Here is a 1,153,433-nt window from a genome sequence, read left to right as displayed (position 1 = left end):
CGCCAGCATAAAGTCAAATACAGCTAGATTTGCAGCCTTTGATTTTCTCAGCCGGGTTGAAGCTGACATTTTCTTTTTGCAAGAGACCAGGCTGCCAAACATGGCAGATGTGTTTAAAGCTAAGAGGGAGTGGAGACTCAGGCCCTCCTATTGGTCTCTTGCGGCCGAGCCGTATAGCGGAGTGGCGGTCCTTTTTACCCCACCGGTGGAATGCCGACGGGTTATTGAGTTAGAAATGGGGAGGTGCCTGATCTTAGATGTCCTCATGAAGGGACAAGAGCTCCGGCTCATTAACATCTATGGTCCACAATCTAAGTGGGACCGGAAGTTTCTCTTTATGAGGATCAAGCCCTACCTTTTTACAAGTCGGCAGGTTGTCTTTGGAGGAGACTTCAATGCTGTCACGAGGCCCCGAGATATAGGAGGTTCCAGAGACAAGCTGACTTATGATAGCGTCGCCCTTAATAGTATAGCTAGTGAGGCTCGCCTGGTGGATGTCCACATTCGGCACACCCCAGGCCACGAGGGGTTCACCTATCGTAGAGGTAACTGTAGGTCCAGAATAGATAGGTTTTATTTAAAGGAGGAAGCTGTATCTTCAGCAGTGTCTGTTGTTGAGGTGGATTTCTCCGACCACTGTTTAATTTTGTTTTCTCTGAATGTTACAGAGACCCTCCGGATGGGAAGAGGCTTTTGGAGGCTCAATTCGTCTCTCTTGGAAGAAGCGGAGATAAGACAGTCCTTTGAGGATTTTCTTCAGAGCCAGGTACCCTTACTGGATCTTTGTAGTAGTAGGTCAGAGTGGTGGGAGATGTTCAAGGAAAGGGTGGCGAGATTCTTCCGCCAGCTCTCGAGCCTCAGGAGTCTGAGCAGGTACCGCCTGTATCAGGGTCTGAGGAGGAAACTCGAGCATCTTGTCTCAACTGGAGGTAGCCGCGAGGAGATCTCCAGAGTGAAATCTTTGCTTATGAGGTGTCAGTACGATAAACACGCATTTTTGGTTTTTGAGAGGGATTACGGGAAGTACCGCTCGCCCGACCCTTACAGAAACTGCAAGATGTCAGTGAATAGTAAAGTGGTTACAGGACTGGTCGACACTACGGGGTCCCTGAGGCGATCCAGATCAGGGATCCTGGAGGTTGTCAGATCCTTCTACTCGCACCTCTTGGGGAAGAGGGATCTTGATTGGGATGAGATGTCGGCTTTCCTGGCAGAAGCTGTCCCCGAACCAGGGGTAGACCCCTCTCTTGACGTTTTGACAGAAATGATCAGGGAAGAGGAAGTTCAGTTGGCGATTGAAGGGCTTGCCCCCCAAAAATCGCCTGGTCCAGGTGGCTTAACATCTGAATTCTATAAGACCTTTAAGGACGTTTTGGTTCCCCTCTTAACTGAGGTATTCAATGAGTGTCTTTCCTCGGGCACTCTGCCAAAGTCAATGAGGAGGTCTGCTCTGATCATCTTGTCAAAGGGTAAGGACCCGTCTTGCATTGAGAATTGGCGTCCCATAGCGCTTCTCAATGCAGACAGGAAGGTTCTGGCAAAGGTGCTGTTTAATCGGCTGGTGAAATTTGCACCCCGACTCGGGGGCCCAGCATTGCTCTGTTCCAGGCCGCAGCACATTTAGTGCTGTGCTCTGTGTCCGAGAGGCAGTGTAGCAGGGTAGGGCTGGTCACTGGAAGGGGTACATGCTGTCACTGGACCAGGCAAAAGCGTTTGATCGGGTTAATCACGAGTACCTCTGGTCCGTCCTTCTGAGATATGGCCTGCCGGGGGGGTTTGTTGATTGGCTTAAGACCTTGTACAGTGGGACAGAGAGTTTCCCGATTATGAATGGTTGGATTGGTAGCTCTTTTGAGGTTGGGTCCGGTGTTCGCCAGGGTTGTCCCTTGAGCCCGCTGCTGTACGTGTTTGCGATTGAACCTCTTCTTAGGAGGGTGGAGCGTGGACCGTTGGCCGGGATCGGGATGGATCAGGCAGCACCGGAAGCCACTCTGAGGGTGGTGGCATATGCTGATGATGTCACTGTGTTTGCTTCCTCTCACGAGGAGGCAGGGTGGCTGATGTCAGAGGTAGATCGCTACTCGGAGGCATCCAGGTCCAAGATCAACCGGGATAAGTGTGAGAGTCTCTGGCTGGGAGGAGGAGATCCTGGTTTTGATCTCCCGGACACCCTTCCAGGACCCAAAGTCTCTGGAAAAGTCCTTGGCATCGAATTTGGCCAGGGGGATTACCCCAAACAAAATTGGGACAGCAGGCTAGAGATCGCCACTCAGAAGGTGAACCAATGGAAGGGTTGGTCTTTGACCCTAAGGGAAAGGGTAAACCTGATCAAAACTTACCTGCTCCCTTTACTGATTTATCTGGGCAGTGTGTGCATCTTGCCGGAATCTCTCTGGACTCGGGTCTACAGTTTGTTCTTCCAACTGTTATGGGGGAATAGACTGAACCTGGTCAAGAGGGAGGTTACTTACCGTACGAGGAGACTAGGAGGGTTGGGTATGGTCAACCCTGTGGTATTCCTTGTGGATACCTTCATTAAGATCAATATCGCAAACCTCTGGAAAGAGAGGGCTCCTCCGTGGGTATTCTCCTGTAGGAGATGGTTTCAGCCTTTCTTCCAGGAATGGGAGACAGGAGGGCAAGTGAAGGATCCTTGCACACTGCATGGACATCTTCCGGCTTACGCTACCTTGTTTCTGAAGGTAATTCGTCGGTGGGGTCTGGGAATGTGGGAGATCAGGACTCTGCCAAGGAAACTACTTGACAGTAGGATTCTGTTGACCCATTTCCAGAGGCCTCTGGCACTCAGGGACTGCCCAAGTGGTGATCTTGGGTTTGGTTTGCATCTTTTGAATTCTATCAGGATCCCCTCGAAGTTTTGGGATTTGGCTTGGCACTGCTTCCATGGGAAACTGTGTGTGAGGGACAATCTAAAGTTTAGGAGCTCTGAGGACAGGAATTGTCCTCGGGAGCATTGTGGTACCTTGCTGGAAAGCATGGACCACTTCCTGCTTCATTGTCCCTTCAACACAGCGGTGTACAACAGGGTGGGCGCCTTCTTTGGCTGGTCTCGGCTGGCCGGTCTCTCCTATGCGGAATGGGCCTATGGAGCATTCGGAGACCTGGGTGGTCGGGACCGCTGCACCTTATTTCTAGTTAGCGCAGTGGTTAGGTATCACACGTGGAACGCACGGTGCTTAGTATCGACGCAACGAAAAATCCTCCCAGTGGACGATGTGTTTAGGACCATACTCGGTGACCTGGTGAAGGTGCGCTCTCTGGAGTATGGGAGACTGGGCGCACGGAGGGCTGCGCTCCTCTGGAGGGGCTTTTCTTTTAGTGTGCCCTAGTCTGGTCATCTCCTTTCCTGGTGGTGGGCTGCTGCTGACACTGTAGATTTTTGTTTTGTTTGATTATACAGTGATGTAGGGCTGCAGACGCCGAACTTGGGCTTCGTGTTTTGCAATTATTGTGGTGTGTGCTGCTGTATATAATGTATATATTGTATATAGGGATATAGAATTGGGTGTAGGTCTTAGGTTGGGTGGTGGGAAAAGGGGGGAGGTGGGATTATCTTGTGGGACTATGGGACACTGGGTTGTTTGGGAGAAAAACTGGCACTGCCTGATCTGGCCTATGGTCGTTGGACATGGACTGAGGCATGAGATGCAGGACCCAGCTCTCAGGTCAGTGCGGGGGGTTGGGAATGGAGGATAGCTTGTAGTATTGTATATATTTGTTTAATTTGTAGTTATTTTATTTAAAACTAAAAAAATAAATAAAGTTCATGTATATAGTCTTTGTTTGCCATTGTTTATTTTATTTGTTATTAATATTTTGTTTGGTGACCGGACCAGAAGGTCAAAGTAGTTATTATTCTGTATATACTGTATAATATGTGTGAGAGGAGAGAATGAGCGGCTGGACCAGTGTTCAGTATACTGATTATTTTCTGGCTAATATTTTTGTTATGTTTTCTGCTATTATTGTTGTTATGTTTTTCATTTTTATAATACAAGATCTACAGGATGTAACTCAGGATCAGTAATGTATGTACACAGTGACTGCACCAGCAGAACAGTAAGTGCAGCTCTGGAGTATAATACAGGATGTAACTAAGGATCAGTAATGTAATGTATGTACTCAGTGACTGCACCAGCAGAATAGTGAGTGCAGCTCTGGGGTATAATACAGGATGTAACTCAGGATCAGTAATGTAATGTATGTACACAGTGACTGCACCAGCAGAATAGTGAGTGCAGCTCTGGGGTATAATACAGGATGTAACTCAGGATCAGTAATGTAATGTATGTACACAGTGACTGTGACCTATAGATAAAACTCCAAAGTAAAAAAAACACACAAACTAAAGTCTAACTAGAGTTACTTTTTAACTCACTTATACATGAATCTAATAAGTTTGTCTTTCACCAATTTAACCACTTTAAAATTGCCTGCTGTGAAGAAATTACTTAATCACATGTCAGTAGTTAGTTGAAGAACCTCATTTTATGGTTATTGTTAGGCAAAACTGCTATGTCATGTATAAACATGTTCGTGAGACAGAGTTCACAAGGTGTGGTCTCTACAAGGTTTACAGATTACATGGGATTATTCATAACACTCTCTCCTTGAGGAGTGTATTACATAAGATAGTGAGCTGGCTGTGTCCACTGCATGGTAAGCACTAGTCCTACTAAAATCTGTATACAATGGCATTAAATGATTCAACAACATAAGAGACAATATAAAAATTAAAGTTTAGGTTGAAATATGTCAATATTTTACATAAAAGGAATATACAAATTTACTGTATAATACTGTAGCAGAGTTATGGAGGGTGCAAAGTTTGTAGGGGAAGAGGCAGTGGCAATGTAAAGTAAATTGATTCTTGTTTTAGACATCTTTTAGTTTTGTAGCATTATGATTATAGCTTTTCTGCTATTTTTTTTTTAAAAAAATTTCAAATATTTGTCAGTTTTTACTTTTCCTCAACATTGTGAGCATGGTTTTAATTATCCTGATACTTCCACTAATTCATCATTTATTTTTTTATATGTTGCCAAGCTGATAGATTTTGCACTCCATTAAAGTTATCATTATTATTATAGCGCCATTCATTCCATGGTACATTACATGTGAGAAGGAGGAAAATATTGTAAAAAAAATGTACAAATTCTCTTTGCATAGGGGAGGACTAACGAGAGATATTTGAAAGCTTACTGAAAGAATTGTGCAACACAAATAGGTGCAAATAAAGAAAAAGAACAAAAATAAAATAATTTTTGATTTTGTATCAAATTTATTAAACATTGTGAGTATTTTAGTGAAATTTGGACGAAAACCACAAGTACAAGAAGAAAGACAACATATAAAATAACTTAATGAATCAGGAACTATTCAATGGTGATGGCCTCACTAGGAAAGGGGCATGGCACAAATATTACTCTGTTTTGCCAAAAATCACTTCTGGACTGCCCCCAGCACTTTAAACATCCGAGCAGTCTGGCTCCTAGTCTGCAGTGATGTTTTAAAATGTCGCTGCATAGAACACAGGCACATATTATTATACAGCTGAGGGAGAGGGGATGCAGCTGTCAGACGCAGCCACAGTTCCCATAGAGAAGGCAGAGATGGTTTATTACTGTCTGAGCTTTCTACATCTCTGTATTTAAAGACCAAGCAATCGCTGTGTATGCAGTCATAGGGAGCACTGATGGCCATTTCTCCTCTATAAAAAGATATCATGTGATATGAGACCAAGACAGCTCTGCTTTGAATCCAGTTAGGAGGAATTTCCACTGTAACTTGCGCTAAAATACCTGCCCCAGTTACAAGGAGATAAGATAAAGGAAATAAAAATATTTAAATATTGATGTGCCCCCTCCCCCCAAAAAAGTATTTTTATGATTTATGGGGGGCACAATAGTTTAAAGAAATGAAAAATAAAATGAAAAAAACAAATAGCAGCTAAAAAATGAAAAATAAAAAATGCAGGTAAAAATGAAAAATAAAAAATGCTATTGTCAAATTGCCATCACCCCTTGAACATATATCTATATATATAATTGTCTAAGGGTTTTTCCGTCTGTCTGTCTGTCTGTCCTGGAAATCCCGCGTCTGATTGGTCGAGGCCGCCAGGCCTCGACCAATCAGCGACGGGCACAGCATGGCGACGATGATGTCATAAAGGTTGCCTCGACCAATCAGCGACGGGCACAGTCTGCCGCGAATTCTGGAATCATCATTGTCCATATACTACGGGGACATGCATATTCTAGAATACCCGATGCATTAGAATCGGGCCACAATCTAGTATATATATATATATATATATATATATATATATATATATATATATACAGTGCTTTAATGGACGAAAATGCTAGCACCCTTTAAAGTGGTCTAAAAATGAAGTACTTCTCCCAGAAAATTATTGCAAGTACACGTTTATTTCCTTTGTGTGAATTGGAACAACACAAAAATAGCAGTCAAATAAAAGGCTAATTGGACATAATTTCACACAAAACAACAAAAATGAGTGGCCAAGAATTGTTGGCATCTCTCCAAAATTGTTGGTAAACAACTTTGTTACATGCATGTTATACTCATTCAAACTCACCTGTGGCAAGTAACAGATGTGGGTAATATGAAAATCACACCCATAAAAAGTTAAAAAGGGGAGAAGTTGACACAATGTTTGATATGCGTGTCTGCGTGTGCCATACTAAGCAAGGAGAATTAGAAAGAGGAGAAGAGAACTGTCTGAGGACTTCAGAACAAAAATTGTTGAACAATATCAACAATCACAAGGTTACAAGTCAATCTCCAGAGAACTTGATGCTCCTTTGTCTACAGAGTGCAACCTGTTCAAGAAGTTTACAACTTATGGCACTGTAGCTAATTCCCTGGACGTGTATGGCAGGGAAAAATTGATGAAAGCTTCAACGCAGGATAGTCTGGATGGTGGATAAGCAGCCTCAATCAAGTTCCAAAGAAATTCAAGCCATTCTGCAGGCTCAGGGTGCATCAGTGTCAACGTGAACTATTCATCAACTCTTGAATGAATTGAAACACCATGGCAGGAGACTAAGGATGACCCTCTGATGACACAGAGACATAAAAAAGCTAGAACGCAGTTTGTCAAAATGTGTGCGAGTATGCAAAAAACATTTTAGAGACTCTAAAAACAGACACTGATTTCCCTTTTTTCCCCACTAATGTTGCCCAATATCGGCAAAAAAAAGGCTATGACAGTGACAAAACATTGAAGCCTCGTGTCTCACTAAATGAAGACACAAAAATTACTTGAATATCCCGGCTATTTAAACTTCTTAGAAGAAAAATTCTGAAAATGTGCCTGGTCAAGAACGGAGGTAAATGACGTGATCATGAACCAGTAAAGGCTGTCTATTTTCAGTTTGCAATGTTTAAAATTTAGAACATAGTGCTAAATATGCCACATTTGTTTTTAAAGCAATGTCTTTGATCACTTAGAAAACTGGCGTGGCTGTTCAATTAGGGTCACACAATCCTCTGTCTATGTTTAACACAGCCTGTTAAACACCTGACCCAAAAAAACATAAAAAAACCCAAACAGAATAACACAAGGGAGCACTGAGCACTAAGCCCTAATCTTGTCACTACTGTAGTCACGTCACGGCTAGTGTTGAGCGATACTTTCCGATATCGGAAAGTATCGGTATCGGAAAGTATCGGCCGATACCGTCACAGTATCGGAATCCAATCCGATACCGATACCCGATCCCAATGCAAGTCAATGGGACGAAAATATCGGAATTAAAATAAACCCTTTATACACTTGTAGGTTCATTCTACATGAAGGAAAACAACTAAGAATATTGTAGGATGTATTGGGGGAGGTGGCGGAGATATTAAAGGGACAGAGGTTTAGCCCAATGTAATAGAATAGCAGGATTTTTTATTTTTTTTTATGAAGTTCGGCGTTAGAAAGAATTTGACTATGTTTTTTTTTTTTTTTTTATGTCAGATATTGATGTTTCACTACTTCCACGCCCTTCACCTTCTTTTTTACTTCTCCCACGCTTTCTTCTTAATTATCCTCATCATCAGCTTCTTTGACATCAACTTCTTCACCTTATTCATCTTCTTCTTCATCTTCTACCTATTATTTTTTGGGTTACATTGTTCATATTCTTTTTATTTTACTATTATCTTCATCATATTCAACTTCTTCATCATATTCTTATTTGTGACAGGCATTCCCGTAGTTGTTATCTATAAAAGTTTGAAGATTACACCTTCCGTTCTGCCTGTCACAAAACAGTTACATTTGTCCGCGTTCAGTTTGGCCTGCAGCATCAGGCTTTATCCAGGGGCACCACGAGGAGGAACGGACTCACCCCCATACACTGCTTAGTCTTCTTCTGCTTATAATTTACATAATATTTTTTGCTCTGATATTTTGTGTTATGCTTAATGTCCTTCTGCTCTTTGTTCTGCAGCCTCTTGTTCTTCTGCTTCTCGGTCTTCCAGGTCGTCGTCGTCTCCAGGGTCGTCGTCTCCGGGGTCGTCGTCATCGGGGTGGTCTTCAGGGTCGTCGTCTCCGGGGTCGTCGTCATCGGGGTGGTCTTCGGGGTCATCGTCTCCAGGGTCGTCGTCATCACGGTGGTTGTCGTCTCTGGTGTCGTCGTCATCTTAGGGGTGGTCTTCTGGGTCATTGTGTTTAGTCTCTTGAACTTGGAAATGTAGCAGAAGGTACAAGAAGGCTGAGAAAATGCCGAGAACCAGCTGATGGAACTGGAACTCGGATGGCTACCCGAAGGTCCAAGAGCCAATGGAACTACCGAGGACCAGCTGACGTTACTGGAACCCGGTTACTAAGCAGGAGGTACCTGTGCTGAAAGCACTACCAAGGACCACCTGACGTTGGTGGAACTCGGATACCCAGAGGGAGGCACCTAAGCCAAAGGCTCTGCCCGGAACCAGCTGACGGTACTGGAACCAGGATGGGGAGCAGAAGGTACAAGAGCAAAAGACACTGCCGAGAACCAGCTGACGGTGCTGGAACCCGGATGGGTAGCCGAAGGTCCAAGAGCCAATGGAACTACCGAGGACCAGCTGACGTTACTGGAACCCGGTTACTAAGCAGGAGGTACCCGTGCCTGAAAGCACTACCAAGGACCACCTGACGTTGGTGGAACTCGGATACCAAAGGGAGGCACCTAAGCCAAAGGCTCTGCCCGGAACCAGCTGACGGTACTGGAACCAGGATGGGGAGCAGAAGGTACAAGAGCAAGTGTCTGCGTGGCTTTTGCAGGACACGATGCCGGCTGCACAGCAGGGGAACAGCTGGCGGTGCTGGACCCCACTGACACATTGGCGAGGTGTTTTTCTCTGTGCAGCTAGCACATCTGGGCCCCAACTGGCGGTTTGTTAGAGCCCAGGGTCAGCAGGAGGAGGAGCAGGAGGAGGAGGAGCAGGGGGAGGGGAGTGTAGGCCGAAGCCTGCACTGGCGGCAGCTTTGGGTCTGTTGTGTCTGCGTGGCTTTTGCAGGACACGTTGCCGGCTACACAGCAGGGGAACAGCTGGCGGTGCTGGACCCCACTGACACATTGGCGAGGTGTTTGGCTCTGTGCAGCCAGCACTTCCGGACAGCAACTAGCGTTGTTGGAGCCCGGGCTCTGCAGGTGGAGCAGAGTGTAGGCCGAAGCCTAATTGAACCGATTTCAAAAGTCACCTTTAACCCCCCCTCAGGGGTTACAAAGTAGAAGAGCCACAGCTTATGCAGCAGCAGTGCTGCGCAAGTCAAAGGTTGCTCTTGTAATTTTTCTCCTTGCACACGCTGAATGGAACACGTATAACATTCAGCCCTTTATACAGTCAAACTGTGTAATGGAGGCGAGAGTTCCCTTTGTAATGAGACGCAGCACAGGTGTCAAGAATCCCACCTTGGTGCTGGGTGCAGCCTCCCGAGCGTTGTTATTTGCTGTACAGGAGTCTGCGCTGTCGTGTTATCCCCTGGCCTAGCGCCGTTAGCGCTGCCCATCTTCTGGCATCATGTAATGTCGGCCGGTGCGGTTCGCGATGCCCATGAATCCCAGCCCCGCAGTGTCTTAACATTGTTAAAACACTGCGGGGCTGGGATTCAGGGCCTGGCGCAGCACATATGTTGGCCTCTCACACTCGGGTCCTTACACCCGCTTCAGACTGTGCGGCGTCATCTGATCCCTTATCGCATGCCACGGCCATGAAGCCGCACAGTCCGAAGAAGGCGGAAGGAGAGGAGGGACAGGCGAACTGATGCACTGATCCTGCCCATGAATCACACCCTCGCAGTCCCAATAAATAAGACACCGAGGGGCGTTGTGTGGGTCAGGGCGGCCGCAGAGGCGCAGGCAGCCAAACAATGATGCCAGAAGACGGGCAGCGCTACCAAGGGGGTTGCAGCGTGTCATTACAAAGGAAAGTCACACCACCGGGACGGTTAAATGGTCACACAGAGGACACATTTCAGACGTGTTTTCAGTTCCACATGTGCGAGGAGAATACGTTTCTGAGCCACCTTGCACACATGCAGCATTACCGCTGTACAAGGTGGCTGGATAACGTAAAAACGCCTGGGGGAGGGGGGACAGGTTCCCTTCAATTTCAGTTCTTGTGTCTGCGTGGCTTTTGCAGGACACGTTGCCGGCTGCACAGCAGGGGAACAGCTGGCGGTGCTGGACCCCACTGACACATTGGCTGGTGTTTTTCTCTGTGCAGCTAGCACATCTGGGCCCCAACTGGTGGTGTGTTAGAGCCCAGGGTCAGCAGGAGGAGGAGCAGGAGGAGGAGGAGCAGGGGGAGGGGAGTGTAGGCCGAAGCCTGCACTGGCGGCAGCTTTGGGTCTGTTGTGTCTGCGTGGCTTTTGCAGGACACGTTGCCGGCTACACAGCAGGGGAACAGCTGGCGGTGCTGGACCCCACTGACACATTGGCGAGGTGTTTGGCTCTGTGCAGCCAGCACTTCCGGACAGCAACTAGCGTTGTTGGAGCCCGGGCTCTGCAGGTGGAGCAGAGTGTAGGCCGAAGCCTAATTGAACCGATTTCAAAAGTCACCTTTAACCCCCCCTCAGGGGTTACAAAGTAGAAGAGCCACAGCTTATGCAGCAGCAGTGCTGCGCAAGTCAAAGGTTGCTCTTGTAATTTTTCTCCTTGCACACGCTGAATGGAACACGTATAACATTCAGCCCTTTATACAGTCAAACTGTGTAATGGAGGCGAGAGTTCCCTTTGTAATGAGACGCAGCACAGGTGTCAAGAATCCCACCTTGGTGCTGGGTGCAGCCTCCCGAGCGTTGTTATTTGCTGTACAGGAGTCTGCGCTGTCGTGTTATCCCCTGGCCTAGCGCCGTTAGCGCTGCCCATCTTCTGGCATCATGTAATGTCGGCCGGTGCGGTTCGCGATGCCCATGAATCCCAGCCCCGCAGTGTCTTAACATTGTTAAAACACTGCGGGGCTGGGATTCAGGGCCTGGCGCAGCACATATGTTGGCCTCTCACACTCGGGTCCTTACACCCGCTTCAGACTGTGCGGCGTCATCTGATCCCTTATCGCATGCCACGGCCATGAAGCCGCACAGTCCGAAGAAGGCGGAAGGAGAGGAGGGACAGGCGAACTGATGCACTGATCCTGCCCATGAATCACACCCTCGCAGTCCCAATAAATAAGACACCGAGGGGCGTTGTGTGGGTCAGGGCGGCCGCAGAGGCGCAGGCAGCCAAACAATGATGCCAGAAGACGGGCAGCGCTACCAAGGGGGTTGCAGCGTGTCATTACAAAGGAAAGTCACACCACCAGGACGGTTAAATGGTCACACAGAGGACACATTTCAGACGTGTTTTCAGTTCCACATGTGCGAGGAGAATACGTTTCTGAGCCACCTTGCACACATGCAGCATTACCGCTGTACAAGGTGGCTGGATAACGTAAAAACGCCTGGGGGAGGGGGGACAGGTTCCCTTCAATTTCAGTTCTTGTGTCTGCGTGGCTTTTGCAGGACACGTTGCCGGCTGCACAGCAGGGGAACAGCTGGCGGTGCTGGACCCCACTGACACATTGGCTGGTGTTTTTCTCTGTGCAGCTAGCACATCTGGGCCCCAACTGGCGGTGTGTTAGAGCCCAGGGTCAGCAGGAGGAGGAGCAGGAGGAGGAGGAGCAGGGGGAGGGGAGTGTAGGCCGAAGCCTGCACTGGCGGCAGCTTTGGGTCTGTTGTGTCTGCGTGGCTTTTGCAGGACACGTTGCCGGCTACACAGCAGGGGAACAGCTGGCGGTGCTGGACCCCACTGACACATTGGCGAGGTGTTTGGCTCTGTGCAGCCAGCACTTCCGGACAGCAACTAGCGTTGTTGGAGCCCGGGCTCTGCAGGTGGAGCAGAGTGTAGGCCGAAGCCTAATTGAACCGATTTCAAAAGTCACCTTTAACCCCCCCTCAGGGGTTACAAAGTAGAAGAGCCACAGCTTATGCAGCAGCAGTGCTGCGCAAGTCAAAGGTTGCTCTTGTAATTTTTCTCCTTGCACACGCTGAATGGAACACGTATAACATTCAGCCCTTTATACAGTCAAACTGTGTAATGGAGGCGAGAGTTCCCTTTGTAATGAGACGCAGCACAGGTGTCAAGAATCCCACCTTGGTGCTGGGTGCAGCCTCCCGAGCGTTGTTATTTGCTGTACAGGAGTCTGCGCTGTCGTGTTATCCCCTGGCCTAGCGCCGTTAGCGCTGCCCATCTTCTGGCATCATGTAATGTCGGCCGGTGCGGTTCGCGATGCCCATGAATCCCAGCCCCGCAGTGTCTTAACATTGTTAAAACACTGCGGGGCTGGGATTCAGGGCCTGGCGCAGCACATATGTTGGCCTCTCACACTCGGGTCCTTACACCCGCTTCAGACTGTGCGGCGTCATCTGATCCCTTATCGCATGCCACGGCCATGAAGCCGCACAGTCCGAAGAAGGCGGAAGGAGAGGAGGGACAGGCGAACTGATGCACTGATCCTGCCCATGAATCACACCCTCGCAGTCCCAATAAATAAGACACCGAGGGGCGTTGTGTGGGTCAGGGCGGCCGCAGAGGCGCAGGCAGCCAAACAATGATGCCAGAAGACGGGCAGCGCTACCAAGGGGGTTGCAGCGTGTCATTACAAAGGAAAGTCACACCACCGGGACGGTTAAATGGTCACACAGAGGACACATTTCAGACGTGTTTTCAGTTCCACATGTGCGAGGAGAATACGTTTCTGAGCCACCTTGCACACATGCAGCATTACCGCTGTACAAGGTGGCTGGATAACGTAAAAACGCCTGGGGGAGGGGGGACAGGTTCCCTTCAATTTCAGTTCTTGTGTCTGCGTGGCTTTTGCAGGACACGTTGCCGGCTGCACAGCAGGGGAACAGCTGGCGGTGCTGGACCCCACTGACACATTGGCTGGTGTTTTTCTCTGTGCAGCTAGCACATCTGGGCCCCAACTGGCGGTGTGTTAGAGCCCAGGGTCAGCAGGAGGAGGAGCAGGAGGAGGAGGAGCAGGGGGAGGGGAGTGTAGGCCGAAGCCTGCACTGGCGGCAGCTTTGGGTCTGTTGTGTCTGCGTGGCTTTTGCAGGACACGTTGCCGGCTACACAGCAGGGGAACAGCTGGCGGTGCTGGACCCCACTGACACATTGGCGAGGTGTTTGGCTCTGTGCAGCCAGCACTTCCGGACAGCAACTAGCGTTGTTGGAGCCCGGGCTCTGCAGGTGGAGCAGAGTGTAGGCCGAAGCCTAATTGAACCGATTTCAAAAGTCACCTTTAACCCCCCCTCAGGGGTTACAAAGTAGAAGAGCCACAGCTTATGCAGCAGCAGTGCTGCGCAAGTCAAAGGTTGCTCTTGTAATTTTTCTCCTTGCACACGCTGAATGGAACACGTATAACATTCAGCCCTTTATACAGTCAAACTGTGTAATGGAGGCGAGAGTTCCCTTTGTAATGAGACGCAGCACAGGTGTCAAGAATCCCACCTTGGTGCTGGGTGCAGCCTCCCGAGCGTTGTTATTTGCTGTACAGGAGTCTGCGCTGTCGTGTTATCCCCTGGCCTAGCGCCGTTAGCGCTGCCCATCTTCTGGCATCATGTAATGTCGGCCGGTGCGGTTCGCGATGCCCATGAATCCCAGCCCCGCAGTGTCTTAACATTGTTAAAACACTGCGGGGCTGGGATTCAGGGCCTGGCGCAGCACATATGTTGGCCTCTCACACTCGGGTCCTTACACCCGCTTCAGACTGTGCGGCGTCATCTGATCCCTTATCGCATGCCACGGCCATGAAGCCGCACAGTCCGAAGAAGGCGGAAGGAGAGGAGGGACAGGCGAACTGATGCACTGATCCTGCCCATGAATCACACCCTCGCAGTCCCAATAAATAAGACACCGAGGGGCGTTGTGTGGGTCAGGGCGGCCGCAGAGGCGCAGGCAGCCAAACAATGATGCCAGAAGACGGGCAGCGCTACCAAGGGGGTTGCAGCGTGTCATTACAAATGAAAGTCACACCACCGGGACGGTTAAATGGTCACACAGAGGACACATTTCAGACGTGTTTTCAGTTCCACATGTGCGAGGAGAATACGTTTCTGAGCCACCTTGCACACATGCAGCATTACCGCTGTACAAGGTGGCTGGATAACGTAAAAACGCCTGGGGGAGGGGGGACAGGTTCCCTTCAATTTCAGTTCTTGTGTCTGCGTGGCTTTTGCAGGACACGTTGCCGGCTGCACAGCAGGGGAACAGCTGGCGGTGCTGGACCCCACTGACACATTGGCTGGTGTTTTTCTCTGTGCAGCTAGCACATCTGGGCCCCAACTGGCGGTGTGTTAGAGCCCAGGGTCAGCAGGAGGAGGAGCAGGAGGAGGAGGAGCAGGGGGAGGGGAGTGTAGGCCGAAGCCTGCACTGGCGGCAGCTTTGGGTCTGTTGTGTCTGCGTGGCTTTTGCAGGACACGTTGCCGGCTACACAGCAGGGGAACAGCTGGCGGTGCTGGACCCCACTGACACATTGGCGAGGTGTTTGGCTCTGTGCAGCCAGCACTTCCGGACAGCAACTAGCGTTGTTGGAGCCCGGGCTCTGCAGGTGGAGCAGAGTGTAGGCCGAAGCCTAATTGAACCGATTTCAAAAGTCACCTTTAACCCCCCCTCAGGGGTTACAAAGTAGAAGAGCCACAGCTTATGCAGCAGCAGTGCTGCGCAAGTCAAAGGTTGCTCTTGTAATTTTTCTCCTTGCACACGCTGAATGGAACACGTATAACATTCAGCCCTTTATACAGTCAAACTGTGTAATGGAGGCGAGAGTTCCCTTTGTAATGAGACGCAGCACAGGTGTCAAGAATCCCACCTTGGTGCTGGGTGCAGCCTCCCGAGCGTTGTTATTTGCTGTACAGGAGTCTGCGCTGTCGTGTTATCCCCTGGCCTAGCGCCGTTAGCGCTGCCCATCTTCTGGCATCATGTAATGTCGGCCGGTGCGGTTCGCGATGCCCATGAATCCCAGCCCCGCAGTGTCTTAACATTGTTAAAACACTGCGGGGCTGGGATTCAGGGCCTGGCGCAGCACATATGTTGGCCTCTCACACTCGGGTCCTTACACCCGCTTCAGACTGTGCGGCGTCATCTGATCCCTTATCGCATGCCACGGCCATGAAGCCGCACAGTCCGAAGAAGGCGGAAGGAGAGGAGGGACAGGCGAACTGATGCACTGATCCTGCCCATGAATCACACCCTCGCAGTCCCAATAAATAAGACACCGAGGGGCGTTGTGTGGGTCAGGGCGGCCGCAGAGGCGCAGGCAGCCAAACAATGATGCCAGAAGACGGGCAGCGCTACCAAGGGGGTTGCAGCGTGTCATTACAAAGGAAAGTCACACCACCGGGACGGTTAAATGGTCACACAGAGGACACATTTCAGACGTGTTTTCAGTTCCACATGTGCGAGGAGAATACGTTTCTGAGCCACCTTGCACACATGCAGCATTACCGCTGTACAAGGTGGCTGGATAACGTAAAAACGCCTGGGGGAGGGGGGACAGGTTCCCTTCAATTTCAGTTCTTGTGTCTGCGTGGCTTTTGCAGGACACGTTGCCGGCTGCACAGCAGGGGAACAGCTGGCGGTGCTGGACCCCACTGACACATTGGCTGGTGTTTTTCTCTGTGCAGCTAGCACATCTGGGCCCCAACTGGCGGTGTGTTAGAGCCCAGGGTCAGCAGGAGGAGGAGCAGGAGGAGGAGGAGCAGGGGGAGGGGAGTGTAGGCCGAAGCCTGCACTGGCGGCAGCTTTGGGTCTGTTGTGTCTGCGTGGCTTTTGCAGGACACGTTGCCGGCTACACAGCAGGGGAACAGCTGGCGGTGCTGGACCCCACTGACACATTGGCGAGGTGTTTGGCTCTGTGCAGCCAGCACTTCCGGACAGCAACTAGCGTTGTTGGAGCCCGGGCTCTGCAGGTGGAGCAGAGTGTAGGCCGAAGCCTAATTGAACCGATTTCAAAAGTCACCTTTAACCCCCCCTCAGGGGTTACAAAGTAGAAGAGCCACAGCTTATGCAGCAGCAGTGCTGCGCAAGTCAAAGGTTGCTCTTGTAATTTTTCTCCTTGCACACGCTGAATGGAACACGTATAACATTCAGCCCTTTATACAGTCAAACTGTGTAATGGAGGCGAGAGTTCCCTTTGTAATGAGACGCAGCACAGGTGTCAAGAATCCCACCTTGGTGCTGGGTGCAGCCTCCCGAGCGTTGTTATTTGCTGTACAGGAGTCTGCGCTGTCGTGTTATCCCCTGGCCTAGCGCCGTTAGCGCTGCCCATCTTCTGGCATCATGTAATGTCGGCCGGTGCGGTTCGCGATGCCCATGAATCCCAGCCCCGCAGTGTCTTAACATTGTTAAAACACTGCGGGGCTGGGATTCAGGGCCTGGCGCAGCACATATGTTGGCCTCTCACACTCGGGTCCTTACACCCGCTTCAGACTGTGCGGCGTCATCTGATCCCTTATCGCATGCCACGGCCATGAAGCCGCACAGTCCGAAGAAGGCGGAAGGAGAGGAGGGACAGGCGAACTGATGCACTGATCCTGCCCATCAATCACACCCTCGCAGTCCCATTAAATAAGACAACGAGGGGCGTTGTGTGGGTCAGGGCGGCCGCAGAGGCGCAGCCAGCCAAACAATGATGCCAGAAGACGGGCAGCGTTACCAAGGAGCTTGTTGCGTGTGTCAATACAAAGTCAAATCACACCTGAGGGACGTTTTAATGGTCACAGAGGACACATTTTAGACGTGTTCACTTCAACATGGGCAAGGAGAATAAGTTTCTGAGCCACCTTGAACACATGCAGCATTACTGCTGTTCAAGGTAGCTGTAAAACATAGAAACACCTGGGGGAGGGGGGACAGGTTCCCTTCAATTTCAGTTCTTGTGTCTGCGTGGCGGTCGCAGGACACGTTGCCGGCTACACAGCAGGGGAACAGCTGGCGGTGCTGAACCCCACTGACACATTGGCTGGTGTTTTTCTCTGTGCAGCTAGCACATCTGGGCAAAAACTGGCGGTGTTAGAGCCCAGGGTCAGCAGGAGGAGCAGGGGGAGCGGAGTGTAGGCCGAAGCCTGCACTCGAGCAAGTTGAAAGGAAACCTTTAACCCCCCCCCCCCCCCAGGCGTTTGTAGCTGAAAGAGCCATTGTGTACAGCACTAATGCTGGAAAAGGTAAACTTAGCTCTTTTAATTATGGTCCTTGTACATGCGGAACCTAACATTTATGAAATGTGTCTCCTCACAGCGTTAAACCGTCCGGTAGGTGGAACTTTCCTTTGTCGTGTGACGCAGCACAGCCATCATTTTTACCCCCTTGGCGCCGTGCGCCGCCTCCTCAGCGTTGTTTGAATCTGTCCCGGAGCCTGCGCTGTTAGGTTAGCCCTTGGCCATGCACACATGTTGCGCTGCCCGTCTTCTGACCTCATTTGGTGTCAGGCTGGCTGCGCCTGTGCGGGTGCGCTGGCCGAGATCCTGCCTCGCAGTGTCGTCTAATGTAATCCCACCGCGGGCCTGTGATCCGTGCCCGTGCGCAGTGCATATCCTCTCCTCTCACTCCCCTCCCTACGGCTTTTTCAGACTGTGCGGTGTCACGGCCGTGGCATGCTATTAGGGACCAGCTGACATCGCACAGTCTGAAGAAGCCGTAGGGAGGGGAGTGAGAGGAGAGGATATGCACTGCGCACGGGCACGGATCACAGGCCCGCGGTGGGATTACATTAGACGACACTGCGAGGCGGGATCTCGGCCAGCGCACCCGCACAGGCGCAGCCAGCCTGACACCAAATGAGGTCAGAAGACGGGCAGCGCAACATGTGTGCATGGCCAAGGGCTAACCTAACAGCGCAGGCTCCGGGACAGATTCAAACAACGCTGAGGAGGGGGCGCACGGCGCCAAGGGGGTAAAGATGATGGCTGTGCTGCGTCACACGACAAAGGAAAGTTCCACCTACCGGACGGTTTAACGCTGTGTGGGGACACATTTCATAAGTGTTAGGTTCAGCATGTGCAAGGAGCATCACGAAAAGAGGCACTTTTTCCCTTTGCATCATTACTGCTGCACAAGGTGGCTCCTTCAGTAACAAACGCCTGGGGGGGGGGGGGGTCAGGTTCCCTTACATTTAACTTGTTGTGTCTGCGTGGCGGTCGCAGTACACGTTGCCGTATACACAGCAGGGGAACAGCTGGCGGTGCTGAACCCCACTAACACATTGGCGAGGTGTTTGGCTCTGTGCGTACAGCACTTCTGGACGGCAACTAGCGGTGTTGGAGCCCAGGGACAGGTGGAGGAGGAGGAGGTTGGAGGAGGTTGGAGGAGGTAGGAGGGATTGCCACACACACAGCAGGGGAACAGCTGACGTTACTGAACCCCAATAACAGAGGAGGGACTGTTGACTGTGCGTACAGCACTTCTGGACGGCAACTGGCGGTGTTGGAGCCCAGGGACAGGTGGAGGAGGAGGAGGTTGGAGGAGGTTGGAGGAGGTAGGAGGGATTGCCACACACACAGCAGGGGAACAGCTGACGTTACTGAACCCCAATAACAGAGGAGGGACTGTTGACTGTGCGTACAGCACTTCTGGACGGCAACTGGCGGTGTTGGAGCCCAGGGACAGGTGGAGGAGGAGGAGGTTGGAGGAGGTTGGAGGAGGTAGGAGGGATTGCCACACACACAGCAGGGGAACAGCTGACGTTACTGAACCCCAATAACAGAGGAGGGACTGTTGACTGTGCGTACAGCACTTCTGGACGGCAACTGGCGGTGTTGGAGCCCAGGGACAGGTGGAGGAGGAGGAGGTTGGAGGAGGTTGGAGGGATTGCCACACACACAGCAGGGGAACAGCTGACGTTACTGAACCCCAATAACAGAGGAGGGACTGTTGACTGTGCGTACAGCACTTCTGGACGGCAACTGGCGGTGTTGGAGCCCAGGGACAGGTGGAGGAGGAGGAGGTTGGAGGAGGTAGGAGGGATTGCCACACACACAGCAGGGGAACAGCTGACGTTACTGAACCCCAATAACAGAGGAGCGACTGTTGACTGTGCGTACAGCACTTCTGGACGGCAACTGGCGGTGTTGGAGCCCAGGGACAGGTGGAGGAGGAGGAGGTTGGAGGAGGTTGGAGGAGGTAGGAGGGATTGCCACACACACAGCAGGGGAACAGCTGACGTTACTGAACCCCAATAACAGAGGAGGGACTGTTGACTGTGCGTACAGCACTTCTGGACGGCAACTGGCGGTGTTGGAGCCCAGGGACAGGTGGAGGAGGAGGAGGTTGGAGGAGGTTGGAGGAGGTAGGAGGGATTGCCACACACACAGCAGGGGAACAGCTGACGTTACTGAACCCCAATAACAGAGGAGGGACTGTTGACTGTGCGTACAGCACTTCTGGACGGCAACTGGCGGTGTTGGAGCCCAGGGACAGGTGGAGGAGGAGGAGGTTGGAGGAGGTAGGAGGGATTGCCACACACACAGCAGGGGAACAGCTGACGTTACTGAACCCCAATAACAGAGGAGGGACTGTTGACTGTGCGTACAGCACTTCTGGACGGCAACTGGCGGTGTTGGAGCCCAGGGACAGGTGGAGGAGGAGGAGGTTGGAGGAGGTAGGAGGGATTGCCACACACACAGCAGGGGAACAGCTGACGTTACTGAACCCCAATAACAGAGGAGGGACTGTTGACTGTGCGTACAGCACTTCTGGACGGCAACTGGCGGTGTTGGAGCCCAGGGACAGGTGGAGGAGGAGGAGGTTGGAGGAGGTAGGAGGGATTGCCACACACACAGCAGGGGAACAGCTGACGTTACTGAACCCCAATAACAGAGGAGGGACTGTTGACTGTGCGTACAGCACTTCTGGACGGCAACTGGCGGTGTTGGAGCCCAGGGACAGGTGGAGGAGGAGGAGGTTGGAGGAGGTAGGAGGGATTGCCACACACACAGCAGGGGAACAGCTGACGTTACTGAACCCCAATAACAGAGGAGGGACTGTTGACTGTGCGTACAGCACTTCTGGACGGCAACTGGCGGTGTTGGAGCCCAGGGACAGGTGGAGGAGGAGGAGGTTGGAGGAGGTAGGAGGGATTGCCACACACACAGCAGGGGAACAGCTGACGTTACTGAACCCCAATAACAGAGGAGCGACTGTTGACTGTGCGTACAGCACTTCTGGACGGCAACTGGCGGTGTTGGAGCCCAGGGACAGGTGGAGGAGGAGGAGGTTGGAGGAGGTTGGAGGAGGTAGGAGGGATTGCCACACACACAGCAGGGGAACAGCTGACGTTACTGAACCCCAATAACAGAGGAGCGACTGTTGACTGTGCGTACAGCACTTCTGGACGGCAACTGGCGGTGTTGGAGCCCAGGGACAGGTGGAGGAGGAGGAGGTTGGAGGAGGTTGGAGGAGGTAGGAGGGATTGCCACACACACAGCAGGGGAACAGCTGACGTTACTGAACCCCAATAACAGAGGAGGGACTGTTGACTGTGCGTACAGCACTTCTGGACGGCAACTGGCGGTGTTGGAGCCCAGGGACAGGTGGAGGAGGAGGAGGTTGGAGGAGGTAGGAGGGATTGCCACACACACAGCAGGGGAACAGCTGACGTTACTGAACCCCAATAACAGAGGAGCGACTGTTGACTGTGCGTACAGCACTTCTGGACGGCAACTGGCGGTGTTGGAGCCCAGGGACAGGTGGAGGAGGAGGAGGTTGGAGGAGGTAGGAGGGATTGCCACACACACAGCAGGGGAACAGCTGACGTTACTGAACCCCAATAACAGAGGAGGGACTGTTGACTGTGCGTACAGCACTTCTGGACGGCAACTGGCGGTGTTGGAGCCCAGGGACAGGTGGAGGAGGAGGAGGTTGGAGGAGGTAGGAGGGATTGCCACACACACAGCAGGGGAACAGCTGACGTTACTGAACCCCAATAACAGAGGAGCGACTGTTGACTGTGCGTACAGCACTTCTGGACGGCAACTAGCGGTGTTGGAGCCCAGGGGCAGGTGGAAAAGCAGAGGAACACAATGTAGGCCGAAGCCTGAGAAAGTCGAAAGGGAACCTTTAACCCCCCCCCCAAGGCGTTTGTAGCTGAAAGAGCCAGCTTGTGCAGCACAAAAGATGCAAAAGGAAAAGGTGGCTCTTTTCATCATGCTCCTTGCAAACACAGAACTAAACACTTATAAAATGTGTCCCCTGAAGCCGTGAAACCGTCCCGGAGGTGGGACTTTCCTTCGTAATATGACGCAGCACAGCCATCATTACTACCCCCCCGCCGCCGTGCCGCCGTGCCTCCGTTGTTTGATTCCGTCCCGGAGCCTGCGCTGTTATGTTATCCCGTGGCCAGGCACACTTAGCGCTGCCCGTCTTCTGGCATCATTTGGTGTCAGGCTGGCTGCGCCTGTGCGGCCGCGCTGGCCGAGAGCCCGCCTCGCAGTGTCTTCTGATGTAATCCCACTGGGGGCCTGGGATCCATGGCCATGCGCAGTGCATATCCTCGCCTCTCACTCCCCTCCCTACGGCTTCTTTTCCAGACTGTGCGGTGTCACGGCCGTGGCATGCTATTAGGGACCAGCTGACACCGAACAGTCTGAAGAAGCCATAGGGAGATGAGTGAGAGGTGGAGGTTCAGATATGCACTGCGCATGTCCATAGATCCCAGGCCCCCAGTGGGATTAAATCAGAAGACACTGCGAGGCGGGCTCTCGGCCAGCGTGGCCACACAGGCGCAGCCAGCCTGACACCAAATGATGCCAGAAGACGGGCAGCGCTAAGTGTGCCTGGCCACGGGATAACATAACAGCGCAGGCTCCGGGACGGAATCAAACAACGCTGAGGAGCCTGGGCGCGGCGCCGGGGGGGTAGGAATGACGGCTGTGCTGCGTCATATTACGAAGGAAAGTCCCACCTCCGGGACGGTTTTACGGTATCAGTGGACACATTTTATAAGTGTTTTTCAAGCAGGCAGATAAGGGGGACAGTCATTCTGACTAGTGCATCATCTGCACTCGCCATCCGCGTGGAATAATCAAAGGGACGCAAAACCTGGCAGACATCCTTCATAGTGGCCCACTCTGTGGTTGTGAAGTCTGTACGGCGCTGACTGCGACTTTTTTGTGCCTGATACAGCTGGTACTCCATTACAGCTTGCTGCTGCTCACACAACCGCTCCAACATATGTAACGTGGAATTCCACCTGGTAGGTAGGTCACATATGATGCGATGTTCCGGCAGGCGGTGTCGGCGCTGCAGAGCCGCAATGCGCGCTTTTGCCGTGCTGGAACGCCGCAAGTGAGCACACTCTAGGCGGACCTTGTGCAGCAGTGCATCAAGATCCGGATAGTCCCTCAAAAAACTCTGCACGACCAAATTGAGCACATGTGCCAGACATGGGATGTGAGTGAGGTTGCCGAGGCCCAGGGCTGCCACCAGATTTCGGCCATTATCACACACTACCATGCCTGGCTGGAGATTCGCTGGCTCAAACCACACATCGCTCTCCTGCTTGATGGCATTCCAGAGCTCCTGCGCTGTGTGGCTACGATTCCCCCAAAAAATTAATTTCAAGACGGCCTGTTGACGTTTGGCCACGGCTGTGCTCATGTCGGTCGTAACAGGTACACGTTCATCACGGGTCCATGTGGAGGTGGACTGTGACGTCTCCTGCAGCGATGATTCTGAGGAACTGGTGTAAGAGGAGGAGTCAATGCGTACAGAATGGATTCCTGCAATCCTTGGAGTGGGCAGGACACGTCCTGCGCCACTCGCACGGTCTGTACCCGGCTCAACTACATTAACCCAATGGGCAGTGAGGGAAAGGTATCGCCCCTGTCCATGTTGACTGGTCCACGCATCGGTGGTGAGGTGGACCTTGCTACTGACGGCGTTCAGTAGCGCGTGTTTTATGTGTCCCTCAACATGCTTGTGCAGGGCAGGGACGGCTTGCCTGCTGAAGTAAAAGCGGCTGGGCACACTGTACTGTGGGACTGCCAATGACATCAAGTCACGGAAGCTGTCAGTCTCCACCAGCCTGAATGACAGCATTTCCAGTGACAGAAGTTTGGCAATGCCTGCAGTCAGAGCCTGTGCTCGTGGGTGGTTTGACGAGAAAGGCCGCCTTTTCTCCCATGCCTGTACTACCGATGGCTGTAGACTGGGCTGGGAGTGTGTGGTTGACTGGGAAAGTGGTGCTGCGGGTGGAATGACAGCGGGTCTCTGGACAACAGGGCCAGAGGTTCTTCCACGGCGATCCTGGGAGGAAGCCGAACCAGCTGCGTGTGAGCTAGAGGAAGAGGCAACACGAGCTGAAGAGGTGGTAGCTGCCGCTGTTGGTTGGCCTAGCTCTTCAGTGTGTTTGTCTAACTCCGCCGGGTGCCTGTTGCGCACATGTTTCCACATGTTGGAGGTATTGAGGTTGGCGACTTTTTGACCTCTTTTGATTTTTTGATGACACACCTTGCATCTGACATAGCAAATGTCATCTGCAACTGTGTCAAAAAAGGACCAGGCACTGCAAGTCTTGGGAGCCCCCCTTTTGACTTTTGGAAGAGACATGCTCCTTACGGGTGCCAAAGCGGAGGCTGCAGGATCCGCAGTCTTCCCCCTCCCTCTCCCTCTTTGGGCCGTACGGGGAATCTCTTCCTCAGAGCTGCTCCCACCACCTTCCTGTCCCTGACGCCAAGATGGGTCAAGGACCTCATCATCTACACTACCCTCTGCCCCCAACTGCTCCTCCTGGGTAGTCTCAGCAGCAGAGCACGCACCAGTAAGTGGCACCTGAGTGTCATCATCAGCTGATGCGGCCTGCGAGGTGGTGACCGGAGCCACTGGCCCACCCGCCTCTTCAGAGGAAGACAGAAAAAGCGGTTGGGCATCACTGCACCCTGCCTCTTCTTCCATTTCTCCAATGCTGCTTGGCTGGCCCCCTGTTTCCAAGCCAAGAGATGATTCAGAGAACAGAAGTAGAGACTGCTCCTGTCCTGAGATCTCTGTCTGCCTGGGCAATTTTGCAGGTGGTGAAGAGACAGATGGCTGCTCTCCAGTGCTCTGTGTCTGAGAGGATGTGGCACTAATGGAAGTTGATGCATTAGCTGCCATCCATCCCACAACGGCTTCAATTTGGTCTTGACGCAGCAGCGGTGTACGGCGCTCGGCGACAAAGCTGCGCATGAACGACTGTTCCCTTGTGAAAGTGGGTGCTGATGACTCACCGGTGCCCGCAGCAGGCACAGAATCCCCACGTCCCCTCCCTGCTCCGCGCCCACGCCCACGCCCACGTGCCTTACTCACTGCCTTCTTCATCTTGGTTGACTGATAAAGATAAGCAGAAAAGTACTAACGGCTTCGTGTGCTTATTCCTGAGCAACTCCTCCTAACAGGTATAAGACACACTAATTTTCTAAAGTGTGGACTAGACTTGAATATGAGCTAATGTGGCCTACACAAATGTAAAGTGGTGTAACTGGTGTGTTTGGTGAACTTTATTATTTATTTATTTTTTTGGGGCTGAACTGACAACGGATAGAGCTGCAGTCACACGGAGACCGTGCAGACAGACGTAAACGGCGCTGCAAGGCCCAAAAACCCTCCTCTACTTTATCCTATGTAGTGTTTTTCCACAAATTAGCTGGAGACGGGTGGAAAGACACTAATAGGATTTTTTTAAATTAATTAGCAGCAGACTACACTACTTGAAAACAAAATGAAAATTGATTTGGCGGTATGACGCAGTGAACAACCCTGAGCTGGAGACAACCAAGCTACGGCTGCTCACAGACTACAGGGCGAGCTGCAGTCACACGGAGACCGTGCAGACAGCCGTAAACGGCGCTGCAAGGCCCAAAAACCCTCCTCTACTTTATCCTATGTAGTGTTTTTCCACAAATTAGCTGGAGACGGGTGGAAAGACACTAATAGGATTTTTTTAAATTAATTAGCAGCAGACTACACTACTTGAAAACAAAATGAAAATTGATTTGGCGGTATGACGCAGTGAACAACCCTGAGCTGGAGACAACCAAGCTACGGCTGCTCACAGACTACAGGGCGAGCTGCAGTCACACGGAGACCGTGCAGACAGCCGTAAACGGCGCTGCAAGGCCCAAAAACCCTCCTCTACTTTATCCTATGTAGTGTTTTTCCACAAATTAGCTGGAGACGGGTGGAAAGACACTAATAGGAATTTTTGGAAAAAATGTGCAGCAGCCTGCACTACTTCAAAAAAAAAAAAAAAAAGGACAGTATGAGGCAATGAACCACCCTCCCTGAACTGAATACAACCAGCTATGGATGGCCTATGTGGCTGCACTCAGACTAGAGAGTGGGCTGCACTCACACACACACACAGAGAGACCTTGCAGATCGCTGTGAAAACAGCGCTACAAGGCAAAAGGAAGGTGATTAGTAGGTGAACACAGCGGTTGCTAAATTAGCCTTTGGAAAGCACAAAGAAGCAAATCGCTATCTCTAAACTGTCCCTCAGTCAGCAAACAGCGTCCTGTCACTAACTGAATTCACAGCAGAGTGATCGCAAAATGGCGCCAGCGACTTTTAAACTGCATCATGACATCATTTAAGCAGCCAATCACAGCCTTGCCAGTAGTTTCATGCCCTCCATGCTAAACAGGATGTGCCCACACTTGGAATCTTTCTCATTGGCTGAATTTCTGAATTTTGAATCATGGAACTTCCGATTCCGGTATCCGATACGCGCCAAGTATCGGAATCCCGGTATCGGAATTCCGATACCGCAAGTATCGGCCGATACCCGATACTTGCGGTATCGGAATGCTCAACACTAGTCACGGCTTGTGATTGGTTGCGTGCCGCCCATGTGGCCGTGACGCGACCAATCACAGCAAGCCGTGACGTAATTTTCAGGTCCTGAATGCCTAGAATTATGAATTAGGCATTCAGGACCTGAAAATTACGTCACGGCTTGCTGTGATTGGTCGCGTCGCGGTCACATGGGTGGCACGCAACCAATCACAAGCCGTGACGTAATTTTAAAATGCGCGCGTTTCCTGCCTCCCGTGACGTCACGCCTTGTGATTGGTCGCGTCGCGGTCACAAGCTGTAACGTAATTTTCAAATCCTGAATGCCTAGAATTAGGCATTCAGGACCTGAAAATTACGTCACGGCTTGCTGTGATTGGTCGCGTCGCGGCCACATGGGCGGCACGCAACCAATCACAAGCCGTGACGTCACGGAAGGCAGGAAACGCGCGCATTTTAAGCAAAGAAGGCTCCCGGTTCCCTCGGTAAGGTCCAGGCTGCGTCGGAGAGGTGAGTATAGCAATATTTTTTTATTTTAATTCTTTCTTTTACACATTAATATGGATCCCAGGGCCTGAAGGAGAGTTTCCTCTCCTTCAGACCCTGGGAACCATCAGGGATACCGTCCGATACTTGGTGTCCCATTGACTTGTATTGGTATCGGGTATCGGTATCGGATTAGATCCGATACTTTGCCGGTATCGGCCGATACTTTCTGATACCGATGCTTTAAAGTATCGGACGGTATCGCTCAACACTATTAGTGACCCCATTTTGTAAACTAGACCCCTTAGGAAACGTATCTAGATGTGTATTGAACACCTTTAACCCACAGGTACTTCACAAAAGATTATAGCGTTAAGTTGTGAAAATAAGAAAAACACATTTTTCCAAGATAAATCTTTTTTAGCTCCAAATTTTGCATTTTCATAAGGGTAACAGGTGAAATTGCTCCATACAGTTTGTTGTGCAATTTCTCCTAAGTACACCCATCCCCCATATGTGGGGAAATACTATTGTCTGGGTGCATGGCAGGGCTTGGAAGGGAAGCAGCACCATTTGACTTTTTGAATGTAAAATTTAATGGAATAATTAGCGGATGCCATGTTGTGTTTGGAGAGCCCTTGATGTCCCTAAACAGTGGAAACCCCCCTCAAGTGACCCCACTTTGGAATTTATAACCCTTTGGGAATTTATCTACAGATATAGTGATGATTTTGACTCCATGGGTGTTTTCCAGAAACAGGCAGCAGTGGATGCTGCTGAGTGAAAATTGCAAACTGCCGCTGTAATGACCAGTATGTTGTAGTGACCAGTACGTTGCAGTCACCAGTACATTATACCCAGCTCATGCTTCTGGAGACATGACCTGTAAATTAGGCGGGCTCTCATCACTACATAAATGCCAAACATGTGGGAGCTAAATGTGGTTTAGGCACACTGAGGCTCAGAAGGGAGGAGGGCATCTGGATTTGGGAGCACAGAATTTGCTGAATTTCTTTTGGGGAACGTGAAGCCATTTCGTTTTTCCAGAGCCTTTGTACTACCAGTAAAGTGGAAACCCCCTATATTTCCATTAACAGATGAAAAATTAGAGTGAGGACTTGCTTTTTTGTGGATTGAAATGAAGCTTTTCTTGGGAGCAATTAACATAATGTTTGGGATCACATTTATTTGGCTATCTACACTGAGCACTTACTTTGGGGTTTCCATCTAAATCTCTGAGTGACGTGATAGATTAAACTTCCAGTGGATCCATTCACTATAATGAGGCAGCAAATTTACTCTGGACTCCGTCTGGCCTATGTTGCGTGGTGTCCTTTACAGAAGTGCACAAAACTGTGGCTGACAACACTTTTATGCAATCCTAAAAAAAGGACACCGCCAGAACACAGGTCAGACGGTGTCCACAGTGCCTCCATCTGCCTCATTTTAGGGATTCTTCTGATGGGGGTTCTGTCTGAATCACATGTTTTAGAGATTTACACAGAAATCCCGCTGCAAGCACTCAGCGCAGAGCGCAAGATAAATGTGCGCCAAGCCTTACTGCGATCTTTGGGAGGCAGAATGAAAAAATCAACAGCATGTGAAGAATTAGTTTTATTTATTTTTTATGCTGTTCCTCATGTGGTATAAGTGATTAGGTGGCTTTATTCTTCAGATTACAGCAATATCAGATTTATATTGGGTTTTCATGTTTGACTGCTGTCACACACTAAAAGATGCTATTTATTGCGAAAACTCCTTTTTGCATAAATATTTTGAGAGCTATAATTTTTTCATATTTTGGCCAACAGAGTCATGTTACGGCTTGTTTTTTGCAGGACGAGCAGACATTTACATTGATACAATTTTCAGGCACATGACTTTATTTATTTATTTCTATTCTGATTTTTGAGAGACAGAATGAACAAAAACCAGTAACTCTGGAATTGCTTTATGTTTTTATTTTTTTATATTGTTCTGTGTGTGGTACAATTTATAAGACCGCTTTATTCTTTGGGGCAGTAAGATTACAATGATACTACAGTTATTTTTTTTATGTGTTGGCGCTTTAACACAGTAAAAACTATTTTATAGAAAAAATAATTATTTTTGCATTGCTTTATTCTGAGAGCAGTAACTTTTTTACTTTTCTACTGATGGAGCTGTATGGCGGCTTGTTTTTTGCGGGACAAGATGTTGTTTTCGGCTGTACCATTTTTATTTACATCCGTCTTTTAAATCGCATTTTATTGCACTTTTTGTTTGGCAGTATGATGATAAAGCACCAGGGAGTGGAGGATAGGGTTAAACCAAATTAGGAAAAAGAAGGGAATTATCATAAACTTAGTAACAATCACAGATAAATGCACCAAACACCTTCTCCAATAGCAACCAATAACAACTTACAGCTATACAGAATAATCTATCTCTGACAATGAGCGCTAGCTAGGGTCTTGGCTAACAGCGGAGAGCCTTAAAGCAGAAAAGCTTCCAGGAGCTCTCAACTGAGCAGATTAACCCCTAATCTGCTAAAAGAAATTTACATAATTTAATATGAAGGTGAAATGATTCTAATCAGTGCCGGAGTAGGAGAAATTAGATGCTGCGGTCTTCTGACTCCTCTCTGTTGTGGTAAACCCATGACATTAACTCACTAGGTACCAAGGCCGCTCTGCAGCCACAATTGCATTGTGCTCCTAGTTCAGAAAAAAAAATAGTAAATTTGGTGGAAGGTTTAATTTAAATCTTATTTTTACATCCATTTTTCACAAGTGGAACAGAAGATTTGATAAATTCTTCTCAAAACATTTTTCTTTTAAACATGCTTGGTGAATGAGGCTCATTGGCTTAATTTAATTTATTTATCTGAATGCGCTGCCTTTTTCTTCAAGGTGGACACTTCTTTAAGATAATAATGTGGCGCCCCTAGGGGTATTTGCCACAAAAATAGTTATTGACACCAAATACAAGTATTAAAATAGCAAGACTGCACTACCATCTCCGGCCAGAAGGGGGAGCTCCAGACACTCCCCTTGATCTATTCTGGTCTGAGAAAAGGACTGGCAGTTGGGTTGAGGAGCTGAAAGTGAGAGGTCGTATAACTGAACTCCTAACAGCCCTATCACGGATTATAGGCCTGTGATACCCATAGTAGGAAAAGAGGAATAGAGAAAAAGGACATTGTGAGAACTGGGTAGCAATAACCTCTACCCAGAATAGGCGCAGAGACGGATACCGGATCCGTGGCTATATTTATTATATATAATACAGCAACCGGAAGGAAGTGAGGTGATATCAGCTTCACCAGGGTAAGACGCAGCAACAGACACAGAGTTCAGCGGTACTCCCAGAGGGGGTAAGCCGACAAAAAAGGACTCGGGTTATCCATCAAACCAGAGCACAGAAGAGACAGATTGGGTCGGCAGCCAGTTCACAAACAGCAGCAGGGCCATACAGAAACTGCGCATAATAAGAGGTGGAAATCCTGACAGGGTCAAAGTAATTCAGAGTTCTTAAACAGACTCCGGTGACAGTATTGGTTGCAAATCCCTCTTTGTTGAAGTAAACTGGTTAAACGTTTCAGCGCCTCAGTCTTTCATTTGGACAATAGCCATCGATCCAGGATCGGGGTCATCACAGCTGGGAGGACCTGCTGCTGATCAAGTAAGTGTCTGTTCCTTCATGATACCCCTTACACTGTGCATCGCCTGAGGCCACAGCACCGGGTCAAGCCACTAGTGACATCCCCCTCAAGAGACGGACCTCATTGATCTGGTGCTGGGTACCTCGGTCTCCCGGGTGTCAAAACCTCTAGTCATTGCTTGTAACTTTTTGCTCCTTTCCTTATATTTGTCTCACATTTCAGCAGGTGTTACCGAGAAGACTTTCGCAATGGAGCTCATCTCACTCCTTATATCACTTGCTGTCATCCTGTTTTTGGCCAATGTGTTTAAGAATCATAAAAAGTATGCCAACTTTCCTCCTGGACCTAAATCATTGCCGCTTATTGGAAACATGCACATTATCAACACAATGAAACCTCAAAAGTCTTTTATGGAGGTAACAATGGTTTGCTTTACAACTGTGGCTGGTCAACAACTGTCACTTTAAGATTCCAACTCTTGGGCTAATGTTTAAGATTGTCTTTGGCTGCATGGCATATACAGAGGTTGGTGTAGTTAGAAAATGCCAAATTTTCTGTGTCCTCGTCATTTACTGAGACCTACACCATCACCATCTACTCATCAAGGGAAGCCCTGGGGACATACTTCACCTGTGGGAAGTTATACCATCTAGCTGCCATCCCATCACCCCAGTGGACCCCTAGCAGCGTTGGTCACCCTGACCGAATACCACAGGTGGTGTCACTAACACTTGACAAACTCTCACCTACACCTTTATTTGGGCGCCCCTTAGCAGGGCCACGGACCGGGTCAGGCCACCGTGACACCTCTAGAACCGAGACCGAGGGACCCGGTACCGAGTACCCCGCTGCCCTGCGTTTGGGGGCCGCTCCATATACAAGTACTATAATAGCAATTAATCCCTGCCTATATGCCTGCTCTAATCTAGGCTCTGATCAACTCTCCCTGAAATGCTTCCAGAGGATAGTGTGCTGAGCATTGCATCACCGTGTCTCATATAAGACCTGATGACACAATATGGCCGGCAAATCACAGTAATGTCATTAACCAACATGACCTTTATTGCCTGACAGCCATGATACATGAAGGGCTACACCTACAGTACTCGATCAAGTAATGGGTATACCCGAGCACCCTGATGCTTGATGGAGTATCGAGCAGTGGCAATCATGTTCATTCATCACTATCCCAGACTTCTCAACCCCACCGAATGACAGCAGTGGAACATAAAGCCAATTCAAATGTTATTTTTTTGTTTATTCCCATGTACCCCTTCTCACCCCCCAAAAAAAGGAATCTGGTTCATCGTTTCTTCTTTTTCTTGTCCTTGTCCTCCACCATATCAACAGGGTTATCCTGCTGGCCTCACTCATAATTTTTAGGGGGTCATCAGACAGCCCCCACTCTTAATTTTTACAGGGTATGTATGATGCCGTTCTTCATAATTTTTATAGGATGTGTATGAAACCAACTTCTACAATTAAAACTGTGAAAGACATGTTTTCTGAGGCCCTCCTCTAAGTGTCTTCCAGGGGGTATTGCAGTCCCTCCTTCTAATTTTTGGCAGCTCTTTCAGTGCATAGGCTTTATTAATCTAGGAGTCCGACTACCTAACAATTTTTTTTTTTTTTTTAATTCTTTATTTAAGTTTTCACATTACAAAGACAAATATCAGAACATAAATGTTCACAGGTAGATCTCAAGTATATATTGATTCAGGAGAGACTGGAGATGCACTAGAAGATACAGGAAATCAATGCAAATATAACAAGACAAGTGAGCATAAAACATGAGCAAACTGGTTCAGGCCTAAAGAAAGTAGCCTAAAAACGAAATCATAAGCTTGTAAAATGAATAAAGGCCACAGGGTGTGACGGTAGGAATTAACTTTAAGCAATTTATTAGTTTCTGGGAGTGAGGAAGGACAAAAAGGCTCATTTAGAAGATAGGTGAGATGAAGTGGCAAGGCAACCAAGATGGTGGGCACGGTCACGGCATCGCATCATAAAACCCTGGAAGGAGGAGAGGGGGAAAAACAAAAGTCGTACATAGCACAACGTATCTTAGGTAGAGATGGAATTCAGGTGGAGGGGCGGCTAAGACCATCAGAGTGGGATGAAAATTTAATTCAGGGAAGCCAAGAGTTTTGGAATTTCTTGTGGGAGCGAGTTTCCCAGCTAGAAAGTTCCTCCAAGCGAAATAGGTCCTGAACCTTTGAAGTCCATTCTTTCAGCGTTGGGGGAGTTACTTGCCTCCAATGTGTAGAAATCAGATGTTTGGCGGCAGCAACTAGGATGGAAAGCAGCCCATGCTTCCCTGGTTTAAAAGTTGTGGAAGGGAGAGAGAATATTACATCCTGGGGAGTCAGATCGCGCATCATTAGGCCCATACTTTGTAAAGATTTATTTATGCCGGACCAGAAATGTGATAGTCCCGGGCATAGCCAAAAGATATGTAGAAGAGTCCCCATAGATTGGGAACATCTCCAGCACAGCGGAGAGTCCGTTAGCCCTAGGTGAAAAAGTCGCTCTGGGGTTCTGTACCACCTAGAAAGAATTTTAAACGCATTCTCTTGAAGTAAAATACATCTAGAGAAACCGTGGGAGTTAGCAAGTACCTGTTGAGTTTCCCAGGGGGAAAGTGTGATTTTTAATTTTGTCTCCCAGGAAGAGAGATAAAGAGGTTTAAATAGGTTCGGGGTCTTAAAGAGGTTTGCATATAGTTTAGAAACTAATCTGGTAATTGGTAGTGTTGAGCATTCCGATACTGCAAATATCGGGTATTGGCCGATATTTGCTGTATCGGAATTCTGATACCGAGTTCCGATATTTTTGTGATATCGGAAATCGGAATCGGAAGTGTGCGGTGCATATGGTTCCCAGGGTCTGGAGGAGAGGAGACTCTACTTCAGGCCCTGGGATCCATATTCATGTAAAAAATAAATAATAAAAATAAAAAATATTGATATACTCACCCCTCTGGCGGACCCTGGCTCTTAGCGATGCCTCCGTTCCTAAGAATGCAGGGAGTGAAGGACCTTCGATGACGTCTCGGTCACGTGATCGGTCACATGAGCGGTCACGCGACCAATCACAAGACCGCGATGTCATCGCAGGTCCTTCACTCCCTCCATTCTTAGGAACGGAGGCAGACGCTTGGACCGGTGAGAGCCGGGGCCGTCGGAGGGGTGAGTATATCAATATTTTTTTTGTATTCTTTATTTTATACATGAATATAGATCCCAGGGACTGAAGGAGAGTTTCCTCTCCTTCAGACCCTGGGAACCATTCCGATATTTTGTGTCCCATTGATATGCATTGGTATCGGGTATCGGTATCGGCGATATCCGATATTTTTTGGATATCGGTCGATCCAATCCGATACCGATACCTTTGCATAACGGAAGGTATCGCTCAACACTAGTAATTGGCGATTTCAACCTAACCAGGAATTCAAGCCATAACCAGTCAGGGGGTTGACTCTCGATTGACTTGAGTTTCGACATGATATGGCGAATATGGTATTTTTGAAGGAGGTTGGAGGGTTGTTTTGACGCGTTTGATGGCCAATTGTCAGTGCATGGAACCTTGTTAGACAAAAATTGGGAGATTGTAACATTAGGTAGGGAGTCCCAAAGTCCAAAGGCATCTTTATAGTTGGGGTCCGTTAGCCAGGGAGCAACTTTGAGCGGGATATTGTCAAGAAAAAGGCAAAACGGAGCACGGTTTGGGATAAGGGTGCGTCTAATGGATAAGGTGTTGAGAATTATGTCATCCAGTTTTTGTTTTGGGGGAATAGTAGATGTCCAGAGATAAGGATCTGCCTCCTTCCCCAACAGGGACAGTTCGAGTTGCATGTTTAAGTTATCTGGGTTAGGTTTTACTAAGTTTATCCATCTAGCAAGATGGATTGCTTTATGATAGGTGCGAAAATCTGGCAAGCCGAGGCCGCCCTCGCCTCTGGGTAGAGAAAGGATTTTTAGAGGGAGTCTAGCTTTTTTATACTTCCACAAAAATTGAGAGACCAATTGGTTAATCGAGAGGAAGAAAGAGTTAGGGAGATTTATAGGTACCATATTCATGGTGTAAAAATTTTTTGGGAAGATATAAGATTTTATGACGTTTATCCTACCTATCCAGGATAGGTATGGTAGGTCGTACTTTTTTCAGTCTAGTTGCAAGTTATCTAGAAGGGGAATGTAATTATATTTATAAAGGGAGGAAGGGTCAGCCGTTAGATAAATTCCGAGGTATTTTAATTTTTCTGCAGGCCAGTTAAAAGGGGTGTCCTTTTTTATTATTGAGATATCTGACGTATTAGCCGAGATATTTAGTGCTTCTGACTTATTCATATTTATTTTGAAATTAGAAAGCTCTCCAAATTCTGCAAATAATGACATAAGTCTGGGAAAAGATGATCTTGGGTTAGTGGTTAAAAGTAGGAGATCATCAGCGAAGGCAGCCACCTTGACCTCTGACCCGCCCACTTTAAGGCCTTTAATGTTCGTGTCTCTCTTATCCTCTTCATCAAAGTCCCCATTACCATGACAAAGAGAGCGGGGGAAAGAGGACAGCCTTGTCTGGTGCCATTTCGTATTTTAAAGGGCTCCGAGAAGATCCCGTTCACCCCGACCCTAGCAGATAGGTCCACATAGAGGGACATAATGGCTTGTATGAAAGGGGGTGGGAAGGCAAATTTTTGTAATGTACAGACCATGTATTGCCAACTAATCCTGTCAAATGCTTTTTCAGCGTCCGTTGACAGGATGGCTAGTGGCATTCTGGTAGTCTTCGCGTAGGAAATAGCGTGTAAGACTTTTACAGAGTTATCTTTGCCCTCACAGCCTCTCACAAACCCCACCTGATTGGGACGAATAATCTGATCTAGTACTTTATTGATTCTTGAGGCCAATATCTTAGCCCACAGTTTAAGATCGGTGTTAAGTAGCGAAATGGGACGGTAATTACTGCAAAGGCTGTCATCTATCTCCTCTTTTGGTATAATGGCAATGTAGGCTTCCAGCGCCTGACGGGGTGGGGTCTTCCCTTCAAAGAAGGAGTTGAAGAGATTTACTAGATGGGGGAGAAGGATGTCCGAGAATTTTTTTAAAATATCCCACCGGGAACCCATCAGGGCAAGGAGATTTACCATTGGGGGTAACTTTTAAAATGTCTTCCACCTCTTTTAGTGTGACTTCGGCAAGAAGTGTATTACAATCCTTAGGGGAAATTGTCGGAAGGGAGAGAGGGGCCAAGAAATTTAGAATTTTGGTTATTGCCGTTGAGCAGTCTGTCATGTCGTCAGAGGGAGGCAGATTATAAAGAGATTCATAATATTGGCGAAAGGTCTCTGCAATTTCCCTGGAGTCCACAACTCTCTTGTTTGTCTTAGTGAAAATATGTTTAATGAATTTCTTTTCTTTTTGCTGTTTAAGCAACTGGGTAGTAAGTTTGCTGCTTCTGTTACCATGCATTTAGAAGCGATGTCTGCAATCTACCTAACAATTTTAACAGAATGGAGGGCTAATAAATAAATGTATTTATTTTATATTATTACAGCTGAATAATAAACTCATGATAGTAAAAGAAAAGTAATTATTTCACAATGAACATCCACCTTTATTATCATAAAACATACATAGAAGGCAATATGTAAGAAAAGAAAGCATGACAAATATCCCTAACAACCAGCTACATGGGTACCGAGGTAGTAGTCTCATATGTATTCCCGATACCTATGGAGAGCTTGATAGCTTCTATTCCACCTCCAAAAAAAGCAAAAAAAAAAATTTAAATATATAAAAAAAATATATATATAAAAGTTCAAATCACCCCCCCTTTGCCCCATTCAAAATAAAACAATTAAAGAAAAATCAAACATACACATATTTGGTATCATTGCATACAGAATTGCCTGATCTATCAACAGAAAAAAATAATTAACTCAATTGCTAAACGGCGTAATGAGTAAAAAAGTAAAAACCCCAGAATAACTTTTTTTGGTCAAAATTACTTTGCAATAACAGACTATTAAAAGATTGCATCTACAACAAAATTGTATTAATAAAAACGTCAGCCCAGCATGCAAAAAATAATCCCTCACCCAGTTCCAGATCACAAAAATTGAAGATGCTACAGGTCTCGGAAAATGGCAGCATTTTTTTTTGCAAAAGTATGAGGTCTCACATGAGCCTTGACCAGGGCTATAATCAGATCAATTCATGATGGCTCATATAGACTGGTGAAGAACAGGTCAAGTAGCAGCGAATGAACATTATGGACATTCAAGATGAAGACATAACTATGGAGAACGTGCAATAAAGCTTTGTGGATCTATTATAATTATGGTGGAAAGGGACCTGGATTTACCTGGAGAATACAGACTGAAGACCAGAAGATCTTTATCCTTGGGGTGTTTTTTATTGACCTTGACTCAGAAGTAGAAGAGCTACCTATTGGAAAGTTTGTGAAAGTATGAGGTCTCACATGAGCCTTGACTAGTGCTATTATCAGATCAATGCATGATGGCTCATATAGACCAGTAAAGAACAGGTCTCAAACTACAATTATTTTTTTCCTATGAATTGACGTATCCATGAAATTGGGACTGAAGGTCGCAAAAAGACTAAAAAAAATCACAGCAATATCCAGTAAGTATACCTGTGTCCAGTCCTATTCAGTAAAATGCTCATTGGGAAATTATATGAGGGCTCACATGAGTCTTGACTAGTGCTATTATCAGATCAATTCATCATGGCTCATGTAGACCAGTAAGGAACAGGTCAAGCAGCAGCAAATGGACATTATGGATATTCAAGACGAAGACATAACTATGGAGCAGGTGCAATAAAGTATTGTGGGTCTATCATAATTATGGTAGAAAGGGACATGCAAAAAGATCAAACAAAATCACAGCAACTTCTTCTGTCCATCACAGGTCCATGTTCCTGATATTCTGGTAGATTTCAAAGCGTAGTTCCCAAACTGCAATTATTTTTTTCCTATGAATTGACGTATCCATCACATTAGGACTGAAGGTGATCACTGATCATAGTCTATCTGCGAGATACAGCACAGATTTCATAAGGGAGGGGGGCATTTGTTGACCCCATGGCAGGAGTGAGGTCCAGTTTGGCTCCAGGTGGGGGATGGAATGTGAAGCTTTGCAACAATGATGTAAAGAAGATAAATATCTCCATTTTAGCCAAGGTCTCCCCAGCACAACTTCTTTTACCTAGAAAAGAACACAAACACAAATACATGAATGAATTCAGATGAAAATCATCTTTTTATTTGCTCAAGTGGATTGAAGCTACCACGACATCTATTTGGTGAGACGACAGGAAGGTGCTCCCTCTTCCAACCCAATGACTCCACTGCAGGGTACCAATTGCATAATTACTAAGATACCAACATTTCCTTCACCACCAGTGGGAATTCCTTAAAGGGACTCTGTCACCTGAATTTGGTGGGCCCTCTGTCCGGTCCGATGGGCGGTGTTTCCTCAGCTTTTATTCACCCCTTCCTTTCTCGCTGGGCGCAATATTTTCTGGAATTTCCGTTGGTTTCCTCCGTAGTTCACGCGTGCGCAAAGCAATCTTGCCTTGCGCACGCGCAGTATGCTTTGCCCAACTGCAGGCAAAGCCGAAAAGCATTAGTGCGCATGCGCCGGCACACTATGTCCTGGAACACAGCAAAATACTTCCAGGACATTGTGCGCCGGCACATGCGCACTAATGCTTTTTGGCTTTGCCAGCAATTGGGCAAAGCATACTGTGCGTGCGCAAGGCAAGATTGCTTTGCGCACGCGTGAACTACAGAGGAAACCGACGGAAATTCCAAAAAATATTGCGCCCAGCGGAAAAGGAAGGGGTGAATAAAAGCTGAGTAAACACCGCCCATCGGACCGAAAAAAGCACCCGCCAAATTCAGGAGATAGGTTCCCTTTAAGAATTCTGGACATCACCCACTTTTGGGATATGTTTCAATAAACTCCGATTTTCCAGTGCTTTACATGATTGTCTTGGCAAAATCAACACTTTTGGCAAGTAGGCAAAAGGTCTCCAACTGCCATTGCAATCTATAAATGGTCTGTGGCTCTGCAATTTATGGAACCTATTAAAGGGGTTTCCATTTATCGGGGAAAGCCTTCTAAGTTGCTTTATGTTGCTGTGAAAAACAAAAATTGATTTGAAAAAAAAAAACAACTAAACAAAAAAAACTGAGAAAACTTAGTGGTGCAGTAGAAATAAAATAAGAGCAAAGCAAGACACTTGACTTCGTGAGTTAAAGGGCCACTGTCACCCCCCCCCAGGCATTATTAACTAAAAGAGCCACCTTGTGCAGCAGTAATGCTGCAGTCTAACAAGGTGGCTCTTTTAGTTTTTGATTAAGTTATTACCGCAATAAAACTTTTTAAAAATTGGCCAAACGTACCAGCGATTGTACCGGGAGGCGGTCCGAAGCGTCCTCTATGAATCTTCAAACTGCCGTCACTCTTCTCTTCAGGGCCGATGGTACCCGCCCCCTTCGCGTTGTTGCTTCAAATCCGGCGCCTGCGCTGTGCGTGCCTGCCTGGGGCCTGCGCAGTCTTCTTTGGCCGTCATCACTCACACGCAGGGTGCCTGACTGCGTCTGTGCGGGCAGTGCGGCCGCCCTGTTACTGAATCCCCGCCCCGCACTGTGTTATTCATTATGCACACTGCGGGGCTGGCATTCCTGGGCATGCGCACTGCACTGCGCTGTTCAGGCCCTCCCCCAGCTCGGACGTTCTCCCTTGTCTGACGTTGCCCCTGCTCCCCCGCCTTCCGGCATTATTTTCGGCTGCCAGATTCCAAAATCTGGTGAGGATTAGTGTATATGGCGGCAAGCTGCTGTGTGCTTTGTCTCTCTCTATGTGTTTGTATGTTTTAATGCAAATGCATATTTACACCAGCAGCAATGTAAATTAGGTACTTGTGTGGGTGGCCATAAATTACAAAGCACTGATGATCAATACTGTTTTTTGGGGAGCATTATAGGTTTACATTGCGTTCGGGCAATACGTTTTGCGAATATAGCTAGCGTATTGCACCAGCGCAATGTCTTTAGCGGGATTGCTTTTGCCGATCCCGCTATCGCAGATCCACAATCTGCGCTAGCGAGGAACGGAGCTGGGTCGCTGAAAGCAGCATCTGAGGTCAGACTGAAAATAACGGCACATCGCAAGGGCGTGCCTAAAAAATGGCATGCGCTAGCGATGCGATCCAGATCCTAAACACATTGCCGTCAATGGGTGCGCTAACGGACCCGTTGCATGGCGTAACTTGCGACAATCACGCCATGCAGCGTACTCCTTTAGCGTTAACCCATTAACGCTTAGTGAACCTATTCGTAACGCATTGAACATCAGTAAAGGAGGAGGGGTCTGCATTATACCACATCAAAGAACAATAAACGTTGAGGGGTGACCATTATTACACCGTACTGCAGATCAATGCACGGTCAGGGGTCTGCATTATTATACCGCACTGATCATCAATAAACGGTGAGGGGGATCATTATTCCGCACTATAGATCTATAAACGGTCATGGTGGAGCATTGAGTGGAGCACTTAAATACGTGGCACTGAAATACGTGGCACTGAAATACGTGACACGTGGCACTGAAATACGTGGCACTGAAATACGTGGCACGTGGCACTGAAATACGTGGCACTGAAATACGTGGCACTGAAATACGTGGCACGTGGCACTGAAATACGTGGCACGTGGCACTGAAATACGTGGCACGTGGCACTGAAATACGTGACACATGGCACTGAAATACGTGGCACTGAAATACGTGGCACGTGGCACTGAAATACGTGGCACTGAAATACGTGGCACGTGGCACTGACGTGGCACGTGGCACTCAGTGCCACGTATTTCAGTGCCACGTGTCACGTATTTCAGTGCCACGTATTTCAGTGCCACGTGCCACGTATTTCAGTGCCACGTGCCACGTATTTCAGTGCCACGTATTTCAGTGCCATGTGTCACGTATTTCAGTGCCATGTGTCACGTATTTCAGTGCCACGTGCCACGTATTTCAGTGCCACGTGTCACGTATTTCAGTGCCACGTATTTCAGTGCCATGTGTCACGTATTTCAGTGCCATGTGTCACGTATTTCAGTGCCACGTGCCACGTATTTCAGTGCCACGTGTCACGTATTTCAGTGCCACGTATTTCAGTGCCACGTATTTCAGTGCCACGTGCCACGTATTTCAGTGCCACGTATTTCAGTGCCACGTGCCACGTATTTCAGTGCCACGTGCCACGTATTTCAGTGCCACGTATTTCAGTGCCACGTGCCACGTATTTCAGTGCCACGTGTCACGTATTTCAGTGCCACGTATTTCAGTGCCACGTATTTCAGTGCCACGTGCCACGTATTTCAGTGCCACGTATTTCAGTGCCACGTATTTCAGTGCCACGTGCCACGTATTTCAGTGCCACGTGTCACGTATTTCAGTGCCACGTATTTCAGTGCCACGTATTTAAGTGCTCCACTCAATGCTCCACCATGACCGTTTATAGATCTATAGTGCGGAATAATGATCCCCCTCACCGTTTATTGATGATCAGTGCGGTATAATAATGCAGACCCCTGACCGTGCATTGATCTGCAGTACGGTGTAATAATGGTCACCCCTCAACGTTTATTGTTCTTTGATGTGGTATAATGCAGACCCCTCCTCCTTTAGTGATGTTCAGTGCGTTACGAATAGGTTCACTAAGCGTTAATGGGTTAACGCTAAAGGAGTACGCTGCATGGCGTGATTGTCGCAAGTTACGCCATGCAACGGGTCCGTTAGCGCACCCATTGGCGGCAATGTGTTTAGGATCTGGATCGCATCGCTAGCGCATGCCATTTTTTAGGCACGCCCTTGCGATGTGCCGTTATTTTCAGTCGGACCTCAGATGCTGCTTTCAGCGTCCCAGCTCCGTTCCTCGCTAGCGCAGATTGTGGATCTGCGATAGCGGGATCGGCAAAAGCAATCCCGCTAAAGACATTGCGCTGGTGCAATACGCTAGCTATATTCGCAAAACGTAGTGCCCGAACGCAATGTAAACCTATAATGCTCCCCAAAAAAACAGTATTGATCATCAGTGCTTTGTAATTTATGGCCACCCACACAAGTACCTAATTTTCATTGCTGCTGGTGTAAATATGCATTTGCATTAAAACATACAAACACATAGAGAGAGACAAAGCACACAGCAGCTTGCCGCCATATACACTAATCCTCACCAGATTTTGGAATCTGGCAGCCGAAAATAACAATGCTGGAAGGCGGGGGAGCAGGGGCAACGTCAGACAAGGGAGAACGTCCGAGCTGGGGGAGGGCCTGAACAGCGCAGTGCAGTGCGCATGCCCAGGAATGCCAGCCCCGCAGTGTGCATAATGAATAACACAGTGCGGGGCGGGGATTCAGTAACAGGGCGGCCGCACTGCCCGCACAGACGCAGTCAGGCACCCTGCGTGTGAGTGATGACGGCCAAAGAAGACTGCGCAGGCCCCAGGCAGGCACGCACAGCGCAGGCGCCGGATTTGAAGCAACAACGCGAAGGGGGCGGGTACCATCGGCCCTGAAGAGAAGAGTGACGGCAGTTTGAAGATTCATAGAGGACGCTTCGGACCGCCTCCCGGTACAATCGCTGGTACGTTTGGCCAATTTTTAAAACGTTTTATTGCGGTAATAACTTAATCAAAAACTAAAAGAGCCACCTTGTTAGACTGCAGCATTACTGCTGCACAAGGTGGCTCTTTTAGTTTATAACGCCTGGGGGGGGGTGACAGTGGCCCTTTAAAGCGCCACTGAAGCATTTTTTTTCCATTGCTGCCAATGGCTGTGTCTTAACATGCACAGATCCTAGTCTGACCATGCCTAATAATATTGTAAAAATATATATTTATAAAAGACCTTTTACCAGGTCAAAAGTGACTACATTTTGCTCTTATTGTTTTCCCACAATGATCTTTATCAAGGATGCAGTGACAACAGGCTAAATAGGCAAAACAATCTAAAGACACGCCCCTGAGGAACACTGTGAGTGCTGCCTTTTCGTAAATTTCTTAAAAAATAGCTCTAAATAATAAGGTCCTTGTCTATGGAACCGTATAGAAAATCTTAGAAAAGAAACATAACATTAGTGGTGGTAGTGGAAATAAAATAAATGAAAGAACTGAAGACTTTTGATCTGTTGACAGATTTTCATTAAAAAAAATTATAGGAAAAAGCAAACATAAATATCTATATGGAAGTGGTAATGTCTCATTTATAGGGAGTGTTGTTTTGAAAAAAAAGGTGAATCAAGTTAATGTATACATTCAGTTTTAGGTTTAGTGTCCTTGTTACCTATGGAGAATGGTATAAAGGCCTCGTTCTTCTTAAAGTTCCCAGCAGAGTCAAGAAAATGTCCTGGATAAAATTCTTCTGGTTTTTCAAAGTAATCCTTATCTCTGAGAGCTGAATGGATCAGTGCGATTACAGTTGCTCCCTGGAAGAAAAAAAAATGACATAGTAGGATATAATATGGAATAATAAAATGGGTCATAGTAAATAAAATACTAAATAGGTTCCAATGGGAAAGAACTGTATTTCATTATTTTTCCATAAATCAGTTATACAAATGAAACAAGAAACTCTGTAATATATCTTATCAAAGAAATCTGCTTCTTTCTCCTACTGGACTGATCTCTCAGTCTCAATTTATGGGTAAAATTTGTAAAACAGATTTATCCATTACTGAAATAGGAGATGACAGTTGGTGCCTCTAAAATCCTATGCCGAGGGGAGGGGCTAGAGGCAGACACAAACATAGAACCTTATGAGCTCCAACTGTCATCTCCTGTCTTAGCAAATGGAAAATCTCTATTCACTGAATGCACACTTTACCTATGAATTGGAGAGTTTTAAGAGTAAAAGATCAGTCCAGAAGGAGAAAGAAGCAGTTTTCTCTAATATGATATTACAAAGTTTTTTTATTTTCTCATGTACTAATAATTTATGTTGAAAAAAAGTTAAAACAATGGTTACTCTTTATAGGGTTAGTACATTCTGACTGCAAAGTTTTGGTGAATAAACTATTCAGTTATGGCTGGACGCCAGTTATTGGCTATGTCTGGTTATGTTGTCCTTTCCACTTTCGGCCTCATTCAGAATTCTGGGTTTTTTTCACATCGGTGGAAAAAACGGGGAGATGTTCATCAATATTTGGACCATATGTCTGTTTTTACCATCAGAGTTTAATAAATAATTTTCTTATATACAAAAAAAATAAAATGTAAGAAATAAAAATTGAAAAGCTTCTCCTACCCATTACAAAATTCATTATGGACAAAACATGGATGACTCGTGACTTCACTCATGTTCTCAGGCTCATAAACGTTATATGGCTGACAATGATTCATGATTCAAATAAAAATTTGCTGTTTTCTTGATTTATTTTTTTGCCAACACATGGTCTGCAAAAAAACATGGATGTATGAACATGAATGTCCGAACATAAGTATGGATACTATCCATAAAAATAAAATGGATTTCTAAGCTGTAGGGCTTGTAGTCCTTTGGACTAAGCCTATGGTATGGTTTACCCTCTTCTTACAGGAGATAATCAATGGTAGGAGCCAGTGTCGGACTGGGGTACCAAGGGCCAACCAGTAACTAACACCAGGGCCCCACTTTTCAGGAACATGTCAATATAACTTTATCCTCATTCACAACTTTCTATTGCAATAAAATGGGTTGATTGCTGAATAAAAAAGATGCCGCCTTTGTCTATATGCAATAATTTAAGTACATTGTGCCAAGTACTGCTCATCTAAGAGGGTAGTGGCCCACCAGAGGATTCTCCTGTTCTCCTGTAGGCCAGTCCGAGCCTGGTAGGAGCAGATGATACAGTCTTACCTTAAAGAGGCTGTCCATTCTCTCATCAATTGAACCTTTGTACAGAAGTAATTTTGTAAACACCTCTTGTCCTCTCTGCCTGCGGGCGGCGCTATTGCTGTCAGCTCATCTGGCCTCACGTGACCCCAGATGAAGCTACAGTTAGGCAATGCTGTGTCCGCCTCTGCTTAACTTCTGAGATTGAATGTATAGCTATATTCATCTTACCCTTTTACGCCCTACATTTTTATACTAAGGAGAACTTATTTTCCATTTATCTCTTACCCTCATCATAGGGGATTCTTTACCTGGGATTTTCTGTTCTGTAAGAGCAGTGAGACTAAAGAGCTATCGACCACATGATATCATGATGATTAACTAAACAAATTCAAGGAGGGTCTAGAATCAGATGTTTTTCATTAAAAATATAATATCACTATGGGTACTACTGTATATTTCCAAAGTTGCAAATAGATGGCTTTATTTTGATCGTAACTTCAGGAGTTAGGAAGGACATTTTTTATATATATAGGTTGGACTTGCTAAACTTTTTTTTCAACATTATCAAATACTATCGTTTGTAAATAAGAATTTTGAAGGGTCACAACTATTACAGAAAGATACTGTATCTGATACACTGTGCTTTATGTGTTGTTATGATTAGCCCTAAAGATAGGGATTAGGTCAATGGCAGGTTCTCACATCACCATTTAATAAAATGGTCCAACAAGAGAAAATAGATGACAGCACTACAGTACCTTTGGAATAAAATAGCCTCTGAAGGTGACATCTTGAGAAGTTGCATGTGGAACAGCAGCCGGTGTGATGTCTCCAAACCTCTGGATCTCATGAATGACGGCGTCTGTGAACGGCATCTCTTTCCGATGCTCCATTTGAGGTTGGGCGGATCCGATCACTCGTTCAATTTCATTTTGCACTTTCTCTGTCACGGTAGAGATTTACACATATATATATATATATATATATATATATATATATACATTTTGTAGTAGTTACCAGTTTGCACAATAATCTGGATGTATTTAATAGTATGCACAAGATGAAGAGACATGTCAGGACCTAAGAAGGACCTGCAGACACAATTGTATTTTATAACTGCTGGCCTCTTAGTCTCCACCATTCACACTAGTTAGAACCTTTATTGTATATTTCTATAACATTTGTTAAATATATTATTATTGTTTGTCCAAACTTTGAGTTTCTATTTTCTTTAATACTATCGTCTGATAATCCAGAACAAGGAAATCAGCAACTCTGCCAAATTTCTAATTCAGCAGCTTCACTTTTATTTGGCTGCGAAATTTGATTTCGGAAAAAATCAAATTATCGAAAAGAGTTTAAAAAAAACTCTTGTAACCAACTCTGTTTGGCTCTCCCCAACCTCTGATGTTTTGGTTATCTCCCATGTCTTCTTTCTTCTGTCATCTTTCCTATATCTTCTTCTCTTTCCCGGCCTCTGATGCTGCAGCTCTTTATTAGGCTCCGAGCCATCCATGACCGGCATTACACTCCACATGACCATGTACAGTACATCACATGTGACAGCATAGCGCCCATTTAAGATCGTCAGCATTGGAGGCTTGGAAAAAGGAAGATATATAACAGAAAACAGAGAGGATGATTGGTGGAGCAGTATCAGAGGTGTGTGGAACTTAGTAAAAAAAAATCTTTTACCTATTGTGAAAAATTCAAACACATTTGAGTTGCTATCAATGAATTTGTTCATCAATAATCTTGTCCCAAGCAAGTTCTGCTACTGTCAATCTAAAAGATTTACAGTATGTCATCTTGGACATCTTTAGTATAACCACAGAATATGGTCTAAATGTCCGAGGGGACCTACACAAACCTTAAGAATGGGGTTTAGCCTTCGAAATGGAATTTCAGCACTCATGTTCATGCGCTCAGCTCTCTTGTAAGGGTGCTCAGAAATTTTCCAAGCAAGTTTGCATCATAAATGTCCAAGAAGGGCTTGCTCCTAATGAATTTTACAAAACTTTTTTTCAAAATGTTCCTTTTCCATGTAGAGCTCTGAAACACTTCTTGTTTTTGTGACACTTAAACCATGTAATGCGGCATCACATGGTCACATCCTCCCATAAAAGAAGAGAATATCCAGCTTCACCGAATCCGTAAAAAAGAGTTTTCTTTATTTACAAACTTTAAACATAGAGGATACAGACTTCAGCACGAATCATATGGGTAAGAATCTCTTTGAGATTCTTACCCATATGGTTCGTGATGAAGTCTGTATCCTCTATGTTTAAAGTTTGTGAATAAAGAAAACTCTTTTTTACGGATTCGGTGAAGCTGGATCTTCTCTTCTTTTTTGGACTTTATATGCCTGGACACAGCGGGACCGTGTTCCCGAAGTTTGGTTTATGCATCACGGGTGAGCTGGCTAATATTTCCACATCCTCCCATACCAAAACCTCAAAATGTTTTTGTCCATGAGGATGTTACTTCCATGACCACTATTTTAATAAAGAAAAGGTTGAAAATTTATCATGGAGCAAAGGAGACCGGAGGAGGGGAGGAGAGGAAGACTTCAGAAGGTCGGTATATTGCAATTTTTAAAACAATAGGAAGTTCTACCTAATGCATTTCCACATTTCTGTTTAGCTTCATGTCATTGAAAGGATCACCACCGACTGTCAGAACTAAGTGTCCTACAATACACTGCTTTGCCTCAGTTTTTAACTTGGAGATCATCATATATACAAATTTTGTGAACATTTACGTTCCAGTGACACAAAGCTAACATCAGCAATCGGAACTGTATCTACCAAAACCTGGAACCTAGAGTGTCCCAAAGGCCTCATTGCCATAAAGAACACCCTAGGGAAGAATTTTTATAGATTTTATATTGGCGACTAGGAGTATGTTTTGCATTTGCATCTACTTTTATTTATTTTGTTCTGGACAACTTTGGAAAAATCACTGAAAGTCAACTTTTGTGATAGGCAAATTGGAAAACCAAAAATTTACCATGCAGATGATATGACATATGTCCATAACCTCATCAAACAAATATGCAGTAAACATCACTTACACATCTGAGACAAGCTCCTTTGGCTTCAAAAATAATCAGAAACCCATCCATATAACTAATGGCATTGGTCAAAGTTCCTTATTTTTACAAATAGAATTTCCCAAAAGATGTGAAAACAGTTGCTGAAACAGACTTCTCTAGCAAAATGTGGGCCTACTTGTCCTAGCAAATGTTCCCGAGACAAATGAGCTCTATCTCACTTGTGCCTTCTTCTACATATCTTAATAACATGCTAAAAAAATATATAAATTTACAGTTAAAATATCTACATGATTGAAATGATTGATCTTACTTTGAATTTCTGGATATTTCATCATGAGCAGAATCCCCCATCTCAATGTGGTTGATGTGGTCTCCATTCCAGCTCCAAACAAGTCTCCCACCAGAGAAGCTAAATTATCATTGTGGAAATATTTTATGTTTTCTCCTTTTCCCTGTAAAAAAATGTTTAAACATTTCCCCAAATGTTCATATATACAAAAGAAATTAGTCTGAGAAACTGCTGTCATGCCACACTAGGAAAAGTGAGTCCTCCCCAACCCTTGTCTTGAAAATCTCGTTTGGATTAATAAAAGAAGCAGTGAAGATTGGCGAGTGCTTTGTTTATTTTCATCTTTGTATAAAGATGATTTAGGCTTCTCTGCCTGGTGCTTATCATTTGATCCTCTTCTTTCCTCTTAGCACCCTACATCTCCGGCCTCTGCACTGTAGGCCAGGATGTCCATCTGCAATCAAGTTTGGAGGTCTCTGCAAGAGGTAAGAATGTGACATCATGACACTTTGATGTCATGATGTGCGATGTGATCTTACAATACGCAGTGACTGGGCCAGAGGTACTTGCTAATAGAGAAGAGGATGGTGATGTGGAGTGCAATTCTAGAAAGAACAATACCAGAAAGCTGGCACTGAGCAGCGAGAAGTGGGGTAGCTGGAGAGTAAGTGATGAAATGAGTATTCAGTTTTTTTTGTTTTTTTTTTACACCTCGCATTTATTATGCTCTGTATCTGGAAAGATACCTGGTAACACGTTGATCATACCTCTTGTTGCTTGGCCAAGTAGGCATCGATTAGGTTCCTCTGGTCATTTACATCCAACTCTTTCTTCTGTTTGGTAAATGTTCTTCTTATAAAGGTATCAAACTCTTTAGTATTTTCAAAAATTGTTTTGTGAGCTCCGGGAAGCAATTTTGCAAGTAATGGAAAACAGTTGTACAGCTACAGCATACATGTAATAAAAAAGGAAAGAATATATATTTACACGTTGAACTTGAAGAATGATAAAATGTGCTTTAAGTCCTTATTCACATCTTACAAATATAACATGTTATTTTACTACATAGACAGAAGGACGAAAACAACAAACAGACCATTCAGGTGGTCAATGGAAGTCATATGAAAGACCACTAAATAAACCCAGGGGCTGCTTAGAAGTTTCACACTTTCATTGATTAAGCCCATAAGCCTCAGTATGGTCGGATCTTCATAGTCAAATCTTTTACTCAGGAGAATGGACACGATTATATTGGTTACAGCAGCATAAATACTGGTAACATTATCAAAGGGCTTGCCTGAATGAAAGCAAACAATTGTTTTTATATTATTTTAGAATTTTTTAATAATTCTTGGACAAAATATTGATGTAATGATAACAAGATGTTAGGGTGAAGAATTGCTAATGAAAGGATAAACTAATTTCTCACCTTCATAGGACTTTAACTTCTGAATTAAGTATTCCGATTCCTCAGTGATCTTGTCTTCTATGGTTCTTCTCCCCATTCCATAATCTCGTAGGGTTGAGAGTGTAAATCTTCTCATTGCTTTCCAACTTTCACCAGTGGAAAAGACGATACCTGAGTGGAGTGAATACACTTTAAGTGATGGGTGTTGTCTATACATTGGCTTTACAAAGGCAAATCTTGTTTACTTAGAGGTCCCGAAAAACATCAGAAGTCTACTGGATGAGCGTATCCAATATGTCATGAAATTCGACTTGCATAAAATTTATTTGATGGAAAGTAAAAATGGAAAACAAAGGTGTGTTAACACCAAGCTTCAGCACCATAAAAAGAGAAAACTAACACAATGTTCAGTGTGAATTTTAAAAACATTGATATAAAGGTAAAAAAAAAAGTTAAAAATATAAAGATCCATAAGCTGACACATTTCGGGTTAAGAATTCTTAATTATAGCTGTCAGCTACAGTCGATTGTTATGATTTAGAGTTGAAACCTTAACCTCATAGGTCCTTATCTTTTTAACATCTTTTGTACCTTTACACCATGTTTTTAAAAATGTTTTAATTTTCTGTTTACCTGATGCTGAAGTTCTGTACTAACTGACCACCTCTGTACTCATTTTGTCCTGGAAGCCAATATGGTGAGTGCACATTCCCTGCACCAAATCCAAGACAAAAAATGTATTTTCTAGGGCTTGTTATGTAGAATTTGTATGGATCTCCTTTTTGCCACTGAAACTCTCAGAGAGAGAGAGAGAGATCTGAATATAGCACATATTGCAAATCTAAAGTACATTCTAAGTCCAAATAAAACACACTGTAGGTGAAATATAGATATAATTGTCTAAGGGGTACTTCCGTCTGTCTGTCTGTAACTAACTTCCATAACGGAAATCCCACATCGCTGATTGGTCATGGCAGGCTTAGTCCAGCCGCAAATTGGCCCCTCCCTACTCTCCTCAAGTCAGTGCCCCCTCCCTACTCCCCTCCAGTCAGTGACAGTGTGTCGCCCCATCCCGGACCAACTTTTTACTTTTGATGCTGCCTATGCAGCATCAATAGTAAAAAGATATAGTGTTAAAAATAATAATAATAATAAAAAAATTATGCTATTCTCACGTTCTGCCGTCCACCGATGCGCGCGATGCTGCCGCCAGCTTCCGTTCCCAGTAATGCATTGCGAAATTACCCAACTAGGAACAGAAGCTGGCGGCAGCATCGCGCACATTGGGACAGCTTTAGTGGATGCCGGAGGGTGAGTATATAACTTTTTTATTTAAATTTTTTTTTAACAGGGATAAGGTGCCCACACTGCTATATACTATGTGGGCTGTGTTATATACTGCGTGGGCTGTGTTATATACTATGTGGGCTGTACTATATATTATGTGGGCTGTGTTATATATTACGTGGGCTGTGTTATATACTGCCTGGCTTCTATATACTACATGGGCAGTGTTATATACTGCGTGGGCTGTGTTATATACTATGTGACCTGTGTTATATACTGCGTGGGCTGTGCTATATATTACGTTGGCTGTGCTACATATTACATGGGCTGTGTTATATACTATGTGGCTGCTATATACTACATGGCAGCTATATGCTATGTGGCAGTGCTATATACTACGTGGCTGTCGGTGTTACGTGGGCTGTGCTATATACTATGTGGCTGATATATACTATGTGGCTGCTGTATACTACGTGGCTGTCCTATATACTATGTGGCTGTGTTATATACTACGTGGCTGTCTGTGTTATATACTACGTGGCTGTGTTATATACTACGTGGCTGTGCTAAGCACGACGTACATACATACATATTCTAGAATACCAGATGTGTTAGAATCGGGCCACCATCTAGTATATATATATTTGTTTTGATCTGGTCATCCTCTTTACTCTGGCACAATTTGCTTCTTTGAGATCAGGCACCATTTTCACTTCTATCACTTGGACTAGCCTTTGCAATGTAATAAAGTCATGGAGCGAGGCACATCATAACATCGTGTGAGGCCTCATGCAATGCTATGACATGAAATCATAGAGGAAGTCTAGTGAGTGTCGGATGCACCGAAGATACCAGGTGATGGAGTAAGAGACCACTTCAGAATAAAGAAAAGCACACCCAACTCAAAAAGGAAAATCAAACTGAAGAAGATGACCGTACGGAAAAGAAGTTGCAACAAACTGAATGGACTGAAAAAGACAACTGGAATGGACCAACAAGACAAGGAAGGGCTGCATGAAACCCAAAGAGATACATAAACATTTCGGATTTGGGCAAGTCCTAATTTTATGTAACATTCCGTGAAAAATTCACCTTGAAACAATTCTCTCATTTCTAATGATGGCATTGTTTGGGAATTCGCTGACGGTTTTATTAAAAAACTACATGGTGGTGTAATATAGGTTCTTCCAGGTAATATTATTTGGATACTGTTCACTATATAGTGATAATATGTGAGCTTTTTTACAGGAGTATTATCTTGTTTCTCTATGTTGAAAATACAAATACAAAGGGTTTGAGTCTTATGTCATATTTCCAGAAACCCTGATTTATTGAGCAGGCATAGAAGACTATAAAACTTCAAACTTTCTTGTAAAGAAAGAAGACTCAAATAAAGATAGTTTTGGATAAATCTTTTAATTAGTTGAGTTTCTTAATTGCCCCTTATGTTCTGAATGTGATCCGACATTTAGAGATGCAGGCACGAGAATTTTCGAGGTAGTAATGAGTTCAAAACCCTTGATGCTTCAGGGGACCAATAGATCTCTCTGCCACCTAATAAATGACTACATGACAGATAGATATATATATATATATATATATATATATATATATATATATATATATATATATATACTGTATATATATATACATAACATTGGGAAATTTCATGCTACATTTCTCGTAAAGTCAAAGATCACTTATCAATAACATCCAGTTTACAAAGGCTCTCTAGATGTTATGCAAGGACCTGGCTGGTCCACCATACCCGAGACATTGTTTATTATAGCCATTCTCTCCTGCTGATTGATGACAGCCTTGAACAGGAGACTCGTCCTGTAACAGAGGTTCTCCTTTTATATATAAGAAAAACGTTACAGCCAATACAAAGACTCACCATGGCCTTTAGATGTTTCTGAAAACAATGGTATACTTGGCCTTTCTGAAAATAATTCCGCGTGGTTAATTAGAGCATCTTTAATGGTCTCATAGCCACAGAGGATGATGGATTTTGACATTCCAATACGAAAACTGAAGACCGTGCCGTACTTCTTGGCCAACTATAAATATAAGAGGGATCATAAAAATTGCAAAATGTCCTAGAATTTCCTTAACACCCGCTCCATAAACATCTAGCCAGTTATGACTATAGCAATTAAGTAGTTCTTTAATTTTAATACATTTCAACCTGCAATATCCTGTGTTTCCAAATCTATCATAAAATGGATTCCACTTGGATCCTGCATACGAGAAGGTCTGTCAAAGGTTGTGCAGAAAATATAGGACAAGGTGTTAGGTGTCGAGTTCCCGCTGATGTACAGGGGGAATCTCGAACCATGTCCTCTGCGGTCTCCTATTCTTCCTCAGCCGCACTGGAGTCTGCTCAGCAGACACGTCGGTCCCAGCATCTGGCTCAAGCTGATACTATGTGTCTGGTTACTGCTCCATCCCAGGTTCAGCCATTGTAACCAACATTGATCAGTGGCGAGCAGATGTTCCAGTGACTAAGTCCTGCTTTTCATCTACTGAGCATGCCCGTGGGATGACCTCTGATTGGAGGCTGGAGGTCACATGCTCAGGTCCTGTAGCGCTTCTGATTGGACCACTGAGAAGGTCCCGGAAGGCTGCATTTATAAAAGGTTTGCATGGGCGCTTGGCCATGCGCTAGTATAAACCTAATGTCATGTGTGGGGAAGCGTGTATGGTTTCTGGTGAAAGCTCCTAATCACAATCATGCTGAGGATTTGTATATTCTCCTATGAAAAGTTTTTACCTGGGACCACAACCAGGGATGAGACTTGTCACTCCAGATATAGTGAAAGACCTGTCAATGAAGAGCCGGCCTGAGTTGGTGCCGGAAAAATATATCTGTCTGCAGTCGTGAAGGCAGGCTCTGATTCATGCCGCCCCCAGTATGACAGGTTATTGAATGGATGAATTCCACTATTACTGCACATATGAAAAAAATTTGATCCAAGTTGCGTAAAGAGATCTCACTGGATGGAGCCCAACTCTACTGAGCCATCTCTTTATTCGCCTAGTACCTACTCACACTGAGATAATAAAATTAAATCATTATGATACTACAATGAAATAATTTATAGACCCCTTGTATTGACTTTTCCATTGATTGTAAACCATCTATGGCCTGTATTCACAATGGAAATAACCCTCTCTTCCGGATATTCCCTCCTTCATTTTCTTTATACATAACACACCAGACACAAAGTGGTTAATCAGTGTTACCTGCATAAATGTGACATGAGGTTTTCTTATGTCCATTATGTGGATGTTTCCAATGATCGGTAAAGGTTTAGGTCCAGGTGGGAAATTTTTGTCATTTCCTTGTTTTTGGTTCCTAAATGTGTTCACCAAAAATAAGATGACAACGACAGAGAGGAGAACAGTGACCAGGTCCATGGTGAAATGGAGTTCTGCCAAAGTTTAAAGTGAGATAGAAAGATAAGAGTTCGATTGAAAATTATACAGGTTCACAAAGATTATTTCATTACTGGAGAAAAATAGACAATAAATCTACTTATGACTTGTAAGAGTAACTACAAGAAAAACAAAACTGACCACGGTGAGTCTATCTGCAAAACCTTCTGCATGATATGAATTATTCTAGAGAAAACATCCAAAAAAGGTATAAAGAGATAGATATGAAATTAATTGTAAACTGCATTATTGTCATAGGACTATTCTTATGAAATTGAGGTAATTAGGCTTCTTTCACACTTCAGTTGTTTGGCGTCAGTCTGCTCCGACATAGTGACGGATCGACGGATCTGTCACAATTGTTGAGAAAACGGTTCTAATGGATCCGTTTTTTGACGGATCCGTTACTTGGGGTTTGTCTGGGAAAAGTATCTACTTTTTGGAGCATGCGCAATTGAAAAAGCGGATTGGGGCGTTCTATGGAATGGCGGACGCGACGGATCCGTCACGAACCACCATTTTGGAGCAGACAAAAAACGTTATAATGTACGTCTATGTCTAGATGATGTTCGCGAAATCTCGATGGATCTATCACATGGCGGATGGAACGGACAACCATCCGCCACAATCCGTCGCTCATGTATGTCTATGGGAAAATAGCGGATCCACCAAAACAAATGGCGGTTTCAGACTGGTGCCAAAAGACTGAAGTGTGAAAGAGGCCTTAGAGCATAAATTTGTTGATTTGTGTGTACCCACCAGCCAAGGCTAGTTGTACCTTTCTTTTATGGAACCCTAATTCTATCAGACTAACTTATTATAGACAGACATGGGAGAAATTTTCAGCCCAATAAGGAGGCAGTCATCAAATACCCTGAAAATGTTTAGCCTTTATACAGATATGTGTTGTGAATTCTGCTCTTGGGCTCCCTCCGGTGGTTATAAGTGGTAGTGCTGCTGTCTTTGGATCACAGCATTCATCAGATGTGTCCACTTATTGCAATTCTGACTGGGCTATTTAGTCTTGCTGATCCTTTAGTCAGTGCCAGTTGTCCATTGTTTTTGGAGGATTCACATCTCTGCCTGGTTTCTCCTGATATGCTGTCCAAATCAACAAAGATAAGTTCTGGCCTTGTTTTTTGCAGTCCACATGCTGTGGGCCTTATAGTTCAGTGTATTTCTATGTTTTTTCTTGTCCAGCTTTGTCTGTGTAAGGATTTATTCAGCCAAGCTGGAATCTCTGGAGATGCAGAAATACCCTCCAAATCTTTAGTTAGATGTGAAGATTTTGTATTTTCTGTGGTGGATATTTTCTAGTGTTTTAATACTGACCGCATAGTACTCTGTCCTGTCCTTTCTATTTAGCTAGAGTGGCCTCCTTTGCTAAATCCTGTTTTCAGTCTGCATATGTTATTTCCCTATACTCTCACAGTCAATATTCATGGGGGGCTGTCTATCCTTTGGGGATTTTCTCTGAGGCAAGATAGTTTTCCCGTTTCTATCTTTAGGGGTATTTATTCCTCCGGCTGTGTTGAGATGTCTAGGCTGTGTCAGGTACATCCCACGGCTACTTCTAGTTGCGGTGTTAAGTTCAGGGTCCGCGGTCAGTACAGGTACCACCTTCTCCAGAGTACGTCTCATGCTGCTCCTAGGCCACCAGTTCATAGCAGTACAACTGGCCAACAATGAGTTAAACGCATCTCAGAAGAAGGGAAGAAAAGTGCTGAGCCATTTTTTTTTCTGTAGTCTGTTTTGTCTTTCCTTCCCTCTTTTCCTCTGGGTGGCTCAGGAGTTTGGCGCTGGCATGGATGTTCAGGGATTGGCTTCTCGTGTGGACCAACTTGCTGCTAGAGTACAGGGTATTTCCGATTATATTGTTCAGACTCCGGTTTTAGAGCCTAGACTTCCAACTCCTGATTTGTTTTTTGGGGACAGGTCCAAATTTTTGAGCTTTAAAAATAACTGTAAACTATTTTTTGCTCTGAAACCCCGTTCCTCTGGTGATCCCATTCAGAAGGTTAAAATTGTCATCTCCCTGCTGCGTGGTTATCCTCAGGATTGGGCATTTTCCCTGGAATCTGGGAATCCGGCTTTGCTTAATGTAGACACCTTTTTTCAGGCGCTAGGGTTATTGTATGATGAACCTAATTCAGTGGATCATGCAGAGAAGACTTTGTTGGCCCTGTGTCAGGGTCAAGAAGCGGCAGAATCGTATTGCCAGAAATTTAGAAAATGGTTTGTGCTGACTAAATGGAATGAGGATGCTTTGGCAGCAATTTTCAGAAAGGGTCTTTCTGAAGCCATTAAAGATGTTATGGTGGGGTTCCCCACGCCTGCTGGTCTGAGTGATTCTATGTCTCTGGCCATTTAGATTGATCGGCGCTTGCGCGAGCGCAGAGTTGTGCACACTATGGTGTTGTCCTCCGAGCAGAGTCCTGAGCCTATGCAGTGTGTTAGGATTTTGTCTAGAGCTGAACGACAAGGATTCAGATGTCAGAATAGGTTGTGTTTTTACTGTGGCAATTCTGCTCATGTTATTTCTGATTGCCCTAAGGGTACAAAGAGAATCGCTAGTTCAGTTACCATCAGTACTGTACAACCTAAATTTCTGTTATCTGTGACCTTGATCTGCTCATTATCGTCATTTTCTGTCATGGCATTTGTGGATTCAGGTGCCGCTTTGAACTTAATGGACATTGAATTTGCCAGGCGTTGTGATTTCCCCTTGCAGCCTTTGCAGAACCCTATTCCTTTAAGGGGCATTGATACTACACCTTTGGCTAAAAATGAACCTCAGTTTTGGACACAGCTGACCATGTACATGGCGCCAGCCCATCAGGAAGATTGTCGTTTTCTGGTGTTGCATAATTTGCATGATGCTATTGTGCTGGGTTTTCCATGGTTACAGGTACATAATCCGGTGTTAGATTGGAAATTTATGTCTGTGACTAGTTGGGGTTGTCAGGGGGTTCATAATGACGTTCCTTTGATGTCAATTTCCTCTTCTGAAATTCCTGAGTTTTTGTCAGATTTCCAGGATGTATTCAATGAGCCCAAATCCAGTTCCCTTCCACCGCATAGGGACTGTGATTGTGCTATTGACTTTATTCCAGGCTGTAAGTTTCCTAAGGGCCGACTTTTAAACCTGTCGGTGCCAGAACATACCGCCATGCGGAGTTATGTTAAGGAGTCTTTGGAGAAAGGGCATATTCGGCCATCTTCTTCACCATTGGGAGCGGGGTTTTTTTTTGTTGCCAAGAAGGATGGCTCCTTGAGACCCTGTATTGATTACCACCTCTTGAATAAGATCACGGTCAAATTTCAATACCTTTTGCCTTTGCTTTCTGATTTGTTTGCTAGGATTAAGGGGGCTAGTTGGTTTACTAAGATTGACCTTCGAGGGGCATATAATCTTGTTCGTATTAAGCAGGGTGACAAATGGAAATCTGCGTTTAATATGCCCGAAGGCCATTTTGAATACCTTGTGATGCCATTCGGGCTCTCTAATGCTCCATCTGTGTTTCAGTCCTTCATGCATGATATCGTCCGGAATTATCTTGATAAATTCATGATTGTATATTTGGATGATATTTTGATTTTTTCTGATGATTGGGAGTCTCATGTGAAACAGGTCAGGATGGTATTTCAGATCCTTCATGATAATGCGTTATTTGTTAAGGGGTCTAAGTGCCTCTTTGGAGTGCAGAAGGTTTCTTTTTGGGCTTCATTTTTTCTCCCTCATCTATAGAAATGGATCCGGTTAACCCCTCCGAAAATGTTACCAATAAAAACGTCAACTCGTCCTGCAAAAAACAAGACCTCACATGACTCTGTGGACCAAAATATGGAAAAATTATAGCTCTCAAAATGTGGTGATGCAAAAACTATTTTTTGCAATAAAAAGCGTCTTTTAGTGTGTGATGGCTGCCAACCATAAAAATCCGCCCAAAAAACGCTATATAAGTAAATCAAATCCCCCTTCATCACCCCCTTAGTTAGGGAAAAATAATAAAATTTTAAAAAATTATATTTATTTCCATTTTCCCGTTAGGCTACTTTCACACTAGCGTCAGTACGGGGCCGTCGCGCTGCGTCGGCCCGACATACCGATGCATACTGTGCAAGCTCCGCACAACGTGGGCAGCGGATGCTGTTTTTCCACACATCCGCTGCCACATTGTGAGGTGCGGGGAGGTGGGGGCGGAGTTCCAGCCGCGCATGCGCGGTCGGAAATGGTGGACCGTCAGCACAAAAAAAGTTACATGTAATGTTTTTTGCTGCCGGCGGTCCGCCACAACAAGACGCAACCATCGCACGACGCTTGCGACGTGTGTCAATACGTCGCTAATGTTAGTCTATGGGGAAAAAATGCATCCTGCAGATGACTTTGCAGGATGCGTTTTTTCGCCAAAACGACGCATTGCGACGTATGCAAAAAAACGCTAGTGTGAAAGTAGCGCTAGGGTTAGGACTAGGGTTGGGGTTAGGGTTTCAGTTAGAATTGGGGAGTTTTCACTGTTTAGGCACATCAGGGGCTCTCCAAACGCGACATGGCGTCCGATCTCAACGCGTTTGCGTTAAAAACACATGCGTTTTTATAGAAAAAAACCAGAACACACACTGAAAAGTCACCCACCACCTAACCGTTTAATGAACATTTTCTGACAGTCATAGTGCCACGTATTTCAGTGCCACGTATTTCAGTGCCACGTATTTCAGTGCCACGTATTTCAATGCCACGTATTTCAGTGCCACGTATTTCAGTGCCACGTCTTTCAGTGCCACGATATTTCAGTGCCACGTATTTAAGTGCCACGATATTTCAGTGAAATACGTGGCACTGAAATATCATGGCATTTACGTGAAATACGTGGCACTTAAATACGTGGCACTTAAATACGTGGCACTTAAATATGTGGCACTTAAATACGTGGCACTTAAATACGTGGCACTTATATACGTGGCACTTATATACGTGGCACTTAAATATCTTGGCATGTACATGAAATACGTGGCACTTATATACGTGGCACTTATATACGTGGCACTTATATACGTGGCACTTATATACGTGGCCACTGAAATATCGTGGCACTTATATACGTATATACTTATATACGTATATAAACGTATTTCAGTGCCACGTATTTCAGTGCCACGTATTTCAGGTTAGGGGTAGGGTTAGGGTTTTTTGGTTTTTTCTTGTTTTCTTGTGTTTTTCTATAAAAACGCATGCATCTAAAAAACGCATGCGTTTTACCGCGATTACATGCGTTTTTTCACACATGCGTTTTTTTAAAAAACGCATGCAGATAAAAACGCAAGTGTGAAACCAGCCTTACCCTTGGGAAAATAAAAACATGGGGGCTAAAATATAATTTTCGTGGAAAAAATATATATTTTTTATTTTCGCGGCTCTGCGTTATAAACTGTAGTGAAGCACTTGGGGGTTCAAAGTTCTCACAACACATCTAGATAAGTTCCGTGGGGGGTCTAGTTTCCAATATGGGGTCACTTGTGGGGGGTTTCTACTGTTTAGGTACATCAGGGGCTCTGCAAATGCAACATGACACCTGCAGACCAATCCATCTAAGTCTGCATTTCAAACGACGCTCCTTCCCTTCCGAGCTCTGCCGTGCGCCCAAACAGTGGTTCCCCCCCATATATGGGGTATCAGCGTACTCAGGACAAATTGGACAACAACTTTTGTTGTCCAATTTCTCCTGTTACCCTTGGGAAAATAAAAATGTGGGGGCTAAAATATAATTTTCGTGGAAAAAAAAATATTTTTTATTTTCACGGCTCTGCGTGATAAACTGTAGTGAAACACTTGTTGGTTCAAAGTTCTCACAACACATCTAGATAAGTTCCGTGGGGGGTCTAGTTTCCAATATGGGGTCATTTGTGGGGGGTTTCTACTGTTTAGGTACATCAGGGGCTCTGCAAATGCAACATGACACCTGCAGACCAATCCATCTAAGTCTGTATTTCAAACGGCGCTCCTTCCCTTCCGAGCTCTACCGTGCGCCCAAACAGTGGTTCCCCCCAATGTATGGGGTATCAGCGTACTCAGGACAAATTGGACAATAACTTTTGTGGTCCAATTTCTCCTGTTACCCTTGGGGGAAAAAAAATTGCGGGCTAAAAGATCATTTTGTGGAAAGAAAAAATGATTTTTTGATTTTCACAGCGCTACATTCTAAACTTTAGTGAAACAACTGGGGGTTAAAAGTGCTCACCACACATCTAAATAAGTTCCTTAGGGGGTCTTCTTTCCAAAATGGTGTCACTTGTGGGGGTTTCCACTGTTTAGGCACGTCAGGGGCTCTCCAAACACGACATGGGTTCCGATCTCAATTCCAGCCAATTTTGCATTGAAAAGTCAAATGGCGCTCCTTCCCTTCCGAGCTCTGCCATGCGCCCAAACAGTGGTTTATCCCCATATATGAAGTATCAGCGTACTCAGGACAAATTGCACAACAACTGTTGGGGTCCAATTTATCCTGCTACCCTTGGGAAAATAAAAAATTTGGGGCAAAAAGATCATTTTTTGTGAAAATTAATATTAATTTTTTTTTACGGCTCCACATTATAAACTTATGTGAAGCACTTGGAGGTTCAAAGTGCTCACCACACATCTAGATTAGTTCCTTAGAGGGTCTACTTTCCAAAATGGTGTCACTTGTGGGGGTTTCCACTGTTTAGGCACGTCAGGGGCTCTCCAAACACGACATGGGTTCCGATCTCAATTCCAGCCAATTTTGCATTGAAAAGTCAAATGGCGCTCCTTCCCTTCCGAGCTCTGCCATGTGCCCAATCAATGGTTTACCCCAACATGTGGGGTATCGGCGTACTCAGGACAAATTGTACAACAACTTTTTTGGTCCAATTTCTCCTGTTACCCTTGGTAAAATAAAGCAAATTGGATCTGAAGTAAAAATTTTGTGAAAAAAAAGTTAAATGTTCAATTTTTTTTAAACATTCCAAAAATTCCTGTGAAGCACCTGAAGGGTTAATAAACTTTTTGAATGTGGTTTAGAGTACCTTTAGGGGTGCAGTTTTTATAATGGTGTCACTTTTGGACATTTTCTGTCATGTAGACCCCTCAAAGTCACTTCAAGTGTGAGGTGGTCCGTAAAAAAAATGGTTTTGCAAATTTTGTTGCAAAAATGAGAAATCGCTGGTCAACTTTTAACCCTTATAACTCCCTAACAAAAAAAAATTATGTTTCCAAAATTGTGCTGATGTAAAGCAGACATGTGGGAAATGTTGTTTATTAACTATATTATGTGATATAACTCTCTAATTTAAGGGCATAAAAACGAAAAATTTGAAAATTGCTAAATTTTCATAATTTTCGACAAATTTCTGTTTTTTTCACAAATAAATGCAAGACATATCGAAGAAGTTTTACCACTATCATAAAGTACAATATGTCACGAGAAAACAATCTCAGAATCACCAGGATCCGTTGAAGCATTTCAGAGTTATGACCTCATAAAATGACAGTGGTCAGAATTGTAAAAATTGGCCGTGTCACTTAGGTGAAAACAGGCTTTGGGGTGAAGGGGTTAAGGTTCAGGCCATTCATGATTGGATTCAGCCCACATCCATGAAGAGCCTTCAGAAATTTTTGGGCTTTGCTAATTTTTATCGCCGTTTCATTGCCAACTTCTCCAGTGTGGTTAAACGCCTGACCGATTTGACGAAGAAAGGCGCTGATGTGACAAATTGGTTCTCTGCGGCTGTTTCTGCCTTTCAGGAGCTTAAACGCCGATTTACTTCTGCCCCTGTGTTGCGTCAGCCGGATGTTTCTCTTCCATCTCAGGTTGAGGTTGACACTTCTGAGATTGGGGCAGGGGACGTTTTGTCTCAGAGGAATTCTGATGGTTCCTTGATGAAACCGTGTGCCTTCTTTTCTCGAAAGTTTTCGCCTGCGGAACGCAATTATGATGTCGGCAATCGGGAGTTGTTGGCTATGAAGTGGGCATTTGAGGAGTGGTGACATTGGCTTGAGGGGGCCAAGCTCGTATTGTGGTCTTGACCGATCATAAGAATCTGATTTACCTCGAGTCTGCCAAACGGCTGAATCCTAGACAGGCTCGATGGTCCCTGTTTTTCTCCCGTTTTGATTTTGTGGTATCTTCCGGGTTCTAAGAATGTTAAGGCTGATGCCCTCTCTAGGAGCTTTTTGCCTGATTCTCCTGGGGTTCTTGAGCCGGTCGGCATTCTGAAGGAAGGGGTGATTCTTTCTGCCATCTCCCCTGATTTACGACGGGTTCTTCAGGAATTTCAGGCTGATAAACCTGACCGCTGTCCAGTGGGGAAACTGTTTGTTCCTGATAGATGGACTAGTAAAGTGATTTCTGAGGTTCATTGTTCTGTGTTGTCTGGCCATCCTGGGATTTTTGGTACCAGAGATTTGGTTGGTAGGTCCTTTTGGTGGCCTTCTTTGTCACGGGATGTGCGTTCTTTTGTGCAGTCCTGTGCGACTTGTGCGCGGGCCAAGCCTTGCTGTTCCTGCGCTAGTGGGTTGCATTTGTCTTTGCCGGTCCCTGAGAGGCCTTGGATGCATATTTCTATGGATTTTATTTCAGATCTTCCGGTTTCCCAGAGGATGTCGGTTATCTGGGTGGTTTGTGATCGGTTTTCTAAGATGGTTCATTTGGTACCTTTGCCTAAATTGCCTTCCTCTTCTGATTTGGTTCCGTTGTTTTTTCAGCATGTTGTTCATTTGCATGGCATTCAGGAGAATATTGTGTCCGACAGAGGTTCCCAGTTTGTTTCTAGGTTTTGGCGGGCCTTTTGTGCTAGGCTGGGCATTGATTTGTCTTTTTCTTCCGCATTTCATCCTCAGACAAATGGCCAAACCGAGCGAACTAATCAGACTTTGGAAACTTATTTGAGATGCTTTGTGTCTGCTGATCAGGACGATTGGGTGGCTTTCTTGCCATTGGCCAAGTTTGCCCTTAATAATCGGGCTTGTTCTGCTACCTTGGTTTCGCCCTTCTTTTGTAATTTTGGTTTTCATCCTCATTTTTCTTCAGGGCAGGTTGAGCCTTCTGATTGTCCTGGTGTGGATTCTGTGGTTGACAGGTTGCAGCAAATTTGGGCTCATGTGGTGGATAATTTGGTGTTGTCTCAGGAGGAGGCTCAGCGTTTTGCTAACCGTCGTCGGTGTGTTGGTTCCCGGCTTCGGGTTGGGGATTTGGTCTGGTTGTCTTCCCGTCATGTTCCTATGAAGGTTTCTTCCCCTAAGTTCAAGCCTCGGTTTATTGGTCCTTATAGGATTTCTGAGATTGTCAATCCAGTGTCTTTTTGTTTGGCCCTTCCAGCCTCTTTTTCCATCCATAATGTGTTCCATAGATCTTTGTTGCGGAAATATGTGGTGCCCGTTGTTCCCTCTGTTGATCCTCCTGCCCCGGTGTTGGTTGATGGGGAGTTGGATTATGTGGTTGAGATTTTGGATTCTCGTTTTTCGAGGCGGAAGCTTCATTATCTTGTCAAATGGAAGGGTTATGGCCAGGAGGATAATTCTTGGGTTGTTGCCTCCGATGTTCATGCTGACGATTTGGTTCGTGCTTTTCATTTGGCTCGTCCTGATCGGCCTGGGGGCTCTGGTGAGGGTTCGGTGACCCCTCCTCAAGGGGGGGGGGTACTGTTGTGAATCCTGCTCTTGGTTTCCCTCCGGTGGTTATAAGGGGTAGTGCTGCTGTCTTTGGATCGCAGCATTCATCAGATGTGTCCACTTATTGCAATTCTGACTGGGCTATTTAGTCTTGCTGAATCCTTTAGTCAGTGCCAGTTGTCCATTGTTTTTGGAGGATTCACATCTCTGCCTGGTTTCTCCTGATATGCTGTCCAAATCAACAAAGATAAGTTCTGGCCTTGTTTTTGCAGTCCACATGCTGTGGGCCTTATAGTTCAGTGCATTTCTATGTTTTTTCTTGTCCAGCTTTGTCTGTGTAAGGATTTATTCAGCCAAGCTGGAATCTCTGGAGATGCAGAAATACCCTCCATATCTTTAGTTAGATGTGGAGATTTTGTATTTTCTGTGGTGGATATTTTCTAGTGTTTTAATACTGACCGCATAGTACTCTGTCCTGTCCTTTCTATTTAGCTAGAGTGGCCTCCTTTGCTAAATCCTGTTTTCAGTCTGCGTATGTTATTTCCCTCTCCTCTCACAGTCAATATTCGTGGGGGGCTGTCTATCCTTTGGGGATTTTCTCTGAGGCAAGATAGTTTTCCCGTTTCTATCTTTAGGGGTATTTAGTCCTCCTGCTGTGTGGAGATGTCTAGGCCGTGTCAGGTACATCCCACGGCTACTTCTAGTTGCGGTGTTAAGTTCAGGGTCCGCGGTCAGTACAGGTACCACCTTCTCCAGAGTACGTCTCATGCTGCTCCTAGGCCACCAGATCATAACAGATATGGCTGATAGAGTAGGTTAAGATCAAACCTAAAAAGGTAGCCTAGACATGGCTGGTGGGCACACATGACTTTGCCAATTTCTAAGTATATTCTATATAGCAGTAATGCAATCACAATTTCATATACTCTATTTGCTAATATCTGGTTGCACACAGTGTGCTGCTGCACTCTTTGGTAGATAGTTATAATAGATAGATGAATAGATGATGGATAGATAGATAGATAGATAGATAGATAGATAGATAGATAGATAGATAGATAGATGATGGATAGATAATAGATAGATAGATAGATAGATAGATAGATAGATAGATAGATAGATAGATATAAAATTAATTGTAAACTCGATTATTGTCATGTAGACTATGCTTATAAAATTGAGGTACTTAGAACACAAATTTAATTTGTGAGTGCACACCAGACCTGACAAGGAATACATTTCTTTCAAGGAACCCTAATTCTATCAGACTTACCTCTTATAGGCTGAGGCATGGGGAGGAATATGGTCAGCTTTTGACCAGGGATAGGTAAGTCTGATAGAAAAAGAAAGGGTCTCAATAAAGAAAGTTCACTGTATAATGGCTGATGAGCACATTCAATAAATTGGCCAATTAATGCGCTAAGTACCTTCATTTTATAAGTATATTCTATATAAAATGCACAATTAACTGAAATAAAGGTCTGACTTTGGCACCCCCCTGAACCGGACCGTCGAGGGTTGTACAGTGCCTGTAGTGCATAGACAGAAAGAATGCCAAGAGGACAGAGGACAGGTGAGAAGAATTTTTATTCTTTTATGTGCATGTGAGGAACGGCATAAGAGGGAATACTACTATAATATGGAGACCTGGATGAGGACTTTACTACAAGATGAAGATGAGGATGGGCATATTATTACAAGAAGAAGACCAGGATGGGGACATTACTACAAGAAGGAAACAAGGTTGGGGACATTACTACAAGAAGTAGACCAGGATAGAGTTTCTATAAGATGGGGCATCTTACTACAAGATGTTTGCCAGAATGAGTATATGGTATTTGATGCTAATTGTACGACAATATTACTGCATGTGGCCAATTAGGGGAAACAAAATTGTAAAAATGTAAAAACAAAATTCAAAATAAAAGCATGAAAAAATATTTTGTCACTAAAAATGTTGTTTTATATATAAACTAAAGTGAACAAAAAAGGTGCATGTAACCGTAACCCATACGATGAATGCCTTTTCAAAATATAAAATAAACACGGCAAAAATGTACAAAAAAAATGATCAGAATGTGCATAGAAAATAAAATAGTTTCACTAAAAAGGTCCCTTTATCCTGCAAAGATTGCAGCCCCCCAAATTCAGTTTTTTTTCTTTGTGAGGCCCATATACCCAGATAAGTTTGAGACCCCTGATCTAGACTGAGCACAGTCGTAGCCACTTCTTTGCTAAGAGCAGGACAAGCAATGGACAGGGTATAAAACATGTGAATGCAAATAGTGGTGTCATTCATTACAGTAATGTATCATCTTGAAAAAAGTGAAGAAAGAAACACAAGAGTTGTATTCATCAAGTATTTTCACCAATTTTCTGGCATCAATATGTAACAAATTTTATCCCTGGTAGTGACAACGAAGCCTCAAGGAAAACTTATTTAAAAATCTCATTAATGCCAAATTCTATATGCAAGAGGTAAGAAATCATGAAAAGTGTAGGACAATATTGAGACTGTGTCGTCTTACCTGTCCTGTGGTGAGGCGCACAGTCTTCTCTCTTCTGCCTTCTATAGTCAGAAAACTTTTATATCAGTGTTGGACTTTCGAAACAACTCCACCCCGTACTTAACCCATAGGGCGCTGTGAGAAAAAGAGTCAGCAGTTTTCATTAACCTGTCTATATTTCAAATACACCGGAGTTCCCTGCATAACATATTAAAGGGAACCTGTCAGTGCGTTTTTATATATGGAAGTATTGGTATGGCTAAATACCTTACTGTCCCCCAATGATAATGATACCTTTTTTGTAGAGCTTTGATGTACCAGTCAAGAGAAACGGAAAAAGCAAATGAATGTGTCATAGGAGATCCTTACAGTTATCACTGATGTCAAATTTATTATATCATTCTGACATTTTATGAATTTGAGTTTTTGCTGAACTTTTAATGATCTTTCCATTAAATCACCATCGTCAGCCCTCCTGACACTTCTCTGAAGGAGAAAGAACTTGCTTCACCCCTTGACTTGTTACTCGTAAAGTTATCTAATCAGTCTACAATCTTCTTTCTCTTTCCAGGATTCCTGCTGATCTCTCACTTTTACACCTCATAAAAAAAGCAAAATCCAGCACAAACATCACATGACAAAATAAAAAGTAGAAATAAATTATGTAGTGACAAGTAACAATACTTCAGAAAATTAGCTGATTTTGTCGCTTGGTGACTTTCGACGGTATATATTGATTATTATATTGACTGGCTCGCTCTTCTTATCTGCATCTCAAAAACATTTCCAGAATTCGCCCTTTTCTTACTTTCGACTCTGCAAAAACTCTTACTGTCTCACTTATTCATTCTCGTCTGGACTATTGTAACTCTCTACTAATTGGCCTACCTTTTACCAGACTCTCCCCGCTCCAATCTGTCCTGAATGCTGCTGCCAGGATCATATTCCTCGCCAACCGTTACACCGATGCCTCTACCTTGTGCCAGTCATTACACTGGCTACCCATCCAATCCAGAATCCAGTACAAAACTACTACCCTCATCCACAAAGCACTCCATGGCTCAGCACCACCCTACATCTCCTCTCTGGTCTCAGTCTACCAACCTACCCGTGCCCTCCGCTCTGCTAATGACCTCAGGTTAGCATCCTCAATAATCAGAACCTCCCACTCCCGTCTCCAAGACTTTACACGTGCGGCGCCGATTCTTTGGAATGCACTACCTAGGTTAATACAATTAATCCCCAATCCCCACAGTTTTAAGCGTGCACTAAAAACTCATTTGTTCAGATTGGCCTACCGCCTCAACGCATTAACCTAATTATCCCTGTGTGGCCTATTAATAAAAAACAACAACATAATCACGTTCCTCCATCATGTTCTCATACACTTTATGCAGTTAATAGCCTCTGTGTCTGTACTGTTACATACTTAGGCAGTTAACTGGTTCATGCAGCTTTACATGAACACCCGAGCCTTACACTATGGCTGGTCCAAATAACTAAAGCAATTGTTACCATCCACCTCTTGTGTCTCCCCTTTTCCTCATAGATTGTAAGCTTGCGAGCAGCAGGGCCCTCTTTCCTCCTGGTATCTGTTTTGAACTGTGATTTCTGTTATGCTGTAATGTCTGTTGTCTGTATAAGTCCCCTCTATAAGTTGTAAAGCGCTGCGGAATATGTTGGCGCTATATAAATAAAATTATTATTGTTATTATTATTATTATTATTATTATCCTCTTAGCATTTGTTTCAGGTTTATTCTTCATCTTCACATTTCCAAAGTCAGAACATTCTATTATTCCATCAACTTACTAATATGAGTGCTTTATACCATCATTTTAATAGAGGGAGTCGAAGTAGCCCTTGTGCGCGAGGAAGCCCAAAATCCCCACTGCCACATAAGAAGACACCAGTATGAAGAATGACGCACACTAGGTGCGAGCTATCGGGTAGATTTTACGTTGACTCAGATGTTGCATAACTTTATTAATCCCCTCTCCATGGGTCCCATAGTAGCAGCATATTGGCTGCCTCTATATTATAAGGCCATTGACTGTATTTAGGTATATTGATAGCAAAATAGCTTTTACGGTAATATAATATCATATTTTCACTACTGTTATTAACAATCCCTGCATACATTTTACTCAGAGTGTTCCTTTAAGACTACAAGTTTTGTGTTTCAAGCAGAGAAAAACTCATTTCACCTTTTTCTCTGTTTATATCCTGCTTATCTACTATGCTCTTTGGCAACTCTCCAAGTTGGCCCTACCCGCACATACTGTAGTTGAATAATAGGGTTGTTCCATGAGCAAAGTAAATCTTAAATAATAAGTCTTGGAAAAATAAGTTCCACAATTGGATGCATTGAAAAATAAATGTTCCTGTGCTGAAATAATCTTTTAAATGTGACCCTGCTATACAATGTGTTATTTCCTGTGTCCCACCATGTGGAGCTGCTCCAGTTGATAGTTGGGACATAGCACAGATCTTGACCAGGGAAAGCATGAGTTTCTTATCATAATTCAGTATACAGACAACACAGCAGGTAACACATTTTCCTGCCTGTTTTATCACAGGAGCGAGTGTTTCTGCAACGTCACTAGTCTTGTGAGCTCATCATAAATCAAGTTAGTGGTGTAGTAGCTTAAATGGACACTGGCTTTACAAAAAATTAAGAACCTTATTTATCACAACAATACGACTAGATGTTGAAGAAAATTAATTACCATATATGCACCTGACAAACAGTATAGCAATCTGGTTAAGGTTTTTGGTCAGGGAGATAATATTATTGTAAAAAACAAAAATGTGAATTTGAAAATATTATACACACAGTTAACTTTTGCATGCCTGCTTGACTATTCCGATTTGGCAACCATACATTCCCTGAAGGTAATATGCAGCATAATTTGATGGAGAAGTAAAATAGTAAGTAGGAGGATGATGCGTAGCAGTAGGTGTACAAGAATGGGGACATAGAGTTCATACAGGTAAGGGTCAAAGCTGACAGGTTGACATTCAAAGTGAAAACAATGGTGATGACGATGCTGGCCGTGGGAACCAACCATGGCAACAGGTGATGAAAATGATCCAATGGGTCAGATCCATTAGTTGTGCAGGCTAGCAGAGCAAGCTACAGGCTTGTTGGATGGCAGTCATGTTGTTACCATTAAGTAAAGGGTTGACTGTTGGATAGCCTTGCTTTTCATTCCTTGCTACAAAATCAAAATGGTGAAAGTTCTCCTACTTTTGAAAGGGAGTCCACATTTTTTCACAACTAGTTTAGAAGTCGTTACTTCTTCACTTTTAAAATTTCTAAGCACACCTGTTTTTGTTCCCTAAATAAAGGGCAAAAGCTTAGAACAAGGATGAACTCACATCGCCATACAATAAGAGAAAAAAGAATGGATCTACCTGTGGCAATACATTTTTGCCTCCCTGATCACAGTATTATGGACATGAAATTAAAAGGTAACTGTCATGTCGGACGCCGTTCAGACCAGGTCGTCCGACAGACAGCGGTAGTTCCGCTTTTGACCACTATTTGCTCATTGGCGTCGGCTAGATTTTGTCTAGCTGTTCCGGGGTTAATTTACCTGATCCTCGGATTGGAAGCTGGGCCATGCCCATTGCCTTTAAATAGCTTTCCTGATCATTGGGCGTTGCCGATTATAGCTTCTGTCTTGCGTTGTTTGCATTGTTATCTCAGTCTGGAGTGGAGAGCTGGTTGTTGGAGAATCGTTGCTGGTGGTGTATTTTATTTGTCTTATTTACTCCTTCCTATATTTGTGTTTATTTTGCCCTGCACATTTACAGTGTATTCCTGAGTGACTGCGGCGTGGTGTATATTTTCCTTTATCCTTGTCTGTGCTAACTGTGGGTATTGGTGTATTGCATTCACTGGGTGGAGGGCGAAGGTTTTCAGCGTAGGGTTGTAACAGGAGGCAGGGTGAGGTTCGAGGCCTGAACATGCACACCATCAGTGTAAACTTCAGGTAGAGGGTCAGTCAGCATTTCCCTAGTCTGAGGGAAATTGCAGGGGCCCAGGTTATTAGCTCTCGCCCATCTAGTCTCCTCGTGACATTATAATCGGCCCAACAACAAAAAACAAAAAAAAAATGGGGTTTCTTTTTTTTTTGTGTTTTGTCATAGATCCCATGACTTCCATAACCCGCCAGTTGGAGGCGCTGTCCCTACAGGTCACGGAGTTGAGGGGGGCAGTACAGCAACAGGGACTAGCAGTATCTAATGTGCAAGCTAGAGCAACAGAAAGAGTTGCTGAGCATAAATTTCCTTTGCCTGAAAAATTTGCTGGGGAACGCAGTAAATTTGTTTCTTTTCATGAAGCTTGCAAACTATATTTCCGTATGCGCCCGATCTCCTTGGGTAATGAGGCTCAGCGTGTGGGCCTGGTGTTGTCATTGTTAAGCAGGGATCCCCAAGCATGGGCGTTTTCTTTGCCATCTGATTCTGCTGCATTTGACTCTGTGGAGAGTTTTTTTTCTTCTCTTGGGAAAATCTACGATGAACCTGACAGAATGGCTCTGGCAGAATCTAAGATACGCTCCATTCGCCAGGGGGAGCGAGTAGCAGAGGATTACTGTTCTGAATTCCGCCGCTGGGCGATCGATACCCAATGGAATGATCCAGCATTGCGGAGTCAGTTTATTCATGGGGTTTCTGGAAGGGTTAAAAAAGCCCTTCTGATGTACGAGACTCCTGCTTCTCTAGATTCCGCTATGAGTCTGGTTGTCCGCATTGATCGCCGTCTGCATCAGGGGGAGCATGAGACACCGCCTGTGGGTGAAGGTTTAGGTTCACGTGAGGTTGCTGCAGGTGAGCCCACGGAGCCTATGCAAATTGTAGGGGTGTCACATGCATCGAGCCCCAGAGATCAGGAAGCAGGGAGCCTGTTTTTACTGTGGTAAAATTGGTCATTTTATTAACATCTATCCTCTGCTGACTAAGAAAAATGCAACGAAGGAAAACTTTTAAGCTCAGAGGGTGTGGAGGAGACCAATCTGAGCTTATGTATATCCTCCATGGTGGTTTCTCAATGCATGCTACCTGCTAAGGTTTTTATCGCTGGCAGTGAGCTGCCAATTACTGTTTTTGTGGATAGTGGTTCAGCCACAAATCTCATTGATGAGGAGTTTGCGTGCACAGCGGGTTTAGGATTGAAAAACTGTCTCATCCTATCCGCGTGGTCACCATCAATGCAGCTCCTCTCTCTCAGGGGGAGATTACTGAATTTGTGGCTGAGGTGAAACTCCACATTGGGGTTCTACATTCCGAGCGGGTTACTTGTAAGGTGCTCAGGAATCTTCCTGCTCAGGTGGTTTTGGGTTTTCCTTGGTTGTCTATGCACAACCCGGTAATTGACTGGAAAACTCAGGACATAATTCAGTGGAGCGAGTTCTGCCAGGAGAATTGCCTGGCCACATGTGTGGCTGTGGTGACTTCAAGCGTTCCGGAGTCACTTCTGGATTTTGTGGATGTGTTCTCTGAGAAGGGTTCTTCAGAGTTGCCGCCACATCGTCCCTATGACTGTTCTATCAGGTTTAAACCAGGGGCCAAATTGCCTAAAGCAAGGATGTTCAACGTCTCCGGTCCGGAGAGACAAGCGTTAAAAGATTATATTGCTGAAAGCTTGAGCAAAGGGCACATCAGGCCGTCATCCTCGCCGGTGGCAGCAGGGTTCTTCGTGAAGAAGAAAGATGGTGGATTACGCCCGTGTTTGGATTTCAGGGAGTTGAACCAGATTACGGTTCGTGATCCATAGCCTATGCCACTGATACCAGATTTGTTCAACCAGGTGGCAGGTGCTAAGTGGTTTACCAAGCTTGACCTCATGGGGGCATACAACCTCATAAGAGTCCGTCAAGGTGATGAGTGGAAGACGGCTTTTAATACCCCTGATGGTCATTTTGAAAATTTGGTGATGCCATTTGGGTTGACTAAAGCACCTGCAGTGTTCCAACATTTCATCAATGATGTGTTCTCGCATGTTTTGGGGAAATTCGTTATCGCGTACCTAGATGACATTCTCATATATTCTTGCGACCGTGATGCTCATGTAGATCATGTCAGGCAGGTGTTACAGCTTCTCAGAGAGAATAAGCTGTATGCTAAACTTGAGAAATGTGTATTTTTTGTTCAAGAGTTGCCGTTCTTGGGTTATATTGTGTCTGCTTCTGGTTTTAAAATGGACACCGCTAAGGTGCAAGCGGTGCTGCATTGGGAACGTCCTGATAACCTGAAAGCACTTCAGCGGTTCCTTGGGTTTCATAACTACTATAGGAAATTTATCAAGGATTTTTCCATCATTGCTAAACTGCTAACTGACATGACTAGTGTTGAGCGATACCGTCCGATACTTGAAAGTATCGGTATCGGAAAGTATCGGCCGATACTGGCAAAGTATCGTATCTAATCCGATACCGATACCCGATACCCATACAAGTCAATGGGACACCAAGTATCGGAAGGTATCCTGATGGTTCCCAGGGTCTGAAGGAGAGGAAACTCTCCTTCAGGCCCTGGGATCCATATCAATGTGTAAAAGAAAGAATTAAAATAAAAAATAGGGATATACTCACCTCTCCGGCGGCCCCTGGACTTAACCGCCGTAACCAGGAGCCGTTGTACCTAAGAATGCGCGCTTGAAGGGCCTTAGATGACGTCACGGCGCTCTGATTGGTCGCGTAGCAGTCGTGTGACCGCTACGCGACCAATCACAAAGCCGTGACGTCACCTAAGGTATTCAAGCGCTTGAAAGACCTTAGGTGACGTCACGGCTTTGTCATTGGTCACGTAGCGGTCACGCGACCGCTACGCGACCAATCAGAGCGCCGTGACGTCATCTAAGGCCCTTCAAGCGCGCATTCTTAGGTACAACGGCTCCCGGTTACGGCGGTAATGTCCAGGGGCCGCCGGAGAGGTGAGTATATCCCTATTTTTTATTTTAATTATTTCTTTTACACATTGATATTAATCCCTATACCGATTCCTGATACCACAAAAGTATCGGATCTCGGTATCGGAATTCCGATACCGCAAGTATCGGCCGATACCCGATACTTGCGGTATCGGAAAGCTCAACATTAGACATGATTAAAAAGGGTACCAATTTCTCCGTTTGGCCAGAGGCTGCTGTGCACGCATTTGAATTTCTTAAGAACAGTTTTGCTTCAGCCCCCATTCTTGTAAACGTATCGAAACCCTTTGTTGTGGAAGTCGATGCGTCTGAGGTTGGTGTGGGGGCGGTACTATCTCAAGGCTCATCTTTGAGTGGTTTGCATCCGTCCGCCGAACGTAACTACGATATCGTCAACAGGGAGTTGTTGGCTATTAAGTTGGCCTTTGAGGAATGGGGACACTTCTTGGAGGGGTCGGTACATCAGGTTACGGTTATTACCGATCATAAGAATCTGCTGTATTTGGAGTCAGCCAAGCGTCTGTCCCCCAGGCAGGCTCGCTGGGCATTGTTTTTCACGCGGTTCAATTTTGTTGTCACTTACAGACCGGGGTCTAAAAACACTAAGGCGGATGCTCTGTCCAGGTGTTATCCGGGGGGAGAACCTAGGGAGGATCCAGTACCCATCCTTCAAAAGGGTGTTGTTGTTTCGGCTCTCACTACCGAGGTTGAGGCTGAGATTGCCGAGGCTCAGGAGGAGGTACCATCTGAGCTTCCCATCAACAAATCTTTTGTACCGCTTCATCCCTGCTTAATGGTTTTGGCGGAGCATCATGATGCTGTCCTGGCTGGCCACCCAGGGGTTAGAGGTACCTTGGAATTGGTGTCACGTCGGTTTTGGTGGCCCAAGATCCGACAGGACGTGGTCTCATACGTGTCAGCTTGTACCACGTGCGCTAGGGCTAAGACGCCCCGCTCCCATCCTGTTGGCACACTCCTTCCTCTTGAGGTAACTAGTAAGCCATGGACGGAAATCTCCATGGATTTCATCACTGATTTGCCCTCCTCAGCTGGGAACACGGTCATCTTGGTGATTGTTGATCGGTTTTCAAAAATGTCGCACTTTGTGTCTTTGCCTTCATTGCCTAACGCTAAGACTCTGGCTCAGGTATTTGTGCAAGAGGTGGTCAGACTTCATGGGGTTCCGTCTGACATCGTGTCTGATAGGGGGTCTCAGTTTGTGGCAAAATTTTGGAAAGCATTTTGCTCACGGCTGGGGATCAAGTTGTCTCATTCTTCGGCGTTTCATCCTCAGTCAAATGGTCAGACTGAGCGTATGAACCAAAATTTGGAACAGTACCTACGCTGTTTTGTCTCTGATAACCAGGAGGAGTGGTCTACCTTTCTTCCTTTGGCTGAGTTTGCCATCAATAATCACTGCCAGGAGTCATCTGGGGAGTCTCCTTTTTTGTGTTTATGGGCTACTGTTGTGAATTCCGTTCTTGGGCTCGCTCCTGTGGTTATGAATGGTACTTTTGTGAGTTCTGCCCTTGGGCTCCCTCTGGTGGTTTCGAGTGGAACTTAGCAGCTGCTTTCACTAATCAGCTCCCCTGGCCTTGCTATTTAACTTGGCTCTGGTCTGTAATCCATGCCAGCTGTCAATGTTCTCTGGGTTGGATTCAGACCTCTCCTTGGATTTCTCTGATGGCCTGTCCGTTTCAGCATAAGATAAGTCCTTGCTAGTTCTTTGGTTGTTCCTTGCTTGGACTTACTGCTTGGTTTAAAGTTATGTTTCTTTTTGTCCAGCTTGTCATTATGAACTATTCAGGCTAGCTGGAAGCTCTGGGGAAGCAGATTTGCCCCTCCACACCGTGAGTCGGTGTGGAGACCATTTTTTGTAAACTCTGCGTGGATTTTTAGTTTTTAATACTGACCGCACAGTATCCTTTTCTATTTCTGTCTATCTAGATTAGAATTTGGCCTCCTTTGCTAAAATCTGTTTTCATTTCTGTGTGTGTCATTTCCCTCTCCACTCACAGTCAATATTTGTGGGGGGCTATCTTTCCTTTTGGGAATTTCTCTGAGGCAAGATAGTTTTCTGTTTCCTTCTTTAGGGGTAGTTAGTTCTTAGGCTGTGACGAGGTGTCTAGGGAGAGTCAGGAACACTCCATGGCTTTTTCTAGTGTTGGTGTTAGGAGTAGGAACTGCGGTCAGTAAAGCTACCACCTCCTCAGAGCTTGTCCCATGATTCAGTTTACCCACCAGGTCATATCAGTGCTGCTCCGTAACCACCAGGTCATAACAGTACAGCTGGCCCACAATGTGTTAAATGCATCTCAAAAGAGGGAAAAGAAAGTTCTGAGTCATTTTTTTTTCTTTGTAGCTTGTTTTGTCTTTTTTTCCCCCTTAATCTTTGGGTGGTTCAGGATTCTGGTGCTGATATGGAGGTTCAGGGTCTTTCTTCACTTGTCGATCATCTCGCTGCAAGGGTACAGAGTATCCAAGATTATGTTGTTCAGACTCCGGTTTCTGAGCTTAGAATTCCTATTCCTGATTTGTTTTCTGGGGATAGATCTAAGTTTTTGAATTTTAAAAATAATTGCAGATTGTTTTTTGCTCTGAGACCCTTTTCCTCTGGTGACTCCATTCAGCAGGTGAAGATTGTTATTTCTCGGCTACGTGGAGACCCGCAGGCCTGGGCATTCTCCCTTGAGCCTGGGAATCCTGCATTGCTCAATGTAGATGCATTTTCTCAAGCACTCGGACTGCTTTATGACGAACCTAATTCTGTGGATCAGGCAGAAAAAATCTTGCTGGCTCTGTGTCAGGGTCAGGAAGCAGCAGAAATATACTGCCAGAAATTTAGAAAGTGGTCTGTGCTTACAAAATGGAATGAGGATGCCCTGGCAGCTATTTTCAGAAACGGTCTTTCTGAAGCCCTTAAAGATGTTATGGTGGGGTTTCCCACGCCTGCTGGTTTGAACGAATCAATGTCTCTGGCCATTCAGATTGATCGGCGCCTGCGGGAGCGTAAGGTGGTGCACCATATGGTGGTGTCCTCTGGGCAGAGTCCTGAGCCTATGCAATGTGACAGGATTTTGACTAGAGCAGAACGGCAGGAATTCAGACGTCAGAATGGGCTGTGTTTTTACTGTGGTGACGCTACTCATGCTATCTCTGATTGCCCGAAGAGTACTAAGAGGGTCGCTAGGTCTGTTACCATTAGTACTGTACAGCCTAAATTTCTCTTGTCTGTTACCCTGAATTGCTCATTGTCATCCTTTTCTGTAATGGCATTTGTGGATTCTGGCGCTGCCCTGAACTTAATGGACTTAGAATTTGCCAAACGTTGTGGTTTTTCCTTGGAGCCTTTGCAGAGCCCTATTCCCTTGAGGGGGATTGATGCTACGCCATTGGCCAAGAATAAACCTCAGTACTGGACACATTTGACCATGTACATGGCTCCAGCACATCAGGAAAATATTCCCTTTTTGGTGTTGCATAATTTGCATGATGTTGTTGTGCTGGGTTTTCCATGGTTACAGGTACATAATCCAGTGCTGGATTGGAAATCTATGTCTGTGACTAGTTGGGGTTGTCAGGGGATTCATAGTGATATTCCTGTGATGTCAATTTCTTCGTCCCCTTCTTCTGAAGTTCCTTAGTTTTTGTCGGATTTCCAGGATATATTTGATGAGCCCAAGTCCAGTTCCCTGCCTCTTCATAGGGACTGTAATTGCGCTATTAATTTGATTCCTGGCTGTAAGTTCCCTAAGGGCCGACTTTTCAATCTGTCTGTGCCAGAGCATGCTGCTATGTGGAGTTATGTAAAGGAGTCCTTGGAGAAGGGGCATCTTCGCCCGTCTTCGTCACCGTTGGGAGCGGGGTTCTTTTTTGTTGCCAAGAAGGATGGCTCCTTGAGGGCCTGTATAGATTATCACCTTCTCAATAAGATCACGGTCAAATTCCAGTACCCTTTGCCTTTGCTTTCTGATTTGTTTGCTCGGATTAAAGGGGCTAGCTGGTTTACCAAGATCGACCTTCGAGGGGCGTATAATCTTGTTCGTATTAAACAGGGTGATGAATTGGAAAAAAGCATTTAATACGCCCAAAGGCCATTTTGAATATCTTGTGATGCCTTTCGGGCTCTCTAATGCTCCATCTGTGTTTCAGTCCTTTATGCATGATATTTTCCGGGAGTATCTGGATAAATTCATGATTGTATATTTGGATGATATTTTGTTTTTTTCCGATGATTGGGAGTCTCATGTGAAGCAGGTCAGGATGGTATTTCAGATCCTTCGTGCTAATGCATTGTTTGTGAAGGTTTGTGGGTCTTTCTCCACTCAGAGGTCGTCCAATTGTGGCAGGGATAGACTCTCTGTCTCAGAATGTTGGCGTATATATAGATCATATTCTGAGACCCTTTGTACTCTCATTACCATCATATGTGAGGGATACGTCCCATCTATTGGGTATGTTGGAAGATATTGTGGTGGAATCTCATGTAAAACTGGCCTCCATCGATGTCGAGGCGCTGTATAGCAGCATTCCCCACGATGGAGGCATAAGAGCGGTGGACCATTTTTTAAAAACAAGAGCCATCGAATGTAGAAACCATAACATTTTTGTCAAAGATCTCCTTCAGTTTGTACTCACCCAGAACTATTTCATTTTTAATGGGAAGTACTTCCACCAGCTCAGGGGCACGGCGATGGGGAGCCCTTGTGCCCCCACGTATGCTAATTTGTTCCTGGGCTGGTGGGAGGAAACCCATATTTTTCCTGGTGAGGATAGATGGTGGTATCCTTTTATCTGCCTCTGCGCCAGATACATCGACGACATTTTGGTTTTTTGGTCTGGCTCAGAGGCGGATTTTGAGAGGTTTATGGAGGAGATTAATGTCAATGACATTGGAATGAGATTCACATCTGATTTTCAGGAACAGAGTATCGCCTTTCTGGATCTTACCATCACAAAAAATGCAAAAGGGGGCATTAGTACACATACTTACCGTAAACCAACGGCAACGAATAGTTTGTTGCAGTGGCAGAGTCATCACCCAACCCCCCTTAAACTTGGTATACCTAAAGGCCAATTTCTTCGAATTAGAAGAAATTGTTCTGATGTGGCCACGTTCAAACACCAAGCTAGTGATCTACATTGTAGATTCAAAGAGAGGGGATACCCTACGGGCGTCCTGGTGAGATCTTATAATGACACACTTGTCAGGGATAGATCCCTTCTTTTAAGAGCAAATGAGGAATCTAGAGCTGCCTCAGGTCCAGTCAGACTGATAGGGACTTTTGATAATCAGTCTGAAAGATTATATATCAGATCATGAAAAAACACTGGTGGGTACTCCAGGCCGATCCGGGCCTAAGAGACATTATCCCACATACACCCAGTATCACCTACGGGAGGGGGAGGTCCATCGGGGATAGGTTAGTACTAGCCTATACCAGAGACCACAGCCTAAGGGTACGTGGCTTGATAGAAAACCGTTGGGCTTCTTTAAATGTGGAAATTGTACCAAATGCCAATATGTAAAACCATCAAGGCAATTTACCAGTGCTACAAACGGGAGGTGCTTCGATATAAGGGATTTTGGTAATTGTAGGTCAGTGGGAGTGGTATACAAGATCACCTGCCCCTGCCCCCTGGACTATATAGGCAAGACTACCAGGGAGATAAAAACAAGATTTGGTGAACACCTCGGGGATATAAAGCATGGTAGAGATACCGCTTTGGCCCAACATATTAACCAGGTACATGGGGGTAGTCTGGAGGGGATTACATTCTGCATGGTTGAGTTGTTGAAACCAAGGATTAGAGGAGGGGACTTTGATAAAGCCCTGTTAACACGCGAGGCAGAGTGGATATTCCGCATGCAATCTGTGTCGCCGAGAGGACTTAATGAGTCTTTGACCTATACTTGTTTTCTGTGATATTTAATTGTCCATCTATAGAATTTTCGTCTGTGTCCTGTGCTACTATATATTTGAAGGGGACAAACTGTTTCAGGGACTGTCATAAAAACTGCACTTTATATGCTGCAGCAGTCTATTGTTTTGACTAATATTTAAATAATTTTTTGTATCCCTCATCTTTAGCATTGTACCGGTTTATCTTTACTTTAATTTGGGGGCATATTGTATAACTGTTATTCCTCTTGTCTATCTGGATTGAGGAGGGTATTGCTATCATTTCTATAATGCCTCACTAAAACAGTAATGTCACCGCTTTTATCTAGTGCCATTACTCCGCTCTGGGATTGACATGTTTTTTAGTTGTGATACCAGGAGCTATTACTGTGGCCCCTTATATTATCATTTTTTGCTCCAGATTTAATCCAATGGAATTTAGTATGGTATCTCTATATTTAGCGGCGGAGAGGTATTTCCTTTATTGCACACAATGCGCCTGCGCACCGGAGATTGTAAACTGGCGACTTCTGTCATGCGCCGTACATCTCCGGGTGATCTGTTCTTTAACCACCGTGCGCATGCGCAATTACGTCATCTTAGCGCGTGCGCAGACCGAATAGTGAACATGGCGCCGTCCACAACATATGGCGTTCATGAATTCCAGGACGCTACTCAGTATAGATATTCCCGGTATGTTATGCATTATTGATATGCTTATTAATGATCTGCTTCGAGATGTGGGGGAGGGACCCACATACAGTTATAGACATATGTATATCGGCTTAGTCCATATCTTTGGACTTTTGAACTATTACACCTGGTGCTACTCCGGAAATAGCTGGGGGTTGGTCGTCTCACTGGTTGGTGATTACTGGCCAGTGTTAGTTTATCCATTGGTATAAAGACCGCCCCTCCCCTTGGATCTTCAGGTCTGCTGAACATCACGGCACCTGCATCTGTGTATCAATGGTTCATATCCTGACTGGCTCCTGATGAACCGTAGTTCGGGGAAACGCGTCGAGGCGACTGCTGAGAAGCTGGGAAGCTAAGAGTTCTAATTTGGGGACATGACCCCCTGTTTGCTATCTGCAATAGCTTCCTATTAATATCAGACTGTACACTATTGGTTGTTTGCTATTGCTAATCACCTATCGTTGGTAGCTAACAACCGAAAGCCATTTGCCAGATGGTTAAAAGACTGCACTTAGTTTGCTATTGAGGCTAATACCACTTTTACCTTGCCCGTGGCTGAGATAGGCTATGTTTGTACAGTTCTGGTTTATATCTTTTTCTTGAACCATTTTTTATATTGGATTATCATTCCCCTTGTCATTATTGTCCTATATTCATCAAATTGTATTTCTCTGAGATACTAATATATATTTTTGAAATTCAGTGGGCATTATGCCAAGAGGGGACATGGATATGTATTCAGAACAATGCTCGCTCATAATATCCATATGATTACAGCTGGATAATTGGACAATACTGGGGCCATACTTTTGTGCACCTATTTATTGCTGTTGTTTTCTTCATACTATACTTCATCTCTTTTTATAGCTCATTGTTTTCCCACCTTTAGTGTTATAGGTGGTTAATAGGGTGAGCAGTGTATAGCCGCCGTCGAGTGGGGGCGCCAGAATCGAGTCTATCAGGGTGCCAACCTCCACTGTCAGGCAGGGAGAGCAGTGAAGTGTAGGGACAGTGTTAGGGTAGGTGCACTTTTTTGATCCTGTTTCGTTTTATGTCACTGGGTTTTTTGTATTTTTAGATATATTTAACAAAAGTATTTTAAGGGATTATATGTTCACACACTCAAAATTTTTTCCCTAAAAAATTGGATATTGTTACTACTTCAGAATTTCATTGTTTGTGAAGGGGTCTAAGTGCCTTTTTGGAGTTCAGAAGGTTTCTTTTTTGGGTTTCATTTTTTCTCCCTCGGCTATTGAAATGGACCCTGTTAAGGTCCAGGCTATTCATGATTGGACTCAACCCACATCTGTGAAGAGCCTTCAGAAATTTTTGGGCTTTGCTAATTTTTATCGCCGCTTCATTGCTAATTTCTCTACTGTGGTTAAACCTCTGACCGATTTGACAAAGAAAGGTGCTGATGTGGTGAATTGGTCCTCTGCGGCTGTGGAGGCCTTTCAGGAGCTTAAGCGTCATTTTACTTCTGCCCCTGTGTTGCGTCAGCCAGATGTTTCTCTCCCTTTTCAGGTTGAGGTTGACACTTCTGAGATTGGGGCAGGAGTCGTTTTGTCTCAGAGAAGTTCTGATGGCTCTTTGTTGAAACCATGTGCTTTCTTCTCCAGAAAGTTTTCGCCTGCTGAGCGTGATTATGATGTCGGCAATCGGGAGTTGTTGGCTATGAAGTGAGCATTTGAGGAGTGGCGACATTGGCTTGAGGGAGCTAAGCATCATGTTGTGGTCTTGATCGATCATAAGAATCTGATTTACCTCGAGTCTGCCAAGCGGTTGAATCCCAGACAGGCTCGATGGTCTTTCTTTTTCTCCCGTTTTGATTTTGTGTTGTCTTATCTTCCGGGATCTAAGAATGTGAAGGCTGATGCCCTGTCTAGGAGTTTTTTGCCTGATTCTCCGGGAGTCCTTGAGCCGGCTGGTATTCTCAAGGAGGGGGTGATTCTTTTTGCTATCTCCCCTGATTTGCGGCGGGTGCTTCAGGAGTTTCAGGCTGATAAGCCTGACCGCTGTCCAGTGGGAAGACTGTTTGTTCCTGATAGATGGATTAGTAAGGTAATTTCTGAGATTCATTGTTCTGTATTGGCTGGCCATCCTGGGATTTTTGGTACCAGAGATTTGGTTGCCAGGTCCTTTTGGTTGCCTTCCTTGTCACGGGATGTGCGTTCTTTCGTGCAGTCCTGTGGGACCTGTGCCCGAGCCAAGCCCTGCTGTTCCCATGCTAGTGGGTTGCTTGTGCCTTTGCCGGTCCCTGGGAGGCACTGGACGCTTATTTCCATGGATTTTATTTCTGATCTTCCTGTCTCTCAGAAGAGGTCTGTCATCTGGGTGGTTTGTGACCGGTTTTCAAAGATGGTCCATTTGGTACCTTTGCCTAAGTTGCCTTCCTCTTCTGATTTGGTTCCATTATTTTTTCAGCATGTGGTTCGTTTGCATGGCATTCCGGAGAATATTGTGTCTGAAAGAGGTTCCCAGTTTGTTTCTAGGTTTTGGCGGTCCTTTTGTGCTAGAATGGGCATTAATTTGTCTTTTTCTTCAGCATTTCATCCTCAGACAAATGGCCAGATGGAGCGAACCAATCAGACCTTGGAAACCTATTTGAGATGCTTTGTGTCTGCTGATCAGGATGATTGGGTGACCTTCTTGCCATTGGCCGAGTTTGCCCTTAATAATCGGGCTGGTTCGGCTACCTTGGTTTCGCCTTTTTTTTGTAACTTCGGTTTTCATCCTCGTTTTTCTTCGGGGCAGGTTGAGCCTTCGGACTGTCCTGGTGTGGATTCTGTGGTGGACAGGTTGCAGCGGATTTGGACTCATGTGGTGGACAATTTAACGTTGTCTCAGGAAAAGGCTCAACGTTTTGCTAACCGGCTTCGTGTTGGGGATTTGGTCTGGTTGTCTTCTCGTCATGTTCCTATGAAGGTTTCTTCTCCTAAGTTCAAGCCTCGCTTTATTGGTCCTTATAAGATTTCTGAAATTATCAATCCGCTGTCTTTTCGTTTGGCCCTTCCAGCTTCTTTTTCCATTCATAATGTGTTCCATAGATCTTTGTTGCGGAGATACAGTATGTGGTGCCCATGGTCCCCTCCGTTGACCCTCCTGCTCCGGTGTTGGTTGAGGGGGAGTTGGAATATGTGGTGGAGAAGATTTCGGATTCTCATCTTTCGAGGTGGAAACTTCAGTATCTGGTCAAGTGGAAGGGTTATGGCCAGGAGGATAATTCTTGGGTTTTTGCCTCCGATGTCCATGCTGCCGATTTGGTTCGTGCTTTTCATCTGGCTCGTCCTGATCGGCCTGAGGGCTCTGGTGAGGGTTCGGTGACCCCTCCTCAAGGTGGGGGTATTGTTGTGAATTCCGTTCTTGGGCTCGCTCCTGTGGTTATGAATCGTACTTTTGTGAGTTCTGCCCTTGGGCTCTCTCTGGTGGTTTCGAGTGGAACTTAGCAGCTGCTTTCACTAATCAGCTCCCCTGGCCTTGCTATTTAACTTGGCTCTGGTCTGTAATCCATGCCAGCTGTCAATGTTCTCTCGGTTGGATTCAGACCTCTCCTTGGATTTCTCTGATGGCCTGTCTGTTTCAGCATAAGATAAGTCCTTGCTAGTTCTTTGGTTGTTCCTTGCTTGGACTTACTGCTTGGTTTAAAGTTATGTTTCTTTTTGTCCAGCTTGTCATTATGAACTATTCAGGCTAGCTGGAAGCTCTGGGGAAGCAGATTTGCCCCTCCACACCGTGAGTCGGTGTGGAGACCATTTTTTGTAAACTCTGCGTGGATTTTTAGTTTTTAATACTGACCGCACAGTATCCTTTTCTATTTCTGTCTATCTAGATTAGAATTTGGCCTCCTTTGCTAAAATCTGTTTTCATTTCTGTGTGTGTCATTTCCCTCTCCACTCACAGTCAATATTTGTGGGGGGCTATCTTTCCTTTTGGGAATTTCTCTGAGGCAAGATAGTTTTCTGTTTCCTTCTTTAGGGGTAGTTAGTTCTTAGGCTGTGACGAGGTGTCTAGGGAGAGTCAGGAACACTTCACGGCTATTTCTAGTGTTGGCTTTAGGAGTAGGAACTGCGGTCAGTAAAGCTACCACCTCCTCAGAGCTTGTCCCATGATTCAGTTTACCCACCAGGTCATATCAGTGCTGCTCCGTAACCACCAGGTCATAACAGGCTACATCCTCAATTTTGTACTTTGAGTCAGAGGGGCTCTTCCGGCGTTCCGGAGTAGGACCAGTTAGGAGCACAATTGTCGTCAGTTTGGAGGAGAGCTGTTTGAGAGTTAAACAGCGCCTGTTGAGTGTGGGTGCTAGGTACAAATGTGTGGCTGACAGTAGGCATGTGCCAGGTCCGGACCTGAGTGTGGATGACTGGGTGTGGTTATCCACAAAAAACATAAGACTCAAGATACCATCCCTTAAATTGGGTCCACGGTTTATTGGTCCATTTAGGGTCACCGCCGTCATTAACCCAGTAGCATACCGACTGGAGCTCCCTACGGTGTATAAGATACACAACGTGTTCCACAGGTCTCTTCTGAAGAAGGTGGTGGGTTCTTTGGACGCGGCGCCCATGCCAGCTCCAGTCTTGGTGGATGGTAACCTGGAATTTGAAGTCTCCAAGGTGGTTGACTCTCATGTGGTGTGCCGCACTTTACAGTACTTGGTACACTGGCGTGGTTATGGGTCTGAGGAGAGGTCCTGGGTACCAGCCTCGGATGTTCATGCGGATCGGCTGGTCAGGTTTATTCATCGTCGCCATCCGGACAAGCCGGGTCCTATAAGCCGTGAGGGCCCTGGGGTCCCTCGTAGAAGGCGGGGTACTGTCATGTTGGACGCCGTTCAGACCAGGTCGTCCGACAGACAGCGGTAGTTCCGCTTTTGACCACTATTTGCTCATTGGCGTTGGCTAGATTTTGTCTAGCTGTTCCGGGGTTAATTTACCTGATCCTCGGATTGGAAGCTGGGCTATGCCCATTGCCTTTAAATAGCTTTCCTGATCATTGGGCATTGCCGATTATAGCTTCTGTCTTGCGTTGTTATCTCGGTCTGGAGTGGAGAGCTGGTTGTTGGAGAATTGTTGCTGGTGGTGTATTTTCCTTTGTCTTATTTACTCCTTCCTATATTTGTGTTTATTTTGCCCTGCACATTTATAGTGTATTCCTGAGTGACTGCGGCATGGTGTATATTTTCCTTTATCCTTGTCTGTGCTAACTGTGGGTATTGGTATATTGCATTCACTGGGTGGAGGGCGGAGGTTTTCAGCTTAGGGTTGTAACAGGAGGCAGGGTGAGGTTCGAGGCCTGAACATGCACACCATCAGTGTAAACTTCAGGTAGAGGGTCAGTCAGCATTTCCCTAGTCTGAGGGAAATTGCAGGGGCCTGGGTTATTAGCTCTCGCCCACCTAGTCTCCTCGTGACAGTAACTTCAAATCTCAAAGAGACAGAAGAGTCTTGGAATATAAACTGATGAGGACCTTTGACACACTCAGTGCAGGAATGAATGTGTTGCATGGATTTATGTCTTTTTACATCAATTAAGGAATTTGCTCCTCAGACCCTGTGGGATCATCATAGCATAGAACCAGACCCCAATCAGAGGACAACAAAACATTCACACTCCTTATCTATAAACTGTTCCAATATTTATGGACATAACTGTTTATCACTCACATAATGGTAGTTCTGCTTAACGTCACCTGTCTTATCTATGGAATTTTTCTGTGCATAAATATGTGATTCTTCAGAATATCTATTAGTCTGTGCCTGATGAAGGGACCTGAGTAGTCTTTAAAACTTGCAATTTGTTTTCATCTTTTCAGTTAGCCATTAAAAGTTATCAACCACTGAGGAATTTCAATTCTAAATATTTTTGAATAATTTTAGACACCTTGCATTAATGCTTTCTGTATAAGGAGCAGCACCCATATTTCTAACTTCCCAACTCACGGTCTGTGAAGTCTCAGAGGGAATATTAATGCCAAACGTAAGAATCACAAAAGGCAGCAACAGGTGAGTCGAGTTCTTGAGTGAAGAAGTGGCTGTTGTGTCCTCCTGAGAGGGAAAAGTGAGCCAAGTTTAGAGGTAAAACCAGTTAATCTGGTGTAGGCGGGTAAACTGATTACGAGCACGCGAGTTTATAGAGTGCAAGTGAGTTTCTAAATGGAATGGTTTACAATGAAAGTGACTTTTTCTAAACAATCAATGATAAAGTTACACCCATAAACTCATTTGCCTTAGCTCGCTACTATATCAGCTTATCAAAAGCCATAGCTTAGGACGGTCACTGAACTATCGGTCAAAATCCCGCAGAGCATGAATTGACCCTAAAAGAGTTTACACAGCTTTAAGTTATCCTTGTTTCCAATGTCCTTTCTAATAATGTATTACCTTGACAGCAAAGCTAATTCTCTCCCTACATTCCCAATAATGTTATAACAAACACAGTAATATAAAAATGTGTATAGTCAGTATAACTATATAGCACATTTGGGGACCCGATCTAAGGTCAATTACTATTATTTTTTGTTATGTGTGAATTAATTTGGGGGTTTCATCTTGACTCTAAATTAATGTTAGAAAATGAAAATGAATTCTGCATAAAGGAATAACACAACAAAAATAGGCACAAAAAAAGTAATATTTTTTAAATGTTTTTTCCCTTTTATCCCCCATAGACAAAAACCTACAATGTGAGGTGAAGCAAAACAGTGTATCAGGTAAAGTACACGTCATCAGGCCAGTGGTAGAAAAATCAGAGGATGTTGGGGAGCGTTCCCTAAGTCCACTCCTCAAGAGCCACCAAAAAATCAGGATTTCAGGATTTCCTTAGTATTGCCCAGGTGATAATTCAATCAACTGTGCAATATTAACCCCTTAACCCCCAAGGGTGGTTTGCACATTAATGACCGGGCCAATTTTTACAATTCTGACCACTGTCCCTTTATGAGGTTATAACTCTGGAAAGCTTGCATGAATCGCGGTGATTCTGATAATGTCTTCTCGTGACATATTGTACTTTATGTTAGTGGTAAAATTTCCTTGACATTACTTGCATGTATTTGTGAAAAAAATGGAAATTTGACGAAAATTTTGAAAATTTAACAATTTTCCAACTTTAAATTTTCATGCCCTTAAATCACAGAGATATGTCTCACAAAATACTTAATAAGTAACATTTCCCACATGTCTACTTTATATCAGCACAATTTTGGAACCACATTTTTTTTTCGATAGGGAGTTGTAAGGGTTAAAACTTAACCAGCAATTTCTCATTTTTACAAAACCATTTTTTTTTCAGGGACCACATCTCATTTGAAGTCATTTTGAAGGGTCTATATGATAGAAAATAACCAAGTGTGACACCATTCTAAAAACTGCACCCCTCAAGGTGTTCAAAACCACATTCAATAACTTTATTAACCCTTCAGGTGTTTCACAGGAATTTTTGGAATGTTTTTAAAAAACATTTAACTTTTTTTTCACAAAAAATGTACTTCAGATCCAATTTGTTTTATTTCAGCAAGGGTAACAGGAGAAATTGGACCGGGGGGCATGGCCAACAGCTGAAGGAGCAAGAAGTGCTTTTCCTGAGCTCTTCCATCAGCTACAGGAATCTATATAATCCAAAGCCCTATAAACCCCATCAATACCTCTATAAGGAGGCATTCATCTCCCCTAAGACTTCATCTCCCCTAAGACTTGGGGGTCATCATCTGCCCTTTTTGGACTCCAGCACGAGTCCCGGACACGGCGTGGTACAGAGGCCTACAAACAGGTCTGAAGCCTACCAAAGGTACTCTTTTCCCGCCTGCAATTTGAGACATCCCGCACATCTCCTCTAACCAGAGGTCTTCAACGGGTGAAGCGGTGAGGTTAGACACCCTCTGTATAACTGAAAACCCGAGCGGGCTCTGGTGTCTGGAGGCGGGAGGAGAGCTCAAGGTGGGAGAAGGGCCGCGGACTCCAGGCACTTCACCCTCATGACTGAGACCTCGCTTCACCAGAAGCGATACCAGCACGCCACTGAGAGGTACCCCTCGCCACTCACCTGATAGGTGGTTGTTCCGGAGCTATCTAATTGCTGCGACACCCTCCTCCTTACCGCGCTCTCTCGCTCCTAGATTCCCAACACGACTGCAGGCTGAGGACTGCTTGTGAAGAGAGACACACCAGCCTAACATAGGCCGCGAGGAGAGATCAGACTCGACCGCTGTTACCCCGAAATCAGTGAGGATAAACCCTGCAGTGAGTGGACATTGTGAGCGTTTCTCTGCTATATTCCACCCCCGAAGCAGGGGAGCTTGCTCAGATCTATCCAGCGAGATGTGATTATAAAATAGTGATTTGGGGCTGTAAGGGACCCCATCTCCCCTGATCTGAACTACCTAAGGGGATTCACTATTTTGACTTGATAAAGGACAACTATACTTTAGTAAAAGGTGATTGCGGTGAGAGTGGAAGCACTAGTGGTTTTTCCCGCCAAAACGAGAGATACACGTATTTCACCCTCTGCTTGAAGGGTTCATCCACATAACAACCCTCACTGACGTTTAATCCTGTGGCCAAAACCTTGATTTCTGGGATCACATAAACTCTTCCGAAACTGGTATCCCCAGGAAAACTCAGATAACAGGGGATCTGTTATTCCCTGTAGGCAATTGTATGGTTTTAAGCTGACACCTAGTGGCTAAATTAAGAACAGGTGCGCTCTGATACTCATAGCTGTGCTTGCAGCATCTGAATTATCCAGCTGCATTGCTAGCACTTGAGTAATATGGAACTATAACTACCTTATCTGCCGAATAGAGGAGGAATCAAAAGTTTTTCTTTTTGTATTTCATCACACTACAAAATGGTTAAATCAGGCACTAAAACACCCAGATCAGCCAAAACAAATTTTTTAGCTACTCAATCAGATCTTGATAAATATTAAAAAAAACGACTCACTAATCCCAGTACTACTAAAACAAACTACCCATCACATTTACCTCCAGAGAGGGAAACAGATACAGACATGGAAAGTGACTCTGACATAGGTTCAGGCTCTAAAGACCAGCCGGTGACACACTCTTTTATCAAACGAAACTTATCTAAGGCACTGGAGCCTATTGGAAAAGAATTAACTGATATCAAACTGGAAATCTCCCAACAAGGCCATAGACTGGAATCTTTGGAAAATGCACAAAGTAGTGGAACAGAATATTGTAATGCTATCTTATCTTGCATCAAAGCCCAAGATGAACAATTACAAATTGTCCACTTCACCCTGGAGGACCATGAAAACCGAGAGCGCAGGAACAACATCCGGATAAAAGGCCTACCGGAATCTGTCGCCTCCGAAGCTCTAAATAAAGCAGCTATCGAAATCTTCCGATCCCTACTTTTGGAGCAAGACCCCCAAAACATTGAAATTGTAAGAATACATAGGGCGCTCCGCCCTAAGCCTAAACAAGGAGATCCCCCGCGAGATGTATTATGGAGATTTTTAGACTTTCGCACCAAAGTCCTAATACTAAAACGTGCACGGGAGACACGAGACATCGAATTTGAAGGATCACACCTCAAACTATTTCAGGATTTATCAGCAACTACGCTGAAAAAACGCTATCTGCTCAAACCGTTCACTGAGGCGGTTTTACAGAAAAAATACCATCACCGCTGGCTTTACCCATTTGGGATGCAAATTATCACTGAAGATAAAGGACTACAAGCAAGATCTTCGGCTGACATCCGAAAAGTCTGCAAAGAATTGGATATCACCCTAGAACAATACCCTGACATTGAGACCTTCCATGCAGCTTCAGTACTACAACCTCTTCCTATTCCCACCCCATGGCAGTCTGTTTCCACGCCTAAATCTCAGAAAACAAGACGCAAAGTCTCCAGGATGACTCCTACTAAGGACACGGAAACCTGAAGACATTAAATCGGATACAATAGCTGTTTTGATAGCACTGGACATTTCTTCAATATGATTTTTCTTAATATTGTGCTTTGATTAACTAACCAATTGTGTGAATTTTCCGAATATTTAGAATTATTGTTCATTAGTTTTGCAATGTAACTGTAGTCACAGGTTAATCTGCCTCCTTACTAGCTGGCAGTACTTATTGCTCTAAGCTTTATCTCTTAATATGTTGTACTCAGTTGAGTACTGTGTTACGCTATGTCAGTTTCTAATGTCCCATCTTCACAAATCTGCTACGCCTCCTCTCTCTTCTCTCTTCCCCCCCCCTCCTGACTCCCTCCCTCAGGCACCTTGGGATGTCCATTGTCGTTTTGTGATAAGTCCAGATGGCTGACAACCAGAAGGTATTCAAATTAATCACTTTCAACACTAACGGGTTCAACTCTCCGACTTCCAGAGGCCAAACCCTTTCACACTTCAAGAAACAAGGTATTGACATATTACTACTCCAAGAAACCCACTTCACTAATAACAAAGTTCCCTCATTTGGGAAGTCGTACTATGACAGATGGTTTCATGCCACTTCACCCCAAGTAAAAACCAAAAGGAGTATCAATCAGTATCCCATAGAGTGTAAGTCCGCAAGGACAGGGTCCTCTCCCCTCTGTACCAGTCTGTCACTGTAAACCTGTTTACTGTAAACGATATCTACAACCGTGTATGTAACTCCTTTCTCATGTACAGCACCATGGAATTAATGGTGCTATATAAATAAATAATAATAATAACAATAGCCATAGCTAAAAATATTCCATTCTTGCTCCATGATCAAAAAGCTGACGCAAATGGCCGCTACTTACTGATAAAGGGAATCTTAGCGGGGGTGGCTGTTACTATTTGCAATGTGTACGCCCCAAACAGGAAATAATTAAAATGGCTTTTGTCCATATTTAAAAAAAATAAGAGACTTCAGAGAAGGCACCCTCATAATGGGAGGAGACTTTAATCTAGCCCTTGAACCATCCATTGATACAACAAAGAAACGAAGTGCAATCTCTTTGAGAGATTTGGCAAGATTAAAACAAGCCCTTCTTCCCTTAAACCTGGTAGATATCTGGCGTTACATGCATCCGGCTAAACGGGATTCCACCTTTTACTCTCACTGGTTCTTATCAAAGAATTGATTACCTGTTTGCACCAAGATCCATGCTACCCAATATCCAACAAGCAGATATAGTCCCCTCACTATTTTCTGATCACTCATATGTAATAGTGGAATTAATCCTGTCCAAACAATTTTCCCCAAACAGATCCTGACAATTAAACGATTCTCTATTGGATAATCCCTCTACTAAGAATTGTATTTACAAGGCCATAAAAAGGTATTTTGAACTAAACCATACGGCCAAGATATCTCCCTTAGTGCTGTGGGAAGCGCATAAATCAGTAATAAGAGGAGAACTTATTTCTACTGCGTCCTATCTAAATAAAACAAAAAGTAAAGAATTAGATTCCCTTTATGGACAGATAATACGCCTAGAATCCCAACATAAGAAATCATTGCAATTGCAAACTTTATTAGAACTCACCGAAAAAAGGCAAATATTAAAAGATATCCTTAGGGAACAATCAGCTAAGCTTTTCACGTCTTGGAAAAATCGCATTTTTGTACATGGAGACAAAGCTTCTAAATTAACCATGTCACTAATAAAAAAGAGACCGGCTCGCACGTTCATTCAATCCATTAAAACTAGTGCTGGCCCCACAACCCAAAATTATTCCCAGATAGAAAAAGAATTTTTAAACTATTATAAATCCTTATAACAAAAATGCCCAAACGAAGGGGAAAAAGAGAAAAATCAGAGAAAGCAAGATATTCAAATCTTCTTGAAAACTACATTTCTTTATTTTATTATTTTTCCCTAACTAAGGCGGTGATAATGGGTGGTTCAATTTACTATTTATAGCGGGTTTTTATAGCGGGTTTTTATGCTTGGCTGTCACACACTAAAAGACACATTTTATTGCAAAAAATATTTTTTTGCATTACCAAATTCTGAGAGCTATCATTTTTCCAGATTTTGGTGCTTTTTGCAGGATGAGTTGACGCTTTTATTGGTACCAATTTTGGGCACATGACGTTTTTTGATCTCTTTTTATTCCTATTTTTGTTAGACAGAATGAACAAAAACCAGAAATTCTTGAATTTCTTTTTTTTTTTTTTGGGGGGGGGGGGCGTTTATACCATTCCGTGTTTCGTAAAATTGATAAAGCAGTTTTATTCTTCTGGTCAGAACGATTACAGCGATACCTCATTTATATTTTTTTATGTTTTGGCGCTTCCATACAATAAAAACTATTTTCTAGAAAAAATTGTTTTTGCATATCTTTATTCTGAGGTCTATAACTTTTTTTATTTTTTTGCTGATGATGCTGTATGGCAGCTCGTTTTTTGCGGGACAAGATGACGTTTTCGGTGGTATTATGTTTATTTATATCCATCTTTTTGATTGCGTGTTATTCCCCTTTTTGCTCAGCGGTATGATGATAAAGCATTGTTTTTCGCATTTTTTTTACGGTGTTCACTGAAGGGGTTAACTAGTGGGACAGTTTTATAGGTCAGGTCGTTATGGACGTGGCAATACTAAATATGTGTACTTTTATTTTTTTTTTTTATTTACATAAAGAAATGTATTTATTGGAACTATATATATATATATATATATATATATATATATATATATATATACACACTCACTGGCCACTTTATTAGGTACACCTGTCCAACTTCTTGTTAACACTTAATTTCTAATCAGCCAATCACATGGCGGCAACTCAGTGCATTTAGGCATGTAGACATGGTCAAGACAACCTCCTGCAGTTCAAACCGAGCATCAGTATGGGGAAGAAAGGTGATTTGAGTGCCTTTGAACGTGGCATGGTTGTTGGTGCCAGAAGGGCTGGTCTGAGTATTTCAGAAACTGCTGATCTACTGGGATTTTCACGCACAACCATCTCTAGGGTTTACAGAGAATGGTCCGAAAAAGAAAAAAAATCCAGTGAGCAGCAGTTCTGTGGGCGGAAATGCCTTGTTGATGCCAGAGGTCAGAGGAGAATGGGCAGACTGGTTCGAGCTGATAGAAAGGCAACAGTGACTCAAATCGCCACCCGTTACAACCAAGGTAGGCCTAAGAGCATCTCTGAACGCACAGTGCGTCGAACTTTGAGGCAGATGGGCTACAGCAGCAGAAGACCACACCGGGTACCACTCCTTTCAGCTAAGAACAGGAAACTGAGGCTACAATTTGCACAAGCTCATCGAAATTGGACAGTAGAAGATTGGAAAAACGTTGCTTGGTCTGATGAGTCTCGATTTCTGCTGCGACATTCGGATGGTAGGGTCAGAATTTGGCGTAAACAAGATGAAATCTTTGGGATGTGGTGGAACGGGAGATTCGCATCAGGGATGTACAGCCGACAAATCTGCGGCAACTGTGTGATGCCATCATGTCAATATGGACCAAAATCTCTGAGGAATGCTTCCAGCACCTTGTTGAATCTATGCCACGAAGAATTGAGGCAGTTCTGAAGGCAAAAGGGGTCCAACCTGTTACTAGCATGGTGTACCTAATAAAGTGGCAAGTGAGTGTATATATATATATATATATATATATATATATATATACAGTATATATATTTTATTTATTTATTTATTTATTTTTTACACATGTAAATATTACTATTACTTCTTTTTTGGCCCAGGGTGGGACGTCATGGTATAGTGTCAGATAGCTGAGCTGACACTTTGCACAGCACTGTCAGGCAGTGCTGCAGGCTTGCCCGGGCCTGCTCTCAGCAGCCGCTTGCAACCCACCTCTCTGCAGGACCTGGAAGGCCCCCCCGCGGCCATCTTGGATCCGGGACTGCAGAGACAATGATGGAGGAGACGCTTCACACTGCAGCCACCAGGGGGAGGAAAGGGCCTCCAAACAGGACAGATCGTTACGGAGCCGTGCCTGCTCTTCATTGCGGCGGCATCTTAAGAAAAGACACGAAGCGAAGTGTATTGTGGAGAAGTGAGAAACGAGATCACAGCACAAAGGCGATAGAACCAGTAGGAGTTGTGTGCCCCTAGATCGGCAACATCATCCTACTGAGGCACGCAGCCGGTGGCCGGAACGCCGAGAAAGTATTAGGCTCTACGCATTACTTCAAACTAGGGTTGAGCAAAACGGATCGTTCATTTTCATAAGTCGCCGACTTTTGGCTAAGTCGGCGTCTCATGAAACCCGATCCGATCCCTGTGTGGGGTCGGCCATGCGGTACGCGACTTTTGCGCCAAAGTCGCGTTTCAATGATGCTAAAAGCGCCATTTCTCAGCCAATGAAGGTGGACGCAGAGTGTGGGCAGCGTGATGACATAGATCTCAGTCCCCACCATCTTAGAGAAGGGCATTGCAGTGATTGGCTTGCTTTCTGCGGCGTCACAGGGGCTATAAAGGGGCGTTCCCGCCGACCGCCATCTTACTGCTGCTGATGTGAGCATAGGGAGAGGTTGCTGCCGCTTCTTCAGAAGCAGGGATAGTGATAGGCAGGGTACATAAAGCTACAAACCGCTTGTGCTGTAGCGATTTCCACTGTCCAACACCACCTTTTGTTTGCAGGGACAGTGGAAGCTACATTTTTTTTCCTCAGCGCTGTCGCTCATTGGGCTGCCCTAGAAGGCTCCCTGACCCTGATAGCTGCGTTGCTGTGCCTGTGTGTGTACGACGCTGTGCAAACCAACTGCTTTTTTCAAAGCACAAATCCCGTATTTCCTTCCTTTCTGCACAGCTATCTTGTGTGTTTGTCCACACTTTTGTGTGCAGCAGTCCTTTTTCTAGCTGCCTGCCATACTTTTCTGAGATAACTGCAGGGAGATAAATATTGGCAAGTCTGCCTCCGTGCCAGTCCTGTGGGCGGCATCTCTCTCTCATTGTGTGGCACCAAAAACGAAAACCACTGTGTGATACTTGGCCATTTTTTTTTTTTGGCTACATTCTCCCTTTTCCAAAAAAATAAATTAGTGGGAGATAAATATTGGCAAGTCTGCCTCCGTGCCAGTCCTGTGTGTGGCATCTGTCTCTCATTGTGTCCCACTGAAAAGCAGTGTGTAATACTGAGCCTTTTTTTTTGGGGGGGGTAAATTCTCCCTTTTCAAAAAAAAATAGTTAGTGGGAGATAAATATTGGCAAGTCTGCCTCCGTGCCAGTCCTGTGTGTGGCATCTGTCTCTCATTGTGTCCCACCGAAAAGCAGTGTGTAATACTGGGCCTTTTTTTTGGGGGGGGGTAAATTCTCCCTTTTCAAAAAAAAATAGTTAGTGGGAGATAAATATTGGCAAGTCTGCCTCCGTGCCAGTCCTCTGTGTGGCATCTGTCTCTCATTGTGTCCCACCGAAAAGCAGTGTGTAATACTGGGCCTTTTTTTTTGGGGGGGGGTAAATTCTCCCTTTTCAAAAAAAAATAGTGAGAGATAAATATTGGCAAGTCTGCCTCCGTGCCAGTCCTGTGTGTGGCATCTGTCTCTCATTGTGTCCCACCGAAAAGCAGTGTGTAATACTGGGCCTTTTTTTGGGGGGGGTAAATTCTCCCTTTTCAAAAAAAAATAGTTAGTGGGAGATAAATAATGGCAAGTCTGCCTCCGTGCCAGTCCTGTGTGTGGCATCAGTCTCTCATTGTGTGCCACGGAAAAGCACTGTGTAATACTGGGCCTTTTTGGTTTTTTGGGGTAAATTCTCCCTTTTTAAAAAAAAATAGTTAGTGGGAGATAAATATTGGCAAGTCTGCCTCCGAGCCAGTCCTGTGTGTGGCATCTGTCTCTCATTGTGTGCCACGGAAAAGCAGTGTGTAATACTGGGCCTTTTTGGTTTTTTTGGGTAAATTCTCCCTTTTCAAAAAAAAAAAGTTAGTGGGAGATAAATATTGGCAAGTCTGCTTCCGTGCCAGTCCTGTGTGTGGCATCTGTCTCTCATTGTGTCCCACCGAAAAGCAGTGTGTAATACTGGGCCTTTTTTTTGGGGGGGGGTAAATTCTCCCTTTTCAAAAAAAAATAGTTAGTGGGAGATAAATATTGGCAAGTCTGCCTCCGTGCCAGTCCTCTGTGTGGCATCTGTCTCTCATTGTGTCCCACCGAAAAGCAGTGTGTAATACTGGGCCTTTTTTTTGGGGGGGGGTAAATTCTCCCTTTTCAAAAAAAAATAGTTAGTGGGAGATAAATATTGGCAAGTCTGCCTCCGTGCCAGTCCTGTGTGTGGCATCTGTCTCTCATTGTGTCCCACCGAAAAGCAGTGTGTAATACTGGGCCTTTTTTTGGGGGGGGGGTAAATTCTCACTTTTCAAAAAAAAATAGTTAGTGGGAGATAAATATTGGCAAGTCTGCCTCCGTGCCAGTCCTGTGTGTGGCATCTGTCTCTCATTGTGTCCCACCGAAAAGCAGTGTGTAATACTGGGCCTTTTTTTGGGGGGGGGGTAAATTCTCCCTTTTCAAAAAAAAATAGTTAGTGGGAGATAAATATTGGCAAGTCTGCCTCCGTGCCAGGCCTGTGTGTGGCATCTGTCTCTCATTGTGTCCCACCGAAAAGCAGTGTGTAATACTGGGCTTTTTTTTTGGGGGGGGGTAAATTCTCCCTTTTCAAAAAAAAAATAGTTAGTGGGAGATAAATATTGGCAAGTTTGCCTCCGTGCCAGTCCTGTGTGTAGCATCTGCCTCTCATTGTGTGCCACAGAAAAGCAGTGTGTAATACTGGGCCTTTTTGGTTTTTTTGGGTAAATTCTCCCTTTTCAAAAAAAAATAGTTAGTGGGAGATAAATATTGGGAAGTCTGCCTCCGTGCCAGTCCTCTGTGTGGCATCTGTCTCTCATTGTGTCCCACCGAAAAGCAGTGTGTAATACTGGGCCTTTTTTTTTGGGGGGGGTGGTAAATTCTCCCTTTTCAAAAAAAAAATAGTTAGTGGGAGATAAATATTGGCAAGTCTGCCTCCGTGCCAGTCCTGTGTGTGGCATCTGTCTCTCATTGTGTGCCACCGAAAAGCAGTGTGTAATACTGGGCTTTTTTTTTGGGGAGGGGTAAATTCTCCCTTTTCAAAAAAAAAATAGTTAGTGGGAGATAAATATTGGCAAGTTTGACTCCGTGCCAGTCCTGTGTGTGGCATCTGTCTCTCATTGTGTGCCACGGAAAAGCAGTGTGTAATACTGGGCCTTTTTGGGTTTTTTGGGTAAATTCTCCCTTTTCAAAAAAAAATAGTTAGTGGGAGATAAATATTGGCAAGTCTGCCTCCGTGCCAGTCCTGTGTGTGGCATCTGTCTCTCATTGTGTCCCACCGAAAAGCAGTGTGTAATACTGGGCCTTTTTTTTGGGGGGGGGGGTAAATTCTCCCTTTTCAAAAAAAAATAGTTAGTGAGAGATACATATTGGCAAGTCTGCCTCCGTGCCAGTCCTGTGTGTGGCATCTGTCTCTCATTGTGTCCCACCGAAAAGCAGTGTGTAATACTGGGCCTTTTTTTGGGGGGGGGTAAATTCTCCCTTTTCAAAAAAAAATAGTTAGTGGGAGATAAATATTGGCAAGTCTGCCTCTGTGCCAGTCCTGTGTGTGGCATCTGTCTCTCATTGTGTCCCACCGAAAAGCAGTGTGTAATACTGGGCCTTTTTTTTTTGGGGGGGGTAAATTCTCCCTTTTAAAAAAAAAATAGTTAGTGGGAGATAAATATTGGCAAGTCTGCCTCCGTGCCAGTCCTGTGTGTGGCATCTGTCTCTCATTGTGTCCCACCGAAAAGCAGTGTGTAATACTGGGCCTTTTTGTTTTTTTTGGGTAAACTCTCCCTTTTCAAAAAAAAATAGTTAGTGGGAGATAAATATTGGCAAGTCTGCCTCCGTGCCAGTCCTGTGTGTGGCATCTGCCTCTCATTGTGTCCCACCGAAAAGCAGTGTGTAATACTGGGCCTTTTTTTTTGGGGGGGGGGGGTAAATTCTCCCTTTTCAAAAAAAAATAGTTAGTGGGATATAAATATTGGCAAGTTTGCCTCCGTGCCAGTCCTGTGTGTGGCATCTGTCTCTCATTGTGTGCCACGGAAAAGCACTGTGTAATACTGTGCCTTTTTGTTTTTTTGGGGTAAATTCTCCCTTTTCAAAAAAAAATAGTTAGTGGGAGATAAATATTGGCAAGTCTGCCTCCGTGCCAGTCCTGTGTGTGGCATCTGTCTCTCATTGTGTCCCACCGAAAAGCAGTGTGTAATACTGGGCCTTTTTTTTTGGGGGGGGGGGTAAATTCTCCCTTTTAAAAAAAAAATAGTTAGTGGGAGATAAATATTGGCAAGTCTGCCTCCGTGCCAGTCCTGTGTGTGGCATCTGTCTCTCATTGTGTCCCACCGAAAAGCAGTGTGTAATACTGGGCCTTTTTGTTTTTTTTGGGTAATCTCTCCCTTTTCAAAAAAAAATAGTTAGTGGGAGATAAATATTGGCAAGTCTGCCTCCGTGCCAGTCCTGTGTGTGGCATCTGCCTCTCATTGTGTCCCACCGAAAAGCAGTGTGTAATACTGGGCCTTTTTTTGGGGGGGGGGTAAATTCTCCCTTTTCAAAAAAAAATAGTTAGTGGGAGATAAATATTGGCAAGTTTGCCTCCATGCCAGTCCTGTGTGTGGCATCTGTCTCTCATTGTGTGCCACGGAAAAGCACTGTGTAATACTGTGCCTTTTTGTTTTTTTGGGGTAAATTCTCCCTTTTCAAAAAAAAATAGTTAGTGGGAGATAAATATTGGCAAGTCTGCCTCCGTGCCAGTCCGGTGTGTGGCATCTGTCTCTCATTGTGTCCCACCAAAAAGCAGTGTGTAATACTGGGCCTTTTTGTTTTTTTTGGGTAAATTCTCCCTTTTCAAAAAAAATACTTAGTGGGAGATAAATATTGGCAAGTCTGCCTCCGTGCCAGTCCTGTGTGTGGCATCTGTCTCTCATTGTGTGCCACGGAAAAGCACTGTGTAATACTGGGCCTTTTTGGTTTTTTGGGGTAAATTCTCCCTTTTCAAAAAAAAAATAGTTAGTGGGAGATAAATATTGGCAAGTCTGCCTCCGTGCCAGTCCTGTGTGTGGCATCTGTCTCTCATTGTGTCCCACCGAAAAGCAGTGTGTAATACTGGGCCTTTTTGTTTTTTTGGGGTAAATTCTCCCTTTTCAAAAAAAAATAGTTAGTGGGAGATAAATATTGGCAAGTCTGCCTCCGTGCCAGTCATGTGTGTGGCATCTGTCTCTCATTGTGTCCCACCGAAAAGCAGTGTGTAATACTGGGCCTTTTTTTTGGGGGGGGTAAATTCTCCATTTTAAAAAAAAAATAGTTAGTGGGAGATAAATATTTGCAAGTCTGCCTCCGTGCCAGTCGTGTGTGTGGCATCTGTCTCTCATTGTGTCCCACCGAAAAGCAGTGTGTAATACTGGGCCTTTTTTTTGGGGGGGGGTAAATTCTCCCTTTTAAAAAAAAATAGTTAGTGGGAGATAAATATTGGCAAGTCTGCTTGAGTGCTGCTCCTGTGTGTGCCATCTGTCTCAAATTATTGGGGCACAGAAAACCTAGTGTGTAACATTGGGCCTGATTTTCCTTTCAGTGTCAGGCACCTATAAAGGTATATATAAATCCTACAGAAGTTTGAGTTCAAGTTATAAGTTGTTTTACAGTAACAAATAGCGTTACTTTAATTACGTTTTGCAAACAATGAGGAAGTCTAGTGGAAGAGGTCGTGGCCGTGGGCGGTCATTGTCAGCTGGTAATGATGGTAGTGGTGGTGGTGGAGCATCAGGTGGTCGTGGTAAAAGCAGTACAGCACCTAAGTCTCGAGTTGTTGAGCCAAAAACATCATCTGCCTACACAAGGCCTCGAAAGCTCTCTTTTCTGGGAGTAGGAAAACCACTTTTGAAGCCGGAGCAGGAGGAGCAAGTATTGGCTTTCATTGCTCACTCTGCCTCTAGCTCTTTTGCCTCCTCCTCGGAAAGTGCCAAATGTCAGAGCAGTGCATCATCAGTGGATGCTCCCGGTCAGGAACAAGTCGCTTCCTTGTGTCCTTCACCCAGAACAACAGTGAAGGATGCGTCAGTCGACACAACAGGTTACTCCATGGAGCTCTTTACACATACCGTTCCTGGGTTAGACAGTGAAACAGTTAACAGGCCATGCCCATTAGAAGTTGAATCGGACATGGAGGGCACAGATGCACAGCCACAGCCAGATTACTATGCTGTTCCTTTGACTCAGACCAGAACATTGCCCTCGCAGTGTACTGAGGCAGAATCAAACCCAGCGGAGACTATGGTGCCCCGTAACGAACGCTATACCACCGGCTTACACGGTTACACAGACGAAGTTGCACACGACATAGAAGAGGAGGTCATAGATGACCCAGTTGTTGACCCCGATTGGCAGCCATTGGGGGAACAGGGTGCAGGTGGCAGTAGTTCAGAAGCGGAGGAGGAGGAGCCGCAGCAGGCATCAACATCACAACAGGTTCCATCTGCCGGGCCCGTATCTGGCCAAAAACGCGTGGCAAAAACAAAACCAGTTGGAGGACAGCGTGGCCATCCGGTTAAAGAAGCTCAGTCTGCAATGCCTGAAAAGGTATCCGATAGTAGAAAGAGTGCAGTCTGGCATTTTTTTAAACAACATCCAAATGATCAGCGCAAAGTCATCTGTCAAAAATGTTCAACTACCTTAAGCAGAGGTCAGAATCTTAAAAGTCTAAATACAAGTTGCATGCATAGACATTTATCCACCATGCATTTGCAAGCCTGGACTAACTACCAAACGTCCCTAAAGGTTGCAGCACCCTCGGCCAATGAAGCTAGTCAGCAACGCTACATCCCTTCCCTCACTGTAAACCCACCATTTCCCGCACCACCTGCAGTATCTGTGCAGCTTTCGTCGCCAGGCCAAAGAAGTCAGGGAATCGCCAGGTTTGCAGTAGGAAACACTGCATGTAGGGCACCGGCAAGAATACCATCTCCAACCCTCTCTCAGTCTGCCATGTCCACCGGCACCACCGCTAGTTCCACGATCTCCAGCTCTCCAGTCCAGCTCACCCTACATGAGACTCTTGTTAGGAAAAGGAAGTACTCATCCTCGCATCCGCGTACACAGGGTTTGAACGACCACATTGCTAGACTAATCTCATTAGAGATGATGCCCTACCGGTTAGTTGAAAGCGAAGCTTTCAAAGCGCTGATGGACTACGCTGTACCACGCTACGAGCTACCCAGTCGGCACTTCTTTTCTAGAAAAGCCATCCCAGCCCTCCAACAGCATGTTAAAGACCGCATCGTCCATGCACTCAGGCAGTCTGTGACTACAAAGGTGCACCTGACAACAGATGCATGGACCAGTAGGCATGGCCAGGGACGTTACGTGTCCATCACGGCACACTGGGTGAATGTGGTGGATGCAGGGTCCATAGGGGACAGCAATATTGGGACAGTTTTGCCTAGTCCACGGTCAAGGAAAGAGTTGGCTGTAGGCGTTAGCCCCCCCTCCTCCTCTTCCTCCTCCTCATGCAGAAGCGAGAGCTCATCCACACACCGCAGTCGCACATCCACTCCATCCGCAGCTGCCACTGTTGCACACCAGGTTTGCCATTATGGGACAGCTAGTGGCAAGCGTCAGCAGGCTGTATTGGCAATGAAGTGTTTGGGTGACAACAGACACACCGCGGAAGTTCTGTCCGAGTTCTTGCAGAATGAAACTCAGTCATGGCTGGGCACTGTACATCTTGAGGCAGGCAAGGTTGTGAGTGATAACGGAAGGAATTTCATGGCTGCCATAGCCCTTTCCCAACTGAAACACATTCCTTGCCTGGCTCACACCTTAAACCTGGTGGTGCAGTGCTTCCTGAAAAGTTACCCGGGGTTACCCGACCTGCTCCTCAAAGTGCGCAGACTTTGCTCGCATATCCGCCGTTCGCCCGTACACTCCAGCCGTATGCAGAACTATCAGCGGTCTTTGAACCTTCCCCAGCATCGCCTAATCATCGACATTTCAACAAGGTGGAACTCCACACTGCACATGCTTCAGAGACTGTGCGAACAGAGGCGTGCTGTTATGTTTTTGTGGGAGGATACACATACACGGGCAGGCAGTTGGATGGCAGACATGGAGTTGTCAGGTGTGCAGTGGTCGAAGCTACAAGACCTGTGTCAAGTCCTTCAGTGTTTTGAGGAATGCACACGGCTGGTTAGTGCAGACAACGCCATAATAAGCATGAGCATCCCCCTAATGCGTCTGCTGATGCAAAGTTTGACGCACATAAAGGAGCAGGCGTCTGCAGCCGAGGAAGAGGAAAGCCTTGATGACAGTCAGCCATTGTCTGGTCAGGGCCGTGTAGAGGACACGGTAGCGGGCGAAGAGGAGGAGGAGGACGAAGAGGATGATGGGGATGAGTACTTTTTGAATGAGGAAGCTTCTCCTGGGCCAACAGAAATTAGTGGCATTGCAAGGCAGGGTTCTGTTTTTTTAAGGGAGACAAGTGACGTAGATTTGCCTGTAACAGCCCCTCCAACCAGCACAACCGCAGATTTGACAACTGGAACTTTGGCCCACATGGCGGATTATGCCTTACGTATCCTCAAAAGGGACACACGCATTATTAAAATGATGAGCGATGACGATTACTGGTTGGCCTGCATCCTTGACCCTTGCTATAAAGGCAAATTGCAAAATATTATGCCACATGAGAACCTCGAACAAATATTAGCAACCAAACAAGCTACTCTTGTAGACCGTTTGATTCAGGCATTCCCAGCACACAGCGCCGGTGATGGTTCTCACACAAGCTGCAGGGGGCTACAGGGCAGAGGTGTTAGAGGTGCACAGATCAGAAGTGGCGTTGGACAGAGGGGTTTTCTGACCAGGTTGTGGAGTGATTTCGCAATGACCGCAGACAGGACAGGTACTGCAGCATCTATTCAAAGTGACAGGAGACATTTGTCCAGTATGGTTACAAACTATTTTTCAGCCCTTATCGATGTTCTCCCTCAACCGTCATTCCCATTTGATTACTGGGCATCCAAATTAGACACCTGGCCTGAATTGGCAGAATATGCGTTGCAGGAGCTTGCTTGCCCAGCAGCTAGTGTGCTATCAGAAAGAGTATTCAGTGCTGCTGGTTCAATATTAACCGAAAAAAGGACTCGTCTGGCTACCCAAAATGTGGATGATCTCACCTTCATTAAAATGAACCACTCCTGGATTTCAAATTATTTTGCCCCACTTTTCCCGGCTGACACCTAGCTTTCCTATAAAAAGGTCTTGCTTGTGGACTGGTCTTACTGAGTGTTCCTATCTCTTAATTTGCAGCAGCCGTTTGTCCAGCATACGACATGTTTACACCTCCCCCAATGTGAAAAGTCCCCCCATGGGGCCGTTGTCTCGCCACTTGGCGCAAGCACCCGTTACAGTGCTGTTTGTCTGAAGAGGTGGGTGTGCCCGCTTTTGGTCGACGGCACTGCCACTGGGTCCCTCATAGTACAATGTAGTGTCTCTGGCGGTGGTGGTGCGCACCCAACGTCAGACACACCGTTGTAACATGAGGGGCTCTGGGGCGGTACCGCCGGCCACAAGAGAGTTCCCCCCCCCAGCTCAAACTGTGCTCTACCACGTGCAAAATTATCTCGCACAGCTAAACCAATGTTTAGTCTATGCACTGACATCATTCAATGCCTGGCACTGACAAACAATACCAATTTGTTGACATCTATGATGCTAGTTAAAGTAGTCTGGGTCAGTGTCCTATATTGACACCAGTAAATACTAATTTACTGCCAAATTACTTTGTCATAAACTCTGCAGATGAGCCCACCCCTGTACCTAAGCATGCCACCCTTTTTTTACTTATAGTTGTTTTGCGAGACATTAACATTTTTTTTTTTGGAGTACTAACTGACTGTGTCAGACACTCCTTGCAATCCTCCTCCACTGACCACAATGCTGCCTGCCTGTGTATCCATGTAACCGATGTAAAACTGCCATGAGCCTATTGTTTGTTATTTTAGGCCTTTGTTAGCCTGTCTGCGGTCCCTACTTGCATTACTCCTCCACTGACCACAATGCTGCCTGTGTATTCATGTAACCGATGTAAAACTGCCATGAGCCTATGGTTTGTTATTTTAGGCCTTTGATAGCCTGTCTGCGGTCCCTACTTGCATTACTCCTCCACTGACCACAATGCTGCCTGTGTATTCATGTAACCGATGTAAAACTGCCATGAGCCTATGGTTTGTTATTTTAGGCCTTTGATAGCCTGTCTGCGGTCCCTACTTCCATTACTCCTCCTCCACTGACCACAATGCTGCCTGCCTGTGTATCCATGTAACCGATGTAAAACTGCCATGAGCCTATTGTTTGTTATTTTAGGCCTTTGTTAGCCTGTCTGCGGTCCCTACTTCCATTACTCCTCCACTGACCACAATGCTGCCTGCCTGTGTATTCATGTAACCGATGTAAAACTGCCATGAGCCTATTGTTTGTTATTTTAGGCCTTTGATAGCCTGTCTGCGGTCCCTACTTGCATTACTCCTCCACTGACCACAATGCTGCCTGTGTATTCATGTAACCGATGTAAAACTGCCATGAGCCTATGGTTTGTTATTTTAGGCCTTTGATAGCCTGTCTGCGGTCCCTACTTCCATTACTCCTCCTCCACTGACCACAATGCTGCCTGCCTGTGTATCCATGTAACCAATGTAAAACTGCCATGAGCCTATTGTTTGTTATTTTAGGCCTTTAATAGCCTGTCTGCGGTCCCTACTTCCATTACTCCTCCTCCACTGACCACAATGCTGCCTGTGCATCCATGTAACTGATTTAAAACTGCCATGAGCCTATTGTTTGTTATTTTAGGCCTTTGTTAGCCTGTCTGCGGTCCCTACTTCCATTACTCCTCCACTGACCACAATGTTGCCTGCCTGTGTATCCATGTAACCAATGTAAAACTGCCATGAGCCTATTGTTTGTTATTTTAGGCCTTTGATAGCCTGTCTGCGGTCCCTACTTCCATTACTCATCCTCCACTGACCACAATGCTGCCTGTGCATCCATGTAACCGATGTAAAACTGCCATGAGCCTATTGTTTGTTATTTTAGGCCTTTGATAGCCTGTCTGCGGTCCCTACTTCCATTACTCCTCCTCCACTGACCACAATGCTGCCTGTGCATCCATGTAACCGATTTAAAACTGCCATGAGCCTATTGTTTGTTATTTTACTCCTTTGATAGCCTTTCTGCGGTCCCTACTTGCATTACTCCTCCACTGACCACACCAATGCTGCCCGTTTACCCCTGGAACCTATTTTACAGTGCATAGAGCCTATCTTTTTATTTTATTTAATATTAATAAAGCCATGATGGACTACGCTGTACCACGCTATGAGCTACCCAGTTGACAATTCTTTTGCGAGAAAAGCCATCCCACCCCTCCACCAGCATGTAAAAGACCGCATTGTCCATGCACTCTGTCAATCTGTGAGTCCAAAGGTACACCTGACAACAGACACATGGACCTGTAGGCATGGCCACGGAAGGTTACGTGTCCTTTGTGGCGCAATGGGTTAATGTATTGGATGCATGGTCCACACAGGGGACAGCCTGGTAAGTCTGTCTGCAGTCCCTAATTCAGGTTGTCCTCTAATGACTAAATCTGAGCTTCAACCTTCTGGCTCTCATTAAGTGCTGTTTTTTAAAAACTTGGTGTTTAGGGCCTACTATCGGTGTCTGCCCCTCCCTGGTGTTGCCCTCAACTGAATACAGCTGAGTTTCAACCTTCTGGCTTTCGGCCTATAGTATCAGATATTAAACTGCATTTGGCCTTCAACTTAGGTTACGGCCTACTAACGGTGTCTGCCCCTCCCTGGTGTTGACCTCAACTGAATACAGCTGAGCTTCTACCTTATGGCTTTCGGCCTATAGTATCAGATATTAAACTGCATTTGGCCTTCAACTTTGGTTACGGCCTACTAACGGTGTCTGCCCCTGCCTGGTGTTTGTCCTTAACTGAATACAGCTGTGCTTCAACCTTCTGGCTCTCATTAAGTGCTGTGTTTTTAAAAATTGGTGGTTAGGGCCTACTAACGGTGTCTGCCCCTCCCTGGTGTTGACCTCAACTGAATACAGCTGAGCTTCTACCTTCTGGCTTTCGGCCTATAGTATCAGATATTAAACTGCATTTGGCCTTCAACTTTGGTTACGGCCTACTAACGGTGTCTGCCCCTCCCTGGTGTTGACCTCAACTGAATACAGCTGAGCTTCTACCTTCTGGCTTTCGGCCTATAGTATCAGATATTAAACTGCATTTGGCCTTCAACTTTGGTTACGGCCTACTAACGGTGTCTGCCCCTCCCTGGTGTTGACCTCAACTGAATACAGCTGAGCTTCTACCTTCTGGCTTTCGGCCTATAGTATCAGATATTAAACTGCATTTGGCCTTCAATTTTGGTTACGGCCTACTAACGGTGTCTGCCCCTGCCTGGTGTTTGTCCTCAACTGAATACAGCTGTGCTTCAACCTTCTGGCTCTCATTAAGTGCTGTGTTTTTAAAAATTGGTGGTTAGGGCCTACTAACGGTGTCTGCCCCTCCCTAGTGTTGACCTCAACTGAATACAGCTGAGCTTCTATCTTCTGGCTCTCATTAAGTGCTGTTTTTAAATAAAAAAATGGTGTTTAGGGCCTACTAACGGTGTCTGCCCCTGCCTGGTGTTTGTCCTCAACTGAATACAGCTGTGCTTCAACCTTCTGGCTCTCATTAAGTGCTGTGTTTTTAAAAATTGGTGGTTAGGGCCTACTAACGGTGTCTGCCCCTCCCTAGTGTTGCCCTCAACTGAATACAGCTGAGCTTCTACCTTCTGGCTCTCATTAAGTGCTGTGTTTTTAAAAATTGGTGGTTAGGGCCTACTAACGGTGTCTGCCCCTCCCTGGTGTTGACCTCAATTGAATACAGCTGAGCTTCTACCTTCTGGCTTTCGGCCTATAGTATCAGATATTAAACTGCATTTGGCCTTCAACTTTGGTTACGGCCTACTAACGGTGCATGCCCCTCCCTGGTGTTGACCTCAACTGAATACAGCTGAGCTTCTACCTTCTGGCTTTCGGCCTATAGTATCAGATATTAAACTGCATTTGGCCTTCAACTTTGGTTACGGCCTACTAACGGTGTCTGCCCCTCCCTGGTGTTGACCTCAACTGAATACAGCTGAGCTTCTACCTTCTGGCTTTCGGCCTATAGTATCAGATATTAAACTGCATTTGGCCTTCAACTTTGGTTACGGCCTACTAACGGTGTCTGCCCCTCCCTGGTGTTGCCCTCAACTGAATACAGCTGAGCTTCAACCTTCTGGCTCTCATTAAGTGCTGTGTTTTTAAAAATTGTTGGTTAGGGCCTACTAACGGTGTCTGCCCCTCCCTGGTGTTGACCTCAACTGAATACAGCTGAGCTTCTACCTTCTGGCTCTCATTAAGTGCTGTTTTTAAATAAAAAAATGGTGTTTAGGGCCTACTAACAGTGTCTGCCCCTGCCTGGTGTTTGTCCTCAACTGAATACAGCTGTGCTTCAACCTTCTGGCTCTCATTAAGTGCTGTGTTTTTAAAAATTGGTGGTTAGGGCCTACTAACGGTGTCTGCCCCTCCCTGGTGTTGACCTCAACTGAATACAGCTGAGCTTCTACCTTCTGGCTTTCGGCCTATAGTATCAGATATTAAACTGCATTTGGCCTTCAACTTTGGTTACGGCCTACTAACGGTGTCTGCCCCTCCCTGGTGTTGACCTCAACTGAATACAGCTGAGCTTCTACCTTCTGGCTTTCGGCCTATAGTATCAGATATTAAACTGCATTTGGCCTTCAACTTTGGTTACGGCCTACTAACGGTGTCTGCCCCTGCCTGGTGTTTGTCCTCAACTGAATACAGCTGTGCTTCAACCTTCTGGCTCTCATTAAGTGCTGTGTTTTTAAAAATTGGTGGTTAGGGCCTACTAACGGTGTCTGCCCCTCCCTGGTGTTGACCTCAACTGAATACAGCTGAGCTTCTACCTTCTGGCTCTCATTAAGTGCTGTTTTTAAATAAAAAAATGGTGTTTAGGGCCTACTAACGGTGTCTGCCCCTGCCTGGTGTTTGTCCTCAACTGAATACAGCTGTGCTTCAACCTTCTGGCTCTCATTAAGTGCTGTGTTTTTAAAAATTGGTGGTTAGGGCCTACTAACGGTGTCTGCCCCTCCCTAGTGTTGCCCTCAACTGAATACAGCTGAGCTTCTACCTTCTGGCTCTCATTAAGTGCTGTGTTTTTAAAAATTGGTGGTTAGGGCCTACAAACGGTGTCTGCCCCTCCCTGGTGTTGACCTCAATTGAATACAGCTGAGCTTCTACCTTCTGGCTTTCGGCCTATAGTATCAGATTTTAAACTGCATTTGGCCTTCAACTTTGGTTACGGCCTACTAACGGTGTCTGCCCCTCCCTGGTGTTGCCCTCAACTGAATACAGCTGAGCTTCTACCTTCTGGCTCTCATTAAGTGCTGTGTTTTTAAAAATTGTTGGTTAGGGCCTACTAACGGTGTCTGCCCCTCCCTGGTGTTGACATCAACTGAATACAGCTGAGCTTCTACCTTCTGCCTCTCATTAAGTGCTGTTTTTAAAAAAAAAAATGGTGTTTAGGGCCTACTAACAGTGTCTGCCCCTGCCTGGTGTTTGTCCTCAACTGAATACAGCTGTGCTTCAACCTTCTGGCTCTCATTAAGTGCTGTGTTTTTAAAAATTGGTGGTTAGGGCCTACTAACAGTGTCTGCCCCTCCCTTGTGTTGCCCTCAACTGAATACAGCTGAGCTTCTACCTTCTGGCTCTCATTAAGTGCTGTTTTTAAATAAAAAAATGGTGTTTAGGGCCTACTAATGGTGTCTGCCCCTGCCTGGTGTTTGTCCTCAACTGAATACAGCTGTGCTTCAACTTCTGGCTCTCATTAAGTGCTGTATTTTTAAAAATTGGTGGTTAGGGCCTACTAACGGTGTCTGCCCCTCCCTGGTGTTGCCCTCAACTGAATACAGCTGAGCTTCTACCTTCTGGCTCTCATTAAGTGCTGTTTTTAAATAAAAAAATGGTGTTTAGGGCCTACTAATGGTGTCTGCCCCTGCCTGGTGTTTGTCCTCAACTGAATACAGCTGTGCTTCAACCTTCTGGCTCTCATTAAGTGCTGTGTTTTTAAAAACTTGGTGTTTAGGGCCTACTAACGGTGTCTGCCCCTCCCTGGTGTTGCCCTCAACTGAATACAGCTGAGCTTCAACCTTCTGGCTTTCGGCCTATAGTATCAGATATTAAACTGCATTTGGCCTTCAACTTTGGTTACGGCCTACTAACGGTGTCTGCCCCTCCCTGGTGTTGACCTCAACTGAATACAGCTGAGCTTCTACCTTCTGGCTTTCGGCCTATAGTATCAGATATTAAACTGCATTTGGCCTTCAACTTTGGTTACGGCCTACTAACGGTGTCTGCCCCTCCCTGGTGTTGACCTCAACTGAATACAGCTGAGCTTCTACCTTCTGGCTTTCGGCCTATATTATCAGATATTAAACTGCATTTGGCCTTCAACTTTGGTTACGGCCTACTAACGGTGTCTGCCCCTCCCTGGTGTTGACCTCAACTGAATACAGCTGAGCTTCTACCTTCTGGCTTTCGGCCTATAGTATCAGATATTAAACTGCATTTGGCCTTCAACTTTGGTTACGGCCTACTAACGGTGTCTGCCCCTCCCTGGTGTTGACCTCAACTGAATACAGCTGAGCTTCTACCTTCTGGCTTTCGGCCTATAGTATCAGATATTAAACTGCATTTGGCCTTCAACTTTGGTTACGGCCTACTAACGGTGTCTGCCCCTCCCTGGTGTTGACCTCAACTGAATACAGCTGAGCTTCTACCTTCTGGCTTTCGGCCTATAGTATCAGATATTAAACTGCATTTGGCCTTCAACTTTGGTTACGGCCTACTAACGGTGTCTGCCCCTGCCTGGTGTTTGTCCTCAACTGAATACAGCTGTGCTTCAACCTTCTGGCTCTCATTAAGTGCTGTGTTTTTAAAAATTGGTGGTTAGGGCCTACTAACGGTGTCTGCCCTCCCTGGTGTTGACCTCAACTGAATACAGCTGAGCTTCTACCTTCTGGCTCTCATTAAGTGCTGTTTTTAAATAAAAAAATGGTGTTTAGGGCCTACTAACGGTGTCTGCCCCTGCCTGGTGTTTGTCCTCAACTGAATACAGCTGTGCTTCAACCTTCTGGCTCTCATTAAGTGCTGTGTTTTTAAAAACTGGTGGTTAGGGCCTACTAACGGTGTCTGCCCCTCCCTAGTGTTGCCCTCAACTGAATACAGCTGAGCTTCTACCTTCTGGCTCTCATTAAGTGCTGTGTTTTTAAAAATTGGTGGTTAGGGCCTACTAACGGTGTCTGCCCCTCCCTGGTGTTGACCTCAATTGAATACAGCTGAGCTTCTACCTTCTGGCTTTCGGCCTATAGTATCAGATATTAAACTGCATTTGGCCTTCAACTTTGGTTACGGCCTACTAACGGTGTCTGCCCCTCCCTGGTGTTGCCCTCAACTGAATACAGCTGAGCTTCAACCTTCTGGCTCTCATTAAGTGCTGTGTTCTTAAAAATTGTTGGTTAGGGCCTACTAACGGTGTCTGCCCCTCCCTGGTGTTGACCTCAACTGAATACAGCTGAGCTTCTACCTTCTGGCTCTCATTAAGTGCTGTTTTTAAATAAAAAAAATGGTGTTTAGGGCTTACTAACAGTGTCTGCCCCTGCCTGGTGTTTGTCCTCAACTGAATACAGCTGTGCTTCAACCTTCTGGCTCTCATTAAGTGCTGTGTTTTTAAAAATTGGTGGTTAGGGCCTACTAACGGTGTCTGCCCCTCCCTGGTGTTGCCCTCAACTGAATACAGCTGAGCTTCTACCTTCTGGCTTTCAGCCTATAAAATCAGATATTAAACTGCATTTGGCCTACTAGTGTGGTTGGGCCCTTAAAACAGTGTCTGCTGCTCTTGGGTTTGCTACTCCACTGAACAAAGCAGTGCCGCCTGTTTAGTCCTGTTACCAATTTTGAACTGCATTTAGCCTACTTTATTCTTTGGCCCTATATCTGTTTCCTTCTCATCCTGCCCATTGCCCAGCCACTGCTAGATGAGTCTGCTGGTACATAGACCCAGACCACTACATTCCCCTTGCACTCTACACAGCCAGAATCTGACCCTGCTGAAAGTAAGGTTCCCCTTCCCGCATGTTATACCACCTTACACAGGGACAAAGAGGAAGGTGCAGATGAAAGTGCAGGTTCCTTCATCAGGTGGGGGGGGCATACTCGTTGGTGACGTCACTGGCACAGGGCCCCTCAGAATACGCAAAAGTGTCGCTGCTGGTGGGAGGCGCCCCCGCCATGCAAACACACCGCTGTACTTTGAGGGGCCCTGTGCCAGTGCCAATGCGAACGAGTGGGCCCCCCCTGCTTGCTCAGGATCACAGCACTTGCAACGTTGAAATACTTACCTCTCCCTGCTCCACCGCCGTGACGTAGTCCACGTTTCCTGGGCCCACTAAAACCTTGAACCAGCCCTATCCCCCACAACTTTTGCCAAATGACCCCCAAGTTCCAATACCCAACTATTATTATAAAGTTAATTAAGATTGACAAGCTTCAGAAACAAGAATGGATGTTTTTGGCATTAAAATGGGCACTGTAGGTGTTTTCCTGGCCTCCACTCACTGCCGACTATGCTTCCCCATTGACTTGCATTGGGTTTCGTGTTTCGGTCGATCCCCGACTTTTAGCGATAATCGGCCGACTGCACTCGACTCGACTCTGGACAAAGTCGGGTTTCACAAAACCCGACTCGATCTTAAAAAAATGAAAGTCGCTCAACCCTACTTCAAACCAATGGCAGGGCAGTTAACTTTAGGTTGGCTGCCTCACCTTAATCACCTAATGAAGACAACGGAGGCAATTGTGGTAGAGGGGCGTCTCTAGGGTCCCTATAAAATAACTACAGGCCTACCCCGTCATATGGGTGCATTTTATCCATATCATCTGGGGGACGGAGAGAAAGAACAGAAACAAACACGACAGTTGTGAGGACTATCCCGTGGTGCTTAGCAGGGAAGTACTACAACACCAAGGCGCTAGTAGGTAGGCAACTGATTTCCACCTGCAAAGGGAACTCTGGATGTGCCTTCGGACTGGCCGGTCTCAGACAGCCCTGTTAGCAGTGCTCTGGATTGTGGATGACAAAGCCTTCAGTAAAGAGGTAAAGAGACTGCAACCTTGTGTCCTCGTCATTTACTGCGACCTACATCTACACCTACATCTTTAATTGGGTGCCCCTTAGCAGGGCCATGGACCGGGTCAGGCAACCGTGACATCCCCAGAACCGAGAGCGAGAGACCCGGTACCGAGTACCCCGCTGCCCTGCGTTTGGGGGCCGCTCCAACTTGGTGTCACAAACAGGATCTACTTAAGCCTGAGAATCATGTCATGTGTGCCTTGGAACTGTGACTGAATTGTGCTCGAACCGTGATTTATTGCAAAGACTGTGTATTGCTATTTGCCGCCAAAAATTCCCACCAAAGTCGCCGCCATTACAGCGCAACACGGAGTGCAGGAGAAGAAGAAGGGCGTGCCATGGGAGGAGACTATCGAAGCGGCACCAAAAGTGGCGACCGCCCCCTCCGACTACTGCGGCATGATGACGACCTGCCCAGAAGCAGAGGAGAACCGCCCCCTGATTTGCAACGGCGGGAACCCAGACAAGAAGGAGTCCCTCCCTCAGAAAATGGCAGAATCTTGTGCATGTGCAGCTGCCGACTGCAAAACAGCGAGGGTGATCAGCGAGTACCTGAACGACGATGAAGTGATCACGGACTATCCCCACCGACCGGAGGCAGATCCGAACCCACCGCGGCTGGAGGATCCGGACCTCTTGGAGCCGCAGGCGGGGGAGCCGAGTCAACCTATCCTGAACACGGAGCCAGCAGACGTGAAGCAATGGAAGTCGGAACCGTGCCGGAGTGACGCCTTGAAAGAACCACGGTCCCGGCCGCTGCTGACTCCAGTGTCCTCGTCAGTGGAACAGACCGGCATCGATGGAACCACATCAGACGCAGGTATGGAAAGCGCCCCTGCTCTCCCGACTGATCCTGCTCCCACGACCGCTCCCCGTCCCGACAGTGACCGATTCCTCTCCACTGAGCTTGTAGTGGTAACCCCCGATACTATGGAGAAGCTAGTGCCTCCATTACCGACAACTATGGGAGAACCACTAGATGTGAGCACAGAGGGGGTGGTTTTCCAATGGGATACCCCGAGGATTGGGCCAGACGGGGCCAGACAGGAGGGCCTCAGCATTGCTGTACTCACCTGGGAACAATATAAACAGTGCTTAATCCTACACTGGAAAAAACGAAAAGAGACAGAACAAAGTGACCCACCGAAAGTACAAAACTCAAAGACTGAACGTGGCAAGAGGAATTTGGTAAAACAGGGGACTGTACTAGCCTTTCACGTGAAACGGGGTTGGGGCTCTATACAAGAATCAGGACTGCCGACTGAAGTCTTCTTTACCAGCTACAACGTGAAGGCCCTGTTCCGCAACAGATGTGACAATCCACTACTATGTAAGGGAGACCAGGTGACCTACACTCGCCATCGGAGTGCGCAAGGATGGTGCGCTCGGAACGTCCAACGATGCGAGCCTTCAGTGGCGCCACCTGCTGCCCTGACTATGACTAACTCTGACCTGACAAATTGTACTATCACTACTGTGTGCATAATTGCTGCTACTGAACTTGCAACCAAAGCTGATATTCGAATCCAGACACCGGGTGACCTGACCGCACCTGAGAGACGAACCACTGATACTGACACCGCATCGGCCGAGAACAAGGGACTGGAGCATCTCCGGTCAGGAAGTGTTCGCTACCGGCTGGTGTCTTGCAACCTACTGTGAGAAAGAACCTCAGAATCAGAACAACTGTAAATAGTTAACTGTGTGTTTTCCCTGCTGCTTTAAAACCCGACCAGGGTTAGTCCTTAAAGGGATCCCTTCGTTTACCCAGGATCCCTATTGTTTTAAGTTTTGCACAAAGTTCATCACTGTGTTAACAAGACTGCCGAGTCATGGACGGTGAATGATTCACAAACTGTTGCTGTAAATAGTTGCACCTTCTTAAAGGTGCCCCCTACTGATTTTACAAAGAAAAGAGCTTTTTGAAGAGAATGTTCCTGGATACAGCGCAGAAGTTCTTGTTTCCCGCAGGCTTGCAGCTTGAGAGTTGCACTACCTCAAAGAGACTTGAGATGTCCCTCTTAAAGGGAATGTTCAGTGTTGCAATTAGCCAAGATATAATGTTGTCTTAAGAAAGCTAGATAGTAATAATGTTTTACATAGTAGTATGTAGATAGAAAGATAGTGATAAGGAATAGAAATGTTGATAATGATATGTGAATAAAATTGAAGTTACAGTGATTATCAGAACTCGTGATAGAGAGCTAAGGAAAGATGCAGTAGGCCCTTGGGGGTAGACAAGAGAGCCCTGCATACGAGAAAGAGAGCTCAGGAAAATGTTGATTTGCACTTTTAGTCTTGTAGTATGCCTTTAGTGGGTACCTGCTTTACGCCCTTAAAGGAAAAGTTAAATTATTGTTCAGAATTTGCACTTAGTAGATAGAATGCCCGGCTGGGTAATGATGGTTATTTATAGTCAGTTATTTAATAAATGTTATTTAAAATCTTAAGCACTATGTAAATATGTTTTTGTTTGTAACGTTCTAGTGTCCTCACCTCCCATAAAGGGAAGCACTGTTAAATTTACTTGTTTATTGCATTTCAAAATTTTGTATGTCTTTTGCTAATGTGTATTGTTGTTCTTTCCCAGTCCGGGAGTACTGGATTTAACCGGGGGTAGTGCAGTGCCCCAGAGTCCTGGTCATTGCAGTACTGTCGCTCCGCCGCTATGGGGAGTGATGTTACGTCTGATGGCACTAAAGGAGTTCACCTGACCAGGTATCACGGTCACACATTACACTTCACACTCCGGCCACCAGGGGGAGCAAAGGGTTCTATGTATTAGGCCACTCCTCACACTCTGGTAAAACTGGGGGTTGGATAGGAAGTTAAGGAGAAGCTGACTGGGTTTTGCCCAGGTAACATCTAGTGAGAGGTGTTATGACCTAGTGGTTAAGGAGCAACACTGTTATGACCTGGTGGTTAAGGAGCCACATGGGACGAGCTCTGAGGAGGTGGTATCTGTACTGAACGCAGTTCCTAATCCTAACACCAACACTAGAAATAGCCGTGGGGTGTTCCTGTCACTCCCTAGACACCTCATCACAGCCTGAGAACTAACTACCCCTAAAGATGGAAACAGAAAGCTATCTTGCCTCAGAGAAAACCCCAAAAGGAAAGATAGCCCCCCACAAATATTGACTGAGTGGAGAGGGAAATGACATACACAGAAATGAAAACAGATTTTAGCAAATGAGGCCAATACTAATCTAGATAGACAGAATAGAAAAGGATACTGTGCAGTCAGTATTAAAAACTAAAGTCCATGCAGAGTTTACAAAAATAATCTCCACACCGACTCACAGTGTGGAGGGCAAATCTGCTTCCCCAGAGCTTCCAGCTAGACTGAATATATCATGCTGACAAGCTGGACAAGAAAACACCTAACATGAGCTGAGCAATAAAGTCCAAAGCAAATGGACAACAAAAGAACTAGCAAAAACTTATCTTTTGCTGAAACGGACAGGCCATCAGAGAAATCCAAGGAGAGATCTGAATCCAACCCAGAAACATTGACAGCTGGCATTGACTAAAGACCAGAGCCAGGTTAAATAGCAAGCCAGGAGAGACGATTAGTGAAGGCAGCTGCTAACGCTAAACCCAAGGAGCAGCAGTTCCACTTGAAACCACCAGAGGGAGCCCAAAGGCAGAATTCACAAAAGTACCATTCACAACCACCTGAGGGAGCCCAAGAACGGTATTCACAACAGTACCCCCCCCCCCTTGAGGAGGGGTCAACGAACTCTCACCAGAGCCCCCAGGCCGATCAGGACGAGCCAAGTGAAAAGAAAGAACCAAATCGGCAGCATGAACATCGGAGGCAACAACCCAAGAATTATCCTCCTGGCCATAACCCTTCCACTTGACCAGATACTGAAGCTTCCGCCTCGAAAAACGAGAATCCAAAATCTTCTCCACCACATATTCCAACTCCCCCTCAACCAACACCGGAGCAGGAGGATCAACAGAGGGAACAATGGGCACCACATATCTCCACAACAAAGATCTATGGAAAACATTATGGATGGAAAAAGAAGCTGGAAGGGTTAAACGAAAAGATACCGGATTGATAATTTCAGAAATCTTATAAGGACCAATAAAGCGAGGCTTGAACTTAGGGGAAGAAACCTTCATAGGAACATGACGAGAAAATAACCAGACTAAATCCCCAACACAAAGCAGGGGACCAACACACCGACGACGGTTAGCAAAACGTTGAGCCTTTTCCTGAGACAACGTCAAATTGTCCACCACATGAGTCCAAATTTGCTGTAACCTGTCCACCACAGAATCTACACCAGGACAGTCAGAAGGCTCAACCTGCCCTGAAGAAAAATGAGGATGAAAACCAAAGTTACAAAAAAAAGGCGAAACCAAGGTAGCCGAACTAGCCCGATTATTAAGGGCAAACTCGGCCAACGGCAAGAAGGTCACCCAATCATCCTGATCAGCAGACACAAAGCATCTCAAATAGATTTCCAAGGTCTGATTGGTTCGCTCAGTTTGGCCAGTTGTCTGAGGATGAAATGCTGAAGAAAAAGACAAATCAATGCCCATTCTACCACAAAAGGACCGCCAAAACCTAGAAACAAACTGGGAACCTCTGTCAGACACAATATTCTCTGGAATGCCATGCAAACGAACCACATGCTGAAAAAATAATGGAACCAAATCAGAGGAGGAAGGCAACTTAGGCAAAGGTACCAAATGGACCATCTTAGAAAACCGATCACAAACCACCCAGATGACAGACATCTTCTGGGAAACAGGAAGATCCGAAATAAAATCCATGGAAATATGCGTCCAGGGCCTCTCAGGGACCGGCAAAGGCAAAAGCAACCCACTAGCACGGGAACAGCAAGGCTTAGCCCGGGCACAAGTCCCACAGGACTGCACAAAAGAACGCACATCCCGCGACAAGGAAGGCCACCAAAAGGACCTAGCAACCAAATCTCTGGTACCAAAAATCCCAGGATGACCAGCCAATACTGAACAATGAACCTCAGAAATTACCTTACTAGTCCATCTATCAGGAACAAACAGTTTCCCCACTGGACAGCGGTCAGGTTTATCAGCCTGAAACTCCCAAAGCACCCGCCGTAAATCAGGGGAGATGGCCAGCTGTACTGTTATGACCTGTGTTGTGAATTCCGTTCTCGGGCTCCCTCCTGTGGTCATGAGTGGTACTTCGTTGCGTTCTGTTCGTGGGCTCCCTCTGGTGGCTTTGAGTGATACTGCTGCTCTTTAGCTGGACTCCAGCTGCCTCGTTTTCTGCTATGCTGGCTGCCTATTTAACTCCACCTAGGTCTTTACTTGTTGCCAGCTGTCGTTGTATTCAGTATTGGTTCAGATCTCTCTGGGACTTCCCTTGTGACCTGTCTCCTCCAGGAGAAGCTAAGTTCATGCTAGTTGATTTTTGCTCATTGCTTTTTGAAAATGTTTCTCAGTATATGATGAGTTCAGTCCAGCTTGCTTATATGCTATTTTCTTGCTAGCTGGAAGCTCTGGGGTGCAGAGTTGCGCCCCTCACATCGTGAGTCAGTGTGGGGGTCTTTTTGTATTCTCTGCGTGGATAATTTTTGTAGTATTTTATACTGACTGCACAGATCCCTTGCTATCTTCTGACTATTTAGTTATTAGCGGGCCTCATTTGCTAAAACCTGTTTTCATTTCTATGTTTGTGTTTTCCCCTTAACTCACCATTATTATTTGTGAAGGGCTGCCTATACTTTGGGGAAATTTCTCTGAGGCAAGTGAGGCTTTGTTTCTCTCTAGGGGTAGCTAGCTCTCAGGCTGTGAAGAGGCATCTAGGCAAAGTCAGGAACGCTCCACGGCTGCCTATAGTGTGTGTTGGTAGGATCAGTGTTGCAGTTAGTAAAGTTCCCACATTCCCAGAGCTTGTCCGATATTTCTGGTTTACCTATCAGGTCATTTCAAGTGTTCCTAACCACCAGGTCCATAACAGTACAGCTGGCCCAAAAGTGTTAATGCATCGCAAAAGAGGGATAAGAGAAGTTCTGAGCTCATTTTTTTTTCTCTGCAGTGTGTTTAGCCTCTCTCCTCCCCTTAATCTCTGGGTGGTTCAGGACTCAGCTGCAGATATGGACATCCAAAGCCTGTCCTCTAGTGTGGATCATCTCACTGTAAGGGTACAAAGCATTCAGGATTATGTAGTTCACAGTCCTATGTTAGAGCCTAAAATACCAATTCCTGATTGGTTCTCTGGAGATAGATCTAAGTTTTTGAATTTCAAAAATAATTGCAAATTGTTTCTTGGTCTGAGACCCCGCTCCTCTGGTGATCCTACTCAGCAAGTTAAAATTATTATTTCTTTGTTGCGTGGTGACCCTCAAGATTGGGCATTCTCCCTGGCGCCAGGAGATCCTGCATTGCTAAATGTGGATGCGTTTTTTCTGGCGCTTGAATTGGTTTATGAGGAACCTAATTTAGTAGACCAGGCAGAAAAGATCATGCTGGCTCTGTCTCAGGGTCAGGATGAAGCGTAGGTTTACTGTCAGAGGTTTAGGAAGTGGTCTGTGCTCACTCAATGGAATGAGTGTGCCCTGGCAGCGATTTTCAGAAAGGGTCTTTCTGAAGCCCTTAAGGATGTTATGGTTCCCCACGCCTGCGGGTCTGAATGAGTCTATGTCTTTGGCCATTCAGATTGATCGGCATTTGCGGGAGCGCAAACCTGTGCACCATCTGGCGGTGTTTTCCAAGCAGAAGCCTGAGTCTATGCAATGTGACAGGATTCTGACCAGAATTGAACGGCAAAATCACAGACGTCAGAATGGGTTGTGTTTTTACTGTGGTGACTCCACTCATGTTATCTCTGATTGTTCTAAGCGCACAAAAAGGTTCGCTAGGTCTGTCACCATTGGTACTGTACAGCCTAAATTTATTTTGTCTGTTACTTTGATTTGCTCTCTGTCATCCTACTCAGTTATGGCTTTTGTGGATTCAGGCACTGCCCTGAATTTGATGGATTTGGCATTTGCCAGGCGCTGTGGTTTTATCTTGGAGCCTTTGCAATTCCCTATTCCACTAAAGTGAATTGATGCTACGCCATTGGCCAAGAATAAACCTCAGTACTGGACTCAAGTGACCATGTGCATGACTCCTGCACATCAGGATGTTATTCACTTTCTGATGTTACATAATTTGCATGACGTTGTCGTGTTGGGTCTGCCATGGCTGCAGGTTCATAATCCAGTCCTGGATTGGAAAGCAATGTCTATATCTAGTTGGGGTTGTCAAGGGGTACATGGCGATGTTCCTTTGGTGTCAATTGCTTCTTCTACTCCTTCTGAAGTCCCTGAATTTTTGTCGGATTACCAGGATGTATTTGATGAGCCCAAATCCAGTGCCCTACCTCCTCATATGGATTGTGATTGTGCAATAAATTTGATTCCTGGTAGTAAGTTCCCTAAGGGTTGACTTTTTAATTTATCTGTACCAAAACATGCCGCTATGCGGAGTTATATAAAGGAGTCTTTGGAGAAAGGGCATATTTGCCCGTCCTCGTCACCCTTGGGTGCAGGGTTCTTTTTTGTGGCCAAGAAAGATGGTTCTCTGAGACCCTGTATAGATTATCGCCTTCTTAATAAAATCACGGTCAAATTTCAGTACCCTTTTCTGTTTGCTCGGATTAAGGGGGCTAGTTGGTTCACCAAGATAGATCTTCGAGGAGCTTATAATCTTGTGCGTATAAAACAGGGCGATGAATGAAAACAGGTTTTAGCAAATGAGGCCCGCTAATAACTAAATAGTCAGAAGATAGCAAGGGATCTGTGCGGTCAGTATAAAATACTACAAAAATTATCCACGCAGAGAATACAAAAAGACCCCCACACTGACTCACGATGCGAGGGGCGCAAATCTGCACCCCAGAGCTTCCAGCTAGCAAGAAAATAGCATATAAGCAAGCTGGACTGAATTCATCATATACTGAGAAACATTTTCAAAAAGCAATGAGCAAAAATCAACTAGCATGAACTTAGCTTCTCCTGGAGGAGACAGGTCACAAGGGAAGTCCCAGAGAGATCTGAACCAATACTGAATACAACGACAGCTGGCAACAAGTAAAGACCTAGGTGGAGTTAAATAGGCAGCCAGCATAGCAGAAAACAAGGCAGCTGGAGTCCAGCTAAAGAGCAGCAGTTTCACTCAAAGCCACCAGAGGGAGTCCACGAACAGAACGCAACGAAGTACCACTCACGACCACAGGAGGGAGCCCGAGAACGGAATTCACAACAGACCTGATGGTTAAGGAGCAACAATGTTATGACCTGGTGGTTAAAGAGCCACATGGGATGAGCTCTGAGGAGGTGGTATCTGTACTGACCGCAGTTCCTAATCCTAACACCAACACTAGAAATAGCCGTGGGATGTTCCTGTCACTCCCTAGACACCTCGTCACAGCCTGAGAACTAACTACCCCTAAAGATGGAAACAGAAAGCTATCTTGCCTCAGAGAAAACCCCAAAAGGAATGATAGCCCCCACAAATATTGACTGTGAGTGGAGAGGGAAATGACATACACAGAAATGAAAACAGATTTTAGCAAATGAGGCCAATACTAATCTAGATAGACAGAATAGAAAAGGATACTGTGCGGTCAGTATTAAAAACTAAAAGTCCACGCAGAGTTTACAAAAATAATCTCCACACCGACTCATGGTGTGGAGGGCAAATCTGCTTCCCCAGAGCTTCCAGCTAGACTGAATATATCATGCTGACAAGCTGGACAAGAAAAAACCTAACATGAGCTGAGCAATAAAGTCCACAGCAAATGGACAACAAAAGAACTAGCAAAATTTTATCTTTTGCTGAAATGGACAGGCCATCAGGGAAATCCAAGGAGAGATCTGAATCCAACCCAGAAACATTGACAGCTGGCATTGACTAAAGACCAGAGCCAGGTTAAATAGCAAGCCAGGAGAGACGATCAGTGAAGGCAGCTGCTAACGCTAAACCCAAGGAGCAGCAGTTCCACTTGAAACCACCAGAGGGAGCCCAAGGGCAGAATTCACAAAAGTACCATTCACAACCACCGGAGGGAGCCCAAGAACGGAATTCACAACAGAGAGGAGAGCGTTTTTTGTGAAGATTCAGGGGGGTCCCTGTCAGTGGTGGTATCCTGACAGTGGCCTAGCGAACAGGACAGATCGTTACGGAGCCGCGCCTGCACTTCATTGCGGCGGCATCTTAAGAAAGGACATGAAGCGAAGTATATTGTGGAGAAGTGAGAAACGAGATCACAGCACAAAGGCGATAGAACCAATAGGAGTCTTGCCCCGAGATCGGCAACATCCTACTGAGGCGCGCAGCCGGTGGCCGGAACGCCGAGGAAGTATTAGGCTCTATGCATTACTTCAAACCAACGGCAGGGCAGTTATCTTTAGGTTGGCTGCCTTACCTTAATCACCTAATGAAGACAACGGAGGCAATTGTGGGAGAGGGGCGTCTCTAGGGTCCCTATAAAATAACTCCAGGCCTACCCCGTCATACGGGTGCGTCCTATCCATATCATCTGGGGGACAGGGAGAAAGAACAGAAACAAACACGACAGTTGTGAGGACTATCCCGTGGTGCTCAGCAGGGAAGTACTACAACACCCAGGCGCTAGTAGGTAGGCAACTGATTTCCACCTGCAAAGGGAACTCTGGATGTGCCTTCGGACCGGCCGGTCTCAGACAGCCCTGTTAGCAGTGCTCTGGATTGTGGATGCCGAAGCCTTCAGTAAAGAGGTAAAGAGACTGCAAACTTGTGTCTTCGTCATTTACTGCGACCTACATCTACACCTACATCTTTAATTGAGCGCCCCTTAGCAGGGCCACGGACCGGGTCAGGCCACCGTGACATCCCCAGAACTGAGAGCGAGAGACCCGGTACCGAGTACCCCACTGCCCTGCGTTTGGGGTCCACTCCACATCTAATGTCAGACATGAGTTAAGTAAATCCTAAAAGCAAGCACTGTTGGTGGCCTTGAGGACTGAAGTTGGGGAACACTGATGTATAAAAATGCATAAAAAAAATTTTTTTGTGCCTATTATTGGTGTTCTGCTCCTTTATACACTATTATTTTTCTGACGAATTAGGAAGCAATGTGTTTGATATAAGTGAAACAAAAACCCAGGCTGTTCTTTGACACCTAAATTGGAAGTTGATCAACTCATCTTTTGACTATTGGAAATTAATTCTGATATGTTGGCACTATCTGAATTATGTTTGGGACTTTTCTGGAATCCTGAATTATTTTAAGGTCTCATCTGGGCTAAGATTTGTGGCCATTAAATTTAGGATTTCAATTAACTTGGATGTGGAGACTTGGATCCGAATTCATTTATGGCCAACACATAAAGTAACACTCTGTAGCACTGTAGCATACACACATGAAATATATAAAATTTGATCTGCATTACTGCACTAGAAAATATGAAAAATTTAGAATATTTAGCACATAAATTGGCCTGTTCATGTGTGCCAGGAAGCCACGATAAGTCACTTTTCTTTGCTGGGAACCTATCTATTGTGGATCCTCTCTTAGACTGAAATCTACATTTATATGGGAAGGTACAATCGTCCTGTAATTAAAAACACCTAAGGCTGAGGGGTGGAGTGCTCAGTCATAAAGCCTATGTAATGTATACAAATATCACATTATATTTACAATAGATAGGTTCCCAGCAACGAGATTTGCCTTATCGTGGAGGTGTTCTGTGGTTTTCTGCAGTAAGTGTGTGTTTATCTTCTGCTCCCTGTTCCTGTTCAGTTTATTCCTCCCTGTCCCTTTCCTTCTCACTATTGTCGGCTAGTGATTTTGTATGATAGATGATGATTTTCTGTTATCCTACTTTTGTCTTTTATGTACTGTTTACATAAAATTTCTGTCCCTGGCTCCTTGGTTTGAGGGAAGACCAGGAATTATGTGGAGCATAGTAAGGTTGAAATCTCGGGCCTCTCTACTATCAAGAGCACCAAGTCTGATTCTATGCCCACTGGGTGTGGCATCTTTTTGAAAGGAGGCACCTCCATGTGCTTTCTTTTGCTGTAAATAACAGACCCTGTATGTGTATGTGTATAGACTGTCCTGAGGAAGTGGTGTGACCACCACGAAATGCGCAGAAATAAAGTCTATTCTCTATTACATCTACTTGGACTTCTCTAGTACATTATCCTGACAGGTGAGCAGCGCAGTCTGATGCCCCATTCTCTTCACCTAGCAAAAGATCAAGAGCACCCCTGGGACAGGGATAGTTGGGATACAAGTTCCAGGGACAGTTTGAGGGTCTCCTCCCCTACCTAAGACCTTCATAGCGTGCCAGTCGAAATACAGCAAGATTTACCATGTGAATAAATAAAGTTAATTACCAGAAAATTGGAAGAAGCACTTGTGAGATCATTACCTGTTTCTACGCAAATTGTCTCTTCAGAGAGGAAGAGGACTAGAACTCTAGTGCCACCTATTGGAAATAGCAATCCTAACAGTCAATGTCGACCCTTTAACGAGCCTTGTCACATGACTTAGGATAATAGCCAAACCAGAATCTCAATTTGCAGACACTGTGTTTCGGGGTACTGCCCCTCGTCAGTGCAAAGTGGAGATCTGGTTTGACTGGTTGAGAGGCGTCTGACCGGGATCCAAGAAATATTGTTTCTCCTTGCGGAGAGTGTCATGTTAAGGTGAGGAGACTTAAAGCTGCAATGCTCCTCTGGGAAATATGCAAATTGTCTCTTCAGAGAGGAAGATGACTAGAACTCTAGTGCCACCTACTGGAAGTAGCAATCCTAACAGTCAATGTCGACCCTTTAACGAGCCTTGTCACATGACTTAGGATAATAGCCAAACCAGAATCTCAATTTGCAGACACTGTGTTTTGGGGTACTGCCCCTCGTTAGTGCAAAGTGGACACACTGTGTTGTTTCTAGTGTCATCCGGCATCATTACATACAAATATTCATATTCTTAATGTTCTGATTATATGTGTAGTCATCCTAGATGTTATACCTTGACATGGCTTTAGCTTTTTTATGGATCTAAAGAATATTGGGTGAAAAGTGGGACATTTACTCATTTTCTATGTGAAGCAAAACTTTCTAATTACACCACATTGGATTTGATCACATTGTGATGTGCCTCAAACATTAGAAAGTCCACCAAACTGTAGATCTAGATCTAACTGAAAACTTTAAGCTTGGAACCAATGTACTGAGATGTTTTCCTCATGGCCTGTTAGATGAGTTTTCTCAATGTCTAAAAAAAAAAATAGAACCCAAACTAAAACAAATTGTATAAAGTTTATTTTATTATTATTGTTTTTATTATTCTTATTATTATTATTCATTCATTTTTCATTATTATTTTATTTAAAACTATTACAATACAAAAATGGATGCTGAAAAATTTCCTGATAGATGACAAAATTGTTGAATTATTTACAATAATTTTTTTTCTATGACGTAAAGTATCCTTCACATTAGGATTGTAGGTGATCACAGTCTATCTGCGAGACACGGCACACATTTTATAAGGTTGTGGGGCACTTGTAACCCCCAGGGCAGGAGTAAGGTCTAGTTTCGCTCCAGGTGGTGGATGGAATGTGAAATTTTGCAGCAATGATGTAAAGAAGAGAAATATCTCCATTTTAGCCAAGGTCTCTCCAGCACAACTTCTTTTCCCTGTAAAGCAGTCCAAAATTATAAATACATGAAGGTGTTAATAGATTTAAATATCTTTTTATCTGTGTTTTTCCTAATATCTCCTTCAAAGTTGGTTCCATGGAAACATTATCCACTTGGAGACTAGGCCAATTTTGGCCTTGAGGGCATGCTCATTTTTTGTCAATGTAGCTGTAGGAGATTTTGTTTTCTGAATTAGTAAGTACTGTATTATTAGTAATAATTCTATTATTAATGCACTGATCTTATCCCTACAAAGAATAAGTCATGTATTATTAACATTACCTATTGAAAATGCTATGAAGGCCTCATTCTTCTTGAAATTTCCATTGGAGTCTAGAAAATGTTCTGGGTAAAACTCATATGGTTTCTCAAAGTAATCTTTATCTCTGAGAGCCGAATGGAAAAGAGCAATCACGCATGTTCCCTGAAAGAAAAGGTTACATAAAATTTATGGTAAGGAATATACATGTTGTAAAAAAAAACCACAAAAGCAATACTATTTAAAAAACTGGAATGCAATTAATTTAGGCAGTACCATTTAAAGGGGATCCTTTAATGGATAAGTTCTATAGATGAGCTAATTTTTTTGAGTGTAATTTAATAATACAAGAATCTAATATATAATTGCCTAGAATACTACTTCCTGCAATTTGTGCCAACTTCCGTGGCTTTGTCCGGAGCTATTGTCCGGAGCTATTGTCCGGAGCTATTGTTCGGAGCTATTGTCCGGAGCTAATGTCCGGAGCTAATGTCCGGAGATAAGTGACGTCACCAGTGTCCTACACCCAGGCAGAGCACAGGGGCCCCAGGCAGCATATGGGGCCCCAGGCAGAGCACAGTGGCCCCAGGCAGAGCACAGGGGCCCCAGGCAGCATATGGGGCCCCAGGCAGAGCACAGTGGCCCCAGGCAGAGCACAGGGGCCCCAGGCAGCATATTGGGCCCCAGGCAGAGCACAGGGGCCCCAGGCAGCATATGGGGCCCCAGGCAGAGCACAGTGGCCCCAGGCAGAGCACAGGGGCCCCAGGCAGAACATGGGGCCCCAGGCAGAGCACAGGGGCCCCAGGCAGAGCACGGGGGCCTCAGGCAGAGTACAGGGGCCCCAGGCAGCATATGGGGCCCCAGGCAGAGCACAGGGGCCCCAGGCAGCATATGGGGCCCCAGGCAGAGCACAGTGGCCCCAGGCAGAGCACAGGGGCCCCAGGCAGAACATGGGGCCCCAGGCAGAGCACAGGGGCCCCAGGCAGAGAACAGGGGCCCCAGGCAGAGCACAGAAGCCCCAGGCAGAGCACAGGGGCCCCAGGCAGCATATGGGGCCCCAGGCAGAGTACAGTGGCCCCAGGCAGCATATGGGGCCCCAGGCAGAGCACAGTGGCCCCAGGCAGAGCACAGGGGCCCCAGACAGCATATGGGGCCCCAGGCAGAGCACAGTGGTCCCAGGCAGAGCACAGGGGCCCCACGCAGCTTATGGGGCCTCAGGCAGAGCACAGTGGCCCCAGGCAGAACATGGGGCCCCAGGCAGAGCACAGTGGCCCCAGGCAGAGCACAGGAGCCCCAGGCAGAACATGGGGCCCCAGGCAGAGCACAGGGGCCCCAGGCAGAGCACAGGGGCCCCAGGCAGCATATGGGGCCCCAGGCAGAGCACAGGGGCCCCAGGCAGCATATGGGGCCCCAGGCAGAGCACAGTGGCCCCAGCAGAGCACAGGGGCCCCAGGCAGAGCACAGTGGTCCCAGGCAGAGCACAGGGGCCCCAGACAGCCTATGGGGACCCAGGCAGAGCACAGTGGCCCCAGGCAGAACATGGGGCCCCAGGCAGAGCACAGGGGCCCCAGGAGAGCACAGGGGCCCCAGGCAGCATATGGGGCCCCAGGCAGAGCACAGGGGCCCCAGGCAGCATATGGGGCCCCAGGCAGAGCACAGTGGCCCCAGGCAGCATATGGGGCCCCAGGCAGAGCACAGTGGCCCCAGGCAGAGCACAGGGGCCCCAGGCAGCATATGGGGCCCCAGGCAGAGCACAGTGGTCCCAGGCAGAGCACAGGGGCCCCAGGCAGCTTATGGGGCCCCAGGCAGAGCACAGTGGCCCCAGGCAGAACATGGGGCCCCAGGCAGAGCACAGTGGCCCCAGGCAGAGCACAGGGGCCCCAGGCAGAACATGGGGCCCCAGGCAGAGCACAGGGGCCCCAGGCAGAGCACAGTGGCTCCAGGCAGCATATGGGGCCCCAGGCAGAGCACAGGGGCCCCAGGCAGCATATGGGGCCCCAGGCAGAGCACAGTGGCCCCAGGCAGAGCACAGGGGCCCCAGGCAGAACATGGGGCCCCAGGCAGAGCACAGTGGCCCCAGGCAGAGCACAGGGGCCCCAGGCAGCATATGGGGCCCCAGGCAGAGCACAGTGGTCCCAGGCAGAGCACAGGGGCCCCAGGCAGCTTATGGGGCCCCAGGCAGAGCACAGTGGCCCCAGGCAGAACATGGGGCCCCAGGCAGAGCACAGTGGCCCCAGGCAGAGCACAGGGGCCCCAGGCAGAACATGGGGCCCCAGGCAGAGCACAGGGGCCCCAGGCAGAGCACAGTGGCCCCAGGCAGCATATGGGGCCCCAGGCAGAGCACAGGGGCCCCAGGCAGCATATGGGGCCCCAGGCAGAGCACAGTGGCCCCAGGCAGAGCACACACCAAATCGGAGGCTGAGGGTCCCCGCCCACCAAATCGGAGGCCGAGGGTCCCCGCCCACCAAATCGGAGGCCGAGGGTCCCCGCCCACCAAATCGGAGGCCGAGGGTCCCCGCCCACCAAATCGGAGGCCGAGGGTCCCCGCCCACCAAATCGGAGGCCGAGGGTCCCCGCCCACCAAATCGGAGGCCGAGGGGCCCCACCTACCAAATCGGAGGCCGAGGGTCCCCGCCCACCAAATCGGAGGCCGAGGGTCCCCGCCCACCAAGCGAGGGGCCCCGCCCATGAAAGCGGAGGCAGAGGGTCCCCGCACACCAAATCGGAGGCAGAGGGACCCCGCCCACCAAATCGGAGGCCGAGGGGCCCCGCCCACCAAAGCGGAGGCCGAGGGTCCCCGACCACCAAATCGGAGGCCGAGGGTCCCTGCCCACCAAATCGGAGGCCGAGGGTCCCCGCCCACCAAATCGGAGGCCGAGGGGCCCCGCCCACCAAATCGGAGGCCGAGGGGCCCCGCCCACCAAAGCGGAGGCCGAGGGTCCCCGACCACCAAATCGGAGGCCGAGGGTCCCTGCCCACCAAATCGGAGGCCGAGGGTCCCCGCCCACCAAATCGGAGGCCGAGGGTCCCCGCCCACCAAATCGGAGGCCAAAGGGCCCCGCCCACCAAATAGGAGGCCGGGGGTCCCCGCCCTCCAAATCGGAGGCCGAGGGGCCCCGCCCACCACATCGGAGGCCGAGGGGCCCCGCCCACCACATCGGAGGCCGAGGGTCCCCGCCCACCAAATCGGAGGCCGAGGGTCCACACCATCCAAATCGGAGGCCGAGGGGCCCCGCCCACCAAATCGGAGGCCGACGGGCCCCACCCACCAAAGCGGAGGCCGAGGGTCCCCGCCCACCAAATCGGAGGTCGAGGGTCCCCGCCCACCAAATTGGAGGCCGAGGGTCCCCGCCCACCAAATTGGAGGCCGAGGGGCCCCACCAACCAAATCGGAGGCCGAGGAGCCCCGCCCACCAAATCGAAGGTCGAGGGGCCCCGCCCACGAAAGCGGAGGCCGAGGGTCCCCGCACACCAAATCGAAGGCAGAGGGACCCCGCCCACCAAATCGGAGGCCGAGGGGCCCCGCCCACCAAAGCGGAGGCCGAGGGTCCCCGACCACCAAATCGGAGGCCGAGGGTCCCTGCCCACCAAATCGGAGGCCGAGGGTCCCCGCCCACCAAATCGGAGGCCGAGGGTCCCCGCCCACCAAATCAGAGGCCAAGAGTCCCCGCCCACCAAATCGGAGGCCGAGGGGCCCCACCAACCAAATCGGAGGCCGAGGGGCTTCGCCAACCAAATCGGAGGCCGAGGAGCCCCACCCACCAAATCGAAGGCCGAGCGGCCCAGCCCACCAAAGCGGAGGCTGAGGGAGCTGGCCCCGCCCACCAAAGCAGAGGCCGAGGGGCCCCGCCCACCACATCGGAGGCCGAGGGGCCCCGCCCACCAAATCGGAGGCCGAGGGTCCCCGCCCACCAAATCGGAGGCCGAGGGTCCCCGCCCACCAAATCGGAGGCCGAGGGTCCCCGCCCACCAAATCGGAGGCCGAGGGTCCCCACCCACCAAATCGGAGGCCGAGGGTCCCCGCCCACCAAATCGGAGGCCGAGGGTCCCCGCCCACCAAATTGGAGGCCGAGGGGCCCCACCAACCAAATCGGAGGCCGAGGAGACCCGCCCACCAAATCGAAGGTCGAGGGGCCCCGCCCACGAAAGCGGAGGCCGAGGGTCCCCGCACACCAAATCGGAGGCAGAGGGACCCCGCCCACCAAATCGGAGGCCGAGGGGCTCCGCCCACCAAAGCAGAGGCCGAGGGTCCCCGACCACCAAATCGGAGGCCGAGGGTCCCTGCCCACCAAATCGGAGGCCGAGGGTCCCCGCCCACCAAAGCGGAGGCCGAGGGTCCCCGCCCACCAAATCGGAGGCCGAGGGTCCCCGCCCACCAAAGCGGAGGCCGAGGGGCCTGGCCCCGCCCACCAAAGCGGAGGCCGAGGGGCCCCGCCCACCACATCGGAGGCCGAGGGGCCCCGCCCACCAAATCGGAGGCCGAGGGGCCCCGCCCACCACATCGGAGGCCGATGGTCCCCGCCCACCAAATCGGAGGCCGAGGGTCCCCGCCCACCAAATCAGAGGCCGAGGGTCCCCACCCACCAAATCGGAGGCCGAGGGTCCCCGCCCACCAAATCGGAGGCCGAGGGTCCCCGCCCACCAAATCGGAGGCCGAGGGTCCCCGCCCACCAAATTGGAGGCCGAGGGGCCCCACCAACCAAATCAGAGGCCGAGGAGCCCCGCCCACCAAATCGAAGGTCGAGGGGCCCCGCCCACGAAAGCGGAGGCCGAGGGTCCCCGCACACCAAATCGGAGGCAGAGGGACCCCGCCCACCAAATCGGAGGCCGAGGGGCTCCGCCCACCAAAGCAGAGGCCGAGGGTCCCCGACCACCAAATCGGAGGCCGAGGGTCCCTGCCCACCAAATCGGAGGCCGAGGGTCCCCGCCCACCAAATCGGAGGCCGAGGGTCCCCGCCCACCAAATCGGAGGCCAAGAGTCCCCGCCCACCAAATCGGAGGCTGAGGGGCCCCGCCAACCAAATCGGAGGCTGAGGGGCTTCGCCAACCAAATCGGAGGCCGAGGAGCCCCGCCCACCAAATCGAAGGCCGAGCGGCCCCGCCCACCAAAGCGGAGACCGAGGGGCCTGGCACCGCCCACCAATGCAGAGGCCGAGGGGCCCCGCCCACCACATCGGAGGCCGAGGGGCCCCGCCCACCAAATCGGAGGCCGAGGGGCCCCGCCCACCAAATCGGAGGCCGAGGGGCCCCGCCCACCAAATCGGAGGCCGAGGGTCCCCGCCCACCAAATCGGAGGCCGAGGGTCCCCGCCCACCAAATCGGAGGCCGAGGGTCCCCGCCCACCAAATCGGAGGCCGAGGGGCCCCGCCCACCAAATCGGAGGCCGAGGTGCCCCACCAACCAAATCGGAGGTCGAGGGGCCCCGCCCACCAAATCGGAGGCCGAGGGTCCCCGCCCACCAAATCGGAGGCCGAGGGGCCCCGCCCACCAAATCGGAGGCCGAGGGGCCCCGCCCACCAAATCGGAGGCCGAGGGTCCCTGCCCACCAAATCGGAGGCCGAGAGTCCCCGCCCACCAAATCGGAGGATAAGGGGCCCCGCCAACCAAATCAGAGGCCGAGGGGCCCCGCCAACCAAATCGGAGGCCGAGGAGCCCCGCCCAACAAATCGAAGGCCGAGCGGCCCCGCACACCAAAGCGGAGGCCGAGGGGCCCCGACCACCACATCGGAGGCCGAGGGGCCCCGCCCACCAAATCGGAGGCCGAGGGTCCCTGCCCACCAAATCGGAGGCCGAGAGTCCCCGCCCACCAAATCGGAGGATAAGGGGCCCCGCCAACCAAATCAGAGGCCGAGGGGCCCCGCCAACCAAATCGGAGGCCGAGGAGCCCCGCCCAACAAATCGAAGGCCGAGCGGCCCCGCACACCAAAGCGGAGGCCGAGGGGCCCCGACCACCACATCGGAGGCCGAGGGGCCCCGCCCACCAAATCGGAGGCCGAGGGGCCTCGCCCACCAAATCGGAGGCCGAGGGTCCCCGCCCACCAAATCGAAGGCCGAGGGTCCCCGTCCACCAAATCGGAGGCCGAGGGTCCCCGCCCACCAAATCGGAGGCCGAGGGTCCCCGCCCACCAAATCAGAGGCCGAGGGTCCCCGCCCACCAAATCGGAGGCCGAGGGGCCCCACCAACCAAATCGGAGGCCGAGGGGCCCCGCCCACCAAATCAGAGGCCGAGGGTCCCCGCCCACCAAATCAGAGGCCGAGGGGCCCCGCCCACCAAATCGGAGGCCGAGGGGCCCCGCCCACCAAATCGGAGGCCGAGGGGCCCCGCCCACCAAATCGGAGGCCGAGAGTCCCCGCCCACCAAATCGGAGGATAAGGGGCCCCGCCAACCAAATCGGAGGCCGAGGGGCCCCGCCAACCAAATCGGAGGCCGAGGAGCCCCGCCCAACAAATCAAAGGCCGAGCGGCCCCGCCCACCAAAGCGGAGGCCGAGGGGCCCAGCCCCGCCCACCAAAGCGGAGGCCGAGGGGCCCCGACCACCACATCGGAGGCCGAGGGGCCCCGCCCACCAAATCGGAGGCCGAGGGGCCCCGCCCACCAAATCGGAGGCCGAAGGTCCCCGCCCACCAAATCGGAGGCCGAGGGTCCCCGCCCACCAAATCGGAGGCCGAGGGTCCCCGCCCACCAAATTGGAGGCCGAGGGTCCCCGCCCACCAAATTGGAGGCCGAGGGTCCCCGCCCACCAAATCGGAGGCCGAGGGTCCCCGCCCACCAAATCGGAGGTCGAGGGGCTCGCCCACCAAATAGGAGGCCGGGGTCCCCGCCCACCAAATCGGAGGCCGATGGGCCCCGCCCACCAAATCGAAGGCTGAGCGGCCCCGCCCACCAAAGCGGAGGCCGTGGGGCCCCGCCAACCAAAGCGGAGGCCGAGGGTCCCCGCCCACCAAATCGGAGGCCCAGGGGCCCCGCCCACCACATCGGAGGCCAATGGGCCCCGCCCACCACATCGGAGGCCGAGGGTCCCCGCCCACCAAATCGGAGGCCGAGGGTCCCCGCCCACCAAATCGGAGGCCGAGGGTCCCCGCCCACAAAATCGGAGGCCGAGGGTCCACACCAACCAAATCGGAGGCCGAGGGGCCCCGCCCACCAAATCGAAGGCCGAGGGGCCCCGCCCACCACATCGGAGGCCGAGGGGCCCCGCCCACCACATCGGAGGCCAAGGGGCCCCGCCCACCAAATCGGAGGCCGAGGGTCCCCGCCCACCAAATCAGAGGCCGAGGGTCCCCACCCACCAAATCGGAGGCCGAGGGTCCCCGCCCACCAAATCGGAGGCCGAGGGTCCCCGCCCACAAAATCGGAGGCCGAGGGTCCACACCAACCAAATCGGAGGCCGAGGGGCCCCGCCCACCACATCGGAGGCCGAGGGGCCCCGCCCACCAAATCGGAGGCCGAGGGTCCCCGCCCACCAAATCGGAGGCCGATGGTCCCCGCCCACCAAATCGGAGGCCGAGGGTCCCCGCCCACCAAATCAGAGGCCGAGGGTCCCCACCCACCAAATCGGAGGCCGAGGGTCCCCGCCCACCAAATCGGAGGCCGAGGGTCCCCGCCCACCAAATTGGAGGCCGAGGGGCCCCACCAACCAAATCAGAGGCCGAGGAGCCCCGCCCACCAAATCGAAGGTCGAGGGGCCCCGCCCACGAAAGCGGAGGCCGAGGGTCCCCGCACACCAAATCGGAGGCAGAGGGACCCCGCCCACCAAATCGGAGGCCGAGGGGCTCCGCCCACCAAAGCAGAGGCCGAGGGTCCCCGACCACCAAATCGGAGGCCGAGGGTCCCTGCCCACCAAATCGGAGGCCGAGGGTCCCCGCCCACCAAATCGGAGGCCGAGGGTCCCCGCCCACCAAATCGGAGGCCAAGAGTCCCCGCCCACCAAATCGGAGGCTGAGGGGCCCCGCCAACCAAATCGGAGGCTGAGGGGCTTCGCCAACCAAATCGGAGGCCGAGGAGCCCCGCCCACCAAATCGAAGGCCGAGCGGCCCCGCCCACCAAAGCGGAGACCGAGGGGCCTGGCACCGCCCACCAATGCAGAGGCCGAGGGGCCCCGCCCACCACATCGGAGGCCGAGGGGCCCCGCCCACCAAATCGGAGGCCGAGGGGCCCCGCCCACCAAATCGGAGGCCGAGGGGCCCCGCCCACCAAATCGGAGGCCGAGGGGCCCCGCCCACCAAACCGGAGGCCGAGGGTCCCCGCCCACCAAATCGGAGGCCGAGGGTCCCCGCCCACCAAATCGGAGGCCGAGGGGCCCCGCCCACCAAATCGGAGGCCGAGGGGCCCCACCAACAAAATCGGAGGTCGAGGGGCCCCACCCACCAAATCGGAGGCCGAGGGTCCCCGCCCACCAAATCGGAGGCAGAGGGACCCCGCCCACCAAATCGGAGGCCGAGGGGCTCCGCCCACCAAAGCAGAGGCCGAGGGTCCCCGACCACCAAATCGGAGGCCGAGGGTCCCTGCCCACCAAATCGGAGGCCGAGGGTCCCCGCCCACCAAATCGGAGGCCGAGGGTCCCCGCCCACCAAATCGGAGGCCAAGAGTCCCCGCCCACCAAATCGGAGGCTGAGGGGCCCCGCCAACCAAATCGGAGGCTGAGGGGCTTCGCCAACCAAATCGGAGGCCGAGGAGCCCCGCCCACCAAATCGAAGGCCGAGCGGCCCCGCCCACCAAAGCGGAGACCGAGGGGCCTGGCACCGCCCACCAATGCAGAGGCCGAGGGTCCCCGCCCACCAAATCGGAGGCCGAGGGTCCCCGCCCACCAAATCGGAGGCCAAGAGTCCCCGCCCACCAAATCGGAGGCTGAGGGGCCCCGCCAACCAAATCGGAGGCTGAGGGGCTTCGCCAACCAAATCGGAGGCCGAGGAGCCCCGCCCACCAAATCGGAGGCCGAGGGGCCCCGCCCACCAAATCGGAGGCCGAGGGGCCCCGCCCACCAAACCGGAGGCCGAGGGTCCCCGCCCACCAAATCGGAGGCCGAGGGTCCCCGCCCACCAAATCGGAGGCCGAGGTGCCCCGCCCACCAAATCGGAGGCCGAGGGGCCCCACCAACCAAATCGGAGGTCGAGGGGCCCCACCCACCAAATCGGAGGCCGAGGGTCCCCGCCCACCAAATCGGAGGCCGAGGGGCCCCGCCAACCAAATCGGAGGCCGAGGGGCCCCGCCCACCAAATCGGAGGCCGAGGGTCCCTGCCCACCAAATCGGAGGCCGAGAGTCCCCGCCCACCAAATCGGAGGATAAGGGGCCCCGCCAACCAAATCAGAGGCCGAGGGGCCCCGCCAACCAAATCGGAGGCCGAGGAGCCCCGCCCAACAAATCGAAGGCCGAGCGGCCCCGCACACCAAAGCGGAGGCCGAGGGGCCCCGACCACCACATCGGAGGCCGAGGGGCCCCGCCCACCAAATCGGAGGCCGAGGGTCCCTGCCCACCAAATCGGAGGCCGAGAGTCCCCGCCCACCAAATCGGAGGATAAGGGGCCCCGCCAACCAAATCAGAGGCCGAGGGGCCCCGCCAACCAAATCGGAGGCCGAGGAGCCCCGCCCAACAAATCGAAGGCCGAGCGGCCCCGCACACCAAAGCGGAGGCCGAGGGGCCCCGACCACCACATCGGAGGCCGAGGGGCCCCGCCCACCAAATCGGAGGCCGAGGGGCCTCGCCCACCAAATCGGAGGCCGAGGGTCCCCGCCCACCAAATCGAAGGCCGAGGGTCCCCGCCCACCAAATCGGAGGCCGAGGGTCCCCGCCCACCAAATCGGAGGCCGAGGGTCCCCGCCCACCAAATCAGAGGCCGAGGGTCCCCGCCCACCAAATCGGAGGCCGAGGGGCCCCACCAACCAAATCGGAGGCCGAGGGGCCCCGCCCACCAAATCAGAGGCCGAGGGTCCCCGCCCACCAAATCAGAGGCCGAGGGGCCCCGCCCACCAAATCGGAGGCCGAGGGGCCCCGCCCACCAAATCGGAGGCCGAGGGTCCCCGCCCACCAAATCGGAGGCCGAGAGTCCCCGCCCACCAAATCGGAGGATAAGGGGCCCCGCCAACCAAATCGGAGGCCGAGGGGCCCCGCCAACCAAATCGGAGGCCGAGGAGCCCCGCCCAACAAATCAAAGGCCGAGCGGCCCCGCCCACCAAAGCGGAGGCCGAGGGGCCCGGCCCCGCCCACCAAAGCGGAGGCCGAGGGGCCCCGACCACCACATCGGAGGCCGAGGGGCCCCGCCCACCAAATCGGAGGCCGAGGGGCCCCGCCCACCAAATCGGAGGCCGAAGGTCCCCGCCCACCAAATCGGAGGCCGAGGGTCCCCGCCCACCAAATCGGAGGCCGAGGGTCCCCGCCCACCAAATTGGAGGCCGAGGGTCCCCGCCCACCAAATTGGAGGCCGAGGGTCCCCGCCCACCAAATCGGAGGCCGAGGGTCCCCGCCCACCAAATCGGAGGTCGAGGGGCTCGCCCACCAAATAGGAGGCCGGGGTCCCCGCCCACCAAATCGGAGGCCGATGGGCCCCGCCCACCAAATCGAAGGCTGAGCGGCCCCGCCCACCAAAGCGGAGGCCGTGGGGCCCCGCCAACCAAAGCGGAGGCCGAGGGTCCCCGCCCACCAAATCGGAGGCCCAGGGGCCCCGCCCACCACATCGGAGGCCAATGGGCCCCGCCCACCACATCGGAGGCCGAGGGTCCCCGCCCACCAAATCGGAGGCCGAGGGTCCCCGCCCACCAAATCGGAGGCCGAGGGTCCCCGCCCACAAAATCGGAGGCCGAGAGTCCACACCAACCAAATCGGAGGCCGAGGGGCCCCGCCCACCAAATCGAAGGCCGAGGGGCCCCACCCACCACATCGGAGGCCAAGGGGCCCCGCCCACCAAATCGGAGGCCGAGGGTCCCCACCCACCAAATCGGAGGCCGAGGGTCCCCGCCCACCAAATTGGAGGCCGAGGGTCCCCGCCCACCAAATTGGAGGCCGAGGGTCCCCGCCCACCAAATCGGAGGCCGAGGGTCCCCGCCCACCAAATCGGAGCATGAGGGGCCCCACCTGTGAAAATTTTACTGTGAAAATACCTGATGGGCACACAAGTATGCGCCAGTATGGGTACTAAGAGCTTTTCCACATAATAATGAAATATTTTAAAATGTCATAGAACATACCAATATACATAGTTATTGATACATATTATTTATTATTTACATTATTGTTCTTAAGCAAAGAACCGTTGTTGTGGCATTTGCCACAACACGCAAAGTTGTTGTCTGATATCTTTCATCACTCCCCTCATAAGCATGTTCATGGATCCTGTGTAACTGTACCTTAAATAACAAGAATTGTCAAGAGCTGGTGAGTGCAGCCATTTTTTGTTCTTTCTTACTATTATTTATTAATTGTATTATTCTTACATTTGAATAAATAAAGTATATATGGATTCTAGACTCCCGATTCTTTAGAATCGGGCTGCCATCTAGTTTTACATAATTACATAGCCTCCAGAATACAGATTTTCATGTAAATATGCCAGCTAGCTGCCAAGCAAAGTTGAAAAAAACCTCACTAATATTAAAGCTCACCTTTACCCCTTTCCTCACTGCTTGGCATCCCGTTCTCAGTGGCTCTTCTCTCCACCATCATGTCACATGCCCGGTCTCTTCATTCTAGAATGGGACTTCAGGCAGCGATCAGACCTTGGAGGTTACTATGAGCCATAAAATTGTGATGGACCATGATGTCACAACTTATGCCACTTCGGCATGGTGCACAGTGACTTCAGAGGCCTGATTATTCCTGAAAGTCACGTCTTTGAGCGAAAAGGCCGAAGATGCAGAATTTTGTCAGATCTCATCACTAGCCAGTTGTAATCATCACTAGATTTTATAAGGGAATACATTCTAACTTCATGGGCTGGGAGAAAGGAAAAGTTTTGTCCACCTCCTGTTTCTTGAGATGTGCTATGGTGAATATTTCTACTTTTACAATAAAAAAATAAGAGTGGTGTATGTGCTTTTTAGAAGAATTGGAAGGTTTACCTTAAGAAAGGCGATTTGTGATTTAGCTTCTGTCCTTTCAGTGAAACATAATCTCATTGATAACGCACAACTTCTTGAGACCATTCTCCTTTTTAGTCCTATGTCTACCTAATGTTGTCCTAATGTTGCTCTCTGCCATAGTTGTATCTTGTAAATGTTTGGCTTCCACTTAATCTTTCTGTTCCATAGCCTTCATAAACTGATGGGACAACACTATACCCTATCAAATTTGAGAATTTTCTTGATGACCTTCCACCTGTTCACCTTTATTTCCTTCTTTACTTTCCCATTTAAGACATATTACTTAAGTCTTGTGTCTAGTTCTCGAAGTTGAGTTCTCATCCTCTAGTCTACTGTATGTCACCATCCAGTAATGGATCTGCTTTCTATCTATATAATCTTATTAGTCTTTTATCCTCTGGACTTTGCTGCTTTGTTCACAGATTACCTTCTTCTTTTCCATCATCCTTTTCTCTACGTCCATGTTTGCCCAGGTAATGTAGCTCATGGCTATGTCTGAAATCACAATACCATTCAATTTGTAATAGTCCAAAAGAATACAGAAATAAATGGTGGCACTACCTTTGGAATAAAATAACCATGAAAAGTGACATCTTGAGAGGTAGAATGCGTCACAATCGGTACAATATCCCCAAACCTAAGGATTTCATGGATGACGGCGTCAGTGTACGGCATTTGTTTCCTGTGTTCTGTCTGAGGTTGTGCCGACCCGATGACTCGTTCAATTTCATTGTGCACTTTTACTGTCAAAACAGATATGCACAAATATGTACACATTACATTCTATCTTAAAACACTTACAGAATGCAACAAAAAATAATTTCTAGGGGGTTGATTGATATATCTTAAAAAATAGTTGCAACCTGCTAAGAAAAAATCATCAATATATTTTGCAATATCTAATGAAATTCAAACAATATTCTAGAAATTGTGATAATGCAGAGCTTGTTTCCCATACCGACCTCCTTGGAATCATGGAATTTTCCAGTAGACAAAAAACAACTTTGAGACTTTTTTAATTGAATGGGGTTGAGCTGCAGCACGAAGAGCAGCCACATCAAGAGACTGTCACTATGTCTAGCATAGAACAGACCATAATCTCCAGTGAGCACCACAGACTTCTGGTTCTATTAAAGTCACTGACCTCTGGGACCCCCACAACTCAAACATTTATGTCCTTTTCTAAGGCTAGGCTATCAATTTGTAATTCCAGAAACACCTTTAATACATTATTCTTTGATAACCAATCTAAGTTTACCTTCAAGGTCTTTCCTATAGATGCTATAATCTGGTACATTACCCATATATTAGTGTTGAATTCATACATTTTTATGGAAGCTTCCTCCTATCACCACAGACATCTTGAGCATCTGCTCAATATCTATAACTCTTGATCCATGTGACATCACATCATTTGACCATGTCTATCACTAGTCCCCCGCGGTAATCATTATTTTTTCTATTGGGATGTGTTAGGGCTGGCAGAACGCACCAAATAATATAAAGGAAGAAATATGGTGCGTTCGCAGCCCGGGGTCCACTGTGCAGAGATGACACCTGCTGCTGGGTAATGGCAGACTATATGGCGGTATAATGTGAACACACACGGATTAACTTCTCCCGGTAAGTAAGGAGGCAGACCCTGTTGCTTCACAGGGCCGCAATACCACTGAGTGAATGTTAGTGTTAGGTCACAGGACTCTGCCCCAAGCACACAGGGTTAGAGTCCCTATAGACCCACTAGTGCTCGGTGCCGCAACTGCAGTGACAGGGAGAAACCTAAATAATAAAGATTTAGTGCACTGAGTGTGCGCAGCACCGCTCTGGCGGACGCCACTAACCGCCCTAGCTAGGGACCGGATCGCGCACTAGATGCACATGTGGCCACACTGGCAGATGCTGCTGAGACAACGCAGTACAGTCATGCCTTGTGCAGGATGGCACAGACTGGCGCTAGTCAGCTCCAATACCCAAACCATATATAACAACGCTAAGGAGGGGAATGAGTAGGAGATTTCACCAGATATCCACACACACACGGTATACATTTTGTACTAGCGCATGGCTGAGTTGCCATGCAATCCTTTTATAGCGGGTCCTTCCAGGACCTTCCCAGTCATCCAATCAGGGCTGCTTCAGGACCTGAGCATGTGACCCCGACCTCCAATGGGAGGTTGTCCCACGGGCATGCACAGTTGAGAAAAAGCTGGACTTAGTCCCAGGAACGTCTGCTCGCCGCTGACCACTGTTGGTTATAATTAGTGTTGAGCATTCCGATACTGCAAGTATCGGGTATCGGCCGATACTTGCGGGTATCGGAATTCCGATACCGAGATCCGATACTTTTGTGGTATCGGGTATCGGTATCGAAACAACATTAATGTAAAAATGTGTAAAAGAGAGAATTAAAATAAAAAATATTGCTATACTCACCTCTCCGACGCAGCCTGCACCTTACCGAGGGAAGCGGCAGCGTTCTTTGTTTAAAATTTGCGCTTTTCTTTCCTTTACGTGAAGTCCCGGCTTGTGATTGGTTGCGTCGCAGTCACATGGGCGACGCAACCAATCACAGCAAGCCGTGACGTAATTTCAGGTCCTTAAGGATTTTAAAATTACGTCCCGGCTTTGTGATTGGTTGCGTCGCAGTCACATGGGCGACGCAACCAATCACAGCAAGCCGTGACGTAATTTCAGGCCCTTAAGGATTTTAAAATTACGTCCCGGCTTTGTGATTGGTTGCGTCGCAGTCACATGGGCGACGCAACCAATCACAAGCCGTGACGTCACGGGAGGCTGGACACGCGCGCATTTTAAAATGCGCGCTTGTCCAGCCTCCCGTGACGTCCCGGCTTGTGATTGGTTGCGTCGCGGTCAACCAATCACAAGCCGGGAGGCTGGACACGCGCGCATTTTAAAATGCGCGCTTGTCCAGCCTCCCGTGACGTCCCGGCCTGTGATTGGTTGCGTCGCGGTCAACCAATCACAAGCCGGGAGGCTGGACACGCGCGCATTTTACGCAAGACTGAAAATTGTTCCCTCCAAATTCAGGTGACAGAGTCCCTTTAAGGCTGACAGAATGCACCACATAAATATAAAGGCAGTAATAAGGTGTGCTGGCAACCCCGGGTCCCCCATGCAGAGATGTAAGCTGCTTCTCAGTAATGGCAGAAATTAAATACCGAACACACATGGATTAACTGTCACCTGGTGTGTATTGCAGCGATCCCTGTTACTTCACAGAACCGCTAATTATATTTAGCGCACGAGGTGCGTCTGGAGCTGCACTGGCGATCACCTCTAACACACGCTAACTAGTCACACAGACAAATGCCAAACTGATTCTAGCTACTGTGGAGTGTGGACTGAGTGCACAGTGGCGTACAGACAATGCCAATACTAGGCGCTCTCTCTGACTCCAAACACCCAATTCACATACACAACCAGATGGAAGGGGATCATTAGGAGCTTTCATTTGAGCCATACATGCTTGCATATACACCACAATTATAGGATATACTAGCGCACGGCATTGAAATCCTTTTATAGCCACACCCTTCCGAGACCTTACTGATGGTCCAATCCGAGCTGCTTGAGGATCTGAGCATGTGACCTCCGACCACCAATGAGTGGTCATCTCATGGGCATGCTCAGATGTAGAAAAGCAGGACTTAGTCCCAGGAGCATCTGCTGTCTGCAAACTAATTCTGGTTCATCCAGATAGACTATGACCAAGGTGGATAGCATATCCCAGAAGATATCGTTCACAAAGCGTGGAAAACGGCAGAGGCATTACAGAGACCGAAGGGCATCACCAGGTATTCATAGTGGACGTCCCTGGTGTTAAATGTCGTTTTTCCACTCGTCCCCCTCACGGATGCGTATCAAGTTATAGGCGCCCCGCAGATCTAATTTTGTAAATACCCTTGCTCCCCGCAACCTATCAAAGAGTTCAGAGATTAGAGGCAGAGGATACTTTTTTATGGTAATAGAATTAAGACCCCTGTAGTCAATGTATGGATGTAATTCCCCACTCTTCTTCTGCACGAAGAAGAAACCAGCCCCTGCTGGTGATGCTGACTTCCTAATGAATCCTCTTGCCAGATTCTCCTTGATGTACTGAGAAATTGCCTCAGTCTCCAGGAGAGATAACAGGTAGACTTGACCCGGGGAGGCTCAGCACCAGGCAAGAGGTCAATAGGACAGTGATGCGGCGGTGAGGTGGAAGGGTATCCGCAGCTCTCTTGGAGAACACGTCCGCATATGCCCATAGAGTTTGGGGAGAGAAGAAAGATCTGTGGGCACTGCTGTAGAAGCCACCTGAAGTCACTCCCTCTGACATCTATCCACACACGACTCACTCCATCCCAATATTCTCCAAGAGGACCACTCTATATGAGAAGAATGGTGGCATAACCAGGGTACCCTTAATAAGACCTCATCAATACCCTCGGGTATTACCAACAAGGAGATTATCTCCTGATTAGCTGGAAACATGGTGAGAGTGAGTGGGATGGTCTGGTGTGTGATCTGTGAGGGTAGTGTCGACCCATTTACCACTCGAATGGTGACTGGCTTGGTGAGCATCACCAGATGTATTGGTATTGCATGCATTTGGGCAAAGGCCACATACATGAAATTGCCCTCCGCCTCGGAATCCACACAAACTTCCACCCCGTGAGTGGATGGGCCTATTGTAAGTATCCCCTTGAAAGACAATTTGGAAGAAAACGCCACTGTGTATAGAGAGCCTCCTCCTATAGCCACTAGATGGGGATCTTTTCCTTACCACTGAGGACATCTGGAGGAAAAATGTCCTGACTTCCGGCAGACATGGCAGATCATGAGTGCATGAGCGGTCCAGGACTTAGATCCCGCTCGTGACAATGTATAAAACCAAGGAGTATGGAGCACAAAATGCATATTGTGAAGGGGATTTTCATGGGCACATCCACTATGTGGGTTCCAAGGACTAATGGGGTGCATATGACTCACCATGCAGCAGGGCTCGCCTTCCTGCCAATGTATAAAACCAAGGAGTATGGAGCACAAAATGCATATTGTGAAGTGGATTTTCCCATCCACTGTGTGGGTTCCAAGGCTTATTGGGGTGCATATGAATTGGTAGCAGGGCAGGCCTTGCATTCAATGCAACATTTTTTCAGGAGGCCCTCCCCTTATGAAAGGGGTATTGTGGTGCGTCGTAATTATTGGCAGCCCATCCACTCACAGCATAGGCAACAACAGCTTAGGAGACCCACTGTTTCACAATGGCCCTTTAAGAAGATTAATGCCACCTGATGCACCAGTAAAGATAGGCCCTGTGACTTTAAGAGTCCCTCGTTCGTACATGAAACAAGATGGGACTGCTTATGTGTCACACCCCACATGGCCAGCTAGGGGTGTTAAATGTTACAATGACATTTCCCAGTGAATGCATTTGTAGTGGTTGAAAGCAATGTTAAAGGTGAAAAACGCTTCAAAAACGCTGCGTCTGAACTAAGCCTAAGTGGGAGAGGAAATTTTCGGTCTGGGGTTAAATATTTGGCCTTACAGGCAAGTAAAGGATGTACCTTGACATATTTCAAAGCAAAACCCGTTTTGTATTATATGGTTCAGCAATCAATACAATAAATAGTGTAAAGTGCTAAGAAATGTGGGAACTGAGGATAAAAAGGATAAGATTCTGAGGAAAATGAAGATATTAAGAACTGGGAACTGTTAGATTAGTCAGGTAATAGACCTGCCCAAAGAGATGTGTTTTTAGGCCGCACTTAAAACTGTGAACACTGGGAACTTATCAGATGGGGTAGTTCATTCCAGAGAACTGATCAAACACAAGAAAAGTCCTCAATGTATGAGTGGGTGCTTTAAATTATATAGGATGTTCATCTTAGATCATTAGCAGAATGGCGAGCACAAGTAGGGTGGTGCACTGAGATGAGGAGGAGATGTAAGGTGGTGAAGGGCCGAGGGCATGTGTTGTGTGTTAGATATAGATAAAGGAACAGACGTAGGGTGCTGCAGCACTGTGGATGGAGATGACAGTTAGGGTGGTATACAGAGACAAGAGTGTTCAGCTCAATGTAGAAAGCTTTGATGGTGAATGTGATAAGTTTATGTTGTATTCTATAGTGCATGGGTAACCAGTGCAATGACTGGCACAGAGAAGAGGCGTCAGTGAAGTGGATGTACAGAAATATGATTGTGACTACTGTATTAAGGACAAATAGGATAGTCTAGAGAGAAGAAGAACGATAAGTAGTAAATTGCAGTTGTCAAGAATAGAATCAGAGCAACGGTAAGAGTTTTTGCAGTTTTAAAGGTGAGAAATGGTTGAATTCTGAAGAATTTTTTGAGGGGCAGGTGATTTGGGCATGTTAGTGATTGGATATAGGGAGTGAAGTAAAGATCTGACAATATTATATCCACCATGTGTATCCTATATTTTTATACTTTGTTTATAAATATGTGGATGTGCGATTGCATTGAACATGTTACAATGGCTGAGCTAAGTGACAAAAGTGCATTTCTTACTTCAATTCTTTGAGAAGCTATTTGTAAGGCCGGCCCGTGTGGACTCACTCGTGGTCTCTTCCACTGTGCTCAATGATATGATAATGATTAGTGATGAGCGAGTGTACCCGCTGTTTTGGGTTTTCCCGAGCACACTCGGGTGATCTCCGAGTATTTGTTAGTGTTGTAGATTTAATTTTTGTCGCCTCAACTGCATGATTTACGGCTGCTGGACAGCCTGAATACATGTGGGAATTCCCTAACAAACAGGCATTCCTCCCATGTAGAGTTGAGCGACTTTTACTTTTTTCGGATCGAGTCGGGTTTCACCAAAGTCAGCAGTAAGTGAAGGACAGGAAACACCTACAGTGCCCATTTTAATGCCAAAAACATCAATTCTTATTACTTAAGCTTGTCAATCTTAATTTACTTTATAATAATAGTTAGGCATTGAAAACTGGGGGTCATTTGGCTAAAGTTGTGGGGGGGTAGGGCTGGCTCAAGATTTTCGTGGGCACAGGAAACGTGGAATATGTCACGGCGGTGGAGCAGGTAGAGGTAAGTATTTCAACTTTGCAAGTGCTATGATCCTGAGCAAGCAGGGGGGGCCCACTCGTTGGCACTGGCACAGGGCCCCTCATAGTACGGCGGTGTGTTTGATGGTGGGTGGCGCCTCCCACTGGCAGAGACACTTTTGCGTACTATGAGGGGCCCTGTTCCAGTGATGTCACCAATGAGTATGCCCCCCCCACCTGATGAAGGAACCTGCACTTTCATCTGCACCTTCCTCTTTGTCCCCGTTTAAGGTGGTATAGTATGCGGGAAGGGGAACCTGACTTTCAGCAGGGTCAGATTCTGGCTGTGTAGAGTGCAAGGGGAATGTAGTGGTCTGGGTCAATGTACCAGCAGACTCATCTAGCAGTGGCTGGGTAATAGGCAGGATGAGGAGGAAACACAGATATAGGCCCAAATAATAAAGTAGGCTAAATGCAGTTCAAATGTGGTAACAGGACTAAACAAGCGGCATTACTTTGTTCAGTGGAGGAAAACTAATGAGTGGCAGACACAGTTAGTAGGCCCAAATAATAAAGTGGGCTAAATGTCTGCCAACAAATTGTTCATAAATAAACAGGTGGCATAGCTAGGTACAGGGGTTGGCTCCTCTGCTGAGTAGCAGACCGTGGTAGTAGGCACAAAGTATTAACTGGTCTAAATGGAGGCCAGGGCCCCTGTATATTTTAAATATCATCTATCATTTCAACAAATTTGTATTGGCAGTGCCATTGAAGGATTTAACAGCACAGACTACACAGTGGTGGAGCAGGGAGTGGTAAGTATTGCAAGTGGTAGAGCACTGTTCGAGCTGGGGGGAACACTCTCTTGTGGGCGGCGGTACTGGCACAGGGTCCCTCATATTACGACGGTGTGTCTGATGTTCGTTGTGCACCCCCACCGTCAGAGACACTTCATTGTACTATGAGGGACCCTGTGCCAGTGCCGTCACCCAAGAATGGGCACACCCACCTGTCCAGGCAAACGGCACTCGCACGGGTGCTTGCGCCAGTTGGTGACCACGGCCCTGTGGGGGAGTCAGCCCATTTAGGGAGGTATAAAAATGGCCTATGGTGGACATACAGCAGCTGCAAATGGAGGAATTGGAGATGTCAGTAAGAGGAAGCCAAAAGCAAGACATTTTTCAGGCAAGCTACGTGTTAGCAGGGGAAGGTGGGGCAAAATAATTTGAAATCCACGATTGGTTCATTTTAATGAAGGTTAGATCATCAACATTTTGGGTAGCCAGACTGTGCATAAAACAACACAATGTAAGTGGCAGAAAGTGGCTGGCTGATATTCGTCAAACTAACAGGACTGAAGTATATCCACTTTGTGAGAATTTGAATCTCACTTTTTTTTGGAGACTGAACCAAACCTCAGGCCCAGTGTATAAAACAACACAATGTAAGTGGCAGAAAGTGGCTGGAAGATATATGAAAAAATACAAGGACTGTAGTACAATTTCAATCTCCCTACAATGATCTCAGGACACGTATGGCAGCAATAAAAAGGACTGCTGCACACAAAAGTGTGGAGAAATAAACAAGATAACTGTGCAGAAGGATTTTTGCTTTTAAAAAAGCAGTTGGTTTGCACAGCAGCTTGCAAACAGCAATGCAGCTATCAGGGAGCCTTGTAAGCTACAGAGCTGATGCACAGAAATCTAGCCTCCACTGTCCCTGCAAAAAAAAGGTGGTGTTGGACAGCGGAAATTGCTACAGCACAAGCAGTTTGAGGGTTAATCTTCCCTCCTTAACTATATCACTTCTTCTGATGAAGCTGTAGCAACCTCTCCCTATGCTAAGATCGGCAGAAGTAAGATGGCGGTCGGCGTGCACGCCCCTTTATAGCCCCTGTGACGTAGCAGAAAGCAAGCCAATCACTGTCATGCCCTTTTCTAAGATGGTGGGGACCAAGACCTATGTCATCACGCTGCCCACACTCTGCACCCTCCATCATTGTCTGAAAAAAGGCGCTGAAAGCGTCATACGAAACGCGACTTTTGCACGCAGATCGGCGACCTCATGGCCGATGCCACATGGCCGATCGGGTCAGGTTTCATGAATTTGTCCGATCCATTTTGCTCAACCTTACTCCCATGTAATCAGCCTGTCTAGCAGCCAGCAAGCATGCAACTGCGGTATGGAAAATGAAATCTCGGAGCACTAACAAATACTTGGAGACCACCCGAGCAATGAGTATACTCGCTCATCACTAATAATTAGTGTTGAGCATTCCGATACCGCAAGTATCGGGTATCGGCCGATATTTGCTGTATCGGAATTCCGATACCGAGATCCGATACTTTTGTGGTATCGGGTATCGGTATCGAAACAACATTAATGTGTAAAATAAAGAATTAAAATAATAAATATTGCTATACTCACCTCTCCGACGCAGCCTGCACCTTACCGAGGGAACCGGCAGCGTTGTTTGCTTAAAATTCGCGCTTTAACTTCCTTACGCGAAGTCCCGGCTTGTGATTGGTCGCGCGCCGCCCATGTGGCCGGGACGCAACCAATCACAGCAAGCCGTGACATAATTTCAGGCCCTTCAGGATTTAAAAATTACGTTCCGGCGTTGTGATTGGTTGTGTCGCGGTCACATGGGCGAGGCGACCAATCACAAGCCGTGACGTCACGGGTGGCAGGAGACGCGCGCATTTTAAAATGCGCGCGTGTCCAGCCTCCCGTGACGTCACGGCTTGTGATTGGTCGCCTCGCCCATGTGACCGCGACGCAACCAATCACAACGCCGGAACGTAATTTTAAAATCCTGAAGGACCTGAAATTAAGTCACGGCTTGCTGTGATTGGTTGCGTCCCGGCCACATGGGCGGCACGCGACCAATCACAAGCCGTGACGTCACGGAATGAAGAAAACGCGCGCATTTGAAGCAAAGAAGGCTCCCGGTTACGGCGGTGAAGTCCAGGGCGCGTCAGAGGGTGAGTATATCCCTATTTTTTTATTTTAATTCTTTATTTTACACATTTATATGGATCCCAGGGCCTGAAGGAGAGTTTCCTCTCCTTCAGACCCTGGGAACCATCAGGGATACCGTCCGATACATGAGTCCCATTGACTTGTATTGGTATCGGGTATCGGTATCGGATTGGATCCGATATTTTGCCGGTATCGGCCGATACTTTCCGATACCGATACTTTCAAGTATCGGACGGTATCGCTCAACACTACTAATAATATGTGAAAAAATAAATAATACTGGTGAAGGACCTTATGTGATCTTAAGTTGCATACTCAGTATATTTTTAATCTTTTAAAATCCTTTTCATTCATTTCTTACATTGAATTTCTGGATATTTCATCATCAGAAGGATCCCCCAACTCAATGTGGATGATGCGGTCTCCATTCCAGCCCCAAACAAATCTGCCACCAGAGTAGTTAAATTCTCATTGTGATAAAACTGTGTGGATTCTGGTTTTCCCTGGAGAAAAAAGTAATATGAAATGATGAATATTGTCTTTTATCTATTTTCTTCTAGAGTACTCATTTAAATATTTAAATACTATACTAGAGAATAATCTAGAGTATTATTACTGGAAGTAGCCATCTTCTGTCATTCCTAGGACATAGACCCAATTTCTAGTTAATAAACCCAACCTTAAGACAAAGTATCACTGATCCTGAAATTGTCCGACAACTTACATCATTGAGACAAGAAACCCCAGTAGCACGTATTCGAAATTCACAAGTTCCACCATCACCTTTCTCTAATAACTTTGTACAAATCCACCTTCCGTGTCCACAGTTCATGGGCTTGGTAACCTGAGCCACCATCGGTGGACCTTTAACATTTTTCTGGCCTATTCTCTAGGTCAAACCGTATTTCTAATATAATGGAAACTGTGTTATCCTCGCTTTAATTTCTTTATTCTGACTAAGTCATGGATTAGCTTCAGAGGTTATGTATGTTCCCATCAGGAGGTCAAGAAAACAGCAGGAAACTTGACCAGCAATATGGAAACGTAATGATCGACAACTCCTTTAAGCTTGTTCCAAGGCTATGGCACAGTATCCTGAGTAAGCAAAGTAAACCTAGATTATCAAAGTAAATCTTCAAAGAAGGAAGTCAACACCCTGAACCTTATTTAAATGACTTTCCAGGTTTAGGATTAAAGTATTTATGTCATCCAATAGGCCACTGTCCGTTCTCTATTTGTAAAACTAAATCTCCTCCATGGCTCTTTGAACTGTGGAAGCAGCACATTTCGACTCACAACCATTCTGACTTAAACACAATTTTCACTAGGATAGCTACATATTCACACAGAATTTATTTTTATTCTTCATTTTGCTTCCTGATGGAGTGGTGCACAACATTCTACAACGTGTGTAATTTTCTGTAAACATATTGCAGCATTTTTCTCTGGTAGATTATCACTTTCCTAGCTGATTGATCTGCAAAAATGTTACAGATCTTCTGCTTCTGATTGATATTTCTGCTCTTCCTTCTCTTTTTTCAAATAAGAGAAATCAGCAGGGAGAGGAGGTAGTTGTAGCATGTGCATTGTCAGGTAGGGCAGATAAAGCATGCTACAGAAAAGGTGATAAGCACTAGAGTTGAGCAAATTTTTCAAAATTTGTTTCCGATTATGATCGACGGCGAATATTGTTTTTGCAATATTTGCCGAACGTCAATGGGAGTAGAAATGACCGAATCTGTTTAGAACCAATCATCAAACATAAATTCGGCACAAATAGGGTACCGATATGGCACAAATATGGCAAATTCAGATTAGGCGACCATTCCGAACATATTCGCTTATCACACCCATAACAGAAAAACCTGAAACTTGAAGCAACCTGTATATTGGGGATCTTAAAATGAATGAAAGAGATTTCAGACTGAAACTTGCTTCAATTTAACCACTAACACATGTCAAAGATGTTCATAGCCTTTAATGTGAAATGAACCACTTCTTGAATTGTACATGATCATTGATCTGATATCATGTTCAATAACATTGCTGCAATGTTAGACTAAAGATTATTTTCCTACTGTGCTTTAAAAAATTATTTATTCTTCTGGTTTCAGATAAGGCACTACTGTAGCATTTGTAACCTAATGTTTCTCAGGATCATGAATTGAATGAGTGCAACCTGTTTCAACCAATGGTTAATAAAATTTACATGACATATTTCTATTAATTTCCTTTTGCCTGGCAGATGCATTTTGTAATATCCTGTACATTTTCCCAAGACCTCTGAAGGTCCGGCCATTTATTCAAGATCTTGTTCTCAGCTATAGGCAGTGGCAACAGTGATATCAATGACAAAAAGAAAAAGAAGCATTCAATTTCCCAACATGACTTACCACTCTCTTTGAAGTCCTCCAAGCTCTAACCACTTCCTAAGAAGTAATTGCTTTGATCAACAAGTAACCTTTGGGGGCTAATCTAACACGTTTATTACAAGTAGTTTGTTGTGCAAGATAAATAATTTTCCAGACAATGGAAAATCGGCTAAAAAACGATCTTAAATTACCACTTCCCCAGTCCGGTGAGGAGTGGTATTTCCATACTATGGACCACTGGAGGCCTCATTGAGGGTGAGCTGGTTCATATATTTTGCAGAGTATTGTGAAACATGATTCTTACTTGATTATGTTGTTTGCATAATGAATTCACCATGTTGTGTCAAGTTTTTGTTAAAATGTTCTACTTTTGTCTTTTTGTACATTATTTTTTTTGAGGCTTGAGGCTTGAGAAAGGCTCATTTGGACTCGAAACGTTGCCCAGACATGTGGGTCTAAAAAATCCTGCACAGTTTTTAAAGGAGATGGAGTGCTGCCTGCTTTTTTGAAGTTCATTATTTTTTTTAATAATATTACATTTTATTAACACGTAAAATGTTCACTGTACCTCTTGCTGCTTGGCCAAGAAGGCATCGATGAGGTTCCTTTGGTCATTCACATCCAGCTCTTTCTTCTGTTTCGTAAATGTTTTTGTTACAAAGTTATTAAGTTCTTTAATATTTTTGAAATACATTTTGTGAGCTCCAGGCAGCCATTTCACAAAAAATGGAAAACTGTTGTACAGCTTCAGTATACATGAAAAGAAAAGAAAAAAAATCTTGAAGAATATGTTCTAATGAAATTATGAACATTAGATAACAAAACAAATAAATATAAGATAAACAAAAAAACAGTTGTCCCACTCTAAATGTGTCGTGTCTCGTCTCCCACTCTAAATGTGTGGTGTCTCGTCTCCCACTCTAAATGTGTGGTGTCTCGGCTCTCTTGAATGTGGTCACCCGAATTAAGCTCTCAGGAAGCTGTTAGTTGCTCACTAGTAGACTTCATTCTCCTCTGCATATGAGCAACTCTCTTGATTTATTGAGTCCAGAACAATTTTCTAGGCACTTTGCTTCATTTTCAAAAGGCACTCTCTACATCGGGTGAGCAATGGTTCCTCCTCCTCAGATGTAACCTTCAACCAGTGTTCCAATTGGCAAATATGCCCAATCCTCACTTGACTTTGTAATATACACAGGCATCCTGAGGCTCCAATACACTCACATGCCCTCTGTAACTGACTCCGGATGACTGAACACTGATTCTTAAATAACCGTGGCCACGCTCATGGTTACATGCCAACATTGGCCGCCACAAAAAATGCTCCTCCCAGTCTACCATGAAAGCTTTCTTAGCACATTAACCTCGGAGAAATGTAAAATCAATTAGGCATTGTCCCTACTGATTGAACCTTCATACATCCCTGAATAATTACTTACCATAACCCAGGGGCTGGTTAAAAGTTTTACATTCTGATTGATTAAATCCATAAGCCGCAGTATTGTTGGATCCTCAAAATCAAATCTTTTGCTCAAAAGTATGGACACAATTATATTAGTTACAGCAGCATAAATACCGGTGATGTTATCAAAGGGCTTTCCTGAAAGTAAGGGGATAAAATATAATTTTTTTTATATTTTTTGTTTTATTGATGCGTTGAATATTTGAATAAATGCTTTATTACATGATCTTGAATTTACACTTGAGATGTCACCTCAACCCGTAGAGGTGCTTTCTTCTGTATCACTATATTTGCAGGCTATATTGTAAATACTTAATAGGCAATCCCAATTTGCAATACATGGCAGAAGTAAAAAATGAATTGGAAGCCAAAGGTGACTGTTATCAATCCCTTAAGTCATTTCAGCTTCAAGTTAGCAAAAGATGGTAACTGATAACCGGCCGTGTGCGACAGTGGTCCATGTTCTTCCAATTGATGTTTTTCCCAGAAGTATATATACCATGTACATACAGTGGTGTGAAAAATTGTTTGCCCCTTTTTTATTTCTTATTCTTTTGCACGTTTGTCACATTTAAATGTTTCAGATCACCAAGAAATGTAAATTTTAGACAAAGATAACACAAGTAAACAAAAAAGCAGTTTTTAAATGACGGTCTTTATTATTAGTGGAAAAATAAATCCAAACTTACAAGGCCCAGTGTGAAAAAGTGATTGCCCCCTAAAACTGGTTGGGCCACCCTTAGCAGCAACAACTGCAATCAATCATTTGCGATAACTGGCAACTAATTTTTTACAATGATCTGGAGGAATTTTGACCGACTCCTCTTAGCAGAATTGTTTTGATTGGCTCACATTGGAGGCTTTCAGAGTGTAAACCACCTTTCTAAAGGTCATGTCACAGCATCTAAATTGGATAAAGGTCAGGACTTTGACTAGGTCACTCCAAAGTCTTATTTTTTTTGTTTAGCCATTCAGAAGTGGACTTGCCAGTGTGTTTTATACCATTTTCTTGCAGCATAACCCAAGTGTGCTTTACCTTGAGATCACCAACTGATGGCCAGACATCCTCCTTCTGGATTTTTTGGTAGACAGCATAATTAATCTTTCCATTTACCACAGCAAGTCTTCCAGGTCCTGAAACAGCAAAACAGTCCCAGACCATGACATTACCACCATCATATTTACTGTTGGTATGATGTTCCTTTTCTGAAATGATGTGTTACTTCTACATCAGAAGTTATGGGACATACACCTTCAAAAAAATTCAACTTTTGTCTCTTTAGTCCACAGAGTATTCTCCCAAAAGTCATGGGGACCATCATTATATTTTCTGGCAAAACTAAGATAAGCCTTTATGTTCTTACTGCTCAACAGTGGTTTTTGGCTTGGAATTTTGCCATGCACGCAATTTTTGCCCAGTCTCTTTCTTATGGTGGAGTCATGAACACTAACCTTAACTGATGTAAGTGAAGACCTACAGTTCTTTGGATGTTGCTGTTGCATCTTTTGTGACCTCTTGGATGAGTCTTCACAGTGCTCTTGGTGTAATTTCAGTCTACTGGCCACTCCTGGGAAGGTACACCACCGTTCCATGTTTTCACCATTTGGGGATAATGGCTCTCACTGTGGTTCGCTGGAGTCCCAAAACTTTTGAAATGGCTTAATAGCCTTTTCCAGAGTGATAGATCTCAATTGTTTGTTTCTCAATTTCTTTGGATCGCTGCATGATGTCTAGCTTTTGAGGATCCTTTTGGTCTCCTTCACTTTCTCATGCAGGTATAATATTTAAATTTGTTTGTGATCTGAATCATTTAAGGGTATGTGCACACGTTGCAGATTTGCCTGCTTATTTTTCTGCACTAAATCCACAGCTCTTGGCAGAAAACACAGGTGCGTTTTTGATGCGTTTTTGCACGTTTTTGATGCGGTTTTTATGTGTTTTTTGATGCATTTTTGAAAGCTAAATAAAGATGTATTATTGAACAAAAAAAAGATTTGTGATTTCATGTCTTGTCCAACCTCCTCTTTTACATTTGTCCCACCCACACTCTGTTACACACATAGATAGATAGATAGATAGATAGAAGGAATTAGATAGATGTAGATAGATATATCTATGGATAGATGTAGATAGATATATCTATGGATAGATGTAGATAGATATATGGATAGTTAGGCTACTTTCACACATCAGTTTTTTTCCGTCAGGCAGGATCCGGCAAAATTTTGACAAAACGGATCCGTTGCAAATAGTGAAAAACTGATGCAACTGATCCTTTTTTGAGAGAGCGTGAGAACGGAAAATGTGCATGATTTGAACGGAAACATGCATGAAAAACTGGATTCGGAGGCCAGATTCATCATTTCACATCTCAGTTTCATACATTTTTTGCCGAATCCTTTCTTCTAAACGTTTTCTCCGTTCGCCGGAAACAGCTTTTCTGATGGATCCAGCAAAAAATGGATGAAACGTGTGGCTATCAGGAGCAATCCAGTGCTAATACAACTCTATGAGAAAAAAACAATGTTATGGCTATCAGAACGCACCAAATAATAAGAGAGATGGTATAAGGTGCGTTCACAGCCCGGGGTCCAACGTGCAGAGATGAAACCTGCTGCTGAGTAATGACAGACTATATGGCAGTACAATGAGGATACACACACGGGTTAGCTTCACCCTGTATGAAAGAAGCGAACCCTGTTGCATCACAGGGCCACGGTACCGCACCAAGAGCGCAAGCAAAGAGTCTCAGGACTCTATCCCAAGACTTGGGATTAGAGTTCGTCTAGACCACTTGCGCTCGACACACTACTGGGTGTCAGAGTAAACTAAAATAGTAATTTTATGCACAAGAGTGCGAGCAGTGCCGCACTGGCAGACGCCACTAACCACCCAGACTTGGGTTAGGGAAGTGCTCTAATAGCGCACGGTGCCGCACTGTTGGTCACAGCAATAGAGGCTGTATCATGTGTTCAGTACTGATGGCTCTGTCAGGCGCTGGCTAGCAAACATCCACCTTATGTGAGCAGTCATACACAAGGGAGGGGATGATTAATGAGCGACTTTCACACATCAACACACACAAGTTTTCAAGTATACACTAGCGCATGGCAGAGCGGCCATGCGAACCTTTTATAGCGGCAGTGCAACAAGACCTTCCAGATGGACCAAAAGGAGCCGCAACAGGATCTGAGCATGTGACCCCCGACCTCCAATGGGAGGTCGTCCCATGGGTATGCTCAGTATGTGAAAAGCAGGACTTAGTCCCAGAAAGACCTGCTCGCTGCTGAGCATTGCTGGCTACAAGGACAGAGCCTGGAAAGGCAGTAGTAACCAGTCATCCGGTATCAGACTGACGTCACCGCTGAGCAAACTCCACTGCGGCTGGAGAAGAATGGGAGACCGCAGCGGAGATGGTTTGAGATTCCCCCTGTGCAGAGGCGGGAACTCAACACTTAACAACCGGATCCGGTGGAAAAAAAAACAGATCTGTTGTTTTCAAAACTTGCCAGATTGTGCCTGACGGCAAAAACCTGATGTGTGAAAGTAGCCGGATAGATGTATCTGTAGATATAACTATCGATAGATAGATAGATAGATAGATATAGCATAGTTATATCTATAGAGATATCCATCTATAGATATATCCATAGATATATAATAGCAAGGCCTATGTTTCTTAATGAACGTTTAATTAAAAAAACAACAAAAAACGGAAAAAAATGTCTTGGGCTCCCGCGCAATCTTCTGCACCAGAGGGGGAAAGCCGACAGCCGGGGGCTAATATTTGCAGCCTGGGAAGGGGTTAATACCAATGGCCCCTCCCAGGCTATGAATATCAGCCCGCAGCTGTCTGCACAGCCTTTACTGGCTATTAAAATAGGGCAACCCCCTAAAAAATGAAGTGAGGTCCCCCTATATTTTATGGCCAGAAAGGCTACGCAGACAGCTGTGGGCTGATATTCACAGCCTAGAGAGGGGCCATGGATATTAGTCCCCCAGCTACAAGTACCAGCCCACAGCCGCCCCAGAAATGGAGCATCTGTAAGATGCACCAATTCCGGCACTTAGCCCCCCTCTTCCCACTCCTGTGTAGCTGTGGGATATGGGGTAATAAGGGGTTAATGTCACCTTGCTAATGTAAGGTGACATTAATAAAGGAGAGGCGTCAATAAGATGCCTATCCATTATTAATCCTATAGCAGTGAAAGGGTTAAAAAAATAAAGACACAGCCAGAAAAAAGTATTTTAATATTCTTAATTTAACTATACTTAACATACTCGCTCGCCTTCAAAAAATTTAAAATAATAAACTTTATACTCCCTCTCCGACACAGTCCAATTAATGACGAGTGTCCCACGACGATCTCCCCTATAGAACAGTGACATCGGGTGATGTCACTACTCTACAGACCTGCAGTGACACACTGACAGGAGACAATGGCTCCTGCAGTGCATCACTGAGATTACCTTAGTTCAGGGTCTCACTTTATGGCAAATCTGCGTGGAAATTTTCCCACACAGCAGTGCCACAGGTGAGACTAGGGACTATTTTTTACAGTGGCGGAGGAATACATTGTGGAAGGATACCTTCCGTCATTGTATTCCTGGAGCCCCTGGAGAGCGGTCGCATCTGATGTGGCTGCTCTCCACGGGAGATTGTCGTGGGTCACTCGTTTTAATTGGATATCTTGGATATGGGAGTATACTGTTTGTTATTTTTATATTTTTTAAAGGTGACTATGGCTTCAGGGATCAAGGTGACAAGATGATGGTGAGTATGTGCTCTATGTTGTATGTACTGTATGTCTATAGGTATGTATTGTATGTAATGTATGAATTTACTGTATGTATGTATTGTATGCTATATGTTGTATGTACTGTATGTTGTATGTACTGTTATATGTTGTATGTTGTATGTACTGCTGTATGTTGTATGTACTGTTGTATGTACTGTTGTATGTTGTATGTTGCATGCACTCATGTATGTTGTATGTTGCATGTACTGTTGTATGTTGTATGTTGTATGTGTTATGTACTGTTGTATGTTGTATGTTATGCTATATGCTGTATGTTGTATGTACTGTTATATGTTGTATGCACTGTTGTATGTTGTATGTTGTATGTTGTATGTACTGTTGTATGTTGCATGTTCTGTTATATGTTGTATGGTGTATGTACTGCTGTATGTTTGTGTTTTTTTTACATTCAACACATTAGCCGGATGATGGGACTACTACTGTCCCATCATTGGCTAATGTGTCAATCACTGTCACTGTAGCAGGCATAGCCCGATGGGACTTGTAGTCCCATCAGATGATGCCTGCACACACACACACCCCCGACAGACACGGCAGACCCCCGACAGCCCCACACAGACCCCAAACAGCCCCACACAGACCCCTGACAGCCCACACAAACCCCCGACAGCCACGGCAGACCCACGAAAGACCCCTGACAGCCCGCACAGACGCCTGACAGCCCTGGCTGACCCCCGACAGCCCCAGAAGATGCCCCGGCAGCCCCACACAGATCCCCGACAGCCCTGCACAGACCTCCAACAGCCCGCACAGAACACCAACAGCCCTGGCAGACCTCCGACAGCCCCAGCAGACCCCCAGCAGCCCACACAGACCCTGACAGCCCTGCAAGTCCCCCAACAGCCCCGCAGACCAACACACACGCACAGACCCCGCCACACACACATCTGCAGTTTTGCTGCGGATGTTCCCGACTCAATGCAAGTCAATGGGTGCAGAAATGCTGCAGATCCGCACAAAGAATAGACATGCTGCAGAAAAAACAACGCTCCGTTTATGTGCGTTTTTTTCCGCAGCATGTGCACAGTGGATTGGGTTTTCCATAGGTTTACATGGCACTGTAAACCGCATGGAAATCTGCTGCAGATCCACAGTGTCAAAAACGCAGCAGATCCGAGGTAAAATCGCAATGTGTCAACATGGCCTAAGTGTGACACTGTTGTGAATTCTGCTCTTGGGTTCCCTCCGGTGGTTGTTGGTGGTAATGCAGTTGTCTCTGGGTTGCAATCCTGGGCAGGTGTTTCTGCTGATTGCAGCTCTGACTGGGCTATTTAGGTGTGCAGGATTCATTAGTCATTGCCAGTTGCCCATTGTTCTTGGAGGGTTTGCATCTCTGTCTGGTTCCTCCTGCCCTGCTGCCAAAATCAGCAAAGATAAGTGTTTGGTTTTGTTTCTGCAGCACACATGCCATGTGCTTTACAATTCAGTTCTATTCATTGTTTTTCTTAGTCCAGCTTTGACTGTGTTTGGATTTATTCAGTCTAGTTGGATTCTCTGGAGATGCAGATATACATTCCATGTCTTTAGTTAGATGTGGAATTTTGTATTATCTGCTGTGGATATTTTTAGGGTTTTAATACTGACCGCTTAGTATTCTGTCCTATCCTTTTCTATTTAGCTAGAGTGGCCTCTTTTGCTAAATCCTGTTTTTCTGCCTGTGTGCGTCTTTCCTCTTATACTCACCATCAATATTTGTGGGGGGCTGCCTATCCTTTGGGGGTCTGCTCTGAGGCAAGATAGAATTCCCTTTTCCATCTATAGGGGTATTTAGTCCTCCGGCTGTGTCGAGGTGTCTAGGATGTGTTAGGTACACCCCACGGCTACTTCTAGTTGCGGTGTCAGTTTAGGGATTGCGGTCAGTATAGGTTCCACCTACTCCAGAGAAAGTCCATGCGGCTCCAAGGTCACCAGATCATAACAGACACACATGGAAAATAATAGGAAATCAGGAAGGATGCAAACATTTTTTCACACCACTGTATTTGGCTTTAATGTATAATTGATCAACCTTAGACGCAGTATTTTCCCAGGTGACATACTACATTACTCACCTTCATATGATTTCAGCTTTTGTATTAAATACTCAGTCTCCTCAATGATCTTGTCCTCTATGGTCTTCCTTCCCACTCCATAATCTCGTAGTGTGGAGAGTGTGAATCTTCTCATCACTTTCCAGTTCTCTCCATTGGAAAATACAATACCTAAAGATGATGGGATGGACAAGTGATATGTACTAAAATTGATATTTAAGGCTTGACAGGTCCATCACAAAACCAAGAAATTATCTGGTGGACCACAAACCAAATTAAAACCCCAAATAAAACTGCTTATTAGTCAGTCAGAGAAAATAACAACTCACCTGTAAAGAAGAGAGCCCAAAAATATATATTTTTATAATAATTTTAATTAGTTGAGTTTTCTAGTTATCCTTTAGATTCCAAATTCAGTCAAATATTTAAGTTCAGATGTAGATATAGGAGGAGTAGAACTAGTATTAGACTTCAAAGACCTCTCTCCTCTGGTCCAGAACATTTGCAGATTTATTCTAACCCCACCACATATGATTTCTCCATGGACTTACACTACTCTCTGTGCCAATAAAAAGCATTAACATAATAGCCAAACAGCAGCCACTCATCTCATCTTCAGTGCTACCACAAGAGAAAAGAGGCATTACACAAAGCCCTATGAAATCAAGATCATCTTGATGTAATACATGAACATGACTGGTTCTCCATGAAGGTTATACTCTGTATAGCAGGTTTTTTCAGTTAATAGATGAGTATTTAAGACAGAGAATGTTGTTAATAACAAGCTAAAAAAATGTTATAAATAAAACAAAGACTTACCATAGCCTTTTAGAGCCTCTAAAAACAATGGTGTATCTGGCCTTTCTGCAAAATAGTCTGCATTTTTGACGAAAGCATCTTTAATGGTATCATAACCACATAAGACGATGGATTTTGACATTCCTATCTGGACACTAAAGACTGGGCCATACTCCTTAGCCAACTGTGAATACAAGAATGATCACCAATTTCCTGAAATAGCTTTAACCTTTTTTATGTTCACTCCTTATAGGAGGTGGACATTACAGTAGACGTTATAGATCACGGGAGACTAACACCTATTTTTGGAATCTTAAAATGGTTAACTAACATTTAGAGGATTTAGTCATAGGAATATAGATGCGAGCGCTTATGCCCATTTTTCTGATCTAAAGTTAAATGTAATCACTTCTAAACACCCAATAAGAGTTCATTCACATCTAGATTTTGGTGTATGTTCATAATAGAAAACCACAGCACAGTGCCAGTTCTAGCATAAGATGGTTACTAGAGTTGTGTGAATCGATTTGAGCTGGATAAATTTCTTTTGAATTTCACAAAATGTTTGAATTCACCTGAACCCTCAGTTTTTCATAGTTTTATAGTTTTTAAGATTGAAGGTAGACTTAAGTCCATCAAGTTCAACCTATAGGCTAACATGTTGATCCAAAAGAAGGCAATAACCCAATGGGGCAGTTACTAATAGCTGCACATAAAGGAACAATTCTTTACCAACTCCACATCAAGACTAGTTCCCCGGACATCCCATCACAGAATCTAGTACCCGTAACCTGAAATATTTTTTAATCAGGACAAAATAGTGACATGTTGGCTGCAGTTTTGTTTGATTCTGTCTAGGGTAGTGTTTCCCAAACTCCACTCCTCGAGACCCCCAACAGATCATGACTTGATGATTTCCTTAGTATTGCACAGGTAATGCAATTATTATCAAGGCAACAGAAATTGCCACAGGTTCTCTCATCTAAGAAAATTCTGAAAACATGTTCTCTTAGGGGCCGCAAGGAATGGAGATTGGAAAACAGTGATCTAGGGTCTGGATAGAAAACAAAAATTATTAAAAGATTATACTCAACATGCATTTCAACTTTCTTGATTCACCAGCTAACTATCTGGTCCTCCGTATGCTTGCTTTTTACCTCCGTATCCAGTCTTCTCTACGATCTTCACTCAATGCCACCTCTGGTGCTGGCAAGAACTCCAGTGAGATCATGATGTCATGGAGAAACACATCCAAACTGAAGAAAAGGACAGCGCCACACCGGATAGTGAAAAGCAGCTCACATATTTATTCTGCCTCCTAAATATATGTGAGCTGCTTTTCACTATCCGGTGTGGCGCTGTCCTTTTCTTCAGTTTGGATTTGGATGTTCTATCTGGGATGGACCCCTGGTGAGGACGTGCGCCCCGATGTCCATAGAGACTATATAATTATAGGGTACGGCTTTACTGCTTTCATGGAGAAACACATGGCATAATGTCATGTGATGCAACGAAGAGTGAAGAATAGTGTTGAGCGATACCTTCCGATATGCAAAGGTATCAGTATCGGATTGGATTGGCCGATATCCAAAAAATATCGGATATCGCCGATACCGATACCCGATACCAATGCATATCAATGGGACACAAAATATCGGAATGGTTCCCAGGGTCTGAAGGAGAGGAAACTCTCCTTCAGGCCCTGGGATCCATATTCATGTATAAAATAAAGAATAAAAATAAAAAATATTGATATACTCACCCCTCTGACGGCCCCGGCTCTCACCGGTCTAAGCGTCTGCCTCCGTTCCTAAGGATGCAGAGTCAAGGACCTTCGATGACGTCGCGGCTTGTGATTGGTCGCGTGACCGCTCATGTGACCGCTCACGCGACCAATCACAAGCCACGACGTCATCGAAGGTCCTTCACTCCCTGCATTCTTTGGAACGGAGGCACCACTAAGAGCCACGGTCCGCCGGAGGGGTGAGTATATCAATATTTTTTATTTTTATTATTTATTTTTTACATGAATATGGATCCCAGGGCCTGAAGGAGAGTGTTCTCTCCTCCAGACCCTGGGAACCATACGCAAAGCACACTTCCGATTCCAATTTCCGATATTGCAAAAATATCGGAACTCGGTATCGGAATTCTGATACAGCAATAATATTGGCCGATACCTGACATTTGCAGTATCGGAATGCTCAACACTAGTGAAGAAGACTACAAAAGGAAGAGAAGTCTGGAACCGTATGGAGGAAGTGAGGAAGTGAGCCAGAGGAAGAATGGAGGCTCCGATGTCAGGACATGTGAGGTTTCAAGTTGGATAATGTATTTCTTACCTCTCTGCTTGTTATGCTCTTGTATCTGGAAATCACATTTGCCAACCGAATTAAAGATAATCTGTCTATTTGCAGTATACTCATCTCTAATGGATACAAAAGATGACCAGTGGATAATCTTGGTTTTTAAAGCGGTTCACCAAGATTTGTTGTTGTGTCCATCATCTTAAAAGGAAATTTAGTGCTCCATGCTGTTCTGCTTGTTGAATCTAAACCTGAGATTTAGGAGCCTTACCCCTTCATGGTCTTACAGTGCTATCTATGCCATTAATAAGAACCTACATTTGAACAGTCATAAGTAACGAATAGTTGTAAGAAAGGGCAGTAGAGAAGACTGTTTGACAGAAACCATCAATGATTGCTATGGATGTGCGTACGGTACTGAGTTGTAGGAGATGACAGAGTCTGTCTGGTGTCTTCCCCCTGTGGAAAATGTACACATATATTACGTGCTGCACCTTGACGTTTACTAATGTTAATGTATTGATGCTGTATTATTTATGTACTATAATGTGATGTGTGTTATGTAAAGAAGTAGGGATATCATAAGTCAATAGTGGGATTAGAATAGTGGGGCACATTAAAGATAGGGAATAGGCATATTAGTTTAGGAAAAGACAGCATAGAGGTTATCCAGAGGATATAGTGAGGCACTTACTGGTTCAGCTCAGTCAGGATGCAGCAGTGAAGAGTGACAGTCTGCCAGCCATGGGGTTAAAGCTATTATGGCAGGAAGGGGTCCCAGGCTGACAAATGTGCTGGCAGTCACCACCTTCAACGGTAACCCACCCCAAGAGGATCCAGCGCCTGAGGCCAGGATTAGGTCAGCTGAGATGGCCAGCCTTCTACCTTCTATTATTGAGTCCGGATGAGTTGAACGGGAGGAATCTGGGGAACCTAGAACCACAGGAGTCACAGAAGGGACAGAGATTGTCTGGGATAGAGACAGAGATGCCAGGAAGAGCCAGAGATTGCCCAGTGGGACAGAGATTGTCCAAGGGGCCAGAGCTGATCAACAGGAAGAACAGAGATTTTCAGGGAAAGCCTCAGGATTGACACTGCAAATGAACTGCATGGCATCAGTGACAAAAAACCCTATGTTTAAGTAAAGTTGTACTGTTGAGAACATGGAGTCCGCAGTGATTTGTTGGATCTGTGGGTCTGAAGCTGGAGAGACAGAGCATGAGGGGACTTCAGCAACTGATGTGAGTGTTCTGCTGTGCATGCTGCACGTGCAGCAGAAGGGACATTACATTGCATTGGTGAGGCACCAGGGTGTGGCAACACTACAGCCCAGTTGCCACGACTACTACCCTGGTCGCTTTACAGAGTCACAAAATATAAGTGATCATCTGACTCTTCCCGATACAAAGATGTATAGAGCCATGGCTGCTGAGAATGATCCTCAGAAAAGCCATCAGTTAATAACTAGAAGCCGCAGGGACAATAGAACACGAGAACAGTCAGGAGCAGGATTGGAGATGAATCACCTGCCTGCAGGGCTGCCACTAGGAATTTCAGGGTCCCCTTGAAACTCCATCCAGGATCCAACCCAGTTCCGCCTCCACCCCTCGAACCTTCCACAGTTCCTCCACCCTCTCTTTGAAAAGCTCCACTTCTTGTGAATATCAGTCTGCACTTGGACCGCTGTGAATGGACTGGCCACGGGTCTCCTGACCTGAACTCAGCAGCCTCACAGCATGTATGAGGATGCTGGTAAGGGGATCGACACCCAGTCCATGCACTGCTGTGCGAGCACAGACCAATAGCTCCATTTCAAAAATTACACTGCCATAATAATAAAGAGGTTTCCCGATCATATATACCCACTTGCATCTGTGGTGACTAAGGGTACTGGTCGTCTTAGTGGCATTGCTTTCCTCACGGGGAGAGAGACATTACACTTGGAGGCAAGAAGGGATAACTGTCACCAGTTAAACACAAACATGCAACATGTTCATACTCCAGGCCACCAGGGGGAGCTTTTGATCCTATTTACTAGGTGACTCCCCATACATATGGTAGTTTGTAGGGAAAGTGAGTTAGTTCTTGCCAGGGAACAAACTGGGGCAATGTGTAGCAGAAGAAGGTGTACTGAGCTGTTTAGCCGCAGTGCTGCAGCTCCTGGAAAGAGATTATACGAAAGCTGAATATATTGCAGCGAGCGTGCAGAAGAGAGAAGCACAGGAGAGGTGTTATGAACTGGTGGTTTAGGAGCAACATGGGACGTGCTCTGGAGGAGGTGGTACCTTTACTGACCGCAGACTCTGAACTTAACACAACACTAGAAGTAGCCGTGGGATGTTCCTGTCACTCCCTAGACACCTCGTCACAGCCGGAGGACTAAATACCCCTAAAGATAGAATCAGGAAAGCTATCTTGCCACAGAGAAAATCCCCAAAGGATAGGCAGCCCCCCACAAATATTGACTGTAAGTGGAGAGGGAAATGACATACACAGAATAAAACCAGGATATAGCAAAAGGAGGCCAATCTAGCTAGATAGATAGGACAGGACAGAATACTGTGCGGTCAGTATTAAAATACTAGAAAAATCCACCACAGAGTTTACAAAAATCTCCACACCTGACTAAAGGTGTGGAGGGTAAATCTGCTTCCCAGAGCTTCCAGCTTAACTGAATAAATCCATACTGACAAGCTGGACTAAAAAAAAACATAGAATGTGCTGAACGATTAAGTCCACAACAAATGGACTGCAAAAGAACAAAGCAAGGACATATCTTTGCTGAACTGGTCAGAATATCAGGGAAATCCAAGAGAGATGTGAATCCAACCATGAACCATTGACAACTGGCATTGGCTGAAGGATAGAGCCAGGATAAATTGCCGAGCCAGAATAGATGATCAGTGGAAGCAGATACAAGGAGCAGCAGTTCCACTTAATACCACCGGAGGGAGCCCAAGAGCAGAACTCACAAAAGTGCCACTTACAACCACTGGAGGGAACCCAAGAGCGGAATTCACAACAGAGAGGATACCAGTGGGAAACAAGCCACGAGCAGGCTGCCTCCTTCTGAGGCGCAGAGACCGGTAGCCAGAACACCGAGGTTGTAAGGGCACCTACGACTTACATTAGAGACCACCAGGACAGCTGAACTGCAAGTTACCTGTCCGCCCTAATACCCAGGAGGCATGGTGACACCTATAGAGCCCGGGGTGTGCTAGAGTGCATGTAAAATGGCTCAAGTCCCCAGTCATACGGGTTATGTCCTATCCTATACGGGGGACAGAGACAGGACATCTGTGAGGACCTTATATGAAGCCATAGGCAGTAAGGAACTACAACACCATGACGCTAGAGGAAGGCTTTAATCTTCAACTGGATAAGGGGACTCCTAACTTGCCTCCAAGCCGGCCAGACTCTGCCTGCCCTGTGGTCTGGTGCCCTGGACTGTGGCTGCCTGAAGTCTTCAGTAAACAAGGTAAAGAGACTGCAACCCTGTGTCCTTGTTCTTTACTGTGCCACTGACCATCTTCCATCTACACACCGGGAGCCCTGGGGATACCCTTCACCTTTGGGAAGTTATACCATCTAGCTGCTATAACATCACCCCAGAGGACCCCTTAAAGCAGCGTCGGTCCCCACTGACAGAATACCACAGGTGGCGTCTCGAACATAAACTTTATTCCCTTTAACCCCTTCCCGACCTGTGACACAGTGTATGCGTCATGAAAGTCGGTGCCAATCCAACCTGTGACACATATGCTGTGTCACAGAATGATCGCGTCCCTGCAGATCGGGTGAAAGGGTTAACTCCCATATCACCTGATCTGCAGTGACAGGGGGAGTGGTGCTTTAGCCCAGGGGGGGTGGATTTAACCCCCCCATGGCTACGATCGCTCTGATTGGCTGTTGAAAGTGCAACAGCCAATCAGAGCGATTTGTAATATTTTACTATGAAAAGTGGTGAAATATTACAATCCAGCCATGGCCTATGCTGCGATATCAACGGCCATGGCTGGAAAACCTGATCTGCCCCTGATCTGCCCCCCCCCACACCCACCGATCTCATCTCCAGTCCTCCGTTATGTGGTCCGGTCCTCTCCATCTGCCTGCCCACTCCCCCGTCCTCCTGTCCGCTCCCTCCTTGCTCGGATCCACCACCCCCTGTGCTCCGATCACCCCCCCTGTGCTCCGATCCACCCCCCCACCACCCCTTCATACTTACCGATCCTCCCGGTGTCCATACGTCTCCTCGCTGGGCGCCGCCATCTTCCAAAATGGCGGGCGCATGAGCAGTGCGCCCGCCGAATCTGCCAGCCGGCAGATTCATTCCATGTACATTTTGATCACTGTGATAAAACCTCACAGTGATCAAAATAAAAAAAATAGTAAATGACCCCCCCTTTATCACCCCCATAGGTAGGGACAATAATAAAAAAAAGAAATATTTTTTTTTCTTTTTCCACTAGGGTTAGGGTTAGAACTAGGGTTAGAACTAGGGTTAGGGGTAGGGTTAGGGTTAGAGTTAGGGTTAGGGGTAGGGTTAGGGTTAGTGCATGTGCACACAGTGCGGATTTGGCTGCGGATCCACAGCGGATTGGCCGCGGATCCGCAGCGGATTGGCCGCGGATCCGCAGCGGATTGGCTGCTGCGAATTCGTAGCAGTTTTCCATCAGGTTTACAGTACCATGTACACCTATGGAAAACCAAATCCGCTGTGCCCATGGTGCGGAAAATTCCGTGCGGAACCGCTACGTTGTATTTTCCGCAGCATGTCAATTCTTTGTGCGGTTTCCGCAGCGTTTTACACCAGTTCCTCAATAGGAATCCGCAGGTGAAATTCGCACAAAAAAACACTGCAAATCCGCTGTAAATCTGCAGGTAAAATGCAGTGCCTTTTACCTGCAGATTTTTCAAAAATCGTGCGTAAAAATCTCACACGAATCCGCAACATGGGCACATAGCCTTAGGGTTAGGGTTGGAATTAGAGTTAGGGTTGGAATTAGGGCTAGGGTTGGAAATAGGGTTAAGATTAGGCTTGTGGTTAGGGTTACGGATAGGGTTAGGAGTGTGCTGGGGTTACAATTGTGTTTAGGGTTGGGATTAGGGTTAGGGTTGGGATTAGGGTTAGGCTTGGGATTAGGGTTAGGGTTGGGATTAGGGTTACGGGTGTGTTGGGGCTAGGGTTGTGATTAGGGTTAGGGCTACAGTTGGGATTAGGGTTAGGGGTGTGTTGGGGTTAGTGTTGAAGTTAGAATTGAGGGGTTTCCACTGTTTGGGCACATCAGGGGTCTCCAAACGCAACATGGCACCACCATTGATTCTAGCCAATCTTGCATTCAAAAAGTCAAATGGTGCTCCCTCCCTTCCAAGCCCCGACGTGCGCCCAAAAAGTGGTTTACCCCCACATATGAGGTACCAGCGTACTCAGAACAAACTGGTCAACAAATGTTGGGGTCCAATTTCTCCTATTACCCTTGAAAAAATAAAAAATACTTGCTAAAACATAATTTTTGAGGAAAGAACAATTGTTTTTTATTTTCACGGCTCTGTGTTATAAACTTCTGAGAAGCACTTGGGGGTTCAAAGTGCTCACCACACATCTAGATAAGTTCCTTGGGGGGTATAGTTTCCAAAATGGGGTCACTTGTGGGGTGTTTCTACTGTTTAGGCACATCAGGGGCTCTGCAAATGCAACGTGACACCCGCAGACCATTCCATCAAAGTCTGCATTTCAAATGTCACTACTTCCCTTCCAAGCCCTGACGTGCGCCCAAACAGTGGTTTACCCCCACATATGGGGTACCAGCGTACTCACAACAAACTGGGCAACAAATATTGGGGTCCAATTTCTCCTGCTACCCTTGTGAAAATAAAAAATTGCTTGCTAAAACATCTTTTTTGAGGACAGAAAAATGATTTTTTATTTTCACGGCTCTGCGTTGTAAACTTCTGTGAAGCACTTGGGGGTTAAACGTGCTCACCACACATCTAGATAAGTTCCTTGGGGGGTCTAGTTTCCAAAATGGGGTCACTTGTGGGGGGTTTCTACTTTTTAGGCACATCAGGGGCTCTGCAAACGTAACATGATGCCCGCAGACCATTCCATCAAAGTCTGCATTCCAAATCGTCACTACTTCCCATCCGAGCCCCGGCATGTGCCCAAACAGTGGTTTACCCCCACATATGGGGTATCACCGTACTCAGGAGAAACTGGACAACAACTTTTGTGGTCAAATTTCTCCTGTTGCCCTTGGGAAAATTAAAAAATTCTGGGCTAAAAAAATATTTTTGAGGAAAGAAAACACATTAATTATTTTCATGGCTCTGCGTTATAAACTTCTGTGAAGCACTTGGGGGTTCAAAGTGCTCACCACACATCTAGATAAGTTCCCTTGGGGGTCTAGTTTCCAAAGTTGGGTCACTTGTGGGGAGTTCCTACTGTTTAGGCACATCAGGGACTCTTCAAACGCAACGTGATGCCCGCAGAGCATTCCATCAAAGTCTGCATTTCAAAACGTCACTACTTCCCTTCCAAACCCCGACGTGTGCCAAAACAGTGGTTTACCCCCACATATGGGGTATCAGCGTACTCAGGAGAAACTGGACAACAACTTTTGGGGTCCAATTTCTCCTGTAACCCTTGGGAAAATAAAAAATTGTGGGCTAAAAAATCATTTTTGAGAAAAGAAAAAATATTTTTTATTTTCATGGCTCTGCGTTATAAACTTCTGTGAAGCACTTGGGGGTTCAAAGTGCTCACTATGAATCTAGATTAGTTCCTTGGGAGGTCTAGTTTCCAAAATGGGGTCACTTGTGCGGGAGCTCCAATGTTTAGGCACAAAGGGGCTCTCCAAACGCGACATGGTGTCCGCTAATGATTGAAGCTAATTTTCCATTCAAAAAGCCAAATGGCGTGCCTTCCCTTCCGAGCCCTGCCGTGCGCCCAAACAGTGGTTTACCCCCACATATGGGGTATCATCATACTCAGGACAAACTGGACAACAACATTTGGGGTCCAATTTCTCCTATTACCCTTGGGAAAATAAAAACATTGTTGCGAAAATATCATTTTTGAGGAAAGAAAAATATTTTTTTATTTTCATGGCTCTGCGTTATAAACTTCTGTGAAGCACCTGGGGGTTTTAAGTGCTCATTATGCATCTAGATAAGTTCCTTGGGGGGTCTAGTTTCCAAAATGGGGTCACTTGTAGGGGAGCTCCAATGTTTAGGCACACAGGGGCTCTCCAAACGCGACATGGTGTCCGCTAACGATTGGAGCTAATTTTCCATTCAAAAAGTCAAATGGCGCGCCTTCCCTTCCGAGCCTGGCCGTGCACCCAAACAGTGGTTTACCCCCACATGTGAGGTATCAGTGTACTCAGGAGAAATTGTCCAACAAATTTTAGGATCCATTTTATCCTGTTACCCATGTGAAAATGAAAAAATTGAGGCTAAAATAATTTTTTTGTGAAAAAAAAAGTACTTTTTTCATTTTTATGGATTAATTTGTGAAGTACCTGAGGGTTTAAAGTGCTCACTATGCTTCTAGATAAGTTCCTTGGGGGGTCTAGTTTCCAAAATGCGGTCACTTGTTGGGGTGCTCCAATGTTTAGGCACACGGGGGCTCTCCAAACGCGACATGGTGTCCTCTAAAGATTGGAGCCAATTTTTCATTCAAAAAGTCAAATGGCGCTCCTTCCCTTCTGAGCCCTGCCGTGCGCCCAAACAGTGGTTTACCCCCACATATGAGGTATCAGCGTACTCAGGACAAATTGGACAACAAAGTTCATAGTCCAGTTTCTCCTTTTACCCTTGGAAAAATAAAAAAATTGTTGCGAAAAATCATTTTTGTGACTAAAAAGTTAAATGTTAATTTATTCCTTCCATGTTGCTTCTGCTGCTGTGAAACACCTGAAGGGTTAATAAACTTATTGAATGTGGTTTTGAGCACCTTGAGGGGTGCAGTTTTTAGAATGGTGTCATTTTTGGGTATTTTCAGCCATATAGAACCCTCAAACTGACTTCAAATGTGAGGTGGTCCCTAAAAAAAATGGTTTTGTAAATTTTGTTGTAAAAATGAAAAATCACTGGTCAAATGTTAACCCTTATAACTTCCTAGCAAAAAAAAATTTGTTTCCAAAATTATGCTGATGTAAAGTAGACATGTGGGAAATGTTATTTATTAACTATTTTGTGTCACATAACTCTCTGGTTTAACAGAATAAAAATTCAAAATGTGAAAATTGCAAAATTTTCAAAATTTTCGCCAAATTTCTGTTTTTTTCACAAATAAACTCAGAAATTATCGACCTAAATTTACCACTAACATGAAGCCTAATATGTCACGAAAAAACAATCTCAGAACTGCTAGGATCCGTTGAAGCGTTCCTGAGTTATTACCTCATAAAGGGACACTGGTCAGAATTGCAAAAAACGGCAAGGTCATTAAGGCCAAAATAGGCTGGGTCATGAAGGGGTTAAAGACCTTTCCCTTTTACATGGGCGCCCAGGGCCACGGACTGGGTCGCCACCGTGACATCACCCTGTGAACACCGGACTCAGTACCGGGTACCCCACGGCCCTGGCAGGGTAACTCACATCAATAATTCCCCACCTCCCTTCCAAACCCCAACCAAAACTTTCAAGTTACTGGATGATCCTGAGCACTGCTGCCTGTTTTTATAATTGGGCATTTGGTTTTGCAGCAGGTCAGGATCATCCAGTAGCTTATACATTCCACTAGCCTCCCCCTGGGCCCTGTTGGATGCAGCCCCCAGTCACCACTAGACTTCCCTCATTAGCCATATGATACCAGTCCAGCCACAGCCACAGTGAGCCACCTGAAGCCTCTTCTCACTCGAGAGACTCCCCCTGCTTGTCCACCTGCCACCTCACCCTGCTCGTCCGCCCACCGCCTCACCTTTCTCATCCGCCCGCTGCCTTCCGCCTGCTCATCCGTCACCCCTAGTCAGAAGAAGAGAACGGAAAAAGCGACGACCTCCAAGACTACCCGCAACCTGCCACAACAAGAAGGGGTTGTACCACAGTGCCCACCGGATGGAGTCACACAGGGGAGAATGAGATACAGCTCAGCAGATAGCATAACACAGGAGAGAAGTGGATACACAGCTCAGCAAACAGTATCACACAGGAGAGGATTAGATAAATGGCTCAGCAGTCAGTATCACACAGATGTTTAGATACACGGCTCAGCAGACATGATCACACAGGAAAGGATTAGATACACAGCTCAGCAGTCAGTATCACACAGGAGAGGATTAGATACACAGCTCAGCAGTATCATACAGGAGGGGATTAGATACACGGCTCAGCAGTCAGTATCACACAGGAGAGGATTAGATACACGGCTCAGCAGTCAGTATCACACAGGAGAGGATTAGATACACAGCTCAGCAGTATCATACAGGAGAGGATTAGATACATGGCTCAGCAGTCAGTATCACATGGAGATGATAAGATACATGGCTCATCAGACAGTATCACACAGGATAGAATTAGATACACAGCTCAGCAGTCAGTATCACATCAGAGATAATTAGATTTACGGCTCATCAGACAGTATCACACAGAGCAGGATTAGATATACGGCTCAGCAGACAGTATCATACAGATAGGATTAGATACACAGCTCAGCAGATGGGATCACACAGGATAGGATTAGATACAGCTCAGCAGACGGGATCACCGAAGAGAGTGAGACTCACCCTGCTCCCCGCCCACCGCCTCCACCTGCTCTCATCCGCCGTCCATCCCTGAGTGACACACCGCACACTGCTCTGCTACAGAATGAGGAAGTGGAGAAGCATCTGATGTCAGAAAGGACCATGATGCACCCGGGCCGGCTGCAGCTTAAAGGTACAGTGCAAATTTACGTTTGCCGGATGCATTAACAACACTGTAGGTGTATTTTTAAAACTCCACAGTGTTGCTATGCATCAGGCATTCAGAAGCCTTTAACAAAATGTCCAGGGGCCCGATGAGGAGAAGCAAAGAGAGGAGGGCCCGAGCGGACCGGGCTGCCAGGGTGCTCGGGCCACCCTTTCTGCGTCTAATCACCGGGTCCCATACAGTAGTAAGGGCAGTAATGCCCTGATGGCGGCCCTGCCTGCCTGGAGCTTCCACAGATAGAACTGTGGAACTGTGTCTAAATCAACTGAGACAGCTTTTTGTATCCTTCCCCTGAACAACTATGTTGAATAATCTTTGTTTTCAGATCATTTGACAGTTGTTTTGAGGAGCCCATGATGCCACTCTTCAGAGGGAGGAGATTCAAACAGGAGAACAACTTGCAAGTGGCCACTTTAAGTAGCTTTTCTCATGATTGCATACACCTAGCTATGAAGTTCAAAGCTCAATGAGGTTTCAAAACCAAAAAAAGTGCTTTAGTAAGTCAGTAAAAAGTAGGTAGGAGTATTTAAAACAAGAAAATTATAAGGGTGCCAATACTTATGCACCTGTCAAATTTTGTTTGAATGCAGATTGCACATTTTCTGTTAGTACAATAAACCTCATTTCAAGGCAGAAACATTACTGTGTCCAACAGTTATTAGATATATGAAACTGAAATAGCTGTTGCAAAAAAAAAACATTTTATAAAACATTAAGCTTAAGATTAATAGGGGTCATCACTTTTTCATATGACTGTATGATTTGCACACTTGCCATCAATTCTGACTAGACATGCTCTCATTAAAAGTGTACTGAGCACTTCTAGTCGTTATGTGACTGCAAGTATGAAAATCACTCTAAGGCTGGGGTCACACTTGTGAGTGTGATGCGAGAAACTCGAGGGAGTCTCCTGTCTCAATACCCAGCATAGAAATACATGCAGTCGCACACTTCAGTGCTGGTGGCAGTTCTGGGTATTAATGCGAGAGACTCACACAAATATGACCCCGGGCCTCATGGACATTGGAGAATCCTGACAGCGAGCACACTACCAGGAGGTGAGTTATTGTACTTAGTGTCCACCTGGATTAGTTACATCATGTTGCAGTGGAATGTTTTTTTAATTAAAAAATGGCAAAGTTTTACCTGCATAAATGTGTGATGGGGTCTTCCTGTGTCCATCATGAGGACATTCCCAATGATTGGCAAAGGCCTTGGTCCAGGCGGAAAATTTTTGTAAGTTCCTTGTTTTCGATTCTTAAAAACTGTGGCCAAAAATAGGATGACAACCACTGAGAGGAGAACAATGACCAGGTCCATGGTGAACGCGAGAGCTGTAAAATGTGAAAATACATGAAAAGCATTAGAAAATAATGAATAATGGGTTGTGTGAATTAAACATTATTACAGATAAAGCAACATTTACCTTGAAATGAGCATTAGAAGATTAACACAAGAAAAACAAGTTATTACTTATTCTTATTGTCCTAGCAGCAACACAGAAATAAGGCAATCAACTCTTCTATTGCTAGGTTTTCATGTATATCATCTCTGAACACTTCAGTTTTCATAATGAAAGGAATGCCAGTTAGATTCAAGAAATATTTACTGGATGTACTGAAAAGCCTGTGCAAAAAAAAGGCGATATAGCAAAAAAGGCTTGATAACAAAACAAAAAAACTGAGCAACCAAAGACTGATTTATCTGAAGATCCAATTTTCAACTTATACAAGTGATTCTCACTAAATTAGAATATCATCAAAAAATTTATTTATTTTAGTTCTTCAATACAAAAAGTGAAACTCATATATTATATAGAGTCACTACAAACAAACTGATCTATTTCAAGGGCTTATTTCTGTTAATGCTGATGATTATGGCTTACAGCCAATGAAAACCCAAAACTCATTATGTCAGAAAATTAAAATATTTAACAATAAACACATGCAAAGGCTTCTTAAGCACTTAAAAGGTCCTTTAGTCTGTTTCAATGGTCACCACAATCATGGGGAAGACTTCTGGCTTGACAGATGTCCAGAAGGCAGTCATTGACACACTCCACAAGGAGGGTAAGCTATAAAATGTAATTGCTAAAGAAGCTGGAATTTCACAAAATGCTGTATCCAAGTGTATTAATGGAAAGTTGAGTGGAAGGAAAAAGTGTGGTAGAAAAAAGTGCACAAGCAACTGGGATAGCCGCTGCCTTGAAAGGATTGTTAAGAAAAGGCCATTCAAAACTTTGGAGGAGATTTACACGGAATGGACTGCTGCTGGAGTCATTGCTAGGGTTGAGCGAAACGGATCGTTCATTTTCATTTGCCAAAAGTCGGCGTCTCATGAAACCGAGCCGATCCCAGCGTTGCATCGGCCATGCGGTACGCGACTTTCGCGCCAAAGTCGCGTTTCGATGACGCTAAACGCGCCATTTCTCAGCCAATGAAGGTGGACACAGAGTGTGGGCAGCGTGATGACATAGATCTCAGTCCCCACCATCTTAGAGAAGGGCATTGCAGTGATTGGCTTGCTTTCTGCCGCGTCACAGGGGCTATAAAGGGGCGTTCCCGCCGACCGCCATCTTACTGCTGCTGATGTGAGCGTAGGGAGAGGTTGCTGCCGCTTCGTCAGAAGCAGGGATAGTGATAGACAGGGTACATAAAGCTACAAACCGCTTGTGCTGTAGAGATTTCCACTGTCCAACACCACCTTTTGTTTGCAGGGACAGTGGAAGCTACATTTTTTTTTCCTCAGCGCTGTCGCTCATTGGGCTGCCTTAGAAGGCTCCCTGACCCTGATAGCTGCGTTGCTGTGCCTGTGTGTGTACGCCGCTGTGCAAACCAACTGCTTTTTTCAAAGCACAAATCCTGTATTTCCTTCCTTTCTGCACAGCTATCTTGTGTGTTTGTCCACACTTTTGTGTGCAGCAGTCCTTTTTCTAGCTGCCTGCCATACTTTTCTGAGATAACTGCAGGGAGATAAATATTGGCAACTCTGCCTCCGTGCCAGTCCTGTGGGTGGCATCTCTCTCTCATTGTGTGGCACCGAAAACGAAAACCACTGTGTGATACTTGGCCATTTTTTTTTTTGGCTACATTCTCCCTTTTCCAAAAAAATAAATTAGTGGGAGATAAATATTTGCAAGTCTGCCTCCGTGCCATTGCTGTGGGTGGCATCTCTCTCTCACTGTGTGGCACCGAAAAGCAGTGTGTAATACTGGGCCTTTTTTTTTGGGGGGGGGAAATTCTCCCTTTTCAAAAAAAAAAAAAAATAGTGGGAGATAAATATTGGCAAGTCTGCCTCCGTGCCATTGCTGTGGGTGGCATCTCTCATTGTGTGGCACCGAAAAAACCACTGTGTGATACTTGGCCATTTTTTTTTATTGGCTAAATTCTCCCTTTTCAAAAAAAATAAAAATTAGTGGGAGATAAATATTGGCAAGTCTGCCTCCGTGCCATTGCTGTGTGTGGCATCTGTCTCGCATTGTGTGCCACCGAAAAGCACTATGTAATACTGGGCCTTTTTGTTTTTTTTGGTAAATTCTCCCTTAAAAAAAAAATAGTTAGTGGGAGATAAATATTGGCAAGTCTGCCTCCGTGCCAGTCCTGTGTGTGGCATCTGTCTCTCATTGTGTGCCACCGAAAAGCAGTGTGTAATACTGGGCCTTTTTGGTTTTTTTGGGTAAATTCTCCCTTTTCAAAAAAAAATAGTTAGTGGGAGATAAATATTGGCAAGTTTGCCTCCGTGCCAGTCCTGTGTGTGGCATCTGTCTCTCATTGTGTGCCACCGAAAAGCACTGTGTAATACTGGGCCTTTTTGGGTTTTTTGGGTAAATTCTCCCTTTTCAAAAAAAAATAGTTAGTGGGAGATACATATTGGCAAGTCTGCCTCTGTGCCAGTCCTGTGTGTGGCATCTGTCTCTCATTGTGTCCCACCGAAAAGCAGTGTGTAATACTGGGCCTTTTTTTTTGGGGGGGGGGGTAAATTCTCCCTTTTCAAAAAAAAATAGTTAGTGGGAGATAAATATTGGCAAGTTTGCCTCCATGCCAGTCCTGTGTGGCATCTGTCTCTCATTGTGTGCCACGGAAAAGCAGTGTGTAATACTGGGCCTTTTTGTTTTTTTGGGGTAAACTCTCCCTTTTCAAAAAAAAAAAAAGTTAGTGGGAGATAAATATTGGCAAGTCTGCCTCCGTGCCAGTCCTGTGTGTGGCATCTGTCTCTCATTGTGTCCCACCGAAAAGCAGTGTGTAATACTGGGCCTTTTTTTTGGGGGGGGGTAAATTCTCCCTTTTAAAAAAAAATAGTTAGTGGGAGATAAATATTGGCAAGTTTGCCTCCGTGCCAGTCCTGTGTGTGGCATCTGTCTCTCATTGTGTGCCACCGAAAAGCACTGTGTAATACTGGGCCTTTTTGTTTTTTTGGGTAAATTCTCCCTTTTCAAAAAAAAATAGTTAGTGGGAGATAAATATTGGCAAGTCTGCCTCCGTGCCAGTCCTGTGTGTGGCATCTGTCTCTCATTGTGTCCCACCGAAAAGCAGTGTGTAATACTGGGCCTTTTTTTTTTTTTGGGTAAATTCTCCCTTTTCAAAAAAAAAAATAGTGGGAGATAAATATTGGCAAGTTTGCCTCCGTGCCAGTCCTGTGTGTGGTATCTGTCTCTCATTGTGTGCCACTGAAAGGCACTGTGTAATAATGGGCCTTTTTTTGGGGGGGGGTAAATTCTCCCTTTTCAAAAAAAAAATAGTGGGAGATAAATATTGGCAAGTTTGCCTCCGTGCCAGTCCTGTGTGTGGCATCTGTCTCTCATTGTGTGCCACTGAAAAGCACTGTGTAATACTGGGCTTTTTTGTTTTTTTTTGGGTAAATTCTCCCTTTTAAAAAAAAAATTAGGTAGTGGGAGATAAATATTGGCAAGCCTGCTTGAGTGCTGCTCCTGTGTGTGCCATCTGTCTCAAATTATTGGGGCACAGAAAACCTAGTGTGTAACATTGGGCCTGATTTTCTTTTCAGTGTCAGGCACCTATAAAGGTATATATAAATCCTACAGAAGTTTGAGTTCAAGTTATAAGTTGTTTTACAGTAACAAATAGCGTTACTTTAGTTACGTTTTGCAAACAATGAGGAAGTCTAGTGGAAGAGGTCGTGGCCGTGGGCGGTCATTGTCAGCTGGTAATGATGGTAGTGGTGGTGGTGGAGCATCAGGTGGTCGTGGTAAAAGCAGTACAGCACCTAAGTCTCGAGTTGTTGAGCCAAAAACGTCATCTGCCTACACAAGGCGTCGAACGCTCTCTTTTCTGGGAGTAGGAAAACCACTTTTGAAGCCGGAGCAGGAGGAACAAGTATTGGCTTTCATTGCTCACTCGGCCTCTAGCTCTTTCGCCTCCTCCTCGGAAAGTGCCAAATGTCAGAGCAGTGCATCATCAGTGGATGCTCCCGGTCAGGAACAAGTCGCTTCCTTGTGTCCTTCACCCAGAACAACAGTGAAGGATGCATCAGTCGACACAACAGGTTACTCCATGGAGCTCTTTACACATACCGTTCCTGGGTTAGACAGTGAAACAGTTAACAGGCCATGCCCATTAGAAGTTGAATCGGACGTGGAGTGCACAGATGCACAGCCACAGACAGATTACTATGCTGTTCCTTTGACTCAGACCAGAACATTGCCCTCGCAGTGTACTGAGGCAGAATCAAACCCAGCGGAGACTATAGTGCCCCGTCACGAACGCTATACCACCGGCTTACACGATGACACAGACGAAGTTGCACACAACATAGAAGAGGATGTCATAGATGACCCAGTTGTTGACCCCGATTGGCAGCCATTGGGGGAACAGGGTGCAGGTGGCAGTAGTTCAGAAGCGGAGGAGGAGGAGCCGCAGCAGGCATCAACATCACAACAGGTTCCATCTGCCGGGCCCGTATCTGGCCAAAAATGCGTGGCAAAACCAAAACCAGTTGGAGGACAGCGTGGCCAATCCGGTTAAAGAAGCTCAGTCTGCAATGCCTGAAAAGGTATCCGATAGTAGAAAGAGTGCAGTCTGGCATTTTTTTAAACAACATCCAAATGATCAGCGCAAAGTCATCTGTCAAAAATGTTCAACTACCTTAAGCAGAGGTCAGAATCTTAAAAGTCTAAATACAAGTTGCATGCATAGACATTTATCCACCATGCATTTGCAAGCCTGGACTAACTACCAAACGTCCCTAAAGGTTGCAGCACCCTCGGCCAATGAAGCTAGTCAGCAACGCTACATCCCTTCCCTCACTGTAAACCCACCATTTCCCGCACCACCTGCAGTATCTGTGCAGCTTTCGTCACCAGGCCAAAGAAGTCAGGGAATCGCCAGGTTTGCAGTAGGAAACACTGCATGTAGGGCACCGGCAAGAATACCATCTCCAACCCTCTCTCACTCACCCATGTCCACCAGCACCACCGCTAGTTCCACGATCTCCAGCTCTCCAGTCCAACTCACCCTACATGAGACTCTTGTTAGGAAAAGGAAGTACTCATCCTCACATCCGCATACACAGGGTTTGAACGCACACATTGCTAGACTAATCTCATTAGAGATAATGCCCTACCGGTTAGTTGAAAGCGAAGCTTTCAAAGTGCTGATGGACTACGCTGTACCACGCTACGAGCTACCCAGTCGGCACTTCTTTTCTAGAAAAGCCATCCTAGCACTCCAACAGCATGTTAAAGACCGCATCATCCATGCACTCAGGCAGTCTGTGACTGCAAAGGTGCACCTGACAACAGATGCATGGACCAGTAGGCATGGCCAGGGACGTTACGTGTCCATCACGGCACACTGGGTGAATGTGGTGGATGCAGGGTCCACAGATACATAAAAAAGTACAGGCAGGCACCACCGCCAGGGATCACCTCTCGCATACTACAGTACAGCACAATGGAATGAACAAAGAAAAGAGTAGTATGCAAACAAAAGGGATCACCAAGAGTATTTACCAAAGTATAACAACTTTATTAAACCACACTTTTTGAACACTACACACAGAGATTAAAAACACTTAAAATTTGCAACACACATGGCAAAAAAAATCAGAAAAACCAGACCTCTGATAAGGTCAAACCACAGTGCCACCCTAAAGGCTACCTAAAGGATCAGAATGCAAGTTCCCATCATGACTAAATGAAAGTCAGACCCTAAGGCGTCCTATACTACCTGACAAAGTATACCAGGTCTCACAGGTAGCCTCCCCAAAAGATGTGTCCGGGCAAAATAGGAGATGTGAAATATAGTGGGTGGCACCGGGCACAAATGCAGGGTCCACAGGGGACAGCAATATTGGGACAGTTTTGCCTAGCCCACGGTCAAGGAAAGAGTTGGCTGTAGGCGTTTGCCCCCCCTCCTCCTCTTCCTCCTCCTCATGCAGAAGCGAGAGCTCGTCCACACACCGCAGTCGCACATCCACTCCATCTGCAGCTGCCACTGTTGCACACCAGGTGTGCCATTATGGGACAGCTAGTGGCAAGCGTCAGCAGGCTGTATTGGCAATGAAGTGTTTGGGTGACAACAGACACACCGCGGAAGTTCTGTCCGAGTTCTTGCAGAATGAAACTCAGTCATGGCTGGGCACTGTACATCTTGAGGCAGGCAAGGTTGTGAGTGATAACGGAAGGAATTTCATGGCTGCCATAGCCCTTTCCCAACTGAAACACATTCCTTGCCTGGCTCACACCTTAAACCTGGTGGTGCAGTGCTTCCTGAAAAGTTACCCGGGGTTACCCGACCTGCTCCTCACAGTGCGCAGACTTTGCTCGCATATCCGCCGTTCGCCCGTACACTCCAGCCGTATGCAGAACTATCAGCGGTCTTTGAACCTTCCCCAGCATCGCCTAATCATCGACATTGCAACAAGGTGGAACTCCACACTGCACATGCTTCAGAGACTGTGCGAACAGAGGCGTACTGTTATGTTTTTGTGGGAGGATACACATACACGGGCAGGCAGTTGGATGGCAGACATGGAGTTGTCAGGTGTGCAGTGGTCGAAGCTACAAGACCTGTGTCAAGTCCTTCAGTGTTTTCAGGAATGCACACGGCTGGTTTGTGCAGACAACGCCATAATAAGCATGAGCATCCCCCTAATGCGTCTGCTGATGCAAAGTTTGACGCACATAAAGGAGCAGGCGTCTGCAGCCGAGGAAGAGGAAAGCCTTGATGACAGTCAGCCATTGTCTGGTCAGGGACATGTTGTGGATGCGGTAGCGGGCAAAGAGGTGGAGGAGGATGAGGAGGATGATGGGGATGAGTACTTTTTGAATGAGGAAGCTTCTCCTGGGCCAACAGAAATTAGTGGCGCTGCAAGGCCGGGTTCTGTTTTTTTAAGGGAGACAAGTGACGTAGATTTGCCTGTAACTGCCCCTCCAACCAGCACAACCGCAGATTTGACAACTGGAACTTTGGCCCACATGGCAGATTATGCCTTACGTATCCTCAAAAGGGACACACGCATTATTAAAATGATGAGCGATGATGATTACTGGTTGGCCTGCATCCTTGACCCTCGCTATAAAGGCAAATTGCAAAATATTATGCCACATGAGAACCTCGAACAAATATTAGCAACCAAACAAGCTACTCTTGTAGACCGTTTGATTCAGGCATTCCCAGCACACAGCGCCGGTGATGGTTCTCAGTCTCACACAAGCTGCAGGGGGCTACATGGCAGAGGTGTTCGAGGTGCACAGATCAGAAGTGGCGTTGGACAGAGGGGTTTTCTGACCAGGTTGTGGAGTGATTTCGCAATGACCGCAGACAGGAAAGGTACTGCAGCATCCATTCAAAGTGACAGGAGACAACATTTGTCCAGTATGGTTACGAACTATTTTTCAGCCCTTATCGATGTTCTCCCTCAACCGTCATTCCCATTTGATTACTGGGCATCCAAATTAGACACCTGGCCTGAATTGGCAGAATATGCATTGCAGGAGCTTGCTTGCCCAGCAGCTAGTGTGCTATCAGAAAGAGTATTCAGTGCTGCTGGTTCAATATTAACCGAAAAAAGGACTCGTCTGGCTACCCAAAATGTGGATGATCTCACCTTCATTAAAATGAACCACTCCTGGATTTCAAATTATTTTGCCCCACCTTTCCCGGCTGACACCTAGCTTTCCTATAAAAAGTGCTTGCTTGTGGACTGGTCTTACTGAGTGTTCCAATCTGTTAATTTGCAGCAGCTTTGTCCAGCATACGACAGGTTTACACCTCCCGCAATGTGAAAACTCCCCCCACGGGGCCGTGGTCTCGCCACTTGGCTCAAGCACCCGTTACAGTGCTGTTTGTCTGAAGAGGTGGGTGTGCCCGCTTTTGGTCGACGGCACTGCCACTGGGTCCCTCATAGTACAATGTAGTGTCTCTGGAGGTGGTGGTGCGCACCCAAAGTCAGACACACCGTTGTAACATGAGGGGCCCTGATGCGGTACCGCCGGCCACAAGAGAGTTCCCTCCCCAGCTCAAACTGTGCTCTACCACGTGCAAAATTATCTCGCACAGCTCCACCAATGTTTAGTCTATTCGCTGACATCATTCAATGTCTGGCACCGACAATACCAATTTGTAGACATCTATGATGCTACTTAAAGTAGTCTGGGTCAGTGTCCTATATTGGCACCATTAAATATTTACTGCCAAATTACTATGTCAGAAACTCAGCAGATGAGCCCACCCCTGTACCTAAGTATGCCACCCTTTTTATTTTTTTTGTTTGTTTTGCGAGACATTGACATCTATTTATATTTTGGGAGTACTGGGTCAGACACTCCTTGCAATACTCCTCCACTGACCACAATGCTGCCTGCCTGTGTATCCATGTAACCGATGTAAAACTGCCATGAGCCTATTGTTTGTTATTTTAGGCCTTTGATAGCCTGTCTGCGGCCCCTACTTGCATTACTCCTCCACTGACCACAATGCTGCCTGCCTGTGTATCCATGTAACCGATGTAAAACTGCAATGAGCCTATTGTTTGTTATTTTAGGCCTTTGATAGCCTGTCTGCGGCCCCTACTTGCATTACTCCTCCACTGACCACAATGCTGCCTGCCTGTGTATCCATGTAACCGATGTAAAACTGCCATGAGCCTATTGTTTGTTATTTTAGGCCTTTGATAGCCTGTCTGCGGCCCCTACTTGCAATACTCTTCCTCCGCTGACCACAAAGCTGCCTGTGTATCCATGTAACCTATTTTAAACTGCCTTGAGCCTATTTTTAGGTATTTTAGGCCTAGTAAGCCTGTCTGCGGTGCCTCCTTGCAATCCTCCTCCACTGACCACAACAATGCTGCCCGTTTACCCCTTGAACCTATTTTACAGTGCATAGAGCCTATTTTTTTATTTTATTTAATATTAATAAAACCATGAAGGACTACGCTGTACCACGCTATGAGCTACCCAGTTGACAATTCTTTTGCGAGAAAAGCCATCCCACCCCTCCAACAGCATGTAAAAGACCGCATTGTCCATGCACTCTGTCAATCTGTGAGTCCAAAGGTACACCTGACAACAGACACATGGACCTGTAGGCATGGCCACGGAAGGTTACGTGTCCATTACGGCGCAATGGGTTAATGTGGTGGATGCATGGTCCACAGGGGACAGCCTACTAAGTCTGTCTGCAGTCCCTAATTCAAATTGTCCTCCACTGTCTAAATCTTACCTTCTACCTTCGGGCTCTCATTAAGTGCTGTTTTTAAATAAAAAAAAATGGTGTTTAGGGCCTTCTAATGGTGTCTGCCCCTGCCTGGTGTTTGTCCTCAACTGAATACAGCTGAGCTTCTACCTTCTGGCTCTCATTAAGTGCTGTTTTTAAATTAAAAAAAATGGTGTTTAGGGCCTACTAACGGTGTCTGCCCCTGCCTGGTGTTTGTCCTCAACTGAATACAGCTGAGCTTCAACCTTCTGGCTCTCATTAAGTGCTGCTGTGTTTTTAAAAATTGGTGGTTAGGGCCTACTAACGGTGTCTGCCCCTCCCTGGTGTTTGTCCTCAGCTGAATACAGCTGAGCTTCAACCTTCTGGCTCTCATTAAGTGCTGTGTTTTTAAAAATTGGTGGTTAGGGCCTACTAATGGTGTCTGCCCCTCCCTGGTGTTGTCCTCAACTGAATAAAGCTGAGCTTCTACCTTCTGGCTCTTATTAAGCTTTTTTTTTTTTTTTAAATTGCTGGATGGGGCCTAATACGTCTGTTTGCTGCTCCCTGGTGTTTGTCCTCAACTGAATAAAGCTGAGCTTCTACCTTCTGGGTCTCATTAAGTGCTGTTTTTTTTTTTAAAAAAAATTGGTGTTTAGGGCCTACTAACGGTGTCTGCCCCTCCCTGGTGTTGCCCTCAACTGAATACAGCTGAGCTTCTACCTTCTGGCTTTCGGCCTATAGTATCAGATATTAAACTGCATTTGGCCTTCAACTTTGGTTACGGCCTACTAACGGTGTCTGCCCCTCCCTGGTGTTGCCCTCAACTGAATACAGCTGAGCTTCAACCTTCTGGCTTTCGGCCGATAGTATCAGATATTAAACTGCATTTGGCCTTCAACTTTGGTTACGGCCTACTAACGGTGTCTGTTGTGAAATTGGATTTTGGGCTCCCCCGGTGGCCACTGGTGGAATTGAACTTGTGTGCATCATCCCCTCTGTTCACCTGTTCCCATCAGGATGTGGGAGTCGCTATTTAACCTTGCTCCTCTGTCACTTCCATGCCGGTCAACATTGTAATCAGAAGCCTTTCTGTGCATGTTCCTGCTACCAGACAACTTCCAGCTAAGTCGGACTTTTGTCCTTGTTTGTTTTTTGCATTTTGTTCCAGTTCACAGCTGCAGTTTCGTTTCTGTGTCTGGAAAGCTCTTGTGATCTGAAATTGCCACTCTGATGTTATGAGTTAATACTAGAGTCTTAAAGTAATTTCAGGATGGTGTATTGATAGGGTTTTCAGCTGACCATGAAAGTACCCTTTCTGTCTTCCTGCTATCTAGTAAGCGGACCTCGATTTTGCTAAACCTATTTTCATACTACGTTTGTCATTTTCATCTTAAATCACCGCCAATATATGTGGGGGCCTCTGTCTGCCTTTCGGGGAAATTTCTCTAGAGGTGAGCCAGGACTATATTTTCCTCTGCCAGGATTAGTTAGTCCTCCGGCCGGCGCTGGGCGTCTAGGGATAAAACGCAGGCTACGCTACCCGGCTACTGATAGTTGTGCGGCAGGTTTAGTTCATGGTCAGTTTAAGTTTCCATCCTTCCAAGAGCTAGTTCCTATGTATGCTGGGCTATGTTCTCTTGCCATTGAGAACCATAACAGTTTGACCGGCCATAAAGGGTTAAATTAATTGGCAGAGAAAGGAGAGAAAAAAGAAGTCTGCTGAAATTTTTTTTTTTTTTTTTTCCTTCAGTTCTGAGTGTGCTTTCAATTGAATCACTTGCAAGTCTGCCTATATTGCAGCCTTCCTCTCTCTCTCTCCTTCTTATCCTGGAATGGCTCTGTGTTCACCTGTTTAAAATGGATATTCAGAGTTTAGCTGCAGGTTTGAATAATCTCACCACGAAAGTTCAAAATTTACAAGATTTTGTTGTTCATGTTCCTATATCTGAACCTAGAATTCCTTTGCCTGAATTTTTCTCGGGGAATAGATCTTGCTTTCAAAATTTCAAAAATAATTGCAAGTTGTTTTTGTCCCTGAAATCTCGCTCTGCTGGAGATCCTGCTCAGCAGGTCAGGATTGTGATTTCCTTGCTCCGGGGCGACCCTCAAGATTGGGCTTTTGCATTGGCTCCAGGGGATCCTGCGTTGCTCAATGTGGATGCGTTTTTTCTGGCCTTGGGGTTGCTTTATGAGGAACCTCATTTAGAGCTGCAGGCGGAAAAAGCCTTGATGTCCCTATCTCAGGGGCAAGATGAAGTTGAAATATACTGCCAAAAATTCCGTAAATGGTCTGTGCTTACTCAGTGGAATGAGTGCGCCCTGGCGGCGAATTTCAGAGAGGGTCTCTCTGATGCCGTTAAGGATGTTATGGTGGGGTTCCCTGTGCCTGCGGGTCTGAATGAGTCCATGACAATGGCTATCCAGATCGATAGACGTCTGCGGGAGCGCAAACCTGTGCACCATTTGGCGGTGTCTACTGAGAAGACGCCAGAGAATATGCAATGTGATAGAATTCTGTCCAGAAGCGAACGGCAGAATTTTAGACGAAAAAATGGGTTGTGCTTTTATTGTGGTGATTCAACTCATGTTATATCAGCATGCTCTAAGCGTACTAAGAAGCTTGATAAGTCAGTTTCAATTGGCACTTTTCAGTCTAAGTTTATTCTATCTGTGACCCTGATTTGTTCTTTATCATCTATTACCGCGGATGCCTATGTCGACTCTGGCGCCGCTTTGAGTCTTATGGATTGGTCCTTTGCCAAACGCTGTGGGTATGATTTAGAGCCTCTTGAAACTCCTATACCTCTGAAGGGGATTGACTCCACCCCATTGGCTAGTAATAAACCACAATACTGGACACAAGTAACTATGCGAATTAATCCGGATCATCAGGAGATTATTCGCTTTCTTGTGCTGTATAATCTACATGATGTGTTGGTGCTTGGATTGCCATGGCTGCAATCTCATAACCCAGTCCTCGACTGGAACGCTATGTCTGTGTTAAGCTGGGGATGTAAGGGGATGCATGGGGACGTACCTTTGGTTTCCATTTCGTCATCTATTCCCTCTGAGATTCCTGAATTCTTGTCTGACTATCGTGACGTTTTTGAAGAACCTAAGCTTGGTTCATTACCTCCGCACCGGGAGTGCGATTGTGCCATAGATTTGATTCCGGGTAGTAGATACCCTAAGGGTCGTTTATTTAATCTGTCTGTGCCTGAACATGCTGCTATGCGAGAATATATAAAGGAGTCCTTGGAAAAGGGACATATTCGTCCTTCGTCATCTCCCTTAGGAGCCGGTTTTTTCTTTGTGTCTAAGAAAGATGGCTCTTTGAGGCCGTGTATTGATTATCGGCTTTTGAATAAAATCACGGTTAAATATCAATATCCGTTGCCACTGCTGACTGATTTGTTTGCTCGCATAAAGGGGGCCAAGTGGTTCTCTAAGATAGATCTCCGTGGGGCGTATAATTTGGTGCGAATTAAGCAGGGGGATGAGTGGAAAACCGCATTTAATACGCCCGAGGGCCACTTTGAGTATTTGGTGATGCCTTTTGGCCTTTCAAATGCCCCTTCAGTCTTTCAGTCCTTTATGCATGACATTTTCCGTGATTATTTGGATAAATTTATGATCGTGTATCTGGATGATATTCTGATTTTTTCGGATGACTGGGACTCTCATGTCCAGCAGGTCAGGAGGGTTTTTCAGGTTTTGCGGTCTAATTCCTTGTGTGTGAAGGGTTCTAAGTGCGTTTTTGGGGTTCAAAAGATTTCCTTCTTGGGATACATTTTTTCCCCCTCTTCCATCGAGATGGATCCTGTCAAGGTTCGGGCTATTTGTGATTGGACGCAACCCTCTTCTCTTAAGAGTCTTCAGAAATTTTTGGGCTTTGCTAACTTTTATCGTCGATTTATTGCTGGTTTTTCTGATGTTGTTAAACCATTGACTGATTTGACTAAGAAGGGTGCTGATGTTGCTGATTGGTCCCCTGCTGCTGTGGAGGCCTTTCGGGAGCTTAAGCGCCGCTTTTCTTCCGCCCCTGTGTTGCGTCAGCCTGATGTTGCTCTTCCTTTTCAGGTTGAGGTCGACGCTTCTGAAATCGGAGGTGGGGCGGTTTTGTCGCAAAGAAGTTCCGACTGCTCCGTGATGAAACCTTGTGCTTTTTTTTCTCGTAAATTTTCGCCCGCCGAGCGGAATTATGATATTGGGAATCGGGAGCTTTTGGCCATGAAGTGGGCTTTTGAGGAGTGGCGTCATTGGCTTGAGGGGGCTAGACATCAGGTGGTGGTATTGACCGACCACAAAAATTTAATTTATCTTGAGTCCGCCAGACGCCTGAATCCTAGACAGGCGCGCTGGTCGTTGTTTTTCTCTCGGTTTAATTTTGTGGTGTCATACCTACCGGGTTCTAAGAATGTTAAGGCGGATGCCCTTTCTAGGAGTTTTGAGCCTGACTCCCCTGGTAATTCTGAACCTACAGGTATCCTTAAGGATGGAGTGATATTGTCTGCCGTTTCTCCAGACCTGCGGCGGGCCTTGCAGGATTTTCAGGCGGATAGACCTGATCGTTGCCCACCTGGTAGACTGTTTGTTCCTGATGATTGGACCAGTAAAGTCATTTCTGAGGTTCATTCTTCTGCGTTGGCAGGTCATCCTGGAATCTTTGGTACCAGGGATTTGGTGGCAAGGTCCTTCTGGTGGCCTTCCCTGTCACGAGATGTACGAGGCTTTGTGCAGTCTTGTGACGTTTGTGCTCGGGCCAAGCCTTGTTGTTCTCGGGCTAGTGGATTGTTGTTGCCCTTGCCTATCCCGAAGAGGCCTTGGACGCACATCTCGATGGATTTTATTTCGGATCTTCCTGTTTCTCAGAAGATGTCTGTCATCTGGGTGGTGTGTGACCGTTTCTCTAAGATGGTCCATTTGGTTCCCCTGCCTAAGTTGCCTTCTTCTTCCGAGTTGGTTCCTCTGTTTTTTCAAAATGTGGTTCGTTTGCATGGTATTCCGGAGAATATCGTTTCTGACAGAGGAACCCAATTCGTGTCTAGATTTTGGCGGGCATTCTGTGCTAGGATGGGCATAGATTTGTCTTTCTCGTCTGCTTTCCATCCTCAGACTAATGGCCAGACCGAGCGGACGAATCAGACTTTGGAGACATATTTGAGGTGTTTTGTGTCTGCAGATCAGGATGATTGGGTTGCTTTTTTGCCTTTAGCGGAGTTTGCCCTCAATAATCGGGCCAGCTCTGCCACCTTGGTGTCTCCTTTTTTCTGTAATTCGGGGTTTCATCCTCGATTTTCCTCCGGTCAGGTGGAATCTTCGGATTGTCATGGAGTGGATGCTGTGGTGGAGAGGTTGCATCAGATTTGGGGGCAGGTGGTGGACAATTTGAAGTTGTCCCAGGAGAAGACTCAGCTTTTTGCCAACCGCCGGCGTCGGGTTGGTCCTCGGCTTTGTGTCGGGGACTTGGTGTGGTTGTCTTCTCGTTTTGTCCCTATGAGTGTTTCTTCTCCTAAGTTTAAGCCTCGGTTCATCGGCCCGTACAAGATATTGGAGATTCTTAACCCTGTGTCCTTCCGTTTGGACCTCCCTGCATCTTTTTCTATTCATAATGTTTTTCATCGGTCATTGTTGCGCAGGTATGAGGTACCGGTTGTGCCTTCCGTTGAGCCTCCTGCTCCGGTGTTGGTTGAGGGCGAGTTGGAGTACGTTGTGGAAAAAATCTTGGACTCTCGTATTTCCAGACGGAAACTCCAGTATCTGGTCAAATGGAAGGGATACGGTCAGGAGGATAATTCTTGGGTGACTGCCTCTGATGTTCATGCCTCCGATCTGGTCCGTGCCTTTCATAGGGCTCATCCTGATCGCCCTGGTGGTTCTGGTGAGGGTTCAGTGCCCCCTCCTTGAGGGGGGGGTACTGTTGTGAAATTGGATTTTGGGCTCCCCCGGTGGCCACTGGTGGAATTGAACTTGTGTGCATCATCCCCTCTGTTCACCTGTTCCCATCAGGATGTGGGAGTCGCTATTTAACCTTGCTCCTCTGTCACTTCCATGCCGGTCAACATTGTAATCAGAAGCCTTTCTGTGCATGTTCCTGCTACCAGACAACTTCCAGCTAAGTCGGACTTTTGTCCTTGTTTGTTTTTTGCATTTTGTTCCAGTTCACAGCTGCAGTTTCGTTTCTGTGTCTGGAAAGCTCTTGTGATCTGAAATTGCCACTCTGATGTTATGAGTTAATACTAGAGTCTTAAAGTAATTTCAGGATGGTGTATTGATAGGGTTTTCAGCTGACCATGAAAGTACCCTTTCTGTCTTCCTGCTATCTAGTAAGCGGACCTCGATTTTGCTAAACCTATTTTCATACTACGTTTGTCATTTTCATCTTAAATCACCGCCAATATATGTGGGGGCCTCTGTCTGCCTTTCGGGGAAATTTCTCTAGAGGTGAGCCAGGACTATATTTTCCTCTGCCAGGATTAGTTAGTCCTCCGGCCGGCGCTGGGCGTCTAGGGATAAAACGCAGGCTACGCTACCCGGCTACTGTTAGTTGTGCGGCAGGTTTAGTTCATGGTCAGTTTAAGTTTCCATCCTTCCAAGAGCTAGTTCCTATGTATGCTGGGCTATGTTCTCTTGCCATTGAGAACCATAACAGGTGTCTGCCCCTATCTGGTGTTGCCCTCAACTGAATACAGCTGAGCTTCAACCTTCTGGCTTTCGGCCTATAGTATCAGATATTAAACTGCATTTGGCCTTCAACTTTGGTTACGGCCTACTAACGGTGTCTGCCCCTCCCTGGTGTTGCCCTCAACTGAATACAGCTGAGCTTCAACCTTCTGGCTTTCGGCCTATAGTATCAGATATTAAACTGCATTTGGCCTACTAGTGTGGTTGGGCCCTTGAAACACTGTCTGCTGCTCTTGGGTTTGCTACTCCACTGAACAAAGCAATGCCGCCTGTTTAGTCCTGTTACCAATTTTGAACTGCATTTAGCCTACTTTATTTTTTGGCCCTATATCTGTTTCCTCCTCATCCTGCCCATTGCCCAGCCACTGCTAGATGAGTCTGCTGGTACATTGACCTAGACCACTACATTCCCCTTGCACTCTACACAGCCAGAATCTGACCCTGCTGAAAGTAAGGTTCCCCTTCCCGCATGTTATACCACCTTACACAGGGACAAAGAGGAAGGTGCAGATGAAAGTGCAGGTTCCTTCATCAGGTGGGGGGGCATACTCGTTGGCGACGTCACTGGCACAGGGCCCCGCAGAGTACGCAAAAGTGTCGCTGCTGGTGGGAGGCGCCCCCGCCATGCAAACACACCGCCGTACTTTGAGGGGCCCTGTGCCAGTGCCAATGCGAACGAGTGGGCCCCCCTGCTTGCTCAGGATCACAGCACTTGCAACATTGAAATACTTACCTCTCCCTGCTCCACCGCCGTGACGTAGTCCACGTTTCCTGAGCACACTAAAGGCTTGAACCAGCCCTACCCCCCACAACTTTTGCCAAATGACCCCCAATTTCATATGCCCAACTATTATTATAAAGTTAATTAAGATTGACAAGCTTCAGAAACAAGAATGGATGTTTTTGGCATTAAAATGGGCACTGTAGGTGTTTTCCTGGCCTCCACTCACTGCCGACTATGCTTCCGCATTGACTTGCATTGGGTTTCGTGTTTCGGTCGATCCCCGAATTTTAGCGATAATCGGCCGACTGCACTCGACTCGACTCTGGACATAGTCGGGTTTCACAAAACCCGACTCGATCTTAAAAAAATGAAAGTCGCTCAACCCTAGCCATTGCTTCAAGAGCCACCACACACAGACATATCCAGGACATAGGCTGCAAGTGTCACATTCCTTGTGTCAAGCCACTCATGACCAATAGACAAAGCCAGATGCTTCTTCCTGGCCCAAGGAGAAAGAAAAATTGACTGCTGCTCAGTGGTCTAAGGTGTTGTTTTCAGTTGAAAATAAATTTTGCATTTCATTTACAATTCAAGGTTCCAGAGTCTGGAGGAAGAGTGGAGAGGCCACAATCCAAGCTGATGGAGGTCTATTGTGAAGTTTCCACAATCAGTGATGGTTTGGGGAGCCTTATCATCTGCTGGTGTAGGTTCACTGTGTTTTTATCAAGACCAAAGTCAGTCATCTACCAGGAAATTTTAAAGCACTTCACGCTTCCCTCTGCCGACAAGCTTTTTGGACATGGAAATTTCGCTCTTCAGCAGGACTTGGCCCCTGTCCACACTGTCAAAAGTATGAATACCTGGTTTACATACAACAGTATCACTGGGCTTGATTGGCCAGCAAACTCGCCTGATCTTAACCCCATAGAGAACCAATGGTATCGCCAAAAGGAAGTTGAGAAACACCAGATCCAACAATGCAGACAAGCTGAAGGCTGCTATCTGTTAAATATTAATTAATTGACTTATTCTTGGTCTCGATGCAGTACAGAGCATATCGCTTCTTGCTGACAGTACAAAGAGCTATTTTTGTGTATGTATAAGTCAATTCCATATACAGGGAACACGTGATCCGTAGAAAAGATATATAAGCGTCTCTTAGGAGGGTGTGGGGGCCTTTTGTCACGTGGGACTGTCACCTCCCGCCTTCACATCATTCTCCATCTATTTTTATGTCTTACTGCAATGTGGTTATTCTGTGGACAATTCAATAAACCACTACCTTTTTCATGAGAATATCATGACATTTTTCTTTAAGAGTAATACACCTGGTGAATAGTCTTGATTAAATAAATGTGCAAAATAAGCATATTTAACATTGCCGAAGCCAGCCAGTTTTGATTTTTGTGCTATTTTTGCGTTGATTTCCTTCACCTTCCACAGGGGGGAACATAGAAGAAGCTAGATTTTGTGCAAGTTTTCAGGAATTCCACTTCAAAACTTCAAGTCACAAAGATCTCACAAGAAGAACCTATGAATTACAGAAACTAATGGGTGTCAGATGAATTGACAAGTAGTAGGAGTACTACAAGTGCCGGACGTGCTGAAAATAGATGTGCTGAAAATAGCCGTGGTGAAGTGAAGTCCGGAGCCCAGCAAAAGAACTACAAGCTGAGATTTCAAGGTAAGACAAATGGATTTCATTAATTCTTATGCTAAATCAAGTCAGATAGAATTTGTAAGTTTGTACAGATCTAGTGTAGAAATGTTTTGGCTTTCTTTATATGCAGAATGCAGAATCGCAAATTTAAAGTTAGATTCTAAGCTAGTATCTAGGAAAACAGAAAAAGAGCAACTGAAAAATATATTACATATGGTTAATGTATTTCATGAGTTTGTTACAGAGAAGTCCAAAAAAGACAGTGTAGAAAGAATTTCTAAGGAAATGGAAATTAATGATGTTCCCAAGATTGATTGTGATGTGAAGAGTGAGGAAGAGGTGACGCACGTGTCTTTAATGGCGGCCACACAAGGTGACCTTGACTTTGTTCCTCATGATGAAAAACAAGATGGAGGACACGTAGGAGACATGACAACTGACAAAGATGATGTACGAGGGACAGATGTACAAGGGCCACTAAAAATAGAAGATGGCTCAGAGGCCCAATTCCAAACTAAATCTAGGAAGACTTTGTTAAAATTATGTAAAATCATTCCTGCATATGATGACAAAATCGATGTGTGCAGAAATTCAGAGATTTTTGAAAGTTTTGCCGATAAGTTTAATTTAACTAATATTGAGAAAATTGGTTGTTTAAAATTTGGCTTCCAGTAACTTTTATCAGGAAATTCTCACTAAAAATGCAGGATGAAAAATTCCATGAAGAAATGACTGATGTAGAAAGATTAAAAATTTTGATATTTTGTGGACTAAAAGAAAATTATCCAGATCTTGATATTCTTCTAAAATTGAGGATTGGCCGGAATGAATGCACTTTTACATTCATGTCCATTTTTGAAAGGGTTTACAGACTGGTCAGTACAAATTTGAATAAAAAAATCAATGATAAATTGTTTTGTAAACAAATTTAGATTCCTAAATCCTGTATCTCGTGTTATTGCGTCACAGAAAGATTCTTTATATGAATGTGCGCAATCCCTTGAATTTTCTAGAAAACATGAGAATCTTGAAAGGAAAACAAATCATACTAAGTTTTTTAAATCAGACAGAATTATATCTCATGAGAAGCCAAGATCAAAATCTCCAAAACTGACCCAAAATCAAATCTATGAAGTACGAAGAAAATGACATATTTGCTACAAACCCTATGAGTCTTCCACTGTAGCTGCACTGAAAGGGTTAAAAGCTGGAGGTTCAGATCTCCCTGTAAAAATGGCGGAAACTGACAAATGGAAAAAAGTGGTGAGTATCCCAGGGGCTGCTCAACTGAACACTCCATTATCTCAGCTAAGTTTAAAGATGATCTTGCCAACGGATTATTGACAGAGAGGTAAATTTTGGGTTAGGAATTGGCTAAAAAAATGTAATAAATTATATGATGTGTAGGGGAGTTATACAATGTATTATTTCTTAATATGTAATTATTTTATACAATATATTTCTGCAGATATATATATATATATATATATTAACCCCTTCGCGACATGCGCCGTACTAGTACTGCGCTGCCGGCACTGCATTAGTGCCAGCAGCAGTACTAGTACGGCGCCCCGATCACCGCGGTCTCGCGCTGAGCGCCGCGGTGATCGGGTGCGGGTGTCAGCTGTATATGACAGCTGACACCCCACAGCAATGCCCACGATCGGCGCTGTCGCCGATCGCGGGCATTTAACCCCTCTGATGCCGCTGTCAATAGTGACAGCGGCATAGAGGGGGATCGCGCAGGGACGGGGGCTCCCTGCGCTCTCCCACCGGAGCAGCGCGATGAGATCGCGCTGCTCCGGTGACCTGGAAGGAGTCCCCTGATCCAAGATGGCCGCAGGACTCCTTCCGGGTCATGAGATGACCCTGCTTGCCGGCGTCTGCTGAGAATTCCTCATAGCAGGCGCCGGCAAGCCTCTGCAATGTGCCTCTAAGCTCGGTGATCTGACAGAGTGCTGTGCACACTGTCAGATCACCGATCTGTGATGTCCCCCCCTGGGACAAAGTAAAAAAGTTAAAAAAAATTTTTTCCACATGTGTAAAAAAAAATATTAAAAAAAAAAAATTCCTAAATAAATAATAAAAAAAAAATATTCCCATAAATACATTTCTTTATCTAAATTTAAAAATAATCACACAATAAAAGTACACATATTTGGTATCGCCGCGTCCTTAACGACCCCACCTATAAAACTATATCACTAGTTAACCCCTTCAGTGAACACCGTAAAAAAAAAAAAAAAAAACCGAGGCAAAAAACAACGCTTTATTCTCATACCGCCAAACAAAAAGTGGAATAACACGCGATCAAAAAGACGGATATAAATAATCATGTTACCGCTGAAAACGTCATCTTGTCCCACAAAAAAAAAGCCACCATACAGCATCATCAGCAGAAAAATAAAAAAGTTATAGCTCTCAGAATAAAGCGATGCAAAAACAATTATTTTTTTATATAAAATAGTTTTTATTGTGTAAAAGCGCCAAAACATAAAAAAATTACATAAATGAGATATTGCTGTAATCGTACTGACCCGAAGAATAAAACTGCTTTATCCTTTTTACCAAACGCGGAATGGTATAAACGCCCCCCCTAAAAGAATTTCAGGAATTGCTGGTTTTTGTTCATTCCGCCTCCCAAAAATCGGAATAAAAAGCGATCAAAAAATGTCATGTACCCGAAAATGGTACCAGTAAAAACGTCAACTCGTCCTGCAAAAAACAAGACCTCACATGACTCTGTGGACCAAAATATGGAAAAATTATAGCTCTCAAAATGTGGTGATGCAAAAACTATTTTTTGCAATAAAAAGCGTCTTTTAGTGTGTGACAGCTGCCAACCATAAAAATCCGCCCAAAAAACGCTATAAAAGTAAATCAAATCCCCCTTCATCACCCCCTTAGTTAGGGAAAAATAATAAAATTTAAAAAAATATATTTATTTCCATTTTCCCGTTAGGCTACTTTCACACTAGCGTCGGTACGGGGCCGTCGCGCTGCGTCAGCCCGACATACCGATGCATACTGTACAAGCGCTGCACAACGGGGGCAGTGGATGCTGTTTTTCCACGCATCCGCTGCCCCATTGTGAGGTGCGGGGAGGTGGGGCTGGAGTTCCAGCCGCGCATGCGCGGTCGGAAATGGTGGACCGTCGGCACAAAAAAAGTTACATGTAACGTTTTTTGCTGCTGGCGGTCCGCCACAACACGACGCAACCGTCGCACGACGCTTGCGACGTGTGTCAATACGTCGCTAATGTTAGTCTATGGGGAAAAAACGCATCCTGCAGATTACTTTGCAGGATGCGTTTTTTTTCCAAAACGACGCATTGCGACGTATGCAAAAAAACGCTAGTGTGAAAGTAGCGCTAGGGTTAGGACTAGGGTTAGGGTTGGGGTTAGGGCTAGGGTTGGGGTTAGGGTTGGGGTTTCAGTTAGACTTGGGGAGTTTTCACTGTTTAGGCACATCAGGGGCTCTCCAAACGCAACATGGCATTCGATCTCAACGCGTTTGTTTGCGTAAAAAACGCATGCATTTTTATAGAAAAAAAACAGAACACACACTGAAAAGTCACCCACCACCATCAAGGTGATAAAGGGATCCAAACCCTAACCCTAACCCTACCCCTAAACTCACCCCTAACCGTTTAATGAACATTTTCTGACAGTCATAGTGCCACGTATTTCAGTGCCACGTATTTCAGTGCCACGTATTTCAGTACCACGATATTTCAGTGCCACGTCTTTCAGTGCCACGTCTTTCAGTGCCACATCTTTCAGTGCCACGATATGTCAGTGCCACGATATGTCAGTGCCACGTCTTTCAGTGCCACGTCTTTCAGTGCCACGTATTTCAGTGCCACGATATTTCAGTGCCACGATATTTCAGTGCCACGTATTTCAGTGCCACGATATTTCAGTGCCACGATATTTCAGTGCCACGATATTTCAGTGCCACGTCTTTCAGTGCCACGTTTTTCAGTGCCACATATTTCAGTGCTACGTCTTTCAGTGCCACGTCTTTGAAATATAATGGCACTTAAATACGTAGCACTGAAATACGTGGCACTGATATATCGTGGCATTTACGTGAAATACGTGGCACTTAAATACGTGGCACTTAAATACGTGGCACTTAAATGCGTGGCACTTAAATACGTGGCCACTGAAATATCGTGGCATTTACGTGAAATACGTGGCACTTATATACGTGGCACTTATATACGTGGCACTTATATACGTGGCACTTATATACGTGGCCACTGAAATATTGTGGCACTTATATACGTATATACGTATATAAACGTATTTCAGTGCCACGTATTTCAGTGCCACGTATTTCAGGTTAGGGTTAGTGGTAGGGTTAGGTGTAGGGTTAGGGTTAGATTTTTTAGGTTTTTTCTTGTTTTCTTGTGTTTTTCTATAAAAACGCATGCGTCTAAAAAACACATGCGTTTTACCGCTTTTACATGCGTTTTTTCACACATGCGTTTTTTTTTAAAACGCATGCAGATAAAAATGCAAGTGTGAAACCAGCCTTACCCTTGGGAAAATAAAAACATTGGGGCTAAAATATAATTTTCGTGGAAAAAAATATATTTTTTATTTTCGCGGCTCTGCGTGATAAACTGTAGTGAAACACTTGTTGGTTCAAAGTTCTCACAGCACATCTAGATAAGTTCCGTGGGGGGTCTAGTTTCCAATATGGGGTCACTTGTGGGGGGTTTCTACTGTTTAGGTACATCAGGGGCTCTGAAAATGCAACATGACACCTGCAGACCAATCCATCTAAGTCTGCATTTCAAACGGCGCTCCTTCCATTCCGAGCTCTGCCGTGCGCACAAACAGTGGTTCCCCCCCCATATATGGGGTATCAGCGTACTCAGGACAAATTGGACAATAACTTTTGTGGTCCAATTTCTCCTGTTACCCTTGAGAAAATAAAAACGTGGGGGCTAAAATATAATTTTCGTGGAGAAAAAAAATTATTTTTTATTTTCACGGCTCTGCGTGATAAACTGTAGTGAAACACTTGTTGGTTCAAAGTTCTCACAACACATCTAGATAAGTTCCGTGGGGGGTCTAGTTTCCAATATGGGGTCACTTGTGGGGGGTTTCTACTGTTTAGGTGCATCAGGGGCTCTGCAAATGCAACATGACACCTGCAGACCAATCCATCTAAGTCTGCATTTCAAACGGCGCTCCTTCCCTTCCGAGCTCTGCCGTGTGCCCAAACAGTGGTTCCCCTCAATGTATGGGGTATCAGCGTACTCAGGACAAATTGGACAATAACTTTTGTGGTCCAATTTCTCCTGTTACCCTTGGGGAAAAAAAATTGCGGGCTAAAACTTCATTTTGTGGAAAGAAAAAATGATTTTTTAATTTTCACAGTGCTACATTCTAAACTTTAGTGAAACAACTGGGGGTTAAAAGTGCTCACCACACATCTAGATAAGTTCCTTAGGGGGTCTTCTTTCCAAAATGGTGTCACTTGTGGGGGTTTCCACTGTTTAGGCACGTCAGGGGCTCTCCAAACACGACATGGGTTCCGATCTCAATTCCAGCCAATTTTGCATTGAAAAGTCAAATGGCGCTCCTTCCCTTCCGAGCTCTGCCATGCGACCAAACAGTGGTTTATCCCCATATATGAAGTATCAGCGTACTCAGGACAAATTGCACAACAACTTTTGGGGTCCAATTTATCCTGCTACCCTTGGGAAAATAAAAAATTTGGGGCAAAAAGATTATTTTTTTTGAAAATTAATATTAATTTTTTTTTACGGCTCTACATTATAAACTTCTGTGAAGCACTTGGAGGTTCAAAGTGCTCACCACACATCTAGATTAGTTCCATAGAGGGTCTACTTTCCAAAATGGTGTCACTTGTGGGGGTTTCCACTGTTTAGGCACGTTAGGGGCTCTCCAAACACGACATGGGTTCCGATCTCAATTCCAGCCAACTTTGCATTGAAAAGTCAAATGGCACTCCTTCCCTTCTGAGCTCTGCCATGCGCCCAAACAGTGGTTTATCCCCATATATGAAGTATCAGCGTACTCAGGACAAATTTCACAACAACTTTTGGGGTCCAATTTATCCTGCTACCCTTGGGAAAATAAAAAATTTGGGGCAAAAAATCATTTTTTGTGAAAATTAATATTAATTTTTTTTTACGGCTCTACATTATAAACTTCTGTGAAGCACTTGGAGGTTCAAAGTGCTCACCACACATCTAGATTAGTTCCTTAGAGGGTCTACTTTCCAAAATGGTGTCACTTGTGGGGGTTTCCACTGTTTAGGCACGTTTAGGGCTCTCCAAACACGACATGGGTTCCGATCTCAATTCCAGCCAATTTTGCATTGAAAAGTCAAATGGCGCTCCTTCCCTTCCGAGCTCTGCCATGCACCCAAACAGTGTTTTATCCCCATATATAAAGTATCAGCGTACTCAGGACAAATTGCACAACAACTTTTGGGGTCCAATTTATCCTGCTACCCTTGGGAAAATAAAAAATTTGGGGCAAAAAGATCATTTTTTGTGAAAATTAATATTAATTTTTTTTACGGCTCTACATTATAAACTTCTGTGAAGCACTTGGAGGTTCAAAGTGCTCACCACACATCTAGATAAGTTCCTTAGGTGGTCTTCTTTCCAAAATGGTGTCACTTGTGGGGGTTTCCACTGTTTAGGCACGTCAGGGGCTTTCCAAACACGACATGGGTTCCGATCTCAATTCCAGCCAATTTTGCATTGAAAAGTCAAATGGCGCTCCTTCCCTTCCGAGCTCTGCCATGTGCCCAATCAATGGTTTACCCCAACATGTGGGGTATCAGCGTACTCAGGACAAATTGTACAACAACTTTTTTGGTCCAATTTCTCCTGTTACCCTTGGTAAAGTAAAACAAATTGGATCTGAAGTAAACATTTTGTGAAAAAAAAGTTGAATGTTCAATTTTTTTTAAACATTCCAAAAATTCCTGTGAAGCACCTGAAGGGTTAATAAACTTTTTGAATGTGGTTTTGAGTACCTTGAGGGGTGCAGTTTTTAGAATGGTGTCACTTTTGGGCATTTTCTGTCATATAGACCCCTCAAAGTCACTTCAAGTGTGAGGTGGTCCATAAAAAAAATGTTTTTGCAAATTTTGTTGCAAAAATGAGAAATCGCTGGTCAACTTTTAACCCTTATAACTCCCTAACAAAAAAAAAATATGTTTCCAAAATTGTGCTGATGTAAAGCAGACATGTGGGAAATGTTGTTTATTAACTATATTATGTGATATAACTCTCTAATTTAAGGGCATAAAAAAGAAAAATTTGAAAATTGCTAAATTTTCATAATTTTCGACAAATTTCTGTTTTTTTCACAAACAAATGCAAGTCATATCGAAGAAGTTTTACCACTATCATAAAGTACAATATGTCACGAGAAAACAATCTCAGAATCACCAGGATCCGTTGAAGCGTTTCAGAGTTATGACCTCATAAAGTGACAGTGGTCAGAATTGTAAAAATTGGCCGTGTCACTTAGGTGAAAACAGGCTTTGGGGTGAAGAGGTTAATATAGTATACAGTAAGTACTGTAGCATATTTGTATAAGTAGAGATTATATTAACTGTATTTTTATATGTATAGAGAAATAATTAAAATTTATTCAAGTAATAATACTTAGAATTACATTAGTTACATATTTTAAATATATACATATGTATAAGATATTTAAATTATTTTGTTTCTGAATAAATATGAAATTAACCTTTATCTTTTATTTTTCCTTAGAGCTTTCATTTCAAAACAGGAATTGAACAAAAAACCTTTGTACATAAATGTATGTCTTTATTCACAGGAAGTTATAATAACTGCATGGTATATATATACACTCACCGACCACTTTATTAGGTACACCATGCTAGTAACGGGTTGGACCCCCTTTTGCCTTCAGAACTGCCTCAATTCTTCGTGGCATAGATTCAACAAGGTGCTGGAAGCATTCCTCAGAGATTTTGGTCCATATTGACATGATGGCATCACACAGTTGCCGCAGATTTGTCGGCTGCACATCCCAAAGATGCTCCATACAAGGCAGGATGGATCCATGCTTTCATGTTGTTTATGCCAAATTCTGACCCTACCATCCGAATGTCGCAGCAGAAATCGAGACTCATCAGACCAAGCAACGTTTTTCCAATCTTCTACTGTCCAATTTCGATGAGCTTGTACAAATTGTAGCCTCAGTTTCCTGTTCTTAGCTGAAAGGAGTGGTACCCGGTGTGGTCTTCTGCTGCTGTAGCCCATCTGCCTCAAAGTTCGACGCACTGTGCGTTCAGAGATGCTCTTAGGCCTACCTTGGTTGTAACGGGTGGCGATTTGAGTCACTGTTGCCTTTCTATCAGCTCGAACCAGTCTGCCCATTCTCCTCTGACCTCTGGCATCAACAAGGCATTTCCGCCCACAGAACTGCCGCTCACTGGATTTTTTTTCTTTTTCGGACCATTCTCTGTAAACCCTAGAGATGGTTGTGCGTGAAAATCCCAGTAGATCAGCAGTTTCTGAAATACTCAGACCAGCCCTTCTGGCACCAACAACCATGCCACGTCCAAAGGCACTCAAATCACCTTTCTTCCCCATACTGATGCTCAGTTTGAACTGCAGGAGATTGTCTTGACCATGTCTACATGCCTAAATGCACTGAGTTGCCGCCATGTGATTGGCTGATTAGAAATTAAGTGTTAACAAGAAGTTGGACAGGTGTACCTAATAAAGTGGCCAGTGAGTGTATATTTAACACTTAATTAAAAAATAATACATAACTAATAAACTAAAAAAAATTATTTTTCCTTCACTGCATGGCGTGACATGTTACACTTTCTTGTTTTAACTTAGAGCTGTAAGAAGAAACTTTAGAAGTTCCAGGCCTGTACCAGAAATAGCTGTGGAACAGATACCCTTGTTTCTTATAGATGAGACCTATCCATAGGTTAGAACATAGCGTTACTGTAGATAATAATATTTGGGGAATATTCAAATAAATATTAGTATACTAAATTTAATAGTATCCAATGCGCATTGATTGTTAATTAGGACACAATATTTTGGGTTAATATACATGTTCTTTGTATGAAATATATGTAGTGTCAACTTCTATGTGAATCACAGTTTGAATGACAGATGACAGATGAGCAGCTGCTAAGTGCATTTAACGTAAGAGTGAAGTTAACGAAGGAGTGTGGAATGTGGAACGTGTGGTATGTGAGAGGCCTCATGACTTATGGTATGTTGAGAAAAAAAACAAACTTGTGTGTATGAGAAAATAGAAAATAATATTCAGTTAAATTACAATGTTAAGATATATTTAACCCCTTAAGCCCCGAGGGTGGTTTGCACGTTAATGACCGGGCCAATTTTTACAATTCTGACCACTGTCCCTTTATGAGGTTATAACTCTGGAACGCTTCAAAGGATCTTGGTGATTCTGACACTGTTTTCTCGTGACATATTGTACTTCATGATAGTGGTAACATTTCTTCGATATAACTTGCGTTTATGTGTGAAAAAAACGAATATTTGGTGAAAATTTTGAAAATTTCGCAATTTTCCAAATTTGAATTTTTATGCCCTTAAATCACAGACATATATCACGCAAAACACTTAATACGTAACATTTCCCACATATATTCTTTACATCAGCGCAATATTGGAACCAACATTTTTTTGTGACGGAGTTATAAGGGTTAAAAGTTGACCAGCAATTTCTCATTTTTACAACACCATTTTTTTTAAGGGACCACATCTCATTTGAAGTCATTTTGAGGGGTCTATATGACAGAAAATACCCAAGTGTGACATCATTCTAAAAACTGCACCCCTCAAGGTACTCAAAACCACTTTCAAGAAGTTTATTAACCCTTCAGGTGTTTCACAGGAATTTTTGGAATGTTTAAATAAAAATAAACATTTAACTTTTTTTCACACAAAATTTATTTCAGCTCCAATTTGTTTTATTTTACCAAGGGTAACAGGAGAAAATAGACCCCAAAATTTGTTGTCCAACTTGTCCTGAGTACGCTGATACCCCATATGTGGGGGTAAACTACTGTTTGGGCGCATGGCAGAGCTCGGAAGGAAAGGAGCGCCATTTGACTTTTCAATGCAAAATTGACTGGAATTGAGATGGGACGCCATGTTGCATTTGGATAGCCCCTGATGTGCCTAAACATTGAAACCCCCCACAAGTGACACTATTTTGGAAAGTAGACCCCCTAAGGATCTTATCTAGATGTGTGGTGAGCACTTTGACCCAACAAGTGATTCACAGAAGTTTATAATGCAGAGCCGTAAAAATAAAAAATCATATTTTTTCACAAAAATGATTGTTTCGCCCCCAATTTTTTATTTTCCCAAGGGTAAGAGAAGAAATTGGACCGCAAAAATTGTTGTGCAATTTGTCCTGAGTATGCTGATACCCCATATGTGGGTGTAAACTATTGTTTGGGCGCAGGGCAGAGCTCGGAAGGGAAGGAGCGCCATTTGACTTTTCAATGCAAAATTGACTGGAATTGAGATGGGACGCCATGTTGCATTTGGAGAGCCCCTGATGTGCCTAAACATTGAAACCCCCCACAAGTGACACCATTTTGGAAAGTAGACCCCCTAAGGAACTTATCTAGATGTGTGGTGAGCACTTTGACCCAACAAGTGCTTCACAGAAGTTTATAATGCAGAGCCGTAAAAATAAAAAATCATATTTTTTCACAAAAATGATCTTTTTGCCCCCAATTTTTTATTTTCCCAAGGGTAAGAGAAGAAATTGGACCCCAATAATTGTTGTGCAATTTGTCCTGAGTACGCTGATACCCCATATGTGGGTGTAAACCATTGTTTGGGCGCAGGGCAGAGCTCGGAAGGGAAGGAGCGCCATTTGACTTTTCAATGCAAAATTGACTGGAATTGAGATGGGACGCCATGTTGCGTTTGGAGAGCCCCTGATGTGCCTAAACATTGAAACCCCCCACAAGTGACACCATTTTGGAAAGTAGACCCCTTAAGGAACTTATCTAGATGTGTGGTGAGCACTTTGACCCAACAAGTGCTTCACAGAAGTTTATAATGCAGAGCCGTAAAAATAAAAAATCATATTTTTTCACAAAAATGATCTTTTCACCCCCATTTTTTTATTTCCCCAAGGGTAAGAGAAGAAATTAGACCACAAAAATTGTTGTGCAATTTGTCCTGAGTACGACGATACCCCATATGTGGGGGTAAACCACTGTTTGGGCGCATAGCAGAGCTCGGAATGGAAGGAGCGCTATTTTACTTTTCAATGCAAAATTGACTGGAATTAAGATGGGACGCCATGTTGCGTTTGGAGAGCCCCTGATGTGCCTAAACATTAAACCCCCCCACAAGTGACACCATTTTGGAAAGTAGACCCCCTAAGGAACTTATCTAGATGTGTTTTGAGAGCTTTGAACCCCCAAGTGTTTCACTACAGTTTATAACGCAGAGCCGTGAAAATAAAAATTCTTTTTTTTTCACAAAAATGATTTTTTAGCCCCCAGTTTTGTATTTTCACAAGGGTATCAGGATAAATTGGACCCCAAATGTTGTTGTCCAATTTGTCCTGAGTATGCTAATACCCCATATGTGGGGGGGAACCACTGTTTGGGTGCATGACAGAGCTCGGAAGGGAAGGAGCGCCATTTGGAATGCAGACTTAAATGGATTGGTCTGCAGGCGTCACGTTGCATTTGCAGAGCCCCTGATGTACCCAAACAGTACAAACCCCCCACAAGTGACCCCATATTGGAAACTAGACCCCCCAAGGAACTTATCTAGATGTGTTGTGAGAACTTTGAACCCCCAAGTGTTTCACTACAGTTTACAACGCAAAGCTGTGAAAATAAAAAATCTTTTTTTTCCCACAAAACTTATTTTTTGGCCCCCAGTTTTGTATTTTTCCAAGGGTAGCAGGATAAATTGGACCCCAAAAGTTGTTGTCCAATTTGTCCTGAGTACGCTGATACCCCATATGTGGGGGGGAACCACTGTTTGGGCGCATGACAGAGCTCGGAAGGGAAGGAGCGCCATTTGGAATGCAGACTTAAATGGATTGGTCTGCAGGCGTCACGTTGCATTTGCAGAGCCCCTGTTGTACCCAAACAGTACAAACCCCCCACAAGTGACCCCATATTGGAAACTAGACCCCCCAAGGAACTTATCTAGATGTGTTGTGAGAACTTTGAAACCCCAAGTGTTTCACTACAGTTTACAACGCAGAGCCGTGAAAATAAAAAATCTTTTTTTCCCACAAAACTTATTTTTTGGCCCCCAGTTTTGTATTTTCCCAAGGGTAGCAGGAGAAATTGGACCCAAAAAGATGATGTCTAATTTGTCCTGAGTACGCTGATACCCCATTTGTTGGGGTAAACCCCTGTTTGGGCACACGGGAGAGCTCTGAAGGGAAGGAGCACTGTTTTCCTTTTTCAACGCAGAATTGGCTGGAATTCAGATCGGATGCCATGTCCCGTTTGGAGAGCCCCTGATGTGCCTAAACAGTGGAAACCCCCCAATTATAACTGAAACCCTAATCCAAACACACCCCTTAACCTAATCCCAACCGTAACCCTAACCACTCCTCTAACCCAGACACACCCAACCCTATTCCCAACCGTAAATGTAATCCAAACCCTAACCCTATCTTTAGCCCCAACCGTAACTGTAGCCCCAACCCTAGCCCCAACCCTAGCACCAACCCTAGCAATAACACTAGCCCTATCACTAGCCCTAACACTAGCCGTAACACTAGCCCTAACCCTAGCCCTAACCCTAGCCCCAACCCTAGCCCCAACCCTAGCCCTAACCCTAGCCCTAACCCTAGCCCCAACCCTAGCCCTAACCCTAGCCCTAACCCTAACCCTAGCCCCATCCCTAACCCTAGCCCTAACCCTAGCCCTAACCCTTGCCTTAACCCTAACCCTAACCCTTGCCCTAACTCTAGTCCTAACTCTAGCCCTAACTCTAGCCCTAACCCTAATGGGAAAATGGAAATAAATACATTTTTTTTTTTCCCCTAACTAAGGGGGTGATGAAGGGGGATTTGATTTACTTTTATAGCGGGTTTTTTAGCGGATTTTTATGATTGGCAGCCGTCACACACTGAAAGACGCTTTTCATTGCAAAAAATATTTTTTGCGTTACCACATTTTGAGAGCTGTAATTTTTCCATATTTGAGTCCACAGAGTCATGTGAGATCTTGTTTTTTGCGGGACGAGTTGACGTTTTTATTGGTAACATTTTCGGACACGTGACATTTTTTGATCGCTTTTTATTCCGATTTTTGTGAGGCAGAGTGATCAAAAACCAGCTATTCATGAATTTCTTTTGGGGGAGGTGTTTATACCGTTCCGCGTTTGGTAAAATTGATAAAGCAGTTTTATTCGTCGGGTTAGTACGATTACAGTGATATCTCATTTATATCATTTTTTTATGTTTTGGCGCTTTTATACGATAAAAACTATTTTATAGAAAAAATAATTATTTTGGTATCGCTTTATTCTCAGGACTATAACTTTTTTATTTTTTTGCTTATGATGCTTTGTGGCAGCTCATATTTTGCGGGACAAGATGACGTTTTCAGCGGTACCATGGTTATTTATATCCGTCTTTTTGATCACGTGTTATTCCACTTTTTGTTTGGCGGTATGATAATAAAGCGTTGTTTTTGGCTCGTTTTTTTTTTTTTTTTCCTACGGTGTTCACTGAAGGGGTTAACTAGTGGGGCAGTTTTATAGGTTAGGTCTTTACGGACGCGGCGATACTAAATATGTGTACTTTTATTGTTTTTGTTTGTTTTTTTTAGATAAAGAAATGTATTTATGGGAATAATATTTATTTTTTTTTCCTTTTTTTAGGAATTTTGTTTTTTTTTTGTTTTTTTTTACACATGGGGAAATTTTTTTTTTTACTTTTTTACTTTGTCCCGGGGGGGACATCACAGATCGCCGATTTGACAGTGTGCACAGCACTCTGTCAAATCGGCGATCATACTTTCATCGGAGCAGGCTGCAGCTTTCATCTGCAGCCTGCTCCTGACCCGGAAGTCCTCCCTGCAGGACCCGGATGCAGCCCCATGGCCATTTTGGATCCGGGCCCTGCAGGGAGAAGACGCTCGGTACAAGGTGAGTACATCACCTTGTACCGATCGTCTCAGGGAAGCCCGCAGGGAGCCCCCTCCCTGCGCGACGCTTCCCTGTACCGCCGGCACACCGCAATCATGTTTGATCGCGGTGTGCCGGGGGTTAATGTGCCGGGGGCGGTCCGTGACCGCTCCTGGCACATAGTGCCGGATGTCAGCTGCGATAGGCAGCTGACACCCGGCCGCGATCGGCCGCGCTCCCCCCGTGAGCGCGGCCGATCGCTATGACGTACTATCCTGTCGGTGGGAATTAAGGCCCACCCCACCTCGACGGGATAGTACGTCAGATGAGATTAAGGGGTTAAATTTTACTCAATATATATATTTCTTTAGTAATTATTTCTTGAATTAGTTAATAGTGAATAAGTGCAATCACACATCAATATGATTTATCAAGAAATCTACATTCAGAACATTTTACAAATTATAATTTTTTAATATATTTAGTGTATTTTTTATTGATTATATAAATGGATACCCATTTTCAAACAAATATATGGCACAAGCTGATCTGACAGTTATAAAATTAATTATTTTTAATTTTGGTTTTTACAAATTAATTTTTTCATAAAATAATATTTTTTGATATTAAGGGGGAAATGTGTTTTTGATCCAGATTACATCATCACATTTCATCAATACCTCTTTTTCACACATTTTAATAAAAAAGAAATATTAATAAGGTATTATTGGGTACAATACAATAAGTATTATAAAAGTCATTTTTTTCTCTAATGAAGGTTATTATATGCAAAGCTGCATAATTTCAATATTTTGGTAATCCAAGGTTATGACAACATTTAGATAATGGAAATATTAAAGGGAATGTGTTATTGAGACATAACCTTTGCATTTATCATCAACATATAAAGGCCTCATTTTTGTTTTTATTTTTATTTTCATTTTTATTTTCCACTTTTCACTTTTCACTTTTTCTTCAATTTTTATTCTCAATTTTTATTTTTCATTTTTCACTTTTTCTTCAATTTTTATTCTCAATTTTCATTTTTTATCTCAAAAAGAAAAATCAATATTTAATAAAGTAATGTCTAATACAAGTATATTGCTTTATCAAATATAGTGATCATATGGTTTCATTATATAAGAAATGTTTCAATTCTGAGTTAAATACAACAATTATTTCACTTATTCATTTATTCATATATATATATATTCTTATTTTGGTTCATGGCTACACATTCTTACATATTATTGGTTATAGTTTATTAATAAAGTTTTAGTAATATCAACACTTGTTACATAAAAGACACACTGACATCTATGGGTTCAAAAAGAAATTACACCCATGACATAAAAATGTCCTATCACACGAAGAATATGGTTAATAATATATTATCATTATTATTATTATTTTTCCAAATATGAATTCCATATTAATATAATTTAATAATTATATGGATATTATTGATTGCTATGGTAAGCTATGATATTATAGGTTAGGAAAATTACCAGATTTGGTATAGAATAGGGAATGAAGACTTCAATCAAGACACTGAAAGTTACGTTAATAAAGACTTTGTATATTTTTATATTCAATTGATTCTTAAAAGTTACAAGAAGAAAAAGCCGCTGTCCAGAAGTTTCACAAGGTAACAATGCTATGTTTTCTGAATAATAATAGACTGTGTCAAATACAATTCATGTCACCACTCACAACTACAGCATCCATCACTGACAAATATGAGTACAATATCCTACCTGCCAACCACAAAGGGGACGATGATCCTATGACGCTAAGATGAACTGTGTTATTACATTCCAGTGGTTTCCTATCACCTATAAGACTTCCATGAAAGCTGGTGAACAATCAGGTAAGTGTCAGGACGCTACAACCCTGACATGTGTCCTGTTTACTAAAGACTGGTTATGGTGCTATGTTTAGCAGGGAAGAGTCAATGTATACCTTGCTGTGCGACCACAGATGTCACACCTGTTCCAAGACCAGTGCGGATGATATAGAAGGATTCCAGAAATATCCAAGGCGAGCCAATGTAAGTCCAGGTTTTTAAAGGTGACACTGCACAGATATTAAAGCTACATCTCATCTATGAACTTTGTTTTCTTATCAACATTTGAATTTATGGACTTTGATTGACACATGACACACAGTCTCTACAATATCTACATGCCATCATCTATTTCAAAAGAATTATAATAAAGATTGTTTTAAAAGAACCAAAAAGAAGACATCAAGAGGAAGATCAGATGACATCAGACCTGAGATGCTTCAAGTAGATATAGGGAAGTATAATCATATATTTCACGGCTTACCATAACATGAATTTACATATCGTTATATTATTGAGTACGTAGAACAATATTATTATTATTATTATTATTATTATTATTATTATTAATATTATGAACACTAAATTATTTTGCCAAAGAAGAAAAGAAGAAAGAAGATCTTATTAATATATTTAATTTGAGGGTTCCAATCAATGAATGACTGTCACCCTCAAAAGGGGAATTGTTAAATATTAATTAATTGACTTATTCTTGGTCTCAATGCAGTACAGAGCATATCGCTTCTTGCTGACAGTACAAAGAGCTATTTTTGTGTATGTATAAGTCAACTCCATATACAGGGAACACGTGATCCGTAGAAAAGATAAATAAGCGTCTCTTAGGAGAATGTGGGGGCCTTTTGTCACGTGGGACTGTCACCTCCCGCCTTCACATCATTCTCCATGGATATCTGACAAGTCACAAGGAAGGACAGCTGGCAGCAGTAGCCATGAAGACCTTCAAACTTCAGACTTCACACAGACAGACTGCTTTTACCATTCAAACTACGAGAAAGCTGAGTATCAAATGCTGATATCTACACGTGGACAATCTGTTCGTAACTATTTTGTCTATTTTTATGTCTTACTGCAATGTGGTTATTCTGTGGACAATTCAATAAACTACTACCTTTTTCATGAGAATATCATGACATTTTTCTTTAAGAGTAATACACCTGGTGAATAGTCTTGATTAAATAAATGTGCAAAATAAGCATATTTAACACTATCAAAGTAACCTGGGCTTCCATAACATCTCTGTAGTGCCACAGGCTGATCGCCTCCAGGCGACACCGCATTTATACAGTAATTGATGCAAAAGGAGCCCCGAACAAGTATTGAGTGCATTTACTGAACATACATTTCAGATTTTAAAATCATTTTTCAAGCTGGTGTTATAAAGTATTCTAATTTACTGAGATAATGACTTTTGGGTTTTCATTGACTGTAAGCCATTATCATCAACAATAACAGAAATTAACATTTGAAATAGATCACTCTGTGTAATGACTCTATGTAATATATGAGTTTCTCTTTCTGTATTGAAGAACTGAAATAAATTTACTTTTTGATGATATTCTAAATTAGTGAGAAGCATTTGTAGTTCCTGATAAATAAATCAGGAGACTCCCACAAAGTTGGCTTTTACATCTACTTCAACTGTGCCACCAGTTTTTCGGAAGATACATTTGTTTCCCATCTTTAACAGTACAAAACAGTTTCTCTCTACCACCTTACGAAAGTTGGTTTCCATCCCTTGTATTTTGGGGAAATATGCAGTTTCTCTCCAGATAGACCAACAAACATCACCCTGAGTTCAAAGACTTTTAATCTCTTAGAATTTCATCCTATGATCTACCCTAAAGACTTTCACTTCTGGTTCACATTATACACCGGAAATACTTTTTGCAGGAAAAAAGGAAAGGTTTTCACTACCACTTATTTTTGGAAAAGCAAAGTACACAATTTGCTTTTGCTGTCAGGTGTTGTATATCAATGAGATTTTTGCTGTTAGGTAGACCACTTTATTTGTCAGCTACTTTGTCATACTGTTTACTATGCTCAAATGGTTACTCAGAAAGTTTTTGTAAGAACAGTGGCAGAGTAAATTTGAGAGATTTCCTTATGATCAAAACCTTATCCTTTGTATAGTTGTGAAAAATCAGAAGAAAAATAGCTTTCAAGTAGATATGAGCAGAGTGGATAGAGTTGAATTTACTGAAGCTTGCAATTCATGCAAAATCAAACATTTTAATATTCGATTCATGATTTGAAAAAAAATCACAATTTTCTCAGCACCATTTCCTACATTACTGAAGCATCAGAGAGTGAGCAAACATATATTGTTTTGCAGTGGGCCTCCCAATAATGCCCTGAAGCTATGACATCTAGCAGACTATCATACCTTGTACAGTGCTGAACACTATCTGAGCCATCACAGATCAGAAGTTCACAGTGGTACACAGTGTATGGCAGAGTTATTTTCCATCTCCAGAGTCAATGGGTAAGTCTCTCTTCAGTAAACTGTAAGCTCTTATGGTCAGTAGGGTCCTTACTCTCTATTGCCTGTAGAGCGTAACCTCTTAGGGTCAGTAGGGTCCTTACTTTCTCTCGCTTCTGTAGAGTGTAAGTTGTTATTGTCAGTGGGGTCATTACTCTCTCCTACCTATAGAGTGTTGGCTCTTATGGTCAACAGGGTCCCTTTTCTATCTCTCCTGTAGAGAGTAAGCTCCTAAGGTCAGCAGTCTTCTCTCTCCTCTCCTCCATGTGTATTTTACGACAAATTACAAGCATTTTAGCTTTAAAATATATGAGAATCTATTCACCGCAAATTAAATTTTTGAGAAAAATTTGTTGAAGTTGGCAAATTCAAATTTCTAAATATTTACTCATCTCTATTTTCAACATCTTGACAAGTCAGGGCTTCCTGGGTGAATATATTGAGGATTAGTCTTTTACCCATTACCCAAGAGAAAACTGAGCTGGAAGATAGACTATTAGGCCCAAAATGATGTGATGATTTTCACTTATGTCTCTTCCCTACTGATCCTCATCAGGAGCATTAATATTAGTGGGAAAGGCCAGGAAAACATCTCAATGAATTAAAAAAAGCACCCATGAGGTCTGTTGTGATGAATACCAAAGCATTCAAGACTGACTTCCAAAGAACCAGCTAATGGTGCTGGAACTCAGATAGGCAGCAGAAGGTCCACATGAAAAAAAAATTGCAAGGCCGCGAGCCGGCCTTAGTTACCGAAAACCCATAGTCCTACAGGGGGAGCTTGTCCTATTGGCACTACGGAACCAGCCTTGATTGCCAGATCCCGCAGCCCACATAGGAAGCACCTAAACTGCAGGCACCATAGAGTAGGCTAACCCGACTGCAACCCGACAGGACAATGTATTGGCGGCAAAGTGACCTTGACACTACCCGGAAACAGCTGGCGTGCTGGAACCAGGCTGGGCAGGAGGGAGTACCCGTGCCAAATACAGTGCCGAGAACCAGCTGATGGCACTGGAACCCGGATGGGTAGCAGAAGGTACAAGAGCCAATGGAACTACCGAGGACCAGCTGATGGTACTGGAACCCGGTTACTAAGCAGGAGGTAACCATGCCAGAAAGCACTACCAAGGACCACCAGACGTTGGTGGAACTTGGATACCGAGAAGGAGGCACCTAAGCCAAATCTCTACCTGGAACCAGCTGACGGTACTGGAACCCAGGGGGACCTATTTAAGATTGACTTCCAAAGAACCAGCTAATGGTGCTGGAACTCAGATAGGCAGCAGAAGGTCCACATGAAAAAAAAATTGCAAGGCCGCCAGCCGGCCGGAGTTTCCAGAAACCCACAGTCCTACAGGGGGAGCTTGTCCTATTGGCACTACGGAACCAGCCTTGATTGCCAGATCCCGCAGCCCACATAGGAATCACCTAAACTGCAGGCACCATAGAGTCGGCTAACCTGACTGCAATCCGACAGGACAATGTATTGGAGGCAAAGTGACCTTGACACTACTCGGAAACAGCTGGCGTGCTGGAACCAGGCTGGGCAGGAGGGAGTACCCATGCCAAAGACAGTTCTGAGCAGCAACTGGCGGTGTTGGAGCCCAGGGATTACAGGATAAACACAGTGTAGGAAGAGGCCTAATTTGAGCAAGCTTCATATCTATTGTAGTTTGAGTGTGGACGGAGCAGGAGAAATTGCTGGATACACAGCAGGGGATCAGATGACGTTACTGAACCCCAATAACACAGGAGCAAGTGTTGACTGTGCAGACGGCACTTCTGAGCAGCAACTGGTGGTGTTGGAGCTCAGATTCAATGCTAGAAACAGAGTGTAGCCAGAGTCCTAATTGGAGCAAGTTTAATATCTGTAGTAGTGTGAGTGTGGACAGAGCAGGAGAAATTACCGGATACACAGCAGTGGATCAGCTGACATTACTGAACCCCAATAACACGGCAGCAAGTGTTGACTGTGCAGACGGCACTTCTGAGCAGCAACTGGCGGTGTTGAAGCCCAGGGTCAATGCTAGAAACAGAGTGTAGCCAGAGGCCTAATTGGAGCAAGTTTAATATCTGTTGTAGTGTGAGTGTGGCGGGAGCAGGAGAAATTGCCTGATACACAGCAGGGGATCAGCTGACGTTACTGAACCCCAATAACACTGGGTCATATGTTAACTGTGCAGACGGCACTTCTGAGCTGCAACTGACGGTGTTGGAGCCCAGGGATTCCAGTTCAGGTGGTAGAAACATGAACACAACAGGAGACCAGGATACTGTTGCCAACCAATTATTTATTCTGGAAGAGGAGTGGCAAAATCCTGTGAGATCCGGGCCTTTTTAATTTTCATAAAAGTAAGCTGGTCAACGTTATCGGAGGATAGTCGCATGCGACAGTCTGTTAGTACACCACCTGTGGCACTAAAGACACATTCTGGTAATACACTAGCAGCAGGGCAAGCCAGCACCTCCAATGCCTACTGGCTAAGCTCTGGCCATGTATCCAGCTAAGAGACCCAAAAGTTGAAGGGGGAAGAGCCGTGTGGGAGAACAGTGAGAGGGCAAGACATGTAGTCTTTCACCATCTGACGAAAACGTTGCCTCCTGCTGACTGGAGCCGTCTGTGATGGTGTAGACATTTGTGGCGGGGACACAAAACTTTGCCACATTTGGGCCATACTGGTCTTGCCTTGTGCTGAGGTGCTGCTTCTGCTCCCTCTTTGTGCAGAGCTTCCTCCACTGCCTCGACACACTGAGCTGCTTTGTAAAGCACTAGCAACACTGCTCTCTGTTGGAATGGAGAACATGATGGAATGCACCAGTGTGTCTTGGTACTCCTGCATTTTATGCTCCCGGTTCAACGGTGTCATGAGGCTTTGTAAATTGTCCAGGTAGTGAGGATCTAGGAGGGTGTACACCCAATAATCAGCCGTGTTGAGAATGTGTGCGATGCGGCAGACGTTTCTCAGGCACTGCAGCATGAAATCAATCTTGTGCTGCAGACTGCCAACTGGCCAAGAAACGCTGTCCCCTGTTTGAGGCATCATCTCTGCCTGCTCTGCATCACCCCACCCTCGCTCTTCCTACTGACTACTAGAGCATTGTGCTACTCCCTCCTCTGGACAGATGTCTTCCTCATCCATTGACTCCTCCTCATCCTCCTCACAAAGTGTCCCCTGCCTAGGCCTTTGTGAGGAACCACGCTGCGCAGACTGTCCAGAAGCAGATGGCATTTTTGACTCCTCATCCTCCACCTCTTCCACAACCTCCTCCCTTAGCGCTTGCAGTGTTTTTTCAAGCAGGCAGATTAGGGGGATAGTCATGCTGACTAGTGCATCATCTGCACTCACCATCCATGTGGAATCATCGAAGGCACGCAAAATGTGGCAGATGTCCTTCATAGAGGCCCACTCAGTGGTGGTGAAGTCTGAACGGCGCGCAGTGCAAATTTTTTGCGCCTGATGCAGCTGGTACTCCATTACTGCTGCCTGCTGCTCACACAGCCTCTCCAACATATGTAACGTTGAATTCCATCTGGTGGGTAGGTCACATATGATGCGATGTTCAAGAAGGCGGAATCGGTGCTGCAGAGCTGCAATGCGTGATTTTGCCATGCTGGAACGCCGCAAGTCAACACACTCCATGCGACCTTGTGCAGCAGTGCATCAATATCCGGATAGTCCCTTAAAAAACTCTGCACGACCAAGTTGAGTACATGTGCCAGACATGGGATGTGAGTGAGGTTGCCTAGGCCAAGAGCTGCCACCAGATTTTGGCCATTGTCACACACTACCATGCCTGGCTGGAGATTCGCTGGCTCAAATCACACATCGCTCTCCTGCTTTATGGCATTCCAGAGCTCCTGCTCTGTGTGGTTTCGATTCCCCAAAGAAACTAATTTCAATACGGCCTGTTGACGTTTGGCCACGGCTGTGCTCATATCGGTCATAACAGGTAAGCGTTCACCGGTCCATGTGGAGGTAGACTGTGACGGCTCCTGCAGCACTGATTCAGAGGAACTGGAGTATGAGGAGGAGTCAATGTGTACAGACTGGATTCCTGCAATCCTTGGAGTTGGTTGTTGCAGTACTGACGCTCCGCCGCTAAGGGGAGTGATGGTACGTCTGATGGCACTTAAGGAGTTCACCTGACCAGGTATCACAGTCACACATTACACTTCACACTCTGGCCACCAGGGGGAGCAAAGGGTTCTATGATTAGGCCACTCCTCACAATCTGTTAAAATTGGGGGCTGGACAGAAAGTTAGTCAGAAGCTGACTGGGTTTGATTCAGGCAACATCCTGTGGCAGAGGGTGTTGAAGGGGAGAATTCAGGGGGGTCCCTGTCAGGGGTGGGATCATGACAGAGGCCTAGTGAACAGAACAGATCGTTACGGAACCACGCCTGCACTTCATTGCGGCGGTATCTTAAGAAAGGATAAGAAGCGAGGTTTTTTGTGGAGAAGTGAGAAACGAGATCGCAGCACAAAGGAGATAAAGCCGGTGGCCGGAACGCTGAGGAAGTATTGGGCTCCACGCATTACTTCAAACAGCGGCAGGGCAGTTTACTTTAGGTTGGCTGTCTCACCTAAATCACCTAAACAGACATAGGAGGCAATTGTGGGAGAGGGGAGACGCTAGGGTCCCGGAAGAACTCCAGGCCTACCCGTCATACGGGTGCGTCCTAGCCATATCATCTGGGGCACGGAGAAGAACATCAGAACAGATACGAGTTGTGAGGAAGAACATCAGAAACAGACACAACAGTTGTGAGGACTATCCCGTGGTGCTCAGCAGGGAGGTACTACAACACACAGGCGCTAGAAGGTAGGCACTGATTTCCACCTGTAAAGGGAACTCTGGATGTGCCTTCGGACCGGCCGGTCTCAGCCAGCCCTGTTAGCAGTGCTCTGGATTGCGGATACTGAAGCCTTCAGTAAAGAGGTAAAGAGACTGCAACCCTGTGTCCTCGTTATTCATCGTGACTTGCACCACCCACCACCACACCTTTCATTGGACGCCCCTTAGCAGGGTCACGGACCGGGTCTAGCCACCGTGACAACCCCAGGACCGAGACTGAGAGCCCCGGTAACGAGTACCCCACGGCCCTGCGTCTGGTGGCGCTCCATACAGCGCCACTCAAGATCTGTACCCGGCTCCACAACATTTACCCAATGGGCAGTGAGGGAAAGGTGTCGTCCCTGTCCATGGTTACTGGTCCACGCATCGGTGGTCAGGTGGACCTTGCTACTGACGGCGTTTAGTTGCGCATGTTTAATTTTTCCCTCCACATGCTTTTGCAGGGCAAGGACAGCTTGCTGCTTAAATAAAAGCGGCTGGGCATGTTGTATTGTGGGACTGCCAATTCCATGAAGTTACGGAAGGTGTCAATCTCCACCAGCCTGAATGAGAGCATTTCAAGAGACAGTAGTTTTGCAATGCCAGCATTCAGAGCCTGTGCTCGGGGGTGGTTTGCCGAGTATGGGGGCCTTTTCTCCCATGCCTGTGCTACAGATGGCTGTAGACTGGTCTGGGAGTGTGAGGATGACAGGGAACATGGTGCTGTGGGTGGAATTACATTGTGTCTCTGTACAGCAGTGCCAGAGGTTCTTCCATGGCAATCCTGTGAGGAAGCCAAACCAGCTGTGTGTGAGCTGGAGGAAGAGGCTACAACACGAGCTGAAAAGGTGGTAGGTGGCGCTGTAGGTTGGCCTAGGACTTCAGTGTGTCTTTGTTTCTCCACCACGTGCTTGGTCCACACATGTTTCCACATATTTGTGGTATTGAGGTTGCTGACACTTATCCCTCTTTTCACTTTCTTATGACACAGCTTGCATTTGACAAAGCAAATGTCATCTGCAACTGTGTAAAAAAAGGACCAGGCACTGCAAGTCTTGGGAGCGCCCATTTTGGGTTTTGGAAGAGGCATGCTCCTAATTGGTGCCGAAGTGGAGGCTACAGGAACCCAGTCTGCCCCCTCCCTCTCCCTACATTTTGTGCCGCTCAGGGAATCTCTTCCTCAGAGCTGCTCCCACCACCTTCTTGTACCTCACGCCACGATGGGTCAAGAACCTCATCATCTACACTACCCTCTGCCACCAACTGCTTCTCCTGGGTATTCTAGGCAGCACAATATGCACCAGAAAGTGGCACCTGAGTCTCATCATCAGATGTGTACTCAGGTGTGCTAACCGTAGGCACTGGCCCACTCACCTCTTCAGATTCAGAGAGACAAAGCAGTTGTGCATCACTGCATACTGTCTCTTCTTCAATTTCTCGAATGCTGCTTGGCTGGCCCCCTCTTTCCTAGCCAAGAGATTCAGAGAACAGAAGTAGAGATGGTGCCTGTCCAGGGTTCTCTGATAGCCTGGGCAATTTGGCAGGTGGTGAAGAGACAGATGGGTGCTCTTCAGTGCTCTGGACCTGGGAGTATGTGACATTAATTGAAGTTGATATGTTAGCTGCTATCCATCCGACAACGGCTTCAATTTGTTTGTCCCTCAGCAGTGCGGTATGGCGAGCTCCTACAAAGCAGCGCATAAAGGACTGTTCCCTGGTAAAACTGGGGGATGCTGAGTCACTGGTGCCCATGGCAGGCACAGAGTCCCCACGTCCTCTCCCTGCAGAAACTCCATGCTCACGACCATGTGCCTTACTCCCTGCCTTCTTCATCTTGGTAGACTGATAAAGATAGGCAGAAAAGTACTAAGGGCTTAGTGTGCTTATTCCTGAACAGCTGCTAACAGGTATAAGAAACACTAATTTTATAAAGTGTGGACTAGACTTTAATATGAGCTAATGTGGCCTACAAATCTGTATTGTGGAGTGTTTGGTGAACTTTATTAACTTTTTGTTTTTCCACAAAAAGACACTGGATTTGCCCAAAGATGTAAAACCGATAGTATCACAAACTGTTTGTAGCTATTAAGATGCAGGAAGGTAACCTACAATACAATAGATGAGGCTCCAAAAAAATAGGCTAATACTAATCTGGCTGGGGCTGCAGGGCACAAGGCTGCAGAAAGGCTCTTCTATCTACTCGTATGTAGTGTTTGCATGCAATCTAGCTGGATACGGATGGAAACACTCTAATAGGAGAAATCAAGAAAAATGGGCAGCAGCACTAATGCAAAAAGGACAATGTAACAGTATGAGGCAGTGACACACGCTGAGTGGACTACAACCAGATGTGGCTGCAGAACACACTACCGCGTGAGCTGCACTCACACACACAGACCTCGAAGACAGCCCTGAACAGCACTGCAAGGCTGCAGAAAAGCTCCTCTATCTACTCCTATATAGCATTTGCAAGCAATCTAGCTGGATACGGATGGATCCACACTAATAGGAGAAATCAGGAAAAACGAGCAGCACTAATGCAAAAAAGGACAATGTATGAGGCAGTGACGCACGCTGAGTGGTCTACAACCGAAGGTGGCTGCAGAACACACTACAGCGTGAGCTACACTTACACACAGAGACCTCTCAGACAGCCGTGAACAGCGCTGCAAGGCTGCAGAAAAGCTCCTCTATCTACTCCTATATAGTGTTTGCAAGCAATCTAGCTGGATACGGATGGAAACACACTTATATTAGAAATCAGGAAAAATGGGCAGCAGCACTAATGCAAAAAAGAACAATGTAACAGTATGAGGCAGTGACACACGCTGAGCGGAGTGCAACCACATGTGGCTGCAGAACACACTGCAGCGTGCGTTGCACTCACACACAGACCTTGCAGACAGCCGTGAACAGCAGTGCAAGGCAAAAAAAGCTTCTCACGCAGCGGTTTCTAAAGTAGCCTGGGTAAAGCACAATGAAGCAAATCACAATCTCAAACTGTCCCTCAGTCAGAACAGCTGCATCCTGTCCCTAACTGAATTCACAGCAGAGTGAACCAAAAATGGTGGCGGCGGCTTTTATAGTGCATCATGACATCATTTCAGCAGCCAATCACAGCCATGCCATTAGTTACATGCCTAACATGCATAACAGGATGTGCCCACACTTCTTAGTATTCCTCATTGGCTGAATTAAATCAAACTGGCTCATTGCATTATGGGAACTTCCAATTCCGGTGTTCGATATTGTAAAAGTATCGGAACTCAGTATTGGAACTCCAATACCGCGAATATCGGCCGATACCCGATATTGCAGTATCGGAATGCTCAACACTATTAATGAAAGAAGAGTAGTTTTAATGAGGTACTACCCCTTTCCTTTGCTGAACACAAATTATATGGTAGCTAAGTTTGATAAACTTTTAAAGCTCGTGTTTCATTCTGTTGGTGTCAAACTTTTAAAGCTGCAACAGAAGTCACTGCTACACAAAATTATTAAGAAGAAGAAAATAATCATATTGGTTCCAAAATTCTGCTCAGGAGTTTTAATGCAATTTTTGACGCTATTCACTACTCATAGACAAGTCGTGAGGCTGGCCAGTCAAACGTACCGGGGTCAGATACTAAGAGCATGTTGAAAACTAAAGGGAAAAGACAAATGCATAGTCACATCATGATTCAAGGTCAGAATACCAGTAAGATAGCAGACTAAAGCAATGGGGCTAGACTAATGAATGATCAGATTAAGGTCCATGGACAGGCAGCAATAATATCAACAAACAGAGCATTGAAATACAAGGCAAAGATACCACTGAGCACATGCTATGACTGGCAGAGATCTGGGATTCAAAGCTTGGCTAAGTAGCTGGGTAACGACTTAGAACAGGGAACACCAGTAAGAAGCTCAGCACCTCCCAGTCTCAGATTGGATGACTGAGCTATCATTCAAAATAGTGACAGCTCATCCTGCCCCTGCACTAGACTGGTCGATTAAGCTTTCTATCAAATGCTGACAGTTTAGTACACCTCTGCACTAGATTGGTCAACTGAGCTGTCACTCACCCTGGTTCCATAGGGCAGTAAAACTGTCACTCACTGCGTCCAAGATGCAGTAGGTGATGCTATTATTGTGGAGAACTAGGTAAGATGTATATGAGATAGATTGAGACATGTAAATAAATGTAAGTCCGCAAGGACTGCATCCTCCCCCCTCTGTACCAGTCTGTCATTGTAAATTTGTTTACTGTAAACGACATCTATAACCCTGTACGTACACCATGGAATTAATGGTGCTATATAAATAAATAATAATAACAAAAGAATTCAAGAAAAATGTAAGAAAAGTAATCAATAATCATACCTGTGGTGCCGACTGTAAACAGGACACAACACACTGCACTGATCCAGTCTTCTCTCTTCTGTCTTCTGTACTTGGAGGATTTACACAAGTGAAAACTTAACAAGTAACTCCACCCTGTATTTAGCCCTAGGAAGCTGTGATGAATTGTGCCAGTTCTCTGCCAATGGATCTTTGTGCAAAGTAAAATAAACAAACTTTTTATAGATCTCCAACATGAAAACACTAAGAGTTCGTCAGCATAGTCGACGAGCAATTCTGTTGGCACAGCTTTGCATTAGAGATTATTGAATCTTTTGAAATTCAAGTTTGCCAGCTTTTTCCAAAAGTTTGCCTCACAGCAAATTAATTTGCCACTAATATCAATTGCTGCAAAGTTTCCAGTCACGCTATAATGACATGTATCGCATTCTGAGGACTGTATCCAACTGCTTTCAAAGTCATTAATGCAAGCACAGCCTTTTGGAACGTCAGCAGGTCCTCAACATATATGGGTAGACCGTGGGAAACAAAGAGGCTGTTTGACAATGCCCTGTACTGTTGCACATTTTGGGGTATTTTTAGAAGGTAAAAATGGTCCAAACATGATCCTTTTTGGGGCAAAAATGCCTACTCACTGTATTAGTGTCCATCCTCTTGAGATGTATACGGAAAAAAACCCCATAACTTTTGACAAGTGGGGGTTCAAAAACTATCCCTATATGGAGAGTAACAATTGTTTTGATATTAAGGGGTTTTTTTTCCCCTTCTTTCGAGAGCCATCATCTTTTTATATTTCTGTCAATATAGCAAGGGCTTATTTTTGTGGGATGAGTTGTACTTTTAAATGGCACCATTGATATTACTATTTAGTCTATTGGAAAACAAGAATAAAGATTCCGAGTGCGTGAAATTTAAAAAAAAAAAAGTGCAATTCCACAATTATTTTGGGGGTCTTCCAGTTACCATGTTCACTATGTGGTAAAACTGAGCTACTAATATGATTTCTCAGGTCAGTATAAGTATGCAGATACCAAACATGTAGAGTTTATTTTTTATTTACGTGGTAAAAAAAAAATAATTCAGAGATTTGTAGGAAAAAAAAAACCTTTGTGTTTGTTGCAATTTTTCAAGACCCACAGAGTCTGCAAGTCTACATTTTTTGAGATCTGGGTGTGATGTGGCTGCAGTGCAGTTTAGCGCAACCTCCATCAGGGAGTGCTGGTGAGGGAAGAGAGGTTGCACACTTTCAGCATAGCAACACTGAGCAGCCACACAGGTGTCACAGGTAACGAAAGAGTGGCCAGATGAGCAGAGTCAGAAACTGTCAGGAGCAGAGGTACCAGAGGTCATAGCATGCACAAAGTCTGAGACAAGCCAGAAGTCAGAGTCAAATGGGAGCGCGGTAGCCAAAACGTGAGATGTAATATGAAGTCAAGGTACAAGCCAGAAGTAGTGTTGAGCGATACCTTCCGATATGCAAAGGTATCGGTATCGGATTGGATCGGCCAATATCCAAAAAATATCGGATATCGCCGATACCGATACCCGATACCAATGCATATCAATGGGACACAAAATATCGGAATGGTTCCCAGGGTCTGAAGGAGAGGAAACTCTCCTTCAGGCCCTGGGATCCATATTCATGTATAAAATAAAGAATAAAAATAAAAAATATTGATATACTCACCCCTCCGACGGCCCCGACTCTCACCGGTCCAAGCGTCTGCCTCCGTTCCTAAGAATGCAGGGAGTGAAGGACCTGCAATGACATCGCAGTCTTGTGATTGGTAGAGTGACCACTTATGTGATCGCTCACGTGACCGCGACGTCATCGAAGGTCCTTCACTCCCTGCATTCTTAGGAACGGAGGCACCGCTTAGAGCCAGGGTCCGCCGGAGGGGTGAGTATATCAATATTTTTTATTTTTATTATTTATTTTCTACATGAATATGGATCCCAGGGCCTGAAGGAGAGTCTCCTCTCCTCCAGACCCTGGGAACCATATGCACCGCACACTTCCGATTCCGATTTCCGATATCGCAAAAATATCAGAACTCGGTATCGGAATTCCGATACAGCAAATATCGACCGATACCTGATATTTGCAGTATCGGAATGCTCAACACTAGCTAGAAGTCAAAGCCAGTGAAGGAACGAAGCATCAGAGACATAAAGCAAGAGGTGGGGTTCAGAGATCAGACCGAGTCATACACTGCAAGGAAAACCACCAACACTACATCAGGGATAGGGAATGGGTCTTACACAAATATGGGAAGTCAGAGGCAGAAGGATCACCAGGGTTTATGGGTCAGCTGCTCTAGCCTGGAAGCATGAACTATCACAGACATTGGCCAGCAGACTGCAGAGGACTGAAATAGCCAAGACAGCTCCAAAACAAGGCAGAGGATGTTAACCTCCACATGACCAGTACAGAGAAGGAATAACAGAAAACAAACTCCGGACTGGATCATAACACTGGGGCTGGTGAGGGCTTATTTTTTGCTCCATATCATTTTAGGGTAGATACAATGTTTTGATTGTCCATTATTGCATTTTATTGCAATGTTGCAGCAACCAAAAAAAATAACTCTGTTTTTTCCATTTTTTATCTTGATATGCTGTTGAATGATCTATATTTAATAGTTGGGATGTTTCTGAAAGAAGCAATACCAAATATGTAATTATTTTTTTTAATTGTTTTATTTTTAATGAGGCAAAATGGGAGGTGATTTGAACTTTTCTGTTTTTTTTAAATGTTTTCATGTATTTAAAAACTAGTGATGAGCGAATGTGCTTGCCACTGCTCGTAACTCACCCGAGTATCTCTATGCTCGGTGTACTCGGTGAGCACTAAGCATTTCCGGGATTATTCGGCGGCAACTGGTGTCTCCACCCAGCATTTTTGTTGGACTTTAGAGACCCAATCATGGTGCAGGGATTGTCTGCCAGGCCATGAAACACCGCAGCCATCTTTGTTGTGGTCGTGCAGTAATTGGCTTGGCTGCACAGCATCATCCCGAGTATTAGAGACCTGGCGCCGCTCCTGATTCAGCGAGGATTCAGAGTAGGAAGAGCTGGTGCCCAGATAGGGTCAGAATCGTGGTTTTTAGAGTTAGTGTAGGTCTTCTCTTAAATCCACAACTCCTCCAAAAGTCCTTTTTAGGGCAAATTTGTGGGTCTCGATATTGCAGCACTAGGTAGGCAGGGCACAGCATATCCACATCAGTGCAAGACCTGCAGGCATTGTATGTGCATACATTGCTCCCACTGCATCCCGCCCAAAGCTCCATAACTGTTTGCTGCTGCTGCTTCTTTACTATATACTTAGTTGCATTTTTTTTTTAAAAGATTCACCCCGAAAAAAACAAAAATATACAGTCTGTTCTGTCAGACTGAGGCCTGTTGAAAAATCATAGTTTGTCAGGCATACGTAGCATATTTGTTTGTGCTAGCCTTGTGCCACTTTTTTTGTGTGTGTGTTTTAAATTCACCGAAAAAGGCCTTAAATATCTGCGTGCTCCAAGTTTTTACATTAAAGGCCGTTTTGCCACAGTTTTGCTGTCTGTTACTCTAATTATATACAGCACTAATTAGCATTTAAAAAAAAACCACAGGCCATATATTTGCCAGTGTGGTATTTCCGTGACAGCCCTCATATATCTGCGTGGTCCAAGTTTGGTCATTGTAGGCCGGTGTACCCCTTTTTTTGTGGTCTGATACTCTACTTCTATACAGCACTATTTTGCATAAATTTACTTCACAAAAGAGCCACCAAAAATTGAATACAGTCTGTTATATCAGGCTGAGGCTTGCCTGGTGTTTGGGTTTTAAAAATCGTAGATTTGCAGGCATATCGATCAGATATTACTTCGCTACTAATAAATATATTTGTGTTGAGCATTTGAAATAGTGAAGTAGCCCATTTAAAATGGGCAAGTCAAGGGACAAGGGACAGGGAATTGGACGTGATGATGATGGCGCATGCAGAGGACGAGGCTGTGGCCAAGGTGAAAGTGGGCAACAACAAAGATCCACATCTTCTCACTGGACCTTCCTATCCCAGTTTCTAGGGGACCGCAGCACACCACTATTGAAGCCAGAGCAGTGTGAAACGGTTATTGGTTGGATAGCGGATAATGCTTCCAGTCACTTACCCACAACCACCACCACCATGTCTTCCACACGGTCAAGTCTGAGTAGCCGTGAATGTGGCCCGCATATTCCTCACCCTGACACTCCTTCCTCCCACCATGCCAAGTGTCCTGAGACAACTGATCCCACACTTGGACATTCTGAAGAGCTGTTCAGTTTTCCATTTCAAGATTCTGAACTCTCGGCCAGTCAACTTGAAGTGGGGACAGATGAGATCGCATGTTCAGATGCCCAAAGCTTTGACCAGCCCCGGTCATGCAAAGGCGATGTTGGGAAAGTGTCAGAAGAGGTGGATGATGATGAGACACAATTGATAGAAAGTCAGTAGGAGGAGCAGGGTGCTGATGTGGAATTCGAGATGATGGATGACAAAGTGACTGACCAAACCTGGCAGGAGGACATGCAGAGCGAGAGCAGCACACATGGGGAAGAAGGCATATCCTCATCCTCATCATCCAGAACCACTAGATGACCAAGGTGAGCGTGCTCTGTACTGTTATAGGCCGGTGAATTTTGGTCACGGAGGCTGTGAAGGCACTATTTTATTTAATAAAAACAGGACCCCACTTTGGGGAATTGGACATTACATTAAATTGGGCCTACTTCATAAGTCTGTCTCCTGCAATGTGTCCTTTAACTGCCACCAAATGACCAGGGTGAATGTGCTCAGTACTGTTATAGGCTGGTGAATTTTGGGCAAGAGGCCTACAATGGCACTAGGCTATTTTTAAAAAAGGTACCCCATTGAGGAATTGTTTGGCAGCTCACGCACTCCATTTTAAGTCTCAGAGACCCACACCACTACATTGGGCTTACTTCTTAACTCTGTCACCTGCAATGTCTCTTGTTTAACTGCCACTAGAGCACCAGGGTGAACGTGCTTTGTACTGTTATTGGCCGGTGAAGTTTGGGCAAGGGGCCTGTGATGGCATTAGTGTAGTTTTAAAAAGTTGCCCCATTGGGGAATTGTTTGGCAGCTCATGTGTTGTGAACTATACTTTTTGGCTCCCTCTTGTGGTCACTAGCGGTATGGCACTTGGATATTCTTTCCCCAGGTTTGTAGTCACCTGGTTCGTTAGACCCTGGGTGTTCCTATTTAAACTTCCTGGATTCTTAGTCCAGTGCCTGGCATCAATGTAATCAGTCCTTGTCTGGTTGCTCCTGTCTACTGGTCCTGATTTTTGCAAGATAAGCTAAGTCCTGCTTTCTTATTTTTGTTCATCTGTATTGTTCAGTTTTTTGTCCAGCTTGTTCATTATTTGATTCCTGTTTTTGCTGGAAGCTCTTAGGGGGCTGATATTCTCCCCCCACACCGTTAGTCGGTGCGGGGGTTCTTGGATATTCAGCGTGGATATTTTTGTAGGGTTTTTCGCTGACCGCATAAGTCCGCTTTCTATATTTCTGCTATTATATAGTGGGCCTCTCTTTGCTGAATCTAGTTCATACTTACGTTTGTCCTTTCTTCTTACCTCACCGTTATTATTTGTTGGGGGCCTGTATCTACTTTGGGGTACCTTTCTCTTGAGGCAAGTGAGGTCTGATTTTCTCTGAAAGGGTTAGTTAGTTCTCCGGCTGGCGCGAGACGTCTAGAACCAACGTAGGTACGTTCCCCGGCCGCTATTAGTTGTGGGCTAGGATCAGGTATGCGGTCAGCTCAGTTACCACCTCCCTATGAGCTGGTTTTTTATGTTTGCAGACTTTGCTGAAAACCCTGAGATCCTCTACCATTGGGATCATAACAGAATGCCAGGCCGAGTGAATAGTTAATGCATTGCAGAAGTGGGATTAAAAGAAAAGAAGTTCTGATTTTTTTTTTTCTTCCTCCCCTTTACCTCTGAGTGGCTTGAAGCTCTGCTGCAGACATGAATGTTCAGACTCTGATTACTAGTGTGGATCAGCTTGCTGCACGTGTGCAGGGCATTCAGGATTTTGTTATTAGCAGTCCTATGTCAGAGCCGAAGATACCTATTCCTGAGCTGTTCTCTGGAGATCGATTTAAATTTAGGAATTTTAGGAATAATTGTAAATTGTTTCTATCTTTGAGACCTCGTTCGTCTGGAGACTCAGCTCAGCAAGTTAAAATTGTTATCTCTTTCTTGCGGGGCGACCCTCAGGATTGGGCTTTCTCATTGGCGCCAGGAGATCCGGCATTGGCAAATATTGATGCATTTTTTCTGGCGCTCGGATTGCTTTATGAGGAGCCCAATCTTGAAATTCAGGCAGAGAAGGCTTTGCTGGCTATCTCTCAGGGCCAGGATGAAGCTGAAGTGTATTGCCAAAAATTTCGGAAATGGTCCGTGCTTACTCAGTGGAATGAGTGTGCTCTGGCCGCAAATTTCAGAAATGGCCTTTCTGAAACCATTAAGAATGTGATGGTGGGCTTCCCCATTCCTACAAGTCTGAATGATTCTATGACGCTGGCCATTCAAATTGATCGGCGTTTGCGGGAGCGCAAATCCGCTAATCCTCTGGCGGTGTTGTCTGAACAGACACCTGACTTAATGCAATGTGATAGAATTCAGACTAGAACTGAACGGCAAAATCATAGACGTCAGAATGGGTTGTGTTTTTACTGTGGTGATTCTACACATGTTATATCAGCATGCTCTAAACGCCTAACAAAGTTTGTTAGTCCTGTCGCCATTGGTAACTTGCAGCCTAAATTTATTTTGTCTGTGACTTTAATTTGCTCATTGTCTTCCTACCCTGTTATGGCGTTTGTGGATTCAGGTGCTGCCCTGAGTCTTATGGACTTGTCGTTTGCCAAGCGCTGTGGTTTTGTCCTGGAGCCTTTAGAAAATCCTATTCCTCTTAGAGGGATTGATACTACGCCATTGGCGGAGAATAAACCGCAGTATTGGACACAAGTGACCATGTGCATGACTCCTGAACATCGGGAGGTGATTCGTTTTCTTGTTCTGCATAAGATGCATGATTTGGTCGTTTTGGGTCTGCCATGGTTACAGGCCCATAATCCAGTTTTGGATTGGAGGGCTATGTCTGTGTCAAGTTGGGGTTGTCAGGGTATTCATTGTGATTCCCCGTCAGTGTCTATTGCTTCCTCCACTCCTTCAGAAGTTCCTGAGTATTTGTTGGACTATCAGGATGTATTCAGTGAGTCCAGGTCCAGTGCTCTTCCTCCTCATAGGGACTGTGACTGCGCTATAGATTTGATTCCTGGTAGTAAGTTTCCTAAGGGACGATTATTTAATCTGTCGGTACCTGAGCATGCCGCGATGCGTTCTTATATAAAGGAGTCTTTGGAGAAAGGACATATTCGTCCATCCTCTTCCCCTCTTGGTGCGGGATTCTTTTTTGTGGCCAAGAAAGACGGATCTTTGAGACCTTGTATAGACTATCGGCTTCTGAATAAAATCACAGTTAAATTTCAATATCCTTTGCCACTATTGTCGGACTTGTTTGCCCGGATTAAGGGTGCCAAGTGGTTCACCAAGATAGATCTTCGTGGTGCGTACAACCTTGTGCGCATTAAGCAGGGAGATGAATGGAAAACTGCATTTAATACGCCCGAAGGTCATTTTGAGTACTTGGTGATGCCTTTTGGGCTCTCTAATGCTCCTTCAGTGTTTCAGTCCTTTATGCATGACATCTTCCGGAAGTATCTAGATAAATTTGTGATTGTTTATCTGGATGACATTTTAGTTTTTTCTGATGATTGGGATTCTCATGTAAAGCAGGTCAGGATGGTGTTTCAGGTTTTGCGCGATAATGCTTTGTTTGTGAAGGGCTCAAAGTGTCTCTTTGGAGTGCAGAAGGTTTCCTTTTGGGGTTTTATTTTTTCCCCTTCTGCTGTGGAGATGGACCCAGTCAAGGTCCGAGCTATTCATGATTGGACTCAACCCACGTCTGTTAAGAGTCTTCAGAAGTTTTTGGGTTTTGCTAATTTCTACCGTCGTTTTATTGCTAACTTTTCTAGCGTTGTTAAACCTCTGACGGATATGACCAAGAAAGGTTCTGATGTTGCTAATTGGGCTCCTGCGGCCGTGGAGGCCTTCCGGGAGCTGAAGCGTCGGTTTACTTCGGCGCCTGTTTTGTGCCAGCCTGATGTCTCACTTCCCTTTCAGGTTGAAGTTGATGCTTCTGAGATCGGCGCAGGGGCTGTTTTGTCGCAGAGAGGCTCTGGTTGCTCTGTGATGAGACCATGTGCTTTCTTTTCCAGGAAGTTTTCGCCTGCTGAGTGGAACTATGATGTTGGTAATCGGGAGTTGTTGGCCATGAAGTGGGCATTTGAGGAGTGGCGTCATTGGCTCGAGGGAGCTAAGCATCGTGTGGTGGTCTTGACTGATCACAAAAATCTGATGTATCTCGAGTCTGCTAAACGCCTGAATCCTAGACAGGCTCGTTGGTCATTGTTTTTCTCCCGTTTTGACTTTGTGGTCTCATACCTGCCTGGTTCGAAAAATGTGAAGGCTGATGCTCTCTCTAGGAGCTTTGTGCCTGACTCTCCTGGAGTCTCAGAGCCGGCTGGTATTCTTAAAGAGGGAGTAATCTTGTCGGCCATTTCTCCTGATTTGCGACGTGTGTTGCAGAGATTTCAGGCTGGTAGACCTGACCCTTGTCCACCTGACAGACTGTTTGTTCCTGATCAATGGACCAGCAGAGTTATTTCCGAGGTTCATTCCTCGGTGTTGGCAGGGCATCCTGGGATTTTTGGTACCAGAGATTTGGTGGCTAGGTCCTTTTGGTGGCCTTCCTTGTCACGGGATGTGCGTTCTTTTGTGCAGTCCTGTGGGACTTGTGCTCGGGCTAAGCCTTGCTGTTCTCGTGCCAGTGGGTTGCTTTTGCCCTTGCCCGTCCCGAAGAGGCCTTGGACACACATTTCCATGGATTTCATTTCAGATCTTCTGGTGTCTCAGGGAATGTCTGTTATCTGGGTGGTGTGTGATCGGTTTTCCAAGATGGTCCATTTGGTGCCCTTGCCTAAGTTGCCTTCCTCTTCCGATCTGGTTCCTTTGTTTTTTCAGAATGTGGTTCGTTTGCACGGCATTCCTGAGAATATCGTGTCTGACAGAGGATCCCAGTTTGTGTCCAGATTCTGGCGATCTTTTTGTGCTAAGATGGGCATTGATCTGTCATTCTCGTCTGCCTTTCATCCTCAGACTAATGGCCAAACGGAGCGAACTAATCAGACGCTGGAGGCTTATTTGAGATGTTTTGTTTCTGCGGATCAGGATGATTGGGTGACCTTCTTGCCATTAGCTGAGTTTGCCCTCAATAATCGGGCTAGTTCCGCTACTTTAGTTTCGCCATTTTTCTGCAACTCTGGTTTTCATCCTCGTTTCTCCTCAGGTCATGTTGAGCCTTCTGACTGTCCTGGGGTGGATTCCGTGGTTGATAGGTTGCAGCGGACTTGGAATCATGTGGTGGACAACTTGAAGTTGTCACAGGAGAAGGCTCAGCGTTTTGCCAACCGCCGCCGCGGTGTGGGTCCCCGACTTCGTGTTGGGGATTTGGTTTGGTTGTCTTCTCGGTATGTCCCTCTGAAGGTTTCCTCTCCTAAGTTTAAGCCTCGCTTTATTGGTCCTTATAGAATTTTGGAGATCCTTAATCCGGTGTCTTTTCGTTTGGATCTTCCTGTGTCGTTTGCCATTCACAATGTGTTCCATAGGTCTTTGTTGCGGCGGTACATTGTGCCTGTGGTTCCTGCTGTTGACCCTCCTGCTCCGGTCTTGGTTGAGGGCGAGTTGGAGTACGTGGTGGAGAAGATCTTAGATTCTCGTCTCTCTAGACGGAGGCTTCAGTATCTGGTCAAATGGAAGGGCTATGGTCAGGAGGATAATTCCTGGGTGGTCGCTTCTGATGTTCATGCGGCCGATTTGGTTCGTGCCTTTCACGCTGCCCATCCTGATCGCCCTGGTGGTCGTAGTGAGGGTTCGGTGACCCCTCCTTAAAGGGGGGTACTGTTGTGAACTATACTTTTTGGCTCCCTCTTGTGGTCACTAGCGGTATGGCACTTGGATATTCTTTCCCCAGGTTTGTAGTCACCTGGTTCGTTAGACCCTGGGTGTTCCTATTTAAACTTCCTGGATTCTTAGTCCAGTGCCTGGCATCAATGTAATCAGTCCTTGTCTGGTTGCTCCTGTCTACTGGTCCTGATTTTTGCAAGATAAGCTAAGTCCTGCTTTCTTACTTTTGTTCATTTGTATTGTTCAGTTTTTTGTCCAGCTTGTTCATTATGTGATTCCTGTTTTTGCTGGAAGCTCTTAGGGGGCTGATATTCTCCTCCCACACCGTTAGTCGGTGCGGGGGTTCTTGGATATTCAGCGTGGATATTTTTGTAGGGTTTTTCGCTGACCGCATAAGTCCGCTTTCTATATTTCTGCTATTATATAGTGGGCCTCCCTTTGCTGAATCTAGTTCATACTTACGTTTGTCCTTTCTTCTTACCTCACCGTTATTATTTGTTGGGGGCCTGTATCTACTTTGGGGTACCTTTCTCTTGAGGCAAGTGAGGTCTGATTTTCTCTTAAAGGGTTAGTTAGTTCTCCGGCTGGCGCGAGACGTCTAGAACCAACGTAGGTACGTTCCCCGGCTGCTATTAGTTGTGGGCTAGGATCAGGTATGCGGTCAGCTCAGTTACCACCTCCCTATGAGCTGGTTTTTTATGTTTGCAGACTTTGCTGAAAACCCTGAGATCCTCTACCATTGGGATCATAACACTCATGCACTGCATTGCAAGTCTCAGTGACCCACATCACTACATTGGGCCTACCTCTTAACTCTGTCTCCTGCAATGTGTCCTTTAACTGCCACTAGATGACCAGGGTGAAGGTGCTTTGTACTGTTATAGGCCGGTGAAGATTGGGCAAGGGGCTGCGATAGCACTAGTCTATTTTTTAAGAAGGTACCCCCATTGGGGAATTGTTTGGCAGATCATGCACTGCATTGCAAGTCTCAGAGACACACTACTACATTGGGCCTAATTCTTAACTCTGTCTCCTGCAATGTCTCTTCTTTAACTGCCGCTAGATCACCAGGGTGAACGTGCTTTGTACTGTTATAGGCCGGTGAAGTTTGGGCAAGGGGGGCTGTGATGGCACTAGTATATTTTTAAAAAATGTACCCCACATTGATGAAGCCTCATCCTTGTTGGCAAAGACTTCAGAACATTTGTGTACCTTAGAGAGCTGCATTAAAATGCTCATTTTTGTGTTGCCTGGTTGCTCACATTTGACACAATACACTTCATATAAATTTGATACAGCAATGCTGTTAGTTTGGCTCAGAAGTTCATTACAAATAGTTCTTTGCCCACTATATTAGTTTCTCTGCTTGAGAGCCAAAACTTGGCTGCCTCAAATGTACAAATGGCGAATATACAAATGGCGATTTGTAAACAAGATTAAAATACTGTATATCGAATGCATGCAGACAATTACATAGCTGCATTTCTTGTAAAACATTTACAGATGTGACAGACAATGCTCATAGTAACACAATCTTGATAAATTTTTGTTTATTCACTTCACAAACAGTTCTAAGCCTCTATATGTTTGCTGTTTGTTATTGTAAAACATTAAGGTTTGCTGAAACTATGCCTGTGGTGGTTTGATCTTAATCCTTGTGGCTTTTATTTTCTAGGGGTTTATGGCCCCTCGTCTGATGGCTCCATGATATCTCAGTTTCATCCAACCTTGAAAAGTGGCCACTTGAAGGTCTGGGTGAAACTAAAGTTACTACATAGTGTAAATCACTATGTAAGACCAGAGAACTATGACTAAGACAGATGCCAAAACTGGGGTACCTGTACATGTACAGTGTGCTAATACCTGCATAATTACCTACACTGCACCCATGCAGTGTAGGTAATCTCCCAGGGGTTCTCTGTCTTGGTGTTGCTTCTCTGATATTCCAGACGGATGGTGTTGTTCAGCCTTTTGGTGATGATCTAAGTTTACTGTATGTAGTTAATCTTTATATATACGTGATCACTATATTTATTTAAACCTTTTATGTACTTATTAACCTGTGTATGTTAACATATACAAAGGTGTACGCACTCACATTATTCAATCATACTATTCATTGAACTTTGCAGCTTGCAATAAAATTGCGTTGTATTTCAAGTATTAGCCTTTTTTAGAGCCATATCTGAACCTTAGTGTTAAAAATATGGCAAATAAAATTTTCAAATTGTCCTGTAAATAATTGTGCAAAGAGGGAACCATTATACCATTAAAAAATATGAGTGGATTTTTATGGGTCCATCCAGTATGTGGGTTCCAAGGTGTAATGGGGTGCATATGACTGACTATGCAGCAGGACTGGCCTTGCTGCCAATGTGTAAAACAAAGGAGTACAGGAGTACAGAATGCACATTGCGAAGTGGATTTTTTGGGGCCCATCCACTATGTGGGTTCAAAGGCTTATTGGGGGGCATAAGAATTGGTAGCAGGGCAGGCCTTGAATTCAATGCAACACTTTTTCAGGAGTCCCCCCCCCTGCACATCTTATGAAAGGGGTACTGTGGTGCATCGTAATTCTTGGCAGCCCATCCACTTACAGCATCGGCTACAACACCTTAGGAGACCCACTGTTTAATAATTGTCCTTCGTAAATGAAACAAGATGGGTCTGCTTATGTGTCATACACCATATGGCCAGCTAGGGGTGTTAAATTTTACAATGACATTTTCCATTGAATGCATTTGGAGTGGTTGAAAGCAATGTTAAATTTGAAAAATGCTCTAAAAGCGCTATGTCTGAACTAAGCCTAAGTGGGGGAGGAAATTTTCAGTCTTGGGTTAAATATTTGGCCTTACAGGCAAGTCATTAACCTGCAAAGGATGTACCTTGACATGTTTCCCAGCAAAATCCATTTTGGTTTCGTTTTAATGTGTTATTCGTGGCACCGGGAAAAATGGCATGAATCTCAGAAAAAAATGATTAAAGCTGTGAACTAGGAGTCAGGAATGCTTCCAGGGGTGATCCCCATGATGTCCGTGTGTCATTTGAGCAGTGTTTCAATCATTTTCAGACTTTTTTGTAGTGATGAGCGAGTGTCCTCGTTGCTCTGGTTTTCCTGAGCACGCTCGGGTGTCCTCCGAGTATTTGTTAGTGTTGAGAGGTTAAGTTTTCATCGCCTCAGTTGAATGATTTACAGCTATTAGCCAGGCTTAGTACATGTGGGGATTGCCTGGTTGCTAGGGAATCCTCACATGTAATCAAGCTGGGTAGTAGCTGTAAATCATTCAGCTGCGGCGATGAAGACGTAATCTCTGAACACTAACAAATACTTGGAGATCACCCGAGCGTGCTCGGGAAAACCCAAGCAACGAGTACACTCACTCATCAATAGTTTTCAGACCTTAAAAGAACCCAGGGGGATCACGGTAAAAATACTCGGGTCTCCCATAGATTTACATTGGGCTCGTTGTCCTGGCCGAGGACCTGAGTATTCCAATCTGCTTGACCAGAGCAACGAGCACATGAGCATTTTAGTGCTCGCTCATCACTATTAAAAAACTTTTTTTTCTCACTTTTACTGTTTGGAATAGTCCCTTTAGCAGACTTGAAGCTGCCATTGTCCGATTGCCTGTGCTATACATACCAGTACTGTAATGACAACCCATTGGTGCCTCCTGATCATGTAACAGGGGAAGCGATGGGTGGAATTTGTGACTTGCTTCTGTCTGGTTAAATCCCACTTTCAGAAACTGATGATGGTATTTAGCTGGTTAACAGCCATATATGGAGCACCGATCCACCCACAGCTGTTACACTCAAATGACAATTAATTGAATTACCTGCCAATGTGAGGAGAAAGATGTGGGATTAGCACCGGAGCCAGCACCAAATTTGGGGACATGACACATGATGTGAACATATTTCATATGTCATGAGGGGATTAACAAGCTGTTCGAAAATTATCCCTTTTTTGGGATCATGGCTGGTGCATAGGAGCAGTAATATCTATAATATAACGCTGGGAGCGTCACTCTGTCCGAAGCCTTTATAGACTGCGCAAGCGCAAGCGCCGGCGCAGTCTGGACCCCACAGAGTGATGCTCCCAGGAGATCGCGGTATGCGTTAGCACTGAACGCACACCGCAATCTCCAACGGAGAAGCAGGGACGAGCCAGGAGGTGGAGGGTGAGTATATTTACCTGTCCCGTTCCACTGCTGCATGCTGCTCCATCCTCCACCTGCGACGTTCAGTTCAGAGGGCACGATGACGCGTTTAATGCACGCCGCCCTCTGACTGAACAGTCACAGGCAGAGGACCCCGGAAGACAGAGAGGCGCGCAGCAGTGGAATGCCGGGATAGGTAAATATAGCAAGTGCCGGGGGCCTGAGCTAGCGGCGACTCCGGCACCTGACCCCCACAGCGCGCCGGTGTCCCCGCCTGCTCAGGCCCCCAGCACTCGGCGCCCAGCACAGCTGCCCACACTCTCAGCACCACCCCGCACAGCTGCCCACACTCACCACCGCCACGCACAGCCGCCCGCACTCACCACCGCCACGCACAGCCGCCCGCACTCTCAGCACCACCCCGCACAGCCGCCTGCACTCACCACCGCCACGCACAGCCGCCCGCACTCTCAGCACCACCCCGCACAGTCGCCCGCACTCACCACCGCCACGCACAGCCGCCCGCACTGACCACCGCCATGCACAGCTGCCCGCACTGACCACCGCCACGCACAGCCGCCCGCACTCAGCACCGCCATGCACAGCCGCCCGCACACTCACCACCGCCACGCACAGCTGCCCGCACTCAGCACCGCCACGCACAGCCGCCTGCACTCAGCACAGCCGCCCGCACTCAGCACAGCCGCCTGTACTCGGCACCGCCACGCACAGCTGCCCGCACTCAGCACCGCCACGCACAGCCGCCCGCACTCAGCACCGCCATGCACAACCGCCTGCACTCAGCACTGCCACGCACAGCCACCCGCACTCAGCACCGCCACGCACTGCTGCCCGCACTCAGCACCGCCACGCACAGCCGCCCGCACTCAGCACAGCCGCCCGCACTCAGCACCACCACGCACAGCCGCCCGCACTCAGCACTGCCACGCACAGCCGCCCACACTCAGCACAGCCGCCCACACTCAGCACAGCCACCGGCACTCAGCACCGCCACGCACAGCCGCCTGCACTCAGCACAGCCGCCCGCACTCAGCACAGCCGCCTGTACTCGGCACCGCCACGCACAGCCGCCTGCACTCGGCACCGCCACGCACAGCCGCCCACACTTGGCACCGCCACGCACAGCCACCCGCACTCAGCACAGCCGCCGGCACTCAGCACAGCCACGCACAGCCGCTGGCACTCAGCACGGCCGCCGGCACTCAGCACAGCCACCGGCACTCAGCACAGCCGCCCGCACTCAGCACAGCCGCCCGCACTCAGCACAGCCACGCACAGCCGCCCACACTCAGCACAGCTGCCCACACTCAGCACAGCCGCCTGCACTCAGCACAGCCGCACTCGGGCAGTAGAGCCGGAGAGAGAAAGATGAGAGAAACATATGGCAGAATGGAAACAGGAACAGGCAGAATGGGTGCAGCACATTACAACAGAATGGGGGCACAGGATGGGAGCAGCACATGACAGAATGGGGGCGCAGGATGGGAGCACCACATGACAGAATGGGGGCGCAGGATGGGAGCAGCACATGACAGAATGATTGCGCACGATGGCAGCAGCACATGACAGAATGGGGGTGCAGGATGGGATCACATGACAGAATGGGAGCAGCATATTACAGGATGGGGTCACAGGATGGGAGCAGCACATGACAGAATGGGGGCACAGGATGGGAGCAGCACATGACAGAATGGGGGCGCACACACATGACAGGATGGGGGTGTAGGATGGAGCAGCATATCACAGGATGGGGGTGCAGGATGGGAGCACATGACAGGATGGAGACGCAGGATGGAGCAGCACATAATAGGATGGGGGCGCAGGATGGGAGCACATGACATGATGGGGATGCAGGATGGAGCACCACATGACAGGATGGGGGCGCAGGATGGAGCAGCACATGACAGGATGGGAGAGCAAGATGGGAGCAGCACATACCAGGATGGAGACCATATACCAATATAAATGCTCGCCACCCGGGCGTAGAACGGGTTCAATAGCTAGTAGTAGTTATATTTTTGTACACAGGGGCAGTATTGTAGTAGTTATATTCTTGTACATAGGGGCAGTATTATAGTAGTTATATTCTTGTACATAGGAGCAGTATTATAGTAGTTATATTCTTGTACATAGGGGCAGTATTATAGTAGTTATATTCTTATACATAGGAGCAGTATTATAGTAGTTATATTCTTGTACATAGGAGCAGTATTATAGTAGTTATATTCTTGTACATAGGGGCAGTATTATAGTAGTTATATTCTTGTATATAGGGGCAGTATTATAGTAGTTATATTCTTGTACATAGGGGCAGTATTATAGTAGTTAGATTCTTGTACATAGGGGTAGTATTATAGTAGTTATATTCTTGTACATAGGGACAGTATTCTAGTAGTTATATTCATGGACATAGGGGCAGTATTATAGTAGTTACATTCATGTACATAGGGGCAGTATTATAATAGTTATATTCTTGTACATAGGGACAGTATTATAGTAGTTATATCCTTGTACATAGGGGCAGTATTATAGTAGTTATGTTCTTGTACATAGGGGCAGTATTATAGTAGTTCTACCAATATTAGTTATATCCTTGAACATAGGGTGCAGTATTGTGGTAGTTATATTCTTGTACATAGGGGCAGTATTATAGTAGTTATATTCTTGTACATAGGAGCAGTATTATAGTAATATTCTTGTACATAGGAGCAGTATTATAATAGTTATATTCTTGTACATAGGGACAGTAGTATATTAGGTACCGTATATTCCTGTACATAGGGGCAGTATTATAGTATTATAGTAGTTCTATTCTTGTACACAGGGGGCAGTATTATAGTAGTTATATTCTTGTACACAGGGGGCAGTATTATAGTAGTTATATTCTTGTACACAGGGGGCAGTATTATAGTAGTTATATTCTTGTACACAGGGGGCAGTATTATAGTAGTTATATTCTTGTACACAGGGGGCAGTATTATAGTAGTTATATTCTGAATACAAATAAATACACACTGGCGCTTCACCTAAGAAGAAGGAAGGGAATACTTTGAAGTGGCAAAAGCAGATGGTGATGTGATAGGGTCTGTGTACCACCCTGTCTATAAATGTAATAATAAGTAGTATAAAGAAGTGATCACCTGCGCTAAAGAATAAACCTTAGTTCTGGGAATATGGAGAAACTGACTAACCAGGACCTACTGTGTAGATGTATGTGGTGTCAGGTGCTACAAGCAAATATTTGCAATTGTACAGAAGTTGTGCTGGAGGGTGCCTAACTCTTCTAATAATAAAAGCAGAATGAATAAAGGAATGATGCTGTTAATTAGCTTATAGACTTACTTAGTTTGTTGGTAGCGGTGAGATGCTTTCATGATGACAAGTGCAGAGTCCATTTATAGGACTAGAGAACCGTCAGCTTCAGGCGTGCCCCAGCAGGAAGCAACGCCGAGGCTGTGGCGGAGTGCGGAGGGGGGTTGTCAAAAAGATTTGTGACGTCACACAGCTGATAGACGGGCGCGTGCAGGGGCCAGATTAGTCCAATGTGTTTCGAAGGACATGTTCCTTCTTCATAAGGGCTATCCGCTGTGTGATGTCACAAATCTTTTTAAAACGTCCCCTCCACACTCCGCCACAGCCTCGGCGTTGCTTCCAGCCGGGGCACGCCTGAAGCCGGCGGTTCTCTGTGGCCAGCCAGGAGGACCTTTTTGGAGGAGAGGATGCTTCCGCATCACTCCCTGGTTGTTACGGCACTCCATGCCATGCTGAACCGGAATGTCTGTTATCTACAACCCTGCAGTGCATTAACATTTTGTCTTAAAAACGGACTCGGCACTTGTCATCGTGAAAGCATCTCACCGCTACCAACAAACTAAGTAAGTCTATAAGCTAATTACCAGCAACATTCCACTGTTCATTCTGCTTGTATTATTTGAAGAGTTAGACACCCTCCAGCACAACTTCTGTACAATTGCAAATATTTGCTTGTAGCACCTGACACCACATACATCTACATAGTAGGTCCTGGTTAGTCAGTTTCTTCATATTCCCCAAACTAAGGTTTATTCTTTAGCGCAGATGATCACTTCTTTATAGCAGTTATATTCTTATATATAGGAGCAGTATTATAGCAGTTATATTCTTGTACATAGGAGGCAGTATTATAGTAGTTATATTCTTATACATAGGAGCAGTATTATAGTAGTTATATTCTTGTACATAGGAGCAGTATTATAGTAGTTATATTCTTGTACATAGGGGCAGTATTATAGTAGTTATATTCCTGCACATAGGAGCAGTATTATAGTAGTTATATTCTTATACATAGGAGCAGTATTATAGTAGTTATATTCTTGTACATAGGAGCAGTATTATAGTAGTTATATTCTTGTACATAGGGGCAGTATTATAGTAGTTATATTCCTGCACATAGGAGCAGTATTATAGTAGTTATATTCTTATACATAGGAGCAGTATTATAGTAGTTATATTCTTGTACATAGGAGCAGTATTATAGTAGTTATATTCTTGTACATAGGAGCAGTATTATAGTAGTTATATTCTTGTACATAAGAGCAGTATTATAGTAGTTATATTCTTGTACATAGGGGGCGTTATTATAGTAGTTATATTCTTATACATAGGAGCAGTATTATAGTAGTTATATTCCTGTATATAGGGGCAGTATTATAGTAGTTATATTCTTGTACATAGGGGCAGTATTATAGTAGTTATATTCTTGTACATAGGAGCAGTATTATAGTAGTTATATTCTTGTACATAGGGGCAGTACTATAGTAGTTGTATTCCTGCACATAGGAGCAGTATTATAGTAGTTATATTCTTATACATAGGAGCAGTATTATAGTAGTTATATTCTTGTACATAGGAGCAGTATTATTGTAGTTATATTCTTGTACATAGGAGCAGTATTATAGTAGTTATATTCTTGTACATAAGAGCAGTATTATAGTAGTTATATTCTTGTACATAGGGGGCGTTATTATAGTAGTTATATTCTTATACATAGGAGCAGTATTATAGTAGTTATATTCCTGTATATAGGGGCAGTATTATAGTAGTTATATTCTTGTACATAGGGGCAGTATTATAGTAGTTATATTCTTGTACATAGGGGCAGTATTATGGTAGTTATATTCTTGTACATAAGAGCAGTATTGTAGTAGTTATATTCTTGTACATAGGAGCAGTATTATAGTAGTTATATTCTTGTACATAGGGGCAGTATTATAGTAGTTATATTCTTATACATAGGAGCAGTATTATAGTAGTTATATTCTTGTACATAGGAGCAGTATTATAGTAGTTATATTCTTGTACATAGGGGCAGTATTATAGTAGTTATATTCCTGCACATAGGAGCAGTATTATAGTAGTTATATTCTTATACATAGGAGCAGTATTATAGTAGTTATATTCTTGTACATAGGAGCAGTATTATAGTAGTTATATTCTTGTACATAGGAGCAGTATTATAGTAGTTATATTCTTGTACATAAGAGCAGTATTATAGTAGTTATATTCTTGTACATAGGGGGCGTTATTATAGTAGTTATATTCTTATACATAGGAGCAGTATTATAGTAGTTATATTCCTGTATATAGGGGCAGTATTATAGTAGTTATATTCTTGTACATAGGGGCAGTATTATAGTAGTTATATTCTTGTACATAGGGACAGTATTATGGTAGTTATATTCTTGTACATAAGAGCAGTATTATAGTAGTTATATTCTTGTACATAGGAGCAGTATTATGGTAGTAATATTCTTTTACATAGGAGCAGTATTATAGTAGTTATATTCTTGTACATAGGAGCAGTATTATAGTAGTTATATTCTTGTATATAGGGGGCGTTATTATAGTAGTTATATTCTTGTACATAGGGGCAGTATTATAGTAGTTATATTCTTGTACATAGGAGCAGTATTATAGTAATATTCTTGTACATAGGAGCAGTATTATAATAGTTATATTCTTGTACATAGGGACAGTAGTATATTAGGTACCGTATATTCCTGTACATAGGGGCAGTATTATAGTATTATAGTAGTTCTATTCTTGTACACAGGGGGCAGTATTATAGTAGTTATATTCTTGTACACAGGGGGCAGTATTATAGTAGTTATATTCTTGTACACAGGGGGCAGTATTATAGTAGTTATATTCTTGTACACAGGGGGCAGTATTATAGTAGTTATATTCTTGTACACAGGGGGCAGTATTATAGTAGTTATATTCTGAATACAAATAAATACACACTGGCGCTTCACCTAAGAAGAAGGAAGGGAATACTTCGAAGTGGCAAAAGCAGATGGTGATGTGATAGGGTCTGTGTACCACCCTGTCTATAAATGTAATAATAAGTAGTATAAAGAAGTGATCACCTGCGCTAAAGAATAAACCTTAGTTCTGGGAATATGGAGAAACTGACTAACCAGGACCTACTGTGTAGATGTATGTGGTGTCAGGTGCTACAAGCAAATATTTGCAATTGTACAGAAGTTGTGCTGGAGGGTGCCTAACTCTTCTAATAATAAAAGCAGAATGAATAAAGGAATGATGCTGTTAATTAGCTTATAGACTTACTTAGTTTGTTGGTAGCGGTGAGATGCTTTCATGATGACAAGTGCAGAGTCCATTTATAGGACTAGAGAACCGTCAGCTTCAGGCGTGCCCCAGCAGGAAGCAACGCCGAGGCTGTGGCGGAGTGCGGAGGGGGGTTGTCAAAAAGATTTGTGACGTCACACAGCTGATAGACGGGCGCGTGCAGGGGCCAGATTAGTCCAATGTGTTTCGAAGGACATGTTCCTTCTTCATAAGGGCTATCCGCTGTGTGATGTCACAAATCTTTTTAAAACGTCCCCTCCACACTCCGCCACAGCCTCGGCGTTGCTTCCAGCCGGGGCACGCCTGAAGCCGGCGGTTCTCTGTGGCCAGCCAGGAGGACCTTTTTGGAGGAGAGGATGCTTCCGCATCACTCCCTGGTTGTTACGGCACTCCATGCCATGCTGAACCGGAATGTCTGTTATCTACAACCCTGCAGTGCATTAACATTTTGTCTTAAAAACGGACTCGGCACTTGTCATCGTGAAAGCATCTCACCGCTACCAACAAACTAAGTAAGTCTATAAGCTAATTACCAGCAACATTCCACTGTTCATTCTGCTTGTATTATTTGAAGAGTTAGACACCCTCCAGCACAACTTCTGTACAATTGCAAATATTTGCTTGTAGCACCTGACACCACATACATCTACATAGTAGGTCCTGGTTAGTCAGTTTCTTCATATTCCCCAAACTAAGGTTTATTCTTTAGCGCAGATGATCACTTCTTTATAGCAGTTATATTCTTATATATAGGAGCAGTATTATAGCAGTTATATTCTTGTACATAGGAGGCAGTATTATAGTAGTTATATTCTTATACATAGGAGCAGTATTATAGTAGTTATATTCTTGTACATAGGAGCAGTATTATAGTAGTTATATTCTTGTACATAGGGGCAGTATTATAGTAGTTATATTCCTGCACATAGGAGCAGTATTATAGTAGTTATATTCTTATACATAGGAGCAGTATTATAGTAGTTATATTCTTGTACATAGGAGCAGTATTATAGTAGTTATATTCTTGTACATAGGGGCAGTATTATAGTAGTTATATTCCTGCACATAGGAGCAGTATTATAGTAGTTATATTCTTATACATAGGAGCAGTATTATAGTAGTTATATTCTTGTACATAGGAGCAGTATTATAGTAGTTATATTCTTGTACATAGGAGCAGTATTATAGTAGTTATATTCTTGTACATAAGAGCAGTATTATAGTAGTTATATTCTTGTACATAGGGGGCGTTATTATAGTAGTTATATTCTTATACATAGGAGCAGTATTATAGTAGTTATATTCCTGTATATAGGGGCAGTATTATAGTAGTTATATTCTTGTACATAGGGGCAGTATTATAGTAGTTATATTCTTGTACATAGGAGCAGTATTATAGTAGTTATATTCTTGTACATAGGGGCAGTACTATAGTAGTTGTATTCCTGCACATAGGAGCAGTATTATAGTAGTTATATTCTTATACATAGGAGCAGTATTATAGTAGTTATATTCTTGTACATAGGAGCAGTATTATTGTAGTTATATTCTTGTACATAGGAGCAGTATTATAGTAGTTATATTCTTGTACATAAGAGCAGTATTATAGTAGTTATATTCTTGTACATAGGGGGCGTTATTATAGTAGTTATATTCTTATACATAGGAGCAGTATTATAGTAGTTATATTCCTGTATATAGGGGCAGTATTATAGTAGTTATATTCTTGTACATAGGGGCAGTATTATAGTAGTTATATTCTTGTACATAGGGGCAGTATTATGGTAGTTATATTCTTGTACATAAGAGCAGTATTGTAGTAGTTATATTCTTGTACATAGGAGCAGTATTATAGTAGTTATATTCTTGTACATAGGGGCAGTATTATAGTAGTTATATTCTTATACATAGGAGCAGTATTATAGTAGTTATATTCTTGTACATAGGAGCAGTATTATAGTAGTTATATTCTTGTACATAGGGGCAGTATTATAGTAGTTATATTCCTGCACATAGGAGCAGTATTATAGTAGTTATATTCTTATACATAGGAGCAGTATTATAGTAGTTATATTCTTGTACATAGGAGCAGTATTATAGTAGTTATATTCTTGTACATAGGAGCAGTATTATAGTAGTTATATTCTTGTACATAAGAGCAGTATTATAGTAGTTATATTCTTGTACATAGGGGGCGTTATTATAGTAGTTATATTCTTATACATAGGAGCAGTATTATAGTAGTTATATTCCTGTATATAGGGGCAGTATTATAGTAGTTATATTCTTGTACATAGGGGCAGTATTATAGTAGTTATATTCTTGTACATAGGGGCAGTATTATGGTAGTTATATTCTTGTACATAAGAGCAGTATTATAGTAGTTATATTCTTGTACATAGGAGCAGTATTATGGTAGTAATATTCTTTTACATAGGAGCAGTATTATAGTAGTTATATTCTTGTACATAGGAGCAGTATTATAGTAGTTATATTGTTGTACATAGGAGCAGTACTATAGTAGTTATATTCTTGTACATAAGAGCAGTATTATAGTAGTTATATTCTTGTATATAGGGGGCGTTATTATAGTAGTTATATTCTTGTACATTGGAGCAGTATTATAGTAAAATAAAAAAAAAAGGAGAAGCCAGCACTGCTAATGGTCAGAACGCAATAATAATGGTGCACATGCACCTACTGAATTCTAACTGTAGTTCAAATATGAGACATTTAGCAAATAATTGATCAATTCTTTGAGCTACACCGCAACTTCACGGCAATCTCATAATGGGGCAGTCCTACTCTACGTGTTTTATTAACATTGTGCCATTACGGCCTCCTAGATGTATAAAGAGTATAAAAAGAAAGACACCATTACTAACTATAACATGCAAACTGTACCTGGAGCATTTTCAGAGTCACTCCCTTGATGCCAGGAAGGATAAGCATAGGTGAAGGCCGATCAGGTCCTGTGCGGACATATCAGATCTGGCTTCCACACCTCCAAACCAGCACCAAAGTTAAAGAGTGAGACAGGCTGAGACACAGGTGCACAATTAACTAGAGCCTGAGGCAGGGCAGGGCTGCTGTGTGTGTGAACAGCAGCCTATCAATCACAGAGAACACAGAAAGAATGGCGTACGTAACCCAGCATGCGCGGCAACATTGGTGGTCAGCCACTTACCAATGTAAAAGAAAAAAAAAGGAGAAGCCAGCACTGCTTATGGTCAGAACGCAATACAAATGGTGCACATGCACCTACTGAATTCTAACTGTAGTTCAAATATGAGACATTTAGCAAATAATTGATCAATTCATTGAGCTACCCCGCCACTTTACGGAAATCTCATAATGGGGCAGTCCTACTCTACATGTTTTATTAACATTGTGCTTGCATGTCATAGTAAAGTAATGGTGTCTTTCCTTTTATACTCTTTTTATAAATCTAGGAGGCCGTAATGGCACAAAGTTAATAAAATACGTAGCGTAGGACTGCCCCATTATGAGATTGCCGTGAAGTGGCGGGGTAGCTCAAAGAATTGATCAATTATTTGCTAAATGTCTCATATTTGAACTACAGTTAGAATTCAGTAGGTGCATGTGCACCATTTGTATTGCGTTCTGACCATAAGCAGTGCTGGCTTCTCCTTTTTTTTTTCTTCAGTATTATAGTAGTTATATTCTTGTACACAGTGGCAGTATTATAGTAGTTATATTCTTGTACATAGGGGGCAGTATTATAGTAGTTATATTCTTGTACATACGATTATTATTATAGTAGTTATATTCTTGTACATAGAGGGCAGTACTATAGTTATATTCTTCTTATTCATGTAGTAGACACGTTTAGAATTTAATATAGAGGAAAAAACACTTCATAGGGTTTAATAAGTAGTAATAAGGTTCGGTGATTAAGGCTAAGTTCACACTAGGTGTTTTTTGCTGCTATTTTTATTGCTTTTTTATGCAAATTTTCAACTGCTTTCAACAATACCAGCAAAGCTTATGATATTTCAGAAATCTCATGCACACACATTGATTGTTTTATCATCAGTATTTTGTGCATTGCATGTGTTTTTGGACATAGAGAATGTCATTTATTTCAGCGTTTTTCCACCCATTGACTTAACCCCTTAACCCCCAAGGGTGGTTTGCATGTTAACGGCCAGGCAAATTTTTGCAATTCTGGCCACTGTCCCGTTATGAGGTTATAACTAGAGATGAGCCACCTCCCTAGTGTTCGGGTTCGGTTCGTCAAACAGGTACGTGTTCGACAAACTGTTCGTCGAACGTTTGACGAACACTGTCGAACCCCATTGAAACCAATAGCAGGCAAACACAAATACATACAAACACATGGAAATCACATAGAAAACACCTTAAAAGGTGTCCAAAAGCTGACAAACTGCTCAGAAGACACAACAAACACATGGAAAAGCCACAACTACACAGTCATGCGAAAAGAAAAGAGGTGGAGGAGTAAAAGGAGGAGGAGACACAGATATAGGCATGTCATGCCCTTCTAAAATCAAGAAAGGCTTAAGTAAAAATCTAAACTCACTCTACCAACACCCAGATATCTTGGAAAAAAAAATAAAAAAATAAATATCTTTAGGTAGAATGGCGGCGCGTCAATTCAGAACACTTTCCTTAGAAGACATTGTGGTACCCCCGTTGGGAGTTGTGCCAAAAAATGAACCCAATACATTCAGACTAATCCACCATTTGTCATATCCAAGGGGCAGGTCAGTAAACGACAACATCGACGCGGAACCAAGTACAGTACTATGTACTGTACCTCCTTTGAAGAGGCAATCAGGCGGGTCAAGAAGTTGGTAAGGGGCACCCTAATGGCCAAAACAGTCATTGAGGGGGCATTCCGGTTACTACCTGGGCCTCCGAATAGTGTCCTCCCATTGGGCTTCTTCTGTGAAGGAGCATACTACATAGATCGCTGTTTGCCCATGGGGTGCTCCATATCCTACTCACTATTTGAGGCGTTTAGTTGCTTCCTCGAATGTGTCGTCATGGAACTTTGTAAGGCGGCACATATTATCCATTACCTCGACGACTTCTTATGCCTGGGCCCATAAGATTCGCCACAGTGTGATAACACGCGGTAGTTCACCTGTGAGAAGGAGAGAGCTGGAGGGAGAGTGGACACCCCAGAGCCGAGGGGTTAGATTGAGAAAGAAAGAAGGCGGTGTAGCTTGCTTCATGGGTGGGGTACTCTGCTGAGTAGCAGAAATTGCTACTAGGCCCAGAAGGATTTCCTGGGCCAGATGCTGTTACAAAATAGTACTTAGGTAAACAGGCGGTGTAGCTTGCTTCATGGGTGGGGTACGCTGCTGAGTAGCAGAAATTGCTACTAGGCCCAAAAGGATTTCCTGGGCCAGATGCCATTACAAAATAATACTTAGGTAAACAGGTGGTGTAGCTTGCTTCATGGGTGGGGTACTGTGCTGAGTAGCACAAAATGCTATTAGGTACAAAATGATTTCCTTGGCTAGATGCAGTTAAAAATTAGTAATTAGATCAACAGGCGGTGCAGCTTGCTTCATGGGTGGGGTATGCTGTTGAGTAGCACTAAATTCTACTAGACCCAAAAGGATTTCCCAGGCTAGATGCCGTTACAAAATAGTAGTTAGGTAAACAGGCGGTGTAGCTTGCTTCATGGGTGAAGTACGCTGCTGAGTAGCACCAAATTCTATTAGGCCCAAAAGGATTTCCTGGGCTAGATGCCTTTACAAAATAGTACTTAGGTAAACAGGCGGTGTAGCTTGCTTCATGGGTGGGGTACGCTGCTGAGTAGCACCAAATTCTACTAGGCCCAAATGGATTTCCTGGGTTAGATGCTGTTACAAAATAGTACTTAGGTAAACAGGCGGTGTAGCTTGCTTCATGGGTGGGGTACGCTGCTGAGTAGCAAAAATTGCTACTAGGCCCAAAAGGATTTCCTGGGCCAGATGCCATTACAAAATAATACTTAGGTAAACAGGCGGTGTAGCTTGCTTCATGGGTGGGGTACTGTGCTGAGTAGCACAAAATGCTATTAGGTACAAAACGATTTCCTTGGCTAGATGCAGTTAAAAATTAGTAATTAGATCAACAGGCGGTGTAGCTTGCTCCATGGGTGGGGTATGCTGCTGAGTAGCACTAAATTCTACTAGGCCCAAAAGGATTTCCTGGGCTAGATGCCGCCACAAAATAGTACTTAGGTAAACAGGCGGTGGGTGGCTGGGCTACTCTGCTGACTAGCAAACACTGAAGCTTTGGAGCAGACCTCTGAATCCCAGGCCATAGTATGAGTAAACAACTCTGCAGACGACCCCACCCACCTGGAATTGACAATGGCAACATCATGTAAAACTCAGCAAGGGGACTAAATAATAGAGTCTCCATTTTTTCAAAAAATCCGGCCACAGACACCACTTAAGTGGCATCAATTTTGCCACAGTTTTTTAAAACGGTTGGTGAGGTGATTTTCACAAATCATCAAGCTTTTAGTCTCCCCAAGATGACACAGGGGTAGAAAGTCCTTGCAGATCCAGGATTTGTTCATCTTGACGAACTATAATCTGTCTACATTGTCAATGGACAGACGCGTGCGCTTATCTGTCAGCACACCACCAGCAGCGTTGAACACACGTTCAGAGAGAACGCTGGCTGCGGGGCACGACAAGATCTCCAAAGCGTGAGTGGCGAGCTCAGGACATATTTTAAGATTGGGAGCCCAAAATGAGCAAGGGTCCAGTTCCACAGTCATGGCATTGATGTTAACTTGGAGATACTCTTGTACCATCCTCTCTAGACGTTGGCTGTGCGTCAGACTTCTTGTCTCCTGTGGCCATGCAAATGATGGTCTAAAAAAATCTTGAAATGATTGGAAAAAATTGCTGTTACCACCAGATATAATGTTATTGTTACGGTTAGAGTGATGACTCGATAGTCCCACAGTCTCTGCTTATAATCCTGCATGCGTGAATCCCTTTCTATGGCAGGAATTATTTCGCCAAATTTGCTTTTGTACCAGGGATCTAAGAGTGTGGCAACCCAGTAGTCGGCATTACTTTGGATTCTGACAATCCGAGGGTCATGTTGCAGGTAGTGCAGCAAGAAGGCACTCATGTGTCTTGCGCATCCAGGAGGACCAAGTACTTGTTGTCTTGGTGGTGGCGAGGTGAGAATCATGCTTCCTTCGTCTGCCCTCTGCCCCCAACCTCGCACAACCTCGCCAGTTCGTCCTCCACTTCTTCCTCGCCTTCTGCACCTTCCTCAACAGTTTGGCTGCTACCATGTGCCCTCAGTAATCCCTCTCCTCCAGCCTCCAATGCCAGCCGCCTTGGTGCTGCCAACCTTCTTGACCTTGGTGATATGATCCCTTCCGTATATGACTCCTCCTGTTCCTCCTCCTCCTCTTGTTCCACCACCTGACTCCGACCACTGTGTAAGGTGTGCTCCAGCACGTAAATCACCAGGTCCTGCTGATATTGGCATCGTCAGCACTAAACATCTTTGTTGCTATTTCAAAACTGTGCAGAATGGTGCATAGGTCCCTGATCTGAGACCACTCCTGCAGCGTGATTTGCCCCACCTCTTGAGCTCGTTGGCCCAGGCTATACGTCATAGCGTATTGCAACAGGGCTCGTCGGACAGTGCAGGCACTGCTCCTAGGCCCAAAACTATAAACTGGATTAGATGCAGTAAAAATAGAGATACACAGGCGGCATAGTTAGTTTCAGAGGCGGGCTACTCTGCTGACGTGCAGACACTGCTCCTAGGCCCTAAACTATTAACTGGATTAGATGCAGTGAAAATAGAGATACACAGGCGGCATAGTTAGTTTCAGAGGCGGGCTACTCTGCTGACGTGCAGACACTGCTCCTAGGCCCTAAACTATTAACTGGATTAGATGCAGTGAAAATAGAGATACACAGGTGGTGTAGTTAGTTTCACAGGCGGGCTACTCTGATGACGTGCAGACACTGCTACTAAGCCCAAAACCCCAAAACAATTTACTGGGTTAGATGCAGTAAAAATTGAGATACACAGGTGGTGTAGCTAGCTTCACAGGCGGGCTACTCAGATGACTATCAGACAATGCTACTAGCCCAAAAGGATTGGCTGAGCTAGATTACACCAAATGCTGTGACAAACACTTGCACAGCACTGGCTCAGACCTGCCTGGCAAATAGTGCTATGAACTGCTGTAGCCTACTGTGAAAAGGGCTGATATTACAACTAGTACCAACGCCTCCCGACTCCCTAAACCTATCTCTCTGACAATTTGCTCCAAAAAAACACTCTTAGTCTGTATAGCAGCAGTAGTGGTGTCGTCTAACACTAAGCTGCAGCAGTGAGGAAATAGTGGCGACGGGGCAAATGGCTGGTTCTTATAGGGCAAGGACATGTGACATACACAGCCAATGATACATGCCCTTGCTTGTGTGCATCACATGCACATTGCTGTGTGTGTGTGCACTGCTGATAGGCTGAGAGACTGCACCGCCCCTCTGTAAATGCGGGAAAGAAAAGAAAATGGAGATCGGCATCATTTCAGCACAGATCTATCCCCCGCCCCCCCCCCCTCTGCCCACTCTACTCTGAAACAGTCCATTAACAATGATAAGCAGTTTTAATGTGCAAATCAAGCTAGGCTTTTGGTGAATAAACAGTTATCGAACAGAAACTCGAACACCAGAATTTTAAGCAAATTGTTCGGGTTCGTCGAACGACTCGAACACCGCCCAAAACAGCTCGAATTTGAAATTGGCGAACAGTTCGACTCGAACACCGCTCCTCTCTAGTTATAACTCTGGAACGCTTCAACCAATCCCGGTGATTCTGACATTAAAAATAAAAATTGGAAAAAATTTCGCAATTTGACAACTTTTAATTTTCATGACCTTAAATCAAAGAGATATGTGACACAAAATACTTGATAAGTAACAATTCCCACATGTCTACTTTACATCATCACAATTTTGGAACCAACATTTTTGTTAGGAAGTTATAAGTGCTAATTAGAGTTGAGCGACTTTTACTTGTTCTGGATCGAGTCGGGTTTCGCGAAACCCGACTTTGGCAAAAGTCGGGTCGGGTGAAATCGGCCGATTATTGCGTAAAGTCGGGGGCCGACTGAAACACGAAACCCAATGCAAGTCAATGGGGAATCAAAGTCGGCAGTGAGTGGAGGACAGGAAAACACCTACAGCGCCCATTTTAATGCCAAAAACATCAATTCTTATTACTGAAGCTTGTCAATCCTTATTTACTTTATAATAATAGTTAAGCATTGAAAACTGGGGGTCATTTGGCTAAAGTTGTGTGGGGTAGGGCTGGCTCAAGATTTTCGTGGGCCCAGGAAACGCGAAATACGTCAAGGCAGTGGAGCAGGGAGAGGTAAGTATTTCAACTTTGCAAGTGCTGTGATCCCGAGCAAGCAGGGGGGCACTCGTGTTGGCATTGGCACAGGGCCCCTCATAGTACGGCGGTGTGTTTGACAGCGGGTGGTGCCTCCCACCGGCAGAGACACTTTTGTGTACTATGAGGGGCCCTGTGCCAGTGACGTCGCCAACGAGTATGCTCCCCCACCTGATGAAGGAACCTGCACTTTCATCTGCACCTTCCTCTTTGTCCCCATGTAAGGTGGTATAGTATGCGGGAAGGGGAACCTGACTTTCAGCAGGGTCAGATTCTGGCTGTGTAGAGTGCAAGGGGAATGTATTGGTCTGGGTCAATGTACCAGCAGTCTCATCCAGCAGTAGCTGGGCAATGGGCAGGATGAGGAGGAAGCACAAATATAGGCCCAAATAATAAAGTGGGCTAAATGCAGTTCAAAATTGTTAACAGGACTAAAGAGCGGAGGACAATTGTAATGAGGGGCAGACACAGTTAGTAGGCCCAAATAATTAAGTAGGCTAAATGCAGTTCAAAATTGGTAACAGGATTAAACTGGCGGCATTGCTTTGTTCAGCGGAGGACAACTGTAAGGAGTGGCAGACACAGTAGTAGGCCCAAATAATTAAGCAGGCTAAATGCAGTTCAAAATTGGTAACAGGACTAAACAGGTGGCATTGCTTCGTTGAGTGGAGGACAACTGTAATGAGTGGCTGACACAGTTAGTAGGCCCAAATAGTTAAGTAGGCTAAATGCAGTTCAAAACTGGTAACAGGACTAAACTAGTGGCATTGCTTTCTTCAGCGGAGGACAACTGTAAGGAATGGCAGACACAGTTAGTAGGCCCAAATAATAAAGTGGGCTAAATGTCTGCCAAAAAATTGTTCATAAATAAACAGGTGGCATAGCTAGGTACAGGGGTGGGCTCCTCTGCTGAGTAGCAGACAGTGGTAGTAGGCGCAAAGTATTAACTGGTCTAAATGGAGGCCAGGGCCCCTGTATATTTTAACTATCATCTATAATTTCAACAAATTTGTATTGGCAGTGCCATTAAAGGATTTACCAGCCCAGATTCCACAGTGGTGGAGCAGGGAGAGGTAAGTATTGCAAGTTGTAGAGCACTGTTTGAGCTGGGGGAAACACTCTCTCATGGGTGGCTGTACTGGCACAGGGCCCCTCATATTACGATGGTGTGTCTGACATTGGTTGTGCACCACCACCGTCAGAGACACTTCATTGTACTATGAGGGACCCTGTGCCAGTGCCGTCGCCCAAGAGTGGGCACACCCACCTGTCCAGGCAAACGCCACTCGCAAAGGTGCTTGCGCCAGGTGGTGACCACGGCCCTGCGGGGGGAGTCAACCCATTTAGGGAGGTATAAAAATGGCCCAAGGTGGACATTCAGCAGCTGCAAATGGAGAAATTGGAGCAGTCAGTAAGAGGAGGCCAAAAGCAAGACATTTTTCAGGCAAGCTACGTGTCAGCAGGGGAAGGTGAGGCCAAATATTTTGAAATCCATGATTGGTTCATTTTAATGAAGGTTAGATCGTCAACATTTCGGGTAGCAACACGTGTCCTTTTTTCAGTCAGTATTGAACCAGCAGCACTGAAGACTCTTTCTGATAGCACACTAGCAGCAGGGCAAGCGAGCTCCTGTAATGCATATTCTGCCAACTCAGGCCAGGTGTCTATTTTAGATGCCCACTTGCCCAGTAATCAAAGGGAAATGACGTGTGAGGGAGAACATCGATAATGGAGGAAAAATAGTTTGTAACCATACTGGACAAATGTTGTCTCTTGTCACTTTGAATTGATGCAGCAGTACCTGCCGTGTCAGCGGTCATTGCAAAATCACTCCACAACCTGGTCATAAAACCCCTCTGTCCAACGCCACTTCGGATTTGTGCACCTCTAACACCTCTGCCATGTTGCCCACTATGGCTCGTGTGAGAACCATCACCGCCGCTGTGTGCTGGAAATGCCTGAACCAAACGGTCTACAAGAGTTGCTTGTTTGCCAGCCAATATTTGCTCAAGGTTCTCATGTGGCATGATATTTTGTAATTTTCCTTTATATCATGGATCCAGGAGGCAGGCCAAACAGTAATCATCATCGGTCATTATTTTGATAATGCGGGGGTCCCTTTTTAGGATACACAAGGCATACTCAGCCTTGTGGGCCAATGTTCCAGGTGTCAATTCACTGCTTGTGCTGGGTTGATGAGCACCTTCTTGCAAATCAACATCACTTGTGTCCCGCAAAAACCCTGTACCTGACCTTGCAACGCCACCAGTTTCTATTGCCCTCTGAGAAGCATCCTCCTCCCATAAATATTCATCCCCATCATCCTCCTCCATCTCGTCTTCATCCGCCACCTCGTCCAGGAGAGTTCCCTGAGCAGACAATGGCTGACTGTCATCAAGGCTTCCCTCCTCCTCGGCTGCAGATGCCTGCTCCTCACTGTGTGTCAAACTTTGCATCAGCAGATGCATTAGTGGGATGCTCTTGCTTATGATGGCATTGTCTGCACTTACCAGCCATGTGCATTCCTCAAAACATTGAAGGACTTGACAGAGGTCTTGTAGCTTTGACCACTGCGCACCAGACAACTCCATGTCTGCCATCCAAGTGCCTGCCCGTGTATGTGTATCCTCCCACAAATTAATTACAGCATGCCTCTGTTCGCACAGCCTCTGAACCATGTGCAGTGTGGAGTTCCACCTTATTGCAACGTCTATTATTAGGCGGTGCTGGAAAGCTTCAGCGATCGCTGATGGTTCTGCATACGGCTGGAGTGTAAGGGCGACCGGCGGATATGCGAGCAAAGTCTTCGCACCTTCAGGAGCAGGGCTGGTAACTCCGGATAATTTTTGAGGAAGCACTGCACCACCAGGTTCATGGTGTGAGCCAGGCAAGATATGTGTTTCAATTCTGAAAGGGCTATGGCAGCCATAAAATTCCTTCCGTTATCACTGACTACCTTGCCTGCCTCAAGATGTACACTGCCCAGCCATGACTGTGTTTGTTGCTGCAAGTACTTGGCCAGTACTTCCGCGGTGTGTCTGTTGTCACCCAAACTCTTCATTTGTAACACAGCCTGCTGACGCTTATCACTAGCTGTTCGATAATGGAACACCTCGTGTGCAATACTGGCAGCTGCAGAATGAGTGGTCATGCTACTGCGCTCTGTGGATGAGCTTTCGCTTCTGTAGAAGGAAGAAGAGGAGGAGAAGGGGTGGCAAACGCCTGCAGCCAACTGTTTCCAAGACCTTGGGCTAGGCAGAACTGTCCCACTAAGGCTGTCCCCTGTGGACCCTGCATCCACCACATTAACCCAGTGCGCCGTGATGGACATGTAACTTCCCTGGCCATGCATACCGGTCCATGCATCTGTTGTGAGGTGCACCTTTCCACTGACTGCCTCAGTGCATGGACATTGCGGTCTTTGACATGCTGGTGGCTTTTCTTGCAAAGAAGTGCCGACTGGGTAGGTCATAGCGTGGTACTGCGTAGGCCAGCAGGTCTTTGAAAGCTTCGCTTTCAACCAACCGGTAGGGCATCATCTCTAACGAGATTAGTCTACGCGGATAAGGTACTTTCTTTTCCTAACGAGAGTCTCTTCTAGGGTGAGCTGGACTGGAGAGCTGCATATGGTGGAACTAGCGGTGGTGGTGGTGGACATGGGGGATTGAAAGAGGGTTGGTGATGGTATTCTTGATGTTGGCCTACATACAGTGTTTCCTACCAATAAACTTGTGATTCCCTGACTGCTTTGGCCTTGCGACGATACCTCCACATTTGCTGCTGGTGGTGTCCTAACCAGTGGGCTTACAGTGAGGGAAGGAATGTAGCGTTGCTGACTACTTTCATTCTGAGCAGGTGCACCAACGGTACGTGTCATTTGGTAGTTAGTCCAGGCTTGCAAGTGCATGCTGGTTAAATGTCTACCCATGCACGTTGTATTTAAATTTTGAAGATTCTTCCCTCTGCTAAAGGTCTTTGAGCATTTCTTACAGATAACTTTTGACTTGTCATTCGGATCTTGGTTAAAAAATTGCCACACTGCACTCTTCCTACTATCGAATAACTTTTCAGGCATTGCACGCTGTGCTACTTTCACTGGATAGCCACGCTGTCCTAAAACTGTTTTGTTTTTGACACAAGCTTTTGGCCTGATACGGGCCTGCCCCTGCCAGATAACAGCTGTTGTGATGTAGATGGCTGCTGCGGATCATCCACCTCCGCTTCTGAGCTACTGGCAGTGGCACCGTCTTCCCCCAATGGCTGCCAATCTAGGTCAACAACTGGGTCATCTATCACCTCCTCTTCAATGTCATGTGCACCTTCCTCTGTGTCACCGTGTAAGGTGCTATAGCGTTTGGGATGAGGCACCATAGTCTCATCAGGGTCAGATACTGGCTGAGTACACTGCGAGGGCAATGTAGTGATCTGAGTCAATGGAACAGCATAATAATCTAGCTGTGGCTGTGCATCAGTGCACTCCATGTCCGATTCATCTTGTAATGGGTAGTTAACAATTTCCCTTTCTAACCCAGTCACGGTATGTGTAACGAGCTCCATGGAGTAACCTGTAGTGTCGCCTGACGCATCTTTCACTTTTGGTTTGGGTGAAGGACACAAGGAAACATCTTGTTCCTGACTGGGAGCATCCACTGACGACTTGCTGCTTTTATATTTGGAACTTTCTGAAAAGGAGGCGAAAGAGCTAGAGGCTGAGTCAGCAAGGAAAGCCAAAACTTTTTCCTGCTGCTCCGGCTTCAAAAGCGGTTTTCCTACTCCCAGAAAAGGGAGCCTTCGAGGCCTTGTGTAGTCAGACGATGATGCTGGCTCATCACCTCCAGCCTTAGCTGCTATTTTGCTTTTCCCACTACTACGAGATGCTCCACCACCACCACCACCATCAGTACCAGCTGGCAACGACCGCCCACAGCCTCTTCCACAAGACGTCCTCATTTTTGGGAAAATCTAACCAAAATAACAAGTGTTATATGGTACTGTAAAACAAGGTAGAAGGTGTATATAAACTTGTTGAGAATTTAAATCTCTCATTTTTTGGGGGGAGACTGCACCAAAACTCAGGCCCAGTGTATAACACAACACAATGTAAGTGGCAGAACGTGGCTGGCTGATATACGACAAACCAACAGAATTGACGTATATACACCTTGTGACAATTTGAATCTCCCTTTTTTTGGGGGGAGACTGCACGAAAAATCAGGCCCAGTGTATAAAACAACAAAATGTAACTGTCAGAAAGTGGCTGGAAGATATATGAAAAAATACAAGGACTGTAGTACAATTTCAATCTCCGTACAATGGTCTCAGGACAAGTATGGCAGCAATAAAAAGGACTGCTGCACACAAAAGTGTGGACAAACAAACACGATAACTGTGCAGAAAGGAGCAACAGGATTTTTGATTTTAAAAAAGCAATTGGTTTGCACAGCAGCGTGCAAACAGCAATGCAGCTATCAGGGAGCCTTATAAGCTATAGAGCTGATGCGCAAAACTATACCCTCCACTGTCCCTGCAAAAAAAAGGTGGTGTTTCACAGTGGAAATTGCTACAGCACAAGTGGTTTGGGGGTTAATCATCCCTCCCTAGCTATATCCCTTCTTCTGATGATGCTGCAGCAACCTCTCCCTATGCTAAGATCGGCAGAAGTAAGATGGCGGTCGGCATGCACGGCCCTTTATACCCCCTGTGATGCCGCAGAAAGCAAGCCAATCACTGTCATGCCCTTCTCTAAGATGGTGGGGACCGAGACCTATGTCATCACGCTGCCCACACTCTGCGTGCTCCTTCATTGGCTGAAAAAAGGGCTGAACGCATCATACGAAACGCGACTTTGGCGTGAAGATCGCCAACCGCATGGCCGATCCCACACTAGGATCGGGTCGGGTTTCATGAAACCCGACTTTGCCGAAAGTCAGCGATTTTTTAATTTGTCCGATCCGTTTCGATCAACCCTAGTGTTAATAGTTGATCACCAATTTCTCATTTTTACAATACCATTTTTGTAGGGACCATATCACATTTAATGTCACTTTGAGGGGTCTATATGATAAAACATACCCAAGTGTGACACCATTCTAAAAACTGCACCCCTCAAGGTGCTCAGCACCACATTCAAGAAGTTTAGAAACCCTTCAGGTGCTTCACAGGAAATTTTGGAATGTTTAAAAAAATGAACGTTTAACTTTTTTTCACCCAAAAATAATTCAGATCCAATTTGTTTTATTTCACCAAGGGTAACAGGAGAAATTGGACCCCAAAAGTTATCCAATTGACTGGAATTGAGATTGGACGCCATGTCACGTTTGGAGAGCCACTGATGTGCCTAAACAGTGGAAACCCCCCACAAGTGACACCACTTAGGAGAGTAGACTTCCTAAGGAACATATCTAGATATGTGGTGAGTACTTTGAACCCCCAAGTGCTTCACAGAAGTTTATAATGTAGAGCTGAAAAAATAAAAAAAATCATATTTTTTCAGAAAAAATATTTTTGCCCTCAATCTTTTATTTTCCCAAGGGTATCAGGAGAAATTGTACCATGTACCACAAAAGTTGTTATCCAATTTGTCCTGTGTATGCTGATACCCCATATGTGGGGGTATACCACTGTTTGGGCGCATAGCAGAGCTCGGAAGCGAAGGAGCGCCATTTGACTTTTCAATGCAAAATTGACTGGAATTGAGATTGGATGCCATGTCGCATTTGGAGAGCCCCTAAAAAGTGGAAACCCCCTATAAGTGACCCCATATTGGAAAATAGACCCCCCAAGGAACTTATCTGGATGTGTTGTGAGAACTTTAAACCCCCAAGTGTTTCACTACAGTTTATAACACAGAGCCGTGAAAATAAAAAATCTTTTTTTTTTCACAAAAATGATTTTTTAGCCTCCAGTTTTGTATTTTCTCAAGGGTAACAGGAGAAATTGGACCAAAAGAAACTTGTTGTCCAAATTGTCCTAAGTACGCTGACACCCTATATGTGGGGGTAACCACCATTTGGGTGCATGGCAGAGCTCGGAAGGGAAGGAGCGCTGTTTGAAATGCAGACTTAGGCTGGCCTCACACAGCGTATAAAAATACGGTCCGTATTTTACGGCCATAATACGCCACAAAATTCTCAAAATGGTGATCCGTAAGTACTTCGTAGGCAAGGTGTGGTCGCGTATTTTGCGCATGTAATGTTGCGTATGTAATCCGTATGCCCACCGTAATGCGTATTTTTCACGCAACCTGACAAAATGGACATTTAACGGTTTTGGAGGCTGAAATTAATTCAAATCAACATCATCAACCCTATCTAAAGGCCTCTACAACAGGTGGCACACTCCCATATGGCCATTTCGTGGGTTTGCATCTGTTGGAGTGTTGTGTTAACGTTTGCACCATGTCTGACCTCCTGCAGTTCACCCCAATGCAGCGGGTTTTGTTTAACTGGGTCTTGTCGCGTGGGTTTGGCCAGCCATATCCTGTGATTGTGGATCCGCGAAGGAGGAGCAGAAGAATGTGGGTGCATCCTCTTTTGACTAAATGCCTCACTAAAGGCCATTTTCATAGGCTATATACAGCTCTGCGGGAACATCCTGACAAATTCTATCTCTACTGTCGCATGACAATCCAAACATTTGATAGATTGTTGGAGATCTTACGGCCAGGAATCACATATCAGGACACAAGGATGCGCAAAGCAATATCCGCAGAGGAGCGGCTTCTCCTTACCTTACGGTATGTATTAAACATCCTCACATACTGTATGTTGATGATATTTTGTATTTATGTGTTTGTTTCTATCATGTATTTTCATGTATATGTGGACATTAGGTCACAAGCAGATCTTTAACAGTTGGGGAAATGTTAGAGTTAACAACCCTAAGGACATTTTTCATTTTACAGCGTTAAGCATGTTTGTGAAGATATAAAATATGATTGTGCTTCTTCATGTTTTGTGTGAACTCTTTAAACAGAACTAATATTTTCTTTTGGTCACTTTCAGATTCCTGTCCACTGGATTGTCGTTTGTGGGACTCCACTTGGAGTTTTTGATTGGCCGATCAACAATTTCTGGCATTGTGCGGTTAACCTGTAGGCAAATCTGGAATAGACTCAAGGACCTTGTGATGCCTGAGCCCAAACAGGATGACTGGCTCAAAATAGCCCGTGCCTTCCAGGACAATTGTGACTTTCCAAACTGCATTGGAGCGGTGGATGGGAAACATATCAAGGTACGTAAGCCGCCGAACTCTGGCTCCCAATTCTACAACTATAAGCAGTTTTTCTCTGTAGTTCTGTTAGCTGTAGTTGACAGTAACTACAGGTTTATAATTGTAGACATTGGGGCCTATGGCCGAACTGGAGACTCTAGGGTCTTCAATTCGTCCATTATGGGTCGGCAGCTACGTGACAACCAGTTAGATCTCCCACCACCACAACAACTCCCAGGCTCCACTGCAGAAGCAGTGCCTTTTGTTTTTGTTGGAGATGAGGCGTTCCAACTGACCAGACACATCATGAGGCCTTATCCCTGGCGCAACCTCGACCACCGTCGGAGGATCTTTAATTTGTGCCTTTCTTGGGTGCGGAGACTGGTGGAGTGCGCCTTTGGTATTCTGGTGGCTAAATGGCATGTCCTCCAGACTGCCCTACAGCTCAGTCAGGCTACAGTCAATGAAGTAATCAAAGCCTCAGTAATGTTGCATAATTATACCCGGATACATGATTGCTTGTCAGATGGTAATAATGAGCACATGTTGAGTCCTGGAATTAGGCCTACACCACATGGCCCTCCTCCGCGCCGTCCCCTTTCTGGCATAAAAGTTAGGTATGTTTTCACCAATTTTTTTGTTTTTCCTCAGGGTTCTACTCCCTGGCAATATTATGCTGTTTCTCAGTTGTAATTTACTTATTTTCTTTATCTATTTGTCAAATATAATTTAGAAATACAATGAAACAGTATTGTTGACTTTCCTTAGTGACCATATGTTTCTGTTTCTAGCATATGTGTGTGATGTAATAATGAAAGGTCCACAAACATAATTTGGCTTTTGTAAAAAATGTTTACTACCAGCAAAAGCCTTTTTTATTAAACTTGTAACCATATTTTACTCATATATTTTGGATTAAAAGGCATTTTTTTCCTTTTTCAAACAAGTAAACACAACAACGTCAAATAATGCACAAAATAAACACAAACATGGTTGACACAAAAACAAACATAAAAAAAAAACATTACAGATCCCTGTAAGTTGGCGGGGGGAGATGGCGGCAGATCAGGGTCCTCTTCAGGGGGCCTTTGTTGGGCCAATTGCCCTTTACCCTGTGAGGATGCTGTGGCTTGTTGCGCAGAATACTGGCCTTGACCATATTGGCCACTTGTGTGTTGGCCATAAGAGAATTGTCTATGTCCCTCATGCTGATGGCCATATTGTATGGCCTCATACCCAAACCCAAAATGGCCATGTTGTCCAAACCCAGGTTGGGACAAGCCTACATCACTGGGTCTGGAAAAGTGGCCATATTGGGAATGTGGGTTGTAGGATTGCATTTGGAACAGTGCTGGCCTTTGTAGATTTTGGTGTGGGAGGGGTTGAGGTGTAGGCATACGTGGAGTAGGTGCTGCAAATCCTGATTGATCCTGCACCTGTTGAGAGAATTGAAGGCGCAAGAGGTTTGTTTGGGAAAGCTGCCTACGCTCCCGAAATTCAAACACCTCATAGGGGTTATTTGGAGGGGTGCTTAAATCAATCAGGATTTGTATACACCCTCTCACACATAGCCTCACTTCACAGGGAAGGGGTCTAAAGGTACCTTCACACGAAACGACTTTGTAACGATATCGCTAGCGATCTGTGACGTTGCAGCGTCCTGGCTAGCGATATTGTTTAGTTTGACAGGCAGCAGCGATCAGGATCCTGCTGTGATGTCGCTGGTCGCTGAATAAAGTTCAAAAGTTTATTTGGTCGTCCGATCGCCGTGTATCGTTGTGTTTGACAGCAAAAGCAACGATACCAGCGATGTTTTACACTGGTAACCAGGGTAAACATCGGGTTACTAAGTGCAGGGCCGCGCTTAGTAACCCGATGTTTACCCTGATTACCAGCGTAAAAGTAAAAAAAACAAACAGTACATAATCACCTGCGCGTCCCCCAGCGTCTGCTTCCTGACACTTACTGAGCGCTGGCCCTAAAGTGAAAGTAAAAGCACAGCGGTGACGTCACCGCTGTGCTGTTAGGGCCGGAGCTCAGTCAGTGTCAGGAAGCGGACGGCAGGGGACGCGCAGGTGAGTATGTAGTGTTTGGTTTTTTTTTACTTTTACGCTGGTAACCAGGGTAAACATTGGGTTACTAAGCGCGGCCCTGCGCTTAGCAACCCGATGTTTACCCTGGTTACCCGAGGACCTCGGCATCGTTGGTCGCTGGAGAGCGGTCTGTGTGACAGCTCTCCAGCGATCAAACAGCGACGCTGCAGCGATCGGCATCGTTGTCGCTATCGCTGCAGCGTCGCTTCGTGTGAAGGTACCTTAAGGTAGTGGGCAAGGCTGTAGGCAAAGGCCTCCTCTCCATCATCCGTGGCTGCCCTGGCCAAATAATTGAGGACCCCAGCGTCCACATCACTCCTTGTGGCTTGCATCTCTCTCCTTCTTCTTCCTCTTCGTAAAGCCCCAGCTGCCTGCGGGGAGGACACCAGTGGGCCTGTAGGGCTGCTGCTCTTGGCATGTTCCTCATGCCTTCCCTGATCATGTGCTGATGAGGGTGGTGGTGCTGCATCTTCCTCATTTGCTGATGGCTGCAGTGATGACGAAGCTGATGGGCTCTCAAGGATGGATGTCAAAGATTCCATAGATGGGCCTGCCACCTCTTCGTCCAGACTTACGGGATCTATCACAGCCTGTGATTCAGACCCAGTCTCCCTCTCTGTGAGGTTCGACTGTGTTCTGTTAGTAAACAAGAAATACAAGAAACAAAAAATAAAAGGTTATTTATTTGTGTGCATTATTTTAATACACATCTGTGAGCACTTATCCCAAAAATTACCTACACACAACCTCCGAACATCACAAGATATCCATTTCTACTGCCCTCTTATCTCCTCTTCCCACAATGGTAGGCAAGATTTATCTTGTGTATCACCCCTACTGTTGAAACCACTACCACAACACATCATACTGTCGCCTACCATTGAAAGATACACAAACAGCATGAAGACCCACCTCTTCAAACAATCAGATAACCTGCAGTAACCACCCATCGACCAAACCACTGCATGAAGATCTCTAACCTCGCCTACTAGATTCTAACCCATCCCTTGTTGGAGCTTGTGAGGCTTTGCGGGCAGGGTCCTCTCTCCTCCAGGACCCTTTTGAAAATTTTTGTTGTCACCATTATTTTTGGGACTAGATTTACCCATCCTTACATGTAATTCGCCATGGACTAACCATAAGAAATAAGGATACCAAGATTTTTGGAAACGAAAAATGTGTTGTTTGGTTATTACTTACTGTCTAAGATCCATACTGCCATCCTAAAAGGAAAGACGGTCGTAATAAATATATTTTTTCTTCTTCAGTGGGGCTGCTGACCCACTTCTTGCACGCTGCTGCCTTGCCTGCCGGTACTGGTCCCTGATGCTGCGCCATCGTGTCATTACATCATCCACTGCAATGACATGGTAACAAATATTGTTTAAGCTCATTATGCACATAGCTTAATCCAGTTGTCAGTGATATATTATTATTATTATTCTTTATTTATCTAGCACCATCATTCCCATGGGGCTGTACATGAGAAAGGGGTTACATACAGAGTTCAAGATATCGTTGACAGTAAACAACTTTACATTGCCAGACTGGTACAGAGGGGAGAGGACCCTGTCCTTTAAAGACATACATTATCTAATATTTGACCGAGTATAACAAAATGCCTTATTAAATAATTATCATAAATTTAAAATTTATGGTTAAAAAAAAACAGGGTCAACACCCCTCTGGATGATTTTTGAGGAAAAAAACAAAGAGTTAACAACGCAATATCAATATTACCTATGTACCTAAACACTTTATCAGATTAATCAGCTTTGTTTTTTGGGCAAAAGGCAAAAAAAAAAAAATAGGAAGAGCAAAAAGATTAGGCCAGGAATCATGTAGGGAAAGCATCTTTCAAAGTAATTTATTGAGAAAACATTAGTGTACTTACAAAGTGTGGTCTGCTCCGCAAGTGGCCGTTGGGCATAATCTGGGAATAGAAGCCCACAGATGGTCCTCCAAGCTGCCTCTTTCCTAGCCAAGTTAGAATAATTAAGATCCCGCTGGTCCCAGATTTCTGGTCTTTCTTGGACCAGGATGAGGAGCATATCGACATTGATTATGCTGGCCATGCTGCTTGGAACTCCGTGGAGGTGAGCACCAGACTTCCGGGCTGTCTGGCTGTCTTTTTGAGCTTATTAGCATGTCTGAGTTTCCTGATTGAGGGCTTGGCACAATTCCTTGCACCTGGCGATGTCTGGAGATGTCTGGCGTATTTCTCGCAAGTCACACTGTTGGTCCGTGTGTAATCCGTATTTTTCTGGCCCCATAGACTTTCATTGGCGTATTTTTTGAGCAATATGGTGACAAACGCAGCATGCTGCAATTTTCTACGGCCGTAGAGGACCGTATATTGCGGATGCGTAATATACGGCAGATAGGAGCTGGGACATAGAGATTCATTGGGCCGTGTGCAATGCGTATTTTACGGACGTAGTTTATGTGCTTATACGTCCGTAAAACTCGCTAATGTGACGCCGGCCTTAGATGGAATGGTATGCGGGTGTGACATTGCTTTTGCAGAGCCCCTGATGTATCTAAACAGTAGAAACCCCCCATAAGTGACCCCATATTGGAACTAGACCCCCAAATGAATTTATCTAGATGTGTTGTGAGAACTTTGAACCCCCAAGTGTTTCACTACAGTTTATAACGCAGAGCCATGAAAATAAAAAATATTTTTTTCTTCACAAAAATGATACTTTAGCCTCCAGTTTTGTATTTTCCTAAGGGTAACAGGTGAAATTGGACCCCAAAAGTTGTTGTCCAATTTGTCGTGAGTACGCTGATACCCCATATGTGGGGGGAACCACCGTTTGGGCACATGGCAGAGCTCGGAAGGGAAGGAGCGCCGTTTGGAATGCAGACTTAGGTGGATTGGTCTGCAGGTGTCACATTGCGTTTGCAGAGCCCCTGATGTACCTAAGCAATAGAAACCCCCCATAATTGACCCCATATTGGAAACTAGACCCTCTAAGGAACTTATCTTGATGTGTTATGAGAACTTTGAACCCCCAAGTGTTTCACTATAGTTTAAAACGCAGAACCGTGAAAATAAAAAATCATTTATTTGCCACAAAAATGATTTTTTTAGCCCCAAAATTTTTATTTTCCCAAAGGAAACAGGAGAAATAGGACCAAAAATGTTGTTGTCTAATTTTTCCCTGGGGGGTTTGATTTACTATTTATAGCGGGTTTTTATGCTTGGCTGTCACACACTAAAAGACGCTTTTTATTGCAAAAAATAGTTTTTGCATCACCACATTTTGAGAGCTATTACTTTTCCATATTTTGGCCCACAGAGTCATGTGGTCTTGTTTTTTGCGGGACGAGTTGATGTTTTTATTGGTACAATTTCAGACACATGACTTTTTTTATTCCGATTTTTCTGAAGCAGAATCAACAAAAACCAGCAATTCATGAAATTCTTTTGGGGGAGGCTTTTATACCGTTCCGCCTTTGGTAAAATTGATAAAGCAGTTTTATTCTTTGGGTCAGTGCGATTACAGCGATACCTCATTGATATCATTTTTTTTTATATTTTGGCACTATTATACAATAAAAACCATTTCATATAAAAAAAATAATTATTTTTGCATCGCTTTATTCTGAGGGCTATAACTTTTTTATTTTTTTGCTGATGATGCTGTATAGTGGCTCTTTTTTTGCGGGACAAGATGACGTTTTCAGTGGTACTGTGTTTATTTATATCCGTCTTTTTGATCGCGTGTTATTCCACTTTTTGTTCGGTGGTATGATGACAAACTTGTTTTTTGCCTCGTTTTTTATTTTTTATGGTGTTCACTGAAGGGGTTAAGTAGTGGGACATTTTTATAGGTCGGGTCGTTACGGGCGCGGCGATACTAAATATGTGTACTTTTATTGTATTTTTTTTACACAAAGGAATGTATTTATTGGAACAATATTTTTTTTTCTTTATTTAGGAATTTAAAAAAATATATTTTTACACATGTTAACTTTATTTTTTTACTTTTTTACATTGCCCAGGGTGGGACATCACTATGTAGTGTCAGATCGCGGTGATCAGCAATCTGACAGGCAGTGCTGCAGGCTTGCCGGCGCCTGCTCTCAGCAGGCACTGACAAGCCACCTCCCTGCAGGATCCGGAAGGACCCCGCGGCCATCTTGGATCTGGGCCCTTTAGGGAGGAGAACTGAGGAGACCCTCGGAACAACGTGATCACATCGCGCTGCTCTAAGAGTCTCAGGGAAGCATGCGGAGAGCCCCCTCCCTGTGCGATGCTTCCCTATACCGCTGGAACACTGCGATCTTGTTAGATCACAATGTTCTGAGGGTTAATGAGCCGGGAGTTGTCCATGACCACTCCTGGCACATAGTGCCAGATGTCAGCTGTGATAATCAGGTGACACCCGATCGCGATCGGCTGCTCTCCCCATGAGCGTGGCTGATCGCGCTGGACATACTATCCCATCTATGGGAATTAAGTCCCAGGTCACATGGGTGGGATAGTACTTCAAATGGCAGAAAGGTGTTAAATGGGTGGTGAATAAACGCATAAAAAATGCAGGTATCAGGTTTTGCTCCTTTTTTTGGGTTAAAACGTGGTTCTATTGAATAGGTCTTTCTTTTAATTCTAAACTTTATCAGCATGCACAAGAGACAAATCAAGCATGCCAAAACTGCAGCAGAAAACGCATCAAAAATGCTCCAAAAACTCAAGGAAAACATGCTTTTTCTGCAGCTTCTTTCCTGTCAGGAGATCAGGTTTTGCTGCATTACAAAAATGATGAAAATATGCCTAGTGTGAACTTACCCTAATACTCTCTTTTTCTGAAGGGAACACGAGTCCACTCAGTATTTCCACGACAAGAATCTGATTGCATTGGTAGATAATTTGTTTGTTGCTGGAATGGAGACTACCTCAACTACAATCCGATGGGGTCTTTTGCTCATGATGAAATATCCAGAAATTCAAGGTATAACTTTTTTATAATGTGGCGCCCCTAGGGGTATTTGCCACAAAAAAATAGTTATTGACACCAAATACAAATATTAAAATAGCAAGACTGCACTACCATCTCCGGCCAGAAGGGGGATCTCCAGAGACTCCCCTTGATCTATTCTGGTCTGAGAAAAAGATTGGCAGTTGGGTTGAGGAGCTGAAAGTGAGAGGTCATATAACTGAACTCCTAACAGCCCTATGACGGATTATAGGCCCGTAATACCGATAGTAGGAAAAGAGGAATAGAGAAAAAGGACATTGTGAGAACCGGGTAGCAATAACCTTTACCCAGAATAGGCGCAGAGACGGATACCGGATCCGTGGCTATATTCATTATATATAATACAGCAACCGGAAGGAAGTGAGGTGATATCAGCTTCACCAGGGTAAGACGCAGCAACAGACACAGAGTTCAGCGGTACTCCCAGAGGGGGTAAGCCGACAAAAAGGACTCAGGTTGTCCGTCGAACCAGAGCACAGAAGAGACAGATTGGGTCAGCAGCCAGTTCACAAACAGCAGCAGGGCCATACAGAAACTGCGCATAATAAGAGGTGGAAATCCTGACAGGGTCAAAGTAATTCAGAGTTCTTATACAGACTCTGGTGACAGTATTGGTGGCAAATCCCTTTTTGTTGAAGTAAATTGGTTAAACGTTTCAGCGCCTCAGTCTTTCATTTGGACAATAGCCGTCGATCCAGGATCGGGGTCATCACAGCTGAGAGGACCTGCTGCTGATCAAGTAAGTGTCTGTTCCTTCCTGATATCCCTTACACTGTGCATCGCCTGAGACCACAGCACCGGGTCAAGCCACTAGGGACATCCCTCTCAAGAGACAGACCTCATTGATCTGGTGCTGGGTACTTCGGTCTCCCGGGCGTCACTACTGGCGTCAAGATTGGGCCAGCCCGTACACCGGGTATTGTGTGCCGTAATTGGAGTCTGAAACTGTGAAAATTTGGATGAAAAATCTTGGAAATTGACTTTGTTAAAGAAAATCCCGTTCCCCATTGAAAACTATTGAAAGTGACTTTTCTCCATTGGTTATAATGGGGTAAAAATGGCCGCCATCCCCTGATGTAATCATCTCATAACCGTTAGGCACAAAACTGTTAATCGAGCTAGGTCATTACCCAAGCCCCAGTCTAACTGAAAAACTTCAAAATCCACCATCACAGAGCGTGCGGCAGTTAGAGGCAGCAGGGGGCGTGTCATTGTCATCCTGCTGCACAGAGGAACGAATCTACATTATCTAGATGGAAGCTGGGACCGGAGGGGTCTGGATTAACTAAGGGGGTACAGTATGTCGCAGCATGGAGACGCCGCAGCACCTGGCGACGCTAATGCAGCTGAAAGGCAGAGTGTCGATAGAGAGCCTGGCAGCGCAGCAGTGCAAGGAGTGGTGCCCATCATGCCGGTGTTAATGCCATTTACCCTGGGTGGCCCGTGGCTTCCAATGTATGAAGGTGAACCTAATACCCTTGACAGTTTCAGGGAAAAGATGCTGGCTCATTTTGTTATGTTCCCCGTGGGTGAAGCTCAGCGTGTTAGTCTCCTGATGATGCAGTTAAGTGGCCATGCTAAGCGAGAAGTCACGGCATTGGCAACTGATCTAAAAGGTACTGTTGAACGCATATTTGCTGGATTAAAAGCTACATTTGAAACCACTGCCAGCAGCAAAGCTAAAGTACGATTCTTTAATTGCAAACAAAAAGCTAATGAGGTCGTGAGAGATTTTGCCTTAAACCTGCAGGAAGCCCTTAAATCACTTACACTGGCTGAACCCATTTTTAACACAGGAGCTGATAATCTGCTAAGAGATCAATTTATTGAGGGACTCTACACCCCTTCTCACCGGGGGCATGTGAGCATGCTTGTTTTTAAGAACCCTGAATTGACATTTGCCCAATTAAATGAGAGCGCTATACGTCTCCAGCTGGCAGAGGCACCTCGGGATTAGGATCTCACACAACCCATGGCAGATGCACTTCAGCAACGGGGAATGCCAGTGACATCAGCTACGTCCGGTGCCAGTGCTAAGTCCCTGGGGTCCATTACTAATGAGGCTCTTCAGCAAAAGCTTGACTCTTTAACTGATGTTGTTGCTTCAATGGCTAAAACCATGCAGGAGATGAGAGAACCCAAGATGGAGTTGTCAAACCGTAGAGAGGATGTTCCATGGATGAGGTCCCGGAGATACCCGACATGGAGAGGACGACCCCGTGACCGCTACCAACCGGATGGACAGCCCATTTGCCGCCGTTGCCAGCAGCCAGGCCACTTCGCACGAAATTGTGATTTAAACGGGAATCCCCTGGGAATGCGGGCCGCTTCGCAGGAATGAATTTTCAAGGCCCAACACCCTGGCACGACAGGTACATCGGAGGACGACCCATCATCCCTATCGTGCTGGACGGAATTCCCCTCAACGCTTTGCTGGATACAGGTTCCCAGATTTCATCTATACCATATATCCTTTATAAGAGGTACTGGGCTGAGGTAGATAATGATAAAGGACCCTCTGATGTTGAACTAGATATATGGGCCAGTAATGGTAAGTTGGTACCGAAACTAGGATTCAGGGAGATGACCATAAAGATTGGTAGAGCAGAATTGAAGAAACAGGGTATAATTGTCTTTGATGTTGACCGACAGAACTGTGAACCAACAGTATTGATAGGAATGAATGTGTTAGAAAACTGCTTTTCCGAAGTTATTTCTGTCTTAAAACAAATTGCTGAAACCGCCCGATCCTGCCAGCAGAGAGTTCTACGGAGGGAAATAAAAGTATTAATGTTAAGGCAACAGATAGAAGTTGCAGGTGGAGAAATCGGCAGTGTGAGGGTGAGTGATCCAACGTCTATTGTAATCCCACCAAAAACAGAAATGCTGGTATGGTGTAGAGCGGCCATTGGTACTAAAGGACGAGACTATCAAGCCTTAATAGAACCAGCGTACACCGACAGCAGACCCACTATACTCACGGCACGAGGGGTGGTTGAGGTACACCGGGGACGGGTGCCGGTACGACTTTTGAACTGTGGAGAGGAAGAGGTCACTTTGCCAAGGTACGCTACAGTGGCAAAGTTATATACTGTTGACAACAATGCCATCACAACCGTTGAGCCCTTAGAATCGACCTGTCAGGTGGAAAATAACGGCTCAGATGGAGAATCGGAGGATTGGTGTCAACAGCTAGACGTGGGTGTAGATTCAACACCTACCCATCAAAGACAAGGGGTGTATAGATTACTGATGGAATATGAACGGGTCTTCAGTAAACACCCATTGGACTTCGGACGGATAGAAGGGGTGGAACATACAATCCCCACAGGTGACCATCCCCCGATAAAAGAAAGATATAGACCCATACCGCCCGCTCACTATCAATGCGCGAAGGACATGCTGAGAGAGATGAAACAGGCCGGGGTAATAAGAGATAGTTGTAGCCCTTGGGCGGCCCCTCTGGTGATTGTCAAAAAAAAGGACGGAACCATGAGAATGTGCGTAGACTACCGGCGGATTAATAACATCACCCATAAAGACGCCTATCCCTTGCCTAGGATAGAAGAGTCCTTGACTGCTTTGAAATCTGCTAATTATTTTGCCACCTTAGACTTAACAAGCGGGTATTGGCAAGTCCCTGTGGCTGAGAGAGATAAAGAAAAAACGGCATTCACCACACCAATGGGTCTAAGCGAATTTAATCGCATGCCGTCCGGACTCTGCAACGCATCCGGTACTTTCCAGCGACTGATGGAATGTTGCCTCGGACACAAGAACTTTGAGACCGTCCTCCTGTACCTAGATGATGTGATTGTCTACTCAAAGACTTACGAACAGCACTTAACAGACCTGGCAGAGGTGTTCGAAGCCTTACCAAGTATGGTATGAAAATCAAGCCATCCAAATGTCACCTTCTCAAGCCAAAGGTACAATACTTAGGGCACATCGTGAGTTCGGAGGGAGTAGCACCGGATCCCGAGAAAATAACTGCCATAAGGGATTGGCCAAGACCTACCAACGCAAAAGAAGTGAGGCAATTCTTGGGCTTAGTGGGTTACTATCGTAGATTTATAAAAGGATTTACCAAATTGGCAGCGCCCTTGCAAGATACTTTGATAGGGCAGACGAAGAAACCTTCAAACCGAAACCCTCCTTTTCAGTGGAACGACGAAAGAGAAGACTCCTTTGAACAACTAAAGAAGGCACTAACCAGAGAAAAAGTTCTGGCGTACCCAGATTACCATCAACCTTTCATCCTCTACACCGATGCCAGTAATGTGGGATTGGGAGCGGTGCTGTCACAAAAGCAAGAAGGTCGGGAGAAAGTCATCGCCTTTGCAAGTAGAAAACTCCGGCCTACTGAAAGAAATTTTGAAAATTATAGTTCCTTCAAATTGGAGCTACTGGCAGTAGTTTGGGCTGTGACTGAACGTTTCAAACACTATTTGACCAGTGCAGAATTTATTGTCTATACTGACAACAATCCATTGACCCACCTAGACACGGCTAAACTAGGTGCGTTAGAACAGCGATGGATAGCCCGGTTATCTAATTACAACTTCGTGATCAAGTATCGAGCAGGTCGCAAGAATGGAAATGCCGATGCCCTATCCCGGATGCCACACTTGAGAGATGTAGAAGAAGAAACGGGGGAGCTTGAAGAAATTGAACTACCAGCCTTTCATCAGCCCAAGGCAAAACATCGTCAGTCAAATACCTATCAGAAACAACAAGAAGTGAATTTTAATCCGTTAGCACACCATAGATGGGCTGACACCCAAGATAGCAATCCGGCTGTGAAGATAGTGAAGGAACTATTGACTGAGCAAAGTGCATATCCCGATGAGGATGCCCCAGAAGAGACGCATCAACTCTGGAAAGAGAGAGGCAAAATGTTCCTGTATCAAGGGAAACTCTGTAGAAGATACACCAATCCGAAAACACATGAATTGGTTCGGCAGATTATCGTGCCTAAACAAGATGTGAGGATGGTCCTCGAGGCTTACCACAATGGTGCTGGTCACTTTGGTTGGAAAAAGCTAGAAGTACTTCTGAGAGAAAGATTTTATTGGGTCGGGATGAGAAAATCAATCGAACAGTGGTGTATAAACTGTGGCCCGTGCAACCTCAGAAGGAACGATCAAAAGAGCCAAAGAGCACCACTGCAGCCCATAATCACCAAACAACCACTTGAACTGGTAGCCGTGGACCACGTGAAGTTGACACCGAGCCGGTCCGGTTATGTCTATGCCTTGACCATCGTGGACCATTATTTGCGCTTCTTGGTAGTAGTACCTGTAAAAGATCTGACTGCAAAAACAGCAGCCAAAGCGTTCCAAACGTACTTTTGTAGACCCCATGGATATCCGGAACAGGTTCTCACTGACCAGGGTACAGCCTTTGAATCAGAGATCTTCAGAGAATTCTGTAATATGTATGGTTGCAAAAAGATCCGGACGACGGCCTATCATCCGCAAACAAACGGCTTATGTGAGAAGATGAACCATATTGTGATAGACCTACTAAAGACTTTACCTGAAACAGAAAGGAATCAATGGCCAGAGAAATTGCCTGACTTGGTGGATCTGTATAATCATGTCCCGGTGAGCTCTACCAACTGCACCCCAGCTTATCTTATGCGTGCAAGACCCGGCCAATTACCAATCAATCTAGAAATGGGAATTCTGAAACCAGACGCAGAAGTTCAAGACTCCAATTGGGATGTCGTACGACAAAAGCAGTATCGCCAAGTGCAAGAGAGTGTGGAAAGAAGCCTCAAGCAAACCAGAGAAAGACAAGAGCGAACTTTCAACCAGAATGCTCTAGCAACTCCATTAAGACCGGGTGACCAAGTACTCAAGAGGAATCGTCGAACCAATAAACTGGATAATCAATGGGAAGCCGTACCCTACACAGTTTTACCAACAAGAATTGATAATCCTAAAATGTGTCTCATTAGCAAAAACGGAGGTTTAACATCTGTACTAGTGTCAAGAGACAATCTTAAATTATGTCCGGAAACGTTGAAAGAGCCAGAAGTTGTCCAGCCAGAATCAGAAGTTATTCAACCTATACAGGTTCAACCAGTAAAGGAAAAAGAGGAGGAAATGTATCACACCTGTATAGGAGACTTTCCCAAAACCCTACTAACATACCATGGTGCAGTAGTGGTTCCCATGGTGGCCTTTTATCCAACACTGAACCCAATATTAGAAGTCCCAAGACAGGAAGAGGCTGACCCCGTACTACAAGAGGTTCCAGGTCAGGAAGAACAGATTTCTGATCAGAATGATCCCATTCACGGTGGACTTGCCAACCCCATAGTGGTGGAATTATCTTTAGCAGAGAGGGCAGATACTATATCCGCAGTAGACAGTAGTACACCACATAAAGAGACACCGCTATTACGTAGATCCCAGCGTAGTACCCAGGGTCAATTACCGGCCAGGTATGCGGAATACCAACTATAAGACTACAGTCATTGTTATCGTTCTGTAACGTTTAAGCCCAGTACCTACAGAGACTTGCCTGTATGAACTTCTTGCATATTCTTGAACTTTTTATCAGCCCGGAAACACTAAATCAAAGCACCGGAAAGACTGCTTTGTGAACTTTGTTTCCTAGTACCTTCAAGTATAGAACTGTATTAATGGACGCTATTTGAAGTGACTTTTTACAGAATTCCATTTTTTTTGTGTTTCTTTGAGTGGTTTTTGTAACTTTTCATTTTTAAGAATCTGTATATATCAATTGTTATTTCAAAATGTTATCGTCCCACAGTCCCGGAGTACTGTTCTTAACTAAGGGGGAATGTGGCTCCCCTAGGGGTATTTGCCACAAAAAAATAGTTATTGACACCAAATACAAATATTAAAATAGCAAGACTGCACTACCATCTCCGGCCAGAAGGGGGAGCTCCAGAGACTCCCCTTGATCTATTCTGGTCTGAGAAAAAGATTGGCAGTTGGGTTGAGGAGCTGAAAGTGTGAGGTCGTATAACTGAACTCCTAACAGCCCTATGACGGATTATAGGCCCGTAATACCGATAGTAGGAAAAGAGGAATAGAGAAAAAGGACATTGTGAGAACCGGGTAGCAATAACCTCTACCCAGAATAGGCGCAGAGACGGATACCGGATCCGTGGATATATTCATTATATATAATACAGCAACCGGAAGGAAGTGAGGTGATATCAGCTTCACCAGGGTAAAACGCAGCAACAGACACAGAGTTCAGCGGTACTCCCAGAGGGGGTAAGCCGGTAAGCCGACAAAAAGGACTCAGGTTGTCTGTCGAACCAGAGCACAGAAGAGACAGATTGGGTCGGCAGCCAGTTCACAAACAGCAGCAGGGCCATACAGAAACTGCGCATAATAAGAGGTGGAAATCCTGACAGGGTCAAAGTAATTCAGGGTTCTTATACAGACTCCGGTGACAGTATTGGTGGCAAATCCCTTTTTGTTGAAGTAAATTGGTTAAACGTTTCAGTGCCTCAGTCTTTCATTTGGACAATAGCCGTCGATCCAGGATCGGGGTCATCACAGCTGAGAGGACCTGCTGCTGATCAAGTAAGTGTCTGTTCCTTCATGATATCCCTTACACTGTGCATCGCCTGAGACCACAGCACCGGGTCAAGCCACTAGTGACATCCTTCTCAAGAGACGGACCTCATTGATCTGGTGCTGGGTACCTCGGTCTCCCGGGCGTCACTATTGCATTTTAGTATCTTAATATATACTTACCTTGTAATGTCTTCACATCCTGCTCCATCTAGATGTGTTTGGATCCCAGAATACCAAGTGGCGGAAGTTCACCGACCGCCATATTGGGACACCCAAGTGATGGGTGTCTCAATATGGAAACTGCTGGTGGTACCAGCCTCTTGCACGGTACCAACAGCGGAACACCGTCGCAACACACACCAACACACATACTGTACACGCTGTACGCACCACACATACACAAACACTGTATACGCCTTACGCACCATACACATAAACACACTGTATACGCCGTACACAGCCTCTTGTGCGGTACCACCACCGGGATCAGCCAAATGATTCACTGACTGCCGCCATCTTTGTACAGGAAGAGCGCACGCGCAGATATAATGTGACCGCCGCTATCTGTCTGCACAAAGATGGCAGCTGTCTGATTTACTGTGCCTGCGCAAATTCCGCACAGGCGCAGTGAATCATTGGGCTGATCCCGGTGGCAGATGTGCGACGTGTCTACAGGCAGAGGATGCCGGTGACATTAAAGGGGTTTTCCCACGAGCGAAAGTTCATTTAAAAAATTGTCTGTGTCTGACTGTGTACAGAGCACACCACATCTCCTGGGCAGGAGAGGAAGCAAAAGACAATACTGACATTACAGCAGGGGATCACAGCGGATTCATTTTGTCAGGTAAAATATTTTACTGACTGTTTTTAAACAATATTTTACCTCACAAAATGTATCCTCTGCGATCTCCTGCTGTAATGTCAGGATTGTCTTTTGCTTTCTCCACTGCCCAGGAGTATGTTGTGTACACGGTCAGACACAGACAATTCGTAAAATGAACTATTGTTTGTGTGAAAACCCCTTTAAAAAGCAAATATCAATGCCAACATGGCTCCTCCTGAGAAGTATGCCAATAACAATGAAAGGAAAGCAGCAAAGGATCCACATGGGGGGAGAGATTCTCAACGCTGCAAGGCCTGCCCCTATCGTGACATTACCGCCCTCCCAATAGCATCGGGCCTCCATCTAGTTGATTATACATTTCTCTTAGGGTATGTGCACACGCTGCGGATTTTGCTGCGGATCGGCAGCATTTCCGCATCTGTGGGTCTGCAACGGTTTCCCATGAGTTGACAGTACAATGTAAATCTATGGGAAATGAAATCCGCAGTGCACATGCTGCGGAAAAAAACACACGCAAACGCAGCGGTTTATATTCCGCAGCATGTCAATTCTTTGTGCAGATTCCGCAGCAGGTTTACACCTGCTCCAATAGGAAACTGCAGGTGTAAACCCGCAGAGGAAACCGCAATAGAAACCGTGATAAATCCGCAGTAAAAACCGCAGCGTGGGCACATACCCTTAAAGTGTCCCTGCTCTTTTGCTCACCTGTCTGGTTTTATATGGATAGAGAAAGACATAAGTTGGACTTTTCTTTTGTGCAGTAAGCTCAGCAGGAATTTTATCGAACACCTGACCATCATGGCTAAAGCCGTGCCCTGGTCATCACCAATCGGAGTTTCTCGAAAGTTACCCTCAGCCTCTCAGAGAGCCATTACAAGGCAGGCTGACGCTTATGGTCTTGCTCAGTTGTCTTTTTTTTCACATATGTGTTCCAGTTTTTTATGGATACAATATATAGTATTATGGTCTATATGGGTTTCACATGTTTTTTCTCGTATTAATTTCATTCTTTTCTCTGACAGAAAAAGTCCAGAATGAAATTGAAGCCGTGATCGGATCGTCTCAGCCTCAAATAGAACATAGGACAAAAATGCCGTATACAAACGCCGTCATACACGAAGTTCAGAGGTTCGGTGACATCGCCCCGTCTAGTGTATCACATGTAGCGTCTCATGATGTCACATTCAGGGGATATTTTCTGCCAAAGGTAAGGAAAATGTTTTTCGTGTGCTATATTTTAGATGAAATATTGACATGGACATCTGTTCAGAAAAGACACCTTTTTCTTTTTTTTTTAAAGCTTCAATCAATTCAAAACTTGGAAAGTCTCATAGAAGAATGTACTAAACTGAAACATAATTTCGACCACTAGGGGGCGATTGAATGCTATGTATTATCCACAAGTAAATATCACACACAGTTCTGCTTAACAGCACACCATGTGGTCAGACTTGGTATTGTAAGTAAACCAGTGTTCTGTTTTAACACATTTTCAGACTTCTCCATTATTGTACAGCATGGGCATCAACGCATGAGAGTGGTAACACAGTATGTGTAAAATATATTAATAGATACTGTAGATAGATTATATCTATTATCTATCAATTTCAGAGGTAAGGAATGGATGTAAATTTGCTGACTCTACCTCTTTCTTTCTCAGGGCACTATAGTTATGCCATTGCTTCACTCCGTATTGAAAGGTAAAGCTTACTTCAAGAAGCCTGAAGAGTTTTATCCTGAACACTTTCTTGACTCTGATGGAAATTTGAAGAAAAGTGAGGCCTTCATACCATTCTCAATAGGTAAAGCTGGACCATGGGTCAGTAGAAAAAAAAGTCAATGCGGGGTCATAAATGGAAGCTGTCTATAATAAAGCCCTCCACCTACCATGTGGTGCTTAAAATAAAAGTTTTCTTATGCCAAATTTATACCTGTTTCAGATTTAGTTAATATTTTACATTAATATTTTAAAGCCAGAATCTGTAGTGGATGCAAATATAGGACAGGTCGTCAACATGTTAGTCTTTGTTCAGACCTCAAACCATATTCCAAAATGTATTCAGACTCCAAACTCCCCAGACCTTTTTTACTAATAAAACCTAGAACCTAGATCAAAACTGGGAATATATTCATACCTTAGACCAGTGTTCCCCAACTCCAGTCCTCAAGAGCCACCAACAAGTAGTGTTTTCAGGATATCTTTAGTATTGTCCAGGTGATGGAATTATCACCTCTTCAATACTCGGGAAATCCTGAAATCACGACCTCTCGGTGGCTCTTGAGGACTGGAGTTTGGGAATACTGCCTTAGACCAAACCCTTACATTTCTTTAGACCCCAGACCAAACCCCTAAACTTAGTCATTTTACTTGTGTATATAGCACCAACATATTCCGCAGCGCTTTACATAATCATCACTGTCCCCATTGGGGACATTCCCTATCAGTATGTATTTAGAGTGTGGAAGGAAACCGGAGAACCCAGAGTAAACCTACGCAACCACGGGGAGAACATACAAAATCCTTACAGATGTTGTCCTTGGTGGGATTTGAACCCAGGACCCCAGTGCTGCAAGTGATAACCACTGACCCACCGTACATGTATGCATCAAACCCAATAACACAAATGATTCCAAAAACAAAACATGCTTATAGTCTTCCAATACCCCCGATCACTTGGGCTTCACATGAGTTCTGGATGCCGGAACACATAGATACGTGAAGCCGATAGCATCAGGACGCTGATTTTGCCATGGCACATTTCATTATGAGGCTATACTAGTCCATCACCCAGTACAATGACTCCTGGATCTAAAGATAGGATCGGGAGCAAAGAATATAAGTATTCACGGCCATTATATATTGGAATAAGCTAATAGACATCAAACAATAAAAAAAATGCTAATCAAAAAGTGCCACACTTGCTTAGGGTTGGTCTTGTCACTTTCCCTCAGACCAAGGATGGATTTGTACTCACTGCACCAACGACTAACAACGACGATCAACTATAAAAAAAAATCAAACTCTTGAAAAGGTGAAGCAGTAAAACAAACTGCTGGTCCAATATAAAAGCAACATTTTTGGGGGATCACACATATCTCGGGATGAGGTTTAGATGAGAACAATAGACGATGGCATTTGACAAGGTTTGAAGACTCATCTCATTAACCCATCTCTAGTTAAAGGAATAATACAGTTTCATAATTCCAAATTCAAGGGGTTATCCGATACTCTGATGACTCCTCCTTAAACACTTCTTAAATACTACGCTTCTCAATGTAAAATAATAATACCCTGCACTCAACTTGTGTAACGGCACTGTTCTGGCAATGTCTCCTGAGACTCCCATGCAATCGTTATGCTAGGTGAGCGCCGCAACAAATCTGCAGCCATTATTGGGCTTAAATGCTCACACGTTCCCCCGATATCCAAAGTTCATCGAAAGGAAGTGGAAGCGCGGTAGGTCAAATTTGGCTGCTGATTGGCAGCAGGGCACGCGCGGCTTAACAGTATCATGTAATCCTCTGGAGATTTGGAACAGTGTCGATACAGGAGTGGAATATTGTGTGTTTGTATTTTACAAGCGGATTTCAGTATTTATGAAAGAGTTGAGAAAGTAGTGGACAACCCCTTAAATTAATATAAATGCATTATTTGTCAGTACTCAGCAATCAATGAATACATTGACACAAGCAAAAAAATCTGAGATATGTAGTTAACATTTTTTGTGCAAAAAACATGTGATCCTCCAGCGATACGGAGACCTCAAATGGAGGGACACTAACTTTTATAACTCATTTCTTCTCGTACCCAATTAAGCCTCAAATAAGCTGAGGAGGAAATAGGATCTGGCTTAATTATAATAAAACACCTGTCTGGGAAAGATAGGTGAATAAGGGTAGACCGCCTGGCCTGCACAATGGAGAAGAAGAGGAGGAATTCATGAGAAAAATGGATTGAAAAATTAGTTCACTTTTGAAATGTTTTATTTTTTTAGCATCACCATTTTTTTTTTTTTTATGGAACGCTTCACGAATTTGCGTGTCATCCTTGCGCAGGGGCCATGCTAATCTTCTCTGTATCGTTCCAATTTTAGTATATGTGCTGCCGAAGCAAGCACAGCATCACCATTTTGAACCCTTTCAAATATTATGGTTCTAATATTTTTCCATTTGTACTTTTAGGTAAGAGAAGCTGTGCTGGTGAGACCTTGGCTAAAATGGAGCTGTTTATATTCTTCACAACATTGCTACAAAATTTCACATTTGAAGCCCCATCTGGGGCTAAACTGGATCTTATCCCTGGAGTTGGGTCTACAAATTCCCCCAAACCATATGCAATTTGTTCGATTCCACGTAGATAAAGTTGATTTTTTGGTTGAAGGAACTTATACGCTGTGTTATGGCGTAGAGTCTGTGGGGCAGAGCATGACACAGGGAATCTCTCTTTGGTGTTCTTTGAATTTTGTGTCAGGTTCCTCCCCTCATCAATGAGTGTATTACTTATGTCTCATGTAATAAATGATGGATTTTCAAAGCAATAATTTAATTGGACACCTGTAGTGCCAATGATGTCATAGAATTAATGAAATGTGGTCTTGTTTCACTTGCAAGCATCAAACACATCCCTTCCTACCAGTGTCAGACAGATGATACTTTTTATAGTGCCCTTCAAATAATAAAACTAAAAGAAGCTACATTGACCTCTCTTGGCAGCAGCACCTACCAATTTAAAATTCTAAACCATATGCTGTCTTGACAACTAATTCCAAGTATTTTGGGCGTGCTCGTAGATTATATTTGAGTCCACGTAGCTGCATGATTTGCGGCTGCTGGACAGCCTGATTACATGTGAGGATTGCCTAGTTGCTAGGGAATCCCCACATGTATTCACGCTGTCTACCAGCCGCAAATCATACAGCTGCAGGAACTCAAACATAATCTAAGAGCACGCCCAAGATACTCGGAGAACACCCAAGCATGCTCGGAAAACTCGCGTAACGAGCACACTCGCTCATCACTTTTGCCTACAAGACATTAGTCACCCATATAAAAATGGTGGCAGCTTAGAATGCAGGGTATCATTTTCATCCCTGTAATGACCTTGAAAATAAACATAGCATAAAGGAAGTAACCTTGTAATTCTACCCTGACCCGTATATGCCCAAGGATGTACGGCATTCACTTACAGTACATGAAAAGGCTATAGTTATACAAATGCAAAGATAGCTTTTGGAACAAGGTCCTGGAATCAAAGGAGGAATAATGACCCCTCTGCCAAACAACATTGTAGGTGAAGCCATGTAACAGATGTCACATTTAGGTCCGGAACAGAATTTTGAGTGACTTGCAAGTTTACATTTCGATATCCTGGAGTAGCTGTGACTGACAACATTTGAAAGAGATGGAATAAATGCCTTATGAGTAGGTCAAAAGGATCCCATGCACGTTAAACTAATGTTGGCCGAGCTGGCGGAAATCAATGACATTATTATTATTTATTTATATAGCACCATTAATTCCATGGTGCTGTACATTAGACGGGGTTACATCAAAATACAAATATCATTACAGCAAACAAAACTAACAATGACAGACTGATACAGGGGTAAGAGGCCCCTACCCTTGTGGGCTTACATTCTACAGGATTGTGGGGAAGGAGACAGCAGGTGAAGGGTTGCAGTAGCAGTCTGAGTTAGTTCAGATTAGTCCACATTGAGATAAGGAAGCAATAGAAGAAGGAGGGTATGGCTAATAGATACTCTGGGATTCTGGAGAGCAGAGAGGTGACATCTGGGCCAGAGAGGTAGATCTGAGTGCCATCAGCATATGGATGGTACTGGAAGCCATATGACTTTATGAGTTGTCCCATGCAAAGGGTATAGATTGGGAAGAAAAGGGGTCCTAGGACAGAGCCTTGGTGAGATGAAGAGGTAGTATGGGAGTAGGAAACGCTAAATGTGCGGTTGGTAAAGTATGAGGAGATCCAGGATAGGGCAAGGTCTTTGACATCAAAGGAAGAGAGGATCTGTAGTAGGTGGCAGTGGTCAACTGTGTCGAAGGCAGAGGACAGGTCTAGAAGGAGGAGTATAGAGAATTTTGTGTTAGCTTTGGCTGTAAGTCATTCGTAAGTTTAGCCAGGGCAGTCTCAGTGGACTGGTGGGGACGGAAGCCAGATTGTAGGTTGTCAAAGAGAGAGTTAGATGCAAGGTGAGAGGAAAGTTCAGCATGGACGTGCTGCTCAGGGAGTTTGGAAGCAAATGGAAGCAAAGATATGGGGCGATAGCTGGACATAGCAGGTCATGGATGCCTTTTTGAGGATAGGTGTGATTGTGGCATGTTTGAAAGCAAAGGGGAAGTTACAAGAAGTTAGTGATAGATTGAAGAGATGGGTTAGGGATGGGATTAGTGTAGTGGTGAGACATTCTAACGTATATGGGATTCTTATGAAGGAAGACGGATGTCGGGGGATGGAAGGATTCAGTATGTCTAATTTCAGTCCGCTGATCCTTTGTTATCTAGAGATAAGTCACCCCCAGTGACTGTCAGTGGCTTTCACATAAATAATACATGAGAACCTGCATATGGGATAGTCGAGGAAGATAGGCGTTGGCCGACAGCTATCTAAAGTGTATGGGGAGGCTTAAGAAGGTTTACCTGTAACTTATGGGTTAGCTATCACTCATCTATATATATAATTGTCTAAGGGTTTTTCCGTCTGTCTGTCTGTCTGTCTGTCTTTCTGTCTGTCTGTCTGTCTTTCTGTCTGTCTGTCTGTCCTGGAAATCTCGCGTCTCTGATTGGTCGAGGCCGCCAGGCCTCGACCACTCAGCGACGGGCACAGTATCAACGTAGGTCATAATGGTTGCCATGGCGACGATGATGTCCTAAAGGTTGCCTCGACCAATCAGCGACGGGCACAGTCTGCCGCGAATTCTGGAATCATCATTATCCATATACTACGGAGACATGCATATTCTAGAATACCCGATGCGTTAGAATCGGGCCACAATCTAGTTATCTATAAAAGAAGATTTTCTGAGCATTTCACTTTATCCCTATAGACTTTCAAATATGGATGCTCAAGACCAGTAGCACAGCTACTGAAGGGAACATATGGTCATTAGCCCTGGGCTCCTGACTGCATTGGCGTGTACAGCACACCCGTACAGTTATGCTCTATGGTAGAAGAGGGAGAAATGGTATCCCTACCACTACCAATCCCCACTCTGTAGTCTGCAGGTCACTATGGTATGCAGAATGAGAGTTACACACTGGATGAGTCCTGGGTGAAGCGACGTGATAACATCATTGTGCCGAAAATCTGATGACCTGTGCATTCAGCATGGGGGCTATTGTAGAGGCATAATACAGTGTGGGAGCTACATTAGGGACCTCATACAGTGTTAGAGCTACAGTGGGGACATCATACAGCGTGGGACCGCTGTGGGACCATTATACAAAGCTAGGTCATTATTCTGTGTATAGGAAGCTGTAGTGGGCATAATTCTGTTTATAGGGGGCTGAGGGTCCTTCATACTATGTACAAAGGAACTGTGGGCCCATCATACTGCATATAGGGGAACTGTGGGCAGAATATACTGTACATAGTGGAGCTGTTGAACTATCATGCTGTGTATAGATGAGCTGTGGGCGCATCATACTCTGTATAGAGCAGAGGTCACCAATAGAGATGGGTAAACCCGAACAGCAAAGTTCGGGTCCTGAACACAACATCTAGTGTTTTGGCATGGATTTCCCGAAGAAGTCCGTGTTACTGTTCCTGGTCAGCACCGTGAACATCAGGAGTGTCCCACATTGTCACCTGCATGACAGCGTGAGATATACTGGTGGCTCTAATCGACGGTAACACAGGCACAGTATTATGGTTTCTTATTATTTTTTATTTTTTCTATAGATAACATGGGTATCAATGGATTAGGTGTAAAGGTAACTTTAACTGTGCCTTTTTATTTCTAATAATGGAGTCTGTGTCATTATTTTAATTAAAGTATTTTTATTCCGGCTATGGAGTTAGTAATGGGGATGTCTTATAGATGCCTCTCCATTAATAACCTGTGGGATTGATGTCAGTGGCCATAAAACAGCTGACATCAACCCCACAAACAATACCCCACTTGCCACCACACCAGAGTAAGTGAGAAGAGCTGGGTAAAGCATCAGATCTGGTGCACATAATACATGCACATTTTCTGGGGCAGTTGCAGGCTGCTATTTTTAGGCTGGGGGGGGCAATATCCATAGCTGTTGGGGGGATCCCACATCTCTTCTTATATTTATTTATTTAAATAATTAAAAAAACAGCAAGGGACCACTATATTCATAATAACCAGCCATGGTTTAGTTAAATAATAACAAACCAGATAATGATAAAGGGGGCCCATCATAATGTGTTTGGAGAGCTGTAGGCCAATCATCCTTTATATAGAGGAACTATGGGTCAATCACACTATATATAGTGGAGCTGTGTGCCCATCATACTTTGTGCAAGGCAGCATCGAGGGGTATCATACTATATATGATTATATGATACCTCCCAATATATCATACTGTGGGCTCATCATACGGTACATAATGGAACTTTGGGAAGGGGACAGTGCTACAAATGTTGGAAATCAAATGTATGTTTGTTATATATTCTGCAGATTAATCATTGCTAGAATAGGTTTTCATGGAGGTTTGTGACAGTTGGAAAAACATTAATGATTTCATCAGTAAGAAGGTCAGCTGCAAGTCACCTTCTATAATTGTACAATAATCTCTTATAGGCAGGACTAGTTCCCCTATAGCCACAATTAGGGTACACCTTTGTAGTTGTAGCAACCTGGTTAGGGGTCCTCTCAGATATTTCACCTCTGCCCAAGACAATAATTACTGCCAAACCCTTCTATGGTCCAAAAGACAACAGAACCTGGACTAAGAGGAAATCTCTGTACAAAAATTGTATTCCAAATCACAGCTGACCTCTGGGCTTCCCTGAAGGAGGACAGTTTCTGGTCACCTCCTTGTCAATGGGGTCTAACAAATAGGTCATCATGTCTAAATCAAAGACCTCATTAAATTGGTGATTTTTTTTTCTTAATATCTTATAATATTCTCAATAATAGAATCCCCTTTAAGAGCTAACAGCTTATCTATGGCTTACAGGACGGCAAGTTGTTTTTCTTGTGAAGACCAAATACATCAGTATAAATTGCATAATCCAGCAGGTAAAAGGTGAGCGACATCTACTTGTAGAGAAAAGGTGAGACAACATTAGATGTCGGAAGTCCGTTGGGATTAGTTCTGGTAGAGTAAAGGTGAAACTTGTGGGTTATAGCTACACGGAATGTAAACAGATAATTCTATAACTTAGGTAAAAAGGACAATAAAACTCATGTGTCACTTTCATTTGCCTACTTTAAATGTGATAATAGTCACTACAAAATAATAAGAATTATAGGCATAACTTTCCCTATAAAAGCACACAACAAACATACAGCATCTACAACAACTAGGCAGGCTAACATTAGTCAAGCACACATGATGCTACATATTTACTGACATAAGCATATTTACTAATCTGTATATATGCAAATACAGCTATAAATATATCCAATAATCCTACTTTTGATATAGCGAGACAGATCAAACAATTGGTGACATATTATCAGCAACTGGTAACCATTGACCAACAACTGGGAGATTTTTTGATTAATACACAACCGGTCATTCTGTTTTTTTATTCAATCCCGAAAATTCATAAAAACTTGTCTAGACCTCGTGGGAGACCAGTAGTTGCTTCCACCAATTCAATCCTGCCACCTTTAGCAATGAGATTAGACAAAATTCTATCTCCAATTGTCCCTAACATGAAATCTTATTTAAAGGACACTACACATTTTTTTGCGAATACTTAAAGATATGGGCCCCCTCCCCACAGAGTGTCTATTGGTAACCATGAATGTTACAAGTTTACATGCCAACATTGGTCACTAAGAAGGTATTTAATCGGTGATCAGATTCATTACAACATATGCTTACTTTACAGACAACCAATTACAATTTTGTAAAGACCTGCTTAAATTGATTCTTACTAAAAATTTACTTTTGTTTGAGGACCAGTACTATATGCAAAGGAAAGGTACAGCAATGGGGTCCAATGTTGCGCCCTCGTATGCAAATATATTCAAGGATTTTTTTGAGACAACCTTTACGTACTGTCATCCTCAGTTTTTATCTAATGTGATATTTTGGAAATGTTTTATTGACGATGTGTTCCTAATTTGGACTGGTAGTGTTGAGACCCTACTTCACTTTCATGGGGATTTGAATTCTAGTACACCTGGCATCACCTTTTCTATTCAACACAGTAATCATTCCATTAACTTTTTGGATACACTAGTTATTATACAGACAGTGGGTATGGTGGAAACTGACTTATGTGTCAAACCTACTGACATAAACAGTCTACTTCTATATACAAGTAGCCATCCCCAACATATCAAAAGAGCATTACCAAAATCTCAGCCTGACAGAATAAATAGAATTGTTTCAAATCCAGCTAACCGCTGCCTGAGACATAGTGAGATGGACAGGAAATTTCAAGACAGGGGCTATCCATCCATAACCCGCAGCAAAAAAGAGGGGACAATTCCTTCTCCGCTGGAATGTACAGCTCCTAGGATTGCTTTTGTAAACATGCTTCATCCCTTTAAACAACGTATTCACCAGTGTATATTGAAACATCGTAATATTTAACAAAACTCTTATCCCAATATTCTGGAGTTTAACACGAGACCCATTATTTGTAATAAAAGGTCAGACAACATAAGAAATCATCTTGTAAGGGCAGATGTTGGCCCCTCAAATACCACACTAAAACAAAGAGTTTTCGGTACTCCACGCAATGGGACCTTCCTGTGTCTGGGATGCTTGCAGTGCTCTAATATTTCCAAAGGTGACTCATTCACACATCCACGTTCGGGTCGCAGATTCCCAATTAAAAGACATTTTACTTGTGAGTCTTCATATGTAGTGTATCTAATCAAGTACCCATGCGGTCTCGTATATGTTGGTGAAACCACTCAACATATCCGGGACCGCATATCTCAGCACAAATCAACATTTAAGTGTGGACGTATTTTGTTGCCAAACCCTGCCCACTTTTCCCCAAATAATCATACCATTGCTCAACTTAAATATCAAGTTATAGATTGGGTTCCTTTAAACAGAGTAGAGGGTGATAGGGTTAATAAACTAAAGGTACGTGAAGCTTATTGGATACATACACTGCAGACACTTTTTCCACTAGGTCTAAATAGGGAATACGAAGTTATGTACTGAGTCAAAATAGAGCAGTAATACACTAATGTATAGACCCTTAACTATGTGTTTCGACATAATACTTTCACAAAATTGTCTATAGGTATTGTTATCTTAATATATAATATGGATGTTACATTTATATCATCATTTATATAAGATTTATTCCTTATTTATATGCTGTCCTACAGGTTCGTTCATTTGCATACTTCTTAAATGATGATTGACATGTATAGTTCGGTGTTGAGTCTTGTGATGGATGTGACACCAGTGTAAATATATATGTGTGTGTATATATTTGCTGGTAATCTAGATTATGTTTATTTTGTCATGGATTTTTATCCATATACAGTATATCTACTTTTTCTTTGTATATGATGTAAGACTTAAGATTGAGAGATTTTAATCAATTTGCTCATGTCGTTACAGATATAGGTATTTCTTGATAAAAGCTTAAACAAGCCGAAACATTGATTTATAGACCTTATTCACCTACACTGTTTGGCTACCGAGTGTTGGACACGTAATGAAGTACCGTATATACTTGAGTATAAGCCGAGATTTTCAGCTTACTTTTTTGGGCTGAAGGTCCCCTTCTCGGCTTATACTCGAGTCATACCCAGGGGTCAGCAGGGGAGGGGGAGCGGGGGCTGTCTAATAATACTCACCTACTCCTGGCGCGGTAACTGCAGGTCCCTGCTTCCCAGGACTGCAGTTTCTTCCTGTAGTGAGTGGTCACATGGTACCACTCATTACAGTAATGAATATGCAGCCCCACCTCCCATAGGGGTGGAGCCGCATATTCATTACTGTAATGAGCGGTAACAGTGACCGCTCACTACAGGAAGAAAATGCAGCACCGGGGAACAGACGTGAAGTGACCTCACCGGGAGCAGGTGAGTATGACGGGGGGCAGTGCGCGATATTCACCTGGTCCTCATTCCACCGTCGGCGCAGCTGTGTCTTCCGCAGTGACGCTCTGGTCAGAGGACATGGTGACGCGATTAGTGTGCGCCACCCTCTTCCTGAATGTCAGTGCAGAGGATGGGAAGACAGAGGGGCGGTCAGCGGTGGAACGGGGAGCAGGTGACTATAGCAAGTGCCGGGGGCCGGAGAGGTAAGTATGTAATTTTTTTATTTTTTTAATCGCAGCAACAGCATATGGGGCAAATATCTGTATGGAGCATCTTATGTGGCCATGTGCAGCATGATATGGGGGCAAATATCTGTATGGGGCATCTTATGTGGCCATGTGCAGCATGATATGGGGGCAAATATCTGTATGGGGCATCTGTATGGGGTCATGTGCAGCATTATATGGGGGCAAATATCTGTATGGGGCATCTGTATGGGGCCATGTGCAGCATTATATGGGGACAAATATCTGTATGGGGCATCTTATGTGGCCATGTGCAGCATGATATGGGGGCAAATATCTGTATGGGGCATCTGTATGTGGCCATGTGCAGCATTATATGGGGGCAAATATCTGTATGGGGCATCTGTATGGGGCCATGTGCAGTATTATATGTGGCCATGTGCAGCATGATATGGGGGCAAATATCTGTATGGGGCATCTGTATGGGGCCATGTGCAGCATTATAAGGGACCATGTGCAGCATGATATGGTGACCAATATCTGTATGGGGCCATGTGCAGCATTTTATGGGGGCAAATATCTGTATGGAGCATCTTATGGGGTCATAATCAGCATTTGTGCAGCATTATATGGGGCATATTTTAATATGGGGCATCTTATGGGGGCCATCATAAACTGTATGGAGCATTATATGGGGCTCTTGATTCAATATGGATATTCAAAACACTTAACCTACTGATGTCTCAATTAATTTTACTTTTATTGGTATCTATTTTTATTTTTGAAATTTACCGGTAGCTGCTGCATTTTCCACCCTAGGCTTATACTCGAGTCATTAAGTTTTCCCAGATTTTTGTGGCTAAATTAGGGGGGTCGGCTTATACTCGGGTCGGCTTATACTCGAGTATATACGGTACATCATCTTTTTTGGAAAATGCATAATAAATTATACCATTGATTTGGAACTTTAACTGTGCTGGAGTTATTTTTCGATATCTATATACTATTTTTCCCTTTAGCAGTGAGCACCCCTTATACTCTCTGATTTTGAGCTTAGCTATAGCTTACAGGATGGCAAGTTGTTTTTCTTGTGAAGAGCAAATACATCAGTAATATTGTCAGCCAAGCAATGAGGAGATGTCGTTCAGGTAAATTGCATAATCCAGCAGGTAAAAGGTGAGCGACATCTACTTGTAGAGAAAAGGTGAGACAACATTAGATGTCGGAAGTCCGTTGGGATTAGTTCAGGTAGAGTAAAGGTGAAGCGTGTGGGTTATAGCTACACGGAATGTAAACAGATAATTATTCAACTTAGGTAACAAGGACAATAAAACTCATGTGTCACTTTCATTTGCCTACTTTAAATGTGAAAATAGTCACTACAAAATAATAAAAATTAAGTCGGCATAACTCTCCCTATAAATGCACACAACACACATACAGTATCTACAACTAGGCAGGCTAACATTAGTCAAGGGCATTCACTAAATATTTGCTGACATAAGCATATTTACTAATCTGTATATATGCAAATACAGCTATAAATATATTAAAAATGTCCTCTAAATTTTGTTTCCATAGGCCTACAGCAAATCGTATGCTTATGTGTGAATCCCCCAAGGGGGACAACAAGAAGGTTAGTCCAAGGCAGAGTATTTCCATTCAATCTGGACAAGATTTAGTCCACCTTTTTATACACAGTGCAATATAGTATGGGCCACTAACCATACAATACAGTTATCCTAGCTGTGAGTGGTTAAACTACTATCAAGTATCTCAAAACAGCATAAGATAAAAACAAAGGACTAATCAGTAACACAACCCTTAAATTAGTAGGGATATTGCAGGATAGAGGTAGTATAAAATAGTAAGAAAGATGCCTATTGTGACGCTGAGTCACATGTCACAGACAAACCGTGAGTCAGGGAAGTTAAGGAGTCCGAGGTAAAGAGCCAGGAAGGTACATCATAAACAGAGGGAAGAGACAGAGGTGTAGTCTGGTCACAGTCCGGAGTCAGAATTCCAAGGTCAGAGTGCATCAAGGCAAAAGGGTTAATACAAACAGGTAGTCAAAATGCAAATCCAAGGTCCAGGACCAAAATCAAAATATCAAAGTTCAGAGCGTGGTGCAGTGCCGGTCATTGCCGTGTGAGACTCATCCGAGTTTCTCAGAAGTGAGTATGAGCCCTATGATGAAAGCTATGATTGGCAGTGATCTGGGACTGACCGCTTAGTTAAGTAGATGGATAATCATTCAGAACAGGAAGCACCTGAAGGCAGCTCAAAACTGTCACTCACTGCATCCAGGACACACTAAGCGGAGGAATTGTGACACCTATCACAGCTCCATCCATTGTGTAGGAAGTCAGGTTCTCTTGATATTTAAATGCGATCAAGTGCACTGGTTGGATGTATGAGGGCACTTGCAGTCTGTAGATCCTCTTTGCTTCATCTCACCAGCAGTTATTATTATAAGTGGGGCCCTGGGAAAAAGTTAAACGTTGAGCCCAAAAGTTGAGCCCCATCACAAACAAACATTTAGGTTTTAGGTTCCATTTACCTGAGATCAGTTCAGGCCGCTAGATGAGTGCGATTTACAATATTCAAAGTGTTTGATGTGTGTTTCTCAGCCTCTTTCACAGGATCATGAAGAATGATGGCCACTGAATGATCACTAGTAGATCAATCTGTCCCCATACAGTATGAATAGTGAGTTAGTGAGTGCAGCTCTGGAGTATAATACAGGATGCAAATCTTGATCAATAGTGTAATTTATGTACACCGTGACTGCACCAGCGGAATAGTGAGTGCAGCTCTGGGGTTCAAAAAAAAAGGATGTAACTCAGGATCAGTACAGGATCAGTAATGTAATGTATGTACACAGTGACTGCACCAGCAGAATAGTGAGTGCAGCTCTGGAGTATAATACAGGAGGTAACTCAGGATCAGTAATGCAATGTATGTACACAGTGACTGCACCAGCAGAATAGTGAGTGCAGCTCTGGAGTATAACACAGGATGTAACTCAGGATCAGTAATGTAATGTATGTACACAGTGACTCCACCAGCAGAATAGTGAGTGCAGCTCTGGAGTATAATACAGGAGGTAACTCAGGATCAGTAATGCAATGTATGTACACAGTGACTGCACCAGCAGAATAGTGAGTGCAGCTCTGGAGTATAATACAGGATGTAACTCAGGATCAGTAATGTAATGTATGTACACAGTGACTGCACCAGAAGAATAGTGAGTGCAGCTCTGGAGTATAATACAGGATGTAACTCAGGATCAGTAATGTAATGTATGTACACAGTGACTGCACCAGCAGAATAGTGAGTGCAGCTCTGGGGTATAATACAGGATGTAACTCAGGATCAGTAATGTAATGTATGTACACAGTGACTCCACCAGCAGAATAGTGAGTGCAGCTCTGGAGTATAATACAGGAGGTAACTCAGGATCAGTAATGCAATGTATGTACACAGTGACTGCACCAGCAGAATAGTGAGTGCAGCTCTGGAGTATAATACAGGATGTAACTCAGGATCAGTAATGTAATGTATGTACACAGTGACTGCACCAGCAGAATAGTGAATGCAGCTCTGGGGTATAATACAGGATGTAACTCAGGATCAGTAATATAATGTATGTACAAAGTGACTGCACCAGCAGAATAGTAAGTGCAGCTCTGGAGTATAATACAGGATGTAACTCAGGATCTGTAATGTAATGTATGAACACAGTGACTGCACCAGCAGAATAGTGAGTGCAGCTCTGGGGTATAATACACGATGTAACTCAGGATCATTAATTTAATGTATGTACACAGTGACTGCACCAGCAGAATAGTGAGTGCAGCTCTGGGGTATAATACACGATGTAACTCAGGATCATTAATGTAATGTATGTACACAGTGACTGCACCAGCAGAATAGTGAGTGCAGCTCTGGGGTATAATACAGGATGTAACTTAGGATCATTAATGTAATGTATGTACACAGTGACTGCACCAGCAGAATAGTGAGTGCAGCTCTGGGGTATAATACAGGATGTAACTCAGGATCAGTAATATAATGTATGTACACAGTGACTGCACCAGCAGAATAGTGAGTGCAGCTCTGGAGTATAATACAGGATATGATCAGTACTGTAATGTATGTACACAGTGACTACACCAGCAGAATAGTGAGTGCAGCTCTGGAGTATAATACAGAATGTAACTCAGTATCAGTAATGTAATGTATGTACACAGTGACTGCACCAGCAGAATAGTGAGTGCAGCTCTGGAGTATAATACAGGATGTAACTCAGGATCTGTAATGTAATGTATGAACACAGTGACTGCACCAGCAGAATAGTGAGTGCAGCTCTGGGGTATAATACACGATGTAACTCAGGATCATTAATGTAATGTATGTACACAGTGACTGCACCAGCAGAATAGTGAGTGCAGCTCTGGGGTATAATACAGGATGTAACTTAGGATCATTAATGTAATGTATGTACACAGTGACTGCACCAGCAGAATAGTGAGTGCAGCTCTGGGGTATAATACAGGATGTAACTCAGGATCAGTAATATAATGTATGTACACAGTGACTGCACCAGCAGAATAGTGAGTGCAGCTCTGGAGTATAATACAGGATATGATCAGTACTGTAATGTATGTACACAGTGACTACACCAGCAGAATAGTGAGTGCAGCTCTGGAGTATAATACAGAATGTAACTCAGTATCAGTAATGTAATGTATGTACACAGTGACTGCACCAGCAGAATAGTGAGTGCAGCTCTGGAGTATAATACAGGATGTAACTCAGGATCTGTAATGTAATGTATGAACACAGTGACTGCACCAGCAGAATAGTGAGTGCAGCTCTGGGGTATAATACACGATGTAACTCAGGATCATTAATGTAATGTATGTACACAGTGACTGCACCAGCAGAATAGTGAGTGCAGCTCTGGGGTATAATACAGGATGTAACTTAGGATCATTAATGTAATGTATGTACACAGTGACTGCACCAGCAGAATAGTGAGTGCAGCTCTGGGGTATAATACAGGATGTAACTCAGGATCAGTAATATAATGTATGTACACAGTGACTGCACCAGCAGAATAGTGAGTGCAGCTCTGGGGTATAATACAGGATGTAACTTAGGATCATTAATGTAATGTATGTACACAGTGACTGCACCAGCAGAATAGTGAGTGCAGCTCTGGAGTATAATACAGGATATGATCAGTAATGTAATGTATGTACACAGTGACTGCACCAGCAGAATAGTGAGTGCAGCTCTGGAGTATAATACAGGATGTAACTCAGGATCTGTAATGTAATGTATGAACACAGTGACTGCACCAGCAGAATAGTGAGTGCAGCTCTGGGGTATAATACAGGATGTAACTCAGGATCAGTAATGTAATGTATGTACACAGTGACTGCACCAGAAGAATAGTGAGTGCAGCTCTGGGGTATAATACAGGATGTAACTCAGGATCATTAATGTAATGTATGTACACAGTGACTGTGACCTATAGGTAAAACTCCAAAGTAAAAAAACACACAAACTAAAGTCTAACAAGAGTTACTTTTTAACTCCCTTATACATGAATGTAATAAGTTTGTCTTTCACCAATTTAACCACTTTAAAATTGCCTGCTGTGAAGAAATTACTTAATCACAGGTCAGTAGTTAGTTGAAGAACCTCTACTTTATGGTTATTGTTAGGCAAAACTGCTATGTCATGTATATACATGTTCGTGAGACAGAGTTCACAAGGTGTGGTCTCTACAAGGTTTACAGATTTTCTCTGCATCTGGGATTATTCATTACACTCTCTCGTTGAGGAGTGTATTACATAAGATAGTGAGCCGGCTGCATCCACTGCATGGTAAGCGCTAATCCTACTAAAATCTGTATACAATGTCATTAAATGATTCAACAACATGAGAGACAATATAAGACAAAGTTTAGGTTGAAATATGTCTAAATTTTACATAAAAGTTTACTGTATAATACTGTAGCAGAGTTATGGAGGGTGCAAAGGTTGCAGGGAAAGAGGCCGTGGCAATGTAAAGTAAATAGATTCTTATTTTAGACTTTTTTACATTTTGTAGCACGTTCATTATAGCTTTTCTGCCATTTTTAAGGTTTTTTTCCAAAGTGTCTTTGTTTTTTGCAGTTTCTCGACAATGTGAGCTTGGTTTTACTTATCCTGATGCTTCCACTAATTCATTATTTATTATTTGATATGTTGCCAAGCTGACAGATTTTGCATTCCATTAAAATATTGTAAAAAATTCGTACAAAGTCTCTTTGCATAGGAGAGGACTAATGAGCGATATTTGAAAGCTTACTGAAAGAATTGTGCAACACAAAAATTTGCAAATAAAGAAAAAGAACAAAAATAAAAGCTTTTTTGAATTTGTACTAAATTTATTAAACATTCTGGGCCATTAAGTGAAATTTGGACAAAAACCACCAGTGCAAGAAGAAAGACAACATATAAAATAACTTAATGAATCAGGAACTATTCACTGGTGATGGCCTCACTAGGAAAGGGGCATGGCACAAATATTACTCTGTTTTGCCAAAAATCACTTCTGGACTGCCCCCAGCACTTTAAACATCCGAGCAGTCTGGCTCCTAGTCTGCAGTGATGTTTTAAAATGTCACTGCATAGAACACAGGTACACATTATTATACAGCTGAGGGAGAGGGGATGCAGCTGTCAGATGCAGCCACAGTTCCCATAGAGGAGGCAGATATGGTTTATTACTGTCTGTACTTTCTACATCTCTGTATATAAAGAACCAAACAATCGCTGTGTATGCAGTCATAGGGAGCACTGATGGCCATTTCACCTCCATAAAAAAATATCATGTGATATGAGACCAAGACAGCTCTGCTTTGACACCAGCTAGGAGGAATTTCAACTGTAACTTGCGCTAAAATACCTGCTCCAGTTACAAGGAGATAAGATAAAGGAAATAAAAATATTTAAATATTGATGTGCCCCCTCCCCCAAAAAAAGTATTTTTATGATTTATGGGGGGCACAATAGTTTAAAGAAATGAAAAATAACATGAAAAAAAAAAATAGCAGCTAAAAAATGAAAAATAAAAAATGCAGGTAAAAATAGCAGGTAAAAATGAAAAATAAAAAATGCTATTGTCAAATTGCCATTGCCCCTTGAACATATATATATATATATATATATATATATATATATATATATATATATATATATATATATGCAGTGCTTTAATGGACAAAATGCTAGCACCCTTTAAAGTGTTCTAAAAATGAAGTACTTCTCCCAGAAAATTATTGCAAGTACACGTTTATTTCCTTTGTGTGAATTGGAACAACACAAAAATAGCAGTCAAATAAAAGGCAAATTGGACATAATTTCACACAAAACAACAAAAATGAGTGGCCAAGAATTGTTGGCATCTCCCCAAAATTGTCGGTAAACAACTTTGTTACATGCATGTGATACTCGTTCAAACGCACCTGTGGCAAGTAACAGATGTGGGTAATATGAAAATCACACCCATAAAAAGTTAAAAAGGGGAGAAGTTGACACAATGTTTGATTTGCGTGTCTATGTGTGCCATACTAAGCATGGAGAATAGAAAGAGGAGAAGAGAACTGTCTGAGGACTTCAGAACAAAAATTGTTGAACAATATCAACAATCGCAAGGTTACAAGTCAATCTCCAGAGAACTTGATGCTCCTTTGTCTACAGAGTGCAACCTGTTCAGGAAGTTTACAACTCATGGCACTGTAGCTAATTCCCTGGACGTGTATGGCAGGGAAAAATTGATGAAAGCTTCAACGCAGGATAGTCCGGATGGTGGATAAGCAGCCCCAATCAAGTTCCAAAGAAATTCAAGCCATTCTGCAGGCTCAGGGTGCATCAGTGTCAGCGTGAACTATTCATCAACACTTGAATGAATTGAAACACCGTGGCAGGAAAACAAGGAAGACCCTCTGATGACACAGAGACATAAAAAAGCTAGAACGCAGTTTGTCAAAATGTATGCGAGTATGCAAAAAAACATTTTAGAGACTCTAAAAACAGACACCGATTTCCCTTTTTTCCCCACTAATGTTGCCCAATATCGGCTAAAAAAAAGGCTATGACAGTGCCAAAAAATTGAAGCCTCGTGTCTCACTAAAAGAAGACACAGAAATTACTTGAATATTCCGGCTATTTAAACTTCTTAGAAGAAAAATTCTGAAAATGTGCCTGGTCAAGAACGGAGGTAAATTACGTGATCATGAACAGGTAAAGGCTGTATAATTTCAGTTTGCAATGTTTAAAATTTAGAACATAGAGCTAAATATGCCATATTTGTTTTTAAAGCAATGTCTTTGATCACTTAGAAAACTGGTGTGGCTGTTCAGTTAGGGTCACACAATCATCTGTTTATGTTTAACACAGCCTGTTAAACACCTGACCCAAAAAAACATAAAAAAACCCCAAACAGAATAACACAAGGGAGCACTGAACACTAAGCCCCAATCCCATCAGTACTGTAGATGATGAGAGTAGTAGGCATTAACCCTTCTAATACCCTAAAGGAAAGCTCGCGATAACTCCTTTATAAAAGTTAACCAGTGATTTATTATTTTTACAACCAAATTTGCAACTATTTTTTAGGGACCGTCTCACATTTGAAGTGACTTTGAAGGATATATATGACAGAAAAAAAATGACACCATTCAAAAACTGCACCCCTCAATGTACTCAAAACCACAGTCAAAAAGTTTATTAACCCTTCATGTGCTCTAAAGGAATTTTGGAATGTGGAAGAAAAAAATAAACATTTACTTTTCTTTCACAAAAATTTTCTTTTAGACTATTTACTTTTGTAAGGGTAACAGGAGAAAATGAACCATACATTTTGTTGTGCAATTTCTCCAGAGCATGCCGATATCTGATATGTGGGGGAAATCTACTATTTGGGAACATGGCAGGGCTCAGAAGGGAAAGAGTTCCATTTCACTTTTTGAATGTAAAATTTGATGGAATAATTAGAGGTTGCCATGTCGCGTTTAGAGAGCCCCTGATGTGTTAGTGACCCCATTTTGTAAACTAGACCCCTTAGGAAACGTATCTAGATGTGTATTGAACACCTTTAACCCACAGGTACTTCACAAAAGATTATAATGTTAAGTTGTGAAAATAAGAAAAACACATTTTTCCAAGATAAATCTTTTTTAGCTCCAAATTTTGCATTTTCATAAGGGTAACAGGTGAAATTGCTCCATACAGTTTTGTTGTGCAATTTCTCCTAAGTACACCCATCCCCCATATGTGGGGGAATACTATTGTCTGGGTGCATGGCAGGGCTTGGAAGGGAAGCAGCACCATTTGACTTTTTGAATGTAACATTTAATGGAATAATTAGCGGATGCCATGTTGTGTTTGGAGAGCCCTTGATGTCCCTAAACAGTGGAACCCCCCCTCAAGTGACCCCACTTTGGAAATTATAACCCTTTGGGAATTTATCTACAGATATAGTGATGATTTTGACTCCATGGGTGTTTTCCAGAAATAGGCAGCAGTGGATGCTGCTGAGTGAAAATTGCAAACTGCCGCTGTAATGACCAGTATGTTGTAGTGACCAGTACGTTGCAGTCACCAGTACATTATACCCAGCTTATGCTTCTGGAGACATGACCTGTAAATTAGGCGGGCTCTCATCACTACATAAATGCCAAACATGTGGGAGCTAAATGTGGTTTAGGCACACTGAGGTTCAGAAGGGAGGAGGGCATCTGGATTTTGGAGCACAGAATTTGCTGAATTTCTTTTGGGGAACATGAAGCCATTTCGCTTTTCCAGAGCTTTTGTACTACCAGTAAAGTGGAAGCCCCCTATATTTCCATTAACAGATGAAAAATTAGAGTGAGGACTTGCTTTTTTGTGGATTGAAATGAAGCTTTTCTTGGGAGCAATTAACATAATGTTTGGGATCACATTTATTTGGCTATCTACACTGAGCACTTACTTTGGGGTTTCCATCTAAATCTCTGAGTGACGTGATAGATTAAACTTCCAATGGATCCATTCACTATAATGAGGCAGCAAATTTACTCTGGACTCCGTCTGGCCTATGTTGCGTGGTGTCCTTTACAGAAGTGCACAAAACTGTGGCTGACAACACTTTTATGCAATCCTAAAAAAAGGACACCGCCAGAACACAGGTCAGACGGTGTCCACAGTGCCTCCATCTGCCTCATTTTAGGGATTCTTCTGATGGGGGTTCTGTCTGAATCACATGTTTTAGAGATTTACACAGAAATCCCGCTGCAAGCACTCAGCGCAGAGCGCAAGATAAATGTGCGCCAAGCCTTACTGCGATCTTTGGGAGGCAGAATGAAAAAATCAACAGCATGTGAAGAATTAGTTTTATTTATTTTTTATGCTGTTCCTCATGTGGTATAAGTGATTAGGTGGCTTTATTCTTCAGATTACAGCAATATCAGATTTATATTGGGTTTTCATGTTTGACTGCTGTCACACACTAAAAGATGCTATTTATTGCGAAAACTCCTTTTTGCATCAATATATTTTGAGAGCTATAATTTTTTCATATTTTGGCCAACAGAGTCATGTTACGGCTTGTTTTTTGCAGGACGAGCAGACATTTACATTGATACAATTTTCAGGCACATGACTTTATTTATTTATTTATTTCTATTCTGATTTTTGAGAGACAGAATGAACAAAAACCAGTAACTCTGGAATTGCTTTATGTTTTTATTTTTTTATATTGTTCTGTGTGTGGTACAATTGATAAGACCGCTTTATTCTTTGGGGCAGTAAGATTACAATGATACTACAGTTATTTTTTTATGTGTTGGCGCTTTAACACAGTAAAAACTATTTTATAGAGAAAATAATTATTTTTGCATTGCTTTATTCTGAGAGCAGTAACTTTTTTACTTTTCTACTGATGGAGCTGTATGGCGGCTTGTTTTTGCGGGACAATCCGTCTTTTAAATCGCATTTTATTGCACTTTTTGTTCGGCAGTATGATGATAAAGCACCAGGGAGTGGAGGATAGGGTTAAACCAAATTAGGAAAAAGAAGGGAATTATCATAAACTTAGTAACAATCACAGATAAATGCACCAAACACCTTCTCCAATAGCAACCAATAACAACTTACAGCTATACAGAATAATCTAGCTCTGACAATGAGCGCTAGCTAGGGTCTTGGCTAACAGCGGAGAGCCTTAAAGCAGAAAAGCTTCCAGGAGCTCTCAACTGAGCAGATTAACCCCTAATCTGCTAAAAGAAATTTACATAATTTAATATGAAGGTGAAATGATTCTAATCAGTGCCGGAGTAGGAGAAATTAGATGCTGCGGTCTTCTGACTCCTCTCTGTTGTGGTAAACCCATGACATTAACTCACTAGGTACCAAGGCCGCTCTGCAGCCACAATTGCATTGTGTTCCTAGTTCAGAAAAAAAAAATAGTAAATTTGGTGGAAGGTTTAATTTAAATCTAATTTTTACATCCATTTTTCACAAGTGGAACAGAAGATTTGATAAATTCTTCTCAAAACATTTTTCTTTTAGACATGCTTGGTGAATGAGGCTCATTGGCTTAATTTAATTTATTTATCTGAATGCGCTGCCTTTTTCTTCAAGGTGGACACTTCTTTAAGATAATAATGTGGCGCCCCTAGGGGTATTTGCCACAAAAATAGTTATTGACACCAAATACAATTATTAAAATAGCAAGACTACACTACCATCTCCGGCCAGAAGGGGGAGCTCCAGACACTCCCCTTGATCTATTCTGGTCTGAGAAAAGGACTGGCAGTTGGGTTGAGGAGCTGAAAGTGAGAGGTCGTATAACTGAACTCCTAACAGCCCTATGACGGATTATAGGCCCGTGATACCCATAGTAGGAAAAGAGGAATAGAGAAAAAGGACATTGTGAGAACCGGGTAGCAATAACCTCTACCCAGAATAGGCTCAGAGACGGATACCGGATCCGTGGCTATATTTATTATATATAATACAGGAAGTGAGGTGATATCAGCTTCACCAGGGTAAGACGCAGCAACAGACACAGAGTTCAGTGGTACTCCCAGAGGGGGTAAGCCGACAAAAAAGGACTCGGGTTATCCGTCAAACCAGAGCACAGAAGAGACAGATTGTGTCGGCAGCCAGTTCACAAACAGCAGCAGGGCCATACAGAAACTGCGCATAATAAGAGGTGGAAATCCTGACAGGGTCAAAGTAATTCAGGGTTCTTAAACAGACTCCGGCGACAGTATTGGTTGCAAATCCCTCTTTGTTGAAGTAAACTGGTGAAACGTTTCAGCGCCTCAGTCTTTCATTTGGACAATAGCCATCGATCCAGGATCGGGGTCATCACAGCTGAGAGGACCTGCTGCTGATCAAGTAAGTGTCTGTTCCTTCATGATACCCCTTACACTGTGCATCGCCTGAGGCCACAGCACCGGGTCAAGCCACTAGTGACATCCCCCTCAAGAGACGGACCTCATTGATCTGGTGCTGGGTACCTCGGTCTCCCGGGCGTCAAAACCTCTAGTCATTGCTTGTAACTTTTTGCTCCTTTCCTTATATTTGTCTCACATTTCAGCAGGTGTTACCGAGAAGACTTTCGCAATGGAGCTCATCTCACTCCTAATATCACTTGCTGTCATCCTGTTTTTGGCCAATGTGTTTAAGAATCATAAAAAGTATGCCAACTTTCCTCCTGGACCTAAATCATTGCCGCTTATTGGAAACATGCACATTATCAACACAATGAAACCTCAAAAGTCTTTTATGGAGGTAAAAATGGTTTGCTTTAAAACTGTGGCTGGTCAACAACTGTCACTTTAAGATTCCAACTCTTGGGCTAATGTTTAAGATTGTCTTTGGCTGCATGGCATATACAGAGGTTGGTGTAGTTAGAAAATGCCAAATGGTGCCCAACAATGATGGTTCACATTGCTGCACGACCCTTTCACTGAACAAAGGGTTCTTTGGGTTTAAAATAAGCCCAGAACTGATTGTTATTTAGGCTTTCCTACATCTTGGCCAAATATTTAGTTTTCAACCCTAAATCTAATTACCCTGTCAATAGTACTGATGAAGTGGCTTGTTGCCCTGGCACCTCGCACCTTCAGCTCATGCCTCATTAAACCGTTGATAAAGACAATGCACACGGCACTCGAGGATCCTGTTATGGTGCCCAAGTCAGGTTTCCAGCCCGTCAGCAAGATAATAACAAATCACTTGGCACTCAGTTTCTTTGCAAGATGAGAATGAGTATTCCGTTTATTTGTGCATCCAGTTGAAAGATTTAAACGTTTTCAGAAATATCTTTAACAAAACTGGAAGAAATAAACAAGGGGGGTGTGCAAAGGCCGAACGGCCTGAGCTGGGTGAACCCGGCCTTTACACACCCCCCTTGTTTATTGCTTCCAGTTTTGTTAAAGATATTTCTGATGAAGGTCTTGTGTATGGACCGAAAACGTTTAAATCTTTCAACTGGATGCACAAATAAACGGAATACTCATTCTCATCTTGCAAAGAAACTGAGTGCCAAGTGATTTGTTATTATCTGATTTAACTGTTGAACAGACTTTGACAAGATAAATTAAAGTTGGAATCCAACATAGCATGATCATGTCACCATCTGTTTCTCAAAATTCTTGGCCTTATCTCAGTCTCTCCACTTAAAACCAAGGCCCAGCCACACACGGCTTTACTTTCTGTTTTATCCCCTTTTTATAGTTTGAACATTGCAAGTGTAAATACAATACATAAAAGTATATTCAATGTAAACATACAAAATCTAAGGATGAAAACTTTAGAAATGGGCAATTGGGTCCCTTAGGCCGGGGTCACACTTGTGAGTGTAATGCGAGAAACTCGCACGAGTTTCATGCATCAATATCCGATGCTGCCGCCGGCACTCAGGACCGGAGCGTTCAGCTGCATAGAAATACATGCAGCCGCATGCTCCAGTTCCGAGTGCTAGATACTCGCTCAAGTTTCTCGCATTACACTCGCAAGTGTGACCCCGGCCTTACTGTGCACCTCTTTGGATATGCTTGGATTTCGGTCAGGCGACATAATGCAGGTTAAAAATATTGTCACCTAGATTATGTTGCTGAGTGGCTACAACTCATTGATTCCGGACATTTATATACAAAATGTGCAGAAATTAAACCACTTAATTTTCTAAATTCTGCACCAGATAAAACATAATGCCAAATGTAAACCAGAAGCCAAAACAATTGAGCCAGAGCATGTGATGGCATAAGTGCAATGCATAGGAACGCATTCACACTGTGGCCATTTAACAGACAAAATCTAAGATAAAGACAAAATGAGCAAATACCCTATAGTAAGTAAGTAAACCGTAATAGTGCATGTAAATATCATAGGGAACTTGGTTAACATTGTTTTGATTAAAAAAAAAATGTAAAAACCATGCCACCACGACAAGGTGTACCCAAATTTAGACTGTTCATTTTGTTAATATAGCTCTCCACGGTTGGGTGTATGAACAGTCAGGTGTGGGTTTTGCTCTGCCCTTATCTATTTTTATGTCTGCTGGCACATAGTGAGGTGAACTGTAATAGTCAGGTACTGTCCCAACTGGGGTACACCTTGTCGTAGTGGAATGGCTTTATGTTTTTCTGATTAAAACAATATTAACTAAGTCCCTTATGATATTTATACTTACCATTACTATATTTTTTACTTACTACAGAGTGTCACTGTGGTAATTCGCATGTGTTTCCGCCACCTTGCTATTCACTGTGTCCATCACTCTGCTTATCCTCATGTTTGGCGCCCACTCTGAATCTTCTCAACAGTACCAATTCTGCTGCATATCTCTGATGTCTCCACATGGCTGGCTTCAGGGGGGCACGGCATGATCCTGCAAAAATTTAACCCTGCTGTGCCCTGTAGGGTTTGGAATCTCCAAGCAATCATCAGCCAACAGGGGCTACATCAGACAGCGCCACCCTCCAAAACTTGCGTGAGCTAAGGTTCCAATCCTCTTTGCCCTATCTGTTCTCTCTGCTCCTGACCTCGGCTGCGTATCCTGAATCTGTGCTGCCTGTCCAAACCCCGGACCATCTGACTAGGCTTCTGTCTCGCCCCTCAGTACTTCACATACCTGCTCTGACCCATGGGTCAGCTGCTACAGTTCCAGACACTGCCCTGGAGTGGAAACTGGTGGCTATCTTGCGGCCCAAGCCTATCCACACCATCTGAGGTGCTAGTGAAGACCAGGTAGGCCCTTAGTTACGCCCCTCCAGGGTAAGTCTGTCCAGTGGCACAGTGGGTCCACACCCACCAGCGTTACTCAGGGTAATTGCTCATTTTGTCTTTATCTTAGATTTTGTTTTACAATACCAAAAGCAGCAGTCACTGGTAGTGGTGTAGTGATGAATATCCTGCGGACAATTTCCTTTGCAGACAATATATCATGAAATGGAACAAAATATGGACCTATAAGTGACATAATATTATAACGGGGTCATCACGTGAATTCTGATTTCAGATTTCAAAGACGTATGGCTCAGTGTTCAGCGTCCACTTGGGCACGGAAAGGTTTGTTATCCTGTGTGGATATGACGCAGTGAAAGATGCCCTTATCAACCACGCGGAGGAATTTGCCGGAAGGCCGGTTACAGCAATGGGTTCCAGAACATCACAGGGATATGGTAAGTGATATTGATACATTAATTTAAAACTGATAAAAAATTTAATTTATGATAGATGGATTTAAAATTTTATTCAGCCCTGTAACTTTGCAATTAAGGAGTTATGGTCACAGTTGGTCTCTGGAGCATTGGATAACCCAAATGATTCCTGAGGATGCAACAAAGAGTCTACATAAAGAGACCAATAATATTACATAGTACAGGGATTGGTTAGAACATTGATCACTCCCGTGTAATCCCTTAGTTCCCACCACTATTAGTAACCGCAGCATCTTAAGTGGTCAGACATAGAAGTCTCCATCTGTCATCACATTGGCCCCTTTGCAACCCAATTGCTGTAGTCCTGATGGTCATGGCAGCTGGAGGCATAGCAATGGCCCCCTTGGCTGCCAACTTAGTCCTTCTATTAGATCCTGTCAGAGGCTAGATGTATTAGATTAACTGTTAACACGCTGCAATACAGAAGTATTGCTATGAAATATATAAGCAATAATGCTTACTGATGTTCAGGTCCCCTAATAAGACAAAAATGAAAAATAAACAGTTATAAAAAATATAAAAGGGAACTTTTTTGCCCACATAAGTGAAATCTCCAACGTATTTCAACAATTAATTTGCTGAATGTTGCAAATACATAAAAAATAAAGAATAAAACAATGATCATAGAATTTCTGTTTTCATCCATTTGCCTCACAAAAATTGTATAAACAGTAACAAGCTACAGTACATTATAAAAAAGTAGAAAAATCATATACCTCAAATTGGGATAATACAAAATGTTAGCTTGTATCACAATTAGTGTTGAGCGATACCTTCCGATATTTGAAAGTATCGGTATCGGATTGGATCGGCCGATATCCCAAAAATATCGGATATCGCCGATACCGATACCCGATACCAATACAAGTCAATGGGACACAAATATTGGAAGGTATCCTGGATGGTTCCCAGAGTCTGAAGGAGAGGAAACTCTCCTTCAGGCCCTGGGATCCATATTCATGTAAAAAATAAAGAATAAAAATAAAAAATATGGATATACTCACCCCTCCAGCGGCCCCTGGACCTCACCGCTGCAAGCGTCTGCCTCCATTCCTAAGAATGCAGAGTGAAGGACCTTTGATGATGTCGCGGCTTGTGATTGGTCGCGTGACCGCTCATGTGACCGCTCACGCGACCAATCACAAGCCGCGACGTCATCGCAGGTCCTACACTCCCTGCATTCTTTGGAACGGAGGCTGCCGGTTGCACCGCTGAGGTCCAGGGTCCGTCCAAAGGGTGAGTATATCCATATTTTTTATTTTTATTCTTTATTTTTTAAATGAATATGGATCCCAGGGCCTGAAGGAGAGTCTCCTCTCCTCCAGACCCTGGGAACCATATGCACCGCACACGCCTGGGAACTTATAGGAACTTCCGATTCCGATTTCCGATATCACAAAAATATCAGAACTCATATCAGAATTCCGATACAGTGAATATCGGCCGATACCCGATATTTGCAGTATCGGAATGCTCAACACTAATCACAAATACAAAACCCACATTTTCGTAGTTCCATCAACAGAAAATAAAAAATGTATCGAACAGTAGTACTGAAGTCTACTAAACATTATAATTTATTTTATTTATGAAGGATTTACATTACAGCATAAGAATTAAGCATGCATAAAATGATTTCTAGCAGTGAGTTGCGCAGTTGCAAGGGCATTAACTTTGAATAGACCAGCAGTAGTCCACCATCATGTGAGTATCCCAGTGTCCTCAGTATCTGTTAGGGCTAGCGGAACGCACCAAATAATTAGGAAGATGGTATAAGGTATGTTTGCAACCTGGGGTCCACCGTGCACATATGGAACCTGCTGCTGAGTAATGACGGACTATATGGTGGTATAATGTGGATACACACCCGGGTTAACTTCACCCTGTATGAAGGAAGCAACCCCTGTTGCGTCACAGGGCCATGGTACCGCACAAAGAGCACAAGCAAGGAGTCACAGAACTCTATCTCAAGACTCAGGGAAAGAGTTCCTCTAGACCTCTTGCACTCGACACTGCTACTGGGGTGTCAGAGTTAAACAGAAATAATAATTTAATGCACAAGAGTGCATGCTGTGCCGCTCTGGTGGATGCCACTAACCACCCAGACTTGGATCAGGAAAGCGCTCTACTAGCGCACGGCGCCGCACTGGAGGTCACTGCAATCAGACGCTGTATCGTGTGCTAGGTGTGCAGGTAGCACAGTTGGGCACTAGATAGCAAGCATCCACCATTCGCGAGCAGTCAACAACACTAGGAAGGGGGATGATTAAAGAGTGACAGTCACACATCTACACCCACATGTTTTCAAGTATACATTAGCGCATGGCCGAGCAGCCATGCAAACCTTTTATAGAAGCAGTGCTACGGGACCTTCCAGATGGTCCAATAGGAGCTGCAGGACCAGAGCATGTGACCCCCGACCTCCAATGAGAGGTTGTCCCGTGGGCATGCTCAGTATGGGAAAAGCAGGACTTAGTCCCAGAAAGGCCTGCTTGCCGCTGATCAGTGCTGGCTACAAAGGCAGAGCCTGGAGGGGCAGCAGTAACCAGTCGCACAGTATCAGCTTGAGCCAGATGCTGGGACTGATGTCTCCGCTGAGAAGGTTCTACTGCGGCTGGAGAAGAATGGGAGACCGCAGCGGAGATGGTTCGAGATTCCCCCTGTGCTGAGGTGGGAACTCAACACCTAACAGTAACTTACTTGTATACTTCTTAAATATTGGTCGAATTGTTCATCCTGCTCTTCACTTAGGTCACCAAGGTTTTCTGAGAAATGATCCAAGTGGCCTTGGAGATAAAGCACCTTTATACTCATTGTACATTCAAAGTGATGGAAAGAAGATGTCATTCATTCTATTAGTTCATTGCAATTTTCTGCTGTATAGTTCCAAAGAAAATTCTGTACAACCATAGTGAAAGAAGACCACACATCTTCCTTCTTTGAAGTGTGTTTCTTTTATGAGACCTCTGATTTGAGGACCATCAAAAACATCCAACTTTAGCTTCTCTATGGTCAGTGCTGGAAATTTTCTGCAGTTGTAGTCAAAGTATCTTCAACCTTTGTTTAGCCCCTTCACAACATGTGCGGTATACATACAGGACATTTTGTGTCTTCCCCCTTTGATGTGGACACCGGTGCTGAGACCACTCTTTTCTGGCACAGTGGTAGTCTAGACCTCAACAATTCTGCTGATTTCTTTGGGACATTTAGCTCTCTAACAGGGTCATTGAGCTGCAGCTGAATTAAAAACTTATGGAACTGATCAGGTTACCTCAAAATCACTGTCATCATGATTACTGTTTTTATGTGAATAACAACACACTGACTCAGCTTTAGTGAAAAGATGTCATTGAGGTTGCCAAATGCTCTACTGCGTTTCTACACAGTTCTGTAGAGCACACCTCCGACAGTGTCGTTATAAGAACACAGATGGTCCATTATGTATTTAACTGATACATTAATACTTATGTAAATGCACACTACAAACCATCTTTGATTGAATGCTTAACAACCCTGTTGAGGAAAAAAAATCAAAAATTAATGTGTGGGCAACTGCACATTTTCTCAAAAATTAGAGCGGCTAGAAAAAAAAATGAATGATATACTGTATTCTGGTTCAGAGGACTGAGTATACCTAAAATCAAGCCTAATACCTGAGGCACTAAAAACATTTGTTTTAATTTGTTTTATAAAAAGTAGGAATTTATCAATTGTGCATCTTCTCAGTTATACTGACCTGTAACATAAAGTTAACATTTTACCTACAGTGTACAGTAATGCCTGGAAAAAAATGCCTTGCTTCTAAAACAGTAGTTTTCAAAACATTATCTGTATTCCAAAATGATTCCATTAAAAATACAAATTATCATCTGTGTCAATCTTGGAGATTTGAGGGTCTATATATGTTAGAAAACTTTCTGATCTTTGTAAAAAATATATATATTGAAATTAATCATCCACTGCATAGGTGGAAGTTAACCTGGACAATACATTTTAAAATTAAAAAAATGTTCCGTTCTTGAGAATGCAAAGTATTAACAAGAAGTAAATTGCAAAGTTGCTTGCTTTTACAATCACTTTTCAGTTTTAACCACTGACAAACATGCAATGATCCTCTTTTAGAAAACAAAATGTCCGAGGGTGGATATTAATTCAAAACAAACGGATGGCGAATCAGGACTGGATGATGGTATGATGAGTAAAAGCTGTGATTTTGGTGTCATACTCACCAGAAAAACATTATAAAAAGATAATTTCAATGGTCTAATCCCCTCTTGTTTTTGCAGGCATTCTATTTGCAAATGGAGAGAACTGGAAAGTGATGAGAAGATTCACTCTGTCCACATTACGAGATTATGGAATGGGGAAGGATCGTATAGAGGACAAAATTATTGAGGAGTGTGAATGCTTAATGCAAAAATTTAGATCTTATGGAGGTAATCACCAAATGTCCTTGTTTTGCAACCATAAGTAAATTGCCAAAGATTAACTCCTTAAAGAAACCAGTCATGTGAGTCATTTTCTGCTTAATTGACAGTCCTCTACCTATGTGCATATAGGTAAGACCTGTCATTCTGGCTGAGTGGGGCGAAAATAAGCTGGGGAGGGATCTTTCTCTGTGATTAGCCCTAGTATTCCTAGTCTCCTTTTCTCGGGTCACCCTTTCAATTACATTATGTTTTTATTGATTCCATTAGCATATCAGAGTAAGACACAGACATTTGAAGTGAGGGAACCAATTTCTGATACTTGTATCCCATAGTTAGAGCAGCATAAATCACATGAAATGTTCCCTTAAATCCCTAAAAAATGGCCGCAATTCTCATTAAGATGACTGGATGGTCACATTTTCAACACATGACGTAAACATCTCCCGAAAGAGTATCACAAAATACTTGTTGCTTTACATAACATGGCAAATGATGATCATTTGGCATTTGTAAACATTAGGCTAAAAGTAAGCTCATATCGGCGGGATGAGCAGAGAGAATAATGTGTTTGGGGGTCATCTGACATTAAATCAACATTATGTTGCGAAAGTGAAAGGTCCAGCCTATTGCATTTCAATAACCAATCTGGCAGTGTCTCTCTCATAGAAAAAAAACAGGAGCACTCACCCCAGCTGTGGGTTCCTGTCTATGGGAGAGTCAGAAAAGATTGAAGGTGGCCGAATCATGATTTGGTCAACATCTATCGAGTGTGTATGGGGGCTTAGGATTAGAAGTAAGCAAGACTTGTTATCATTACTGATTGGGTTTTGGATAAAGTAACACAATCACGTCATTTTTACAACTTTAATCCTAATAAAGACTCTAGAACTGCCTGAGTCTTATGGCCAAAATTAATTGGTCCTTGAGGGATAAATGGACCTTTAGGTGACCAGTTTATCATACTCTGCACTCAAGGGTTATAGATGTTGGCTCACTGCAAATATTAGTGATATATTAGGATTTGCTACCACCGTCAGATAGTTAGAGGTGAGGTGGGTCTGGTACTAGCCATCCACAAAGTCACACTGAAAAGTAAAACATAGCCAACAAGAGACAATATGGCGCAAATCTTTCAATTGCACTTTAATAATAATAATAATAATAATAATAATTGTATTTATATAGCGCCAACATATTGCGCAGCGCTTTACAATTATAGAGGGGCTTTGTACAGACAATAAACATTACAGCATAACAAAAAACACAGATCAAAACAGATACCAAGAGGAGTGAGGGCCCTGCTCACAAGCTTACAAGCTATGGGGAAAAAAAGGGAGACATGAGAGGTGGATGGTAACAATTGCTTTTGTTGTTCGGACCAACCATAGTGTAAGGATCGGGTGTTCATGAAAAGCTGCATGAACCAGTTAACTGCCTAAATATGTAACAATACAGACACAGAGGCTATTAAATGCATAAAGCGTATGAGAACATGATGCAAGGAACCTGACTATTGTTGGTTTTTTGAATGGGCCACACAGGGATAGCTAGGATAATACATTGAGGCGGTAGGCCGGTCTGAAGAAATGCATTTTCAGGGCATGCTTAAAACTGTGGGGATTGGGGATTAATTGTATTAACCTGGGTAGTGCATGCCAAAGAATTGGTGCAGCACATGAAAAGTCTTGGAGACGGGAGTGGGAGGTTCTGATTATTGAGGATGTTAACCTCAAGTCATTAGCAGAATGGAGGGCATGGGTAGGATGGTAAACTGAGACCAGGGAGGCGATGTAGTGTGGTGCTGAGCCATGGAGAGCTTTGTGGATGAGGGTAATAGTTCTTTACTGGATTCTGGAGTGGATGGGTAGCCAGTGTAATTACTTGCACAAGGTAGAGGCATCGGTATAATGATTTGTGAGGAATATGATCCTGGCTGCAGCATTCAGGACAGATTGGAGAGGGGAGGGTTTTGTAAGAGGGAGGCCGATTAGTAGAGAGTTACAATAGTCAAGACAAGAATGAATAAGCAAAACAGTAAGAAAAGGGCAAATTCTAGAAATGTTTTTGAGGTGCAGATAACAAGAGAGCCAATGATCGGATGTGGGGAGTGAATAAAAGCACGGAATCAAGTATGACCCCAAGGCAGCGTGCATGTTGCTTGGGAGTAATGGTGGAACCACACACAGAGATGGCCATGTCAGGCAAAGGTAGTTTAGTAGAGGGAGAGAACACGAGGAGTTCAGTTTTTGACAGGTTCCGTTTCAGATAGAGGGAGAACATGATGTTAGAGACAGCGGTAAGACAATCACTGGTGTTTTCTAGAAAGGCAGGCGTGATATCAGGAGAAGAGGTGTATAGATGGGTGTCATCAGCATAGAGATGGTACTGGAACACAAATCTGATTTTTTGTCCAATAGGGCCAGTATAAAAAGAGAAGAGGAGTGGGCTTAGGACTGATCCCTGAGGAACCCCAACAGTAAGGGGAAGGTGAGAGGAGGAGGAAAGAGCAAAAGATACAGTGAAGGAGCGGTCACAGAGATAGGAGGAGAACCAGGAGAGAATGGTGTCCTTGAGTATTGTGAATTCAATTCTTGGGCTCCCTCCTGTGGTCGTGAATGGTACTTTGGTGAGTTCTGTCCTTGGACACCCTCTGGTGGCTTTGAGTGGAACTGCTGATCTTTGAGGTTGGCTTTCTCAGCTGCCCTCACTTATTGTTCTGCTGGCTTTCCTATTTAACTCTGCTCTGGTCCTTAGTTCATGCCAGCTGTCAATGTCTTAGTACTGGTTCAGATCTCTCTTGGATTTCTCAGATGGCCTGTCTACTCCAGCAGAAGCTAAGTTCCTGCTTGTTCATTTGTTGTCCATTTGTTTTTGAGTATATTTCTCAGCACATGCTAAGTTTCTTGTCCAGCTTGCTATTATGATATTTCCTTGCTAGCTGGAAGCTCTGGGGGTGCAGAGTTGCTCCTCCACACCGTGAGTTGGTGTGGAGGTCTTTTTGCACACTCTGCGTGGATTTTGTAGTTTTTAGTACTGACCGCACAGTTCCCTTTCCTATCTTCTGTCTATCTAGAGAAGATTCGGCCTCCTTTGCTAAAATCTGTTTTCATTCCTGTGTTTGTCACTTCCCTCTTAACTCACAGTCAATATTAGTGGGGGGCTACCTTTCCTTTGGGGAATTTCTGTGAGGCAAGGTAGGCTTCTATTTCTATCTTCAGGGGTAGTTAGTTCTTAGGCTGTGAAGAGGCGTCTAGGGAGAGTTAGGAACGCTCCACGGCTATTTCTAGTGTGTGTGATAGGATTAGGGATTGCGGTCAGTAGAGTTACCACCTCCTCAGAGCTTGTCTCTGGTTTCCGTTTTAACCATCAGGTCATTCCGGGTGCTCCTAACCACCAGGTCATAACACTTGAGGCCTATGGAGTGTAACATAGCGAGTAGGAGCTGATGGTCAAGAGATCCAAGAGAATTAGCATTGAGTAGTGACCATTAGGTTTAGCTATTAGTAAATCATTAGAGACTTTAGTGAGGGCAGTTTCAGTAGAGTGTAAAAAGTGGAAATCAGATTGAAGAGGGTCGAGAAGAGAGTTATCTGAGAGATGGCAGATAAAACGGGAGTTGACCAGGTGTCTATAGATGAAGGGGAGATTAGAGACAGGTCTATAGATAGCGGCACCGTTTTGGTCAAGGGATGTTTTTTAAGTAATGGATGTATGATGGCATGCTTAAATGAGGAGGGAAAGATACCGGAAGAGAGAGAGAGGTTGAATATTTTTGTTAGGTGAGAGGTGACAGCAGAGGAAAGGGACTGAAGGAGATGTGACGGAATGGGGTCACTGGTGCAAGTGGTCGGGCGAGAAGATGCAAGGAGCCTGATTACTTCTTCTGTGACCGGTTCAAAATCAGATAGTGAGCTAGAAGCAGTGGGGGAGGGAGGAGTGCATGGTCTGAGGGGATTGGGAGACAATTTCCTGTAGGATGTGGTCAATTTTTTCTTTGAAGTAATTGGCCAGATCGTCAGCGCCAAGATCCATAGTTGGGGCCTGCACTCTTGGGTTGAGTAGGGAATCAAAAGTGTCAAAGAGACGTTTAGGGTTGCTGGACAGTGAGGTGATGAGGGTGTTGAAATAGGTTTGTTTGGAGAGATGAAGGGCAGTGTTGTTTGTTTTAAGCATGAACTTATAATGTGTGAAATTTTCGGGTAGATTAGATTTTCTCCACAGACGTTCGGCGCACCTGGAGCACCGCTGCAGGAAACGTGTTTGCAGAATGTGCCACGATTATTGCCATCTGTGCCCAGTTGTTCTATGTATAGGAGGTGAATTTTCATCCAGGGCACTTTGCAGGGATTCAGAGCAGATTCAGGACCTGAGATGGAGGAGATAGGGGCCAATGAGGACTGCAAGTTCTTCATAAGTTTCTGGGTGTTATTAGCCTGTATGTTTCTATAAGTGTGGAAAGTTGGGTGACCTGAGCAGGATGGCAGTTCTTGATAGAGAATGAAAGAAGGTTGTGGTCAGAGAGCGGGGGAGGGGAGTTTTTGAAATCATCCACTGAGCAAAGCAGGGAGAAGACCAAGTCGAGGGCGTTACTGTCTTCATACATTGGAGAGTCGTTATGCTGCAAGAGGCCAAAAGAGGAGGTTAGAGATAAAAGGTGAGAAGCAGATGGGGAGAGGGGAAATGCAATGGGGATGTTGAAATCACTCATGGTGAGGGTGGGGATGTCACAGGAGAGAAAGTGTGGAAGCCAGGTGGCAAAATGATCCAGGAACTGATGAGAGGGGCCTTGTTGTGAACTCTGTTTTTGGGCTCCCTCTTGTGGTCACAAGTGGTACTGTGTGAGTGCTATCTTTGGGCTCCCTCTGGTGGCTCTTTTTGTCATTCTGCGGGTCTGTGGCTGGGATCAGCTGTCTCGTTATCTGCTAGTTGGTTTCCTATTTAGCTCACCTGGACTTTCAGTTGTTGCCTGCTGTCGATGTATTCAGTGTTATTTTGATCGCTCCTGATTACCTTCGTTATCAGTCTCTCCAAGAGTAGCTAAGTTTCTGTTTGTTCATTTTTTGCTCATCAGTGTTCATTATGTTTCTTGGTTTATTATTAGTCTTTGTCCAGCTTGCTAGTATGTGATTTCCTCGCTTGCTGGTAGCTCTAGGGGGCTGAGTTTCTCCCCTCATACCGTTAGTTGGTTTGGGGGTTCTTGAATTCTCAGCGTGGATATTTTGTATAGGGTTTTCTACTGACCGCACAGTTTCCTATCTATCTTCTGCTATCTAGTATTAGCGGGCCTCATTTGCTGAATCTGTTTCTTTTCTATGTTTGTATTTTCCCCTTACCTCACCGTTATTATTTGTTGGGGGCTTTCTATATCTTTGGGGTTATTTCTCTGAGGCAAGTGAGGTCTTGCTTTCTCTCTAGGGGTAGCTAGTTTCTCAGGCTGCGTAGAGACGTCTAGGAATTTAGGCACGTTCACCGGCTACCTTTAGTGTGTGCGGTTAGGATCAGGATTGCGGTCAGTCCAGTTACCACCTCCCTAGAGCTCGTCCTATGTTCAGTTACTTAGCTAGTCAGTTCTGTGATCCTCAGCCACTAAGGATCATAACAGTACAGCAGGCCATAAAGTGTTTAATGCATCGCAGAAGTGGGATAAGAGAAGTCCTGAGTGCAATTTTTTTTTTCCTTTGCTGCAGTCTGTCCAGCTTCTCTCCTCCCCTTAATCTCTGGGTGGCTTTGAGTTCAGCTGCAGACATGGATATTCAGAGTCTGACTTCTAGTATGGATCATCTTGCTGCAAGGTTACAAAGCATTCAGGATTTTGTTGTTCACAGTCCTATGTCAGAGCCAAAAATACCTATTCCTGAGTTGTTTTCTAGAGATAGATCTAGGTTTCTGAATTTTAAGAATAATTGTAAATTATTTCTTTCTTTGAGACCTCGTTCCTCTGGTGATTCCGCTCAGCAAGTTAAAATTGTTATCTCCTTGTTACGTGGCGACCCTCAAGATTGGGCTTTCTCCCTGGCGCCAGGAGATCCTGCATTGCTGAATGTGGATGCATTTTTTCTGGCACTTGGACTGCTTTATGAGGAACCTAATCTTGAGAACCAGGCAGAAAAGGCTTTGCTGGCCCTCTCTCAGGGTCAGGATGAAGCAGAGGTGTATTGTCAAAAATTTAGGAAATGGTCGGTGCATACTCAATGGAATGAGTGTGCCCTGGCTGCAAATTTCAGAGAAGGTCTTTCTGAAGCCATTAAGAATGTTATGGTGGGGTTCCCCACGCCTGCAAGTCTGAATGACTCAATGGCTTTGGCCATTCAGATTGATCGGCGTTTGCGGGAGCGCAAACCTGCGCACCATTTGGCGGTGTTTTCTGAACAGAAATCTGTCTATGCAATGTGACAGAATTCTGACCAGAATTGAGCGGCAAAGTCATAGACGTCAAAATGGGTTGTGCTTTTACTGTGTTGATTCTGCTCATGTTATCTCAGCATGCTCTAAGCGCTTAAAAAAAATCGCTAAATCTGTCACCGTTGGTACTATACAGCCTAAATTCATTTTGTCTGTTACTTTAATTTGTTCTCTGTCATCCTACTCGGTTATGGCTTTTGTGGATTCAGGTGCTGCCCTGAATCTGATGGATTTGTCATTTGCCAGGCGCTGTGGTTTGGTCCTGGAGCCTTTAAAATTCCATATTCCACTGAGGGGAATTGATGCTACACCATTGGCTGAGAATAAGCCTCAGTATTGGACTCAAGTGACCATGTGCATGACTCCTGTACATCAGGAGGTGATTCGCTTTCTTGTGCTGCATAATTTGCATGATGTTGTCGTGTTGGGTCTGCCATGGCTGCAGGCCCATAATCCAGTCCTGGATTGGAAAGCTATGTCTGTGTCAAGTTGGGGTTGCCAGGGGATTCATGGCGATGCTCCTTTGGTGTCAATTGCTTCTTCCACTCCTTCTGGGGTCCCTGAGTTTTTGTCGGACTACCAGGATGTATTTGATGAGCCCAGATCCGGTGCCCTGCCTCCTCATAGGGATTGTGATTGTGCTATAAATTTGATTCCTGGTAGTAAGTTCCCTAAGGGACGACTTTTTTATTTTGTCTGTACCAGAATATGCCATTATGCGGAGTTATATAAAGAAGTCTTTGGAGAAGGGACATATTCGCCCGTCCTCCTCCCCTCTTGGTGCAGGATTCTTTTTTGTGGCCAAGAAGGATGGTTCTCTGAGACCTTGTATAGATTATCATCTTCTAAATAAAATCACGGTCAAATTTCAGTATCCTTTGCCATTATTGTCTGATCTGTTTGCTCGGATTAAGGGGTCCAGTTGGTTCACCAAGATAGATCTTCGTGGTGCGTATAACCTTGTGCGTATTAAGCATGGTGATGAATGGAAAACAGCATTTAATAGGCCCAAAGGCCATTTTGAGTACTTGGTGATGCCTTTTGGACTTTCTAATGCTCCTTCTGTGTTTCAGTCCTTCATGCATGACATCTTCCGAGAATATCTGGATAAATTTATGATTGTGTATCTGGATGACATTTTGGTCTTTTCTGATGATTGGGAGTCCCATGTGAAGCAGGTCAGGATGGTATTTCAGGTCCTGCGTGCCAATGCCTTATTTGTGAAGGGCTCAAAATGTCTCTTCGGAGTACAGAAGGTTTCCTTTTTGGGTTTTATTTTTTCTCCTTCTACTATTGAGATGGACTGTTATGATCCTAGTGGCAAGGATCGCAGGTCGGACTAGCTAAGTAACTGAACAGACTACTAGCTCTGGGGAAGTGGTAACTAGATTGCCGCAACCTGATCCTATCCGCAAACAACTATAGGCAGCCGTGGAACGTTACCTAAAAAATCCTAGACGTCTCTTCACGGCCTGAGAAACTGACTATTCCTGGAGGGAAAGAAAGTCCTCTCTTGCCTCAGTGGAATGACCCCAAAGATATAGAATAGCCCCCCACAAATATTAACGGTGAGTTAAGGGGAAAGCACAAACGCAGAGATGAAATCAGATTTAGCAAATGAGGCCCGCTAATACTAGATAGCAGAAAATAGGAAGGGAACTGTGCGGTCAATAAAAAACCCTATTCAAAATATCCACGCAGAGATTGTTTGAGCCCCCGCACCAACTAACGGTGCGGGGGAAGCAACTCCGTACCCCAGAGCTTACCAGCAAAAAGAAATCACATATCAGCAAGCTGGACTAGACTCATCATACACAGAAATCATATTGCAGGCAGATGAGCAAAAAATATTCAAACAGAACTTAGCTTATCCTGAAGAGGCAGAAAACGAGATAATCAGGAGTAATCAGAATAGCACTGAATACATTGACAGCCGGCAACAAGTGGAAGTGAAGCAGAGCTAAATAGGAGCCTCCCTGGTGAATAACGAGGCAGCTGATCCAGCCAGACCCGCAGGATAATAAACCAAACCACCAGGGGGAGCCAAAAAACCAAAGTCACACAATACCATCTGTGACCACAAGAGGGAGCCCAAAAACGGAGTTCACAACAATGGACCCAGTCAAGGTCCAGGCTATTCATGAATGGACTCGGCCTACATCTGTTAAGAGTAGGGTTGAGCGAAACGGGTCGGCAATTTTCAGAAGTCGCCGACTTTTGGCAAAGTCGGGTTTCATGAAACCCGACGCGACCCCTGTGTGGGGTCGGCCATGAAGTCGGCGATCTTCTGAATCTGGAATCGGAATTCCGATACCGATTCCCGATATGTTTAAGATATCGGGAATTGGTATCGGAATTCAGATTTAAGTGTAAAATAAAGAATTAAAATAAAAAATATCGCTATACTTACCATCTGATGCGCCCTGGTACTAAGCGGGAACCTTCCTTCCTTAGAATCAGCCTTCCAGGACCTTGTGGTGACATCGCGGTGACGTCGCGGCTTGTGATTGGTCACGCGGCCGCCCATGTGACCGCTCGCGCGACCAATCACAAGCCGCGATGTCACCGTGACGTCACCGAGGGTCCTGGAAGGGCTGATTCTTAGGAAGGAAGGCTGCCGGTAAGAAGCAGGGCGCGTCCGAGGGTGAGTATATACCTAATAGGAATATACTCACCCTCGGCTTCTTCCCGGCAGCCTTCCTTCCTAAGAATCAGCCCTTCCAGGACCCTCGGTGATGTCACGGTGACGTCGCAGCTTGTGATTGGTCGCGCGAGCGGTCACATGGGCGGCCGCGCGACCAATCACAAGCCGCGACGTCACCGCAAGGTCCTGGAAGGCTGATTCTAAGGAAGGAAGGTTCCCGCTTAGTACCAGGGCGCATCAGATGGTAAGTATGGCGATATTTTTTATTTTAATTCTTTATTTTACACTTAAATATGGATCCCAGGGCCTGAAGGAGAGTTTCCGCTCCTTCAGACCCTGGGAACCATTGGAAACCCAATGCACTGCATTGGGTTTCGAGTTTCGGCCGACCCCGACTTTTTTATAGGATCGGCCGATTTCACTCGACCCGACTTTTGAAAAAGTCGGGTTTCGTGAAACCCGACCCGATCCTATAAATGTAAAGGTCGCTCAACCCTAGTTAAGAGTCTTCAGAAGTTCTTGGGTTTTGCTAATTTTTACCGTCGCTTCATTGCTAATTTTTCTGGCGTGGTTAAGCCCTTGACGGATTTGACCAAGAAGGGTTCTGATGTGACTAATTGGTCTCCTGCAGCCGTGGAAGCCTTTCGGGAGATTAAGTGCCGGTTTTCTTCGGCTCCAGTCTTATGTCAGCCTGATATCTCTCTTCCTTTTCAGGTCGAGGTTGATGCTTCTGAGATTGGAGCAGGGGCTGTTTTGTCGCAGAGAAGCTCTGATTGCTTTGTGATGAAGCCTTGTGCTTTCTTTTCAAGAAAGTTTTCGCCTGCTGAGCGGAATTATGATGTTGGTTATCGGGAGTTGTTGGCTATGAAGTGGGCATTTGAGGAGTGGCGACATTGGCTCGAGGGAGCTAAGCATCGTGTGGTTGTCTTGACTGATCTCAAAAATCTGATTTATCTCGAGTCTGCCAAGCGGCTGAATCCTAGACAGGCTCTTAGGTCGTTGTTTTTCTCCCGTTTCGATTTTGTGGTCTCGTACCTGCCTGGTTCGAAGAACGTGAAGGCTGATGCTCTTTCTAGGAGTTTTGTGCCTGACTGTCATGATGCCCAATGGCAGGGACTTAGGCAAAAACGGACTAGCTCTAGGAAGATGGTAACTCAGATGACCGCGATACTGAACCTAACACACAACTAATAATAGCCGGGGGGCGTGCCTACGTTTTTATCCCTAGACGTCTCGCACCAGCCGGAGATCTAGCTACCCCTAGTAGAGGAATACACAGACCTGACTTGCCTCCAGGGAAACCCCAAAAGTGATAGTAGCCCCCCACATATAATAACGGTTAGGTAAGAGGAAAACACGTACGCAGTATGAATATAGGTTCAGCAAAGAGAGGCCCTCTGACTAGATAGCAGAAAATACAAAAGAGGACTTCGCGGTCACCTCAAAACCCTAATCAGCCATCCTGAAATTACTTTAACTCCGATATCAACTCATGACACCGGAGTAGTAATTTCAGATCACTAGAGCTTCCAGCAGCAAGAGTGTATAAATGCGTGCTGGACAAAACAAACACAAAAATACAAAAGATCCAACTTAGCTGAATTGCAGACTTGGAGCAGGTAGCAAGCAACAGAGGTGCTCTGATAACATTGATTGCCGGCACTAGAATGACTAAGAAGCCAAACTAAATAGGAAACTCCCAAACCCTGATGGGAACAGGTGCACTGGAAACAAAAGACAAAAGTAAGCCAGTACCACCAGTAGCCACCAGAGGGAGCCAAAAACAGAATTCACAACAGTACCCCCCCCCTTAAGGAGGGGGCACCGAACCCTCATGAGAACCACCAGGGCGATCTGGATGCGCCCTATGAAAGGCGCGAACCAAATCAGAGGCATGAACATCAGAGGCAGTCACCCAAGAATTATCTTCCTGCCCGTATCTCTTCCATTTAACCAAATATTGAAGTCTCTGTCTGGAAACGCGAGAGTCCAAAATCTTTTCCACAACATACTCCAATTCACCCTCCACCAGCACAGGAGCAGGAGGTTCAACAGAAGGAACAACCGGTACCTCGTACCTCCGCAACAACGACCGATGGAAGACATTATGAATGGCGAAAGATGCTGGTAGGTCCAAATGAAACGATACAGGATTAAGAATCTCCAAAATCTTATAAGGACCTATGAACCGGGGTTTAAACTTAGGAGAAGAGACCTTCATAGGGACAAAACGAGAAGATAACCACACCAAGTCCCCAACACGAAGACGATGACCCACATGACAATGACGATTAGCAAACTGCTGAGTCTTCTCCTGAGACAACTTCAAATTGTCCAACACATGACTCCAAATCCGGGGCAGTCTATCCACCACAGTGTCCACTCCAGGGCAATCCGAAGATTCCACCTGACCAGATGAAAAACGAGGGTGAAACCCTGAATTGCAAAAGAAAGGAGAAACCAGAGTGGCAGAACTGGCCCGATTATTAAGGGCAAACTCTGCCAACGGCAAAAAGGCGACCCAATCATCCTGATCAGCAAACACAAAACACCTCAAATAAGTCTCCAAGGTCTGATTAGTTCGCTCCGTCTGGCCATTAGTCTGAGGATGGAAAGCAGACGAGAAAGATAAATCAATGCCCATCCTGGCACAGAACGCCCGCCAGAACCTAGACACAAATTGAGATCCCCTGTCAGAAACGATGTTTTCCGGGATACCATGTAAACGAACCACATTTTGAAAAAACAAAGGAACCAACTCCGCTGAAGAAGGCAATTTGGGCAAGGGTACCAAATGAACCATCTTAGAAAAACGGTCACACACCACCCAAATGACGGACATTTTCTGAGAAACCGGGAGGTCCGAGATAAAGTCCATAGAGATGTGTGTCCACGGCCTCTTCGGAATAGGCAAGGACAACAACAATCCACTAGCCCGAGAGCAGCAAGGCTTGGCCCGAGCACAAACATCACAAGACTGCACAAAAGTACGCACATCCCGAGACAGAGAAGGCCACCAGAAGGACCTGGCCACCAAATCTCTGGTACCAAAGATTCCAGAGTGGCCTGCCAACACAGGAGAATGAACCTCCGAGATGACTCTACTGGTCCACTCATCTGGAACAAACAGTCTCCCAGGCGGACAACGATCAGGTCTATCAGTCTGAAACTCCTGCAAAGCACGTCGCAAGTCTGGGGAGACAGCAGACAAAATCACCCCATCCTTAAGGATACCCGTAGACTCAGAATCACCAGAGGAGTCAGGCTCAAAACTCCTAGAAAGGGCATCTGCCTTCACATTTTTCGAACCCGGCAAGTATGAAACCACAAAATTAAACCGGGAGAAAAACAGCGACCAGCGCGCCTGTCTAGGTTTCAGACGCCTGGCAGACTCAAGGTAAATCAGATTCTTGTGATCAGTCAAGACCACAACCTGATGTCTAGCACCCTCAAGCCAATGACGCCACTCCTCAAATGCCCACTTCATAGCCAAGAGCTCCCGATTACCGACATCATAACTTCGCTCGGCGGGCGAAAACTTTCGAGAGAAGAATGCACATGGTCTCATCACTGAGCAATCGGGACTTCTCTGCGACAAAACCGCCCCCGCTCCAATCTCGGAAGCATCAACCTCGACCTGAAAAGGGAGCGAAACATCAGGCTGGCGCAACACAGGGGCAGAAGAAAAACGGCGCTTAAGCTCCCGAAAGGCCTCCACAGCCGCAGAGGACCAATTGGCAACATCAGCACCCTTCTTAGTCAAATCAGTCAGAGGCTTAGCAACACTTGAAAACCCAGTTATAAATCGACGATAGAAATTAGCAAAGCCCAAGAATTTCTGAAGACTCTTCAGGGAAGTAGGCTGCGTCCAATCACAAATGGCCCGAACCTTGACAGGATCCATCTCAATAGAAGAAGGGGAAAAAATGTACCCCAAAAAAGAGATCTTCTGAACCCCAAAAATACACTTCGAACCCTTTACAAACAAAGAATTGGCCTGCAAAACCTGAAAAACCTTCCTAACCTGTTGAACATGCGACTCCCAGTCATCCGAAAAAATCTAAATATCATCCAAATACACAATCATAAATTTATCCAGATATTCACGGAAAATATCGTGCATAAAGGACTGAAAGACTGAAGGGGCATTAGAAAGACCAAAAGGCATTACCAAATACTCAAAATGGCCCTCTGGCGTATTAAATGCAGTTTTCCACTCATCTCCCTGCTTAATCCGCACCAAATTATACGCACCCCGAAGATCAATCTTAGAGAACCACTTTGCCCCTTTAATACGAGCAAATAAATCAGTCAATAGTGGCAAAGGATACTGGTATTTGACTGTAATCTTATTCAACAGGCGATAATCAATACAGGGCCTCAGGGAGCCATCTTTTTTACCCACGAAAAAAAAACTCCTAAAGGAGATGAGGATGGACGGATATGTCCCTTTTCCAAGGACTCCTTAATATACTCTCACATAGCAGCATGCTCAGGCACAGACAGATTGAACAAACGACCCTTAGGAAACTTGCTGCCAGGAATTAAGTCTATAGCACAATCGCAATCCCTGTGAGGGGGGAGAGAACTAAGTTTAGGCTCCTCAAAAACATCACAATAGTCAGACAAAAATGCCGGAACTTCAGAGGGAGTAGACGAAGCAATGGAAACCAAAGGTACTTCCCCATGAGCCCCCTGACATCCCCAGCTTAACACAGACATTGTTTTCCAGTCAAGGGCTGGATTATGAGTTTGCAACCATGGCAATCCAAGAACTAAAACATAATGCAAGTTATGCAACACAAGGAAGCGAATCACCTCCCGATGGTCAGGAGTCATACACATAGTCACTTGTGTCCAGTATTGTGGTTTATTCCTAGCCAATGGTGTGGAGTCGATACCCTTCAGAGGGATAGGAACTTCCAAAGGCTCTAGGCTAAACCCACAGCGTCTGGCAAAGGACCAATCCATAAGACTCAAGGAAGCACCAGAATCCACATAGGCATCCACGGTAATAGATGATAATGAACAAATCAAAGTTACAGACAAAATAAACTTAGACTGTAAAGTGCCAATTGCAAACGACTTATCACCCTTTTTTGTGCGTTTAGAGCATGCTGATATAACATGAGCAGAATCACCACAGTAGAAGCACAACCCATTTTTACGTCTATAATTCTGCCGTTCATTTCTGGACAGAATTCTATCACATTACATATTCTCCAGTGCCTGCTCAGAAGACACCGCCAAATGGTGCACAGGTTTGCGCTCCCGTAAACGCCGATCAATATGAATAGCCATAGTCATGGATTCATTCAGACCTGTGGGCGTAGGAAACCCCACCATGACATCTTTAACGGCGTCAGAGAGACCTTCTCTGAAATTCGCCGCCAGGGCGCACTCATTCCACTGAGTAAGCACAGACCATTTTCGAAATTTTTGACAATATATTTCAGCTTCATCATGCCCCTGAGAGAGGGCCATCAAGGCTTTTTCAGCCTGAATCTCCAAAATAGGTTCCTCATAGAGCAACCCCAGTGCCAGAAAAAACGCATCCACATTGAGCAGCGCAGGATCCCCTGGTGCCAATGCAAATGCCCAATTCTGGGGGTCACCCCGTAACAAGGAAATAACAATTTTAACCTGCTGAGCGGGGTCTCCAGCGGAGCGAGATCTCAGAGAAAGATATAATTTACAATTGTGCTTAAAATTCAAAAAACAAGATCTATCTCCAGAAAAAAACTCAGGTATAGGAATCTTGGGTTCAGACATAGGAGCATATATAACAAAGTCTTGGATATTTTGAACCTTAGAGGCAAGAGTATTCAGGTTTGAAGCTAAACTCTGGATATCCATTTCTCAACAGCTGAGATCTGAGCCATTCAGGGATTAAGAGGGGAGAAAAAAAAAAACAGCAGATTGAAATTATGGCTAGACAGAACTTCTGAGTAAAAAAAAAAAAAAAAGTGTCAGAAACTTCTTTTTTCTCTCTTTCTTCAGCCAATACCTTTAATACATTTAGGCCGGCAATACTGTCATGATGCCCAATGGCAGGGACTTAGGCAAAAACGGACTAGCTCTAGGAAGATGGTAACTCAGATGACCGCGATACTGAACCTAACACACAACTAATAAAAGCCGGGGGGCGTGCCTACGTTTTTATCCCTAGACGTCTCGCACCAGCCGGAGATCTAGCTACCCCTAGTAGAGGAATACACAGACCTGACTTGCCTCCAGGGAAACCCCAAAAGTGATAGTAGCCCCCCACATATAATAACGGTTAGGTAAGAGGAAAACACGTACGCAGTATGAATATAGGTTCAGCAAAGAGAGGCCCTCTGACTAGATAGCAGAAAATACAAAAGAGGACTTCGCGGTCATCTCAAAACCCTAATCAGCCATCCTGAAATTACTTTAACTCCGATATCAACTCATGACACCGGAGTAGTAATTTCAGATCACTAGAGCTTCCAGCAGCAAGAGTGTATAAATGCGTGCTGGACAAAACAAACACAAAAATACAAAAGATCCAACTTAGCTGAATTGCAGACTTGGAGCAGGTAGCAAGCAACAGAGGTGCTCTGATAACATTGAATGCCGGCACTAGAATGACTAAGAAGCCAAACTAAATAGGAAACTCCCAAACCCTGATGGGAACAGGTGCACTGGAAACAAAAGACAAAAGTAAGCCAGTACCACCAGTAGCCACCAGAGGGAGCCAAAAACAGAATTCACAACACCTGACTCTCCGGGAGTTTCAGAGCCGGCTGGTATCCTCAGAGAGGGAGTGATTTTGTCTGCCATTTCCCCAGATTTGCGACGAGTGTTGCAGGAATTTCAGGCGGATAGACCTGACCGTTGTCAACCAGAGAGACTGTTTGTCCCAGATAGATGGACCAGCAGAGTTATTTCCGAGGTTCATTCTTCGGTGTTGGCAGGTCATCCTGGGATTTTTGGTACCAGAGATTTGGTGGCTAGGTCCTTCTGGTGGCCTTCCTTGTCGCGGGATGTGCGTTCCTTTGTGCAGTCCTGTGGGATTTGTGCTCGGGCTAAGCCTTGCTGTTCTCATGCCAGTGGTTTGCTTTTGCCTTTGCCTGTCCCGAAGAGGCCTTGGACGCACATTTCCATGGATTTTATTTTGGATCTTCCAGTCTCTCAGAGAATGTCTGTCATCTGGGTGGTGTGTGATCGTTTTTCTAAAATAGTCCATTTGGTGCCCTTGCCTAAGTTGCCTTCCTCCTCCGATTTGGTTCCTCTATTTTTTCAGAATGTGGTTCGTTTGCACGGCATTCCTGAAAATATTGTGTCTGACAGAGGATCCCAGTTTGTGTCCAGATTTTGGCGGATCTTTTGTGCTAAGATGGGCATTGATTTGTCTTTTTCGTCGGCCTTCCATCTTCAGACGAATGGCCAAACCGAGCGAACTAATCAGACCTTGGAAACTTATGTAAGATGTTTTGTTTCTGCTGATCAGGATGATTGGGTTACTTTCTTGCCATTGGCCGAGTTTTCCCTTAATAATCGGGCTAGTTCTGCTACTTTGGTTTCGCCTTTTTTTTGTAATTCTGGTTTTCATCCTCGTTTTTCCTTGGGTCAGGTGGAGCCTTCTGACTGTCCTGGGGTGGATTCTGTGGTGGATAGGTTGCAGCAGATTTGGAACCATGTGGTGGACAATTTGAAGTTGTCACAGGAGAAGGCTCAGCGCTTTGCCAACCGCCGTCGCGGTGTGGGTCCCCGACTTCGTGTTGGGGATTTGGTATGGCTGTCTTCTCGTTATGTTCCTATGAAGGTCTCCTCTCCTAAGTTCAAGCCTCGCTTCATCGGTCCTTATAAGATTTTGGAAATCCTTAACCCTGTGTCATTTCGTTTGGACCTCCCAGCGTCGTTTGCCATTCATAATGTGTTCCATAGGTCTTTGTTGCGGAGGTATGTGGTGCCTGTGGTTCCTTCTGTTGAGCCCCCTGCTCCGGTGCTGGTTGAGGGCGAATTGGAGTACGTGGTGGAGAAGATCTTGGATTCTCGTATTTCTAGATGGAGGCTTCAGTATTTGGTTAAGTGGAAGGGCTATGGTCAGGAGGATAATTCCTGGGTTGTCGCCTCTGATGTTCATGTGGCCGATTTGGTTCATGCCTTCCATGTGGCTCATCCTGATCACCCTGGGGGTTTTGATGAGGGTTCGGTGACCCCTCCTCAAGGGGGGGTACTGTTGTGAACTCTGTTTTTGGGCTCCCTCTTGTGGTCACAAGTGGTACTGTGTGAGTGCTATCTTTGGGCTCCCTCTGGTGGCTCTTTTTTGTCATTCTGCGGGTCTGTGGCTGGGATCAGCTGTCTCGTTATCTGCTAGTTGGTTTCCTATTTAGCTCACCTGGACTTTCAGTTGTTGCCTGCTGTCGATGTATTCAGTGTTATTTTGATCGCTCCTGATTACCTTCGTTATCAGTCTCTCCAAGAGAAGCTAAGTTTCTGTTTGTTCATTTTTTGCTCATCAGTGTTCATTATGTTTCTTGGTTTATTATTAGTCTTTGTCCAGCTTGCTAGTATGTGATTTCCTCGCTTGCTGGTAGCTCTAGGGGGCTGAGTTTCTCCCCTCACACCGTTAGTTGGTGTGGGGGTTCTTGAATTCTCAGCGTGGATATTTTGTATAGGGTTTTCTACTGACCGCACAGTTTCCTATCTATCTTCTGCTATCTAGTATTAGCGGGCCTCATTTGCTGAATCTGTTTCATTTCTACGTTTGTATTTTCCCCTTACCTCACCGTTATTATTTGTTGGGGGCTTTCTATATCTTTGGGGTTATTTCTCTGAGGCAAGTGAGGTCTTGCTTTCTCTCTAGGGGTAGCTAGTTCCTCAGGCTGCGTCGAGACGTCTAGGAATTTAGGCACGTTCACCGGCTACCTTTAGTGTGTGCGGTTAGGATCAGGATTGCGGTCAGTCCAGTTACCACCTCCCTAGAGCTCGTCCTATGTTCAGTTACTTAGCTAGTCAGTTCTGTGATCCTCAGCCACTAAGGATCATAACAGGGCCTGGAGGACGATACACCATTAATTGTCTTACCTGTTTCCTGCCCTGTCTAACTGCCATGTTATATCTGCCAATACTTTGATGAAATGTGCACGAATGCATCCCTGCATGAATGCTTCCATAGGCTATGTCTAAATTTATAGGAGGCAAGCTCTTAGATTTTTTTTTCCAAACTCTTTAGCAATCAAATTAACTTGAGACAGCAGGACACAATAAATGTAGTGAACAGATAAACAAATGTCCAGGCCTACATAGATCATAAACCACTTTGAAGACAGTTATATGCCTCTCTGCATAAGGGACAAGCAGAAGTAAGTTCAATAGCTTTATAACAAAATATAACAAAATAAATGCTTGCTAAGATGGCTAACAAATCTAAATACACGCAGGGTTCAATGGCAGAGATAGAATGATATGATTACCATTCAGGTTGCTTGCTGAAATAGAATGGAGTGAAAAAGACTTGGAAGATTCTCATCTATATGTTGTGAGGCACAGATGACATTGTGCAAGCCCCAAAAGAGTCTCAAACTGTGCAGGGGAGGAAGGATGGTAAGACATTTTGCTGGTCTCCCGTCTAGTTGCCAGGTACCCCTGACCTGCACTTGAGTTCCTTGAATCGATCTGCTCATCTCTAATAGAAAGGATATAATTAAGTTAGGAAATTGAATTGGTTATTCATGCAAATTGAACCACTCATCTTTATTTATTATGTATTTTTCGATTTCCAGGAAAACCTTTTGATAATTTGAGTATTATAAATGCTGCCGTGGCTAACATAATTGTGTTCATACTGCTGGATCATAGATATGAATATGATGACCCCACAATTCTGAAACTCATGAGGTTAACCAATGAAAATGTCAGAATTGTAGGAAGTGTTATGATGAGGGTAAGTATTCTTCTACTACTGATATCCATATGCAGATGGGCAAGTGCCAAAGAAAATGTGATGGTGGATCTGTCACATTTAAGAACAGTTCCATATAGAGGAAGATACAGTGACAATTTTATTTACTTAATTTTTTTTTTTTACATTTTGGCATCATTCTGTTATTGACCCGATCTATGCGGTGCTGATAGCGCCATCATATTGACATGGGAAATGATAATACTTAATTGCCTTTTTATTCTTACATTATCAAGAGAAACATCAGAGGAATAAGACCTTTATTACCTTAATTTATGAGTTATGTGCATTAAAATTACATGAATGTAATCTAATATATCTATAACCCTAACCTCTAAAAAGCAATCTCACCACAACAAGATGTACCCAATTGGGAATCTGTAACCATATCTATATTTTTTATGTATACCCACTTTGAATGAACAATGTTGCTGCTCCTTTATTAAGCTGTACAACAGTTTTCCTTCGCTGATCGGCTGGCTACCGGGGAAACATAATACGATTTTTAAAAACCACAATAAGATGCAGAACTTTGTACAAGACACATTCACAAGAAAGGAAAAAGAATTGGATATAAACAATCAGAGGAACCTCATTGATGCCTTCCTTGCTAAACAACAAGAGGTACAGTAGTTCCAATTTGTAAAGGATGTAACAAAAACTACAATTTATTCAATTTTTTATTATGAGAAATCTAATTTTTGTCAAAAGGATTTTAAATTGCTAAAAATATTTGCACAAATAACAGTAGGAAATGTTCACAAAAGTTACTGAAACTAGGAGCATTTTCTTGACCTCTGCAAATGTAGGTAATGAAAAATTATCTTATTTTTTAAATTATTTTACATTTATTTCATGAAGGGAAAGCCAGAATCTAAGTTATATTATCATAATAAAAACTTGGGCATGCTAGTCAGCAATTTGTTTGCTGCTGGAATGGAGACTACATCAACCACTCTGAGATGGGGTTTACTGTTAATGATGAAATATCCCGAAATCCAAAGTAAGCAATTCACTTTTATTGAAATATTTACAGTTTTACATTAATATGTATAAGTTTTATAATAATAATAATATATCATTATTATAACACAGTAAATATGTTTTATTTGAGAGATCAAAAAAGGAAGATAAAATTATTTGGTACCGTCAAAAAAAACATTTTATATTTTATACAATGAGTGAAGTAAAGTTATTATTTCTACTGTAGGTTAGCATGAGTATATGGATTACTAAATTTATACTAAAATTAAAGAGAAAAACATATTTTATACTAAATAATTTGGGGTACAGTAATGGGCTCCATATGCACCCCATAATAATACAGCACAGTCTAAATGCAAATCTTTTTTCTGAGTGCATTTTAAGTAACATTCTCTCTTTAGTTTTTATAATCACAACTGTATTTACTTCTACTGCAAATATTGCTACTTTACTGAATTATAACTGCCAATACTTACCATTTTCCCTGACAGAAAAAGTGCAATGTGAAATTGAAAATGTAATTGGATCTGCTCAACCTCAAGTGGAACATAGAAAGGAAATGCCATATACTGATGCTGTCATTCATGAAATTCAAAGATTTGGGGACATTGTACCTGGAAGCCTCCCACATTCAACAACTAAAGACATAACTTTCAGGGGCTATTTTCTGCCAAAGGTGAAATGACCTTTTTTTCTTTTGTTAATTGGAATGTGCATTGGTCAAGTAGAAATCTGGAACCTGGTTAAAATTTGGCAGTTAATTATTGATTGCATGCCTTCTTTTACAGTACATTGTAAAGTTTTTGTACTTATTGTTTTTGGACTTATTTCTTTAAAGCATCTATCATATGGAAATGAGCATTTCCTAAAGTAATCAGTTGGCAGATGTTTACAGTAATCTTCCAAGTTCTAAGGGATTGTCCATTACTTGTGTAGCTATAGTTTTAACTCTTGCAGTTGTACCTAAGTACTGGAGCCCCTCTTTCCAATATGAGTAGAGAGTAGAATAACACTACAATATCAGTGTGATAATTAGAGGGGCTATGGCCCTTTTAAGGTTTTTGTATTTGAGTCTAGAAGCTTTAAAGGGAAACTCTCACATTGGAAAATGCTATTAACTTGTAGATTTATTGACAATCTGCAGATTAATGGTGTTAGAAAGAGGCTGTAATGAAAGTCCAGCTTCCAAGAGAAAATTAACTTTATTCCTCTCGGGAGCTGCTGGTTTTCAGTCATAGAGGCTTACTAGCAATGGCGACAGTCACCAATCGGTATATCGCGAGCAGAGGCTTTAAGCATGCCACTGCACTTTGTAAGACAGCTGGCTCTGCATGAAGTGTATACTCAGTATGAATGACTCCATGAAATCAAATTGTATGATGGCATCATATGGTAGCAAACAGAGTGAGTTTAATCCTATAACACAGTGAACAAGAATTGCTTGTTAATACATTCTTCATGTACATAGCTCTACAATATATCTTGTTTTCCCCAGGGCACAACTGTCATCCCATTACTGCACTCTGTGCTGAAAGATAAAGCCTACTTTGAGAAGCCTGAAGAGTTTTATCCAGAACACTTTCTGGACTCAGATGGAAAGTTCAAAAGAAATGAAGCCTTTGTCCCATTTTCATTAGGTAACAATCATGTTCTTTGAATTATCATAAAGGGGATATTAAATACAAGTATGGTTTACTTACATATTTAGTAATCATGATAAAATGTTTTGAAAGATACCACTTCATAAAACTGCTTCCAATTTTGCAAAATTATGGAAAATGTACTGTTATAACTGGCTACAAGCTGGTATATTAAATATATTTAATGATAGATAAAGCAGATTTAGCTTGAGCCATTTTCTCAGATGAGAACTTTATTATGACATATACTAGAGCCGATAAAGATGGCAGCAGTTTCTTTACTGACTCCAAGATCTATTGTGATAGACACAATAAATATACAGTGGTTCTTGAAATTTTGTGAACCCATATTTCTACATATATTCCATCTAATGCTACATCAGATTTTCACTCAAATCCTGAAAGCAAATAAAGAAAACCAAATAAGAAAAAAGTTTAAAATATTAGATTGTGGCATTTTTTTAAATTAGGAGAATTATCCAAATATTACCTGTCTGTGATTGGCAAAAGTACGTGAACCTTTAGGATTAGGATACAATTTGAAGGTGAAATTAGAGTACGGTGCTTTTAATCAATGAGATCACAATCAAGTATGAGTGGACAGCCTTTATTTATTTATTTTATTTTTTGTATACAGAACAGGGACCTAACAGCTTTTGATCTACACAACATGTTTATGGAAGGGAATCTTGGCATGAACAAAGGAGCTTTCTGAGAACCTCAGAAGAATTGTTGATACTCATCAAGCTAGGAAAGGTTACAAAACCATACGTAAAGAGTTTGGATTCCAACCAGTCACACTCTAGCAATTTGTGTACAAAAGAGGATATTCGGGACCAGTTTTACCCTCTCCAGAGGAGTGGGCAACCAACAATTTTAAAAGCAGTACCAGTGCTGACTTTGACCTATTTTATGAAGTGCTGAAGTCTGGAAGAACATGTAAATGATCAGCGAGATAGTTTTGGTTCTGGCAACTCTTGCTTTGGCCAAGTCAGCAATGTCAATCAGAGTCAGAAAAACTGCTCAGTATGCAAATACAGGGGGTGTAAAGGTGCGCCAAGCTCATGGTCACATCAAGGGTGCACCAAAGCCCCTTTTTTGCATATAGGAAAACCCGTGTTTTAATAGTAATTCTAACAATGAAATACAGTGTATACTACCTATATAATTTTTATAGGGGCTAACTCCTCTATATGACTGTTTAGTTATTTAGTTTGCATTTTGGCATGACAAATTCCCTTCAAGGTCTTCTAAAAGACAGGAGTGGCACTGTTCCTGGGAAATAAACAGCTATGTTCTTTCTAATTCTTATCTCCTTCTTATATATCATCCAGGTAAGAGAAGTTGTGCTGGAGAGAATTTGGCAAAAATGGAAATGTTCCTGTTCTTCACAACCCTGCTCCAGAACTTCACATTCCAGGCTCCACCAGGAGCAAAACTGGATCTTAACCCGGCTCCAGGATTAACTAATGCCCCATTACCCCATGAAATCTGTGCAATCCCTCGGAGATGAGACATAGTTGCCACCAAGGTCCCCACCAGAAAGATTTATTAGAAATTGATTCCCAGCTGGTTGTACACAACACACTGCTACTTGAATTGTTTGACACTGTGTTTACAGCCCTTCATTTCAGTAAGATCTATTGTACCAATACAGAGGAAAACTTACTGATCATTTGGAGTTCAACGTCTGGGACCCCCCATCAGTCCCGAGAGAAGAGTAAAAACAGTGCATGTTCACCACCATTTTACATATTCTGTATGGGACTGCCAGAGATAGCCTGTCCCTGTTCTCAGATGTTTCTGGCAGGAAGTTTCACATAGCTGTTAAAAGAGTGAGGCAGACTATCAGTGAGGCAGACATAGTGAAATCATGTTTTTTTGTTTCTTTTTTTCAAAGTTTGTTTTCTTGAATAAAAAATGACTGTAATCCTAATTATATAAAAAGCAAATGAAAGTTCAACAAAAAAGATAATAAAGATGTAGTGTCACTGACTTCCCTGGTGTTATTTTTCATTCTGTAATTTCATTGTATTGCATTGAAAAGGCCGGTGTGAGCAAGGCAACCTAAAAACCTGGATCAGTTACACCAGTTTTGTGAGGAGGAATGTGCCCAAATTCCGACCAACTACTTTGAGAAGTTTGTGGAAAGATTCCAAACGTTGACCCAAGTCATTCAGTTTCAGGACAATGGTACGAAATCTCACATCTTCTATATCTTCTCCAGTTCTCCTTTGAGGCCCTGATATTTCTCTAGCTTCTCATATTCCTTCTTTCTCATGTTGCTGTCACTTGGCACTATAATCACTTCTGTCTTCTGATCCTTGTATATATATATATATATATATACATATATATATATATATATATATATATACTAGATGGTAGCCCAATTCTAATGCATTGGGTATTCTAGAATATGTATGTAGTTTATTTATGAAGATTTTAGAATAATACATTGAATACACAGGATTAGGCCGGCCGCGACCAATTAGCGAAGCGTGGTTAAAATCCTGCGCCAATTCGCGACCGGACTGCACCTGTCACTGATTGTTCGCAGCCGGCCACATAGTATATAGCACAGCCACGTAGTATATAACAGCCCACGCAGTAAATAGCACAGCCACATAGTACATAGCACAGCCACGTAGTATATAGCACAGCGGAGTATATAACACAGCCCACGGAGTATACAGCACAGCCATGTAGTATGTAGCACAGCCCACGGAGTGTATAACAGCCTACATAGCATAAAACACAGCCACGTAGTTTATAACAACCCACATAGTATATAACACAGCTCACGTAGTATATAACAGCCCATGCACGCAGTATATAACACAGCCCATGTAGTGTATAACAGCCATATAGTATATAGCACAGCCCATGTAGTATATAGCACAGCCACATAGTATATTGCACAGCCACATAGTATATTGCACAGCCCACGTAGTATATAGCACAGCCCACATACTATATTGCACAGCCCACGTAGTATATTGCTCAGCCCACGCAGTATCTAACACAGCCCACGTAGTATATAGCAATGTGGGCATCATATCCCTGTTAAAAAAAAGAAATAAAATAAAAAATAGTTATATACTCACCTTCCGTTGGTCCCTGGATCCAGGCGAAGCATTTACCGATGCTCCTCGCGGGCTCCGGTCCCAAGAGTGCTTTGCGGTCTCACGAGATGATGACGTAGCGGTCTCATGAGACCGCTACGTCATCATCTCGCGAGATCGCAATGCATGGAGCGGTCACCGGAGCTTTGCGAGCAGAGGGAAAGGCCTGTTCTGGATCTGAGGGGCCGACGGACGGTGAGTATATAACAATTTTTTTTATTATTATTATTTTTAACATTAGATCTTTTTAGTATCGATGCTGCATAGGCAGAGTCAATAGTAAAAAAGCTGGTGACACATGGTTAATAGCAGCGTTTATGGACTGTGTTACACTGTGGCACAACACGCTTCATTAATGCTGCCATTAACCCTGTGTGAGCGCAGACTGGAGGGGAGTATGGAGCGGGCACTGACTGCGGGGAGTAAGGAGCAGACATTTTGCTGCCGGACTGTGCCCATCGCTGATTGGTCGTGGCTGTTTTGCCGTGACCAATCAGCGAATTGGAATTTCCGTGACAGACAGAAGGACAGACAGAAAGACGGAAGTGACCCTTAGACAATTATATAGTATATATATATATATATATATATATATATATATATATATATATATATATATATTCGAGGATAAGCCGAGATATTCAGCAAATTTCTTTAGGCTGAAAGTGCCCATCTCGGGACCGCAGTAGCGCGAAACGGCCGTCATCTGTCACAATTTACATTCTCCCCTGCTGATCATACTTTGAGGATGCTTTTCTGCAAAAGGGACAGGATGACAGCACTGCATTGAATGGATGATGGATGGGGTCATGTGTCAAGAGATTTGAGCCAACAACCTCCTTCCCTCAGTAAGAGCATTGAAGATGGGTGGTGGCTGGGTCTTCCAGCATGACAATTACCTGAAACACACAGCCAGGGCAACTAAGGACTGGCTCCGTAAGAAGCATTTCAAAACCTTGGAGTGGCCTAGCTGGTCACGAGACCTGAGCCAAATAGAAAATCTTTGGAGGGAGTAGAAACTCAATGTTGCAGCAACATCCCTGAAACCTGAAAAATCTGGAGAAGATCTGCATGAGGAGGTGGCCAAAATAACTGCTACAGTGTGTTAGGTGGCGAGTTCCCGCCGCTGCACAAAGGGAATCTCAAACCACCTCAGCTCCGGTCTCTCATTCTCTTCCAGCCGCAGTGGAGCCTGCTCAGCAGGGATGTCGGTCCCAGCCCCTGGCTCAGGCAGATACTGTGCGTTTGGTTACTGCTGCCCTTCCAGGTTCAGCCACTATAACCAGCACTGATCAGCGGCCAGCAGGCACTCCTGGGACTAAGTCCTGCTTTTCTTCTTCTGAGCATGCCCAAGGGAAGACCTCTCATTGGAGGTCGGGGGTCACATGCTCAGTCCTGTGGCAGCTCCTATTGTGCCACTAGGAAGGTCCTGGAGAGCTACAGCTATAAAAGGTTTGCATGGCCGCACAGGCATCCGTTAGTATAAACTTGTTATCGTGTGTGTGTGTGTGTGCCTGTTCTGGTGATTGCTCCTTAATCATTCCCATTCCTATTGATGTTGAATACTCACGAATGTTGGAGCTACCTGGCACCTGACAGTGCTAACCTATACACAAGAGCCCGATCCTTACTGTGTCTAACCAGCAGTGACCACCAGTGCGGCGCTGTACGCACTCTGTCAGGTAATCTTTAATTACTCCTGACAACCGGTCAGTGTAGGGTTGGAACTCCCACTTGATCTCAGTGTCTGAGTCAGGGGGTCCTCAGGCGCGGGCTCAAAAGCCACTGAGGGTCAGAGCGAGATCAATCTGCAGCATAGTGGGGGTGAATTGCAGGGATCCCTCTAGCGTTCATCTGCTGCACCCTGTGACTGCTAACAGGGCACAGCATTTCCTTTGTTTCCCTGCGACTCTGTGAAGTAGCAGAGTTTGCATCTGTTCATAACGGGTGACGGAACCCGTGTTTATTTTGGCATAGTACCGCCATATAGTGCAGCCATTACCTAGCAGCAGGTTCCATCTCTGCACGGTGGACCCCGGGCTGCGAACGCACCTTTTACTATCTTTATATTTATTTGGTGCATTCCGCCAGCCCTAACACAGTGTGTGCAAACTCATTCAAGAACTACAGGAAACATCAGACCTTTCTGTACTAAATACTATTTTTCTATTGTACCGCATACTTATTTCATGCAATAAAATGCAAACTAATTATGTAAAAATCATACAACAGGATTTTCTGGATTTTTTTAAGCTGGATTTTTTCAAGATCCTGCCTCTCAAAGTTGAAGTGTACCTATGATAAGATAAAATTTCAGACCTCTACATTCTTTGTAGGTGGGAAAGCTGGCAAAATTGACAGTATATCAAAAACTTATTTTTCCCACTGAGCATGTAAATATATATATATATATATATATATATATATATATATATATATATATATATATATATATATATATACATATGTGTGTACATATATATATATATATATATATATATATATATATATATATATATGTATATATATACAGTACAGACCAAAAGTTTGGACACACCTTCTAATTTAAAGATTTTTCTGTATTTTTATGACTATGACAATTGTAAATTCACACTGAAGGCATCAAAACTATGAATTAACACACGTGGAATTATATACTTAACAAAAAAGTGTGAAACAACTGAAAATATGTGGCTACCACAGCATCTTGCAGCGACATGTTATTCAATCCGGTTTGCGTTTAGTTGGACCATCATTTATTTTTCAACGGGAATGTGACCCCAAACATACCTCCAGGCTGTGTAAGGGCTATAAGGGCTATTTGACCAAGGAGAGTGATGGTGTGCTACGCCAGATGACCTGGCCTCCACAGTCACCAGACCTGAACCCAATTGAGATGGTTTGGGGTGAGCTGGAACGCAGAGTGAAGGCAAAAGGGCCAACAAATGCTAAGCATCTCTGAGAACTCCTTCAATATTGTTGGAAGACCATTCCCAGTGACTACCTCTTGAAGCTCATCAAGAGAATGCCAAGAGTGTGCAAAGCAGTCATTAAAGCAAAAGGTGGCTACTTTGAAGAACCTAGAATATAAGACATATTTTCAGTTGTTTCACACTTTTTTGTTATGTATATAATTCCACATGTGTTAATTCATAGTTTTGATGCTTTCAGTGTGAATTTACAATTTTCATAATCATGAAAATACAGAAAAATCTTTAAATGAGGTGTGTCCAAACTTTTGGTCTGTACTGTATATACAGTGCCTTGGAAAAGTATTCTGCTCCCTGGAACTTTTCAACCTTTTCCCACATATCATGCATCAATCATAAAGATACCAAATTTTAATTTTTGGTGAAGAATCAGCAACAAGTGGAACACAATTGTGAAGTTGATTGAAATTTATTGGTTATTTTAAATGTTTGTGGAAATTCAAAAACTGAAAAGTGGGGCGTGCAATATTATTCGCCCCTTAACTTTCAGTGCAGCAAACTCACTCCAGAAGTTCATTGTGGATCTCTGAATGATCCAATGTTGTCCTAAATGCCTAATGATGATAAATATAATCCACCTGTGTGTAATCAAGTCTCCGTATAAATGCACCTGCTTTGTGATAGTCTCAGGGTTCTGTTTGAAGCACAGCGAGCATCATGAAGGCCAAGGAACACAGCAGGCAGGTCCGTGATACTGTTGTGGAGAAGTTTAAAGCCGAATTTGGATACAAAATTATTTCCAAAACTTTAAACATCCCAAGGAGCACTGTGCAAGCGATCATATTGAAATGGAAGGAGTATCATACCACTGCAATTTTACCAAGACCCGGCCGTCCCTCTAAACTTTCATCTCAAACAAGGAGAAGACTGATCAGAGATGCAGCCAAGAAGCCCATGTTCAGGAATCGTTTCATTGTAGCGATTGCCTTAAAAGGTTGTGCAACAAAATACTAAGTTAAGGGTACCATCATTTCTGTCCAGACCTATTTCATGAGTTTTATTTATTTTTTTTAATTCTGTGGAAGCATGGTTGAAAAGCAATGTCTGACTTTCATTTGTTCATTTTCATAGATCTTTTATTTATTATTACTTTTGTCAGATTCAAGTTATTTCTGTGACCATTATGGGTTTTTCTGTCATTAAACGAGGGGGACCAACAATTTTGATGATGTGTGAAGCTTTAAACTGGAATAGGATCAATTATGCTTCTGAAATGTACACCAAAAACTGCACAGGATGGTTGTATAGCCATGTATTTTTTTAACCTCTTGTACAGGACATAAGGGGGGCGCCAAAGGTCTTTATTGTCAAATAATAACCTTTTCCTTCCTGATTAGTCTTAGACCTACGCAAACAAATGTTTAGGCACCCATGTAGTTCAATTACATCATTGGCTGCTAAACTCCTATTACGTTTGGCATTCGGTGCGCACATTTCACCTACAAGCAAAGCAGAGTAGAAAGTAAGAGAAATGGTAGCGGCAAAAGAACTGACTTCAAATGAACTACTAGGTACCACTGCAAGTTAATAACGAGTTAATAATGCAAAGGGCACGGATGTCTAATACCTTGAATCGTCTCTATTTCTACCTATTGTATAAAATCTACCTAACTACGAAATCTTTCGTTGCATCATGCATACCCCACAACGTTAACATGAAATCTATACTTGCGAGCCCTCTTTTATACCATAATAACACAAATCCTAAAGTCATATCAGCAGTCTGGCTAAAAACACATATGTGTTATATATCTCTAGACAAATTATATCCGCTCCATACAGTACACATGAAAACAGGAGAACCCGGAGCATATAGTAAAGGTATATACAAACATAATCTTTATTGATATAAACGTTAAAAACAAGCATCAGTAATACAATAGGTACACGTATTCCAATCAATAACAAAAGGGGGAATACCACCTGTTGTGAATTCCATTCTGGGTCTCCCTCCTGTGGTTGTGAATGGTACTTTTTTGAGTTCTGCCTTTGGGCTCCCTCTGGTGGTTTCGAGTGGAACTGCTGCTCCTTGAGTTTGGCTGCAGCAGCTGCTTTCACTTATCGTCTCCCCTGGCCTTGCTATTTAACCTGGCTCTGGTCTTTAGTTCTTGCCAGCTGTCAATGTTCTGGGTTGGATTTAGATCTCTCCTTGGATTTCTCTGATGGCCTGTCCATTTCAGCAAAAGATAAGTTCTTGCTAGTTCTTTGGTTGTCCATTTGCTTTGGACTTTATTGCTCAGCTCCTGTTATGTTTCTTTTTGTCCAGCTTGTCATTATGATATATTCAGGCTAGCTGGAAGCTCTGGGGAAGCAGATTTGCCCCTCCACACCGTGAGTCGGTGTGGAGATCATTGTTGTAAACTCTGCGTGGATTTTTAGTTTTTAATACTGACCGCACAGTATCCTTTTCTATTCTGTCTATCTAGTTTAGTATTGGCCTCCTTTGCTAAAATCTGATTTCATTTCTGTGTACGTCATTTCCCTCTCCACTCACAGTCAATATTTGTGGGGGGCTATCTTTCCTTTTGGGGTTTTCTCTGAGGCAAGATAGCTTTCTATTTCCATCTTTAGGGGTAGCTAGTTCTTAGGCTGTGACAAGGTGTCTAGGGAGAGTCAGGAACATCCTACGGCTATTACTAGTGTTGGTGTTAGGATTAGGAACTGCGGTCAGTAAAGATACCACCTCCTCAGAGCTCGTCCCATGTTGCCTTTTAACCACCAGGTCATATCAGTGTTGCTCCTTTAACCACCAGGTCATAACAGTACAGCTGGCCCACAATGTGTTGAATGCATCTCAAAAGAGGGAAAAGAAAGTTCTGAGTCATTTTTTTTTCCTTTGTAGTCTGTTTTGTCTTTTTTTCCCCTTAATATCTGGGTGGTTCAGGATTCTGGTGCTGACATGGAGGTTCAGGGTCTGTCCTTGCGTGTGGATCAACTCGCTGCAAGGGTACAGAGTATTCAAGATTATGTTGTCCAGACTCCGGTTTTAGAGCCTAGAATTCCTATTCCTGATTTGTTTTCTGGGGATAGATCTAAATTTTTGAACTTTAAAAATAACTGCAGATTGTTTTTTGCTCTGAGACCCCGTTCCTCTGGCGACCCCATTCAGCAGGTGAAGATTGTCATTTTTTTGCTGCGTGGCGACCCGCAGGACTGGGCATTCTCCCTTGAGCCAGGAAATCCTGCATTGCTCAATGTAGACGCATTTTTTCAAGCGCTCGGATTGCTGTATGACGAGCCTAATTCTGTGGATCAGGCAGAAAAAACCTTGCAGGCTCTGTGTCAGGGTCAGGAAGCAGAAGAAGTATACTGCCAGAAATTTAGAAAGTGGTCTGTGCTCACAAAATGGAATGAGTATGCCCTGGCAGCGATTTTCAGAAGGGTCTTTCTGAAGCCCTGAAAGACGTTATGGTGGGGTTCCCCACGCCTGCTGGTTTGAAAGAATCAATATATTTGGCCATTCAGATTGATTGGCGCCTGCGCGAGCGCAACGTGGTGCACCATATGGCGGTGTCTTCTGAGCGGAGTCCTGAGCCTATGCAATGTGATAGGATTTTGACTAGAGCAGAACGGCAGGAATTCAGACATCAGAATGGGCTGTGCTTTTACTGTGGTGACTCTACTCATGCTATTTCTGATTGTCCGAAGCATACTAAGAGGGTCGCTAGGTCTGTTACCATTAGTACTGTACAGCCTAAATTTCTCTTGTCTGTTACCCTGATTTGCTCATTGTCGTCCTTTTCTGTTATGGCATTTGTGGATTCTGTCGCTGCCCTGAACTTAATGGACTTAGAATTTGCCAAACGCTGTGGTTTTTCCTTGGAGCCTTTGCAGAGCCCTATTTTCTTAAGGGGGATTGATGCTACGCCATTATCCAAGAATAAACCTCAGTACTGGACACAGTTGACCATGTACATGGCTCCAGCACATCAGGAAAATATTCGCTTTTTGGTGTTGCTTAATTTGCATGATGTTGTTGTGCTGGGTTTTCCATGGTTACAGGTACATAATCCAGTGCTGGATTGGAAATCTATGTCTGTGACTAGTTGGGGTTGTCAAGGGATACATAGTGATATTCCTTTGATGTCAATTTCCTCTTCCCCTTCTTCTGAAGTTCCTGAGTTTTTGTCGGATTTCCAGGATATATTTGATGAGCCCAAGTCCAGTTCCCTACCTCCTCATAGGGACTGTGATTGCGCTATTAATTTGATTCCTGGCTGTAAGTTCCCTAAGGGCCGACTTTTCAATCTGTTTGTGCCAGAACATGCGCTATGCGGAGTTATGTAAAGGAGTCTTTGGAGAAGGGGCATATTCGCCCGTCTTCATCACCGTTGGGAGCGGGGTTCTTTTTTGTTGCCAAGAAGGATGGCTCCTTGCGGCCTTGTATAGATTATCGCCTTCTCAATAAGATCACGGTCAAATTCCAGTACCCTTTACCTTTGCTTTCTGATTTGTTTGCTCGGATTAAGGGGGCTAGTTGGTTTACCAAGATCGACCTTCGAGGGGCGTATAATCTTGTTCGTATTAAACAGGGTGATGAATGGAAAACAGCATTTAATACGCCCAAAGGCCATTTTGAATACCTTGTGATGCCATTCAGGCTCTCTAATGCTCCATCTGTGTTTCAGTCCTTTATGCATGATATCTTCCGGAATTATCTGGATAAATTCATGATTGTATATTTGGATGATATTTTGTTTTTTTCCGATGATTGGGAGTCTCATGTGAAGCAGGTCTGGATGGTATTTCAGGTCCTTCGTGCTAATGCGTTGTTTGTGAAGGGGTCTAAGTGCCTCTTTGGAGTTCAGAAGGTTTCCTTTTTGGGTTTCATTTTTTCTCCCTCGGCTATTGAAATGGACCCTGTTAAAGTCCAGGCCATTCATGATTGGACTCAACCCACATCTGTGAAGAGCCTTCGGAAATTTTTGGGCTTTGCTAATTTTTATCGCCGCTTCATTGCTAATTTTTCCAGTGTGGTTAAGCCTCTGACCGATTTGACGAAGAAAGGCACTGATGTGATGAATTGGTCCTCTTCGGCTGTTGAGGCCTTTCAGGAGCTTAAATGTTGTTTTACTTCTGCCCCTGTGTTGCGTCAGCCAGATGTTTCTCTCCCTTTTCAGGTTGAGGTTGACGCTTCTGAGATTGGGGCAGGGGCAGTTTTGTCTCAGAGAAGTTCTGATGGCTCTTTGATGAAACCGTGTGCTTTCTTCTCCAGAAAGTTTTCGCCTGCTGAGCATAATTATGATGTCGGCAATCGGGAGTTGTTGGCCATGAAGTGGGCATTTGAGGAGTGGTGACATTGGCTTGAGGGAGCCAAGCATCGCGTTGTGGCCTTGACTGATCATAAGAATCTGATTTACCTTGAGTCTGCTAAGCGGTTGAATCCTAGACAAGCTCGATGGTCTCTGTTTTTCTCCCATTTTGATTTTGTGGTCTCGTATATTCCGGGATCTAAGAATGAGAAGGCTGATGCCCTTTCTAGGAGTTTTTTGCCTGATTCTCCGGGAGTCCTTGAGCCGGCTGGTATTCTCGAGGAGGGGGTGCTTCTTTCTGCCATCTCCCCTGATTTGCGGCAGGTGCTTCAGGAGTTTCAGGCTGATAAACCTGACCGCTGTCCAGTGGGGAAACTGTTTGTTCCTGATAGATGGACTAGCAAGGTAATTTCTGAGGTTCATTGTTCAGTTTTGGCTGGTCATCCTGGGATTTTTGGTACCAGAGATTTGGTTGCTAGGTCCTTTTGGTGGACTTCCTTGTCACGGGATGTGCGTTCTTTTGTGCAGTCCTGTGGGACTTGTGCTCGGGCCAAGCCTTGCTGTTCCTGTGCTAGTGGGTTGCTTTTGCCTTTGCCGATCCCTGAGAGGCCCTGGACGCATATTTCCATGGATTTTATTTCTGATCTTCCTGTTTCTCAGAAGATGTCTGTCATCTGGGTGGTTTGTGACTGGTTTTCTAAGATGGTCCATTTGCCTAAGTTGCCTTCCTCCTCTGATTTGGTTCCATTATTTTTTCAGCATGTGGTTCGTTTGCACGGTATTCCGGAGAATATTGTGTCTGACAGAGGTTCCCAGTTTGTTTCTAGGTTTTGGCGGTCTTTTTGTGCTAGAATGGGCATTGATTTGTCTTTTTCTTCAGCATTTCATCCTCAGACAAATGGCCAAACGGAGCGGACCAATCAGACCTTGGAAACCTATTTGAGATGCTTCGTGTCTGCTGATCAGGATGATTGGGTGACCTTCTTGCCGTTGGCTGAGTTTGCCCTTAATAATCGGGCTAGTTCGGCTACCTTGGTTTCGCCTTTCTTTTGTAACTTTGGTTTTCATCCTCGTTTTTCTTCGGGGCAGGTTGAGCCTTCTGACTGTCCTGGTGTGGATTCTGTGGTGGACAGGTTGCAGCAAATTTGGACTCATGTGGTGGACAATTTAACGTTGTCTCAGGAAAAGGCTCAACGTTTTGCTAACTGTCGTCGGTGTGTTGGTCCCCGGCTTCGTGTTGGGGATTTGGTCTGGTTGTCTTCTTGTCATGTTCCTATGAAGGTTTCTTCCCCTATGTTCAAGCCTCACTTTATTGGTCCTTATTAGGGTTGAGCGACTTTCATTTTTTTAAGATCGAGTAGGGTTTTGGGAAACCCGATTTTGTCCAGAGTCGAGTCGAGTGCAGTCGGCCGATTATCGCTAAAAGTCGGGGATCGACCGAAACACGAAACCCAATGCAAGTCAATGGGGAAGCATAGTCGGCAGTGAGTGGAGGCCAGGAAAACACCTACAGTGCCCATTTTAATGCCAAAAACATCCATTCTTGTTTCTGAAGCTTGCCAATCTTAATTAACTGTATAATAATAGTTGGGCATAGGGAATTGGGGGAAAGTTGTGGGGGGAGTAGGGCTGGCTCAAGTTTTTCGTGGGCCCAGGAAATGCGGACTACGTCACGGCGGTGTTGCAGGGAAAGGTAAGTATTTAAACGTTGCAAGTGCTGTGATCCTGAGCAAGCAGGGGGGGGCCCACTCGTTCGCATTGGCACTGGCACAGGGCCCCTCAAAGTACGGCGGTGTGTTTGCATGGCGGGGGCGCCTCCCACCAGCAGCGACACTTTTGCGTACTCTGAGGGGCCCTGTGCCAGTGACGTCGCCAACGAGTATGCCCCCCCACCTGATGAAGGAACCTGCACTTTCATCTGCACCTTCCTCTTTGTCCCTGTGTAAGGTGGTATAACATGCGGGAAGGGGAACCTTACTTTCAGCAGGGTCAGATTCTGGCTGTGTAGAGTACAAGGGGAATGTAGTGGTCTAGGTCAATGTACCAGCAGACTCATTTAGCAGTGGCTGGGCAATGGGCAGGATGAGGAGGAAACAGATATAGGGCCAAAGAATAAAGTAGGCTAAATGCAGTTCAAAATTGGTAACAGGACTAAACAGGCGGCATTGCTTTGTTCAGTGGAGTAGCAAACCCAAGAGCAGCAGACACTGTTTCAAGGGCCTAACCACACTAGTAGGCCAAATGCAGTTTAATATCTGATAGTATAGGGCGAAAGCCAGAATGTGGAAGCTCAGCTTTGTTCAGTTGAGGACAACACCAGGGAGGGGCAGACACCTTTAGTAGGCCGGAAAAGCCTATTGCATTTTTTAAAATGGTAATTTGGAGCAGAAGGTTGAAGCTCAGCTTTATTTAGTTGAGGACAACACCAGGCAGGGGCACACAGACAGACACCTTTAGTAGGCCGGAAAAGCCTACTGCATTTTTTAAAATGGTAATTTGGAGCAGAAGGTTGAAGCTCAGCTTTATTTAGTTGAGGACAACACCAGGCAGGGGCACACAGACAGACACCTTTAGTAGGCCGGAAAAGCCTATTGCATTTTTTAAAATGGTAATTTGGAGCAGAAGGTTGAAGCTCAGCTTTATTTAGTTGAGGACAACACCAGGCAGGGGAACACAGACAGACACCTTTAGTAGGCCGGAAAAGCCTATTGCATTTTTTAAAATGGTAATTTGGAGCAGAAGGTTGAAGCTCAGCTTTATTTAGTTGAGGACAACACCAGGCAGGGGAACACAGACAGACACCTTTAGTAGGCCGGAAAAGCCTATTGCATTTTTTAAAATGGTAATTTGGAGCAGAAGGTTGAAGCTCAGCTTTATTTAGTTGAGGACAACACCAGGCAGGGGGAAAACAGACAGACACCTTTAGTAGGCCGGAAAAGCCTATTGCATTTTTTAAAATGGTAATTTGGAGCAGAAGGTTGAAGCTCAGCTTTATTTAGTTGAGGACAACACCAGGCAGGGGCACACAGACAGACACCTTTAGTAGGCCGGAAAAGCCTATTGCATTTTTTAAAATGGTAATTTGGAGCAGAAGGTTGAAGCTCAGCTTTATTTAGTTGAGGACAACACCAGGCAGGGGCACACAGACAGACACCTTTAGTAGGCCGGAAAAGCCTATTGCATTTTTTAAAATGGTAATTTGGAGCAGAAGGTTGAAGCTCAGCTTTATTTAGTTGAGGGCAACACCAGGCAGGGGCACACAGACAGACACCTTTAGTAGGCCGGAAAAGCCTATTGCATTTTTTAAAATGGTAATTTGGAGCAGAAGGTTGAAGCTCAGCTTTATTTAGTTGAGGGCAACACCAGGGAGGGGCAGAAGCCGTTAGTAGGCCCTAACCACCATTTTTTTTTAAAAAAACCACTTAATGAGAGCCGGAAGGTTGAAGCTCAGCTTTATTTAGTTGAGGACAACACCAGGCAGGGGCACACAGACAGACACCTTTAGTAGGCCGGAAAAGCCTATTGCATTTTTTAAAATGGTAATTTGGAGCAGAAGGTTGAAGCTCAGCTTTATTTAGTTGAGGGCAACACCAGGCAGGGGCACACAGACAGACACCTTTAGTAGGCCGGAAAAGCCTATTGCATTTTTTAAAATGGTAATTTGGAGCAGAAGGTTGAAGCTCAGCTTTATTTAGTTGAGGACAACACCAGGCAGGGGCACACAGACAGACACCTTTAGTAGGCCGGAAAAGCCTATTGCATTTTTTAAAATGGTAATTTGGAGCAGAAGGTTGAAGCTCAGCTTTATTTAGTTGAGGGCAACACCAGGCAGGGGCACACAGACAGACACCTTTAGTAGGCCGGAAAAGCCTATTGCATTTTTTAAAATGGTAATTTGGAGCAGAAGGTTGAAGCTCAGCTTTATTTAGTTGAGGACAACACCAGGCAGGGGAACACAGACAGACACCTTTAGTAGGCCGGAAAAGCCTATTGCATTTTTTAAAATGGTAATTTGGAGCAGAAGGTTGAAGCTCAGCTTTATTTAGTTGAGGACAACACCAGGCAGGGGAACACAGACAGACACCTTTAGTAGGCCGGAAAAGCCTATTGCATTTTTTAAAATGGTAATTTGGAGCAGAAGGTTGAAGCTCAGCTTTATTTAGTTGAGGACAACACCAGGCAGGGGCACACAGACAGACACCTTTAGTAGGCCGGAAAAGCCTATTGCATTTTTTAAAATGGTAATTTGGAGCAGAAGGTTGAAGCTCAGCTTTATTTAGTTGAGGACAACACCAGGCAGGGGCACACAGACAGACACCTTTAGTAGGCCGGAAAAGCCTATTGCATTTTTTAAAATGGTAATTTGGAGCAGAAGGTTGAAGCTCAGCTTTAGTTAGTTGAGGACAACACCAGGCAGGGGCACACAGACAGACACCTTTAGTAGGCCGGAAAAGCCTATTGCATTTTTTAAAATGGTAATTTGGAGCAGAAGGTTGAAGCTCAGCTTTATTTAGTTGAGGGCAACACCAGGCAGGGGCACACAGACAGACACCTTTAGTAGGCCGGAAAAGCCTATTGCATTTTTTAAAATGGTAATTTGGAGCAGAAGGTTGAAGCTCAGCTTTATTTAGTTGAGGACAACACCAGGCAGGGGAACACAGACAGACACCTTTAGTAGGCCGGAAAAGCCTATTGCATTTTTTAAAATGGTAATTTGGAGCAGAAGGTTGAAGCTCAGCTTTATTTAGTTGAGGACAACACCAGGCAGGGGCACACAGACAGACACCTTTAGTAGGCCGGAAAAGCCTATTGCATTTTTTAAAATGGTAATTTGGAGCAGAAGGTTGAAGCTCAGCTTTATTTAGTTGAGGACAACACCAGGCAGGGGCACACAGACAGACACCTTTAGTAGGCCGGAAAAGCCTATTGCATTTTTTAAAATGGTAATTTGGAGCAGAAGGTTGAAGCTCAGCTTTATTTAGTTGAGGGCAACACCAGGGAGGGGCAGAAGCCGTTAGTAGGCCCTAACCACCATTTTTTTTTTAAAAAACCACTTAATGAGAGCCGGAAGGTTGAAGCTCAGCTTTATTTAGTTGAGGACAACACCAGGCAGGGGCACACAGACAGACACCTTTAGTAGGCCGGAAAAGCCTATTGCATTTTTTAAAATGGTAATTTGGAGCAGAAGGTTGAAGCTCAGCTTTATTTAGTTGAGGGCAACACCAGGCAGGGGAACACAGACAGACACCTTTAGTAGGCCGGAAAAGCCTATTGCATTTTTTAAAATGGTAATTTGGAGCAGAAGGTTGAAGCTCAGCTTTATTTAGTTGAGGACAACACCAGGCAGGGGCACACAGACAGACACCTTTAGTAGGCCGGAAAAGCCTATTGCATTTTTTAAAATGGTAATTTGGAGCAGAAGGTTGAAGCTCAGCTTTATTTAGTTGAGGGCAACACCAGGGAGGGGCAGAAGCCGTTAGTAGGCCCAAACCACCATTTTTTTTTTTAAAAACCACTTAATGAGAGCCGGAAGGTTGAAGCTCAGCTTTATTTAGTTGAGGGCAACACAAGGGAGGGGCAGAAGCCGTTAGTAGGCCCTAACCACCATTTTTTTTTTTAAAAACCACTTAATGAGAGCCGGAAGGTTGAAGCTCAGCTTTATTTAGTTGAGGACAACACCAGGCAGGGGCACACAGACAGACACCTTTAGTAGGCCGGAAAAGCCTATTGCATTTTTTAAAATGGTAATTTGGAGCAGAAGGTTGAAGCTCAGCTTTATTTAGTTGAGGACAACACCAGGCAGGGGCACACAGACAGACACCTTTAGTAGGCCGGAAAAGCCTATTGCATTTTTTAAAATGGTAATTTGGAGCAGAAGGTTGAAGCTAAGCTTTATTTAGTTGAGGACAACACCAGGCAGGGGCACACAGACAGACACCTTTAGTAGGCCGGAAAAGCCTATTGCATTTTTTAAAATGGTAATTTGGAGCAGAAGGTTGAAGCTCAGCTTTATTTAGTTGAGGACAACACCAGGCAGGGGCACACAGACAGACACCTTTAGTAGGCCGGAAAAGCCTATTGCATTTTTTAAAATGGTAATTTGGAGCAGAAGGTTGAAGCTCAGCTTTATTTAGTTGAGGGCAACACCAGGGAGGGGCAGAAGCCGTTAGTAGGCCCTAACCACCATTTTTTTTTTAAAAAACCACTTAATGAGAGCCGGAAGGTTGAAGCTCAGCTTTATTTAGTTGAGGACAACACCAGGCAGGGGCACACAGACAGACACCTTTAGTAGGCCGGAAAAGCCTATTGCATTTTTTAAAATGGTAATTTGGAGCAGAAGGTTGAAGCTCAGCTTTATTTAGTTGAGGGCAACACCAGGCAGGGGCACACAGACAGACACCTTTAGTAGGCCGGAAAAGCCTATTGCATTTTTTAAAATGGTAATTTGGAGCAGAAGGTTGAAGCTCAGCTTTATTTAGTTGAGGACAACACCAGGCAGGGGAACACAGACAGACACCTTTAGTAGGCCGGAAAAGCCTATTGCATTTTTTAAAATGGTAATTTGGAGCACAAGGTTGAAGCTCAGCTTTATTTAGTTGAGTACAACACCAGGCAGGGGAACACAGACAGACACCTTTAGTAGGCCGGAAAAGCCTATTGCATTTTTTAAAATGGTAATTTGGTGCAGAAGGTTGAAGCTCAGCTTTATTTAGTTGAGGACAACACCAGGCAGGGGCACACAGACAGACACCTTTAGTAGGCCGGAAAAGCCTATTGCATTTTTTAAAATGGTAATTTGGAGCAGAAGGTTGAAGCTCAGCTTTATTTAGTTGAGGACAACACCAGGCAGGGGCACACAGACAGACACCTTTAGTAGGCCGGAAAAGCCTATTGCATTTTTTAAAATGGTAATTTGGAGCAGAAGGTTGAAGCTCAGCTTTATTTAGTTGAGGACAACACCAGGCAGGGGCACACAGACAGACACCTTTAGTAGGCCGGAAAAGCCTATTGCATTTTTTAAAATGGTAATTTGGAGCAGAAGGTTGAAGCTCAGCTTTATTTAGTTGAGGGCAACACCAGGCAGGGGCACACAGACAGACACCTTTAGTAGGCCGGAAAAGCCTATTGCATTTTTTAAAATGGTAATTTGGAGCAGAAGGTTGAAGCTCAGCTTTATTTAGTTGAGGACAACACCAGGCAGGGGAACACAGACAGACACCTTTAGTAGGCCGGAAAAGCCTATTGCATTTTTTAAAATGGTAATTTGGAGCAGAAGGTTGAAGCTCAGCTTTATTTAGTTGAGGACAACACCAGGCAGGGGCACACAGACAGACACCTTTAGTAGGCCGGAAAAGCCTATTGCATTTTTTAAAATGGTAATTTGGAGCAGAAGGTTGAAGCTCAGCTTTATTTAGTTGAGGGCAACACCAGGCAGGGGCACACAGACAGACACCTTTAGTAGGCCGGAAAAGCCTATTGCATTTTTTAAAATGGTAATTTGGAGCAGAAGGTTGAAGCTCAGCTTTATTTAGTTGAGGACAACACCAGGCAGGGGCACACAGACAGACACCTTTAGTAGGCCGGAAAAGCCTATTGCATTTTTTAAAATGGTAATTTGGAGCAGAAGGTTGAAGCTCAGCTTTATTTAGTTGAGGACAACACCAGGCAGGGGAACACAGACAGACACCTTTAGTAGGCCGGAAAAGCCTATTGCATTTTTTAAAATGGTAATTTGGAGCAGAAGGTTGAAGCTCAGCTTTATTTAGTTGAGGACAACACCAGGCAGGGGCACACAGACAGACACCTTTAGTAGGCCGGAAAAGCCTATTGCATTTTTTAAAATGGTAATTTGGAGCAGAAGGTTGAAGCTCAGCTTTATTTAGTTGAGGGCAACACCAGGCAGGGGCACACAGACAGACACCTTTAGTAGGCCGGAAAAGCCTATTGCATTTTTTAAAATGGTAATTTGGAGCAGAAGGTTGAAGCTCAGCTTTATTTAGTTGAGGGCAACACCAGGCAGGGGCACACAGACAGACACCTTTAGTAGGCCGGAAAAGCCTATTGCATTTTTTAAAATGGTAATTTGGAGCAGAAGGTTGAAGCTCAGCTTTATTTAGTTGAGGACAACACCAGGCAGGGGCACACAGACAGACACCTTTAGTAGGCCGGAAAAGCCTATTGCATTTTTTAAAATGGTAATTTGGAGCAGAAGGTTGAAGCTCAGCTTTATTTAGTTGAGGGCAACACCAGGGAGGGGCAGAAGCCGTTAGTAGGCCCTAACCACCATTTTTTTTTTTAAAAACCACTTAATGAGAGCCGGAAGGTTGAAGCTCAGCTTTATTTAGTTGAGGGCAACACCAGGGAGGGGCAGAAGCCGTTAGTAGGCCCTAACCAAAGTTGAAGGCCAAATGCAGTTTAATTTCTGATACTATAGGCCGAAAGCCAGAAGGTGGAAGCTCCAATTTAGACAGTGGAGGACAATTTGAATTAGGGACTGCAGACAGACTTAGTAGGCTGTCCCCTGTGGACCATGCATCCACCACATTAACCCATTGCGCCGTAATGGACACGTAATCTTCCGTGGCCATGCCTACAGGTCCATGCGTCTGTTGTCAGGTGCACCTTTGTACTCACAGATTGCCAGAGTGCATGGACAATGCGGTCTTCTACATGCTGGTGGAGGGTTGGGATGGCTTTTCTCGCAAAAGAAGTGTCGACTGGTTAGCTTGTAGCGTGGTACAGCGTAGTCCATCATGGCCTTATTAATAGTAAATAAAATATATAACTAGGCTCTATGAACTTTTAAATAGGTTCCAGGGGTACACGGGCAGCATTGGTGTGGTCAGTGGAGGAGTATTGCAAGTAGGGGCTGCAGACAGGCTATCAAAGGCCTAAAATACCAAACAGTAGGCACTCATGGCAGTTTTACATCGGTTACATGGATACACAGGCAGGCACTCCAGGCAGCATTGTGGTCAGTGGAGGAGTATTGCAAGTAGGGGCCGCAGACAGGCTATCAAAGGCCTAAAATAACAAACAGTAGGCAGTCATGGCAGTTTTACATCGGTTACATGGATACACAGGCAGGCACTCCAGGCAGCATTGTGGTCAGTGGAGGAGTATTGCAAGTAGGGGCCGCAGACAGGCTATCAAAGGCCTAAAATAACAAACAGTAGGCAGTCATGGCAGTTTTACATCGGTTACATGGATACACAGGCAGGCACTCCAGGCAGCATTGTGGTCAGTGGAGGAGTATTGCAAGTAGGGGCCGCAGACAGGCTATCAAAGGCCTAAAATAACAAACAGTAGGCAGTCATGGCAGTTTTACATCGGTTACATGGATACACAGGCAGCTAGGTGGTGAGTGGAGGAGTAATTAAAGTAAGGACCGCAGACAGGCTATCAAAGGCCTAACATAACAAACAATAGGCTCATGGCAGTTTTACAGCGGTTACATGGATAGATGGGCAGGCAAGCTTGGTGGTGAGTGGAGGAGTATTTAAAGTAGGGACCGCAGACAGGCTATCAAAGGCCTAACATAACAAACAATAGGCTCATGGCAGTTTTACAGCGGTTACATGGATACACGGGCAGCTTGGTGGTGAGTGGAGGAGTAGTGCAAGGAGTGTCTGTCCCAGTACTCCCAAAATATAAATAGATGTTAATGTCTCGCAAAACAACCAAAACAAAAAAAAAGGTGGCATACTTAGGTACAGGGGTGGGCTCATCTGCTGAGTTTCTGACATAGTAATTTGGCAGTAACTATTTAATGGTGCCAATATAGGACACAGACACAGACTACTTTAAGTTGCATCATAGATGTCTACAAATTTGTATTGTCAGTGCCAGACATTGAATGATGTCAGCGAATAGACTAAAGATTGGTGGAGCTGTGCGACATAATTTTGCACGTGGTAGAGCACATTTTGAGCTGGGGTAGGGGGGAACTCTCTTGAGGCCGGCGGGACCGCCCCAGGGCCCCTCATGTTACAACGGTGTGTCTGACGTTGGGTGCGCACCACCACCGCCAGAGACACTACATTGTACTATGAGGGACCCAGTAGCAATGCCGTCAACCAAAAGCGAGCACACCCACCTCTTCAGACAAACAGCAGTCTCACGGGTGCTTGCGCCAAGTCGCGATACCACGGCCCCGTGTGGGGAGTTTTGCCATTTAGGGAGGTGTAAACATGTCGTATGCTGTACAATCAGCTGCAGCAAATTAGACATTAGAAAAGTAATTCACAGGCAAGAGCTTTTCATAGGAAAGCTAGGTGTCGGCCGGGCAAGGTGGGGCAAAAGATTTCGAAATCCAGTTGTGGTTCATTTTAATGAATGTTAGATCGTCAACATTTTGGGTAGCCAGACGAGTCCTTTTTTCGGTTAAAATTGAACCTGCAGCACTGAATACTCTTTCTGATAGGACACTTGCTGCCGGGCAAGCAAGCTCCTGCAATGCATATTCTGCCAATTCTGGCCAGGTGTCTAATTTGGAGGCCCAGTAATCAAATGGGAATGACGGTTGAGGGAGAACATCGATAAGGGATGAAAAATAGTTAGTAACCATACTGGACAAATGTTGTCTCCTGTCACTTTCAATTGATGCAGCAGTACCTGTCCTGTCTGCGGTCATAGCAAAATCACTCCACAACCTGGTCAGAAAACCCCTCTGTCCAACGCCACTTCTGATGTGTGCACCCCTAACACTCCTAGTCTGCTGCCCCCTGGAGCTCGTGTGAGAACGATCACGTGCGCTGTGTGCTGGGAATGCCTGAAGCAAACGGTCAACAAGAGTTGATTGTTTGGTTGCTAATATTAGTTCCAAGTTCTCATGTGGCATAATATTTTGCAATTTGCCTTTATAGCGTGGATCAAGGAGGCAGGCCAACCAGTAATCGTCATCGTTCATCATTTTCGTAATGCGTGTGTCCCTTTTTAGGATACGTAAGGCATAATCCGCCATGTGGGCCAAAGTTCCAGTTGTCAAATCTCCGGTTGTGATTGGTTGAGGGGCAGTTGCAGGCAAATCTACGTCACTTGTGTCCCTCAAAAAACCAGAACCCGGCCGTGACACGCAACCAATTTCCTGTGCCCCCGGGAAAGGTTCGGCATTAAAAATATACTCATCCCCATCATCCTCCTCGTCCTCCACCTCCTCTTCGCCCGCTACCTCGTCCTGTACACTGCCCTGACCAGACAATGGCTGACTGTCATCAAGGCTTTCCTCTTCCTCTGGTGCAGACGCCTGCTCCTTTATGTGCGTCAAACTTTGCATCAGCAGACGCATTAGGGGGATGCTCATGCTTATTATGGCGTTGTCTGCACTAACCAGCCGTGTGCATTCCTCAAAACACTGAAGGACTTGACACATGTCTTGTATCTTAGACCACTGCACACCTGACAACTCCATGTCTGCCATCCTACTGCCTGCCCGTGTATCCTCCCACAAATAAATAACAGCACGCCTCTGTTCGCACAGTCTCTGAAGCATGTGCAGTGTTGAGTTCCACCTTGTTGCAACGTCTATGATTAGGCGATGCTGGGGAAGGTTCAAAGACCGCTGATAGGTCTGCATACGGCTGGCGTGTACAGGCGAACGTCGGATATGTGAGCAAAGTGCACGCACTTTGAGGAGCAGGTCGGAGAACCCAGGATAAGTTTTCAATAAGCACTGCACCACCAGGTTTAAGGTGTGAGCCAGGCAAGGAATGTGTTTCAGTTGGGAAAGGGAGATGGCAGCCATGAAATTCCTTCCGTTATCACTCACTACCTTGCCTGCCTCAAGATCTACTGTGCCCAGCCACGACTGCGTTTCTTGTTGCAAGAACTCGGACAGAACTTCCGCGGTGTGTCTGTTGTCGCCCAAGCACTTCATAGCCAATACAGCCTGCTGACGCTTGGCAGTAGCTGGCCCATAATGGGACAACTGGTGTGCAACAGTGTCATCTGCCGATTGAGTGGTTGGCAGACTGCGTTCTGTGGAAGAGCTGTAGCTTCTGCAGGAGGACGAGGAGGAGGAGGAGGAGGGGGTGCGAACGCCTACAGCCAACTGTTTCCTAGACCGTGGGCTAGGCACAACTGTCCCTAAATTGATGTCGCCTGTGGACCCTGCATCCACCACATTCACCCAGTGTGCCGTGATGGACACATAACGTCCCTGGCCATGCCTACTGGTCCATGCATCTGTAGTCAGGTGCACCTTTGTACTCACAGATTGCCTGAGTGCATGGACGATGCGCTGTTTAACATGCTGGTGCAGGGCTGGGATGGCTTTTCTGGAAAAAAAGTGTCGACTGGGTAGCTCGTATCGTGGTTCAGCGTACTCCATCAGGGCTTTGAAAGCTTCGCTTTCAACTAACCGGTAGGGCATCATCTCTAACGAGATTAGTCTAACTATGTGGGCGTTAAAACACTGTGTACGCGGATGCGAGGATAAGTACTTCCTTTTTCTAACCAGAGTCTCATGTAGGGTGAGCTGGACTGGAGAGCTGGAGATCGTGGAACTTTCGGGTGTGCCGGTGTACATGGCAGACTGAGAGACGGTTGGAGACGGTATTGTTTCCGCCGGTGCCCTAGATGCAATATTTCCTCCTACAAAACTGGTGATTCCCTGACCCTGACTGCTTTTGGCTGGCAAAGAAACCTGCACAGATACTGCCGGTGGTGCGGAAAATGGTGGCCTTACAGTGACGGAAGGGATGTTGCGTTGCTGACTAGCTTCATTGGCCGAGGGTGCTACAACCTTGAGGGACGTTTGGTAGTTAGTCCAGGCTTGAAAATGCATGGTGGTTAAGTGTCTATGCATGCAACTAGTATTTAGACTTTTCAGATTCTGACCTCTGCTTAAGCTAGTTGAACATTTTTGACAGATGACTTTGCGCTGATCAGTTGGATGTTGTTTAAAAAAATGCCAGACTGCACTCTTCCTAGACTCGGATCCCTTTTCAGGGATTGCAGACTGAGCTTTAACCGGATGGCAACGCTGTGCTCCAACAGGTTTTGGCTTTGACACGCGTTTTGGGCCAGATACGGGCCCGGCAGATGGAACCTGTTGCGATGTTGATGCCTGCTGCGGCCCCTCCTCCACCTCCGCTTCTGAACTACTGCCGCCTGCACCCTGTTCCCCCAATGGCTGCCAATCGGGGTCAATAACTGGGTCATCTATTACCTCCTCTTCGAGCTCGTGTGCAACTTCGTCTGTGTCACTGTGTCGGTCGGTGGTATAGCGTTCGTGGCGGGGCAACATAGTCTCATCAGGGTCTGATTGTGGATCTGTACCCTGAGAGGGCAATGTGGTGGTCTGAGTCAAAGGAGCAGCATAGTACTCTGGCTGTGGCTGTGCATCAGTGCACTCCATGTCAGAATATACTTGTAATGGGCATGGCCTGTTAAGTGTTTCACTTTGTAAGCCAGGGACGGTATGTGTAAAGAGCTCCATGGAGTAACCCGTTGTGTCGCCTGCTGCATCCTTCTCTCTTGTTGTAGTTTTTGCTGAGGAGGACAAGGAAGCGACTTGTCCCTGACCGTGAACATCCACAAGCGACGCGCTGCTTTTACATTTACCAGTTTCGGAAGAGGAGGCAAAAGAGCTAGAGGCTGAGTCTGCAATGTAAGCCAAAACTTGCTGTTGCTGCTCCGCCTTTAAAAGCGGTTTTCCTACTCCCAGAAAAGAGAGCGTTCGAGGCCTTGTGTAGCCTGACGACGAAACTGGCTCCACAGCTCCAGACTTAGGTGGAATATTTTTATCCCCACGACCACCTGATGCTCCACTACCACTACCATCATTACCAGCTGACAATGAACGCCCACGACGACCTCTTGCACCAGACTTCCTCATTGTTTTAAAATCTTAACCAAAGTAACTTTATTTGTTGCTGTCAAACAACTTACACGGTGAGCTATAACTTCAGTATGATTTCAATATCCCTTAACAGGTTGGTGAGACCACAAGGAAAATCAGGCACAATGGTACACACTCTGTTTTCTGTGGCACAAAATCACAGAGATGACACACACGCAGGACTGTCACTCAAGCACTAATGTCAATATTAATCTCCCACCTAATTTATTTATTTTTTTTCTCAGGGAGACTTTAGAAACCAAATAATATTAAAAAAAAAAAAAAAAAAAAGGCTTTCTATGGCCCACAATTAGAGAGAGAGAGGTGGCACACCCAGGAGTCAAGACTGGCGCACAAGCTGAAAGGGCAATATTACTCTCCCACTGTTTTTTTAAGTTTTTTTTTTATTTCAGGGAGACTTTAGAAACCAAATAATATTAAAAAAACAAAAAAAAAAATAGCCTTTCTATGGCCCACTGAATGAGAGAGAGAGGTGGCACATCCAGGAGTCAAGACTGGCACACAAGCTGAAAGGGCAATATTACTCTCCCACTGTTTTTTTATGTATTTTTTGTTTTTTAAGGGAGAGTTTAGAAACCCAATAATATTTAAAAAAAAACAAAATAAATAGGCTTTCTATGGCCCACTGAATGAGAGGGAGAGAGGTGGCACACCCAGGAGTCAAGACTGGCACACAAGCTGAAAGGGCAATATTACTCTCCCACTGTTTTTTTATGTTTTTTTTTTTTTTTTCAGGGAGACTTTAGAAACCAAATAATAAGAAAATAAATAAATAAATAAATAGTCTTTCTATAGCCCACTGAATGAGAGATAGCACACACAGCAGTGGCACACAAGCCCTGACTGAGGCCAATATTTTTCTCCCACTGATTGATGTAGTGTTTTTGTGTTGAGGTAGATTTTAGAACACAAATCAAGGAAAAAAAAAAAATGCTTTCTATGGCCCACTGAATGAGAGAGAGGTGGCACACCCAGGAGTCAAGACTGGCACACAAGCTGAAAGGGCAATATTACTCTCCCACTGTTTTTTTATGTATTTTTTGTTTTTTAAGGGAGACTTTAGAAACCCAATAATATTTAAAAAAAAAAATAAATAGGCTTTCTATGGCCCACTGAATGAGAGGGAGAGAGGTGGCACACCCAGGAGTCAAGACTGGCACACAAGCTGAAAGGGCAATATTACTCTCCCACTGTTTTTTTATGTTTTTTTTTTTTTAAGGGAGACTTTAGAAACCCAATAATATTTAAAAAAAAAAATAAATAGGCTTTCTATGGCCCACTGAATGAGAGGGAGAGAGGTGGCACACCCAGGAGTCAAGACTGGCACACAAGCTGAAAGGGCAATATTACTCTCCCACTGTTTTTTTATGTTTTTTTTTTTTTTTTTCAGGGAGACTTTAGAAACCAAATAATATTAAAAAAACCAAAAAAAAAAATAGCCTTTCTATGGCCCACTGAATGAGAGAGAGAGGTGGCACACCCAGGAGTCAAGACTGGCACACAAGCTGAAAGGGCAATATTACTCTCCCACTGTTTTTTTATGTATTTTTTGTTTTTTAAGGGAGACTTTAGAAACCCAATAATATTTTAAAAAAATAAATAAATAGGCTTTCTATGGCCCACTGAATGAGAGGGAGAGAGGTGGCACACCCAGGAGTCAAGACTGGCACACAAGCTGAAAGGGCAATATTACTCTCCCACTGTTTTTTATGTTTTTTTTTTTTTTTCAGGGAGACTTTAGAAACCAAATAATAAGAAAATAAATAAATAAATAAATAGTCTTTCTATAGCCCACTGAATGAGAGATAGCACACACAGCAGTGGCACACAAGCCCTGACTGAGGCCAATATTTTTCTCCCACTGATTGATGTAGTGTTTTTGTGTTGAGGTAGAATTTAGAACACAAATCATGGAAAAAATAAATAGGCTTTCTATGGCCCACAATTAGAGAGAGGTGGCACACCCAGGAGTCAAGACTGGCACACAAGCTGAAAGGGCAATATTACTCTCCCACTGTTTTTTTAGGTTTTTTTTTTTTTTCAGGGAGACTTTAGAAACCAAATAATATTAAAAAAAATAAATAAATAAATAGGCTTTCTATAGCCCACTGAATGAGAGATAGCACACACAGCAGTGGCACACAAGCCCTGACTGAGGCCAATATTTTTCTCCCACTGATTGATGTAGTGTTTTTGTGTTGAGGTAGATTTTAGAACACAAATCAAGGAAAAAAAAAATGCTTTTTTATGGCCCACTGAATGAGAGAGAGGTGGCACACCCAGGAGTCAAGACTGGCACACAAGCTGAAAGGGCAATATTACTCTCCCACTGTTTTTTTATGTATTTTTTGTTTTTTAAGGGAGACTTTAGAAACCCAATAATATTTTTTTTTTTAAAAAAATAGGCTTTCTATGGCCCACTGAATGAGAGGGAGAGAGGTGGCACACCCAGGAGTCAAGACTGGCACACAAGCTGAAAGGGCAATATTACTCTCCCACTGTTTTTTTATGTTTTTTTTTCTTTTTCAGGGAGACTTTAGAAACCAAATAATATTAAAAAAAACAAAAAAAAAAAAAATAGCCTTTCTATGGCCCACTGAATGAGAGAGAGGTGGCACACCCAGGAGTCAAGACTGGCACACAAGCTGAAAGGGCAATATTACTCTCCCACTGTTTTTTTATGTATTTTTTGTTTTTTAAGGGAGACTTTAGAAACCCAATAATATTTTTTTTTTTTAAAAAATAGGCTTTCTATGGCCCACTGAATGAGAGGGAGAGAGGTGGCACACCCAGGAGTCAAGACTGGCACACAAGCTGAAAGGGCAATATTACTCTCCCACTGTTTTTTTATGTTTTTTTTTTTAAGGGAGACTTTAGAAACCCAATAATATTTAAAAAAAAAAATAAATAGGCTTTCTATGGCCCACTGAATGAGAGGGAGAGAGGTGGCACACCCAGGAGTCAAGACTGGCACACAAGCTGAAAGGGCAATATTACTCTCCCACTGTTTTTTTATGTTTTTTTTTTTTTGTCAGGGAGACTTTAGAAACCAAATAATATTAAAAAAAACAAAAAAAAAAATAGCCTTTCTATGGCCCACTGAATGAGAGAGAGAGGTGGCACACCCAGGAGTCAAGACTGGCACACAAGCTGAAAGGGCAATATTACTCTCCCACTGTTTTTTTTATGTATTTTTTGTTTTTTAAGGGAGACTTTAGAAACCCAATAATATTAAAAAAAAAAAATAAATAGGCTTTCTATGGCCCACTGAATGAGAGGGAGAGAGGTGGCACACCCAGGAGTCAAGACTGGCACACAAGCTGAAAGGGCAATATTACTCTCCCACTGTTTTTTTATGTTTTTTTTTTTTTTTCAGGGAGACTTTAGAAACCAAATAATAAGAAAATAAATAAATAAATAAATAGTCTTTCTATAGCCCACTGAATGAGAGATAGCACACACAGCAGTGGCACACAAGCCCTGACTGAGGCCAATATTTTTCTCCCACTGATTGATGTAGTGTTTTTGTGTTGAGGTAGATTTTAGAACACAAATCAAGGAAAAAAAAAAAAATGCATTCTATGGCCCACTGAATGAGAGAGAGGTGGCACACCCAGGAGTCAAGACTGGCACACAAGCTGAAAGGGCAATATTACTCTCCCACTGTTTTTTTAGGTATTTTTTTTTTTTCAGGGAGACTTTAGAAACCAAATAATATTAAAAAAAAAATAAAAATAAATAGTCTTTCTATAGCCCACTGAATGAGAGATAGCACACACAGCAGTGGCACACAAGCCCTGACTGAGGCCAATATTTTTCTCCCACTGATTGATGTAGTGTTTTTGTGTTGAGGTAGAATTTAGAACACAAATCACGGAAAAAATAAATAGGCTTTCTATGGCCCACAATTAGAGAGAGGTGGCACACCCAGGAGTCAAGACTGGCACACAAGCTGAAAGGGCAATATTACTCTCCCACTGTTTTTTAGGTTTTTTTTTTTTTTTTCAGGGAGACTTTAGAAACCAAATAATATTAAAAAAAAAAAAATAAATAAATAGGCTTTCTATAGCCCACTGAATGAGAGATAGCACACACAGCAGTGGCACACAAGCCCTGACTGAGGCCAATATTTTTCTCCCACTGATTGATGTAGTGTTTTTGTGTTGAGGTAGATTTTAGAACACAAATCAAGGAAAAAAAAAATGCTTTTTTATGGCCCACTGAATGAGAGAGAGGTGGCACACCCAGGAGTCAAGACTGGCACACAAGCTGAAAGGGCAATATTACTCTCCCACAGTTTTTTTATGTATTTTTTGTTTTTTAAGGGAGACTTTAGAAACCCAATAATATTTAAAAAAAAAAAAAATAGGCTTTCTATGGCCCACTGAATGAGAGGGAGAGAGGTGGCACACCCAGGAGTCAAGACTGGCACACAAGCTGAAAGGGCAATATTACTCTCCCACTGTTTTTTTATGTTTTTTTTTTTTTTAAGGGAGACTTTAGAAACCCAATAATATTTAAAAAAAAAAATAAATAGGCTTTCTATGGCCCACTGAATGAGAGGGAGAGAGGTGGCACACCCAGGAGTCAAGACTGGCACACAAGCTGAAAGGGCAATATTACTCTCCCACTGTTTTTTTATGTTTTTTTTTTTTTTTTCAGGGAGACTTTAGAAACCAAATAATATTAAAAAAAACAAAAAAAAAATAGCCTTTCTATGGCCCACTGAATGAGAGAGAGAGGTGGCACACCCAGGAGTCAAGACTGGCACACAAGCTGAAAGGGCAATATTACTCTCCCACTGTTTTTTTTATGTATTTTTTGTTTTTTAAGGGAGACTTTAGAAACCCAATAATATTTAAAAAAAAAAATAAATAGGCTTTCTATGGCCCACTGAATGAGAGGGAGAGAGGTGGCACACCCAGGAGTCAAGACTGGCACACAAGCTGAAAGGGCAATATTACTCTCCCACTGTTTTTTTATGTTTTTTTTTTTTTTAAGGGAGACTTTAGAAACCCAATAATATTTAAAAAAAAAATAAATAGGCTTTCTATGGCCCACTGAATGAGAGGGAGAGAGGTGGCACACCCAGGAGTAAAGACTGGCACACAAGCTGAAAGGGCAATATTACTCTCCCACTGTTTTTTTATGTTTTTTTTTTTTTTAAGGGAGACTTTAGAAACCCAATAATATTTAAAAAAAAAAATAAATAGGCTTTCTATGGCCCACTGAATGAGAGGGAGAGAGGTGGCACACCCAGGAGTCAAGACTGGCACACAAGCTGAAAGGGCAATATTACTCTCCCACTGTTTTTTTATGTTTTTTTTTTTTTTTTCAGGGAGACTTTAGAAACCAAATAATATTAAAAAAAACAAAAAAAAAATAGCCTTTCTATGGCCCACTGAATGAGAGAGAGAGGTGGCACACCCAGGAGTCAAGACTGGCACACAAGCTGAAAGGGCAATATTACTCTCCCACTGTTTTTTTTATGTATTTTTTGTTTTTTAAGGGAGACTTTAGAAACCCAATAATATTTAAAAAAATAAATAAATAGGCTTTCTATGGCCCACTGAATGAGAGGGAGAGAGGTGGCACACCCAGGAGTCAAGACTGGCACACAAGCTGAAAGTGCAATATTACTCTCCCACTGTTTTTTTATGTTTTTTTTTTTTTAAGGGAGACTTTAGAAACCCAATAATATTTAAAAAAAAAAATAAATAGGCTTTCTATGGCCCACTGAATGAGAGGGAGAGAGGTGGCACACCCAGGAGTCAAGACTGGCACACAAGCTGAAAGTGCAATATTACTCTCCCACTGTTTTTTTATGTTTTTTTTTTTTTAAGGGAGACTTTAGAAACCCAATAATATTAAAAAAAAAATATAAATAGGCTTTCTATGGCCCACTGAATGAGAGGGAGAGAGGTGGCACACCCAGGAGTCAAGACTGGCACACAAGCTGAAAGGGCAATATTACTCTCCCACTGTTTTTTTATGTTTTTTTTTTTTTTTTCAGGGAGACTTAAAAACCAAATAATATTAAAAAAACCAAAAACAAAAATAGCCTTTCTATGGCCCACTGAATGAGAGAGAGAGGTGGCACACCCAGGAGTCAAGACTGGCACACAAGCTGAAAGGGCAATATTACTCTCCCACTGTTTTTTTATGTATTTTTTGTTTTTTAAGGGAGACTTTAGAAACCCAATAATATTTAAAAAAAAAAATAAATAGGCTTTCTATGGCCCACTGAATGAGAGGGAGAGAGGTGGCACACCCAGGAGTCAAGACTGGCACACAAGCTGAAAGGGCAATATTACTCTCCCACTGTTTTTTATGTTTTTTTTTTTTTTTCAGGGAGACTTTAGAAACCAAATAATAAGAAAATAAATAAATAAATAAATAAATAGTCTTTCTATAGCCCACTGAATGAGAGATAGCACACACAGCAGTGGCACACAAGCCCTGACTGAGGCCAATATTTTTCTCCCACTGATTGATGTAGTGTTTTTGTGTTGAGGTAGATTTTAGAACACAAATCAAGGAAAAAAAAAAAATGCTTTTTTATGGCCCACTGAATGAGAGAGAGGTGGCACACCCAGGAGTCAAGACTGGCACACAAGCTGAAAGGGCAATATTACTCTCCCACTGTTTTTTTATGTTTTTTTTTTTTTTTCAGGGAGACTTTAGAAACCAAATAATATTAAAAAAACCAAAAAAAAAAAATAGCCTTTCTATGGCCCACTGAATGAGAGAGAGAGGTGGCACACCCAGGAGTCAAGACTGGCACACAAGCTGAAAGGGCAATATTACTCTCCCACTGTTTTTTTATGTTTTTTTTTTTTCAGGGAGACTTTAGAAACCAAATAATATTAAAAAAAACAAAAAAAAAATAGCCTTTCTATGGCCCACTGAATGAGAGAGAGAGGTGGCACACCCAGGAGTCAAGACTGGCACACAAGCTGAAAGGGCAATATTACTCTCCCACTGTTTTTTTAGGTATTTTTTTTTTCAGGGAGACTTTAGAAACCAAATAATATTAAAAAAAAAATAAAAATAAATAGTCTTTCTATAGCCCACTGAATGAGAGATAGCACACACAGCAGTGGCACACAAGCCCTGACTGAGGCCAATATTTTTCTCCCACTGATTGATGTAGTGTTTTTGTGTTGAGGTAGATTTTAGAACACAAATCAAGGAAAAAAAAAATGCTTTCTATGGCCCACTGAATGAGAGAGAGGTGGCACACCCAGGAGTCAAGACTGGCACACAAGCTGAAAGGGCAATATTACTCTCCCACTGTTTTTTTATGTATTTTTTGTTTTTTAAGGGAGACTTTAGAAACCCAATAATATTTAAAAAAAAAATAAATAGGCTTTCTATGGCCCACTGAATGAGAGGGAGAGAGGTGGCACACCCAGGAGTCAAGACTGGCACACAAGCTGAAAGGGCAATATTACTCTCCCACTGTTTTTTTATGTTTTTTTTTTTTTTAAGGGAGACTTTAGAAACCCAATAATATTTTTTTAAAAAAATAAATAGGCTTTCTATGGCCCACTGAATGAGAGGGAGAGAGGTGGCACACCCAGGAGTCAAGACTGGCACACAAGCTGAAAGGGCAATATTACTCTCCCACTGTTTTTTTATGTTTTTTTTTTTTTTTAAGGGAGACTTTAGAAACCCAATAATATTTTTTTAAAAAAATAAATAGGCTTTCTATGGCCCACTGAATGAGAGGGAGAGAGGTGGCACACCCAGGAGTCAAGACTGGCACACAAGCTGAAAGGGCAATATTACTCTCCCACTGTTTTTTATGTTTTTTTTTTTTTTTCAGGGAGACTTTAGAAACCAAATAATAAGAAAATAAATAAATAAATAAATAGTCTTTCTATAGCCCACTGAATGAGAGATAGCACACACAGCAGTGGCACACAAGCCCTGACTGAGGCCAATATTTTTCTCCCACTGATTGATGTAGTGTTTTTGTGTTGAGGTAGATTTTAGAACACAAATCAAGGAAAAAAAAAAAATGCTTTTTTATGGCCCACTGAATGAGAGAGAGGTGGCACACCCAGGAGTCAAGACTGGCACACAAGCTGAAAGGGCAATATTACTCTCCCACTGTTTTTTTATGTTTTTTTTTTTTAAGGGAGACTTTAGAAACCCAATAATATTTAAAAAAAAAAATAAATAGGCTTTCTATGGCCCACTGAATGAGAGGGAGAGAGGTGGCACACCCAGGAGTCAAGACTGGCACACAAGCTGAAAGGGCAATATTACTCTCCCACTGTTTTTTTATGTTTTTTTTTTTTTGTCAGGGAGACTTTAGAAACCAAATAATATTAAAAAAAACAAAAAAAAAAATAGCCTTTCTATGGCCCACTGAATGAGAGAGAGAGGTGGCACACCCAGGAGTCAAGACTGGCACACAAGCTGAAAGGGCAATATTACTCTCCCACTGTTTTTTTTATGTATTTTTTGTTTTTTAAGGGAGACTTTAGAAACCCAATAATATTAAAAAAAAAAAATAAATAGGCTTTCTATGGCCCACTGAATGAGAGGGAGAGAGGTGGCACACCCAGGAGTCAAGACTGGCACACAAGCTGAAAGGGCAATATTACTCTCCCACTGTTTTTTTATGTTTTTTTTTTTTTTTCAGGGAGACTTTAGAAACCAAATAATAAGAAAATAAATAAATAAATAAATAGTCTTTCTATAGCCCACTGAATGAGAGATAGCACACACAGCAGTGGCACACAAGCCCTGACTGAGGCCAATATTTTTCTCCCACTGATTGATGTAGTGTTTTTGTGTTGAGGTAGATTTTAGAACACAAATCAAGGAAAAAAAAAAAAAATGCATTCTATGGCCCACTGAATGAGAGAGAGGTGGCACACCCAGGAGTCAAGACTGGCACACAAGCTGAAAGGGCAATATTACTCTCCCACTGTTTTTTTAGGTATTTTTTTTTTTTCAGGGAGACTTTAGAAACCAAATAATATTAAAAAAAAAATAAAAATAAATAGTCTTTCTATAGCCCACTGAATGAGAGATAGCACACACAGCAGTGGCACACAAGCCCTGACTGAGGCCAATATTTTTCTCCCACTGATTGATGTAGTGTTTTTGTGTTGAGGTAGAATTTAGAACACAAATCACGGAAAAAATAAATAGGCTTTCTATGGCCCACAATTAGAGAGAGGTGGCACACCCAGGAGTCAAGACTGGCACACAAGCTGAAAGGGCAATATTACTCTCCCACTGTTTTTTAGGTTTTTTTTTTTTTTTTCAGGGAGACTTTAGAAACCAAATAATATTAAAAAAAAAAAAATAAATAAATAGGCTTTCTATAGCCCACTGAATGAGAGATAGCACACACAGCAGTGGCACACAAGCCCTGACTGAGGCCAATATTTTTCTCCCACTGATTGATGTAGTGTTTTTGTGTTGAGGTAGATTTTAGAACACAAATCAAGGAAAAAAAAAATGCTTTTTTATGGCCCACTGAATGAGAGAGAGGTGGCACACCCAGGAGTCAAGACTGGCACACAAGCTGAAAGGGCAATATTACTCTCCCACAGTTTTTTTATGTATTTTTTGTTTTTTAAGGGAGACTTTAGAAACCCAATAATATTTAAAAAAAAAAAAAATAGGCTTTCTATGGCCCACTGAATGAGAGGGAGAGAGGTGGCACACCCAGGAGTCAAGACTGGCACACAAGCTGAAAGGGCAATATTACTCTCCCACTGTTTTTTTATGTTTTTTTTTTTTTTAAGGGAGACTTTAGAAACCCAATAATATTTAAAAAAAAAAATAAATAGGCTTTCTATGGCCCACTGAATGAGAGGGAGAGAGGTGGCACACCCAGGAGTCAAGACTGGCACACAAGCTGAAAGGGCAATATTACTCTCCCACTGTTTTTTTATGTTTTTTTTTTTTTTTTCAGGGAGACTTTAGAAACCAAATAATATTAAAAAAAACAAAAAAAAAATAGCCTTTCTATGGCCCACTGAATGAGAGAGAGAGGTGGCACACCCAGGAGTCAAGACTGGCACACAAGCTGAAAGGGCAATATTACTCTCCCACTGTTTTTTTTATGTATTTTTTGTTTTTTAAGGGAGACTTTAGAAACCCAATAATATTTAAAAAAAAAAATAAATAGGCTTTCTATGGCCCACTGAATGAGAGGGAGAGAGGTGGCACACCCAGGAGTCAAGACTGGCACACAAGCTGAAAGGGCAATATTACTCTCCCACTGTTTTTTTATGTTTTTTTTTTTTTTTCAGGGAGACTTTAGAAACCAAATAATAAGAAAATAAATAAATAAATAAATAGTCTTTCTATAGCCCACTGAATGAGAGATAGCACACACAGCAGTGGCACACAAGCCCTGACTGAGGCCAATATTTTTCTCCCACTGATTGATGTAGTGTTTTTGTGTTGAGGTAGATTTTAGAACACAAATCAAGGAAAAAAAAAATAAATGCTTTCTATGGCCCACTGAATGAGAGAGAGGTGGCACACCCAGGAGTCAAGACTGGCACACAAGCTGAAAGGGCAATATTACTCTCCCACTGTTTTTTTATGTATTTTTTGTTTTTTAAGGGAGACTTTAGAAACCCAATAATATTTTAAAAAAAAAATAAATAGGCTTTCTATGGCCCACTGAATGAGAGGGAGAGAGGTGGCACACCCAGGAGTCAAGACTGGCACACAAGCTGAAAGGGCAATATTACTCTCCCACTGTTTTTTTATGTTTTTTTTTTTTTAAGGGAGACTTTAGAAACCCAATAATATTAAAAAAAAAAAATAAATAGGCTTTCTATGGCCCACTGAATGAGAGGGAGAGAGGTGGCACACCCAGGAGTCAAGACTGGCACACAAGCTGAAAGGGCAATATTACTCTCCCACTGTTTTTTTATGTTTTTTTTTTTTTTTCAGGGAGACTTTAGAAACCAAATAATATTAAAAAAACCAAAAACAAAAATAGCCTTTCTATGGCCCACTGAATGAGAGAGAGAGGTGGCACACCCAGGAGTCAAGACTGGCACACAAGCTGAAAGGGCAATATTACTCTCCCACTGTTTTTTTTATGTATTTTTTGTTTTTTAAGGGAGACTTTAGAAACCCAATAATATTTAAAAAAAAAAATAAATAGGCTTTCTATGGCCCACTGAATGAGAGGGAGAGAGGTGGCACACCCAGGAGTCAAGACTGGCACACAAGCTGAAAGGGCAATATTACTCTCCCACTGTTTTTTTATGTTTTTTTTTTTTTTAAGGGAGACTTTAGAAACCCAATAATATTTAAAAAAAAAAATAAATAGGCTTTCTATGGCCCACTGAATGAGAGGGAGAGAGGTGGCACACCCAGGAGTAAAGACTGGCACACAAGCTGAAAGGGCAATATTACTCTCCCACTGTTTTTTTATGTTTTTTTTTTTTTTAAGGGAGACTTTAGAAACCCAATAATATTTAAAAAAAAAAATAAATAGGCTTTCTATGGCCCACTGAATGAGAGGGAGAGAGGTGGCACACCCAGGAGTCAAGACTGGCACACAAGCTGAAAGGGCAATATTACTCTCCCACTGTTTTTTTATGTTTTTTTTTTTTTTTTCAGGGAGACTTTAGAAACCAAATAATATTAAAAAAAACAAAAAAAAAATAGCCTTTCTATGGCCCACTGAATGAGAGAGAGAGGTGGCACACCCAGGAGTCAAGACTGGCACACAAGCTGAAAGGGCAATATTACTCTCCCACTGTTTTTTTTATGTATTTTTTGTTTTTTAAGGGAGACTTTAGAAACCCAATAATATTTAAAAAAATAAATAAATAGGCTTTCTATGGCCCACTGAATGAGAGGGAGAGAGGTGGCACACCCAGGAGTCAAGACTGGCACACAAGCTGAAAGTGCAATATTACTCTCCCACTGTTTTTTTATGTTTTTTTTTTTTTAAGGGAGACTTTAGAAACCCAATAATATTTAAAAAAAAAAATAAATAGGCTTTCTATGGCCCACTGAATGAGAGGGAGAGAGGTGGCACACCCAGGAGTCAAGACTGGCACACAAGCTGAAAGTGCAATATTACTCTCCCACTGTTTTTTTATGTTTTTTTTTTTTTAAGGGAGACTTTAGAAACCCAATAATATTAAAAAAAAAATATAAATAGGCTTTCTATGGCCCACTGAATGAGAGGGAGAGAGGTGGCACACCCAGGAGTCAAGACTGGCACACAAGCTGAAAGGGCAATATTACTCTCCCACTGTTTTTTTATGTTTTTTTTTTTTTTTTCAGGGAGACTTAAAAACCAAATAATATTAAAAAAACCAAAAACAAAAATAGCCTTTCTATGGCCCACTGAATGAGAGAGAGAGGTGGCACACCCAGGAGTCAAGACTGGCACACAAGCTGAAAGGGCAATATTACTCTCCCACTGTTTTTTTATGTATTTTTTGTTTTTTAAGGGAGACTTTAGAAACCCAATAATATTTAAAAAAAAAAATAAATAGGCTTTCTATGGCCCACTGAATGAGAGGGAGAGAGGTGGCACACCCAGGAGTCAAGACTGGCACACAAGCTGAAAGGGCAATATTACTCTCCCACTGTTTTTTATGTTTTTTTTTTTTTTTCAGGGAGACTTTAGAAACCAAATAATAAGAAAATAAATAAATAAATAAATAAATAGTCTTTCTATAGCCCACTGAATGAGAGATAGCACACACAGCAGTGGCACACAAGCCCTGACTGAGGCCAATATTTTTCTCCCACTGATTGATGTAGTGTTTTTGTGTTGAGGTAGATTTTAGAACACAAATCAAGGAAAAAAAAAAAATGCTTTTTTATGGCCCACTGAATGAGAGAGAGGTGGCACACCCAGGAGTCAAGACTGGCACACAAGCTGAAAGGGCAATATTACTCTCCCACTGTTTTTTTATGTTTTTTTTTTTTTTTCAGGGAGACTTTAGAAACCAAATAATATTAAAAAAACCAAAAAAAAAAAATAGCCTTTCTATGGCCCACTGAATGAGAGAGAGAGGTGGCACACCCAGGAGTCAAGACTGGCACACAAGCTGAAAGGGCAATATTACTCTCCCACTGTTTTTTTATGTTTTTTTTTTTTCAGGGAGACTTTAGAAACCAAATAATATTAAAAAAAACAAAAAAAAAATAGCCTTTCTATGGCCCACTGAATGAGAGAGAGAGGTGGCACACCCAGGAGTCAAGACTGGCACACAAGCTGAAAGGGCAATATTACTCTCCCACTGTTTTTTTAGGTATTTTTTTTTTCAGGGAGACTTTAGAAACCAAATAATATTAAAAAAAAAATAAAAATAAATAGTCTTTCTATAGCCCACTGAATGAGAGATAGCACACACAGCAGTGGCACACAAGCCCTGACTGAGGCCAATATTTTTCTCCCACTGATTGATGTAGTGTTTTTGTGTTGAGGTAGATTTTAGAACACAAATCAAGGAAAAAAAAAATGCTTTCTATGGCCCACTGAATGAGAGAGAGGTGGCACACCCAGGAGTCAAGACTGGCACACAAGCTGAAAGGGCAATATTACTCTCCCACTGTTTTTTTATGTATTTTTTGTTTTTTAAGGGAGACTTTAGAAACCCAATAATATTTAAAAAAAAAATAAATAGGCTTTCTATGGCCCACTGAATGAGAGGGAGAGAGGTGGCACACCCAGGAGTCAAGACTGGCACACAAGCTGAAAGGGCAATATTACTCTCCCACTGTTTTTTTATGTTTTTTTTTTTTTTAAGGGAGACTTTAGAAACCCAATAATATTTTTTTAAAAAAATAAATAGGCTTTCTATGGCCCACTGAATGAGAGGGAGAGAGGTGGCACACCCAGGAGTCAAGACTGGCACACAAGCTGAAAGGGCAATATTACTCTCCCACTGTTTTTTTATGTTTTTTTTTTTTTTTAAGGGAGACTTTAGAAACCCAATAATATTTTTTTAAAAAAATAAATAGGCTTTCTATGGCCCACTGAATGAGAGGGAGAGAGGTGGCACACCCAGGAGTCAAGACTGGCACACAAGCTGAAAGGGCAATATTACTCTCCCACTGTTTTTTATGTTTTTTTTTTTTTTTCAGGGAGACTTTAGAAACCAAATAATAAGAAAATAAATAAATAAATAAATAGTCTTTCTATAGCCCACTGAATGAGAGATAGCACACACAGCAGTGGCACACAAGCCCTGACTGAGGCCAATATTTTTCTCCCACTGATTGATGTAGTGTTTTTGTGTTGAGGTAGATTTTAGAACACAAATCAAGGAAAAAAAAAAAATGCTTTTTTATGGCCCACTGAATGAGAGAGAGGTGGCACACCCAGGAGTCAAGACTGGCACACAAGCTGAAAGGGCAATATTACTCTCCCACTGTTTTTTTATGTTTTTTTTTCTTTTTCAGGGAGACTTTAGAAACCAAATAATATTAAAAAAAACAAAAAAAAAAAAAATAGCCTTTCTATGGCCCACTGAATGAGAGAGAGAGGTGGCACACCCAGGAGTCAAGACTGGCACACAAGCTGAAAGGGAAATATTACTCTCCCACTGTTTTTTTAGGTTTTTTTTTTTTTTTCAGGGAGACTTTAGAAACCAAATAATATTAAAAAAAAAATAAAAATAAATAGTCTTTCTATAGCCCACTGAATGAGAGATAGCACACACAGCAGTGGCACACAAGCCCTGACTGAGGCCAATATTTTTCTCCCACTGATTGATGTAGTGTTTTTGTGTTGAGGTAGAATTTAGAACACAAATCACGGAAAAAATAAATAGGCTTTCTATGGCCCACAATTAGAGAGAGGTGGCACACCCAGGAGTCAAGACTGGCACACAAGCTGAATGGGCAATATTACTCTCCCACTGTTTTTTTAGGTATTTTTTTTTTTTCAGGGAGACTTTAGAAACCAAATAATATTAAAAAAAAAAAAAAATAAATAAATAGGCTTTCTATAGCCCACTGAATGAGAGATAGCACACACAGCAGTGGCACACAAGCCCTGACTGAGGCCAATATTTTTCTCCCACTGATTGATGTAGTGTTTTTGTGTTGAGGTAGATTTTAGAACACAAATCAAGGAAAAAAAAAAAAAATGCTTTCTATGGCCCACTGAATGAGAGAGAGGTGGCTCACCCAGGAGTCAAGACTGGCACACAAGCTGAAAGGGCAATATTACTCTCCCACTGTTTTTTTATGTATTTTTTGTTTTTTAAGGGAGACTTTAGAAACCCAATAATATTTAAAAAAAAAATAAATAGGCTTTCTATGGCCCACTGAATGAGAGGGAGAGAGGTGGCACACCCAGGAGTCAAGACTGGCACACAAGCTGAAAGGGCAATATTACTCTCCCACTGTTTTTTTATGTTTTTTTTTTTTTTAAGGGAGACTTTAGAAACCCAATAATATTTTTTTAAAAAAATAAATAGGCTTTCTATGGCCCACTGAATGAGAGGGAGAGAGGTGGCACACCCAGGAGTCAAGACTGGCACACAAGCTGAAAGGGCAATATTACTCTCCCACTGTTTTTTTATGTTTTTTTTTTTTTTTAAGGGAGACTTTAGAAACCCAATAATATTTTTTTAAAAAAATAAATAGGCTTTCTATGGCCCACTGAATGAGAGGGAGAGAGGTGGCACACCCAGGAGTCAAGACTGGCACACAAGCTGAAAGGGCAATATTACTCTCCCACTGTTTTTTATGTTTTTTTTTTTTTTTCAGGGAGACTTTAGAAACCAAATAATAAGAAAATAAATAAATAAATAAATAGTCTTTCTATAGCCCACTGAATGAGAGATAGCACACACAGCAGTGGCACACAAGCCCTGACTGAGGCCAATATTTTTCTCCCACTGATTGATGTAGTGTTTTTGTGTTGAGGTAGATTTTAGAACACAAATCAAGGAAAAAAAAAAAAATGCTTTTTTATGGCCCACTGAATGAGAGAGAGGTGGCACACCCAGGAGTCAAGACTGGCACACAAGCTGAAAGGGCAATATTACTCTCCCACTGTTTTTTTATGTTTTTTTTTTTTTTTCAGGGAGACTTTAGAAACCAAATAATATTAAAAAAAACAAAAAAAAAAAATAGCCTTTCTATGGCCCACTGAATGAGAGAGAGAGGTGGCACACCCAGGAGTCAAGACTGGCACACAAGCTGAAAGGGCAATATTACTCTCCCACTGTTTTTTTAGGTATTTTTTTTTTTTTCAGGGAGACTTTAGAAACCAAATAATATTAAAAAAATAAATAAAAATAAATAGTCTTTCTATAGCCCACTGAATGAGAGATAGCACACACAGCAGTGGCACACAAGCCCTGACTGAGGCCAATATTTTTCTCCCACTGATTGATGTAGTGTTTTTGTGTTGAGGTAGAATTTAGAACACAAATCACGGAAAAAATAAATAGGCTTTCTATGGCCCACAATTAGAGAGAGGTGGCACACCCAGGAGTCAAGACTGGCACACAAGCTGAATGGGCAATATTACTCTCCCACTGTTTTTTTAGGTATTTTTTTTTTTTCAGGGAGACTTTAGAAACCAAATAATATTAAAAAAAAAAATAAATAAATAAATAGGCTTTCTATAGCCCACTGAATGAGAGATAGCACACACAGCAGTGGCACACAAGCCCTGACTGAGGCCAATATTTTTCTCCCACTGATTGATGTAGTGTTTTTGTGTTGAGGTAGATTTTAGAACACAAATCAAGGAAAAAAAAAAAATGCTTTTTTATGGCCCACTGAATGAGAGAGAGGTGGCACACCCAGGAGTCAAGACTGGCACACAAGTTGAAAGGGCAATATTACTCTCCCACTGTTTTTTTATGTATTTTTTGTTTTTTAAGGGAGACTTTAGAAACCCAATAATATTTAAAAAAAAAAAATAAATAGGCTTTCTATGGCCCACTGAATGAGAGGGAGAGAGGTGGCACACCCAGGAGTCAAGACTGGCACACAAGCTGAAAGGGCAATATTACTCTCCCACTGTTTTTTTATGTTTTTTTTTTTTTTTTCAGGGAGACTTAAGAAACCAAATAATATTTAAAAAAACAAAAAAAAAATAGCCTTTCTATGGCCCACTGAATGAGAGAGAGAGGTGGCACACCCAGGAGTCAAGACTGGCACACAAGCTGAAAGGGCAATATTACTCTCCCACTGTTTTTTTATGTATTTTTTGTTTTTTAAGGGAGACTTTAGAAACCCAATAATATTTAAAAAAAATAAATAAATAGGCTTTCTATGGCCCACTGAATGAGAGGGAGAGAGGTGGCACACCCAGGAGTCAAGACTGGCACACAAGCTGAAAGGGCAATATTACTCTCCCACTGTTTTTTTATGTTTTTTTTTTTTTTTTCAGGGAGACTTTAGAAACCAAATAATAAGAAAATAAATAAATAAATAAATAAATAGTCTTTCTATAGCCCACTGAATGAGAGATAGCACACACAGCAGTGGCACACAAGCCCTGACTGAGGCCAATATTTTTCTCCCACTGATTGATGTAGTGTTTTTGTGTTGAGGTAGATTTTAGAACACAAATCAAGGAAAAAAAAAAAATGCTTTTTTATGGCCCACTGAATGAGAGAGAGGTGGCACACCCAGGAGTCAAGACTGGCACACAAGTTGAAAGGGCAATATTACTCTCCCACTGTTTTTTTATGTATTTTTTGTTTTTTAAGGGAGACTTTAGAAACCCAATAATATTTAAAAAAAAAAAATAAATAGGCTTTCTATGGCCCACTGAATGAGAGGGAGAGAGGTGGCACACCCAGGAGTCAAGACTGGCACACAAGCTGAAAGGGCAATATTACTCTCCCACTGTTTTTTTATGTTTTTTTTTTTTTTCAGGGAGACTTTAGAAACCAAATAATATTAAAAAAACCAAAAAAAAAAATAGCCTTTCTATGGCCCACTGAATGAGAGAGAGAGGTGGCACACCCAGGAGTCAAGACTGGCACACAAGCTGAAAGGGCAATATTACTCTCCCACTGTTTTTTTATGTATTTTTTTTTTTTTAAGGGAGACTTTAGAAACCCAATAATATTTAAAAAAAAAAAAAAAAAGGCTTTCTATGGCCCACTGAATGAGAGGGAGAGAGGTGGCACACCCAGGAGTCAAGACTGGCACACAAGCTGAAAGGGCAATATTACTCTCCCACTGTTTTTATATGGTTTTTTTTTTTTTTCAGGGAGACTTTAGAAACCAAATAATATTAAAAAAAACCAAAAAAAAAAATAGCCTTTCTATGGCCCACTGAATGAGAGAGAGAGGTGGCACACCCAGGAGTCAAGACTGGCACACAAGCTGAAAGGGCAATATTACTCTCCCACTGTTTTTTTATGTTTTTTTTTTTTTTCAGGGAGACTTTAGAAACCAAATAATATTAAAAAAACCAAAAAAAAAAATAGCCTTTCTATGGCCCACTGAATGAGAGAGAGAGGTGGCACACCCAGGAGTCAAGACTGGCACACAAGCTGAAAGGGCAATATTACTCTCCCACTGTTTTTTTAGGTATTTTTTTTTTTTCAGGGAGACTTTAGAAACCAAATAATATTAAAAAAAACAAAAAAAAAATAGCCTTTCTATGGCCCACTGAATGAGAGAGAGAGGTGGCACACCCAGGAGTCAAGACTGGCACACAAGCTGAAAGGGCAATATTACTCTCCCACTGTTTTTTTAGGTATTTTTTTTTTCAGGGAGACTTTAGAAACCAAATAATATTAAAAAAAAAATAAAAATAAATAGTCTTTCTATAGCCCACTGAATGAGAGATAGCACACACAGCAGTGGCACACAAGCCCTGACTGAGGCCAATATTTTTCTCCCACTGATTGATGTAGTGTTTTTGTGTTGAGGTAGATTTTAGAACACAAATCAAGGAAAAAAAAAATGCTTTCTATGGCCCACTGAATGAGAGAGAGGTGGCACACCCAGGAGTCAAGACTGGCACACAAGCTGAAAGGGCAATATTACTCTCCCACTGTTTTTTTATGTATTTTTTGTTTTTTAAGGGAGACTTTAGAAACCCAATAATATTTAAAAAAAAAATAAATAGGCTTTCTATGGCCCACTGAATGAGAGGGAGAGAGGTGGCACACCCAGGAGTCAAGACTGGCACACAAGCTGAAAGGGCAATATTACTCTCCCACTGTTTTTTTATGTTTTTTTTTTTTTTAAGGGAGACTTTAGAAACCCAATAATATTTTTTTTAAAAAATAAATAGGCTTTCTATGGCCCACTGAATGAGAGGGAGAGAGGTGGCACACCCAGGAGTCAAGACTGGCACACAAGCTGAAAGGGCAATATTACTCTCCCACTGTTTTTTTATGTTTTTTTTTTTTTTTAAGGGAGACTTTAGAAACCCAATAATATTTTTTTAAAAAAATAAATAGGCTTTCTATGGCCCACTGAATGAGAGGGAGAGAGGTGGCACACCCAGGAGTCAAGACTGGCACACAAGCTGAAAGGGCAATATTACTCTCCCACTGTTTTTTATGTTTTTTTTTTTTTTTCAGGGAGACTTTAGAAACCAAATAATAAGAAAATAAATAAATAAATAAATAGTCTTTCTATAGCCCACTGAATGAGAGATAGCACACACAGCAGTGGCACACAAGCCCTGACTGAGGCCAATATTTTTCTCCCACTGATTGATGTAGTGTTTTTGTGTTGAGGTAGATTTTAGAACACAAATCAAGGAAAAAAAAAAAATGCTTTTTTATGGCCCACTGAATGAGAGAGAGGTGGCACACCCAGGAGTCAAGACTGGCACACAAGCTGAAAGGGCAATATTACTCTCCCACTGTTTTTTTATGTTTTTTTTTCTTTTTCAGGGAGACTTTAGAAACCAAATAATATTAAAAAAAACAAAAAAAAAAAAAATAGCCTTTCTATGGCCCACTGAATGAGAGAGAGAGGTGGCACACCCAGGAGTCAAGACTGGCACACAAGCTGAAAGGGAAATATTACTCTCCCACTGTTTTTTTAGGTATTTTTTTTTTTTTCAGGGAGACTTTAGAAACCAAATAATATTAAAAAAAAAATAAAAATAAATAGTCTTTCTATAGCCCACTGAATGAGAGATAGCACACACAGCAGTGGCACACAAGCCCTGACTGAGGCCAATATTTTTCTCCCACTGATTGATGTAGTGTTTTTGTGTTGAGGTAGAATTTAGAACACAAATCACGGAAAAAATAAATAGGCTTTCTATGGCCCACAATTAGAGAGAGGTGGCACACCCAGGAGTCAAGACTGGCACACAAGCTGAATGGGCAATATTACTCTCCCACTGTTTTTTTAGGTATTTTTTTTTTTTCAGGGAGACTTTAGAAACCAAATAATATTAAAAAAAAAAAAAAATAAATAAATAGGCTTTCTATAGCCCACTGAATGAGAGATAGCACACACAGCAGTGGCACACAAGCCCTGACTGAGGCCAATATTTTTCTCCCACTGATTGATGTAGTGTTTTTGTGTTGAGGTAGATTTTAGAACACAAATCAAGGAAAAAAAAAAAAAATGCTTTCTATGGCCCACTGAATGAGAGAGAGGTGGCACACCCAGGAGTCAAGACTGGCACACAAGCTGAAAGGGCAATATTACTCTCCCACTGTTTTTTTATGTATTTTTTGTTTTTTAAGGGAGACTTTAGAAACCCAATAATATTTAAAAAAAAAATAAATAGGCTTTCTATGGCCCACTGAATGAGAGGGAGAGAGGTGGCACACCCAGGAGTCAAGACTGGCACACAAGCTGAAAGGGCAATATTACTCTCCCACTGTTTTTTTATGTTTTTTTTTTTTTTAAGGGAGACTTTAGAAACCCAATAATATTTTTTTAAAAAAATAAATAGGCTTTCTATGGCCCACTGAATGAGAGGGAGAGAGGTGGCACACCCAGGAGTCAAGACTGGCACACAAGCTGAAAGGGCAATATTACTCTCCCACTGTTTTTTTATGTTTTTTTTTTTTTTTAAGGGAGACTTTAGAAACCCAATAATATTTTTTTAAAAAAATAAATAGGCTTTCTATGGCCCACTGAATGAGAGGGAGAGAGGTGGCACACCCAGGAGTCAAGACTGGCACACAAGCTGAAAGGGCAATATTACTCTCCCACTGTTTTTTATGTTTTTTTTTTTTTTCAGGGAGACTTTAGAAACCAAATAATAAGAAAATAAATAAATAAATAAATAGTCTTTCTATAGCCCACTGAATGAGAGATAGCACACACAGCAGTGGCACACAAGCCCTGACTGAGGCCAATATTTTTCTCCCACTGATTGATGTAGTGTTTTTGTGTTGAGGTAGATTTTAGAACACAAATCAAGGAAAAAAAAAAAAATGCTTTTTTATGGCCCACTGAATGAGAGAGAGGTGGCACACCCAGGAGTCAAGACTGGCACACAAGCTGAAAGGGCAATATTACTCTCCCACTGTTTTTTTATGTTTTTTTTTTTTTTTCAGGGAGACTTTAGAAACCAAATAATATTAAAAAAAACAAAAAAAAAAAATAGCCTTTCTATGGCCCACTGAATGAGAGAGAGAGGTGGCACACCCAGGAGTCAAGACTGGCACACAAGCTGAAAGGGCAATATTACTCTCCCACTGTTTTTTTAGGTATTTTTTTTTTTTTCAGGGAGACTTTAGAAACCAAATAATATTAAAAAAATAAATAAAAATAAATAGTCTTTCTATAGCCCACTGAATGAGAGATAGCACACACAGCAGTGGCACACAAGCCCTGACTGAGGCCAATATTTTTCTCCCACTGATTGATGTAGTGTTTTTGTGTTGAGGTAGAATTTAGAACACAAATCACGGAAAAAATAAATAGGCTTTCTATGGCCCACAATTAGAGAGAGGTGGCACACCCAGGAGTCAAGACTGGCACACAAGCTGAATGGGCAATATTACTCTCCCACTGTTTTTTTAGGTATTTTTTTTTTTTCAGGGAGACTTTAGAAACCAAATAATATTAAAAAAAAAAAAAAATAAATAAATAGGCTTTCTATAGCCCACTGAATGAGAGATAGCACACACAGCAGTGGCACACAAGCCCTGACTGAGGCCAATATTTTTCTCCCACTGATTGATGTAGTGTTTTTGTGTTGAGGTAGATTTTAGAACACAAATCAAGGAAAAAAAAAAAATGCTTTTTTATGGCCCACTGAATGAGAGAGAGGTGGCACACCCAGGAGTCAAGACTGGCACACAAGTTGAAAGGGCAATATTACTCTCCCACTGTTTTTTTATGTATTTTTTGTTTTTTAAGGGAGACTTTAGAAACCCAATAATATTTAAAAAAAAAAAATAAATAGGCTTTCTATGGCCCACTGAATGAGAGGGAGAGAGGTGGCACACCCAGGAGTCAAGACTGGCACACAAGCTGAAAGGGCAATATTACTCTCCCACTGTTTTTTTATGTTTTTTTTTTTTTTTTCAGGGAGACTTAAGAAACCAAATAATATTTAAAAAAACAAAAAAAAAATAGCCTTTCTATGGCCCACTGAATGAGAGAGAGAGGTGGCACACCCAGGAGTCAAGACTGGCACACAAGCTGAAAGGGCAATATTACTCTCCCACTGTTTTTTTATGTATTTTTTGTTTTTTAAGGGAGACTTTAGAAACCCAATAATATTTAAAAAAAATAAATAAATAGGCTTTCTATGGCCCACTGAATGAGAGGGAGAGAGGTGGCACACCCAGGAGTCAAGACTGGCACACAAGCTGAAAGGGCAATATTACTCTCCCACTGTTTTTTTATGTTTTTTTTTTTTTTTCAGGGAGACTTTAGAAACCAAATAATAAGAAAATAAATAAATAAATAAATAAATAGTCTTTCTATAGCCCACTGAATGAGAGATAGCACACACAGCAGTGGCACACAAGCCCTGACTGAGGCCAATATTTTTCTCCCACTGATTGATGTAGTGTTTTTGTGTTGAGGTAGATTTTAGAACACAAATCAAGGAAAAAAAAAAATGCTTTTTTATGGCCCACTGAATGAGAGAGAGGTGGCACACCCAGGAGTCAAGACTGGCACACAAGTTGAAAGGGCAATATTACTCTCCCACTGTTTTTTTATGTATTTTTTGTTTTTTAAGGGAGACTTTAGAAACCCAATAATATTTAAAAAAAAAAATAAATAGGCTTTCTATGGCCCACTGAATGAGAGGGAGAGAGGTGGCACACCCAGGAGTCAAGACTGGCACACAAGCTGAAAGGGCAATATTACTCTCCCACTGTTTTTTTATGTTTTTTTTTTTTTTCAGGGAGACTTTAGAAACCAAATAATATTAAAAAAACCAAAAAAAAAAATAGCCTTTCTATGGCCCACTGAATGAGAGAGAGAGGTGGCACACCCAGGAGTCAAGACTGGCACACAAGCTGAAAGGGCAATATTACTCTCCCACTGTTTTTTTATGTATTTTTTTTTTTTTAAGGGAGACTTTAGAAACCCAATAATATTTAAAAAAAAAAAAAAAAAGGCTTTCTATGGCCCACTGAATGAGAGGGAGAGAGGTGGCACACCCAGGAGTCAAGACTGGCACACAAGCTGAAAGGGCAATATTACTCTCCCACTGTTTTTATATGGTTTTTTTTTTTTTTCAGGGAGACTTTAGAAACCAAATAATATTAAAAAAAACCAAAAAAAAAAATAGCCTTTCTATGGCCCACTGAATGAGAGAGAGAGGTGGCACACCCAGGAGTCAAGACTGGCACACAAGCTGAAAGGGCAATATTACTCTCCCACTGTTTTTTTATGTTTTTTTTTTTTTTCAGGGAGACTTTAGAAACCAAATAATATTAAAAAAACCAAAAAAAAAAATAGCCTTTCTATGGCCCACTGAATGAGAGAGAGAGGTGGCACACCCAGGAGTCAAGACTGGCACACAAGCTGAAAGGGCAATATTACTCTCCCACTGTTTTTTTAGGTTTTTTTTTTTTTTTCAGGGAGACTTTAGAAACCAAATAATATTAAAAAAAAAATAAAAATAAATAGGCTTTCTATAGCCCACTGAATGAGAGATAGCACACACAGCAGTGGCACACAAGCCCTGACTGAGGCCAATATTTTTCTCCCACTGATTGATGTAGTGTTTTTGTGTTGAGGTAGAATTTAGAACACAAATCACGGAAAAAATAAATAGGCTTTCTATGGCCCACAATTAGAGAGAGGTGGCACACCCAGGAGTCAAGACTGGCACACAAGCTGAAAGGGCAATATTACTCTCCCACTGTTTTTTTAGGTTTTTTTTTTTTTTTTCAGGGAGACTTTAGAAACCAAATAATATTAAAAAAAAAATAAAAATAAATAGGCTTTCTATAGCCCACTGAATGAGAGATAGCACACACAGCAGTGGCACACAAGCCCTGACTGAGGCCAATATTTTTCTCCCACTGATTGATGTAGTGTTTTTGTGTTGAGGTAGAATTTAGAACACAAATCACGGAAAAAATAAATAGGCTTTCTATGGCCCACTCAGTGAGAGATGGCACACACAGGGATGGCACTGTAGCAGAAATGCCAATCTTAATCTCCCACAAAAAAAACAAAAAAAAAACAGGGACTGTCCTACAATTACTATCTCCCTGCAGTAATCTAAGCCAGGTATGGCAGGCAGCAATAGGAGTGGACTGATGCACAAATTAAATAAAAAGTGTGGACAAACAAAAAAGATAGCTGTGCAGAAAGGAAGGAACAAGAGGATATGTGCTTTGAAAAAAGCAGTTGGTTTCCACAGTGGCGTACACACAGCAATACAGCTATCACGGAGCCTTCTAGGGCAGCCCAATGAGCTACAGCGCTGAGGGGAAAAAAAAAAAAAAAATAGCTTCCACAGTCCCTGCACACCGAAGGTGGTGTTGGACAGTGGAAATCGCTGCAGCACAAGCGGTTTGGTGGTTAGTGGACCCTGCCTAACGCTCTCCCTGCTTCTGACGAAGCGGCAGCAACTAGGGTTGAGCGAAACGGGTCGATCATTTTCAAAAGTCGCCGACTTTTGGCTAAGTCGGCGTCTCATGAAACCCGATCCGACCCCTGTGCTTGTCGGCCATGCGGTACGCGACTTTCGCGCCAAAGTCGCGTTTCAATGACGCGAAAAGCGCCATTTCTCAGCCAATGAAGGTGAACGCAGAGTGTGGGCAGCGTGATGACATAGATCCTGGTCCCCACCATCTTAGAGAAGGGCATTGCAGTGATTGGCTTGCTGTCTGCGGCGTCACAGGGGCTATAAAGGGGCGTTCCCGCCGACCGCCATCTTACTGCTGCTGATCTGAGCTTAGGGACAGGTTGCTGCCGCTTCGTCAGAAGCAGGGAGAGCGTTAGGCAGGGTCCACTAACCACCAAACCGCTTGTGCTGCAGCGATTTCCACTGTCCAACACCACCTTCGGTGTGCAGGAACAGTGGAAGCTATTTTTTTTTTTTTTTCCCCTCAGCGCTGTAGCTCATTGGGCTGCCCTAGAAGGCTCCGTGATAGCTGTATTGCTGTGTGTACGCCACTGTGGAAACCAACTGCTTTTTTCAAAGCACATATCCTCTTGTTCCTTCCTTTCTGCACAGCTATCTTTTTTGTTTGTCCACACTTTTTATTTAATTTGTGCATCAGTCCACTCCTATTGCTGCCTGCCATACCTGGCTTACATTACTGCAGGGAGATAGTAATTGTAGGACAGTTTTTTTTTTGTTTTGTTTTTTTTTTGTGGGAGATTAAGATTGGCATTTCTGCTACAGTGCCATCCCTGTGTGTGCCATCTCTCACTGAGTGGGCCATAGAAAGCCTATTTATTTTTTCCGTGATTTGTGTTCTAAAATCTACCTCAACACAGAAACACTACATCAATCAGTGGGAGAAAAATATTGGCCTCAGTCAGGGCTTGTGTGCCACTGCTGTGTGTGCGCTATCATTCAGTGGGCTATAGCAAGCCTATATTTTTTTTTTTTTTTTTTTTTTAATATTATTTGGTTTCAAAAGTCTCCCTGAAAAAAAAAAAAAACCTAAAAAAACAGTGGGAGAGTAATATTGCCCTTTCAGCTTGTGTGCCAGTCTTGACTCCTGGGTGTGCCACCTCTCTCCCTCTCATTCAGTGGGCCATAGAAAGCCTATTTATTTTTTTTTTTAAATATTATTGGGTTTCTAAAGTCTCCCTGAAAAAAACAAAAAATACATAAAAAAACAGTGGGAGAGTAATATTGCCCTTTCAGCTTGTGTGCCAGTCTTGACTCCTGGGTGTGCCACCTCTCTCCCTTTCATTCAGTGGGCCATAGAAAGCCTATTTTTTTTTTTTTAATATTATTTGGTTTCTAATTCTCCCTGAAAAAAAAAAAAAAACCTAAAAAAACAGTGGGAGAGTAATATTGCCCTTTCAGCTTGTGTGCCAGTCTTGACTCCTGGGTGTGCCACCTCTCTCCCTCTCATTCAGTGGGCCATAGAAAGCCTATTTATTTTTTTTTTTAAATATTATTGGGTTTCTAAAGTCTCCCTGAAAAAACAAAAAATACATAAAAAAACAGTGGGAGAGTAATATTGCCCTTTCAGCTTGTGTGCCAGTCTTGACTCCTGGGTGTGCCACCTCTCTCCCTTTCATTCAGTGGGCCATAGAAAGCCTATTTATTTTTTCCGTGATTTGTGTTCTAAATTCTACCTCAACACAAAAACACTACATCAATCAGTGGGAGAAAAATATTGGCCTCAGTAAGGGCTTGTGTGCCACTGCTGTGTGTGCTATCTCTCATTCAGTGGGCTATAGCAAGCCTATTTTTTTTTTTTTTTTTTTTTTTTTTAATATTATTTGGTTTCTAAAGTCTCCCTGAAAAAAAAAAAAAACCTAAAAAAACAGTGGGAGAGTAATATTGCCCTTTCAGCTTGTGTGCCAGTCTTGACTCCTGGGTGTGCCACCTCTCTCCCTCTCATTCAGTGGGCCATAGAAAGCCTATTTATTTTTTTTTTTAAATATTATTGGGTTTCTAAAGTCTCCCTGAAAAAAACAAAAAATACATAAAAAAACAGTGGGAGAGTAATATTGCCCTTTCAGCTTGTGTGCCAGTCTTGACTCCTGGGTGTGCCACCTCTCTCCCTCTCATTCAGTGGGCCATAGAAAGCCTATTTATTTTTTTTTTTAAATATTATTGGGTTTCTAAAGTCTCCCTGAAAAAAACAAAAAATACATAAAAAAACAGTGGGAGAGTAATATTGCCCTTTCAGCTTGTGTGCCAGTCTTGACTCCTGGGTGTGCCACCTCTCTCCCTTTCATTCAGTGGGCCATAGAAAGCCTATTTTTTTTTTTTTAATATTATTTGGTTTCTAATTCTCCCTGAAAAAAAAAAAAAAACCTAAAAAAACAGTGGGAGAGTAATATTGCCCTTTCAGCTTGTGTGCCAGTCTTGACTCCTGGGTGTGCCACCTCTCTCCCTCTCATTCAGTGGGCCATAGAAAGCCTATTTATTTTTTTTTTAAAATATTATTGGGTTTCTAAAGTCTCCCTGAAAAAACAAAAAATACATAAAAAAACAGTGGGAGAGTAATATTGCCCTTTCAGCTTGTGTGCCAGTCTTGACTCCTGGGTGTGCCACCTCTCTCCCTTTCATTCAGTGGGCCATAGAAAGCCTATTTATTTTTTCCGTGATTTGTGTTCTAAATTCTACCTCAACACAAAAACACTACATCAATCAGTGGGAGAAAAATATTGGCCTCAGTAAGGGCTTGTGTGCCACTGCTGTGTGTGCTATCTCTCATTCAGTGGGCTATAGCAAGCCTATTTTTTTTTTTTTTTTTTTTTTTTTTTAATATTATTTGGTTTCTAAAGTCTCCCTGAAAAAAAAAAAAAACCTAAAAAAACAGTGGGAGAGTAATATTGCCCTTTCAGCTTGTGTGCCAGTCTTGACTCCTGGGTGTGCCACCTCTCTCCCTCTCATTCAGTGGGCCATAGAAAGCCTATTTATTTTTTTTTTTAAATATTATTGGGTTTCTAAAGTCTCCCTGAAAAAAACAAAAAATACATAAAAAAACAGTGGGAGAGTAATATTGCCCTTTCAGCTTGTGTGCCAGTCTTGACTCCTGGGTGTGCCACCTCTCTCCCTCTCATTCAGTGGGCCATAGAAAGCCTATTTATTTTTTTTTTTAAATATTATTGGGTTTCTAAAGTCTCCCTGAAAAAAACAAAAAATACATAAAAAAACAGTGGGAGAGTAATATTGCCCTTTCAGCTTGTGTGCCAGTCTTGACTCCTGGGTGTGCCACCTCTCTCCCTTTCATTCAGTGGGCCATAGAAAGCCTATTTTTTTTTTTTTAATATTATTTGGTTTCTAATTCTCCCTGAAAAAAAAAAAAAAACCTAAAAAAACAGTGGGAGAGTAATATTGCCCTTTCAGCTTGTGTGCCAGTCTTGACTCCTGGGTGTGCCACCTCTCTCCCTCTCATTCAGTGGGCCATAGAAAGCCTATTTATTTTTTTTTTTAAATATTATTGGGTTTCTAAAGTCTCCCTGAAAAAACAAAAAATACATAAAAAAACAGTGGGAGAGTAATATTGCCCTTTCAGCTTGTGTGCCAGTCTTGACTCCTGGGTGTGCCACCTCTCTCCCTTTCATTCAGTGGGCCATAGAAAGCCTATTTATTTTTTCCGTGATTTGTGTTCTAAATTCTACCTCAACACAAAAACACTACATCAATCAGTGGGAGAAAAATATTGGCCTCAGTAAGGGCTTGTGTGCCACTGCTGTGTGTGCTATCTCTCATTCAGTGGGCTATAGCAAGCCTATTTTTTTTTTTTTTTTTTTTTTTTTTAATATTATTTGGTTTCTAATTCTCCCTGAAAAAAAAAAAAAAACCTAAAAAAACAGTGGGAGAGTAATATTGCCCTTTCAGCTTGTGTGCCAGTCTTGACTCCTGGGTGTGCCACCTCTCTCCCTCTCATTCAGTGGGCCATAGAAAGCCTATTTATTTTTTTTTTAAAATATTATTGGGTTTCTAAAGTCTCCCTGAAAAAACAAAAAATACATAAAAAAACAGTGGGAGAGTAATATTGCCCTTTCAGCTTGTGTGCCAGTCTTGACTCCTGGGTGTGCCACCTCTCTCCCTTTCATTCAGTGGGCCATAGAAAGCCTATTTTTTTTTTTTTTAATATTATTTGGTTTCTAATTCTCCCTGAAAAAAAAAAAAAAACCTAAAAAAACAGTGGGAGAGTAATATTGCCCTTTCAGCTTGTGTGCCAGTCTTGACTCCTGGGTGTGCCACCTCTCTCCCTTTCATTCAGTGGGCCATAGAAAGCCTATTTTTTTTTTTTTTAATATTATTTGGTTTCTAATTCTCCCTGAAAAAAAAAAAAAAACCTAAAAAAACAGTGGGAGAGTAATATTGCCCTTTCAGCTTGTGTGCCAGTCTTGACTCCTGGTTGTGCCACCTCTCTCTCTCTAATTGTGGGCCATAGAAAGCCTTTTTTTTTTTTTTTTAATATTATTTGGTTTCTAAAGTCTCCCTGAGAAAAAAAAATAAATAAATTAGGTGGGAGATTAATATTGACATTAGTGCTTGAGTGACAGTCCTGCGTGTGTGTCATCTCTGTGATTTTGTGCCACAGAAAACAGAGTGTGTAACATTGTGCCTGATTTTCCTTGTGGTCTCACCAACCTGTTAAGGGATATTGAAATCATACTGAAGTTATAGCTCACCGTGTAAGTTGTTTGATAGCAACAAATAAAGTTACTTTGGTTAAGATTTTAAAACAATGAGGAAGTCTGGTGCAAGAGGTCGTCGTGGGCGTTCATTGTCAGCTGGTAATGATGGTAGTGGTAGTGGAGCATCAGGTGGTCGTGGGGATAAAAATATTCCACCTAAGTCTGGAGCTGTGGAGCCAGTTTCGTCGTCAGGCTACACAAGGCCTCGAACGCTCTCTTTTCTGGGAGTAGGAAAACCGCTTTTAAAGGCGGAGCAGCAACAGCAAGTTTTGGCTTACATTGCAGACTCAGCCTCTAGCTCTTTTGCCTCCTCTTCCGAAACTGGTAAATGTAAAAGCAGCGCGTCGCTTGTGGATGTTCACGGTCAGGGACAAGTCGCTTCCTTGTCCTCCTCAGCAAAAACTACAACAAGAGAGAAGGATGCAGCAGGCGACACAACGGGTCACTCCATGGAGCTCTTTACACATACCGTCCCTGGCTTAGAAAGTGAAACATTTAACAGGCCATGGCCATTACAAGTATATTCTGACATGGAGTGCACTGATGCACAGCCACAGCCAGAGTACTATGCTGCTCCTTTGACTCAGACCACCACATTGCCCTCTCAGGGTACAGATCCACAATCAGACCCTGATGAGACTATGTTGCCCCGCCACGAACGCTATACCACCGACCGACACAGTGACACAGACGAAGTTGCACACGAGCTCGAAGAGGAGGTAATAGATGACCCAGTTATTGACCCCGATTGGCAGCCATTGGGGGAACAGGGTGCAGGCGGCAGTAGTTCAGAAGCGGAGGTGGAGGAGGGGCCGCAGCAGGCATCAACATCGCAACAGGTTCCATCTGCCGGGCCCGTATCTGGACCAAAACGCGTGTCAAAGCCAAAACCTGTTGGAGCACAGCGTTGCCATCCGGTTAAAGCTCAGTCTGCAATCCCTGAAAAGGGATCAGAGTCTAGGAAGAGTGCAGTCTGGCATTTTTTTAAACAACATCCAACTGATCAGCGCAAAGTCATCTGTCAAAAATGTTCAACTAGCTTAAGCAGAGGTCAGAATCTGAAAAGTCTAAATACTAGTTGCATGCATAGACACTTAACCACCATGCATTCTCAAGCCTGGACTAACTACCAAACGTCCCTCAAGGTTGTAGCACCCTCGGCCAATGAAGCTAGTCAGCAACGCAACATCCCTTCCGTCACTGTAAGGCCACCATTTTCCGCACCACCGGCAGTATCTGTGCAGGTTTCTTTGCCAGCCAAAAGCAGTCAGGGTCAGGGAATCACCAGTTTTGTAGGAGGAAATATTGCATGTAGGGCACCGGCGGAAACAATACCGTCTCCAACCGTCTCTCAGTCTGCCATGTCCACCGGCACACCCGAAAGTTCCACGATCTACAGCTCTCCAGTCCAGCTCACCCTACATGAGACTCTGGTTAGAAAAAGGAAGTACTTATCCTCGCATCCGCGTACACAGGGTTTTAACGCCCACATAGCTAGACTAATCTCGTTAGAGATGATGCCCTACCGGTTAGTTGAAAGCGAAGCTTTCAAAGCCCTGATGGAGTACGCTGAACCACGATACGAGCTACCCAGTCGACACTTTTTTTCCAGAAAAGCCATCCCAGCCCTGCACCAGCATGTTAAACAGCGCATCGTCCATGCACTCAGGCAATCTGTGAGTACAAAGGTGCACCTGACTACAGATGCATGGACCAGTAGGCATGGCCAGGGACGTTATGTGTCCATCACGGCACACTGGGTGAATGTGGTGGATGCAGGGTCCACAGGCGACATCAATTTAGGGACAGTTGTGCCTAGCCCACGGTCTAGGAAACAGTTGGCTGTAGGCGTTCGCACCCCCTCCTCCTCCTCCTCGTCCTCCTGCAGAAGCTACAGCTCTTCCACAGAACGCAGTCGGCCAACCACTCCATCGGCAGATGACACTGTTGCACACCAGTTGTCCCATTATGGGCCAGCTACTGCCAAGCGTCAGCAGGCTGTATTGGCTATGAAGTGTTTGGGCGACAACAGACACACCGCGGAAGTTCTGTCCGAGTTCTTGCAACAAGAAACGCAGTCGTGGCTGGGCACAGTAGATCTTGAGGCAGGCAAGGTAGTGAGTGATAACGGAAGGAATTTCATGGCTGCCATCTCCCTTTCCCAACTGAAACACATTCCTTGCCTGGCTCACACCTTAAACCTGGTGGTGCAGTGCTTATTGAAAACTTATCCTGGGTTCTCCGACCTGCTCCTCAAAGTGCGTGCACTTTGCTCACATATCCGACGTTCGCCTGTACACGCCAGCCGTATGCAGACCTATCAGCGGTCTTTGAACCTTCCCCAGCATCGCCTAATCATAGACGTTGCAACAAGGTGGAACTCAACACTGCACATGCTTCAGAGACTGTGCGAACAGAGGCGTGCTGTTATTTATTTGTGGGAGGATACACGGGCAGGCAGTAGGATGGCAGACATGGAGTTGTCAGGTGTGCAGTGGTCGAAGATACAAGACATGTGTCAAGTCCTTCAGTGTTTTGAGGAATGCACACGGCTGGTTAGTGCAGACAACGCCGTAATAAGCATGAGCATCCCCCTAATGCGTCTGCTGATGCAAAGTTTGACGCACATAAAGGAGCAGGCGTCTGCACCAGAGGAAGAGGGAAGCCTTGATGACAGTCAGCCATTGTCTGGTCAGGGCAGTGTACAGGACGAGGTAGCGGGCGAAGAGGAGGTGGAGGACGAGGAGGATGATGGGGATGAGTATATTTTTAATGCGGAAACTTTCACGGGGGCACAGGAAATTGGTTGCGTGTCACGGCCGGGTTCTGGTTTTTTGAGGGACACAAGTGACGTAGATTTGCCTGCAACTGCCCCTCAACCAATCACAACCGGAGATTTGACAAGTGGAACTTTGGCCCACATGGCGGATTATGCCTTACGTATCCTACAAAGGGACACACGCATTACGAAAATGATGAACGATGACGATTACTGGTTGGCCTGCCTCCTTGATCCACGCTATAAAGGCAAATTGCAAAATGTTATGCCACATGAGAACTTGGAACTAATATTAGCAACCAAACAATCAACTCTTGTTGACCGTTTGCTTCAGGCATTCCCAGCACACAGCGCACGTGATCGTTCTCACACGAGCTCCAGGGGGCAGCAGACTAGGAGTGTTAGGGGTGCACACATCAGAAGTGGCGTTGGACAGAGGGGTTTTCTGACCAGGTTGTGGAGTGATTTTGCTATGACCGCAGACAGGACAGGTACTGCTGCATCAATTGAAAGTGACAGGAGACAACATTTGTCCAGTATGGTTACTAACTATTTTTCATCCCTTATCGATGTTCTCCCTCAACCGTCATTCCCATTTGATTACTGGGCCTCCAAATTAGACACCTGGCCAGAATTGGCAGAATATGCATTGCAGGAGCTTGCTTGCCCGGCAGCAAGTGTCCTATCAGAAAGAGTATTCAGTGCTGCAGGGTCAATATTAACCGAAAAAAGGACTCGTCTGGCTACCCAAAATGTTGACGATCTAACATTCATTAAAATGAACCACAACTGGATTTCAAAATCTTTTGCCCCACCTTGCCCGGCCGACACCTAGCTTTCCTATGAAAAGCTCTTGCCTGTGAATTACTTTTCTAATGTCTAATTTGCTGCTGCAGATTGTACAGCATACGACATGTTTACACCTCCCTAAATGGCCAAACTCCCCACACGGGGCCGTGGTATCGCGACTTGGCGCAAGCACCCGTGAGACTGCTGTTTGTCTGAAGAGGTGGGTGTGCTCGCTTTTGGTTGACGGCATTGCTACTGGGTCCCTCATAGTACAATGTAGTGTCTCTGGCGGTGGTGGTGCGCACCCAACGTCAGACACACCGTTGTAACATGAGTGGCCCTGGGGCGGTCCCGCCGGCCTCAAGAGAGTTCCCCCCTACCCCAGCTCAAACTGGGCTGTACTACGTGCAAAATTATGTCGCACAGCTCCACCAATCTTTAGTCTATTCGCTGACATCATTCAATGTCTGGCACTGACAATACAAATTTGTAGACATCTATGATGCAACTTAAAGTAGTCTGTGTCTGTGTCCTATATTGGCACCATTAAATAGTTACTGCCAAATTACTATGTCAGAAACACAGCAGATGAGCCCACCCCTGTACCTAAGTATGCCATCTTTTTTTTTGTTTTGGTTGTTTTGCGAGACATTAACATCTATTTATATTTTGGGAGTACTGGGACAGACACTCCTTGCACTACTCCTCCACTCAGCACCAAGCTGCCTGCCCGTGTATCCATGTAACCGCTGTAAAACTGCCATGAGCCTATTGTTTGTTATTTTAGGCCTTTGATAGCCTGTCTGCGGTCCCTACTCCTCCACTGACCACCAAGCTGCCTGCCCGTGTATCCATGTAACCGCTGTAAAACTGCCATGAGCCTATTGTTTGTTATTTTAGGCCTTTGAAGCCTTTCTGCGCTCCCTCCTTCCACTAGTCCTCCACTGACCAGACCACTGCTGCCCGTGTACCCCTGGAACCAATTTTAAAGTGCCTACAGCCAGCCCATTTTATTGTGTTAGGCCTTCGAAGCCTGTCTGCGGTCCATACTTCCACTAGGCCTCCACTGACCAGACCACTGCTGCCCGTGTACCCCTGGAACCAATTTTAAAGTGCCTACAGCCAGCCCATTTTATTGTGTTAGGCCTTCGAAGCCTGTCTGCGGTCCCTCCTTCCACTAGGCCTCCACTGACCAGACCACTGCTGCCCGTGTACCCCTGGAACCAATTTTAAAGTGCCTACAGCCAGCCCATTTTATTGTGTTAGGCCTTCGAAGCCTGTCTGCGGTCCCTCCTTCCACTAGGCCTCCACTGACCAGACCACTGCTGCCCGTGTACCCCTGGAACCAATTTTAAAGTGCCTACAGCCAGCCCATTTTATTGTGTTAGGCCTTCGAAGCCTGTCTGCGGTCCCTCCTTCCACTAGGCCTCCACTGACCAGACCACTGCTGCCCGTGTACCCCTGGAACCAATTTTAAAGTGCCTACAGCCAGCCCATTTTATTGTGTTAGGCCTTCGAAGCCTGTCTGCGGTCCCTCCTTCCACTAGGCCTCCACTGACCAGACCACTGCTGCCCGTGTACCCCTGGAACCAATTTTAAAGTGCCTACAGCCAGCCCATTTTATTGTGTTAGGCCTTCGAAGCCTGTCTGCGGTCCATACTTCCACTAGGCCTCCACTGACCAGACCACTGCTGCCCGTGTACCCCTGGAACCAATTTTAAAGTGCCTACAGCCAGCCCATTTTATTGTGTTAGGCCTTCGAAGCCTGTCTGCGGTCCCTCCTTCCACTAGGCCTCCACTGACCAGACCACTGCTGCCCGTGTACCCCTGGAACCAATTTTAAAGTGCCTACAGCCAGCCCATTTTATTGTGTTAGGCCTTCGAAGCCTGTCTGCGGTCCCTCCTTCCACTAGGCCTCCACTGACCAGACCACTGCTGCCCGTGTACCCCTGGAACCAATTTTAAAGTGCCTACAGCCAGCCCATTTTATTGTGTTAGGCCTTCGAAGCCTGTCTGCGGTCCATACTTCCACTAGGCCTCCACTGACCAGACCACTGCTGCCCGTGTACCCCTGGAACCAATTTTAAAGTGCCTACAGCCAGCCCATTTTATTGTGTTAGGCCTTCGAAGCCTGTCTGCGGTCCCTCCTTCCACTAGGCCTCCACTGACCAGACCACTGCTGCCCGTGTACCCCTGGAACCAATTTTAAAGTGCCTACAGCCAGCCCATTTTATTGTGTTAGGCCTTCGAAGCCTGTCTGCGGTCCCTCCTTCCACTAGGCCTCCACTGACCAGACCACTGCTGCCCGTGTACCCCTGGAACCAATTTTAAAGTGCCTACAGCCAGCCCATTTTATTGTGTTAGGCCTTCGAAGCCTGTCTGCGGTCCATACTTCCACTAGGCCTCCACTGACCAGACCACTGCTGCCCGTGTACCCCTGGAACCAATTTTAAAGTGCCTACAGCCAGCCCATTTTATTGTGTTAGGCCTTCGAAGCCTGTCTGCGGTCCATACTTCCACTAGTCCTCCACTGACCAGACCACTGCTGCCCGTGTACCCCTGGAACCAATTTTAAAGTGCCTACAGCCAGCCCATTTTATTGTGTTAGGCCTTCGAAGCCTGTCTGCGGTCCATACTTTAAATACTCCTCCACTCACCACCAAGCTGCCTGCCCGTGTATCCATGTAACCGCTGTAAAACTGCCATGAGCCTATTGTTTGTTATGTTAGGCCTTTGATAGCCTGTCTGCGGTCCTTACTTTAAATACTCCTCCACTCACCACCTAGCTGCCTGTGTATCCATGTAACCGATGTAAAACTGCCATGACTGCCTACTGTTTGTTATTTTAGGCCTTTGATAGCCTGTCTGCGGCCCCTACTTGCAATACTCCTCCACTGACCACAATGCTGCCTGGAGTGCCTGCCTGTGTATCCATGTAACCGATGTAAAACTGCCATGACTGCCTACTGTTTGTTATTTTAGGCCTTTGATAGCCTGTCTGCGGCCCCTACTTGCAATACTCCTCCACTGAGCACAATGCTGCCTGGAGTGCCTGCCTGTGTATCCATGTAACCGATGTAAAACTGCCATGACTGCCTACTGTTTGTTATTTTAGGCCTTTGATAGCCTGTCTGCAGCCCCTACTTGCAATACTCCTCCACTGACCACACCAATGCTGCCCGTGTACCCCTGGAACCTATTTAAAAGTTCATAGAGCCTAGTTATATATTTTATTTACTATTAATAAGGCCATGATGGACTACGCTGTACCACGCTACAAGCTAACCAGTCGACACTTCTTTTGCGAGAAAAGCCATCCCAACCCTCCACCAGCATGTAGAAGACCGCATTGTCCATGCACTCTGGCAATCTGTGAGTACAAAGGTGCACCTGACAACAGACGCATGGACCTGTAGGCATGGCCACGGAAGATTACGTGTCCATTACGGCGCAATGGGTTAATGTGGTGGATGCATGGTCCACAGGGGACAGCCTACTAAGTCTGTCTGCAGTCCCTAATTCAAATTGTCCTCCACTGTCTAAATCGGAACTTCCACCTTCTGGCTTTCGGCCTATAGTATCAGAAATTAAACTGCATTTGGCCTTCAACTTTGGTTAGGGCCTACTAACGGCTTCTGCCCCTCCCTGGTGTTGTCCTCAACTAAATAAAGCTGAGCTTCAACCTTCCGGCTCTCATTAAGTGGTTTTTAAAAAAAAAAAATTGGTGGTTAGGGCCTACTAACGGCTTCTGCCCCTCCCTGGTGTTGTCCTCAACTAAATAAAGCTGAGCTTCAACCTTCCGGCTCTCATTATGTGGTTTAAAAAAAAAAAATGGTGGTTAGGGCCTACTAACGGCTTCTGCCCCTCCCTGGTGTTGTCCTCAACTAAATAAAGCTGAGCTTCAACCTTCCGGCTCTCATTAAGTGGTTTTAAAAAAAAAATGGTGGTTAGGGCCTACTAACGGCTTCTGCCCCTCCCTGGTGTTGTCCTCAACTAAATAAAGCTGAGCTTCAACCTTCCGGCTCTCATTAAGTGGTTTTTAAAAAAAAATGGTGGTTAGGGCCTACTAACGGCTTCTGCCCCTCCCTGGTGTTGTCCTCAACTAAATAAAGCTGAGCTTCAACCTTCCGGCTCTCATTAAGTGGTTTTAAAAAAAAAAAAATTGGTGGTTAGGGCCTACTAACGGCTTCTGCCCCTCCCTGGTGTTGTCCTCAACTAAATAAAGCTGAGCTTCAACCTTCCGGCTCTCATTATGTGGTTTAAAAAAAAAAAATGGTGGTTAGGGCCTACTAACGGCTTCTGCCCCTCCCTGGTGTTGTCCTCAACTAAATAAAGCTGAGCTTCAACCTTCCGGCTCTCATTAAGTGGTTTTAAAAAAAAAATGGTGGTTAGGGCCTACTAACGGCTTCTGCCCCTCCCTGGTGTTGTCCTCAACTAAATAAAGCTGAGCTTCAACCTTCCGGCTCTCATTATGTGGTTTTAAAAAAAAAAAAAATGGTGGTTAGGGCCTACTAACGGCTTCTGCCCCTCCCTGGTGTTGTCCTCAACTAAATAAAGCTGAGCTTCAACCTTCCGGCTCTCATTAAGTGGTTTTAAAAAAAAAATGGTGGTTAGGGCCTACTAACGGCTTCTGCCCCTCCCTGGTGTTGTCCTCAACTAAATAAAGCTGAGCTTCAACCTTCCGGCTCTCATTATGTGGTTTTAAAAAAAAAATGGTGGTTAGGGCCTACTAACGGCTTCTGCCCCTCCCTGGTGTTGTCCTCAACTAAATAAAGCTGAGCTTCAACCTTCCGGCTCTCATTAAGTGGTTTTAAAAAAAAAAAAAATGGTGGTTAGGGCCTACTAACGGCTTCTGCCCCTCCCTGGTGTTGCCCTCAACTAAATAAAGCTGAGCTTCAACCTTCTGCTCCAAATTACCATTTTAAAAAATGCAATAGGCTTTTCCGGCCTACTAAAGGTGTCTGCCCCTCCCTGGTGTTGTCCTCAACTGAACAAAGCTGAGCTTCCACATTCTGGCTTTCGCCCTATACTATCAGATATTAAACTGCATTTGGCCTACTAGTGTGGTTAGGCCCTTGAAACAGTGTCTGCTGCTCTTGGGTTTGCTACTCCACTGAACAAAGCAATGCCGCCTGTTTAGTCCTGTTACCAATTTTGAACTGCATGTAGCCTACTTTATTCTTTGGCCCTATATCTGTTTCCTCCTCATCCTGCCCATTGCCCAGCCACTGCTAAATGAGTCTGCTGGTACATTGACCTAGACCACTACATTCCCCTTGTACTCTACACAGCCAGAATCTGACCCTGCTGAAAGTAAGGTTCCCCTTCCCGCATGTTATACCACCTTACACAGGGACAAAGAGGAAGGTGCAGATGAAAGTGCAGGTTCCTTCATCAGGTGGGGGGGCATACTCGTTGGCGACGTCACTGGCACAGGGCCCCTCAGAGTACGCAAAAGTGTCGCTGCTGGTGGGAGGCGCCCCCGCCATGCAAACACACCGCCGTACTTTGAGGGGCCCTGTGCCAGTGGCAATGCGAACGAGTGGGCCCCCCCTGCTTGCTCAGGATCACAGCACTTGCAACTTTTAAATACTTACCTTTCCCTGCAACACCGCCGTGACGTAGTCCGCATTTCCTGGGCCCACGAAAAACTTGAGCCAGCCCTACTCCCCCCACAACTTTCCCCCAATTCCTTATGCCCAACTATTATTATACAGTTAATTAAGATTGGCAAGCTTCAGAAACAAGAATGGATGTTTTTGGCATTAAAATGGGCACTGTAGGTGTTTTCCTGGCCTCCACTCACTGCCGACTATGCTTCCCCATTGACTTGCATTGGGTTTCGTGTTTCGGTCGATCCCCGACTTTTAGCGATAATCGGCCGACTGCACTCGACTCGACTCTGGACAAAATCGGGTTTCCCAAAACCCTACTCGATCTTAAAAAAATGAAAGTCGCTCAACCCTAGCAGCAACCTCTCCCTAAGCTCAGATCAGCAGCAGTAAGATGGCGGTCGGCGGGAACGCCCCTTTATAGCCCCTGTGACGCCGCAGACAGCAAGCCAATCACTGCAATGCCCTTCTCTAAGATGGTGGGGACCAGGATCTATGTCATCACGCTGCCCACACTCTGCGTTCACCTTCATTGGCTGAGAAATGGCGCTTTTCGCTTCATTGAAACGCGACTTTGGCGCGAAAGTCGCGTACCGCATGGCCGACAAGCACAGGGGTCGGATCGGGTTTCATGAGACGCCGACTTAGCCAAAAGTCGGCGACTTTTGAAAATGATCGACCCGTTTCGCTCAACCCTAGTCCTTATAAGATTTCTGAAATTATCAATCCGGTGTCTTTTCGTTTGGCCCTTCCAGCTTCTTTTTCCATTCATAATGTGTTCCATAGATCTTTGTTGTGGAGATATGTGGCACCCATGGTTCCCTCCATTGATCCTCCTGCTCCGGTGTTGGTTGAGGGGAATTGGAATAAGTGGTGGAGAAGATTTTGGATTCTCGTTTTTCGAGGCGGAAGCTTCAGTATCTGGTCAAGTGGAAGGGTTATGGCCAGGAGGATAATTCTTGGGTTGTTGCCTCCGATGTCCATGCTGCCGATTTGGTTTGTGCTTTTCACTTGGCTCGTCCTGATCGGCCTGGGGGCTCTGGTGAGGGTTCGGTGACCCCTCCTCAAGGGGGGGGTACTGTTGTGAATTCCATTCTGGGTCTCCCTCCTGTGGTTGTGAATGGTACTTTTTTGAGTTCTGCCTTTGGGCTCCCTCTGGTGGTTTCGAGTGGAACTGCTGCTCCTTGAGTTTGGCTGCAGCAGCTGCTTTCACTTATCGTCTCCCCTGGCCTTGCTATTTAACCTGGCTCTGGTCTTTAGTTCTTGCCAGCTGTCAATGTTCTGGGTTGGATTTAGATCTCTCCTTGGATTTCTCTGATGGCCTGTCCATTTCAGCAAAAGATAAGTTCTTGCTAGTTCTTTGGTTGTCCATTTGCTTTGGACTTTATTGCTCAGCTCCTGTTATGTTTCTTTTTGTCCAGCTTGTCATTATGATATATTCAGGCTAGCTGGAAGCTCTGGGGAAGCAGATTTGCCCCTCCACACCGTGAGTCGGTGTGGAGATCATTGTTGTAAACTCTGCATGGATTTTTAGTTTTTAATACTGACCGCACAGTATCCTTTTCTATTCTGTCTATCTAGTTTAGTATTGGCCTCCTTTGCTAAAATCTGATTTCATTTCTGTGTACGTCATTTCCCTCTCCACTCACAGTCAATATTTGTGGGGGGCTATCTTTCCTTTTGGGGTTTTCTCTAAGGCAAGATAGCTTTCTATTTCCATCTTTAGGGGTAGCTAGTTCTTAGGCTTTGACAAGGTGTCTAGGGAGAGTCAGGAACATCCTACGGCTATTACTAGTGTTGGTGTTAGGATTAGGAACTGCGGTCAGTAAAGATACCACCTCCTCAGAGCTCGTCCCATGTTGCCTTTTAACCACCAGGTCATATCAGTGTTGCTCCTTTAACCACCAGGTCATAACAGTACAGCTGGCCCACAATGTGTTGAATGCATCTCAAAAGAGGGAAAAGAAAGTTCTGAGTCATTTTTTTTTCCTTTGTAGTCTGTTTTGTCTTTTTTTCCCCTTAATCTCTGGGTGGTTCAGGATTCTGGTGCTGACATGGAGGTTCAGGGTCTGTCCTTGCGTGTGGATCAACTCGCTGCAAGGGTACAGAGTATTCAAGATTATGTTGTCCAGACTCCGGTTTTAGAGCCTAGAATTCCTATTCCTGATTTGTTTTCTGGGGATAGATCTAAATTTTTGAACTTTAAAAATAACTGCAGATTGTTTTTTGCTCTGAGACCCCGTTCCTCTGGCGACCCCATTCAGCAGGTGAAGATTGTCATTTTTTTGCTGCGTGGCGACCCGCAGGACTGGGCATTCTCCCTTGAGCCAGGAAATCCTGCATTGCTCAATGTAGACGCATTTTTTCAAGCGCTCGGATTGCTGTATGACGAGCCTAATTCTGTGGATCAGGCAGAAAAAACCTTGCAGGCTCTGTGTCAGGGTCAGGAAGCAGAAGAAGTATACTGCCAGAAATTTAGAAAGTGGTCTGTGCTCACAAAATGGAATGAGTATGCCCTGGCAGCGATTTTCAGAAAGGGTCTTTCTGAAGCCCTGAAAGACGTTATGGTGGGGTTCCCCACGCCTGCTGGTTTGAAAGAATCAATATATTTGGCCATTCAGATTGATTGGCGCCTGCGCGAGCGCAACGTGGTGCACCATATGGCGGTGTCTTCTGAGCGGAGTCCTGAGCCTATGCAATGTGATAGGATTTTGACTAGAGCAGAACGGCAGGAATTCAGACATCAGAATGGGCTGTGCTTTTACTGTGGTGACTCTACTCATGCTATTTCTGATTGTCCGAAGCATACTAAGAGGGTCGCTAGGTCTGTTACCATTAGTACTGTACAGCCTAAATTTCTCTTGTCTGTTACCCTGATTTGCTCATTGTCGTCCTTTTCTGTTATGGCATTTGTGGATTCTGTCGCTGCCCTGAACTTAATGGACTTAGAATTTGCCAAACGCTGTGGTTTTTCCTTGGAGCCTTTGCAGAGCCCTATTTTCTTAAGGGGGATTGATGCTACGCCATTATCCAAGAATAAACCTCAGTACTGGACACAGTTGACCATGTACATGGCTCCAGCACATCAGGAAAATATTCGCTTTTTGGTGTTGCTTAATTTGCATGATGTTGTTGTGCTGGGTTTTCCATGGTTACAGGTACATAATCCAGTGCTGGATTGGAAATCTATGTCTGTGACTAGTTGGGGTTGTCAAGGGATACATAGTGATATTCCTTTGATGTCAATTTCCTCTTCCCCTTCTTCTGAAGTTCCTGAGTTTTTGTCGGATTTCCAGGATATATTTGATGAGCCCAAGTCCAGTTCCCTACCTCCTCATAGGGACTGTGATTGCGCTATTAATTTGATTCCTGGCTGTAAGTTCCCTAAGGGCCGACTTTTCAATCTGTTTGTGCCAGAACATGCGGAGTTATGTAAAGGAGTCTTTGGAGAAGGGGCATATTCGCCCGTCTTCATCACCGTTGGGAGCGGGGTTTTTGTTGCCAAGAAGGATGGCTCCTTGCGGCCTTGTATAGATTATCGCCTTCTCAATAAGATCACGGTCAAATTCCAGTACCCTTTACCTTTGCTTTCTGATTTGTTTGCTTGGATTAAGGGGGCTAGTTGGTTTACCAAGATCGACCTTCGAGGGGCGTATTATCTTGTTCGTATTAAACAGGGTGATGAATGGAAAACAGCATTTAATACGCCCAAAGGCCATTTTGAATACCTTGTGATGCCATTCGGGCTCTCTAATGCTCCATCTGTGTTTCAGTCCTTTATGCATGATATCTTCCGGAATTATCTGGATAAATTCATGATTGTATATTTGGATGATATTTTGGTTTTTTCCGATGATTGGGAGTCTCATGTGAAGCAGGTCTGGATGGTATTTCAGGTCCTTCGTGCTAATGCGTTGTTTGTGAAGGGGTCTAAGTGCCTCTTTGGAGTTCAGAAGGTTTCCTTTTTGGGTTTCATTTTTTCTCCCTCGGCTATTGAAATGGACCCTGTTAAAGTCCAGGCCATTCATGATTGGACTCAACCCACATCTGTGAAGAGCCTTCGGAAATTTTTGGGCTTTGCTAATTTTTATCGCCGCTTCATTGCTAATTTTTCCAGTGTGGTTAAGCCTCTGACCGATTTGACGAAGAAAGGCACTGATGTGATGAATTGGTCCTCTTCGGCTGTTGAGGCCTTTCAGGAGCTTAAATGTTGTTTTACTTCTGCCCCTGTGTTGCGTCAGCCAGATGTTTCTCTCCCTTTTCAGGTTGAGGTTGACGCTTCTGAGATTGGGGCAGGGGCAGTTTTATCTCAGAGAAGTTCTGATGGCTCTTTGATGAAACCGTGTGCTTTCTTCTCCAGAAAGTTTTCGCCTGCTGAGCGTAATTATGATGTCGGCAATCGGGAGTTGTTGGCCATGAAGTGGGCATTTGAGGAGTGGTGACATTGGCTTGAGGGAGCCAAGCATCGCGTTGTGGTCTTGACTGATCATAAGAATCTGATTTACCTCGAGTCTGCTAAGCGGTTGAATCCTAGACAAGCTCGATGGTCTCTGTTTTTCTCCCATTTTGATTTTGTGGTCTCGTATATTCCGGGATCTAAGAATGAGAAGGCTGATGCCCTTTCTAGGAGTTTTTTGCCTGATTCTCCGGGAGTCCTTGAGCCGGCTGGTATTCTCGAGGAGGGGGTGCTTCTTTCTGCCATCTCCCCTGATTTGCGGCAGGTGCTTCAGGAGTTTCAGGCTGATAAACCTGACCGCTGTCCAGTGGGGAAACTGTTTGTTCCTGATAGATGGACTAGCAAGGTAATTTCTGAGGTTCATTGTTCAGTTTTGGCTGGTCATCCTGGGATTTTTGGTACCAGAGATTTGGTTGCTAGGTCCTTTTGGTGGACTTCCTTGTCACGGGATGTGCGTTCTTTTGTGCAGTCCTGTGGGACTTGTGCTCGGGCCAAGCCTTGCTGTTCCTGTGCTAGTGGGTTGCTTTTGCCTTTGCCGATCCCTGAGAGGCCCTGGACGCATATTTCCATGGATTTTATTTCTGATCTTCCTGTTTCTCAGAAGATGTCTGTCATCTGGGTGGTTTGTGACTGGTTTTCTAAGATGGTCCATTTGCCTAAGTTGCCTTCCTCCTCTGATTTGGTTCCATTATTTTTTCAGCATGTGGTTCGATTGCACGGTATTCCGGAGAATATTGTGTCTGACAGAGGTTCCCAGTTTGTTTCTAGGTTTTGGCGGTCTTTTTGTGCTAGAATGGGCATTGATTTGTCTTTTTCTTCAGCATTTCATCCTCAGACAAATGGCCAAACGGAGCGGACCAATCAGACCTTGGAAACCTATTTGAGATGCTTCGTGTCTGCTGATCAGGATGATTGGGTGACCTTCTTGCCGTTGGCTGAGTTTGCCCTTAATAATCGGGCTAGTTCGGCTACCTTGGTTTCGCCTTTCTTTTGTAACTTTGGTTTTCATCCTCGTTTTTCTTCGGGGCAGGTTGAGCCTTCTGACTGTCCTGGTGTGGATTCTGTGGTGGACAGGTTGCAGCAAATTTGGACTCATGTGGTGGACAATTTAACGTTGTCTCAGGAAAAGGCTCAACGTTTTGCTAACTGTCGTCGGTGTGTTGGTCCCCGGCTTCGTGTTGGGGATTTGGTCTGGTTGTCTTCTTGTCATGTTCCTATGAAGGTTTCTTCCCCTATGTTCAAGCCTCACTTTATTGGTCCTTATAAGATTTCTGAAATTATCAATCCGGTGTCTTTTCGTTTGGCCCTTCCAGCTTCTTTTTCCATTCATAATGTGTTCCATAGATCTTTGTTGTGGAGATATGTGGCACCCATGGTTCCCTCCATTGATCCTCCTGCTCCCGTGTTGGTTGAGGGGAATTGGAATAAGTGGTGGAGAAGATTTTGGATTCTCGTTTTTCGAGGCGGAAGCTTCAGTATCTGGTCAAGTGGAAGGGTTATGGCCAGGAGGATAATTCTTGGGTTGTTGCCTCCGATGTCCATGCTGCCGATTTGGTTTGTGCTTTTCACTTGGCTCGTCCTGATCGGCCTGGGGGCTCTGGTGAGGGTTCGGTGACCCCTCCTCAAGGGGGGGGTACTGTTGTGAATTCCATTCTGGGTCTCCCTCCTGTGGTTGTGAATGGTAATTTTTTGAGTTCTGCCTTTGGGCTCCCTCTGGTGGTTTCGAGTGGAACTGCTGCTCCTTGAGTTTGGCTGCAGCAGCTGCTTTCACTTATCGTCTCCCCTGGCCTTGCTATTTAACCTGGCTCTGGTCTTTAGTTCTTGCCAGCTGTCAATGTTCTGGGTTGGATTTAGATCTCTCCTTGGATTTCTCTGATGGCCTGTCCATTTCAGCAAAAGATAAGTTCTTGCTAGTTCTTTGGTTGTCCATTTGCTTTGGACTTTATTGCTCAGCTCATGTTATGTTTCTTTTTGTCCAGCTTGTCATTATGATATATTCAGGCTAGCTGGAAACTCTGGGGAAGCAGATTTGCCCCTCCACACCGTGAGTCGGTGTGGAGATCATTGTTGTACATTTTGCGTGGATTTTTAGTTTTTAATACTGACCGCACAGTATCCTTTTCTATTCTGTCTATCTAGATTAGTATTGGCCTCCTTTGCTAAAATCTGATTTCATTTCTGTGTACATCATTTCCCTCTCCACTCACAGTCAATATTTGTGGGGGGCTATCTTTCCTTTTGGGGTTTTCTCTGAGGCAAGATAGCTTTCTATTTCCATCTTTAGGGGTAGTTAGTTCTTAGGCTGTGACGAGGTGTCTAGGGAGAGTCAGGAACATCCTACGGCTATTACTAGTGTTGGTGTTAGGGTTAGGAACTGCGGTCAGTAAAGATACCACCTCCTCAGAGCTCGTCCCATGTTGCCTTTTAACCAGCAGGTCATATCAGTGTTGCTCCTTAACCACCAGGTCATAACAACCACCACTCTATGGCCCCCATATTTAAGCAATTGCTACACAAAGGGAGTAAAGAAGGACCCCATGTGCTGAATAATTGTAACAAGGTGAGCCAATCTGTAAACAATGTGTCCAAAGATTCAGTCAAACTAACTGGACTCAAGTAACAATAATGAATGATCCCTACAGCTGAAACATTTGTGAAGGGTCGGCTTACCAATAGAAGGGGGAGACAGAGGAGGGAAATCCCGCCGTAAAAAATGGCCCCGACGCGCGTTTTGTGGCACTGCCACGCCACTTCCTCAAGGGGAACTGGACTCCTCCTACTCTACAGTTGTTCAATCATCCTAGCACTAAACATGGCTGATTAACCCCTCTCATCAATCAGTGTGCTGGATTATTTTTTGTAGGTTTATCTAACTGAAGCTAACAACCTCAGTGATACATCTCCTCTCTAGTACTTTGCCAGTGGCTTTGTCACCCCACACATATGTTGCCTTGGCAGCCCATCTTATCGATGGAGACAAAGCCAACCAAAGATGGAATTCCGAGTCATAACGCCACCAAATTGCACCTCCTTGCAGTTTTTGACCTCCGTGAATAGTATCCAAATAAACTAAAAGTTCCCCCTCTCTTTCTCTGGAATAAGGTGACAGAAAATATAAGCTAAAAATTTGGATCCAATTATCAAATGTCCTAACATCTTTGGCTTTCCAAGCTGAACCACATTACAATGTTTACTCTTTGTCTATTGTCATGTGATACGGTATATGGGGTAAAAGAGACCGAATGTCTACGAATTCATAGTTTCAAAATTTTTCTTTTGATACTAAGGGCACATGAGTACCTAATGGAGCGAAACTACAAAATATAGTATCACAAAAATTCATGGCATTCATGGCCTTGCGCAGTCAATATGTTCGCCTCTCACTCGGGTCCTTACACCTGCTTCAGACTGAGCGGCGTCAGCTGATCCCTTATCGCATGCCACGGCCATGAAGCCCCACAGTCTGAAGAAGGCGGAAGGAGCTGAGTGACAGCCTGGCGAAGATATACACTGCTCATGCACGTCAATCACACCCTCGCAGTCAAAATAAATAAGACACCGAGGGGCGTTGTGTCGTGCAGGGCGGCAGCAGAGGGGCAGCCAGCCAACCAATGATGCCAGAAGACGGGCAGCGCTAACAAGGGGGTTGTTGTGTGTCATTACAAAGGAAAGTCACACCTCAGGGACGTTTTAATGGTCTCAGGGGACACATTTTTTACGTGTTGAGTTCGACGTGTGCGAGCAGAATAACCTAATGAGCCACCTTGTACAAAAGCAGCATTACTGCTGTACAAGGTGGCTGTTATACATCCAAACACCTGGGGTGGGGGACAGGTTCCCTTCAATTTCAGTTCTTGTGTCTGCGTGGCTGTTGCAGGACACGATGCCGGCTACACAGCAGGGGAACAGCTGGCGTTGCTGAACCCCACTGACACATTGGCGGGTGTTTTTCTCTGTGCAGCCAGCACTTCGGGGCACCAACTGGTGGTGTTAGAGCCCGGAGTCAGCAGGAGGAGCAGAGGGAGCAGAGTGTAGGCCGAAGCCTGCACTGGAGGCAGCTTCATGTCTGCGTGGCTGTTGCAGGACACGTTGCCCGCTACACAGCAGGGGAACAGCTGGCGGTGCTGAACCCCACTGACAGAGTGGCGGGTGTTTTGCTCTGTGCAGCCAGCACTTCCGGGCACCAACTGGCGGTGTTAGAGCCCAGGCTCTGCAGGAGTAGCAGAGTGTAGGCCGAAGCCTAATTGAACCAATTTTAAAGGTAACCTTTAACCCCCCCTCAGGGGTTACAAACTAGAAGAGCCACACCTTGGGCAGCAGTAATGCAGCCCAAGTCAAAGGTTGCTCTTTTAAATTTTGTTCCTTGCACACGCTGAATGGAACACGTATGACATTTAGCCCCTTATACAGTCAAAACTGTCTTGGAGGCGGGAGTTTCCTTCTTAATGAGACGCAGCCCAGCTGTCAAAAATCCCACCTTGGTGCTGGGCGCAGCCTCCTGAGCATCGTTATTTGCTGTACAGGAGTCTGCGCTGTCGTGTTATCCCTTGGCCTTGCGCTGTTAGCGCTGCCCGTCTTCTGACATCATTTAATGTCGGCCGGTGCGGTTCGCGATGACCATGAATCCCAGCCCCGCAGTGTCTTTACATTGTTTCACACTGCGGGGCTGGGATTCATGGCCTCGCGCAGTACATATGTTCACCTCTCACTCGGGTCATTACACCTGCTTCAGACTGAGCGGCGTCAGCTGATCCCTTATCGCATGCCACGGCCATGAAGCCGCACAGTCTGAAGAAGGCGGAAGGAGATGAGGGACAGGCGAAGATATGCACTGCTCATGCTCATCAATCACACCCTTGCAGTCTACATAAATAAGACACCAAGGGGCGTTGTGTCGGGCAGGGCGGCAGCAGAGGAGAAGCCAGCCAACCAATGATGCCAGAAGACAGGTAGTGCTACCAAGGGGGTTGCTGCGTGTCATTACAAAGGAAAGTCACACCTCAGGGATGTTTTAATGGACTCAGGGGACACATTTTATACGTGTTGACTTCGACGTGTACAAGGAGAGTAACTTAATGAGCCACCTTGTACAAATGATGATATTATAAGTCCCAAAGTCATATTAGTGGTCCGGGACAGACACATGTATGTAATGTGCAACCGGACACATCAATTCACTCCAAAACATCTAAATACAAATAGGAGGACCCGGAGCATAATATAAAAGCTACTTTATTGAATGCAAAAGTTTAAAAACAGACATATATCAGTAATAATTAGAGGTACATAATTATTCCCATGATTCACATATATAGGGGGAAACCCACCCCTCTAATGTCCCCATACGCACGTACAAATGCAGCATTACTGCTGTACAAGGTGGCTGTTATACATCCAAACGCCTGGGGGAGGGGGGACAGGTTCCCTTCAATTTCAGTCCTTGTGTCTGCGTGTGGTTTGCAGGACACAATGCCAGCTACACAGCAGGGGAATAGCTGGCGGTGCTGAACCTCACTGACACATTGGCTGGTGTTTTTCTCTGTGCAGCTAGCACTTCCGGGCGCCAACTGGCTGTGTTAGAGCCCAGGATCAACAGGAGGAGCAGGGGGAGCAGAGTGTAGGCCAAAGCCTGCACTGGCGGCAGCTTTGTGTCTGCGTGGCGTTTGCAGGACACAATGCCGGCTACACAGCAGGGGAACAGCTGGCGGTGCTGAACCCCACTGACACATTGGCTGGTGTTTTTCTCTGTGAAGCTAGCACTTCCGGGCACCAACTGGCGGTGTTAGAGCCCAGGGTCAGCAGGAGGAGTAGAGTGTAGGCCGAAGCCTGCACTGGAGCAAGTTGAAAGGGAACCTTTAACCCCCCCCCCAGGCGTTTGTAGCTGAAAGAGCCATCTTGTACAGCACTAATGCTGAAAAAGGTAAACTTAGCTCTTTTAATTATGGTCCTTGCAAACGCTGAACTTCACACTTATGAAATATGTCCCCTCACACCGTTAAACCGTCTGGTCGGAGGGACTTTCCTTTGTCATGTGACGCAGCACAGCCGTCATTCTTACCCCCTTGGTGATGTGCACCGCCTCCTCAGCGTTGTTTGAATCTGTCCTGGAGCCTGCGCTGTTATGTTAGCCCTTGGCCATGCACACATCTTGCGCTGCCCGTCTTCTGACATCATTTGGTGTCAAGCTGGCTGCACTTGTGCGGCCGCGCTGGCCAAGATCCCACCTCGCAGTGTCATCCAATGTAATCCCACTGCGGGCCTGGGATCCATGGGCATGCACAGTGCATATCCTCGCCTCTCACGCCCCTCCTTCCAGCTTCTTCAGACTGTGCGGCGTCACGTCCGTGGCATGCTATTAGGGATCAGCTGACGGCGTACAGTCTGAAGAAGGCGTAGGGAGATGAGTGAGAGGCGGAGGTTGTTAAGATATGCACTGTGCATGTCCATGGATCACAGGCCCGCAGTGGGATTAAATAAGAAGACACTACGAGGCGGGATCTCGTCCAGCGCGGCCGCACAGGCGCAGCCAGCCTGACACCAAATGATGTCAGAAGACGGGCAGCGCAAAATGTGTGCATGGCCAAGGGCTAACATAACAGCGCAGGCTCCGGGACAGATTCAAACAACGCTGAGAAGGCGGCGCACATCGTCAAGGGGGTAAGAATGACGGCTGTGCTGCATCACATGACAAAGGAAAGTCCCTCCGACCGGACGGTTTAAAGGTGTGAGGGGACACATTTCATAAGTGTTAGGTTCAGCGTGTGAAAGGAGCACCACAAAAAGAGGCACTTTTTCCTTTTGCATCATTACTGCTGCACAAGGTGGCTCTTTCAGTATCAAACGCCTGGGGGGGGCTTACAGGTTCCCTTAAATTTAAGTTGTTGTGCCTGCGTGGCGGTCGCATGACACGTTGCCGTATACACAGCAGGGGAGCAGCAGGCATTACTGAACCCCACTAACACTTTGGCGAGGTGTTTGGCTCTGTGCGGACAGCACTTCCGGACAACACTAGCGGTGTTGGAGCCCAGGGACAGCAGGAGGGAGGAGGAGGTGGAGGAGATAGGAGGGATTGCCACACACACAGCTGGGGAACAGCAGACGTTTCTGAACCCCAATAACAGAGGAGGGACTGGTGAGAATGTTGTTGACAGCACTTCCGGACAACAACTAACGGTGTTGGAGCCCAGGGACAGCAGGAGGAGGAGGAGGAGGAGATAGGAGGGATTGCCACACACACAGCTGGGGAACAGCTGACATTACTGAACCCCAATAACAGAGGAGGGACTGGTGAGACTGTGTGGACAGCACTTCCGGACAACATCTAGCAGTGTTGGAGCCCAGGGACAGCAGGAGGAGGAGGTGAGGGAGATAGGAGGGATTGCCACACACACAGCTGGGGAACAGCAGACGTTATTGAATTCCAATAACAGAGGAGCGACTGGTGACTGAGCGGACAGCACTTCTGGACAACAACTAATGGTGTTGGAGCCCAGGGACAGCAGGAGGAGGAGGAGGTGGAGGAGATAGGAGGGATTGCCACACACACAGCTGGGGAACAGCTGACGTTACTGAACCCCAATAACAGAGGAGGGACTGGTGAGACTGTGCGGACAGCACTTCCGGACAACAAGTAGCGGTGTTGGAGCCCAGGGACAGCAGGAGGAGGAGGTGGGGGAGATAGGAGGGATTGCCACACACACAGCTGGGGAACAGCTGACGTTACTGAACCCCAATAACAGAGGAGCGACTGGTGACTGTGTGGACAGCACTTCCGGACAACAACTAGCGGTGTTGGAGCCCAGGGACAGCAGGAGGAGGAGGAGGAGGAGATAGGAGGGATTGCCACACACACAGCTGGGGAACAGCTGACGTTACTGAACCCCAATAACAGAGGAGGGACTGGTGAGACTGTGCGGACAGCACTTCCAGACAACAACCAGCGGTGTTGGAGCCCAGGGACAGCAGGAGGTGGAGGTGGAGGAGAAAGGAGGGATTGCCACACACACAGCTGGGGAACAGCTGACGTTACTGAACCCCAATAACAGAGGAGGGACTGGTGAGACTGTGCAGACAGCACTTCCGGACAACAACTAGCGGTGTTGGATCCCAGGGACAGCAGGAGGAGGAGGTGGAGGAGATAGGAGGGATTGCCACACACACAGCTGGGGAACAGCAGACGTTACTGAACCCCAATAACAGAGGAGTGACTGGTGACTGTGCGGACAGCACTTCCGGACAACAACTACCGGTGTTGGAGCCCAGGGACAGCAGGAGGAGCAGAGGAATACAGTGTGTGCCGAAGCCAGATTGCAGCAAGTCGAAAGGGAACCTTTAACCCCCCCCAAGGCTTTTGTAGCTGAAAGAGCCATCTTGTGCTGCACTAAGGATGCAAAAGGAAAAGGTGGCTCTTTTAATTATGCTCCTTGCAAACACAGAACTAAACACTTATAAAATGTGTCCCCTGATACCGTGAGACCATCCCGAAGGTGGGACTTTCCTTCGTAATGGGACGCAGCACAGCCGTCATTCCTACCCCCTTGGTGCCGTGCGCCGCCTCCTCAGCGTTGTTTGATTCTGTCCCGGAGCCTGCACTGGCCATGCACACTTAGCACTGCCCATCTTCTGACATCATATCGGTGTCAGGCTGGAAGCGCCTGTGCAGCCACGCTGGCCGAGATCCCACCTCACAGTGTCGTCCAATGTAATCCCACTGCGGGCCTGGGATCCATGGGCATGCACAGTGCATATCCTCGCCTCTCCCTCCTCTCCTTCCAGCTTCTTCAGTTTGTGCGGCGTCACGGCCGTGGCATGCTATTAGGGATCAGCTGACGCTGCACAGTCTGAAGAAGGTGGAGGGAGAAGAGTGAGAGCCTGAGTTGAAGATATGCACTGTGCATGCCCATGGATCCCAGGCACGCAGTGTGATTAAATCAGAAGACACTGCGAGGCGGGATCTGTTGTGATCCTAATGGCAGAGGATCTCAGAGTCTTCAGCAAAGTCTGCAAACATAAAAACTAGCTCTTAGGGAGGTGGTAACTGAGCTGACCACATACCTGATCCTAGCCCACAAATAATAGCAGCCGGGGAACGTGCCTACGTTGGTTCTAGACGTCTCGCGCCAGCCGGAGATCTAACTAACCCTTTCAGAGAAAATACAGACCTCACTTGCCTCCAGAGAAAGATACCCCAAAGTAGATACAGGCCCCCAACAAATAATAACGGTGAGGTAAGAGGAAAGGACAAACGTAAGTATGAACTAGATTCAGCAAAGAGAGGCCCACTAAATAATAGCAGAAATATAGAAAGCGGACTTATGTGGTCAGCGAAAAACCCTACTAAAATATCCACGCTGAATATCCAAGAACCCCCGCACCGACTAACGGTATGGGGGGAGAATATCAGCCCCCTAAGAGCTTCCAGCAAAATCAGGAATCACATTATGAACAAGCTGGACAAAAAAACAGAATAATACAAATAAACAATAAACAAGAAAGCAGGACTTAGCTTATGTTGCAAAAATCAGGACCAGTAGACAAGAGCAACCAAACAAGGACTGATTACATGGATGCCAGGCACTGGACTAAGACTCCAGGAAGTTTAAATAGAAACACCTAGAGTCTTAACGAAGCAGGTGACTACCAACCTGGGGAAAGAGATCCAAGAGCCATACCGCAAGTGACCACAAGAGGGAGCCCAAAAGTATAGTTCATAACAGTACCGCCCCTTTAAGGAGGGGTCACCGAACCCTCACCACGACCACCAGGGCGATCAGGATGGGCAGCGTGAAAGGCACGAACCAAATCGGCCGCATGAACATCAGAGGCGACCACCCACGAATTATCCTCCTGACCATAGCCCTTCCATTTGACCAGATACTGAAGCCTCCGTCTAGAGAGACGAGAATCTAAGATCTTCTCCACCACATACTCCAACTCACCCTCAACCAAGACCGGAGCAGGAGGGTACAGCAGGAACCACAGGCACAATGTACCGCCACAACAAAGACCTATGGAACACATTGTGAATGGCAAATGACACAGGAAGATCCAAACGAAAAGACACCGGATTAAGGACCTCCAAAATTCTATAAGGACCAATAAAGCGAGGCTTAAACTTAGGAGAGGAAACCTTCAGAGGGACAAACCGAGAAGATAACCAAATGAAATCCCCAACACGAAGTCGGGGACCCACACCGCGGCGGCGGTTGGCAAAACGCTGAGCCTTCTCCTGTGACAACTTCAAGTTGTCCACCACATGATTCCAAGTCCGCTGCAACCTATCAACCACAGAATCCACCCCAGGACAGTCAGAAGGCTCAACATGACCCGAGGAGAAACGAGGATGAAAACCAGAGTTGCAGAAAAATGGCGAAACCAAAGTAGCGGAACTAGCCCGATTATTGAGGGCAAACTCAGCCAATGGCAAGAAAGTCACCCAATCATCCTGATCCGCAGAAACAAAACATCTCAAATAAGCCTCTAGCGTCTGATTAGTTCGCTCCGTTTGGCCATTAGTCTGAGGATGAAAGGCAGACGAGAACGACAGATCAATGCCCATCTTAGCACAAAAAGATCGCCAGAATCTGGAAACAAACTGGGATCCTCTGTCAGACACGATATTCTCAGGAATGCCGTGCAAACAAACCACATTCTGAAAAAACAAAGAAACCAGATCGGAAGAGGAAGGCAACTTAGGCAAGGGCACCAAATGGACCATCTTGGAAAAACGATCACACACCACCCAGATGACAGACATTCCCTGAGACACCGGAAGATCTGAAATGAAATCCATGGAAATGTGTGTCCAAGACCTCTTCGGGACGGGCAAGGGCAAAAGCAACCCGCTGGCACGAGAACAGCAAGGCTTAGCCCGAGCACAAGTCCCACAGGACTGCACAAAAGCACGCACATCCCGTGACAAGGAAGGCCACCAAAAGGACCTAGCCACCAAATCTCTGGTACCAAAAATCCCAGGATGCCCTGCCAACACTGAGGAATGAACCTCGGAAATAACTCTGCTGGTCCATTTATCAGGAACAAACAGTCTATCAGGTGGGCAAGAGTCAGGTCTACCAGCCTGAAATCTCTGCAACACACGTCGCAAATCAGGAGAAATGGCCGACAAAATCACTCCCTCTTTAAGAATACCAGCCGGCGCTGAGACTCCAGGAGAATCAGGCACAAAGCTCCTAGAGAGAGCATCAGCCTTCACATTTTTCGAACCAGGCAGGTATGAGACCACAAAGTCAAAACGGGAGAAAAACAATGACCAACGAGCCTGTCTAGGAATCAGGCGTTTAGCAGACTCGAGATACATCAGATTTTTGTGATCAGTCAAGACCACCACACGATGCTTAGCTCCCTCGAGCCAATGACGCCACTCCTCAAATGACCACTTCATGGCCAACAACTCCCGATTACCAACATCATAGTTCCGCTCAGCCGGCGAAAACTTCCTGGAAAAGAAGGCACATGGTTTCATCATAGAGCAACCAGAGCCTCTCTGCGACAAAACAGCTCCTGCACCAATCTCAGAAGCATCCACTTCAACCTGAAAGGGAAGTGAGACATCAGGCTGGCACAAAACAGGCGCCGAAGTAAACTGGCGCTTCAGCTCCCGGAAGGCCTCAATGGCTGCAGGAGCCCAATTAGTGACATCAGAACCTTTCTTGGTCATATCCGTCAGAGGTTTAACAACGCTAGAAAAGTTAGCAATAAAACAACGGTAGAAATTAGCAAAACCCAAAAACTTCTGAAGACTCTTAACAGACGTGGGTTGAGTCCAATCATGAATAGCTCGGACCTTGACTGGGTCCATCTCCACAGCAGAAGGGGAAAAGATAAAACCCAAAAAGGAAACCTTCTGCACTCCAAAGAGACACTTTGAGCCCTTCACAAACAAAGCATTATCACGCAAAACCTGAAACACCATCCTGACCTGCTTTACATGAGAATCCCAATCATCAGAAAAAACTAAAATGTCATCCAGATAAACAATCACAAATTTATCTAGATACTTCCGGAAGATGTCATGCATAAAGGATTGAAACACTGAAGGGGCATTAGAGAGCCCAAAAGGCATCACCAAGTACTCAAAATGACCTTCGGGCGTATTAAATGCAGTTTTCCATTCATCTCCCTGCCTAATGCGCACAAGGTTGTACGCACCACGAAGATCTATCTTGGTGAACCAACAGGCACCCTTAATCCGAGCAAACAAGTCCGACAATAGTGGCAGAGGGTACTGAAATTTAACCGTGATTTTATTCCGAAGCCGATAGTCTATACAAGGTCTCAAAGATCCGTCTTTCTTGGCCACAAAAAAGAATCCCGCACCAAGAGGGGAAGAGGATGGACGAATATGTCCTTTCTCCAAAGACTCCTTTATATAAGAACGCATCGCAGCATGCTCAGGTACCGACAGATTAAATAATCGTCCCTTAGGAAACTTGCTACCAGGAATCAAATCTATAGCGCAGTCACAGTCCATATGAGGAGGAAGAGCACTGGACCTGGACTCACTGAACACATCCTGATAGTCAAGCAAAAACTCAGGAACTTCTGAAGGAGTGGAGGAAGCAATAGACACCGACGGGGAATCGCAATGAATTCCCTGACAACCCCAACTTGACACAGACATAGCCCTCCAATCCAGAACAGGATTATGAGCCTGTAACCATGGCAGACCCAAAACGACCAAATCATGCATTTTATGCAGAACAAGAAAACGAATCACCTCCCGATGTTCAGGAGTCATGCACATGGTCACTTGTGTCCAATACTGCGGTTAATTCTCTGCCAATGGCGTAGCATCAATTCCTCTAAGAGGAATAGGATTTTCTAAAGGCTCCAGGACAAAACCACAGCGCCTGGCAAACGACAAGTCCATAAGACTCAGGGCAGCACCTGAATCCACAAACGCCACAACAGGGTAGGAAGACAATGAGCAAATTAAAGTCACAGACAAAATAAATTTAGGCTGCAAGTTACCAACGGCGACAGGACTAACAAACTTTGTTAGGCGTTTAGAGCATGCTGATATAACATGTGTAGAATCACCACAGTAAAAACACAACCCATTCTGACGTCTATGATTTTGCCGTTCAGTTCTAGTCTGAATTCTATCACATTGCATTAAATCAGGCGTCTGTTCAGACAACACCGCCAAAGGTTTAGCGGATTTGCGCTCCCGCAAACGCCGATCAATCTGAATGGCCAGCGTCATAGAATCATTCAGACTTGTAGGAATGGGAAAGCCCACCATCACATTCTTAATGGTTTCAGAAAGGCCATTTCTGAAATTTGCGGCCAGAGCACACTCATTCCACTGAGTAAGCATGGACCATTTCCGAAATTTTTGGCAATACACTTCGGCTTCATCCTGGCCCTGAGAAATAGCCAGCAAAGCCTTCTCTGCCTGAATTTCAAGATTGGGCTCCTCATAAAGCAATCCGAGCGCCAGAAAAAACGCATCAATATTCGCCAATGCCGGATCTCCTGGCGCCAATGAGAAAGCCCAATCCTGAGGGTCGCCCCGCAAGAAGGAGATAACAATTTTAACTTGCTGAGCTGAGTCTCCAGACGAACGAGGTCTCAAAGATAGAAACAACTAACAATTATTCCTAAAATTCCTAAATTTAAATCGATCTCCAGAGAACAGCTCAGGAATAGGAATCTTAGGCTCTGACATAGGACTGCCAATTACAAAATCCTGAATGTCCTGCACACGAGCAGCAAGCTGATCCACACTAGTAATCAGAGTTTGCACATTCATGTCTGCAGCAGAGTTTCAAGCCATTCAGAGGTAAAGGGGAAGGAAGAAAAAAAAAAAAAATCAGAACTTCTTTTTTTTTCTTTTAATCCCACTTCTGCAATGCATTAACTATTCAGTGGCCTGGCATACTGTTGTGATCCTAATGGCAGAGGATCTCAGAGTCTTCAGCAAAGTCTGCAAACATAAAAACTAGCTCTTAGGGAGGTGGTAACTGAGCTGACCACATACCTGATCCTAGCCCACAAATAATAGCAGCCGGGGAACGTGCCTACGTTGGTTCTAGACGTCTCGCGCCAGCCGGAGATCTAACTAACCCTTTCAGAGAAAATACAGACCTCACTTGCCTCCAGAGAAAGATACCCCAAAGTAGATACAGGCCCCCAACAAATAATAACGGTGAGGTAAGAGGAAAGGACAAACGTAAGTATGAACTAGATTCAGCAAAGAGAGGCCCACTAAATAATAGCAGAAATATAGAAAGCGGACTTATGTGGTCAGCGAAAAACCCTACTAAAATATCCACACTGAATATCCAAGAACCCTCGCACCGACTAACGGTATGGGGGGAGAATATCAGCCCCCTAAGAGCTTCCAGCAAAATCAGGAATCACATTATGAACAAGCTGGACAAAAAAACTGAATAATACAAATAAACAAAAAACAAGAAAGCAGGACTAAGCTTATGTTGCAAAAATCAGGACCAGTAGACAAGAGCAACCAGACAAGGACTGATTACATGGATGCCAGGCACTGGACTAAGACTCCAGGAAGTTTAAATAGAAACACCCAGAGTCTTAACGAAGCAGGTGACTACCAACCTGGGGAAAGAGATCCAAGAGCCATACCGCGAGTGACCACAAGAGGGAGCCCAAAAGTATAGTTCATAACAGGGATCTTGGCCAGCACGGACGCACGGGCACAGCCAGCCTGACTCCAAATAATGTCAGAAGACGGGCAGTGCTAATTGTGCATGGCCAAGGGATAACATAACAGCGCAGGCTCTGGGACAGATTCAAACAACGCTGAGGAGGCGGCGCACGGCACCAAGGGGGTAGGAATGACGGCTGCGCTGCGTCCCATTACGAAGGAAAGTCCCACCTCCGGGAAGGTCTCACGGTATCAGTGGACACATTTTAGAATAAGTGTTAAGTTCTGCATGTGCAAGGAGCAAAAGTAAAAGAGCTACATTTTCCTTGTGCAGCATTACTGCTGCACAAGGTGGCTCTTTCACTAACAAACGCCTTGGGGGGGGGACAGGTTCCCTTACATTTAAGTTGTTGTGTCAGCGTGGCGGTCGCAGGACACATTGCCGGCTACACAGCTGGGGATCAGCTGACGTTACTGAAACCCAATAACACTGGGTCGTATGTTTTGACTGTGCAGGCGGCACTTCTGAGCCTCAACTGGCGGTGTTGGAGCCCAGGAATTACAGTTCAGGGTGTAGAAATATGAACACAACAGGAGGCCTGGATACTGTAGACAGTCACCCAATTATTTAATCAGGAAGAGGAGTGGCAAATTCCTGCGAGATTCAGGCCTTGTTCATTTTCAGGAAAGTAAGCCGGTCAACGTTATCGGAGGATAGTCGCATGCGACGGTCAGTTAGTACACCACCTGCAGCACTAAAGACACGTTCCGATAATACACTGGCCGCAAGGCAAGACAGCACCTCCAATGCATACTGGCTTAGCTCTGGCCATGTATCCAGCTTTGAGACCCAAAACTTGAAAGGGGAAGAGCCGTCTGGGAGTACAGCAAGAGGGTAGGACATGTAGTGTGTCACCATCTGACGGAACCGTTGCCTCCTGCTGACCGGAGCCGCCTGTGATGGTGTAGACATTTGTGGCGGGCACAAAAAAAACTGTGCCACAGTTGGGCCATACCGGTCTTGCCTTGGGCAGAGGCACTGCTTCTGCTCCCTCTTTGTACAGAGCCTCCTCCACTGCCTGGACGCACTGAGCTGCTTTGTAAAGCACTAGCAGCACTGCTCTCAGTTGGACTGGAGAAGATGATGGAATTCACCAGTGTGTCTTGGTACTCCCGCATTTTACGATCCCGGTTCAACGGTGTGATGAGGCTTTGTACGTTGTCCCGGTAGCGAGGATCGAGGAGGGTGTACACCCAGTAGTCACCCATGTTGAGAATGTGGGAGATGCGGCGTTCGTTTCTCAGGCACTGCAGCATGTAATCCACCATGTGCTGCAGACTGCCAACTGGCCAAGAAACGCTGTCTGTTGTGAACTCTGTTCTCGGGCTCCCTCTTGTGGTCACAAGTGGTATTGTGTGAGTTGTATCTTTGGGCTCCCTCTGGTGGCTCTTTTGTCATTCTGCGGGTCTGTGGCTGGGATCAGCTGCCTCATCACCTGCTAGTTAGGTTTCCTATTTAACTCATCTGGACCTTCATTTGTTGCCTGCTGTCGATGTATTCAGTGCTATTCTGATCTCTCCTGACTTCATTCATTACCAGTCTCTCCAAGAGAAGCTAAGTTTTTGTTTGTTCATTTTCTGCTCATCAGTGTTCAATATGTTTCTTAGAATATGATGAGTTCTGTCCAGCTTGCTAATATGTGATTTCCTTGCTTGCTGGTAGCTCTGGGGCACAGAGTTTCTCCCCTCACATCGTTAGTTGGTGTGGGGGTTCTTGCATTCTCTGCGTGGATATTTTTGTATAGGGTTTTGTACTGACTGCACAGTTTCCTCGCTATCTTCTGCTATCTAGTGTTAGCGGGCCTCATTTTGCTAAACCTGTTTCATTTCTGCGTTTGTATTTTCCCCTTACCTCACCATTATTATTTGTGGGGGGCTTTCTATATATTTGGGGTTATTTCTCTTGAGGCAAGTGAGGTCTTTGCTTTCTCTCTAGGGGTAGCTAGTTTCTCAGGCTGTGAAGAGACGTCTAGGATTTTTCTAGGCACGTTCCACGGCTACCTTTAGTGTGTGTTGGATAGGATCAGGATTGCGGTCAGTCCAGTTACCACATCCCCAGAGCTCGTCCTATGTTCGTCTACTGAGCTGGTCAGATTTGTGATCCTAAGCCACTAAGGATCATAACAGCTGTCCCCTGCTTGAGGCGTGATCTCTGCCCGCTCTTCATCACCCCACCCTCGCTGTACACACTGAGTACTGGACAATTGTGTAACTCCCTCCTCTGGATGGATGTCTTCCTCCTCCATTGACTCCTCCTCATCCTCCTCACAAAGTGTCCCCTGCCTATGGCTTTGTGAGGAACCACGTGGCGCAGACTGTCCAGAAGCAAATGGAATTGGTGACTCCTCATCCTCCACCTCTTCCACAACATCATCCCTTAGCACTTGCAGTGATTTTTCAAGCAGGCAGATAAGGGGGACAGTCATGCTGACTAGTGCATCATTCTGCACTCACCATCCGCGTGGAATAATCGAAGGGAAGCAAAACCTGGCAGACGTCCTTCATAGTGGCCCACTCTGTGGTTGTGAAGCCTGAACGGCGCGGAGTGCGACTTCTTTGCGCCTGATGCAGCTGGTACTCCATTACTGCTTGCTGCTGCTCACACAACCGCTCCAACATATGTAACGTGGAATTCCACCTGGTAGGTAGGTCACATATGATGCAATGTTCTGAAAGGCGTAATCGGCGCTGCAGAGCCGCAATGCGTGATTTTGCCGTGCTGGAACACTCTAGGCGGACCTTGTGCAGCAGTGCATCAAGATCCGGATAGTCCCTCAAAAAACTCTGCACGACCAAGTTGAGCACATGTGCCAGACATGGGATGTGAGTGAGGTTGCCGAGGCCCAGAGCTGCCACCAGATTTCGGCCATTGTCACACACTACCATGCCTTGCTGGAGATTCGCTGGCACAAACCACACATCGCTCTCCTGCTTGATGGCATTCCAGAGCTCCTGCGCTGTGTGGCTTCGATTCCCCAAAGAAACTAATTTCAAGACGGACTGTTGACGTTTGGCCACGGCTGTGCTCATGTCGGTCATAACAGGTAAACGTTCATGGGTCCATGTGGAGGTGGCCTGTGACGGCTCCTGCAGCAATGATTCTGAGGAACTTGTGTAAGAGGAGGAGTCAATGCGTACAGACTGGATTCCTGCAATCCCTGGAGTGGGCAGGACACGTCCTGCGCCACTCGCACGATCTCTACCCGGCTCAACAACATTAACCCAATGGGCAGTGAGGGAAAGGTATCACCCATGTCCATGTTGACTGGTCCACGCATCGGTGGTGAGGTGGACCTTGCTACTGACGGCGTTCAGTAGCGCCTGTTTTATGTGTCCTCCACATGTTTGTGCAGGGCAGGGACGGCTTTCCTGCTGAAATAATAGCGGCTGGGCACATTATACTGTGGGACTGCCAATGACATCAAGTCACGGAAGCTGTCAGTCTCCACCAGCCTGAATGACAGCATTTCCAGTGACAGAAGTTTGGCAATGCCTGCAGTCAGAGCCTGTGCTCGTGGGTGGTTCACCGAGAAAGGCCGCCTTTTCTCCCATGCCTGTACTACCGATGGCTGTAGACTGGGCTGGGAGTGTGAGGATGACTGGGAACGTGGTGTTGCAGGTGGAATTACAGTGGGTCTCTGGAAATCAGTGCCAGAGGTTCTTCCATGTCGATCCTGTGAGGAAGCCGAACCAGCTGCGTGTTAGCTGGAGGAAGTGGCAACACGAGCTGAAGAGGTGGTAGCTGCTGCTGTTGGTTGGCCTAGCTCTTCAGTGTGTTTTTGTAACTCCACCGCGTGCCTGGTCCGCACATGTTTCCACATGTTGGAGGTATTGAGGAAGCTGACAATTCTCCCTCTTTTGAATTTCTGATGACACACCTTGCATTTGACATAGCAAATGTCATCTGCAACTGTGTCAAAAAAGGCCCAGGCACTGTAAGTCTTGGGAGCGCCCTTTTTGGCTGTAGGAAGAGGCATGCTCCTAACGGGCGACAAAGTGGAGGCTACAGGCTGCGCAGTCTTCCCCCTCCCTCTACCTCTTTGGCCCGTTCTGGGAATCTCTTCCTCGGAGCTGCTCCCACCACCTTCCTGTCCCTCATGCCACGATGGGTCAAGGACCTCATCATCTACACTACCCTCTGCCACCAACTGCTCCTCCTGGGTAGTCTCAGCAGCAGAGCACGCACCAGAAAGTGGCACCTGAGTGTCATCAGCGGATGCGTTCTGCGGTGTGGTGACCGGAGGCACTGGCCCACCCGCCTCTTCAGACTCAGAGAGAAAAAGCTGTTGGGCATCACTGCACACTGCCTCTTCTTCCATTTCTCCAATGCTGCTTGGCTGGCCCCCTGTTTCCAAGCCAAGAGATTCAGAGAACAGAAGTAGAGACGGCTCCTGTCCTGGGCTCTCTGTCTGCCTGGGCAATTTGGCAGGTGGTGAAGAGACAGATGGGTGCTCTCCAGTGCTCTGTGTCTGAAAGGATGTGGCACTAATTGAAGTCAATGCGTTAGCTGCCATCCATCCGACAACAGCTTCAATTTGGTCTTCACGCAGCAGCGGTGTACGGCGCTCTTTGACAAAGCTGCGCATGAAGGACTGTTCCCTGCTGAAACTGGGTGCTGATGAGTCACCGGTGCCCGCAGCAGGCACAGAATCCCCACGTCCTCTCCCTTCTCCGCGCCCACGCCCACGTGCCTTACTCCCTGCCTTCTTCATCTTGGTTGACTGATAAAGATAAGCAGAAAAGTACTAACAGCTTTGTGTGCTTATTCCTGAACAGCTCCTAACAGGTATAAGAAACACTAATTTTCTAAAGTGTGGACTAGACTTTAATATGAGCTAATGTGGCCTACACAACTGTAAAGTGGTGTGTTTGGGGAACTTTATTATTTATTTATTTTTTGGGGGCTGAACTGACAACAGGGAGAGCTGCACTCACACGGAGACCCTGCAGACAGCCGTAAACGGCGCTGCAAGACCCCAAAAACCTCCTCTGCGTTATCCTATGTAGTGTTTTTCCACAATTTAGCTGCATACGGGTGGAAAGACACTAATAGGAATTTTTTTAAAAAAAAATGTGCAGCAGCCTGCACTACTTAAAAAAAAGGAAAATGGATTTTACGGTATGACGCACTGACGCACCCTGAGCTGGATACAACCGGCTATGGCTGCACACAGACTACAGGGTGAGCTGCAGTCACACGGAGTCCGTGCAGACAGCCGTAAACGGCGCTGCAAGGCCCAAAAACACTCCTCTACGTTATCCTATCTAGTGTTTTTCCACAATTTAGCTGGATACTGGTGGAAAGTCACTAATAGGAATTATTAGAAAAAATGTGCAGCAGCCTGCACTACTTGAAAAAAAACAAAAATTGGATAGAACAGTATAAGGCAGTGAACCACCCTCCCTGAACTGAATACAACCAGCTATGGCCTATGGCTGCACACAGACTAGAGAGTGGGCTGCACTCACACACACACACACACACACAGACACAGACCTTTCAGATCGCTGTGAAAACAGCGCTGCAAGGCAAAAGCAAGTTGATTAGTAGGTGAACACAGCGGTTGCTAAATTAGCCTTGGAAAAGAACAATGAAGCAAATCGCTATCTCAACTGGCCCTCAGTCAGCACACAGCGTCCTGTCACTAACTGAATTCACAGCAGAGTGAGCGCAAAATGGCGCCAGCGACTTTTAAACTGCAGCATGACATCATTGCAGCAGCCAATCACAGCCTTGCCAGTAGTTTCATGCCCTCCATGCTGAACAGGATGTGCCCACACTTGGAATCATTCCTCATTGGCTGAATTTGTGCAGTTTGAATCCTGGGAACTTCCGATTCCCGTATCCGATATGCGGCAAGTATCGGATCTCGGTATCGGAATTCCGATACCGCATGTATCGTCTGATACCCGATACTTGTGGTATCGGAATGCTCAACACTAGTGATCACACTTCAAAAGTTTGGCAATTTCTAGACTGCTGCATCCCTCTGAAAGACATCTCACAATTTTGGACTTTTCAGAGCCCGTCAAATCGCTCTTCTGACTTATTTTGCCAAAGGAAACAAAGTTGCCTAATAATTAAGCACACCTTATATAGGGTTTTGATGTCATTAGACAACATCCCTCCTCATTACAGAGATGCACATCTCCTGATTTACTTAATTGGTAGTTGGCTCTCAAGCCTGAACAGCTTGGAGTAGGACAACATGTATTAAAAGTATCATGTTAACAAAATACAACGTGCCTAATAATTCTGCACATAGTGTAGGTTCCCTGTAGGCGCAAACTCCATAGTTATAGTTTTTAATTTTCAGGACGCCAAGATGTTTTTCTTGTGAAGAGCACATGCAGCAGTAATATTGTACTGACAGCCAAATAGTGAGGAGGTGAAGCTCAGGTATGTTACATAATACAGCAGGTAAAAGGTGAGAACCTTCTGCTTGTAGAGAAAAGGTGAAGTAATATTAGATGTTGGAATTTCATAAGGATTAGTTCTTGGTAGAGTAAAGGTGAAGCATGTAGGTTATGGTTGTATCTACAAGGAATATAAACAGTTAATAAAATACATAGGTAGGGCTCTTTCTGGGTTTTCATTGGCCCCTGGTGAAAGAGACTCAGTGGGCCCCTGTAACACATACTACAATTCATGATGCACAGATACAGCAGAGAAATATAGATATAGTACAATGCTAAATATTTCACTTACTTCTTACATTCCATGAGTGATATCAATAGCTCAGAAACCGGACAGCATAGTCCTCCATACAGCATTATTGGCACCATTTAGTGCTCCATACAGAATAATGAGCCCCATATATTGCTCCATGCAGTATTATGAGCTCCATTTAATGCTCCATTCAAAATAATGAGCTCCATATATTGCTCCATACAGAATAACGAATCCCATATATTGCTCCATACAGTATTATAAGCCACATATATTGCTTCATACAGTATAATACGCCCCATATAATGCTCCATACAGTATTATGAGCCACATATATTGCTCCATACAGTATAATGAGCCCCATATAATGCTCCAAACAGTATAATGAGCCCCATATAATGCTCCATACAGTATAATGAGCACCATATATTGCTCCTTTCATAATGGGCCCCATGTAATGCTCCATACAGTATATGATGGCCCCCATATAGTGCTCCAGTTTATGATTGGACCCATATATTGCTCCATATAATGGGCCCCATATTTCGCTTCATACAGTAGATCATGGGCTCCATATATTGCTCCTTACAGAATGGACCCCATATAATGCACCATACAGTATATGATGGTCCCAATATTTTGCTCCAAACAAAATTTGCCCCATATAAGGCATAATATACAATTGGCCCCATAAGATGTTTCATACATATTTGTCCCCATATACTGCTCCATATTTAATTGCCCCATAAGATGCTCCATATGTAATTGGCCCCATATACTGCTCCATATGTAATTGGCCCCATATACTGCTCCATATGTAATTGGCCCCATAAGATGCTCTGTAAGTAATTGGCCCCATATACTATTCCATATTTAATTGGCCCCACACAGTCACTGGGCCCTCATAGCGCACAGGTGACCAGGATCAGTACAAACTCAGTAATTTAATGAATCTACACAGTGACTGCACCAGCAGAATAGTGAGTGCAGCTCTGGGGTATAATATAGGATGTAACTCAGGATCAGTAATGTAATGTATGTACACAGTGACTGCACCAGCAGAATAGTGAGTGCAACTCTGGAGTATAATACAGGAGGTAACTCAGGATCAGTAATGTAATGTGTGTACACAGTGACTGCACCAGCAGAATAGTGAGTGCAGCTCTGGAGTATAATACAGGATGTAACTCAGGATTAGTAATATATGTACACAGTGACTGCACCAGCAGAATAGTGAGTGCAGCTCTGGAGTATAATACAGGATGTAACTCAGGATCAGTAATGTAATGTATGTACACAGTGACTGCACCAGCAGAATAGTGAGTGCAGCTCTGGGGTATAATACAGGATGTAACTCAGGATCAGTAATGTAATGTATGTACACAGTGACTGCACCAGCAGAATAGTGAGTGCAGCTCTGGAGTATAATACAGGATGTAACTCAGGATCAGTAATGTAATGTATGTACACAGTGACTGCACCAGCAGAATAGTGAGTGCAGCTCTGGGGTATAATACAGGAGGTAACTCAGGATCAGTAATGTAATGTATGTACACAGTGACTGCACCAGCAGAATAGTGAGTGCCGCTCTGGAGTTTAATACAGGATATGATCAGTACTGTAATGTATGTACACAGTGAATGCACCAGCAGAATAATATGTTCAGTTGAGCTGGATACTGGATAAGATGGCGGTAGGTGAATATACTAAAACACACTACACTAAATCAATATACTGTACATAGTTTTAAGTCCCATTCACGTGTCTGGGTTTCTGGTACATGTGTCATCTGTTTTCTTCATGGATACCATATGTACCAATTATAACATATGGGATTACTCACGTATCCCTGTTTTTTCCAAGTACCATGTGTCCCATGAAACCACATGGAGACATGCCAATTTTTTCTGGCAGAACGGATGACAAGGGACAATAAAAGTCTACAGGTCTGTGAAAAACAAGTGCGGCCCATGGATTACATCTTTAGGCCATCCGTGTGCCATCCGTGTTCTGTACAGTATGTGTTTAACATTACAAAGCTTTGAACTTTTCTTTCTTTCTTTATCCATATCAGACCAGAAAAACATGGCTGACACACTGATCCAAAACCCTGGTGACTCTGGCGCAGTTTCTTTTACTTGCGGTTTTATACGGACATGAAGAGGGGGCCTCAGGGGGAGAAAATGTTCATGGGAGGCTTGTAGAATAACTGCCCAGTGGTTGCTCAGACGGCTTCAGCTTTATGTTGATTGTTATGTAATGTTTGCAGATGTACATGGGTCAGATGTCACTGAGTGATGTCAGTACAAGGTGTACACATTCTCTGTGAGGTTGAGTATATAATGTTCTTAAAGCGTGAAGTTCATTATAGAGATACCGAGCAGAGAAGTGAGCCGACCGTATCCACCACACCGTATGGTAAGCACAACTCCTACTAACATCTATAATAAATTACGGTAAATGTTTCCAAAATATGCCAACTATCATAAAAATAAATGTTTAGGTTAGAGTTTTATTACTTTTACACATTTTACCTAAAAGAAAATTCTGAGGTTACTGTATGATACTGTAGCAGATGTATGGAGGGTGCAAAGTTTGAGATCCCTGGCAGGGGAAAGGGACAGTTATGTAAATAGCTTTGTTAGATAAGTTGTACTGTATATATATTTTTAGTTTTGCACAAAGTTCATTCTAGCTTATACACTATGTTTACACCATTTTTTCAGACCGCATAATTTTTTAGGTTTGCTTGATAACATGACTGTTGTTTTGTTCCATTTTGCTTTCTGAGATTTTTTTTCATGTTTTATCCACAATTGCACTAAAGTAGCTTACTGGAGTCCAAAATCTGTCAATTTTTTTTTGTTGTAGTTGAATGTTATTGTTAACCCCTTCACCCCGAAGTGACAGGGCCAATTTTTACAATCCTGACCACTGTCACTTTATGAGGTCATAACTCTGAAACGCTTCAACGGATCCTGGTGATTCTGACATTGTTTTCTCGTGACATATTGTACTTCATGATAGTCATAAAACTTCTTCGATATGACTTGCATTTATTTGTGAAAAAAACAAAAATTTGTCAAAAATTATGAAAATTTAGCAATTTTCAAACTTTTAGTTTTTATGCCCTTAAATTAGAGAGTTATATCTCATAATATAGTTAATAAACAACATGTCCCACATGTCTGCTTTATATCAGCACAATTTTGGAAACATAATTTTTTTTGTTAGGGAGTTATAAGGGTTAAAAGTTGACCAGCGATTTCTCATTTTTGCAACAAAATTTGCAAAACCATTTTTTTTACGGACCACCTCACACTTGAAGTGACTTTGAGGGGTCTATATGACAGAAAATACCCAAAAGTGACACCATTCTAAAAACTGCACCCCTCAAGGTACTCAAAACCACATTCAAAAATTTTATTAACCCTTCAGGTGCTTCACAGGAATTTTGGGAATGTTTAAAAAAATTAAACATTTAACTTTTTTTTTTACAAAATTTTAACTTCAGATCCAATTTGTTTTATGTTATGAAGGGTAACAGGAGAAATTGGATGACAAAAGTTGTTGTACAATTTGTCCTGAGTATGCCGATACCCCACATGTTGGGGTAAACCAATGTTTGGGCACATGGCAGAGCTCGGAAGGGAAGGGGCGCCTTTTGACTTTTCAATGCAAGATTTGCTGGAATTGAGATTGGAACCCATGTCCTGATTGGAGAGCCCCTGACATGCCTAAACAGTGGAAACCCCCACAAGTGACACCATTTTGGTACGTAGACCCCCTAAGGAACTTATCTAGATGTGTGGTGAGCACTTTGAACCTCCAAGTGCTTCACAGAAGTTTACAATGTAGAGCCGTAAAAAAATTTCACATTAATTTTCACAAAAAATGATCTTTTCGCCACAAATTTTTTATTTTCCCAAGGGTAACAGGATAAATTGGACCACAAACGTTGTTGTGCAATTTGTCCTGAGTACGCTGATACTTCATATGTGGGGATAAACCACTGTTTGAGCGCATGGCAGAGCTCGGAAGGGAAGGAGCGCCGTTTGACTTTTCAATGCAAAATTGGCTGGAATTGAGATCGGAACCCATTTCGCGTTTGGAGAGCCCCTGATGTGCCTAAACAGTAGAAACCCCCCACAAGTAACCCCATTTTGGAAAGAAGACCCCCAAGGGAACTTATCTAGATGTGTGGTGAGCACTTTTAACCCCCAATTGTTTCACTAAAGTTTAGAATGTAGCGCCGTGAAAATTAAAAAATCATTTTTTCTTTCCACAAAATGATGTTTTAGCCCGCAATTTTTTTTCCCAAGGGTAACAGGAGAAATTGGACCACGAAAATTATTGTCCAATTTGTCCTGAGTATGCTGATACCCCATACATGGGGGGAAACCACTGTTTGGGCGCACGACAGAGCTCAGAAGGGAAAGAGCGCCGTTTGAAATGCAGACATAGATGGATTGGTCTGCAGGCGTCATGTTGCATTTGCAGAGTCCCTGATGTACCTAAACAGTAGAAACCCCCCACAAGTGACCCCATATTGGAAACTAGACCCCCAAGGAACTTATCTACATGTGTTGTGAGAACTTTGAACCAACAAGTGTTTCACTACAGTTTATAATGCAGAGCCGTGAAAATAAAAAATATTTTTTTTCCACGAAAATGATATTTTAGCCCCCACATTTTTTTTCTCAAGGGTAACAGGAGAAATTGGACCACAAAAATTGTTGTCCAACTTGTCCTGAGTATGCTGATACCCCATATAAGGGGGGAACCACTGTTTGGCGCACGGCAGAGCTCGGAAGGGAAGGAGCACTGTTTTACTTGTTCAAAGCAGAATTGGCTGGAATTGAGATCGGACGCTATGTCGCGTTTGGAGAGCCCCTGATGTGCCTAAACAGTGGAAACCCCCCAATTCTAACTAAAACCCCAACCCTAACCCTAGCCCTAACCCCAGCCCTAACCCTAGCCCTAACCCCAACCCTAACCCTAACCCCAACCCTTACCCTAGCCCTAACCCTAGCCCTAACCCTAACCCTAATGGGAAAATGGAAATAAATACATTTTTTAAAATTTTATTATTTTTCCCTAACTAAGGGGGTGATGAAGGGGGGTTTGATTTACTTTTATAGCTTTTTTTTGGCAGATTTTTATGATTGGCAGCCGTCACACACTAAAAGATGCTTTTTATTGGAAAAAATAGTTTTTGCATCACCACATTTTGAGAGCTATAATTTTTCCATATTTTGGTCCACAGAGTCATGTGAGATCTTGTTTTTTGCGGGAAAAGTTGACGTTTTTATTGGTACCATTTTCGGGCACATGACATTTTTTGATCGCTTTTTATTCCAATTTTTGGGAGGCGGAATGAACAAAAACCAGCAATTCCTGAAATTCTTTTAGGGTGGAGCGTTTATAGCGTTCCACGTGTGGTAGAATTGATAAAGCAGCCTTATTCTTCAGGTCAGTACGGTTACAGTGATACCTCATTTATATAATTTTTTAATGTTTTGGCGCTTTTACACAATAAAAACTATTTTATATAAAAAAATTATTGTTTTTGCATCGCTTTATTCTGAGAGCTATAACTTTTTTTATTTTTCTGCTGATTATGCTGTATGGTGGCTTTTTTTTTTTGCGGGACAAGATGTCATTTTCAGCAGTACCATGGTCATTTATATGCGTCTTTTTGATCGCATGTATGATAATAAAGCGTTGTTTTTTGCCTTGTTTTTTTTTTTGCGGTTTTCACTGAAGGGGTTAACTAGTGGTATAGTTTTATAGAGCGGGTCGTTACGGACGCGACAATACCAAATATGTGTACTTTTATGGTTTTTTTAATTTACATAAATAAATGGATTTACTGGGAAATGTTTATTTTTCCTTTATTTGGGGATTTTTTTTTTTTTAATACATTCTATTTTTTTTTTAACTTTCTACTATTTTCTCAGGGTGCGACATCACTATATTACATCAGATCGTTGATCTGACAGTGTGCATAGCACTCTTGTCAGATCAACGATCTGACAGGCAAGCTTAGGAGGCTTTCCGGCGCCTGCTCTCATCAGCTCTTGCAGGCGCCGGCAAGCCAGGTCATTTTATGACCCGGAAGGAGTCCCTCGACCATCTTAGATCCGGGAACTCCTTCCGGATCACCGGAGCAACGCGATCTCATTGAGTTGCTCCGGTGGGAGAGTGCAGGGAGCCCCCGGGAGCTGACAGCAGCATCAGAGGGGTTAAATGCCCGCGATCGGCGCTAGCGCCGATCGTGGGCATTGCTGCGGGGTGTCAGCTGTCATATACAGCTGACACCTGCACCCGATCACCGCGGCGCTCAGCGTGAGACCGCGGTGATCGGCGCGCCGTACTAGTACTGCTGCTGGCACAAATGCAGTGCCGGCAGCGCAGTACTAGTACGGCGCGTGGCGCGAAGGGGTTAACATTGTTCTACGTATTTTCAAAAGTTGTCTGGTTCAATAGTTAAATCAGCTAATTCTTAATGATCTTCACATCCTGAATTCAAATGTGAAAATGAAAAATTTTAGTTGGCTCTTGTTTCTATGATATCAAAAAGTTTTCAGATTACTGCTGCATATAATTAATGCATAATAGTTTCAGTACTTTGAAACATTATTATTTTTGCAAATATAAAGATGTAGAATATTTTGTTATTCCAATTTTCTCAAATTTATTTAGAAGAAACTTAGCAACATTTTAAATTACTCACACATGTCTAAACACTATTGCAAATTATAAGCAGTTACAGAAATTTCACCACCAAATTAGGTCCTTCCTCATTCAGTGACCATACTTTTTTGCTTGTCTCTTGTACTGCATTGGATCATCTTTGACAATTGGCCAATAGTTGTCATGTCGGACGCTATTCACACTAGGGCGTCTGACAGACAGCGGTAATTCCACATTCGTCCACTATACGCTCAGTGGCGCCGGCTAGATTTTTGTCCAGGTTGTCCGGGGTTAATCTAGCTGGTACTCGGGTTGGAGGCTGGGTCACGCCCACGGCCTTTAAATTAGGGTTGAGTGACCTTTAGTTTTTTAGGGTCGAGTCGGGTTTTGTGAAACCCGACTGTCTTAAAAGTCGAGTCGAGTGAAATCGGCCGACCACCGTTCAAATTCGGAGATCGGCCGAAACACGAAACCCAATGAAGAAATTATTATTTTTTTTATTTTTTTTTTATTTTTTCTCTCTCTCTCTCTCTCTCTCTCTCTCTCCCCTGAACGCCAGAATGCTGATTTTGCACATCGCTCCCAGAACGCTCATTTTACACTTTGCACATCGCTGTAATGCACGCGCAAAAAATGCCGTTAGTTGTGTACGCCCCCTAACACCTATGTCATCACTCTACCGCTCCTTCATTGGCTGCAAAAATGGCGCTAAACGCATCATACGAAACGCGACTTTCGCGCCAAGTTCGCGTACCGCGTGGCCGACCCCACACAGGGATCGGGTCGGGTTTCATGAGACGCCGACTTTGCCAAAAGTCGGCGACTTATGAAAATGAAAGATCCGTTTCACTCAACCCTACTTTAAATAGTTCTGCTGGACTTTGGAAGTCACCGATTATAGCTTGTGACTCGCGCCTAGTGATCCCGGTCTGGAGTGGTGGTCTTGGAGAAAAAATATCATATCTGGTGGTGTATTATCTTTTGTCATATTTCTCCTTCCTATAATTTTATTTGTTTTGCCCTGTGCACATTATTGTGTTTTCCTGAGTGTCTGCTGCGTGGTGTGTTTTTCATTTTCCCTGTCTGTGCTTTCTGTGAGGGTTGGTGTGTGGTCTATTCACTGGGTGGCGGGTAGTGTTTTCAGCATAGGGTTGAAACAGGAGTCAGGGCCAGGCCTGGTGGCCCAGACAAGCACACCATTAGTGTAAACTCTGGGAGAGGGACAGACAGGTTATTCCCTAGTTTGAGGGATATCGCAGGGGCCCGGGTAACCAGCCTTAGCCTACCCAGGTCCCCCTGTGACATTATAATCGGCCTAAAAAATTTTGTATTCCATGGATCCCATGACTTCCATAACCCGCCAGTTGGAGGCGCTGTCCTTACAGGTCACCGAGCTGAAGGGGGCGGTTCAGCAACAGGGTCTGGTAGTATTTAATGTGCAAGCTGAAACTGCAGGTAGAGTTGCAGAGCCAAAGATTCCTTTACCTGAGAAGTTTGCTGGGGATCGCAGTAAATTTGTTGTTTTTCGTGAAGCTTGCAAATTATATTTTCATATGCGCCCTATTTCCTCAGGTAATGAGGCTCAGCGTGTGGGCCTGGTATTGTCATTACTGAACGGGGACCCCCAAGCATGGGCATTTTCTTTACCATCTGATTCAGCTGCATTTAACTCAGTGGAGAGTTGTTTTTCTGCTCTTGGGCTCATTTATGATGATCCTGACAGAATGGCTCTAGCAGAATCTAAAATACGCACTCTCTGCCAAGTGGAGCGAATGGCAGAGGATTACTGTTCTGAATTTTGCTGCTGGGCGGTGGACACACAATGGAATGACCCCGCACTGAAACTGTTCATGGGGTTTCGAGAAGGGTTAAACAAGCCCTCCTGATGTATGAGACTCCTGCTTCTCCAGAGTCTGCTATGAATTTTGTTGTCCGCATTGATCACCGTTTGCGTCAGGGGGCACAAGAGACGCCGCCTATGGGGAAGGGCGTAGGTGCACGTGAGGTTGCTGCAGGTGAGCCCAAGGAGCCTATGCAAATCGCAGGGGTGTCACATCATCGAGCCCCCTCGCTCAGGAAGCAGGGAGCCTGTTTTTGCTGTGGTAAAAATGGGTATTATGTAAATGCTTGTCCTCTGTTTTCTAAGAAAAGCGCAATGGCAGAAAACTACTAAGCTCAGAGGGTGTGGAAGAGGCCATTCTGAGCTTATGCATATCTTCCATAGTGGTCTCTCAATGTATGCTCCCTGCCAGAGTTATGGTCGCTGGCAGAGATCTGCCAATCACTGTTTTTGTGGATAGTGGTTCTGCCACTAATCTCATTGATGAGGAGTTTGCACGCACAGCCGGGTTCACGATCAAAAAACTGCCTCATCCTATCCGGGTGGTCACCAACAATGCCGCTCATCTCCCACAGGGAGAGATTACTGAGTTTGTGGCTAAGGTGAAACTCCATATTGGGGTCCTACATTTCGAGCAGGTTACATGTAGAGTACTCAGTAATCTTCCTGCACAAATGGTTCTGGGTTTTCCATGGTTATCTATGCACAACCCGGTGATTGACTGGAAAACCCAGGACTAGGGTTGAGCGACTTTTATTTTTATAGGATCGGGTCGGGTTTCACGAAACCCGACTTTCTCAAAAGTTGGGTCGAGTGAAATCGGCCGATCCTATAAAAAAGTCGGGGTCGGCCGAAACCTGAAACCCAATGCAGTGCAATGGGATACTATGGTTCCCAGGGTCTGAAGGAGAGGAAACTTTCCTTCAGGCCCTGGGATCCATATTTAAGTGTAAAATAAAGAATTAAAATAAAAAATATTGATATACTCACCCTCTGACGCGCCCTGGTAGTAATCGGCATCTTCCGTTCCTAAGAATGGCGCTTGAAAGACCTTTCGATGACGTCACGGCTTGTGATTGGTCGCTGAGCGGTTGCGTGGGCGGCCGCGACCAATCACAAGCCGTGACGTCATCTAAGGCCCTTCACGCGCTCATTCTTAGGAAGGAAGGCTGCCGGAAAGAAGCCGAGGGTGAGTATATTCCTATTAGGTATATACTCACCCTCGGACGCGCCCTGCTTCTTTCCGGCAGCCTTCCTTCTTAAGAATGAGCGCGTGAAGGGCCTTAGATGACGTCATGGCTTGTGATTGGTCGCGGCCGCCCATGTGACCGCTCACACGACCAATCACAAGCCGTGACGTAATTCTCATGTCCTAAATTCCTAGAATGAGGAATTTAGGACCTGAGAATTACGTCACGGCTTGTGATTGGTCGCGTGGCAGTCACATGAGCGGCACACGACCAATCAGAAGCCGTGACGTCATGGAAGGCCCTAAACGCGCTCATTTTAAGCAAAGAAGGCTGCTGGTTACCAGCGGCGATGTCCAGGGGCCTCCGGAGAGGTGAGTATATCAATATTTTTTATTTAAATTCTTTATTTTACACTTAAATGTGGATTCCGATACCGATTTCCGATATCGCAAACATATCGGAACTCAGTATCGGAATTCCGATACCAGATTCAGAAGATCGCCGACCTCATGGCTGACCCCACACAGGGGTCGGGTCGGGTTTCATGAAACCCGACTTTGCCAAAAGTCGGCGACTTCTGAAAATGGCCGACCCATTTCGCTCAACCCTACCCAGGACATAATCCAGTGGAGCGGATTCTGCCAGGAAAATTGCCTGGCCACATGTGTGTCCGCTGTGACTCCTAGCATTCCTGAGTCACTGCTGGACTTCACGGATGTGTTCTCAGAGAAGGGTTGCTCAGAATTGCCACCTCATCGACCCTATGACTGTACTATTAGGTTAAAACCATAGGCCAAATTGCCGAAAGCAAGGATGTTTAACATTTCTGGTCCTGAGAGGCAAGCTTTAAAAGACTACATTGCTGAGAGTCTGAGCAAAGGGCACATCAGGCCTTCATCCTCGCCTGTGGCAGCGGGGTTCTTCTTCATTAAGAAGAAAGATGGAAGATCACGCCCGTGTCAGGATTTCAGGGAGTTAAACCAGATTACGGTTCATGATTAGTGTTGAGCATTTGGATACTGCAAATATCGGGTATCGGCCGATATTTGCTGTATCGGAATTCCGATACCGAGTTCTGATATTTTTGCGATATCGGAAATCGGAATCGGAAGTGTGCGGTGCGTATGGTTCCTAGGGTCTGGAGGAGAGGAGACTCTCCTTCAGGCCCTGGGATCCATATTCATATAAAAAATAAATAATAAAAATAAAAAATATTGATATACTCACCCCTCCGGCGGACTCTGGCTCTTAGCGGTGCCTCCGTTCCTAAGAATGCAGGCAGTAAAGGACCTTCAATAACGTCGCGGCTTGTGATTGGTCGCATGAGCAGTCACATGAGCGGTCACGCGACCAATCTCAAGCCGCGACGTCATCTAAGGTCCTTCACTCCCTGCATTCTTAGGAACGGAGGCAGATGCTTGGACCGGTGAGAGCCTCTCCCTCAGACCCTGGGAACCATTCCGATATTTTGTGTCCCATTGATATGCATTGGTATCGGGTATCGGTTTCGGCGAGATCCGATATTTTGCCGGTATCGGCTGATCCAATCCGATACCGATACCTTTGCATATCGGAAGGTATCGCTCAACACTATTCGTGATCCATACCCTATGCCACTTATACCTGATTTGTTCAACCAGGTGGCTGGTGCTAAGTGGTTCTCCAAGCTTGACCTCAGGGGGGCGTACAACCTCATAAGAGTCCGTCAAGGGGATGAGTGGAAGATGGCTTTTAATACTCCTGAGGGTCATTTTGAAAATTTGGTGATGCCATTTGGTTTGACAAAAGCGCCTGCTGTATTTCAACATTTCATAAATGATGTATTCTCTCATGTCCTGGGGAAATTCGTTATTGTGTACCTAGAAGACATTCTCATTTATTCATGCGACCGTGATACTCATTTAGAGCATGTTAGGCAGGTGTTACAGCTACTCAGAGAGAATAAGCTCTATGCTAAACTTGAGAAATGGTTCAGGAGTTGCCTTTCTTGGGTTATATTGTGTCCGCTTCAAGGTTTAAAATGGACGCCACTAAGGTGCAAGTGGTGCTGCGTTGGGAACGGCCTGATAACCTTAAAGTGCTCCAGCGGTTCCTTGGATTTTCTAACTATTATAGAAAGTTTATCAAGAATTTCTCTATCATTGCTAATCCGCTCACTGACATGACAAAAAAAGGTACCAAATATCCACCTGGTCTGAGGCTGCTGTGTGCGCATTCGAGTTCCTGAAGAACAGTTTAGCTTTGGCCCCCATTCTGGTGCAACCAGACATTTCGAAACCATTTACCATGGAAGTCAATGCGTCTGAGGTTGGAGTGGGGGCGGTGCTGTAACAAGGCTCATCCTCGGGCGAGTTGCGTCCATGCGCATACTTTTCCAAGAAGCTGTCGCCCGTCGAACGTAACTAGGATATCGGCAACAGGGAGTTGTTGGCTATCAAGTTGGCTTTTGAGGAATGGCGACACTTTTTGGAGGGGTCTGTCCTCCATGTTACAGTTGTCACCGACCATAAAAATCTGCTTTATTTAGAGGCAGCCAAGCGTCTGTCCCCCAGGCAGGCTCGCTGGGCATTGTTTTTCACGCGTTTCAACTTTTTTGTTACTTACCGACCGGGGTCTAAGAACACTAAGGCAGATGCTTTATCCAGGTGTTTTCCAGGGGGAGAACCTCGGGAAGATCCGGTACCCATCCTCCAAAAGGGTGTAGTGGTCTCGGCTCTCACGACCGAGGTTGAGGCTGAGATTGCCGAGGCTGAGGAGGAGGTACCACCAGAGCTTCCCATTAACAAATTGTTTGTTCCGCTCCATCTTCGCCTAAAGGTGCTGGGTGAGCATCATGATGCTGTCCTGGCTGGCCACCCAGGGGTTAGGGGTACCTTGGAGTTGGTGTCAAATCGGTTTTGGTGGCCGAAAATCCGACAGGACGTGGTCTCGTACATGTCAGCATGTACACGTGCGCTAGGGCTAAGACGCCCCGCTCCCATCCTGCTGGCACACTTTATCCTCTCGGGGTACCCAGTGGGCCATTGATGGAGATTTCCATGGATTTTATTACATACTTGCCCTCCTCAGCTGGGAACACGGTCATCTTGGGGGTTGTTGATCGGTTCTCAAAGATGTCGCACTTTGTGTTCTTGCCTTTGTTGCCTAATGCGAAGACTCTGGCTCAGGTACTTGTGCAGAAGGTGGTCAGACTTCACGGGGTCCCATCTGACATCGTGTCTGATAGGGGTACTCAGTTTGTGGCAAAATTTTGGAAAGCATTTTGCTCACAGCTGGAGATAAAGTTATCGCATCGTGTTTCATCCTCAGTCAAATGGTCAGACCGAGCGTATGAACCAGAATTTGAAGTAGTATTTACGCTGCTTTGTTTCTGACAATCAGGAGGAGTGGTCGTTGTTCCTTCCTTTGGCGGAGTTTGCCATAAATAATCACCACCAGGAATTGTCTGGGGAGTCCCCGCTCTTTTGTGTTTACGGGCACCATCCTCAATTTTGTACTCTGCATCAGGGGGACTCTGCTGGTGTCCCAGAGGAGAACCAGCTAGGAGCACAACTGTCATCTGTCTGGAGGAGAGTGAAACAGCGCTTGCTGAGCGTAGGTGCTAGGTACAAACGTGTGGCTGACAGTAGACGTGTGCCAGGTCTGGACCTGAGTGTGGGTGACTGGGTGTGGTTGTCCACAAAAAACATAAAACTCAAAATACCATCCCTGAAATTAGGTCCAAGATTTATTGGTCCATTTAGGGTCGCCGCCATCATTAACCCGGTAGCCTACCGATTGGAGCTTCCTACGGTATATAAGATACACAACGTGTTCCACAGATCTTTATTAAAAAAGGTGGTGGGTTCCATGGACGTGGCGCCGATGCCACCTCCAGTCTTGGTAGATGGCAATTTGGAATTTGAAGTCTCCAAGGTGGTTGACTCTCGAGTAGTGCGCCGCACTTTACAGTACCTGGAACACTGGAGTGGGTATGGGCCGGAGGAGAGGTCTTGGGTACCAGCCTCGGACATACATGCGGACCGGCTGGTCAGTATGTTTCACCACCGTCATCCGGACAAGCTGGGTCCTTTAAGTAGTGAGGGCCCTGGGGTTCTTCGTAGAGTGCGGGGTACTTTCATGTCGTATGCTATTCACACTAGGGCATCTGACAGACAGCGGTAATTCCACATTCATGCACTATACGCTCAGTGGCGCTGGCTAGATTTTTGTCCAGGTTGTCCAGGGGTTAATCTAGCTGGTACTCGGGTTGGAAGCTGGGTCACGCCCACGGCCTTTAAATAGTTCTGCTGGACTTTGGAAGTCGCCGATTATAGCTTGTGCCTCGTGCCTAGTGATCCCGGTCTGGAGTGGTGGTCTTGGAGAAGAAATATCATATCTGGTGGTGTATTATCCTTTGTCATATTTCTCCTTCCTATATTTGTAATTGCTTTGCCCTGTGCACATTATTGTGTTTTCCTGAATGTCTGCGGCGTGGAGCGTTTTTAGTTTTCCCTGTCTGTGCTTTCTGTGAGGGTTGGTGTGTGGTCTATTCACTGGGTGGTGGGTGGTGGTTTCAGCATAGGGCTGAAACAGGAGTCAGGGCCAGGCTTGGTGGTCCAGACAAGCACACCATTAGTGTAAACTCTGGGAGAGGGACAGACAGGGTATTCCCTAGTCTGAGGGATATCACAGAGGCCCGGGTAACCAGCCTTAGCCTACCCAGTACCCCCGTGACAATAGTATTCTGCAAGCATTCTGCAAGCATTGATGGATTCCATTCCATTTTCTTTCCATTTTCCATAAATCTGCAGTTATCTGCTTCGAGTTTCCCCAAAAATTAGTTACCACTAATCCAAATGCTACCCATGCAGCCTTTTCCTTGCCCTGGAATAAACCAAAAACTTATCATCTTGATGAAGCTTATGAATCTGAGGTCCAATCAAGATTCTTTTTTTTTCTTTTTGCTTCGCTCATCTTTGGAAATTTATCAATGAGATACTTGAATGCTTTTACATTTTTATCCATTGCCTTTAAAAAGTTCTTCAAAATCTTATGTGGGTCAACAAGTGCTGGATGCTGGACATTTTTGGCTGAAGTGAATGTCGGAGATGAGTCTCGTATTGCAGTGTTATTTTTTTACATGACTATCCCACTCACACAGAAAGCAGAATTACTTTGTGTATTCTGCCTAGAAACCAATTAAGAGGGCAATCACCTTTAAGTCACCACTGGGGAGCCACAAAAGTTGCACGTAGTTCAGGTTCAACAGCTGTTCCACGTTGTCATAGGTTTCTTTCGAGTGAACTACATATCCAACTTGATTATGCAGCAAAAAGGGCTTTTAGGCTTGCTTTGGATGAATTGATGAAGGTCCTCAATTCCTCAGGATTGTGGCTTTTCTTTAGTGCTTACAATCAACTGTTTATGTTGTTGCATGCCTCAAGATCGCCCTCTGTAATGAAGTATTGGACAAGTTCTTTATCACTGTTGCGGGACACAGAAATCTAAATACTGCCCCCTAGGAGATTCCACTGCTGTAACCTGGAACCTAAGAGGTCAGCCTTACTCTTTTACTGCCTCTCCACTACTAATTGTGAGTTTGAACTCACCTGACAATACAAAGGTCACATCAACCCAACAAAAATTACTACACTTGCCCCTGCCACAGGGAAAGTGGTAAGAGCCGGGCAGAGCACCAGAATTTGCTCATCTAATAGTTTTTCTTGTGAAATTCTCAATAAGTTTGATGTGTCACATGACCCTCTTCCCACTGAAAAATAGAAAGTTGGATCTAAAATGTCCGACTTCAAAATGACCGCCATAGTCACCACCCATCTCGAAAAGTTTCCCACTCCCATATACTAATGGGAGACAAGTAGGAAGTTGATATTACCTACCATTCCCATTGTATTTAGGTGTATCCATATACTGTAAATGGCTCACCCTGTAGATTAGTTTTGGCTTACTAACTTGCATTACCCCACAAAACAATGATGTTGTGAGTCCTTGTAAGTACCAGAGGCACCAAAGATGCTAGAAGACCGAGTTGAACTGTCTAACCAGATTGGAACTGATTATATGTATATTATTTTGTAACAAAGTTTTATTATGTTCTAGGGTCTCAAAAATTTCCCATTCAAAAGCAAATTTGTCGATTTTGAATTTTGAAAGAAAAAATGGGAAAAATCTGCTCATCTGCATGGCAAAAATGAACATGTAGGAAAAACAGTCCAAAGAAAGACAGCAGAAATGATTCACACAATGGCAGTAAAAACTAAAGGGCAGGAGTAAAACACATATCATGTCTCGAGGCAATTTCAAATTTTCTTATCACTAAGTGGCACAAGATAATCAGCTTTAAAAAATTACAAATAATAGATTGCAGTATGCTGTTTATGGTATATGTGTCTATATGAGGCCTTCCAGTGATGGTTATGTAAGTTGCAGCCTGTCGAGTGGTTTGCCAGTATGTGGTGATATCGTATTGAAATTGTTTTGTGAGAACGTGGAGCCCAAAACAAGCACAAGGTGAGAGAGAACATATAGGATATGCGTATGGAACGTTTCTTAACTACATTTAAAGGGACATGACCTCATCGCTCAGTCATGGTTAAAATCTGAAACCCATTACTAAAATATGGATGATTGCCTGGACAACAATCCTCAGGAAGGATCATCAATGTCAGATCAGAGGGGTCCAATATCCAACCTGCTGCCCACCCGTTGTTTTCCCTTCTAATGGCAGCCAGAGGTAAACAACGTCCAAAGCCTGACAGCACAGCTACATTCAATGTGCAATGGTTGTTTCCAGGTACTGCAGCTTCACTCCCATTTACTTCAATAGGAGCTGATCTGCCGAATAGAAACCGCTCAATGTATGGAGCTGGGATGTTCTGGGTTTATGCACTGTTTACTTATGGCCACCATCAAAAACTGAAAACAGATGATTGATGGATGTAGCAGGTGTCAATATTAATAGGGTTAGGTCATCAATATCCAAAGTCTGGAAACCTTTTAAACAAAGAACCTTTTTTTTTGCAAGGGCAGCCATGAAGCTTTGTAAAGTTTATCTGCTTGTACACTTTTGATAACAGTTTGGAGAGCTAATGGACAAATGAAACATTTTTTTCCAACTCCACCATTAACATGCCACTGCTAGATCCCTCAATACTTCTTTGTCATTACCTTTACAGACAGGGGAAAGTTAGAATATCCCATTACATCATAGATTTGTGTCAGGTTCAGTAAGTAAGGTGGATCTTCGAAGCCTAAGGTCTGGTTGGTACATGGGCATTAGTGCAGCAGGCAGATGAAGCCTGTGGGAAACACTTAGTAGAAGCACTGGAAGCTGCAAGCAGACAGGAGACATCCTGGAGACTGTAGACAGGCATCAGAGATACTGGAAACCGCAGAAGCATAGCAGATAAACAAAAAGTCTCAATACGAAGACATAAGTGTTGGTCTTAATAGGCCATATGTAAGCCTAGGTGATCACATGGGGGCACGCCTAACTACTTGCAAAGCCCAACTTGGATCACAAGAAAGTTTAGCAGAGTGGGATGAAGGAAGCAAAGCACAGAAAGATGTGTATCAATTTGGCAATATGTTGAAAAGTCTAAATTTACTATTGTGGTCTAAATCATATTTGGACAACAAACCACAACCACTTTCACAACACTTTTCAACAATTCTGAGCAGTTTTGATGCCCAAAAATTGTCCTCTAGACCACATTGGTAAATGAGATTCATTGACTCTATATTTCTTGTTTAACTGTCTTTTTCTTCTAGAGGGACACATTCTTAGGATGATCAATAGTCGTAACTTGTGATTGTTGGTTTCTTTCCTTATTTTTGTCTCACATTTTAGGTTTGACATACAAGATTTTCACAATGGAGCTCATCTCACTCCTTATAGCACTTGCTGTCATCCTGTTTTTGGCCATTGTGTTTAAGAATCATAAAAAGTATGCCAACTTTCCTCCTGGACCTAAATCAATACCAATTATTGGAAACATGAACTTAATCAACACAAGGAAACCTCAGAAGTCATTTATGGAGGTAAAACGATGTACAAGCATAGCTTTTATAGCACAGTCTTGTTGGCTCTCACTGTTATTTTCCTTTATTGTAAGATACGTTTTCCAGTCTCAAACTTTGATTGTTTCCTTGCTTCTACAATTTGCTGTTTTTCAGGAATGCAGAATTCCCAAAACATGCCTGATAGCCTCAGCCACACACTGCTTTACTTCTTTCTCTAGTCTCTTTTTATCGTATGATGGTCTGCAGTGCTATCTTTTGGCAGCAGATAACATTGCAGGTGTATATAGAACACAATGTACTTAGAACTATATTCAATCAATGCAAATGTAAGGGACAAAACAATGTATAAAAAGGAGACAAGTGTGTCCCCTTTTATATGCTCGAATTTTGGACATGCTTGAGAAATTGTACTTTCCTCCATGATGGCTATCAAACCATGTAAAGTGTGATTCAATTTGCCTTGATTCTTCTGCTAAGTGACTCTGAATCCTTGATTCTGAAAAGGTATATTTATGTACAGACAATGCAGCAATTAAACCACTGAGAAGGTAATTCATTAAGACTGGCATAGCTCTCGTAGATCTTAAGGAAGTGTTCGCTGGAGTACGGTGATCCAATTAATAAAGCGTCATGAGCCGCCTTATAGACTAGGAGAATCTGTCCCTCAATGTGTCGCCACTAGAAATTTACATAAGCCGGAGACTGGCATACATGTCTGGAGTAATTTACTCCACTTTAGTGGTGCATGTTATTGTGAATTTGACAGGCAGGCGTGACCATGCGGCATCCCACCCAGGTCCCACCCATGCTACATCCATATTGGCATAGCCGGTCAGGACTGGCGTGTAAACACTAAAAGTAGCAATAGTTTTGCGCAACTTCTGACTTACTAATGTGTTTACACCAGAATGTCTCGCATAGGCACCTTAATGAGTCACCCCCTTAACTTTCAAAATTCTGCTTAAATATTATAGCTGTGGAAAAAACGCTTGAAACGGAATTTTTTTGTTTTTTACAAAGTTTGCTGCTTCAGTGTTTTTAAATCTTCTATTCACGTTTCTCTTATTACTAAACTACAATTATAAACATTTCATAAGTTTTAAACTTTAATTGAAAATTACATCAAGTTTATGCAAAGGCTCAATATTTACAGTGTTGCTTCCTATTTTTCAAGACTTCTGATTTTCACCCTAGCAGCTGGATATAAATCCTAACTTATTTTGTCTATAAGGACTTGGAGTTTATCACACTTGCTGTGTTTTTATTTGTCCACTCTCTTATTTTGGATTGATAACAGGCTTCTTATGGGATTGAGATTTGGAAAGTTCCCTTGCAATATTTTGCTCATCAATCCAATGGTCTCAGGATGTTGTACTGTATCTACGTATGATACAAGACTCTGGACAATCATTCTTCCAGATGTCCAAAACTAATCAAGGACAGACTAATATTCTGCAGGAAGTACAGGGATTGGACTTCAGAAGACTGGGCTACCATGAGTCCCGCGACATGCCAACAGTAAAGCATCCTGACTCCATACTTGTCTAGGATTGTTAGCTTTCTCTTGAAGTCTCAAATATGTCAGTGCGCAATGAAGACCACTTCATAAAAATACTGCTCATGTCCAGGGAAGAACATCAAGATGTACTGTCAAGCCATTGCTTCAGTACTCACTTTCTTGCCACTGGTCTCCGGCTCCCCCATTTTTGACATTTTGCCTAAGAACACTGCCAAGAATAAAGAATGGGATCTACACTCCAAGAGAAACTTCTCCCAACAATCATGGAGAGGGTTGGAGATAAACATGCCTATTCCAACGTGATGGGAACCATGCCATGAACAAAAGTGATAATTAAGTGGCTCCGTTAATAAAATATTGAAATTTTGGGACAAAAATACCAGTAAACTATCCTGATCTCAAAACCTTGGAGAACCTGTGGTCAATCTTCAAAGAGAGGGTTATCAAATAAAGACGCAGGCATGTGAATAACCTCCAAGCAAAGATTAGGTCAGAATAGGTTGTCATCAGTCAAGATTTGGCCCAAAATCTGATATCCAGCTGCCAGGATGAAGGCATGAAAAGTAAGGGTTAGCCCTGCAAATATTGAGTCTTACAGAAACTTGATGTATTTGAAAATGAAAGAGGAAAAGCTTATATGAAATGTTTATAATTGTACTTCAGTACTAATTACACAGGTCAACAAAAAAAATTTTTTTTTCTGGTGTCCAAAATATTTTAATGAATTTGGGGTATTTTTGGGGTGCTGATTCTGAATATGCTATCAGTTTTGCCAGATTGGCTCAAGTTTTTGACATTTTTGGTATCTTATTTATAGCACTTGTTGGTAAATGCGACGCATCATCTCATTAATTTCTTTGGATTAGTACTTGAACTGAGCAGTTCTCAATATAGTTTTGTGTTAATTAGTGTTCTAAAAGTTTGTTCATAGCTTGATTTTTGCACTAACTTTATGTTGTTGTCTGTTTTCCAGTGAAAAGCATGAACTCATCAAGAAGAAGTTGTCTTAACGATCCAGACTCATTCTGTTACATTTGTGGTGAATACACACTGCCAAAACATAGAAGAAACATAACAGACTTCGTAAAAAAAGTGTATTTTGCCTATTTTGGGGTTATGCTTGGGGACCAAGACAAGTTTTGGGCACCACACATAGTGTGCAAAGCATGTATCGAATTATTACGAAAATGGAGCAAAGGACAAAGAAAAAGCTTCAAATTTGGTGTTCCAATGGTGTGGAGAGAGCCAAAAAATCATCATGATGACTGTTATTTCTGTGCAGTGCAAGTGCAAGGATTCAATAAGCATAAAAAACGAAAATGGGAGTAACATGGAATCTGCAAGAAGGCCTGTCCCTCATTGTGAAGATGTGCCTGTACCTGTGTTTACCATAAATAACAGTCATCATGATGATTTTTTGGCTCTCTCCACACCATTGGAACACCAAATTTGAAGCTTTTTCTTTGTCCTTTGCTCCATTTTCGTAATAATTCGATACATGCTTTGCACACTATGTGTGGTGCCCAAAACTTGTCTTGGTCCCCAAGCATAACCCCAAAATAGGCAAAATACACTTTTTTTACGAAGTCTGTTATGTTTATTCTATGTTTTGGCAGTGTGTATTCACCACAAATGTAACAGAATGAGTCTGGATCGTTAAGACAACTTCTTCTTGATGAGTTCATGCTTTTCACTGGAAAACAGACAACAACATAAAGTTAGTGCAAAAATCAAGCTATGAACAAACTTTTAGAACACTAATTAACACAAAACTATATTGAGAACTGCTCAGTTCAAGTACTAATCCAAAGAAATTAATGAGATGATGCGTCGCATTTACCAACAAGTGCTATAAATAAGATACCAAAAATCTCAAAAACTTGAGCCAATCTGGCAAAACTGATGACATATTCAGAATCAGCACCCCAAAAATACCCTAAATTCGATGAAATATCTTTGGCACCAAAAATGCTGTTGACCAGTGTTATAAAAGCACCTGACTAAAAGATAAAAAAAAAATTTTGAAGTAAGCTTTCTGAAAAACTAAATTTATGTCTTTCTCAAAACGTTTGACCACGATTGTACATACATGGAAAACTTGGTAAAACAAAATACCAAAAGTAGCAACTACTGATTAGATCTTCATAGTAGATTTTCTGCATGTAAAAACTGTATGAAATGAATCTGGGATATAAAGCAACATAATATTATAATGGAGGTCGCAATATGGATTCTGATTGCAGATATCAAAGACGTATGGCTCAGTGTTCAGCGTCCAAATGGGCACGGAAAGGTTTGTTATCCTGTGTGGATATGATGCAGTGAAAGATGCTCTTATCAACCATGCGGAGGAATTTGCAGGAAGGCCGCTTACAGCTATTACTCGTAGAACATCAAAGCAACATGGTAAGTAAAAGCGATTTAGGAAATTACTTTACAGTAGATGGATTTAGAGTTCTACCATGTGAATGTGCTAAAATGAGGTTCTGGGTGCAATTGGACTCTGGATCCTGTGACTGCCTAAAAGATCTATTAGAAGACAAATAACATGTCCCAGCTTAGAAGGACGTCATTCCACTATCCTATTGGTGTGCTTGTGACATGATCATGGGCACTGATGGGTTGTCATTAGTGTTGAGCATTCCAATACCGCAAGTATCGGGTATCGGCCGATACTTGCGGTATCGGAATTCCGATACCGAGTTCCGATACTTTTGTGGTATCGGGAATCGGTATCGGATCCATATTAATGTGTAAAATAAAGAATTAAAATAAAAAATATTGATATGCTCACCTCTCTGACGCAGCCTGGACCTTACAGATGTAACCGGCATCTTCCGTTCCTAAGAATGAGCGCTTGAAAGACCTTAGATGACGTCACGGCTTGTGATTGGTTGCTGAGCGGTCACATGACCGCCACGCGACCAATCACAAGCTGCGACGTCATTTTAACGTCTTTCAAGCGCTTGAAAGACCTTAGATGACATCACGGCTTGTGATTGGTCGCGTGGTGGTCACGTGACCGCTCAGCGACCAATCACAAGCCGCGACGTCATCTAAAGGTCTTTCAAGCGCTCATTCTTAGGAACGGAAGATGCCGGTTGCTACCAGGGCGCGTCAGAGGGTGAGTATATCAATATTTTTTATTTTAATTCTTTATTTTACACATTAATATGGATAACAGGGCCTGAAGGGGAGTTTCCTCTCCTTCAGACCCTGGGAACCATCAGGATACCTTCCGATACTTGGTGTCTAGTGTTGAGCGATACCGTCCAATACTTGAAAGTATCGGTATCGGATAGTATCGGCCGATACCCGAAAAGTATCGGATATCGCTGATACCGATACCCGATACCAATACAAGTCAATGGGACACCAAGTATTGGAAGGTATCCTGATGGTTCCCAGGGTCTGAAGGAGAGGAAACTCCCCTTCAGGCCCTGGGATCCATATTAATGTGTAAAATAAAGAATTAAAATAAAAAATATTGATATACTCACCCTCTGACGCGCCCTGGTAGTAACCAGCATCTTCCGTTCGTAAGAATGAGCGCTTTAAAGACCTTTAGATGACGTCGCGGCTTGTGATTGGTTGCTGATCGGTCACGTGACCGCTCAGCGACCAATCACAAGCCGCGACGTCATCTAAAGGTCTTTCTTTCAAGCGCTCATTCTTAGGAACGGAAGATGCCGGTTACATCGGTAAGGTCCAGGCTGCATCGGAGAGGTGAGTATATCAATATTTTTTATTTTAATTCTTTATTTTACACATTAATATGGATCTGATACCGATTCCCGATACCACAAAAGTATCGGAACTCGGTATCGGAATTCCAATACCGCAAGTATCGGCCGATACCCGATACTTGCGGTATCGGAATGCTCAACACTATTGGTGTCCCATTGACTTGTATTGGTATCGGGTATCGGTATCGGCGATATGCGATACTTTTCGGGTATCGGTTGATACTATCCGATACCGATACTTTCAAGTATCGGACGGTATCGCTCACACTAGTTGTCATGACAGCTGGGATTCTGCTGATTACCCCGTGCCTGTTAATATGTTCCTTCTGTGAATGCTAGAAGTATATCAGCATGATTCCAGCTTTAAGTCTCCTAATGGGACTATTTAACACACTAAAAAGTAAGGAAAAAAGTTTAAAAAATATGAACAAAATGTAAAATCGCCCCCTTTTTGCCCCATTAAAAAGGAAACAATTAAAAAAATAAGACACATAAAAAATACCAGTTTCAAGATAGCAATGTACCCATCTAGTTATTGACTTTTGTAACATGCTAATAAGTCATAATATGTAAAATTATGAGGATTTTATGTTTACAAAAAGATTACAACAAATATACATGAACAATATTAAATTAATATGGGTTTGATCCGTAGGTAAAGGAATAACAGAGGCCAGAGACTTGGTCAGAATATTGTGACGGAAATGCGGACAGCCAATCAATTTTTCCAAAAACTTCACAAGAAACAACAGCATTAGCGTTCAATTCTTCCATTATTAATCTATATAGGTAGTGGAAAGAGGGCAATCTAATAGAGAAACTGTGATGCGGAATTTGCTGCAAAGCATCAAGCAAGTTTCCGGTCCACGCTATACATATACAATAGAACAATGCAGTCAGTAAGACGATTAATTACACATTTTGTAAGGGATCTTGCAAAGACTACGGCCACGTACCTCAACACCCATTTTGCGTTAATGTCACTTTCTCAGGAGGCGTGGTCTCAGTGGAGCAGCTGCCAATATAAATATCATGCCGTTCCAGTCACATGACCGGACCGCGGCCAGTAGAATGTTTTGTTTGCATCCTGGGTTCCAATCTCCTGCAATTTCCTCCCCCACTCTCATCACAGTCACGAGAGGTGGCCAGCGCCAGGTTGTGCATCAAGTAGACTCAGACTAGGCAGTGAGAAGAATGCAGGGGAACCCGAGACGCGGTGCATGCACACCAAGAGGCTGAAGAAAGGAAAAAATGTATATATATATATATATATATATATATATATATATATATATACATTCATATCATTCAGCGAAAAAAATTGGAGAGTTTTTGTAAATTCATATATATTCAATAATTAATACAATCTTCGCTCTCTACACTTCCTGCGAGTAATCTCATCAAGTGCCTCAAGATGTCCACCAGATCATCCTCCTCCCATGGACATACCAAAACCACATACAGCCAGAAAAATTCCAGCTGAACAAAACAAAATATTACAATCAAATTAAAGGACAAACATGTAATTAAATTAACCTAAACAGGGGATGGGTAGGACAGGAAAAGAAAATATTATAATAACAAACAGAATCCTGTTATTGTATTGAGGACTCTATAGGAAGGAGGAAAAGCCCAAGGCTTCGTTGATGCCATTAGCTGTCATTGTGCTCAGAATGATGATCCACCTACATTCTTTCTGGGCAAGGAGGCATTTGTTATCACCTCCCCTGAAGCCACATTGGACATGTTCAATGCCTCTAACCAAGAGGAACTTGGGATTACACTTTTGGAAAAATTTAAAATGACGGGGTATTGTTTTTAATTGCGTGGTCTGTCTCTGTCCTGCAGCTATGATGTCATGCACATGTTCTCGCGTGCGAGTTCCCAGATGTGTTGATGTCAGGCCGATGTTTATTTTGGGGCAACTACATTTAGCATGGTAGATATTATGTTTTACACATAATGTGCTGTCTGATGGAAAAAGTCTTCTTTCCATCGGCTGAATCAAAGAAAGAACTACGGCTGATGTTTTTGGCCAAAATGCAGGTTCCACATGGAAAACAACCAGGATTAGGTCCCTTTGATTCAAAGAAGTTTTTATTTGATGACAAGGACATAGTAGCTATTCATCAAAATGTCCCCTAGGTTCTTACTTCTCCTTGATGACATGAGGGGGTAGTCAGTTAGGTGCTTTGTGGGCGTGGAATCAGTTTTGAGGATACCCCGATGTTTCTCGAGACACGACCTCAAGAGGCCCTTTCCGCATTGTAAATAGAGATGAATCTAATTGTATCATCCTTGTTCTTCTTTTTTGTTTGGGGATGCAGTAATGTGTCACGGGTACATTGTTTTGCTTGGGAGTACCCTTCCTTTATGCACCTATTACTGTATATTCTTGCTTTGAATCTATTACTGAGATCCATTAACCCCTCTGTGACCTTAGACGTACTATCCCGTCGAGGTGACCTGGGCCTATCTGACCCTCGACGGGATAGTACGTCATAGCCGATCGGCCGCGCTCACGGGAAGAGCGCGGCCGATCGCGGCCGGGTGTCAGCTGACTATCCGGGCACTATGTGCCAGGAGCGGTCACGGACCGCCCCCGGCACATTAACCCCCGGCACACCGCGATCAAACATGATCGCGGTGTGCCAGCGGTATAGGGAAGCATCGCGCAGGGAGTGGGCTCCCTGCGGGCTTCCCTGAGACCCCCGCAGCAACGCGATGTGATCACGTTGCTCCGAGGGTCTCCTACGTCCTTCCTCACTGCAGGTCCCAGATCCAAGATGGCCGCGGCATCCGGGTCCTGCAGGGAGGGAGGTGGCTTACCGAGTGCCTGCTCAGAGCAGGCGCTTAGTAAGCCTGCAGTGCTCTAAGTCAGATCGGTGATCTGACAGAGTGCTGTGCACACTGTCAGATCACCGATCTGTGATGTTCCCCCCCCCCTGGGACAAAGTAAAAAAGTAAAAAAAAAATTTCCACTTGTGTTAAAAAAAAAAAAAAAATCCTAAATAAAGAAAAAAAAATATACAGTATATATATTATTCCCATAAATACATTTCTTTAAATTTAAAAAAAAACAATAAAAGTACACATGTTTAGTATCGCTGCGTCCGTAACGACCCGACCTATAAAACTGTCCCACTAGTTAACCCCTTCAGTAAACACCATAAGAAAAAAAAACGAGGCAAAAAACAACGCTTTATTACCATACCGCGGAACAAAAAGTGGAATAACACGCGATCAAAAAGACAGATATAAATAACCATGGTACCGCTGAAAACATCATCTTGTCCCGCAAAAAAAAAGCTGCCATATAGCATCATCAGCAAAGAAATTAAAAAGTTATACTCCTGAGAATAAAGCGATACCAAAATAATTATTTTTTCTATAAAATAGTTTTTATCGTATAAAAGCGCCCAAACATTAAAAAATGATATAAATGAGATATCGCTGTAATCGTACTGACCTGACGAATAAAATTGCTTTATCAATTTTACCAAACGCAGAACGGTATAAACGCCTCCCCCAAAAGAAATTCATGAATAGCTGGTTTTTGATCATTCTGCCTCACAAAAATCAGAATAAAATGCGATCAAAAAATGTCACATGCCCAAAAATGTTACCAATAAAAACGTCAACTCGTCCTGCAAAAAACAAGACCTCATATAACTCTGTGGACTCAAATATGGAAAAATTATAGCTCTCAAAATGTGGTAATGCAAAATATATTTTTTGCAATTAAAAGCGTCTTTCAGTGTGTGACGGCTGCCAATCATAAAAATCCGCCAAATAACCCACTATGAAAGTAAATCAAACCCCTTTTCATCACCCCCTTAGTTAGGGAAAAATAAAAAAATAAAAAAAATGTATTTATTTCCATTTTCCCATTAGGGTGAGGGCTAGGGTTAGGGTTAGGGCTAGGGTTAGGGTTAGGGTTAGGGCTAAGGTTAGGGCTAGGGTCAGGGCTAGGGCTAGGGTTAGGGCTAGGGTTAGGTCTAGGGTTATTGCTAGGGTTAGGGCTAGGGTTAGGGCTATGGTTGGGGCTAGGGTTAGGGTTAGGGCTAGGGTTAGGGCTAGGATTAGGGCTAGGGTTATTGCTAGCGTTAGGGTTAGGGCTAGGTTTGGGGTTAGGGTTAAGGCTACAGTTAGGGTTGGGGCTAAAGTTAGGGTTAGGGTTTGGATTACATTTACGGTTGGGATTAGGGTTGGGATTAGAATTAGGGGTGTGTCAGGGTTAGGGGTGTGGTTAGGGTTACTGTTGGGATTAGGGTAAGGGGTGTGTTTGGATTAGGGTATCAGTTATAATTGGGGGGTTTCCACTGTTTAGGCACATCAGGGGCTCTCCAAACGGGACATGGCATCCGATCTCAATTCCAGCCAATTCTGCGTTGAAAAAGTAAAACAGTGCTCCTTCCCTTCAGAGCTCTCCCGTGTGCCCAAACAGGGGTTTACCCCAACATATGGGGTATCAGCGTACTCAGGACAAATTGTACAACAACTCTTGGGGTCTAATTTCTCCTTTTACCCTTGGGAAAATACAAAACTGGGGGCTAAAAAATAAGTTTTGTGGGAAAAAAGATTTTTTATCTTCACGGATCTGCGTTGTAAACTGTAGTGAAACACTTGGGGGTTCAAAGTTCTCACAACACATCTAGATAAGTTCCTTGGGAGGTCTAGTTTCCAATATGGGGTCACTTGTTGGGGGTTTGTACTGTTTGGGTACATCAGGGGCTCCGCAAATGCAACGTGACGCCTGCAGACCAATCCATTTAAGTCTGCATTCCAAATAGCGCTCCTTCCCTTCCGAGCTCAGCCATGCGCCCAAACAGTGGTTTACGCCCACATATGGGGTATCGTCGTACTCAGGACAAATTGCACAACAACTTTTGTGGTCTAATTTCTTCTCTTACCCTTGGGGAAATATAAAAATGGGGGCGTAAAATCATTTTTGTGAAAAAATATGATTTTTTATTTTTACGGCTCTGCATTATAAACTTCTGTGAAGCACTTGTTGGGTCAAAGTGCTCAACACACATCTAGATAAGTTCCTTAAGGGGTATACTTTCCAAAATGGTGTCACTTGTGGGGGGTTTCAATGTTTAGGCACATTAGTGGCTCTCCAAACGCAACATGTCGTCCCATCTCAATTCCAGTCAATTTTGCATTGAAAAGTCAAATGGCGCTCCTTCCCTTCCGAGCTCTGCCCTGCGCCCAAACAATGGTTTACACCCACATATGGCATATCATCGTACTCAGGACAAATTGCACAACAATTTTTAGGGTCCAATTTCTTCTCTTACCCTTGGGAAAATAAAAAATTGGGGGTGAAAATATCATTTTTGTGAAAAAATATGATTTTTTATTTTTACGGCTCTGCATTATAAACTTCTGTGAAGCACTTGTTGGATCAAAGTGCTCACCACACATCTAGATAAGTTCCTTAGGGGGTCTACTTTCCAAAATGGTGTCACTTGTGGGGGATTTCAATGTTTAGGCACATCAGGGGCTCTCCAAATGCAACATGGCGTCCCATCTCAATTCCAGTCAATTTTGCATTGAAAAGTCAAATGGCGCTCCTTTCCTTCCGAGCTCTGCCATGCGTCCAAACAGTGGTTTACCCCCACATATCAGGTATCATCGTACTCAGGACAATTTGTACAGCAACTTTTGGGGTCCATTTTCTCCTGTTACCCTTGGTAAAATAAAACAAATTGGAGCTGAAATAAATTTTGTGTGAAAAAAAGTTAAATGTTCATTTTTATTTAAACATTCTAAAAATTCCTGTGAAACACCTGAAGGGTTAATAAACTTCTTGAAAGTGTTTTTGAGTACCTTGAGGGGTTCAGTTTTTAGAATGGTGTCACACTTGGGTATTTTGTATCATATAGACCCCTCAAAAGGACTTCAAATGAGATGTGGTCCCTAAAAAAAAATGGTGTTGTAAAAATTAGAAATTTCTGGTCAACTTTTAACCCTTATAACTCCCTAACAAAAAAAAATTTTGGTTCCAAAATTGTGCTGATGTAAAGTAGACATGTGGGAAATGTTCCTTATTAAGTATTTTCCATGACATATGTCTGTGATTTAAGGGCATAAAAATTCAAAGTTGGAAAATTGCGACATTTTCTAAATTTTCACCAAATATTTGTTTTTTTCACAAATAAACGCAAGATATATTGAAGAAATTTTACCACTAAGGCCGGAGACACACTGGTGCGAGAGACGGCCGAGTCTCGCTGGTTAAAAGCAAGCTGTGGCACCTGCACTCCGGAGCGGAGCGTGCGGCTCCATAGCAATACATGGAGCTGCACGCTCAGCTCCGGAATGCAGGTGCCACAGCTTGCTTTTAACCAGCGAGACTCGGCCGTCTCTCGCACCAGTGTGTCTCCGGCCTAACATGAAGTATAATATGTCACGAGAAAACTGTGTCAGAATCGCCAAGATCTGTTGAAGCGTTCCAGAGTTATAACCTCATAAAGGGACAGTGGTCAGAATTGTAAAAATTGGCCTGGTCATTAACGTGCAAACCACCCTTGGGGGTGAAGGGGTTAATATAATAAAAAAATATACATATTTGGTATATGCGTACTGACCTAGAGAATCATGTTTCCAGGTCCATTTTAGTAAATAGTGAACATGGTAAATTAAGTTAAAAAATCTTTGTGGAATGGCATTTTTTTTCAATTTCCACACTGCTTAAATTTTTTTTATTTCCAGCACATTATGTGGTAGAATGAATGGTGTCATTCAAAACTACAATTCGTTTCGCAAAAAAAAAATTCCTTATGCACCTTTATTAATGGAAAAATAAAAAAGTTATGCCTCTTGGATGAAGATGGAGGAGTAAAACAAAAATGAAAAAAAAAAAAAAAAAAAAATCACCATGTTATGAAGTGGTTAAGAAAACTAAAATATTAAAAACCCCACACATTGGTATCGCTAAATATAGCAATTCAAACTGTAAAACTGTTGACTCTCAGATGGTGAATACTGAAAAAAAATATTTTTTTAATTTTTCTTTATTACCAAAAATGATACAAAAAGTTAACAAAAATCACATGAACTTCAAAATGGTGCAAATGAAAATGTCAACTCATCCCATAACAAACCCTCATACAGCTTGATCGATAGTGTAAGGGGATGGAATATTATTACTGTTTCACCCTTCTTCCCTCATTAGTCAATGCATAGCTCGTTATCCCTATACTGGTGTGCATGGCCCCATTATATCTATCCAGTATGCATGGCCCTCATCCCCATCCTGGTATGCATGGTCCCCCTTATCCCCATCCTGGTATGCATGCCTTCTCATCCCTATCATTGTATGCAGGGCCCCATCATTAACCTGATATAATTTGCCTCCATCCCTGTCCTGGTATAATTGGCCACACCCTCATCCTGGTATATATGGCCACATCAGAAAACATTAAAAAAACAAGCCATTAGACTTACCGTCCCGATACTCCCTCGCAGTGTCCTTCTCTATTGTCAGCAGCTGCTTTATGCTTGCAAGCAGTGCATGGGAGTGGAAAGTGGTGAATATTCATTTCACTTAAGTAGTGGAACATGTGACTGCCCACCAGCAGTTGCAGGAGTGCTCCGGCTGACACTATACGTGCTACTGAAGACCAATTAATACTCACTGCTCTCTGCATACACAGTCCCAGCTTGCAGAGCAGTGAGTATTCCGGCAGCTGCCCTTCACCTTGCAAGCAGTGCATGACATCCCTGCCATGCGCTTCATACAAGCATAAAGCAGCTGCTAGCAATGGAGCAGGACACTGCGAGGGAGCGCCAGAAAGGTAAGTGTAATGGTTTGCTTTTTTAATGTTTCCTAATGGGGATATGCATACCAGTATGTGGGTGGGGGCCATGCCTGCCAGAATGGGGGCCAATCCTCCCAGTACGGGGATGGAGGCCAATCATACCAGGATGCAAAAGAGAAATTAGTATTCACTGCCCTCCAGGCCAATGGGCGTGGAATGCTGTGAATATTAATTTCTCCTTAGCAGCAGGCATAGGGATTAGCCGCAGCATCTGGTTACTGCCTCTGTGACTCGCTGCTCGACCAATACCACTCCCCCACCTCCTCACCACAGCTAGAGCCTTTACATCTGGACTATAAGACGCACCCCCATTTACTTCCAGATTTTTGGAGGAAAAAGTGCGTCTTATTGTCTGAAAAATATGGTACTTAAAAAAAGTGCACATTTTAATAATCAATCAGACCCTATAAGTATACCAAAATTGTTCCATTTAAAAATACAAATTTCTTGTTAAAAAGGAAACCCTCACACAGCTAGCTTACTGGAAACTATCATTATTTTGGGTGACTTCAATTGTAAAAACAGTCCAAAAATTGTCCTTTTTTGACGGCCAGATGCCTGCCTTATTGGTGATTATTAGCGATGAGAGAACTTGCTCGCCACTGCTGGTTACTCACCCGAGTATCACTATGCTCCGTCTACTCGGCAAGCATCGAGCATTTCTGGGATTATTTGGCGGGAAGTGAGGTCTCCACCCAGCATTTTTGGCAGACTTTAGAGACCCAATCACACTGCAGGGATTGTCTGCCAGGCCATGAAACGCTGCAGCCATCATTGCTGTGGTCAAGCAGTGATTGGCTTGGCCGCACAGCATCATCCCGAGTATAAGAGACCTGTCATCGCCCTGCTTCAGCTCCGATTCAGCAAGAGTAGGGAGAGCTGCTGCCGAGATAGGGTCAGAATCTTGGGTTTTAGGGTTAGAGTAGGTCTGCAACTGATCAATCCACAACTCCTGAGAAACCAACAGTCCTTTTTAGTGCTAATTCGTGGGTCCCGATATTGCAGTGCTAGGTAGGCAGGGCACAGCATATCCACATCAATGCAAGGCCTGCAGGCACTGTATGTGCGTCCATTGCTCCCACTGCATTCCTCCCAAAGCTCCATAATTGCCTGCTGCTGAAGCTTCTTTGATATATACTGTACCTAGTTGCATTTTTTCCCCAAAAATTCATTCCCCCCAAAAAAATATGCAGTCTGTTCTGTCAGACAGAGGCCTGTTTAAAAATCATAGTTTGTCACGCATACGTAGCATAGTTGTGTGTGCTAGCCTTGTGCCACTGTTTTTTTTTGGGGGGGGTTAAATTTACCAAGAAAGGCCTCATATATCTGCGTTCTCACTGTTTTGACACTGTTTGTGCTGTCTGTTACTCTACTTATATACAGCACTATTTTGCATAAAAAAGCCACATATTTGTCAGTGTGGTATTTCCATGACAGGCCTCATATATATGCGTGCTCCAAGTTTGGGCATTTTAGGCCGTTTTGCCACTGTTTGTGCTGTCTGTTGCTCTAATTATATACAGCACTATTTAGTATATAAAAAAAAAACAGGCCACATATTTGGCAGTGTGGTATTTCCGTGACAGGCCTCACATATCTGTGTGCTCCAAGTTTGGGCATTTTAGGCTGCTTTGCCACTGTTTTTGCTGTCTGTTACTCTATTGATATACAGCACTATTTTGCATTAGGAAAATACAGGCCACATGTTTGGCAGTGTGATATTTCCGTGACAGGCCTCATATATCTGCGTGCTCCAAGTTTGGGCATTTTAGGCCATTTTTCCTCTGTTTTTGCTGTCTGTTGCTTAAATTATATACAGCACTATTTTGCATTGAAAAAAAACAGGCCACACAATTGGCAGTGTGGTATTTCCATGACAGGCCTCATATATCTGCTCCAAGTTTGGGCATTTTAGGCCGTTTTGCCACTGTTTTTGCTTTCTGTTACTCTACTGATTTACAGCTCTATTTTGCATTAGGAAAATACAGGCCACATATTTGGCAGTGTGATATTCCGTGACAGGCCTCATATATGTGCGTGCTCCAAGTTCGGGCATTTTAGGCCGTTTTGGCACTGTTTTTACTGTCTGTTACTCTACTTATATACAGCACTGTTTTGCATAAATTAAATTCGCAAAAAAGCCCCCAAAGTTGAATACAGTTTATGTCAGGCTGAGGCCTGGTGTTTGTGTTTGCAGGCGTACTGATCAGATATAATTTAGCTGCAAATAAATACATTTGTGTTGAGCTTTAGAAACAGTGCAGTAGTCGATTTAAAATGATCAAGGCAAGGAGTAAGGGACAGGGAAGTGGACGTGATGCTGATGGTGCATGCAGAGAATGAGGCCGTGGTCAAGGTGAAAGTGGGCCAGAACAAATAATCACATCTTCTCGCTCAACCTTCCTGTCCCAGTTTCAAGAGGACCGCAGCACACCACTATTGAAGCCAGAGCAGTGTGAAACGGTTGTTGATTGGATAGCGGATAATGCTTCAAGTCACTTAGCGACCACCACCATGTCTTCTACACAGTCAAGTCTGAGTAGCCGTGAGTGGTCCCGGATATTCCTCACCCTAATCCTCCATCCTCCCACCATGCTGAGTGCCCTGAGACAACTGATCCCACACTTGGACACTCTGAAGAGCTGTTTAGTTTTCCATTTCAAGATTCAGAAATCTCTGCCAGTCAACTTGAAGTGGGGACAGATGAGATCGCATGTAGAGATGCCCAATGCTTTGACCAGCCCTGATCACACGAAGGCGATGGTGGGAAAGTGTCAGAAGAGGTGGACGATGATGAGACACAATTGCCAGAAAGACAGAAGAAGAAGCAGGGTGCGGATGTGGAAGACGAGATGGTAGATGACTATGTGACTGACTCAAAATGGCAGTAGGACATGCAGAGCGAGGGCAGCAGCACACATGGGGAAGAAGGCATATCACCCCAACTGGCAGGAAGAAGCAGTGTGGTGGCCACATACAGAAGGTGTGCATCTGTTCCCCGTAACACCAGCATGAGTGAAGTTGCCATTCTAACTGTTAGATCTTCCCCAGTCTGGTTATTTTTTAAAGACTGCCGATAACCCCAAACAGGTCAAACAACCAGACTGACCACCACCAGCATGATCAGGCACATTGCAGAAATGCACCTGACTTTGTGGGCCGAATCCCAGACTCCAGGACCACTGTCTACAGGTGATGCCACTGCTTCATCCACTGTTTTACGTAGAAGTCAATCCTCAGTATATCGTGCATGTGAAGATGCCTGTAGCCCTGCACCTGTTGTTGCCCACAGTCAAGCATCACCATCATCAAGCTTGTCCACATCCTTGTCTCAGCACAACCTTCAGTTGTCTATACCACAGTCTTTGGAACGCAAGCGGAAAAGCCTAGCCAACACCCAAAAGGCCACAATCCTAAATTCTAATATTTCTCTTCTGCTTGTGCTAGAAATTTTGCATTTAAGGCTCGTTGAAATGGAAGCTTTCTGCAAACTGATGGCGGCGGCCGTCCCAAGGTACTCGGTCCCCAGTCACCACTATTTTTTCCAGTGTTCCATACCGGCATTACACTAGCATGTGTCCCACAACATTACCAGTGCCCTCAACAATGCTGTTATAGGCAAAGTCCACCTAACCACGGACACATGGACAAGTGCTTGTGGGCAGGGATGGTACATCTCAGTGAAGGCAGACTGGGTTAACATAGTGGAAGCCGGGACCCAGTCGGACCTTGGGATGGAACACATCCTCCCCATGCCGAGGATTGCTGGCCCTATGTCAATCAGGGTTGCCCCCACAGTCTTCAGCTCCTGCAGCTCCTCCTCTTCATCCTCCATCTCTGAAATCATCACATCAGTCAGAAGCTTGAAGCACTGCAGCACTGCCGCAGCCAAGCAGCAACAGGCTGTGCTGAAGCTATGGCTGGTCCAAATAACTAAAGCAATTGTTACCATCCACCTCTTGTGTCTCCCCTTTTCCTCATAGATTGTAAGCTTGCGAGCAGCAGGGCCCTCATTCCTCCTGGTATCTGTTTTGAACTGTGATTTCTGTTATGCTGTAATGTCTGTTGTCTGTATAAGTCCCCTCTATAAGTTGTAAAGCGCTGCGGAATATGTTGGCGCTATATAAATAAAATTATTATTATTATTATTAAGCTTCTCTGGATAGGTACCAAACTGTACAATGCAGATGAGTTGTGAACAGCACTGAAAGAGCAGTCAGATATTTGGATGACACCCCTGATCCTACAGCCAGGCATGGTCATGTGTGACCATGGCCGTAACCTGGTGGCAGCTCTGAGGCAAAGTGAGCTCACCCATGTACCTTGCTTGGCCCATGTGCTTAAGCTCGTGGTTCAACGTTTTCTGAAAAGCTACCTGGAGCTGCCGGATCTGCTAGTGAAAGTACCCCGTCTGTCTCCCCATTTTAGAAAGTCAGCTACAGATTCAGTCACCCTTGCTGTGCTTCAGCAGCATTTGCAGCTTCCAGCTCACTGGCTGGTGTGTGATGTCCCGACGAACTGGAACTCTATGCTGCATATGTTGGAAAGGATTTGTGAGCAGAAGAGGGCAGTTGTTGACTACCAAAATCAACAAGGCCATCGACATTCAGTTCAGACTCCACACATAAGACCTCAGGAGTGGATATCAATGTCAGACATATGTACCATCCTCCAAAACTTTGAGGACTGCACCAAGATGGTGAGTGGCGATGACTAGTGTTGAGCGATACCGTCCGATACTTGAAAGTATCGGTATCGGAAAGTATCGGCTGATACCGGCAAAGTATCGGATCCAATCCGATACCGATACCCGATACCAATACAAGTCAATGGGACTCAGGTATCGGACGGTATTCCTGATGGTTCCCAGGGTCTGAAGGAGAGGAAACTCTCATTCAGGCCCTGGGAACCATATTAATGTGTAAAAGAAAGAATTAAAATAAAAAATATTGCTATACTCACCTGTCCGACGCAGCCGGGACCTCAGCGAGGGAACCGGCAGCGTTGTTTGTTTAAAATTCGCGCTTTTACTTGGTTACGTGAGGTCCCGGCTTGTGATTGGTCAGGGCGGCCATGTTGCCGGGACGCGGACCAATCACAGCAAGCCGTGACGAAATTACGTCACGGCTTGCTGTGATTGGTCCGCGTCCCGGCAACATGGCCGCCATTAACCAATCACAAGCCGTGACGTCACGGGAGGCTGGACATGCGCGTATTTTGAAAAGCGCGCGTGTCCAGCCTCCAGTGACGTCCCGGCTTATGATTGGTCACGGCGCCATGTTGCCGGGACGCGGACCAATCACAGCAAGCCGTGACGAAATTACGTCACGGCTTGCTGTGATTGGTCCGCGTCCCGGCAACATGGCCGCCATTAACCAATCACAAGCCGTGACGTCACGGGAGGCTGGACACGCGCACTTTTCAAAATACGCGCATGTCCAGCCTCCCGTGACGTCCCGGCTTGTGATTGGTTAATGGCGGCCATGTTGCCGGGACGTCACTGGAGGCTGGACACGCGCGCTTTTCAAAATACGCGCATGTCCAGCCTCCCGTGACGTCCCGGCTTGTGATTGGTTAATGGCGGCCATGTTGCCGGGACGTCACTGGAGGCTGGACACGCGCACTTTTCAAAATACGCGCATGTCCAGCCTCCCGTGACGTCCCGGCTTGTGATTGGTTAATGGCGGCCATGTTGCCGGGACGTCACTGGAGGCTGGACACGCGCACTTTTCAAAATACGCGCATGTCCAGCCTCCCGTGACGTCCCGGCTTGTGATTGGTTAATGGCGGCCATGTTGCCGGGACGTCACTGGAGGCTGGACACGCGCGCTTTTCAAAATACGCGCATGTCCAGCCTCCCGTGACGTCACGGCTTGTGATTGGTTAATGGTGGCCATGTTGCCGGGACGTCACTGGAGGCTGGACACGCGCGCTTTTCAAAATACGCGCATGTCCAGCCTCCCGTGACGTCCCGGCTTGTGATTGGTTAATGGCGGCCATGTTGCCGGGACGTCACTGGAGGCTGGACACGCGCGCTTTTCAAAATACGCGCATGTCCAGCCTCCCGTGACGTCACGGCTTGTGATTGGTTAATGGCGGCCATGTTGCCGGGACGCGGACCAATCACAGCAAGCCGTGACGTAATTTCGTCACGGCTTGCTGTGATTGGTCCGCGTCCCGGCAACATGGCCGCCCTGACCAATCACAAGCCGGGACTTCACGTAACCAAGTAAAAGCGCGAAATTTAAACAAACAACGCTGCCGGTTCCCTCGCTGAGGTCCCGGCTGCGTCGGACAGGTGAGTATAGCGATATTTTTTATTTTAATTCTCTTTTTTACACATTATTACATTAATGTTGTTGCGATACCCGATACCCGATACCACAAAAGTATCGGATCTCGGTATCGGAAATTCCGATACAGCAAGTATCGGCCGATACCCGATACTTGCAGTATCGGAATGCTCAACACTAGCGATGACGCCATAAATAGCATCACCATCTCGCTTCTCAGCATTCTGAAAACCTCTCTGCTCACAATTAAAGTGGATGCATTGCAGGCAGAGCACGAGGACATGGAGCAAGGAACCATACAGGAGGATTACACTCAGCCCAGCCTCATGTCTTCTTAACGTGGATTGGTAGTCAATGAGGAGGAGGATGAAAAGGAGCTACTTTCATGCGCTATAGACTGTACTACAAACACAGCTGTCATACTGTCTGTTCAGCTGGGATGGCCTGAGGACAGGGAGGAGGTGACACTTCTAGACACACATTACAAGGAGAACTTTCAATGTCTTCTGCCAGAGGCAGAGAGGTGTACTAAAATGTTGCAGTACCAGAGGGCCCTTGTAGCGGAATTACTTAGAAAATTTCCATGTGAGAACGCTGGCAGCCGACGTCAGAGTTTGTTGTACAACCAAGGAGTCCAAGCAAGAGAGACAGGAGTACAAGCCATCTCAGGCAGGGCAACATCGTGACAACACAGAGGCAAGGGGTGCTGTCACAAGAAGTGTAATGTTTGGGAAGATGCTGAGGGAGTACCTTGCAAATCGTACAAATGTCATCCGGGATTCCTCTGTGCCTTTTAATTATTGGGTATCCAAGCTGGGCACGTGGCATGAACTGGCTCTGTACGCCTTGGCGATCCTGGCCTGCCCTGCTGCTAGCGTTCTGTCAGAGTGGGTTTTTAGTGCCACTGGTGGAATTACAACAGATAAGCGCATCAGCCTGTCAACTGAAAATGCTGACAGGCTGACTCTTATAAAAATAAACAAGGGCTGGATTGGGAAAAGCTTCTGTACACCGTCAAGTGAAAACAGCGAAACATAACCTCAAATACATTCCAGATTTGGTCTGTTTGTTGTTATCCTCCTCCTTATCCTCATCTTCATCAACCACAACCTGTAGAGCAACAGAGTGAATGGATTCCGTAATGACAAATTCACGATTTTTTTTTTGGCAAGGGTGTAACTGTTATGCCCGTAACTAATAGGAAACCAAAACAAATGTTACTCACAAAGGGGAAAATGTCATAAAAAGAGATGTAAGTGTACTATTCCCATTTATTCTTATATTTTCCATTTTTCAAATCTCTGGACAGTCCTGTTATGAGGTAGTTTATACCTCAACAATAGAAAATTATTCAAAGACTTTTAAATTATATTTTTATTTATAGCCCTGTCTCTGAGCTGTTGCTAGGGGCAAACATATCTCGTTGGACACATTCAGGCTTCAAATCTATGACCCTGTGTTCGCCTCTCCCTTTTGTTATTTACTTTCATTGGTGAATTCACATTTTTATTTATTTGTTTTATTTCATTATGATTTAACTTTATGTCTCCTCATTCTCCACCACTAGATCACCAGGCTTTTCGGCTTGTGTGCCACTACAGGCAGTAAATTTTTTTGCAAGGGTGTCTAGGATGCCCATAGTATGTTTTCAATAAATGTATCCCTCTTGGGGAAATGTTTGTCTGCCTATACACTTAGTGTATGGGCATTACAAGTGTAGGAGAAATGCTCCTTTCAATTGGGCCTAGGTTTTAATAAGGCCTTCCTCCACCTCTCATCATTTTCCACCAATAGATCACTAGATCTGCTGCTACAGAGAGTCGATTTTTTGCCAAGGATATCTATTTTCCCCATGAAATATTTTTTAAAAATTTGCCCCCCAAGCCGTGCACTCCATTATAAGTCTCAGAGACCCACACCCCTACATTGGGCCTACTTCTTAACTCTGCCTCCTGCAATGTCTCTTCTTTACCTGCCACTAGATGACCAGAGTGAACGTGCTCTGTACTGTTGTAGACCAGCAAATTTTGGCAAAGGGGCTGTGATGGCACTATTTTATTTAATTAAAAAGGATCCCTGATTGGCCAATTGTTTGTCAGCTCATGCATTCCATTACAAGTCACAGAGACCCACACCCTTACATTGGGCTACTTCTTAACTCTGTTTCCTGCAATGTCTCTTCCTTATCTCCAACTCCAAGACCTAGGTGAACGTGTTCTGTACTGTTATAGGCCACAGAATTTTGAGCAAGGGGGGCTGTGATGGCAATAGTATATGTTTAAAAAAGGTACCCCACATTGGTGAAACCACATCCTTGTTAGCAAAGACTTCATAACTAGTGTTGAGCGATACCGTCCGATACTTGAAAGTATCGGTATCGGATAGTATCGGCCGATACCCGAAAAGTATCGGATATCGCCGATACCGATACCCGATACCAATACAAGTCAATGGGACACCAAGTATCGGAAGGTATCCTGATGGTTCCCAGGGTCTGAAGGAGAGGAAACTCTCCTTCAGGCCCTGGGATCCATATTAATGTGTAAAGTAAAGAATTAAAATAAAAAATATTGATATACTCAACTCTCCGGAGGCCCCTGCACCTTACCGCTGTTAACCGGCAGCCTCCTTTGCTTAAAATGAGCGCGTTTAGGGCCTTCCATGATGTCACGGCTTCTGATTGGTCGCGTGCCGCTCATGGGACCGCCACGCGACCAATCACAAGCCGCGACATCATTCTCAGGTCCTAAATTCCAGCTGTCCTCCTTGTCTGGCCCTCCCTTTTTGATATAGTTTAATTTGTTAATACAGTGAATATTATCCAAGTAATTGTTTTATATTAGTTGTTTATATGATGTATTAAGAGTAGTCTTATTTGATAATCCGCTGATAGGGAGAGTGAGGCTGTGTTTCTGCAGTATTATCTGCTAGTGGTATTCTCATTTATATGTGATTTATAATGGGGCGCATTATGTATGCGGCCATATTACAACACCCGCAAGTATGCCTGTGATTATTATCACAGTAAGTGTTTTTTATATTAGATCTTTCGTTTACTGGTTTGGGATTATTGAGTCTGATACTATATTTGATAGATTATCCCAGCTCGCTGTCTATTCTGAATGAGTCTGTGTACAGGATGCAGGGATGCAGTCAGAAAAAATGTGTGAGTCTCCTCTATTCCTTAAATAAACACAAAACAGGTGTCTGTCTGCATGACATACATTCAAGGCAGTGTTTCTGAGTTTAACAAGATATAGTATCACTGATTTTACAAGTGTTTTATAAAAAAAGCAAAAGACACGGTATTGTAAAAATGTAAAGATTTTTTTTATTGTAAACACACTTCTTACAAAATAAATAGTATCGCTTGAATATACAGCAACAAACTTCTTACAAAATAATATGTTGTTACAAGTCATTTATCCACTATAAGATGTGCTTCATTATCACTGAACACATTCTAATTGCAGAAACGACAAGCAGGGACTGGCTCCTACATAATCACATTAGCAGATGTGATCGTGCTGCTTGGGATATGTCTGAGAGTGAGGCTGTGTTTCTACAGTATTATTCTGCTGTGAGCTTGAATGAGTCTGATACTACAATTGCTAGATTATCAAAATTGTTATCAAAGTGACAGCAGAAGAGTTTCTGTGATGGAGATACAAACATTCCACTTGCTAGCAGCTGTTAAAATGTATCTGTACTGACCACTAACTAGACAGCCAGACTTTCTGTGATGGGGATACAAACATTCCACACAAGCACTCCTTAAACCACACAGAAATAATTTGATGTTGTGATTATTATCATAGTGTTAGTTTGTTTTATATTCTATTAGATTTTTATATTAAATGCAACTGCTATGAGTTGAATGAGTCTGATACTAAATCAAATTAACTTTTAATATGTTGGTATAGTGTTCAAACACTTAATCTAACGAACGACTAATACCTAAAAATACTTTATTAGAAACATTAGTTATAATAGTAATAGACAAAAAACCCGCAAACCGACACTTAATATAGAAAAATGGGCTTCTAGTTATCCCTATATTTCCCTATTACACCCTTCCTAGCAGCGGAGGTTGGCACCCTAGCTTGTTCGCAAATTGGCGCCCCCACTCAACGTCGGCTGGTCCTGATATACTCTATAATGCCCTACTGTACAGTTAAAACATAATTAAAATAAAGAATAATGACCTAGCTGGTTGTTTGGGTGATATTGTAATCCAGTATTGTAGACTGGATAGAAATGTAACAAAGCTTTAAAAGTATACATAAGTTAGATTTCTTTGAATAAAAATAATTTGTCTTATATTATTCACTGAAAGGAAGCAAAATTTACGGTATACATAGAACGACAAAGAACTGAAACAAACTATAACTGAAAGTCAAATTATAAAGAAATTAAGATTTATTATCTGCAAAAAGTGGAGAAACAAACTTTGAATGTTTTGTAATTGTAATATTCAGTAGTCTGGGGACTCTAAAACCCTATCTTGGGAGCAGAAATAATTGTAATGACTAACAAAATCCAAGGGAAAAAATAAAAAATAAAAAAATAAATAAATAAATAAATAAATAAAAATAACTGAGTGTAACAATTGCCAAGTAGTAGAAACAGTAAATGATTTTACAATATCACCCAAACAACCAGCTAGGTCATTATTCTTTATTTTAATTATGTTTTAACTTTGTACACGTTTTTTTTGTTTTTGTTTTTGTTTTTTTTTCTTTTTTTCCATGACGGAAAAATCTACAAACATTGAATTCAAGAAGGCTGTGTGCAAATAGCCCGCACAGACAACTGTGAAATTAATATGTGATAAAATAATGTAGAATTAAAGAAAGATGGAGATGAAGCTCAACTCTTCAGAAAATGCAGAACCATGACCCCATGTTAGAGTGTATTAGTAACATTAACCAGTTACATACAGGTTAAAAGCATGAATCATTAGCTGTATGTTATAAAATATGCCAAACGTTATTATATTCACTAATCCAACAAGTTCTAGAACCAAATTTCTACACATGGTGTTTATTGTAGAGATCCATAAACCCACTGCATAAGCCTTTTTCACATTATCATCAAGGATATTTTTCATCATTTTTGTTTTATAACTGGAGCGGCCAATTCTGTAGCATTATTCTTTCCATAACTATTATGTGGAAAAGCTTGATAGAATCCCCTTAGACCCCATTAAAATCAATGGTGTATGTCCGGATTTGAAAGTAGCTATTTGGCTCTATTTTAAGCTACAGATATTACAATAGTCTGAACAGAGCCTAAGATGTAACTTCATATGAAACTACTGTGATACATTATAAATTACAAAATAGTTTTGAAGCTTTGTGTAGAAATATATCAGACAAAGAATATAAAACTACTAGACACTCTAAAAGGATAGTTAAACACAACCCCTGGCCACGCTGAAAAATTATGCTGGCACTGGACAATTCATTTGCCCATATTTATATAGAAAAGGTAAGAATCACAACTGAAGAAGATGCCGATAATACACGAACAAAAGTAGCATCAGGAAAATAAAAAAAAAATAAATAAAAAATAATAAATAAAAATAAAACTGCAACATATGTAAAACATTATATTCAATAATATTCATATTTTTAACGGAAAATTGGCCGTGGCTGTGAATTATTGCACTATTTATATAGAAAGGTGAGAATGAAATGTCTCTGAGATGTGTTTATTTTACAATAAAAATCTTTTACATTTTTACATTACCGTGTCTTTGCTTTTTTTTTTTTTATAAAACACTTGTAAAATCAGTGATACTATATCTTGTTAAACTCAGAAACTCTGTCTTGAATGTATGTCATGCAGACACACATCTGTTTTGTGTTTATTTAAGGAATAGAGGAGACTCACACATTTTGTTTTTTTTTTCTGACTGCATCCCTGCATCCTGTACACAGACTCATTCAGAATAGACAGCGAGCTGGGATAATCTATCAAATATAGTATCAGACTCAACAATCCCAAACCAGTAAACGAAAAATCTAATTTTTGGTGTGTTATCTATTTAATATGCTTTGCTGTCACTTTGATAACAATTTATTATCAATTTGTTGGAATCGTATCAGTAATCAATTTAATACATTTTATACTCACTACGGTATCCGTATGATGTCTATTTAATACACTTTATGCAATTTTAATTAATTATCTGCTGGTCAAATAAATATTATTCGGACTATAGGTTTATGAAAATGTCAATAAAAGAGAATAAATATTATTGGGACTATAAATAAAATAATGCACTTTGATACACTATGATTTCGGTGTGTTATCTATTTAATATGCTTTGCTGTCACTTTGATAACAATTTCGATAATCTAGCAATTGTAGTATCAGACTCATTCAACTCATAGCAGTTGCATTTAATATAAAAATCTAATAGAATATAAAACAAACCAACACTATGATAATAATCACAACATCAAATTATTTCTGTGTGGTTTAAGGAGTGCTTGTGTGGAATGTTTGTATCACCAACACAGAAAGTCTGGCTGTCTAGTTAGTGGTCAGTACAGATACATTTTAACAGCTGCTAGCAAGTGGAATGTTTGTATCTCCATCACAGAAACTCTTCTGCTGTCACTTTGATAACAATTTCGATAATCTAGCAATTGTAGTATCAGACTCATTCAAGCTCACAGCAGAATAATAATGTAGAAACACAGCCTCACTCTCGGACATATCCCAAGCAGCACGATCACATCTGCTAATGTGATTATGTAGGAGCCAGTCCCTGCTTGTCGTTTCTGCAATTAGAATGTGTTCAGTGATAATGAAGCACATCTTATAGTGGATAAATGACTTGTAACAACATATTATTTTGTAAGAAGTTTGTTGCTGTATATTCAAGCGATACTATTTATTTTGTAAGAAGTGTGTTTACAATAAAAAATCTTTTACATTTTTACAATACCGTGTCTTTTGCTTTTTTTAGAAAACACTTGTAAAATCAGTGATACTATATCTTGTTAAACTCAGAAACTCTGTCTTGAATGTATGTCATGCAGACACACACCTGTTTTGTGTTTATTTAAGGAATAGAGGAGACTCACACATTTTTTCTGACTGCATCCCTGCATCCTGTACACAGACTCATTCAGAATAGACAGCGAGCTGGGATAATCTATCAAATATAGTATCAGACTCAATAATCCCAAACCAGTAAACGAAAGATCTAATATAAAAAACACTTACTGTGATAATAATCACAGGCATACTTGCGGGTGTTGTAATATGGCCGCATACATAATGCGCCCCATTATAAAACACATATAAATGAGAATACCACTAGCCGATAATACTGCAGAAACACAGCCTCACTCTCCCTATCAGCGGATTATCAAATAAGACTACTCTTAATACATCATATAAACAACTAATATAAAACAATTACTGGGATAATATTCACTGTATTAACAAATTAAACTATATCAAAAAGGGAGGGCCAGACAAGGAGGACAGCTGGCTGACAGGGAGGGGTTACACACTTTGATACACTTTGATAGGGGCGTGTCCACCTGTCAAATTGAGTTTGACGAAACCACCCGACGCTCTACTACTCATAGTGTAAATCACTATATAAGACCAGAGAAACATGACTAATACAGTACTAGCCGGCGCATGTAAGGAACGGGTTAAGGGCTTGTTATACTGAATAAAGCATTATATGGGGCCAATTATGGTATGCTGTATGGAGCTCTAAATGTGGTACATAATAGTGGTGACTAGGATTGAGCGAAACGGATCGGACAAATTAAAAAATTGCCAACTTTCGGCAAAGTCAGGTTTCATGAAACCCGACCCGATCCTGGTGTGGGTTCGGCCATGCGGTCACCGATCTGCGCTTCAAAGTCGCATTTTGTATGATGCTTTCAGCGCCATTTTTCAGCCAATGAAGGAGGACACAGAGTGTGGGCAGCGTGATGACATAGGTCTCGGTCCCCACCATCTTAGAGAAGGGCATGACAGTGATTGGCTTGCTTTCTGCAGCGTCACAGGGGCTATAAAGGGGCGTGCACGCTGACCGCCATCTTACTTCTGCCGATCTTAGCATAGGGAGAGGTTGCTGCAGCTTCATCCGAAGGGATATAGTTAGGGAGGGAAGATTAACCCCCAAACTGCTTATGCTGTAGTGATTTCCACTGTCCAACACCACCTTTTTTTTGCAGGGACAGAGGAGGCTATATTTTTGTTCATCAGCTCTGTAGCTTATTAGGCTGCCTTATAAGGCTCCCTGATAGCTGCATTGCTGTTTGCACGCTGCTGTGCAAACCAACTGCTTTTTTTAAACCAAAAATCCTGTTGCTCCTTTCTGCACAGTTATCTTGTTTATTTGTTCACACTTTTGTGTGCAGAAGTTCTTTTTATTGCTGCCATACTTATCCTGAGATCATTGTAGGGAGATTGAAATTGTACTACAGTCCTTGTATTTTTTCATATATCTTCCAGCCACTTTCTGCACTTACATTGTGTTGTTTTATGCACTGGCCCTGAGTTTTGGTTCAGTCTCCAAAAAAAAGGGAGATTCAAATTCTCACAAAGTGGATATATTTCAGTCCTGTTAGTTTGTCGTATATCAGCCAGCCACTTTCTGCCACTTACCTTGCGTTGTTTTATACACTGGGCCTGAGTTTTGGTTCAGTCTCCAAAAACAAAAAGGGAGATTCAAATTCTCACAAAGTGGATATATTTCAGTCCTGTTAGTTTGTTGTATATCAGCCAGCTACTTTCTGCCACTTTCATTGTGTTGTTTTATACACTGAGACTGAGTTTTGGTTCAGTCTCCAAAAAAAAGGGAGATTCAAATTCTCACAAAGTGGATATATTTCAGTCCTGTTAGTTAGGCATGAATCAGCCAGCCACTTTCTGCCACTTACATTGCATTGTTTTATACACTGGGCCTGAGTTTTGGTTCAGTCTCCAAAAAAAAGGGAGATGTAAATTCTCAACAAGCTTATATACACCTTCTACCTTGTTTTACAGTACCATATAATGGTTGTTATTTTGGTTATATTTTCCAAAAAATGAGGAAGTCTGGTGGAAGAGCCCGTGGTCGTACGTTGCCATCTGGTACTGATGATGGTGGTGGTGCATCTGGTGGTAGTGGCAAAAGCACAATAGCACCTAAGGCATGAGGTGTTGAGCCAGCATCATCGTCTGGCTACACAAGGCCTCGAAGGCTCCCTTATCTGGGAGTAGGAAAACAGCTTTTTAAAGCTGGAGCAGCAGGAAAAAGTTTTGGCTTTCCTTGCTGACTCAGCCTTAGCTCTTTCTCTTCAGAAAGTTCAAAATATAAAAGCAGCAAGTCGTCAGTGGATGCTCTTGGTCAGGAACAAGACTTCCTTGTGTCCTTCACCCAAATCAAAAGTGAAGGATGCATCAGGCGACACTACAGGTTACTCCATGAAGCTCTTTACACATACTGTGCCTGGGTTAGAAAGGGAAATTGTTAACTGCCCATTACAAGATTAATCGGACATGGAATGCACTGATGCACAGCCTCAGCTAGATTATTATGCTGTTCCATTGACTCAGATCACTACATTGCCCTGACAGTGTACTGAGCCAGAATCTGACCCTGATGAGACTATGGTGCTCCGTCCCGAACGCTATAGCACCTTACACGGTGACACAGAGGAAGGTGCACATGACATTGAAGAGGAGGTGATAGATGACCCAGTTGTTGACCCAGATTGGCAGCCATTGAAGGAAGAGTGTGCCACTGCCAGTAGCTCATAAGCGGAGGAGGATGATGAGCAGCAGCCACCTACATTGCAACAGCTGTCATCTGGCAGGCCCGTATCAGGCCAAAAACGTTTGTCAAAAACAAAAACAGTTTTAGGACAGCATGGCCATCTGGTGAAAGTAGCAGAGCGTGCAATACCTGAAAAAGTATTCTATTGTAGGAAGAGTGTAGTGTGGCAATTTTTTAATCAAGATCCGAATGATCAGTGCAAAGTTATCTGTAAAAAATGCTCAAAGACCTTTAGCAGATTGAAGAATCTTCAAAATTTAAATACAACGTGCATGCTGAGACATTTAACCAGCATGCACTTGCAAGCCTGGACTAACTACCAAATGTCCCGTACCATTGGTGCACCTGCTCAGAATGAAGGTAGTCAGCAATGCTACATTGCTTTCCTCACTGTAAGCCCACCGATTAGCACACAGCCAGCAGCAAATGTAAAAGTATCGTCACAAGGCCAAAGCAGTCAGGGAATCCCAAGGTTCTTGGAAGGAAACACTGTATGTAGGCCAACAATAAGAATACCATCACAAACCCTCTCTCAATCCGCCATGTCCACCACCACCACCACCGCTAGTACCACCATATGCAGCTCTCCAGTCCAGCTCACCCTACAGGAGACTCTCATTAGGAAAAGAAAGTACTCATCCACTCATCTGCGTACACAGGGTTTGAACGCACACATTGCTATACTAATCTCGTTAGAGATGATGCTCTACCAGTTGGTTGAAAGTGAAGCTTTCAAAGACCTGATGGCCTACGCAGTACTACGCTATGACCTACCCAGTCGGCACTTCTTTGCGAGAAAAGCCATCCCAGCCCTCCACTAGCATGTCAAAGACCGCATTGTCCATGCACTGAGGCAATCAGTCAGTGGAAAGGTGCACCTCACAACAGATGCATGGACCAGTAGGCATGGCCAGGGACGTTACGTGTTCATAAGGGTGCACTGGGTTAATGTGGTGGATGCAGGGTCCACAGGGGACAGCCATAGTGGGACAGTTCTGCCTAGCCCACGGTCTAGGAAACAGTTGGCTGTAGGCATTCGCCACCCCTCCTCCTCCTCCAGAAGTGAAGACTCATCCACAGAGCGCCATCGCACGACCACTCCAGCCTCAGCTGCCAGTGTTGCACATGAGGTGTCCCATTATCGAACAGCTAGTGGTAAGCGTCAGCAGGCTGTGTTACAAATGAAGTGTTTGGGCAACAACAGACACACCGCAGAAGTACTGGCTGAGTACTTGCAGCAAGAAACTCAGTCATGGCTGGGCAGTGTACATCATGAGGCAGGCAAGGTAGTCAGTGATAATGGAAGGAATTTTATGGCTGCCATAGCCCTTTCAGAACTGAAACACATACCTTGCCTGGCTCACACCTTGAACCTGGTGGTGTAGTGCTTCCTGAAAAATTATCCGGGGCTAACAGCCCTGCTCCTGAAGGTGCGAAGACTTTGCTTGCACATCCGCCGGTCGCCCGTACACTCCAGGCGTATGCTGAACCATCAGGGATAGCTGAATCTTCCCCTGCACCGCCTGATAATTGATGTTGCAACAAGGTGGAACTCCACACTGCCCATGGTTCAGAGGCTGTGTGAACAGAGGCATGCTGTAATTAATTTGTGGGAGGATACACAAACACGGGCAGGCACTTGTATGGCAGACATGGAGTTGTCTGGTGTGCAGTGGTTGAAGCTACAAGACATATGTCAAGTCCTTCAGTGTTTTGAGGAATGCACATGGCTGGTAAGTGCAGACGATGCCATCATAAGCATGAGCATCCCACTAATGCGTCTGCTGATGCAAAGTTTGATGCACATTAAGGAGCAGGAGTCTGCAGCCAAGGAGGAGGGAAGCCTTGATGACAGTCAGCCATTGTCTGCTCAGGAAACTCTCCTGGACGAGGTGGCGGATGAAGAGGAGGAGGAGGAGGATGATGGGGATGAATATTTATGGGAGGAGGATGCTTCTCAGGGGGCAATAGAAACTGGTGGCTTTGCAAGGTCAGGTACAGGGTTTTTGCGGGACACAAGTGATGTTGATTTGCAAGAAAGTACTCCTCAACCCAGCACAAGCAGTGAAATGACACCTGGAACATTGGCCCACATGGCTGAGTATGCCTTGTGTATCCTAAAAAGGGACCCCTGCATTATCAAAATGATGACCGATGACAATTACTGGTTGACACGACAGGTACTGCTGCATCGATTCAAAGTGACAGAAGACAGCATTTGTCCAGTATTGTTTTGAACTACTTTTCCTCCCTTATCGATGTACTCCCTCACAGGTCATTCCCCTTTGATTACTGGGCATCTAAAATAGACACCTGGCCTGAATTGGCAGAATATGCATTACAGGAGCTTGCTTGCCCTGCTGCTAGTGTGCTATCAGAAAGAGTCTTCAGTGCTGCTGGCTCAATACTGACCGAAAAAAGGGCACGTCTGGCTACCCAAAATGTTGATGATCTAACCTTCAATAAAATGAACCAATCATGGATTTCAAATTAATTTACCCCACCTTCCCCTGCTGACACGTAGCTTGCCTGAAAAATGTCTTGCTTTTGGCCTTCTCTTACTGACTTCTCCAATTCCTCCATTTGCAGCTGCTGAATGTCCACTATAGGCCAATTTTATACCTCCCTAAATGGGCTGACTCCCCCCACAGGGCATTGGTCACCACCTGACGCAAGCACCCGTGCGAGTGCCGTTTGCCTGGACAGGTGGGTGTGCCCACTCTTAGGCGACGGCACTGGCACAGGGTCCCTCATAGTACAATGAAGTGTCTCTGACGGTGGTCATGCACAACCGTCAGACACACTATCGTAATATGTCAGTACCGCCGCCCACGAGAGTGTTCCCCCCAGCTCGAACAGTGCTCTACCACTTGCAATACTTACCTCTCCCTGCTCCACCACTGTGCAGTTTGTGCTGTTAAATCCTTCAATGGCACTGCCAATACAAATTTGTTGAAATGATAGACGATAGTTAAAATATACAGGGGCCCTGGCCTCCATTTAGACCAGTTAATACTTTGCGTCTACTACCACTGTCTGCTACTCAGCAGAGGAGCCCACCCCTGTACCTAGCTGTGCCACCTGTTTATTTTTGAAAAAAATTTTGGCAGACATTTAGCCCACTTTATTATTTGGGCCTACTAACTGTGTCTGCCACTCATTACAGTTGTCCTCCGCTGAACAAAGCAATGCCGCCTGTTTAGTCCTGTTACCAATTTTGAACTGCATTTAGGCTACTTTATTATTTGGGCCTACTAACAGTGTCTGCCACCCATTACAGTTGTCCTCCACTGAACAAAGTAATGCCGCCTGTTTAGTCCTGTTACCAATTTTTAACTGCTTTTAACCTACTTTATTATTTGGGCCTACTAACTGTGTCTGCCACACATTACAGTTGTCCTCCACTGAACAAAGCAATGCCGCCTGTTTAGTCCTGTTACCAATTTTGAACTGCATTTAGGCTACTTTATTATTTGGGTCTACTAACTGTGTCTGCCACTCATTACAGTTGTCCTCCACTGAACAAAGCAATGCCGCCTGTTTAGTCCTGTTACCAATTTTGAACTGCATTTAGCCTACTTTATTATTTGGGCCTACTAACAGTGTCTGCCACTCATTACTGTTGTTCTCCACTGAACAAAGCAATGCCACCTGTTTAGTCTTGTTACCAATTTTGAACTGCATTTAGCCTGCTTTATTATTTGGGCCTACTAAGTGTGTCTGCCACTCATTACAGTTGTCCTCCACTGAACAAAGCAATGCCGCCTGTTTAGTCCTGTTACCACATTTGAACTGCATTTAGCCCACTTTATTATTTGGGCCTATATCTGTGTTTCCTCCTCATCCTGCCCATTGCCCAGCCACTGCTAGATGAGTCTGCTGGTACATTGACCCAGACCACTACATTCCCATTGCACTCTACATAGCCAGAATCTGACCCTGCTGAAAGTCAGGTTCCCCTTCCCACATACTATACCACTTTACACAGGGACAAAGAGGAAGGTGCAGATGAAAGTGCAGGTTCCTTCATCAGGTGGGGGGCATACTCGTTGGCGACGTCACTGGCACAGGGCCCCTCATAGTATGCAAAAGTGTCTCTGCCAGTGGGAGGCGCCACCCACTGTCAAACACACCGCCATACTATGAGGGGCCCTGTGCCAGTGCCAATGCCAACGAGTGGGCCCCCCCTGCTTGCTCAGGATCACAGCACTTGCAAAGTTGAAATACTTACCTCTCACTGCTCCACTGCCGTGACGTATTCTGCGTTTCCTGGGCCCACGAAAATCTTGAGCCAGCCTTACCCCCCCACAACTTTAGCCAAATGACCCCCAGTTTTCAATGCCTAACTATTATTATAAAGTAAATTAAGATTGACAAGCCTCAGTAATAAGAATTGATGTTTTTGGCATTAAAATGGGCACTGTAGGTGTTTTCCTGTCCTCCACTCACTGCCGACTTTGATTCCCCATTGACTTGCATTGGTTTTCGTGTTTCAGTCGGCCCCCGACTTTTTGCAATAATCGGCCGATTTCACCCGACCCGACTTTTGACAAAGTCGGGTTTCGCGAAACACGACTCGATCCGAATAAAGTAAAAGTCGCTCAACTCTAGTGGTGACCATTATAATATATGCAAGACTATGTAGTGAACGTAATACCGTATGAAGAACTATGTTATGCCCACAATACTGCATGGAGGACTGTGGTGTGCATAATACTGTATGGAGCAATATATATGGCCCATAATGCTGTATGGGGGACTATATAAGAGGAAAATGACTTTTGTAAAGTGTACACTGCTGAAGACATTTTGTATTAATAGGGTACTTTTTTCAATATCCCCTTCACCTCTAATACTACAGGTACTAAAACCCTGAATCCTGTGCACCGTAGATCACCTAAATCCCCTCTGCTGTATGGTATTGTAGAATTTACAATAGATGTCACTCATGTAAGAGGTACACTAAATCTTTGGCATTGTACTATGCCTATATTTCTCTGCCGTATCTGTACATCATGAATTGTGGGATGTTTTAAAGGGGCCCACTGAGACTCTTTTGCCCGGGGCCCACGAAAACTTGGAGCCGTCCCTTACTATAAAACACAATGTACAGCAAGAAGATGATTGGCTTTTAAGATTTTGCAGTGGCAGTGGCAATGGCTGTGGCAGGGAGGCACAGAAGAGGAATAGGAAGTGTCAGGCAAAGAGATATATGGAATTGTAAAGCCAACACTGCAGTAAAAACTACATGAATTACATGATGGACAGGGAATAGATGCCTGGCTAAGCATGGACCACTAGCACAGATGACAGCAGTTGTATTGGACAGTAAGGAACATTCAGGTCAGCAGATTCAATAATTGGCATCAGTTGTAGGTGAATAAAAGTCAGTACTTATCCATGCCTAATTCATGTTGACACATGCAAGTTTTTCCCACTTGCTGTGCATAACTTAGTCCACTTGGGCGTTACAAAGTCATCGGCAATGCTGAGAACCCATTTAAACTTTATACTGGATGCTGGACATTACAGTATGCCCATGGGACACCAGAGAAGTCCTTGCCTAATCTGCTAACCCAAACGTCCATGAGATCAGAGATCATGGTATCTATCTGAGAAAAGACAAAAGCTAGGTATGATTGAACTTGGCTGTTCTGCCAGTGTGTCCCTGTTTGCTGAAACGCGTCAGATTGTTGCAATGGCAGGAAAAACTTTGGGTTCATGATGTCAAATATACTGTAGGCATTGCAGGCAGGGGAGCATTGTGTCTGCAGGGTTTGCTCAATTTTCTGATTGTCAGTGGTAGGGTTGGCAGGTGTGTTAATGTGGCCAAAATCCACTCTGTAAAATATTAACTAAGCAGGTAACACAGTTTTTCCTGTTAATAAGTCAAGTTCGATTGAAAAAAAATTCCTGATTTTTCTTTTACAGCAAGTATGTAAACACAAGATGTTCCAATAGTAAGAGAAGGCTTCAAAAGCCTAAAATGGCTCTGCTTAGCCAGCCCTTATCTGTTTACTTCCTGTCATGGTATCACTTGAGTGGCTTGGCTAAACTGTGAAAGCCATGAGGCATTATGGAAAGCCCATACAACGGCACATAACATCATTAACACATTGTTTGAGTGTTCAACATTGTGTGAAATTATGGCAGGACTTCTCTCTTTTTTGTTTTTACGATTCTCAAATCGAATCACAAAGTGTTTGAATTCTCGGTGACCTGCAAATTGAGGAAATTCGACTCTGAGTCTATCTCTGGCTTATCAATGTGCTCATTTCAATATTAATACTTCTAAAACAATTTAAAAATATATACTCGCCATTTTGCTTTCCACCATTCCAGCACCATGTCTGAAATATTAGCGCCTTGTCTTCTAGTTAGCTGCTAGTTGTGTGAAAGCTGTTATTTCGGTAACTTACTCACCAGAGGAACATCATAAAAACAACACTTCGGTGCGGTAACCTGTTACTTTTCTTTTGCAGGCCTTGTATTTTCAAATGGGGAGAACTGGAAAGTGATGAGAAGATTCACTGTGTCCACACTACGAGATTATGGAATGGGGAAGAAGAGCATCGAAGAAAAGATCAATGAGGAGTGTGAATGTTTAATGGAAATAATTAGGTCTTATGGAGGTAATTACAGTATGTCCATGTTCTGCAACCATAAGGCCACGGTCACACTTTGTGGTTTTTACCGCGGATCCGCGGCGATTTTGATGCTGCGGGTCCGCAGCAGTTTCCATTGCGTTTACATTAACATGTAAACCCTATGGAAACCGCAAACCGCAGTGCACATGCTGCGGGAAAAAACACGCAGAAACGCAGCGGTTTACAACCCGCAGCATGTCACTTCTTTGTGCAGAATCGCAGCGATTCTGCACCCATAGGAATGCATTGAACCGCTTACTTCCCGCATGGGGCTGTGCCCACGTTGCGGGAAGTAAGCGGATAATGTGCAGCTGCTACCCGGGGTGGAGGAGAGGAGACTGTCCTCCAGGCCCTGGGAAGCATAAATAGTGTAAAAAAAAGAATAAAAATAAAAAATCATGTTATACTCACCTCTCAGCGCTGCACGCGGCCGCCCCCGGTCTCAGTTGCTGTGCGAGCAGGACCTGCGGTGACGTCGCGGTCACATGACCGTGATGACGCCCGGGTCACATGACCGTGATGTCACGAAGGTCCTTCTCGGCACAGCATCTTTGGAACCGGAACGCCGCGTGCAGCGCCGAGGAGATCGGGACGTCAGAAGGTGAGTATAACCAATTTTTATTATTTTTAACATTACGATTGATGCTGCATATTGCTGCATATGCAGCATCAATAGTATAGGCGGAAACCCGCAGCAGAAACCGCGGAACAAACCGCAATAAATCTGCAGGGATAACCGCAGCGATTTTGCCCTGCAGATTTATCAAATCCGCTGCGGGAGAACCCGCAGAGCACACCGCAAAGTGAGAACATTGCCTAAAGAAATGTATTGAAAAATATTAACTCCTTAATTCCAAAATATGAATATATATATAGGACATAAGCGGCAACCTTGTGCCGTCCGTGAGCTGCACGTGTTTAACATTGCAAAATACAAGGGAACCTTTGCAATTTCTTTTTCTTTAGCCATGACTTTATCCATACCAGAAAAACATTGGTGGCATGATGATCCATAACGCTGATGACACCAGTACGCTTTTTTCCGGTACTGTTTTTTTGAGGCCTAACATTGCAAATAATAGGAGAAACTTTGCAACTCATTTTTTTTTTTTTTTCCTCTGTGAAAGTCACTGAAGAAACACTGACCACATACTGATGAAACTGAATCCTGTGGGCAAGCTGCCACTACCTAATATCACGATACGGTCAGAACACAACTTTCCTTTGCACAGCGACATCTAAGCACTGTAGCATTCTGATTCAAGCTTTTTGGCTGGCAGGATGTAACAAAGGATTTGTTTGTGGTGCAGACTTTACACGGTTAGGAAAATGAGATGGCTAGACGTGAAGCTTGTCACCCAGTTTCATTTGCTCTTCTCGTCTGTTTAATTAATGTGCTGCAGTCAATGTATTCTATTCTGTATAAAGTATATTTATTTCAGGTAGCAATCTTGTTAGGATTTTTTGGGACTTTCAAATTTTAGAGCTCATTCCTACTCCACCTCCCAAGTTGCATTAATACAGGCAAATTGTCCATCAGCTATGTAGTTTCATCATATTCTTGACTTTGGCCTCATATTCAAGATTCGAAGAGAAGGCTTTTTGGCTGCGGTTATTGGTAGGCAACTTGTGGCTAATTGCAGCAATCCAATCCTTGCTGTCTTTTTGTGAATTTAGACATTGAGTGGGTTTCAAATTGTGACAATTATTAAACTTGTTTTGCAGTATTTGGATCTTCCATTCCACTAATTTTGTACTCTTTGCGTATAGGCACAGAAACAATAAGTAGCAATTTGTGCCTTTGGGATGATGCAGTGATTAGTGTTGAGCGATACCTTCCGATATCTGAAAGTATCGGTATCAGATTGGATCGGCCGATATCCAAAAAATATCGGATATCGCCAATACCGATACCCGATACCAATACATGTCAATGGGACACAAATATTGGAATGTAATAGGGAGCGATTCTGGATGGTTCACAGGGTCTGAAGGAGAGGAAACTCTCCTTCAGGCCCTGGGATCCATATTCATGTAAAAAATAAAGAATAAAAATAAAAAGTATGGATATACTCACCCTCGGACGGCCCCTGGCTGTCACCGCTGCAAGCGTCTGCCTCCGTTCCTAAGAATGCAGAGAGTGAAGGACCTTCGATGACGTCGCGGTAACGTGAGCGGTCACGTGAGCGGTCACATGAGCGGTCACGCGACCAATCACAAGACCGCGACGTCATCGCAGGTCCTACACTCACTGCATTCTTAGGAACGGAAGCAGACGCTTGCAGCGGTGACAGCCAGGGTTCGTCGGAGGGGTGAGTATATCCATATTTTTTATTTTTATTCTTTATTTTTTACATGAATATGGATCCCGATTCCAATTTCCGATAATGCACAAATATCGGAACTCGGTATCGGAATTCCGATACAGCTAATATCAGCCGATACCCGATATTTGCAGTATCGGAATGCTCAACACTAGCAGTGATATATTTAAGCATTTAGGTCATTTGTGAATCTCATGTTTTGCATGCAATATTTAATCTAATCAGCCTACTAATTATTCTTTTCTTTTTGTTTCTGTCCATTCATTTGGTTCATTAGCCATCCGTATTTTCCCTGGGTCATAGGACGATGTGACATTTCCTCCAGAACCTATTCTTGTGACATCTGCTTCTTTAACCCAGCACTATCATATTGATCCTATGGGTTATGCTAGTGATGGAGAAGACGTTTGGACAAGAAGGTCTGAGTAGGTCATGCTGTGTCCAGCCAATGAGATTAGGATGGCTAGAACTTGTAGTGCCATCCAGTCTGACAGTATACATGTGTGGGTGTTCTGTCCAGCTGGAGTAATGAACCTTCTGCTTTGGCCAATTGGAAACACAACACCCTAGTAATGCTGTCCTCTTACTGCTGGCAACTGACATGATCCAGTCTGGAGTTTGTTTTCTGCTATCCTCTCTCTGGACTGGTCTTGAGGGGGTTAACCCCCTCTGCCTCGTTTTGGAGCTGGCTGGGCTTTTTCAGTCCTCTGCAGTCTGCTTGGCCAGCTTCAGTGATAGTTCATGCTTCCAGTTTAGAGCAGTTGGCCCGTATATCCTGGTGATCCTTCTGCCTCTGACTTTCCATATTTGTGTGAGACCCGTTCCCTATCCCTGACACAGTGTTTGTTTGGTGGTTTTCCTTACAATGTATGACTCGGCCTGAACTTTGAACCCTGCCTCTTGTTTTCCATCTCTGATACCTTGTTCCCCAAACAGCTTTGAGTTCTGGCTTGTACCACGACTTTGTCGTACGTATCACATTTTGGATACCGCATTTCTGCTTGGCTCTGACATCTGGCTTGTCTCTGACTTCGTGCATTGCTGTAACTTCTGGTACTTTTGCTGCTGACAGTTTCTTACCCTGCTCGTCTGACCACTCTTTTGTTACCTGTGACACCTGTGCGGATGCTCATTGTTGCTATGCTGTGAGCGTGCAACCTCTTTCCCCTCACTAGCACCCCCTGGTGGAGGTTGCGCTAAACTGCACTGCAGCCACATCACATTATCACTGATCACACATTTAAAAGGGGACTTTGCATTTGTTTTCCTATGGTCATGGACCCACTTGGTAACTTGGCAGATCAAGTGTCCAGTTTGATACAGATTATGCAGGATTTTTCACTTGAATATCGGACCCTTGCCATGTCTCTTACTCTCTTAAGAAAAAGCTGACTGAGACTGTTAAGACTGTGCAGGGAACCACCCCTCATCCTGATAGTTGACCTGGTGATTCAGTAGATTTTTTTGCACTCTCCCAAAACCCTAAATTAAGCATCCTGACATCTTTTCTGGCGAAAAATATACATTTTGTATGTTCAGGGAGAATTGTAAATTATTGTTTTCTCTTAGACCCCGATTGTCTGGTAATGAGACTCAGTGGGTAGGGATTATTATCTCCTTACTTAGAAAGGGTCCCCAATCTTGGGCTTTCTCACTGCCCCCTACTGCTCCTGAAAGGATGTAGGTAGATTATTTGAGGTCCTAGGACTTATTCATGATGAACTGGACCATGTAAGGTTGGCAGAGGACACTTATGGGCCTGGTTCAGGGAAAGTGATCAGCCGAGTGGTACAGCTCCAAGTTCTGTCAATGGTCCACTGAGGTGTCCTGAGATGACTCTGCGATGAGATGTCAGTTCAGGAGTGGACTGTCAGATTACCTGAAGGATGCTCTGGCTCTACATTTACCTCCCTGCTCTTTGGAGGAAGCTATGACTCAGGCTATCGGTGTGGATTGGAGGCTGCGGGAGAGAGGTGATACACAGTGAGAGGTTCCTTTGCTCCCTGTGGGTTCTGTTGTTTTGCCTCCATCTGAACCTCTGGAGGTGGGGGCTGCCAACCTTGAGGAGAAGGAGAGGAGACGGCGATGTGAAGGAAAGCTGTGTTTTTACTGCGGAGATCCCAGACATTGGAAAAAGGACTGCCCTCCTGTCTACCGTCTAACAAGTGGCTAAGTCTTGTTGATGGTCGTGGAAGTCACCCAGACTCTCAGGTACCTTTTTCTGCATTAGCAAAAATTTTATTGGAAGTGTAACTTTGTTGTATGTGTGGCTCTGCTTCTACTTCTGCCTTCATGGATTGCAGGTCGTCCATGAACTTTATGGGCTCTGACTTGGTATCCTAGTGTAGGTTAGGGACAGTTAGGCTGGAGACTCCTATTCATGTTGTTGCCATTGACAAAACACCACTGGCTAAGAATGTCATCAAATGTGTTTCTGAGGAGTTTCTCCTTAAAGTGAGTTCACTACTACACCAGGAACATATTTCATGTTTTGTTATGGACAATCTGCCTGCGGGATTGGTGTTGGAGTTCCCCTGGCTAAAATTACATAATCCTTTGATTGACTGGAAATCTTGGGACATTGTTAAATGGGGTCCTAATTGTAGTAAAAAATGCCTCACTACTAGTGTTGAGCATTCCGATACCGCAAAGTATCGGGTGTCGGCCGATACTTGCGGTATCGGAATTCCGATACCGAGTTCCGATACTTTTGTGGTATCAGGAATCGGTATCGGGATTGATATCTATGTGTAAAATAAAGAATTAAAATAAAAAATAGGGATATACTCACCTCTCCGGCGGCCCCTGGACTTTACCGCCGTAACCGTCATCTAAGGTCTTTCAAGCACGCATTCTTAGGAACAACGGCTCCCGGTTACGGCGGTAAAGTCCAGGGGCCGCCGGAGAGGTGAGTATATCCCTATTTTTTTATTTTAATTCTTTATTTTACACATTGATATGGATCCCAGGGCCTGAAGGAGAGTTTCCTCTCCTTCAGACCCTGGGAACCATCAGGATTCCTTCCGATACTTGGTGTCCCATTGACTTGTATGGGTATCGGGTATCGGTATTGGCGATATCCGATACTTTTTGGGTATCGGACGATACTATCCGATACCAATACTTTCAAGTATCGGATGGTATCGCTCAACACTACTCACTACTGTTCTTGTGTCATCTGTCAGTCTGGAGGGTATTCTGGATTGATGAAGGACTTTGGGGATGTGTTCTCTGAAAAGGAGGCTGAGGTTCTCCCACCACACCACACATTCGATTGTGCTGTTGATCTTGTTCCCAGTGCCAAATTGCCCAAAGCCCATATGTACAACCTTTCTGGCCCTGAGCAGGCCGCTATAAAGGATTACATCTCTGATAACCTCCTAAAAGGGCACATTCGGACATCTGTCTCTCCCATGGCGGTGGGGTTCTTTTTTGTGAAGAAAAAGCATGATGGTTTACACCCATGTCTCAAATTTCGAGAACTGAATAAAATCACTATTAGAAACACTTATCTCCTCCCACTTATACCCGATTTGTACAATCAATTGTCGGGGGCCAGGTGGTTTTCTAAAGTTGGACCTCAGGGAAGCATACAATCTCATCCATGTGCGTGAGGGGGGATGAGTGGAAAACTTCATTTCTCACTTCTGAGGGTTTCTTTGAAAATGTTGTTATGCTCTTTGGCCTGACTAACGCACAGCAGTGTAACAGAATTTCATGAATCATGTTTTCTCAGATTATATTGGGCGTTTCATGGTAGTTTATTTGGATGACATCCTCATATATTCTTCTGACAAACAGAGTCACATGGGCCACCTCCGGGCAGTTCTTCAGAGGCTTAGGGAGAACTCAATATTTGCTAAACCAGAGAAGTGTTAATTTTTTGCTCAATAGTTGTCCTTTCTTCGAGTAATTTTCTCAAAATAATCCTGTATAGACTTTATATATCAGACAGCAAAAAAATAAGTACCCCGGCCTAGAATGACCAAACTTGGAGCACACAGATATACACTCACTGGCCACTTTATTAGGTACACCTGTCCAACTTCTTGTTAACACTTAATTATTAAACAGCCAATCACATGGCGGCAACTCAGTGCATTTAGGCATGTAGACATGGTCAAGACAATCTCCTGCAGTTCAAACCGAGCATCAGTATGGGGAAGAAAGGTGATTTGAGTGCCTTTGAACGTGGCATGGTTGTTGGTGCCAGAAGGGCTGGTCTGAGTATTTCAGAAACTGCTGATCTACTGGGATTTTCACGCACAACCATCTCTAGGGTTTACAGAGAATGGTCCGAAAAAGAAAAAAAATCCAGTGAGCGGCAGTTCTGTGGGCGGAAATGCCTTGTTGATGCCAGAGGTCAGAGGAGAATGGGCAGACTGGTTCGAGCTGATAGAAAGGCAACAGTGACTCAAATCGCCACCCGTTACAACCAAGGTAGGCCTAAGAGCATCTCTGAACGCACAGTGCGTCGAACTTTGAGGCAGATGGGCTACAGCAGCAGAAGACCACACCGGGTACCACTCCTTTCAGCTAAGAACAGGAAACTGAGGCTACAATTTGTACAAGCTCATCGAAATTGGACAGTAGAAGATTGGAAAAACGTTGCTTGGTCTGATGAGTCTCGATTTCTGCTGCGACATTCGGATGGTAGGGTCAGAATTTGGCGTAAACAACATGAAAGCATGGATCCATCCTGCCTTGTATGGAGCATCTTTGGGATGTGCAGCCGACAAATCTGCGGCAACTGTGTGATGCCATCATGTCAATATGGACCAAAATCTCTGAGGAATGCTTCCAGCACCTTGTTGAATCTATGCCACGAAGAATTGAGGCAGTTCTGAAGGCAAAATGGGGTCCAACCCGTTACTAGCATGGTGTACCTAATAAAGTGGCCGGTGAGTGTATGAGGGCTGTCACGGAAATACCACACTGGCAAATATGTGGCCTTTTTTGGGGGGGTTTGATATGCAAAATAGTGCTGTATATAATTTGAGTATCAGACAGCAAAAAAAATAAGTACACCGGCCTACAATGACCAAACTTGGAGCACGTAGATATATGATGGCTGTCACGGAAATAGCACACTGGCCAATATGTGGCCTTTTTTTTTGTTTGATATGCAAAATAGTGCTGTATATAATGTGAGCATCAGACAGCAAAAAAAATAAGTACACCAGCCTACTATGACTAAGCTTGGAGCATGCAGATATATGACGGCTGTCACGGAAATACCACACTGGCAAGTATGTGGCTTTTTTTTGTTTGATATGCAAAATAGTGGTGTAGATAATTTGAGTATGAAACAGCAAAAAATTAAGTACACCAGCCTACAATGACCAAACTTGGAGCACACAGATATATGAAGCCTTTTTCGGTGAATTTAAAACACATGAAAAAAAATGTGACACAAGGCTAGCACACACAACTATGCTACGTATCCTTGACAAACTATAATTTTTCAACAGGCCTCAGTCTGACAGAACAGACTGTATATTTTTTTTTGGGGGGTGGAAAAAAATCCAACTAGGTATATAGTAAATAAGCTGCAGCAGACAGTTGTGCAGCTTTGGGAGGGATGCAGTGAGAGCAATGGATGTGCATACAGTGCCTGCAGGCCTTGAACTGATGTGGATATGCTGTGCCCTGCCTACATAGTGCTGCAATATCAGGACCAACGAATTAGCCCTAAAAAGGACTGTTGGTTTCTCAGGAGTTGTGGATTTAACAGTTGCAGACCTACACTAACTATAAAAACCATGATTCTGACCTTATCTCGGCAGCAGCTCTCCCTACTCTCACTGAATCCGGAGCAGAATGAGGCGTGCAGGGAGACGCCATGTCTCTTATACTCGGGATGATGCTGTGTGGCCAAGCCAATCACTGCACGACCACAACAAAGATGGCTGTGGCGTTTCATGGCCTGGCAGACAATCCCTGCAGCGTGATTGGGTCTCTAAAGTCCACCAGAAATGCTGGGTGAAGACACCAGTTACCGCCGAATAATCCCGGAAATGCTCGGTACTCTTGAGTACACCGAGCATAGTGATACTCGAGCGAGTAACGAGTAGTGGTGAGCACGTTCACTTATCACTAGTGTTCAGCGTTTTTTGTGTTTCACTAATTATCATTGAAAATTCATCAAGGGGTTTTCTCAGGTGGTCAAACCCCTCACGGATTTAACTTGCGAGGGGGCTGATCTCATGAACTGGTCAGCTCCAGCTGTGGCAGTGTTTTCTTCCTTGAAGAACTGTTTCATGACTGTCCCTTTATTGGTTCAACTGGATTTGTCTAATTTATTTATTGTAGAGGTGGATGCCTTGTAGCGGGGAGTGGGGGCTGTGTTGTCTCAGGGGCCCACTACATTGACTAACTTAAGACACTGTGCCTTCTTTTTGAAAAAAATTTCCTCTGCTGAGACAAATTATGATGTGGGTAACCGGGAGCTATTGGCCATTAAATTGGCATTTGAAGAATGTTAAGACTGATGCTTTATCTCATTCCCCGACTGGCTTTGACTTCTGGCTTGTACCCCTACTTCATCTTGCCTCTCACAGTTTGGATACCATGCTCCCATTTGGCTCTGACCTCTGGCTTGTCTCTGACTTCGCGCATTGCTGTAATCTCTGGTACTTCTGCTCCTGACAGTTTCTGACTCTGCTCGTCTGACCACTCTTTTGTTACTTGTGACACCTTTGCAGCTGCTCAGTGTTGCTAAACTTTGAGTGTGCAGCCTCTGTTCCCTCACCACCCCCTGGTGGAGGTTGCACTAAACTGCACTGCAGCTGCATCACAACTGCCAGACATAGTCTGCTCTTACTCTCATTTTCTGTTGCTTCTCATCTCCAGTTTTCTCTATTGGTGTCCTGTTCTGACCTCAGCTCATTTACTGGCTACTCTTAAGCCTTCTGATTTTACAATCCTCCTGGTTCTCACCCAGTGACTTTACCACTCCTGCACCATCGGCCAACAACCTTTTTAGTGGCCCCAGCCCTGTGATATGTGCACACTTTCAGGATTTCTTGCAAAAATTTCCTGAAGAAAACCAGACATTTCTGCATGAAATCTGCATGCGTTTTTTTTCACGTTTTTTTCCGGAGCTTTACCAATGCATTATATAGTGGGAAGAATGCAAAAAAACCCCGCAAAATTAATGAACATGCTACATTTTTTACCGCGATGCGTTTTTTTCTGTGAAAAAAACGCAACATGTGCACAAAAAGTGCAGAATGCATTATAAATGATGGGATGCATATGTATGCATTTTTTGCACGTTGTTATCGTGTTTTTATAGCGAAAAAAACGCGAAAAATCCTGAACGTGTGCACACAGCCTTAGTCCAGATAACTGTACAGATTTTAAAAAGTGAAGGCCCGGGCAACCCCATGGGGTCTGATAAATGGAGTGACTAGTGCTAAACCTGTTTTTAATAGCCATTTTTACAGTTTTTAGGTCGACCACTGATAGAGTCCCATAATAGAGAATGAAAGATCTTTTGAGATGTCTTTGGGATTTATATCTGATGGTATACTGGTATCAGTGGACAATATGTCAGGTCCAGAGTTATGGTTTTGCTTGTGTGGGGCAATGACCATTTCCTTATGTATTATTTGCCAAACTTATTGCCCTAATCAAGTCTGATATAATCTGGTTTATTACATTTTTTGACAATGCCATGCTTGTGCGGTCTCAAATGATATCAAATTAGGCCTGCAATGTACCTTTGATAGCGAGGCCAAGGCATCAAATCAATAACACAGTATATACTATATGTTTGGTCTCAAAGAAGTGTGCGTGTTCTCCATAGAAAATTTGAGTGTGATTATTACTGCACAATGGAATGCATCTTAATGATTAACCAAAAATATACTTGGCACTCAGGAGAAATTCGTTGCAAGATTCAAACATAGATTTTTATTTTTCGGTGCATCCAGCTCAACATATATAAACGTTTTCGGTCTCTACAACTGAGACCTTCATCAGATACAGTTGTCAAAGCTGAAATGTACATACAAAAGAGACAAGAGAAATGCTTTTTAAACAAAGAAAATACTGATGCACAATAACATAGAAAAAATACATAAAGATGAAAGGTGCGATCCATACTATACTATTAAAACAGTCTGCATGGAGGCATAAGTAATGGCATACAGCACGGGTGGCAGAATAGGTGAATCCGTCCTAGAACTGCGTGCGGCGTGAATCCTGTACAAAAGGTGCTGGAGAGTGTACACGTGTTAAGGTTATACTAGGTAGAAGAAAGAACGACAAGCAACATGAGAACTTTAAATTCTATGACCACGTGGTGGATCTAAAATTACATCGAATGCACTGTCCTAGGTAGAGGATACGGGAAGTGGAATACCCTCCACTGATGAGTGTGGGGATATGCGACTAAAGTGCACAGTGAGCTACCTGTAAAAAAGGGAGAATAAGCATCAGAGTAATGAGACCAATGAGCTACACAGGTGATGGGGCACAAGTGCCCTGTATGAAACATGCCAGATAGTCTACGGGGTGACCACCAGAATACCCAAAAGCTAATGTATAGTATTGGGCTAAACGCGGCCCAAGGAGGAATACCTGGAGACCAAAGGTGGTGTGCGTGAGTCACACACTGGGTGTAATGCTAGCCAGGGAGCGGGAGCGCAAGGCGCCTGCAGGGTAGAATGAAATACATATGAGCGCTGCAGGGCTGTCAAGAAAGGATCCAGTCTAATGGGTGTCCTGAGCCTAAATGTCATACCTGAGAGAATGCAGGACAGAATGAAGCGCTCTTGGCAGGGCGAGATATTCGCAGGGTGAGGAGCGCTGTGGGAGACAGATATAGGCAGAGGGTTAAACTGGACTGGAGCCAGGCTGGAGACTTGACAGAGCCAGCGCTGGGCTAGGACCGGCTGTGGGTTTACCTGAAAGTCACCGATGCCAGGGGCGGTGTGGACGCTGCGCTGAGAAGTAGGGAAGTGCTCCCGGGGCTGCTAGGAGGAACGCAGCACTTCCGGGTTTAAGAGCGCGCTGGGGAGCGTCACCTGACGCCTGACATCATCGGGTCATGTGACCGGAGAAACCGGCGCATGCGCAGACGATCCGATATGGATAGCAGAGGGGATAAGCGCTGCAGGAGCTGGTGCATGCGCAGTGGGCCCCAGGGAGTAAAGTGAATGGCTATAGGGCTGCATAGTAGTACACCAGAGTGTCCAGGCTAGATAAGGAGGACTGGGGAATCTGGCTGATGTGGGGTTGAACACCCCAAGGATATCTGGGCAAGGGTCACCCCGGGTATATAGAGAACTGATTAACCCTCTATATAGGCATGTGGTGAATACTATACCGTGTGCGGTGCTCAGTGTGATGAGTACGTTTAACGGTTCTGTAAAGAGAGACAGAAATGAGTAAAGATTAAAAATTAATGAAACAGGTATCATGTTACATTACAGTGTGCATCCAAAAGGTGCTACAAAGCATGCAATCAAAACAATTTACATGTACAATATTACAAATAAGCCGAGACGTCGTAGTCTCTGTTGAGTCCCTTTGGTTCTAAGGTTTGCAAGGAATAAATCCAGTAGGCCTCCCTTTTGAGGAGTAAACTAACATGGCTTTGGCCCCTTCTCGGAGTATCTACTTGTTCCAGGACCTGAAAACGGAGCTGAGAAATATTGTGGTTTTGTTTGGAGTAATGGTAAGGGAGAGGTAGATGTGTTTTATTGCAACGGATTGTGGATTTATGTTGGGCCACTCTATCTCTTATTGGCTGTGTGGTTTCCTCCACATATGCCAGCCCGCAGGGGCATTTGATGACGTAAATAACATGTGTAGACTCGCAGGTGAAGAAACCTTTTATGGGGATTGCTTTGTTTCTACAGACCCAGAGACAAGGCACATTCCCTTGTCTGAATTGCCTACAGTGCAGCAATGTCCAGAAGGGTCCCTCAGTCTCCCACCCCCAAACGGGCAAAGCAATCCCCATAAAAGGTTTCTTCACCTGCGAGTCTACACATGTTATTTACGTCATCAAATGCCCCTGCGGGCTGGCATATGTGGGGGAAACCACACAGCCAATAAGAGATAGAGTGGCCCAACATAAATCCACAATCCGTTGCAATAAAACACATCTACCTCTCCCTTACCATTACTCCAAACAAAACCACAATATTTCTCAGCTCCGTTTTCAGGTCCTGGAACAAGTAGATACTCCGAGAAGGGGCCAAAGCCGTGTTAGTTTACTCCTCAAAAGGGAGGCCTACTGGATTTATTCCTTGCAAACCTTAGAACCAAAGGGACTCAACAGAGACTACGACGTCTCGGCTTATTTGTAATATTGTACATGTAAATTGTTTTGATTGCATGCTTTGTAGCACCTTTTGGATGCACACTGTAATGTAACATGATACCTGTTTCATTAATTTTTAATCTTTACTCATTTCTGTCTCTCTTTACAGAACCGTTAAATCTACTCATCGCACTGAGCACCGCACACGGTATAGTATTCACCACATGCCTATATAGAGGGTTAATCAGTTCTCTATATACCCGGGGTGACCCTTGCCCAGATATCCTTGGGGTGTTCAACCCCACATCAGCCAGATTCCCCAGTCCTCCTTATCTAGCCTGGACACTCTGGTGTACTACTATGCAGCCCTATAGCCATTCACTTTACTCCCTGGGGCCCACTGCGCATGCACCAGCTCCTGCAGCGCTTATCCCCTCTGCTATCCATATCGGATCGTCTGCGCATGCGCCGGTTTCTCCGGTCACATGACCCGATGACGTCAGGCGTCAGGTGACGCTCCCCAGCGCGCTCTTAAACCCGGAAGTGCTGCGTTCCTCCTAGCAGCCCCGGGAGCACTTCCCTACTTCTCAGCGCAGCGTCCACACCGCCCCTGGCATCGGTGACTTTCAGGTAAACCCACAGCCGGTCCTAGCCCAGCGCTGGCTCTGTCAAGTCTCCAGCCTGGCTCCAGTCCAGTTTAACCCTCTGCCTATATCTGTCTCCCACAGCGCTCCTCACCCTGCGAATATCTCGCCCTGCCAAGAGCGCTTCATTCTGACCTGCATTCTCTCAGGTATGACATTTAGGCTCAGGACACCCATTAGACTGGATCCTTTCTTGACAGCCCTGCAGCGCTCATATGTATTTCATTCTACCCTGCAGGCGCCTTGCGCTCCCGCTCCCTGGCTAGCATTACACCCAGTGTGTGACTCACGCACACCACCTTTGGTCTCCAGGTATTCCTCCTTGGGCCGCGTTTAGCCCAATACTATACATTAGCTTTTGGGTATTCTGGTGGTCACCCCGTAGACTATCTGGCATGTTTCATACAGGGCACTTGTGCCCCATCACCTGTGTAGCTCATTGGTCTCATTACTCTGATGCTTATTCTCCCTTTTTTAAAGGTAGCTCACTGTGCACTTTAGTCGCATATCCCCACACTCATCAGTGGAGGGTATTCCACTTCCCGTATCCTCTACCTAGGACAGTGCATTCGATGTAATTTTAGATCCACCACGTGGTCATAGAATTTAAAGTTCTCATGTTGCTTGTCTTTCTTTCTTCTACCTAGTATAACCTTAACACGTGTACACTCTCCAGCACCTTTTGTACAGGATTCACACCGCACGCAGTTCTAGGACGGATTCACCTATTCTGCCACCCGTGCTGTATGCCATTACTTATGCCTCCATGCAGACTGTTTTAATAGTATAGTATGGATCGCACCTTTCATCTTTATGTATTTTTTCTATGTTATTGTGCATCAGTATTTTCTTTGTTTAAAAAGCATTTCTCTTGTCTCTTTTGTATGTACATTTCAGCTTTGACAACTGTATCTGATGAAGGTCTCAGTTGTAGAGACCGAAAACGTTTATATATGTTGAGCTGGATGCACCGAAAAATAAAAATCTATGTTTGAATCTTGCAACGAATTTCTACTGAGTGCCAAGTATATTTTTGGTTATATATACGGGTTGGATCCCTAACTTGAGCACCTCCCAAGAATCCCTGAGTGCCGTGGTCACTTCTCTCCGCATCTTAATGATTAGATATGAGCGAACCTGAAAATTAAAGTTAAGGATCCGTACCGAACGCCTACTGTTCAGGCATGAAGTTTGAACACAAATTTCTCCAGGAAGTCCAGGTTACTGATTTGTTTTGGCAGCCTGGACGTCGGGCATTTCTTACTTTTTCATCTCCATGACTGCGCGAGAAACACTGGTGGCTCTGATCCGCAGTAAGACCATAACCACTGGTCAGAGAGTACTACTCCCATCAGCCTCAGCCAGTTGTCACTGATAACAATGAGAGCAGGCTTCGACTGATGGGAGTATACATCAGCCGATATGTCGGACAAATAAAATGTATTCAATTATTTGTTTTACCAGAGACAAGGGCTACAATGAACTGGGGATTAGGTGAGTATTATTGCTGTTTATTATTTCCTGTTTTTTAAGAGGTGATAAGGCCTTCAATGGAATGGGCAAAAGGTGAGTATAACTTACTTGAAAATAAAAAAGTAAAATGGTGTATATTTTTATTTCAAATAAAGGACTTAAATTCTGAGAGTGAGTATTTTTACAATATGACTGTGGGTTAGTAAAGGAGGGGCATCTTATAGACACTTCTCGATTACTAATCCACGGGCTTGATATCACCTGACAATACAAAGGTGACATCAACTCCACAAATATTACCAAACTTGCTACTGCAACAGGCTAAGTGAGAAGAGCAGGGTAAGGCTCCAGAATTGGTGCATCTAATAGATGGCTAGAGTATCCTGTAATAATTATAGAGGATAACTCAGAAGACTCTTTGCGTGGAATAAGACAACTACAGGACACAGTTTTATAAGTGGTAAAGTCTATATTATCACACGGTGATTCAAACAGGTGCAGAGAGAAACTCAAGTCCACAACACTTGGTGTAAATATAAAATGCAGCTTAGTAGTCTATAGGAAACTTCAGAGAAAAATGCAATCACGCAGAAAGTCTATGAAGCACAGTTATTCTTGAGGATACTTGACACGAATAAGTCCTTGTCTTAGTCCCAACACAGATAGATATGCTTATAAGGCAGTTCAAATAATATCTTAGCTCAACCAGGGAGGCCTGGTTAATAGTCTCAGGTTATTGCAGAGCAGCAGCACCTTACAGCAAATGCAGATGGAAGTAAACACGAGCAGCAGATGAAGGAGGATTACTGGAAACTGGTGTATACAGCAGGAACTCAGAGCAGAGCAGCAGGATCTCCACACAGGTTCACAGGAGCATGTATATAGCCAGGGACTCAACAAAGTCAGGAGCTGGATGCAAGGCAGAATACTCTAGCACAGAATGAAGGCTGGGGTGGAGTTTTATAGCAGGAAGACACAGTGCACATGAGACCAAAGATGCCATCTTGGAAAAAGGCAGTAATGCACAAAAGGTAAAAAATGTTCAGAGTCCTGACTAGGGTTGAGCGACCTTTACTTTTATAGGATCGGGTCGGGTTTCACGAGTGAAATCGGCCGATCCTATAAAAAAGTCGGGGTCGGGGTTGGCCGAAACTCGAAACCCAATGCAGTGCATTGGGTTTCCAATGGTTCCCAGGGTCTGAAGGAGCAGAAACTCTCCTTCAGGCCCTGGGATCCATATTTAAGTGCAACATAAAGAATTAAAATAAAAAATATCGCTATACTTACCTTCTGACGGGCCCTGGTACTAACCGGGAACCTTCCTTCCTTAGAATCAGCCTTCCAGGACCTTGCGGTGACGTCGCGGTGACGTCGCGGCTTGTGATTGGTCGCGCGGCCGCCCATGTGACCGCTCGCGCGACCAATCACAAGCCGCGACGTCACCGTGACATCACCGAAGGTCCTGGAAGGGCTGATTCTTAGGAAGGAAGGCTGCCGGAAAGAAACAGGGCGTGTCCGAGGGTGAGTATATACCTAATAGGAATATACTCACCCTCGGCTTCGTTCCGGCAGCTTTCCTTCCTAAGAATCAGCCCTTCCAGGACCTTCGGTGACGTCACGGTGACGTCGCAGCTTGTGATTGGTCGCGCGAGCGGTCACATGGGCGGCCGCACGACCAATCACAAGCCGTGACGTCACCGCGACGTCACCGCAAGGTCATGGAAGGCTGATTCTAAGGAAGGAAGGTTCCCGGTTAGTACCAGGGCCTGTCAGAGGGTAAGTATAGCGATATTTTTTATTTTAATTCTTTATTTTACACTTAAATCTGAATTCCGATACCAATTCCCGATATCTTAAACATATCGGGAATCGGTATCGGAATTCCGATTCCAGATTCAGAAGATCGCCGACTTCATGGCCGACCCCACACAGGGGTCGGGTCGAGTTTCATGAAACCCGACTTTGCCAAAAGTCGGCGACTTCTGAAAATTGCCGACCTGTTTCGCTGAACCCTAGTCCTGACACATTCCTTGGTTGCGTTCTTAGAACCCAATTATCAACTGGGAGACCAAAGAGATTATCTTTCCAACAAGGAGCAACTCAGCATTAACAGAAGCTGTCCCTGAGTCCACGGCTACGGAACCACATGTACAGGTATTTTCTTTACCTCCAGCATATAAAGAGTTCTCTGACATCTGTGACAAGAAGAATGCAGATCAGCTTCCTCCAGACAGGCAGTATGACTGTCCCATTGAGCTGCTTCATGGGGCAGCTATTCCTTTTGGTAATGTATACCCTTTGGCGACACCTGAGCTTCAAGCCTTAAAGGAGTATATTGATGAAAATCTGGCCAAAGGCTTCATACGTCCTTCCTCACCAGCAGGGGAACCTATATTTTTTGTAAAAAAGAAGGATGGGACCCTGAGACCCTGTGATGACTATCGGGAACTCAATAAGGTAACCGTACGAAACCGTTACCCTTTGCCTCTGATTCCCGAATTACTGGAAAGAGTCTGCCATGCTAAGGTGTTCTCTAAGCTGGCTCTTTGTGGGGCTTATAATTTGGTGCATATTCATCCAGGGGATGAGTGAAAGACAGCATTCAGATGCCGGTATGGACACTTTTAATATCTTGTGATGCCCTTCAGGCTTTGTAATGCCCCTGCAACGTTTCAACACCTTGCTAATGACATTTTCAGACATTTGTTGGACCAGTTTGTGGTGATCTATTTGGACGCTATACTAATCTTTTCTGACTCTTTACAGAAACATAAAGAACATGTCAAAACTGTTTTAAGACGTCTGAAAGAGAACCATCTGTATATTAAGCCGGAGAAATGCGAGTTCCATCGTTCTGAGATACAGTTCTTAGGTTATATCATCTCTCCCCAGGGGCTGAACATGGAATCTGGTAAGATTCAGGCTATCCTTGACTGGCCGGTACCCAAGAACGTTAAGGAGGTCCAACGTTTTATTGGTTTTGCAATTTTCTACAGACACTTCATTCGAAATTTTTCTGATATTGTCCATCCCATTACTTCCATGACAAAGAAGGAAAAGCCCTTTAAGTGGTCATCACAGGCTCAAGAAGCTTTTGATCGGCTTAAGATCTGTTTCACATCAGCACCGCTGTTGATACACCCGGATCCAACACTTTCTTTCATTGTGGAAGTGGATGCTTCTGATAATGCTTTGTGGGCTATTCTCTCTCAAAGAACTGGAGACAAGGGTCTTCTACATCCTTGTGCTTTCTTTTCCCATAGACTAACCTCAGCAGAGAAGAATTACGACGTGGGAGACAAGGAATTGGTGGCTATTATTGCGGCTTTCAAAGAATGGAGGCATCATCTACAAGGAGCTGCACAACAGATCACAGTGCTAACTCACCATCGCAATTTAGAGTTCCATAGATCGGCTAGATGTCTTTCTCCTCGTCAGGCTCATTGGAACTTATTTTTAAATCAATTTAACTTTGTTATCTCGTACCGCCCAGGTTCTTGTAATGGGAAGGCTGATGCTTTATCCCGAATCCATGCTGCGGATTCTGTACCTGGAGCCCCATCCAAGACCATTCTATCTGAGCCAATTTCATCAGAGTTATCCACGATCAGGACTTGTGGAAGGAGTGCAGGGAGGCCTATGACGGTGATGTATTTCTGGCCAACCCACCTGTGGATATTAATCTTGTCTTTAAGGGTGGCATGTGGTTCAGAGATTGACGTATCTACATCCCTGAGGTCGTCCGTCTGCAGATCCTCAAGTTGGTACATGACTACAAGTTGGCTGGTGACAGGGGGTACAGAAGACACAAGAGTTCCTGAGCCAATTCTTCTGGTGGCCAACTTGCCTGAAGGATACTAAGGACTATGTTCTCTCTTGCAAGGTATGTGCTCGTTACAAGACTCCTCATGTGGCACCTACGGGTCTTCTACAACCATTACCTGTTCCGTCCCGCCCTTGGGGGTCTATATCAATGGACTTTATTGTGGAGCTGCCTACATCGGGGGGCATGAATACAATCATGGTGGTAGTTGATCGCCTGACTAAAGCTGCTCATTTTGTTCTGTGCACCGGCCTCCCCTCAGCTTAAGATACAGTGAACTTGGTTATACAGAATGTCTTTCGGTTGCATGGGGTCCCGGATGAGATCATCTCTGACCATGGAGTACAGTTTACTTCAAGATCCTGGAAGGGGATTTGCTCTGAACTCAATATTAATGTGTGTCTCTCTTCCACTTATCATCCCCAGACAAATGGTCAGACTGAGCATACCAACCAGATGCTGGAACAATATCTAAGATGCTATGTCAGCCATCTCCAGGATGATTGGTTGGAGTTTCTGCCGTTAGCCGAATTTTCATATAACAATTCTCAGCGCGCATCCACTAAATTTACACCTTTCTTTGCCAATCTGGGTTATCATCTGTGTATCTTACCTAGGTCTCCAATTAATTATCCGGTTCCGGCAGTGGAGGAAAGGCTGACTGCGATGAGGCAAAATCTGGAGGTTCTGAAGGAATCCCTGACCACAACTCAAGAACGTTATAAAAGACTGGCTGATAGATTCCGTAAACCTGCACCCATGTTCAAGGTAGGAGATTCTGTGTGGTTAGCAACTAAGAATCTGAAGTTATACTTTCCTTCACAAAAACTTGGACAGAAATTCATTGGTCCTTTCAAGATCAATGGTATTGTGAGCTCTGTGGCCTGCCGGCTGAAGCTGCCTAAGACTATGAAGGTACCTCCAGTTTTTCATGTATCTTTACTAAAGCCTGTATCTCCTAATACCTTCCAGGGATGTGTTGTGCCACCTCCACAGCCTGTGGTTATTGATGGGCAAGAACAATTTGTGGTGGAGGAAATTGTTGATTCCACGATTCGCAGGAATCGGCTCCAATATCTGATAAGATGGCAGGGATATCCCCCCTGAGGAAGACTCTTGGGAGCCTGTGGAAAACATCAATGCTAGGGTTGAGCGACTTTTATTTTTATAGAATCGGGTCGGGTTTCACGAAAAACGACTTTCTCAAAAGTCGGGTCGAGTGAAATCGGCCGATCCTATAAAAAAGTCGGGGTCGGGGTCAGCCGAAACACGAAACCCAATGCAGTGCAATAGGATACTATGGTTCCCAGGGTCTGAAGGAGAGGAAACTCTCCTTCAGGCCCTGGGATCCGTATTAATGTGTAAAATAAAGAATCAAAATAAAAAATATTGATATACTCACCCTCGGACGCGCCCTGGTACTAACTGGCAGCCTTCCTTCCTAAGAATGAGCGCGTGAATGACCTGCGGTGACGTCACGGCTTGTGATTGGTCGCGTGAGCGGTCACATGGGCGGTCGCGACCAATCACAAGCCGTGACGTCATCTAAGGCCCTTCACGCGCTCATTCTTACATTCTTAGGAAGGAAGGCTGCCGGAAAGAAGAAGGGCGCATCCGAGGGTGAGAATATTCCTATTAGGTATATACTCACCCTTGGATGTGCCCTGCTTCTTTCCGGCAGCCTTCCTTCCTAAGAATGAGCACGTGAAGGGCCTTAGATGACGTCGCGGCTTGTGATTGGTCGCGACCGCCCATGTGACCGCTCACGCGACCAATCACAAGCCGTGACGTCACCGCAGGTCATTCATGCGCTCATTCTTAGGAAGGAAGGCTGCCAGTTAGTACCAGGGCGTGTCCGAGGGTGAGTATATCAATATTTTTTATTTTGATTCTTTATTTTACACTCAAATATGGATTTTGATACCGATTACCGATATCGCAAACATATTGGAACTCGGTATCGGAATTCCGATACCAGATTCAGAAGATCACCGACCTCATGGCCGACTCCACACAGGGGTCGGGTTTCATGAAACCCGACTTTGCCAAAAGTCGGTGACTTCTGAAAATGGCCGACCCGTTTCGCTCAACCCTAATCAATGCCCAACAGAAGATTTCTCATTTTCATCAGAGATTCCCTGAGAAACCAGGTCAAGGATCGTCCTGAGGCCACTTCTAAGGAGGGAGTAATGTCAGGACTCTGAACATTTTTTATTACCTTTTGTGCATTATTGCCCTTTTCCAAGATGGCATCTTTGGTCTCATGTGCACTGTGTCTTCCTGCTATAAAACTCCACCCCAGCCTTCAGTCTGTGCTAGAGTATTCTGCCTTGCATCCAGCTCCTGACTCTGATGACTCCCTGGCTATATACCTGCTCCTGTGAACCTGTGTGGTGATCCTGCTACTCTGCTCTGAGTTCCTGCTGCATATACGAGTTTCCAGTAATCCTCCTTCATCTGCTGCTCGTGTTTACTTCCATCTGCATTTGCTGGACATTTAAGCTGTTGCTGCTCTGCAAAAACCTGAGACTATTACCCAGGCCTCCCTGGTTGAGCTAAGATATTATTTGAACTGCCTTATAAGCATATCTATCTGTGTTTGGACTAAAACAAGGACTTATTCATGTCAAGTATCCTGAAGAATAATTGTGCTTCATAGACTTTCTGCATGATTGCATTTTCCTCTGAAGCTTCCTATAGTCATCAGAGATTCCCTGAGAAACCAGGTCCAGGATCGTCCTGAGGCCGCTTCTAAGGAGGGAGTAATGTCAGGACTCTGAACATTTTTTCTTACCTTTTGTGCATTATTGCCCTTTTCCAAGATGGCATCTTTGGTCTCATGTGCACTGTCTTTCTGCTATAAAACTCCACCCCAGCCTTCACTCTGTGCTAGAGTATTCTGCCTTGCATCCAGCTCCTGACTCTGATGACTCCCTAGCTATATACCTGCTCCTGTGAACCTGTGTGGTGATCCTGCTACTCTGCTCTGAGTTCCTGCTGTATATACGATTTTCCAGTAATCCTCCTTCATCTGCTGCTCGTGTTTACTTCCATCTGCATTTTCCTGACATGTAAGCTGTTGCTGCGCTGCAAAAACCTGAGACTATTACCCAGGCCTGCCTGGTTGAGCTAAGATATTATTTGAACTGCCTTATAAGCATATCTATCTGTGTTTGGACTAAAACAAGGACTTATTCGTGTCAAGTATCCTGAAGAATAATTGTGCTTCATAGACTTTCTGCGTGATTGCATTTTCCTCTAAAGTTTCCTATAGACTGCTAAGCTGTGTTTTATATTTACACCAAGTGTTGTGGACTTGAGTTTCTCTCTGCACCTGTTTGAATCATGGTGTGATAATATAGACTTTGCCACTTATAAAACTGTGTCCTGTAGTTGTCTTGTTCCATGCAAAGAGTCTCCTGAGTTATACCCTATAATTTTTACATGCTGGTTCATTCTGTCATCTGACAACATGGGAACCACAGATCTCTGACTGGTGGTAATGATCATACCACTGATGATGATAGGATAGTATTCGCTGTGCAGTCATGCAGATGAGAGCATTGAAAACAATGAATATTTGGGCCCCCTCTCAAATGAATGGGGTCTGGGTTCAGGTTCAGGTACTGTTCTGGTACACAAATCAAACTCTTTTTTAACTGTTCAGCCGAACCCACCGGATCCGAACATCCAGAGGTTCACTCATCACTATTTATGATATCAGCATGGACATTTTCATATCAAGGATGTAGAGTGGAATTAAAAGGGCTTACTTTCTTTCTGTACAGCAAAAGGAATACCATATAGGCTAACATGAACTCCTTGTGGCAAAAAATGATTCTGATTGGTGAGAAGCACATGAATTCAGTGAAGACTAGTGTTGAGCATTCCGATACCGCAAGTATCGGGTATCGGCCGATACTTGCGGGTATCGGAATTCCGATACCGAGATCCGATACTTTTGTGGTATCGGGTATCGGTATCGAAACAACATTAATGTAAAAATGTGTAAAAGAGAGAATTAAAATAAAAAATATTGCTATACTCACCTCTCCGACGCAGCCTGCACCTTACCGAGGGAAGCGGCAGCGTTCTTTGCTTAAAATTCGCGCTTTTCTTTCCTTTACGTGAAGTCCCGGCTTGTGATTGGTTGCGTCGCAGTCACATGGGCGACGCAACCAATCACAGCAAACCGTGACGTAATTTCAGGTCCTTAAGGATTTTAAAATTACGTCCCGGCTTTGTGATTGGTTGCGTCGCAGTCACATGGGCGACGCAACCAATCACAAGCCGGGACGTCACGGGAGGCTGGACAAGCGCGCATTTTAAAATGCGCGCGTGTCCAGCCTCCCGGCTTGTGATTGGTTGACCGCCACGCAACCAATCACAAGCCGGGACGTCACGGGAGGCTGGACAAGCGCGCATTTTAAAATGCGCGCGTGTCCAGCCTCCCGTGACGTCACGGCTTGTGATTGGTTGCGTCGCCCATGTGACTGCGACGCAACCAATCACAAAGCCGGGACGTAATTTTAAAATCCTTAAGGGCCTGAAATTACGTCACGGCTTGCTGTGATTGGTTGCGTCGCCCATGTGACTGCGACGCAACCAATCACAAAGCCGGGACGTAATTTTTAAATCCTTAAGGACCTGAAATTACGTCACGGCTTGCTGTGATTGGTTGCGTCGCCCATGTGACAGCGACGCAACCAATCACAAAGCCGGGACTTCACGTAAGGAAAGAAAAGCACAAATTTTAAGCAAACAACGCTGCCGGTTCCCTCGGAGAGGTGAGTATAGCAATATTTTTTATTTTAATTCTTTCTTTTACACATTAATATGGTTCCCAGGGCCTGAAGGAGAGTTTCCTCTCCTTCAGACCCTGGGAACCATCAGGAATACCGTCCGATACTTGAGTCCCATTGACTTGTATTGGTATCGGGTATCGGTATCGGATTGGATCCGATACTTTGCCGGTATCGGCCGATACTTTCCGATACCGATACTTTCAAGTATCGGACGGTATCGCTCAACACTAGTGAAGACCACAGCAGGCATTAGGACCCCATAGATTGGACATTTGTAGAATATTTAAAGCCCATGATGAGCCCTTTTAGGAATAGACAATTTATTTTCATGACTTAATATTCTTGCTATATATTTTTTATATTTTCAGGAAAACCCTTTAATAATCTAACCATTATAAATGCTGCCGTCGCAAATATAATTGTGTCCTTACTGCTGGATCATAGATTTGAATATGATGATCCCACAATCCTGAAGCTCATGAGATTAATCAACGAAAATGTCCAGATTGCAGAAAGTGCTATGGTCAAAGTAAGTTTTTTTTCTACCACTGTTAGATGCAAAACTTAGGATAAAAACAAATGAGCAAATACACTATCATAAGTAAATAAACAGTAATAGTACATGAATATAACATAGGAAACTTCATTGACACTATTTTGATCAGAAGAGCATACATGCCATCCCATCGCTACAAGATGTACTCAATCAGGATGATCCCCACAAGCAATCCCATCGCAACAAGATCTACCCAATCCGGATGGTCCCTACAAGTCATCCCATCGCGACAAGCTCTATCCAATCAGAATAGTCCCTACAAACCATTTCATCACGACAAGATGTACCAAGTCACGATGACCCCTTTAAGCCATCCCATCGCCACAAGATGTGCCCAATCAGGATGGCCCCTAACTCTTCTAGTTCACCTCACTATGTCTCAGCAGGGCTCAAAATAGATTGGGGCAGAACAAGACCCAGACATGACTGTTTCACACCATGGGAACTTTGTAGACAAAAAGCACAGCCCCAAAAGGGAGGACACGCCCTTTATGTAAAAAGTGCTAGAAACTAAAGCATAACTAAAAATATTAGCTGGAACACAAGATTTATCTGCACATTCACACTGTCGCCCCTTGAATGTGACAAATGGGCAATAATCTGCAGTAAGTAAATAGTAAATGAACCTGCTCCGGACCTAAGATGATGAGAGAGACCGGAAGCCAGGGTGCAGCAGCTTTATAAGAAGGAGGAGGGTCACATACTGGAAAGAGAGAGCACACAAGGCAGACACACACACGTCACTGCAATGAGTTAACCCTAGCATGACAAGAACGGGCCTTCGGTTAGGGGTGCATCGGCAGATATAGCCGAAGTGCCCCACATGACAGAAAAATGGAAAAAGTTACGGATATCAGAAAAGCCTGCCATTCGCCAATCTTTTTTAACAAAGTCCTCAGTTTTTTATGTAGTAAGATATAAAAAAAAGCCTTACAAGTTTGGAATGGCTGTAATTAGAGATCAGCTGATCAGACAAAATTGGAGATCACTTGTTTGCTCGTATTTTCCCAAAAAATTCAATAAATGGAAAAGTCATTCTCCACAAATTTAAATGTCTCTTATTATGTTCTGGGATCTTTTCAGACCCATAGCATAACAAAAGACGTAAAAAAATGCAAAACAAATCCTTATTCTCACCACTTACCTCTCTATCCCCTCCACACTGCCACCTGTCCAGTCCTTGTCGCTTCTGCAGATCTCTCCCACTTGGCGTCATAATATACAAATAACCTAGCACACGCTTGCACAGGACTCTCCCAGACATAATCAAACCCCAAAAGTCCTGGCCCAGTGTCAGAGGCCTTAGAATTTTAGCTTCAGCGGTGTCAATCTGAAGGTTTGGCGAGCACCAGACCAGTGACTGTAAGCTGCAGAGGGGCCAAAGAAGAGAGTGTTACGGTAAGTTTAAATAGATATTTTTATTAATATTCTGAAGTCCACTTTGCTGAACCGACATGGAAGGGAATTAAAAAAATAATCTGCTTTTTGACGAATGCAGAATTTTTGTAAAATTGGAATAGAATTCAATTCCACTCAAATTTTTTCGTTCGTCTCTTCAACATTTTTTCCAACTTTCGCTGCATTGCATGATGAAATGAATGATCAAAACTATAAGTCAGCGCTCAAATAAGCTGGCTGTCATAAAGCTATAATAATGGAAAATATAAAAAGGTCGGACCCCTGAAGAAGGGAGAGAAAAAAAACGAAGGGACAGAAAACAAAAAAACATACCTTTAAGGGTTAAAATTCAAATTATAGTTACCTCATACATGTAGAATTATATATACATTGCTAACATATAGCAATGTTGAATTGAAAATGTTTTTGCTCTTTTATCAAGCTGTACAACAGTTTTCCTTCACTGATTCGCTGGCTTCCAGGGGAACACAATAAGATATTTGAAAACCACAATCTTATGCAGAGTTTTATAACGGAGACATTTACAAGAAAGGAGAAAGAACTGGACATAAACAATCAGAGAAACCTCATCGATGCCTTCCTTGCTAAACAACAAGAGGTATATTCACCTTGAGTTATATATGTTAATGTTACCAATAGTGTTGAGCGATAGCTTCCGATATTGGGAAATATCGGATAGGATTGGATCGGACCGATACCCAAAAAATATCGGATATCGCCGATTCTGATACCGGAAACCAATGCAAGTCAATGGGACACAAATATCGGAATTAAAATAAACCCTTTCTTTCCTTGTAGGTTAATTCTACATGAAGGAAAACAACTAAGAATAATGTAGAATGTATTGGGGGAGGTGGAGGAGACATTAAAGGCATAGAGGTTTAGCCTAATCAAATGAAAGAGCAGGAATTAATTTTTTTTACAACGTTTGGAGTTACAAAGATACTGACTATGTTAAGATTTTTTATATCTTGTCAGATATTTATGTTTGACTATGCTCTTCACCTTCTTTTTTACTTCTCCCACACTTTCTCCTTCATCATCCTCAGCAGCAGCACCTTTTTCATCAACTTTTTCTTCACCTTATTCATCTTTTTCTTCACCTTCTTCCTATTGTTCGTTTTTTTACATTCTTCATATTTTTCTTATTCAACTATTATTCTTCTTCATCTTCTACTTCTTCATCTTCTTCATATTCTTCTTCTTCATAATATTCTTATTTGTGACAGGCATTCCTGTAGTTGTTATCTATAAAAGTTTGAAGATTACACCTTCCGATCTGCCGGCTGTCACAAAAGATTTACAACAGGATTTGTCCGCGATCAGTTTGTCCTGCAGCAGCAGGTATTTTCCAGGGGCACCACGAAGAGGAACAGACTCACTCCCATACACTGCTTAGTCTTCTTCTGCTTATAATTTAGATAATATCTTTTGCTCCCATTTTTAGTCTTATGCTTAATGTTCTGCTTTTTGTTCTGCAGCGTCTTGTTCTTCTGCTTCTTGGTCTTCTGTCTCTTGTTCTTCTGTATCTTGGTGGTTGTCTTCTTGTTCTTTGTCCCCTTGGTCATCTTTTTCAGGGTCATCTTCTTGGTCTTCTTTGGCATGGTCTTCAGGGTCGTCGTCATCAGGGTCGTCATCTTCGGGGTCTTTGTCTCCAGGGTCGTCGTTTCCAGGGTCGTCATCTTCTTTGGGGTGGTTTTTGGGGTGGTCTTCAGGGTCGTCGTCTTCAGGGTCACGTCAGGGACAGAGTGATTACTAAAAAACATTTCAAAAAGCTTGAGCTTGGAAATGTAGTAGAAGGTATAAGAAGGCTGAGGAACTGCCCTGAGCCAGCTGACGGTACTGAAACCCGGATGGGTAGCTGAAGCTACAAGAGCCAATGGAACTACCGAGGACCAGCTGACGGTACTTGAACCCGGTTACTAAGCAGGAGGTACCTGTGCCAGAAAGCACTACCAAGGACAAGCAGACGTTGCTGGAGCTCAGATACCGAGAAGTAGGCACCTAATCCAAAGGCACTGCCTGGAACCAGCTGATGTTACTGGAACTCAGGGGGACATAATCAAGATTGAGTTCCAAAAAACCAGCTGACAGTACTGGAATCGGGATGGTTAGCAGAAGGTACAAGAGCCAATGGAACTACCAAGGACCAGCTGACAGTACTGGAACCCGGTTACTAAGCAGGAGGTACCTGTGCCAGAAAGCACTAAGAAAGGACCAGCAGACATTACTGGAACTCGGATACCGAGAAGGAGGCACCTAATCCAAAGGCATTGCCTGGAACAAGCTGACATTACTGGAACTCAGGGGGACATACTCAAGATTGACTTCCAAAGAACCAGCTGACGGTACTGGAACACGGATGTTAGCAGAAGGTACTAGAACCAATGGAACTTCTAAGGACCAGCTGACGGTATTGGAACCCGGTCCTAAGCAGGAGGTACCTGTGCCAGAAAGCCCTACCAAGGACCAGCAGATGTTGCTGGAACTCAGATACCGAGAAAGAGGCACCAAATCCAAAGGCACTGCCTGGAATCAGCTGACGTTAATGGAACTCAGAGGGACATATTCACGATTGACTTCCAAAGAACCAGCTGATGGTACTGGAACCCGGATGGTAGCTGAAGGTACAAGAGCCAATGGAACTACCGAGGACGAGCTGATGGTACTGGAACCCAGTTACTAAGCAGGAGGTACCTGTGCCAGAAAGCACTACCAAGGACCAGCAGACGTTGCTGGAACTGCTGGAACTCAGATAGCGAGAAGGAGGCACCTAATCCAAAGGCACTGCCTGGAACCAGCTGATGGTACTGGAACCCGGATGGCTAGCAGAAGGTACACATGAAAAAAAAAACAGTTACAAGGCCACGATCTGGCCTGAGTTACTGAAACCCACAGTCCTACAGGAGGTGCTTGTCCTATTGGCACTACAGAACCAGCCTTCATTGCCAGATCCCGCAGCCCACATAGGAAGCACCTAAACTGCAAGCACCATACAGTTGGCTAACCCGGCCGCAACCCAACAGGACAATGTACTGGAGGCACAGTAACGTTGACACTTCCCGGAAACAGCTGACGATACTGGAACCAGGCTGTGCAGAAGGGAGTATCCATGCCAAATACACTTCTGAGCAGCAACTGGCGGTGTTTGAGCCCAGGGTACATAATAGAAACAGAGCGTGGCCAGAGGCCTAATTGGAGCAAGTTTAAAATCTGTAGAAGTGTGAATGTGGACAGAGCAGGAGAAATTGCTGGACACACAGCAGGGAATCAACAGATGATAATGAACCCCAATAACACAGTAGCATTTGTTGACTGTGTAGACGGCACTTCTGAGCAGCAACTGAAGGTGTTGAAACCCAGGGTAAATACTAGAAACTGAGTGTAGGCAGAGGCCTAATCGGAGCAAGTTTAAAATCTGTGGTAGTGTGAATGTGGACAGAGCAGGAGAAATTGCCGGTCACACAGCTGGGGATCAGCTGACGTTACTGAACCCCAGAAACACTGGAGCATGTGTTGACTGTGCAGACGGCACTTTCGAGCAGCAACTGGCGGTGTTGAAGCCCAGGGTTAATACTAGAAACTGAGTGTAGGCAGAGGCCTAATCGGAGCAAGTTTAATGTCAGTTGTAGTGTGAATGTGGACAGAGAGGTAGACATTGCCGGACACATAGCAGGGGATCAGCTGATATTACTGAACCCCAATAACACTGGAGCATGTGTTGACTGTGCAGACGGCACTTTCGAGCAGCAACTGACGGTGTTGAAGCCCAGGGTTAATACTAGAAACTGAGTGTAGGCAGAGGCCTAATCGGAGCAAGTTTAATATCATTTGTAGTGTGAATGTGGACAGAGAGGTAGACATTGCCGGACACTCAGCAGGGGATCAGCTGACATTACTGAACCCCAATAACACTGGAGCATGTGTTGACTGTGCAGACGGCACTTTCGAGCAGCAACTGGCGGTGTTGAAGCCCAGGGTAAATACTAGAAACTGAGTGTACGCAGAGGCCTAATCGGAGAAAGTTTATTGTCAGTTGTAGTGTGAATGTGGACAGAGAGGTAGACATTGCCGGACACACAGCAGGGGATCAGCTGACGTTACTGAACCCCAATAACACTGGAGCATGTATTGACAGTGCAGATGGCACTTTTGAGCAGCAACTGGTGGTGTTGAAGCCCAGGGTTAATACTAGAAGCTGAGTGTAGGCAGAGGCCTTATCAGAGCAAGTTTAATATCAGTTGTAGTGTGAATGTGGATAGAGAGGGAGACATTGCCGGACACACTGCAGGGGATCAGCTGACATTACTGAACCCCAATAACACTGGAGCATGTGTTTACTGTGCAGATGGCACTTCCGAGCAGCAACTGACAGTGTTGAAGCCCAGGTTAAATACTAGAAACTGAGTGTAGGCAGAGGCCTAATCGGATCAAGTTTAATATCATTACTGGGGATTAGTGTTGAGCATTCCGATACCGCAAGTATCGGGTATCGGCCGATACTTGCGGGTATCGGAATTCCGATACCGAGATCCGATACTTTTGTGGTATCGGGTATCGGTATCGAAACAACATTAATGTGTAAAATAAAGAATTAAAATAAAAAATATTGCTATACTCACCTCTCCGACGCAGCCTGGACCTCACCGAGGGAACCGGCAGCGTTCTTTGCTTAAAATGTGCGCGTTTCCTTCCTTCCGTGATGTCACGGCTTGTGATTGGTCGCGTGCCGCCCATGTGGCCGCGACGTGACCAATCACAGCAAGCCGTGACGTAATTTTCAGGTCCTTCTAGGCATTCAGTATTTTAAAATTACGTTCCGGCTTTGTGATTGGTCGCGTCGCGGTCACATGGGCGACGCGATCAATCACAAGCCGTGACGTCACGGGAGGCAGGAAACGCGCGCATTTTTAAAATTACGTCGCGGCTTGTGATTGGTTGCGTGCCGCCCATGTGACCGCGACGCGACCAATCACAGCAAGCCGTGACATAATTTCAGGTCCTGAATGCAGAAATAGGCACGGCTTGCTGTGATTGGTCGCGTCGCGGCCACATGGGCGGCACGCGACCAATCACAAGCCGTGACGTCACGGAAGGAAGGAAACGCGCGCATTTTAAGCAAAGAACGCTGCCGGTTCCCTTGGTGAGGTCCAGGCTGCGTCGGAGAGGTGAGTATAGCAATATTTTTTATTTTAATTCTTTATTTTACACATTAATATGGTTCCCAGGGCCTGAAGGAGAGTTTCCTCTCCTTCAGACCCTGGGAACCATCAGGGATACCGTCCGATACTTGAGTCCCATTGACTTGTATTGGTATCGGGTATCGGTATCGGATTAGATCCGATACTTTGCCGGTATTGGCCGATACTTTCCGATACCGATACTTTCAAGTATCGGACGGTATCGCTCAACACTACTGGGGATATATCCCCAAATCCTGGCCCTCCCCAACACATCCCCACACTCATTTCTAACCCCCTACCTCGATCCTCCGTATATTTTCCAAACTATGACAACCTCATACCCATTCAAACAGCCCCCACTCCCCCGGTCCCATTACCTGGAGCACTATGGAATGCTCCGTCTGCAACAAACTGCCATTTATCCATGACCTCTTCATCACCAACAAACTCTCCTTCCTTGGCATCACAGAAACCTGGCTCACCCCCTCTGACTCGGCCTCTCCAGCTGCGCTTTCATACGGTGGTCTCCACCTCTCTCACACCTCTCGCTCCACCAACAAACATGGTGGAGGGTTTGGCTTGCTCCTGTCCAACAACTGCTCCTTCACTCCAATCCCGCTACCACTCTCCGCTACTCTTCCCTCATTTAAGGTGCACTCCATCCGCATCTATTCCCCTCCAACCTCCAGCTGGCTGTCATCTACTGCCCCCCAGAACTAGCCATCTCCACTTTTCTCAACCACTTCACCACATGGCTACTTCATTTCCTCTCTGTTGACATCCCCACTATCATCATGGGTGATTTCAATATCCCCATTGACACTTCCACCTCAGCTGCCTCTAAACTTCTATCACTGAATGCCTCCTTTGGCCTCACTTAATGGTCCTCTGAGGCCACTCACAAAGATGGTCACACGCTGGACCTCATCTTCACCCGCCTCTGCTCCCTTACTAATCTTACTAATTCACCCCTCCCCCTGTCTGATCACAACCTACTGACATTCTTTTCCCTCTCCTCTCCTAGTGTGCAACCCCCACTCCACAAACTCCCTCGCAGAAATCTCAAACATCTCAACTTACAATCACTCTCTGAGTCCCTTCTCCCTCTTACCGACATAGCCTCCCTTCATGACACAGATGCTGTTGCTTTTTATAACACCACAATAACAGCAACACTCAATTCGACTGCCCCGCTCATGCATAGCAAAATTCGTACAATCAACAGGCAGCCTTGGCTGACCAGCCTGACCAAAGAATTGAGATGGGCTTCTAGGATCGCTGAGCAGAGATGGAAGCGATCCCGCTCTGCCGAGCACTTCACTGCATACAAGCAGTCCCTCGCCAGTTTCAAGTCCGTGCTCACTGCCGCAAAACAAACTTACTTCTCATCTCTCATATCCTTCCTGTCTCACAACCCTAAACAGCTTTTCAACACTTTCAATTCTCCAATTCTCTACTCCGTCCCCCTGCACCTCCTCCCTCCCCTCTCATTTCTGCTGAAGACTTTGCCTCTTTCTTTAAACAGAAGATCGATACGATCAGAGAAAGCTTTGGCCCACAGCGCCCACTGCCCCTCTTAGCTGCTCACCCCTGCTCCTCCAAAACCAGCTTCTCCACCATGACAAAAGATCAGCTCTCCACCCCCCTGTCAATATCAAACCTCACCACATGCACGCTCGACCCGCTCCCATCCCACCTTATCCCTAACCTTTTCACGGTCTTCATCCCAACCCTAACGCACCTCTTCAACCTCTCACTCACAAAAGGTGTCTTCCCCTCATCCTTCAAACATGCCAAGATCACACGCATCCTCAAAAAGCCCTCCCTCGACCCATCCTCTGTGTCTAGCTATCGCCCGATATCTCTTCTCCATTATGCCTCCAAATTGCTGGAGCAACATGTCCATCTTGATCTGTCCTCCCACCTCTCCTCCTGCTCCCTCTTTGATTGGTTACAATCTGGCTTCTGTTCCCATCACTCAACTGAAACTGCCCTAACAAAAGTCACCAATGACCTACTAACTGCCAGAAGCAAGCGACACTACTCTGTCCTCCTTCTCCTGGACCTGTCTTCTGCCTTTGACACTGTGGACCACTCCCTTCTGCTACAAATCCTCTCATCTCTTGGCATCACAGACTTGGCCCTCTCCTGGATCTTGTCATATCTGACAGACCGGACATTCAGTGTCTCCCTCAGCCACACCACCTCCTCACCTCGCCTCTTGTCAGTCGGTGTTCCTCAAGGCTCTGTTCTAGGACCCCTATTCTTCTCCATCTACACCTTCGGTCTGGGACAGCTCATAGAATCCCACGGTATGCAGTACCATCTCTATGCTCTCTATGCTGACGACACGCAGATATACCTATCCGGACCTGACCTCACCTCCTTACTCACCAAAATCCCACACTATCTGTCTGCTATTTCAGCCTTCTTTTCTGTTCGCTTTCTACAACTGAACATGGACAAAACAGAATTCATCATCTTTCCCCCATCTCACTCTACCCCTCCACAAGACCTATCCATCAATGTCAATGGCTGCTCACTTTCCCCAGTCCCACATGCCCGGTGCCTCGGGGTGATTCTCGACTCTGCCCTCTCTTTCAAGTCACATATCCAAGCCCTTGCCTCCTCCTGCCGCCTCAAACTCAAAAACATTTCCCGGATCCGCGCATTCCTTGACCGCGACACCACAAAAACACTAGTGCATGCCCTTATCATCTCCCGCCTTGACTACTGCAACCTCCTACTCTCTGGACTCCCCTCTAGCACTCTGGCACCACTCCAATCCATCCTACACTCTGCTGCCAGACTAATCTACCTGTCTCCCCGCTATTCCCCAGCCTCTCCCCTATGCCAAGCCCTTCACTGGCTTCCTATCGCCCAGAGACTCCAGTTCAAAACCCTTCCAATGACCTACAAAGCCATCCACAACCTATCTCCTCCATACATCTGTGACATTATCTCCTGGTACCTACCAACACGCAACCTCCGACCCTCTCAATACTTTTCTACTCCCCTCTCATCTCTTCTTCCCACAACCGCATTCAAGACTTCTCCCGTTCTTCCCCCATACTCTGGAACTCTCTACCCCAGCACATCAGACTCTTGCCTACCATAGAAACCTTCAAAAAGAACCTGAAGACTCACCTCTATCGACAAGCATACAGCCTGCAGTGATCCTGAACCTACTGAGCCGCCGCACAATCAGCTCTATCCTCTCCTAGTGTATCATCACCCGTCCCCTGCAGACTGTGAGCCCTCGCGGGCAGGGTCCTCCCTCCTTATGTTCCCATATGTCATGTTTAATGTATTTGTCTATATTTGCCCCGTATTTCACATGTAAAATGCCGTGGAATAAATGGCGCTATTAAAATGTATAATAATAATAAGAATAATATCAGTTGTAGTGTGAATGTGGACAGACAGGGAGACATTGCCGGACACACAGCTGGGGATCAGCTGACGTTACTGAACCCCAATAACACTGGAGCATGTGTTGACTGTTGCCAAACAATTATTTAATCTGGAAGAGGACTGGCAAATTCCTATGAGATCCAGGCCTTGCTCATTTTCAGAAAAGTAAGCCGGTCAACGTTATCGGAGGATAGTCGCATGCGACTGTCTGTTAGTACACCACTTGCGGCACTAAAGATGCTTTCCGATAATACACTAGCAGCAGTGCAAGCCATCACCTCCAATGCATAATGGCTAAGCTCTGGCCATGTATCCAGCTTAGAGACCCTAAACTTGAAGGGGGAAGAGCCGTGTGGGAGAACACTGAGAGGGCAAGACATGTAGTCTGTTACCATCTGAGGGAAACGTTGCCTCCTGCTGACTGGAGCCATCTGTGATGGTGTAGACATTTGTGGCGGGGACACAAATCTTTGCCACAGTTAGGTCTTGCCTTGTGCCGAGGCGCTGCTTCTGCTCCCTCTTTGTGCAGAGCTTCCTCCACTGCCTCAACGCACTGAGCTTCTTTGTAAAGCACTAGCAGCACTGCTCTCAGGTGGAATGGAAAACATGATGGAATATGTTATGATCCGGTGACTTTGGAGCCGCATGAAACTTTCTCTGGAGTAGGTGGAAACTGTACTGACCGCAAAACCTGAACTAACACCACAACTAGAAGTAGCCGTGGGGTGTGCCTAACAAACCCTAGACACCTCGACACAGCCGGAGGACTAAATACCCCTATAGATGGAAATAGGAATGCCTCTCAGGGACCGGCAATGGCAAAAGCAACCCACTAGCACGGGAACAACAAGGCTTGGCCAGCGCACAAGTCCCACAGGACTGCACAAAAGAACGCACATCATGTGATAAAGAAGGCCACCAAAAGGACCTACCAACCAAGTCTCTGGTACCAAAAATACCAGGATGACCAGCCAACACAGAACAGTGAACCTCAGAAATCACTCTACTAGTCCATCTGTCAGGAACAAACAGTTTCCCCACTGGACAGCAGTCAGGTCTGTCAGCCTGAAATTCCTGAAGAACCCGTTGTAAATCAGGGGAAATGGCAGAAAGAAGCACCCCTTCTTTCAGAATGCCGACCGGTTCAAGGACCTCAGGAGAATCAGGCAAAAAACTCCTAGAAAGGGCATCAGCCTTAATATTCTTAGAACACGGAAGATACGAGACCACAAAATCAAAACGGGAAAAAAACAAGGACCATCGAGCCTGTCTAGGATTCAGCCGTTTGGCAGACTCGAGGTAAATCAGATTCTTATGATCGGTCAAGACCACAATACGGTGCTTAGCTCCCTCAAGCCAATGTCGCCACTCCTCAAATGCCCACTTCATAGCCAACAACTCAGGATTGCCGACATCATAATTGCGTTCAGCAGGCGAAAATTTATGGGAAAAGAAGGCACACGGTTTCATCAAGGAACCAACAGGATCCCTCTGAGACAAAACGGCCCCTGCCCCAATCTCAGAAGTGTCAATCTCAACCTGAAACGGAAGAGAAACATCCGGTTGGCGCAACACCGGAGCAGAAGTAAATTGACGTTTAAGCTCCTGAAAGGCAGAAACAGCCGCAGAGGACCAATTCGCCACATCAGCGCCTTTCTTCGTCAAATCGGTCAAGGGTTTAACCATGATGGAAAAGTTAGCAATGAAACGGCGATAAAAATTTGCAAAACCCAAAAATTTCTGAAGGCTCTTTACGGACGTGGGTTGAATCCAATCATGAATGTGGCCGCGACGTGACCAATCACAGCAAGCCGTGACGTAATTTTCAGGTCCTTCTAGGCATTCAGTATTTTAAAATTACGTTCCGGCTTTGTGATTGGTCGCGTCGCGGTCACATGGGCGACGCGATCAATCACAAGCCGTGACGTCACGGGAGGCAGGAAATGCGCGCATTTTTAAAATTACGTCGCGGCTTGTGATTGGTTGCGTGCCGCCCATGTGACCGCGACGCGACCAATCACAGCAAGCCGTGACATAATTTCAGGTCCTGAATGCAGAAATAGGCACGGCTTGCTGTGATTGGTCGCGTCGCGGCCACATGGGCGGCACGCGACCAATCACAAGCCGTGACGTCACGGAAGGAAGGAAACGCGCGCATTTTAAGCAAAGAACGCTGCCGGTTCCCTTGGTGAGGTCCAGGCTGCGTCGGAGAGGTGAGTATAGCAATATTTTTTATTTTAATTCTTTATTTTACACATTAATATGGTTCCCAGGGCCTGAAGGAGAGTTTCCTCTCCTTCAGACCCTGGGAACCATCAGGGATACCGTCCGATACTTGAGTCCCATTGACTTGTATTGGTATCGGGTATCGGTATCGGATTAGATCCGATACTTTGCCGGTATTGGCCGATACTTTCCGATACCGATACTTTCAAGTATCGGACGGTATCGCTCAACACTACTGGGGATATATCCCCAAATCCTGGCCCTCCCCAACACATCCCCACACTCATTTCTAACCCCCTACCTCGATCCTCCGTATATTTTCCAAACTATGACAACCTCATACCCATTCAAACAGCCCCCACTCCCCCGGTCCCATTACCTGGAGCACTATGGAATGCTCCGTCTGCAACAAACTGCCATTTATCCATGACCTCTTCATCACCAACAAACTCTCCTTCCTTGGCATCACAGAAACCTGGCTCACCCCCTCTGACTCGGCCTCTCCAGCTGCGCTTTCATACGGTGGTCTCCACCTCTCTCACACCTCTCGCTCCACCAACAAACATGGTGGAGGGTTTGGCTTGCTCCTGTCCAACAACTGCTCCTTCACTCCAATCCCGCTACCACTCTCCGCTACTCTTCCCTCATTTAAGGTGCACTCCATCCGCATCTATTCCCCTCCAACCTCCAGCTGGCTGTCATCTACTGCCCCCCAGAACTAGCCATCTCCACTTTTCTCAACCACTTCACCACATGGCTACTTCATTTCCTCTCTGTTGACATCCCCACTATCATCATGGGTGATTTCAATATCCCCATTGACACTTCCACCTCAGCTGCCTCTAAACTTCTATCACTGAATGCCTCCTTTGGCCTCACTTAATGGTCCTCTGAGGCCACTCACAAAGATGGTCACACGCTGGACCTCATCTTCACCCGCCTCTGCTCCCTTACTAATCTTACTAATTCACCCCTCCCCCTGTCTGATCACAACCTACTGACATTCTTTTCCCTCTCCTCTCCTAGTGTGCAACCCCCACTCCACAAACTCCCTCGCAGAAATCTCAAACATCTCAACTTACAATCACTCTCTGAGTCCCTTCTCCCTCTTACCGACATAGCCTCCCTTCATGACACAGATGCTGTTGCTTTTTATAACACCACAATAACAGCAACACTCAATTCGACTGCCCCGCTCATGCATAGCAAAATTCGTACAATCAACAGGCAGCCTTGGCTGACCAGCCTGACCAAAGAATTGAGATGGGCTTCTAGGATCGCTGAGCAGAGATGGAAGCGATCCCGCTCTGCCGAGCACTTCACTGCATACAAGCAGTCCCTCGCCAGTTTCAAGTCCGTGCTCACTGCCGCAAAACAAACTTACTTCTCATCTCTCATATCCTTCCTGTCTCACAACCCTAAACAGCTTTTCAACACTTTCAATTCTCCAATTCTCTACTCCGTCCCCCTGCACCTCCTCCCTCCCCTCTCATTTCTGCTGAAGACTTTGCCTCTTTCTTTAAACAGAAGATCGATACGATCAGAGAAAGCTTTGGCCCACAGCGCCCACTGCCCCTCTTAGCTGCTCACCCCTGCTCCTCCAAAACCAGCTTCTCCACCATGACAAAAGATCAGCTCTCCACCCCCCTGTCAATATCAAACCTCACCACATGCACGCTCGACCCGCTCCCATCCCACCTTATCCCTAACCTTTTCACGGTCTTCATCCCAACCCTAACGCACCTCTTCAACCTCTCACTCACAAAAGGTGTCTTCCCCTCATCCTTCAAACATGCCAAGATCACACGCATCCTCAAAAAGCCCTCCCTCGACCCATCCTCTGTGTCTAGCTATCGCCCGATATCTCTTCTCCATTATGCCTCCAAATTGCTGGAGCAACATGTCCATCTTGATCTGTCCTCCCACCTCTCCTCCTGCTCCCTCTTTGATTGGTTACAATCTGGCTTCTGTTCCCATCACTCAACTGAAACTGCCCTAACAAAAGTCACCAATGACCTACTAACTGCCAGAAGCAAGCGACACTACTCTGTCCTCCTTCTCCTGGACCTGTCTTCTGCCTTTGACACTGTGGACCACTCCCTTCTGCTACAAATCCTCTCATCTCTTGGCATCACAGACTTGGCCCTCTCCTGGATCTTGTCATATCTGACAGACCGGACATTCAGTGTCTCCCTCAGCCACACCACCTCCTCACCTCGCCTCTTGTCAGTCGGTGTTCCTCAAGGCTCTGTTCTAGGACCCCTATTCTTCTCCATCTACACCTTCGGTCTGGGACAGCTCATAGAATCCCACGGTATGCAGTACCATCTCTATGCTCTCTATGCTGACGACACGCAGATATACCTATCCGGACCTGACCTCACCTCCTTACTCACCAAAATCCCACACTATCTGTCTGCTATTTCAGCCTTCTTTTCTGTTCGCTTTCTACAACTGAACATGGACAAAACAGAATTCATCATCTTTCCCCCATCTCACTCTACCCCTCCACAAGACCTATCCATCAATGTCAATGGCTGCTCACTTTCCCCAGTCCCACATGCCCGGTGCCTCGGGGTGATTCTCGACTCTGCCCTCTCTTTCAAGTCACATATCCAAGCCCTTGCCTCCTCCTGCCGCCTCAAACTCAAAAACATTTCCCGGATCCGCGCATTCCTTGACCGCGACACCACAAAAACACTAGTGCATGCCCTTATCATCTCCCGCCTTGACTACTGCAACCTCCTACTCTCTGGACTCCCCTCTAGCACTCTGGCACCACTCCAATCCATCCTACACTCTGCTGCCAGACTAATCTACCTGTCTCCCCGCTATTCCCCAGCCTCTCCCCTATGCCAAGCCCTTCACTGGCTTCCTATCGCCCAGAGACTCCAGTTCAAAACCCTTCCAATGACCTACAAAGCCATCCACAACCTATCTCCTCCATACATCTGTGACATTATCTCCTGGTACCTACCAACACGCAACCTCCGACCCTCTCAATACTTTTCTACTCCCCTCTCATCTCTTCTTCCCACAACCGCATTCAAGACTTCTCCCGTTCTTCCCCCATACTCTGGAACTCTCTACCCCAGCACATCAGACTCTTGCCTACCATAGAAACCTTCAAAAAGAACCTGAAGACTCACCTCTATCGACAAGCATACAGCCTGCAGTGATCCTGAACCTACTGAGCCGCCGCACAATCAGCTCTATCCTCTCCTAGTGTATCATCACCCGTCCCCTGCAGACTGTGAGCCCTCGCGGGCAGGGTCCTCCCTCCTTATGTTCCCATATGTCATGTTTAATGTATTTGTCTATATTTGCCCCGTATTTCACATGTAAAATGCCGTGGAATAAATGGCGCTATTAAAATGTATAATAATAATAAGAATAATATCAGTTGTAGTGTGAATGTGGACAGACAGGGAGACATTGCCGGACACACAGCTGGGGATCAGCTGACGTTACTGAACCCCAATAACACTGGAGCATGTGTTGACTGTTGCCAAACAATTATTTAATCTGGAAGAGGACTGGCAAATTCCTATGAGATCCAGGCCTTGCTCATTTTCAGAAAAGTAAGCCGGTCAACGTTATCGGAGGATAGTCGCATGCGACTGTCTGTTAGTACACCACTTGCGGCACTAAAGATGCTTTCCGATAATACACTAGCAGCAGTGCAAGCCATCACCTCCAATGCATAATGGCTAAGCTCTGGCCATGTATCCAGCTTAGAGACCCTAAACTTGAAGGGGGAAGAGCCGTGTGGGAGAACACTGAGAGGGCAAGACATGTAGTCTGTTACCATCTGAGGGAAACGTTGCCTCCTGCTGACTGGAGCCATCTGTGATGGTGTAGACATTTGTGGCGGGGACACAAATCTTTGCCACAGTTAGGTCTTGCCTTGTGCCGAGGCGCTGCTTCTGCTCCCTCTTTGTGCAGAGCTTCCTCCACTGCCTCAACGCACTGAGCTTCTTTGTAAAGCACTAGCAGCACTGCTCTCAGGTGGAATGGAAAACATGATGGAATATGTTATGATCCGGTGACTTTGGAGCCGCATGAAACTTTCTCTGGAGTAGGTGGAAACTGTACTGACCGCAAAACCTGAACTAACACCACAACTAGAAGTAGCCGTGGGGTGTGCCTAACAAACCCTAGACACCTCGACACAGCCGGAGGACTAAATACCCCTATAGATGGAAATAGGAATGCCTCTCAGGGACCGGCAATGGCAAAAGCAACCCACTAGCACGGGAACAACAAGGCTTGGCCAGCGCACAAGTCCCACAGGACTGCACAAAAGAACGCACATCATGTGATAAAGAAGGCCACCAAAAGGACCTACCAACCAAGTCTCTGGTACCAAAAATACCAGGATGACCAGCCAACACAGAACAGTGAACCTCAGAAATCACTCTACTAGTCCATCTGTCAGGAACAAACAGTTTCCCCACTGGACAGCAGTCAGGTCTGTCAGCCTGAAATTCCTGAAGAACCCGTTGTAAATCAGGGGAAATGGCAGAAAGAAGCACCCCTTCTTTCAGAATGCCGACCGGTTCAAGGACCTCAGGAGAATCAGGCAAAAAACTCCTAGAAAGGGCATCAGCCTTAATATTCTTAGAACACGGAAGATACGAGACCACAAAATCAAAACGGGAAAAAAACAAGGACCATCGAGCCTGTCTAGGATTCAGCCGTTTGGCAGACTCGAGGTAAATCAGATTCTTATGATCGGTCAAGACCACAATACGGTGCTTAGCTCCCTCAAGCCAATGTCGCCACTCCTCAAATGCCCACTTCATAGCCAACAACTCAGGATTGCCGACATCATAATTGCGTTCAGCAGGCGAAAATTTATGGGAAAAGAAGGCACACGGTTTCATCAAGGAACCAACAGGATCCCTCTGAGACAAAACGGCCCCTGCCCCAATCTCAGAAGTGTCAATCTCAACCTGAAACGGAAGAGAAACATCCGGTTGGCGCAACACCGGAGCAGAAGTAAATTGACGTTTAAGCTCCTGAAAGGCAGAAACAGCCGCAGAGGACCAATTCGCCACATCAGCGCCTTTCTTCGTCAAATCGGTCAAGGGTTTAACCATGATGGAAAAGTTAGCAATGAAACGGCGATAAAAATTTGCAAAACCCAAAAATTTCTGAAGGCTCTTTACGGACGTGGGTTGAATCCAATCATGAATGTGGCCGCGACGTGACCAATCACAGCAAGCCGTGACGTAATTTTCAGGTCCTTCTAGGCATTCAGTATTTTAAAATTACGTTCCGGCTTTGTGATTGGTCGCGTCGCGGTCACATGGGCGACGCGATCAATCACAAGCCGTGACGTCACGGGAGGCAGGAAATGCGCGCATTTTTAAAATTACGTCGCGGCTTGTGATTGGTTGCGTGCCGCCCATGTGACCGCGACGCGACCAATCACAGCAAGCCGTGACATAATTTCAGGTCCTGAATGCAGAAATAGGCACGGCTTGCTGTGATTGGTCGCGTCGCGGCCACATGGGCGGCACGCGACCAATCACAAGCCGTGACGTCACGGAAGGAAGGAAACGCGCGCATTTTAAGCAAAGAACGCTGCCGGTTCCCTTGGTGAGGTCCAGGCTGCGTCGGAGAGGTGAGTATAGCAATATTTTTTATTTTAATTCTTTATTTTACACATTAATATGGTTCCCAGGGCCTGAAGGAGAGTTTCCTCTCCTTCAGACCCTGGGAACCATCAGGGATACCGTCCGATACTTGAGTCCCATTGACTTGTATTGGTATCGGGTATCGGTATCGGATTAGATCCGATACTTTGCCGGTATTGGCCGATACTTTCCGATACCGATACTTTCAAGTATCGGACGGTATCGCTCAACACTACTGGGGATATATCCCCAAATCCTGGCCCTCCCCAACACATCCCCACACTCATTTCTAACCCCCTACCTCGATCCTCCGTATATTTTCCAAACTATGACAACCTCATACCCATTCAAACAGCCCCCACTCCCCCGGTCCCATTACCTGGAGCACTATGGAATGCTCCGTCTGCAACAAACTGCCATTTATCCATGACCTCTTCATCACCAACAAACTCTCCTTCCTTGGCATCACAGAAACCTGGCTCACCCCCTCTGACTCGGCCTCTCCAGCTGCGCTTTCATACGGTGGTCTCCACCTCTCTCACACCTCTCGCTCCACCAACAAACATGGTGGAGGGTTTGGCTTGCTCCTGTCCAACAACTGCTCCTTCACTCCAATCCCGCTACCACTCTCCGCTACTCTTCCCTCATTTAAGGTGCACTCCATCCGCATCTATTCCCCTCCAACCTCCAGCTGGCTGTCATCTACTGCCCCCCAGAACTAGCCATCTCCACTTTTCTCAACCACTTCACCACATGGCTACTTCATTTCCTCTCTGTTGACATCCCCACTATCATCATGGGTGATTTCAATATCCCCATTGACACTTCCACCTCAGCTGCCTCTAAACTTCTATCACTGAATGCCTCCTTTGGCCTCACTTAATGGTCCTCTGAGGCCACTCACAAAGATGGTCACACGCTGGACCTCATCTTCACCCGCCTCTGCTCCCTTACTAATCTTACTAATTCACCCCTCCCCCTGTCTGATCACAACCTACTGACATTCTTTTCCCTCTCCTCTCCTAGTGTGCAACCCCCACTCCACAAACTCCCTCGCAGAAATCTCAAACATCTCAACTTACAATCACTCTCTGAGTCCCTTCTCCCTCTTACCGACATAGCCTCCCTTCATGACACAGATGCTGTTGCTTTTTATAACACCACAATAACAGCAACACTCAATTCGACTGCCCCGCTCATGCATAGCAAAATTCGTACAATCAACAGGCAGCCTTGGCTGACCAGCCTGACCAAAGAATTGAGATGGGCTTCTAGGATCGCTGAGCAGAGATGGAAGCGATCCCGCTCTGCCGAGCACTTCACTGCATACAAGCAGTCCCTCGCCAGTTTCAAGTCCGTGCTCACTGCCGCAAAACAAACTTACTTCTCATCTCTCATATCCTTCCTGTCTCACAACCCTAAACAGCTTTTCAACACTTTCAATTCTCCAATTCTCTACTCCGTCCCCCTGCACCTCCTCCCTCCCCTCTCATTTCTGCTGAAGACTTTGCCTCTTTCTTTAAACAGAAGATCGATACGATCAGAGAAAGCTTTGGCCCACAGCGCCCACTGCCCCTCTTAGCTGCTCACCCCTGCTCCTCCAAAACCAGCTTCTCCATTATGACAAAAGATCAGCTCTCCACCCCCCTGTCAATATCAAACCTCACCACATGCACGCTCGACCCGCTCCCATCCCACCTTATCCCTAACCTTTTCACGGTCTTCATCCCAACCCTAACGCACCTCTTCAACCTCTCACTCACAAAAGGTGTCTTCCCCTCATCCTTCAAACATGCCAAGATCACACGCATCCTCAAAAAGCCCTCCCTCGACCCATCCTCTGTGTCTAGCTATCGCCCGATATCTCTTCTCCATTATGCCTCCAAATTGCTGGAGCAACATGTCCATCTTGATCTGTCCTCCCACCTCTCCTCCTGCTCCCTCTTTGATTGGTTACAATCTGGCTTCTGTTCCCATCACTCAACTGAAACTGCCCTAACAAAAGTCACCAATGACCTACTAACTGCCAGAAGCAAGCGACACTACTCTGTCCTCCTTCTCCTGGACCTGTCTTCTGCCTTTGACACTGTGGACCACTCCCTTCTGCTACAAATCCTCTCATCTCTTGGCATCACAGACTTGGCCCTCTCCTGGATCTTGTCATATCTGACAGACCGGACATTCAGTGTCTCCCTCAGCCACACCACCTCCTCACCTCGCCTCTTGTCAGTCGGTGTTCCTCAAGGCTCTGTTCTAGGACCCCTATTCTTCTCCATCTACACCTTCGGTCTGGGACAGCTCATAGAATCCCACGGTATGCAGTACCATCTCTATGCTCTCTATGCTGACGACACGCAGATATACCTATCCGGACCTGACCTCACCTCCTTACTCACCAAAATCCCACACTATCTGTCTGCTATTTCAGCCTTCTTTTCTGTTCGCTTTCTACAACTGAACATGGACAAAACAGAATTCATCATCTTTCCCCCATCTCACTCTACCCCTCCACAAGACCTATCCATCAATGTCAATGGCTGCTCACTTTCCCCAGTCCCACATGCCCGGTGCCTCGGGGTGATTCTCGACTCTGCCCTCTCTTTCAAGTCACATATCCAAGCCCTTGCCTCCTCCTGCCGCCTCAAACTCAAAAACATTTCCCGGATCCGCGCATTCCTTGACCGCGACACCACAAAAACACTAGTGCATGCCCTTATCATCTCCCGCCTTGACTACTGCAACCTCCTACTCTCTGGACTCCCCTCTAGCACTCTGGCACCACTCCAATCCATCCTACACTCTGCTGCCAGACTAATCTACCTGTCTCCCCGCTATTCCCCAGCCTCTCCCCTATGCCAAGCCCTTCACTGGCTTCCTATCGCCCAGAGACTCCAGTTCAAAACCCTTCCAATGACCTACAAAGCCATCCACAACCTATCTCCTCCATACATCTGTGACATTATCTCCTGGTACCTACCAACACGCAACCTCCGACCCTCTCAATACTTTTCTACTCCCCTCTCATCTCTTCTTCCCACAACCGCATTCAAGACTTCTCCCGTTCTTCCCCCATACTCTGGAACTCTCTACCCCAGCACATCAGACTCTTGCCTACCATAGAAACCTTCAAAAAGAACCTGAAGACTCACCTCTATCGACAAGCATACAGCCTGCAGTGATCCTGAACCTACTGAGCCGCCGCACAATCAGCTCTATCCTCTCCTAGTGTATCATCACCCGTCCCCTGCAGACTGTGAGCCCTCGCGGGCAGGGTCCTCCCTCCTTATGTTCCCATATGTCATGTTTAATGTATTTGTCTATATTTGCCCCGTATTTCACATGTAAAATGCCGTGGAATAAATGGCGCTATTAAAATGTATAATAATAATAAGAATAATATCAGTTGTAGTGTGAATGTGGACAGACAGGGAGACATTGCCGGACACACAGCTGGGGATCAGCTGACGTTACTGAACCCCAATAACACTGGAGCATGTGTTGACTGTTGCCAAACAATTATTTAATCTGGAAGAGGACTGGCAAATTCCTATGAGATCCAGGCCTTGCTCATTTTCAGAAAAGTAAGCCGGTCAACGTTATCGGAGGATAGTCGCATGCGACTGTCTGTTAGTACACCACTTGCGGCACTAAAGATGCTTTCCGATAATACACTAGCAGCAGTGCAAGCCATCACCTCCAATGCATAATGGCTAAGCTCTGGCCATGTATCCAGCTTAGAGACCCTAAACTTGAAGGGGGAAGAGCCGTGTGGGAGAACACTGAGAGGGCAAGACATGTAGTCTGTTACCGTCTGAGGGAAACGTTGCCTCCTGCTGACTGGAGCCATCTGTGATGGTGTAGACATTTGTGGCGGGGACACAAATCTTTGCCACAGTTAGGTCTTGCCTTGTGCCGAGGCGCTGCTTCTGCTCCCTCTTTGTGCAGAGCTTCCTCCACTGCCTCAACGCACTGAGCTTCTTTGTAAAGCACTAGCAGCACTGCTCTCAGGTGGAATGGAAAACATGATGGAATATGTTATGATCCGGTGACTTTGGAGCCGCATGAAACTTTCTCTGGAGTAGGTGGAAACTGTACTGACCGCAAAACCTGAACTAACACCACAACTAGAAGTAGCCGTGGGGTGTGCCTAACAAACCCTAGACACCTCGACACAGCCGGAGGACTAAATACCCCTATAGATGGAAATAGGAATGCCTCTCAGGGACCGGCAATGGCAAAAGCAACCCACTAGCACGGGAACAACAAGGCTTGGCCAGCGCACAAGTCCCACAGGACTGCACAAAAGAACGCACATCATGTGATAAAGAAGGCCACCAAAAGGACCTACCAACCAAGTCTCTGGTACCAAAAATACCAGGATGACCAGCCAACACAGAACAGTGAACCTCAGAAATCACTCTACTAGTCCATCTGTCAGGAACAAACAGTTTCCCCACTGGACAGCAGTCAGGTCTGTCAGCCTGAAATTCCTGAAGAACCCGTTGTAAATCAGGGGAAATGGCAGAAAGAAGCACCCCTTCTTTCAGAATGCCGACCGGTTCAAGGACCTCAGGAGAATCAGGCAAAAAACTCCTAGAAAGGGCATCAGCCTTAATATTCTTAGAACACGGAAGATACGAGACCACAAAATCAAAACGGGAAAAAAACAAGGACCATCGAGCCTGTCTAGGATTCAGCCGTTTGGCAGACTCGAGGTAAATCAGATTCTTATGATCGGTCAAGACCACAATACGGTGCTTAGCTCCCTCAAGCCAATGTCGCCACTCCTCAAATGCCCACTTCATAGCCAACAACTCAGGATTGCCGACATCATAATTGCGTTCAGCAGGTGAAAATTTATGGGAAAAGAAGGCACACGGTTTCATCAAGGAACCAACAGGATCCCTCTGAGACAAAACGGCCCCTGCCCCAATCTCAGAAGTGTCAATCTCAACCTGAAACGGAAGAGAAACATCCGGTTGGCGCAACACCGGAGCAGAAGTAAATTGACGTTTAAGCTCCTGAAAGGCAGAAACAGCCGCAGAGGACCAATTCGCCACATCAGCGCCTTTCTTCGTCAAATCGGTCAAGGGTTTAACCATGATGGAAAAGTTAGCAATGAAACGGCGATAAAAATTTGCAAAACCCAAAAATTTCTGAAGGCTCTTTACGGACGTGGGTTGAATCCAATCATGAATGGCCTGAACCTTAACCGGATCCATCTCAATAGATGAAGGAGAAAAAATAAAACCCAAAAAAGAAACCTTCTGTACCCCAAAGAGACACTTAGACCCCTTCACAAACAAAGCATTTTCACGAAGGACCTGAAATACCATCCTGACCTGTTCCACATGAGACTCCCAATCATCAGAAAAAATCAAAATATCGTCCAGATATACAATCAAGAATTTATCAATATAAGTCCGGAAGATATCATGCATGAAAGATTGAAAAACAGATGGAGCATTAGTGAGCCCCAACGGCATCACAAGGTATTCAAAATGGCCTTCGGGCATATTGAACGCAGTTTTCCATTCATCACCCTGCTTAATACGAACAAGATTATATGCCCCCCTGAAGGTCAATCTTCGTAAACCATTTAGCCCCCTTAATCCTAGCAAACAAATCGGAAAGCAAAGGAAAAGTGTATTGAAACTTGACCGTGATCTTATTCAAGAGGCGATAATCAATACAGGGTCTCAAGGAGCCATCCTTCTTAGCAACAAAAAAAATTCCTGCTCCCATCGGTGAAGAAGATGGCCGAATATGCCCTTTCTCCAAAGACTCCTTAACATAACTCCACATAGCGGTATGTTCAGGCACAGACAGGTTGAAGAGTCGGCCCTTAGGAAACTTACAGCCTGGAATCAAATCAATCGCACAATCACAGTCCCTGTGCGGTGGAAGAGAACTGGACTTGGGCTCATCGAATACATCCTGAAAATCAGACAAAAACTCTGGAATTTCGGAAGAGGAAGAAGAGGAGATGGACATTAAAGGAACATCATTATGAACCCCCTGACAACCCCAACTAATCACAGATATAGACTTCCAATCCAACACAGGATTATGTACCTGCAACCATGGAAAACCCAGCACGATAGCATCATGTAAATTATGCAACACCAGAAATCGACAATCTTCCTGATGGGCTGGCGCCATGCGCATGGTCACCTGTGTCCAAAACTGGGGCTTATTTTTAGCAAGAGGTGTAGCATCAATGCCCCTTAAAGGAATAAGGTTCTGCAAAGGCTGCAAGGGAAAACCACAACGCCTGGCAGACTCAAAGTCCATTAAGTTCAAAGCGGCACCTGAATCCACAAACGCCATGACAGAAAATGATGACAATGAGCAGATCAAGGACACAGATAACAAAAATTTAGGTTGTACAGTACTGATGGTAAATGAACTAGCGATCCTTTTTGTCCGCTTAGGGCAGACTGAAATGACATGAGAAGCGTCGCCACATTAATAGCACAACCTATTCTGACATCTGAATCCTTGTTGTTCTGTTCTAGACAGAATCCTATCACACTGCATTGGCTCAGGACTCTGCTCTGAGGACAACGCCACAGTGCGCACTGTTCTTCGCTCCCGCAAGCGCCGATCAATCTGAATGGCCAGAGACATAGAATCACTCAGACCGACAGGCGTGGGAAACCACACCATAACATCTTTAACGGATTCAGAAAGACCCTTTCTGAAAATTGCCGCCAAAGCATCATCATTCCATTTAGTCAACACAGACCATTTTCTAAATTTCTGACAATACAATTCTGCCGCCTCTTGACCCTGAGACAGGGCCAACAAGGTCTTTTCCGCTTGATCCACAGAATTAGGTTCATCACATAATAGTCCTAAAGCCTGAAAAAAGGAATCTACATTAAGCAAAGCCGGATTCCCAGATTCCAGGGAAAATGCCCAATCCTGTGGATCGCCACGCAGCAGGGAAATAACGATTTTAACCTGCTGAATGGAATCACCAGAAGATCTAGGTCTCAAAGCAAAAAACAGTTTACAGTTGTTTTTAAAACTCAAAAATTTTGACCTGTCACCAAAAAACAAATCAGGAGTAGGAATCTTCGGCTCTAAAACAGGAGTCTGAACAATATAATCAGAAATTCCCTGTACCCTAGCAGCAAGCTGGTCTACACGAGAAGCTAATTCCTGAACATCCATGCTAACACAAGACTCCTCAGCCACCCAGAGAAAAAGAGGGAAGAAAAGGCAAAGCAAACTTCAGAAAAAAAACAATGACTCAACACCTTTCTTCCCTTCTTCTGAGATGCATTTAACTCATTTGCGGCCAGTTGTACTGTTGTGATCCGGTGACTTTGGAGCCGCATGAAACTTTCTCTGGTGTAGGTGGAAACTGTACTGACCGCAAAACCTGAACTAACACCGCAACTAGAAGTAGCCGTGGGGTGTGCCTAACAAACCCTAGACACCTCGACACAGCCGGAGGACTAAATACCCATATAGATGGAAATAGGAATACTACCTTGCCTCAGAGCAGAACCCCAAAGGTTGGGCAGCCGCCAACGAATAATGACTGTGAGTAGGGTTGAGCGACTTTCATTTTTTTAAGATCGAGTAGGGTTTTGGGAAACCCGATTTTGTCCAGAGTCGAGTCGAGTGCAGTCGGCCGATTATCGGTAAAAGTCGGGGATCGACCGAAACACGAAACCCAATGCAAGTCAATGGGGAAGCATAGTCGGCAGTGAGTGGAGGCCAGGAAAACACCTACAGTGCCCATTTTAATGCCAAAAACATCCATTCTTGTTTCTGAAGCTTGCCAATCTTAATTAACTGTATAATAATAGTTGGGCATAGGGAATTGGGGGAAAGTTGTGGGGGGAGTAGGGCTGGCTCAAGTTTTTCGTGGGCCCAGGAAATGCGGACTACGTCACGGCGGTGTTGCAGGGAAAGGTAAGTATTTAAACGTTGCAAGTGCTGTGATCCTGAGCAAGCAGGGGGGGGCCCACTCGTTCGCATTGGCACTGGCACAGGGCCCCTCAAAGTACGGCGGTGTGTTTGCATGGCGGGGGTGCCTCCCACCAGCAGCGACACTTTTGCGTACTCTGAGGGGCCCTGTGCCAGTGACGTCGCCAACGAGTATGCCCCCCCACCTGATGAAGGAACCTGCACTTTCATCTGCACCTTCCTCTTTGTCCCTGTGTAAGGTGGTATAACATGCGGGAAGGGGAACCTTACTTTCAGCAGGGTCAGATTCTGGCTGTGTAGAGTACAAGGGGAATGTAGTGGTCTAGGTCAATGTACCAGCAGACTCATTTAGCAGTGGCTGGGCAATGGGCAAGATGAGGAGGAAACAGATATAGGGCCAAAGAATAAAGTAGGCTAAATGCAGTTCAAAATTGGTAACAGGACTAAACAGGCGGCATTGCTTTGTTCAGTGGAGTAGCAAACCCAAGAGCAGCAGACACTGTTTCAAGGGCCTAACCACACTAGTAGGCCAAATGCAGTTTAATATCTGATAGTATAGGGCGAAAGCCAGAATGTGGAAGCTCAGCTTTGTTCAGTTGAGGACAACACCAGGGAGGGGCAGACACCTTTAGTAGGCCGGAAAAGCCTATTGCATTTTTTAAAATGGTAATTTGGAGCAGAAGGTTGAAGCTCAGCTTTATTTAGTTGAGGGCAACACCAGGGAGGGGCAGAAGCCGTTAGTAGGCCCTAACCACCATTTTGTTTTTTAAAAACCACTTAATGAGAGCCGGAAGGTTGAAGCTCAGCTTTATTCAGTTGAGGACAACACCAAGCAGGGGCACACAGACAGACACCTTTAGTAGGCCGGAAAAGCCTATTGCATTTTTTAAAATGGTAATTTGGAGCAGAAGGTTGAAGCTCAGCTTTATTTAGTTGAGGACAACACCAGGCAGGGGCACACAGACAGACACCTTTAGTAGGCCGGAAAAGCCTATTGCATTTTTTAAAATGGTAATTTGGAGCAGAAGGTTGAAGCTCAGCTTTATTTAGTTGAGGGCAACACCAGGGAGGGGCAGAAGCCGTTAGTAGGCCCTAACCACCATTTTGTTTTTTAACAACCACTTAATGAGAGCCGGAAGGTTGAAGCTCAGCTTTATTCAGTTGAGGACAACACCAGGCAGGGGCACACAGACAGACACCTTTAGTAGGCCGGAAAAGCCTATTGCATTTTTTAAAATGGTAATTTGGAGCAGAAGGTTGAAGCTCAGCTTTATTCAGTTGAGGACAACACCAGGCAGGGGCACACAGACAGACACCTTTAGTAGGCCGGAAAAGCCTATTGCATTTTTTAAAATGGTAATTTGGAGCAGAAGGTTGAAGCTCAGCTTTATTCAGTTGAGGACAACACCAGGCAGGGGCACACAGACAGACACCTTTAGTAGGCCGGAAAAGCCTATTGCATTTTTTAAAATGGTAATTTGGAGCAGAAGGTTGAAGCTCAGCTTTATTTAGTTGAGTGTTGTGAATTTGGATTCTGGGCTCCCCCGGTGGCTACTGGTGGAATTGAACTTGTGACATCATCTTCCCTGTTCACCTGTTCTGATTAGATCTGGGTGTCGCTATATAACCTGGCTTCTCTGTTAGATGCTTGCCGGTCAACAATGTTATCAGAAGCCTCTCTGTGCTTGTTCCTGCTCCCAGACATCTACTAGATAAGTTGGACATTCGTCCATGTTTTGTTTTTGTATTTTGGTTCCAGTTCACAGCTGCAGTTTCGTTACTGTGTCTGGAAAGCTCTTGTTGATCAGGAATTGCCACTCTGGTATTATGAGTTAATGCCAGAGTCCTAAAGTAATTTCTGGATGTGTTTTGTTAGGGTTTTCTACTGACCATGAAAGTATGCTTTCTGTCTTCTGCTATCTAGAAAGCGGACCTCAAATTTGCTAAAACTATTTTCCTGCTGCGTTTGTTGTTTCATCTCATATCACCGCCAATATATGTGGGGGGCTTCTGTCTCCTTTTGGGCATTTCTCTAGAGGTGAGTCAGGTCTTATATTTCCCTCTGCTAGCATTATTTAGTTCTCCGGCCGGCGCTGGGCATATAGGGATAAAAAGTAGGACATGCTACCTGGCTACTTCTAGATGATGCGGTAGGTTTAGTTCATGGTCAGTACAGTTACATCTTCCAAGAGCTTGTTCCTATAGAGGCTTATGCTAGTTCTCTGGCCATGGCGCTCATGACAGTTGAGGACAACACCAGGCAGGGGCACACAGACAGACACCTTTAGTAGGCCGGAAAGCCTATTGCATTTTTTAAAATGGTAATTTGGAGCAGAAGGTTGAAGCTCAGCTTTATTCAGTTGAGGACAACACCAGGCAGGGGCACACAGACAGACACCTTTAGTAGGCCGGAAAAGCCTATTGCATTTTTTAAAATGGTAATTTGGAGCAGAAGGTTGAAGCTCAGCTTTATTTAGTTGAGGACAACACCAGGCAGGGGCACACAGACAGACACCTTTAGTAGGCCGGAAAAGCCTATTGCATTTTTTAAAATGGTAATTTGGAGCAGAAGGTTGAAGCTCAGCTTTATTCAGTTGAGGACAACACCAGGCAGGGGCACACAGACAGACACCTTTAGTAGGCCGGAAAAGCCTATTGCATTTTTTAAAATGGTAATTTGGAGCAGAAGGTTGAAGCTCAGCTTTATTTAGTTGAGGGCAACACCAGGGAGGGGCAGAAGCCGTTAGTAGGCCCTAACCACCATTTTGTTTTTTAAAAACCTCTTAATGAGAGCCGGAAGGTTGAAGCTCAGCTTTATTCAGTTGAGGACAACACCAGGCAGGGGCACACAGACAGACACCTTTAGTAGGCCGGAAAAGCCTATTGCATTTTTTAAAATGGTAATTTGGAGCAGAAGGTTGAAGCTCAGCTTTATTTAGTTGAGGACAACACCAGGCAGGGGCACACAGACAGACACCTTTAGTAGGCCGGAAAAGCCTATTGCATTTTTTAAAATGGTAATTTGGAGCAGAAGGTTGAAGCTCAGCTTTATTTAGTTGAGGACAACACCAGGCAGGGGCACACAGACAGACACCTTTAGTAGGCCGGAAAAGCCTATTGCATTTTTTAAAATGGTAATTTGGAGCAGAAGGTTGAAGCTCAGCTTTATTTAGTTGAGGACAACACCAGGCAGGGGCACACAGACAGACACCTTTAGTAGGCCGGAAATGCCTATTGCATTTTTTAAAATGGTAATTTGGAGCAGAAGGTTGAAGCTCAGCTTTATTCAGTTGAGGACAACACCAGGCAGGGGCACACAGACAGACACCTTTAGTAGGCCGGAAAAGCCTATTGCATTTTTTAAAATGGTAATTTGGAGCAGAAGGTTGAAGCTCAGCTTTATTTAGTTGAGGGCAACACCAGGGAGGGGCAGAAGCCGTTAGTAGGCCCTAACCACCATTTTGTTTTTTAAAAACCACTTAATGAGAGCCGGAAGGTTGAAGCTCAGCTTTATTCAGTTGAGGACAACACCAGGCAGGGGCACACAGACAGACACCTTTAGTAGGCCGGAAAAGCCTATTGCATTTTTTAAAATGGTAATTTGGAGCAGAAGGTTGAAGCTCAGCTTTATTTAGTTGAGGACAACACCAGGCAGGGGCACACAGACAGACACCTTTAGTAGGCCGGAAAAGCCTATTGCATTTTTTAAAATGGTAATTTGGAGCAGAAGGTTGAAGCTCAGCTTTATTTAGTTGAGGGCAACACCAGGGAGGGGCAGAAGCCGTTAGTAGGCCCTAACCAAAGTTGAAGGCCAAATGCAATTTAATTTCTGATACTATAGGCCGAAAGCCAGAAGGTGGAAGCTCCGATTTAGACAGTGGAGGACAATTTGAATTAGGGACTGCAGACAGACTTAGTAGGCTGTCCCCTGTGGACCATGCATCCAACACATTAACCCATTGCGCCGTAATGGACACGTAATCTTCCGTGGCCATGCCTACAGGTCCATGCGTCTGTTGTCAGGTGCACTTTTGTACTCACAGATTGCCAGAGTGCATGGACAATGCGGTCTTCTACATGCTGGTGGAGGGTTGGGATGGCTTTTCTCGCAAAAGAAGTGTCGACTGGTTAGCTTGTAGCGTGGTACAGCGTAGTCCATCATGGCCTTATTAATAGTAAATAAAATATATAACTAGGCTCTATGAACTTTTAAATAGGTTCCAGGGGTACACGGGCAGCATTGGTGTGGTCAGTGGAGGAGTATTGCAAGTAGGGGCTGCAGACAGGCTATCAAAGGCCTAAAATACCAAACAGTAGGCACTCATGGCAGTTTTACATCGGTTACATGGATACACAGGCAGGCACTCCAGGCAGCATTGTGGTCAGTGGAGGAGTATTGCAAGTAGGGGCCGCAGACAGGCTATCAAAGGCCTAAAATAACAAACAGTAGGCAGTCATGGCAGTTTTACATCGGTTACATGGATACACAGGCAGGCACTCCAGGCAGCATTGTGGTCAGTGGAGGAGTATTGCAAGTAGGGGCCGCAGACAGGCTATCAAAGGCCTAAAATAACAAACAGTAGGCAGTCATGGCAGTTTTACATCGGTTACATGGATACACAGGCAGGCACTCCAGGCAGCATTGTGGTCAGTGGAGGAGTATTGCAAGTAGGGGCCGCAGACAGGCTATCAAAGGCCTAAAATAACAAACAGTAGGCAGTCATGGCAGTTTTACATCGGTTACATGGATACACAGGCAGGCACTCCAGGCAGCATTGTGGTCAGTGGAGGAGTATTGCAAGTAGGGGCCGCAGACAGGCTATCAAAGGCCTAAAATAACAAACAATAGGCTCATTGCAGTTTTACAGCGGTTACATGGATACACAGGCAGCTAGGTGGTGAGTGGAGGAGTATTTAAAGTAAGGACCGCAGACAGGCTATCAAAGGCCTAACATAGCAAACAATAGGCTCATGGCAGTTTTACAGCGGTTACATGGATAGACGGGCAGGCAGCTTGGTGGTGAGTGGAGGAGTATTTAAAGTAGGGACCGCAGACAGGCTATCAAAGGCCTAACATAACAAACAATAGGCTCATGGCAGTTTTACAGCGGTTACATGGATACACGGGCAGGCAGCTTGGTGGTGAGTGGAGGAGTATTTAAAGTAGGGACCGCAGACAGGCTTCAAAGGCCTAACATAAGAAAATGGGCTGGCTGTAGGCACTTTATAATTGGTTCCAGGGGTACACGGGCAGCAGTGGTCTGGCCAGTGGAGGACTAGTGGAAGGAGGGACCGCAGACAGGCTTCAAAGGCCTAACATAAAAAAATGGGCTGGCTGTAGGCACTTTATAATTGGTTCCAGGGGTACACGGGCAGCAGTGGTCTGGTCAGTGGAGGACTAGTGGAAGGAGGGACCGCAGACAGGCTTCAAAGGCCTAACATAAAAAAATGGGCTGGCTGTAGGCACTTTATAATTGGTTCCAGGGGTACACGGGCAGCAGTGGTCTGGCCAGTGGAGGACTAGTGGAAGGAGGGACCGCAGACAGGCTTCAAAGGCCTAACATAAAAAAATGGGCTGGCTGTAGGCACTTTATAATTGGTTCCAGGGGTACACGGGCAGCAGTGGTCTGGCCAGTGGAGGACTAGTGGAAGGAGGGACCGCAGACAGGCTTCAAAGGCCTAACATAAAAAAATGGGCTGGCTGTAGGCACTTTATAATTGGTTCCAGGGGTACACAGGCAGCAGTGGTCTGGTCAGTGGAGGACTAGTTGAAGGAGGGACCGCAGACAGGCTTCAAAGGCCTAACATAAAAAAATGGGCTGGCTGTAGGCACTTTATAATTGGTTCCAGGGGTACACGGGCAGCAGTGGTCTGGTCAGTGGAGGACTAGTGGAAGGAGGGACCGCAGACAGGCTTCAAAGGCCTAACATAAAAAAATGGGCTGGCTGTAGGCACTTTATAATTGGTTCCAGGGGTACACGGGCAGCAGTGGTCTGGCCAGTGGAGGACTAGTGGAAGGAGGGACCGCAGACAGGCTTCAAAGGCCTAACATAAAAAAATGGGCTGGCTGTAGGCACTTTATAATTGGTTCCAGGGGTACACGGGCAGCAGTGGTCTGGCCAGTGGAGGACTAGTGGAAGGAGGGACCGCAGACAGGCTTCAAAGGCCTAACATAAAAAAATGGGCTGGCTGTAGGCACTTTATAATTGGTTCCAGGGGTACACGGGCAGCAGTGGTCTGGCCAGTGGAGGACTAGTGGAAGGAGGGACCGCAGACAGGCTTCAAAGGCCTAACATAAAAAAATGGGCTGGCTGTAGGCACTTTATAATTGGTTCCAGGGGTACACGGGCAGCAGTGGTCTGGTCAGTGGAGGACTAGTGGAAGGAGGGACCGCAGACAGGCTTCAAAGGCCTAACATAAAAAAATGGGCTGGCTGTAGGCACTTTATAATTGGTTCCAGGGGTACATGGGCAGCAGTGGTCTGGTCAGTGAAGGACTAGTGGAAGGAGGGACCGCAGACAGGCTTCAAAGGCCTAAAATAACAAACAATAGGCTCATGGCAGTTTTACAGCGGTTACATGGATACACGGGCAGGCAGCTTGGTGGTGAGTGGAGGAGTATTTAAAGTAGGGACCGCAGACAGGCTATCAAAGGCCTAAAATAACAAACAATAGGCTCATGGCAGTTTTACAGCGGTTACATGGATACACGGGCAGCTTGGTGGTGAGTGGAGGAGTAGTGCAAGGAGTGTCTGTCCCAGTACTCCCAAAATATAAATAGATGTTAATGTCTCGCAAAACAACCAAAACAAAAAAAAAGGTGGCATACTTAGGTACAGGGGTGGGCTCATCTGCTGAGTTTCTGACATAGTAATTTGGCAGTAACTATTTAATGGTGCCAATATAGGACACAGACACAGACTACTTTAAGTTGCATCATAGATGTCTACAAATTTGTATTGTCAGTGCCAGACATTGAATGATGTCAGCGAATAGCCTAAAGATTGGTGGAGCTGTGCGACATAATTTTGCATGTGGTAGAGCACATTTTGAGCTGGGGTAGGGGGGAACTCTCTAGAGGCCGGCGGGACCGCCCCAGGGCCCCTCATGTTACAACGGTGTGTCTGACGTTGGGTGCGCACCACCACCGCCAGAGACACTACATTGTACTATGAGGGACCCAGTAGCAATGCCGTCAACCAAAAGCGAGCACACCCACCTCTTCAGACAAACAGCAGTCTCACGGGTGCTTGCGCCAAGTCGCGATACCACGGCCCCGTGTGGGGAGTTTGGCCATTTAGGGAGGTGTAAACATGTCGTATGCTGTACAATCAGCTGCAGCAAATTAGACATTAGAAAAGTAATTCACAGGCAACAGCCTTTCATAGGAAAGCTAGGTGTCGGCCGGGCAAGGTGGGGCAAAAGATTTCGAAATCCAGTTGTGGTTCATTTTAATGAATGTTAGATCGTCAACATTTTGGGTAGCCAGACGAGTCCTTTTTTCGGTTAATATTGAACCTGCAGCACTGAATACTCTTTCTGATAGGACACTTGCTGCCGGGCAAGCAAGCTCCTGCAATGCATATTCTGCCAATTCTGGCCAGGTGTCTAATTTGGAGGCCCAGTAATCAAATGGGAATGACGGTTGAGGGAGAACATCGATAAGGGATGAAAAATAGTTAGTAACCATACTGGACAAATGTTGTCTCCTGTCACTTTCAATTGATGCAGCAGTACCTGTCCTGTCTGCGGTCATAGCAAAATCACTCCACAACCTGGTCAGAAAACCCCTCTGTCCAACGCCACTTCTGATGTGTGCACCCCTAACACTCCTAGTCTGCTGCCCCCTGGAGCTCGTGTGAGAACGATCACGTGCGCTGTGTGCTGGGAATGCCTGAAGCAAACGGTCAACAAGAGTTGATTGTTTGGTTGCTAATATTAGTTCCAAGTTCTCATGTGGCATAATATTTTGCAATTTGCCTTTATAGCGTGGATCAAGGAGGCAGGCCAACCAGTAATCGTCATCGTTCATCATTTTCGTAATGCGTGTGTCCCTTTTTAGGATACGTAAGGCATAATCCGCCATGTGGGCCAAAGTTCCAGTTGTCAAATCTCCGGTTGTGATTGGTTGAGGGGCAGTTGCAGGCAAATCTACGTCACTTGTGTCCCTCAAAAAACCAGAACCCGGCCGTGACACGCAACCAATTTCCTGTGCCCCCGGGAAAGGTTCGGCATTAAAAATATACTCATCCCCATCATCCTCCTCGTCCTCCACCTCCTCTTCGCCCGCTACCTCGTCCTGTACACTGCCCTGACCAGACAATGGCTGACTGTCATCAAGGCTTTCCTCTTCCTCTGGTGCAGACGCCTGCTCCTTTATGTGCGTCAAACTTTGCATCAGCAGACGCATTAGGGGGATGCTCATGCTTATTACGGCGTTGTCTGCACTAACCAGCCGTGTGCATTCCTCAAAACACTGAAGGACTTGACACATGTCTTGTATCTTAGACCACTGCACACCTGACAACTCCATGTCTGCCATCCTACTGCCTGCCCGTGTATCCTCCCACAAATAAATAACAGCACGCCTCTGTTCGCACAGTCTCTGAAGCATGTGCAGTGTTGAGTTCCACCTTGTTGCAACGTCTATGATTAGGCGATGCTGGGGAAGGTTCAAAGACCGCTGATAGGTCTGCATACGGCTGGCGTGTACAGGCGAACGTCGGATATGTGAGCAAAGTGCACGCACTTTGAGGAGCAGATCGGAGAACCCAGGATAAGTTTTCAATAAGCACTGCACCACCAGGTTTAAGGTGTGAGCCAGGCAAGGAATGTGTTTCAGTTGGGAAAGGGAGATGGCAGCCATGAAATTCCTTCCGTTATCACTCACTACCTTGCCTGCCTCAAGATCTACTGTGCCCAGCCACGACTGCGTTTCTTGTTGCAAGAACTCGGACAGAACTTCCGCGGTGTGTCTGTTGTCGCCCAAGCACTTCATAGCCAATACAGCCTGCTGACGCTTGGCAGTAGCTGGCCCATAATGGGACAACTGGTGTGCAACAGTGTCATCTGCCGATGGAGTGGTTGGCAGACTGCGTTCTGTGGAAGAGCTGTAGCTTCTGCAGGAGGACGAGGAGGAGGAGGAGGAGGGGGTGCGAACGCCTACAGCCAACTGTTTCCTAGACCGTGGGCTAGGCACAACTGTCCCTAAATTGATGTCGCCTGTGGACCCTGCATCCACCACATTCACCCAGTGTGCCGTGATGGACACATAACGTCCCTGGCCATGCCTACTGGTCCATGCATCTGTAGTCAGGTGCACCTTTGTACTCACAGATTGCCTGAGTGCATGGACGATGCGCTGTTTAACATGCTGGTGCAGGGCTGGGATGGCTTTTCTGGAAAAAAAGTGTCGACTGGGTAGCTCGTATCGTGGTTCAGCGTACTCCATCAGGGCTTTGAAAGCTTCGCTTTCAACTAACCGGTAGGGCATCATCTCTAACGAGATTAGTCTAGCTATGTGGGCGTTAAAACACTGTGTACGCGGATGCGAGGATAAGTACTTCCTTTTTCTAACCAGAGTCTCATGTAGGGTGAGCTGGACTGGAGAGCTGGAGATCGTGGAACTTTCGGGTGTGCCGGTGTACATGGCAGACTGAGAGACGGTTGGAGACGGTATTGTTTCCGCCGGTGCCCTAGATGCAATATTTCCTCCTACAAAACTGGTGATTCCCTGACCCTGACTGCTTTTGGCTGGCAAAGAAACCTGCACAGATACTGCCGGTGGTGCGGAAAATGGTGGCCTTACAGTGACGGAAGGGATGTTGCGTTGCTGACTAGCTTCATTGGCCGAGGGTGCTACAACCTTGAGGGACGTTTGGTAGTTAGTCCAGGCTTGAAAATGCATGGTGGTTAAGTGTCTATGCATGCAACTAGTATTTAGACTTTTCAGATTCTGACCTCTGCTTAAGCTAGTTGAACATTTTTGACAGATGACTTTGCGCTGATCAGTTGGATGTTGTTTAAAAAAATGCCAGACTGCACTCTTCCTAGACTCGGATCCCTTTTCAGGGATTGCAGACTGAGCTTTAACCGGATGGCAACGCTGTGCTCCAACAGGTTTTGGCTTTGACACGCGTTTTGGGCCAGATACGGGCCCGGCAGATGGAACCTGTTGCGATGTTGATGCCTGCTGCGGCCCCTCCTCCACCTCCGCTTCTGAACTACTGCCGCCTGCACCCTGTTCCCCCAATGGCTGCCAATCGGGGTCAATAACTGGGTCATCTATTACCTCCTCTTCGAGCTCGTGTGCAACTTCGTCTGTGTCACTGTGTCGGTCGGTGGTATAGCGTTCGTGGCGGGGCAACATAGTCTCATCAGGGTCTGATTGTGGATCTGTACCCTGAGAGGGCAATGTGGTGGTCTGAGTCAAAGGAGCAGCATAGTACTCTGGCTGTGGCTGTGCATCAGTGCACTCCATGTCAGAATATACTTGTAATGGGCATGGCCTGTTAAATGTTTCACTTTCTAAGCCAGGGACGGTATGTGTAAAGAGCTCCATGGAGTGACCCGTTGTGTCGCCTGCTGCATCCTTCTCTCTTGTTGTAGTTTTTGCTGAGGAGGACAAGGAAGCGACTTGTCCCTGACCGTGAACATCCACAAGCGACGCGCTGCTTTTACATTTACCAGTTTCGGAAGAGGAGGCAAAAGAGCTAGAGGCTGAGTCTGCAATGTAAGCCAAAACTTGCTGTTGCTGCTCCGCCTTTAAAAGCGGTTTTCCTACTCCCAGAAAAGAGAGCGTTCGAGGCCTTGTGTAGCCTGACGACGAAACTGGCTCCACAGCTCCAGACTTAGGTGGAATATTTTTATCCCCACGACCACCTGATGCTCCACTACCACTACCATCATTACCAGCTGACAATGAACGCCCACGACGACCTCTTGCACCAGACTTCCTCATTGTTTTAAAATCTTAACCAAAGTAACTTTATTTGTTGCTGTCAAACAACTTACACGGTGAGCTATAACTTCAGTATGATTTCAATATCCCTTAACAGGTTGGTGAGACCACAAGGAAAATCAGGCACAATGTTACACACTCTGTTTTCTGTGGCACAAAATCACAGAGATGACACACACGCAGGACTGTCACTCAAGCACTAATGTCAATATTAATCTCCCACCTAATTTATTTTTTTTTTTTTTCTCAGGGAGACTTTAGAAACCAAATAATATTAAAAAAAAAAAAAAAAAAAAGGCTTTCTATGGCCCACAATTAGAGAGAGAGAGAGGTGGCACACCCAGGAGTCAAGACTGGCGCACAAGCTGAAAGGGCAATATTACTCTCCCACTGTTTTTTTAAGTTTTTTTTTTATTTCAGGGAGACTTTAGAAACCAAATAATATTAAAAAAACAAAAAAAAAAATAGCCTTTCTATGGCCCACTGAATGAGAGAGAGAGGTGGCACACCCAGGAGTCAAGACTGGCACACAAGCTGAAAGGGCAATATTACTCTCCCACTGTTTTTTTATGTATTTTTTGTTTTTTAAGGGAGACTTTAGAAACCCAATAATATTTAAAAAAAAAAAAAAAAAAAAGGCTTTCTATGGCCCACTGAATGAGAGGGAGAGAGGTGGCACACCCAGGAGTCAAGACTGGCACACAAGCTGAAAGGGCAATATTACTCTCCCACTGTTTTTTTATTTTATTTTTTTTTTTTTCAGGGAGACTTTAGAAACCAAATAATAAGAAAAAAATAAATAAATAAATAGGCTTTCTATAGCCCACTGAATGAGAGATAGCACACACAGCAGTGGCACACAAGCCCTGACTGAGGCCAATATTTTTCTCCCACTGATTGATGTAGTGTTTTTGTGTTGAGGTAGATTTTAGAACACAAATCAAGGAAAAAAAAAAAATGCTTTCTATGGCCCACTGAATGAGAGAGAGGTGGCACACCCAGGAGTCAAGACTGGCACACAAGCTGAAAGGGCAATATTACTCTCCCACTGTTTTTTTATGTATTTTTTGTTTTTTAAGGGAGACTTTAGAAACCCAATAATATTTAAAAAAAAAAATAAATAGGCTTTCTATGGCCCACTGAATGAGAGGGAGAGAGGTGGCACACCCAGGAGTCAAGACTGGCACACAAGCTGAAAGGGCAATATTACTCTCCCACTGTTTTTTTATGTTTTTTTTTTTTTTTTCAGGGAGACTTTAGAAACCAAATAATATTAAAAAAACCAAAAAAAAAAAATAGCCTTTCTATGGCCCACTGAATGAGAGAGAGAGGTGGCACACCCAGGAGTCAAGACTGGCACACAAGCTGAAAGGGCAATATTACTCTCCCACTGTTTTTTTATGTATTTTTTGTTTTTTAAGGGAGACTTTAGAAACCAAATAATATTAAAAAAACCAAAAAAAAAATAGCCTTTCTATGGCCCACTGAATGAGAGAGAGAGGTGGCACACCCAGGAGTCAAGACTGGCACACAAGCTGAAAGGGCAATATTACTCTCCCACTGTTTTTTTATGTTTTTTTTTTTTTTTCAGGGAGACTTTAGAAACCAAATAATATTAAAAAAACAAAAAAAAAAAAAATAGCCTTTCTATGGCCCACTGAATGAGAGAGAGAGGTGGCACACCCAGGAGTCAAGACTGGCACACAAGCTGAAAGGGCAATATTACTCTCCCACTGTTTTTTTATGTATTTTTTGTTTTTTAAGGGAGACTTTAGAAACCCAATAATATTAAAAAAAAAAAATAAATAGGCTTTCTATGGCCCACTGAATGAGAGGGAGAGAGGTGGCACACCCAGGAGTCAAGACTGGCACACAAGCTGAAAGGGCAATATTACTCTCCCACTGTTTTTTTATGTTTTTTTTTTTTTTTTCAGGGAGACTTTAGAAACCAAATAATATTAAAAAAACCAAAAAAAAAAATAGCCTTTCTATGGCCCACTGAATGAGAGAGAGAGGTGGCACACCCAGGAGTCAAGACTGGCACACAAGCTGAAAGGGCAATATTACTCTCCCACTGTTTTTTTATGTATTTTTTTTTTTTCAGGGAGACTTTAGAAACCAAATAATATTAAAAAAAACAAAAAAAAAATAGCCTTTCTATGGCCCACTGAATGAGAGAGAGAGGTGGCACACCCAGGAGTCAAGACTGGCACACAAGCTGAAAGGGCAATATTACTCTCCCACTGTTTTTTTATGTATTTTTTGTTTTTTAAGGGAGACTTTAGAAACCCAATAATATTTAAAAAAAAAAATAAATAGGCTTTCTATGGCCCACTGAATGAGAGAGAGGTGGCACACCCAGGAGTCAAGACTGGCACACAAGCTGAAAGGGCAATATTACTCTCCCACTGTTTTTTTATGTTTTTTTTTTTTTTTTCAGGGAGACTTTAGAAACCAAATAATATTAAAAAAACAAAAAAAAAAATAGCCTTTCTATGGCCCACTGAATGAGAGAGAGAGGTGGCACACCCAGGAGTCAAGACTGGCACACAAGCTGAAAGGGCAATATTACTCTCCCACTGTTTTTTTATGTATTTTTTTTTTTTAAGGGAGACTTTAGAAACCCAATAATATTTAAAAAAAAAAAAAAAAAAAGGCTTTCTATGGCCCACTGAATGAGAGGGAGAGAGGTGGCACACCCAGGAGTCAAGACTGGCACACAAGCTGAAAGGGCAATATTACTCTCCCACTGTTTTTTTATTTATTTTTTTTTTTTTTCAGGGAGACTTTAGAAACCAAATAATAAGAAAAAAAATAAATAAATAAATAGGCTTTCTATAGCCCACTGAATGAGAGATAGCACACACAGCAGTGGCACACAAGCCCTGACTGAGGCCAATATTTTTCTCCCACTGATTGATGTAGTGTTTTTGTGTTGAGGTAGAATTTAGAACACAAATCACGGAAAAAATAAATAGGCTTTCTATGGCCCACTCAGTGAGAGATGGCACACACAGGGATGGCACTGTAGCAGAAATGCCAATCTTAATCTCCCACAAAAAAAACAAAAAAAAAACAGGGACTGTCCTACAATTACTATCTCCCTGCAGTAATCTAAGCCAGGTATGGCAGGCAGCAATAGGAGTGGACTGATGCACAAATTAAATAAAAAGTGTGGACAAACAAAAAAGATAGCTGTGCAGAAAGGAAGGAACAAGAGGATATGTGCTTTGAAAAAAGCAGTTGGTTTCCACAGTGGCGTACACACAGCAATACAGCTATCACGGAGCCTTCTAGGGCAGCCCAATGAGCTACAGCGCTGAGGGGAAAAAAAAAAAAAATAGCTTCCACAGTCCCTGCACACCGAAGGTGGTGTTGGACAGTGGAAATCGCTGCAGCACAAGCGGTTTGGTGGTTAGTGGACCCTGCCTAACGCTCTCCCTGCTTCTGACGAAGCGGCAGCAACCTCTCCCTAAGCTCAGATCAGCAGCAGTAAGATGGCGGTCGGCGGGAACGCCCCTTTATAGCCCCTGTGACGCCGCAGACAGCAAGCCAATCACTGCAATGCCCTTCTCTAAGATGGTGGGGACCAGGATCTATGTCATCACGCTGCCCACACTCTGCGTTCACCTTCATTGGCTGAGAAATGGCGCTTTTCGCGTCATTGAAACGCGACTTTGGCGCGAAAGTCGCGTACCGCATGGCCGACAAGCACAGGGGTCGGATCGGGTTTCATGAGACGCCGACTTAGCCAAAAGTCGGCGACTTTTGAAAATGATCGACCCGTTTCGCTCAACCCTAACTGTGAGTAGGAGAGGAAAGACACATGCAGGCAGAAAACAGAATTCAGCAAAAGAGGCCACTCTAGCTAAATAGGGAAAGATAGGACAGAATACTAAGCGGTCAGTATTAAAACCCTTCCAAAAATATCCACAGCAGATAATACAAAAAGTTCCACAATCTAACTAAAGACATGGAATGTATATCTGCAACTCCTGAGAATCCAACAAGACTGAGAAAATACTGACACAATCTAAGCTGGACAAAAAAACAATGAACAGCACTGAATTATTAAGCACACAGCATGTGTGCCACAAAAACAAAACCAGACACTTATCTTTGCTGATTTGGCAGCAAGGCAGAAGGAACCAGGGACAACTGCATTACCACCTACAACCACCGGAAGGAGCCCAAAAGCAGAATTCACAACAGGAATGCACGAGTGTGTCTTGGTACTTCCGCATTTTACACTCCCGGTTCAATGGTGTTATGAGGCTTTGTAAGTTGTCCCGGTAGTGAGGATCTAGGAGGGTGTACACCCAATAATCAGCCGTGTTGAGAATGTGGGCAATGCGGCGGTCGTTTCTCAGGCACTGAAGCATGAAATCAACCATGTGCTGCAGACTGCCAACTGGCCAAGAAACGCTTTCCCCTGCTTGAGGCGTCATCTCTGCCTGCTCTGCATCACCCCACCCTTGCTCTACATACTGACTACTAGAGCATTGTGTACCTCCCTCCTCTGGACAGATGTCTTCCTCCTCCATTCACTCTTCCTCATCCTCCTCACAAAGTGTTCCCTGCCTAGGCCTTTGTGAGAAACCATGTTGCGCAGACTGTCCAGAAACAGATGGCATTTGTGACTCCTCATCCTCGACCTCTTCCACAACCTCCTCTGTTAGTGCTTGCAGTGTTTTTTCAAGCAGGCAGATAAGGGGGATAGTCCTGCTGACTAGTGCATCATCTGCACTCGCCATCCGTGTGGAATCATTGAAGGCACGCAAAACATTGCAGATGTCCTTCATAGAGGCCCACTCAGTGATGGTGAAGTGTGAACGGCGCGCTGTGCGACTTGTGTGCGCCTGATGCAGCTGGAACTCCATTACTGCTGCCTGCTGCTCACACAACCTCTCCAACATATGTAACGTTAAATTCCACCTGGTGGGTAGGTCACATATGATGCGATGTTCCGGAAGGCAGAATCGGCGCTGCAGAGCTGCAATGCGCGATCTTGCCATGCTGGAACGCCGCAAGTGAGCGCACTCTGTGCGGACCTTGTGCAGCAGTTCATCAAGATCCGGATAGTCCCTCAAAAAACTCTGCACGACCAAGTTGAGCACATGAGCCAGACATGGAATGTGAGTGAGGTTGCCTAGGCCCAGAGCTACCACCAGATTTCGGCCATTGTCACACACTACCATGCCTGGCTGGAGATTCGCTGGCACAAACCACACATCGCTCTCCTGCTTGATGGCATTCCAGAGCTCCTGCGCTGTGTGGCTTCGATTCCCCAAAGAAATTAAATTCAATATGGCCTGTTGACGTTTGGCCATGGCTGTGCTCATATCGGTAGTAACAGGCAAACCTTCACGGGTCCATGTGGAGGTAGACTGTGACGGCTCCTGCAGTGATGATTCAAATGAACTGGAGTATGAGAAGGAGTCAATGTGTACAAACTGGATTCCTGCAATCCTTGGAGTTGGCAGAACACGTACAGCGCCACTCTCAAGATCTGTGCCCGGCTCCACAACATTTACCCAATGGGCAGTGAGGGAAAGGTATCGTCCCTGTCCACGGTTACTGGTCCATGCATCGGTGGTCAGGTGGACCTTGCTACTGACGGCGTCTAGAAGCGCATGTTTATTTTTTCCCTCCACATGCTTTTGCAGGGCAGGCACGGCTTGCCTGCTGAAATAAAAGCGGATGGGCATGTTTTATTGTGGGACTGCCAATGCCATGAAGTTACGGAAGGTGTCAGTCTCCACCAGCCTGAATGAGAGCATTTGAAGGGACAGTAGTTATGCAATGCTAGCATTCAGAGCCTGTGCTCGGGGTGGTTTGCCGCGTATGGGCTTCTTTTCTCCCATGCCTGTGCTACCGATGGCTGTAGACTGGCCTGGGAGTGTGAGGATGACAGGGAACATGGTGCTGTGGGTGGAGTGACACTGTGTCTCTGTACAACTGTGCCAGAGGTTCTTCCATGGCGATCTTGTGAGGAAGCCGAACCAGCTGTGTGTGAGCTGGAGGAAGAGGCTACAATACCAGCTGAAGAGGTGGTAGGTGACGCTGTAGGTTGGCCTAGGTCTTCAGGGTGACTTTGTAACTCCACCACGTGCTTGGTCCCCACGTTTCCACATATTTGTGGTATTGAGGTTGCTGACACTTTTCCCTCTTTTGACTTTCTGATTACACACCTTGCATTTAACAAAGCAAATGTCATCTGCAACTGTGTCAAAAAAGGACCAGGCACTGCAAGCCTTGGGAGCACTCATTTTGGGTTTTAGAACATGCATGCTCCTAATTGGTGCCGAAGTGGAGGCTACAGGCAACCAAGTCTGCCCCCTCCCTCTCCCTCCTTTTTGGGCCGTTCAGGGAATCTCTTCCTCAAAGCTGCTCCCACCACCTTCCTGTACCTCACGCTATGATGGGTCAAGGACCTCATCATCTACACCATCCTCTTCAAACAACTGCTTCTTCTGGGTAGTCTCTACAGCACAGTACGCACCAGAAAGAGGCAACTGAGTCTCATCATCAGATGCGTACTGAGGTGTGCTGACCTTAGGCACTGGCCCACCTGCCTCTTCAGATTCAGAGAGACAAAGCTGTTGTACATCACTGCATGGTGTCTCTTCTTCAGATTCTAGAATGCTGCTTGGCTGGTCCCCTCTTTCCAAGCAAAGAGATTCAGAGAACAGAAGTAGAGATGGCTCCTGTCCAGGGCTCTCTGACTGCCTGGACAATTTGACAGGTGGTGAAGAGACAGATGGGTGCTCTTCAGTGCTCTGGACCTGAGAGGATGTGGAACTAATTGAAGTTGATGCATTAGCTGCCATCCATCCGACAACGGCTTCAATTTGTTCATCCCGCAGCAGTGGGATACGGCGAGCTCCCACAAAGCTGCGCATAAAGGACTGTTCCCTGGTAAAACTGGGGGATGCTGAGTCACTGGTGCCTGCAGCAGGCACATAATCCACACATTCTCTCCCTATAGAAACTCTATGCCCACGACCACATGCCTTACTCCCTGCCTTCTTCATCTTGGTAGACTGATAAAGATAGGCAGAAAAGTACTAAGGGCTTAGTGTGCTTATTCCTGAACACCTGCTAACAGGTATAAGAAACACTAATTTTATGTAATTTTAAGTGTGGACTAGACTTTAGTATGAGCTAATGTGGCCTACACAACTGTAAAGTGGAGTGTTTGGTGAACTTTATTAACTTTCTATTTTTTGACTAAAAGACACTGGATGTGCCCAAAGATGTAAAACTGATAGCTACAAAAAGTTTGTGATACTATTATAATGCAGGAAGGTACCCTACAATGCAATAGATGAGGCTCCCAAAAATAGGGTATTACTAATCTGGCTGGGGCTGCACGGCACAAGGCTGCAGAAAGGCTCCTCTATCTACTCCTATATAGTGCTTGTAATCTAGCTGGATACAGATGGAAACACACTAATAGGAGAAATCAGGACAAATGAGCAGCTCTAATGAACAAAAAGGACAATGTATGAGGCAGTGACGCACGCTGAGTGGACTACAACCGGAGGTGGCTGGCTGCAGAATACACTACAGCGTGAGCTGCACTCACACAAAGAGACCAAGCAGACGGCTGTGAACAGCGCTGCAAGGCAAAAAAAGCTACAGCGGTTGATAAAGCCAGTGACACTGCTACCATTAGGTGATTTGAGCTCTTTGGCTCAGGCGGCAGAAGAGAGGGAGCGGCAGATTCTGTAGTTCTCGGCCCCTAGGGGCCCCCAGCCAGGAGCGGACATACCGCCAATGCCACTGCTCTGGGGCCGAGAGGTGGAGGGTGGCCCCTGCAGGCAGGCCCCGTATCATGTAGCATCAGGCCCCTGTCACTCCCTCCTCTAATTCTGCCAACAACCTCAGTCAGCTGGGGAGAGAGCGGCGTGCGAAGTGCAGGACTTCAAAAAGGGGGTGTGTCATGCAGGGAGAGACGCTGGCCAATGAACGCTTTCCTCACCAGACTGAGGAGAGCGCTCACTGGCTGCTGTCTCTGTCCTCCTGCATGGCGCGTCCCAATGGTGACTGGTGAGTACTCAGTCAGGGGCCCCGCAGCACAGCACGCAGGAACATCAGTGGAGGGAGAGCAGGACTTACAGTGTGTCTTCTCCCTCCACTGCTCTGTTCCCAGCAGGCTGCAGCATCTCCGTCCTCACTGTGAAGAGATGGGGGAGGAGCTCACCGCACTGGACAGCAAAGCAGCACCAGGGGGCTGATATCAGTCTGCTCTGTGCCCCATCCCCCACAGTGGGGTCTGCAGCCCTCTCCAGCTGAACTGCCCTCCTCCAAGGCTCCTCTGATCACCTATACAAGATTAGTATGTGTGTATGTATATGTATGTATGTATGTATGTGTGCATCTGTGTATGTACAGTATGTGTGTATCTATGTGTATGCTTCTGTGTGTATCTGTGTATGCATGTACAGTATATGTGTATGTCTGTGTGTATAATATGTGTGTATATATTTGCGATATATTTGTATGTATATACGGTATGTATGTTTATGTGCATGTATGTACAGTATATGTGTATGTCTGTGTGTACGGTATGTGTATACTTTGTATATATAACTGTATATGTATGTGTATCTATGTGTATGTACGGTATATGTATGTGTATCTATGTGTATGTATGGTATATGCGTGTATGTATGACGGTACGTGTATCTGTGTGTATGTACAGTATACTGTATGTATGTACGTTATATGTATGTATGGTATGTGTGTGTATGTACGGTATATGCATGTGTGTATGTATAGTACATGTATGCATGACAGTATACATATGTTTATCTGTGTGTATGTACGGCATATGTGAGTGTTTGCATATACAGTATATGTATGTGTATCTGTGTGTATGTATGTACGGTATATGTATGTGTATCTGTATGTATGTACACTGCAGTATGTGTGTTTGCATATAAGGTATATGTACGTGTATCTATGTGTAACATATATATTTATTACAAACACACACACTATTTATATATATATATATATATATATATATATATATATATATATATATATATATATATATATATATATATATCCAACTCAGTGAAAAAATATAAATATATATATTTTTTAGAGGTGTGGGGCCCAAATAGAACTTTTGCTATGGGGGCCCTGTGATTGCTATGTACGCCCCTGCTTGCAGGGCAGTGATAATGAGGACAATCTGACTTGTTTCTCAGAGCCCGAGGCTCCAGGGTGCCATTGCCAGATTGCCATCATCATAAGCAGTGTATCAAGCAGGAAGGGGGGCCCAGACACATTTCTTGAACAGGGGCAACAAGCTATTAGAGTCCGCCCCTGCCCCCAGCCAGTGGCGTGTCGCTAATAGCAGCACAACATGTAGCTGCTATGGGGCCCGTGAGTCAAAGGGGCTCGCCCAGTGCCAGTGGAGAAGGAGCAGTGGGTGACAGGAGGCAGGAGTCGGCTGCTACGCCTAAAGCCTGTGCCCACTGCTAAAGAGAAATTCATAGTCACTGCTCCCCACACCCATAGTCGCTCCCACCACTATACACTGAAGCCGGTGCTGAGAGATGGGAGGGACTATAGGAGTGGAGAGCAGTGAATATTCATTTCACTTTAATAGCGGTCACAGTAGCCGCAGCTGCAGGCTTCCTGCTGCTACGCGATCACATGTGCCCGCTACTAAAGGGAATGAATATTCACTGCTCTCCACACCCATGAATACAATATATATCAGTACATGGTGGCCATAATGCTGTAGGACTGCATTATATTCTGTTGGGGACTGCATTATGTTCTATGGGGGGGCTGCATTATATTCTATGGGGGGTTGCGTTATACTATATGTCAGTATTATATTCTATATGGGGACTGCATTATACTCTGGAGGACTATGGGAGTGTATTATACTCTATGGAGAACTATGGGGAGTGTATTATACTCTATGGAGGACTATGGGGAGTGCGTTATACTATATGGAGGATTAGAGGGAATATATTATACTATATGGAGGACTATGGGGAGTCTATTATACTATGGAGGACTATGGGGAGTCTATTATACTTATATCTTATGGGGCCATAGCACTTGTGCAGCACTATAAAGGGCAAATATCTCAATGGAGCATCTTATGGGGCCCTTATTACCCTTTATGCAGGATTATATGGGGCATATTTTAATATGGAGCATCTAATGGGGCCCATCAAACTTTATGGAGCATTATATGAGGCTCCTGATTCAATATGGATATTCAAAAACACTTAACCTTCTGATGTCTCAATTAATTTTACTTTTATTGGTATCTATTTTTACTTTTGAAATTTACCGGTAGCTGCTGCATTTTCTACCCTAGGCTTATACTCTAGTCATTAACTTTTCCCATTTTTTTGTGGCAAAATTAGGGGGGTGGGCTTATACTCGGGTCAGCTTATACGCGAGTATATACGGTAACTGGATTTGCGCTGCTAGTTTTTTTTTTATAAAACTCCGGGGTCAAGTGCCCGCCCCCCCTCCTCCCTCCCTCCTTAAGCAGGGACTGTGGTGGGGGGGCGCCATTTTTCCGTTCGCCTCAGGCAGCAGAGAGGCTAGGTTCACCCCTGGATAAAGTAGCCTGGGTAAAGCACAATATAGCAAATCGCTAGGTCACACTGTCCCTTAGAACAGCAGCATCCTATCCCTAACTGAATTCACAGCAGAGTGAACCCAAAATGGCGGCGGTGGCTTTCATAGTGCATCATGACGTCATTTCAGCAGCCAATCATAGCCATGCCAGTAGTTAACATGCCTAACATGCTCTAACAGGATGTGCCCACACTTCTTTGGATCCTCATTGGCTGAATAAACTCAAACTGGGTCAATGCATTATGGGAACTTCCGATTCCGGTATTCGATATCCTAAAAGTATCGGAACTCCGTATGGAACTCCAATACTGCGAATATCGGCCGGTATCTGATATTGCAGTATCGGAATGCCCAACACTAGTTACCATCTTCAATGCATTGTCACAAAAATTACTGATATTTGTGTCATTATTACCTTAACTTAGAAAGTTCTGTGTAAAAATAAAAATTATCTTATCCTTTCTTTTATTTTCCATTTTATTTCATGAAGGGAAAACCGGAATCTTCATTATACTACCATAACAAAAACTTAGGCATATTGGTCAACAATCTTTTTGCCGCTGGAATGGAGACCACGTCAACCACTTTACGATGGGGCTTATTGTTAATGATGAAATATCCAGATATCCAAAGTAAGAAATTATTTTTCTTTAAATATATACAGTTGTATATTTATATTTCTTATTGTTCTCATAACAATATATTATTCTTTTAGTATATATAGTAAGTATTTTACAATTTTCTGAGCCTACAAATGGAACAATTATAATGTTTGGGAACACCATTAAAGTGGAATATCCCTTGTTTGTCATATCTTCCATTTTATATTATGAGTCAACAAAAACTAATTCATGTATTATAGTTTAGCAAGTATACAAGAATTGCTGATAGGATAATAAAATAAAATATATTTTCTGCTTAATAACTTTAGGTACAGTAATGGGCACCGTAACTGCCTCATAATAATACAGCACAGTATAAAAGCAAATCTGTTTTCTAAATGGATGGTAGGCAAAGTTTCCATAGCCAAGAACCGATCCCAAAATGTAGTAAGTGTAATAACATTAATAATTTTAACAAATGCCTAGAGTTAGAAATGTAACATAGTTCTCCTGATTCACTATACTGATTTCCCCATGTGCAGGGCATTCCAGTAGCTTAGGTTTCCATGGTTTTGACCACTCATATAGTGACAGTTAGTTTATAAGTTATTAATGTACATAACCATGGAAACCTAAGCTAATGCAGTGCCCTGCACACGGGGAAAGCTTATCAGAATGACTATACTTCATTTCTTACTGGAGGTATTTGCTAATATTGTTATTATAATACCTACTACATATTTTGATAGAATCTTGGAGATATGATTGTATTAACATAAAGGGGTATTTCCAACTGTTTTACTACTACCACCACCAATGTCGGACTGGGGTGAACAGGGCTCACCAGTAACCAATTTCAGGGCCCAAATATGACATTATCCTCAATCACAAATTTATATAACAATGAACTGGGTAGATTGTGAAATGAATAAGATGCCACCTTTGGCTGCGCATAGTGATTCGAGTATATTGTGCCAAGAACTGCTCATATAAGATGGTGATGGCCCACCGGATGATTCTCCTGTGGGCCAGTTAAAACCTGACCACCACTACAATTGCAACTCTATTGAATTCCAACTCCCAATATGTCTCATTTTAACTGATAGAAAAAGTGCAATGTGAAATTGAAAATGTTATTGGATCTGCTCAACCTCAAGTAGAACATAGAAAGGAAATGCCATATACTGATGCTGTCATTCATGAAATTCAAAGATTTGGGGACATCGTACCTGGAAGCGTTCCACATGCCACAACTACGGACATCACATTCAGGGGCTATTTTCTGCCAAAGGTACAGTGACCAATGTTTTTTATTGTTCATTAGTCAAGTATTGTGCTTTAGGGATTTGGGCCTGGTAAAAAAAAATTGCAAGTTAAATTATTGGTTGTATGTCTTCTATTTTTCCTTGTAAATGTTTTATGGACATGGCTTCTCTGTTGCTGTATGGTTTTTGCATGAGAACAGTGAATTTTATATCTAGAATGCATCTGTCATATAATTTCCTAAAGTCATCAGATGTAGGTGTAGGGCTGAACCGGAGTCACAGATGAAGCATCTTTCATTCTTGGGGGGTCACCATACTTTGCCGGTGGGTACTGTTGGGTCATCATACTGTGCAAATGGATGTTGTTGTGCAGCAATTCACTGTGTTTTGGGGCACTTTTGTTGGCATCATACTTTACGGGGGCAATAAAAGAGGAATCTAGGGCTTCAATAGGAACAAAATTGACCTGTAAGGACTGCAAGGTTGTGAGATATGTTCTTCAGTGCCCCACAGAATATTTTTCTTTCTTTTGGTGGGTGGAATGAGGGCGCCAATTAGACCATTTATTATGGAGTCCTATGATTTCTGTGTAGCCCCTTACTCCTGCTGTGTAATTTACTCCACACAGTAATACTTTGGAGTATATTTGCCCCCCAAAAATACTTTATTAACATGATACATTCATAGAAAAAAGACTAAAAAATAGACGCTGCTAGGCACACATGCAGGGAAACATAAGCATATGCAGGAGGTGAAAAAATACATGAACAGTGTAGCATCAATGTAACATACACCCCTATAAATGCTGAGATTAAATGGTTAAAGTTGTCCAACACATGTATACAGCATAAGGGGGAGCGCAAAAAACAACTTATATGTAGATGTCACCAGCTGCCTTCCAACAGGTGGCGCTATAGAGTTCAGGTCCTCTTTTTCTCTGAAGAGGCAATTTGCATACCAGCTGCCTGCAACATTCCCAAAGCCCCGGCGCACGTTTAGTTAACTCTTCATCATAATTTGACCCAGAGCTTCACACGGTCTCCATGACAGTGGTTCTACATTATCTGTTCTTTTCCCCCTCAGGGTACAACTGTCATCCCATTGTTGCACTCTGCGCTGAAAGATAAAGCCTACTTTGAGAAGCCTGAAGAGTTTTATCCGGAACACTTTTTAGACTCAGATGGAAAGTTCAAGAAGAATGAAGCCTTCATTCCCTTTTCATTAGGTAACGATCATGCAATTTAAATGACTGTAAAGGAGACGATATGTAGGAATATACCAAAACCATGTACATTTTATATAATAATGCTAAAATGCTATAAAAGATGTATCTGCAAATATCTGCTTTTCAATTTTAACCTGGAATAAAAACAATGTGCAGTAAATTAAATAGTAAAGCATGTAAAATAATATAGGGTACTTGGTTGACATTTTGTTTATTAATAAAATGCATAAAATTCACTATGATAGTCCCTTCTGATCAGCTTTGGTATACCAAGTGGGTCTTCTCTGGTTGAAGCAATCTTTTGCATTGTGTAAATTGGTGGAGGGCATTTTTCATCTATTTAAGTAAATTGAGGGACATTTTTTTCAAATTTGCCAGATCCAGCGAAACACAAATTCTATTTGAATCGAGTGCTACCCCTGCTTTGTAGTTTTCCGAATCTTGTGTTGTACATGCTTCTATTAGATTGCATAAGACTACTGTCAACCAATGACCTTTGAACTTCAATGCACCATGACATGCATGCTGCTGGACAGCCACACACTACAGCCTCTCGAGTGCCTTAGGGTACCGTCACACAGTGGCATTTTTATCGCTACGACGGCACGATTCGTGACGTTGTAGCGATATCGTTACGATCTCGCAGTGTCTGACACGCTACTGCGATCAGGCACCCAGCTGAGAATCGTACGTCGTAGCAGATCGTTTGAAACTTTCTTTCGTCGCTGGATCTCCCGCTGTCATCGCTGGATCGTTGTGTGTGACAGCGATCCAGCGATGCGTTCGCTGGTAACCAGGGTAAACATCGGGTTACTAATCGCAGGGCCGCGCTTAGTAACCCGATGTTTACCGTGGTTACCAGCGTAAAAGTAAAAAAAAACAAACAGTACATACTCACCATCTGATGTCCGTCAGGTCCCTTGCCGTCTGCTTTCCGCTCTTACTGTCTGCCGGCTGGAAAGTGAGAGCAGATCACAGCGGTGACGTCGCGGCTGCGCTCTGCTCTCACTGTACGGCGGTGCTCAGTCAGAGCAGGAAGCAGACGGCAAGGGACCTGACGGACATCAGATGGTGAGTATGTACGGTTTGTTTTTTTTTACTTTTACGCTGGTAACCACGGTAAACATCGGGTTACTAAGCGCGGCCCTACGCTTAGTAACCCGATGTTTACTGTGGTTACCCGGGGACTTCGGCATCGCTCCAGCGCCGTGATTGCAACGTGTGACCGCAGTCTACGACGCTGGAGCAATACTCATATGACGCTGCGACGTCACGAATCGTGCCATCGTAGCGATGTAAATGGTACTGTGTGACGGTACCCTTAGACCTACATTTGTTACTCCATTTTACTGCTCACAATTTAGAAGGAGCTATAAAACTATAGCGCCCGGTCATTGTCATCTGGTTGCTCCTTCTTAAGCAGTGCTAAGGCAGTACGGCACATATAGTTGCAAGAGTTACAGCCCGCTTCCATTAGTCTCTTCTACATTGCAAATTAGAGATGGTGTCTCGTATTACAATTCAGATCCTTTGAAGCAAATTGGACTGAGCTGCCATAGCACACAAAACCTGAGGACAAGAGTGGTAGTTAAGCTGAAAGAAAACACCCATCAAATTCTACTCCTATATAATTCCTCTAGTACTTAATACTCTTATCATCTATTTATGTTTTATCCAGGTAAAAGAAGTTGTGCTGGAGAAAACTTGGCAAAAATGGAATTGTTTCTGTTCTTCACAACCCTGCTCCAGAACTTCACATTCCAGGCTCCACCAGGTGCTGAGCTGGACCTTAACCCGGCACCAGGGTTTACCAATTCCCCATTACCCCATGAAATATGTGCAATCCCTCGCCGATAAGATAAGAAAGAATCCTTAGATTGTCCACAGACAGCACACTGCTAGAAGAACAGTTTCACAATCAATGAAGCTGCATCTTCAAGGATAAAAACCAAGGATATAAATTATCTCCCATATCAGAAGCAGGAAGTCTCACCTAGCTGTTAGAAGAGTGAGACAGATTCTCATCAGTGCCTTGTGAAATCATGGTTTGGTTTTTGCTTTTTCAAAATTGGTTTTCCTGAATAAAAAATATCCTGTGTAATCCTACTGATATAAAGAGTAAATGAAATTAAAGCAAATAAAGATAGTGAAGATGTAGCGTCACTGACGTCCCTGGTGTAATTTTGTATATGGTAATTTCATCATTTCTAATTGTTAATTCCTATTGTATTATACGTGTAAACCACATTACTATATTGTAATACAATTTCAAATAGAAAACTAAAATTATACATCTTCTATGGGTCTGATGATGGGTATTTAGTATGATTAAGTTTATAAATTACAAAAGAGAAATAAAAGCATTAACAAAGTCTTCTTGTCCCACATAACATAGAAAAAGCCACAAACTTACCTCTCAAACCTAAACCGTTCTTTCAGCCAATCAATGGCCGCTAATCGGCTTCAGCATTCCATTCCCCATCTGAGCAGCTCCATCTGCATTGCGGCTTATATAAGTGGTTGCTGATTGGCTGCAGCAGTCATGTGACAACAATGTCTTGTGAATGCTTAAAATAGCAGTGTGTACATTGCTATTGTGGGGTCGATCCGGGAGGTAAGTATACGAGTGTTGTTTTTTATGATGTGTGGGGAGCTCAAAGAGTGACTGTTCTTATTTATTTATTCTCATAGATCAATAGTACGTTGTTGAGATAGGAAATGACAGTTGCTACTGACAAGATTCTACATAAAGGGGAGATGTGAGGAAGGAGGAGCTCTGCCTCTAGCTCCACCTCCTCCCGCTACTCTCTAGCTTTACTATTTCACTATTTTCTATTACTATTCCCAATTCTAGCATTTTATTGTTACTTCCATCATCGTTATGGCGTAAGTCAGTAGCAGGTGTATGAAGCGGGCTCACGGGGTAAGCTTGCCCCATACCCGGCAGGTAATGTGTATGTAATACTGCCAGAACCACCCTCTAACAATCACAAGTGGCATGAAGGGCCGCCAACGATTGTTAACCTGTTAAATGCCACTGTCAAACTTTGAAAGTGGCATTCTCTGCGCCACCATGGGGGTGTGTCATTCCACGCGCCAATTGTCACAACCATGATGTGACTGTGGGGTGCTAATAGGTTGTCGAAGACTTCCATGCTGGTCACTATGGAGCTCCCTTCAAACCCTGCCTGTGGCCAGGCTTCAGAGGAGACTGTGATTTTCACTATATACAGCAGTACTGTGGTAGTGCTGTATATAGCACAATTAATCAGAATATCAAAGCTTCAACTTTGAGAGACAGAATCTAACATTGTATGATTTTTAAATAACTAAATAAGTGTTTGATTGCCTATCAACCAACAACAATTCTGACTTTCACAGACCTTTCTGTTATTCTTTAACCCCTTTCAGCCATCAGATGTACTATTCCGTTCATGTGACCTGGGACTTAATCCCCATGGTCACATTGGGACCCTTAGTGCCAGGAGCGGTCACGGACTACTCCCGGAACTTTAGCCCCCAGAACACTGCAATTATTTATGATTGCAGCATTCCGGAGCCGGCAAAGGGGCAGACAGCCCCTCTGCCTTTGGATCGGAGACCTTGAGACATGATGCGGGGTCCCAATTGCTCTCATGGTAACCCGATGCTGTGATGATGACATCCAGGGTACCAGAGCTGAGAGACGTCCTGTCATGCACATGAAGTCTCTGAGGTCAGTGTGCACAGAGTGCAGTGCTCACAGCTTATGTGGCATTGAGATCTGCATACCATATAAGTGGCCAGCCTGCACAAATGAGTGTCCCATAGTGGGACACAGTGTAAAAGTTAGAATGAATGTAACAAAATGTTTTTAATAATTGTACAAATATTTAAAAAAATAAGAAAATATAATTATTAAAAAATCAATATTTATTCTATCATTAAATAAATATTTGAATTACAAAAAAATCTAAGCAATAAAAGTACAAATATTTAGTATCGCCACATCCGTAATGACCCGACCTATAAAACTGTCCCACTAGTTAACCCCTTTAGTGAACACCATTAAAAAAAGGCAAAAAAACAATGCTTTATCATCATACCGCCAAACAAAAAGTGGAATAAAACGTGATCAAAAAGACTGATATAAATAAAAGTGGTACCGCTGAAAACAGCATCTTGTTCCGCAAAAAAACAAGCTGCCATACAGCTCAGTCAGCGAAAAATTAAAAAAGTTATATCTCTCAGAATAAAGTAATGCAAAATAATTATTTTTTATATAAAACATTTTTTGTATAAAAGTACCAAAACATAAAAAAAGATATAAATGAGGTAACGCTGTAATAGTACTGAAACGAAGAATAAAACTGCTTTATCAATTTTACCACACACAGAATGGTATAAATACCCCACCCCAAAAGAAATTCATGATTTGCTTGTTTTTGTTCATTCTGCCTTCCAAATATCCGAATAAAAAGTGATCAAAAAATGTCATGTGACTGAAAATGGTACCAATAAAAATGTCAACTTCTCCCGCAAAAAACACATGACTCTGTGGGCCAAAATATGTAAAAAAATATAGCTCTCAAAATGTGGTAATGCAAAAACTATTTTTGCAGTAAAAACCATCTCTTAATGTGCGACAGCAGCCAAACATAAAAGCCTGCTTTAACACCTCTTTCACACATCCTGATATTTCCGCTACCAGAGATGTCCATGTGTGTAATACTTGCAGCACAGTTGCAGCATGCTTGTGCCGCATCAGTACCACAAGGACGAGCACCAAGGAGGAAGCATTACAGTAAGCGCTGTTCCCTGGCGTCGGGTGCTGAACACAGCTCTCATCTTTCTCCCTTGCTTATGCCGATCGCAGACAGAGCAGGGCAGAATGATGGGAGACATGTTCAGCACCCGGCACCAGGGAACAGCGCTTACTGTAACGCTTCTTCCCCGGCGCAGATGCGTGTCACATGGATGACATCCATGTGTGTTATGCGTATGCAACAGTGCTGGACATTTTGTGGCCCGTGCTGACATTAACAAAACTGACATGTCAGCGTGTTTTTACCATAGACTCGTGGTCTGTGGAAAAAACACTGACATGTGCACAGACCCATTCACTTGAATAGACAAAAAAATGTTCTGTCTCTCCACATGGCTGCTCAATGGTCTAAAATTCTGTCTGCCAGTGGGTCATGACACCTGCAAATCATAACTCTTCCCTTCTGAGCTCTGCCATGTGCCCAAACAGTGGATTACCCAGACATATGAGGTATCAGCGTACTCAAGAAAAATTACACAAAAACTCTTGGGGTCCAATTTATTCTGTTACCCTTGAGAAAAGAAAAAAATGGGAGCAAAAAGATCAAAGCTCATTTTTGTGGAAAAAATATGATTTTCTATTTTTACGACTCTTCGTTATAAGCTTCTGTGAAGTACTTGGGGGTTAAAAGTGATCACCACACATCTGGATTAGTTAATTGGGGGTCTAGTTTCCAAAATGGGGTCACTTGAGGGGGGTTTCAACTGTTTATGTACATCAAGAGCTCTCCAAATGCGACATGACGCCTGCAGACCATTCCATCAAATTCTGCATTCCATAATGTCACTACTTACCTTCCGAGCCCCGAAGTGTGCCCATACAGTAGTTTTTTCCAACATATAGGGTATCAGCGTTCTCAGGACAGATTGAACAACAAATTTTGGGGTCCAATTTCTCCTGATACCCTTGGTAATATAAATATATTGAGGACTAAAGATCATGTTTGTGGAAAAATATGATTTTTTTTATTTTCACGCCCGGGCGTTATAAACTTTAGTGAAACACCTGGGTATTCAATGTTCTCACCACACATCTATATAAGCTTCTTGGGGGGTCTAGTTTCCAAAATAGGGTCACTTCTGGGTGGTTTTCACTGTTTAGGCACATCAGAGGCTCTCCAAAAGCGACATAGCGTCCGATCTCAGTTCCAGCCAATTTTGTGTTGAAAAAAGTCTAACGGCGCTCCTTCCCTTCCGAGCTCTACCGTGCACCCAAACAGTAGTTTACCTCCACAACTGGAGTATCAGCATTCTCAGGACAAATTGCCCAATAATATTTGGGGTCCAATTTCTCCTGTTACCCATGATAAAATAAAAAATTGGGGGCAAAAAATTATTTTTATGATTTTTTATTTTTATGGCTCTACGTTATAAACATCTGTGAAGCACTTGGGGGTTCAAAGTGCTCACCACAAATCGAGATAAGTTCCTTAGGGGGTCTAGTTTCCAAAATGTTGTTACTTGTGGAGGGTTTCTACTGTTTAGGCACATCAGGGGCTCTCCGAATGCGACATGGCATCCAATCTTATTTCCAGCGAATTTTGCGTTGAAAAAGTCAAATCGCACTCCTTCCCAAACAGTGGTTTACCTGCATATATGGGGTATCAGCGTACTTAGGACAAATTGCACAACAATTTTGGGGTCCAATTTCTCCTATTACTCTAGATAAAAAAAATTTTAAAAAAAGGATCTGAATTAAATTTTTTGTGAAAAAATTTAAATGTTCATTTTTTTAAGCATTCCAAAAATTCCTGTGAAGCACCTGAAGGGTTAATAAACTTCTTGAATGTGGCTTTGAGCACCTTGAGGGGTGCAGTTTTTAGAATGGTGTCACTTTTGGGTATTTTCTGTCATATAGACCACTCAAAGTGACTTCAACGGTGATGTGGTCCCTGAAAAAAATGGTGTTGTAAAAATGAGAAATCGCTGGTCAACTTCTAACCCTTATAAAAAATATTTTGGTTCCAAAGTTGTGCTGATGTAAAGTAAACATGTGGGAAATGTTACTTAATAAGTATTTTGTGTGACATAGGCATAGGTCTAATTGTACCAGGTATTATGCGCATAGAGTTATTAAGCTGAGTGTCGATTGCATTCACATGACTACTATTCGACCATACTGGAGCAAAATATTCTGTGGCGGAATACACCAAGGCAAAGGTAGACATTCTCAAGACAGATGTTGAAGAACCCCAAGAGGATCCACAGAGTTTCTGAATAATATTATTGCGTGCTTTCAGTTTCTGTGCTGTCTTATCCAAGTAAGATTTGAAGGTTAACCCTTATCCGGCTGAATAGGTACAATTGTAACTATTCCGTTTTAAAATTGCAATAACTTTTTTTTGAAAAGACGTAGAGGGCTGAAATTTCGTGACATCTCTACATTTTTGGTCCAGAATATATTGGCCAAATTTCAATAAAATATCTCCACCCGCTTCCGAGATAAGGGGTCGAGATCTTTTTGCATCCATAACAAGCTGCATAGGTACAAATGTACCTCATATATTTTGAATGAAGATAATGCAAGGGAAAAAGCATAAATTTTTTTTTAATGATAATGCTATTTAACTATTATAAACAAGTAAAAAACTGTTCATTTACATTATAAAAGAAAATGTAAGAAACTTTTTTTTATTGATTTTCTTTGCAAGTAATGCATGTTGGCTTTGCTACAGAGTGTTCATCGCAAATGGGTTTCACACAAACCACACAAGACTTTCTAGTCTTGCGTTGTTTTCGCCTCAGGTCTCTGCAGACATAGCAACTACCAACAACAGGGGAGGGTCCACGACTACCATGAGGTATGTTGGGGCCAGCTGCTGGCTGCGATGCTACCACAATGCATCGTCCAAGCACCATTTCTACTGCACCTCGAAGAAAATGGTTTCTCATTATCATTTTGTTTGTACTACGATCTTCAATTGCAATCATACACAGCTGATTTGCGAGATCTTTCAGGAACTTTCTTCGTTGATCCTTTGCCCTGAAGCTTGGATTGTGTTCTCTGTAGATGATGTAGGATGCTAACCCACTGACATCAATCATATTGTAGAAAAATGCCAAAGTCCAACGTGATGTTCTTCGTTTCACAGTGTACTCTCCCAACATTTTATCCATAACATCAACGCCACCTTTTGTTATGTTGTAGTATTTTATTATCTCTGGCTTGGCTGCTAGTGTCTCTTCAACTTCTCCCGTCATGTGCATAGATGATAGAAGCACGACTGATTTGTTCTTCTTTAGTACATATGAACAGACTGTTGCATCATGATTGTAGGCAAAATTTGTCGAGTTTACAGGCCTTTCTTTGGCAGGCTGCATGTTGCTAGGTAGGAACCTTTTGTTTTTTCTTACTGTACCAACTAGTGTCATGTTCCAGGAGTTCAATACCTTAGCTAGTTCCATGGTTGTAAAGAAGTTATCGGTGGTGACATTTCTTCCAGAGCCTTTATACGAGCTCACTAGGTCCAATACTGTTCGTTCTCCAATGTTTACTTGTCGAGGACCATCAGTTGGTTTCCCAGTGTAGAGCTGACCTTGTAAAGGGTAGGCATTTGATGAGTCACAAGCCCAGAAAATCTTTATGCCATATTTAGCTGGTTTTGAAGGTATATACTGGGTAAATTTAGTATGACCTCTAAATGGAAATAATTGCTCGTCGACGGTGATACAATGATATGGCTTGTAGGCTCTCTCCAGATTACTGTTCAGCATTGTCCAGATGTCCCGTATTGGTGCAGCTTTATCTGTTTGCACACGTTCTGCACGTGTATTTTCGTTGTCAAACCTGATAAATCTGAGTATCATCTTGAAGCGGTCACGAGACATGGCTGCACGTATAAGAGGCAGAGCAGCAACATTCCACATTTCCTCCAGATTCTCTTTGTTGGCTCTGTGCACACCAGCAGCAATCAGTATGCCCAAAAATGCATGAAGTTCAGTTTCAGTAAATTGCTTGAATGTTTTTCGTGGTGGCCGTTTGGAAGAATCAGGAAAACGTTGTACCAGTTCGTTGTTGTAAGCATCACAAACTCTCTTGGCCTTTCGATTCGTTTCCCGTAATATGATGTCACACATCTCGGGAGTCATGATGGACTTGAATAGCTCTTTTGCTGTATATAGGTTGCTGATAGCTGCAGGGCCACCTCTTTGTCGTAGGACATTACGAGATTTTGTTTGTGCATTTGGCAGTGGATTACTGCACCATTGAGTTTCATCCTTAGCAGTCCAAATGTCGCCTGCACTTTGAGGCACAGAATCATCCTCAACACTTTCGTCTGATTCGTATTCATTTTCATGCTCTATGACCATTTCTTGTTCAATGTCTGAATCTTCTTCAGTAACATCCACTTGTGGTACATAGTTTTCATCATCAGATGCAACATATGGTTCATCCTCATGCTCAGAATCAGATTCTTCTAGCATTCGCATTATTTCGTCAGACGTAAATCTGTAAATATGAAAAAATGTAAAATAAATAATTTTCCGAAATACTACATTATTGGCTTTTCACAAAATTATACTAACCTGCAAACACGTTTTCTTGGATTATGGCGGAAACTAGATCCAGCATTACTATCACTCATGATGACTTGCTAGATGAATTTTGGCTTCGTATTTTGTGCTGAATATAAATAAAACATCGTAAAACAATATGTAGATACTAATTATTATCCATTTTTCGTATAAAAATTATACCTATAGTGATAAGTTTCATACAAAATATATGTAAGCCAAGTCCAGGCTGAAAGACAATTTGACTGTTCTGTCCCCACATAATGAGAATAAAGGTATAACTGGCTGTTAGATGCTGTGAGACTTTCCTACCTTCGTTTCCAAGAAATTGAAGACTTCACAAGCCTAGAAATGTGTGCTCACAGCAATGAGATGAACAGCAAAATGGCTAATGAGAGGAGGGAGGCAGGAAGACAAGTAGAAGCCACTCCCAGTTTGAATTAACTTAATTGACAGCAACATAAGTGACCAGTAACAACACTGAACAATAGATATCAGCATAACATTTGTAGCTGAATGAACTTTAGTTTCTGAAACCAAGTAAAGTCTTCCCACAGTGGAGGTATATGTGAAGGTACAATTGTACCTATGCAGCCTGTTAAGGTTGTAAAATTATGCAGCCTGACAAGGGTTAAGCTTCTAGCAAGGATTACACCTAAATACTTAGGATTGAAAATGTGTTTGAAAAGTTGACCTTCAAAATATACTTTAAGTTGAGACTCAGCACTTGCATTGTGTGAATGAAAGCAACATACAGTACCTTTGTTTTTGATGGATTGGGGTTTAGCCTCCATTGTCGAAAATACTTTCTCATTACATAAAGATCTTCTGTTAAAACCTCCTCTGCTTCCGCCATGGTTTTGCTCACTGTAGCAAGCGCCCAGTCATTGGCATATCCAAATTTCCCTGATATTGTACCAGGAATGTCAATTAAGTACAAAGCAAACAGGAGAGGTGCCTGCACTGACCCCTGGGCCAAACCACTGTTTAAGGTTTTCTTACAACTGGTTGAATCACCCATGATAAGTTGAAAGGTTCGATTTGCAATCATATAATTCAAGAGGTACATCATTTTTTTGCATGGAATCACCTTCGGAACTTGTATAGAAGTACTTCCCTCAACACAATGTCGTATGCAGCAGAAAGATCAATGAACGCCACTGAAACCTTCTTGTTCTTTTGAAATTCAGCTCCAATTAGAGGACTAGGCTAAAACTTGGTCACTGCAGTTTCAAACAGGTCTAAAGCTGGCTTACTCTATGGGTACTGAGTCAAAAATCTTTGAATTGGTCTTGTTATAGATTAAGCATTCTAGTAGCTTAGATAGGCAACTCAGTAAAACAATGGGTCTATAGCTTGATGGATTTTCTTCAGGCTTCCCAGTTTTTAACAATGCAATGATCTTGGCGGGTTTTAATTTACTGCGAACGTGAGCATACTCCATGTTATCTGAGAATAATTTTTTCCGCATAAGGTCCACCATTTGTAAGAAATTCGGGATGAATCCTATCAAATCTAGGAGCTTTGTTACTTTTAGTATCAACAAGGGCAATTTCACAAGTTGTAAAAGGGCAGGAGTATTCTTCAGTTAGTGCCAAAAAGACTCATAAATATCAAAGCTTAATATTTTTGGAAGTTGAGTGGGTTTTTATTAGATTTAGCTGTCTTAGGAGGATATCTGTTGCAGAATTATTAGGCAACTTAATAAAAACCAAATATATTCCCATCTCACTTGTTTATTTTCACCAGGTAAACCAATATCACTGCACAAAATAGAGAAATAAACATTTCTGACATGCAAAAACAAACCGCCCCCAAAATTAGTGACCAATATAGCCACCTTTCTTTATGATGACACTCAACAGCCTCCATCCATAGATTCTGTCAGTTGCTTAATCTGTTTACGATCAACACTGCATGCAGCAGCCACCACAGCCTCCCAGACACTGTTCCGAGAGGTGTACTGTTTTCCCTCCCTGTAGATCTCACATTTTATGAGGGACCACAGGTTCTCTATGGGATTCAGATCACGTGAACAAAGGGGCCATGTCATTATTTTTTCTTCTTTGAGACCTTTACTGGCCAGCCACGCTGTGGAGTAGTTGGAGGCATGTGATGGAGCATTGCCCTGCATGAAAATCATGTTTTTCTTGAACGATACCGACTTCGTCCTTTACCACTGCTTGAAGAAGTTGTCTTCCAGAAACTGGCAGTAGGTCTGGGAGTTGAACTTCATTCCATCCTCAGCCCGAAAAGGTCTCACAAGTTCATCTTTGATGATACCAGCCCATACCGGTACCCCACCTCCACCTTGCTGGCATCTGAGTCGGAGTGGAGCTCTCTGCCCTTTACTGATCCAGCCTCTGACCCATCAAGAGTCACTCTCATTTCATCAGTCCATAAAACCTTTGAAAAGTCAGTCTTAAGATATTTCTTGGCCCAGTCTTGACATTTTAGCTTATGTTTCTTGCTCAAAGGTGGTCATTTTTCAGCCTTCCTTACCTTAGCTATATCCCTGAGTATCGCACACCTTGTGCTTTTTGCTACTCCAGTAACGTTGCAGCTCTGAAATATGGCAAAACTGGTGGCAAATGGCATCTTGGCAGCTTCACGCTTGATTTTCCTCATTTCATTGGCAGTTATTGTGCACCTTTTTTGCTCAACATGCTTCTTGCGACCCTGTTGGCTATTTCCCATGAAATGCTTTACTCTTTGGAGATCACACTTCAAAAGTTTGGCAATTTCAAGACTGTTGCATCCCTCTGCAAGACATCTTACAATTTTGGACTTTTCAGAGCCCATCAAATCTCTCTTCTGACCCATTTTGCCAAAGGAAAGAAAGTTGCCTAATAATTAGGCACACCTTATACATGGTTTTGATGTCATTAGACCGCACCCCTCCTCATTACAGAGATGCACATCACCTGATTTACTTCACTGGTAGTTGGCTCTCAAGCCTGAATTGCTTGGAGTAGAACAACATGTATAAAAAGTATCGTGATCAAAATACAACTTGCCTCGTTTTCGTTTTGCATTACAGTTTCCTTCTAGATTTCTTAAAAGAGACCATGCTTTTCTACTGGACCTTTTAAAGTCCAAGTTCACAACTGTTTCCATTCATTTGACACAACGTGCTGCATTCAGTTTGTTCAACCACTCATCATCACCAATTTCACCATCTTCACTCTCAAGAAATTGTCTGTACAGTAGTTCACATCAGTCCAGCCAGGAATATATTCTTTGCAAATCCCACATGGTTTTGATTTCTTTGCAGCTTTGATAACAGCTTTACAGAACCACTCATAGTTTTTACTGATTGAAGGTATCCAGCCAATACACTTATCGAGATGATCTGCGAACTTTTTCCAGTTGGCTTTAACAAAATTCCATCGAGGACATGGGTACAAAGTTACAAGAGAAATGGATACTTCAACAGTGATGATAACAGAGCGACGCTGACTGTGAGGGAAATGTTTGACAACACACCAAGATGTAGATAAAGGTTGATTGTTTCTATTGCATGATACGAAACATAGATCAGAGTTGTATCCTCTCTGCCAAGCTGCTGATTGGAAGGTTGGAAAATCCTTTGCATCAAAAACCAGGAATTTATTATACATGTCAGACCTGTTTACCAGGTGCTCACCATTGTTGTAAATACTAGCATATTGCCAGAGTTCATGGTGACTTTTGAAATCTCCTATGTACACTGTAGGATGTGGATGGGCATGGCTAACTTCAGTGTGCCATTGTACTGCAGGAGGCTTGTAGATATTAACAATTGAGATATCACCAATAGTGTTGAGCGATACCGTCCGATACTTGAAAGTATCGGTATCGGATAGTATCGGCCGATACCCAAAAAGTATCGGATATCGCCGATACCGATACCCGATACCAATACAAGTCAATGGGACACCAAGTATCGGAAGGTATCCTGGTGGTTCCCAGGGTCTGAAGGAGAGGAAACTCTCCTTCAGGCCCTGGGATCCATATTAATGTGTAAAATAAAGAATTAAAATAAAAAATAGGGATATTCTCACCCTCTGACGCGCCCTGGTTGTAACTGCCAGCCTCCGTTTCTAAGAATGAGCGCTTGAAAGACCTTAGATGACGTGACGTCAAGTGACTGCCCAGCGACCAATCACAAGCCGCGACGTTATCTAAGGTCTTTCAAGCGCTCATTCTTAGAAACGGAAGCTGCCGGTTACATCGGTAAGGTCCAGGCTGCGTCGGAGAGGTGAGTATATCTCGATTTTGTATTTTAATTCTTTATTTTACACATTAATATGGTTCCGATACCGATTCCCGATACCACAAAAGTATCGGATCTCGGTATCGGAATTCCGATACCGCAAATATCGGCCGATACCCGATACTTGCGGTATCGGAATGCTCAACACTAATCACCAACTTAACCCCTTTCTGACATTAGATGTACTATCCAGTCGAGGTGACATGGGCACGTATGACCATCGATGGTTTAGTACATCATATGCAATCAGCCACGCTCACTGGGGGAGCGTGGCTGATCGTGGCCGTGTGTCAGCTGATTATCACAACTGACATCTGGCACCATGTACTAGGAGTGGTCACGGACTGCTCCCGGTATTTTAGCCCCCAGAACACTGCAATCAAACAAGATTGCAGCGTTCCAGTGGCATAGGGAAGCATCGCACAGGAAGTGCTTCCCCAAGACCCTCAGAACAACACAATGTGATCACGTTGTTCTGAGGGTCTCCTCCGTCCACCTCCCTGCAGGCCCCCAGATCCAAGATGGCCACAGGGTCCTTCCAGGTCCTGCAGGGAGGTGGCTTGCCAACGCCAGCTGAGAGCAGGCACCGGCAAGTCTCATGCCCTACTTGTCAGATCAGCGATCTGACACTATGTAGTGATATCCCACTCTGGGACAAAGTAAAATGTAAAAAAAAATAACACTGTGTAAAAATATTTTTTTTAAATTCCTAAATAAAGAAAAAAAAATATTGTTCCAATAAATGCATTTCTTTATGTAAATAAAAAAGTAAAAGAACACATATTTAGTATCTTTGTGTCCTTAACAACCCAACCTATAAAACTGTCCTACTAGATAACCCCTTCAGTGAACACTGTAAAAAATAAAAATGAAAAACGAGGCAAAAAACAATGCTTTATCATCATACCGCTGAACAAAAAGTGGAATAAAACGTGATCAAAAAGATGGATATAAATAAACATGGCAAAGCTGAAACCGTCATCTTGTTCCGCAATAAACGAACCACCATACAGCGCCATCAGCAAAAAAATAAAAAAGTTATAGCTCTCAGAATAAAGTGATGCAAAAACAATTATTTTTTTATACAAAATAGTTTTTACTGTATAAAAGTGCCAAAACATTAAAAAAAAAAGATATAAGTGAGGTATTGTACTGACCCGAAGAATAAAACTGCTTCATCAATTTTACCAAATGCGGAACGGTATAAATGAAAAATAAAAGAAATTCAAGAATTGCTGGTTTTTGATCATTCTGCCTAACAAAAATCAGAATAAAAAACAATCAAAAAATGGAATCTATCCAAAAATGGTACCAAAAAATTGTCAACTCGTCCCTCAAAAAACAAGACCTCACATGACTCTGTTGAGCAAAATATGGAAAAATTATAGCTCTCAAAATGTGATGACACAAAAGCTATTTTTTTCAATAAAAAGCGTCTTTTAGTGTCAAACAAAAACCTGATTTAAAAACCCGCCATGAACAGTAAATGAAACCCCCCTTTCTCATCCCTTTAGGGAAAAATAATAAAATAAAAAAGGTTTGGGGTTAAAGTTAGGGTTAGGGTTGGTGCTAAAGTTAGGGTTGGGGTTAGGGTTTGGGCTACGTTTACAGTTGGGTTATGGGTATGTCAGAGTTAGGGGTATGGTTAGGATTATGATTAGGGTTGGGATTAGGGTTAGGGGTATGTTGGGGTTAGGGGTGTGTTGGGATTGGGATTAAGTTTGGGGTTGTGTTTGGGTTACGGGTGTGGTTAGGGTTGAGATTAGGGTTAGGGGTGTGTTGAGTTAGGGTTGGAGTTAGAATTGGGGGTGCAAACGCAATATGACATCCGATCTCAATTCTATCCAATTCTGCATTGAAAAAGTTAAATGGTGCTCCTTCCCTTCCGAGCTCTGCCGTGCACTCAAACAGTGGTTTACCCCCCACATATGGAGTATAAGCGTGCTCATGACAAATTGGACAACACCTTTTGGTGTCCAATTTCTCCTGTTACTCTTGGGAAAATAAAACAAATTGGATCTGAATTAATTTTTTTGTGAAAAAAAGTTAAATGTTCATTTTTTTAAACATTCCAAAAATTCCTGTGAAGCACCTGAATGGTTAATAAACTTATTGAAATTGGTTTTCAGTACCTTGAGGGGTGCAGTTTTTAAAATAGTGTTACTTTTGGGTATTTTCTATTATATAGACCCCTCAAAGTGACTTCAAATGTGACGTGGTCCCTAAAAAAATGGTGTTGTAAAATTGAGAAATTGCTCGTCAAATTTCCACCCTTATAGCTCCCTAACAAAAAAAAATAATTGGTTCCAAAATTGTGCTGATGTAAAGTAGACATGTGGGAAATGTTTCTTATTAAGTAGTTTTTGTAACATATCTCTGTGATTTAAGGGCATTAACCCCTTCCCGACCCATGACGCCTATGCGGCGTCATGGAATGATCGCATCCCTGCAGATCGGGTGAAAGGGTTAATTCCTATTTTACCCAATCTGCAGGGAGAGGGGGAGTTGTACTTCAGCCTAGGGGGGGGTGGCTTTGCCCCCACGTGGCTACGATTGCTCTGATTGGCTGTTGAAAGTGCAACAGCCAATCAGAGCAATTTGCAATATTTCACCTATGAAAATGGTGAAATATTGCAATCCAGCCATGGCCGATGCTGCAATAGCATCTGCCATGGCTGGAAATCATGTTCTGGCCCCCCCCACCACCCCCGATCTCCTCCCCAGTCCTCCGTTCTGTCCGGTACCCCCCTCCGTCCCCCTGTTCGCTCCCCCGTGCTCCTGTCCGCTCCCCCGTGCTCCTGTCCGCTCCCCCCGTCCTCCGATCCCCCCCCCTGTGCTCCGATCCACCCCCCCACCACCCCCTCATACTTACCGATCCTCCCGAAGTCGGTCCGTCTTCTCCCTGGGCGCCGCCATCTTCCAAGATGGCGGGCGCATGCTCAGTACGCCCGCCGAATCTGCAGGCTGGCAGATTCGTTACAAGTACATTTTGATCGCTGTGGTAGGTTCTACCACAGCGATCAAAATAAAAAAATAATAATTAACCCCCCCCCCCTTTATCACCCCCATAGGTAGGGACTAGGGTTGAGCGAAACGGGTCGATCATTTTCAAAAGTCGCCGACTTTTGGCTAAGTCGGCGTCTCATGAAACCCGATCCGACCCCTGTGCTTGTCGGCCATGCGGTACGCGACTTTCGCGCCAAAGTCGCGTTTCAATGACGCGAAAAGCGCCATTTCTCAGCCAATGAAGGTGAACGCAGAGTGTGGGCAGCGTGATGACATAGATCCTGGTCCCCACCATCTTAGAGAAGGGCATTGCAGTGATTGGCTTGCTGTCTGCGGCGTCACAGGGGCTATAAAGGGGCGTTCCCGCCGACCGCCATCTTACTGCTGCTGATCTGAGCTTAGGGAGAGGTTGCTGCCGCTTCGTCAGAAGCAGGGAGAGCGTTAGGCAGGGTCCACTAACCACCAAACCGCTTGTGCTGTAGCGATTTCCACTGTCCAACACCACCTTCGGTGTGCAGGAACAGTGGAAGCTATTTTTTTTTTTTTTTCCTCAGCGTTGTAGCTCATTGGGCTGCCCTAGAAGGCTCCGTGATAGCTGTATTGCTGTGTGTACGCCACTGTGCAAACCAACTGCTTTTTTCAAAGCACATATCCTCTTGTTCCTTTCTGCACAGCTATCTTTTTTGTTTGTCCACACTTTTTATTTAATTTGTGCATCAGTCCACTCCTATTGCTGCCTGCCATACCTGGCTTAGATTACTGCAGGGAGATAGTTTTTTTGTTTTTTTTGTGGGAGATTAAGATTGGCATTTCTGCTACAGTGCCATCCCTGTGTGTGCCATCTCTCACTGAGTGGGCCATAGAAAGCCTATTTATTTTTTCCGTGATTTGTGTTCTAAATTCTACCTCAACACAAAAACACTACATCAATCAGTGGTAGAAAAATATTGGCCTCAGTCAGGGCTTGTGTGCCACTGCTGTGTGTGCTATCTCTCATTCAGTGGGCTATAGAAAGCCTATTTATTTATTTTTTTTTTTTCTTATTATTTGGTTTCTAAAGTCTCCCTGAAAAAAAAAAAAAAAAAAAAACAGTGGGAGAGTAATATTGCCCTTTCAGCTTGTGTGCCAGTCTTGACTCCTGGGTGTGCCACCTCTCTCTCATTCAGTGGGCCATAGAAAGCCTATTTATTTTTTTGGTTTTTTTAATATTATTTGGTTTCTAAAGTCTCCCTGAAAATAAAAAAAAAAAACTTAAAAAAACAGTGGGAGAGTAATATTGCCCTTTCAGCTTGTGTGCCAGTCTTGACTCCTGGGTGTGCCACCTCTCTCATTCAGTGGGCCATAGAAAGCCTATTTATTTTTTTTTTAAATATTATTGGGTTTCTAAAGTCTCTCTTAAAAAACAAAAAATACATAAAAAAACAGTGGGAGAGTAATATTGCCCTTTCAGCTTGTGTGCCAGTCTTGACTCCTGGGTGTGCCACCTCTCTCATTCAGTGGGCCATAGAAAGCATTTTTTTTTTCCTTGATTTGTGTTCTAAAATCTACCTCAACACAAAAACACTACATCAATCAGTGGGAGAAAAATATTGGCCTCAGTCAGGGCTTGTGTGCCACTGCTGTGTGTGCTATCTCTCATTCAGTGGGCTATAGAAAGCCTATTTATTTATTTATTTTTTTTCTTATTATTTGGTTTCTAAAGTCTCCCTGAAAAAAAAAAAAAAAAAAAAAACAGTGGGAGAGTAATATTGCCCTTTCAGCTTGTGTGCCAGTCTTGACTCCTGGGTGTGCCACCTCTCTCATTCAGTGGGCCATAGAAAGCCTATTTATTTTTTTTAAAAAATATTATTGGGATTCTAAAGTCTCCCTTAAAAAACAAAAAATACATAAAAAAACAGTGGGAGAGTAATATTGCCCTTTCAGCTTGTGTGCCAGTCTTGACTCCTGGGTGTGCCACCTCTCTCATTCAGTGGGCCATAGAAAGCATTTTTTTTTTCCTTGATTTGTGTTCTAAAATCTACCTCAACACAAAAACACTACATCAATCAGTGGGAGAAAAATATTGGCCTCAGTCAGGGCTTGTGTGCCACTGCTGTGTGTGCTATCTCTCATTCAGTGGGCTATAGAAAGCCTATTTATTTATTTATTTTTTTCTTATTATTTGGTTTCTAAAGTCTCCCTGAAAAAACAAAACAAAAAAAAAACAGTGGGAGAGTAATATTGCCCTTTCAGCTTGTGTGCCAGTCTTGACTCCTGGGTGTGCCACCTCTCTCTCATTCAGTGGGCCATAGAAAGCCTATTTATTTTTTTGGTTTTTTTAATATTATTTGGTTTCTAAAGTCTCCCTGAAAATAAAAAAAAAACAACTTAAAAAAACAGTGGGAGAGTAATATTGCCCTTTCAGCTTGTGTGCCAGTCTTGACTCCTGGGTGTGCCACCTCTCTCATTCAGTGGGCCATAGAAAGCCTATTTATTTTTTTGGTTTTTTTAATATTATTTGGTTTCTAAAGTCTCCCTGAAAATAAAAAAAAAAAACTTAAAAAAACAGTGGGAGAGTAATATTGCCCTTTCAGCTTGTGTGCCAGTCTTGACTCCTGGGTGTGCCACCTCTCTCATTCAGTGGGCCATAGAAAGCCTATTTATTTTTTTTAAAAATATTATTGGGTTTCTAAAGTCTCCCTTAAAAAACAAAAAATACATAAAAAAACTGTGGGAGAGTAATATTGCCCTTTCAGCTTGTGTGCCAGTCTTGACTCCTGGGTGTGCCACCTCTCTCATTCAGTGGGCCATAGAAAGTCTATTTATTTATTTTTTTAAATATTATTGGGATTCTAAAGTCTCCCTTAAAAAACAAAAAATACATAAAAAAACAGTGGGAGAGTAATATTGCCCTTTCAGCTTGTGTGCCAGTCTTGACTCCTGGGTGTGCCACCTCTCTCATTCAGTGGGCCATAGAAAGCATTTTTTTTTTTCCTTGATTTGTGTTCTAAAATCTACCTCAACACAAAAACACTACATCAATCAGTGGGAGAAAAATATTGGCCTCAGTCAGGGCTTGTGTGCCACTGCTGTGTGTGCTATCTCTCATTCAGTGGGCTATAGAAAGCCTATTTATTTATTTATTTTTTTTCTTATTATTTGGTTTCTAAAGTCTCCCTGAAAAAAAAAAAAAAAAAAAAAAACAGTGGGAGAGTAATATTGCCCTTTCAGCTTGTGTGCCAGTCTTGACTCCTGGGTGTGCCACCTCTCTCTCATTCAGTGGGCCATAGAAAGCCTATTTATTTTTTTGGTTTTTTTAATATTATTTGGTTTCTAAAGTCTCCCTGAAAATAAAAAAATAAAAACTTAAAAAAACAGTGGGAGAGTAATATTGCCCTTTCAGCTTGTGTGCCAGTCTTGACTCCTGGGTGTGCCACCTCTCTCATTCAGTGGGCCATAGAAAGGCTATTTATTTTTTTGGTTTTTTTAATATTATTTGGTTTCTAAAGTCTCCCTAAAAAAAAAAAAAAATAAATTAGGTGGGAGATTAATATTGACATTAGTGCTTGAGTGACAGTCCTGCGTGTGTGTCATCTCTGTGATTTTGTGCCACAGAAAACAGAGTGTGTAACATTGTGCCTGATTTTCCTTGTGGTCTCACCAACCTGTTAAGGGATATTGAAATCATACTGAAGTTATAGCTCACCGTGTAAGTTGTTTGACAGCAACAAATAAAGTTACTTTGGTTAAGATTTTAAAACAATGAGGAAGTCTGGTGCAAGAGGTCGTCGTGGGCGTTCATTGTCAGCTGGTAATGATGGTAGTGGTAGTGGAGCATCAGGTGGTCGTGGGGATAAAAATATTCCACCTAAGTCTGGAGCTGTGGAGCCAGTTTCGTCGTCAGGCTACACAAGGCCTCGAACGCTCTCTTTTCTGGGAGTAGGAAAACCGCTTTTAAAGGCGGAGCAGCAACAGCAAGTTTTGGCTTACATTGCAGACTCAGCCTCTAGCTCTTTTGCCTCCTCTTCCGAAACTGGTAAATGTAAAAGCAGTGCGTCGCTTGTGGATGTTCACGGTCAGGGACAAGTCGCTTCCTTGTCCTCCTCAGCAAAAACTACAACAAGAGAGAAGGATGCAGCAGGCGACACAACGGGTCACTCCATGGAGCTCTTTACACATACCGTCCCTGGCTTAGAAAGTGAAACATTTAACAGGCCATGCCCATTACAAGTATATTCTGACATGGAGTGCACTGATGCACAGCCACAGCCAGAGTACTATGCTGCTCCTTTGACTCAGACCACCACATTGCCCTCTCAGGGTACAGATCCACAATCAGACCCTGATGAGACTATGTTGCCCCGCCACGAACGCTATACCACCGACCGACACAGTGACACAGACGAAGTTGCACACGAGCTCGAAGAGGAGGTAATAGATGACCCAGTTATTGACCCCGATTGGCAGCCATTGGGGGAACAGGGTGCAGGCGGCAGTAGTTCAGAAGCGGAGGTGGAGGAGGGGCCGCAGCAGGCATCAACATCGCAACAGGTTCCATCTGCCGGGCCCGTATCTGGCCCAAAACGCGTGTCAAAGCCAAAACCTGTTGGAGGACAGCGTGGCCATCCGGTTAAAGCTCAGTCTGCAATCCCTGAAAAGGGATCCGAGTCTAGGAAGAGTGCAGTCTGGCATTTTTTTAAACAACATCCAACTGATCAGCGCAAAGTCATCTGTCAAAAATGTTCAACTAGCTTAAGCAGAGGTCAGAATCTGAAAAGTCTAAATACTAGTTGCATGCATAGACACTTAACCACCATGCATTTTCAAGCCTGGACTAACTACCAAACGTCCCTTAAGGTTGTAGCACCCTCGGCCAATGAAGCTAGTCAGCAACGCAACATCCCTTCCGTCACTGTAAGGCCACCATTTTCCGCACCACCGGCAGTATCTGTGCAGGTTTCTTTGCCAGCCAAAAGCAGTCAGGGTCAGGGAACCACCAGTTTTGTAGGAGGAAATATTGCATCTAGGGCACCGGCGGAAACAATACCGTCTCCAACCGTCTCTCAGTCTGCCATGTACACCGGCACACCCGAAAGTTCCACGATCTCCAGCTCTCCAGTCCAGCTCACCCTACATGAGACTCTGGTTAGAAAAAGGAAGTACTTATCCTCGCATCCGCGTACACAGGGTTTTAACGCCCACATAGCTAGACTAATCTCGTTAGAGATGATGCCCTACCGGTTAGTTGAAAGCGAAGCTTTCAAAGCCCTGATGGAGTACGCTGAACCACGATACGAGCTACCCAGTCGACACTTTTTTTCCAGAAAAGCCATCCCAGCCCTGCACCAGCATGTTAAACAGCGCATCGTCCATGCACTCAGGCAATCTGTGAGTACAAAGGTGCACCTGACTACAGATGCATGGACCAGTAGGCATGGCCAGGGACGTTATGTGTCCATCACGGCACACTGGGTGAATGTGGTGGATGCAGGGTCCACAGGCGACATCAATTTAGGGACAGTTGTGCCTAGCCCACGGTCTAGGAAACAGTTGGCTGTAGGCGTTCGCACCCCCTCCTCCTCCTCCTCGTCCTCCTGCAGAAGCTACAGCTCTTCCACAGAGCGCAGTCTGCCAACCACTCCATCGGCAGATGACACTGTTGCACACCAGTTGTCCCATTATGGGCCAGCTACTGCCAAGCGTCAGCAGGCTGTATTGGCTATGAAGTGTTTGGGCGACAACAGACACACCGCGGAAGTTCTATCCGAGTTCTTGCAACAAGAAACGCAGTCGTGGCTGGGCACAGTAGATCTTGAGGCAGGCAAGGTAGTGAGTGATAACGGAAGGAATTTCATGGCTGCCATCTCCCTTTCCCAACTGAAACACATTCCTTGCCTGGCTCACACCTTAAACCTGGTGGTGCAGTGCTTATTGAAAACTTATCCTGGGTTCTCCGACCTGCTCCTCAAAGTGCGTGCACTTTGCTCACATATCCGACGTTCGCCTGTACACGCCAGCCGTATGCAGACCTATCAGCGGTCTTTGAACCTTCCCCAGCATCGCCTAATCATAGACGTTGCAACAAGGTGGAACTCAACACTGCACATGCTTCAGAGACTGTGCGAACAGAGGCGTGCTGTTATTTATTTGTGGGAGGATACACGGGCAGGCAGTAGGATGGCAGACATGGAGTTGTCAGGTGTGCAGTGGTCTAAGATACAAGACATGTGTCAAGTCCTTCAGTGTTTTGAGGAATGCACACGGCTGGTTAGTGCAGACAACGCCGTAATAAGCATGAGCATCCCCCTAATGCGTCTGCTGATGCAAAGTTTGACGCACATAAAGGAGCAGGCGTCTGCACCAGAGGAAGAGGAAAGCCTTGATGACAGTCAGCCATTGTCTGGTCAGGGCAGTGTACAGGACGAGGTAGCGGGCGAAGAGGAGGTGGAGGACGAGGAGGATGATGGGGATGAGTATATTTTTAATGCCGAACCTTTCCCGGGGGCACAGGAAATTGGTTGCGTGTCACGGCCGGGTTCTGGTTTTTTGAGGGACACAAGTGACGTAGATTTGCCTGCAACTGCCCCTCAACCAATCACAACCGGAGATTTGACAACTGGAACTTTGGCCCACATGGCGGATTATGCCTTACGTATCCTAAAAAGGGACACACGCATTACGAAAATGATGAACGATGACGATTACTGGTTGGCCTGCCTCCTTGATCCACGCTATAAAGGCAAATTGCAAAATATTATGCCACATGAGAACTTGGAACTAATATTAGCAACCAAACAATCAACTCTTGTTGACCGTTTGCTTCAGGCATTCCCAGCACACAGCGCACGTGATCGTTCTCACACGAGCTCCAGGGGGCAGCAGACTAGGAGTGTTAGGGGTGCACACATCAGAAGTGGCGTTGGACAGAGGGGTTTTCTGACCAGGTTGTGGAGTGATTTTGCTATGACCGCAGACAGGACAGGTACTGCTGCATCAATTGAAAGTGACAGGAGACAACATTTGTCCAGTATGGTTACTAACTATTTTTCATCCCTTATCGATGTTCTCCCTCAACCGTCATTCCCATTTGATTACTGGGCCTCCAAATTAGACACCTGGCCAGAATTGGCAGAATATGCATTGCAGGAGCTTGCTTGCCCGGCAGCAAGTGTCCTATCAGAAAGAGTATTCAGTGCTGCAGGTTCAATATTAACCGAAAAAAGGACTCGTCTGGCTACCCAAAATGTTGACGATCTAACATTCATTAAAATGAACCACAACTGGATTTCGAAATCTTTTGCCCCACCTTGCCCGGCCGACACCTAGCTTTCCTATGAAAAGCTCTTGCCTGTGAATTACTTTTCTAATGTCTAATTTGCTGCAGCTGATTGTACAGCATACGACATGTTTACACCTCCCTAAATGGCAAAACTCCCCACATGGGGCCGTGGTATCGCGACTTGGCGCAAGCACCCGTGAGACTGCTGTTTGTCTGAAGAGGTGGGTGTGCTCGCTTTTGGTTGACGGCATTGCTACTGGGTCCCTCATAGTACAATGTAGTGTCTCTGGCGGTGGTGGTGCGCACCCAACGTCAGACACACCGTTGTAACATGAGGGGCCCTGGGGCGGTCCCGCCGGCCTCAAGAGAGTTCCCCCCTACCCCAGCTCAAAATGTGCTCTACCACGTGCAAAATTATGTCGCACAGCTCCACCAATCTTTAGTCTATTCGCTGACATCATTCAATGTCTGGCACTGACAATACAAATTTGTAGACATCTATGATGCAACTTAAAGTAGTCTGTGTCTGTGTCCTATATTGGCACCATTAAATAGTTACTGCCAAATTACTATGTCAGAAACTCAGTAGATGAGCCCACCCCTGTACCTAAGTATGCCACCTTTTTTTTTGTTTTGGTTGTTTTGCGAGACATTAACATCTATTTATATTTTGGGAGTACTGGGACAGACACTCCTTGCACTACTCCTCCACTCACCACCAAGCTGCCTGTGTATCCATGTAACCGCTGTAAAGCTGCCATGAGCCTAATGTTTGTTATTTTAGGCCTTTGATAGCCTGTCTGCGGTCCCTACTTTAAATACTCCTCCACTCATCACCAGCTGCCTGCCCGTGTATCCATGTAACCGCTGTAAAGCTGCCATGAGCCTATTGTTTGTTATTTTAGGCCTTTGATAGCCTGTCTGCGGTCCCTACTTTAAATACTCCTCCACTCACCACCAAGCTGCCTGTGTATCCATGTAACCGCTGTAAAGCTGCCATGAGCCTATTGTTTGTTATTTTAGGCCTTTGATAGCCTGTCTGCGGTCCCTACTTTAAATACTCCTCCACTCACCACCAAGCTGCCTGTGTATCCATGTAACCGCTGTAAAGCTGCCATGAGCCTATTGTTTGTTATTTTAGGCCTTTGATAGCCTGTCTGCGGTCCCTACTTTAAATACTCCTCCACTCACCACCAAGCTGCCTGTGTATCCATGTAACCGCTGTAAAGCTGCCATGAGCCTATTGTTTGTTATTTTAGGCCTTTGATAGCCTGTCTGCGGTCCCTACTTTAAATACTCCTCCACTGACCACCAAGCTGCCTGTGTATCCATGTAACCGCTGTAAAGCTGCCATGAGCCTATTGTTTGTTATTTTAGGCCTTTGATAGCCTGTCTGCGGTCCCTACTTTAAATACTCCTCCACTGACCACCAAGCTGCCTGCCCGTGTATCCATGTAACCGCTGTAAAGCTGCCATGAGCCTATTGTTTGTTATTTTAGGCCTTTGATAGCCTGTCTGCGGTCCCTACTTTAAATACTCCTCCACTCACCACCAAGCTGCCTGTGTATCCATGTAACCGCTGTAAAGCTGCCATGAGCCTATTGTTTGTTATTTTAGGCCTTTGATAGCCTGTCTGCGGTCCCTACTTTAAATACTCCTCCACTCACCACCAAGCTGCCTGTGTATCCATATAACCGCTGTAAAGCTGCCATGAGCCTATTGTTTGTTATTTTAGGCCTTTGATAGCCTGTCTGCGGTCCCTACTTTAAATACTCCTCCACTCACCACCAAGCTGCCTGTGTATCCATGTAACCGCTGTAAAGCTGCCATGAGCCTATTGTTTGTTATTTTAGGCCTTTGATAGCCTGTCTGCGGTCCCTACTTTAAATACTCCTCCACTGACCACCAAGCTGCCTGTGTATCCATGTAACCGCTGTAAAGCTGCCATGAGCCTATTGTTTGTTATTTTAGGCCTTTGATAGCCTGTCTGCGGTCCCTACTTTAAATACTCCTCCACTGACCACCAAGCTGCCTGCCCGTGTATCCATGTAACCGCTGTAAAACTGCCATAAGCCTATTGTTTGTTATTTTAGGCCTTTGATAGCCTGTCTGCGGTCCCTACTTTAAATACTCCTCCACTGACCACCAAGCTGCCTGCCCGTGTATCCATGTAACCGCTGTAAAACTGCCATGAGCCTATTGTTTGTTATTTTAGGCCTTTGATAGCCTGTCTGCGGTCCCTACTTTAAATACTCCTCCACTCACCACCAAGCTGCCTGTGTATCCATGTAACCGCTGTAAAGCTGCCATGAGCCTATTGTTTGTTATTTTAGGCCTTTGATAGCCTGTCTGCGGTCCCTACTTTAAATACTCCTCCACTCACCACCAAGCTGCCCGTGTATCCATGTAACCGCTGTAAAGCTGCCATGAGCCTATTGTTTGTTATTTTAGGCCTTTGATAGCCTGTCTGCGGTCCCTACTTTAAATACTCCTCCACTGACCACCAAGCTGCCTGCCCGTGTATCCATGTAACCGCTGTAAAACTGCCATGAGCCTATTGTTTGTTATTTTAGGCCTTTGATAGCCTGTCTGCGGTCCCTACTTTAAATACTCCTCCACTCACCACCAAGCTGCCTGTGTATCCATGTAACCGCTGTAAAGCTGCCATGAGCCTATTGTTTGTTATTTTAGGCCTTTGATAGCCTGTCTGCGGTCCCTACTTTAAATACTCCTCCACTCATCACCAGCTGCCTGCCCGTGTATCCATGTAACCGCTGTAAAGCTGCCATGAGCCTATTGTTTGTTATTTTAGGCCTTTGATAGCCTGTCTGCGGTCCCTACTTTAAATACTCCTCCACTCACCACCAAGCTGCCTGTGTATCCATGTAACCGCTGTAAAGCTGCCATGAGCCTATTGTTTGTTATTTTAGGCCTTTGATAGCCTGTCTGCGGTCCCTACTTTAAATACTCCTCCACTCACCACCAAGCTGCCTGTGTATCCATGTAACCGCTGTAAAGCTGCCATGAGCCTATTGTTTGTTATTTTAGGCCTTTGATAGCCTGTCTGCGGTCCCTACTTTAAATACTCCTCCACTCACCACCAAGCTGCCTGTGTATCCATGTAACCGCTGTAAAGCTGCCATGAGCCTATTGTTTGTTATTTTAGGCCTTTGATAGCCTGTCTGCGGTCCCTACTTTAAATACTCCTCCACTGACCACCAAGCTGCCTGCCCGTGTATCCATGTAACCGCTGTAAAACTGCCATGAGCCTATTGTTTGTTATTTTAGGCCTTTGATAGCCTGTCTGCGGTCCCTACTTTAAATACTCCTCCACTCACCACCAAGCTGCCTGTGTATCCATGTAACCGCTGTAAAGCTGCCATGAGCCTATTGTTTGTTATTTTAGGCCTTTGATAGCCTGTCTGCGGTCCCTACTTTAAATACTCCTCCACTGACCACCAAGCTGCCTGTGTATCCATGTAACCGCTGTAAAGCTGCCATGAGCCTATTGTTTGTTATTTTAGGCCTTTGATAGCCTGTCTGCGGTCCCTACTTTAAATACTCCTCCACTCACCACCAAGCTGCCTGTGTATCCATGTAACCGCTGTAAAACTGCCATGAGCCTATTGTTTGTTATTTTAGGCCTTCGAAGCCTGTCTGCGGTCCCTCCTTCCACTAGGCCTCCACTGACCAGACCACTGCTGCCCGTGTACCCCTGGAACCAATTTTAAAGTGCCTACAGCCAGCCCATTTTATTGTGTTAGGCCTTCGAAGCCTGTCTGCGGTCCCTCCTTCCACTAGGCCTCCACTGACCAGACCACTGCTGCCCGTGTACCCCTGGAACCAATTTTAAAGTGCCTACAGCCAGCCCATTTTATTGTGTTAGGCCTTCGAAGCCTGTCTGCGGTCCCTCCTTCCACTAGGCCTCCACTCACCTGACCACTGCTGCCCGTGTACCCCTGGAACCAATAATAAAGTGCCTACAGCCAGCCCATTTTATTATGTTAGGCCTTTGAAGCCTGTCTGCGGTCCCTCCTTCCACTAGGCCTCCACTGACCAGACCACTGCTGCCCGTGTACCCCTGGAACCAATAATAAAGTGCCTACCGCCAGCCCATTTTATTATGTTAGGCCTTCGAAGCCTGTCTAAGGTCCCTCCTTCCACTAGGCCTCCACTCACCTGACCACTGCTGCCCGTGTACCCCTGGAACCAATAATAAAGTGCCTAGAGCCTATTTTTTTATTTAATTTAATATTAATAAAGCCAGGATGAACTACGATATACCACGCTATGAGCTACCCAGTTGACAATTCTTTTGCGAGAAAAGCCATCCCACCCCTCCACCTGCATGTTAAAGACCGCATTGTCCTTGCATTCTGTCAATTTGTCAGTCCAAAGGTATACCTGACAACAGACACATGGACCTGTAGGCCTGGCCACGGAAGGTTACGTGTCCTTTGTGGCTAAATGAGTTAATGTATTGGATGCATGGTCCACACAGGGGACAGCCTGCAAAGTCTGTCTGCAGTCCCTAGTTCAAGTTGTCCTCAACTGAATAAAGCTGAGCTTCTACCTTCTGGCTCTGATTAACTGCTGTTTTTAAAAAAATTGGCTGTTCCGTCCTTCTAAAGGTGTCTGCCCCTGCCTGGTGTTGTCCTCAACTGAATAAAGCTGAGCTTCAACCTTCAGTTCCAAACATACAACAGAAAACTGGTACAATACAAAAAGTGGCCTCCAGCTACAAAAACTTTCTCCTACAAGTAGTTAACTGACAGTTTTTTTTCCAGTGAAAACACAGATATGGCATCCAACGAGTGTTGTCCTGTCTCGTCTTCTTTATATTATTGCCAAGAAGCTGCAACTGAATAAAGCTGAGCTTCAACCTTCAGTTCCAAATTACCATTTTTAAAAATGCAATTGGCTGTTCCGGCCTACTAAAGGTGTCTGTCTGCCCCTGCCTGGTGTTGTCCTCAACTGAATAAAGCTGAGCTTCTACCTTCTGCCTCTTACTAACTGCTGTTTTTTTTAAAAATTGGCTGTTCCGGCCTACTAAAGGTGTCTGTCTGCCCCTGCCTGGTGTTGTCCTCAACTGAATAAAGCTGAGCTTCAACCTTCTGTTCCAAATTACCATTTTTAAAAATGCAATTGGCTGTTCCGGCCTACTAAAGGTGAATGTCTGCCCCTGCCTGGTGTTGTCCTCAACTGAATAAAGCAGAGCTTCAACCTTCAGTTCCAAATTACCATTTTTAAAAATGCCATTGGCTGTTCCGGCCTACTAAAGGTGTCTGTCTGCCCCTGCCTGGTGTTGTCCTCAACTGAATAAAGCTGAGCTTCTACCTTCTGCCTCTTACTAACTGCTGTTTTTTTTAAAAATTGGCTGTTCCGGCCTACTAAAGGTGTCTGTCTGCCCCTGCCTGGTGTTGTCCTCAACTGAATAAAGCTGAGCTTCAACCTTCTGTTCCAAATTACCATTTTTAAAAATGCAATTGGCTGTTCCGGCCTACTAAAGGTGTCTGTCTGCCCCTGCCTGGTGTTGTCCTCAACTGAATAAAGCTGAGCCTCAACCTTCTGTTCCAAATTACCATTTTTAAAAATGCAATTGGCTGTTCCGGCCTACTAAAGGTGAATGTCTGCCCCTGCCTGGTGTTGTCCTCAACTGAATAAAGCTGAGCTTCAACCTTCAGTTCCAAATTACCATTTTTAAAAATGCCATTGGCTGTTCCGGCCTACTAAAGGTGTCTGTCTGCCCCTGCCTGGTGTTGTCCTCAACTGAATAAAGCTGAGCTTCTACCTTCTGCCTCTTACTAACTGCTGTTTTTTTTAAAAATTGGCTGTTCCGGCCTACTAAAGGTGTCTGTCTGCCCCTGCCTGGTGTTGTCCTCAACTGAATAAAGCTGAGCTTCAACCTTCTGTTCCAAATTACCATTTTTAAAAATGCAATTGGCTGTTCCGGCCTACTAAAGGTGTCTGTCTGCCCCTGCCTGGTGTTGTCCTCAACTGAATAAAGCTGAGCCTCAACCTTCTGTTCCAAATTACCATTTTTAAAAATGCAATTGGCTGTTCCGGCCTACTAAAGGTGAATGTCTGCCCCTGCCTGGTGTTGTCCTCAACTGAATAAAGCTGAGCTTCAACCTTCAGTTCCAAATTACCATTTTTAAAAATGCCATTGGCTGTTCCGGCCTACTAAAGGTGTCTGTCTGCCCCTGCCTGGTGTTGTCCTCAACTGAATAAAGCTGAGCTTCAACCTTCTGTTCCAAATTACCATTTTTAAAAATGCAATTGGCTGTTCCGGCCTACTAAAGGTGAATGTCTGCCCCTGCCTGGTGTTGTCCTCAACTGAATAAAGCAGAGCTTCAACCTTCAGTTCCAAATTACCATTTTTAAAAATGCCATTGGCTGTTCCGGCCTACTAAAGGTGTCTGTCTGCCCCTGCCTGGTGTTGTCCTCAACTGAATAAAGCTGAGCTTCTACCTTCTGCCTCTTACTAACTGCTGTTTTTTTAAAAAATTGGCTGTTCCGGCCTACTAAAGGTGTCTGTCTGCCCCTGCCTGGTGTTGTCCTCAACTGAATAAAGCTGAGCTTCAACCTTCAGTTCCAAATTACCATTTTTAAAAATGCCATTGGCTGTTCCGGCCTACTAAAGGTGTCTGTCTGCCCCTGCCTGGTGTTGTCCTCAACTGAATAAAGCTGAGCTTCAACCTTCTGTTCCAAATTACCATTTTTAAAAATGCAATTGGCTGTTCCGGCCTACTAAAGGTGTCTGTCTGCCCCTGCCTGGTGTTGTCCTCAACTGAATAAAGCTGAGCTTCTACCTTCTGCCTCTTACTAACTGCTGTTTTTTTAAAAAATTGGCTGTTCCGGCCTACTAAAGGTGTCTGTCTGCCCCTGCCTGGTGTTGTCCTCAACTGAATAAAGCTGAGCTTCAACCTTCAGTTCCAAATTACCATTTTTAAAAATGCCATTGGCTGTTCCGGCCTACTAAAGGTGTCTGTCTGCCCCTGCCTGGTGTTGTCCTCAACTGAATAAAGCTGAGCTTCAACCTTCTGTTCCAAATTACCATTTTTAAAAATGCAATTGGCTGTTCCGGCCTACTAAAGGTGTCTGTCTGCCCCTGCCTGGTGTTGTCCTCAACTGAATAAAGCTGAGCTTCTACCTTCTGCCTCTTACTAACTGCTGTTTTTTTAAAAAATTGGCTGTTCCGGCCTACTAAAGGTGTCTGTCTGCCCCTGCCTGGTGTTGTCCTCAACTGAATAAAGCTGAGCTTCAACCTTCTGTTCCAAATTACCATTTTTAAAAATGCAATTGGCTGTTCCGGCCTACTAAAGGTGAATGTCTGCCCCTGCCTGGTGTTGTCCTCAACTGAATAAAGCTGAGCTTCAACCTTCAGTTCCAAATTACCATTTTTAAAAATGCCATTGGCTGTTCCGGCCTACTAAAGGTGTCTGTCTGCCCCTGCCTGGTGTTGTCCTCAACTGAATAAAGCTGAGCTTCAACCTTCAGTTCCAAATTACCATTTTTAAAAATGCAATTGGCTGTTCCGGCCTACTAAAGGTGTCTGTCTGCCCCTGCCTGGTGTTGTCCTCAACTGAACAAAGCTGAGCTTCCACATTCTGGCTTTTGCCCTATACTATCAGATATTAAACTGCATTTGGCCTACTAGTGTGGTTATGCCCTTGAAACAGTGTCTGCTGCTCTTGGGTTTGCTACTCCACTGAACAAAGCAATGCCGCCTGTTTAGTCCTGTTACCAATTTTGAACTGCATTTAGCCTACTTTATTCTTTGGCCCTATATCTGTTTCCTCCTCATCCTGCCCATTGCCCAGCCACTGCTAGATGAGTCTGCTGGTACATTGACCTAGACCACTACATTCCCCTTATACTCTACACAGCCAGAATCTGACCCTGCTGAAAGTAAGGTTCCCCTTCCCGCATGTTATACCACCTTACACAGGGACAGAGAGGAAGGTGCAGATGAAAGTGCAGGTTCCTTCATCAGGTGGGGGGGCATACTCGTTGGCGACGTCACTGGCACAGGGCCCCTCAGAGTACGCAAAAGTGTCGCTGCTGGTGGGAGGCGCCCCCGCCATGCAAACACACATCGCTGTACTTTGAGGGGCCCTGTGCCAGTGCCAATGCGAACGAGTGGGCCCCCCCTGCTTGCTCAGGATCACAGCACTTGCAACGTTGAAATACTTACCTTTCCCTGCAACACCGCCGTGACGTAGTCCGCATTTCCTGGGCCCACGAAAAACTTGAGCCGGCCCTACTCCCCCCACAACTTTTGCCAAATGACCCCCAATTCCCTATGCCCAACTATTATTATAAAGTTAATTAAGATTGACAAGCTTCAGAAACAAGAATGGATGTTTTTGGCATTAAAATGGGCACTGTAGGTGTTTTCCTGGCCTCCACTCACTGCCGACTATGCTTCCCCATTGACTTGCATTGGGTTTCGTGTTTCGGTCGATCCCCGACTTTTAGCGATAATCGGCCGACTGCACTCGACTCGACTCTGGACAAAATCGGGTTTCACAAAACCCGACTCGATCTTAAAAAAATGAAAGTCGCTCAACTCTAGTAGGGACAATAATAAAATAAAGAAAATATTTCTTTTTCTTTTTCCACTAGGGATAGGGTTAGAACTAGGGTTAGAACTAGGGGTAGGGTTAGGGGTAGGGTTAGGGTTACGGGTAGGGTTAGGGTTAGGGGTAGGGTTATGGCATGTGCACACAGAGCGGATCGGCCGCGGATCCGCAGCAGATCCGCAGCGGATTGGCCGCGGATCGGCCGCGGATCCGCAGCGGATAGGCCGCGGATCCGCAGCGGATCGGCCGCGGATCCGCAGCGGATCGGCAGTGGATCCGCAGCGGATTGGCCGCGGATCTGCAGCGGATGGGCAGCGGATTGGCCACGGATCGGCAGCGGATCCGCAGCGGATTGGCCGCGGATCTGCAGCGGATTGGCAGCGGATTGGCCGCGGATCCGCAGCGGATTGGCAGCGGATTGGCCGCGGATCCGCAGCGGATTGGCCGCTGCGAATTCGAAGCAGTTTTACATCAGGTTTACAGTACCATGTACACCTAAGGAAAACCAAATCCGCTGTGCCCATGGTGCGGAAAATTCCGTGCAGAAACGCTGCATTGTATTTTCCGCAGCATGTCAATTCTTTGTGCGGATTCCGCAGCGTTTTACACCTGTTCCTCAATAGGAATCCGCAGGTGAAATCCGCACAAAAAAACACTGGAAATCTGCTGTAAATCCGCAGGCAAAACGCAGTGCCTTTTACCTGCAGATTTTTCAAAAATCGTGCGGAAAAATCTCACACGAATCCGCAACGTGGGCACATAGCCTTAGGGTTAGGGTTGGAATTAGAGTTAGGGTTGGAATTAGGGCTAGGGTTTGAAATAGGGTTAAGATTAGGCTTGTGGTTAGGGTTACGGATAGGGTTAGGGGTGTGTTGGGGTTACAGTTGTGGTTAGGGTTGGGATTAGGGTTACGGTTGGGATTAGGGTTAGGATTAGGGTTGGAATTAGGGTTACGGTTGTGTTGCGGTTAGGGTTGTGGTTAGGGGTGTGTTGGGGTTAGGGTTGTGATTAGGGTTATGGCTACAGTTGGGATTAGGATTAGGGGTGTGTTGGGGTTAGTGTTGAAGTTAGAATTGAGGGGTTTCCACTGTTTAGGCACATCAGGGGTCTCCAAACGCAACATGGCGCCACCATTGATTCCAGCCAATCTTGCGTTCAAAAAGTCAAATGGTGCTCCCGCCCTTCCAAGCCCCGTCGTGCGCCCAAACAGTGGTTTACCCCCACATTTGGGGTACCAGCGTACTCAGGACAAACTGGGCAACAACTGTTGGGGTCCAATTTCTCCTGTTACCCTTGCAAAAATAAAAAATTACTTGCTAAAACATAATTTTTGAGGAAAGAACAATTATTTTTTATTTTCACGGCTCTGCGTTATAAACTTCTGTGAAGCACTTGGGGGTTGAAAGTGCTCACCACACATCTAGATAAGTTCCTTCGGGGGTCTAGTTTCCAAAATGGGGTCACTTGTGGGGTGTTTCTACTGTTTAGGCACATCAGGGGCTCTGCAAATGCAATGTGACGCCCGCAGACCATTCCATCAAAGTCTGCATTTCAAATGTCACTACTTCCCTTCCGAGCCCTGACGTGTGCCCAAACAGTGGTTTACCCCCACATATGGGGTATCAGCGTACTCACAACAAACTGGGCAACAAATATTGGGGTCCAAGTTCTCCTGTTACCCTTGTGAAAATAAAAAATTGCTTGCTAAAACATCTTTTTTGAGGAAAGAAAAATGATTTTTTATTTTCACGGCTCTGCGTTGTAAACTTCTGTGAAGCACTTGGGGGTTAAACGTGCTCACCACACATCTAGATAAGTTCCTTGGGGGGTCTAGTTTCCAAAATGGTGTCACTAATGGGGGGTTTCTACTGTTTAGGCATATCAGGGGCTCTGCAAACGTAACATGATGCCCGCAGACCATTCCATCAAAGTCTGCATTCCAAAACGTCACTACTTCCCTTCCGAGCCCCGGCATGTACCCAAACAGTGGTTTACCCCCACATATGGGGTATCAGCGTACTCAGAAGAAACTGGTCAACAATTTTGGGGTCCAATTTCTCCTGTTACTCTTGCAAAAATAAAAAAATTCTGGGCTAAAAAAATATTTTTGAGGAAAGGAAACACATTTTTTATTTTCACGGCTCTGCGTTATAAACTTCTGTGAAGCACTTGGGGGTTCAAAGTGCTCACTACACATCTAGATAAGTTCCCTTGGGGGTCTAGTTTCCAAAATGGAGTCAATTGTGGGGAGTTCCTACTGTTTAGGCACATCAGGGGCTCTGCAAACGCAACCTGACGCCCGCAGAGCATTCCATCAAAGTCTGCATTTCAAAACGTCACTACTTCCCTTCCGAACCCCGACGTGTGCCAAAACAGTGGTTTACCCCCACATATGGGGTATCATCGTACTCAGGAGAAACTGGAAAACAACTTTTGGGGTCCAATTTCTCCTATTACCCTTGGGAAAAAAAAAAATTGTGGGCTAAAAAATCATTTTTGAGAAAAGAAAAATTATTTTTTATTTTCATGGCTCTGCGTTATAAACTTCTGTGAAGCACTTGGGGGTTCAAAGTGCTCACCACACATCTAGATTAGTTCCTTGGGAGGTTTAGTTTCCAAAATGGGGTCACTTGTGCGGGAGCTCCAATGTTTAGGCACACAGGAGCTCTCCAAACGCGACATGGTGTCCGCTAATGATTGGAGCTAATTTTCCATTCAAAAAGCCAAATGGCGTGCCTTCCCTCCCGAGCCCTGCCGTGCGCCCAAACAGTGGTTTACCCCCACATATGGGGTATCATCGTACTCAGGACAAACTGGACAACAACATTTGGGGTCCAATTTCTCCTATTACCCTTGGGAAAATAAAAAATTCTGGGCTAAAAATCATTTTTGAGGAAAGAAAAATTATTTTTTTATTTTCACGGCTCTGCGTTATAAACTTCTGTGAAGCACCTGGGGGTTATAAGTGCTCACTATGCATCTAGATAAGTTCCTTGGGGGGTCTAGTTTCCAAAATGGGGTCACTTGTAGGGGAGCTCCAATGTTTAGGCACACAGGGGCTCTCCAAACGCGACATGGTGTCCGCTAACGATTGGAGCTAATTTTCCATTCAAAAAGTCAAATGGCACGCCTCCCCTTCCGAGCCTTGCCGTGCACCCAAACAGTGGTTTACCCCCACATATGAGGTATCGGCATACTCAGGAGAAATTGCCCAACAAATTTTAGGATCCATTTTATCCTGTTGCCCATGTGAAAATGAAAGAATTGAGGCTAAAAGAAATTTTGTGTGAAAAAAAAGTACTTTTTCATTTTTGCGGATCAATTTGTGAAGCACCTGGGGGTTTAAAGTGCTCACTATGCCTCTAGATGAGTTCCTTGGGGGGTCTAGTTTCCAAAATGGGGTCACTTGTGGAGGAGCTCCAATGTTTAGGCACACAGGGGCTTTCCAAACGCGACATGGTGTCCGCTAACGATGGAGATAATTTTTCATTCAAAAAGTCAAATGGCGCTCCTTCCCTTCCGAGCCTTACCATGTGCCCAAACAGTGGTTTACCCCCACATGTGAGGTATTGGTGTACTCAGGAGAAATTGCCCAACAAAAGTTAGGATCCATTTTATCCTGTTGCCCATGTGAAAATGAAAAAATTGAGGCTAAAATAATTTTTTTGTGAAAAAAAAGTACTTTTTCATTTTTATGGATCAATTTGTGAAGCACCTGGGGGTTTAAAGTGCTCACTATGCTTCTAGATAAGTTCCTTGGGGGGTCTAGTTTCCAAAATGGGGTCACTTGTGGGGGAGCTCCAATGTTTAGGCACACGGGGGCTCTCCAAACGCGACATGAAAATTGTGCTGATATAAAGTAGACATGGGGGAAATGTTATTTATTAACTATTTTGTGTCACATAACTCTCTGGTTTAACAGAATAAAAATTCAAAATGTGAAAATTGCGAAATTTTCAAAATTTTTGCCAAATTTCCGTTTTTTTCACAAATAAACTCAGAAATTATCGACCTAAATTTACCACTAACATGAAGCCCAATATGTCACGAAAAAACAATCTCAGAATCGCTAGGATCCGTTGAAGCGTTCCTGAGTTATTACCTCATAAAGGGACACTGGTCAGAATTGCAAAAAACGTCAAGGTCATGAAGGGGTTAAAATTCAAATTTGGAAAAATGCAACATTTTCAAACTTTTTGCCAAATTTCCATTTTTTCACAAGTAAACTCAAGTAATATCAAATAAATATTACCACTGTCATGAAGTACAGTATGTCTCGAGAAAACTTTGTCAGAATCCCCAGGATCCGTTGAAGTGTTCCAAAGCTATAGCCTCATAAAGGGACAGTGGTCAGAATTGTAAAAATTGGCCCGGCCATTAATGTGCAAACCACCCTTGGGGGAAAAGGGGTTAATCACAGCTTCATGGATGTCATTTTCTACAGATGTAGATACAAGCATTACATTTTCAATGTTGCCTTTCACATAGGTAGCTACTCCGTAGTGCAGGTCATATATAGAACCAATTAAATCAAAACCAGAAATGGAACCACACGCTTGAAGTTGGTCTTCATTTTCAATATGTTTCCTCAAGAATAGAGTTGAGCATTCCAATACCGTAAGTATCGGATATCGGCCGATATTTGCGGTATCGGAATTCCGATACAGAGTTCCGATATTTTTGCGATATCGGGAATCGGTATCGGGATGCATATTCATGTGTAAAATAAAGAATAAAAATTAAAAATAGGGATATACTCACCCTCTGACGCGCCCTGGTTGTAACTACTGCAACCGGCAGCCTCCGTTCCTAAGAATGAGCGCTCACGTGACCAATCACAAGCCGCGACATCATCAAAGGTCCTTCACGCGCTCATTCTTAGGAACGCAGGCTGCTGGTTACATCGGTAAGGTCCAGAGTCTGTCGGAGGGGTGGGAATATCCATATTTTTTATTTTAATTCTTTATTTTACACTTAAATATGGATCCCAGGGCCTGAAGGAGAGTTTCCTCTCCTTCAGACCCTGGGAGCCATCCAGGATACCTTCCGATACTTGTGTCCCATTGACTTGCATTGGTGTCGGGTATCGGTATCGCGATATCCGATATTTTTTGGATATCGGCCAATACCATCCGATACCGATACCTTTGAGTATCGGAAGGTATCGCTCAACACTACTGAAGAATAAGAACGTCTATTTTGGTATCAGTGAGAAACTTGTGAAGGAAATCACATACCTTCAATATTGATTTGGCAGCTTTTCACAGTGGGCCCAAGATATTTCATTTGAGGACTGTCATTTGTGATGGTACCATCATTATTTGTAGACATTATCTAATTTGACCCTTTGTTAATTAATAATAATATAATAATAATAATAATAATCTTTATTTATATTTCACCAACATATTCAGCAGTGCTTTACAGTTAAACAGTTTCAAACACAGCAGTCATAATCATCAAATATGATGTAAAATGTATTGACCAGGAGATCTAGATGCAGTTTGTTTGGTCATCAAGATTGTTAGTCCTTTAGCGTTACCCAGGGTGCATCACATGGAGGCGGACTAACGTTGCACCCCATTAGAATAAAATATTGGAATAATATAATATGATATGTAAGAGCAGTAAAAAGCATATGGCCCAATGGCCTAATTTAAATATGTAATAATAAAGGATAAAAAAAACTTGCTTAATAAAGATAATACAGTATGATGCCAACAAAATGGGATGCAAACAAAGTATAATGTCCCCCAACCACAGTAAGATACTTTCACAGTGAATTCCTCCAGAGTACCTTCCACACACACAGTATGATGACCGTACTGTACCCCCTCCCTCAATCCCACCAACAAGAATAATAACCCCATCACAGTATAATTCTCCAATAGTAATCCCCGCATAGCCCTCCATACAGTATAATGCCCACAAAAAGACTCAATGCAGTATAATGGACTTCAGTTTTCCATACAGTATAACGGCTCATCATTGCTTTTCATACAGTATAATGGACCTACATAGTGCTCCATACAGTATAATGGCCCTACATATTGCTCCATACAATATAATGGTCCCACATAGCCCTACATACAGTATAATGGCCCCACATAGTGCTCCACACAGTATAATGGGCACCACGTAATGCTCCATACAGCATAGTAGCCTCACATAATGCTATATACTGTATAAAGGGCTCCACATAGTGCTCCATGCAGTATAATGGCCCCACATACTGCTCACACAGTATAATTGCCCCACATAATGCTACTACAGAATACTGGCCTTACATATTGCTCCATACAGTATAAAAGGCCCCACATAGTGTTCCATACAGTATAATGGCAGGAGCAGCTTAGTGTCTCTGCTGACTGCCAGGATGAATGATCATATCGTGCCAATGTTCAACATGGCATCTAGCTGTAGAAGAGCTAGATTCATCGTGAGATAACTGAAGTATCTTCTCGTTGGACAGGTGAGGAATATGGTTGTTGATTATTTATGATCTTTTACAGGGGACATGGGAATGGAGGATTTTCTTTACGTTGGGCAGATGAGCATCATGGTTGTTTACTATTTTTGGTCTTTTACAGGGGACATGGGACTTTTACAGTGGAACATGGGCAACAAAGGATTATCTTCACATTAAACAAGTGAGGAATATGGTAGTTTATTTTCTTTATTTTACAGGGGACATGGACATCAGTGGATTAGGTGAAAAGGTGAGAAATGTCCAGGAAGAATGGGAGATTTTGCTAAATTAAATTCTCACAGCATAATCTGTTACAACCCCAAAAAGAAGGAAGAATTGGAAGCATCTAAAGAAACCAGGGCGGACAAATACAGAACTCAACCACTTGTTAAAAAGGAAAAATAAATCTGTATTAAATGGAAAGATGGGGCATATGTAAAAAATAATAAAATGCTGTTTACAGGGAAAGGGTTGAAAAAGCTAAAGCCAGTTATGAAGTAAGGCTTGCAAGGGAGACAAAAAGCAGCAAAAAATAATTTTGGGGGTATGTCAAAAGCAAAAGAAAAGTCAAAAATGCTATAGGATTTTTCCAGGATGAAAAGGGTGAATTGGTAAAAAATGATGTTGAGAAGGCAAAACTTTTACATTCCTATTTTGCTGCATCTGTGTTCTTCGAGAAAGCAAATGTTACATCAACTGATCTTTGTGGTGCCATTGAGGGAATAAAATAATCCACTCTATACATAAACAGAGAAATGGTGAGGGAACACAGCTAATTATAATGAATTTAAATTTTCTGGTCCAGTTAAATTACATCCTAGGATACTGGGATCCAAGAAGTAACATTTCTCCTAGCGGAGAATGACATGTTAAGCATGTCAAGGTGAGGAGAGTTAAAGCCGCAATGCTCCTCTGGGAAATATGCAAATTGTCTCTTCAGAGAGGAAGAGGACTAGGATACTGAAAGACTTAAAGAGCAAATTGCAGAACCACTAGCCAGAATCTTTGAAAAATCCTGGAAAACAGGAGTAGTTCCAGGAGATTGGAGAATGGCCCTATCTTCAAAAAAGGAAAGCATGGAAATTACAGGCCAGTGTTCCTTACTTCTATACCAGGAAATATATTTGAACAAATTATTAAACAGCATGCATGTAAGTACTTGGATAAAAATACAGTAATTATCCAGAGTCAGCATAGGTTTGTAGCACATAAGTCATGCCAGACTGATCTAATTTCCTTACATGATGAAATCACTGACTGAGTGGATCAGGGAAATGTGGTATATATAGTATATCTCGACTTCAACAAACCATTTGATAAAGTATCTCATACTATCTTCATTGAAAAAATGACCAAGTACGGGATTGATAAAGCCGTGGTTAGGTGGATTCATAACTGGCTCAGTGATTGTACTCAAAGTGTGGTAGTAAATAGTTGCACATCCAATTGGAAAAGTGTTTCAAGTGGGGTACAACAAGGCTCTGTCCTGGCCCCAGTGTTGTTCAACATTTTTATAAATGATCTACCAAATGGAACTGAAGGTAAACTAATCAAATTTTCAGATCAGTCAAAGCCAGGAGGGATAACTAACACTAGAAAAGTCAGAAGGGATTCATAAGGATGTAGATAATCTTGAATAATGGGCAGTGATTAATAGAATGGTATTCAACAGGGAGAAATGCAAAATTCTACATATGGGCAAGAAAAACAAAAATTAGATCTATAGAATGGGAGTAATAGAACAAAGCAACAGCGCGTGTGAAAAAGACTGAGGTATACTAATAGATCACAGACTGCACTTGAGTCAACAGTGTGATGCAGCAGCAAAAAGGGCAAACACAGTACTAGAATGTATTAAGAGAAGCACAGTGTTTAGATCAAGTTAAGTAATTATCCCCCTCTACTCCTCCTTGGTCAGATATCTTCTGGAATACTGTGTCCAGTTCTGGGCACAACATTTTAAAATAAACATTGAAAAACTGGAGCAAATCCAGAGAACAACTATCAGGATGTTGATCGTACTGCAAACTATGTCCAAGGAATGGTTACAGGATCTTGGAATGTTTAGCTTGCAAAAAAGAAGGCTAAGTGGAGACTCAATAGCTGTCTACAAATATCTGAAGGGCTGTCACAGTGTAGAGGGATCATCATTATTCTCATTTGCACATGGAAACATGAGAAGCAATGTAATGCAACTGAAATGGAGATGATACAGATTAGATATTAGACATAGATATTAAATACCTTTTATTAAAAAAATGGTATTGTTTAACTTTCAGCAGAATATTTTGTTCAACGGTTTAAAACTATTTTTGGTTTTGATTTTTTTTACAATATGTGTCAGTCTCATAAGGGAACTTTTATATGTGATCACTCACATTGATAATATCCATTACTACTTGCATGGCATTATTTATGCTGTCAGTGATAGGCTCTGTGCACATGTTGCATTTTTGCTGCATTTCATCAGCGCAGATTTGCCACAAACCCTGGAAGGTTTGCTCATGCCTGCCAATCGTATGAGGATCCTGAAGTCTAATGCACATATTGCTTCTTCTTTCTTTGAAGATTTGGTGCAGATTTACATCTACAACATGTCAATTCTTTCAGCGTACTTGCTGCAGATTTCACCAATATTAACAAGTGGAGAAGAAAGAGAAAAATTCAGCCCCAAAAATGCAAGTACAAAATGTAGCAAAAATGTGCATTTTCTCTCCTGCAAAAAGATACAGAAATGTTCTACAAATATCTGCACCAAATACTTTAAGGTGTTCAAAAACCCTTAGGGCGCATTCAGATTTCCATACACATTGATCTGATCTCAGACTGCATTGCACGGACTGGCCACGGGTCTCCCAACTGGGGCATGACAGCTTCATATATTTCTATGAGACTTTGACGCTCGGGTCAGCAGGGACGTGGCATGCCTGCGCATTCCAGTCCATGATCAGATCTTTGTGCACAGTCATCTGAGTCCTTATGATGACAGGCAACCAAAAAGACCATGCTTCTAGCATAATGTATTAGGCTTTCATCTACGGCAGACCTAGAGACAAATGTTAGGCCTCCAGTTGCCTAGCATCATTGGCACCCCACGATCATGCTGCAGAAAGTCAATGGAGTGACAGAGGGAGACATCTTCCTCTGTCGCACAGTTCTCATGCAACAGTTGATAGTAACCAAGGCATGTAAAGAGCCAGTAGAGTCTCTGCAAGCACTAACAGCACTCAAATCCTTCCATTATTTATTTGTTTGCAAATGAAATTTAATACTGTTGGACAATGGTAGCAGTCGGATAAAGATTCATTGGCCTTTCACAACCTAATTGAGAAGATGCATGTCCATTTGGATGTGAAAAGTCATTGTTGTGATAGGAAATGGTTAAGAAACGTGGCATGATAAAGTAGCTAATCATTGCAAAAATATGGCATTTTTCCACTCGAAAACTTAAGAGCAACCAACAAAATGTTCCTTCCTAAGAGATTTTTAAATCGTATTCAAACAAGTTTTATTTCAGGATTAAGAAAATATACATGGTAATAAATTAATTAAAGAACAAATCGTATCTACTTTAATGTGAATAGGCAACAAGATAAAAGAATAAATCTGTTGCATTTAATACCATAGACACAGTACAAAATGGTAATGAATAACATAAAGAGGGAGCAATGTGCAAGTAAACAATGTGCGGAGTCTATGGTAAGTTACGTGTCAATATTTACTATTTGATCTCCGTGTTTCGTAGAATTAGAGATACCTCGGTGCGAGTCCATTAATCGGTTAGTGATGCATTCACATAAATTTGCAACTGAGGATGAGTCAGCATCTGGTCACGGATTTAGCTGTGAGCAATCAACTTCCTTACTTGAAAAAATAAATAAATTTCAGTTAAGGAGGCAGAAAATATAGCAAAGAGATTTGGCACTTCCATCAAAGTTTTGATCCTCTCAATATATTGCTATCATATTATATAGCACTGTGTACTTACAATTGCTTCTTTTGCCTTTCTACTTAGCTAATTCTTCTCTTGTCTATTTTCCTTTGTCTATATTGAAGCTACAGTATACAACATGTGAAATGCATGTTGGGATATTTTTATCCATCTTCTATCATGGGTAAGGGCGCAATATTTGTTACAGCCATTTAACATTACACTGGGATAGGACTGATGCATATGTTAGGTGTCCATTGTTGACAATTATGTGTTATATCTTGATACACACCATTGGCCAGTGCTCTATTATTTCGAGGTTCCCCATCCCTTCTTGATAGAATGTAATGTTATGCACTTGCACTTTTCGCTTTACACTTATCATTTGTCACCAGGGAATGTTGGTTCTTTCCCATACTTGTTCTAATGTTACTTATATAAAGTTGTACATTATTTTTAGTCTTCAGTATTAAAATGTAACTATAATTTTGCTTCAAAAACTTCATTGTCTCTAATTGCTTCACATGCCTCTTGACTTGTGGTTTTGGCCGCTAGGTGGCTTCACCCCTGTTTGCTTGATAGCATCATTTCTGTTCCATACCTGTAACTTGTGGCTCTGGTGAGTCCAGAAGCGAGGGGTTTAATCTTATTAATTTGGTTTCTGTCTGCTCTTAGCACTAAATGGGGCTTTTCTATATAAACTCTGAAAGCCAGCTCCTACTGCCAGTCAATAGTTCTGCTCTCCTGGTTCAAGCTTCTATGTTGTGTTCCTGTGTTTGTCCTGATTATTCAGTTCATTGACCATGGATTGAGGTCTGACTATACGCTTGTTTTATGATTTTCTTCCTGGCCTCTCGGCTATGGCCCGGCATGGCGACCATTTCCACCTTTGGTTTGCACTTCCAGATGGCAACCCTCTCGTGGAAGCAATCCACTGGACCCTGTTGTAAAACCTGATCCCTGTATAGGAGTTAAAGGGTTTTGGGGTTGGTAAGTCTGTCTGCTGAGGCCTTTGTGAGCTGGTGACTTCAGACAGACGTGACACAAACTTTGAATAAATCAATGGTGCAAGTGCATATAAAAAGTGTTTATGTAAATTGTCTCGTCAGAGAGGAAGAGGACTTGAACTATATTGCCACCAACTAGAAGTAGTATAAAAAGTTTTGTTATATATCTTTTAAGAGAAATCATCTTTTTTCTCCACTTATGAGCCACTTCTTTTAAAAAAATGGGATGAAGGATTGAGGCGCCTTCATTACAGTAAGACACCAGCAATACACAGGCACTTTATAGCAAATGTATTTCACTTTAGTTCTGGATTCACAGCTACACAGTTTAGTAATGCATCAAAATATCCTCCATTCTGCTGCTACATCTGTTTGTGTGCTACAGAGAAAGAGCAGGAATCCATATCTCTGTGTACTGTATATGGGAGACATACACTACAGTTCAAATGTTTAGGGTCACCCAGACAATTTTGTGTTTTCCAAGAAAACTCATTTTTTTATTAATCAAATACATTGCCAAATGAGTAGAAAATCTAGTCCAGAAATTGACAAGGTTCGATAAAAATATTTTAATTTGAAATAATAATTTTCTCCTTCAAACTTTGCTTTCGTCTAAGAATGCTCCTTTTGCAGCAATTCCAGCATTGCAGACCTTTGGCATTCTAGCAGTTAATTTGCTAAGGAAATCTGGAGAAATTTTACCCCATGCTTCCAGAAGCCCCTCCCACAAGTTGGTTTGGCTTGATGGGCACTTTTTGCACCATACGGTCAAGCTGCTCCCACCACAGCCCAATGGGGTTGCGATCTGGTGACTGCGCTGGCCACTCCAATACAGATAGAATACCAGCTGCCTGCTTCTTCCCTAAATAGTTTTTGCATAATTTGGAGGTGTGCTTTGGGTCATTGTCTGTCCACTTGGTAAGGTGTTATGACCTGGTGGTTAAGGAGCAACATGGGACGAGCTCTGGAGGAGGTGGTATCTGTACTGACCGCAGTTCCTGATCCTAACACAACACTAGAAGTAGCTGTGGAATGTTCCTGTCACTCCCTAGACATCTCGTCACAGCCGGAGAACTAACTACCCCTAAAGATGGAAACAGAAAGCTATCTTGCCTCAGAGAATATTCCCAAAGGATAGACAGCCCCCCACAAATATTGACTGTGAGTGGAGAGGGAAATGACATACACAGAATGAAATCAGGATTTAGCAAAGGAGGCCACTTCTAACTAGATAGACAGAACAGGAAAGAATACTGTGCGGTCAGTATTAAAACTAGAAAAATCCACCGCAGAGTTTACAAAAAATCTCCACACCTGACTAAAGGTGTGGAGCGCAAATCTGCTTCCCCAGAGCTTCCAGCTAAACTGAATATATCATACTGACAAGCTGGACTAGAGAAAACATAAAATGAGCTGAACAATTAAGTCCACAGCAAGTGGACAACAAATGAACAAGCAAGGACTTATCTTTGCTGAACTGGACAGACTATCAGAAAAACGAGGATGAAAACCAAAATTACAAAAGAAAGGTGAAACCAAAGTAGCTGAACTAGCCCGATTATTAAGGGCAAACTCGGCCAACGGCAAGAAGGCCACCCAATCATCCTGATCAGCAGACACAAAGCATCTCAAATAGGTTTCCAAGGTCTGATTGGTTCACTCAGTTTGGCCATTTGTCTGAGGATGAAACGCTGAAGAAAAAGACAAATCAATGCCCATCCTAGCACAAAAGGACCGGCAAAACCTAGAAACAAACTGGGAACCTCTGTCAGACACAATACTCTCCGGAATGCCATGCAAACGAACCACATGCAGAAAAAACAATGGAACCAAATCAGAGGAGGAAGGCAACTTAGGCAAAGGTACCAAATGGACCATCTTAGAAAACTGGTCACAAACCACCCAGATAACAGACATCTTCTGGGAAACAGGAAGATCCGAAATAAAATTCATGGAAATATGCGTCCAGGGCCTCTCAGGGACCGGCAAAGGCAAAAGCAACCCACTAGCGCGGGAACAGCAAGGCTTGGTCCGGGCACAAGTCCCACAGGACTGCACAAAAGAACGCACATCCCACGACAAGGAAGGCCACCAAAAGGGCCTAGCAATCTCTGGTACCAAAAATCCCAGGATGACCAGCCAACACCGAACAATGAACCTCAGAAATTACCTTATTAGTCCATCTCTCAGAAACAAACAGTTTCCCCACTGGACAGCGGTCAGGTTTATCAGCCTGAAATTCCCGAAGCACCCGCCGTAAATCAGGGGAGATGGCAGAAAGAATCACCCCCTCCTTGAGAATACCAACCGGCTCAAGGACTCCCGGAGAATCAGGCAAAAAACTCCTAGAGAGGGCATCAGCCTTCACATTCTTAGATCCCGGAAGATACGAGACCACAAAATCGAAACGGGAGAAAAACAGGGACCATCGAGCCTGTCTAGGATTCAACCGCTTGGCAGACTCGAGGTAAATCAGATTCTTATGATCGGTCAAGACCACAACGCGGTGCTTGGCTCCCTCAAGCCAATGTTGCCACTCCTCAAATGCCCACTTCATAGCCAACAACTCCTGATTGCCGACATCATAATTACGCTCTGCAGGTGAAAACTTTCTGGAGAAGAAGGCACACGGTTTCATCAAAGAACCATCAGAACTTCTCTGAGACAAAACGGCCCCTGCCCCAATCTCAGAAGCATGAACCTCAATCTGAAAAGGAAGAGAAACATCCGGCTGACGCAACACAGGGGCAGAAGTAAATCGACGTTTAAGCTCCTTAAAGGCCTCAACAGCCGCAGAGGACCAATTCATCACATCAGCGCCGTTCTTCGTCAAATCGGTCAGGGGCTTAACCACACTGGAAAAGTTAGCAATGAAACGGCGATAAAAATTAGCAATGCCCAAAAATTTCTGAAGGCTCTTCATAGATGTGGGCTGAAACCAATCATGAATGGCCTGGACCTTAGCAGGATCCATTTCTAAAGCCGAGGGAGAAAAAATGAAACCCAAAAAAGAAACCTTCTGAACTCCAAAAAGGCACTTAGACTCCTTCACAAATAAAGCATTAGCACGAAGGATCTGAAATACCATCCTGACCTGTTTCACATGAGACTCCCAATCATCGGAAAAAATCAGAATATCATCCAAATATACAATCATGAATTTATCAAGATAATTCTGGAAGATATCATGCATGAAGGACTGAAACACAGATGGAGCATTAGAGAGCCCGAATGGCATCACAAGGTATTCAAAATGGCCTTCGGGCGTATTAAATGCTGTTTTCCATTCGTCACCCTGTTTAATGCGAACAAGATTATACGCCCTCGAAGGTCAATCTTAGTAAACCAACTAGCCCCCTTAATCCGAGCAAACAAATCAGAAAGCAAAGGTAAAGGGTATTGGAATTTGACCGTGATCTTATTAAGAAGGCGATAATCAATACAGGGTTTCAGGGAGCCATCCTTCTTGGCAACAAAAAAGAATCCCGCTCCCAACGGTGATGAAGACGGCTGAATATGCCCCTTCTCCAAAGACTCCTTAACATAACTCCGCATGGCGGCATGCTCTGGCACAGACAGATTGAAAAGTCGGCCCTTAGGGAACTTACAGCCAGGAATCAAGTTAATAGCACAATCGCAGTCCCTATGAGGAGGAAGGGAACTGGACTTGGGCTCATCAAATACATCCTGGAAACCTGATAAAAACTCAGGAACTTCAGAAGAGGGGGAAGAGGAAATTGACATTAAAGGAACATCACTATGTACCCCTTGACAACCCCAACTAGTCACAGACATAGTTTTCCAATCCAGCACCGGATTATGTACCTGTAACTATGGAAAACCCAGCACAACAACATCATGCAAATTATGCAACACCAGAAAACGACAATCTTCCCGAAGTGCTGGAGCCATGTACATGGTCAACTGTGTCCAGTACTGAGGTTTATTCTTGGCCAATGGTGTAGCATCAATGGAATAGGGCTCTGCAAAGGCTGCAAGGAAAAACCACAGCGTCTGGTGAACTCTAAGTCCATTAAGTTCAGGGCAGCGTCTGAATCCACAAATGCCATGACAGAAAAGGACGATAATGAGCAAATCAGGGTAACAGACAAGAGAAATTTAGGCTGTACAGTACTAATGGCAACAGACCTAGCGACCCTCTCAGTACGCTTAGGGCAATCAGAAATAACATGAGCAGAATCACCACAGTAAAAACACAGCCTATTCTGACGTCTGAATCCCTGCCGTTCTGCTCTAGTCAAAATCCTATCACATTGCATAGGCTCAGGACTCTGCTCAAAGGACACTGCCATATGGTGCACAACCTTGCGCTCACGCAGGCGCCGATCAATCTGAATGGCTAGAGACATTGATTCGCTCAAACCAGCAGGCGTGGGGAACCCCACCATAACATCTTTAAGGGCTTCAGAAAGACCCTTTCTGAAAATTGCTGCCAGGGCATACTCATTCCATTTAGTGAGCACAGACCACTTTCTAAATTTCTGGCAGTATACTTCTGCCGCTTCCTGACCCTGACACAGAGCCAGCAAGGTTTTTTCTGCCTGATCCACAGAATTAGGTTTGTCATACAGCAATCCGAGCGCTTGAAAAAATGCATCTACATTAAGCAATGCCGGATCCCCAGACTCAAGGGAGAATGCCCAATCCTGAGGGTCTCCACGCAGCAGAGAGATGACAATTTTCACCTGCTGAATGGGGTCACCAGAGGAACGGGGTCTCAAAGCAAAAAACAATCTGCAGTTATTTTTAAAGTTCAAAAACTTAGATCTGTCCCCAAAAAACAAATCAGGAGTAGGAATTCTAGGCTCTAAAGCTGGAGTCTGCACAACATAATCTTGGATACTCTGTACTCTTGCAGCAAGTTGATCCACATGAGAGAACAAACCCTGAACATCTATGTCAGAGCCAAAATCCTGAACTACCCAGAGATTAAGGGGAAAAAAAGACAAAACAGGCTGCAGAAAAAAAAATGGCTCAGAGCTTTTTTTTTTCCCTCTTTTGAGATGCGTTCAACACATTGCGGGCCAGCTGTACTGTTATGACCTGGTGGTTAAGGAGCAACATGGGACGAGCTCTGGAGGAGGTGGTATCTGTACTGACCGCAGTTCCTGATCCTAACACAACACTAGAAGTAGCCGTGGAATGTTCCTGTCACTCCCTAGACATCTCGTCACAGCCGGAGAACTAACTACCCCTAAAGATGGAAACAGAAAGCTATCTTGCCTCAGAGAATATTCCCAAAGGATAGACAGCCCCCCACAAATATTGACTGTGAGTGGAGAGGGAAATGACATACACAGAATGAAATCAGGATTTAGCAAAGGAGGCCACTTCTAACTAGATAGACAGAACAGGAAAGAACACTGTGCGGTCAGCATTAAAAGCTAGAAAAATTCACCGCAGAGTTTACAAAAAATCTCCACACCTGACTAAAGGTGTGGAGGGCAAATCTGCTTCCCCAGAGCTTCCAACTAAACTGAATATATCATACTGACAAGCTGGACTAGAGAAAACATAAAATGAGCTGAACAATTAAGCCACAGCAAGTGGACAACAAATGAACAAGCAAGGACTTATCTTTGCTGAACTGGACAGACTATCAGGGAAATCCAAGGAGAGATCTGAATCCAACCAAGAAACATTGATAGCTGGCACTGGCTGAAGACTAGAGCCAGGCTAAATAGCAGAGCCAGGAGAGACGATCAGTGGAAGCAGCTGCTAATGCTAAATCCAAGGAGCAGCAGTTCCACTAAAAACCACCGGAGGGAGCCCAAGGGCAGAATTCACAAAAGTGCCATTTACAACCACCGGAGGGAGACCAAGAACGGAATTCACAACAGTAAGGCATGGCATTGCAAAATGGAGAGATAGCCTTCCTTATTCAAAATCCCTTTTACCTTGTACTAATCTCCCACTTTACCAGCATCAAAGCAACCCCAGACCATCAAATTACCTTCACCATGCTTGACAGATGGCGCCAGGCTCTCTTCCAGCATCTTTTCAGTTCTGTGTCTCACAAATGTTCTTCTGTGTGATCCAAATCCCTCAATCTTGGATTTGTCTGTCCACAACACGTTTTTCTAATCTTCGCTGTCCAATGTCTGTGTTCCTTTGCCCATATTATTTTTTTCCTTTTATTAGCCAGTCTCAGATATGGCTTTTTCTTTCAACTCTGCCCTGAAGGCCAGCATCCCGCAGTCGCCCCTTCACTGTAGACGTTGACACTGGCATTTTGTGTGTACTATTTAATGAATCTGCCTGTTGGGGACCTGTGAGGCGTCGATTTATCAAACTACAGACTCTAATGCACTTGTATTATTGCTCAGTTGCACAACGTGGCCTCCCACTTCTCTTTCTACTCTGGTTAGAGCCTGTTTGTGCTCTCCTCTGAAGGGAGTAGTACACACCGTTGCAGGAAATCTCAAGTTTCTTAGCAATTTCTCGCATGGCATAGCCTTCAATTCTAAGAACAAGAAATTCACATGAAAGTTCACATGAAAGTTTCACATGAAAGTTCTTTTTTTCTGGCCATTTTGAGAGTTTAATGGAACCAACAAATGTAATGCTCCAGACTCTCAACTAGCTCAAAGGAAGGTCAGGTTTATAGGTTCTCTAATCAGCCAAACTGTTTTCAGCTTTGCTAACATACTTGCACAAGGGTTTTTAATGGTATTCTAACCATCCATTAGCCTTCCTACACAGTTAACAAACACAAAGTACCATAAGAACACTGGAGAGGTGGTTGTTGGAAATGGGCCTCTATACACCTATGAAGATATTTCATTACAAACCAGATGTTTGCAGCTTGAATAGTCATTTCCCACATTAACAATGTATAGAGTGTATTTCTGAATCATTTAATGTTAGCTTCATTGGAAAAACTGTGCTTTTCATTGAAAAATAAGGAAATTTCTAAGTGACCCTAAACTTTTGAACAGTAGTGTACATAACATATAGTAGCTAGTTATACTGACAGGCTCAGAGTTGTTGTAATTAGTGTTGAGCATTCCGATACCGCAAGTATCGGGTATCGGCCGATACTTGCGGGTATCGGAATTCCGATACCGAGATCCGATACTTTTGTGGTATCGGGTATCGGTATCGAAACAACATTAATGTGTAAAATACAGAATTAAAATAAAAAATATTGCTATACTCACCTCTCCGACGCAGCCTGGACCTCACCGAGGGAACCGGCAGCTTTCTTTGCTTAAAATGCGCACATTTACTGCTTTCCGTGACGTCACGGCTTGTGATTGGTCGCGTGCCACCCATGTGGCTGCGACGCGACCAATCACAGCAAGCCGTGACGTAATTTTCAGGTCCTTAATGCCTAATTCTGCATTCATAGAATTAGGCATTCAGGACCTGAAAATTACGTCACGGCTTGCTGTGATTGGTCGCGTCGCGGCCACATGGGCGGCACGCGACCAATCACAAGCCGTGACATCACGGAAAGCAGTAAACGCGCGCATTTTAAGCAAAGAACGCTGCCAGTTCCCTCGGTGAGGTCCAGGCTGCGTCGGAGAGGTGAGTATAGCAATATTTTTTATTTTAATTCTTTATTTTACACATTGATATGGATCCCAGGGCCTGAAGGAGAGTTTCCTCTCCTTCAGACCCTGGGAACCATCAGGGATACCGTCCGATACTTGAGTCTCATTGACTTGTATTGGTATCGGGTATCGGTATCGGATTAGATCCGATACTTTGCCGGTATCGGCCGATACTTTCCGATACCGATACTTTCAAGTATCGGATGGTATCGCTCAACACTAGTTGTAATGTCTCCCATAAATACCATACAGACGGTTGGATTTCTACTCTCTCTGTGTAATAAACCTAAAAAATTAGCACATTATTTGTACCAAATGACCAACAGTGTAAGTTTTATAAAATAAAGTAATATCTGAATTGGGGTTTTTTTTAGCACTCACAGTGGGAGATAAAAGATAAAAACCATGGTTCAATTTCCTTATGGCATTTCCGCCAGTTTTGGGGCGTGAAAACCTCTCAAATGGTGACTTTTAAAATTTGTGGGAAATCCATTAAACAAGTTGCACCTATTTTAGATTGTCTTTTGCTGTTTAGGTAATGGTATAAAAATTAGAAAACTCTCTTTTCCAGATTTTTTAGAGAGGTTTATCAAATGAGAGTTATTAAAAAGTATTAACATTTGGCACAAATGTACTCTTGTTCCACTCATGTATAGTTTTCTGTACAACAAAACGTTTGGTGCAATTTTTGCACTAATTTGCAAAATGCGTGACTTTTGTCACGAAAAAGACACAAAACAGGGCCAAAAAATGAAATTTTTGATTTTTCACAAAATTCATTGAAGAACTTTTTGCCGCAAAAATGGCCATGAACAAAATTAAACAAATAAAGAAAAGTGGGTTAAAAAAACGCAAATGATGAATCAGGACCTCTGTTTATTTGTCCAGGTCTTATAATAAAACATCTCGTGGGATTTTTCCTGGCAGGTTCAGGAGTCAGGACTGTAAGTGAAAGGTTGAATATTTGTGGTGTCTGCACATGGAGGAGGGAGTATTGTGCAAGTGCATTGGAATAAAGGTGAGCGATGTCCTGGCTCGTGACTAAAGGTGATGAAAGAATCATTGGAGTAATCCAAATATTTGTCATTGTGCAGAGTGAAGCTGAAATGTAGTATATAATGTGTGGTGGTCTTCCAACACATTGAGAACCCTTTACGTGAATTATGAGCTGGCATATTTTGGCCAAGATATTAACTAACACTTCTTGTATGTTTTCATCTTTGCTGGATGCAGCCAAGCCCTGTAGTGCTGAAATAGGCTATTGGTACTTTGTGGGGTGTAATTTTGTATTGCTGGACAGATGATCTAATCTAATGTCACTGATGATAACAAACGGACACATGGATGACATACTTATGGTAAAAAAACAGACACACGGATGAAACACTGATTGTGATGATAACAAATGGACACATAGATGACATACCAATGGTTAAAATGGACACACGGATGACATACCGATGGTTAAAACGGACATATGGATGACACACAGATCGTAAAAAACGGACACATGGTATGTCATCCATGTGTCCGTTTGTTATCATCAGTGTATCATCCATGTGTCCGTTTTTTACCATTGGTGTGTCATCCTTGTGTCCGTTTTTACAATCGGTATGTCATCCATGTGTCCATTTGTTATCATCAGTGTATCATCCGATTGTAAAAACGGACACAAGGATGACACACCGATGGTAAAAAACGGACACATGGATGATACACTGATGATAACAAACGGACACATGGATGACTTATGGATGGTAAAAAATGGACACACGGATGATACAGTGATGGTAAAAAGTGGACACACGAATGATACACTAATTGTAAAAACGGACATATGGATGACATACTGATGGAAAGAACTGACAAACGGATGATACACTGACGGTAAAAGCGAACACACAGATGACACACTGATTTTAAAAGTGAACACACAAATGACACACTGGCGGCAAAAACGGACTTGAATGACATACCGATGGTAAGAAACGGATTAATGGATAACACACCGATCGTAAAAAACGGACACATGGATGATACACTGATGATAACAAACGGACACATGGATGACTTACGGATGGTAAAAAACAGACACATGGATGACACACTGATCGTAAAAAATGGACACAGTTGACACACTAACTGTAAAAATGGACACAAGGATGACAAACTGATGGTAAAAAGTGGACACACGAATGATACACTGATGGTAAAAAATGGACACATGGATGACACACTAATTGTAAAAGCGGACATATGGATGACACACTGATGGTAAGAACTGAAAAACGGATGATACACTGATGGTAAAAGCGAACACACAGATGACGCACTGATTTTAAAAGTGGACACACAAATGACACACTGATGGCAAAAATGGACACAGATGAAACACTGATGGTAAGAATGGACACGGCGATGCACAACACTGATTACACCATTGTTTCTCATACGTGTTTAAACATGTGAATGAGCTCTTAGAAGAGGGTCTTTGCAATTACTTTACTGCAAGAAAAACTGCAGCCAGATGGTTGTAGTTTAATAGGGAATTATAATTTTTTGTAGTGTTTTTTATCCCCAGTTTTAGTGTGTCCTCTGGTGCATCCTTTTTGGAGAAAACTACCATAATCTACTGAGCTTCATGCAGCTTTTGAGCCAGAGACAAACATGGCTCCAGTAGTAGGAAGTACAGAGTATTACCTTCCTTTTATACCTCTTATTCTATTTGAATCCATTCTAACATTGGCTCAAAAAAACTGCATTAAATTGTGACATTTTTCCCCAAATCTGTCCCATGTGAATCCACTCTAAGGGGTTAAGTAAGGCAACACTGGAATGTATGGGATGGACTTCAATCACATTTTAACAGATGCGGCCCAGTAGAGGGCTTAAATATTCACTTCAACAACACTCAGACAACACAATTCAGAGATAATACAGAGCTGGCTGGATGATTGACACTGCACGGTGAGAACTCGCTCTGCTGATATTTACACCTTCTATGTCATTGATTATAATATAAGCATGTAATATAAATGTAGGAAACATTTTTAGGTGCACTGAGTGTATCACATTGCTGTTAGTAAAATCTGAAATCTATAATGGGTCTTGTGGATTTGCAAGCTAATTTCTGACAATTATTTATTCATTCACTGATTCATTTTGCACCTCGGCAGGCTGCCATGGATTGTAGCCTTCCCGTAAAATCACTGACAAGTGACATGAAGAACATTGACAATCAAGTAACTTTGGTACTTGACTGTTTAGATATATTAGGTATAAAAATAAACTGACAAATTTATTGCAGGAAAGAAGGACAAGTGCAAGAATCTGAGAGATCAAGACAGTGACATGGTTCAGTATAGGGATTTGTTCCACTATTGTGTTGCTCTGTTGCTATTGTTTTTTCCTCCCTGTCCAAATGCTGATGGTTCCAATTTTCTTTGTTCTCGTATCTTGGCTTGCTCCTCTCCAGGTGTTTTCCATTTTTCAGTTTTGGTCTGCCCCATCACATTCTAGGCTTGGTTTTATATGTCCACACTTCACTGCACTTCTTTGCTGGCTATACCGCTAATTGGTCTTGGTTTTAGGAGTTCCTGCCCTTGAGCAAAAGGGGTTTGCCTTGCATGAATTCCTCCAGTGAGTCTGTTTATTTTCCTTCTCATTTGTTCTTCCTTTTACCTCTTTAGGTCTCTGGGAGGTTACACTTGTTATTTTTACTTATGGCTCTCCTTAGCTTTTCTCGCCCTGGGTTTTTGTATCTTCCTGCACATTTTCCTCTACTCTTGATGACAGAGTGTTGCGGCCTCCTCTCCTCTAGGTCCAAGGTGGTGTTTTTGAGTTGCGCAGCTAGAGTCTTTATAGTTTGTGCAGGGACCAGTTGGGTGCGATGCGTTGTCTCTATGTAGTATGTCTTCCCTTTTTCCTTTACCCGTGAGTGAGCGTGTGTTACCTTCATGACAGACAGAATCCCATCTTTTGTCCTTCGATATTAGAAACTTTTAAATAAAGAGATCTGAAAATTGTTTGAAATTCTAATTCACAGGTATCGTTAAATTTTTCCCCAAAATTTAAATTATCTTGCTAATAAAGTTGTGTAATCTCAATATTGAGGCTAGGAGAAATGGTAGGTGGTGGGGACCAATCAAAAGAATAATCCATCATGGCCCTTATTTATCAAGGTTGATATCTATCTTGCCAAACTAAAAGAGGGGCATGCCTCAAAGAATTAGTAGCAATTGAGCATCCCATCAGAAATCTTACTCGAGTGTCTGGCTGAAGTGAGATGTCTGACATTGAGAACACCACAGCTCGCCATGAATTAGACAAGCTGACATGTCTGGCTTCAGCTCTGCCCATTTTGGTGAAGCTGACTGAGACTGTAGTGAAAACGCCAAAAGTTGCAAAGTTTTTGCTCACTTTTGCATTGTGCATAAAGTTTGCAACTTTTCAAAGCAAATTATGACAGAGTTCTGCTGAAATTGCGGAGGTGAATTGGCCCCTTAGTTTTAGTATGATCTGTAACTCTCCTAGTTTTTCTTCCCTTAGAATATATGATTCCCAACTGCATAACTATGTTTTTCCACATTGAACCTCATCTGCCAAGCGCATGTCCTTTCACTTTTTGCCCAAGTCAGCCTGTAACTTGTGAACCACCCCCGTAGACTGCAACATGCTACATTGCTTGATGCCATCTGAAAAAGTAGAAAGCACAGAATTAATCATGTCTGCTATATCATTAATAATAAAATTGAATAATAACGGACCAGTACTGAATCTTGGGGTACATCACTTTTACACCTTACTATTCGGAGTAGCAGTTTTTCACCATAACTCATTGGAAGCGCTCTTGGAGACAGTTTTTCTTCCAATTACAAACTTTACTTTTTAATTATATTGACTAAAAGTGGATTCTGTCATCACAAAATGACTGTTCAAACCCAGCATTGGTGCATGGTGCAACCTTAGTGTGGCCAAACAATTCAGTGCACCTTTCCTACAACTTGTTTTCCATTTTTTGAAAATTTTATAGTTAACGTGGAGAAGCTAACAAACAAATGGTGTGATTTTTACTCTAAGGCTGGGGTCACACTGGCGACTAAAACGGACGCGACTAAATCATATTACTCTTGGACCAATATTAAACTATGGGGCCCCTCCCAGCAGCCAATTTTTTGTCGGCCATTTTCCTCAGTCCAAGACAATCGCAGCATGCTGCGATTGTCACAGACACTCGGCCGACTCTTGGCTCACTCGCACCCATATAAGCCTATGGGTGAGAGTGAGACAACACACATCAGCCCATGCCGCAAAATGTCCTGCACAAGTGCACATGGAGAACACATATGGATGTCATCCCAATGACATGCACCGGCGCCAGGGAAGAAGCGCTACAGTAAGCGTGTTCCCCAGCTCAGGGTGCTGAATATGACTCTCATTACTTTCCCCTGTTCTGCTGGCGTTCAGCACGAGCAGGGCAAAATGATGAGAGTTGTATTCAAGTGTTGACAATGACAGCAGGCGGCAGCTGATGGGACTATTACTCCCATCAGCTTACGCCTGCTGCCGCTAATAACAGTGACAGCAGGAGCGGCTGATGGGAGTATTCATCGGTCACAGCTTGCGCTCTTCCTACTTGCCCTGTAGAGGTGGCAAGTGGGGTTCATATTTGTGGGGTTGATGTCACTTTTGTATTATCTGGTGACATCAAACCAATGGATTACTAATGGAGAGACATCTATAAAAAAACACTTGATTACTAATCTTATAGTTACAAGTTAAATAAAGACACAACCAGAATAAAGTATTTTATTAGAAGTAAAGCAAAACAAAGTTTTCCAGTTTTATTTAAAAATAAAAAACACGGTTATACTCACCTAATGACTATTCCACCGAAGCCCTTGTCCCCTGTAATAAAATTAAAGTAAAAAACAACAATATCCCTCACCTGTCCATCTTTCTGCCCATGCCGTAATCCATGTGTGGGGGATAAATAGTTTTCAACCTGGACCATGCCAAGATGTGACCATCCAGGCTGAGAACAACTGGTAAATGAGCAGCTGTGAGCACAGCATCATTGACCAGCAGTGACATCATCGTTGTTACAGCCGGTCAATGAGGCTTCGTTCCTAGCAGGGTTGAACTGCGGTGACCTCAGCACCATGGGAAAAAGCCAGTGATTAGATTTTATCTACTTACATTGCTCACCTGTTTTGTCAATATCTTACCAGTCCTCTACTTACTTCTTTTGGTTTTGTCAATGATGTGCTTCATACCTCAACTTGTCCTCGTCAGCCCTATTCGGCACCTGAAGACCTCCCCAACTTAGGCCTGTCCCACATGTCCAGATAATTCCGGTACCGGAAACAATCGGTACCGGAATTATCCGTGTCCGTGTGCCCCTACATTTCTGGTGTACATCAGTGTGGCACACTTGCGGCACACGTGTGCCGCCCGTGTGCCCATTGGGTACCACACGCACCGTGCTGGGTACCACACGTACCAGCATCTGGTGCTGAATCCGTGATTCATATCTTCTGTGCAGCAGCGTTTGCTGCATAGAAGATATGAATAATAGTGTTTAAAAGAAAGATCTATCTGTCCGCTGCCCTCCCACCCCCTGTGCGCCCCCCCGCTGTTCTGAAAATACTCACCCGCTTCCCTCGTTGGCTGTCACTGCTTCCTGCCCTGACCGCACCTTCTACTGTATGCGGTCAATTCACTTGAGCACGGAGACGCGGTCTGGAGCTGCCTGCACTTACTATAAGGTTTATTTTATGTGAACCAAAAGAACTGATTTTCTAAAATATACATTTTATTTCTCATTAACTTTAGGCATGAGAGAAAATATAATTTATTATGGAAGTTTTGTGACTTTCAGATTTTATCACCACTGGTGGACGCCATGCCCTGTGAGCCGGGACTAGGGAAAGTGATTTTTTCAGGGAACCTTCAGGGCAGAGTTGATGGTTTTATTGCCTATTAGTAGATTTGAGGAAGGGTACAGGAAACAGGTGGACACAGGTTTGATTTTCATTGTGTCATGGTCCACTCTTTCAGTCCAATACTGGGATTTGTGAGTATCAGTTGCCTGGATAGTTCCTTTAAAGGGTCCACCCTCCCAGGATATTTTTGTGTCATTGCTCCAGTGTAGTGTTGAGCGAGAGCTAAATTGCTCGGGTGCTCGTGGCTCGGGTCGAGCAGATTGGACTATTCGGGTACTCGACCCGAGCAACGAGCCCAATGTAAGTCTATGGGAAACCCGAGCATTTTTACAATCCCGAGCAATCCCCCCCGGCGGTCCTTTTAAGGTCTAAAAACGTCTGAAAATGATGGAAACACTGCTCAAATGACAGAGGAACATCATAAGGATTACCCCTGGAAGCATTTCTGACTCTTAGGTCACAGCTGTAAGCAATGCTGTCAGAGTTTCAAGCCATTTTTACAGGTGCACCAAAAAACATACAAAAACAAACCAAAATGAATTTTGCTGGGAAATATGTTAAGGTACATACTTTCCAGGGAAAAGAATTGTATATATGGCAAAATAATTAACCCCAGACCAAAATGTTCCTCCACCACTTGGGCTATGTTCACACGCAGCGTTTTTGATGCGCATTTCAACTTTAACATTGCTTTCAACCAATACAAATGCATTCACTGGGAAATGTCATTGTAAAATTTAACACCCCTAGCTGGCCATGTGTTGAGTGACACATAAGGAGACACATCTTGCTTCATTTATGAAGGAGGAACTCTTAAAGTCACACAGCCTATTTTTGGAGGGGCATCAGGCAACATTAATATTCTTTAAAGGGCCATTATTAAACAGTGGGTCTCCTATGCTGTTATTGCCTATGCAGTGAGTGGATAGTCTGCCAAGAATTACGATGCACCCCAATACCCCTTTCATGAGAGGTACAGGAGGGCTTCCTGAAAAAATGTTGAATAGAATGCAAGGCCTGCCCTGCTGCCAAGTCATATGCACCCAAAGAATCCTTTGAACCCAGGTACTGGATGGCCACAGGAAAATACACTTCACATTATTCATTTTGTAATTCCATACTGTTTTCTTATGTATTACCTGCAAGACCTGCCCTGCTACCAAGTCATGTGCACTCCAATAGGCCTTTGAACCCAGGTACTGGATGGCCAGAGGAAAACCCACTTCACATTATTCAGCTGGTCCTGCCATACTGTTTCCTTATGCATTGCATGCAAGGGCCACCTTGACCCAAATTTTCAAGCAACACAATCCCACCTTGGAAGAAACATGGAGGAGGGCCTCATAAAAAAAATGTCCAATTTCAAAGGAGCCGGTCTCCTACACTTGTAATGCCCATACACTAAGTGCATGGGCTGACAAACATTATCCCCATGTGTGGTACATTTAAAAAAAATATTTTATAGGGATCATAGACACCCGTGCCCACAAATTCACTGGCTGCAGCAGCACGGAACACGTTAACCCTGGCGATCTAGTGGCTGCCTGCAATGATTTATCTTTAATTGTGAGCAGAGAGGTTTTCAGAATGCAGAGAGGCAGGATGGTGATGCTAATTATGGCGTCCTCACCGCTCACCATCTTGGTGCAGTCCTCAAAGTTTTTGAGGATGGTACATATGTCTGACATCCATGTCCACTTCTGAGGTCTTATGTGTGGAGTCTGAACTGAATAACGACAGCCTTGTTGATGCTGGTAGTCAACAACTGCTCTCTTCTGCTCACAAATCCTTTCCAGCATATGCAGTGTGTAGTTTCAACGCGTGGGGACTAGTGTTGAGCATTCCGATACCGCAAGTATCGGGTATCGGCCGATACTTGCGGGTATCGGAATTCTGATACCGAGATCCGATACTTTTGTGGTATCGGGTATCGGTATCGAAACAACATTAATGTGTAAAATAAAGAATTAAAATAAAAAATATTGCTATACTCACCTCTCCGACGCAGCCTGGACCTCACCGAGGGAACCGGCAGCGTTCTTTGCTTAAAATGCGCGCGTTTCCTTCCTCCCGTGACGTCACGGCTTGTGATTGGTCGCGTGCCGCCCATGTGACCGCGACGCGACCAATCACAAGCCGTGACGTCACAGGAGGCAGACAATGCGCGCATTTTAAAATTACGTTCCGGCTTGTGATTGGTCGCGTGCCGCCCATGTGGCCGCGACGCGACCAATCACAAGCCGTGACGTCACGGGAGGCAGGAAACGCGCGCATTTTAAAATTACGTTCCGGCTTGTGATTGGTCGCGTGCCGCCCATGTGGCCGCGACGCGACCAATCACAAGCCGTGACGTCACGGGAGGCAGGAAACGCGTGCATTTTAAAATTACGTTCTGGCTTGTGATTGGTCGCGTGCCGCCCATGTGGCCGCGACGCGACCAATCACAGCAAGCCGTGACGTAATTTAAGGTCCTTAATGCCTAATTCTAGGCATTCAGGATTTTAAAATTACGTTCCGGATTGTGATTGGTCGCGTCGCGGTCACATGGGCGACGCGACCAATCACAAGCCGTGACGTCACGGGAGGCAGGAAACGCGCGCATTTTAAAATTACATCACGGCTTGTGATTGGTTGCGTGCCGCCCTTGTGACCGCGACGCGACCAATCACAGCAAGCCGTGATGTAATTTAAGGTCCTTAATGCCTAATTCTAGGCATTCAGGATTTAAAAATTACGTTCCGGCTTGTGATTGGTCGCGTCGCGGTCACGTCGCGGTCACACGACCAATCACAAGCCGGAACGCAATTTTGGTCTTCAGGTGGATTACCAGTATAATAAAATATTACAACAACCTGTGTCTTTATTTCATTAAAATACTTTGCAATAATGTGTGTTTTTTTTTAACTGTTTCATACAATTGGATTAATAATGGATAGGTGTCATAATTGACGCCTCTCCATTATTAATCTGGCTTAATGTCACCTTACAATAGCAAGGTGACATTAACCCTTCATTACCCCATATCTCACCGCTACACGGGAGTGGGAAGAGAGTGGCCAAGTGCCAGAATAGGCGCATCTTCCAGATGTGCCTTTTTTGAGGTGGCTGGGGGCAGATGTTTGTAGCCGGGGGGGGGCAATAACCATGGACCCTCTCTAGGCTAATAATATCTGCCCTCAGTCACTGGCTTTACCACTCTGGTGGAGAAAATTGCGCGGGAGCCCATGCCAATTTTTTCCGCGATTTAACCCTTAAATTTAATAGCTACAGCGCCGAAATTTTGCACATACACACTACTAACATATCGCGCTGAAGTAAATATAAAAATATATAGATTTTCCAGTAACTTGCATTGGGTTTCGTGTTTTGGCCGATCCCCGACCCCGACTTTTCAAGAAGATCGGCTGATTTCACTCGACTCGACTTTTGAGAAAGTCGGGTTTCATGAAACCCGACTCGACCTCAAAAAAGGAAAAGTCGCTCAACCCTAATTATGTCGATTTTTTGGTGTGCTGGTTGTGTCAAGTAGTTCACCCACCTGTGAGTCAGAATCCTTCACAGCATACAGGGCTCCAATCCGTCGCAGACACACACAAATGTTATCAAAGTCCAGATTAATTTTCAATAAAAATGTACTCAATTCATGCATCTTCATAGCAGACTTAATCCAACAATCTTCAAAAGACCTAAGAACTTCTCCTCCTGCACTTTCCCTGGTCTTTTCCTTCAGCTTATCTTCTAGCACCACGGCTTCCAGACTCGCAGTCCCCCGGGAATTCCAGCTTTCTGATACTAGGTGCCCCCCGTCCACTTTCTTCATCCTGGGTGAAAAATCAGGTTCCCTCTGCAATTCCTGTTCGGACCATAAGTCCCTGATGTCACGGGAGGTAACCCACAGACAAGCCACCAACCCTTCCAGACTGCCTCGCATTTCACATGCTTTAAGATCTAACATCTCCAGACCTGCTTCCCTCAGCGCTTCTTCTGTCTCAGTCAACTGTAACTCACCACACAACTACTACCACTCCTTATAGAACAATTCCTCTCACTCTGCTCTATCTCCTCCCACTACCTGGAAATTACCTCAGAAAGGCACTCTCCCTGCCACCACACTGGCTCCGCCCCCTTTCTCAACTGTCACTACTCTGACTGAAACTAGTTCTCAACACAATCTAATCTCCTACTCTACAGTGCCCCCTTAACACTAAGGCTACTTTCACATTTCCGACGGTAGTGAGCCATCACAAAGCGTTGGCGCGACTTACTGACGGACGTTTGTGAAATAGTGTACATCATGAGCAGCGGATGCAGTTTTTCAACGGGTCCGCTGTCCAGTCTAAAGTCCCGGGGAGGAAAGAGAGAGAGAGAAAGATTTCCTGCCGGGCATGCGCAGTCGGAAACACAGTAAACAGCGTACAGAAAAATGTTCCCTTGAATGGAAAATGCAGGATCCTGTATTTTCAAAAATCGACATATTGCGACAGTAGCAGAAAGACAAAAATGTGAAAGTAGCCTAAGCCACAACTACACTGCCATAACCCTTACCAATGCTAACCTACCACTGCCACTGACTGTCCCTATTCCTGTCCCTAACACACAGATATCAGAGCAGTGTCAGCCATTATCATATTAAACAGTGCCAACTATCATAAACTACATGGGGCATACAGCAAACACAAAACATACCCAATTTCATTAGGTAGGCATGCACAGGAATGCAGGGCTCAAACCAGCTGCCGGCACACCCCCTTACACAGTCGCACTGCATTACGATGTAAATCAAATGCTAGTTGTGAAAAATCAGATTGTACTCGCATGTCACTCGCATTACACTCGTGCAACTCTCGACAGGGAGACTTGGACCAATTTTCAATACATGTAGTGTGACTCCGGCCTTGTTGTTACAATACTGAATATTGAATGATCTATATTTTATTCCCTGTTTTTTAGGTTTTTGCAGACATGGTCACAGTGGATCCCATCTCTGTTCTTGTGTCCTTTGTGGTCATTTTATTTCTGATCAATGTTTTTAAGAACCAGAAAAAATCCATCAATTTCCCTCCTGGTCCTATGCCTTTACCGATCATAGGAAACATGCATGTGATCAACACATTAAAACCCCAAAAGTCCTTCACAGAGGTAAGAGACCCTCCGCTATATGTACAGATAGAGTATGGATTAAATTGGGATTCTTATTCTTGGTGGAATGTTACGTTTGCGTATGGCTTTACTTGTCAATACTTTTGGATGGTATTGACTTCTTACCTTGAATTAATGTGCCTCAAATTTTAGTCCAATACAATTAGATTGGAAAATTTTCAAAACGTCTTGATGGTAGGTCATCAATGTCTGATCTGCAGGGGTGCAATCAGCTTTTACTGGTGCAGGGGTCAGAAATTATCAGTAAGCTACCAGCCCGAGTGAGGAAACACATTAGGTTAGGTTCCCAGCAAAGAAGATTACCTTGTCGTGGCTGCTAGGCATACATGAATTTGCCAATTTATGCCCTAATTATGCTCGTTTTTTTATTATTTTCTGGATGAATGATGCAATTCCAATTTTATAAATGCCAATATGAGGCAATTTATGCAGTGCCATGCTGCAATTTGATGATCCTGTTGCTGTAATCGTCTGGAACTGAGCAGTTATGGACGATGATAGCAATAGGAACAGCTGATATGTGGGAGAGCCGAGTGCCGCACCCTAAGGATCAGACATTAATAACCTCTGCTAAGGGTCGGCCACCAATGTTGATGTCCCGGACAAATCCTTTAATTTATAAATATGATCATTTTGTGTATTCAGCTCTTTCATGTCCTAATAAAGCGAATAACAAAAATATCCTGTGTGGATTCTGCAGTCATGGGTTACTCTAGTCCCTATGCTCTCAATCAGTATTATTCCCAGTTTTCAGGCAGTAGAATACAGGGCAGATAAGTAAAAATAGCACCTGACTGCAGGATCAGACTACATTGTTGTTTGTAGTCTGTTACCATGGAAACAACTAGGTCTGCAAAAAATGTTAGGAGATTTATAAATTTGCAAATGTTGTTTACACTTTTTTTAAAATTAGTTTTCTATTATTTAAACAAAATTTCCCACAAGGAACAAATGGTATTTAATAATACCCCAATTGTCTCCCAATAGTCTATACTTGCTTCTTGCAGGGATGATGACCTCACTGGTGGGGACAGTAATTGGCTGTGGTGTTCATGTGTGCATGAATAATACACCATTGCCACAAAATGTAACCAGAGAGTGAAGACCACCACCGGCACGGCAGTGCTGAAGGCCTGAAGCCAAGAATGTGTCAGATAGTGGACAATGGGTTGCTTCCTTATTTTATATCACATTTTTCCTTACCCATTTTTAAAAAATATGTATCAGAAAACACTTTTTAGGAAATATATAGATATTAGGGCATATCAGCACTGAAGAGAACAGAATTCGACATGTAGACTAGCTGCGGGAAAAAATGATCAAATTGAGGCTTTTAATGATAATGATAAGCAGTGAAATCATTTTAATATATATTCCTATTATCTTATGTTTATCCAGATGTCAAAGAAATACGGACCAATATTCACCGTCTATCTAGGTGCCCAAAGGCTAGTTGTACTGTGTGGTTATGACATGGTGAAAGATGCTCTCGTCAACCATGCCGAGGAATTTGCTGGCAGGCCGTACACGGCAATAGGCTCTAAAGTATCAGATAAGCATGGTAAGTAATAAACAAATTGAAATGGCATCTGATTCAAAATACTCTGCTACATAGGTGAAAAAAAAAAGACTTGGGTCCATTAAGTTCAGCCTTTCTCCACTAGTTCTGCATTCTCTTTTGCTAGATTTTTTTTAACCAACGACAATGCAATTGGATGTGAGAAAAGTATCCAGCTCTCCTATAATTGCTGTTAAAATGTTGGCCATTACAACATCTTGAGGTCGGCATTCCACAGTCTGACTACTCTAACTGTAAAGATCCCTTTCCTATTTACCTACCAGAAGTCTTTCCTCCACATGTAATGAATGTTCTTTGTAAGGTCTTTGGAAGCAATAAGTCATGTGCCATCCTTTGTACTAACAACACATGTATTATACAAATAAGGGTATGGGCACACGTTCAGGATTTTTCAAGTTTTTTCGCTATAAAAACGAGATAAAAATGCATAAAAAATGCATACATATGCATCCTATCATTTAGAATGCATTCCGCAATTTTTGTGCACACGCGTTTTTTTTCGAGAAAAAAACGCATTGCGGTAAAAAAAGGAGCATGTTCATTCATTTTGCGGATTTTTCATGTTTTTCCCGCTACTTAATGCATTGGGAAAGCTCAGGAAAAGAACGCAAAAAAACAGCAAAAAAAACCGCACAAAAAACAAAAAAAACGCATGCGGATTTCTGGCAGACATGTCCGTTTTTTGTCAGGAAATTTCTGCAAGAAATCCTGAACGTGTGCACATACCCTAAATGAGATTTTTTCTAAGCTACTTAATTTCAAATATCCTATAACAACATTTTATATGAGGTTTTGTGGGACTTGGATATTGATTACCGGTCATTGAGAGTCCAACTCCTGACACCCCAGCAGATCAGTTGTTTGCAGATCCATGGTGTGCAGGCCCACCATTGTACTCTACCCTGTACGTTTACAGTACATACTACCTTTATGTACCGTATAAACTCGAGTATAAGCCGAGACTTTCAGCCCATTTTTTTTTAGGATGAAATTGCCCTTCTCGGCTTATACTTGAGTCATTGTCCCAGGGGGTCAACAGGGCAGGGGAAGCAGCAGGAGTTGCGGCTGTCGCATCGTATTCCCTTCCTCCCGAGGTAGTCTCTGCAAGTCCCTGCTTCTCAGATGGTCTCCAGAGCCCGCAGCTATTCCTGTGTTCAGCGGTCACATGGTACCGCTTATTAAAGTAATGAATATGGACGCGCCTCCACTCCCATAGGAGTGGAGCGCATATTCATTAATTTAATGAGGGGTACCATGTGACTACTGAACACAGGAACAAGCTGCCGGTGCGCGCCAGAGACCATCAGAAAAGCAGGGACTTGCAGACTGTGCCAGGAGGGGGGTGAGTATGACGGGGGAGGGTGAGCCAAGCGATATTCACCTGTCCTCGTTCCACCACCAGGCTCTGTCTCCGCGTCCTCTGGCTGTGATGTTCAGGTCAGAGGGTGCGATGACTTGTTTAATGCGTGCCCTCTGCTTGAGCAGTCACATTTGAGACCCGGAAGACACAGCGGCGCACGGTGGTGGAACAGGGACAGGTGAATATCGGATGTGCTGGGGGCTTTAGCCAGCGGCAACTCCTGCACCTGGCGCCCAGTGACGAGAGGTGAGTATGTCACTCTTTTTTTATTTAATCGCAGCAGCATCATATGGGGCATATTATTCTATGGAGCATCTTATGGGACCATCAATAACCTTTTATGCAGCATTATATGGGGCATATTTTAATACAGAGCATCTTATGGGGCCATTATTAACCTTTGTGCAGCATTATATGGGGCATATTTTAATATGGAGCATCTTATGGGGCCCATCATGAACTGTATGGATCATTATATGGGGTCCTGAATCAATATGGACATTCAAAAACACTTAACCTACTGATGTCTCAATTAATTTTACTTTTATTGGTATCTATTTTTATTTTTGAAATTTACCAGTAGCTGCTGCATTTCCCACCCTAGACTTATACTCGAGTCATTAATTTTCCCAGTTTTTTGTGGCAAAATTAGGGGTCTCGGCTTATACTCTGGTCGGCTTATACTTGAGAATATACGGTAAGTACTTTACTTGTATTTTCTTCATGGCTAAAACTATTTAGCAATATTCATAGCATTGGTCTTTGACTGGGGTGGATTTTACTTAGGGAACCTCATTTTGTGATGTTCTTGCAATATATTTAAAAATATTTTTGCTAGATTAATGCACATCTGTGCTGGCACCATCTTTTTTCAGGAAAGCTCTGTTTGTGTATGTATACGTGTATGTATCTTTAACTCATGTTTTAATATGTTGAAATAAAATGTAATTTTTATGAGATTTACTTTGCACTCTGTGTCCTAACAGCAGTAATCTGTCCTCAATCCATGCAGGTATCCTCTTCTCCAATGGAGAGAACTGGAGAGTGATGAGAAGATTCACACTGTCCACATTACGAGACTATGGCATGGGGAGAAAGGACATAGAAAATAAGATCACTGAAGAGTGTGACTGCTTATTACAGACAGTCAGATCTTATGGAGGTAATTCAGTTCATATAATGTCTTCATGTGTTTGCATTGAAGCCGGATAGACAAAACAAAAGGGTGATTTTTCTTTTTTTTTATCAAGACTGTTGCAAAGTTGCTTAATTTTTATTTTAGATGGATTGGAGTAATGCAAACCTTAATTGGAGCAATCCCACATACCGGTAATGACATACAAAGTGGCAAATAAATGAGTTTAATTTTGTGTTGTTTTTGACCCCAAAAACTTTATTTTCATTCCTTGAACTAAAAACTTCCCCACATTGTATTTTTAGGGAAACCATTCAATAATCAAACCATCATAAATGCTGCTGTGGCCAACATAATCGTGTCCATCCTGCTGGGTCATAGATATGAATATGATGATCCTACAATCCTAAAACTCATGAATCTAGTGAATGACACTGTCAAGATCATGGAGAGTAAGATGGTTCGGGTATGTATACTTTTGTGGTATCCCAGTACCCGTTCTACCGCTGCTGATTGAGGCAGTTGTCATGTGGCAGTAGATTTGTTCCAGCGTGTCATAATTAGTTTGGAAACTGTGAGTTAAAAAATGCAATACATTGCATTGTATACCATCAATTCATAAATGTGCATTGCAGCCATGTACTGGCAAATGTGTATATGAAGCTAAGTGATTATTCTCTTCACAACAAGCTGCCATGTAAATGGCTGGGAGGAGCCTCCCAGCTCAGGGCTCACACAGATTTCCTGAGGTAACTCCCAGCTCTGGACTCTCACACTTCCTGAGGTAACTTCGAGTTCTGGGCGGTTCAAGCGGCCTGAGCAAGTAAACACTACTGCTCCCATCATAGTTTTCCATGCGAGCTCATGTTGAGGGGAAATTTTTCCCCACTTAATCTCCTCCATACAGGAGTGAAGTCTTCTAGTCAGGAGAGATAATGCTGCACATGTGCTCTTCTGAATGCTGGTTATCCTGTTTGCATCTCAGAGACCAGCGGGGGATACCGTGTCTGGACACCAGCACACACCAGCTATATGAGTCCACTCTAATTGCCAAATTATTTGCTGCGCAGTAACAGACGCAGATCACGGTGTGCCCTCTGACAACAGTGTCACCACTTCCAATAATCTTACTACTAGTACGTAGCTGATGAAGGTCCTGACATAGGACCGAAACGTTTTGGGTACTACAATTAAAAATTCTCACGAGCATTAAGATGAGTGCCAGGTTCTTTCTTTTGAGTTTCACATGGTGTGGGAACCTAACCTTGGCACCATTAATAGTAGTGCACACGCCTCTACCTTCTACAAATCACTTATAAGGGCTGGAATAAAAAACAAAAAAATCAATATATATACATAAGGTCATTATGAAAATGCAAACCAGATGGAGATCTAGTGTTTAAAGTTATGATCCATTGAGCATCATTCTACAAAATAATTTTCCTCCAATTACCCTCATGTTTGGGTTCGTTATCTCTAAGAAGCCAATCTCTAAAAACACTTGAAAAATCCTGTTTGAGACAACCATCATGTTTTTTTATTGCAAATAGATTAACTTTTGTAAAGGCTAGTGATGATGAATGTCTCAAAGATTTCCCTCTTCAAGCTGAGAAAGTGCATCCCTGTTTTAAAATATAAGGCCACGTTCACACATGCAGCTTTTGGTCAGTATTCTACATTAGTATTTGTAAGACAAAGTCAGTCAGCAAAACTTCACTGAGATGTATTAAATAAATCTTCATTGTTCAAAAAGAAAGTCCAAAAAATCACATTGGTAGCCAAATTGAAGTTACAGGTGCACCTCACAAAATTAGAATACCATTACAAAGTTAATTTATATCAGTTCTTCAATGCAAAAAGTGAAACTCATATATTAAATAAAGTCATTACAAACAGATTGATGTATATCAAGTGTTTATTTCTGTTAATGTTGATGATTATGGCTTACAGCCAATGAAAACCCAAATGTCACGATTCCTCCGTTCATTGAATGATTGCTATGCTGTTCTGTGGAAACTGTCTTGCAGAGCTGTCTGTGGCTTGATTGACAGCTTGACTGTCCAATTCTGTGATGGGATTGCTGGGCTCTTGGTGCCTTGATTAACAGCTCTTCTGTCCAATCTGTGACTGGAGCATGCGGGACTTTCTTCAGGGATTCAGTGTTCTGATAATCGCATAGCTACTTAACTGAGCTGTCTGCCACTGATCCCTGCCAGACCTAGTTTGTGCTTCTAAGTGAGTGTCAGTCTGATTCTGTTGCTCTGAGCTCTGATCTTCTGCTGCCTGACCCTTTGGACCATGTTTTGACTACCCCTTTGTCTTGTCCTTTGGCGTTTGTTCCGCTATCTCTTGTTATTGACCCTGGACTGTGACCTGACTTATGCCTTTGTCTTTTTCCTTGGTTATCTATGTATCTCTCGATATTGACCTCAGAACGTCTGACTCTTCTGCCTCACGGCCTGTCCGTTAGCAGTGACTAGCATCACATTACATCTGGCAATACACTCTTTTTTCCTGAACAGTGGACCCAGTTTGTGCAGATGACGAATCTGACCCAGATGTTTCAGGATTGGCCAGGGATCACCAGAGGCTAGAATCATCACAGTCCCAGCTACATGATCAGTTTAGAACTCTGGGTGGCTCCCAAATCGCTCCGCTTTTGACAGCAGGCATGTCTCCTGGACCCTCTGATGTACATGTGACCTCCCCCAAACCAGTTGTGGCACTTCTGGACAGATTTTCAGGGGAGAAGGATCAATTAAGCATATTTAAGGAGAGCTGTAAATTATTTTTTACTTGACGACCCCTGTCTTCTGGGGATGAGTCCCAGCAGGTGGGTATAATCATGTCCCTATTGCATGGGGTCCTCAGACTTGGGCATTCTTTTTGTCCCCACTAGCCCCAGAATGCTCATCTGTTGACACCTTTTTTGATGCTTTGGGATGATTTATGACAAACTTGATAGGGTCCAGCTCGCAGAGGCTAAGATCATGAACCTGACGCAGAGGGGCCGCACCTCTGAAGATTGTAGTTCAGAGTTCCGTCAATTGTCATCTGGCTTGTTGCACAGGGAAACATGATGTGCTCTAAAACTTCCTGGTAGATGGCTGCTCTGACTTTGGTCTTGATAAAACAGTGGACCTACACCAGCAGATGACATGGCTCCCAAAACCATCATTGACTGTAGATACTTCACGCTAGACATCGGAAATCAAGGTCCCAGAGTCTGGAAGAATAGTGGGGAGGCACACAGTCCAAGCAGCTTAAGGACTAGTGTGAGGTTTGCATAGATGGTTTTAGGAGCCATGCCATCTACTGGTAAATGTACACTGAGTTTTATCAAGATGAAAGTCAGCGCATCTACCAGGAAATTTTCGAGCAATTGATGCTTCCCTCTGCCGACAATCTTTTTGGAATTGGAAATGTCATTCTCTAGCAGGACTTGGCACCTGTCCACACTGCCAAAAGTACCAATACCTTTTTTAAAAACAGTATCACAGTGCTTGATTGGCCAGCAAACTCACCTGACCTTAACCCCATAGAGAATCTATCGGGTATTGTAAACAGGAAGATGAGAGACACCAGACCCCACAATGCAGATGAGCTGAATGCTGCTATTAAAGCAACCTGGGCTTCCATAACACCTCAGCAGTGCCACAGGCTGATCGCCTCCATGCCATGCCTCATTGATGCAGTATCTGATGCCAAAGGAGTCCTGACCAAGTATTGAGTGCATTTACTGAACATACATTTCAGTAGGCCAACATTTCGGATTTTAAAATCATTTTTTCAAGCTGGTGTTATAAAGTATTCTAGTTTACTGAGATAATGACTTTTGAGTTTTCATTGGCTGTAAGCCATAATCATCAACATTAACAGAAATAAACAGGTGAAATAGATCAATCTGTTTACAATGACTCTATCTAATATATGAGTTTCACTTTTTCTATTGAACACCTGAAATAAATTAACTTTATGATGATATTCTAATTTTCTGAGATGCACCTTTATATTCATAGACCTTAAAGGGGTTATCCACTACTAGGACAACTCTTTCTTGATCAAAATGTTTGGTCTCTCATGCTGGCACTGTTCCAGGGGTGTCGGCATTATCACCGGGGCTCTCGTTTGGTGTTGTGACATGTGACACTGGCTTCCAATCAGTGCTGACGTCACTGACTATTCCTTCTGATAAATCGAACATGAAGAGGAAGTGTGAGCTGCAACTGCAGCCCAGACTTCCTCCTCATGTTTGATTTGTCCGAAGGTGGGGACAGTGACTCCAGCACTGATTGGGCTCCGGCGTCACGTGTCACAACAACAGTACAGAAGCTTTGGGAGAACTAGTGCTGACACCCCACAAACGGGAGGTGAGTATAAGCTTTATTATTTTATCGGGGCTAAGCAAGGGGTAAGAGAAGAAGTTGTCCAAGTAGTGGACAATGTGTTTAATCTCAGTAACTGATTGAGAGTTTTTTGTGTTTCCACGACCATATACAGCTTAGCCAAACTATTTTTTTCTTTTAAGGTTGCGTGCACACGTTCCGGATTTTTCGAGTTGCTTTCACGTTTTTTCGCTATAAAAATGTGATAAAACCGCAAAAAAAAATGTTCACATTAAGCATTCTATATAGAGTGCAATCTGAATTTTGTATGCACATGCTGCGTTTTTTTCCTGAGCGGAAACGCATTCCGGAAAAAAATACAGCATGTTCATTAATTTGCGGAATCGCAGGGATTCTGGACACATAGGAATGCATTGATCCGCTTACTTCCCGCATAGGGCTATGCCCACCATGCGGGAAGTAAGCGGATTATGTGCGTTTGGTACCCAGGGTGGAGGAGAGGAGACTCTCCTCCACGGATTGGGCACCATATAATTGTTAAAAAAAAACAATTAAAATTAAAAATAGTGATATACTCACCTTCCGATGGCCCCCGGAGTCCTCCTGCCTCTCAGCGGTGCACGCAATGCCTTCAGTTCCCCGGGATGCTATGTGCGAAGGACCTGCGATGACGTCGCGGTCACGTGAAATTTCCACGGCATTTCTGCAACCTGTGCACTTAGCCTAAATGTTAAAACGTTATAAAGGTGATTCTTATAACATGTTAAATTTGCTTAAACTGGATAATTCAGACAATTTGATTCAATTCACATATATTGTCCAAAAATTTCTTCCTGACATTTTTGACAAAGCATAAGATTAAAAGAGCAAGAGAAAGCTCATATGACCTCAAGTGTGACCCTTCAAGTTTCCTCAAGATGCCCTGAAGCTGACAGATCAAAAGATATAGCACAGCCAATCAGGTCTTTATAAAAGCAGCACCTGGTCTGTCCAGTGCAAAGACCTGTCTCACTCGGTCTCCTCGTCCTCAGGTCAGTTTGCTGATTCATCTCACCTTGATCACGCTGTAACTCTGTCAACTCTTTCATTCTCTTCTGGCTTTCAGAATCTCACTATCCTATGCTTTGATCTCTTCTCTTAGCTATGGTAGACCCACGAACTGCAGCACACAATGGACCTTAGGTCCTTCTCTGTCACTCGCTGGACCTTAACTAAATTTAAAAAAAGAAACTGTATCTGTCCCCTGCATTAGCCATTCCCACTATGGGCTAGTTCCAACACTTAACTCTTACTCTTCTCACTGTCTGTTGCTGGGCAGAACTCAGCTTTCTAATAGTACAGTGTAGAACACTACAATGCATCACAACTAGTGTTGAGCGATACCGTCCGATACTTGAAAGTATCGGTATCGGAAAGTATCGGCCGATACCGGCAAAGTATCGGATCCAATCCGATACCGATACCCGATACCAATACAAGTCAATGGGACTCATGTATCGGACGGTATCCCTGATGGTTCCCAGGGTCTGAAGGAGAGAAAACTCTCCTTCAGGCCCTGGGATCCATATAAATGTGTAAAATAAAGAATTAAAATAAAAAAAATAGGGATATACTCACCCTCTGACGCACCCTGGACTTTACCGCCGTAACCGGGAGCCTTCTTTGCTTCAAATGCGCGCGTTTTCTTCATTCCGTGACGTCACGGCTTGTGGCGGCGACGCGACCAATCACAGCAAGCCGTGACGTAATTTTAGGTCCTTCAGTATTTTAAAATTACGTTCCGGCTTTGTGATTGGTCGCGTCGTGGTCACATGGGCGACGCGACCAATCACAAGCCGTGACGTCACGGGAGGCTGGACACACGCGCATTTTAAAATGCGCGCTTGTCCTGCCTCCCGTGACGTCACGGCTTGTGATTGGTCGCATCGCGTCGCGACCAATCACAAAGCCGGAATGTAATTTTAAAATACTGAAGGACCTAAAATTACGTCACGGCTTGCTGTGATTGGTCGCGTCGCGATGCGACCAATCACAAGCCGTGACGTCACAGGAGGCTGGACACGCGCGCATTTTAAAATGCGCGCTTGTCCTGCCTCCCGTGACGTCACGGCTTGTGATTGGTCGCATCGCCTCGCGACCAATCACAAAGCCGGAACGTAATTTTAAAATACTGAAGGACCTAAAATTACGTCACGGCTTGCTGTGATTGGTCGCGTCGCCGCCACATGGGTGGCACGCGACCAATCACAAGCCGTGACGTCACGGAATGAAGAAAACGCGCGCATTTGAAGCAAAGAAGGCTCCCGGTTACGGCGGTAAAGTCCACGGCGCGTCAGAGGGTGAGTATATCCCTATTTTTTTATTTTAATTCTTTATTTTACACATTTTTACATTAATGTTGTTTCGATACCGATACCCGATACCACAAAAGTATCGGATCTCGGTATCGGAATTCCGATACCCGCAAGTATCGGCCGATACCCGATACTTGCGGTATCGGAATGCTCAACACTAATCACAACACATTTCACATTACACCTCACCCTCACAATAGCATGAGATGTCTGAGTTTCATTGGTAAAAAAAGTTATTTCTCAAATATCTAAGCTTTGATCGTTGAATAACTCAAGGTTTCTGTGACATTTTAAACTTTTTTTTAATATATATTTGATGTAATAATGTGACTTTTTGTATTTAAAGCTATACAACAGTTATCCCTCACTTGTTGGCTGGCTGCCAGGGAATCATAGAAAACTGAACAAAAACCACACTGAGATGCAAAACTTTGTAAGGGAGACCTTCACAAGAAAGCAGAGAGAACTGGATGTGAACAATCAGAGGAACTTTGTTGATGCCTTCCTTGTAAAGCAACAAGAGGTATAGTATTCCAATATTTAAAAGGGATGTGTTAGCAAATTTTGATCCTGCAAACTGCTGACCATTCAGAATAGGAGAGCAGTAAAGGTGCTAAAAGGGTATTTCCATCTCCTAGATCGTATCCAAATATGTAATAGGTGTAGTCATAGTAATAATAATAATAATAATAATAATAATAATAATAATATTATCAAATGCCTCCAATTAGAAATGTAGTATATTCCTTCTGATAAGCTATGTTGCTTACCCCATGTGCAGGGCATTACAGTAACTTAGGTATCCATGGTTACAACCAGTAACAATTAATTGACACTATATGAGTAGTCGTAGTTAGTGATGAGCGAGCACTAAAATGCCCGAGTACACATTACTTGTATCAAACACGTTGTATTGCTCAAGAGCTCATTCCAATTAACGAGTATAATAGAAGTCAATGGGAAACTCAAGCTTTTTTCCAGCGGACCCTCCCGTGATGTCCAGGGGGCAGTAAAATTATTGAAATAGATGGAAACAGTTCTCAAATGGAATGAGAACAGCATGAGGAAGATGCCTTGATGTCAGGATATTACTCCACTTCTGACAAAAAAAACTTACAAAAGATACAGAACATAAAATGGATTTTACAGGAAAAAATGTTAACAAACATTATTTCCTGTATAATGACTTGTAAAAATTAAAAAGAGAAAAAAATAACTCACTTCCTCCACCTCTTAGACTAAGCATTTACTCCATCTTTAATAAAGCATACACACACATACATTCATTCTTAGCTATCTAGTAGGATGACGCCAGCTGTCCAGACCTGCATCCCACCACAAGAAACGCTCTGGAGATTACAATGAAATCATCCTCAGTGACAAATTGAGGGGCTATGCGCCCCATGTGGTCTCGGTGTATTGACTCTTCTAAGATTTCTGCTCAAACTGTTTGAATGCAGCTGTGGGACCCCATTTTAAGAGCTGATGTCCCTCAACTCTTATAAAGCTGAAAAGGTCTTCAGTAGATATGGGTAGTCGAGCTGGGCTGATAGACAGTCGCCTCTGTAGCTGTTGTGTCATCCTTCCAATGGCTAATAATTTTTATAGGGCCATTAAAGGCAGTGGGGTGGCTAGAAGGAGAAGACGGGCAACTGTTCCGTAGAGAAACCACATGTGGAAATTTCCCTCGTCAAGGTTTAAGTGTTCCTGTTTTTGCTGCTGTATTCCTATTCCCAGGCACCCCTTCGAACATAAAAAAATGGTTTACTGTTCATGTTATTTTGCCCTCCTCCTCCACCATATCCACAGCATCATGCGGCCCTTACTTAATTTTTAGAGGGCCATCAGAGGTATTGGGGTGTCTAGAGGAAGAAGGTGGCCAACTCTTGGGACATTTCTGAAAATCAGCTGCAGGTGTGGCTTGCCTGGCAGTGCTGCAGAGGTGCTTGCAAGTGCCAGCTCCCTGGCTGGTTTGTGACCTGTCCACTCTCTGGGACTCAACATTAAATATGTACTTGACAGGACATTGTGAACTGTAGTGGGCAGTATGTGAACACCAGCGTCAACATCCCCATCGATATTCCACTCAGCCTCCACACATACAAGTAATGAGTAGCTATGGATGTATGACATCTGTGAGGAATGAACCAAAATTGTGAACGGCGAATAAAAATGTCACCATAATCAGTGCAAATATCCCTTTAAAATATCTACTCAGGATCCAAGGGGTAATGTTTCTTCTTGCATAGAATAACATGTCAAGCATTCCGAGGTGTGGAGAATTTTAAGCTGCAATGCTCGGCTAGATAACAGGCCAAGGGTGCATTGTTCCCCTGTATGGCAATTTTTTTCTGAAAGTCCTTCAGACAAAACAACTGTAATTTGCAGCATATGCCATACCAAGCTAAGAAGTGGCAAAAACACTGCCAACCTGAGCACCACCAGCATGCAAACGCACATGGCAGCCAAGCACCCCAGTAGGTGGGCAGAATGCTTCAGTACAAAATCTGTGTCTGAGGGTGAAACTACCCCTGTGTTACAGCCATCCCAATCTGCTGTCCAGGAAGCAGATTCTTCCAGAGTGCTCTTGACCTCAGAATTGGCTGAGAAGTTCACCTTCCAACAAGACAAAGACCCTAAGCACACAACTAAAATAACAAAGGAGTGGCTTCAGAACAACTCTGTGACCATTCTTGACTGGCCCAGCCAGAGCCCTGACTTAAACCCAATTGAGCATCCCTGGAGAAACCGTACAATGGCTGTCCACCAACGTTCACCATCCAACCTGATGGAACTGGAGAGGATCTGCAAGGAAGAATGGCAGAGGTTCCCCAAATCAAGGTGCTAAAAACTTGTGGCATCATTCCCAAGAAGAATCATGGCTGTACTAGCTCAAAAGGTGCTTCTACTCAATAATGAGCAAAGGGCCTGAATACTTATGACCATGTGATATTTCAGTTTCTCTTTTTTAATAAATTTGCAAAAATTACTACGTTTCTGGGGGTTTTTCAGTCAAGATGGGGTGCAGACTGTACATTAAAGAGAAAAAAAAATAACTTTTTTGAATTTACCAAATGGCTGCAATGAAACAAAATGTGAAAAATATAAATGGGGTCAGAACACTTTCCATACCCACTGTATGTCTGTTCACAAATTGTTAGTTAGATAGGGCATACATATTCGTTACCAGTTTATATTGTCCGGTGCTGGACAAAGACCATTGCTGGCTTTTCCAGGCTCCTAAATAAGACTTGTGTCTCTTTATTAAACTGTTGCTTCCCTTAAATCATCTAAATTTAGATAAAACAAAATGGTAGTGGGTATTGCACAGTATCTGTACATTTTAAGCAAGTCTAAGTGACTGGGTTAAAATGCTTCACAGACCTATTCAGACCACAGTTTTACACATATTGGGCACATATTGGAACATGGCCATTGCCAACACTGTTCGGGACATATCCTGTAAATACTCCGTTGTTGCTCAAAATCATGCAGAAGAGAAATTCTGCCTGGTTGTGTAGTTGGAAGTGGAAGTAGTAGTGGCGGGTGAAGCCCAAAATTCAAATGGGCAAGTTTTAGCTGACATTGTAAAGTGATGGGGAATATGTATTCCACTATCTAGCTAACAATTTAAATGAGGGAGGGCCCTTCCAAATATAGGACTGAGACCTCTCTCAATTGCATGACACAGGGAGACCTGAGGGCCCTTCCCAACTCAGGTTTCACAGCTCCTGCTGGCCCTTTGAAAATGTCAAGCAAGGGCTGCATAATGACATGGCTGTTGACGTGTTGGTGGTGGCAGGCGAAGCCCAAAATTCAAATGGGCATGTTTTAGCTGGCATTGTAAAGTGATGGGGATATGAATTCCACTATCTAGCTGACAATTTGGAATGAGAGGAGGGTCCTCCCAAATATAGGAGTGAGAGCCCTCAAAATTGTATGATACAGGAGCACCTGAGGGCCCTTCCCAACTCAGGTTTCACAGCACCTGCTGGCCTTCTGAGAATGTCAAGTGAGGGCCGCATAATGACATGGCGGTGGACATGGTGGTGGTGACAGGCATAGCCCAAAATTCAAATGGACATGTTTTAGCTGGCATTGTAAAGTGATGGGGATATGAATTCCACTATCTAGCTAACAATTTGGAATGAGAGAGGGCCCTCCGAAATGTAAAAGTGAGAGTCTTTACAAATGTTAAAGGTAAAAATAGAGCCAAAACACTCCTTGTGAACATATGCTAAAGGGGAGGTATAACTTTTTATTTATTTTTATTTTGCATTATGTACATTTAATTATGAAGGAAAAAATCTTTCTTAGCATTTTTCACTTTAAAAAAAGGTTTGCTTTGGTAGGTCCTTTTTTGTAAATCCGTAAAACTGCCGCAATTGTCTGACAACATTATTCCCAGATACCATATTTGAGTCAGGCATCTTGTTGGGTGCAGCAGAAAAATATTCAACTTTACCATTGACTTGCATATGATTTGATATTCGGTACGAATACCTGAATATTAGAAATTATTTGTGCTGATTTTCCTGAAACAGAATATTTCAGTATTCTCTCATCTCTAGTCACAACTGCTGGCAGACTGTCTTTACACAAGCATTCCTTTAAAAGTATTTGTTTCTCTTGATATAACACTAACTAGCAATATTTCAGCAGCATTTTTTATTTTATACCATCCCATTGCATTGATATATTATAAAACTTTTAAAATGGACATTATGTGGGATTTCCTGTATGACCGCTAGACCAGTACCTGCTCTAATATGTAGGCAGAAAGTCACAATTTGATTTGCTGTGACCTACTGAATGTCCCAATCACATATCAAATTCCTTATAGGGACCCTCAGACTCTTCCCTACCCAACACCACTGTCACAACACAACTGTCAGGTGACCTGGGACCAGGGGCTCCCTTTCTGGCCCTAACACTAGGGCTAGCCCCAGCTTGCCCTGTTCCCCAGGATACTTCAGATGGCAAAGACACCGGGGCCTCCGCCCTTGCCTTATATCCTAAATTAGCCCTCTGTCTATTCTCTTCTCCCATCCAGGGAGAAGGGGGCGCTCATGTGCACCAACCCAATAAATATTCACTCATATGTAATAGAGGAATCCACCAGGGTCTGCAGGAAGGGGAAGAAACCAAAGTAGGAAAGGATAAGGAATTACCAAGCGTACAAATCAACAGTCGCTTACAACTCCTCCAGCACTCCTCATACCAACTTCTCTCCCTCCTTTAGCCATGCAGCAATAAGCTAACTCTGATGAGGATTAGTAATAGAGCCCAGACTATATAGGGAAAAGGAGTGGCTAACCGAGCACAGCTGAGCACAGGGATTTATATAGTGACCGATTAACCCCTATTCTGCTAGAAGAAATAAACATGTTTAATAAGCTGGAGAAGAGCTTTTTCTCAGCACTGGAGTGGGGGCAATCAGACGCTGAAGTCCTCTGGCTCTGCTTTGTCGCAGTAACCCCATGCAATCACCTTCCATGTATCTTTTTTATAATAATAATCTTTATTTTTATATAGCGCTAACATATTCCGCAACGCATTCTGCGCACATTATCATCCCTGTCCCCAATGGGGCTCGCAATCTAAATTCCCTATCAGTATGTCTTTGGAATGCATACTACACCTTCTATTTTGATTCTGCTGATGTGTTGTGCACAGAAACTTCAGTGTATCCTAGAAGATGCAGTTTTAGATTGCTCTCCCTATTTTTATGCCTTATGATGAACAAGTTTTTATATGATGCTTGAAAGTTGATGTTTTGAAAACCCATACCTATGTCAATAAAGCTCTTATTATGGTGCACTCAGATACTCACCTTGCTTCCCGGGTCCCACCTACTCTTCCGAGTCCTCAGCTGCGCTGGGGATCCCGTTCCCCGCACATGAACGCTAGGCTGCTTAGGTCGCGGTAGCGCACACTCCCAGCTTCTTTATGATGCTTGGTTGTACTGACCTGGATGCGCTGTCCTGCCTGGGCAGCGGCCTCTGGGTATATCAGGTCGCTTCCTGCTAGAGGAAGCATCTGATTGTTATTGTGCTTTCCTTGCTCCCTCCAGTTCCACTTAGTTTTCCGTACGTCAGGTCCCTGTATGCCTCCAGTGTGTGCGTGCTCTGCTCCATCCCTATACTCCTTCAGTGCGTGCTCTGCTCCGTCCAGGATCCATTACTCTCTGCGTGTACCCTGCCGTGTTCTGTTTTACAGGATTTCTCTGTGGCTGCACCACCCATCTGGTGCTCGGTGAGTACCCTGAGTCTCCTCGTTGTCCTTGAGCCGTCCCTCTGGCACAAGCTATCGCACTGTATCTCCCTCCTAGGCTTGCCCCTAACCGTCCCTGTATAGGGGTCGGATCCACCTGGTCAGCTCGTCTGGGAGCGGTCGTCACCGCGATCCAGTGGGTCCACTCCAGGAATTACAACAGCCCCAATGATAAGTTAACGTTGTAAGTCTTCTATTTTATTGGCATAGCTTGTGATAGAGGTGCTGGATCCTACAGACAGAATTGCTCTTTGTAGTGTTGGCACCCTTGAAATTGTTCCAGAAAATGAAGTATTTCTCCAACAAAATGAACACAATTACACGTGTTTTGTTATACATGTTTATTTCCTTTGTTTGTATTCTAACAACACAAAACATGGAAAAAAAAGGTAATTTGACATAATTTTACACACAATCCTAAAAATTGTCTGGACAAAATTATTGACACCGTTCCAAAATTAACCAAAGATGGAAGCATAATGATTAAATACCCTGAAGTAAATAAAACTAATATATTGTACTTAGTAAACATGTTTTTTGATTTTAAAAAATGCGAAAGCCATCCCACTTCTTCACGGTGACCGTAAGTGTGACAGCACTGTCTCTAATATTAAAAACCTTACCTTTTGTCAAGTGAGATGCATGTGGATAAGAACTGAGAAGGACTGGGCCCCAAATAGTGGAAACAAACAGCCAAGGGAGACCACAGCAATATAATGCTAAGCTCAAAGAAAAGCTGGTCACACTTTTATATGCACATGATGCAAACAAAGTGAAAAAGAGCCCAATGGTATGAACGGGGATATAAACTGGTGTGCATGCAGTGTGTAAGCGCATGTTCACTCTAGCCATTTAACAGAAAAAAAGACAGAACATAAACATAATGACTAAATACCCTGCAGTAAATAAATAAATAAATAGCATAGTGCATGAAACTAATGTACTGTACTTTGTAAGACACACAGCTATGGGAGACCACATCAATATAATGCCCAGCTGAAAGAAAGGCAGGCCACACCTTTCATATGCCAGAAAAAAATATTGACACTTTTCCAAAATTGTGAGTAAACAACTCTGTTTCAGGCATGTGATGCTTGTTGAAATTTGCCTTTAGCAAGTAACAGGTGTGGGCAATAGGAAAACCACACCTGAACCAGATAAATGGGGGAGAAGTTGACTTTGCATTGTGTGTCTGTGTGCAACACACTATGCTTGGATAACAGAAAGAGAAGAGAGCTGTCTGACGACTTGAGAATCAAAATTATTGAACAATCTCAATAATCTCAAGAATAAAATCCATCTCCAGATATATGGATGTAAGCTGTTATGTGAATAGTCTATAGGGGATTTAATGTTTTGAATATAAACAATATTTGCATTTATTGACGGTAAAAAAAATAAAAAATAAGAGTCTCCTTAGTCTATTATGATCAAACACCATATCCCACCAATTGCTGAACTTTCTCTTCCCCTTTGTCACTCAATCTTTGAGGAAACAATCAGATAAACTGAAACTATATATCCATGCTTACTGTCTGCTATTTATAGGGAGTGAGCAGCAAACTGGTGAATGCAAGCTGCTGGTCGTGGGGTACAGACAATAGAACTTTTCATATTATATGTTACAAAGTTATAATAGTGTTAATACTTAGTATTGTGCTGCAGATCATCTTAAGCTTTAAGTTGCATAATTCAATTCAGAAAATAAAATAATTACTCAAACTGTATATTTATATCTTACAAAGGATAAGCCAGAATCTACGTTATACTTTAATGATAAAAACTTGGGCAAACTGGTGGTCAACCTCTTTTCTGCTGGAATGGAGACCACATCGACCACTTTGCGATGGGGCCTTTTGCTAATGGTGAAATATCCTGAAATCCAAAGTACGTAAGTAATATGAAATTGTGACTGAATAATGAGTTGAAACAGATACAAATTTAGATTTCTGTACTACATCATTGTAATAATTTATGGTACCGCAATGGGAACTAAATCTACCTCAGTTTATTGATTTCATTGTATTACCTGAATGAAATTGTAAGTATTGTGTACGTGTCATGAAGAGGACATGGTCATGATACCTGGCAATCAAGCATGTGACCAAGAAGTACAGTATCTGTAGAGGGATGCCACCAGTGCCTTTCATCTCAAGATATGAAAGTAAATAGTGCCAAATTTTAATTTGATATAATAATATAAAATAAATTTTACAAATCATCCAATGATTAGTGTATGTATACCATATATTTGTAGAATACTTGCAATAGCTTTAAATATTTTGGAAATGAAAGTAAAATTTGTGGAGCTGCCATGATTTCAATGTTGCTCTATTGCAGTGGTAGTTAAAGGGAACCTGTCACCCCCTTGGTGTTTTTAAGTAAAATAGCCACCTTCTGCAGCACTAAGGCTGCATTCTGTGAAGGTGGCTCTTTTTTTGCTCCCTACTAACGCTGCAATATTCAGTTTTATAATTTTCGCACCATACCATTTCCTGTCTGGGGGCATATCTTTTCCCCAGAACTCAACCGCCTCCCAGCCGTTGGTCGGCCCCTCAGTACGCCGGGCGCTGCCTCCTCTATTTGTGTGCGCGTACCCGGCGCCTGAACTGTGCTCGCTTATGTTGCTGTCAAGCACCATGTGCACTTCCCTGCAAGTCCCATCAGCTGATCTAGTCATCCCGCCCCGCAGTGTGTTCTGATGTATTCACACTGCGGGGCTGGGATTCTGGCGCATGCGCAGTTAGTATGTGCGGCTGTAGCCATCTCCCTCCGCCTCTTTCCTCCAGCGTTATACGACTCATCTGCACTGCAGCATCAGCTTGTGTTCACTCTGACACCGGAGTGCAGACGAGTAGTATCAAGCTGGAGGAAAGAGGCGGAGGGAGCAGAAAAAGAAGAGCCACCTTCACAGAATGAAGCCTTTGTGCTGCAGAAGGTGGCTCTTTTACTTAAAAAACGCCCTGGGGGTGACAGGTTCCCTTTAAAGGTATGTAAATCCAAAAACAAAATATGCACACCACACCTAAAAAATGGAAGGGGTGTCAGGGTATGTATGATAGGGTTCAGTGCCAATAGAGTATGAACCAATGAGAAAAAGAGCACCAAGAGAACCAAGGTAAAACATAATAACAACTTTATTGAATACAAGATAATAGACATAAAAAACAGAAAAAACACAGGACAGATGATAGGGAACACACCATGGAGGTGGCACCACAGAAACCAGCAGGCAAAACTAATTACAAAAGTATTACAATGAGCCTAAATAATCTGCACCCGAGTAGTGTAACAATATGTTTGGACAAATGCCAATAATAAAGGGCATCAATAAAGAATGGCTAAATCCAAAAAAGGACATATGAAGATGCGACAAAGTAACAAAAGAAAGAATATTACCTGCGGGACCGTGATGCCACCCACCCTAACGCCGCGTTTCGGCCTCGTGCCTTCATACCCCCGGAAGAAGTGGTGCCACCTCCATGGTGTGTTCCCTGTCATCTGTCCTGTGTTTTTTCTGTTTTTTATGTCTATTATCTTGTATTCAATAAAGTTGTTATTATGTTTTACCTTGGTTCTGTTGGTGCTCTTTTTCTCATTGGTTCCCTTTAAAGGTAGTTGTTACCTCTCTTCTGTGCGCGACATATCCTGAGAAGAGAGGAATGAGATTATGAGCCTTGAAAGGGGAAACAAGCAAACAAAAACAAAGTGAAACATAATTTTCTGATATTTCTTTGGGATAAATTTATGCTAGAGAGAATCAAATTAATTGATCCTTTGAAAATTGGCTATTAGTCGAATTTAATAATAGTCACAGATACCCACAAATTTGAACAGTTTGCGATTTGATTAATGCTTATTGGTCAAAATAAAATGTTCTGCACCATTTCACACACTGCTGAAGAGTAAAATATATGACATGATGGACCAGAAAGTTTTTCTGCTGGTGCATCAACCCTTTGCCTCCCTGCCAAGCACATGACAGCGCGACAAACACCCTGTGTTTGGGCAAGCTGAACCTGGACAGTAACACACACTTCCTTGAGAAGTCCGTGCCCAAACAGTAGGTGTTTGGTACAGATCCCGAACTTTACTGTTCTGGTTTGCCCATCTCTATTGGAAAGAAGTGACACAGGTTGCTATGAGTGAGACTGAGCATGGCCAGACTCTTTCACAGCCAAGTAGACCAGGCCATGTAGCATAACGTATTTTATTTTTCGGACTATAAGACGCACCAGACCATAAGATGCACCCAGGTTTTAGAAGAGGAAATTATATAAAAAAATTGAACCAAAAATGTGGTCAATTCTGTACTTAACATTTCCTAGCCTGGTATTTATGGCCCCATAACCCCTATCCTGGTATGCATGGCCCCTCTCATCCACATCCTGGAGTGCATGGTCCCCTCATCCCTATCTGACATGCATGTGGATCACCCGTTAGGACCCTGGGGTACTCGGGCTGGGTCCGGTGGTCATTAAAGGGGTAGTCACGGTGGCAGTGACCCGGTCCATGGCCCTGGGTGTCCAAGTTAAAGGGAAGGTCTTTAAAGGGGTTGTTTTGAATAAAGAATGTTCATGATGCCACTTATGGTATTCAGTCAGGGGTGATCGATGTTGCTTGAAGGGGTCCACTGGGATGATGGCACTGCAGCAGCAGGGATGGTGTGGCTTCCCACAGGTGAAGCTTAGTCCCCAGGGCTCCAAGTATACCGGGTAACGATTACAGATGGTGTAGCGCCGGAAAGAATTGGAGGACACAAGGTTGCAGTCTCTTTACCTTTAACTGGTTGTATGCAGCCACAGTCCACGGTACGAATCACAGGTGATGGAGAGGTCCGGGCAGCCTGGAAGCGATTTGGAGCTCCCTTAACCAGGTGAGTTTGGAAGCCTTCCTTACTGCGGTGCAATATGCGTCCCTTGCTGCCTAAGGCATCACACAAGGTCCTCTATCCCTCTGTCCTATATGTAGGACAGTACCCACATGGCAGGCAAAGTGAGCCTTTTTACAGGTATCCCTTGTTGCGGCGACTCCGGGCTCTATATGCTGCTGTGCCTTTGAGTGTAGTTTTGGACAGGCAACTTGAAATCTCCTACCCTCCAGTTTCTGCTGTGGGGCATACAGTCCCACACAGACTTGGACTCCTGGTGTCCAGTTCCTGTGCTGATTCTGGAGGGAGCCCACTCGCAGCTCCCCTCCCAGAATCTTTCCTCTCCTTTGCTTCTTCTTCCTTCACAGTATCTTACAATCTGACTGAATCCTGTCAAGAGCTGCAGAACCTCATGTCTGCATGGCTCCAGCTCTCCTCTTGACTCTCTTCCTCCACCCCTCACTCCTCAGACTCACTTACTAACTCCTCCTCCAGCCAGAATATATAGGGAAGCTCCCATGAAACTGAGTGTAGAGCTCCCCTTTCTGGCCTGGTGTCAGAACAGTGTTGTGTGTACATGTTACCTTTAAAGGGATCCCTGTCACTTCCAGGCATGGCATCACCCTCCACGTGAGGAAGACAATACCACTGTAACAACCGGCTTCCAGGGGTATTACTCATAGTCTCCTCATCCCCATCCTGGTGTGCATGGGCCCCTTCATCCTTATCCTGGTATGCATGGCCTCCTCATCCCTTTCTTGGTATGCATGACTCCCTCATCCCTATCCTGGTGTGCATGGCCCCCTCATCTCCATCCTGGTGTGCATTCCCTCCTTATCCCTATCCTGGTATTCATGGCCTCCTCATCTCCATCCTGGTATGCATGGTCCCCTCATCCCCATCCTAGTATGAGTGGTCCCCCTCACTCCTACCCTGTTAGGAATGGCCCCTTTCTTTTCTATCCTGGTATGCATGGCCCCCATCTCTGTCCTAATATGCATGGCCCCCATCTCTGTCCTAGTATGATTGGCCCCATCCCCATCCTGGTATGCAGGGTCCCCTTCTCAGTCCTAGTCTGCTAGTCTGTATGGCCCCCATCTCTGTCCTGGTATGCATGACCCCCATCTCTGTCCTAGTATGATTGGCCCCCATCCCCATTCTGGTATGCATGGCCCCATCAGAAAACATTAAAAAACCAAACCATTACTATATATAATATAATATATTATTTATATTGCCATGGAAAACTTGGTAAGTTTATTGACTTGAGTATAAGCCCAGTATGCATTGTCCCCTCATCCCTGTCCTGGGATGTGTGGCTCCCCCCATTGTTGTCCTGCTATGTGGCTCCCCTGTGCTGTCCTAGTATGTGGCTCCCATGTTTTGCCAGGTATGTTGCTCCTCTGTCATGTCCTCGTATGTGTGGCTTCCCCATTTTGTCCTGGTATGTGTGGCTCCCCAGTCCTGTTCTGGTATGTGTGGCTCCCCAGTCCTGTCCTGCTATGTGTGGCTCCCCCCATTCTGTCCTGGTATGTGTGGCTCCCCCTGCAGTATGCATGTGTCCCCAGGTCCCACATGGCTCACCCCCTGTCCCATCGTTGTATGCATGGCTCACACCCCCCATCCTACTCACCCTCCTCGCAACATCGCTACATCTTTATTGTCCTGGCGAGGCAGCTCTCCTCTGCTGAGCGGTCACGTGGTACCGCTCATTAAGGTAATGAATATGCACTCCACACCTATGGGTGTGGAGATGCTTGCATATTCATTACCTTAATGAGCAGTACCATGTGACCGCTCAGCACAGGCAGAGCTGCCGGTGCCGGGACAGAGATGCAGGGACAGAGATGCAGCAACGGTGCAAGAGAGGTGAGTATGATGTTTTCTGTTAGCCGGCTCCTGCCACTGCTCCACCGTTCCCCCTCCCTTCCAGCGTTCTGGACAATGACTCATGTGTAAGCCGAGGGGGGCATTTTCAGCACCAAAAAATATGCTGAAAATCTCGACTTATACATGAGTACATACGGTACCTTCCTGCGCTCCGTCGCAGCATCTTGTTCTGGTGCGAGCATCTGCTTTATGCTTGTAAGTAGTGCATGGCAGGGACATCATGTGCTGCTTACAAGCCAAAGGACAGATGCCGGAATACTCACTGCTCTGCACGCTAGGACTATGTGCATGGAGGGCAGTGAGTATTCATTGCTCTTTAGCAGCGAAAATAGTGTCAGCCGCCGGCTTCCTGCTGCTGCCGGCATTCATGTGTCTACTAAAAGGAATGCGTATTCACCGCATTCCACGCCCATGGGAGAATAGAGGAGTGAGTATTAATTTCTATTAAGTAGCGGGCACACGTAACCGCCCGACTGCTGTAGGAAGCCGACGGCTGCGGGTGACACTGTGTGCTCTACTAAAAAGCAATGAATACTCATTGCCCTCCACGCACATAGTCCCAGTGTGCAGAGCAGGGATATTCTGGAAGATGTCCTTCAGTTTGTAATCAGCGCATGAAGTCCCTGCCATGCACTGCTTACAAGCATAAAGCAGCTGCTGGCATTGGAACAAACACTGCAAGGGAGTGCATGGAGGTAAGTGTAATTTTTTTTTAATGTTTTTCTGATGGGGCCATGCATACAAGGATGGGGATGGGGCCAATCATACCAGGATAAGGATGAGGCCATGCATACAAGGATGGGGATGGGGCCAATCATACTAGAATAAAGATGGGGCCATGCATACCAGCCACATGAGCATGGAATGCAGTGAATATTCATTTCTCTTTAGCAGAGGGCACAAGAGATAGCAGCAGCAGCCTGCTCATGCCTCCTGTGACCCGCTGCTCCGCCGCTGCCGTTCCCCACCACAGCCATCCCCCATTTTCCTCTGTGTTTTGGGAAGAAAAAAGTGTCTTTTAGTCCAAAAAATATGGTAAGTCATAATTACCTCCCCGCTTCACTAAAAAAAAAAAAAAAAAAAAAAAAAAATTGGAAGAGTAGGCATGGTCAAGGTGCACAGTCACCGAAGGGTGAATTCACCACTTTTATACAAAAGGATCCTTGTGAAAAGCTTTCACGTCTTCATTTAGCAAAGCAAAACGCAATTGAGACTCCCCTAACAGAGATGATTTTTGCATCACTCCATGAGAAAAGGCCCTGGCTTCTTTTGTTTTTGCCACCAGTGTATGAACAGCAAGGCAAAGATTTTCCCTCCAAAAATGGATAACGTTCAGATAATTTTTTACAATTTAAGTGGCCTATAATGTCTCACACCGCAGTGAGCTGTTTGGCTTTTTACCAAATAGTAGTATTCATTTGTTCCTTTCCATATAGGTTGAGGTCAATTGTACATTACTAAAGGTCTGCATACATGGACCGACCGGCAACATGTTACAACTGCCGATCGGCAAGCTTTTACCGATGAGCAGTCAATGAAATGCCTCTTTACACAGGCAGACCAAAAATAAATAACATGCACTGATCAACCTATACTAAATCGCTCTGTGTGCATAGGCTGCCATGATTCTGGGTATTGCGAGTCCCGATTACAGGACAATCAATTGTCGAGAACGACTTCTTTTGTGCTGCACAACAGATTATTTCACCTGATGAACGAGCACTTTGCTCCCTGCAGCCTGTTTATGCAGCGCCCCAGAGTCCTGGTCGTTGCAGTACTGTCGCTGCGCCACTAAGGGGAGTGATGGTACGTCTGATGGCACTTAAGGAGTTCACCTGACCAGATATCACAGTCACACATTACACTTCACACTCTGGCCACCAGGGGGAGCAAAGGGTTCTATGTATTAGGCCACTCCTCACACTCTGGTAAAACTGGGGGTTGGATAGGAAGTTAGGGAGAAGCTGACTGGGTTTTGCCCAGGTAACACCTAGTGAGACAAGAGCGTTGCTTGGTAAGATTCAGGGGGGTCCCTGTCAGGGGTGGGATCCTGACAGAGGCCTAGCAAAAAGGACAGATCGTTACGGAACCGCGCCTGCACTTCATTGCGGCGGTATCTTAAGAAAGGATAAGAAGTGAGGTTTATTGTGGAGAAGTGAGAAACGAGATCACAGCACAAAGGAGATAGAACCAGAAGGAGTCATGCCCCGAGATCGGCAACATCCTGCGAGGAGGCGTGTAGCCGGTGGCCGGAACGCCGAGGAAGTATTGGGCTCCACGCATTACTTCAAACCAATGGCAGGGCAGTTAATTTTAGGTTGGCTGTCTCACCTTCTACACCTAATGAAGACAACGGAGGCAATTGTGGGAGAGGGGCGTCTCTAGCGTCCCTATAAAATAACTCCAGGCCTACCCCGTCATACGGGTGCATCTTATCCAAACCATCTGGGGGACGGAGAGAAAGAACAGAAACATACACGACAGTTGTGAGGACTATCCCGTGGTGCTCAGCAGGGGAGTACTACAACACCCAGGTGCTAGTAGGTAGGCACTGATTTCTACCTGCAAAGGGAACTCTGGATGTGCCTTCGGACCGGCCGGTCTCAGCCAGCCCTGTTAGCAGTGCTCTGGATTGCGGATGCCGAAGCCTTCAGTAAAGAGGTAAAGAGACTGCAACCCTGTGTCCTCGTTATTTACTGTGACCTACACCACCACCTACACCTTTTATTGGGCGCCCCTTAGCAGGACCACAGACCGGGTCAGGCCACCGTGACATCTGAACCGATAGACCCGGTACTGAGTACCCCGCCGTCCTGCGTCTGGGGGCCGCTCCAACTACACAGCAAAATAGTTGTTAAAAAAGCATTTTCAACAACATTCGATCATGATTATCTTGCAGTGTAAGTGCTCTTTATGGCTGTGCATGCATTAAAAAGCTCAAAAGGGATTTAATACAATTTTAGGAAATCTCCAAGGGGCAAACACGGATTTTCACGCAATTACAGGTTTTAACTTATAATTTGCCGTCGGCAAAAGTTTTTAAGAGTTACTCTTCTCTCCCACCAAAAAAAAAAGTTATTTCCTATCCAAAGAGAAAGGTGATAGATTGCTGATTGCTTGGTGTCTGACCTTTAGAACTCCCAGCGATCTTGAGATTGGGGATCCATAACAGAGTACAGGGGTCTGCAGCCCCATTCTGAATAAAGTGGACGTATGTAGCTACGTTGGGTACAGTTGTTAGGCAATTAGTTTGTTTGTAATGTAAAAAAAAAATAAAGTAGTCTAACAAATATGATTTTACTTTGAAAAATGACACACAATATATATATATATATATATATATATATATATATATATATATATATATATATATATATATATATTACCATCACAAAAAAACAAACCCTCGTGCAGCTCTGTAAACAGAGAAATTAAGGTTCTGACTCATATGTACAGTTGAAGCCATACGTTTGCATCCGCTATATAAAAAGATACATATGCAGGTTTTTCTCAATATCCGACATGAGATCAGAATAAACCTTTCCCGTTTTAGGTCAATTAGAATTACCATCATTATTAATAATTGCCAAATGCCAGAATAATGAGAGAGGGAGAATTGCTCCTTTTTTTGGTCACCTCATCACAATATGATCAAAGTATATTCTGCCGACAAGTCCCCAAAAAGTCCCCCAAAATGGTGCCAATGGCAAATACAACTAATTCCAGAATAAAGCACTCATACAGTTACATGAACAAAAAATAAAGCAAATTATGACTCCCGGAATGCGACAATTGAAAATTAATGGAACAGATGTAATTCGTCCTTAATGACAAAATGTTCCTTAAGAGGATTACATGGCACGCTGTAAATCTTGTCAGTTTGTTACAAAGAAACTCATCATAATAATCTAAAATTCGAAATGTAGTATAGTTCTTATGATAACCTATGTGGCTTACCTCATGTGCAGGGCATTGAAGTAGCTTAGGTATCCATGGCTACGACCAGTAACAGTTAACTAACTACATGAATTGTTGTAGCCATGGATACCTAACCTACTGTAATGCCCTGCACAAGGGGTAAGCGACACAGCTAATCAGGAGAACTACACTACAATTCGATTGGAGGTTTTTACTAATATTTTATCTACTACTTATTGGGATAGGATCTTGGAGATGGCAACACCCATTTAACGAAAGTGAAAATGAAGAATTTGTTTTACGGGTCTAACTTTTATTGAACTTGTACTTTATTTTATAATTTGCTTTGTAACTCAGAATACATACTATTTTCACCTTTTAGAAAAAGTGCAAAATGAAATTGAAAATGTAATTGGATCTGCTCAACCTCAAGTAGAACATAGAAAGGAAATGCCATATACTGATGCTGTCATTCATGAAATTCAACGATTTGGGGACATCGTACCTGGAAGCCTCCCACATGCCACAACTACGGACATCACATTCAGGGGTTATAATCTTCCAAAGGTTAGGAGACTTCTTTTGCAACTTAAGTCTGGACTTTGTGTGTGTGTTTTCCATTGAATATTTTAATAATTTCTATATATTTATATATTGTATTTTCATGGTAATTTATTACCTTTTGCTTCCCCAGGGCACAACTGTCATTCCATTACTTCACTCTGCTCTTAGAGATAAAGCTTATTTTGAGAAGCCAGAAGAGTTTTATCCTGGGCACTTTCTCGACTCAGAAGGAAAATTTAAGAAGAACGAAGCCTTCATTCCCTTCTCATTAGGTAAATCTTTTTCTTTTATTCCCTTTTAGTGGCATCATACATTTATGTAACGTAAAGCGAACTGTAGAACCTGTGCCACAAAATTTACCTTGGTTTAAACATAATTTTGCGTGCTGATTCTGTACTGAATTTCTGATTTACATCTTCATGTTAGTCCTGTGATCACAGCAGCATCAGCGGTTTCAATCAAACAGTCTCTAAAGTATATACGAAAACCAAAAACAGGCATATACCTCTGTGCTGTGCATAATCCCAGAGACAAAATAAACACAAGAGCCCCTGCAAGAAAGTGCTGACACACAGAGGACAAGGAAAATGGGCCACAATATCTAACTTTAGAAGAAAAGTCTAATAACAGTGGATGGAAAGCATTATAATGCCAAAAATAACAAATATTAAAATATATAAGCATTATGAGCTGTTTTTGATATCTTGGGATATGTACCCAATCAAGTTGTAAAATGGATAGGCATCTAGGCCATAGAATAAATATGGTCTAGAAAAAATATTTAGATGTACTGATAAACAATAGAGGTCAACCTGATTCAATCCACCCTTACACTGTAACAAATGCAGCAAATGCTGGATAAAATATCTCTTACATACATAGAGAGGATTAATAAGAAGCAATAGCAGAGTAGATGATTAGACCATTCACCCCTATGAAGTCCAGCAAGATATCTAGTCATCGTCATCAAAAAATTTCCTGCAAGGCGACTCCCATATAGGCAATGAATAAGATGTTCTGGAGGAAGTAGTTATTAAGTTATTAAGGTTGAAGGAAGACTTTAAGTTCATCTAGTTCAACCCATATCCTAACCTAACATGCCCTAACATGTTGATCCAGAGGAAGGCAAAAAAAACCCATGTGGCAAAGAGTAAGCTCCACATTGGGGAAAAAAATTATTTCCCGACTCCACATACGGCAATCAGACTAGTTCCCTGGATCAACGCCCTATCAAGGAATCTAATATATATAACCTGTAACATTATACTTTTCCAGAAAGGCATCCAGTCCCCTCTTAAATTTTAGTAATGAATCACTCATTACAACATCATAAGGCAGAGAGTTCCATAGTCTCACTGCTCTTACAGTAAAGAATCCGCGTCTGTTGTTATGCTTAAACCTTCTTTCCTCCAGACGTAGAGGATGCCCCCTTGTTCCTGTCTCAGGTCTATGATCAAAAAGATCATCAGAAAGGTCTTTGTACTGTCCCCTCATATATTTAGACATTAAAATAAGATCACCCCTTAGTCTTTGTTTTTTCAAATTAATAGCCCCAAGTGTAATAACCTATCTTGGTATTGCAGACCCCCCAGTCCTCTAATAACCTTGGTCGCTCTTCTCCGCACCTTCTCCAGTTCAGCTATGTCTTTCTTATACACCGGAGACCAGAACTGTGCACAGTATTCTAAGTAGAAGAAACGTGGAGCTGCAGGTAGAGCTATCAGGGAGCCCAGGCCGGTGGTGTCCACAATTCCTGGTCCTTACGCTTTTGGGAAATCTTGATTTCCTTCATCAGAGACTGCTATCACTCTGTTCATGCACAGATTGAGATCTCGTAACCCGAAATCCCAGTAGCCAAGATCTCAATCTGAGCATGTGCTGCCTCCTGCAACCATTTTACCGAAGTTTATCGCAGTGAAACAGATGAGCAGTGTGGGGACATTTTCTGGAAGCCCGATAGTCTTCAAAGCCTTGCACCGCTAAACATACACTCCTCCCAGCTTGGGGCTCATAGCATCAAACCACGCCTGCTGCAGCTGCCAGCTTCCTGCAGCAGCGGCCTTACCTCCTTGGACCCTCCACCCGAGTCATCTTCTATTACCCTGGGTTATCTACTGTAAAAATGGATTATAAAATGCACCACCAATTTATTAAACATTCTTTTCTATTTCCCCCACTTCCCCAAAATTTTGGGTGAGTCTTATACTCCGCAAAATGCGGTATATACAGTGGAAGACTGAAGTTTACATACACTAAATAAAAAGACACATCAATATCTGACATGAAATCAGAATAAACCTTTCCCCTTTTAGGTCAATTAAAATTATCATAATTATTAATATTTGCCAAATGCCAGAATAATGAGAGAGAGAGAGAATGTTTTAAGGCATTTTTAATACTTACTGCAAAGTCAAGAGAATATATATACTAAGATTACTATGCCTTTAAACAATTCTGGACTGCCCATATGATGATGTCAAGTGTTTGGAAGCTTCCGACTAGAGACACACCTGTGGATGTATTATAATGCGCATCTGAAACACATTGCTTCTTTGTGTATCATCATGGTAAATTCTTAAGAAATCAGCCAAGAGATCAGAAGGAGAATTGTGGACTTGCACAACTTTGTCTAATCCTTGGGTACAATTGCAAAATACCTGAGGGTGCCCCGTTCATCTGTACAAACAATTATATGCAACTACAAACAAGATGGGAATGTCCATTCATCATACCGGTCAGGAAGGAGATGGGTTCTGTGTCCCAGAGATGAACGTGCTTTGGTCCGATATGTTCATATCAATCCAAAGACAAAAGCAAAAGACATTGTGAAGATGATGGTGGATGCTGGTAAGATTGTGTCAATATCCACAGTGAAATGAGTACTGTATCAACATGGGCTGAAAGGCCACTCTGCCGGGAAGAAGCCATTACCCCAAAAGAAACATAAAAAAACAGATTAATGTTTGCAAATGCACACTGGAACAAAAAACTTAATTTTTTAAAACATGCCCTATGTGTTGTGAATTCGGTTTGTGGGCTCCCCCGGTGGTCTGTTATGGTAGTGTCTCTTATGTGCCTTCCTCCATCTCTGATTACCTGTCGCCACCCTCTAGGGGAGTTTCCTATTTAAGGCTGCTTGGCTGTTAGTCACATGCCGGCCAACAATGTGCTAGTAGCATTCTGTTGCATTCACCTGCTTCAAGTCCCAGTTCAGCTAAGTTGAATTTTGTTTCTTGTTTTGCTATTTTTGTCCAGCTATCTGCAATGTGACCTTTCTGTGCTGGAAGCTCTTGTGGACAGAAAATTACTACTCCAGTGGCATGAGTTGTCACTGGAGTTTAAAGTAGTTTCTGGATGGTGTTTTTGAATAGTGTTTTTTAGGTTGACCGTGAAGTAACTCTTTCCTGTCCTTCTGCTATCTAGTAAGCGGACCTCACTGTGCTAAATCTGCTGTTCATCCTACGTATGTCATTTCCTCTGAACTCACCGTCAATATCTGTGGGGGCCTACTATCATCTTTTGGGGTTCCTCACTGGAGGTAAGGCAGGCCTGTATATTCCTCTTATAGGGGTAGTTAGATCTCCGGCTGGCGCGTGGTGTCTAGGGCATCGTAGGTACATCCCCCGGCTACTGTAAGTGTTGGGTCAGGTTCAGGTCACGGTCGACCTTAGTTTCCATCACCCGAGAGCTAGTCTGTTTTGTATTTTTATTCCCCTGGTCATTGGGGTAACCATAACAGTTTGGCCGGCCAGTAAAAAATCTATGTGTTAAAATATGCACTAAAGCAGGAAGGAGGAGAAAAGGTTTTTTTTTTTCTGTGTTTGAAAGTGCACCTTAGTTTGCTCATTTGTATTCCTTGCTTAAACTGCAGTCTTCAGCCTTTTTTTTTTCTCCTCTCCTCTTAACCTCTGAATGCTTGGGTTACACCCATTTGAATCATGGATTCACAGAGTTTAGTTGCAGGTTTGAATAACCTTGCGACAAAAGTACAGAACCTACAAGATTTTGTTATACGTGCTCCAATGTCTGAACCTAAGATTCCTCTGCCTGAATACTTTACCGGAGACAGATCCCGGTTTTTGAGTTTCAGGGAAAATTGCAAATTGTTTTTGTCTCTGAGATCTCACTCTGCTGGTGATCATACTCAACAAGTTAAAATTGTTATCTCTCTACTGCGCGGCGACCCACAAAGTTGGGCATTTGCATTATCGCCAGGGGATCCTGCGTTGTTAAATGTAGATGCGTTTTTTCAGGCTTTGGGGTTGCTTTATGAAGAGCCTAATTTGGAGATTTTGGCTGAGAAAGCCTTGATAGCTCTTTCCCAAGGGCAAGATGAAGCTGAGATATACTGCCAGAAATTCCGTAAATGGTCGGTGCTTACTAGATGGAATGAGTGCGCTTTAGCAGCTAATTTCAGAGAAGGTCTCTCTGATGCCGTGAAGGATGTCATGGTGGGGTTCCCTGTGCCTACAGGTCTGAATGATGCCATGAAATTGGCTATCCAGATTGATCGGCGTTTGCGGGAGCGCAAATCTGTGCACCATATGGCGGGGTCTTCTGAGGAAAAATCTGTGCACCATATGGCGGTATCTTCTGAGCAAAAACCTGTGCACCATATGGCGGTGTCTTCTGAGCAAAGACCTGTGCACCATTTGGCGGTGACCTCTGAAAAGGCATTAGAGCATATGCAATGCGATCGTGTTTTGTCTAGAGGCGAACGTCAAAATTACAGGCGCAAAAATGGATTGTGCTTCTACTGTGGAGATCCAGCTCATGTTATATCAGCATGCTCTAAACGTATAAATAAGGTTGATAAAAAGGTTGATAAATCTTTTTCTACAGGTACCTTGCAGTCAAAATTTCTTTTGTCCGTGACATTGATTTGTACCTTATCATCTGTTACTGTGAATGCTTATGTGGATTCTGGCGCCGCTCTGAGTCTCATGGATTGGTCCTTTGCCAAGCGTTGTGGGTTTGATTTGGAGCCGTTGGAAGTTTCTATTCCCCTGAAGGGTATTGATTCTACACCTTTGGCTAGCAATAAACCACAATATTGGACACAAGTGACTATGCGTCTTACCCCAGACCATCAGGAGATTATTCGTTTCCTTGTATTATACAACCTACATGATGTCTTAGTGCTTGGATTACCATGGTTACAGATTCATAATCCCGTCTTGGACTGGAAATCTATGTCTGTGTTGAGCTGGGGATGTCGGGGTATTCATGGGGATGCACCTTTGGTTCCTATTTCTTCATCTACTCCCTCTGAGATCCCAGCATTTCTGTCAGATTTTTATGATGTCTTTCAAGAGCCTAAAGTTGATTCTCTCCCTCCCCACAGAGAGTGTGACTGCGCTATTGAATTGATCCCCGGTAGTAAGTTTCCTAAGGGTCGCTTGTTTAATTTGTCTGTGCCCGAACATACTGCTATGCGGGAGTATATCAGAGAATCCTTGGAAAAGGGTCATATTCGCCCCTCGTTGTCTCCACTAGGGGCAGGATTTTTCTTTGTAGGTAAAAAGGATGGTTCATTGAGACCTTGTATCGACTATCGACTTTTGAATAAGATTACAGTTAAATACCAGTACCCGTTACCTTTACTGACTGATCTGTTTGCTCGCATAAAGGGGGCTAAGTGGTTCACTAAGATCGATCTACGTGGTGCGTATAATTTGGTGCGGATTAAGCAGGGGGATGAGTGGAAGACCGCATTTAATACGCCTGAAGGCCATTTTGAGTATTTGGTAATGCCTTTCGGTCTCGCAAATGCCCCTTCCGTTTTTCAGTCCTTTATGCACGATATTTTCCGTGAATATCTGGATAAGTTTATGATTGTGTATTTGGATGATATTCTTGTTTTTTCGGAGGACTGGGAATCTCACGTTCAACAGGTCAGGAGAGTTTTTCAGGTTTTGCGAGCTAATTCTCTTTTTGTAAAGGGCTCAAAGTGTAGTTTTGGAGTTCAGAGAATTTCCTTTTTGGGATATATTTTTTCTCCTTCATCTATGGAGATGGACCCTGTCAAGGTCCAGGCTATTTGTGATTGGATGCAACCTACTTCTTTGAAGAGTCTGCAAAAGTTCTTGGGTTTTGCTAATTTCTATCGCCGATTTATAGCGGGTTTTTCTGCCATTGCTAAACCTTTGACTGATTTGACCAAAAAGGGTGCTGATGTTGCTAATTGGTCCTCTGCGGCTGTGGAGGCCTTTCAAGAGCTTAAGCGCCGCTTTTCTTCCGCTCCTGTGTTGCGCCAACCTGATGTGTTACTTCCGTTCCAGGTTGAGGTGGATGCTTCGGAGATCGGAGCAGGTGCAGTTTTGTCGCAGAAAGATCCTGACTGCTCAGTAATGAGACCATGTGCGTTTTTCTCCCGAAAGTTTTCGCCCGCTGAGCGAAATTATGATGTGGGAAATCGGGAACTTCTGGCCATGAAGTGGGCGTTTGAGGAGTGGCGTCATTGGCTTGAGGGTGCTAGACACCAGGTGGTGGTCCTCACTGACCACAAGAATCTAATTTATCTTGAGTCGGCCAGGCGTCTGAATCCTAGACAGGCGCGCTGGTCGTTGTTTTTCTCCCGATTTAACTTTGTGGTGTCATATCTGCCTGGGTCCAAGAATGTGAAGGCGGATGCCCTCTCTAGGAGTTTTGAGCCTGACTCGCCTGGTGATTCCGAACCTACCGGCATCCTGAAGGATGGGGTGATATTGTCAGCTGTCTCCCCAGACCTGCGGCGTTCTTTGCAGGAGTTTCAGGTGGATAGGCCTGATCGCTGTCCGCCTGGTAGACTGTTTGTCCCTGATGATTGGACCAGTAGAGTTATCTCGGAGGTTCATTCTTCCGCGTTGACAGGTCATCCTGGAATTTTTGGCACCAGGGATTTGGTGTCTAGGTCCTTCTGGTGGCCTTCTTTGTCTCGAGATGTGCGCATGTTTGTGCAGTCTTGTGATGTTTGTGCTCGGGCCAAGCCCTGCTGTTCTAGGGCCAGTGGGTTGTTGTTGCCCTTGCCTATTCCTAAGAGGCCTTGGACGCACATCTCTATGGACTTTATTTCTGACCTTCCGGTTTCTCGTAGGATGTCTGTCATCTGGGTGATTTGTGACCGTTTTTCTAAGATGGTTCATTTGGTACCTTTACCCAAATTGCCCTCCTCCTCTGAGTTGGTTCCTCTATTTTTTCAGAATGTGGTGCGTTTGCATGGTATTCCTGAGAATATAGTGTCTGACAGGGGTACTCAGTTTGTGTCTAGATTTTGGCGGACGTTCTGTGCCAGGATGGGTATCGATTTGTCTTTTTCGTCTGCATTCCATCCTCAGACTAATGGCCAGACTGAGCGTACTAATCAGACCTTGGAGACTTACTTGAGGTGTTTTGTGTCCGCTGATCAGGATGATTGGCTTGACTTTTTGCCGTTGGCAGAGTTTGCCCTTAACAATCGGGCCAGTTCTGCCACTTTGGTTTCTCCATTTTTTTGTAATTCAGGGTTTCACCCTCGGTTTTCGTCCGGTCAATTGGAGTCTTCGGATTGTCCTGGAGTGGATGCTGTGGTTGATAGGATGCATCGGATTTGGGGACAGGTTGTGGACAATCTGAAGTTGTCCCAGGAGAAGACTCAACAGTTCACTAATCGTCATCGGCGTATTGGTCCTCGTCTTTGTGTTGGGGACCTGGTGTGGCTGTCTTCTCGATTTGTTCCTATGAAGGTCTCGTCTCCTAAGTTTAAGCCTCGGTTTATCGGCCCTTATAGGATTCTGGAGGTTCTTAATCCTGTGTCCTTTCGTTTGGACCTCCCAGCATCTTTTAATATCCATAATGTTTTCCATCGGTCATTATTGCGGAGGTATGAGGTACCGGTTGTTCCTTCTGCTGATCCACCTGCTCCTGTGTTGGTTGAGGGTGAATTGGAGTATGTGGTGGAAAAGATCTTGGACTCCCGTGTTTCCAGACGGAAACTTCAGTATCTGGTTAAGTGGAAAGGTTATGGCCAGGAGGATAATTCTTGGGTGACAGCATCCGATGTTCATGCTCCCGATTTGGTTCGTGCATTTCATAGTGCTCATCCAGATCGCCCTGGTGGTTCTGGTGAGGGTTCGGTGCCCCCTCCTTAAGGGGGGGGTACTGTTGTGAATTCGGTTTGTGGGCTCCCCCGGTGGTCTGTTATGGTAGTGTCTCTTATGTGCCTTCCTCCATCTCTGATTACCTGTCGCCACCCTCTAGGGGAGTTTCCTATTTAAGGCTGCTTGGCTGTTAGTCATATGCCGGCCAACAATGTGCTAGTAGCATTCTGTTGCATTCACCTGCTTCAAGTCCCAGTTCAGCTAAGTTGAATTTTGTTTCTTGTTTTGCTATTTTTGTCCAGCTATCTGCAATGTGACCTTTCTGTGCTGGAAGCTCTTGTGGACAGAAAATTACTACTCCAGTGGCATGAGTTGTCACTGGAGTTTAAAGTAGTTTCTGGATGGTGTTTTTGAATAGTGTTTTTTAGGTTGACCGTGAAGTAACTCTTTCCTGTCCTTCTGCTATCTAGTAAGCGGACCTCACTGTGCTAAATCTGCTGTTCATCCTACGTATGTCATTTCCTCTGAACTCACCGTCAATATCTGTGGGGGCCTACTATCATCTTTTGGGGTTCCTCACTGGAGGTAAGGCAGGCCTGTATATTCCTCTTATAGGGGTAGTTAGATCTCCGGCTGGCGCGTGGTGTCTAGGGCATCGTAGGTACATCCCCCGGCTACTGTAAGTGTTGGGTCAGGTTCAGGTCACGGTCGACCTTAGTTTCCATCACCCGAGAGCTAGTCTGTTTTGTATTTTTATTCCCCTGGTCATTGGGGTAACCATAACACCTATGGTCTGATGAAACAAAAATTTTAATTTTTGGGCATAATGACCATCTTTATATTTGGAGGAAAAAAGGAGAAGCTTGTAATCCTAAGAACACCATCCCAACTGTGAAACACGGGGGTAACAGCATCATGTTGTGGGGTTGTTTTGCTGCAGGTTGGACTGATGCACTTCATAAAATAGATGGCATCATGAGAAAAGAGGATTATGTGGCAATACTGAAGCAACATTTCAAGATATCAGCCAGGAAGTTAAAGCTTGGGTGGAAAAAGGTCTTCCAAATGGACAATGACCCGAAGCATACTGCAAATTGATAACAAAGTGGCTTATGGATAACAAAGTCAATGTTTTGGAGTGGCCATTACAAAGCTCTGATCGCAATCCTATTGAAAATGTATGGGCGAAGCTGAAAAGGCAGGTGTGAGCAAGGTGACCTACAAACCTGGATCAGTTACGCCAGTTTTGTCAGGAGGAACGGACCAAATTCCAACCAACCATTGTGAGAAGGTTGTGGAAGGATGTCCCAAACGTTTCACCCAGGTCATTCAGTTTAAGGGCAACGGTACCAAATACTAATGAAATGTATATAAACTTTTGACTTTGCAATAAGTAATAAAAATGCCTTAAAACATTCTCTCTCTCTCATTATTCTGGCATTTGGAAAAAAATTATAATTATGGTAATCCTAATTGACCTAAAATGGGAAAGGTTTATTCTGATTTCATGTCAGGAATTGAGAAACACATGCAGATGTGTATTTTTACATTGGATATGTAAACTTCTGGTTTCAACTGTATTACTATTGTTATAATATTTCAGGCTCTTTAGTTTCAAGTCGACACATGAGAGCTGTGGATTGGGAGACAGAAGCATTCAACTATTGCCTGAGTGCACACACCACAGTGGCGTATAGATGCCGTAGGAAGTATAAGCTTTCTACTGCATCCATGCTCCACTATTTAGAGGATACAAGCTCCTGACTCCTGAGCTGTGGCCCTTGACCGAACTTCCCAGAGTTAAAAGTCCTAATATACATATACACTCACCGGCCACTTTATTAGGTACACCATGCTAGTAACGGGTTGGACCCCCTTTTGCCTTCAGAACTGCCTCAATTCTTCGTGGCATAGATTCAACAAGGTGCTGGAAGCATTCCTCAGAGATTTTGGTCCATATTGACATGATGGCATCACACAGTTGCCACAGATTTGTCGGCTGCACATCCCAAAGATGCTCCATACAAGGCAGGATGGATCCATGCTTTCATGTTGTTTACGCCAAATTCTGACCCTACCATCCGAATGTCGCAGCAGAAATCGAGACTCATCAGACCAAGCAACGTTTTTCCAATCTTCTACTGTCCAATTTCGATGAGCTTGTGCAAATTGTAGCCTCAGTTTCCTGTTCTTAGCTGAAAGGAGTGGTACCCGGTGTGGTCTTCTGCTGCTGTAGCCCATCTGCCTCAAAGTTCGACGCACTGTGCGTTCAGAGATGCTCTTAGGCCTACCTTGGTTGTAACGGGTGGCGATTTGAGTCACTGTTGCCTTTCTATCAGCTCGAACCAGTCTGCCCATTCTCCTCTGACCTCTGGCATCAACAAGGCATTTCTGCCCACAGAACTGCCGCTCACTGGATTTTTTTTCTTTTTCGGGCCATTCTCTGTAAACCCTAGAGATGGTTGTGTGTGAAAATCCCAGTAGATCAGCAGTTTCTGAAATACTCAGACCAGCCCTTCTGGCACCAACAACCATGCCACGTTCAAAGGCACTCAAATCACCTTTCTTCCCCATACTGATGCTCGGTTTGAACTGCAGGAGATTGTCTTGACCATGTCTACATGCCTAAATGCACTGAGTTGCCGCCATGTGATTGGCTGATTAGAAATTAAGTGTTAACAAGAAGTTGGACAGGTGTACCTAATAAAGTGGCCAGTGAGTGTATATAGTCTTCCAAAAGCCTAGTTTTCAGAGAACAGTGAGTGTCTCAAGATTAGAGATGGTGTAGATCGATTTGCATCAATAATCCTTTGCATGTTCCCTGTTGACAACCTCTTACCTGACGGCATCTCTGGCTTATTTCTTGATTAGCTGGCTGCAGTATCTTGTGACATTGCACTAGGCCGGCTACTCAATAGCTGCAGATGGAGGCATGTAGGAGGAAGTTTAAATGTCTCCTGTCCCCTCACCACAAATTACCCTGCTAATTTATTTGCATCACCAATAACCAGGTTCTCAAACTACAACGTATCTGCTCAGAATTAAAAGTTCTAAAAAATCTTCCAAAATATTAGTAGCTCTTTCAATTACATTGTAAACCATTTTGATTTATGGTTTTCTGGAAAAAAAATAAAGCTAGTTTTTCCTGCTATATTACATGCATGATCAATATGGCTGATCACTGGAACTGTGTTTTTTTTTCTATCTTTTTTGTTCTTATACAGGTAAAAGAAGTTGTGCCGGAGAGAACTTAGCAAAAATGGAAATGTTCCTGTTCTTCACAACCCTGCTCCAGAACTTCACATTCAAGGTTCCATCAGGGGCAAAGCTAGACCTTTCACCTGCAGTGGGAATTATTAATTCTCCATTACCCTATGAAATCTGTGCAATCCCTCGCAGATAAGACATAGTGTGCATCTATAGCCAATTTGTATTTGCCCTTCAACTTGAAGACTCTTTCTATAAAATATTAGGAATGAAAATAAGCAAGTCTAAAATAAATCATTCGCTAATTGTTAAAGGACAATGGAGGCTTAAATTCTTAAATGTTGATCCTCCCTTCAGTCTTAACCCTCTTTCATAAGAGGAAAATCCAACTGCATAGTAGGCAGTCATGTCATGATATGGGTGAATGTGTAATTTAGGGTTAGCCTTATGAACAGTTAACTACAGCACTAGAGGGGAAATTCAGATTCGGCAGATTTGCATGATTTTTGTGAACTTTGATTCATGTCAAATATATTTCATGCAAATCGAATTTGAAATTTTAAAGACATTTATTTTACTCCGGAGATCTTGGCAGACAACAAAGTATAATAAATGCAAGGTTATAAAAAATAGCTTTTTCACCTGTTCAACTCCCTCTGGCACTAGTCGTTCTTCAGTGCCTCGGTTGTGGATTAGGCCTCATAATATCATGATGTCTCAGGGTACTGAGTAGGCTTGATGTTGCATCAGGACATGCTTCATCACCTGATGCCGTGATGTTGTGAGGCTTAGTCAGCACCAGAGGCCGCCCGGTGGAGACACTGGAGCCAGAGTGAGCTGTACGGATCGACAGTTGAAGGCTGCTGAGGTGAGCATTATCTATGCACTTTATATATCTTTTTTTCTTCACTCATTCCATGTTTTAAAATTAATCCAGCAAATTGACAGTTAACATTTGTCCCATTGCAGAGAATAGAATTCCCAAATATTCGAAATTCAAATTTTGGGTAAAAATTCCAAGCAAATTTGATTTGCTTCAAATCGATCTGCTGATCTCTAATAAATAGTGACATGCTAAATTGCTCCCACTGGAGGTGAATCTGGATGCCGAGAAGATATTAGAAATGCTTAAAACATTGTTGCAATAAAATTATTAAACTCCATTATTTCCACTGAATGTCATGTATTCTGACTCTATAACTCGGATGAAAGTATGTGGCTCTTGAGACCGTATTTCTATGAATGTCTGTATTGAACTATAGATGAAGCTTAAACTCGACTGCAGAGGCTTGTATAAAAATTTCAGAAGGTTTCATTTCAAGCTGATTTCTTGTAGATATGCACAATTGCAGTAGATAAAAAGACTATTCCGAACCAGAGATATAAAGAGATGAGCCTCAAACAAATATGGCTGACATACACTAACACAGGAGTATATACTCGTGTATAAGCCAAGTTTTTCAGCACATATTTTGTGCTGAAAACACCCCCCTCGGCTTATACACAAATCAATTGTCCAAGAAAGCCTGCGGAGGAGGGGGAGTGGCGGGGGACAGAGGCAGAAGCCGGCAGCTGTGGCTAAAGCCTGTGCAGCTGCTAAAGAGAAATGAATATTCATTTCTCTTACAACATGCAGAGTGACACCCGCAACTGCCAGATTCCAGAAGACATCCTACTCACCCTCCTGCACGCCCTAGCAGCATCTCATAGGTCCTAGCGCCCTCGCAGCATCTCATTTGTCCCGGTGACGGCAGCTCTTCTTGTGCCTAGCGATCACATGGCCCCGCTCATTAAGGTAATGAATATGCACACCTCTCCACTCTCATAGGTGTGGAGGGAATATTCATTACCTTAATGAGTTGGGCAATGTGATTGCTTGGCACAGGAAGAGCAGCCGGCGCAAGGACCAACGAGATGCTGCGAGGGAGTGTGAAAGGTGAGTAGGATGTTTTTTTGTTTTTTTAAATAGGAACCATTCATACAAGGATAGGGGATAAGTAGCCAAGCATACCAGGACATGATGGGGGAGCAATGCATACCAGGACAGGACGAGGGAGCCATGCATACTAGGACATGATGGGAGAGCCATGCATACCAGGACAGGATGGGAGAGCCATGCATACCAGGACAGTGATGACAGGACAATGCAGACCCGGCTTATACTCGAGTCAATAAGCTTACCCAGTTTCTCATGGCAAAATTAGGTGCCTCGGCTTATACTCGAGTATATAGAGTACATTAGAGCTGGGCTACAGGGAGAGAGACAGGACAAACTTGTAAACGGCAAACCTGATTTCATATTATTGTAACAGCAACAATACAATCACAATACAATACAGTATGATTCCCAAGTCGTGGGACATGACAGGTTGTAATAAGCCTGTTTATCCCACAAAAAAATATAGCGAACCTTTGACATTTTGACTTTGGAAGTTTTTCTCTGGTGCCAATACTTAAAGGGGTTGTCCACTACTTTCAATTATCCCCCCAATGTATCCCCCCGGGGCCCCTGACGAATGTTGTAAATACCTTGCGTTGCCTTTTTCACCTGTGAGCGGCGCTATGCTGGTGGCTGAGTCTGGGTCACGTGACCCCGAGGCTGCAGCCACCGCTAATTTCCGCCGACGTCATGTCAATTTCCAGACTCTGGAAATTGACATGACGTCAGTAACAGGCGTGTCCCAGCCGCACAGTCAGCAGTCACTCAAGAGTGACTGGGCTGTGGATGGGACTGTGGGCTGCCTGTGCTGTGCTGGGGGCGGGCGGGGCTTTGCTGGGGGTGGGCGGGGCTGTGCACTGCAGGTGTCTGGTGCTGGGATCTGCTTGTCGAGATGTGCGGCGGCTGGTCCCTTGGCGGCAGCGGCCGGTGTACTGTACTGTACCAGCGGCGGCCGGTGTGTGGGCGGCCGGACCCGCGGTGGCGGCCGGTGCCGTGGCGGCGGTGGCCGGTGCGTCGGCGGCCGGTCCCGCGGCGGCGGCCGGTGCCATGGCGGCGGCGGCCGGTGCCGTGGTGGCGGCAGCCGGTGCGACGGCGGGGGTCTGCCTGGTGCTGAAGGTGGCTGTGCGGTGGTGGTGGCGGCGGCGTTGTCTCTGTGTGCAGGCATCTCCGATGGGACTACAAGTCACATCAGGCTCTGCCTGCTACAGTGACAGTGAGTGACACATTAGCCAATGATGGGACAGTAGTAGTCCCATCATCCGGCTAATGTGTTGAATGTAAAAAAAACCAAAGGAAAAAAAAACACATATACAGTACATACATACATAGAACACATACAGAACATGCGCCATGCGACGACATGTGGCATGCGTCGACATGCGCCGACATGCGCCATGCGACAACATGCGCCATGCGTCGACATGCAGCATGCGACGACATGCAGCATGCAACGACATGCGCCATGCGTGACATGCGCCATGCGACAACATGCACCATGCAATAACATGCGCCATGCGTCTTCATGCAGCATGCGACGACATGCACCATGCGACGACATGCGCCATGCGACGATATGTGACTATATGCAGCATGCGACGACATGTGCCATGCGACGACATGCAGCATGCGACGACATGCGCCATGCGACGACATGCGACGATATGCGGCATGCGACATGCGCCATGCGACGACATGCGGCATGCAATGGCATGCGACGACATGCGTCATGCGTCGACATGCAGCATGCGACGACATGCAGCATGCGACGGCATGCAGTATGCGACGACATGCGACGACATGCGCCATGCGACGACATGCGACGACATGCGGCATGCGACGACATGCGGCATGCCGCATACCGTACATACATACAGTACATACATACATACAGTACATACATACATACAGTACATATAACATAGAGTATATACTCACCATCACTTGTCACTTTGATCCCCGAAGCCATTGTCATCTGTAAAATATATTAAAATAATAAACAAACACTATACTCCCTGATCCGCAGAAATCCAATTAAAATGAGTGTCCCTCGACGATCTCCCATGGAGAGCTGGAGCATCTGCTGATGCAACCACTCTCCAGGGGCTCCAGGAACACAATGAGGGGAGGAAGGTATCCTTCCACAATGTATTACCCACAATGTATTCCTACGCCCCTGTGAGAAAATAGTCCCTAGTCTCACTTTATGGCATTGCTGTGTGAGGAAGTTCCCACGCAGCTTTTTGCCATAAAGTGAGACCAGTGAACTTTAGTAACCTCAGTGATGCACTGCAGGAGCCATTGTCTCCTGTCAGTGTGTCACTGAGGGTCCTATAGAGCAGTGACATCACCCGATGTCACTGTTCTATAGGGGGATCGTCATGGGACCCTCGTTATTAATTTGACTACGGCGGACAGGTAGTATGCGGTTTATTATTTTACATTTTTTGCAGGCGCTGAAGTATGGTAACTATGGTTAAATGAAGAATATTAAAATACTTTTTCCTAATGTGTGCGTGTTTTATTAACCCATTTTTAGTATTGGATTAATAACGGATAGGCATCTTATTGACGCCTCTCCGTTATTAACCCGGCTTAATGTCACCTTACAATAGCAAGGTGACATTAACCCCTTATTACCCCATATCCCACCACTACACGGGAGTGGGAAGAGAGGGGCTAAGTGCTGGAATTCGCACATCTTACAGATGCGCCATTTCTGGGGCAGCTGCGGACTGGTATTTGTAGCCGGGGGGGACCAATATCCATGGCCCCTCTCTAGGCTATGAATATCAGCCCGCAGCTGTCTGCGTAGCCTTTCTGGCTATAAAATATAGGGGGACTCCACGTCATTTTTTTTTTGGGGGGTCCCCCTATTTTAATAGCCAGTAAAGGCTACGCTGACAGCTGCGGGCTGATATTCATAGCAGGCTACAAATATTGGCCCCCAGCCATCGGCTTTCCCCCTCTGGCGCAGAAAATTGCGCGGGAGCCCACTTCATTTTTTTCGTTTTTTTATTAAATTAAATGCTCATTAAGGCCTCTTTCACCCTTGCGTCGGTACGGATCCATCGCTATGCGTCGTGCCGACATACCGACGCACGTTGTGAAATTTGTGCACGTCGTGGGCAGCGGATGCAGTTTTTCAATGCATCTGCTGCCCATTCTGAAGTCCGGGGAGGAGGGGGCGGAGTTTTGGCCGCGCATGTGCGGTAGAAAATGGCAGACGCGAGGGACGTGCCAACGGTCTGCCAAAACACGCATCCGTTTCACGACGGACGCGATGTGTGGCCATCCGTCGCGATCCTTCACTAATACATGTCTATGGGTAAAAAACGCATCCTGCGAGCACATTTGCAGGATCCGTTTTTTTCCCAAAAAGACGGATTGCTAAAAACGCAAGTGTGAAAGTAGCCTTAGGCTGCTTTCACACTAGCATCGGTAAGGGTCCGTCGCGCTGCGTCGCTAATAAAAGTCTATGGAGAAAAAACGCATCCTGCAGACAACTTTGCAGGGCGAGTTTTTTCTCCACAACGATGCATTGCGACGTGCAGTGCACGACGCTAGTGTGAAAGAGGCCTAATTAGAAACATTGGCCTTTCTATTATATATCTATGGATATATCTATCCATAGATATATTTATAGATAGATATATCTATAGATACATAGATGTATCTATCTATATATTTGGCTGCTTTCACACATCAGGTTATTGCCGTGAGGCACAATCCGGCGAGTTTTGAAAAAAACGGATCCATTTTTTTCCGCCGGATCCGTTTTTTTCTCATAGAGTTGTATTAGCACCGGATTGCGCCTGATGGCCACACGTTTCATCTGTTTTTTGCCGGATCCGTCAAAAAAGCTGTTTCCAACGGATGGAAAACACATACAGAGGAACGTTTTTTCTGTTCGGCGAAAAAACGCACAGCGACGGATCCGGCAAAAAACGTATGAAACTGAGCTGTGAAATGATTAATCCGGCCTTGGAATCCGTTTTTTCAGGCATGTTTCCATTCAAATCATGCACATTTTCCGTTTATTTACTTATTTCCAAAAACGGCATTAAAACCGCGCATAAACCGCTCCAAAAAAAGCATCAAAACTGCACCAAAAACTGCATCAAAACTGCACCAAAAACTGCATCAAAACCTGGTGCAGTTTTGCAGTTTTGGTGCGGTTTTGATGCAGTTTTTGGTGCGGTTTTGATGCAGTTCTTGGTGTGGTTTTGGTGCGGCTTTTTCCGCAGCATGTGCACAACAAGTCTGTGGCTCCCATAGACTTACATTGGTTGTGCACTACACTGCGGATTTGATGCAATTCAGTGCGGCAAAAAACGCTGCGGATCTGCAATCAGATCCACAACGTGTGCACACAGCCTTAGCATTTAATGAACCTAGCAAAAAAGCCAAGCAAAAAACAAGTGTGGGATTGCACTTTTTTTGCCATTTCATTGCACTTTGAAATTTTTTCACATTTTCTGTTACACGACATGGTAAAACCAATGATGTCATTCAAAAGTAGAACTTGTCCCGCAAAAGATAAGCCCCCACATGGCCATATTGACGGAAAAATTATGGCTCTGGAAAGAAGGGGAGCGATAAACGAAAACAAAAAAGCTCCAGGGGTGAAGGGGTTTAGAAACATGGATATGGACATATCTATGGAAATAGACATAGATATATCTGTATCTATCTATCTATCTATCTATCTATCTATCTATCTATCTATCTATCTATGATATGGAAATATTTGGGTTGGATAAATTTATCCCTCTGTGTGTGCTGCGGCCGCTCCCAATTAGACTGAGTATTTTGAGCGCTCATCAAGAATGGACTGTACACAACTGTGACAGAACAACATTCCATCAATACTGAAACTTTATTGTACATACATAGTTTTATATTTTCACATAGAAAGGAGTGGTTAGGGGTTGTCAGGGGTGGTTAGTTAATTACCATATTGTCTAGCTCCTCTGTCATTGGTTATCTAAACATATATGGAATATTGTGATCAATGCTCATATGACAGCAGATTAAGCAACTAAACTTGAGCTCTGTATCTAGGACAAAGTGGAGACATCTGATCAGGAGTTAAAACATCTGACACTGTTCCGCTTTTTGGGATGGAAAACCCCATATGATCTGTCTGGGTTATATCAGTTCGTGTCAGCCATTTTAAACCATTTATTTTAATGTATATATTAGCTGTGAGCATATGAGTATATATGATTATAGAGGGGTATACATGCAAGTGAGATCTACATGATATACATATTTCTATCACAAGCCCCCCTTAGATATCACTTGCCCTAATCCTAGCCTCCTGTCCCAAAGCGCTGCAACTCTTTTGTGCTGTCGGTGAACTGACACAAGCCTAACGCCTGTGCCCCACTCCGTACTGACTTTTCGCAAATGGGCGGTCAGGAGATCTGTCCCTAACGGGGGTTCGTTGCAATCAGTCTCTTAGTCAATAGCATGTGTAGTGAGCGATGTGTAGTCATTATCAGGTAGGTCATCTGTTCGGTCAGGCAGGGCATCCACAACATCATTCTGGCTTGGGTGTCATCTTCTGATAGGGGAGCTTTCTTGCAATGCGATGAGTGGATCCAAGTGGGTCTTCCCTCCAGTATAACAGAGTTTGGTGTCATCAGCAGCACTTGAACAGGACCATCAAATCTGGGATCGAGTGGTGTTCTCCTTACAAACTTTTTCACCAACACCCAGTCTCCTGGCTTCAAGGAGTGCGTACCGGACACTGTATCTGGATCTGTCAATGAAGAAAAAAACTCGAGAATGGATGTTAGCAAGTTTCTTGGTGAGTTCAATTACATAAGCAGACAAAGTATCATATTGCATAATCAGCTGCAGAGGGAAAGGATACCCCTAACCTGGGACTAGACACAAACAAAATGTCATATGGTAACAGCTTTTCTGGGCCTCTGGGAGTGTGCCTAACACTGAGTAGTGTAATTGGGAGTGTGTAGGCCTAAGTCTGACCCTACTGCTGACTAGATCTCTCTTGTGAGATTTGCTGTGAATGCGGGTCCCTGGTCACTCTCTATCACTTCTGGGACCCCATAGCTGCATATCTTGTCTCTGAGAGTAGCTTCTTTGCAGTAGTCTTTGCTGACTGGTTCCTCACTGGGAAAGCTTCTGGCCATCCTGAGAACATGTCCATGACCACAAGGGCATATTTGAAACCTCCACTTGGTGGAATTTGGATGTGTCTATCTGGATCCTCTGGAAGGGTTACAGTGGTCTGGCAAGATGATGTGTGGGAACTTTCTCCATTCTTCCAGGGTTGCATTTGCCACAGGTCAGACAGCTGCTAGTGAACTTGGCTGTTAGGGTGGGGATCCCTGGAGCGAACCAGTAAGCACCAATCGGATCATTCATCTGTGTCTTTAATCTGTGTGTGGGCCCATGTGCCCACTGGACCACCATAGGGTACATGCTTCGGGGTAAACAGGGTTTGTAGTCCATTGAGTATACCCTTCCTTCTTCATGTGTTGCTCACTTCTGCATCCAGCCTTCCTTCTTGTCCTTTGGGGCTTGCTCTTGCAGCTTTTTGAGCAGATCACAGGACGTCATTTGGTCAGGTTTCTTGTCTTCAGTTGTCATGTAGTAGCCGTCCGGCTCTACGACCTCTCCCACTTTTCCATATTGTCTTCCCTTGACTGCTCCTTTTGGCTGCCATATCCACCATGTTGTTGCCTCGTGCCTCTACTGTGTTTAGTTTTCCATGCGCTTTGACTTTTAGTACTGTCACCACTTTTGGAAGTTGAAGTGCGTTCAGCAGGTCCTTAATGGCTCCATGATGCTTCACGGTTGTTCCGCTTGCTGTGATGAAGTCCCTTGCAGCCCAGATGGGTCTGAAGTCATGTGCTATGCCATGCAAGTACCTTGAATCGGTATACATTTTCTCAGTCTTGTTTTCTGCCATCTGGTAGGCCTTCATCAGCACTATTAGTTCTGCTTCCTGGGCTGACAGACTGGGTGGCAGACTTCTGGACCACAGGATCTCTTGATTGCTGGTCACTGCACATCCCGTGTGGAATCTTCCTTCATCATCTGCGAATCTGGAGCCATCCACATAGAGGATCAACTCTGGGTTGGTCAGTGGCTCTTCTGCCACCTTGGGTAGTCCTGCTGTTTCCTGTTGCATGATGCTGAAGCAATCATGGTCATCCGTCCGGAGCAAATTCATTTCAGATTTTGATCAGACTTTTTATCTGAAGGTACATATCTGTATCCCCCTTGGGAGTGGGAGTAGAGTGGATGGGTTGAGGACTGTGCATCTGGAGATGGTGACATTGTTGGGCAGGAGTAGAGAGCACTGGAGGCGAAGATGCCTGGCGGTGGAGAGATGTTTTAGCTGGGTTTGGTTGAGGATTGCTGAGATGCCATGCAGAGCCAGGATTTCCAATGGTTTTTCCACTGATGTCAGTAGTCCTGTCCAGAAGGGCGTGTGCTGCAACTACTGCTCTCATGCGGGAGGAAGAGGCTCCCCTTGCATCTGGATCCAGGCGAGCTGAAAAGTAGTCTGAAAGTCTCTGCTTTCCCCCCTGAAGCTGCATCAGGACTCCAGTAGCAAGGCCTTTTTTTTTTCTCATCAAGTAGAGATGGAATGGCTTCTCGTAGTCAGATAGGCCTAGTGCTAGCGCTGAGACTACAGAGCTTTTTAACTTCTTGAACGAACTGAAGGCCACATCTGTCTGGGGGAACGGGGTCACGCTGACATATTCACACAGAGGCTGCATTAGGACGGAAGCATCAGGGATCCAGGCTCTGCAATACGAAACTAGACCAAGGAAGGCCTGTAGCACCTTTGGAGTTGTCGGAGGGACCATCTTCTCCACTGTGGTCTTCCGGACATCTGTCAGGCGTTTCGCCTGGTGAGCAATACAGTGTCTCTGGAATGTAACTTGCTTCAGACACCACTGGACTTTGTTCTTTGAGATCTTGCAGTGCTGCTCCGCCAGGTAGAGTAGGAGATACACGGAAATGGGCTTTATACGTGTCAAAGTCAATTGCACAAAGGAGTAGATCGTCCATGTATTGTAGCAGGGTTACTTCTGCATGTTCTGCGACCCAGTTGGTGAGGACTGTGGACATTGCTTTGGTGAACTGTGAAAGGCTGTTCTGGGCCCACTGTGGCATCACTGTCCATGTGTGGTGTCCCCCCTGGTGCATTAAGGCAAACAGGAACTGGTCTTCCAGATGAAGGGGAACACTGGAGAAAACATTAGCCAGGTTGTTCACTGTGAACACTTTTGCTGTGGCAGGCACATTTGAGAGCAAAGTGTGCGGATTCGGCACAATTGCAGTTTCAAACACCGTGGCGTCATTCACAGCTCTCAGGTCATGTACCATTCTGAACTTTGCTGGCTCTCCTTTTACAGTCTTTTTCTTGACCGGGAAAAGCGGGGGATTGCAAGGTGATGTGCAAGGAACAATGATTCCTATTTCTAGGTAGACCTTCAGTTGGTCAGAGACAGCTTGACTCTAGGCATGGCCGGGGCCTTACGAGGGTACGGGGTACATGGCTTGAGTGACACCCCTACTGGGGCAACTTGAGGTTTTCTCACGTGCTGGGGTCCCTTAGACCATAGACTTTCTGGTACTACATCCAGTACCTCCTTGGGTAGGCCTCATCGATTGTTTAATGTTCTTGTAGGGCCGCCAGCATGACTCTTCTCGGGTCAGGGATGAAGAAAGTGTCACTGTCCCACCTTCCTGGAACACTGTGGTTGCCTTCAGCTTCTGCAGTAGGTTCGCTCCGAGCAGGTTGAGTGGCAGGTCCTTTATACCACAAACTGGGACAGGATAGAGTGTCCTGGCTGAGTGCACCCGCTCAGTGTCTTTGTAAGCTGAGAATGTCTGACTTGACCACCAATGCCCATGCGAGACACAGAGGATTCTGATAGGCAGGTGCGATCAGCGAGTTCCACAGGTGTCATCACACTTCTGGCTGTACCACTTTGGATCTGACAACGCCATCCACTTTAAGGGTAATTTACGGTATTGGTCTTGCAGATGAAGTTTTACATGTCAGGAGTAGAGTTGAGCGACTTTCATTTTTTTAAGATCGAGTCGGGTTTTGTGAAACCCGATTTTGTCCAGAGTCGAGTCGAGTGCAGTCGGCCGATTATCGCTAAAAGTCGGGGATCGACCGAAACACGAAACCCAATGCAAGTCAATGGGGAAGCATAGTCGGCAGTGTGGAGGCCAGGAAAACACCTACAGTGCCCATTTTAATGCCAAAAACATCCATTCTTGTTTCTGAAGCTTGTCAATCTTAATTAACTTTATAATAATAGTTGGGCATAGGGAATTGGGGGTCATTTGGCAAAAGTTGTGGGGGGAGTAGGGCTGGCTCAAGTTTTTCGTGGGCCCAGGAAATGCGGACTACGTCACGGCGGTGTTGCAGGGAAAGGTAAGTATTTCAACGTTGCAAGTGCTGTGATCCTGAGCAAGCAGGGGGGGCCCACTCGTTTGCATTGGCACTGGCACAGGGCCCCTCAAAGTACGGCGGTGTGTTTGCATGGCGGGGGAGCCTCCCACCAGCAGCGACACTTTTGCGTACTCTGAGGGGCCCTGTGCCAGTGACGTCGCCAACGAGTATGCCCCCGCCCACCTGATGAAGGAACCTGCACTTTCATCTGCACCTTCCTCTTTGTCCCTGTGTAAGGTGGTATAACATGCGTGAAGGGGAACCTTACTTTCAGCAGGGTCAGATTCTGGCTGTGTAGAGTGCAAGGGGAATGTAGTGGTCTAGGTCAATGTACCAGCAGACTCATCTAGCAGTGGCTGGGCAATGGGCAGGATGAAGAGGAAACAGATATAGGGCCAAAGAATAAAGTAGGCTAAATGCAGTTCAAAATTGGTAACAGGACTAAACAGGCAGCATTGCTTTGTTCAGTGGAGTAGCAAACCCAAGAGCAGCAGACACTGTTTCAAGGGCCCAACCACACTAGTAAGCCAAATGCAGTTTAATATCTGATAGTATAGGCCGAAAGCCAGAAGGTAGAAGCTCAGCTTTATTCAGTTGAGGACAACACCAGGCAGGGGCAGACACCGTTAGTAGGCCGGAACCACCAATTTTTTAAAAAACAGCAGTTAATCAGAGCCAGAAGGTAGAAGCTCAGCTTTATTCAGTTGAGGACAACACCAGGCAGGGGCAGACACCGTTAGTAGGCAGGAACCACCAATTTTTTAAAAAACAGCAGTTAATCAGAGCCAGAAGGTAGAAGCTCAGCTTTATTCAGTTGAGGACAACACCAGGCAGGGGCAGACACCGTTAGTAGGCCGGAACCACCAATTTTTAAAAAAACAGCAGTTAATCAGAGCCAGAAGGTAGAAGCTCAGCTTTATTCAGTTGAGGGCAACACCAGGGAGGGGCAGACACCGTTAGTAGGCCGGAACCACCAATTTTTAAAAAAACAGCAGTTAATCAGAGCCAGAAGGTAGAGGCTCAGCTTTATTCAGTTGAGGACAAACACCAGGGAGCAGCAAACAGAGGTATTAGGCCCCATCCAGCAATTAAAAAAAAAAAAACTTAATCAGAGCCAGAAGGTAGAAGCTCAGCTTTATTCAGTTGAGGACAACACCAGGCAGGGGCAGACACCGTTAGTAGGCCGGAACCACCAATTTTTTAAAAAACAGCAGTTAATCAGAGCCAGAAGGTAGAAGCTCAGCTTTATTCAGTTGAGGGCAACACCGGGGAGGGGCAGACACCGTTAGTAGGCCGGAACCACCAATTTTTAAAAAAACAGCAGTTAATCAGAGCCAGAAGGTAGAAGCTCAGCTTTATTCAGTTGAGGGCAACACCAGGGAGGGGCAGACACCGTTAGTAGGCCGGAACCACCAATTTTTTAAAAAACAGCAGTTAATCAGAGCCAGAAGGTAGAAGCTCAGCTTTATTCAGTTGAGGGCAACACCAGGGAGGGGCAGACACCGTTAGTAGGCCGGAACCACCAATTTTTAAAAAAACAGCAGTTAATCAGAGCCAGAAGGTAGAAGCTCAGCTTTATTCAGTTGAGGACAAACACCAGGGAGCAGCAAACAGAGGTATTAGGCCCCATCCAGCAATTAAAAAAAAAAAACTTAATCAGAGCCAGAAGGTAGAAGCTCAGCTTTATTCAGTTGAGGACAACACCAGGCAGGGGCAGACACCGTTAGTAGGCCGGAACCACCAATTTTTTTAAAAAACAGCAGTTAATCAGAGCCAGAAGGTAGAAGCTCAGCTTTATTCAGTTGAGGGCAACACCAGGGAGGGGCAGACACCGTTAGTAGGCCGGAACCACCAATTTTTTAAAAAACAGCAGTTAATCAGAGCCAGAAGGTAGAAGCTCAGCTTTATTCAGTTGAGGGCAACACCAGGGAGGGGCAGACACCGTTAGTAGGCCGGAACCACCAATTTTTAAAAAAACAGCAGTTAATCAGAGCCAGAAGGTAGAGGCTCAGCTTTATTCAGTTGAGGACAAACACCAGGGAGCAGCAAACAGAGGTATTAGGCCCCATCCAGCAATTAAAAAAAAAAAAACTTAATCAGAGCCAGAAGGTAGAAGCTCAGCTTTATTCAGTTGAGGACAACACCAGGCAGGGGCAGACACCGTTAGTAGGCCGGAACCACCAATTTTTTAAAAAACAGCAGTTAATCAGAGCCAGAAGGTAGAAGCTCAGCTTTATTCAGTTGAGGGCAACACCAGGGAGGGGCAGACACCGTTAGTAGGCCGGAACCACCAATTATTAAAAAAACAGCAGTTAATCAGAGCCAGAAGGTAGAAGCTCAGCTTTATTCAGTTGAGGACAATCAACAGGGAGCAGCAAACAGAGGTATTAGGCCCCATCCAGCAATTAAAAAAAACAAAAAAAAAAAAAAAAACAACTTAATCAGAGCCAGAAGGTAGAAGCTCAGCTTTATTCAGTTGAGGACAACACCAGGCAGGGGCAGACACCGTTAGTAGGCCGGAACCACCAATTTTTTAAAAAACAGCAGTTAATCTGAGCCAGAAGGTAGAAGCTCAGCTTTATTCAGTTGAGGACAACACCAGGCAGGGGCAGACAGACACCTTTAGTAGGCCGGAACAGCCAATTGCATTTTTAAAAATGGTAATTTGGAACAGAAGGTAGAAGCTCAGCTTTATTCAGTTGAGGACAACACCAGGCAGGGGCAGACATTCACCTTTAGTAGGCCGGAACAGCCAATTGCATTTTTAAAAATGGTAATTTGGAACTGAAGGTTGAAGCTCAGCTTTATTCAGTTGAGGACAACACCAGGCAGGGGCAGACAGACACCTTTAGTAGGCCGGAACAGCCAATGGCATTTTTAAAAATGGTAATTTGGAACTGAAGGTTGAAGCTCAGCTTTATTCAGTTGAGGACAACACCAGGCAGGGGCAGACAGTCACCTTTAGTAGGCCGGAACAGCCAATTGCATTTTTAAAAATGGTAATTTGGAACAGAAGGTTGAAGCTCAGCTTTATTCAGTTGAGGACAACACCAGGCAGGGGCAGACAGACACCTTTAGTAGGCCGGAACAGCCAATGGCATTTTTAAAAATGGTAATTTGGAACAGAAGGTTGAAGCACAGCTTTGTTCAGTTGAGGACAACACCAGGCAGGGGCAGACAGACACCTTTAGTAGGCCGGAACAGCCAATTTTTTTAAAAAAAACAGCAGTTAGTAAGAGGCAGAAGGTAGAAGCTCAGATTTATTCAGTTGAGGACAACACCAGGCAGGGGCAGACAGACACCTTTAGTAGGCCGGAACAGCCAATTGCATTTTTAAAAATGGTAATTTGGAACTGAAGGTTGAAGCTCAGCTTTATTCAGTTGAGGACAACACCAGGCAGGGGCAGACAGACACCTTTAGTAGGCCGGAACAGCCAATGGCATTTTTAAAAATGGTAATTTGGAACTGAAGGTTGAAGCACAGCTTTATTCAGTTGCAGCTTCTTGGCAATAATATAAAGAAGACGAGACAGGACAACACTCGTTGGATGCCATATCTGTGTTTTCACTGGAAAAAAAACTGTCATTTAACTACTTGTAGGAGAAAGTTTTTGTAGCTGGAGGCCACTTTTTGTATTGTACCAGTTTTTGTTTGTATGTTTGGAACTGAAGGTTGAAGCTCAGCTTTATTCAGTTGAGGACAACACCAGGCAGGGGCAGACAGACACCTTTAGTAGGCCGGAACAGCCAATGGCATGTTAAAAAATGGTAATTTGGAACTGAAGGTTGAAGCTCAGCTTTATTCAGTTGAGGACAACACCAGGCAGGGGCAGACAGTCACCTTTAGTAGGCCGGAACAGCCAATGGCATTTTTAAAAATGGTAATTTGGAACTGAAGGTTGAAGCTCAGCTTTATTCAGTTGAGGACAACACCAGGCAGGGGCAGACACCTTTAGTAGGCCGGAACAGCCAATTTCATTTTTAAAATTCGTAATTTGGAACAGAAGGTTGAAGCACAGCTTTATTCAGTTGCAGCTTCTTGGCAATAATATAAAGAAGACGCGACAGGACAACACTCGTTGGATGCCATATCTGTGTTTTCACTGGAAAAAAAACTGTCATTTAACTACTTGTAGGAGAAAGTTTTTGTAGCTGGAGGCCACTTTTTGTATTGTACCAGTTTTTGGTTGTATGTTTGGAACTGAAGGTTGAAGCTCAGCTTTATTCAGTTGAGGACAACACCAGGCAGGGGCAGACAGTCACCTTTAGTAGGCCGGAACAGCCAATGGCATTTTTAAAAATGGTAATTTGGAACTGAAGGTTGAAGCTCAGCTTTATTCAGTTGAGGACAACACCAGGCAGGGGCAGACACCTTTAGTAGGCCGGAACAGCCAATTTCATTTTTAAAATTCGTAATTTGGAACAGAAGGTTGAAGCACAGCTTTATTCAGTTGCAGCTTCTTGGCAATAATATAAAGAAGACGCGACAGGACAACACTCGGTGGATGCCATATCTGTGTTTTCAATGGAAAAAAACCTTTCAGTTAACTACTTGCAGGAGAAAGTTTTTGTAGCTGGTGGACAATTTTTGTACTGTACCAGTTTTTTGTTGTATGTGTTTTTGTTTTTAATGTTAAAATGTCTGCATTTGATATCTCTCTAGTATTTTCTTTTTTATAAGCAAAATACTGCAGTTTTACATCGGTTACATGGATACACGGGCAGGCAGCTTGGTGGTCAGTGGAGGAGTATTTAAAGTAGGGACCGCAGACAGGCTATCAAAGGCCTAAAATAACAAACAATAGGCTCATGGCAGTTTTACATCGGTTACATGGATACACAGGCAGCTTGGTGGTCAGTGGAGGAGTATTTAAAGTAGGGACCGCAGACAGGCTATCAAAGGCCTAAAATAACAAACAATAGGCTCATGGCTGTTTTACATCGGTTACATGGATACACGGGCAGGCAGCTTGGTGGTCAGTGGAGGAGTATTTAAAGTAGGGACCGCAGACAGGCTATCAAAGGCCTAAAATAACAAACAATAGGCTCATGGCAGTTTTACATTGGTTACATGGATACACAGGCAGCTTGGTGGTCAGTGGAGGAGTATTTAAAGTAGGGACCGCAGACAGGCTATCAAAGGCCTAAAATAACAAACAATAGGCTCATGGCTGTTTTACATCGGTTACATGGATACACGGGCAGGCAGCTTGGTGGTCAGTGGAGGAGTATTGCAAGGAGTGTCTGTCCCAGTACTCCCAAAATATAAATAGATGTTAATGTCTCGCAAAACAACCAAAAAAAAAAAAAAGGTGGCATACTTAGGTACAGGGGTGGGCTCATCTGCTGAGTTTCTGACATAGTAATTTGGCAGTAACTATTTAATGGTGCCAATATAGGACACAGACACAGACTACTTTAAGTTGCATCATAGATGTCTACAAATTTGTATTGTCAGTGCCAGACATTGAATGATGTCAGCGAATAGACTAAAGATTGGTGGAGCTGTGCGACATAATTTTGCACGTGGTAGAGCACAGTTTGAGCTGGGGGAGGGGGGAACTCTCTTGAGGCCGGCGGGACCGTCCCAGGGCCCCTCATGTTACAACGGTGTGTCTGACGTTGGGTGCGCACCACCACCGCCAGAGACACTACATTGTACTATGAGGGACCCAATAGCAATGCCGTCAACCAAAAGCGAGCACACCCACCTCTTCAGACAAACAGCAGTCTCACGGGTGCTTGCGCCAAGTCGCGATACCACGGCCCCGTGTGGGGAGTTTGGCCATTTAGGGAGGTGTAAACATGTCGTATGCTGTACAATCAGCTGCAGCAAATTAGACATTAGAAAAGTAATTCACAGGCAAGAGCTTTTCATAGGAAAGCTAGGTGTCGGCCGGGCAAGGTGGGGCAAAAGATTTCGAAATCCAGTTGTGGTTCATTTTAATGAATGTTAGATCGTCAACATTTTGGGTAGCCAGACGAGTCCTTTTTTCGGTTAATATTGAACCTGCAGCACTGAATACTCTTTCTGATAGGACACTTGCTGCCGGGCAAGCAAGCTCCTGCAATGCATATTCTGCCAATTCTGGCCAGGTGTCTAATTTTGATGCCCAGTAATCAAATGGGAATGACGGTTGAGGGAGAACATCGATAAGGGATGAAAAATAGTTAGTAACCATACTGGACAAATGTTGTCTCCTGTCACTTTCAATTGATGCAGCAGTACCTGTCCTGTCTGCGGTCATAGCAAAATCACTCCACAACCTGGTCAGAAAACCCCTCTGTCCAACGCCACTTCTGTTGTGTGCACCCCTAACACTCCTAGTCTGTTGCCCCCTTGAGCTTGTGTGAGAACCATCACGTGCGCTGTGTGCTGGGAATGCCTGAAGCAAACGGTCAACAAGAGTTGATTGTTTGGTTGCTAATATTAGTTCCAAGTTCTCATGTGGCATAATATTTTGCAATTTGCCTTTATAGCGTGGATCAAGGAGGCAGGCCAACCAGTAATCGTCATCGTTCATCATTTTCGTTATGCGTGTGTCCCTTTTTAGGATACGTAAGGCATAATCCGCCATGTGGGCCAAAGTTCCAGTTGTCAAATCTCCGGTTGTGATTGGGTGAGGGGCAGTTGCAGGCAAATCTACGTCACTTGTGTCCCTCAAAAAACCAGAACCCGGCCTTGACACGCAACCAATTTCCAGTGCCCCCGGGAAAGGTTCCGCATTAAAAATATACTCATCCCCATCATCCTCCTCGTCCTCCACCTCCTCTTCGCCCGCTACCTCGTCCTGTACACTGCCCTGACCAGACAATGGCTGACTGTCATCAAGGCTTTGCTCTTCCTCTGGTGCAGACGCCTGCTCCTTTATGTGCGTCAAACTTTGCACCAGCAGACGCATTAGGGGGATGCTCATGCTTATTACGTCGTTGTCTGCACTAACCAGCCGTGTGCATTCCTCAAAACACTGAAGGACTTGATACATGTCTTGTATCTTCGACCACTGCACACCTGACAACTCCATGTCTGCCATCCTACTGCCTGCCCGTGTATGTGTATCCTCCCACAAAAACATAACAGCCCGCCTCTGTTTGCACAGTCTCTGAAGCATGTGCAGTGTTGAGTTCCACCTTGTTGCAACGTCTATGATTAGGCGATGCTGGGGAAGGTTCAAAGACCGCTGATAGGTCTGCATACGGCTGGCGTGTACAGGCGAACGTCGGATATGTGAGCAAAGTCCACGCACTTTGAGGAGCAGGTTGGAGAACCCAGGATAAGTTTTCAATAAGCACTGCACCACCAGGTTTAAGGTGTGAGCCAGGCAAGGAATGTGTTTCAGTTGGGAAAGGGAGATGGCAGCCATGAAATTCCTTCCGTTATCACTAACTACCTTGCCTGCCTCAAGATCTACTGTGCCCAGCCACGACTGCGTTTCTTGTTGCAAGAACTCGGACAGAACTTCCGCGGTGTGTCTGTTGTCGCCCAAACACTTCATAGCCAATACAGCCTGCTGACGCTTGCCAGTAGCTGGCCCATAATGGGACAACTGGTGTGCAACAGTGTCATCTGCCGATGGAGTGGTTGGCCGACTGCGGTCTGTGGAAGAGCTGTAGCTTCTGCAGGAGGACGAGGAGGAGGAGGAGGAGGAGGGGGTGCGAACGCCTACAGCCAACTGTTTCCTAGACCGTGGGCTAGGCACAACTGTCCCGAAATTGATGTCCCCTGAGGACCCTGCATCCACCACATTCACCCAGTGTGCCGTGATGGACACATAACGTCCCTGGCCATGCCTACTGGTCCATGCATCTGTAGTCAGGTGCACCTTTGTACTCACAGATTGCCTGAGTGCATGGACGATGCGCTGTTTAACATGCTGGTGCAGGGCCGGGATGGCTTTTCTGGAAAAAAAGTGTCGACTGGGTAGCTCGTATCGTGGTTCAGCGTACTCCATCAGGGCTTTGAAAGCTTCGCTTTCATTCGCTTTCAACTAACCGGTAGGGCATCATCTCTAACGATATTACTCTAGCTATGTGGGCGTTAAAACCCTGTGTACGCGGATGCGAGGATAAGTACTTCCTTTTTCTAACCAGAGTCTCATGTAGTATGAGCTGAACTGGAGAGATGGAGATCGTGGAACTTGCGGGTGTGCCGGTGGACATGGCAGACTGCGAGATGGTTGGAGATGGTATTGTTTCCGCCGGTGACCTAGATGCAATATTTCCTCCTACAAAACTGGTGATTCCCTGACCCTGAGTGCTTTTGGCTGGCAAAGAAACCTGCACAGATACTGCCGGTGGTGCGGAAAATGGTGGCCTTACAGTGACGGAAGGGATGTTGCGTTGCTGACTAGCTTCATTGGCCGAGGGTGCTACAACCTTAAGGGACGTTTGGTAGTTAGTCCAGGCTTGAAAATGCATGGTGGTTAAGTGTCTATGCATGCAACTAGTATTGAGACTTTTCAGATTCTGACCTCTGCTTAAGCTAGTTGAACATTTTTGACAGATGACTTTGCGCTGATCAATTGGATGTTGTTTAAAAAAATGCCAGACTGCACTCTTCCTAGCATCGGATCCCTTTTCAGGGATTGCAGACTGAGCTTTAACCGGATGGCCACGCTGTCCTCCAACAGGTTTTGGCTTTGACACGCGTTTTGGGCCAGATACGGACCCGGCAGATGGAACCTGTTGCGATGTTGATGCCTGCTGTGGCCCCTCCTCCACCTCCGCTTCTGAACTACTGCCGCCTGCACCCTGTTCCCCTAATGGCTGCCAATCGGGGTCAATAACTGGGTCATCTATTAACTCCTCTTCGAGCTCGTGTGCAACTTCGTCTGTGTCACTGTGTCGGTTGGTGGTATAGCGTTCGTGGCGGGGCAACATAGTCTCATCAGGGTCTGATTGTGGATCAGTACCCTGAGAGGGCAATGTGGTGGTCTGAGTCAAAGGAGCAGCATAGTACTCTGGCTGTGGCTGTGCATCAGTTCACTCCATGTCAGAATCAACTTGTAATGGGCATGGCCTGTTAAGTGTTTCACTTTGTAAGCCAGGGACGGTATGTGTAAAGAGCTCCATGGAGTAACCCGTTGTGTCGCCTGCTGCATCCTTCTCTCTTGTTGTAGTTTTTGCTGAAGAGGACAAGGAAGCGACTTGTCCCTGACCGTGGACATCCACAAGTGACGCGCTGCTTTTACATTTACCAGTTTCAGAAGAGGAGGCAAAAGAGCTAGAGGCTGAGTCTGCAATGTAAGCCAAAACTTGCTGTTGCTGCTCCGCCTTTAAAAGCGGTTTTCCTACCCCCAGAAAAGAGAGCGTTCGAGGCCTTGTGTAGCCAGACGACGAAACTGGCTCCACAGCTCCAGACTTACGTGGAATATTTTTATCCCCACGACCACCTGATGCTCCACTACCACTACCATCATTACCAGCTGACAATGAATGCCCACGACGACCTCTTGCACCAGACTTCCTCATTGTTTTAAAAACTTAACCAAAGTAACTTTATTTGTTGCTGTCAAACAACTTACACGGTGCGCTATAACTTCAGTATGATTTCAATATCCCTTAACAGGTTGGTGAGACGACAAGGAAAATCAGGCACAATGTTACACACTCTGTTTTCTGTGGCACCAAATCACAGAGATGCCACACACGCAGGAATGTCACTCAAACACAAATGTCAATATTAATCTCCCACCTATTTTTTTTTTTTTCCCTCAGGGAGACTTTAGAAACCAAATAAGATAAATTGTTTTTTTCAGGGACAATTTAGAAACCAAATAATAATAATAATAATAAAAAAGCTTTCTATGGCCCAGTGCCCACTGAGTGAGAGATGGCACACACAGGAGTCAGGATAAGGAGTGGCACACAAGCCCTGAGGACAGTATTAATCTCCCACTGATGGATGTAGTGTTTTTTTTTCAGGTAGATTTTAGAACCCAAATCAAGCAAAAAAATAAATAGGCTTTCTATGGCCCACTGATTGAGAGATGGCGCGCACAGGAGTCAGGATCAGGAGTGGCACACAAGCCCCGAGGACAATATTAATCTCCCACTGATGGATGTAGTGTTTTTTTTTCAGGTAGATTTTAGAACCCAAATCAAGCAAAAAAATAAATAGGCTTTCTATGGCCCACTGAGTGAGAGATGGCGCGCACAGGAGTCAGGATCAGGAGTGGCACACAAGCCCCGAGGACAATATTAATCTCCCACTGATGGATGTAGTGTTTTTTTTTCAGGTAGATTTTAGAACCCAAATCAAGCAAAAAAATAAATAGGCTTTCTATGGCCCACTGAGTGAGAGATGGCGCGCACAGGAGTCAGGATCAGGAGTGGCACACAAGCCCCGAGGACAATATTAATCTCCCACTGATTGATGTAGTGTTTTTTTTTCAGGTAGATTTTAGAACCCAAATCAAGCAAAACAATAAATAGGCTTTCTATGGCCCACTGAGTGAGAGATGGCGCTCACAGGAGTCAGGATCAGGAGTGGCACACAAGCCCTGAGGACAGTATTAATCTCCCACTGATGGATGTAGTGATTTTTTTTTCAGTTAGATTTTAGAACCCAAATCAAGCAAAAAAATTAATAGGCTTTCTATGGCCCATTGAGTGAGAGATGGCGCGCACAGGAGTCAGGATCAGGAGTGGCACACAAGCCCTGAGGACAGTATTAATCTCCCACTGATGGATGTAGTGTTTTTTTTTTCAGGTAGATTTTAGAACCCAAATCAAGCAAAAAAATAAATAGGCTTTCTATGGCCCACTGGGTGAGAGATGGCGCTCACAGGAGTCAGGATCAGGAGTGGCACACAAGCCCTGAGGACAGTATTAATCTCCCACTGATGGATGTAGTGATTTTTTTTTCAGTTAGATTTTAGAACCCAAATCAAGCAAAAAAATAAATAGGCTTTCTATGGCCCACTGAGTGAGAGATGGCGCGCACAGCAGTCAGGATCAGGAGTGGCACACAAGCCCTGAGGACAGTATTAATCTCCCACTGATGGATGTAGTGTTTTTTTTTCAGGTAGATTTTAGAACCCAAATCAAGCAAAAAAATAAATAGGCTTTCTGTGGCCCACTGAGTGAGAGATGGCGCTCACAGGAGTCAGGATCAGGAGTGGCACACAAGCCCTGAGGACAGTATTAATCTCCCACTGATGGATGTAGTGTTTTTTTTTTCAGGTAGATTTTAGAACGCAAATCAAGCAAAAAAATAAATAGGCTTTCTATGGCCCACTGAGTGAGAGATGGCGCGCACAGGAGTCAGGATCAGGAGTGGCACACAAGCCCCGAGGACAATATTAATCTCCCACTGATGGATGTAGTGTTTTTTTTTCAGGTAGATTTTAGAACCCAAATCAAGCAAAAAAATAAATAGGCTTTCTATGGCCCACTGAGTGAGAGATGGCGCGCACAGGAGTCAGGATCAGGAGTGGCACACAAGCCCCGAGGACAATATTAATCTCCCACTGATTGATGTAGTGTTTTTTTTTCAGGTAGATTTTAGAACCCAAATCAAGCAAAAAAATAAATAGGCTTTCTATGGCCCACTGAGTGAGAGATGGCGCGCACAGGAGTCAGGATCAGGAGTGGCACACAAGCCCCGAGGACAATATTAATCTCCCACTGATGGATGTAGTGTTTTTTTTTCAGGTAGATTTTAGAACCCAAATCAAGCAAAAAAATAAATAGGCTTTCTATGGCCCACTGAGTGAGAGATGGCGCTCACAGGAGTCAGGATCAGGAGTGGCACACAAGCCCTGAGGACAGTATTAATCTCCCACTGATGGATGTAGTGATTTTTTTTTCAGTTAGATTTTAGAACCCAAATCAAGCAAAAAAATAAATAGGCTTTCTATGGCCCACTGAGTGAGAGATGGCGTGCACAGCAGTCAGGATCAGGAGTGGCACACAAGCCCTGAGGACAGTATTAATCTCCCACTGATGGATGTAGTGTTTTTTTTTCCGTTAGATTTTAGAACCCAAATCAAGCAAAAAAATAAATAGGCTTTCTATGGCCCACTGAGTGAGAGATGGCGCTCACAGGAGTCAGGATCAGGAGTGGCACACAAGCCCTGAGGACAGTATTAATCTCCCACTGATGGATGTAGTGTTTTTTTTTTCAGGTAGATTTTAGAACCCAAATCAAGCAAAAAAATAAATAGGCTTTCTATGGCCCACTGAGTGAGAGATGGCGCGCACAGGAGTCAGGATCAGGAGTGGCACACAAGCCCCGAGGACAATATTAATCTCCCACTGATGGATGTAGTGTTTTTTTTTCAGGTAGATTTTAGAACCCAAATCAAGCAAAAAAATAAATAGGCTTTCTATGGCCCACTGAGTGAGAGATGGCGCGCACAGGAGTCAGGATCAGGAGTGGCACACAAGCCCCGAGGACAATATTAATCTCCCACTGATTGATGTAGTGTTTTTTTTTCAGGTAGATTTTAGAACCCAAATCAAGCAGAAAAATAAATAGGCTTTCTATGGCCCACTGAGTGAGAGATGGCGCGCACAGGAGTCAGGATCAGGAGTGGCACACAAGCCCCGAGGACAATATTAATCTCCCACTGATGGATGTAGTGTTTTTTTTTCAGGTAGATTTTAGAACCCAAATCAAGCAAAAAAATAAATAGGCTTTCTATGGCCCACTGAGTGAGAGATGGCGCACACAGGAGTCAGGATCAGGAGTGGCACACAAGCCCCGAGGACAATATTAATCTCCCACTGATTGATGTAGTGTTTTTTTTTCAGGTAGATTTTAGAACCCAAATCAAGCAAAAAAATAAATAGGCTTTCTATGGCCCACTGAGTGAGAGATGGCGCTCACAGGAGTCAGGATCAGGAGTGGCACACAAGCCCTGAGGACAGTATTAATCTCCCACTGATGGATGTAGTGATTTTTTTTTCAGTTAGATTTTAGAACCCAAATCAAGCAAAAAAATAAATAGGCTTTCTATGGCCCACTGAGTGAGAGATGGCGCGCACAGGAGTCAGGATCAGGAGTGGCACACAAGCCCTGAGGACAGTATTAATCTCCCACTGATGGATGTAGTGTTTTTTTTTTTCAGGTAGATTTTAGAACCCAAATCAAGCAAAAAAATAAATAGGCTTTCTATGGCCCACTGAGTGAGAGATGGCGCTCACAGGAGTCAGGATCAGGAGTGGCACACAAGCCCTGAGGACAGTATTAATCTCCCACTGATGGATGTAGTGATTTTTTTTTCAGTTAGATTTTAGAACCCAAATCAAGCAAAAAAATAAATAGGCTTTCTATGGCCCACTGAGTGAGAGATGGCGCGCACAGCAGTCAGGATCAGGAGTGGCACACAAGCCCTGAGGACAGTATTAATCTCCCACTGATGGATGTAGTGTTTTTTTTTCAGGTAGATTTTAGAACCCAAATCAAGCAAAAAAATAAATAGGCTTTCTATGGCCCATTGAGTGAGAGATGGCGCTCACAGGAGTCAGGATCAGGAGTGGCACACAAGCCCTGAGGACAGTATTAATCTCCCACTGATGGATGTAGTGTTTTTTTTTTTCAGGTAGATTTTAGAACCCAAATCAAGCAAAAAAATAAATAGGCTTTCTATGGCCCACTGAGTGAGAGATGGCGCGCACAGGAGTCAGGATCAGGAGTGGCACACAAGCCCCGAGGACAATATTAATCTCCCACTGATGGATGTAGTGTTTTTTTTTCAGTTAGATTTTAGAACCCAAATCAAGCAAAAAAATAAATAGGCTTTCTATGGCCCACTGAGTGAGAGATGGCGCGCACAGGAGTCAGGATCAGGAGTGGCACACAAGCCCCGAGGACAATATTAATCTCCCACTGATTGATGTAGTGTTTTTTTTTCAGGTAGATTTTAGAACCCAAATCAAGCAAAAAAATAAATAGGCTTTCTATGGCCCACTGAGTGAGAGATGGCGCGCACAGGAGTCAGGATCAGGAGTGGCACACAAGCCCCGAGGACAATATTAATCTCCCACTGATGGATGTAGTGTTTTTTTTTCAGGTAGATTTTAGAACCCAAATCAAGCAAAAAAATAAATAGGCTTTCTATGGCCCACTGAGTGAGAGATGGCGCACACAGGAGTCAGGACCACTAGTGGCACACAAGCCCCGAGGACAATATTAATCTCCCACTGATTGATGTAGTGTTTTTTTTTTTCAGGTAGATTTTAGAACCCAAATCAAGCAAAAAAATAAATAGGCTTTCTATGGCCCACTGAGTGAGAGATGGCGCTCACAGGAGTCAGGATCAGGAGTGGCACACAAGCCCTGAGGACAGTATTAATCTCCCACTGATGGATGTAGTGATTTTTTTTTTCAGTTAGATTTTAGAACCCAAATCAAGCAAAAAAATAAATAGGCTTTCTATGGCCCACTGAGTGAGAGATGGCGCGCACAGGAGTCAGGATCAGGAGTGGCACACAAGCCCTGAGGACAGTATTAATCTCCCACTGATGGATGTAGTGTTTTTTTTTTCAGGTAGATTTTAGAACCCAAATCAAGCAAAAAAATAAATAGGCTTTCTATGGCCCACTGAGTGAGAGATGGCGCTCACAGGAGTCAGGATCAGGAGTGGCACACAAGCCCTGAGGACAGTATTAATCTCCCACTGATGGATGTAGTGATTTTTTTTTCAGTTAGATTTTAGAACCCAAATCAAGCAAAAAAATAAATAGGCTTTCTATGGCCCACTGAGTGAGAGATGGCGCGCACAGCAGTCAGGATCAGGGGTGGCACACAAGCCCTGAGGACAGTATTAATCTCCCACTGATGGATGTAGTGTTTTTTTTTCAGGTAGATTTTAGAACCCAAATCAAGCAAAAAAATAAATAGGCTTTCTATGGCCCACAATTAGAGAGAGAGAGGTGGCACACCCAGGAGTCAAGACTGGCACACAAGCTGAAAGGGCAATATTACTCTCCCACTGTTTTTTTATGTATTTTTTTTTTTCAGGGAGACTTTAGAAACCAAATAATATTAAAAAAAGCAAAAAAATAAATAGGCTTTCTATGGCCCACAATTAGAGAGAGAGAGAGGTGGCACACCCAGGAGTCAAGACTGGCACACAAGCTGAAAGGGCAATATTACTCTCCCACTGTTTTTTAATGTATTTTTTTTTCACGGAGACTTTAGAAACCCAATAATATTAAAAAAAAACAAAAAAATAAATAGGCTTTGTATGGCCCACTGAATGAGAGATGGCACACACAGGAGTGGCACACAAGCCCTGACTGAGGCCAATATTTTTCTCCCACTGATTGATGTAGTGTTTTTGTGTTGAGGTAGATTTTAGAACACAAATCAAGGAAAAAAATAAATAGGCTTTCTATGGCCCACTCAGTGAGAGATGGCACACACAGGGATGGCACTGTAGCAGAAATGCCAATCTTAATCTTCCACAAAAAAAAAAAAAACACAGGGACTGTCCTACAATTACTATCTCCCTGCAGTAATGTAAGCCAGGTATGGCAGGCAGCAATAGGAGTGGACTGATGCACAAATTAAATAAAAAGTGTGGACAAACAAAAAAGATAGCTGTGCAGAAAGGAAGGAACAAGAGGATATGTGCTTTGAAAAAAGCAGTTGGTTTCCACAGTGGCGTACACACAGCAATACAGCTATCACGGAGCCTTCTAGGGCAGCCCAATGAGCTACAGCGCTGAGGGAAAAAAAAAAAATAGCTTCCACTGTCCCTGCACACCGAAGGTGGTGTTGGACAGTGGAAATCGCTACAGCACAAGCGGTTTGGTGGTTAGTGGACCCTGCCTAACGCTATCCCTGCTTCTGACGAAGCGGCAGCAACCTCTCCCTAAGCTCAGATCAGCAGCAGTAAGATGGCGGTCGGCGGGAACGCCCCTTTATAGCCCCTGTGACGCCGCAGACAGCAAGCCAATCACTGCAATGCCCTTCTCTAAGATGGTGGGGACCAGGACCTATGTCATCACGCTGCCCACACTCTGCGTTCACCTTCATTGGCTGAGAAATGGCGCTTTTCGCATCATTGAAACGCGACTTTGGCGCGAAAGTCGCGTACCGCATGGCCGACAAGCACAGGGGTCGGATCGGGTTTCATGAGACGCTGACTTAGCCAAAAGTCGGCGACTTTTGAAAATGAACGACCCGTTTCGCTCAACCCTAGTCAGGAGCGTAGTGTCTTGCGGACCTGGCTTGCTTGCCTCTGTCCTATGGACGGGGTACTTCACTGCTTTCTGCACTTCCTCCTTGACCTGTTTCTCTGGACCAACTCTTGGGTTGCATGGGTCCAGTCTCTTCGGTGGCGTGGGTGCCCTGCACTGGTTCTGGTTATGGCCAAACTTGCCACAGATGTAACACTTGACACTTCTGTCTTTGTAGGGTGGTTGCGCTTCCAGGTTAGTAGTCACCATGAGAGGGGCCGTCCTATGCACTCCTGGTTGGGACTCGGTCCCTTTGGCTACTGTGGACAACATGACGGGTACTGTAGCGGCAGCGGGGTCCGGCCTGCTGATTGAATCTGCGGTGGTAAGATGGGGCCTGCAGGTGCATTCGTGGCGAGGCCCGGGGCTGCCATGAGACCGGCGGCTGCATCCAACCCAAGGTCTTGGGGCATTACAGGGGCTGTGGCTGCATCTGCCATCACTTCTTCCCCCTGCTCCGACATAGCTTCTCCCCTTTGCTAACCTTATTGAGGTCGGTGTCTCCTCTCTGGAGTCTGCAGCGGTTCTTCCGGTGTGTCAATCGGCACTTTGCAGCGTCTTCAGCTCTGGCTCCCCTTCTGGCGTTCTCAGCAGCACGGCACCCGTTTCCTTCTTCGCGCTCTTTCTGGTGCTATAATGGTGGCAGTTTTTGGTGACAGTCGGCAATAAACAGTCTCCTAGGCGCGCATAAAACATTTTGCTGGGTCAGCCACTGCTATTGACCTGTTCTCAGGCCTAGCCACTATCAGTGGCTTCCTAATTGGCTGTCTCAGTCCATGCACAAAGGCCTGTGCCAACATTTGCCTGTGTATCTGGTCAAGAATGGTGAAGCCAAGGTCCAGGAAGACCTGCATTACTCTGCCATGAAACTTCTTTACAGACTCTGTCTTATCTTGGCTCATGTCATGGCTTGTCATGCCCATCTGCCTTTGGCCCACTCTCTGAGCTGTTCAATTAGCTGTGGCCCTGACTCCCAAGCGTGTACATCTAATTCTGCTGGAAGTTTGAATTGTTCCTTCATGATTGGCCAGAGTTCATCACCTGCTTCTATTTCCATTCATGGCCCAGAGATCATTCCAGGTGGCTGCATATGTTTGCTGCTTCTGCTACATTCTTCGGTAAAATGGCATGGGATGCATCCCTGGGTCTGGAAAATCATCACCTGACTTGAAGTGCAGTGCACATAGTGTAATGGTGGTGCCTCTATCTTCCCCTGCATTCTTGGTGCCTGTGGGTTTCTTTTTCCTAGTACTGAACAGCATGTACTGGGGTCATACACTGACTGATTTTGGACTTAGAAGTTGCTGTTTTATGTGAGGATGTCTCCCCCCTTGCTGAAGCTATGATGGATTAGGCTTATAGTTCTATGTTGGTGTGAATGTAGGCAGCTCTGACCGGTGCTGAAGTTGTACATTATCAATACATGGTGATATCAAAGTTCATGTAAAACCTTAAGGGTTACAATATTGTTGACTGTGAAATGAGGTAACAGAGGATCTGTCAGTGAGCTCGTTCTGATATCATTCCTCCCCCCTCTGCACCCAGGGCTGAGCTGTCTGCTGCCTGATACGTCTGGGGGTTGCCTACTGCATTGTGTGTAGTGGGATTTTCACTGGCAATGGCTGGACTATGCCAGGGACATGGAAGGGGAACCTTGTGCTGTAAGCACCATATTGTTTGAATTGGGCGTTGGCCCAGCCGGCAACGAAGAGGAAAAAAAGAGGAAGAAGAAGGATGAGGGGTTGATGAGTGAGACAAAGGAAGAGAGAGAGAGAGAGTGGAGACGGGTGTGGAGAAGGAAAAGAAGGAGGAGATCAGGTGTGGTGGGGGAGTGGAGAAGGAGGAGGAGAGAGAGAGAGAAGAGGGAGGAGAAAAGGTGTGGAGAAGAGAGATAGAGAGGAGAATAGAGGAGTGGAGAGAGAGAAAAGTGTGGAGAAAGAGGAGAGCGGGGGTGAGGAGAAGAGGGAGGAGAAGATGGAAGGTGTGAAGGAGAGAGATAGAGAGGGGGAGAGAGAGAAGAGAAAAGTGTGGAGGAAGAGGAGAGGAAAAAAGAGTGAGAGAGAAGAACGCGGAGAGAAAAGACTGACAACAGAATGAGAATAGAGTGGAGTAAATGATGCCTTCTACCTGTAGGGAGAGACGGGGCGCGCCACATACTGTGCAAAAATAACTACCTATACCATGGATTCTGCTAAAAGCAGACTGCGCAGATCCAATATTTCCCATCTTATACATACAAAAATCACTTCCTGTTTTGCTCACATATCATTCTGTACCACCTAAACGATGTAAGCTCTGCTGCCACTTCATACCATGTATTAGTATTCAGCAATCTAACATCAGCTAACTTCCCTTATTTTCCTTTCTACGTCATGCCAATCCGCAGCTTAAAATCTGCCATTCTAATGAATTTCACGTACTTTATACCTTCCAAAATCTTCACATACTTAACACCTTCGTGTTCTGCCACTATCTAGGAGCTGTTTTCTCATTAGGAAATAAAAAGACTCTCCTGTTGCTCGGCCACTTTATTCCCCATGGCAAGAGCAAAAAAATGAAAAACACAAAAAAATGAAAAAAAGAAAACAGTACTAAAAAAAACTTCTAAAAATGAGTATATAAAACTCTAAGGGCTTGTTCACACGATCCTTTTTTCACTGCGGATTTTTCAGGTCCTTTTTTGGGAAAATCCGCAGTGAAAACCCGCGGTGCTTTTCACCACGGATTTGTGTCCTTTTTCTACTGCGGATTCCACTGCGGGTTTCCAACTGCAGTTTCCTATTGGTGCTGTTGGAAACCCGCAGCGGAATCCGCAGAAAGAATTGACATGGTACTTCTTTTTTTCTGCAGGCAAATCCGCGCAGATTTGCCTGCGAAAAAAAGGATCGTCGGCACAGCGGATTTTGTTTTCCATAGGGTAACATTGTACTGTACCCTGCATGGAAAACTGCTGCGGATCCGCAGCTGCAAATCCGCTGCGGATCCGCAGCAAAAACCGCATCGTGTGAACATAGCCTAAGAAAAACCCAAAACGATAAGAAAAACCGTCAAAAACTTAGTTCACAACCAAAAACTCAAAATTTTGATACAAAAGGAAGGAAAAAAAACTTTTTCCCAAAAAAAAGTAAAAAAGGTAAAGAGATTGAAGATTGAGGAAAACTTTAATTAAAAAATTTTAAAATGCCGCAAAAAGAAAAAGACCCTTTAAGAGAGTAAAAAAAAATTAAAAATTAAAACGGCTTTTCTCTTCTCCTTTTTTCTTTTAGAATCTCTGCGCTCAAATACAGTCAGAGACACACTTCCCCTTTTATATGCTGCTGTATCCGATGTCACTAAAATAACGTATCTGAAAACACGTATGTCGCACCAAAAATGATAGATACAATTTAATTTCACTTCTTCTCTTTCTGCCAGCTGACAGAATAGTACGTCAGCTGGCAGATCCCCTGCTTTAAGGTGGGCTCCGGCGCTGAGCCCACCTTAAAGCCACGACATGTCAGCTGTTTTGTACAGCTGACATGTGCGCGCAATGAGCGCGAGTGGAATCGCGATCCGCCCGCGCCCATTAACTAGTTAAATGCCGCCGTCAAGCGCTGACAGCGGCATTTAACTAGCGCTCCCGGCCGCGTGGCCGGAGATGCTCGCACTGCTGACCCCCGTCACATGATCGGGGGTCAGCAGTACATCGCCATAACAACCAGAGGTCTCCTTGAGACCTCTATGGTTGTTGATGGCCGAATGCTCTGAGCGCCACCCTGTGGTCGGCGCTCAAAGTACACCTGCCTTTCTGCTACATAGAGGTGATCTGTATTTCACCTCTATGTAGCAGAGCCGATCGAGTTGTGCATGCTTCTAGCCTCCTATGGAGGCTATTGAAGCATGCCAAAATTAAGAAAAAAAAAGTGTTTAAAAATATTAAAAAAATAAAAAAAATATAAAAGTTCAAATCACCCCCCTTTCGCCCCAATCAAAATAAAATAATAAAAAAAAAATCAAACCTACAGATATTTGGTATCGCCGCGTTCAGAATCGCCCGATCTATCAATAAAAACAAAGGATTAACCTGACCGCTAAATGGCGTAGTGAGAAAAAAAATCAAAACGCCAAAATTACATTTTTTGGTCGCCGCGACATTGCATTAAAATGTAATAACGGGCGATCAAAAGAACGTATCTACACCAAAATGGTATCATTAAAAATGCCAGCTCGGCACGCAAAAAATAAGCCCTCACCTGACCCTAGATCATGAAAATTGGAGACGCTACGGGTATCGGAAAATCGCGCAATTTTTTTTTTTTAGCAAACTTTGGATTTTTTTTTCACCACTCAGATAAAAAATAACCTAGACATGTTAGGTGTCTATGAACTCGTACCGACCTGGAGAATCATAATGGCATGTCAGTTTTAGCATTTGGTGAACCTAGCAAAATAGCCAATCAAAAAACAAGTGTGAGATTGCACTTTTTTTGCAGTTTCATCACACTTGGAATTTTTTTCCCGTTTTCTGTTACACGTCATGGTAAAACCAATGGTATAGTTCAAAAGTACATCTCGTCCCGCAAAAAATAAGCCCTCACATGGCCATATTGACAGAAAAATAAAAAAGTTATGGCTCTGGGAAGGAGGGGAGCGAAAAACGAAAACGAAAAAACGGAAAAAGCTCCGGGGGTGAAGGGGTTAAATAAATGCTATACCATAGCCAGATTCCAAAAGAAAACAGCCAGAAAAAAAACAGATGTGACAGTGTGATTTACAATGCATCTCTGCTCGCAGCTGAAAAAGAGGAAGTTCGAGAGAGGAAAAAAAACCCAAAACTTTCTTTTACTATTTCATGTTTCTTAAAGAAGCAACACTTGACAGACAGAAACAGATAGACAATCCGAGAGATGCCCTTTTAAATTCTGTGACACGTGCAGGTTGCGCTGGGAACAGACTACTGCCAATCGCACTGGACGCACCTGTGCCCAGGCCACCTGAGGGCCTGAGTGAGAAGCACAACAAGCGGGAAATCTACCACCCCGGTCCGGTCGTCCTAACTGGATCGCCGGCACTACGAGAATCTGCAGTAGCCCTCTAAGTTATCACTACCCGTGCCTGGAACATGGGACTACCTGCCCCAGGACTACCTGTCCTTCCTATGCATGGGAATCCTGCAATAACTTATCGAGCGATTTGACCTCCTGCAGTCTGTTACCCAGCCACCAAAAACAAAAGTCACTTTTTCCTTCCTCTCCCGGATTTTACACAAACACAGAACACATACACGGCACACAGCAGACACCTCCCAGGGTTAGGATTCAGGCTTCGGACTTTTTACACTACCTGGGAATTGGTGACCACACCTGACCGGCAAGAGGTATAGACCCGGACTGGGCACAGGGGACTTTCAGGTAAGATGATAACATTTTCTTACCTTACTTATGGAGCTGCGCAGTCTCCATCCCTTGAACCAAGGCCATGGCTAACACCTCCATGTCTCCGGTCAGAAGGATCATGTGCGTTTTGTCCTATTGCCCCACGTTGGGTGCCATTTGATATGGAAATATTTGGGTTGGATAAATTTATCCCTCTGTGTGTGCTGCGCCCGCTCCCAATTAGACTGAGTATTTTGAGCGCTCATCAAGAATGGACTGTGTTGTGAATTGACCTTTTGGCTCCCTCTTGTGGTCACTAGTGATATTACACTTTGATATTCCTTCCCTTGCTTGGTACCCACCTGGCCTCGTTAGTCCAGGGGTGTCGCTATTTGAACTTCCTGGATTTTCAGTCTGGTGCCTGGCATCGTTGTAATCAGATCCTTCTGTTTGCTCCTATCTGCTGGTCCTGGTTCTATGCAAAATTAAGCTAAGTCCTGCTTTCTTGTTTTTGGTTATTTTCTGTGCTCTTATTTTTGTCCAGCTTGTACTAAATGTGATTCCTGATATTGCTGGAAGCTCTAGGGTGCGGATGTTCTCCCCCCGTGCCGTTAGACGGTTCGGGGGTTCTTGAATATTCCGCGTGGAGTTTTTTGTGAGGGTTAAGAGTCTTCAGAAGTTCTTGGGTTTTGCTAACTTCTACCGTCGTTTTATCGCTAATTTTTCTAGCGTTGTTAAACCTTTGACGGATATGACCAAGAAAGGTTCTGATGTTGCTAACTGGGCTCCTGCAGCCGTGGAAGCTTTTCAGGAGCTGAAGCGCCGGTTTACTTCGGCGCCTGTTTTGTGTCAGCCTGATGTCTTGCTTCCCTTTCAGGTTGAAGTGGATGCTTCTGAGATCGGTGCAGGGGCCGTTTTGTCGCAGAGAAGCCCTGGTTGCTCAGTAATGAGACCATGTGCTTTTTTTTCTAGGAAATTTTCGCCTGCTGAGCGGAATTATGATGTTGGCAATCGGGAGTTGTTGGCCATGAAGTGGGCATTTGAGGAGTGGCGTCATTGGCTCGAGGGTGCTAAGCATCGTGTGGTGGTTTTGACTGTTCACAAAAATCTGATGTATCTCGAGTCTGCTAAACGCCTGAATCCTAGACAGGCCCGTTGGTCATTATTTTTCTCCCGTTTTGACTTCGTGGTCTCGTACCTGCCTGGTTCGAAGAATGTTAAGGCTGATGCTCTTTCTAGGAGCTTTGTGCCTGACTCTCCTGGTGCCTCAGAGCCAGTTGGTATTCTTAAAGAGGGAGTAATCTTGTCGGCCATTTCTCCGGATTTGCGACGTGTGTTGCAGAGATTTCAGGCTTATAGACCTGACTCTTGTCCACCTGACAGACTGTTTGTTCCTGATAAATGGACCAGTAGAGTCATTTCCGAGGTTCACTCCTCGGTGTTGTCAGGGCATCCGGGTATTTTTGGCACCAGAGATTTGATGGCTAGGTCCTTTTGGTGGCCTTCCTTGTCACGGGATGTGCGGTCATTTGTGCAGTCCTGTGGGACTTGTGCTCGGGCTAAGCCTTGCTGTTCTCATGCCAGCGGGTTGCTTTTGCCCATGCCTGTCCCGAAGAGGCCTTGGACACACATTTCCATGGATTTCATTTCGGATCTTCCAGTGTCTCGGGGCATGTCTGTCATCTGGGTGGTATGTGATCGCTTTTCCAAGATGGTCCATTTGGTGCCCTTGCCTAAGCTGCCTTCCTCTTCTGATCTGGTTCCGTTATTCTTTCAGAATGTGGTTCGTTTGCACGGCATTCCTGAGAATATCGTGTCTGACAGAGGATCCCAGTTTGTTTCCAGGTTCTGGCGATCCTTTTGTGCTAGGATGGGCATTGATTTGTCGTTTTCATCTGCCTTTCATCCTCAGACTAATGGCCAAACTGAGCGAACAAATCAGACTCTAGAGGCTTATTTGAGATGTTTTGTTTCTGCGGATCAGGATGATTGGGTGACCTTCCTGCCATTGGCTGAGTTTGTCCTTAATAATCGGGCTAGTTCCGCTACCTTGGTTTCGCCATTTTTCTGCAACTCTGGTTTCCATCCTCGTTTTTCCTCGGGACATGTGGAGCCGTCTGACTGTCCTGGGGTGGATTCTGTGGTGGATAGGTTGCAGCGGATTTGGGATCATGTGGTGGACAACTTGAAGTTGTCACAGGAGAAGGCTCAGCGTTTTGCCAACTGCCGCCGCGGTGTGGGTCCCCGACTTCGCGTTGGGGATTTGGTGTGGCTGTCTTCTCGCTTTGTTCCTATGAAGGTCTCCTCTCCTAAATTTAAGCCTCGCTTCATCGGTCCTTATAAGATTTTGGAAATTCTTAATCCAGTGTCCTTTCGTTTGGAACTTCCTGTGTCGTTTGCCATTCACAACGTTTTCCATAGGTCCTTGTTGCGGCGGTACGTTGTGCCTGTGGTTCCTTCTGTTGAGCCTCCTGCTCTGGTGTTGGTTGGGGGCGAGTTGGAGTACGTGGTGGAAAAGATCTTGGATTCTCGTCTCTCCAGGCGGAGGCTTCAGTATCTGGTCAAGTGGAAGGGCTATGGTCAGGAGGATAATTCCTGGGTGGTCGCCTCTGATGTGCATGCGGCCGATTTGGTTCGTGCCTTTCACGCTGCTCATCCTGATCGCCCTGGTGGTCCTGGTGAGGGTTCGGTGACCCCTCCTTAAGGGGGGGTACTGTTGTGAATTGACCTTTTGGCTCCCTCTTGTGGTCACTAGTGATATTACACTTTGATATTCCTTCCCTTGCTTGGTACCCACCTGGCCTCGTTAGTCCAGGGGTGTCGCTATTTGAACCTAAGCTTCAGCTTCATTATTCTCTTCATTGGGCATTTCCAGCTCGGTTCTAGGATGTTTCACCCCCAGCAGTTCACCCCCAGCAGTTCGCCCCTGGGTACATTTCGCCTCCGCACATTTCGTCCAAAGCCTTTGGCCCCAGGATGTCTTGCCCCTGCACATTTCACCCCCGCATATTTCGCCCCCAGCAGTTCACCCCCAGCAGTTCGCCGCCAGCAGTTCGCCCCCAGCAGTTCCTCCCTGGGTACTAGGGTTGAGTGAAATGACAAATTCAAAAATCGCCGACTTTCGGCAAAGTTGGGTTTCATGAAACCTGACCCGATCCCAGTGTGTGATCGGCCATGTGGTCGGTGATCTTTGCGCCAAAGTTGCATTTCGTATGACGCGTTCAGTGCCATTTCTCAGCCAATGAAGGAGGACGCAGAGTGTGGGCAGCGTGATGACATAGGTCTCGGTCCCCACCATCTTAGAGAAGGGCATGACAGTGATTGGCTTGCTTTCTGCGGCGTCACAGGGGGTATAAAGGGGCGTGCACGCCGACCACCATCTTACTTCTGCCGATCTTAGCATAGGGAGAGGTTGCTGCAGCTTCGTCAGAAGATGGGCTATAGTTAGGGAGGGAAGATTATCTCCCAAACCGCTTGTGCTGTAGCAATTTCCACTGTCCAACACCACCTTTTTTTTGCAGGGACAGTGGAGGCTATATCTTTGTGCATCAGCTCTGTAGCTTATTAGGCTGCCTTATAAGGCTCCCTGATAGCTGCATTGCTGTTTGCACGCTGCTGTGCAAACCAACTGCTTTTTTAAAAGCAAAAATCCTGTTGCTCCTTTCTGTAGTTATCTTGTTTATTTGTCCACACTTTTCTGTGCAGCAGTGCTTTTTGTTGCTGCCATACTTGTCCTGAGATCATTGTAGGGAGATTGAAATTGTACTACAGTCCTTGGATTTTTTCAGATATCTTCCAGCCACTTTCTCCCACTTACATTGTGTTGTGTTACACACTGGGCCTGAGTTGTTGTGCTGTCTCCCCCCCAAAAAAGGGATATTCAAATTGTCACAAAGTGGATATATATCAGTTCTGTTAGTTTGTCGTATATCAGCCAGCCACGTTCTGCCACTTACATTGTGTTGTAAAATACACTGGGCCTGAGTTTGGGTTCAGTTTCCCCCCCAAAAAAGTGAGATTAAAATTCTCACAAAGTGGATATACCTCAGTCCTCTTAGTTTGTGGTGTATCAGCCAGCCACTTGCTGCCACTCACATTGCGTTGTAAAATACACTGGGCCTAAGTTTGGGTTCTGTGTCAAAAAAAAAAGTGAGATTGAAATTCTCACAAAGTGGATATATACCTCAGTCCTCTTAGTTTGTGGTGTATCAGCCAGCCACTTGCTGCCACTCACATTGCGTTGTAAAATACACTGGGCCTGAGTTTGGGTTCTGTGTCCAAAACAAAAAGTGACATTGAAATTCTCACAAAGTGGATATACCTCAGTCCTCTTAGTTTGTGGTGTATCAGCCAGCCACTTGCTGCCACTCACATTGCGTTGTAAAATACACTGGGCCTGAGTTTGGGTTCTGTGTCCCAAAAAAAAAGTGAGATTGAAATTGTCACAAAGTGGATATACCTCAGTCCTCTTAGTTTGTCGTGTATCAGCCCGCCACTTGCTACCACTTACATTGTGTTGTGTTATACACTGGGCCTGAGTTGTGGTGCAGTCTCCCCCCAAAAAAGGGAGAATTAAATTCTCAACAAGTTTATATACACCTTCTACCTTGTTTTACAGTACCATATAACGGTTGTTATTTTGGTTAGTTTTTCCCAAAAATGAGGAAGTCTGGTGGAAGAGGCCGTGGGCGGTCGTTGCCAGCTGGTACTGATGGTGGTGGTGGTGGAGCATCTGGTGGTAGTGGGAAAAGCAAAATAGCAGCTAAGGCTGGAGGTGTTGAGCCAGCGTCATCATCTGGCTACACAAGGCCTCGAAGGCTCCCTTATCTGGGAGTAGGAAAACCGCTTTTAAAGCCGGAGCAGCAGGAAAAAATTTTGGCTTTCCTTGCTGACTCAGGCTCTAGCTCTTTCGCCTCCTCTTCACAAAGTTCCAAATTTAAAAGCAGCGAGTCATCAGTGGATGCTCCCGGTCAGGAACAAGTCGCTTCCTTGTGTCCTTCACTCAAAACAACAGTGAAGGATGCGTCAGGCGACACAACAGGTTACTCCATGGAGCTCTTTACACATACCGTGCCTGGGTTAGAAAGGGAACTTGTTAACAGCCCATTACATGATGAATCGGACATGCAGTGCACTGATGCACAGCCACAGCTAGACTATTATGCTGTTCCATTGACTCAGATCACTACATTGCCCTTGCAGTGTACTGAGCCAGAAACTGACCCTGATGAGAATATGGTGCCCTGTCCCGAACGCTATAGCACCTTACACGGTGACACAGAGAAAGGTGCACATGACATTGAAGAGGAGGTGATAGATGACCCAGTTGTTGACCCAGATTGGCAGCCATTGGGGAAGAGGGTGCCACTGACAGTAGCTCAGAAGCGGAGGAGGATGATCCGCAGCAGCCATCTACATTGCAACAGCTTTCATCTGGCAAGCCCGTCTCAGGCCAAAAACGTTTGTCAACCAAAAAAACAGTTTTAGGACAGCGTGGCCATCCGGTGAAAGTAGCACAGCGTGCAATGCCTGAAAAGTTATTCCATAGTAGGAATAGTGGAGTGTGGCAATTTTTTAACCAAGATCCAAATGATCAGTGCAAAGTTATCTGTAGGAAATGCTCAAAAACCTTTAGCAGAGGGAAGAATCTCCAAAATTTAAATACAACGTGCATGCGTAGACATTAAACCAGCATGCCCTTGCAAGCCTGGACTAACTACCAAACATCCCGTACCGTTGGTGCACCTGCTCAGAATGAAGATAGTCAGCAAAGCTACATTGCTTCCCTGACTGTAAGCCCACCGGTTAGGACACCACCATCAGCAAATGTGGAGGTATCGTCGCAAGGCCAAAGCAGTCAGGGAATCAAAAGGTTTTTGGTAGGAAACACTGTATATAGGTCAACATCAAGAATACCATCACCAACCCTCTCTCAATCCACAATGTCCACCACCAACACTGCTAGTCCCACCATATGCAGCTCTCCAGTCCAGCTCACCCTACTAAAGACTCTCGTTAGGACAAGAAAGTACTCATCCTCTCATCCGCGTACACAGCGTTTGAACGGCCTCATTGCTAGACTAATCTCGTTAGAGATGATGCCCTACCAGTTGGTTGAAAGCGAAGCTTTCAAAGACCTGATGGCCTACGCAGTACCATGCTATGACCTACCCAGTCGGCACTTCTTTGCGAGAACCGCCATCCCTTCCCTCCACCAGCATGTCAAAGACTGCATTGTCCATGCACTGAGGCAATCAGTCAGTGGAAAGGTGCACCTCACAACAGATGCATGGAACAGTAGGCATGGCCAGGGACATTACATGTCCATCACGGTGCACTGGGTTAATGTGGTGGATGCAGGGTCCACAGGGGACAGCCAGAGTGGGACAGTTCTGCCTAGCCCACTGTCTAGGAAACAGTTGGCTGTAGGCATTCGCCACCCCTCCTCCTCCTCCCCCTCCTCCTCCAGAAGCCAAAGCTCGTCCACAGAGCACAGTCACACAACCACTCCATCGGCAGCTGCCAGTGTTGCACACGAGGTATCCCATTATCGAACAGCTAGTGGTAAGCGTCAGCAGGCTGTGTTGCAAATGAAGTGGCGACAACAGACATACCGCAGAAGTTCTGGCCGAGTTCTTGCAGCAAGAAACTCAGTCATGGCTGGGCAGTGTACATCTTGAGGCAGGCAAGGTAGTCAGTGATAACAGAAGGAATTTTATGGCTGCCATAGCCCTTTCAGAACAGAAACACATACATTGCATGGCTCACACCTTGAACCTGGTGGTGCAGTGCTTCCTGAAAAATTATACGGGGTTACCAGCCCTGCTCCTGAAGGTGCAACGACTTTGCTCGCACATCTGCCGGTTGCCCGTACACTCCAGCTGTATGCTAAACCATCAGCGATCACTGAATCTTCCCCAGCACCGCCTAATAATCGATGTTGCAACAAGGTGGAACTCCACACTGCACATGCTTCAGAGGCTGTGCGAACAGAGGCGGGCTGTAATGTATTTGTGGGAGGATACACATACACGGGCAGGCAGTTGGATGGCAGACATGGAGCTGTCTGGTGTGCAGTGGTCGAAGCTAAAAGACCTCTGTCAAGTCCTTCAGTGTTTTGAGGAATGCACACGGCTGGTAAGTGCAGATGATGCCATCATATGCATGAGCATCCCACTAATGTGTCTGCTTATGCAAAGTTTGACGCACATTAAGGAGCAGGCTTCTGCAGCCTAGGATGAGGGAAGCCTTGATGACAGTCAGCCATTGTCTGCTCAGGGAACTCTCCTGGACGAGGTGGCGGACGAAGAGGAGGAGGAGGAGGATGATGGGGATGAATATTTATGGGAGGAGGATTCTTCTCAGGGGGCAATAGAAACTGGTGGCGTTGCAAGGTCAGGTACAGGGTTTTTGTGGGACACAAGCAATGTTGATTTGCAAGAAAGTGCTCCTCAACCCAGCACAAGCAGTGAATTGACACCTGGAACATTGGCCCACATGGCTGTGTATGCCTTGCGTATCCTAAAAAAGGGACTGGTTGGCCTGCCTCCTGGATTTACGATATAAAGGAAAATTACAAAATATCATGCCACATGAGAACCTTGAGCAAATATTGGAGACCAAACAAGCAACTCTTGTAGACCGTTTGGTTCAGGCATTCCCAGCACACAGCGGCGGTGATGGTTCTAAAACGAGGCGTAGTGGGCAACATGGCAGAGGTGTTAGAGGTGCACAAATTCGAAGTGGCGTTGGACAGAGGGGTTTTATGACCAGGTTGTGGAGTGATTTCGCAATGACCGCTGACACGACAGGTACTACTGCATCGATTCAAAGTGACAGGAGACAGCATTTGTCCAGTATGGTTACAAACTACTTTTCCACCCTTATCGATGTTCTCCCTCACAGGTCATTCCCCTTTGATTACTGGGCATCTAAAATAGACACCTGGCCTGAATTGGCAGATTTTGCATTACAGGAGCTAGCTCGCTTGTTCTGCTGCTAGTGTGCTATCCGAAAGAGTCTTCCGTGCTGCTGGTTCAATACTGACCGAAAAAAGGACACGTCTGGCTACCCGAAATGTCAATGACCTAACCTTCATTAAAAGAACCAATCATGGATTTCAAAGTATTTGGCCCCACCTTCCCCTGCTGACACGTAGCTTGCCTCAAAAATGTCTTGCTTTTGGTCTCCTCTTACTGACTGCTCCAATTCCTCCATTTGCAGCTGGTGAATGTCCATCATAGGCCATTTTTATACCTCCCTAAATGGGCTGACTCCCCCCACAGGGCCGTGGTCACCACCTGGTGCAAGAACCCGTGCGAGTGCAGTTTGTCTGGACAGGTGGGTGTGCCCACTCTTGGGCGACAGCACTGGCACAGGGTCCCTCATAGTACAATGAAGTGTCTCTGATGGTGGTGGTGCACAACCAACGTCAGACACACCGTCGTAATATGAGGGGCCCTGTGCCAGTACCGCCACCCACGAGAGAGTGTCCCCCCAGCTCGAACAGTGCTCTACCACTTGCAATACTTACCTTTCCCTGCTCCACCACTGTGTAGTCTGTGCTGTTAAATCCTTCAATGGCACTGCCAATACAAATTTGTTGAAATGATAGATGATAGTTAAAATATACAGGGGCCCTGGCCTCCATTTAGACCAGTTAAAACGTTGCGCATACTACCACTGTCTGCTACTGAGCAGAGAAGCCCACCCCTGTACCTAGCTATGCCACCTAGTTCTTTCTGAAAAAAATTTTGGCAGACATTTAGCCTACTTTATTATTAGGGCCTACTCACTGTGCCAGCCACTCCTTGCAATTGTCCTCCGCTGAACCAAGCAATGCCGCCTGGTTATTGCTGTTACAATTTTGAACTGCATTTAGCCTACTTACTTTTTGGGCCTACTAAGTGTGTCAGCCACTCCTCAAAATTGTCCTCCACTGAACCAAGCAACGCCACCAGTTTAGTCCTGTTACCAATTTTGAACTGCTTTTAGCCTACTTATTTGGGCCTACTAACTTTTTCTACCTCCCATTACAGTTGTCCTCCACTGAACAAAGCTATGCCACCTGTTTAGTCCTTTTACCAGTTTTGAACTGCATTTAGCCTACTTATTTGGGCCTACTAAATGTGTCTGCCTCCCATTACAGTTGTCATCCACTGAACAAAGCTATGCTGCCTGTTTAGTCCTTTTACCAGTTTTGAACTGCATTTAGCCTACTTACTTTTTAGGGCCTACTAAGTGTGTCAGCCACTCCTTACAATTGTCCTCCGCTGAACAAAGCAACGCCAACAGTTTAGCCCTGTTACCAATTTTGAACTGCTTTTAGCCTACTTACTTATTTGGGCCTACTAACTGTTTCTACCTCCCATTACAGTTGTCCTCCACTGAACAAAGCTATGCCACCTGTTTAGTCCTTTTACCAGTTTTGAACTGCATTTAGCCTACTTATTTGGGCCTACTAACTGTGTCTGCCTCCCATTACAGTTGTCCTCCACTGAACAAAGCTATGCCACCTGTATACTCCTGTTACAAATTTTGAACTGCATTCATCCTACTTTTTTATTTTAGGCCTACTACCTGTGTCTGTCTGTGCCACTCCTTACAGTTGTCCTCCACTGAACAAAGCTATGCCGCCTGTGTATTCCTGTTACAAATTTTGAACTGCATTTAGCCTAATTTTTTTTATTTTAGGCCTACTACGTGGATCTGTCTGCACCACTCTTTACAGTTGTCTTCCACTGAACAAAGCTATGCCGCCTGTTTAGTCCATTTACCTGTTTTGAACTGCATTTAGCCTACTTACTTATTTAGGCCTACTAACTGTGTCTACCTCCCATTACAGTTGTCCTCCACTGAACAAAGCTATGCCACCTGTATACTCCTGTTACAAATTTTGAACTGCATTCATCCTACTTTTTTATTTTAGGCCTACTACCTGTGTCTGTCTGCGCCACTCCTTACAGTTGTCCTCCACTGAACAAAGCTATGCCACCTGTGTACTCCTGTTACAAATTTTGAACTGCATTTATCCTGTTTTTTTTATTTTAGGACTACTACCTGGGTCTGTCTGCACCACTCCTTACAGTTGTCCTCCACTGAAAAAAGCAATGCCGCCTGTTTAGTCCTTTTACCTGTTTTGAACTGCATTTAGCCTACTTACTTATTTAGGCCTACTGTGTCTACCTTCAATTACAGTTGTCCTCCACTGAACAAAGCTATGCCGCCTGTTTAGTCCTTTTACCAGTTTTGAACTGCATTTAGCCTACTTATTTGGGCCTACTAACTGTGTCTGCCTCCCATTACAGTTTTCCTCCACTGAACAAAGCTATGCCGCGTGTTTAGTCCTTTTACCAGTTTTGAACTGCATTTAGCCTACTTATTTGGGCCTACTAACTGTGTCTGCCTCCCATTACAGTTGTACTCCACTGAACAAAGCTATGACGCCTGTTTAGTCCTTTTACCAGTTTTGAACTGCATTTAGCCTACTTACTTATTTAGGCCTACTAACTTTGTCTACCTACCATTACAGTTGTCCTCCACTGAACAAAGCTATGCCACCTGTTTAGTCCTTTTACCAGTTTTGAACTGCATTTAGCCTACTTATTTGGGCCTACTAACTGTGTCTGCCTCCCATTACAGTTGTCCTCCACTGAACAAAGCTATGCCCCCTGTGTACTCCTGTTACAAATTTTGAACTGCATTTAGCCTACTTTTTTATTTTAGGCCTACTACTGTGTCTGTCTGCGCCACTCCTTACAGTTGTCCTCCACTGAACAAAGCTATGCCGCCTGTGTACTCCTGTTACAAATTTTGAACAGCATTTAGCCTACTTTTTTATTTTAGGTCTACTACCTGTGTCTGTCTGCGCCACTCCTTACAGTTGTCCTCCACTGAACAAGCTATGCCGCCTGTGTACTCCTGTTACAAATTTTGAACTGCATTTAGCCTACTTACTTATTTGGGCCTAGTAACTGTGTCAGCCAGTCCTTACAGTTGTCCTCCACTGAACAAAGCTATGCCGCCTGTGTACTTCTGTTACCAATTTTGAACTGCATTTAGCCTACTTACTAATTTGGGCCTAGTAACTGTGTCAGCCAGTCCTTACAGTTGTCCTCCACTGAACAAAGCTATGCTGCCTGTATACTCCTGTTACCAATTTTGAACTGCATTTAGCCTACTTACTTATTTGGGCCTAGTAACTGTGTCAGCCAGTCCTTACAGTTGTCCTCCACTGAACAAAGCTATGCCGCCTGTGCACTCCTGTTACCAATTTTTAACTGATTTTAGCCTATTTTTTTATTTTGGGCATATATCTGTGTTTCCTCCTCATCCTGCTCATTGCCCAGCCACTGCTAGATGAGTCTGCTGGTACATTGACCCAGACCACTACATTTGCCTTGCACTCTTCACAGCCAGAATCTGACCCTGCTGAAAGTCAGGTTCCCCTTTCCGCATACTATACCACCTTACACAGGGACAAAGAGGAAGGTGCAGATGAAAGTGCAGGTTCCTTCATCAGGTGGGGGGGCATACTCGTTGGCACTGGCACAGGGCCCCTCATAGTACGCAAAAGTGTCTCTGGCACTGGGAGGCGCCACCCGCCGTGAAACACACCGCCGTACTATGAGGGGCCCTGTGCCAGTGCCAACTAGTGGGCCCCCCCTGCTTGCTCAGGATTACAGCACGTGCAAAGTTGAAATACTTACCTCTCCCTGCTCCACCGCCGTGACATATTCTGCGTTTCCTGGGCCCAAGAAAATCTTGAGCCAGCCCTAACCCCCCACAACTTTAGCCAAATGACCCCCTGTTTTCAATGCGTAACTATTATTATAAAGTAAATTAAGATTGACAAGCTTAAGTAATTAGAATTGATGTTTTTGGCATTAAAATGGGCACTGTAGGTGTTTTCCTGTCCACCACTCACTGCCGACTTTGATTCCCCATTGACTTGCATTGGGTTTCATGTTTCAGTCGGCCCCCGACTTTTCTCAATAATCGGCCGATTTCACCCGACCTGACTTTTGAGAAAGTCGGGTTTTGCGAAACCCGACTCGATCCTAAAAAAGTAAAAGTCGCTCAACTCTACTGGGTACATTTTGCCCCTGCACATTTCGTCCCCAGCATTTGGCCCCTGGATGTTTTGCCCCCGGCAGTTCACCCCTGGATGTTTTGCCCCCGGCAGTTTGCCCCAGATGTTTTCACCCTTGTGGTTCATGAATTCCCGTCCGTCATCAATGTTTCCCCAGCATTTGGCCCCTGGATGTTTTGCACCCAGCAGTTCACCCCCTGATGTTTGTACCCTTGTGTTTCATGAATTCCCGTCCATCATCAATATTTTGCCTCCAACCGTTCGCCCCCGGCAGTTCACCCCCAGATGTTTGTACCCTTGTGGTTCATGAATTCCTTTCCATCATCAATGTTTCACCCCCAGAAATTTGCCCACGGCAGTTCGCCCCAGATGTTTGTACCCTTGTGGTTCATGAATTTCTGTCTGTCATCAGTTTCGCCCCCCAGCAGTTTGCCCCAAGCAGTTCGCCCCCAGATGTTTGTCCCCTTGTGGTTCATGAATTCCCATCCGTCATCAATGTTTCACCCCCAGCAGTTTGGCCCCAGCAGTTCGCCCCCGGATGTTTCACCCCCGAATGTTTCTCCTACAGCATTTTGTCCCTGGATGTGTCACCATCTGATGCTTCGCACCTAACATTTTGACCCCAGATGTTTCACCCTCAACTTTTGAGGTCAATATGCAGGGATCAAAACATCTAGGGCTGAACATACCTGGGGGTAAAATATACAGGACCCCAGTTGCTGGGGATTCCTGTGGCTGCCTTTTCAACAGCTCACCCAGTGTCTCTTCTGGCTGGCCTTAAAGGAGTAGTATCACCCTAGAACAAAAAAAATGGACATACTTACCTGTCGCAGCTGCAGCTCCTTGGGTCACGGAGTGCAGTCTAGCAGTTCCCTGTGATGTCTTCTCCTGCTTCTGGCTGTCTTTTCATCTTCCCTGGATCACTGATCCATGAAGCATGATGAATGCTGTGGCAGTGAGTCCGAATGTCTCCAGGCCGCTCACTGACATGACGTCACTCCTGCCCCATTCATCAGTCAATCCAGGGGGCAGGGTGCCTCTCCTGTCACCAAGGAATTGTATATAAAGATCAATAGTTGGTGGTTTGTAAGTAGAGCACTGGCAGTAGTCCCAGGAAGGGGACGGTAGACAGCCGAGTCCCCGCAGCTCCAGCCGGGCACCCCCAATAGAGGATATAATAATAAAAGGTTATAGAAGAAAAAGCCAGTCCTAGGAACACAGAAAAAAGGACTCTGACACCAGGTTGAGTTGAGCCACAACGCGTTTCAATGGCATACACCGTCTTCTTCAGGTGGGGAACCTGAAGAAGATGGTGTATGCCATTGAAAAGCGTTGTGGCTCAACTCAACCTGGTGTCAGAGTCCTTTTTTCTGCGCTACTAGGACCAGCCTTTTCTTCTATCTCCTGTCACCAAGACTCATGATGGCCTACAGATCCAGCATGGCCATCGCCAGCCCACACAGCCAGGGGAAGATTAGGCAAAGATGAGCAGAAGACCTCTAGGTAAGTACCAGGAGGGGAAGATCAGCAGCATGCTTACTGCAACATGGTTGCTGAAGCATACTGCCTTATTTTGATTTTGCTGTTCGGCATGAGAATACCCCTTAAATGCAGGCTATGTAGGGAAGTAGGGGGATTGTTAACTGACTACAGGGTTAAACCCACCAACCATCTCTGCAGAATTGAAATATTGGCTTTGCTGAACTAAAGTGGTGGTTAACCAGCTTCTACAGAACCTCTTTATCAGTTTTTCAGATGGGGGATTTGAGATTAGCCCTCACAGAACACTCTGCCAGTATACAAAAGAATGGAGCAGCAGATGAAAGTGGTATTCTCACTTCAGGATCCATTTTTCTATAGATATCTATTCCTCAGATTAGGCCAAGAATAGGATCCAGTTGTATTCTGCAGTGAACCAGCTGTTTTTCAGCAACTTTCAGCACCAACAACAATGACAAGTGACTGGAAGCTGCAGCCACAGCTCTCCATGATTTCAGTGAGATCCGGGGAAGATGTGACAGTGCCTGGCAAAGATCTGATCCACCGTGCCATGACTTATACAGGCGCATGCAATGCTCTGGGCAGAGAAATGCATGTTCTGGACAGGACTCAGTTGTGTGCATTCGGTCTTTCAGCAACAAATGGCCCTTTAGGGACAACCATTAAATTGGTGTGGCCCTTGGTGAATATGAGTTTGACACCCCTGATCTAAGACAAGTGACCATCATTTACTGTCATGTACTAGTGGTGCTACACTTAGTGGCTTCTTTTTGTCATCCATTATATATCATACTGTATCTAGTGATGAGCAAACCCGATCTGGAAAGTTCAGGCTTTGTATCGAACATTGCCTGCTCGGGTTCAACCACACCAACCCCAAACAGGCAATGTTCGGAGTTTGCTCATCAGAAAATAAAAATTACTTCTCTCCCTTTTGCTGAGGTCCCGACCTGTGTGGAGAGTCTTCTTGACCAAGGGAATCCCTAGCTAGAAATCCTGAAAGGGATTCCCTCGGGTAGGATGACCTATTCACACAATGTGGAAGTGCATGGAAGAGGACCCTCCGCATCTGCCAGTACCTCAGCAAAGGGGTAAGTAGCAATATATATATTTTTTTTTCTTTTTACTATCTGGTTAGTGATGAGGATGTGGTGGACAGATCCTCCACTCCTCTGAGTCTCCATACCCATTGAGTTCAATGGAGATGATAGTTTGGGGGTGCTGAATCTGGCAGGTTCATTTCTCACTAATCATATTTTGGTTCTAAGATGTATAAATGTGATCAAGTTACAGTTTTTTTTTAATTCCAAAACTTTGAGTTTTCTAGATAAGTAACTTTACAAACAGACAGAAAAATATTAACAATTGGTCAAACCAACCAACATTGCAGAACAATATATTTAAAGCGTAACTCTAAAAAAAGCCCCAAAACTTTTGATATGTTACAGTACCTGGGTCACTGATAGTGTTGAGCGATACCTTCCGACATCCAAAAGTATCGATATCGGATTGGATCGGCCGATATTCAAAAAATATCGGATATCGCCGATACCGATACCAGATACCAATGCAAGTCAATGGGACCAAAATATCGGAATTAAAATAAACCCTTTCTTTCCTTGTAGGTTCATTCTACATGAAGGAAAACAACTATGGCTAGGTTCACATTGCGTTCTTGGCGTCCGTTGGACGGACTACATTACACCGCAGCATAACGCGGTGTAACGTAGTCCGTTAACGCCGCCATTAAATGTAATGTCTGACGCATCGCTAGCGCACGCCCACAATGGGCATGCGCTAGCCATGTGCCGTCATTGAGTGACAGACCCTGAGAAGCGGGCTGCAGCGTTTCCGGGTCGGTCACTGCTAGCACAGATAGAGCTAGCAGATGCTCTATCTGCGCTAGCGCGATGTAACGTCGGCACTTGCGTTAACAGCAGCCCGTTAGCGTATGTGCTGAACGGGCTGCTGCTAACGCAGTGTGAACCTAGCCTAAGAATAATGTAGGATGTATTGGGGGAGGTGGCGGAGACATTAAAGGCATAGAGGTTTAGCCCAATCAAATAGAATAGCAGGAATTTTAATTTTTTTTTAAGACGTTCAGAGTTACAAAGATATTGACTATGTTAAGATTTTTTTTATTTTGTCAGATATTGATGTTTCACTACTTCCATGCCCTTCACCTTCTTTTTTACTTCTCCAACACTTTCTTCTTCATCATCCTCAGCAGGAGCATCTTTGACATCAACTTCTTCTTCACCTTATTCATCTACTTCTTCACCTTCTTCCTATTATTTTTTTTGTTACATTCTTCATATTATTTGTATTAAACTTTTATTCTTCCTCATATTCTACCTTTTCATCATATTCTTATTTGTGACTGGCATTCCTGTAGTTGTTATTTATTAAAGTTTGAAGATTACACCTTCCATTCTGCCTGTCACAAAAGAGTTACAACAGGATTTGTCCGCGTTCAGTTAGGCCTGCAGCAGCAGGCTTTTTCCAGGGGCACCACGAGGAGGAACGGACTCACCCCATACACTGCTTAGTCTTTTTGTGCTTATAATTTAGATAATATCTTTTTCTCTGATGTTTAGTCTTATGCTTAATGTTCTTCTGCTCTTTGTTCTGTAGCTTCTTGTTCTTCTGCTTCTCGGTCTTCCGGGTCGTCGTCTCCAGGGTCGTCATCTCCGGGGTCGTCGTCGTCGTCATCGGGGTGGTCTTCAGGGTCGTCGTCTCCAGGGTCGTCATCTCAGGGGTTGACGTCTCTGGTGTCGTCGTCATCTTAGGGGTGGTCTTCAGGGTCGTCGTCTTTAGGGTCTTGAACTTGGAAATGTAGCAGAAGGTACAAGAAGGCTGAGAAAATGCTGAGAACCAGCTGATGGAACTAGAACCCAGATGGCTACCCGAAGGTCCAAGAGCCAATGGAACTACCGAGGACCAACTGACGTTACTGGAACCCGGTTACTAAGCAGGAGGTACCCGTGCCAGAAAGCACTACCAAGGACCACCTGATGTTGGTGGAACTCGGATTCCCAAAAGGAGGCACCTAAGCCAAAGGCTCTGCCCGGAACCAGCTAACGGTACTGGAACCAGGATGGGGAGCAGAAGGTACAAGAGCAAAAGACACTGCCGAGAACCAGCTGATGGTACTGGAACCCGGATGGGTAGCCGAAGGTACAAGAGCCAATGGAACTACCGAGGACCAGCTGACGTTACTGGGACCCGGTTACTAAGTAGGAGGTACCCGTGCCAGAAAGCACTACCAAGGACCACATGACGTTGGTGGAACTCGGATACCCGGAAGGAGGCACCGAAGCCAAAGGCTCTGCCCGGAACCAGCTGACGGTACTGGAACCAGGGGGACCTATTCAAGATTGTCTTCCTACAGCCCCAACTAGTGGTGTTGGAGCCCAGGGTCAGCAGGGGGAGCAGAGTGTAGGCCGAAGCCTGCAGTCGAGGCAGTTTAGCATCTGTTGGAGTGTCAGCGTGGCGGTCGCAGGACACATTGCTGGATACGCAGCTGGGGATCAGCTGACGTTACTGAAACCCAATAACAGAGGAGCAAGTGTTGACTGTGCAAACAGCACTTCGGAGCAGCAACTAGCAGTGTTGGAGCTCAGGGACAGCAAGAGGAGAAGAGTGTAGGCCGAAGCCTGCACTCGAGGCAGTTTAATATCTGATGGAGTGTCAGCGTGGTGGTCGCAGGACACATTGCTGGATACACAGCTGGGGATCAGCTGACGTTACTGAAACCCAATAACAGAGGAGCAAGTGTTGACTGTGCAAACAGCACTTCCGAGCAGCAACTAGCGGTGTTGGAGCCCAGGGACAGCAGGAGGAGCAGAATATAGGCCGAAGCCTGCACTCGAGGCAGTTTAATATCTGTTGTTGTGTCTGCGTGGTGGTCGCAGGACACATTGCCGGCTACACAGCTGGGGAACAACTGGCGTTACTGAACCCCACTGACACAGTGGCAAGTGTTTTTCTCTGTGCAGCCAGCACTTCCTGGGCTCCAACTCGCGGTGTTGGAGCCCAGGGTCAGCAGGGGGAGCAGAGTGTAGGCCAAAGCCTGCACTCAAGGCAGTTTTAATATCTGTTGTTGTGTCAGCATGGCAGTCACAGGACACATTGCCGGATACACAGCTGAGGATCAGCTGACGTTACTGAAACCCAATAACAGAGGAGCAAGTGTTGACTGTGCAAACCGCACTTCTGAGCACCAACTAGCGGTGTTGGAGCAAAGGGACAGCAGGAGGAGCAGAGTGTAGGCCGAAGCCTGCCCTCGAGGCAGTTTAATATCTGATGGGATATCAGCGTGGCGGTCGCAGGACACATTGCCGGATACACAGCGAGGGGGCAGCTGACATTACTGAACCCCACTAACACAGGAGCAAGTGTTTTTCTCTGTGCAAACAGCACTTCTGGGAAGCAACTGGCGGTGTTGGAACCCAGGGTCAGCAGGAGAAGCAAAGTGTAGGCTGAGGCCTAATTGGAGCAAATTGAAAGTGAACCTTTAAACCCCCCCAGGCGTTAGTAACTAGAAGAGCCACATTGTGCAGCAGTAATGCTGGAAAAGGAAAAGGTGGCTCTTTTAATTATGCTCCTTGCACACGCTGAACGAAAGAAACACTTATAAAATTGTGCCACTCATACCGGAAGCGGGACTTTCCTTCTTAATGAGACGCAGCACAGCTGTTAAAAATACTCCCTTGGTGCTGGGCGCAGCCTCCTGAGCGTTGCTTTTTTGTGTACCGGAGTCTGCGCTGTTATGTTATCCCTTGGCCATGTGCTGCTAGCGCTGCCCGTCTTCTGACATCATTTGATGTCAGCCTGTGCGGTCGCGTGCTGCCCATGAATCCCAGCCCTGCAGTGTCTTGTGATTTATTCACACTGTGGGGCTGAGATTCATGGCCTTGCGCAGTAAATATCTTCGCCTCTCACTCATGTCCTTACGCCTGCTTCAGACTGTGCGACGTCAGCTGATCCCTAATCACTTTCCACGGCCGTGAAGCCACACAGTCTAAAGAAGGAGGAAGGAGATGAGTGATAGGCAAAGATATGCACCGTGCATGCCCATGAATCCCAGCCCCGAAGTGTCTTCTGATTTATTCACACTGCGGGGCTAGGATTAATGGCCTTGCGCAGTAAATATCTTCGCCTCTCACTCATGTCCTTATGCCTGCTTCAGACTCTGTGGCGTCAGCTGATCCCTAATCACATGCCACGGCCGTGAAGCCGCACAGTCTGAAGAAGGCGGAAGGAGATGAGTGAGAGGCGAAGATATGCACCGCGCATGCCCATGAATCACAGCCCTGAAGTGCAAATAAATAAGACACTATGGGGTGTTATCTCGGGCAGGGCAGCCACACAGGTGCAGCCAGCCTGACACCAAATGATGTCAGAAGACGGGCAGCGCTAACTGCGCATGGGCAAGGGATAACATAACAGCGCAGGCTCCGGGACAGATTCAAACAACGCAGAGGAGGCGGCGCACAGTGCCAAGTGGGTTGCTGCGTGTCATTACAAAGAAAAGTCACACCTCAGGGACGGTTTAACGGTATCAGGGGGCACATTTTATATGTGTTTAGTTCTGCGTGTGCGAGGAGAATAACTAAATGAGCCACTTGTAAAAATGCAGCATTAGTGATGCACATGGTGGCTCTTCTAGTTACAAATGCCTGGGGGGGAAAGGTTCCCTTTAATTTGTGTTGTAGTGCCATCGTTGAGTTCACAGGACACATTGCCGGATACACAGCTGGGGATCAGCTGACATTACTGAAACTCCAAAACACGGCAGCAAGTGTTGACTGTGCAAACAGCACTTCCGGGCAGCAACTGGCGGTGTTGGAGCCCAGGGTCAGCAGGATGCGCAGAGTGTAGGCCGAAGCCTGCACTGGAGGCAGTTTAATATCTGTTGTGTCTGCGTGGCGTTTGCAGGATCATTGCCTTCTACACAGCAGGGGAACAGCTGGCATTACTGAACCCCACTGACACAATGGCGAGTGTTTTTCTCTGTGCAGCCAGCACTTCCGAGCACCAACTGGCGGTGTTAGAGCCCAGGGTCAGCAGGAGGAGCAGAGTGTAGGCCGAAGCCTGCATTCGAGGCAGTTTAATATCTGATGGAGTGTCAGCGTGGCGTTTGCAGGACACATTGCCGGCTACACAGCAGGGGAACAGCTGGCGTTACTGAAACCCACTGACAGAGTGGCGAGTGCTTTTCTCTGTGCAGCCTGCACTTTCGAGCACCAACTGGCGGTGTTAGAGCCCAGGGTCAGCAGGAAGAGTGAGTGTAGGCCGAAGCCTACATTGGAGGCCGAAGCCTACATTGGAGGCAGTTTAATATCTGTTGTGTCTGCGTGGCGTTTGCAGCACACATTGCCGGCTACACAGAAGGGGAACAGCTGGCATTACTGAACCCCACTGACACAGTGGTGAGTGTTTTTCTCTGTGCAGCCAGCACTTCCGAGCACCAACTGGTGGGGTTAGAGCCCAGGGACAGCAGGAGGAGCAGGCTAGAGTTATTGCCGCACACACAGCAGGGGAACAGCTGGCGTTACTGAACCCCAATAACACGGCAGCAAGTGTTGACTGTGCAGACAGCACTTCCGAGCAGCAACTGGTGGTGTTGGAGCCCAGGGAATGCAGGAGAAGCAGAGTGTAGGCCGAGGCCTAATTGGAGCAAGTTGAAAGGGATCCTTTAACCCCCCCAGGCGTTTGTTGCTGAAAGAGCCACCTTGTGCAGCACTAATGCTGCAAAAGGAAAAGGCGGCTCTTATAATTATGCTCCTTGCAAACGCAGACCTAAACACTTATAAAATGTGTCCCCTGATACTGTGAAACCGTCCCGGAGGTGGGACTTTCCTTCGTAATGGAACGCAGCACAGCCGTCATTCCTACCCCCTTGGCGCCGTGCGCCGCCTCCTCAGCATTGTTTGAATCTGTCCCGGAGCCTGCGCTGTTATGTTCAACCTTGGCCATGCACAGTTAGTGCTGCCCGTCTTCTGACATCATTTGGTGTCAGGCTGGCTGCGCCTGTGTGGCCGCGCTACCCGAGATCCCGCCTCGCAGTGTCATCTAATGTAATCACACTGCGGGCCTGGGATCCATGGGCATGCGCAGTGCATATCTTCGCCTCTCACTCACCTCCTTTCTGCTTCTTCAGACTGTGCGGCGTCACGGCCGTGGCATGCTATTATGGATCAGCTGATGGCGCACCATCTGAAGAAGGCGGAGGGAGATGAGTGAGAGCCTGAGGTGAAGATATGCACTGCGCATGCCCATGGATCCCAGGCCCGCAGTGTTATTAGATCATTAGAGACTCTAGTGAGGGCAGTTTCAGTGGAGTGTAAAGAGCGGAAACCAGATTGTAAGGGGTTGAAAAGAGAATTATCCGAGAGATAGCGGATTAGACGGGAGTGGACCAAGCGTTCCAGGAGTTTAGAGATGAAGGAAAGGTTAGAGACAGGTCTGTAGTTAGCCGTGCAGTTCTGGTCCAGGGATGGCTTTTTAAGTAAAGGGGTAATGATGGCATGTTTAAATGAGGAGAGAAAGATACCTGAAGAAAGAGAGAGGTTAAATTTTTTAATCAGGTGAGTGGTGGCCACTGGTCAGAGAGACTGCAGGAGAGGTGAAGGAATGGAGTCACTATTGTAGGTTGTAGGCCGAGCAGAAGTGAGGAGCTTGGAAACTTGTTCTTCTGAAACAGGCTCAAAGATGTCTAATGAGATTGAGGTGCAGCAGGGAAGGGGATCCAGGCACTGAGGAGATTGGGCTGAGATATCCTGATGGATGTGTTTGATTTTTTCTAGGAAATAAGTGGCCAGATCCTCACCACTGAGATTGGAGATGGGGGCCTGTACTTTAGGTTTCAGGAGGTAGTTTAAGGTTTCAAAAAGTCGTTTTGGGTTGTTAGATAGTGAGGTGATGAGGGTAGTGAAGTAGGATTGTTTGGCCAGAGAAAGGGCAGAGTTATAGGTTTTGAGCATGAACTTATAGTGGATGAAGTCTTCTGCTAAGAGAGATTTTCTCCACTGCCGCTCTGCACACCTTGAGCAACGCTGAAGAAAGCGGGTTTGTATAGTGTGCCAGGGCTGCCGTTGTCTGTGTCGGGTCTTTCTGCATGTAGAAGGTGCTGCTTCATCCAAGGCATTCTTCAGTGTAATATTGAAGTGTGAAAATGCTAAGTCTGGACATGAGAGGGAGGAGATGGGGGCTGAAGATGTGTGGAGGTTGTCCATAAGCTACTAGGTATTAATGGTACCTGTATTCCGATCAGTGTGGTAAGTGGGGGTGTCCTGGGTGAGGAGACAATTCTTGACAGAGAAGGAAAGAAGGTTGTGGTCCGAGATCGGGAGAGGGGAGTTAGTAAAGTCATGCAGCAATCCGGGACGGAGAGAACCAGGTCCAGAGTATTCCCATCCTCATGCGTAGGAGAATTAGTAAACTGTGAGAGGTTGAATGAAGAAGTTAGAGAGAGAGGATGAAAGGCAGATTGGGAGAGGGGATCATTGATGGGGATGTTAAAGTCTCCCATGATGAGGGTGGGGATGTCACAGGATAGAAAGTGAGTAAGCCAGGTGGCAAAGTGGTCTATAAACAGGCGGGAGGAGCCTGGAGGGCGATAAACAACTGCCACCTGCAAGGAGAAGGGCTTAAAGAGTCTGACGGCATGGACTTCAAAGGAATTAGAGAGGAAAAGATTGTGAATGTGAGTTAGTTTGTTACACACAGACCGTGCATTCCAGAGAGCACAGTGGAAAGCAATAGGAGAAGGCAAGCACTGAATGTTAATAAGATTAGCAGGGTTTCTATATGTAGCTGGAGAAGAGTAATGTATGCTGGTGGAGGGAGGTCCAGGGTTTGGGGAGATGTCACCTGAAACTAGTAGAAGGAGGAAAAACAGAAAGAGCAGGTGGAGGGATGATTTGTATGAATGTTTTGAGTGCTTCATGGCGGTAGTGGATGGTTTGGAGTGGGTAAGAAATGTCACTAGAGCCTCAGAGTTATACATGGTAGAGGGGAGAAGGGAGGGGTGGATATAGAGAGAGTGCCCAGAATGTGTTAAAGGGCGGGCAAGTTGTGAGAAAGCAGAAGTTAAAACAAATAAGAAGCAGATTGATATGATCAATGCATAATGTAGCATGACTGACAAAGAAGCCTGATTGTTTGGAAAACTTATGCACCTTACCTGTCTCCTGCCCTGTCCAACTGGCATTGTTTAACTGCAAAGCACTTTAAACTGTTGCACACGCGAACCCGCACGCGTCCTATCCCAGCCAGACTAAATATATATGAAATGAAATGACTGCTTGTTTCAGGAACCAAATGGCCACAATCAGCAATTAACCAATTAGCATAAGGCTCTAGCAGGCGTTACTATGCAGGGTAACCAACCAATGCTGAGCAAGGTCATAAAACAGTGGGAAAGAGGAAGAAAGAAAAAAAAAAAAAAAAAACATTGAACACTATAAATCAGAAACCAAAAACAGAGGGGGAAAAAAAGCAACACAGGAGTGATGGATTAAAATACCCTGAGCAAAGCTTGCTAGATATGATTCTGTTCACACTTGCAGTCAGCACACAAATGGATGATGGATTAAAATACCCTGAGCAAAGCTTGCTAGATATGATTCTGTTCACACTTGCAGTCAGCACACAAATGGATGATGGATTAAACTACCTGTGTGATGAAGAGAAGATAGGAACATCAGCTTCAATGCCATTGTCTAACTGCAAAGCACTTTAAACTGTTGCACTTAAAATCTGTTGCACACGCGAACCCGCACGCACCAAATGATGTCAGAAGACGGGCAACGCAAACTGCGCATGGCCAAGGTTGAACATAACAGCGCAGGCCACGGGACAGATTCAAACAATGCTAAGGAGGCGGCGCATGGTGCCAAGGGGGTAGGGATGACGGCTGTGCTGCATCCCATTACGAAGGAATGACCCACCTCCGGGACGGTTTTGCAGTATCAGGGGACACATTTTATAAGTGTTAAGTTCAGCGTGTGCAAGGAGCAAAACTAAAAGAGCTACCTTTTCCTTGTGCAGCTTTACTGCTGCACAAGGTGGCTCTTTCAGTAACAAACACCTGGGGGGGACAGGTTCCCTTAAATTTCAGTTGTGGTGTCAGCATCGCGGTTGCAGGACACATTGGCGGCTACACAGCAGGGGAGCAGTTAGCGTTACTGAACCCCAATAACAGAGGAGCAAGTGTTAACTGTGCAGACAGCACTTCCGGGCAACAACTAGCGGTGTTGAAGCCCAGGGAAAGCAGGAGGAGCAGAGTGTAGGCTGAGGCCTAATTGGAGCAAGTTGAAAGGGAGCCTTTAAACCCCCCCAGGTGTTTGTAGCTGAAAGAGCCACTTTGTGCAGCACTAATGCTGCAAAAGGAAAAGATGGCTCTTTTAATTATGCTCCTTGCAAATGCAGAACTAAACACTTATAAAATGTGTCCCCTAATACCGTGAAACCGACCCGGAGGTGGGACTATCCTTCGTAATGGAACGCAGCACAGCCGTCATTCCTACCCCCTTGGCGCCGTGCGCCACCTCCTCAGCGTTGCTTGAATCTGTCCTGGAGCCTGCGCTGTTATGTTCAACCTTGGCCATGCGCAGATAGCGCTGCCCGTCTTCTGACATCATTTGGTGTCAGGCTGGCTGCGCCTGTGCGGCGGTGCTGCCCGAGATCCTGCCTCGCAGTGTCGTCTAATGTAATCACACTGCGGGTCTGGGATCCATGGGCATGCGCAGTGCATATCTTCGCCTCTCACTCACCTCCTTTCGGCTTCTTCAGAGTGTGCGGCGTCACGGCCGTGGCATGCTATTATGTATCAGCTGACGGCGCACCGTCTGCAGAAGGCGGAGGGAGATGAGTGAGAGCCAGAGGTGAAAATACGCACTGCGCATGCCCATGGATCCCAGGCCCGCAGTATGATTAAATCAGAAGAGATTGCGAGGCGGGATCTCGGGCAGCGCGGCCGCACAGGCCCAGACTGCCTGACGCCAAATGATGTCAGAAGACGGGCAGCGCAAACTGCGCATGGCCAAGGTTGAACATAACAGCGCCGGCTACGGGACATATTCAAACAACGCTAAGGAGGCGGCGCATGGTGCCAAGGGGGTAGGGATGACGGCTGTGCTGCGTCCCATTACGAAGGAAAGTTCCACCTCTGTTACAGTTTTACGGTACCAGGGAACACATTTTATGAGTGTTAAGTTCAGCGTGTGCAAGGAGCAAAACTAAAAGAGCTACCTTTTCCTTGTGCAGCATTACTGCTGCACAAGGTGGCTCTTTCAGTAACAAATGCCTGGGGGGGACAGGTTCCCTTAAATTTCAGTTGTTGTGTCAGCGTGGCGGTCGCAGGACATATTGCCGGATACACAGCTGGAGATCAGCTAATGTTACTGAAACCCAATAATACTGAGTCATGTGTTTGACTGTGCAGACGGCACTTCTGAGCATCAACTGGAGGTGTTGGAGCCCAGGGATTACAGTTCAGGTGGTAGAAACATGGACGCAACAGGAGACCTGGATACTGTAGCCAACCAATTATTTAATCTGGAAGAAGAGTGGCAAATTCCTGCAAGATCCAGGCGTTGTTCATTTTCAGAAAACTAAGCCGGTCAACGTTATCGGAGGATAGTCGCATGCGACGGTCTGTTAGTACACCACCTGCGGCACTAAAGACGCGTTCCGATAATACACTAGCAGCAGGGCAAGCCAGCACCTCCAATGCATACTGGCTTAGGTCTGGCCATGTATCCAGCTTAGAGACCCAAAACTTGAAGGGGGAAGAGCCGTCTGGGAGTACAGTAAGAGGGCAAGACATGTAGTCTGTCACCATCTGACGGAAAAATTGCCTCCTGCTGACTGGAGCCACCTGTGATGGTGTTGACATTTGTGGCGGGCACACAAAACTGTGCCACAGTTGGGCCATACTGGTCTTGCCTTGTGCTGAGGCACTGCTTCTGCTCCCTCTTTGTGACAAGCTTCCTCCACTGCCTCGACTCACTGAGCTGCTTTGTAAAGCACTAGCAGCACTGCTCTCAGTTGGACTGGAGAAGATGATGGAATTCACCAGTGTGTCTTGGTACTCCCTCATTTTATGCTCCCGGTTCAATGGTGTTATGAGGCTTTGTAAGTTGTCCCAGTAGCGAGGATCTAGGAGGGTGTACACCCAATAATCAGCTGTGTTTAAAATGTGGGCGATGCGGCGGTCGATTCTCAGGCACTGCAGCATGTAATCAACCATGTGCTGCGGACTGCCAACTGGCCAAGAAATGCTGTCCCCTCCTTGAGGCGTGATCTCTGCCTGCTCTGCATCACCCCACCCTCGCTCTACACACTGACTGCTGGAGAATTGTGTAACTCCCTCCACTGGACCGATGTCTTCCTCCTCCATTGACTCCTCCTCATCCTCCTCACAAAGTGTCCCCTGCCTAGGCCTTTGTGAGGAACCACGTGGCGCTGACTGTCCGGAAGCTGATGGAATTGGTGACTCCTCATCCTCCACCTCTTCCACAACATCATCCCTTAGCGCTTGCAGTGTTTGTTGAAGCAGGCAGATAAGGGGGACAACCATGCTGACTAGTGCATCATCTGCACTCGACATCCGCGTGGAATCATCGAAGGAACGCAAAACCTGGCAGATGTCCTTCATAGTGGCCCACTCTGTGGCTGTGAAGTCTAAACGGCGCGCAGTGCGACTTCTTTGCGCCTGATGCAGCTGGTACTCCATTACTGCTGGCTGCTGCTCACACAACCGCTCCAACATATGTAACGTGGAATTCCACCTGGTTGGTAGGTCACATATGATGCGATGTTCCAGAAGGCAGAATCAGTGCTGCAGAGCTGCAATGCGCGATCTTCCATGCTGGAACGCCGCAAGTGAGCACACTCTAGGCGGACCTTGTGCAGCAGTGCATCAAGATCCGGATAGTCCCTCAAAAAACTCTGCACGACCAAGTTGAGCACATGTGCCAGACATGGGATGTGAGTGAGGTTGCCTAAGCCCGATGCTGCCACCAGATTTCGGCCATTGTCACACACTACCATGCCTGGCTGGAGATTCGCTGGCACAAACCACACATCGCACTCCTGCTTGATGGAATTCCAGAGCTCCTGCGCTGTGTGGCTTCGATTCCCCAAAGAAATTAATTTCAAGATGGCCTGTTGAGGTTTGGCCACAGCTGTACTCATGTCGGTCGTAACAGGTAAACGTTCACGGGTCCATGTGGAGGTGGACTGTGACAGCTTCTGCAGCAATGATTCTGTGGAACTTGTGTATGAGGAGGAGTCAATGCGTACTGGCTGGATTCCTGCAATCCTTGGAGTTGGCAGAACACGTCACGCCACTCGCACGATCTGTACCCGGCTCAACAACATTAACCCAATGGGCAGTGAGGGAAAGGTATCACCCCTGTCCATGGTGACTGTTCCACGCATCGGTGGTGAGGTGGACCTTGCTACTGACGGCGTTCAGTAGCGCGTGCTTTATGTGTCCCTCCACATGCTTGTGCAGGGCAGGGACGGCTTGCCTGCTGAAATAAAAGCGGCTGGGCACATTGTATTGTGGGACTGCCAATGCCATCAAGTTACGGAAGCTGTCAGTCTCCACCAGCCTGAATGACAGCATTTCAAGGGACAGTAGTTTTGCAATGCCAGCATTCAGAGTCTGTGCTCGGGGGTGGTTTGCCAAGAATGGCCACCTTTTCTCCCATGCCTGTGCTACTGATGGCTGTAGACTGGGCTGGGAGTGTGAGTATGACTGGGAACGTGGTGCTGTGGGTGGAATTACAGTGGGTCTCTGGACAACAGTGCCAGAGGTTCTTCCATGGCGATCCTGTGAGGAAGCCGAACCAGCTGTGTGTGAGCTGGAGGAAGAGGCAACAACACGAGCTGAAGAGGTGGTAGGTGCCGCTGTTGGTTGGCCTAGGTCTTTAGTGTGGTTTTGTAACTCCACTGCGTGCTTGGTCTGCACATGTTTCCACATATTTGTGGTATTGAGGTTGCTGACATTTTTCCCTCTTTTGACTTTCTGATGACACACCTTGCATTTGACAAAGCAAATGTCATATGCAACTGTGTCAAAAAAGGACCAGGCACTGCAAGTCTTGGGAGCGCCCGTTTTGGCTTTTGGAAGAGGCATGTTCCTAACAGGTGCCAAAGTGGAGGCTACACGAACCGCAGTCTTCCCCCTCCCTCTCCCTCTTTGGCCCGTTTGGGGAATCTCTTCCTCAGAGCTGCTCCTACCACCTTCCTGTACGTCACGCCACGATAGGTCAAGGACATCATCATCTACACTACCCTCTGCCACCAACTGCTTCTCCTGGGTAGTCTTGGCAGCACAGTATGCACCAGAAAGTGGCACCTGAGTCTCATCATCAGATGCGTACTGCGGTGTGATGACCGGAGGCACTGGCCCACCCGCCTCTTCAGAGTCAGAGAGACAAAGCTGTTGGGCATCACTGCATACTGCCTCTTCTTCCATTTCTCCAATGCTGCTTGGCTGGCCCCCTGTTTCCAAGCCAAGAGATTGAGAGAACAGAAGTAGAGATGGCTCTTGTCCTGGGCTCTCTGCCTGGGCAATTTGGCAGGTGTTGAAGAGACAGATGGGTGCTCTTCAGTGCTCTGTGCCTGAGAGGATGTGGCACTAATTGAAGTCGATGTGTTAACTGCCATACATCCAAAAACAGCTTCAATTTGTTTTTCACACAGCAGCGGTGTATGGCGAACTCCTACAAAGCTGCACATGAAGGACTGTTCCCTGCTGAAACTGGGTGATGATGAGTCACCGCTGCCCACAGCAGGCACAGAATCCCCATGTCCTCTCCCTTCTCCATGCCCACGCCCACGTGCCTTACTCCCTGCCTTCTTCATCTTGGTTGACTGATAAAGATAAGCAGAAAAGTACTAAGGGCTTAGTGTGCTTATTCCTGAACAGCTCCTAACAGGTATAAGAAACACTAATTTTATAAAGTGTGGACTAGACTTTAATATGAGCTAATGTGACCTACACAACTGTAAAGTGGTGTGTTGGTGAACTTTATTATTATTTTTTTTTTGCAGAACTGACTACAGAGTGAGCTGCACTCACACACAGACCATGAAGACAGCCGTGAACGGTGCTGCAAGGCCAAAACAAGCTGCTCTATGTAATCCTATATAGTGTTTTTCCACAATCTAGCAGGATACGGAGGGAAAGCCACTAATAGGAAACATTTAAAAAAATGTGTAGCAGGCTGGTCTAATTGAGAAACAGACAATGGAACGGTATGAGGCAGTGACGCACCCTGAGCTGACTACAACCGGCTGTGGCTACGGACAGAATACAGAGCGATGTGCACTCACACAGAGACCGTGCAGACAGCCGTAAACGGCGCTGCAAGGCCAAAAAAAACCTCCTCTATGTTATCCTATGTAGTGATTTTTCCACAATTTAGATGGATACGGATGGAAAGCCACTAATAGGAAATATTTGAAAAAATGTGCAGCAGGCTGCACTAATTGCAAAAAAGGACAATGGATTGAACAGTATGAGGCAGTGACGCACCCTGAGCTGACTACAACCGGCTGTGGCTGCAGACAGACTACAGAGCGATGTGCACTCACACAGAGACCGTGCAGACAGCTGTAAACAGTGCTGCAAGGCCAAAAAGAACTCCTCTATGTTATCCTATGTAGTGTTTTTCCACAATTTAGCTGGATACGGATGGAAAGCCACTAATAGGAAATATTTGAAAAAATGTGCAGCAGGCTGCACTAATTGCAAAAAAGCACAATGGATAGAACAGTATGAGGCAGTGACGCACCCTGAGCTGACTACAACCGGCTGTGGCTGCAGACAGACTACAGAGCGATGTGCACTCACACACACAGAGACCTTGCAGACAGCTGTGAACAGCGCTGCAAGGCAAAAGCAAGGTTCTCACACAGCAGTTGCTAAATTAGCCTGGGTAAAGCACAATGAAGCAAATCACAATCTCTAAACTGGCCCTCAGTCAGAACACAGAGTCCTGTTCCTAACTGAATTCACAGCAGAGTGAGCCCAAAATGGCAGCAGCGACTTTTATAATGCATCATGACATCATTTCAGCAGCCAATCACAGCCATGCCAGTAAATCACAAGAAGAAGGAAGCGGCAGCACTCACCGATCTTCAGAGCAGGTAAATCTTTATTGCATGACAATCTTCATGGCTCGGGGGTGTATAAACAAGGAGTGTGCAAGCTCAAACGACGGCTGTTTTGTGCCGCTCCGGCGCTTCAACGGTGTTCAGCGCTCTGTGTGGAATTCCGATACCGCAAATATCAGCCGATACCCGATACTTGCGGTATCGGAATGCTCAACACTAGTCACTGATCTTTTCCGATGGAGAACCCCTTCCAGCAGCTTTAGTTTATTTTTTAAATATAATATTTTGTAAATTTTATTTAGTTTTGTGTGAAAAGTCGCATCCGAGTTACAGCAGCAGACTCTATGTACTGCAGGATTTCAGTGGTTACTAAGGAAGTTGGGCCCCCTTGGTAGCAGAAATTGTGGGCGGATTCAGGTTTCCTGTGATACATTCAGGCCATGTGCACACGTTCAGGATTTTTAGCGTTTTTTTCGCGTTTTTTCGCTATAAAAACGTGATAAAAACGCGAAAAAACCGCTAACATATGCCTCCTATTATTTACAAGGTATTCCGCATTTTTTGTGCAAATGTTGCGATTTTTTCCGCGAAAAAATCGCATAGCGGAAAAAAAAGCAACATGTTCATTAAAAATGCGGAATTGCAGGGATTCCGCACACCTAGGGGTCCATTGATCTGCTTACTTCCCGCACGGAGCTGTGCACACCATGCGGGAAGTAAGCAGATTATGTGCGGTTGGTACCCAGGGTGGAGGAGAGGAGACTCTCCTCCACGCACTGGGCACCATATAAGTGGTCAAAAAATAAGAAATAAAATAAAAAATAGTCCTATACTCACCCTCGATGTCCCGCGCAGTGTTCCCGCCTCACCGCTGCACGCTGCCGTTCGGTTCCTGTAGCTGATGTGCGGCGAAGGACCTTGCCGATGACGTCACTGTCCTGTGATTGGTCGTGAGCGGTCATGTGACCGCTCACGTGACCGCTCACGTGACCGTGACGTCACGCTAGGTCCTGTGCGCACAGACCAGCTATAGGAAGACGAACGGACGCCGCTGATGAGATGTCTGGGTGAGTATAAGCATTTTTTTATTTTTTTTATTATTTTTAAACATTCTATCTTTTACTATAGATGCTGCATAAGCTGCATCTATAGTAAAAAGTTGGTCACACTTGTCAAACAGTATGTTTGACAAGTGTGACCAACTTGTCAGTCAGTTTTCCAAGCGATGCTACAGATCGCTTGGAAAACTTTAGCATTCTGCAAGCTAATTACGCTTGCAGAATGCTAAAAAAACGCGAAAAAAACGGAAAAAAAACGCAAAAAAAAAATGCGGATTTCTTGCAGAAAATTTCCGGTTTTCTTCAGGAAATTTCTGCAAGAAATCCGCAACGTGTGCACATACCCTCAGGGCTATTCAATCACACCCCTCTGGAAAGTTACCCTTCCCCCTCCCCTCATGTGCTAGGTCCTGGACAAGAGGAGGGCTTTCCCCCTGTGTAAAGCCAGTAAAGGACTGAGCACATGGGGCGTTGGGGTGCTTTGCAGGGGGCTGTGAACCAGCAGCCCTGTATACATCATAGGGAGCATGTTGATGCCTTTTTCAGACTTGCTGTTTTCCTGGCGATTACCGCTGTGGTTTAAAACCATGGTGGTAATCGCCAGGAAGATAGAACATTATTTAAAATGGAAAACCGCTAGGCTTTTGCTGCACAGTTTTCCCGCCATTTGAGCCCATTGACTTGCATTGGGCAAATCGAGTGCTATGTAGTGGTTTTGCTGGCGACTACCGCCGCGGTTTTAAACTGCTGCGATAATCGCCAGCAAAACCGCTAGTCTGAAAGAGGCCTTACAGTTGCACGTCCCATGTAGCCATAACCCCCTAGAGTCCATCCACAAGTTCTCCTACTAAGGCAAAACGACCTCCTTATTAGCCACTGAAATCCTGCACAACACATCGAGCTGCTGCTGAAACTTGGATGGGACTTTTCACACAGAAGTGAAGTTGCTAGAAAGGGTTCTCCATTTGAAAAGAAGATTAGTGCCACAGGTACTATAACATAGCAAAGCTTGTTGCTTTTTTTTGAGTTACGCTTTAACTGTATAAATTAAAACTGTTAAACAAGAAACATAAACGGTATAGAGGGGGAAGGGTTAGAGAAAAAGAGGAAAGAAAAGAAAAATTGCAGGTGTTAATGTTTTAATTATTTTACAGCTAAATATGTGACCATCAACTAAAATTCAAAGCTGCAGAAGATGCCTCTCAGATAATCTATCAAGCTGAAATCTTGCACAAAACGTTTAACCCTTGCTGAAATTGCAGCGTATTTTTTGTTTCTTGCAGTGGTGGGATTTCCTGCTACAATCTAAATAATTTCTAAACTGTGGAGCTCTTGCTGATGTTTCAGACAGTTAATGAACCGGTATATATTTGGAAAAAGAGAACCACGTTTCTTGAAAGCTACGGTGCCATCCTTCAACATTATTATTTGTTTGCTGTTGATCATTTAATGTTCGTTCAAACATATTCCAAAGTTCAACTGGAAACAAAGGTGCCTGACGTCCTCTGCGAGTCATTTGACCAATATAGGTATCTTCAAAATAGTTGGCAATGGGTATGGTTTCTTGTGCACATTCAGAATTTTCAACTAACTCTTCAAATGAAGGCACAACATTCTGTGTTGGTAGAAAGGCAAGGGCAGGTATCATGCGTATCCAACGAGCAAATTCATGGTCACCTTGATATTGCACCTTGAGTCCTTCATTTTGAACTTTACGCCAAACTGACTGTGATAGGTGGAAGAAGCAACCGGTCTTCTTGAGGTTGATGAATTCATTCTCAAATGCCTGGATTGCAGCTAGTTCAAAATCCTACATCAAGTTGTGTGGCTGCAGTCCAGGTTGCATGTTCTTCAGCTCTTGTAGCAATCTCTGGTATGTTGAACGGCTTTTGTCCGTCAGTAAGGCATACACTACAGGAACAACAAGGCCGCTGTGGACTACATGATTTGTATAAAGTTGCTTGAACAGGGATAGTGTAGAGGAAAAAATGTCATCAGCAAACCACTCTTTACTTTGGGCCAGTAGATGGAGATTGTACTGCAGTGCGCAGGCGCTGGGCCTCTCTGACCTTTCCAAGTGCCTGCGCACTGCAGTACTTTGCTCTGTAATAAATACAGCCCAAAATGAACAAAATCAATAGCGATCTCTCACACATGCCTTAGTGTGAAAAAAGTAAAAGATAAACGGTTCGGGCCCTGTTTGATGCTGCAATATGGGTAAGGAGTACAGGACTGAGATGGAGGGTATTTGTAGATGATTTGAATCTGGACCCTGAGTTGGACCTATGTATAACTTATATTGACTACCCAGCCCTATAAATCCTTGCATGATATGCACATTAGCACTTTACTAGTAATTTGATGCAGTTATCAATTGGGGTTCTCACTGTTTTTCAGTGCTATCTTCAGTTTCCCTTGCTGTACAACTGATTATCTCTTTGTCTTTTTGATATTAATGTGTCTATGTATTTTATTGGATTTATTGTTGAATAAAATGTGTATTCTTTTACTTTGGACCTGAACTCTGTTTTTTCTGGTAATTTTTGAGTACTTTGCTCTGCCCTCAACAGGGCAGGAAAAGTACGCCTGCGCTGGAGCCGCAGCATAAAGACAAGAAGAGGACGTCATCGTAAGAAGATGGGAGGCCCTGGACCGGACACCCATCGGACCTCTTTTTCTCATCTTTCAGGATACATTGGGGGCTTATCTACAGCATTACAGAATGCTGTAGGTAAGCCCCTGATGCCGGTGGCCAAAGCTTATAGGTGAAAAATTGGGTGGCAGGTTCCCTTTAAGGTCCATTCACATGCACTAAGTAGTTGCAGCAGACAATCTGCAGCTAATTTTTTTTGCAGAAAATTCTACACTAAAATTAACATCTAGTGATGCGGGTTTGAAGCGACAACCTTGTCCTCTGGCTGTGATTGAAATGGCTGGATACCTGCAAATCATGGTTAGTGGACAAGGTTACCACTCTGCTTATGAACATGGCAGACCACTGTATCTTAAAGGCAGGACTTCTACTTTGAAGCTGAGCAGAGAATTAAACTGCAACTAAAAAAGTGAGGCATAGTGGGAATCAGTAGGTCTCATCCTACATTATATTATCCTCAAAGTTTCCCTTTAAGGCAAAAAAATCACATAGTATTCTATATCAGCTCTTTGTAATATATAATTTTTCACATTTGTGCAACATAAACTTTGCAATAATTCTGCATAATGGAAATATTAAATGCTTACCAGAGTCATGCAGAAGGAACTGCTGCTGAATGCCATCAATATTGATCCCCTGGAACTCCTGGGGAATAACATGTTGATCAAGGGTTTGGGGCAACCTTGGAATATTGCCAAGTTGCCTTAATAATCGTTTTGTTCTCTTTAGTGATGCTTTCTTTGGGAGAAGTGCTACAACATTAGAATGGGCTCCTGAAATGACTTCTGTGAGAATCTGTTGTGGTGTCTCCTGTGTTGTCCTTGCCCTGGTGACCGCCTCATTGACAAGTAGGATTGCTTCAGGTCTTGCTGCTTGTGCTGAGTGGTTGTGGTGATTGGTTACTTTCACCGCTTCATTGGTCCAAACACGTCCCTTGCAAGTCGACCATTTTTCACACACCCAGATGGAATGGACATCGTCAGCCGTTCATTTGGAAAATATCTAAATGTGATTCTCGCAGACCAACTTCTTCCCATGTTTGGATAGAACTGAATTCATACTTGTAGAAAGTGAATTGCTGTGGAAGCTGACTTATTTTTTTGTGCAAGTACACCTCCTTCTTTATAGAGATTTTAGACACTGCTATATTCTGAAGTAAAGATGGAATAAGAGCTAGTCTAAGGTAACTTGCAGGAGGAAACCTGACATGAAAATTGTTACATCTGCAACAAAACTTGCAAACAAGCTGGTCAGTGCTGGGTCAGGTAAAAATTCACAAAATGTTTTGATTTTAGAGTGGTTTACATTTCCCACGCAAATCAGGCCTTGTTCACACTACATTTTTTTAATCCGTTTATTTTTTTCGTGTTATGTTTTTGTAACACAAAAACGTTTTAGAAAAGTTTTGGAAAATGTCTTGTTAAATTTGCTGGCAAAATGCTCTGACACTATAATGCAATCAGTTGTGAGGTTAACAGATGGAAACAGTTGATTTAACATGTCACAAAAGTGCAGCACTCTGTACAGTACTTTTGTGGCATGTGGATTGATGACGGACGGGAATTCATGAACCACAAGGACAAACTAGCAAAACATCCAAACACAAAATTCTGGGGGCAAAACAGGGTACAAACATCCGGGTGCGAACTGCTGGGGGCGAAACATTGATGACGGACGGGAATTCATGAACCACAAGGGTACAAACATCCAGGGGCAAACTGCGGGGGGGGGGGGCGAATTGCTGGGGGCAAAACATTGATGACGGACAGGAATTTTAGAACCATAAGGGTACAAACATCTGGGGGCGAACTGCCGGGGGTGTTCTGCTGGGGGGAAACATTGATGATGGACAGGAATTCAAGAACCAAAAGGGTACAAACATCCGGGGGCGAATTGCTGGGGGCAAAACATTGATGATGGATGGGAATTCATGAATCTCAAGGGTACAAACATCCGGGGGCGAACTGCCGGGGGCAAACTGCTGGGGGCGAAAAATTGATGATGGACAGGAATTCATGAACAACAAGGGTACAAACATCTGGGGGCGAACTGCGGGGTGCAAAACATTGATGACGGACAGAAATTCATGAACCACAAGAGTACAAACATGCGAGGGCAAACTGCCTGGGGTGAACTGCTGGGGCGAACTGCTGGGGGTGAAACATTGATGACGGACAGGAATTCATGAACCACAAGGGTACAAACATCTGCGGCCGAACAGCCTGGGGCGAATTGCTAGGGACAAAACATTGATGATGGACGGAAATTCATGAGTCACAAGGGTACAAACATCCGGGGGCGAACTGCAGGGGACGAACTGCTGGGGATGAAAAATTGATGCTGGACAGGAATTCATGAAACACAAGGGTATAAACATCCGGGGGAGAGTTGCTGGGGGCGAAATATTGATGACGAACGGGAATTCATGAATCACAAGGGTACAAACATCCAGGGGCGAATTGCTGGGGGCGAAACATTGATGACGGACAGGAATTCAAGAATCACAAGGGTACAAATATCTGGGGGCAAACTGGGGGGAGCGAAACATTGATGACGGACGGGAATTCATGAACAACAAGGGAACAAATATCAAGGGGCGAACTGCCGTGGGCAAATTGCTGGGGGCGAAACATTGATGACGGATGGGAATGCATGAATCACAAGGATACAAACATCCGGGGCGGACTGCCATGGGCAAATTGCTGGGGGCGAAACATTGATGACGGATGGGAATTCATGAATCACAAGGGTACAAACATCCGGGGGCAAACTGCTGGGGTGAAACATTGATGACGGACAGGAATTCAAGAATCACAAGGGTACAAATATCCGGGGGTGAACTGGGGTGGCGAACTGCTGGGGGCGAAACATTGATGATGGACGGGAATTCAAGAACCACAAGGGTACGAATATCCAGGGGCGAACTGCCGGGAGTGAACTGCTGGGGGCAAAACATTGATGTCGGACAGGAATTCATGAACCACAAGGGTACAAACATCCGGGGCGGACTGCCGGGGGCGAATTGCTGGGGGAGAAACATTGATAATGGATGGGAATTCATGAATCACAAGGGTATAAACATCCGGGGGTGAACTGCCGGGGCAAACTGCTGGGTGTGAAAAATTGATGATGGACAGGAATTCATGAACCACAAGGGTACAAATATCTGGGGGGGAACTGCAGGGGGCAAACTGCTGGGGGTGAAAAATTGATGATGGACAGGAATTCATGAAACACAAGGGTACAAACATCTGGGGGAGAATTGCTGGGGGCAAAACATTGATGACAGACGGGAATTCATGAGTCACAAGGGTACAAACATCCAGGGGCGAACTGCCAGGGGAAAACTGCTGGGGGCGAAAAATTGATGATGGACAGGAATTCATGAACCACAAGGGTACAAACATCTGGGGACGAACTGCCAGGGGCGAAACATTGATGACGGACAGGAATTCAAGAATCACAAGGGTACAAGCAACCGGGGTCGAACTGCGGGGCGCGAACTGCTGGGGGCGAAACATTGATGATGGACGGGAATTCATAGACCACAAGGGGGAACAAATATCCAGGGGCGAACTGCCGGGGGTGAACTGCTGGGGCAAAACATTGATGATAAACAGGAATTCATGAACCACAAGGGTATAAACATCCGTGGCGAACTGCCGGGGCAAATTGCTGGGGGTGAAACATTGATAACGGACGGGAATTCATGAATCACAAGGGTACAAACATCTGGGGGCGAACTGCCGGGGGCGAACTGCTGGGGGTGAACAATTGATGATGGACAGGAATTCATGAACCACAAGGGTACAAACATCCGGGGGCAAACTGCCGGGGGCAAACTGCTGGGGGCGAACAATTGATGATGGACAGGAATTCATGAACCTCAAGGGTACAAACATCTGGGGGCGAACTGCGGGGGGCAAAACATTGATGACGGACAGGAATTCAAGATCCACAAGGGTACAAACATCCAGGGGTGAACTGCCGGGGGCGTTCTGCTGGGGGGGAACATTTATGACGGACAGGAATTCAAGAACCACAAGGGTACAAACATCCGGGGGCGAATTGCTGGGGTATGTAGTATATAAAATGTTGTATGTATGTAGTATGTATGCATTTTGTATGTATGTAGTATGTATGTTGTATGTATGTGGTATGTTGTATGTATGTTGTATGCATGTAGTATGTATGCAGTATGTTGTATGTATGTTGTATGTATGTATGTAGTATGTATGTATGTATGCTGTATGTATGTATGTTGTATGTATGTAGTATGTATGTTCGTGTTTTTTTTTTACATTCAACACATTAGCCGGATGATGGGACTACTACTGTCCCATCATTGGCTAATGTGTCAATCACCGTCATTGTAGCAGGCATAGCTCGATAGGACTTGTAGTGCCATCGAGAGGCCTGCACAGACCCCCGAGAGGCCCCTACAGACCCCCGGCAGGCCCGCACAGACCCCCAAGAGGCCCGAACAGACCACCAGTAGGCCCCCACAGACCCCCGAGAGGCCCGTACAGGCCCCCGGCAGGCCCGCACAGACCCTCAAGAGGCCCATACAGGCCCCAGCAGGCTCGCACAGACCCCCGAGAGGCCCGTACAGTCCCCGGCAGGCCCGCACCCCCCCCGAGAGGCCTGCACAGGCCCCGGCAGGCCTGCACAGACCCCCGAGAGACCCACACAGACACCGCCCGCACACACAGGCACGCTCAGTCTCCACCCACACTCTTCCCCCCTCCTGAACTGGATGTGCAAGGAAAGAAAGGGTTTATTTTCATTCCGATATTTGTATCCCATTGACTTGCATTGGTTTCTGGTATCGGAATCGGCGATACCCGATATTTTTGGGGTATCGGTCCGATCCAATCCGAACCGATATTTCCCGATATCGGAACGTATCACTCAACACTAGTAGTGACCAATTACTGGCCCATTCAATCTGCAGTTTTGCACATAGCACTTTGTTTTTTACACAGCATTGAGAATTTATATCTTTTACACCAATTGCTCTATTTTATTTTTTGCACGGTCATCTTTATGGTTTATGAATTTGTGTATTTATTCTGTTTTGCACAACTGAGGAATATATGTAATTTTATTAGTCCCGATACGTGCACTGATATTGTTTTTATTTTTTGCCACTAATATTGAATAAAGGCATTTTATAATCTACCTCATGCGTGGTGCTTTTCTGGTAATCCATATCTCTGGTTGTTTGGGCTTTTCCTTTAAAATATCTGGCCTGGTTTTTTTTTTTTTACAGCAAAATAATGTCAATAACTAGGCTGACAGACAACAAAAAAAATCTATGGAGGTCTGAAATGACACTATTTTTTAGCACAATGATAGGTGTTCCGTGTGGCAGACAAAACACAGGGTAAAATCTCTGCCCTGTAGGTAAATATTTTTTTTAAGCAAATTGGTGCCAAGAACTTGTATAAGACACTCCAATAAATTTTACACTACCATAAAAATGCCAGAATTTTATGCGCATTCCGATATGATCAATGTGCCGGCAAACCCCTGTTTAAAAAAAGCTGCATTTTAACGCTGTACTATAGAGAAGATCTGGTTGTATTCAAAAGTGCCAGCAAGCAAAAAGAAAAAAAGTGTGCTCTGGATTGCTTTGAAATGCAAAAAAACAGGATTAAGATGCAAAAACAAATTATTCCTGGCCATTGATACCTGGGGCTATATATATACAGTCAATATCTGTAATAGGCATCAGCAGCAGAGAGTAATGGAATGGCCCCTCTTGCTGTATGCAATGAAGTATGCCACATACAATGCCAGCCTACCTAGCACTAGTATCTGTATACACACAAACACAGCCTTCCTAGCACTGATATATACATTATATACCCCATAAATAGTCCTTGGAAGGACTGTTGGTTTAGCTGGATATGTGGATTCAACAATGGTATACTGGATCGCCCCCACGCAAGGGCAATGGGGTACTTGGTACCGGGTCCTTCGGTTCAGTAGGGATGTCATGGTGGCTGACCCGGTCCGTGGTTCTTAGAGGGGCGTCCAATGAAAGGGAGAGTTTGTATAAAGTTTGTGACGCCACCTGTGGTATTCGGTCAGGATGACCGACGCTGCTTAGGGGTCCGCTGGGGTGATGTGATGGCAGCTAGATGGTATACCTTCCCACAGGTGAAGTGTATCCCCTGGGCTTCCCAGAAGTGTAGATGGTGATGGTGGGTGACGTAAGGCCCAGAGAATAACGATAACACAAGGTTGCAGTCTCTTTACCTTTTACTGGAGGCTTCAGCATCCACAGTCCAGGGTACAGACCACAGGGTAGGCAGAGTCCGGCCGGTCCGAAGGCAAATCCAGAGTCCCCTTATCCAGGTGGAGATCAGTAGCCTTCCTACTAGCGCCTGTGTGTTGTAGTACCTCCCTGCTGAGCTTCCCGGTAAGGTCCTCACAACTCTTGTAAATGTTCTAGATGTTAATTCTTCCTCTCTGTCCCCCAGATGGTGTGGATAGGACTATCCCGTATGACTGATGGCCTGAGGCTTGTTTATAGGGACTCTAGAGACGCCCCGACCCCCATAAGTTGCCACTGTATCTTCTTAGGTATTAAGGTCGGGCAGCCAACTTGGAATTGACTGTCCAGCCAGTCTCTGAAGAAAAGCATAGAGTCAATCACTCCCTTGGTGTTCCGGCCACCAGCTACGTGCCTCAGAAGGAGGCAGCCTATTTAAGGGCAGAACTCCTCCTGGTGTTTTCTCCTTGTGCTATGACTTCATGTCTCACCCTCTACAACAAAATTCTCTTTGTGTCCTTTCTTAGGATGCTGCCGCACATGGGGCAGGCACAGCTCCGTAGCTTTCTGTCTTGCTAGGCCTCTGTCAGGATCCCACCCCTGACAGGGACCCTCTGTCTGCAGCTCCGATGTTCCTCCTTTCCCCCTGTCTGCCTGACAGGTGTTGCCTGGGCAAAGCCCAGTCATCTTCTCCCTAACTTTCTATACAGGCCACCAGTTTTACCCTTCTGTGAGGAGTGCCCTAGTAGATAGGAGCAAGGCTCCCCCTGGTGGTCTGGAGTGTGAAGTGTGGTGTATGGTTTGTGATACCTGGTAGGAAGATCTCCTTTATTGCCATCAGATGTAATATCACTCCCCCTGGTGGAAGAATGACATTACTGCAACGACCAGGACTCTGGGGCGCTGCACTACCACCACTAACTAGTAAAATCACAAATCTCTCCGTATCTCATCAGCAACTCTCCCTACACTGCCTGAGTCTGGAGCTGACTGTGCCAAGCAGGAAGGAGCCAGGTTGGATATAGACCCGATGACACTCTGCAGACAGCCAATCACTGTAATGCCACAACCAACATGGCTGCGGCATTACAGTGCGTGACAGACAATCCCTGCTTGCTGATTGGTGCTCTAAAGAGTGCCAAAACAAGCAGGGCAAAGACTTGAACTCCTGCCAAACAATCCCAGAAATGCTCAGTGCTCGCCGAGCATCACAATGCTTGGGAGAGCACCGAGCATTACCAAGCATGCTCGCTCATCACCGGTGACAAGCTTTGTAAAAATATCTCTGGCCGGACATAGCTCCAGTGATGTAAGTTTGGTAGTTTTTGAAAAAAGGTGGTGTGGTATAGCACTGATGTCTTGGGGTATATTTTCGTCTTCCAATGACTTGGTATTGGTTGGAACCAACACACATAGATAAATCCACCCATGAATGCTGCCTCTTTACTTCAATCACCATCCGTTTTGTGCACATGTGCTGCTTGCCACTGCCCCCAAACACTTCTGGGAGCGCTCGGCTCTGACTCACATGCGTTTCTGCATGTGTTCCTGCCAGTGCATCCCTGGAAGTGCACCTTCACTAGGGGCAGGATAGGCGCTTCATGCGTCAACACATATGGAGGGTGATTCAGTGTCATCCATCTACATAAGCCCTCTTTCTGATTGAGTCATTAGTTGAGCCATAGTTATAAGTCCAACCCTCCTCACCCAGAGATGCCCCCAAAAGGAGCTCTGGGCGGAAAGGCACTTCGGGGTGGAGGGGGGGGGAGTCCTGACCCATGACTCCTTATCTTGTGGCCTGCTGATCACTCTAATAAGGTATACTGCTATGTTTTTCTTACAAACGCTTTCTGCAGCTTACCTCTCAGTGCTGCTGTATGCTCATTATTTTACACTATACCTGTATATATTTCATTAATGTTATGATACACCATTAGGTCTTAATTAAAGTTGAAATTAGGCTTTCATTATACATAGGTACATTTTACCTTTGCACCATACCTGTGCATTATGTTATGCGACCACTTTAATGATTTTAAAATATAACATTGGGGATTGCAGAAGTATTTTACTTCATTTATCGACTCTATTTCAGTAATATTCATGATCATTATGCAGATGATAGAGACTACTATCATGTTATCCTTGCTTTACACTTTATCATTTTTTATAAATTCTGATGTGAACTTATAAATTAACTGCTGGAGTGTAGTGTGATAGGGTTGCCCCCCCCTGCTGGATACTTTGCTAATAAAGCTAATGAAGTTTTATACATTGGTTTAACAATAAATGGTTCTCTTCTGTCAGCCATATGGTACGTAAGTGCATATTTGGTTGCATTTAAATAGGTAGGGTAGGTACAGTAAGATCCTGCTGTGATTGAATCCACCGTGGGCTTAGAGTTATGTATCGAGATTTTATACATACCAATAGGAGGCAACTTAGGCAGCACCCAGCTGCATTTGCTATACATTTGTAGAAAATGCTCCTGCAATTGTCCGGAACTGAGCAGTTCTGGACAATGACAGCAGCAGGAACAGCAAAACTGTGGGAGTGCCGGATGCAGCACCCCAAGGATCAGACACTGATGACCTCTCCTAAGTATAGGCCACCAATGTTGAAGTCCTAGACCATCCCTTTAATTTATAAATCTTATCATTTTGTGTATTCAGCTCCATCATGTCCTGATAAAGAGAACAAACAAACCCTATGTGGATTCTGCAGTCATGGGTTACTCCATTCCTTATGCTCAACATCAATATTATTCTTATTTTCAGGCAGTAGACTACAGGACAGATAAATAAGAATAACACATGACTGCAGGATCAGACTACATAGTCGCTTGTAAATTTTGTTCTAAAATTTGCAAATGTTTTATATTTTTAAAGCATTAAATTCGTTGTCTAGTATTTTAACAAAATTGCCCACAAGGAACAAATGGTACTTAATAATCTCCCGATAGTTTCTACTTGCTTCCTGCCAGGATGATGACCTCACTGGCGGGGACAGTAATTGGCTGCAGCGGTCATGTGTGCATGAATAATACACAGGAAGTAACCAGAGACCAAAGACCACCACCAGCACGGCAGAGCTGAAGCCAAGAGTGAGTCAGATATGGGCTACATCCTTATTTTATTTTTTTTTTCCTTGTGGACCAATTTTTAAAAAAAATATCAGAAACCACTTTTTAGGAAATAGATACTTGGGCTTCAGATTTTCTGTCAGCATTGAAGAGAACAGAATTCGACATGTAGACTAGCTGCGGCAAAATGCATCAAATGGAGGCTTTTAAAGATAAGCTGTAAAATCATTTTAATATACAGTATATTCTTACTATCTTACTGTATGTTTATCCAGATGTCAAAGAAATATGAACCAAAATTCATTGTCTATCTAGGAGCCCAAAGGCTGGTTGTACTGTGTGGTTATGACATGGTGATAGATTCTCTTGTCAACCTTGATGAGAAATTTTCTGGCAGGCCGTATACGGCGATGGGTTCTAAAGTATCAGATAAGCATGGTAAGTAATAAACAGGATTGAACCTGCATCTGATTCAGAATACTATATGTTACATAAGAGAAAAAAATGACAGGTTCATAAAGTTCAACCTTTCTCCACTAGTTCTACATTCTTTTTCGCTCAATTTTTTATCACCCATTGGATGTGAGAAAATCATCCAGCTCACCTATAATTACCGTTATAGCATTGTCCTTTACTACCTCCTGTGGATGGCATTCCACATTCTGACTACTCTAACTGTAAAGATCCCTTTCCTACTTAGCTGCCAAAAGTCTTTCCTCCACATGTAATGAAAATTTTTTGTAAGGTATTTGGAAGCAATAAGTCATGTGCCATCCTTAGTACTGACCTGACCACACATGTACTATACATATAAATAAGGTCTCCTCTAAAGCATCTTTTTTTTCTAAGCTACTTAATTTCAAATATCCTATTACAACATTTTACAGGGGGTTTGTGGGACTTGGATATTGATTACTGATCACTGGGAGTCCAACCCCAGGCACCCCAACTGATCAGCTGTTTGCAGATCCATGACAGCCAGCTCAGCTCCTATTAAGGTGAGTTACATCACTGAAAGTTGGTGGTTATGGGTGTCAGACCCCTAACCTATCTTATATGGATGACCAGTAAAGTATTTCACTGAAGATTGTGGAAATAGAATGATCCACCATATCTGAAAGTTAGTGAGTGAATTTTCCTTAATGGCAAATACCAATCATGTCAAAAGAATAAATAATAATGCAATGAGTTTTGCTAGTAACTTCTGCTACTGCCGTATTTATAGGCAACGCAACTTCCATTTAGGCTGGAGTCACACTAGCGAGTTTTACTGACGTAAGAGCGCAGAAAATACGTCCGTAAAACTCGCCAAACAAACGGCACAATTATTCTCAATGGGTCTGGTCCTATCAGCCGTATATTACGGTTCAGTATTATACGGCTTTCTACGGCCGTACAAAATCGCAGCATGCTGCGTTTGTCAGCGTATTGCGCAAAAAAACGCCAATGAAAGTCTATGGGTGCAAGAAAAATACGGATTCCACACGGACCAGCAGTGTGACTTGCGAGAAATACGCAGTGGTGTTAGTGAAAAGCCGGTAATTCAATTGCCGGCTTCTCATTTCTCCTTCCCAAACCCGACATGATATGAGACGTGGTTTACATACAGTAAACCATCTCATATCCCCTTTTTTTTTGCATATTCCACACTACTAAATGTTAGTAGTGTGTATGTGCAAAATTTGGGCGCTGTAGCTGCTAAAATAAAGGGTTAAATCGCGGAAAAAATTGGCGTGGGCTCCCACACAATTTTCTCTGCCAGAGTGGTAAAGCCAGAAATAAACACACCGGTTGTTTTAGTATTTTATTGCTCTCTCAATCCATCTGAAGACCCTCGCTTGAGGAAAGGAAAGCTGAGTGATCTGTACTTACATTGAGTTGCGGTGAGGTGCCCTCTGCTGGATGTTCTCATGAACTGCAGCCTTGGAAAAGTTCCCACGCTCGAGTTCATATGAGTTCATCCACCAGAGGGCGCCTCAACGCAACTCAATGTAAGTACAGATCACTCAGCTTTCCTTTCATCACCCGGGGATTACAGACAAAAGCGAGTGCATTAGCACAGCTCCTGCCTGTAAAAATGATTTAACCCCTTCAGATGGATTTACTTCGTGGGACGTGACAGGTCATCAGAGGGTATGTATATTGTGGGTTTATTATTTTGTCAAGCGAGGGTCTTCAGATGGATTGAGAGAGCAATAAAATACTAAAACAACCTGTGTGTTTATTTCATTAAAATAATTTTTAATAATGTGTGTGTGTTTTTTAACCCTTTCAGACAATTTGATTAATAATGGATAGGTGTCATAATTGACGCCTCTCCATTATTAATCTGGCTTAATGTCACCTTACAATAGCAAGGTGGCATTAACCCTTCATTACCCCATATCCCACCGCTACACGGGAGTGGGAAGAGAGAGGCCAAGTGCCAGAATTGGCGCATCTTCCAGATGTGCCTTTTCTGGGGTGGCTGGGGGCAGATGTTTGTAGCCAGGGGGGGGCCAATAACCATGGACCCCCTCTAGGCTATTAATATCTGCCCTCAGTCACTGGCTTTACCACTCTGGCGGAGAAAATTGCGCGGGAGCCCACGCCAATTTTTTCCGCCATTTAACCCTTTATTTTAGCAGCTACAGCGCCCAAATTTTGCAAATACACACTACTAACATTAGTAGTGTGGAATATGCAAAAAAAAAGAGGATATGAGATGGTTTACTGTATGTAAACCATGTCTCATATCCTGTCGGGTGTGTGAAGGAGAAATGAAAAGCCTGCAACTGAATTACCGGCTTTTCACATATCTCGCGCTGAATTAAACATAAATACAGAATATATATATGTGTCTCAATGACATATTTATATATATACTGTATATATGTTTTCCCGAACATTTAAGCACATAAATCCATTAGATGTCGGTTTTGCAAGCCTGCGAGAAAATATCGCAGTACGGATGCCATACGGATTACATACGGAGGATGCCATGCGCAAAATACGCTGACACACCCTGCCTACGGATCACTATTTTGGGAACATTTCTCCATATTACGGCCGTATTACGGCCGTAAAAAACGGACCGTATTGTCTTACGCTGAGTGTGACTCCAGCCTTAGAGGTTATTAGCATTTTAGCAATCAGTAAAACCTCAAAGATTATGTATCTACACTTAATCAGGACGTTTTCTTTTCTTAGTAAAGCAAAAGCCAACAATTTTAGAAATATGATGAGAGGCACCTTGTCAAAACGAAGCCACCACAAAATTATCCCAAAGATAAACAAGATGAATTCTGTACCCAGAACATTCATTATACAACCATTAACAACCACATTGAATGGAGCCAAGGATGTAAGTATGTGTTTTTCTGTGCATGGTGCTCATAATGACATTTTTCCAAACATCTCAATCAATTTTATAGATTTTTTAATGTGCATGTACCGTAATTATCATGGCTATTGATCCTGTGATTTCCATAAGTCCATGACTTTTCCTTTTTGTTGTTGCATTTTGAATAAATATTAAGGAGTAGAATACTATCACATATTTCAAAATGTGGCTACAGGATGATCAACCGGTCACACCAGGTTCTTCTTAATTTTTTGCAGCAAAAAAATGGATGGTAGCAGCGAAAGTGAGACCAGCCAGACATCTCTTGTTCAGCACCCAATAAGATGAGTGATGTACAGAGAACTTCTAGTTGGGAAGAATAGATAGGGTTGCCTTCATAGGACTGTCAAAAATGCATATGCATAGAGCTCCTGAGCCACATACTGCACCATACAAAACTCCTCAAGGCTTGAGAACCTGAAGAACAAGCTTGGGTTTATCCCTTAGCATCAATTTTTTGCCATTATTATAATAGTAGTTACCTGTGCTTATTCCATGCAGGTATCCTCTTCTCCAATGGAGAGAACTGGAAAGTGATGAGAAGATTCATGCTGTCCACATTACGAGAGTATGGCATTTGGAGAAAGGACATAGAAAACAAGATCACCGAAGAATGTGACTGCTTATTACAGACAATCACATCTTATGGAGGTAATTCAGTTCATATAATGTCTTCATGTGTCTGCAAAGAAGCCTGATAGACAAAACGAAAGGGTGATTTTTAGTGTTGAGCATTCCGATACCGCAAGTATCGGGTATCGGCCGATATTTGCTGTATCGGAATTCCGATACCGAGATCCGATACTTTTGTGGTATCGGGTATCGGTATCGAAACAACATTAATGTGTAAAATAAAGAATTAAAATAAAAAATATTGCTATACTCACCTCTCCGACGCAGCCTGGACCTCACCGAGGGAACCGGCAGCGTTGTTTGCTTAAAATGCGCGCTTTTCCTTCCTTCCGTGACGTCACGGCTTCTGATTGGTAGCGTGCCGCCCATGTGGCCGCGACGCGACCAATCACAGCAAGCCGTGACGTAATTTTCAGGTCCTTCTAGGCATTCAGTATTTTAAAATTACGTTCCGGCTTTGTGATTGGTCGCGTCGCGGTCACATGGGCGATGCGACCAATCACAAGCCGTGACGTCATGGGAGGCTGGACACGCGCGCATTTTAAAATGCGCGCGTCTCCTGCCTGCCGTGAGGTCACGGCTTGTGATTGGTCGCGTCGCCCATGTGACCGCGACGAGACCAATCACAAAGCCGGAACGTAATTTTAAAATACTGAATGCCTAGAAGGACCTGAAAATTACGTCACGGCTTGCTGTGATTGGTCGCGTCGCGGCCACATGGGTGGCACGCGACCAATCAGAAGCCGTGACGTCACGGAAGGAAGGAAAAGCGCGCATTTTAAGCAAACAACGCTGCTGGTTCCCTCAGTGAGGTCCAGGCTGCGTCGGAGAGGTGAGTATAGCAATATTTTTTATTTTAATTCTTTATTTTACACATTAATATGGTTCCCAGGGCCTGAAGGAGAGTTTCCTCTCCTTCAGACCCTGGGAACCATCAGGGATACCGTCCGATACTTGAGTCCCATTGACTTGTATTGGTATCGGGTATCGGTATCGGATTGGATCCGATACTTTGCCGGTATCGGCCGATACTTTCCGATACCGATACTTTCAAATATCGGACGGTATCGCTCAACACTAGTGATTTTTTCTTTTTTATGAAGAGTGTTTGCAAAGTTGCTCAAGTTAAATTTTCGATGGATTGGAGTAATAAAAACCTGAAGCAATTTCACATACCGGTCATGACGTACAAAGTGGCAAATAAATGAGTTTAATTTGTGTTGTTTTGGCCCAACAAACTTTATTTTCATTCCTTGAACTAAGAACTTCCTAACATTGTATTTTCAGGGAAAACATTCAATAACCAAAACTTAATAAATTCTGCCAACATAATCGTATCCATCCTGCTGGGTCATAGATATGAATATGATGATCCTACAATCCTAAAACTCGTGAATCTAGTGAATGAAATTTTCAGGATCATGGAAAGTAAGATGGTTCGGGTATGTATACTTTTTTAACTGTGCCAGAAGAAATGGGTTATTGGCAGTGGTGTTAATAGAGTCGCATGGGCCCGGTGCAAAATTTGGACATAGGACCTCCCAGTATGTTGGTCAGATGTACAAGCCAGGGCTGGCTCCAGGTTTTCATGGGCCCTGGGTGAAAGAGTTCCGGTGGGCCCCTTTAACACATACCACAATTCATAATGCACAGATACGGCAGAGAAATATAGGTATAGTACAATGCCAAAGATTTCACTTACTTCTTACATTACATGAGTGATATCTATTGTATATTCTGCATTAGCTCAGAAACTGGACAGTATAGTATAGTCCTCTATACAGAATAATGAGCCCCATATATTGCGTCAAACAGAATAATGAGCAAAATATATTGCCCCATACAGTATAATGGCCCCATATAGTGCTCCATAGAGTATAATTGGCACCACATAGTCCTCTATTCAGAATAATGAGTCCTATACATTGCTCCAAATAGAATAATGAGCTCCATATTATACTCCAAACAGAATGAGTCCCTTACATAGCTCCATACAGTATAATGGGCAGCACGTAGTACTCCATACAGAATAATGAGCCCCATATAATGCTCCATACAGTATAATGGGCACCACAGTGTGCTCCATACAGAATGAGCCGCATATATTGCTCCATACTGAATTGATCCCATATAATGCTCCATACAGTATAGTGAGCCACATATAATTCTTCATACAGTATTTGATGGCGCCCATCTATTGCTCCATATGTAATGGGCCTCATATAATGCTCCATACAGTATATGATCGGCCCCATACAGTATATTGAGTCCCATATGTTGCTCCATATAGAATGGGCCCATATGATGCTCCATACAGAATGGGCCCTATATAATGCTCCTTACAGAATGAGTCCATATAATGCTCCTTACAGTATATGATTGGCCCCATATAATGCTCCAAAAATAATTGGCCCCATAAGATGCTCCATGTGTAATGTGCCTCATTTAATGCTCCATATAAAATTGGCCATATACTGTAAAATGCTCCATATATAATTAGTCCCATAAGATGCTTCATATATTATTGTCACAGGGAGACTAGGTGGGCAAGAGCTAATAACCCAGGCCCCTGCAATTTCCCTCAGACTAGGGAAATCCTGACTGACTCTCTACCTAGAGTTTACACTGATGGTGTGCATGTCTAGGCCTCGACCCTCACCCTGTCTCCTGTTTCAACCCTAGGCTGAAACCACCGCCCACCACCCAGTGAAGAGATAATACACCAATACCCACAGTAAGCACAGACAAGGATAACGGAAAATATACACCACGCCGCAGTCACTCAGGAATACACTATAAATGCGCAGGGCAAAATAAATACAAATATAGGAAGGAGTAAATAAGACAAAGGGAAATACACCACCAGCAACGATACTCCAACTACTAGCTCACCACTCCAGACCGAGATAACAACGCACAAGACAGAAGCTATAATCGGCGACGCCCAATGTTCAGGAGAACTATTTAAAGGCAATGGGCATGGCCCAGCTTCCAATCCGATCATCAGGTAAATTAACCCCGGACCAGCTAGATAAAATCTAGCCGACGCCAATGAGCACATAGTGGTCAAAAGCGGAATTACCGCTGTCTGTCGAACGACCTGGTCTGAACAGCGTTCGACATGACAGTACCCCGCCTTCTATGAGGGACCCCAGGGCCCTCACGGCTTATAGGACCCGGCTTGTCCGGATGGCGGCGGTGAAAAAACCTGACCAGCATATCCGCATGAATGTCCGAGGCTGGTACCCAGGACCTCTCCTCAGGCCCATAACCACGCCAGTGTACCAAGTACTGTAAGTGCGGCGCACTAAACGAGAGTCAACCACCATGGAGACTTCAAATTCCAAATTACCATCCACCAAGACTGGAGGTGGCATAGGCGCCGCGTCCACAGAACCCACCACCTTCTTTAAAAGAGACCTGTGGAACACGTTGTGTATCTTATACACCGTAGGAAGCTCCAATCGGTACGCTACTGGGTTAATGACAGCGGCGACCCTAAATGGACCAATAAACCGTGGACCCAATTTAAGGGATGGTATTTTGAGTCTTATGTTCTTTGTGGATAACCACACCCAGTCATCCACACTCAGGTCCGGACCTGGCACATGCCTACTGTCAGCCACACGTTTGTACCTAGCACCCACACTCAACAGGCACTGTTTAACTCTCCTCCAGACTGATGATAATTGTGCTCCTAACTGGTCTTCCTCCCGATTGCCAGAAGAGCCAGTCTGACTCAAAGTACAAAATTGAGGATGTAGCCCGTAAACACAAAATAACAGAGACTCCCCAGACGACTCCTGGTGGTGATTATTGATGGCAAACTCAGCCAAAGGAAGAAAGGAAGACCACTCCTCCTTGTTATCAGAGACAAAGCAGCGTAAGTACTGTTCCAAATTTTGGTTCATATGCTCAGTCTGACCATTTGACTGAGGATGAAACGCCGAAGAATGAGACAACTTGATCCCCAGCCGTGAGCAAAATGCTTTCCAAAATTTTGCCACAAACTGAGTACCCCTATCAGACACGATGTCAGACGGAACCCCATGAAGTCTGACCACCTCCTGCACAAATACCTGAGCCAGAGTCTTAGCGTTAGGCAACGAAGGCAAAGACACAAAGTGCGACATTTTTGAAAACCGATCAACAATCACCAAGATGACCATGTTCCCAGCTGAGGAGGGCAAATCAGTGATGAAATCCATGGAGATTTCTGTCCATGGCTTACTAGGTACCTCAAGAGGAAGTAGTGTGCCAACAAGATGGGAGCGAGGCGTCTTAGCCCTAGTGCACGTGGTACAAGCTGACACGTATAAGACCATGTCCTGTTGGATCTTGGGCCACCAAAACCGACATGACACCAACTCCAAGGTACCTCTAACCACTGGGTGGCCAGCCAGGACAGCATCATGATGCTCCACCAAAACCTTTAAGCGGAGATGAAGTGGTACAAATGATTTGTTGATGGGAAGCTCAGATGGTACCTCCTCCTGAGCCTCGGCAATCTCAGCCTCAACCTCGGTAGTGAGAGCCGAAACCACAACACCCTTTTGGAGGATGGGTACTGGATCTTCCCGAGGTTCTCCCCCCAGAAAACACCTGGACAGATCATCCGCTTTAGTGTTTTTAGACCCCGGTCTGTAAGTGACAACAAAATTGAACCTCGTGAAAAACAATGCCCAGCGAGCCTGCCTGGGGGACAGACGCTTGGCTGACTCCAAATACAGCAGATTCTTATGATCGGTAATAACAGTAACCTGATGTACTGACCCCTCCAAGAAGTGTCGCCATTCCTCAAAGGCCAACTTGATTGCCAACAACTATATGCAAACAGAGAAAAAAAAAAAAATGGCTAAAAAGCCAAGGCCAGCTCACCAATCTCAGCAGGTGCACGGAGCTTCATCTTGGATCCAGATGGGAGAATATAGCAGCAAAGAAAGGAAGGCGCTCCAGCTCCATAAAAAAGTGAATTTTTATTAGTTCATTAAAATCTTCAAAACACTAAGAATCCTTGCCTCCGTACAAAAGCCCAGGTGTGGAGCACATGCGACGCGTTTCGATCGCTGACGATCTTAATCAATGCATGAACTTTCTAGTACTACAATAAATCCTATATAATGTCAGTGGACCAATGATATAACTGACTAGGGTCACATGACCATTGTCTCAGGTCCTACACATAGGAAATCCATTACTTAATTCACATCTGATTCTATTTAAAACAACTAGAAACAACAACATAACAGAAAAAAAAAACCCAAGAAAGTTTTTCTACATATACATCATAAAAATAACATGTAATTCATGCAAACAAAAGAGCTATTGATAATGGTACATTATTTCATTTTTTCTATTAAGACCACCGGGGTATCTCGTTTGTAGATTGTATATCCAGAAGGCTTCTCTAGTGAGAAGCCGTCTTCTGACATCTCCCCCCCGTTGTGGTAAATTAACTTTTTCTATGCCCTGAATGGTCATCATAGATATGTCTCCCATATGGTGCGTAAGAAAATGTTTAGCCACAGCTGATATATTTCTATTTGGTGTATTCCCGCTAGTGAGATCCCTCAAATGTTCCGTTACTCTAGTTTTTAACTTCCTTGTAGTGCATCCTATGTAAGATAAGTTACATGTTGTGCATTCAATTTTATAAACTACATTAATTGTGTGACAATTAATAAAATCTTTGATATGATATGTTTTAGTTTTTTCTTTATTCTGGAAGTTATTTTTTGTCAGTGCATTGCGGCACGTACTACATGCAGTAACACCACATTTGAAGAAACCCCTGCATTCTAACCAGGTTTTAGACATTGACTTGGAGGAAAAAAAGCTTGGAGATAAAGAGCTACCAATAGTTGGCGCTCTTCTTGCTACCACATTTAATCCATTTTTTAAAATTTCTGAGAGCGTGTCATCTTCCCACAAAATGGGTAACCTATTATGTATGATGTTTTTTATTTCTTTAAACTGAGTACTAAATTGAAAACAAATATACGGTTTTTTTCCTTTCCCCTCTTTTTTTCTTTTATTTTCTGAATTTGCCACTAAAAGACTATCCCTAGGTCTATTTTCTACTATTTTTTGTGCTCTTTGTAGAGTCCAATTCGGGTATTCTCTTTCTTTTAGTTTGGTTTTTAAACAATTGAATTCATTTACCCTCATTTCCTCCTCACTACAATTTCTCTTGAGTCTAATATATTCTCCTACTGGAATAGATTTTGTGGTGTGTTTCGAATAATATCAGGCAAAACTGCTTCAAAAGCTAAAAATATTACAGGGAGAGAAGCAGTATATGGTGCCAATAATTGTCATGTCAGACGCTGTTCAGACCAGGTCGTTCAACAGACAGCGGTAATTCCGCTTTTGACCACTATGTGCTCATTGGCGTCGGCTAGATTTTATCTAGCTGGTCCGGGGTTAATTTACCTGATGCTCGGATTGGAAGCTGGGCCATGCCCATTGCCTTTAAATAGTTCTCCTGAACATTGGGTGTCGTCGATTATAGCTTCTGTCTTGTGCGTTGTTATCTCGGTCTGGAGTGGTGAGCTAGTAGTTGGAGTATCGTTGCTGGTGGTGTATTTCCCTTTGTCTTATTTACACCTTCCTATATTTGTATGTATTTTGCCCTACACATTTATAGTGTATTCCTGAGTGACTGCGGCATGGTGTATATTTTCCGTTATCCTTGTCTGTGAAGCGAAGATTTTGCCACCACAGATGCACCAGATATCTGACGAAGATAACAGACTGTATAAATTTAAAAAAATGTTTTTTGGTAATTTTTGAAAATACTGAGTAGACCAAGACAGAACAATGCAATGTATTCCTGTGAAGCGAATAGTTTGACACCACAGATACACCAGACGTCTGACGGTGATAACAGACTGTACACATTGTTAATTTTTTTTATTTTGGAAAACACTAAATACTGAGTTGACCAATGCCTGCGAAAATACAATTTTTCAAACACAGAAACATCAGGCCTCAACCTGACATAATAGACTGCATTATTTTTTTTTTTTGGCTTTTGGTGAATTTTTTTAAAAAAAGCAGTAAAACAAGGATAGCACACATAACTATGCCACGTGTGCCTGTGAAACTACGATTTTTTCTACCACAGATGCACCATGACTCATCCTGACATAACAGACTTTATAAACTTTTGGGGGGGGTTTTGGTGAAGAAAAAAAAAGGCCACAGAAAACTACAGCTAGGTACAGTGCCTTGCAAAAGTATTCGGAACTTTTCAACTTTTCAACCTTTTCCCACATATTATGCTTCAAACATAAAGATACCCAATGTAAATTTTTTTGTGAAGGATCAACTACAAGTGGAACATAATTGTGAAGTTGAACAAAATTTATTGGTTATTTTAAATTTTTGTGGAAAATCAAAAACTGAAAAGTGGGGCGTGCAATATTATTCGGCCCCTTTACTTTTAGTGCAGCAAACTCACTCCAGAAGTTCATTGTGGATCTCGGAATGATCCAATGTTGTCCTAAATGCCTAATGATGATAAATATAATCCACCAGTGTGTAATCAAGTCTCCGTATAAATGCACCTGCTCTGTGATAGTCTCAGGGTTCTCTTTGAAGCACAGAGAGCATAATGAAGACCAAGAAACACAACTTGCAGGTCCATGATACTGTTGTGGAGAAGTTTAAAGCTGTTTTTTTTTATGCAAAAAACTTTAGACATTCCAAGGAGCACTGTGCAAGTGATCATATTGAAATGAAAGGAGTATCATACCACTGCAAATCTACCAAGACCCGGCCGTCCCTTTAAACTTTCATCTCAAACAAGATCAGAGATGCAGCCAAGAGACTCATGATCACTCTGGATGAACTGCAGAGATCTGCAGCTGAGGTGGGACAGTCTGTCCATAGGACAACAATCAGTCGCACACTGCACAAATCTGGCCTTTATGGAAGAGTGGCAAGAAGAAAGCAATTTCTCAAAGTTATTAAAAAAAGTGTTGTTTAAAGTTTGCAACAAACCACCTGGGAGACACATCAAACATGTGGAACAAGGTGCTCTGGATAGATGAAACCAAAATCGAACTTATTGGCAACAATGCCAAACAATATGTTTGGCGTAAAGGCAACACAGCTCATCACCCTGAACACACCACCCCCACTGTCAAACATGGTGGTGACAGCATCATGGTTTGGGCCTGCTTTTCTTCAGCAGGGACAGGGAAGATAGTTAAAATTGATGGGAAGATGGATGGAGCCAAATACAGGACCATTGTTGAAGAAAACCTGTTGGAGTCTGCAAAAGACCTGAGACTGGGATGGAGAGTTGACTTCCAACAAGACAATGATCCCAAACATAAAGAAAAATCTACAATGGAATGGTTCACAAATAAACATATCCAGGTGTTAGAACGGCCAAGTAACTCCTGACCTCAATCCATTCGAGAATCTGTGGAAAGAGCTGAAAACAGCTGTTTACAAAGGATCTCCATCAAACCTCACTGAGCTCGAGCTGTTTGCCAAGGAAGAATGGGCAAGAATTTCAGTCTTTTGATGTACAAAACTGATAGTGTCATACCCCAAGCAACTTGCAGCTGTAATCGCAGCAAAAGGTGGCTCAACAAAGTATTACGTTAAAGGGGCCGAATAATATTGCACGGCCCACTTTTCAGTTTTTGAATTTCCACAAAAATGTAAAATAACCAATACATTTTTTTCAACTTCACAATTGTGTTTCACTTGTTGTTGATTCTAATCGTCACCAAAAATTTACATTTGGTATCTTTATGTTTGAAGCATGATATGAACTATATATATATATATATATATATATATATATATATATATATATATATATATATATATATATATATATATATATACAGTACAGATCAAAAGTTTGGACACATCTTCTCATTTAAAGATTTTTCTGTATTTTCATGACTATGAAAATTGTACATTCACATTGAAGACATCAAAACTAGGAATTAACACATGTGGAATTATATACTTAACAAAAAAGTGTGAAAAAACTGAAATTATGTCTTATATTCTAGGTTCTTCAAAGTAGCCACCTTTTGCTTTGATGACTGCTTTGCACACTTTTGATGAGCTTCAAGAGATAGTCACCGGGAATAGTCTTCCAACAATCTTGAAGGAGTTCCCAGAGATGCTTAGCACTTATTGCACTTTTGCCTTCACTCTGCGGTCCAGCTCACCCCAAACCATCTCAATTGGGTTCAGGTCTGGTGACTGTGGAGGCCAGGTCATCTGGCGCAGCACCCCATCACTCTCCTTCTTGTTCAAATAGCCCTTACACAGCCTAGAGGTGTGTTTGGGGTCATTGTCCTGTTGAAAAATAAATGATAGTCCAACTAAACGCAAACCGAATGGAATAGCATGCAGCTGCAAGATGCTGTGGTAGCCGTGCTGGTTCAGTATGCTTTCAATTTTGAAAATATCCCCAACAGCGTCACCAGCAAAACACCCCCACTCCATCACACCTCGTCCTCTATGCTTCATGGTGGGAACCAGGCATGTAGATTCCATCCGTTCACCTTTTCTGCGTTGCACAAAGACACGGTAGTTGGAACCAAACATCTCAAATTTGGACTCATCAGTAGTGTTGAGCGATACAGTCCGATACTTGAAAGTATCGGTATCGGAGAGTATCGGCCGATACCCGAAAAGTATCGGATATCGCCGATACTGATATCCGATACCAATACAAGTCAATGGGACACCAAGTATCGGAAGGTATCCTGTATGGTTCCCAGGGTCTGAAGGAGAGGAAACTTTCCTTCAGGCCCTGGGATCGATATTAATGTGTAAAATAAAGAATAAAAATAAAAAATATTGATATACTCACCTCTCCGACGCAGCCTGGACCTTACCGATGTAACCGGCAGCTTCCGTTCCTAAGAATGAGCGCTTGAAAGACCTTAGATGACGTCGCGGCTTGTGATTGGTTGCGTGGCGGTCACGTGACCGCTCACGCGACCAATCACAAGCCGCGACGTCATCTAAGGTCTTTCAAGCGCTCATTCTTAGGAACAGAAGCTGCCGGTTACATCGGTAAGGTCCAGGCTGCGTCGGAGAGGTGAGTATATCAATATTTTTTATTTTTATTCTTTATTTTACACATTAATATCGATCCCGATACCGATTCCCGATATCACAAAAGTATCGGATCTCGGTATCGGAATTCTGATACCGCAAATATCGGCCGATACCCGATACTTGCGGTATCGGAATGCTCGACACTACTCATCAGACCAAAGCACAGATTTCCACTGGTCTAATGTCCATTCCTTGTGTTCTTTAGCCCAAACAAGTTTATTCAGTCCCTACACAGGCCAGACTTCCCTTTGTCCAGTTTCCCTGGGGCGACCGCCCACCAATATCAAGTCTCTGCTCACGCCATGCACATCACGCTATCCTCCGGATTGCAGCCTGGCAACACAAGACAGCCCGGAATGCAGGGTGTCAGTTTTTTTGCCCCTGTGTTGCTCCACATGCAAAGAGCTCTGCAGACAACTGCTCTGTCTGCTTCCAAACCAACACTGACACTCCTTCCCCTTTACTACAGGGCTTTTGATCAGTCACTGCTTCACTTTTCTAATTACAGCCACAGCTGTGTCTGCAGTATGCACTCATGGCCTTACTATGCTTCCATGCTCATTCTGGAGAGCACATACAGAGCCCCCTAGCTGTAACAGGGTTCACTGCCTCACATATCCTCCCTTCCTGTTCATACCTGTGGGGTTGACCATTTGTTACCCCATAAAGGTGCGAGACTTAGCATCGGTATGCCCCTGTGACATCCCCGCTCGACACTACACTAAGAAACCAAAGTAGGGACTTGAACCATCGATTAGCGCATGCATCCCTCCCCTTGCGTTTCTCCTCCACACTTGATTATGGGACCACCCCCTTGTTCTCCATTACAGAAGCCAAGCCCTCTTTTCTGTTCAACCATAGATTTGGGCCAGTTTTGGGTGGTCTCGACCTTGTTTATTTTGGGCACATTAACCCCACAGGTCATCCTTTCACCTAAGTATCTGCTTTCAGGCCCCTGGTACCATTTACTCTTACCCGTGCCTCAGTGACTATGTCATGCTGAAACGCCACAGACCGCGCTGGCAACTCCGAGCATGTATCTGTACTACACCACACCCGAACCTGAGCCTCCCAACACTGCTGTCTAGTGAGCGCTCTATCTAATTTACCCTTACCCCCGACCCCACCTTTGACCAGTGCCAGAGGGTTCCTCGTGCGCACGTCCCCAGTCGCCTCTGCAACCATACACTCAGGGCTCTTCTCATATCTGTGTCTTTTATATCTGCGTCTCCATGTGGGACCCTGGATCTGAGCATTCCCGACCTTACCAGGGAAAACCTCCAGCTCAGGGTTCAATGGGGTCCCCGCAACCTCAAGACCGAGCCTATCGGGATTACACTCTAACCCTAAATTTGTGACCCTTGTGGCATACATCTTAAGATCTTTGGGTTCTATGCCCGAAACAACATCTTTAGTTTCTCCTGCCATTACCTCTAGGGGGAGCCTATTGTGATTACACTCTGTCCCTAGGTTGGCGCCCCTATGGCAGGTATCTCAATATCTTTGGGCTCTGCACCCGGTAAAACACTTTCCTTGAGAGGGTTGACACTTGTCTCCCTCAGGGACCAAAACAGGGGCAAATCTCTCCCCAACACAGCCCGATATGGAAGGGTCTTTGCCACTCCCACCACATGCCTAATGTCCCCATATAGTGTGGAAAAATTAACCTCCACGGTCGGGTACTCCCTGATTTCCCTGTGTATACCCATCACCTCCACTTTTGGTCCTTTGGGGTTGTCCCCGGCAACAAGGGACCAATGGTCCAGAGTCACTTTACTCTCCTTGTCCAGGAGACCCTCTGTTTGGCACCCATTCACAAGTACCTGGCACAATTCTGGTTCGCTGCTGGCTGTGCCCGTAGTGGTGATACAGACAGGTTGGGCACACATAGACTCCTGACCAGTGTTCCCACAGTCCATGGGCTTAGATATCACCGAACAGTTACTTGCCCCATTCCCGGGCTCTGGTGCAATGTCGTGAGTGGAATTATACCACTCAATCAATTCTATCAGCAGTTCCAGGTGGCCAAGGTCCCTCAGCCCGACCCAACGCTGCATGGCGGCCGGCAGAGCCCTCGCCATCCGGCCAGCCATGATTCTCTCCATCTTCTCATATGGAGAACAGAACTCAGGCTGGAACCACTCCTCCACCAATTGCAATAAGTCATTTGCTTGAGACCTGGCAGACCGAGTCTCTATATAGGACCACTGGTACACCCAATGATCACCTCTTACCCTTGGGGTCTCTTCAGGACTCTGCTGTTCACCCCTCACTTTAGGGGTCTCTATTTTAACATGCTGAAGCTCTGCTAGCTTCCACTGTAGCACCTTTTGCTGTTGCTGCCACTGCAGCTCCTGCTGCCTCAGAACTTCTTGCTGCGAATGCTGAAACTGCAGCGTCTTTTGCTGAAGCCTTTGCTGATTGAACACAACCTGCTCCAAAAGTTCCTCCATTTCTGCATCAGACTTGAACAACAATCTGCAGCACTCTTTGGGTATGCCTCAGTTCACATGGCCCGCATTCTTTCCACCATATGTGAAGGACCATACACAGTGAAATGGCAGTGACCCAAGCAAGTTCAAACAAAACGTTCCTTTATTGTGTTACTTCACACAGTCTATTAGCAATACATAGTAAAAGGCTTCTTCATCCAGGCCAAAGGAAAATATACAGTACACGATTTCTTCACATAGTCTATCAGAAATACACAGTAACTGGCCTTACCTTTGCAGTCCCTACACAGGCCAGACTTCCCTTTGTCCAGTTTCCCTGGGGCAACCGCCCACTGATACCAAGTCTCTACTCGTGCTGTTGTGAATTTGGATTTTGGGCTCCCCCGGTGGCCACTGGTGGAATTGAACTGGTGTGCATCATCCCCTCTGTTCACCTGTTTCCATCAGGATGTGGGAGTCGCTATTTAACCTTGCTCCTCTGTCACTTCCATGCCGGTCAACATTGTAATCAGAAGCCTTTCTGTGCATGTTCCTGCTGCTAGACAACTCCCAGCTAAGTTGGACTTTAGTCCTCGTTTGTTTTTGCATTTTGTTCCAGTTCACAGCTGTAGTTTCGTTTCTGTGTCTGGAAAGCTCTTGTGATCTGAAATTGCCACTCTGATGTTATGAGTTAATACTAGAGTCTTAAAGTAATTTCAGGATGGTATTTTGATAGGGTTTTCTGCTGACCATGAAAGTGCCCTTTCTGTCTTCCTGCTATCTAGTAAGCGGACCTCAATTTTGCTAAACCTATTTTCATACTACGTTTGTCATTTCATCTAAAATCACCGCCAATATATGTGGGGGCCTCTGTCTGCCTATCGGGGAAATTTCTCTAGAGGTGAGCCAGGACTATATTTTCCTCTGCCAGGATTAGTTAGTCCTCCGGCCGGCGCTGGGCGTCTAGGGATAAAAACGTAGGCAACGCTACCCGGCTACTGTTAGTTGTGCGGCAGGTTTAGTTCATGGTCAGTTTAGTTTCCATCCTTCCAAGAGCTAGTACTTATGTTTGCTGGGCTATGTTCTCTTGCCATTGAGAACCATAACAGTTTGACCGGCCAAAAAGGGTTAAATTAATTGACAGAGAAAGGAGAGAAAAGAGAAGTCTGCTGAAGATTTTTTTTTTTTTCCCTTCCCTTCAGTTCTGAGTGTGCTTGTAATTGAATCTCTTGCAAGTCTGCCTATATTGCAGCCTTTCTCTCTCTCTCTCTCCTTCTAATCCTGGAATGGCTCTGTGTTCACCTGTTTAAAATGGATATTCAGAGTTTAGCTGCAGGTTTGAATAATCTCACCACGAAAGTTCAAAATTTACAAGATTTTGTTGTTCATGTTCCTATATCTGAACCTAGAATTCCTTTGCCTGAATTTTTCTCGGGGAATAGATCTTGCTTTCAAAATTTCAAAAATAATTGCAAGTTGTTTTTGTCCCTGAAATCTCGCTCTGCTGGAGATCCTGCTCAGCAGGTCAGGATTGTGATTTCCTTGCTCCGGGGCGACCCTCAGGATTGGGCTTTTGCATTGGCTCCAGGGGATCCTGCGTTGCTCAATGTGGATGCGTTTTTTCTGGCCTTGGGGTTGCTTTATGAGGAACCTCAGTTAGAGCTTCAGGCGGAAAAGGCCTTGATGTCCCTATCTCAGGGGCAAGACGAAGCTGAAATATACTGCCAGAAATTCCGTAAATGGGCTGTGCTTACTCAGTGGAATGAGTGCGCCCTGGCGGCGAATTTCAGAGAGGGTCTCTCTGATGCCATTAAGGATGTTATGGTGGGGTTCCCTGTGCCTGCGGGTCTGAATGAGTCCATGACAATGGCTATCCAGATCGATAAGCGTCTGCGGGAGCGCAAACCTGTGCACCATTTGGCGGTGTCTACTGAGAAGACGCCAGAGAATATGCAATGTGATAGAATTCTGTCCAGAAGTGAACGGCAGAATTTAAGACGAAAAAATGGGTTGTGCTTCTATTGCGGTGATTCAACTCATGTTATATCAGCATGCTCTAAGCGTACTAAGAAGCTTGATAAGTCTGTTTCAATTGGCACTTTACAGTCTAAGTTTATTCTATCTGTGACCCTGATTTGTTCTTTATCATCTATTACCGCGGATGCCTATGTCGACTCTGGTGCCGCTTTGAGTCTTATGGATTGGTCCTTTGCCAAACGCTGTGGGTATGATTTGGAGCCTCTTGAAACTCCTATACCCCTGAAGGGGATTGACTCCACCCCATTGGCTAGTAATAAACCACAATACTGGACACAAGTAACTATGCGGATTAATCCGGATCATCAGGAGATTATTCACTTTCTTGTGCTGTATAACCTACATGATGTGTTGGTGCTTGGATTGCCATGGCTGCAATCTCATAACCCAGTCCTTGACTGGAAAGCTATGTCTGTGTTAAGCTGGGGATGTAAGGGGACGCATGGGGACGTACCTGTGGTTTCCATTTCATCATCTATTCCCTCTGAGATTCCTGAATTCTTGACTGAATATCGTGACGTTTTTGAAGAACCTAAGCTTGGTTCATTACCTCCGCACCGGGAGTGCGATTGTGCCATAGATTTGATTCCGGGTAGTAAATACCCTAAGGGTCGTTTATTTAATCTGTCTGTGCCTGAACATGCTGCTATGCGAGAATATATAAAGGAGTCCTTGGAAAAGGGACATATTCGTCCTTCGTCATCTCCCTTAGGAGCCGGTTTTTTCTTTGTGGCTAAGAAAGATGGCTCTTTGAGACCGTGTATTGATTATCGGCTTTTGAATAAAATCACGGTTAAATATCAATATCCATTGCCACTGCTGACTGATTTGTTTGCTCGCATAAAGGGGGCCAAGTGGTTCTCTAAGATAGATCTCCGTGGGGCGTATAATTTGGTGCGAATTAAGCAGGGGGATGAGTGGAAGACCGCATTTAATACGCCCGAGGGCCACTTTGAGTATTTGGTGATGCCTTTTGGTCTTTCAAATGCCCCTTCAGTCTTTCAGTCCTTTATGCATGACATTTTCCGTGATTATTTGGATAAATTTATGATTGTGTATCTGGATGATATTTTGATTTTTTCGGATGACTGGGACTCTCATGTCCAGCAGGTCAGGAGGGTTTTTCAGGTTTTGCGGTCTAATTCCTTGTGTGTGAAGGGTTCTAAGTGCGTTTTTGGGGTTCAAAAGATTTCCTTTTTGGGATATATTTTTTCCCCCTCTTCCATCGAGATGGATCCTGTCAAGGTTCAGGCTATTTGTGATTGGACGCAACCCTCTTCTCTTAAGAGTCTTCAGAAATTTTTGGGCTTTGCTAACTTTTATCGTCGATTTATTGCTGGTTTTTCTGATGTTGTTAAACCATTGACTGATTTGACTAAGAAGGGTGCTGATGTTGCTGATTGGTCCCCTGCTGCTGTGGAGGCCTTTCGGGAGCTTAAGCGCCGCTTTTCTTCCGCCCCTGTGTTGCGTCAGCCTGATGTTGCTCTTCCTTTTCAGGTTGAGGTCGACGCTTCTGAAATCGGAGCTGGGGCAGTTTTGTCGCAGAGAAGTTCCGATTGTTCCGTGATGAGACCTTGTGCCTTTTTCTCGCGTAAATTTTCGCCCGCCGAGCGGAATTATGATGTTGGGAATCGGGAGCTTTTGGCCATGAAGTGGGCTTTTGAGGAGTGGCGTCATTGGCTTGAGGGGGCTAGACATCAGGTGGTGGTATTGACTGACCACAAAAATCTAATTTATCTTGAGTCCGCCAGACGCCTGAATCCTAGACAGGCGCGCTGGTCGTTGTTTTTCTCTCGGTTTAATTTTGTGGTGTCCTACCTGCCGGGTTCTAAGAATGTTAAGGCGGATGCCCTTTCTAGGAGTTTTGAGCCTGACTCCCCTGGTAACTCTGAACCTACAGGTATCCTTAAGGATGGAGTGATATTGTCTGCCGTTTCTCCAGACCTGCGGCGGGCCTTGCAGGAGTTTCAGGCGGATAGACCTGATCGTTGCCCACCTGGTAGACTGTTTGTTCCTGATGATTGGACCAGTAAAGTCATTTCTGAGGTTCATTCTTCTGCGTTGACAGGTCATCCTGGAATCTTTGGTACCAGGGATTTGGTGGCAAGGTCCTTCTGGTGGCCTTCCCTGTCTCGAGATGTGCGAGGCTTTGTGCAGTCTTGTGACGTTTGTGCTCGGGCCAAGCCTTGTTGTTCTCGGGCTAGTGGATTGTTGTTGCCCTTGCCTATCCCGAAGAGGCCCTGGACGCACATCTCGATGGATTTTATTTCGGATCTTCCTGTTTCTCAGAAGATGTCTGTCATCTGGGTGGTGTGTGACCGTTTCTCTAAGATGGTCCATTTGGTTCCCCTGCCTAAGTTGCCTTCTTCTTCCGAGTTGGTTCCTCTGTTTTTTCAAAATGTGGTCCGTTTGCATGGTATTCCGGAGAATATCGTTTCTGACAGAGGAACCCAATTCGTGTCTAGATTTTGGCGAGCATTCTGTGCTAGGATGGGCATAGATTTGTCTTTCTCGTCTGCTTTCCATCCTCAGACAAATGGCCAGACCGAGCGGACGAATCAGACCTTGGAGACATATTTGAGGTGTTTTGTGTCTGCAGATCAGGATGATTGGGTTGCTTTTTTGCCTTTAGCGGAGTTTGCCCTCAATAATCGGGCCAGCTCTGCCACCTTGGTGTCTCCTTTTTTCTGTAATTCGGGGTTTCATCCTCGATTTTCTTCTGGTCAGGTGGAATCTTCGGATTGTCCTGGAGTGGATGCTGTGGTGGAGAGGTTGCATCAGATTTGGGGGCAGGTAGTGGACAATTTGAAGTTGTCCCAGGAGAAGACTCAGCTTTTTGCCAACCGCCGGCGTCGGGTTGGTCCTCGGCTTTGTGTTGGGGACTTGGTGTGGTTGTCTTCTCGTTTTGTCCCTATGAGGGTTTCTTCTCCTAAGTTTAAGCCTCGGTTCATCGGCCCGTACAAGATATTGGAGATTCTTAACCCTGTGTCCTTCCGTTTGGACCTCCCTGCATCTTTTTCTATTCATAATGTTTTTCATCGGTCATTGTTGCGCAGGTATGAGGTACCGGTTGTGCCTTCCATTGAGCCTCCTGCTCCGGTGTTGGTTGAGGGCGAGTTGGAGTACGTTGTGGAAAAATCTTGGACTCCCGTGTTTCCAGACGGAAACTCCAGTATCTGGTCAAATGGAAGGGATACGGTCAGGAGGATAATTCTTGGGTGACTGCCTCTGATGTTCATGCCTCCGATCTGGTCCGTGCCTTTCATAGGGCTCATCCTGATCGCCCTGGTGGTTCTGGTGAGGGTTCGGTGCCCCCTCCTTGAGGGGGGGTACTGTTGTGAATTTGGATTTTGGGCTCCCCCGGTGGCCACTGGTGGAATTGAACTGGTGTGCATCATCCCCTCTGTTCACCTGTTTCCATCAGGATGTGGGAGTCGCTATTTAACCTTGCTCCTCTGTCACTTCCATGCCGGTCAACATTGTAATCAGAAGCCTTTCTGTGCATGTTCCTGCTGCTAGACAACTCCCAGCTAAGTTGGACTTTAGTCCTCGTTTGTTTTTGCATTTTGTTCCAGTTCACAGCTGTAGTTTCGTTTCTGTGTCTGGAAAGCTCTTGTGATCTGAAATTGCCACTCTGATGTTATGAGTTAATACTAGAGTCTTAAAGTAATTTCAGGATGGTATTTTGATAGGGTTTTCTGCTGACCATGAAAGTGCCCTTTCTGTCTTCCTGCTATCTAGTAAGCGGACCTCAATTTTGCTAAACCTATTTTCATACTACGTTTGTCATTTCATCTAAAATCACCGCCAATATATGTGGGGGCCTCTGTCTGCCTATCGGGGAAATTTCTCTAGAGGTGAGCCAGGACTATATTTTCCTCTGCCAGGATTAGTTAGTCCTCCGGCCGGCGCTGGGCGTCTAGGGATAAAAACGTAGGCAACGCTACCCGGCTACTGTTAGTTGTGCGGCAGGTTTAGTTCATGGTCAGTTTAGTTTCCATCCTTCCAAGAGCTAGTACTTATGTTTGCTGGGCTATGTTCTCTTGCCATTGAGAACCATAACATCGTGCCTTCCACATCACGCTATCCTCCGGATTGCAGCCTGGCAACGCAAGACAGCCCGGAACGCAGAGTGTCAGTTCCTTTTTGCCCTGTGTTGCTCCACACACAAAGAGCTCTGCAGACAACTGCTCTGTCTGCTTCTAAACCAACACTGACCCTCCTCTCCCTCTACTACAGGGCTTTTAATCAGTCACTGCTTCACTATTCTAATTACAGCCACACCTGTGTCTGCAGTATGCTCTCATGGCCTCACTATGCTTCCATGCACATTCTGGAAAGCACATACCGCACTCCCTAGCTGTTTCAGGGGTCACTGCCTCACTATATATATATACACCTTCTCATTTAAAGATTTGTTTGTATTTTCGTGACTATGAAAATTGTACATTCACACTAAAGGCATCAACACTATGAATTAACACATGTGGAATTATATACGTAACAAAAAGTGTGAAACAACTGAAATTATGTCTTATATTCTAGGTTCTTCAAAGTAGCCACCTTTTGCTTTGATGACTGCTTTGCACACTTTTGATGAGCTTCAAGAGGTAGTCACCAGGAATGGTCTTCGAACAATCTTGAAGGAGTTCCCAGAGATGGTTAGCACTTGTCGGCCTTTTTGCCTTCACTCTGTGGTCCAACTCACCCCAAACCATATCGATTGGGTTCAGGTCTGGTGACTGAGGAGGCCAGGTCATCTGGCATAGCACCCCATCACTCTCCTTCTTGGTCAAATAGCCCTTACACAGCCTGGAGGTGTGTTTGGGGTCATTGTCCTGTTGAAAAATAAATGATAGTCCAACTAAACGCAAACCGGATGGAATAGCATGCCGCTGCAAGATACTGTGGTAGCCATGCTGGCTCAGTATACCTTCAATTTTGAATAAATCCCCAACAGTGTCACCAGCAAAGCACCCCCACACCATCACACCTCCTCCATGCTTCATGGTGGGAACCAGGCATATAGAGTCCATCTGTTCACCTTTTCTGCCTCGTACAAGGACACTGTGGTTGGAACCAAATATCTCAAATTTGGACTCATCAGACCAAAGTACAGATTTCCACTGGTCTAATGTCCATTCCTTGTGTTCTTTAGCCCAAACAAGTCTCTTCTGCTTGTTGCCTGTTCTTAGAAGTGGTTTCCCAGCAGCTATTTTACCATGAAGGCCTGCTGCACAAAGTCTCCTCTTAACACTTGCTGTAGAGATGTGTCTGCTGCTGGAACTCTGTGTGGCATTGACCTGGCCTCTAATCTGACATGCTGTTAACCTTTGATTTCTGAGGCTGGTGACTCGGATAAATTTATCCTCAGAAGCAGAGGTGACTCTTGGTCTTCCTTTCCTGGGGCGGTCCTCATGTGAGCCAGATTCTTTGTAGCGCTTGATGGTTTTTGCCACTTCACTTGTGGACACTTTCAAAGTTTTCCCAATTTTTAGGACTGACTGACCTTCATTTCTTAAAGTAATTATGGCCACTCGTTTTTCTTTACTTAGCTGCTTTTTTCTTGCCATAATACAAACTCTAACAGCCTATTCAGTAGGACTATCAGCTGTGTATCCACCAGACTTCTGCACAATGCAACTGATGGTCCCAACCCCATTTATAAGGCAAGAAGTCCCACTTATTAAACCTGACAGGGCACATCCGTGAAGTGAAAACCATTCCTGGTAACTACCTCTTGAAGCTCATCAAGAGAATGCCAAGAGTGTGCAAAGCAGTCATCAAAGCAAAAGAAGGCTACTTTGATGAATCTAGAATATAAGACATAATTTCAGTTGTTTCACACTTTTTTGTTAAGTATATAATTCCACATGTGTTAATTCATAGTTTTGATACCTTCAGTGTGAAAGTACAATTTTCATATTCATGAAAATACAGAAAAATCTTTAAATGAAAAGGTGTGTCCAAACTTTTGGTCTGTACTGTATGTAGTTTATTTATGAACATTTAAGAATAATGCAATGAGTACACAGGATTTTCCGGGTGAAATATATACATTATCATTAAATTTTATTGCTCAATTAACTTAATACAACTGAACAAAATTATTAAACAAATCATCAAAATATATAAACCATTACATGAATATCTAACTATTTAAATAAATCATCAGAAGAAAGAAGTACATCAACACTATAATATATTTGTTAACAATATCAACCCAAAATATTTTTGTACACCATATTGACTGACTGAACGTGTTCAGTAAACGTTAATGAACTATGTCGCACTGTGACTGACAGAACGTGTTCAGTAAACGTGACTGAATTACGTGGCACTGTGACTTACGGAACTTGTTCAGTAAACATTAGTGAACTACATCACACTGTGACTGACAGAACTTGTTCACTAAACATGACTGAACTACGTGGCACTGTGACTGACAGAACTTGTTCAGTAAACATGACTAAAATGCATGGCACTGTGACTGACAGAACTTGTTCAGTAAACGTGAGTGAACTATGTGGCGACTAATCAGCGACGCGGGATTTCCGTTACAGACAAACAGACAGAATTAGACAATTATATAGTAGATATATATGTTTTGAGCTGTTTTATATATCTTGGGATAGGTACCCAATCAAGCTGTAAAATGGATATGGCATTTAGGCCATACAATAAATATGACGTAGAAAAAATATTAAGATGTACTGATAAAAAAAATAGGAGTCAACCTGATTCAATCCATACATACACTGTAACATACAGAGAATGCACAGTAGACAAAATATATCTTACATACATAGAGATGAATAAGGTGCAATAGCAGAGTAGATGATTAGCCCACTCGCCCCTTGTGAAGTCCTGCAAGATCCATTGTCACTAGTGTTGAGCGATACCGTCCGATACTTGAAAGTATCGGTATCGGAAAGTATCGGCCGATACCGGCAAAGTATCGGATCCAATCCGATACCGATACCCGATACCAATACAAGTCAATGGGACTCAAGTATCGGACGGTATTCCTGATGGTTCCCAGGGTCTGAAGGAGAGGAAACTCTCCTTCAGACCCTGGGATCCATATAAATGTGTAAAATAAAGAATTAAAATAAAAAATATTGCTATACTCACCTGTCCGACGCAGCCTGGACCTCAGCGAGGGAACCGGCAGCGTTGTTTGTTTAAAATTCGCGCTTTTACTTGGTTATGTGAAGTCCCGGCTTGTGATTGGTCAGGGCGGCCATGTTGCGGGGCGCGGACCAATCACAGGAAGCCGTGACGAAATTACGTCACGGCTTGCTGTGATTGGTCCGCGTCCCGGCAACATGGCCGCCATTAACCAATCACAAGCCGTGACGTCACGGGAGGCTGGACACGCGCGCTTTTTAAAATGCGCGCATGTCCAGCCTCCCGTGACGTCACGGCTTGTGATTGGTTAATGGCGGCCATGTTGCCGGGACGCGGACCAATCACAGCAAGCCGTGACGTAATTTCGTCACGGCTTGCTGTGATTGGTCCGCGTCCCGGCAACATGGCGCCGTGACCAATCATAAGCCGGGACGTCACTGGAGGCTGGACATGCGCGCTTTTTAAAATACACGCATGTCCAGCCTCCCGTGACGTCACGGCTTGTGATTGGTTAATGGCGGCCATGTTGCCGGGACGCGGACCAATCACAGCAAGCCGTGACGTAATTTCGTCACGGCTTGCTGTGATTGGTCCGCGTCCCGGCAACATGGCCGCCCTGACCAATCACAAGCCGGGACTTCACGTAACCAAGTAAAAGCGCAAAATTTAAACAAACAACGCTGCCGGTTCCCTCGGTAAGGTGCAGGCTGCGTCGGAGAGGTGAGTATAGCAATATTTTTTATTTTAATTCTCTCTTTTACACATTATTACATTAATGTTGTTGCGATACCCGATACCCGATACCACAAAAGTATCGGATCTCGGTATCGGAAATTCCGATACAGCAAATATCGGCCGATACCCGATACTTGCAGTATCGGAATGCTCAACACTAATTGTCACAGTCACCAAATATTTTCCAGCAAGGCGACCCCCATATAGGCAATGCATGAGATATTCTAGGGGAAGTAGAAGAAACATCGATCTGCAAGTAGAGTGATCAGGGAGCCCAGGCCGGTGGTGTTCACAAATCCTGGTCCTTACGGAAGTGGGGCCCGCAGCATCAACCTATTCCTGCCCCCACTGCTAGCTTGCAGCAGCAGTGACCCTGCCTCCTTGGACACTCCACCTGAGCCATCTACCCCAACCCCCAGGTATGCTAGTGTAAAAATGGATTCTAAAATGCACCACCATATTATTAAACATTTTTCCTGTTTTCCTCCCCAAAATTTGGGTTGCATCTTATAGTCCACAACATAGGGTATCTACAGTGGAAACCAGAATTTTACATACACAATCTAAAAAGACACATCTGAATGTTTTTCTCAATATCTGACATGAAATCAGAATAAACCTTTCCAGTTTTAGGTCAATTTGGATTACCATAATTATTATTTGCCAAATGCCAGAATAATGAGCGAGAGAGAATGTTTAAGGCATTTTTATTGCTTACTGGAAAGTCAAAAATGTACATACACTAAGATTACTATGCCTTTAAACAATTCTGGACTGCCCATATAATGATGTTATGTGTTTGGAAGCTTCTGATAGGTTTTTTTTTGCAACATATGAGATAATTGGAGACACACCTGTGGATATATTTTAACTACTGTAACCTCCTGCTCTGTGGCCTCCCCTCTAACACTCTCGCACCCATCCAATCTATTCTAAACTCAGCTGCCCGACTAATCTACCTGTCCCCCAGCTATTCCCCGGCCTCTCCCCTCTGTCAATCCATTCACTGGCTCCCCATTACCCAGAGACTCCATTACAAAAGCCTAACCATGACATACAAAGCCATCCACAACCTGTCTGGGGTCAATTTTGTATGGAGCAATATATGCGACTCATTCTGTATGGAGCACTCTGTGGTGCCCATTATACTGTACGGAGCATTATATGAGGCTCATTATTCTGTTTGGAGCAATATATGGGGCTCATTATTCTGTATAGAGGACTATATGGTGCAAATTATATTGTATGGTGCACTATATGGGGCCATTATACTGTATGGGGCAATACATGGGGCTCATTTTTCTGTTTGGAGCAATATATGGGGCTCATTATTCTGAATAGAGGACTATACTGTCCGGTTTCTGATCTAATGTAGAATGTACAATAGATATCACTTATGTAATGTAAGAAGTAAGTGAAATCTTGGGCATTGTACTATACCTTTATTTCTCTGCCGTATCGGTGCATTATGAATTGTGGTATGTATTAATGGGGCCCACTGGGACTCTTTCGCCCAGGGCCCATGAAAACCTGGAGCCGGCCTCGACGTAATGATCAGTCCATAATGTCATTGCGATGGGCCACGCTCACGGGGGGTTTGCGGTCGATCGCGGCCGGATGTCAGCTTATTCTGACAGACCGCTCCCAGCACTTAAACCCAAAATATTGTGATCGAACATGGCACAGGGCTGACACCCCTTCTGCCTTTGGATCGGAGACCCCATGGAGTGACACAGGCTCCTGATCATTGCCATGGTGACCCATTGTAGTCATGACGACATCCGGGTCATCAGAGCTAGGAAACTTGCATGATCACCAAGTCTCCCCGTAGGTGACAGCCTCAATGGCTTGCAGATGCTGCTTCATCTGCAAACTATAGAAGCAATCAGCCAGCAAAAAATTGTTGTCTCATATTGGAACAAAGTAAAAAAGCTAAACATTTTTCTTAAATAATTGTAAAAATATTCAAAAAAAAATAATTATAAAAAATCAATATATATTCTATCTCTAAAAAATATTTTAATAAAAGAAAGTAAGCAATAAAAGTACACATATTTGGTATCGCCGCGTCCGCAGCAACCCGATCTATAAAACTGTATAATGCTCCATATATAATTGGCGATATAAAATGCTCCATATATAATTAGTCCCATAAGATGCTTCATAAGTTATTGGCTCCATATACTGCTCCATATGTAATTGGCCTCATATACTACTCCATATTGAATTGGCTCCATATACTGCTCCATATTAAATTGGCCCCATAAGATGCTCCCTATAGAATTGGCCCCTTTAATAAGCTCCATATAGAATTGGCCCCATTAAGAAGTTCCATATAGAACTGGCCCCATAAGAAGCTCCATATAGAATTGGCCCCATAAGATGCTCCCTATAGAATTGGCCCCATAAGATGCTCCCTAGAGAATTGGCCCCATAAGATGCTCCATATAGAATTGGCCCCATAAGATGCTCCCTATAGAATTGGCCCCATAAGAAGCTCCCTACAGAATTGGCCCCTTTAATAAGCTCCATATAGAATTGGCCCCATTAAGAAGTTCCATATAGAACTGGCCCCATAAGAAGCTCCCTAGAGAATTGGCCCCATAAGATGCTCCATATAGAATTGGCCCCATAAGATGCTCCCTACAGAATTGGCCCCTTTAATAAGCTCCATATAGAATTGGCCCCATAAGATGCTCCCTATAGAATTGGCCCCATAAGATGCTCCCTAGAGAATTGGCCCCATAAGATGCTCCATATAGAATTGGCCCCATAAGATGCTCCCTATAGAATTGGCCCCATAAGATGCTCCCTACAGAATTGGCCCCATAAGATGCTCCATATAGAATTGGCCCCATAAGATGCTCCACATTAAATTGGCCCCATAAGATGCTTCATATTAAATTGGCCCCATAAGATGCTCCCTATATTATTGGCCCCATAAGATACTCCGTATAGAAATAGCCCCATATAATGCTCCACATATGGGCCCCTTCTGATAGTCCCCATATATTGCTCCAAATATAAAAAAAAAATGAAATTCTCACCTGTCGTTGCTTGTCGCTGCTCTGCTCTGGACTCCACAGTATTGCGTCTTCCTGCTCTCTGTGTTGTGACTGCTCAGGCAGAGGGTGCACACTGGTGAAGTCATCGCACCTTCTGACCTGAACGTCACAGTCAGAGGATGGAAGATGCTGCAGCACTGGAACCGGGAGAGGTAAGTATCACAATTGTCTGGGCCCGGAGCGGTGGGGTGGGGTGTCCACTCATGGGGGCCGGCACCAAGATCCCATAGCACGCCATCCCTGATGGCGAGTTGGCCCCCTGCCTGCTCAGGGCCCTGGCACTTGCCCGGGTGCTGACTCCGGCCCTGCCTTACATATAAGGTCAATTGGGACATTCCCTCTCTCAACCCAGGAGGATGCTCTACTTTCACGCCCTGCGGCGGGTTCTCCCCTTTTGCCGAGTATGCCAGAAAAATCGCCTCTCTGATCCATCGAGAAAGCATGGCCTTTGTGATTCCAGACCCCTTCCTTTGACCCTGAAAGGACATAAACAGAGCCCTGCTCTGCCTCCAGGATCTAGTCCTATCTAAATAGGCTAAGACAGTGCTCTTCACGTCTAATGTGACATTTTTCCTCCTCCGGTGTTGTCGGGTGTCAAAAAAGGAGAGAAGATACATCTCCTGGGATCTACAGAATTTAGTAGACACCTTAGGGAGGTAGGAAGGGTCTGTTTTTAAAATTATCCTATCATGGAATATTGACAGAAAGGGAGGATCTATTGACAGGGCCTGGATATCACTTACTCTTCTTGTTGATACTAAGGCCTGTTTTTAAAACTATCCTATTGTGGAATATTAACAGAAAGGGAGGATCTATTGACAGGGCCTGGAAATCACTTACTCTTCTTGCTGATATTAAGGCTGCTAATAAAACTGTCTTTAATTAAATGTATTTTAATGAGGCTGAGGGTAAGGCTCAAATGGACCCACTGTCAATGCATCTAGAACAAGGTTGAGATCCCAAGGTGGTATATGAGAAATATGCACTGCGTCCTCTCACTGACATGCTGAAACGAACCTAGCTACCCATCTGTCTCCAGCAACATTTTAACTATATAAGGCTCCTAGAGGCGATATTTGGACCTTCAAGGTGTTTACTGATAGACCCAACTCCCGACCTCTCTGCAGGAATTCTAATATAGCAGGGATAGGAATCTCATTAGAAGTGTCCTCCGAATGGAAACTAAGAATTTTTTTCCAAATTCTAGCTTAAAGTTTGGCTGTGGCTTCCTTCCTACAATTCAGGAGGGTATGTATTAAATTGTTTGAGAATCCTTTTAGTCTCAGCAACTGCCTCTCAAGTTCCATGCTGTCAGGCGTAGGCGCCTCACCTGTGGATGATAGAAGGGTCCTTGAGAAAGCAGGTGCCGAACCCAAGGGAGGATCCAAGGGTCAGAGACTGATATGGCTCTGAGCCATGAAAACCACGGCCTCTTGAGACAAAACTGGACTATCAAGATCACTTTCACTCTTTCCTCCTTTATTTTTCTGATGACTATCGGTAGAATTATCATCAGGGAAAAGGCATAAGCCTGATGAAAGGTCCATGGGGACTGAAGGGATTCGAGTATATCTGGATGGTCCTCTCTGTACAGCAAAGCAAACCTTTCAACCTGCTGGTTGTTTCTTGTAACAAAGATGTCTATCTCCGGCATGCCCCACATGTCCATTATCTTCTTGAAAATGCAATGGTTGAGCAGCCAATCCTTGATGCAGGGTATGGCAAATTAGGAAGTCTGCTGCAGAGTTGTCTACACCCCTGATATGCAGGGCTGACAGGGACAAGAGATGTTCTTCGGCCAGATTAAGTATCCTGTCCGCGGTAGACATCAGAGTTCCTGATCGTGTTCCTCCTTGATGATTAAAATTTGCTACTGTGGTGGTGTTTTCTGATAAAACTCTTGTATGAGTTCCTTGCAACTGTGGAAGAAAATTACGTATGGTATGATAAATCGCTTTTAACTTTCTTAAATTTGAAGAGTTGTGTTCTTCCATTGGAGGCCACTGTCTCTGAATGCCCCTAAATGTGCACCCCATGCAAAGGGGCTAGCATCTGTGGAAATTGTTTTTGAGGGTTTTACTACACACAGAACTGCTCTCGAGAGGTGTCTTAGGTCTACCCACCATTCCAGGGATCTAACTACCTCGTTTGAAAGTGACATTACTCCCTCCAACTGTCCCTGCAGTCTTTCCTCTTCCTGCAGGATGCCCGCTGTAGCTGCCTGGTATGGTACTGGGCCCACTGCACTGCAGGGATACATGATGTAAGAGAGACAAGCAGAGACATACTCTCCCTCAGGGACATTCTAGGGTTGTCAATTGCTGAACATGCTTTATCAACTATTGTTAATTTCTTCGCTTTCGGAAGGAGGCATTTCTGACTTACGGAGTCTAGATGAAGGCCCAGGAATGTCTGGCAGGTTATCAGGAGCAACCTGGATTTTTTTAGTTGATCAGCCAATCCAAATCCTGCAAAGATGAAATTACATCAGCTAGCCGCCGCTCACATTGGAAGGCTGAGTTTCCTACCACTAGATGATCGTCCAGGTGCGGGACTATTAAAGTGTGCTTTAACTGTAAATACGACATCACCTCTAGCATTAACTTGTTGAAGACCCGGGGCACCATGGACAATCTGAAAGGCATTGCCATGAACTGGAGATGATGGATCTGACCTTCTAACACGACCGCCACCCGGAGGTATTGTTGATGCAACATGACATGACATGTATTGGGAGATGGTAATTTGCATCTTTGAGATCCAGGACTGCCATGAAGCACCTGGGAAATACAATTTTTATGGCTGATAGAATGGACTCCACTTTGAAGGTCCGAGATCTTAAAAGGGTGTTCAACCTTCTTAAATTAACCTTCTTAAACCTTATTAAATTATTATAAGAGCCATCTGGTTTAGAGACCAGAAATAAGGGGGAGTAAAATCCCTTCCCTCTTTGGTCTGCTGGAACCTCTTTAAGAACATGTTTAGCTAACAGACCCTTAATTTCCAACTACAAAGCCTCCTGCTGAGCCTGAGACTAGAGAAGTCAATAGGAAGGAGTCTAGAGGGACCCTAGCAAACTCTAATCTTAAGCCAGATGTCACGAGGCTAATGGCCCAGGAGTTAGATGTTATTGCCCTCCATTGAAGTGTAATAACCTGCCACCCACCGGCAGGCCGGGGCTACCAGGATTCATCTCCACTCCTGAAGGCACATCTGCCAAACAGGGTACCTTCTGCTTAGAATCTCTGTTGCCCCAGTGGTCTTGCTTCATATAGTCATTTTTCCTGTCGAATGACTGTCCAAAGCCTCCCTTCCTGAAAGCTTTCCCTGGCATGGTATGGCACAGAGTTTCGATTTCGTCTGGGCATCATCTCTCAAGCCCTTTAACCATAAGGCCTGAAGGGCTGCATTAGATAATCCTGCTGATTTTGCCGCTAGACACAAAGAATCGGCCGAGGCGTCTGCCAAGAATGCTGCTGCACCTCTGATTAGAGGGATAGAGGCACATAATTTGTCCCTAGATAAACTGGCTTTTATATTCTAAAATTGATCCAACCAAACTAGGATGGATCTTGTGGTGTAGGTGCCTGATATTGCTGGTTTGAAGGCTCCCATACATGCCTCCCAGGATACTATCCACTTTACGATCTAGGGGTCGGAAAGCATTCCTGAGTCCTCCACTGTTAATGTCATGTCGGACGCTATTCACACTAGGGCGTCCGACAGACAGCGGTAATTCCGCATTCGTCCACTATATGCTCAGTGGCGCCTACTAGATTTTATCTAGGTTGTCTGGGGTTAATTTAGCTGGTTCTCGGGTTGGAGGCTGGGTCACGCCCACTGCCTTTAAATAGTTCTGCTGGACTTTGGGCGTCGCCAATTATAGCTTGTGCCTCGTGCCTAGTGATTCTGGTCTGGAGTAGTTGTCTTGGAGTAGAAATATCGTATCTGGTGGTGTATTATCCTTTGTCATATTTCTCCTTCCTATATTTGTATTTGTTTTGCCCAGTGCACGTTATAGTGTTTTCCTGTGTGTCTGCGGTGTGGTGCATTTTTAGTTTTCCCTGTCTCTGCTTTCTGTTGAGGTTGGTGTGTGGTCTAATCACTGGGTGGCGGGTGGAGGTTTCAGCATAGGGCTGAAACAGGAGTCAGGGTCAGGCCTGGTGGCTCAGACAAGCACACCATTAGTGTAAATTCTGGGAGAGGGACAGACAGGGTTTTCCCTAGTCTGAGGGATATCGCAGGGGCCCGGGTATCCAGCCTTAGTCTACCCAGTACCCCCGTGACATTATAATCGGCCCCAAAATTTTGTATTCCATGGATCCCTTGACTTCCATAACCCGCCAGTTGGAGGCGCTGTCCTTACAGGTCACTGAGTTGAAGGGGGCGGTTTAGCAACAGGGTCTAGTAGTTTCTAATGTGCAAGCTGAAACTGCAGGTAGAATTGCAGAGCCAAAGATCCCTTTACCTGAGAGGTTTTCTGGGGAACGCAGTAAATTTGTTGTTTTTCGTGAAGCTTGCAAATTATATTTTCGTATGCGCCTGATCTCCTCAGGTAATGAGGCTCAGCGTGTGTTGGCCTGGTATTGTCCTTACTGAACGGATACCCCCAAGCTTGGGCATTTTCTTTACCATCTGATTCAGCTGCATTTAACTCAGTGGAGAGTTTTTTTCTGCTCTTGGGCTCATTTATGATGATCCTGACAGAATGGCTCTAGCAGAATCTAAAATTTGCGCTCTCCGCCAAGGGGAGTTAATAGCGGAGTATTACAGTTCAGAATTTTGCCTCTGGGCGGTGGACACACAATGGAATGACCTGGCGCTGCGGAGTCAGTTTGTTCATGGGGTTTCAAGAAGGGTTAAACAAGCCCTCCTGATGTATGAGACTCCTGCTTCTCTAGAGTCTGCTATAAGTCTTGCTGTCCGCATTGATCGCCGATTGCGTCAGGGGGTGCAAGAGACGCCGCCTATGGGGGAGGGCGTAGGTGCTCGTGAGGTTGCTGCAGGTGAGCCCATGGAGCCTATGCAAATCGCAGGGGTGTCACATCATCGAGCACCCTCACTCAGGAAGCAGGGAGCCTGTTTTTGCTGTGGTAAAAATGGGCATTATGTAAATGCTTGTCCTTTGTTATCTAAGAAAAGCGCAATACTAAGCTCAGAGGGTGTGGAAGAGGCTAATCTGAGCTTATGCATATTTTCCATTGTGGTCTCTCAATGTATGCTTCCTGCCAAAGTTAAGGTACCGTCACATTAAGCGACGCTGCAGCGATAGCGACAGCGATGCCGATCGCTGCAGCGTCGCTGTTTGGTCGCTGGAGAGCTGTCACACAGACCGCTCTCCAGCGACCAACGATGCCGAGGTCCCCGGGTAACCAGGGTAAGCATCGGGTTGCTAAGCGCAGAGCCGTGCTTAGTAACCCGATGTTTACCCTGGTTACCAGCGTAAAAGTTAAAAAAACAAACAGTACATACTCACCAGCGCGTCCCCCAGCCTCTGCTTCCTGACACTGACTGAGCTCCGGCCCTAACAGCACAGCGGTGACGTCACCGCTGTGCTTTCACTTTCAGTTTAGGGCCGGCGCTCAGTCAGTGTCAGGAAGCAGAGGCTGGGGGACGCGCTGGTGAGTATGTGCTGTTTGTTTTTTTAACTTTTACGCTGGTAACCAGGGTAAACATCGGGTTACTAAGCGCGGCCCTGCGCTTAGTAACCCGATGTTTACCCTGGTTACCAGTGTAAAATATCGCTGGTATGGTTGCTTTTGCTGTCAAACACGGCGATACACGGCGACCTAGCGACCAAATAATGTGCAGACCTTCTAGCAGCGACCAGCAATTTCACAGCGGGATTCTGATTGCTGCTGCGTGTCAAATACAGCGATATCGCTCCCTAGGACGCTGCAACGTCACAGATCGCTGGCGACGTTGCTTAGTGTGACGGTACCCTTATGGTCGCTGGCAGAGAGCTGCCAATCACTGTTTTTGTGGATAGTGGTTCGAACACTAATCTCATTGATGAGGAGTTTGCGCACACGGCCGGGTTCACGGTCGAAAAACTGCCTCATCCTATCCGGGTGGTCACCATCAATTCTGCTCCTCTCCCACAGGTGGAGATTACTGAGTTTCTGGCTGAGGTGAAACTCCATTTTGGGGTCCTACATTTCGAGCAGGTTACATGTAGGGTACTCAGTAATCTTCCTGCACAAATGTTTTTGGGTTTTCCAAGGTTATCTATGCACAACCCAGTGATTGACTGGAAAACTCAGGACATAATCCAGTGGAGCGGATTCTGCCAGGAAAATTGCCTGGCCACATGTGTGTCCGCTGTGACTCCTAGCATTCTTGAGTCACTGCTGGATTTCGCGGATGTGTTCTCAGAGAAGGGTTGCTCAGAATTGCCACCACATCGCCCCTATGACTGTACTATTAGGCTTAAACCAAGGGCCAAATTGCCGAAAGCAAGGATGTTTAACATCTCTGGACCTGAGAGGCAAGCTTTAAAAGACTACATTGCTGAGAGTCTGAGCAAAGGGCACATCAGGCCTTCGTCCTCGCCTGTGGCAGCGGGGTTCTTCTTCGTTAAGAAGAAAGATGGCGGACTATGCCCGTGTCTGGATTTCAGGGAGTTAAACCAGATTACGGTTCATGATCCATACCCTATGCCACTGATACCTGACTTGTTCAACCAGGTGGCTGGTGCTAAGTGGTTCTCCAAGCTTGACCTCAGGGGGCGTACAACCTCATAAGAGTCCGTCAAGGTGATGAGTGGAAGACGGCTTTTAATACTCCTGAGGGTCATTTTGAAAATTCGGTGATGCCATTTGGGTTTACAAACGCGCCTGCAGTATTCCAACATTTCATAAATGATGTGTTCTCGCATGTCCTGGGGAAATTCGTTATTGTGTACCTAGATGACATTCTCATTTATTCATGTGACCGTGATACTCATTTAGAGCATGTGAGGCAGGTGTTACAGCTACTCAGAGAGAATACGCTCTATGCAAAACTTGAGAAATGTGTATTTTCGGTTCAGGAGTTGCCTTTCTTGGGTTATATTGTGTCTGCTTCAGGGTTTAAAATGGACGCCGCTAAGGTGCAAGCGGTGCTGCGTTAGGAACAGCCTGATAACCTAAAAGCGCTTTAGCGGTTCCTGGGCTTTTCTAACTATTATAGAAAGTTTATCAAAGTTTTTTCTACCATTGCTAAACCGCTTACTGACATGACGAAAAAGGGTACCAATTTCTCCGCCTGGTCTGAGGCTGCTGTGCGCGCATTCGAATTTCTGGAGAACAGTTTTGCTTCGGCCCCCATTCTGGTGCAACCGGACGTATCAAAACCATTTACCGTGGAAGTCGATACATCTGCGGTTGGAGTGGGGGCGGTGCTGTCACAAGGCTCATCCTTGGGCGAGTTGCGTCCATGCGCCTACTTTTCCAAGAGGCTATCGCCCGCCGAACGTAACTACAATATCGGCAACAGGGAGTTGTTGGCTACCAAGCTGGCTTTTGAGGAATGGCAACACTTCTTGGAGGGGTCGGTCCACCAGGTTATCACCGACCATAAAAATCTGCTTTATTTAGAGTCATCCAAGCGTCTGTCCCCCAGGCAGGATCGCTGGGCGTTGTTTTTCACAAGATTCAACTTTTTTTTACTTACCGACCGGGGTCTAAGAACACTAAGGCAGATGCTTTATCCAGGTGTTTTCCGGGGGGAGAACCTCGGGAAGATCCGGTACCCATCCTCCAAAATGGTGTAATGGTCTCGGCTCTCACGACAGAGGTTGAGGCTGAGATTGCTGAGGCTCAGGAGGAAGTACCACCAGAGTTTCCCATTAACAAATCGTTTGTACCTCTCCATCTTTGCCTAAAGGTGTTGGGTGAGCATCATGATACTGTTCTGGCTGGCCATCCAGGGGTTAGGGGTACCTTGGAGTTGGTGTCGCGTCGGTTTTGGTGGCCCAAAATCCGACAGGATGTGGTCTCGTACGTATCAGCATGTACCACGTGTGTTAGGGCTAAGATGTCTCGCTCCCGTCCTGCTGGCACATTACATCCTCTAGGAGTACCAAGTAGGCCATGGACAGAGATCTCCATGGATTTTATTACAGACCTGCCCTCCTCAGCTGGGAACACGGTCATCTTGGTGGTTGTTGATCGGTTCTCAAAGATGTTGCACTTTGTGTCCTTGCCTTCGTTGCCTAACGCAAAGACTCTGGCTCAGGTATTTGTGCAGGAGGAGGTCAGACTTCATGGGGTTCCATCTGACATCATGTCTGACAGAGGTACTCAGTTTGTGGCAAAATTTTGGAAAGCATTTTGCTCACGGCTGGGGATCAAGTTATCGCATTCTTCGGCATTTCATCCTCAGTCAAATGGTCAGACCCAGCGTATGAACCAGAATTTGGAGCAGTATTTATGCTGCTTTGTTTCTGACAATCAGGAGGAGTGGTCGACGTTCCTTCCTTTGGCGGAGTTTGCCATAAATAATCACCACCAGGAATCGTCTGGGGAGCCCCCGTTCTTTTGTGCTTGCGGGCATCATCCTCAATTTTGTACTCTGCGTCAGAGGGGCTCTGCTGGCGTCCCAGAGGAGGACCAGTTAGGAGCACAACTGTCATCTGTCTGGAGGAGAGTGAAACAGCGCTTGCTGAGTGTGGGTGCTAGGTACAAACGTGTAGCTGACAGTAGACGGGTGCCAGGTCCGGACCTGAGTGTGGGTGACTGGGTGTGGTTGTCCACAAAAACCATAAAACTCAAAATACCATACCTGAAATTTGGTCCAAGGTTTATTGGTCCATTTAGGGTCACCACCATCATTAACCCGGTAGCCTACCGATTGGAGCTTCCTACGGTTTATAAGATACACAACATGTTCCACAGATCGTTATTAAAAAAGGTGGTGGGTTCCGTGGACGTGACACCGACGCCATCTCCAGTTATGCTGGATGGCAATTTGGAATTTGAAGTCTCCAAGGTGGTTGACTATCGTGTAGTGCTCCGCACATTACAGTACCTGGTACAATGGCGTGGTTATGGGCCGGAGGAGAGGTCTTGGGTACCAGCCTTAGACATTCATGCGGACTGGCTGTCAGTATGTTTCACCGCCGCCATCCGGACAAGCCAGGTCCTATAAGTTGTGAGGGCCCTGGGGTCCCTCGTAGAAGGAGGAGTACTGTCATGTCGGACGCTATTCACACTAGGGCGTCCGACAGACAGCGTTAATTCCGCATTCGTCCACTATATGCTCAGTGGCGCCTACTAGATTTTATCTCGGTTGTCCGGGGTTAATTTAGCTGGTTCTCGGGTTGGAGGCTGGGTCACGCCCACTGCCTTTAAATAGTTTTGCTGGACTTTGGGCGTTGCCGATTATAGCTTATGCCTCGTGCCTAGTGATTCCAGTCTGGAGTGGTTGTCTTGGAGTAGAAATATCGTATCTGGTGGTGTATTATCCTTTGTCATATTTCTCCTTCCTATATTTGTATTTGTTTTGCCCAGTGCACGTTATAGTGTTTTCCTGTGTGTCTGTGGCATGGTGCATTTTTAGTTTTCCCTGTCTGTGCTTTCTGTTGAGGTTGGTGTGTGGTCTAATCACTGGGTGGCGGGTGGAAGTTTCAGCATAGGGCTGAAACAGGAGTCAGGGTCAGGCCTGGTGGCCCAGACAAGCACACCATTAGTGTAAATTCTGGGAGAGGGACAGACAGGGTTTTCCCTAGTCTGAGGGATATCGCAGGGGCCCGAGTAACCAGCCTTAGTCTACCCAGTACCCCCGTGACAGTTAAAGATGAACAATGGGAGGTAGAGGCTATGGCAACATCTACCTTTGGAGCTCTCACCCAAGAGGCTAGCTCAATATCATCAAAGGGATACCTTTGCTTAGATGTTAAGGGAAGAAAACTGCTCTGACCTTGCTTTCCCCATTCTTTTTTCACTAGTTCTTTGACCGCTGGTATTAGCGGAAAAGCTTGCCTCTTCACATGAGAAAGACATGCAAACATAATATCCTGAGGCATTTTGGGGTCTTTGGTATCCGTCAACCCCATAATCTTCCGAACTGATCTGACAAGTTTAATAATACTGTCAGTTGGAAAGTAATTATGCTCCTCCTCTTCTGAAGATAATATCTCCGGGGAGGAATCTGAGCCGAGCTCACCACTGTCTGAAGATAACCTAATCATAAGGGAGGTATATTCCTTGCTGGGCCTCTGCCCTTTGGTTCCACCAGAGCCCCCCAGGGCTTGTGCCTCTTCCCTGTTCATAAGTCTAATGTCCTCCATTTTTACTGAGGACTCCTCCTGCAGAGTATGCCCAAATGCAGATCTGACATAGCCTTTTGGTATAACTATCCGGAAGCGGCTGGGAACACAGGGAACATTCCTTATTCTTAGATTTTCCGGTCTTTTTAGCCTGAAGGGATATAAGGAAAGAAGGGGCTGTCATCTTAATAGATGTAATTAGTAACACTCACCCAGTGAAGCTTGTTAATATGGTACCAGTTGCGGAGGTGAAGGCATAGGCTGAGATGTAGAATGGCTCGATTTTCTGCCTTTACCACTTTTATCTGTGGAAAAGCTCTGTCCTGAGCTTCCACTGACACTTTTTCTTCTGCTGTGCATAGGCACCACCACTTCCTCCAGTGGGTGCATAGCGGGGTCATTTGGGGATGACATTGCTGCACACCAGTAGGAATGTAGTCTGTGTTTTCATGCAGCATGCTCCAATAGCGATGAAATCCTCAAAAAACATTTTTTCTTCACCCGGAAGTGTTACCATCACTTCCGGGTCGCGAGCCCCCGCTCTGTGCGCCTGCACAGCCTAGCTGCTCTGTACAGGCGCACAGTGTCTTCTATCTCCCTGCTACCCCCAGAAGCTAAAGCCAGCACTTCTGAGGGAGAGCGCTCTCATGAGTAACTGCGCATGCGCCCGACGAAATACCCCAAAATACTACGATCGAACATGGCACAGAGCTGACAGCCCCTCTGCATTTGGATTGGAGACCCCACGGCGTGACACAGGCTCCTGATCATTGCCATGGTGACCCAATGTAGTCATGATTACATCCGGGTCACCAGAGCTAGGAAACTTGCATGACCACCAAGTCTCCCTGTCAGTGCAGCACTGACAGCCTCTATGGCTTGCAGATGCTGCTTCATCTGCAAACTATAGAAGCGATCAGCCAGCAAAACATTGTTGTCTCATAGTGGAACAAAGTAAAAAAGTAAACTTTTTTAAAAATAATTGTTAAAATATTAAAAACAAATAAAAATAAAAAAATCAATATATTCTATCACTAAAAAAATATTTGAATGTAAACAATAAAAGTACACATATTTGGTATCGCCACTTCCACAAAGACCCGACCTATAAAACTGTCTCACCAGTTAACCCCTTTAGTGAACACCATAAAAAATAAAAAAAACAGCAAAAAACAATGCTTTATCTTTGTACTGCCAAACAAAAAGTGGAATAACACGACGGATAAAAATAAACATGGTACCGCTAAAAAAAAAAGTCATCTTGTCCTGCAAGGAAAAGAAGCTGCGACTCAGCTCCATTAGCAGAAATATAAAAATGTTATATTTCTCAGCATAAAGTGATGCAAAAATAATTATTTTTTCTATAAAATAGTTTTTATTGCATTAAAGCGCCAAAACATAAAAACACAATATAAATGAGGTATCGCTGTAAAACTGCTTTATCAATTTCACCACAAACGAATGGTATAAACGCCCCCCTCAAAAAGAAATTCATGAATTGCTGGTTTTTGTTCTTTCTGCCTTCCAAAAATCGGAATAGAAAGCGATCAAAAAAGGCCATGTGCCAGAAAAATGGCACCAATAACAACTTCAACTCGGCTCTCAAAAAGCAAGACCTCACTTGACTCTGGGGGCAAAAATATGGAAAAATTATAGCTCTCAAAATGTGGTGATGCAAAAACTAATTTTTGCAATAAAAAGCATCTCTTAGCGTGTGACAGCAGCCAAACATAAAAATCCGCTATAAGGTCTCTTTCACATATCCTATTTCCGGTACTAGAGATGTCAGTGTCCATGTGTGTAATACATGTGGCATCTGTGCGCCGCATCAATACGGACGGGCCGGGCGCCAAGGAAGAAGCGTTACAGAAGTGCTGTTCCCCGGCTCCGGGTGCTGAACACAGCTCTCATCATTTTTCCCTGCTTTGCCGGAGATCGGCGCGAGCAGGGGAGAATGATTAGGCCACGTTCACACGCTGCGGGTTCCTCTGCGGGTTAATCCCACAGCGGAATTGATAAATCTGCAGGGCAAACCCGCTGCGGTTATCCCTGCAGATTTATCGCGGTTTGTTCCGCGGTTTCCGCTGCGGGATTACTCCTGTACTATTGATGCTGCATATGCAGCAATATGCAGCATCAATAGTAACGTAAAAAATAATACAAATTGGCTATACTCACCCTCTGACGTCGCGATCTCCCCGGCGCTGCAAGCGGCTGTGCCGACAAGGACCTTCGTGACGTCACGGTCATGTGACCGCGGCGTCATCACGGTCATGTGACCGCGACGTCACCACAGGTCCTGTTCGGCACAGCAACTGAGACCGGACGCCGCGGGCAGCGCTGAGAGGTGAGTATAGCATGATTTTTTATTTTAATTCTTTTTTTTACACCCAAATATGGTTCCCAGGGCCTGGAGGAGAGTCTCCTCTCCTCCACCCCGGGTACCACCCGCACATTAACCGCTTACTTCCCGCAACGTGGGCACAGCCCCATGCGGGAAGTAAGCGGTTCAATGCATTCCTATGGGTGCAGAATCGCAGCGATTCTGCACAAAGAAGTGACATGCTGCGGGTTGTAAACCGCTGCGTTTCTGCGCGGTTTTTCCCGCAGCATGTGCACAGCGGTTTGCGGTTTCCATAGGGTTTACATGTTAATGTAAACGCTATGGAAACTGCTGCGGACCCGCAGCATCAAAATCGCCACGGTTCCGCGGTAAAAACCGCAAAGTGTGAACATGGCCTTAGAGTTACATTTAAGATAAATAAAGATAGATAAAAGAGACAGCAGGCAGTTGATTATGGGACTATTACTCCCTTCAGCCTATCCCTGCTTCTGCTACTAACAGCGACAGCAGGAGCGGCTGATGGGGGTATTCATGAGCCACCGCCTGCGCTATAAATAAATAAATTAATGAAAAAAAAGGCGTGGGTTTCCTTGTATTTTCCATAGCCAGCCAGGCAAAACTCACAGCCCGGGGATGCAATCCTCAGCTGTCAGCTTCAGCAAGGTTGGATATAAAGAATAGAGGGGTCCACACGCTGTTTTTTTTATTAAATACATAATTTTTTAAAAAATGGCATGGTGTTCCCTCCATTTTTGACCATCAGCCTTGCTAAAGCTCAAAGCTGCGGGCTGGTATTCTCAGGCTGGTAATGTGCTATGGATATTGACCCTCCCAACCAAAAAATAGCAGCTGGCAACTGCCCAGAAAAGGTACATCTATTAAATGTGAAAATTCTGGTACTTTCAAATTTGTGGAGTTTATCACCTTTGTATTGTCAGGTGACATCAAACCCATGGCTTAGTAATGGAGAAGTGTCTATAAGATACCTATCCATTACTAATCCTACAGTTATATTGTAAATAAAGACACAGCCAGAATAAAGTCCTTTAATTGTAAAAATGACACAGACTCCTTTTTTTAATCTCAATTAAGCCATACTTACTGCATTGCCTAATTCCACCAAAGCCCTCAATCTCCTGTAATTAAAGTAACATTAAAAAAAACAATATACCATACCAGTCCATTGTTCTCTCTCATGTTGTAATACTTGTCTGGGGATAATTAATTTGCAACCTGGATGGTGCCAAGATGTGACCGTCCCATCTGAAAACCACTGGTGAATGAACTGCTGGGAATGCAGCATCAGTGACATCATAGGGATTACCTCAGGTGACTGGGCTCTGTTCTCCTACATAAGGGGTATCTGCATACTCAATTTCTCATGATACTCTTGGAAAAACAAAAAAAGGAGCAAAAAGATAATTTTTGTATAAAAAATATGATTTTTTATCTTCACGGCTCTACGTTACAAACGTCTGTGAAGCACTTGGGTTTCAAAGTGCTCAAAACACATCTATATATGTTCCTTGAGTGGTCTAGTTTCCAAAATGGTGTCACTGGTCATGTTATCCAATGTTTAGGCACATCAGGGGCTCTCCAAACGTGACATGGCGTCCGATCTCAATTCCAGCCAATTTAACATTGATAAAGTCAAACGGCGCTCCTTCCCTTCCGAGCTCTGTCATGAGCCCAAACAGTGGTTTACCTGCATATATGGGGTATCAGTGTACTCAGGTCCAGTTACAAAATAACTATTGCTGTCCAATTTCTCCTATTACCCTTGGGAAAAAAATTGGGGGTGAAAAAATCATTTTTGTGGAAAAAATATAATTTTTTATTCTTCTGGCTCTTTGTTCTAAACTTCTATGAAACACTTGGGGGTTCCAAGTGCTTACCACACATCTAAATAAGTTCCTTGTGTGATGTAGTTTCTAAAATGGTGTCACTTGTGGGGGGTTTCCACTGTTTAGGCACATCAAGGGCTCTCCAAATGCGACATGGTGTCCGATCTCAATTCCAGGGAATTTTGCATTGAAAAGTCAAAACGGCGCTCCTTCCCTTCCGAGCTCTGCCATGCACCCAAGCAGTGGTGTACCTGCACATATCAGCGTACTCAGGACAAATTACAAAACAACTTTTGTGGTCCAATTTCTCCTGTTACCCTTAGTAAAATAAAAAAAAATTGGATCTGAAGTAAATTTTTTTGTGAAAAAAAGTTAAATGTTCTTTTTTTTTTAAATATTCCAAAAATTCCTGGGAAGCACCTGAAGGGTTAATAAATGCATTTACTGTGGTTTTGTGCACCTTGAGGGGTGCAGTTTTTAGAATGGTGTCACTTTTGAGTATTTTCTATCATATAGGCCCCTCAAAGTGACTTCAATTGTGAGATGGTCCGTAAAAAAAAATTGGTGTTGTAAAAATGAGAAATCGCTGTTTAAATTTTAACCTTTATAACATCCTAACAAAAAAAATTGGTTCCAAAAATTGTACTGATGCAAAGTAGACATGTGCAATATGTTACTTAAGTGTTTTATGTGACATATCTTTGTGATTTAAGGGCATGGAAATTCAAAGTTGGAAAATTGCTAAATTTTCGCAAAATTTCTATTTTTTTTCACAAATAAACACAAGTCATGTCAAAGAAATTTTACTACTATCATGACGTACCATATGTCTTGAAAAAGTAGTCTCATAATCATCTGGATCCATTGAAGAATTCTAGAGTTATTACCTCATAATTTGACAGCGGTCAGAATCGTAAAAATTGACCTGGGCAATAACATGCGCCCACCCTTGGGGGTAAAGGGGTTAATGCATACCTGAAACACACTGCTTCTCTGTGTAGCATCATGGGAAAGTCTCAAGAACTCAGCCAAGATATCAAGAAGAAAATTGTGGGCTTGCACAAGTCTGGCTCATCCTTGAGCACAATTTCAAGATACCTGAAGGTGCCTCGTTCATCTGTACATACAACTATGCACAAGTACAAACAGGATGGGAATGTCCAGCCACCAAACCACTCAGCTAGCAGACAGTTTTGTGTCCCAGAGATGAACGTGCTTTGGTCCGACATGTGCCTATCATCCCAAGACCAAAAGCAAAAGATCCTGTGAAGATGATAGCAGAAGCTGGTAAGATTGTGTCAGTATCCACAGTGAAATGATTACTGTATGAATATGGGCTGAAAGGCCACTCTGCCAGGAAGAAGCCATTATTACAAAAGAAAATAAAAAAGCCAGACTAATGTTTGCAAATGCACACCAGAACAAAGAACATAATTTTTGAAGACATGTCTAATGGGCTCATGAAACTAAAATTGAACGTTTTGGGCATATTGACCATTGTTACGTTTAGAGGAAAAAGGGAGAAGCTTGGAAGCCTAAGAACACCATCCCAACTGTGAAACACAGGGGAAGCAGCATCAAGTTGTTGGGTTGTTTTGCTGCAGGAGGGATTGGTGCCTTTCACAAAATAGATGGCATCATCAGAAAAGAAGATTATGTGGCAACACTGAAGCAACATCTCAAGACACTAGCCAGGAAGTTACAGCTTGGGCATGCTGCCAAAATGGTAACAAAGTGGCTTAAGTATAACAAAGTCATTGTTTTGCTCTATAATATGCATGATCAATATGGCTGATCACCGGAAATGTGTTTTTTTTTAATCTATTTTTTCTTATACAGGTAAAAGAAGTTGTGCTGGAGAGAACATGAGAAAAATGGAAATGTTCCTGTTCTTCACAAACCTGCTACAGAACTTCACATTCAAGGCTCCATCAGCGGCAAAGCTAGACCTTTCACCTGAGTTGGGATTTATTAATTCTCCATTACCCTATGAAATGTATGCAATCCCTCGCAGATAAGACATAGTGTGCATCTATAGCCAATTTTCTAGTTCCCGTTCAAGTTGAAGACTTTCTATAAAATATTAGGGATAAAAATGAGCAAGTCTAAGAAAAACGCTTTGCTAATTGTTTAAGTACAATGGAGGCTTAAATGCTGATCCTAACTTCAGCCTTTGCTGCCTTTCGTAAGAGGAAAATTCAAGTTGCATAGTAGACAGTCATGGAGTGTGCACATTTTTGTTCTGCATGTAAGGAATTGAGATAAATGTCCTTATGATTATTGGTGCATATATTGTACAACAGTTGAAACAGTTAACCCTTTTTATTAACATCATAAGCAGGTCTGTCTGGACCGTGGTCTGTCTCTATAAGGATGGCTCTAAAAGGATGACAGCAGAAATATGCCAGAAAAATAACCCCCTGCTATAGATGCTACATTATTATTATTATTATTATTATTATTATTAATACTATGCTTTGTTATCATTAGTGCTATCAATCTGAAAATCGATCTGCTTCATCCTCGGGCATGTCCTCTGGCTGCAATTCCAATCCCATCACCATCACCCAACTTTCCTGATCCTCCTCACCCTGTATCCGTCTCCTATTCCTGGTATATCCTCTGGCTGCTATTACTGTTTTTGTTTGTTTGTTTACTTCCTACATGTTTTCCCATCATAATTATTTGATGCTAACACACAGTTGGCTTTATCTTTCCATTTGATTCTGACTATTTACTTTTTTCCCTTCTGACTTCTTATCCTCTCCTGTGTCTGTGATCAGTCTCCCTACTGCTCCTCCCTCATCATTGTCCTCCACACCTGTCACCCATGTCCAGCAACATGCACCCCCCCCCAGGAACCTAGCACATCTAGACCCTTGCACACTCTCTGACTCTACTCAGTCACAGTCATCCATAGCTTCACTCCACAAACCAGACACTGCCACTAGTTTCTACAATGCCACTCTGGCATCAGCCATCAACTCGGTCGCCCCTGTCATGCATAGCAGAGTGCGACAAATCAATAGACAGCCCTGGCACAATAACATCACCAAAAAGCTTTGGCAAGTATCCAGAATTGGAAGAAACACATTCACAAGATGATTTCACTGCACTTAAACAAGCAACACTCGCATTCAAATTAGCTCTCACCTCTACTAAACAGGCCTATTTCACACCCCTCGTATCTTCTTTATCCTACAACTCCAAACAGTTGTTCAACACCTTTAACTCCCTCCTCCGCCAACCACTGCCCCCTCCAACTTCCTTAGTCTCTGCTGAGGACTGTGCCATGCACTTCAAAAATAAGATAGACCAAACAAGGCAAGTCTCTGTTGTCCGACCACCACAACCCCTTTGTATGCAAGACCAGTGCCCTAACCCCATAACTTCCCTCTCCAAAATTACTGAAGGACAGCTTGCTCATCTTCTATCCAAATCACACCTCACCACTTGTGCACTTGACCCCATCTTATACCACCTCCTCTCCGATCTCACCATTATCTAATCCCATCCCTAACCCATCTATACAATCTATCACTAACTTCTGGTACCTTCTCCTTTGCTTTCAAACATGCCACAATCACATCGGTCCTCAAAAAGCCTTCCTTGACCTGAGCGCTATGTCCAGTTACCGCCCCATATCTTTGCTTCCATTTGCTTCCAAACTCATTGAGCAGCACGTCCACGCTGAACTTTCCTCTCACTTTGCATCTAACTCTCTCTTCAACAGCCTACAATCTGGATTCCGTCCTTACCATTCCACTGAGACTGTCTCTTTCCCCACAATCCTATAGAATGTAAGCCCGCAAGGGTGGGGTCATCTCCCCTCTGTAATCAGTCTGTCATTGTTAGTTTTGTTTACTGTAGGTGATATTTGTATTTTGATGTAACCCCGTTTCATGTACAGCACCATGGAAATAATAATAATAATAATAATAATAATAATAATAATAATAATAATAATAACAACATCATATGTTTTTGTATATGTGTCAACTAATTGTTCTATTTTTCTAGTTTTGCTAAGGGCAACATTTGATAGAACAATATTGGTTTTCCGCATGTTTCTAATTCTGCTTTCTCAAGACTCAGATTCGAAGGTTGATTCCACCATATAATGCTTGGTCCATTTCTTTTGTAATTGTTTTCACATGAGGGATTGGGTTTGTGTATGTGTCATAAATAGTGTTGAGCGATACCGTCCGATACTTGAAAGTATCGGTATCGGAAAGTAGCGGCCGATACCGGCAAAGTATCGGATCTAATCCGATACCGATACCCGATACCAATACAAGTCAATGGGACTCAAGTATCGGACGGTATTCCTGATGGTTCCCAGGGTCTGAAGGAGAGGAAACTCTCCTTCAGGCCCTGGGAACCATATTAATGTGTAAAATAAAGAATTAAAATAAAAAATATTGCTATACTCACCTCACCGAGGGAACCGGCAGCGTTGTTTGCTTAAAATGCACGCTTTTCCTTCCTTCCGTGACGTCACGGCTTCTGATTGGTCGCGTGCCGCCCATGTGGCCGCGACGCGACCAATCACAGCAAGCCGTGACGTAATTTTCAGGTCCTTCTAGGCATTCAGTATTTTAAAATTACGTTCCGGCTTTGTGATTGGTCGCGTCGCGGTCACATGGGCGACGCGACCAATCACAAGCCGTGACGTCACGGGAGGCAGGAGACGCGTGCATCTTAAAATGCATGCGTGTCCAGCCTCCCGTGACGTCACGGCTTGTGATTGGTCGCGTCGCCCATGTGACCGTGACGCGACCAATCACAAGCCAGAACGTAATTTTAAAATCCTGAAGGACCTGAAATTACGTCACGGCTTGCTGTGATTGGTTGCGTCGCGGCCACATGGGCGACGCGACCAATCACAAGCCGTGACGTCACGGGAGGCTGGACACGCGCGCATTTTAAAATCTGCGCGTCTCCTGCCTCCCGTGACGTCACGGCTTGTGATTGGTCGCGTCGCCCATGTGACCGCGACGCGACCAATCACAAAGCCGGAACGTAATTTTAAAATACTGAATGCCTAGAAGGACCTGAAAATTACGTCACGGCTTGCTGTGATTGGTCGCGTCGCGGCCACATGGGCGGCACGCGACCAATCAGAAGCCGTGACGTCACGGAAGGAAGGAAAAGCGCGCATTTTAAGCAAACAACGCTGCCGGTTCCCTCGGTGAGGTGAGTATAGCAATATTTTTTATTTTAATTCTTTCTTTTACACATTAATGTTGTTTCGATACCGATACCCGATACCACAAAAGTATCGGATCTCGGTATCGGAATTCCGATACAGCAAATATCGGCCGATACCCGATACTTGCGGTATCGGAATGCTCAACACTAGTCATAAACCTTGTGTCACACAAGTTGTGTGTTCATTGTAATTTTAGATGCCTATGAATAAGGACATAAAGTTCAAAATGCATCAGGCGTGCGGGAGATCTTTGCCCCTTGAGACGCTATGATATACATGTTTTTAACTTTTTACAAACAATGGATTGAATAAAAAATGAAACTTGAATTTTTATAGAAATCACCTGGTGCTGTTTTTTCCTTTTTTGCCTGCATTTACAAGTGGAGTCCAGTCACATTAATCCTGGCACCCGTGGTCCTGTGATACTCTGGTGAGCACTGTGAAAATCCTTTTTCCCCTCTCCCATGTTGATTTATGACCAACGTATATTGAACTTGTACTTTATTTTATATCTTTCAGAATTTTCTTTGTAACTCATGTAGGGATGTCACTCAGTCAGGTGCGATGGCTGACACACAGGAGGCACGTTCCTTTAAAGTTCAGAGGGTTTATTGCATCATAAACCACATGGAAAAATAACAGCAAACAAAATAGCCTTAAGTTCAGGAAAAGGAAAACAAAGCGTCCAGTCCACCAGGCTCACTCTTGTAGCCTTAACACACTCAGGAGGGCTTCACCTCCACACATATCTCCTGTGTAGAGCATTTGCCTGTCTTAAATAGAGCTAGCCACACCCAGTAACCCATCACATGATTAGCCATGTGGTCTGACATCACCACAGGTCCTGAAGCAGATACAGTGGGGCAAAAAAGTATTTAGTCAGTCAGCAATAGTGCAAGTTCCACCACTTAAAAAGATGAGAGGCGTCTGTAATTTACATCATAGGTAGACCTCAACTATGGGAGACAAACTGAGAAAAAAAATCCAGAAAATCACATTGTCTGTTTTTTTATCATTTTATTTGCATTTTATGGTGAAAAATAAGTATTTGGTCAGAAACAAACAATCAAGATTTCTGGCTCTCACAGACCTGTAACTTCTTCTTTAAGAGTCTCCTCTTTCCTCCACTCATTACCTGTAGTAATGGCACCTGTTTAAACTTGTTATCAGTATAAAAAGACACCTGTGCACACCCTCAAACAGTCTGACTCCAAACTCCACTATGGTGAAGACCAAAGAGCTGTCAAAGGACACCAGAAACAAAATTGTAGCCCTGCACCAGGCTGGGAAGACTGAATCTGCAATAGCCAACCAGCTTGGAGTGAAGAAATCAACAGTGGGAGCAATAATTAGAAAATGGAAGACATACAAGACCACTGATAATCTCCCTCGATCTGGGGCTCCACGCAAAATCCCACCCCGTGGGGTCAGAATGATCACAAGAACGGTGAGCAAAAATCCCAGAACCACGCGGGGGGACCTAGTGAATGAACTGCAGAGAGCTGGGACCAATGTAACAAGGCCTACCATAAGTAACACACTACGCCACCATGGACTCAGATCCTGCAGTGCCAGACGTGTCCCACTGCTTAAGCCAGTACATGTCCGGGCCCGTCTGAAGTTTGCTAGAGAGCATTTGGATGATCCAGAGGAGTTTTGGGAGAATGTCCTATTGTCTAATGAAACCAAACTGGAACTGTTTGGTAGAAACACAACTTGTCGTGTTTGGAGGAAAAAGAATACTGAGTTGCATCCATCAAACACCATACCTACTGTAAAGCATGGTGGTGGAAACATCATGCTTTGGGGCTGTTTCTCTGCAAAGGGGCCAGGACGACTGATCCGGGTACATGAAAGAATGAATGGGGCCATGTATCGTGAGATTTTGAGTGCAAACCTCCTTCCATCAGCAAGGGCATTGAAGATGAAACGTGGCTGGGTCTTTCAACATGACAATGATCCAAAGCACACCGCCAGGGCAACGAAGGAGTGGCTTCGTAAGAAGCATTTCAAGGTCCTGGAGTGGCCTAGCCAGTCTCCAGATCTCAACCCTATAGAAAACCTTTGGAGGGAGTTGAAAGTCCGTGTTGCCAAGCGAAAAGCCAAAAACATCACTGCTCTAGAGGAGATCTGCATGGAGGAATGGGCCAACATACCAACAACAGTGTGTGGCAACCTTGTGAAGACTTACAGAAAACGTTTGACCTCTGTCATTGCCAACAAAGGATATATTACAAAGTATTGAGATGAAATTTTGTTTCTGACCAAATACTTATTTTCCACCATAAAATGCAAATAAAATGATAAAAAAACAGACAATGTGATTTTCTGGATTTTTTTTCTCAGTTTGTCTCCCATAGTTGAGGTCTACCTATGATGTAAATTACAGACGCCTCTCATCTTTTTAAGTGGTGGAACTTGCACTATTGCTGACTGACTAAATACTTTTTTGCCCCACTGTATATATACATGATTATATACAATACAGAAATACACTGGGCTACATTACAGCAACAAGGCACTTATGTGGCACATACCTCCCATCGACTACACACCCTTTAGCCATGCTACACTCACAACACATAACATTTTTACCTTTTAGAAAAAGTGCAAAATGAAATTGAAAATGTTATAGGATCTGCTCAACGAGTCAACCTCAAGTAGAAAATAGAAAGGAAATGCCATATTCTGATGCTGTCATTCATGAAATTCAAAGATTTGGGGACGTCGTACCTGGAAGCCTCGCACATGCCACAACTGCGGACATCACATTCAGGGGTTATAATCTTCCAAAGGTTAGGAGACTTCTCTTCTATCATAAGTCTGGACTTTGTGTGTGTGTTTTTCATTGAATAATTTAATACATTATTTATATTTATAATTGTTTCGTTATATTGTATATTTTTATGGTAATTTATTACCTTTTGTTTCCCCAGGGCACAACTGTCATTCCGTTTCTTCACTCTGTTCTTAGCGATAAAGATTATTTTGAGAAGCCAGAAGAGTTTTATTCTGGGCACTTGCTCAACTCATAAGGAAAATTTAAGAAGAACGAAGCCTTGATTGCCTTCTTATTAGGTAACTCTTTTTATTTAATTCCCTTTTAATTGCATCATACATTTATGTAACATAATGCTAACTGTATAAACTGTACCACAAGATTTACCTTGGTTTATACATAATTTTGTTTGCTGATCCTGTACTGCATTTTTAATTTAAATCTTGATGTTAGTCCTGTGATCACAGCAGCATCAGCGGTTTCAATCAAACAGTCTCTAAAGTATATATGAAAACCAAAAACAAGCATATACCTCTGTGTTATGCATAATCCCAGAGACAAAATAAACACAAGAACGCCTGCAAGAAAGTACTTATACACAGAGGACAAAGAAATGGGCCACAATATATAACTTTGGAATAAAAATCTAATAGCACTGATGAAATATATATACAGCTACGTCCATATATATTTGGACAGAGACAACATTTTTCTAATTTTGGTTATAGACATTACCACAATGAATTTTAAACAAAACAATTCAGATGCAGTTGAAGTTCAGACTTTCAGCTTTGATTTGAGGGTATCCACATTAAAATTGGATGAAGGGTTTAGAAGTTTCAGCTCCTTAACATGTGCCACCCTGTTTTCAAAGGGACCAAAAGTAATTGGACAATTGACTCCAAGGCTATTTCATGGACAGGTGTGGGCAATCCCTTCGTTATGTCTTTCTCAATTAAGCAGATAAAAGGCCTGGAGTTGATTTGAGGTGTGGTGCTTGCATTTGGAAGGTTTTGCTCTGAAGTAAACATGCAGTCAAAGGAGCTCTCCATGCATGTGAAACAAGCCATCCTTAAGTTGCAAAAACAGAAAAAAACCCATCCGAGAAATTGCTACAATATTAGGAGTGCAAAATCTACAGTTTGGTACATCCTGAGAAAGAAAGAAAGCATTGGTGAACTCATCAATGCAAAAAGACCTGGGCGCCCACGGAAGACAACAGTGGTGGATGATCGCAGAATAATCTCCATGGTGAAGAGAAACCCCTTCACAACAGCCAACCAAGTGACCAACACTCTCCAGGAGGTCGGCGTATCAATATCCAAATCTACCATAAAGAGAAGACTGCATGAAAGTAAATACAGAGGGTTCACTGCACGGTGCAAGCCACTCACAAGCATCAAGAATAAAAAGGCTAGACTGGCCTTTGCTAAAAAACATCTAAAAAAGCCAGCACAGTTCAGGAAGAACATTCTTTGGACAGATGAAACCAAGATCAACCTCTACCAGAATGATGGAAAGAGAAAAGTATGGCGAAGGCGTGGTACAGCTCATGATCCAAAGCATACCACATCATCTGTAACACACGGCAGAGGCAGTGTGATGGCTTGGGCATGCATGGCTGCCAGTGGCACTGGGTCACTAGGATTTATTGATGATGTGACACAGGACAGCAGCCGAATGAATTCTGAGGTATTCAGAGCCGCCATACTGTGTGCTCAGATCCAGCCAAATGCAGCCAACTGATTGGTCGTCGTTTCATACTACAGATGGACAATGACCCAAAACATAAAGCCAAAGCAACCCAGGAGTTTATTAAAGCAAAGAAGTGGAATATTCTTGAATGGCCAAGTCAGTCACCTGATGTCAACCCAATTGAGCATGCATTTCACTTGTTAAATACTAAACTTCAGACAGAAAGGCCCATAAACAAGCAGCAGCTGAAAACCACTGCAGTGAAGGCCTGGCAGAGCATCAAAAAGGAGGAAACACAGCGTCTGGTGATGTCCGTAAGTTCAAGACTTCAGGCAGTCATTGCCAACAAAGGGTTTTCAACCAAGTACTAAAAATGAACATTTTATTTAAAATTATTTAATCTGTCCAATTACCTTTGGTCCCTTTAAAAACAGGGTGGCACATGTTAAGGAGCGGAAACTCCTAAACCCTTCACCCAATTTTAATGTGGATCCCCTCAAATGAAAGCTGAAAGTCTGAACTTCAACTGCATCTGAATTGTTTTGTTTAAAATTCATTGCAGTAATGTCTATAACCAAAACTAGAAAAATGTTGTCTCTGTTCAAATATATATGGACCTAACTGTATATGCATTATGAGCTGTTTTATATATCTTGGGATAGGTACCCAATCAAGCTGTAAAATGGATAGGCATCTAGGCCATAGAATACATATGACGTAGAAAAAATATTAAGATGTACTGATAAAAAATAGGAGTCAATCTGATTCAATCCATCCTTACACTGTAACATACAGCGAATGCTAGATAAGATATCTCTTACATATATAGAGATGAATAAGGTGCAATAGAAGAGTAGATGATTAACCCACTCGCCCATTGTGAAGTCCTGCAAGATCCAGGGTCAAAGTCAGAAGAAGAAATGTGGAGCTTCAAGTAGAGCAAACAGGGAGCCCAGGTCGGTGATGTCTGCAAATCCCGTTCCTTACGCTTTTTGGAAATCTTGATTTCTTTCATCAGAGGAGACTGCTAAAATGCTGTGCATGCACAGATTGAGATCTCATCTCCTGAAATCTCAGGAGCCAATATCTTAATCTGTGCATGTGTCGCATCCTCCAGCCATTTTCCTAAAGTCCAACACAGTGAAAATGATGAGCAGCGCGTGGACTCCGCAAACATTTTCTGGAAGTCCAGGCCCGCTGCAGCCTTGCACCGTCAAACACCCCCTCCTCACAGCCTGGGGCCACAGCATCACCCCACTCCTGCCTCTTCTCCCAGCTTCCTGCAGCAGTGACCCTGCCTCCTTGGACACTCCACCTGAGCCATCTACCCCAACCCCCGGGTATGCTACTGTAAAAATGGATTCTAAAATGCTCCACCTTATTATTAAACATTTTTCCTGTTTTCCTCCCCAAAATTTGGGTTGCATCTTATAGTCCACATCATAGGGTTTCTACAGTGGAGACCAGAAGTTTACATACACAATCTAAAAAGACGCATCTGAATGTTTTTCTCAATCGCTGACATGAAATCAGAATAAACCTTTCCAGTTTTAGGTCAATTTGGATTACCATAATTATTATTTGCCAAATGCCAGAATAATGAGAGAGAGAGAATGTTTAAGGCATTTTTATTGCTTACTGGAAAGACAAAAGTTTAAATACTGTCAGATCTTTTGGAACTCCTAAAGTGAACCCGAAGAACCACGACAACGAACCTCCCAAGGGTGAGCTGGCCTGGTGGACCACCCCCAATGCAGGGAGTGTTAGGGGCAGGCCCGAGGGAGACTATTGCCGCAGAAGCTGATACCCGGGGTCAGGAAGTAGGAGCGGAAAAGATGCAGAACTGGCTATAACGGAGACACGGGACTGACTGGCAATGACTGAGACTAAGAATAGGCTGGATATGGCGGATGCCCAGGACAGACTGGATATGGCGGAAACCCAGGACAGGCAGGTTATGGCGGAAACACAGGACAGGCAGGGTGTGGTGGGAACACAGGACAGGCAGGGTATGATGGATGCACAGGACAGAGCAAGTTATGGCGGACACACAGGACATAGCAAGGTATGGCGCACGCACAGGACAGAGCAAGGTACAGAGGGACCTGGGTCAAATGAAGAAAAATGACAATCAGGCATGGAGCAGAGGAAGGAGTTACCTTAAATAGACCGAGTGCTGCAAAACTTCCCGGTCAAGATCCTCCAGAATCATAGAGTAGAGGAACGGAGCGTCTGCAGACCAGAGAGAACAAATGCGCGTGCGCAGTAAGAGGCGCGCATCCGATGAGAGTCAGGGACCGGCGGCGAGTCAGGAGAAGAAACCGGAAGGTGCACGCACACCGCTGGAGCACGCCGGGGCGGGTAAGTATGTCGGCACGCAGTGAGAGTGACAGGCGCGGTGGCAGGAGTGGCGGCAGGTGGCGCCGTGACACATACACTTAGAATACTATGCCTTTAAACAATTCTGGGTTGCCCATATAATGATGCTATGTGATTGGAAGCTTCTGACAGTTTTTTTGGCAACATCTGAGTTAATTGGAGACACACCTGTGGATATATTTTAACCCCTTTCTGATATCGGACGTAATGATCTGTTCATGTGACCTGGGCCTATTTGACCATGGACGGATCATAATGTTATTGCGATGGGCCGCACTCTCGGGGGGTGCGCGGCCCATCGCCGCCGGATGTCAGCTAATTCTGACAGCTGGCACTTTAACCCCAAAATACTGCGATCAAACATGGCACAGGGCTAACAGCCCCTCTGCCTTTGGATCAGATACCCCACGGCATGACGCAGGTTCCTGATCATTGCCGTGGTGACCCAATGTAGTCATGACGACATCTGGGTCACCATAGCTAGGAAACTTGCATGATCACCAAGTCTCCCTGTCAGTGCAGCGCTGACAGCCTCTATGACTTGCAGATGCTGCTTCATCTGCAAACTATAGAAGCGATCGGCCAGCAAAAAAATTGTTGTCTCATAGTGGAACAAAATAAAAAAAAAAAACACATTTTTTAAAATAACTGGAAAAATATTTTTAAAAATAATAATTTTTATTATTATTTTTAAAAATATTTTTACAGTTATTTTAAAAAATGTGTTTTTCAATATACTGTATATTCTATCTCTAAAAAATTATTTTAATGAAAAAAAATGTAAACAATAAAAGTACACATATTTGGTATCGCCGCGTCCGCAACCACCCGACCTTTAAAACTGTCTCACTAGTTAACCCCTTTAGTGAACACCACAAAAAAATAAAAAACATCGCAAAATACAATGCTTTATCTTCATACCCCCAAACAAAAAGTGGAATAACATGTGATCAAAAAGACGAACATAAATAAACATGGTACCGCTGAAAACGTCATGTTGTCCTGCAAAAAAAAAACAAGCTGCCACTCAGCTCCATCAGCAGAAAAATAAAAAAGTTATAGCTCTCGGAATAAAGTGATACAAAAATAATTATTTTTCTATAAAATAGTTTTTTTTGTATAAAAGCGTCAAAACATAAAAACACAAGATAAATGAGGTATCGCTGTAATCGTACTGACCCGAAGAATAAAATTGCTTTATCAATTTTACCTCAAACGGAACGGTATAAACACCCCCCAAAAAGAAATTCATGAATTGCTGATTCTTGCTCTTTCGGCCTTCCAAAAAATCGGAATAGAAAGTGAGCCACAAAGGCCATGTGCCCAAAAATGGAACCAATAACACTTTCAACTCGTCTAGCAAAAAGCAAGACCTCACTTGACCCTGTGGACAAAAATATGGAAAAATAGCTCTCAAAATGCGGTGATGCAAAAACTATTTTTTGCAATAAAAAGAGTCTTTTAGTGTGTGACAGCAGCCAAACATAAAAATCCGCTATAAGGTCTCTTTCACATATCCTATTTCCGGTACTAGAGATGTTAGTGTCCGTGTGTGTAATACTAGCGGCACACATGTGGCACCTGTGCGCTGCATCAGTACCACACGGATGGGCGCCAGGGAAGAAACGTTACAGTAAGTGCTATTCCCCAACCCTGGGTGCTGAACACGGCTCTCATCATTCTTCCCTGCTTTGCCGGCGATCGTCACGAGCAAGGGAGAATGTTGAGAATTACATTTAAGTGATAAAAGAGACAGCAGGCAATGGCTTATGGGACTATTACTCCCATCAGCCTATCTCTGCTTCTGCTACTAACAGCGACAGCAGGAGCGGCTGATGGGGGTATTAATGAGCCGCTACCTACGCTATAAATAAATAAATGAATGAAAAAATTGGCGTGGGTTCCCTTGTATTTTCCATAGCCAGCCAGGCAAAATTCACAGCTGGGGGCTGCAATCCTCAGCTGTCAGCTTCAGCAAGGTTGGTTATCAAGAATAGAGGGGTCCACATGCTGTTTTTTTAAATTAAATACATAATTTTTAAAATAATGGCATGGTGTTCCCTCCATTTTTGACAACCAGCCTTGCTAAAGCTCACTGCTGGGGGCTGGTATTCTCAGGCTGGTAATGGGCCATGAATATTGCCCCCCAGCCTAAAAATGGCAGTCGGCAACTGCCCAGAAAAGCCACATCTATTAGATGCGCCAATTCTGGCACTTTGCCCAGTTCTTCCCACTTGCCCTGTAGCGATGGCAAGTGAGTTTCAAATTTGTCGAGTTTGTCATTTAGTAATGGAGAAGTGTCTATAAGATACCTATCCATTAATAATCCTACAGTTATATGGTGAATAAAGACACAGCCAGAATAAAGTCCTTTACTCTCAATTAAACCATACTTACTGCATTGCCTAATTCCACCAAAGCCCTCGACCTCCTGTAATAAAGTAAAATAAAAAAATATACCATACCAGTCCGTCGTTCTGTCCCACGTCGTAATCCATGTCTTGGGGATAATTAGTTTGCAACCTGGATGGTGCCAAGATACGACCGTCCTGTCTGAAAACCAATGGTGAATGAACTGCTGGGAACGCAGCGTCAGTGACCGGGGGTGATATCATAGGGGTTACCTCAGGTGACTGGCTCCGTTCTCCTACATATGGGTATCTGCATACTCATGAAAAATTGCACAAAATCTTTTGGGGTCCAATTTCTCCTGATACACTTGGAAAAATTAAAAAAGGGGTAAAAAGATAATTTTTGTGGAAAAAATATGATTTTTTATTTTCACTGCTCTACGTTATAAACTTCTGTGAAGCACTTGGGGTTCAAAGTGCTCAAAACACATCTATATATGTTCCTTGCATGGTCTTGTGTCAAAAATGGTGTCACTGGTGGTGTTTTCCACTATTTAGGCACATCAGGTGCTCTCCAAACGCGACATGGCGTCCAATCTCAATTCCAGCCAATTTTACATTGATAAAGTAAAACGGCGCTCCTTTGCTTTCAAGCTCTGCCATGAGCCCAAACAGTTTACCTGCACATATGAGGTATCAGTGTACTCAGGGCCAGTTACAAAATAACTATTTCTGTCTAATTTCTCCAGTTACTCTTGGTAAAATAAAAAATATGGGGGTGAAAAAATCAGTTTTGTGGAAAAAATATAATTTGTTTATTTTTATGGCTCTACGTTCTAAACTTCTGTGAAGCAATTAGGGATTCAAGGTGCTCAACACACACCTAGATAAGTTCCTTATGTGATCTAGTTTCCAAAATGGTGTCACTTGTGGGGATTTTTTACTGTTTAGGCACATCAGGGGCACTCGTCCTGTGTCTCACCCTACCATTTAGTCTATGCCGAAAACCTGATGCATAGGACACATAGCAGTCACCTCCCGACGGAGGGGCGCTTTTTTTGAATATAATATGCCACAATTCTATATTTCCCCTGATGAGTCTCACTGATGTGAGAGGAAACGCGTAGGGAAGTCTAACTTTTCTTTTTTGTGTGGTGGGTACAAATATTTAGCCTGACTTGGGTACTGCCCTTGTCAGGGCAGGAGCAATACAGGGGCACGACTGGGGTAGTACAGCGATTACTCTTCTTCCCCCTCCCCCTTCAAGCATCAATAGGCTCCTGCCAGGAACCAACAATTAATTTGGTGAGACAAAACCATTTTTTTACTGAGCACTGGTATGCACTGTTTGCACTTTATCACGTTTATTGTCCATAAAATGTTTTTATAATAGTAACAATTAAAGGTTATGCTTTAGTTTACTTTATAAAGGATTCTCTTGGCTATTTACATATATTCTTTACTAGGGATTGCTTGGAAGTGTCTTGACTTGATACATCTTGCTTATTATAATTGTCTATATTTCTCTGTTATGGCCGGGTTCCTATCAGCAGGACCTGACACTAACCTTTGGCTTACTGAGGCGAAAGAGATTTTCTCTGAGAAAACCTTTGCTCAGAAGAAGTATACTCCCACATATGCAGCAGCTTTTAAAGATTTGAATAAATTATATAAGGAACATACAAGCTCATGGTGGGAAATCCAGAGCTTAGATACATATATTAAAAATAACATAGTACCCAGGGGACTACGTATTACCCTCTTGCCAGCACCCCGGTGTCGAAATCCAGAATTATTGAGCCGTTGGGAGAAAGAAGCAACCAATAGCTCTTTAAGATTTATGAACTTGTTAGTCACGGAGGAAAAAAATAATTTTGAAAAATTAAATATCAAACTGAAGGAACAGATTGAGATAGTAACAAAATTTAAAGGAGAAAGTGACTTCAGTATTAAGGAAACTCAATTACAAAACTCAATTGAAAAATTTCAATATAAACTGAAACAAAGGAAACACAAACAGTATCTGAGGGACCTCCAGGACTTTAAGGAGAATAAAATCTATCAGGTCCTAGGAGATCGTTCGGAAAGGGTGGAAAGAGAAACAGACCTTTCCTCTACTGACACCGACTTTTCAGACACAGAAATAAGGCAGAGACAAACACGCGGTCGCCAAAGGGGTAGAAATAGAGGCTACTCTAGGGGAGGTAACTTTCACTCCTATACCAGGCCCGGTTTTTTAGACAACACATACTCCCTGAGGAGCAGAAATCCTTTCAACAAGGACTAGAATTACAAGTGGTTAATCTCTCTGACAGAATAGTCAGTGAGCCAGAGATGACTGTGTTGAGTAAGGGGCTGTCGTTTATCCCCACCACCGATTTTTCCTCCTTTGACTGCATCAAAGATATCAATTTATTCGTCAGAAAACTAAGATGGCATAAATATTTTAAACAACAGAACAGGAAGACGTGTGCGGGCCTTGATATTCCAGTCGATATGCTCTATGAAGTACAACTTCTGGCTGACCTGGACCAATCTCCATCGTTTGTAACTGGTCAGGGTCCGTTCACATCACTGAAAAAACCAGCACTAAGATGCCACCGCCTGGGGGTGATATTTCCGCGATAGATGTGTTCCTTAATTTGACTACCAATGAGATCAAACAGAAAGAGGAAGTGCGTACCAGACACAACTTAACAAAGGAACAAATGGAAGCACTCCATACTCTGGAAAGGGACACATCTATAGTGGTTAAACCCTCCGATAAGGGGGGTAATATAGTGATAATGAATACTGATGGGTACAAAGAGATGTGCTTATCCCTGTTAAGTGACCCAACAACATACGCCAGAGTTCCAAACAATCCAGTAGAGAGAACGAGGAATGAATTAAAAAATATCCTTGATGAGGCCAAGACTGATCAACTGATCAGTCAGGCAGAATATGATTTTCTTCTCCCCAAACATCCGGTGGCGGCCACTTTTTATGCACTCCCAAAGTTGCATAAAGGGGTTTGCCCCCTTAAGGGTAGACCTATTGTATCAGGTATAGGGAGCATAAGCCATAATGTAGGTACATACCTTGATGAGATACTTAGACCCTTCGTGAGCTCCCTACCGTCATACGTGAGAGATACGGCTGACCTATTGAGTAGACTCGAGAACATCAATGTGGAACCAGGCGTGTTCCTTGCCAGCATTGATATTGAGGCACTTTATTCCTCTATCCCACACAAATTTGGCATGAGAGGTGTTGAACATTTTCTGGTAACAAGAGGTCTTCAGTGTATCCCCCACAATAGGTTGGTCATTTCCCTTCTTGATTTTGTCCTGCATCAGAATTACTTTTCCTTTGATGGTAAAGTCCTTCACCAGCTCAGGGGCACTGCTATGGGCAATCCATGTGTGCCTAGTTATGCCAATTTGTTCCTGGGCTGGTGGGAGGACACCATCGTTTTTTCTGAGAAGTCTATGAATCTTACTAGTAATGTGGACCTTTGGGTCAGGTTCATAGATTATGTTTTTATTCTATGGCGGGGTACTGTGGCTGAATTTGAGGAGCTTATTGACCTCTTGAACCACAATGAGATAGGCCTTAGGTTCACGTATGAAATTGATTCAAAAAAATTGGCCTTTTGGACGTCCTAATTACAAAATCAGAAAATGGGGATGCTTTGGAGACTACCATCTTTCGTAACCCGACCTCCACAAATTCTTTATTAAAATGGGACAGTCATCACCCTTATTCCTTGAAAAAAGGTATACCTAAGGGTCAGTACCTTAGGCTAAAAAGGAATTGTTCAAATGAAAAAGATTTTAAAATCAAGGCGGATGACTTGCGTCAAAGGTTCCATATCAAAGGCTACCCCGACTGTGTACTCAGAGAAGCATTTAGATATGCTAATAATCAAGACAGGAGAGGACTTTTGGTCCCCAAAAAAAGAATTGAGAATTCGGCAGGGAAGGCTCGACTCATTTGTACCTTTGATAATGGGGCTTATATGGTTAGAGAGGTAATCCAGAAATACTGGGGTATCCTCCAGATGGATGAGGACATTAAAGATTTTGTAGGCGAGAGACCACAGATTACCTATAAAAAGAGCCGGACGATAGGAAATCGATTGGTACATAGCCACTTTGTTACACCTACAGCTAGGGGAACATGGTTGCCGGTCAGAACTAAGGGATGCTACCGCTGTGGGGAATGCATTGCCTGTGAGCACATCTTGGTAGGTAAGAACTTTGAAAGTGCTGGTGAGTCTTTTGAGATCAGAGACTTCATCAATTGTAAAACTAAGGGCGTAATTTATCGTATCATTTGCAGATGTGGCAAGGCCTATGTGGGTAAAACCATAAGAGAGTTTAGGAGGAGGATAGGAGAACATCTGGGCGATATCTGCAATAAAAGAGATACATCTGTGGCAAGACACGTTAATGGTTTACATACTGGGGATGTGAGGGCCATACAGTTTATGGGCATCGAGAAAGTGACGCCACCGAGAAGGGGTGGAGACTATGACAGGATTCTGCTCCAAAGGGAATCAAGGTGGATATTTCGCCTCAATACGTGTCATCCACATGGCTTAAACGAGCAATTGAGCTATAGTTGTTTCCTTTGAACATGAACTTATGATTTATGTAAAAAAAAATGTGTTTGGTTTTGCTGCTGTATATTTATAGGTTGGTGTTTTGGATCTTGTCCTTTAGGAATGTTGAGCCAATGAAACAGATCCCATGTCGTCTATCAAGACGGAACCAGTAAGATATTAGCCACTGCTATATTTTACATATCCGCATCTCTGGCCCCGACATATGTGGCATAAATTGAGAACTGTGTGTTTTTTATGGACAGTTTTATCAGGACTGTTTCTTTCCCTCTTCTCTATATGGTTTCTTTACATGGTTTCCTCGTATATATTGAATATCTGCCGTGTGTCCCTTGAATATTTATTGCCTTTTAAACCGTTATCCCATACAATTGGTACCAAGGATTACAGTGTAAGACAAATCTAGAAATCTAGAGTTGTCCCGTGGGGTTGAGGTAGCTGTTTCATATAGGACTACCGTGTTCCTACCCATCATGGTTCAAATTCTCGTTGTGTGGAATATTTTACCATTATTTTTAACCTGAAATGGTATTCATATGGACATCGGGATGCTGCCATATTTAGAGCATTGTTTATGAGTAAAATTGAGGCCATAGATTATATCACTTTACTATGAAGTATAAGAACATGTCTTCTGGATACAGTAATAATAAGCACTAATGTAATGATATTTTGATAAGATGACTAGGAAAATATATGGGTTTTCATATTTACACCAGGTATCTTTTTGTCCATATGTGCAGTGCAATAACAGCAGAAGCTCCCTCCCCTCCCTTTGCTTTTTTTCTGATACAGTACGTATTTTACACAGGCAAAATAATTTATGAATAACAAGGACACCCCTAAAGGTGATGAACGCTTACATTACATGCTTTCATATATTGCTGATAATGAGTTCATGTGTAAATGCGGGCGCGATGGTTTTAACCGCTATAACACGCGCGTTACTAAGGAGACGGGGACTCCGTTATACAGGAAGTCTTTTTTCTTTTCTCCTTTCTCTTAATTCGAATGGCGCATGCGCATTAAGCTTAGGTCCGGGGAGCGCAAACCGAGAGTGACGGCGGTATGTTTTCCTGAATGCACGCACTGCGGGGGAGAACGCAGGTATGATTGATATAGCAGCTCCGGCACCGGAGATGTATATTGATAGTAATGGCGACACAACGCCATGGAATACCACGTGGCCCTATGGAAACAAAGGTAGGATGCCACATAACTACATTTTTTTAAAAAGAGGAAACTATTTAAGGGGGAATACTTCCGTCCTGTGTCTCACCCTACCATTTATTCTATGCCGAAAACCTGATGCATAGGACACATAGCAGTCACCTCCCGACAGAGGGGCGCTTTTTTTGAATATAATATCCCACAATTCTATATTTCCCCTGATGAGTCTCACTGATGTGAGAGGAAACGCGTAGGGAAGTCTAACTTTTCTTTTTTGTGTGGTGGGTACAAATATTTAGCCTGACTTGGGTACTGCCCTTGTCAGGGCAGGAGCAATACAGGGGCACGACTGGGGTAGTACAGCGATTACTCTTCTTCCCCCTCCCCCTTCAAGCATCAATAGGCTCCTGCCAGGAACCAACAATTAATTTGGTGAGACAAAACCATTTTTTTACTGAGCACTGGTATGCACTGTTTGCACTTTATCACGTTTATTGTCCATAAAATGTTTTTATAATAGTAACAATTAAAGGTTATGTTTTAGTTTACTTTATAAAGGATTCTCTTGGCTATTTACATATATTCTTTACTAGAGATTGCTTGGAAGTGTCTTGACTTGATACACCTTGCTTATTATAAACATCAGGGGCACTCCAAACGTGACATGGCGTCCGATCTCAATTCCACAATTCCAGGATACTTTGCATAGAAAAGTCAAAAGGCGCTCCTTCCCTTCCGAGCTCTACCATGTGACCAAATGGTTTACCTGCACATATGGGGTATCAACGTACTCAGGACAAATTGCACAACAACTTGTGAGGTCCAGTTTCTTCTGTTACCTTTAGTAAAATAAAAAAAATTGGATCTGAAGTAATTTTTTGGTGAAAAAAGTTAAATGTTCATTTTTTTTACATTCCAAAAATTCCTGAGAAGCACCGGAAGAGTTAATAAACATATTGAATGTGGTTTTGAGCACCATGTGGAGGGCAGTTTTTAGAATGGTGTCACTTTTGGGTATTTTCTATCATGTAGACCCCTCAAGGTGACTTCAATTGTTAGGTGGTCCCTAAAAATAAATTGGTGTTGTAAAAATGAGAAATTGCTCGTCAACTTTTAACCCCTATAGCATCCTAACAAAAAAAAAATTTGGTTCCAAAATTGTGCTGATGCAAAGTAGACATGTGCAAAATGTTATTTACGTATTTTATGTGACATATCTCTGTAATTTAATGGCATGAAAATGCAAAGTTGGAAAATTTCTAAATTTTCCAAATTTCCGCCAAATTTCCATTTTCTTCACAAATAAACGCATGTCATATCAAAGAAATTTTACCACTACCATGAAGTACCATATGTTGCAAAAAAACATTCTCATAATCACTGGGATCCATTAAAGCATTCTAGAGTTTTTACCTCTTAATATGACAGTGGTCAGAATTGTAAAAATTGACCCGGCCAATAACATGCAACCACCCTCACTGGTAAAGGGGTTAATGCACATCTGAAACACACTGCTTCTTTGTGTAGCATCATTGGAAAGTCTCAAGAAATTATCCAAGAAATCAAGAAGAAAATTGTGGACTTGCACAAGTCTGGCTCATCCTTGAGTACAATTTCAAGATACCTGAAGGTGCCTCGTTCATTTGTACATACAACTATACGCAAGTACAAACAAGATAGGAATGTCCAGCCACCAAACCACTCAGCTAGGAGACGGTTCAGTGTCCCAGATATAAATATTCTTTGGACCGACATGTGCCTATTAACCCAAGGACAAAAGCAAAAGACCTTGTGAAGATCATAGCAGAAGCTGGTAAAATTGTATCAGTATCTGCAGTGCAATGATTACTGTGTGAATATGGGCTGAAAGGCCACTCTGCCAGGAAGAAGCCATTGCTCCAAAAGAAAATAAAAAAGCCAGACTAATGTTTGCAAATGCACACAAGAACAAAGAACATAATTTTTGAAGACATGTCTTATGGGCTCATGAAACTAAAATTGAACTTTTTGGGCATACTGACCATCGTTACATTTAGAGGAAAAAGGGAGAAGCTTGGAATCCTAAGAACACCATCCCAACTGTGAAACACAGGGGAAGCAGCATCACGTTGTGGGGTTGTTTTGCTCCAGGAGGGATTGGTGCCTTCCACAAAATAGATGGCATCATGAGAAAAAAAGATTGTTGCAACACTGAAGAAACATCTCAAGACATCAACCAGGAAGTTAAAGCTTGGGTGGAAATGGATATTCCTAAAGGACAATGACCCGAAGCATGCTGCCAAAATGGTAACAAAGTGGCTTAAGTATAACAAAGTCATTGTTTTGCTCTATAACATGCATGATTAATATGTGTTAGGTTTCGAGTTTCCTCCACTGCACAGGGGCAATCTCAAACCATGTCCGCTGAGTTCTCCCATTCTCCTCCAGCCTCAGTGGAGACGTAGATCCCAGCCTCTGGCTCAAGCTGATACTGTGCGCTTGGTTACTGCTGCCTTTCCAGGCTCTGCCTTTGTAGCCAGCACTGATCAGCAGCGAGCAGGCGTTTTCCCATACTGAACATGCCAACGGGACGACCTCCCATTGGAGGTCGGGGGTCACATACTCAGGTCCTATTGAGAGTCCTTTTGGACCATCAGGAAGGTCCCGGAGCGCTACTACTATAAAAGGTTCACATGGCCACTCAGCCATGCGCTAGTGTAAACCTGTTAACACGTGTGTGTGGATGTATGCCTGTCAATGTATGAAAGCTCCTAATCACTCCCCTTCCTAGAGTTGTTGTCTGCTCGCGAATGGTGGAGCTACCTAACGCCTGACAGTGCAATACCACACATGTAGCACAAGATACTGCATCTATTCGCAACGACCGCCAGTGCAAATAGTGCGCTTTCTTGGCCCAAGTTAGGGTGGTTAGTGGCGTTTGCCAGAGCGGCGCTGCACGCACTCTTGTGTGGTAGATCTTTAGTTAGTTTATTCCCTGACACCACTATAGCGGTGTTGAGCGCAAGAAGTCTAGAGGGACTCTTACCCTGAGTCTTTGGGCAGAGTTCTGTGACTCCTTGCTTGCGTTTTTTGTGTGGTATTGTGGCTCTGTGACGCAACAGGGTTCATTTCCTTCATACCGGGTGAAGCTAACCCATGTGTTTCCTCTTAATACCGCCATATAGTCCACCATTACCGAGCAGCAGGTGTCTTTTCTGCACGGTGGACCCCGGACTGCAAATGCATCTTATATGACCTCTAATTAATATTTGGTGCATTCTGCCAGTCCTAACATTACACTAGCACCAGGGTCTGGCTTGTAATGGCAGGCAAAGTGTCTACACCAGTACATCCAGCAGCTGGAGGGTAGGTTAGCAGCTCTTGAGCATACAACCTCGGCTGACGATGTTACCACAGTTGCTGTTCAGGCTGCTAGCGCAGCTGCAGCCAGTTTGTCCACTTCCACCCCTGCTCCGACCTTATCCCATCTGCCGCTACCTGATAAGTTTACTCATGACAGTAAGCTGTGTTGGGGATTCATGAGTCAGTGTGCCATACACCTTGAGCTCCTGGCTGCATGTTTTCCTATGGAGCGGGCGAAGGTGGGATTTATAGTATCCCTGTTGTCGGGCAGGGCGTTAGAGTGGGCAACGCCGCTGTGGGAGCATGACGATCATGTGGTGCAGAGTGCTCCAAGGTTCCTGGACTCTCTGAAATACGTCTTTCTGGGACCTCATGTCACCCATGACTCAACGTTCCAACTGCTGGCATTAGCACCGGGTTCGTCCATGGTCAGTCATTTTGCCGTCCACTTACGGACTTTGGCATCTGAGCTGGAGTAGCCGAATAAAGTCCTTATCACTGTGTTCTGGAATGGATTGGCTGACTATGTGAAGGACACCTTGGCCACTGGGGAGATTCCCGCCACACTGGAGGAGCTAATAGCTATATTCACTCGCATTGACCTCCGCTTTCACGAGCGATTGTTGGAGCGAGCCCAGTGTAGGCAGAGGTTTTGGTTGGCACCGACCAAACCTCTGGAGTCTCCTGTTCAGGCGTCTGAGCCCTATGAGGCCATGGAGGTTTCTCGAGTGGGTCCTAAGTCTCGGCTTGCTCAAATACCATGGTCTGTAATGTCTGCCAGCAGTCCAGACATTATACCAAGAAATGTCCACAGCAGCAGGGAAACGACTGCATCTAGTAACTGTAGGAGGAGGTTCACTAGACACAGTGGCGTTTTCCTCCAAATTGTCCTTCAAGGGGACAATTACCTTTGGCCCTTCCACTTTTATGGTTGAACTTTGTGTGGATTCTGTGGCGGAGGGAAATTTCATGCCCTCTGCCTTCACCCAACGGCACCCAATACTCCTGGTTATGTTAGCCAAATCAGTGACCGTAAGAGTGGTGAATGGGTCGACTCTGCCCTCACGGATTACACACTAGACTATCCCATTTACATTATCTATGTCTCCAACCCATCAGGAGATCATTTCCCTTCGTGTCATTCCAAAGGAAATAGACGAGATTCTGCTAGGGATACCTTGGCTGTGTTACCACTCCCCACATATAGAGTGGTCCTCTGGGAGAATTCTGGAATGGATTAAATCTTGTGAGGGCAGATGTTTTAGGGAGTGCATTCAGGTACTACTACTGAGGTACTCGCAGATCTTGCCTCTCTCCCCAAACACTATTTGTCTTAAGCGGACATATTCTCCAAGAGAGCTGCGGAGACTCTTTCACCTCACCACCCCTGTGACTGTCCTATTGATCTCTTGCCAGGGGCAGAGCCTCCCCAGGGGTGAGTCTATCTCCTGTCTCCCGGAGATGGAGGCAATGTCACTAGTGTTGAGCGATACCTTCCGATACTCAAAGGTATCGGTATCGGATGGTATCGGCCGATATCCAAAAAATATCGGATATCACCGATACCGATACCCGATACTAATGCAAGTCAATGGGACACAAGTATCGGAAGGTATCCTGGATGGTTCCCAGGGTCTGAAGGAGAGGAAACTCTCCTTCAGGCCCTGGGATCCATATTCATGTAAAAAATAAAGAATTGAAATAAAAAATATGGATATACTCACCCATCCGGCGGCCCCTGGACCTTACCGATGTAACTGGCAGCCTCCGTTCTTAAGAATGAGGAGTTTAGGACCTTCGATGATGTCATCGCAGGTCCTAAACTCCTCATTCTTACGAACGGAGGCTGCCGGTTACATCGGTAAGGTCCAGGGGCCGCCGGACGGGTGAGTATATCCATATTTTTTATTTTAACTCTTTATTTTTTACATGAATATGGATCCCAGGGCCTGAAGGAGAGTCTCCTCTCCTCCAGACCCTGGGAACCATACACTGGGAACTTCCGATTCCGATTTCCGATATCACAAAAATATCACAAAAGCAAATATTGGCCGATCCCCGATACTTGCGGTATCGGAATGCTCAACACTAAATGTCATAATACATCCAGGAAAATATGGCAAGAGGATTCATTAGGAAGTCAGTGTCACCTGCGGGGGTGGGGTTCTTCTTCGTACAAAAGATTTACGGAGAATTGCGTCCATGCATTGACTACAGGAGTTTTAACGCCATCACCGTTAAGAATAAGTAACCTCTGTCCATGATATCTGAGCTCTTTGATAGACTACAAAGGGGTGAGGGTATTACTAAGCTAGATCAGCGTGGTGCTTACAACCTGATTCACATCCGTGAGGGGGATGAATGGAAGACAGCTATCAATACCACGGATGGGCACTATGAATATCTGGTGATGCCCTTTGGGCTTTGTAATGCCCCAGCCATCTTCCAAGACTTTGTAAATGATGTCTTCCGGGATATGCTCTCCACCTCGGTGGTAGTCTATCTGGATGATATTCTCATCTACTCTTCAGATATAGATTTCCATCGGAGAGATGTTTGCAGAGTCTTCGACCTCTTACGGGCAAACTCCCTCTATGCTAAGTTGGAGAAGTGTGCATTTGAGCAGGAGTCCTTAACTTTCCTGGGCTATATCATCTCAGCCCGAGCATTAGCTATGGATCCTGCCAAGCTACAAGCAGTGATGGACTGGCAGGAACCTCATTCTCTCAAAGCAGTGCAGCGCTTTATGGGGTTCATTAATTATTATCGCCAGTTCATTCCCCACTTCTAAACTTTGGTAGCTCCCTTGGTAGCCCTCACCAAGAAGGGTGCAAATCCAAAATTGTGGTCGGAGGAGGTCTACAAAGACTTCTTGTCTGTTAAGTCCCACTTATATGTTTTGTTTTCTTTTATTCTCACTTTTTATCTATTCAGTGTAGGTTCAGCTGCACATATTTTCATCTGTCTAGCCGTATGGGTTCATAACATTCCATCAGATTTAAGGAATTTGGAGCCTGGATATTAATATGACTATTTTCCTTTATTAAGTTAATGATATTTACTTTTTATTCACACCATTAATGTCATGATTTTGGTATGTTACTAACTCTTCTTTATATGGAAGTAGTTGTATATGTTATGAGGCACCCTTTCTCTTTTTTTTATAAGCGCCTTGTTACGTATATGCGCCTCTTTTACATGTGTTTTTCATATATGGGTTTTCAACATGCATTTATATATTTTCCTTATGGGGTTTGGAATTAATCATTCGAATGTGATTTCATGTGTGACTATTTAATTAATTTTTCACTTGCACCATGTTATATTTTTGATTCTTATGTATTTGCATACATGATAGATACAGTATGTCATTCATTTAGGTTACACTATTCACCCTTATCTTTTTCTCCCCCCATTTCTTTTTCTCTTTCCTTCACTATTGTTGTATTTCATAGTAACATAGTAACATAGTAACATAGTTAGTAAGGCCGAAAAAAGACATTTGTCCATCCAGTTCAGCCTATATTCCATCATAATAAATCCCCAGATCTACGTCCTTCTACACAACCTAATAATTGTATGATACAATATTGTTCTGCTCCAGGAAGACATCCAGGCCTCTCTTGAACCCCTCGACTGAGTTCGCCATCACCACCTCCTCAGGCAAGCAATTCCAGATTCTCACTGCCCTAACAGTAAAGAATCCTCTTCTATGTTGGTGGTAAAACCTTCTCTCCTCCAGATGCAAAGAATGCCCCCTGGTGCCCGTCACCTTCCTTGGTATAGACAGATCCTCAGCTAGACATTTGTATTGTCCCCTTATATACTTATACATGGTTATTAGATCACCCCTCAGTCGTCTTTTTTCTAGACTAAATAATCCTAATTTCGCTAATCTATCTGGGTATTGTAGTTCTCCCATCCCCTTTATTAATTTTGTTGCCCTCCTTTGTACTCTCTCTAGTTCCATTATATCCTTCCTGAGCACCGGTGCCCAAAACTGGACACAGTACTCCATGTGCGGTCTAACTAGGGATTTGTACAGAGGCAGTATAATGCTCTCATCATGTGTATCCAGTAGGGTTGAGCGAAACGGATCGTTCATTTTCATAAGTCGCCGACTTTTGGCAAAGTCGGCGTCTCATGAAACCCGACCCGATCACTGTGTGGGGTCAGCCATGCGGTACGCGACTTTCGCGCCAAAGTCGCGTTTCAATTACGCTAAAAGCGCCATTTCTCAGCTAATAAAGGTGGACGCAGAGTGTGGGCAGCGTGATGACATAGATCTCAGTCCCGACCATCTTAGAGAAGGGCATTGCAGTGATTGGCTTGCTTTCTGCGGCGTCACAGGGGCTATAAAGGGACGATCCCGCCGACCGCCATCTTACTGCTGCTGATCTGAGCGTAGAGAGTGGTGCCGCTTCGTCAGAAGCAGGGATAGTGTTTTGCAGGGTACATTTACCCCCAAACCGCTTGTGCTGTAGCAATTTCCACTATCCAACACCACCTTTTGTTTGCAGGGACAGTGGAAGCTACTTTTTTTTCCCTCAGCGCTGTAGCTCATTGGGCTGGCCTAGAAGGCTCCCTGATAGCTGCGTTGCTGTGTGTGTACGCCGCTGTGCAAACCAACTGCTTTTTTCAAAGCACAAATCCTGTTGTTCCTTCCTTTCTGCACAGCTATCTTGTTTGTTTGTCCACACTTTTGTGTGCAGCAGTCCTTTTTATAGCTGCCTGCCATACTTTTCTGAGATTACTGCAGGGAGATAAAGATTGGCAAGTCTGCCTCTGTGCCAGTGCTGTGGGTGGCATGTCTCTCATTGTGTGCCACAGAAAACCTAGTGTGTAATACTGGGCCATTTTTTATTTTTTTTTTAATTCTCCCTGAAAAAAAAAAAAATTGTGGGAGATAAAGATTGGCAAGTCTGCCTCTGTGCCATTGCTGTGTGTGTCATCTGCCTCTCATTGTGTGCCACCGAAAACCAGTGAGTAATACTGGGCCATTTTTTTTTTTTTGTAAATTCTCCCTGTAAAAAAATAAATAAATAGTGGGAGATAAAGATTGGCAAGTCTGCCTCTGTGCCAGTGCTGTGTGTGGCATCTGTCTCTCATTGTGTGCCACCGAAAACCAGTGTGTATTACTGGGCCATTTTTTTTTTTTTGAAAATTCTCCCTGAAATAAAATAAATAAATAGTGGGAGATAAAGATTGGCAAGTCTGCCTATGTGCCATTGCTGTGTGTGGCATCTGTCTGTCATTGTGTGCCACAGAAAACCAGTGTGTAATACTGGGCCATTTTTTTGTTTTTTTGTAAATTCTCCCTGTAAAAAAAATAAATAAATAGTGGGAGATAAAGATTGGCAAGTCTGCCTCTGTGCCAGTGCTGTGTGTGCCATCTGTCTCTCATTGTGTGCCACCGAAAACCAGTGTGTAATACTGGGCCATTTTTTTTTTTTTTGTAAATTCTCCCTGAAAAAAAAAAATAAATAGTGGGAGATAAAGATTGGCAAGTCTGCCTCTGTGCCATTGCTGTGTGTGGCATCTGTCTCTCATTGTGTGCCACAGAAAACCAGTGTGTAATACTGGGCCATTTTTTTTTGTAAATTCTCCCTGTAAAAAAATAAATAAATAGTGGGAGATAAAGATTGGCATTTCTGCTTGAGTGCCGGTCCTGTGTGTGCCATCTGTCTCAAATTATTGGGGCACAGAAAACCTAGTGTGTAACATTGGGCCTAGTTTTCCTTTCAGTGTCAGCCACCTATAAAGGTGTATATAAATCCTACAGAAGTTAGAGTTCACCTTATAAGTTGTTTTACAGTAACAAATACCATTACTTTGGTTATGTTTTGCAAACAATGAGGAAGTCTGGTGGAAGAGGTCGTGGCCGTGGGCGGTCATTGTCAGCTGGTAATGATGGTAGTGGTGGTGGAGCATCAGGTGGTCGTGGTAAAAGCAGTACAGCACCTAAGTCTCGAGTTGTTGAGCCAGGTTCGTCGTCTGGCTACACAAGGCCTCGAACGCTCCCTTTTCTGGGAGTAGGAAAACCGCTTTTAAAGCCGGAGCAGCAAGAACAATTTTTGGCTTTCCTTGCTGACTCAGCCTCTAGCTCTTTTGCCTCCTCTTCTGAAAGTGCAAAATGTAAAAGCAGCGCGTCATTAGTGGATGTTCACGGTCAGGGACAAGTCGCTTCCTTGTCTTCTTCACCCAGAACAAGAGAGAAGGATGCGTCAGGAGACACAACGGGTTACTCCATGGAGCTCTTTACACATACCGTTCCTGGGTTAGACAGTGAAACAGTTAACAGGCCATGCCCATTAGAAGTTGAATCGGACATGGAGTGCACTGATGCACAGCCACAGCCAGATTACTATGCTGTTCCTTTGACTCAGACCAGAACACTGCCCTCGCAGTGTACTGAGCCAGAATCAAACCCAGCTGGGACTATGGTGCCCCGTCACGAACGCTCTACCACCGGCTTACACGGTGACACAGACAAAGTTGCACACGAGATAGAATAGGAGGTCATAGATGACCCAGTTGTTGACCCCGATTGGCAGCCATTGGGGGAACAGGGTGCAGGCGGCAGTAGTTCTGAAGTGGAGGAGGAGGAGGAGCCGCAACAGGCATCAACATCACAACAGGTTCCATCTGCCGGGCCCGTATCTGGCCAAAAACGCGTGGCAAAACCAAAACCAGTTGGAGGACAGCGTGGCCATCCGGTTAAAGAAGCTCAGTCTGCAATGCCTGAAAAGGTATCCGATAGTAGAAAGAGTGCAGTCTGGCATTTTTTTAAACAACATCCAAATGATCAGCGCAAAGTCATCTGTCAAAAATGTTCAACTACCTTAAGCAGAGGTCAGAATCTTAAAAGTCTAAATACAAGTTGCATGCATAGACATTTATCCACCATGCATTTGCAAGCCTGGACTAACTACCAAATGTGCCTAAAGGTTGCAGCACCCTCAGCCAATGAAGCTAGTCAGCAACGCTACATCACTTCCCTCACTGTAAGCCCATCATTTCCCGCAACACCTGCAGTATCTGTGCAGCTTTTGTCTCCAGGCCAAAGCAGTCAGGGAATCACCAGGTTCGTAGTAGGAAACACTGCATGTAGGGCACCGGCAAGAATACCATCTCCAACCCTCTCTCAGTCTGCCATGTCCACCGGCACCACCGCTAGTTCCACGATCTCCAGCTCTCCAGTCCAGCTCACCCTACATGAGACTCTTGTTAGGAAAAGGAAGTACTCATCCTCGCATCCGCGTACACAGGGTTTGAATGCCCACATTGCTAGACTAATCTCATTAGAGATGATGCCCTTCCGGTTAGTTGAAAGTGAAGCTTTCATAGCGCTGATGGACTACGCTGTACCACGCTACGAGCTACCCAGTCGACACTTCTTTTCTAGAAAAGCCATCCCAGCCCTCCAACAGCATGTTAAAGACCACATCGTCCATGCACTCAGGCAGTCTGTGACTACAAAGGTGCACCTGACAACAGATGCATGGACCAGTAGGCATGGCCAGGGACATTACGTGTCCATCACGGCACACTGGGTGAATGTGGTGGATGCAGGGTCCACAGGGGCCAGCAATATTGGGACAGTTCTGCCTAGCCCACAGTCAAGGAAAGAGTTGGCTGTAGGCGTTCGCCCCCCCTCCTCCTCTTCCTCGTCCTTCTGCAGAAGCGAGAGCTTGTCCACAGACCGCAGTCGCACATCCACTCCATCCGCAGCTGCCACTGTTGCATACCAGGTGTGCCATTTTGGAACAGCTAGTGGCAAGCTTTAGCAGGCTGTATTGGCAATGAAGTGTTTGGGCGACAACAGACACACCACGGAAGTTCTGTCCGAGTTCTTGCAGAAAGAAACTCAGTCATGGCTGGGCACTGTACATCTTGAGGCAGGCAAGGTAGTGAGTGATAACGGAAGGAATTTCATGGCTGCCATAGCCCTTTCCCAACTGAAACACATTCCTTGCCTGGCTCACACCTTAAACCTGGTGGTGCAGTGCTTCCTGAAAAGTTATCCGGGGTTACCCGACGTGCTCCTCAAAGTGCGCATACTTTGCTCGCATATCCGCCGTTCGCCCGTACACTCCAGCCGTATGCAGAACTATCAGCGGTCTTTGAACCTTCCCCAGCATCGCCTAATCATCGACGTTGCAACAAGGTGGAACTCCACACTGCACATGCTTCAGAGACTGTGCGAACAGAGGCGTGCTGTTATGCATTTGTGGGAGGATACACGGGCAGGCAGTTGGATGGCAGACATGGAGTTGTCAGGTGTGCAGTGGTCGAAGCTACAAGACCTGTGTCAAGTCCTTCAGTGTTTTGAGGAATGCACACGGCTGGTTAGTGCAGACGACGCCATAATAAGCATGAGCATCCCCCTAATGCGTCTGCTGATGCAAAGTTTGACGAACATAAAGGAGCAGGCGTCTGCAGCCGAGGAAGAGGAAAGCCTTGATGACAGTCAGCCATTGTCTGGTCAGGGCCGTGTAGAGGACGCAGTAGCAGGCGAAGAGGATGAGGAGGACGAGGAGGATGATGGGGATGAGTACTTTTTTAATGAGGAAGCTTCTCCTGGGCCAACAGAAATTAGTGGGGTTGCAAGGCCGGGTTCTGGTTTTTTAAGGGAGACAAGTGACGTAGATTTGCCTGTAACTGCCCCTCAAACCAGCACAACCGCAGATTTGACAACTGAAACTTTGGCCCACATGGCGGATTATGCCTTACGTATCCTCAAAAGGGACCCACGCATTATTAAAATGATGAGCGATGACTAGTGTTGAGCATTCCGATACCGCAAGTACAGGTATCGGCCGATACTTAGCGGTATCGGAATTCCGATACCGAGATCCGATACTTTTGTTGTATCAGGAATCGGTATCGGGATCGATATAATGTGTAAAATAAAGAATTAAAATAAAAAATATTGCTATACTCACCTCTCCGACGCAGCCTACACCTTACCGAGGAAACTGGCAGCCTTGTTTGCTTAAAATGCGCGCGTTTACTGCCTTCCGTGACATCACAGCTTCTGATTGGTCGCGTGCCGCCCATGTGACCGCGACGCGACCAATCACAACAAGCCGTGACATAATTTTCAGGATATGGATCCCAGGGCCTGAAGGAGAGTTTCCTCTCCTTCAGACCCTGGGAACCATCAGGGATACCGTCCGATACTTGAGTCCCATTGACTTGTATTGGTATCGGTATCGGATTAGATCCGATACTTTGCCGGTATCGGCCGATACTTTCCGATACCGATACTTTCAAGTATCGGATGGTATCGCTCAACACTAGCGATGACGATTACTGGTTGGCCTGCATCCTTGACCCTCGCTATAAAGGCAAATTGCAAAATATTATGCCACATGAGAACCTCAAACAAATATTAGCAACCAAACAAGCTACTCTTGTAGACCGTTTGATTCAGGCATTCCCAGCACACCGTGCCGGTGATGGTTCTCACATGAGCTGCAGGGGGCTACAGGGCAGAGGTGTTAGAGGTGCACAAATCAGAAGTGGCGTTGGACAGAGGGGTTTTCTGACCAGGTTGTGGAGTGATTTCGCAATAACCGCAGACAGGACAGGTACTGCAGCATCTATTCAAAGTGACAGGAGACAACATTTGTCCAGTATGGTTACTAACTATTTTTCATCCCTTATCGATGTTCTCCCTCAACCGTCATTCCCATTTGATTACTGGGCATCAAAATTGGACACCTGGCCTGAATTGGCAGAATATGCATTGCAGGAGCTTGCTTGCCCAGCAGCTAGTGTGCTATCAGAAAAAGTATTTAGTGCTGCTGGTTCAATATTAACCGAAAAAAGGACTCGTCTGGCTACCCAAAAGGTGGATGATCTAACCTTCATTAAAATGAACCACTCCTGGATTTCAAATTATTTTGCCCCACCTTTCCAGGCTGACACCTAGCTTTCCTATAAAAAGGTCTTGCTTGTGGACTGGTCTTACTGAGTGTTCCAATCTCTCAATTTGCAGCAGCTGTTTGTCCAGCATACGACATGTTTACACCATGGGAAAACTCCCCCCACGGGGCCGTGGTCTCGCCACTTGGCGCAAGCACCCGTTAGAGTACTGTTTGTCTGAAGAGGTGGGTGTGCCCGCTTTTGGTCGACGGCACTGCCACTGGGTCCCTCATAGTACAATAAAGTGTCTCTGGCGGTGGTGGCGTGCAACCTTCCGACACACCGTTGTAACATGAGGGGCCCTGGGACGGTACCGCCGGCCACAAGAGAGTTCACCCCCCCAGCTCAAACTGTGCTCTACCACGTGCAAAATTATCTCTCACAGCTCCACCAATGTTTAGTCTATGCGCTGACATCATTCAATGCCTGGCACTGACAATACCAATTTTTTGACATCTATGATGCTAGTTAAAGTAGTCTGAGTCAGTGTCCTATATTGACACCAGTAAATACTTACTGCCAAATTACTATGTCAGAAACTCAGCAGATGAGCCCACCCCTGTACCTAAGTATGCCACACTTTTTTTTTTGTTGATGTTGTTTTGCGAGACATTAACATCTATTTATTTTTTGTGAGTACTAACTGTGTCAGACACTCCTTGCAATCGTCCTCCGCTGACCACACCAATGCTGCCTGTGTACCCCTGCGAGATAACTCTAAGTGCCTTGAGCCTATTTTTATTTATTTTAGGCCTAGTAAGCCTGTCTGCGGTCCCTCCTTGCAATCCTCCTCCACTGACCACAACAATGCTGCCTGTGTACCCATGTAACCTATTTAAAACTGCATAGAGCCTATTTTTATTTATTTTAGGCCTAGTAAGCCTGTCTGTGGTCCCTCCTTGCAATCCTCCTCCACTGACCACAACAATGCTGCCTGTGTACCCATGTAACCTATTTAAAACTGCATAGAGCCTATTTTTATTTATTTTAGGCCTAGTAAGCCTGTATGCAGTCCCTTCTTGCAATCCTCCTCCACTGACCACAACAATGCTGCCTGTGTACCCATGTAACCTATTTAAAACTGCATAGAGCCTATTTTTATTTATTTTAGGCCTAGTAAGCCTGTCTGCGGTCCCTCCTTGCAATCCTCCTCCACTGACCACAACAATGCTGCCTGTGTACCCATGTAACCTATTTAAAACTGCATAGAGCCTATTTTTATTTATTTTAGGCCTAGTAAGCCTGTCTGCGGTCCCTCCTTGCAATCCTCCTCCACTGACCACAACAATGCTGCCTGTGTACCCCTGGAACCTATTTAAAAGTTCATAGAACCTATTTATATATTTTATTTAATATTAATAAAGCCATGATGGACTACGCTGTACCACGCTACAAGCTAACCAGTCGACACTTCTTTTGCGAGAAAAGCCATCCCAACCCTCCACCAGCATGTAAAAGACCGCATTGTCCATGCACTCTGGCAATTCAGTGAGTACAAAGGTGCACCTGACAACAGACGCATGGACCTGTAGGCATGGCCATGGAAGGTTATGTGTCCATTACGGCGCAATGGGTTAATGTGGTGGATGCATGGTCCACAGGGGACAGCCAACTAAGTCTGTCTGCAGTCCCTAATTCAAATTGTCATCCACTGTATAAATCTGAGCTTCAACCTTCTGGCTCACATTAAGTGCTTTCTTTAAATAAATTGGTGGTTATGGCCTACTAACGGTGTCTACCGTTCCTGGGTGTTGTCCTCCACTGTATAAATCTGAGCTTCAACCTTCTGGCTCTCATTAAGTGCTTTCTTTAAATAAATTGGTGGTTGGGGCCTACTAACGGTGTCTGCCGCTCCCTGGTGTTGTCCTCCACTGTATAAATCTGAGCTTCAACCTTCTGGCTCTCATTAAGTGCTTTCTTTAAATAAATTAGTGGTTCGGGGCCTACTAACGGTGTCTGCCGCTCCCTGGTGTTGTCCTCCACTGTATAAATCTGAGCTTCAACCTTCTGGCTCTCATTAAGTGCTTTCTTTAAATAAATTGGTGGTTAGGGCCTACTAACGGTGTCTGCCGCTCCTGGGTGTTGTCCTCCACTGTATAAATCTGAGCTTCACCCTTCTGGCTCTCATTAAGTGCTTTCTTTAAATAAATTGGTGGTTAGGGCCTACTAACGGTGTCTGCCGCTCCTGGGTGTTGTCCTCCACTGTATAAATCTGAGCTTCACCCTTCTGGCTCTCATTAAGTGCTTTCTTTAAATAAATTGGTGGTTAGGGCCTACTAACAGTGTCTGCCGCTCCTGGGTGTTGTCCTCCTCCTGAGTGTTCTCCTCCTCCTTGGTGTTCGCCTCCAGGTTGCCTTGTCTGAGCTTCAACCTTCTGGCTCTCATTAAGTGCTTTTTAAAAAAAAATTGGTGGTTACGGCCTACTAACGGTGTCTGCTAGTGTTGAGCGATACCTTCCGATATCGGAAAGTATTGGTATCAGAAAGTATCGGCCGATACCGTCAAAGTATCGGATCTAATCCGATACCGATACCCGATCCCAATGCAAGTCAATGGGACAAAAATATCGGAATTAAAATAAACCCTTTCTTTCCTTGTAGGTTCATTCTACATGAAGGAAAACAACTAAGAATAATGTAGGATGTATTGGGGGAGGTGGCGGAGACATTAAAGGCACAGAGGTTTAACCCAATCAAATAGAATAGCAGGATTTTTTTTTATTTTTATGACGTTCGGCGTTAGAAAGATTTGGACTATGTTATTTTTTTTTTTATTTTGTCAGATATTGATGTTTCACTACTTCCACGCCCTTCACCTTCTATTTTACTTCTCCCACACTTTCTTCTTCATTATCCTCATCATCAGCTTCTTTGACATCAACTTCTTCACCTTATTCATCTTCTTCTTCATCTTCTACCTATAATTTTTTTTTTTACATTGTTCATATTCTTTTTATTTAACTATTATCTTCTTCATATTCAACTTCTTCATCATATTATTTGTGACAGGCATTCCCATAGTTGTTATCTATAAAAGTTTGAAGATTACACCTTCCGTTCTGCCTGTCACAAAAGAGTTACATTTGTCCGCGTTCAGTTTGGCCTGCAGCATCAGGCTTTATCCAGGGGCACCACGAGGAGGAATGGACTCACCCCCATACACTGCTTAGTCTTCTGCTTATAATTTAGATAATATCTTTTGCTCTGATATTTAGTGTTATGCTTAATATTCTTCTGCTCTTTGTTCTGCAGCCTCTTGTTCTTCTGCTTCTCGGTCTCCCATGTCGTCGTCGTCTCCAGGGTCGTCGTCTCCAGGGTTGTCGTCTCCAGGGTCGTCATCATCGGGGTGGTCTTCAGGGTCATCGTCTCCAGGGTCGTCGTCATCTCAGTGGTTGTCGTCTCTGGTGTCGTCGTCATCTTAGGGGTGGTCTTCCGGGTCGTCGTCTTTAGGGTCTTGAACTTGGAAATGTAGCAGAAGGTACAAGAAGGCTGAGAAAATGCCGAGAAACAGCTGATGGAACTGGAACTCGGATGGCTACCCGAAGGTCCAAGAGCCAATGGAACTACCGAGGACCAGCTGACGTTACTGGAACCCGGTTACTAAGCAGGAGGTACCCGTGCCTGATAGCACTACCAAGGACCACCTGACGTTGGTGGAACTCGGATACCCAGAGGGAGGCACCTAAGCCAAAGGCTCTGCCCGGAACCAGCTGACGGTACTGGAACCAGGATGGGGAGCAGAAGGTACAAGAGCAAAAGACACTGCCGAGAACCAGCTGACGGTACTGGAACCCGGATGGGTAGCCGAAGATCCAAGAGCCAATGGAACTACCGAGGACCAGCTGACGTTACTGGAACCCGGTTACTAAGCAGGAGGTACCCGTGCCTGAAAGCACTACCAAGGACCACCTGACATTGGTGGAACTCGGATACCCAGAGGGAGGCACCTAAGCCAAAGGCTCTGCCCGGAACCAGCTGACGGTACTGGAACCAGGATGGGGAGCAGAACGTACAAGAGCAAAAGACACTGCCGAGAACCAGCTGACGGTACTGGAACCCGGATGGTTAGCCGAAGGTCCAAAAGCCAATGGAACTACCGACGACCAGCTGACGTTACTGGAACCCGGTTACTAAGCAGGAGGTACCCGTGCCTAAAAGCACTACCAAGGACCACCTGACGTTGGTGGAACTCGGATACCCAGAAGGAGGCACCTAAGCCAAAGGCTCTGCCCGGAAACAGCTGACGGTGCTGGAACCAGGATGGGGACCTATTCAAGCTTGTCTTCCTAGAGCCCCAACTAGCGGTGTTGGAGCAAAGGGTCAGCAGGGGGAGCAGAGTGTAGGCCGAAGCCTGCACTGGAGGCATTTGTAGGTCTGTTGTGTCTGCGTGGCTGTTGCAGGACACGTTGCTGGCTACACAGCAGGGGAACAGCTGGCGGTGCTGAACCCCACTGACACATTGGCGGGTGTTTTTCTCTGTGCAGCTAGCAGTACCGGGCACCAACTGGCGGTGTTAGAGCCCAGGGTCAGCAGGAGGAGAGGGAGCAGAGTGTAGGCCAAAGCCTGCACTGGCGGCAGCTTTGTGTCTGCGTGGCTGTTGCAGGACACATTGCCGGCTACACAGCAGGGGAACAGCTGGCGGTGCTGAACCCCACTGACACATTGGCGGGTGTTTTTCTCTGTGCAGCCAGCACTTCGGGGCACCAACTGGCGGTGTTAGAGCCCAGGCTCTGCAGGGGGAGCAGAGTGTAGGCCGAAGCCTAATTGAACCAATTTTAAAGGTAACCTTTAACCCCCCCTCAGGTGTTGCAAACTAGAAGAGCCACACCTTATGCAGCAGTAGTGCTGCACAAGTCAAAGGTTGCTCTTTTAATTTTGTTCCTTGCACAAGCTGAATGAAACACGTACAACATTTTTGCCCTTATACAGTCAATCTGTCTTTGAGGCGGGAGTTCCCTTCGTAATGAGACGCAGCACAGCTGGCAAAAATACCACCTTGGTGCTTGGCGCGGCCTCCTGAGCATCGCATTTGCATTACAGGAGTCTGCGTTGTTGCGTTATCCCTTGGCCATGCGCTGCCCATCTTCTGACATCATTTCATGTCGGCCGGTGCGGTTCGCGATGCCCATGAATCCCAGCCCCGCAGTGTCTTTACAGTGTTTCACACTGCGGGGCTGGGATTCATGGCCTGGCGCAGTACATATGTTTGCCTCTCGCTCGTGTCCTTACACCTGCTACAGACTGTGCGGCGTCAGCTGATCCCTTATCGCATGCCACTGCCATGAAGCCGCACAGTCTGAAGAAGGCGGAAGGAGCTGAGTGACAGCCTGGCGAAGATATGCACTGCTCATGCCCGTCAATCACACCCTCGCAGTCAAAATAAATAAGACAACGAGGGGCGTTGTGTCGGGCAGGGCGGCCGCAGAGGCGCAGCCAGCCAAACAATGATGTCAGAAGAAGGGCTGTGCTACCAAGGGGGTTGTTGCGTGTCATTACAAAGGAAAGTCACACCTCAGGGACGTTTTAATGGTCTGAGGGGACACATTGTAGACGTGTTCCGTTCCACGTGTGCAAGGAGAATAATTTTATGAGCCACCTTGCACACATGCAGCATTACTGTGGTACAAGGTGGCGGTGAAACATACAAACGCCTGGCGGAGGGGGGACAGGTTCCCTTCAATTTCAGTTCTTGTGTCTGCGTGGCTGTTGCAGGACACGATGCCGGCTACACAGCAGGGGAACAGCTGGCGGTGCTGAACCCCACTGACACATTGGCGAGGTGTTTGGCTCTGTGCAGCCAGCAGTACCGGGTGCCAACTGGCGGTGTTAGAGCCCAGGGGTCAGCAGGAGGAGAGGGAGCAGAGTGTAGGCCGAAGCCTGCACTGGCGGCAGCTTTGTGTCTGCGTGGCTGTTGCAGGACACGTTGCCGGCTACACAGCAGGGGAACAGCTGGCGGTGCTGAACCCCACTGACAGAGTGGCGGGTGTTTTGCTCTGTGCAGCCAGCACTTCGGGGCACCAACTGGCGGTGTTGGAGCCCAGGCTCTGCAGGGGGAGCAGAGTGTAGGCCGAAGCCTGCACTGGAGCAAGTTGAAAGGGAACCTTTAACCCCCCCCCCCCAGGTGTTTGTAGCTGAAAGAGCCATCTTGTACAGCACTAATGCAGAAAAAGGTAAAGTTATCTCTTTTAATTATGGTCCTTGCAAACGCTGAACTTGACACTTCTGAAATGTGTCCCCTCACACCGTTAAACCGTCCGGTTGGAGGGACTTTCCTTTGTCATGTGACGCAGCACAGCCGTCATTCTTACCCCCTTGGCGATGTGTGCCGCCTCCTCAGCGTTGTTTGAATCTGTCCCGGAGCCTGCGCTGTTATGTTAGCCCTTGGCCATGCACACATTTTGCGCTGCCCGTCTTCTGACATCATTTGGTGTCAGGCTGGCTGCGCCTGTGCGGCCGCGCTGGCCAAGATCCCACCTCGCAGTGTTGTCCAATGTAATCCCACTGCGGGCCTGGGATCCATGGGCATGCGCAGTGCATATCCTCGCCTCTCACTCCCCTCCCTACGGCTTCTTCAGACTGTGCGGCGTCACGGCCGTGGCATGCTATTAGGGATCAGCTGACGGAGCACAGTCTGAAGAAGGCGGAGGGAGATGAGTGAGAGGCGGATGTTAAGATACACACTGCGCATGTCCATGGATCACAGGCCCGCAGTGGGATTAAATCAGAAGACACTACGAGGCGGGATCTCGTCCAGCGCGGCCGCACAGGTGCAGCCAGCCTGACACCAAATGATGTCAGAAGACGGGCAGCGCAAAATGTGTGCATGGCCAAGGGTTAACATAACAGCGCAGGCTCCGGGACAGATTCAAACAACGCTGAGGAGGCGGCACACATCGCCAAGGGGGTAAGAATGACGGCTGTGCTGCGTCACATGACAAAGGAAAGTCCCTCCGACCGGACGGTTTAACGGTGTGAGGGGACACATTTCAGGAGTGTTCGGTTCAGCGTATGCAAGGAGCACCACGAAAAGAGGCACTTTTCCCTTGTGCATCATTACTGCTGCACAAGGTGGCTCTTTCAGTAACAAACGCCTGGGGGGGGGCAGGTTCCCTTAAATTTAAGTTGTTGTGCCTGCGTGGCGGTCGCATGACACGTTGCCGTATACACAGCAGGGGAGCAGCAGGCATTACTGAACCCCACTAACACATTGGCGAGGTGTTTGGCTCTGTGTGGACAGCACTTCCGGACAACAACTAGCGGTGTTGGAGCCCAGGGACAGCAGGAGGAGGAGGAGGAGGAGGTGGAGGAGAGAGGAGGGATTGCCACACACACAGCTGGGGAATAGCTGACGTTACTGAACCCCAATAACAGAGGAGCGACTGTTGACTGTGCAGAGAGCACTTCCAGACAACAACTTGCGGTGTTGGAGCCCAGGGACAGAAGGAGGAGGAGGAGGTGGAGGAGAGAGGAGGGATTGCCACACACACAGCTGGGGAACAGCTGACGTTACTGAACCCCAATAACAGAGGAGCGACTGTTGACTGTGCGGACAGCACTTCCAGACAACAACTAGCGGTGTTGGAGCCCAGGGACAGAAGGATGAGGAGGAGGTGGAGGAGAGAGGAGGGATTGCCACACACACAGCTGGGGAACAGCTGACGTTACTGAACCCCAATAACAGAGGAGCGACTGTTGACTGTGCGGACAGCACTTCCAGACAACAACTAGCGGTGTTGGAGCCCAGGGAAAGAAGGAGGAGGAGGTGGAGGAGAGAGGAGGGATTGCCACACACACAGCTGGGGAACAGCTGACGTTACTGAACCCCAATAACAGAGGAGCAACTGTTGACTGTGCGGACAGCACTTCCAGACAACAACTTGCGGTGTTGGAGCCCAGGGACAGAAGGAGGAGGAGGAGGTGGAGGAGAGAGGAGGGATTGCCACACACACAGCTGGGGAACAGCTGACGTACTGAACCCCAATAACAGAGGAGCGACTGTTGACTGTGCGGACAGCACTTCCAGACAACAACTAGCGGTGTTGGAGCCCAGGGACAGAAGGAGGAGGAGGAGGTGGAGGAGAGAGGAGGGATTGCCACACACACAGCTGGGGAACAGCTGACGTTACTGAACCCCAATAACAGAGGAGCGACTGTTGACTGTGCGAACAGCACTTCCAGACAACAACTAGCGGTGTTGGAGCCCAGGGACAGAAGGAGGAGGAGGTGAAGGAGAGAGGAGGGATTGCCACACACAAAGCTGGGGAACAGCTGACGTTACTGAACCCCAATAACAGAGGAGCGACTGTTGACTGTGCGGACAGCACTTCCAGACAACAACTAGCGGTGTTGTAGCCCAGGGAAAGAAGGAGGAGGAGGAGGAGGTGGAGGAGAGAGGAGGGATTGCCACACACACAGCTGGGGAACAGCTGACGTTACTGAACCCCAATAACAGAGGAGCAACTGTTGACTGTGCGGACAGCACTTCCGGACAACAACTAGCGGTGTTGGAGCCCAGGGACAGAAGGAGGAGGAGGAGGTGGAGGAGAGAGGAGGGATTGCCACACACACAGCTGGGGAACAGCTGACGTTACTGAACCCCAATAACAGAGGAGCGACTGTTGACTGTGCGGACAGCACTTCCGGACAACAACTAGCGGTGTTGGAGCCCAGGGACAGAAGGAGGAGGAGGAGGTGGAGGAGAGAGGAGGGATTGCCACACACACAGCTGGGGAACAGCTGACGTTACTGAACCCCAATAACAGAGGAGTGACTGTTGACTGTGCGGACAGCACTTCCGGACAACAACTAGCGGTATTGGAGCCCAGGGACAGAAGGAGGAGGAGGAGGTGGAGGAGAGAGGAGGGATTGCCACACACACAGCTGGGGAACAGCTGACGTTACTGAACCCCAATAACAGAGGAGCGACTGTTGACTGTGCGGACAGCACTTCCGGACAACAACTAGCGGTGTTGGAGCCCAGAGACAGAAGGAGGAGGAGGAGGTGGAGGAGAGAGGAGGGATTGCCACACACACAGCTGGGGAACAGCTGACGTTACTGAACCCCAATAACAGAGGAGCGACTGTTGACTGTGCGGACAGCACTTCCGGACAACAATTAGCTGTGTTGGAGCCCAGGGACAGAAGGAGGAGGAGAGGAACACAGTGTAGGCCGAAGCCTGATTGGAGAAAGTCGAAAGGGAACCTTTAACCCCCCCCAAGGCATTTGTAGCTGAAAGAGCCAGCTTGTGCAGCACAAAGGATGCAAAAGGAAAAGGTGGCTCTTTTCATTATGCTCCTTGCAAACACAGAACTAAACACTTATAAAATGTGTCCCCTGAAACCGTGAGACCGTCCCGGAGGTGGGACTTTCCTTTGTAATATGACGCAGCACAGCTGTCATTCCTACCCCCTTGGCGCCGTGCCCCGGCTCCTCAGCGTTGTTTAATTCCGTCCCGGAGCCTGCGCTGTTATGTTATCCCTTGGCCAGGCACACTTAGCGCTGCCCATCTTCTGACATCATTTGGTGTCAGGCTGGCTGCGCCTGTGCAGCCGCGCTGGCCGAGAGCCCACCTCGCAGTGTCGTCTAATGTAATCCTACTGCGGGCCTGGGATCCGTGGCCATGCGCAGTGCATATCCTCGCCTCTCACTCCCCTCCCTTCAACTTCTTCAGACTGTGCGGCGTCACGGCCATGGCATGCTATTAGGGATCAGCTGACAGAGCACAGTCTGAAGAAGGCGGAGGGAGATGAGTGAGAGGCGGAGATTCAGATATGCACTGCGCATGTTCATGGATCTCAGGCCCCCAGTGGGATTAAATCAGAAGACACTGCGAGGCGGGATCTCGGCCAGCACGGCCGCACAGGCGCAGTCAGCCTGACACCAAATGATGTCAGAAGAGGGGCAGCGCTAAGTGTGCCTGGCCAAGGGATAACATAACAGCGCAGGCTTCGAGACAGAATCAAACAACGCTGAGGATCCGGCGCACCGCGCCGGGGGGGTAAGAATGACGGCTGTGCTGCGTCACATTACGAAGGAAAGTCCCACCACCGGGACGGTTTTAAAGTATCAGTGGACACATTTTATAAGTGTTAAGTTCTGCGTGTGCAAGGAGCTAAACAAAAATAGCTACCTTTTCCTTGTGCAGCATTACTGCTGCACAAGGTGGCTCTTTCAGTAACAAACGCCTTGGGGGGGGACAGGTTCCCTTAATTTCAGTTGTTGTGTCAGCGTGGCGGTCGCAGGACACATTGCCGGCTACACAGCTGGGGATCAGCTGATGTTACTGACACCCAATAACACTGGGTCGTATGTTTTGACTGTGCAGACGGCACTTCTGAGCCTCAACTGGCGGTGTTGGAGCCCAGGAATTTCAGTTCAGGTGGTAGAAAGATGAACACAACAGGAGACCTGGATACTGTAGACAGTCACCTAATTATTTAATCAGGAAGAGGAGTGGCAAATTCCTGCGAGATCCAAGCCTTGTTCATTTTCAGGAAAGTAAGCCGGTCAACGTTATCGGAGGATAGTCGCATGTGACGGTCAGTTAGTACACCACCTGCAGCACTAAAGACGCGTTCCGATAATACACTAGCCGCAGGGCAAGCCAGCACCTCCAATGCATACTGGCTTAGCTCTGGCTATGTATCCAGCTTTGAGACCCAAAACTTGAAAGGGGAAGAGCCGTCTGGGAGTACAGCAAGAGGGCAAGACATGTAGTCTGTCACCATCTGATGGAACCTGTTATGACCCCAGTGGACAGGGTCTCAGAGGAACGTGTAAGTCTGCGAGATTCAAAAATCCAGCTCATAGGGCTGTGGTAACTGGGTTGACCAAATAGCTACTCCTAACGCCAACACTAGAAGTAGCCGGGGATCATGCCTACGGTGATCGCTAGATGACTCGCGCCAGCCGGAGAATCTAACTACCCCTAGGAGAAGAAAACAAAGACCTCTCTTGCCTCCAGAGAAAGGGACCCCAAAGCAAGATACAAGCCCCCCACAAATAATAACGGTGAGGTAAGAGGAAATGACAAACACAGAAATGAACCAGGTTCAGCAAAGAGAGGCCAGCTTACTAATAGCAGAATATAGCAAGATAACTTATCTGGTCAACAAAAACCCTATAAAAATCCACGCTGGAGATTCAAGAACCCCCGAACCGTCTAACGGTCCGGGGGGAGAACACCAGCCCCCTAGAGCTTCCAGCAAAGGTCAGGATACAGATTGGAACAAGCTGGACAAAAATACCAAACAAAACAAAAGCAAAAAGCAAAGAAGCAGACTTAGCTTGAAATACAGGAACCAGGATCATAGGACAAGAGCACAACAGATTAGCTCTGATTTCAACGATGCCAGGCATTGAACTGAAGGTCCAGGGAGCTTATATAGCAACGCCCCTGAACTAACGGCCCAGGTGAGGATATAGGAAAAGACAGAAGCTCCAGAGTCAAATCACTAATGACCACTAGAGGGAGCAAAAAGCAAAATCACAACAGTACCCCCCCCTTAGTGAGGGGTCACCGAACCCTCACCACGACCACCAGGGCGATCAGGACGAGCGGCGTGAAAGGCACGAACTAAATCGGCCGCATGAACATCAGAGGCGACCACCCAGGAATTATCTTCCTGACCATAGCCCTTCCACTTGACCAGGTACTGAAGCCTCCGCCTGGAGAGACGAGAATCCAAGATCTTCTCCACCACGTACTCCAACTCGCCCTCGACCAACACCGGAGCAGGAGGCTCAGCAGAAGGAACCACAGGCACAACGTACCGCCGCAACAAGGACCTATGAAACACGTTGTGGATAGCAAACGACACAGGAAGATCCAGGCGAAAGGATACAGGATTAAGGATTTCCAATATCTTGTAAGGACCAATAAAACGAGGTTTAAATTTGGGAGAGGAAACCTTCATAGGAACAAAGCGGGAAGAAAGCCACACCAAATCCCCAACACGTAGTCGGGGACCCACACCGCGGCGGCGGTTTGCAAAGCGCTGAGCCCTCTCCTGTGACAACTTCAAGTTGTCCACCACAAGATTCCAGATCCGCTGCAACCTATCCACCACAGAATCCACCCCAGGGCAGTCAGAAGGTTCCACATGACCCGAAGAAAAACGAGGGTGGAAACCTGAGTTGCAGAAAAACGGCGAAACCAAGGTGGCGGAACTAGCCCGATTATTAAGGGCAAACTCAGCCAACGGCAAGAAGGTCACCCAATCGTCCTGATCAGCAGAGACAAAACACCTCAAATAAGCCTCCAAAGTCTGATTAGTTCGCTCCGTCTGTCCATTAGTCTGAGGATGGAAAGCAGACGAAAACGACAAGTCAATGCCCATCCTACTACAAAAGGATCGCCAGAATCTGGAAACGAACTGGGATCCTCTGTCTGACACAATATTCTCAGGGATGCCGTGCAAACGAACTACGTTCTGGAAAAACACAGGAACCAGATCGGAAGAGGAAGGCAGCTTAGGCAAAGGAACCAAATGGACCATCTTGGAGAAGCGATCACATATCACCCAGATAACAGACATGCCTTGAGACACCGGAAGATCAGAAATGAAATCCATGGAGATATGTGTCCAAGGTCTCTTAGGGACAGGCAAGGGCAAGAGCAACCCGCTGGCATGAGAACAGCAAGGCTTAGCTCGAGCACAAGTCCCACAGGACTGTACAAATGACCGCACATCCCTAGACAAGGAAGGCCACCAAAAGGATCTGGCCACCAGATCTCTGGTGCCAAAAATTCCTGGGTGACCTGCCAACACCGAGGAATGAACCTCGGAAATGACTCTGCTGGTCCACTTATCAGGCACAAACAGTCTGTCAGGTGGACAAGAATCAGGCCTATCAGCCTGAAATCTCTGCAACACACGTCGCAGATCTGGAGAAATAGCTGACAAGATAATACCATCCTTAAGAATACCAACAGGTTCAGCGACTCCAGGAGCATCAGGCACAAAGCTCCTGGAAAGAGCATCGGCCTTCACATTTTTTGAACCTGGTAAATACGAGACAACAAAGTCAAAACGGGAGAAAAACAATGACCAGCGGGCCTGTCTAGGATTCAGGCGTTTAGCAGACTCGAGATACATCAGATTTTTGTGATCAGTCAAGACCACCACACGATGCTTAGCACCCTCGAGCAAATGACGCCACTCCTCAAATGCCCATTTCATGGCCAACAACTCCCGATTGCCCACATCATAATTTCGCTCCGCAGGCGAAAACTTCCTAGAGAAAAAGGCGCAAGGTCTCATAACAGAGCAACCAGGGCCTCTCTGCGACAAAACGGCCCCTGCTCCAATCTCTGAAGCATCCACCTCAACCTGAAAGGGAAGCGAGACATCAGGCTGGCACAAAACAGGCGCCGAAGTAAACCGACATTTCAACTCCTGGAAAGCCTCCACGGCAGCAGGAGCCCAATTAACCACATCGGAGCCCTTCTTGGTCATATCCGTCAAAGGTTTCACAATGCTAGAAAAGTTAGCGATAAAACGACGGTAGAAGTTAGCGAAACCCAAGAACTTCTGAAGACTCTTAACTGACGAGGGCTGAGTCCAATCAAGAATAGCTCGGACCTTGACTGGGTCCATCTCCACAGCAGAAGGGGAAAAAATGAACCCCAAAAAGGGAACCTTCTGTACACCAAAAAGACACTTTGAGCCCTTGACAAACAAAGAATTTTCACGCAAAATTTTAAAGACCATCCTGACCTGCTCCACATGCGAGTCCCAATTATCAGAAAAAACCAGAATATCATCCAGATAAACGATCAAAAATTTATCCAGATAGTTCCGGAAAATGTCATGCATAAAGGACTGAAAAACTGAAGGGGCATTAGAGAGCCCAAAAGGCATCACCAAGTACTCAAAATGACCTTCGGGCGTATTGAATGCGGTTTTCCATTCATCCCCTTGCTTAATGCGCACAAGGTTGTACGCACCACGAAGGTCTATCTTGGTAAACCACTTGGCACCTTTAATCCGGGCAAACAAGTCAGACAACAGCGGCAAAGGATACTGAAATTTGACAGTGATCTTATTTAAAAGCCGATAGTCAATACAAGGCCTCAAAGATCCGTCCTTTTTAGCCACAAAAAAGAATCCCGCACCAAGAGGGGAAGAAGACGGACGGATGTGTCCTTTCTCCAGAGACTCCTTGGTATATGAACGCATAGCGGTATGTTCAGGTATCGACAGATTAAACAGTCTTCCCTTAGGAAATTTACTGCCTGGAATCAAATCTATTGCACAGTCACATTCCCTATGAGGAGGCAATGCACTGGACCTGGACTCGCTAAAGACATCCTGATAATCAGACAAATACTCCGGAACTTCCGAAGGCGTAGAAGAAGCAATAGACACAGGCAGGGAATCCTCATGAATACCACGACAGCCCCAACTAGACACTGACATAGCCTTCCAGTCAAGGACTGGATTATGGGTCTGTAACCATGGCAGCCCCAAAACAACCAAATCATGCATTTTATGTAGAACGAGAAAACGTATCACCTCGCGGTGTTCAGGAGTCATGCACATGGTAACCTGTGTCCAATACTGCGGTTTATTTTCTGCTAATGGCATAGCATCAATACCCCTAAGAGGGATAGGATTTTCTAATGGTTCAAGAATAAAACCACAGCGCTTAGCAAATGAGAGATCCATAAGACTCAGGGCAGCACCTGAATCTACAAACGCCATGACAGGATAAGATGACAGTGAGCAAATCAAAGTTACAGACAGAATAAACTTAGGATGCAAATTACCAACGGTGACAGGACTAACAACCTTAGATATACGTTTAGAGCATGCTGAGATAACATGTGTAGAATCACCACAGTAGTAGCACAAGCCATTCCGGCGTCTATGAATTTTCCTCTCATTTCTAGTCAGGATTCTATCACATTGCATCAAATCAGGTGTCCGTTCAGACAACACCATGAGGGAATTTGCGGTTTTTCTATCACATTGCATCACATCAGGTGTCTGTTCAGACAACAACATGAGGGAATTTGCAATTTTGCGCTCCCGCAACCGCCGGTCAATTTGAATAGCCAGGGACATGGTATCATTCAGACCTGTGGGAATGGAAAAACCCACCATAACATTCTTAATGGCCTCAGAAAGGCCATTTCTAAAATTAGCGGCCAGTGCACACTCGTTCCAATGTGTCAGCACGGACCATTTCCGAAATTTTTGGCAATACACCTCAGCCTCGTCCTGGCCCTGAGACATAGCCAGCAAGGCTTTCTCTGCCTGAATCTCAAGATTGGGTTCCTCATAAAGTAAACCGAGCGCCAGAAAAAACGCATCAATATCAGCCAATGCCGGATCTCCTGGCGCCAACGAAAAAGCCCAATCTTGAGGGTCACCCCGTAAGAATGAAATAACAATTTTTACTTGTTGAGCAGAGTCTCCAGACGAACAAGGTTTCAGGGACAAAAACAATTTACAATTATTCCTGAAATTCCTAAACTTAAATCGGTCTCCTGAAAACAGTTCAGGAATCGGAATCTTGGGTTCAGACCTAGGATTTCTGGTAACATAATCTTGTATACCCTGCACACGAGCGGCAAGCTGGTCCACACTTGTAATCAAGGTCTGGACATTCATGTCTGCAGCAAGCTTAAGCCACTCTGAGGTAAAGGGGAAAAGAAAAAAAAAAAAAAAATGAGAGAGGGAAAAAAAAACCTCAACATTTTCTTTCTTATAATCCCACTTCTGCAATGCATTATACATTTAATACTGGCCTGGCATACTGTTATGACCCCAGTGGACAGGGTCTCAGAGGAACGTGTAAGTCTGCGAGATTCAAAAATCCAGCTCATAGGGCTGTGGTAACTGGGTTGACCAAATAGCTACTCCTAACGCCAACACTAGAAGTAGCCGGGGATCATGCCTACGGTGATCGCTAGATGACTCGCGCCAGCCGGAGAATCTAACTACCCCTAGGAGAAGAAAACAAAGACCTCTCTTGCCTCCAGAGAAAGGGACCCCAAAGCAAGATACAAGCCCCCCACAAATAATAACGGTGAGGTAAGAGGAAATGACAAACACAGAAATGAACCAGGTTCAGCAAAGAGAGGCCAGCTTACTAATAGCAGAATATAGCAAGATAACTTATCTGGTCAACAAAAACCCTATAAAAATCCACGCTGGAGATTCAAGAACCCCCGAACCGTCTAACGGTCCGGGAGGAGAACACCAGCCCCCTAGAGCTTCCAGCAAAGGTCAGGATACAGATTGGAACAAGCTGGACAAAAATACCAAACAAAACAAAAGCAAAAAGCAAAGAAGCAGACTTAGCTTGAAATACAGGAACCAGGATCACAGGACAAGAGCACAACAGATTAGCTCTGATTTCAACGATGCCAGGCATTGAACTGAAGGTCCAGGGAGCTTATATAGCAACGCCCCTGAACTAACGGCCCAGGTGAGGATATAGGAAAAGACAGAAGCTCCAGAGTCAAATCACTAATGACCACTAGAGGGAGCAAAAAGCAAAATCACAACAGGAACCGTTGCCTCCTGCTGACTGGAGCCGTCTGTGATGGTGTAGACTTTTGTGGCGGGCACACAAAAGTGTGCCACAGTTGGTCCATACTGGTCTTGCCTTGGGCAGAGGCACTGCTTCTGCTCCCTCTTTGTGCAGAGCCTCCTCCACTGCCTGGACACACCCTGGACGCACTGAGCTGCTTTGTAATGCACTAGCAGCACTTCTCTCAGTTGGACTGGAGAAGATGATGGAATTCACCAGTGTGTCTTGGTACTCCCGCATTTTTCGCTCCCGGTTCAACGGTGTGATGAGGCTTTCTACGTTGTCCCGGTAGCGAGGATCGAGGAGGGTGAACACCCAATAATCAGACATGTTGAGAATGTGGGCGATGTGGCGGTCGTTTCTCAGGCAATGCAGCATGTAATCCACCATGTGCTGCAGACTGCCAACTGGCCAAGAAACGCTGTCCCCTGCTGGAGGCGTGATCTCTGCCCGCTCGTCATCACCCCACCCTCGCTGTACACACTGAGTACTGGACAATTGTGTAACTTCCTCCTCTGGACGGATGTCTTCCTCCTCCATTGACTCCTCCTCATTCTCCTCACAAAGTGTCCCCTGCCTACGCGTTTGTGAGGAACCACGTGGCGCTGACTGTCCAGAAGATGATGGAAATGGTGAATCCTCATCCTCCACCTCTTCCACATCATCCCTTAGCGCTTGCAGTGATTTTTCAAGCAGGCAGATAAGGGGGACAGTCATGCTGACTAGTGCATCATCTGCACTCGCCATCCGCGTGGAATAATCGAACGGACGCAAAACCTGGCAGACGTCCTTCATAGTGGCCCACTCTGTGGTTGTGAAGTCTGAACGGCGCAGAGTGCAACTTCTTTGCGCCTGATGCAGCTGGTACTCCATTACAGCTTGCTGCTGCTCACACAACCGCTCCAACATATGTAACGTGGAATTCCACCTGGTAGGTAGGTCACATATGATGCGATGTTCCAGCAGGCGGTGTCAGCGCTGCAGAGCCGCAATGCGCGATTTTGCCGTGCTGGAACGCCGCAAGTGAGCACACTCTAGGCGGACCTTGTGCAGCAGTGCATCAAGATCCGGATAGTCCCTCAAAAAACTCTGCACAACCAAATTGAGCACATGTGCCAGACATGGGATGTGAGTGAGGTTGCCGAGGCCCAGAGCTGCCACCAGATTTCGGCCATTATCACACACTACCATGCCTGGCTGGAGATTCGCTGCCACAAACCACACATCGCTCTCCTGCTTGATGGCATTCCAGAGCTCCGGCGCTGTGTGGCTTCCCCAAAGAAATTAATTTCAAGACGGCCTGTTGACGTTTGGCCACGGCTGTGCTCATGTCGGTCATAACAGGTAAACGTTCATCACGGGTCCATGTGGAGGTGGACTGTGATGGCTCCTGCAACGATGATTCTGAGGAACTGGTGTAAGAGGAGGAGTCAATGCGTACAGAATGTATTCCTGCAATCCTTGGAGTGGGCAGGACACATCCTGCGCAACTCGCACGATCTGTACCCGGCTCAACAACATTAACCCAATGGGCAGTGAGGGAAAGGTATCGCCCCTGTCCATGTTGACTGGTCCACGCATCGGTGGTGAGGTGGACCTTGCTACTGACGGCGTTCAGTAGCGCGTGTTTTATGTGTCCCTCCACATGCTTGTGCAGGGCAGGGACAGCTTGCCTGCTGAAGTAAAAGCGGCTAGGCACATTGTACTGTGGGACTACCAATGACATCAAGTCACGGAAGCTGTCAGTCTCCACCAGCCTGAATGACAGCATTTCCAGTGACAGAAGTTTGGCAATGCCTGCAGTCAGAGCCTGTGCTCGTGGGTGGTTTGACGAGAAAGGCCGCCTTTTCTCCCATGCCTGTACTACCGATGGCTGTAGACTGGGCTGGGAGTGTGTGGATGACTGGGAACGTGGTGCTGTGGGTGGAATTACAGTGGGTCTCTGGACAACAGGGCCAGAGGTTCTTCCACGGCGATCCTGGGAGGAAGCCGAACCAGCTGCGTGTGAGCTGGAGGAAGAGGCAACACGAGCTGAAGAGGTGACAGCTGCCGCTGTTGGTTGGCCTAGCTCTTCAGTGTGTTTTTCGAACTCCGCCGTGTGCCTGGTGCGCACATGTTTCCACATGTTGGAGGTATTGAGGTTGCTGACATTTCGACCTCTTTTAACTTTGTGATGACACACCTTGCATTTGACATAGCAAATGTCATCTGCAACTGTGTCAAAAAAGGACCATTCACTGCAAGTCGTGGGAGCGCCCTTTTTGGCTTTTGGAAGAGACACGCTCCGAACAGGTGCCAAAGCGGAGGCTGCAGGATCCGCAGTCTTCCCCCTCCCTCTGCCTCTTTGGCCCGTTCGGGGAATCTCTTCCTCAGAGCTGCTCCCACCACCTTCCTGTCCCTCACGCCAAGATGGATCAAGGACCTCATCATCTACACTACCCTCTGCCACCAACTGCTCCTCCTGGGTAGTCTCAGCAGCAGAGCATGCACCAGAAAGTGGCCCCTGAGTGTCATCAGAGGATGCGTCCTGCGATGTGGTGACCGGAGGCACTGGCCCACCCGCCTCTTCAGAGGAAGAGAGAAAAAGCAGTTGGGCATCACTGCACCCTGCCTCTTCTTCCATTTCTCCAATGCTGCTTGGCTGGCCCCCTGTTTCCAAGCCAAGAGATTCAGAGAACAGAAGTAGAGACGGCTCCTGTCCTGGGCTCTCTGTCTGCCTGGGCAATTTGGCAGGTGGTGAAGAGACAGATGGGTGCTCTCCAGTGCTCTGTGTCTGAGAGGATGTGGCACTAATTGAAGTCGATGCATTAGCTGCCATCCATCCAACAACGGCTACAATTTGGTCTTCACGCAGCAGCGGTGTACGGCGCTCTCCAACAAAGCTGCGCATGAACGACTGTTCCCTGCTGAAAGTGGGTGCTGATGAGTCACCGGTGCCCGCAGCAGGCACAGAATCCCCATGTCCTCTCCCTGCTCCGCGCCCACGCCCACGTGCCTTACTCCCTGCCTTCTTCATCTTGGTTGACTGATAAAGATAAGCAGAAAAGTACTAACGGCTTTGTGTGCTTATTCCTGAACAGCTCCTAACAGGTATAAGAAACACTAATTTTCTAAAGTGTGGACTAGACTTTAATATGAGCTAATGTGGCCTACACAAATGTAAAGTGGTGTGTTTGGTGAACTTTATTATTTATTTTTTGGGGGCTGAACTGACAACAGAGAGAGCTGCAGTCACACGGAGACCGTGCAGACAGCCGTAAACGGCGCTGCAAGGCCCCAAAACCCTCCTCTACGTTATCCTATGTAGGGTTTTTCCACAAGTTAGCTGGATACGGGTGGAAAGACACTAATAGGAATTTTTTGAAAAAATGTGCAGCAGCCTGCACTACTTAAAACAAAAGGAAAATTGATTTGACGGTATGACGCAGTGAAGAACCCTGAGCTGGATACAACCAGGCTATGGCTGCTCACAGACTACAGGGCGAGCTGCAGTCACACGGAGACCGTGCAGACAGCCGTAAACGGCGCTGCAAGGCCCAAAAAACCTCCTCTACTTTATCCTATGTAGTGTTTTTCCACAAGTTAGCTGGATACGGGTGGAAAGTCACTAATAGGAATTATTTATTAGAAAAAATGAGCAGCAGCAGACTACACTACTTAAAACAAAAGGAAAATTGATTTGACGGTATGACGCAGTGAAGAACCCTGAGCTGGATACAACCAGGATATGGCTGCTCACAGACTACAGGGCGAGCTGCAGTCACACGGAGACCGTGCAGACAGCCGTAAACGGCGTTGCAAGGCCCAAAAACCCTCCTCTACATTATCCTATGTAGTGTTTTTCCACAAGTTAGCTGGATACGGGTGGAAAGACACTAATAGGAATTTTTTTAAAAAATGTGCAGCAGCCTGCACTACTTAAAACAAAAGGAAAATTGATTTGACGGTATGACGCAGTGAAGAACACTGAGCTGGATACAACCAGGCTATGGCTGCTCACAGACTACAGGGCGAGCTGCAGTCACACGGAGACCGTGCAGACAGCCGTAAAAGGCGCTGCAAGGCCCAAAAAACCTCCTCTCTTTATCCTATGTAGTGTTTTTCCACAAGTTAGCTGGATACGGGTGGAAAGTCACTAATAGGAATTATTAGAAAAAATGAGCAGCAGACTACACTACTTGAAAAAAAAAAAAAATAGAACAGTATGAGGCAATGAACCACCCTCCCTGAACTGAATACCACCAGCTATGGCCTATGGCTGCACACAAACTAGAGAGTGGGCTGCACTCACACACACACACACACACAGACCTTGCAGATCGCTGTGAAAACAGCGCTGCAAGGCAAAAGCAAGGTGATTAGTAGGTGAACACAGCGGTTGCTAAATTAGCCTTGGAAAAGAACAATGAAGCAAATCGCTATCTCAAAACTGACCCTCAGTCAGCAAACAGCGTCCTGTCACTAACTGAATTCACAGCAGAGTGAGCGCAAAATGGCGCCAGCGACTTTTAAACTGAAGCATGACATCATTTCAGCAGCCAATCACAGCCTTGCCAGTAGTTTCATGCCCTCCATGCTGAACAGGATGTGCCCACACTTGGAATCATTCTCATTGGCTGAATTTGTGCAAATTTGTGCAGTTTGAATCCTGGGAACTTCCGATTCCGGTATCCGATACGCGGCAAGTATCGGATCTCGGTATCGGAATTCCGATACCGCTAAGTATCGGCCGGTACCCGGTACTTGCGGTATCGGAATGCTCAACACTAGTGTCTGCCGCTCCCTGGTGTTGTCCTCCACTGTATAAATCTGAGCTTCAACCTTCTGGCTCTCATTAAGTGCTTTTTTTAAATAAATTGGTGGTTAGGGCCTACTAACGGTGTCTGCCGCTCCTGGGTGTTGTCCTCCTCCTGAGTGTTCTCCTCCTCCTTGGTGTTCGCCTCCAGGTTGCCTTGTCTGAGCTTCAACCTTCTGGCTCTCATTAAGTGCTTTTTTTAAATAAAAAGGTGGTTAGGGCCTACTAACGGTGTCTGCCGCTCAAAGGTGTTCTCCTCCACTGAACAAAGCAGTGCCGCCTGTTTACTCCTGTTACCAATTTTTAACTTTATTTTGCCCACTTTATTATTTGGGCCGACTAACTGTGTCTGCCTCTCATTACAGTTGTCCTCCACTGAACTAAGCAATGCTGCCTGGTTAGTCCTGTTACCAATTTTGAATTGCATTTTTCCCACTTTATTATTTGGCCCTATATCAGTGTTTCCTCCTCATCCTGCCCATTGCCCAGCCGATGCTACATGAGTCTTGTGGTACTTTGACCCAGACCACTACATTCCCCTTGCACGCTACACAGCCACAATCTGACCCTGCTGAAAGTCAGGTTCCCCTTCCCGCATACTATACCACCTTACACAGGGACAAAGAGGAAGGTGCAGATGAAAGTGCAGGTTTCTTTAACAGGTAGGGGGCATACTCGTTGGCGATGTCACAGGCTCAGGGCCCCTCAGAGTACACAAAAGTGCCTATGGGAGGCGCCCCCGCCATGCAAACACACCGCTGTACTTTGAGGGGCCCTGTGCCAGTGCCAGTGCGAACGAGTGGGACCCCCCTGCTTGCTCAGGATCACAGCACTTGCAACATTGAAATACTTACCTCTCCCTGCTCCACCGCCGTGACGTAGTCCACGTTTCCTGGGCCCACTAAAACCTTGAACCAGCCCTACCCCCCACAACTTTTGCCAAATGACCCCCAATTTCCAATTATTAACTATTATTATAAAGTTAATTAAGATTGACAAGCTTCAGAAACAAGAATGGATGTTTTTGGCATTAAAATGGGCACTGTAGGTGTTTTCCTGGCCTCCACTCACTGCCGACTATGCTTCCCCATTGACTTGCATTGGGTTTCGTGTTTCGGTCGATCCCCGACTTTTCGTGATAATCGGCCGACTGCACTCGACTCGACTTTGGACAAAGTCGGGTTTCGCAAAACCCGACTCGATCTTAAAAAAATGAAAGTCGCTCAACCCTAGTATCCAGACCTCTTTTAATGCACCCCATGATCTTGTTTGCCTTGGCAGCTGCTGCCTGGCACTGGCTGCTCCAGGTAAGTTTATCATTAACTAGGATCCCCAAGTCCTTCTCCCTGTCAGATTTACCCAGTGGTTTCCCTTTCAGTGTGTAATGGTGATATTGATTCCTTCTTCCCATGTGTATAACCTTACATTTATCATTGTTAAACCTCATCTGCCACCTTTCAGCCCAAGTTTCCAACTTATCCAGATCCATCTGTAGCAGGATACTATCTTCTCTTGTATTAACTGCTTTACATAGTTTTGTATCATCTGCAAATATCAATATTTTACTGTGTAAACCTTCTACCAGATCATTAATGAATATGTTGAAGAGAACAGGTTCCAATACCGACCCCTGCGGTACCCCACTGGTCACAGCGACACAGTTAGAGACTATACCATTTATAACCACCCTCTGCTTTCTATCACTAAGCCAGTTACTAACCCATTTACACACATTTTCCCCCAGACCAAGCATTCTCATTTTGTGTACCAACCTCTTGTGTGGCACGGTATCAAACGCTTTGGAAAAATCGAGATATACCACGTCCAATGACTCACCGTGGTCCAGCCTATAGCTTACCTCTTCAGTATCTTTGTCGCTCCTCACTTTATCACCGGATCACTTCCACTCACTGCTATCTCAGGTAGGTGCACTTTAATTTGTTCACTTCCTTAGTTTACCTTTCATTCTTATCATATTGTTCCCTTTAACGGCTTCCTTCCAGCGCTGTTTATACATACCCCCTGTTACCGCGGTGTGTGCTCCCTGTGGCCGTTGGCTCCGTTGCCGTGGATATGCGTCCCTCTGACGTTTCACTTCAGGCCCGCCTTGCTGACGCATTAGCGGTGGGCTTGGATTTGTGACATCGGACGACGACTCCATGGATTCTGGTCCCCGCATTGTGGCAGGAAGCGCCGCATCAGCTGCTGTACTTCACAGTTAGCTGGGGTATATAAAACCTGCACCTCAGCCATTTGACACCATGCCCCCCGAAGAAGCAGAGTGCAAAACACGCGTTGAGGCTCCCTCTTTCCCACGTCCCTAGTAGGTTGGTCTATTTACACTACAATTTGGTAGTTATATTACTGACTATGCATGTGTGTGCCTTATGCTAGTGCAGTAATGTCTGTGTGTATATATATATATATATATATATATATATATATATATATATATATATATATATATATATATATATATATATATATATATATATATATATAGTAGCCCAATTCTAACGCATCGGGTATTCTAGAATATGTATGTAGTTTATTTTTGAAGATTTTAGAATAACGCAATTTATACACATGATTCGCCTGTCGCTGATTGTTCACAGCCGGCCATGTAGTATATAGCACAGCCACGTAGTATATAACAGCCGACATAGTAAATAGCACAGCCACGCAGTGGATAGCACAGCCACATAGTATATTGCACAGCCACGTAGTATATTGCACAGCCATGTAGTATATTGCACAGCCACATAGTACATTGCACAGCCCACAGAGTATATAGCACAGCCACGTAGAATATAACACAGCCCACGGAGTATATAGCACAGCCACGTAGTATATAGCACAGCCCACGGAGTGTATAACAGCCCACATAGCATATAACACAGCCACGTAGTTTATAACAGCCCACATAGCATATAACACAGCTCACGTAGTATATAACAGCCCACGCATGCAGTATATAACACAGCCCATGTAGTGTATAACACAGCCCACTTAGTATATAACAGCCCACGCACACAGTATATAACACAGCCCATGTAGTGCATAACACTGCCTACATAGTGTATTACACAGCCCACATAGTGTATAACACAGCCCACGTAGTGTATAACACAGCCCTTGTAGTATATAGCACAGCCCACGTAGTATATAGCACAGCCATGTAGTATATTGCACAGCCACGTAGTATATTGCACGCCCACGAAGTATATTGCACAGCCCACATAGTATATTGCACAGCCCACGTAGTATATTGCACAGCCCACGTAGTATATAGCAATGTGGGCATCATATCCCTGTTAAAAAAAAGAATTAAAATAAAAAATAGTTATATACTCACCTTCCGTTGGCCCCCGGATCCTGGCAAAGCGTTTACCTGTGCTCCTCGCGTGCTCTAGTCCCAAGAGTGCATTGCGGTCTCGCGAGATGATGACGTAGCTGTCTCGTGAGACCCCTACGTCATTATCCCGCGAGATCGCAGTGCATGGAGCGGTCACCGAAGCATTGCGAGGAGCTGGAAAGGCCTGTTCTGGATCGGAGGGGCCGACGGACAGTGAGTATATAACTATTTTTTCTTTTTTTTATTATTTTTAACATTAGATCTTTTTACTATTGATGCTGCATAGGCAGCATCAATAGTAAAAAGTTTGTCACACAGGGTTAATAGCAGAGTTAACAGAGTGCATTACACAGCGGCATAACGTGGTCCGTTAACGCTGCCATTAACTTTGTGTGAGCACTGACTGGAGGGGAGTATGGAGCGGGCACTGACTGCGGGGAGTAAGGAGCGGCCATTTTGTTGCCGGACCGTGCCCGTCGCTGATTGGTCGTGGCTGTTTTGCTGCGACCAATCAGCAACTTGGGATTTCCACTACAGACAGACAGACGGAAGTGACCCTTAGGACCCTTAGACAATTATATAGTAGATATATATATATATATATATATATATATATATATATATATATATATATATATATACAGGTCCTTCTCAAAAAATTAGCATATAGTGTTAAATTTCATTATTTACCATAATGTAATGATTACAATTAAACTTTCATATATTATAGATTCATTATCCACCAACTGAAATTTGTCAGGTCTTTTATTGTTTTAATACTGATGATTTTGGCCTAAAACTCCTGATAACCCAAAAAACCTGTCTCAATAAATTAGCATATTTCAACCGTCCAATCAAATAAAAGTGTTTTTTAATAACAAACAAAAAACCCATCAAATAATAATGTTCAGTTATGCACTCAATACTTGGTCGGGAATCCTTTGGCAGAAATGACTGCTTCCATGCGGCGTGGCATGGAGGCAATCAGCCTGTGACACTGCTGAGATGTTATGGAGGCCCAGGATGCTTCAATAGCGGCCTTAAGCTCATCCAGAGTGTTGGGTCTTGCGTCTCTCAACTTTCTCTTCACAATATCCCACAGATTCTCTATGGGGTTCAGGTCAGGAGAGTTGGCAGGCCAATTGAGCACAGTAATACCATGGTCAGTAAACCATTTACCAGTGGTTTTGGCACTGTGAGCAGGTGCCAGGTCGTGCTGAAAAATGAAATCTTCATCTCCATAAAGCATTTCAGCCGATGGAAGCATGAAGTGCTCCAAAATCTCCTGATAGCTAGCTGCATTGACCCTGCCCTTGATGAAACACAGTGGACCAACACCAGCAGCTGACATGGCACCCCACACCATCACTGACTGTGGGTACTTGACATTGGACTTCAGGCATTTTGGCATTTCCTTCTCCCCAGTCTTCCTCCAGACTCTGGCACCTTGATTTCCGAATGACATGCAAAATTTGCTTTCATCAGAAAAAAGTACTTGGGACCACTTAGCAACAGTCCAGTGCTGCTTCTCTGTAGCCCAGGTCAGGCGCTTCTGCCGCTGTTTATGGTTCAAAAGTGGCTTTACCTGGGGAATGCGGCACCTGTAGCCCATTTCCTGCACACGCCTGTGCACGGTGGCTCTGGATGTTTCCACACCAGACTCAGTCCACTGCTTCCTCAGGTTCCCCAAGGTCTGGAATCGGTCCTTCTCCACAATCTTCCTCAGGGTCCGGTCACCTCTTCTCATTGTACAGCGTTTTCTGCCACATTGTTTCCTTCCAACAGACTTACCATTGAGGTGCCTTGATACAGCACTCTGGGAACAGCCTATTTGTTGAGAAATTTCTTTCTGGGTCTTACCCTCTTGCTTGAGGGTGTCAATGATGGCCTTCTTGACATCTGTCAGCTCGCTAGTCTTACCCATGATGGGGGTTTTGAGTAATGAACCAGGCAGGGAGTTTTTAAAAGCCTCAGGTATCTTTTGCATGTGTTTAGAGTTAATTAGTTGATTCAGAAGATTAGGGTAATAGGTCGTTTAGAGAACCTTTTCTTGATATGCTAATTTATTGAGACAGGTTTTTTGGGTTATCAGGAGTTGTAGGCCAAAATCATCAGTATTAAAACAATAAAAGACCTGACAAATTTCAGTTGGTGGATAATGAATCTATAATATATGAAAGTTTAATTGTAATCATTACATTATGGTAAATAATGAAATTTAACACTATATGCTAATTTTTTGAGAAGGACCTGTATATATATATATATATATATATATATATATATATATATATATATATATATATATATATATATATATATATATATATATATATATATATATATATATACATTTGGATGTCCACACATACATGTCTATTTGGCACTAGGCACTTTAATGAAAATTATTGATTTTGCTGCAAATTTGGGTTCATCTGTACTATTTAGGATTCTTTACTGTTCAACTGGTTGCAGCTTTATGCTGATAAGAATTATGTCACTGAGATTGTACATAGGAATATAACTATGTCACTATGACTATATATTTCACCATAATGACTTGTTTTATGGAATACTTTCCCTAAGGCCGGGGACACACTTAATGTATAAAAAAACGGTCCGTTTTTCACGGCCGAGAATCGCACAAATGTTTCAAAAACAGTGATCCGTGTGCAGTGCGAGGATGCGATTTCCTCGCATCAAATGATCCGTGTGACATCCGTGTGACATCCGTATGGCATCCGTATGCCGAGTTTTTCTCGCAAGCTTGCAAAACCGACATCTAATGGATTTATGGGCTCAAATGTTCGGGAAAACATATATACAGTATATATATATATACCGTATATGTCATTGAGACACGTATATATATATTTTGTATTTATATTTCATTCAGCACGATATCTGTGAAAAGCTGGTAATTCAATTGCCGGCTTCACATTTCTCCTGCCTAAACCCGACAGGATATGAGACATGGTTTACATACAGTAAACAATCTCATATCCCCCTTTTTTTTTCATATTCCACACTACTAATGTTAGTAGTGTGTATGTGCAAAATTTGGCCGCTGTAGCTGCTCAAATAAAGGGTTAAATGGCGGAAAAAATTGGCGTGGGCTCCCGCGCAATTTTCTCCACCAGAGTAGTAAAGCCAGTGACTGAGGGCAGATATTAATAGCCAGGAGAGGGTCCATGGTTATTGGCCCCCCCATGGCTACAAACATCTGCCCCCAGCCACCCCAGAAAAGGCACATCTGGAAGATGCGCCAATTCTGGCACTTGGCCACTCTCTTCCCACTCCCTGTAGCGGTGGGATATGGGGTAATGAAGGGTTAATGCCACCTTGCTATTGTAAGGTGACATTAAGCCAGATTAATAATGGAGAGGCGTCAATTATGACACTTATCCATTATTAATCCAATTGTTTGAAAGGGTTAAAAAACACACACACATGATTCAAAAGTATTTTAATTAAATAAACACACAGGTTGTTTTAATATTTTATTGTTCTCTCAATCCATTTTAAGACCCTCGCTTGGCAAAATAATAAACCCACAATATACATACCCTCAGATGAACCGTCACGTCCCACGAGGTAATCCACCTGAAGGGGTTAAAATATTTTACAAGCAGGAGCCCTGCTAATGCAGCTGTGCTTGCTCCGTGCCTGTAAGCCCAGGCGAATGAAGGAAATGTAGGTCAATGACCTATAGTTACCTTCAGTCGCGGTGATGCACCCCCTGGTGGTTGTCCTCATATGAGCTCGAGCGTGGGAAAAAGCTCCCAGGCTGCAGTTCATGAGGACATCCACCAGAGGGTGCATCACCGCAACTCAATGTAAGTACAGATCACTCAGATTTCCTTTCATTACCCGGGGCTTACAGACACGAGCGAGTGCATTAGCGCAGCTCATGGCTGTAAAATAATTAACCCCTTCAGATGGATTACCTCGCTGGACGTGAAAGATCATCGAAAGGTATGTATTTTGTGCGTTAATTATTTTGCCAAGCGAAGGTCTTCTGATGGATTGAGAGAACAATAAAATACTAAAACAACCTGTGTGTTTATTTCACTAAAATAATTTTTAATAATGTGTGTGTGTCTTTTTTAACCCTTTCAGACAATTGGATTAATAATGGATAGGTGTCATAATTGACGCCTCTCCATTATTAATCTGGCTTAATGTCACCTTACAATAGCAAGGTGGCATTAACCCTTCATTACCCCATATCCCACCGCTACAGGGAGTGGGAAGAGAGTGGCCAAGTGCCAGAATAGGCGCATCTTCCAGATGTGCCTTTTCTGGGGTGGCTGGGGGCAGATGTTTGTAGCCATGGGGGGGCCAATAACCATGGACCCTCTCCTGGCTATTAATATCTGCCCTCAGTCACTGGCTTTACTACTCTGGTGGAGAAAATTGCGCGGGAGCCCACGCCAATTTTTTCCGCCATTTAACCCTTTATTTGAGCAGCTACAGCGGCCAAATTTTGCACATACACACTACTAACATTAGTAGTGTGGAATATGCAAAAAAAAGGGGATATGAGATGGTTTACTGTATGTAACCATGTCTCATATCCTGTCGGGTTTGTGAAGGAGAAATGAGAAGCCGGCAATTGAATTACCGGCTTTTCTATAGAACACCGCTGCGTATTTCTCGCAATGCACACGCATGGTCCGTGTGTAATCCGATTTTTTTGCGCACCCATAGACTTGCATTGGCGAATCTCGGCCGAGATACGCTGACAATCGCAGCCTGCTGCGAGTTCCCTCGGATCCGAAATACGGTGGAGAAAATATCAGATGATGGGAGCTGGACCATAGATTAACATTGGGCCGAGTGCTATGCGATTTTTTATCGCATAGCACTCGTCCGTATTACGGTCTAGTGTGACCCCGGCCTAATAGTGTTTATATAGGATTCAGTTATTGTCCATATTTATTGTGATTTAGCTGCCTAGTTCTATAGATAGACTATCTTTCCATTCAGTTTTATTCCCTGCATGGACATGGCACTATGGTGTCATTCCCTTTTTAATTTTTCTATCTTTATCACATTTGTTTATTTATTTAATATTTTGTGAATAAAATTTGATATTTTTACTCAGTTTCATTGTCCATTCTCTTTTGGTTTTCCTAAGTCACACATGGTAGAGCTTACCCGATATAGGTGTACTAAAATGTTGCAGTACCAGAGGGCCCTTGTAGCGGAATTACTTAGAAAATTCCCATGTGAGAACGCTGGCAGCAGATGTCAGAGTTTGTTGTACAACCAAGGAGTCCAAGTGAGAGAGACAGAAGTACAATCCAGCTCAGGCAGGGGAACAATGGCAAAGTTCTGGGTCAGTTTTCTCCGACGCCCCCATCGTGTCGGCACAGAGGCAAGGGGTGCTGTCACAAGAAGGGAAATGGTTAGTAAGATGGTGAGGGAGTACCTTGCAGATCATACAAACGTCCTCCGTGATTCCTCTGTGCCTTTTAATTATTAAGTATGCAAGCTGGACACGTGGGTGGCATGAACTAGCTCTCTACGCCTTGGAGGTACTGGCCTGCCCTGCTGTTGGCATTCTGTCACAGAGGGTTTTTAGTGCTGCTGGTGGAATTATAACAGATAAGCGCATCCACCTATCAACTGAAAATGATGACAGGCTGACTGTTATAAAAATGAGATGTACGTATATTCTTCCCATTTATTGTTATATTTTCAATTTTTCCGATCTCTGGACCATCCTCTTATGACCTCTTATATACCTCTCCAATATAAACATATTGAAATACTATTATATTATATTGTTTTTATATCCCTGTCTCTGAGCTGTTGCTAGGGACCAATATATCTCATTTGACACATTCTGGTTTCATATCTATGAACCTGTGTTCACCTCTCCCTTTTGTTATTTTCTTTCTTAGGTGGATTCACAACCTTTATTAATTTGTTTGATTTCAGTATGATTGATCATTATGTCAGAATTTGGGTGATCACCTTGTAAGGAGTTACTTGGTGCCCCCTCCCCCATCCCCTATTTTTCCAGGTTTCCCTCCCCGGGTTAATACTTGGGGCTGTAAGCCATGTGGCAGGTGCGTGGCGTGCCCCAACATCTCGACAGCTCAAGAGTTCTCTTCCTCAGATGGCCGTATGTTTACTATTACACAGGAAATTACGTGCACAACCACAATGGTGGTGTACCATGCCTCTTGCCCGTGTGGTAAAATATATGTGGGCCTTACCACACGGGCCCTTAAGGTGAGAACAAGGGAGCATGTCCGTGATATTCAGGCTGCTGTTGAGGAGAAAAATATTGAAATTTTAAAAACTATCCCACGCCATTTTAAGAAATTCCATTTCTGTGACCCTTCTGGCCTTCGGGTAATAGGCATTGACCGTATTGTCCTTGGTCTACGTGGGGGCAATTCAAGTCGCCTTTTGTCCCAGAAAGAATCATTCTGGATCTGGAAACTCCGTACTTTACAACCACATGGGTTGAATGAAGTTTTAAGTTTTGTTCCTTTTTTGAAAACTCCCTGATCTTCCTGCGGCATTGTTTTTAATGGCATCTAAATTTATGTTTTTAACAGTTTTTTCTTTTTATTATATTTTTTCAGTTTTTTTCGTTTCTTTGGTGACCACTTGCCTTTATTCAGCCTTGGTGGTGAAAATTTCCATCTACTTGCAACTTCGATACGGATACATGCTGGATTTTTAACTTGTTTATTTACTACAATTCTGTTTTTATTTGTATACTGTTTTTGTACACACGGTGTTTGTAAAATTCATGATCTATTTTTTATTATTTGGTTCATAATTATATATTTATGTATATTATATTTCACTATATCAATGCTGGATTTTTATCTTATGTATTTTCTAAAATTATATTTGTACACTGCCCTTGCACACACAGTGTTTGTTAATATTCATGATCTATTTATTATTGTTTGGTTTATATTTGTATTTATATATATATTATATTTCACTATATTAATTCATGTTATCAATACTTTGCAAGCGTATATAAATATTATTAATATTGCACTGCACTTTATTACACTATGCCGGCTAGTTTCCTCTGTGTCTCACCGTCGTGCGCATGTGTGCCTGCCCCTGGTGGTTGGACGCTTGTGACGGCGTCTTTCCCTGGGTGTCTCTTCCTGTTCGCCGGGCTCCGCTCACGTGACAGTGGGCGGGGTTTCGCGGACGGGCGGGCTCACCTGGTGACGTCCTCGCCGGCGCCCACTTCCGGTCGCGTCGGCGTTCACATGCGCCGCTACATACGGTGATTACAAGAGCTGTTCCTAAGTTTATTGGGCAAGTCCTCCTATATAAGGATGTTGGTGTGTTCTGGATGCCATCCCCCGGAAGAAGGCATATAGCGCCGAAACGCGCGTTGGGGACGGTGGCACCGCAGAACTCCAGCACTCATTCAGGTAATACACTTATATCACTTCACGACCTTATTGGTTTCAATTTGCTCTCAGCCTTAGGGGTGGTTTACAGCCCCCTTTGTATACCTTTATTGGTTGTTTGTGACTATGCGCTATCGTTTGGGAGTCTTTGAGCAGTTTTCTATTACTTTAGTCTATGCCTGACTGGGTTCTGTCTTCTGTGGTGCCATCTACTAATGGTTTACCTTGTCATATCCCTGTTTTACTTTTTGTGTTTATTCTTGGTATATTGTTTTCAATAAATTTTTGCTACTTTTATCATTTTGTCTCGGTGTTTTGCTCTAATATGATTTTCTGTCAATTCTGGCACCAATTGTGACTTTCTCTGCACCGTCCTCTGGTCTCTTTGGGGTGCAGGCCTTGTATTTTTTGATTTATATTAATACTGTGTATCTTTCACAGATTTTTCTAGGTTCTATGGATTACAAATCCAGGGATGCAGCCTGGCAATCACAAGTTGCACAGGTTTTTGACAATGGTTCCATTAGTACAGCTTCAGGTGATCAAGGGAACATTACAGTTTTACAAACTCAAATTAAGAAACTTCTGCATAAACGGACAAAAATTTGGTGGAATAGGGCGTTTTTAGAGAATTATATTAGGAAGGGGTTAATACCACGTGGTCTGCGTATCCAGGTGTTCCCCTCCTTTCCAGTGTCTGATGACTCATTTACTTCCAAGTGGGAGGATGTTTGTTCTAAGGCTTCGGTACAATTTATGGAACTTTTGGTTGAGTTTAATAAAAAATCTGTTTTACTACTGGAAACGGAGATAGATGGCCTCTTTGTGGAGTATAAAAGAATGGCCACCCCAGATTGTATTACAGCCTTCAATGCTAGTCTGGAGAAAAACTCTGTGGACTGGGAAACTCAAATTAAGACTACACAAGCAAAAAAACTTCTCCGTGATAGCACTGATTTCCAGCGCAAAACAGTGTACAGGTGGAGAAAAATAGTACCTTATGGTAGGGGTGAAAGATCAACCTCTGTGTCATCTGTTTCATCGTCTGGGGAGACATCGGACTCTTCTCAAAGGTCAATGCAGACCCGGTTTGGGAATTCGGGTAAACGCAAGTGGGAACAGAAACCTAATAGCAATAAGCGTGGTCCTGAGCGCCCAAATGGGCAAAAGGACACATTAAAGGTAATTAACCTGTCTGAACATGTTTTTAGTTCAGATGAGATTGGTTTACTTGCTAAAGGTCTCACTTTCTCCCCTAGCATGCGGTTTGATCCATTCATAGCCCTTAAGGACCTACACATGTTTGCTAGGTCTCTCATTTTTAAAAAATGGCATCATAGTGAGGACATCCAGCAGGCTTTCCCACTACCAGAGGAACAGACGGCTCTGAGGGTTTTGGAGGAGCTGGCACAGGAACACGTTGGTCCCAATTTAGGTAGGTTGCCGCCATCTCTTCGTCCTAGGTCCACAAGATTCCCGCCCTTGTCACTCTGCCCAAATGTTGACATTTTTGTCAGGCTTGTGTCTCATGAGTTTGACAGGATTCCTACTTCTATTTATTGTAACAACTTGACTAGGGCAGAGAAACTGGGCCTTAATCGGCTCAAAAAACTTGGTGATGTAGTTTTCAAACCAGCTGACAAGGGCGGGAATGTTGTGGTGTGGCCTAAAAAGATGTATCTTGCAGAGGCATTCCGTATGCTTAGGGATGCCTCGTGTTATAAGAAATTAACCTTCAACCCTCTCATCTCTTATAAGGGGGAATTATCTAAAATTCTACAGAGGGCCATTGATGTTGGTATCATTACCACTCAAGTATGGGATGCTCTATTGATCAAGGACCCACGCGTTTCTACACTGTACCTCCTTCCTAAGGTGCATAAAAATGCCCGCAATCCTCCAGGTAGGCCAATCATCTCTGGGGTGGGTGGGCTTACGGAGGGCATCGGCAGATACATTGACTCGTTCCTCAAACCCCTGGTGGAGACTATTCCTTCTTATTTGAAGGATACTTCTGAGTTTCTAAAGAAAATAGACTCCGTGCACATTGATGGTGATATGATTCTTGTCACTTGTGACGTTGAGTCATTATACACTAGTATTCGCCACCAGGATGGTTTGAGGGCGGTCATGTATTTCCTGTCAATGACTAACTTCTCCTCCAGTGACAATGATTTTTTGATTGAGTTGTTACAATTTCTTTTAACCAAAAATTTTTTTCTTTTTAATGGGTCCTTCTACCTGCAGCTCCAGGGAACTGCGATGGGCGCGGCCTGTGCACCGGCTTATGCAAATTTGTTCCTGGGGCTGTGGGAGAAGGACCTATTCTCGTCGGATCATGATCCATCAATGGAGCGGGTCATTTTTTGGACCGGCTACATTGATGACATTTTCATGATCTGGCGAGGTACCCCACTTGAGTTACAGGATTTCTTTTCTGCTTTGAACTCAAATAATTTGAATATCCATTTAACTTACAAATTTGATTTTTCATCCATTGATTTTTTAGATGTCACTGTGAGGAGGGGTACTGATGGTGTTTTGCTTGCCGATGCCTTCCGTAAGGATACTGCGGTTAATTCCGTTTTGCATGCCGCGTCTTCCCACCCTCCTCATGTGATTAACTCTGTTCCTGTAGGCCAGTTCCTTCGGATTAAAAGGATTTGTACAAGCAATGAGGATTTTGAGGTGCGGGCTGGTGAAATGATGGATCGTTTCCGGGAAAGGGGTTATAGTAAGAGGTGCCTTAAGAGAGCGTACAATAGAGCTCGAAACACTGGTAGACACCAACTTCTCTACTCCTCTGGTACCAATAAAGAAGATACACAGGTGAGACTGGTCACACAATACCACTCTCAGTGGAAAAATATGCTTGATGTAATCTCCAAACATTGGCCGATCCTTTTGGTGGACCCTATCCTTAAGCAGTACTTACCGTCTAAACCCTCCATTACGGCACGTAGGTCCCAGAATTTGGGTGATCACCTTGTAAGGAGTTACTTGGTGCCCCCTCCCCCATCCCCTATTTTTCCAGGTTTCCCTCCCCGGGTTAATACTTGGGGCTGTAAGCCATGTGGCAGGTGCGTGGCGTGCCCCAACATCTCGACAGCTCAAGAGTTCTCTTCCTCAGATGGCCGTATGTTTACTATTACACAGGAAATTACGTGCACAACCACAATGGTGGTGTACCATGCCTCTTGCCCGTGTGGTAAAATATATGTGGGCCTTACCACACGGGCCCTTAAGGTGAGAACAAGGGAGCATGTCCGTGATATTCAGGCTGCTGTTGAGGAGAAAAATATTGAAATTTTAAAAACTATCCCACGCCATTTTAAGAAATTCCATTTCTGTGACCCTTCTGGCCTTCGGGTAATAGGCATTGACCGTATTGTCCTTGGTCTACGTGGGGGCAATTCAAGTCGCCTTTTGTCCCAGAAAGAATCATTCTGGATCTGGAAACTCCGTACTTTACAACCACATGGGTTGAATGAAGTTTTAAGTTTTGTTCCTTTTTTGAAAACTCCCTGATCTTCCTGCGGCATTGTTTTTAATGGCATCTAAATTTATGTTTTTAACAGTTTTTTCTTTTTATTATATTTTTTCAGTTTTTTTCGTTTCTTTGGTGACCACTTGCCTTTATTCAGCCTTGGTGGTGAAAATTTCCATCTACTTGCAACTTCGATATGGATACATGCTGGATTTTTAACTTGTTTATTTACTACAATTCTGTTTTTATTTGTATACTGTTTTTGTACACACGGTGTTTGTAAAATTCATGATCTATTTTTTATTGTTTGGTTCATAATTATATATTTATGTTTATTATATTTCACTATATCAATGCTGGATTTTTATCTTATGTATTTTCTAAAATTATATTTGTACACTGCCCTTGCACACACAGTGTTTGTTAATATTCATGATCTATTTATTATTGTTTGGTTTATATTTGTATTTATATATATTATATTTCACTATATTAATTCATGTTATCAATACTTTGCAAGCGTATATAAATATTATTAATATTGAACTGCACTTTATTACACTATGCCGGCTAGTTTCCTCTGTGTCTCACCGTCGTGCGCATGTGTGCCTGCCCCTGGTGGTTGGACGCTTGTGACGGCGTCTTTCCCTGGGTGTCTCTTCCTGTTCGCCGGGCTCCGCTCACGTGACAGTGGGCGGGGTTTCGCGGACGGGCGGGCTCACCTGGTGACGTCCTCGCCGGCGCCCACTTCCGGTCGCGTCGGCGTTCACATGCGCCGCTACATACGGTGATTACAAGAGCTGTTCCTAAGTTTATTGGGCAAGTCCTCCTATATAAGGATGTTGGTGTGTTCTGGATGCCATCCCCCGGAAGAAGGCATATAGCGCCGAAACGCGCGTTGGGGACGGTGGCACCGCAGAACTCCAGCACTCATTCAGGTAATACACTTATATCACTTCACGACCTTATTGGTTTCAATTTGCTCTCAGCCTTAGGGGTGGTTTACAGCCCCCTTTGTATACCTTTATTGGTTGTTTGTGACTATGCACTATCGTTTGGGAGTCTTTGAGCAGTTTTCTATTACTTTAGTCTATGCCTGACTGGGTTCTGTCTTCTGTGGTGCCATCTACTAATGGTTTACCTTGTCATATCCCTGTTTTACTTTTTGTGTTTATTCTTGGTATATTGTTTTCAATAAATTTTTGCTACTTTTATCATTTTGTCTCGGTGTTTTGCTCTAATATGATTTTTTGATCATTATGTTGTATATTACAGGATATATAAATTATGACTGTATGTTGCAATTATTTACCGGTACTTGTTTATGATTTATGAAAAATTATATAAAAGTTAGTGTGTAAGTATATAAAAGTACAGACAAAAAGTTTGGACACACCTTCTGATTTAAAGATTTTTCTATATTTTCATGACTATGAAAATTGTACATTCACACTGAAGGCATCAAAACCATGAATTAACACATGTGGAGTTACATACTTAAGAAAAAAGTGTGAAACAACTGAAATTATGTCTTATATTCTAGGATCTTCAAAGTAGCCACCTTATGCCTTGATGACTGCTTTGCACATTCTTGGCATTCTCTTGATGAACGTCAAGAGGTAGTCACTGGGAATGGTTTTCACTTCACAGGTGTGCCCTGTCTGGTTTAATAAGTGGGATTTCTTGCCTCATTAATAGAGTTGGGACCATCAGTTGTGTTGTGCAGAAGTCTGGTGGATACACAACTGATAGTCCTACTGAATATACTGTTAGAATTTGTATTATGGCCAGAAAAAAGCAGCTAAGTAAAGAAAAACGAGTGGCAATCATTACTTTAAGAAATGAAGGTCAATCAGTCCAAAAAATTGGGAAATCTTTGAAAGTGTCCCCAAGTGCAGTGAAAAAAACCAGCAAGGGCTACAAAGAAACTGGCTCACATGAGGACCACCTCAGGAAAGGAAGACCAAGAGTCACCTCTGCTTCTGAGGACAAGTTTATCCGAGACACCAGCCTCAGAAATCGCAGGTTAACAGCAGCTCAGATTAGAGACCAGGTCAATGCCACACAGAGTTCTAGCAGCAGACACATCTCTACAACAACTGTTAAGAGGAGACTTTGCGCAGCAGGCCTTCATGGTAAAATAGATGCTAGGAAACCACTGCTAAGGACAGGCAACAAGCAGAAGAGACTTGTTTGGGCTAAAGAACACAAGGAATGGACATTAGACCAGTGGAAATCTGTGCTTTGGTCTGATGAGTCCAAATTTGACATCTTTGGCTCCAACCTACGTGTCTTTGTGCGATGCAGAAAAAGTGAATGGATGAACTCTACATGCCTGGTTCCCACCGTGAAGCATGGAGGAGGAGGTGTGATGGTGTGGGGGTGCTTTGCTGGTGACACTGTTGGGGATTTATTCAAAATTGAAGGCATACTGAACATGCATGGCTATCACAACATCTTGCAGCGGCATGCTATTCCATCCGGTTTGCGTTTAGTTGGACCATCATTTATTTTTCAACAGGACAATAACCCCAAACACACCTCCAGGCTGTGTAAGGGCTATTTGACCAAGACGGAGAGTTATGGGGTGCTATGCCAGATGACCTGGCCTCCACAGTCACCAGACCTAAACCCAATCGATATGGTTTGGGGTGAGCTGGAGCGCAGAGTGAAGGCAAAAGGGCCAACAAGTGCTAAGCATCTCTGGGAACTATTCAAGATTGTTGGAAGATCATTCCTGGAGACTCCTCCTGGAGGGGGCTCGCTTTCCCTTCTAAGTTTACACCGACCACAAAAATTAGGTGTATCTACAAACTGCCCAGCAGCTTAATTCTCGCCAGGCTAGATGGTCCCTGTTCTTCTACCGGTTCCATTTTACCCTCCATTTTCTCTCTGTCGTTTACTCAGCATCGAGCTGAATCACTCTTCAGCATACCATCCCGAGAAGAATGGGTTGGTAGAGAGGGCCAATTAGACCCTGGTCACATACCTGCGACATTTTGCTTCAGCCAGGCAGGATGACTGAGCATCCTTGCTACCATGGGTGGAGTTTGCGCTGAACAACTCCGTAGCCGACTCCACTGGGCAGACCCCATTCCTCCTTAATTACAGGCAGCATCTGCGGGTTCCTGTGCCCATGCCCGTGTCTTCTGCCAACTCCAGATTGGCAGACTGGGCTGTGGAGGCATTTGACATTTGGCACCACACACAGGATGCCATCCAGGTCTCCAAGGAGAGAAAGAGGTCCTTCGCCGATGCACATTAGCGCCCCACTCCGACCTTAGCTCCTGGCAACTTGGTGTGGCTCTTCGCCCGTAATTTCAGGCTCCGAATTGAGTCCACTAAGTTTGCACCTTACTACTTGTGTCCCTGCAAGGTCCTGGAACAGGTTAACCCTGTGGTCTACCATCTGGCCCTTCCTCCATGCCTAGTCATCACCGACACCTTTCATGTGTCCCTCCTAAAGCCCGTTCACAGTGTGAACCCAGTTTTCCGAGTCATCTGTCGGGACATTGGGTTCGTCCACGGACAATTATGAGGTGAACGCCATCATGAGGTGTAAAGTGGTGCATGGCAAAAGATTCTATTTGGTGGATTGGAAGGGTCATGGCCCTGATGACAGGTCCTGGGAGCCTACTGAGCACAGTCGGGCTCTGCAGGTCATTACCGCCTTCAAGCATAGCGAGGTCCAAGGAGGGGGCCCTAGAATGGGAGGTAATGCTAGGAGTCGAGTTCCCGCCGCCGCACAGGGGGAATCTCGAACCATCTCCGCTGCAGTCTCCCATTCTGCTCCAGCCACAGTAGAGCCTTCTCAGCAGAGATGGCGGTCCCAGCATCTGGCTCAAGCTGATACTGTGTGGCTGGTTACTGCTGTCCTTCCAAGCTCAGCCATCGTAACCAGTACTGACCAGCGGCGAGCGGGTGCTCCAGGGACTAAGTCCTGCTTTTCTTCTTCTGAGAATGCCCAAGGGATGACCTCCCATTGGAGGTCAGGGGTCAGATACTCAGGTCCTGTAGCAGCTCCAATTGGACCACTAGGAAGGTCCCGGAGAGCTTCTGCTATAAAAGGTTTGCATGGCCGCACGACCATGCGCTAGTATAAACCTGTTATCGTGTGTGTGTGGATGTATGCTTGTTCTGGTGATTGCTCCTTAATCATTCCCATTCCTAGTGTTGTTGAATGCTTGCGAATGTTGGAGCTACCTAGCACCTGACAATGCTATCCTAGACACAAGAGCACGATCCTACTGCATCAAACCTGCAGTGACCACCAGTGCGGTGCTGTGCGCAATCAGTGCGCTTTCCTAGCCCTAGTTAGGGTGGTTAGTGGCGTCCGTCAGAACGGCGCTGTACGCACTCTGTGCGGTAATCTTTAATCAGCCCTGACAACCGGTCAGTGTAGGGTGGGAACTCCTGCTTGATCTCAGCATCTGACTCAGGGCGTCCTCAGGTGCGGGCTCAAAAGCCACTGAGGGTCAGAGCGAGATCAGTCACCGGCATAGTGGGGGTGGGTTTCAGGGATCCCACCAGTGTCTATCTGCTGCACCCTTTGACTGCTAACAGGGCACAGCATTTACTTTGTTTTCCTGCGACTCTCTGAAGCAACAGAGTTTGCATCAGTTCATACCAGGTGACGGAATCCGTGTTTATTCTGGCGTAGTACCGCCATATAGTGCCGCCATTACCTAGCAGCAGGTTGCATCTCTGCACGGTGAACCCCGGGCTGAGAACGCACCTTTTACTATCTTTATAATTATTTGATGCATTCCGCCAGCCCTAACAATGTGTGACTGAGATAACAGACTGTTTCAGTATGTGGCTTGTATTTTTCACAATTTTAAATACAACAAAATACTGTATGCAGAAAGGGTAGCAGTCTAGCAGACCAAAAACTGGAATGTATGGCTGAAAAGCCAAGATTTGCAGACCATAGATAGACCAGATATGTGACTGAGATAACAGACTTTCAATATGTGGCCTGTATTTTGTACAATTTTATAAAACAAAAATGTTGTATACAGCAAGGGTAGCAGACCAAAAAATGCAATGTATGCTTGCAAAGCGAGGATTTGGATACCACAGATACACCGTGCGTCTGACTGAGATACCAGACTGATCAAAATGTGGCCTTGATTTTTTGTCGACCACCAAAATTGTGTCAATAAGTAGACTAAGAGACAAAAATAAAACATTTGGAGTACTAAAATTGTACAAAATTTAGTGCAATGATATGCAGTGTGTGTAGCGTACAAATCACAGTGCTAAATATAAGAACTGTAGCTAAATATTTTTTTGCCAGCTAAAGATTTTTTGGTCACCAAAATGTTGTCCAAAATGTTGTAAGACACTCCAGAATTTTATGCCCACTCACATCTGATACCTGGGACAAAAACAACCATTTTAAATTGTTCGATTTTAATGCTCTTGTATTGAAATGACCTGGCTGTAGTCTGCAGTGTGACCAAGCAGATAAATGTTGAAAAAAATAGGGCTCTGGATTGCTTTGTACTAAAATTTGCAGGTATAAGGTGCCCAAAAATAAAAATCATGGCCACGGATACCTGCAGCTAGGCATATATAAAATACGCAGCAGCAGACAGTAATGGAACCTTTTGATGTATGCAGGGAAATCTGTAGACTCACATACAGTGCCTGCATGCCTTGCACTGATGTGGATATGTGCACATACTGTAGACTCCCCTGCCTACCTAGCACAATGATCTATATCCCCCCAAATAACCCTAAAATGTACTGTTGGTTTATCAGGATTTGTGGATTAGCCCCTCACTAACTAACAAAAGAACAAATCTGACCCTATCTCAGCAGTAGCTCTCCCTACACTAGCTGAGTCCGGAGCAGAATGCGGTGAGCAGGGCAGTGTAAGGTCTCTTACGCCTTTTTCACACTTCCGTTTTTACAATCTGCACAGGATCAGTCAAAATGTGGAAAAGATAGATCCTGTGCATATTGTAATAAACGGGTGCAGTGGGCCCGTTTTTCTGACAGACCCGTCGAGGCTATGTGCACCTGTTGTGCATGCGTCTTCGCAGCGGTTTTCTGCTGCAAAAATGCATACACAACACAACACAGGTTAAAAATAATGAAAAAGATAAAAAAATTGCAATATTCTTACCTTCCGGCGTCCCGCGCAGCATTACCGATGCTCCTGGCAGCTGGCGTTTCCAGTAATGCCTTGCGTGCAATGACCTCTGATGTAGTGGTCTCGCGAGACCGCAATGTCATCGGGTCATTTCGCAATGCATTACTGGGAACGCCAGCTGCTGGGAGCATCGGTAATGCTGCGCGGGAAACCGGAAGGTAAGAATATTGCGATTTTTTATTTTTTTTATTTTTAACATTATATCTTGTTACTATTGATGCTGCATAGGCAGCATCAATAGTAAAAAGAGAGAGAGCTAGCGAGAGAGAATTTCCCTGACTGGAAATTCTTCCACGCATGCTCAGTTTCGAAATACAAAACCTGTCACTGGATTCCTGCTTTTGACAGTCAGCGATGGATCCTGCGTCCATAGGCTTCCATTATAGCCAACGACGGGCAGCGCAGGATCCGTCGCTGAGCGATTTTCCAGCGTACAGAAAAAATGTTCCTCTATGCGTTGTCCCACCCAACGGACAGCAATTTTCTGACAGATCCAGTGCATGATGGATGAAAAGGATGGCCATCCGTCCCAATCCGTCGCTAATACAAGTCTATGGTAAAAAACAGGATCCAGCAGAAAAAATTGCTGGATCTTGTTTTTTCAAAAATCTACGGATTTCGATGGGAGCTCAAAGACGTAACTGTGAAAGAGGCCTTATAGACGTGATGCCGCTGTGTGGCCAGGAAATCACTGTAATGCCACAGCAAAGATGGCTGCGGTATTACAGTGCATGGCAGACAATCCCTGCATGTTCATTGGTGCTGTAAAGAACACCAAAATTTCCGGGGCGGAGACACAAGCTCCTGACTAATAATTCCGGAAATGCTCGGTGCTCACCGAGTACACTGAGCACAGTGGTTCTTGGTCAAGTACAGCATAGAGGTGAGCATGTTCGCTCATCAGTGACCACTAGTGGTGGATGATGAGAGGTGGAGGAAGGCCTCATTAAAAACTAATCCCAATGTAAAGGAGCGGGTCTCCTAGACTTGTAATGCCCATACACGAAGTGCCTGGGCTGACAAACAATTCCCCATGGGGGGTACATTTTAAAAAAATATTTTATGGACATCATAGACACCCTTGCCAAAAATTGGACAGGCTGTAGCAGCACAGAACACATTAACCCTGGTGATCTAGTGGCGGAGAATGATGGCAAGTTGAGGAAGGCTTCATTAAAAGCTAGGCCCTAAATACGGCCGAGTCTCGCAGGTCAAAACCCAGCTCTGCCGCCGGCAATCCAGAGCGGAGCGTGCGGCCGCACAGCAATACATGGAGCTGCATGCTCCGCTCCCAAGTGCTGGCGACAGAGCCAGGTGTTACCATGCGAGACTCGGCCGTATTTCACGCAAGTGAGTATGAGCCCTAAAGGAGCTGGTCTCCTAAACTTGTAATGCCCATACACTAAGTGCATAGGGGATTGTGCGCCCGCTCCTGTTCCCTACCTCTAGCTGTGCACTCTGCACTTTCATAGTAAGTATTGGACACATAGTACATGTGATGTCTACCATAGTCGTATGGCCCAGTGATGGCATAGAAATGCATGGGGGGAAAGTGTTATGATTGAACAGGTGGTTAGGAGCACTAGAAATGACCAGATGAGCAAACTAGTAATACAGGACGAGCTCTGGGAAGTGGGAGCTCTGCTGACCGCAACCCCTAATCCTATCACAACAACTAGAAATAGCCGTGGAGCGTTCCTGACTCTGCCTAGACGCCTCTTCACAGCCCAAGAGCTACCTACCCCTAAAGATAGAAAATACAGCCTAGCTTGCCTCAGAGAAATTCCCCAAAGAAATAGGCAGCCCCCCACATATATTGACTGTGAGTTAAGATGGAAGTCACAAACACAGGAATGAAATAGGTTTCAGCAAACGAGGCCAGACTTAACTAAATAGACTGAGGATAGAAAAGGTATCTTTGCGGTCAGCATAAAAAACTAACAAAAAACCACGCAGAGTGTGCAAAAGAGAGCACCGCACCGACTCACGGCGCGGTGGTGCCACTCTGCATCCCAGAGCTTCCAGCTAACAAGACAAAATCATAATAGCAAGCTGGACAAAAACACAATGGTAACAAAAAAGCTAGCAGGGACTTAGCTTTTGCTGAAGTAGACAGGTCATCTGAAAGATCCAAGAAAACTGAACCAGTACTAGGACATTGACAGCTGGCATCAGGTAACGATCTGACTGGAGTTAAATAGAGCAGCCAGCCAAGGCATAAACGAGATCAGCCGGAGAAGGAACCTCAGAACCAGCAGCTCCACTCACAGCCACCAGAGGGAGTCCATGGACAGAACTCGCCGAAGTACCATTCATAACCACAGGAGGGAGTTCAAAAACAGAATTCACAACAGTACCCCCCCCTTGAGGAGGGGTCACCGAACCCTCACGAGAGCCTCCAGGCCGATCCGGACGAGCCAAATGAAAGGCACGAACAAGATCGCCAGCATGAACATCAGAGGCAACCACCCAGGAATTATCCTCCTGACTAGGGTTGAGCGACTTTCATTTTTTTAAGATCGAGTCGGGTTTTGTGAAACCCCACTTTGTCCAGAGTCGAGTCGAGTGCAGTCGGCCGATTATCGCTAAAAGTCGGGGATCGACCGAAACACGAAACCCAATGCAATTCAATGGGGAAGCATAGTCGGCAGTGAGTGGAGGCCAGGAAAACACCTACAGTGCCCATTTTAATGCCAAAAACATCCATTCTTGTTTCTGAAGCTTGTCAATCATAATTAACTTTATAATAATAGTTGTTCAATGGAACTTGGGGGTCATTTGGCAAATTTGTGGGGGGTAGGGCTGGTTCAAGGTTTTAGTGGGCCCAAGAATCGTGGACTACGTCACGGCGGTGGAGCAGGGAGAGGAAAGTATTTCAACGTTGCAAGTGCTGTGATCCTGAGCAAGCAGGGGGGCACACTTGTTCGCATTGGCACTGGCACAGGGCCCCTCAAAGTACAGCGGTGTGTTTGCACGGCGGGGGCGCCTCCCACCAGCAGCGACACTTTTGCGTACTCTGAGGGGCCCTGTGCTAGTGACATCGCCAACGAGTATGCCCCCCCCCACCTGATGAAGGAACCTGCACTTTCATCTGCACCTTCCTCTTTGTCCCTGTGTAAGGTGGTATAACATGCGGGAAGGGGAACCTTACTTTCAGCAGGGTCAGATTCTGGCTGTGTAGAGTGCAAGGGGAATGTAGTGATCTAGGTCAATGTACCAGCAGACTCATCTAGCAGTGGCTGGGCAATGGGCAGGATGAGGAGGAAACAGATATAGGGCCAAAGAATAAAGTAGGCTAAATGCAGTTCAAAATTGGTAACAGGACAGGACTAAACAGGCGGCATTGCTTTGTTCAGTGGAGTAGCAAACCCAGGAGCAGCAGACACTGTTTTAAGGGTCCAACCACACTAGTAGGCCAAATGCAGTTTAATATCTGATACTATAGGCCCAAAGCCAGAAGGTTGAAGCTCAGCTTTATTCAGTTGAGGGCAAACACCAGGGAGGGGCAGACACCGTTAGTAGGCCCTAACCACCAATTTTTTAAATAACAGCACTTAATGAGAGCCAGAAGGTTGAAGCTCAGCTTTATTCAGTTGAGGAAAAACACCAGGCAGGGGCAGACACCGTTAGTAGGCCGTAACCAAAGTTGAAGGCCAAATGTAGTTTAATATCTGATACTATAGGCCGAAAGCCAGAAGGTTGAAGCTCAGCTTTATTCAGTTGAGGAAAAACACCAGGGATGGGCAGACACCATTAGTAGGCCCTAACCACCAATTTTTAAAATAACAGCACTTAATGAGAGCCAGAAGGTTGAAGCTCAGCTTTATTCAGTTGAGAAAAAACACCAGGGAGGGGCAGACACCGTTAGTAGGCACTAACCACCAATTTTTAAAATAACAGCACTTAATGAGAGCCAGAAGGTTGAAGCTCAGCTTTATTCAGTTGAGGAAAAACACCAGGCAGGGGCAGACACCGTTAGTAGGCCGTAACCAAAGTTGAAGGCCAAATGCAGTTTAATATCTGATACTATAGGCCCAAAGCCAGAAGGTTGAAGCTCAGCTTTATTCAGTTGAGGGCAAACTCCAGGGAGGGGCAGACACCGTTAGTAGGCCCTAACCACCAATTTTTAAAATAACAGCACTTAATGAGAGCCAGAAGGTTGAAGCTCAACTTTATTCAGTTGAGGAAAAACACCAGGCAGGGGCAGACACCGTTAGTAGGCCGTAACCAAAGTTGAAGGCCAAATGCAGTTTAATATCTGATGCTATAGGCCGAAAGCCAGAAGGTTGAAGCTCAGCTTTATTCAGTTGAGGAAAAACACCAGGGAGGGGCAGACACCGTTAGTAGGCCCTAACCACCAATTTTTAAAATAACAGCACTTAATGAGAGCCAGAAGGTTGAAGCTCAGCTTTATTCAGTTGAGGAAAAACACCAGGCAGGGGCAGACACCGTTAGTAGGCCGTAACCAAAGTTGAAGGCCAAATGCGTTATCTGATACTATAGGCCCAAAGCCAGAAGGTTGAAGCTCAGCTTTATTCAGTTGAGGAAAAACACCAGGGAGGGGCAGACACCGTTAGTAGGCCCTAACCACCAATTTTTAAAATAACAGCACTTAATGAGAGCCAGAAGGTTGAAGCTCAGCTTTATTCAGTTGAGGAAAAACACCAGGCAGGGGCAGACACCGTTAGTAGGCCATAACCAAAGTTGAAAGCCAAATGCAGTTTAATATTTGATACTATAGGCCCAAAGCCAGAAGGTTGAAGCTCAGCTTTATTCAGTTGAGGGCAAACACCAGGAAGGGGCAGACACCGTTAGTAGGCCGTAACCAAAGTTGAAGGCCAAATGCAGTTTAATTTCTGATACTATAGGCCGAAAGCCAGAAGGTGGAAGCTCCAATTTAGACAGTGGAGGACAATTTGAATTAGGGACTGCAGACAGACTTAGTAGGCTGTCCCCTGTGGACCATGCATCCAACACATTAACCCATTGCGCCGTAATGGACACGTAATCTTCCGTGGCCATGCCTACAGGTCCATGCGTCTGTTGTCAGGTGCACCTTTGTACTCACAGTTTGCCAGAGTGCATGGACAATGCGGTCTTTTACATGCTGGTGGAGGGTTGGGATGTCTTTTCTCACAAAAGAAGTGTCGACTGGTTAGCTTGTAGCGTGGTACAGCGTAGTCCATCATGGCCTTATTAATAGTAAATAAAATATATAACTAGGCTCTATGAACTTTTAAATAGGTTCCAGGGGTACACGGGCAGCATTGGTGTGGTCAGTGGAGGAGTAATGCAAGTAGGGACGGCAGACAGGCTATCAAAGGCCTAAAATAACAAACAATAGGCTCATGGCAGTTTTACATCGGTTACATGGATACACAGGCAGGCAGCATTGTGGTCAGTGGAGGAGTATTGCAAGGAGTGTCTGACACAGTTAGTACTCCAAAAAAATAAATAGATGTTAATGTCTCGCAAAACAACTATAAATAAAAAAAGGGTGGCATGCTTAGGTACAGGGGTGGGCTCATCTGCAGAGTTTATGACAAAGTAATTTGGCAGTAAATTAGTATTTACTGGTGTCAATATAGGACACTGACCCAGACTACTTTAACTAGCATCATAGATGCAAACAAATTGGTATTGTTTGTCAGTGCCAGGCATTGAATGATGTCAGTGCATAGACTAAACATTGGTGGAGCTGTGCGAGATAATTTTGCACGTGGTAGAGCACAGTTTGAGCTGGGGGGGGGGGAACTCTCTTGTGGCCGGCGGTACCGCCCCAGGGCCCCTCATGTTACAACGGTGTGTCTGACGTTGGGTGCGCACCACCACCGCCAGAGACACTACATTGTACTATGAGGGACCCAGTGGCAATGCCGTCGACCAAAAGCGGGCACACCCGCCTCTTCAGACAATCAGCACTGTAACGGGTGCTTGCGCCAAGTGGCGAGACAACGGCCCCGTGGGGGGATTTTTCCCATTGGGGGAGGTGTAAACATGTCGTATGCTGGACAAACAGCTGCTGCAAATTAACAGATTGGAACACTCAGTAAGACCAGTCCACAAGCAAGACCTTTTTATAGGAAAGCTAGGTGTCAGCCGGGAAAGGTGGGGCAAAATAATTTGAAATCCAGGAGTGGTTCATTTTAATGAAGGTGAGATCATCCACATTTTGGGTAGCCAGACGAGTCCTTTTTTCGGTTAATATTGAACCAGCAGCACTGAATACTCTTTCTGATAGCACACTAGCTGCTGGGCAAGCAAGCTCCTGCAACGCATATTCTGCCTATTCAGGCCAGGTGTCTAATTTTGATGCCCAGTAATCAAATGGGAATGACGGTTGAGGGAGAACATCGATAAGGGAAGAAAAATAGTTAGTAACCATACTGGACAAATGTTGTCTCCTGTCACTTTGAATAGATGCTGCAGTACCTGTCCTGTCTGCGGTCATTGCGAAATCACTCCACAACCTGGTCAGAAAACCCCTCTGTCCAACGCCACTTCTGATCTGTGCACCTCTAACACCTCTGCCATGTAGCCCCCTGCAGCTTGTGTGAGAACCATCACCGGCGCTGTGTGCTGGGAATGCCTGAATCAAACGGTGTACAAGAGTAGCTTGTTTGGTTGCTAAGATTTGTTCGAGGTTCTCATGTGGCATAATATTTTGCAATTTGCCTTTACAGCGAGGGTCAAGGATGCAGGCCAACCAGTAATCGCCATCGCTCATCATTTTAGTAATGCATGGGTCCTTTTTGAGGATACGTAAGGCATAATCCGCCATGTGGGCCAAAGTTCCTGTTGGCAAATCTGCGGTTGTGCTGGTTTGAGGGGCAGTTACAGGCAAATCTACGTCACTTGTCTCCCTTAAAAAAACAGAACCCGGCCTTGCGACGCCACTAATTTCTGTTGGCCCAGGAGAAGCTTCCTCATTAAAAAAGTACTCATCCCCATCATCCTCCTCGTCCTCCTCCTCCTCTTCGCCCGCTACCGCGTCCTCTACACGGCCCTGACCAGACAATGGCTGACTGTCATCAAGGCTTTCCTCTTCCTCGGCTGCAGACGCCTGCTCCTTTATGTTCGTCAAACTTTGCATCAGCAGACGCATTAGGGGGATGCTCATTCTTATTATGGCGTTGTCTGCACTAACCAGCCGTGTGCATTCCTCAAAACACTGAAGGACTTGACACAGGTCTTGTAGCTTCGACCACTGCACACCTGACAACTCCATGTCTGCCATCCAACTGCCTGCCCGTGTATGTGTATCCTCCCACAAAAACATAACAGCACTCCTCTGTTCGCACAGTCTCTGAAGCATGTGCAGTGTGGAGTTCCACCTTGTTGAAATGTCGATGATTAGGCGATGCTGGGGAAGGTTCAAAGACCGCTGATAGTTCTACATACGGCTGGAGTGTACGGGCGAACGGCGGATATGCGAGCAAAGTCTGCGCACTTTGAGGAGCAGGTCGAGTAACCCCGGGTAACTTTTCAGGAAGCACTGCACCACCAGGTTTAAGGTGTGAGCCAGGCAAGGAATGTGTTTCAGTTGGGAAAGGGCTATGGCAGCCATGAAATTCCTTCCGTTATCACTCACAACCTTGCCTGCCTCAAGATGTACAGTGCCCAGCCATGACTGAGTTTCATTCTGCAAGAACTATGACAGAACTTCCGCGGTGTGTCTGTTGTCGCCCAAACACTTCATTGCCAATACAGCCTGCTGACGCTTGCCACTAGCTGTCCCATAATGGCACTCCTGGTGTGCAACAGTGGCAGCTGTGGATGGAGTGGATGTGCGACTGCGGTGTGTGGACGAGCTCTCGCTTCTGCATGAGGAGGAGGAAGAGGAGGAGGGGGGCGAACGCCTACAGCCAACTCTTTCCTTGACCGTGGACTAGGCAAAACTGTCCCAATATTGCTGTCCCCTGTGGACCCTGCATCCACCACATTCACCCAGTGTGCCGTGATGGACACGTAACGTCCCTGGCCATGCCTACTGGTCCAGGCATCTGTTGTCAGGTGCACCTTTGTAGTCACAGACTGCCTGAGTACATGGACGATGCGGTCTTTAACATGCTGTTGGAGGGCTGGGATGGCTTTTCTAGAAAAGAAGTGCCGACTGGGTAGTTCATAGTGTGGTACAGCGTAGTCCATCAGCGCTTTGAAAAATTCGCTTTCAACTAACCGGTAGGGCATCATCTCTAATGAGATTAGTCTAGCAATGTGGGCATTCAAACCCTGTGTACGCGGATGCGAGGATGAGTACTTCCTTTTCCTAACAAGAGTCTCATGTAGGGTGAGCTGGACTGGAGAGCTGGAGATCGTGGAACTAGCGGTGGTGCCGGTGGACATGGGTGACTGAGAGAGGGTTGGAGATGGTATTCTTGCCGGTGCCCTACATGCAGTGTTTCCTACTACTAACCTGGTGATTCCCTGACTGCTTTGTCCTGGCGACGAAAGCTGCACAGATACTGCAGGTGGTGTGGGAAATGTTCGGCTTACAAGGAGGGAAGGGATGTAGCGTTGCTGACTAGCTTCACTGGCCGAGGGTGCTGCAACCTTTAGGGACGTTTGGTAGTTAGTCCAGGCTTGCAAATGCATGGTGGATAAATGTCTATGCATGCAACTTGTATTTAGACTTTTAAGATTCTGACCTCTGCTTAAGGTTGTTGAACATTTTTGACAGATGACTTTGCGCTGATCATTTGGATGTTGTTTAAAAAAATGCCAGACTGCACTCTTTCTACTATCGGATACCTTTTCAGGCATTGCAGACTCAGCTTCTTTAACCGGATGGCCATGCTGTCCTCCAACTGGTTTTGGTTTTGCCACGCGTTTTTGGTCAGATACGGGCTTGGTAGATGGAACCTGTTGTGATGTTGATGCCTGCTGCGGCTCCTCCTCCTCCGCTTCAGAACTACTGCTGCCTGCACCCTGTTCCCCCAATGGCTGCCAATCGGGGTCCACAACTGGGTCATCTATGACCTCCTCTTCTATGTCGTGTGCAACTTCGTCTGTGTCACCGTGTAAGCCGGTGGTATAGCGTCCGTGACGGGGCACCATAGTCTCCGCTGGGTTTGATTCTGCCTCAGTACACTGCGAGGGCAATGTTCTGGTCTGAGTCAAAGGAACAGCATAGTAATCTGGCTGTGGCTGTGCATCTGTGCACTCCATGTCCGATTCAACTTCTAATGGACATGGCCTGTTAACTGTTTCACTGTCTAACCAGGAACGGTATGTGTAAAGAGCTCCATGGAGTAACCCGTTGTGTCTCCTGACGCATCCTTCTCTCTTGTTCTGGGTGAAGAAGACAAGGAAGCGACTTGTCCCTGACCGGGAGCATCCACTGACGATGCACTGCTCTGACATTTGGCACTTTCCGAGGAGGAGGCGAAAGAGCTAGAGGCAGAGTCAGCAATGAAAGCCAATACTTGTTCCTGCTGCTCCGGCTTCAAAAGTGGTTTTCCTACTCCCAGAAAAGAGAGCGTTCGAGGCCTTGCGTAGCCAGACAACGAACCTGGCTCAACAACTCGAGACTTAGGTGCTGTACTGCTTTTACCACGACCACCTGATGCTCCACCACCACTACCATCATTACCAGCTGACAATGACCGGCCACGGCCACGACCTCTTCCACTAGACTTCCTCATTGTTTGCAAAACGTAACCAAAGTAACGCTATTTGTTACTGTAAAACAACTTATCAGGTGAACTCAAACTTCTGTAGGATTTATATATACCTTTATAGGTGCCTGACACTGAAAGGAAAATCAGGCCCAATGTTGCACACTAGGTTTTCTGTGCCCCCAAAATTTGAGACAGATGGCACACACAGGACCAGCACTCAAGCAGAAATGCCAATCTTAATCTCCCACTATTTTTTTTTTTTTCTGGGAGAATTTACCCTAAAAAAAAAAAAATGGCCAAGTATTACACAGTGTTTTCAGTGCCACACAATGAGAGAGAGATGCCACACACAGCAATGGCACGGAGGAAGACTTGACAATATTTATCTCCCACTAATTTTTTTTGGGGAAAAGGGAGAATTTAGAAAAAAAAAAAAAAAAGGACAAGTATTACACAGTGTTTTCGGTGCCACACAATGAGAGAGAGATGCCACACACAGCAATGGCACGGAGGCAGACTTGACAATATTTATCTCCCACTAATTTTTTTTTTGGAAAAGGGGGAATTTAGAAAAAAAAAAAAAAAAGGCCAAGTATTACACAGTGTTTTCGGTGCCACACAATGAGAGAGAGATGCCACACACAGAAATGGCACGGAGGCAGACTTGCCAATATTTATCTCCCAATAATTTTTTTTTTTTTTGAAAAGGGAGAATGTACCCCCCCAAAAAAAAAATGGCCAAGTATTACACAGTGTTTTCAGTGGCACACAATGAGAGAGAGATGCCACACACAGCAATGGCACGGAGGCAGACTTGCCAATATTTATCTCCCAATATATTTTTTTTTTTTTGAAAAGGGAGAATGTACCCCCCCAAAAAAAATGGCCAAGTATTACACAGTGTTTTCGGTGCCACACAATGAGAGAGAGATGCCACACACAGCAATGGCACAGAGGCAGACTTGCCAATATTTATCTCCCTGCAGTTATCTCAGAAAAATATGGCAGGCAGCTGTAAAAAGGACTGCTGCACACAAAAGTGTGGACAAACACACAAGATAGCTGTGCAGAAAGGAAGGAAAAACAGGATTTGTGCTTTGAAAAAATCAGTTGGTTTACACAGCGGCATACACACAAAGCAACGCAGCTATCAGGGAGCCTTCTAGGACAGCCCAATGAGCTACAGCGCTGAGGAAAAAAAAATGTAGCTTCCACTGTCCTGCAAACAAAAGGTGGTATTGGACAGTGGAAATCGCTACAGCACAAGCGGTTTGTGGCTTTATGTACCCTGCCTATCACTATCCCTGCTTCCGAAGAAGCTGCAGCAACCTCTCCCTACGCTCAGATCAGCAACAGTAAGATGGCGGTCGGCGGGAACGCCCCTTTATAGCCCCTGTGACGCCGCAGAAAGCAAGCCAATCACTGCAATGCCCTTCTCTAAGATGGTGGGGACTGAGATCTATGTCATCACGCTGCCCACACTCTGCGTCCACCTTCATTGGCTTAGAAATGGTGCTTTTAGCGTCATTGAAACGCGACTTTGGCGCGAAAGTCGCGTACCGCATGGCCGACCCCACACAGGGATCGGCTCGGTTTCATGAGACGCCGACTTTGCCAAAAGTCGGCGACTTATGAAAATGAACGATCCGTTTCGCCCAACCCTACTCCTGACCATAACCTTTCCACTTGACTAGGTACTGAAGTTTCCATCTCAAAACACGAGAATCCAAAATCTTCTCCACCACATACTCCAACTCCCCCTCAACCAACACCGGGGCAGGAGGATCAACGGAGGGAACCATAGGAGCCACATATCTCCGCAATGACGACCTATGGAACACATTATGGATGGCGAAAGAAGCTGGAAGGTCCAAACGAAATGACACAGGATTAAGAATTTCAGAAATCTTATAAGGACCAATGAAACGAGGCTTAAACTTAGGAGACGAAACCTTCATACGAACATAACGAGACGACAACCAAACCACATCCCCAGCACGAAGTCGGGGACCAACACAGCGACGGCGGTTAGCGAAACGTTGAGCCTTCTCCTGGGACAATGTCAAATTGTCCACTACGTGAGTCCAAATTTGCTGCAACCTGTCCACCACACAATCCTCACCAGGACAGTCCGAAGGCTCAACCTGCCCTGAAGAAAAACGAGGGTGGAAACCAGAATTACAGAAAAAAGGCGAAACAAAAGTGGCCGAGCTGGCCCGATTATTAAGGGCGAACTCAGCCAAAGGCAAGAAGGACACCCAATCATCCTGATCAGCAGAAACAAAGCATCTCAGATATGTTTCCAAAGTCTGATTGGTTCGTTCAGTTTGGCCATTTGTCTGAGGATGGAAAGTTGAAGAAAAAGACAAATCAATGCCCATCTTAGCACAAAAGGACCACCAAAATCTTGAAACAAACTGGGAACCTCTGTCCGACATGATGTTCTCCGGAATGCCATGTAAACGAACCACATGCTGGAAAAACAATGGAACCAAATCAGAGGAGGAAGGCAATTTAGGCAAAGGTACCAAATGGACCATCTTAGAGTAGCGATCACAAACCACCCAGATAACTGACATCCTCTGAGAGACAGGGAGATCTGACATAAAATCCATGGAAATATGCGTCCAGGGCCTCTTCGGGAGGCAAGGGCAAAAGCAACCCACTGGCACGAGAACAGCAGGGCTTAGCCCGAGCACAAGTCCCACAGGACTGCACAAAAGAACGCACATCTCGTGACAAGGAAGGCCACCAAAAGGATCTAGCCACCAAATCTCTGGTACCAAAGATTTTAGGATGACCAGCCAACACTGAACAATGAACCTCAGAGATAACTCTACTAGTCCATCTATCAGTGACAAACAGCTTCCCTGCTGGGCAATGGTAGGGTCTATCAGCCTGAAACTCCTGCAGCACCCGCCGCAAATCAGGGGAGATTGCAGACAAAATTACCCCCTCTTTGAGAATACCAGCCGGCTCAGGAACTCCCGGAGAATCAGGCACAAAACTCCTTGAAAGGGCATCAGCCTTCACATTCTTAGAACCCGGAAGGTACGAAACCACAAAATTGAAGCGGGAAAAAAACAGCGACCATCGAGCCTGTCTAGGATTCAACCGCTTGGCAGACTCGAGATAAGTCAGATTCTTGTGATCCGTCAAGACCACCACGCGATGCTTGGCTCCTTCAAGCCAATGTCGCCACTCCTCAAACGCCCACTTCATAGCCAACAACTCTCGATTGCCCACAACATAATTGCGCTCAGCAGGCGAAAACTTTCTAGAAAAGAAAGCACATGGTTTCATCACAGAGCCATCAGAACCTCTCTGAGACAAAACAGCCCCTGCTCCAATCTCAGAAGCATCCACCTCGACCTGAAACGGGAGCGAAACATCTGGCTGACACAACACAGGGGCAGAAGAAAAACGACGCTTCAGCTCCTGAAAAGCCTCAACGGCCGCAGAGGACAAATTCACCACATCCGCACCGCTTTCTTGGTTAAATCAGTCAATGGTTTAACAACACTAGAAAAATTAGCGATGAAGCGACGGTAAAAATTAGCAAAGCCCAGGAATTTCTGAAGGCTCTTCATAGAAGTAGGCTGAGTCCAATCATAAATGGCCTGAACTTTAACAGGGTCCATCTCGATAGTAGAAGGGGAAAAAATGAAGCCCAAAAATGAAACCTTCTGAACTCCAAAGAGACATTTAGACCCCTTCACAAACAAGGAATTAGCACGAAGGACCTGGAACACCATTCTGACCTGCTTCACATGAGACTCCCAATCGTCCGAAAAGACCAAAATATCATCCAAATATACAATCATGAATCTATCCAGGTACTTTCGGAAGATGTCATGCATAAAGGACTGAAACACAGATGGAGCAGTAGAAAGCCCGAATGGCATCACCAAGTACTCAAAATGGCCCTCGGGCGTATTAAATGCTGTTTTCCATTCGTCGCCCCGTTTAATATGCACAAGATTATACGCCCCTCGAAGATCTATCTTGGTGAACCAGCTAGCCCCCTTAATCCAAGCAAACAAATCAGACAGTAGCGGCAAAGGGTACTGAAATTTGACAGTGATTTTATTGAGAAGGCGGTAATCTATACAAGGTCTCAGAGAACCATCCTTCTTGGCCACAAAAAAGAACCCTGCTCCCAACGGTGACGACGACAGGCGAATATGCCCTTTCTCCAAGGACTCCTTTATATAACTCCGCATTGCAGCGTGTTCTGGCACAGATAAATTGAACAGTCGGCCCTTCGGAAACTTACTACCAGGAATCAAATTAATAGCACAATCGCAATCCCTATGAGGAGGTAGGGCACTGGATTTGGGCTCATCAAATACATCCCGGTAATCTGACAAGAACTGAGGGACTTCAGAAGGATGGGAAGACGAAATAGACAACAATGGGACATCCCCATGTACCCCTTGACAACCCCAACTGGATACAGACATTGATTTCCAATCCAATACTGGATTATGGACCTGTAGCCATGGCAAACCCAAAACGACCACATCATGCAGATTATGCAACACCAAAAAGCGAATATCCTCCTGATGTGCAGGAGCCATGCACATGGTCAATTGAGTCCAGTACTGAGGCATATTCTTGGCCAAAGGTGTAGCATCAATTCCTCTCAATGGAATAGGATACTGTAAGGGCTCCAAGAAAAAACCACAGCGCCTGGCAAACTCCAAGTCCATCAAATTCAGGGCAGTGCCTGAATCCACAAATGCCGTAACAAAATAGGACGACAAAGAGCAAATCAGAGTAACGGACAAAAGAAATTTTGGCTGTACCGTACCAATGGTGGCAGACCTGGCGAACTGTTTAGTGCGATTAGGACATTCAGAGATAGCATGAGTGGAGTCACCACAGTAGAAACACAGCCCATTCTGACGTCTGTACTCTTGCCGTTCAGCTCTGGTCAAGGTCCTGTCACATTGCATAGGCTTAGGCCTCTGCTCAGAAAACACCGCCAAATGGTGCACATTTTTGCGCTCACGTAAGCGTCGATCGATCTGAATGGCCAAGGACATAGACTCATTCAGACCAGCAGGAGTGGGGAATCCCACCATAACATCCTTAAGGGCTTCAGAAAGACCCTTTCTGAAAATTGCCGCCAGGGCACATTCATTCCACTGAGTAAGCACAGAGCACTTTCTAAACTTCTGACAATATACCTCCGCTTCATCCTGACCCTGACACAAAGCCAGCAAAATTTTCTCTGCCTGATCCACTGAATCTGGTTCATCATAAAGCAATCCAAGTGCCAGAAAAAATGCATCTACATTACGCAATGCAGGATCTCCTGGTGCAAGGGAAAATACCCAGTCTTGAGGGTCGCCACGCAGCAAAGAAATAATGATTTTTACTTGCTGAATGGGGTCACCAGAGGAGCGGGGTTTCAAAGCAAAAAACAGTCTACAATTATTTTTGAAATTCAGGAACTTAGATCTATCCCCAGAAAACAAATCAGGAATTGGAATTCTGGGTTCTAACATCGGGTTCTGAACTACATAATCTTGAATGCCTTGTACCCTTACAGTGAGTTGATTCACACAAGAGGACAGACCTTGAATGTCCACATCTACACCTGTGTCCTGAACCACCCAGAGATTTAGGGGAAAAGAGAAACAAAACACGCTGCAGAGGAAAAAAAAATGGTCTCAGAACTTCTCTTATCCCTCTATTGAGATGCATTAACACTTTACGGGCCAGCTGTACTGTTATGATTGAACAGGTGGTTAGGAGCACTAGAAATGACCAGATGAGCAAACTAGTAATACAGGACGAGCTCTGGGAAGTGGGAGCTCTGCTGACCGCAACCCCTAATCCTATCACAACAACTAGAAATAGCCGTGGAGCGTTCCTGACTCTGCCTAGACGCCTCTTCACAGCCCAAGAGCTAACTACCCCTAAAGATAGAAAATACAGCCTAGCTTGCCTCAGAGAAATTCCCCAAAGAAATAGGCAGCCCCCCACATATATTGACTGTGAGTTAAGATGGAAGTCACAAACACAGGAATGAAATAGGTTTCAGCAAACGAGGCCAGACTTAACTAAATAGACTGAGGATAGAAAAGGTATCTTTGCGGTCAGCATAAAAAACTAACAAAAAACCACGCAGAGTGTGCAAAAGAGAGCACCGCACCGACTCACGGCGCGGTGGTGCCACTCTGCATCCCAGAGCTTCCAGCTAACAAGACAAAATCATAATAGCAAGCTGGACAAAAACACAATGGTAACAAAAAAGCTAGCAGGGACTTAGCTTTTGCTGAAGTAGACAGGTCATCTGAAAGATCCAAGAAAACTGAACAAGTACTAGGACATTGACAGCTGGCATCAGGTAACGATCTGACGGGAGTTAAATAGAGCAGCCAGCCAAGGCCTAAACGAGATCAGCCGGAGAAGGAACCTCAGAACCAGCAGCTCCACTCACAGCCACCAGAGGGAGTCCATGGACAGAACTCACCGAAGTACCATTCATAACCACAGGAGGGAGTTCAAGAACAGAATTCACAACAGGAAAGGACCCTGTTGGTGTCACACTAGTTTCTTGTGATACAGCAATTGGTTATTGGTGGGACACATGGGGGGTGAGGTGCCTTTCACGTCTTTATTTTTCACAGCTGTAATATAACATACATCTGTCAATTTCTTTTTTAATTTTTTTAATAAAGATTATATCAATTTTACATTGGACTAGTACATCTTTGTTCCCGAGTGGAAATAGGTTGTATGAATCACTGTCTACAGACAAAGGCGGCATCTTATTCATTTAACAGGTTACCCAGTTCAAGTGAGGACGTACTGGGCTGCAGGCCTTTAAGGGAGGACAGCATGACAGGGTTGAGTGGGCCTATAGGGAGTGAACTGAAGGGAGGGGGTAAAAGTCAGGAGTGATGAGGTGATTAGATTCAAATCAGGGCTCATAGATTGGTTTAGAGGGAAAGTAGGAGGGATTAAAGGGGTGATGGGGGCTGTTATAAATGGGGACACCCATCTTAGTGGAGAAACCATTTTGGGGCCCTCGTAGCAACGGACCAAGCTCCCACCCACGCTCCCTTAATGTTGAGGAATTTCTGGTTTATCTGTAGGTCTAGGACTTTGGGGCAGGGGTTTAGGGCAAGCTTGGCAGGGATTTGATCTATTTCACTATAGGTTTGGCGGGTATGCTTTGTCGCGGTAGCAAGGCGGGAGGAAGAGGTCCTCGAAGTTGGTGGTGCTAAGAAATGGCAGCTTGGAAGGGGGGGGATTTTGAGATCCTGGACTCCACCTGGTGTGGTTTGAAATGTAAAGGAAATTGGTGGTTATATGGCTGAGAGAACTGGGGCTGTGGGATTCTGGCGGATATTGGCCGGGCGAGTTTTTTAGCGTGTCTGAGCTGGTGCCTAGTGGCTAGAGGCAGAAACATGACCTGGAGGCCAAATGAGGGAGATTTGACATGAGTTGCTTACTTGTTGTGGCTTCGAGGACCGCCTTCCCTGGGGTTTAATGTTAAGCAATTAAACTGTTACCGTATTTTCGGACTATAAGACGCACCGAACCATAAGGCGCACCCCAAATTTGGGGTGAAAATTGCGGAAAAAAAGATTTTTTATAAGATGGAGGTCCATCTTATTCTCCGAATTTACAGTATCTTACCTGAGGGCTGGTGGTGGCAGAGCAGGGTCACAGGAGGCATGGTGGTGGCAGAGGTGGGGTGATGCGGTACGGCGTGCACCTGAGCAGGGTCCCTTCCTGCTTAGGTGGGCGACGCCACGGCCTGGTGTCCATGGGAGGGTGGCAGCAGTGGTTACCGACAGAGGTGCTGGGATGAGGAGGCACAGTGAGAGGTATGGCGTGAGAGGGGTCCCTTTCCCCGGTGAGGTGATGGAAGGATCTCGTGGGCACATGGACTGGAGATGATGGAGGTAGTGGTGTACATTGTGAAGCGAGTATTCCACAGGAGCTCAGATGTCTGAGTCCTTGCCGCTTCCCGGCGCTCCTCAGCGCAATAATTATTTCAGAAGCCGGTAATAAGTGAGGAGCTCCGCTACCGAGACACAGCCGCCATGACCGGACACTGCGGGAAAAGCGCCTCTGTACTGCTGCGAGCCCTGCTGGAGGTGGAGAGTCGGCCGTGCCATGCGGTGCTGAGGAGCGCCGGGAAGCAGCAAGGACTCAGACATCTAAGCTCCTGTGGAATACTTGCTTCACAATGTACACCACTACCTCCATCATCTCCAGTCCATGTGCCCACGAGATCCTTCCTGAACCTTGCTGCACCCATCCTGGGAAGCAAAAGGATGGAGTATACAGAGTCCAAAGTCCCGGTGAGGTGATGCAGCAGCCTGGTAATGCAGCAGAGCCGGGTGAATCCTGTTGATATCGGTGGGCGCGGCCATCTTCCTGAGGCCGCGCGTGCGCAGATGGAGCTCTCTGCTGCCCGGGGCTTCAGGAAAATGGGGATCGCGGCGGCCATTTTCCTGAAGCCGAGTTCGCATCTCGGCTTCAGGAAAATGGCCACCGCGATCCCCATCTGCGCACACGCGGCATCCCGCGGCCATTTTTCTGAAGCCCCGGGCAGCAGAGAGCTCCATCTGCGCACGCGCGGCCTCAGGAAGATGGCCGCGCCCACCGATAACAACAGGATTCACCCGGCTCTGCTGCCTTACCGGGCTGCTGCATCACCTCACCGGGAAAAGGGACCCCACTCACTGCGCCTCCTCATCTCTGCACCTCTGCAGCCACACCTCTGCCGCCGCACCTCTGGCACCGCACCTCTGCCGCCGCACCTCTGCCGCCACGGTAAGCCTGCATTGCGACTATTAGACGCACCCCCCATTTTCCCCCCTTTTTTGGGGGGGAAAAAGTGCGTCTTGTAGTCCGAAAAATACGGTATGTTTGAATGTTAATAAAAGGCTGCTGTGGCCAATTTATCCAAATAAACGTTTGATGAGTAGTCATTGGGGATGGATTAAAAGAATGTATTGGGGAGAGGCTTTAATGGGTTTAGAGTTAATGATTGGTTCAAGGGAAACTCACAGGCATCATGAATACCCAATGTCATGCTTATATAAATTTGTGATTGAGGATAATGTCACATTTACATGTAGCTGAAATGGAGTTTGTTACTGGTGGGCCCTTGGCACCTCTGTCCACCACTGAATATTGATTACCTTATGGCTGTATGCAGACATGTCCTTTGTGTTGCATTTCATAGTCTTCAACTGAAAACAACTTGTGACTGACATGCTAATTGCAACGTCACACGCACTATGTGTCTCCTGATCAGGAACAGGTCCAGGGATCCGTCACCCCGCTGCTGAGACATGTCAACTCCCGACGTACAACACCCACCTCTTAATTGAATGTTCTGTAACTTTATACATGGATATCTAAAATGCTCCTGTGATCACTTTCTCTTATTCCAGTGCACCCAATCATGTATATTTAATTTTTGCATTCTATTATCATTGTCTATACATGATGATATTGTTTATTTTACTTTTTCTTACATTAATATACATTTTGTATCATGAATTCTGTTTTAGACATTCTGCGACCTTTTGATAAAGACCCTGGATAAGTCGATGGCACACTGATGTAAGAAAGGACACAAGGATGACACACTGATGGTAAAAAGGGACACACAAATGACACACTAATGGTAAAACTAGGTACACGGATGACACACTGATGGTAAAAAATGGATACACAGTTGGCCATACTGATGGTAAAAAGCGGACACATGGATCACACACTGATGGTAAAAATGGACACATGGATGACACACTGATGGTAAAACTAGGTACACGGATGACACACTGATGGTAAAAATGGACACACGGATGACACACTGATGGTAAAAATGGACACATGGATGACACACTGATGATAAAAACGGACACACTGATGACACACTGATGATAAAAACGGACACACAGATGACATACTGATGGTAAAAATGGACACATGGATCACACACTGATGGTAAAAAAGGACACATGGATGATACACTGATAGTTAAAATGGACACACGGATGACATACTGATGATAAAAATGGACACATGGATGATACACTGATAGTTAAAATGGACACATGGATGACATACCGATGGTAAAAAAATGGACACATGGATGACACAGTGAAGGAAAAAAGTACAAACAGATGACGCACTGATGGCAAAAACGGACACTCAAATGATCCACTGAGGGTAAATGTGAACACACTAATGACACAGTGAAGGAAAAAGCGAACACACTCATGTGACACTGATGGTAAAAACGGACACGCTGATGCACAACACTGATTACACCATTTTTTCTCATACATGTTTAAACATGGACATGTGAATGAGCTCTTAGAAGAGGGTTTTTGCAATTATTTTACTGCAAGAAAAACTGCAGCCAGATGGTTGTAGTTTAATAGGGAATTATATTTTTTGTAATGTTTTTTATCCCCAGTTTTAGTGTGTCCTCTGGTGCATCCTTTATGGAAAAAACTACCATAATCTACTGAGCATCATGCAGCTTTAAAGCCATAACCAAGCATGGCTCCAACAGTAGGAAGTACAGAGTATTACATTCCTTTTATATCTCTTATTCTTTTTTAATCCATTCTAACATTTGCTCAAAAAACTGCACTAAATTGTGACATTTCTCCCCAAATCTACCACATGTGAATCCGCTCTAAGGGGTTAAGTAAAGTAACATTGTAATGTATGGGATGGACATCAATCACATTTTAACATAAGCAGCCTGTAGAGAGCTTAAATATTCACTTCAACAACACACAACTCAGAGATAAGACAGAGCTGACTGTATGATCGACACTGCACGGTGAGAACTGGCTCTGCTGATATTTACACCTTTTATGTCACTTAATATAATATAAGCATGTAATATAAATGTAAGAAACATTTTTAGGTGGACTGCATGTATTACATTGCTGTTATTTATATCTGAAATCTACAATGGGTCTTATGGTTTTGCAAGCTAATTTCTGACTTATATTTATCCATTCACTGATTCATTTTAGAACTTGCACCATAGCAGGCTGCCATGGATTGTAGCCTTCCCATAAAATCACTGACAAGTGACATGAAGAACATTGACAATCAAGTAACTTTGGTACTTGACGGTTTAGATATATTAGGTATAAAGGTTAGCTTACAGATTTATTGCCGGAAAGAAGGACAAGTGCAAGAATCTGAGGAATCAAGACAGTGACATGGCTCAGTTTAGGGATTTGATCTGCTGACGTGTTGCTCCGTGGTCAGTTTCACAGTATGCTGAGCTATTGCTTTTTCTTCTCTGTCCAAATGCTGATGGTTCCAATTTTCTTTGTTCTCCCTTCTTGGTTTTCTCTTCTCCTGGTGTTTTCCATTTATCTGGTTTGGTCTGTCCCATCACTTTCTGGGCTCAAATTTATTTGTTCATTCTTCCCTGCACTTCCTTGCTGGCTATACCTCTAACTGGTCTTTGGTTTCAGAGTTCCAGACCTTGAGCAAAGGGATTTACCTTGCATGGTAAGCACCAGCTGAATTCCTGCAGTGAGTCTGTTTATTTTCCTTCTCAGTTCATCTTCCTTTCACCTCTTTAGGTTTCTGGGAGGTTACACTTGTTCCTTTTTCTTTTGGCTCTCTTTAGCATTTCCTTTCTACCTTATATGAACATGGTTTAATTTTTTCACCCTGGGTTTTTGTATGTTCGTGAACATTTTCCTATTCTCTTGACGGCAGTGTGTCGTGATCTCCCCTTTGAGGCCTCAAGAGGTACAAGAAACCTCTTGATGGCCTTTTGGGAAGCCAGGTCCAAGGTGTTTTTTTTTATTTGTGCGGCTAGAGTCTTTCTTAGTTTGTACAGTGACCAGTTGGGTGTGGGTTCAGCATCTCCCTGTAGTAGGTCTTCCCTTTTATCTTTACCTGTGAGTGTTATGTTTATAAAGGACAAAATCCCATCTTTTGTCCTTCAATATTAGAAACTTTTACATAAAGAGATTTGCAGATTGTTGAAATTATAATTCACAAGTCACAGTGAATTTTTCACAAAATTACATTGTCTTGCTAATAAATTTGTGCAATCTCAATACTGAGGGTAGGAGGAAGGGTTGGGGTACAGACCGACCACAAGAATAATCCATCTTGGCCTTAATTTATTGGGACTGATAACTATCTTGCCAGACTTTAAGAGGGGGCCTAATTAATTTAGAGGTGCATGCCTCATAATGAATTAGGAGCACCTGAGAATCCCATCAGAAATCTAACTCCAGTCCCTGGCTAGAGTGACATGTCTGACATTGAGAATGCCACAGCTCCCCATGAATTAGACAAGCTGAGATCCGCTTCAGCTGTGCCCATTTTGGTGAGGCTGGCTGAGGCTGCCTTGAAAGCGTCAAAAGTTTTTGCTCAATTTTGTGTTGTGCATACATTTTGCAACTTTTCAAAGCAAATTATGACAGAATTCTGCAGAAAATACCGTATTTTCCGGCATATAAGACGACTGGGCGTATAAGACGACCCCCCAACTTTTCCAGTTAAAATATAAAATCTTCTTAAAAGTCGGGGGTCTTCTTATACGCCGTATGTCGTCTTATAGGGCCGGTGACTAATGTGCCTTTTGGGGGGGGAGTGGTCCTGATGACGAAGAGGGGGCATCTCACAGGAAAGTGTGAGTGGAGTATCCCCAATTACCTAATTGTAGCTGCAGTGTGGGGTGCTGGGGAGTGGCGGCGGCCACCGCCCCACAGCACAGCACCCATGCGGCACAAAGAGGAGCAGCAGCTGCCGCCTCTCCCCAGCACAGAGACCCCATGCTGCAGCTACAATGAGGTAATGGGGGATACTCCACTCACACTTTCCTGTGAGACGCCCCCTCTTCGTCATCGGGACCACTCCCCCCCACCCACCATATACACATTGGTGTCTGCACTCGGCGTACAAGACGGCACCCGACTTTTAAGAAGATTTTCAGGGGTTAAAAAGTAGTCTTATACGCCAGAAAATACAGTACTTTGGTGAATTGGCCCCTTAGTTTTAGTATGATCTGTAAATCTCCTAGTTTTTCTTCCCTTAGAACATATGATACACAAATGCATAACTAAGTACACTTTTCCAAATTGAACCTCATCTGCCATGTGGATGTTCTTACACTATTTGTCCAAGTCAGCCTGTAACTTTTGAACATGTTCCACAGACTGCAACATACTACATAGCTTGATGACATCTGCAAACATAGAACGGACAGAATTAATCTCATCTGCTATATCATTAATAATTAATTTGAATAATAGCAGACCCAGTGCTCAACTTAGGGTACATCACTTTTACATCTATGGACAATTCAGAGAAGCAATCATTCACCATAACTCTTTGGAAGCGCTCTTTGAGACAGTTTTTCTTACGGTTACACATCATACATTCTAGATATATGCACTAAAAAGGGGATTCTGTCAGAATGACAGTTCAAACCCAGCTCTGGTGCTTGGTGTACTCTTGGTGTGGCCAAATAGTTCAGTGCACCTTTCCTACCACTTGTTTTCCATCTTAAATGTTTGACCATTTTATTGTAAATGCAGAGAAGCAAACAAAAATTTTTGAAATAACAGAATTGCAGGTTTTCAGGTTTGGTTGAAAAATTATGTGATTTATACCCAAAGGCCGGAGTCACTCTAAATGTATGAAAAATCGGTCTGAGTCTCCCTGCCAAGAGTAGCACAAGTGTAATGCAAGTGTCATGGGAGTACAGTCTGTTTTTTCACACCTAGCATCTGATTTACATCCGAATGCAGTGTGATTGCTATCTGATTGCAATGGAATTTTACTATGAGATTTTGCATAGCGAATGTTCTCCTTGTCATTTACGCATCGTTTTCAAAGGAAATATACATCAAAACACACATATATATTTTGTGTGGCGAATTATCATTTAGTCTATGGGAAATATGTGTCACAGAGATGGCTTGTCTCTGTGATGTAACATGGAGCATTTTCTCTAGTGCATGAAAGCACTAGGAAGTTTGTTTGTTGCACCTGGGACTGGATTGAGGGTAGTTATGAGAGATGGATGGGTCTGACTACCCACATCCATCACCTTTGGGTGTGGTTACAGCCTATATAATTGAGGCTGTTTGGCATATGGTCTGTGTATTAGGACGGAGAAGGCTGTGTGTAAGCAACCGCTTTTGGTGGTCCCTTACTTTAAGAAACAATTTATACTCCAAACAGATGCCGCAGACATCAAGGTAGGAGCAATCCTTTCCCAGGAGATACACAATGAGGACCACCCTGTTCTCCACTTGAGTAGGAAATATCAGTCATAGAGAAGGAGTGCTTGGCCATAAAGTGGGCAGTGGACACATTACGGCATTATCTGGTAAGACGTAAGTTTAGGTTGGTGTCAGGAAATATGATGTCTTTCTTATTGTTCTAGTTCCACATACAGAGCTCTGCAGCAGCTCCTTGGTATGTGAATGACATGATCCAGCAACGATCCCCCTTGCAGCTTCCCACCTTTCACAGCTGCATACCCCTTAGTCTGCTTATGTAATTCTATAGAAAAAATGTTTAGAATTGAGAGTCCTCAGTGGTTGATACATTTTAATGGCTAATTGAAAAGATGGTAACACATTGCAAGCTTTCAAGACTACTCAGGTCTCTTCATCAGGCATAGACTAATATAAATTCTGAAGAATCATTTATTTATGCACAACACAGCACAGAAAAATGCCTTAGATAAAACAGGTGACGTGAAGCAGAACTACCATTATGAGAGTAATTAACAGTTATGTACATAAATATTGGGACAGTTCATAGATAAGGAGTGTGAATGTTTTGTTGTCCTCTGATTGGGGTCTGGTTCTGTTATGATGACCCCACATGGTCTGAGGGGTAAATTCCTTAGTTCCTTAGTTGATATAAAAAGAAATAAATCCATGTGACACATTGATTCCTGCACTGAGTGTGTCAAAGGTCATCATCAGCTTATATTCCCAGATTATTCTGTCTCTTTGAGATTTGAAGTTACCTTTTAATACAAGTAATTTCAGGTCCATAGTGCTATGATCAGACATACAGAAATGTTTGGCCACAGGTAGATCCATTCTTTTTTCTCTTACTGTGTGGCCATGAGAATTTGTCCTTGTTCTCAGTTTCTGCCTTGTCTCCCCTACATACAGACCCCCAGTTGGCATTTAGTACAAATAACTAAATACACTACATCAGAAGTGACACAGCTGAAAGTACCTAGGATCTTGTAGTCCTGATGTGAACTGGGGATCTTTATCTTGTTTGTGGTCATTATAAATGGACAGGTTTAACATTTTTTTATGGTTGCAAGGAAAGGTACCTGCAGCTGTTGGAGAGGACAGGGAGCTCCTGACAATGATGCTTCTTAGATTTGGTTGCTGCCTGAAACACAGTAGTGGGGGTATAGAAAAATGGATTGTAATTAGGCATCTTTTTGTAGAAAAGGTTGTAATTTCTGTGCAGCTCCCCTTAGCACCTCCAGATTTGGATTGTAGGTAACTACTAGAGGTACCCAGTTATTTTCTTCTTTAGCTTTGTAATGTAGCAGGTGATTCCTTGATATTCTGGTGGCACTTGTGATCTGGTTTTGAATTGTTCTTGGATGGTAGCCCTGACTTAAAAATGTCTTTCTGAGGCGACCAAGGTGTTCATCTGCATCCATGGGGTTGGAACATATACGATTGTATCTAATGGCTTGGCTGTAGACAATAGTTTTTTTATGTGTTTTGGATGGGAGATGTCCCATTTAAGATATGTTGGACGGTCAATTGGTTTCTGATGCAGGGATGTTTCTATTTCATTTTTCTGTAACTTAATGATGGTGTCCAATAAGTTAATTTCAGTGCAGGAGTAGTTGAGTGTTAAGTTGATGGTGGGATGAAATTGATTGAACTGTTCATGGAACGTCTTTAGCTGTGGCTCAGACTCCGTCAGAACAATGAAATAGAAACATCCCTGTATCAGAAGCCAATTGATCATCCAACATACTGTAAATAGGACAGTTTCCATCCAAAACACATTAAAAACTCTATTGTTTACTGTCAAGCCATTAGATACAATTGTATATGTTCCAACTCCATGGATAGAGATGAACACCTTGATCACATCAGAAAGACCTTTTAGAATCAGGGCTACCATCCAAGAACAATTCAAAACCAGATCACAAGAGCCACCAGAATATCAAGGAATCACCTGCTACATTGCAAAGCTAAAGAAGAAAATAACCGGGTGCCTCTAGTAGTCACCTACAATCCAAATCTGGAGATGCTAAGGGGAGCTGCACAGAATTTACAACCTTTACTACAAAAAGATGCCCGCTTACAATCCATTTTTTCAGACCCCCCACTACTATGTTTCAGGCAGCCATCAAATCTAAGAAGCACCATTGTCAAAAGTTCCCTGTCCTCTCCAATAGCTGCAGGTACCTTTCTTTGCAACCAGAAAAAAATGTAAAACCTGTCCATTTATAATGACCACGGATAAGATAAAGATCCCCAAAAAACATCAGGACTACAAGATACCAGGTACTTTCAGCTGCGTCACTTCTAATGTGATGTACTGAGTTATTTGTACTAAATATCCAACTGGGGGTCTGTATGTGGGTGAGACAGAGCAGAAACTGAGAACAAGAATGAACTCCCACTGCCAAGCGATAAGAGAAAAAAGAATGGATCTACCTGTGGCACTACACTTTTGTCTCCCCGATCATAATGTTATGAACATGAAATTACTGGTATTAAAAGGTAACTTCGAATCTCAAAGAGACCAAAGAATCTGGGAATATAAGCTGATGATGACCTTTGACACTCTTAGTGCAGGAATGAATATGTTGCATGGATTTATGTCTTTTTACATCAACTATGGAACTAAAAAATTTACCCCTCAGACCATGTGGGATCATCGTAACAGAACCAGACACCAATGAAAGAACAACAAAACATTCACACAGCTTATCTATGAACTGTCCCAATATTTATGGACTTAACTATTAATTACTCATATAATGATAATTCTGCTTCACGTCACCTGACTTATCTAAGGCATTTTTCTGTGCTGTTTTGTGCATAAATATATGATTCTTCAGAATTTCTATTAGTCTATGCCTGATGAAGAGACCTGAGTAGTCTCGAAAGCTTGCAATGTGTTACCATCTTTTCAGTTAGCCATTAAAAGGTATTAACCGCTGAGGGTTCTCAATTCTAAATATTTTTCTATCCACTGGCTAACACGGTACCAAGATATACATTTTTCCTGTATGTAATTCTATACCACTCATTGCCTCTTCCTCCTGCTATACAGCTTGTGTAATGTGAAACCAAAAGTAAAAGGTTAGGAGCACATGACTTTTTCTCTATTCCTTTGTCTATTTCAGATCTAACATAGTAACTCTGATTTGGCATAGAGGCAGGAAACTTATTTAATTGGAAATTACATGCTTTAAGCTATTCACCACATCGCCTTGCGCCCTCCTGGCTCACCAGGAACTGGGTAAAGGGGCTATGCTTCACCCTAATACCTAGAGATACCATGTTTAGGCTTAAATAAAAGCTAATTGCATAATAAGAAAAATGATAGCCCTGCTGTCACCCTACAAACCTCACAGCCCAGGTTTCGGCCCTCATAAGGTTTATAATAAAATTCAAAAGGGAGTGAATGCCTTAGCCCTGCCCACTCAGTGAGGTCATGGCACAGAGGATATAAGACAATTTTATTTATTATTATTATTATACATGTCTATAGCGCCATTAATTCCATAGCACTTTACATGTGAAAGGGGTAAATATAGACACGTCTAATAGACATGAGCAAAACAAGGCACACACAAGTACAGAAGGAAAGAGGAGCCTGCCCGCGAGCGCTCACAGTCTACAGGGGATAGGTGAGGATACACTAGGAGATGGTAGAGCTGGTTGTGCGGTGGATCAGCAGACTAAGGATCACTGCAGGTTGTAGGCTTGTCAGAAGAGGTGGGTCTTCAGGTTATTATTGAAGGTTTCTGTGGTAGGTGAGAGTCTGATGTGTTGGGGTAGAAAGTTCCAGAGTATGGTGGAAGCACGGGAGAAGTCTTGTATGCGGTTGTGGGAAGAACAGATAAGCAGGGAGTAGAGAAGGAGATCTTGAGAGGATCGAAGGTCATGTGTGACAGGTTCTGGATGGCTTAGTATGTCATAGTTAGGGTTTTGAATTTGACCCTCTGGACAATAGGAAACAAGTGAAGGGCTTGGCAGAGAAGAGAGGCTGGGGAAAAACAGGGAGACAGGTGGAATAATTGAGCAGCAGAGTGTAGGATGGATTGGAGTGGTGCCAGAGAGCTAGATTGGAGGCCAGATAAAAAGAGGTTGCAGTAGTCGAGGTGGGAGATGATAAGGGCATGCACTAGCATTTTTGTATTTTCATGGTCAAGGAATGCACGGATCCGGGAAATATTTTTGAGTTTGAGCCGGTAGAAGGAGGCAAATGCTTGGATATGTTGTTTGAAAGAAAGGGCAGAGTCGAGGATCACCCCGAAGCACCGAGTGTATGGGAATGGGGAAAGTGACCAGCCATTGACATTGATGGATAGGTCTCATGGAGGGGTAGAGTGAGAAGGGTGAAAGATGATGACTTTTGTTTTGTCCATGTTCAGTTTTAGAAAGCAAGCAGAAAAGAAAGCTGAAATAGCAGACAGACATTGTGGGATTTTGGTCAGTAATGAGGTGCGGTCGGGTCCAGATAGGTATATCTGTGTGTCATCAGCTTGGAGATGATACTGCAAACCATGGGATTCTATGAGCTGTCCCAGGACAAAAGTGTAGATGGAGAAGAGCAGGGGTCCAGGAATGAGACTAGGGCAACACCAACAGACAGGGGGCAAGGTGAGGAGGTGGTGTGGGAGAGGGAGACTCTGAATGTCTGGTCTATATCCAGGATAGGGCCAAGTCTGTGATGCCAAAAGATAAAAGAATCTGTAGTAGGAGGGAATGGTCGACAGTGTTGAAGGCAGAAGACAGGTCCAGGAGAAGAAGGAGAGAGTAGTGTTGCTTGCTCTTAGCGGTTAGTAGGTCATTGGTATCTTTAGTTAGGGCAGTTTCAGTTGATTTATGCAATCAGAAGCCAGATTGTAACTGGTCAAAGAGGAAGCAGGAGGAAAAGAAGAAGGTCAGTTCAAGATAGGCATGCTGTTCCAGTAGTTTTGAGTCATAAGGTAGAAGAGATATCAGGCCATAGCTGGACACAGAGGATGGGTCGAGGGAGGGATTTTTGAGGATGGGTGTGATCGAGACATGTAGAGATATAAACCACGGCACTCAGGGCTTCTTGGAGGTGCCCAAGTTAGGTATCCAACCCGTCAAACATAAGTAGAAAATACTTGGCACTCTGGAGAGTTTTTTTGCAAGTTTAAGAAATAGATTTTTATTCGGTGCATCCAGCTCAATATTTAAACGTTTTCGGTCTTATACAATCAGACCTTCATCAGAAATAGTTGTGAGAACTGGAGACCGCAGTATGTGTGTGTGTGGATATGCACACAACGGTCAGAAGACAGCAGGGAAGGTCTGATGAAGGTCTGATTGTATAAGACCGAAAACGTTTAAATATTGAGCTGGATGCACCGAATAAAAATCTATTTCTTAAACTTGCAAAAAAACTCTCCAGAGTGCCAAGTATTTTCTACTTATGTGATCGAGACATGTTTAAAGGATGAGGGGAAGGCACCAGTTGTGAGTAAGAGGTTGAAGAGGTGTGTTAGGGTTGGGATGAAGACTGTGGCGAGGTTCGGGATGAGGTGGGATGGGAGCGGGTCAAACGTGAAAGTGATGAGATGCGATCTTGACAGGAGAGCAGAGAGCTACTCTTATATCATGGTGGACAAGCTGGTTTTGGAGGAACAGGGCTGAGCAGCTAAGTGGGGCATTGGGGGCTGCTGGCCAAAGCTTTTTCTGATCATATCAATCTTCTGCTTAATCCTTTTCTGACATTAGACGTACTATCCTGTCGAAGTGGTATGGGCCTGTATAACCACCGATGGGATAGTACGTCAAATGTGATCAGCCATGCTCACGGGGAGCGCATGGCCAATCGCGGCCTGGTGTCAGCTGACAATCGCAGCTGACATCCGACACTATGTGCCAGGAGCGGTCACAGACCGCTCCTAGCACATTAACCCCCGGAACACTGCGATTAAACATGATTGCAGTGTTCTGGCAGCATTGGGAAGCATGTGCAGGGAGGGGGCTCCCTGAGTGCTTCCCTGAGACCCTTGGAGCAGCGCGATGTGATCACGTTTAGGGTTGAGCGACTTTTACATTTTTGGGATCGAGTCGGGTTTTGCAAAACCCGACTTTGTGAAAAGTCGGGTCGGGTTAAATCGGTTGATTATTGCGTAAAGTCGGTGGCCGACTGAAACACGAAACCCAATGCAAGTCAATGGGGAATCAAAGTCGGCAGAGAGTAGAGGACAGGAAAACACCTACAGTGCCCATTTTAACCCCTTCCCGACCTGTGACACAGCGTATGCGTCATGAAAGTCGGTGCCAATCCGACCTGTGATGCATATGCTGTGTCACAGAATGATCGCATCCCTGCAGATCGGGTGAAAGGGTTAACTCCTATTTCACCCGATCTGCAGGGAGAGGGGGAGTTGTACTTCAGCCCAGGGGGGGTGGCTTTGCCCCCACGTGGCTACGATCGCTCTGATTGGCTGTTGAAAGTGCAACAGCCAATCGGAGCAATTTGCAATATTTCACCTATGAAAATGGTGAAATATTGCAATCCAGCCATGGCCGATGCTACAATAGCATCTACCATGGCTGGAAATCATGTTCTGCCCCCCCACCACCCCCGATCTCCTCCCCAGTCCTCCGTTCTGTCCGGTACCCCCCTCCGTCCCCCTGTCCGCTCCCCCATGCTCCTGTCTGCTCCCCCCGTCCTCCGATCCCCCCCTGTGCTCCAATCCACCCCCCTGTGCTCTGATCCACCCCACCACCACCCCCTCATACTTACCGAGCCTCCCGAAGTCGGTCCGTCTTCTCCCTGGGCACCGCCATCTTCCAAAATGGCGGGCGCATGCTCAGTGCGCCCGCCGAATCTGCCGGCCGGCAGATGCGTTCCATGTACATTTTGACCACTGTGGTAAACTTATGACAGTGATCAAAATAAAAAAATAGTAAATGACCCCCCCCTTTATCACCCCCATAGGTAGGGACAATAATAAAATAAAGAAAATATTTTTTTTTCGACTAGGGTTAGAACTAGGGTTAGAGTTAGAACTAGGGTTAGGGTTAGGTTTAGGGATAGGGTTAGGGTTAGGTTTAGGGGTAGGGTTAGGGTTAGGGGTAGGGCTAGGGGTAGGGTTAGTGGTAGGAATAGGGGTAGGGTTAGGGTTAGAACTAGGGTTAGCGTTAGAATTAGGCTATGTGCACACTGTGCGGATTTGGCTGCGGATCCGCAGCGGATTGGCCGCTGCGGATTCATAGCAGTGTTCCATCAGGTTTACAGTACCATGTAAACCTATGGAAAACCAAATCCGCTCTGCCCATGGTGCGGAAAATACCGCGCGGAAATGATGCGCTGTATTTTCCGCAGTATGTCAATTCTTTGTGCGGATTTCGCAGCGTTTTACAGCTGTTCCTCAATAGGAATCCGCAGGTGAAATCCGCATAAAAAACACTGGAAATCCGCGGTAAATCCGCAGGTAAAACGCAGTGCCTTTTATCTGCGGATTTTTCAAAAATGGTGCGGAAAAATCTCACATGAATCCGCAATGTGGGCACGTAGCCTTAGGGTTAGGGTTGGAATTAGAGTTAGGGTTGGAATTAGGGCTAGGGTTGGAAATAGGATTAAGAATAGGCTTGTGGTTAGGGTTATGGTTAGGGTTAGGGGTGTGTTGGGGTTAAAGTTGTGGTTGGGGTTGGGATTAGGGTTAGGGTTGGGATTAGGGTTAGGGTTGTGGTTAGGGGTGTGTTGGGGTTGGGTTGTGATTAGGGTTATGGCTAGAGTTGGGATTAGGGTTGGGGGTGTGTTGGGGTTAGGGTTGGGATTAGGGTTAGGGGTGTGTTGGGGTTAGTGTTGGAGTTAGAATTGAGGGGTTTCCACTGTTTAGACACATCAGGGGTCTCCAAACGCAACGTGGCGCCACCATTGATTCCAACCAATCTTGCGTTCAAAAAGTCAAATGGTGCTCCCTCCCTTCCGAGCCCCGACATGTGCCCAAACAGTGATTTACCCCCACATATGGGGTACCAGCATACTCAGGACAAACTGGGCAACAATTATCGGGGTCCAATTTCTCCTGTTACCCTTGCGAAAATAAAAAACATTGCTTGCTAAAACATAATTTTAGAGGAATGAAAAATGATTTTTTATTTTCACGGCTCTGCGTTATAAACTTCTGTGAAGCACTTGGGGGTTCAAAGTGCTCACTATACATCTAGATAAGTTCCTTGGGGGGTCTAGTTTCCAAAATGGGGTCACTTGTGGGGGTTTCTACTGTTTAGGCACATCAGGGGCTCTGGAAATGGAATGTGACGCACGCAGACCACTCCATCAAAGCCTACATTTCAAAACGTCACTACCTCCCTTCCGAGCCCCGACTTGTGCCCAAACAGTGGTTTACCCCCACATATGGGGTATCAGTGTACTCAGGACAAACTGGGCAACAGCTATTGGGGTCCAATTTCTCCTGTTACCCTTGTGAAAATAAAAAATTGCTTGCTAAAACATAATTTTTAAGGAAAGAAAAATTATTTTTTATTTTCACGGCTCTGCGTTGTAAACTTCTGTGAAGCACTTGGGGATTCAAAGTGCTCACCACATATCTAGATAAGTTTCTTGGGGGGTCTAGTTTCCAAAATGGGGTCACTTGTGGGGGGTTTCTACTGTTTAGGCACATCAGGGGCTCTGCAAATGGAATGTGACGCACGCAGAACACTCCATCAAAGCCTGCATTTCAAAACGTCACTACCTCCCTTCCGAGCCCTGACTTGTGCCCAAACAGTGGTTTACCCCCACATATGGGGTATCAGTGTACTCAGGACAAACTGGGAAACAACTATTGGGGTCCAATTTCTCCTGTTAGACTTTTGAAAATAAAAAATTGCTTGCTAAAACATCATTTTTAAGGAAAGAAAAATGATTTTTTATTTTCACGGCTCTGCGTTGTAAACTTCTGTGAAGCACTTGGGGGTTCAAAGTGCTACCACATATCTAGATAAGTTTCTTGGGGGGTCTAGTTTCCAAAATGGGGTCACTTGTGGGGGGTTTCTACTGTTTAGGCACATCAGGGGCTCTGCAAATGGAATGTGACGCACGCAGACCACTCCATCAAAGCCTGCATTTCAAAACGTCACTACCTCCCTTCCGAGCCCCGACTTGTGCCCAAACAGTGGTTTACCCCCACATATGGGGTATCAGCGTACTCAGGAGAAACTGAAAAACAACGTTTGGGGTCCAATTTCTCCTGCCACCCTTGGGAAAATAAAAAATTGTGGGCTAAAAATCTTTTTTGAGGAAAGAAAAATTATTTTTTATTTTCATGGCTCTGCGTTATACACTTCTGTGAAGCACTTGGGGGTTCAAAGTGCTCACCACACATCTAGATTAGTTCCTTGGGAGGTCTAGTTTCCAAAATGGGGTCACTTGTGGGGGAGCTCCAATGTTTAGGCACACAGGGGCTCTCCAAACGCGACATGGTGTCCGCTAATGATTGGAGCTAATCTTCCATTCAAAAAGCCAAATGGCGTGCCTTCCCTTCCGAGCCCTGCCGTGCGCCCAAACAGTGGTTTACCCCCACATATGGGGTATGATCTTACTCAGGACAAACTGGACAACAACATTTGGGGTCCAATTTCTCCTGTTACCCTTGGGAAAATAAAAAATTCTGGGCTAAAAATCATTTTTGAGGAAAGAAAAATTATTTTTTATTTTCACGGCTCTGCGGTATAAACTTCTGTGAAGCACTTGGGGGTTCAAAGTGCTCACCACACATCTAGATTAGTTCCTTGGGAGGTCTAGTTTCCAAAATGGGGTCACTTGTGGGGGAGCTCCAATGTTTAGGCACACAGGGGCTCTCCAAACGCAACATGGTGTCCGCTAACGATTGGAGCTAATTTTCCATTCAAAAAGTCAAATGGCGCTCCTTCCCTTCCGAGCCTTGCCGTGCACCCAAACAGTGGTTTACCCCCACATATGAGGCATCGGCGTACTCAGGAGAAATTGCCCAATAAATTTTAGGATCCATTTTTATCCTGTTGCCCATGTGAAAATGAAAGAATTGATGCTAAAAGAAATTTTGTGTGAAAAAAAAGTACTTTTTCATTTTTGCGGATCAATTTGTGAAGCACCTAAGGGTTTAAAGTGCTCACTATGCCTCTAGATAAGTTCCTTGGGGGGTCTAGTTTCCAAAATGGGGTCACTTATGGAGGAGCTCCAATGTTTAGACACACAGGGGCTTTCCAAACGCGACATGGTGTCCGCTAAAGATTGGAGCCAATTTTTCATTCAAAAAGTCAAATGGCGCTCCTTCCCTTCCGAGCCCTGCCGTGCGCCCATACAGTAGTTTACCCCCACATATGAGGTATCAGCGTACTCAGGACAAATTGGACAACAACATCCGTTGTCCAGTTTCTCCTTTTACCCTTGGGAAAATAAAAAAATTGTTGCTAAAAATCATTTTTGTGACTAAAAAGTTAAATGTTCATTTTTTACTTCCATGTTGCTTCTGCTGCTGTGAAACACCTGAAGGGTTAATAAACTTCTTGAATGTGGTTTTGAGCACCTTGAGGGGTGCAGTTTTTAGAATGGTGTCACTTTTGGGTATTTTCAGCCATATAGAACCCTCCAAATGACTTCAAATGTGAGGTGGTCCCTAAAAAAAATGGTTTTGTAAATTTTGTTGTAAAAATGAGAAATCACTGGTCAAATTGTAACCCTTATAACTTCCTAGCAAAAAAAACATTTGTTTCCAAAATTGTGCTGATGTAAAGTAGACATGTGGGAAACGTTATTTATTAACTATTTTGTGTCACATAATTCTCTGGTTTAACAGAATAAAAATTCAAAATGTGAAAATTGCGAAATTTTCCAAATTTTCGCCAAATTTCCGTTTTTTTCACAAATAAACTCAGAAATTATCGACCTAAATTTACCACTAGCATGAAGCCCAATATGTCACGAAAAAACAATCTCAGAATCGCTAGGATCCGTTGAAGTGTTCCTGAGTTATTACCTCATAAAGGGACACTGGTCAGAATTGCAAAAAACGGCAAGGTCATTAAGGCCAAAATAGGCTGGGTCATGAAGGGGTTAATGCCAAAAACATCAATTCTTATTACTGAAGCTTGTTAATCTAAATTTACTTTATAATAATAGTTAGGCATTGAAAACGGGGGGTCATTTGGCTAAAGTTGTGGGGGGTATGGCTGGCTCAAGTTTTTCATGGGCCCAGGAAACGCGGAATACGTCATGGCGGTGGAGCAGGGAGAGGTAAGTATTTCAACTTTGCAAGTGCTGTGATCCTGAGCAAGCAGGGGGGACCCACTCGTTTGCATTGGCACTGGCACAGGGCCCCTCAAAGTACTGCAGTGTGTTTGATGGCGGTGGTGCCTCCCACTGACAGAGACACTTTTGCGTACTATGAGGGGCCCTGTGCCAGTGACCTCGCCAACGAGTATGCCCCCCCACCTGATGAAGGAACCTGCACTTTCAGCTGCATCTTCCTCTTTGTCCCCGTGTAAGGTGGTATAGTATGCGGGAAGGGGAACCTGACTTTCAGCAGGGTCAGATTCTAGCTGTGTGGCGTGCAAGGGGAATGTAGTGGTCTGGGTCAATGTACCAGCAGACTCATCTAGCAGTGGCTGGGCAATGGGCAGGATGAGTAGGAAACACAGATCTAGGCCCAAATAATAAAGTGGGCTAAATGCAGTTCAAAATTGGTAACAGGACTAACCAGGCGGCATTGCTTTGTTCAGCTGAGGACAACTGTAATGGGAGGCAGACACAGTTAGTAGGTCCAAATAAATAGGCTGAATGCAGTTCAAAACTGGTAAAAGGACTAAACAGGCCGCATAGCTTTGTGAAGTGGAGGACAACTGTAATGGGAGGCAGACACAGTTAGTAGGCCCAAATAAGTAGGCTAAATACAGTTCAAAACTGCTAAAAAGACTAAACAGGCGGCATAGCTTTGTGCAGTGGAGGACAACTGTAATGGTAGGCAGACACAGTTAGTAGGCCCAAATAAGTAGGCTAAATGCAGTTCAAAACTGGTAAAAGGACTAAACAGGCGGCGTAGCTTTGTGGAGTGGAGGACAACTGTAATGGGAGGCAGACACAGTTAGTAGGCCCAAAGAAGTAGGCTAAATGCAGTTCAAAACTGGTAAAAGGACTAAACAGGTGGCATAGCTTTGTTCAGTGGAGGACAACTGTAATGGGAGGCAGACACAGTTAGTAGGCCTAAATAAGTAAGTAGGCTAAATGCAGTTCAAAACAGGTAAAAGGACTAAACAGGCGGCATAGCTTTGTTCAGTGGAGGACAATTGTAAGGAATGGCTGACACAGTGAGTAGGCCCGAATAATTAAGTAGGATAAAAGCAGTTCAAAATTGGTAACAGGAATAACCAGGCGGCATTGCTTGGTTCAGCAGAGGACAATTGTAAGGAGTGGCTAACACAGTGAGTAGGCCCAAATAAGTAAGTGGGCTAAATGCAGTTCAAAATTGGTAACAGGAATAACCAGGCGGCATTGCTTGGTTCAGCAGAGGACAATTGTAAGGAGTGGCTAACACAGTGAGCAGGCACAAATAATTAAGTAGGCTAAAAGCAGTTCAAAATTGGTAACAGGACTAAACTGGCGGCGTTGCTTGGTTCAGCAGAGGACAATTGTAAGGAGTGGCTGACACAGTGAGTAGGCCCTAATAATAAAGTAGGCTAAATGTCTGCCAAAATTTTTTTCAGAAAGAACCAGGTGGCATAGCTAGGTACAGGGGTGGGCTCCTCTGCTCAGTAGCAGACAGTGGTAGTAGGCGCAACGTTTTAACTGGCCTAAATGGAGGCCAGGGCCCCTGTAATTTTAACTATCATCTATCATTTCAACAAATTTGTATTGGCAGTGCCATTGAAGGATTTAACAGCACAGAATACACAGTGGTGGAGCAGGGAGAGGTAAGTATTGCAAGTGGTAGAGCACTGTTCGAGCTGGGGGGGAACACTCTCTCGTGGTCTGCGGTACTGGCACAGGGCCCCTCATGACGGTGTGTCTGGCGTTGGTTGTGCACCACCACAGTCAGAGACACTTCATTGTACTATGAGGGACCCTGTGCCAGTCCCGTCGCCCAAGAGTGGGCACACCCACCTGTCCAGGCAAACGGCACTCGCACAGGTGCTTGCGCTAGGTGGTGACCACGGCCCTGTGGGGGGAGTCAGCCCATTTAGGGAGGTATAAAAATGGCCTATGGTGGACATTCAGCAGCTGTAAATGGAGGAATTGGAGAAGTCAGTAAGAGGAGGCCAAAGCAAGACATTTTTCAGGCAAGCTTCGTGTCAGCAGGGGGAAGTGGGGCCAAATAATTGGAAATCCATGATTGGTTCATTTTAATGAAGGTTAGGTCATCGACATTTCGGGTAGCCAGACGAGTCCTTTTTTCGGTCAGTATTGAACCAGCCACACTGAAGACTCTTTCGGATAGCACACTAGCAGCAGGGCAAGCAAGCTCCTGTAATGCATATTCTGCCAATTCAGGCCAGGTGTCTATTTTAGATGCCCAGTAATCAAAGGGGATTGACCTGTAAGGGAGAACATCGATAAGGGTGGAAAAGTAGTTTGTAACCATACTGGACAAATGCTGTCTCCTGTCACTATGAATCGATGCAGCAGTACCTGTTGTGTCAGTGGTCATTGCGAAATCAATCCACAACCTGGTCATAAACCCCTCTGTCCAACGCCACTTCTGATTTGTGCATCTCTAACACCTCTGCCATGTTGCCCACTACTCCTTGTATTAGAACCATCTCCGCCGCTGTCTGCTGGGAATGCCTGAACCAAACGGTCTACAAGAGTTGCTTGTTTGGTAGCCAATATTTGCTCAAGGTTCTCATGTGGCATGATATTTTGTAATTTTCCTTTATATCATGGATCCAGGAGGTAGGCCAACCAGTAATCGTCATCAGTCATCATTTTGATAATGCAGGGGTCCCTTTTTAGGATACGCATACTCAGCCATGTGGGTCAATGTTCCAGGTGTCAATTCACTGCTTGTGCTGGGTTGAGGAGCACTTTCTTGCAAATCAACATCACTTATGTCCCGTAAAAACCCTGTACCTGACCTTGCAATGCCACCAGTTTCTATTGCTCCCTGAAAAGCATCCTCAAATAAATATTCATCCCCATCATCCTCCTCCTCCTCCTCTTCGTCCACCACCTCGTCCAGGAGAGTTCCCTGAGCAGACAATGGCTGACTGTCGTCAAGGCTTCCCTCATCCTCGACTGCAGACGCCTGCTCCTTAATGTGCATCAATCTTTGCATCAGCAGACGCATTTATGGGATGCTCATGCTTATGATGGCGTTGTCTGCACTTACCAGCCATGTGCATTCCTCAAAACACGGAAGGACTTGACAGAGGTCTTGTAGCTTTGACCACTGCACACCGGACAACTCCATGTCTGCCATTAAACTGCCTGCCCGTGTATGTGTATCCTCCCACAAATAGATTACAGCACGCCTCTGGTCGCACAGCCTCTGAAGCATGTGCAGTGTGGAGTTCCACCTTGTTGCAATGTCGATTATTAGGCAGTGCTGGGGAAGATTCAGCGATCGCTGATGGTTCAGCATACGGCTGGAGTGTACGGGCGACCAGGCGGATGTGCGAGCAAAGTCTTTGCACCTTGAGGAGCAGAGCTGGTAACCCCGGATAATTTTTCAGGAAGCACTGCACCACCAGGTTCGAGGTGTGAGCCAGGCAAGGTATGTGTTTCAGTTGTGAAAGGGCTATGGCAGCCATAAAATTCCTTCCATTATCACTGACTACCTTGCCTGCCTCAAGATGTACACTGTCCAGCCAGGACTGAGCTTCTTGCTGCAAGTACTCGGCCAGAACTTCCGCGGTGTGTCTGTTGTTGCCCAAACACTTCATTTGCAACACAGCCTGCTGATGCTTACCACTAGATGTTCAAAAATGGGATACCTCGTGTGCAACACTGGCAGCTGCCGATGGAGTGGTCGTGCGACTGCGCTCTGTGGACGAGCTTTGGCTTCTGGAGGAGGAGGGGGAGGAGGAGGAGGGGTGGCGAACGCCTACAGCCAACTGATTCCTAGAACGTGGGCTAGGCAGAACTTTCCCACTATGGCTGTCCCCTGTGGACCCTGCATCCACCACATTAACCCAGTGCGCCGTAATGGACACGTAATGTCCCTGGCCATGCCTACTGGTCCATGCATCTGTTGTGAGGTGCACCTTTCCACTGACTGATTGCCTCAGTGCATGGACAATGCGGTCTTTGACATGCTGGTGGAGGGCTGGGATGGCTGTTATCGCAAAGAAGTGCCGACTGGGTAGGTCATAGCCTGGTACTGCGTAGGCCATCAGGTCTTTGAAAGCTTCACTTTTAACCAACTGGTAAGGCATCATCTCTAATGAGATTAGTCTAGCAATGAGGCCGTTCAAACCCTGTGTACGCGGATGAGAGGATGAGTACTTTCTTGTCCTAACGAGAGTCTCTTGTAGGGTGAGCTTGGCTGGAGAGCTGCATATGGTGGAACAAGCGGTGGTGGTGGTGGACATGGCAGATTGAGAGAGGGTTGGTGATGGTATTCTTGATGTTGACCTACATACAGTGTTTCCTACCAAAAACCTTGTGATTCCCTGACTGCTTTGTCCATTCGACGATACCTCCACATTTGCTGCTGGTGGTGTCCTAACCGGTGGGCTTACAGTGAGTGAAGCAATGTAGCGTTGCTTACTACCTTCATTCTGAGCAGGTGCACCAACGGTACGGGACGTTTGGTAGTTAGTCCAGGCTTGCAAGTGCATGCTGGTTAAATGTCTACGCATGCATGTTGTATTTAAATTTAGGGGATTCTTCCCTCTGCTAAAGGTCTTTGAGCATTTCTTACAGATAACTTTGCACTGATCATTCGGATCTTGGTTAAAAAAATTGCCACACTCCACTGTTCCTACTATGGAATACTTTGTCAGGCATTGCACGCTGTGCTACTTTCACCGGATGGCCACGCTGTCCTAAAACTGTTTTTTTGTTTGACAAACGTTTTTGACCGGAGACGGACCTGCCAGATGAAAGCTGATGCGATGTAGATGGCTGCTGCGGACCATCCTCCTCCACTTCTGAGCTACTGTCAGCGGCACCCTCTTCCCCCAATGGCTGCCAATCTGGGTCAACAACTGGGTCATCTATCACCTCCTCTTCAATGTCATGTGCACCTTTCTCTGTGTCACTGTGTAAGGTGCTATAGCGTTCGGGATGGGGCACCATAGTCTCATCAGGGTCAGTTTCTGGCTGAGTACACTGTGAGGGCAATGTAGTGATCTGAGTCAATGGAACAGCATAATAATCTAGCTGTGGCTGTGCATCAGTGCACTCCATGTCCGATTCATCTTGTAATGGGCTGTTAACAATTTCCCTTTCTAACCCAGGCACGGTATGTGCAAAGAGCTCCATGGAGTAACCTGTTGTGTTGCCTGACGCATCCTTCACTGTTGGTTTGGGTGAAGGACACAAGGAAGCAAATTGTTCCTGACCGGGAGCATCCACTGACGACTCGCTGCTTTTAAATTTGGAATTTTCTGAAGAGGAGGCGAAAGAGCTAGAGGCTGAGTCAGCAAGGAAATCCAAAACTTTTTCCTGCTGCTCTGGCTTTAAAAGTGGTTTTCCTACTCCCAGATAAGGGAGCCTTCGAGGCCTTGTGTAGCCAGACGATGACACTGGCTCAACACCTCCAGCCTTAGCTGCTATTTTGCTTTTCCCGCTACCACCAGATGCTCCAACACCACCAACACCACCATCAGTAGCAGCTGGCAACGGCCACCCACGGCCTCTTCCACCAGACTTCCTCACTTTTGGGAAAATCTAACCAAAATAACAACCGTTATATGGTACTGTAAAACAAGGTAGAAGGTGTATATAAACTTGTTGAGAAATTAATTCTCCCTTTTTTGGGGGGAGACTGAACCACAACTCAGGCCCAGTGTATAACACAACACAATGTAAGTGGCAGCAAGTGGCTGGCTGATACACGACAAACTAAGAGGACTGAGGTATATCCACTTTGTGAGAATTTCAACTCACTTTTTTTTTGGGGGGAGACTGAACCCAAACTCAGGCCCAGTGTATTTTACAACGCAATGTGAGTGGCAGCAAGTGGCTGGCTGATACACCACAAACTAAGAGGACTGAGGTATATCCACTTTGTGAGAATTTCAATCTCATTTTTTTTTGGACACAGAACTCAAACTCAGGCCCAGTGTATTTTACAACGCAATGTGAGTGGCAGCAAGTGGCTGGCTGATACACCACAAACTAAGAGGACTGAGGTATGTCCACTTTGTGAGAATTTGAATCTCACTTTTTTTTGGGACACAGAACCCAAACTCAGGCCCAGTGTATTTTACAACGCAATGTGAGTGGCAGCAAGTGGCTGGCTGATATACGAGAAACTAACAGAACTTACGTATATCCACTTTGTGACAATTTGAATCTCCCTTTTTTGGGTGGGAGACAGCACAACAACTCAGGCCCAGTGTGTAACACAACACAAAGTAAATGGCAGCAAGTGGCTGGAAGATATCTGAAAAATCCAAGGACTGTAGTACAATTTCAATCTCCCTACAATGATCTCAGGACAAGTATGGCAGCAACAAAAAGGACTGCTGCACACAAAAGTATGTACAAATAAACAAGATAACTGCAGAAAGGAGCAACAGGATTTTTGCTTTTAAAAAAGCAGTTGGTTTGCACAGCAGCGTGCAAACAGCAATGCAGCTATCAGGGAGCCTTATAAGGCAGCCTAATAAGCTACAGAGGTGATGCACAAAGATATAGCCTCCACTGTCCCTGCAAAAAAAAAGGTGGTGTTGGACAGTGGAAATCGCTACAGCACAAGCGGTTTGGGGGTTAATCTTCCCTCCTTAACTATATCCCTGCTTCTGACGAAGCTGCAGCAACCTCTCCCTATGCGAAGATCGGCAGAAGTAAGATGGTGGTTGGCATGCACGCCCCTTTATACCGCCTGTGACACCGTAGAAAGCAAGCCAATCACTGTCATGCTCTTCTCTAAGATGGTGGGGACCGAGACCTATGTCATCACGCTGCCCACACTCTGCATCCTCCTTGGCTGAGAAATGGCGCTGAACGCATCATATGAAACGCGACTTTGGTGCCAAGATCACCGACCTCATGGCCGATCCCACAGTGGGATCGGGTCGGGTTTCATGAAACCTGACTTTGCCAAAAGTCGGCGATTTTTTAATTTGTCCGATCCGTTTCGCTCAACCCTAATCACATTGCTCCGAGGGACTCCTACCTCCTCATCCCTGCAGGCCCAGATCCAAAATGGCTGCGGGGGCCTTCCAGGTCCTGTAGGGAGGTGGCTTTCAAGCACCTGCTCAGAGCAGACACCGGGAAGCCTCCCTGCAGTGCCTGTCAGACCGCTGATCTGACAGTGCACAGCAAAGTGTCAGATCAGCGATCTGTCACTATACTGTGATGTCTCCCCTGGGGCAATGTAAAAAGGTTAAAAAAATAATATTTACATGTGTAAAAAAATAATAATTCCTAAATAAAGAAAAAATATATATTATCTAAATAAAAAAAACAATTAAAGTACACAAATTTAGTATCGCCTCGTCCGTAACGACCCGACCTATAAAACTGTCCCACTAGTTAATCCCTTCAGTGAACACTGAAAAAAAAAGAGGCAAAAAATGATGCTTTATTATCATGCCGCCAAACAAAAAGTGGAATAACACGCGATCAAAAAGACAGATATAAATAACCATGGTACCGCTGAAAACGTCATCTTGTCCTGCAAAAAATGAGCAGCCATACAGCATCATCAATGAAAAAATAAAAAAGTTATAGTCCTCAGAATAAAGCGATGCAAAAATAATTATTTTTTATATAAAACAGTTTTTATCGTATAAAAGCGCCAAAACATATAAAAAATGATATAAATGAGGTATCGCTGTAATCGTACTGACTGGAAGAATAAAACTGCTTTATCAACTTTATCAAATGTGAAATGGTATAAGCGCCCCCCCCCCAAAAGAAATTCATGAATAGCTGGCTTTTGTTCATTCTCCCTCACAAAAATCGGAATAAAAAGTGATCAAAATATGTCACATGCCCGAAAATGGTACCATTAAAAATGTCAACTTATCCTGCAAAAAACAGGACCTCACATGACTCTGTGGACCAAAATATGGAAAAATTAAAGCTCTCATAATGTGGAGATGCAAAAACTATTTTTTGCAATAAAAAGCGTCTTTTAGTGTGTGACGGCTGCCAATCATAAAAATAAGCTAAAAAACCCGCTATAAAAGTAAATCAACCCCCCTACATTACCCTCTTAGTTAGGGAAAAATAATACAATTTTAAAAAATGTATTTATTTCTATTTTCCCTTTAGGTTTATGGTTAGGGTTGGGGCTAGGGTTAGGGTTAGGGCTAAAGTTAGGTTTAGGTTTGGGGCTAAAGTTAGGGTTTGGGCTAAAGTTAGAATGGGGGCTAAAGTTAGGGTAGGGGCAAAAGATAGGGTTTGGATTACATTTAAGGTTGGGATTAGGGTTGGGATTAGGGTTAGGGTTGTGGTTAGGGTTATGGTTCGGAATAGGGTTATGGTTCGGAATAGGGTTATGGGTGTGTTTGGGTTAGGGTTTCAGTTAGAATTGGGGGGTATCCACTGTGTAGGCACATCAGGGGCTCTCCAAACGCAACATGGCATCCAATCTCAATTCCAGCCAATTCTGCGCTGAAAAAGTAAAACAGTGCTCCTTCAGTTCCAAGCTCTCCTGTGCGCCCAAACAGGGGTTTACCCCAACATATGGGGTATCAGTGTACTCAGGATAAATTGGTAAACAACTTTTGGCATCCAATTTCTCCTGTTACCCTTGGGAAAATACAAAACCAGGAGCTAAAAAATAATCTTTGTGGGAAAAAAAAAGATTTTTTATTTTTACGGCTCTGTGTTATAAACTGTAGTGAAACACTTGGGGTTCAAAGTTCTCACAACACATCTAGATAAGTTCCTTGGGGGTCTAGTTTCCGAAATGAGGTCACTTGTGGTGGGTTTCTACTGTTTAGGTACATCAGGGGCTCTGCAAATGCAACGTGATGCCTGCAGACCAATCCATCTAAGTCTGTATTCCAAACGGCGCTCCTTCCCTTCCGAGCTCTTCCATGCACCCAAACAATGGTTCCACCCACATATTGGATATCAACGTACTCAGGACAAATTGTACAACAACTTTTGGGGTCCAATTTCTCCTGTTACCCTTGGGAAAATACAAAACTGGGGGCTAAAAAATAATTTGTGTGGAAAAAAATTAGTTTTTATTTTCACGGCTCTGCGTTATAAACTGTAGTGAAACACTTGGGGGTGCAAAGTTCTCACAACACATCTGGATAAGTTCCTCGGGGTCTAGTTTCCAATATGGGGTCACTTGCAGAGGGTTCTACTGTTTAGGTACATCAGGGGCTCTGCAAATGCAATGTGACACCTGCAGACCATTCCATCTAAGTTTGCATTCCAAATGGAGCTCCTTCCCTTCCCAGCGCTCATGTGGACCCAAACAGGGGTTTACTCCAACATATGGGGTATCAGCGTACTTATAATAAATTGGACCACAGCTTTTGGGGTCCAATTTCTCCTGTTACCCTTGGGAAAATACAAAACCGGGGGCTAAAAAATAATCTTTGTGGAAAAAAAGATTTTTTATTTTCACAGCTCTGTGTTATAAACTGTAGTGAAACATTTGGGGATGCAAAGTTCTCACAACACATCTAGATAAGTTCCTTGGGGGGTCTAGTTTCCAATATGGGGTCACTTGTGGGGGGTTTCTACTGTTTAGGTACATTAGGGGCTCTGCAAATGCAACATGACGCCTGCAGACCAATCCATCTAAGTCTGCATTCCAAACGGTGCTCCTTCCCTTCCAAACTCTGCCATGCACCCAAACGGTGATTCCCCCACATATGGGGTATCAGCATGCTCAGAATAAAGTGGAGAACAACTTTTGGGGTCTAATTTCTCCTGTTACCCTTTGGAAAATACAAAACTGGGGCTAAAAAATAATTTTTGTGGAAAAAAAATAATTTTTATTTTCACGGCTCTGCGTTATAAACTGTAGTGAAACACTTGGAAGTTCAAAGTTCTCACAACACATCTACATAAGTTCCTTAGGGGGTCTTCTTTCCAAAGTGGTGTCACTTGTGGGGGGTTTCAATGTTTAGGCACATCAGGGGCTCTCCAAATGCGACATGGTGTCCTATCTCAATTCCAGTCAATTTTGAAAAGTCAAATGGCGCTCCTTCCCTTCCGAGCTCTGCCATGTGCCCAAACAGTGGTTTACCCCCACAAAATGGTGTTGTAAAAATGAGAAATTGCTGGTTAACTTTTAACCCTTAAAACTCCCTAATAGTGTTGAGCGATACTTTCCGATATCGGAAAGTATCGGTATCGGAAAGTATCGGCCGATACCGTCACAGTATCGGAATCCAATCCGATACCGATACCCGATCCCAATGCAAGTCAATGGGACGAAAATATCGGAATTAAAATAAACCCTTTCTTTCCTTGTAGGTTAATTCTACATGAAGGACAACAACTAAGAATAATGTAGGATGTATTGGGGGAGGTGGCGGAGACATTAAAGGCACAGGGGTTTATCCCAATCAAATAGAATAGCAGTATTTTTAATTTTTTTATGACGTTCGGCGTTAGAAAGAATTTGACTATGTTAATTTTTTATTTATTTTGTCAGATATTGATGTTTCACTACTTCCACGCCCTTCACCCTATTTTTTACTTCTCCCACACTTTCTTCTTCATTATCCTCATCATCAGCTTCTGTGACATCAACTTCTTCACCTTATTCATCTTCTTCTTTTCTACGTATATATATATTTTTTTTTTTACATTGTTCATATTCTTTTTATTTAACTATTATCTTTTTTATATTCAACTTCTTCATCATATTCTTATTTGTGACAGGCATTCCCGTAGTTGTTATCTATAAAAGTTTGAAGATTACACCTTCCGTTCTGCCTGTCACAAAACAGTTACATTTGTCCGCGTTCAGTTTGGCCTGCAGCATCAGGCTTTATCCAGGGGCACCACGAGGAGGAACGGACTCACCCCCATACACTGCTTAGTCTTCTTCTGCTTATAATTTAGATAATATCTTTTGCTCTGATATTTAGTCTTATGCTTAATGTTCTTCTGCTCTTTGTTCTGCAGCCTCTTGTTCTTCTGCTTCTCGGTCTTCCAGGTTGTCGTCGTCATCTCCAGGGTCGTCATCTCCAGGGTCGTCGTCATCGGGGTCGTCGTCATCGGGGTCGTCGTCATCGGGGTCGTCTTCAGGGTCATCGTCTCCAGGGTCGTCGTCATCTCGGTGGTTGTCGTCTCTGGTGTCGTCATCATCTTAGGGGTGGTCTTCCGGGTCATCGTCTTTCGGGTCTTGAACTTGGAAATGTAGCAGAAGGTACAAGAAGGCTGAGAAAATGCCGAGAAACAGCTGATGGAACTGGAACTCGGATGGCTACCCGAAGGTCCAAGAGCCAATGGAACTACCGAGGACCAGCTGACGTTACTGGAAGCCGGTTACTAAGCAGGAGGTACCCGTGCCTGAAAGCACTACCAAGGACCACCTGACGTTGGTGGAACTCGGATACCCAGAGGGAGGCACCTAAGCCAAAGGCTCTGCCCGGAACCAGCTGACGGTACTGGAACCAGGATGGGGAGCAGAAGGTACAAGAGCAAAAGACACTGCCGAGAACCAGCTGACGGTACTGGAACCCGGATGGGTAGCCGAAGGTCCAAGAGCCAATGGAACTACCGAGGACCAGCTGACGTTACTGGAACCCGGTTACTAAGCAGGAGGTACCCGTGCCTGAAAGCACTACCAAGGACCACCTGACGTTGGTGGAACTCGGATACCCAGAGGGAGGCACCTAAGCCAAAGGCTCTGCCCGGAACCAGCTGACGGTACTGGAACCAGGATGGGGAGCAGAAGGTACAAGAGCAAAAGACACTGCCGAGAACCAGCTGACGGTACTGGAACCCGGATGGGGACCTATTCAAGCTTGTCTTCCTAGGGCCCCAACTGGCGGTGTGTTAGAGCCCAGGGACAGCAGGAGGAGGAGCAGGGGGAGGGGAGTGTAGGCCGAAGCCTGCACTGGCGGCAGCTTTGGGTGTGTTGTGTCTGCGTGGCTTTTGCAGGACACGTTGCCGGCTACACAGCAGGGGAACAGCTGGCGGTGCTGGACCCCACTGACACATTGGCGAGGTGTTTGGCTCTGTGCAGCCAGCACTTCCGGACAGCAACTAGCGTTGTTGGAGCCCGGGCTCTGCAGGTGGAGCAGAGTGTAGGCCGAAGCCTAATTGAACCGATTTCAAAAGTCACCTTTAACCCCCCCTCAGGGGTTACAAAGTAGAAGAGCCACAGCTTATGCAGCAGCAGTGCTGCGCAAGTCAAAGGTTGCTCTTGTAATTTTTCTCCTTGCACACGCTGAATGGAACACGTATAACATTTAGCCCTTTATACAGTCAAACTGTGTAATGGAGGCGAGAGTTCCCTTTGTAATGAGACGCAGCACAGGTGTCAAGAATCCCACCTTGGTGCTGGGTGCAGCCTCCCGAGCGTTGTTATTTGCTGTACAGGAGTCTGCGCTGTCGTGTTATCCCCTGGCCTAGCGCCGTTAGCGCTGCCCATCTTCTGGCATCATGTAATGTCGGCCGGTGCGGTTCGCGATGCCCATGAATCCCAGCCCCGCAGTGTCTTAACATTGTTAAAACACTGCGGGGCTGGGATTCAGGGCCTGGCGCAGCACATATGTTCGCCTCTCACACTCGGGTCCTTACACCCGCTTCAGACTGTGCGGCGTCATCTGATCCCTTATCGCATGCCACGGCCATGAAGCCGCACAGTCCGAAGAAGGCGGAAGGAGAGGAGGGACAGGCGAACTGATGCACTGATCCTGCCCATGAATCACACCCTCGCAGTCCCAATAAATAAGACACCGAGGGGCGTTGTGTGGGTCAGGGCGGCCGCAGAGGCGCAGCCAGCCAAACAATGATGCCAGAAGACGGGCAGCGCTACCAAGGGGGTTGCAGCGTGTCATTACAAAGGAAAGTCACACCACCGGGACGGTTAAATGGTCACACAGAGGACACATTTCAGACGTGTTTTCAGTTCCACATGTGCGAGGAGAATACGTTTCTGAGCCACCTTGCACACATGCAGCATTACCGCTGTACAAGGTGGCTGGATAACGTAAAAACGCCTGGGGGAGGGGGGACAGGTTCCCTTCAATTTCAGTTCTTGTGTCTGCGTGGCTTTTGCAGGACACGTTGCCGGCTGCACAGCAGGGGAACAGCTGGCGGTGCTGGACCCCACTGACACATTGGCTGGTGTTTTTCTCTGTGCAGCTAGCACATCTGGGCCCCAACTGGCGGTGTGTTAGAGCCCAGGGACAGCAGGAGGAGGAGCAGGAGGAGGAGGAGCAGGGGGAGGGGAGTGTAGGCCGAAGCCTGCACAGGCGGCAGCTTTGGGTGTGTTGTGTCTGCGTGGCTTTTGCAGGACACGTTGCCGGCTACACAGCAGGGGAACAGCTGGCGGTGCTGGACCCCACTGACACATTGGCGAGGTGTTTGGCTCTGTGCAGCCAGCACTTCCGGACAGCAACTGGCGTTGTTGGAGCCCGGGCTCTGCAGGTGGAGCAGAGTGTAGGCCGAAGCCTAATTGAACCGATTTCAAAAGTCACCTTTAACCCCCCCTCAGGGGTTACAAAGTAGAAGAGCCACAGCTTATGCAGCAGCAGTGCTGCGCAAGTCAAAGGTTGCTCTTGTAATTTTTCTCCTTGCACACGCTGAATGGAACACGTATAACATTTAGCCCTTTATACAGTCAAACTGTGTAATGGAGGCGAGAGTTCCCTTTGTAATGAGACGCAGCACAGGTGTCAAGAATCCCACCTTGGTGCTGGGTGCAGCCTCCCGAGCGTTGTTATTTGCTGTACAGGAGTCTGCGCTGTCGTGTTATCCCCTGGCCTAGCGCCGTTAGCGCTGCCCATCTTCTGGCATCATGTAATGTCGGCCGGTGCGGTTCGCGATGCCCATGAATCCCAGCCCCGCAGTGTCTTAACATTGTTAAAACACTGCGGGGCTGGGATTCAGGGCCTGGCGCAGCACATATGTTCGCCTCTCACACTCGGGTCCTTACACCCGCTTCAGACTGTGCGGCGTCATCTGATCCCTTATCGCATGCCACGGCCATGAAGCCGCACAGTCCGAAGAAGGCGGAAGGAGAGGAGGGACAGGCGAACTGATGCACTGATCCTGCCCATGAATCACACCCTCGCAGTCCCAATAAATAAGACACCGAGGGGCGTTGTGTGGGTCAGGGCGGCCGCAGAGGCGCAGCCAGCCAAACAATGATGCCAGAAGACGGGCAGCGCTACCAAGGGGGTTGCAGCGTGTCATTACAAAGGAAAGTCACACCACGGGGACGGTTAAATGGTCACACAGAGGACACATTTCAGACGTGTTTTCAGTTCCACATGTGCGAGGAGAATACGTTTCTGAGCCACCTTGCACACATGCAGCATTACCACTGTACAAGGTGGCTGGATAACGTAAAAACGCCTGGGGGAGGGGGGACAGGTTCCCTTCAATTTCAGTTCTTGTGTCTGCGTGGCTTTTGCAGGACACGTTGCCGGCTGCACAGCAGGGGAACAGCTGGCGGTGCTGGACCCCACTGACACATTGGCTGGTGTTTTTCTCTGTGCAGCTAGCACATCTGGGCCCCAACTGGCGGTGTGTTAGAGCCCAGGGACAGCAGGAGGAGGAGCAGGAGGAGGAGGAGCAGGGGGAGGGGAGTGTAGGCCGAAGCCTGCACAGGCGGCAGCTTTGGGTGTGTTGTGTCTGCGTGGCTTTTGCAGGACACGTTGCCGGCTACACAGCAGGGGAACAGCTGGCGGTGCTGGACCCCACTGACACATTGGCGAGGTGTTTGGCTCTGTGCAGCCAGCACTTCCGGACAGCAACTAGCGTTGTTGGAGCCCGGGCTCTGCAGGTGGAGCAGAGTGTAGGCCGAAGCCTAATTGAACCGATTTCAAAAGTCACCTTTAACCCCCCCTCAGGGGTTACAAAGTAGAAGAGCCACAGCTTATGCAGCAGCAGTGCTGCGCAAGTCAAAGGTTGCTCTTGTAATTTTTCTCCTTGCACACGCTGAATGGAACACGTATAACATTTAGCCCTTTATACAGTCAAACTGTGTAATGGAGGCGAGAGTTCCCTTTGTAATGAGACGCAGCACAGGTGTCAAGAATCCCACCTTGGTGCTGGGTGCAGCCTCCCGAGCGTTGTTATTTGCTGTACAGGAGTCTGCGCTGTCGTGTTATCCCCTGGCCTAGCGCCGTTAGCGCTGCCCATCTTCTGGCATCATGTAATGTCGGCCGGTGCGGTTCGCGATGCCCATGAATCCCAGCCCCGCAGTGTCTTAACATTGTTAAAACACTGCGGGGCTGGGATTCAGGGCCTGGCGCAGCACATATGTTCGCCTCTCACACTCGGGTCCTTACACCCGCTTCAGACTGTGCGGCGTCATCTGATCCCTTATCGCATGCCACGGCCATGAAGCCGCACAGTCCGAAGAAGGCGGAAGGAGAGGAGGGACAGGCGAACTGATGCACTGATCCTGCCCATGAATCACACCCTCGCAGTCCCAATAAATAAGACACCGAGGGGCGTTGTGTGGGTCAGGGCGGCCGCAGAGGCGCAGCCAGCCAAACAATGATGCCAGAAGACGGGCAGCGCTACCAAGGGGGTTGCAGCGTGTCATTACAAAGGAAAGTCACACCACCGGGACGGTTAAATGGTCACACAGAGGACACATTTCAGACGTGTTTTCAGTTCCACATGTGCGAGGAGAATACGTTTCTGAGCCACCTTGCACACATGCAGCATTACCGCTGTACAAGGTGGCTGGATAACGTAAAAACGCCTGGGGGAGGGGGGACAGGTTCCCTTCAATTTCAGTTCTTGTGTCTGCGTGGCTTTTGCAGGACACGTTGCCGGCTGCACAGCAGGGGAACAGCTGGCGGTGCTGGACCCCACTGACACATTGGCTGGTGTTTTTCTCTGTGCAGCTAGCACATCTGGGCCCCAACTGGCGGTGTGTTAGAGCCCAGGGACAGCAGGAGGAGGAGCAGGAGGAGGAGGAGCAGGGGGAGGGGAGTGTAGGCCGAAGCCTGCACAGGCGGCAGCTTTGGGTGTGTTGTGTCTGCGTGGCTTTTGCAGGACACGTTGCCGGCTACACAGCAGGGGAACAGCTGGCGGTGCTGGACCCCACTGACACATTGGCGAGGTGTTTGGCTCTGTGCAGCCAGCACTTCCGGACAGCAACTAGCGTTGTTGGAGCCCGGGCTCTGCAGGTGGAGCAGAGTGTAGGCCGAAGCCTAATTGAACCGATTTCAAAAGTCACCTTTAACCCCCCCTCAGGGGTTACAAAGTAGAAGAGCCACAGCTTATGCAGCAGCAGTGCTGCGCAAGTCAAAGGTTGCTCTTGTAATTTTTCTCCTTGCACACGCTGAATGGAACACGTATAACATTTAGCCCTTTATACAGTCAAACTGTGTAATGGAGGCGAGAGTTCCCTTTGTAATGAGACGCAGCACAGGTGTCAAGAATCCCACCTTGGTGCTGGGTGCAGCCTCCCGAGCGTTGTTATTTGCTGTACAGGAGTCTGCGCTGTCGTGTTATCCCCTGGCCTAGCGCCGTTAGCGCTGCCCATCTTCTGGCATCATGTAATGTCGGCCGGTGCGGTTCGCGATGACCATGAATCCCAGCCCCGCAGTGTCTTAACATTGTTAAAACACTGCGGGGCTGGGATTCAGGGCCTGGCGCAGCACATATGTTCGCCTCTCACACTCGGGTCCTTACACCCGCTTCAGACTGTGCGGCGTCATCTGATCCCTTATCGCATGCCACGGCCATGAAGCCGCACAGTCCGAAGAAGGCGGAAGGAGAGGAGGGACAGGCGAACTGATGCACTGATCCTGCCCATCAATCACACCCTCGCAGTCCCATTAAATAAGACAACGAGGGCTGTTGTGTGGGTCAGGGCGGCCGCAGAGGCGCAGCCAGCCAAACAATGATGCCAGAAGACGGGCAGCGTTACCAAGGAGCTTGTTGCGTGTGTCAATACAAAGTCAAATCACACCTGAGGGACGTTTTAATGGTCACAGAGGACACATTTTAGACGTGTTCACTTCAACATGGGCAAGGAGAATAAGTTTCTGAGCCACCTTGAACACATGCAGCATTACTGCTGTTCAAGGTAGCTGTAAAACATAGAAACACCTGGGGGAGGGGGGACAGGTTCCCTTCAATTTCAGTTCTTGTGTCTGCGTGGCGGTCGCAGGACACGTTGCCGGCTACACAGCAGGGGAACAGCTGGCGGTGCTGAACCCCACTGACACATTGGCTGGTGTTTTTCTCTGTGCAGCTAGCACATCTGGGCAAAAACTGGCGGTGTTAGAGCCCAGGGTCAGCAGGAGGAGCAGGGGGAGCGGAGTGTAGGCCGAAGCCTGCACTCGAGCAAGTTGAAAGGAAACCTTTAACCCCCACCCCCCCCAGGCGTTTGTAGCTGAAAGAGCCATTGTGTACAGCACTAATGCTGGAAAAGGTAAACTTAGCTCTTTTAATTATGGTCCTTGTACATGCGGAACCTAACATTTATGAAATGTGTCTCCTCACAGCGTTAAACCGTCCGGTAGGTGGAACTTTCCTTTGTCGTGTGACGCAGCACAGCCATCATTTTTACCCCCTTGGCGCCGTGCGCCGCCTCCTCAGCGTTGTTTGAATCTGTCCCGGAGCCTGCGCTGTTAGGTTAGCCCTTGGCCATGCACACATGTTGCGCTGCCCGTCTTCTGACCTCATTTGGTGTCAGGCTGGCTGCGCCTGTGCGGGTGCGCTGGCCGAGATCCCGCCTCGCAGTGTCGTCTAATGTAATCCCACCGCGGGCCTGTGATCCGTGCCCGTGCGCAGTGCATATCCTCTCCTCTCACTCCCCTCCCTACGGCTTTTTCAGACTGTGCGGTGTCACGGCCGTGGCATGCTATTAGGGACCAGCTGACATCGCACAGTCTGAAGAAGCCGTAGGGAGGGGAGTGAGAGGAGAGGATATGCACTGCGCACGGGCACGGATCACAGGCCCGCGGTGGGATTACATTAGACGACACTGCGAGGCGGGATCTCGGCCAGCGCACCCGCACAGGCGCAGCCAGCCTGACACCAAATGAGGTCAGAAGACGGGCAGCGCAACATGTGTGCATGGCCAAGGGCTAACCTAACAGCGCAGGCTCCGGGACAGATTCAAACAACGCTGAGGAGGGGGCGCACGGCGCCAAGGGGGTAAAAATGATGGCTGTGCTGCGTCACACGACAAAGGAAAGTTCCACCTACCGGACGGTTTAACGCTGTGTGGGGACACATTTCATAAGTGTTTGGTTCAGCATGTGCAAGGAGCATCACGAAAAGAGGCACTTTTTCCCTTTGCATCATTACTGCTGCACAAGGTGGCTCCTTCAGTAACAAACGCCTGGGGGGGGGGGGGTCAGGTTCCCTTACATTTAACTTGTTGTGCCTGCGTGGCGGTCGCAGTACACGTTGCCGTATACACAGCAGGGGAACAGCTGGCGGTGCTGAACCCCACTAACACATTGGCGAGGTGTTTGGCTCTGTGCGTACAGCACTTCTGGACGGCAACTGGCGGTGTTGGAGCCCAGGGACAGGTGGAGGAGGAGGAGGTTGGAGGAGGTTGGAGGAGGTAGGAGGGATTGCCACACACACAGCAGGGGAACAGCTGACGTTACTGAACCCCAATAACAGAGGAGGGACTGTTGACTGTGCGTACAGCACTTCTGGACGGCAACTGGCGGTGTTGGAGCCCAGGGACAGGTGGAGGAGGAGGAGGTTGGAGGAGGTTGGAGGAGGTAGGAGGGATTGCCACACACACAGCAGGGGAACAGCTGACGTTACTGAACCCCAATAACAGAGGAGGGACTGTTGACTGTGCGTACAGCACTTCTGGACGGCAACTGGCGGTGTTGGAGCCCAGGGACAGGTGGAGGAGGATTAGGTTGGAGGAGGTTGGAGGAGGTAGGAGGGATTGCCACACACACAGCAGGGGAACAGCTGACGTTACTGAACCCCAATAACAGAGGAGGGACTGTTGACTGTGCGTACAGCACTTCTGGACGGCAACTGGCGGTGTTGGAGCCCAGGGACAGGTGGAGGAGGAGGAGGTTGGAGGAGGTAGGAGGGATTGCCACACACACAGCAGGGGAACAGCTGACGTTACTGAACCCCAATAACAGAGGAGGGACTGTTGACTGTGCGTACAGCACTTCTGGACGGCAACTGGCGGTGTTGGAGCCCAGGGACAGGTGGAGGAGGAGGAGGTTGGAGGAGGTAGGAGGGATTGCCACACACACAGCAGGGGAACAGCTGACGTTACTGAACCCCAATAACAGAGGAGGGACTGTTGACTGTGCGTACAGCACTTCTGGACGGCAACTGGCGGTGTTGGAGCCCAGGGACAGGTGGAGGAGGAGGAGGTTGGAGGAGGTTGGAGGAGGTAGGAGGGATTGCCACACACACAGCAGGGGAACAGCTGACGTTACTGAACCCCAATAACAGAGGAGGGACTGTTGACTGTGCGTACAGCACTTCTGGACGGCAACTGGCGGTGTTGGAGCCCAGGGACAGGTGGAGGAGGAGGAGGTTGGAGGAGGTTGGAGGAGGTAGGAGGGATTGCCACACACACAGCAGGGGAACAGCTGACGTTACTGAACCCCAATAACAGAGGAGGGACTGTTGACTGTGCGTACAGCACTTCTGGACGGCAACTGGCGGTGTTGGAGCCCAGGGACAGGTGGAGGAGGAGGAGGTTGGAGGAGGTAGGAGGGATTGCCACACACACAGCAGGGGAACAGCTGACGTTACTGAACCCCAATAACAGAGGAGGGACTGTTGACTGTGCGTACAGCACTTCTGGACGGCAACTGGCGGTGTTGGAGCCCAGGGACAGGTGGAGGAGGAGGAGGTTGGAGGAGGTTGGAGGAGGTAGGAGGGATTGCCACACACACAGCAGGGGAACAGCTGACGTTACTGAACTCCAATAACAGAGGAGGGACTGTTGACTGTGCGTACAGCACTTCTGGACGGCAACTGGCGGTGTTGGAGCCCAGGGACAGGTGGAGGAGGAGGAGGTTGGAGGAGGTAGGAGGGATTGCCACACACACAGCAGGGGAACAGCTGACGTTACTGAACCCCAATAACAGAGGAGGGACTGTTGACTGTGCGTACAGCACTTCTGGACGGCAACTGGCGGTGTTGGAGCCCAGGGACAGGTGGAGGAGGAGGAGGTTGGAGGAGGTAGGAGGGATTGCCACACACACAGCAGGGGAACAGCTGACGTTACTGAACCCCAATAACAGAGGAGCGACTGTTGACTGTGCGTACAGCACTTCTGGACGGCAACTAGCGGTGTTGGAGCCCAGGGGCAGGTGGAAAAGCAGAGGAACACAATGTAGGCCGAAGCCTGAGAAAGTCGAAAGGGAACCTTTAACCCCCCCCCAAGGCGTTTGTAGCTGAAAGAGCCAGCTTGTGCAGCACAAAAGATGCAAAAGGAAAAGGTGGCTCTTTTCATCATGCTCCTTGCAAACACAGAACTAAACACTTTTAAAATGTGTCCCCTGAAGCCGTGAAACCGTCCCGGAGGTGGGACTTTCCTTCGTAATATGACGCAGCACAGCCATCATTACTACCCCCCCGCCGCCGTGCCCCAGCTCCTCAGCGTTGTTTGATTCCGTCCCGGAGCCTGCGCTGTTATGTTATCCCGTGGCCAGGCACACTTAGCGCTGCCCATCTTCTGACATCATTTGGTGTCAGGCTGGCTGCGCCTGTGCGGCCGCGCTGGCCGAGAGCCCGCCTCGCAGTGTCTTCTGATGTAATCCCACTGGGGGCCTGGGATCCATGGCCATGCGCAGTGCGTATCCTCGCCTCTCACTCCCCTCCCTACGGCTTCTTTTTCAGACTGTGCGGTGTCACGGCCGTGGCATGCTATTAGGGACCAGCTGACACCGAACAGTCTGAAGAAGCCATAGGGAGATGAGTGAGAGGTGGAGGTTCAGATATGCACTGCGCATGTCCATAGATCCCAGGCCCCCAGTGGGATTAAATCAGAAGACACTGCGAGGCGGGCTCTCGGCCAGCGTGGCCGCACAGGCGCAGCCAGCCTGACACCAAATGATGCCAGAAGACGGGCAGCGCTAAGTGTGCCTGGCCACGGGATAACATAACAGCGCAGGCTCCGGGACGGAATCAAACAACGCTGAGGAGCCGGGGCGCGGCGCCGGGGGGGTAGGAATGACGGCTGTGCTGCGTCATATTACGAAGGAAAGTCCCACCTCCGGGACGGTTTTACGGTATCAGTGGACACATTTTATAAGTGTTAAGTTTTGCGTGTGCAAGGAGCAAAACCAAAATAGCTACCTTTTTCCTTGTGCAGCATTACTGCTGCACAAGGTGGCTCTTTCAGTAACAAACGCCTTGGGGGGGGGGGGACAGATTCCCTTACATTTCAGTTGTTGTGTCAGCGTGGCGGTCGCATGACACATTGCCGGCTACACAGCTGGGGATCAGCTGACGTTACTGAAACCCAATAACACTGGGTCGTATGTTTTGACTGTGCAGACGGCACATCTGAGCCTCAACTGGCGGTGTTGGAGCCCAGGAATTTAAGTTCAGGTGATAGAAAGATGAACACAACAGGAGACCTGGATAACGTATACAGTGACCTAATTATTTAATCAGGAGGAGGAGTGGCAAATTCCTGCGAGATCCAGGCCTTGTTCATTTTCAGGAAAGTAAGCCGGTCAACGTTATCGGAGGATAGTCGCATGCGACGGTCAGTTAGTACACCACCTGCAGCACTAAAGACACGTTCCGATAATACACTGGCCGCAGGGCAAGACAGCACCTCCAATGCATACTGGCTTAGCTCTGGCCATGTATCCAGCTTTGAGACCCAAAACTTGAAAGGGGAAGAGCCGTCTGGGAGTACAGCAAGAGGGCAAGACATGTAGTCTGTCACCATCTGACGGAACCGTTGCCTCCTGCTGACTGGAGCCGTCTGTGATGGTGTAGACTTTTGTGGCGGGCACAGAAAACTGTGCCACAGTTCGGCCATACTGGTCTTGCCTTGGGCAGAGGCACTGCTTCTGCTCCCTCTTTGTGCAGAGCCTCCACCACTGCCTGGATGCACTGAGCTGCTTTGGAATGCACTAGCAGCACTTCTCTCAGTTGGAATGGAGAAGATGATGGAACTGACCAGTGTGTCTTGGTACTCCCGCATTTTTCGCTCCCGGTTCAACGGTGTGATGAGGCTTTCTACGTTGTCCCGGTAGCGAGGATCGAGGAGGGTGAACACCCAATAATCAGACATGTTGAGAATGTGGTCGATGCGGCGGTCGTTTCTCAGGCACTGCAGCATGTAATCCACCATGTGCTGCAGACTGCCAACTGCCCAAGAAACGCTGTCCCCAGCTGGAGGCGTGATCTCTGCCCGCTCGTCATCACCCCACCCTCGCTGTACACACTGAGTACTGGACAATTCGGGAACTCCCTCCTCTGGACGGATGTCTTCCTCCTCCATTGACTCCTCCTCATCCTCCTCACAAACTGTCCCCTGCCTACGCGTTTGTGAGGAACCACGTGGCGCTGACTGTCCAGAAGATGATGGAAGTGGTGAATCCTCATCCTCCACCTCTTCCACAACATCATCCCTTAGCGCTTGCAGTGATTTTTCAAGCAGGCAGATAAGGGGGACAGTCATGCTGACTAGTGCATCATCTGCACTCGCCATCCGCGTGGAATAATCAAAGGGACGCAAAACCTGGCAGACATCCTTCATAGTGGCCCACTCTGTGGTTGTGAAGTCTGTACGGCGCTGACTGCGACTTTTTTGCGCCTGATACAGCTGGTACTCCATTACAGCTTGCTGCTGCTCACACAACCGCTCCAACATATGTAACGTGGAATTCCACCTGGTAGGTAGGTCACATATGATGCGATGTTCCGGCAGGCGGTGTCGGCGCTGCAGAGCCGCAATGCGCGCTTTTGCCGTGCTGGAACGCCGCAAGTGAGCACACTCTAGGCGGACCTTGTGCAGCAGTGCATCAAGATCCGGATAGTCCCTCAAAAAACTCTGCACGACCAAATTGAGCACATGTGCCAGACATGGGATGTGAGTGAGGTTGCCGAGGCCCAGGGCTGCCACCAGATTTCGGCCATTATCACACACTACCATGCCTGGCTGGAGATTCGCTGGCTCAAACCACACATCGCTCTCCTGCTTGATGGCATTCCAGAGCTCCTGCGCTGTGTGGCTACGATTCCCCCAAAAAATTAATTTCAAGACGGCCTGTTGACGTTTGGCCACGGCTGTGCTCATGTCGGTCGTAACAGGTACACGTTCATCACGGGTCCATGTGGAGGTGGACTGTGACGGCTCCTGCAGCGATGATTCTGAGGAACTGGTGTAAGAGGAGGAGTCAATGCGTACAGAATGGATTCCTGCAATCCTTGGAGTGGGCAGGACACGTCCTGCGCCACTCGCACGGTCTGTACCCGGCTCAACGACATTAACCCAATGGGCAGTGAGGGAAAGGTATCGCCCCTGTCCATGTTGACTGGTCCACGCATCGGTGGTGAGGTGGACCTTGCTACTGACGGCGTTCAGTAGCGCGTGTTTTATGTGTCCCTCCACATGCTTGTGCAGGGCAGGGACGGCTTGCCTGCTGAAGTAAAAGCGGCTGGGCACACTGTACTGTGGGACTGCCAATGACATCAAGTCACGGAAGCTGTCAGTCTCCACCAGCCTGAATGACAGCATTTCCAGTGACAGAAGTTTGGCAATGCCTGCAGTCAGAGCCTGTGCTCGTGGGTGGTTTGACGAGAAAGGCCGCCTTTTCTCCCATGCCTGTACTACCGATGGCTGTAGACTGGGCTGGGAGTGTGTGGTTGACTGGGAAAGTGGTGCTGCGGGTGGAATGACAGCGGGTCTCTGGACAACAGGGCCAGAGGTTCTTCCACGGCGATCCTGGGAGGAAGCCGAACCAGCTGCGTGTGAGCTAGAGGAAGAGGCAACACGAGCTGAAGAGGTGGTAGCTGCCGCTGTTGGTTGGCCTAGCTCTTCAGTGTGTTTGTCTAACTCCGCCGGGTGCCTGTTGCGCACATGTTTCCACATGTTGGAGGTATTGAGGTTGGCGACTTTTTGACCTCTTTTGATTTTTTGATGACACACCTTGCATCTGACATAGCAAATGTCATCTGCAACTGTGTCAAAAAAGGACCAGGCACTGCAAGTCTTGGGAGCCCCCCTTTTGACTTTTGGAAGAGACATGCTCCTTACGGGTGCCAAAGCGGAGGCTGCAGGATCCGCAGTCTTCCCCCTCCCTCTCCCTCTTTGGGCCGTACGGGGAATCTCTTCCTCAGAGCTGCTCCCACCACCTTCCTGTCCCTGACGCCAAGATGGGTCAAGGACCTCATCATCTACACTACCCTCTGCCCCCAACTGCTCCTCCTGGGTAGTCTCAGCAGCAGAGCACGCACCAGTAAGTGGCACCTGAGTGTCATCATCAGCTGATGCGGCCTGCGAGGTGGTGACCGGAGCCACTGGCCCACCCGCCTCTTCAGAGGAAGACAGAAAAAGCTGTTGGGCATCACTGCACCCTGCCTCTTCTTCCATTTCTCCAATGCTGCTTGGCTGGCCCCCTGTTTCCAAGCCAAGAGATGATTCAGAGAACAGAAGTAGAGACTGCTCCTGTCCTGGGATCTCTGTCTGCCTGGGCAATTTTGCAGGTGGTGAAGAGACAGATGGCTGCTCTCCAGTGATCTGTGTCTGAGAGGATGTGGCACTAATGGAAGTTGATGCATTAGCTGCCATCCATCCCACAACGGCTTCAATTTGGTCTTCACGCAGCAGCGGTGTACGGCGCTCGTCGACAAAGCTGCGCATGAACGACTGTTCCCTTGTGAAAGTGGGTGCTGATGACTCACCGGTGCCCGCAGCAGGCACAGAATCCCCACGTCCCCTCCCTGCTCCGCGCCCACGCCCACGCCCACGTGCCTTACTCACTGCCTTCTTCATCTTGGTTGACTGATAAAGATAAGCAGAAAAGTACTAACGGCTTTGTGTGCTTATTCCTGAGCAACTCCTCCTAACAGGTATAAGACACACTAATTTTCTAAAGTGTGGACTAGACTTGAATATGAGCTAATGTGGCCTACACAAATGTAAAGTGGTGTAACTGGTGTGTTTGGTGAACTTTATTATTTATTTATTTTTTGGGGGCTGAACTGACAACGGATAGAGCTGCAATCACACGGAGACCGTGCAGACAGCCGTAAACGGCGCTGCAAGGCCCAAAAACCCTCCTCTACTTTATCCTATGTAGTGTTTTTCCACAAATTAGCTGGAGACGGGTGGAAAGACACTAATAGGATTTTTTAAAATAAATTAGCAGCAGACTACACTACTTTGAAAAAAAAGAAAATTGATTTGGCGGTATGACGCAGTGAAAAACCCTGAGCTGCAGACAACCAGGCTACGGCTGCTCACAGACTACAGGGCGAGCTGCAGTCACACGGAGACCGTGCAGACAGCCGTAAACGGCGCTGCAAGGCCCAAAAACCCTCCTCTACTTTATCCTATGTAGTGTTTTTCCACAAATTAGCTGGAGACGGGTGGAAAGACACTAATAGGATTTTTTAAAATAAATTAGCAGCAGACTACACTACTTTGAAAAAAAAGAAAATTGATTTGGCGGTATGACGCAGTGAAAAACCCTGAGCTGGAGACAACCAGGCTATAGCTGCTCACAGATTACAGGGCGAGCTGCAGTCACACGGAGACCGTGCAGACAGCCGTAAACGGCGCTGCAAGGCCCAAAAACCCTCCTCTACTTTATCCTATGTAGTGTTTTTCCACAAATTAGCTGGAGACGGGTGGAAAGACACTAATAGGAATTTTTGGAAAAAATGTGCAGCAGCCTGCACTACTTCAAAAAAAAAAAAAAAAAGGACAGTATGAGGCAATGAACCACCCTCCCTGAACTGAATACAACCAGCTATGGATGGCCTATGTGGCTGCACTCAGACTAGAGAGTGGGCTGCACTCACACACACACACAGAGAGACCTTGCAGATCGCTGTGAAAACAGCGCTACAAGGCAAAAGGAAGGTGAATAGTAGGTGAACACAGCGGTTGCTAAATTAGCCTTTGGAAAGCACAAAGAAGCAAATCGCTATCTCTAAACTGTCCCTCAGTCAGCAAACAGCGTCCTGTCACTAACTGAATTCACAGCAGAGTGATCGCAAAATGGCGCCAGCGACTTTTAAACTGCATCATGACATCATTTCAGCAGCCAATCACAGCCTTGCCAGTAGTTTCATGCCCTCCATGCTAAACAGGATGTGCCCACACTTGGAATCTTTCTCATTGGCTGAATTTCTGAATTTTGAATCATTGAACTTCCGATTCCGGTATCCGATACGCGCCAAGTATCGGAATCCCGGTATCGGAATTCCGATACCGCTAGTATCGGCCGATACCCGATACTTGCGGTATCGGAATGCTCAACACTACTCCCTAACAAAAAAAAAATTTTGGTTCCAAAATTGTGCTGCTGTAAAGTAGACATGTGGGAAATGTTACCTATTAAGTATTTTGTGTGACATATCTCTGTGATTTAAGGGCATAAAAATTCAAATTTGAAAAATTGTGATATTTTCAAGATTTTTGCCAAATTTCCATTTTTTTCACAAATAAACGCAGGTAATATCAAATAAATTTTACCACTATCATGAAGTACTAAATGTTACAAGAAAACAATGTCAGAATCATCAGGATCCTTTGAAGTGTTCCAGAGTTATAACCTCATAAAAGAACAGTGGTCAGAATTGTAAAAATTGACCCAGTCATTAACGTGCAAACCACCCTTGGGGGTAAAGGGGTTAAAGAAAGAGGCAAAGTCTTCAGCAGAAATGAGAGGAGAGGGAGGAGTTGCTGGGAGACGGAGAAGAGAATTGAAAGTGTTGAAAAGCTGTTTAGGGTTGTGAGACAGGGAGGATATGATAGATGAAAAGTCAGTTTATTTTGCAGCAGTGAGCATGGACTTGAATCTGGTGAGCGTCTTCTTGTATGTGATGAAATGCTCAGCAAAGAGGGATGTCTTCCATCTCCACTTAGCGATCCTGGAAGCCCATCTCAGTTCTTTGGTCAGGTTGGTCAGCCAGGGCTGCCTGTTGATTGTTCGAGTTTTGCTATGTGTCAGGGGGGCAGCCAAATCAAGTGTTGCTGTTATTGTGGTGTTATAAAAAGTGGCAGTGACATCAGTGTCATGAAGGGAAGCTATGTCTGTAAGAGGGAGAAGGGTCTCAGTGATTGAAAATTGAGGTGTTTGAGATTTCTGCAGAGGTGAGTGAGTTTGTGGAGTGAGGGTTGCGCACTAGGAGAGGAGAGGGAAGAGAATGTCAGTAGGTTGTGGTCAGACAAAGGAAGGGGTGAGGTAATGAGATTAGTAAGGGAACAGAGGTGGGTAAAGATGAGGTCCAGCATTTGGCCATTTTTGTGAGTGGCCACGGAGGACCACTGAGTGAAGCCAAAGGAGGCATTGAGCAATAAAAGTTTAGAGGCAGTTGGGGTGGAAGTATCAATGGGGATATTGAAGTCACCCATAAAGATAATGGTGATTACAGCAGAGAGGAAATGAAGCAGCCAGGTGGTGAAGTGGTTGTGAAAGGTGGATATGGCTAGTTCTGGGGAGCAGTACATGACAGCCAGGTGAAGGTTGGAAGGGGAGTAAATGCGGAGAGAGTGCACCTCAAACTAGGAAAGAGTAGCAAATGGTGGAAGCAGAATTGGGGTAAATGAGCAGGTATCAAGAGCAAGCCAACTCCTCCACCGCATTTGTTGCTGGGGTGAGGGCTGTGAAAGAGATGGAATTCACCATAGGAAAATTCAGCTGGAGAGGTTGAGTCAGAGGGGGTAAGTCAGATTTCAGTGATGCCGAGGAAGATGAGTTTGTTGGTGATAAAAACGTCATGGATATACGACAATTTGTTGCAGACAGAGCGTGCGTGCCATAGAGCCCCAGGTAGGGGGACCGGGGGAGTGGGGACTGAATAAATGGGTATGAGGTTATCGTCATTGCGAAAACATGCAGATGATCATTGCAGGTGATTAGAAATGAGAGTGGGGATGTGTTTAGAAGGGCCAGGAATTTGGGGATACGTCTCCAGCAATGAGGAGTAGCAGAGAGAGTGTTAGAATGTGGGAGCAGGATAAGACATGATGTGGCCGTGTTTGTATAGAGAAAAAGGATTGTATGTGGAGCAATAGTTCTGAGGAGGAGTTGAGATGGCTGGGGAGGATGGAGGGAGAAATTACTACTTTTTCAGTTGGTGGAGGAATTACAGGAGATAGGTAAAAATATAGACGCATGGAGGTGTGTTATGACCCCAATGGCGAGGGTCTCAGAGGTACGTGGAAGTCTGCAGAATACAAAAATCCAGCTCATAGGGCAGTGGTAACTGGGTTGACCATATATCTACTCCTAACGCCAACACTAGAAGTAGCCGGGGATCATTCCTACGTTGATTCTAGATGACACGCTCCAGCCGGAGAATCTAGCTACCCCTAGTAGAGGAAAACAAAAGACCTTTCTTGCCTCCAGAGAAGGGGACCCCAAAGCTGGATAGAAGCCCCCCACAAATAATAACGGTGAGGTAAGAGGAAATGACAAACACAGAAATTAACCAGGTTAAGCACAGAGAGGCCCGCTTACTGATAGCAGAATAAAGAAAGGTAACTTATATGGTCAACAAAAACCCTATCAAAATCCACACTGGAAATTCAAGAACCCCCGAACCGTCTAACGGTCCGGGGGGAGAACACCAGCCCCCTAGAGCTTCCAGCAAAGGTCAGGATATAGATTTGGAACAAGCTGGACAAAAATACAAAACCAAAACAAATAGCAAAAAAGCAAAAGGCAGACTTAGCTGATATAACTGGAACCAGGATCAGTAGACAAGAGCACAGCAGACTAGCTCTGATAACTACGTTGCCAGGCATTGAACTGAAGGTCTAGGGAGCTTATATAGCAACACCCCTAACTAACGACCCAGGTGCGGATAAAAGGAATGACAGAAAAACCAGAGTCAAAAAACTAGTAACCACTAGAGGGAGCAAAAAGCAAATTCACAACAGTACCCCCCCCTTAGTGAGGGGTCACCGAACCCTCACCACAACCACCAGGGCGATCAGGATGAGCGGCATGAAAGGCACGAACTAAATCGGCCGCATGAACATCAGAGGCGACCACCCAGGAATTATCCTCCTGACCATAGCCCTTCCACTTGACCAGGTACTGAAGCCTCCGCCTGGAGAGGCGAGAATCCAAGATCTTCTCCACCACGTACTCCAACTCGCCCTCAACCAACACCGGAGCAGGAGGCTCAGCAGAAGGAACTACAGGCACAATGTACCGCCGCAACAAGGACCTATGAAATACATTGTGAATAGCAAACGACACAGGAAGATCCAGACGAAAAGATACAGGATTAAGGATTTCCAATATCTTGTAAGGCCCAATAAAACGAGGTTTAAATTTGGGAGAGGAGACCTTCATAGGAACAAAGCGGGAAGAAAGCCATACCAAATCCCCAACGCGTAGTCGGGGACCCACACCGCGGCGGCGGTTGGCAAAGCGCTGAGCCCTCTCCTGTGACAACTTCAAGTTGTCCACCACATGATTCCAGATCCACTGCAACCTATCTACCACAGAATCCACCCCAGGACAGTCAGAAGGCTCCACATGACCCGAAGAAAAGCGAGGATGGAAACCAGAGTTGCAGAAAAAAGGCGAAACCAAGGTGGCGGAACTAGCCCGATTATTAAGGGCAAACTCAGCCAACGGCAAGAATGTCACCCAATCGTCCTGATCAGCAGAGACAAAACACCTCAAATAAGCCTCCAAAGTCTGATTGGTTTGCTCCGTCTGTCCATTAGTCTGAGGATGGAAAGCAGACGAAAACGACAAATCAATGCCCATCCTACTACAAAAGGATCGCCAGAACCTAGAAACGAACTGGGATCCTCTGTCTGACACAATATTCTCAGGGATGCCGTGCAAACGAACCACGTTCTGGAAAAACACAGGAACCAGATCGGAAGAGGAAGGCAGCTTAGACAAAGGAACCAAATGGACCATCTTGGAGAAGCGATCACATATCACCCAGATAACGGACATGCCCTGAGATAGCGGAAGATCAGAAATGAAATCCATGGAGATATGTGTCCAAGGTCTCTTCGGGACAGGCAAGGGCAAGAGCAAACCGCTGGCACGAGAACAGCAAGGCTTAGCTCGAGCACAAGTCCCACAGGACTGCACAAATGACCGCACATCCCTTGACAAGGAAGGCCACCAAAAGGACCTGGCCACCAGATCTCTGGTGCCAAAAATTCCCGGGTGACCTGCCAACACCGAGGAATGAACCTCGTAAATGACTCTGCTGGTCCATTTATCCGGGACAAACAGTCTGTCAGGTGGACAAGACTCAGGCCTATCAGCCTGAAATCTCTGCAACACACGTCGCAGATCCGGAGAAATAGCTGACAAGATAACTCCATCTTTAAGAATACCAACAGGATCAGCGACTCCAGGAGCATCAGGCACAAAGCTCCTAGAAAGAGCATCGGCCTTCACATTCTTTGAACCTGGTAAATACGAGACAACACCATGAGGGAATTTGCGGTTTTTCTATCACATTGCACCGAATTAGGTGTCTGTTCAGACAACACCATGAGGGAATTTGCGGTTTTGCGCTCCCGCAACCGCCGGTCAATTTGAATAGCCAGTGCCATAGTATCATTGAGACCTGTGGGAATGGGAAAACCCACCATAACATTCTTAATGGCTTCAGATAGGCCATTTCTAAAATTAGCGGCCAGTGCACACTCGTTCCAATGTGTCAGCACGGACCATTTCCGAAATTTTTGGCAATACACTTCAGCCTCGTCCTGCCCCTGAGACATAGCCAGCAAGGCCTTTTCTGCCTGAATCTCAAGATTGGGTTCCTCATAAAGTAAACCGAGCGCCAGAAAAAACGCATCAATATCAGCCAATGCCGGATCTCCTGGCGCCAGCGAAAAAGCCCAATCCTGAGGGTCGCCCCGTAAGAACGAAATAACTATTTTTACTTGCTGAGCAGAGTCTCCAGATGAACAGGGTCTCAGGGACAAAAACAATTTACAATTATTCACAAAATTCCTAAACTTAAACCTGTCTCCGGAAAACAGTTCAGGAATCGGTATTTTAGGTTCTGACCTAGGATTTCTGATAACATAGTCTTGTATGGCCTGCACACGAGTAGCCAGCTGGTCCACACTTGTAATCAAGGTCTGGACATTCATGTCTGCAGCAAGCATAGCCACTCTGAGGTAAAGGGGAAGAAGAAAGAAAAAAAAAAAAAAAAACTCAGAATCTTCTTTCTTATAATCCCTCTTCTGCAACGCATTAAACATTTAATACTGGCCTGGCAAACTGTTATGACCCCAATGGCGAGGGTCTCAGAGGTACGTGGAAGTCTGCAGAATACAAAAATCCAGCTCATAGGGCAGTGGTAACTGGGTTGACCATATATCTACTCCTAACGCCAACACTAGAAGTAGCCGGGGATCATTCCTACGTTGATTCTAGATGACACGCTCCAGCCGGAGAATCTAGCTACCCCTAGTAGAGGAAAACAAAAGACCTTTCTTGCCTCCAGAGAAGGGGACCCCAAAGCTGGATAGAAGCCCCCCACAAATAATAACGGTGAGGTAAGAGGAAATGACAAACACAGAAATGAACCAGGTTAAGCACAGAGAGGCCCGCTTACTGATAGCAGAATAAAGAAAGGTAACTTATATGGTCAACAAAAACCCTATCAAAATCCACACTGGAAATTCAAGAACCCCCGAACCGTCTAACGGTCCGGGGGGAGAACACCAGCCCCCTAGAGCTTCCAGCAAAGGTCAGGATATAGATTTGGAACAAGCTGGACAAAAATACAAAACCAAAACAAATAGCAAAAAAGCAAAAGGCAGACTTAGCTGATATAACTGGAACCAGGATCAGTAGACAAGAGCACAGCAGACTAGCTCTGATAACTACGTTGCCAGGCATTGAACTGAAGGTCTAGGGAGCTTATATAGCAACACCCCTAACTAACGACCCAGGTGCGGATAAAAGGAATGACAGAAAAACCAGAGTAAAAAAACTAGTAACCACTAGAGGGAGCAAAAAGCAAATTCACAACAGAGGTGAAAGTGAAAAGAAACCGTAACATTGTAGTGGCTTTATATTCCGTTACCTTATAGTCAATTCCAGTCCAATTCTATTCTAATTCATAGTAGCATAATTAGAAATCTGTAATTTGAAAGATGCCTGGATCAGACGCATGGCGCTGAAAATATGTGCAGCTAACAGCACTCAGCTGAGAGGGGGATGTGGGGTTTGTGGCCAGAACAAATGTTCAGAGTTAAACAAGGGTCATAAAAAGGGGGGAGTGGTTAGACAGACCACTCAGATATATGCATGGAAGACACAAATTGACTGAAATACATTATGGATACAAAATGGTGGGTAAGCAGAGCATACCAGAGAGGGAGTAAATGCAATTCACAAACAGTCAGGAATCGGGGAAAGATGTGTACATTCAGAGCATACCAAAGAGGAAGTAAATGCAACTCACAAACAGTCAGGAGCCGGGGAAAAATGTGTACATTCAGAGCATACGAGAGAGGGAGTAAATGCAACTCACAAACAGTCAGGAGCCGTGGAAAGATGAGTACATTCAGAGCATACCTGTGGGAAGAGGAGATAACTTGATTAGATGATATAGATGGTGATGGTGCTGAAGATGACAATATTATAGGAGTGATGGTGGTGAGCAGCCAAATGCATCTTAGAATTCTAGTCTAATTCATAGTAGTGTAATTAGAAATCTGTAATTTGAAAGATGGAATTTGAAAGATGCCTGGATCAGACTACGTCTGGATCAAATGCATGGTGCTGAATACAATGAAGGCCAATTAGGAAGTTGTCTTTCTGCCCAGAGAATCAGCCAGGAGAGGCTGTGCATTTTGGCCTGATGATTTGGGATGTTTCCCCTCCCCCTCCTCCACATGGCATGGTATTGACTGATAACTGTAAGTTTCATATTTTAATCCCTATTATTTTGTAATTGTTGTATATACTGTAGTTGTCTCATTTGGTAACATATTTTTATATTTTTGTAAACACTGCCTATCTTTCTGGAGTAAAACTATAAAAATGTACTGGTTCTGTATCCCTTGCGCTATAAACATATTCCCATGTCCTACATACTAAATCTACGCTACTGTTGAGTTCGCTCCTGACCCGATATTGATTTTAAATAGAACTAGGAGCTGATGGCAGCAAATTGTGTCCTGGGGTATTTGGAGAGACTCTGAGAGTGACGGACGGAGGTTTTTATGTGTATTACCTGAGCAATCATTACTGTCACTAAAAACTTGCACAGTTCTTGCGCAGACCCTGCGCAAATTTTTTTGGAGAATGAACTCAGTGTTTTAGTGCTGATACAATACTGTGTATACAGCAATTACCCCCTCCCCTTCTCTTGGTTTTTCTGTCCTATCTTTTATTTGGCAACCATGGTTATGCTGGGAGAGGCCAGGTATAGGCAGCAGTCCAAGGACACTCTTAGTGCCCTTTGCACATTGAAGCAGATTAACCCCACAGGCAAAATCAAAGACCAAATGGTAGCGGAACTGGTGAAACTTGAAGCAGAGTCAGTCCGTCCCCAGAGCCCAGGGGACGCAGGAGCCATCCCAAGCCCAAATAGTGCTGCTGCAGAGGTCCACCTGCTGAATGCCGGCCCTACTTGCAACCAGGGCAATGTGGACTCCCACCTGCAGATGGCCTTGGAGCAACTCCACATGGACAATCTTGAGGAACGTCTGAAGCTCATCCTGCATCTCCAAGAGAGACAAGCCCAACGGGAGGTGGAGAGAGCCCAGCAGAAGGCAAAGAGATCAGAGCGAGAGGCCCAAGCTCAGAGAGACCATGAACTGTGGCTGGCCAAACTCAGGGCTGTGTCATTCCTTCCAGGTCAGCGAGTTCAGCAACACTCAGTTCTCTAAACCCCGACCAGAGCACTTTCCTGTGAAGATAAAGGATGGGGAATTGGACATTTTCTGCAGGCATTTGAGAAAGCCTGCAGACAGTACCAGCTACCTGTGGACCAATAGGCCCAACGCCTAACCCCAGGGCTTCGAGGAAAAGCCCTGAAGGCATTTGCTTCTCTCCCGTCATACCAAGATGGAGACTATGAGGCCATCAAGCAGACTATGATAAAGAAGTAACAGCTAACTCCTGAGGTTTACCGTAAAAAGTTCCGGAACCTCCAACGTGGCCCACATGACGGTTACAGCGATGTGGTGCATGGACTCAGAACCCACTTTGACCAGTGGATCCAAGGACTGTCAGTTGACACCTTTGAGATTCTGAGGGACCTGATGATAAAAGACCAGTTCTTATATCTTTGCCCAGCTGAGGTGCGACAGTTCGTTATGGACCAGGAGCCAAAAGACGTGGACAAAGCAGTGCAGATCGCCGACATCCACGAGGCCAACTTAAAATCAGATGTGGGGAAGCAAGTCACCGCCAGCTGAAAAGGGGGTAAGCCATCTACCAACCCCAGTACCCCTGCCAGCCAACTCCCTCGAGGCCCTGTCCCCTTTGCCAATGCCAGACCAGATGTGTTCAATCGGATTCAGGTTAGGGGAAAGGGCGGGCCAGTCCACAGCTTCAATGCCTTCATCTTACAGGAACTGCTGACACACTCCAACCACATGCAGTCTGGCATTGTCCTACATTAGGAGGAATTCAGGGTCAACTGCACCAGCATATGGTCTCACAAGAGGTCTGAAGATCTCATCTCGGTACCTAATGGCAGTCAGGCTACCTCAGGCGAGCACATTGAGGGCTGTGCGGCCCTCCGAAGAAATGCCACCCCACACCATTACTGACCCACTGCAAAATCAGTCAAGCTGAAGGATGTTGCAGGCAGCAGATCGTTCTCCACAGGTTCTCCAGACCCTGTCATGTCTGTCACATGTGCTCAGTGTGAACCTGTTTTCATCTGTGAAGAGCACAGGGCACCAGTGGCAAATTTGCCAATCCTGTTGTTCTGTGGCAAATGCCTGCACAAACACCATCTGTGGACGTCGAGCACTCAGACGATCCTTATGGAATCAGTTTCTAAATGTTTTTTCATACACATGGACATTTGTGGCCTGCTGGAGGTCATTTTGCAGGGCTCTGGCAGTGCTCCGCCTGTTTCTCCTTGCACAAAGGCTGAGGTAGCGGTCCTGCTGCTGGGTTGTGCCCTTCTATGGCCCCCTCCACATATCCTGGTGTATTGGCCTGTCTCCTGGTAGCACCCCCAGCCTCTGGACACTACGCTGACAGACACAGCAAACTTGTTGCCACAGCTCGCATTGATGTGCCATCCTGAATGAGCTGCAGTACCTGAGCCACTTGTGTGGGTTGTAGAGTCCGTCTCATGCTACCACGAGTGTGAAAGCACAAACAACATTCAAAAGTGACCAAAACATCAGCCAGAAAGCATTGGTACTGAGATGTGGTCTGTGGTCCCCAACTGCAGAACCACTCCTTTATTGAATCTATCTTGATAATTGCCAATAATTTCAATCTGTTGTTTATTCCCTTTGCACAAAAGCATGTGAAATTGATTGTCAAACAGTGTTGCTTCCTAAGTGGACAGTTTCATTTCACAGAAGTTTGATTTACATGGAGTTATATTCTGTTGCTTAAGGCTACTTTCCCACATCAGTTTTTTTTTTCCTTCAGGCACAATGTGGCCAATTTGTAAAAAAACTAGATCCGTCGCAAATAGTGATGCGACAGATCCGTTTTTTTGCTGGATCTGTTTTTTTGTTTTTCACTCGGGAATTCAGTGACTTCTTGTTCCAGGGTGGGGGGGGGGGGAGAGAGATAGATAGAGAGAGAGAGAGAGAGAGAGAACCGAATTTGTGCATGATTTGAATTTAGAATGCATTGAAAACGGTGATTCGGTGGCTGGAATCGTCATTTCACATGTCAGTTTCATCCGTTTTTTGTCAGTTCAGTCATTAGGCATGTTTTCGCTGGACAGAAAAAACGTTCCTCTGAACGTTTTCTCTGTCCACCAAGAAACAGCTTTTTGGACGGATCTGGCAAAAAACGGATGAAACGTTGGGACATCAGGCGCAACCTGGCGCTAATACAACTCTATGAGAAAAAAACGGATCCGTCTGAAAAAAAACGGACCCATTGATGGCAAAAACCTGATGTGTGAAAGTGGCCTAAGTGTTTCCTTTTTTTTTGATTAGTGTACGTATCTATATATATATATATATATATATATATATATATATATATATATATATTACATCGTTAGATAAATAGATAAAAAGCCCACAATTCAGCAGCTGCATAGTGTAAAATCACTTTTATTTAATTCATAAAAGAAAATTTTTCTGAAAACAATGGCAAGGGCTCCTGCGTAATTTTCTTAACCAGCAGAGGGAAACTCAATGGCTGGGAGCTGATGTTTACAGCCTGGGAAGGGCTTAATACCCATGTAGCTTCCCAGGCTATTAATATCAGCTCACAGCTGTATACTTAGCCTTTACTGGCTGTTAAAATGGGGAACCCTAAAAGAAATGACGTAAGGTCCCCCTATAATTAATAACCAGCAAAGGCTATGCAGAAAGCTGATAGCTGATATTAGTAATCTTGGAAGGGACCATGGATACTGCCCCCCAGGCTATAAACATCAGCTCTCAGCCACCCTAGAAAAGGCAATTCTGTTACTTAGCCCCGCTTTTCTCACTTGCCCTCTAACGGGGTTGATGTCACCTTTGTACTTTCAGGTGACATCAAGCTATGAGGTTAGTAATGGGAAGGTGTCAATAAGATGTCCCCATCACTAACCCCATAGTCACATTGTATGAAAACACAGACACCCAGAGTAAAGTTCTTAAATTGAAAGAATGACACAGATGCCTTTAATAAATCTTAAATAAGCCATACTTACGACCTCACTCATTACACCGACACCCTTGTCATCCTCAAAAGAGTTTGAAAATTTCCCACCGCGCTCACGCTGATGTCACATAGGTGAAGTAAGTTCATTGGCTGTGAACTCGCAGGACCTGTCTAACAGCTTCGCGAGCAGGAGAACTTTCTCATGCCTGTGGTGCCCTCAGACAGGGAATAGGAGTTCACATGGAGACACTGAGCACACACTGATCAGTGTTTCTGCTGGATGACAGGCTGTATGGTTGCATGATTCAACCATGCAGCCTGCCATCTAGCTGTAGCAGAGCTAGACCAGTCATGGGACAAATGAATTAACAGTATCTCCATGGAAAGGTGGGGAATATTGTTTTTTTTTTTTTTCAAGTCTTTTGAAGATGGCAGATGACAAGGGTATCACGGGTGGAATGGGAATCAGTGCGCTCATTCAGAATGGATTTGTACTTTTTAGTAAAAATATGAGAAAGTAGACCGGTATGTTCACACAGTGCTGATTTTCATCTATTACTAGCCAAAGCCATTTGCTTTGGTAGAAAATAAAGGGAATGTATCAAGGAAATCTAAATGTATCAAGGAAGACATGATTGATGAAAATGATGCCAAAAGTGAGGAAACTTGCCATTTTGTCCTGCTTTTTGCAGGGATTTTTGCACCCATAAAAATCAATGGGAAATTGAAAAAAAATGCAACAAGCGTTTTTGGAGAATTAAACTAACTTTATTAAACAAGCAGACATGTAATCTGTACCCCCCAAAAATTGCAAAAAAAACCCTTACAAATTTGCATGAGAACATAGAATTAAGATGTTCACATTGATGGTCCGCCCAGCTTTTCCTGTGTTGACCAGTAGACCCGCCATAGGAGAGGATGGTTGGGGCTCCATTGGATGTCTTAGAGAATAGATGATTTTATCGTTTGTTTTTGTGTCATTAATATTCTGCCTAACTGTTTTGGGAGGGTGATTAAGCTTGTCGGGTCCCATTTTTTAAGCTTCTGCTTTTCGACACCTGCTAATTACTCACTTTATGAACCAGTTAGGTCATACATATGAACCCAAGTGCAGGTCTTTGTCTAAAGCTTATGTGGATCTTATATTGACTGCATCAATTCACCTGAGCACGGGGACGAGGTGAGGAGCCGCCTGCGCTACTAAAAGGTATATTTTATATGCACCGAAGGAACTGATTTTCTAAAATATGAATTTTATTTCTCATTAGGTTTAGGCATGAGAGAAAATTGAATTTATTGTGAAAGTTTTGTGGCTTTCAGATTATATCACCACTGATGGACGCCATTCCCAGTGAGTCGGGACCAGGGAAAGGGGCTTTTTCAGGGAACAGTCAGGGCAGAGCTGATGTTGTTTTTGCCTATTAACAAATTTGAGGAAGGGTACAGGACACAGGAAGACACAGCTTTGATTTTCTTTGTGTCACGGTCCACTCTTTCAGTCCAATACTGGGATTTGCTGGGTATCAGTTGTCTGGATTGTTTCTATAAAGTGTCCAACCCTTTCAGGGTATTTTTGTATCATTGCTCCTGTGGCAGAGTTCTGGAGTGGTTCCCTAATTCTGAGAATACTGAATATTGAATTACCTGCATTTTATTCCCTGTTTTCTAGGCTTTCGCAGACATGGTCACGGTGGATCCCATCTTGGTTCTTGTGTCCTTTGTGGTCATTTTATTTCTGGTCAATGCTTTTCAGAACCAGAAAAAATCCATGAACTTCCCTCCTGGTCCTATGCCTTTACCGATCATAGGAAATATGCATGTGATCAACACATCAAAACCCCAAAAGTCCTTCACAGAGGTAAGAGACGCTCCGCTGTATGTACTGACATAGTGTGCATTAAATTGGGATTCTTACTCCTGGAGGAGTGTTAATATTGCATATGGCTTTACTTGTTAATACTTTTGTACGGTATTAACTTCATACCTTGAATTATTGTGCCTCAAATTTTATTCCAATGTGATTAGATTCAGCAACTTTTCAAAAACTCTTCATGATAGGTCATAAATGTCTGATCCGTGAGGGTGCAATCAGCTCTTCCTGGTGCTGGGGTCAGGAATGCTCAGTTGGGGAGCTGCACAGCTCCATCAATTTAATAGTAGCTGTGGCCAGGTACTGCGCATGTATCCCATATTCATACCAATTGGACTAATTGTACTCTTTAGTGCTATAGCATGTAAACATGAAATATATGAAAGTGCAATTGCATTTCTTCTCTAGAAAATAGTTAACATCTTTGATACTTAACACATAATTCTGTCAATTCATGTATGCCGAGCAGACACAATCTACTTTGCAAGAAATCTAACTAAAGTTGAGCAAATGTTTCAATGATCAGTTCGGAATACGTTTGCCAAATATGCAATATTCACCTATTAATTCATCAAATATTTGACGATCATTACTGAACACCATTCACGTCAATAGGATGCAAAAACAAATGCATGCACATCTTATAACAGCCCCAAATGCTACCAAACCACATCAAATGAGCGGCAGACACCAGGAAAGTTGCCTCAATTCACCTCCAGTACAGATTTTAGCATGGCACTGCAGCAATCAGCCAGGCATGAGGTATCGGAGTCTGGGACAGCATTTACACCTTTCAATTGAATGTCACAGTAAGACGAGGTGGGTGACGGATCAGTGTAATGCCACTTTGCTAGGATCCCTGATACTACATGCAACACCTCTACCTGCTTTCATGCTGAGCCACACTCAGGTGGCACAAATATCAGTTTTGTAGACTAACAATGTCAGAAAAATGTAAGGATAGTAACACTTGTAGTTGAGTCCAAGGTGGTGGAGGCCTGATGGTGTAGGAGGCCTACTGCTACAGGCAAAACACATGAAGGAGACCCAACCATGAGTGTTCACATTTCCAAAAATTATTGGCAGACACCACCAAAGTGGCATCAATTTCACCATAGTAGAAATAGTAAAATATAGTAACATAGTAACATAGTTATTAAGGTTGAAGGAAGACTTTAAGTCCATCTAGTTCAACCCATAGCGTAACCTAACATGCCCTAATATGTTGATCCAGAGGAAAGCAAAAAAACCCATGTGGCAAAGAGTAAGCTCCACATTGGGGAAAAAAATTCCTTCCCGACCGTCAGGTCTTTCACTATACCCAGTCCAGCAGATGGATACACAACAAGGAGTGTTCACATTTAAACAAATGTGGACCTTACACCACCAAAGTGAAATCAATTTCACCACAGTAGAAATAATATAATAGGGACCAACAGGTCTTTCACTACACCCAATACAGCAGATGGACACTCAACCAGGAGTGTTCACATTTTAAAAACTGATCACCTGACACCGCCGAAGTGGAATAATTGTCACGAGAACAGACATAGTATAATTGGGACCGAGACGTTTCCACTACAGATAACCCAGCAGATGTAGACCAACCATAACTTTTCACATTTCCACAAATTTGTGTTAACATCATCACTAGCAGTAGACACAGCAGGTGCAGAAGCCACACTAAAGTTATCACAGAGTGCAGTTACGTGACATTATGCATTTTTTAGTGTGATGCATTAATCACCTAGCCTGTACAGTCTACGATCGGGGTGCAAATGTCCTTGGAGATCCATGATTTGTTCATCTTAATGAAAGTTATGTGGTCTATATTTTTAGGGGGACAGCCAGCTGTGCTTATCGGTCAGGACACCACCAGCAGCTCTGAGAGAACGCTGGCTGCTGGGCGCAATAAAACCTCCAAGGCATGTGAGGCAAGCACAGGTTATTCATCCATTTTGGAAGGCCAAAATGTGAAATGGTCCAAACTCTCCCTGATGGTATTGATATTTAGTTCTAGATACTCCTGCACCATCCTGTCGTGGACCCCGTGACCGACCTGTCCAGATGCAGACACGAGTCTGCACAGCACAGAGTGGGACTAGTAGACAGCACCTGTAAACACAGAACAGCACCACTGGAAAAGCATGCAGGAACTGTGACATGTGGAGGGGTCGGGGCAGGGCCAGCCGTCGGAGGTCCCGGAGCGATCAGCGGAGTACCGAGGGTACTACCGGGTGGTGACCAGCTGGGGCACCGACAAGCATGTAAACAGAATAATAACCATGTACAAGCTGGTGTCAAGAAACTGAGTGGGTATAAACAGAGCCAAGGGAATAACTGGAACGCCCGCGGAGTACTCGGTACCGGGTCCAGTATTAAAGGGGATGTCACTGTGGCTGCGACCCGGTCTGTGGCCCTGGGCATCCAAGTAAAGGGAAAGGTCTTTAAGGGGATTTGTAATGTCTATGTTCATGATGCCACCTGTGGTGTTCGGTCAGTGGGACTGACACTGCTTAAAGGTCTCCTCTGGGGTGATGGTACGGCAACTAGATGGTATAACTTCCCACAGGTGAAGCATGTCCCCAGGGCTCCCACGGTGTGTGGCAAAGGTAGTGTATACCGACATATAATTGGAGGACACAGAGTTTGCAGTCTTTTACCTGGTTTACTGATGGTAGCAGTCCTCATTTCAGGGTACCAGGTGTAGGGTAGCTGTAGTCCAGCTGGCTTGGAGGCAAGGGATCCCACTTCAGGTGAGGTCCGTAAGCCTTTCCTACTTGCGCCAGATGGCGAGGTCCCTGCAGCTTAAAGCTTGCTGACAGGGTCCCCTCTCTCCTGTCCTAAGACAGATGTCTGTACCATAGGTAGTTTGAGCCTATTTATAGTATCTCTTAGATGACCCGGCTCTTAAGGTTACTGCTTCACCTCAGACTTGTTACATGCAATTGACATATAGTCCTATGCCCTCTGGTTCTGTCATGTGTCCTGGAGAACAACACAACCTCGGGCTCCCGGTTCCCAGCTTCTGCACTCTGATTCTGAGGGTGTTCTTCCGCTGTTCCCCTCCTGAGCCCTTTCCTTCACTGTGCTTCTTCCCTCTAAGCTCCTTCACAATTCAACTACTCAGGATATCTCTCCTTCCAGGAGTAGCAGCTCCCTTGTGGCTGCTCGGCCTCTACATCTGCTCCAGACATCCTTCTCCTCTCCTCACTCCTCTGCAGCTGAACTGGCTCCTCCTCCAGAACAGGAAACATAAAGTCCAAGGAAGCTCACCTGAATCCGGATCCTGAGCTCCCCCTCCTGGCCTTGATTCAGATGTGTTGAATGCGAGTGCCTTACTTGATAGAAAGAATCCTCCTTGCCTCCAAGCATGACATCACCCTCCCCGAAGGGAAGGCAATGTCACAGCAGCAACCGGCTACCTGGGGTGCTGCACTCTCCCCCATTAACTCCAGTACTCCGGTGCTGGTCTGCTCCGCTGCTGAATCTGCAGTCACTGGTGGCTGGATAGGCCGTGGTGTTTTCGTCTTCTTCAGCAGCATCTTACTTTTTGGCTCTGCTGGGGTCAAAGGTGCAGGCTGCAGGTCTTTTGTTGGTGCTGTCATCTTTTTCAGCAGTGCTGCTCCTTCTGGCTCCAGAGCCCTGGATCTTCTTTCCTGCTCTGGACAAGATGAGACTGCCGACGGACATTCGGTAAGGCTCCCGATGAAGGCCTCCTTCCACCCGGCCACAGATTCCAGCTCCAGTCGCATGAGCTGCTAGGTGAGTTCCTTCTCTTCTCTCCACAGGAGGACCGGATCTATCAACGATGTCGGGTACAGTTCTTATATGTCCCGGCTGGGAAAGTCCTCTTGCTCCATCCCACGCTCTGGCGTCCGCTCACCTCCCTCTGCCATGTTGATTTCCGGTTCTGCCTCCTCGGCATTGCTTCCCGCGATTTTGCTTCAAACAATATCAATTAATTTCAAATACAGTATAGTTACCCTCTAAGGGTATACTATCTTCACAATAAGAGTGCATAACGTCTCTCATAACTATCAACTATCTTTTCAGGTATGCTACATCACATATATATATTTTATACAAAAGTGCAAAACTTTATCTAATTCTCTAATATCAAAATTAATTCTAACGGTTCTCAAAACTGAGGTAGTGCAATTGTATGATTCTAGTTAATATTCAAGTCTATCAATCACATTCTTGAACAGCAGCAACGATGCAAGGGACCCGTTATCAACCCCCAATGTAGGGTATGGGCGGGCTACAAGGCGTATCCAGACCCAGTGTTCTGCCGTGCCAACGGGTTTTGCTTCAGGTCTCAATGTAAACAATTAACAATCCCTTTAAGGGTTCCACGTAAAACCAGTAGAAAGGACCTTAGGAGGTGCCAACTATTTTCATTACAGTTTGTGAACCATTCACTGTCCATGGCCTAAATGTTTTTTCAAACAAATAATCCCTTTAAACGGAAATCTGGGCAGGTTTATCAAACTTTTAAACTTTAGCAGTCTTTTAACTCTTTCAGCAGGTTAACTTTCAACTTTTTAACTATTCACTGTCACTTTAACATCCAGAAATTCTCTATAGCTCTTATGATTGCTGGGACAGGAATTGCTGTCTTTCCTGCTCCTCCCGATGTCTACAATGCTCCCTCCAAGTTATCATGGGGATCTCCCCCTGGAGTGTGATCACATATGCCATTTCAGGTCCCTCCTCAAACACAACAGGTTTGGTATAGTGAACCTGGGGCCCGCAGGTTGGAATTAGCAGGGCTGCCATCTGACACAAGCTGTCGTCCCCCTGGTCCCAGTACAGTTGACGGTCTGCTCTTCCATGCCTTGGTGTCGGCGGGGTCGGTAGAGGGCCCACTAGGGTGTCATCTAGCACAGGGGTGGTTGCAGTAAGATCAACCACTAGAGCGGGGTCAATAGCTGGGGCAGGAACAGTCGCTGGAGCAGGGTCTGTCACTGAGGCAGGGTCGTTCTTCATACCTGCTTCAGATGCGGTCCATCCAGTGCTGGTCTGCTCCACTGCTGAAGCCGCAGTCGCTGGTCACTGGACAGGCCACGGTGTTGTTGTCTTCCTCAGCAGCATCTCACTTTTCAGCTCTGCTGGGGTCAATGGTGCGGGCTGCATGTCTTTCGTTGGCACCACCATCTTTTTCAGCAGTGCTGATTCTTCTGGCTCCAGAGTGCCGGATCTTCTTTCCTGCTCTTGACCAGACAAGGCTGCCGATGGACGTTCAGTAAAGCTCCTGATGAAGGCCTCCTTCCTCCCGGCCACAGCTTCCAGCTCCAGTCGCATGAGCTGCCAGGTGAGTTCCTTCTCTTCTCTCTGCAGTAGGTCCGGATCCATCAACGATGTTGGGTACAGTTCTTGCAGGTCCCAGCTGGGAGAGCCTTCTTGCTCCATCCCACGCTCAGGGGTTCACTCTCCTCCCTCTGCCATGTTGATTTCCAGTTCTGCCTCCTTGGCGTTGCTTCCCGCGGTTTTGCGGCACCAAGCCAGTTTTCGTGGGCAGTTCCTTTTCTTCACTCCGCCATCCCAGATCAGGAGGCGGACCTCTCTAGTTGATGGGCATATTTCTCAGACATAGTAATACTGATGAGGGGTGGCCACGGTTTTCGCACCATTCCTCCAGGTGCCGCCCCCTACAAAGCACCCATTTCCTCCTGCACGTCACATGGTGCTATAATGGCGGTGGTTTGGGCGCAATTTACAGTTCAGTAGTCACACAGCAAATCACAGTCTCTTAGGTGCACATGACCCACTTCAATAGGTCGTTCCATCCTGTTCGTGATGCCAAATTGGAACGCCCACCAGGGCAGTGGGGTACTTGGTACTGGATCCGGTCTTAAAGGAGATGTCATGGTGGCTGCGACCCGGTCCATGGCCCTGTGTGTCTAAGTAAAGGGAAAGGTGTTTAAGGGGATTTGTAATGTCTATGTTCATGATGCCACCTGTGGTGTTCGGTCAGTGGGACCAACACTGCTTAAAGGGGTCCTCTGGGGTGATGGCATGGCAGCTAGATGGTATAACTTCCCACAGGTGAAGCATGTCCCCTGGGCTCCCACAGTGTGTGGCAAAGGTGATGTATGCTGACGAATAATTGGAGGACACAGAGTTTGCAGTCTTTTACCTGGTTTACTGATAGTAGCAGTCCTCAGTCCAGGGTACTAGGTGTAGGGTAGCTTAGTCCAGCCGGCTTGGAAGCAATAAGGGATCCCACTTCAGGTGAGGTCCGTAAGCCTTTCCTACTTGTGCCAGATGGCGAGGTCCCTGCGGCTTAAAGCTTGCTGACAGGGTCCCCTCTCTCCTGTCCTAAGACAGATGTCTAGAAAGCCAATAATTATTCCTGCTAGAGGATACGCAATCAATATATCATTATAAAGAAAGAAACTATCCAAAGTTATTGTATCCAAATAGGAAAAATAGAAAACTGTTCTACACAAAATTCATATAAGCATATAAACACACACGTATTTTGAACAATATTAGAAAAAACTTTATTTGATTGCATAAAACTGTTGTAACCATTAAAAAGTAGCCAATAGTGCTAGAAATGAGCCAAGAAAATACAAAAATGTTATCACCATAGGGTAGGCAGAGTTTTCACATCAACGCACATATTAAACTGTAGAGCAACATATCAATACATACATAATAGGGTTAGGGGCAGGGAGAAGGTGTTGTTAAATAAAAACTCAATGAAATCAGTTGTGCCTTGTTGCGAGCCCAAATCTCCAAGTCCTATAATCAATGGATACTTAGTAGATAGACAGTATGCACACACAGTGAAGTACAGAGTAAGTGTAGGTATAGCTTACCAAAACCCAGATGGTGATGCCGCAGCCCCTATGCGCATTTCGGCAGCGTGCCTTCATCAGGGGGAGTGGCATCACATCGGAAATATGCTCTTTTTAAGTGAGGACTAACCATTCAAGTCCAAAAATGCCCCACACCACGTGATCGGAAATGTACAGCAAAGGATGCCGGTAGTTGTAGTCTAATATAGATGAGGACACCGAGCGCCGAAATCAATGGTCATAATGCGGCGTGACACTCCCGGACAGAGTGAGGCCAGCGAGTGCATCATGGCAGGAGGCGAGGCGCCGAGACAGGGCCACAGACCACACAAGAGAGTGTGAACAGAGGTCCGCCCCAGCATCCCTCCCACCACCAGTGAATGACGCCAAAGCCGGCAACACCCCCGGGGCATCGAGGCGCATGCGCACCAACCAAGGATATGGTGATATAAAACAACGAGAAATATGGGGCAAGATAAAGGGGTGCCAGCCACAATAAACGTATAAAGCAAAATACCATACAATGTAAGTATATGTCTGTTAAGAGATTACCGCGCCTATGCCTGATAGTGACATAAATAATCTATAATATACACTCACTGGCCACTTTATTAGGTACACCTGTCCAACTTCTTGTTAACACTTAATTTCTAATCAGCCAATCACATGGCGGCAACTCAGTGCATTTAGGCATGTAGACATGGTCAAGACAATCTCCTGCAGTTCAAACCGAGCATCAGTATGGGGAAGAAAGGTGATTTGAGTGCCTTTGAACGTAGCATGGTTGTTGGTGCCAGAAGGGCTGGTCTGAGTATTTCAGAAACTGCTGATCTACTGGGATTTTCACGCACAACCATCTCTAGGGTTTACAGAGAATGGTCCGAAAAAGAAAAAAAATCCAGTGAGCGGCAGTTCCGTGGGCGGAAATGCCTTGTTGATGCCAGAGGTCAGAGGAGAATGGGCAGACTGGTTCGAGCTGATAGAAAGGCAACAGTGACTCAAATCGCCACCCGTTACAACCAAGGTAGGCCTAAGAGCATCTCTGAACGCACAGTGCGTCGAACTTTGAGGCAGACAGCAGCAGAAGACCACACCGGGTACCACTCCTTTCAGCTAAGAACAGGAAACTGAGGCTACAATTTGTACAAGCTCATCGAAATTGGACAGTAGAAGATTGGAAAAACGTTGCTTGGTCTGATGAGTCTCGATTTCTGCTGCGACATTCAGATGGTAGGGTCAGAATTTGGCGTAAACAACATGAAAGCATGGATCCATCCTGCCTTGTATGGAGCATCTTTGGGATGTGCAGCCGACAAATCTGCGGCAACTGTGTGATGCCATCATGTCAATATGCACCAAAATCTCTGAGGAATGCTTCCAGCACCTTGTTGAATCTATGCCACGAAGAATTGAGGCAGTTCTGAAGGCAAAAGGGGGTCCAACCCGTTACTAGCATGGTGTACCTAATAAAGTGGCCGGTGAGTGTATAACCTAGGACACAGACCTGGACACAGTGTACATGTGCAGAGATATAGAGCAGATATAAGTATCACTGAAATAAATGAGACCATTAAGGCAAAAAATGCAAAGATCAGTATATGTGAAAAAAACAATATATAGCTATAAAATGACTGTGTAGAATACAAGTAATAAAAGTGGTACTATGTGTATGCAGAATGAGAAAAAATGACTGTATAAAATAAATACGTGCAAAAAAGAAAAATAATAACCCAAATTACACTGGTCTACAACAAAAAAAAATTCTGGCATGGACTTTAAGAAGTTTTAGACTAATTTGAGGGTGCTGAATTCAAATCTGATCTTATAATTTCTCTATCACATCACATTTTTGCACTATAGGTACATAGCTCATTTTCAAGAATTCCATGATAAATATACACTCACCGGCCACTTTATTAGGTACACCATGCTAGTAACGGGTTGGACCCCCTTTTGCCTTCAGAACTGCCTCAATTCTTCGTGGCATAGATTCAACAAGGTGCTGGAAGCATTCCTCAGAGATTTTGGTCCATATTGACATGATGGCATCACACAGTTGCCGCAGATTTGTCGGCTGCACATCCCAAAGATGCTCCATACAAGGCAGGATGGATCCATGCTTTCATGTTGTTTACGCCAAATTCTGACCCTACCATCCGAATGTCGCAGCAGAAATCGAGACTCATCAGACCAAGCAACGTTTTTCCAATCTTCTACTGTCCAATTTCGATGAGCTTGTACAAATTGTAGCCTCAGTTTCCTGTTCTTAGCTGAAAGGAGTGGTACCCGGTGTGGTCTTCTTCTGCTGTAGCCCATCTGCCTCAAAGTTCGACGCACTGTGCGTTCAGAGATGCTCTTAGGCCTACCTTGGTTGTAACGGGTGGCAATTTGAGTCACTGTTGCCTTTCTATCAGCTCGAACCAGTCTGCCCATTCTCCTCTGACCTCTGGCATCAACAAGGCATTTCCGCCCACAGAACTGCCGCTCACTGGATTTTTTTTCTTTTTCGGACCATTCTCTGTAAACCCTAGAGATGATTGTGCATGAAAATCCCAGTAGATCAGCAGTTTCTGAAATACTCAGACCAGCCCTTCTGGCACCAACAACCATGCCACGTTCAAAGGCACTCAAATCACCTTTCTTCCCCATACTGATGCTCGGTTTGAACTGCAGGAGATTGTCTTGACCATGTCTACATGCCTAAATGCACTGAGTTGCCGCCATGTGATTGGCTGATTAGAAATTAAGTGTTAACAAGAAGTTGGACAGGTGTACCTAATAAAGTGGCCAGTGAGTGTAAGTAGTGTATGAAAAGAGCCAGTTTATTCGGTTCACTAAGGTAAATTTAGTTTTCATTTATTCTCCCAATGAATGTGAGAATGTCTTTGTTTTCTTTGAACATGCATAATTCCCATTTGTTATAACACCCTTGTTTTCTGTGCTACTAGGACTGCAGAGCTACAGCAGAGCATTGGGTGAAAACTGAATGGCCTCAGCGACAGAGTTTGGCATCTGGCGGTAAAAATGTCATCCATGATCCTCTAGTGGATAGGAAGGACGTTGTCTTTCCTCCCTTACACATAAAACTTGGATTGATGAAGCAGTTCGTGAAAGCTCTCAATCACAGTGGAGCATGCTTTAACTATATATGTTCAACTTTTCCTGGTCTTAGTGAAGAGAAGAAAAAGGCTGGAATATTTGATGGACCTCAAATAACAACACTTATGAGAGACCCAAATTTTATCACATCAATGAATGAGACAGAAGAAAGAGCTTGGAATGCATTTTGTAAGGTGGTGCAGAATTTTCATCTTGGATGTAGAATGAGTATCAAGAGTCACTATTTACACAGCCATTTGGACTTTTTTCCAGAGAACCTTGGGGATGTGAGCGAGGAACAAGGGGAGCGTTTTCATCAGGACATTAAAACAATGGAAGAATGGTATCCAGGCCGGTGGGACTCACATATGATGGCTGACTATTGCTGGAGCTTGATGAGAGACAACCCAGAAGCTGTACATCACAGATCAGCCAAGAAAAGAAAGTTCAAATAACTGCCATTTGTCATTCATCTGTGTGCCATATATATATATATGTGTTTTTATATTTTGTAGTTTAATTCTGTAAGTATATTTGATTTGCTGTACATAGACTTTGTAATCTTTGTTATTCCTTGATTAAAAATATACAAAATGTAGCACCGAAAATCATGTGTTTTTATCATAAAACATTAGGAGTCATTTTCATCAAAAATTGAAAATATCTCGAAATCCTGATGTGATAGCCAAAAACGGAGTTCATAATCGTAATCAGCAGCCAAAATTGACTTAAAATATGTTTTAAACCTTTTGCCAGAAAAATTGCGTTGACCAGTGTTATATGTATCTAAATATATACACATCTTTTGTAAAATATATAGAAGTGATAAATACTAAACATATAAAGAATATCCACAGAAAGTGAGCAGATCATCGAGTGAGGCCAAAACCACCAAACAGAAACACCAACACGGATAAATGTTGAAAGTGCTAATGTGCATTTAATATCAGTGAGATATAGCTATATATCCATTACAGCAATATGAAAATAAATCTGGAGTATAGCAATCTCCGTATAGAATTATAACACTGAAGACAGATGCCCAATAAATCACCACTAACAAAAATAGATGACTATATTAAACCTACAAAAACATGTTACCTTATTACAACCCCTAAAATATATATAGCACGCACATAGTGCATAAATTACGAAAGGAGAGAATATTTGACCCAGTGGACTAAGTAGTAAATGTCTACAAACACAACCCAAAGTGTAGTGTTATGTGACCTGAATGCTATCAAAACAAATTATAATAAATATGAATTTGTGAAAATAGAAATAAAAAATAAAAGAAACTAAATAGTGCAACACAGAAAACAAAGTGAAAGAATTACGTACATGCCTATAATAGTAAAGAACAGGCAAACGGTAACATGTGCTACTGTAATCTTGGTAGGTAAATACCTATAACAGTCCTGTGCATTATAAAGTGCAAAGTGCATATATCTGAAGTATTGGTCAACACTAATTAAACCTTAAAACCAAAAATGTCCACAAAAAAGTACTTTTATAGTTCATATTAGATCTCATATGGATATAATGGGCCTTCTTCAAAGATCATCATATAAGCGCCGGAGTATCATCGTGTTCAACACAAACAATCACAGGCATTCAAACTCTCCATATGGTCACCAGTCACATTCAGCGGACGGTGAACTCCATATCAAGGTCACATGTAGAGACATCATTCCTGTGGGTCAGGAAGAGACAGTCGGTAACCCACCACGATCGTACTAAGAAGCATAAGAAAATAGCACAAATCATTACCAATAAAATAAAAACAAGTTAAAAAGAACCAATAAAAACACACAAGAAAACATATTCATATACAACAAAAAGGATGCCAAAAAGAAAAAATAAAAGATCTCATGCACATGCACGGGGTCAGAGTCTAGATGAAAGGAGGGATTAATTTAATCCATTTGGTTGTAGGGTGCGTAGAGTCCAGATCCATTTAGCCTCTCTTTGTGCCAGGCAACGACTGAGATTGCCCCCATGAAGATTAGATTGAATATGGTCAATACATTTAACTCGAAGGCCTGATGGATCACAAGAATGATGTTGCTTAAAGTGCCTTGGAATTGTCTTCAGTTGTTCCAGATCATCTTCTTTCGCAGCTGCCACAATATCGTGTACATGTTCCCATACCCTAATCTTCAAGGCCCACGTAGTAAGGCCTATATAAATAAGGGAACATGGACAAGTTGCATGATAGATCACTGTTTGTGTGGAACAGTTTATCGAATGTGTAAGGACGAAATTCTGCCCGTCAGATGAGAGAAATTCTTTTGTTTTTTCTATGTTGGGGCAGGCGACACATTTGCCGCATGGTGCACATCCCCAGACATTATTTAATTTCTTAACCATGTTTGCAAATACATGGGGTTGATTCGTGGGTGAGTAATAACTCCTTACTAGGTGGTCACGCAGATTTTTACATCGTCGGGCGCTAACAACTGGTCTCTGAGGTAAGTATTGTCTTCAAGTCTTATCTGCTAACAAAATTGACCAATGTTTCTGCATCTTCTGCCACTGGGAATGGCAACGTGTCACCATCCTTAAAGACTCCATTCTTGGTTTCCTTGTTTTAACATACATCAATTTGTGGCGGTTGGCATTCCTTGCCCGATTTGGGATCTGTACATATTTAATAAAATAATTTTCTCATGGAAAAATGGTGTGGCCTCCTGCGCAAATTTCAGAGAGGGAAAGCCAGTGACTGGGGGCCGATATTAATAGCCTAGAAAGGGACCATGGTTATTGTCCCCCCCTGGCTAAAAACATCTGCCCCCAGCCACCCCCAGCCACCCCATCTGTAAGATGCACCAATTCTGGCTCTTAGCCTCTCTCTTCCCACTGCCCTGTAGCTGTGGCATATGGGGTAATAAGGGGTTAATGTCACCTTTGTATTGTAAGGTGACATTAAGCTGGCTTAGTAATGTCACCTTTGTATTGTAAGGAGACATTAAGCTGGCTTAGTAATAACGAGGTGTTAATAAGACACCTATCCATTACTAATCCTATAGTTTGTAAAGGGTTAAATAAACACACACATGTAGAATAAAGTCGTTTAATTAAATAAAGTACTAAACACTGTTTGACCATTTTATTGTTACTGGTAATCCAAGCTAAGCCCTCGATCTCCTGTAATAAATGAAAAAATAACAAACCAACAATATACCATACTTGTCCGGCGTAGAGTCAGTCATACACCATAATCCATATCTGGGGTTTATAAAGTTTTTACAACCGGGAGCGATACTAATGTGACCGTCCCAGTTGTAAACTACTGGGGAGTAAATGAAATGCCAGCTGATTTTCCCACGCTGAAGAGTTCATTTGAGTTCATGTCTGCAGGGAGCACAGCTTCGGTGATGTCACCTCTAGTCACTGAAACTCCGCTCCTAACATTTCATTAATTCCTCAGTGGTTTCCAGCCAGGGCAGTCAAAGCTCAAAGATCTTTAGTGATCGAAACGCATCGCTCTTCTCCCGTTGTGCTTTTGGAGAGCTTATTCCCACTGCTTTTAAATCGGCATAATAAAGTATCAAGCCTGAAATTTTACGAAAATGGAGCAGGAAAAAGTTTTTTTCTTCTCTTTTCTGACAAAGAAACACCTAACTCTGCAAAAAATGAGAGATTTAAAAATTTGCAAAAGTCTTATATTTTTAAGCATTAAATTCATTGTCTAGAATTTTAACAAAATTGCCAAGAATGACCAAATGATATTTAATAATCCCCCGATAGCTCCTTCTTGCTTCCTGCCGTGATGATGACCTCACTGTTGGTGACAGTAATTGGCTGCAGCGGTCATGTGTGTATGAATAATACACCATTGCCACAGGAAGTAACCAAAGAGCGAAGACCACCACCAGCACGGCAGTACTGAAGCCAAGAGTGTGTCAGATAAGGGGCTATGGGTTACTTCCTAATTTTATATAATTTTTTTCCTTGTGGCCCACTTTTTTTTAAAAAAGATATCAGAAAACACTTTTAGGAAAGAGATATTAGGGTATTAGATTTTCTGTCAGCATTGAAGAGAACAGGATTCGACATGTATACTAGCTGCTACAAAAATGCATCAAATGGAAGATATTAATGATAAGCTGTAAAATCATTTTAATAAATATTCCTATTATGTTTATCCAGATGTCAAAGAAATATGGACCAATATTCACAGTCTATCTAGGTGCCCAAAGGCTGGTTGTACTGTGTGGTTATGACACGGTGAAAGATGCTCTCGTCAACCATGCCGAGGAATTTTCTGGCAGGCCGCATACGGCGATGAGTTCTAAAATATCAGATAAGTATGGTAAGTAATAAACAGGATTGAAACGGTATCTGATTCAGAATACTCAGTGTTACATAAGTGAAAAAAAGACTTGGGTCTATAAAGTTCAAACTTTCTCCACTAGTTCTACATTCTTTTTCACTAAATTTTTTATCACCCATTGCATGTGAGAAAATCATCCAGCTCTCCTATAATTGCTGTTATAGTATTGGCCATTACTACCTCTTGTGATCGGCATTCCACATTCTGACTGTTCTAACTGTAAAGAACTAGTGATAGGCGAGCACTAATATGCTCGGGTGCTCGTTGCTTGGGTTGAGCAAATTGGAATGCTCGGGTGCTCGACCCGAGCAACAAGCCCAATGTAAGTCTATGAGAAAACAGAGCATTTTTGAAGCGACCACCCCGGGGGTCCTTTCGGGGTTTAAAAACATCTGAAATCGATGGGAACAGTGCTCAAATAACACAGGAACATCATGGGGATCGCCGCTGGAAGCATTCTTGTCTCCCAGGTCACTGCTGTGAACAATGTTGTCAGAGTCTTACGCCACTTTTACAGGTGCACAATAAAACGTGCAAAACCAAAATGGATTTTCCTGGGAAATATGTTAAGGAACATCCTTTCCATTGTAATGATTTGTATGTAAGGCAAAATAAATAACCCAAAATAAAAATGTTCCTCCACCACTTGGGCTATGTTCACATATAGTGTTTTTGATACTTTTTCAACTTTAGCATTGCTTTCAACCAAGACAAAAGCATCCACTGGGAAATGTAATTTTAACATTTTACAACCTTATTTGGCCATGTGGTGTGTGACACATCATCAGACACATCATGTTTCATTTATGAAGTAGGAATTCTGAAAGTCACAAAGTCTATTTTTATAGGACCAGCAGTCGACCCTCACTACTGTATTCTTAGAGAGCCATCAGCTGGCTATGCTTTGTTGTTCACATTATTAAACAGTGGGTCCCTTATAAAGGTTGCCCATGTAGTGAATGCAAGGCCTACCCCAAATTTGCACGCACCCCAATCCCACTTGGAATAAATGTAGACTATGGCCTCCAAAAAATGTTTTCCCAGCTTAAAGCAACTGGTCTCCTGTTATGATCTGGTGGCCTAAGAGCGGCATGAGACGTACTCTGGAGAATGTGGTAACTGTACTGACCGCAGACCCTGGACTTAACACCGCAACTAGAAGTAGCCGTGTGATGTACCTACCAATCCTAGACACCTCGTCACAGCCCGGAGGACTAATTAACCCTATAGATAGAAAAGGGAAAACTATCTTGCCTCAGAGAAAATTCCCAAAGGATAGGCAGCCCCCCACAAATATTGACTGTGAGAGGAGAGGAAGGAACATACACAGGCTGAAAACAGAATTTAGCAAAGGAGGCCAATCTAGCTAGATAGAAAAGATAGGACAGAGAACTATGCGGTCAGTATTTAAAATACTAAGAAATGTCCACCACAGATAATACAAAAAAACTCCAAATCTAACTAAAGACTTGGAGGGTAAATCTGCCTCTCCAGAGATTCCAGCTAGGCTGCATAAATCCTTACACAGATTAAGCTGGACAAGAAAAAACATGCAATGCACTGAACAATGAGGCCCACAACATGTGGGCAGAAAAACAAGCAGAACTTATCTTGAAGAAATGAACTGCAAGCAGGGGCGACCAGGAAGGAAAGTGAATCCTCCAGAAACAATGAACAACTGGCACTCACCAAAGGGTGAGGCCAGACTAAATAGCCTCGTCCGAAGTGGACGCACCTGATGACTGCTGTGAAGGACAAACAGCAGCACTACCACTTATAACCACCGGAGGGAGCCCAAGAGCAGAACCCACAACAGAATTCACAACAGTACCCTGCCTTGAGGAGGGGTCACCGAACCCTCACCAGAGCCCCCAGGCTGATCAGGACGAGCCAAATGGAAGGCACGAACCAAATCGCCAGCATGAACATCGGAGGCAACAACCCAAGAATTATCCTCCTGGCCATAACCCTTCCACTTGACAAGATACTGAAGCCTCCGTCTTGAAAAACGAGAATCCAAGATCTTCTGCACCACATACTCCAACTCCACATCAATCAACACCGGGGCAGGAGGATCAACAGAGGGAACCACGGGCACCACATATTTCCGCAACAAAGATCTATGAAAAACATTATGGATGGAAAAAGAGGCTGGAAGGGCCAAACGAAAAGACACTGGATTGATAATCTCAGAAATCCTATAAGGACTAGGGTTGAGCGAAACGGATCGTTCATTTTCATAAGTCGACGACTTTTGGCAAAGTCGGCATCTCATGAAACCGAGCCGATCCCTGTGTGGGGTCTGCCATGCGGTACGCGACTTTCGCGCCAAAGTCGCGTTTCAATGACGCTAAAAGCGCCATTTCTCAGCCAATGAAGGTGGACGCAGAGTGTGGGCAGCGTGATGACATAGATCTCAGTCCCCACCATCTTAGAGAAGGGCATTGCAGTGATTGGCTTGCTTTCTGCGGCGTCACAGGGGCTATAAAGGGGCGTTCCCGCCGACCGCCATCTTACTGCTGCTGATCTGAGCATAGGGAGAGGTTGCTGCCGCTTCTTCAGAAGCAGGGATAGTGATAGGCAGGGTACATAAAGCTACAAACCGCTTGTGCTGTAGCGATTTCCACTGTCCAACACCACCTTTTGTTTGCAGGGACAGTGGAAGCTACATTTTTTTTTCCTCAGCGCTGTAGCTCATTGGGCTGCAGTAGAAGGCTCCCTGATCCTGATAGCTGCATTGCTGTGCCTGTGTGTACGCCGCTGTGCAAACCAACTGCTTTTTTCAAAGCACAAATCCTGTTTTTCCTTCCTTTCTGCACAGCTATCTTGTGTGTTTGTCCACACTTTTGTGTGCAGCAGTCCTTTTTATAGCTGCCTGCCATACTTTTCTGAGATAACTGCAGGAAGATAAATATTGGCAAGTCTGCCTCCGTGCCATTGCTGTGTGTGGCATCTGTCTCTCATTTTGTGCCACCGAAAACCACTGTGTAATACTTGGCCATTTTTTTTGGGGGGGGTACATTCTCCCTTTTCAAAAAAAAAAATTAGTGGGAGATAAATATTGGCAAGTCTGCCTCCGTGCCATTGCTGTGGGTGGCATCTGTCTCTCATTGTGTGGCACCGAAAACCACTGTGTAATACTTGGCCATTTTTTTTGGGGGGGGTTCATTCTCCCTTTTAAAAAAAAAATAATTAGTGGGAGATAAATATTGGCAACTCTGCCTCTGTGCCAGTCCTGTGTGTGGCATCTGTCTCTCATTGTGTGCCACCGAAAACCACTGTGTAATACTTGGCCATTTTTTTTTTTTTTGGGTACATTCTCCCTTTTCAAAAAAAAAATTAGTGGGAGATAAATATTGGCAAGTCTGCCTCCGTGCCATTGCTGTGGGAGGCATCTGTCTCTCGTTGTGTGGCACCGAAAACCACTGTGTAATACTTGGCCATTTTTTTTTGGGGGGGTACATTCTCCCTTTTCAAAAAAAAATAATTAGTGGGAGATAAATATTGGCAACTCTGCCTCTGTGCCAGTCCTGTGTGTGGCATCTGTCTCTCATTGTGTGCCACCGAAAACCACTGTGTAATACTTGGCCATTTTTTTTTTATTGGGTACATTCTCCCTTTTCAAAAAAAAAATTAGTGGGAGATAAATATTGGCAAGTCTGCTTCCGTGCCATTGCTGTGGGTGGCATCTGTCTCTCGTTGTGTGGCACCGAAAACCACTGTGTAATACTTGGCCATTTTTTTTTGGGGGGGTACATTCTCCCTTTTCAAAAAAAAATAATTAGTGGGAGATAAATATTGGAAAGTCTGCCTCCGTGCCATTGCTGTGGGTGGCATCTGTCTCTCGTTGTGTGGCACCGAAAACCACTGTGTAATACTTGGCCATTTTTTTTTTTTGGGGTACATTCTCCCTTTTCAAAAAAAAAAATTAGTGGGAGATAAATATTGGCAAGTCTGCCTCCGTGCCATTGCTGTGGATGGCATCTGTCTCTCGTTGTGTGGCACCGAAAACGACTGTGTAATACTTGGCCATTTTTTTTGGGGGGGTACATTCTCCCTTTTCAAAAAAAAATAATTAGTGGGAGATAAATATTGGCAAGTCTGCCTCTGTGCCAGTCCTGTGTGTGGCATCTGTCTCTCATTGTGTGCCACCGAAAACCACTGTGTAATACTTGGCCATTTTTTTGAAGGGGGGAAAATTCTCCCTTTTCAAAAAAAAAAATTAGTGGGAGATAAATATTGGCAAGTCTGCCTCCGTGCCATTGCTGTGTGTGGCATCTGTCTCTCATTGTGTGGCACCAAAAACCACTGTGTAATACTTGGCCATTTTTTTGGGGGGGTACATGCTCCCTTTTCAAAAAAAAATAATTAGTGGGAGATAAATATTGGCAACTCTGCCTCTGTGCCAGTCCTGTGTGTGGCATCTGTCTCTCATTGTGTGCCACCGAAAACCACTGTGTAATACTTGGCCTTTTTTTTTGGGGGGGGGGGGTAAATTCTCCCTTTTAAAAAAAAAATAATAGTGGGAGATTAAGATTGGCATTTCTGCTTGAGTGCTGGTCCTGTGTGTGCCATCTGTCTCAAATTATTGGGGCACAGAAAACCTAGTGTGTAACATTGGGCCTGATTTTCCTTTCAGTGTCAGGCACCTATAAAGGAATATATAAATCCTACAGAAGTTTGAGTTCAACTTATAAGTTGTTTTACAGTAACAAATAGCGTTACTTTGGTTACGTTTTGCAAACAATGAGGAAGTCTAGTGGAAGAGGTCGTGGCCGTGGGCGGTCATTGTCAGCTGGTAATGATGGTAGTGGTGGTGGAGCATCAGGTGGTCATGGTAAAATCAGTATAGCACCTAAGTCTCGAGTTGTTGAGCCAGGTTCGTTGTCTGGCTACACAAGGCCTCGAACGCTCTCATTTCTGGGAGTAGGAAAACCACTTTTGAAGCCGGAGCAGGAGGAACAAGTATTGGCTTTCATTGCTGACTCTGCCTCTAGCTCTTTCGCCTCCTCCTCGGAAAGTGCCAAATGTCAGAGCAGTGCATCGTCAGTGGATGCTCCCGGTCAGGAACAAGTCGCTTCCTTGTGTCCTTCACTAAAAACAACAGTGAAGGATGCGTCAGTCGACACAACAGGTTACTACATGGAGCTCTTTACACATACCGTTCCTGGGTTAGACAGTGAAACAGTTAACAGGCCATGCCCATTAGAAGTTGAATCGGACATGGAGTGCACAGATGCACAGCCACAGCCAGATTACTATGCTGTTCCTTTGACTCAGACCAGAACATTGCCCTCGCAGTGTACTGAGGCAGAATCAAAACCAGCGGAGACTATGGTGCCCCGTCACGAACGCTATACCACCGGCTTACACGGTGACACAGACGAAGTTGCACACGACATAGAAGAGGAGGTCATAGATGACCCAGTTGTGGACCCCGATTGGCAGCCATTGGGGGAACAGGGTGCAGGCGGCAGTAGTTCTGAAGCCGAGGAGGAGGAGCCGCAGCAGGCATCAACATCACAACAGGTTCCATCTACCGGGCCCATATCTGGTCAAAAACGCGTGGCAAAACCAAAACCAGTTGGAGGACAGCGTGGCCATCCGGTTAAAGAAGCTCAGTCTGCAATGCCTGAAAAGGTATCCGATAGTAGAAAGAGTGCAGTCTGGCATTTTTTTAAACAACTTCCAAATGATCAGCGCAAAGTCATCTGTCAAAAATGTTCAACTACCTTAAGCATAGGTCAGAATCTTAAAAGTCTAAATACAAGTTGCATGCATAGACATTTATCCACCATGCATTTGCAAGCCTGGACTAACTACCAAACGTCCCTAAAGGTTGCAGCACCCTCGGCCAATGAAGCTAGTCAGCAACGCTACATCCCTTCCCTCCCTGTAAGACGACCATTTCCCACACCACCTGCAGTATCTGTGCAGCTTTCTTCGCCAGGCCAAAGCAGTCAGGGAATCACCAGGTTAGTAGTAGGAAACACTGCATGTAGGGCACCGGCAAGAATACCATCTCCAACCCTCTCAGTCACCCATGTCCACCGGCACCACCGCTAGTTCCACGATCTCCATCTCTCCAGTCCAGCTCACCCTACATGAGACTCTTGTTAGGAAAAGGAAGTACTCATCCTCGCATCCACGTACTCAGGGTTTGAACGCCCACATTGCTAGACTAATCTCATTAGAGATGATGCCCTACCGGTTAGTTGAAAGCGAAGCTTTCAAAGCGCTGATGGATTACGCTGTACCACGCTACGAGCTACCCAGTCGGCACTTCTTTTCTAGAAAAGCCATCTAAGCCCTCCAACAGCATGTTAAAGACCGCATCGTCCATGCACTCAGGCAGTCTGTAACTACAAAGGTGCACCTGACAACAGATGCATGGACCAGTAGGCATGGCCAGGGACGTTACGTGTCCATCATGGCACACTGGGTGAATGTGGTGGATGCAGGCTCCACAAGGGAAAGCAATATTGGGACAGTTCTGCCTAGCCCACGGTCAAGGAAAGAGTTGGCTGTAGGCGTTCGCCCCCCTCCTCCTCTTCCTCCTCCTCATGCAGAAGCGAGAGCTCATCCACAGACCGCAGTCGAACATCCACTCCATCCGCAGCTGCCACTGTTGCACACCAGGTGTGCCATTATGGGACAGCTAGTGGCAAGCGTCAGCAGGCTGTATTGGCAATGAAGTGTTTGGGTGACAACAGACACACCGCGGAATTTCTGTCCGAGTTCTTGCAGAATGAAACTCAGTCATGGCTGGGCACTGTACATCTTGAGGCAGGCAAGGTAGTGAGTGATAACGGAAGGAATTTCATGGCTGCCATAGCCCTTTCCCAACTGAAACACATTCCTTGCCTGGCTCACACCTTAAACCTGGTGGTGCAGTGCTTCCTGAAAAGTTACCCAGGGTTACCCGACCTGCTCCTCAAAGTGCGCAGACTTTGCTCGCATATCCGCCGTTCGCCCGTACACTCCAGCCGTATGCAGAACTATCAGCAGTCTTTGAACCTTCCCCAGCATCGCCTAATCATCGACGTTGCAACAAGGTGGAACTCCACACTGCACATGCTTCAGAGACTGTGCGAACAGAGGCGTGCTGTTATGTTTTTGTGGGAGGATACACATACACGGGCAGGCAGTTGGATGGCAGACATGGAGTTGTCAGGTGTGCAGTGGTCGAAGCTACAAGACCTGTGTCAAGTCCTTCAGTGTTTTGAGGAATGCACATGGCTGGTTAGTGCAGACAACGCCATAATAAGCATGAGCATCCCCCTAATGCGTCTGCTGATGCAAAGTTTGACGCACATAAAGGAGCAGGCGTCTGCAGCCGAGGAAGAGGAAAGCCTTGATGACAGTCAGCCATTGTCTGGTCAGGGCCTTGTAGAGGACGCGGTAGCGGGCAAAGAGGAGGAGGAGGACGAGGAGAATGATGGGGATGAGTACTTTTTGAATGAGGAAGCTTCTCCTGGGCCAACAGAAATTAGTGGCATTGCAAGGCCGGGTTCTGTTTTTTTAAGGGAGACAAGTGACGTAGATTTGCCTGTAACTGCCCCTCCAACCAGCACAACCGCAGATTTGACAACTGGAACTTTGGCCCACATGGCGGATTATGCCTTACGTATCCTAGATACTTTGCCGGTATCGGCCGATACTTTCCGATACCGATACTTTCAAGTATCGGATGGTATCGCTCAACACTAGCGATGACGATTACTGGTTGGCCTGCATCCTTGACCCTCGCTATAAAGGCAAATTGCAAAATATTATGCCACATGAGAACCTCGAACAAATATTAGCAACCAAACAAGCTACTCTTGTAGACCGTTTGATTCAGGCATTCCCAGCACACAGCGCCGGTGATGGTTCTCACACAAGCTGCAAGGGGCTACATGGCAGAGGTGTTAGAGGTGCACAGATCAGAAGTGGCATTGGACAGAGGGGTTTTCTGACCAGGTTGTGGAGTGATTTCGCAATGACCGCAGACAGGACAGGTACTGCAGCATCTATTCAAAGTGACAGGAGACAACATTTGTCCAGTATGGTTACTAACTATTTTTCATCCCTTATCGATGTTCTCCCTCAACCGTCATTCCCATTTGATTACTGGGCATCCAAATTAGACACCTGGCCTGAATTGGCAGAATATGCATTGCAGGAGCTTGCTTGCCCAGCAGCTAGTGTGCTATCAGAAAGAGTATTCAGTGCTGCTGGTTCAATATTAACCGAAAAAAGGACTCGTCTGGCTACCCAAAATGTGGATGATCTCACCTTCATTAAAATGAACCACTCCTGGATTTCAAATTATTTTGCCCCACCTTTCCCGGCTGACACCTAGCTTTCCTATAAAAATTGCTTGCTTGTGGACTGGTCTTACTGAGTGTTCCAATCTCTTAATTTGCAGCAGCTGTTTGTCCAGCATACGACATGTTTACACCTCCCCCAATGGGAAAACTCCCCCCACAGGGCCGTGGTCTCGCCACTTGGCGCAAGCACCCGTTACAGTGCTGTTTGTCTGAAGAGGTGGGTGTGCCCGCTTTTGGTCGAGGGCACTGCCACTGGGTCCCTCATAGTACAATGTAGTGTCTCTGGCGGTGGTGGTGCGCACCCAACGTCAGACACACTGTTGTAACATGAGGGGCCCTGGGGCAGTACCGCCGGCCACAAGAGAGTTCCCCCCCCAGCTCAAACTGTGCTCTACCACGTTCAAAATTATCTCGCACAGCTCCACCAATGTTTAGTCTATGCGCTGACATCATTCAATGCCTGGCCCTGACAAACAATACCAATTTGTTGACATCTATGATGCTAGTTAAAGTAGTCTGGGTCAGTGTCCTATATTGACACCAGTAAATAGTAATTTACTGCCAAATTACTTTGTCATAAACTCTGCAGATGAGCCCACCCCTGTACCTAAGCATGCCACCCTTTTTTAATTTATTGTTGTTTTGCGAGACATTAACATCTATTTATTTTTTGGGAGTACTAACTGTGTCAGACACTCCTTGCAATACTCCTCCACTGACCACAAAGCTGCCTGTGTATCCATGTAACCGATTTAAAACTGCTATGAGCCTATTGTTTGTTATGTTAGGCCTTTGTTAGCCTGTCTGCGGTCCCTACTTGCAATACTCCTCCACTGACCACAATGCTGCCTTGAGTGCCTGCCTGTGTATCCATGTAACCGATTTAAAACTGCCATGAGCCTATTGTTTGTTATTTTAGGCCTTTGTTAGCCTGTCTGCGGTCCCTACTTGCAATACTCCTCCAGTGGCCACAATGCTGCCTGGAGTGCCTGCCTGTGTATCCATGTAACCGATTTAAAACTGCCATGAGCCTATTGTTTGTTATTTTAGGCCTTTGATAGCCTGTCTGCGGTCCCTACTTGCAATACTCCTCCACTGACCACAATGCTGCCTGGAGTGCCTGCCTGTGTATCCATGTAACCGATTTAAAACTGCCATGAGCCTATTGTTTGTTATGTTAGGCCTTCGTTAGCCTGTCTGCGGTCCCTTCTTGCAATACTCCTCCACTGACCACACCAATGCTGCCCGTGTACCCCTGGAACCTATTTAAAAGTTCATAGAGCCTAGTTATATATTTTATTTACTATTAATAAGGCCATGATGGACTACGCTGTACCACGCTACAAGCTAACCAGTCGACACTTCTTTTGCGAGAAAAGCCATCCCAACCCTCCACCAGCATGTAAACGACCGCATTGTCCATGCACTCTGGCAATCTGTGAGTACAAAGGTGCACCTGACAACAGACGCATGGACCTGTAGGCATGGCCACGGAAGATTACGTGTCCATTACGGCGCAATGGGTTAATGTGGTGGATGCATGGTCCACAGGGGACAGCCTACTAAGTCTGTCTGCAGTCCATAATTCAAATTGTCCTCCACTGTCTAAATCGGAGCTTCAACCTTCTGGCTTTCGGCCTATAGTATCAGAAATTAAACTGCATTTGGCCTTCAACTTTGGTTACAGCCTACTAACGGTGTCTGTCGCTCCCTGGTGTTGTTCTCCACTGTATAAAGCTGAGCTTCCACCTTCTGGCTTTCGGCCTATAGTATCAGATATTAAACTGCATTTGGCCTTCAACTTTGGTTACGGCCTACTAACGGTGTCTGCCCCTCCCTGGTGTTGACCTCCACTGTATAAAGCTGAGCTTCAACCTTCTGGCTCTCATTAAGTGCTGTTTTTTAAAAAACTTGGTGGTTACAGCCTACTAACGGTGTCTGCCCCTCACTGGTGTTTGCCCTCAACTGAATAAAGCTGAGCTTCAACCTTCTGGCTTTCGGCCTATAGTATCAGATATTAAACTGCATTTGGCCTTCAACTTTGGTTACGGCCTACTAACGGTGTCTGCCCATCCCTGGTGTTGACCTCCACTGTATAAAGCTGAGCTTCAACTTTCTGGCTCTCATTAAGTGCTGTTTTTTAAAAAAACTTGGTGGTTACAGCCTACTAACGGTGTCTGCCCCTCACTGGTGTTTGCCCTCAACTGAATAAAGCTGAGCTTCAACCTTCTGGCTTTCGGCCTATAGTATCAGATATTAAACTGCATTTGGCCTTCAACTTTGGTTACGGCCTACTAACGGTGTCTGCCCCTCCCTGGTGTTGACCTCCACTGTATAAAGCTGAGCTTCAACCTTCTGGCTCTCATTAAGTGCTGTTTTTTAAAAAACGTGGTGGTTACAGCCTACTAACGGTGTCTGCCCCTCCCTGGTGTTGACCTCCACTGTATAAAGCTGAGCTTCAACCTTATGGCTCTCATTAAGTGCTGTTTTTTAAAAACTTGGTGGTTAGGGCCTACTAACGGTGTCTGCCCCTCCCTGGTGTTGTCCTCCACTGTATAAAGCTGAGCTTCAGTCTTTAGGCTTTTGGCCTAAAGTATCAGATATTAAACTGCATTTGGCCTATTAGTGTGTTTGGACCCTTAAAACAGTGTCTGCTGCTCCTGGGTTTGCTACTCCACTGAACAAAGCAATGCCGCCTGTTTAGTCCTGTTACCAATTTTGAACTGCATTTAGCCTACTTTATTCTTTGGCCCTATATCTGTTTCCTCCTCATCCTGCCCATTGCCCAGCCACTGCTAGATGAGTCTGCTGGTACATTGACCTAGACCACTACATTCCCCTTGCACTCTACACAGCCAGAATCTGACCCTGCTGAAAGTAAGGTTCCCCTTCCCGCATGTTATACCACCTTACACAGGGACAAAGAGGAAGGTGCAGATGAAAGTGCAGGTTCCTTCATCAGGTGGGGGGGCATACTCGTTGGCGACGTCACTGGCACAGGGCCTCTCAGAGTACGCAAAAGTGTCGCTGCTGGTGGGAGGCGCCCCTGCCATGCAAACACACCGCTGTACTTTGAGGGGCCCTATGCCAGTGCCAATGCGAACGAGTGGGCCCCCCCTGCTTGCTCAGGATCACAGCACTTGCAACGTTGAAATACTTACCTCTCCCTGCTCCACCGCCGTGACGTAGTCCACGTTTCCTGGGCCCACTAAAACCTTGAACCAGCCCTACCCCCCACAACTTTTGCCAAATGACCCCCAAGTTCCAATGAACAACTATTATTATAAAGTTAATTAAGATTGACAAGCTTCAGAAACAAGAATGGATGTTTATGGCATTAAAATGGGCACTGTAGGTGTTTTCCTGGCCTCCACTCACTGTCGACTATGCTTCCCCATTGACTTGCATTGGGTTTCGTGTTTCGATCGATCCCCGACTTTTAGCGATAATCGGCCGACTGCACTCGACTCGACTCTGGACAAAGTCGGGTTTCACAAAACCCGACTCGATCTTTAAAAAATGAAAGTCGCTCAACCCTAATAAGGACCAATAAACCGAGGCTTGAACTTCGGGGAAGAAACCTTCATAGGAACATGATGGGAAGACAACCAGACCAAATCCCCAACCCGAAGCCGGAAACCCACACGCCGACGACGGTTGGCAAAACGCTGAGCCTCCTACTGAGACAACACCAAATTGTCCACAACATGAGCCCAAATTTGCTGCAACCTGTCAACCACAGAGTCCACCCCAGGACAATCAGAAGACTCAACCTGCCCTGAAGAAAAACGAGGATGAAACCCAGAATTACAAAAGAAGGGTGAAACCAAGGTAGCAGAGCTAGCCCGATTATTAAGGGCAAACTCGGCCAATGGCAAGAAAGCCACCCAATCATCCTGATCGGCAGACACAAAGCATCTCAAATAAGTCTCCAAAGTCTGGTTAGTTCGCTCGGTTTGACTGTTTGTCTGAGGATGAAATGCGGAAGAAAAAGACAAATCAATGCCCAGCTTAGCACAAAAGGACCGCCAAAACCTAGAAACAAACTGGGAACCTCTATCGGACACAATATTCTCCGGAATGCCATGCAAACGAACCACATGCTGAAAAAACAACGGAACCAACTCAGAAGAGGAAGGCAATTTAGGCAAAGGTACCAAATGAATCATCTTAGAAAATCGGTCACAGACCGCCCAGATAACAGACATCCTCTGGGAAACAGGAAGATCCGAAATAAAATCCATAGAAATATGCGTCCAAGGCCTCTCAGGGACCGGCAAAGGCAAAAGCAACCCACTGGCGCGGGAGCAGCAAGGTTTGGCCCGCGCACAAGTTCCACAGGACTGCACAAAAGAACGCACATCCCATGACAAAGAAGGCCACCAAAAGGACCTACTAACCAAATCTCTGGTACAAAAAATCCCAGGATGGCCAGCCAACACAGAACAGTGAACCTCAGAAATCACTTTACTAGTCCATCTGTCAGGAACAAACAGTTTCCCCGCTGGACAGCGATCAGGTTTATCAGCCTGAAACTCCTGAAGAGCCCATTGCAAATCAGGGGAGATAGCGGAAAGAATCACCCCCTCCTTCAGAATACCAACCGGCTCAAGAACCCCAGGGGAATCAGGCAAAAAACTCCTAGAGAGGGCATCAGCCTTAACATTCTTAGAACCCGGAAGATACGAGACAACAAAATCAAAACGAGAGAAAAACAGGGACCATCGAGCCTGTCTAGGATTCAGCCATTTGCAGACTCCAGGTAAATCAGATTCTTATGATCGGTCAAGACCACAATACGGTGCTTGGCCCCCTCAAGCCAATGTCGCCACTCCTCAAATGCCCACTTCATAGCCAACAACTCACGATTGCCGACATCATAATTGCGTTCCGCAGGCAAAAACTTTCGAGAAAAAAAGGCACACGGTTTCATCGAGGAACCATCAGAATTCCTCTTTGACAAAACGGCCCCTGCCCCAATCTCAGAAGCCTCAACCTCAACCTGAAAAGGAAGAGAAACATCCGGCTGACGCAACACAGGGGAAGAAGTAAATCGGCGCTTAAGCTCCTGAAAGGCAGAAACAGCCTCAGAGGACCAATTCGTTACATCAGTGCCCTTCCTCGTCAAATTGGTCAGGGGTTTAACCACACTGGAGAAGTTGGCAATGAAACGGCGATAAAAATTAGCAAAGCCCGAAAATTTCTGAACGCTCTTCACGGATGTGGGCTGGATCCAATCATGAATGGCCTGAACCTTAACCGGATCCATTTCTATAGATGATGGAGAAAAAATGAAGCCCAAAAAAGAAACCTTCTGTACTCCAAAGAGGCACTTAAACCCCTTCACAAACAAGGCATTATCTCGAAGGACCTGAAATACCATCCTGACTTGTTTCACATGAGACTCCCAATCATCTGAAAAAATCAAAATATCATCCAAATATACAATCATGAATTTATCAAGATAATTCCGAAAAATATCATGCATGAAGGACTGAAACACAGATGGGGCATTAGAGAGTCCAAATGGCATCACAAGATATTCAAAATGGCCCTCAGGCGTATTAAACACAGTTTTCCATTCGTCACCCTGCTTAATACGAACAAGATTATATGCCCCTCGAAGGTCAATCTTAGTAAACCAACTAGCCCCCTTAATCCTGGCAAACAAATCAGAAAGCAAAGGCAAAAGGTATTGGAATTTGACCGTGATCTTATTCAAGAGGCAATAATCAATACAGGGTCTCAAGGAGCCATCCTTCTTGGCAACAAAAAAAAACCCTGCTCCCAATGGAGAAAAAGATGGCCGAATATGCCCCTTCTCCAAAGACTCTTTAACATAACTCCGCATGGCAGCATGTTCAGGCACAGACAGGTTGAAAAGTCGGCCCTTAGGGAACTTACAGCCTGGAATCAAGTCAATAGCACAATCACAGTCCCTATGCGGTGGAAGGGAACTGGACTTGGGCTCATCGAAAACATCCTGGAAATCTGACAGAAACTCAGGAATTTCAGAAGAGGGGGAGGAGGAAATTGACATCAGAGGAACGTCATCATGAACCCCCTGACAACCCCAACTAGTCACAGACATAGATTTCCAATCCAACACCGGATTATGTACCTGTAACCATGGAAACCCCAGCACAATAGCATCATGCAAATTATGCAACACCAGGAAACGACAATCTTCCTGATGGGCTGGCGCCATGCACATGGTTAACTGTGTCCAAAACTGAGGTTTATTTTTAGCCAATGGTGTAGCATCAATGCCCCTCAAAGGGATAGGACTCTGCAAAGGCTGTAAGGGAAAACCACAACGTCTGGCAAATTCTAAGTCCATTAAATTTAAAGCGGCGCCTAAATCCACAAATGCCATGACAGAAAATGACGATAATGAGCAGATCAGGGTCACAGATAACAGAAATTTAGGTTGTACAGTACTGATGGTAACCGAATTAGCGATTCTCTTGGCACGCTTAGGGCAATCAGAAATAACATGAGCAGAATCGCCGCAGTAAAAGCACAACCTATTCTGACGTCTGAATCCTTGGCGTTCAGCTCTAGACACAATCCTATCACACTGCATTGGCTCAGGACTCCGCACGGAAGACAACGCCATAGTGTGCACAACTCTGCGCTCACGCAAGCGCCGATCAATTTGAATGGCCAGAGACATAGAATCACTCAGACCTGCAGGCGTGGGGAACCCCACCATAACATCTTTAACAGATTCAGAAAGACCCTTTCTGAAAATTGCCGCTAAAGCATCCTCATTCCATTTAGTAAGCACAGACCATTTTCTAAATTTCTGGCAATACGATTCTGCAGCTTCTTGACCCTGACACAGGGCCAACAAGGTTTTCTCAGCATGATCCACAGAATTAGGTTCATCATACAATAACCCAAGCGCCTGAAAAAAGGTGTCTACATTAAGCAAGGCCGGATTCCCAGATTCCAGGGAAAATGCCCAATCCTGAGGGTCGCCACGCAACAGAGATATGACAATTTTTACCTGTTGGATGGGATCACCAGAGGAACGGGGCTTCAGAGCAAAAAACAGTTCACAATTATTTTTAAAGCTCAGAAATTTGGACCTGTCCCCAAAAAACAGATCAGGGGTAGGAATTCTAGGCTCCAAAACAGGAGTCTGCACGATATAATCAGAAATACCCTGTACTCTAGCAGCAAGTTGATCCACATGAGAAGCAAGTCCCTGAACATCCATATCAGCGCCTAACTCTTGAGCCACCCAGAGGTAAAGAGGGAAAAAAAAACACCACAGAGTACAGAAAAAAAATGGCTCAGCACTTTCTTTCCCTTCTTTTGAGATGCGGTTAACTCATTGTTGGCCAGTTGTACTGTTATGATCTGGTGGCCTAAGAGCGGCATGAGACGTACTCTGGAGAATGTGGTAACTGTACTGACCGCAGACCCTGGACTTAACACCGCAACTAGAAGTAGCCGTGTGATGTACCTACCAATCCTAGACACCTCGTCACAGCCGGAGGACTAATTAACCCTATAGATAGAAAAGGGAAAACTATCTTGCCTCAGAGAAAATTCCCAAAGGATAGGCAGCCCCCTACAAATATTGACTGTGAGAGGAAAGGAAGGAACATACACAGGCTGAAAACAGAATTTAGCAAAGGAGGCCAATCTAGCTAGATAGAAAAGATAGGACAGAGAACTATGCGGTCAGTATTAAAAATACTAAGAAATGTCCACCACAGATAATACAAAAAAACTCCAAATCTAACTAAAGACTTGGAGGGTAAATCTGCCTCTCCAGAGATTCCAGCTCGGCTGCATAAATCCTTACACAGATTAAGCTGGACAAGAAAAAACATGCAATGCACTGAACAATGAGGCCCACAACATGTGGGCAGAAAAACAAGCAGAACTTATCTTGAAGAAATAAACTGCAAGCAGGGGCGACCAGGAAGGAATGTGAATCCTCCAGAAACAATGAACAACTGGCACTCACCAAAGGGTGAGGCCAGACTAAATAGCCCCGTCCGAAGTGGATGCACCCGATGACTGCTGTGAAGGACAAACAGCAGCACTACCACTTATAACCACCGGAGGGAGCCCAAGAGCAGAACCCACAACAGAATTCACAACAGTCTCCTATACTTGTAATGTCCATACACTAAATGTATGGACTGACAAACATTTCCCCCTAGGAGGTGCACCTCAACATACTGTATAAACATTTTTTATGGGCATCATAAACACCCCTGAAATAAATAACTTGACTGTTGCATCACAGAACACTTTCACCCTGGTGATCTAGTGGTGGTGTCAGAAGAGACGTGGAGGATGGCCTCCTAAAAATATTTTCATAGTTTAAAGGAGCATGTTTCCTATAATTGTAATGCCAATACATTAAATTTATGGGCTGACAAACATTTCCCCCTGGTGGGTGCACATTAACATACTGTGTTAACATTTTTTTAACTGGCATTAAAAACACCCTTTAAAACAATAACATGGCTGTTGCATCACGGACCATGGTCACTATGATGATCTAGTGGTGATGGCTGATGAGGATGAGGAGAAGAAGAAGGATAACAGCAAATAGGCAAAATCAGGCAGGGTATACCCATGTGTGGGTGTGTGAAGAGGTGCATGGGAATAGAGTTCCCAAAAAGGACATTGGATTTCAGTTTGTTTTGCTGCTATCATTCAATGGTGTAGAGAAGTCTGGCCCAGTTCAGCCCTTGTTCATTTTTATAAGAGTCAGCCTCATTTTCAGTTGACAGGTGGAAGCACTTATCAGTTATAATTCCACCAACGACAATAAAAACCAGCTCTGACAAAATGCTAGTGGCAGGGCAGGCCAGGACCTCCAAGACGTAGAGAGCCAGTTCATGCCATGTGTCCAGCTTGGATACCCAATAATTAAAAGGCACAGAGGAATCACGGAGGACATTGGTACAGTAAGCAAGGTACTCCCTCAGCATCTTCCAAAACTTTGCACTCCTTGTGAGAGTACTCAGGGCCAGTGCGATGTGAGGGTCTGATAAAACTGTCCCAGAACTTTGCTAGTTTTCCCCTGCCTCTGCTGGATTGAAGTTGTGTCTCTCTCGCCTGTACTCTTTGGTCATCCAACGAACTGTGACCTCTGCCACCAGCATTTTCAGATGAGAATTTTTTTAATAATTTCGCAACAATGGTCTTCTGGTACTGCACCATTTTACTAGACCTGTCTAGCACTGGAATAACAGATTGAAAGTTCTTCTTGTAGCGTGGGTCTAGAAGTGTCACCAACCTGTAATGATTGTCACCTAAAATTTTGAGAATACGACGGTCACGAGAAAGGCAGCAAAGTCAGCCATGTGTGCCTGACTGCTAGCAGGCAAGACTTCTGTGTCCTCACCAAGAGGACGACTGACCATGCTCTCCTCCTCCTCCCTGTCTTCAGGCCATCCACGCTGAACAGATGGTATGAGAGTTGTGCTTGTAGTACCGTCTATAGCGCATGAAAGTAGCTCCTGTTCTTCCTCTTCCTCTTCCTCATTGTCAACCAAACTATGTTGGGATGACATGAGGCTGGGCTGTGTGTAATCACCTTGTATATTTCCTTGCTCCTTCTCATTGTGCTCCTTCTGCTATACATCCTCTTTCATTGTTAGCAGAGAGCTTTCAGAATACAGAGAAATTGGATGGTGATGTTAATTATGGCGTCATCGCCGCCCACCATCTTAGTGGACTCCTCAAAGTTTTGTAGGATGGTACATATGTCTGACATCCATGTCCACTTGTGAGATCTTAAGTGTGGAGTCTGAACTGAATACTGATGGCCTTGTTGATGTTGTTGGTCAACAACTCCCCTCCTGCTCACAAATCCTTTCCAACATATGCAATGTAGAGTTCCAATACGTGGGGATATCAAACACCAGTCTGTGAGTCGGAAGCTGCATACTTTCACAAGCAAAATATTGTCACTTACTAGATTATCACACAGCAAAACCAGTTCAATGTAGGCCTGAAATGCCACAAATTTGCAGCCCACAAAGAAAAGAGGTGTCTGACGGACTTAGCCCACTTTCAAATATCTGGCCTGTATTTTTTTTTGCTTTGGCCAGCAAAATTGTGTCACTAAGTAGGATATGACACAACAAAATCAATTCTATGGAGACCTGAAATGGCACAATTTTGACCGCAATGATATCCCATCTGTGTGGCAGACAAAACCCAGTGTAAAATATTTGTCCTGTAGCTGAATATTTTTTGGGCAGCAAAAAAGTATCAAGAAATTGTATAAGACACTCACAAAAATTTTTACAGTACCACAAAAATGGAAGAATTTTATGCGCACTCAGATGTGACCGCTGGGAAGGGCAAACCCGTTTAAAATAGCTGGATTTTCACACTGTACTATGAATAGGATTTGGCTGTATTCTGCAGTCCCAACCAGCAAATGGAGAAAAAAAAATGTGGTCTCTGGAATGCTTTGTAATTAAGTAAGCATGATTAAGGTGCAAAAAAAATTATTCCTGGCCAATGATACTGGAGGCTACGTATATACGGTAAATATATGTAATAGGCAGCAGCAGCAGCAGACAGTAATGGAATGGACCCTCTTGATGTATGTAATGAAGTGTGCCACATACGATGCCTGCCTGCTACTGATATCTATATACCCTGTAGGGGTTTCACTCGCTCAGGTGCGATGGCTGACACTCAGGAGGCACGTTCCATTAAAAGTTCACAGGGTTTATTGCTCCATAAACCACATAGCAAAACAGAAAACAAATAGCCTTTAGCTCAGGAAAAGGAAAAACAAGTGTCCAGTCCTTCAGGCTCAATCCTGGAGCTTTAACACACTCTGGAGGCTAACACCTCCACACATACACCTCCTGTGTTAAGCATTAGCCTTTCTTTTATAGGTCTAACCACACCCAGGAACCCATCACATGATTAGACATGTGGTTATGACATCACCACAGGTCCTGAAACACACATAGATAGGCATGGTTATGTCACAGCGACAAGCCACCTATGTGACACATATCTCCCTTCGACTATACAACCTTTAGCCACGCTACATACCTCCCCATTTGCCTAAAGCCATGGGGCTTGGCACTTTCCCCCAGTAGATAAGGGATTCTTGATAGGGCATCAACATTACCATGCAGCTTCCTGGCCCTATGTTCCACATGGAAACTGAAGTCCTGCAGGGCTAAGAACCAACGGGTGACCCTAGCATTTCTACCCTTCGTTTCCCTCATCCATCTAAGTGGGGCATGGTCAGATATCAGTCTAAATTTACGTTCCAGCAGATAGTAACGTAATGTGTCCACCGCCCACTTTATGGCCAAACACTCCTTCTCTAGGACTGAGTAATTCTTTTCAGATGAGGACAGTTTCCTACTCAGATAGAGAACAGGATGCTCCTCCCCATGTAGCTCTTGGGAAAGGACTGCTCCTACCCCAACATCTGAGGTATCTGTTTGAAGAATAAACTCTTTCTTAAAGTTTGGGGCCATCAGAACGGGTTGCTTACACAGAGCCTCTTTCATTTCTTGGAAGGCTGACTCTGTCTCTTCGGACCATTTAACCATTAATGATTTCATCCCCTTTAGCAGATCAGTCAGAGGCGCAGCCACCGTGGCAAAGTTTGGGATGAACCTCCTGTAATATCCCACGATCCCCAGAAAGGCTTTAACTTGCTTTTTGGAGAGTGGTTTTGGCCATGTTTGAATTGCCTCCACTTTACTGATTTGGAGTTTTATTTCTCCACGGCCCACTACATATCCTAGGTACTTAGCTTCTTCCTTACCCAAGGCACTCTTCTTTGGATTTATTGTAAACCCCGCCTCCCTTAGAGCATCAAACACTGCTTGGACTTTTTCCAGATGACTCTCCCAGTCTGGGCTAAAGATGATGATATCATCCAGGTACGCAGCAGCTTATGGCTTATGGGGTGCAAGGATTCTATCCATAGCCCTCTGGAAGGTCGACTGAGCTCCCTGTAGGCCAAACGGCATCCGGACATACAGGAAGCATCCATTTGGTGTAGAAAATGCCGTCTTCTCCTTGGCTTCCTGTGCCATGGGGATCTGCCAATACCCCTTCATCAAATCCAAGGTGGTTATATACCCGGCAGGCCCAAGTCTTTCGATGAGCTCATCAACGTGGGGCATGGGATATGCGTTGAACTTGGAGACCTCATTCAACTTCCGATAGTTGTTGCAAAATCTCCACTCCCCATCAGGTTTTGGGACCAGGACAATTGGGCTTGACCAAACGCTCTTGGATTCCTCAATGACTCCAAGCTTCAACATACGCTCCACCTCCTTGGAGATTACTTCTCGACAGGCTTCAGGAATTCGGTAGGGCTTCACATTCACCCACACATGTGGCTCTGTCTGGACCTCATGCTCTATGGCCTTCGTGTATCCTGGCAACTCTGAAAACAGGTCCCTGTTCTTCTAGAGTAACTCCCAGCACTGCTGTTTCTGGGCCTTTGATAGCGTCTCCGCTATAGTAACCCCTCCAACCTCACCTTCTGGGTTGCTTAGCAAATATGGAGTTACTGCCGGCTCTCTATCTTGCCATGGCTTGATGAGGTTGACATGGTGGACTTGGATTGGTTTCCATCTTCCTGGTTCGTGAATTTTATAGTTTACCTCACCAAGCTTCTCGACGACCTCATATGGCCCTTGCCATTTGGCCAAGAACTTGCTCTCCACCGTCGGAACTAAGACAAGAACTCGGTCTCCCGGATTGAACTGCCTAACTCTTGCAGACTGGTTGTAGACCCTGGCCTGAGCTTCTTGTGCCTGGAGGAGGTGTTCTTTCACAATAGGCATCACCTTTGCAATCCTCTTCTGCATCAGGGTCACATGCTCAATGACTCTTTTGTGGGGCGTGACTTCGGCTTCCCAGGTTTCCTTGGCTATATCCAGGAGTCCTTGCGGATGTCGGCCATATAGAAGCTCAAACGGTGAGAACCCTGTGGAGGTCTGTGGAACTTCATGAATGGGAAACATCAGATATGGTAAGAGACAGTCCCAGTCTCTACCATCTTTCTCTATAGCTTTTCTCAGCATGCTCTTCAGTGTCTTGTTAAATCTCTCAACAAGGCCATCTGACTGGGGATGGTACACCAAGGTCCTCAACTGGGAGATTTTCAGGACTTTGCATAACTCCCTCATGACCTTGCTCATGAAAGGTGTCCCCTGGTCAGTCAGGATCTCCTTCGACAGACCTGTCTGGGAAAACACATGGACCAACTTGCGGGCTATACTCTTCGAGGAAGAATTTCTCAGGGGAATTGCCTCAGGATAGTGTGTCATAGTCCAGGATGACTAATATATACTGATGGCCCCGGGCTGATTTAACTAAGGGACCGACCAAGTCCATGGCAATTCTCTCGAACGGCACCTCAATAATTGGCAATGGCACAAGGGGGCTCCGGAAATGAGGAGTGGGGGCAGTTAGCTGACATGTAGGGCAGGACCTGCAATAGCTCACTATTTCCCGGTGACACCCAGGCCAATAGAACCTCTGCACAACCCGTTCCTGTGTTTTTTCCACCCCTAGGTGTCTACCCAAGATGTGTGAATGGGCCATGTCCAACACCTTCCGTCTATATGGACCCCGCACTACCAACTGCTCTACCAACTCCTCCCTTATTTTCATGACCCGGTACAACAACTCCCCACTCATCAGAAAATAGGGAAATCTTGTGCCTGCCCCCGGCTCCTGTACAACCCCATTAAAAACTGTGACCTTATTAATGGCTTCCATCAGAATGGGGTCCCTATGTTGGGCAGTCCCAAAATTTTCACTGGTTACCTCTAACTCCTTAATGTCAGATGCAGGGGACACTTCCTCCTCATCCCCAACCAGGACACACAAGCTGAATATTTATTTTTTTTTCTTTTTCCCCTCAGCAGCAATCCACCTTGCTGTTCAATGCACTTCCAAAAAGGGTACAGGTACCCTAGTTTTGGCCTCTGTCTTAGTCATGTTTCTCTGTTCTTATATAATGATTTACACAATGTATTAACTCTAGTTTCACCCAGACCTTCAAGTGGCCTGCTTTCAAGGTTGTATGAAACTGAGATATCATGGAGTCATCAGAGGAGGGGCCATAAACCCCTAGAAAATTAAAGCAACAAGGATATAAATCAAACCACCACAGGCAGAGTTTCAGTAAACCTTAATGTTTTACAATGACAAACAGCAAACATATAGAGGCTTAGAACTGTTTGTGAAGTGAATAAACAAACATTTCTCAAGATTGTGTCACTATGAGCATTGTCCGTCACATCTGTAATATTTTTACAAGAAATGCAGCTATGTGATTGTCTGAATGCATTCGGTATACAGTATTTTACTCTGGATTCCAAATCGCCATTTGTATATTCGACATTTGTACATTTTAGGCAGCCAAAGTTATGGCTCTCAAGTAGTGTTGAGCATTCCGATACCGCAAGTATCGGGTATCGGCCGATACTTGCGGGTATCGGAATTCCGATACCGAGATCCGATACTTTTGTGGTATCGGGTATCGGTATCGAAACAACATTAATGTGTAAAAGAAAGGACCTGAAAATTACGTCACGGCTTGCTGTGATTGGTCGCGTCGCGGTCACATGGGCGGCACGCAACCAATCACAAGCCGTGACGTAATTTTAAAATGCGCGCGTTTCCTGCCTCCCGTGACGTCATGGCTTGTGATTGGTCGCGTCGCCCATGTGACCGCGACGCGACCAATCACAAGCCGGAACGTAATTTTAAAATCCTGAATGCCTAGAATTAGGCATTCAGGACCTGAAAATTATGTCACGGCTTGCTGTGATTGGTCGCGTCGCGGCCACATGGGCGGCACGCGACCAATCACAAGCCGTGACGTCATGGAAGGAAGTAAACGCGCGCATTTTAAGCAAAGAACGCTGCCGATTCCCTCGGTGAGGTCCAGGCTGCGTCGGAGTGGTGAGTATAGCAATATTTTTTATTTTAATTCTTTCTTTTACACATTAATATGGATCCCAGGGCCTGAAGGAGAGTTTCCTCTCCTTCAGACCCTGGGAACCATCAGGGATACCGTCCGATACTTGAGTCCCATTGACTTGTATTGGTATTGGGTATCGGTATCGGATTTGATCCGATACTTTGCCGGTATCGGCCCATACTTTCCGATACCGATACTTTCAAGTATCGGATGGTATCGCTCAACACTACTCTCAAGGAGAAACTAATATAGTCGACAAAGAAATATTTGTAATGAAATACTGAGCCAAACTAAAAGCATTGCTTTATCAAATTTATATGAAGTGTATGGTGTCCTATGTGAGCAACCAGGCAACACAAAAAGGAACTTTTCAAGTGAGATCTTTAACCACTTTCTGACCTCAGAAGGGATAGTAAGTCTGAGGTCAGATCCCCCTCTTTGATGCAGGGCTCCGGCGGTGAGCCCACATCAAAGCTGGGACATGTCAGCTGTTTTGAACAGCTGACATTTGCCCACAATAGCAGCGGGTGAAATCGCGATTCACCCAACGCTATTAACTAGTTAAATGCCGCTGTCAAATGCAGACAGCGGCATTTAACCGGCACTTCCGGCCGGGCGGCCGGAAATGAGCGCATCGCCCACCCCCGTCACATGACCGGGGGGTTAGCAATGCTTCTGTATAGTAACCATAGAGGTCCTTGAGAAAACGCCAGCTCGGCATGCAAAAAATAAGCCCTCAACCGACCCCAGATCATGAAAAATGGAGACGCTATGGGTATTGGAAAATGGCACAATTTTTTTTTTTTTAGCAAAGTTTGGAATTTTTTTTCACCACTTAGATAAAATGTAACCTAGACATGTTAGGTGTGTATGAACTCGTAATGACCTGGAGAATCATAATGGCAGGTCAGTTTTAGCATTTAGTGAACATAGCAAAAAAGCCAAATAAAAAACAAGTGTGGGACTGCACTTTTTTTGCAATTTCACCGCACTTGGAATTTTTTTCCCATTTTTTAGTACATGACATGCTAAAACCAATGATGTTGTTCAAAAGTACAACTTGTTTCGCAAAAAATAAGCCCTCACATGGCCATATTGATAAAAAAGTTATGTCTCTGGGAAGGAGGGGAGCGAAAAACGAACTCGGAAAAACGGAAAATCCCAAGGTCATGAAGGGGTTAAGGTACACAAATGTTATTAAGTCTTTGCCAACAGTGATGTGGTTTCACCAATGGGGGGTACCATTTTTAAAAATGTGCTATTGCCATCACAAACCCCCTTGCTAAAAATTCTGTGGCCTATACATGTACAGTACATGTTCACCCAGGTCATGTCGTCGGAGATAAGCAAGAGACATTGCAGGAAACAGAGTTAAGAAGTAGGCCCAATGTAAGGGTGTGGTTCTCTGAGACTTGTAATGGAGGGCATGAGCTGACAAACAATTCCCCAATGTGGGGTCCTTTCTTTACTAAATAAAATAGTGCCATCACAGCCCCCTTGCCCAAAATTCACCATACAGAGCACGTTCACCTTGGTGATCTAGTGGCAGTAAGGATACATTGCAGGAGACAGAGTTAAGAAGTAGGCCCAATGTAATGTAATGCCCAATTCCCCAATGTGGGGTCTTTTTTTTACTAAATAAAATAGTGCCATCACAGCCCCCTTGCCCAAAATTCACTGGCCTATAACAGTACAGAGCACGTTTACCCTGGTCATCTAGTGGCAGGTAAAGAAGAGACATTGCAGGAGGCAGAGTTAAGAAGTAAGCCCAATGTAGGGGTGTGGGTCTCTGAGACTTGTAATGGAGTGCCTGGCCTGAAAAGCATTTGCTCATGGGGGGTAAATTTGAAAAAATTATTTCATGTGGATCAAAGACACCCTTCCCACAAAATTGACTGTCTATAGCAGCACGGAACACATGAACCCTGGGGATCTAATGGTAGAAAATGATGAGAGGTGGAGGAAGGCCTCATTAAAACCTAGGCCCAATTGAAAGGAGCGTTTCTCCCACACTAGTAATGCCCATACACTAAGTGCGTATGGGCTGACAAACATTTCCCCAAGGGGGATACATTGATTAAAAACATACTACGGGCATCCGAGACACCCTTTCCAAAAAATTAACTGCCTGTAGCGGCCCAGAGGCTGATAAGCCTGGTGATCTAGTGCTGGACAACAAGGAGACATAAAGCTAAATCATAATTAAATTAAACAAAGAAATAAAAAATGTGAATCCACTGATGAAAGTAAAGAACAAAAGGGATTGGCGAACACAGGTTGACAAATTTGAAGCCTGATTGTATCCAACGAGATATGTTTGTCCCTAGCAACAGCTGAGAGACAGGGCTATAAATAAAAATATAATTTAAAAGTCTTTGAATAATTTTCTATTGCTGAGGTATACACTTCCTCATAACAGGACTGTCCAGAGATTGGGAAAATGGAAAATATGAGAATACATGGGATAAATAGACCTACCATATTTTCCGGCGTGTAATACGACCCCCCAACTTTTCCAGTTAAAATATAAAATTTTCTTAAAAGTCGGGGGTCCACATATGCCATGTGTCGTCTTATAGGGCCGGTGAATAATGTGCCTTTTGGGGGGAGTGGTCCCGATGATGAAGAGAGGGGGCGTCTCACAGGAAAGTGTGAGTGGAGTATCCCCCTATTAGCTCATTGCAGCAGCATGGGGTCTCTGTGCTGGGGAGCGGCGGCGGCTGCTCCTCTTTGTGCCACGTGGGTGCTGTGCTGTGGGGCGGCTCCTCTTTGTGCAGCGTCGGGCCTCTGTGCTGTGGGGCGGCGGCGTATCTTAGTGCAGAGTGGGGGCTCCTCCGGCATCTCCTCAAAGCCCGGAGGCACCGGCAGCTCCATTGCTGCGATGCGGTGGCCTCTGGGAAAATGGCCGCTGGGGACGACGCATGGTCAGATTCAGATCTCATCTCCCGAGATCTCGGGACGAGATCTGAATCTGACCATGCGCCGTCCCCAGCGGCCATTTTCCCGCAGGCCACCGCATCGCAGCAATGGAGCTGCCGGTGCCTCCGGGCTTTGAGGAGATGCCGGAGGAGCCCCCACTCTGCACTAAGATATGCCGCTGCCCCACAGCACAGAGGCCCGATGCTGCATGAAGAGGAGCTGCCCTATAGCACAGGACCCACGCGGCACAAAGAGGAGCAGCCGCCGCCGCTCCCCAGCACAGAGACCCCACGCTGCTACAATGAGGTAATAGGGGGATACTCCACTCACACTTTCCTGTGAGACGCCCCCTCTCTTCGTCATCGGGACCACTTCCCCCCACCCACCATATACACATAGGTTTGCACCTGGCGTACAAGACGACACCCGGCGTATAAGACGACCCCCGACTTTTAAGAAGATTTTCAGGGGTTAAAAAGTCATCTTATACGCCGGAAAATACCGTACATCTCTTTTTTATGTTATTTTCCCCTATGGGAGTAACATTTGTTTTGATTTCCAATTAGTTAAGGCCATAATATTTACACCCTTGCAAAAAAAAATGTGCCTTTGGCATCATGGAATCCGTTCATTCTGGTGCTCTACTGGTTATGGATGATGAGGATGAGGATAAGGAGGAGGAGGAGGATAACAACAAACAGACCAAATCTGGAAGTGTATACCCATGTGTGGTTGTCAAGAGGTGCATGAGAATATACCTCCCCAAACAAGATAATGTATTTGAGGTTATGTTTTGCTGTTTTAACTTGGTGGTATACAGAAGTCTTTCCCAATCCAGCCCTTGTTCATTTTTATAAGAGTCAGCCTGTCAGCATTTTCAGTTGACAGGTGGATGCTCTTATCTTTTATAATTCCACCAGCAGCACTAAAAATCCAATCTGACAGAACGATAGCAGCAGGGCAGGCCAGGACCTCCAAGTCATAGAGAGCCAGTTCATGCCACGTGTCCTGCTTGGATACCCAATAATTAAAAGTCACAGAGGAATCCTGGAAGACTTTTGTACGATCTGCAAGGTACACCCTCAACATCTTCCCAAACATTGCCCTTCTTGTGACAGCACCCCTTGCCTCTCTGCCATCACGATGGAAGGGTCTGAGAAAACTGTCCCAGAACTTTGCCATTGTTCTCCTGACTGAGCTGCATTGTACTTCTGTCTCTCTCTCTCTTGGACTCCTTGGTTGTTCAACAAACTCTGACGTCTGCTGCCAGTGTTCTCACGTGGGAATTTTCTAATTCCGCTACAAGGGCCCTCTGGAACTGCAATATTTTAGTACACCTCTGCCTCTGGTAGAATAGATTGAAAGATCTCCTTGTAGCATGGGTCTAGAAGTGTCACCAACCAGTAATGAGTGTCACCCAAAATTTTTATAATGCGAGGGAAGCGTGAAATGCAGCGCAACAAAAAGTCAGCCATGCATGCCAGACTGCTAACAGGCAAGACTTTCGTGTCCTTAGCAAAATGACAACTGACCATGCTGTCCTGCTCCTCCTCATCCTCCTCCTCCCTGTCCTCTGGCTATCCCATCTGAACAGACAGTAGGACACTTGTGTTTGTTTGTAGTACTGTCTATAGCGCATGAAAATAGCTCCTGTTCTTCCTCCTCATCATTGACTACCAATCAACATTGAGAAGACAAGATGCTGGGCTGAGTGTAATCCCCCTGTATGTTTCCTTGCTCCATGTCCTCGTGCTCTGCCTGCAATTCATCCTCTTTAATTGTGAGCAGAGAGGTTTTCAGAATGCTGAGAAGTGGGATGGTGATGCTAATTATGGCGTCATCGCCTTGTTGATGTTGGTAGTCAACAACTGCCCTCTTCTGCTCGCAAATCCTATCCAACATATGCAGCATAAAGTTCCAGCTCGTGGGGACATCACTAGAGATGAGCCACCTCCCTAGTGTTTGGGTTCGGTTCGTCAAACAGGGACGTGTTCGACAAACTGTTTGTCGAACGTTCGACGAACAACGTCGAACCCCATTGAAACCGATGGCAGGCAAACATAAACACATACAAACACATGGGAAACACATAGAAAACACCTTAAGAGGTGTCCAAAAGCTGACAAACTGCTCAGAAGACACAACAAACACATGGAAAAGTCACAACTACATATAGTCATGCGAAAAGAAAAGAGGTGAAGGAGTAAAAGGAGGAGGAGACACAGATACAGGCATGTCATGCCCTTCTAAAATCAAGAAAGGCTGGAGTAAAAATCTAAACTCACTCTACGAACACCCAGATGTCTTGACAAAAATATATATATATATCTTTAGGTAGAATGGCGGCGGGTCCATTCAGAACACATTCCTTAGAAGACATAGTGGTACCCCCGTTGGGAGTTGTGCCAAAAGATGAACCCAATACATTCAGACTAATCCACCATTTGTCATATCCAAGGGGCAGGTCAGTAAACGACAACATCGACGCGGAACCAAGTACAGCACTATGTACTGTACCTCCTTTGGTGAGGCAATCAGGCGGGTCAAGAAGTTGGTAAGGGGCACCCTATTGGCCAAAACAGACATTGAGGGGGCATTCCGGTTACTACCTGTGCCTCCGAATAGTGTCCTCCCATTGTGCTTGTGAGGAAAATGTATAATATAAGTAGTTTCTCTGCCTGTTAGCACCAGCTGAGGGATTTTTGCACTTCTGACCATGGTCCCCAAGAACACATGGCAGACACTGGGCTCAAACCCCCCCCCCTTCCCATTACTTCAGGATTTAGCTTTCCTTCTCAGAGAGTGTGGGGGTTTTATGAGAGCCAAGGTATTTACGACCGGCATTTCCTGCCGTGTAAGCTCTTGTCCAGCTATAACTGGACTAGAAACTTCTAGAATCCATGAAAGTTCTTTATTTGGTTTTTGTAAGATATTAAGCAAACCATTTAAGATAAGAACACGAAAATATATATTCTTATTCTCCCTCGATGGATCTACCCATCACTCTAATCACGGGCGTCTAACTCCATCTGGTAAAGAAGTAGGGATTTCTCGGTAAATATGTATCCCAGACAGGACATATTTGATCTCATTAGAATGCCCACGTTAATCCAAGATGAATGCTGGGTGTGATATGACGATGACATGTTTTGCAGCGGAGTTATAGAAATTAGATATAGGTTAGGGAAAAGTTAGTTAACTGAAGAGGTAGGAGGGATGAGGTGATCCAACCCCTTTCTGGGATGTTACAGGCTCCAGCTATAACTGTCTGCCCAGATCCCCAGCTCAGTCTTCTTGTCTTCCTGGAGAGCCCTGAGCACGTCCAATGAGCTGGGACGTATGGTTGCCTGCAATGCAATGAACTGAGAATATGTGAGTGTTATCTTTTCTCCTTTAATCCCCTTTATGTTATAATTACCTTGTACATATTTGCAATTGTCTCATTTGTAACATCTTTATAAAATATTCTTGATAAAGCACTGCCTAATTTTTACGGGGTATAATATTAATACCAGTTCATTCTCCATGCTCTAAACGTACCCTGTCTCTTGAAGGGAATTTATGCTACTGTTTTGGGTTAGCTTCGGACCCGTTTAATCGAAGCTGGTGGCGGCACTACCGTGTGCAGGCCTTTGGGTGACATTGCAGCGACTGCGGCATTGATAATTATTGTTCCTGCCTGAGTGGGAGTAGTTTATCGCGTCGCTGCAGCGTGCCCAATAGCCAATACATAGCAGGCAGCCTTTCTGGCGACTAATTACCCTAGGTGCAGTACCTAATCTGACCTGACAGAAAGGGGGGCGCCAGAGAGCTGCAAGGTTTAAGTGGAACTGTAAGCGGGATATACACAAATCCCTGCAGTTCAGGGTATATGGAAGAGCAGTGGGATACCTAAAATAAGCCCCTGCTGTAAACTAAGAGGTCAATAGCCTTGTGTGTTTTTTTATCACATTGTAGCAGTGGAGGGATAACTAAGATAAGCCCACCCTGCACATGTGATAGCCGTCTGTTGGTCTAAAGTCACCCAGATCAGTGACATATTGGTGGCAGTGGTCAGGAATCCCTGGGGATTTTGTGACAAACTGCCGGCCACGGCTAAGGGATCGTGACAATTGGTGGCAAGGCGGTGGGATATTAGAGCATTAGTGATTTGGTTTGAGCAATCATTCCCCTCACTAAAAACTTGCAGAAAGTTCTTGCGAGGACTCTGCACAAATAAGTTTGGAGAACGAACTCAGTGTCTATTAGTCTTGAGACAATTGTGTGTACTGGTAATTATCCCCTCCCTTTCTCTTCGTTTTTCTATCCTATCTTTTATTTGGCAACCATGGCTGCGAAATGAGAAGCCTGGTACGCACAGCAGAAGAGGGACACTCTGGCTGGGATATGCACGTACCATGGCCTGAACTCCCAGGGCAAGACCAAGACTCAAATGGTCGCTGAACTGGTGCAATGGGAAGCCTCTCTAGACCACTCCCAGAGCCCAGAGGCCGCAGATGCCAGCACCAGCGAACGTGGTGCTGCAGCAGAGGTCCAACCACTGAATGCCGGCCCGATTAGCAATCAGGGCGAAGTGGACCCCCACCTGCTGGCGGCCTTGGAAGAACTCCCCACTGATGACCCTGATGGACGCCTACAGCTGATTCAGCAATACCGGCAGAAGGCCCGAGCAGAGCGAGAGTCCCAGGCCCAGCGAGCCGAGCGAGAGGCCCAGCGAGAGGCAGAGAGAGCCGAGCAAGAGGCCCAAGCGGAGCGGGAGTACCAGCTGCAGATGGCCCAACTGCAAATGCAGGGGTCGTCCCAGTCCAGCCGTGAGCCCAGCAGCGCTCAGATACCGAAACCCCGGCCCGATCACTTCCCTGTTATGGAAAAGGATGGGGACCTGGACACTTTTCTGCGGGCCTTTGAGAAATCCTGCAGACAGTACCGACTGCCTACAGATGAATGGGCACGATACCTGACACCAGGGCTGAGAGGCAAAGCTCTGGAGGCGTTTGCTGCACTCCCTCAAGAACAAGATGGTGACTATGAGGCTATCAAGCAGGCCCTCATAGCCAAGTACCAGCTTACACCCGAGGTGTACCGTAAAAAGTTCTGGACCCTCCAACGTGGCCCACACGACAGTTACAGTGATGTGGGGCATGGACTGGGGACCCACTTTGACCAGTGGACCCAAGGACTGTCAGTAACCACCTTTGCACAGCTGTGAGACCTGATGATCAAAGACCAGTTCTTCCATCTTTGCCCAGCTGAGGTGCGACAGTTCGTGATGGACAGAGAACCCAAAGACGTGACGAAAGCAGTGCAGATTGCCGATGCCTATGAGGCCAACCGTAGATCGGAAGTGCAGAAGCCAGTCACCACCAGCTGGAGAGGGGGTAAGCCTGCATCCAACGCCAGTACCCCTGCCAGCCAACCATCCCGAGGTCCTGTCCCCGTGGCCAACAGCACCAGACCTACCACCGAACTTCGCCAGTGTTACCACTGCAGGCAGCCTGGTCATATCAGTACCTTCTGTCCAAACAAGCAGAAGAACCTCCCAGCCAAGGCCCCAGGGCCTAATGCAGCAGTTCTTTTGGTGGGTGGTGTGGTTGGGAGGGTGTGTGATAACGTACAGCACGTCACTGTGGGAGTTCATGTTGCTACAGGCCTCAAGGACACCGGGGCTGAACGAACCCTCATCCGACCTGAACTGGCGGCCCCTGAAGAAATCATTCCGGGGAAAACCCTAACTGTCACGGGGATTGGGGGCATCAGCTGTCCCTTACCGATGGCCCGGGTTTATATTGATTGGGGTGCTGGGAGCGGGGTGAAGGAAGTGGGGCTGTCTGATAATTTGCCCACTGATGTTTTGTTGGGGACTGATTTGGGGAGATTGGTTGCATACTACGTCACTGACACCCCTCCCCAATCTGCTAATAATGGTAAAGTTAACCCTGACGATGATGATGATGATGGGAAATCGCATGTGTTATCTGACCATGCTTTATCTTGTAATGATGCATCTGTTAACCATTTTTTCCCTAGGATTGATGGTGAAAATGTTGTACCTGTGCCAGCTGAACCTGATAATGATTTTTCTGTGAAAGTTGATGTGTCCATAGGTACAGGAGTGCTCAGACACGTCGCTCTGCTGAGTGAGACGGCTGAGGAACCCCTAGCAGGGGCAAGTGTCGGTGCTACCGGAAATGGGGAGATACATGGGAACCGTGAGGAAGGTGATGCCATGCAATTGACCAGTGCCACCGAGGAAGATAACTGGCCCATAAGTAGCAATGCTCCTGAGGAAATGGGGGTGGATAGAGAGGTAGAGCCCATAGCAGCGTCGGCTGATGGGTCTGTAGAAGTCCCCGGGGAGACAGCCTACGTAGCTGCTGTCACCCGCAGTCAGAGTGCCCGGAACGCAGATAACTGTCTGCCTCCCGGACCCTCCTCAGTCATCAGTATGACTGAACCAGAGGTGGACCCAGAGCAGGTCCCAGAGGGCTCCCGTGGGGAAGGGACCCTGCCGTCGCTTCTGGCTTCCCCTAGCCAGGAGTTTCAGGCCGCTCTGCACACAGATGCGAGCCTAGAGAGTTTGAGACAACTCGCCGGGACGCGCTTCTCCGAGACTGATAAGGAGAGGGTGTTCTGGGAACGAGGAAGGTTGTACCGGGAGACAGTACCCGGAGAATCACAAAAGGAGTGGTTGAGGGAAATTGCCCATGAGATCCCGCTAGCTGGACACTTGGGGATCAGCAAAACTAAGGCCCGGCTGTCTCAACACTTCTATTGGCCTAAGATGGGGACAGATGTGTCAAACTACGGCCGCTCCTGTGTCACCTGTCAAAGAGTGGGGAAGGCGGGGCCTGCTCTTAAGGCTCCCCTGATCCCTTTTCCAGTGATAGAGGAGCCTTTCCAGAGGATCGCGGTGGACATTGTGGGCCCGCTGGCCGTCTCCAGCAGCTCTGGAAAGCGATATATTCTTACTGTGGTAGACTATGCTACCCGGTACCCAGAGGCAGTAGCTCTGTCGTCAACTAGGGCAGATAAGGTGGCGGATGCCCTGTTGGCCATCTTTTCACATGTAGGATTTCCCAGGGAAATAGGGAAATGCTTACTGATCAAGGGACCCAATTTATGTCTTGCCTAATGGAGGCTCTCTGTAAGACAATGCAGGTGAAGCACCTGGTATCGAGTGCGTATCACCCACAGACCAATGGCTTGTGTGAACGCTTCAATGGTACCCTCAAACAGATGCTACGCATGCTGGTTGAGACACAAGGGCGCGACTGAGAGCGGTACCTCCCACACCTGCTGTTCGCTTACCGAGAGGTTCCTCAGGCCTCGACGGGGTTCTCCCCCTTCGAGCTCCTGTACAGCAGGCGAGTTCGGGGACCCCTTGGGTTGGTACGAGAATCCTGGGAAGAGGAGCCAAACCCTTCTGAAGTGTCCATAGTGGAGCATGTCATGCGCTTCCGTGACAAGATGCAGACCTTGACGCAGTTGGTGCATGACAACATGACACAGGCTCAGGCTGATCAGAAGCACTGGTACGACCAGAACGCCCGGGAGCGGACCTACCACGTGGGTCAAAAGGTCTGGGTGCTGGTCCCCGTACCAACGGATAAGCTTCAGGCAGCCTGGGAGGGCCCGTACGTCATCCACCAACAGCTCAACCCGGTAACCTACGTGGTCACGCTTGACCACGCTCGGGGTAGGCGAAAGGCCTTTCACGTCAACATGATGAAGGCTCATCACGAACGTGAACCTTTCGTCCTACCGGTCTGCAGCTTGCCACAAGGTGGGGAGGAAGACACCCTCCTGGACATGCTGGCCCAAGCCAAGGCCAATGGGTCCATTGAGGACGTGGAGGTAAGCGCCTCGCTAGATGAACCACAGTGGTTGCAGTTGCAAACCACACTGGAACCCTTCCGGGTCGTGTTCTCGAACCGGCCTGGAAGGACTGAGTTAGCAGTCCACGAGGTGGACACCGGGAATCACGCCCCACTACGGCGAACACCCTATCGAATCTCTGACCAGGTGCAGCAGATTATGCGCCAGGAGATCGATGAGATGTTACAGCTGGGGGTGATTCGACGGTCAAAGAGCGCGTGAGCCTCACCTGTAGTTCTCGTGCCAAAAAAGGACCGGACCACCCGGTTCTGCGTGGACTACAGGGGGCTCAACGCCATTACAGCCTCTGATGCGCACCCAATGCCGCGCATCGAGGAGCTGCTTGAGAAGTTAGCTGGCGCAAAATACCTGACAATAATGGATATGAGTCGCGGATACTGGCAGATTCCCCTGAGCCCCGAGGCACAGGAGAAGTCCACCTTTATCACACCCTTTGGACTGTACGAGTCCACGGTCATGCCCTTCGGCATGAAGAATGCCCCTTCCACTTTCCAGCGGATGGTCAACCTCCTGCTTCAGGGACTGGAGAAGTACGCAGTGGCGTACTTGGATGACATTGCCATCTTCAGTCCCTCCTGGGGGGGAACACCTGCAGCATCTCGAGGATGTACTCAGGCAAATTCACCGAGCAGGACTGACTATCAAGCCGGGAAAGTGCCAGATGGGCATGAGGGAGGTCATCTACCTGGGGCACCGGGTAGGCGGAGGCACCCTGAAGCCAGAGCCTGAGAAAGTGGGCGCGATCGTGAACTGGCCCACTCCTGGGACCAAGAAACAGGTGATGTCCTTCCTGGGCACTGCAGGGTACTATAGGCTCTTTGTGCAGCACTATAGTAGCCTGGCAAAACCTTTGACGGACCGCACCAGGAAGAAGCTACCCCCACATCGTCAACTGGACAGATGGCTGTGAGGGGGCCTTCCAGGCGTTGAAAACTGCACTGTGCAACGCCCCTGTGTTGAAAGCAGTCAACAGCAGTCGACCATTCTTGGTACAGACTGACGCCAGCGAGTTTGGCCTCGGTGCTGTGCTCAGCCAGGTTGACTCGGAGGACCAAGAGCACCCCGTGTTGTACCTGAGCCGGAAACTTTTGCCGAGGGAAGTGGCCTACTCCACCATTGAGAAGGAGTGCCTGGCAATAGTCTGGGCCCTGCAGCGCTTGCAGCCCTACTTGTACGGTCGCCTCTTCACTGTGGTGACTGACCACAACCCTCTGCTCTGGCTAAACGCCATGTGTGGAACCAATGGCAGGTTGCTACGCTGGAGCCTTGCCCTTCAGCAATTTGACTTCACCATTGAACCCAAAACGGGCAGGAAGCATGGGAATGCAGATGGACTGTCCCGCCAGGGTGAACCTGCTGAGGTGCGCCTGGAGGAGAACCATCAGGTCCTGCCTCCGTAGCGCACACCTGAAGGGGGAGGTGTGAGGAAAATGTATAATATAAGTAGTAGTTTCTCTGCCTGTTAGCACCAGCTGAGGGATTTTTGCACTTCTGACTAGGGTTGAGCGAAACGGGTCGGCCATTTTCATAAGTCGCCGACTTTTGGCAAAGTCGGGTTTCATGAAACCCGACCCGACCCCTGTGTGGGGTCGGCCATGAGGTCGGCGATCTTCTGAATCTGGTATCGGAATTCCGATACCGAGTTCCGATATGTTTGCGATATCGGAAATCGGTATCGGAATCCACATTTAAGTGTAAAATAAAGAATTAAAATAAAAAATATTGATATACTCACCTCTCCGACGCAGCTTGGACATCGCCGGTGGTAACCGGCATCTTCTGTTCCTAAGAATGGCGCTTGAAAGACCTTTCGATGATGTCACGGCTTGTGATTGGTCGTGGCGGCCCACGTGACCGCTCAGCGACCAATCACAAGCCGTGACGTAATTCTCAGGTCCTTAAATTCCTCATTCTAGGAATTTAGGACATGAGAATTACGTCACGGCTTGTGATTGGTCGCTGAGCGGACACGTGGGCCGCCGCGACCAATCACAAGCCGTGACGTCACCGAAAGGTCCTTCACGCGCTCATTCTTAAGAAGGAAGGCTGCCGGAAAGAAGCAGGGCGCATCCGAGGGTGAGTATATACCTAATAGGAATATACTCACCCTCGGCTTCTTTCCGGAAGCCTTCCTTCTTAAGAATGAGCACGTGAAGGACCTTTCGATGACATCACGGCTTGTGATTGGTCGCGGCCGCCCACGTGACCGCTCAGCGACCAATCACAAGCCGTGACGTAATTCTCAGGTCCTAAATTCCTAGAATGAGGAATTTAAGGACCTGAGAATTACATCACAGCTTGTGATTGGTCGCTGAGCGGTCACGTGGGCCGCCGCGACCAATCACAAGCCGTGACGTCATCGAAAGGTGTTATACACTTAGTGCTAAGTGCAGTGGAGATCAGTATCATGGGTCAGAAAAGAGGCCGAGAGACAACAGGTTAAGAGTTCAATAATATTTATGATGGTATGCAGGTAAAAAGCTATGACACAGCAGGTTAGTAGCAGACAGAGCTGGATAAGCAGTAAGCACGTGTACAGACCGTGAAAGTCCAGGTGTGTCAGGTCCAGAGACCTGGAGACCAGGCCAGGCCTCCTAGCAGGGAACAGTCCAGCAGCAGAGACGAGTGCAGAGCAGATCCAGGGAAACAAGTCTTACGATGAAGAGACGTAGATCCGGAGACAGGTGGGGTATCCCAAGGTAACGAAGAAACCAGCAAGATAGCAGTTCTTCCAGCTTGATCACAAGTCCAGGAACAAGATACTCAAGCAATGAGTAATATACAGAGCTCCCTTATATATACCACAGACAGGAACAGGGAAAGTCTGACAGGAAACAAGATGGCCCCCGTGAGGCCAGTGACTCCATCTTAGGTAAGGGCCAAAGTAACTGAACTGAGGGCAACAGCAGACAGGAAGCGATGTACAGACCAAATCCTTACAAAAGGTCTTTCAAGCGCCATTCTTAGGAACGGAAGATGCCAATTACTACCAGGGCGCGTCAGAGGGTGAGTATATCAATATTTTTTATTTTAATTCTTTATTTTACACTTAAATATGGATCCCAGGGCCTGAAGGAGAGTTTCCTCTCCTTCAGACCCTGGGAACCATAGTATCCCATTGCACTGCATTGGGTTTCGTGTTTCGGCCGACCCCGACCCCGACTTTTTTATAGGATTGGCCGATTTCACTCGACCCGACTTTTGAGAAAGTCGGGTTTCGTGAAACCCGACCCGATCGTATAAAAATAAAAGTCGCTCAACCCTACTTCTGACCATGGTCCCCAAGAACACATGGCAGACACTGGGCTCAAAACCCCCCCTTCCCATTACTTCAGGATTTAGCTTTCCTTCTCAGAGAGTGTGGGGGTTTTATGAGAGCCAAGGTATTTACGACCGGCATTTCCTGCCGTGTAACCTCTTGTCCAGCTATAACTGGACTAGAAACTTCTAGAATCCATGAAAGTTCTTTGTTTGGTTTTTGTAAGATATTAAGCAAACCATTTAAGATAAGAACACGAAAATATATATTCTTATTCTCCCTCGATGGATCTACCCATCACTCTAAACACGGGCGTCTAACTCCATCTGGTAAAGCAGTAGGGATTTCTCAGTAAATATGAATCCCAGACAGGACATATTTGATCTCATTAGAATGCCCACGTTAATCCAAGATGAATGCTGGGTGTGATATGACGATGACATGTTTTGCAGCGGAGTTATAGAAATTAGATATAAGTTAGGGAAAAGTTAGTTAACTGAAGAGGTAGGAGGGACGAGGTGATCCAACCCCTTTCTGGGATGTTACAGGCTCCAGATATAACTGTCTGCCCAGATCCCCAGCTCAGTCTTCTTGTCTTCCTGGAGAGCCCTGAGCACGTCCAATGAGCTGGGACGTATGGTTGCCTGCAATGCAATGAACTGAGAATATGTGAGTGTTATCTTTTCTCCTTTAATCCCCTTTATGTTATAATTACCTTGTACATATTTGCAATTGTCTCATTTGTAACATCTTTATAAAATATTCTTGATAAAGCACTGCCTAATTTTTACGGGGTATAATATTAATACCAGTTCATTCTCCATGCTCTAAATATACCCTGTCTCTTGAAGGGAATTTACGCTACTGTTTTGGGTTAGCTTCGGACCCATTTAATCGAAGCTGGTGGCGGCACTACCGTGGGCAGGCCTTTGGGTGACATTGCAGCGACTGCGGCATTGATAATTATTGTTCCTGCCTGAGTGGGAGTAGTTTATCGCGTCGCTGCAGCGTGCCCAATAGCCAGTACATAGCAGGCAGCCTTTCTGGTGACTAATTACCCTAGGTGCAGTACCTAATCTGACCTGACAGAAAGGGGGGCGCCAGAGAGCTGCAAGGTTTAAGTGGAACTGTAAGCGGGATATACACAAATCCCTACAGTTCAGGGTATATGGAAGAGCAGTGGGATACCTAAAATAAGCCCCTGCTGTAAACTAAGAGGTCAATAGCCTTGTGTGTTTTTTTATCACATTGTAGCAGTGGAGGGATAACTAAGATAAGCCCCCCTGCACATGTGATAGTCGTCTGTTGGTCTAAAGTCACCCCAATTCGTGACATATTGGTGGCAGTGGTCAGGAATCCTTGGGGATTTTGTGACAAACTGCCGGCCGTGGCTAACGGATCGTGACTAGTGTTGAGCATTCCGATACCGCAAGTATCGGGTATCGGCCGATATTTGCGGTATCGGAATTCCGATACCGAGATCCGATACTTTTGTGGTATCGGGAATCGGTATCAGAACCATATTAATGTGTAAAATAAAGAATTTAAATAACAAATATGGATATACTCACCTCTCCGGAGGCCCCTGCACCTGACCGCTGTTAACCGGCAGCCTGCTTTGCTTAAAATAAGCGCGTTTAGGACCTTCTATGACGTCACGGCTTCTGATTGGTCACGTGCCGCTCATGTGACCGCCACGCGACTAATCACAAGCCGCGACGTCATTCTCAGGCCCTAAACTCCTTATTCTAGGAATTTAGGACCTGAAAATGACGTTGCGGCTTGTGATTGGTCGCGTGGCGGTCACATGAGCGGCACGTGACCAATCAGAAGCCGTGACATCATGGTAGGTCCTGAATGCGCTCATTTTAAGCAAAGCAGGCTGCCAGTTAACAGCGGTAAGGTGCAGGGGCCTCCGGACGGGTGAGTATATCAATATTTTTTATTTTAATTCTTTATTTTACACATTAATATAGATCCCAGGGCCTGAAGGAGAGTTTCCTCTCCTTCAGACCCTGGGAACCATCAGGATACCTTCCGATACTTGGTGTCCCATTGACTCGTATTGGTATCGGGTATCGGTATCGGCAATATCCGATACTTTTCGGGTATCGGCCGATACTATCCGATACCGATACTTTCAAGTATCGGACGGTATCGCTCAACACTAATCGTGACAGTGCTGCTTCTGTGAAGGAGCATACTACATAGATCACTGTTTGCCCATGGGGTGCTCCATATCCTCCTCACTATTTGAGGCGTTTAGTTGCTTCCTCGAACGATATTATCCATTACCTCGATGACTTCTTATGCCTGGGCCCAAAAGATTCGCCACAGTGTGAAAACACGCGGTAGTCCACCTGTGAGAAAAAGAGAGCTGAAGGAAGAGTGGACACCCCAGAGCCAAGGGGTTAGATTGAGAAAGAAAGAAGGTGGTGTAGCTTGCTTCATGGGTGGGGTACTCTGCTGAGTAGAAGAAATTGCTACTAGGCCCAAATGGATTTCCTGGGCCAGATGCCATTACAAAATAGTAGTTAGGTAAACAGGTCTTGTAGCTTGCTTTATGGGTGGGGTACGCTGCTGAGTAGCACTAAATTCTACTAGGCCCAAAAGGATTAACTGGGCCAGATGCCGTTAAAAATAGTAGTTAGATAAACAGGCGGTGTAGCTTGTTTCATGGGTGGGGTACGCTGCTGAGTAGCACTAAATTCTACTAGGCCCAAAAGGATTTCCTGGGCTAGATGCCATTACAATATAGTAGTTAGGTAAACAGTTAGGTAAACAGGTGGTGTAGCTTGCTTTATGGGTGGGGTACGCTGTTGAGTAGCACTAAATTCTACTAGGTCCAAAAGGACTAACTGGGCCAGATGCCGTTAAAAATAGTAGTTAGATAAACAGGCGGTGTAGCTTGTTTCATGGGTGGGGTACGCTGCTGAGTAGCACTAAATTCTACCAGGCCCAAAAGGATTTCCTGGGCTAGATGCCATTACAAAATAGTAGTTAGGTAAACAGGTGGTGTAGCTTGCTTCACTGGTGAAGTACGCTGCTGAGTAGTACCAAATTCTACTAGGCCCTAAAGGATTTCCTGGGCCAGATGCCATTAAAAATAGTACTTAGGTAAACAGGCGGTGTAGCTTGCCTCATGGGTGGGGTACTGTGCTGAGTAGCACAAAATGCTATTAGGTACAAAACGATTTCCTGGGCTAGATGCAGTTAAAAATTAGTAATTAGATCAACAGGCAGTGTAGCTTGCTCCATGGGTGGGGTACGCTGCTGAGTAGCACTAAATTCTACTAGGCTCAAAAGAATTTCCTGGGCTAGATGCCATTAAAAAATAGTAGTTAGGTAAACAGGCGGTGTAGCTTGCTTCATGGGTGGGGTACGCTACTGAGTAGCACTAAATTCTACTAGGCTCAAAAGAATTTCCTGGGCTAGATGCCATTAAAAAATAGTATTTAGGTAAACAGGCAGTGTAGCTTGCTTCATGGGTGGGGTACGCTGCTGAGTAGCACCAAATTCTACTAGGCCCAAAAGGATTTCCCAGGCTAGATGCCGTTACAAAATAGTAATTAGGTAAACAGGCGGTGTAGCTTGCTTCATGGGTGGGGTACGCTGCTGAGTAGCACTAAATTCTACTAGGCCCAAAAGGATTTCCTGGGCTAGATGCCATTACAAAATAGTAGTTAGGTAAACAGTTAGGTAAACAGGTGGTGTAGCTTGCTTCATGGGTGGGGTACGCTGCTGAGTAGAACTAAATTCTACTAGGCCCAAAAGGACTAACTGGGCCAGATGCCGTTAAAAATAGTAGTTAGATAAACAGGCGGTGTAGCTTGTTTCATGGGTGGGGTACGCTGCTGAGTTGCACTAAATTCTACTAGGCCCAAAAGGATTTCCTGGGCTAGATGCCATTACAAAATAGTAGTTAGGTAAACAGGTGGTGTAGCTTGCTTCACTGGTGAAGTACGCTGCTGAGTAGTACCAAATTCTACTAGGCCCTAAAGGATTTCCTGGGCCAGATGCCGTTAAAAATAGTACTTAGGTAAACAGGCGGTGTAGCTTGCCTCATGGGTGGGGTACTGTGCTGAGTAGCACAAAATGCTATTAGGTACAAAACGATTTCCTGGGCTAGATGCAGTTAAAAATTAGTAATTAGATCAACAGGCAGTGTAGCTTGCTTCATGGGTGGGGTACGCTGCTGAGTAGCACTAAATTCTATTAGGCCCAAAATGATTTCCCGGGCTAGGTGCCATTACAAAATAGTAGTTAGGTAAACAGGCGGTGTAGCTTGCTTCATGGGTGGGGTACGCTACTGAGTAGCACTAAATTTTACTAGGCCCAAAAGAATTTCCTGGGCTAGATGCCATTAAAAAATAGTACTTAGGTAAACAGGCAGTGTAGCTTGCTTCATGGGTGGGGTACGCTGCTGAGTAGCACCAAATTCTACTAGGCCCAAAAGGATTTCCCAGTCTAGATGCCGTTACAAAATAGTAATTAGGTAAACAGGCGGTGTAGCTTGCTTCATGGGTGGGGTACGCTGCTGAGTATCACTAAATTCTACTAGACCCAAAAGGATTTCCTGGGCTAGATGCCGTTACAAAATAGTAGCTAGGTAAACAGGCGGTGTAGCTTGCTTCATGGGTGGGGTACGCTGCTGTGTAGCACCAAATTCTACTAGGCCCAAAAGGATTTCCTGGGCCAGATGCCGTTAAAAATAGTAATTGGGTAAACAGGAGGTGTGTGGCTGGGCTACTCTGCTGACTAGCAGACACTGAAGCTTTGGAGCAGACCTCTGAATCCCAGGCCATAGTATGGTAAACAACTCTGCAGACGACCCCACCCACCTGGAATTGACGATCGCAACGTCATGTAAAACTCAGCAAGGGGACTAAATAAAAGAGTCTCCATTTTTAAAAAAAAATTCGTCCACAGACAAACGGTTGGTGAGGTGATTTTCAAAAATCATCAAGCTTTTAGTCTCCCCAAAATGACACAGGGGTAGAAAAGTCCTTGCGGATCCAGGATTTGTTCATCTTGATGAACGTTAGTCTGTCTACATTGTCACTGGACAGCCGCGGGCACTTATCTGTCAGCACACCACCAGCAGCGCTGAACACAAGTTCAGAGAGAACGCTGGCTGCGGGGCACGACAAGATCTCCAAGGCATGAGTGGGAAGCTCAGGCCATTTTTCAAGATTGGAAGCCCAAATTGAGCAAACGTCCAGTTCCACAGTCATGGCATCGATGATAACTTGGAGATACTCTTGTACCATCCTCTCTAGGCGTTGGCTGTGCGTCAGACTTCTTGTCTCCTGTGGCCTTGCAAAGGATGGTCTAAAAAAATCTTGAAATGATTGGAAAAAATTGCTGTTACCACCAGATACAATGTTACTGTTACGGTTAGAGTGATGACTCAATAGTCCCTCGGTTGGCAAGTTAGAACTCAGAGATTGACTACGTGCACCACTGGTGTTTTGTGGAAAAGCAGATGTTAGATTCTGTAACAGCCTCTGCTGATACTCCTGCATGCGTGAATCCCTTTCTATGGCAGAAATTATTTTGCCAAATTTGCTTTTGTACCGGGGATCTAAGAGTGTGGCAACCCAGTAGTCAGCATTACTTCGGATTCTGACAATCCGAGGGTCATGTTGCAGGTAGTGCAGCAAGAAGGCACTTATTGTGTCTTGCGCATCCAGGAGGACCAAGTCCTTGTTGTCTTGGTGGTGGCGAGGTGAGAATCATGCTTCCTTCGTCTGCCCTCTTCCCCCAACCTCGCACAACAGAAATTTGATCAAGGTCTCCCTCATCTGATGAATCTTCCATGCCCAGCACCAGTTCGTCCTCCACTTCTTCCTCACCTCCTGCACCTTCCTCAACAGTTTGGCTGCTACCATGCACCCTCGGTAATCCCTCTCCCCCAGTCTCCAATGTCAGCAGCCTTGGTGCTGCCAACCTTCTTGACCTTGGAGATATGATCCCTTCTGCATACGACTCCTCCTGTTCCTCCTCTTCCTCCTCTTGTTCCACCACCTGACTCCGAACACTGTGTAAGGTGTGCTCCAGCATGTAAATCACTGGAAAGGTCATGCTGATAATGGCATCGTCAGCACTAAACATCTTCGTTGCTATTTCAAAACTGTGCAGAAGGGTGCATAGGTCCCTGATTTGAGACCACTCCTGCAGCGTGATTTGCCCCACCTCTTGAGCTCGTTGGCCCAGGCTATACGTCATAACGTATTGCACGAGGGCTCGTCGGACAGTGCAGACACTGCGCCTAGGCCCCAAACTATTAACTGAATTAGATGCAGTAAAAATAGAGATACACAGGCGGTATAGTTAGTTTCACAGGCGGGCTACTCTGCTGACGTGCAGACACTGCTCCTAGGCCCAAAACTATTAACTGGATTAGATGCAGTAAAAATTGAGATACACACGCGGTATAGTTAGTTTCACAGGCGGGCTACTCTGCTGATGTCCAGACACTGCTCCTAGGCCCAAAACTATTAAACTGGATTAGATGCAGTAAAAAAAGAGATACACAGGCGGTGTAATTAGTTTTACAGGTGGGCTACTCTGCTGACGTGCAGACACTGCTCCTAGGCCCAAAACTATTAACTGGATTAGATGCAGTAAAAATAGATATACACAGGCGGTATAGTTAGTTTCACAGGCGGGATACTCTGCTGACGTGCAGACACTGCTCCTAGGCCCAAAACTATTAACTGGATTAGATGCAGTAAAAATTGAGATACACAGGCGGTATAGTTTGTTTCACAGGCGGGCTACTGTGCTGACGTGCAGACACTGCTCCTAGGCCCTAAACTATTAACTGGATTAGATGCAGTGAAAATAGAGATACACAGGCGGTGTAGTTAGTTTCACAGGCGGGATACTCTGCTGACGTGCACACACTGCTCCTAGGCCCAAAACTATTAACTAGATTAGATGCAGTAAAAATAGAGATACACAGGCGGTGTAGTTAGTTTCACAGGCGGGCTACTCTGCTGACATGCAGACACTGCTACTAAGCCCAAAACCCCAAAACGATTTACTGGGTTAGATGCAGTAAAAATTGAGGTACACAGGCGATGTAGCTAGCTTCACAGGTGGGCTACTCTGCTGACATGCAGACACTGCTACTAAGCCCAAAACCCCAAAATGATTTACTGGGTTAGATGCAGTAAAAATTGAGATACACAGGCGGTGTAGCTAGCTTCACAGGCGGGCTACTCAGATGACTATCAGACAATGCTACTAGCCCAAAAGGATTGGCTGAGCTAGATTACACCAAATGCTGTGACTAACACTTGCACAGTACTGGCTCAGACCTGCCTGGCAAACAGTGCTATGAACTGCTGTAACCTACCCTGAAAAGGGCTGATATTACAACTAGTCCCGACTCCTCCCGACTCCCTAATCCTATGTCTCTGACAATTCGCTCCAAAAAAACACTCTTAGTATGTATAGCGCCCACAGCAGCAGCAGTGCCATCTATCACTAAGCTGCAGCAGTGAGGAAATGGTGGCGACGGGGCAAATTGCTGGTTCTTATAGGACAAGGACATGTGACATACACAGCCAATGACACATGCCCTTGCTTGTGTGCATCACATGCACATTGCTGTGTGTGTGTGCACTGCTGATAGGCTGAGAGACTGTACCGCCCCTCTGTAACTGCGGGAAAGAAAAAAAAATGGAGATCGTTGTTATTTCAGCACAGATCTATCCCCCCCCCCCGCCCACTATTCACTGAAACAGTCCATTAACAATGATAAACAGTAGGGTTGAGCGAAACAGATCGGCACTTTTCAAAAGTCGCCGACTTTTAGCAAAGTCGGGTTTCGTGAAACCCGACCCGATCCCACTCTGGGATCGGGTCGGCGGTACACGATCTGTAATCCAAAGTTGGGTTTCGTTTTTTTTTTTATATATATATATATATATATATATATATATATATATATATATATGTGTATATATATATATTGTAGCATGGCTAAAGGGTGTGTAGTCGACGGGAGGTATGTACCACATAAGTGCCTTGTTGCTGTAATGTAGCCCGGAGTATTTCTTTGTTGTATATAACCATGTATATATGTTTGTTCCAGGACCTGTGGTGATGTCAGACCACATGGCTAATGATGTGATGGGTTACTGGGTGTGGTTAGCTCTATATAAGACAGGCAAATGCTTAACACAGGGGACGTGTGTGGAGGTGAAACCCTCCTGAGTGTGTTAACGCTACAGGACTGAGCCTGGTGGACTGGACACTTTGTTTTGCTTTTCCTGAACTTAAGGCTATTTTGTTTGCTGTTATTTTTCCATGTGGTTTATGACGTAATAAACCCTGTGAACTTTAAAGGAATGTGCCTCCTGAGTGTCAGCCATCGCACCTGAGTGAGTGGAATCCCTACAATTGGTGGTAGACGTGCGGGCAGCGTTCCCAGCGGAGACGAAAGTCTGTTATTGAATGTCCTGGGTCAAGTCTGTTGTAAGCCAGCCGGAGAAAATGGAGGAACTGCTGAAACACTTGGTCCAGTTGCAATCACAGCAGGAGCAACGGCAGCAGGTACAGCAAGAGACCAACAGGCTGTTGATGCAGCAGATACAACAGAGCCAGCAGGAGCAACGGCAGAGCCAGCAGGAGCAACGGCAGCAGATGCAACAGAGCCAGCAGGAGCAACGGGAGCAGATGCAGCTTCTGGCAACTGCCATCCAGGGCAAGATGAGTGCCCCAACCCCAGGTCTGGCTGATGACACCCACGTCCGGAAGACGGTAAGACGCGCATTGCAGAATATGACCCCCGGGGATGATGTTGAGGCCTTCCTGACGGTATTTGAGAGGGTCGCTGAGAGGGAAAAACTCCCGCCAGAGCAGTGGGCAGAGGTACTGGTGCCATACCTGATGGGAGAACCCCAGAAGGCGTACTATGATTTGACCTTGCAGGATGCCAAAGAGTATCACAAATTGAAAGTCGAGATTCTCGCACGTTTGGGGGTGTGTTATGATCCGGTGGTAGGATCTCAAAACTGACCTGACACATGTGACCAGAATATAGGACCAGTTCTGGGGAGGTGGAAGCTATACTGACCGCAAACCTGATCCTATCCACAAACACTAAAGGCAGCCGTGGAGCGTTCCTAAAATCCTAGACGCCACGTTCACAGCCTGAGAAACTGACTACCCCTAGAGAGAAAGCAAAGACCTCACTTGCCTCAGAGAAATAATCCCAAAGTTTTAGTCAGCCCCCCACAAATAATAACGGTGAGTTAAGGGGAAAAGACAAACGTAGAAATGAAACAGGTTTAGCAAATGAGGCCCGCTAACACTAGATAGACTGAAAATAGGTAGGAGTCTGTGCGGTCAGTACAAAAACTAACAAAACTAAACCACGCAGAGAATACAAGAACCCCCACACTGACTCACGATGTGAGGGGCGCACTCTGCACCCCAGAACTAACCAGCAAGCGAAAAATCACATATAAGCAAGCTGGACTGAACTAATCATATACAGAGAAATGTTTTCAAGGAAATAATGAGCAAAATGAACAAACAAACTTAACTTCTCCAGCAGGAGACTGGTCACAAGGAATATTCAGGAGCTCTCAGAAACAGGACTGAATACACCGACAGCAGGCAACAAATGAAAGGCCAGGTGAATTAAATAGGCCTCAGCATAGCGGGAAATGAAGAAGCTGAGCCCAGCCAAGACAGCCATATCGCTAAAGGCCACCAGAGGGAGCCCCAGAACAAACTCACACAATACCGCTCATGACCACAGGAGGGAGCCCGAGAACGGAATTCACAACAGGGGTGACACTGTCTGTCAGGGCACAGCGAGTTCACAGCTGGGCCTATCACCGGGACTAACCGCCTCGCTCTCAAATGTTTGATCTGTTGCACCTGGTCCAGAAATGGCTGCAGCCAGAGTCATGTACACCTGCACAGATGGTGGAACGAGTGATGATGGATCGGTTTGTGCATTCCCTCCCGAGGTCCATACAGACTTGGGTTGCCCAGGGTGATCCCCAGAATGCCGACGAACTGATCTGACTGGTCGAGAGATACCAAGGGATGGAAGGCTCCTTTGGGAGGCAGCCCATGCCTTACTGGGGGCCCCAGAAAGCTGCTGAGTCCCAAAAAGGGGTGGCGCGTCGAAGGTCACAAAGGGTGGGGGAGGTGGTGCCCAAGGTCCCTACGGGTGATATTATTTGCTGGAGGTGCCACGGGCCAGGACATATAGCTGCCCGTTTTTCCCAGACCACTGAGAAGATGGACTGCAGCATGGGACGCCGTTGTTCATACTATGCGTATCCAGCCTGCAGTGTGAACTCTCCGCCCAACGAGGGACCTCAAGCGTGTCCCGTAAGGGTGAACGGTCGAGCAGCAACGGCACTGTTAGACTCAGGGAGCTTAGTGACCCTGGTGAGGGCCACTTTCCCTCTCCACCTGCTCCCGGGAAAGAAGGTCGGCGTGCGGTGCATACATGGTGATGCCAAGGACTACCCTTTGGCCAGGGTGGACATTAAAACGGCATGTGGCACTGAGTCCCACATAGTCGGCGTCGTGCAGGACTTGTTGCACCCTATAATTATTGGCCGGGATTTCTGTCTGTTTTGGGATTTGTGGGGAAAAGGTTCTGAGCTCCCTAGCAAGAGTAGGGAACCAGTGAACCCTGGAAGGGTGTCACCACACCCAGAGACAGACAGGTTTCCTTTTTGTGTGCTGGTTGGGGATGAGGAGGAAGTATCCCCTGCATCTGACACTATGGAGTTAGAGGTAACCGGTGAAAATTTTGGGACTGCCCAACATAGGCACCCCACTCTGAGGGAAGCCTTTAATAATGTCACAGTTATTGACGGGGTGGTACAGGAGCCGGGGGCAGACACAAGATTTCCCCATTTTCTGATGAGTGGAGAGTTGTTGTACCAGGTCACGAAAATAAGGGAGGAGTTGGTAGAGCAGTTGCTAGTGCCGGGTCCATATAGACGGAAGGTGTTGGACATGGCCCATTCACACATCTTGGGTGGACACCTAGGGGTGGAAAAAACGCAGGAACGGGTTGTGCAGAGGTTCTATAGGCCTGGGTGTCACCGGGAAATAGTGAACTACTGCAGGTCCTGCCCTACATGTCAGCTAACTGCTCCCACTCCTCATTTCCGGAACCCCCTTGTGCCCCTGCCCATTATTGAGGTGCCGTTCGAGAGAATTGCCATGGACTTGGTCGGTCCCTTAGTTAAATCAGCCCGGGGCCATCAGTATATATTAGTCATCCTGGACTATGCCACACGCTATCCTGAGGCAATTCCTCTGAGAAATTCTTCCTCGAAGAGTATAGCCCGCAAGTTGGTCCATGTCTTTTCCCGGACAGGTCTGCCGAAGGAGATCCTGACTGACCAGGGGACACCTTTCATGAGCAAAGTGATGAGGGAGTTGTGCAAAGCCCTGAAAATCTCCCAGTTGAGGACCTCGGTGTACCATCCCCAGTCAGATGGCCTTGTTGAGAGATTTAACAAGACACTGAAGAGCATGCTGAGAAAAGCTATAGAGAAAGATGGTAGAGACTGGGATTGTCTCTTACCCTACCTGATGTTTTCCATTCATGAAGTTCCACAGGCCTCCACAGGATTCTCACCGTTTGAGCTTCTATATGGCCAACATCCGCAAGGACTCCTGGATATAGCCAAGGAAACCTGGGAAGCCGAAGTCACGCCCCACAGAAGTGTCATTGAGCATGTGGCCCTGATGCAGCAGAGGATTGCAAAGGTGATGCCTATTGTGAAAGAACACCTACTCCAGGCACAAGAAGCTCAGGCCAGAGTCTACAACCGGTCTGCAAGAGTGAGGCAGTTCAATCCGGGAGACCGAGTTCTTGTGTTAGTTCCGACGGTGGAGAGCAAGTTCTTGGCCAAATGGCAAGGGCCATATGAGGTTTTCGAGAAACTTGGTGAAGTAAATTATAAAATTCACCAACCAGGAAGACGGAAACCATTCCAAGTATACCATGTCAACCTTATCAAGCCGTGGCAAGATAGAGAGCCGACAGTATCTCCATCGTTGTTAAGCAACCCAGAAGGTGAGGTTGGAGCGGTTACTATAGCGGAGACGCTATCGAAGTCCCAGAAACAGCAGTGCCGGGAGTTACTCCAGAAAAACAGGGACCTGTTTTCAGAGTTGCCAGGACACATGAAGGTCATAGAGCACGAGGTCCTAACAGAGCCACATGTGCGGGTGAACGTGAAGCCCTATCGTATTCCTGAGGCTCATCGAGAAGTTATCTCCAAGGAAGTGGAGTGTATGTTGAAGCTTGGAGTCATCGAGGAATCCAAGAGTGGTTGGTCGAGCCCAATTGTCCTGGTCCCAAAACCTGATGGAGAATGGAGGTTTTGCAACGACTATCGGAAGTTGAATGAGGTCTCCAAGTTTGACACTTATCCCATGCCCCGCGTTGATGAGCTCATCGAAAGGCTTGGGCACGCCAGATATATATCCACCTTGGACTTGACAAAGGGGTATTGGCAGATCCCCATGGCACAGGAAGCCAAGAAGAAGACGGCCTTTTCGACACCTGATGGATGCTTCCAGTATGTCCGGATGCCGTTTGGCCTACAGGGAGCTCCGGCGACCTTCCAGAGGGCTATGGATAGAGTCCTTGCACCCCATAAGGCCTACGCTGCTGCGTACCTAGATGATATCGTCATCTTTAGCCCGGACTGGGAGAGTCATCTGGAGAAAGTCCAAGCGGTGTTTGATGCTCTAAGAGAGGCGGGGTTTACAATAAACCCGAAGAAGTGTGCCTTGGGTAAGGAAGAAGCTAAATACCTAGGCTATATAGTGGGTCGTGGAGAAATAATGCCCCAAATCAAGAAAGTGGAGGCAATCCAAACATGGCCGAAACCACTCTCCAAAAAGCAAGTTAAAGCCTTTCTGGGAATCGTGGGATATTACAGGAGGTTCATCCCGAACTTCGCCACAGTGGCTGCGCCTCTGACGGATCTGCTAAAGGGGACAAAATCAGTGATGGTTAAATGGTCCGAAGAGACAGAGTCAGCCTTCCAAGAGTTGAAAGGGGCTCTATGTAAGCAGCCCGTTCTGATGGCCCCAGACTTTAATACAGAATTTATTCTTCAGATAGATGCCTCAGATGTTGGGGTAGGAGCAGTCCTATCCCAAGAGCTACATGGGGAGGAGCATCCTGTCCTCTATCTGAGTAGAAAGCTGTCCTCATCTGAGAAGAACTACTCAGTCGTGGAAAAAGAGTGTTTGGCCATAAAGTGGGCGGTGGACACGTTACGGTACTATCTGCTGGGTCGTAAATTCAGATTGATATCTGACCATGCCCCACTAAGATGGATGAGGGAAACAAAAGGTAGAAATGCTAGGGTCACCCGTTGGTTCTTAGCCCTGCTTGACTTCAGTTTCCATGTGGAACATAGGGCCGGAAAGCTGCACGGTAATGCAGATGCCCTATCAAGAATCCCTTGTTTAGTGGGGCAAAGTGCCAAGACCCACGGCTTTAGGCAGAGGGGGGAGGTATGTAGCATGGCTAAAGGGTGTGTAGTCGACGGGAGGTATGTGCCACATAAGTGCCTTGTTGCTGTAATGTAGCCCGGAGTATTTCTTTGTTGTATATAACCATGTACAGTGCCTAAAAGTAGTATTCAACCCCCTGCAGATTTAGCAGGTTTAATAAGATGCAAATAAGTTAGAGCCTTCAAACTTCAAACAAGAGCAGAATTTATTAACAGATGCATAAATTTTACAAACCAAAAAGTTTTGTTGCTCAGTTAAATTTTTATAAATTTTTTAAACATAAAAGTGTGGGTCAATTATTATTCAACCCCTAGGTTTAATATTTTGTGGAATAACCTTTGTTTGCAATTACAGCTAATAATTGTCTTTTATAAGACCTGATCAGGCCGGCACAGGTCTCTGGAGTTATCTTGGCCCACTCCTCCATGCAGATCTTCTCCAAGTTATCTAGGTTCTTTGGGTGTCTCATGTGGACTTTAATCTTGAGCTCCTTCCACAAGTTTTCAATTGGGTTAAGGTCAGGAGACTGACTAGGCCACTGCAACACCTTGATTTTTTGCCTCTTGAACCAGGCCTTGGTTTTCTTGGCTGTGTGCTTTGGGTCGTTGTCTTGTTGGAAGATGAAATGACGACCCATCTTAAGATCCTTGATGGAGGAGCGGAGGTTCTTGGCCAAAATCTCCAGGTAGGCCGTGCTATCCATCTTCCCATGGATGTGGACCAGATGGCCAGGCCCCTTGACTGAGAAACAGCCCCACAGCATGATGCTGCCACCACCATGCTTGACTGTAGGGATGGTATTCTTGGGGTCGTATGCAGTGCCAGACGTGTGTGGTTGGCACCAAAGATCTCAATCTTGGTCTCATCAGACCAGAGAACCTTGAACCAGTCAGTCTCAGAGTCCTCCAAGTGATCATGAGCAAACTGTAGACGAGCCTTGACATGACGCTTTGAAAGTAAAGGTACCTTACGGGCTCGTCTGGAACGGAGACCATTGCGGTGGAGTATGTTACTTATGGTATTGACTGAAACCAATGTCCCCACTGCCATGAGATCTTCCCAGAGCTCCTTCCTTGTTGTCCTTGGGTTAGCCTTGACTCTTCGGACAAGCCTGCCCTCGGCACGGGAGGAAACTTTCAAAGGCTGTCCAGGCTGTGGAAGGCTAACAGTAGTTCCATAAGCCTTCCACTTCCGGATGATGCTCCCAACAGTGGAGACAGGTAGGCCCAACTCCTTGGAAAGGGTTTTGTACCCCTTGTCAGCCTTGTGACCCTCCATGATCTTGTCTCTGATGGCCTTGGAATGCTCCTTTGTCTTTCCCATGTTGACCATGTTTGAGTGCTGTTCACAAGTTTGAGGAGGGTCTTAAATAGTCAGAAAAGGCTGGAAAAAGAGATAATTAATCCAAACATGTGAAGCTCATTGTTCTTTGTGCCTGAACTACTTCTTAATACTTTAGGGGAACCAAACAGAATTCTGGGGGGTTGAGGGGTTGAATAATAAATGACCCTCTGAAAAAACTTTTCCCAATTTAAAAAAAAATAAACAAAGAAATAACATTCTTTTTTGCTGCAGTGCATTTCACACTTCCAGGCTGATCTACAGTCCAAATGTCACAATGCCAAGTTAATTCCAAATGTGTGAACCTGCTTAATCTGCAGGGGGTTGAATACTACTTGTAGGCACTGTATTAATGTGTGTTCCAGGACCTGTGGTGATGTCAGACCACATGGCTAATCATGTGATGGGTTACTGGGTGTGGTTAGCTCTATATAAGACAGGCAAATGCTTAACACAGGGGACATGTGTGGAGGTGAAACCCTCCTGAGTGTGTTAACGCTACAGGACTGAGCCTGGTGGACTGGACACTTTGTTTCGCTTTTCCTGGACTTAAGGCTATTTTGTTTGCTGTTATTTTTCCATGTGGTTTATGACGTAATAAACCCTGTGAACTTTAAAGGAATGTGCCTCCTGAGTGTCAACCGTCGCACCTGAGTGAGTGGAATCCCTACAATATATATATATATATATATATATATATGTCATAGAGACACACATATATATATATATATATATATATATATATATATATATATATATATTTATATTTACTTCAGCGCGATAATGTTGAAAAGTCGGTAATTCAATTGCCGGCTTTTCATTTCTCCTGCCTAAACCCGACAAGATATGACACATGGTTTACATACAGTAAACCATGTCATATCCCCCTTTTTTTTGCATATTCCACACTACTAATGTTAGTAGTGTGTATGTGTAAAATTTCGGCGCTGTAGCTATTAAATTTAAGGGTTAAATCACGGAAAAAATTGGCGTGGGCTCCCGCGCAATTGTCTCCGCCAGAGTGGTAAAGCCAGTGACTGAGGGCAAAAATTAATAGCCTAGAGAGGGTCCATGGTTATTGGCCCCCCCGGCTACAAACATCTGCCCCCAGCCACCCCAGAAAAGGCACATCTGGAAGATGCGCCTATTCTGGCACTTGGCCACTCTCTTCCCACTCCCGTGTAGCGGTGGGATATGGGGTAATGAAGGGTTAATGCCACCTTGCTATTGTAAGGTGACAGTAAGCCAGATTAATAATGGAGAGGCGTCAATTCTGACACCTATCCATTATTAATCCAATTGTATGAAAGGGTTAAAAAACACACACACATGATTAAAAAGTATTTTAATGAAATAAACACACAGGTTGTTTTAATATTTTATTGCTCTCTCAATCCACCTGAAGACCCTCGCTTGGAAAAATAATAAACCAACAATATACATACCCTCTGATGAACTGTCACGTCCCACGAGGTAAATCCATCTGAAGGGGTTAAAATAGTTTACAGGCAGGAGCTCTGCTATAATGCAGCTGTGCTCGTGCCTGTAAACCCCGGCAAATGAAGGAAATGTAGGTCAATGACCTATAATTACCTTCAGTCGCAGTGATGCGCCCCCTGGTGGATGTCCTCATGAACTGCAGCCTGGGAACTTTTTCCCACACTCCAGGTCATATGAGGACATCCACCAGGGGGCGAATCACCGCGACTGAAGGTAACTATAGGTCATTGACCTACATTTCCTTCATTCGCCGGGGTTTACAGGCACGAGCACAGCTGCATTATAGCAGAGCTCCTGCCTGTAAACTATTTTAACCCCTTCAGATGGATTTACCTCGTGGGACGTGACAGTTCATCAGAGGGTATGTATATTGTTGGTTTATTATTTTTCCAAGCGAGGGTCTTCAGGTGGATTGAGAGAGCATTAAAATATTAAAACAACCTGTGTGTTTATTTCATTAAAATACTTTTTAATCATGTGTGTGTGTGTGTGTTTTTAAACCCTTTCATACAAATGGATTAATAATGGATAGGTGTCAGAATTGACGCCTCTCCATTATTAATCTGGCTTAATGTCACCTTACAATAGCAAGGTGGCATTAACCCTTCATTACCCCATATCCCACCGCTACACGGGAGTGGGAAGAGAGTGGCCAAGTGCCAGAATAGGCGCATCTTCCAGATGTGCCTTTTCTGGGGTGGCTGGGGGCAGATGTTTTTAGCCACGGGGGGCCAATAACCATGGACCCTCTCCTGGCTATTAATATCTGCCCTCAGTCACTGACTTTACCACTCTGGCGGAGAAAATTGCGCGGGAGCTCACGCCAATTTTTTCCGCGATTTAACCCTTAAATTTAATAGCTACAGCGCCGAAATTTTACACATACACACTACTAACATTAGTAGTGTGGAATATGCAAAAAAAAGGGGGATATGACATGGTTTACTGTATGTAAACCATGTCTCATATCATGTCGGGTTTAGGCAGGAGAAATGAAAAGCCGGTAATTGAATTACCGGCTTTTCAACATTATCGCGCTGAAGCAAATATTAAAAAAGTATGCTTCCCCATTGAATTGCATTGGGTTTCGTGTTTTGGCCGATCCCCGACCCCGACTTTTTAATAAGATCGGCCGATTTCACTCGACCCGACTTTTGAGAAAGTCGGTTTCGTGAAACCCGACTCGATCTCAAAAAATGAAAAGTCGCTCAACCCTAATAAACAGTTTTAATGTGTAAATGAAGCTAGGCTTTTGGTGAACAAACAGTTATCAAACAGAAACTCGTACAGCCGAATTTTAAGCAAATTGTTCGGGTTCGTAGAACGACTCAAACACCGCCCAAAACAGCTCGAATTTGAAATTCGCAAACAGTTCGCCTCAAACACCGCTCATCTCTAGACATCACACACACCAGTTGGTGAGCTGGAAGCTGCAAATGCTGCTAAAGCATGGCAAGGGTGGCTGAAGCTGTAGCAGACTTTCTAAAATGGGCAGATAGATGGCATACTTTCACTAGCAGATCCGACAGCTCCTGGCAGCTTTTCAGAAAACGTTGACCCACGAGGTTAAGCACATGGACCAAGTAAGGTACTTGTGTGAGCTCACCTTGCCTCAAAGCCTCCACCAGGTTACAGCCATTGTCATACACGACGATGCCTGGCTGTAGATTCAACGGTGTCATCCAAACATCTGACTGCTCTTTCAGTGCTGTCCACAACTTTTCTGCATTGTGCTTTTTGTCACCTATGCAGATTAGCTTCAGAACAGCCTGTTGCCGCTTGGCTGAGGAAATGCTGAAGTGGTTCCAGCTTCTGACAGATGTCTTAATTTCAGAGATGGAGGATAAAGAGGAGGAGGTGCAGGAGCTGTAGACTATGGGGCAACCCTGATTGACGTAGAGCCAGCAATCCTCAGAGTGGGGAGGATGTTTTCCATTCCAAGGTCCGACTGGGTCCTGGCTTCCACTATGTTAACCCAGTGTGCCATCAGTGAGATGTACCTTCCCTGCCCACAAGCACTTGTCCATGTGTCCATGGTTAGGTGGACTTTCCCTGTAACAGCATTGTTGAGGGCATGGGTAATGTTGTGGGACACATGCTGGTGTAATGCCAGTACAGCACCTCGGGAGAAATATGGTGACTGGGGACCAAGTACCTTGGGACAGCTGGCGCTATCAGGTTGCGGAAAGCTTCCATCTCAACAAGCCTAAAAGGCAGCATTTAAAGAAGTGCATGCAGAAGAGAAATATTAGAATTTAGGACTGTGGCTTGTGAGGCGTTGGCTGGGTATTTCTGCTTGCCTTCCAAAGACTGGAGTATCGACAACTGAAAGCTATGCTGGGACAAGGACATGGACTGGCTTGATGATGGTGCTGCTTGACTGTGGGCCACAACAGGTGCAGGGCTAGAGGCCTCTTCACATGCACGCTGTACTGGAGATTGGCTGCTACGCAAAACGGTGGAAGAAGCAATGATGTCACCTACAGACAGTGGTCCTGGAACATGGGGTGCAGCCCACAAAGTCGGGTGCTTTGCTGCCATATGCCTGATCATGCTGGTGGTGATCAGGCTGGTTGTTTTGCTACCCCTGCTGATGCAGGCATGGCAGGTGCTGCAAATGGCCTGTGGGGTTATCAGCAGAGTCTTTAAAAAATAACCAGACTCGGGAAGATCTAACAGTTGGAATTGCAACTTCCATCATGTTGCTGATACCGGGAACGGATGAACGCCTTCTGTCTGTGGCCACCACACAGCTTCTTCCTGCCTATTGGGGTGATATGCCTCTTTTCGAATGTGTGCTGCTGCCCTCGCTCTGCATGTCCTCCTTCCAGGATGGGTCAGTCACATAGTCATCCACCACCTCATCTTCCAGATCCGCACCCTGCTCCTCCTCCTGACTTTCTGGCAATTGTGTCCCATCGTCGTCCACGTCTTCTGACACTTTTCCACCATCGCCTTCATGTGACCGGGGCTTGTCAAAGCTTTGGGCATCTCTACATGTGATCTCATCTGTCCTCACTTCAAGTTGACCGGCAGAGAGTTCGGAATCTTGAAATGGAAAACTGAACAGCTCTTCAGAGTGTCCAAGTCTGGGATCAGTTGTCTCAGGGCACTTGGCATGGTGGGAGGAAGGAGGATCAGCATGAGGAATATCCAGGCCACACTCACGGCTCCTCAGACTTGACCATGTGTAAGACATGGTGGTGGTGGTGGCTAAGTGACTGGAAGCATTATCTGCTATCCAACCAACAACCATTTCACACTGCTCATGCTTCAATAGTGCTGTGCTGTGTGGTCCCCTAGAAACTGGGACAAGAACGTAGAGTGAGAAGATGTGGGTCTTTGTCATTGCCCATTTTCACCTTGGCCAAGGCCTCGTCCTCTGCATGCACCATCAGCATCACGTCCACTTCCCCATCCCTCGCCTTGCCCATTTTAAAAGGACTACTGCACTATTTCAAATGCTCAACACAAATGTATTTATTAGGAGCTAAATAATATCTGATCAGTATGCCTGTAAATCTAAGATTTTTCAAACACAAACACCAGGCAGGCCTCAGCCTGACATAACAGACTGTATTCAAATTTGTGGGCATTTTTTTGTAAATTTTATTTATGCATAATAGTGCTGTATATAAGTAGAGTAACAGACAGCAAAAAAAGTGGTACACCGGCCTACAATGCCCAAACTTGGAGCAAGCAGATATATGAGGGCTGTCACAGAAATACGACACTGGCAAATATGTGGCCTTTTTATATTTTTATGCTAAATAGTGCTGTATAATTAGAGTAACAGACAGCTAAAAAAAGAATGACACTGGACTGCAATGCCCAAACTTGGAGCATGCAGATATATGAGGGCTGTCACGGAAAAAACACACTACCAAATATGTGGCCTGTATTTTCTGAATGCAAAAAAAGTGCTGTATATACAGTACAGATCAAAAGTTTGAACACACCTTATCATTTAAAGATTTTTCTGTATTTTCATGACTATGAAAATTGTTCATTCACACTGAAGGCATCAAAATATGAATTAACATGTGGAATTATATACTTAACAAAAAAGTGTGAAACAACTGAAATTATGTCTTATATTCTAGGTTCTTCAAAGTAGCCACCTTTTGCTTTGATGACTGCTTTGCACACTCTTGGCATTCTCTTGCTGAGCTTCAAGAGGTAGTCACCGGGAATGGTTTTCACTTCACAGGTGTGCCCTGTCAGGTTTAATAAGTGGGATTTCTTGCCTTATAAATGGTGTTGGGACCATCAGTTGTGTTGTGCAGAAGTCTGGTGGATACACAGCTGATAGTCCTACTGAATAGACTGTTAAAATTTGTATTATGGCAATAAAAATGCAGCTAAGTAAAGATAAATGAGTGGCCATCATTACTTTAAGAAATGAAGGTCAGTCAGTCCGAAACATTGGGAAAACTTTGAAAGTGTCCCCAAGTGCAGTGGCAGAAACCATCAAGCTCTACAAAAAAACTGGCTCACATGAGGACTGCCCCAGGAAAGGAAGAGAAAGAGTCACCTCTGCTTCTGAGGATAAGTTTATCCGAGTCACCAGCCTCAGAAATCGCAGGTTAACAGCAGCTCAGATTAGAGACCAGGTCAATGCCACACAGAGTTCTAGCAGCAGACACATCTCTACAACAACTGTTAAGAGGACACTTTGTGCAGCAGGCCTTCATGGTAAAATAGCTGCTAGGAAACAACTGCTAAGGACAGGCAACAAGCAGAAGAGACTTGTTTGAGCTAAAGAACACAAGAAATGGACATTAGACCAGTGGAAATCTGTGCTTTGGTCTGATGAGTCCAAATTTGAGATCTTTGGTTCCAACCACAGTGTCTTTGTGCGACGCAGAAAAGGTGGACAGAAGGACTCTACATGCCTAGTTCCCACCGTGAAGCATGAAGGAGGAGGTGTGATTGTGGGGGTGCTTTGCTGGTGACACTGTTGGGGATTTATTCAAAATTGAAGGCATACTGAACCAGCATGGCTACCACAGCCTAGCTACCTTGCAGCGGCATGCTATTCTATCCGGTTTGCGTTTAGTTGGACCATCATTTACTTTTCAACAGGTCAATGACCCCAAACACACCTCCAGGCTGTGTATGGGCTATTTGACCAAGAAGGAGAGTGATGGGGTGCTACGCCAGATGACCTGGCCTCCACAGTCACCAGACCTGAACCCAATCGAGATGCTTTGGGGTGAGCTGGACCGCAGAGTGAAGGCAAAAGGGCCAACAAATGCTAAGCATCTCTGGGAACTCCTTCAAGATTGTTGGAAGACCATTCCTGGTGACTACCTCTTGAAGCTCATCAAGAGAATGCCAAGAGTGTGCAAAGCAGTCATCAAACCAAAAGGTGGCTACTTTGTAGAGCCTAGAATTTAAGACATAATATCAGTTGTTTCACACTTTTTTGTTAAGTATATAATTCCACATGTGTTAATTCATAGTTTTGATGTCTTCAGTGTGAATGTACAATTTTCATAGTCATGAGAATACAGAAAAATCTTTAAATGAGATGGTGTGTCCAAACTTTTGGTCTGTAATGTAAATAGAGCAACAGACAGCAAAAAAAGTAGTACACTGACCTACAATGGCCAACATTGGAGCAAACAGATATATGAGGGCTGTCACGGAAATACCACACTGGCAAATATGTAGCCTTTTTATATTTTTTAATGCTAAATAGTGCTGTATATAATTAGAGTAACAGACAGCAAAATCAGTGGCAAAATTGCCTAAAATACCCAAACTTGGAGCACGCAGATATATGAGGCCTTTTTTGGTGAAGTCAAAACACAAAAAAATAGTAGAACAAGGCTAGCACACACAACTATGCTATGTATGTCTGAAAAAACTATGATTTTTAAACAGGCCTCTGTCTGATAGAACAGACTGTATATTTTTTGGGGGAGGTGAATTTTTGGGGAAATAAAAATTGCAACTAGGTATATAGTAAAGAAGCTGCAGTAGCAGCAGACAGTTATGGAGCTTTGGGAGAGATGCAGGGGAAGCTATATATGCTCATACAGTGCCTGCAGGCCTTGCACTGATGTGGATATGCTGTGCCCTGTCTACCTAGAGCTGCAATATCGGGATCACGAATTAGCCCTATAAAGGACTGTTGATTTCTTAGGAGTTGTGGATTTAACAGTTGCAGACCTACACTAACTCTAAAACCACGATTCTGACCCTATCTCGGCAGCAGCTCTCCCTAATCTCGCTGAATACGGCTAGCAGGGCGGCGCCAGGTCTCTTATACTCGGAATGATGCTGTGCAGCCAAGCCAATCACTGCACGACCACAACAAAGATGGTTGCAGCGTTTCATGGCCTGGCAGACAATCCCTGCACCGTGATTGGGTCTCTAAAGATTGCCAAAAACGTTGGGTGGAAACACCAGTTACCGCCGAATAATCCTGGAAATGCTCGATGCTCATCAAGTACACAGAGCATAGTGATACTCGGGTGAGTAACGAGTAGTGGCGAACACGTTCGCTCATCACTAGAAAGGAAGGGAGGACAAGAGGAATACATTAATTCAAGGTGCAGTAACAGCAAGGCACAAAAATAATATGCTTACAAAGGATCAGAGAGAGAGAGAAAGAAGCAAAAAGTAATGCACTTAATAAATCAGAAAATTGAGAATCGGCACAGACCACAGGTACTACAGACGTAGTAAAGTATTTTACTAAAGACTGTGGAAATAGAATGATCCACCATCTCTGGAATTCATGAGTGAATTTTCCCAAATGGCAAATATCAATCATTTTACACTATATCTATGGAAATATGAAGAGATCCCAAATTAAGATAAACATTAACTTTTATTCAATAATACATAAAACAATTAAAAAAGCAAGAATACAGTCAAAGGACACCGAAAAAATGAACACACAAATAGTACACTGATATCAATGATACACGGGATATTCTACATTAACAATCATAATGCAGAAAAATATTGCTATACCAATATAATGCAGTTTGTAAATTCCCACGGTTATAAGAATAAATACAACAGATATTAATGTAAATGGAGGACTGGCACTAAACATATACTGACATGAAAGCTCCTAACCAGCGTATATATCAAGGGCACATTATATTGACATATAGCCATATGGATTAACTGTTATAATAATAAAATGCAGCGATATAAAGTAGTTCCACTATCTCGATGTACACTGATCTAGATATAAGGCTAATGCAAGTAATAATGTCAGTGTTGCCCACAGCAATTTAGCCACTAGTCCCATCAATCCATTCAAAAATGTAGGAATTACCTGTGCAAAGGTGCTTAGTGTTCGTTCGGTGTCCACTCACCCGGACGTACGTTTCGCCCACGGAAGAAGCATGGAAGATATCATCGATATCAGTGTACTATTTGTGTGTTCATTTTTTTGGTGTCCTTTGACAGTATTCTTGCTTTTTTAATTGTTTTATGTATTATTGAATACAAGCTAATATTTATCTTAATTTGGGATCTCTTCATATTTCCACAGATATAGTGTAAAATGGAAGTTGGGTGATATTTAGTGTTGAGCGATACTTTCCGATATCGGAAAGTATCGGTATCGGAAAGTATCGGCCGATACCGTCAAAATATCGGATCTAATCCGATACCGATACCCGATCCCAATGCAAGTCAATGGGACGAAAATATCGGAATTAAAATAAACCCTTTATAAACTTGTAGGTTCATTCTACATGAAGGAAAACAACTAAGAATAATGTAGGATGTATTGGGGGACGTGGCGGAGACATTAAAGGCACAGAGGTTTAGCCCAATGTAATAGAATAGCAGGTTTTGTTTTTTTTTATGACGTTCGGCGGTAGAAAGATTTTGACTATGTTAATTTTTTTTTATTTTGTCAGATATTGATGTTTCACTACTTCCACGCCCTTCACCTTCTTTTTTACTTCTCCCACACTTTCTTCTTCATTATCCTCATCATCAGCTTCTTTGACATCAACTTCTTCACCTTATTCATCTTCTTCTTCATCTTCTACCTATTATTTTTTTTCTTACATTGTTCATATTCTTTTTATTTTACTATTATCTTCATCATATTCTACTTCTTCATCATATTCTTATTTGTGACAGGCATTCCCGTAGTTGTTATCTATAAAAGTTTGAAGATTACACCTTCCGTTCTGCCTGTCACAAAAGAGTTACATTTGTCCGCGTTCAGTTTGGCCTGCAGCATCAGGCTTTATCCAGGGGCACCACGAGGAGGAACGGACTCACCCCCATACACTGCTTAGTCTTCTTCTGCTTATAATTTAGATAATATTTTTTGCTCTGATATTTAGTGTTATGCTTAATGTTCTTCTGCTCTTTGTTCTGCAGCCTCTTGTTCTTCTGCTTCTCGGTCTTCCAGGTCGTCGTCGTCTCCAGGGTCGTCGTCTCCGGGGTCGTCGTCATCGGGGTGGTCTTCAGGGTCGTCGTCTCCGGGGTCGTCGTCATCGGGGTGGTCTTCGGGGTCATCGTCTCCAGGGTCGTCGTCATCACGGTGGTTGTCGTCTCTGGTGTCGTCGTCATCTTAGGGGTGGTCTTCCGGGTCATCGTGTTTAGTCTCTTGAACTTGGAAATGTAGCAGAAGGTACAAGAAGGCTGAGAAAATGCCGAGAACCAGCTGATGGAACTGGAACTCGGATGGCTACCCGAAGGTCCAAGAGCCAATGGAACTACCGAGGACCAGCTGACGTTACTGGAACCCGGTTACTAAGCAGGAGGTACCCGTGCCTGAAAGCACTACCAAGGACCACCTGACGTTGGTGGAACTCGGATAACCAGAGGGAGGCACCTAAGCCAAAGGCTCTGCCCGGAACCAGCTGACGGTACTGGAACCAGGATGGGGAGCAGAAGGTACAAGAGCAAAAGACACTGCCGAGAACCAGCTGACGGTGCTGGAACCCGGATGGGTAGCCGAAGGTCCAAGAGCCAATGGAACTACCGAAGACCAGCTGACGTTACTGGAACCCGGTTACTAAGCAGGAGGTACCCGTGCCTGAAAGCACTACCAAGGACCACCTGACGTTGGTGGAACTCGGATACCCAGAGGGAGGCACCTAAGCCAAAGGCTCTGCCCGGAACCAGCTGACGGTACTGGAACCAGGATGGGGAGCAGAAGGTACAAGAGCAAGTGTCTGCGTGGCTTTTGCAGGACACGATGCCGGCTGCACAGCAGGGGAACAGCTGGCGGTGCTGAACCCCACTGACACATTGGCTGGTGTTTTTCTCTGTGCAGCTAGCAGTACCGGGCCCCAACTGGCGGTGTTAGAGCCCGGGGTCAGCAGGAGGAGGAGATGGAGCAGAGTGTAGGCCGAAGCCTGCACTGGCGGCAGCTTTGGGTCTGTTGTGCCTGCGTGGCTGTTGCAGGACACGTTGCCGGCTGCACAGCAGGGGAACAGCTGGCGGTGCTGAACCCCACTAACACATTGGCGAGGTGTTTGGCTCTGTGCGGACAGCACTTCTGGATGGCAACTGGCGGTGTTGGAGCCCAGGGACAGGTGGAGGAGGAGGAGGTAGGAGGAGGTAGGAGGGATTGCCACACACACAGCAGGGGAACAGCTGACGTTACTGAACCCCAATAACAGAGGAGGGACTGTTGACTGTGTGTACAGCACTTCTGGACGGCAACTGGCGGTGTTGGAGCCCAGGGACAGGTGGAGGAGGAGGAGGTAGGAGGAGGTAGGAGGGATTGCCAAACACACAGCAGGGGAACAGCTGACGTTACTGAACCCCAATAACAGAGGAGGGACTGTTGACTGTGCGTACAGCACTTCTGGACGGCAACTGGCGGTGTTGGAGCCCAGGGACAGGTGGAGGAGGAGGAGGTAGGAGGAGGTAGGAGGGATTGCCACACACACAGCAGGGGAACAGCTGACGTTACTGAACCCCAATAACAGAGGAGGGACTGTTGACTGTGCGTACAGCACTTCTGGACGGCAACTGGCGGTGTTGGAGCCCAGGGACAGGTGGAGGAGGAGGAGGTAGGAGGAGGTAGGAGGGATTGCCACACACACAGCAGGGGAACAGCTGACGTTACTGAACCCCAATAACAGAGGAGGGACTGTTGACTGTGCGTACAGCACTTCTGGACGGCAACTGGCGGTGTTGGAGCCCAGGGACAGGTGGAGGAGGAGGAGGTAGGAGGGATTGCCACACACACAGAAGGGGAACAGCTGACGTTACTGAACCCCAATAACAGAGGAGGGACTGTTGACTGTGCGTACAGCACTTCTGGACGGCAACTGGCGGTGTTGGAGCCCAGGGACAGGAGGGGGAGGTGGAGGAGGTAGGAGGGATTGCCACACACACAGCTGGGGAACAGCTGACGTTACTGAACCCCAATAACAGAGGAGGGACTGTTGACTGTGCGTACAGCACTTCTGGACGGCAACTGGCGGTGTTGGAGCCCAGGGACAGGTGGAGGAGGAGGAGGTAGGAGGGATTGCCACACACACAGCAGGGGAACAGCTGACGTTACTGAACCCCAATAACAGAGGAGGGACTGTTGACTGTGCGTACAGCACTTCTGGACGGCAACTGGCGGTGTTGGAGCCCAGGGACAGGAGGGGGAGGTGGAGGAGGTAGGAGGGATTGCCACACACACAGCTGGGGAACAGCTGACGTTACTGAACCCCAATAACAGAGGAGGGACTGTTGACTGTGCGTACAGCACTTTTGGACGGCAACTGGCGGTGTTGGAGCCCAGGGACAGGTGGAGGAGGAGGAGGTAGGAGGAGGTAGGAGGGATTGCCACACACACAGCAGGGGAACAGCTGACGTTACTGAACCCCAATAACAGAGGAGGGACTGTTGACTGTGCGTACAGCACTTCTGGACGGCAACTGGCGGTGTTGGAGCCCAGGGACAGGTGGAAAAGCAGAGGAACACAATGTAGGCCGAAGCCTGAGAAAGTCGAAAGGGAACCTTTAACCCCCCCCCAAGGCGTTTGTAGCTGAAAGAGCCAGCTTGTGCAGCACAAAAGATGCAAAAGGAAAAGGTGGCTCTTTTCATCACGCTCCTTGCAAACACAGAACTAAACACTTATAAAATGTGTCCCCTGAAACCGTGAAACCGTCCCGGAGGTGGGACTTTCCTTCGTAATATGACGCAGCACAGCCGTCATTCCTACCCCCCCGGCGCCGCGCCCCGGCTCCTCAGCGTTGTTTGATTCCGTCCTGGAGCCTGCGCTGTTAAGTTATCCCTTGGCCAGGCACACTTAGCGCTGCCCATCTTCTGACATCATTTGGTGTCAGGCTGGCTGCGCCTGTGCGGCCGCGCTGGACGAGAGCCCGCCTCGCAGTGTCTTCTGATTTTATCCCACTGGGGGCCTGGGATCCATGGCCATGCACAGTGCATATCCTCGCCTCTCACTCCCCTCCCTACGGCTTCTTAAGACTGTGCGGTGTCACGACCGTGGCATGCTATTAGGGACCAGCTGACACCGAACAGTCTGAAGAAGCCATAGGGAGATGAGTGAGAGGTGGAGGTTCAGATATGCAATGCGCATGTCCATGGATCCCAGGCCCCCAGTGGGATTAAATCAGAAGACACTGCGAGGCGGGCTCTCGGCCAGCGCGGCCGCACAGGCGCAGCCATCCTGACACCAAATGATGCCAGAAGACGGGCAGCGCTAAGTGTGCCTGGCCACGGGATAACATAACAGCGCAGGCTCCGGGACGGAATCAAACAACGCTGAGGAGCCGGGGCGCAGCGCCGGGGGGGGTAGGAATGACGGCTGTGCTGCGTCATATTACGAAGGAAAGTCCCACCTCCGGGACGGTTTTACGGTATCAGTGGACACATTTTATAAGTGTTAAGTTCTGCGTGTGCAAGGAGCTAAACCAAAATAGCTACCTTTTCCTTGTGCAGCATTACTGCTGCACAAGGTGGCTCTTTCAGTAACAAACGCCTTGGGGGGGGGACAGATTCCCTTACATTTCAGTTGTTGTGTCAGCGTGGCGGTCGCATGACACATTGCCGGCTACACAGCTGGGGATCAGCTGACGTTACTGAAACCCAATAACACTGGGTCGTATGTTTTGACTGTGCAGACGGCACTTCTGAGCCTCAACTGGCGGTGTTGGAGCCCAGGAATTTAAGTTCAGGTGGTAGAAAGATGAACACAACAGGAGACCTGGATAACGTATACAGTGACCTAATTATTTAATCAGGAGGAGGAGTGGCAAATTCCTGCGAGATCCAGGCCTTGTTCATTTTCAGGAAAGTAAGCCGGTCAACGTTATCGGAGGATAGTCGCATGCGACGGTCAGTTAGTACACCACCTGCAGCACTAAAGACACGTTCCGATAATACACTGGCCGCAAGGCAAGACAGCACCTCCAATGCATACTGGCTTAGCTCTGGCCATGTATCCAGCTTTGAGACCCAAAACTTGAAAGGGGAAGAGCTGTCTGGGAGTACAGCAAGAGGGCAAGACATGTAGTCTGTCACCATCTGACGGAACCGTTGCCTCCTGCTGACTGGAGCCGTCTGTGATGGTGTAGACTTTTGTGGGGGGCACAGAAAACTGTGCCACAGTTGGGCCATACTGGTCTTGCCTTGGGCAGAGGCACTGCTTCTGCTCCCTCTTTGTGCAGAGCCTCCACCACTGCCTGGACGCACTGAGCTGCTTTGGAATGCACTAGCAGCACTTCTCTCAGTTGGAATGGAGAAGATGATGGAATTGACCAGTGTGTCTTGGTACTCCCGCATTTTTCGCTCCCGGTTCAACGGTGTGATGAGGCTTTCTACGTTGTCCCGGTAGCAAGGATCGAGGAGGGTGAACACCCAATAATCAGACATGTTGAGAATGTGGGCGATGCGGCGGTCGTTTCTCAGGCACTGCAGCATGTAATCCACCATGTGCTGCAGACTGCCAACTGCCCAAGAAACGCTGTCCCCTGCTGGAGGCGTGGTCTCTGCCCACTCGTCATCACCCCAACCTCGCTGTACACACTGAGTACTGGACAATTCGGTAACTCCTTCCTCTGGACGGATGTCTTCCTCCTCCATTGACTCCTCCTCATCCTCCTCACAAACTGTCCCCTGCCTACGCGTTTGTGAGGAACCACGTGGCGCTGACTGTCCAGAAGATGATGGAAATGGTGAATCCTCATCCTCCACCTCTTCCACAACATCATCCCTTAGCGCTTGCAGTGATTTTTCAAGCAGGCAGATAAGGGGGACAGTCATGCTGACTAGTGCATCATCTGCACTCGCCATCCGCGTGGAATAATCAAAGGGACGCAAAACCTGGCAGACGTCATTCATAGTGGCCCACTCTGTGGTTGTGAAGTCTGTACGGCGCTGACTGCGACTTCTTTGCGCCTGAAGCAGCTGGTACTCCATTACAGCTTGCTGCTGCTCACACAACCGCTCCAACATATGTAACGTGGAATTCCACCTGGTAGGTAGGTCACATATGATGCGATGTTCCGGCAGGCGGTGTCGGCGCTGCAGAGCCGCAATGCGCGATTTTGCCGTGCTGGAACGCCGCAAGTGAGCACACTCTAGGCGGACCTTGTGCAGCAGTGCATCAAGATCCGGATAGTCCCTCAAAAAGCTCTGCACGACCAAATTGAGCACATGTGCCAGACATGGGATGTGAGTGAGGTTGCCGAGGCCCAGAGCTGCCACCAGATTTCGGCCATTATCACACACTACCATGCCTGGCTGGAGATTTGCTGGCACAAACCACACATCGCTCTCCTGCTTGATGGCATTCCAGAGCTCCTGCGCTGTGTGGCTGCGATTCCCCAAAAAAATTAATTTCAACACGGCCTGTTGACGTTTGGCCACAGCTGTGCTCATGTCGGTCGTAACAGGTACACGTTCATCACGGGTCCATGTGGAGGTGGACTGTGACGGCTCCTGCAGCGATGATTCTGAGGAACTGGTGTAAGAGGAGGAGTCAATGCGTACAGAATGGATTCCTGCAATCCTTGGAGTGGGCAGGACACGTCCTGCGCCACTCGCACGGTCTGTACCCGGCTCAACGACATTAACCCAATGGGCAGTGAGGGACAGGTATCGCCCCTGTCCATGTTGACTGGTCCACGCATCGGTGGTGAGGTGGACCTTGCTACTGACGGCGTTCAGTAGCGCGTGTTTTATGTGTCCCTCCACATGCTTGTGCAGGGCAGGGACGGCTTGCCTGCTGAAGTAAAAGCGGCTGGGCACATTGTACTGTGGGACTGCCAATGACATCAAGTCACGGAAGCTGTCAGTCTCCACCAGCCTGAATGACAGCATTTCCAGTGAAAGAAGTTTGGCAATGCCTGCAGTCAGAGCCTGTGCTCGTGGGTGGTTTGACGAGAAAGGCCGCCTTTTCTCCCATGCCTGTACTACCGATGGCTGTAGAGTGGGCTGGGAGTGTGTGGATGACTGGGAAAGTGGTGCTGCGGGTGGAATTACAGCGGGTCTCTGGACAACAGGGCCAGAGGTTCTTCCACGGCGATCCTGGGAGGAAGCCGAACCAGCTGCGTGTGAGCTAGAGGAAGAGGCAACACGAGCTGAAGAGGTGGTAGCTGCCGCTGTTGGTTGGCCTAGCTCTTCAGTGTGTTTTTCTAACTCCGCCGGGTGCCTGTTGCGCACATGTTTCCACATGTTGGAGGTATTGAGGTTGCTGACATTTTTCCCTCTTTTGACTTTGTGATGACACACCTTGCATCTGACATAGCAAATGTCATCTGCAACTGTGTCAAAAAAGGACCAGGCACTGCAAGTCTTGGGAGCGCCCTTTTTGGCTTTTGGAAGAGACATGCTCCTAACGGGTGCCAAAGCGGAGGCTGCAGGATCCGCAGTCTTCCCCCTCCCTCTCCCTCTTTGGGCCGTACGGGGAATCTCTTCCTCAGAGCTGCTCCCACCACCTTCCTGTCCCTCACGCCAAGATGGGTCAAGGACCTCATCATCTACACTACCCTCTGCCCCCAACTGCTCCTCCTGGGTAGTCTCAGCAGCAGAGCACGCACCAGTAAGTGGCACCTGAGTGTCATCATCAGCTGATGCGGCCTGCGATGTGGTGACCGGAGCCACTGGCCCACCCGCCTCTTCAGAGGAAGACAGAAAAAGCTGTTGGGCATCACTGCACCCTGCCTCTTCTTCCATTTCTCCAATGCTGCTTGGCTGGCCCCCTGTTTCCAAGCCAAGAGATTCAGAGAACAGAAGTAGAGACGGCTCCTGTCCTGGGCTCTCTGTCTGCCTGGGCAATTTGGCAGGTGGTGAAGAGACAGATGGCTGCTCTCCAGTGCTCTGTGTCTGAGAGGATGTGGCACTAATTGAAGTTGATGCATTAGCTGCCATCCATCCGACAACGGCTTCAATTTGTTCTTCACGCAGCAGCGGTGTACGGCGCTCTGACACAAAGCTGCGCATGAACGACTGTTGCCTGGTGAATGTGGGTGCTGATGAGTCACCGGTGCCCGCAGCAGGCACAGAATCCCCACGTCCCCTCCCTGCTCCGCGCCCACGCCCACGCCCACGTGCCTTACTCACTGCCTTCTTCATCTTGGTTGACTGATAAAGATAAGCAGAAAAGTACTAACGGCTTTGTGTGCTTATTCCTGAGCAACTCCTCCTAACAGGTATAAGAAACACTAATTTTCTAAAGTGTGGACTAGACTTTAATATGAGCTATTGTGGCCTACACAAATGTAAAGTGGTGTAACTGGTGTGTTTGGTGAACTTTATTATTTATTTATTTTTTGGGGGCTGAACTGACAACGGATAGAGCTGCAGTCACACGGAGACCGTGCAGACAGACGTAAACGGCGCTGCAAGGCCCAAAAACCCTCCTCTACGTTATCCTATGTAGTGTTTTTCCACAAGTTAGCTGGAGACGGGTGGAAAGACACTAATAGGAATTTTTTGAAAAAATGTGCAGCAGCCTGCACTACTTAAAACAAAATGAAAATTGATTTGGCGGTATGACGCAGTGAACAACCCTGAGCTGGAGACAACCGGGCTATGGCTGCTCACAGACTACAGGGCGAGCTGCAGTCACACGGAGACCGTGCAGACAGCCGTAAACGGCGCTGCAAGGCCCAAAAACCCTCCTCTATGTTATCCTATGTAGTGTTTTTCCACAAATTAGCTGGAGACGGGTGGAAAGACACTAATAGAATTTTTTTGAATAAATTAGCAGCAGACTACACTACTTGAAAAAAAAAAAAAAAAAAGAACAGTATGAGGCAATGAACCACCCTCCCTGAACTGAATACAACCAGCTATGGATGGCCTATGTGGCTGCACTCAGACTAGAGAGTGGGCTGCACTCACACACACACACACACAGACCTTGCAGATCGCTGTGAAAACAGCGCTACAAGGCAAAAGCAAGGTGAATAGTAGGTGAACACAGTGGTTGCTAAATTAGCCTTTGGAAAGCACAAAGAAGCAAATCGCTATCTCTACACTGGCCCTCAGTCAGCAAACAGCGTCCTGTCACTAACTGAATTCACAGCAGAGTGATCGCAAAATGGCGCCAGCGACTTTTAAACTGCATCATGACATCATTTCAGCAGCCAATCACAGCCTTGCCAATAGTTTCATGCCCTCCATGCTAAACAGGATGTGCCCACGCTTGGAATCATTCTCATTGGCTGAATTTCTGCATTTTGAATCTTGGAACTTCCGATTCCGGTATCCGATACGCGGCAAGTATCGGAATCCCGGTATCGGAATTCCGATACCGCAAGTATCGGCCGATACCCGATACTTGCGGTATCGGAATGCTCAACACTAGTGATATTGTATGTAGAATTGCCCTTTGTATCATTCTGGACATTTTGATTGATAAATATCAATCATGTCAAAAGAATGGTGTAATCAAGTTTTGTTAATAACTCGGCCATAGGTACTGTATAGGGAACACAACTTCCAAAACCAACAATTTTAGAAATACGATGAAAGGCACCTTGCCAAAATGAAGCCACTAGAAAACAATCCCAAAGAAATACAAGATGAATTCTATACACAGAACATTCATTATACAATCATTAATAACCGCATTGAAAGAAGCCAAGGATGTAAGTGTGTGTTTTTCTGTGCATGATGCTCATACTGGATAATTACATTTTTCCAAACAACTCAATTTATTTTCTACATTTTGCAATTTGCATAAAATTATCATGGCTATTGATCCTGTGATTTCCATAGGTCCATGACTTTTCATTCTTGTGGTTGCAATTTGAATGAATTTTGAGGAGTAGAATACTATCACATATTTCAAAATGTGGCTACGGGATGATCAACCCGTCACACCAGGTTCTTCTTCCTTTGTCCCTGCAAAGAACCAGACGGTACCAGTGAAAGTGCGACCAGTTAGACATCTCTTGTACAGCACCCATTAAGATGAGTGATGTACAGAGAACTTCTAATTGGGACGATTAGATAGGGAATGTTGTAATAAAATTGTCAAAAATGCATATAGTATGCAGAGCTCCTGAGCCACATTCTGCTCTATACAAAAATCCTCAAGGCTGGAGAACCTGGAAAACAGGCTTGCGCTTATCCCATAGCATCAATTTTTAGCAATTATTATAACACCAGTGACCAGTCCTCAATCCATGCAGGTGTCCTCTTCTCCACTGGAGAGAACTGGAAAGTGATGAGAAGATTCACGCTGTCCACATTACGAGACTATGGCATGGGGAGAAAGGACATAGGAATCAAGATCACCGAAGAGTGTGACTGCTTATTACAGACAATCAGATCTTATGGAGGTAATTCAGTTCAAAAAATGTCTTAATGTATCTGCATAGAAACTGTATAGATTCTTTCTTTATCAAGAGTGTTTTCAAAGTTTCTTAATTTTTATTTTGGATAGATTGGAGTAATAAAAACCTTAGTTGGAGCAATCCCACATACCGGTAATGACATACAAAGTGGCAAATAAATGAGTTTAATTTTGTGTTGTTTTTGAACTAACAAACTTCATTTTAATTCCTTGAACTAAAAACTTCCCCACATTGTATTTTCAGGGAAACCATTCAATAACCAAACCATCATAAATGCTGCAATGGCCAACATAATTGTGTCCATCCTGCTGGGTCATAGATATGAATATGATGATCCTACAATCCTAAAACTCGTGAATCTAGTGAATGAAATTTTCAGGATCATGGAAAGTAAGATGGTTCGGGTATGTATACTTTTATAACTGTGCCAGAAGAAATGGGTTATTGGCAGTGGGGTAACTAGAGTCATATGGGCCCTGGTGCAAAATTTGGACATGGGACCCCACCAGTATGTTGGTCAGATGTACATGCCATGAAATAATGTCCTACGTTCTCCCTCCTATCCTGTAATAATTTGTCCCGTTATGCAGTATTGTCCCCTGAACTGATGCTCTTCTTCAACACATTGACAATAAAAAAATTAACCATTCTTCTTACCTGTCCTAACTCCTGACTGCAAGTAGCGTGCTTTTCCGGCTCCATTTTTGCATAGTGGAGATGGGTGCTACATGGAAGTGTCGTTGCCCACAACAAGTATGCTGACATCAGCTGCCAGCCATTAATTGACTAGTGGCTTGTATAGCTATTGTAGCTCCCTGCCAGTCCCCCATCAATTTGGTTGCGTTCTCTGCTACAGCTATTCTTACACCCTTGGATATTGGTAAAAAAAAAGCAGAAGGAACATACTAAAACATCTAAGCCCAGATTCATAATTTACAATCATCATTACCCCCAATAAAAAATATATATATATTATATATATATTTTGAGGGTAGACATGGATAGGGAAATACATGAACTTTGTGGTAAACCAGTGGAAACACACAGCCCTGTTTTAAAATCACATGTTCAGTATATGCTCAGTATTTTACATGAGTATTTGTAAGAAAAAAAACGTCTAAGTAACCGTCCACTGAGATGCAAAAAATAAATCTTCAATGCTCAAAAGAAAGTCCCCAAAATTCACATTGGAAGCCAAATCAAAGTTATATTTAAAGACCTTAAAGGGGTTGTCCACTACAAAGACAACTTGTTCTTGATCAAAATGTTTGGCCCTGATAAAATAATAAAGCTCATACTCACCACCCGTGATGGCGCTGTTCCCGCGGTGTTCTTACTCGCTCTTCCCGAGGCTCTTGTTTAGTGTTGTGACTTGTGACGTAGCTGCAGCCCGAGCTTTCTCATCATAATTGATTTGTCCAAAGGCGAGGACATTGACCAGCAGGGCCCGGTGGGCAGATGGGGCCCACAATCAGCCCTGTCTCTTCTGCTTATCGAGCCCGGGCCCCAGAGGCAGGCTTCTATCAATACAGCAACTGAACCTGCATCTGAGATGCCAGTTCATTTACTCTATTGCCTTGAGGGCCTGCACGGTAATGTCTAAAGCCGCCAGCCAATCGGAGGCAGGCAGCTGACGTCAGCGCGCATGTCGCCGGTGTATGAAGTCATTGTCATTCGCTGGCGAGTGCGCGCTGAAACGCCAGGAGGGATCTTCGCCACAGGAGCGCGGCCCAATAAGAGGAAAGGGTTTTTTTATTATTATTTTTATTGAAAGCGGCAAGCTGCAATGTTTCACTGGCAGGATGGAGACATATGGACCGTGTCTCCATCCTGCCCAGCACAGAATGGAGACGGGGCAGAATGGAGACGGTTTAGAATGGAGACACAGAGGCAGAATGGAGACACAGGGCAGAATGGACATACGGGGACATGATTGGAGACACGGGGGCATGATTGGAGGCACAGGGGCAGGATTGGAGACACAGGGGCAGGATTGGAGACACAGGGGCAGGATTGGAGACACAGCGAGCAGGATGGAGAAATGGTGCAGGATGGAGACAGATGGGGCAGGAAAATGGGACAGGATGGAGACAGATGGGGCAGGATCATGAGACAGATGGGGCAGGATCATGGGACAGATGGGGCAGGATTGGGAGATCATATGGGGCAGGATGGGACAGATGGGGCAGGATGGGGGAGATCATATGGGGCAGGAAGGGACATCACATGGGGGCAGGATAGGAGAACAAATGGCTGGAGCCCGGAATGAGACACATGGGAGACAGGGAGGGGTGAAATTATTACCATAAGGGCTAATTAAGGCATATTATTACTGCAGTGATGTATTCATTTTATTTTTTGAGGATACTGTTTTAAATGTATGGGGCGGTCCTGTTACTGTTCAGAGCAACACTGTTGCTTTTTTTCTTCATCTGGTGTAGTTTTGAATTTGGGAAAAAAAATAAGAAATGTGTTCTGCAAGCGGTGCTCTAGATAACTGTTATTTCCTGCAGAGACGAGCCCTGGCTGGCTGAAGTGACGGCGGTCTGTGCTGTATAAAGATTAAAAGCAAAGATGAAGGACTTCACCTATAGATGTCACTGGTGAGTCAGTGTGTTACTTGCACACTGACACTATACATTGTATACTACACTGCTCATAAAATAAAGGGAACACTAAAATACAGCATCCTACATATATCTGAATGAAATATTCCAATTACAAATTTTTATTCATTGCATAGTGGAATGTGTTCAGAACAATAAAACGTTACGATTACCAATGTAAATGAAAATGAATATCCCATGGAGGTCTGGATTTGGAATGATACTCAAAATCAAAGTGGAAAATCAAATTACAGGCTGATCCAACTTCAGTGGAAATGCCTTATGACAAGAAAAAGATGCTCAGTATTGTGTTTGGCCTCCGTGTGCCTGTATGACCTCCCTACTGTACAATGCCTGGGCATGCTCCTGATGATGCGGCGGATGGTCTCCTGATGTATCTCCTCCCAGACCTGGACTAAAGCATCTGCCAACTTATGGACAGTCTGTGGTGCAACGTGACGTTGGTGAATGGAGCGAGACAGATGTCCCAGTTGTGCTCAATCAGATTCAGGTCTGAGGAACTGGTGAGCCAGTCCATGGCTTCAATGCCTTCATCTTGCAGGAACTGCTGACACATTCCAGCCACATAATGTCTGGCATTGTCCTACATTAGGAAGAACCCAGGGCCAACCGCACCAGCATATGGTCTCACAAGGGGTCTGAGGATCTCATTTCAGTACCAAATGGCAGTTAGGCTACCTCTGGTAAGCACATGAAGGGCTGTGCGGCCCTTGAAAGAAATGCCACCAAATACCATTACTGACCCACTGCCAAACCGGTCATGCTGAAGGATGTTGCAGGCAGCAAATCACTCTCCATGGCATCTCAAAACTCACGTAGGTCACATGTGCTCAGTGTGAACCTGCTTTCATCTGTGAAGAGCACAGGGCACTAGCAGCGAATTTGCCAATCCTGGTGTTCTGTGGCAAGTGCCAAGTCTCCTGCACGGTGTTGGGCTGTGAGCAAAACTCCCATCTGTGGACATTGTTCACTCAGACAATCCTCATGGAGTCAGTTTCTAACCATTTGTGCAGACACATGGCCTGCTGGAGGTCATTTTGCAGGACTCTGGCAGTGCTTCTCCTGTTCCTCCTTGCACAAAGGCAGAGGTAGTGGTCCTGCTGCTGGGTTGTTGCCCTCCTATGGCCCCCTCCACGTGTCCTGGTGTACTGGCCTGCCTCCTTGTAGCGCCTCCAGCCTCTGGACAATACACTGACAGGCACAGAAAATCTTCTCGCCACAGCTCGTATTGATGTGCCATCCTGGATTAGCTGCACTACCTGAGCCACTTGTGTGGGTTGTAGAGTCTGTCACATGCTCGCATGAGTGTGAAAGCACAACCAACATTCAAAAGTGAACAAAACATCTGCCAGAAAGTATTGGTACTGAGATGTGGTCTGTGGTCCTAACCTGCAGAACCACTCCTTTATTGAGGGTGTCTTGATAATTGCACCAATAATTTCTATCTGTTGTCTATTCCATTTGCACAACAGCATGTGAAATTGATTGTCAATCAGTGTTGCTTCCTAAGTGGACAATTTGATTTCACAGAAGTTTGATTTACTTGGAGTTATATTCTGTTGTTAAGTGTTCCCTTTATTTTTTTGAGCAGTGTATATACAGTGGTCCTGTGTATAATGTCACCAGTGATCACTGTATTACCTTTACATTATACACTATATACAGAGCTCTTGTGTATAATGTCACTGGTGATCACCGTATTACCTGTACACAGACACTGCATACTAAGTACAGATCTCATGTGTATAGTGGCACTTATGGTGATATCAGTATTATGCTTTTTTTATTACTATTGTAGTATTCAGTCACTATGTGGTGGTAATATGTTGTCCGTCCATGGTGTGGCGGTATTCCTTGTATGTGCTATTATTTGGTCACTATATGGTGGAAATATGTGATCTGGTCATGATGTGGTGGTTTTTGTTCCTTGTATGTGGTATTATTGGCCATCATATGGTGGTAATATGTGGTCTGGACATGGTGAGGTGTTATTTGTTCCTGGTATGTGCTATTCTTTGGTAACTATGTGGTGGCAATATGGTATCTGGTCATGGTGTGGTTATATTTGTACCTTGTATGTGGTATTATAGGTCACTATTTGGAGGTAATATGGTGTCTGGTCATGGCGTGGTGGTATTTGTCCTCTGTATGTGATATTATTGGTCATTTTAAAAATTGAAAAAGAAATCAAAATATGCCTAAATTGTATTGGCTATTTTAACCCCTTAACCCCCAAGGGTGGTTTGCACGTTAATGACCGGGACAATTTTTACAATTCTGACCACTGTCTCTTTATGAGACCCCAACCTCTAGAATTCTTCAACAGATCCTGATGATTCTGACATTGTTTTCTCATGACATATTGTTCTTCATGATAATGGTAACATTTCTTTGATACTACCTGCGTTTATTTGTGAAAAAAAAACGGAAATTTGGCGACAATTTAGAAATTTTTGCAATTTTCCAAATTTGAATTTTTATGCCCTTAACTCACAGAGATATGTCACAAAAACTACTTAACAAGTAACATTTACCACATGTCTACTTTACATCAGCACAATTTTGGAACCCCAATTTTTTCTTGTTTGGGAGTTATAAGGGTTAAAAATTGACCAGCAATTTCTCATTTTTACAACACCATTTTTTTTAGGGACCACATCGCATTTGAAGTCATTTTGAGGGGTCTATATGATAGAAAATAACCATGTGTGACACCATTATAAAAACTGCACTCTTCAAGGTGCTTAAAACCACAATCAAGAAGTTTATTAACCCTTCAGGTGTTTCACAGGAATTTTTGGAATATTTAAAAAAAAAAACAGCATTTAACTTTTTTTCACAAAAAAATTAATTCAGCTCCAATTTGTTTTATTTTACCAAGGGTAACAGGAGAAAATGGACCACAAAAGTTGTTTTAAAATTTGTCCTGAGTACACTGATACCCCATATGTAGGGGTAAACCACTTTTTGGGCTCATGGCAGAGCTCGGAAGGGAAGGAGCACCGTTTGACTTTTCAATGCAAAATTGACTGGAATTGAGATGGGACGCCATATTGCGTTTGGAGAGCCCCTGATGTGCCTAAACATTGAAATCCCCCACAAATAACACCATTTTGGAAAGTAGACCCCCTAAGGAACTTATCTAGATGTGTGGTGAGCACTTTTACCCACCATGTGCTTCACAGAAGTTTATAATGCAGAGCCGTAAAAATAAAAAATCATATTTTGTCACAAAACTGATATTTCGCCCCCAATTTTTTATTTTCCCAAGGGTAAGAGAAGAAATTGGACCCCAAAAGTTGTTGTGCGATTTTTCTTGAATATGCTGATATAAGATATGTGGGGGTAAACCACTGTTTGGGGCATGGTAGAGCTCGGAAGGGAAGAAGCGCCGATTGACTTTTCAATGCAAAATTGACTGGAATTGAGATGGACACCGTGTCGCGTTTGGAGAGCCCCTGATGTGCCTAAACTTTGAAACCCCCCTCAAGTGACACTATTTTGGGAAGTAGGCCCCCTAAGGAACTTATATAGATGTGTTGTGAGAGCTTTGAACCCCCAAGTATTTCACTACCATTTATAACGCAGAGCCGTGAAAATAAGAATACTTTTTTTTTCAAAAAAAATATTTTTTTAGCCCCCAGTTTTGTATTTTCCCAAGGCTAACAGGAGAAATTGGACCCCAAAAGTTGTTGACCAATTTGTCCTGAGTACGCTGATACCCCATATGTGGGGGGAACCATCGTTTGGACACATGGCAGGGCTCGGAAGGGAAGGAGCGCCATTTGGAATGCAGACTTAAATGGATTGGTCTGCAGGCGTCACATTGCGTTTGCAGAGCCCCTAATGTACCTAAACAGTAGAAACCCCACACAAGTGACCCCATATTGGAAATTAGACCCCCCAATTAACTTATTAGATGTGTTGTGAGAACATTGAACCTCCAAGTGTTTCACTACAGTTTATAATGCAGAGCTGTGAAAATAAAAAATATTTTTTTTCCACAAAAATGTTTTTTAGCCCACCAAATTTTTATTTTCCCAAGGGTAACAAGAGACATTGGACCCCACAAGTTGTTGTCCAATTTGTCTTGAGTGCGCTGCTACCCCATATGTTATGCATAAACGCAGGGATCAACAAAGTATAACAAATTTTATTAATTCAAGGTCCTAAGACCACACAACTTGAATTAAAAACATTTAAAAACACCATTAACAAAACAATATACCCAAGAAGACAATGGGAAGACAATAGGTTATACACACGGGAAAACGGTCCCTTATCAAATTACCTCCAAAATTATATACCATACTAGTAGTGCAATATTTAGCTCTCTTTAATGCCTTGAAAGAATTCTATAGAACTAGATTGGTACCCAATATAGAAGAGAGAAAGGTTCAATAGTACAATAAATATATGTAGATAACCATATCCTAACTACATAAATTGCCAATACAATGCCTCAACTAAGTACACAACCTGAAAAGGATCCAAGTTATTAGGTAAATAAAGTAGAGAGCTCAGAGTACATACTAGAAAGCTTATAATCAAAATAAATTCCTAATGGACATGCTCATACCCTATATACGGCTGGGGAGGTTGAGGTAGAAAAAAGAGGAACCGGCTCCCATGCGGCCTACCTGACGCGTATCATCACCTAAGTGACTTCATCAGGGGTAAAAGTGATGTGGTGGCTTGTGGACCCAAGTATATATAGTACTCACAAATTATCACATGCGATGCAGCTGCAGCAAGAGTCACGCTGGAGTGTACACAGCGGCCTTTTTCGCGTCCCGGAAGTCGCTAATGCGCATGGTCAGACGTTACCAAGGATACATGACGGCACTCGCCCCATTGCGCAAGCGCACCGACTTAGAAGCGTTCCAATGTATGTCCAGCTAATACGCATGACTGAAGAGGAAAGAATACGGCGATATCAGACTCCATTGCGCAAACGCGGTAACCAGAGCGACGTCCAAAGCATAAAGTCGCTCTATAACTAGTAAAGGAAGCCGCTAATGCGCATGGCCAGACGTGCTTATAAAGCAATGATTCTTAAGAGTAACATCTTCATTATTAAAGCACACTAAACCGGGCAACAAAAAGGTTTATAACTAAGACAACGCTGAGTTGCTGCATATTAAGTTAGTTATTCACAAATATCCCCTCATAAAAAATAGAGGCAGATACACGGCAGTTAATTACACACAGAGGATTTATAAATCAACACAAATGCTCAGGATGTTACCCCCCCACACACACACACACAAGAAGGTAAGTGAAAAATATACCAAAACCTAAAACAGTGTACCCATCGACATCGTACGCCATGCAATTCGCTAGTTGAACAGTCAGAAAAGATGTTTGAACATGATTAAGTTTTTGTAATAAAAAACAATGTTAGCTAGAATATCCCTATTACGCAAAAATGAAGAAAAGGTCACCATGAGGATTGTAGGCCAATGCCAAGTTCTTACATAGTTGGTTCAGAGGATCCTTAAGTACCCTGGGGTTAAATTTACTATAGGAAAAAAAAAAAAATTGTCACGCACCCCAGCTCCACCCGTTAAGTAAACAGGCCCATATACTGACATTCTCCCCCATACTCCACCCGCCAGATGTAATCAGGTTACCTACTATTATATACATAGTGATGTTGGAAATAAGGACCAACAAAATTTGTCATGAAATATGTCAAAGTTAGACAGATTAAAGTGGAGCTTCCCAAAACTGGGAAATACAAAACAAATTCAACAACACAAACCAAAGGTCAAAAAGGAACCAAACTGTTTACTTAGAACTAAGAGTTTTTTTAGTCCACAAGGATATAGAAAACGAGCTCCCAGAGGGAAAGACCTATACTGGGTACCAATCACTAGAGGCATATTAAAGTTGTTTGTAGTAGCCGGTAAAAAGAAGTTCCTCGTTGAGCCCAACCGGTGTAAGGCTCCGTAGTTTATATATCCACTTGGACTCACATCTCAATAATTGATTAGTTATGTTGCCTCCTCTAATAGTCACATTTATGCCTTCTAGTCCCATAATCCTTAGGCCTCTGGTGCTGCTTCCGTGTGCTTCAAGAAAATGTGCCGCTACTGAAGTTAACGTCTTCCCCTTTTCCCGATCTCTTTTGGCCATATTGATGTTGGAGACATGTTGTTGACACCTCCTCCTCAGTTCCTGAGATGTTTGGCCCACATAGAGTTTAGGGCAATCACATAGAAACACATAGATGAGGTTCCTTGACCTGCAGTTGAAATAAGATTCAGATTTAATTGGGAAGGGTAGTATGGCGACAGAAACTTCCTCCCATGCGACTATAAATTGACACACGCTACAGCCCCCACAGGGATATGTACCACGAGTCTTTCCACCTTGTCTCTATGGAATTTACTCCTTTTTCCATTAATAATGTCTTTTTCAAATTGATCTAGCGTCGTTTTTAATTTAAGAAAAAAAGGAGTGACCAAGGTCTCCTTATCAAAGGACCCAAGTTTGGCCTCACTAGTTTTTATATCCTCCTTAATTTTTACCAAAAGAGCCTGATCATGTTCTATGAGCATGTCCATTAAGATACCTGAGCATTTCAAAAGCCCAGTTTCCCAGGTTTTCTTAAAAACCCCTGTGGCCTCCCATGCTGGAAAAATCTGCACTCTCAAACCCCTTGGTACAAAGCCTGCTTTCTTATATTCTTCTAAGCTCCTCACATTCCACCAAACCCGAGTCAGAGTTTTGTGCAGATTGGTGACCTCCGTAGATACAGTATGAAAATCAGGGTTTGTTACAGATAATGCTGCATTATCAGCAGATGCTGAAAAAATACCATGTGCTTGCTGACTCCAAGCATTTTCTCTAGCTGCAAGATCCATCATAAATACAATAGTACCAAGGTAGCGATGTGCCAACACTCAAGAAATAGTGGTAAAAAACAACCACAAAACAATTAGCAAACACTTAGAAATAGAGGGCATCATCTAACCAAATATTATATGTGCTCAACCCGCAGCATGTCAAATATGTACAATAATAAACCAAAGAAAAGTGACATGCATAAACGCAGGGATCAACAAAGTATAACAAATTTTATTAATTCAAGGTCCTAAGACCACACAACTTGAATTAAAAACATTTAAAAACACCATTAACAAAACAATATACCCAAGAAGACAGTGGGAAGACAATAGGTTATATACACGGGAAAACGGTTACTTATCAAATTACCTCCAAAATTATATACCATACTAGTAGTGCAATATAGCCTCTTCAACAAACAGGTGCGTGAATCAGATCGACCCCTATCTCTCATTACCACGTACAATAATCAGTGGTCGGATGTGTATAGGATCCTGAACAAAAATTGGAACATCTTGTTGTGTGAGCCAAGACTCTCTCCACATATTACACCCACCCCTAAAGTGGTGGCAAGAAGAGCCACAAATTTAAAGGATCAGTTGTGTCATAGTCACTACCCACGATCCAAAAGGAAACTGAGAGTAGGTAGAAAGACTCGTGGTACATATCCCTGTGAGGTTTTTCTTTGCCTCCACTTTACTCTTTTATAGGCTTTATACTGCGATAGGGGTTGGTGTAGCCCTAGGCTCTTCTTTTCAGTTAGCTCCATGCTCTTTTTCTATCACTCGGTTACTTAGTATTCCAGTAACATATGTTTGTATAGTTAAAAAGGAAACCTGACTTTCCATTGGTATTTACATGTCCTTATATACTGACTGCTATATTATATGCTACATGCGGTATTTGTCCGATATGCTGGTGTTCTATCTCCGCTTTATATGACCTTTGTATATAGTCACAGATTTATACACACAGTGTTATATGTGTAGTTTTACATATGGATGTAATATACCCTGCAGATAAGTCAGGGCTATTTTTGGTGGACTATTACCATATTTTTGTTATTGTTTATCTGACATATGTATTTTGATTCTGATTGTAACTCATATCATTACAGACAGTGGCGTAACTACAAAGTTATGGGCCCCGGTGCGAACTTCCAAATGGGGCCCCCCCCCCCACCTCCGTGACGCCCCCCCACCCCCTTCCCCTAGATACGCCTCGGACTGTTGCAGGAATCTCCTGCACTGCAACATGGTGTTGGGTGCCAGCACAGCCCGCACAGTGGTATATCCAGCACAGCCCGCACAGTGGTATATCCAGCACAGCCCGCACAGTGGTATATCCAGCACAGCCCGCACAGTGGTATATCCAGCACAGCCCGCACAGTGGTATATCCAGCACAGACCGCACAGTGGTATATCCAGCACAGACCGCACAGTGGTATATCCAGCACAGCCCGCACAGTGGTATATCCAGCACAGCCCGCACAGTGGTATATCCAGCACAGCCCGCACAGTGGTATATCCAGCACAGCCCGCACAGTGGTATATCCAGCACAGCCCGCACAGGGGTATATACAGCACAGCCCGCACAGGGGTATATAGAGCACAGCCCGCACAGGGGTATATAGAGCACAGCCCGCACAGGGGTATATACAGCAGAGCCCACACAGGGGTATATACAGCAGAGCCCGCACAGGGGTATATGCAGCACAGCCAGCACAGGGGTATATAGAGCACAGCCAGCACAGGGGTATATAGAGCACAGCCAGCACAGGGATATATACAGCACAGCCCGCACAGGGATATATACAGCACAGCCCGCACAGGGATATATACAGCAGAGCCCGCACAGGGGTATATGCAGCACAGCCAGCACAGGGGTATATAGAGCACAGCCAGCACAGGGGTATATAGAGCACAGCCCGCATCTCATCTCCCCCCCCCCGATAATGGCCCCACAGTCCGGTGAAAAAGAAAAAAAAAAACTCTCCTCACCTTTCCTTTTGCCCGCGCTGCTCCTGGTGGCTGCAGTCTGCCCAGGACACTGCAGGTGCGCGATGATATGACGTCATCGCGCACCCGCAGTGTACTGTCAGAGGCAGAGCGGGGAATGATGGGAGAGGGAGCGTCAGGTGACGCTCTCCTCCATCATTGCATTGAACTATACCGGTGTCATAGACGCCGGTATAGTTAAATGCGGCGGCGGCGGCGGCGGCGAGGAACAGTGCAGCGGCCCACTACTGGCATCGGCTCTTCTGGCATTTGCCAGAAGTGCCCGATGTCCAGCCCGGCCCTGCCCTGACCTGCCGGCCCGGGGCCCCTGACCTGCGGGGCCCGGTCGCAATGGCGACCGCTGCGACCGCGGACGTTACGCCCCTGATTACAGATACAGGTATATCTTGACAAAGGCTCACATCTAGCCGAAACGTTGATATTTGATACCTGATATGAAATTGATGCCTGATATATTCATCCTGTTTTGCTACCGTGTGCAGAATTTTTGAAATATAATATCGAGAAGATAATAATAAACTTTCATTCACTTGGAACCTTTTTGTGTGCCAGAGTGCAAAATGGAAATAAATACATTTTTTATTGTATTATTTTTCCCTAACTAAGGGGGTGATGAAGGGGGGTTTGATTTACTTTTATAGCGGGTTTTTTAGCGGGGTCTTGTTTTTTGCGAGACGAGTTGATGTTTTTATTGATACCATTTTCGGGCATGTGACATTTTTTGATCGCTTTTTATTCCGATTTATGTGAGGCAGAATGACCAAGAACCAGCTATTCATGAATTTCTTTTGGGGGGGCGTTTATACCATTTCATGTTTGGTAAAATTGATAAAGCAGTTTTATTCTTCGGGATAGTACGATTACAGCGATACCTCATTTACATCTTTTTTTTTATGTTTTGGCGCTTTTATACAATAAAAACTATTTTACAGAAAAAATAATTATTTTTGCGTCGCTTTATTCTGAAGACTATAACTTTTTTATTTTTTCGCTGATGATGCTGTATGGCAGGTGGTACCATGGTAATTTATATCCGTATTTTTGATCGCGTGTGTGGAGAAACGGGGTCAGTGGGTGCTCTCGTCCGCTGGCCCGGTTGTCTTTAGTAAGACTGCATAGACCATGGCTCATACCATTGAACGCCTGCTCTATCTCCCAGTGGGCAATACACTACACAGACAACACAGGGTTAAGGTTAAACAGGGTGGGAATACTTTATTGAACCACAACACACAATAGCAAACAGAACAATTCCACCAATTACCCCAAGATGGTGCACATTACAGGGCCTCACCCTACCGCTGACTCTCCGAGATAATTGTAGATGTTATGTCAGAGCTCCCAGGATCGCTGCTCCATCTGTGGATGCACGCACAGAGAAGGGGTAACGACAAGCATAGGGAGATGACCAAGAACTGTCCATAGAGTCCATACAAGGTCCAAAGCCAGTTGACACGAGAGTCACCACCTGGCTTATCTGACCATCTCCATGGAACCAGGCGACCAGCGGGTCCCAACCCTGGCTTTCTCCAAACATATCCATGGTTCAGAGATGGTCACTGGATCAGATCTGGGTCCTTCCAACCGGAGCTGAAAACCCCTGGGTTGTTTCCTATAGAATCATAGATCAATGTCCCTCGTGATGGTGCCATGATGAATTGGCTGCAGTCCTTTCTCTTGTCTGTTGGTTGATTTGCAGAATGTCTGGCTGATAGCTCTGTGTTACTTCAGTTCCCCAGGATGTGATCTCTGAGTCTTTTTATACCCAAGGCATGTAAGCTATTTTTAGAATCACCCAGGGTCCTTCAGTTCAACATCAAGATAAGGTAAACAATGGTGATGGGATCAAGGTAGCACTATTAGCATATCAGCACACATCAATAAACAAAGCTTAACACACTCTATGTACAGTCACTATCACAGACTAAGGGTACTGTCACATATTGGCACCTTGATCGCTACGACGGTACGATCTGTGACGTTCCAGCGATATCCATACGATATCGCTGTGTCTGACACGCAGCAGCGATCAGGGATCCTGCTGAGAATCGTACGTCGTAGCAGATCATTTGGAACTTTCTTTCGTCGCTGGATCTCCCACTGTCATCACTGGATCGTTGTGTGTGACAGCGATCCAGCGATGCGTTCGCTTGTAACCAGGGTAAACATCGGGTTACTAAGCGCAGGGCCGCGCTTAGTAACCCGATGTTTACCGTGGTTACCAGCGTAAAAGTAAAAAAAAACAAACAGTACATACTTACATTCCGGTGTCTGTCCCCCGGCGTTCTGCTTCTCTGCACTGTGAGCGCCGGCCGGCCAGAAAGCGAGCACAGCGGTGACGTCACCGCTGTGCTTTCAGGCTGGCACAGACACAGTGGAGAGAAGCACAGCACCGGGGGACAGACACCGGAATGTAAGTATGTACTGTTTGGTTTTTTTTACTTTTACGCTGGTAACCACGGTAAACATCGGGTTACTAAGTGCGGCCCTGCGCTTAGTAACCCGATGTTTACCCTGGTTACCCAGGGACTTCGGCATCGTTGGTCGCTGGAGAGCTGACTGTGTGACAGCTCCCCAGCGACCACACAACCACTTACCAACGATCACGGCCAGGTCGTATCGCTGGTCGTGATCGTTGGTAAATCGTTTAGTGTGACAGTACCCTAAGGGTATGTGCACACGTCAGGATTTCTTGCAGAAATTTCCTGAAGAAAACTGGAAATTTTCTGCAAGAAATCCGCAATTTTTTTTTTGCGTTTTTTTCCCGGTTTTTTTTAACGTCTTTTTTAGCATTTTGCAAGCGTAATTAGCTTGCAGAATGCTAAAGTTTTCCAAGCGATCTGTAGCATCGCTTGGAAAACTGACTGACAGGTTGGTCACACTTGTCAAACATAGTGTTTGACAAGTGTGACCAACTTTTTACTATAGATGCTGCTTATACAGCATCTATAGTAAAAGACAGAATGCTTAAAAATAATAAAAAAAATAAAAAAAATGGTTATACTCACCCTCTGCAGACGGACGATATCCTCAGCAGCATCCGTTCCTAGATGGTGTGGTTCAGGACCTTCGATGACGTCGCGGTCACGTGAGCGGTCACATGACCGGTCTTGCGACCAATCACAAGACAGTGACGTCATCGCAGGTCCTGAACCACATCATCTATAGGAACCGAAGCGGCAGCATGCAGCGGTGAGAGGCCGGAACACTCTGGGGGCCATCGAAGGTGAGTATATCACTATTTTTTATTTTAATTCTTTTTTTTGACCAATTATATGGTGCCCAGTCCGTGGAGGAGAGTCTCCTCTCCTCTACCCTGGGTACCAACCGCATATAATCTGCTTACTTCCCGCATGGTGTGCACAGCCCCGTGCGGGAAGTAAGCAGATCAATGCACTCCTAGGTGTGTGGAATCCCCGCAATTCCGCATTTTTTAATGAACATGTTGCTTTTTTCTCCGCAATGCGATTTTTTCGCGGAAAAAAATGCAACATTTGCACAAAAAATGCGGAATACACTGTAAATAATAGGAGGCATATGTTAGCGTTTTTTTCGCGTTTTTATCACATTTTTATAGCGAAGAAAACACGAAAAATACTGAACGTGTGCACATGGCCTTACACAGTATGTTAGATAGTATATCAGTTGGCAAGTCTATCTTCTTGACCTACCAGATATAAACACTTAAATTCACAAGCAAATATACAGATAAAAGGCCAGTTCTTTTGGTTTGCAAAAACATGGTTGTCTGGGAAATTAAGATACAATCTGGTTTCTTCACAGCGTGTTATTCCACTGTATGGTAATAAAGCGTTGTTCTTTGCCTCGTTTTTTTTTTTTTTTTTTTACAGTGATCACTGAAGGGGCTAACTAGTGGGACAGTTATATAGGTCGGGTCCTTACAGCACGGCGATACTAAATATGCGTACTTTTATGTTTTTTAATCCAACGGATAGAAGAAAAACACCTCCGCACCACTGTATTACGTTAGACCCTAATGCATCCAACCTTTCTCAGCTGTTTTTGCCATGTTAAATCCACTTTCTTTTGAAACAACCGGGTGCTGCATCCATAACCAGATCATAGGCAAAACATAAGAACAAAGCAAAAAAGTGGAGCGCACAAACCATACAACTGTCGCACAATAAATTCCTCCAGCTCTCCAAACACCAGCTCCTCACTACTCCAGGTCTAACTAACAAGTGCTATTTCAGACAAAGATCTGACCAGAAGGCCTAGCTTATATTGGAGAGAGGAGTGGCTAACCAAGCACAGCTGAAATCAGGAATTACCACATGGCCTATTAACCCCTGTCCTGCTGAAAGAAAACAAAACACTTTTAATACACAGGAGAAGTCCTTCTTCTCAGAGATGAAGCAGAAGCCATCAGACGCCGTGGTCTTCTGGTACTGCTCTGTCGTGGAAACTCCGTGACAGCACTGTGTCAGAATAGCGATCTGACTGGCAGTGCAGGGACGCTTGCTCTCAGCAGGCGCTTGCAAGCCACCTCCCTGCAGGATCCAGGAGCAGCCGCGCAGCCATATTGGATTCGGGGCCTGCAGGGAGGAGGTAGGAGACCCTCGGAGCAACGCGATCACATCATGTTCCTCCGAGGGTCTCAGGGAAGCTTGCAGAGAGCCCCCTCCCTGCGCGATCCTTCCCTATGCCGCCGGAACACTGCAATCATGTTTGATCGCAGTGTGCCAGGGGGTAATGTGCCAGGAGTGGTCCGTGACCGCTCCTGGCACAGAGTTCCAGATGTCAGCTACGATAGTTAGCTGACACCCGGCCGCAATCGGCCGCGCTCCCCCCATGATTAAAAATTTAGAGTACAGTAGAGGAGTCTCAAGGGGTTCTGGAAAATTTTGCCAGTATGGGTCCCCGATATTCCTAGTGGCAGCCCTGGTGACCAATGCTGATTGGGAACCAGTATCACAACAACAGCATGGGAACTAGTGCCGCGACTGCGTGAACGACACAGGCACGGAAGGTGAGTATAATCTTTATTATTTTATCTGGGCTCAGCAAGGGATATTAGAAGAAGTTGTCTAAGTTGTAGACAACTTCTTTAATCTTAATAACTTAGCGTTTTTTGCATTTCCAAGACTATACACAGCTTAGCCAAAAAGTTTTCTTTTAAATGTTAAAAAGTTTTAAAGTTGATTCTGATAAGACATTAAATTTACTTAAACTGGAGAATTCAAACAATTTGACTCAATTCGCATATATTCTCTAAAAAATTCTTCCTCACATTTTTCACAAAGCATAAGATTAAAAGAGCAAGAGAAGGCTCATATGACCGCGTATGTGGCCCTTCAAGTTTCCTTGTGATGCTTGAAGCTGACAAATAACAAGGTATAGCATAGCCAATAAGGTCTGTATAAAAGCTGCGTCAGACAATACAGTGAGTTGTGAATGACATCTTTGCTTGACTATGGATAAAAGGAATTCAGCCAAAAAGCACTGATTAACCCCTTACCGATCTCCGCTGTACTATTACTGCGGAGGTCGGATCCCCTGTTTGATGTGGGCTCCGGTGCTGAGCCCACCTCAAAGCCGGGACATGTCAGCTGTTTTGAACAGCTGACTCGTGCCCACAATAGCGGTGGGTGAAATTGCGATTCACCTGCAGCTATCTACTAGTCAAATCTACTAGCTATCTACTAGCTATCTACTAGGAAAAGCGCGCTTCGCCGATCCCCATCACATGATCGGGGGTCAGCGATGCATCGGCATAGTAACCAGAATTCTTCTTAAGACCTCTATGGTTACTGATGCCATCTTGCTGTGAGCGCCATCCTGTGGTCGGCGCTCATAGCAAGCCTGTAATTAAGCTACGTTGGAGCGATCTGATGATCGCTCCTATGTAACAGAGCCGATCAGGCAAAAGCATGGCAAAAGTAAAAACAAGTTTAAAAAATATGAAAAAAATAAAAAATATATAAAAGTTTAAATCGCCCCCCTTTCGCCCCATTCAAAATAAAACTATAAAAAAAATCAAACATACACATATTTCGTATCACTGCATTCAGAATCGCCCGATCTATCAAGAAAAAAAAGCATTAACCTGATCGCTAAAAAGCATAGCGAGAAAAAAATTCAAAGCACCAGAATTACGTTTTTTTGTCGCCGCGACATTGCATTAAAATGAAATAACGGGTGATCAAAAGAACGTATCTGCACCAAAATGGCATCATTAAAAACGTCAGCTCGGCTCTCAAAAAATAAGCCCAACCCGAGATCACGAAAAATGGAGATGCTATGGGTCTCGGAAAATTGCGCATTTTTTTTTTTTTTTAGCAAAGTTTAGATTTTTTTTTTACCACTTAGATAAAGCGTAACCTCGACATGTTTGGTGTCTATGAATTTGTAATTGGAAAATTTAATTGTGAGCACTACTAGAGAAGGGGTGCTAACGACAGGTTCCCAAACCATATAGATTAATAGTAAGAGACTTAGCACTCAACTTTAGGTAAGATGCAGCAGCAAAAATTTATTGTAGTAAATACAGGAAAACGTTCCGGTGAATTGTGACCTTCATCAGTTACAGGAGATTATTAAATAAAAGCCGGTAATGGGAATTATAATCGCTGCACGATCATATATCAAAATTAGTTCAGCATGGTTGTTGTAGGCAAACCTGCTATGAGCAAATAGGAAAATTCCTGGAGCTGTAGTGCTCTCCAACGCGGCATCCACCGCTTGTTTTTTACTGCTTCTGTCTTCTTTCCAGGTTCCTCAACAATCTTTGAGAGCCAGTACACAGAAATTAGTCCAACCTATTGTAAATTTATGAAATAATTAATAAGTTTTCTATTCTTCAAATGATTTAATGGGTTAAAATACAGTACATTGAGGGGCGTGGCCTGGCAATAGCTCCAAGTGGATATGTTCATTGAAGCTCCTGCTGCTCCTGGTGATTCAAGGGCCATGGTCATGGCTATATGCTGCAATAAAGAGCTCTAGGACATCAGGCATCGAGTAGTAACAAAGGAGAGGTGAGGAGGATGAGCAGCTGTGTATTTGCGGTGAGGGGGAAGATGTTGAGAGGAGAGAGAGAAGATGGTCGTGTGTCTCTACGCTTGCTGAAACTGTCTATCTTTAGCATTGTGTACGCAGGGACATGCCAATGACTTGCCCGACAAACACAACATGTTGCATTTTCTCGTGCTCAGTGGGCACATCAAAACGACGCATGCGTATTCATCCGCATACAACTGCTGAAATAAAATTTGGATGCGGTGTTTACATGAAGCATCTGGCACAGCCGATCTTATTCTCACCCTTTGCTGCATCTTTAGTATGCTCCTGGAAAGGCCACCTACCAAAGAAATACTTATTGACAGAGCACACCAAGCTTTAAGACCCCGCAACAATGGCTCAGACGTTCTCAGAAATGTAATTTGCCCAGTTGATTATTTCAAAACCAAAGAATAAATTATCAGACAGGCTCGGTCCAAAGGACCTATGGATTTTGATGAGGCCCATTTACATTTTATGGCCGACTTATCTAGGTCAGCCTAAGCAAAATTTAGGGCTCTGCGGCCACTGTTAGAAGTTCTCAGAGAAAGAAATGTCCCCTACTCGTGAGGTTTTCCCCTCCAATTACAAGTGTGCAACCAACATGGAACTTTCTTTCTGAGTAACCCACGCGGATTGTGGTCATTCCTGGAGGACCTAGATCTGCCATAAATTATTATCTCTAATTGGACCACAAACTCATTGACTCCTTCGGACTCCTACATGAATCGTCGACAAGTATCACAATCCCAAAGACTCAAAAGATGACCATCCTCTAGTTCTCGCCCAGTTGAACAATGATATCTCTGGTTGTTTCTGTTTCACTCTAGGAGATTCAATTAAAGCTTGTCTATTGAATTTTATATATCACTCACCATCTTCTTTTTTTTATTGTTTATATTGTGGACTTAAGTGTAACTGGACCTGTTAGAATGATAAGACGCTTTATTTTATATAATGTGATCTGTACTCTGGCTATCCTAGGGTGATGTCGTTCGATATACCTTGCCTTTGAAGTAGATTCTACTGAGCCCTTAGACTAATAATTTAGACACAAATATGTGATGTACATCGTGTAAATGTGAAAAGATTTATGAACATACAAATAGATACCTGTAGCTAGTGTGATGGACTAACACAACTTTCAGAAACACCTAACGGTTTAGAATGAACACTGGAATATGTTCTAATTGGGTTATTTACTGCATTTTCCTTTTCTTACAGGTTGCCTAGTGTTATGCATCTTTAAATGTGCATTATCCTTGTGATATTTGGAACATAGGGTTCTTGTTTTTGTTTTTATATGCTTCTTACAATCTTTATTTTTTCCAGGCCAAGATCCCCGGGAGTTATTCAATATTGCCTTGAATGACACTCCCCAATTAGGGTGACTTGTTTTATAGTTTTATATAGTTATATAGTTTTTATATAGTTTACTTCGGAAGGAATAGCGCATGGTTTTCTTTTCTCTTCTTTGTATCCTCGGCCTAGGATCAATAATTTGGGCTATCTATTATATAAAGCTGAATGTGTGTGTGTATGTGTGTGTGTATGTCCGGGATTGGCATCTGCACCGTCGCAGCTACAGCCACAAAATTTTGCACAGTCACACGTCTGGACCCCGAGAGCGTCATAGGCTATGTTGTGAGGCAAAATTTTAACTCCGCGCGTTCCAATTCACCAAACAATATTGCCCCTATCTACATAATGGGGAAAAAGTGAAAGGAAAAGTGTTGGAGGCAAATTGACAGCTGCTAGATGTGAACAAAGGTGACTTAAAGAACGAGAGCGATGGCGGCAAAGAGTATATACCATACAGTTGCTAAGGTGGGGCTCTGACATGGGATACTCACCACACACGGGGATATGAACACACACACAAAATGCGCCACACACTACCACGTGCTTGAACACATATACCACCCTCAACACACAATTCACCACACATACACCAACCTCGCCTCATAAAAGTTGAAACACAAAAGTCGCCACTCAAAATTCGCCATGCGCAAAATTTGCCACATGCAAAACTCACCACATGCAAAACTAGTCTCACGCAAAACTCACCACATGCAAAACTCACCTCATGGCAAACTCACCACATGCAAAACTTGCACATGCGGAAAAATTGCCACATGCACAAAAGTTGCAACAGATGCAAAAGTTGCCTCACACAAGACTTGCACATACTCAAAACGCACCACACATAAAACTCGCCACACTCAAAACTCGCCATGCGCAAAACCTGCTGCACACAACTTGCTACACTAACCTGTCACATGCAACTTGACATACAAAAAGTTGCTACCCGCATGTTGCCACACAAAACTCAACACACACAACTTGACACATGAAACTCGCCATAAAACACACACAAGTCTGGTATTATCCTTCAAAAGTAAAAATCTGATTAATAAGCAGACAAACTACAAGAGCAACAAATGTACCATATAGGAAATACTGCAGCTGTCAGTCACATGACCTGTCTATTATGTGTATGTATGAGCTAACCTATACTGCCAGGGGGAGGGCTTCCTGTTGGCTGGGCATTTATCAGGCTGCCAATAGCAACCAATCACAGCTCAGCTTCTATTTTGCTACAGTTAATTAATCTGAGCTCTGATTGGTTAATATAGGCAACAAAGGACATTCTCAGTATAACAAAGCTTGTGTGAGGTAATAGCATGTCAGTTAGGGTGTGATGGTGGAAAGGCTGATGTCAGTCACATTAACTCTATGTGAGAGGATATAGAAACTGCCAGTTACAGATTATTTTTACCACAACAATGCCTCATAAGAAAATGAATTCCATGGCACGAATGTCAGCTGATGCGAAAAGAAAAGCTGCATTACGGGCCAATGAAAAATGTGAAGACTGAGAAACACACATGACAACAGCAGCTGCTTCCTCAAGAGCCAATGAACTTTCTGAGCAGAGAGAAGTGAGGCTTGCAGACAAGAGAACAAGAGCTGGTTCCTCAAGAGCCAATGAACTTTCTGAAGAGAGGGAAGTGAGGCTTGCAGACATGAATAAATTTTTGTTAGCACATTCTATTTTGCTAATAGCAGTTATTAACCCGGGCGAAGCCGGGTAGTACAGCTAGTTCTCTATATAGGCCTATTTCAACCTCTTCTATCTTTATTCTTTACCTTTATCTTCTCTATCCCTGTCCTTTCTTCCTTGTCCATGCACCCAGACTAAGTTGAATTTGGTAGTATCAGACATGGCATCAATTAAGGTAGCTTCTCTAAATGTTAAAGGGTTTAATGTCCAGCAAAAACATTCACAGACTCTATATGGGATGCACAAAATGGGAGTGCAAATTATTTTCTTACAGGAGAATAATTTTAATAGTAATCACTTCCCAGAAATGAAGAACCAGTACTACACAACCTGGTATCATAATTCGAATCTGATGGCTAAATCTAAAGGGGTCAGCATTGCTATAAACAAAATTTTCCCCTTCACCCTACTAGGGCTTGAAACTGATAATAATGGACATTTTTTGTTATTGAAGATCTTTTTTTTTAAATCAGATCTACACACTAGCTAACTTTTATCTTCCAAACAATGAGCAGGTGAGGAATACTAATTCCTCAACTGTGGCCTCTATTCACATAGCATGCATTTTGTAGCACTGGGCGGCCTGCCTGTATGTGCGTTAGTAATAGGCTGTAAACCAGATGCTCTGCATTGCCTGTGTGAACAATGCCACATACAGACTATTATCTCTTATCTTTTTGTGCACTAATGCCAAACAGCCAACACTGGATTGAAAGCGGTTGTTTCATCGGTATTTTTTGCACCTGTGTTTTTGCCATCATTAATCAGGTCCAATGCACCCTGCTAGTGCACTTGTTTGGAGGCTTCAGCAGGTAATCATCTCTGCTTTTTTCTCTGTGATTTTTTTCATTTTTTGGGGGATTTTTAAGTCCTCTTTTTGTGTCTGTGAGCTTTTACATCCTATATGAAATTGAAAAAGATCCCAGCATGCATTCTATCGGTTGATGCTGAAAAAGCATTTGACCGGGTTTGTTGGCCATTTCTACATAGTGCTCTTAAACAAATCAATTTAGGTCCCAACATTTTTAACAAAATAATGGATTTACATCAAGATCCCTCTGCCAAGGTCCATTGCAATGTCACCTATTCAGAATCTTTTGGAGTGTCGAATGTAACAAGACAGGGGTGTCCACTCTACCCGTTAGTGTACGCTATTGTAAAGGAATATCTGGCAATTGTCCTCAGGAAAAACTCCAACATTCAAGGAATCCCAGTTGGGCACGAATCTCAGAAATTGGTGCTATACGCAGATGACCTCCTGTTGTACATCAATAATCCTAAAACATCACTGTTCTCTGTTCTGAAAGAATTTGAGACATATAGTCGACTGAGAAATTTTAAGGTAAATCTTTCTAAGTCAGAGATTATTGATCACCAATATCCCACAGGAGGAGGCACAATTGTTAAAGGGGTCCTTTCCTTTTCGTTGGTGTAATGGTTCTATGAAATATCTTGGGGTCAAATTGCCCTCAGATTTGTCCCAGCTCTCCCATCTGAATCATGAGCCTTTGCTCAGTCATGTCAAAGCTGAGCTCAAGGCTTATGACAAAACACAATTATCTTGGTTTGGTAGAATTAACGTATTAAAGATGGTCATTCTTCTGAAACTGCTTTATGCATTTCAAGCGGTTCCAATTGCACTCCCCTGTTCCTTTTTAAGCAACTAAATACAGTTGGTAACAATTTCATTTTTAGATCAAAAAGATTGAGACTGGCTGTTAAATTTTTGGCTAGATCTAAATCTCAAGGGGGTGCCAGCCTCATGAATTTTCAACTCTATCATGCTGCAGCTGTGCTGGAACGGATGATGGACAGGTTTCATGGTGCAAATCAAAAGCATTGGGTCACACTAGAGTCATTCTTATTGTTTCTAGACAACTTCTCTACCCTGGATTTCTAAGCACTTTCGTTCTTCAAAGGGTCCACTCACCCCCAACAGTTGATTTTCTCAGAGTTTGGGACCAATTGGTAAAGAAACTTAAGATTTCTAAGATTCTAGGATCTATGACACTGATCATGGACAATCCAGAATTCCCCCCTGGAGTTTGAGTGAGTAAATTCCTGGTCTTCAACTATAAAACTAGACTCCATCTGATCCTTGCAAATTTAATTAATAAACCATCGCTAAATGAGCTTAAAGTTCTCTACCCCGATCAAACTATACCTTGGGTATCATACTTCCAGTTCCGTTCATTCATTGATTCCCTTCAGCCGTTCTCGGTGCTCATGTCTGACCCTACTCAGTTTGATTTATTGCTGATTGGAGAAGTTGCACCCAAGCACACGATCTCCCAAATAGATTATATTTTGTCATCTCAGACTAATATAGAGCTCCTATGGTTCAAGAAAGAGTTACAGAGAAAGATTAGGATGACCTTCTCAGGGGAGCAATAGAACAAATCTTTATTTTGCACGTACAGACTTCCATTGGCTTGCAAAGTTCAAGAAAATAATTACAAAATCATAACTAGATGGGATCGTTGCCAACAGATCTTCATAAGATATTTCCCTCTGTCTCCAATAAATGCTAGAGATGTGAAAATGCTGAAGGCACTATGCTTCATATCTGGTGGGAGTGCCCTCAAATAAGTGGCCTCTGGAGCAAAATCTTTGATGTTCGCAAACAGATTACAGGGGAATCATCATCTACTGTAGAACACCCCAATTTGGACTTCTTTCTATGATACCGGGGTCTTTTAAATCTATCAAAAGAGGATTGCTGAGACACTGTTTATCCACCACTAGGACAGTCATTCTCAGACACTGGTGTTCCAGAACCACTCCATCTATCCAAGAATGGTCCCTTGAAATGGATATTTTATGTAGAATGGAAAGACTCTCTGCTCATAATAAAACAAGCTCAGACAACTTTTTTCCGTACTTGACAAGGATGGATTTTATTCAGAGACTCCCTGGCGTACTCGTCAATCTTCTGCAGTGATGAAAACACCATATATTGTCCTTGTACATACATGAATCTGGGTGGATTCATAAACCTGGCTCATCTCTTCCCCTCCTCTTAGAATCTCTTCTTGACTTTTCTATTTTGCTATAATTTCCTACTAAAAGTTCTTGTCTTTCCTTTGTCATGCTTGACAAAGTTGAACTTGATTGCAAGAAGTTAATGAACAATTTGTTAATATGTCACATTTTTCTTTAAAAAAGGGGTATTCTGGTATGTGATTTAATGTTAACATATTATCTTGATATTTTTGAATCCCTTTGACAGTAGAACTATGGTCTGTACCAATATAATGAAAACTATCTCTTTGGTTGTATTTAGAAATGTTGTTGTAACTATATGCTGTACTTAATCAATAATTAAACTAGTTTATGAAAAAAAATAAAAATACAGTATACTGAGCAGCAAGAAAACCCCACATACTTTTAAAATCAGCTTAAATAATGAGTGGACTGATTTGGTCAATAAGAAGGACCAGGGAAAGAAAATTCCCATTCATTATTTTTCAGTTTCTTAACTTTAATGTTCGGTACATGAGATGTCTGAGTTTCATGGGTGAAAATTTTTTTTTCTCAGATATCTAAGCTTTGATTGCTGAATAACCCGTAGTTTATGTGAAATTTATCTCTATATATATATATATATATATATATATATATATATATATATTTGATGTAATGTGACTTTTTGTATTTAAAGCTATACAACGGTTATCCCTCCTTGGTTGGCTGGCTGCCAGGGAATCATAGAAAACTGATCAAATACCAAAGTGAGATGCAAAACTTTGTAAGGGAGACCTTCACAAGAAAGAAGAGAGAACTGGATGTGAACAATCAGAGAAACCTTATTGATGCCTTCCTTGCAAAGCAACAAGAGGTATAGTATTCCAGTATTTAAAAGGAGTCTGTTAGCAATTTTGATCCTACAAAATGCTGACCATTCAGAATAGGAGAGCAGTAGAGGTGCTAAAAGGGGTATTTCCATCTCCAAGATCTTATAGTAGTAGTAATAATAATAATATTAGCAACAACCTCCAATTAGAAATGTAGTATAGTTCTTCTGATAAGCTATGTTAATTACCCCATGTGCAGGGCATTACAGAAGCTTAAGTATCCATGGTTACAACCAGTAACAATTAACTGTCACTATATGAGAAGCCGCAACTTGTGATGAGCAAGCACTAAAATGCCTGGGTGCACATTACTCTTATCGAACATTTTATACTGCTCCAGTGCTCTTCCTGATTAACTCCTTCATGACCCAGCCTATTTTGACCTTAATGACCTGGCCGTTTTTTGCAATTCTGACCACTGTCCCTTTATGAGGTAATAACTCAGGAACACTTCAACGGCTGCTAGCAATTCTGAGGTTGTTTTTCGTGACATATTGGGCTTCATGTTAGTGGTAAATTTAGGTCGATAATTTTTGCATTTATTTGTGAAAAAAATGGAAATCTGGCAAAATTTTCAAAAATGTCACAATTTTCAAATTTTGAATTTTTATTCTGTTAACCAGAGTTATGTGACACAAAAAAGTTAATAAATAACGTTTCCCACATGTCTACTTTACATCAGCACAATTTTGGAAACAAAATTTTTTTTTACTGGGAAGTTATAAAGGTTAAAATTTGACCAACAATTTCTCATTTCTACAACAAAATTTATAAAACCATTTTTTTAGGGACCACCTAACATTTGAAGTCATTTTGAGGGGTCTATATTGCTGAAAATACCCAAACGTGACACCATTCTAAAATTTGCACCCCTCAAGGTGCTCAAAACCACATATTCAAGAAGTTTATTAACCCTTCAGGTGTTTTTTAACTTTTTTAGCCACAAAAATGATCTTTTAGCACCAATTTTTTTATTTTCCCTAGGGTAAAAGAAGAAACTGGGCCCTGAAAGTTGTTGTACAATTTGTCCTGAGTACGCCATATGTGAAGGGGTACCACTGTTTGGGTGCACAACAGGGCTTGGAAGGGAAGGGGTGCCATTTGACTTTTTGAATGAAAAATTGGCTCCAATCTTTAGGGGACACCATGTCGCGTTTGGAAAGCCCCTGTGTGCCTAAAGATTGGAGCTCCCCTACAATTGACCACATTTTGGAAACTAGACCCCCCAAGGAACTTATCTAGATACATAGTGAGCACGTTGAACCCCCATGTGCTTCACAACTTGATCCGTAAAAAATGAAAAAGTACTTTTTTTTCACAAAAAAATGTTTTACCCTCAATTTTTTTCATATTCACATGGGCAACAGGATAAAATGGATCCTAAAATTTGTTGAGCAATTTCTCCTGAGTACATTGATACCTCACATGTGGGGGTAAACCACTGTTTGGGCACATGGCAATGCTTGGAAGAGAAGGAGCGCCATTTGGCTTTTTGAATGAAAAATTAGCTCCAATCGTTAGCAGACACCATATCGTGTTTGAAGAGCCCCTGTGTGCCTAAACATTGGAGCTCCCCCACAAATGACCCTATTTTGGAAAATAGACCCCCCAAGGAACTTATCTAGATGTAGGGAGAGCACTTTGAACCCCCAAGTGCTTCACAGAATTTTATAACACAGAGCCGTGAAAATAAAAAATCATTTTTCTTTCCTCAAAAATTATTTTTTAGGAAGCAATTTTTTTATTTTCAGAGGGGTAACAGGAGAAATTGGACACCAAAAGTTGTTGTTGTCCAGTTTGTCCAGAGTATGTTGATACCCCAAAGATGGGGGAACTACTTTTTTGGCACACGTCGGGGCTCGGAAGGGAAGTAGTGATGTTTTGGAATGCAGACTTTGATGGAATGATTTGCACGTGTCATGTTACGTTTGCAGAGCCCCTGATGTGCCTAAACAGTAGAAACCCCCCACAAGTGACCCCATTTTGGAAACTAGACCCTCCAAGGAACTTATTTAGATGTGTGATAGCACTTTGAACCCCCAAGTGCTTCACAGAAGTTTATAACACAGAGTCGTGAAAATAAAAAATCATTTTTCTTTCCTCAAAAATTATTTTTTAGCCCGCAATTTTTTATTTTCACAAGGGTAACAGGAGAAATTGGACCCCAATAATTGTTGTACATTTTTTTCTGAGTACGCTGATACCCCACATGTGGGGATAAACCACTGTTTGGGCACACGTCGAGGCTCAGAAGGGAAGTAGTGACGTTTTGAAAAGCAGACCTTGATGGAATGGTCTGTGGGCATCATTTTAGGTTTGGAGAGCCCCTGATGTACCTAAACATTAGAAACCCCCCATTAGTGACACCATTTTGGAAAATAGACCCCCCCAAGGAACGCATCTATATGTATTGAACACTTTGAACCCCCAAGTGCTTCACAGAAGTTTTTAACGCCGGGCCGTGAAAATAAAAAAATCATTTTTTTTCCTAAAAAAAATGATTTTTTTAGCCCACATTTTTTTTATTTTCACAAGGGTAACAGGAGAAATTGGATCCCAGTAATTGTTGTCCAGTTTGTCCTGAGTACACTGATACACCATATGTGGGGATAAACCACTGTTTGAGCACACGTCGGGGCTCGGAAGGGAAGTAGTGATGTTTTGAAAAGCAGACTTTGATGGAATGGTCTGCGGGTGTCACGTTGCGTTTGCAGAGCCCCTGATGTGCCTAAACAGTAGAACCCCCCCACAAGTGACAACATTTTGGAAAATAGACCCCCCAAGGAAGTTATCTAGATGTGTAGTGAGCACTTTAAACCCCCAAGTGCTTCACAGAATTTTATAACGCAGAGCCGTGAAAATAAAAAAATATTTTTTTCCCACAAAATAATTTTTAGCCATTTTTTTATTTTCCCAAGGGTAACAGGAGAAATTAGACCCCCCAAAGTTGTAGTGCAATTTTTCCTGAGTACGCTTATGCCCCATATGTTTGGGTAAACCACTGTTTGGGCGCATGTTGGGGCTCAGAAGGTAGGTGTTAGGGTTAGCGGAACACACCGAATATATTGGGATAGGTGCGTTCGCAACCCAGGATCCATCGTGCAGGAAAGAATCTGCTGCTAAGTAAGGTGGAAAAGCAAATTAGAACAAACAAACTCTGTTACTTCACAGAGCCCGTAGTAAAGAGCTGTTTAGCTCACAGGGGACACAGCTACTGTGTAGAGCCGACAGTGGTCATGCAGTCCAACCAACACGCAGCTCCTCTCCGGTGGAGCCAGAATTCTATCGGCTATTAGCCAGCCCTGAATACACACATAAACTCCTTGCCAGAGGTGCCAGCATTCTAGGGGCTTATTTCAGCCGGGTCCCTGACTGCATACACAAAACTCCTCGCCAGAGATGCCAGCATTCTAGAGGCTTATTTCAGCCGGGTCCCTGACCACACACACGACCACACTGGCGCTGAGCTCATACATATTTGACACTAGCGCATGGCCGTGCGGTCATGAGAACCTTTTATAGCTGTAGCACCTACAGGACCTTCCAAGAAGGACCAATGGAAGGCTGCCACAGAACTTGATCAGGTACAGGACCTTCCTGGAGGACCAATGGAAGTTGCTGCAGTACCTGAGCATGTGACCCTTGATCTCCACTGAGAGATCTTACCCTGGGCATGCTCATTGTGGGCAAAGCAGGACTTAGTCCCAGAAAAGCCCGCTCGCCGCAGATCAGTGCAGGGTACAATAGCAGAGCCTGGAGAGGCAGCAGTAACCCTTTGCACAGTATCAGACTCAGTGAGATGCTGGGACCAATGTCTCCACTGAGCAGGCTCCACTACGGCCGATGCAGAATGAGAGACCGCAGCAGACATGGTTTGAGATTCCCCCTGTGCAGTGGCGGGAACTCGACTCCTAACAGTAGGTAGCACCATTTGACTTTTTGAACGCAAGATTGGTTGGAATCAATGGTGGCGCCATGTTATGTTTGGAGACCCCCTGATGTGCCTAAACAGTGGAAACCCCTTAATTCTAACTCCAACACTAACCCCAACACACCCCTAACCCTAATCCCAACTTTAACCATAACCCTAATCACAACCCTAACCCCAACACACCCCTAACCACAACCCTAACCCCAACACACCCCTAACCCTAATCCCAACCCTAACCATAACCCTAACCACAAGCTTAACCCTAACTCCATCACACCCCTAACCCTAATCTTAACTCTAATTCCAACCCTAACCCTAAGGCTATGTGCCCACGTTGTGGATTCGTGGGTGGAAATTTCCACACCGTTTTTGAAAAATCCGCAGGTAAAAAGCACTGCGTTTTACCTGCGGATTTACCGCGGATTTCTAGTGTTTTTTGTGTGGATTTCACCTGCAGATTCCTATTGAGGAACAGGTGTAAAATGCTGCAGAATCCCCACAAAGAATTGACATGCTCCGTTTCCGGGCAGTATTTTCCGCACCATTGGCACAGCGGATTTGGTTTTCCGTAGATTTACATGGTACTGTAAACATGATGGAAAACTGCTACGAATCCGCAGTGGTCAATCCACTGCAGATACGCAGCCAAATCCACACCGTGTGCACATAGCCTAATTCTAACTTTATTTCTAACCATAACCCTAATTGCAACCCCAACCCTAATTGCAATTTACAAAAAATGTTAAGAAATATTTTTTCCTTTATTGTGACTTGTATATAAGACAAAATCAAAAACTTAAAAAAGTAATTCACCTCCTCCACTCCTTAGTAGTGTTGAGCATTCCGATGCTGCAAGTATCGGGTATCGGCCGATACTTGCTGTATCGGAATTTCCGATACCGAGATCCGATATTTTTGTAATATCTGATATCGGTATTGAAACAACATTAATGTAAAAAGGTGTAAAAGAAAGAATTAAAATAAAAAAAATCGCTATACTCACCTGTCCGACGCAGCCGGGACCTCAGCGAAGGAACCGGCAGCGTTGTTTGTTTAAAATTCGCGCTTTTACTTGCTTACGTGAATTCCCGGCTTCTGATTGGTCAGGGCGGCCATGTTGCCGGGACGCGGACCAATCACAGCAAGCCGTGACGAAATTACGTCACGGCTTGCTGTGATTGGTCCGCGTCACGGCAACATGGCCGCCATTAACCAATCACAAGCCGTGACGTCACGGGAGGCTGGACACGCGCTTATTTTGAAAAGCGCGCGTGTCCAGCCTCCCGTGACGTCACGGCTTGTGATTGGTCACGGCGCCATATTGCCGGGATGCGGACCAATCACAGCAAGCCGTGACGAAATTACGTCACGGCTTGCTGTGATTGGTCCGCGTCCCAGGAACATGGCCGCCATTAACCAATCACAAGCCGTGACGTCACGGGAGGCTGGACACGCGCTTATTTTGAAAAGCGCGCGTGTCCAGCCTCCCGTGACGTCACGGCTTGTGATTGGTCACGGCGCCATATTGCCGGGATGCGGACCAATCACAGCAAGCCGTGACGAAATTACGTCACGGCTTGCTGTGATTGGTCCGCGTCCCAGGAACATGGCCGCCATTAACCAATCACAAGCCGTGACGTCACGGGAGGCTGGACACGCGCTTATTTTGAAAAGCGCGCGTGTCCAGCCTCCCGTGACGTCACGGCTTGTGATTGGTCACGGCGCCATATTGCCGGGACGCGGACCAATCACAGCAAGCCGTGACGTAATTTCGTCACGGCTTGCTGTGATTGGTCCGAGTCCCGGCAACATGGCCGCCCTGACCAATCAGAAGCCGGGAATTCACGTAAGCAAGTAAAAGCGCGAATTTTAAAGAAACAACGCTGCCGCTTACAATCGCCGAGGTCCCGGCTGCGTCGGACAGGTGAGTATAGCGATATTTTTTATTTTAATTCTTTATTTTACACATTTATATGGTTCCCAGGGCCTGAAGGAGAGTTTCCTCTCCTTCAGACCCTGGGAACCATCAGGAATACCGTCCGATACCTGAGTCCCATTGACTTGTATTGGTATCGGGTATCGGTATCGGATTGGATCCGATATTTTGCCGGTATCGGCCGATACTTTCCGATACCGATACTTTCAAGTATCGGACGGTATCGCTCAACACTACTCCTTAGACTAAGCATTCACTCCATCTTTAATAAAGCATACACACACATGCATTCATTCTTAGCTATCTAATAGGATGACGCTGTCCAGACCTGCATCCCACCACAAGAACCACTCTGGAGTAATATCTGAACAATGAAATTATCCTCATTGACAAAGTGAGGGGCTATGCGCCCTATGTGATCTCAGGGTATTGACTCTTCCAAGATTTCTGCTCAAACTGTTTGAGTGCCGCTGTGGGACTTTTTTTCAGAGATGATGCACCCCAACACTCAAAAAGTTGAAAGGGTCTTCAGTAGTGTTCAGCGATACCTTCCGATATGCAAAGGTATTGGTATCGGATTGGATCGGCCGATACCCAAAAAGTATCGGATATAGCCGATACCCGATACCAAAGCATATCAATGGGACACAAAATATCGGAATGGTTCCCAGGGTCTGAAGGAGCGGAAACTCTCCTTCAGGCCCTGGGATCCATATTCATGTATAAAATAAGGAATAAAAATAAAAAATATTGATATACTCACCCCTCTGACGGCCCCGGCTCTCACCGGTCCAAGCATCTGCCTCCGTTCCCTAAGAATGCAGAGTGAAGGACCTTCGATGACGTCGCGGCTTGTGATTGGTCGCGTGACCGCTCATGTGACCGCTCACTCGACCAATCACAAGCCGCGACGTCATCGCAGGCCCTACACTCACTCATTCTTAGGAACGGAGGCTGCCGGTTGCATCGCTAAGGTCCAGGGTCTGCCGGAGGGGTGAGTATATCAATATTTTTTATTTTTATTATTTATTTTTTACATGAATATGGATCCCAGGGCCTGAGAGAGAGTCTCCTCTCCTCCAGACCCTGGGAACCATATGCACCGCACACTTCCGATTCCAATTTCCGATATCGCAAAAATATCGGAACTCGGTATCGGAATTCCGATACAGCAAATATCGGCCGATACCCGATACTTGCAGTATCGGAATGCTCAACACTAGTCTTCAGTAGAGACGGGCAGTCAAGCTGGGCTGTCAGACAGTCGCCTCTGTAGCTGTGATGTCATTCTTCCTATGATTAGTCATTTTTATAGGGCCATCAGAGGCAGTGGGGTGGCAGGAGAGAGAAGACGAACAACTATTCCCTAGAGAAACCACATGTTGCAATTTCCCCAGTCAATGTTTAAGTGTTCCTGTTTTTGCTGGTGCATTCCTATTCCAATGCATCTCTTCATACCACAAAAATGGTTTACTGTTCATGTTTTTTGTCCTCCTACTCCTCCACCATATCCAAAGTCATCATGTGGCTGTCACTCAATTTTTAGATGGCCATCAGAGGCAGTGGGGTGTCCAGATGGAGAAGGTGGCCAACTCTTGGGCCATTTCTGCAAGTCAACTAGAGCTGTTGCTTGTCTGTCAGTGCTGCAGCTGTGCTTGCAAGTGCCAGCTCCCTGACTGGTTTGTGATGTGCTGGAGCTCAACATTACATATGTACTTGACAAGGCTTTGTAAGCTGTAGTGGGCAGTAGTTGAATACCAGCTTCAACATGCCCATTGGTATTCCACTCAGCCTTCCGCACATAAGTTATGAGTGGCTATGGAAGTATGACATCTGTGACGAATCAACCAAGATGATGAACGGCGATGTCGCCATAATCAGTGTAATTATCCTGCTTACATACCTACTATGGATCCGAGGGGTAATATTTCTCCTTGCATAGAATAACATGTCAATTATGCAGACGTGAGAAGATATTTGAGCAGCAATGCTCCGCTGGGAAATAAGAACGATGTCTCTTCAGAAAGGAAGAAAACTAGAACTCCAGTGCCACCTTGTCATTTATCCTAAGTCATGTGACAAGTCTCTTTATAAAGTCGATATTGACTTTTAAGATTGCTACTTCCTATAGGTGACAATAGAGTTCTAGCCCTCTTCCTCTCTGAAGAGACAATTTGCATATATCTACTCAAACGCTCACTGCTCACAAATAAAGAGGAAGGCTTGCATACAGACCAGGCAGAGATGGAGGAAGAAAGTACACAGGATGCTTTGTGCTTGTCAATCCCCTGTCCAGTAGGCAGGCGTGCATGTGTCCAGCACTGCAACTATCATTCCACATTCGCAAGCACCATTAACCACTTCCACTTGCTTGTCCCAATGCACCTTTAAGCTATACCTACCACAGACCTTGAAACACGAAGAAAATATCCAACTACCCACCCAGCCACAGGCTAAATGGTCACATTTACAGACTGCTTGCTCTGTAATTTGTTATGATCTGGTGGCCTAAGAGCGGCATGAGACGTACTCTGGAGAATGTGGTAACTGTACTGACCGCAGACCCTGGACTTAACACCGCAACTAGAAGTAGCCGTGGGATGTACCTACCAATCCTAGACACCTCGTCACAGCCGGAGGACTAATTAACCCTATAGATAGAAAAGGGAAAACTATCTTGCCTCAGAGAAAATTTCCAAAGGATAGGCAGCCCCCCACAAATATTGACTGTGAGAGGAGAGGAAGGAACATACACAGGCTGAAAACAGAATTTAGCAAAGGAGGCCAATCTAGCTAGATAGAAAAGATAGGACAGAGAACTATGCGGTAAGTAATAAAAATACTAAGAAATGTCCACCACAGATAATACAAAAAAAACTCCAAATCTAACTAAAAACTTGGAGGGTAAATCTGCCTCTCCAGAGATTCCAGCTCGGCTGCATACAGTCATATGAAAAAGTTTGGGCACCCCTATTAATCTTAAGCTTAATGTTTTATAAAAATTGGTTTTTTTGCAACAGCTATTTCAGTTTCATATATCTAATAACTGTTGGACACAGTAATGTTTCTGCCTTGAAATGAGGTTTATTGTACTAACAGAAAATGTGCAATCTGCATTCAAACAAAATTTGACAGGTGCATAAGTATGGGCACCCTTATCATTTTCTTGTTTTAAATACTCCTACCTACTTTTTACTGACTTACTAAAGCACTTTTTTTGGTTTTGTAACCTCATTGAGCTTTGAACTTCATAGCCAGGTGTATGCAATCATGAGAAAAGCTACTTAAAGTGGCCACTTGCAAGTTGTTCTCCTGTTTGAATCTCCTCCGAAGAGTGTCATCATGGGCTCCTCAAAACAACTGTCAAATGATCTGAAAATAAAGATTATTCAACATAGTTGTTCAGGGGAAGGATACAAAAAGCTGTCTCAGAGGTTTAACCTGTCAATTTCCACTGTGAGGAACATAGTAAGGAAATGGAAGAACACAGGTACAGTTCTTGTTAAGGCCAGAAGTGGCAGGCCAAGAAAATCATCAGAAAGGCAGAGAAGAAGAATGGTGAGATCAGTCAAGGACAATCCTCAGGCCACCTCCAGAGATCTGCAGCATCAACTTGCTGCAGATGGTGTCACTGTGCATCGGTCAACTATACAACGCACTTTGCACAAGGAGAAGCTGTATGGGAGAGTGATGCGAAAGAAGCCGTTTCTGCAAGCACGCCACAAACAGAGTCGGCTCAGTTATGCAAAAGCACATATGGAGAAGCCAATTTCTTTTTGGAAGAAGGTCCTGTGGACTCATGAAACCAATATTGAGTTGTTTGGTAATACAAAAAGGCGTTATGCATGGTGTCAAAAAAACACTGCGTTGTATAGTTGACCGATGCACAGTGACACCATCTGCAGCAAGTTGATGCTGCAGCTCTCTGGAGATGGTCTGAGGATTGTCCTTGACTGATCTCACCATTCTTCTTCTCTGCCTTTCTGATGTTTTTTTTGGTCTGCCACTTCTGGCCTTAACAAGAACTGTACCTGTGTTCTTCCATTTCCTTACTATGTTCCTCACAGTGGAAATTGACAGGTTAAATCTCTGAGACAGCTTTTTGTATCCTTCCCCTGAACAACTATGTTGAATAATCTTTATTTTCAGATCATTTGACAGTTGTTTTGAGGAGCCCATGATGCCACTCTTCGGAGGAGATTCAAACAGGAGAACAACTTGCAAGTGGCCACTTTAAGTAGCTTTTCTCATGATTGCATACACCTGGCTATGAAGTTCAAAGCTCAATGAGGTTACAAAACCAAAAAAAGTGCTTTAGTAAGTCAGTAAAAAGTAGGTAGGAGTATTTAAAACAAGAAAATGATAAGGGTGCCCATACTTATGCACCTGTCAAATTTTGTTTGAATGCAGATTGCACATTTTCTGTTAGTACAATAAACCTCATTTCAAGGCAGAAACATTACTGTGTCCAACAGTTATTAGATATATGAAACTGAAATAGCTGTTGCAAAAAAACCTATTTTTATAAAACATTAAGCTTAAGATTAATAGGGGTGCCCAAACTTTTTCATATGACTGTAAATCCTTACACAGATTAAGCTGGACAAGAAAAAACATGCAATGCACTGAACAATGAGGCCCACAACATGTGGGCAGAAAAACAAGCAGAACTTATCTTGAGGAAATGAACTGCAAGCAGGGGCGACCAGGAAGGAATGTGAATCCTCCAGAAACAATGAACAACTGGCACTCACCAAAGGGTGAGGCCAGACTAAATAGCCCCGTTTGAAGTGGACACACCTGATGACTGCTGTGAAGGACAAACAGCAGCACTACCACTTATAACCACCGAAGGGAGCCCAAGAGCAGAACCCACAACAGAATTCACAACAGTAATTCTTGACTTTCAGACTTGTGGACCCTTTGGATTTCTGCAACCTTATGGCGGCATACTTCCCTCACCTTACACTAGCACGTATCTCATAACAGCACCCATGCCATGACCAATGCAGCTACTGTGAATGTCATTCTAACAACCGACATGTGGACAAATCTTGTGGATAAGAATGCTATACTTATTCTGGTTGCTCTTCTCTGAACGTGCTCCAGTTTGTTGATGTCATTTTTAAAATGTGGTGCCCAAAACTAGACACAGTATTCCAGATGAGGTCTGACCAAAGATGAGTAGAGAGCAATAATGACTTCACGTGATCTAGACTGTATGCTTCTGTTAATACATCCCAGAATTTTATTTGCCTTTTTTGCTGCAGCATCACACTGTTGACTCATGTTCAGTCTGTGATCTATTAGTATACCCAAGTCTTTTTCACATGTGCTGTTGCTTAGCCCTATTCCTCCTGTTCTGTATATGCTTTTTTCATTTTTGTTGCCCAGATGTAGTACTTTGCATTTTTCCCTGTCAAAAAACATTCTGTTATTTGCTGCCCATGGCTCCAGTTTATTTCAATCTTTTTTAATACTCTCTCTTTTCTAGTATTAGCTATCCCCCCTAGCTTTGTGTCATCATCAAATTTAATCAGTTTACCCTCAATTCCTTTATCTAAATCATTGATAAAGATCTTGAACAATGCAGGGCCCAGGACAGAGCCCTGTGGTACCCCACTTGAGACATTCTTCCAACTGGATGTGCAGCCATTTACAACCACTCTTTGAGTCTGATAACTAAGCCAGATATGAATCCACCTTACAGTTACCTTGTCCATTCCATACTTAGTCCTTTTATTAATAAGGATTGTGTGAGATACTTTGTCAAATGTTTTGCTGTAGTCAAGATATACTATATCTACAGCATTTCCCTGATCCACCCAGTCAGTGATTCTGTCATAGAAGGAAATTAAGTTAGTCTGACATGACTTATTAGATATAAACCCATGCTGATTCTGTTTAATCACTTCATTCTTATCCAGGTACTTACATACATGTTGTTTAATAATTTGTTCAAAGATCTTTCCTGGTATAGACATTAGACTCACCGGCCTATAGTTCCCTGGGTCCACCTTCCTCCCCTTTTTGAAGATAGGAACAACATTTGCTATTCTCTAGTCTTTTGGGACTACTCCTGTTCTCCAAGAATTTTCAAGGATTATGGAGAGTGGTTCAAAAATGTCTTCTGCTGTCTCCTTCAGTACTCTGGGGTGTAATTCATCTGGACCTGGAGACTAAAATTCATTTATGTTAGCTAAGTGTTTCCTCACTATCTTTCTGTTTATAGATATCCTGGATTCTTCTATTCCCTTAATAGGACAGTGAAATGGCACCCTAACTGAATGTCAGCTGGCCCATAAATTTGGGAAGGCCATCACATGGCCTTCAACCAGAATTTTTGTCAGGCCATCAGGTGACCTTCACTCATACATTTGGAATGGCCCTCAGGTGGCCCTCTACCATACATTTTGGAGAGCCTCTGGGTGGCCCTTTACCATAAATTTGGGATGGTCCTCAGGTGGTCCACTACCATTAATTTAGGAGGGCCCACAGGCATCCCTCTACCATAAATTTGAGAGGGCCTTTAGATGGTTCTCTACAATACATTTGGGAGGGCCTTTAGGAGGCCCTCTGCCATAAATTTGGGAAGGCCTTCAGGTGGTCCTCTACCATACATTTGGGAGGGCCTTCAGGCAGCCCTCTATCATACAATTGGTAGGGTCCTCAGGCAGTCCTCCACCATAGATTTTATAGTGTCTTCAGATTGCCCTCTATCATTAATTTGGGAAGACCCTGAGGCGGCCCTCTAACATTAATTTAGGAGGGCCCTGAGGCAGCTCTCTGCGATAAAATTTGAGAGAGCAATCAGGCTCTTCTCACTCAATGTTGTGATTGGTCGACCTTTTTTCTATTATTTCAAAAAGCTGGTATTACTACAAAAAAATCTTTTTTGGGCAGATCATTGGTTGACAGTGTAGCAATTATTCTAAATTATCGGCTTCACTGGCTTTTTGCTAATTTTTTCAAAATTTTTTGCCAGCAGCAACACTGAAATGTTACAATAAGTAGAGGGAGGAGGAGATGGAAAGTCCTTTTCCTTATGGGAACAGGGAAGTCTTGACTATTGGAAGCCTGGCAGACATGGTAACTTTGGTAACAAAATTGATTACTGGTTGCTCACCCTTCTTGACCCATGCTCTGAGTAGAACTCATTAATACACTCATAAATTTTGAAGAGCCAGCAGATATGCTCATCCATGAGACCTAGATTCCTGTCCCACTTTGCAGGGGGCCGGTGAACAACATGCTTTAAGGCAGAACCTTGCAAACAGGTGGTCGGTTGTGTGGCAGATAATACTTCCACTGTGTTGACCAGCACCACCCTGTTTTCTACACAGTCCAGTCTCAGTAGCCAAGAGTCTACACCACCCAATCATCAACCTGATCCTCCTTTGTCCCACCATGGCAAGTTCCAGGAGACAAGTGATCCCACAATCTGACACTCCGAGGAGTGAGTGTTGATATTTGTATTTATTGATTCTGGCCTCTCTCCCTAGATAGTTCAAGAAGGACATGAGGATATTGTGTGTCATGATGGACAAATATTGTATATAAGTGTGTGGTATATTAATTAGAGTCTCAAGCAGTTGATGATAATGAGACACATTTGACAAGTAACATTGTTAAGTCAACAAGTCTGGAGGAGGACGAGATTAAATAAGTAGAAAATGAGGTGGATAATGATGAAGTAAGTGACCCAACCAGGCAAGGTGCCATGAAGCGCAAGCACAGCAGTGCATTGGTGATGGGATAAGTAGCAGCGCAACAGGCAGGAAGAGGTAGTGGGGTGACTAGAAGGAGAAGCCAAACAACTGTTTCCAAGAGCACTCACACATGCTATGTTCCCAGACCAGGGGTTAGGAGTTGCATTTTTTTTGGTGTATTCCCATGCATCCCTTCCCATCCCAAAAAGGGTATATGGCTCATTGTTTATTTTTAAATTCCCACTATCCCTCTTGTGGCACCTATTCCTGCACTAAATGCAGCTAACATCAGTATTAATAGGGAATATAATACAATATATGTAACCCTGATAAGGACTGTTGGTTTTAGATTGCAGCATGAAGGACAGTAAGGGTAACAATAACCATTGAATACATACCTCTAAACTTCCAACTAATTGCAGCTCAGAACAGTATTATTTGAGAATGGTGGATGAGTACCGAGTATTTTGAGTACCATAATGCTAGAAACTAGGGTTGAGCGAAACGGGTTGGCCATTTTCAGAAGTCGCCGACTTTTGGCAAAGTCGGGTTTCATGAAACCCGACCCGACCCCTGTGTGGGGTCGGCCATGAGGTCGGCAATCTTCTGAATCTGGTATCGGAATTCCGATACCGAGTTCCGATATGTTTGTGATATCGGGAATCAGTATTGGAATCCATATTTAAGTGTAAAATAAAGAATCAAAATAAAAAAATATTGATATACTCACCCTCGGATGCGCCCTGGTACTAACCGGCAGCCTTCCTTCCTAAGAATGAGCGCGTGAATGACCTGCGGTGACGTCGCGGCTTGTGATTGGTCGAGTGAGCGGTCACATGGGCGGTCACGTTACCAATCACAAGCCGTGACGTCATCTAAGGTCCTTCACGCGCTCATTCTTAGGAAGGAAGGCTGCCAGAAAGAAGCAGGGCGCGTCCGAGGGTGAGTATATTCCTATTAGGTATATACTCACCCTCGAACGCGCCCTGCTTCTTTCCGGCAGCCTTCCTTCCTAAGAATGAGTGTGTGAAGGACCTTAGATGATGTCGCGGCTTGTGATTGGTCGCGTGACCGCCCATGTGACCGCTCACGCGACCAATCACAAGCCGCTACGTCACCGCAGGTCATTCACGCGCTCATTCTTAGGAAGGAAGGCTGCCGGTTAGTACCAGGGCGCGTCCGAGGGTGAGTATATCAATATTTTTTATTTTGATTCTTTATTTTACACATTAATATGGATCCAAGGGCCTGAAGGAGAGTTTCCTCTCCTTCAGACCCTGGAAACCATAGTATCCCATTGCACTGCATTGGGTTTCGTGTTTCGGCCGACCCCGACCCCGACTTTTTTATAGGATCGGCCGATTTCACTCGACCCGACTTTTGAGAAAGTCGGGTTTCGTGAAACCCGACCCGATCCTATAAAAATAAAAGTCTCTCAACCCTACTAGAAACCCGAATTATTAACAAGCAGTACCCAACATGTTCGCACATCACTAGTCGTAACCATGGATAAATAAGCTTCGGCAATGCCTTGCACATATGATAAGTGACATAGCGAATCCGAAGAACTATATTACATTTCTAATTGGAGGTATTTGCTAATATTAATGCACCTACTACATATATGGATATGATCTTAGAGGCGGGAATACGCCTTTAAACATACAATTGGGCACTGTTTTAGCATTAGCATGAATGTGGAAGTTAAGTCTTACCATAGCGAGCACAACGCCAACAAGTGCCCTGGAGGGCGGTTCTCATGCCTGAAGTTCTCTCAGATCTCTTCATTAAAGGCTCTTCAACACCTGACATCTGCTTTTTAGTGATTATTGTAGGGCATAAATGCTTAAATGCCTGTATAACTGAAAAAACAGTACAGGAAGGTAAGGAACTCTGTCAGCACAGAATGAATGCTCAAACCAAGTACAGGCGCTCGGTGCTTCATAGCGAGGCCAATCACTGTTTCCATCTATCACCACCGTCTCTGGTTCTATGAAATTTGAGCTGTCAATCAAAGAAGTGGAGGCTGGAGATTGAGGGAAAATAAGCAAGTAGAAAGGTGTATTCAAATTATTGGCCCTGCCGTGATACACTGAGCGACCGGACTTTCTGTAATGTTAGGAGTCCCTTTAAGAAGCAGGTTTCCAGTTACCCATGTTTGTCACAATTGCTGACAAACTGCCTTTACAGAAGCACTCTTAAAAAGAGTTTTTTTTTCTCTACATATAATGCTAACTATTAACCCCTTCACCCCCAAGGGTGGTTTGCACGTTAATGACCAGGCCAATTTTTACAATTCTGACCACTGTCCATTTATGAGGTTATAACTCTGGAACGCTTCAACGGATCCTGGTGATTCTGACAATGTTTTCTCATGACATATTGTACTTCATGACAGTTGTAAAATTTCTTTGATATTTCCTGCGTTTATTTGTGAAAAAAATGGAAATTTGGCGAAAATATTGAAAATTTCACAATTTTCCAACTTTGAATTTTTATGCAATTAAATCACAGTGATATGTCACTCAAAATACTTAATAAGTAACATTTACCACATGTCTACTTTACATGAGCACAATTTTGTAACCAAATTTTTTTTTTGTTAGGGAGTTATAAGGGTTAAAAGTTGACCAGCAATTTCTCATTTTTACAACACCATTTTTTTTTAGGGACCGCATCTCATTTGAAGTCATTTTGAGGGGTCTATATGATAGAAAATACCCAAGTGTGACAACATACTAAAAACTGCACCCCTCAAGGTGCTCAAAACCACATTCAAGAAGTTTATTAACCCTTCAGGTGTTTCACAGGAATTTTTGGAATGTTTAAATAAAAATGAACATTTAACTTTTTTTCACAAAAAAATTTAATTCAGCTCCAATTTGTTTTATTTAACCAAGGGTAACAGGAGAAAATGGACCACAAAAGATGTTGCACAATTTGTCCTGAGTACACCGATACCCCATATGTGGGGGTAAACCACTGTTTGGGTGCATGACAGAGCTCGGAAGCGAAGGAGAACCATTTGACTTTTCAATGCAAAATTGACTGGAATTGAGATGGGACGCCATGTTGCGTTTGGAGAGCCCCTGATGTGCCTAAACATTGAAACCCCCACAAGTGACACCATTTTGGAAAGTAAACCCCCTAAGGAACTTATCTAGAGGTGTGGTGAGCACTTTGACCCACCAAGTGCTTCACAGAAGTATATAATGCAGAACCGTAAAAATAAAAAATAATTTATTTTCACAAAAATTATTTTTTCGCCCCCAATTTTTTATTTTCCCAAGGGTAAGAGAATAAATTGGACCCCAAAAGTTGTTGCACAATTTGTCCTGAGTACGATGATACCCCATATGTGGGGGTAAACCACTGTTTGGGCGCATGGGAGAGCTCGGAAGGGAAGGAGCGTCGTTTGACTTTTCAATGCAAAATTGACAGGAATTGAGATGGGATGCCATGTTGCGTTTGGAGAGCCACTAATATGCCTAAACATTGAAACCCCCCACAAGTGACACCATTTTGGAAAGTAGACCCCCTAAGGAACTTATCTAGAGGTGTGGTGAGCACTTTGACCCACCAAGTGCTTCACAGAAGTTTATAATGCAGAGCCGTAAAAATAAAACAAAATTTTTTTCCACAAAAATTTTTTTTTAGCCCCCAGTTTTGTATTTTCCAGAGGGTAACAGGAGAAATTGGACCACAAACGTTGTTGTCCAATTTGTCCTGAGTACGCTGATACCCGATATGTTGGGGTAAACCCCTGTTTGAGCGCACGGGAGAGCTCGGAAGGGAAGGAGCACTGTTTTACTTTTTCAATGCAGAATTGGCTGGAATTGAGATTGGACGCCATGTCGTGTTTGGAGAGCCCCTGATGTGCCTAAACAGTGGAAACCCCCCCCCATTATAGCTGAAACCCTAATCCAAACACACCCCTAACCCTAATCCCAACGGTAACCCTAACCACACCTCTAACCTAGACACACCCCTAACCCTAATCCCAACCCTATTCCCAACCATAAATGTAATCCAAACCCTAACCCTAACTTTAGCCCCAACCCTAACTGTAGCCTTAACCCTAGCCCTAACCCTAGCCCTAACCCTAACCCTAGCCCTAACCCTAACCCTAACCCTAGTCCTAACCCTAGCCCTAACCCCAGCCCTAACCCTAGCCCTAACCCTAGCCCTAACCCTAACCCTAATGGGAAAATGGAAATAAATACATTTTTTATTTTTTTTATTTTTCCCTAACTAAGCGGGTGATGAAGGGGGGTTTGGTTTACTTTTATAGTGTGTTTTTTAGCGGATTTTTATGATTGGCAGCCGTCACACACTGAAAGACTCTTTTTATTGCAAAAAATATTTTTTGCATTACCACATTTTGAGAGCTATAATTTTTCTATATTTGAGTCCACAGAGTCATGTAAGGTCTTGTTTTTTGCAGGACGAGTTGACTATTTTATTGGTAACATGTTCGGGCATGTGACATTTTTTGATCGCTTTTTATTCCGATTTTTGTGAGGCAGAATGACCAAAAATCAGCTATTCATGAATTTCTTTTAGGGGAGGTGTTTATACGTTCTGCGTTTGGTAAAATTGATAAAACAGTTTTATTCCTCGGGTCAGTACGATTACAGCGATACCTCATTTATATCATTTTTTAATATTTTGGCGCTTTTATACGATAAAAACTATTTTATAGAAAAAATAATTATTTTTGCATCGCTTTATTCTGAGGACTATAACTTTTTAATTTTTTTGCTGAAGATGCTGTATCGCAGCTTGTTTTTTGCGGGACAAGATGTCCATAGTACCATGTTTATTTATATCCGCCTTTTTGATCGCGTGTTATTCCACTTTTTGTTTGGCGGTATGAGAATAAAGCGTTGTTTTTTGCCTCGTTTTTTTTTTTTTTTACAGTGTTCACTGAAGGGGTTAACTAGTGATATAGTTTTATAGGTGGGGTCGTTACGGACGTGGCGATACTAAATTTGTGTACTTTTATTGTTTCATTTTTTTTTTTATTTAGATAAAGAAATGTATTTATGGAAATAATATATATATTTTTTTCTTTATTTAGGATTTTTTTTTCTTTTTTTTACACATGTGAAAAAAATTTTTTTTTTACTTTTTTACTTTGTCCCAGGGGGGGACATCACAGATTGCTGATCTGACAGTTTGCACAGCACTCTGTCAGATTGGCGATCTGACTTACAGTGCTGCATGCTTACCAAGCGCTTGCTCTGAGCAGGCACTTGGTAAGCCACCTCCCTCCCTGCCGCGGCCATTTTGGATCTGGGCCTGCTGCAGGGAGGAGAGGTAAGAGACCCTCGCAGCAATGCGATCACATCGCGTTGCTCCGGGGGTCTCAGGGAAGCCCGCAGGGAGCCCCCTCCCTGCGCGATGCTTCCCTGTACCGCCGGCACACCGCGATCATGTTTGATCGCGGTGTGCCAGGGGTTAATGTGCTGGGGGCGGTCCGTGACCACTCCTGGCACATAGTGTCGGATGTCAGCTGCGATAGTCAGCTGACACCCAGCCGCGATCGGCCGCGATCGGCTGCGCTCCCCCCGTGAGCGCGGCCGATCGCTCTGGATGTACTATTCCGTCCTTGGGAATTAGGGCCCACCCCACATGGACGGGATAGTACGTCCAGTGGCAGAAAGGGGTTAATATATTTCAGCAGTGTTTTTTTTTATTTCATCCAATCCCATCTCAATTACATTGATATACTGTAAAACTTTTAACATGGACATCATGTGATCTCCTGTATGACCGCTAGTCCAGTACCTGCTCTAACACATGGCCAGGAAGTCACACTGTAATTTTCAGTGACTTACTGGATGTCCCAATCACATATCCAGTTCTTTCTAGAGACTCTCAGACCCTCCCCCACCCAACACCACCATCCATGTATCTCTTTTTCCCCACCATCTCTTTCGACTCTGCTGATGTGTTGTGCACAGAAACTTTAGTGTATCCTAGAAGATGCAGTTTTAGACTCTCCTCATTTTTATGCATTATGATGAACAAGTTTTTCACACTATATGATGCTTGAAAGAGTTGTCATGTTTTGACAACCCATACCTAAGTCAATAAATCCCAATGGTAAGATAAATTAAATTGTAGTCAACGTTCAAGTTGAAATTTTTCTATTTTATTGGCATAGCTTTTGATAGAGGTTCTGGATCCTACAGAGAGAGTTGCTCTTTGTAGTGTTGGCACCCTTGAAATTGTTTCAGAAAATGAAGTATTTCTCTAAGAAAATGATTTCAATTTCACATGTTTTGTTAAAAACATTGTTAGGGTCGGCGGATCACACTAATTATAAATTATGATGAAGTGCGATCTCATCCTGGGGTCCACCATGTAGAGATAGAAAATTGCAGCTAGTAAACAATAGTGGAAGCATGCGTGAAAACACACGGGGTTAAATGGCACCCTGTGTGAATCGAAACTAATTACCCAACTCTATAACAAGAAATACTTGGCACTCAGGAGATGTTCGTTGAAAATATAGAAAAAATATTTTTATTCGGTGCCTCCGGCTCAACACATATAAACGTTTTCGGTCTATACAAACAAGACCTTCATCAGATACAGATGTGAATGCTGAAATATATATACAAAAATAGAAGACAAGAGAAATGTTTTTAGACAAAAATCATGATGCACAAAGTCAAAATAAATGCGATACATTCTGTACTATAATGACAATCTGTATACAGACTCGAGGAGTGATAAGCAGCGAAAGTGACGGTCTAGGTGAATCCGGCCTGGAGCTACGTGAGGCGTGAATCCTGTTCTGAAAGTGCTGAGAGTGTACACGTGTTAGGGCTATAATGGATAAGAATAAAATGAGAACATTGCAGGTTTGTACCCATGTGGGGGAAAAAACATACAGATAAAATAAAATAAATGCATCACCCCAAATGAAGGATACAGGTTGTGGGGTGACCTCACCCAAGACTACGGGGACATGTAGGCAGGGTGCACAGTGAACCGCCTATAATAGAGGAAATAAAGACATAAAAGCATAAAATTCAGCGTAATGCATAATGGTGGGGCAAGATGCCCTGTAAACTATATCAAAATGCCAGAAAACAGTCTAAGGGATGACCACCAAACAACCAGTCCCCCCCGGTATATCAATCTGTGGGTGTAGCTGCAGGGTGACCCGGGGCCCAAGGGTAGTTACCTGGAGACCATAGATGGTGTGTACAAGCCACACACTAGGTGAGACCTTAGTCACGGAATGGGAGCGCAGGGCGCCTACAGAGTGAAGTAGGGGTACATATCAGGGTTATGGTGCTGCCAAAATTAGATCCAGCCTAATAGACAATCTCGTGGACATAGACTTCATACCTTAAAGCATATGGCGAAATATGAAGCGCTATAGGGAAGCGAGGTACTCGCAGGAGGGAAGCGCTGTAAGAAAGGCAGAGGGTTACCAGGAGCAGAGCAAAAGCTGGGAGCAGGGTAGAGCGAGCGCTGGGCTGGGCCCGAGTACCTGGAGATCACCGATGCCACGGACGCTGTGCTGTGGAGCAGGATACACTCCCGGGGCTGCTGGAGGAGCGCGGCACTTCCGGGTTTAAAAGCGCGCTGTGCCGTGTCAGCTGACCGCTGACGTCATTGGGTCACGTGACCGGAGGGGCCGGCGCATGCGCAGAGGGTCGGAAAAGGGAAAAAACCCAGAACCAGCGCTACAGGAGCTGGCGCATTGCGCAGTGGACTATGGGGGCAGCGTACCTGCTTGTATTAAAGTGTCATCCAATGTATGAACGGGCAGGGGGAAGTGGATAAGACTGAGGGTATGGAGCAGGGAGATCCCGCTCAATAGGGATTGGTGAAGAGAACTATAGGTACCTAGAGGGTGGTCATCCCAAAAGTATAGAGAACAGATTAACACTCTATATAGGCTGTGGCATACAGTGCATACTATACCGTGTAGGGTGCTCAGTGCAAAGGGTGCATTTAGAGATTCTGTAGGAAAAACAGATGCAAACAGTTAAAAACCACATGTAGTATTGCAGTACACAACTTAAGTAAGGTGTTGTATTACTATGGTAAAAAAACACACATGTACCCTGTTACAAAAAAGCCGAGACATCATAGTCCCTGTTAAGTCCCTTCGGCTCTAAAGTCTGCAATGTATAAATCCAGAAGGCTTCCCTTTTTAGGAGTAAACTGACATGACTTTGGCCTCTTCTAGGGGTATCTACCTGTTCCAGGACCTGGAAACGGAGCTGGGGGAGAGGTAGATGTGTCTTATTGCATCGGATCGTAGATTTGTGTTGGGCCACTCTGTCCTTTACTGTCTGTGTGGTCTCCCCCACATATGCCAGAGCACAAGGGCATTTAATAACATAGATGACATGTGTTGATTCACAGGTGAAAAAACCTTTGATGGGGATGGCTTTGCCTGTTTGGGGGTGGGAGACCGATGGACCCTTCTGGACATTACTGCACTGTAGGCAGTTTAAGCAAGGGAATGTGCCTTGTCTCTGGGTCTGTAAAAAGGATTGTTTAGGGACCGTGATGCTTGAGCCAATGTCTGTTTTGACTAATTTATCCTTAAGGTTCCTTGCTCGTTTGTAACACGACATGAAAGGCACTCTAAACTCTGGAATGTTGGGGTAGCTTTTTGTTAGAATACCCCAATGTCTCCTGATGGTGGACTGAACCATGTTCGACAAGGGGTGAAATGTGGAAACAAAAGGAATTCTCTTACGGTCATCCTTGGGTTTGCTTACAGAGATATTGCGTAAAGCCTCCGTTAAGATTTGCCGCGGGTATCCCCTGTTGGAGAACTTGTGTTCCATCTCACTTAGTCTGGTCTTTTTGATACTGTCTTCCGAGACAATTCTGTCAACCCTATGGAATTGGGATTTGGGAATAGAGTTTTTGATGGAAGGTGGATGGCAGCTGGTGAAATGTAAAAGGCCATTGCGGTCCGTCGGCTTGGTAAATAAATCAATAGCTAGGAGACCTCCCCTTTCTTTGTAAATGAGGGTGTCTAAGAAACTGATTCTGGACATGTCATGTTGCATTGAGAAACCGAGTTCGGGCCAGATACTGTTGATGTGTTGATCAAACGTTATTAATGACTCAAGAGGCCCGTCCCAAACGCAAAAAATGTCGTCAATATACCTCCGCCAAACCCTGCAGTGGGCAGTAAACAATGGGTGATTATACACATAATCATTCTCGAAGGCCGCCATGTACGCAATAGCGTAAGGAGGCGCTACGTTTGCGCCCATTGCAGTGCCTTGTAACTGGGCATAAAAAGCATCCTGGAACATGAAATAATTCTCTTTGAGAACCAAGTTCAACAGGTCGGCACAGAAGTGACGGATTTTGAAGTCAATTTTATTGTCTATCAGGAGCCTGTCGGTTGCGGCTAATCCCTTTTCGTGAGTAATTGATGTATAGAGGCTGTTTACATCCCACGTAATCAGGAAAGAGGAAGGAGATATAGAGCCCAAAGATTTAATGACTTGGATGAATTCATTAGTGTCCAGAAGGAAAGACCGAGTAGTTTTAACAAGTGGCGTAAGGATCTTTTCTAGTACTATAGATAATGGTGAGAGGACTGAGTCAGTTAGGGAAACAATGGGCCGGCCAGGGGGTTTGACTAGTCTTTTATGTATCTTGGGCAGAACATACAGAATGGGAGTAATAGGGTCTTTTTTGATGAGGAAATCCCTCATCTTGCTGTCAATGGTGCCTGCTTGAACATGGAAATCAATAATCGGTGCAATTTTTTTCACCAATTGATTAAGAGGATTATGTGGTATTAATTTATACACCGTGGTGTCACCCAATTGTCTATATACCTCCTCAAGATAGTCAGTCCTGTCCATTACTACTGTCGCCCCACCCTTGTCTGCCGGTTTAATTATGAGAGATTTATCGGACGATAGTTGTTCCAAAGAGAGTCTTTCTGAAGGCGAGAGGTTAGTCTGGAACTGGAACTTGCCCTGGTCCATTTGTCGGGTCAGTATGTGGATGTCCCTTTCAACGAGGGATACAAAGGTTTCTACTGGAGGATCGGATCGAGGTGGCATATAGGAGCTATGGTTCCGAAGTCCCAGGTTATGGAGTTCCAGCAGAGTTTTATCCTGTCTAGCAGGATTCAACACCGGAGGTTGTGCTGAAAAATGGACCCGAAGTCTGAGGTTCCGATAGAACCTTTGAAGGTCCATGCTGAGTTCAAATGGATTGAACTTGTACATCGGACAGAAGGACAGGCCCTTTTGAAGGACAGCCAACTGGTGTGTGTCCAAGTTCTTAGATGAAATGTTGACTACCAGGGGGAGGTCCTTACCTGTGAGCGTGTTGCTATCTGGTTTCTGGATTCCCCGGCGGCATTGGCCCCCCCGCCTCGTTTTCCTCTTTGGCGGCCGCGGTTGTTCCCTAAAAAAGAAGCAGAATTTGAGGTGCCGGGCCTGCTGTCGGTGGAGCCAGAAGAGCTTATAGAGCTGTGTCGTCTGGTGGAATGCCGAGTATCTCGCCACTGGTAGACCCGGTTCTGTAAATAATCCTCGGTGTCCCGTAGAAACTTTGATCTTTTTCTTTTTTCCACTTCTAATCTGTGTAGCCGCAGTTGTTCTTGGTTCTTCATCTTGAGCTCCTTGAACTCCTCCTGGGGCATGGTGCTGGTTAGTTGGGTTTCGATGGCACTTATCTGGGTGTTGACTGTGTCCAGGTTTTTTTGAAGGTGAGATAGAGTAAGCGTCATCAGGTCTGCTGAACACTTGTTCAAAATGTGTTCGAATTTTTCAAAATACTCTTTGTCTTCCCTAAAGAAAGTTGGTTGTAGAGGGACCCGCAGGCCTCGTGGGATCCTCTGGACTCGGAGGTACTCGGCTATTGTAACAATGTGTAACTCTAGATTCACCGCTCTTCTGGATTCACGTTCCAAGTCGCGGTTCTTGAGTTCTTTATTTGGGATTTGGAGAAAATCGCTGGGTGCGGTTACTTTGGAGAGAATTTCCGCCACTTCTGCTGCATTGAAGGAGAAGGTTTCAGACATCGTCCGAGGTGCTCGTGTACGGATACAACATATGGATAAAAGTGACCACGGCACTCAAGGTTTCTTGGAGGTGCACAAGTTAGGAATCCAACCCATAAAGTATAACAAGAAATACTTGGCACTCAGGAGATGTTCGTTGAAAATATAGAAAAAATATTTTTATTCGGTGCATCCGGCTCAACACATATAAACGTTTTCGGTCTATACAAACAAGACCTTCATCAGATACAGATGTGAATGCTGAAATATATATACAAAATAGAAGACAAGAGAAATGTTTTTAGACAAAAATCATGATGCACAAAGTCAAAATAAATGCGATACATTCTGTACTATAATGACAATCTGTATACAGACTCGAGGAGTGATAAGCAGCGAAAGTGACGGTCTAGGTGAATCCGGCCTGGAGCTACGTGAGGCGTGAATCCTGTTCTGAAAGTGCTGAGAGTGTACACGTGTTAGGGCTATAATGGATAAGAATAAAATGAGAACATTGCAGGTTTGTACCCATGTGGGGGAAAAAACATACAGCTGACACGGCACAGCGCACTTTTAAACCCGGAAGTGCCGCGCTCCTCCAGCAGCCCCGGGAGTGTATCCTGCTCCACAGCACAGCGTCCGTGGCATCGGTGATCTCCAGGTACTCGGGCCCAGCCCAGTGCTCTCTCTACCCTGCTCCCAGCTTTTGCTCTGCTCCTGGTAACCCTCTGCCTTTCTTACAGCGCTTCCCTCCTGCGAGTACCTCGCTTCCCTATAGCGCTTCATATTTCGCCATATGCTTTAAGGTATGGAGTCTATGTCCAGGAGATTGTCTATTAGGCTGGATCTAATTTTGGCAGCACCATAACCCTGATATGTACCCCTACTTCACTCTGTAGGCGCCCTGCGCTCCCATTCCGTGACTAAGGTCTCACCTAGTGTGTGGCTTGTACACACCATCTATGGTCTCCAGGTAACTACCCTTGGGCCCCGGGTCACCCTGCAGCTACACCCACAGATTGATATACCGGGGGGGGACTGGTTGTTTGGTGGTCATCCCTTAGACTGTTTTCTGGCATTTTGATATAGTTTACAGGGCATCTTGCCCCACCATTATGCATCACGCTGAATTTTATGCTTTTATGTCTTTATTTCCTCTATTATAGGCGGTTCACTGTGCACCCTGCCTACATGTCCCCGTAGTCTTGGGTGAGGTCACCCCACAACCTGTATCCTTCATTTGGGGTGATGCATTTATTTTATTTTATCTGTATGTTTTTTCCCCCACATGGGTACAAACCTGCAATGTTCTCATTTTATTCTTATCCATTATAGCCCTAACACGTGTACACTCTCAGCACTTTCAGAACAGGATTCACGCCTCACGTAGCTCCAGGCCGGATTCACCTAGACCGTCACTTTCGCTGCTTATCACTCCTCGAGTCTGTATACAGATTGTCATTATAGTACAGAATGTATCGCATTTATTTTGACTTTGTGCATCATGATTTTTGTCTAAAAACATTTCTCTTGTCTTCTATTTTTGTATATATATTTCAGCATTCACATCTGTATCTGATGAAGGTCTTGTTTGTATAGACCGAAAACGTTTATATGTGTTGAGCCGGATGCACCGAATAAAAATATTTTTTCTATATTTTCAACGAACATCTCCTGAGTGCCAAGTATTTCTTGTTATACTTTATGGGTTGGATTCCTAACTTGTGCACCTCCAAGAAACCTTGAGTGCCGTGGTCACTTTTCTCCATAATTACCTAACTCTATTAGCTTTACAGAGGGGTAGAGACGGAGATGGAGCTGTCCCTAGACAGTATGGCGCAGCTAGATGCCACGCTAATATTCCACACACACACATTTAACATAAGTGATCTTAGCGTGCCGGCGTGCGCACCAGAGAACCTTTTATATGTTCCACTTAAGTCCAGTCAGACAGGAACTTGCTTGAGGACCAATCCGGAACTGCCACATCACCTAAGCAGCTGACAACCAACCACCAATGAGAAGTTGCCACCTCACAAGCATGCTCAGTAAGTGATTTCTGAACTTAGCCTCTGGAGCATCTGTTTGCTGGTTCTTATTGCCAATTATCATAACTTTTGCTGGAAGGCCAGCAGTAACCAAGCAAACAGCCCTAGTCTGAGCAAGACGCTGAGAATGATGTCTTTGCTGACCAGCCCTACTGCGGCTGGAACAGAATGGGAGACCGCAGTGGCAGACAAGGCTTGGGATCTACCCTGTGCAGTGGGAGAGTCCTGGCGCCTAACAAACATGTTTATTTCATTTGTGTCTATTCGAACAACACAAAATAAGGGAAAAAACATAAATTGCCAAAATTTCACACACAGTCCCAAAAATGGGCTGGATAAAATTATTGACACCTTTCCAAATTAACTAAAGACTGAAACATTTAGATAAATACCCTGCAATAAATAAATAGCATAGTGCATGAAATTAATAAAAGGTAATTATTTAATATGTTTTTGATAAAAAAAAAATGTGAAAGCCATCCCACCCCTTCATAGCAACCATAATTGGGACAGTTCTAGGTCCAATATTAACCCCTTCCTGACATCTGACGTGCTATCCCGTCGAGGTGGGGTGGGCCCGTATGACCACCGACGGGATAGTACGTCATATGCGATCGGCCGCGCTCACGGGGGGAGCGCGGCCGATCGCAGCCGGGTGTCAGCTGCATATCGCAGCTGACATCCGGCACTATGTGCCAGGAGCGGTCACGGACCGCCCCCGGCACATTAACCCCCGCCACACCGCGATCAAACATGATCGCGATGTGCCGGCGGTGCAGGGAAGCATCGCGCAGGGAGGGGGCTCTCTGCGGGCTTCCCTGAGCCCCCCGCAGCAACGCGATGTGATCGCGTTGCTGCGAGGGTCTTACCTCCCTCCCTGCCTGCTCCAGACCCGGATCCAAGATGGCCGCGGATCCGGGTCCTGCAGGGAGGGAGGTGGCTTCACAGAAGCCTGCTCAGAGCAGGCACTGTGAAGCAGCGTGCACTTCTCTCAGATCGGTGATCTGTCAGAGTGCTATGCAAACTGGCAGATCACCGATCTGTATTGTCCCCCCCTGGGGCAAAGTAAAAAAGTAAAAAAAAAAATTTCCAAATGTGTAAAAAAAAAAAAAAAAAATATTCCAAAATAATGAAAAAAAAAAAAATATTATTCCCATAAATACATTTCTTTATCTAAATAATAATAAAAAAACAATAAAAGTACACATATTTAGTATTGCCGCGTCCGTAACGACCCGACCTATAAAACTGGCCCACTAGTTAACCCTTTCAGTAAACACCGTAAGAAAAAAAAAAAAAAACGAGGCAAAAAACAACGCTTTATTATCATACTGCCGAACAAAAAGTGGAATAACACGCGATCAAAAAGACTGATATAAATAACCATGGTACCGCTGAAAACATCACCTTGTCCCGCAAAAAACGAGCCGCCACAAAGCATCATAAGCAAAAAAATAAAAAAGTTATAGTCCTGAGAATAAAGCGATACCAAAATAATTATTTTTTCTATAAAATAGTTTTTATCGTATAAAAGCGCCAAAACATAAAAAAAATGATATAAATGAGATATCGCTGTAATCGTACTGACCCGACGAATAAAACTGCTTTATCAATTTTACCAAACGCGGAACGGTATAAACGCCTCCCCAAAAAGAAATTCATGAATAGCTGGTTTTTGATCACTCTGCCTCACAAAAATCGGAATAAAAAGCGATCAAAAAATGTCACGTGTCCGAAAATGTTACCAATAAAAACGTCAACGCGTCCCGCAAAAAACAAGATCTCACATGACTCTGTGGACTCAAATATGGAAAAATTACAGCTCTCAAAATGTGGTAACGCAAAAAATATTTTTTGCAATGAAAAGTGTCTTTCAGTGTGTGACGGCTGCCAATCATAAAAATCCGCTAAAAAACCCGCTATAAAAGTAAATCAAACCCCCCTTCATCACCCCCTTAGTTAGGGAAAAATAAAAAAATTAAAAAATGTATTTATTTCCATTTTCCCATTAGGGTTAGGGTTAGGGCTAGAGTTAGGACTAGAGTTAGGGCTAGGGTTAGGGCAAGGGTTAGGGTTAGGGCTAGGGTTGGGGCTAGGGTTGGGGCTAGCGTTAGGGCTAGGGTTAGGGCTGGGTTAGGGCTAGGGTTGGGGTTAGGGTTGGGGCTAGGGTTGGGGCTAGGGTTAGGGCTAGGGTTAGGGCTAGGGTTAGGGCTAGGGTCAGGGCTAGTGTTACGGCTAGTGTTAGGGCTAGTGATAGGGCTAGGGTTATTGCTAGGGTTAGGGCTAGGGTTGGGGCTAGGGTTGGGGCTACAGTTAGGGTTGAAGCTAAAGATAGGGTTAGGGTTTGGATTACATTTACGGTTGGGAATAGGGTTGGGTGTGTCTGGGTTAGAGGAGTGGTTAGGGTTACTGTTGGGATTAGGGTAAGGGGTGTGTTTGGATTAGGGTTTCAGTTATAATTGGGGGGTTTCCACTGTTCAGGCACATCAGGGGCTTTCCAAACGGGATATGGCATCCGATCTGAATTCCAGCCAATTCTGCGTTGAAAAAGGAAAACAGTGCTCCTTCCCTTCCGAGCTCTCCCGTGTGCCCATCCAGGGGTTTACCCCAACATATGGGGTATCAGCGTACTCAGGACAAATTGGACATCATCTTTTGGGGTCCAATTTCTCCTGCTACCCTTGGGAAAATACAAAACTGGGGGCCAAAAAATAAGTTTTGTGGGAAAAAAAAGATTTTTTATTTTCACGGCTCTGCGTTGTAAACTGTAGTGAAACACTTGGGGGTTCAAAGTTCTCACAACACATCTAGATAAGTTCCTTGGGGGGTCTAGTTTCCGATATGGGGTCACTTGTGGGGGGTTTGTACTGTTTGGGTACATCAGGGGCTCTGCAAATGCAATGTGACGCCTGCAGACCAATCCATTTAAGTCTGCATTCCAAATGGCGCTCTTTCCCTTCCGAGCTCTGTCATGCGCCCAAACAGTGGTTCCCCCCCACATATGGGGTATCAGCATACTCAGGACAAATTGGACAACAAAGTTTGAGGTCCAATTTATCCTGATACCCTTGTGAAAATACAAAACTGGGGGCTAAAAAATCATTTTTGTGAAAAAAAAATAATAATTTTTATTTTCACGGCTCTGCGTTATAAACTGTAGTGAAACACTTGGGGGTTCAAAGCTCTCAAATCACATCTAGATAAGTTCCTTAGGGGGTCTACTTTCCAAAATGGTGTCACTTGTGGGGGTTTTTAATGTTTAGGCACATCAGGGGCTCTGCAAACGCAACATGGCATCCCCTCTTAATTCCAGTCAATTTTGCATTGAAAAGTAAAATAGCGCTCCTTCCCTTCCGAGCTCTGCTGTGCACCCAAACAGTGGTTTACCCCAACATATGGGGTGTCGTCGTACTCAGGACAAATTGCACAACAACTTTTGTGGTCTAATTTCTTCTCGTACCCTTGGGGAAATAAAAAAATGGGGGCAAAATTATCATTTTTGTGAAAAAATATGATTTTTTATTTTTACCGCTCTGCATTATAAACTTCTGTGAAGCACTTGTTGGGTCAAAGTGCTCACCACACATCTAGATAAGTTCCTTAGGGGTCTACTTTCCAAAATGGTGTCACTTGTGGGGGGTTTCAATGTTTAGGCACATCAGGGGCTCTCCAAATGCAACATGGCGTCCCATCTCAATTCCAGTCAATTTTGCATTGAAAAGTCAAATGGCACTCCTTCCCTTCCGAGCTCTGCCCTGCGCCCAAACAATGGTTTACACCCACATATGGGGTATCAGCATACTCAGGACAAATTGCACAACAATTTTTGGGGTCCAATTTCTTCTCTTACCCTTGGGAAAATAAAAAATTGGGGGCGAAAAGATCATTTTTGTGAAAAAATATGATTTTTTATTTTTACCGCTCTGCATTATAAACTTCTGTGAAGCACTTGTTGGGTCAAAGTGCTCACCACACATCTAGATAAGTTCCTTAGGGGGTCTACTTTCCAAAATGGTGTCACTTGTGGGGGGTTTCAATGTTTAGGCACATCAGGGGCTCTCCAAATGCAACATGGCATCCCATCTCAATTCCAGTCAATTTTGCATTGAAAAGTCAAATGGCGCTCCTTCCCTTCCGAGCTCTGCCCTGCGCCCAAACAATGGTTTACACCCACATATGGGGTATCAGCGTACTCAGGACAAATTGCACAACAATTTTTGGGGTCCAATTTCTTCTCTTACCCTTGGGAAAATAAAAAATTGGGGGCGAAAAGATCATTTTTGTGAAAAAATATGATTTTTTATTTTTACGGCTCTGCATTATAAACTTCTGTGAAGCACTTGTTGGGTCAAAGTGCTCACCACACATCTAGATAAGTTCCTTAGGGGGTCTACTTTCCAAAATGGTGTCACTTGTGGGGGGTTTCAATGTTTAGGCACATCAGGGGCTCTCCAAATGCAACATGGCGTCCCATCTCAATTCCAGTCAATTTTGCATTGAAAAGTCAAATGGCGCTCCTTTCCTTCCGAGCTCTGCCATGCGCCCAAACAGTGGATTACCCCCACATATGGGGCATCAGCATACTCAGGACAAATTGTACAACAAATTTTGCGGTCTATTTTCTCCTGTTACCCTTGGTAAAATAAAACAAATTGGATCTGAAATAAATTTTGTGTGAAAAAAAGTTAAATGTTCATTTTTATTTAAACATTCCAAAAATTCCTGTGAAACCTCTGAAGGGTTAATAAACTTCTTGACAGTGGTTTTGAGTACCATGAGGGGTGCAGTTTTTAGAATGGTGTCACACTTGGGTATTTTCTATCATATAGACCCCTCAAAATGACTTCAAATGAGATGTGGTCCCTAAAAAAAATTGGTGTTGTAAAAATGAGAAATTGCTGGTCAACTTTTAACCCTTATAACTCCGTCACAAAAAAAAATTTTGGTTCCAAAATTGTGCTGATGTAAAGTAGACATGTGGGAAATATTACTTATTAAGTATTTTGCGTGACATATGTCTGTGATTTAAGGGCATAAAAATTAAAAGTTGGAAAATTGCGAAATTTTCAAAATTTTCGCCAAATATTCGTTTTTTTCACAAATAATCGCAAGTTATATCGAAGAAATTTTACCACTATCATGAAGTACAATATGTCACGAGAAAACAGTGTCAGAATTGCCAAGATCCGTTGAAGCATTCCAGAGTTATAACCTCATAAAGGGACAGTGGTCAGAATTGTAAAAATTGGCCCGGTCATTAACGTGCAAACCACCCTTGGGGGTGAAGGGGTTAAAAACCTTACTGTTTGTCAAGTGACATGCATGTGGTTAGGGCTGAGAAGGACTGGGGCCAGCTAATGGACACACAGCTATGGGAGACCACATTAATATAATAACCACAGCTTCATGAGGAGCATGCCCATATAGTGATTACACAAAAGTATCAATAGATTATATCAAAAGGGCCATAGCAGACATGTCTGTGGGATAATCGCCAATTAACAATGAATTACCATAGAAAAAATGTGATCAAAAACACCCAACAAGATTTAATAATAGAAAATAATATAAATACTTTATTGGAAATAGATACAATATGATATTAAGGCCAGGGAGGGAAATGGAAAGCACTCAGGTCACAATGTGCACTAAGAAACGGCCAGGGGTACAGGCATGTGGACCAAATGGAATAGCAGCATTAGTATATACGGTCCCAAAAAGACTCTTAGGTACGGCCATAGCAGAAAAAAGTACCCAATAGGGAATACATTTAAAAAATCAACCAACAATTATTGCTAAGAAAACTTAAGCATAATTACCTGCGTGGGCCCAAAATCAACCCTGGTCCACAGCGTGTACCCACCCCAATGCACGTTTCGGCGAAATGAGCCTTTCTCAAGGGGTAACAAGTGAAGGGAAATGACGAGCATAAAATAGAAACCACCCGCAATCCCTGCTCAGTGCTGCAGCTGAATAATATGACACCAATTCAAGTATAATGGAGAGGTGATGTCATACATGCATAAATTAACCATGTTGTCATGGTAGTAGGTGACGCCAGGCCGTCCTGACAACTGCAAATAAGGCAGCGCCGCCCATACCACATAACATCCTGTAGCCGCCATAGCTTAATCCCGTCCACCAATGATGACGTGTACATCACCCAGGCAACCCGGGACGCCGGACGGCGCCGGCGTCTGACGCCAGCAGGGAGGGACTGGGTCCCTCACTGCTAGGCGATGAGAGACGCCGGAAGCCGGACAGCGGACCGAGCGCCACGGCGCACACGCGTCTAGGTGGAGGATAGCAAACAGAATTGAAATACTGGCGGAGAAGTAAATACAGGAAGTATGTGGAATACTAATAGGGCGAAACACATAGGCACATAAATGTACTAAAATATCCCAACTATCGCCACTTTATATACAATGACAAATGACATAATTGGAAACCATCATAATAAATAAACAAATAACAGCAAAATAATTATATGCGTAATAATCAGAGATGGATCCAGATGTTCTAGCGGCGACATATGTTATATAGGCGTAACCAGTCCATCCAAGATGACACAAGATGTCCCGGTAAGTTTGTTGTAACTAACATGCTGAGCAGAAAAGAAAAGAGGCGGATGATTACTAAATAAAAAGAATAAAAACAGTTAAAAACAAGAAAACGCCACAAAGTGCACATATATACAGTGGACACCATATAAAGCCTGGTATAGTATGGGCTTGAAGGAGCGGAGAGGACATGCTCATATAAAAGGAACAAAGCTGATGGTCTCATTTAACCCTTTGGGCTGGACAGTGTCCAAAGCCCAGATCCACCTTGTCTCACAGCGTGCTAGTTTCTGACTCAGGTTCCCCCCACGGATCCCAGGAATGATCATATCAATTCCCCTGACCCTTAGGAGCGAACTATCACAATCATGATACATTTTAAAATGACGTGGTATGGTCCTGAGCATGGCTACATCACCCACATGGCCGGCTGCCGCCTGAATCCCCAAAACATGTTCCCGCACCCGCATATAATGCCCAGCTCAAAAAAAGGCAGGCCACACCTTTTATATATGTAGATAACTCTGTTTCAGGCATGTGATGCTTGCTCAAATAGGTGTGGGCAATATGAAAATCACACCTGAAACCAGATAAAAAGGTGAGAAGTTAACTTTGTACTGTGTGTCTGTGTGTGCCACATTAAGGCCTCATAACCATTTGTGAGAAAAAAAAGGTCCAATTTCCAGACGGAAAAAACAGAGGTAAAACATGCAATTGTCATGCAAATGTCATGCGATGTCAATGCGATTTTTTTATTGCAACACCCGTATGCAATGCGATTTTAACATGAACATTTACATACAGCAGTTCTCTGACATTTTCACATCATTTTAGAACAAAATATTCTTCAAAACACACACATATATATATATATATATATATATATATATATATATATATATATATTGTAGCATAGCGACTGGTCATGTGAATGATGGATGGTATGTATCGCAGAGGTGGGTGGCCCTGTGATGGAAGCCTGGGTATGTTTTGCTCAAGCAGATCTACTGCTGAGGGGTTTGTTTACATTGGGAAGGCTTCCAGGTGATTGGAGAGATGGGTGGGTTCAGTCACCTACAAACCCAGCCAAAGAGGCGTGTCTGAACACGTAAGATGGTTTTGTGTGTAAGGACCTGTGGTGATGTCACGCTCACCTGACTAGCCATGTGACAGGTACCTGGGTGTGGTTACACCTATGTGAAGGAGGTGTGTGTAGCACATGGTGAGAGAGATTGAGTGAGTGTGTGAGTGTCTGTCAGGGTGGACACACTTCCGTGTGTCCTGGCAGGACACTGCAGAATGGCCTGTGTGTTGGACGGTTCCAAGTGGGGACGTCCTGGAAGCACACAGAGACCATTCCAGGCTGGAGAGCCTGCATGCTGGACATAGCACGGACGGTTGGTGTTGGAGACTCCTGGGAGTGGAGTCGTCCTGGAAGCACCTGGAGACCGTAGACCTGGACGGTCTGTGTTGAGGACCTGGGACTGACCTGAAGTCAGTGTAAGGAGTGGAACTTCTGAGAGGTAACCCCGGACAACGGGATTATAATATACAGCAGAGAAGCCTATCTGCTACGTGAACTGTCTAATGTTTCATGGCTGTAATGAAATGGACTGTACCCTGTCTGGTTTATGCAGAGTTTGAATAAACCATATGGACTGATATGTGTGAGATATCGTGCCTGAAGTGTTTATCCTGCTGCCAAGCGAGTATCCCCAAGACCCGTAGCGGGTGAAACGCTACAATATATATAGAACAGAGCAAAAGTTTGGACACACCTTCTCATTTAAAGATTTTTCTGTATTTTCATGACTATGAAAATTGTAAATTCACACTGAAGGCATCAAATCTATGAACTAACACATGTGGAATTATATACTTAACAAAAAAGTGTGAAACAACTGAAAATATGTCTTATATTCTAGGTTCTTCAAAGTAGCCAGCTTTTGCTTTGATGACTGCTTTGCACACTCTTGGCATTCTCTTGATGAGCTTCAAGAGGTAGTCACCGGGAATGGTCTTCCAACAATCTTGAAGGAGTTCCCAGAGATGCTTAGCACTTGTTGGCCCTTTTGCCTTCACTCTGCAGTCCAGCTCACCCCAAACCATCTCGATTGGGTTCAGGCCTGGTGAATGTCGAGGCCAGGTCATCTGGTGTAGCACCACATCACTCTCCTTCTGGGTCAAATAGCCCTTACACAGCCTGGAGGTGTGTTTGGGGTCATTGTCCTGTTGAAAAATAAGTAATGGTCCAACTAAACGCAAACCGGATGGAATAGCATGCCGCTGCAAGATGCTGTGGTAGCCATGCTGGTTCAGCATGCCTTCAATTTTGAATAAATCCCCAACAGTGTCACCAGGAAAGAACCCCCACACCATCACACCTCCTCCTCCATGCTTCATGGTGGGAACCAGGCATGTAGAGTCCATTCGTTCACTTTTTCTGCATCGCACAAAGACATGGTGGTTGGAACCAAAGATCTCAAATTTGGACTCATCAGACCAAAGCACAGATTTCCACTGGTCTAATGTCCATTCCTTATGTTCTTTAGCCCAAACAAGTCTCTTCTGCTTGTTGCCTGTCCTTAGCAGTGGTTTCCTAGCATCTATTTTACCATGAAGGTCTGCTGCACAAAGTGTCCTCTTAACAGTTGTTGTAGAGATGTGTCTGCTGCTAGAACTCTGTGTGGCATTGACCTGGTCTCTAATCTGAGCTGCTGTTAACCTGTGATTTCTGAGGCTGGTGACTCGGATAAACTTATCCTCAGAAGCAGAGGTGACTCTTGGTCTTCCTTTCCTGGGGCGGTCCTCATGTGAGCCAGTTTCTTTGTAGTGCTTGATGGTTTTTGCAACTGCACTTGGGGACACTTTCAAAGTTTTGCCAATTTTTCGGACGGACTGACCTTCATTTCTTAAAGTAATGATGACCACTCGTTTTTCTTTACTTAGCTGCTTTTTTCTTGCCATAATACAAATTCCAACAGTCTATTCAGTAGGACTATTGGCTGTGTATCCACCAGACTTCTGCACAACACAACATATGGTCCCCACTCCATTTATAAGGCAAGAAATAACACTTATTAAACCTGACAGGGCACACCTGTGAAGTGAAAACCATTTCCGGTGACTACCTCTTAAAGCTCATCAAGAGAATGCCAAGAGTGTGCAAAGCAGTCATCAAAGCAAAAGGTGGCTACTTTGAAGAACCTAGAATATAAGACGTATTTTTAGTTTTTTCGTACTTTTTTGTTAAGTATATAATTCCACATGTGTTAATTCATAGTTTTGATGCTCTCACTGTGAATTTACAATTTTCATAGTCATGAAAATACAGAAAAATCTTTAAATGAGAAGGTGTGTCCAAACTTTTCCTCTACACTGTGTGTATATACGTATGTATATATATATATATATATATATATATATATATATATATATATATATATATATATATATATATATATATATATATATATATATACACTCACTGGCCACTTTATTAGATACACCTGTCCAACTTCTTGTTAACACTTAATTTCTAATCAGCCAATCACATGGCGGCAACTCAGTGCATTTAGGCATGTAGACATGGTCAAGACAATCTCCTGCAGTTCAAACCGAGCATCAGTATGGGGAAGAAAGGTGATTTGAGTGCCTTTGAACGTGGCATGGTTGTTGGTGCCAGAAGGGCTGGTCTGAGTATTTCAGAAACTGCTGATCTACTGGGATTTTCACGCACAACCATCTCTAGGGTTTACAGAGAATGGTCCGAAAAAGAAAAAAAATCCAGTGAGCGGCAGTTCTGTGGGCGGAAATGCCTTGTTGATGCCAGAGGTCAGAGGAGAATGGGCAGACTGGTTCGAGCTGATAGAAAGGCAACAGTGACTCAAATCGCCACCCGTTACAACCAAGGTAGGCCTAAGAGCATCTCTGAACGCACAGTGCGTCGAACTTTGAGGCAGATGGGCTACAGCAGCAGAAGACCACACCGGGTACCACTCCTTTCAGTTAAGAACAGGAAACTGAGGCTACAATTTGTACAAGCTCATCGAAATTGGACAGTAGAAGATTGGAAAAACGTTGCTTGGTCTGATGAGTCTCGATTTCTGCTGCGACATTCGGATGGTAGGGTCAGAATTTGGCGTAAACAACATGAAAGCATGGATCCATCCTGCCTTGTATGGAGCATCTTTGGGATGTGCAGCCGACAAATCTGCGGCAACTGTGTGATGCCATCATGTCAATATGGACCAAAATCTCTGAGGAATGCTTCCAGCACCTTGTTGAATCTATGCCACGAAGAATTGAGGCAGTTCTGAAGGCAAAAGGGGTCCAACCCGTTACTAGCATGGTGTACCTAATAAAGTGGCCGGTGAGTGTATATATATATACAAAAAAGAACACAGCAGCACATGTGTATGAATCTAGGCCATGTTAAAACACAGACAAACATTCAATATAGATTATACTTCTCAAAAATATTTTTTGACAAATTTTTTCACATTTGTTTTCATAATACTTACAGTAATTAGTGTTGAGCGATACCTTCCGATACTTGAAAGTATCGGTATCGGATAGTATCGGCCGATACCCGAAAAAATATCGGATATCGCCGATACGATACCCGATACCAATACAAGTCAATGGGACACAAGTATCGGAAGCTATCCTGGATGGTTCCCAGGGTCTGAAGGACAGGAAACTCTCCTTCAGACCCTGGGATCCATATTCATGTAAAAAATAAAGAATTAAAATAAAAAATATGGATATACTCACCCGTCCGGCGGCCCCTGGACCTTACCAATTGTAACCGGCAGCCTCCGTTCCTAAGAATGAGGAGTTTAGGACCCTCGATGATGTCGCGGCTTGTGATTGGTCATGTGCCACTCATGTGACCGCTCACGCGACCAATCACAAGCCGCGACTTCATCGAGGGTCCTAAACTCCTCATTCTTAGGAACGGAGGCTGCCGGTTACAATTGGTAAGGTCCAGGGGCCGCCGGACGGGTGAGTATATCCATATTTTTTATTTTAATTCTTTATTTTTTACATGAATATGGATCCCAGGGCCTGAAGGAGAGTTTCCTCTCCTTCAGACCCTGGGAACCATACACTGGGAACTTCCGATTCCGATTTCCGATACCTCAAAAATATCGGAACTCGGTATCGGAATTCCGATACCGCAAGTATCGGCAGATACCCGATACTTGCGGTATCGGAATGCTCAACACTAACAGTAATAGATGAAAATGAAGGATCTTAGCACATAAATTGGGAAATTCACGTATGCCCATCAACCACGGCAAGGTGACCTCCCTCTGGTGGGTCCTTCTCTACTGCACATGCCACTTTTGGGCCACCAGCCTACAACTATGGACAAAATATGTCACTCTCGGGCTAAGCCCACAATTTATGGGCAGGTAGAGCTGATTATGTCCACCTGCAAGGTCAATGGGAGGAGTGCAAGATCAGCCTGGAGGCAGCCAGCATCCAGTAACTAAATAGAGAAAAAAAAAAACAACCAGCACTCCTAATGTGAACACGTGCACACTGCAAAACTGTATTTTATAGACAAAAAAGAACACAGCAGCACATGTGCATGAATCTAGGCAATGTGAAAACACAGACAAACATTCAATATAGATTATACTTCTCAAAAATATTTTTTCACAAATTTTTTCAATTTTTTTTTTATAAAACTTACTGTAATGGATGAAAATGAAGGTTCTTAGCACATAAATTGGGCAATTTACGTATGCCCATCAACCACGGCAAGGTCACCTCCCTCTGGTGGGTCCTTCTCTACTGCACATGCCACTTTTGGGCCACCAGCCTACAACTATGGACAAAACATGTCACTCTCGGGCTAAGCCCACAATTTATGGGCAGGTAGAGCTGATTATGTCCACCTCCAAGGTCAATGGGAGGAGTGCAAGATCAGCCTGGAGGCAGCCAGCATCCAGTAACTAAATAGAGAAAAAAAAAAACAACCAGCACTCCTAATGTGAACACGTGCACGCTGCAAAACTGTATTTTATAGAAAAAAAAGAACACAGCAGCACATGTGCATGAATCTAGGCAATGTGAAAACACAGACAAACATTCAATATAGATTATACTTCTCAAAAATATTTTTTCACAAATTTTTTCACATTTTTTTTTTATAAAACTTACAGTAATGGATGAAAATGAAGGTTCTTACCGCAAAAATTGGCCAATTCATGTATGCCCATCAACCACGGCAAAGTGACCTCCCTCTGATGGGTCCTACTCTACTGTACATGCCACTTTTGGGCCACCAGCCTACAACTATGGACAAAGCATGTCACTCTCGGGCATTGTGCACAGAAACTTTAGTGTATCCTAGAAGATGCAGTTTTAGATTGCTATCCCCATTTTTATGCATTATGAACAAGTTTTGCACACTATATGATGCTTTTGAGACACCTATCCATTATTAAGCCACTAGCCTGAAAGAGTTAAAAACACACACACACACACACATTAAGAATAAAGTAATTTAACGAAAGAAAGAAAGACAAGGGGTTTTATTATCTTTATTGTACGCTGAAAAAATATAAAAAAAAAACCCCAACAATATCCAATACCTGTCCGCCGTACAGTCATTCCCACGCTGTAAATCCATCTCAAGTGGTTAAATACATTTACAACCAGGAGCGCTGCTAATGCAGCCGCTCCTGGCTGTAAAAGACTGGGGAATGAATGAAATGAAGGTAACATAGCTTCGGTGACTAGCGGTGCCATCACCGAAGCTGCACAGCCTGGTGGCATAAACTCATATAAACTGTAGCATGGGGAATTTTCTGCATATCTTCTCATGCTACAGTTCATATGAGTTTATGTCACCAGGGGGTGCAGCTCATTGACAGCACCGCTAGTCACCGAAGCCTCTTTACCTTCATTTAATTCATTCCCCAGTGTTTTACAGCTGGGAGCGTCAGCATCAGCACCGCTCCTGGTTGTAAATGAATGTAACCCCTTGAGATGGATTTACTGCGTGGGACATGACTGTACGGCGGACAGGTATGGTATATTGTTGCTTTTTGGGGGGAATTTTTTTCATAAGAATGAGGGTCTTCAGGTGGAAAGAGCATACAATAAAGTAATAAAACCCTGTGTCTGTCTTTCTTTCTTTCTTTCTTTCTTTCTTTCTTTCTTTCTTTCTTTCTTTCTTTCTTTCTTTCTTATACTTTATTCTTACTGTGTGTGTGTGTGTGTGTGTGTGTGTGTGTGTGTGTGTGTGTGTGTGTGTGTTTTAACCCTTTCAGAATAGTGGCTAAATAATGGATAGGTGTCTCATTGACACCTCTCCATTATTAACCAGGCTTAATGTCACCTTACTATAGCAAGGTGACATTACCCTCTTGTTACCCCACATCCCACTGCTGCAGGGGAGTGGGAAGAAAGAGGCTAAGTGCTGGAAAAGGAGCATCTTACAGATGCGCCTTTTCTGGGGTGGCTGTAGGCAGATGTTTAGGCAATAACCATGGTCCCTCTCAAGGCTATCAATATCTGCCCTCAGTTAGTGGCTTTCCCTCTCTGGAGGAGAAAATTGCGCGGGAGCCCATGCCAGTTTTTTTGTGAATTAACCCTTTAATTTAACATCTAGAGCTCCCACATTTTACACACAAACACTTCTATCATTATTAGTGAGGAATATGTAAAAATATAATGGATATGAACTGGCAATTGAATTACATTATTATATATATATCTACCTATAGTATGTGTAGACATTTATTTTATCTATCCTATTCTAACCTGTCAGTGTGATTTTACTGTGCACCGCACTGAATTACCGGCTTCTCTAGAGGACACCGGTGCGTAAAAATCGGATTTTTTTCTCGCACCCATTGACTTACATTGGTGAGTCTCCAAGAATCGCAGCAAATTGCAGCATGCTGCAATTTTTTTCTCAGTCCGATTTCAGCTCAGAAATAATTTGCAAATGAGATGTCACCTATTGAATAACATTGGTCTGAGTGCAATCCGATTTTTTATCGAATTGCACTCGTCCATTTTTCTCGCAAATGGGTATGAGGCCTAAGCATGGAGAACAGAAAGAGAAGAGAGCTGTCTGACGACTTAAGAATCAAAATTACTGAACAATATAAAAAAATCTCAAGACTAGAAGTCCATCTCCTGAGAAATGGATGTAAGTTGATATGTGATTAGTCTATAGGGGATTTAACATTTTGGATATAAACAATTCCATTTATTGACATTAAAAAAATAAAATAAAATAAATAAGTCTCCTTAGTCTTTTTAGGATCAAATATCATCTCCCACCAACTGTTCCACATTCTCTTTCCCTTTGTCACTCAATCTTTCAGGAAACAATCTGATACACTGAATCTATATACCCATCCTTCCTGTCTTGCTTTTCATAGTGAGTCACCAGAAAACTGATGAATGAATGCTGCTGGTTGTGGGGTACAGACAATTGACCTTTTCATATTATATAGAAAGAAAGAGAAGCGGGCACCACTCCAATACAAAGATTAGGGATCAACCATTGCATATAAATAATTACTGAACAGAGAGAGAAGATATGCAAACCAATGGGATCAACCTTAAATAATCAATTTTATTATACAAAAATCTTTAACCACAAACAGAGCCAGGCAAGACATACATTTAAAAACATTTAAAACAATTATATGGCAAAATAGACCATAAAGAATTTAACCCGAGGGGAAACAGGAAGCTAATACTTCACAACATATGTAGAACAGGAAAAATTGCCAGAAAGTGCTAAATATAAGACTACATAAATCCTATTGTTTGCTGCCAACTGACCCCCTGAGTACTATGACAAATAACATGTACTCCAGCCTAACATCAGAAGATATATCATGGATCCTATCTTGTCCAAAGTGGCATGTGTGCAAACAGATGGTAAATAAGTAGGAGCAGACCCCTGTAGAAAAATAATCAGGGAAATAAATATACTGCAATATCACAATGTATTAGTTGTTTAAATAAACATATGCACACACACGCCATATAGAAATACAAGGAATCAAGATCCAATGTCCTAAGGCATGGATAAGTGTCAGTCTATGCAAGAAATACATAGGTGTAGTTCCATAGCAGTTATGGAGGCAAGTTACCCAGTCCTGTCCCTCGGGAAAAAGAAAGCCCTGAACCCCACGCGTATCGACGCTACTCCAGCGTCTTCATCAGGGGAAGAGTCCATATTATATGTTACAAAGTTATAATACTGTTAATACTAAATATTGTGTTGCAGATCATCTTTAGATTTAAGTTGCATAATTCAATTCCTAAAATAAAATAATTGTCCGAACTGTTTATTTAAATCTTACAAAGGATAAGCCAGAATCTACATTATACTTTCATGATAGAAACTTGGTCAAACTGGTGACCAATCTATTTGCTGCTGGAATGGAGACCACATCGACAACTTTGCGATGGGGCCTTTTGCTAATGATGAAATATTCAGAAATCCAAAGTACGTAAGTAATATGAAATTGTAACTGAAAAATTAACAATTTAATAATTTATGGTACCGCAATGGGCACTAAATCTACCTCAGTTTATTAAATTCATTGTATTATCTGAATGCAATTGTAAGTATTGTGTACCTGTCATGAAGAGTACATGGTCATGACACCTGGCGATCAAGCATATGATCCAGAGGTATAGTATCTGTAGAGTGGTGCCACTGGTGCCTTTTAGCTCAAGATATGAAAGTGAATAGTGCCAAATTTTCATTTGATATAATATAATACACATTTTAAAAATCATACCATGATTAGTGTATGTATACCATATATTTGGAGAATAATAGTAGTATCTTTAAATATTTTAGAAATTAAAGTAAAATTTATGGAGCTGCCAGACTTTCAATATTCAAGACAGAAAGGAAAGGTTTGTGGATGATTTCAGCGCCTGCGGATAAATGATTAGACATATATCCCAGAATATCAAACAAAATTGTCCTTTAGTCTACACGTTTCAAAGTACAAAAGACTTCATCATCGGGAAGGACTACAAGAATAACAAAGGCAGCAAGGGTAATGTTTAAAGAGCGTAGTGAAATCCTTACACTATTAAATGTTACCCTTGCTGCCTTTGTTATACTTGTGGTCTTTCCTGATGAAGAAGTCTTTTGTACTTTGAAATGCGTAGAATAAACCACAATTTTGTTTGACATTCTCGGATATATGTCTCATCATTTATCAGCAAGCACGGAAATCATCCACAAAACCTTTCCTTTATGTCCTGGATATTGTATGGTCAGTTACTGACCCGTGGATCTGCTGCTGCTGACGTGCTTTATTACATGATTTCTAGATGTTTATAAAAATTGAGAGTAATTTTGAATTTACCGCCTGTCATACTCCTCAGATAAGAACCTACATTGTGCTGATCGCTCCTACAGCTTTTGTGAAGACTTTCAATGTTGCGCTATTTATGTAAAACAAGAGGGGATTATAGGGAGAGAAAAGGGAAGCGCAGACATTCACAAAGAATGTTACGCTATTGTACTGTAGCTCAGTGGTTATCACTGCAGCCTTGAAGCGCTGGAGTCTTGGGTTCCAAGACAACATCTGCAAGGGGTTTTTATGTTCTCCCCGTGTTTGCATGGGTTTCCTCCCACATTCCAAAGACATACTGATAGGGAATTTAGATTGTGAGCCCCAATGGGGACAGTGATGATAATGTGTGCAAACTGTAAAGCGCTGCGGAATATGTTAGCGCTATATAAAAATAAAGATTAGTAAAGATTATTAGTTGTAGTTAAAAGTATTTGTTTCTTCTTTATGTGACATATTCAGAAAAGAGTGCAGTGAATTTACCATCCTTGAAATGAGAAACAAGCAAACAAAAACAAAGCAAAGCATGATTTTCTGATAATTCTTTAGTATAAGTTTATGCTAAAGGGGATTGAATTGATCCTTTTAAAATTGACTTTTAGTCGAACTTAACCCCTTTACCCGCAAGGGTGATTTACATGTTAATGACCGGTCCAATTTTTACAATTCTGACCACTGTCCCTTTATGAGGTTATACCTCTGGAACGCTTCAACGGATCCTGATCATTCTGACACTGTTTTCTCGGGACATACTGTACTTCATTGCAGTCATAAAATTTCCTTGACATTACTTGAGTTTATTTGTGAAAAAAACGGAAATCTGGAGAAAATTTTGAAAATTTTGCAAATTTCCAAATTTGAATTTTCATGCCCTTAAATCACAGAGATATGTCACACAATATACATAATAAGTAACATTTTGCACATGTCTACTTTACTGCAGCACAATTTTGGAACAATCTCTTTTTTTGTTAAGAAGTTATAAGGGTTAAAAGATGACCAGCAATTTCTCATGACCACATCACATTTGAAGTCACTTTGAGGGGTCTATATGATAGAAAATACTCTAGTGTGACACCATTCTTAAAACTGCACCCCTCAAGGTGCTCGTAACCATATTCAAGAAGTTTATTAACGCTTCAGGTGTTTCTCAGGAATTTTTGGAATGTTTAAAAGAAAAAATGAACATTTAACTTTCATTCACAAAAAATTTACTTCTGATCCAATTTGTTTTATTTTCCCAAAGGCAACAGGAGAAATTGGATCCCAAACATTGTTGTGCAATTTGTCATGAGTACGCTGATATGTGGGGGTAAACCACTTTTTGGGCGCAGGGCAGAGCTCAGAAGGGAAGACGCGCCATTTGACTTTTCAATGCAAAATTGACTGGAATTGAGATAGAACACTATGTCTCATTTGGAGAGCCTCTGATGTACCTAAGCATTGAAATCCCCCACAATTGACACGATTTTGGAAAGTAGACCCCCTAAGGAACTTATCTAGATGTGTGGTGAGCACTTTGAACCCCCAAGTGCTTCACAGAAGTTTATAATGTAGAGCCGTAAAAATAAAAAAAACTTATTTTTTCACCCCCAATTTTTCATTTTCCCAAGGGTAACAAGAGAAATTGGACACCAAAAGTTGTTGTACAATTTGTCCTGAGTACGCTGATACCCCATATGTGGGGGTAAACCACTGTTCGGGAGCATGGCAGAGTTCAGAAAGGAAGGAGCACCATTTGACTAAACAGTGGAAACCCCCCAAAAGTGAACCCATTTTGGAAAGTAGACCCCCTAAGGAACTTATCTAGATGTGTGGTGAGCACTTTGAACCCCCAAGTGCTTTACAGAGGTTTATAATGTACACTCACTGACAGAAGTTATGTCACTTATCCATGCTATGTAAATAAAAGCTTATAATGTGACGTTAAATTTATCCATTGGTTGTATAAATTATGCTTTTGAAAACTGAAACCCTCCGAAATGTGGTTTAGGCTAAGAAAATTGGCATCAATGCAGAAATATTGATCATTTAATGGACACAGAATGGTCAGATTTTGGCAAGACAAAAGTTTTGTCGCCTGGTCATATAATGCACCCAATCCTAGTTTACATCCTCACCTGTGCTTAGTAAATGATCGGTTAATTATTATGTGTGTATAAAAAGAAACACAGCACCCGAGACCTTCACTTGAACTGCAACTTGAGCTCTGACAACATGTCAAAAATCCACCCTGCGACCAAAGCCTGGATTATCAAGAGGCTAAAGACCAGAACCACTGCAGAGGTGGCTGGCACCTTTAATGTGTCTCATCATCAAGTACAAAGAATTAAAAAAAGATTTGAAGAGAGTGGAGATGTGTTTGACAAGCCCAGGTCCGGCAGACCTCGCAAGACAACTGCTCAGGAGGAACATTTGTTGGTTAGAAAATCCAAAGCAAGCCCCTCTTCCACTGCGGCAGAGCTCCAACAGGCCTGGTCACCTCAAGTCCCTTTGTCAACTAGAACAGTTTGTAGGATTCTGTCTCGAAATGGCCTCCATGGTCGATTCAGTGCCCAGAAGCCAGCACTAAACAAAAGGCAAATAAAAAAGTGTGGCATTTGCAAAGTCTCAGCCTGCTAAACAGATGGACGCTAGAAAAGTGGCAGAAGGTGGATTTCTCTGATGAATCTTCAGTAGAATTACACCACAGCTGCCGCAAATACTGCAGGAAACCTACTGGAGCCCGTATGGATCCAAAATAAACCCAGAAAACAATTAAATTTGGTGGTGGAAAGATCATGGTCTGGGGTTACATTCAGTATGGGGGTGTGCAAAACATTTGCAAGGTGGAAGGCAATATCAATAGCCTAAAATATCAAGAAGTATTAGCTACCTCTTATATTCCAAATGATTAAAGGGGTCAAATTCTGCAGCAGGATCGCGCTCCATCTCATACATTCATCTCTACAACAAAGTTCCTGTTAGGGGATGAAAGAGAATGCTTGGAAGACAAAACCAAAGAATCTAGATGAACTGTGGGAGGCATGTAAGATTGCATTCTTTGCTATTCTTGATGACTTCATTAATAAATTGTATGAATCATTGTTGAACCGCATGGATGCAGTCCTTCAAGCTCATGTAAGTCACACAAAATATTAAATATGACTCTAATAGCACCACAACTTCATTCACCAATGTTATGCAACATATATTTGTATTTCAATTACATTTTTTGCTTGAATATAACATTACTTTCTGTGGGCGACAAAACTTTTGTGTTGCCAAAATCTGATCATTCTGTGTCCATTAAATGATCAATATTTCTGCATTGATGCCAATTTATTTTCTTAACCCAAATCACATTCTGGAGGTTTTCAGCTTTCAAAAGAATAATTTATACAACCAATGGATGAATTTAACATCAGGTTATACGTTTTTATTTACATAACATGGATAAGCGACATAACTTCTGTCAGGGAGTGTAGAGCCGTGAAAATTAAAAAAAAAACCTTTTTTTTCCACAAAAATGATCTTTTAGCCCCCAATTTTGTATTTTTTCAAGGGTATCTGGAGAAATTGGACCCCAAAAGTTGTGCAATTTGTCCTGAGTACGCTGATACCCCATATGTGGGAGAAAACTCCTATTTGGGCACATGGCAGAGCTCGGAAGGGAAGAAGTGGCGTTTTGGAATGCAGACTTTGATTAAATGGTCAGTGGGAGTCATGTTGCGTTTGCAGAGCCCCTGATGTACCTAAACAGTAGAAACCCGCCACAAGTGACCCCATATGGGAATCTAGACCCCCCAAGGAACTTATCTAGATGTGTGGTGATCACTTTGAAACCCCAAGTGTTTCAATAGAGTTTATAACGCAGAGCCGTGAAAATAAAAAATCTTTTTTTCCCCAAAAAATGATTTTAAGCCCCCAGTTTTGTATTTTTCCATGGGTAACGGGAGTAATTGGATCCAAAAAGTTATTGTCCAATTTGTCCTGAGTACGCTGATACCCCATATGTGGGGATAAACCACTGTTTGGGTGCACGACAGAGCTCACAGGATTGTATGGATTGAGATTGAATGTCATGTTGCGTTTGCAAAGCCCCTGGTGTGCCTAAACAGTGGAAACCTCTCAATTATAACTCCAACCTTAACCCCAACACACCCCTAAGCCTAATCCCATCCCTAACCACACCCCTAACCCCAACTCACCCCTAACCCCTACACACCCCTAACCCTAATCCCAACCGTAACCACACCCCTAACCACAACACACTCCTAACCCTAATCCCAAACCTAACCATACACCTAACCCTGACACACCCCTAACCCAATCGTAAACACAATCCAAACCCTAACCTCAACTCTAGCTCCAACCTTAACTTTAGCCCCAACCCTAAACCTAACTTTAGCCCCAACCCTAACCCTAACTTTAGCCCCAAACCTAACTTTAGCCCCAAACCTAACTTTAGCCCCAACCTTAACTCTAACTTTAGCCCCAACCCTAACCCTAACTTTAGCCCCAACCCTAACTTTAGCCCCAACCCTAACCCTAATGGGAAAATGGAAATAAATACATTTTTTTTATTTTAACTAAGGTGGTGATAATGGGGGGCTTGATTTATTATTTATAGCGGGTTTTTATAGCGGGTTTTTATGTTTGGCAGCTGTCACACACTAAAAGATGCTTTTTATTGCAAAAAATTTTTTTTGCATTTCCACATTCTGAGAGCTATAATTTTTCCATATTTTGGTCCCCAGAGTCATGTGACATCTTGTTTTTTGCGGGACGAGTTGACATTTTTATTGGTATCATTTTAGGGCACATGACATTTTTTGATCGCTTTTTATTCCGATTTTTGTGAGCCAGAATGAACAAAAACCAGCAATTCATGAATTTCTTTTGGGGGGGGGGGTGTTTATACCATTCTCCGTTTGGTAAAATTGATAAAGCAGTTCTATTCTTTGCATCAGTACGATTACAGCGATACCTCATTTATATAATTATTTATGTTTTGGCGCTTTTATACAATAACAACTATTTTAAAATAATTATTTTTGCATCACTTTATTCTGAAGGCTATAACTTTTTTATTTTCTCGCTGATGACGTTGTATGGCAGCTCGTTTTTTGTGGGACAAGATGACGTTTTCGGCGGAGCAATGCTTATTTATATCCGTTGCTTTGATCGCGTGTTATTCCACTTTTTATTTGGTGGTATGATGATAAAGCATTGTTTTTTGCCTAGCTTTTTTTTTTTTGTAGTGTTCACTGAAGGGGTTAACTAGTGGGACAGTTTTATAGGTCGGGTCGTTATGGATGCGGCAATATTTAATATGTGTACTTTTATTGTTTTTTTATTTACATACAGTAAAGAAATGTATTTATTGGAACAATATTTTTTTTTTACTATTATTTATTTAGGATTTTTTTTTTTTACACATGAAAATATATATTTTTTTACTTTGTCAAAGTGTGCGACATCATGATAAAGTGTCAGATCGCTGATCTGACACTTTGCAATGCACTGCATCAGATCAGCGATCTGACAGGCACTGCAAGAGGCTTGCCGGCGCCTGCTCTGAGCATGCGCTTGCAAGCAACCTCCCTGCAGGACCCCGAAGGCCCCACGTGGCCATCTTGGATCCGGGGCCTGCAGGGAGGAGGACGGAGAAGAAGCTCGGAGCAACGCAATCACATCGCGTTGCTCCTAGGTTCTCAGGGAGGCATGCAGGGAGCCCCCTCCCTGCGTGATGCTTCCCTATGCCGCTGGAATGCTGCAATCATATTTGATCGCAGTGTTCCAGGGTTAATGTGTCAAGAGCGGTCCGTGACCACTCCTGGCACATAGTGCCGGATGTCAGCTGTGATAGTCAGCTAACACCCGGTCACCATCGGCCGCACTCCCCCGTGAGAGCGGCTGATCGCGTTAGATGTGCTATCATTGGTCATGCGGGCTCATACCACCTCGATTGGATAGTACGTCTGTCAGAAAGGGGTTAATAATAGTCACAGATACACACTAATTTGAACAGTTTGCAATTCTACTCATGCTTATTGGTCAAAATATAATGCTTGCCACCATTTCATACACTGATGAAGAGTAAAATATATGACATGATGGACCAGATGTCTTTTTCTGCTGGTGCACCAAGTTGGTGCACCAGCAGAAAAAAACAACAGCAAGGTTCAATTGTACCTGTACAGTGTATTTTCTACAATAGCAGGGCCGGCATTAGGGGCAGACACGAGAGCCCCCAGCCAGTGGTGTGATGCTAATATTGGCACACCACACAGCCACTGTGGGGCTCGTGAGTAAGAGGGGGCTCATGAATAAGAGTGACCCAGCACCAGTGCCCCCTGCATGGCTTATTCAAGAAATCGGCATCATAGATGCCAATACAGTGGAAAGCAGTGATGGAGGAGAGCGGATAGAGCATCAGATGATGCACTCTCTCCCTCGTCATTCCCCTGTGCTTGTGACTCAGCGGGTGCACGATGATGTCACTTTATCGTGCACCACAATGTGCTAGAAGTGGGGCTGATGAGACACTCTGCAGAAGCCAGAGCAGCGGGGGAATGAGGAGGAGAGCTGGGTATTTTATATTTGTATAAATATGTGTGTGTGTGCGTGTGTGTGTGCATGTGTGACTACATTATACTATGTGTGGGGGGACTACATTATACTGTGTGGGGGGGCTGCATTATACTCTGAGAAAGCTGCATCATACTATGAAGAGGGCTGCGTTATATTCTGAAGAGGGCTGAATTATACTCCGAGAGGTCTGCTGTAAACTCTGAGGGGGGCTCCAGAATACTCTGATGGGGGCAGTATTGTACTCTGAGGGGGCTGCATTATACTCTGAGGGGATTACATTATACTCTGAGGGGACTACATTATACTATGAGGGGGCTACACGATACTATACAAGGGAGCTACATTTCACTGTGTGGAGCGCTGCATTATACTATGGGGGGCTGCACTATACTACTAGGGGGCTGCATTATGCTCTGAGGAGTGCTGCATTATACACTGAGGGGGCTGCATTATAATCTGAGGGAGGCTGCATTATACGCCTAGGGGGCTGCATTAAACTCTGAGGAGTACTGCATTATACTCTGAGGGGGCTGCATTATAATCTGAGGGGGGCTGTATCACACTATGTAAGGAGATACGTTATACTTTGTTTGTGTGGGGATGCAATACATTCTGAGCGGTACTGCATAATACTTTGAGGGGGGCTTCTTTATACTCTATGCAGTGGTGCATTACACTCTGAAAGGGCTGCATTATACTCGGAGGGGGCTGAATTATACTCTGAGGGGTCTACAAGTACACTCTGAAGGGAATACATTATACTGTGAGAGGGCTATAGTATTCTCTATGAGGGGCTACATTATACTGTGTGAGTTTGGGGCTGCATTACATTTAGATGGGTGCTGCCTAATACTCTGAGAGAAGCTGCATTATAATATATTCAGTACTGCATTATACTCTGAGTATGGGCTGCATTATACTCTGAGGGGATTACATCATACTCTATGAGGGGGCTACATTATACTCTATAAGGGGGCTACATTATACCGTGTGTGGGGTACAGTATACTCTGAGCTAGCTACAGTATACTCTGAGGGAGGCTACAGTATACTCTATCAAGGACCATGAGGAGTGCATTAAACTATATGTACTATACAGGACATGTATCATACTGTATCGAAGACTATCTGTCCCCATAATTCTTCCTAAGCTGGTGAAAAGAATCTCAAGAACAAGCGTCGAGCGACTTCATTATTGTCTATCACGCTCATTTAATGGCCAGAACTCAGCCCATGTAAATACAATTGAAATGTTTCTGTGTGATAGTGCAAAGTGTGAGCATTTGGGGCCTCACTTCAAACTTTTGCCCAGGGCCCCACTTTGTCTAAAACCGGCCCTGTCCAATAGATGCCCTAAGCTCCAATCCCATGGACTTCTAGCTCAGCAAATTAAACCAGTGGAAATCAGTGACACAGGTTGCTATAATCAAGATTGTGAGTGGCTGGTCACTTTAACAGCCAAGTAGACCAGGCCATGTAACAAACGTTGTAATTGCCTCTCTCATTCACTGAAAAAATTTGGAAGAGTAGGTAGAGTCATGGCGCACAGTCACAGAAAAGCGAATTTACCAACTTTTATTCAAAGGGATGCTTGTGAAAAGCTTTCACTTCTTCATTTAGCAAAGCAAAAATCAATTGAGACTCCCCTAACAGGGATGATGTTTTCACCACTCCATGAGAAAAGGCCCTGGCTGCTTTTGTTTGCACTCCCTGTGTATGAACAACAGCAAGGCAAAGATTTTCCCTCCAAAATGGATAATGTTTGGATAGTTTTTTTCAATTTTAATGGATTATAATATCTCATACTGCAGTGAATTTTTTGGCTGTTTACCAAAAGTTAGTATTCATTTGTTCTTTTCCCTATAGGTTGAGGTCAATTGCACATTACTAAAGGTCTGCATACATGAACCGACCGGCAACATGATGCGACTGCCGATCGGTAAATTTTTACCGATCAGCAGTCATTTAAATGCCTCTTTACACAGGCAGACCAAAGTAAATAACTTGCACTGATCAATTTATATTAAGTCGCTCAGTGTGCATAGGCCACCATGATTCTGGGCAGTGCGAGTCCCAATTACAGGACAGTCAATTGGTGAGAATTATTTCATTTGTGTTGCACAAAAGATTATTTCACTTGATGAATGAGCATTTTGCTTCCTGCTGCCTGTTTACCCACCAAAATATTTGTTGCACAAGCATTTTTAACAACCTTCATTCACGATTATCTTGCAGTATAAATGCCCTTTATGGCTGTGTTTGCATTAACTTAGTCATTTCCGAATTGGGTGTAATAGTATGCACATGTCGGACTCACCCTGTTTAGTGCCGGCTCCGGCACTGAGCCCGTACCTTTCCGAGCACATTACAGCTGATCTATACAGCTCCCAATAGCCACGGGAGCAATCGTAATCCATATGGAGCTTTTAACTAGTTAAATGCCGCTGTCAATCTCTGACAGTGGCATTTAACTCACGCTTACATGAATCACGTCACTAATACCGCCCATCAGTGACCCCAGAACATGATTACGGGTGCAGATGGGTCAGTATGACAACCAGAGGACTGCAACAGACCTCTGTGGATGTCATTGCCAGAGTGCTTTGAGTGCCGCCCGGGGGTCGATGCTCAGAGCAAGTGAGCATTTCTGACACATACAGGCAATCTGATCATCGCCAGTGTGTAGCAGAGGCGATCAAAGTACTGCAGCTTCTAGTCTCCCATGGAAACTATTGAAGCATGCAAAAAGTTAAAAAAGATGTTTTGAAAAATAGTAAAAAAAAGAGTTCAAATCATTTTTTTGCCCCATTGAAAATAAAACAATAAAAAAATCAAATATACACATATTTGGTATCACCTGATCTACTGTATCAATATAAAAAAGAAGTAACCTGATCGTTAGACTGCGTAATGAGAAAAAAAAATAAAATGCTACAGTTACATTTTTTTGTTGCCGCTACATTGCAATAAAATACAATATTGTATCTTCACTAAATGGTATCAATAAAAACATAAGCTTTGCACGCAAAATATAAGCCCTCACCTAGCTCTAGAGCATGAAAAATTGAGACGCTATTGGTCTTGGAAAATGGCGCCTTTTTTAATTTTTTTTTTTTTTTTTTTATAAATTGTGGTTCTTTTTTCACCACTTAAATAAAAAAGAACTTATACTTGTTTGGTGTCTGTGAACTCGCAATAACCTGGAGAATCATAATGGCTGGTACGTTTTAGCATTTAATGAAAATGGTAAAGGAAAAAAAAAAAAAATGTGTAATTGCACTTTTCTTGCAATTTCACCGCACTTGCAATTTTTGTCCCATTTTCCAGTACAAGATATGTTAATACCAATGGTGTCGGTCAAAAGTACAACACATGGCCATATTGACAGAAAGATAAAATAGTTATGGCCCTGGGGGTTAATGGGTTAAAAAGCTCAAAAAGTGAATACTACTGTCTTAGAAGATCTTCGAGTGGCATACACCTATTTCCATGTAGTTAGAGGTTATATATTATTTAGAGTCATGGCAAATCAATTTTTTGGGGAAAAGCCGGCGAATTCGAATTTAAAATGGTTGGATTATCTCTTGTTTATGCCTTAACGCTGAATAGGAGGATTTGTAGGTTATGATCCGCGTTGCTAGCTCATTCAAAACGGACAAAGTGTACAATTGAACAGTGGTTTATTCTTATTTATTGAATAAACCAATGTTCAATTGTACACTTTGTCTGTTTTGGATAAGGTGGCAGCGCAGATCATAACCCACAAATCCCCCTATTCAGCGTTTTAGCTATGGTCACATGTCGACTGGTGGATCTGCGTCAGCCACCACTATATGCTTATGAATACTTTACATCAGGTGAGCAGTAACATTACTGTCAAATATTCTCTTAAATTGTGAGATAAGACACTATCTGCACTTTTTCTTTCCTACAAGGTATATTTCTTGTTTATGCCTTAAATCATCACACAGTGGTTATGCTGGCAAAGCCATTGACATGAGTAATATACAAGTGCTTCTCACTAAGTGGGAATATTATCAAATAGTTAATTATTTCAGTTCTGCAATACAAAAAGTGAAACTCATATATTATATAGAGTCATTAGAAACAGAGTGATCTATTTCAAGTGTTTATTTCTGTTAATGTTGATGATTATGGCTTACAGCCAATGAAAACCAAGTAGTCATTATCTCAGTAAATTAGAATAACTAACAAAAACTCATGCAAAGGCTTCCTAACATTTAAAAAGGTTCCTTAGTCTGCTTCAGTAGCTCCACAATCATGGGGAAGACTGCTGACTAGACAGAAGCCCAGAAGGCAGTCACTGACACACTCCACAAGGAGGGTAAGCCACAAAAAGTAATTGCTAAAGAAGCCGGCTGTTCACAGAGTGCTGTATCCAAGCATATTAATGGAAAGTTGGGTGGAAAAAGTGTGGTAGAAAAAGGTGCACAAGCAACCGGGATAACCGCAGCCTTGAAAAGATTGTTAAGAAAATGCCATTCAAAAATTTGAGTGAGATTCACAAGGAGTGGACTGCAGCTGGAGTCATTGCTTCAAGAGCCACCACACTCAGATGTATCCAGGACATGGGCTACAAGTGTCACATTCCTTGTGTCAGGCCACTCATGACCAATAGACAACACCAGAAGGATCTTACCTGAGGCAAAGAGAAAAAGAACTGGACTGTTGTCAGTGGTCCAAGGTGTTGTTTTCAGATGAAAGTAAATTTTGCATTCCATTTGGAAATCAAGGTCCCTGAGTCTGGAGAGGCCACAATCCAAGCTGCTGGAGGTCTAGTATGAAGCCTCCACAATCAGTGATGGTTTGGGGAGCCATGTCATCTGCTGGTGTAGGTCCTCTGTGTTTTATCAACACCAAAGTCAGAGTAGCCGTCTTCCAGGAAATTTTAGAGCACTACATGCTTCCCTCTGCAACAAGCTTTTTGGAGATGGAAATTTAATTCTCCAGCAGGACTTGGCACCTGTCCACACTGCCAAAAGTGTCAATACCTGGTTTACAAGCAACCCTATCCCTGCTGTATAATTGGCAAGCAAACTCATCTGACCTTAACCCCATAGAGAATCTATGGAGTACTGTCAAGAGGAAGATGAGAGACACCAGACCCAACAATGCAGAAGAGCTGAATGCTGCTATCAAAGCAACCTGGGCTTCCATAACACCTCAGCAGTGCCACAGACTGATCACCTCCATGCCACGCTGCATTGATGCAGTAATTGATGCAAAAGGAGCCCTGACCAAGTATTGAGTGCATTTTCTGAACATACATTTCAGTATGCAAACATTTTGGATTTTACAATAATTTTTCAAGCTAGTGTTAAAAAGTATTCTAATTTACTGAGATAATGACTTTTGAAGTTTCATTGGCTGTAAACAATAATCATAAACATTAACAGAAATAAACGCTTGAAATCAATCACTGTTTGTAATGACTCTATATAATATATGAGTTTCAATTTTTGCATTGAAGAACAGAAATAGCTTAACTTTTTGATGATTTTTTTTTTAGTGAGATGCAACTGTATATGAATATATACAATGAGAGATTGGTAAAAGGGTAATGATGGACAAATCTGTATATTTGAAGTGTCATTAGTCAGGGACATACAGTATATAAAACTGATGCTGGGAACTTTCAGAAAGCTAGTTAAGAGAAACTTGTGAACAAAGTGAATATAGAATTCTTATTTTTGATTAAGCTTTCATCAGTATTCAAGGTTAGACAGTAAAACAGTGTATCTCAGCAATTGTTACATAGTTATTAAGTTACATAGTTATTAAGGTTGAAGGAAGACTGTAAGTCCATCTAGTTCAACCCATAGCCTAACCTAACATGCCCTAACATGTTGATCCAGAGGAAGGCAAAAAAAAACCATGTGGCAAAGAGTAACTCCACCATGGGGAAAAAAATTCCTTCCCGACTCCACATACGGCAATCAGACTAGTTCCCTGGATCAACGCCTTATCAAGGAATCTAGTGTATATACCCTGCAACATTATCCTTTTCCAGAAAGGTATCCAGTCCCCTCTTAAATTTAATTAATGAATCACTCATTACAACATCATACGGCAGAGAGTTCCATAGTCTCACTGCTCTTACAGTAAAGAATCCGCGTCTGTTATTATGCTTAAACCTTCTTTCCTCCAGACGTAGAGGATGCCCCCTTGTCCCTGTCTCAGGTCTATGATTAAAAAGATCATCAGAAAGGTCTTTGTACTGTCCCCTCATATATTTATACATTAACATAAGATCACCCCTTAGCCTTCGTTTTTAGCCCCAAGTGTAATAACCTATCTTGGTATGGCAGACCCCCCAGTCCTCTAATAACCTTGGTCGCTCTTCTCTGCACCCGCTCCAGTTCAGCTATGTCTTTCTTATACACCGGAGACCAGAACTGTGCACAGTATTCTAAGTGTGGTCGAACTAGTGACTTGTATAGAGGTAAAATTATGTTCTCCTCATGAGCATCTATGCCTCTTTTAATACATCCCATTATTTTATTTGCCTTTGTAGCAGCTGCCTGACACTGGCCACTGAATATGAGTTTGTCATCCACCCATATACCCAGGTCTTTTTCATTGACGGTTTTGCCCAGAGTTTTAGAATTAAGCACATAGTTATACATCTTATTACTTCTACCCAAGTGCATGACCTTACATTTATCCCCATTAAAGCTCATTTGCCATTTATCAGCCCAAGCTTCTAGTTTACATAAATCATCCTGTAATATAAAATTGTCCTCCCCTGTATTGATTACCCTGCAGAGTTTAGTGTCATCTGCAAATATTGAAATTCTACTCTGAATGCCCCCTACAAGGTCATTAATAAATATGTTAAAAACAAGAGGGCCCAATACTGACCCCTGTGGTACCCCACTGCTAACAGCAACCCAGTCCGAGTGTGCTCCATTAATAACCACCCTTTGTTTCCTATCCCTGAGCCAGCTCTCAACCCACTTACACATATTTTCCCCTATCCCCATTACTCTCATTTTATGTAACAACCTTTTGTGTGGCACTGTATCAAAAGCTTTGGAAAAGTCCATATACACTACGTCCACTGGGTTCCCTTGGTCCAGTCCGGAACTTACCTCTTCATAGAAGCTGATCAAATTAGTCTGACATGAACGGTCCCTAGTAAACCCGTGCTGATACTGGGTCATAAGGTTATTCCTCTTCAGATACTCCAGTATAGTATCCCTTAGAATGCCCTCCAGGATTTTACCCACAGTAGAGGTTAAGCTTACTGGCCTATAATTACCGAGTTCAGTTTTTGCCCCTTTTTTGAATATTGGCACCACATTTGCTATACGCCAGTCCTGTGGTACAGACCCTGTTATTATGGAGTCTTTAAAGATTAAAAATAATGGTCTATCAATGACTGTACTTAGTTCCTGCAGTACTCGGAGGTGTATCCCATCCGGGCCCGGAGATTTGTCAATTTTTGTGATTTTTAGACGCCGCCGTACTTCCTGCTGGGTTAAGCAGGTAACATTAAATTGGGAATTATTATCACTAGTCATATTGGCTGCCATGGGATTTTCTTTTGTAAATACTGATGACAAAAAGTCATTTAGCATATTGGCTTTTTCCTCATCCTCATCCACCATTTCCCCCAGATTATTTTTAAAGGGGCCAACACTGTCATTTTTTAGTTTCTTACTATTTATATAGTTAAAGAATATTTTGGGATTATTTTTACTCTCTCTGGCAATGAGTCTCTCTGTCTCAATCTTTGCTGCCTTGATTTGCTTTTTACAGAATTTATTTAATTTTCTGTATTTATTTAATGCCTCCTCACTACCTACTTCCTTTAATTCTCTAAATGCTTTCTTTTTTCCCTTATTGCGCCCCTTACAGCTCTATTTAGCCATATTGGTTTCCTCCTATTTCTAGTATGTTTATTCCCATACGGTATATACTGTGCACAGGTCCTATCCAGGATGCTAATAAACGTCTCCCATTTACTTTGTGTACTTTTATGTCTCAGGATATCGTCCCAGTTAATTGCACCAAGATCCTCTCTCATCCGTTGGAAATTTGCCCTCCTGAAGTTTAGTGTCCTTGTCACCCCTCTACTACCCATCTTATTAAAGGTTACATGAAAACTTATTATTTTGTGATCACTATTCCCCAAGTGATCCCCAAAACCTGTAACCTGCTGCCAGCAAAAGTTTACTCTTCCCCCATAGCAAAATACGATATTTCTTATCCAACGAGATAGGGGATAGCTTGCTGATTGCTGGGTGCCTGACTCTTGGGACTCCCAGCGATCTTGAGATTGGGGGTCCATGACAACGAGCACAGGGGTCTGCAGCCCCATACTGAATAAAGTGGATGCATGCATGGTTGTTTAGCTACATTGTGTGCACAGTTATTAGGCAATTTGTATTTTAATGTAAAATAAAATTAACCCCTTCCTGACATCCAACGTACTATCCCGTCGAGGTGGGGTGGGCCCGTATGACCGCCGACGGGATAGTACGTCCAGCGCGATCGGCGGCGCTCACGGGGGGAGCGTGGCCGATCGCGGCCGGGTGTCAGCTGCCTATCGCAGCTGACATCCGGCACTATGTGCCAGGAGCAGTCACAGACCGCTCCCGGCACATTAACCCCCAGCACACCGCGATCAAACATGATCGCGATGTGCCGGCGGTGCAGGGAAGCATCGCACAGGGAGGGGGCTCCCTGCGGGCTTCACTGAGCCCCCCGCAGCAACGCGATGTGATCGCGTTGCTGCGAGGGTCTTACCTCCCTCCCTGCCTGCTCCAGACCCGGATCCAAGATGGCCGCGGATCCGGGTCCTGCAGGGAGGGAGGTGGCTTCACAGAAGCCTGCTCAGAGCAGGCACTGTGAAGCAGCCTGCACTTCTCGCAGATCGGTGATCTGTCAGAGTGCTATGCAAACTGGCAGATCACTGATCTGTATTGTCCCCCCCTGGGGCAAAGTAAAAAAGTAAAAAAAAATTTTCCAAATGTGTAAAAAAAAAAAAAAAAAAAAATATTCCAAAATAATGAAAAAAAAAAAAATATTCCCATAAATACATTTCTTTATCTAAATAAAAAAAAAAAACAATAAAAGTACACATATTTAGTATCGCCGCGTCCGTAACGACCCGACCTATAAAACTGGCCCACTAGTTAACCCCTTCAGTAAACACCGTAAGAAAAAAAAAAAAACGAGGCAAAAAACAACGCTTTATTATCATACCGCCAAACAAAAAGTGGAATAACACGCGATCAAACAGACAGATATAAATAACCATGGTACCGCTGAAAGCGTTATCGTGTCGTAAATAACGAGCCGCAATACAGCATGATCAGCAAAAAAATAAAAAAGTTATAGTCCTGAGAATAAAGCGATGCAAAAATAATTATTTTTTCCATAAAATAGTTTTTATTGTATAAAAGCGCCAAAACATAAAAAAATAATATAAATGAGGTATCGCTGTAATCGTACTGACCCGAAGAATAAAACTGCTTTATCAATTTTACCAAACGCGGAACAGTATAATCGCCTCTCCCAAAAGAAATTCATGAATAGCTGGTTTTTGGTCATTCTGCCTCACAAAAATCGGAATAAAAAGCGATCAAAAAATGTGACGTGCCCAAAAAGTTACCAATAAAAACGTCAACTCGTCCCACAAAAAACAAGACCTCACATGACTCTGTGGACCAAAATATGGAAAATTTATAGCTCTCAAAATGTGGTAACGCAAAAAATATTTTTTGCAATAAAAAGCGTCTTTCAGTGTGTGACGGCTGCCAATCATAAAAATCCGCTAAAAAACTCGCTATAAAAGTAAATCAAACCCCCCTTCATCACCCCCTTAGTTAGGGAAAAATAAAAAAAATGGATTTATTTCCATTTTCCCATTAGGGTTAGGGTTAGGGCTAGGGTTGGGGCTAGGGTTAAGGCTACAGTTAGAGTTGGGGCTAAAGTTAGGGTTAGGGTTGGGGCTAAAGTTACGGTTAGGGTTTAAATTACATTTACGGTTGGGAATAGGGTTGGGATTAGGGTTAGGGGTGTGTCAGGGTTAGAGGTGTGGTTAGGGTTACTGTTGGGATTAGGGTTAGGGGTGTGCTTGGATTAGGGTTTCAGTTATAATTGGGGGGTTTCCACTGTTTCGGCACATCAGGGGCTCTCCAAACGCGACATGGCGTCCGATCTCAATTCCAGCCAATTCTGCGTTGAAAAAGTAAAACAGTGCTCCTTCCCTTCCGAGCTCTCCCGTGTGCCCAAACAGGGGTTTACCCCAACATATGGGGTATCAGCGTACTCAGGACAAATAGGACAACAACCTTTGGGGTTCAATTTCTCCTGTTACCCCTGGGAAAATACAAAACTGGGGGCTAAAAATTAATTTTTGTGGGAAAAAAAAAGATTTTTTATTTTCACGGCTCTGCGTTATAAACTGTAGTGAAACACTTGGGGGTTCAAAGTTCTTACAACACATCTAGATAAGTTCCTTGGGGGGTCTAGTTTCCAAAATGGGGTCACTTGTGTGGGGCTTCTACTGTTTAGGTACATTAGGGGCTCTGCAAACGCAATGTGACGCCTGCAGACCATTCCATCTAAGTCTGCATTCCAAATGGCGCTCCTTCCCTTCCGAGCCCTCCCATGCATCCAAACGGTGGTTCCCCCCACATATGGGGTATCAGCGCACTCAGGACAAATTGGACAACAACTTTTGTGGTCCAATTTCTCCTGTTATCCTCGGGAAAATACAAAACTGGGGGTTGAAAAATAATTTTTGTGGGAAAAAAGTTTTGTTTTATTTTTACGGCTCTGCATTATAAACTTCTGTGAAGCCCTTGGTGGGTCAAAGCACTCACCACACATCTAGATAAGTTCCTTAGGGGGTCTACTTTCCAACATGGTGTCACTTGTGGGGGGTTTCTACTGTTTAGGTACATTAGGGGCTCTGCAAACGCAATGTGACGCCTGCAGACCATTCCATCTAAGTCTGCATTCCAAATGGCGCTCCTTCACTTCCGAGCCCTTCCATGCGTCCAAACGGTGGTTCCCCCCCACATATGGGGTATCAGCGCACTCAGGACAAATTGGACAACAAAGTTTGGGGTCCAATTTCTCCTGTTACCCTCGGGAAAATACAAAACTGTGGGCTGAAAAATAATTTTTGTGGGAAAAAATATTTGTTTTATTTTTACGACTCTGCATTATTAACTTCTGTGAAGCCCTTGGTGGGTCAAAGCGCTCAAAACACATCTAGATAAGTTCCTTAGGGGGTCTACTTTCCAAAATGGTGTCACTTGTGGGGGGTTTCAATGTTTAGGCGCATCAGTGGCTCTCCAAACGCAACATGGCGTCCCATCTCAATTCCTGTCAATTTTGCATTGAAAAGTCAAACGGTGCTACTTCCCTTCCGAGCTCTCCCATGCGCCCAAACAGTGGTTTACCCCCACATATGGGGTATCAGCGTACTCAGGACAAATTGTACAACAACGTTTGGGGTCCAATTACTTCTCTTACTCTTGGGAAAATATAAAATTGGGGGTGAAAAGATAATTTTTGTGAAAAAATATGATTTTTTATTTTTACGGTTCTGCATTATAAACTTCTGTGAAGCACTTGGTGGGTCAAAGTGCTCAACACACCTCTAGATAAGTTCCTTAGGGGGTCTACTTTCCAAAATGGTGTCACTTGTGGGGGGTTTCAATGTTTACGCACATCAGGGGCTCTACAAACGCAACATGACGTCCCATCTCAATTCCTGTCAATTTTGCATTGAAAAGTCAAACGGCGCTCCTTCCCTTCCGAGGTCTCCCATGCGCCCAAACAGTGGTTTATCCCCACATATGGGGTATCAGCGTACTCAGGACAAATTGTAAAACAACTTTTGGGGTCCAATTTCTTCTCTTACCCTTGGAAAAATAAAAAATTGGGGGCGAAAAATAATTTTTGTGAAAAAATATGATTTTTTATTTTTACGGTTCTGCATTATAAACTTCTGTGAAGCACTTGGTGGGTCAAAGTGCTCACCACACCTCTAGATAAGTTCCTTAGGGGGTCTACTTTCCAAAATGGTGTCACTTGTGGGGGGTTTCAATGTTTAGGCACATCAGGGGCTCCCCAAACGCAACATGGCGTCCCATCTCAATTCCAGTCAATTTTGCATTGAAAAGTCAAATGGCGCTCCTTCGCTTCCGAGCTCTGTCATGCGCCCAAACAGTGGTTTCACCCACATATGGGGTATCGACGTACTCAGGACAAATTGTACAACAACTTTTGGGGTCCATTTTCTCCTGTTACCCTTGGTAAAATAAAATAAATTGGAGCTGAAGTAAATTTTTTGTGAAAAAAAGTAAAATGTTCATTTTTATTTAAACATTCCAAAAATTCCTGTGAAGCACCAGAAGGGTTAATAAACTTCTTGAATGTGGTTTTGAGCACCTTGAGGGGTGCAGTTTTTAGAATGGTGTCACACTTGGGTATTTTCTATCATATAGACCCCTCAAAATGACTTCAAATGAGATGTGGTCCTTAAAAAAAATGGTGTAAAAATGAGAAATTGCTGGTCAAATTTTAACCCTTATAACTCCCTAACAAAAAAAAGTTTTGGTTCCAAAATTGTGCTGATGTAAAGTAGACATGTGGGAAATGTTACTTATTAAGTATTTTGTGTGACATATCTCTGTGATTTAAGGGCATAAAAATTCAAAGTTGGAAAATTGCAAAATTTTCAAATTTTTCGCCAAATTTCCATTTTTTTTGCAAATAAACGCAGGTAATATCAAAGAAATTTTACCACTATCATGAAGTACAATATGTCACGAGAAAACAGTGTCAGAAACGCCAAGATCCGTTGAAGCGTTCCAGAGTTATAACCTCATAAAGGGACAGTGGTCAGAATTGTAAAAATTGGCCCGGTCATTAACGTGCAAACCACCCTTGGGGGTGAAGGGGTTAAAGCTTTGAAAACACACACACAAAAATATATATTACCATCACAAAAAAAACAAATCCACACAAAGCTCTGTAAACAAAAAAATAATAAAAAAAAATATATGTATATATATATATATATATACTGTATATATATATATATATAGAGAGAGAGAGAGAGAGAGAGAGAGAGAGAGAGATACATATATATACAGTATATAGTACGGACCAAAAGTTTGGACACACCACACACCATCTCATTTAAAGATTTTTCTGCATTTTCAAGACTATGAAAATTATACATTCACACTGAAGGCATCAAAACTATGAATTAACACATGTGATATTATATACTTAACAAAAAAGTGTGAAACAACTGAAATTATGTCTTATATTCTAGGTTATTCAAAGTAGCCACCTTTTGCTTTGATGACTGCTTTGCACAATCTTGGCATTTTCTTGATGATCTTCAAGAGGTAGTGACCGGGAATAGTTTTCACTTCACAGGTGTGCCCTGTCAGGTTTAATAAGTGGGATTTCTTGCCTTATAAATGGGGTTGGGACCATCAGTTGTGTTGACCAGATGTCTGGTGGATACACAGCTGATAGTCCTACTGAATAGATTGTTAGAATTTGTATTATGACAAGAAAAAAGCAGCTAAAGTAAAGAAAAACGAGTGGCCATCATTACTTTATGAAATGAAGGTCAGTCCGTCTGAAAAATTGGGAAAACTTTGAAAGTGTCCCAAAGTGCAGTGGCAAAAACCATCAAGCGCTACAAAGAAACTGGCTCACATGAAGACCACCCCAGGAGAGGAAGACCAAGAGTCAGCTCTGCTTCTGAGGATAAGTTTATCTGAATCACCAGCCTCAGAAATCGCAGGTTAACAGCAGCTCAGATTAGAGACCAGGTCAATGCCACACAGAGTTCTAGCAGCAGACACATCTCTACAACAATTGTTAAGAGGAGACTTTGTGCAGCAGGCCTTCATGGTAAAATAGCTGCTAGGAAACCACTGCTAAGGACAGGCAACAAGCAGAAGAGACTTGTTTGGGCTAAAGAACACAAGGAATGGACATTAGAGCAGTGGAAATCTGTGCTTTGGTCTGATGAGTCCAAATTTGAGATCTTTGGTTCCAACCACCGTGTCTTTGTGCGATGCAGAAAAGGTGAACGGATGGACTCTACGTGCTTGGTTCCCACCGTGAAGCATGGAGGAGGAGGTGTGATGGTGTGGGGGTGCTTTGCTGGTGACACTATTGGGGATTTATTCAAAATTGAAGGCATGCTGAACCACCTGTTGTGAACTCTGTGTTCAGGCTCCCTCTTATGGTCACTGGTGGTATGGTGTGACTTTTGCTTTGGGCTCCCCCTGGTGGCTTTGCCTGTTATCCTGCTGGTCTCTGGCTATCAGCTGGTTCGTTATCCTCTGGGAGGTTCCTATATAGCTCTGTTTTACTTCCACTTGTTGCCGGCTGTCGATGTAATCAGTGCTGCTCAGATTCCTTCTGACTACCTTGCTCCCAGTCCATCCAGGATAAGCTAAGTTTTGTTTGCTCATTTTTTGATCAGCAGTGTTTATCATGTTTTCTGTTCCAGCTTGCTAAAATGTAATTCCCTCGCTTGCTGGTTGCTCTAGTGGGCTGAGTTTCTCCCCACACACAGTTAGTTGGTGTGTGGGTTCTTGAAATCTCAGGATGGATATTTTGTAAGGGTTTTTTATTGATCGCATAGACCCCTGCTCTATTTTCTGCTTTCTAGTACTAGTGGGCCTCTTTTGCTGAATCTGATTTCATTCCTATGTATGTGCCTTCTTCTTACTTCACCGTTAATATTTGTTGGGGGCTTCTATATCTTTGGGGATTATTTCTCTGGAGGCAAGCGAGGTCTTTCTTTCTCTTTAGGGGTAGCTAGTTCCTCAGGCTGGCTCGAGACGTCTAGGAATTATTTAGGCACGTTCACCGGCTACCTCTAGTTGTTTTGGATAGGTTCAGATTCGCGATCAGTCCAGCTACCATCTCCCTAGAGCTCGTCCTTTGTTTAATCACTTGCTGATCTATTTGTGATCCTCAGCCACTAGGGATCATAACAGTACAGCCGGCCAGCAAAGTGTTAATTGCATGGCAGAAGCAGGAGAAAAGAAGCCTTGAGAATTTTTTTTTTTTCTTGTTGTTGCCGTGTGTCTAGCTGCTGTGCTAGCTTCTCTCCTCCTCTTAATCTTGGTGTGGCTCTGAGTTCAGCTGCTGAGATGGATGTCCAGAGCTTGGCTTCCAGTCTGGATCATCTTGCTGCTAGAGTTCAAAGTATTCAGGATTTTGTTGTTCACAGTCCTATGTCTGAGCCTAGGATACCTATTCCGGAGTTATTTTCTGGAGATAGATCTAGGTTCCTGAATTTTAAGAACAATTGTAAGTTGTTTCTTTCTTTGAAACCTCGTTCCTCTGGTGATGCCGTTCAGCAAGTTAGGATTATTATTTCCTTTTTGCGTGGTGACCCTCAAGATTGGGCCTTCGCATTGGCGCCAGGGGATCCTGCATTGCTCAGTGTGGATGCGTTTTTTCTGGCCCTTGGATTGCTCTATGAGGAACCTAATCTTGAGAACCAGGCTGAAAAAGCGTTATTGGCCCTCTCGCAGGGGCAAGATGAAGCAGAGGTGTACTGCCAGAAATTTCGGAAATGGTCGGTGCTTACTCAGTGGAATGAGTGTGCCCTGGCTGCAAATTTCAGAGAAGGTCTTTCTGAAGCCATTAAGAATGTCATGGTGGGGTTCCCTACGCCTGCAGGTCTGAATGAGTCAATGACTCTGGCCATTCAGATTGATCGCCGGTTGCGGGAGCGCAAACCTGTGCACCATTTGGCGGTGTCTTCTGAACAGACACCTGAATCTATGCAATGTGACAGAATTCTGACCAGAAGTGAATGGCAAAATCATAGACGGCAAAATGGGTTGTGCTTTTACTGTGGTGACTCAGCTCATGTTATCTCAGCATGCTCTAAGGGCAAAAAAAAGGTTGATAAATCTGTCACCATTGGTACTTTACAGCCTAAGTTCATTTTGTCTGTTACCCTGATTTGTTCCCTGTCATCTTACCCGGTTAATGCCTTTTGTAGATTCAGGTGCTGCCCTGAGTCTGATGGATTGGTCATTTGCCAGGCGCTGTGGTTTTGATTTGGAGCCTTTAAAATTCCCTATTCCTCTAAGGGGAATTGACTCTACGCCATTGGCTACGAATAGACCTCAGTACTGGACACAAGTGACCATGTGCATGACTCCTGTTCATCAGGAGGTGATTCGCTTTCTTGTATTGCATAATTTGCATGATGTTGTCGTGTTGGGTCTACCATGGTTGCAGACTCATAATCCAGTCCTGGATTGGAAAGCTATGTCTGTGTCAAGTTGGGGTTGTCAGGGAATTCATGGTGACGCTCCTGTGGTGTCAATTGCTTCGTCCACTCCTTCTGAAGTCCCTACGTTTTTGTCAGACTACCAGGATGTATTTGAGGAGCCCAAACTCAATTCTCTACCTCTTCATAGGGACTGTGATTGTGCTATAAATTTGATTCCTGGTAGTAAGTTTCCTAAGGGACGACTTTTCAATTTATCTGTGCCGGAGCATGCTGCCATGCGGTGTTATATAAAGGAGTCTTTGGAGAAGGGACATATTCGCCTGTCCTCTTCCCCTCTTGGTGCAGGATTCTTTTTTGTGGCTAAGAAGGATGGTTCCCTGAGACCTTGTATTGATTATCGCCTTTTGAATAAAATCACGGTCAAATTTCAGTATCCTTTGCCATTGTTAACTGATTTGTTTGCTCGCATTAGGGGGTCTAGTTGGTTCACCAAGATAGATCTTCGTGGTGCGTATAACCTTGTGCGTATAAAACAGGGTGATGAATGGAAAACTGCATTTAATACGCCTGAAGGCCATTTTGAGTACCTGGTGATGCCTTTTGGACTTTCTAATGCTCCTTCAGTCTTTCAGTCCTTTATGCACGACATCTTCCGTGAATATCTGGATAAGTTTATGATTGTGTATCTGGATGATATTCTGGTTTTTTAGGATGATTGGGAGTCTCATGTTAAGCAGGTCAGGATGGTGTTTCAGGTCCTGCGTGCCAATGCTTTATTTGTGAAGGGCTCAAAATGTCTTTTTGGAGTCCAGAAGATTTCTTTTTTGGGTTTCATTTTTTCTCCTTCTACTATTGAGATGGACCCAGTCAAGGTTCAGGCTATTCATGACTGGACGCAGCCTACATCAGTTAAGAGTCTTCAGAAGTTCTTGGGTTTTGCTAATTTTTACCGTCGCTTTATAGCTAATTTTTCTGGTGTTGTTAAGCCTTTGACGGATTTGACCAAGAAAGGTTCTGATGTGACTAATTGGTCCTCTGCAGCTGTGGAGGCCTTTTGGGAGCTGAAGCGCCGGTTTTCTTCGGCTCCGGTCTTGTGTCAGCCAGATGTCTCACTTCCCTTCCAGGTGGAGGTTGATGCTTCCGAGATTGGAGCGGGGGCTCTTTTGTCGCAGAGGAGCTCCGATGACTCTGTGATGAAGCCATGTGCTTTCTTTTCAAGAAAGTTTTCGCCTGCCGAGCGGAATTATGATGTCGGTAATCGGGAGTTGTTGGCTATGAAGTGGGCATTTGAGGAGTGGCGACATTGGCTCGAGGGAGCTAAGCATCGTGTGGTGGTCTTGACTGATCACAAGAATTTGATTTATCTCGAGTCGGCCAAGCGGCTGAATCCCAGACAGGCTCGTTGGTCGTTGTTTTTCTCTCGTTTTGATTTCGTGGTTTCGTACCTGCCTAGTTCGAAGAATGTGAAGGCTGATGCTCTTTCTAGGAGTTTTGTGCCTGACTCTCCTGGAGATTCAGAGCCGGCTGGTATTCTTAGAGAAGGGGTGATTTTGTCTGCCATCTCCCCAGATTTGCGACGTGTGCTGCAAGAGTTTCAGGCGGATAGACCTGATCGCTGTCCACCGGAGAGACTGTTTGTCCCGGATAGATGGACCAACAGAGTCATCTCCGAGGTTCATTCTTCGGTGTTGGCGGGCCATCCTGGAATATTTGGTACCAGAGACTTGGTGGCCAGGTCTTTTTGGTGGCCTTCCTTGTCGTGGGATGTGCGTTCCTTTGTGCAGTCTTGTGGAATTTGTGCTCGGGCTAAGCCTTGCTGTTCTCGAGCCAGTGGTTTGCTGTTACCTTTGCCTGTCCCGAAGAGGCCTTGGACGCACATTTCCATGGATTTTATTTCAGATCTCCCTGTCTCTCAGAGAATGTCTGTCATCTGGGTGGTGTGTGATCATTTTTCTAAGATGGTCCATTTGGTGCCCTTGCCTAAGTTGCCTTCCTCCTCTGAGTTGGTTCCACTGTTTTTTCAAAATGTGGTTCGTTTGCACGGGATTTCTGAGAACATTGTTTCTGACAGAGGATCCCAGTTTGTGTCTAGATTTTGGCGGACCTTTTGTGCTAAATTGGGCATTGATTTGTATTTTTCGTCGGCCTTCCATCCTCAGACGAATGGCCAAACCGAGCGAACTAATCAGACCTTGGAGACTTATTTAAGATGTTTTGTTTCTGCTGATCAGGATGACTGGGTTACTTTTTTGCCGTTGGCCGAGTTTGCCCTTAATAATCGGGCTAGTTCTGCTACCTTGGTTTCTCCTTTCTTTTGTAATTCAGGGTTTCATCCTCGTTTTCCTCGGGTCAGGTGGAGCCTTCTGACTGTCCTGGAGTGGATGTTGTGGTTGATAGGTTGTATCAGATTTGGAATCATGTGGTGGACAATTTGAAGCTGTCTCAAGAGAAGGCTCAGCTCTTTGCCAACCGCCGTCGCTGTGTGGGTCCCCGACTTCGCGTTGGGGACTTGGTGTGGTTGTCTTCTCGCTTCGTTCCTATGAAGGTCTCCTCTCCTAAGTTCAAGCCTCGGTTTATCGGTCCTTATAAGATTCTGGAAGTCCTTGGCCCTGTGTCATTTCGTCTGGACCTCCCAGCATCATTTGCTATTCATAATGTGTTCCATCGCTCGTTGTTGCGGAGGTATGTGGTGCCTGTGGTTCCTCCGGTTGAGCCTCCTGCCCCGGTGCTGGTTGAGGGAGAATTGGAATACGTGGTGGAGAAGATCTTGGATTCTCATATTTCTAGACGGAGGCTCCAGTATTTGGTTAAATGGAAAGGCTATGGTAAGGAGGATAATTCTTGGGTTGTCGCCTCTGATGTTCATGCAGCCGATTTGGTTCGTGCCTTCTATGTGGCTCATCCTGATCGCCCTGGTGGTTTTCATGAGGGTTCGGTGACCCCTCCTCAAGGGGGGGGTACTGTTGTGAACTCTGTGTTCAGGCTCCCTCTTGTGGTCACTGGTGGTATGGTGTGACTTTTGCTTTGGGCTCCCCCTGGTGGCTTTGCCTGTTATCCTGCTGGTCTCTGGCTATCAGCTGGTTCGTTATCCTCTGGGAGGTTCCTATATAGCTCTGTTTTACTTCCACTTGTTGCCGGCTGTCGATGTAATCAGTGCTACTCAGATTCCTTCTGACTACCTTGCTCCCAGTTCATCCAGGATAAGCTAAGTTTTGTTTGCTCATTTTTTGATCAGCAGTGTTTATCATGTTTTCTGTTCCAGCTTGCTAAAATGTAATTCCCTCGCTTGCTGGTTGCTCTAGTGGGCTGAGTTTCTCCCCACACACCGTTAGTTGGTGTGTGGGTTCTTGAAATCTCAGGATGGATATTTTGTAAGGGTTTTTTATTGATCGCATAGACCCCTGCTCTATTTTCTGCTTTCTAGTACTAGTGGGCCTCTTTTGCTGAATCTGATTTCTTCCCTATGTATGTGCCTTCTTCTTACTTCACCGTTAATATTTGTTGGGGGCTTCTATATCTTTGGGGATTATTTCTCTGGAGGCAAGCGAGGTCTTTCTTTCTCTTTAGGGGTAGCTAGTTCCTCAGGCTGGCTCGAGACGTCTAGGAATTATTTAGGCACGTTCACCGGCTACCTCTAGTTGTGTTGGATAGGTTCAGATTTGCGATCAGTCCAGTTACCATCTCCCTAGAGTTCGTCCTTTGTTTAATCACTTGCTGATCTATTTGTGATCCTCAGCCACTAGGGATCATAACAGCTACCACAGCATCTTGCAGCGGCATGCTATTACATCCGGTTTGCGTTTAGTTGGACCATCATTTATTTTTTAACAGGACGATGACCCCAAACACACCTCCAGGCTGTGTAAGGGGTATTTGACCAAGAAGGAGAGTGATGGGGTGCTATGCCAGATGACCTGACCTTCATAGTCACCAGACCTAAACCCAATCGAGATGGTTTGGGGTGAGCTGGAGCGCAGAGTGAAGGCAAAAGGGCCAACAAGTGCTAAGCATCTCTGGGAACTCCTTCAAGATTGTTGGAAGACCATTCCAAGTGACTACCTCTTGAAGCTCATCAAGAGAATGCCAAGAGTGTGCAAAACAGTCATCAAAGCAAAAGGTGGCTACTTTGAAGAACCTAGAATATAAGACATATTTTCAGCTGTTTCACACTTTTTTGTTAAGTATATAATTCCACATGTGTTAATTCATAGTTTTGATGCCGTCAGTGTGAATGTACAATTTTCATAGTCATGAAAATACAGTAAAATCTTTACATGAGAAGGTGTGTCCAAACTTTCGGTCTGTACTGTATAGCACAGCCACATAGTACATAGCACAACCACTTAGTATATAACACAGCCACGTAGTATATAGCACAGCCACATAGTATATAGCACAGGCACAGCCCACATAGTTTATAGCACAGCCACAGAGTCTATAACACAACCCATGTAGTATATAGCACAGCCCACGTAGTATATAGCAGTGTGGGCACCACAACCCTGTTAATAATAAAAATAAAAAATAGTAATATACTCACCTTCCGTTGGCCCCCGGATCCCACTCAGGAGTTAGCGATGCTCTCGCCAGGTCCATTCCCAGTGACGCTTTGCGGCAATACCCCATAATGACGTAGCGGTCTTGCGTGATCCTACCTCATCTGGGTAGATATAAAGAACCCGGCACCCAACTTCAATCAAACTTGAGGTTTTATTCCGTTTGTACTACGGAATAAAACCTCAAGTTTGATTGAAGTTGAGTGCAGGGTTCTTTATATCTATGCTTATAAGGTGTGGGAACCTACCCGTGCACCCCTGTAGCAGTGCTCACGTCTTTTGATTCACACCTACCTCATCTGGGGTCATTTCGCCAAGCATTACTGGGAACAGAGCTGCCGAGAGCATAGCGAGGATGGGGAAGGCATCGAAGGTGAGAATAGCATGATTTTTTATTTCTTATTTTTTTCAACATTATATCTTTTTACTATTGATGCTGCATAGACAGCATCAATAGTAAAGCCTGTCGCTGATTGGTCGTGGCCGGCTGGGAGTGACCAATCAGAGACGTGGGATTTCCGTTACAGTCTGTTTGTCTGTTTGTCTGTAACGGAAATCCCGCGTCGCTGATTGGTCGCGCCAGCCGGCCGCGACCATTCAGCGATATTGGCGCGGGATTTAAACTCTGCTTCGCTGAGGCGTGACCAATCAGCAAAGCGTGGTTCAAATCCCGTGCCAATTCGCCTCGGCCGGACTGCGCCAGCCGCTGATTGGTCGCAGATAGGTGGCGCGACCAATCAGCGACGCGGGATTTCCGTTACAGACAAACAGATGGAAATGGACCTTAGACGATTATATATAGTATATAGACTATTTTGTGTGATATAACTATGATTTAAGGGAATAAAAATTAAAATTTTCAAAATTGCGAAATTTAGATAATTGCCAAATTTCCATTTTTTTTTAAATAAACATAAGTCATACTAAAGAAGTTTTACCACTACCATAAAGTACAGTATTTCACAAGAAAATAGTCTCAGAATCCCTGGGATCCATTGAAGCGTTCCAGAGTTTTTACCTCATAAATTGACAGTGGTCAGAATTGTAAAAATTGACCTGGTCAGGAGGGTAAAAATAGGCTTCGGGGTGAAGGGGTTAAATATTTTCCTTCAACAGCTAAATACAGTTAGGTTCATATATATTTGGACAGAGACAACATTTTTCTAATTTTGGTTATAGACGTTACCACAATTATTATTATTATTATTATTATTATCATTATTATTATTTATTGTTATAGCTCCATTTATTCCATTTACATGTAAGGAGGGGTATACATAATAAAAACAAGTACAATAATCTTAAACAATACAAGTCATAACTGGTACAGGAGGAGAGAGGACCCTGCCCACGAAGGCTCACAATCTACAAGGGATGGGTGAGAATACAGTAGGCGAGGGTAGAGCTGGTCATGCAGCAATTTGGTTGATCGGTTGTTACTGCAGGTTATAGGCTTGTCAGAGGTAGGTCTTCAGGCTCTTTTTGAAGGTTTCGATGGTAGGCGAGAGTCTGATGTGTTGTGGTAGAGGGTTCCAGAGTAGGGGTGATGCGCAAGAGAAATCTTGTATGCGATTGTGGGAAGAGGAGATAAGAGGGGAGTAGAGAAGGAGATCTTGTGAGGATCGGAGGTTGCGTGTAGGTAAGCAACGGGAGATGAGGTCACAGATGTATGGAGGAGACAGGTTGTAGATGGCTTTGTACGTCATGGTCAGAGTTTTGTACTGGAGTTTCTGGGCAATGGGGAGCCAGTGAAGGGATTGACAGAGGGGAGAAGCTGGGGAATAGCAGGGGGACAGGTGGATTAGTCGGGCAGCAGAGTTTAGAATAGATTGGAGGGGTGCGAGAGTGTTAGAGGGGAGGCCACAGAGCAGGAGGTTGCAGTAGTCAAGGTGAGAGATGATGAGGGCATGGACTAGGGTTTTTGCAGATTCTTGGTTGAGGAATGTACGGATTCGTGAAATATTTTTGAGTTGAAGTTGTCAGGAAGTGGAAAGGGCTTGGATATGTGGTTTGAAGGAGAGATCAGCGTCAAGGATTACCCTGAGGCAGCGAGCTTGTGGGACTGGGGAGAGTGGGCAGCCATTTGCTGTAATGGATAGGTTAGTTGAGGGGGTCACGTGAGATGGGGAAAGATGATGAATTCTGTTTTGTCCATGTTAAGTTTCAGAAATCTAGCAGAGAAGAAGGATGAAATAGTGGACAGACATTGAGGGATTCTGGTTAGTAGGGAGGTGATATCTGGTCCAGAGATGTAGATCTGTGTGTCATCAGCATAGAGGTGATACTGAAAGCCATGAGATTCTATGAGCTGTCCAAGGCCAAAGGTGTAAATGGAGAAGAGCAGGGGCCCAAGGACTGAACCTTGAGGAACTCCGACAGATAGGGGGCGAGGTGAGGAGGTGGTGTGTGAGTGGGAGACGCTGAATGTCCGGTCTGTTAGGTATGATGAGATCCAGGATAGGGCCAAGTCTGTGATGCCAAGCAATGAGAGGGTCTGTAATAATAGGGAATGGTCCACTGTGTCAAAGGCAGCCGACAGGTCGAGGAGGAGGAGAACAGAGTAGTGTTGCTTGCTCTTGGCGGATAAGAGGTCATTGGTGACCTTAGTAAGGGCAGTTTCAGTGGAGTGGTGGACCGAAAACCAGATTGTAAGCGGTCAAAGAGGGAGCAAGAAGAGAGATGGGAGGACAGTTCAAGGTAGACGTGCTGTTCCAGTAGCTTGGAGGCATAGGGGAGAAGTGATATAGGGCGATAGCTAGATACAGAGGATGGGTCAAGAGAGGGCTTTTTGAGGATAGGTGTGATGGAGGCATGTTTAAAGCTTGAGGTGAAAACACCAGTTGTTAGTGATAGATTGAAGAGATGGGTTAGGGTTGGGATGAAGACTGTGGTGAGGTTTGGGATGAAGTGGGATGGGATCGGGTCAAGTGCACAGGTGGTGAGATGTGATCTTGAGAGTAGAGTGGAGAGTCGATCTTCTGTAATGGTGGAGAAGTTGGTTTTGGAGGTGGAGGGCTGGGAAGTCGGGAGGAAGGGCTCTGGGGATTGTTGACCAAAACTGTCTCTGATGTTATCAATCTTCTGCTTGAAAAATGAGGCAAAGTCTTCAGCTGAGATGAGTGGGGAGGGAGGAGGTGCTGGGGGACGGAGGAGAGAATTGAAGGTGTTGAATAACTGTTTAGGGTTGTGAGACAGGGAGGATATGAGACATGAGAAGTAGGTTTGTTTAGCTGTGGCGAGTGTGGTCTTGAAAGTAGTGAGGGACTGTTTGAATGCGATGAAGTGCTCGTTGGAGTGGGATCTTTTCCATCTGCGCTCATCAGATCTGGAAGCTTGCCTCAGTTCTTTGGTCAGGCTGGTGTGCCCGGGCTGTCTGTTGATTTTGCGAGCTTTGGTATGTGTAAGTGGGGCAGCAAATTCCAAAACTACAGCTATTGTGGTGTTATATAGAGCAGCAGCATCATCCGCATTGTGTAAGGAACTTATATCTGTGAGAGGGAGGAGGGATTCGGGAGAATGAGTATAGGTCAAGGTGTTTAATATTTCTGCGAGGGTGTGAAAGTTTGTGGGGTGGGGATTGTAGACATGGAGTGAAGAGGGAAGAGAATGTGAGAAGGTTGTGGTCAGAGAGAGGAAGAGGTGGGTTAGAGAGGTTAGATCGGGAGCAGAGGCGGGTGAAGATTAGGTCCAGTGTGTGGCCATCTTTGTGGGTGGCAGTAGAAGACCATTGAGTGAGGCCGAAGGAGGAAGTGAGAGATAGAAATTTAGTGGCAGCTGAGAGGGAAGTGCAAATGGGGATGTTGAAGTCGCCCATGATGATAGTAGGGATGTCCGCGGAAAGGAAATGAAGTATCCAGGTGGTGAAATGGTCAAAGAAGGTGGTGGCTGGCCCTGGGGGGCGGTAGATGACAGCCAATTGGAGGTTGGAGGGGGAGTTGATGCGCACAGAGTGCACCTCAAATGAAGGGAGGGTATCAGAGGGTGGCAGTGGGATTGGGGTGAAGGAGCAGGTATCTGACAGGAGAAAACCAACTCCTCCGCCATGTTTGCTGCTGGGGCGGGGGGTGTGAGAAAGGTGGAAGCCACCATACGAAAGTGCAGCAGGAGAGGCTGTGTCAGAAGGGGTGAGCCAGGTTTTAGTGATGGCGAGGAAGGAAAGTTTGGAAGTAACAAAAAGATCATGAATGTAGGAAAGCTTGTTGCAGACAGAGCGAGCATTCCACAGAGCTCCTGTTAGTGAGACTGGGGAAGCAGGGGCTGGGTGAATGGGTATAAGGTTAGAGAGGTTACGGAAGGTTGTGATAGAGCATGGATGGGAGGTAGATATGACTGTGGGAATGTGGTGAGGAGGACCAGGATTTGGAGAGATATCACCAGCAGTGAGAAGGAGCAGAGAAAGTGTTAGCAGGTGGGAGCAGGAGAGGGCATGAGGGGGCTGTCTGTGTTTGGAGACAGAGGATTGTATGTTAAGGAACAGTTCTGAGGAGGTGGTGAGGTGGATGGGGAGGATTGAAGAGGAGATGAACAGTTCCTTACTTGGTGTAGGGATCAGGGGAGTTAGCAGAAAATGAAGGATTATGGGGGTGAAAGTGAAAATAAACAGAAACATTGTTTACAGTGACTAGCCAGTTACCTTCAGTTCCCTTCTGGTTCAATTCTGGTTTTAATTCTAAAATTAATCTTCACACTTCTAGGACACACTTATAGGAATCACACTGCAGACTGAAGTCATTGCAGACTTGAGCTATGCAATATATGTTCAACTAAGTGCGTTCAGGTGTGAAGCAGAGAGGAGTGGTTTCTGTTCATCTTGGTCAGAGAATAAAGAGTGGACCAGATGCATACAATCAAGCATTGAGTAAACAGGGTCATAAATAACACTAGGGTAGAGCTGGAGTTAGCTGAAATCATACCATGAGAATGCTAGGAGCAGAGGAAAGTCTGTGTGCAAAGCTGGGTGATGTACTACGTGCACTTCATAGACAGACAGCAGGAGAGCAGGAGAGCTGGGTGCATGAACATACCATGAGAATGCTAGGAGCAGAGGAAAGTCTGTGCAAAGCTGGGTGATGCACTATGTGCACTTCATAGACATACAGCAGGAGAGCTGGGTGGATGAACATACCATGAGAATGCTAGGAGCAGAGGAAAGTCAGTGTGCAAAGCTAGGTGATGTACTATGTGCACTTCATAGACAGACAGCAGGAGAGCTGGGTGGATGAACATACCAATGAATTTTAAACAAAACAATTCAGATCCAGTTGAAGTACAGACTTTCAGCTTTCATTTGAGGGTATCCGCACTAAAATTGGATGAAGGGTTTAGGAGTTTCAGCTCCTTAACATGTGCCACCCTGTTTTTAAAGGGACCAAAAATAATTGGACAGATTCAATAATTTTAAATAAAGTGTTCATTTTTAGTAATTGGTTGAAAACCCTTTGTTGGCAATGACTGCCTTAAGGTTGAACTCATGGACATCAGCAGACGCTGTGTTTCCTCCTTTTTGATGCTCTGTCAGGCCTTCACTGCTGAGGTTTTCAGTTGCTGTTTGTTTGTGGGCCTTTCTGTCTGAAGTTTAGTCTTTAACAAGTGAAGTGCATGCTCAATTGGGTTGAGATCAGGTGACTGACTTGGCCATTCAAGAATATTCCACTTCTTTGCTTTAATAAACTCCTGGCTTGCTTTGGCTTTATGTTTTGGGTCATTGTCCATCTGTAGTATGAAACGACGACCAATCAGTTTGGCTGCATTTGCTGGATCTGAGCACACAGTATGGCTCTGAATACCTCAGAATTCATTCGGCTGCTGTGCTGTGTCACATCATCAATAAATACTAGTGACCCAGTGCCACTGGCAGCCATGCATGCCCAAGCCATCACACTGCCTCCGCCGTGTGTTACAGATGATGTGGTATGCTTTGGATCATGAGCTGTACCACACCTTTGCCATACTTTTCTCTTTCCATCATTCTGGTATAGGTTGATCTTGGTTTCATCTGTCCAAATAATGTTCTTCCAGAACTGTGCTGGCTTTTTTAGATTTTTTTTAGCAAAGTCCAGTCTAGCCTTTTTATTGTTGATGCTTATGAGTGGCTAGCACCGTGCAGTGAACCCTCTGTATTTACTTTCATGCAGTCTTCTCTTTATGGTAGATTTGGATACTAATACGCCAACCTCTTGGAGAGTGTTGTTCACTTGGTTGGCTGTTGTGAAGGGGTTTCTCTTCACCATGGAGATTATTCTGCGATCATCTACCACAGTTGTCTTCCGTAGGAGCCCAAGTCTTTTTGCATTGATGAGTTCACCAGTGCTTTCTTTCTTTCTCAGGATGTACCAAACTGTAGATTTTGCCACTCCTTATATTGCAGCAATTTCTCGGATGGGTTTTTTCTGTTTTCACAGCTTAAGGATGGCTTGTTTCACCTGCATGGAGAGTTCCACATGTTTACTTCACAGCAAAACCTTCCAAACGCAAGCACCACACCTCAAATCAACTCCAGGCCTTTTATCTGCTTAATTGAGAATGACATAACAAAGGGATTGCCCTCATCTGTCCATGAAATAGCCTTGGAGTAGGGTTGAGCGACTTTCATTTTTTAAAGATCGAGTCGGGTTTTGCGAAACCCGACTTTGTCCAAAGTCGAGTCGAGTGCAGTCGGCCGATTATCGCAAAAAGTCGGGGATCGACCGAAACACGAAACCCAATGCAAGTCAATGGGGACGCATAGTCGGCAGTGAGTGGAGGCCAGGAATACACCTACAGTGCCCATTTTAATGCCAAAAACATCCATTCTTGTTTCTGAAGCTTGTCAATCTTAATTAACTTTATAATAATAGTTGGGCATTGGAAATTGGGGGTCATTTGGCAAAAGTTGTGGGGGGTAGGGCTGGTTCAAGGTTTTAGTGGGCCCAGGAAAGTGGACTACGTCACGACGGTGGAGCAGGGAGAGGTAAGTATTTCAACGTTGCAAGTGCTGTGATCCTGAGCAAGCAGGGGGGTCCCACTCATTCGCATTGGCACTGGCACAGGGCCCCTCAAAGTACAGCGGTGTGTTTGCACGGCGGGGGCACCTCCCACCGGCAGCGACACTTTTGCGTACTCTGAGGGGCCCTGAGCCTGTGACGTCGCCAACGAGTATGCCCCCTACCTGTTAAAGAAACCTGCACTTTCATCTGCACCTTCCTCTTTGTCCCTGTGTAAGGTGGTACAGTATGCGGGAAGGGGAACCTGACTTTCAGCAGGGTCAGATTGTGGCTGTGTAGCGTGCAAGGGGAATGTAGTGGTCTGGGTCAAAGTACCACAAGACTCATGTAGCACCAGCTGGGCAATGGGCAGGATGAGGAGGAAACACTGATATAGGGCCAAATAATAAAGTGGGAAAAATGCAATTCAAAATTGGTAACAGGACTAACCAGGCAGCATTGCTTAGTTCAGTGGAGGACAACTGTAATGAGAGGCAGACACAGTTAGTAGGCCCAAATAATAAAGTGGGCAAAATAAAGTTCAAAATTGGTAACAGGAGTAAACAGGCGGCACTGCTTTGTTCAGTGGAGGAGAACACCTTTGAGCAGCAGACACCGTTAGTAGGCCCTAACCACCAATTTATTTTAAAAAAGCACTTAATGAGAGCCAGAAGGTTGAAGCTCAGATTTATACAGTGGAGGACAACACCAGGGAGCGGCAGACACCGTTAGTAGGCCGTAACCACCAATTTTTTTTTAAAAAGCACTTAATGAGAGCCAGAAGGTTGAAGCTCAGATTTATACAGTGGAGGACAACACCCAGGAGCGGCAGACACCGTTAGTAGGCCCTAACCACCAATTTATTTAAAGAAAGCACTTAATGAGAGCCAGAAGGTTGAAGCTCAGATTTATACAGTGGAGGACAACACCAGGGAGCGGCAGACACCGTTAGTAGGCCCCAACCACCAATTTATTTAAAGAAAGCACTTAATGAGAGCCAGAAGGTTGAAGCTCAGATTTATACAGTGGAGGACAACACCCAGGAGCGACAGACACCGTTAGTAGGCCCTAACCACCAATTTATTTAAAGAAAGCACTTAATGAGAGCCAGAAGGTTGAAGCTCAGATTTATACAGTGGAGGACAACACCAGGGAGCGGCAGACACCGTTAGTAGGCCGTAAACACCAATTTTTGTTAAAAAAGCACTTAATGAGAGCCAGAAGGTTGAAGCTCAGACAAGGCAACCTGGAGGCGAACACCAAGGAGGAGGAGAACACTCAGGAGGAGGACAACACCCAGGAGCGGCTGACACCGTTAGTAGGCCCTAACCACCAATTTATTTAAAAAAAGCACTTAATGAGAGCTAGAAGGTTGAAGCTCAGATTTATACAGTGGAGGACAACACCAGGGAGCGGCAGACACCATTAGTAGGCCTCAACCACCAATTTATTTAAAGAAAGCACTTAATGAGAGCCAGAAGGTTGAAGCTCAGATTTATACAGTGGAGGACAACACCCAGGAGCGGCAGACACCGTTAGTAGGCCCCAACCACCAATTTATTTAAAGAAAGCACTTAATGAGAGCCAGAAGGTTGAAGCTCAGATTTATACAGTGGAGGACAACACCAGGGAGCGGCAGGCACCGTTAGTAGGCCCCAACCACCAATTTATTTAAAGAAAGCACTTAATGAGAGCCAGAAGGTTGAAGCTCAGATTTATACAGTGGAGGACAACACCCAGGAGCGGCAGACACCGTTAGTAGGCCCTAACCACCAATTTTTGTTAAAAAAGCACTTAATGAGAGCCAGAAGGTTGAAGCTCAGATTTATACAGTGGAGGACAATTTGAATTTGGGACTGCAGACAGACTTAGTAGGCTGTCCCCTGTGGACCATGCATCCACCACATTAACCCATTGCGCCGTAATGGACACGTAACCTTCCGTGGCCATGCCTACAGGTCCATGCGTCTGTTGTCAGGTGCACCTTTGTACTCACAGATTGCCAGAGTGCATGGACAATGCGGTCTTTTACAAGCTGGTGGAGGGTTGGGATGGCTTTTCTCGCAAAAGAAGTGTCGACTGGTTAGCTTGTAGCATGGTACAGCGTAGTCCATCATGGCTTTATTAATATTAAATAAAATATATAAATAGGCTCTATGAACTTTTAAATAGGTTCCAGGGGTACACGGGCAGCATTGTTGTGGTAAGTGGAGGAGGATTGCAAGGAGGGACCGCAGACAGGCTTACTAGGCCTAAAATAAATAAAAATAGGCTCTATGCAGTTTTAAATAGGTTACATGGGTACACAGGCAGCATTGTTGTGGTCAGTGGAGGAGGATTGCAAGGAGGGACCGCAGACAGGCTTACTAGGCCTAAAACAAATAAAAATAGGCTCTATGCAGTTTTAAATAGGTTACATGGGTACACAGGCAGCATTGTTGTGGTCAGTGGAGGAGGATTGCAAGGAGGGACCGCAGACAGGCTTACTAGGCCTAAAATAAATAAAAATAGGCTCTATGCAGTTTTAAATAAGTTACATGGGTACACAGGCAGCATTGTTGTGGTCAGTGGAGGAGGATTACAAGGAGGGACCGCAGACAGGCTTACTAGGCCTAAAATAAATAAAAATAGGCTCAAGGCACTTAGAGTTATCTCGCAGGGGTACACAGGCAGCATTGTTGTGGTCAGTGGAGGAGGATTGCAAGGAGGGACCGCAGACAGGCTTACTAGGCCTAAAATAAATAAAAATAGGCTCTATGCAGTTTTAAATAGGTTACATGGGTACACAGGCAGCATTGTTGTGGTCAGTGGAGGAGGATTGCAAGGAGGGACCGCAGACAGGCTTACTAGGCCTAAAATAAATAAATATAGGCTCTATGCAGTTTTAAATAGGTTACATGGGTACACAGGCAGCATTGTTGTGGTCAGTGGAGGAGGATTGCAAGGAGGGACCGCAGACAGGCTTACTAGGCCTAAAATAAATAAAAAAAGGCTCAAGGCACTTAGAGTTATCTCGCAGGGGTACACAGGCAGCATTGGTGTGGTCAGCGGAGGACGATTGCAAGGAGTGTCCGACACAGTTAGTACTCACAAAAAATAAATAGATGTTAATGTCTCGCAAAACAACAAAAAAAAAAAAAAAGTGTGGCATACTTAGGTACAGGGGTGGGCTCATCTGCTGAGTTTCTGACATAGTAATTTGGCAGTAAGAATTTACTGGTGTCAATATAGGACACTGACCCAGACTACTTTAACTAGCATCATAGATGTCAACAAATTGGTATTGTCAGTGCCAGGCATTGAATGATGTCAGCGCATAGATTAAACATTGGTGGAGCTGTGAGAGATAATTTTGCACGTGGTAGAGCACAGTTTGAGCTGGGGGGGTGAACTCTCTTGTGGCCGGCGGTACCGTCCCAGGGCCCCTCATGTTACAACGGTGTGTCTGACGTTGGGTGCGCGCCACCATCGCCAGAGACACTTTATTGTACTATGGAGGGACCCAGTGGCAGTGCCGTTGACCAAAAGCGGGCACACCCACCTCTTCCGACAAACGGCACTCTAACGGGTGCTTGCGCCAAGTGGCGAGACCACGGCCCCGTGGGGGGAGTTTTCCCATTGAGGGAGGTGTAAACATGTCGTATGCTGGACAAACACCTGCTGCAAATTAAGAGATTGGAACACTCAGTAAGACCAGTCCACAAGCAAGACCTTTTTATAGGAAAGCTAGGTGTCAGCCGGGAAAGGTGGGGCAAAATAATTTGAAATCCAGGAGTGGTTCATTTTAATGAAGGTTAGATCATCCACATTTTGGGTAGCCAGACGAGTCCTTTTTTCGGTTAATATTGAACCAGCAGCTCTGAATACTCTTTCTGATAGCACACTAGCTGCTGGGCAAGCAAGCTCCTGCAATGCATATTCTGCCAATTCAGGCCAGGTGTCTAATTTGGATGCCCAGTAATCAAATGGGAATGACGGTTGAGGGAGAACATCGATAAGGGATGAAAAATAGTTAGTAACCATACTGGACAAATGTTGTCTCCTGTCACTTTGAATAGATGCTGCAGTACCTGTCCTGTCTGCGGTCATTGCGAAATCACTCCACAACCTGGTCAGAAAACCCCTCTGTCCAACGCCACTTCTGATTTGTGCACCTCTAACACCTCTGCCCTGTAGCCCCCTGCAGCTCGTGTGAGAACCATCACCGGCGCTGTGTGCTGGGAATGCCTGAATCAAACGGTCTACAAGAGTAGCTTGTTTGGTAGCTAATATTTGTTCTAGGTTCTCATGTGGCATAATATTTTGCAATTTGCCTTTATAGTGAGGGTCAAGGATGCAGGCCAACCAGTAATCATCATCGCTCATCATTTTAATAATGCATGGGTCCCTTTTGAGGATACGTAACGCATAATCCACCATGTGGGCCAAAGTTCCAGTTGTCAAATCTGCGGTTGTGCTGGTTTGAGGGGCAGTTACAGGCAAATCTACGTCACTTGTCTCCCTTAAAAAACCAGAACACGGCCTTGCAACGCCACTAATTTCTGTTGGCCCAGGAGAAGCTTCCTCATTAAAAAAGTACTCATCCCCATCATCCTCCTCGTCCTCCTCATCCTCTTCGCCCGCTACCGCGTCCTCTACACGGCCCTGACTAGACAATGGCTGACTGTCATCAAGGCTTTCCTCTTCCTCGGCTGCAGACGCCTGCTCCTTTATGTGCGTCAAACTTTGCATCAGCAGACGCATTAGGCCCGGGATGCTCATGCTTATTATGGCGTTGTCTGCACTAACCAGCCATGTGCATTCCTCAAAACACTGAAGGACTTGACACAGGTCTTGTAGCTTCGACCACTGCACACCTGACAACTCCATGTCTGCCATCCAACTGCCTGCCCATGTATCCTCCCACAAATACATAACAGCACGCCTCTGTTCGCACAGTCTCTGAAGCATGTGCAGTGTGGAGTTCCACCTTGTTGCAACGTCGATGATTAGGCGATGCTGGGGAAGGTTCAAAGACCGCTGATAGTTCGGCATACGGCTGGAGTGTACGGGCGAACGGCGGATATGCGAGCAAAGTCTGCGCACTTTGAGGAGCACGTCGGGTAACCCCAGATAACTTTTCAGGAAGCACTGCACCACCAGGTTTAAGGTGTGAGCCAGGCAAGGAATGTGTTTCAGTTGGGAAAGGGCTATGGCAGCCATGAAATTCGTTCCATTATCACTCACTACTAGGGTTGAGCGAAACGGATCGTTCATTTTCATAAGTCGCCGACTTTTGGCAAAGTCGGCGTCTCATGAAACCGACCCGATCCCTGTGTGGGTTCTGCCATGCGGTACGCGACTTTCACGCCAAAGTCGCATTTCAATGACGCTAAAAGCACCATTTCTCAGCCAATGAAGGTGGACGCAGAGTGTGGGCAGCGTGATGACATAGATCTCAGTCCCCACCATCTTAGAGAAGGGCATTGCAGTGATTGGCTTGCTTTCTGCTGCGTCACAGGGGCTATAAAGGGGCGTTCCCGCCGACCGCCATCTTACTGCTGCTGATCTGAGCGTAGGGAGAGGTTGCTGCCGCTTCTTCAGAAGCAGGGATAGTGATAGGCAGGGTACATAAAGCCACAAACCGCTTGTGCTGTAGCGATTTCCACTGTCCAACACCACCTTTTGTTTGCAGTGACAGTGGAAGCTACATTTTTTTTTCCTCAGCGCTGTAGCTCATTGAGCTGCCCTAGAAGGCTCCCTGATAGCTGCGTTGCTTTGTGTGTACGCCGCTGTGCAAACCAACTGCTTTTTTCAAAGCACAAATCCTGTTGTTCCTTCCTTTCTGCACAGCTATCTTGTGTGTTTGTCCCCACTTTTGTGTGCAGCAGTCCTTTTTATAGCTGCCTGCCATACTTTCCTGAGATTACTGCAGGGAGATAAAGATTGGCAAGTCTGCCTCTGTCCTGCCAGTCCTGTGTGTGGCATATGTCTCTCATTGTGTGCCACCGAAAACCACTGTGTAATACTGGGCTTTTTTTTTTTTTTCTAAATTCTCCCTTTTAAAAAAAAAAATAATTAGTGGGAGATAAAGATTGGCAAGTCTGCCGCTGTGCCAGTCCTGTGTGTGGCATCTGTCTCTCATTGTGTGCCACCGAAAACCACTGTGTAATACTGGGCCATTTTTTGGGGGGGGGTAAATTCTCCCTGTAAAAAAAAAAATAATTAGTGGGAGATAAAGATTGGCAAGTCTGCCTCTGTGCCATTGCTGTGTGTGGCATCTGTCTCTCATTGTGTGCCACCGAAAACCACTGTGAAATACTGGGCTTTTTTTTTTTTTTTTCTAAATTCTCCCTTTTAAAAAAAAAATTATTAGTGGGAGATAAAGATTGGCAAGTCTGCCGCTGTGCCAGTCCTGTGTGTGGCATCTGTCTCTCATTGTGTGCCACCGAAAACCACTGTGTAATACTGGGCCATTTTTTTTGGGGGGGTAAATTCTCCCTGTAAAAAAAAAAATAATTAGTGGGAGATAAAGATTGGCAAGTCTGCCTCTGTGCCATTGCTGTTTGTGGCATCTGTCTCTCATTGTGTGCCACCGAAAACCACTGTGAAATACTGGGCTTTTTTTTTTTTTTTTCTAAATTCTCCCTTTTAAAAAAAAAATTATTAGTGGGAGATAAAGATTGGCAAGTCTGCCGCTGTGCCAGTCCTGTGTGTGGCATCTGTCTCTCATTGTGTGCCACCGAAAACCACTGTGTAATACTGGGCCATTTTTTTTTGGGGGGGTAAATTCTCCCTGTAAAAAAAAAAATGAATAGTGGGAGTCCGGGAGATAAAGATTGGCAAGTCTGCCTCTGTGCCAGTCCTGTGTGTGGCATCTGTCTCTCATTGTGTGCCACCGAAAACCAGTGTGTAATATTGTTTTTTTTTTTTTTTTACATTCTCCCATAAAAAAAAAAAATAGTGGGAGATTAAGATTGGCATTTCTGCTTGAGTGCTGGTCCTGTGTGTGCCATCTGTCTCAAATTATTGGGGCACAGAAAACCTAGTGTGTAACATTGGGCCTGATTTTCCTTTCAGTGTCAGGCACCTATAAAGGTATATATAACAACAGAAGTTTGAGTTCACCTTATAAGTTGTTTTACAGTAACAAATACTGTTACTTTGGTTACGTTTTGCAATTAATGAGGAAGTTTAGTGGAAGAGGTCGTGGCCGTGGGCGGTCATTGTCAGCTGGTAATGATGGTAGTGGTGGTGGAGCATCAGGTGGTCATGGTAAAAGCAGTACAGCACCTAAGTCTCGAGTTGTTGAGCCAGATTCGTTTTCTGGCTACACAAGGCCTCGAACGCTCCCTTTTCTGGGAGTAGGAAAACCACTTTTGAAGCCGGAGCAGGAGGAACAAGTATTGGCTTTCATTGCTGACTCTGCCTCTAGCTCTTTCGCCTCCTCCTCGGAAAGTGCAAAATGTCAGAGCAGTGCATCATCAGTGGATGCTCCCGGTCAGGAACAAGTCGCTTCATTGTGTCCTCCACCCAGAACAACAGTGAAGGATGCATCAGTCGACAGAACAGGTTACTCCATGGAGCTCTTTACACATACCGTTCCTGGGTTAGACAGTGAAACAGTTAACAGGCCATGCCCATTCGAAGTTGAATCGGACATGGAGTGCACAGATGCACAGCCACAGCCAGATTACTATGCTGTTCCTTTGACTCAGACCAGAAAATTGCCCTCGCAGTGTACTGAGGCAGAATCAAACCCAGCGGAGACTATGGTGCCCCGTCACGAACGCAATACCACCGGCTTACACGGTGACACAGACGAAGTTGCACACGACATAGAAGAGGAGGTCATAGATGACCCAGTTGTTGACCCCGATTGGCAGCCATCGGGGGAACAGGATGCAGGCGGCAGTAGTTCTGAAGCGGAGGAGGAGGAGCCGCAGCAGGCATCAACATCACAACAGGTTCCATCTGCCGGGCCCGTATCTGGCAAAAAACGCGTGGCAAAACCAAAACCAGTTGGAGGACAGCGTGGCCATCCGGTTAAAGAAGCTCAGTCTGCAATACCTGAAAAGGCATCCGATAGTAGAAAGAGTGCAGTCTGGCATTTTTTTAAACAACATCCAAATGATCAGCCCAAAGTCATCTGTCAAAAATGTTCAACTACCTTAAGCAGAGGTCAGAATCTTAAAAGTCTAAATACAAGTTGCATGCATAGACACTTATCCACCATGCATTTGCAAGCCTGGACTAACTACCAAACGTCCCTAAAGGTTGCAGCACCCTCAGCCAATGAAGCTAGTCAGCAACGCTACATCCCTTCCCTCACTGTCAACCCACCATTTCCCGCACCACCTGCAGTATCTGTGCAGCTTTTGTCGCCAGGCCAAAGCAGTCAGGGAATCACCTGGTTTGCAGTAGGAAACACTGCATGTAGGGCACCGGCAAGAATACCATCTCCAACCCTCTCTCAGTCACCCATGTCCACCGGCACCACCGCTAGTTCCACGATCTCCAGCTCTCCAGTCCAGCTCACCCTACATGAGACTCTTGTTAGGAAAAGGAAGTACTCATCCTCGCATCCGCGTACACAGGGTTTGAACGCCCACATTGCTAGACGAATCTCATTAGAGATGATGCCCTACCGGTTAGTTGAAAGCGAAGCTTTTAAAGCGCTGATGGACTACGCTGTACCACTAGGGTTGAGCGAAACGGGTCGGCAATTTTCAGACGTCGCCGACTTTTGGCAAAGTCGGGTTTCATGAAACCCGACCCGACCCCTGTGTGGGGTCGGCCATGAAGTCGGCGATCTTCTGAATCTGGAATCGGAATTCCAATACCGATTCCCGATATGTTTAAGATATCGGGAATTGGTATCGGAATTCAGATTTAAGTGTAAAATAAAGAATTAAAATAAAAAATATCGCTATACTTACCCTCTGACGGGCCCTGGTACTAACCGGGAACCTTCCTTCCTTAGAATCAGCCTTCCAGGACCTTGCGGTGACGTCGCGGTGACGTCACGGCTTGTGATTGGTCGCGCGGCCGCCCATGTGACCGCTCTCGCGACCAATCACAAGCCGCGACGTCACCATGACGTCACCGAAGGTCCTGGAAGGGCTGATTCTTAGGAAGGAAGGCTGCCGGAACGAAGCCGAGGGTGAGTATATTCCTATTAGGTATATACTCACCCTCGGACACGCCCTGCTTCTTTCCGGCAGCCTTCCTTCCTAAGAATCAGCCCTTCCAGGACCTTCGGTGACGTCACGGTGACGTCGCGGCTTGTGATTGGTCGCGCGAGCGGTCACATGGGCGGCCGCGCGACCAATCACAAGCCGCAACGTCACCGTGACGTTACCGCAAGGTCCTGGAAGGCTGATTCTAAGGAAGGAAGGTTCCCGGTTAGTACCAGGGCCCGTCAGAGGGTAAGTATAGCGATATTTTTTATTTTAATTCTTTATTTTACACTTAAATATGGATCCCAGGGCCTGAAGGAGAGTTTCCGCTCCTTCAGACCCTGGGAACCATTGGAAACCCAATGCACTGCATTGGGTTTCAAGTTTCGGCCGACCCCGACTTTTTTATAGGATCGGCTGATTTCCCTCGACCCGACTTTTGAAAAAGTCGGGTTTCGTGAAACCCGACCCGATCCTATAAAAGTAAAGGTCGCTCAACCCTATGTACCACGCTTCGAGTTACCCAGTCGACACTTCTTTTCTAGAAAAGCCATCCCAGCCCTCCAACAGCATGTTAAAGACCGCATCGTCCATGCACTCAGGAAGTCTGTGACTACAAAGGTGCACCTGACAACAGATGCATGGACCAGTAGGCATGGCCAGGGACGTTACGTGTCCATCACGGCACACTGGGTGAATGTGGTGGATGCAGGGTCCAAAGGGGACAGCAATATTGGGACAGTTCTGCCTAGCCCATGGTCAAGGAAAGAGTTGGCTGTAGGCGTTCGCCCCCCCTCCTCCTATTCCTCCTCCAACTGTAGAAGCGAGAGCTCGTCCACAGACCGCAGTCGCACATCCACTCCATCCGCAGCTGCCACTGTTGCACACCAGGTGTGCCATTATGGGACAGCTAGTGGCAAGCGTCAGCAGGCTGTATTGGCAATGAAGCGTTTGGGTGACAACAGACACACCGCGGAAGTTCTGTCGGAGTTCTTGCAGAAAGAAACTCAGTCATGGCTGGGCACTGTACATCTTGAGGCAGGCAAGGTAGTGAGTGATAACGGAAGGAATTTCATGGCTGCCACAGCCTTTTCCCAACTGAAACATATTCCTTGCCTGGCTCACACCTTAAACCTGGTGGTGCAGTGCTTCCTGAAAAGTTATCCGGGGTTACCCGACCTGCTCCTCAAAGTGCGCAGACTTTGCTCGCATATCCGCCGTTCACCCGTACACTCCAGCCGTATGCAGCACTATCAGCGTTCTTTGAACCTTCCTCAGCATCGCCTAATCATCGACGTTGCAACAAGGTGGAACTCCACACTGCACATGCTTCAGAGACTGTGCGAACAGAGGCATGCTGTTATGTATTTGTGGGAGGATACACGGGCAGGCAGTTGGATGGCAGACATGGAGTTGTCAGGTGTGCAGTGGTCGAAGCTACAAGACCTGTGTCAAGTCCTTCAGTGATTTGAGGAATGCACACGGCTGGTTAGTGCAGACAACGCCATAATAAGCATGAACATCCCCCCAATGCGTCTGCTGATGCAAAGTTTGACGCACATAAAGGAGCAGGCGTCTGCAGCCGAGGAAGAGGAAAGCCTTGATGACAGTCAGCCATTGTCTGGTGAGGGCCGTGTAGAGGACACGGTAGCGGGCGAAGAGGAGGAGGACGAGGAGGATGATGGGGATGAGTACTTTTTTAATGAGGAAGCTTCTCCTGGGCCAACAGAAATTAGTGGCGTTGCAAGGCTGGGTTCTGTTTTTTTAAGGGAGACAAGTGACGTAGATTTGCCTGTAACTGCCCCTCAAACCAGCACAACCGCATATTTGACAACTGCAACTTTGGCCCACATGGCGGATTATGCGTTACGTATCCTCAAAAGGGACCCACGCATTATTAAAATGATGAGCGATGACGATTACTGGTTGACCTGCATCCTTGACCCCCGCTATAAAGGCAAATTGCAAAATATAATGCCACATGAGAACCTAGAACAAATATTAGCAACCAAACAAGCAACTCTTGTAGACCGTTTGATTCAGGCATTCCCAGCACACAGCGCCAGTGATGGTTCTCACACGAGCTGCAGGGGGCTACAGGGCAGAGGTGTTAGAGGTGCACAAATCAGAAGTGGCGTTGGACAGAGGGGTTTTCTGACCAGGTCGTGGAGTGATTTCGCAATGACCGCAGACAGGACAGGTACTGCAGCATCTATTCAAAGTGACAGGAGACAACATTTGTCCAGTATGGTTACTAACTATTTTTCATCCCTTATCGATGTTCTCCCTCAACCGTCATTCCCATTTGATTACTGGGCATCCAAATTAGACACCTGGCCTGAATTGGCAGAATATGCATTGCAGGAGCTTGCTTGCCCAGCAGCTAGTGTGCTATCAGAAAGAGTATTCAGTGCTGCTGGTTCAATATTAACCGAAAAAAGGACTCGTCTGGCTACCCAAAATGTGGATGATCTCACCTTCATTAAAATGAACCACTCTTGGATTTCAAATTATTTTGCCCCACCTTTCCCGGCTGACACCTAGCTTTCCTATAAAAAGGTCTTGCTTGTTGACTGGTCTTATTGAGTGTTCCAATCTCTTAATTTGCAGCAGCTGTTTGTCCAGCATACGACATGTTTACACCTCCCACAATGGGAAAATTCCCCCCATGGGGCCATGGTCTCGCCACTTGGCGCAAGCACCCGTTACAGTGCTGTTTGTCTGAATAGGTGGGTGTGCCCGCTTTTGGTCGACGGCAAAGCCACTGGGTCCCTCATAGTACAATGAAGTGTCTCTGGCGGTGGTGGTGCGCACCCAACGTCAGACACACCGTTGTAACATGAGGGGCCCTGGGACGGTACCGCCGGCCACAAGAGAGTTCCCCCCCCAGCTCAAACTGTGCTCTACCACGTGCAAAATTATCTCACTCAGCTCCACCAATGTTTAGTCTATGTGCTGACATCATTCAATGCCTGGCACTGACAATACTAATTTGTTGACATCTATGATGCTATTTAAAGTAGTCTGGGTCAGTGTCCTATATTGACACCAGTAAATACTTACTGCCAAATTACTTTGTCAGAAACTCAGCAGATGAGCCCACCCCTGTACCTAAGTATGCCACACTTTTTTTTTTCTTGTTTTGCGAGACATTAACATCTATTTATTTTTTGTGAGTACTTACTGTGTCAGACACTCGTTGCAATCCTCCTCCGCTGACCACAATGTTGCCTGTGTATCCATGTAACTGATTTAAAACTGCCATGAGCCTAATTTTTGTTATTTTAGGCCTTCGTTAGCCTGTCTGCGGGCCTTCATTAGCCTGTCTGCGGTCCCTCCTTGCAATACTCCTCCACTGACCACAATGCTGCCTGTGTATCCATGTAACCGATTTAAAACTGCCTTGAGACTAATTTTTGTTATTTTAGGCCTTCATTAGCCTGTCTGCGGGCCTTCATTAGCCTGTCTGCGGGCTTTCATTAGCCTGTCTGCGGTCCCTCCTTGCAATACTCCTCCACTGACCACAATGCTGCCTGTGTATCCATGTAACCGATTTAAAACTGCCTTGAGACTCATTTTTGTTATTTTAGGCCTTCGTTAGCCTGTCTGCTGTCCCTCCTTGCAATACTCCTCCACTGACCACAATGCTGCCTGTGTATCCATGTAACCGATTTAAAACTGCCTTGAGACTAATTTTTGTTATTTTAGGCCTTCATTAGCCTGTCTGCGGGCCTTCATTAGCCTGTCTGCGGGCCTTCATTAGCCTGTCTGCTGTCCCTCCTTGCAATACTCCTCCACTGACCACAATGCTGCCTGTGTATCCATGTAACCGATTTAAAACTGCCTTGAGACTAATTTTTGTTATTTTAGGCCTTCATTAGCCTGTCTGCGGTCCCTCCTTGCAATACTCCTCCACTGACCACAATGCTGCCTGTGTATCCATGTAACCGATTTAAAACTGCCTTGAGACTAATTTTTGTTATTTTATGCCTTCATTAGCCTGTCTGCTGTCCCTCCTTGCAATACTCCTCCACTGACCACAATGCTGCCTGTGTATCCATGTAACCGATTTAAAACTGCCTTGAGACTAATTTTTGTTATTTTAGGCCTTCATTAGCCTGTCTGCGGGCCTTCATTAGCCTTTCTGCGGGCCTTCATTAGCCTGTCTGCGGTCCCTCCTTGCAATACTCCTCCACTGACCACAATGCTGCCTGTGTATCCATGTAACCAATTTAAAACTGCCTTGAGACTAATTTTTGTTATTTTAGGCCTTCAATAGCCTGTCTGCGGGCCTTCATTAGCCTGTCTGCGGTCCCTCCTTGCAATACTCCTCCACTGACCACAATGCTGCCTGTGTATCCATGTAACCGATTTAAAACTGCCATGAGCCTATTTTTTGTTATTTTAGGCCTTCGTTAGCCTGTCTGCTCTCCCTCCTTGCAATACTCCTCCACTGACCACAATGCTGCCTGTGTATCCATGTAACCGATTTAAAACTGCCTTGAGACTAATTTTTGTTATTTTAGGCCTTCATTAGCCTGTCTGCAGGCCTTCATTAGCCTGTCTGCGGGCCTTCATTAGCCTGTCTGCGGTCCCTCCTTGCAATACTCCTCCACTGACCACAATGCTGCCTGTGTATACATGTAACCGATTTAAAACTGCCTTGAGACTAATTTTTGTTATTTTAGGCCTTCATTAGCCTGTCTGCTGTCCCTCCTTGCAATACTCCTCCACTGACCACAATGCTGCCTGTGTATCCATGTAACCGATTTAAAACTGCCTTGAGACTAATTTTTGTTATTTTAGGCCTTCATTAGCCTGTCTGCGGGCCTTCATTAGCCTGTCTGCGGGCCTTCATTAGCCTGTCTGCGGTCCCTCCTTGCAATACTCCTCCACTGACCACAATGCTGCCTGTGTATCCATGTAACCGATTTAAAACTGCCTTGAGACTAATTTTTGTTATTTTAGGCCTTCATTAGCCTGTCTGCGGTCCCTCCTTGCAATACTCCTCCACTGACCACAATGCTGCCTGTGTATCCATGTAACCGATTTAAAACTGCCTTGAGACTAATTTTTGTTATTTTAGGCCTTTATTAGCCTGTCTGCTGTCCCTCCTTGCAATACTCCTCCACTGACCACAATGCTGCCTGTGTATCCATGTAACGATTTAAAAGTTCATAGAGCCTATTGATATATTTTATTTAATATTAATAAAGCCATGATGGACTACGCTGTACCACGCTACAAGCTAACCAGTCGACACTTCTTTTGCGAGAAAAGCCATCCCAACCCTCCACCAGCATGTAAAAGACCGCATTGTCCATGCACTCTGGCAATCTGTGAGTACAAAGGTGCACCTGACAACAGACGCATGGACCTGTAGGCATGGCCACGGAAGGTTACGTGTCCATTACGGCGCAATGGGTTAATGTGGTGGATGCATGGTCCACAGGGAACAGCCTACTAAGTCTGTCTGCAGTCCCTAATTCAAATTGTCCTCCACTGTCTTAATCTGAGCTTCAACCTTCTGGCTCTCATTAAGTGCTTTTTTTAAAAAAAAATTGGTGTTTGGGGCCTAATGCCTCTGTTTGCCGCTCACTGGTGTTCTCCTCAACTGAATAAATCTGAGCTTCAACCTTCTGGCTCTCATTAAGTGCTTTTTTAAAAAAACTGGTGTTTGGGGCCTAATACCTCTGTTTGCCGCTCACTGGTGTTCTCCTCAACTGTATAAAGCTGAGCTTCAACCTTCTGGCTTTCGGCCTATAGTATCCGATATTAAACAGCATTTGGCCTTCAACTTTGGTTGCGGCCTACTAACGGTGTCTGCCGCTCCCTGGTGTTTGTCCTCAACTGTATAAAGCTGAGCTTCAACCTTCTGGCTTTCGGCCTATAGTATCAGATATTAAACATCATTTGGCCTTCAACTTTGGTTGCGGCCTACTAACGGTGTCTGCCGCTCCCTGGTGTTTGTCCTCAACTGTATAAAGCTGAGCTTCAACCTCCTGGCTCTCATTAAGTGCATTTTTTTAAAAAAAATTGGTGTTTGGGGCCTAATACCTCTGTTTGCCGCTCACTGGTGTTCTCCTCAACTGTATAAAGCTGAGCTTCAACCTTCTGGCTTTCGGCCTATAGTACAGTATCAGATATTAAACAGCATTTGGCCTTCAACTTTGGTTGCGGCCTACTAACGGTGTCTGCCGCTCCCTGGTGTTTGTCCTTAACTGTATAAAGCTGAGCTTCAACCTTCTGGCTCTCATTAAGTGCTTTTTAAAAAAAAAAAATTGGTGTTTGGGGCCTAATACCTCTGTTTGCCGCTCACTGGTGTTCTCCTCAACTGAATAAATCTGAGCTTCAACCTTCTGGCTCTCATTTTTTATTTTTTTTTAAATTGGTGTTTGGGGCCTAATACCTCTGTTTGCCGCTCACTGGTGTTCTCCTCAACTGTATAAAGCTGAGCTTCAACCTTCTGGCTTTCGGCCTATAGTATCAGATATTAAACAGCATTTGGCCTTCAACTTTGGTTGCGGCCTACTAACGGTGTCTGCCGCTCCCTGGTTTGTCCTCAACTGTATAAAGCTGAGCTTCAACCTTCTGGCTTTCGGCCTATAGTATCAGATATTAAACAGCATTTGGCCTTCAACTTTGGTTGCAGCCTACTAACGGTGTCTGCCGCTCCCTGGTGTTTGTCCTCAACTGTATAAAGCTGAGCTTTAACCTTCTGGCTCTCATTAGGTGCTTTTTTAAAAAAAAATTGGTGTTTGGGGCCTAATACCTCTGTTTGCCGCTCACTGGTGTTCTCCTCAACTGAATAAATCTGAGCTTCACACCTTCTGGCTCTCATTTTATTTTTATTTTTATTTTTTTAAATTGGTGTTTGGGGCCTAATACCTCTGTTTGCCGCTCACTGGTGTTCTCCTCAACTGTATAAAGCTGAGCTTCAACCTTATGGCTCTCATTAAGTGCTGTTTTTTAAAAAGCTTGGTGGTTACGGCCTACTAACGGGGTCTGCCGCTCCCTGGTGTTGTCCTCCACTGTATAAAGCTGAGCTTCAGTCTTTAGGCTTTTGGCCTATAGTAGCAGATATTAAACTGCATTTGGCCTACTAGTGTGGTTGGGCCCTTAAAACAGTGTCTGCTGCTCCTGGGTTTGCTACTCCACTGAACAAAGCAATGCCGCCTGTTTAGTCCTGTTACCAATTTTGAACTGCATTTAGCCTACTTTATTCTTTGGCCCTATATCTGTGTTTCCTCCTCATCCTGCCCATTGCCCAGCCACTGCAAGATGAGTCTGCTGGTACATTGACCTAGACCACTACATTCCCCTTGCACTCTACACAGCCAGAATATGACCCTGCTGAAAGTAAGGTTCCCCTTCCTGAATGTTATACCACCTTACACAGGGACAAAGAGGAAGGTGCAGATGAAAGTGCAGGTTCCTTCATCAGGTGGGGGGGCATACTCGTTGGCGACGTCACTGGCACAGGGCCCCTCAGAGTATGCAAAAGTGTCGCTGCTGGTGGGAGGCACCCCCGCCGTGCAAACACACCGCTGTACTTTGAGGGGCCCTGTGCCAGTGCCATTGCCAACGAGTGGGCCCCCCCTGCTTGCTTAGGATCACAGCACTTGCAAACTTGACATACTTACCTCTCACTGCTCCAACGCCGTGATGTAGTCCACGTTTCCTGGGCCCACTAAAACCTTGAACCAGCCCTACCCCCCACAACTTTTGCCAAATGACCCCCAATTTTCAATGCCCAACTTTTATTATAAAGTTAATTAAGATTGACAAGCTTCAGAAACAAGAATGGATGTTTTTGGCATTAAAATGGGCACTGTAGGTGTTTCCCTAGCCTCCACTCACTGTCGACTATGCTTCCCCATTGACTTGCATTGGGTTTCGTGTTTCGGTCGATCCCCGACTTTTTGCGATAATCGGCCGACTGCACTCGACTCGACTCTGGACAAAGTCGGGTTTCGCAAAACCCGACTCGATCTTAAAAAAATGAAAGTCGCTCAACCCTACTCACTACTTTGCCTGCCTCAAGATGTACAGTGCCCAGCCATGACTGAGTTTCTTTCTGCAAGAACTCGGACAGAACTTCTGCGGTGTGTCTGTTGTCGCCCAAACACTTCATTGCCAATACAGCCTGCTGACGCTTGCCACTAGCTGTCCCATAATGGCACACCTGGTGTGCAACAGTGGCAGCTGCGGATGGAAAGGATGTGCGACTGCGGTCTGTGGACGAGCTCTCGGTTCTGCAGGAGGACGAGGAAGAGGAGGAGGGGGGGCGAACGCCTACAGCCAACTCTTTCCTTGACCGTGGGCTAGGCAGAACTGTCCCAATATTGCTGGCCCCTGTGGACCCTGCATCCACTACATTCACCCAGTGTGCCGTGATGGACACCTAACATCCCTGGCCATGCCTACTGGTCCATGCATCTGTTGTCAGGTGCACCTTTGTAGTCACAGACTGCCTGAGTGCATGGACGATGCAGTCTTTAACATGCTGTTGGAGGGCTGGGAGGGCTTTTCTAGAAAAGAAGTGTCGACTGGGTAGCTCGTAGCATGGTACAGCGTAGTCCATCAGCGCTTTGAAAGCTTCGCTTTCAACTAACTGGTAGGGCATCATCTCTAATGAGATTAGTCTAGCAATGTGGGCGTTCAAACCCTGTGTACGCGGATGCGAGGATGAGTACTTCCTTTTCCTAACAAGAGTCTCATGTAGGGTGAGCTGGACTGGAGAGCTGGAGATCGTGGAACTAGTGGTGGTGCCGGTGGACATGGCAGACTGAGAGAGGGTTGGAGATGGTATTCTTGCCGGTGCCCTACATGCAGTGTTTCCTACTACGAACCTGGTGATTCCCTGACTGCTTTGGCCTGGAGACAAAAGCTGCACAGATACTGCAGGTGTTGCGGGAAATGATGGGCTTACAGTGAGGGAAGTGATGTAGCATTGCTGACTAGCTTCATTGGCCGAGGGTACTGCAACCTTTAGGCACCTTTGGTAGTTAGTCCAGGCTTGCAAATGCATGGTGGATAAATGTCTATGCATGCAACTTGTATTTAGACTTTTAAGATTCTGACCTCTGCTTAAGGTAGTTGAACATTTTTGACAGATGACTTTGCGCTGATCATTTGGATGTTGTTTAAAAAAATGCCAGACTGCACTCTTTCTACTATCGGATACCTTTTCAGGCATTGCAGACTGAGCTTCTTTAACCGGATGGCCACGCTGTCCTCCAACTGGTTTTGGTTTTGCCAAGCATTTTTGGCCATACACGAGCCCGGCAGATGGAACCTGTTGTGATGTTGATGCCTGCTGCGGCTCCTCCTCCGCTTCAGAACTACTGCCGCCTGCACCCTGTTCCCCTAATGGCTGCCAATCGGGGTCAACAACTGGGTCATCTATGACCTCCTCTTCTATCTCGTGTGCAACTTCGTCTGTGTCACCGTGTAAGCCGGTGGTAGAGCGTTCGTGATGGGGCACCATAGTCTCAGCTGGGTTTGATTCTGGCTCAGTACACTGCGAGGGCAATGTTCTGGTCTGAGTCAAAGGAACAGCATAATAATCTGGCTGTGGCTGTGCATCAGTGCACTCCATGTCCGATTCAACTTCTAATGGGCATGGCCTGTTAACTGTTTCACTGTCTAACCCAGGAATGGTATGTGTAAAGAGCTCCATGGAGTAACCTGTTGTATCGACTGACGCATCCTTCTCTCTTGTTCTGGGTGAAGAAGACAAGGAAGCGACTTGTCCCTGACCGTCAACATCCACTAACGACGCACTGCTTTTACATTTTGCACTTTCAGAAGAGGAGGCAAAAGAGCTAGAGGCTGAGTCAGCAAGGAAAGCAAAAAATTGTTCTTGCTGCTCCGGCTTTAAAAGCGGTTTTCCTACTCCCAGAAAAGGGAGCGTTCGAGGCCTTGTGTAGCCAGACGACGAACCTGGCTCAACAACTCGAGACTTAGGTGCTGTACTGCTTTTACCACGACTACTTGATGCTCCACCACCACTACCATCATTACCAGCTGACAATGACCGCCCACGGCCACGACCTCTTCCACCAGACTTCCTCATTGTTTGCAAAACGTAACCAAAGTAACGGTATTTGTTACTGTAAAACAACTTATAAGGTGAACTCTAACTTCTGTAGGATTTATATACACCTTTATAGGTGGCTGACACTGAAAGGAAAACCAGGCCCAATGTTACACACTAGGTTTTCTGTGCCCCAATAATTTGAGACAGATGGCACACACAGGACCGGCACTCAAGCAGAAATGCCAATCTTTATCTCCCACTATTTATTTATTTTTTTACAGGGAGAATTTACAAAAAAAAAAAAATGGCCCAGTATTACACACTGGTTTTCTGTGGCACACAATGAGAGACAGATGCCACACACAGCAATGGCACAGAGGCAGACTTGCCAATCTTTATCTCCCACTATTTATTTTTTATTTTTCAGGGAGAATTTACAAAAAAAAAAAAAATGTCCCAGTATTACACACTAGGATTTCTGTGGCACACAATGAGAGACAGATGCCGCACACAGCACTGGCACAGAGGCAGACTTGCCAATCTTTATCTCCCTGCAGTAATCTCAGAAAAGTATGGCAGGCAGCTATAAAAAGGACTGCTGCACACAAAAGTGTGGACAAACAAACAAGATAGCTGTGCAGAAAGGAAGGAACAACAGGATTTGTGCTTTGAAAAAAGCAGTTGGTTTGCACAGCGGCGTACACACACAGCAACGCAGCTATCAGGGAGCCTTCTAGGGCAGCCCAATGAGCTACAGCGCTGAGGAAAAAAAAATGTAGCTTCCAGTGTCCCTGCAAACAAAAGGTGGTGTTGGACAGTGGAAATCGCTACAGCACAAGCGGTTTGGGGGTGAATGTACCCTGCAAAACACTATCCCTGCTTCTGACGAAGCGGCACCTCTCCCTACGCTCAGATAAGCAGCAGTAAGATGGCGGTCAGCGGGAACGCCCCTTTATAGCCCCTGTGACGCTGCAGAAAGCAAGCCAATCACTGCAATGCCCTTCTCTAAGATGGTGGGGCCTGAGATCTATGTCATCACGCTGCCCACACTCTGCGTCCACCTTCATTGGCTGAGAAATGGCGCTTTTAGCATCATTGAAACGCGACTTTGGCGCGAAAGTCGCGTACCGCATGGCCGACCCCACACAGGGATCGGGTCGGGTTTCATGAGACGCCGACTTTGCCAAAAGTCGGCGACTTATGAAAATGAACGATCCGTTTCGCTCAACCCTACCTTGGAGTCAATTGTCCAATTACTTTTGGTCCCTTTAAAAACAGGGTGGCACATGTTAAGGAGCTGAAACGCCTTCATTCAATTTTAATGTGGATACCCTCAAATGAAAGCTGAAAGTCTGAACTTCAACTGCATCTGAATTGTTTTGTTTAAAATTCATTGTGGTAATTTCTATAACCAAAATTAGAAAAATTTTGTCTTTCTGTCCAAATATAAATATGGACCTAACTGTAGCTGTCACCATATGAGTGGTTGTAACCATGGATACCTAAGGGTACCGTCACACAGTACCATTTTAATCGCTACGACGGCACGATCCGTGACGTCGCAGCGATCGTATGATTATCGCTCCAGCGTCGTAGACTGCGGTCACACGTTGCAATCACGGCGCTGGAGCGATGCCGAAGTCCCCGGTAACCAGGGTAAACATCGGGTAACTAGGCGCAGGGCCGCGCTTAGTAACCCGATGTTTACCGTGGTTACCAGCGTAAACGTAAAAAAAACAAACAGTACATACTTACATTCCGGTGTCTGTCCCCGGCGTTCTGCTTCTCTCCACTGTGTAAGCGCCATAGCCGGAAAGCACAGCGGTGACATCACCGCGTCACCGCTGTGCTCGCTTTCCGGCTGGCAGACGCTCACACAGTGTAGAGAAGCTGAGACGCCGGAGGACAGACACCGGAATGTGAGTATGTACTGTTTGTTTTTTTTACGTTTACGCTGGTAACCACGGTAAACATCGGGTTACTAAGCGCGGCCCTGCGCTTAGTTACCCGATGTTTACCCTGGTTACAAGCGAACACATCGCTGGATCGCTGTCACACACAACGATCCAGCGATGTCAGCGGGTGATCAAGCGACGAAAGAAAGTTCCATACGATCTGCTACGACGTACGATTCTCAGCAGGGTCCCTGATCGCTGCTGCATGTCAGACACTGCGATATCGTAACGATATCGCTAGAACGTCACGAATCGTACCGTCGTAGCGATCAAAATGGTACTGTGTGACGGTACCCTAAGCTAAAGGTTTAGTGACATAGTTAATCAGGGGAACTATACTATATTTCTAATTGTCGTTATTTACTAATATTTTTACATTTGCTGCATGTTGGGATAGAATCTTGGAGATGGGAATACTCGTTTAACGAAAGTGTAGAATAACAATATAAAAAAAAATTGTTTTACAGGTCCAACATATATTGAACTTGTACTTTGTTTTAAATCTTTCAGAATTTGCTTTGTAACTCACAATACATACCATTTTTACCTTTTAGAAAAAGTGCAAAATGAAATTGGAAACATTATTGGATCTGCTCAACCTCAAGTAGAACATAGAAAGGAAATGCCATATACTGATGCTGTCATTCATGAAATTCAAAGATTTGGGGACATCGCACCTGTAAGCCTCCCACATGCCACAACTATGGACATCACATTCAGGGGTTATAATCTTCCAAAGGTTAGGAGACTTCTTTTATATCTTAAGTCTGGACTTTGTGTGTGTGTTTTCCATTGAATATTTTAATAAATGATGTATATTTATAATATTTTCATTATATTATTTATGGTAATTTATATTTCCTTTTGTTTCCCCAGGGCACAACTGTCATTCCATTTCTTCACTCTGCTCTTAGAGATAAAGCTTATTTTGAGAAGCCAGAAGAGTTTTATCCTGGGCACTTTCTTGACTCAGAAGGAAAATTTAAGAAGAACGAAGCCTTGATTCCCTTCTCATTAGGTACATGTCTTTCTTTTATTCCCTTTTAATGGCATCATGCATTTATATAACGTAAAGCGAACTGTAGAAACTGTCCACAAAATTTGCCTTGGTTTAAACATACCCGTATATACTCGAGTATAAGCCGAGACCCCTAATTTTGCCACAAAAAACTGGGACAACTTAATGACTCGAGTATAAGCCTAGGGTGGAAAATGCAGCAGCTACTATTAAATTTCAAAAATAAAAATAGATACCAATAAAAGTAAAATTAATTGAGATATCAGTAGGTTAAGTGTTTTTGAATATCCATATTGAATCAGGAGCCCCATATAATGCTCCATACAGTTTATGATGGGCCCCATAAGATGCTCCATATTAAAATATGCCCCATATAATGCTGCACAAATGTTGATTATGGCCCCATAAGATGCTCCATCTAGACATTTGCCCCATACAATTCTGCACAAATGTTGATTATGGCCCCATAAGATGCTCCATACAGACATTTGCCCCATATAATGCTCCACAAATGCTGATTATGGCCCCATACGATGCTCCATAGAGATATTTGCCCCATATAATGCTGCACATGGCCCCATAGAGATATCTGCCCCATATAATGCTGCACATGGCCCCATAAGATGCTCCACACAGATATCTGCCCCATATAATGCTGCACATGGCCCCATACAGATATTTGCCCCATATAATGCTGCACATGGCCCCATACAGATATTTGCCCCATATAATGCTGCACATGGCCCCATACAGATATTTGCCCCATATAATGCTGCACATGGCCCAATACAGATATTTGCCCCATATAATGCTGTACATGGCCTCATACAGATATTTGCCTCATATAATGCTGCACATGGCCCCATAAGATGCTCCATACAGATATTTGCCCCATATAATGCTGCACATGGCCCCATAAGATGCTCCATATAGATATTTGCCCCATATAATGCTGCACATGGCCCCATACAGATATTTGCCCCATATAATGCTGCACATGGCCCCATAAGATGCTCCATACAGACATTTGCCCCATATGCTGTTGCTACAATTAAAAAAAAATGTGATACTCACCTATCAGGCCCCCGGCACTTGCTATATTCACCGGTCTGCGTTCCACAGACGGACGCTGCTGTGTCTTCCCCGTCCTGTGGACTGACTGTTCAGGCAGAGGGCGTTGAGCACACAAATCACGTCACCGTGCCCTTTGACCTGAGTGTCACTGCAGAGGACTGGGAAGACGCAGCGGCCGCTGTCAGTGGAATGAGGAACAGGTGAATATCACGCACTGAGCTATACTCACCTGCTCCTGGCGCGGTGCAGTCCCTGGTTCTCCGGCGCCGGCAGCTTCTTCCTGTAGTGAGCGGTCACATGGTACCGCTCATTACAGTAATGAATATGCATCTCCACCCCTATGGGAGTGGAGCCAGGTCCATATTCATTCCTGTAATGAGTGGTACCATGTGACCGCTCACTCTACAGGAAGAAGCTGCCAGTGCCCAGAGAACCAGGGACATGCAGGGACCGTGCCAGGAGCAGGTGAGTATTTTTACACATTTGCTGCTCCCCCTCCCCTGCCGACCCCTGGGTATGACTCGAGTATAAGCCGAGAGGGGCAATTTCAGCCTAAAAAAATAGGCTGAAATTCTCGGCTTATACTCAAGTATATATGATAATTTTGCGTGCTGATTCTGTACTGAATTTTTTATTTACATCTTGATGCTAGTCCTGTGATCACAGCAGCATCAGTGGTTTAAATCAAACAGTCTCTAAAGTATATATGAAAAAAAAAACAGGCATTTACCTCTGTGCTATGCATAATCCCAGAGACAAAATAAACACAAGAGCCCCTGCAAGAAAGTTCTCATACTCAGAGGACAAAGAAATGGGCCACAATATATAACTTTGGAAGCCAAATCTAATAGCACTGGATGAAAAGCACTATAATGCTAAAATATAAGAAATATTAAAATATACCATATATGGGCAGCGCCCCAGAGTCCTGGTCGTTGCAGTACTGATGCTCCGCCGCTAAGGGGGGCTATGGTACGTCTGATGGCACTGAAAGAGTTCACCTGACCAGGTATCACAGACACCAATACACTTCACAGTCTGGCCTCCAGGGGGAGCTAAGGGTGCTATGTATTAGGCCACTCCTCACAAGCTGGTAAAACTGGGAGTTAGATAGGAAGTTAGTCAGAAGCTGACTGGGTTGGAACCAGGCAACATCCTGTGGCAGAGGGTGTTGCAGGGGAAGATTCAGGGGGGTCCCTGTCAGGCGTGGGATCCTGACAGAGGCCTAGCGAACAGAAAGAACGTTACGGGACCGCGCCTGCACTTCATCGCGGCAATACCCCAAGAAAGGACAAGAAGCGAGGTTTATTGTGCTGAGTGAGAAACGAGATCAACGCAACAAGGAGAAACACCAGTAGGAGTCGTGCTGTAAGACGAGGCAACATCTTACTGAGGCACGTAGCCGGTGGCCGTAAACGCTGAGGAAGTATTGAGCTCCAGGCCTTACTTCAAACCTACGGCAGGACAGTCAGTTCTAGGCGGACTGTCTCACCCAAAATCACCTAAGCAGACAGAGGGGGCAACATTTGGAGAGGGGCGACTCTAGGGTCCCGGAAGACCTCCGAGCCTACCCGTCATACGGGTGCGTCCTAGCCATATAATCTGGGGGACGAAGAAGAACATCATAATCGAGTTGTGAGGGAACTTCAGAAACAGACTCAACAGTTGTGAGGGCTATCCCGTAAGCACAGCAGGGAAGGACTACAACACACAAACAATAGAAGGTAGGCACAGATTTCCACCTGCAAAGGGAACTCTGGAGGTGCCATCGGACCGGCCGGACTCAGGTAGCCCGGTTAACCGTATTCCGGACTGAGGATCCTGAAGCCTTCAGTAAAGAGGTAAAGAGACTGCAACCTGGTGTCCTCATTATTCACCGCGACCTACACCATATCACAACATCCTCACATTCTCAACTTTCACTGGACGCCCCTCAGCAGGGTCAGGGACCGGGCCTAGCCACCGTGACAACCCCAGACCTGAGACACAGAGGCCCAGTACCGGGTGCCCCTCGGCCCTGCGGCAGTGGGGGCACTCCATATGCATTAAGAGTAGTTTTGAGCGATACCGTCCGATACTTGAAAGTATCGGTATCGGAAAGTATCGGCCGATACCGGCAAAGTATCGGATCCAATCCGATACCGATACCCGATACCAATACAAGTCAATGGGACTCAAGTATCAGACGGTATCCCTGATGGTTCCCAGGGTCTGAAGGAGAGGAAACTCTCCTTCAGGCCCTGGGATCCATATTAATGTGTAAAAGAAAGAATTAAAATAAAAAATATTGCTATACTCACCTCTCCGACGCAGCCTGCACCTCACCGAGGGAACCGGGAGCGTTCTTTGCTTAAAATTCGCGCGTTTACTTCCTTATGTGAAGTCCCGGCTTGTGATTGGTCGCGTGCCGCCCATGTGGCCGCGACGCGACCAATCACAGCAAGCCGTGACGTAATTTCAGGTCCTTCAGGATTTTAAAATTACGTTCTGGCTTTTAAAATGCGCGCGTGTCCAGCCTCCCGTGACGTCACGGCTTGTGATTGGTCGCGTCGCCCATGTGACCGCGACGCGACCAATCACAAGCCAGAACGTAATTTTAAAATCCTGAAGGACCTGAAATTACGTCACGGCTTGCTGTGATTGGTCGCGTCGCGGCCACATGGGCGGCACGCGACCAATCACAAGCCGGGACTTCACGTAAGGAAGTAAACGCGCAAATTTTAAGCAAAGAACGCTCCCGGTTCCCTCGGTGAGGTGCAGGCTGCGTCGGAGAGGTGAGTATAGCAATATTTTTTTATTTTAATTCTCTCTTTTACACATTATATTACATGAATGTTGTTTCGATACCGATACCTGATACCACAAAAGTATCGGATCTCGGTATCGGAATTCCGATACCCGCAAGTATCGGCCGATACCCGATACTTGCGGTATCGGAATGCTCAACACTAATTAAGAGCTGTTTTTGATATCTTGGGATAGATATCCAATCAAGTTGTAAAATGGATAGGCATCTAGGACATAGAATAAGTATGACATAGGATAAATATTTTGATGTACTGATAAAAAATAGAAGTCAACTAGTGTTGAGCGATACCGTCCGACACTTGAAAGTATCGGTATCGGATAGTATCGGCCGATACCCGAAAAATATCGGATATCGCCGATACCGATACCCGATACCAATGCATTTCAATGGGACGCAAAGTATCGGAATGGTTCCCAGGGTCTGAAGGAGAGGAAACTCTCCTTCAGGCCCTGGGATCCATATTCATGTGTAAAATAAAGAATTAAAATAAATAATATGGATATACTCACCTCTCCGGCGGCCCCTGGACCTTACCGCTGTAACCGGGAGCCTCCGTTCCTAAGAATGAGCCCGTGAAGGACCTTTGATGACGTCGCGGCTTCTGATTGGTCGCATGAGTGGTCACATGAGCGGTTACGCGACCAATCAGAAGCTGCGACGTCATTCTTAGGAACGGAGGCTCCCGGTTACAGCGGTAAGGTCCAGGGGCCACCGGAGAGGTGAGTATATCCATATTTTTCATTTTAATTCTTTATTTTACACATGAATATGGTTCCGATACCGATTCCCTATACCACAAAAGTATCGGAACTCGGTATTGGAATTCCGATACCGCAAGTATCGGCCGATACCCGATACTAACACTAAAGTCAACCTGATTCACTCCACCCTTACACTGTAACATACAGAGAATTCTAGATAAAATATATCTTACATATATAGAGAGGATGAATAAGATTCAATAGCAGAGTAGATGTTTAGCCCACTCGCCCCTGTGAAGTCCTTCAAAATCCAGGGTCACAGTCACCAAAAATATTCCAGCTAAACAACCCCCATATAGACAATGCATGAGATGTTCTGGGGGAAGTAGAAGAAACATGGAGCTGCAAGTAGAGCTATCAGGGAGCCCAGGCTGGTGCTGTCCACAAATCCTGGTCCTTACACTTTTTGGAAATCTTGGTTTCCTTCATTAGAAGAGACTATTAATATGCTGTGCATGCAAAGACCGAGATCTTGTCTCCTGAGATCTCATCCCCTGAAATCTCAGGAGCAAATATCTTAATCTGTGAATGTGCCACCTCCTCCTGCCATTTTCCGGAAGTCCACCGCAGTGAAAACAATGAGCAGCGCGGAGACTCCGCAAACATTTTCTGGAAGCCCGGGACCCGCCTCCACCTTGCACTGTCAAACACCCTCTCCTTGCAGTCTAGGCCCACATCATCACCCCACAAGTCATCTCTGGCTTATTTATTGTTTAGCTGGCTGCAGTCTCATGTGACATTGCACTAGGCTGGCTACTCAAGAGCTGCAGATGGAGGAAGGTAGGAGGAAGCATAAATGTCTCCTGTCCACTCACCACAGATAACCCTGCTAATCAATTTGTATCACATCTAACAAGGTACTCAAACTCCAATGTATCTGCTCAGAATTAAGTCCTAAAAATCTTCCGAAATATTAGTACCTCTTTCAATTACATTGTATACCATTTTGATTTATGGTTTTCTGGAAAAAAAGAAAAACTGAAATAAAGCTAGTTTTTCCTGCTCTATTACATGCATGATCAATATGGCTGATCACTGGATATGTGTTTTTTTTTTCTATTTTTTTTTCTTATACAGGTAAAAGAAGTTGTGCCGGAGAGAGCTTGGCAAAAATGGAAATGTTCCTGTTCTTCACAACCTTGCTCCAGAACTTCACATTCAAGGCTCCATCAGGAGCAAAGCTAGACCTTTCACCTGCAGTGGGAATTAGTAATTCTCCATTACCCTATGAAATGTGTGCAGTCCCTCGCGGATAAGACATAGTGTGCATCTATAGCCAATTTATAGTTGCACTTCAATTTGAAGACTCTTTCTATAAAATATTAGGAATGAAAATAAGCAAGTCTAAGATAAATGCTTCGCTAATTGTTAAAGTACAATGGAGGCTTAAATTCTTAAATGTTGATCCTCACTTCAGCCTTAACCGTCTTTCATAAGGGAAAAATTTAGCTGCATAGTAGGCAGCCATGTCATGCTATGGGTGAATGTGAAATTTAGGGTTAGCCTTATGAACAGTTAACTAAAGGACTAGAGGGGAAATTCAGATTCGGCAGATTTGCGTGATTTTTTTGAACTTGGATTCATGTCAAATATATTTCACGCAAATCGAATTTTGAGGTTTTAAAGACATTTATTATACTATGGAGATCATGCTTAATAAATCAAAGCTTAATAAATGGAAGGTTAAAAAAATAGCTTTTCCACCTGTTCAACTCACTTTCGCACTAGTCGTACTTCAGTGCCTTGTTTGTGGATTAGGCCTCATAATATCATGATGTCTCAGGGTACTGAGCAGGCTTGATGTTGCATCAGGACATGCTTCATCACCTGATGCCGTGATGTTGTGAGGCTTAGTCAGCACCAGAGGCCGCCCGGTGGAGACACTAGAGCCAGAGTGAGATGTACGGATCAACAGTTGAAGGCTGCTGAGGTGAGCATTATCTATACACTTCATATATCTTTTTTCTTCACTCATTCCATGCTTTAAAATTAATCCAACAAATTATCAGTTAGCATTTGTCCCATTGCAGAGAATAGAATTCTGAAATATTCGAAATTCAAATTTTGAGTAAAAATTCCAAGCGAATTTGATTTTCTTCAAATCGATCTGCTGAACTCTAATAAATAGTGACATGCTAAATTGCTTCCTTTGGAAGTGAATCTAGATGCCGAGAAGATGGTAGAAATGTTTAAAAAATTGTTGCAATAAAATTATTAAACTCTATTATGTCTAATGAGTGTCATTTATTCTGACTACATAACTAGTCTGAAAGAATGTGGCTTATGAGAACATATTTCTATGAATGTCTGTACTGAACCAATAGTTACATGAAGGAAACGTCAGATAGCTTAAACTCGACTGCAGAGGCATGTATGAAAATTCAAGAAGATTTATTTTCAAGCTGAATTCTTGTAGATATAAACAATTGCATTAGGTAAAAAGACTATTCTGAACCAGAGATATACAGAGATGAGCCTCAGACGAATATGGCTAACATACAGTGACACAGGAGGAAGTACATAGGGGTTACATACATCAGAGCTGGGCTACAGGGAGAGAGACAGGACAAACTTGTAAAAGGCAAACATGATTTCATAGTAGTGTAACAGCAAAAATACAATCGCAATACAATACTGTATGATTCCCAAGTCGTGGGACATGACAGGTTGTAATAAGCCTGATTATTCCACAAAAAATGTAGTGAAACTTTGACATTTTGACTTTTGATGTTTTTCTCCAGGAATAGTCAGCTCACCAAATGTTGATTAGCAGTCTTCATCTGTAAGGCAGCACACGGACCCGTCCCAGTCTCGGACATGAAGATAAATTGTAAAAAAAATTATATCCTCCAGCGGTAGCCAGAAAATATCTAAAAAAGGTTTATGGATCACATTAAAAACTGTAGTAGCAAATCACCAAAGGAGATCCATAGGAAATAGGGAACTTAAAACTTAACATTTAATTTGTACTTTAAAAATAGTGCGACACAACAATTAGAATCAAATTCCCACAATGTATACCATAATAGGATTAAACAGGGAACTGATTTGGGTAAAGAAACTACCAGTAACACTGGCAATAGTATTGCAATAGTATTCTTAGATTATCAGTACCGTTGATGATTCCATTGTAAATGTCTAAACACATAGGAGGTATATACTGTATAAAAACCAGAACAATTTCACCAATCTGGTAAGGGGTGCAACTTCTCATACAGAAAGAACCCTCCTATAAACCAATGGAAAGGAATCCATTAAGGCATTGCTATGCCTTTCCTAGATAGGACCGCCTCCCAATGTGTTTCTTCCCAAATGGAGTCATCAGGGGATATGGCAGTAAAAAAATGAAGTTTTCAACCATCTCTGGTACACTCCACAAGCCTCTCATAAGGAGGATCCCACCAAAAGTACCTCTTTCTATATTCAATGGAGAAAGTCCTCACATACTCATTACCTGTTTGTGCTCACCAATCAGATGGCGCAACAAACAGGGAGCCAATGATGATATAATGTAGACCAAAAACTCTCACCTTATTCGTGCACCTGATGTATTCCACTTTACATGGAACGCCCCACCATTTTGGAATGCATGCCACTTTACATGGCATAAAAGCGTCCCTGTAAAATCTCAGTTCCATTCGTACAATGACCGGACTTCCTGTCTTTGGAACACATGACCCCTGCAGATGCGCTTCTGGCGACAAACTGCTTCCACGTTACCCCCAGGACGCATGCCTGAACCGCCCAGCAGTGGAAAGCATAAGATCACATTACCATTTCAATTATGCGTCCTGCAAATACACATTCCCCCGGGGGCGCATGCGTGAACCGCACAGCGGTGGAACGCATAAATCATATGACCATTACAATCATGCGTCCGGTGGTAAAATGGAAATATCTCACAATTAGGGACTTAAATCATATAATTTCAAATAATAATAACCTTGTGCACAAATCTTAATGAACAATTCATATACATGTCCTCAAAGATTTATTTAAAGGACATTTAATCAAATGATAGTGGTAAAAAAATCAATCCTCATTGGCTAATGATAGAGGGCATATATAAGTTGTGTCCCATAAGGATAAATCACATTCCGGATCATCTGAAACACCAAAAAATGACCACAAACATGGGATATTCACTGATTAACACAGCTATTCAGTGTAATAAAAAGAGCTTGGACTGGCCACCACTTTACCACATGAATAGAGATCAGAAGGCTGAAATTAAAGGTTTCGGTAAACAGATTTTATGTGTATATCATTATATAATCAGGGGAGATAAAAGATGAAAGGGGCATAGGGGGGATAGGACACAAGCAATTACAGGACAATCAAATTACTAGTTGAGGGAAATAAGGAAAGGAAAATGGAAAAGAGAGATTTCAAAAAGCCTCTTAAAGGGAACCTGTCACCCCCAAAATCGAAGATCAGCTAAGCCCACCATCATCAGGGGCTTATCTACAGCATTCTGGAATGCTGTAGATAAGCCCGCGATGTATCCTGAAAGATGAGAAAAAGAGGTTAGATTATACTCACCTAGGTGGGCGGTCCGATCTGATGGGCGTCACGGTCCGGGGCCTCCTATCTTCATAGGATGACGTCCTCTTCTTCTCTTCATGCTGCGGTTGCTGCGCAGGCGTACTTTGTCTGCCCTGTTGAGGGCAGAGCAAAGTACTGCAGTGCGCAGGCGCTAGGACTCTCTGACCTTTCCTGGTGCCTGTGCACTGCAGCACTTTGCTCTGCCCCCAACAGGGCAGACAAAGTACGCCTGCGCCGGAGGAAGAGGATGTCATTGTAAGAAGATGGGAGGCCCCGGACCGGATCGCGACACCCATCGACCGGACCACAGTGGGACCGCCCCTGGATGAGTATAATCTAACCTCTTTTTTTCATCTTTCAGGATACATCAGGGGCTTATCTACAGCATTACAGAATGCTGTAGATAATCCCCTGATGCCGGTGGGCTTAGCTCATTTTCAATTTTGGGGGTGACAAGTTACCTTTAATTTCCCTAACACTTCATCTGCCCTATCTGTCAGCAGAGGTTGGCACCTCTAAACCTGCGCAGTTGCGCCCCCGCTCCATGGCGTCTATCCCTAACTATTACACCCTGTATTCCCTACAATTCAAAGGAAAAAAACTAAGGATATTTGTTCATTTAACCCTTTCAGGAAGATGGACCCAATATCCACCTAGTTTCATGTTGTAATATCAATCTGTCCCAATCACCGCCACGCATTGGTTTAGTGATTTTTTTCAATTCCCCTGAATCTCACTGCAGTTGAGTCACCCCCATTAAAAAGGTTGATGTTTCTTGCCATTGGTGTATCTCTCTTCTTCACTATGTCCCTCAAATGTTACCCTACTCTCCTCCTAATCTCTACGATAGTTTTGCCAACATAAATCAATTCATGTGTACAGCTGGCCCTATAGATGATACCTTCAATTTTGCAATTAATGCAAGATCTAATCTCAAATTTTTTGGACTTGTCTGTCAAAAACAAAAACTTGCCAACCTCACTGTTTTTACATGCTATACAACCGCTACATTTGTAGCCGCCAATGGTTTTTGAAGTTAGCCAAGATGTCTGTGATGGTTTAGAAAAATGGTGTTTCATCAATCAATCTTTAAGTGATCTGCCTCTTTGGAAAGTAATTTGAGCAAACATTGGTAATAAGTCACCAATAACCATGATCCATTTTCATTCAATATTGCCCAATGTTTGGCTAGAATCTGTCTCAAATCATTAGCACCATTATTGAACATAATTGATGAAACAGAGGCTTGAATGTTCATCAGGAGAAGGAATCAACAATTCTGCTCTCTCTTTTTTTTGAATATCTTTATACATCTCTCTCAGGACAACATCTGGATATCCTCTCTCAAGAAATCTATTATGTAGATCACTTGCTTGGCGTTTAAAGTTATCCATATCAGAGCAGTTTCTGCGTACTCTGGTATACTGCCCTTTTGGAATCCCCTTCTTCTGAGCACAGGGATGGCCACTTTCTCATCTCAGAAGGGAGTTAGTGGCAGTAGATTTTCCTGTAAGTGCTGGTGCCCAAAGATCCGTCTGCCATTTTTCAATCAAAACATCAAGAAAATGAAGTCTCAATACATTCCATTAAAAAGTGAATATCGGGCCTATGTCATTTGAATTCAACCTGGTGACAAATTCAGCAAAGGAGTCACCCTAGTTCCCCATTTCCTGCTGGTTATCTAAGATATTTTTGGGATCCACATATATACATCTTGTAAAAGAAATTTATTTTTGCTTCTTATGGTTTATAATTTTGTTGCCTACCTCTTGGAGGATAACTTTTTTCTACCACTTCTCTGGTGCTCCTCTCTGTAGGCTTTGTAAGGCATTTAAACTCAGCAGCATTTTAATGAATCTTGCTAAAAGGTAAAAGCAGTAAGGGTATGTTCCCGCGGTCAGTAAACGCTGCAGGTTGGACGATGTGTACATCCAGTGTCCAGTCCGCAGCGGCCAGATGTTATGGCATCGTGGATGGGATTTCAATGTGCCAGTGACTGCGGCTTCTCTGCGGAGATTCACATGCGGCGCATCTTTCCAGACTGCAGCATGTCTATTTATCTTGCGGAGATGCCCAGTCTCCGCAAGGTAAATATCACCCATCCAATGTATTGGACACGGTGATTGCACGCGGTTCAATGAACACTTGCCAATTCAGCTGTGTTCAAAAGACGACAGTGCTTTGGACGCAGCGGACATGTACTGCGTCCAAAGCACTGCCCAGTACTGACCATGGCAACGTAGCCTAGCATGACTTATTCACACATTCTGATATTTCCGGTAGCGGAGATATCAGTGTCCGTGTGTGTAATACTTGTGGCACATGTGTGGCATGCGTGTGCCGCATCAGTACCACAAGGACAGGTGCCAGGGAGGAAGCATTACAGTAAGCGCTGTTCTCCCGGTGCTGGGTGCGGAACACGGCTCTCATCATTCTTCTCTGCTCTGCCAGCGATCGGCGCGAGCAGGGTAGAATGATGAGAGTTACATTTAAGCAATAAAAGGGACAACAGGTGGCGGCTGATGGGACTATTACTCCCATCAGCCTACCCCTTCTGCTGCTAATAACAGTGACAGGAGCGACAGATGGGGGTATTCATCTGCCGCTCCTGTGCTGTAAATGAAAATGATATATATTTTTTTTAAACGGTGTGGGTTCCCCCCATTTTTGACAACCAGCCTTGCTAAAGCTCACAGCTGGGGGACAGTCACATCTTAGCACCGTCCAGGTTGAAAACTGTATATCCCCCAGATATGGATTACTGCATGTGACACAATGATGGGCATTTATGGTATAATGTTGGTTTTTCATTTAACTTTTATTACAGATCAAGGGCTTCGCTTGGAATAGGTGTGGTTGAAAGTATGGTTTAGTTAAGAATAATATAGGTGTCTGTGTCATTTTTTTCAATAAAATACTTTATTCTTGCTGTGTCTTTATTTACCATAGGATAAAAGGATTAGTAATAGGATTAGTAATAGTAATAGGAATAGTAATGGATAGCTGTCTTACAGACACTTCTCCATTACTAAGCCATGGGCTTGATGTCACCGGTGACGTCAACCCCACAAATATTACCCCACTTGCCACCACTACAGGGCAAGTGGGAAGAGCCAGGCAAAGTGCCAGACATGTCACATATAATAGATGTTCCTTTTCTGTGCAGCTGCGGGTTGCTATTTTTAGGCTTGAGGGGTCAATATCTATGGCCCTTTACCAACCTGAGAATACAAAAACTGAAATATCACATGGTCAGAAGTACTTGGTCTGACATGCACTGAGAGCTGTGAGGTCTTATATAGACAGGTGTGCGCCTTTCCAAATCAAGTCCTATCAGTTTAAATAAACACAGCTGGACTCCAATGAAGGAGTAGAACCATCTCAATGAGCATCACAAGAAAATGGACAGCATGTGACTTAAATATGAGTGTCTGAGCAAAAGGAATGAATACTTATGACCATGGGATTTTTATTTTTTTATTAAATTTGCAAAAATTTCTATATTTATGTTTTTTTTTTCAGTGAAGATGGGGCGCAGAGTGTACACTAATGTGAAAAAACAATGAACTTTTTTGGAATTTACCAAATGCTCAAACAGATCACATTGCATGTCAGACCAAATGAGAATCAGAAGGTCAAAGGAACTGGCCAAGGAGCTCAGAGACAGAATTGTGCCAAGGCACAGATCTGGCCAAGGTTGCAACAGAATTTATGCAGTACTCAAGGTTCCAAAGAGCAGAGTGCCTACTATAATGCTTAAATGGAAGATGTTTGGGACCACCAAAAGTCTTCCTAGACCTGGCTGTCCAGCCAACCTGAGCAATTGTGGGAGAAGAGACTTGGTGAGAGAAGCAAAGAAGAACACCAAGATCACTGTGGATGAGCTCCAGAGATGCAGTAGGTTGATGGGAGAAAGTTACACAAAGTCAACAATCACTGCAGCCCTCCGATAGTCAGGTCTTTATGGCAGAGTGGCCCGAAGGAAGTCTCTCCTCAGTGCAAGACATATGAAAGCCCACATAGAGTTTGCTAAAAAACACATGAAGGACTCCCAGACTGTGAGAAATAAGATTCTCTGTTCTTATGAGATGAATATAGACCTTTTTTGTGACAATTCTAAGCGGTATGTGTGGAGAAAACCAGGCACTGCTCATCACCTGCCCAATACAATCCCCTCAGTGAAACGTGGTGGCAGCATAATGCTATAGGGTGTTTTTCTGCTGCACGGACAGGACGGCTGGTTGTTATTGAGGGAAACATGTATGAAGCCAAGTAGAGATATCCTTAATGAAAACCTCTTCCAGAGTGCTCTGGAAATCAGACTTGGCCAATGGTTCACCTTCCAACATAGCAATTACCCTAAGCACACAGCTAAAATAACAAAGGAGTGGCTTCAGAACAACTCTGTGACCATTCTTGACTACCCCAGCCAGAGCCCTGACCTAAACCCAATTGAGCATCTCTGGGGAGACCTGAAAATGGTTGTCTACCAACAATCACCATCCATCTTGATGGAATTGGAGAGGATCTGCAAGGATGAATGGCAGAGGATATCCCAATCCAAGTGTGAAAAACTTTTTGCATCATTCCCAAGAAGGTTCATGGCTGTACTAGCTCAAAAGGTGCTTCTACTCAATACTGAGCAAAGGGTCTGAATACATATTACCATGTGATATTTCAGGGGGTTTTTTTTAATGAATTTGCAAAAATTACAAAATTTCTGTTTTTTTCAGTCAAGATGAGGTGCAGAGTGTACATTAATGAGAAAAAAAATGAACTTTTTTGAATTTACCAAATTGCTGCAATGAAACCAAGAGTGAAAAATGTAAAGATGTCTGAATACTTTCCGTACCCACTGTACATCTGTTATTGCTGTAATTGCACCAACCCAAAGAATAAAGTTGTGCACTCACTTATACCAAATGAGGAACTGCGTATAAAACAAAAACAAAAAATCTTCACCTACTGATGATTTGTTTATTTGGCCTCCCAAAGATCGCAGTAAGCCTCGGTGCACATTTAACCTGCCCTCAACCCTAAGCGCTTACACCAGGATTTCTGTGTAAAGCTCTAAAATACGTGATTCAGACGGAACCCCCGTCGGAAGATTCCCTATGATGATACAGTTGGAGGCACTATGGACATTGTCTTGCTGCTTGTGATTTGACAGTGTCCGTCTTTTTAGATGTGCATAAAAGCGTGGTCCGTCACAGTTTTATGCCCTTCTGAATAGAAGGAACAGCTGAACAGAGGCCTGACAGACTCTAGAGCAACTCTGAAGCCTCATTATAGTGAGTGGCTCCATCTGGGGTTTCATTTGAATCACATCACTCGGAGATTGAGATTGAAACCAAAATGTAAGTGCTAAGCGTGCAGGATAAATGTGATTTCAAACGTTATGTAAAATGTTCCTAATAAAAGAATCAACTCAATCCACAAAAAAAGCAAGTCCTCACAAGTCTGTTTTCTGTCAATGGAAATACAGGAGGCTTCCACGCTACTGGTAGACACATACAAGTGGTCAAGGAAGTGGGTGGATGAGCCTGGGGGCCAGTATATGACTGCTATTCTGAGGAAGAGGGGATGGAACACCCTGATGGTGTGAACATCAAAAGAAGCATGGTGTCCAATCAGCCTGTATTTATTTATTGGATTACAACCAGGATTTTTGTTGGCAGAGAGGAGTCTATGGTTATTGTGGGGTTAGTAATGATCACACAGCGGGATACACACATATTCTATGTGTTCTAATCTGGATGTAGATAAGCTTTATGCTCACTAATACTTTTCTGAGAACTAATTATTGTGAACAACCTGAGGCCTCCTTTGATTATTCGTCGCACAGTCATGTCATTGTCTGGGCTATAGGGGCCAGATGATCGCTATTCACTATAAAGATCACAGCGCTTGTTTCTGTATGACTCATGGTCTGTGATCACTGTGATTATTGCATGGCCACTCCAATCTGTTGGCCACTGAAATACAGCCCTTCTGCCTTGTGGATACAGAAAACTGATAGTCATCACAGTCCCCCAGTACCAGTTGCCCAGTCACCATTACTTCTCTAACAAAGGTGTACATGCACTACAGCAACAAGTCACTCGTTCCCTGAAAAATTCTATGTCTGCCAGGGTGCATTTAAACAATTACATCTGGACGAGCAAGCATGGACAGAAGAAATACGTCTCAATGACTGGTCACTGGGTGATTCTGGTGGCTGTGGGGGCAGTCGGGGAAGGGGCTGCTCCACAAGGTTTGCAATCCACAAGGCTTGCAGGGCTATTAGGGATGGAGAAACAAACCGCTAGCCATCATAAGATAGATAACTAAACTACTAGACAACAGTGGTTGGAGAACTAAACTACTAAACAGCCAGGGTTGTAGAACTAAATCACTGCACAACATACAATGGAAAACTAAACTAATACACAACAGGGGTGGGAGAACTAATCTACTAAACAGCTATGATTGCGGAAGGAAAGAAATGCACACAAAAACATGGAGAACTAAACTAATAGACAACAGGGGTTTGAGATCTAAACTACTAAACAGCTTGGGTTGGAGACCTAAATTAGTACACACCAGGGGATGGAGAAATAACACTGCAGAGAGAGTTCCCCCATTTCGGTACTGCGCAGGCAGGGCTCACCATAATCAGGCAGTGTTTACATTAATATGCCTTGGAGATCTTAGTCATACAGATCAACAGTTGTGGAGAGCTATCCATGCTGAGTTTGAGCAATGGCTGTCTACACTCAACCTGGAGCCAGGGAACAATGTGTGCAAAATGGTGCAAATCAGCCTGTGTGAAGTAACACGGAGCCAAGTGAAACCAACACGTCTGGCACCCCACAGCGTAGCACGATTGTGCAGTCGCTCAGGGCAACCAGTCTCGAATACAGACTGTCTTGATTCTCAGCTGCAATCAGGAGGATACTGTGTGCTGTCTACTTTTTTGAGTTCTGGAAATTAATACACTTTTTTAACTTTCCGGGGTCACTGTCTGTCTGTCACACTGCACCAACCCCGCTGCACTACACATGGTTGGATAATGCGGGCAGTGTGAACAGAGGCATACCCAAAGCCCACTGCATGTCAATTGCTTAGGCCTGCAACACTGCATCCCAAGCCTTCTGACAAGATGGAGGAGATTTTGAAGCAGTTGGTGGTCACTGAGCAAAGGCAGCAGGAGTAGCAGCAATTGCAGCAGGAGCAGCATCAGCTGCAGCTGCAGCACAATCACCAGCAGTAGCTGCTGTATTAGCAGCAGCAGAAAACAAATGAGTTTATCCTGCAAAAGATTGCTGCTCTGCGAGAGGCGCCCTCACCAGCAACCCCTGATACCTGATACAAAGTCTGGTTAGCGCTGAGGAAGATGAATCCTGAGGACGATTTGAAGGCTTTCCTCACTGTGTTCGAGCACACAACAGAGCGGGAGAGCTTGCTGATGTCCCTGTGGGCTGAAGAGGTGGCCCCATCCAGACAGGAGATGTCCAGAAGGCCTACTTGGACCTCAGTCGGGATGATGCCCTAGACTATGACAAACTCAGAGGCGAGATACTTGCACAACTTGGGTTTAATACATATGTGAGGGTCCAACGGGTTTTTCAGTGGTCCTTTGTGGAGTCTCTCCCCACCAGGTATCAGTCATATCACTTGATACAGCTGGCAAAAAAATTGCTTCACCCTGAGTCCTTAACCCCTTACCAGATGGTGAAGAGAGTGGTGGTTGACCAGTTACTGTAAACTCTGCCAACTGCTATTCAGCATTGGGGATCTCAGCACCCTAGATCAGGTGGTCAGCCTGATTGAGTGGTATACAGCCACTCAGGACTTTATACGGGATTCTCCTCCACAACTGTTATCATGTCGGGCCCCGCCAGCCCACAAGCCTGGAAAATGTCCCCGACCCTCTCCTGGGGCCAACCAGGACTGAGCCCGAACTGAGGGAATACCCGGAAGTGAGAGAGACAAGAGACCTGGTTCCCCTAAATCAATCCCTAGGTCCAGTCGTGCAGCAGCTATTAAGTGTTGGCAGTACCAAGGGCTAGCACATGTGGCTGCCAACTGCCCACTGACAGCTGAACCCATGGACTGCGGATATATCTGCAGTATATCGATGTACGTACAGGTCATTTTCACCATGAATCCGGTCATACCAGCTGGTGAACCGCATCTCTGCCAGATGCGAGTCGATGGACACCGTGCTGAGGCCCTTCTGGACTCGGAAGCCAGTGGTGACACTTGTGCATGGGTCATTAACCTCGGGTTTAGAACCCACGGTGAAAAATATGGGTGTTGTTTGTATTCATGGTGAACTCGGCGAGTACCTGACAATTGAGGTCTCATTTGTTATGCCCTGTGGGGAAATTAAACATGTGATGGGGAAATTGAAGACCCTTCCTTATGGGGCTGTCCTGAGAAGGGATTTTGCCCTCTTCTGGTCACTATGGAAAAATAAAATTAACCTTCCCAGGGTAAATGATATTCTGGGCATGGAACCCGAAGATCCTAAGTTAGGGATACCTGACATAGGGGTTGCCAACCTAGGGACAGTGTGTAACCCGATAGATTTCCCCTAGAGTTATTGGCAGGAGAGGACATGGAGACCCCATTGATCACCGAGCTGGAAGTGTCCCCTGGTAAGTTTGGGACAGCTCAGCTCCAGGATCCCATTCTGACCCGGGCACGGGAAAGAGTAATCGAGGTAAGAGGGGTGGCTCAGCGGTGTTCCCACATATGGCGATTAGGGTTGAGCGAAACGGGTCGATCATTTTCAAAAGTCGCCGACTTTTGGCTAAGTCGGCGTCTCATGAAACCCGATCCGACCCCTGTGCTTGTCGGCCATGCGGTACGCGACTTTCGCGCCAAAGTCGCATTTCAATGACGCGAAAAGCGCCATTTCTCAGCCAATGAAGGTGAATGCAGAGTGTGGGCAGCGTGATGACATAGATCCTGGTCCCCACCATCTTAGAGAAGGGCATTGCAGTGATTGGCTTGCTGTCTGCGGCGTCACAGGGGCTATAAAGGGGCGTTCCCGCCGACCGCCATCTTACTGCTGCTGATCTGAGCTTAGGGAGAGGTTGCTGCCGCTTCGTCAGAAGCAGGGAGAGCGTTAGGCAGGGTCCACTAACCACCAAACCGCTTGTGCTGTAGCGATTTCCACTGTCCAACACCACCTTCGGTGTGCAGGGACAGTGGAAGCTATTTTTTTTTTTTTTTCCTCAGCGCTGTAGCTCATTGGGCTGCCCTAGAAGGCTCCGTGATAGCTGTATTGCTGTGTGTACGCCACTGTGGAAACCAACTGCTTTTTTCAAAGCACATATCCTCTTGTTCCTTTCTGCACAGCTATCTTTTTTGTTTGTCCACACTTTTTATTTAATTTGTGCATCAGTCCACTCCTATTGCTGCCTGCCATACCTGGCTTAGATTACTGCAGGGAGATAGTAATTGTAGGACAGTCCCTGTTTTTTTTTTTTTTTTTTTTTTGTGGGAGATTAAGATTGGCATTTCTGCTACAGTGCCATCCCTGTGTGTGCCATCTCTCACTGAGTGGGCCATAGAAAGCCTATTTATTTTTTCCGTGATTTGTGTTCTAAATTCTACCTCAACACAAAAACACTACATCAATCAGTGGTAGAAAAATATTGGCCTCAGTCAGGGCTTGTGTGCCACTGCTGTGTGTGCTATCTCTTATTCAGTGGGCTATAGAAAGCCTATTTATTTATTTATTTTTTTTCTTATTATTTGGTTTCTAAAGTCTCCCTGAAAAAAAAAAAAAAAAAAAAAAAAACAGTGGGAGAGTAATATTGCCCTTTCAGCTTGTGTGCCAGTCTTGACTCCTGGGTGTGCCACCTCTCTCTCTAATTGTGGGCCATAGAAAGCCTTTTTTTTTTTTTTTTTTTTTTAAATATTATTGGGTTTCTAAAGTCTCCCTTAAAAAACAAAAAATACATAAAAAAACAGTGGGAGAGTAATATTGCCCTTTCAGCTTGTGTGCCAGTCTTGACTCCTGGGTGTGCCACCTCTCTCTCTCATTCAGTGGGCCATAGAAAGGCTATTTATTTTTTTGGTTTTTTTAATATTATTTGGTTTCTAAAGTCTCCCTGAAAAAAAAAAAACATAAAAAAACAGTGGGAGAGTAATATTGCCCTTTCAGCTTGTGTGCCAGTCTTGACTCCTGGGTGTGCCACCTCTCTCTCTCATTCAGTGGGCCATAGAAAGGCTATTTATTTTTTTGGTTTTTTTAATATTATTTGGTTTCTAAAGTCTCCCTGAAAAAAAAAAAACATAAAAAAACAGTGGGAGAGTAATATTGCCCTTTCAGCTTGTGTGCCAGTCTTGACTCCTGGGTGTGCCACCTCTCTCTCTCATTCAGTGGGCCATAGAAAGCCTTTTTTTTTTTTTTTTTAAATATTATTGGGTTTCTAAAGTCTCCCTTAAAAAACAAAAAATACATAAAAAAACAGTGGGAGAGTAATATTGCCCTTTCAGCTTGTGTGCCAGTCTTGACTCCTGGGTGTGCCACCTCTCTCTCTCATTCAGTGGGCCATAGAAAGCCTTTTTTTTTTTTTTTTTTAAATATTATTGGGTTTCTAAAGTCTCCCTTAAAAAACAAAAAATACATAAAAAAACAGTGGGAGAGTAATATTGCCCTTTCAGCTTGTGTGCCAGTCTTGACTCCTGGGTGTGCCACCTCTCTCTCTCATTCAGTGGGCCATAGAAAGCCTTTTTTTTTTTTTTTTTTTAAATATTATTGGGTTTCTAAAGTCTCCCTTAAAAAACAAAAAATACATAAAAAAACAGTGGGAGAGTAATATTGCCCTTTCAGCTTGTGCGCCAGTCTTGACTCCTGGGTGTGCCATCTCTCTCTCTCATTCAGTGGGCCATAGAAAGCCTTTTTTTTTTTTTTTTTTTTAAATATTATTGGGTTTCTAAAGTCTCCCTTAAAAAACAAAAAATACATAAAAAAACAGTGGGAGAGTAATATTGCCCTTTCAGCTTGTGTGCCAGTCTTGACTCCTGGGTGTGCCACCTCTCTCTCTCATTCAGTGGGCCATAGAAAGCCTTTTTTTTTTTTAAATATTATTGGGTTTCTAAAGTCTCCCTTAAAAAACAAAAAATACATTAAAAAAACAGTGGGAGAGTAATATTGCCCTTTCAGCTTGTGTGCCAGTCTTGACTCCTGGGTGTGCCACCTCTCTCTCTCATTCAGTGGGCCATAGAAAGGCTATTTATTTTTTTGGTTTTTTTAATATTATTTGGTTTCTAAAGTCTCCCTGAAAAAAAAAAAAACATAAAAAAACAGTGGGAGAGTAATATTGCCCTTTCAGCTTGTGTGCCAGTCTTGACTCCTGGGTGTGCCACCTCTCTCTCTCATTCAGTGGGCCATAGAAAGCCTTTTTTTTTTTTTTTTTTAAATATTATTGGGTTTCTAAAGTCTCCCTTAAAAAACAAAAAATACATAAAAAAACAGTGGGAGAGTAATATTGCCCTTTCAGCTTGTGCGCCAGTCTTGACTCCTGGGTGTGCCACCTCTCTCTCTCTAATTGTGGGGCATAGAAAGCCTTTTTTTTTTTGTTTTTTTTTTTATATTATTTGGTTTCTAAAGTCTCCCTTAAAAAACAAAAAATACATAAAAAAACAGTGGGAGAGTAATATTGCCCTTTCAGCTTGTGTGCCAGTCTTGACTCCTGGGTGTGCCACCTCTCTCTCTCATTCAGTGGGCCATAGAAAGGCTATTTATTTTTTTGGTTTTTTTAATATTATTGGGTTTCTAAAGTCTCCCTTAAAAAACAAAAAATACATAAAAAAACAGTGGGAGAGTAATATTGCCCTTTCAGCTTGTGTGCCAGTCTTGACTCCTGGGTGTGCCACCTCTCTCTCTCATTCAGTGGGCCATAGAAAGCCTTTTTTTTTTTTTTTTTTAAATATTATTGGGTTTCTAAAGTCTCCCTTAAAAAACAAAAAATACATAAAAAAACAGTGGGAGAGTAATATTGCCCTTTCAGCTTGTGCGCCAGTCTTGACTCCTGGGTGTGCCACCTCTCTCTCTCTAATTGTGGGGCATAGAAAGCCTTTTTTTTTTTGTTTTTTTTTTTATATTATTTGGTTTCTAAAGTCTCCCTTAAAAAACAAAAAATACATAAAAAAACAGTGGGAGAGTAATATTGCCCTTTCAGCTTGTGTGCCAGTCTTGACTCCTGGGTGTGCCACCTCTCTCTCTAATTGTGGGCCATAGAAAGCCTTTTTTTTTTTTTTTTTTTAAATATTATTGGGTTTCTAAAGTCTCCCTTAAAAAACAAAAAATACATAAAAAAACAGTGGGAGAGTAATATTGCCCTTTCAGCTTGTGTGCCAGTCTTGACTCCTGGGTGTGCCACCTCTCTCTCTCATTCAGTGGGCCATAGAAAGCCTTTTTTTTTTTTTTTTTAAATATTATTGGGTTTCTAAAGTCTCCCTTAAAAAACAAAAAATACATAAAAAAACAGTGGGAGAGTAATATTGCCCTTTCAGCTTGTGTGCCAGTCTTGACTCCTGGGTGTGCCACCTCTCTCTCTCATTCAGTGGGCCATAGAAAGGCTATTTATTTTTTTGGTTTTTTTAATATTATTTGGTTTCTAAAGTCTCCCTGAAAATAATAAAAAAAAAACTTAAAAAAACAGTGGGAGAGTAATATTGCCCTTTCAGCTTGTGCGCCAGTCTTGACTCCTGGGTGTGCCACCTCTCTCTCTCTAATTGTGGGCCATAGAAAGCCTTTTTTTGTTGTTTTTTTTTTGTTTTTTTTTTAATATTATTTGGTTTCTAAAGTCTCCCTGAGAAAAAAAAAAAAATAAATTAGGTGGGAGATTAATATTGACATTAGTGCTTGAGTGACAGTCCTGCGTGTGTGTCATCTCTGTGATTTTGTGCCACAGAAAACAGAGTGTGTAACATTGTGCCTGATTTTCCTTGTGGTCTCACCAACCTGTTAAGGGATATTGAAATCATACTGAAGTTATAGCTCACCGTGTAAGTTGTTTGACAGCAACAAATAAAGTTACTTTGGTTAAGATTTTAAAACAATGAGGAAGTCTGGTGCAAGAGGTCGTCGTGGGCGTTCATTGTCAGCTGGTAATGATGGTAGTGGTAGTGGAGCATCAGGTGGTCGTGGGGATAAAAATATTCCACCTAAGTCTGGAGCTGTGGAGCCAGTTTCGTCGTCAGGCTACACAAGGCCTCGAACGCTCTCTTTTCTGGGAGTAGGAAAACCGCTTTTAAAGGCGGAGCAGCAACAGCAAGTTTTGGCTTACATTGCAGACTCAGCCTCTAGCTCTTTTGCCTCCTCTTCCGAAACTGGTAAATGTAAAAGCAGCGCGTCGCTTGTGGATGTTCACGGTCAGGGACAAGTCGCTTCCTTGTCCTCCTCAGCAAAAACTACAACAAGAGAGAAGGATGCAGCAGGCGACACAACGGGTCACTCCATGGAGCTCTTTACACATACCGTCCCTGGCTTAGAAAGTGAAACATTTAACAGGCCATGCCCATTACAAGTATATTCTGACATGGAGTGCACTGATGCACAGCCACAGCCAGAGTACTATGCTGCTCCTTTGACTCAGACCACCACATTGCCCTCTCAGGGTACAGATCCACAATCAGACCCTGATGAGACTATGTTGCCCCGCCACGAACGCTATACCACCGACCGACACAGTGACACAGACGAAGTTGCACACGAGCTCGAAGAGAAGGTAATAGATGACCCAGTTATTGACCCCGATTGGCAGCCATTGGGTGAACAGGGTGCAGGCGGCAGTAGTTCAGAAGCGGAGGTGGAGGAGGGGCCGCAGCAGGCATCAACATCGCAACAGGTTCCATCTGCCGGGCCCGTATCTGGCCCAAAACGCGTGTCAAAGCCAAAACCTGTTGGAGGACAGCGTGGCCATCCGGTTAAAGCTCAGTCTGCAATCCCTGAAAAGGGATCCGAGTCTAGGAAGAGTGCAGTCTGGCATTTTTTTAAACAACATCCAACTGATCAGCGCAAAGTCATCTGTCAAAAATGTTCAACTAGCTTAAGCAGAGGTCAGAATCTGAAAAGTCTAAATACTAGTTGCATGCATAGACACTTAACCACCATGCATTTTCAAGCCTGGACTAACTACCAAACGTCCCTTAAGGTTGTAGCACCCTCGGCCAATGAAGCTAGTCAGCAACGCAACATCCCTTCCATCACTGTAAGGCCACCATTTTCCGCACCACCGGCAGTATCTGTGCAGGTTTCTTTGCCAGCCAAAAGCAGTCAGGGTCAGGGAACCACCAGTTTTGTAGGAGGAAATATTGCATCTAGGGCACCGGCGGAAACAATACCGTCTCCAACCGTCTCTCAGGCTGCCATGTACACCGGCACACCCGAAAGTTCCACGATCTCCAGCTCTCCAGTCCAGCTCACCCTACATGAGACTCTGGTTAGAAAAAGGAAGTACTTATCCTCGCATCCGCGTACACAGGGTTTTAACGCCCACATAGCTAGACTAATCTCGTTAGAGATGATGCCCTACCGGTTAGTTGAAAGCGAAGCTTTCAAAGCCCTGATGGAGTACGCTGAACCACGATACGAGCTACCCAGTCGACACTTTTTTTTCCAGAAAAGCCATCCCAGCCCTGCACCAGCATGTTAAACAGCGCATCGTCCATGCACTCAGGCAATCTGTGAGTACAAAGGTGCACCTGACTACAGATGCATGGACCAGTAGGCATGGCCAGGGACGTTATGTGTCCATCACGGCACACTGGGTGAATGTGGTGGATGCAGGGTCCACAGGCGACATCAATTTAGGGACAGTTGTGCCTAGCCCATGGTCTAGGAAACAGTTGGCTGTAGGCGTTCGCACCCCCTCCTCCTCCTCCTCCTCGTCCTCCTGCAGAAGCTACAGCTCTTCCACAGAACGCAGTCTGCCAACCACTCCATCGGCAGATGACACTGTTGCACACCAGTTGTCCCATTATGGGCCAGCTACTGCCAAGCGTCAGCAGGCTGTATTGGCTATGAAGTGTTTGGGCGACAACAGACACACCGCGGAAGTTCTGTCCGAGTTCTTGCAACAAGAAACGCAGTCGTGGCTGGGCACAGTAGATCTTGAGGCAGGCAAGGTAGTGAGTGATAACGGAAGGAATTTCATGGCTGCCATCTCCCTTTCCCAACTGAAACACATTCCTTGCCTGGCTCACACCTTAAACCTGGTGGTGCAGTGCTTATTGAAAACTTATCCTGGGTTCTCCGACCTGCTCCTCAAAGTGCGTGCACTTTGCTCACATATCCGACGTTCGCCTGTACACGCCAGCCGTATGCAGACCTATCAGCGGTCTTTGAACCTTCCCCAGCATCGCCTCATCATAGACGTTGCAACAAGGTGGAACTCAACACTGCACATGCTTCAGAGACTGTGCGAACAGAGGCGTGCTGTTATTTATTTGTGGGAGGATACACGGGCAGGCAGTAGGATGGCAGACATGGAGTTGTCAGGTGTGCAGTGGTCTAAGATACAAGACATGTGTCAAGTCCTTCAGTGTTTTGAGGAATGCACACGGCTGGTTAGTGCAGACAACGCCGTAATAAGCATGAGCATCCCCCTAATGCGTCTGCTGATGCAAAGTTTGACGCACATAAAGGAGCAGGCGTCTGCACCAGAGGAAGAGGAAAGCCTTGATGACAGTCAGCCATTGTCTGGTCAGGGCAGTGTACAGGACGAGGTAGCGGGCGAAGAGGAGGTGGAGGATGAGGAGGATGATGGGGATGAGTATATTTTTAATGCCGAACCTTTCCCGGGGGCACAGGAAATTGGTTGCGTGTCACGGCCGGGTTCTGGTTTTTTGAGGGACACAAGTGACGTAGATTTGCCTGCAACTGCCCCTCAACCAATCACAACCGGAGATTTGACAACTGGAACTTTGGCCCACATGGCGGATTATGCCTTACGTATCCTAAAAAGGGACACACGCATTACGAAAATGATGAACGATGACGATTACTGGTTGGCCTGCCTCCTTGATCCACGCTATAAAGGCAAATTGCAAAATATTATGCCACATGAGAACTTGGAACTAATATTAGCAACCAAACAATCAACTCTTGTTGACCGTTTGCTTCAGGCATTCCCAGCACACAGCGCACGTGATCGTTCTCACACGAGCTCCAGGGGGCAGCAGACTAGGAGTGTTAGGGGTGCACACATCAGAAGTGGCGTTGGACAGAGGGGTTTTCTGACCAGGTTGTGGAGTGATTTTGCTATGACCGCAGACAGGACAGGTACTGCTGCATCAATTGAAAGTGACAGGAGACAACATTTGTCCAGTATGGTTACTAACTATTTTTCATCCCTTATCGATGTTCTCCCTCAACCGTCATTCCCATTTGATTACTGGGCCTCCAAATTAGACACCTGGCCAGAATTGGCAGAATATGCATTGCAGGAGCTTGCTTGCCCGGCAGCAAGTGTCCTATCAGAAAGAGTATTCAGTGCTGCAGGTTCAATATTAACCGAAAAAAGGACTCGTCTGGCTACCCAAAATGTTGACGATCTAACATTCATTAAAATGAACCACAACTGGATTTCGAAATCTTTTGCCCCACCTTGCCCGGCCGACACCTAGCTTTCCTATGAAAAGCTCTTGCCTGTGAATTACTTTTCTAATGTCTAATTTGCTGCAGCTGATTGTACAGCATACGACATGTTTACACCTCCCTAAATGGCAAAACTCCCCACACGGGGCCGTGGTATCGCGACTTGGCGCAAGCACCCGTGAGACTGCTGTTTGTCTGAAGAGGTGGGTGTGCTCGCTTTTGGTTGACGGCATTGCTACTGGGTCCCTCATAGTACAATGTAGTGTCTCTGGCGGTGGCGGTGCGCACCCAACGTCAGACACACCGTTGTAACATGAGGGGCCCTGGGGCGGTCCCGCCGGCCTCAAGAGAGTTCCCCCCTACCCCAGCTCAAAATGTGCTCTACCACGTGCAAAATTATGTCGCACAGCTCCA

At 44.9% G+C, this 1,153,433-nt stretch overlaps 7 protein-coding genes, 1 long non-coding RNA gene and 1 other non-coding gene across 16 annotated transcripts; 6 read left to right on the top strand and 3 right to left on the bottom strand.

Annotated features, from left to right (window-relative positions):
- Positions 1–36,031: 36,031 nt before the first annotated feature.
- LOC143808702 (cytochrome P450 2K4-like) lies at positions 36,032–66,112 on the bottom strand. Its single transcript, XM_077291632.1, has 10 exons — positions 65,999–66,112; positions 53,651–53,838; positions 52,302–52,464; positions 49,139–49,288; positions 48,843–49,006; positions 48,477–48,653; positions 47,731–47,872; positions 45,124–45,308; positions 42,836–42,977; positions 36,032–37,687 (listed from the first exon to the last, which is right to left on the bottom strand). The coding sequence occupies exons 2-10, from the start codon at positions 53,822–53,824 to the stop codon at positions 37,509–37,511; spliced, it is 1,476 nt and encodes a 491-aa protein (XP_077147747.1). The 5' UTR covers positions 53,825–53,838; positions 65,999–66,112; the 3' UTR covers positions 36,032–37,508.
- Positions 66,113–124,069: 57,957 nt separating this feature from the next.
- On the bottom strand, positions 124,070–218,066 carry LOC143808700 (cytochrome P450 2K4-like). 2 transcript variants are annotated; one of them, XM_077291629.1, is made up of 10 exons: positions 217,932–218,066; positions 171,656–171,843; positions 158,313–158,475; positions 157,515–157,664; positions 150,620–150,780; positions 149,749–149,925; positions 147,170–147,311; positions 137,360–137,541; positions 124,750–124,891; positions 124,070–124,464 (listed from the first exon to the last, which is right to left on the bottom strand). In XM_077291629.1, the coding sequence occupies exons 2-10, from the start codon at positions 171,827–171,829 to the stop codon at positions 124,286–124,288; spliced, it is 1,470 nt and encodes a 489-aa protein (XP_077147744.1). In that variant the 5' UTR covers positions 171,830–171,843; positions 217,932–218,066; the 3' UTR covers positions 124,070–124,285. The 2 variants fall into 2 exon arrangements, with proteins under 2 accessions (XP_077147744.1, XP_077147746.1); XM_077291631.1 differs by lacking the exon at positions 124,070–124,464 and adding an exon at positions 124,510–124,654.
- Positions 218,067–263,361: 45,295 nt separating this feature from the next.
- On the top strand, positions 263,362–276,519 carry LOC143810209 (cytochrome P450 2B11-like). The gene is made up of 4 exons (XM_077293082.1): positions 263,362–263,494; positions 272,953–273,137; positions 273,591–273,732; positions 276,113–276,519. Exons 1-4 carry the CDS (start codon positions 263,428–263,430, stop codon positions 276,289–276,291), a joined length of 573 nt encoding a protein of 190 aa, XP_077149197.1. The 5' UTR covers positions 263,362–263,427; the 3' UTR covers positions 276,292–276,519.
- Positions 275,942–276,048, bottom strand: LOC143810726 (U6 spliceosomal RNA). Its single transcript, XR_013223160.1, has one exon. It is a non-coding gene; the product is annotated as a U6 spliceosomal RNA (small nuclear RNA).
- Positions 276,520–290,149: 13,630 nt separating the features above from the next.
- On the top strand, positions 290,150–328,150 carry LOC143808699 (cytochrome P450 2C23-like). Of its 2 annotated transcripts, none has more exons than XM_077291627.1 (10): positions 290,150–290,249; positions 296,995–297,188; positions 299,923–300,085; positions 304,411–304,560; positions 323,353–323,513; positions 323,979–324,155; positions 324,393–324,534; positions 325,007–325,191; positions 326,011–326,152; positions 327,490–328,150. In XM_077291627.1, exons 2-10 carry the CDS (start codon positions 297,021–297,023, stop codon positions 327,666–327,668), a joined length of 1,467 nt encoding a protein of 488 aa, XP_077147742.1. In that variant the 5' UTR covers positions 290,150–290,249; positions 296,995–297,020; the 3' UTR covers positions 327,669–328,150. The 2 variants fall into 2 exon arrangements, with proteins under 2 accessions (XP_077147742.1, XP_077147743.1); XM_077291628.1 differs by having other exon boundaries at positions 290,189–290,249; positions 296,998–297,188.
- Positions 328,151–418,393: 90,243 nt separating this feature from the next.
- Positions 418,394–546,231, top strand: LOC143808696 (cytochrome P450 2B11-like). The gene is made up of 10 exons (XM_077291618.1): positions 418,394–418,502; positions 433,660–433,850; positions 437,595–437,757; positions 469,501–469,650; positions 493,379–493,539; positions 495,407–495,583; positions 541,467–541,608; positions 542,685–542,869; positions 543,927–544,068; positions 545,747–546,231. The coding sequence occupies exons 1-10, from the start codon at positions 418,427–418,429 to the stop codon at positions 545,923–545,925; spliced, it is 1,566 nt and encodes a 521-aa protein (XP_077147733.1). The 5' UTR covers positions 418,394–418,426; the 3' UTR covers positions 545,926–546,231.
- A 52,155-nt stretch (positions 546,232–598,386) lies between these two features.
- Positions 598,387–648,417, top strand: LOC143808698 (cytochrome P450 2C23-like). Its single transcript, XM_077291626.1, has 10 exons — positions 598,387–598,441; positions 607,369–607,557; positions 608,977–609,139; positions 611,530–611,679; positions 611,958–612,118; positions 618,699–618,875; positions 626,371–626,512; positions 635,686–635,870; positions 635,998–636,139; positions 647,149–648,417. Exons 2-10 carry the CDS (start codon positions 607,381–607,383, stop codon positions 647,325–647,327), a joined length of 1,476 nt encoding a protein of 491 aa, XP_077147741.1. The 5' UTR covers positions 598,387–598,441; positions 607,369–607,380; the 3' UTR covers positions 647,328–648,417.
- LOC143808697 (cytochrome P450 2B11-like) lies at positions 598,412–1,134,095 on the top strand. 6 transcript variants are annotated; one of them, XM_077291619.1, is made up of 11 exons: positions 598,426–598,441; positions 865,873–866,020; positions 915,748–915,936; positions 930,009–930,171; positions 1,001,521–1,001,670; positions 1,001,929–1,002,089; positions 1,026,928–1,027,104; positions 1,069,676–1,069,817; positions 1,126,764–1,126,948; positions 1,127,086–1,127,227; positions 1,132,949–1,134,095. In XM_077291619.1, exons 3-11 carry the CDS (start codon positions 915,760–915,762, stop codon positions 1,133,125–1,133,127), a joined length of 1,476 nt encoding a protein of 491 aa, XP_077147734.1. In that variant the 5' UTR covers positions 598,426–598,441; positions 865,873–866,020; positions 915,748–915,759; the 3' UTR covers positions 1,133,128–1,134,095. The 6 variants fall into 6 exon arrangements, with proteins under 6 accessions (XP_077147739.1, XP_077147734.1, XP_077147738.1 ...); XM_077291621.1 differs by lacking the exon at positions 598,426–598,441 and adding an exon at positions 862,462–862,486; XM_077291624.1 differs by lacking the exon at positions 865,873–866,020 and having other exon boundaries at positions 598,412–598,441.
- LOC143810208 (uncharacterized) lies at positions 774,582–861,282 on the top strand. The gene is made up of 4 exons (XR_013222703.1): positions 774,582–774,830; positions 774,972–775,113; positions 823,369–823,546; positions 861,198–861,282. It is a non-coding gene; the product is annotated as an uncharacterized LOC143810208 (long non-coding RNA).
- Positions 1,134,096–1,153,433: the final 19,338 nt, after the last annotated feature.

This window comes from Ranitomeya variabilis, chromosome 2, assembly GCF_051348905.1.
Source record: "Ranitomeya variabilis isolate aRanVar5 chromosome 2, aRanVar5.hap1, whole genome shotgun sequence".
NCBI lineage: Eukaryota > Metazoa > Chordata > Amphibia > Anura > Dendrobatidae > Ranitomeya > Ranitomeya variabilis.
Note: the sequence above shows the minus strand (reverse complement) of the source record. Positions and strands in the feature narration are given on the sequence as shown.

What these genes read in the sequence shown, in the direction of transcription:
- LOC143808702 (XM_077291632.1), bottom strand. Translation starts at nt 53,824, where the DNA reads ATGGACCTGGTCACTGTTCTCCTCTCTGTCGTTGTCATCTTATTTTTG. An exon ending in CTCATGTCACATTTATGCAG is followed by an intron (nt 52,465 to 53,650) that starts GTAACACTGATT and finishes TTATATTTATAG; the next exon opens with TTGGCCAAGAAGTACGGCAC. An exon ending in ACTTGGCCAAGCAACAAGAG is followed by an intron (nt 47,873 to 48,476) that starts GTATGATCAACG and finishes ATTTTTTTACAG; the next exon opens with GGAAAAGGAGAAAACATAAA.
- LOC143808700 (XM_077291629.1), bottom strand. Translation starts at nt 171,829, where the DNA reads ATGGACCTGGTCATTGTTCTCCTCTCAGTGGTTGTCATCCTATTTTTG. An exon ending in TCTTGGCCAAGCAGCAAGAG is followed by an intron (nt 147,312 to 149,748) that starts GTACAGTGAACA and finishes TTTTTTCTCCAG; the next exon opens with GGAAAACCAGAATCCACACA. An exon ending in ATGGTTATTTTATTCCAAAG is followed by an intron (nt 124,892 to 137,359) that starts GTAGTGCCACCA and finishes CTTTTCTTTCAG; the next exon opens with GGAACATGCGTGATTGCTCT.
- LOC143810209 (XM_077293082.1), top strand. Translation starts at nt 263,428, where the DNA reads ATGGAGACTACCTCAACTACAATCCGATGGGGTCTTTTGCTCATGATG. An exon ending in GAAATATCCAGAAATTCAAG is followed by an intron (nt 263,495 to 272,952) that starts GTATAACTTTTT and finishes TTTCTCTGACAG; the next exon opens with AAAAAGTCCAGAATGAAATT. An exon ending in GGGGATATTTTCTGCCAAAG is followed by an intron (nt 273,138 to 273,590) that starts GTAAGGAAAATG and finishes TTTCTTTCTCAG; the next exon opens with GGCACTATAGTTATGCCATT.
- LOC143808699 (XM_077291627.1), top strand. Translation starts at nt 297,021, where the DNA reads ATGGAGCTCATCTCACTCCTAATATCACTTGCTGTCATCCTGTTTTTG. An exon ending in TCCTTGCTAAACAACAAGAG is followed by an intron (nt 324,156 to 324,392) that starts GTACAGTAGTTC and finishes TATTTCATGAAG; the next exon opens with GGAAAGCCAGAATCTAAGTT. An exon ending in GAAATATCCCGAAATCCAAA is followed by an intron (nt 324,535 to 325,006) that starts GTAAGCAATTCA and finishes TTTCCCTGACAG; the next exon opens with AAAAAGTGCAATGTGAAATT.
- LOC143808696 (XM_077291618.1), top strand. Translation starts at nt 418,427, where the DNA reads ATGTTCTTAAAGCGTGAAGTTCATTATAGAGATACCGAGCAGAGAAGT. An exon ending in GGGGCTATTTTCTGCCAAAG is followed by an intron (nt 542,870 to 543,926) that starts GTACAGTGACCA and finishes TTTCCCCCTCAG; the next exon opens with GGTACAACTGTCATCCCATT. An exon ending in CTTCATTCCCTTTTCATTAG is followed by an intron (nt 544,069 to 545,746) that starts GTAACGATCATG and finishes TGTTTTATCCAG; the next exon opens with GTAAAAGAAGTTGTGCTGGA.
- LOC143808698 (XM_077291626.1), top strand. Translation starts at nt 607,381, where the DNA reads ATGGTCACAGTGGATCCCATCTCTGTTCTTGTGTCCTTTGTGGTCATT. An exon ending in TAAAGTATCAGATAAGCATG is followed by an intron (nt 609,140 to 611,529) that starts GTAAGTAATAAA and finishes CAATCCATGCAG; the next exon opens with GTATCCTCTTCTCCAATGGA. An exon ending in GACAGTCAGATCTTATGGAG is followed by an intron (nt 611,680 to 611,957) that starts GTAATTCAGTTC and finishes TTGTATTTTTAG; the next exon opens with GGAAACCATTCAATAATCAA.
- LOC143808697 (XM_077291624.1), top strand. Translation starts at nt 915,760, where the DNA reads ATGGTCACGGTGGATCCCATCTTGGTTCTTGTGTCCTTTGTGGTCATT. An exon ending in GAAATATTCAGAAATCCAAA is followed by an intron (nt 1,069,818 to 1,126,763) that starts GTACGTAAGTAA and finishes TTTACCTTTTAG; the next exon opens with AAAAAGTGCAAAATGAAATT. An exon ending in GGGGTTATAATCTTCCAAAG is followed by an intron (nt 1,126,949 to 1,127,085) that starts GTTAGGAGACTT and finishes TTGTTTCCCCAG; the next exon opens with GGCACAACTGTCATTCCATT.